Source organism: Anser cygnoides, chromosome 3 (genome assembly GCF_040182565.1).
Source record: "Anser cygnoides isolate HZ-2024a breed goose chromosome 3, Taihu_goose_T2T_genome, whole genome shotgun sequence".
NCBI lineage: Eukaryota > Metazoa > Chordata > Aves > Anseriformes > Anatidae > Anser > Anser cygnoides.
This window is the reverse complement of record NC_089875.1, coordinates 37,531,826-38,685,258: the sequence shown is the minus strand read 5'-3', so window position 1 is coordinate 38,685,258 and position 1,153,433 is coordinate 37,531,826. Positions and strand designations below refer to the sequence as shown.

Sequence of the window (1,153,433 nt, the reverse complement as noted above, 5' to 3'; positions counted from 1 at the left end):
CGTTACTGAAGTCAGCAACAGAAGAGAGAATACACTTCGTAAAGTGCAGGTGTTGCAAAGCTGAGAGGAGCTGCACGGATGCTAGAGAGCAGAATAACAGTTCAAAATGGCTTCAACAAACCAGAGAAATGGTCTGAGAAAAATAGGTGCAATGCAGCGAGGCTCTAGGCAAGACTCTACCTGTAAACAAAAATGAAGTATCGACAGGAAATGCAAAATGGAATGAAACATAAATCAGCAAAGCTATGGCATTGGAAAGATGGAAAACATCATACTGGAATCCAGAATTAGACTTCTTGATGCAAGATATGCGATGTCATCTATCCATTCTACTCGGTATTGCAAGCATCAGCGAACAAACTGACTTTTTATCAGGTCCCAACTTCCTGGTGACAGAGGAAAAACAAGAGTCGCAAACAGGCTCAGAGATCTCCAAGCAAATAAGGAGAAAATAGGGATTTATCAGTCTGAGGAAAAAAAAACACTACTGGGATATAGCAAATACCTGAAATATCACTGTGGAGAAAGGGGGAATAATCTGTCCTCCATGTCCATAACAAACAGCAAGCTTAAGATGACAGCAGGAAGGATCTGAGTGGATAGCAGGGGAAACTTCCTAATGGTGAAACAGAGGAGCAGATCCTCTGGGTGGTTATAAAGTCTCATGTCAGGAGGTTAAACAAGTATCTGCCTGGACTAGCGAAGGCAGAGTCCTCCCTCCCATCCCAGGCCCACACTGACCAGAGGGTCCCTCGTGGCTCTCCCTGGTTCCAGGGGTCTGTCCCAGGAGGCAAACAAAGCTCTTCCTTCTTCCCTGCCCCACCTTGTCTCTCCCGAGGTCCCCCTGTTTCACTGCTGAGATGCAGGTTGTAGCTCACATGACAGAAGGGTGTGTCAAAAAGTTCCAGACTCAAATTACACCTACACCTCTAATTCCAGAAAAGCTAAATAAAGCTATACCTTCTGTCTACAGCAAGTAAGATGCACCGAAGGGTCTAAAAAAATGTCCAAAAAATAAAAAGTTTACTCCATATCCAGCCCTGAACACTTTACTACTTGTGTCAGTCCTTTTGTGTTTTCCCATCCTTTGAATTTATTAAATCTCCCTGCTGTCAGGAGGTGCTCCTACACTCAGGCCTAGGAGTAACGTGAGGACAGTGCAGCTTGGGGACCAGAAGACACGACTGTCTAGTTCACCAAAGTCCAGCAGCACTCAGAGTGGTGGGTCGGGAGTACAGGAGCACAAGTTTCCACGAGGTCTGCTGGCAGACTAGACTTCCCCCTCCCCTGTCCAGCTCCCAGTCTCCTTAGACCCTCATCTGGAGGTATTCAAAAGACTTGTAGATGCAGTGCTCAGGGGCATGGTTTAGAGGTAGACTTGGCAGTGCCAGGTTAACGGTTGGACTCGATAACCTCAGAGATCTTTTCCAACCTGAATAACTGTGTGAGTCTGTGATTCCATCACGATCTTCAGTATGACACCAGTCCTTCATTTTATTGTGCACATGGCAACACTGCCAGCAAACTGGCTCCAGCAGCATTCAAAGACAAATCTGCAAGGCTGACAGTGCCAGGCCTGATCTCTTTGCCCCCAGCAGGGCAGGACTCCCCTGTCAGCGCCTGAAGGAAAGAAGGAAGCATCACAAAGCCAGGCACGGTGGGGGAAAAGGCTTTGTTGCATCAGCTTCACAAGGGGAACGGAATCCGGGCAGGCAGCCCCACCGCTGTGCCTGGAAGCTGTGCAGTGCCCGATCGCCCCTCTGTGATTCATCTCATCCATGAACCCACGGTGCGTGAACTTGGGAAGGAAAGCTCATGTTATAGCCTCGATCCTCACCTAATCTGTAAATAGAAAGATCACGTGGTAAAATAAACTTCACTGGGATGGACTTTCTCGATTCTGAAAAGCGGAATGGATTTCATCCTGAAAAAGGGGACCACGTCCTTCAGTGTGCCATGTTAGGTAAGTTTCAAAAACAGGATCAGGGCATTTTTAAATAGCTGCTCATTATTTAACATGAGCAGGCAGGTTACAGATGGGCCACAATTTTAATTGTATGGCTTTGGCACTTGGATATACTGCTTTTCCCTGCCTGACACAGGCTTCCTTCAGGCCTCTCCATGAATCACTTAACCTGTCTTAGGTTCTCTTGTTCCTATTGTGTTTTACATGCCTGGTCTGCTCCAACCAAAACCACGTTGCTCACAGTACACTGAGTTTTTTAATACATCATGTCTCAAAAGCTTCCAAGACCTGTAACAGAAGCTACGCATGCAAAGTTAGAAAAAAGCTGTAACCTAGGCACTCACTTGGCAAATACTAAAAATCGTCCTGGCTGCGTCCAGGATGGAGGACAACTTTTGAGATGGGAGCCTTTAAAGTATACACCAACAGACAGTGAACCCAAGGTCTGGAAGGAAGGTTGTCACTTCTGTGGGACACAGTCGCTACCGCTGGCATTACATAAGGTAAGGGGGTTGGCAACCTGAATAAATAATTCCTGTTGAAGGAAGCAATGTGCAACTTCCCTGATTTCCCAAAGAAGAGCATACGAGCAATGCTTCCTACTAGAGTCATGCTAAGGGTAAAGCCGGAGAAGAATAATCACCCACGGGGAGGAGCCGGGGAAAGGAGAAGAATCTCTGTTGGTGCTGCTGACTATGATGAGGACAACAGTTGTGCAGAACTGGCTGACAGGGATATGGAAATGTTGGTAAATATAACAGTGATTCTCAACAGCTCATATTGTGTGTGAGTGTTGGAGTTGTCACTTTTGTATGTTGTATAGCTACATTTTCCAAGATTGACTGAAATTATCTAAAGCATGAAAATACATTCTTTTGTAGACTGATTTGGATAAGGGGTTTTTACACAGTGCTCTACAACTAAGTGGAAGATGCACTACTCTTAGTTTTAGAAAAAAATCAAACTATGGACACATTCAAGGAGTTTCTAAGACAGCAGTGCCGTGATACTATTCAAAACAATAGCCTGTGACTAAGATCTCTGCTGAGAACAGCTTTTAACATCAAACTCCTCAAGCTATAATATTAATTCACACTGCAGTGAAGTAGTTGCCATGGAGTGGCCAAAACATAATTCACTGACTCTGATGGGCAACAAAATACAGAAAACATCTACTTTGTTTTCCAAATACTGGTGAGTCACTGTTTTATACATATTAGCCAAATTTCATTCCTCAGGAGGTAGAGCAAATTACTACTTAATTGTGACAAATGAGCACACCATCAGACCCACTGATATAAGGAATCAGTCTGCAAAGAAATTCTGCTTTGAGTCACAGAGCAGCACTGTTGTCCTGAATTATAAAGCACCATTTAAATAAGTTAACTAGTTCCTGCATTTATTTCTATTTTAAGACCTGCTACCTGATATTGTGCAACTCATTCTATGAGCTTCTATATCTCTGCAAAAATGCAGCATTTTGTAGAACTTCACTTTTACACATATATTGGTTCTTTTCTTCCTCTAGTCATTTCTTGGGGGATTCCCAATTGGTATGCTATTCCATAGAGGTTTTGGCTACCAAAATAGAGATTAATACACTCAGACATGTAAGCAGGTCATTTTAGGTCTATCAGTAGCTCCTTAACAAACAAATTTAACATTTTACATCACTGTTTGTAGGAATTTGTCGTGTCGTACTCTGCAAACAAGCTAAGGGAGTTTATAGATCCTGCACCGATCTTTCCACCAGGGTAAGGCTCCTGAACCATACGGCATGTGCACAGGCCAGGCTCTCAAGTTAGTTGTACAAGAAAACTGCTCGAGACCCTACCTTCTCAGACAGGTACTTTTTGTAAAGAAGCACATTCATCTGCACAAGCTCAGGTTTTTTTTGTTGCCTTTTTTTTTTTTTTCAAAAGATGCAAGATTGTACCTTGTTATCAAAGTCATTCCCTTATTTCCTAGTAAGTGCAATACTAGCATAAAAATATTTCTTTGCTTATTCATAACTGCCACATAGACAATCTGCTTTTCCACAGAATGGGCGGGATCCTGCCCTCTAGCCTCCTGCTCATACCACCACTATCTTCTGTTTGCTTGCTTTACCAGCTTAGTGGTTCGCCCAGGATGCCTATGGATTCTACCCTGGGCAACTAGGACGGGTCCACCAGGCAAACACGTCTAAAGGAAATCCAGGGTAAGCTGGCGTGTCAAAGTAAAGCCATAGGAACTTTGGAATAAACCTTTCCTGTTTACGCCTATTATGGGCAACATCACAACAACTCTAATGATTTTTTATGACTTTGGCCTAAAAGAGGAACAAGAGAATCCAGGCAGAGTAAACCAAAATTACATCCAAAGGGGTTTTGGCCATACGAGGAGTGCTGCATGTCCGGAATTTATTACATATCTGAAAATCCAGGATAGAAATTGTTGTGTACTTTTCCCCCCATAAAAATTTGTTGTATTACATATCAACTTCAAAACAAGTATACTTTTTTTTAAGTATCGTAGGCTATTTCAATTCAGAAGTCAAGGCTTTAAAAATTCTAAACTAATCCAGTTAGTTGCTTGCCTGCAAGATGCACAACCCTTATCATGCTAATTACAAGTCAGATGGAGATAATAGAACAATACTGAATTATTAAGGTCTTACTGTACATCTCAGGCTGTTAATATCTATTAGATTACAGCTGCATTATACTGAGTGCTCATTTCAGCAGGAGATTAGAAAGTACATTTATAATGCTGGCTACCCTTTGGGTAGATCATGGTATTTACATACCATATGTCAGCATGGTATTACAGAATGATTTATGCTTTTTGCCTAGACCTTTCAGTAAACTGCAGCCAGCTCCAGTAAGCTACAAAGCTGAAACTCCATTTCAACCTTTGACAATGCAGCTCTCAGGAAGTACGTTCATTTTCAAAAAATAGTGAGAAAGCCCACCAGTGACTGGTACAATCAAACTTCATACAAAGCAGCATTTGACTTGCAAGAGGGGCATAAGACAAACAAGGGAGGTTTGCTCTGCTGTAAATGTTAACCAACTTAAATTTCATTGAGAAAAAAAGTGAATAGTGTTATCTCACTTTTTTTTCCCAAAAGAGAGCTGCCACCTATCCCCCAAAGCCATATTCTCTCTCCACTACCAACACTCAAGTACCCTGGTTCCCTCTCTAATATACAGAAGGCAAACAATGGATGAGAACAAGCAAGCTACTGATAGTTGTGCATTTCGTTATTTAAAAATGATTAGTTAAACGTGCTGTACATAGTGCCAGTAACATTTTAGCTCTATGTATGCAAGTACCTGAATGTGTGAACAAATTGATTCATCACTGAAAAAACTGAGTAGTGTAAGAAAACACATTGATTTAATACATTTGATATAACAGTTCTAAAGTGGCAGTGAAGAGCATTAGGATTTAACTGAAAATTATCCATTTAAAGCTGTATTGAAAGTCTTTGAATGTGAAAGATATTTACAGGTGATATGTCAAAAGTAAGCTCATTATGTACAATCACAGTTGCAACACTCCGACCAACAAAGAATGGTATAAAATTCTAAGTACCTGAAAATTATGTGTTATCCTTGTTTGTATGTATCTGTGTGCAGCAGAGTACCTTAAGTACATAAAACCGTTATACACCAAGAGATAAGCTTGATTATTATACCACCGGGTATATTAAGATTCACTCTTTCAGAGACTAGGAGCAGTATGGGTGGGAGAAAACTCAATGGAATGAGTTATCCCTCACCTTCAATCCCAACCATTTCGCCTTTTACTTTTTCTAAACCAGCTAAGCCTCTGATTATGTTTCATTAGGGAAGCTGGTTGTGACAGCAACAGGAAACTACGATCTTCTATTAGAAAGTAGATTTCCAGGATGATGATAGACAAAAGCAGCTGTCATGCATTACATCACCGTATCTGTCTGCCACTTTATCTGAAGGGTTTGTCCATTAGCTGCACACCAAAACCCAATTACACGTGGAATACAAATGGAAAAGCTAAGCAGAAGCGTCCCCCACTTCCTCTCCCATTAGGTTAACAAAGCAGACTCACTAAACCACAGGGACATAAGGGTTACTGAATGCTGCAGTACAGCACAAACCTAGGAGTATCAACCAAGTAAGTATTTAAGTGGAAGCAAGAACAGCATGAGATCAGAATACTTTTTCTGTCAGACACCTTGACAGGTCAACCAGGGATTCACGCCTCTCCTGAAAGCATCCCTTTAGCAGGAGGGGCATTTGGTAGAGAATCGGTTTCAGGTGCTATCCTGCACTACTATCCTATCCCCTTACACACTAACGACAGAAGAGACTTCATAGAGGAAAGGAGTATACAGGAATGGCCTGAAAAATACAGACTTGCTTTTTTCAATGGCAAGCATAAGGACAGAGGTTGTGTCTTTTATGACAGCTCACTACTAACGTAGCTTGTGACAGACAACTGAAAGCTTATTATTGACTGGGGCAATTCCTTTGAGGCCAAAGGGCTCTTGACATCACAAATGGGAGGTGCTGGGGGGAAGCAAAGCAGTGTATTTTGGCTTGAAAAGAAACTATAAAAGCCTTCAAAGCGACTTAAACATTGCCACCAGTAAACACACCTACTGTTGGTACAGCACTGGGCTGTTCTTTTCTTTCATAGAATGGCTTTCTCCTCGCTTCTGTTGTTGAACACAACACGGTTTCAAGAGCAAACCACACAGTGTTTGAAAATCTTCCTAACTTTTAGCTCATTTCTACAACATTCAGGCTGGTGATCAGACATGTATCTCAGCTTGACCAAGATTTATTTCCCCACATGTACAAATGAAAGAAGGGGTAGAAAAGCAGCACTGAAAAAAGGGGAAAAATAGCAAAAAAATAGGCAGGGTATAACCTTTCTATAATCTTTTTTTTTTTGACACGAGGAAAGCAGCTGTGCAACAATCCAAGAATTAACTCATAAGCAAACTTACACAAAACTGGCATGCAGAGACAACCTAATAAGCTTTACAGATACCAAGTTTAACCACCCAAAATTGAAAAATTCTTTGTTTCAGGTCATGAGAATAAACGCACACCAACAACAGATCCTGGACCACATACTGTCTGGACAAGTACTAGTCAGAGCATGTTTTCAACCTTCCAGGCCTGCATTTGAGCGGAAGAATCAAAGAAAAATCTCAGCTGAACTTAGAAGAGGAGCATAAATCACTCTTGCATCCAAGACAATTGTTTTGTTTCTTTAACTGCACAAATATTTCATATCATTTTAGGACATTGCTATATTGCTTAGAAACCCTCTTGAGCCTGGGAATATGAATTCCTCAACTAAAAAACAAGGGTAGTTTGTACAATGGAATTACAACAGCGTGAAAATTGAAACAGACTTTAACTGTAAAGTCTCTGCTTACCAGAAGTGAGAGACTGGTACACAGTAAGCCCTCTTTTATTTACTTGCTGCAGAAGCAAAGCATTCCCTCATTTCACCCACTCCTTGAGCCAATGACGCCCCCATTCCTTGGGGTGGTAGTTTCACTGACAGCTCCTCCTACAGCTATACAGAAGACAAGAACACTTTGTAATTATTACCTATAGTTCACACTTCAGGATTTATTCCCTCCATCTCCTAGAAAATACTGTGGTTTTTAACTTTCTAAATAAACTTTGTACATTATGTGTAACAGTTCTTCTCTCATCACCCTTCTCTCATCACATATTTCAAATTCTTGGATTTGCCTTAGCTAGGGATTCATGTGATGGTTTTCTCCTGAACAGTGAGGCTGAGAGCAAAACTAGGTCCCCTAGGTCCCTATCCTCTCCCCTTCCAGAAAAAAAAAGTTTGTTGTTTTTTGTTTGTTTTGTTTTTTAAACTACTGAGGGGAATGATCCTTGCATGCAGTGCTAATACAAGGGTCTCTCAACATATCTGAGAATTTTCCAGCATTCTGTGTTATCCTCCTCTTTCCCCATCAGGCCAGTAAAATACACACACTGTTAACTGCTCTGTCACGTGCAAACAATTTAACAGGAAAATGCTCCCTACATGTCAGTAATTTTGCCCAACTCTCCTATTCCTCAGCTTGTGATGGACAATCCTATTTGATGCCAACTGGGAATATAAGCATTGCGCTGAACACTGCAGAAGCAGCAATAATCCAACAAGTCTACCCAACTGCAGACAACATGGTAATCTAAGACATAACATGGAAGGTCCGATAGCTTTTATTTTCATTAAAAGTTTCTTACATTCACCTGCACAGCTGAAATCTACTGAGCTGCCCTGCCTCACCCTGACACAAACTTGGTTTTAGGAAAAGTAAATTTTATTTGGAGTGAAAAGGAAGCACACGAATACCACAATAAAATGTATAGAAACAAAGTCATTGTCAAAAAATCAGGAGTAGGAATATGTAATTATGGGTTATTGCCAAAAAAATCAGATTCTTTGTATTAAATCGTAATGGTTATAAATGAAAATCATTCTGGATTGTTTTACAACACTAATGAACCAAAATATGTCAATGTCATAAGGTGAATACTTATTTTTCCTACATCTAAGGCAAATACACGGAATATTCTTCATGTTATTTCTAAAGCATCTTCAATTTATAATTACAAAATTGTTTGTGCTTTGTTAGCTCTCCAGAGAAAGATCTTCTATTAGTTATGTAAAAAGGAATTTAAAAGGGCATCAAAATGTTAGACTTCTCACCAAATAAAAGCTCAGTTTGCTGAAACTACAACAGCCTAACTATAAGTATACAGTTTCCTAAAACATGCACTTTGGAAGTAAAGAAGTGCAGTGATTTTAAAATTAAAAAATAAAAAAAGTAACGTTATAAAACATTTAACTCAAAATCAAAACTGTTCTTTAATAATCGCAAATGAACTTTTTACAATATCAATTTTCTAACTTTCTGGGCACACTTTCCAGTAAACATTTGAGTGTCCTCTGTGAGTTACAAAGAGTAAGTTTCCTGTGCTATACAGCTAAAAAAGCTGGACATTCTTAACAACTTGGCATCACACCTTTTTTTAAAAAAACAGATCACGCAATAATTTAGACAGCATTTATAGCATTACAAAATCAGAATCCCTCTCTTTAATCACTCACAAGAGCAGCCATAAAGAATACAACAGCTTTAGGAATACAAATAATGAGGATGTAAAACTATCTGTGCAAAACTGCATTATTTTTACTGTCTAGAATTTCAGGGAAGTAACACCGCCAAAAGCAGAGAGAGGATAACAAAAGACAAACAGTCATGAAAGTAATGATACCTTAGATTTTCAAACAGGAATTACATTATGAAGTAAATATTAGGTATAGAAAAAAAATCTGATGGCACCTTGAACAACAAATGACAACAAATGTCCTTGAATTTGCAGCTGAATAAGAACAGACACGGTTTCATGTTAAAGTCTCTTTCAGGAGTAGCAATTGATTTAGGGGTATCAACTCTAGCATTTCTTTCCATGCAAAAAAAAAATCTATCTTTCCAACATCTTTGCTTTGCGGGCTACCAATGCATTTAAGAATGAGCAGTCTTTTGAGGAGTGTGCTTTCTTCCATGCATCTGAAATCTTTAAAACAGCTGGATCATTGATTCCCTGGATTTCCCTACTCCAATCCATTTAACTGCAGAAGAGAAAAACAAACTCTTATTATAAGTAATACAAAGCAAGATCAGACTTTATCTTAAGGTAAGATACAAACTTAAGACCTTAAATACTTAAGAAAATAAGTACTATAGTCTATGAAGAAAAATATTATACTATTAGTAGGGTAAGAAACGATAATTTTGTCTACTCTTCTTAAAGTAGGAATTCACAGGTAACTTAGAACCGTCTCGGGCTCACATTATAAAAAAAAAGTGTCTTCCAGATCATAGGAAAAAAGACACAGAAACTGACAAAGAAGTGAAGGTCTGCCTCACCTCCGTCTCCCGGCTTTGGATGGAATCACAAGACCAGGTTTATTAGGAAACTTAAGAGCAATGAGCAATTGTTATCTTAGGACCTTTTTCTATATTTAACATCACATTAGCATACCAGTGGTCTCACTGACTTTATAATGGCAGCAGAACTAAACCCCTACTATACCCAATCCAAAAAACAGTTTCTTAAGCAATCTCTAAAAGTCTCAGTTGAAAAAGAGCTACAGTGTAAGCCAAAGAAAGGATGCATATTAAAACAACAGCCAAACAGATAAATAAAAAGAAGTAAAACAGTAATTAAAAGTATCACCAGGTGCATCAGAATAACTGTAGATACAAACCGATTTTCGATATTTTGCATGTTCATTAAGACAGAGTGCATGAGAGAGAAGTTTTATGGAGCTGAAAAAAATCTTTACTTACCAGGAACACCCAATTCCATTTCTATAAAGCGAACATAGTTCTGTGCATTTACAGGCAGCTCATCGAATGTCCTTGCATTTGATATGTCTGTATCCCATCCTGGGAGTGTCTCATACCGAACCTCTACTTTATTTAAGACTTCCTGGTTGGCTGAAAATCAAACAGAAACAAGATACATCCACAAAGTTTATATATTTTCTACCACTAAACACAGCTATAAGCTTTTTGTTTTTTTCTTATACAAACAGATTTTCTCAGAAGACAATACCAGCACCAAAGGTGCTAACTTGTACCTTTTTCTTAATATAAGTGGAGAAAATAAACCCAAGCAACTATCAGGACTTAGACTTTAGGAATTCTTGTACAGTTTGTGGTTTAAGCAAAATATATCTGTGTGACTGTGAGTACTTTTCAGGAAGTTTAATTCTTTAAAATATTGATTCTTTTTGCTATACAAATACCACGATCCAACCCTCCCTTTGTGAAGGAATTTGGATGATGTAAAATGAAAATTATGTACCAGCTGGTAAGTACTAGACAGGTAAAATATATTTTACAATTGCATTGGAGTGTTCTTTTTATTAAACGGAGTCATAGCACGTCAAGAGTACATAGCATGTACTGTTTATACATAATAAAATTGTCATGCCCACAGAGCCTTTGCCCCAAAACTCTGCAACAGACTTTTGTTTGTCTGCAGCCAGCTAAGCTCTTAAGGGCCTCAGCTATAGAATACTGCAAGGAAGGCAGTTTGCCAACACGGTATACAACATTACCAGCCCTCTTCCTACGGCAGAGCCTGAAGCATTTACCTTGATCAGACATAGAATGAGTATCATCCTATATTAAAGACAGTTTTTAGTGTCTACCATGACAGTCAACAGCACAGGGGTCAGATTTTGTCTATCAGGTCAGCTCTGTGACCTGAAGGTGGAGTCACACGTGATGTACGAACAGTAGCTGTTCCAGTTACTTCTCAGAATAGAAGCAATGACTATTCTATTTTGCCCTTTATTTAATAACCTGCTATAATGATGTCCATCAATTCTGAATCCTGTGATGATCTCAAGCACTGGAAGAATACATTGCTCTGGAATCGAATCATTCCATTAATTTTCTGAACATTAATCTTGGAATGACATTGGGCAGCAAAACAAAAACCTTAAACCCAAAGACAGTAAAAATATTTCAACAAAAAATGGAGGCTACTGGGCATTCTCGCCTTCCTGAAGACAACGGTGTTTTACCAAAGGCATTGTAATTAATGTTACATAGGCTCCATGTCTCAGATACCCAATCAAGTCACTGCTGCAAAGACAGAAGACATCCAGTTCATCTGGGAAGGTGTCTGAGGTACAAAAGGCACAATAAAGGTGCAAATAGAGATCATAGCTAATCCTCCCGAGTGTGTGTTTAGCCAACAAGCTCAGGCTCAGCACATTGAACTATTTGTCCTGGTGCAGGTAAGAGCTCAACAGTAGGGATGTCATAAACACAGCCTTTATGAGCTAGACATTTTGAGTACGGGTGAAAGAGGGCTATGTTCTACTGACTTTGGAGCCAACAACAGTGAAGAAGTGCACAATTTTTGGACCAAGGTGTTTACAGGTTAAGGCAAATGGTTCTGAATCAATACTTGCTGTAATAAGGTCAGCCCTGACAAGCAGGCAGGAATATTAAGAATGTTGGGTTGCAGAAGCCAAGAACAAGCACTTTCTTTTATGTCACCAGTAGTAACAACTGAGCTGCTGTCTGCTGCTCAGGTAAATTATAAAATACCTATATTCAGAGTGCAAAACCACAAACTAATTTCCAGACATTGCAGATGATCCAGAATAAGATGTCAGTCTTCCTCTAAGGAACACACAGTGACCAAACACCTAACCTTGAAAGTCTACAGACATCTTGGTTTTACTCTGAAGCCCCTCTAATGATGATAACTGGGAGAAAGCTGAAAGCACTTAGAACTGAATAGTCTAATCTTGCCTACAGACTTCCATTACTCTTTGTTCAATTCCTTGCTTCCCCGAAAAAAAGGTAGAAAAAGATGTGAAATTTCCTGATGTTTCACACGATTCTCTCATCTTGCTCCAGCAGGTGTGTTAACAGAAGATATGTGGTAAAGATAAGCCATAAAGTGAGCTCCCTGTAGGAACAGATACAGTAACCATCTAGATTTCTCTGAGCTCTTCCCTGAGGGGATTCATCTTTCAGGCTCTCTGAAACATCGCTTATTAAGAGCTGAATTGGATAATGGAGAGAGCAGATATAATGACATCTGGTAGTCTGGTACTAGAATTTAGAGAAAGAGGGGTGTGATATTACTTCCAACTCAAAAAGAATAGCTGGAATTTGGGATCTCGGCATCAAAGTAAGTGATCTCAGCTTACAAGACTCCCAGAAACCGAACAAACAGTTACACGGGTCAGACCAAAGATCCGTCTACTACAGTGTCCTGGCTCTGTAATCAACACTAAATGCCCAGGAAAAGAGCACAAGGAAAAAAAAAAAGGCAGGCATGAAGTAAAGTTTCTCAGAAATACTCTTGCAACCTTCTAAGAACCTGTGGTTTCAGTCTCCTGAGCAAGAGGTTGTATCTTTCCATCTTTCTTCCATAAGCACATGAGAATGAAGTGGCCAGCTCCACAGCAAAAGACTAAAGCCTCAGTGTTACCACCTGAGGTGAGCTGTAAATTTACAAAGCATGTTTAGCTCTTTCTTACCAGATTATGAAGTGTCCACAGAAAACTAAGCTGAAAAACTGAGCAAGATTCCTATGATTCTCAGATGCAGCAAGAAAAAGAAACAATATATGAAATATGGCATGATTTTCCTGAGATGCTGCGTACTCTGCGTGCTTCTAATTTACGGACAGTCATTTCAGAAGAAGGGTAAGTCAATAACATCTCCAAGAAAGTGGGAGGTAGGGAAGGAACAGGGAGAGAAACAGCCTGCTAGTGAAAAGGTTCCCAGTCTAGAATTTTTTTAATTTAAATTCAAATAGTTAAAGTGGCAAGTTAAGAAATAAACCCCTCTCTAAGAGCCTGTAAAACAAAGGGTAAAGGAAGTTTCCTTTTGCTTTTTTATGACAGGGGCAGGGATAACAAGTAGCCTGCAGTATATGTGCTGAAAACACAGCCAAATGTTGAGAAGCACAGCAAAGAGATGTGGAACACACTGAGGCACTGTGAGAGGTAGCATCTTCCAGTTTAATAGATCAGCTCAAACTCCTTCCTGCCACTTATGGAAGACAATGTATCAACAGCAAAGACAACAGCTTCTACTACATTTCTACCAGGATTCTTAACAGTTAATAAATAAAAATATTATTAGGCAGCTGAGCCATGTTGTGCTGCAATGACCAAAGGTCAGCTTCCTTTTACCTGGGCACATTAAGGGAGCAAAGTCTGTCCTCAGGAGCCTTAACAAGATTCTGGTCCCATTTGGGATGCAATGAGTGGGGAAAAAAAATAAATCACTCAGTTAAGTTTTAGCACTGGGAAACACGGACACCTATTTACATCATCTTTAATGATGGACTACCAGAGGATGTCTCCCTGGCTTGAGCACAAGACAGTGCAAACAACCCTCAGGTTAGATGACAGGGCTACAAAGTACTTGCTGAGTAGTCCTCAGTTCAAACGTGCATTGTTCATTATGTTCAAAGGGTATCTAAAGTACACAGATGTCCTTAGTATTTTGAAAAGGATATCAAACAAGCAATACTTGAGTTTTAAAAGTAGAAAAGCACTCCTTGGTTTAGTGCAAATGAGCACTAAACTTCCTGAATAACAGTGCATGCCACGTTACTCAACATGCATTCACACTGTAGCTGACGCTTTAGCTTGAAGATACTGGAGGGTTAATCAATCCGAGAATTCCCCCAAGCACGTGGAAAAAGAGAGTTACAAATTTCTCCCAACAGACCTGCTAATTTCAATGACTACTGACAGATCACACTTATACCTTTGTACATAATTACATCTGAATACTCAATAAACCCTGATGTGAGCTGTATTTGATTACTACATTTGATATCACCCACAAAAAATTCTCTGCTGATGCTATCATATAAAACATCATAACTTGTGACCAGCCTCAAACCCTGAGGTAGTAAGTGGAATGAAAACATGTCTATGTGCACATCAGAAAATCAAAAAGCCCAATCCTTAGTACTCGATGGTTTTTTTTTTTTTTTCTCCCCGGAGTATCTCTACAACAAACTGAAAAAGACGTGTTACCCGTGAAAACAGTACTTTGAATACTTCAACTGCCAGATACATTTTGACCACTGTCCTCCTTAGAGAGGAGCTATAGTTTCCATCACGCTAAGCTGATGTAGGTTGGTCCTGCATTAGAAGATACTGTCTTGCTTTCTCCTATGTCAACTGCTCATTTCCTCCCTGCACCTTGTCCCCCCTCTTTTCCATGGTGCAGGTGTGTCTGGCATTTGGCTGCTCTGTGATCCGTTAAAGGGAACTGAATTGTTAGAAAAATAACACAAACACAGAGAAGTCTGGCTTTTCAAGCGCATTAGTTTCCTCATCTGGTTCACTGCACACCTAAATGAAGACGTGTCCCGCAAGAAAATGTGATGAACACAGTACTGAGAATAAGACACTGGCTATAGAGTACAAAACGAGAGCTTCGGATTTAGCTTGAAGGTAATGCATGCTGTATTAAAATAAAGGGATAAAGCAGATAACATTTACATTTAAGGAGTCAAGCTTTAGATAGCATTTTGCACCTTTCTAGTAAACAAATGACACTGGGGTACAGGTACAGGTGTGGCACAGAGTGCATCTCAAAAGACATTAATGGCTTGGTGCTGAAGTGACAAATTCCTGTCATACATTTTACAAGAAAAATTCAAATGGATTTAGGTATCAGATTACACTTCACCAAAATTTAAAATTGTTAAACAAGTAGTCTTACCAGGAAAATGAGGTATGATTTCACCATCTAGTTTGTATGCAACACCAACTTTGATTTCTGGAAATACATCCAAGATATCCAATTTGGTAAGAGCCAATCTGTAAAGAAACATTACTCCGTTTAAACATGTTTTTAACAACTCAACTTTGATCATATTTTAAAGATACAGGAAAAAAGTGATTCCTGCACTTTGCATATACTACAATTAATCATCTTTCCTTAGAGAAATAGCCTCTATGACACTGTTCCATGTATTTTGTGACAAAAAAAAAAAACAGCCTGTTTGTTGTGTACTTAGATCTAATACTAAAAAAGGGCAAAATTCAAACGACAAGTATTCTTCAATTAAAATAATTGGTCTATAGTTTTAAGTGGTAGAATTTTAACTGGACAGAGTGCTGCCAAGATACTTTATGCCCATTCATTTGACGTGGTTACATAGCATGATGCCTGTTGCTGTCTGTTCTTGTCCTCTGCCAAATGTTTCTGTCCTTATAGTGAAGACAACGAAATAAGGAAGTACTGTCTCTGTAAATATCCAGTTTCATAACCAAAGCATACTATTTTAAATGCAAAGCACAAGGGACAAGAAAAGCAGGACAATTTAAGTAAAGCATGTGTTTATACAAGTTGATCTACCAGAATTTTATACCAATTTTGTTTCACATACCCATTTTTCATTTTAATGAAAATCCCGAGTTGTATACATGTTTTCTACACTTACACACACTGCTAAAGATACCAATAGGTTCCATCTGTCTTTCTTTGAAAATTAACTAAGAACCCCACAAACTATAATATATTTTAAGGCCCTTGTGGTGCATTTGATTTGGTTTGGTAGGATGGCAAAGAGAATAGCACAGCTTGAAGAATCAAATTCTATGAGATGTAAGCACTTCTACAATATAATAGAAAAAAATTGATATGAAAACATATGATACAAAAACATTTACTACTGAGAAAAATAAGGGATAGTTAATTTATGAAAATATCAAAACAATAAATCAGTACTAACAGTCTGAATGTTGCTTACTACTACATATGTAATTTAATCTGTAGCGTATCATGATTCTATGTCAAGTTGCCAGCAAAGCTGAGAAAATAACTTACGCAGTAAATCCATTAATCATGTAGGCATATCGGAGTAGCACAAGGTCCAGCCAGCCACATCTTCTCTTTCTACCAGTGGTAACACCATACTCTTTACCTCGCATTTGCAGCAATTCTCCAATTTCCTAGCAAAGAATAGTACTATCATGTGAGCCTTTTTTCATTTGCATTAAGTACACATCTGCATCATGTATTTTAACACCATTTTACAATACTGTTAATTACTTTAAAACTTCTTCCCCCTATTTTTCACAACATTGTCTATAGAGATGAAAACAGAAAAACAAAATTCTATTTCCAGTTCAAGAGAATGCTACCTGAGCAAGTCTCTCAAAATTTGTTCCTGCTTTAGCCTTCTATTCCACAGGGAGATCTGAGAAGCTGATAATCAGATTTGGCAGTCCTGTAAACTCAGTTTAAAATGACAGAATCGTTGTATGGTTTGGGTTGGAAGCTCATCCAATTCCAACCCCCTGCTATGGGCCAGGACTTCTCCCACCAGACCAGGCTGCCCAAAGCCCCATCCAGCCTGGCCTTGAACACCTCCAGGGATGGGGCACCCACAGCTTCTCTGGGCAGCCTGTGCCAGGGCCTCACCACCCTCACAGTGAAGAAACTTCGGAGACTGGACTCCTTCTTTGATAATATTCTCAAAAAACACAGCTCATTGCCTGAACACTTTCTGCTATGTCCAGAAACTGAACAAAGCTATGATACGTTTTTTTTGCAATTAAGGCTACTCTTATACCACAAATAACATGGAAATTACTTTACTTGCTGGTGGAGACGTGTAGGAATCTTAGCCACGATGACAATGAGCAGGAATAAACAAATAATATGATCGGAAGAATGAGATATCACAACACATTGTCTTCTACTCGCATTTAACCAGCCGTACTTAATTTAACGTAAGACAAACACACCAAGTTATTTCACCCAGTTACAGGTCACACCTAGGGCAGATAATGCTCACATTATTTTGTTCTGTAGGAAAGGCACCAATTCCAACTCTAGTTGTATATGCTTTCACAACTCCGTACACTTCCCCGACGTTCTGTGGTGGCATGCCCAGACCTGTGCAAACACCACCAACTGTGCAGTTTGATGAAGTCACGAAAGGATACGTGCCTATGAAGAAAAAATGGGGGGAAGGGGATGTGTTAAAATCACTTTTTAAAAACAGCTTTAAAAACTACTAAAAAAAAAATCTAACCTGGTAAGGATCACTACTAAATTGCACTTACCTAGATATTATAACACTAAAAACCAAAACCAACTACACAATAATTGTATTTTGAGGTAACGGATTTAATAAGCTCCTAGATCTTACGTACAATGTCTGATCCTTCTTTACTAAATCAATAGAAATCTTACCACTTCACCTGCAAAACTTGACGACGTAACAATTCCAAATGACCATACCAGTCAAGAATTTGAATGAGACACCAGGAAACCATACCTCATATTATACAAAATACATTCACTGACAGAACAATATAAAAATTTGGAGTGAGACCCTTAAGAAAATTATATTGGGAAATTAGAAAATATGGATTTAGCATTTTCTATTTTTGGAGGAAAAATAATGAGTTCTACAAACTGGTCGATATAATATAACAATAAGAAATCACAAAGAAATGTCAATGTAGACGTTTAGAAAATAATTTCGGAAAATGTAGAATTTTGCTTACCAAATTAATTGAAAAAATTGATTGCCACAACTGAAGTTCAAAAAAAATTAACAAAAGACACAAACAAAAAAAAAAAACCACACACACACCACAAATCCTACAATATAACCTAGTTCACCAATTATGAGAGTTTGTCTCTGGTTAAATATTCAGCCCTCACTTAAAGAGCAGCCTGGACATCAAAGATAGCTGAACTTCCTATAAAATCTTTAACAGTTTTGCACCTTTTTTTTTTTGTTAAACAATGGAAGATGAAACAGTATATTAATCTTTAGTTGATTTGAATCGAACAAATGTTTCAGCCACACAGTAACTACAAGTGAGAGTTTTCCACCTTGTGCTTCATATTTTTCTTTTTTGGTGTAGGAGTCAAGAGATGGGTAAGAAAGTGACAGCCAAGACAAAAATACAGCAGGACAGAAAATGGAAGCAATTAAAGACTGTTCAGTGAGATTTTGCAGACTTGGCAAAGTTATCTATGGCTTTTTTGCTTAACTCAAATCTCTAGAGAAAGACACAGGTTTACCTGTGTAACATGTTACATATGTAAGTGCCGTTTGCAAGCACTAAGTCCTTATCATCTTTGTGACAGCACAGCTGAGTTTCTCTTCAGTAGCAGGTAGTATAGCTAGGGGATGTCACAAATGCAGTCAATGAGATAGCTCTTACTTATTTTCAGCTCCCCGCAAGGTGAACTGACAGTGGTTTACCCTCATTCACTATTTAAAAAGACAGAAAACCAGATGCACAGTCAGGGAGATGTGTACAAGCCTCATTACACACTCTAGAGAAGCAGCACGGAATGCAAGACTTAACCATCTTCAGTGCCCACAGACACACACACTAACAAAATTTACTTCTGCATCAGAACAGAAGTTATATGTATCTGCAACAAGGCACAGAAAATAGCCTCTTTCAGAACACTGAATCAAATTTGGTATTGTCAAATCTTTTGAACAGGACTTGCCTGTTGTCAACCTAAGTGTCCAACCAGCTTACAGTATCTACCTAAAAGAGAACAGATTTTTCTATCAATCCGTTCCTCACAGCATGGGCAGGAAAAAAATCTAAGCAACACAGAGATCTGTCAATATTACAGACATACCTGATGATTTTCAGACATGATCTGCATTTCCTGTGCTTATATGAAAACCAAAATTCTTCTTAAAAAAAAAAAAAACCCTAGAGTTTATTGCAAATACCTGTTTTGCAACAAACACTTTCCTGTAAAAGCCTATTTGAAGGCTTCTTTCTTCTGACTTTCTAAAAACGGAACTTTCTTCCAGTATTCAGATTATCATGGGAAAACTTTGTGCTTACATTTGTAAGGGCTATTCTTAGATAAATCTTCCTCTTAAAGTATAAAAAAGATTTTTCAAACTTGTTTTGTTTGAAAGTGCCCAGTATCAGAACTCCAATCAGTTGAACACAGAGCCCATGCCAATTTTATACTCCTTTGACATTACTGCTTACAGGCTTTTATCTCAGGCATAAGCATCTTTGTAAGAAGAAAAATGATGCAGTTGCATGCTAGTGAGACTGAACAAAAATGTGACAAAATGCAGGAGCCTATAATATAGGTTGTTTATGCCTACATAAAGGTAGAATAATGTCTGTCCTTACAATATGGTAACAAATACAGTAATCTCACAATACAAAAGGTGTTTCTATCAAGAAGCTTCTCGTTCTATTAGCAAAATTACAGTGCTAATTACCACTTATAATTTCAAATTGTTTGGGATAACCTTTTCAGTCTTACCCCAGCAACAATCCAGATTCCTGGTTTGTTCTTTGTGTTGTAAATCAGTGAAGCATTGTTAAACAGAGTTGAAAAATGCAGTATGACTCTTCAAAAGTCAGTAAGTATTTTGTGCATATACTTAGCCTCTCTCCTATGGAGTATTAAAAAGCTTTCCACCCTCCTTCTCAAGTGTTTTCCCAAGATGTATACAACTGTGAGCTACTCCACGTGAAATTTGTATACACTGAAGTAATAGTTCCACTCTATTTAAGAAATTTAATCACCTAATCCTTACTGTCATTCAAAAGCTTGATCTTGGGAGAATCTTAAGCTTTTTGAAAGTATGTAGTTAAAAACATTGCTTTTTCCTCTAATTATTTGCTAATTAAAGATGGTACTGTTCTTCCAGAATAGAAAACAATTCTTCCGTAAGAACAGCTATGCACAGAAGAGCTTATATTGAATTCTTTCACAATATAAATATATACCAACCTGTGTCTCATTAAGTTTAAACCTACCAAAATCTATGTCCAGCAGTGCTGCATTTGCACCTTCTACTAAGATCTTCTTTGGTGGTCCATGTAAAGCTTCATACATGAAATAGACACCATCTCTTACCATTGGTTTTATTTTTTCCATGTAGGCCTAAATAATAAAAGAGTAGCTTATAGCACAATTTCATTATAGTAAAGCTAGCCAGAGCGCAAGTGCTCATATTCACACTATTAATCCTTTTGAAAAGTAAAAGCAAATGTAAAGAAATGCTAAATAAATATGCCATAATACGTGAACAAGGGAAGGAAGAACATCATACTCAGATTTACATAGTACATATGCAACAGAAACTAATTTTTAGGTCTACATATTGATAGAAATACTGCAATTCAGCATGTGTAACAGGTATCATTTAAGGTGAACCAAGCAGAAGTTCTAAGAACTCCCACATACTCCATTCTAGAATTGGCAAACTGAGTAAAGCAGCAACTAAAGATATGAGAAGTATGATTTCTTTGGCCTGATTTTCTGAAAGAATTAAAAATATATAACTGTGCACACCCTCCTCTGTTCCACATATACTCCACTTTTTTTTTTTAACCCATTTGTCAAATTTGATCAAGGTTTTCAAAGGGGTAAAAAAAGAAGTCTCAGACAACTAAACTTCTATAAAACAAAAAAGAAAAAATAAAGGCTGAATAAGAGTAAGATATATAAGAATACAGCTGCACTGTGAAATTGTACTGCTAGGCATAAGGGAATCAACACTAGAGAGAATCCTCACAAGTGTAACCCAGTTGCTGGGGGGTGAGAGATCAAATTAAATTTCATATTTAACCACAAGAACAGTTTGCTGGCAATCAGGCTTCATTACTTCTGCTGCTATCAACTTACAGTCCAACTACATGCAAAAAAATGTTTTTTCCTTAAGGCTTTATTGCTCAGAATAGTAATTTACTTCAGTTCTTAAGGTTCTAACACGAGGAAATCATATTCTGCATTACAACGAAGACATGCCTTCCCCAACTACAATCTTGATGTTTTTGTTGTGTTTTTTTCTAGCTAGTATAAGTCAGAAATAATTCTCCTTATGTAAGTTCTTAAAGTCTACAGTAGTTCTCTTAAAACCAAGTTTTTAAATGCTGCATAAAGAGGCTAAGGTGTTTTAAGGATGCTAGCAGACTTTTTAAATTGATACATATCCATTTCCCATGTTATATATTAAGTTCCCACTCCTCACAGAAGTATGAGAGTCAACCACCTTGAGATTTACATATCAGTAACCCTACACAGTGATTACATCATTTAACAAACAGAAGCAGGCTTACCTTGAGCTTTTTCAATTCCCCTTCAATATCTATCTCTAAGGTAGGATATATCGCTTTGTACTGATTGGCTAACACTTTAAACCTGGAAGACAAAAATTCATTAAGGTTTGTTTTATTTGTTTTCTTTCTCTCTCCTCCACCAACCTTACAATCTACTGATAATGTATTTACAATTATTTGCAATTAAATAATTTTAAGCAGACTGAGAAATCAAAAAAATTTAACAGCAACCAGCTGTAACTGTTTCCCCAGGGACACACACAGATATTGAAAACTATGCTCAAAACTTGCATTAAAGGACAAAAATTACCTCTCAGAAAACTCATCAAAATCAGAAACAAGATCACACATCCTGAGTCCACTTCGTGCAGCTTTTGAAGAATATACTGGACCAATTCCTTTTTTGGTAGTTCCCAAGCTTTAAAAAGATAATAGCAGGAGTTATTCTTGATATACAACTAAGGTGTTTTTCTCTTTAAAGCTAATATATTCTTACCATAAAGTGAAATGCTGTTATTGCAAACCTTCTTTTAAACATTCAAATACAAGATACTTAGTACATAACTTAGTTTCAGAACATCACTGTTTATAGACATGAATATATTCATCTTCTACATACTTCTGTTTTTAGACCAGTAACTTTTTATACTTCACTGAATCTTATTTGAACACAAATCCCAACTTTTCTACTTAAGGAACTAAATGCTAAAACAATATCCTTCAATACTATGAACTGAAGAAACTAACCATATACCTTCCTAAAAACATATTTCATGGAGACGAAAAAAATACAACCAGCATGGATTTCAGATTTGTGAGAAATATTTCATTTAATAGTAAAAGCCTCCAATGGAGCCAGAAAAACAAATACTGGCAAGTATCTAAGTAACACTGATGCCCAAACACTGTACATACAAAATGGTTGAAGAACAGATTTTCCCTGTAGCTGATTCTGAAAACCTAGATTATTGCTCTCACTCTTACCTAACAATACTTCCTGAAGAACCTATAGCTTAAAACCTGAAGCAATCCTTTTTAGCTTAAGTCAGCGACATCATAAGACACAGTTTGCTTGCATTGACTTTAAAGTCGGACAAGTAAAGGTAGATCTGAACTTGCTCAGAAGAATGACGCCATATATAATAAAGCTGGCTTGCTTAATGTGAGCAACAGTTTCATATCAATCAAATAATAATCTGAAAGACTGCAAAGTAACTCCTTTGCCACGTACCATTAAAAAGACTAGAGCCAATACTTTTTTTTTTTTTTTTATAATATACTTTAGTTTTTACTGTTGAATATTAAATGGATCTTTTCAGCTGATACTGGTAGAGCAAAAATGTCAAATTTAAGTTTGGTACCTTCAAATTGTCTCGAAGGTATCATACCATAACCCAATTCAAGAGGGACTCCATTTCAAGTAGAAGATACAGGTTAATCCCAAGGTCATATCTAAACTTCATATTAGAATGTATCAATTGATATGCAAGTGAACTGAAATACAGTTCATGATCAGTACTTGTTTTATCCAGACCATTACAAGTTTGGAGTAGATTCAAAACAATAATCTTGGAAAAGGTTAAACAAACGTTCCAATTAGACTGATCTCAGGGTGTGGTATGTTTGTCTCCAGTCTGAAACGAAAGCATGGTAACCAACCTCCTGTAATACAATATCATGTAACCAAACCAGGAGGCTGTGGCTTAAATAATTGACTCTAGCCTCTACCCCTATTCATACTCTTCCCAGGTAATTTTTTTAAGAGGCGTTAGCTTCCATTTATTAGGACATGCCAATTCATAAAAGAATTAAGTTGTAAAAAGATTGTATTTATAGTTGTTAGAACAATTGCATAAGCATAACATACTTCTGTATTAGATTACCTTTTTCTATAACCTTTCTGCAAGGGAGGCTATAGAACCCTCACTTACGATTGGTTTTGCGCTACATTTGAACAGATGAAAGTATTCAATTAAAAATTAACTTACTATTTATGATGATCAGCTTTTAAGTGTTAGATTCAAAACAAGTTTAATACAAAATGCGATACAGAGTCAAATCTACAGTTAGACATATTGGCAAGCTATTTCAAGTGTTTTTTTTTTCCCCTCACGCTACCAGGAGTCTTTCGATAATCAGTTTCTGACATCTCATGCTTTGCCAATCCTCAATAGTACTTCCCCCACTACAGTGACTTAGATAGCCTTAGAATTTAGGAGGAAGTAAATAGATTAATGCTTTTAATCCACAGGCAGTTTTAACAAGTTTGAGAACTGTATGATCATTGCAGAACGTCAGGATCATAATAATCCCTACAGAAAGAATATATACAGCACTTTTAAGAGGGTCTTAAATTTCTCAGCTTTGAATGTAACTTTCTGGTGGAGCAGGGTTCTTTAGATCAGATGAAGGCAGGAATGTTTTAATTGGGCTTTCCCTTACAATCTTTAACATTGACTAATGAAACAGTAGTTTCATCTCAAAAGTAGCTCAGTGACTGATAGCATTTTTCAATCCCACAGAGCTATTTTAGCTTGCACTCTCCAAGCATTCCTCAAAGTAGCTAATAAAAAAAGTAGTAGCTCATTAGAAATACACACACATATTCTACCTGTTTACTTTTTAATTCCTAAGAGAACAGGTACCAAGACAGCTGGTACAGCACAGTCAAGTGTGAAAATGACCAAACGCAAGAATAATTGACAAGTTAACATGCAATAGCAACCTGCATGAAGATATGCCCAGAAGAGACACTCTTAAAGGCTATTGTCATGGATGAAGACCTTTTAGACTTCTCAGTAAGGAAGACTGAATTACTTTTCATCCATGATACAAACATTATTTCAGTAAACAATTAAAACATGAAGACAAAGGAACCATTTTTGTAAGGCAAATTAAGAACCAGGAACTTTTCCATACGGCAACATATCAAGATAAAACCCTTTCATTATACAATGTTTTGCTAGCCACTGGAGTACAAAAGTGTAACTGATCCCAGAACACTCCACATTAGACTTACAGGGATAATCAATACATTTTAAATTCAATGACAATCAATAACGGAAATCCAATGCAGCAACTCATGCTTGTACTAAGCCATCCATTAAAACTACTTACTTCTTCCCTGCTTGTTCTTGCCTTTGTTGTTCTTGGATGCCATCAGCAGCTTGGTGGAAATCAAATACTAAAAAAAAAATAAAATAATATTTTACATAAGCTGACATTTTGCATGAAACAAATGGCCGTATCAGTAATGATTTCTTCAAACCAATTTTAGTCCTGTTTATCAACCTGGAAAAAAAACATGCACACACAAAAGAGAGGGAAATAAAATGACAAGAGCTTTTTCTCTTCTTTTCCATGATAGCCCCCCACCCCTCCCAAGTTCAGCAGTTGTGTACACACCTTCCATAGAAAAGCTAAGACATTACAGTCTTCTAGTGGCCCAAAAGAACGTATGGACAAGAAACAAAGAAAACATGTAGTTGAAAGAAATCCTGGAAAACAGGTTACGGTAAGAAGTCATAGTGTTGAAATTTAAGGTGGAGACTTTAAGTAAACATTCTCATTCATTCTGAAGATTTCTTAGACCATTTTAATTTTAGCAAGACAGCATCAATGGAAATGAATTTGGAAATAAAAGAAAATCCCAAAAACGTTACCCATGTAAACAATGCAATTGTTACCTGAAGACAACAGAAGTCATTTTTACAAGCCCTGATTTTTTTCTTAAGCATTACATACTATTAATGACAAACAAGGATTACGAAAAATATTCCTTCCATCGATTCTTGTCTACCATAAAGGCAAAAAATAAACATGACAGATTCATGGCAAATATGAACAGAGAAGCAACACTTTGCAGTTCAACAGATATTGGCTCATTTTTCTTCAGCACTATGTCCTCAAAGTGAAGTAATTAAGCTACTCTTTACAAGGATAAGATTGCAAACTTGTAAGAAACTTACTGATTTAATAAGTGTGCTGGTTTCTCTAGTATGAGTGATTTTCCTCATCTTCCTTACCAAGTTATTTTTGTACTTACTTCCACACATTCCTATAATTCAAGGACTAGATCATCCCCAGCAGCTTGAACCTATTGTTAGTTGATCATTTGTTACAGACTAATAGCTCGCAGACTGCCAACACCCATTTCAGAGAAGGCATTTGTAATGGCAACAAATCTCCAGACCGCCCTCAAAACTTTCTGAACAGAAGCATTCTGAAAGTCCACTTATGCTGACAGATTGAACAATTACAGGTGGCAGTCGGTAACTGGTCCTTTTTTTTTTAATCAGGACCTGTTTATCCATGAAAATTTCACAGTATTGCCATTGCAACATAATAATTGCAGAACAGCCTCTCTAAACAACTTCCAAAGAATTCACCTACAGTGATTCTACTCTCAAAAGAATTTTAGTAACTTAGGAACAGTTACTCAACTATTCCAAATGCAAAGTAATTACATCAAAGTAAAAGCATATTTATTCTGAAATAACACGTTTACTGACTAATCTACTCCTGATTTCCAGACTGGTTAACACACAAACAACAACAAAAAATAAAGGAAATACATTTTTTCCACCCATGTCATAAGCTTTTATCTGATAAAGACCTGAAAAGTTTGCATCTTCAGAAGATGACTACCACTGCAGCAATAATTCCATTTCCTAATACATGCAGTTACGTAACTATTATGCCACATATCTAATTTAAAGGAGGAAATTAAGTAATAAAGATGGCCTAGGAGAGATATAGCCTTTAGCACTGAAGTTCTGTTTTTGTGGTTTGGACTCTCAACATTTTACTCCAGGCTCTTGAACTGAAGCGTTTCCTGGAACATAAGCTAGAACCAAACCTTGATTGATGAACTCCCTCTGAGAGAAGGAAAGCCATTCTCTTGATTCCTACAGAGCTCTTCCCATACAGTGTCTTTTATGAAGTACATGGCATTTTAGTTGGTAGGGAGCTCATTAATTTGGAAGTCACACCCACTCACATGGTTTCCCACCAGAAAAATTGCTCTATTTCAGGAAAGAAAAGCATAACTGCTTTTACACCAAAAAGGGAAATGAATCCTTCACTGAATTAACTTCTGAACTGCTTTTTGACTGCTTTTCACATCTAACTTTCAGCTTGGAAAGCGAACCTGCTTTCCTGAGTAGAGTATGCTTACAGAGTGGGATTAAGGACTCACTGAAAAATAAACCTAGGAGGGTCCTGAGTGATGGACAAGTTTTTCTAGGATCTTCAATAAGCCAAAGTAGATACAATGCCTAGCATACAGAGGCTTAGCCCAAAGAAATTTACATACCAATGAATGGTCAGGAAGGCTAAAACAGTCACTCTTACTGCCATGGAAAGTTCAGAGAACACAAAGTTAAAAAATAATAATAATAATAATAAAGATCTGGGAACTTACCGATATGAGCCCTGTCAGAAATTATTAGTCTTTTTTCCCAGCCTTCTAGCCCTTAAAAGACAAAGGAAAATAATTCAAATTATGTTTTATATAGTTTTTTTTTTCTTCTGATGTGTAAAGGAAAAATACTTTTCATGTTTAGTCTTTAGTTGATCTATTTAAAGGATAAGCAACCACATTCTGGAGAAAAAGAGTGGATTGGAATTATGAAAACTTAACATCAGCCTATAAAGCTGAGAAAGTCAGGCTTATTATGATAAAGAACTCCTGGTGATTCTACTAGTTCTTCAATTTCAGCAACCAATTAGTAGCTTTTTACTTATGAATAATTTAGTTGATTTACCTTACTTCCAGTGGACTGCTATCAAGCATGGCCATTGACATGACAACAAGAAGCCGAAAAGCAAGTTCAGAATCAAGAAAGGATTTATATTGCATATATTTGCATTAACATGTGCTGTCAAAACATATGCTAAGATTGCAAGAAGTAATGTGTCTACAAACTACTAACACACTTTAAAAAGTTGTTTTACTTATTAAGCAACAAAATATGTCTGCAGATAATTCATATTTAGAACATGTTCTGTTCTGAAACTGTACAGAGATTCTTTTTGCCCATCTATACTTCCCATCAAGGCTCTGGGTTTTTTGATAAGACTCTGTCAGGAACTAGCAGGTAAATGGAGTTCTGGAAAAAATTATCAAATGTAACCTCTGCAGAGGCATCCTCTATCTAAATCTTTTAATGAAGTGCCCACAAACTACTTTAAGAGTAGTAAAACTTCAAGTTTTCTCACCTTTTCCTTTCTTTAAATTTTTTTCAGCTTCTTCAAAGAGCCCTGGCAAATGAATTACAACACCATTTCCTGAAGAAAATCATTAGACAAAGTTTAATGGATTACACTGAACATGGAAAAATAGTATTTCAACAAATTCAACGACACTTCATGTTTTGCATGCAATGTATTTAAGTTTTTAACCTTTCAGTAAATTCCTAAGAATGAAAGTTGTAACGTATCTTTAAAAGACTGACTTAAAATATGCATCTTTAACTACATGCATTGAACCTTTTTAAGAAGCTTTATAAACTTTCTGTTTAGATCATGACAAACAGTAACAGCATTGTGGGACAGTTCAGAATGCCACTTCCTCTTCCTCATTTCTAAAATTAACTTCCTTCTTTGCACTTCGTTTTAATCACCCAATTGTTTTTAAAAGCTTAGCACATTTCTAGCATCGTTATAAACGTTAGCGTTCCCTCAGGCACTTTTCATCTGTAAATAGACATTGTGTATTCCATACACAGAGTTCGGTTTGTTAACAGACTAGCAGAATTAATACGGAAAAGGCTCCATCAAAAGCCAGCTCACTGTCCTAAAGACAGCAGAGATTTACCACAATGTCACATTGCTCAGAAGGACTGTTAGCTCATACAATTAACCAGTATCAGCGAGTGCTTTAAGAAGAAGCACTTCTACAAACGATATTGAACCATCTTAAGGTCATGCCAAACTTAGTAGATTTGAAGCAGCCAGTATAACAATACCTACTAAAGAATGAAGGGACCTACCATTTGAAATTATATACAAATCACCTGATTTCACAGATGAAAGCATTCTAAACACCAAAATACAAACTATTTAAGACTTTTTTGTTATACATTTCAGCATATAATCGTAATTGATCGTAATAATCTATTATAACACTCTAACCTTTCTGCCCTTTTCCCACTTTCTCTTTTAATTATAAACCTTTTCTGTGGAATCCTAAATCAGATTTTTTCCTTCTACTAAATACACTTGAACCACCAGAAGAGTTTTTAAATACAAGTCTGACTTCAAAGAAGCTAGAACAGCAAACTTCAGAATAGACGGGCCAAGAGGTGGGAGACAGATACAAAAAGATTTGTAAAAAGCTCTCCCCTGCCCACTGCACTTTTACAGGATTTAGTCTTTTCTACCTGACCCTGAGTCCAGCACACAGGACATGGCAAATGGACATCCCTTTTTCCACTGCTTTCCAGCAATAACTTTTAAAAGAAACATAATACAGTAAGACACCAAAATAGAGTATTGGTAGTATCATCTGCCACAGCCCCCCAAACCAGGAGTCGTTAACAACCCAACCTCCCCTCTGTCAGCGGGGATCTATTTCCATGCCTGTTGGCCCAGTTTCCATAGAAAGTACTAGGAAGGGCCAGTTAATCCAAAACCACCCCACTGCCAAGTCACAGCGTAACAGCTGAAAGGAGGCACAATCAATGACAAATTCCCATCAAGAATGGTGTTAATGCTAACTGAAAGCACACAGTCACTACAAACTGGTCCTAATAATTCAGCGGGTATCGTTTATGAATCAACAAACTACTGACAGATGCTCTTCAGTTGCTGTGCTCTTTAGCAAAATGTCAATGAGCACTTACCCAAAAATTATCACAAAAACAGGCTGGAAATGTTGATAGGTCATATAGCCTTTAAGTAACCTAGAAACTAACCTGATTTGTGAAAGAGCACACAAACATACATAGTTATAATGCTGTGTAGGACTGTTATATATTCACCTGCATCTTTAGAAGGAAACTTTAAGGGCTATACAATATTAAGTACTTTGGTTATACAAGTAATTTGAGGAAAAGTAGGACTAGATTTCAAGAGCAGAAGGAGGGAAAGTATGTTGGTATGGAGCAACAGATAGTACAATCTAAACCTCCTTTTGGAAGGCAAATAGATCATAGATCCTGATATCACTTAGTACTGCCACAACCCCAAACCTAATGTAGTCTCTTGAAAAGACCTTTTGCAAGATCTATATAGTGCATAAATCTTCTTGGATTCAGCATTCCTTTTACATTCCAGTGGAAAAGGGAGGAAAGATTTATGTTGCTGTAAGTACTGGTAGTCATTTAGGAGGGCTGAAGACTGAAACAGAGGAGGAATTGTGAGAATAAAAGAAATACGTGGTAGAAAAAAAATCAGATGGAAGGGGAAGGGACAATGAAGATACACTGGGCAGATAGCCATTTGCATTGATAGGGCAGATAAGAACAAAAATGACCTAAGACAATAAAACACCCATAATCTAAACTTCATGATTGAGTTAAGTCAATATTAATAAGGTAGTAGAATTACAAGCAAAGCTCAAGCCTCTGGGAATGAGGAAAAAGTGTCCTAATCCTGTATGCCCTCGGGTATACTTTGTTATTTTAATATGTCCAAAGTTTGTTACTACATTATTGTCCATTTTTGTTTCAGAGATGTCCCACTTACCAATGAATGCCGTGACTTTTGGATTGATGATCCCACTTGGCAGAAGATGGAAGTCATACTCCACAGAATCCACAACAACTGTATGCCCTGCATTATTGCCTCCCTGAAGAAAAAAAAAAAAAAAAGGAAGTATTAATAGATCTTGATACGGAAGACAAATGAAGACACAGTACAGATAGGGAATAAACTCATTCCACCTCCAACTCCGCAGCTTTCATTTTTGCTGCTGACAAAAGATCTACATGAGATCTTCCTCACCCAGGAAATCTGCTGAACTTGGTTTGTCAAACTTGACCATTTCCACATGAATATTAAATGTCATATAGATTTTTGGATGGTATCGTGGTTCAAAGGTACGAATGCTTTGGAGTACGATGCTTCTAGAAGTTATTGGACAGACCCATAAACATTCTAGAATGTGGAAACATTTCTAAAAGCATTCAACAGTTTTACTTGCTTCCTATTACATTTAGGAAAAATAAGTATTAGAAGTCAAATTGCAACCCTAGCAAAATAAAACCAAAAACAGTTAAACTGGGTATGTGAAGCCATGGAGTTATTAGGGAGGATGCGTGCTGCGGGTTGGCAACGTGCATGCTTCTTGTTCCGAATTTGTGGTTCTGTCTTTTGCTGATTGTTTCTCATAGAAAAACATTCAAAGTTGACTGGTTTGCTCTATACCTCCTCAGCTAGCACAAGGTATTTGTATCTGAAGTCTGCTGTTAAGGCATGAATCTAGAGGTAACTAAGATGATCGTGGTTTTCCCGATTTACAGGAGACCACTTATACCAAGCAGCCCTCAGTGCTCCTACCTTTTTTCATTACCATGAAGCATGAGAGTATTAACAGATTTATTAAACTGCGAAATAACATCCAAAATACAAAAGGAGCCTGTGTCCAAGTCTCAAAGAGGGTCAGGATAGGCTTATGAAACTAAAAAAAGATTACAAAATAGTTACCAAATATCCCCTGTTCTCATTCGCTGTACTTTTGAAAATAAGCTTACACTCTCTTGTGACCAAATTGTTTGTGCAAGACACGGTTACACACAAAACAGTCCTGTTTGCTGTAACCACAGGAATATTTAGAGACATCTTACACACAAAGTGCTTTGTTCAAGGGAAGACAATGGAAAGACATAATATTCCAAGCCTTTTTCAGTACAAGACAAACTGAAGAAAGGCATTATATGAAAAGAAGAAAGAAATATGAAATATTAAACCATGGAATTAAACCTGAAATATTTCACAGTAGTTTATAAAAGAAGATCTTCTCTAAGCAACGGACCAAAAAGCTATTCACTACTTCTGCAACATTTAAAAACATGAAAACAATAGATAAAGCTGTACATCTGACATTACAAATAACAAATATTCTTAGCTCTCAAACCTCCCTGCAAGTATATAAACATATATTCTACAAGTAAATGTTATCTCAGTGAGGTCAGCAACGAAACTTCTCATAATTTCAGCATTATTTGAGGACTTATACCAGTCCCATCTCCTTTGGAAAGAGAAGGAAGCCTTACAAACTTTCACCCAAAGTTGAAATGAATTTGTGACATGTTACAGAGTTTTCCCATTTAGTAAGCAGTACCTTGAAGTGGTAAAGATTTCTGGACACGGATGGCTTTCCCTGCACTTGATCCGACTTCAGCAGAGAAAGACAAATTTTGCATTCACAACATATGAAACATATCAATTGCATAAACAAAGCAAGCCATCCAAGGTTATTCTTTTAAGAAAATAATGAAAGTTCAGGAATAACCTCCTTCTTCCTCCCATCCTCTCGGCTCAACAATAACTGTTAAGAAAGCTTTATCAGTCCACCACCTCTACCACTGCACCTTTGATTGACATAGCAAATAGATCATTTGTAACTGTTTTCTAAATGCAATGCTGATTCTCCTGGGGTACTGCAAGTTATCCCAACAGTAGGTGACATTTAATGTTTTGCTTCTCAAGTTACTTTTAAATAATAGTTTTCTAGCAACATGAAAAAGAAAAAAATGACCATTGTAGGTCATGATTACTGATAAATTCTTAGTCTCTTCTAAGTTTGCCACGCTACTGCCATTCAGACGTGCTAACAGAAAGTCCGGCGGCCAGCCTGCTCGAGTAGGGTGTTCAGCAGGGAGACGCAGAGCGAGTAAATCATCAGAACATAGCTGCTGGGTTTTGGTGGTGTCCAGACTTTTCCCTAGCACTGCTGAATGACGTCAAGGTACACAGAGGTGTGTTGTTTCTGTGCTCTTTTAAAAATACCCTGACATAGTGGCTGACAGAATTAAAATGGCATTTTACCCTTTAAACCCTGAACTACATGTACAGCACAGCTCATACTTCATCTAGAAGCAAGCTGGTTACCCAAGTTATATGAACTTCACCATCTTTGCTATTAGTAGCTATGCTTTAAGGGATTTTGCTAGAAACTAAAGCAAAAAACCTCAGCACTGCATGTGATGAATCACCACTTGACTACACTCTTAGGCCATACTCAAGGTTTCCTAATGCTTGTTTTCAGCTTATACTCAAATTTCAATCTCAGAATACGGTTGTTTGCATTATGATAATGCTTGCAATATTAAGAGATTTGATCCCGGAAGAGCTATTGTTATCAGTTGCCTGGTAGAACAATTGATAGGTAGGACTGTCTGGTCAGTCCACATCCTGCTTTGGGCATCATTCCATCAAATTCTTTCATTGCTTTAAATATTTTTCATTTCAAACTGTGTATTAGGAGAACACTACAAAAGCAGCATTCAATTAATTGAGTCTTCAAAATGTTGATTTACAGGTAAGCCCTAACCTAATGCAGAAGTGCAAGCATACAGTTACACAATTAGGAATTGTAGTATATTAAGAGAATGATTCACACTACACTAGAAGAGAAGTACTAGTAAAGTGTACCCATGCTGTCTGCTCAGATATTGCACAACACAGCTGTGATAAACATTTCTAATTACAAAAACTTGAACTCAGAGTTCTAGTGGCAGGGGCAGTTGTTGAGTTTTGGGTTGGGTGTGTTTAGGATTTTCCTTGATGGAAGTTCCCCTACCCCTCACCCCCAACCCAGGAACTGCTAACACCAACATCATCACAACTATTGCCTCTGGGATTAATTCAAGGTAGAAACTGATGAAGTCACTTCTGACATCGGTCCTTTCCATCCCTATTTCTCTCCTCCTCCCTCACTATGCTAATCCAAAAGGGATCAGTTAGATCATTCAAGCTAACACTCCTCTGACTAAAATATTTGAACATTAATGAAGTACTCCTAACTGGGTTTAACTAATAGTGAAAAATTACACGGTTTATGCCCAAATAAATTTCAATACATCGTATAAAGCTTTTGCCAGAGGGAAATAAAGACATAGAAGTAATTTCTTGAGGTTGGCAGTACTTTCTGACTAACTGGATAGAGTAATCTGTCTACCTTATCTTGGTAACCTGAGTTCCCAAACTGGGAGAATTTTCTCCCAGCCCCAGGAAAATTGAAACACCTACTTTGGGACAACACAGACAGAGAGAGGGACCAGAAGGTGTTCCTGCTCTGTGTGGACCACACCACGTGCACGTGGCAGCAGCTCCTTTCCCCTTCCTCCCCGCACAACGGCACGGTTCCTTCAGCTGAGCCAGCCAGAAGCACCACGGCCAACGTGCTCACCCACCGGGGCACGGCAACCCCGGCTTTAGCTACCGATGGACGGACTGCAGGAAAGGGCTGAGGAGAGGAAAAGATGACTTCTTATACACGGGAGGCACAGTCAGGCACCAGTGGCACCCTGAGCAATGAACTTTTCTTAACGGGGATGCTTCCTTCCCATTCTGCAGAAAGGTGGCACTGGGAGCCCCTCTGGAAGCTGGGAGGCAGGCGGTGGAGAAGGTCAGGCAGCCAAAGCAGAGCTGGCTTTGCCAGAGTAAGGAAAGAATATCATGTGGAGTTAAAAAAAGAAAGGAGACAGAAAATAGAGAATCGAGAAGAAATAGCATGAGACATTGAGGAACTTCTAACAGACACTGAAATATCTCTCTAGGTTACTACTAGGCTAGTCAGGTAAAAATTTAAACCATCTTCTCCCTGACCTCCTAATAAAGCTTACTGAGAAGACAGATTTTTATTTATTTATTTGTGTATCTCTATCAATGCATAGCACTGCATATTTTTGGCATACTCCGAGGTTTCCAAAATTTGATTTTCAGAAGTCAGCAATCTTCTTAGCATTGTGAGGAAGGCTAACAAAAAGTTAAAAGCATTCAGTTCATTTGTCCTCTCTCCTTTCCTTATGCTATTTTTTCCCCTCACATCTTTTTACTCTGTATTTAGAACATCTCTCTTTCCTCCCATTACAGATTCATTGGTGCTGAAAGGATCAGCCCTTTCAGCAAGCAGCCCAAAGCTTCACCAAATTACAAAAAATGTTAAATTGCATCTCAAACAGGATTTACTCAACGTGTCAACTGCTATGAGCATGGACTTTGCATTACAGTTTTGCCCTTTCTTAATTTTTGACTTTTCCTTGTAGTCCATACCTAGTACCACCGCGCTTCCCAAAGCCGGCTTCACGACTGGTTTGCAGTTTTCCAGTTGCTGCCAGCACTTCTGTGAGCAATTCCAACAGGAATTGCCACCAGGTGACACCGAACATTTGTGCTGAGAATGGGGGAAAACACGAGCTTGCTCAGAGAGAAAGGTGAACTGAACGCCTCTTTTTTTCCCCAACGTTTGACCAGCTCACACAGCTGTGAAGATGGGGATCAGAGAAATAGCTCTTTAATCATAGCTTCAATGCAAAACCAAAATCAAAACAAAAACACCCTCAGCTATGAAAGCTCCTTATTAGTATTCCTTAAAAAGTAGGGTTTTTAAACTTGTGTGCATATCCAGCTCAAAAGTGTGCCAATTGGATCAGAAAGGAGAAGTTTCTATTTATTTGGAGATGCAGAGCAGAAGTCATGAACAAGCATCAACCTACTCGTTTCAGTGTACGGATTTAGTTTGGGGACTTTTTAGTTTGGTGCTATTGGATGAACAATTTAAAATCCTATTGAGACCCAGTAGCCTTTTTTTTTTTCCTTTTGTGATAATACGACTGTTATATTATGCTACTATTTTAGAGTATTTTATGTCATTAAGTAGAAATGGAATAGTGAACACCAGATTACGCTTAAGACCACTATCCAATCTATAATATTTAAGCAAAACCTGTTGTTGTAAGATAACTAAGTACGTAAGCTTTTTAAAAAGGCATTATTCCAATGTCACTAGCGCAGTATGCTTAAATCCCCTTCTTGAAAAAGCATATGATCCCTGGCCACCAGCTGGTAATCCTGAAATATCCAAGCTATTCAGCATGGAGAACAGCTAAGTATACAGGAATCTGATGGAAAGGTGCACACTAATAGACAAATTATCACACCAGTACAGTTAGAATGACAGCAGTCATGGTAACAAAACCCCTTTATTTATCTACTTTCCAGAAGCCTCGTTCCAAAAAACATGGCCTATGAAACAATTCTTCTGAAGCATTCCTTGCAGAGCAGTAAGCTGCTCAGAGAGATTTAAAAGCAAAAAAAAAAGGGGGGGGGGGAGGGGGGAAGGGAGTGCCTCCAACCTGCTGAAGAAGATTAAGTAGCCTAAAAATCCTTCTCAGTGTAAGCACCACACCCAAGAACCTGCATCCACGTATTCCACATCGATAAGTTGGTCGGTGCTATGCACCAAGCCAGACGCTGTTATGAATATACCTATCCTGGCCAACCTGAACGGGATCGGTTACACGTGCACAGAGGGGGCATACGATAGCAAAGGCAGCTACATGTATTGTACATCTGGGAGCCGTTTGATAAACATGCTTAGGAAACACCCCGTCTGCAATAGTGTTGTATGCCTGGAGATACTAATTTTGAAGGGAAAAGTCATTATCTGCTAGCTGACATTTTACTGGAAACAAACCTGAATTTTCAATAAATCAAACAAGTGACTGCCGCTAGCCAAAAACCACTCTCAAAGCACTGGAAGGCAGTACTTACCGCAAGCAGCACACACACATCAGTACCAGTACCGTATCATGATCAAGACAGTAACACTAGAAAATATACTGAGGATAAATCAACAGTATCAAAGAGGACTTCATTTCAAACACATCAACTGAACTGTATTTCTAACAGGACATCTATGGCAATTTTAAGGTAAATTATTTCAGCATTTCCCCTGCCTATGTAAAATGACTTGTTTTCTCATACATTCTAGCTATAGTTTTTATATGTCTTAACTGGTAGTTAAAATATTTGGGGTAAAGAACTAAACAGAGTTTGGGATAATGTCATAGACGTACCTGACTACAGTTTCATGAATATTTCCTTAGCTCTGAAGACTAAAACCAACTTTTAGGACACTTCAAAAGGCGTATTCTAGAACCAAACCGGTAAACTTAAAGAACGTACCAACAATCTCTAAGCAAAACAGTCTGCTCGCTTTGAGCCTTCCTCTTGGGCAAGAGCTCCTCAGCTCGTTACATGCCATCCATACATAACAGCTTCCGAACATACAAAGCATGGAGAAGGAGCTCTCATAATAATATGCAACAGCCATGTTTTCCCCTGGAATTGCATTGCTGTACTGGCCAGAAGATCCCAAGGAATTGAGCTGATATTCCTTGTATGTTGAGCTGATTCACCGGACAAATAAGGACCAATTATTTGGGGGAGAGTTATTAGAAGATAATTTAACAAAGTTAGTTTAACAAAATAGCAGTGACTTATATCTGCCTTCAGAAAGTCTAACTGACAACTGCTTCACCACTCTCTACATCATGACCTTTAGTGTCAGCATTAAAGAGATGTTCTTCTTAGATAAAACAATTGGAGGAATGGACTAAAGTTGTGCCAGGGGAGGTTTAGGTTGGATATTAGGAAGAACTTCTTTACCGAAAGGGTTGTTAGGCATTGGAATGGGCTGCCCAGGGAAGTGGTTGAGTCACCATCCCTGGAGGTCTTTAAGAGACGTTTAGATGTAGAGCTTAGTGATATGGTTTAGTGGAGGACTTGTTAGTGTAGGTCAGAGCTTCGACTCGGTGATCTTGGGGGTCTCTTCCAACCAGATTCCGTGATTCTGTAATTATTTTCTTGCTGAAATAGTGCAAGAAAGTTCATCTGCTAAGACTTCAGGTTTACTGTGCTTTATCAACCACTACCAAAATTCAGCTAAAGAAATACCGAAGTTGAAATAAATGGCCGTTTATTGGGGTGTTCATTTCTTTTCCTGTCTTTTGTTGTTGTTTGTTTGCTAAATATGCAGGTACAAACACAGTGTTTCCTAAGACGTCATTATTTAGCTTTCCATAAACATACTTCAACAATAATAATATTCACCAAGGACATAAGATTAAACTGAAACAATAGTATAACGTCTGCTAACTTAAGAGCTCCTCTGAAGCCAAGTGAAGCCAGCCATTGAGGATGCACGGAATCTCATTTTCTGAAAAGACTCTGAAGATGATATAAAGCCATATTCAAAGGCTTACAGGAAAATCATGAAGTAGAACTTCTCTCTTCTTCCATGAGCTTGCTCAGGAAGTCCCTTGCTCCTGGGTTTACAGCCAATCTCACTGACTTACCTGAAAACCACCCACAGGACTTTACTGCTTCTCCTTCCAGTTTGAGAGAAGGATTTGCAGCAACTCTATTTTCCTGGTATATTGGACTCTTCTAGGAAAAATGTACACACTTACTCTGTCACTCACTGAATACCCTCACTCCGAAGATGAAGAGGTTCATTCTAGCTTTACATACTTTTTTCTTTGAAGTGCAGCCTAATAGGAAACGTTAATGTACCAACCCAGATAACCGGCAAAACCAAAAAGGAAAGTGGTGTTGCTTGTTCACAAACTGAAAGCAAAATATGATTTCTCTTAGGAAAAAAAAAAGACGATGCCTTTTAAAGCCTTGTGTTGAGCACCAAGAATAAAAGGAAATTTGTGCTATGTGCACTAGCCAAGGAAGTCTAAGCTTAAGTATAAGGCATGTTTCAGTATACACAAGGAGAATATGCACTGCAGGAACACAGAAAAAAATATACCACGTTTTTAAAACCGAGATGGAGGAACAATGGCATATCCTTCCCCATTTTAGATCTACATAAATTCAAAATACACATTTAATTTCCAGCACATATCTTCGTAAGTCAAAGCAGCCCAGATATTGGTACAGTAACCAGAGTACTTCAATCTGCTTCAAACAAATGAGGACAGAAGAGCGGTTCTCGATGCCTCATGAACACCAGCACCCTCAGAATTGCCTGGCCCACGTTACTGAAACTTTACCTAACAGTCAAAGTACATAGAGGAAAAAAAGATTTATTAAAAAAGCAGGCTGAAATTACTATTAAAATCATACTGTGAATGGCTCTCTGTACCGATATTAAACTCGGAATTATTTAAAGCAGCTCTGAAATACCACGATATGCACTTCAGAGACCCCAGAAGCCTATGATGACAATCACTGGCTTTTCTTATGACATGGTAATGCCAAAACCAGGATGCCCCCGGGTAGAGCAAAGAAGTCTTTCAAGTTATCTCCTCTAGAACAGAAATTAGTTGTCTAGTTTAAAGCGATGTTATCTTATGCCTCCATTAAGGAAGAAGTCATACGCTCCCTCGAGCTCTCCCTGTTGGAGGGGTGTGTACACGGGCAAGCGTATATATATATATTTTTTTTTACAGTTGACTTTCATTGCTACCACATTCCAGCATTAATTTTCAGCTTGGGGCAACCACTGTTGTTTTTGAGCTACTAATGCAAGTGACTGCCAAGTCGGGCAAGAAGCGAGTCAATGTTGCTCTGGCATCATATGGTTGTAAACACTTTCATTTAACTCTTAGATGGAAAGCCAAAAATAGATGGAAAGAAATGATACTACCACTACTTACAATCTATATATTTTTTTCCTTCCTGCCACAATCAGCTTCTTGGAACGCTGAGAACACACCTCTGGCAAGCTGATCAGAGCCTGTCTCACCCTTAACTCCACTACATACCCTAACACAACATAACTGGCAATCACTACGCTGTTTGCTTCTCATTTCAAGCCATATTGCCAAAAATCTAGCTTCAGCTTCAGGTTGCCAACCACACCTCCTTTAAGGAAAAAAAAAAAAAAAAAAAAAAACAGAAGAACAGCACCAAGGTGCAGATAACAAATTAATCGCCTCACATCTCTGATGTTTGTGATTAATTTCTCGCCCCTTTACACCCTCCCAAAAAAATGAATGTGTAGTTATCAACTGTACTATATAACCTACTCCTGGATTTCAATAAAAACAACATTCAGCATCTGGCAATTATCTTTGTTGGTATTTATGCCAATCAACTCATGTTTGTAAGATGTGAACCTAGTTCAAGGAGCCATCACGTTACATGCTTACCTTTTAAGCTTCCTGAAAGTTTGGCCAGACTTCAGAAATTTCTGAATGTGTAGTACAAGAACTAGTGCATCTGAACAAGATCAAGGGTTTGGTTTGAGGCAAATGTGACAGCCTACACACAGTCTTATTTGTTAGAAGAAAACAGGCAACTGTTTAAAAGAAAACATTAATTTTACTTAAGTCCAGCCCAAGTTTCTTTTACTCATCTCAGAAAACTCTGTATGTTTCTCCGTGTTGACAGACCTAGCTCTGAGGAACTGCTACAGGAACATGGTATTTGGAAAGACTCTTTAGAACTAGCTTCAGCTTGGTTTCACCTCATTTGCAAAATCTTTATATTGTTGCAATGCCTCACATGTACTAAGTAGGGAACAGATTCCATTATGCAAATCTTCATTCGGGTCCAGAATAAAGACCAATCCAACCCGAAGAGATAAAAGAGACCTACTGAGGCAGGCTGATAAGGAACAAGAAAAATGCTGAAAGCACCAAAAAACCACTGTTTGCTACATCTCACAGTAAAAGAGTTAAGAAGGGTTATGAGAAACAAAAAGTGGCTTTGGGAATATTTACAGGGAACATCTTCTAGATGTGGGAGGTAGTACGGGAAAAATAAAAAATGTGTTTGAAATTTCACTAAGCTGCTACAGAGGACTCCATCTGAACCGTCCAAATGAAAACAGCAAGATGTAACAACGGCAAGGCGGAAAGAACAGTGAGCAACCAGCCGACCGAGGTGCAACTTGTTCCTTCGTACTGTTAAGATCTCCTGTTGATGGCACAAACTTTATGAATGGGGAAGTGGGGTTTCAGCTGCCCTCCTGCATGAAACTGACAGGGTTTCACTGCTTGCCACAACCGGAGGTCACCTGCCAGGGATGCTCCACGCGGGTCGGTGCAGCGTGTGCCTCGCTCATGTGGCAGGCTCATCCCGCCGACCTCCCTCTCTCCCCTCACCAGCACGCATCACTGGCACGCTGCCGACCGCTGCAAGGCCCACAGGCGCGCCCAGCGCTTCAGCGAAACAGGAGCTCCAGCCGGACGCCACGTATCGAACGCCTGACCAGCTGAAAAAGCACCAACTGCTATAGATAGCTATCGATCCTGCTATTCCCGGCCCTGCGTGGCCTGACTAAAACACCTCTTCAGATGGGAGTATTTAAAAAAAATAAAAAAGTGGGCTCGGTGGGTGGAAAACACAAAGATTCCTTTTTTTCTCTTTTGAAGTAAGTGGATATATACAGACAAGTGACACAGAGGCATAAGGTCTGAGGACTTAAGCAGTTGTCAACTGATCGGTGGCAACTGCTTAACCCCAAGAACCTGCCCGCGGAAAACTTCTCTCCTGTTGCATTGTAATTGCCATGCATCAACTGATGAGCAGTGGCATTACTACACAAACTTCTCTGAGGGAGGATTAAGAATCCACACACTGCAATAACTGCACATTAGTGGTCCAGGGGCAAGAACTGTGTGACCCCACAGCACGCGGAGCAACACTGGGGAGCCAACAGGCAGCCAACACTGAAATCAGCTCTGTTTTGGAGTAGTAGTAAGGCGTATAATAGGACTGAAAAAACACAAAGACAAGATTCTTTAGCGCAGCAAGCATGGCTTAATAATAATTTAAGAATTCAAAATCCCATTCACCTGTGTGAATTATGTGCTCTGAATAAATCAGGTACCTCCAATACTAAGAAAAGACAACCACCAACAAATCTGCTGATGAAATGGCTGAACGAGGGCTGAATCATGCAGTGAAGACAGCATGGGTTTTTTTGCTGCACTGTACACACTGGTACATGGGGCAGGAGTATTAATATAAGAGATACAGTATATTTTTGTACTGACTTTGTTTTGATAAAATGGTTACCTAAAATCATTTGCTTGCATTAATTTGCCATTCCCATATCCATTAACAAATGAAATTTTAGTAATTACATTCCCTTATTCGGTTCCATTTTGAAATGTAGGAAGTCCTTGAATCAGAACGAGAAATGTTTTCCTTTAACTTTCCATTACCCATGGAATTGATAAAAATACAATGTATGCTTTTAGAAATGGCCAGGTTTGAGAGCAGCAAGGCTAACTGCTTACTAAGAGGGAACTATGTCAATAAAAAAAACACAAAAGCATTGTTTTTCTGGCAACTTCTCCTGATTCTCAAACCCATTCTTGCTCTGTTCTACTGTCTGGACTACAATTTATGTGATACCAGCTAAACAGACTTTGCTCTGCAAACCACTGAAGCCCAAATGTAGCTTAACTGTAGAAGTCTTACAGATGTGTTTGCTTTATCAAAAGCATCATTTTACCAGATACCTCTCAGAAGTAAATTAAGACCAATTCAAACATAACAGTGGAAGAACCAGCACATACTATGCCTGTTGTGTAGACACGTCTGTATTAAATGCTTCTGAACCCTCTGTCCCAGCAGTGCCCTCACGAAACAATCTTAGTTGCCAGGGCAGCTCCATGCACGCAGCCACTGGACACATCTTAATTTGAGCTTGGTCTGCAAGGTCGGTTGTTGCTGAAACCACAATACTGATTTTGATAAATGCAAGTCTGGCCTGTCTCCTGACAAGGAAATCCCGTATTCTTTCTCTGAGCACAAGAGTACTTTCAACAACCTCAAAACTTGAGATAAAATAAGTTTGGGGGTGCTATCTGGAAGAAGTACAGCCATAATACAGCTTATGACCAGATACACTGGTCTGCTTACTTGTACCTCTTCCAGATGCCACAGTCAGCCAGCCAAACAAATGACTGAAGAAGTCATTAGGACACCTGATAGCCAGGAGACAAGAGGGTACAGGCACTGATTTCAGAATGCAACTTCTTGCAATGCCTTTCTTTACAGGTGTTGTAAAAGTAAACAGTAAACAACTGTCAGTTCTGGGACGGGACTGTTTTCATGGGCTGCGTCTGCACAGAACCAGGCACAACTAGAAAACCACACCAGAGTTCCCAGAATTTCAATGCAAATATCACGCAATTTTCTAAGACATCTTAAGTTCTGCTACAACTTACTAAGTCCTCCAAGAAAATAGCTGTATTAACACACTTTCCATAGGAAAGTATTCGGTCTCATCCACAGGTATTCTAGCAACTCTGCGGCACGATAAACAGAAAGAACCATCCTAGAACGAACAGCGTATAACAGTGAAATAAGAGTCAGAAGTATGGACTGCAGAAATCCAACAGTAGCAAGGGGCGGACCGAGTTGTAATCTTTCTTTATGGACTTGTACTGATATGAAAAGCACAAGAGTCATTTTCCCACTCTTGCTTACCAGCAGTAACGAAACCATCAAGGGTATTCTTGCACAACACAGAGCAAGATAACTTAATAGCTCAGTGCCACCGGAAGAGAACATTCCTATTTTCCCTCCCATTCTAAGATACGGTTCTTTGTGCTTACCTTGTCCAGGGTTCCTCTTTTTATTACGTTCCTCTGAGCCAAGTAAATTCAGTTTTGTTTACTAAAACAGGAGAAAGTGAATCCAACCCAAAAAAATAGTTCCCTGCCATTTTGGTGAGTTAAATCAACTTAGCAAAAGCAGTCAAGTGCAAGGGTGAGCACATGGGAGGAGGCCAAGAGAACAGGAGGCCCATCAACAGGAAACGGAAGAAAGGAGGGAAAAAAAAAAAAAAAAAAAACTCTTTCCTTGCAACAGCACCAAGCAGTTAGAAATGGCAGGACTGGCCACGAAATTCAAGCCTGAGATAACATCGCAGCTTTGCCCTTTTCTCGGTTCGACTGAGCTGGGAGGAAAGAAGTAACAGATGACTTACATCCCCAGCACACGCACAGCCGCTCAGCCTGCCTCCCCCCAGCCGCACGCCTCCCGGCACTCACCTAGGCGCCTCCATGTTTCGAGGACAAACTGAGCCACCAGGGCCGCCAACCCTCACCGCACTGCCGGGCGGCCGTGCCGCAGCACCGCAGCTCGTTTTATTTCTTTGCCCACGAGGTAGGCGCGGAAGAGCCATTCATTCGCAGAACCAGCTGCCCGAGGGCACGTCCCTTTACTGCGAAATTACCGTCTCTGAAGTTCAAGTTTGGGATTTATCGGCTCCGGAACTGACTCGGCTCCGACAACCCCAGTGCTGCGCGCGGTTCTCGTTAGGTAACGGGAGGTGTAGGCCGTCGGGGGCAGGGCACCCCGCTCCCGAAGGCGTTTGTGTAAGCGAGGTTTCCCTCGCGCGCCCACCGGCGGCGCACGGATAACCAAACTCCGGCCAAGTCCCCGCGTGGTGCAGGCGCGTGGGGCCGCCGCGTCGCCAACTTCGGGAGGGAGAACGGCACACGGCTGCGGTGCGCGCTGCGGGACGGCCGCACGGCCAACGCGGAGACAACCACCTCCCCTCGGACCGATGCTGGCTTGGGGCAGGCGCTCGGGGCACCCTGCTCGCCGGCTACACGCGCTTTTGGGGGGGGCGGGCTGGTTTTTGCCCCCCTGCTGGAGGAAGCCCCCCGGGGGCAGGTTTGGGAGGGGGCTCCCCCACGGCCATGCCGGCCGCGGGGCGATGCTGCGGGCGGCGCCGCCGTCCCCGTCCCGTCCCCGTCCCGTCCCCGGCGGCTCCCAGACAAAGGGCGGGCGGGCGGGCGGCGGCGGCGCCCCGGGCACGCTGCTCCTGCCGGCCGCGGCGCCTCGGGGAGACAAAGGCAGCGCCGCGGGGCCCGAGGGGACCGCCGGGCCGCGTCCCCCCCGCCCCGGCCCCGGCGTCGCCTCCTCACCTGGCACCTGCAGACGATGTCGGCGTCCTGCGCCAGCAGGTCCACCACCTTGCCTTTGCCCTCGTCGCCCCACTGGGCGCCCAGCACCACCGTCACCTTGTTGCCGGGGGGCCGGGCGGCGCCCCCGCCGTTGGGCACGGCGGCCGCCGGGGCGCCCTGCTCCGCCATGGCCCGCGCTGCCCGCTCCGGCTGCGGCTGCTGCGGGGCTCCGGGCACATGCGGCAGCGGCAGCGCGCGGCGGCCCCGCTTCCCCCGCCTCCTCCCGGCCGCGCCGCGGTGCCGCTGCCGCATCCAGGCGCCGCCGCCGCCTACCGGCCCCCGCCCCGCCGCTCCCCGCCCTCCCCCGCCGGAGGAGGCCCGCCCCGCTCCCCCGGGGAACAGCGAGGCCGCCGCCGCTGCGGGCGGCTTTTTTCCGTCCGTCCGTCCCCCCCCCCCCCCTTCCGTAGCCTGCCCGCCGCTTCTCCCGCGCCTCGCAGCGCGGACTACGTTACCCAGCGCGCCGCGCGGCGTGCCCCTCGCAGAGCGCCGCGCGGGGCTGCGCGCGGGGCGTGCTGGGGGTTGTAGGCCGCGCGGGCAGCACCTGTAGCGGTGCGGGGGGGTGGCGGCTGCCCCATGCGGCCCCGGGCCGTGGACGTTAGGGGCCGGGGGTGGGCTGAGGGGCCTGGCGCTGTCCCCGCTGCCGCTATGGCCGGAGGGCAGAAGCCCCTCCGAGAGGGGCCGAGGGGCGCCGTGCGGGGCCGTGGGGCGGGGAGGAGGCCGCCGTGCGTCGGGCCTGGCCGCGGCTCGTAGCAAGGCGCTCGGGCTCGGGCCTGGTGGCGGCGGATTCCCCTCATGGCCCCCCGGGCACGGCGCAGACCTGGCCCGGCACCTCCGCTCCTGGTGCATCTGTGGGCAAAGCGCACCCACGGTTCTCAGCGTACATGTCAGATATGCAAATAAATGTTTTGAGTATACCACAGCGTCGTGTGTATGGTTAGTTTTGCACACTTAATGGTAAATTAGCCAGGGGCTATACGTGAGAAGCCATTTTCTCCAGAGCCACCAGAACATGGCCCCCAGCTTCCTCATGAGAAGAAGAAAACAAGAATGGAAAAAACCCATAGCAGAGAAATGCCTTCATCATGCATACTTGAGGGTTTAGAAGTGGAACTGGTGCCTCAGAGGCTGTTTCATTCTTTCCTGTTTCACAGAATCAACACCCCTAGGGGGAAGATTTTTTTTGTAAAGTAGCTATTAAAAAGGCAGAAGTTTGAATGATGTAATTATTGCTAAGACAAGCTATTCAAAAACCTGAGTCACTGAGCAGTCACAGTCTGGGAAGTTACGGAGTTCGAATCGGGTTTTTAGTTGCTTCTTTGCACCTTCAGGCTTGCTCTAATCAAGAATTGGAAGTGCTGTAAAAGTCACCAGAGTAAAGTTTAACTATGTCTTGTAAAGCTAGAGAGATATAAAACAGAAGATTAAGTATAAAGTTGACCGTACAAAGTTGACTGAGAACATGAAAAAAAAAAAAAACCCTAAATCCTGAATGTCATTGCAAAGAGGTGCTATGACAAAGCAGTCAGCAGTTCTGTACAAAGATGTTGAGCAATTGCGAATGATACGAATGATATGTGAGGCGATTGTTTATATACACTTCACAGAGTAAATGGTCCCCTAAGCACTTGGTATAGTCCATAGTATTGATATTTTTGGATGCTTGTGCTAAAAAACATAGACATGATAAATCACTGGACAGGGATCGTGGGAAGTCACTAAAAAGCGCAAGGAGCTGCCGAAGTCTCTCCAGTTTTGCTGACACAATGGCAAACTTTGCTCTAGTGCAGTCACTTTGAAACAAGAAACTGAGGCTGTACATCATCTGATGACTCCCCAAAAAGTGGTGTTGATTTATTTTTTACAATACGATTTTCCAGTGTAGCTGAATGATACTAAAGCCTCACCATTGCCAACACAAACATTCCCTTGAATCTCAAAATAATTTTGAGCCTGTCAGGGTAGTGTTCTAGTAACATGGTGTTAATGTAGAATACTTAAGGTCAGAAGAGACCTCCAAGATCATCTGGTCCAACCGTCCCGCTACCACCACTGTCACTCACTAAACCGTGTCCCTAAGCACCAGGTCCAACCTTTGCTTAAACACTCCTAGGGATTGTGACTCCGCCACGTTCCTGGGCAACCCATTCCAATGCCTGACTACTTTTCCTGAAAAGAAATTCCTCCTAATTTCCAACCTAGACCTCGCTTGTAATGCTACTTTTCAAAGAGGTATCAGACATACAATGTCGTTGCACTGCTATTTTTATTTTGGCATAGAAGAGTTCTGAAATGTGTGTTTTTGTATGTTCTCTTGGTAGGTATAGAACCAAAGAAGAAAACTATGAACTATTTACTTCCAGAAAACCTGTAAGTGTTTAATGAAGATCGGGCAAATCAATACTGATTGGCACAGCAACATTCAGAATTTTTAGTTACAGATCCATCATGTTTAGTTAGTATATATCTATCATTCACCCACCTCCTTTTCTTCGCAAACTAAATGGACACTTTTCATTCTAATACTGTAAAAGATGCTAAATTTTCTTTATTCACTAACTGTACTTATAGTATAGTTCTAGGAAATAGTAACTCTTGACTAAAGTACAAAAACAACTGGTGCCTAATGTCCCTTATCAAAAATAGGCATCTGTTGTAGCATAAGTAAGAGGTTAGAATAACACAGTGCAGAAATTCTTTGTTGCATTTATTTTGGTTTATTCACTATGAGCAAGAGAACCAGTAAGTGCATGCAATGTTACAGTAATGTTTTTTTCTTCTATTCACTTTGTTTTTTTACCTAGTTCAGCAAGCTGAATCTGCTCTGAGAGGTCAGGTGAGCATTTAGAGTTGACGATAAGTTGCAAGAGTTTGTATTCGAGGAATAAAGGAATGCAATTGCTCGTTCTGGCATTAGCAAGTTTGGGATTAACTTTGTAAAACTGAACCCACGGTAGAAGTGTACATTGATAAAGCTTAGGTTTCATTGTCTTCTGAATTGTTGAATGCTTTTGATTGGAGGCATTTATCACAAATTTGACCACAGTTTGGATACATTCATATATTTTCATATTACTGTCATTTCCTGTCTACCAATAAATTTCAAGAGACAGGAACTTCTAATAAATTAACACAGACCAGATGCAGCATGAGATAATTTCTGCATTTCATTCAGATGAGTTGAAGAGATACGTGGAATGTTTACATCCGTATGATTTAATTATTCTGATAGAGTACCCCACATTGATGAAGTTACCCGCATACTCTGATATGTTTGTTTTTTGTTTGTTTGTTTAAGAAAAGTATTACAGATAAGTTGGTTGGAGCTGAATTTAAGTTAGAATTTCAGTAGTTCATAAAATCAAAGATGAGCATGAATAAAGAGAAAATGCTGTAAAAGAGCCAAGAATGTCAGCTGGACTATTAGCTAATGCTCAGCATGGCTGATGGGTCATAAAGTGTTATTTCTTTGTCCTTACTAATACTTCTTAATTGTGTTGAAGGACAACTGAAGGATGTTATTGCTTTTCTGATACTGTTTTTCCTACTGAAAGCAGTTTCCGAGTTTCTTTCAGGAAAAGTATAGACTGAAGAGAGAAATAGCCCATGGCAATGCAATTGTCAGGGTATATGGTACAAGTTCTTTGTTAAATCTGGTTCTGTTCATGACAGCGATGTAATACTCAGATATTTAACACCCAGGCCTTACCTATGCTAGAACAGTGGTTGTGGAAAAGAAGTCTGTGGTCCATGGTTAGCTAATCTGTAGGTGTCCTACAGAACTATGTTAAAATTAATCACAGTAAGTCATTACCATTTTTAATAAAAGGAAAGTTTATTTAACCTCCTAATTATTTGCACCAACTTTGTAGCATTTTCCTGTTTTAAATTTGATGTTACAAGATAAGAGTGGCTCACAAAAAAAATGGGTGTTGATAGTGCCATGGTGCAAAAAAGTCTTAAGAATTACTGTGCCAGACAAGGTTGGCATCATTAGCACTTCAGACTCTCCAAAATGCCGTCACCCTACCTTTTAAGAACAAGAACTGATTATACAGCAAGGACATATCTAATTTAATTTGAACAATGTGCTTAATGTAATTGATCCCTGCTTGTTTATTATTGTTTTTAAATTAGTTATTCCAAATAAATCTTTATTTTTGTTAAATTAATTAATCTTTTTATCATGATAAAAATTGGATTAAGAACGTTATAAAGTAATACTTGTACATGTTCTCATAATCAACACGTTTGTAAACACAGCAAGTGTTTTCAGCTCTTTGGTTAAATATATCTAGAATATGAAGGAACTTATTTAATGAGTGGGAATTTCCTGATGCATGCACTACAGAAGATAAAAGGTAAGAATTTCACAATTGAAAAATGTCACCACAATAAGCAAGATTTTGAATTCAGAGAGAGAATAATTAAGATAATACAGTATACTTTTGAAATTTCATTGGTACTAAGAGAGGTGGGTTTTTTACATGCAAGTGCAAACAAGGTAGCAGCTGACAGGGATGGATATGTACAGGAAAATAAAATGCTGATTTTTGTTCTTTGAAAAGATTTAAAGCTAGATCCTTTGCTTGGAAATAAGATTTGTGAATTATGATTTGCAAAGACATTTTATGTAATAATACTAAAGAAAATGAGTGAAGAATTTTTAAGTGAGTTCTTCAAACCTGCATGTTCCATTTTTCCCTGAAAGGATGGCAAATGAATTGCTGTCATTACAGAGCAGAAATAAAACCGAATTTTTGTATGGATGATGTTTTGGGACAAGATGGATGAGAATAAACTGGTTAATGGGATGAAATGTGACCTTAAAGACAGGCAATCAGGATGTGCAGGCTGCTGGAATGTCCCATACCATACTGCATACTTAGAGAGCTCAAGGATAGGGAAGTGTGCCCCGGCAGTTGGCTCTCATTAGGGAGCTTGTTTATTCAGCTGTTGAGAGAGAGCAGTCTTGTAGTTCTTAATTTCCTCGAAGTGTCACTCTGATACTGTACAGTAACTAGGTTGTCTCACATACAAGTAAGGAAAGACACAGCCAAAAGCTTTATAAATATTTCATATGCTTTTAGGCTCAAGTTTCTCTCACATTCTTTTTTTTTTTTTAAATTTTGTACAATGAACTTCCATGTCCTACAAATACAATTTTTCGATCTTAGAGATCTAGATTGTCTGTCACCCAAATACTGAACTGCTAGACTCTCTGTTTAATAGAAATATGGGGTTCGTTTCTTGCATAGACTTTTGAAGAGGACCCTTAAATCCTAAATTTTCATGATTTAATCTAGTTAGATTCTCAGACACATATATCTGTTTTTAAGTACCGTGTTATGTGTAGTGTTTATTCTTATTTTAAAAATAACTTTAGTTCACCAAGAACACTGAACTGTCAGTTTTCTGGGACTTATAGAATAAAACCAAAAGTAAAGACTGAGGTAAGCTGTGAAAATAAATTGTGAAAAAAATTACTTGTGGTCTGATAATTATGTATCTAGTGATGGTTTGGATGCAGATGTCTCTCGTTGCTTCCATAGTCTCTTGTGAAATGGAGCTCCAGAACTGAACATGCTATTTACAAAATAACCTCTCTTCCAAGTAAGAACAGAGTTTAACTAGTATTGTGATGGTTCATTAGCTTGCAAGCTTAGTCAATGAATTCCGAGATTTTTGATAGCCCCTTTTATTTTATTAAAATATTAAATATTTTACACTCATGCCTCTAACATCCAGTTCCTCTGCTTGCTCTAGAGGCCTACCTGCATGTTGTATCTTCTCTGGTGAGGCAGCTGTTTATCATATAATAGCAAAAAACCTCAGCTTTCCCACAATAGTTCTTGTAATGACCATTGAGTGTTTTTATACCAAATTCTGTCGTATGATTACTTTTTTTTTTTTTTAAAGGGGACAATTTTAACAGATTTTAATCTTAAATTAAATGAGAGATAAGAAACGATCGTACAGGCATTATTCAATTTCTTACTGAGATCATCAGAATTCTTGATTCTTAAATGGATTTGTAATAACAGTATTTCCTGCCTGTTGAACTGGAATGGCACAGATTATGTGGATATTGTCACAGATTTCCTTCATGTTTACCACAAAAAAAACCTTGGAATTTGACTAATTAGGATTTTTTCAGTATTTTGTAAAGAATATAATTGGTGTTTTGGGTGACCATCCATACCTGGAGATCTTCAAGGAACATGCAGATGTAGAACTTGGTAGCATGGTTTAGTGGTGGACTTGTTAGTACTGGGTTAAAGCTTGGACTAGATTATCTGAGAGGTCTTTTCCAACCTGAATGATTCTATGAAATCACTCTTAATTTTATTTTTCTCCCACCAGATGTATCGCTGCAAATTATTTCATGAATGTCGAAACTAATTGTTGCCTACTCATTCATGTTGTCTCTCTTCTGTAGTGCAAAACCTTAGTCCCCTTTCACGTTTCACCTCACCCATTCTGTCTCAATAACCCTAAGCCTTACCTGTGTGTTTGAGCTCTCTTCACCCTTTAATATTTCCCTTCCCTCGTAGTATTTCTTGAGCCATTACAGAATAGCTTTCAGCTGCTCACGTTTTCAAGTACTGGTTGAACAAGAGGTAGCAAATGCTGTGATGAGTTCTAACCTACGTATGTGACAAAGGTGATTAGGACTTAAGAGTTTCCTAGCATACATGTATGTTTGTTAATAGTCTCACTGAATTCAGTTGGGTTATTTATAAATCAAAACTTCTTCTGTAAGTAATAGAGCACTGTATAGATCCATATATTGCTATAAGTGAAACATAAACCCATAGCACTAGGAGGACAGTATATCAAGAAAAACATGCTGCTGTCTTTGAGACTGAGGATAAAGGGCAGTATTTGCCTGCTTCTTATCATTCTGATTGTTTCACATGGTGTGTGACGACAGCTTCACAAATAAACAGGTAGTTTTTTTCTATGTGAATATTTTTGTAAATATACTAGTATTTACTAACAGGGACAGTATTTTTAATGAACTGCCTGAAGAAATGAAAAATGTGTCTGTTTAGAAGTTGTGAATTTTGGATAATGTTGGATAGCGTAGAAATATATTTCTGTGTTCACACATGTGCAATTAATTGAAAAGTATTTTTTCTATATTGAATTACAATTCATGGAAGGGGAAAAGAGAAGCTTTTGTGCTTAGTGCAGGTCTAAAAATGAAGGATACTGATGTGGGGATTCAGATGTGGCTCTGCTCAAAAATGCAGCCAGACATTGCCCGGGGTCAATCAGCGTTTCAAGACAGAATTGCAGAAGGCAGCTAATGAGCAATAGACTACAAAGAGAAGGGGGTTTTATTCACCTAAAGATACAGACTTGGGAGGATGTGTGTCCAACAGGTCTGAAGGTTATAGAACATGAAAGCAGGGGGATTTTGGTTGCAGGGACAGTGTTTAAACATAGTAGAAATAAACAGCAATAGCTTTCTTTTCAGTTTTTGAACCCCTCTGGTAACTCCTGAGTAATGCAAAGCATCATTTGCTTGCTGTCAAAGCCAAAAAGGAGCACTTGATTGCTATTTTTTCCTTTTGCTAGAAGGAATGCACTGAGTAAAATTATCAAATGTAAACAAAATGTGTTTGACAAGAAGTCAAAGACAGCAACAATAGCAATCTCTCTTACCCTGAAAGAACTGTTCATCATACTTTTTTCTACTTATACACATTTAAGTCGCTAGTGAGAGCTATTTGTGTCTCCACCTGAACTCACTTGGATTTTTTTTCTGTAAATTTGAAGATAATTGGTAGATTTTGGTAGATTTATAACATTTTACTCAAGTAATTAATAATGTATTATAATAATTAATAAATTATTCATGTTTCCATATTATGAGCTCTGATCCTTGTCTACAGCTTTTTTTTTTTTTTTTTTTTTTTTTTTGCTTAAACTGATGAAAGAATTCTTAACCTCTTTTGAAGGCAATGAATGTTTTAGCATTGCCTTCATAGGAAATAACATTTCATCCAGGATGTTTAGTGGGGTTTGATTTCATGCAGTCCTAATTCTATTGTATTTCTGACATCAAAGATACAGCAGTTTCCTTGCCTCTCCTCAAGTCGCAGCCCTTGGACCTTACCCATTCCAGCCACAGCAAGAGTTCAGAAGACTCAGAGGCCCTGTTTCTAATGCCAGTAGCACTTTGCTCCCTGTCATGTCATTACAAAGATAGACATGTTTCCCGTATTGGAAAGGGGAGTGTTCTGATAGAGTGCACAACACAGGGCCTCCACAATGCACTCTGATACAGCAGGTATCCTTCCTTGCGATCTTTTTAATCTGATAATTTTAAATAGGATAAACTTCAGCAGAAGACAAGCTTTCTCTAAACAGTACGTATCTTTGGTAAGAGAGAAGGTACATTATAAAAAAGTCTATGAAAGATGCTTAGAGTATGTTTTTAAATGAGAACCATCAGCAAATAAGATGCCTCTCTTTAAATAGTGAAGTATTTATGCAGTGGAACAACCAATGTCAGTATGTTAAATGCAGTATAACATTTTAGACACTATGTACACACCTCATACAAGCAGATTGATTGTAAACCTTCTAAAATAATTTTATCCAATAGAAAACTTTTAAATGATAATTTAAAGTATTGTATACTTTATTGTTTTTGCAGAATCTGCTCTTCCTAATGGTAAATTTAAGTTTGCACAAGGTAAATTTAATTTAAGCACAAGGTAAATTTAAGTTTGAATGAGTTCTTTGACCTTATATCTTAATCTAGGTCTCTAATTTTTTTCATTTTTATCAAATGCAATTTTTACACAAATTCAAGCTGATTAGTGGCAGATTTTGGCTAATTTATTATTCATTTCTTTGAATTTGAGTGCTTGCTTGAGATTTTTTTAGTTTGTGTCAAACAATGAATATGATTAAGCATTCCATTGGTACAGTAAACTAATATCTAGTTTCTAAAATTACTTATTTAACAACATCTGCCAAATTTAATAGAAAGAGATTACAAGATAAATTATTTCCTACCTCTCCCACTTTTTGTTTGACTGTGAAATAGACTGTGACCATATGAGGAAATACAGAAACTTTTTTTTAAAAAAAGTATCCTTGCTAACAAACTGAATTCAGGTAGCTGCAGTGTAAGTGATGCTAGAAATGATTGAACTTCACAGCTGTGGAAGCAAGCCTATATTCTGTCCAAGTTCTTTTGCTCATCCAGCTCTGAGAAAGCAGCTGTGTGATTACTCAGCTTGCCCTATTCTAAGGACAGATTGCAAGACTTGGCATTTTGATTTGAGTAGATGAATAACAAACTGCAGGATTTGAACTGCGGGATGTAAACTTGCAGCATGCCAGCTGTTTTGTGACAACCAGTCATAAAACTTCCAGTGCTTGTGCAGCAACAAGATCATCCTGTGACTCCTCAAAATACAAAGTATGGCTGACTGTGGCCATGTCAGGGCTGCTTCTTTCTACTTCAGGATAACTTTGTGCTTCAGTAATGATTTTGCCCTTTTTCCATTTTTAAAGGGCAACTTGTTATGTTAAACAGGTTTATCCGCCCTTTGTTTCATTCACCATAGTACTTAAAGATAAGTAAGTGCCTTTCAGTCCTGAAAATCTTGCTGCGTGTCATTTTTTACTTGGTATGTATAGAAGCCCAGGGAGTAGAAAGCAAGACTGGACTCAAAAATCACCTAAAATTTTTACTATAACGAATGGTCTTTGAGTCTTAATTTGTAGGTATCAGTTCAAAGTTCAATGTCCCCCCATCCAGGCATGCCGTTCCTGGAACTTGAGAACCAGCGTGAGCTATTGTGTCAAACACCTCATCTTCATTTAGCAAAAAATCCGTGGCCAGATACTGGTACTCATCCTTCTCTAGGCTTCTATGTCAGGGTTTGCACATTTTTACTTTATCTGCTGATATTACAGGCACAAACAGAAGAAAGGTAGCTCAAGTAGAATGTCATTCAGGCTCAACTAAATTGCTTGTAGTTATCTCTGCTAGTTTGTTGTCCTGGTTTCAGCTGGGATAGAGTTAATTTTCTTCCTAGTAGCTGGTATGGTGCTGTGTTTTGTATTTAGGATGAAAATAGTGTTGATAACACCCATGGTATAGTTTTACTGAGCAGGGTTACACTGCGCCAAGGAATTTTCAGCTTCTCGTGCTGCCCTGCCAGCATGGAGGCTTGGGGTGCACAAGAAGCTGTGAGGGGACAGAACCAGGACAGCTGACCCCAACTGGCCAAAGGGATGTCCCACACCATGTGGCGTCATGCGGAACAATTAATATGGGGGAGTTGGCCAGGGAGTGGGGCTGCTGCTGCTCGGGGACTGGCTGAGTACCAATTGGTTGGTGATAAGCAATTGCACTGTACATCACTTGTTTTTATTATCATTGTTATTTATTTATTTTCTTATTTGTTTGACTTTTTTCTTCTTTTTTAAATTAAAATTTCTGTATCTCAACCCATGAGTTCTCACACTTTTACATTTTTTGATTCTCTCCCCCATCCACTGCACGGGGAGAGTGAGCAAACGGCTGAGTGGCGCTTAGTTGCCTGCCAGGTTACACTACAACACTTCTTCAGGATTGAGTCCAGGTATTTGTGCAAAGCATCTTAGACATTTTCTTTCACCTGTTTGCTGAAGGGTTCAGCATGTTCTGTCAGGCTTCCAGCAAGAATCAATACTTAACTATACCCTTGTTGAGCTATAGTAGGGCAATGGTGATTGTAATTCTAACAGTAATATGTTTCTAAACATATGTGATAAAATAATACCCAAAGTATTAATCCTCCTCTTAGTCATGCTTTGAGCAGTGGTTTGCATGTTCTGTATAGAAAATAGGATAGCAAGAAAGTGGTTGGAAGGTGAAGGAAAAATGAAAGGGATCCCAGTGTCTCCTTGTGCTACAGCATCCACCATCAGGTGACATTTATAGCAGTTCCTTACAAACATTATATAGGATTCCAAAGAATTATTGAGGAGCTTTCTTTTCACAAGCAACTGTCAATTTTCTTGGAAATAAATAAAGAGATTATGGTAAGACTTTGAGTATGGACATCCACAAAAAGGCAATTCATATATTCAGACCAATTACCTTTGAAGAGCTTCCTGAGGCAGTGCTATCCCCTCCAATTCCTATCTTTTCTGTGCTGGAGCCCTTGATGAAACTCTTCTGCACTGTTTTTTTTTTTCCCCTATTTTGGACTAACAATTCTAATATGAGGACTCTCGTTCTGTCAGTTGCTCTACTTTTCTTACTGCATTTTAGGAAAATTTCTTCTTTTCCTTTCCATGAGTATGTAGTACTCACCATACTTTCCAATTTGCTGTGAAAACACAACAGCTTAGCAGTGAGAAAAATTCAGAGCTTTTATTTGATCGTGAGTCCATAAGAAAATAGATAAAACCAGTGAATAATAGTAATGTGAATGTACCAGGAGTTATATTTAGCAAATGTATTTGTCACCAGTTTTATAGACCTCCAGTGATCTTAATCCAAATACATCACAAGTAAATTTGTTCACAAAGTAATGAGAATGACTCTGGGTTTACATTTTACAAGGGATTCTCAACTGCAGCCGTTTCCTGATGCAGGAGACAGATCTGCCATCTGTCTCTTTATTTAGTCTTGTTTTATATACTCTCTGAACACCAGATATAACACGCTCACTATTATTTTGTTATTGTACCCTCTTTTTGAAGAGTTTACTCTCAGCGTATAAGTAATGCTATGTATGATACTGCAAGAAACGAGTAGGACTTTTAACGGGGTGTTGAATACTTGTTACATAGGTTTGGTTGCTCTCCCTCTGACATCTTTATCAATTGTATGTGTCTATTTCATCGCTAGATGGCAACATAGCAACACGCCATACAAAAAGTTCCTTTAATCAGACATGTTTTTTTCCATCATAATTGTCACAGCAGAGCTAAAATAATTCCCTGCCCCACCCCGTGAAGTGGTAATATATGCATTCTGGCAATTTCAGTAATTGTTTCTTAATTATGTGCGTTCTGGTATTACTTCTTTTTTTATCTTACTAACTGCTGGTTTGTTAAGACAACAGAAGTACAGAATAATCAAGTACAAGAAAATAAAATTGTTTTATGAATTAAATCCAAATAAAGAAGAGAGTCTATTGATTCACCTGAATCACACACACACGGTTATTTTGCACAAACATCTTTTATTGAATCTGGTGGCACTTGCATTCATATCAACAAGAACAAAATTTGCATTATTTTTGCCTTTTGAAATATTTCATTTATTGTGGTAAGTCTGGAAGTTAATACATCTGTTGACAGAACAACACTAAAGTAAGTTTGGGGTGTAACAACGTGTGTCCAGTAATCCAGCATCCCCCTTGAGACCACTGAGCCTGCAGACTAAATCAAATTCTAGCCAGACTGGACAGGGTGATTATCACTGTCTGAAATTTCAAACTCAGAGAGAAAAAGAAACAAAACCTGTCCTAACTGAGCTGCTGGCATTTTTTCCTTTGGGGGCCTTGGACAGACTCCTAGTTTCAATAAGTATTTACTAAACACTCAGTGAGAGGCTCTTAAGTCTCTATTGAAAGTCAGCAGCAGCTTCCTAGGAAACTCAAACAGTTCATAGAAATAGGAAAAGGTCCTGTCCTGTATCGCATTTTCTCCAGAAACCAAAGCTACAAAGCTTATACTCTGCTTTATACTGAATTGAATTTTTCGGTTTTTAAGTTTCTGTCAGCCCTGCTGTATTCTGCTGTAGTGAAATAGACCTGCTTAGGCCTTGGTTTCTTAGCAAGTAACCTCCTTCAGCAACGTTGGCCTTTTGCACCCCATCAGATCTGTTATTATCCTACATATTTCATGACCTAGCTATATTATTGTGGTGGCTACCTAAAGTTAGGGAAGTAATTTTGAAAAGCTGTACAGCTACTGTTCATTGAAAAATAACAAAGCATCATTTCTCTGTCTTAATTAACTTGCATTATTCTGTTACCTCCAAGTTTCAAATTCTCTCCAGACTGGATATATTATAGCTACTACAGCTATATTCATACCATATATTCTAATAAAGGGGCAGCGGGCTATCTCCCTATCATTAGTAGGACCATACAGATTGTTGGTCTCTGCGAGGAAGCCATTAATTACTGGATTAATAGAGTTCATCAATAATCCCATGGAATGCACTGATGATTGGCAAGTGAAGCATGTAAACATAAGGATATAGAATTAGACAATATGATTTGTTGTCTTTATCTGATTCTGTAGTTAGTTGCCTACCAAGCATACTAACACTTTGTGCTTTCAGTGCTCAGAATGGCTGTGTCAGGGCTGCATACATACACACACCGAGAGGATGAGAAAGTAATTCTTCCCAAAGACTCAGAAATTCCCAACATTCAAGGCTATTTCTGTTGTCATGCAGGATTTCATGCATAATTCTGCAAGATTTACAATAAGACTATTCCTACAAGTAGGTTTTCTCTTTTAAGCCACGTTTTCTCTTATTGCTTATTCACACAACTTTTCTGAATTCATCAGTGGCCCCAATCATCGTCTGCAACATGGTTTCGTGTTAGCTCTTGTTAACCTCTTTTCTTCTACACATTCCAAGTAGCTCAGTGGAAGTTATAAGAAAGGTGGGGGAGAAGGTGTTCTCAGTAATGGTGGAAGCTGTATTATTCCACAGAGCTGTAACGTTACAACCATTCATTTTTAAGTCCAGATACTCTCTTCTCAGTGAGATCTTTCAGACATGTACAGTTCCCAGACACCATTGAGATACAGAATATACATGTTTTTTAAGTTTAGAAAGTAAAGTCCAGCTACAGGCAAATTTTTATATTTTTCTCCCAGCTCTGATTTCATTGTCTACTTTCTGGAACTTGGAAGAGATTTAAAAAATAATTTTGTACCACTGTTGGTGCAGTTCTTCTGAGAGTGTGACATTAATCATGTACCTCAATTTCTTTCAGTCAGTTCAGTTCAACAGTAAGTTTTCACACTGCTATCCCCCTTTCTCATGTGAGATGATATATGGTAAGACTGCTAGAGTCACTACATTGAAATTTATAGTCATTAAAAGCAAAAAAGAGTTTGCCTTCCTTCTTCAAAATGTGCTTCTATCTATACCAAGATCTACCTTCTGTCCCAATGACATCAGGATTCTTAATAAAAAAGAATTCCAGTTGACAAAGGAAATTATCCTGCAAGATTCATTGTTTGTTTCTTTTTTTCTTTCTTTCCTTTTTTTTTTTTTTAAATGGGATTGATATTGAAAGAGCAAAAGATATGTCTGTCAGCCACTATCAAAAGACACTGCTCTAACTTGGGGATGTTTTATGAATGAAGTACATGGTACTGTGAAGTGATAAATGAAAATGATAAATACTAATTCTCTTATCCTCACTGTTGTTTTGGATTTGCATACAAGTTTATTCAAATCTTTTCTCTGTTTCTATAAGTGTTATTGACACTCAGGTTACTCAAGAGATAGTTCTGACCTTCTTCCAGACAATTAACCACCTTGTTCATAGAAATGCAAATATCTCTTTTACAAGCAAAATGCTGTTGTCTTTTGTACATGAATGAATTAATGACAAACTGGTAGCCTACTGAAAGCTAAAAGTCTTCTCTCATTTGATAGGCCTTTTTGTAAGTATTGTACAGTCTTTCCAGACTTTAAACTTTACATTTCATATACAAACTATAAGCTGTTCTTCCTACAAAATATACAGGAGATTAATGAGTGTGGCATGTGACGGAGCCAAACCATTCTTTGAAGGAGATGCCTTTAGCTACTGTTACAATAAGCACCTCAATGTGTAACCTTAATACAGTGCTCTGGCAAAGGATCTAGCAGGCTTTTTTGTATGTATAAGACACAGGATATGAAGAACTGAAACAATCGATTTGCATTGGTTCATAGCGTTGATAAAGCTGAGACTAATATAGTTGTGTCCAGTTCTGATACTCTCTGTTCAAAAGCAATGTACAAAATTGGAGAAGGATTTAGGATCACAAAAATGATCTGCTGAGTGAAGAAAAAGTTTTACAATGTGAGGTCTAAGAAATCGGTTTGTTTCCTGTATTTTGATAAAAGAAACATTTTCATAATGCTTGCAACTTTGCACAAGAAAATTGATCTAATTTAACGTCAGGCTTAGGTATTCTATCAGCTATGCTGTAGGAATTAGAAAGGTATGGTTTTCCCCAATACTCAATGGCTAAATTACTGTGAGGTGAAGGCCTTTCTTAGACTTCATCTTTGAACCAGCAGTACTGCAATTCGCTGGCTTTGGAATTCTTATACCAGGATTCAGCCAGATACTCCTTTACCAGGAATCATCAGACACTGCTTCATTCTGTTGAGGAAGCCCACCATTAATTTAGGATAACAGATGATTTTAAAACCTTCTTTAACAATTAGCATGAAATGTATACTTTGGGAAGCTGTTCTGTACACTTCTGGATTCTGCTACCAAGACTCACAGGGAACTCACTGTCAATGAATGAAGCAATCTCAAAGCTATCAGTAAGTCTATCATTGGCAAGCCCCTGCATCTTCCATCCCCATTTCCAAAGAGAACAAGTCTCAGCAGAGAATACCGTATTTATCTTTAGCTACAATGGTAATCACCTATGCCATTGATAGTAACAGTGATGCAGAGAAAATCCAACATTTTCAGGCTGCTTCATGCAACCCAAACTCGGGGAGCAAGCTGCAATCTCTCACTTGGGGAGAAAGTTTAAGGTACTGGATGCCCAGAGTTAGCACACACATTCCCATGTCCTTTTAAATCAGATTAGTAAATGTATCAAGCCAACTTTATAAACAGAAATTTTTGAGATAATTCTGCTTATGTTTTCCTCAAGCACCTCTATGCAGTCGAATCTGGTTGCTTTCAGGTGACTTCCCTAGTCACTACTGTGATGTAAATGCACAGTTAAGCCCTTTGTTTAAAGATGTCTGATTATTTCAGACTTCCTCCTCCCTGCTCCCTCCCCACAGCATGCTGCTCAGTTTCTCTTTCAGTACCCACTCTCACCTGCAATGGCGACAGGATTTTTAAAATGCCTGTGTGTATCTGCCATTCCACCAGTTTTTTCCTCCGCCCAAATCAGTCAAAATGGATTGCTTCTTGGTAAGTTATAGATTTCATGCAGTTGATTTCAGGAGAGGATTCAAGGACAAAGGTCTTGCCATTAATATATTGAAGTATAGAGCCTTAAAAAACCGTATGTGCATCCAATGATATCATCACTACGCTCTGCATCAAAGCACAAAGTAGCCTGATTATTCCTTTGTCAGAACCAGTTGAGCTTTCAAAGTTTTCAATCAAGCTGCCAATTCAACTCTTAGTATTCTCCTTCAAGGAGTGCTAAAAATACTAGTGAACAAGCCTTGCCATTTCAGACTCTCAGATCACAGATGGGAAGTACAATCAGGTGTCTTCAGGACTGTTTTCAGGGACTGATGATTTTCTGAAATTGATTTCTTTATGGAAAGCTACAGTAGGAGCGCCCAGCTAGGTACTGCATTTAAGGGCTGCCTGAGTCAACAGTCTCTGACCAACAGATTTCAGATTGAGTGCCACAGTACGTTGTCTTATGCCTATCATCTTACCTCAATACACGCCCAAGTTTACAAAGAGTGAAACTGGATAAGATCTCTGTAATTCTGCTTATTTCCATCTGCCTAATTCCAGGCTGCACTGAACGTGCTAAAGGGTTCAATAGTAAGCCCACATCTCTCCTAACAGTGATCAGTCTCCCCTCCAAACTTGACCTTTCTGCATTTCAAAGTATGAGTTGTCTGCAAATTTAAAAAAAAAAAAAAAAGTGTGATTTTCCAATAACCCTCTGAACTGTTTATATTTGTGATGAGAAGTACAGTACTATCAGTACAGTACTATCAGCTCAAACTTCATTCTTGTACAGGGATTTCTCACGTATCAAAAAGCTTAGGAAAGTAAAAGCATATCCAGTAGATCTCTTTTACCTTTAGAATTAAATTAAAGCTAGTCTAAAGTTCATCCCAACAAGCCAGCTTTTTTGTATTTTCTTTAAAACTGCATAGCCTTAAAAAAATCTTATCACAAAGAATAATTGAAGAAAAAGTAAGTTTTCTACCAACCTGGAAAAAAAAAAAAAAAGGTAGTTTGTTAAATAGTCTAGGAGTGGAAGCTTCGGGAACTATGTTCTGACGGTTTATGTAACAACAAACTGGAGCCATGTTTGCTTGTTACTCGTAATTGAAGCACAGTTTCTGGAGACCAATATTTAGACATATGCAGGATGATGTATATAGGTGTATATTTAACAGCTTTCCAGAGTTCCTAATATGAGGTTTGAAAACAATCCATTAACATCGATTTTAGCTTTGCTAATATGGATGGAGCTATTGTACTTTTTATTGCTGATATGGAGAGTGAAACGGATGTGAGATTTAATTCTTAATAAAATAATTTGGTAACACACTGAAATTATTGGAAAGGGTTTTTTTGTGAATAGAGTTCAGAATGCTTAAATAATAGATGAAAAATTGTACAAAAATGCTAATTCTTATAGCATATAAAAATGAAAAATAATTTACATGTTTGTGCAGTGCATACATATTAAATGAAGCTAATTTATGAATACCATCTTTTCTTTTTTGTTTAGGGCCTCAGGTGTAGTCTGTGTAGAAAGATGTAATTTCTCTACTTATTCTCTACCAGGACAGTGGCCTGATGGAATCAATGCAGAAAACTATTGAAATATTTTTTTCTTTACTCAGATTACTGTCTGAAATAGCTGCAAAAGCATTATTTGTACTTGATCCCAACAGGCTGCTATAGATGAAAATTTTACCCAATGCGCTGTTAAAAGAAAAAGTTAAAGAAACAAAGTAAAGAAACTGGGGGCTGCAATTTTTCTGTTATCTAAATTTTTAGTTATGTGTTCTGGGTAATGCTGGTATCAGTTGTTGGCTACAAATCTTTAGAACCTATGGTCATCTTTGAGTAAACTTTTTAAAACATAAGGAAGCTTAAACTGTATAGTAGAAAGACTTGCTGCTTTTAAGTCATAAAGATTGGCAGGTTGAATTCTTTCTATGTAAACAATTGACACTATATTGTATCAAGAAAAAACAAGAGGTTTAACAAAATGATTGTTGATTTTTTTTTCCTTTCATTAGGAAATTTCTGTGGCATCCAACAGTTGAGGACCAGGTGAGAGTTACAGATTTCATTCTAGTTGGGCTGCTTATAAAAAAGAGAAGTGTGGTGCAATATTCAACGTACAAGTACAACTTCCCCATTTTCAGATAGCCCGTTATGACTGGAATGAATATGGTTGCCTAATGGAACTTCATAATCAAGAGCATATCCAACCTGTTATTTCTTTGTAAGTAAACTGCTGATAAGTTGTGAGGCACGAGGAAGACTTCTTCCACCAATGTTGCGTATGGGTGTGAAGCTGCAGAAACTATCCAGGTCCAATGGCAAGAGTAATATTATCAAATCTTTATGTTCCTTTTTGTACATAGTACAAGACGCTTTAGTCCCAGTGGGTACTGTTGCACCACATCGGTATTGTAATTCCAAGATGCCCTAGGATGTCTTAGAGTAAGGCATCTTGTCAGCATGCTGCCTACCTGTCTGATCCTCTGCAGCAGCAGCAGCTCTACATGCTCCCTGCTCCATGCACAGTTACGAATACAAAGGCTGTTTGTGTGCTTATCCTTTTCTACTGAGATACCACATTCCTTGTTCTACAGATACAATGGCGATTTTTGTTAGAAATGCTGAAGCAAATTTTATATTATGGGAGATAAAAGGCAGAACTGACTAAGGGTATACTTCATCCATCAAAAAAGTAAGTCAACCACCGAGGATGTAATTTAAATGCTTCAGGCATAATGGTCTACATGCAAAATATGACTGTTGTTACATATATTGAGACCTCTTTAGGTTGAATGGATGTATTAACAGCTTAGTATTTTAGCATTTAATGTAGTGGATTGAACATCATACATTATTCAAAAATAAGCATGTGGGAAGTATCAAAATGATACACTAAACAGAAGAAAAACCTGCCCATGAGAATGTGGTTTGGGAAATGAAACTTAAAAATCTCTTTGAAATTTTAGACTTCCTTCTCTCTAAAGAGGAAAAAAAAAATAATACCCACTAATCCACATGGTCTTGTCAAAATAAATTCTGCCCAATCTCTTTACAACTAAAATGAGTACATTACTTCCTTTTTCAGGAGAATGGCAAAGGATATTTAAGCCAACTCCTCATCTACATATAGTGGTAAGGGAACTTTGATGGCCCCCTCTGACAGCCCAGTTTATGAAAGAAATGGTTGGAGCAATGCTGGAGGTTTGGACATGATGGTTGATACTTACTCATTTGCAACCCTGACAAAGACAATTATCTCCTAAAGAGAAGTAAATCAAACATACTGAAACATGATGCCGCCTTCTTGTGTACCATATTTGCAAATGATACACATTTCAATTTTACATTTTTAATCTGTTCAATTTCTATTTTTAACAGGAAGGTTGTCTGTATAAAGCACCATCTTGGCCCATGATGCTTAATGAAAGTAAAAACTTTACATTGGATGAAGTATGGGGACTGCAGGTACGAAAACATATGTTTAGAAATAGCTTGTAATGCTGTGAATAAAATGTATTGTCATCTTGCTTCGTGTTCTTGCATTGCTAATATCCTTGGAGGAGGGGCTATGGACAAGCACTGACAAGGTGGAATAAAGCTCATATGACAATACAGCCTTGATTTAATCGTACTCAGAAAGGATAGTTTTATACCAAAAATATGTTATTAGCATTGTTATCATATTGTGACAAAAGCAAAGGTATCACTTAGTGCTCAGCAAAGCATTCTTTGTGGGCAGCAGTAGAATAATTGAAACCCTTTTGTAATATAAATAGTAGAACACAAGGAAGAGTGCTGGACAGGAAGCCAGAAGAGGATTATAGAGAACTAAAAAAAAATCCTCAGATGCAAGCACACAACAAGAAGCTGTTAGGAGAGTGGGTTCAAGCCAATGGAAGTGGAATAAGCAGCAAAAACTCTGTACAACTTTCCTAAAAATTAAAGGCAAAGAATGAGTTATTTCTTGCACACAGGGCTGGAGTATCTGGCTTGAAATTTCTGCAAAATCCTGCGTTCTGTATGTTGTTCAGAGAAACATATTTGTTTGACATCTTCTCCGCAGCAAAGCCAGAGATGGATTTTGTTTTCTGATGCCAGTTCGGAAAGGACTCCATTTGAATATCCTATTTATCAGTAGTTTCCTTGGCAGTTAGGTCAACTTCATAGTGTTTATTTCCCATCTAAAAAAATTTCTTTCACAGGACCCCAAACTTGGGCTTCTGCTCAAAGGGGCAATAATGTAATTACAAATCAGTAAGCTTTTTTAGTAGTCCATCTGTGGTCTTGACAGTAGAAGCGCAGCTATAGCTACATTTAGGGTAAATCTTTTGAAATCTATTTCATCGTTACAGCTAAATCTATCTGTTTACAATACTTCTACTATCAGAGTATACTAAAACTGTTTTGATTAGAAAAGGACACTCAATTCTAGCTATTATAATGTAGCTATATGTAATACTAGCTAGAAAATATCACAGCTAAACGTTCTGCCTGTTTGGTGTTTAAACCCAGGTACCGAAAAGACAGGACGCAGCTTCCCCAAGGTGCTTTGCTCATGCTGACATGTGCAGCAAGTTCCCAAGCTAGGAGACCCACAGTCATAACCAAACACACTATCCACTGTTTTTCGCCACTTTGTCAAGTCCTGCCTAAATGACTGACAGGAGATGGTTGCCTTTGACTGAGACCAACAACCAAATCATTTTTGGAATTGCCAGAGGCTCTGGCTTTTGGAAGGAGGGGAAAAAACATCTGAACCCTTTCATTCAAGTGACAGTAATTCCTATACAGAGTCCTCCCCCTAACATACCAAGTCACCATCAAAGGAGAGCACAGAGTAGAAAGCCTACCTAAATACCAAAAACTTCCATCAGCAGCAGCACGCGCAACTTGAAAATCCTCAGTGGCTGATCTATTGGCTAGCACAGACACGTACTTCTGACCATCCAGATAGTTGTTATGATACAGACAAAGGGTCCTTTACATTTGACAGTACAGCCAGAAGTTCAACATTACGACAGCCGATGTATGTAGAGCCTGAACAGTGGAAACTTTCTCTTCTAACTTCTCTAGCCTCACAACCTTCTGATACCTCTTAAAAAATAAAAGAACCTTCCTTCAGTATTGGCCATTTTTTATCTCCCAATAGGCACAGAATGACTATATGTTATTAATAAAAAAGTGACTTCACAGGACAGTCATTTGAAGCTCTTTTTGGAAGCATCTTAATCTTCATTTGACATCTTTCATCAGACTTTGATTTCAAAGCCATCGTTTCCAGTTAATCCTGGCCTTTGGGATTCCACTCATCTGATCTGGCAAAACCCACTGTACTTTAGAGTTACATTACAAAACGTAGAAAACAAGTACTGTATTGCACTGCTAGCAAGTGTCAGTTATGGATCCCATTAAGAAAGGCACTTGGACTATTTTAGGTATTGATTAAACCAACATTTATTGGCGATATGAAAAGGTAAAAGGGGTATCATAGATACCTTACATCCCTTCAGATGCTGGGAACCCCAAGTCGTACAGCATTAGCTGGACCTTTAGTCAGGGCACAGCCTGCTACACAGATACCACCCGTGGTGAGATTTGCCAGCACTGGAGTCTTTAGAGCTATTATAGGATTTTCTTGGAAGTAACCAACTCTATTTATCATTTCTATTCTCAAGTGAAAAGATATGTGAACATGCTGCTTCACGTCAAGATAAGACGAGACGTGCCAGGCCAGGTGCCAAGAAAGAGCCACGTATAGCCTTCTCCTCTGCAATTAGTAGGTTCATCCAACATTCAAGCGATATGTACAGCACAGCACACGCATGTGCCTGTTCAAGTCAGCTGTTACGTGGGTCATTAACTCCTTGATGTACAACAGCCTTCTGGTTAAGGCCACTACAAGCACCTGTTCCTGCAGGACACGAGCCTGTCTTCACACAGCCTCATTAGCCGCCTCCTTAGTGGCAGAGGAAGGAACAGCTGGGACAGAGCCTTAATGATAATGAGGACCTTAAGCACATCGATTGCCTATAAAATACGCTCCCCCCACCCAGTTTTATATCAAGCTGTTCTTTTAATGGAATCTTAATTAAATTTCTACATCTGTTGAAAAGAAAATCCTTTGACTATGGGACTACAAGCTTCTTCTAAACTTGTCCTCTAAGATAACCTCTTCAATAGTCATTACCTTGCCCTATTAATTTAGGTGAGAGAGTCAGTTCCTCATGGCTAACCTTTCTTTTGTATAAAGATAATGTGACTTTTAGAACATACATAAAACTCTTATCCAAGACGGTTTTTGACATTTAACTCAGTGAAATCTTTGTATGCATCTTTTTTCCTATAAAATTCATTCTTCTTCTCTAGAAGCACCCCCTCATATCTTATATGTTAGTGTACCTGGTCTATATTAACAGGATAATTTTCTAACAAATAGAGTTTATGTATGCATATGGATGGTATTAATGTAGACATGTATATACAGACAACAATATATCTTGAGAAGAAACTTTGAGTAAGTAATTTTTTATTATTTTTTTTTGCTGCTTGATTGATTAGATTCCCATTGGAAGCCATGTCAGGAAGTCATAAGCGTTTGAAAGAATGCAAAGAGAATGTATGAACCACAAAATCTGTTTGTTGTTGTTGTTTTAATTTCTTGTTCGTGGTGGTTTTTTTGTTTGTTTTTTTTAACCTTCAAGTAGCCAAGCTGGATAGGAAATAATAGAATATGTTACATAAAATCCACAGAGCTAATACTTTGTCCTGTCTGCCCAAGATGTTCTTGTCTGGACTTCAGCCATAATTATGAAGCATCTTCATAACTCTTTCAGATTAAGGAAAATATTTTCTGAAGCATCAGAAGTAAATTCTGAGGCACTTTAAAGTTCCCTATCTATTTTATATTCTGCCTTTTCTGTCCAGTAGTAGCCTTGAGATCTGTATAACAGAGACTGAGTATGATAAACTGAATGCAGACTGACTTCCAACTATAAGATCAGCAAGTTCTCTAAGAGGTCATCTTAAGGAGAGATACATGTTTTTTAAGGACTGATATTTGTATTTGGTAAATTACTGGTAGTTTCTTAATAGGGCTGTGAAGGGACTGAATTACATAATTTACGTTCATTGGACATTTAATTTGTGCTCAATTGAACATTTACATAGCAGGATCTATTTATCATTTTTAGCCACTACCTGCATATTAAAGAAAACAAAAACAACAACAAAAACTGTCTGATTGTTTTTCAGAACTACCTCAGAAGCAACTCTTTTTGTTTCTGTTCAGAATTACAGATCTTGTGTTGAGTTTCATGAGAACAGAACAAATGAAGGATGTATGAGCAGAATCAAATTTTAAATAGCACTTCTAAGAATTACATTGTTTGGGCTTCTAGTCCTAATGCCATTTATCTGTTCAGAGTGAGGATATTAGACCCAAACTACAGGTTATTGTCTTCTTTAATGTGAAAAAGTGTAATGATATGGGGCAAAAAAAAGATAAAATGCTGACCATTTGTATTTTTAAAATATTTCTTCCCCGGGATTTCCTTTTGCTTTGGTGTTAACAATATTTTCACTGTTCCCTAGCTCTAACTTAGAAATGATTCTGATATCATTCTCAGAATCCTTGACTTCTCCATTTTTCAGATTAGTTCACAGCATAAATACTTACTACATAGTCTCAAAACAATGAGGCAGCTACAAAAAAAGAACCACACTGCTTGTAAACACAGGTAATCTGAAAATCTTTGAAAATGTCCTATCATGTTATGTTTTACAAGAACTTATGAGAGTATAGTTTCTATTGAAGAATTTTTGCCTTCCTTTTACATTAAATTAACAATTTTGTATGTTAACATTTTCATCCGCTCCGAATTCTAAAAAAAAAATAAGTTGATCTGTGTAATATTTAGTGTACTACCCCACATTCCATATATTTTGGGGAATATACAATAAACCTGAAAATTCTGACAGCTCAATAAAACAAACAATGTTCACGTTTCCTTATTAAGTAATTCTACTGGCTACCCTTACAGTTGAAACCAACGAGATTCCTGTGCCAGGACCCTTCTTCACAACCTGAAAAAAGAGAGTTTTGGCTTCTCTTCTCCTCCTCTTTCAAGTGTACATGCTTGAAGCCCCAGCAGAGAGGTCAGTTTGAAAACAGTGAGGACTGGTTAATGCACTGCAGTTTCTACAAAATTCCTTGCTTATACTAAACCTACAGTAAAGGGAAGACTCTTTTCAAGTCTTCTCTAGCCTCTCTCAAAGCTGTAAGTGTTCCTTTTTATCCTGATTTTTGCAGAGACATATTAACTATGTTTAAAGCCCTGCTGATACTGCTGGGCTAACTCTTGTAGAATGTGCTTTTTCCAAAGCACGGCACGTGTAAAAATCTGTATTTACATACCCAAATGCTCACAAATGTTGACTCTACTGCCGAAAAATTAATCATAACTGCAAATGTACTAAAATTTTACAAGATAGTTCAAGTGTTACTTATAACTACAGAAGGGTTTAAATAATTTTAATACTAATTCTAATCTGTTTAACAAGAGCTTAAATTTTTCATTAAAATATGCAAGGACGGGTGATGTTGGGAACTGGACAGTTTCATAAGATTCTCTGCCTTTGCTCTCAATTATGAAAATAACCTAACAGCTTTTCTTATTTCAGTTTTTGAGATTTAAAAGCATTCTTTGCAGTCCGTACATTAATAATGGAAATGCATCAGCTAGTAAATGTTTCTAAATATGACTATTATTTAATATATTAAATTTGTTTTCTGTGTTCTGTACAAAAGATACCTGGTATTGGTAAGGTTTTTAAACAAAATGAACTTCTAAATACCCCAGTACTTTTTACTTAAAACAGGCTTTATTCTTGAACCTTAATCAAATGAATCTTGTTTATTAAAGGATGATTCTGTAAGCACTTTTTATATCTCTATAGTATTATTTCATGTATTTAGTTTCATATATAAAGGGCATGCTAGTCAATGTAACTTTAACTTGCATGTTAAAGGTCAGTGGTAGCTAGTAGTTTTTCAACAGACATCTTCCAAGCTGAGCTAAGTTAAGCTACAGGTGTGAGCCTCATGCTTGAGTTAGCTTCGCCTCTTTATGGCTTTCACTAGCTTACCTGAAATATTAGCATTATTTTTCAATGTAAAGTCTGATAGAAATACTTGTGCAAAATTTCCACTCTGTAGAAGGTTTGCAGCCAATTCAGTTCCAAAAATGAGTAGCACAGTCCACAGAGGGAATATTATATGTCCTTGAAGGCATTTTTTTTTGATACTGCATGTTTTACTGATATTTAACAAATGTTAACTCTATCTTAATAGCATGCATTTTGATTATATATCCTCTCAAGCTTATTTACTCCTTCAGTATATAAATGCAAGGGTTATAATATTTGTTATAACAGTTAAGTCTTACTTGCATCTACTTTTTAATTCCAGCTGAAGACATTTTTGCACTTCTAGCCAGAATTTTCTTATCATCAAGTTAAGATACCTTGCAAAGCTTATGCTGTTAATGGCAATTTTTCTGTTTTTCCTAAAATAAGTTTAATTAAACTCCATAGTAAATAAATGGTGAAATTCTTACAATCACATTTGATGTTCACAGTTTATGAAATTTTTCATAAAGATTATAAGAGTTGTAGAAATCTGGCTTGAATACATGCACATTTTTAAACATTGTTACTGATTCATTTTGCATGACTCATATCCCATCTATTTCTGTACATTTTGTACCAAGACTGAAATCAGAAAAAAAAAACAGTAATCAACTTAGAAATCTCACCTGCAGTGAAAATCTGTTCCTACTGAAGTCAGTCTTCCCTTAAAACAGGTTGGTCCCCTGGGCGAGAGCACAGATGAGAGCCCTCCAGTTCCTCCCACAGCATTTGCCCATCTGTGTTCCACCTTACCTGTGAGGATGTCCAATGCGTGGGACGCACAGGAGGTTTGTAGCAACACCTGTGTGGGGCACTCTGCATTCCTCTGTGAATCTAAGCTGCCTTGGTGTTCTCAGTTCTCCATTACGGCTGAAAACTGGTGCTCCTCTACTGTTTCTGTATCTTTGAAAACAAAACAGACAATGGCATTTTCCATAAAGACAAGAACACAGACTGCTCTTTTAAATGCATTTCTCCCATACAAGCAATTTAAAATGTTATGGTATAAACTAAATGTCATAAAACTTCATAGATGGACAGACAATGATTTAGTTTTTTGCTCTTCTCTGAGATTTTCCAGGTTCCAATTCAGGGCTCAAGAAGCTTGGCTTTCAGTTTTACAAAGCAGAAACCCTGGATTTCACACATTAACACTTCTTTTGAGGTAACAGTGCCCACGGCTGACCACTACCCCCTACCCTAAGATGCCTAAAGTACATACACAAGGGTCCTAGAAGTAATATCTTGTAGGAGACTTATCCTGAGCAGCCTGTGCTGCATTCTGACATGGAAAGAAGAGCTTGGCCTGACTCCTCTCCACCACCTTCTCGTAAGACTTTCCAAACTGTAGCTACTTAGGATCAAAAGTCATCTTCAAGGAACAAAGAAGACCCCATGAGCTCAAGAACTTTGGTCACCACAGTTACTCAGCCAAGATGTCACTTATTCTGTGCATGCCAAGGTAGCAGCATCAGTTTCAGCTCCTCTGTGCCATCAGCACGCAGGGCCTGGAATAGTCAGCTGCTTTTTCGGGACCTTACTTACCAGGTACTTACTGTTCTATTATTGCAATCTTCTGATTTCTCATCAGTAAATTCTAAACTGCTAGCCATTTCTGTAGCACCTCCACTTTGGTACCAAATGTGATAGAAATTTATATGGTAGAAAGAGTTTTTTTTTGTGTACTTTAGTGCCACGTACTGTAGTGTCACAGGTCAAAGTGTCTTTTACCATCATCACTGGTGCACATCCCTGAATTAGTTAGTAGTCCTGTAGTTGCCACTGTTGCAGAGTCCGTAATATTGTCCTTGTTTGTATCCATACTAAGCCTCAGGAAATCATGGTTTTCTACCCCTTCATCACTGGAGAGGTAAGGTACTTGTTGCAGATCTGGAGTGAGATCTTGAAAATCATATGCTGTCCTCTGATAATATCTGAACATCCAAATTGCCAAACTGATCATAGTATCTTGAAGTAGCCCCATACCATACTTGCTCACTCTCCAAACTACACCTATAAATACAACCTGGTATGAAATATACCGTCTAAGGCATAACTTTCTGCAGCATTCACATATGGTTAACATTGTGTCTGACACCTAGCTAATCTCCAGTCTTTTTGCTCATAAGGCTTTTCCTGTCTTTTGCAGATAATGGCATGAAAATATCACTGTATCACTGAGAAAGACAGAGATATAGCATTGTGGTACTACTCTGTGTAATAAGTCTAATATTTAAATACCAAAGTTCAGCTTCCAAGTCAAATAAATGACACATTAGAACTTTTTCAGCCTTCTTCATATAAATGTGGATTTTATCTCTCTCTTATCACTACAGGCTAGAAGTTATGTTTTCCTCTTTCTTCACATTGCATCTTGTAGACAAGGAACAAGCAGGAGAGTGAAGAAAATCATTCGCTAGAAGTCACTGCAGACTTTTGTACTTCTCTTTTCCAGTTAACGCATACTGTTAGTTGGAAATGAAGTCCCTGCCTTTTCAGAGGTTTTTGACCCGTGCTGTTTTTAAGATACAATCATATTTTCCACAGTATTCCCCGATATGGAAGCAGCTTCCTTCTACAAAACCCTTTGGTTTCGTAACAGCCGGCTTGTTTCCTAGCTGCCGGCCAAAGGAGCAGATGAAGAACATGACCCAAAGGAGTTACAGGCATCCTGTCCACAGGCTTACAGTTTCACTGGCCAACTAAGGGATTACTGCCAGCAGCCCTCAGCAGCTCAGATGGACCCGAGGTTTATACACCAGTCTCTTAGGCATTTGAATTACTTGACCATCAGCAGCCAAACCTTTGACTGGTTTTTGCAACAATACCATTTCCTCTAACCAAAGATCACTCTCTGAACAGGGAATGGCCTCAAGTTACCCCAGGGGAGGTTTAGGTTAGAAATTAGGAGACATTTCTTCTCAAAAAGGGTTGTCAGGTATTGGGACAGGTTGCCCAGGGAGGTGGTGGAGTCACTGTCCCTGGGGGTGTTCAAGGAAAGGTTGAACCTCATGCTTAGAGACATGGTTTAGTGGGTGACAGTGGTAGTAGGGAAATGGTTGGACCAGATGATGGTCTTGGGGGTCTTTTCCAACCTTACTGATTCTATGGTTCCATGATGCTTTCGTGACTGTCTGCTTCAGTTGTTCTGTAGTACTGGAGGGAATGGAGCTGTTCTGCATGCTTAAGGGCTCTTCCCACCATTCCGCCCCCCCCCCCCCCCCCCCCCCCCCCCCCCCGGGGCACTGCAGCTGACCAGCAACGAGGACTTTTAGCTGGGAAAAAAGGGTGCAAACACCTAAACATCTGCTGCCAGAAAGGGTACCAGGAGCCAGAATGCTAGTGGGGTGAGGTATGTCCTCCCTGCTGCAGCGCCTCCTTCTCAAGGGGACATCCTATTGTGAAGGGCACCTTTTATGTAGTAGTTTATATGGTTGTAAACGGAATCTGCGCCTCAGCTTAGGCGCTGTAGGACAGAAAACATCTTTCCTCTTACTGGCAATTCCACCCCTCGCCCCCAGCGCCACAAGATGGCGGCTCGCGAGGCGCTGCGCACACCTGCGGGGAGGCGGTGCCCGTGCGCGGGACACGCCGGGAGCTGTAGTCCCCAAGCCCCGGCGGAAGGCGGGGGCGGGCCGCAGCGGCTCCATTTTGCGCCCACCGGAGGGGGCTGCCCGGCGGCCGCCGCCGCTCGCTCCTCGCAGCTCCGCCGCCGCCTTCTCCCCTCCTTCCCTCCCTCCCCTGCGCCCCGCTCCCTTATCTCCGCCGGGGCGGGGCCCGCTCCCCGTTCCCGTTCCCCCCCCGCCGCCCGCCCGCTCGCTCCCGGCCCCGCCGGCGGCCGCGGGCGAGGCGCCGTCCCCGTCCCTCCGCGGCGGCGGCTCCATGGTGCCCGCCGCCCCCCGCCGCCCCGCAGCAACAGGCAGGACGAGGAGGAAGCGGCCCCCGGGGGTGCCCGCGCCGCGATAGCCGCCCGGCGGGGCGATGGCGAACCAGCTGGTCGTCCTCAACGTCTACGACATGGTGAGCGCCGCCGGGGGGCTCCCCTCCGGTAGGGGTGACCCCCCCCGGGGCTCCCGGGAGGGAGGGAAGGGGCCCGGTGGATGCCCGTGGTCTGGCCCCCGGGCTCCACACGGAAAGTTTGGTGTGTGCCGCGGGAAGCGCTGCCCTTCGCGGCCCTAAAAGCAGCGGGGGTGTCCCGCCGGGCCCCTCTGCCAGCAGCGCGGTGCCTAGGGGTGGCCGCTGGCTCTGCAGGGATAAAAGTTGCTTGGCGCGCCGTCGGTGGGTCTTGTTTTTAATAGACGGTAATTCCCGAACAGCTTTGGTATGGGCGAAACTTGGCAGAAATGAAGGCATTGCTTCAGCCGGGTTTGCGGTCCTATGAGCTCACCTTCCAGCTCTCCTTCCCTGTAATCTTTCCGTGACACCGACGGCAACTGTTGTGTTGTCGTGGGTTCGGCTGGAAGCTGCTCAAACGCCATGGTAACAAATGAGGTGTAAGTACCTGCACAGCACAGGCCACGCGGATAAGTAATGTTAGGAAAATATTATCCGCTAATGCCTTTCAATCGCTGGAAAGTAGAACAAGTGCCACGAGTTCTCGTCTGCCCATGTTTTGAGTCAACTGGTACAGGGACAGTAAAATTTAACAACTAGCTTCAAGTAACAACATTGTCTGCGTTACTTAGTTTATTTTGGATAGGCTTTCCTTCTGCTACTGCCACCATTTTAAAGTAAACTTTTGGTGTTTTGGAAGGGCAAAGGTGTATAGTGTAGAGTCTGATTGCTGGCAGAGAGAAAATGAATCTTTGTGCTTGGGAATACTCAGGCTCAAGTGCTGGAGTGTTTCCTAGCAGTTAACAGGGAGCTGTCTCACTTGAAACTAAAATTATATGCTAGATGATATCAGCTAGTCTGATTCCCGTCATTGGTTTCTATGGTAAGTATTGGAGCGGAAGAAAATAACGTCCCTGCCAAAGGAATCCCTGTTTCACCTCCCGTGCCTGACTTCTGTCCCCAGCACACATAACCTGTTGGTCCTGCTTTGGTTTTCCTTCCTCTCCGAGAATGGGGGGGGGGGGGGAGACTGGAGACGGGAGCAGTCCAGTCACTGTGACTCCTCAGAGAGACAAAAAGCGGGGTTTTGCTCACCTGGTTGTGCACATATGTGAGGCCTTATGACAAAGTCAGCGTGCTTTATTAATGGGAGACTTAAGGAGAATGGGTGCTTATGACATGGATATGCATGACGTCTTTGGGCTACAATTTACAAACGTGCACAGGAGGAGCTCTTCTAGCGTTAAAAGAGCTGTTTTTATGTATATTAACTGTGAATACTTGAAAGTAAAGCCCTGCTTCTTCCCCTGTACAAGACTCGTACACAAGATGTTATCTTCAAAGTCAGAGGCTTGACACACCTCTGACTTGTGAACGGGGAAGATCCAGTGTCCTCGCAGAGGCGTGCGTGGCAGTGCCAGGGGTTGCCTGGGCCCTGCTTACAGGCAGCCATGAAAACTAACAGAAGAGATGGCCTCACGTGTAAGCACCTGCCTAGAAGGTGATGTGATGGTGTTTGAGAAAATCTGTTCTTGCTGTGAGAGCATTTTTGGGGGGGGGGGGGTGGCTTCAGTGCTGCTTCAATGCTTTGTCACTTGTTTTTGGGACATCTTTGCAGGAATCTGCATCTTCTAGGGCTAAGTCTGGAGGTGGGTTTTACTCACTTCCCCTAGCAGGTCTGACAGGAGCAGGGGGAGCAACAGGAAGGTCACGCTCATAAAAACCAGCCTCGGTTCATGCAGAGGGCTCTGACAGCTGTCCTGTTGTGACTGGGAGGGCTCTGCCGGCAGCAAGGAGTAGAGGAGTCTGCAAAGCCACCACCTCTGGTCAGCGCTCGCTGGCCAAAAGAAGCAAGCAACAAGCGGGCTTACTAGTGGATGTTTGGTCACACAGGGGTGGGTTTTTGTGCGTTGGTCTGCAGCTATGGTACTTGTCGAAGCTGTACATCACCACAAATTATACATACTGAGCTGAGACGCCTGAGCAAAATATTTCTTTATCCTACTTCAGCTATGCTTGTTGTTTTATAATGACAGCTAGAGAAACAGATTTCCTTCTGACTGGAAAGAAAAACTGAGTTTCTGACTGTGTCTGAAAGCCACTGTCTGTGCACAGCCTCGAACTCTTTCACAAACTATGTCTCAGTCCGTTTTAAACTGGTTTGAAGCAGGAGCTTAAACTAAAGCCTGACTTTCATGTTGCATAGCGTTTGTTACCACATGAAGAAAGCCTACTGAAATCAACGGTAATGCATCATTTGGAGCGCTAAGTGTGAGGGGGAGAAGGGACAAATCTTTTATTACAGCTGTTCTGAAGTTCTGTTTGTTCATCAAAGGCTACCAGTTGTGTGTTGAGGCACTCACAGGTTTGCTGCTCTCACTTCTGGCGTTTCACATCATTTGAGGTGTGTTTTGGGGGAGGTTGGGCTTTGGTGAGTGTGTTTTTTTTGTTTTGTTTTGGTTTGTTTTTTTTGGAGCGAGAGAACAATATTAGTCACCTGTTGACAGAATCAACACTGCTGTAGCTTCAGCAGTTGTAGGAACAGCTTCGTGTTAACCTGGGTGCTAGCTGTAGCTCAGTTCCTGAAAAAGCCACTTACATATGCAGGAGACTAATGGGTGACCTCACTGCTGCTGGAGATCTGTACAGGACTGAGTTGGTTCACTTCAGAGCATGTACACTCTGCTTTCCTTAGCATTTGAGAAGAAGAAAACCTGTGATAAAACCAGAGGCTGAGGAGGGGTGTGTGTGCTGTGCTCGAGAGCTTACTTTCTTGTAGTGGTAACTTCCTGGAGGGAAAGAAACTTAAGGGCATGTTTATGTGCTTTTGTTCATGCCTTTGAAAACTTTTTATCATAAAAAGGGTCATAAGAAAACAGCTATTATGTTTTGAGAACTGGAGTATTTAATATAGTAAAACTGCCTTTTTTTTTTTTAGGATTCTAGCTTTTTTGTGGCCAAAGTAGCATCCTCTTTTTCACTTGTAAAGCTATAACAATCTAAAGTATTAACATAAATGAAAGCTCTGAAGAGTGTAACAAAGATACTTTTGAAGCACTGGGATTAATGTGTTTTTCATTTCAGTGACATGGCTTTATTGCGCACATAGAAAAAATAGTTCTCTAATGTGTGTATCAACAAAAATATTAAACACGAATCGCCGTTTCACAGGACTGACTGACTGCAAAATACTGAGGATGTGGGACTGTGGTCTTACACGTTCTACTGTGGTGAAATTCAGATCAAAACTAGATGAAGGGAATCTGTTTTGTGTAATGAAAGCAAGGATGTAGCTTTTGGGATCAGTTTGGGATTCCAGAGTTTGTCATACTGCTGAACCAGCGAGCTGTATATATGTCATTTATGGGCAGTCTTTATTTTGTAAGTTGTATGTTATCTTGCCAGCTGCAGCCAAATTCAGCATACTGGAAGCTGCATTTTTCCCGTGTTCCTTTCTTTAGTGAGATAAGGCATTTTGCTCAATGAGAGGATGTGACCCACCTTCCAATAACTGATCCAGATTAAGTAATAATTAGATCTAATTACTGTTCCTAGGGGAAAGTAATTCTGCCTTATTGAAATTCTTCAGTTAACCTACTCGGTTCTTGCTGGAAGTGTTAAGTGCAGTGCTGTAGGCACTTCTTTCAAGCTGCTAACACTTGTTAAATTTGCTACCACTGCTCAGTTTTTGGAGCCTAGTGAGCCCCGCGTACCGAAGTGCTGCCGCTGATAAGGGCTGCTTGCTGGGATGGCGCTGACCTTGCTGCACGCCTTGCTGCGGCAGCTCCCCGTCCGCTCTGCCTCCGTAGGGATCGCTGAGGCAGCTCGGTGAGCCGCTTTCCTGTTGTCTGCCTGTCCTGTGTTGGATTTCACAGGGCTGTAAGAGGGGAGGGGAGTGAATAATTGTTTTTTCCTGCCTGGTAGCAAACTAGTGTTATTGCTGGAGCGCTTACGGGATGTCTCGTGTCACTTGTGTTCTGCTGCCAGAGAGCTGCGGTAGCCTTGTGTGTCAGTGACGGGTCTGGTGTGTGTGAGGTGCAGGCGTCACTGGGAGGCCAGGGGTCAGACACAGAATTTCCTGGCAAAGCGGGTGGCCTGTGGAGGGCTACGGTACGAAGGACCCTCTCTGGCTCCGTTTGAGGTTATGGTGATTTGGACGTACTCTCTCTAGGCAAGTGTCCTTTTCCCCTGTGCTAACAAATTACACGTTGAATATTCCAAAAGTTCTGTTTGTAAGGATAAGCCTAAAACTGTTTTGGAATGGTGAGCTGGGAAAGTGAGGAAAACTGGCTTCAGAACTGAAGCAGATTTATGTTTGAGAATCTCTTGAATTTTCCTGTGGATTTTAATTTCACTTCAATGAACAGAACCTATTTTTTATGCTCACAAACTCATTAAGTTAGTTGGGCAGTCTTACCTTTCTCCTTGCGTCCCTTGTTCTTATGTTCTCCCTGTTCTGTTTTTCTATACAGAGCAAATCTAACCCAGTGTATTTCTGGAGGTAGCTTGATCTGAAAAGTCTGGTTAGATGCATATGGATGAGCACTCTGCTTTTTCTTCTGGGGAGAGGAAGGAAAGAATTGGGAAGCCTTTAAACAGATTAAGGTGATGGTTTCGTGTAGTCATCCATACCACGCTCACTAGCACAGTGATCTGTTAACAAAGCCGACTGTGAAGCTCACTCTTAAGCAAACTGTATCCACAGATCTCAATGCCTGTTAGCTTTCGATAAACATAAGGAGCAAGACCTGCCTGCTGCTAAATCGTGTTGACAAGATTTCCCACAACTGGCATGGCTGGAGACAAGATCATAAAATCCTTAGTCATTGAAGTCTGGAGCCTGCAGCACTGTTGTGAAGTTTAGGCTGGAAAAAGTGGGGTGCTGTTGTTTGGCTACTGCGGGTAACTGAATTTGGGAGACCACTTACTCTAGGTTTGACAATATGGATAAGGATGATTGTAAAAGCCAAATGCATCCAATTCTGATGCCTGAAAACTTGTAACATTTGGCCTGACTTGCTCTTTTTGCCATTTAACTTCCTTTTATTTTCATGAACAGCTTTTCAGTCCAAAACTTAGTGAGAAGTGATTCCTCACTGGAGGAAAAATGGCTTTTTCTCCAACTGCATGTTAAATGCCAGGATGACTAAAATGTCTGTGAATTAACGTACCAACCCGTTAGTACACATCAACAGTGTGACATCTGTAACCTTTTACATTTGTATCATCAGTTGTGATGTTTTAATAGTGACTTCACATCAGAAAGCACTTACTGTGTCAACAGTTTGTGCAAATAAGATGGATTTTTCTCCTTCCTGTTTACGAAACAAATAATAACTTGCTGAGGATGCTGCCTCAGTCTGTATCCTGACTGCCAGCTGACTCTCTGAAGTCTGATTTGCAGAGCCTTGCGCAGTGTGCTTCAGGTCTGGGTGACCTGGGAGGAAAGTTTCCACTACTGGAGTAATTGACAAAATAATGTTTTTCATGTATTTTTGAGAGGGTTTTTTTGCTAGTCAATTTCGGCTTTAAGAACACTGCTTAGACTTTTTTCTTTGAAGTCTTTGTTTGAGGTTCCTCTTGAAATTGTTTCAATTGGTTGAAATTTTTTTGCTCCTTGGAGACTGATATTTTGAAGGTGGTGATAGAGCCAAGGAAAGTCAGTAACCTTGAGGTTTTTATTTTTTCAAACTCTGTATGCCTTTATGGTGTTGAGGATAATTGTTAACTCCTGATAGGCACTCACTGCTGCTGCTTTTTAAATAGAAAATAGTGCCAAGGAATTTTTTTCTTTCCTTTTCCTTTTTTGGAGGGAGTGTGGTGTATGTGTTAGAATTAAAAGAACCCAGGAAGTGATAATTTTGAAATACAGCTGTAATCTGTTTTTTATCATAGAAGTGATATGCTAGGAACACATACTGGATGTATGCAAAGGTCTTGCACCTGATGTATGGAGACAGATACATCAGGAGTCTGAGAGTTTAGGCTATTGTACGGTGATTACCAGTTGAGTATTCAAAGACGTAATACAAGGTAATTTCATCTTAAATATCTCTGAGCGTCTTATCATCTGGTCATAAGCAAAAACGGTCATTGCTCAAAGTGACAATTGGTGTGTGTATATTAGTCCTACATTTTGATGTTCTTTCAAAAAAAAAAAAGTGCTCCTGCCAAATTATTGTAGTTGATTCCAGTATGTATTCAACTAGTGGAAAACTTTTTTAAGTTTTAAATTGTTGACAAATAAAGTTGATTTGGATTTCTCCCAAATGTGGTCTCCTTGGTTGACAGGCAGCGACAGCACTAAAACATCGAGTAAAACCTAATGGAATTAATTGACTGTGTATAGCTGGGGAATTTTAATAGCATGTTCTGTTCCTGTTTAAAAAAAAAAATGGGTCATGCAGTTTTGTTTTGTGGTTGGCTTTTATGCTTTCGATGTGCTGTGAGAAGACAAATCTGTATTGGAAACTAACTAGAGCCTTTTTGTTCTTCTTTCTTTTCAGTATTGGATGAATGAGTATACTTCTTCCCTTGGAATTGGAGTATTCCATTCAGGTATAGAGGTGTATGGCCGAGGTATGTACAAGAAAACCATCATTTACTCTTCTGTTTGTCTTAAGTAACAGTATTATTCAAACAAAAATGGGTTTTGGGTAGTGAGGGAAGTCTGGCTCCTGAAACCTGTTGTTTTCAAGTTCTCATCTCTTTTGCCTCTGGGGAAAAAAAAAACACTTATCAATAATCCGGTAGTCATCTTGTATTCTTATGTAAAGCTATGTAACTATGAAAAAATGTACATTTTTTTCCAATAGAAAGAGCAATATTTGTCTTGGGTTTAGAAATGCCTATTGTTAAAACAAATGTATGCTTCACATAAGCATGATGGATCATGGTTTTTAGTATTCTGCCAGCACTTGTGCAAGGAGTTAATTTTTAACTATAGAGACTGATCTGTTGCGGTCCATTCCTTATTAGTAGATTTGTTTGTTTTAAGGAGAGTTTATTTAAAAGGTATCTCATGCATACTGTTTATTTACAAAAGACACACCGCTGATAAATAGAGCAATATGTTCTGATTTTGCCCAGTGGGTTGTACTCTGGGAGGCAGCTTCCTGATTTACGTAGGTCACTTTCAATTCCAGTCCTGACCAGAAGGGGTGCAAGCTCAGGTCTGAGGTGTTCATGCCTAGCAGTAAAACCACTCTCTGATGTGATGGTGTTGCTAAAAGTAGTCTGATTAAATATATATTTACATATACTTGAGTTCTTTTTTATTTTTTTTGGAATGTGTTTGGAGTTGAGGAGAAGCAACAGAGGTGGTGAGCTGAGCCAAAGACCCCATTGTGCAAAGTACCTTAAGCTGTAGGTGTTGCAGCTACTATAATAGTAGCATTGTAACTGGGTTTGCAAGCGTTGTCAGAGGAATGGAGAGCTGATGAAATACAAGGCTTACCGTTAAAAACTTTTTTGAATTTCTTCTAATCCAAACCAGAAAGGCCTGACTCCTAGTAGTGCTGTGCGTGAAACCCAGTCCTTGAGCTGTGCCAAATCCACGTCTCCCTTCCTGTACAGCTTGTAACAGCTTTCTCATATTAGGTTGTGCCCCTGCTAGAACAATGACTTGCATTTTTCACAGTACCTCAAACTTTATTTATTTACCTGTTGTAAAAAAAGGTTATCCACAAAGCTGAATGCTAGACTTGGATGATGTATTTCAAGTTTTTAGGAAAGGAAGTGTGAAGTCATGCTTAAAGCTTTTTATTATACCCTGGGTGTGGTGTGGTGTGTTATCTTACAGACGCAGAAGGAAGTTAAAGCACACTGATACCTTCATGAACTGTAAGGGCTTATGCCAGCAGATGTTATGTGCAGACTTCAGATCTGTGCACTGGTTTACTTTCTTCTTAGAGAAGAACACAGGATAGTCTAACTCTTGCATATCAAGGAACTCAGAAACGTTTTAGGCCAATACTAGTTGGCAATGCGTACTGCTGTAGCATACCATCAGACCTTTGAGGATGCTGTACTTTGAATCCCTAATCTGTGAATATTTAAGTAGACTTTGGAGGTAAGCGCATGTAAAAAACATTGTTTTCATTGTATAAGTGAAGATTTAAAAGTTAAATTGAAAATCCTACCAGTTATATACGCTTATTAATTAAGCCTGTATGCTGATATAGGAAGCTTTTTGTCAATTTTCAATTAAGTTGACTTCCAAGTTAATAAAACTATTATTTGCCAGCTCTTTGCGTTTGTTGCCTTGGTTTCTAGGTTTAGATCCTTGTGAAGTTCTCATCGACTAGAAGATCCTTGCAATTGATATACCAGTTGACGAGGTCTGTTGTTCTTTACTGTCATCTTATGTTGTTGTTATTTTTTTAATCTGAGCTTTCTTTTTCAGAATTTGCCTATGGTGGTCATCCATACCCTTTTTCTGGAATATTTGAAATTTCACCAGGAAATGCTTCCGAGCTAGGAGAAACGTTTAAATTTAAGTAAGAAAAATATATATTTTCTTGTTTTTGAGAAGGTATGTTAAAAAGACAGCTTGTTGAATGTATTTTTAAGGATAGGTGTGTTAAATGGTACCCAAGGATTTCTGACTTTGTGAGATAATAGTGTGTTTTCTTTTCTTTGAAAAATGGGAAAAGGTGATGACAGCAAAAAAAAAAAAACATTATTTTGAGCATACCGTTAAATTACTTAACTGTGCATAAATTATGTGGACTTGTAGCTAGCTTTTTATTATTCATACCATATATACAATGGGGTAACTTTTTCAAGGTAGTGAAATTTTTATACAAAAGTAAAGGTGTTGCTTTTCAAGGTATCCATGTCTTTTTTTTCTGGTTTCTCAGTGTGGTTGTCTTGACTTTCCTTGCATTACAAACTCTTACCGATTCCCAGCTGTCTCAGATAAACAATATCCTTTGGAGAAGAGGGGAAAATGGCAGCCTGCACTTCTGTGAGTTAAGCTGCAGAGAACTTAAGTGAAATACAGGTGGGCAGTCAGCAAGAAAATAACCTCATGTAAGATGGAAGTGGTGCTGTAAAATGTAATAGCGAAAAAAAAGTATGTTATTCTAGGAGGGCAGAAAGATTTCCCCACCTGCAGTAGGGTAATTTTTGAGCATTTTGAGAACAGTTACCTACTTATTTTATGGAAGCCTGATCATCTTCTAATCTCTCTGTTTCTCTTTCTAGAGAGGCTGTGGTTCTAGGCAGTACTGACTTTATGGAAGATGACATAGAAAAAATAGTAGAAGAGCTTGGAAAAGAATTCAAAGGAAATGCTTATCACCTAATGCACAAAAACTGCAATCACTTTTCTTCAGCTTTATCTGAGGTAAACAAACACAAGGGTCTATAGAAAGGTGCATCCCAGGTGGCTACAGAGCGTCATCTCCTTCCTGTCCTTTGGATTGTTTGGCATAATTTCCAGTGTCTTATCTTTATTACCTTGGGTAAATGTCACCGTTTCTTCAGATTTTTGGGCTTATGTCCAGAATGCAAGATTATGCTGCCAAAAATGCTAAATGTTGTTACATGTAGTTTGAGTTCCAGAAGGGGGGGAGGCATTCCTAATTGAGAGACCTAGTAAAGCAGGTATTAACAGGATTGCAGGACCTTTTCAGACTCTTCACAGATCACTACAGGAGACAGACCCACATGCTGTTTTTACCAGTGTTCCCTCACAGAGCCCTCACACTGAAAATAATTTCTAAAGTTACGACGTACTACTAAAGAATAACAAAAGCATTGAAGTTTCATAGATGAATCTGCTGTTTGAGAGGCTTTTGTCAAGTTATCCCTCTGCCAGCACCTGTGTCCTGGTCATGTAGATACCTGTGTGGGCGTGCAAAAGCATCTGGTTGTGGAACTGACTGGGCTTTGCTTTTCCCTCTCAGCTTTATTTTAACCTTACCAGTTTGCCAATAGGATTGAGTGCCTGCTCACTCACATGCTTGTACCAACACAACAGGAAGGGTGAGGAACAAATAAGCCAGGACAAAGAGGGGAATGGCACTTGCGTTTTCATTAGTAGTTGCTAACCTGTGCTTGTCAGAATTTATTCTAATGGTCATTGAGGCCTTCCGAAAAAGGGATGGCTTTGTTTTCCATGGCTAACTTCCATAAAACTTAACTAGTCTGGAGAAAGAGGAGGGAAAAAAAAAGGAACAGTTAATGGCACACTTACTGTATAGCCTTTGCTTTATGTAGTCTGTTTGATCTTCCACTGGTGCTGGAAAATTTTGAGGTGGGTGATTCGTGTGCAGCACTGGTACAAATAAGTAGGGTGGCCCACTGATGAAGCTGCAGTTGACGTGACATCTGCCCAATATGGCCAGGCATTTTCCATACTCTTGAACTGCATGATCATGTCGTTTCTGTTTTATCTCATGTCCTATTTAGTGTTCAAGCTGCCTAAAAACCAGGGATATAATTACAAATAAAATGCTATTCAGTTTTAGCAGAGTAACATTCGTGTTAGCTGTGATTTTCTCCAGATTTGCATTGGAATAAGTAATGCTTGAAGTGAACATGGAGGCAGTTAAATAAAATAGGTCACTCCCTGAATAGTGACAATGAAAACATTTAATGACTGCTGTGTAGTAAAAACAAACATTTAATGCAAATTTATATATTTTTGAGGGGTTGAAACTAGCTTTGTATTATATTGCTTCTCTTGTTCTAGTGATCTTAGCAGCCTGTGTGGTGTGAGATAGTGATCTCTTTTCCAAAGTCATCAGAGGCCATCATAGTAAATGTCCTCGGTTGTGTGTGTTACTCCACGTAGCTGTAATATTAGCACTGTCTTTTTGACTGCTTGATTTCAGGGTGCACGTCTGTAATAGTGAGCTTTCTCCTTCAGTTGCTGTTTCTGAAGAATTGTCTGTGAATACAAAATAAACCTTAACTCATTTCCGTGCCTCTTAAAGAAACTATTCAAAAAGATCAAGGTGGTTGGGCTTTTCAGGACTCAAAATAAAAATACACCCCCCATGTTCTACCCCTCAGAAAAAAAGCAGGACCACATGTCAAACTTAGAGTGGAAAACGAGTCTCTGCAAATTGGGTTGGTGCTTTTACTGATGGAGCAAGTTGTCTTAGTGCAGCTGAGTGCTTCCTGAGTGGTGTTTATGATGCATAAATCTAAGACTGCTGCAGCCTTTGCTTTCTCTTTACAGTAATGTAGCTTTGTCACTGCTGAACCAAGAAGACAAGTTAATCTTTTCCTTCCCCTCTCGCCCTAGATTCTGTGTGGAAAAGAGATTCCACGATGGGTGAATCGTCTCGCCTACTTCAGCTCTTGTATACCGTTTCTCCAGAGCTGCCTGCCGAAGGAATGGCTAACTCCTGCAGCCCTCCAGTCTAGTGTTAGCCAGGAGCTACACGAGGAGCTGGAGGAAGCCGAGGATGCAGCAGCATCAGCTTCCTTGGCAAGCTCAGCATCTGGGTCTAGAACTGGACGTCACACCAAATTATAAGTCCTCCTCCAAAGTTACAATGGTTTGAAATACTTCAATTTAATCTCTCCAGCAACTGACTTCCTGACAGAACATGAGAGCTGACTCTAGAACACTGTTTTTATATGCAAAAACGGCTCTCATCAGCCCCTGTTTCAGCTCAGGATTATTTATGTAGTGAAAAGAATTGCTGGGAGGAAAGGGAAGGATTTTATGTGAAGCCACCCTTTTCATTTTCACCTGTTTGATAGACCTGAGTTAACCTAACATCTTGTATAAAGCAGAACTTAAATTATTTGTTTACAGTATGGTGTACTACTGTTTACAAGTCCTGTAAGGACTCCTGCCACCATGGAAGAAGAGAGAATACGTGTTTTATTAACTGTTGGTATAATTCAAAGGCAGTAGTATTATGCCCTGGATGAACTCTCCCCTTTGTTTTCAAGATTTAAGGCAGGTGAAGTTTAAATTTCTGAGAAATGTACAAACTGCTGAATACTATATATGCGAACAGGGTACTGTACACTTAAAGTGGCTGATGTAAACAGGTAGATTCCAGGATGTAGGGAGACTGATTTTGTCTAAGATCTCTTACTGAAGAAGTATGACCTCTACATTAATGAAACTGTGGATTTTTGCACATATGAAGGGAAATTTCTATCTCATTACACTGCACATTGATCCCTAATGTTTTTTTTTTAACTTAGCCATGTAGTTTGCATCCTAACTTCCGTCTGTATTTACAGTCTACTTCAGCCAGGATTTAGACGTGTAAATATCACCTGTTGAAAGCATCAACAACTTTTTTTTTTGCTGTTTGCTTTACTTGATTTAAAACTTGTATATAAAAGTTAGTACTTGTATTCTTTTTTTTTTCCTTCATGTAGTTTGAACAGTGTAATACAAGCCATTTATGGTTGGGGAATGGCCTTGCTTTCTGCTGCTGACTTTTGCTTCATTTGAGTTTGTAAACATTAGTGTCTTTTTTTTTTTACTTATATATTACTGCCCAGTCGTGCAGATTCGCACAAATTATAGAGAAATCCTAATTTATTTTCCCGCAGTTTCTGTCTGTGGCATTAACTTTCTTGTCAGATGTAATGAAGAAAAACCTGAAAATTGCTTATGCACCTGCGTGTTTACACAGCAGAACCCACTAATCTGCACACATAATTATATCCGAAGGTAAGAGATGCTATTTTCTAAAACACAGAAGTATGTTTGCTGGTAGATTATAATTAGAGCTGAATTATAATTAGTGATCAGAATATATAATGGAATGCCTTATTCTTGTTCACTTACCAAGAGAATTAATGGTTCTTCCAGTTATTAGTGTAAATTAGTGAGGTTCTATTGTGCACATAAGGATACAGTAGCACAAACATGAGGGAGGTGAGCTTGTGTATTTTGTAAGACTTGCTGCCTTAAACTAACAAAAACATCTGTAAACTGATCAGCTCTCAAAGAAGTGTGCATTACTAGAAGTATAAATGACTTTTACGAGCTTTGGTTTTGATTTGTTGCTGGGTTTAATTTTTCCATTAAGTGAAATACTGACTCTACAGTTTCTGTTCCTTAAAAGGGGGAAAAAAATCCTCTTATGAGGCAAGAATGCTTAATGTTATGTACTCTCCTAGCTGTGTGTAGTCAGTGCCGTTGAACCCTTCAGGAAGGTGCAGTAGGTTATATGCTAGTAAGAATTCATATGATGGCCAACTCCAATTCATGTTAGAAATGAGCGAGAAGTCTTTCTGCTAGCCTTTGGGCTGCATCATTTTTAAGACGGTTGAAGCTTTCACTGATCTGTGGTACATTGTAGTGACAGAAAGAAATGCTAACGTTCAGTTCGGGGGGGGACAAAAATCAAGTGCTACTTTTTTCTTGAAAGAGTGGGATAATGGTAGAAGTCTTGCTAACTGTGCTTTGGTACGTGTTCTTATAATCTCTTCTACCAAGTGGGAAATGCTTAAGACTGACAAGTCTATCACGATATCTGTTTGGTCTCCAGAAGTTGGATATACTGACTCTCCCTGATTGTTTTTTCTTTAAACTTGAATCTCTGAATTTGAGTTCTTTTTTTCCCTGTTGTGAAAATGAACATGGTGGTCTCCAGTCAACTCTCAAGCATTAGAGAAGGAAAGATCACACTACTTACAGCGAAGGTGACAGACCACAGATAAGTTTTGTCTCTCCTGTGCAGCTGTGGTAGGAATGTGACTAAGTCTCTTGGTCAAGGCAGGTCCTTTATTTCAGCTCAGGGTTGAGGCCACTGATCTAGCAATGTACTGTAGCTCTTCCTAGGCTTTAGGAAAAATAAATAGAATGAATTTTCATTGCTACCTAACTTTTATGTACCAAAACCAGCTTTTTAGGCTTCTAATATATCCAGAGCTCTAGGTCACAAATCTCTACACCTTCATTAACCCACACAGTTACAGCATGTACAATGCAAGAAAGCGACAGATCACAGCACAGTTTTTATTTAGAAGTAAAACTAAGAATATTTTTTATAAAGCAGACTGGAAAGTTTGTAACAAACGTTCATTTTATTGGTAGCTGTACAGGTGAAAATACTGTCTTATGCTCCATTTTTTTTGTTTAAATACCATCCATTTGTAAATCCTGTGAGGAAACTGACACGTGAACCCTGAAGGCTGTTGGGTATTGCATCGAAGCAAGTGGTACTGTAACTTCAACCATGTGCTGTGAACTCAGCCTCTGCTGGATGCCTACAAGAAGTCACCCTGCCAGTGGTTACTCCGATTTGTTAGCAATAGAACAAGTTACCTTTCACCAGCATTACTGCCAAGCAGGGATTACTTTAGTCTACTAACAACCACACTGTGCTAGGACTAGGACACTCCAAAATGCTGTGAGAAAGCTGGACACCTGTGGAGTCTTTTCCATCAAAACGGGTAGAAAAATAATTCACTACTTCAGGGTTCTGCTCTGTTTACTTTCTCGTTGTTGTTTAGTTTTCTGTAAGATAGTACTTTTGATACGTAGTGTATTCTTTAACTCGGTTGTTTTATTTAAATGCCATTTTCTGTTCAGCAAGCCAAAAAAATCCAATGTACTGTCAGTGTGCACCAGTAACTTCAGAGTGGCTTGGTAAAAATATACTTGCATTACTTCTAAAATTTGCAATGCAATTCTGATCACTATTGATACATGATAATTTTCACTGTTGGAAGTTGGTTACAAGCTGAATATTCACTGATGCATTTTTGGTAAACTTGTATTCAAGTTTACAATACTACATAGTATTTGTATAAAATTCAAAGAATTTTGACTTTTGTTACCTGTACATGGCAACAAGTTGTCTAGCATCTTAAATCCATCAGTTTATTAAAAATACTTTTATAAAAAAGAGAGTTGGCTGTGTTTCTTACTCTCCTGGTACCTGTAGCTCGTTTTATCAGTGCTGTGCAAGCTGACTTGTAGTTTTGATGTTTTGAGAGGTATGAAACCACTGGGTAGTTGTACTATAGCTACTTAAGCTATAGGCTATATTCTGACTTGGGTGGCTCGGTTTGTTTAAGGCACTGTTAAAAGCCATTAGTTTTTAATAGACTAAATTCAATTTTTTTCATGTTTGGTGTGTCAACCACAGCTGTTGGTGTATGCAAGCACTTAGAGTATGCTTGGGACATGTTGCCGGTATTATGTGCCACCTTCTATAAACGTGCTCCAGAGCCCAGATCTGTATCTGTTTTTGCACCAGCCAGAGCAAACACGGAGTGCTGCCTTAAATGGCTCAGCTGTTGGTAATTTCGTGAATTACTGACAGCTAGTGCGGAGCCTGTGTTTTGCCACTTCCTGCGAGCACGGCACAGCAAAGGTCCCCAGATTGTGGTAAAGTGCTAAGAGCAACACGTACCCAAGCCACTGCAGCCTGCGCTACACCCGCTCCTGCAGCAGCAGTGCCCCTGGTCGTGTGTCCCAGCACTGGCACGGGCTGCAGAAACTCCTCTGGCTGTTTAATTAAAAAGCTGCCAAGCTGTTTCAGAGCAGGTCTGCAGCGGGGTCTAAGCCTGGCTCCCTGCACCCTTCTGGGGGGCTGTGGCCATGCCTCTGCTCAAGGCTGTGGGCACCAGGGCTCCTGGCTGCTCCTCACAAGCCTCAGGGCTGCAAGGGGGCAGCCACGCAGTGAGCCAGCCAGCGAAGCCAGATCTGGGCTAATGAGACATACAGCCTCTACTTTATAAGAGGCTGCAGGAGGCAAGCGGGTGCTCAGATTTTAACAGGATGGGAACATCTCTGAGCCTGGTGTCTCCACATATGCTGCTGCTGCTAAGGATGGGCTAGGATGTGAGTTGCTAGAGAAGCTGCTGAGACGCAGCAGTTCCTTTGTCCACCTGCTACTGGACCCAAATCATGGTCAAAGTTGCAGGAGAGTTTGAGGAACTTCAACTTACTGAAACAAAACTTGACAAATCCAACTGAGTACTTCAGCTGACGCTGATGTGAATATACGGATCTGTTTTGTATGTGGATTTTCTGCTCTGAAATTTTGAAACTGAGTGCAAAGCGGTTGGTGTTTGTATAGCATGGCCTGTGCTGCTGTTCTAGACAAACACCTGCAACATCCAGTGGCCAAGAGTGCTTATCCACTCTGGGAAGGCGTTCAGTACGCAAAACGTGCTGCATTTTTTGTTAATGGGTGAGCAGCTGAGTTTAACTGAACTGTTCCTGGAGAAATAAGAAATGTCTCAAATGAGATTTCATTTTCTAAAACTTGCTTTGTGTATGCAAGGTTTACATTGCAAATTTGTTATTGGAACAGCTTCTCACTAGGTAAAGCTTTTTATGTCTAGAGGTCCCTTAATTATATTGCTCCACTAGTATAAATGTTTTCCTTCAGGGTACTTAATGCATTAGAAATGGTTATTGAATAGTTTCTGAATTTGCCTAATGTCCTGTGGTTTGATCTAAATCAGATCATAAAAATGAATGAACCTTTCAATGTAACAAGTTGCCAAGGAAGCCTGTAGCACTACTTTGAGGAAGCAACTGACCCCTTCACAGTTCCATTTTCTAGTGGACTATGGTAGGAATCCCTTCTTTCTCAAATGGTTTGGCCCACAAAAATTAGCATATCACAAAGTAAAACAGGGTCCACATGGCAAAATGCAAGATTCCTGCACTGGTGCAATCTTAATTTGCTTTGGGGAAGGCAGAGGGCTACAGCTATCCCAAGTCTCCCTGGGGAGGGAGGTTATTCTCACCAGCACTGGCCTTGCTGCTCAGCCACCAGAGGGTGGCTTTGAGCAGCAGCAGCAGCCAGGTGGAGCTGGGCTAATGCCCTTCCTGCCATCGGTGGGTGGCCAGTGGCTCTCCTGCTCTTTTCAAAGCAGTGTGTTAATCCTGTGATCCTCATAACAGAGCCTGCTGTGCTTGACGATTACTCGCCATGCTTTTTCTTGCCCCACATGGTTGAAAGAGAAGAAATCACTATCATCATCTTCTGGAAGAAACTGAAGAAGCTGAAAGACAGGGACTTCACATTATGCCCCATTGGGACTGGTTAAAGTAAACTCACCAGTTTCAAGTCTGAGATTCCTTGTCAGGTAGCTTTTTTTACCTCCTTACCCCTTTCACCTTTATTACAAACCCAAACAAGATGCCCAAGTATTGCAGGACTAGGGATGCACCTTTCATGGGGTTCAGGTCTGGTCCCAGCACGGCCTATATAGGTCTTTCTTTATGGCAGGATAAATGGCGTGTGTCAGCTGTGTCCCTGCTGGGCTGGGCACAGGCAAGTTTGGTTGGGCCCTAGCTAAACGTGGTCAACCCCCAGAGTGTAGGAGAGAGTGGGAGGAGAAGGAGACTGCTCCCACTACGTGCTCCAGTGCGATGGTGAACGTGGGTTAGGCTGCTTCCCTCGTGTTTCCCAGGTCGGAATGGTCATTGCTGTTTGCTCAAGCAAAGCCAGGGCTTTCCTCACAGAACAAGACTGAAGCCCTATTAAAACCACCTAATGACAACACAAATCATGTTGTACAGAAAATAACTTGTGTTCCCTGCTTGGGATTTTGAGGCTTGTGGGTTTTGTTCTGGTTTTCCCTTTCCTAATTTGCCTGTGGGAAACTCTGCCTCCGTACCAGCACAAGCACACAATAGCTTGTTGTCTTTTTGCCTGGAAGGAGTTGGTGAGTGTTTGAATAGCTGGAATTGAGTTTATTTTTCTTCTATACTTCAGCTCATTCATCACTACGGCATCCTAAAAGTGAGGATTTTCAAGAGCATTGGAATCTCCCTCCATTTTTTTTCCTAAAAGATGTTCTGCATCTTAAATTTCAGACCCCAGCCCCTTGTTAGAATCGCTAGCTAATACTGCAGTAAAATGCCAGCTTCAACCAAATGGATTCATGTGCCATTAAGCAAATATGAGCTGAGTAGAAAGGACTAGAAAGATCCTGTGATAATGTAGCCAGCTCAAATGCAAATGTAAAAGTCAATTATTTTTTATGTCGAAGAGACTTGGAAAGTTCAGTAAAAACAGTGAACAAGAACTGATGAAGAAATAGGCTCCGCAGCTCCTGTACCCACTTACTATTATACAGGCATGCTTTGGACTTTTATATTAAGTGGAAATAAAAGTCCACACGATGCTTAGCAAAATTCAACTTAAAGCACTGCCTAAATCTGCCTGCTCTTTGTAATGACTTCAAAGTTGTCTTGTTTTGTTGTCCTAGGTTTCTGCCAGTACTGAACCAGATACTTGCCTACCAGAATACTGTGCCAGCAGCAACTTTTTCAGTTTCTCTCCTCTGAATAGCATTGGCAGATAGGAAGAACCATAAGACAGGAGACTGATTTTTGTTTTTGTGTGTGTGATTCTTTCAGCTTTTGTTCCTAGATTTAAAAAAATCAGCAAGATCCAGCAAGGCACCCGAACTCCTGCAGGTCTCCCAAGGCAGCTTGCCCTGGCAGAGCAATGCCTTGGGGGATTCCTGAGCCTTGGAGGATGCTCTCACCTCTTTAAGCTCCTTCGCCCTTTGGGAGCCTTACAGCTTCCATGCACATTAAGAGGTTTAAAGGCAGGGTGCTGCTTCCCCACTCACAGCCTAGCCTTCTGGCTGGTGCCCCAGCTACACACCATCCTGCAGGAAGGGGTGCCGCACGCTCCCTGTGCTGGTGGGTGCAGGGGTGGGCATGGGAGCATGGAGCCCCTCCCTCAGGGAGAAAGGGAGCCTCCAGCTTCTCGCTGGATTGTGCTGATCTTCAAGGGCTTTTTGCTTTGACATGCAATGAATAATGAGCACAGAAACAATCGACTGCTTTTGGCAATAAGCACTGTTACTTGCTTCAAGCTCATTTAATCCACTTGGGAAGAGACCGCAGCAGAAACAAGGAAAGGTGCTACTCTATGCTTTTCTCCTTATTTTTGGGGGAGGCTTACTGAAAAATGTGAAGTACCAGCAACAGCAGAAATGGGTTCTTGTTTCATCTCCACCAGTGGCAGCTTCCACAGTGTGTGCCTAGTGGCCAGGAAAACCTTGGAACCTTGTCTCTGTCCCTCCTTGCAGACCTCCCAGGTCACCTTCTGCCACCAGAAACCGCTGTTGACTTTAAGTTGTGTCTGCAAGCATGAAAACAACATGTTGAAGTAGGTTAATTTTTAGTGGATCAACTCCATAAATTTTAATCTTCCATTTTTCTGGGAGACAAACACCTGAACAATGACTGAAGGTACTTACCAAGAGCAGTCAGTTTGGTGCAGCAGTGAGAGAGAATGCTGGGAGCATTCATAGATCACTCACAGCACACACCAGCCCGGTATTGCTCTGAGATACGCTCATTTAACAGCTTAACTCACAGGAATATGCCGTGTGCAGCAGGATGAAAGAGTGAAGGAAACACCTCAGGTCAAAGGCTCCAAAAACAGGGGACGTTTGCATTCAAAGCGGCATTCAGACTGAACAGTCAGGGCAAAATTCTGCGCTGCTTTTCAAATATCTGGATTCAAATCTGCAGGCTGTGCTCTAGGTATGAAAAGAATTGCTTTTTTTAAAGGTAAAACAAATACCTCTGGGATGGGAGCAGCAGGATGGAGATGGAGGAGCATGGTCCATTTGCACCCCCCATTCCTAACTCCCTTCCTCCCCCAGCATTTCTCAGGGAAACTGGAGCCACCCTCTGAGTCCATCTAAGAACAGCCTCTGCCTTGTTGTGAAAGTGCAGGCCACAAACCATGCCACCTCTGCTGGGGTGGGAGGAGGGTGAAGGCATCTTGAGACCTTCCTCCCCCTTCTGCTGCTCTCCTGCCTGGCTGTGGGACAAGCTGCCTAGGGGGTGCGATGGGGAGGGATGAGGAGGGTGGGAGGCAGGGAGAGGCACTGCCTGCAGGCTGCTGCCCCCTGAACATTTTGAAGCCTTTGAACACATCACAGGCACAAACAATGTGGGTATGTGAAAATGGAGCAAGGACAGGCAGGGTAGAAGGACAGATGTGGCCATTGTGGCGGTGTGCTGTCGCAAGATTGGCCCCTTCCTCCTGCGCTCGTACCGGCAGGAGCTGCAGCCGTGGGCCTGCCTGCCTGCCAGCAAACGCACGTGTGCAGCCACGACCAGATCTTTTCCACCTCCTACGATATTCTGAGAAAACTCCTGTGGTTGTGCTGTAGGCTGGGTTAGCTTGAGTCGCCTGCTCTAAAAATGCTGAAGTAGCTGTGACAAACCTACCAGGGACGGTAAAAGGATGAGCTGGTGGCTTTCAGTTGCCTCAACCCGTCAGTTTGGGGGCTGGCTTTTGCAGGCAGCAGTGCCCTGGCCTGGCCCATCCATGACAACGCCTCACACTGCTCCCAGGCAGCCCCGTGGCCCGGGCTGGCCTGTCTGCCATGAGGGGCCAGCAACGGGCAGCAGCCCGGCCATCTTCTCCCCTGCTGTGGTGAGGTGCTTCTTGACCTCCCCCAGAAGCTCTGCAGGTCCACAAGACAACCTGCAGAAATGGGCGCTGCATCGCAAGGCCCAGGCAGGGGAGAGGAGGAGGAGGAGGAGGGAGCAGGGCCCCAGCACTTCCAGGCCCCGCTAGCCTCTTGCAGGCATGGGTCAGAGCGGTACAAATGGCACCAAACCGAGCCAGGCTTTGATGGAGTAATGGTCAGGAGAAAGTGCAACATTTAAAAAGCTTAACTCTCCCTACAGATCATTAATTACTCGATCAAATTTTAAGCGGAAAGACTCCACAAAAATACAGAGAAGCATTTCACCTCATAAGAGAAACACCAGGGCACTAATAAGTGTTCATTACTGAGAAGGGTCTATGTTCCTTCATGCAGAGAACGCTACATGATCATAAATGAACATTTTTCTGCATTTCTTCTGTGAAATCTACTCAGGATGACTCTACCGAATTACCCCTGACCCCGTTTCTGGAGAGACTCCCACAGCGAGGCTCTACAAAACTTAAGGAGATAAAATGAGAAATCCTCAGAGCACAATCCCTGCTCTGTTGTGGAATGTTTCATCTCTTTGTGCGGTGCTAAAGCGCTGCCTTGCAGGCCTCAGGAACATAAACACTAATTACTATAGCTCTGCAACTGAAGCCATAAAGAAATTTACAGTATGACTAATAAGCAATTAGATGCTAAATTAAGAAGCAGAATTTGGTGGTCAATAGTCCATCAAAGGAGGAATAAAACCCCAAAGAAAACAGCTATGGTATTTTATGGGAGAAACGTGTCTTAGAAAATGCCTCGATATGGCATTTATACACAGACAGTGCAAACAGCCTTGTGGTGCTGGCAATGACTTTACTTTACATGTATGCTTAGTCTGCCAACAACGTGATTGAAAAGAACTTTGGTGGTCATTCCATAGATGAAGACAGCAAAAGAAGAATAGATATACAACATATAAGACTGATTAAATGTACAGAGCTGTGGCTCGGGTTCTTCTGATTCAAGCTGCTGGACAGTGCAGGCATGATTCAGTTGCCTAAATACAGTTGCATTGGGTCCCTCTTGATTTAGCCACCCAAACATAAGGTGCTTTTCCAGGTGATTTATTACTGTCTTGGTAACAATGAAACTCAGGTATACGTGAAAAGAACTTGTTTGGCATGGACAGGGTTTGCAGGATTGAGTAAGCTCTCTGTCATGTAGCATTTCCCAGACTCCCTTCTGAATTTTCCCAGCTCACATCTGAAGCAGACAGAGCAGGAGATAGATTTGTTTCCAAAATTTTCTTTATTCTGTCTCACGTGGTAGTCTAGAGAGTTGTGTTGCCAGACTTAATTACTTTCCTGTTCTAATAAAACACAACTTAGACAGCCACGTGAAGAGACATGAGGAAGAGCGGGGTGAGGCCAGCTCAGTGCTGGCTGGCCCATGCTCCCCACGCAGGCAGCAGCACCGGCTGGCCAGGTTGCAAGGCCTTGCTTCCATTTTGCTTTGCTGCCACAGCTTCTGGCTGCCACAGAGTTAGTTGAACCCTTGGATTAGGGTATACATACAAACGCTCATGTCTGACACAGATTGTTCAGCCAAACACATCGAGTTTCAAGCCAAATTTCAGTCTAGAACTTGCTTGACCTGCAGTCATCATGGGAGTGGGGACAGTGGGTTTCAGAAGTGGTTCCCAGTGTTCTTTTTCGACACCAGCACACAGAGTACAGGAAAATCACCCAGCAGCCTTGTAAAGTGCATCTTATGCAATTTGTTAACTGAAAATTGTCTGAGACATTGATAAATCCAATTTGATCTAAATTACACAGTGATAGCTGAACTCCATCCTGTATCACAATAGTGGGCTTTTGATAGGGTCAGTGAACATTTTCTTTGTAGATCTATCTTTTCAACGTTAACGTGTTTTTTTAGTTCACTGATGCTGCTGCGCAGCTGTTATCCTATAGCAGTAAGACTTGAGTATCCTCAGCAACGTGAGAGGAAACTGGGGCTGGCAGGCCCAGAATTGGTGCAGGCAAACCAAGCAAATGAAATATGCAACTAAATATGAAATCCATGTGTCCTATGAGTGATAAAACAAGGGAGTTTTGTTTTGTTTTGTTTTGAATCTGACTCATGCATTCATTTCCTCTGTGTAGGGCACCACACAGGTGAGAACAACTTCATTTTCAGTAACTAGAAGACTTTTCCCCCAGATGGAACTTCCTTTGTCAATATCTGCTGGCACGTAGCCTGGGGATTTTCAAATACTATTCTAAAATAGTTTCTGAAGTAGGAGGGGGCTTTAAAAGGGAATTAAGCTGAATATTTCTGAACAGATCAGCTAAGCCTGTAATAAGTGTGTCACCTCCTAACCGTGGAATATCAATGGTGAGATCTGCAGGAGGGCCTCAGCACTGCTGAGAGGGAACCAGAACATTATGGTGGCACCAAGAAGTCTTCGTAGCATTCAAACGCTTTTGCTGGCCAACTTCTGTAACTACATGTCTGATCTTTGCCTAGAGATACACACTTTCCTAGTGTGCTTACTCTCTGGGGGTCCTGGCAAGGGTCAGAGAACACGGTCCAAGGACAAATACAGACAAAGCCTTTGCTTGTGGAGTGGGAAGAGAAAGTTTCATAGCTGAGAAAGTTCCTTCGTACCCTCCAGGGCAGGAGACACCAACTCCACCCCTTAGCTCCCTGCCTTTCTCAAATTTCCCATTCGTGGCTGTTGCTTGAAGAGCCATTGTCAAGCTTCTCTCCAACCACCGCATTTCCCATCAACTCCTTTTAAAGGAGCACTGGAGCAAACAAGGCTCCAGCTCCTTCCCCTGTTCTGTCACCTCTTCATAAAGCAGCACAACAGCAGTCTTCCACCACTGCTTTCTCCTGGGCAAAACATCTGAGCCTTCTGGGCTGCTTCCTTCTCTCTAGCAGGGCAGTGTGCCCAAGGCTGGTGAGGGCAGGTTACCCAGAGCTTAGAGGCTTTGGGGAAGATTGGCACTGCGGTTGTTGTCCAGGGTCCACCCTTTGGCAGGAAGACAACTAAACGCATGTTCAGCCTCCACACTGCATAAGGTAAGGCCAGAGGTAAACACAACATAGGCTTTTTTTTTTTTTTTTTCACTCTGTACAGGGTCATGGTGCTGTGAACAAGGCAAGGTGTGGCATCTTCTGTGACATGAAGGGGCACTGTAACATCACAAATGATCCATTCTCTGCTTGGAGACTCTAAGGTACATGTGAAAGTCGTTAATTCTTCTAGTGAAGCCTACCGCGTTTCATAATTTATGTGAGGTGAACCACAGAAACATCAGCTACTTTTATCTACCGATCCAGTCCCCCCATTGCCCTGAGTTACTTTCTAATGCAGCCACAGCTCCACTAGCACAAAAATCACTCAACAACAAGCAAAACTCTGCCAAATACTCTGCTGGGAAGATGGCGGGGAGGCCAACAAAGCAACCTGCAGCAATTCTGCTCACACTGCTCAGGCTTCTGCTCCGTGCTGGCAGCCCCAACCAGCCTGACTCGAAATAGAAGACATACAAGGTGAGGTACCTTTCTCTCCAAATCACAGCTTACCTAGCAGTCTGACTTACTCTGCTCGGACACGTTAGCTGGATCAGGCAGCATCAACAGGATCATAAACATTGGTACTAAAAATTAAATATATTGGTACTTTAATCTTTCTTTCACATCAGTATTTTATGGAGGCATTCATTTATGATGATATCCTGTAAGTGTACTTAATGCAAGGAGGATGCTAGAGGCAGAAAGGACTTGTGTGAGTTTTTCTCTACTCCATACTTCCAAGACAGCTCTGGGCAAATGACTACTGCTTCTCTGTTTCTCTGTTCCCCAGCTGTCCACAATAGGGATCAGAGAACTTCATATCTTGTGGGAGCAACTAGGAGGAGTCCAAGAAGAAGGAAACTGCTGTTTCCTTTCTGGATATTACCAACAGGCTGTTGGGTTTTTATGTTTCTATGTGAGGAGCTCTTTAGATTGAGCTAGATCTTTAATTGAATCAGCCACATGTGGTTCCTAATGAACAGAGATGGAGATGGATGAGGATGAAGATGAGGATGGGGATAAGGATGAGGATGAGGAATCTGCTCGACTTCCCAAGCACCCCGCTGAAGATGATAAGAAAGACAACAGGAAGCATTTCCTTGTGGAAAGAGCAGCAGAGAGGCTGCAGAATATCCCTCACTGGAGGCCCTAAGGTGGACAGTAGACAAACTGCTGTCAGCAATGTGGCCTGAATATTTGGGTTTGCCCTGGGACAGGAAGCTGGACAAAATGATATCTCAGAATCCCTTCCAGACCTATTTTTCCCGAGTACATAGTGCCATTTAATGCTAACTTCGTTGTTACTGGGAGAGAGGCCACATAACAATTTCTTCTGGACAAGAAATCAGGATTTATTGAATGATGCGGTTCTGTACTGATTACATGATATGATAGCACTTGTCAAAATTCCCAGTGACTGTACTCTAACCTCTTTTTGCCCCCAAAATCACTAACAACCTCAATCAATGTGAAACTATCAGAAGGCTACAGGGATATGGAGAGCTTAGTGTTTTGGTGAAATATCAGGGCACGTATGTTAAAATGAATTCTAGAAACTTTCCATAAACTGAGGTGTATTAATTATGAACTATTTAGGCTTAACCAGCATATATATATATATTTGAAGATTCTGGACAGTTTGTAGCTGATATGCCTTTAAAAATGAGCTAAAATCAGTCTGTACGTCATTCTTTATAAACAAAAATTGCATATGAATATGGAATTAATTGAAAAAAAGCAATGCACGTGGATATCACCAGTGTCAAAATTTAGTGCTTTTCTCACCTAAAATCTGCAGGAGTTCATCAGTTACCTGTCTTAGCTTTGGATCTGGTGAGTTATATTCTCAAAGTCAAACTCACTTAAAAGCACACTGACAGGTGACATTATTAGGCACATCCCTGCTAACTAAGGAGTTGTTGGTTATTGAAGTTTAAATTAAATCAAAATCCTTAAATGTTACTCCTCTGAATGCCTGGCAGCCCCGATTTTTCTAGGGGAGATCTAATAAATAAACGGTGAGGCTGTGGGAACTGTTTCAGGATTTGACTTATAAATAACAGCACAGTGCCTGAAATTCTTTTTAGGGACTGTTCTTTCACCAGATCTTGTCAGAACAGATAACTATGCCAGTTATAGATAAAATTTTAAAGAGACATCTAATATGTTCCAAATAAATCTGAGACTTGCATGTATTAGGTTGGAAAAAAAACAGCAACAACAACAACAACAAAAAACTTTGAACAGCATTACTTTTTAAATATTCATGAACAAGTATCTGAAAAGATGGTGGGTTTAAGATAAACAGCTGTATCACAACAATCATTGTGATCAACTAATTTAAAGTGTCCTCACAGGAGGTAAACAAATGTAAAATGGAAACCATAAAATATCCGAATGTACACGTCACTCCCATGAGCAGGGACGAGGTGGGAATCAGATGGAACTGACACTATTATTCAGAATTACACTGTCATAAACCTAAGCTAGCACTCTGAAGGACCATTCATCAAAATAAGCACTCCTTTCCCTTCCTCGTGTTAGAAATGGCCCCTCTTTTGTCTTAGAAGCACAGAATTTGATGAAATAAGCAGTGCAGCTTTCTGCCAACACACACTTCTCCAAAACTGGAAGAATAACTTACCACGACTGATGTTAGGTCATTTTAGCTTTAGCAGACCAGAAAAACTCATCTCTTAGACATCAGTTATATCCAACTCTCTAAGAATTTTAAACAGCTTATAAGTGAAGTAATTAAGTGTATGTTTAGTTTCTACTCTTGTTCCTGCAGAGGTACTGAGAAGGCACCAGTTTGACATGCTAGGAAAATAAAACTGTCAGCATGGGAAATTATGGGAAAAAAAAGGCCTACCAGCATAAATGAAGAAAACCCTCTGCACAGATCAGCAGCCACAGCATAGATGTCCGTGCCCAAGAGCTCTGCAGCTGAATTTACTGAGCAGCCGGCTATCTTGCTGGTGAGGATAATGGCATGGGTGAGGAAAATAACCCTCCGCTAAGGGCAGGAGACTGCGAGGGCTTCCCCAGCAGCACGGCGGTGCAGAGCGCGCACACAAATCCCACCAGTCCCCTGGGAACAATTGCCCCAGCACCCAGAGAGCTCCAGCTGCTCTACCAAACCTCAGAGCAAAAACAGCTTCTGCCCCAGGCTGTGTTGCATCAGGTGGTCTGTAAATTCATAGAGATTAGTGATTTTAGCCCAGCACCTGATGCTGGGAAACTAGGAGTCTCCAAAATTGAAATCTGACAGAAGGTAACAGCCCTTGGTAGCCAGTCACCAGCAGATTGACTCAGACTTGAGGCCAGGTCACAGTGTGGAATCAGAAAGAGAGCAAAAAATACTGGATTCAAAAACACTAGTAACAAGTTTTTAATCTCCGATCCTTCTCAGGAAGCAGCAAAATTCTCATCATATATAGAAATATTTATTTGCTAGATTAACGCTCTAAGTGTGCAAGACATTAAGTCATTCCTATCACTTAAGGAAAAAAAAAAACACCTTGAATTCTTGCCAGGGAATCTGAGCACCATAGTGGGACACCTGAGGTGTCTGCAAATCTGCAACAACTGTTTGGAAACAATATATTCTGCTATACTTTGATCTCTCAAATCTCAGCCTTAAGGACTAGCTGTTTCTTATGAGATCCTTCTGAAGCCATAAGCTTTCTCTTCTCTACCCATTGCCCAAGGGGCACTATTTGGTATAGGAGATCCTGCCCTAGCATACTAAAACTAGCCTTTCAGCATGATGAAAAAAAAGTATGCTGACATTTCTGAATCTCTTAGTGTATTTTGGATGGCAGCTGTCTTAAAAGTACACATTATTACTTAAAAGTACACTTTACAGTTATTTCCAGTGGAACAAAGCACTTTGCAGCTGGCATGACTACCAGAGGACAGTCAAGTCACCAGGCAAGGTGGGGATAAGTCAGTGAATTGTACTCTAAAATGTTTGGTGCTTTATTACAAAATTAGAAACAAAACCCAGAAACCCTTACAACCCTTACCCGACACACCCCACACCCTACTCCCTCCCCCCCCCCCCAAAAAAAAAAAACACACAAAAAACAACAAACAGCATCAACAAAACAATGAAATCTACCTGATGCATCTTTTTTTCTTTCTTTTTTTTTTTTTCATTCCTGTAGTTTTTAGATGGCATCATTTCTGGACATCTTTCCCAGTTAGTCGTCTGAGTTGAGTGTCCCCTTTGACATGCTCTGTTCCTCAGAAGCAGCCTATCTCCCTGTATAGTGCTAATTATACACCTACTTTAACAGCACATTGCATACAAAACACAGCGTCAAAGAAGCTCCTGAACACCACTTCTCTCCTCTCCTACCCTTTTGTTGAATGATATCATTATATTCTAGCACTGTCTGTGTTAAAAACGAAACAGTTGCAAAGACCTTAGTATATTAATGCAATTAGAAGATTTTTTTCCCTTCTCTGGGCTTTAATCTCAGCAAAAATTAAAGAGTCACAGTGATTTATGCAAAAAGTCACTTTAGCTAGTGTTGGATATACAGGGAAAAGTGTAAGAACAGGAGAAGCACGTAGTAATACTTACTCACAATACCCTAGCAGCAACCAGTGAGGGAATTCTTAACCCTGAGAGGGTGCCTGAGTATTTAACAGCCTTTGATAGATTTTCTTTTCCTCTGAATTTTGCAGTGCTGTTTAAATAGCTTATTTCTACATAAATTTCTTACTGGCGTAACTCTATTCAGTTTGTTATGAATTTTCAGAAACCACATCCCAAAAGAAACAATTACCATACAAATATCTTATTAGTTCTAGTCTTCGGTTTTCTCTGAGGAATTAATAAAGATTAAACCTGACACATTCATATGACAGACATGGAACACGAGGCTTAGAGTTCATAATAATACCCCTCCATGCTATTTCTGATGGAAACCTCGGGACAGCTACTCTGTTTTGAAAAAATTAAGATGTGAAATGTTTCTGGGAATCTTTGGCAGGGATAAAAGCAGCAATACTCTGATTTGGAGGACCTGAATATATAATGTTCACAGGTTCACAACCATGACAAAATACAGTTTTGAATGAAAAGGACTATGATTTCACTGGTAGAGAAATATGAAGTGTAACATATTTATATATATACATATATAAAATACAAAAAAAAGTGATATGACCAAAATACGGCAGATTTCTGAAATAATTCATTTTCTGCAAATTGATCAATTGTTGGGATAGGTGATCTAAAGCCTATTAGAGTACCTCTTTAATAATCTGTTAATATAATTTCAATTTAATTGCAATTAGAAAACAGATTGCTGAGAGAAGCTGGGGGATCCCTGTCTGTGGAAGTGTTTTAAAAAACTTTGACAAGCTTGTCAGGAATGAGACAGCATAAGTAAAGTAAGGAATGGACTAGCAAACCTCTCATATTCCCCTCCACACTCCTATTTCTATAATCCCATGATTACTAGGTGATTATTACAGAGATTTGTTTCACAAGTAACATACATCTCCTAAAGTCTTCAATTTCAGAAAATATATTCTAGGTCTTAAAAGGCTGCAACTTAAAAAGAAACGGACCAAAACCAGACAATTAAATACTACCATCATCTGCGTGAAGTGGATTACAATGTCATACAAGAAAGCTGAGTGTCTTTCTGTATTCACCAATAATAAATTTAAGACATGCTTCATAAGCAAAATAGAAAACATTTTCATTATATGAAAGATGTTGTTTAATTAGGAAAATTTTGGTTCTGTTTTTAGTCAGATGCATCCTTCAGTCCAGTTGCTACCAAGAAGTCAGGAAATTCTAAAGGTAGCTCTACCTCTGACAGTTTAACTGAAATTATAACTGATGGGGTTTTATATGTCTTTTTTTAATAGAACCCCCTTGTTCTTTTTGAATCATATACTTGAGTAAGATTAAAAGATTAAAAGATCTGTCAGAAGAAATAAAGCCATAGGAGCCTGCCTTCATTTCCTTGGCTTTTAGAGGAGTATGTTGAATTAACACCTCATGTTGTAGCTAGAAAGATAATTTGTACAGAAAGATCATTTGTACAGGTAGCTAGGAGCATTGGAACACTACTCTGTGCTGGTGTGGCCTCACCTCGAGTACTGTGTGCTGTTTTTTACACCACGGTATAAGAAAGACATAAAAATAGTAGAGTGTATCCAAAGGAGGGCTACAAAGATGGTGACAGGTCTAGAGAGTAAGACCTCTCTATGGAGTGGTTGAGGAGCGGCTGAGGCCCCTTGGTTTGTTCAGCCCAGAGGAGGCTGAGGGGAGGCCTCATGGCGGCCTGCAGCTCCCTCACGAGGGGAGCGGAGGGGCAGGCGCTGAGCTCTGCTCTCTGGGGACAGCGACAGGACCCGAGGGAACGGCATGGGGCTGGGACAGGGGAGGGTCAGGCTGGGTGTTAGGGAGGGTTCTGCACCCAGAGGCGGGTCAGGTGCTGGGACAGGCTCCCCAGGGACGTGGTCATGGCACTGAGCTGCTGGAGTTCAAGAAGAGCTTGGACAAGGCTCTCAGACATAGGGTCTGATTTTTGGGTGGTCCTGTGTGGAGCCAGTACTTGGACTCGATGACCTTTGTGGGTCCTTTCCCACTGAGGATAGTCTGTGATTATCTGATTCTATGTTAGTCAACCTACGGAAACAATCAGCAAAGCCAGCCCAGAATAAAACTGGCTTGCACTTGAGACTTAATTTGCATTAGGATTAATGCTGGAATAAAAAAGGCAATTTGTTTTAATTGCATGAGCGTGGTTCCTGACTGCCTTGGCAGCAGTAGCCTGCACACACTCTTTGTGCCTTCTCCCACAGGGAGCAGTTACTCTGACATAACCTGCTGGACGGTATCTCCACAACCATCATAGTAAATATTTACCACCACAAAACCATCAAAATACATAACTCCTACACAACTACATACAATAATATGATGTCCTCCTCCTGAAGGACAAACACTCTTACGAAAACCAAGGACATGAATGGAATAACCATCCTCTTTCCTGACTTCTGGCAATGATAAGTAACCCTTGATTTCATGACTGAAACATGGCACCTGGTCACCGCAGGCAACTGATTGACTTCTTTTTAAGCAGCTTCAAGCTGACCATGAAGACAGATAAGAAGTCCTATAAGATTTGTTTCAAGGCATGCTTCCACCAGTAGCCCAGAAATCTGCCGGCCTGCTACCTACCAAGCAATGCCTGTTAACAGAGCAACTTCTCGAGGCACTTATCTGCTCTCAGAAGAGCAAACGTGTCTCCCCTTATGTTCAACGGTGACAAGATTGCATGTAGGTTCAGACCCCTCGAGAAAGTGCTCAGCATGATGAAGGAAATTAGCACTGAAGTCAGCAAGCCAACAACAATCCAGTTCTTCCATTCTTCTTCAAAATATTAACTTTTGCAGGCCAGGCCACATCACCACCAGTAAAAGCAGTATCTACTTCTTACCATTTTGGCCCTATTAATCTCAGACATATTAGCACACTCCTGAGATTTCTCACTATACACCTCAACATTTGTGGTTGTGCAATAACATGCAATTACATGGTGTTTTTTTTAAACCAACTAAAATAAAAACATACATTACAAATTCCAAGAAGAGATTATGCCAATAGTTTTGTTTCCACATTTTATTATGGTAAATGTCCTATGTTTTAACACATAATACACATTAGCTTTAAAAAGATTAGATACTCACAATTCCAGATATGTTTATGGATCTTTTTAAAATAGTAAATGTATCAGATCAGTTTGTTCCATGAATTCTGAACATTGCCTCTAGAGACTGCAAAGATGATAAAGCAATCAGATTTGGGACTGATGGGAAGGATTGAGACTTGTTTCTAATCTATTAAAGATTTCAAATAACCTATGCAAATGTAGAGCAGCACTTTTCAACTAGTAATATATCAGTTCTGTGTAAAAGTACGTTGTTTTCAGAATCCTGAAAACACATAAGTAATATAAAACTTAAACTTAAAATCCAGTGACTGCAAAAGAGCATTCTATTCAGCATAGAATTAAAAATAAAGCATCCAAAATAATATTTTAAAAGGTCTGAAAATATCTAATTCTTCGTAGGAAAGCAAGCTACGCTGTTTTTTTAAACCAATACTACACGTCTCTCGTCCTTGTTTTTCTTTGTTGCTGCGATGTAAAAGGTCCTAAATTGAACCTAGCTGGAAAATTACTACTTAGGAGGTAGAAACTTATTTTCTTCCAACAAAATGTGTTTTTACAGTATGTCAGAACTATAAAATGCTGTCCTGAGTCAGTTAGCACCATGTACCTCTTCAGATTTAACTCCTGGTAAAATTTAATGGCTAATGAATGATTTCCAGTGTGTGGACCTTATTTAGCACAGGACGCCCTAGTAAACGCACTAGTTATTTTGTCTAATTTGGTTGGAAGGATCCCAAACAGGACCACTACTTCAAAAGAATATTCTTTGAAGAATAATTCATGCACCTACTCCCCCCTGCCACCTGCACAGGTTTCTCCCAGCTGCGGGTCATTTTCCCGTGTCCTTTCAGGTGTTTATAAACGTGGTTCAGTGGTGACATTGCTGGAAGGGGGCTGGTTGGACCAGGTGATCTTGGAGGGCTTTTCCAACCCTAACGATTCTAGGATTGTTAGATGGCAGTGCCCTGGCTCCGTCAGGACTCACGTTACGGCACGTTGGGGGGGCACACGGGGCGGGTGAGGAGGAGGCAGAGACACGAGCGACGAGGACGGCCGGGTGCCATGCTGCGGGGACACCCCGCGGGGCGGCGACACCCGCAGCGCCGCCATCGCTCCCTGCCTCCCCTCGCCTCCCCCCCCCCCTCCCTCCCTCCCCGCTGCGCGCCCTCGCGCCTCCCCCTCCCGCGACGTGCGGGCGCGCGCACGCACCCAGGCGCACGCGCGCGCGCCCTCGCTCCGTGACCCATTTCGGCGAACAAAGGATCTCGCTGCAAGCTCGGCCCGGCACCTAAAATGGCGCCGGCGCCTCCCCCTCCCTCCCCCCCCCCCCGCCAGCTCCGCGCGGGCACCACAGAGACGGGGCGGGCCGCGCCGGCCAGAGCGGCGCCTCGCAGCGGCCTCTCTAGGCGCGTCCCGTCCCCGTCTCGGTGGTGCGCGGGCGCTGTCGCGTCATGGCGGGCGAGGGCGGCTCTGAGGCGGGGAAGGTAATGGCGGCGCGGCGTCCGGCTGCGTGCGGACCGGCGGGCTGCTTTCGCTCCGTATCTTTTTTATTTTTTATTTTTATTTCCACGCGCTCCTCCACAGGGCTTTCTCGTTCGGGGTGAAACGCTGTCGTGACCCTCGAGCCTTCTAAAGATCCATAACGGTGGTTGGAGTCGTAACAAACGATTTCACGTGTAGCAACAGGTGAAACCCTATTTTAAAAGGGCGCATCATAGATGTAGCATGGGTGTCTTAGCCAACAACGGCGGCGTATCGTATGACTTCTTCCAAAAGAGAGTACTTGAAATTGTTAGGAGATTAGAGCAGGCCTTTTTGTCCCACTTGTACAAAGGGATTGTGTGGAAACAGCTGACAACATAGATAAAATTATTGATGGGGGTTTCCTTACTTGTGTGCAAATCCAGCTGTTGCCAGAGGCTTGCCATCCCTCTTACCACAGTCGGGCATCGTTCACGGTGACTTCCCTCAAAGTTGCCAACCCTTTGTGGATGGTTTATGGTAGTATCCCATCTTTAAAATCCACTTTTTCCAACTACCAAAAAAGTTTAAAATCATTGTTAATGATTTTAGCTGGTACTGTTGCACGTGCAGTGTTTAATGATATTTAGTGGTTTAAAGTCAAGGGAATGGTTGAAGACAATTATTGCACCATCACTAACAGATGAATTAGGAGGAAGAAGAGCAGATTCATTACAGTTCAGGCACCTTCACTCTGACCATGTTGTTTTGAGGCCTCTGTACATGGAGTTTTCCATTCCTGCTTGTGACACCAATGTGCACTTGCAAGGGTGTTCGTCAGGTGGGAGATACGAGGTGTAATCAAGTTAGAAGATTCAGATCGTACTTAAGCCAGTGCAGGCATCTCAGAAATTAAAAACATACTTGTCAGTCCACAGTTGCGTGTATGCACGGCAATATGTAATTGCCATTTGAAAATTAAGTAGAAATTTGACAGTAAAAAGCTAGTGTGGGTTACAAATGTGAGGCAGAGTATGAAATAATTAGAGTAATTTTTACCAGTAGGTTCATTTTGAAATCCATTTGTAGTATATAGATGAATTTACATGAATAGCCCCTGTGTTTAGGCATACACGGGATTAGGTTAAAAATGATGTTTTTATTTTGTGTTTAATATAAGGTTCTTTGGTACCAGCATCTTCTCCAGTAATTTCTTTCACTTTTTTTTTTTTTAAAACACATGTATGTGCCTTTTCAGATATTAAAATTACAAGGCATAACCTTACCTGGTTGATTGTAACCTCACCTGTTATACAACCTGATGTATGTTGGTTTTGAACAAAGGAACTGGGCTCCTAAGGGTTTTCTCCCTTCCTTTTTTGGGGGAATGTAAAGGAATAAATGAAATAATCTTCAATAGGAAGGACAGAAGAACTATAAGCCACCAGGTTTATACAAAATGATGTTGCCTAAATCAGTTGCTAACTAATTTAAAGCAGTTCTTGATACAGCTGTGCATATTCGCTATGTATGGTTATCTTTTGCTCAAATATAAATTGATTTTGCTCAAATACAAATATATTCCTGGGAGCAGGAAATCATCCAGTTTTTATTGTTGACTACTAAGATAAGTCAGTTTTACAGGGAAATTGGCTACTTCTACAAAAGTAGTTTTTAATTCATATTTTAATGTGTTTTTTTTTCCTTGCAGTCCTTTAAACTCCTAGGATTTCTTGATGTTAAAAATGTCCCGTGTGCACGAGAATCAGTGCTCTATGGCTCAGTGGGATCTTTAGTTTTGGGTCTTGGACACTTCTTAGCAACCAGTAAGTACTTACTCCTTTTGTTTCTTTGTATGTGTTATTTGTAAGGAGAAATTCATTCTTTATTTCTATTAAGCATTATTAAAAATGGGAAGCCACCCTACTTTTTTCCTCTAATTTTTTGGAGCATTTCTGTTTCAGGTAGAGTGAAAAGATCCTGTGACGTTGCAGTTGGTGGCTTTATTTGCACAATGTTAGGATACTGGTATGTAAAATGCTTTTTGAATTTTGACAGACCTATGTTGGCTACTTTTGTGTGACTTTTCATACTGTTTTTGAAACTCCATAAATGACTTGCGTAGGTAACTGCCCTCTTCCTTCTCCCCCAAATCATCTTTAAGGGAAAAAAGTTCTATGCCTTCAACGTTTTATTTTCATGTATTTAAAAAACAAAACAGAATTTGCTCATTTGTTGAATTCTCAGAGATCAGACCATCCAGTTATCTCCTCCTTTCTTTTTTTCCTTCACATGTGCCATTCTTCTGCCCTAATTATAAAGGCAGGTTATTAAACGTTCACGAGGTTGAGATCCAAATTATGAAAGTGAGCGTTTTCCATTGGAATTGTATATCCTGTTTCTCAGTAGGAGCTGCAGGAGCTGCCTAATGTTTGCCTTAAAGAAATAGCAGGTACCTTAGTATTTTCATTATGCGTTATTTCATTGCGAATTTTACTAACATTATCGTATGTGCTTTCAAAATTTCAACTGGCTGAATAACTCTGATTTGATACTGTCACACATGTAAAGCAGGGAATCATGTTTTCTTTTTGTCTCCTCTAGGTTTTACTGCAGGTACAATTTAGCCAAACACAGGATCCGGCAACGAATGCTTAAAGAAGGAATGAGAAACAAAATTTTATTTGAAGGCAGTTCTTTTGATCCAGAAAAAAAACAAGCGGACAGTGAAAGAAGCAATTCATAGTCTGCTCTAGAAGAATCTGTGGGCTAATACGGTTTTGGGAGAAGGTGGTCCAAAAATGGTGGTGTTCCCTGTAAACGTGTGAGGTAACTGATAAATCATGCTGATTTTCCTAGAAAATTCAAGTAAGAAATTCACAGTGTTAAATCAGTATACAAGCCTTTCTTTGTTTCATGTATGTATGTATGTATATGACTACGTACACGGTCAGGAATGACCTCCATGGTTTTGGCTTGTTAAACATTTGGGAACTGATGTGGTCTGCTGCAGGGTCTTGGAGGATTAATGACAGCATTTTGGGACTGCTTTCACTTTATTTTAAACAGAATGGTTCATTTTAGCAAAGTTGTAATTACATCTCATTTAAATACAGGAAAATATTTTCATCAGCTCTTCTCTGAGTAAATGCATCTTTCAGTGCTGCTGGTAAGTGGGCTGTTTGTAAAAGAGGAGTATTTAAACAGTAAGTTAATGCCTTGCCTGTGCAAGGTGGCTATCAGTAAGTAGCTTTTGTAAGATTTCAGCTGCAGAGCAGTGGGCAACTTCAAATAATCTATATATACTGTGAACTTCCATCTTTGTCTGTGCAAAACAAAGAATAAAACCACACTTCAGGAGGAATCTCAGGTATTTGTGTAATATCTTTCGACTTGATTAAAAATCTTCTCTTTGAGACATTTCCTTAACAATTGCTGGAATAATAGTTATATTACTTATAAGTAGTAACGGTAAGCAGTTCATTGAAAAAGGCATGTTCTCTTAATATATTTTACTGTAAATCTTAAGATAAAAAATATAACTATATACTTTAAAGGAAACATTGTTTTATTGGGAAATAGTGTTAGATCTAATCGCATGTAGGCAAAAAGATGAACGATGGCATAGTATTCCTTTGCTTGTATGCTTCTGTCTGCACCAGTGAGAATGTTTTTGGTTTTGTTTTGTTTTTTACAAAATGATTTATAGTACATCATGTTACAAGCACCTTTTTGGTCTAAAGTCATTCACTGAGCAAAAATAGTATCCTCTACTTAGTCTGAGGGAGTTTGTGATCTGTCAGTGACTCAGGTTGGTGGCGGGCGTGTGGGGAGCGGAGTCCAGATGTAAACACCAGCATTGCTCTACTTAATTAATTTTGAAGTATGCTTGAGAGCACTAAACAAGCATGCTGTTTACACTAAGATAATTGAACTTTTACCCTCTCTGGTTTAGCTTCTTACAAGAAGAAAACAAACCTGTATTCTCTAGCATTTCTTTTTGTTCCCTATTCCTCCTGTTTCTTCGGGAGGAAATAAAAGAATGAAGAGAAGTTTTATGGAGAACTTTTAGTTCAATAATTTATATTAAAAAGTCTCCAGAGAGCATGAGTTAGTGCAGTGAAACACTCTCTGTCCTCACTGGAAAATTCAAGCTCAGAATTTAACACATAGCTAGCTCTAATTCACAAGATAAAACGTTTTCCCTAGTTTTATGCTAGGAGGTGAAGAGGAGAGAGAAGCTCCCTGTCTTTGGATTGTGTAGGAGGCGTTGCCTCATGGAGCCCTTTGAGTGGCAGTGGGAAACTGAGCGAGCCATGAGCAAGTACTTAGCAAGCTCCTATTTTAATACATGGTCGAGTTCTTTCCTATCTGACATAAGAAAAGGAGCTGCAACCTAAGCCGGGGGTCTTTTGGCTCTGAGGCCATAGTTCAGTTGGGGAGTTCAGAAAACAAAAGCATCCGGGTGAAAATCAGGTAAGTTGTTGAGAAAACGTGGCTTTGTGCTGACAGGAAAGAAGGCAGCATGCCTGTAAGGGCATCCTTCAGAATGCTTAAGTAGGGTGACCACAACGAGGGGAAAATGGCAGGGTTAATTTCTCTACAGCGTTAATTGGCTGTTGTTTTAGGCTACTGTATTTAAGGACATTAGGTCAATAGCAGCTTAACAACAGCATTAGTAATTCTGGCCAATAACGATCAAATTCTAGGTGTATCCGATTGCTTAAATCATCAGTCTAACGCTGCCTCCCTGTACAAGACATAAAATGAGTGTGCCAAATGCTAACAGAAAAATGGGGAAAGAGGTAATATGCAGGCAGTCTGGCCGACGTGTATGAGTCTCATTATTTAAAAATCGAGGTAAAATTGAGCCAACCAAAAGTCAGAACCTTTGCAGAATGGGGAGTGTTGGGGAGAGGAATCTGTGAGCAGGACTCAGCTGGCAGGAAAGGGGAGGGTCAGCAACAGCAGAGGAAAGAATGCAGATAGTTAAACATGGCACAAAAAAAAGGCTGACAGCTCTTCAGAGTGCCAGCTACAGCTGCTTCTGCACCCGCTACGGAAGGTGGATTGAAAGTGACTGATGGGTGACAAACCCCTGTTGAAAGGATGAGCAACTTTGTGAGGGACAGGACAAAACCCCAAAATCTCTATTAGCTGTGGTAAATTAAGATAAATACACACGAGAATAAAGATTATAGTAACTCAGCAGAAGTAATGTTCAAAAACAAAGTCCTAACTATTTCTTAAATTAGTGAGCTGTATTCTTATTAATACTTTCTGGGTTTTGTTTTTTTTTAGCTAAGTCATTCATAGAAATATGTAGCATGCACCTCTGTTTTATTATTGGACTTTATATCTCTGTTGCTGCTAGTGACAGATGTGATAGCTCTTATTTTATCAAGGTTCAAAATACTCCTCAGATTAATAGATAGCTAACACAGAAGAGAAATAAAAGTATTGAATATGTTTTTCTGCACTCTGAATGAGTCCAAAAAAGGAGAGAATGAAGTGTAACACCTTTAAACTTAGAGACCACTGGAAAAAAATCCTCTTTATTGCACTGACAGTTACCTTATTTGGTCACTAAACTATGATTGACCAGAACACATCTTTTTTAATCTCTGAAGTTAATAAAATTCTCCCTACTTTAAAGCAACCTAAAATACCACCAAAGTAAACAAATGGGTCTGTGGCACCTTGCTCCCTTCCACACCTTAGCCTTCCCACTCCCAGCAGTACTGATACTCTTGGAAGAAGGAGTTTGCCAGCTCTCCTCCAGCAGCATTTCACTCTGCGCGCCTCACAGTGACTGGAGCACACCGCACAAGGGGGGGGACATCCTCCGAGCCTTTCAGGCACAAAGTCTCTGTCCAGGCACCAGGCAGAAATGTGGCAAAATAAGGTTAATTGCCAACTCTGTTATTGGAGGTGTGTGTGAGATCAGATTGCCTCTGCTCTCCAGAATCATTTGCTATAGCAAATGTAATGTTTCAGCCATCAACAATTGTACAATTGTGACACGCTCAGAACCTAAATTTTTAAGTTGACAACAGAGGCAATTAAAACTGTTGCCCCAAACTTGTCAGTTACATCTTTACCCAAGCAGAGATTTTTAGGAGATGTTGGCTTTGCTTTCTTGCTTCATTTTGCAGGCTTCCAAGCTATTTTGTATATTGCCACCCAACCCAAGTCCTGGAGTGTTGGAAAGGGAAGTTCACCTGTCATTCAGAAATGAGTCTGGCTTTTGGTGGGGTGATTTCTTTTTAGGGGGGAAGTACATTGGTTATTTTTGGTGTAAGCAACACAGCCGACAATGGAGCACTGTGTGAACTTGGTTGTAATGAGTTCCCAAGTGAAAGAATTATCTCAGCTTAATACATTAATTTCCATGCTTTTCCCATTCCTGTATTCAGGTTCTTAGGTCAAGAGCTTGGTGATTACTAGTGAAACTTTGAAGCAAATACAGTAAAATTACCATGAAAAATTGGTTAGAACAAGGTTCTTAGAGCATGTTCAGAAGATGAGGATGACAAGCTTTTGATCAATTCCTTTGAATTTGAAAAATCAAGAATAAATATGTCAGAAGTAGAGCTGCGTTTTAGTCAATGTGACTAGAGGCCTTGGAACGTACATCATTCTTTAACTGAAAACATTACGCTCAGCAAGTACAGTTGGTGAACCTTCAAAGGGGGCAGGGGAACAGGTGGATGAAGAGAAGAGAAGGTAGAGCCTTGGATGATGTGAGTAAAATGTAAAGTCATGGGTAGCAAAACCCTGGCTAAAACTATTCTTGAGCCCCAAACCTTTTCATGCATTTTCTGTATTTTTTCTGTATGTGTATCATAGTTTGCCCAAGAGTAGTCCAGCAGAGGGTCTGCCTGCTGCTGTGCGAGCAGGTCACAGTAGCCCTATGACTTGTTTAAAGATTGAGGGCACTCCTGTTCTGGGTGCTGAGGATGGTAGTTTAACCCTTCCAGCTTCTGTCATCTGTCATGAGCAAGACGGGCACAGCCCTCAACTTTTCTGGACGTGCCAGGAGCCTGCTGGGAGTACATCGAATTTACCCTGGGAGCAGACGGTTACCATTATGGAGCTCTTTTTCTTCAGACTGGCCAAGCACCAATAATGCACAGACTGTATATTGTGGTGATGTCGTTAACAAAACCAAAGAATCCCCTTCTGTCTTCATGCTCTGAATAGAATGAAATACATTCTTTGATTATTTTTTAAGCTTGTTATCAAATGCTGTTTCAAGGAGCAGCTGTGTGCCCTCAGCCAACATGGATTCTCTTCCCCAGATCCTGATCTCTCCACTGATGGCAAACAGCTTGTGATCAGCTCCAGTGATCGTGGTGTGTATTTATCTACAAGAAGTCCTGGCCTACAAGGCCATGTAGACATGCATGACAGGCTTTTGAAGTTCACTTGGAAGCTATGTGACTGTGGCTAATAATCACTTTTTTTTTTGATCTGGATCAAGAGTTCTTACCACGTTTACCTCTGCCAGGCAATCAAATCCCGTGAGAGATCTTTCTCTACCACCTCATCACTGTAACACTTTGCACAGATGCTTTGGAAAGGGGGTGAGATCCATTTGACCTCTTTGCCTATTTCTGTTGCTTCTAAGCAAATTCAGTCAGGAGCCCACAACCCCAGCCACGGGCATATTTTGGATATGTTACTTAAAAAATTTTTTTAAAAAGGTAACATCCCCTCCCAGTCAAGAAACATTCAGGCTCTGGATGAAATAGTAGCAATATCAGTGAAGGTATAAAGTCGATAAATGATTTATTATTGGGTGGAAACAATAACACAAACAGCTGTTGCAGTTCTTCAGATCCAACATACAGCAAAATTTTCCAACAGCCAGTTCTCAGTAAAGAGATTCTCTGTTCAGGCACCCTAAAGAAATCTGGAACTACCAGTGATTTTTACATGCTTTGCTTACAGCATATTCATCCAACATCTGAAGCCCTTGCGGGTCATCCTGAGGCAGTGCTGGGAGACCATGACAAGAACTTGATTTACTTGGTTTGTTAGATCTGATATTATCTAAACACAATGTTCTTTAGTAGTCCTCTACTCAAACTCCCAGGTAAAAAGAGCTCAGCTCTTTCTTCCTGAACATCAGAATGTCCCTTCAAACCACTACCACGGAGAGCTTCGTACACCTGCTAACAAGCAAGATGGGCTTTTCAACCCAGAAACCCATTCACCGTTTCTAGTCATCACTTTTTATGTCACTGTTCATTCTTCTGGGAACACCATGTTTTGGCTTGTATGGCTCTACCACCCACGTGTGTTCTTGAGATCTCCACCTAAAGCAGTCGATGACCCAGGTGGTCTTTTTCTCCATGCTCCACCTGGTACGAGGAAAGAGGAGTCCACACGTTCAGGATGTGGCAGACACAAGGCATTTAATACCCCGATCAAGACTAGGCGTTTCGGTCTGTCTGTTTCTCTGTTGCTGTGTCGGGCCATGGGGAAGACCACAACATCTTGATCTTGTCACAGAGCATCTGAGCGGGTCATACAGTGCTTTCTCTCCTACCACACAGCCAGAAGGCCTCTGCCGCACAGTGACAAGCATGGCTCAAGCTGAGTGAAGGATGCACACAAAGGATGCATCCCCACTCTGTTTCAGGAGCTCTCAGTCCCTGAGAACTGCAAGGCTGCGACAGATGTGCTGCAAGCCGCACGTTTTTATTAAATTGCATACTCCTGCAGTTGCAAAGCAGACAAAACTGGGAAGAGTCCTGTTACTGATCTATCAAAACACCTTCCGTCTGCTGGTTGTCTCCAGGAGGATCCCTATTAGCTGCAGCTCCTCAGATACAGCCACCATTCAAGGAGGAAACCATTTGCTCCCTTCCCCCACCAACCCTCCGGTTGCTTTCAGTAGCGTAATTTTCACTGTTTAGTTTTGGAACTAGAGGGTGATGCTTGTATTTAGTACTTGCTGGGTAGTCTCCTTTCCAAGGCAGTAAGTACATATAAAAGCAAGTTCACTCCTGAAAACATCCATCGCCTTCAGTTTCTGTAATAGAGTCTGCAGAAAGAAGCCGTTGGAATCCATCATTTCCCTTTCATGGCCGTTACTCGAAAAAAAAAAAAAAAGAAAAACGATGGCAAGCTGCCAAGCCATGGAGGCACATAAATATCCCGGGGCTGAGCCAGCGCCGCTGCTGCAGTAATAGTAGCAGCCCCTGTCTGAAGAATGCCTGGGAGCTGCCAGAGAGGCTCTCCTCTGGCAGCGCCTCCCGTTCCCAGCATATGGCCTCCGCGTTCCTCTCGCCGCCCAGGAGATCGCGGGCTTTCCTCAGAAAAACCCGGCTGCCCCCTGCCCTGTGGACTCGAGCACTGGATTACGATGCTCCTTTTCGCCTCGTTCCTTCAGGGAGAAGGGATTCTGCGGCAGCCACGTATCGCGGCGAGCCCGTCGTCGGCTCGAGCACCGGAAGCCTGCGTAGTGCTCAGCGGCCCCTGCTCCTCGGAGATCCTCCCCTTCTCTTTGTGGAAGGGAGCAGGCAAATTCCTGTGAAGAATATGGCTGAAAGAGTGCCTTAGGTCTGGAACCCAAATGCTTTTTGTAACATTTAACTATTGCGTTCTCTGATGTGTAAGTACTGAAGTAGTTTTTGTTACTCTAGCGCGGTCTCCTCCTCTGAGATCTCCCAGAGCCAGAGGGAAAATACACAAGACATTTAACTTGCACAAGTCATTTATGTCTAATATTTATTTTTGAGGTGCTTGACTTCCTGTTTAACAATTCAGTAACACCCATGATGATGATGATGTAGCTGCCTGTGCAACAGAGCGCACAGCAGAGGCTGGGAGCCAGGCGGCTGACTAACGCCCTGCAGAAACAGTGCTTACAGTGGCCGCCAAGTTGAACGTGGGCCAGCAGAGAGTTGTCGCTGCAAACACGGCGTGTCACAGGCTGGGCTGCATCGGGGAGCACGTGGCCAAGAAATCAGCGGGAGCGCTCGCCCCCAGTACACGACACTGCGTGCAATAGTGCTGTCCAGCTTTGGCCTCTTGGCCAACGGAGATGCTGAAAAGCTGTGGAGGGTCCTGTGAGGTGGTGGTAGAGCCAGAGTGCATGTCCTCTGGAAAAAAGGTGGAAGGAGTTGGACTTGGTCCGAGGAGGAGCAGGCTGTGGGGTGATATATAATAAATAACTGCCTAAAACGATCTGCAAGGCAATTGCAAAGATGGATCCAAACCCCTCTTGGTAGTGGCAGATGATGTAGAGGGAGCAATGACCACAGGCTTGGGAGCGTCAGAGCAGGCGGCTGGACAAAACCTTTTTTGCCAAGAGGGCAGTGCAGCACCGGGATGGGCTGCCCAGGGACATGAGCTTTCTGTCCTTGCAGGTTTTCAAGGCCCCGCTAGACACAGCCCTGCTGGCCCAGCTGAGTACTAGCGTCCGTCCTGCTTCAGCTGGGAGGCTGGGCTACATCTCCAGAGAGCCCCCGTGAGCCACGTCGCTGCGATTTGGTGACTTAATGAGAGATGGAGAACCCACAAAATGGTGCAGAGGACCACCCACCCAAATAATCTCCCATTTAGGTTTCAGAGATTTAAATCCTCAGCACTCCCCGGCTGTGTTGGAGGCCCCAGAGCACCGCAGGTGCTGATGGCAGGGACCACGCAGCAGAGAAGCCGTGTGTGTGCAGTGCAGGTGTGATCGGGCTCTGGGTGCGTAGCTCTGCTGCTCACACCCCACAGGTGATGCTGTGCGTGGATCCCCCCCCCCCCCCCCCCCCCCAGCCAACTCAGCTATTTCAGAATCTGGCTTCTTTCTCAGCATGTGAACAAACTGCAAGTATTTATTCTTTCAGAAAAAAGTATTAAAAGCCCCTCCAAGAAGACTTACTCATTTCCTCTACCCCCTCCTCTACTACCTTCTTACCACAAAGGCAAAAGTCCTTTTATAACACAAGGGCTTATCTTATCAGCTTGCTCAACAGCCCCACAGAGCTGAAAGTTCAGCAGAGCCCAAACATAGCTCCAGCCTGTGTCACAAAAAAAAAAAAAAAAAAAAAAAAAAAGAGAATCAAGTCCTTTGTGTGTCTCTCACCTTGTAAACAATTACTGGTACTTGAAGCATCCAGGTACAACAGGGGAATTCTTTCAGGGAGTGCTCAGTACTGACGAACCTTTTTATTTTAAAACTGCTTCAGGCACCCGCACCATTTCAGAGCCAGTGCTCCCCTCAAGCACACATCTCCCCCCTCTAATGCAAGTCAGTTTGTTGGGAGAACCTCCAGAGCAGAGTGCTAGAAGAGTTAATGTAGGCGAATGTGGCAGAAGCTAAGGCCTCGTTCAGACCAGAAAACGCATACTGGTGTTTTTCTGCCACCTCAGTTATCACAGGTGTCCCAGTAAGCAGCAATAATAATCTGCCGCTGATGAGGCAGCAGATCCAGCATCATTATTTTGTGTAAATTGCATCTTCCTTTGACTATCGCCTCATGAAACTTCTCTAAGTGTGAAAAAGTTTGGCTGAGCTCTCTTACCCCTAGTTTCAGTTTCAGTAACTTTTAGGACCACAATGATTCTGCAAAGGTTGTTTACTAAAACGTGAAACAGAACAAAAACAAAAGCTTGCTCTAAGATGACGCTGGTACGGAAGGACCAATGGCCGTGAGCCAAGCATTAGAAATTGTACTACAAGTTTTCTACATTTGCCTTTGCTTTTTCCCTTTTGAAGTTTACAATATAAGTGTTTAGCATCTTTTCTTTTAAGCTACCACTGAGTTTATGTAGCTATTTACTCCTTGCTGAATCTTCCTGCCGCTCCCAGCACTGGCAGAAAGACGAACTGAGGCGAGTCCCATCCAGACTAACTGCTGGCCAAGTCCTGACTTCAGCTGACTGATTCCCTGCAACTGCCAGCTCCAAAAACGCCGCTGCACTGGAGGAGGCGCCTCAGTGTGCACGCACTCTTCTGCTAGTAAAATACAGAGAGGCCTCCTTCTCCCTCCACCTAAACGCAGTCACTTTGTCTAGGAGTAGGTGAGCTCTGCATGACAAGGGGCGCTGCTCTAACTTCACCACAACGGGTCTGTTAACACTTGAGTTGTAAAGCTGCTCTTCTAAATTTCTGCTTCCCTTGCAGTGGTGTTTTGTGACAACCTACAGCTGTCCCCATCCTCTGCATTGTTTCAGGCTAAAGCTCTACAAGCTGTAGTACAGGCCACGGCGTATGCACTTCTTCACTCGTGAGTCTCAAATTTGGCCGCTGAACATCTGCAGAGGTATTAAAGCACCTCACATCTGTAACTGAGCTCCTTATCTTGGGGCTTAGTCTGAAGTTGCACTTTTAGAAAGCACTGGCCTGATTTTCCAAAAGGTCATGGATAGGGAAACTTCCATATCTTAGGAGATGACTTCACTGGCTATTTACATTAAACACATAGATAGTGTTATAGTAAGAGGTTTGGAAAAACTAGTGCCTTACACCACAGCTTTTTTTTTTTTTTTTAATCCAAGTGGCATGGGCTGCACTAGGCATTGCCAGAATGCTGGTTTCATCACTCCCACTGTCAGAAAGATTGGGCGCTATTGAGGGAGAAAAGCAATTTCCGTAAGTTTTAGCTGATCGGGAAACGTTCTGCAATAGGCACCCAAAGGAACTTGTCCCGTGTGGAGGTGCCACCTGCATCGATGATGACGTGCACACATGCTCGCCAACAACACTGCTGGGGACTTCCCATGCAGCCCAGCAGTGCAGCACCGGGAAAGGCTAGCTCATTACAGCAGAGCCTGGCTTTGAGGACAGGGATCGCGTAAGGCACCCCACGGCAAAAGCCAAACCCCGACATCCCACAGGGAAGAGTCTGTTTTCAGGCACCTGCGTGCTTCGGGGTGGGCCTGACATGCACAGAGCCCCAGGGACACGGCCCCTTGCCAACACCAGCCCGTCAGGGAAGGACCCGCATTCACCCTGTGCGTACCCCAGTGACTGCTACCAGCAAGGGCTGAAAGGCCGCGAGCACTTCGGTTTGCTTTTTAAATGGGAACTACCTGCCCAGCTGCCCAGCGCAGCCCTGCCGTCAGCTCAGCCAGGCACGCAGGGCCCCATCCCCTAACGCAGGGCAGCTGCAGCACGAAGTGCAGGCAACTCCACCAGGCTGCTACAGCTGCTAACGTGAGCACAGGCAGCATGCCACAGCACTGCTGCCACAACCCCAGGGGCAAGGCCCTCCACATTTGAACAGCTTTCGGAGCCCCCACCCGCACCCTATGCTACGTGCCGCTAGCATGTGCAGCACCGCTACCAGCAGCACAGCTGCCGCGGTCCAGGCGCCCTGCCTCGTGTAAACAAGTCCTTATAAGCTGGGAGTTGCTCAACGTGACAGATGGCCCCGGCCTCCCATCTTGACAACATACTGCTGGGCTTTCCGTGCATTTGTGTAGCCACTAGATTTCCCTTTTTTAACCCACAATTATTTTAATATTAGTGATTGCCTAGGTAACAAGCCCTTCTCACTTTAAAATAGATGCCTTTCATGAGAATAATCGGAGCTAACTTGAAGGCTTTTTCCTTCACGGATAAACTCGGGCTGAGGAAAGCCTTACCGAGGGTCTCTGTCTACTGTGATAAAGCATTTAGACTTTCTGAAACTATTTCTAGAGTATTTAGGCTTCCTGAATTAAATGTACCTCCATGATGCTTAATATTGGAATGTCGTGATTTCTGCTTCTCAGAGCCCAGACAGCACATAGTGCTGAACGAACAACTTAAAGCATCTTTTCCTCAGGCAGGAGTATTACTACATACTCCTTTGGCCTTTGTACAACGCTTAAAGCCCTTCCTCTCAGTTGTGGCATTATTCTGTAACACCGTATGTTGAATAGAAAACAAAACATCCCAGACTTTTGAATTAAAATACAAACTTTACAACCACATAGTAAGCGTAGGCTCTTATATTTAAGACTATATAATTCTATAGAGTACCAAAATAAGCAAAGGATCAGCACTCCATACAAAGTGTTAGGTTCTTGGGAGGAAGGTAGAGGGGACATGGAATTTAATTACACTAATGTTGTTGTTTTTGTCTAAAGAAAATTCCATTTCAGCAAAAACAGAGTTGGGTTTATATTTCCCATATTTCTAGTTCATTAAATAATGCTTCTTTAAAGACAATTTACATTTTTCTTGTTCAAAGTAAAGGGATGATTTAAAGCAATATTAACAAGGAGGTGGTGCTGTTAATGTTTAATGTCAATATGCAATGTCATCTGCTATAAAGGCTAGAAGAGCAACACAACTTTATCTGTACTTCCAGACTATATCGACTAACATTGGAGGAAAGTTTCAAGCACACTACGCTGCCTCTAGGTCTACGCTGCTGCTGGTAAGCCTCTGCTAGTCTGTACACTGCCACTAGGAACTCGGCACACTGCTCCCACCTCCCCGCTGCTGGCAGTAATGCCTTCACATGTATACTGTCAGTCCAATTCACAACTGTTACGTCTCTCCCCTGGTGCTAGGATGCAAGTAAATCATTAGCTAACATTACCACTACAGCATTACAAAAGCGCAAGTCTGAGCAAAATAGCAGTTAAAACAAATTGAAGCGCTCTGTTCCAACTCCGGGTTTCGTTCTGCGACAACCCTCCTTCTGTCCCATTCCCCGGGGCGGTTTCTTCCCCCACTCCTTCCCTGGCTTCTATTTTACAATAAATAGATTTAAGTGGATTTACATGATGCAACTCAAAAGACTTTTGCCCTACACACATAACCATGTTAAATTGTGAGATTATACATGTGATACATCTCTAACAGAGCAACCACCAGTTTAGAGTTGTAAAGAAACACAAGTTATTTCAGCATGTACACAGTAATGAGTTTAGAACTGTCCAACATCAGCACTTCCATACATTCTCTTCCTCTTTATAGCCTTAAAGGGATTTTAGACCTTGATGGCGACAATCCCAAAACAAGAGTAAAATGAATTTATTTTATTGCAAACAAACGTCTAGAGTTAAATTTCTCCACCCACTTTCTTTAAAGAGAAAAAGGAATCAGCAGGCTACGGAGATACACCCATTTGAGAATTGACATGATTAAAAATTAGATATAAAATGGGTGACTCACAGTTTCATTAGCTTACAAAATGGTGGAGTAACTACTACAAGCACACTAGGTATACAGTATTTTGTGGGGAAAGTTATACAGACACACAGCTAACTTCATATAGATCCCATTAGACAACTGGATTTACAACAAGTTTTGTTTAATAAGAAATGGGCAAAGCCAGCTTCTTTTCAGAATCAAAATGCAGAACAAATGGAAAAGAAATTATGGTGGTGTACCTTCACAAGTTTGAGCCTCCACAAGTAATGCAACCAAAGTTTTACAACTTTAAAGAGCTTCTACATACACTCCACCTTCCCTATTTAGCTCCAGGTTTCCTCTTTGCCCCCAACATCTTATTGAGCTCCAAATGTTACAAAAGAAGTCCTAGTTATTGCCAGAAACTTTTACCTCCCCCTCCTCCCCTCCCCACCCTGAAGCTTTATAGAGAAGATGGAGTGTAATACGGAGCTTTACAGTATCTCATGGCATTCGTGAGGGCTACTCAGGAGCCTCCACACGAATCTGGTTGCTAACATTTCGATCGTATTGTGACATGACTCACGACTGTTTCTTAGAAATCGGGGAATGGGGAAAAAGGAGAAAATTCTTTAATAAAAAGACACCAGGTACAAAGCAACGTTTTACTTTTGTTGTGGTAAAAAAAAAGTCACATTTTACAGATAAAATGTAGAACCCTGAAATACTGACACATTCTCTTATCGTGCACAATGCTGAGGTTCTCTTACGAATCACTTTAAAACTGCAATTAAAAATGTACAAAAAAAGAAAAGAAAAAAAATCAACCCACAAAGCTTCTAAAAAAGGAACCCGCAGGCACTTCCTCTTGTGGAATGTTTAAAAAGTTAGCCTACTAAAGAAAACAGTCGACTTCTTGTGAAGGTTTTGGAGAAATATGTATCAGTTCATTTATTTGGGTATTCAATAGTATCCTTGGTGATAATGCTGACTCCATGGCTTCTGACCCCAGAATTGCTGCAATAAATGGACAGATAGTTAATTTTAACATCTTACAGAAGAAACACCTTTAACAAACATGCACTTCTCCTGATTCAAGTCCTCTCAAACAGCAGCAAATTCCTAAAGAACTGAAGACAGTTAAGTTCACAGTAGCAACATGAAGCCAAATATTTCATACCATTAGGACCAATAAGCCACGGCTGATATTTGATACGTCAAGACAGATTAAGCTTTGCAGAGAAAACTATTTATAGCAATATTACCTGGCATTAGAAGATTATGCTATCCAGTTCTGATTACACATCTACTTCTAATTATTTCAGCCAGCATTTTCAAACACTCAAGTTAACAATCAGTGAAAAGGAACAAGTTTAGTTGTTATTACTTACACCCTGCTGCCACTGGTTGTAGCCCTGAGATTGGTTTTTGTAGCCACGATTATTTCCCCTTCCTCTGAAGTTCTGAAAGAGGACAACAGTTTTGAACTACTGTATCTGTGCATATTTTTCAGAAATACACCACTACCAAGTCTTTCTATTGACACCAGAAGATCACGTACCATACGTCATCTTCCAAACACAAGCAATCAGGTCTAGGCTGAAGAATTAGAACAAAAACAATGCCAAAAGCCCCCTCCAAGCAACTGCTTTTTAAAACATGGGGCAAAACCACCAAAACTAATAAGTCAGCTCAAACTATTGTTCCCAGTGGTCTGGAAAGCTGGCTAATCCAGTTTTGACTCACCCTATTTCCAGCTGCTAAACTGCACCAGGACAACTAAAAATACTAGAGCTTGCCTATTTTTAGTTAGGAAAGGCTGTAGTTGTTACAAGGATGTTATCTGATCAGACAAAAGGATACGGGTCATGCAACTGAAAATAGTTCGTCCACAAAACTTTAGATAAAACACAGTATTTCCCCTGTTTGTCAGCATCAGACAAACCTAATCTATGTTTACTAGCTTGGGCTCCATCTGCTGGCTCTTCAGTAATCAAAATTATGTTTTCAAGTACTTCCACTAATATTCCATCAGTTAAGACTGAAGCAGGCACGTCCGTAATAGGTGTTTGACATCAGACACCAAAGCAGACTCTCTCCAAGGCTATTTCCAGAAAGCTCTAAATGCTCCTTGCTTTACTTTCAACTTGAAGATACACCTTTGACCCTAGGGCCAAACAACGGTTATTGCTATTGGGGGTCAGGTGGGGACTTGCAGGGGAGGGAAGAGGCAACAATAAAATATACATTGTGCATGAAACTTGGTAAAGTTACAGAAATACCTTTTTTTTTTTTTTTACCTATTCTTTCTCACATAGGCATTTGCATGCCTTGCGTAGCAGAACAAGCAGTGCCCAGTTCCAGCTCAGCTGAAGGTGCAGAACTAAACCAGACCTGAGCGTTTGCATCCTACATCAATTGCAAGAGGCAACTCTTACCTGTCGAGCACCCAGAACCAGGAACTGCTAAATGGAACCCAAGCCTAAAAACGTTCAGCTTAACAGAACTGAGGTAGTCTTACCAGGAAACTGCTGCATCAGTGTTCGAGTTTAAGACAAATGTTTAGAGCTCTAGGCATGTGCACAAAACTAGAAGCTAGACCTCTTACTGTGGAATTAGTGTACCACAACAACTAAGTCTGCCGCAATTCACAGCTACCAAGCCTTTCACACAGCGCTGTCCACAACACTGCCCAGCGACTGTTAAGCCCTCCCCAAAGCATTACCTGGTTGTAGTTTCCCCTGTTGGGCATTCCACCTCTGTTATAGTTCCCTCTGTTTGAGTAGCCACCTCTGCTTGGAAAGACAGGGCCACGAGGATACGGGTAGCCAATTGCGCCGCTGCTGCCACCGCCGCCGCCACCGCCTCCGCCACCTCGCTGAGGCATGTTGCCTCCCCTCCGGTTGTATCCACCACGATTGCCAGGGACTGCAGGGAGAAAGGCACTCAAATCAAGTCACTGTTAGGTCTTCAGTACTTCTTATAGGAAGATTGTTCAAAATAAGAGCACAATGATGTTACAGAAATACGTAGCCAAGTTCAGAACAAAGATTTCAGTGCAAAGATTTCAGGTCACTTGGTCATAGTAAAGAAATATAAGCATATGAAACCCCTCTAATAGCGCCTCATGCACGAGCAAACAACAAACCCACAACAGGGACTTGGACATTGTGTCTCAAACCACATGAATAGCATTAAAAGTGAGGATCATCATCAAACTCCTGGATGAAGTTGTAAAATTAACTTTGCACTAAATGTCAGGGTATTAAAAACTTCCTGGAGTTGAAATCAAGCTTACCGCCACACAGTAAGTGCAAATGAAGTACTACACAATAGTTTTTTTTGCACAGCAGGTACAGTCTCCAGAATTTACAGGCTTATTTCTAGGCTCACCTCCTCCTCTGAAGTTGCCACGCATGTTGAATCCTCCACGTCCCCTCTGACCTCTATTAAACTGATTTTTATTGCTCTTCTTGTTTTTCTTTGAGCCAGTGTTCTGTTTCTTTTCTGGCGGAAGAGATTTCTTACTTTCTTCTTTATATTGTTCCAAGAGCTTCTGAGCTTCTTCTTTTTGCAACTCTACATAGATTATTTCATCAAAACATTCTGCTACCTCTGGCAGTGTGAAGTTCCCTATAATTGCAAAAACACTGAGTATTCAGCATCTCCATTCAGCTACAATTCAATCTGTATTTAACCACCTTTCTCCCATTCTGCCTCCCACCCCCTGCATTCCCTCAGCATAGGGACAAGATTAAGTAATTTGACCATTTTAGATATGTAAGAGTGACAAAAGAAATAAACGGGTCTCCATGGAGTTGCCAGTACTGTTCCAAACCTTGAAAGCATTCTGCCTATATCTTTTTTTTTCTTTTATAAGCCTCCACTCAGAACACCAGTTTCTGCCAAATGTCACTTAAATAGGGCACTTTATGCCAAGACAGCTTTGTGCATCTGCATGAAGCATATCAGCATAAATGAGTAGTGTTAAGGACTGCAGCAGAGGGAACACAATATAGTGTTGTCCTACAAGTTACAGTAGTCTTCCAGTTTTGTTTAAGTACAACTGTTTAAGATAACGTGAATTTTTAGATTTCAGGTTTACTTAATCCTTTAAGCAGATACTCAGCATCCTAAAACACAGTATAGGATTATGTTCCATGCCTTTCATTTTGAGAACTGCATGCTCTGGAAGATCTTTTCCCTCCACCTCTGCCTTCTTTTGTGTTCTTTGCTTGTAGTCTTCATCTTTTGGGCAAACAACAACTGCTTTGCGCTGGAAGCCTGCAAACAGGCACATTTTTCTCCTCTGCGCAGCTGCAGACACATTTGTCTGAAAAAAATGCAGTAACTTACTACACGTAGCTGTCATTGTAAGAGTTAAGGAAGTCAACTTATGGTGTATAGACTTCACTTCTACAAGAGCTTGCAATGAAGTTTACATATAACTGGACATAAAGATGCTGCATAATGCAAAGTTACGAGCTCATATCCAAGTGTTACAACACTATGCCTCCCACATCCCATAAATCCAGAGAAGTTCAGACAAGCATTTGTAGCAGTATCTCAACTTTGTGCCCCCGGAACCACTATTACGTCAGTTAAGTGCAACAACTGCTATTACAACATAACTTTAATCCCATTTAATTACTACGCTAGAGTCTATAACAAAATTCCAGAACAATTTTTTACTGAAGCTTCTACCTGATCCAAAATGAAATTCCGCTTCTTACGAGCTGCAATCTCAATGAACTTTCCAAGACACTGTGGAGCTCTCTGCAACAGTGTGTTAAGTTTTCCGGTGTCTGCCATCTGACGCTTAAAACCTGCAACCTATAGAGATTTCCCAGAGTTAGTCCTTAGAAGTAGTCCTTACATGCATGGTTCAAATTTTGTTTTACTCAGTGCTCTTCTCATCTGGCCTCAAAGGTTATTAAGGCCACAGCTACAAACTCGTAACTGAAATTCCCAAAGCCTTTACAAGCTGTACAGCTTTATAAACGAAGAATCTAGGTGAATCAATGCAGCTGAATCTAAGGTATGCTCATCACCTTCAAAAAGCTGCATATTCTGAGGACCATGACAAATAAATGGAAATACTTGAACTTCTTATACAGTACAACAACAATAAAAAAACTTCAGAATCCTGCTGAGAAGTAGCTCAGCAAGACAGGAGACATAGTGGTCACTAGCAGTCACAAACATCTGCTTCTTTAATTTCTTAGATCCAAGAGAATCCCGTGGCAGCCAAAGACCTTGGATTCACAACAACCCTTTAACATACCAAAATGCAAAAGGCTGTATTATCACTTACCATCATTTTGTCCATAATAGTATTTGTCCCAAGAATGTTGTATTTCCCAGGATTTGCTGCTGCATGTTTAGTAACCCATGTAGTCTTGCCAGCTCCAGGCAAGCCAATCATCATCACCACCTATTACGACAGGTTCTATATTTGAGATACTAGTTCACAGATCTTTAATACGCAACTAAGACTAGCAAGTATAATGGAAATTGAGTACGGGGAAAAGAATCATGGGATACACCAAGTATTGAAGTCTCCAAGCCAAAAGGGAAAATTTCTATTATAGTATATTTAAACTCCACCACTTCTGTTCATCTCTGCCTCAACAACTTTGAGATCAAATAAGAAACTTACCTCACAATCTTTCTTTTGCTCAGGCCCCTTTGGTCCTCGGACCCTGTCCTCCAGGGGGACCTTCTGGATGAAGGTGTACTCTTCAGGTACAGGAAAGTAAGGTTCCTCCTTCTGACCAAAGTTGAACTCAACCGCACAGTTATGGCAGAGAACATGTGGGAACAGTGGGCGCCCATCAAGAGCTTCCTTACTGATTTTGAATGCGACGCCGAGCTCTTGTCCGTTCTTGGAGTATGAGAGTTCCACTTCATCACCATCAAAGTTCTGTTTTGCAGACAAAGCATTAGTTTGCACAAAGACACCTATCTTGTGTTGTAAAAGCCACATTAGCCATTTCACTATACTAGTTGCATTCACTTGACTTGTATAACCACTCATATCATGAAGTAAATCCTTAAAGGCTTTCTCTCTTAAATTGATCAAATTGATCACAGTCTCTTATATTAACCATTTCCTCTTAAAATGATCTTAACATCTGAGTATTTAAAGCCTTAGAAAGACATTGCCTGTGAATATGAAAAAAGTTGAGAGCAGCAACTGTTGGCTATACATGCTATTTCCACCTCCTCCCTGTATGTTAAGCAGCTTGTCTTGCTCCAAGTTTTTGGTGATTTCATTTACTGCTTCCCACAAAGCAGCCTGAAAATGCAAGGATGTTTTTCCTCAAGAGAAAATTTAAGAGAAAACTTACAGCAAAACATCCAATCACATCATTTTCATCAAACTTCTCACCAAAGTCTTCAGTCTCACAATTGCATGTCTTTATTCCTTTTAGAGAATATCCGTAAGAAAATTCTTCTTCACCTGAAGAAGAAATGTAAACTAATTTTAACATGCATTTTTATCTAGAAATGCAGTCATTTTACAGCTACTTAAATGAACTGTTTTCCAGGATGTTTTTAATTGATGCTAAAACAAGCTATGACCCCCCAGAAGAGCTACGGCTCGTTCTTGCATTTAAGTACTCAACACTCTCAATTTAAGATTGAACAGCAGCATTTCCCCCACCCTTGTCTTCAGAGCATTATGCTACTGGTTCCTCATTCATGTTGACATGAAGTTGAAACACTAAAGACAAGAGTTAAGTATTTTTAAACTCTGAAGACCTGTTTATGCACCAGTATACCTGTAATGCAGCTGGTCACAAAGGCTTTCTGAATTAAGTCTCCAGTAGCACTTACCCCTCCCCATTTTAAAGGGAGTTTAGCAGACATTCAGCCTATGGGACAGCTGAGGATGAAGCTGCAAGGAACAAGCTAACAGCAAATGTCAAACACAAGAACTCAGGTGGAACTTAAGTACTTTAGTAACTAGAAAGCTGCTGCTGCTATGAGAATATCCCTACTCATATGCACTTCCCACAGACATATCTCAGCAGCAGGTATTAGTTAAAATACCATAATTATCTGTTCCCATTTATCTAATTAAGTTGTTGTTCGTTGTTCTAGCTACTTTTAGAAGTGAGAATTCTTCCCTCACTCCAAAAGAATAATGTAATCATGTAGCTTTATACATTTTTTTAAAAAAGCAAAAAATCATCTTCGTATTTATGACATTACGTGAGAGGAGATGCTTAACCTTGTCAGGTCTCCAGTAACGTTCTCCACAACCCACACCTGACCCCTGAAAGAATTAACTCAAATCATATCCTCCTATATAAGCTTGAATACTTAACCTTGCTTGGTCCTGGTAATAAACTTTCTCCCACAACACTCAGAACGATTCAAACTGAGACCACTTTTCAGAATACATGGATTAAAGTCACTAAGCTTTTCCTATCCCGTTAAGAAAAAAAGACTACAACCACATACACAATACAGAGAAGTAACCAAATGCTTAAGTCTTACCCAGCAACATTCCACTTGTGTTCAGTGACCAGCCAACTCGCACTTCATGTATGTCAATGTCTTTTGTATACAGGTGTTTAACAGGAATCTTTTCTGTAACCTATTTTAATTCATTAAAAAAGTTATGCAGTACTTTTTAAAAACACCAACAAAATGGAAACAATGCTAACATCCAAAAGTTTTATACTTTGGTTAAATCTTGGCCTAGTCTGAATAAACATCTACAAAAATGTAAGATATGCCTAAGTCTGTGAAAACACAAACCAATTGCTCAACACTCCCATCTCTCGCCTGATGGAGATGCAAGATAACAGACACCTTCAGAGATCTTACTCATAGCAGTCCCTCTTAGCGGCCAAAAACCTCAATCCTTGACACTGTATTAAAATTGCAGTCTACAAAAATTTCTGTATGTAATGTAAAAGAAAAAAAGGCCAGAACTTCGGGATTAACAGTAAATTACTTTGCCAATACAGTGTGGTATTAGATGAAAACAGTTTTCTAGACAGATATGGAAAAATATTGCACTCATCCCTTTCCACAGTAAACAGAGCTGTTGGGCAAGTTGCCAGCTTCCAAACAACGTAACTAAAATCAAAACTCCCACCCAAAGGCACCACAATCTACTGGCAACCAGCTATTTTTATTTTTTTTAAATAAATTTCACCAAATTGAGTGGAAAAACTGCCTACTATCCCACCAGTTTCCACAAGTATTTGAGCCAGGTAACCAAGGCGAAACCTTAACCAAGCTGATTTAGAAGTGAACAGGGCAATACACAGTGACATCAGTTACACTTCAGTGTCCTTCCAAAGTTATAAGCACCAACAGGCACAGAAATCACTCAATGCGATAGCGCAGAGAATGGGATCGCTACCCAGTCCTCATGGTAGCAGTTAGATTTGCCAGTACTGGAGGAAGAGAACAGAGTAAGCGTGTGTACACACAGCATACGCAAGCGAGGCTTTAACATCACTAAAACCCCAAATCAAGGTTTGTGCATCCCGCTTTTCTTCCCTTACCATGTTGGAGCAATCTGTCTATTGTAAGGCCAGAAGCTTTTCCATTCTTTTTTCCGTTCTTACCCTTGAAGGGAACTCTTGCTCTCAAAACTGAAATGCCCAGCTAAATACTCACATTCATTGTGTACACAACCCAGAATCATTCGGGTTGGAAGGAACCTCTGGAGGTCATCTAACCAACTTCCTGGTGTAAGTGGTGGTTTGTAGGTTTTTTTTTTTTTGTTAAATCCAAGTTTTCTGTAATCTTCAGAAAACATAAGCAAACTTCTGACTTGTGTCTTAAGTCTTTAAGTTCTGATGCATAAGGTGCAAAGTAAAATTCTTGGTTCAAAACTAAAACCAGAAGTTACACGTTCAGGTCAAGCAACTTTTTTTTTTTAAGGAAGTCCTTCAAAAGAGGAAGCAGTTTGCAAATTAAGTCATCTTCTATTGAGAACCATTTCACAGGCTCATGACAGAATGATTTCAGAAAGCTCTTAAGCTCCCTTCACCTGAATTAATTGCCATTAAGTAAAAAGAGGACTGAAAGAATGGCAAGCATGGGCAGTATTATTATATTTAATTACTTAAAACAGTCTCCCACAAAACATCAGTCCAACTCACCTTCATCTCAAAGCAGACTTTGCCTTTAGAAACTCCATAGGAGGCTCTCCCACCAGCCCAAAGGAAAGCAAAGCTTTCCATGGTCAGTGAGGAAGCACTAAACCGGTCTCTTGAGATTTTAAAATGCAGGTCACAGTTATCTGTTAACAAAAATCATTGTTTACTTTATTAATAAAAATAAAGCAGAACTCTCCAGTTTTATGCATTAAAGGGGATTTCAGCTTTCACAAGTAGAAACCTCCACTCATTTTAAGACAAATCGCTGGCATCTGGCAACTATTCACCATCTTTCAGGAAAGGAAATGAATACACGCCTAAAGCTGCAGTCTGAAGTTCAGCCAAAACCCCGGGGAAACCTAACTAACAACAAATTTGATTTTCAAGGTACCACCATGCTCTATCACCAAATTCCCACTGTTTTGTCTTTGCTCCTCAAGTTATTTGATAGGCACCGTTTTGTGAAGTCTTATCCCTCATGCCCAAACCTAAAGGCAGCTATGTAGGTAAGTACAAACGCAAGAATTTTAAGTATTGAAAGTAGTACCATCTTCAGCGAATACAGTCCTTTAGCAAGTCCAATTAGATTAAGTCAATTAAAATCAAGTCAGTTAAGTGCCAATAGGTTAAGCATGCAGAATATGGTAACAGAACGTTTCACTCAAGAAATGTCATCTGCAGCGTGAATTCACTCATCATTCTAAGAGAATCCTAGGAACCTTACACAGAACCTTTGTTGTATGGCTATCTTCAAAGCTGCAGCACTGTCAAGTTTCTGGTGTCCTAGTAGCTTTCAAAATGACAGTGCAAAACGGTCACATGAGGTGCGGGACATGGCACTTGAATTCCCCAGAGCAAGGAATCCACAGAACTAACTCCAAACCTATTTGATATTTATAAGAAAGGTGTAAAATCAGGAAGCGGAGACTACCTTCTGCCCTAGCACAAGATCTGCATGGTGCCTGAGCACATGCACTAAAATGCAGTCTTCCCGGTATTACTGGTAATTCTCATGCACGAGATCTTGTTTTGTTTGCATAAAGCCATCTCTGGTTACAGCTACAGTGTTTGTGACTCAAGTGTTCTCATTAATACTTTTCTGTATTTTGTAATACTAATTTGTTGCATGAAAACCAAACAATAGTAATATACAGTAAGAACCTATCTGTGTAGGTTACTTTTAGAGAACAAATGAGAACAGAATTTCAAGCAATAGCCTTCTTACGTGACAGGTGAAAAAAAGCACTTAAGAGCACTAAACTTCTTATATCTGGATTGTTACGGTCCAGTAGAAGAGAGCCAAACTGCTACACAATTCAGTCTTGAAGACGTGGTTGATCCTGCGCTCCAGACAGCCTGTCAACACTTTTAAAATACAGTTCGTCCAGTAACAAAGTTTCCTACTAGGAATAATAATCTAATAATCAAAAGGAGCTACTAGTTAGTTATTAGGAAAACTAGGAACTCCCACAGAGATGGCTACTCACCAAGTTAGCAGCTAGAAGATAATCAGCTTGAAATTGCTGGCACATTCAGCAATATAGATGGCTGTAAACTAATGCATCCTTGCATTTCTAAGCACTTCTCAGGAAGAAAAAAACTGAGACTACTAGGAAACATGCCATGCCAAATAAAATCAAAGCTTAGAGGTTCCCTTTCATGGCATTTTAAGAAGCCAATGAGTTAGCACATTACCTAAGTTTAATTCTATAGGTCCTTATACTTACCCTCAAGAATACAAACGTTTATCCCGGTCACAGACTGTTAATGTTGCTACTATTGTGATATATTGCCTTAAAACCCTCTTATTGGTATGTTTTAGTCAATCTGGGTTCTCTGGACCAATTCTCTCTGGCACCTCGTTTAAACACATCACCTCCACACCAGCCCCAACTCCCGGATTGCATAAATGGGTCTTTTTTGTTCCAGAAGGCCTAAGTCATTTTGTTAAATTTATCAGAAGGAAGAAAAGTGTTTATCTATCGCTGATAAGTAAGTAGGGCCTCAGCAAACTGTGTGGGAAGCTTCCTCTACAGATTTTACTACCCTATGTATCACTGGTTCCTTCACTTCTTGAAGTGAATATTTCATGTGCCAGAGAATGTTCCTCACGCTGTTTCTAGTGCCATCTATGCTCACTGTACACTCAGCCAACTTAGTTCATAGACTAACTTGGTGTTTCAGTCAAGATTTCTTCAGGAAACTGTATGATGCCACAGATTTCGTGGAAAAACCTCAACTTACTACTGTTACTATAAAGACCCATGTATCCTTTTGTTGTTTTGGATGCTGAAAGTGGACGGAAAACACTTCTATGTTACTTGGTGATGTTGGCAAAACAAGTCAACAAACATATTTGCCCTGCATTTCAGGAAGTGCAGTTTTAAGACTAAAAGCCTAACACTTTTATCTTTCCAGACTGAAGGGAAGCATGGTTACTCACAAGTATCAAGACAAACTACTGTGTCATCGAAATGCTCATCTTCTTCTTCAACAGGTGGCTGAGGGGACTTGGCCCTGAACAAAGAGAAGGAAGATTAAAGGGAGGGGTATTTTCATAGCGTGAAAGGCAGTGCTGTCAGAAGTACGCGTACGTTACTCCTTGCTCACAAGATGGTGCCCAGCAGCGAAGCCGTATTTACCTGCTGTACTTATTTTCCTCGATGTACTCGAAATACCCGCGGCCATGGTCCTCCCGCGGCCTCTTCACGCCCCTCTTCTTCTCTCCCGGTTTCTGCTCCGCCTTGGCATCTCCTGTAGGGGAAGGGCCGCCGTTACCCACACAAAGGGCCGCTCTCACCGGGGACAAAGCCCCGGGCGGGGATTCCGGCGGCCGGGCGCCGCGTGAAGGCGCACGGCAGTGGGAGCAGCCCGCGGTGCCCCCCCCCCCCCCGCGGCGGCGCGGCGCCAGGCGCGCGCACAGAGAGCCGCTCCCTCCCCCCTCCCCCCCCCGCGGCGCCATCGTGCCCGCGCGCGCCTCCTCCCGGCGGGCGGGGGCAGGGCGCGAGCCCCGCGCGGGGCCGGGATTCCTCCCCCCTCCCTCCCCCCCCGCCCCCATTGTACCCGGCCTCCCCGACGCCATCCCGTGCGGCGCCCCGGCCGGAAGTGACGTCAGGCCGCCGAGCGCCGCTCGGCACAATACAGCGCGCCCCAGCGGCCCCGCCGCCGCCCCTCCCCCCACCACGCTCCGCCCCCTCCCCAACGGCCCCTCGAGGACCCCCCCCCCCCCCCCGCGGGGGGGCACCACGCGCCCTCCTCGCGCGCCCCGGAAGCCGCCCCCCCCCCGTCCCCGTGAGGGAGGGGGGTTAACGGCCGCCACCCCCCTCCCGCCGCTCACTCACCCCCGGCGCCCTGAGCCCCCGGGCGGCCGCCGCCGCCGCCGCCTTCCGCTTTCTTCTGCTGCTGCTGCTGCTGCTTGGCGGGGCCCGCCGAGGCCGCCGCTGGGGGGCCCGAGGCGCCGCCAGCGCTCTTGGCCGCGGGTTCCTTGGCGGCGCCGCGCGGCTGGAGGAGCGGCGGGGGCTGCTGCTGCTGCTGGGGCTGCGGCTGCTGGGGCTGCGGCGGCTGCTCGCCGTGCCCGTTGGCGTCGCCGGCCGCGGCCTCCTCCTCGTCGGCCAGCTCGTCCTCGCCCTCCTGGAAGCCCTGGTCGTCGCCGTTCTCGTCCTCCTCCTCCTCCTCTTCCTCCTCCTCGCCGCCCGCCTCCTCCTCCATCGGGCCGCCCCCGGCCCCCGCCCGCTCGCCGTTCTCCTCGCCCAGCTCCATGGCGTCGCCATCGGCCGCCTCCAGCCCTTCCTCGTCGTCGTCCTCCGCCGTGGAGGCCGCGGCCTGGTCGGGGCCTCCCGCCTGGCGGAGCTGCGCGGCGCCCCCGCCGCTCTCGGCCGCCTCCCCCTCCATGCTGCCGTTGCCAGGCTCGGCCGCGCTGCTGGCGGGGCCTCCCCCGCCGGCCTCCTCCTGGTCCAGCGCGGCCTGGAGCCGCTCCATGAGGTCGGCCTTGAGGCCCTTGTCGGAGAGGCGCCGCTTTTTCAGCTCCTCCTTCAGCTCCGACACCTTCAGCTTCTTCACGTTCACGGGCGAGCAGCTCATGGCGGCGGCGGCGGCTCGATCCCTGGGCGGCGCGCGGGCGGCTCTGGGCTCGGGCTGGCGGGCTCGGGCTGGCGGCGGCGGCAGCTGCTGTGAGCCGAGGCCCCGGCGGCGGGCGGCGGTGGGTGGGTGGCGCGGCTGGGCTGCTTCGTGCGGCTGCGGCAGCTGCAGAGCGGACCCGCCTGGCGCCAAATCCTTTCACCGAGCTCGCGAGGGAGACGCGCCTCGCGGGGCCGAGCACGCAGCACTGCCCGCCCCGCCCCCGCGCACGTCGGCCCTCCTCCCCCCCCCGTTCCCCCCCCCCGCTACCGTAACGGCCGCCCGCGCGCGCCCCTACCGTAAATACCCGCCCGAGCGCACCGCGCCATGTTGTGCCGCGCGTCCCCCCGCCGAAACAGCCCCCTGCCGCTGCCGGCGGCCCCCGGGCAGCCCCCCCCCCCGCCCCCGGTTAAACCCGGGGCTCTCGGCCGCCCCCACGCGCGGGGCAGCTCCTCGCCTCGTAGCTCGCACCCCGCTCAGGCCTGGCCTGAACAGAGGGCACCGCGAAAGGGGGCTGAAAGTGAGGGCTGCTCCTCGAAGCAGCCGCCCGGGTCCAACCTCGTTCCGGCGGTTACGTAAGGACAGAAGTAGAGCTGTACAGCCATCTCCTCGCGGGCTGCAGCAGCACGAGGCACGCAGAGATCAGATCGTAACGACACCAAGCTGCTCTGCGAGCCACAGGGCTAACAAAGGTACTTCCAGCGCGTTAACTCACCACCACACACGGAGCGCTAGGCAGCTCAGCACAGAGCTGATCAGATAACCAACTGCAGCCAAACACCTCGGTTTTTCCCATCTTTCCCTCTACTTTGGGCCTTTCCTCAGCCCGATCAAAGTTGTTCAGTGGCTGAATTTCTCCAATTCACCCAAAAGTTACTTGAAAAGAAACGCTACAGAGGACTAGAGGTGAACAGAAAGGCACCACTGAAACAATTCTGCTTCCGTAGGGAACCTGAACAAAAAGCTAATTTTCACTCACATAAATAAAAAAAAGCAAGCCAAGTAACTAAAAGATAAGTATGAAGTCCTACTGAAGGTATGGAGTTGCCTTGTATTGGTACAGGTCACGTGCCCTTCTGAACCAGAAGAAATTATATTTACCTGCAGCCAGAGGAAGGGAGGAGAGACGAGGAAGTCTCTGTTTAAAGGTAAGTGCTCTTTTAAACACACGCACACACACTGCTCTGTCTTCAGTCAGGCTGGATCCCTTTGGAGGAAACCTGACTCACTTTGCAAGGTTGGCTCAACCCATCACTACGCAGAGTCTTGCTGGAACAGAGACAGGAAGAGTTCCCTCATGCAGTATGTCCAGATTATAAATTTTCCCTTAGTGTGAATGCAATCTGGTGATTTTATCTCAATCTACTAGGTCAGAGTCATCTAAGTAGAGAAAGAAAAGGATAAGAGTGCACGAGTACCAGAAGGTTAATCTAGCTGCACAGATATAAATCATTACCTTTCTTCACAAAAGAGCTATCTAAACCAGTCTGCTGAGGTACTATTGATGCTGCTGTTCTGCCAAGGTGGGAACAAAACTAGGGTTTATCTCGTTAATATTGCAAGATGACTTATAACCAAAGCTTACAGAAAACTGCATTAATTTAGATGCCATCTGCCTGTCCAACCTCTGTGTTTGTTTTATAAATGTGAAAATTTTACACAGAACATGCAACACTAAGTCTTTATGACATTTTATCTGAATCTCTGAGCCCTACATTGAAACCTTGATCTGGCACAGATCACATGTTGAGCCATGTTTCTAGAAGAGCTTCGTTGAACTAAGCCGATAATCCCCCTCACCATAGCAAACTTTCTAGATTGGTAGATTCTTTTAAGCCAGTTTTGGATCCCTGAATCATGCCTTAAATTAGCACATCTGCACACATTCACAGCACCTCTGTTGGAAAAAATGGCCTCAATCAGACTCATCTTAGAGCTGGAATCCTCAAATGTAATCCCATTCCTAAACAATGTCACGTCTGCCTACTTCAGGAACACACTCATACTGCTTTATACTCCCGTTACCATGGAGAAACAAAACAGCTAACAGCTTTGAGGCACATTGAGAGCTTACTTACTTACCCTAAAGCATTCAAGCCTGTATATGAAGGTTCAAGTACATAAACTAAGAATAATATTTTTTCCCCCAGAAATGTAACACTACCAGCCTGAAAAGTAGTGATTTTATTGTTGTTTTTGAAGATGTTAAAGCTATCTCTTTATTAAACCACAAAGAAGGCCAAACTTTTTTTTTTAAAGGAGATTAATTCATGCCATAATAGTAAAGGTACTATCTAACCGCACACTATCAAACAGATATTAAGTGTAGCAGGACCATGCTTTCTGACTACAGTATGTTGCTATCCATTGTTAGAAAAGTGAGAAATAACAGTTGATTTTTCAGATGCCAGGTGATTTAATTGTTCTAAGAACAACACTTCTTATAAAGCTAAGTACATAAAATATATACAAAACTGAAATGGATGAGTAGTATTATAACTGCTTCTTTGTGTAAAATGCAAGTTAAGGCTTTTTGCTCTTTAAATACATTTCTTACACATTTGTCTCTGGGAAAACCTCTGTAAGGTATTTCACTTGCCCTCTTTGAGTCCCACGTTTCAGGAGTTTGCCTCTTCCCTATTCATACTTTAAAGGAAGAAAAAAGTTAAGAGGATACAATCTCCTCATTGTTGTACACTCATTTCAGAGGGTAAATCCTTTAACCCAGCATTTCCTACATTATGCAGATACCAGCCATATCAAAAAAACGGTGTTTGGTAATGTAGACTTCTGAAACAAGAAAGTTCTAGAAGAAAACACTTCAGCTGTAACATGCAAAGATACTACCTGTATGATAATGATGGCCACATGAAAAATATAACATCAATGCTGACAAACACAAATATTCTTCCATTAAAATTGCCCTTTCTTCAGCCTTCAGTATTGCAGGAGGACCTAGACATTTTTCTTTGCCCAGTTTTGCTCTCTTACGGCCTTGTCTGACCTTCTCATGCCTTACCCTACTTCTGACCATTACAACACACTCCTGGTCTTTTCTGTATGTCCTCAACCTATCTACCCTCAATTAACACCGCCTTCAGAGTTCAACATTCAACACACCATTACTTTTAAAGAGAATATAATTCCTGAAATACTCTGCTGCCTTTTATGATAGCAGGGAGCATGTGGAGCAAGTCTTTTTCTTTCTCTCTTTTCATCTCTCCTCATGAAATCCTCATTAATCATTATTAAAGCTAGTCAGAACTTTTCAGACATTTTTTAAGTACTAATTTGTCACAAGCAAGGTTGCATGACAAAAAATCAGTTCTGATGATTTGTCAGCCAAAAAAACCCTTACGTATCTATATAAATAGAGCCAATCTATTGGACTACCAGGAGGCTGGGAGCCTGCTTTGGACTAGTATCACTAGACGCTTGCCCTGTTCTCCTCTTCCTGTGACATGCACTACTGCTCACCATCAGAATCAAGCTGCAGAACTAGACTGATCTTGCCTCGTACTATCTATAATCTCTTCATGATATTTTAATACCCAGTGAGGTCCAATTCATCTCAGAAACAAGGCGGCCATTTGCCATAATAAGGACTATTAACTGCATGAGAACTAGATCCTTATCTCAGCCCTAAGGATGTTTAGTGCCTGATTACAAGTAGAGCTCTGCAAGTAGAGTTCAAGGGACAAAATCCAGGTTTCTGGCATTGGCTTGGTTAGCCAGTTACTCCTTGGTAGCGTCTTTTTCCTATTACAGTTCTGCGCAGTGCTCCCCTTCCTGCCATTGGGCCTCCAGGTGGTTGTGTGTTGTATTCAATATACAACTCCATTTTAAGATACTAATATTATTTTGTTTCTCGCATGCTACATTTAGATGACGGTGTGTTGATGTAGTACTTCAGCAATCCCACCAAGCAGCACAAAGGGTATCAAAGTTACATTGGGACCACCAGTTGACCCTCAGTCCCTCAGCAGTCCTTCCACATATGCTAGCTCTCCATAGTCATCCCCTAAAGCAGCAGTTAGCAAGAAGCAAAAAGGTTGAAAATGGAAGAGAAGTAGTGATGTGAAACAAGGAATAAGGGTACGTTTGTCACAAGTAACGAGGAAGCACTCCCTCCCCTTCAGTGTCAGCAGGAACACTTCATACTAACTAAAGCAGCTGCATTTTCATCACGCAAATTAACCCCAGCCCATGTCTGTCACCCTTCAAAGTTCAAGAACCCAGTGACCCTGTAGAGACAAAAATCCCCCTTTGCCCATTTTCAAGAAGTAGTTTCTCTTGGTTAAAAAAAAGAGAAAACAACGAAACACCAGGAGTCTGATGAATAGTTTCTCAATTCAGAGCATTCAGATACTCACACAGCTTCTAAGCCTGGCCTTGGAGAAAAGGCTGTATCCTCCAACATCAAGAACAGGAATCATTTTGGCTTTATTCTGAGTCATTCGGAAGCTTACTGATCACAGACATATCAGGTGTTACATATGATCTAATTCATCAAATACTCAGGTCAGAAAAATCAGATACCTGCCATATATAGACATTTACTAGAGCAGGGCTATGAACTTGAGAAAGTTATATTAACTAAACCCCTCTGAATAGAGGTCAGACTGTAAAAGAAGAAGTAGCATTGTGAATCAACTTGCAAATATTTTCCTGAGAGTGTGAAACAACTCTTTCAAGAGAGTAACAAAAATTTTCTCCAAGGGACTATTAAGACGATCCAAAGCAGGCTTTAGAGTGTCAGCTCTAGTGTACCTTCCTGCTCGTATACCTGAAGAAATACATGGTCGATACATTTACGTAGAACTACAGGATCTCACAGGCACAAACTAAGTGGGGCAATTCAACTGGCAGCCAACAGACCAGCTCTTGCCTAATGCAACTTCGTTGATCAACCTTTTAAAATGTATGTTTTAAACAGGAAAAAAGCCACATTTAATGTCCCAATGACTATCTTCTTGATTTTTCCTTCCCTTCCTCCATCCCTCCCTTACATTTTGCCTGCTCTACAGTACACACACTACATTCTACACTTCTATCATAATTTCACTCTTTGAATACACATTTCTTTTTCCCATCTTCTGATGCTTTGGACAAAAAGGGGAACCAGTGGCACCAGAGCACCATGAGGTATTAGGCCATCTACCCTATTTCCCCCATAAACCCAGGTCAGAAAATTCTTTTCACAGATTGGGTAAGGTCTTGCTAAACCCTAAACATGAAAACCCTGAAGATTAAAAAATATTATACGCTAACAAAAGTTACTACCATGGTTGAACCCCATACGTTAAATCTGCAACAGGCAATTTTGAGTAAGCAAACTGTTTTTGAATATTCACTAATCCCTGCTAGCATGCTTTCAAGATGGCCATTTTTGTAGTGTGGGCTTGCCACAGGGCTGAAGCACTGCACATTAATTGATTTACATATCCCAACAACAGAAAGTTCAATTTTATTCTTCCTGAAGCTGTTGGTTTCTTCCCTTTAAGTGCCACAGCCTCAGAAGGCATACAGGCAGACAGAGGCAGTCCCTCAAACTTCTCCCCAGAACTGATTCCTATATAGGAAACATGCCCAGTATGTTTGGGGTGGGGAAAACAAAAACAAAAAGAATAGCTAGATGCCAGGGAGTTTTCCCTGTCCAGGCACTTCTCTGACAGTCGCACAAGGCTGGTGCTACAAAACAGTAAGGTCTGCTGAGGTAAAAAGCATCAGAAAAACACATGGAAAGTGCAAAATTGCTTCCTCCCCCCACAGCCTTGGTCGTGCACTTCCTCACTCTTACCTTTGGAAGCAGCATCCTAAAGCCTAGCTACACCTCCATTAAGGCCCAGAATAAGCCAGCACAAAAGAATAGGAAAAAATATTCAGCATAACTGGTGAAAAAAAGAAAACAGAGACTTCTTTTTTCTGCCCTCTCTCCTTCAGCCATACATGCATTGGCTCAGGAAGCTACATAAATACCTAACTATGTATTAGCAAGCAAAGCACAACCATTAGTGGCATGTAATTTAAGAGTTTATATACTATATCATCTCTAAGTCAAAAAGTATAAAGAAATGAGATTTTTTTTTCTTTTTTGGTTTTGTTTTTTAAGGAAATTACTTTCTATCCAATTAAGTTTACCTCATTGAAGAATGCTACTTGGAAAGAAAGTCATTTTGTATCAGGACAACTTTTCATAGACTGTTCCTTTACCTACTCTGCTGGAGCAAACCTGCTCTGCCTTTATTTTTAGGATGAGGAAAACCAGCATTATTTCATATGACAGACTAGCAGCAACAGAAACTCTTCCGTCAAAACAACAAAAGTGCCTGCTACCAGATGGCTACAGGTAATCTCCTAGGAAAGCATCCGAAGCCTCAGCAAGCCCCCTACTACCTCTGTCAGACCAAAGAGCACTCGTACTTCGCCACAGCCGCCAGAACAAAAGCACTGTCACTTAACCTTGCTGCTCCACATCCATAGTCTAGGGCCACTGCTAGGAGCGCACTGCCAGAAGGCAGGCAGCCCTTCCAGCAGGTGTTATAACCCACGGCCAGGTTCCCATCAGCTCATGCTGCTTTAAAGAAACAGCAGCCTACGGGCCGGGGAGAAGGGCACGAGAAAGAGTTTTCCTGCAGCTTTGTCCTGTGAAGTTGCTAATCCCATAGTTAATGAACTCCTAAACTCTCCAGTTAAATTTTTCTGATACCAATCATAAAGCAAAGTAGTTTTTAAAATAACATCAGGCCGATGTGTTTCACGCAACACCCTGATTATCGGTATTTACAATCCTAGGCTCTTTATCTTAGGGCTTTTCCTATGTCCCGGGGCCCCCGTGACTCTGATGAGTTCATTACGGGGTCAGGGCCTAAATGAGATTCTGGATTTTATGAGCTCTTTTCATGCAAAAGAAAAAAGAACCGCCTGGCAATTCCTCTATGAGATAAGGCATCTGCACTTGTTTCTCCTGTTCCTTCCCTCTCCACTTACTAGCAAAGTAAGAGATCACCAACAGCAAACATTAAAACAAATAAAACCAAATAAATAAGAAGCGAGGTGAGCACAGCATGCTGGTCATAACAAGGAACTGCCTTAGCAATCCTATTGTCATATATAGGACAGTATTTCTGTAATAAAATAAGAGCTCGTTGCTAAGTGACAATACCGTGCTTGTCTATCATAACATTTACAAACTCAAAAACTTAAAACCAAAAGTGTCGTTAAAAAGGCAAGAAAAAGACACATACACTCCAAGCATAGCTCTTGCAACTTCGAAACAGAGAAGAAACTGAGTGTCCACAAAGAATCTAGAAGATTATTTTTTCATTGCCAATGTATTTCACCTAGAAAAGGCTCAAATACTTTAGCTGTGGACAGCACTCTGAAATTCTAATGCACTGATGCATAAAAGGCAATTAAAAGTAACAAAACAAAACACTAAAGACTTGAAGCTATTACAGGAGAAAATAATGTTATAACTGATCAGCTTGAAATGATACAAATGCCCAGTGTTCAGATGGCAAATCTTTAAATGAATGCTTAAAGCCAACTTTTTTCCTTCATCCTCTGTTTCTTCTCTGTCATGTTAGGGAGAATCTGGACTCATCACAAAAGCCAACAGTTTTTTTTAACTTCATAGTAACTAGATCTAGCAATCCCAGTTCAAGTTCTTAGGCTGGACACTACAAGTTTGTGCTTAATGCAATGCTTTAGCAACCAGCAATAAATCAGAAACCAGATTTAGGGGATTTGGTTTATTGTTTATTTGAACAACTTTTATTACCAGGAGATGTTTCTGGTAATATTTCCTTTTGTTCTTTCACATTTCCTTTTTTTTTTTTTTAATATGTATTTCTTCCCTACTAGTTTATAACTTACTCTATATTCCCTCCCCCATTTGTATTTCAAATACTTTCGTATACTTCAAATACTTTAGGTTTATCACGCTTCTATAGAATTCCACTTTGCTGGGACGTTGAAATGCCTGGCTTGCACCTGGCGCATGCTGGCCGTGGATCGCAGTGTGTGGCAGCCCTCCTGAAACGAGTTGAAGATCTCGGCCCGCTTCCAAGTGAACAAGGGCTGCTTTGGAGAGCCCTACCCCAGATAAATCCCAAACTGACAGCCAGAGAGTGAAGTGAATGGACATGGGTCTTCATTCCCTTTTCACCTTTTTTTGCTGTAAACAGGTAACATCCACAGAAGCCCACTTGGATACACAGAGGTGAAACTTGTGTAACACTGAAAATACTACTCCTTCTGCCATGCCTTCCTCCTCCCCTGCACATCCACCTACACAAAGAGTCCTCCGGGTTGGAACTGGAAGCCGATGTGACGGGCACCACAATGGAAACTTGTCCTGGTGCAGCTGGGGACAGAGCACTTGCCTGTGCGAGACAGCTAGCTGAAACCCTTCAGGAGCAAAGGGCTGGTGTAAGCTCGTCACCCACAGCAGGAGGCACGTTGGGCCTAGTCTGCCAGGCGCCTGGGAGGCCAAAGCCACCTCTGAGTCAAGGTTGGAGAAAGTCTGAGGCACCAAAGGGGAGGACTGGCTGGGTAGGTGGGGAGGGAGGAGTGCTGCGGCTTTACAGGGAGGCTCTGGCTTGCAGGCTGAGGGTGGGGAGGAAGGGCATGAAGCCCAGGTGGTGAGGCAGCCCACCCTGCACGGGCTGAAGCAGGAGGGCTGGTGGAGCAGTGAGGAGAGGAGCCTGGCTGAAACTGCTGTTGGCAGCCTCGTGCTGGGGTACTACAGGGTGCTTCTTCGGTAACGTCGAGAGCACATCTGAATGAAAGAAAGTCCAAAAAAACACTGAATAAATACCAGTGGTAAACAACGTGCTCTTCCTGAGTGTATTCTGGATTTTAATCAGTTTTGTTGAAATCTAAAATTCACTTTGCTTCTTTGGTCAAGTTTATTACACTAATTTATTACCACTACTTCTGGAATCTGTTAAGAGATTTTGTTATTCTAGAAAATAACAAAAATCAGAGAAGTCCTTAAAATTAAGAAAAATAATTTTGTGAAACACAGTATTTCAATTAGCAATTAGGTTGCTTGTTGCAGGGCTCCAAGATGTCTTAAAATACTAACAGCCTATATTTTAAAATAAAAACATTTAAAACCGGATAACAGTATATTAGCTTCCCCCATTCTACCTTTCAGATATATTTGGAACCACATTTGAAATATAAAGAAAAAGTATTTTCTTTTGGTGATTTTAACAGTCTGATGTTTTATCTGAATTGGAAATTGCATTTGAGTTCTGTCTTCTTGTCTTTTTTTTTTTTTCTCTAGTCTTTACTGTGGCTGCATTTGCTGAAACTGGGGGTGGAGAGAGGGAGAAGTGTGATTTACACTGGTGGAGCTAGCTTACTGCTGAACTCACTGGTGTTACTTGTGTGAGGTAAAGCTAAGCATACATATATATGCCTCATGGCTGGGATTGAGTATATGCCTCAAGACTGGGATTTTTTGATTAGCCATTTAGGTCTGCTGACATTTTGGATCACTTTTCTTTTTTCTTTTTTTTTCCTTTTTTTTTCTTTTTTTTTTTTTCACGAAAACTTAAAGCTCCTTTTATATCATGCTAACAAATACAACTTTTCTATCTGATTATCTGTATTCAGTTTTTCTTTCATCCTTTTGTTTTCTGATGTTTCTGTTTTCAAGAATTTGACTATTTTCTCACTTCTGTTCTTTGTTTTGTTCTATTTTGAAATCCTCTCATTTAGGTTTCATTCTAATTCTTCTTCTAACAGTTACCTCACAGATCTTTTCTCTTCCCAGTACATATTATCTGTCTTTCTCAATAGATAACACATATGCTCTCTCTCCAGCTTCCAGATATTAGCACTTTTATTCTTGATTTCCAAGTGACAATAGAAGTGATTAATTCCATGCAATTATTTGTGATCACTGAGCTGACAAAAAGCAGTCTTACAAGCCAGGTTCATCTGTGAAACCTTATGCTTAAAATAAAATCAACTCTTACAGGCTTTAATCCACCAGATTATTGAAGGATGTTGTTAGGAGGATGGACAAAAGAATTCTTAAAAATCTTAAAAGAAGGCATCTTCCCAAAATCAAGAACCATTGGGTTGCTGCTGATGGCAGTGGCTTTTTCATAACCAGCCATGTCTTACGCAGATCCAAATGCCAGGCCTGGAGCTTTGAGTGATCTGTGAATTTATGGAGCTGCCTTTTTTTTTCTTTTCCCCTTTGTAATTCCTGAAAAAAAGAGATGGGTATTCAGTTATTCCAAAGCCTGGAATCATAGATTCTCCTCTGTGTTTCTCGTTTCTCAAATCTATAGGGAAGCCAATAGCTCTAGGCTGATAACTTTATGCATTCATATTTTATGGCAATGAATATAAGTCGGAAAGTGTTAAAAACAGAGCTCTAAAAAAACGTCTCCTTCCTTCTACGGCTGAAGCAAAGTAATCCCACAAAGACAGAAAACCTCTCATAGTCCTGCCTGGGACTGTGATATTTACTTGAGGAGGTCTCTTCGGTCACCTCTGGAAACTGGACTTTTGAAAATGTGCTGAAAATTTTGCCTGCTAGAATTGTTTAGGAGAACAAGAGTCTCAGGCTTCTAAAATTTTAGATCAGAAGAATCATGTGGATCTCCATGGCTACCGGATCCGTTTGTGAGCATCCTGTCAGATTTCTGGTAGCCATTTTGGAAAGTTTCACAGATAACCTGCCTAGCCATGCAGGCTTCCTAGTGAGACCAAGGCTGGGTATATTTGACCGCCAGTCAAAAGGGAGGACATCCTACTGCACCGCCTTGCTGTTTGACCTTGTTAAACTTGCCGGTGTCAGGTTAGAGATGAACAAGATGGCTCATTAGTGTCTTGTGACCTGGCCGTCATGGCCTTGTCTATGTCTTTGTGCAATCTGAACTAGTGCGCAAATACTGCACTGTGGGAAAATGGAGAAGTGGTGGTGCCACCACAGGGCGGGCGCCAGGGGTGTGTCTGCTTTCAGGATCATCTTTGGATCTTTACAGAGGCACAGAGGACACAAAATGAGATCCTTTTCAAAAGGCTTGGCACTTGGGTATGCCATCTGCCCTAGATCCCACATTCCTCCCACACACCTCCCTTCTTGCTAAGTGCTCCACTTTTACTTATTTCTGTGGCTACAAATTAACCTCAGCCTCACCTCTTTCATACTGAATTTTAGTTCTCTCTTCAATCATGTACCTTCAACACACATCCCGTAGGTTCCACACTATATCTATAAAGAGACGTACTACTTGCAAAGAGGGTAGAGAGAGAGGCATGAATGCTATCTTAAAGATACTATAAAATATACAACACTAACGCTACTTATTCAGCCTACGTGCAATTGAAATATATGATATCACTTTTCAGGTAAGAAAATACAATCTTTTGGAGGTTTGGTCTTAATCCTGTAAATAATTACAGGTGGAAAATCACTTACATGTGTTAGTGTTAGAAAAATGGGTGTCAAAAGACTTATCCTGGGTCACAGCTGAGGTCTGGTAACAGAGAAACTACACTTAATAATTTAACTGACAGATTCTGTCTATTGTAGCTACAGTAGTTCAAGACCTTGTCCCAGCAGCTGCAGTGCTTGAGAAGTGACAAAACAGGGCGTGTGATCATTCCCTGGGTCACAGCTTAGTTTATCAATTTAAAGGATCAAATATGCTGTGCTGTGCTGAACAGCCAGGGCGAGTTGAAAGGAGGCAGAAGGAGATGCACCCGAGGCATCCACACGCGTTGCTATCTGGTTCTGCTGTTACAGAGGGGGAGATGGCAGCTGGCAGAGGAAGGTAAGGTCACCAAGTGTTACCTCAAATCACTGCAGTGAGTTTGGTCTTTGGGCTTCCAGTCCCTGTGGTTTAAAGAACTACCTTCCCTCTGAGACTCTGCACTTGGCTGAGCTAATCTAAACTGACAGTAACTGTACCTCTCAAGGTGGTCATGAAGTATACAGCAACGCCAATGAATGCTGCTGTATCATGAAGTATGTACAAAACGGAGAAAATACATGTTCTGATTAAATCATATACTGCAGTAAGCAATTCAAAGCAAGTGACTGTCTCACACCGTAAGTGATACCACTGTTAGGTGTATTTACAGTTATCCTATTCCTGATGGTAAGTCATGGTGCTAATGACATAAAACTGGAAGAGATAATCAATCTACCATTTACTGATCCTCAGTTTAGGATGGGTTATTAAACTTGTATTTCCACTTTATAAAGTTCAGTTAGCAGCTGAACTTGCAGTTAAGACATATATATATATTAGTAGTCAATTTTCACTGTCATGCATAATCTTAGTCATAACTTCCTTAAGTGAGAGGGTAGTTGATCACAGCTATCCTAATATTGCAAATATTTACATTTGCAATGTAATCATACTCACCAATGATTGCTGTGTCTATTCAGCAACAGCGGCTTAAGCAGTTGTCACTCCCTGCATTACTCTGTGCAAGTATTTATATGGCTATTCAGCAACTGAGAACTCATCTCGTGGAGAAATAACCCATTACTATTTTGTTGTCTATTTGTTTTTCCCGGGTTATTTTTCAGGTTGTTTGTCATTTCCCTGGTGTGGTTCATTGCACTACCCCATAAATGCTTAAGTGATTCAGCACTGAATGTCCAATCCTAAGACAATTTAAATGGCTTAATCAGGATCTTTAAGTCCCTCTTCCTGTTAAATCTTCTTTATCTGCATCTATCTGCCATATCTAGTAGAATCAGTTTATTATGTTGCAGTTTTCTCTGCTCCTTAGGCCTTTGTGGGTGATAACTGCTTGTCCTTCTGTCCCACAAGGCTAATGTCCTGTACCTTGCAGGTGCCAACTAGACTTTTCCCTTCAATCATCTGAATGCTTTAACATAAATAAAGCTAAATTTGTTTGAAAGCAATTGCTACCATATTCTGTTAAAGGGATGCAAAATCTATTTCAGATCTGAAAAGCGGTTCATATGTCTAAAACCAGACTTTTTTTTCCTAGCTTTGTCATCTAGTCTAATAAACAATGATGCTTCACCTTTCAAGCCCTAGTTTTGCTTCCTCGTGGGCCTCCATGTGAACGGAACATGACTGAAGCCAGTTCAGGATGGCATGCACATGAGTGAGAAGAAAGCAAGCCAGCAATGGACCAAGAACCCCTTCCACCTTCTTGATGGAGGATTGTGTCCAAATTCCCAGGCTGGTGCTTGGTGGAAGGTATGAGTTCCCTCAGCCCTAGTCAGTTGTTCTTATGCTGCCCCTTTTGCTTCACTGGCCTAGCTATCACAACAGCAAAAAAGGATATTTTTCACCTGATTCAGTTTCCTACTCAGATCCTGTCATGGCCATGCCCTGGAACATGGCAGAGAAGGCAATCCAAAAGTAGGTGATGCCACTGTTTGTCCTCGCACAGTGCCACTGAAAGACCCTGGCCAATCCTACGTATTTGTTACTCCTCTTAGTTTGAGTTACTGTCTCTAAGTGGCTCAGTAGACAAATGCTTTCTGTTTCTAGACTTATGATATATCTAAATAGCTACAATGACAAAATTTAAAAGTGGAAGAGCCGTTTTCCTGTTCCCTAGAATGAAGAATACAGCAAAATGTCAACTCTTCCTGGTAAAATTGGCTGAACTTCAGCTTTTGACAGTGTAATAGTCTATTGTGTTATGAATATTTTACATTCACAGCCAGCATGCAAAGTCTCTGAGCACAGATTAGATTTCCATTAATACAGTTATCTATCTTTTGGCCACTGTGCATCAAACTCCTCTATTCCTTATGAGGGAATCAAATAGGAGTTCAATTTCTTTCTTATTTTAAAGGTAGAGATAATATTCATTGGAAGTGTCTTAGTTCTTTTTTTTTTCCCCTCTTACAGCATTAAAGTATATTTTTATTTCAAACTGACTTTCATATTACAATTGTTAGTCTATGTAGTAAAGTTTACAAAACATAGTCTGTGCAGTATCTCTAGTTAGATTGGATTTAATATTATTTAAATATGGAAATGAATTTAATTTCTGCAAAGTTAAAGCTAAATTTTAAGCAAAAGAAACTGTTGGGAACCTGGAAAGCTTGGAAAAAAAAAAGCTATCCATGCAATCAGCCCTTTAAATAATAATAATAATAAAAGACAAACACTGAGATGAATGAGCATTGAGATGAAGCTTATGTTATAAAATTAGCTTTAATCCTCTGCTACTTGTGTCAGTGGAGATGAATAAATTGTGAATCAAATTAAGAACAATCCCACAGACATCAACATTATTCCCACTGAAATTCTAAGTTAGCATGAACAGGTAGTAGGGCAGACTGGTGAAGTGAAATCCTAAACACATTTAAGTTACTGGGACTTGTTATGATTTTCTCCATTACTCTCTTACTGTAGATTTAAAATGATAACGCTACATAAATTCTCAAAACATTATCTTCACAAGCAGATGGTCTGGACTTTTTTTTAATAAATGAAAACTTGCATTCTGAAAAAAAAAAGAAAAACAGAAAAATTTTAAGTGCTTAAGTGGATGGGTTTTCTTATACCCAGATTAATTTTGGGTTTGATTATTAATAACCTAGTGAGTACAGCAATATCTCCCTGTCTAAATCATCTTAACTGAAGATCTAAAAGAAAGTAGTTCTACTACTCATATACTAGGAGGGTTTTACTGGGTATTAAAAATCATGCCTCATCTCAATTGATTAAGTGCCATATATGATCATTTAGATGTATAACCTTAATTCTTCCTCTCAAAGCTGTGTCGTGGCCGATGGCTTTGCAAATGTACTTTAAGCCTATTGACTCAAGCTATGGCCTTTACATCCTTAACTTGAATGTTATCATATAGCAAAAAAAATGAAATGAGCTTTGTTTTTTTTTTTAAAGGCTAGATTCATGATATTCATAATACAAACATAATTCCAGTGTTCAATATTCTCATTCAATCGCGATTGTTCAAATGTCAGTCTGAGACCTCTGATTTTGTCTATTTCTCTCATATATCTCTGCTTTTACACAGCTTCTAAAGGACTGTTATTAAAAGGCCTCCCTTAAATATTAAATTACAATTAATGAGTGCTTCTCTCCTTTAAGAACACAAAGCCAGGCCTTGTAGGTCAGATCAAAGGTCCGTCTCTTTGAGTATCTTCTCTCCTACTGTGGCCTAAAGCAGGTGCTTGAATATTCTCTCTCAGCCTCCTACAGATGGTTTTTGGTTCAAGGACTTCCTGAGCTAGCATTAAAGAGTATTTCCATATATTCATATATTCAGTACCAGTCATGGGTTTTTCTTCCTAAGTAGGTTAATTCAGCGATTTAATAGTATTTTATCTGGGGATGTTTTGGTATGGTATTGAAAGGTGTGAAGGACTTTTTCTAAAGAAACAAAGAAAGGAAAAACAGAGTTTGTGTTCTTCGGGGGCTGCCAACGCCATCTCTTTTGTCTCCTGTGGTTCCACTGATGTAGACTTGCTGCTCTGAAAGTCCTGCCTCCCTCACCTGTGAATGTCACACCACTGCCTGGCACCTTGTAGGGGAATGCAGGTGCCTTGGTTATGAAAACCAAGGTCTCCACTGGAGGAAGCAGTCTTTCTTTATCAGTACCGGGCCCTTGAACTTGGCTTGGTGTTCAATGGCGAGCCACCGCTGAGCATGGAGCATGGGGAGAAGTACTCATGGCAACCTGTGTTGCTAGGCAGATGGATTATTGTGTTTTGTTCCTGCCACAGTGTTCTCAGGGATCCTGGCTTCATTTCTAGATATAATTAATGGTAATAAAGTCTGAAGGTTAAAATATGTGGATCACTAGGGCCGTTTCTGTGCCTGGGTGGGATGGGGAACAGCAACCTGGCACTTGCATGTAAAAGTGAGAGATTTTTTCTGCTGCAGCTCTTCATAGTCCCAAAGGCTAAGCACTGTCATTAGTTCTTTGACATTGAGGAATATTGCTGAGGGGAAGAAGTGCTACTCTTTTCCTTTTTAACGTATATTTGGCCACTTTTCCCCAAATGCAACTTTCTTGTAACTGGACAGAAGCATCTAAAGATCCATGGGATCACAGCTGTATATAAGCAACAAGCGGTATTTACCAGGGCAGTTCCAATGCCATGCCATCCAGGGACTGAGAAGCATTTCAGACGCTGCCATTACAAGCAGACTTAGAGCCTATTTTTCCCTTCTGAGTTTTCCTTACAGACTCAGCAAATAACTGAGCTTACTACCTCTAAACCAGCATCTCACCCTGGCTGCCTTCATCCCTATTTCTTCCTCACTTCCGATTGCATGGTACAACTTCCTGCCTGGGCCAGCTCAGATGCTTGGCAGACCCTTTGCCAAATTTCTTAACATGGCAGAAGCCTATTCACTTTTTGATGGATTGTTTTTCTACTACTTCGGTGACTCGTATCTTCTCTCAATGAATAGCGCAGCTAGTACAAGGTAGAAGGAGGATGTGCAGCTGGCAGTAGTGAAGGAAGGACAAGAACTGAAGAAACAGCTGGATCCTCCTTTTTCAGCATCAACGAACTCCTGGTGTCCCATGGAAATATACCATCTGATATAATATTTAAGGGATCAGATTTTGGGCTTCAGGGTTGAAGTACTTGTTTGTTACCTGTGTGAAGAATTAAAGGAACTCTCTTGTCAATTTTTGTGCTTCTTGCTATTCTATAGGTCAGAGCGGGAAGATTTTTCTTTTTCAAAAAGAAAACAGTAAGATGCCAGAAATGGTTAATAAGAAAACGGCAGCAGTCTGGAATAAGTCAATGGTAGGACTATTAATGGGACACTATTTGTCTGGCTCTACCACTCTCTTAGACTTCTTGTCATCTGGTCCAAGGATCAAGGTCTGCAGTAACAAGGCAAACAAGCCAAAAGAGAAGCCGTGTCCCCTCCCACGCATCAAGGAACAAGGTAGCTGCTCTTAATGTAATTTACCCAAAATTTGAAGGAAAGACACAGCTTAGGCAAGGTACGATGGAGGCTTTTTCTTATTTTTATCTGCTTGCTGTGTATCATTTGGGTGAACAGATATGTTTAGATAATTCTCTGTTTTGAAGAAGCTGTTTCTGAGTCACTCAAATCAGCAGTTGATCCCAGAGAAAGAGTGGAACAACTATGCCATATGCACTTGGTGAAAAATGGTTCTGCAACACAGAAACACCTTCTGATTGGTAGGGCTGCGCCCTTTCAGCTGCAGAGGAGTTAAAGGTAGACTCCCGTCACAGAATCGTAGCTATTAATTTACTTTCTCTCTGATGGACAAATGAATACACTTACTTGTGTTTTCAGTTTTACGGTCCCAAAGAAACCACAGAGGGAGTTCCATAGCGAAAGTCTTCAGCAACTGGTTGGAGAAAAGATGTGTCCAAATACTGCAGTCCCCAAACCATGGGGGAACAGTCCTTTGTGAGACGTTACTATTCCTCCTTGAACTACTTTATCTTCTATATCACTTCTCCCATTTTAGAGCTGTTTTTTGTGCTGAGCAAAATTTCTGAACATATGCATGGAAAGTACACAAAACGTGTGATAAGACCCTGATAGCTGAGAGAAATGTATGCGATGAAATTAGGCGCAGAGGCAAGGGTACCTTACCACTATTAGACGTCAGTGGATTCAGGCTTTGTATCAACAATGCTGGTTCCTTCCGTATTTTTCCCTGAGATATTTTTTTGACATTTTTAAAATAAAAAATTACAAGTTTAAAAGGGTATGTTCTCTTCAGAGGAGCTCTTTAAAGATCTTGCATGCAGCAGCTGATATTTCAAGCTGTTGAATTAGTAGTTCTGGGTTTCCTTTTGTACTTGCCTGTGCCAAAATGCGATTAGTTGTTTCAGCCCACTCATACCCTTGGTTTGAGATGTCTGTGCATTAAGTTAGAAGGGAAACAGTCATGTGGTTCAGGTCCAATATTTGATCTGCATTATAATTGTTAACATTTTTTTCCTACATAGATTTTTCAAGATATGTTGCCAGGAAATTTTAAAGTGGTGAGTTCTCATTTTGAAGTGCTTTCTCATTCCATATTTTGTTCTGCTTCTGGAGACAGACAAGACACCAAAACCTTGTATGTCAGGAATTGGGGGAAGAAAGGGAAACAGGTGCTGACATTTGGCTGCGAGCTATTCAAAACAAAAGGAAACTCTGGTCTAGAGCAGGCAATGCAGACAAAGCACTTTGACTTACAGTAATTGTTCTGAGTGGAACATCAACAGCAGAGGCAGGAGAGTGTGAAATACTGTTTGCTGAAATTAGTAATAGCTGTAAGGGACAAAAGATTTTGGAGCTAGGCTAGGGGTGTCAAACTTATCAAGTATAAAATTCCAGGATTTGACCAGTACTTTTATATGTTTGGAATAAAGCTCTCCCAAAGGAGCTATCATAGCAGCGAGTAAGGGCCTGAGTCAGCTGCTACAATAGGACATAGCGTGGTGAACACAACATCATATCTGTTGCCTACTTCACAATTTCCCCTTTCTTTCCGGCTTTTACACACTGTTTTTGTTCCAATCAGTCTTGGAGGAAACTGAGATAAGTATACATTAAATATGTAAGGCTGGTAAGGAAAGCCAAGTCTAAACCCTGGTGAAATTGCTGGGAAGATGTTAAAACGTAAGTGTCCTGAGTGGAATGACTGTCTTACCACTTCACATTTGTGACAACTCACATCAAGCCAAAAACTACTGTAAAAACACAAGATTGCTCTTTGCTCAATCAGATAAATGACAGAGCAAGGGGGAATGTTTTTAAACTAAAAGAGGGGAGATTTAGATTAGAGGTTAGGAGGAAATTCTTCACTCAGAGGGTGGTGAGGCACTGGAACACATTGCCCAGAGAGATTGTGGAAGCCCCATCCCTGGAGGTGTTCAAGGCCAGGTTAGATGAGGCCTTGAGCAACCTGATCTAGTGGGTAGCATCCCTGCCTATGGCAGGGGGGTTGGAACTAGATGATCTTTGAGGTCCCTTCCAACCCGAGCCATTCTATGATTCTATGAAGATTCTCAATAAATTTGCACAGTAAGCAATATCTGTATGTATTCTAAAGCTGAACGTTGTTCATATTTGGCGTATGGGTTTGGCATGAAAACCTGAATGACTGGAAGAGTATTTTTTAAAGCATTTATTTGGGGAATCTGGTAAACACTTTGAATTAAGTCGACATTTGTAGAAGAGCTCTAAATGTCCTATGATGAGTCAGGTGATCTGGAAAATGACATAAGAAATCTAATGCTTGGGCACAATATTGAAGAACATGAAATTTCACATTTAGAGTTGGAGAGGGAAGTAATAAAAAACAATGTATTTTGCACTTGTCTTTGGTTTCAAACATATGGCTGATCCACTACAATAGATCTATAATCAGGAAAGATGAAGGTTTTATGTGTAGAGGGGTTGAGGGAATAAGAAATGTGACTTCATCAGACTGAAAGATAAGGGCCTTTCCTTCTTCTGTTGCATTCCAAATTCTGCATTTGGCTTCTGTGTCATTCTCACCAAAACTTCTGTTATCTGCTTGAGAGGAAACAAATCCGTGTTACTCATGTAGTCAAACATATACCTTGAAATATTTAGTTACTTTAATAAACTGTTAAAGTCTATAGATAACCATTTGGAAGGATCAGCTTTGTTAGAGAGTATAATCATCCGTTTTCCCAACTGAGTAATTGCAAGTTCTCTTGGGTGTCTATTATATCCTCTCTATTATATCCTCTTTACTCTGAGCTACGTTCAATAAAAACACAGAAATAAGTAAGTGGCTGAAAGGCACCGAGGATAGCTATTTCCTGCGCATAGCAAATCTTATAAAAAAGTGATTTTTTAGAGAAAAGAAGCCCTATTTTTTTTTTTAATTTTAATTATTCTAGTCCTACACTAATACTGAACGCCTCAAAGCTGTCTGTTCAAGAGGTGGATATGAGTGTGTGAAGAGGCATTATCCAAATAGGCTTTGCAAAATTTTAACATCTGACAAGCAAGCACCTGCTGTAGTGAGGACATTTTAGTTCTAGGAATCCCCCCCCCCCCCCCCCCCCATTTCCATGAGTATATGGTTGCATCTTGTTGGAATGTTAATATTTGTATGTTTTTTACTTTCATAGTTGTTTCAGAGTTGGAAGAACCATGCATTGCAAATACGTCTGCTAAAATACACAGCTATATTTAAACTGCAAAGTTTTATTTAATATCACTGAGAATATTTTAGCTGTTTCAGAGCGATGGTATTTAGAATAAAATGTTCTTTCACTTTCTAAAGCCCAGATACACAGAAATCTCTGCAGTTGCTGGGAAAACTAACAAGAAAGGAACGTTGTGAAATGGCAGACTGCTGGGGCTGGCCCACGGCCTCCCTGCCAGGACAGCAGCGTGAGCACCTGCCGCCACACGTGCCTGATGTAGCTTTTGGTGGTGGTTTATGTTTTCTGCCACCTTGGCATGGCAGGGGTGATGCCCTAAACACTGCTTGGGATGGTGGGGACCACGGGTGTGGGGTTCCTGGCGGTCACAGGATGGTTGCAGCCTGCACGCCTGGGCTCCGTGTTTGGGGTGCAATTGATGTTTTTGGGCGTCAGTGCCCAGGGCTGTGGCTCACTGCTCTTGAGAACACGCGGTGCAGTATCTAAGGTGTGAGACTCGGAGACTCAGTGCACCGCACCAGCCATGTTTCATTTCACTTTGATTTGAGCAGCCTCCGTGAGGGCCGCAACTGCTTGCCAGGGCGGAGGGAAGCGAGGTGGCTGTGCTTGGCAGCCGAGGCCCGGGGCGGCGGCCGCGGCCCTCAGCCGCCGCTCCCCGGGGACCGCCCGGCCCCGTCCCGTCCCGTCCCGTCCCGTCCCGTGCCGTGCCGCCCGGGGCAGCCGGGGCGAGAGGGCCCGGTGCGGCCCGGGTCGCCATGGCGACGGCGCGGGGCCGCTGCCATGGCGGAGAAGGAGGGGAACGGCGAGGGTAAGGGCGGGCCGGCGGCCGCTCGGGGCCGGGGAGCCGAGGGTCGAGCCCCGGTGAGGCGGGCATCGTGCCCGCTTGGATGTGCCAGGCTCCCTCTGCCAAGAGAAAACGTAATCTGTGCCGCCGGTGGCACCGGGGCTTATTTTTAGAGGCAGGCGCGTTGTGCTTCAGGAAGCGCTGCCAGAAATGGGGTTTTGTAGGCTAAAGGTAATTCCGCCTGCAGGGGCGTTCGAGTATGGTTTCGAGAAGAGCATGCTTTCTGTAAAACTCGGTGTTGTGACTTCGTTAATCCATCCCTGCCATACACTCGTGCATGTCGTAGTACTTCAGAGATTCCGAGTGCTGCATTCAAAATAATGTAAATAAGGGATTATTTCACATTAATTAGTAAAAGCAGTGTTCTCTGTAGAAAAGTCGTGTGTAAATAGTCATTGTGGATAATGCTGAAGGGTTAAGTTGATTTTGGTAGAAGTATTTCCAAGATATGCTTTGCAGTATAGATACATTGGATAAATGAAGAATTAAGACCAATGTCCCTTCAGTGAGGTCGGTTCTAACCATGTTCTAACCATATTATTTCTTTTATATTGTTTTTCATTTGTGTTTAGTCTTGAAAAAGCACATTTTTAGCATCATTCCAGTTTTACAAAAGAAGCTGAGGCACAGTGCTGGCAGAGGTAGGTGAAGATTATAGGATAAGAGTCTAGAAGTCTGCTGAACCATCTGAGAAGAGGGAGTCTGGCGTTCTGGCAGGGTAACAGGATTGGGAACTTCTGCCTTCATATATATTTTGGGCAGCTGTATGGATGGTATTGAGCTCTTGCACCATTTTGTTAATCCATAGACAGAAACTCCTGGAGAAGGAAGACGGTTTTTTGATTGCTTGATTAATGGCCTTTAATGAATTTTTTATAGTTCCAAAATACTTTTAAAGAAATTGAAGTACTATATTTGTAAAGACAGACTCTTTTGTTGACTTTTTTTTTTTTTAATTTACTTAAAGTGTTCTAACATCCTGTAAAACACTATTCCCCATAAAGCATAAGATGTAATCATCTAGAGGAATATTATGCTGTCATCCTAAATAACTGTGACCCCAAAACTCTGTTACCAGCCTTTCCAGACTTCTCAATAGATTGTGGGAAAGTGACAGACTAGGCTTTGGCTTCGTGTCTGCAGAATGAGGACAATGACCTGTACCACGTGGATAATACAAGGATGAGGCATGTAGCTTACCTTCAGTTACTCATTAGAATCTTACTCTGTTAGTAGGCAGACCAGTTGCTTATTGCCTTATGAAGGTGCCTCATTATTATAAATATGATTGAGGCAAACTAGCAGTCAGTGTCTCATTAAACTGCAGAAGCAATCCCATAAAAGTAAGATGCTCATATCCCTTTCAGAATTGCTATTAGACTTCTTGCAGAAAGCAGTTAGAGGGTTAATTAGGATCCCAGATTCTGGATTCACGCACTGATCATGCTTGCTTCTGACAAGCATTCCACGTATACACAAACCGCAGGTTTTACTTTATGATGTCTCAAACCGAACAATAACATTAGTTGTATTTTCAACTAATTAGTCTTTAGGGTATTCCTCTTGATTCATCGTAGAACTGCAGTTTCACCAACTTTCATGGTAAAGGTTTCCCTTAGGTCCTATTATTTTCAAGTTCTGTCTTCTTCAAAGTTAAAATGTCTGCTTAAATGTTTTACAGATGTACAAGATGTGCACAAGAAAAAAAAAAGTGAAAGGTCAAATGCTGCAACCTCTTGTGCATAACATTGCTCACGCGAGTGTTACTCGCTAACTTACGTAGTTCTCATGAATAAAATCTTGCTTGTGCATGTGTTAATATCATGCCCATACTGTCTGGAGCTGTATGTTTTATGCATGAATTTATGTCCCTACATTTGTGCTTTCAGCATTGTTAATGTTTTTTTTTATACCCATCTGATTGCATTAGACTGTTTGCTTCATCTTTCTCTTTTGCATATTTGTTTGTATCTTTTTTCGTATCATTCTATTCCTTTCCTTTTTTTTTTCTATTTCATTCAGTCTGTCTGTTCTTCCATTTGCTCTCAGATACTTTCTTTATAATTTGACAGAACATGTCAGATTTTCTAAGTTTTAATATCTCTGATCTCAATACTGATGTTACTGGAACCTGAAAGTAAAATGTCAGACCGGTAGTGCCTGAAGTAAAACTAGACAGAAGACAAGACATATTTTTCTCCAGCTGGGATTTAAGAAATTACATGGAAGTACATAAAAGAAAGAACGCTCAGTGTTCCTATATCATTACGGTAATGTTGTATAAGTGATCAGTATTAAGAGTTTTTCTAAGACCATATTATTTGTGCCAGCACGTACTTAAAATGCAATTTATACGTCACGAATTTTAATCCAAAAGGAAGTAGATTAAATAGTCTGAGCTTCTGTTTCCCACACTTACACCCATATGAAACTGAATAACTGTTTCTGGATAACAGAGATCTTCCAAAAAATACCTGATGGTGATATGAAGACTTAAGGAGATGGAGAATAACCAGTTTGTGGTGATGATTTTTTTTTTCTGGTAAATAATTACTAGTTGTTCTGGGTAATTTAAATTACAGCTGCAGTATGTAATCAGTCCTCACAGATCCTTTTCCCCACTAGTGAAACACTCACATTGAGGTTGTCAGTAGAGATAGGAAAGAATTTTTACCTCTCTTTTAGTGCCTGGAGTAAATATAGTAACAATGTGTTGAGTCATACATATATCTGCTCTTTAACTGCCCTGGTTTGCCACCTGGCACACTGGTGAAATCAGAGATTTACTGCAGTTTACATTTGGTAGGAACAAGCTGCATATCCCATTCAACTATTAACTTCTGGCTAAGAGGCAGAGTTGCCACTGCTTTGGTTGCCCCGCTCGATCTTCCTACATCTGGGGGATTTAAACTTTCCTTTTACCTGTATCACCGTGGTCTGCTTGGAGTCTGTCTTTGCTGCAGAGATTAAAAATGCTCTCTTGCTGTTCGTTCCATTTTAATCGTTGTGAGTCCAACTTTAAGGAGCCCAGTGGCTGCCATGGGCACTGTAGGCAGTCGTAACCATTAATTCTGCTCAGAGCACACTTAATTAACACAAGAGTTTCAAACGTGACACAGCAAAGTGCTTAAGCTGTGTACGGCTTTGGGGAATCCCACTGAATGCGATAACATGATGCACATGGTGTTAAGCACATGAGTACATCTAAGTGTCTTGCTGTACTGAGGATTTTAAAATGTTTTCTTGGGTTTTCACAAGTAAGCATCAGTATATGAAAGTACGAAAGTTATAGATTAAATACTTGCAACAAACCTTCAAGCTAAAGTAGTTCGTCAGATAAATTCTTTCTAATTATAAAAGTGACTGTTTCGTTTGTGCCAAAAAATACAAAATTAGTCTAAGTTGTTAAAACAAGTAGCTTTCTTAGGGCTCAAGCAAGGAATATTTCAGCTGTAGAAGAATATCTATGGGAAGAATGCATGAGACCACTTAGGAAATCACTTTGGAATTTACAGATGGACACTATGAATATTTTTATTTCTTCTTGTTGATATTCCTGTGAGAAGCTATTTGAGGAGAAAAGTTTATAGCTTTCATTAGATAGCAATGCAGTTTAACATGTACCTTGACATCAATTTGAGTTATATTTTAGTATTTTGTACTTGAGACTGAAACAAAAAATAACCACAGGCTGTAGATTCCTGATCCTCTTGGCTCTATTGCAGTAAAAGTGACCTCAAATGCATGTAGAATAGGTAGTTGCAGATTGACAGGTTTCTTGTTTCCATAGCACATAAAATAGCAGAAGTTTTTCAGTTTGGTTCTACTTCTAGCTGACTTACTGAATACAAAATTAGCTGGTTTGCAGAAAGGCTTTAAACTTTTTTGTCTTTTAGACAATGCCAACCAGCAGATACGCAGTGCTGACAGGGAGCTAGAAAACTCCCACAAATTCTCTCTCCAACAATAGTTAACGTGTTATTAAGAATTTCCATGTCTACATACTAATTATTCTGAGATCTGAGTGTTTTTTTTTTTTTTTTTCCCAGTTCAGGAGCACCTTTACTGTATGTGAGCAGATACTGTTTCATTGCTGTTGGCAAGGCAGGGGGAAGGCGATGGAAGTAAATGTGGAAGTGAGGTCCCAGCCCAGCCTGTGCTGAGCCTGCAGGCACCTGCTGTGGGGTAAAGGGCGGGGGTCCCCAAACCCAAACCTGGCTCTGGTGGGTTTGGAGGCTGGACTGTATGCTACATGACAGGTCCCATGGGATATTTTTATACGTGGTCTTTAATATCAATCTTTAAAATAAAATACAGACTCCAGCTCTCAGGGTATGTGAAATACTTACTGCTCAACGTGATGTATGTGTGGGTAGTACATGATAGCCCTGTGAATGGAAGGGATTTCCTTGAGTCCAGCCTGCTGTTGCAAACAACTTTCACAAGTCACTTTCACAGACTTACCAAGCTGCATCTTAAAAATGGTAAGGATTTTTGTGTTGTTGGTTTAAGTTGACAGAAGTTTCTGGACCGTTATTGCTGATGATCAGGTTAAAATTAGACATGAATTCTGAAATGTATCCATGGACAGCTTGTATTCTTTGGTTTTTATTTTTTGTACTTGCCAACCTTCTTCATTTCTTTATAGAAATGTCTTATCCCCCATTGATGATAAATGTAAATGCCTTAAATCTGTCAGCTGAAAAGCTGTTCATATTCAAACTATTACTCTTAGGCAAACAGAAAATTGGAGGTTGATGTTCATTCATGATATGTAAAGAAAGTGGTTTAGCACTGCAAGTGATGCTTTCAAGGCAGCTCCTTAAAAGCAAGCAGCTGCACCAAGCCCCTGTAAATCCCGTGCCAGGTCGTTTCACTTTCACACTCTTCCTTTGGCTGGTCCAAGTCCTCACCCCAGAGCAGAGCAAACAGAATTGCAACCAGTAGAGAAGTGGTGTTTATTAACCCATTTGAGACCCTGTGAAGAAACTTCAAGGAGTTGAGGTACGTAGCAGCATGGTAGCAGCATGTATTAAAAGTCATCCTGAAAAACATTAGTTCTCACCTTTCATTTTAGACAATTGCATGTCTTTCAAATGAGGAAAGTTCACACGCTGCTGTATTCTAGCAGCGCTACTGTGCCGCTGTAGTTAGTTAAACTTTCTGCTAGTTTATGTTGGAAAAAAATTACTTCCAGGAGCTCTAATATCCACGTGATTCTGATCTCCGCTTCATGACCACTTCAGCAGTCAGTGTGCAGAGGCAGTTCAGCGGGCACATTAAATTTAGGAGGTGCTTGGTGCAGATGTGCTCAGCCAGGTGTGCGTGCGTGCTGTTGGCGCCCTGCTGGGGCATCCCCAGTCCCGTCAGAGTTAGCCAGGCCTTGGGGCGCACAGCAGCCACCGCTGCACTGCTGCAATTTGTTGTGAATTCGGTCTTGGAGTTGTCCCTTGTGGCTGTGCCACCTGATTCTTTGGCCAGCCCTGCGGAGAGCCCAGGAAAAACAGAGGTAAACGCCCTCAGGGACCGTGCAGTACAGCAGCACGGGCTGCCTTCTGCCTCTGTTGCAGCCTGTGCTAGCTCTTACCTTTCAGAGGCAGCTGGAGGTACAGCGAGACTCTGAGCATTGCCAGGAGAGCTATATATCCTTGCAGGGCACTTTGCCGCTGGTGATGAAAGAGAATATAAGTATGGGCTAGACATCACTCTTTCATTAGCTCCCAGGTGTGGCTGAGATGAAAGATACAGAACAAATTGCAGCAGTGGAGATTACTGTTTTTGCCAGCTCGGAGCTGCAACAGGAGTGCTGACTGGAACAACTGCCAGAGTTGGGAATTTAGGGGTGTGCAAGACATCCCTAATGGAGATTTATGCTGAGCTTATCTCTGCCTGATGAAAAGGAAGTCTACGTGCAGCTGGTATTGACTTTAAAATAAGTGTGGCAATTATTTTTGCAGGCTAACAAACGTCAAGTGCTGGCATTTCTTTTACTTCACTCTAGGAAGGATAACATCATGACTTTCTGCAAGAAAAGTAGAAGATATTAATTGTATATTACCTGTGAATCACAGGTGTACAGGAGGCAGTGCAGATCTATGCACAGATAGGACTTTCTTGCTCTCTTTTGATGGCTGGAAGCATATTTCCACATCCTCTGCTCAGCAGACAAGTAAGATTTTTATATGAAAAGGAAATTTCCCCCCGTTGTTCTGCAGGTTAGTATGAAAAAGTGTGCTGTTTCACTGCCCTCCGTGCCGCTTGTATGCAGTGACAGGTACTTGGCAGCTTGTCCGAAGACAGCAGCTAGCAGAAGGAGAGCTTTGCTCCTGGAGCTGGACCCGTGCAAATGGTTATGGTGAGCAGCATTACTCAGGGCTCGCATGTTCGGCTCGTGCCGCCCGTGGCTCCCTGAAGGCAAACCCAGCTACCACTTGAGTGGCTGCGGAATAGATGCTTTGCCTGGCTGGCTGAAATCCATGTCGTAATTGAGAACTGTTAGGTCCCATTTGGTCACGTGTTTCTTGCAAATCCTTGTGGTGTGCTGCTTCCACAGTAATAATCTGCAGCTGGTGTGAGCACCCAGTGGGTGGCTTGGGAGCAGAAGAGGCCTGTGGGCCTAACGCGGCGTGGCTGGGGCCAGCTGCTGGGGAGGGCAGGGGGGGCCTGTCCTGGGAACCGCAGCTGAACATCTCATGCTGCATCCTGGCTGGTACCCTAAAAATGCTACAGATACTCCTGACGTAAAATGTTTGACAGCGTATCAACCGAAAATGCATGTTGTTAAGATTCAGGACTCTGTAGCCTTTTTTTGTGATGTGTCTCTTTTTGTAATGTAAGTGTCTCATCTCAGAGCACTGAGGCCAGTCCCATTCGGCCCTTCCCTCCTTGAAATGCAAAAAGACTAAGCAGATAGGAGGTGAAAAAATGTTTTAACACATGACAAAATATGAGAGAAAGAAAGAGAAGGAAAGAAAGAAAGAGAGAAAGAGAAAAGAAAAAGAATGAAAAAAAAGAAAAAGGAAAAGAAAAAGAAAAGGAAAAGAAAAAAAAAAAAGAAAAAGAAAAAGGAAGAAAAAAGGAAAAGAAAAAGAAAAGGAAAAAGTAAAGGAAAAGGAAAAAGAAAAAGGAAAAGGGAAAAAGGAAAAGAAAGGAAAGGAAAAGGAAAAAGGAAAAAGCCAAGAAGGCTTTTTGTAAGGACTTTGCAGCAACAAATGCACCACGTATGGGCAAACAGACTTGCATGAAAGCTGGAGAAGCCATTAGGGTCACACTAGGTGCTGTTGCGTTTTGAAAGTTGCTCATGAGAACTGCCAGGCATTTCTGCTTTAAGTAACGAAGATTTCAGGTTCTTTGAAACTGAGATTATCCCTACTTTTTGTCTAGAGGTTTGGACACACACGGGACACACCCTGCATGCGTTCCTTCTTGTTCCCAGTACGGCGCATTCCCCAGAGGACAGGCAGTGAGCTCTGTGTCACTGTTGGCAGCCTTGCCCTCCTTAATGCGGGGCTGACAGTGGGCTAGGACAGAATGGGTAAGGTGCTTACGAAGGTCAGGTCAGGGCACTGGCTGTCTCTGTTGACCATTGCAGAGCTCAGAGAGACTTTGTACTCGGGGTGAGACAAGCCTGTGAGCTGTAGCTGCAGGGAAGGGAGCAAGGCAGAGCACAGGGAAGGTGCTTGTCGCGGGGCGCTGGCAGCAGTGCCCCCAGCAGCCAGGGGCACGGTGGCAGCTCGGGGCTGTGGCCAGGTGGAGCTGCACACAGTCCTCAGCAGCGGCGCCGCAGGAGGCTGGACCTGGAGGGCAGCTGGAGGGCACGTATTTGTGCACGTCCCTGCTACTTAAAGGTAGTAATCCTCCTGCACCGTGTCATCCTGGCTGGTCAAAGCAGAGAGCAGAAAACCCGCCTCTGCTGCTGCGCACGTGGGGGTCCAGCTCGCATTGTCACTTCCTGATGGAAGGCTTGTGCCTACTCATACCCGCGAGGCAGGGGACGACTGCCTCCACTGGACCATTGTTCTTGCAGATACAGAAGGAATGCTGCAGTGTGCTTACAGATTGCTCACCAGAGAACATCAGAATCTTTTTAAGTTTTAACCTGAATTAGTCAAACACGTGGTTTTCGTTTCAAAACTTTTTTTTTTCCACGGCCTGGACTGGCTGGTCTTCTCTGGGTTCTGCCATGGGACACTGGCTGGGATTGCCCCAGGTCAGGAATCCCTTCTGCCTCCAGAGTCTGTCTCACCTTAATTGCTTGGACTGGGAACATGATCCGCACTGCATCTCGCTTGCAGCCCTGTCGTACCAAGCAGCCAGCCTCGGCTTCTCTGCTTCTCCTCTTTGGCAGATGCAGACCAAAGCGTGAGTTTATTTTGTAGAGAGAAAATAGGAAGGACTCCTTCCATACCATCCCACCTAAAGAAAAGCACAACAACAAACAAACAAACAGACAAAAACAACAAAAAACTGATCACTTACTAAACCTCAGCTACTGCCTCATGTTTGAGAAAATTGAACTCCAGCTGAGTATAACTAGGTAATATTCCTTGATCGCTTCCCAGGGTTGTAGGCTTCTCTTAATACTTAGGAAGATCAGTGCTTCATTCTCTGTAGATATAGCATAGATACACAGATTGTGTACAGTAAAAGCATCAGGGCATATTTTGTTGAGCCTTCCCTGAGTTGCACAAAGTACGCTTTGGACATGGATTGATACATGCCTGTGTTCGTCACTCAGAATTACTGCCTGCAAGGGAGTGGGATTTTCTCTAGCAAATCACATGACTGTAACATCATTCTCCTGTACGTCACAGAGTTGTATAGACTTAGCTTGCCATCACCAATAAGCTGCTCAGGAGCTCTTCGAACAGCGGAGAGGAGAGATTATCTTGCCTGTAGGGCAAGGGAGAAACTAATCACCGCCTTCTTTTTACTGGAAAATAAGTCTCATCAGCAGCATCTCAGCTGCTAAGGATGCAGGCACACATGGCATCTGAAGAGGTGAGGGTATGGTGACACAAGTAAGACATTATAATACATATGTGCAACATTATATATATGTATATATATTATATATATATATGTCTGTATGTAAGTGCAATATGATGTTAGCAGGATCCCTGCTGGGACCCAATCCCACTCAGCCACTCTTAACAATCAGCCCCTCCTTCCCTTGATATTCAAGGTCTGCTCGGTTGTAAATACTTTCAGTAAGTTTAGAGTATGTTTGGTTTGCATTTTATATGTATAAATATTTTTTATATGTATAAATATATTTATATGCATTTACTGCTTTGATTAACAAATTACAGCCCTCTTTTCTGGTGGCCTCCAGAAAGAATTGTGTAGACCCAGGGAAATTAATGTCTCTATTTCAGAAGCCTGGGCTTAGGGAGGCTGACAGGGGTCGTAGTATAGGAAGTGATGCAGAAAATAGCATTGCTCCCCTCCAACATATGGACAATTTTATGTTACAACAAGCACCTGTCAAAGAATTTGCAGAGGTAGCAAGGGTATCCCTCAATATTTGCCCTTCTCTGTTACCATAGGTTGCTCCATTATTTGCAGCAAGCCCAGACAGTGGTTGTAGTTCCACCGGGGCTTTGTGCTGGCATACTTTGTCATCTGCATCCCTGGGCTTTAAGTGCAGGCTCTGGGCAGAGCAAGCAGGTAGGATCCTGGTGGGGAAGTGCAAGTCAGGTGTAATACAGCAGCGGTTGTATCACTGTGAATCAGGGCACATAGGTATGAGTTACTGAGTGCTGAGGACACAGACTAATCTGTGTGGACTGCTGTGGGGGCTGTTTGTTTGCCCAGTGCAGACCAGGCAAAATAATGGCACCTTGCAGGAGCATCCTGAAGTGACGGCAGTAAAAGGGCTTTGATGACCCTGGCACAGGGATGTGTACTGTGAGGGAAAGACTTATTTTTTCCATTGCTGAAGAACCATACCTGACCCAGAGGGGGGGATGACAAAAGATGGTGTCTACTTATGGCTTCTTTTCCAGCTTGAAATGACATCGGCCATGGCCTGTTCTGTTCTGTTACAGCGTCAGATTAAGGATTTTGTGAGCAGCAAGGAGCTGGACTTCATATCATAGCAGCAATTGTTTCTATACTTACTTTGTTTCTCAACAGGTTTAGTAGTAGAAGTAGTTTATTAATTGTCCCATTAGTTTTCTTAGTTTTGGTTCCCACATGTACTAAAACTTCTGAATCTATGGTAGGTTAGAATGCCATAGAATTTAAAATACCATCTACTGAGCAATCAAAACATAGGGGAATATTCAAGACAACTTGTTTCATCAGCTGAAGTTACTGGCAACTTGTAGCCCCATTAGATGCTGCCAATGGACTGTCACGAACTGGGTATGTTCTGCATTTTACAACTTGGAGGTTGAAACACACAGTTGTTACACCATTCTTTTTAAAGTCTTTAATGGATTTCTCAACTTCTAACTGAAATAACCCAAATATTTCCATTGTGGTTGATCCAAACTTTAATTTTTATTACTGTCATCATTCTATAAAATAATCACATTTCCATAGCTAAAGCTGGAGTCAAGACAATGCTTAATTTTTCACTTCACTTTATTATATATTTTGCCCATATTACAGTCTTGTGTAAAGAAGACAAAAAGGAAAAAGAAAATATTTAATATTTTTGAGTCGGAATTTGATGTAGCTTTTCCAGTTCACTTTGCCACCGCCTGTATCATCAAACTGACAGCCTGCATTTTATTATCAGACATCAAGTTAATAGCTTGAATTTTCTAAAATCTTACTTGCTGGTGGTGGTTTTGTTCTCATCATGGGATGAGAACATGTTCTCATGAGATGTTCTCGTGCCATGGGGCTGTGCAAAGATCGTTCTGATTGCCCCACTCTGAGTTCTCCATATTGTGTGTCTATTTTTGAATATATAGTCCCTTTTTAGAACATTTTTACTCATTTTCCATAAGGCAGCCACTGTGATGAAAACAAAATAGTAACTTTTCAATTCTGACATATAATGCCATTAAGGAAAGAAGTATAACAATAGGGTGAGGTTATGCTCTTAGCCCTAGGTTGATTGCATACACGATGGTGGGTGTATGGTAGGGTTTTGGTTTTGTTGATTCATGCTGCTGAGGGGGTTTGCTTGTTTATGTAGATACCACATGGTGTATGCTGTGACAAACGTAAACAACAGGGAGCGATCATATGGCTAGTCCTCAAGAATTCTGGAAGACAAGAAAAAACTCTTACTGTTCCTGAGATTTAATTTTTACTTCCTTGAAAATGCTTGGAAGTGACCTCTCCAGAAACCAGTTAAGCTTTTCTCTTCTTCCACAGGAGACAGACTCAAACTGAGTTTGCTAAGTACCATCTGTGATAACAGGGGATACTTCTCATCTAGGAGGGAAAGCATTATCCCTTTCCTGAGTCTGCAGACCATAGCTTGGATCCCCAGATGGGACTAGGTACCACTGTCAGTGAAGATTTCAGCTCGATCCTTTCTTGGGACCTGCTGTATACCAAATTTTATGAAACTGCGTCTTTAACTCTTCATTCAGTTTGAGCAGCAGAACTCAGGAGACGTTTCCCATTGGTGCCATAAATACTTGGGGTTGTTTCACCTCCCAGTCCTTACATCATGGTTTTCCCTAGAGACGACAGATTTCACAAGACTCCTTAACATCCCAGCCTGCTTGAGGATGATGAGCAATGTGAAAGTCCTGCTTAATGCTGGAGAGTTTACGTGGCAGCTGTGCAAAGTTCCTGCTGACATGGGGCCCTTGGCCCGGCTCCCTCGCAGTGGGAGCCTGCTGCCTGGGAGCTGTACATTCGAGGCATGGAGTTACAGCTGGAGCTGTGCTTAACGGGAAATGCTTCAGCTGCTCAGTTGCAGTGTATATAGTTGCTAGGAAAACGTATTACCAGATCTTTCCCTGTCCTGCCTCACAGATGGCTAGCAAGGTATTTGTTGTAATTATTAGCTGGTAGAAGCATTTCCTAGATTCCCCCTAATTTACTGTCTGGATGGATTAACCCAAATCTTACATATCTTTAAACTCATGGGATTTTAGTTTTGGCTGCAAAGAAACATTCTTTAGGTAAGGTTCTAAGAAAAAAACTTCCTACTGTCTATTGAACGCAGTCCTGAGTTTTGCTTTGCACTCTTTTAAGTCTAGGGAGTGATCTGATCTGTTTTCTTCGGACTGCAATTTAGGACCAGCCTTATCCCTTCTTTGGAGGAATTGAGGTGCTTTATACACCTCTTGTTTTAATTCAAAATCTTTTCAGAATTAAGATTCTTTTCAATGACCATATATTATGTCATTATATATCACATGACACAAAGACATATTGCATATTCTGCAAGCTTAGAGCTTAATCACATTGTTCCTTCCTCTTTTGGTATTTACTGTATTTGTATTATGCATGCTGTTGGAGCTCAGAGCAGAGAAGAAAATACTTCTCCTGCCCACCTGTTTCTAGAGCATAGCACACAATTACGGTTTCAGCATATTAGGTTAGCTGTACAATAGGCTTTCTCTGGAATTAAGGTCACTAGCCAAAATCTAATGCACACCTTTTCTTCAGCAGAGAAGAAAGCTCTTGCCAATAAGTCAGATTCAAATGACCTCTAGATTATTTTCTGGCTGTATACCTTTTCCTTGAAATAGAATTAATTAAATGCTGTAAGTTTTCCTTCTTTGGTGTGGGGAGAGGTTTCTGATTTATTTTGAAGTGAGTCAGGTTCCCGAATACACTTCATGAGGGCAACATAAACATTTGCGGCAGAATAATTTAGGGAGTGATATACTTTGCTTTGGAGTTAGGAGAAAGAAGCAGTAGCATAGGAACACTTTATGCTGCTGATACAGGCTCCAAGAATTCATTTTATGAATCTACACTGGCTTTCCCTTTGTGCTCTGGAAACAAAATGTCTTAATAAAACTGATGAGTTTATTTGAGAGAGTTTGAGATTTCACCTGTGCTGGTGATGCTGAGTGTTATGACTGCTTTTTAAGATCTTGACCCAGGTGGTAGTTCAGTTAACACTTGCTTAAAAGCCCGATTAGATCTCGTAAGAGCTAACTGATAACCTCTCCTGAATTGCAGTTGTGAAGCCTATTATTATTATTTTTTTTTCCCTCCATATTTAGGAAAATGTTCTTTACATTAGGACTACAGTCAGATTTATTTATTTATTTATGTATTTTAAAATTCTCGTGCCCTTATTTCATTAGCGGTGTTGTGAAGGATTTTGGAAGAGCTCAGATGAAACAGTGGCTGCAAACATCAAAAACCAATCATTTTTGCTTTTTTGTTAATTTCTTTCCTCCTTCTGCCCTGTACACCTAGGGAATAAATTGGGAATTGCCCTTAAAGGGAATGTGGTACATGTTTCAAATCTGCAGAAACTGCACCATTCTCCCTCTATACTGGGGAACTTTTACTGCATTTTGACGCATTTCTAGGATTTGAACTCTGTATTAAAGCTGTTGAACATCAGAGGAGTAAGAGCTGTTTTAGCTTGTCGTGTTCTGCTTGTTGGCCAAACCCTTTCTTGGATCATGCAGATTTCAAGCAGAGACTTCATGCTTACTTTTCTGTACCTTTTCCACCTCCAGCTGGCTGAGATACTCCCCAAAGCCCAACCTTACCTTCTCACCTCTCCTTTTTCATTGGCATCACGCGGCAAGACAGACAGAGCTGCTTGTGATTTTGGGGCTGATGGCCAGAGCTAGGATTTGCAAAGGGTGGACATAGGGGTCTTATGGACGTGTGTTGGAGCGGTGTTAGCAGTGTGGTTGTAAATACCACAGCTCGGATCTGTGAGCAGAAGGAGAAGTCTCCCTGAAGCTGAGTGGCAGTGGCGGGGGGCTTGAACACTCACATTTTCTTGTGTGTCTGCCTGCGCAGTCATGTCCCCTCTCATGTCCGTTGCCCTCTTAAAAATGTTCCTCTTTCTTCTTGGCCATCTTCGCATCACATTCTGAGTGTTTGAACCTACATGATCAAGACGGCTGCTGTTTTTTGGATTGAAATAATGGCTAGTGGGAGAGAGAAGAAATGGTGCTGGAGTAGTAAGAGGGCTTAAGTGTATCCACTGGTACAATTCTGTATTAAAATATTTGTAGATCAGTGTTTATAAAGATAGATGTTTCAGGTTTGTTGAGCAGTAACATCAAGGAATAAAGTCAAGCCCATGGGTGCTTCTATGAATCAGCCCCTAATCTTAGTCTTTATGTAGTTTAGTACCACATTGTATAAAAAGGTTCATCAAGCTGCATTGAAACTAAATCTTTTCCCATGAGCAGCAAATACTGCTCCCTAGCATCTTCAGAAGTTGTTGAAGGTTGGCCTACGTATTCTTTTGATGCCACTTTTTTCTTCAGGTGATTTCTTCTCTGTGGAAGGAAGGGTTGGCTTTTTGAACCATCAGAGCAACTGGCCTGAAGGAAGAAAAGGAAGCAAGCTCGTACAGTTAAATGAATAGTAGAATCTAGCAAATTTTCAAGTATTGAGTATTTCAAGTATTTTCAAGTTTCTAATATCAACTAGAAATCACTTTTTAAAATGCTTATTACTCAAGAGTCTGGCAGAGCCACTTCTATTTAATTGCTTCTGTTCCCTACAAAGACTGAAGCTGTGGTCTTTGAAGAAGAAATGTCACAACTGGGACAGGTGTGCAGTTCATGGGCTGGCTTCAAATGGGCCTCAAGTGGTAGGGAACAGTCTGGACAACCTGGAGAGGAAATAATTAGTCTGAAAGAACCAGATGAATTAATCTGGGAGTCCCAGTTCCCTGCCATTCTTACTTAACTGGCAGTGTCTAGAGCTTTATCTAGTTCATGCTAAACAAACTGGGAAAAATAGCAAAGGATAGTACAGGAAAGAAGACTGGTAGTGAATACACTTTTTGGTTAATGTATCTGAGGAATGGATTTTAAAACATTCAGTCTTATTGCTTGTGTGATAGGAAAATAATGAGAATGAGAAAATGAGAAAAAAGCATTTTACCAGCATAAAAATGGAAATAGTATGGCATTCCTAAATGGAGCATTTGAGGCAATAAGTAGTTGTATATACTGGAATCTTCTTTGGCACAGTATGTTTCAATGTGTGTTATTTAAGCCATTAGAAGTAATCAGATAATGTTTATCTTTGAAATGATATATTGTTTTCTAGTTAGAATTACTGAGTGAAATCTTTTATTTGACCAGAGCTTAGGTATTTCTTTCTTAGAAACTGCTGAAAAATTGCAGTTCAACATGAAATCTTCATTGATTTATCCATGGAGCACAGTCCCCTCATGCAGAAAAATTTCAGTACTATAGAGCATGATATCTGCTGAGGTAACTGCATGTTTCATCTGTTGATGGCCTTCTTGAAGGTATTGTTTTAGACCTTTATGCATCATTATCCTAGAACAGCAATCTGTCTTTTTTTCTCTCCCAATGCGAGGTTTAGAGTGAATCACAGAAGTCTTTTGGTAACTAGCTTTGCCATCCTGAACTCTGTTGAACTTTGTTGGCCTCCATTCCTGGAGGAACAAGAGAGATTTAGGCAATAGTTTATTAGGTGTTCACTCAACTTTACAGAGTATTTGAGAGGATTACACTATATTTTATTTTCTTCCATGGATATTGCTCTTGATATTGCTCACAACTTCCTCTCAGTTCTTGGAAGAAATATAGATGATCTGGTATCTAGATTAAATCATCATTTTCATGTCATTTCAGGACATCTCTTTGCCAGGCCTCTTGAAATGGGTAAAATTAAAGTATAGTATTTTAATGGATGGCAAAAGCTTGAGAAGGCTGGATGGCTACATTGTTCCAGCACTGGAAATGTTTCCCTGCCCCCCCAGGGTTAATTTTTATTTCTACAGAAGGCTCAGTCATCAAGCCAAGAATGTACAGCTATAAATATTCCTTCAGCATTTCTCTGTTGCAAGACATACTGTACAACTGAAGTGCCTGATCTCATGAAGACTAAACTCTAACAGTGTACACTGGAGACTGGATCCAGGACTCTTTGAAGGCGGTGAAAAAAATCCCATCAAATTTAGTAGTTTGAGAGTAAGTATGTAGGGCCTTTTCCACAAGGAATCAGGTCCTCCTAGATTTACCCCTGTTTTTTGGAAAGGAGTTATATGTGGTTTGTACTGCTTAGGCACATAAAAGGCAGGGACTGTTGTCAAGCTGTGAAAAAAATACAGCTTGTCCTGTACCTGGGGACTGAGCAGGGCTCCTCTTCCTTGACGTGCTCCAGTCACCAGTTGATTGCACATGTACCTGCCCATGCTTCCCTCAGGGGACTAAACTCAGAGAGGAACACTGGATATATCCCTACCTCTCTTCTCTTTGAATATCTTCTGGGGGAGTTCGGTACCAAACCTGGGCAGAAAGCAGCAGGCACCTGTGCCCTTATAATGGAACACACCTCTGTTCCGTATGACAATGAGCTTCCTTAGTTTTGCTTTGAGCCACTGCTACATTGAAGTTCTTGAAGCCAGTGGATTGTTGACCATGGCCAGCTACCAGATACGTACACAGCCGCTCTCTTCCCCTTCTCAGCAGGACAGGAGGAGAAAATGAGTTGGAAAAGGTCATGGACCAAGATAGAGATGGGGAGATCACAAAGCCAATGTTGCTTTTAGTTATGTCCAGTTCTGATATACCCTTTGCCCGAAAACAGGTATTTCTGTTATGAGGGCAAGAGAGCAAATGGAATAAATGGTTGCATGCTGCAGACCCTGGGATTCCCAAACTGTTGGGATTGTAGAAAGCTAGGTATGAATTTGTTATGTTTATAGAAACAATGTCCAGCGATTTAGTGTTGGTTAGAGCTGCTCAAAAACACTTTTAACACCAGATGAGCCTAAAGAAGAAAGTAAGTCTGTTCTAACACAGAAGAGTTATGGTTTATTATTATGCTGAAAATAGAGAAGTGTGAAAATGAGAAAACAAACTCAGAGTATACCAATACCAGTGTGATATTCAGACTATCACTCAGGTGTTCCCTGGGGTGTTTCTGTGGAGGCCATTACGCTAGCTCACAAAACACTGCCTTCTGGTCTTGGTCTGCAGGCTGGAGATTGGGGCTGTATTCTGCCACAGGAACCAAAAGGTTGACTCTGTATCACTTTGCTTCCTATATTCTATCTTTTGTTCTGGAGTCAAACTACAACATTAATAAATGGGCTAACCAGTTTGCTCTTTATTTGCTTCTCCTTGCCAGGGAGCTTGAGAAGCACCCCGAGGGCATATTTCTTTTTGTTAGAGGTGGAAGCCTCCCTCTCTTTACATTTTTCTCTTCAAAATTTATTTCCTGATACTCTCCTTACACTAGGAATGCCATTTCTGGCTTTAGATGAGGTATAACTGTGATAACTTGTGGTTCTTCTTTCCCCATTCTTTGAGATCAAGATATGACAAGCAAATGCAGCAAATTACTCCTTCCTCTTCCCTGAGAACTTCTTCCTTTCCAAACTGTTGCAATAAATTATTAACTATGAGACATATTCACTGTGCACATGTCTGTGCTATCTTTGTTCCTGGTTCTCAGCTCTTCATGTTATGGCTAACGTAGTGGACATGTGAGCACTTACATTTCCTGGATGCAGAATCCTGAACAAAGTGACTTACCCCACCTCAAGGCAAGCCTGGGCCCTTATTCTCTCTCCTTGCTCATTCCACTGGCACCAAGGTGTCCAGGAAGGGCCCAGGCACACATTACAGAAAGAGCTGTTGCACACTTTTAGCAGGGTCCACACCTGGCCAGCCAGGTGATCATGCAGCTGAGACGCACCGTCAGCACCAGATTTGATGTAGCTGCAGAGCCATAGCAAGGCTGTGTTGCTAATATAAATGTCAGACTCTGCATTTACAGTGTTTTTTTTTTTTTTCAGAATAACTTCTGCTTTTTCAAAGTACTTTTCCTGTCTGCTCCTTCATCTGTTTTGGTGCTTCTATTGTCACTGTACTCAAATTGGAAATAAATCAATTGGTAACAGCTCAGTGAATCTTTCTTTTGCTTTTCCTATGTTTCTTTTTGCAGATGGCGCAGTAGCTGAAATTGAGAAGAAGATTATAGAAGCTTTTGAGGTGTTTGACCACGAATGCAATAAAACTGTGGATGTCAGGTTTGTAAATATCTTCACACAGAAATATTACAGGCTCTACTATGGAGATAAATAACTCTCCAAACTTGTGTCTGCTTTACCAGAAAATGTAATTGAAACAGTCCTCTGATTGAAACAGGCTCTGATTTTACAAGTATGTCTTTGCTTGTTGAATAAACATCTTGCATTGTTCTGTAGTTGAAGACTGACACTGGCTTGAGAAAGGGAGTGACTTGGCTGGGACTGGTGGAGCCAAGAGGCAAGAGGAAAGTGAGCCTAGACAAAAAGTCTAAGGCTATAATTATTAGTAGGAAAACTCTCTTCCAATAGCTCATTTGGTACTGTGTCCTGGTCCCAAATAGATTCCTTCACTTTCAGATTAGTCCCAGCACATCAAGGAGTGTCCCTGCCCATCTGTGTCACAGTTAGTTGCTGTCAGAAGGTGACCCCAACTGCAGTTCACCCCACACATCCCTATTCCTCTGGGGTGCTGTGAGGGCGGATATTGTTCGGATGAGGAGGTGTTTTTACAGAATCACAGAATCACACAGAATCGTCTAGGTTGGAAGAGACCTCCAAGATCACCCAGTCCAACCTCTGACCTAACACTAACAAGTCCTCCACTAAACCGTATCACTAAGGGCTACATCTAAACATCTCTTAAAGACCTCCAGGGATGGTGACTCCACCACCTCCCTGGGCAGCCCATTCCAATGCCTAACAACCCTTTCAGTAAAGAAGTTCTTCCTAACATCCAACCTAAACCTCCCCTGGTGCAACTTTAGCCCATTCCCCCTCGTCCTGTCACCGGGCACGTGGGAGAATAGACCAACCCCCACCTCGCTACAGCCTCCTCTTTTAGGAAGTCTCTTTTAGGAAGTCTCTTCCTCTTTTAGGAAGAGACTTGCATATAAGTTGATTATATAACTGTATAACAGTATTTAATAATGAACATAAGGACAATCATACTTGATTGTACCAAAAGTCCATTTGGCTGAGTACCCTCACTGTAACTAGTAGTTACATGGGGAAGGAATAGAAGGAATTGAGCAAATACACAGTATTTCTTGTTTGTTTTACATCTGCCACATGGATTTGAGAGACTCCTGACTTTTTAGTTAGTGTTATAGTGAATAATTGTTCTCTATTGATCTTATGTACACCACTGATGATTTCATAGCTCTCATTCTCTGTCACCGTAGTTGAAGGCCAAAGAGTCCATATGCATTTAATCTTTAATGAGAAGCTGTTCCATAGCTCTCGTCATTTGTTTTTGTGCTTCTTGTTCAGTTGTCTTCTTTTTGAAATGGGATGACCAGAACTGGGGGAATGGGCTGACCAGGTGGGAGTCAGGAGGGAGAACTGCATGTGCAATACCTTTAGCATGCAATGTTATGGAAATATAAACAAAATATATATCTGAGCAAGTAACAAAAAGTTCAGTGAAAGATAGAAACATGGACTGTTAGACTCCTCAGGGCATAACTGGGTAAAAGATAAAGAGCTAAAGGAATTCCATTTTTAAAATTCCCAAATAATTTTATTTTTGATATTTTAAAAGTTTGAATATTTGACAATGCTACTTCAACTTCATTTTAACATAAACATCCATAGCATATAGTAATATGACTTTTGTTATAAAAATATAAAATACATATTTATATCTTAGTGAGCAGGTGCTGAAGTTGTTATTGACTGCTTTCATTAAAGCTTACTAAAGGAATTTTTCATATTTCCAATTACTATTTTCGCAAGAATCTCACCAGATCTTTTAATTATAATTAAATTAATGAGTATAAACATTACAAGGGGGAGAACTGGTGAAATTATGTCATCATTAGACGTTCCTCACATATTGTATAATAAAACCAAGTAGGAAAACATCCGTAAATGTTCCAGACTTCTTTTATATATAAACAGAGTAGAGAAAGGTGCAAACTGTTTATGTCATGGTTTTAGCAATGCATGCTTACTATTGCTTCTAAATTTAAGAAATTATGGCTACTTTCTGGAAGTAAAATGATTATTCAGTTACTGTAGATAGGGAGAATTTCAGGACGTGTCTCTACACTTGGTGCAATTCCTTTCCATACTTCACTGAGCTTTTTGTGAAGATTGTTCTGTTAAATCTCGTGGCTCATCCCCATCTCCAGGGAGATGTCCAATGCCCACGGACACAGCCTTGTGTCCTTCTGGCTGCTTGCTCCTGGCTGGAGCAGCGGGACCCCAGTTCACCCTGGGGAGCCCCCAGCCTTCACTGCACCACAACATACCTGTTGTTTATTTGTTTTTCATTTGCATCTGGAGTCTTGTAAAGTCTGCTACACTCTTCACTCTATTCTATAATGGATATAGAGCTTGAGAAAAATGTTACATCAGTGAAATGGTATGAATAGACTTTTCTGTTTATTTTTTTTTCATTCAGCTAGTATTGTATTCATGCATTCATGTATTCATGTATAACGTATTCAAAATCTATTTAACATAGTAAATGCACTACTTCACACTTTTTTTTTATCAAAGAAGAGTTATGACAATGAAAAACAATTTATAGCTATGTTATTCCTACGTTCATATTGCAGGGCTGTATCACAATAGTGTGATTATTAATGGCTGACTATCTTGTATCAGAAGGTGGCAGCACAGCACAATTCTTAGCCACGATTGTAGAAGTATGAATATTACTTCCTGAAATATCGGATACCTGTGAAGAATGTGGAAAACTACCCTGGTTGACAAGCCAACACCAGTATCTGATAATTCGTAATGCAAATACAAATTAGTAAGAAATTAAGCCTGAGGAAGGCAGTCTTGTTTCATTCTGCTTGTAACATACCCCGAGTCAAAGGTATCCATGATTGTGCAAATCTTGTAACTGAAAATATTATATCTGGGTGGAAACCATGACACAAAATTTTATTGTGTCTGCATTACAAAGCCTGTATGAACATAAACTCATTTTAACCATCATTTTTGTCTGCTGAAACCTACACAATAGAAACTGAAGCTGCTGAACTGAGTCAGAGGAAGTGGCTGAGAGAAAAACATAATTATCTATCTGGGGTCCTTTACAGTACACGTTACTACCAAATGTGGCATGTAACTTTCTTGACCAGAAACACTTCAAACCATATCCTCACACTGACACATGCACAGACGGTGCGAAACAGCACCCAGCAATGCAAACTCTTTTAGGGGCTGGCTTACCTTACTTACATTGCAGTTCTGATGATGTGAAGGCTGAGGCAGGAGTGGGATGGCAACTTTCCTGTCTCTGGCAGTCTGGGATATTGGAAGTAGTGTGGGACAGCTGGGGGGCATGATTGGCGCTGGATGTTTTTCTGGGGCAGGTAAGAATATTTACAAGAGTTTTATAGCTGGTAAAAATGAAGGAGTACAGGAGTGAGAGCATCAAGTACAGTGTATCTGTACTAGAAATAGGATGCATGGACAAGAGTTATAAAAATTGGACTAAATGTCTGAGGTCATTGAAGCCAAACTACCATTAATGTTCACAGAGGGCAGGGTTTCACTTGGAGTCATTTGAGCAGAGGTCTTACTTCCACAACAACTCTATGTGTGGGATTGGGTATTGCTTTGTGCAGCCAGCCTTTTCTTCTCTTTTGTCTATGGTAGTGCTTCTCACGTTTTCAATCAGAGTGGGAGCTCCTCAGGACCTATCTCAGAAGACTAAAGACTGACCTGCCTACTTTTACACATTCATGGTGCGCTATGTTTGAGGTCTTACTGTTGTACTTTGATTTTACAGAGATCTTCTTCTCGTGCCTACCATTTTTGTTCGTCAGTCTAATTTTCCAAATGTACTGGTGAAGGTGAGGAAACCACAGAGTTTTGAAACACAGCAGTCACCATTGCTGTGGATAGTTATTGAAATGTACTTGAATTTCTATGTTGTGGAACTGGACTGAAAATCTCTAGCAATATTGATACTTCTGCTATTTTGTTTTCAGTTGTACCATAAGTCTCAGTAGTACTTTTTTAATATCTTTTCAGTACTTTTGCTTCTAGTCTGCAGTGTTGTTCAGCTTTAACTTTTTTTGTGTGTGTTTAGAACCACAGAACAGTTACATGAGGTTCAGCAGTAAATGCAAGCTATGAATATATTTAGCAGCATAAACAGTGTGATGATAAGCCGGTGAGTTGGGCTGTTTGACTCTTGGAGTGCAGCAGGGGCACAGCAGGTCTGCCTCTCTCCTGACCTTTTGTAATTGTTCTCTACTGCAGTTAGAATTTGTATCTTTATAGTATTTAATGTAAACATATATTTTTGTCACCTTTCATCTCAATAGATGTCAAAGTGTTTTGTTAACTACGTAAAGGTAGACTTTACTGAATTTCAGCCTAACAATTAGAGGACATCAGCTGAAAAGTAACATGCACACTGTAACAGTACACTGTAACACAAAGGTAACGAAGGATTTTTTTGGGAAAGCCCCAAGTACAATTATACTCTTCCAAAAAGCTTCAGGATATTTAATGTCTGTAAAAGTAGGCATTGCTTAGTGAGACATCATCTTAAAAGTCCACATACATATGCTCGTGCATGTGTGTGCTTGTACATGCACGCTCCTGTGTGCACAGCCACTCTTGTATTGCAAATTTACTGACACAGATGTTCTCTTTTTCCTACAGAGAGATTGGTTCAATTGTCAGATCACTGGGTTGCTTCCCAACTGAGGCAGAACTTCATGAACTGCTTGCAAAGGTAAAAGTTTTAAATCTTTTCTGTACTCTTCTATCTTAAACTTGCACAAGTTTGGCACTTCTGCCTTGCTGTGTGGGAAAGCTAAGCTCTTGTCTCACTCGTGAAAAGTGTCCTGGAAGTGAATCAGGCAGTCTCTCAGGTTGCCGTGTAGCAAACACTTAGGCTGATGAGGAACAACACTGATGGATTAAAATGAGGAGCCTTTGACTGTCTTTTACCCCAGAAGGTCACTGTGACACTGTGACAAGGTGAAGGGCTGTTTGTAGAAAATGGAGAAATAATATAATTTTTGGCTCATTAGAAAGATTGCCCTAAACCACAGTCAGATTAGGATATCCAAATCCTAACTATCTCACTGCTCTGGACATGCCATAGACAGACACTGGATGACTAAGTAACAAAAACTGATTCTTGTACAGATGTTAAAAACATACATTACATTCCAAAAATATGTAGAGGGAAGGTTTGCTGTTTTTCTTCACTAGTTCCTGTTATCACTACATCTTATAGCCAAATTGCTCAATTTTCTGACCTTCCTGAGGCCTCCCCCAGTCTTGAGATCTCTCAGTTATAGCTAGGTAATCTTTTCTTGCATGATTACTTAAGCTTGTAAATCAGAATTCAGACATGCAGACTCTCAGGTACTCCCATTCTCCCAGTGATGTGCAGGGGTAAGGAACTTCAACCATATTTCTCCACCGTTTTTTCCTACACAGTAATTTTTATCTCCTCAACCCATGCTTGTATTAGAAAGGCTGGTGTGATGGTGCCTTGACAGTGTTTGGTTAATAAATGGGACATAGAAGTGGGAAAAAGACTTCGCATTGTTTTTACAAAGTGGGATGCCTTAGAGAGGTGAGAGAAGGATCTTTTCATTTTCTCATCAGAATGCTGGGAATTGCTCTCTCTGTCTCTTTTCCCATCTCCAACCAAAAATTTGGGTGATTACATGCCTGTCTCTCCTCAGGAGGCTTGTCCAGTCTCTTGTGGATCAGAACTTAGTGTGAGAAATCTTGTGCTAAGTCTTGTGAAAATGACACAACTGCTTCAGAGGATGATGTACAAGGAATGATCAGAGGAAAAAGATTTTTAACGTGATGCTGCAATCTGTCTTGGTTCTGTACTCTCAGTACCAGATTGTCCCAGCTTCCACTGACAAAGAGGACAAAGTGGAAAGATAAACTATTGTGCTTAATATAGATATTTTTAGTGGCCCACAGAGTTTTTTGTTTGCAGTAAATGAACAGTGTAACTGACTCAAGATACAGAATTAAGAAGAGGAAGGGGATGTTTTGACCTTCCAGTCAGGGAAACACAGAGATTTTAAGGCCTGCCTCCCTGTCCCAACCTATTTTTCCCATTTTTTAGCATTACTGAAAATTTGAGATAAGTAATATAACGAAGTGTGGTGCAATGCAGCTATGAGGTGGAAAATTCTTGAGATTGGGTTGCCCAGAGAAGCTGTGGATGCCCCATCCCTGGAGGTGTTCAAGGCCAGGCTGGATGGGGCTTTGGGCAACCTGGTCTGGTGGGAGGTGTACCTGCCCATGGCAGGGGGTTGGAATTGGATGATCTTTAAGGTCCCTTCCAAGCCAAAGCAGTCTATGATTCTATGAGATGCAATGGTGTAAATCTATGCAATTCTTGATTATAAGAGTAGGAAATTAAAGTACAAATAATACAAGAAGAAAGAATGCATTCAAGAGTAATGGTTAACCTTACTGAGAATGCTGAACTGGAAGTTAAATCTCAAAGAAGGTTTCATGGTGTTTGTAAATGAAACCTTGGCATCGGTTCAGTACCAGAAGAGCCCATCTTGCAGAATCCTCAATGTATTATGCTAATCGCTAATATCAAATTATCTTAATTTATGTAAGTTACTATTACCACTGACTATGGTAATACCATTTTATCTTAATCTAGATAAAGTAAAAATTGTCTCTGTAGGCCAGTTTGTAATCATGCTATTTCTCCATTATTTCTGCCCTTTGTAAACTGTGGTTCATTTCTGTTTCTCATTAGCTGTGTCTCTCAGTCATCTATCTTTCTATTAGCCTCATTTTAGCTAACTACCATATGTTGCCTCCAAATTATTCATATCTGCCAAATCACTATTTATATAAATATTTAATCTCTAAAATTATCATATACTGTTTCCTATATTGCCTTATGCTAAATACTGTGCTAAGTATCGTATATCTAGGCCTACTAAAAGAGTTGAGATTAAATGACAGGTCTAGAGATGGTGAAAGCTGATCCAAGGGTTACTACAATGCCTGGAGTTTGAAATCCCAAAATCAGTTCACTGCTCCACCACAGACCTCCTGGATAACTCTGGAAGATGGTTTTGTTTCTTTGTGACTCACCTTCCCAAGTGTTATCTGGACAATAACAGTATGAGAGCTGAGATGTGAAACAGAATGAATGCTACAATACAGCTGTTATGGGAGCTGTGGATGTTCGTAAAGGTGGTGAGGTTAATATATATTTGGTTTACTAACATATCTATCTAATGTTAGAAATAAGATTAATTTTAACAGTTCAAGACATTTCTGGGCCTGTAGACACCCTGAAATGGTAGCGGTTCTTTCCAGGTCAGAGGGAGCTGAGGTTGCTCGTCACCTCCCAGGATTAGGTCTGCTGTCAGGAAGGAAATGTTTCTTCACAGACTGCTTTCTGAAGGCAAAATACAAACGGCATACTAAAAAAAAAAAAAGAAAAAGAGAGAGAGAGAAATAGACAAATCTGAATATTATTTGTCAGTGGGGGCTGACACTTTCACAGGTATTTGTTATGTTGAGTTCTGGAGAGGTCATTGCCAGTGGGTTCTTCTGGTATGAAAATTAGGGTAATATTCAACTGTTTGGAAGAGCAGATCAAATGTTTTTTGGCTGTTATACATGGTTTATATAACTTAACATCTTAGTAGACATCTTGGGTCCTTTTCTCTTGTTCTGCTTAATATAAGACATGTTTACCTATTTCTGATATATAGCTATCATACTTCTTTTTCTGTCAGTGGACTTGTGAACTAATACTAGTTGAAGCACAGATGTTCCCTAAACCATTCTGTGTGCTGATAGCTCTCAAAATTTGTGATGCATGGGATCATTCAGTGTATTGACCAACTGTTATGTCATTGGAAAGAAATTTTACCAGGTATTTTGTTACATCTTTTCAACAGATTGAGCAGTAAAACAAATTACTCTAATAGTAAAAGGTACCATTTCATTTAGCACAAATCAGGCAACAGCTTCATTCCCTACCTAGAGATCTCTTCCACTAGGCTTACCAAAGTGCTTTTTCAAGTGAATTTCTGCTCTAAAGCAGCAAGAGTTGGTGGCTTCCTGCTTCTGGCAACCCAGATCCTTCAAGAGCACTGGAAGAGAGCAAGCAGCAGCAGTTGCTGCTCTCCGTTGAAGCAACTGGATGCATCAGGCATCGCTCTCTGCTCTGACCCAGCTCCCAGGAGGAAGATTCTTGCTTCGTCTTTCCCTGGCTCTGTTAGGAGGTTTCAAATCGGTGCCTGTTTGAGTCTCCTTTCAATCTGAGCTGTGTTTGTGAAGGGCCTAGCAGGGTGTCACTGCTGCCATGTGAGACTACAAGGCAGGCATCCAGTTTCAACACAGGAACAGGCTAGCTTCAATGAGATGACTCCTTTGGGGAGTAAAACTTTAATTTTTCAGGAAAGAGATACATACACCTCAGTTATGGGGAGCAGTTTTTACCATGTTCATCTCCTATGGAGTATAGGAATGCCATGAGAATGCTGCTAGAAGTCCACAGCGTTTTGGGACTAATCTGTTAATTTATTTGGGAGGCAGAGGGAAGCTTTTCTTCATGTAGTATTTTATGGGCTGCCTTATGACTGTTTCAGACTGCCCTGAGTCAGTCTGTCTGCCTCTCTGGTCCTTCCCTTGGCGACTCTCTCTGGCTATGAAACATGTGGAGGCAACAAATTCCATCCTTGAGGTGTACTAAACTGGGGCTATGTCCAAATTAGCACATTAAATGTGCCCAGAAACGTCCTTGGGTACTGAAGCCAGCTGGCACAGAGCAGCCCTTGTCTGTGCTGGCGGGTGTTTCACGCGGAGCGGCTGCACCACACGGCCCGCTGGGGAGAAGGGCCCGCGGTCCCAGCGCCCAAACTGGGCCCGGGAACTAACTACCGGGGAGAGGGTTTGGTGGCACAGGCTGAAAGCATGCCGGGGGACGTGCTGACAGTTTGCTGTGATGAACGATCACATTGCACGGCTTGGGGGTGTTCCAGGTCACTAGACTTCACTTGTATGCATGCAGTCCGAATGTGTAAACCTCTACGGAGTTCCTGTGGGAGATCCGATCAGTTAGTAGGCATCCAGTTCTTTTGCATGAATGGTTTCTAAGCACAAGAGGGCAATATTGAGTTGCTGAAAGTTTATGTAAGAGCAGGCCGATTTTGCCGGGGATATTATTTCTTCCTCTAATTTCTTTCTATTTGATCACAAGCATTTCACCCAGATGTTATGGTGGTATTAAAAACCTGATATAAATACTCAAAGTCCAAATCTGTAATTTTAATGCAGGACTCACCCCAATTTTCTGGTTTTCCTATTAGTTTGCTAATGAGTCATACGGCCTACCATGCTTAAATTTTATTTTTAGGTGGAAGAAGAAGAAGAACCAACTGGATACATTCATCTGGAAAAATTTCTTCCAGTGATGACAAAAGTACTTCTCGACAGAAGGTAATGGAAAGTAGGTTTTCTGTGGCTGTAGTTTATTCCAGACTGACAGGGTTGATTCTGAGTGAATATATCTACAGTAATTTTATGTAGCTGGAAGGAGTACAGATTTTTTTTTTTTTAATTTAAACGCAGTCTACATTAGCACGATAGTGAGATTTTAGTTCAAAATGACTTAGTTTACATAAAATTATGTTGTACCTTTGGTACAAATAATACCAGCTTATAATCATGAATTATGATATTGTGTATTTTTTGCATTTTGTATGTGAATCAGAATTAACTCGCTATTTGACGTGTTTTGTGCAACTCTGAAAATATTTTATATGCAAATTAAGGTCATAACCATTACTTTCTCTGAATGTATGGGTTAGGGTCGCTGAGAAGCACAGTCTGTTACAGTGGATTTTTAATAAGTTGTATAAATCAGCTACATGTTCATTTCTCAAAGTGACTGTCAGGTACAGTTGAATGTACACAACCAGCACTGATGACTAAAGACTGATGATCTAAAATATTGGTTGATCTAAAAGTCTGGAACAAGAATGCTGTTCATTGTTGAAGGGTACATAGAAATCTTTGCATATACACAGGAGCTTGTGTTGTTTTGATATGTTTGCACTAAAAGTAATATTACCTATAGAAAATTTATCTTTCTTTTTTAAAGATAGTAACCAAGGGTTTGAGGAGACTCAGTCTGGTCCGATACCGAGAAGCTGTTTTGCACACAGAGCTCCTTTGGTGTCCTACGCATGAAATAACTATGGGGTCTCCCAAAACCATCTGGCAGCATCCAGTGGCAGTGGGCACCCATGGGGCTATGTTTGAGAGTCTTTGGGCCCATGCCGGGACAGGCAACCAGGGACGTTGGGTCCCAGTGTGCTAGTGCAGGCACGTTGCCTTCCCAGGCTTCTGCACCTTTTCGTCCTCTGGCCTTCGCGGCACGTTTCTGGCTCCATGCTGGTGTTCGCCCCTTCACAAAGTGATGCCTTGCTGCTCCGGGCTCTCTCCTCCTCCTCCACCCCCCGCCTTTCACACAAACACACACGCACAAAAACACACTTTTCCCAGGCTAGTGCAGACTTGTCAAGACCCACGTTTATCTTTTGGGGCTATGTCTATAGTTCACTTATCCAAGGGCACATGAGATCTGGATCAAAAAGAACAAGGTCTCTGCTTAGCACATTTGATTTTTAGATAATAAGAGTGAGGCGGGTCTGGGCGAAACAACCAAGCATTTCGAACCTCCCTGGCTTTAACATCTCTTTAGTATTTTCGGGATATGGTGAGAGACTGCCTGGATGTGGAAGGTCTCCACTGCTGTACAGGGTTTCCTTTCCAGCTGTGAAATCAGGCGCACATATGCATGCACACACGCATGCAGTGCTGCTTTCTCTTTGAAATTGTTAGTGACAGGCCAGTTTTTTTATAGCTACCAGCCTCCTTTGCTCATCATCAGCTCATTAGACTGTCAAAGTCCCACTAGGTGATCTGTTGCCTAGCTACCAGCCTACCTGGACAAAACTTTGTTTTCTTGGTTTGGCAATTCTCAGTTCAGTGCATTTGCTACGTGGAGTGATTCAGCTATTATTGATTCCTACTAACCCACTCAGCCAGCCCAGACATGCATAAGCCATTCATTTGGCTGCTTAGCACAAGGAGAATGAAAGAGGAATAATACGGAAGACACAAGGGGTGAAGGTATGCACAGTTCCAAAAAGTCAAGCTGGAATTAAATATGTGACAGACAAACTGTAGAAAGTAGGTTTTGCCTTTCTTTTAGTACTCATATTTTATTCTTTCAGAATAGTACAGCAGCCTTACAAACAGTGACTCTTAACTTTTCTGACTCGATGGTTTCAGCTACCGGCCTATTCCAGAAGATGTTCTCCTACATGCATTTGAGGTGTGTAACTAAATATTCAAGTGCCTAATTGCTGCAAAGAAGTTGCTGATTCTTGATTCACTGTGCTTAAAACCACAACAGTTTTATTCTTTTTCTTTAAAGGCTTTAGATGAGAATAAATGTGGATATCTTACTGAAGACGAGCTGGTAAAATATATGACTGAAGAAGGTAACGTGACTTTTGTAATATCAGTATTTAAGTAAATAAACATTACATGTGTATATGGCACCTTGAGGTCCTGATTCTGCATGCCAAAACTTGCAGGAGTAGATACAGTCTTCAAACAGTCCTGCTGCCTCGATGAGTGGCTGCAGACTAGAACATTTCACTAGTGAATAATGCAGGGAAAGGACATTTATCTGCCTTTTGCAGATATTATAAGATAGAACTTTTTATTGAGTCATAATCCAGCCTTGTGTGAATATTTTATGATTCTGTGCATGTCTTTGGGCTTTGTAAGGATGTTACTCCTTTTCTGTCCCCCTGTAAAACTTTAGTTTAGATTTCAAAATGTTTCAGGGAGTTTCAGTGCTCATTCATTCCTACATTATCTTGATCTTAATTCTAGTGCCCTACGCAAACAAAGAGATTCAAAGACCAGATTTAAGTTGTATATCATGTAATCCTCAATATCCCTTGAAGAGCCTGCTTTTCTTGCATGACTGAGTCATGCTTGCCTGCCTCAAGTACAAAATGACAAACATGCTTTGTGCAAGACTTTCCAAGACATATTCTCAGATGGGGGCCTTGTTCTCAAAGAGGGACGCAGTAGGCCATCAACAGCTTCGAAGCTCCTAAAAGAGAAGAAAACAAGGGCCTTTCATGGTGTAAATACGAGGGAAAGGAGAGCCAAATGAGAAATAATAGTACTAAAGTAGACATTAGAAGAATTAATTCTGACAGAAAGCGTTGTTTTGAAATCCTTGTGGCAGAGACAAACAGGCTGTTTTGGAGCCTGTGAACTAAATGGAGATCAGAAGATCCAGGCGCTCTGCCTCCTTTCCCTTAAACCAGCTGGTTTGGCATGCAGGGCTTTTACATGTGCAAAAGTAAAGGAATTGGATCCTCTTCTCCTCTGCATGAGGACAGAAAGGAGAGCCTTGCAAGGGAAAAGTAAAGTAAGTTGTCAGCCCTGAAAGAATATTTATCAAGCCAAAGGGTTAATATCTCTTCTCTTTCAGGTGAACCCTTTACTGAGGAAGAAATGGAGGAGATGCTCTCCAGTGCTCTAGATCCAGAAACAAATACTGTTCTCTACAGAGATTACATTTCAATGATGATAGTAGATGAACCTGAAGATCTTCCCCAATAAAGTTTGAGATGCCATTTGGTAACAGCAGTGTAACTTGGCAGTTGGTTGAAATTTGAAGTATAGCAAATCTCAGCTTGTGACCTTGTGCTTGTAATTAAAATAAAATCTGTGCAGCTATATTTCCTTGGTTCTGTATACATACTGAAATATATTCACACCTGGAAAAAGAGCTCTTGACAGAAATATTGTGTAAGGTCTGGAAAAGAAATCATGGAATTTGGTTTGAAAAATAACAGGAAAAATAATGTTAATGGAGTCAAGAAATGTCTTTACAATTGCTTCTGAAAAAAAATAATGGAAAAGTGAGACCTGGGAAAGTGGGTAATAAGTATGTAAATGAGTACCTTAAGATGACTGAAATTGTGAAATCATGCTACTAAGGTAAAACTTTTATATTTAAATGTAGGCCCTGTTTGTGTTTAACTAATGAGGCACTGGGTAGATTACTGCTTTTGAAATAATACTACAGATCAAATAAACTTTCTGTAGTTTCTACGTTTTGCCAAATATTTGCGTTTTGTTCACCACAGGCAATCAAACCAGTTAGTTCCATTTTATGTTACTCACCCATTGGCACGTGGTATTTTGCTTCCATTTTAAACATGCAGGTAACACCCAGACCACTGTTGGAGTCAAATTTACAAACAAAATAATCCTTAGAACAGTTCCTCTTTCATAACCAGTTTGAAAGTCAGGAGCTTAAATTGTTCAAAATTTAGGAACATAGGACTGGAGTTTGATTTTCGTAACGTATGAAGCAGTGTCTTTTGAAAGAGGTTAGTGTAGAATACTTGTCTCCAGTACCCTTGCTAAAAGACTGCTGCAGACCTACCTCAGTGCTCTTAATAATTTTCTTGACTGTTACTGTACTGTTGTCCTTTAACTTCGAGTTCTTTCCCCTTGAGTTCTTTCCTTGTACATCATCTTCTAATAACTGACAAGTGGTTGCCCTCAACTAAGAAGAAGATCCAGCTTGCAGGAGAAGATTCTGTGGTCTGGCCCCCAGGGGCACCACCTCGCACTTTGTGCTCCACACTTTCCACCCCATTTCTCTTCTTCCACTCAAGTTTGGTTTCCTCCTGTACGGTCCTATCACTCCCCTGTATTAACTGCATATCCCAGCTCTGTGTCATCATCAGACTTCATCAGCTGATGAAATCTGGGGAAGACTGATGCACAGAGACATTAAATGCCTTACCCCTGTCATACCCTTCTAGTGGCAGAGCTGAGAACAGGGCACAGGAGTCCTCGTGTGACAACTTTTGCTCTACCCATTTGTTTCACTTGAGCTGGAAACTCAGAGGAGCTGTTCTCAGACACAAGAGAGCTGCTGTGCTTCACAAAGAAGAGGTTAGTGCAATCTAAATGTTGTGATGGAAACAGTTTGAAAGAGACCATTTTTTAAATTCTCTTTTTATCTCTATCCCAAGTTGTCTTTCACTGACATTTTCTTAAACAGCAGGGAAGCAAAGAGTTAATGCAGGCAAACATTTACCTGCTTCTTAAATGGGTTTCCATGTGGGAACCACTGTGGCACTTGTCCTAAGACTCAGCAATGCACTGCTGTTAACACATTTACTGTGTATTTCATTTCTTTGTCAGTAAGAATGAAAACCAAAGGTAATCATTAGGGCTATAATGTGTGAAGATGCAGATTTTTGAAGATTAAAGCAAGAGCAACAAAGACCCATTAAGAAAATATATTTTTTATTAGTCTTCTTTAGTTTCTCTTTGGAAGCTGTAATTATTTTCCCTAGGTGAATCCTTCCGTTTGATATACAGTGTGTTGTACTGGATCTCAAACGCAGCTGGTGTGCATACAAGTTTCATTCATATTCTGCAGTCTGGGAGCCACTGTCAGCCTCATCTTGGATGTCAGCAGGAAGATGCTCATTTCAGGAAATCATTTCGTAGCTCACAGTGCTCCAGAGAGCACAATTTGTGTCTGGTGGTGCTACCCCAGGGGCCACCTCAGCTACTGCTGCATCAAATCAGGATGCCCATGTACAACACAGTTACATTTCATAGTACAGATAGGATCTTAACATACGTCCTTTGATGATACATGTAATTTTTATCCTGCAGTCCTCACATGAAAGGGAAGAGGGTATTTGTGCAAGTGAAAAGTAGTATTGTGTCTGAATTTATCACGCAGCAACTCCTCCAGCCCCAGCTTTTTATACATCTCTTGAGGAAAGATAACGTGCAAATACAACAGATAAAGGCACGTTGCAGTCTCGACTTTGGGCATAAGCAACCACATTCAGCTGCCTATAGGGTTTCCAAGCTGCAAGCGAAGGAAGGGTCAAAAAACCAATCTCAGATTCTGTAAGATCCTAAAATCAGAGTGCTCCCTGCTGGCTAGGATCACATGGAAGTGATCTGACCAGCCTGTGAAGGAGCTGCCCCGTGGGCTCCCCAGGAAGCAGCCAGGCAGTGCTGCACTTGACTCTTGCGTTGCACTTGTCCCCCATGACTTGCCAGCCCCCGTCGTGCCCAGCTGGCTCCCCGTGGTGGTGTGGGGCTGCCTGGGGGGCTCCGAAGCTCCCCGGGATGGGCTCCCCGAGCACCCTGCATCCCTGTGCTCCCAGGGATGAGCAGGGTCCTGTACCCTGGGGGGTGCTGGAGGGGAGGAGGCTTTGCGAACCATTTTGCTATCACTAAATAAACTTCTTTGTCTTTATATTTGAAAGGAAAAAAGCATTATTTCATTCTTGTCCTTGAGATGGACACATTGAACTTTGACTACGCTGCCGAACGGTCTTGAGCCGTCTCTTGCTACATGCCTCTCCCTGCTGGCTGTTTTGCCTCTTCCCTCAAGATCAGGAACCAAGATACAGGAGCGGATTGCACCGGGAAGCCTCTAGGGAGAAACCGGCCTAGCACCTGGACTGGATCCACACAAGGAGGCAGAGCCAAGGCTTTGAAGAAGCTGGAGAAGTCAGAGGCTTTTTGACCTAGTTGAAGGAGGGAGAGGGAAGGGAACTCATTATGCAGACATAAAAAAAAAAGAAAAAAAAAAGAAATCAAAGAAGCAAATGTTGGAAGCCATATACAAATACAACTGAATCAGCAGGCTGTTTACATCATGGCATTGTAGGCTGGACAAGACTTTACTTGTTTAAAACATGAAGTAGGTTCAGCTGTGTCAGGCCGCATCTGGTATATAGGGAGGCCTTCTCCTTGGTCTTGCTGATACTGTGGAGAAGCTCCTCCAGCTGCTGAGCCTGCATTTGGGAGCCCAGCTGCTCGTATTGCAGGTAATACGTTGCTGCTTGTGTTTCCCTTATCACATTCAGAGCTGCTTCTCCAAAACACTTTTGTGTCTGCTAGTGGCAGTCCCATATATATTCACATTTCTTTATTGGCTTCAACAGGCTTCAACATTTTCCCACTGCAATGCATACCAGGATGGTATTTGCAGTTCCTGTAGACTCTCCACTGGCTGTGGTCAGAAACAGAAGTTGCAGGACTTTCTCCACCAAAACGCTGAAGGGCCAGCATCAGACCTGGGACTTGAGGAAAGGAACTGGGCTCTTCACCTGTGCTTCCTTTATGCATCTTTTCACAGAGGTAAGAGCCTGCAAAATGTTCCCCACTTTACTGCTGTGTTAAGAAACTTCCTTGAACTCTACTAGTGCAGGTCTTCTTGTTGCCTTGCAGTTCCCTGCAAATTTTTGCTCATGACAGGCATGCCTAAACTGTGCCAGGTGTGTTTGGCACTGCAGAGGAAGGGCAAGGACTGTCAGTGGCAGGCACCTCTGCAGGCACCACATTCAAAAAAGATTGAAGGTCTCCCAAAAGGGCCAGGAAGGACTGATTAGGGGCTGGGAGATGCAGCAAGAGGCTGTCATGGAAGGCGAGGCATGTTTCCTGGCTCCAGTAGGGGAAGGGGAAATGAGATTAAGGATGCTTCTGGAGAAGAAGAGCAGGAGACAAAGGTCTGAAGAGACAAACATTATAGTATCTGCTGCTAAATTAGAAGAGACTGTAGAAAGGACAACATATAACGGGTTATTTTGGAGATATCCACTGCCTCTTGAGTTAAAAGCTCTGCTAGCCTGAACAGCCAGCTCCTGGAGCCAGTGGCTCTGCCTCCCATCCAAAGCTTCTCACAATTTTGTCACAAAATGTCTTTTCTGTCCACTGCCCACGAGGTTGACGTTATCCATCATCCCAGTGGGAAGCACTGCATTCCTGCTTTCTCCCTCAGCCTGATCATTGCAGCAGCTGCCTCTGAAAGGCAGAAAGTCTGGCAAAGATGGGTGTTATAAATGTGGACAATTTGTGGAGAAGTCCTATCTCCCAGCAGTTTCACTGATTCACTTCAGGGCATGGCTGCCATCCGGAGAGACCTAGACAGGCTGGAGGAATGGGCTGACAGGGGCCTTACAGAAATCAGAAAGGACAAATGCTGGTCCTGATAGCTGGAGAAGGAAAAGCTTTGCAGGTGCCAAACAGCAGCCCCCAGTCCCTACAGGGAAGGTGTGAAGAGGGCAGAGCCAGGACCTTTAGTGGTGTATGGTGGGAGGACAGGGGACAGATGGGGTACAAGGAGAAGCTTCTTCACCCTGAGGACAGCCAGGCAGTGGAGCAGTCTGCACTGGGAATTCACGGAGTCTTAGTCCATGGATGGTTTCAAGACCTAAATGAATAAAACCCTGAGCACCCTGGTCTGATTGCAGAGCCAACCCCGCTTTGAAAAGGGGTTAGACTGGAGACCTCCTGGGGTCCCTTCCAACCTGGGTTATGGCATGATCCTATAATCTGTGGAGCCACCTGTCAGATTCTTCTAACTAAATATGAGCATAAGGAGAAGGTAAGAAAACATGGTCTCTGCTGACTGGAGACATGGGTTGCTCTGGGGGACATTCACCTAGTGTTGCACAACCTTCCAACATTCTCTGGATTTAGCTGACACAGTATTTGCATCTTTTGCTGGGATGATCTTCTAGCAATAACTGGTAAGTCTTCAAAACCATTGTTTCTCAAAGGACACGCAGCCTTGTGCTGACAGTCTTCCCAAAGCAGACAAATCTTGCCTCCAGTGAAGGCTTCTCCTGCCACTTTATATTTATCCTGGGGAGACCCACTTCCAGGTAACATGCCCATTGGAAGTTCTTCTTTGTAAGCTCATTTTCATTTACATCTTTTTAAACACCTGAAGACATAGTAAAGAAGGGATCAATAGCTCAAGGACTACAAGATGCCATGAGATTTAGGTACAGTCTCATGAATGGAGTACACATCTTGGAGAACTCAATGATTTCTCTTTCCTAGCCCATCACTAAGGAAAACTATGGCTTTGCCCTCACAAGAAGGACTGCAGGAAGATACCTACAACTTTTCCCTCACAAAAATGCCCAGCTAATGCCTCTTATAATTTCTGTTCCTACACCACAAAATGTTGATGCCACCACCAGGACAGTTTCCATTAATCACAGTGTTCTAAGATCAGGGAGCCTCCCCATCTGTTGCCTGCTCCACCATCCTATGAAGTAGGAATTTATTTTGCCTACATTTTCAACCGAAACCCACTACTGGCTCATTCAATCTACCTGTATCACACCTTTGTGAAGGAGAGCAAAGGAGCCTGAAGACTGTTCAGGACCTTTCTCAGAACAGAAAAGAACTTGTGATATTTTTCCTTCTTTCTCTTGTTTCGGTCTATCTTTTCTCTTGGTTCTCCTTTACCTTGTTTCATTAATCCGTTTGCATGATAACCTGTGAGGGTTGAAAATGCAAGACTTTAGCTCTGCCCCGCACTGTTGATGCCCTACTGCTTGCTCTGACCGCAGTTACTAAGACAGTATCAGCTGCCCACATCAGGTGTCAACATCAGGTGTCATTTAGCACTGGATCTAGACTTGCTGCCACTGAAATCAGCGCTGGCAAAACTTGTTGCCAGTAAGGGGAAGGACCTAGGGCTTTGGTTTAAGGGGCAGGGTGGCTGGTGATGCTGGGGTCCTGCCAAGGCTGGGACTGGAATGGAAAGCTACGATTTTTTAAGTCCTGTAATATACTGTTATCACTGTGTAAGAAGGAGGAAGCATAGTCCTGACAGTAAGGCAGCAGGTTGGCAGCCAGGTTTCATTCTAAGACTTTTGAGTGGCATTGGGTAAGTCATTTAATCTCTCTCTAGCTGAACTTTCCATCTGTAAAGTCAGAGTAATTGCAAAGAATAGGAGACGGGGAACCTATCTCATCTACCTGGACTGTTGATGTTTTGTATCGCTAACTCTGATGGCTGCAGAGCGTCTGGTACTGTGATGTTCTGATGAAAATCAGTGTCTACAAACCTCCCTCTCATATCACAAAGTTCTCAGCCTTCAGGTCTTTTGTTTCAGACTGTGCACTCAGGTCACAGCTTTTAAACAGGTCAGTCTACAGCAAGTATGTTTGTTTTCATTGAACACCACTGTTTCATAGTGCCTCACACCATGATAGGCTTGACTGTAAAAGAAACTATTGAAACATTTGGCCTTGCTGTTGGAGGGGTTTTTAGGGTACATCAGTACAAGACATGGGGACCAGACTGATTTAAAGGCTAAATAAAGTTGTAGGCTGAAACAAAGCAGATTCTCCTGCTTAACCCATTTTGAATCCCTGGGGCTACTATTTGGCTTAATATAGTTCTGAAAGCCAAGAAAATGTTATTCATTATGCTCAAAAGATTGATCACAGCATTTATATCCCGAGGCCTGAATCATGAAGTCCTTATTCAGACAGAACTCCCATTGACTTCAAAGGGCGTTCTGTCTGCAGAAGAGCTTCAGAAATAGTGATGTACTGGCTCACAAGGCACTGTAAAAACCTTTTAGTCTCTATAAAAGAAGCCTCATCTGTGGAAGATCTAACAGAGATGTACAACCAGCATGCAAGTTTTGTCACTGAAATGACCAGAAACATAAAACCATGGGAGCAGGTAGTTAATTCTTCTCTATATTAATGCAAGCAAGATTCAACAAGAGCCAGCAGACAGAACTTTTCTGTATTGTTCAGACTACAAAAAGTCAAATCTAGGGATGCTACTGCATGAAGGCTTAAATTATGCCTTCCTGCCATTACCCTGGAAACACTGCAGCCATAAAAACACATACAATGTTGCTTCTGTGATTTCACATATTAAAAATTCCTTTTATCCTGGACTCTAATTATTCCTTTCAGAAGTTCTTTTAGAACAGGCCTTCCTGTTCTAAATACCTGCCCAAATGTGAGCATAAAAGGGAACAGAGTGAAATAAGACGTTTTCATGTAGAGGAAAGCCTTCGAATATGTCCTGCCAATATATCCAGCAGTCTCCTTCCTGACAAGATAGCAACATCCTTGGATGGTCCTAGGCTTTATGTTAGGGCATGTAGCCATGGCTTCTCCTAGAGACCAACCCTGTGATTGAAATAACCTGAGTGGAGTTCTCAGGCTTTCAGAGGTGTGATTTTGGAGCCAGTGTGCAGAATTTGAAGCTATCTGAGGTCTTCCACATTGGCAAGTTGTCCAAATTCTATGCATTACAAAGTTTAAGTTTTACAGTGATGGAATACTAAGGATGTGGTAGAGTCCATCTGGAAATGAGTAGCAAAGGCTGAAATTTAGCTTCATTTTAATTTAAAAGACAGTGAAGAAAAACTCAATAGTTTAAGTTTTTTCTTTGTTGAAATTTCTGTTTGCATAGAGAAGCTGCACTCAGTATTGCAGAGGCAAAACTGAAAAAAAAAACAACAGACAAAACCACCAGTAGCCAGTTTTCACATGATGTTAAGGTGTTGCATTGAGAAACAATGCCATTCTTCAGAGCTCCCCCCAAACACAGAGGTAAGTCTCAATTCAGATGAAATTTGGTGGAAAACTGAGAACCTGTCTCAGGGCTTCATCAAAGTTGCAGAGAGAGTTTGTTAAGCTAAATGCAATGTTTTACTATCAACTGTTGAGATCAACAGGGCTGAACTACCTAACAAAGTTGTATGACGAGGAGTGGGAAGCAGAGCACTGCAACTACAGGGCCGTTGCTCCGTTGCTCCACTGGAGGCAGTTTGTAGATTTTTCAGGACATGCGTTACAGGACATGTCTAGCTGCTCAAGTGTCCATTCAGTTTACAGAGGTTGGTTTGAGTCTAACGTGTAGTTGTTTGAATGTAGTTTGCTCTCCTTGAGAGCTTCCTCTGGTGCTTCATCATCTGGAGGCACAGTGCAGTGCTGCCGTTCTTCACCTTTCCGATTGCAGGAGCCCTATGAAGTTCAAACTGGGAATAGTTTCATCGTGGTGTATGCTCTAACAACAAATATTATCTAATCTAAGAACATGTAAGATGCAAGGGAGGGTGGGGCGACAATAAAACCAGTTACATACTCTTTTTGTAGTTATATCATTTTATTTAATTACAGTAATTTACAATTTCCATAAACAAGTTATGAGTTTCCTCTGGTGCTCCTTTGCCAAGACAGGTTTCTTTTTGATGTCACACCAAGTACATACACTGGAAGCATGTGTAAATATGCACTGGAAACAGAGGTACAAGGAACTGTTGAAAGCATGCAACCATTGGTTTTACACCAAGGTGAAGAAAGAGGTTCTTCCTTTCCTACTGGCAGTGTGCTCTTGGGCTTTCATGAAGGTGTTCTCACTGAAATCTTGTGACCCAATGGGGTCAAACTCAGTGACCATGACAAAAGGGGGCATGTGAAAATGTGTCCTTTGGATCTTCTCATATAAAGGACTGAAACTTTTTTTTTTTTTATCATCTTCCCAAACAAGAAGGGATACAATGCCTTCTGGCAAAGTAGTATAACGTGAGTTGCATTTGCTGGTGATATCTCTGACTTCCTCTTCAGAAATGCACCGTCTCTCCTGCATAACACAGGGGATTAGTCGTAGTAGGGGATCTTTCCAAGGAACTTACTCTTTAAAACAGGTAAATGAATACTGGGGACAGTAGCAGACATCACAGAGGTATAAAAGAACAATAGGGATATTTCTTTATATGGACTTTTCTAATTGCCAGAGGCACGTTCTGGCAGAGATGACTTAGCAATACACACTGATGGGATGAGCTCCAGCATGTAGAGGAGAATAATGACAATGCTTCTTTTAGCGAAGATGGCAGAATTTTAACAAGGGATTCCCACAAACCCCATAAACTCTCTCTGTAGCATGTTTCAGGTGTTGGCGGATGTGCCTCTTACATATACTGAGAATGGCCTACACCTACAGATGTTAGTCCCTGTTTGCAGAAGAAGGTGGCCACTTTGTAAGCCATGCTACCAAGCCCCTGAGAACCAGAAACCATCGTTTCTGTAGGAGGCAACACCAGCTGGGAGCATACAGCTGTGAAATGAAGAGAAAGGACGTTCTTCCATTTCCACATGTTCACATTCTCAACACAGAAGCTGAGTGTCATTGCTCACTTCCCACCTGTTCTCACTGAGGAAGCAAAGGCTTTACAGTAATCCAGTCACAATGGGGAAATGGTGAATGATAAACACTAGACATTTGGGACAGAGACAGAAGTTAGAAAAAAACAGTCTACAAGTAGAGGTGTTGAACCTATATGCCTTTTATGTGCAAAGATCACACCCAAAACAGCTAATGTCAATCATACTCAGCTTACAAAAAGATGAGTTCAGGAAAAAACATTTAAATTCAGAGAACAAATTCTTCAGACACAAATCAAGATGGGAAGTAAGGTCCAATTAAGTGGCAATGACTTGCTGAATAAGGTCCCTACAAAATAGGAAGAACCGACACCTGCATTCAGAGTCTGAGACACCCAGAGAAACAGTGTCTGCCTGGGCAAAGGTGACAGCTTCAAGAGATCAGTAGCCATGGAAATGTCAGTAAACAGAATGAATTTTAAGGAAACTTTGACAAGAGGGTAAGCAGTAACTGGAGAACCCTTCAGAGGCAAGAATACATGTACTGCCCTCTCCACAGACATTTATTGTACAAACAGTTCTTATTTTTTTAGATACACAGTATGTTCTCAGTGACATCAATAAGAAACTATCTGGGGCAAAGACTTTGTAGTATCTCCTTCATAGAGTAGCCACATTTTTGAATTTTTGAAGGCCCTGGTTTTAGAAGCTTAAAGTCAAACTCACTCTCAGTTCACATTTAATTAAGAAATAATCTGCTTTCCTCACTTCTGGCAATAGCTTCAAAATAAAAGAACGATCTGAAAGTAAGTAGCACTGGAAGACTACAGCATGCCTTTCTAACCACAGCTCGTGTGTTGCACTGTCCTTTGTTGGAAGCCAATTTCTGATTCCTGCTGTTCAAATATGATTCACATTTCTGCAGTCAGTGAGGTCTGTGAGGTACACCATCAGAAATGACAGGTAAACAGTGATGGGGGAAAAGGCAGGAGCGTTCTCAGACACACACACAGAGCTTGCCTGGCCTTTCATACAGCTGGCAGAACACCAGATCTGTGAATCAGCTAATGAATGTATCTCAAGAAGCAAGAGACGAAACAATGCATTCATCACTGCTAAAATTTAACTTTGTAACTTACCTTTCGGCAACAAAAATTCATAACAAGGATAATAAAAAGGGCAACAGAGGAACATTCTTCTCCTTTCTTTATTGGAATAACTTGCTGTTTGTCCAGCACTCATGTGCACTGAGCTGAGACCAGCAAGTTCACTTTCCTTTTGTTATGCTGTGAACAGAGTATAGACCATAAGGTAAAAACTTGTGCACTAAATGTCTGCTCTGCTGGTGAAATCTTTAAGCCTTACAACAGTTGGTTCAAAGGAACAGATCGGATTCTGTTTGCATGGCATTTTTTAGATAGCGTGTGGATTAAATGACTCTGTTCAGAGATGGCTGTCTCCAATCCCTGCTGATCAAGGAGTGTCCCTCTGCACAGCGGCATTTACAGACCCTGCTGTGACACCTGAGGAGGAAGCCATGCTCTGCCCACCTTGCAGCCCCGCTACAGCTGCCCTGGCAGACTCCTGGTGAGTAGAGCCGTCCCCAGCTTTCATATTGCCACTGCTGCTTCACTGACCATGCCAACAGTGACTATCGAGAACAAATTAAAGACAGGCCAGGCTGCAGAAAGTCACATTCCTCTCACTCAGGATTGTAAAAATGATAAACTCCACATTCATTGCTACTTTCATAGTACCAATAATGTCATTAATCTACTGCAGTATTCCACTGACCACTTAGCGTCCATCTCACAGAGACAGAACCGTGTTTTTCATCATCCTTGACCCTCTCTGGGGGCACGTGCCTGATCGGAGGCATGGGGGTACCACTGGGGATGCCAGGAAGGGGTCTCTGAATTCCCCTCTCCCAGGTCGTTAGGAGAGGGCTCACAATTAACATGATTGTATTCAGCAAGCTCTGTATCTCCTGTGTTCCTATCATAGACTCACTTTTCTTACAAATCTGAAGTCAGATGGTTATGTCCCCATATAATGGCCTTATCGGCAGGGTCTCTTTTAAAACTCTGTGTACCTGAGCTGGATGTACAGAGTATAATTTGTATAAGTAAGTATTTTCTGGCCCATGAACGCTTGTACTGTTGAATGCAGGAATAGGCTGTTGCTGGAGGGACAGGTATGTTACGGGATACAGAAGAGCACCTACACCACTTTGGTTGTTGTATCTCTAACCAACATCAATGTGCAAAGGTGCAAATTAAGGGATCCGCACGGTGTTTAGCTCGGAGCCTAACCTAATGGGTTGTTGTAAATAAAGTCTGTGCATTGCTAGAGCAGTTTGCTGGAGACAAAAGAGCTGTACCAGAGGCAAAACAGGGCAATATGGTTAACCTACCCCATTTCATGGTATTGTGTAGACCTTTCTCATTGCTCTAAAAACTTAGTACTTATGTTCCTTTGCATTGTCTTTGCCTGTCCTGACTTCTGGGATGTGCCAGACCTATGCAGTAAGGGAACACACAGTGCCAACCTGCTCTCTCGTCGTCTCCTACCTGTCCTCACGCTGGTGCATCCAAAGGACAGCGTTATTTCCGACACTGAAAGAGCAAGGAGCAAGCTGTGCCTTCTTCAGCAGGTACTTGTTTGGGTCAAAGGTTCATATGCAAGAGCATACTTTTCACTGCCATCTTCCTCCTCCTGGAGAGAATGCCTCACGCTGCAGGAGTTCGAGTGGCGTCAACAGCATACTTTGGATGCCTGCTAATTACAAAAATCTGTAGATCTGCCACGCACTGCTACATTCGCAGATTAGAAACGGTTCCCATTTTTGCAGAACAGTCCCTCAATTATTCATTAATTGGGGCTCCATGTGCCACTTTCCTGCATGGTCTGTGCTTGCCAATCTAGTCCAGGGGTCAAAGGAAGTTACTTCCTTGTAAGCAGAGTTGCTTGGTGCAGATCTTTCGTATTTATTCCCCTTACTGGCGTCTTCAAGACCCTAAAAAGAAGTTGGGCTTGAGAAGGAAGAGAGGCTGTCCGTGCCCTTTCTTGCTACAGATGCGATGTCAAAGTGCACCAACAAATAAGTGGTATTACGATGCCACATCCCATCTCTAGCCACTTGGCAGTTGTCCCAAATAAGAAAATGAAGACCCTGTTTAAAAGCAAGGGACTTCTTATCTGCTTGATGAAGGCAAGCAGAAGAATTTCAGGATTAGACTTGTGCTCTATTGAAAAAATGCATCTTTGTGGATCTGATGTATGCAAGGTATCCTAATTTGTGAAGACAAGAGCTGTATGGTCCTTGGGTTTTAAGGATTGCTGTTGTCAGTATGCCATGTACCTAAAGCTCAGAGAGCTATCTTGAATATATAGGATGTTGGGTTCACTTAGCAAACTGACTTCATTTATGCAATCCATTAAAATACACCTCCTTGGCCCATCACACTAAGGAGTGTGAATCGACCATTATTCAAGACTGGTTTACAGAATTATTACTGGTAATGATTACAATTAAGAGATGCATAAAGTAAGTACTGTAAGTATCTGTAATGATACAATTTCTTGTTTCACTTCTTAAAGTTTTCATATCTCCTTAGTAAATCTGAATACAACTGCAGTGCCTAATTAACCCCAGTTTCGTTTCATTAGTATGCTGTAAACAAAAAAAGAAACAGGTGTCTAGGCAGGTAGGTAACCTTCATAGTAAACAGTTCATCCTAGGAAGAGACGTAAGTGTTTTTGCTTCAGCACAGAAAGTGGTAAACACAGAGACACACAAAGAAACACCCTCTCCCCCCCTCCCCCCCCGCCAGATTCCTGGATGCCATCAGGACCTTTCCCTGGAGAAGCCTACAAGCTCGTAGCCTTCATTTTATTGCTATTATTTGTACATTGTTATTTGCATGGCAGTTAGTAATTACGAGGTTGCCATATGGCCCTAGCTGCCCATTCTTTTCCGGATTGATTCAAGCTACATGTAGCAATTTTTTCTTCCTGGTTTGTCAGAAACTCATTCAACAAAGCCTCTTCAACTCACGTGGACCCCGGCTCATTAGCTAGCATCTGAGCAGCTTCCTAAAACACTTCCTTAAAAGGCTGCAACTTTCCTTTTAAAGTCTAAGAAAATTTGATCCAGTCAAGCATGTGAAAAAATGCGAACTACTGGTCAGATATTGCATGCACAGAAAAAAAGTAAGTCATCTATCTGTATCTGTCAACCAAAGACGTTTGCTTTCCAGGTGATGCTGGGAAGCACCTTCCTGCGAGGTCAGCCTTTGCAAGCAGGAACGGGAGGGCTGGTGGATAGGCTGCCTCTCCACCACACAGGCTTTCTGAATGCAACCTTGCAGCTGTGTGACAGGTAGGAGGACAGTTTCAGCTGTAGAAATTTTGGCAATACTCCTTTCAGTCCCTCTGGAGCTTTCTTCATCCTTTTTAGCAAAGGAAATGTTTTCTCCATGATAACTACATCAGCTCAGAGCCCAAATAAGATGGAGATTCCTTGAATGAAACAGCCTTGTGTACATTCCTCTCCAGGCTGTGATCCTTACATCAACTCTCATCACCATCCTGAGGCAGAAGGCAGCCTTTCCTAGAAAAAAAGTCAGAATCACTACACTCTTCCTTTTCTGATTTAAGACCTAATATGCTACAGAGACACTCCATTTCTCTTGACATCCTCCACTCACTGGTACTGGTGTGTTTATTTATTTGTATGTAAACAACCTTGAAAGAACACCCCTCCCAGGCTTGCAGTATCTCCTCCACCTAGCAAAGATACAATCATCACACACACTAAAGCGTAAATAACACAGCAGCAAACCCCAGCCTCCCACCGGCAACAAGAACACAGATCAGTGCGAAATCACCTGAGCCTTGGGGACCCAAAAGGCTCCTGTCCTCCGGCTGCCTCCCCAGCCCTGCTCTGTTCCTGCTGGTGAATAACGAAGCTGCGGCTGTCCCCAGCAGTGCGGGATGCCCTTCCATACACGTTCACAAACAGAGTTCTTACAGCTCCAGGGCACAGATTCCAGCTCTTTTGGACCAAAAGCCTGTTTCAGTCAGCAGTCGCATTATGAAGATAACTGCGTAAATTTACTGGCACTCAAGGCTTCTAAGTAAACATTAAAATTATTAAAAGTGCCCTCCCCTGGCAATGTTCATCCCAGAATCTTGCTCTGTGTTTTCAGAAGGGAACAGCCTCAGCCATCACTGCAGCACTTCACGCTGAGTACCTGACTGCTATCCAAAACTTCTTGGTCACCCAGTGGCACCTGGACTTTAGATACAACATCAGATGCTTTCCAGACTCTCACTCTGCCTGAGTGACTTCTAGGAAATTTGGATGAAATTATTTACTGTAAATTGATGTCATTGCCTTACTGCAGCTCATACTGTGTGATGAAGACAGTAATGAGGCTAGTGCTGGTTAAAACGCCCAATATGACTAATTGCATGGGTGAACATTTCTTTAATACAGACAAGGTGAAAAAAACAAATTAAAATGTAAAAGATTTTAAGTACTTTGAAGAGCTCTATGCATAAAGAGGCATCCTGCTGGGTCTGCCGTGAGGGAAACCTCTGAGAAAGGGGCAGTGAGGAGCAGTGGGGGCAGACTGAGAGTGTCTGCCTCCTCTTCCACCAGCACAGACTTTTGCCAAGTATCCATCTTTCTACACTGCAGTTATGACTGTTACATTAAATCAGCCTTGTCAAACCGATGCAGATTTATGTCTGAACATTTCCACCAGCTTAAAGATGGCTCACTCCAGTTGAACCTGCTCATACAGGGGTACAAGCTACATGGGCACAGGCTAACCACTACAAGGCAGCTTTAAATCCAGATAACCACCCAAGAAGGTCGTGCTGATGACCATTTATGTTAAATTGGTAAAGCATTCACAAGTAGACATGCCCTCTCTAAAGAATAAAAGAACCTGCTTTCTGTTAAACTTGGTAGCCTAGGGAAATGTATTCCAGCCTGCCTTGCTTTCAAGCAGGGAGGAAAAAATGTCTATCAGTTGCTGCCAGCCAGCCTCAGAAGCTGTGTTTGTGTCGCTAGCTGCCAAGGTGTGGGATTGGTTTCCTTCTGTCATGGTGTTTGACAGAATAATTATGGTTCAGAAAAGAGCCGCATCATGAAGGCAGAGGGTGAGGGCATGCTGCTGAGCACAGCTGCCCCTTGCTCGTGTTGCTTCCAGGGACAGAGACTCCTGAGGTTCCCTCAAGCTGCGAGTATGCCAGCCCTGAAACCACACAGCAGTTCTTTACCCAAGCCTGCCTGTGTACGCAGCCAGGCTGTGGGAGCATGGAGTCATCTACCCCACGCTGACTGTGCTCAGTGACGCTCATTTGTTTAAACCCGAACGAAGCTCCTTGCACAGCTCACCTGGAGCACCAGCCTCACGGTGTCCCTCAAGCCTGAACATCCCTTGGGGGGCAGACACGAATGTGGCAGCCCTTTGGGTCCAGCCACGAATCCTCCTGGACTCCCCTGATGTAGCCAGAGCATTCTGCAGTCAGAACAGGAGGTCGTGAACAAGCCACAGGAAAACTCGTTGTGGTGAATGGGAAAGGGCAACAAGGGCAGCCTGCACCTTTCTTGGCCACTCACCTGCATCCACAGGAGGTGCCAGGTCTAGCCATGGCTCTGCCTCTCCAGCTGCCAGCGAGATGAAGAGGTGGGTACGGGGACCGAGCTGTGACTTTCAAGGCAAAGAGAAATGAGAGGCAGGTAGCAAAGAGGTACGAAAGGAATGGCAGGCAGATGAGCCCGTCATCAGCCCTCTGTGGCTGCTTTACAAAGAATATGGATGCAGTGACATAGTGGAGAAAAATGAAACATTAAATCTTTTGGAAATCTGCATGCTATAAAGTTTACCTTTAACCCCAAGCTTGGTGATAAACAGAATGTATGAAATGTTTGGAAAAGTGTTGAAAAAGACTATCAGACTAAACGGATGCTCACAGATCTGGAGTGCCTACCGCCACAAAAATCTCAGGAACATAGTGGGGTGAGACCTGTGCCTTAGCTTATGACGAATGTAATTCTCTGTTGTTTGAGCACTAAGTTCACCACAGATGAGCTGAGGGGCAGAAAGAAATGCCCGCTGCTTTTTATACAGTGCTTCATTTAAGGCATTTACACATTCAGTACTTCGACAGGCTAGCGCCTGTGATGCCAGCTCGGTTGTTGGTCTGTACTGCTATAAATTGCTCCCGCAGCAAGGAAGGATGCAGCATAAAAATGTGATGATACAAACACTTCACTGTTTGTCGCTCAGGGCTGCCTGTTCACTTTGCTGTGTTATCTCTGCCTGCCCCCCCTCCCACACCATCTGCACCGCGTGCCTGTGTCCCTGGCTCCTGGGGCAAAGCACGCACAGTAGCTTTGCGCTTGCTTCCCTCCTACAGCCACTTTGCCAGCTTTCTAACTGTGGCACGTGCTGGCCTATGTTCCTCCTGTTAATACCGTTATTTCTTAGTATGATTTAATACCATCTTCTCCCCACTTCTATCTAAAGATTTCTGAGCATAATTCTTTGGAAGACACATTTTTCCTTGCCCCCTGAGACAGTGAGGAGGGTGTCTGACGATTGTTTAAAAGGATTCTTTTGCCCTCTGCGATCTCCAGCCGGCGTCCTGGCATTCGGGACGGCATCGCCGGCATTGTGCTGGGGCCAAGTCCGAGCAATTCAGGCTGCCGCAGGCCCCCTCAGCACGGCTCCTCTGGCCGAAGCAGCCAGCAGCCGCCTTCACTGGGGGCTTCGGTCCCAACCCACAGATGCTGGACGCTGCTATCGCGTTATCCGGGAGGCGGCTCCACCTAGCCCAGCACGGCAAGCAGTTGATGGCTTTTCCACATGCCTGCAGAGACAACAAGGGTTTCCAAGTGAGAAAAAGCTCACGTCTTTCTCCTTTTGAGGCTGAGACTCTGGCTTTTGTTACTCCAGCATTTCCCTCTGTTGCTGTTCTGCGTGAAATTTACATTGGTAGGGCTCAGCACTTCGGGAGCCACAGGTACCCGCCATTTCATTTTTCAGACTTGGTCTTAGTTTGGAGTTGCAATGAATGCTTATTGTGTCTGAGTAACAGAAAATGGGATTCTGTCAAATTCCAGTATTTGAATTTATGAACTTAACAGAAATTGGCCGCAGACTTGTCATTGCAATGCATCCCACTGCACAGAACGACTGTAAACTTCTCCATGCAACCCTGCTCTGTGAGTATACGTACGTGCATGTCACCGCATCCTTTCTTACTCATGAAACACACATCAATATTGTATTAATAAGTAGGCATCGATTTTCTACTGAGAACATAAAGATTTATGAAAGTAGGCAGTGCTGTGTGGCAGAAACTACGAAAGCAGTTTCTAGAAAATCTATGAAGTACTTTATATTTGAGATACGGAAAAAAATTTCCATTCCAAGTAAATCCAAATAGACAGTCCTTTGTGAATAATAGATTGCTTTCATATCAGGCAAGGGCAAGATTTAAGGGCATCTGGTTTGCGACAGAATGCAAATCTTGGTCCACATTTGAACACAAATGGCTTCCTTCTACATTATGGAGAGATTCAGGGAAGCTCCCAGTGGAGCAAGGAAAGTACAGGCTAAACACCTGCGCAATGGCCCTGAGGCAAAAGGGCTAAGCTAAGGAAACAGGGTGACATACTCCTGTCAGGCTGACAATAAAACTCTCTGGTGGTCTTCAGAGTAGGAAAAAGGGTGTTTAAAATGTACCGATGCAGATGTGTTGGTAACAGCAAGAAGCAGAATCTGTAATTAGGACCATTTAGAGAGTTCCCTGTCTGTATTCCATCTCCCAGAGCTAGGGATTGTAACAGGGCATGAGATGTACACGTCCAGTGCTTGTCTTTTTTTATGCTTACACACAAGGTCAGTCTTAGGACTTAGAAATTCTGCTACAGAAAATACCTCAGAAACCAGCTCATGCAGAGGAAATGCCCAGTCTTATTTCTCCATGATATCATACTCAACAGTTGTGAAGAACAAGTAGAAAAATACACCCCTGAAGCCTGGCATATCCCAGACAGTACAAAAGAAGCATTACGTGCAACATAATCAGAAGTACAACTGCAGTCCCTGTATCTGATTTCTTCCTGTACTGCATGCATCCTTAAATCCTGCAGAATACGCAGGCTGTGGCTGTGTGTGTTTCTGCTGATGTGTGTACTACACAAAAGGATAAAGGACTTGGTGTGCTCGTAACAGAGCTTTCTGCTGAAGTGTTCCTATACTTCAGCAAGGGGATGGGAACAAGAACTGGAAAGGTTTTAGAGAAGAAATATGTCAAACTAGAAAAGTCCTGGTAGTTTTATTTGTTGCCCTCAGTAATTAGCTGTTTCTATCTTTATAATTAATTTTTTTGTCACTATTACCACAAATACCTTCAATTTCCTCTGTCCCCCAATGGCCTCTGAGTCATTAATATTCTGCTTTAAGCAAGTATCGGAGCTGTCATGAATTTCAAATCTCCCCAAGGAAGCTTTTTAAAATTGTAAGTAAGACCTGATACTGAGACTTATTAGCACCAAACTTGGAAACAAAGCTTCTGTGCAGGCAGTGACGACTCTTCAACTTACAGTTGCTGTCACCTTTTTTATCCTGAGATTTATTATAAATGTGAATACCTCAAAGGATTTCTTTGATGCAGCCAACATTTCCAGCTCTCATAAACTGCTGTTTATTGATAGAACTGGGATGGTGCCAGCATCTCAGATTTGAGTGATGAAGCTGAACTTCTAGGTCAGATTTAATTGCACCCATACTGAGATCTGTTCAGAAGAAATCCACTGAAAGCGTCAGTGATAGTACACCAGAGCAAATGCACTGCTGTATGATAAAGAAACTGGAAATGTGTATACTAGCTAAAAGACAGGTTATAAACTCCATAGAGCTGCAATATCTAGATCGAGATCAGATGCCAGACTCAATGCTTTGAGACTGGCTCTTGTTTGAACCTCTCAAATGATGCCTGCATCCAACGCTTTTGCTCCTGTCCACTTACCTATTAATGTCTGGACAACTCCATTTTTTTCAGCCCTGTGTCTGGAATTAACACCCCCAGCTGAAGAGTAAATCTAAAATTATCTGCAGATCAGAAAGTCCTTCTTCATTAACCTACCACAGTGTCCTCTGCAGCCACAACTATTTCTAGGTATTTTAAACTAGTAAATCAGTCTGCACTTGGGATCACACAGGTGCTAAATCACCTTACTGAAGCTCACTCCAGAAAGGGTAAATCTCCCCCCCTGCCTGAACTTAGAAAAGCTGTAAGGAAGGAAGGTCCCAATGTGAGATGATTACTAGAACCTGTAGCAGAAGTTTGAGCACCATCGTGGCCCCATCTAACAGCTGTTCTGAACTGCTGGTGTAAGTGATTTGCAGCACAAAAAATAGGTAAACTTGAAATAGAGAGGCAGCTATGGAGGGAGCTGTGTGTCAGTGGTGTGCTGTTGACACTGCTAACTAAACATCTTTCCTTGGTGACACATGGAGCAGGAGTTATGAGAGGAAACCTCATGAACTTCCACACAAGGGAGCCCAAAGAGAGGGAGAAAGCGTTGTACTTCGATGCTTCTCAGAGCAGAAGGTGTTAACCCAGAGACAGGGTTCTCAGTAGGGCTTCTTGCTCGAGTTATACCACAGCGTCTTGTTCTTTGGCCAGCACAAAATAACAAGAAACGCAGAGTTTAGCAGAGAAATCTCTCCAGCTGGAGATTTTGGTGCATCTCAGCTTCCAAAAACTCACAGTTCAGCAAAGCCTATTTTGAATGACCCAAACCACCGATAAACACTGTCACCTGTCAGGAGGGAGAGACACCTGAGCGCCAACACAGCTGTCTCCTAAGCCTGGCCGTCAGAGCCACGCAAGACTGCAAGAACAGCTCTCTCAGAGCCACCTTAATGGCTCCCCCAAACCTGAGAGGTGAGAAGATGGCAGTTAGCTGCCGAACCTCCTCAGGCTGGGCAGGCTTGCGTGTCTCAGCACACCCCGAGCCCCTTCCCTGACTAGTGGAGCTCTCCCTCCGCACCAGCCAGGACCCTCCTGCTCCCACTCCAGCCGCCAGCTGAGGACTGAGGGAGCCGGACCCCGCGCCGCCAACGGCCGCCAACGGCCGCCAACGGCCGCCAACGGCCGCCAACGGCCGCCAACGGCCGCCAACGGCCGCCAACGGCCGCCAACGGCCGCCAACGGCCGCCAACGGCCGCCAACGGCCGCCAACGGCCGCCAACGGCCGCCAACGGCCGCCAACGGCCGCCAACGGCCGCCAACGGCCGCCAACGGCCGCCAACGGCCGCCCGTCCGTCCTTGCGGCCGCCCGCAGAGGGCGCCCGCCGCCCGCGAACGCCGCCGGCCCCGCCCGGCCCCGCTGCCGCCCCTCAGCGCTGCGGGGCCGCCCCGCGGCCGTGTCCCCGCATCTCCCCGCGGTCTCCGTCAGCCGCCGCCGGCCGGTGCCGGGCTCTGTCCCTCCCGAGGCCGTCTCGGCAGGGGCTGCCCCTTCGGTGCGGCGGCCGGCAGGGCAGCTGTGCGCCCGCGCCGCGTTCCTTCCCCCGGTGCCGCCTTGTCGCCCCGATGGCGGCCGCCCGCGGGACAAAACACGCGTGGCAGCTGTGCGTGGCGGCAGGAGCCGGGGGCGTCGCCTTTGTGCGCCGCCTTGGGCGGCTGTTCGGCGGCACGGGACGCAGCCCGAGGTGGCCGGGCTGCATCGCTTGTGGCAGCTCACAGGGCAGCTTTCTTAGCAGGAATGGCCGCTCCGCCGGCTGAGCGAAGTTGTGACAGCGGAGCAGCTCGCACACCTCTCCTGCCGGCACGACACTGAGAGGGACCGGGGCACCGCTGGGGGCTCCCCACGGCCCTCACAGCCGTGAGGGCGCTGCGGGGCTGCACTGCTAGGGGGTAGCAATAGGAGGCTGCAAAGGGGGTGCGGGTCCCCCGCGCGTTCTGCCCTCTCTATCGCATCCCCCCTGCTTTGGCGGTAGCAGGGGGTCTGGCATTCGGCTCTTTATGGCATCCGTTTCTGAGAAAATCACCAACTTGCGGCGAGGAGGAAGATCTATCACAAACGATTGTGCTGTGTGCAGGGCTCGAAGTGAAAAGGGAGCTGTATGTAACCAGACGCACATAACCCACAGCCTGCAAACAGAAATCATAATCGTAGGGGAAGATTAACAGGGAAACAAGCCTGTAGAATTTTATTGTTAAGAGATCAATTTATTACGCCCTCGGCTGCGAGTTAAATTAATACACGCAGAATTACAGCACGGCAAAGGGATGCCTGCGCCCGTCGCGGGGAGAGCTCGCTTTTTCTTTCGCAGTTATTTAGGGAGGACTGGGAGCACTTGTGAAGTCATGTCCATGAAAGCCCCGAAGAGAAGCGAGTAACCAATAACTGCGGTGCAAGCAACAAGGTCCCCCCCACCGCCGCCCGCCCTTCGCAAGAAAAAGGGGGAAAAAATCGCCGGTGCCAATCAGGGCGCACCGCAAAATCGCAGGGACCCTCCCCGGCAGCGCCTCGGAGCCCCCGGCCCCTTCCCGTGCGAGGCTGCGGGCACGGCAGGAGGAGGAGGCGGCGGCTCCTCCCAGGGACCGGCTCCCGGTATTTTTTGGAGGATTTGCTCGCAACTCGGCTACGGACCTGAGGGGGGAACAAGTTGCCGCCGTAGCGGGGGCGGGAGGCTCCGCAGCCGCCTCGGTGCGCTGCGACTGCGGCGGGGAGCCGAGCCGAGCCGTGGCACCGGGGGAGCGATGAGGAAGAACCGGGCGGCGGAAAGCCCCGCTGCCGAGCCCCTCGCCGAGGACTGACGGCGTTTCGGGGCTGAGCCATCCCGAAGCGGCGGAGGCGCTTCCCCGGGACCGCGGGCGCCCTCGGATGCGGGCTGGGGGGCCGCTAGGAGCCCCCAGCCCCGGCGCGCTGCCGAGCCACCATGACCTCGGTGGCTGGAACCAAGGAGCGGGGCGCGGGCACGGCGCGGAGCAGAAAATACGGGGTAAGTTGGGGCCGTGACCGGCCGGCACGGCTCGGGGCGTGGGGGGGAGCGGGCTGCCGGCCCCGCCTGACCCGCTGCTCCTTCTCCGCTGCAGGTGACCGAGCCCTGCTCGCCCACCAAGCCCGGCGCCCCCTTCTCCCCCGAGAGCTGGTACCGGAGGGCTTACGAGGAGTCCCGGGCCGGCAGCCGCCCGGCCCCGGAGGGAGCCGGCTCGGCGCTGGGCTCCTCCGGCACGCCGTCCCCCGGCTCCGGCACCTCGTCGCCGGGCTCCTTCAGCGGCTCGCCGGGACCCGCCTCGCCCGGCATCGGCACCAGCTCCCCCGGCTCGCTGGGCGGCTCGCCGGGCTTCGGCACCGGCTCGCCGGGCTCCGGCAGCGGCGGCGGCTCCTCGCCGGGCTCCGACCGCGGCGTCTGGTGCGAGCACTGCAACGCCCGCCTGGCGGAGCTCAAGAGGCAGGCGCTCAAGCTCCTCATCCCCGGGCCCGTCAGCAGCAAGGTGAGGCTCGCGGGGTGTGCTCGGGCTGCCCGCTGCTCGGGCTCGTTGCTCTTGCCCGTCCCTTCCTCCCGGTTCGCGTGGGGTACGGCAGCCCCGTCCCCGGGGTGCGTGGCAGCCCATTGAGATTGCCCCCTGCCGCCCCCTTCCCCTGCATCACTGGTGGTTTTGCACTGTGGTTTACCAGGTGGGTGCTCTCGTGCCCGCTGAGGGGTGGGCAAGGGTGGGGATGCCACACGGGAGCCGTGGCACCCTTCCTGTCCTGCTGCCGTTGATCCCTAAGGATTTACAAAACGGCCTAGCACTTAGCAGCCAGCCTAGTGGCAGGGTGCGTATGGTCTGGTGACTGCACGGCCAGGTGCGGCAGAGACCCTCCTGTACTTCGGATGAGGCATTGACATGCTGTATGAGCCCGAAGGTCAAATAGGGAAGCTGTGGCAGACCACAACGCTGAACCCAGCTTTCCAGGGTGTTGTTAATGTAAGGACGACTTGGTGATGGTGTTCTCTACAGAGAAATGGTAGATGGCGTTCTTTTCTTTTTAAGAAGACCTAGAAATACTCTAAGCTTCTGCACCCAGAGCATTGGATTGAATAATCCAGTGCCTAAAAAGTATGGAAGCGTTTCTGAAATCCATCCTCAGGTTGTAAGAGCTGATTGATCATGGGTAGGAGCTGAAAGTCTTTGGAGAGACCAGACTGCCAACAGAGGCAGACATACTCTGGAATTCCCTGATTAAATTTTATTTTGCATTTTTTTCCTGTTTGATTTACGTATAAAGATTAAGACCAACAGCCCTCGAAGAGTCCCCAGTAGCCAGCCCTTGGCTGACCCCGTGCTACCAAAACAGTGAGCATTGGGCTCCTCCATAGCAACCCTGTGAGCGTTGTATTGTGAACGGGTCTACAGCTCCCAGAACATAATACAATGCAATTTTGTTTGCCCTGTTGGGTTCAGGTGCTATCAAATGGTAATATTTACTCTTCCACTTCAAAGAGTTTTCATTAGTGGTTGCGATAAAGAGGTATCATGGAAAACAGCCGAGTGCTGAGAAAGGGTCCTCAGTATTACTGTTGTTATACGCCCCATTATTTATTTATGTGCTGTTTGAGAGGGAGTTGGTGCTGTCTTGAACAAAAGACTAAAGGGCTGGTCATTACCTTGTCTCAAGAGCTGGCTTAATTGAATTCATGAAAAGGAAAAAGGGAGAACCATAAAAATTGATATCACTAAATGGATGGTAATGGTTGGTTCCATGGAAGGGACTCTGTACCAAAATGTTTACAAACTTGAGGCTGTGTGGTTTGGCAGTGTTTACCAAATTCTCCAGAAGTGAGTATACTACGTGGGAAACTGGATACAGATATGGGAGCTATTGGAGCAACTGAAATTGACCATGGGGGTAAAATATAAGCAGCAAGGCTTCGTATCCCTTGCAAAGTGTTAGCAATAAACCACTTTTGCAGTGACGTAAAGATGTGTGCAGGATTTTCTTGTTATAACAGTGGTAGCTGTTGCCTGTCCTAGCCTTCCAGAGATGTTCCCCTCCTGTTACTGTTGTTAATTGTTCTGTTGTTCAGAGTTCAGCTGATGGTGTTGACCAGGCCAGTCTCTATTCACATCAGTACTAATCCTTACTACTTCATTTTCCGCCACCTTATCCTATGCTCTTTTCTAACACCTCTCTTCCAAGCCTTCCAGTTCTGTAGGTCTGCCCCTTACAAAACTTTCTATTCAGTGTGTAGGTGTGGAGTTAGGGAGGAAGAAGGAAGCATGAGTAAGGTGGTTTCTGAGGGCTGTGGTGACCCTCTCCCCTATTCTCTGTGCTTAAAAGTACTTGCAGGCTCAAGCCTCTTGAGGTTCTCCAGCCTTTCCCATGCAGCTCTCTTGCAAATGGTTGTTACCTGGCTGTGGCTGTTGCAGAAACATCCATTTCTCTCATTCTTTCCATCTTTACAACTGTTAGGAACTTCTTGGGCTTCCTGCAGAGGCAGCCCAGCACAGTGAGTCTTTGGTCTAGGTGGTGTAGAATAAAGGTATCACGACTACTGCCAATGACTTCTTAGGACTGGGTATGCGAACTTGTTACTGGCATCCACTAGGCAGCCTTATCGGTGTCTGGCTGGGGGACAGCAGGGTGTTGGTGTGGGCTCTGCCAGCTCAGCCAGGGTCTGCTTGGTGCAGTGAAGCACCAGGACCCCTGTACTGGGAGATACACGGTGCTTTTAACAGTGCAAATGGCCCTGTGTCTGGGGAAAGCTTGCTTCTGTTTGGATTGAGGCTGGAGCCTACTGTGCGGTGCTAGTGTGGCTAGCATTTATCAGGGTCCTGTGAGGTACCCTTTTGATTGCTGCTGTGGGAGTAGGTGTTGGGGTGGATCTGGTCCAGCCGTTGGGTTGGGTGGAAGAAGGAACTGATCACGTTCTTGAGCCTGGGTGTTCCCTCCAAACTTGCAAAGCATCTGACAACTCAAGACTATGGTGTCCAGTAGTATTACCAATTAGTTGTGTCCACCTTTATTAGAATGGAGCATTTAAAATGTCAACCTTCTTTCAGTCAGCTAGGTCTTGGTTACTTGCCTGACCACTCTTATTGGTGCTGTTGAAGATGGCCTAGAGATGTCATTAGCATAATAAATCAGTGGCACCTGTTTCACATCTGTGTTGTAGTTAGGGATGCATAAAACCCTGGGTACTGTGTATTGCAGAACAAGCAGAATGTGAGGGTATCTGTGTTTTGACACGTATCTTATAGCAGATATTAGAATTTGCAGTAACCTATCTGAATGTGAACATACATTTGCTTTCCACAGCGTATAATCATGTAAAGGTTTGTCTGTATGTGCAAAGTGTAACAGTACACTTAATTGCTGCATAAACAGACCAAGCTTTATGCATGCAGCTATGCACTGAAGCTTCTCATTTTGATACAGAAAAAACAACACGTAACCTGTCCCAAACTGCGCTGACTAGCTCGTTGTTAGTGCTGAGGTGTAGAGCTTTCAGTTCCTAATGGAAGCATTTTCTCCTAATATGTCAACAGGATGAAAACTTAATACTCTTTTTTTTTGGGGGGGGGGGGGGGGCGGAGGATGATGAATATACAACTGTAGTTGTGCTGCTCCTTTATTTTAACTACTTAAAATGTCATGCTTCCTGACAAACAGAAAAAGAAAAATGCTAACATTTGTTTTTTTCCCCTTCTTGTGATACGGATGTGCCTAAATGTTGTACAGCAATTATCTGCATACGGGGGGTTTTGTGTTAGGAGAATGAAATTTTATTGTAACTCCTGTATGAAGCATGCCCATGGGAAGTGACTGGCACAGGAGGCTGTTACAGTTGCACGTTGTAGTCTGTAACTGAGAGGATTGTAGAGCATTTGGTGGCCATTGTTTTTTGTTGTTGGAATCAAACACTTGCATGGTAATAAGAGCTGTCTCAAATTGCTAATATTGTTTTTTAACAACTTTAAGCTTGTTCTTGGGCTGTATTTTGAGACAGGCATCCCTCAAAGTTCTAGCATAGGAGCTTGTGGCATCGCTCTCCATGCTTATCAGAATTCATGAGAGATCTGCTTGCCGTCACTTCAAACCTGTGATAGCCTCTGGCTGCTTTGGAACACTAAACTTGTGGGTGTCCAACAAAGAAATGATCAGTAGGTTTAATTGAAGAGTTGCTATATTTATTTACATCAAATTATATAGTGTGTAAACAATCAGTTGAATGCTAGTAATGAGTAGTCTCAAGCCAGTGCTTATAATTTGTTAATATGGAGTTGAGGAAAAAATAATGAATGCAGCCTTTAAACCTAGAGGTAATTCTGGTGTGCAGGCACTAATATCTGCTTTGGTGTGCTGTGATTAATAAGGATGCTGACGTATTCCCTGGCTAAAAGGTCTGTGCTTGCAAGTGTAAGAGATGGACAAATTCTGGTTTAGCACAGTGTGGCTGTGAATGGAGCAGAAGTTGCATTCAGGGTAGTTCTGTTTTTCCCTGGCAAATTTACTGGAACTCTTTTGCTTGCGTGTTGTTGAATTAGCCTTTTCTGTTCAAGGGGTGTTAAGTAGTCTAAGACTTGACTAATAATTATTAATAATGAAGAAAGCCCTGAAGCTGGTCTAATGAAAAATAGGTTCCCGTTAGCTTGGAGCTGCTCTAGAAACACTCCCAGTAGACAGGACAGTAATGAACCCTTCCTCAAAGCTTAGCGAGCGGCAGAATAATGGAATTTCATTTCCGTCCGGACCTTTAATTTGTGAACAAGCACGGCCAGTCTGTATGGTTACTTAATTCACTGTGCAAAAATCTCAGGCACCTAATCATTTCATCCTAACTCATTGTAATGCAGATAGGATTATTGCATTAGAAATGTGATTTTAAATGGCCTGGGGCAGTAATTTGTCAGCATTTGGAAGGATTAACTCTATTAAAGTTTAGGCAACAACAACCATTCTTTTGTGTTGCATCACAGGTTACAATACCAAACATTTAGCATAACTCATCTGTGAATCTTTTTACAACTGTATGTTTCCTGGCAAGTTGGGAAACAGCAAGCGACTTTGTTTGCCCTAGAATTACAGCTGCTTAGAGGCAAAAGGATATGCTTTTACATCTGACAAATGAATGTCAACCCTTTTCTAGAGGCAGCTGCAAGTCACCTGTCTTATTGTCAATGTGTGAAATGATGTAGGTATTTCTCTCAAGCTTGCAAATGTCTTGTGAGGTAAAGGTGAAGATACTGTATATTGGGGGCTGTCAAAACTGCTAGCTCTGCAGCTTTCTCCATGGGATTGTAAGAGTCATTCTTACCGAGTGCCCTGGAAACTAGGAACAGGCCTATGATTATGTTTAGTGAATTGAGACTATGGCGTTTTTCCTATCAGAAAATACTTTCTGGAGACCATAGTCTGTGTTGTTGAGGGGAAAAAAATATTTAAATTTCTGTCTGAGGTAAACCTCTAAGGAGGAGCAAAATTTTGGTCAGACTGCTCTTTCTACAGAGACTTGGCTGAGCATCTAAAAATACTGTATTCAGAAATACAGTACCTAGTCTGTAGCTGGCCTTTTGGTGCCAGGCTATTGTAAAGACAGGTTCTTCAAGGTGCTTTATACCTGCCAAGAACTCTAGAATGATTTCTAAAATCATCTTGTATTTTCAGGTTGTTTTGTTATCTGCCTGGAAATATGGGTTGTGATGTGGGTAGTAATCTTGTATAGTAAGCCCAGGATTTTTGGTGTACAGTTTTGGAAGGGGAGGAGGAGGAAAGGTAGTCTATTCTGAATTCCCTGGAGAGCATTAGGAAAAGTGTCATGTGTCACCAGTACAAGCCATTGGCATGTACTGGGACTCATGCTGGTGTCAGCAGGTTATTAGAAAGCTGCAACGCTGTGTCTGCAGGGTTGAAAGACGCTTGCAGTTTTGCTACATCAGTGGTGTGTAGCCTCTTGATGTCGCATCATTGGGGTGCTTCCAAGCACGGAACTTGCAGCATGCCACTGCAGTGAACTTTACTGCTGTTATCTATGCAGTGATGTAGCAGGAACTGTAGCACTTTGTGGCATGCGGTCTGCATGTCAAAGGTGTGGATGTTCTAACTTAAAATGTTAGCTTAGATCTTAGTGAAGTGTCGTGCTGTAGCTTCGGAGGCATGTATGTTAGAGTGTGAGGAATACAAGCATGTGGGCTTTTCACAGGATCGTCTAGGTTGGAAGAGACCTCCAAGATCACCCAGTCCAACCTCTGCCCTAACACTAACAAGTCCTCCACTAAACCATATCACTAAGGGCTACATCTAAATGTCTTTTAAAGACCTCCAGGGATGGTCACTCAGCCACCTCCCTGGGCAGCCCATTCCAATGCCTAACAACCCTTTCAGTAAAGACGTTCTTCCTAACATCCAACCTAAACCTCCCCTGGTGCAACTTCAGCCCATTCCCCCTCGTCCTGTCACCAGGCACGTGGGAGAACAGACCAACCCCCACCTCGCTACAGCCTCCTTTAAGGTACCTGTAGAGAGCGATAAGGTCGCCCCTGAGCCTCCTCTTCTCCAGGCTGAACAAGCCCAGCTCCCTCAGCCGCTCCTCGTAAGACTTGTTCTCCAGACCCCTCACCAGCTTGGTCGCCCTTCTCTGGACTCACTTGAGCACCTCCATGTCCTTCTTGTAGCGAGGGGCCCAAAACTGAACACAGTACTCGAGGTGCGGCCTCACCAGAGCCGAGTACAGGGGCACAATCACTTCCCTAGCCCTGCTGGCCACACTGCTTCTTATGCAAGCCAGGATGCTGTTGGCCTTCTTGGCCACCTGGGCACACTGCTGGCTCATATTCAGCCGACTATCAACCAATACTCCCAGGTCCCTCTCGGCCAGGCAGCTTTCCAGCCACTCATCTCCCAGCCTGTAGCTCTGCTTGGGGTTGTTACGCCCCAGATGCAGGACCCGGCACTTGGCCTTGTTGTTTTCCCCCAGTATGGGATGAATAATGCCCACTCCATGTTGCTTGTTGCTGAAGCTGCAATTCAAGAGCTATCCCTGACTGCAGGAAAGCAGCTTGCATGTTTACTTTGAATTAAGCAAGCTTCAGTATGTAACAACCACCTCGTGAACCAAATGGTATCCCAAGAGTGAGAACTTCTAGAAGTGTCTTTCAAAATCTTTCCTATTACTGGTCCAAACTTTGGTTGCACTGTGACACTGATTGAAGCAACAATCATTAATTAAGGTACTAATTAAGCTCTTCTGGAAAGCAGTGGCGGGGTAATAACTGCAAACTGCCTTCTGTAGTCACACTGAAATGCTGCTTTTCTTTGGAAGCTTTATCTCGCAGGTTTGAAAGAAATGGCAGTGTTTCACTGAGCAGTTTTTTGACAAGGGGGTGCTTTTTGGAGCAAGGTTAAGTTTAAGGGGATCATACCATGGCTACATCCTTATTCGTAGGTTTATAGGACTCAAATCCTCAGTGAATCATGGTGCCCAGTTTTATTTTCAGTTGCCTGCTGTTCAACCTTCCTACATCAAACCAGGAATTACAAAAAGTGAACATAACGAGACTGCCAGGAACTGTTTAGATCTTGTTTCAAAACTTGAAACACATAATCAGATATAAGACACTACAATTGTACCAGTAAGGTAACATTCATGTGTATTTGCTTATGCTTATTTCCTCCCCTTCACCTTTTTAGCCTAATATAACTTTGAAGTATAGCTTAAAAATGCCCTCAAAGCATTCTTGAGGTTTCTCCAAGCAAAAGCATGGACCCTCACAAGATATTTAATAAGGCAGTGTAATGTTGACTGGACTGTTCTGATGAGCTTGGGGTGGAAGGCTTTTGGAAGATCCTGCAAGAAGTGTTGAATATTGAAAACTCTTACTTTCTTAATGAGTTATGCCTGATTACATACAATAAGAGCAGAGAAGTGGGAAGGAGAAGAGGGAAGTGATGGTCCACATCTGAACTGTGTCATTCTGTTGACTTGTATGGAATCGTGGCTGGATTGTGACTTCACCAAAATCAGCAGGGTTACATTTAGGCCACAGCTCTACCTACTGCATGCCTTGATCAGGAAATACTTGCATGCATTTACAGCAGCAGTCAGATGCCCTGCTCAGGCTGAGCAGGTCTAAGAGATCCTGGACCCTTCCGAGGTTCCTAAACTGTCTGTTCTTTCTCTTTTCCCTATGAAGGTCATAAGTTAGCATCCCTGCCGGTCTCCTCTGTGAATACATGGTGGTTGCTCCCTGCCTTAGTTCTTATCAAAATGATAGATAGTTCAAACACTTTCAGTAGTGCTGCTTTCTAAACTCAGATCCTTTTGATTGAAAGGTCAGGGAGTGACTAGATGTGCTTTTATTACAGCAGATGTGAGGAGGCCATGATCTCTGAGAAGGGTAGTGATGAGAGCTGCACAATGCATCCAACCATAACCTCAGTTGTAACCAGTACAGAATACAGGGAGTATTTTTAGTTACTTACAAAAGAGAAATTTAAAGGAAAATAAGAGATTACCTAGATAACATAATCATTTTTTAAAAAAATGGTGTTTGATTGCACCTTGGATTTGCTTTCATGCTGTCAGAATTAAATTTATTGGTTTTGCTGTGCAGTAAGGATGTTAAAAGCTCCTTACCATTTTAGCATTGGTATGGTTCTTAAATTTTATTTTCATGTTCAACTGTTTGTTTAGTCATCGCTAAGACCTTCTATTCTGTTCAATCTGTACTATTAAAACCTAGTCTGTGGTTGATCTTGCATTTCTTATTATAAAATATTGTAAGTTTTCTGGGAGGGAAGAAGAAAACTTCAATCTGAGAACCCTTCAGGCTGTTTCCTCTTCTCAGCATTCCCCTGAAACAGTAGTCAGTAGTACTCTTTGTACAAGGGAAAAAAATAAATGCTAAGGAAGTTCTGTTTGAGAGACCCGAGGGAGCTAAAAGGGCCTTAAATTGGTCTTGGCTTACAAGTCATGACAAAAACAGAGGAAAACCCTCTCCTCTGAAGGAACTGGATACCTTTGGATTCTAATAAGTAAAGCCTGTGTTGGTAGGAGACTTTTGTATTGCATATTTAAACTTGTAGTACCTTCCTCTAACAAAGCAGGGCTGAGTCTGCTCACTTTGCGCAACAGGTTGGAGAAATTTACTTAAAGACCCAACAGTGTGTGTTCTGTTAGTAGGTGGTGAATGATCTTATTCGATGAATTTGGTGATTCAGAAAAAGCATCAAAAGCTTTCTTAATTATTTTATTCTAATAAAACGAAACCCACTAAGCCAATATGAGTTTGGCTATGGGAAACAAGTTAAATGGGTGGTGATGTGTCAGAGGAATTGCATATGCAGGAGATATGATGTCTGTCTCCAACTCTGCATGACAGATGTGAAGCATCCATCCAGGTCCAGTGTCTGTAGGAAAATCTCAAATCAGGAATAGGATCTGTTCAAGCATTTGGTTTCCAAGTGAACTTCAAGTGGAAATTGCTTTATTTTTTTTACAAATGTTTCAACCTGCAGATATTCTGTGATCTACTAAGAGCAAACTTCTACTCTTAGTTTATATCTTGCTATGTCCCTGAAATCATAAATATTTTGACACGATCATTTATTTGCACTTGGGTATTCACAGAGAATTCTCTATTCCATGGGCTTGCACGAGAACAAAATTCTACTCACATGAATGTTTTGGGGAAAACCAAATGAAAGGGGGCTTTGACAGCTGTCACAGTAAATGTGTGGGTTACTTTTTTTGAAGGAAAAGTGAAAATTCAGTGGTTTCAGGGTGTTCAACTTTGTTTGGAGCTGTCTGAGCAGACCTACCTCAACAGTGCAATTAATTTTCCCAAAGTTATGTGTTCATTCCCTCTTCTTCTCCCACCCTCATAATTAACTGAAGATAAATGAGGGTTCAGGAATACAGCCCCTCAATTTCTGTGGGGCCCTGTGTGGTTCTCTTGGGAATTGCTTGTTCCTTTGATCACCACAGGTCTACTGCAAGATGTGACGGAGGTTCCTGCAGTGCTGAAGAGGATGATTGTTCTGCAGACTTTTGCTAAAAGTGGGGCAGAACTTGGCCTCTGCGTGTTTCTGCCCTGGCTCCTGTAAGAGTCACTTGGGCAAAATCCTGCCCTACCAAAGCTGGGCTTGGTTACGCTGGACCTACTTGGAGTATGGGATTTTGCCTTCTAGCTGGTAGCTTGAGTTATTGTATGCTATTATTTCAATTGGACGGTTTTATTTTTCTGTGCCTTGTAGCTAAATGAACCTCTGACCTGCCAAGTGCCAAATGGTGGAAGAATTACCCACTGACTCCATCCACCTGATGGACTCCAGCAGAAAGCCTGGTGGGCAATAAGGCTGTCAGGGCTTTAAGCAGGCACTGAACAGCAAGAAGAGAAGTCATTACTCTTCATTTCTCTATTAGTTTCACTGCTCATTTAATAGTGCTGGGCAAAGAAAAACATTAATATCCTATTCAGCAGCCAAATGCACCGAATTGGGAGTTGTGACTCGTGTGTTTTCCTCTTTTCTAATGGGTATCATTAAAATTTAACAAGTCATCTAAATCATGTTAGTATTCCCAGGGTTAATATCGCTGAAATTGCTGGCAGCATTCCCGCAGGAAGAGTTAACAGTTGCTGAGGCTGGTGGCTGGCATTTGTTGCTGGGAGGGAGGTGTGGAGACTGGAGGAGCCCTGGCGCTGGGAAGGCACAATGAAGTCTTTGGTGACAAGGGGCATTTGCAATACACATACATATTCTTTCCTTTTCACCTCTCCCTTTTCACTCCCTTCCCCCCCCCTTCTCTCCCCAGCAGTCCTAAAGCTGTCATTTCACTTCATACACATTAGATTTCTAATGGAAATTCTTGACAATAAGCCTGCCTGCTTGTGAACCTAGCAGGAAGGCACACAAGTGTGCTGGTGTGCTAGTCAGTGCGAGTGTCAGATTTAAGAGATTGTTAGACCGTAGATGGCTTTTACCGGAGGTCGAGGAGGCTAACAAAGTGGGAGATGCAATTAAAATGGTATTCCTTGGAAAGGAATAGCTAGCTGTCTGGGCAGGCTGAACCTGGGGAAATGATGGGTAGTTGGAAGGCCATTAGTGATGGCTTTGTAAGCAGTTTTGCAGCATGGGTGGTAAACCTAAATCCAGAGCTGCTCTTTTAGCATGCCTAATCAGACCTCTTGTTTTCTCCCATGTGTCAAATACACTTCTGAATAATGGATTTGACAAATTCTGTGGATTTTCTTGGGTTAGATTTTCAGGTGGGAGAAAAGTTGCAAGTGGGGGAAAAAAAAGAGGGGAAGCTGGCATAAGGGAGGTTTTGGGTGCATTCTCCCACCACCATGAAGACAAGCCTCTGGATTTTGCAGAGCTGATTTTTTTTTTTCTGTGAAGTCATTGATCCAAAGAGGCTGGCTGATGTAGAATATGATAAGTGATTGGACAGGCAGCTCATTAAAATGCCTGCTCATTTTAAATGAACAGTTGAGATCTGATTCCTACAAATTCTTGATAAAAATTCTGATATTTATGTTTGTATTAAGAAAAGTATTTTTGGAATTGCTTTCCCCTCTTCAGTCACTCTCAGTTGTCAGAGGGATCTGGTCACATCTCTCCTGTGCTCTTCTTGGCTGGAGAATGGTTGGGTGTTTGGTTTCAATGTCAATGCTTTTTTAAAATTCCAAGGGGTAAGGGTAGGCACTTAGAGCAAATTGACCAAACATCTTGGTGTCTTCAGGGAATTCTGATGTCTTGCTCTTCTGGGTGTTTTATATGATTTCTATTTAAGGCGTGGTAGCTGCAGAATGGAAGCTTGTAACTCTTCTTCCTTTTGATGATGAAGATGAATGGCATGTACATGTATCCCAGGACAGAAATAGCAGGCAGTGGCGTATATAGTTAAGGAAACTGCCTCACGTGGTTATTCTGGATGCTTTAAGGCCTGAAACAGCCAGTTACCCAACAGGAGAAGCAGAGAGGAAGAGACATCCACAAAACCAAAGCAGATTAACAGAACAGCATGTGCATTGGTTGTGGTGGACATGAGCAAACCCCGCAGCTGTGCTCAGCTGAGCCATGGCCTATCCCTTCAAGCCTGCAGTCAGCTCCTCTGGTGAGGGGTGTGAGATGCGAGAGCAGGAAAGGCACACGGAGAGGAGAGGTGCCAGACTTGGAGAGGAAGAAGGCAGGCTGTGGAGACAGAAATGAAGTGGGAAACAGAGTGTGCCTTAGATGGGCCAGGCAGCAATGGAACGGGGCTTGAACAGAGCTTCTGCGGGAAAGCTCCATGCTGGGGAAGTGGGGAGGAACGGCTGGTAAACACAAGTCCTGTAAGAAGGACAGCTTTCTGCTGGGGTGCTCTGCTGGTGTCCTGAAAGCTTTACGGAAAGAATTCATATGAGGATTGTGTGTATTTTTTTCCTTATTACTCTTCTTCTCATTTTCTGAGCTCTAGTCTATAGTTTAGAAACCAGCAAGCAGCCAGAAGAGCAGAAGGCAGTTTGGGGGAGCTGCCTTTGGTTTAATGCACTTTATTATTTTAATTCTGAGTTAGGTCTTCCAAAGGCTGAGGCACTAGTGCATTCTGTGATCTAAAGTTATAACTGGAATAACTGGGTTTTCTTTCTTAAATCTAATTCATTTGTTTCTCTGTTTTCCAGTCAGAAAGACCTATACATTCCATACCGTTGATTTGAGGCTTGCTATAAAACAGGGACTCAACCCATTGCATTAACAGCTTTGCCCAACATAGCAATTAAATGGCATATATTTCACTGTATCGGTAGTAGGGTAGGAGCTGACATTCTGGAGTGTAGTTATGAATTCAACCTGTTTTTCACTTTCCATACGCCAGTCTCTGAAGGCAAGAAGGCGTGACTTCCAGATTAATTTAAATCCTTATGGTATTGAACTTACTAATTTTGTAGTATTATTGTATTGGACACTCTAAGGTCATGCTATTAAGCAGTAGCTGTTCCAAATACTTCACAAGCAATATAGAAAAGACACAAGGTGTGAAAGGAAAGCTCAGGAAAGGGAGGGGGTTATTCAGGAAGGGAGGGCTGAGTGCACTGGCACTGATGGCTTCTAAATGCAGCACTTTATGGATTGGAGTGCTTTAAATTGCCAACCTTCTGTGTCACTCCTAGTTACTTAGTTCTTTCTAGCTTGGTCTGCCTCTGTCTTGCCTGTTTAATATTCCACTTAAGTATAATGAGAGATGAGACATGCAGGATGCCGGTGTCCTCCAGGAGTCAGCTCTACTGACGTGAATACTTGTGTTAGCTGTTTATAGGCAATGAACTAAAATGAACTAAACATGGGTATAAAGAGGAGGGGGAGAAGGAAAAGGAAAATTGTTGTGACTTCTCTTAATTTGCTATTCCTTTTATCAGCAAAGGAAATAAATTCTTTCCCTTTCCCACTCCAAATGCACGCACTCTGGTTAATAGGAATCATTTCAATAAGTACACACTGGTAATGCCCAGATAAGGGTTATTTCTGTGCCTGAAATATCAGGGCCCAGAGTGTGCTATGTGGGAAGCTTGTGTGGAATCACGCTGCCGAGGAAGCAGTGTGTAGTAATGCGCATGGGTGACACTGATAAATGGCTCCTCTAAGCAAGCATCTGCAGCAAATTGTCAGACTGAGACTTCCCAGCATACCCCAAACCTCTGTATGAATGAAATCTCTGTTGTGCCGTTATTTACCCACCTCCACATGAAATGACAGGATAGGATTCATTACTTCAGTGTAGCTTTTATACGATTCTGCTCTCCTCGTGTGTGTATATATTCTTTCTGCACCATTTTGGCAGTGATGGCTGCAGAACTCGTAGTGTCCTCTCACTGACTAGCCATACAGTTCTTTGAAATGGGGCAAAGCTACTTTCAGCATAACGTACAGGTCTTTGGTTTCTGGAAGCCTTAAATGAAGTGTTGTATGTATTCTTTGGCCAGACACTTATAACTGAGGCAAGTAATAAGTATGGTTTGGTATTGTTTTATTTTGTGGTGGTCATTCTGGTTGTGGTGACTGGGAAAAAAGAGGTTAAAGCTCTTGGATTCTTTTTTTTGAGGAATCATGATTATTCTCTTCAAAGGGCAGTGAGACAGTCTGCAAATCTTTTTTTTTTTTGCACTGAAGTAAAGCTTCTCCTGTGCTACCACTGGACATCGCTGATGCATGAAAAGGATTGGACTTGCTCTTGGCTTTTCTTCAATAAATATTCTTTTGGACTTGAAGCCTTGGTGATTTTTCTAGAATAACTTGTCATTGAAACTGAAACTCAGTTAATTTAAGCTTTGGAAAGGCTTCCTGGGATCGGGGTAAGATTTCTGACACACTTTGAAAACAAGCTGAGACTATCTAAGATTTGGAAGTTAGCATAAACGTGCCGTTAACACAAAGGTGTCAGTACATAAAGATAGATTCCCTGCTCCTCTTAATTCCAGCTGATACATCAAACCTCAGGGCTCTGAAAAACAAAACTCTGTGGACTTAGCTGCAAGGATGTAATATGGGAACCCTCTGACAGAGCAGCAGAAAGGTAACACTGTCAGGACAGAAGAGAACATCCTGCACACGTACCTTAGCTACCAGATTTCACTAACAGGCACCTCAGCTGAAGTTTGCCTTCACTGGAGAAATAAATAAATTCAGCAGGAAGCCTGGGTGCAGCTGGGGTGAGGGTGCTTGTCTTGCCCTGTTGTGGTGTTGGTGGCTGCCCACAGCTGTCTGCTCCACCCTGCTGCTGCAGCTGTCTTAAACTGGTGCTTGGCTATTACAGCCCTCAGCTTCTTGCTATCTTAGCCTTTGCCCTTAGGCTCCTCTTGTCTGCCTTGCTGTTTTTTTTTTTTTTGTGTGTAAAAAGCTTTAATAGCTGCTTGTTTATGATGTGGAATGGGAGTTTCTCTTCAGAAGCTTCCATAGCAAAAAGACCTTTTCCATGGCTCAGCAGAAGATGACATGCTGCTAGGGGTAGACTCAAGTGGTTTGTAACACTCATGCTTGTGAAAGTTGCAGGACTTCACACAGTTGCAAATACTCAAGTTGACATACCTATTACTGTTGTACTTGTGTAGATCTCATCTCCTTAAAGTGTAGGGCGGGGCTGCTCCTTCCATTTTTACAGCTGAGGAGACACAGAAGCATCTTCTCCTAGTCCTGATGAACTGATTGTATAAAACTGAGGCCAGGTTTCCTACATGCATGTGCTCTTGATGAATGGGCTTTCCTCTCTTGCTAATACTGCCACCTCATTCTGCAGCAGCTCTTGTGTACTGGCTCAGCATTGATTCTTTTGACTCTGTACAGAGAGGAGTTGTGGTTTGCATTTCAAAGCTGTCAGCCTTAAGGGGGGTGGAATATGGCAGTTGAATATATGGCAACTAATTACCCAGTTATGACAAAGTCTTTAAAAAGACCTTGACTTCTGATTCTGTGATTGGTACCAGAAGCTAGCTGTTAGCACAACAAAAAAGAAGAATGCTGCTAATGGTGTTGTATGTTCTCTTGTGGTATGGTTTCTTTTTTTTTGGGACAGTGTTTATTTAATTTTCTTCCTTTTTCCTCCTACCTTGGACAGTTCATATCTATGAATAATTTAATTGTCCTTGGCTGTCTGCTGTTGTGAATGGCATGCTGTTAAGTATTCTGTATTCATGTGGTATTTGTTAATGTTTATTTTGTATTCTGTCTGCCTCTCTGCCTTTTCAGAGATCAAATGGATGATGCAAGGCTTGACAACATATAAATGCTATTAAACTCTATCTGAAAGAACAGAATGGGGGCCTTTGTCATTTCATTAGCTAGGCCGTTAATTGGAACAGATTGTTCAGTGTTTTCCTCTAGTAGAGAAGTAAATGTTTATGAATGCATTTCCCTACTTTTTGGAAAGTTTGTCTTGAATGCATAGAATTCATATGTAACTTGTACTGCCTTATATCTCAGAGGACTCCTCCTCTGTTACCTGTCCCTAGCCATTCTTTGTTAGTGTTATTTATAGGGTTTAAATTGCAGAAATACAAATTTTCCATGTCTTCTGACTGAGGATTGTATTGTTTTAACACCTTTTGTCCTGAGTCTGGGTAAGCCAAGAAAAACATCTCAACTTTTTCTGATCCAAACACAAGCATCACTACTGGTATTCCAAACATTTGTTTAGGTCCTGTCTGTAATCTTTGTGAGCCTTAGGCTGAGATCCTGAGAAGAGTAAGCAGAAAGCACACCCAAAGCTACTCCACAGTTTTACCAGGTGAATGAGAAACCAGGCTAATGCTTTACTGCATTTCTATAGTGTGTGTGATCTTGGGGATGATTCCTTCTGAGAAAGTATCATTCTTCAGATGCGTCATGCTATGAGCAAAAAATATTTGTCATTGTGGGTAAATCACTTAATGTCCTGCTTTCCTGCTGGCTGTTATATTAATAGTAACTTCTTAAATATAACATCAGTGTTTTTCATCATCCACAATTCTCTAATTTTGAGTGCATGTTGCTGCTGTAACAGCCTCTATTTTTTGAGCAACTCTAACAAAATCTACAAAGTGTCTCAGGTACTGTTTATTTTCTTGTTTCTTCTGGTGCCTACCAGAGTCCACTGCACACCACTAGACCTCATAAAACTTGCATAGCCCTGCAGTCAGCAGAGGGTCTTCTGTTGGTGAGTGCACATGCAGTGTCTAATTCCTGCCAGATCTGAGTGAGTAACTAGGTTTCTGTACTTCACCTCAGCCTTGCAGTAATTCTTACAGCAATGGTTCCCTTGCAGAATGAGTGTCTAACCCAAAACAAATGGCTGGGGAGGAGTAGCTGTTGCAAACAGGATTTGCAGGACTCATTCAGGAGAAGGAGGCATTAGCCCATACCCCTCCTTTGTCAGATCTCACTGGCAACTTTCTTTCTAAGAGGAGTGCTCCAGCTGCTGTCTCACAGGGACTTGGAGCATGGTGCCATGCAAGTCAGTGGCTCCAGCTGAGATCAGCACTTAGCAGGGTCATAGTCTCTGCTGAAAGCAAGATGTCACAGAACAGCATCTTGTTCCTGTAAGTGCAAGGGATGAGGGAAGGGGGGCTTGCAGCTGCCTTTGCCCAGAGTGGAAGTCAGAGCTGCTGCTTCACATTTGTGTACCCGCCCCAGCATTGCCTTGTTAACAGTCTGTTAGGAAGCAGACCTAAAGCAGAGGAGTAACTTCTATGAAGCTGACCCCACTGTTGCTGGGCGGCCGGCTCACAGGTACGTGCGCTTGTTTTGCTTGGCTGATGCCTTGAGAATTCAGTCTTGCAGCTCTTGTTCCTGGATGTAAGCCAGGAGAAGGAAAGCGAGTCCTGAGACTGGGCATCAGCTATGCAGCATGCTCTGCAATGTGTCTCGAGGCAGGCATGTTTGGAGACGCTTCCCACCACGAGCAGCACTGGATGTGCTGCCTCTTTGTCTGTGGAATGGCTTATTATGCCACCTTTAATCTGAACCATCTGTGATAACCTGTGTGCTCTGTTATAATACTGTTTTTGTGTCAGGCTTCCAGCAGCGTGCTGTGAGTGAGCTGGAGACCAGCGTGGGAATTAAGGTAGAAAATCCACTGGCAACATATTGCAGTACACATACCATTAATTGAGAAATCGTTGTGTTAATTGTAAACTCTACATGCCACACTAGACTCAATTTTAGTTTTTAATTCTGGAAACTGTAGTGACGCAGTAAAATTGTAGGGTGTATAAAGGCAAAATGTATTTGTTGGTGTTCTGGTGTTGGGTGAAGCAGTAATGGAGTTTGTGCTTCCTTCCTTCATTGTGTGTTGAAGGATCCTGTCAGGCAGTCTGAGGCTTGTTTATCACCCAAAACATGGAGCTGCTAATTGGCTACAGCCCTGTGCTTTCTTTACATGCTGCTGTTTCCCTTCCTGTTACCACAAAACACCTCCATATACCCCTATACTTTAAAACAAAAAACATTTATGCTGTTTTAACTTCTCTATTCCATCTTCTGCTCTTGCTTTTGGTAATTTTATTTCCCCTAACTAATGGCTCACCTGGATAGGATTGCCGCTGGCTCTGTGATTATAGCAATTAACTCTAACCTCAAGAAAACAGCTTGCTGTGTTGCCTGGCAGCCAGGGCCTACAGGAGCTGGTGAAACAATGCATTGGACTTCAAGACCGAAATGAAGAAAAAGTATTGCTTAGCATGCAAAGCAAATTATTATGGAGGATCTCCTCAATTTTGAGGTTGGTTATAATATTTCAAAATCTCTTGCTGTGAATTCTTTACAAGGCAACTCTGAAAAAAACACTTTTGTAGTAAACTGCAAAGGCTAGGTGACAATGCAAACAAACCATCTGAATTGGGTTACATGGCCCAATTAAACCTTTATTGAGCTAACAGCAGCCTCCTGAATTGGCTGCATGAGAGAAAAGTAGGTCTGCCTACAAACATGGTGCTGGCAGAGCTGCAACTTGTTTTTGTACTTTTATTGCCCTTTTTAATAATTCTTTTACCGAACGTCAGCACAGGGGAAATTCCAGCCGAACTCCCTGAACCAGTTTTGTGGAGTGGGAAAGGTGTCGTGCACCAGGGCAGCTCCTCTGGGCTGAAGCGCTGCCAGCAGTGGTGGCAGAACATTGTGGTTGGAAGGGGCCCCTGGAAGATACCTAGTCTAGCCACTTCTTCAAAGCAGGGTGGGCTTTGGTGTTAGATCAGCTTGCTTGGGGTGCTGGTGCAGTCAAATTATGAGCATCTCCAAGGTTAGAGATCATGCAACCTCTCTGGGCCCCTGTTGCTGTGCTTCTGCAGGCCTGTCCACCCAAGCGCACATTTCTACCAGCACTTACCTGTCTGACCTTGTGGTGAGCTGCTTAGGGAGCTAACCCTGCGACCCCTCTGCCACCCCCAGGTCCCTGGTACTAGCAAAAAGGGGATCAATGCATGCAGCGTTACTCAGTAAATCTGACCTTGTCTCACCTTCTGTTCTCTTTCAGTCTGGAGGTAATTGCATTTCCTATAGCCAAATATCTACACCCGGCTGAGTGATTAAGACATGCACTGCTCATCTGACATCAGAATATTTGTAAACACTATGACAACACATAGCTACAGGCAAAGGAATTTTTCCCAGCAGTTTGACTGCATCAAAAATGTCTGCTTTATTTTTCCCCCTCTAATTATGAGTACATTTCAAATACCACAGTCTTAGTTATTTACACTTCTGTCAGCATTTTCCACATTTTTTGGTAGGTGATAGAAAAATGGACAGAGATGCCAATCAGATTAACAGAATGTCTACTCTTAGAGCTGTTGTGAAAGCCTGTGAATGTAGTACGGCAATGCAAGAAGACAGGCAAGTATTATATTGATAGTACTAAATCTAAATATAGTATTTCATTCTACCTATGTGTGGCCATGAGTGACGACTTGCAGTGACAAATAGCGGATTAAATATCATCTAATCGAAGAAGACTTATAAGAAGGGGAAAACTGCTTGAAAAAACAAATGCATCTTACACATCTATGTTCCCCCCTATGTAGACTATGAAAAGATGTGATTTAACCCTGCTGATACTGAGATGTTTGTGCCGGGCTGTCCTGTTGTCTCCTTAAAACCTGTACTGCACCAGCTGTTGTTTCTGCAGCTGTACAACATGGAGACCTTCCACTTTGAGCTGCTTTTACTGAGTGACAAAAGTCTGCTGCAGCGTTCTCTGCCTTCGTAAGGGACTGTGACGCCAAGTGCATGGGGTTCTTCTTGATTCTGTACTGCTGTTCACCCCAGGCAGTGAGCTGCTAAGCTCCTATAAGACAAGTGCCTTATACATTCAGTATTCTCCTTCACTCCCCCTTTGCTGTGCCTGTGAGCAAAGAGGAATATCCACTTGATGGATCAAACACTGCATCTGCATTGCAACAAAGTGAATTCATACTTGACTGTGTTCTTGCAATTATAATACAATATTCAGTGTCAGATATTAATCTGCAGTCACAGAAAGGTCTGTGGTGTTCAGCAGATCTGCAAGTTCCAGATTAATTGGAGAGAATCAGTGAAGCATCAATGTATGTTCAAAATATGGATGGACCTGTCTTGTGAAAGATGAGGATTCTTCTTAAACCAGAATGAGATTTAACTCATCTGCAACTTAATTATGGAGGAGTTACTGAAAAAAACAATTTATTAGCCACAAAGTAAAACATCCTGCTAATACCACTTTCTCCTTGGGTTGAGTTTACTGTGGGATACCACTGCACTTCTCAAAATTATATCCTGGGCACTTTACTGTGCTGGAAAAGTCAGTTTTATTATAGCTCCCCAGTAGCCACAAACCAGGGTGTTTCTGTAGGCCAAGATTTCTCTACAGAAGTTCATAGCATTTACTGATGCAGGGGGTAGATAGGAAGAGAAGCAGCATTTCTGTCTTTCTGTGGCTTGTGCTGTTGTTTATTTTCTTTTCACTAGTCTCTGGTGGTGGAAAAGAGAACTAATTACAAGTCCCTGGCTGTGACTACTGTTTGTACTTTAGGGTTTAATAAAAAAAATTTAGGGCTGCTTCTACCTGCAGAGGTAATTCAACAAGTTCAGGGAATCCTATGAGCAAACGTTGCTCTGTCTCTTGTGTCACCCAGAAAACTTTGCAAGCTCACTTAATTGCAACCGTCCTGGGCTAAAATGTTAACTATGGCTTGGCAAGGTAGAAATGAGCCTTGACGATGGCTTTCCCCTGCTGAGAGGAGGTGGGTGTGCCCGCAGTGATACAGTAGTGATGTGGCAGAGGAGCATAGGTGCTATATGCCAGTTCTGTACCTGGTCGAATCCTCTGGAGGCTGGTGACCTAGGTTTGCTGGCAGAAATGACTGATGCTCTTCTGGTTGCATAGGTGGCTGCTGTGCTGTACTGTGGGAGATTGCAAAGCATAAGTGATGAGCAGAAGAAAGGCATAGGGAGCGGGAAGTGTTTAAAAGCCAACCAGCAAACAAAAAAACACAAACTTTTTTCACTGCCATCAGTTCGATGTTCTCTGAGGTGTATACTTGTACCAATGAAGTCATACTTACTAGGAACTTTCTCATGTTCACAGTTTAATTAGTCAAATGCATTAACAATTTTTTGTATCTGGACTTAGAACTGCTGTATTTATTACTAGAACTGTTTTGGAAATCCATTTAAACAATTCACAAGTATCAATGAATTATCTTCAGGGCAGATGAAAGGCTGAAATAAATATACGACTAGAGATCAAAGGTATGGAGGAGTGAAAGGACTTTTCACAGTCACAAGAATCCTGATAGTTTGATTCCCAGGACCTTTTATGACAAGAAGCAATGTGACATAGTGAATGGTTGCTAACCGAATATATGGAAGTCGAAATTCTTTCTTGCAGTAGCACAAGCAAACCATATGGCCTTGAACTAACTGTGCTACCTACGTGTTTTTAGCTTTGTTTCTTTACCCTGGTTACTTTCCTTCCCTACAAAGACTGTACATTCTCATTTGGGAAAAAGCTTTCTGCCTTCATACAGGACATGGCATGTTTTTTCTTTTTTTGTTAAATTAAAAAATTTTTAGTTGTTGCCTCTTAAGTACTACCAAAATATGAAGCATAAACAATAAATGTGGAAATAGATTTACCATGTGTTACACTCTTTCAAACCGTAATTTCTTTAATCTATTCTTGCATTTCTTCTTTTTTAGCTCTGTGGATGTCCATAGAGCTCTAGACTACCACGAAGCTCTATATTCTGCATACCTGCATACACAATGACTTTCTCCAATCTAGTTCCTGCTATTTACAAATCAAATGCTCAGACAGCAGTCTGACAGTGCTCTTTTCTGTCTCTTACCTTCCCCATGCTGTTGCATTACAGAAGGACCAGGTAAACTCTATATTGACTGTTGTGCTGGTCCTGCTCTGTGTTTTTCTTCGCATATACTGCCCACCAACACGATGGCAAGCTTAAATGAACCTCAAATCTAACTTTCTGTTGGACCAGAACTGACTCTAGCCTAGTATATTTTTTAAAGGAGGGAGCGTGTATGTTAATGTCACACACACATCTTGTCTCTCAAGGCTCAATAGTTTTAGGCCGGCTGCTTGCCTGTGTAATGCTTGCTGACACTCAGAACTTTGCCTTCTAATTGTAGCAGGGGAAAATACAACCCCTGTCAGAGTCACTGGTGGGTCAGTGGAGAACAAAGGCAGTAATCAATCCAAGGCCTAATTAAAGGCAGTGGTGCCAGGAAATGATAGGGAATTCAACAGCCTGACACTCAAACTTCCCTAATTGGACTAGTGTTCTTTATAAGTGCCCTGTGCCCTGCTCCATATTGCCCCAGCTATGATAGCAGTATCTCAGTCTGTGTTTAGTGTTTTGCTTTGCTCTGGAGTTTGAGGCAGAGATGGTTAGAGGGATCCGTTTGCAGTGACTGCTGTAGCTTCGTGCTCTTTCATCTCTTTGTTTAATCTCGGTTCCTGAATGATACTCATAAGCAAGTTTATATTTCTTAATAAAAGAGTGTACCAAGAGAAGAACACTGAGATGTCAACAGCTCTCTTTTCATGTTTTAAAACTTTTTTCTACTCCCCCCTCTCTACTGAAGGGTTTGTTCTGCAGGCCAGGTTGTCCAGGAGGGCCAGCTGCCTTCTGGGCAGTTTCATAAACTAATAATTCTGTGCAAGGCAGAGCAAATAAAGGAAATTTTATTTTTGTATAGAGAGGATGACTTTGGTTCATTAACAATTTCATTTTAATAATTTCAATAACAAACATTAATTAACCTAAATTTGTGTTGTGGTCCCTACTCCATGAGATTAAAAGGAAATTCCTTTGAATAACTTCAGAAAAGGGGCTTAAACAGCATGTCTTTGTGACCAAGTAACAAGACTGTTTTCTACACCCGACTCTGTAACCGTATGACAAACAGTATTCTTGTATGCCACAAGAATATGGGAGAACTTACAAACCAGTTGAGAGTTCTCTGTTAGTACAAAAACATTATCTTGAGCTGTGCAATACATTTCAGTTAAATATTATTAACTAAAGTTAAGTAAGCAATGCTATTGCTGGCTTCTGTCACTTCTGCATAAAAGGGTCCTGCAGAGCATCTCAAGTGTAGAGAAGTCCTCAGCATCTTTGAAGCGAAATGTGTTTTGAGCATCAGACTAATTTTCGTACTTCTGTGGAAATCTTCCCATGCCACTTGATACTTTACTGGCTGCTGGAGGCTTCTGTACAATAGTGAGAAACAGAGTTAATTCCTTCTGAATTTTATGTCAAGAAGAAGCTGCTTGGGAATAAAGTGTAATGAGTGTCTAGAAAAAGAATGGCAAGATCTTTTTTGGGGATATGAAAATCATTTGTTGGGGCCGGGGAGAAGAGAAAATTGTGGGTAGGAAATGGCAGCATGACAAAGAAAAAATAAAGCTAACAGCACCATGGAGGATTCGATTATGAACTCTTGCAATTAAATCACTTCTTTCATTCCTTCCTCAGCTATATGGTAAGATCTCATAAGCTAGAGAACTATAAGTAGTTTGATGGACTTCACTGGGATGTTGCCATACGACATATCTCAGCATGTCTTTGGAGGGCTGAGATGTTAGTGTGGGCCTGATGGGACGGGACCCTCCCCTGATGCCAGTGGAGCGTGTGCCCTGTCCTCACTGCTTTAGCGATGGAGGAGATGTGAATGGGAGGCAGAGATGTTTCCCCTCTAAGCATAAATGATTTGATATTTTTATTTCCAGAGAAATAAAAATAATAAGTGCAATAAGTGCATGTATTCAATTACTCATTGGTGTAGTAAGCTACCCATATAACTCATTTTCCCATGTATTTTTTAATTGGGAGTTGGATGTCATCGAGTATAAGGGATTTTCCGCTATGAAGTGGAAAGGCTCTTATGAAGCAGTATTTAAAATACAGAAGTTCAACATGCACGGTGCTGTTTTTGTGTTAATAGCACTTGTTTCATGCCATTTTTTACATGAGTAAAACAGAAACCGAGTCAGGTCGCTAGTCTTTTTGTGTTGTCTACCTGACTGCAGAATGAGCTCTGTAAATAGGAGTGCAGTGAAGGACCACTGAATGCTATTTTTTTCTCCACCTGGAAACAATTGGTTTTGATGACAATTCTACACTTAAAATTATGGGAATCTTAAAGCAACAGGCCATTGCTTACCTACACATACCATTTTCAGCCGAGCTGTTCTCTAGTACCTAATTACAATAATGGGAGTTAATCCAGGTTTGAACTTCAAACCATTTGAAGAATAACTAATAAACACAACTAATGACTGGGTTTTCTGTGTATGCTAGAAACAGTATTTCTTTGTATGTTACTTAAAACACTTGAAAATGTCTCTGTTGCTTTTCATAAGAGGTGTGGAAAACTCTCTACAGACTTGCCTGTCTCCTAAACCATCCAGCCTCTTGCAAATTATGTACCTTGCAGAGAAACATTATTAATTCCAGCGGACTGGTCTGTGGCACAGTCTGAATCTGTTTATAATCTTTCAGCACTCTGATATTGCCTGCACCCCTAACAAGAAGTATCAGAGGCATGCGGAGGGGGAGGGATGGGGCCATGCTTCATTGTAAGTACTTTGAAAAAAGAACAGCAACTGCTTTCTCTTAAACCTCTACTGTTTAACTCAATCTAGCGATATAGGAGTTCATTGTGAGAAATGATAATCAAACAAGTCTACCTGATGAGCCGCTTATGGGATGTGGAAGCAGGTTTTTTTGGATCTAGGGGGGTTTTCTGATGCTCTGAGTTCAGATCCTTTTCACTAAAGAAGAGTCAAGAATTTTTGGGAAAAAATGTAATGAAATCATAATGTATTGCAGGCTGTCAAGGGCTGGTGCATCATTATTTATCCTTTTAGACTGAGTTATTAGTATCTTTTAGTGTACTATAATAGGTCACCATATACTGGGAGTTAATAGCGTGTTTGTGCTGCCAGCAAGATATTTAGGTACATACCTAGCTGAATACCAAGTTTCTTTGAGCAGAAAGACCCGCTATGTTCAGGACTCCTCCTAGCTAGCAGGGTAAGTTTTCCCAGCTTTGTTCTGTTTTTTTTTTTTTTTCTTTTTCTTTTTTTTTTTGGTGTAGCCAACCTTGTGCTTCAAATCTATCTGCTGCACAAATGTACCGTATAGAATGCAGCATGAGACATAAGCCTGCTTAAATTCTTCTAGCCTTGATGTAAAGAATAATGCTGACTAGAGAAAAACACAGTAATTGTTTTTTTTGGATAGACTGTAAGGGGCTTTGCCAGCTGCAAATAGAGAATTTTCCCTGCCTTTTGAGTGAATAGCAGACTGTCAGTCACCACTGAGTTTCTCTGATGCAGTGGTTCAAAGGCATCTATATTACAATTACTACTTGTTATTACTTACAATCTTTAAGTATGGAGTAATGTTCTATTCTATTCTAGGAATAGAAGGTATTTTGAGCAAGTTTGCTGATGACACCAAACTTGGAGGAGTTGTGGACTCGAATGAGGGTGGAAAGGCCTTGCAGAGGGATCTGGATAGGTTGGAGAGCTGGGCGATCACCAACCGCATGAAGTTCAATAAGAGCAAGTGCCGGGTCCTGCACCTGGGACGGGGAAACCCTGGCTGCACGTACAGACTGGGCGATGAGACGCTGGAGAGCAGCCCAGAGGAGAGGGATCTGGGGGTCGTGGTAGACAGCAAGTTGAATATGAGCCAGCAGTGTGCCCTGGCGGCCAGGAGGGCCAACCGTGTCCTGGGGTGCATCAAGCACGGCATTGCTAGTCGGTCGAGGGAAGGGATTGTCCCGCTCTACTCTGCGCTGGTGCGGCCTCACCTCGAGTACTGTGTGCAGTTCTGGGCACCACAGTATAAAAAGGACATGAAACTGTTGGAGAGTGTACAGAGGAGGGCTACGAAGATGGTGAAAGGCCTGGAGGGGAAGACGTACGAGGAACGGCTGAGGTCACTGGGCCTGTTCAGCCTGGAGAAGAGGAGGCTGAGGGGAGACCTCATCACAGTCTACAACTTCCTCGTAAGGGGGTGTCGGGAGGCAGGAAACCTTTTCTCCATTAACACCAGTGACAGGACCCGCGGGAACGGGGTTAAGCTGAGGCAGGGGAAATTTAGGCTCGACATCAGGAGGGGGTTCTTCACAGAGAGGGTGGTTGCACACTGGAACAGGCTCCCCAGGGAAGTGGTCACTGCACCAAGCCTGTCTGAATTTAAGAAGAGATTGGACTGTGCACTTAGTCACATGGTCTAAACTTTTGGGTAGACCTGTGCGGTATCAAGAGTTGGACTTGATGATCCTTAAGGGTCCCTTCCAACTCAGGATATTCTATGATTCTATGTTTTCTCATCAACAGGCTACATGGGTGTCGTACATGCTGTTTGTTTGGTAGCTGCTGTTGTTTTGCGGCATTAGGAAGACCCGCTGTTGCAGAGACCACATTGCTTTCCACTGTTACAAGCAGTCACTAATTGCGTTTTGACTATTTCCATGGAAGGTTTGGGTTGTAACTGCATTTTCCTTGGTCTAGTGGCAGTTTACCCGTTTTCTGGTCCTGAATGAAAGTGATCAAGTGAGAAGTCTTGACTTGCAGAACATGTGAGGTAAAGCACAGCACAAGACTGCTTTAGCTTGCCAGGACCTGACTTACGCTGGAGTGAACGACACTCGCACAGGGCTGTCATCTTGGGCCTACCTTCTTCTGAAATTGTCTTTTTGATCTGGGATAACTGACAAAACTGGTGTCTTCTTTCTGATGTGTATTCTCACATTTCCAACACGTGCATTCTAATCCGTAGCCGTTTCCGAGCTTTCAAGCTCATCAGATTCACTTAATGTTTCTCCTTTGATTTGTTTGCCATTAAGAAATCAGTATTTGACACCTACGCAGCATTCAAAGCTGAAGTTCGCTGGTGTGAGCTACGAACACTTGCTGTCTGTCAGACACAGTAGGGCATTAATTAAAGGGAAATGATGGACTCCTTAACAATGTTGTTACATTTTTTCGAGGCCGAGCACAATGTTCTCTGGTATGTTGTGTGAGATTGTCACATTCATAATAGGGCAGGTTAGGAGTGCAAAAACCACAGCTCATTTAAACTGTTTACCAAAGTTTGTTGTAGGCGATGTCATGTTCTTTCCTGCTTCATTAGCACTGGTTGAGTTGTCTTTTGCTTTGTTATGCCTTTGCACGCCTCTCAGACTCCATCATGTTGGCCGTTGCACCTCATTATTTGCACCTCACAGTAAAAGCTAGATATCTGTGGAAAGCAGGTCCTATTATGGCATGCACTGTGTACCCAAAAGTGATGACTCTTTGCTCTTAATCAACAGCAGCAACTTTTAAATTAAGAAGGAAGTCTGAGGGTGTACCTCAGCGGTTTTTTTTCTCCTGTTCGTGACATGGGAATTCTGAATAATCACATTACATTCGCAGCCATCCACCATAGATAACTTTCTATTCTGATTAGTTAGGATTATGTTTCTAATGCTTTTAAATGCTACATAGTCCCAGAGAAGGGGGGTTAACAAACTCAGGGTATAGGGTCTCCCTAAATTTCCAGAGGAGGCAGCAAGACTTGTAGAACAATTTTAAGACTGAGGCCATGAGATGAAGAAATGCAAGTTTCACGTACCTACCATGTAATACTCTGCAAATACCAATGCCTGAGTTTTGCTAAAGGACTGTAAGCAAAGGGCTCATTATACAAGGGCCACGGGAGATTTTAGTACTTATGTTTTCTACAGAAATCTTCAGGTGAAAGGTGTTGAAAAAATTCAATGTGCTGTGGTTAAGCTGTATTATCACTCTAACTTATCACCACAATTGTAATAGTTTAAAATGGATTCGATGACTAAGTCACCATGAATAATTTGATATGTTAATAAAAAACAAATCTAAGTTGTGAACTATAAACACAGCTGCTTATTCTGCTTTTATTGCAGAAGCAAATGAGAGAAAAAAAAAGCCGTTACGTTGATAAAAACTTTTGCCAAAGTCCCTGAACTTTTGACGGCTAAGGTATTGGAGGGATAGAAAACATTTCCTCAAACATCTCCGCTCTTTTTTTTTTTTTTTTTCCTCCTTTGGGCAGCTGTTTTTATGACTGTAGGGAAACTTTACCCTTCAAGGGTTATTCACCACCTGGATCATTATAACACTATAACCTTTAGGAGGCTTCTACCCAGAGGCAAAAGGAGATAACTTTGGTAAATGGTCTATAATTCTAGCTCTTAGGTCTTTCACCTTGCCCTGTGCTCATTGCTTTCTGTTGTGTGTATGGATGGGGAGAAGCTATTATACTGAGAAATCAAAAGCAGTGAAATGCAGGTTGTTATCCTGCTTTCAGATTACCTCAGGGCGGCAACGCAATGAAACCCTTGTGTTCATATTGTGACCGCCTTTTTCTGGGGATTGTTCTTCAGTAAATAGTCTTTGTATATGGCCACGGCTCTGATCTGCAGGCGCTTAAACTGGCAGGCTGGTTCTGTGCCAGCATGTCTGCAAAGGTCAGTAGTGGTGCCTGAGTGTAAGTGGTTCTCCTGCTGTGAGCGAGTGTCTATCAGCCAGACACGTCGGCAAGCACTTACCTGGAACATCCCTCTCCCATGCTTGAGGTACCTAAGACCTGGAGCGTGCACACTTAGCGCAGCGTGCTCCTCCTGTAGCAGTTCCACAGCTCTTTCTGGCTCCAGGCTCGCTGGAAGGTGTGGGCTCCCTCATGAAGCACTGCGGTTTATATCCACGTATGTATGCCAAATGGATACCCTGTGCTCACAGGCAGCATAGCATCATGGTATCTGTTTTGTGAGTTGGTGTGTCAAGAAGGTAAGTGGCATATGTCAGTTTTGTGATGCTAATGCACGAGTCCCCTCTCCTGCTCCTCACCTTCACATGAGCCAGTGCAAGAAATTTCAGCCAAATTTTGTAGCATGTGCTTACGGGAGCATGACTCTCTTCAGTGTTTAAAAAAGCCATGGTACGGTGACCGCAGGAGGAAATCTTTAATTTGTGAATCAGGAGAGTTCATCTAGAGGCAGACACATGTTGGCCCTTCATTCTCCATGGTCACTGGGGCTAGAGAAAAATGAATGCGGGTTTTAATACTCAGACCTGTTGGCCTCTTCTTTCAAAATGAGGAATTAAGCCTTTTCTGACCACAGTCAGCACTGTGCTGAGCTCAACACCTAGTCTGCAGTTCAAACAATGCCTGGCAAAAGTCTTACGGCTTCAAAGAAAGCTTTGTTTGGATGATAATAGAGGAATTTAGTCTGATGGATACGGCTATAAAATAATTTGGAGGAGAGATCGCATGAATTGGGGATGAGTTGCCTTTACCTGTAGTGTTTAAAAGAGTGTTTCAGATGCAACGCATCATCTGTGTTGAAAACAGCATTAAGTGCTTTATTGCTGCTATAGTGTGGGAAGCAGTAGAAAGGAATTACACAGACTAGCAGAAGAGAGCTTTGACTTGACTTGCTGTGAATTACTAATCAGGTGTTGAGTACAGGACTAAATATTAACACCTTTGAGTACACTAAACACTTGTGAACTCTGCCTTTAATCTCTATAAAGGTACTTGGCATGGAGAAGGAAAAAGCAATTTGTTATCGGGGTTGGCATGCATTTGGAAAGGGTTTGTTGATTTGAGAGGCAGTTCCACATCAGGCCATCAAGCTCGACAGTGAGCTAAATTTCTAGTTCAAGTGCTGGTGTGTCAGTAATACTGAACAAATGCCGGATGCTTTCTGGATGTCTGATGAAAGGAGCAGGTAATCAGATTGTACGTGTACCTCACTTCCAACCTTTCCTGAACTAGCAGAGCTGCCATCCAGTGGGATGGGGGAGAGAATTGAAGGGCAAAAGTGAGGAAAAAGCCCTTGTGGGTTGAGATAAAGACAGTTTATTAAGTGAAGGGAAAAAACAGAGAGAGAAAAAGGCAAAGAAAACCCACAACAAATGTAAGCAGTGCAAAAGCAGTCACTTGCCACCAGCAGACTGATGCCCAGCCAGTCCTTGAGCAGCTGTAACGCAGGGCAGCTTCCCCTGCAGTTTTAGTGCTGAGCATGACGTTGTACTGTAGGGGACATCCCCATCCCTCTGCTTGGCACATGTCAGCCATCCCCTCCCAGCCTCTTGTCCACCTCAAGCCTGCTCACTGGGGCAGCAGTGTGAGAAACAGAGGGCCTTGGTGCTGTCCGTCAATAGCTAGTTATAATAGGCACGTTGTCAACGCTTTTTTGGTCAGCCATTTAAAATGCAGCTCTCTGTGGGCTCCTGTGAAGAAAATTTTCTTAGTCCCAGCCATGCCTAGTACACCCTCCCTGTTAACTGGGTGAATGTTGGATTTCAGAGTGCAGTAACCTGATGGTTTAGCTGAGGTCTATTTTGGGAATAAAGAAAAAACTCAACAGTCAAGATTGGCAGGCTGTTCAAAGCAGTATGCTTCTAAGAACCTCCTTTTCTTTTTGTATAACTGTTTTTTTTCTTTAAATTAGCAAAACAGAGAGGAAATCACATACCAAATGCCCAAACAGATGTAGGAGACTGAGAGGAAAGAATGCAAGGCTCTGTATATTTTTTTTGTTTGTTTAACAGTTTGCTCTGGTGTGTTTTATTTGGGGTTGATTGTGGCTACAGACTGTAGATATCTGTTTCTTACAGAATGTAAAGGCAATAAGCACGAATCTCATCTCTCTTTCTCCTCTCCCCTTTCAAATATTAAATGACTTACCCCTTCTTCCTCATTTTATCAGGTAGCTCCCATCACATTTCTAATTCTCACTGCTGAATGTTAATTGAAAGACTTGGTAGAGACAGGTGTCTTGATCTGTCTGTTCAGGTACTACTACTTGTGGGATAAAAATGCATATGAACACTTAATTTAGAGGCACAATTTTATTTTTATCACCAAAAATATATCAGCAAGTAGAAGTGAAAAAACAAGGCCAAAGTTCACATTCAGTTAATCTACTTATCCCAAGCTGCTTAAAGTGTCTATTTTGAATGAAGTTGCGGACCCACTCTCATTTGAGCCCTAAGTTTGAAAAATGTCTGAATAACAAAGCTGTAATTGCCATTCCCCCTGGTAACGGAGAACTAGCTGCAATTGCAGGGAAAATACGGAGTGTGCCTGTGGGCTTTCTCAACATGCAAAATAACCCTAAACTATATCCTGCCTTTAAAAACATCAAATACTATTACTGGAGAGCCTATATTCTTTAGAATAAGCAAGAGGGCGTAGGAAAGGAAGAAAAGGGTCAAATTGCCTACAGCAAGTCTTGTGCTTGAGGTAGTGATGGACTGGCAGGTTGTCAAAACACAGACAGACGCTTCTGTAATGTATGAACAACATGGCATCAGAATGAATGAGCAGTGTTCTGCTTTTCCAGCCTCCTTCCACCCCCGCTGCGTTATTAGCTGCATTGCATAATTTCTGTGTGTGAAACATTTTATAGAGTCAGTATGGTGCTTGTCAAACTACCTGTCATTATCCCCCTTGTAAGGCAGTTATTCTGTCTGCTCCTGCTTTGGTCCGCTCTCTTCCCTATGGGAAGTACAGCACAGCTGACTTGGATTTCAGTCTCAACTGCTGTCTAAAATCATCCCTTCGGAAATGCATCTATTGACTTTCGATGGGAGCATCGTTTGTAGTGAGTGCTGGGGGTAGGTCTATCAATAAGCCAAGACTTGGGTGCTCTTGGACCGACAAGAGAACGCTGCTCATGTTTTTGTCTTTACTTGAATGATTCTGTTAACTTTGAGTTAATTGACTGAGGGCAGGAGAGATGAATCCAAGGACAAATACTCATCATGGATGAATTTTTGTGAGATAAAATCTGGCCATGTAAACGAGCAAATGACAGTTGACCAAAAGCTCACATTCTTTCATATGTGAGGTTGTATCTGTGTGGAAGTCTGGGAGGTTTACTGCTGATGAAAAAGCTGGACACGGAAGTTGAGATTTCAGACAACGTTTACTGACTGTTCTAGGACCTCACTTACAAACTTGAGGGTTTTAACATTCAATTACAAGTATGTTCTGTGTATCTATTTGTCTATAAATTATACTTATCTTAAAAGCAAAATATTTTGACTTTCTCCTGGAAGTAAAATGCAGCTGTTTAATTTGGTGACCTGAAGTTTCAGTTCTGAGCTGTGTCAGAATAAAAATACAGCAAATAGACAGAAAAAGGTAGGCAAAACCGGGTTCCAAGTTCATCAAATCTGCCAAGCCTCATCGCCTACATAGTTTTACTCTGCCAGGTTTCAGGTGGCCTCCTGAAACGTAGCAGGCACTCAGAAGTGGCTCTGCCAATGCTGCGGGCAAGCCTGTGTACATGCACCCTTGTATGTGCAGGAGGTGAAGGAATAGCTGGCTGCTCTCCTTTGAGTTTGTGCTCATTTCTGCTGCCCAGATGGGCATAACTCTCTACAGAAAGGGTTGGAAGTGTTTCAGCTGAGGAGATTCTAACATTGCAGGGTATTAAAATCAGAGACATAATTGGGCTGCCACTAATCCTATGCCTGTAAGGCAAACACATGACAGCAATGGACAAAGAGGAGGTAGGATGTGAGGGTGTGTTATATAGTCGAGGGGACGAAAAGGCTGTGGGAGTCTTCAGGGAGGCTTAAGGGAGTGGTGGGGCTACGCTCCGGGTTGCCTGAAAGTGTGGAGTGAAGCACAGATCCAGGATACCTGTGGGAAAAGCATCGGGTTTGGATGCAGGGTACGAGGAGAGACGGGACATCCAGCAGCTGTAGGGAATTTTCAGCAGCAGGCTTGGTCTGCTGGCTTCTGCCCAGACTGCTGTGTCCCAGACTAAACTGTGGCTCTGTGGGCTGCAGGTGGGAACAGACAAGCACTGCTCATGGCATAGTCTCCATAGTAATCAGGAAAACCATGTTTAATCTTGTTGGATAACTTCTCTGCTCTCTGTGGGGTTGTAGTAAAGGTGAAATAAACTTGGTTGCAAGAGAGCTGACTGCTCATGAACTGAAGCCCTGTCCATGCCGTTACGGGGACTGAGCAGCTGGGGCGAGTTATTCCCTCGTGCTGCTCCAGAGCTAGTGTTTTGCTTGCCTATTGCAGAGCAGTTTGCCAAGGTAATTCACAAATATGTGTGCAGTGCTCAGTATTATGAACCAAAACAGAAGATTTAAGTTTAGGTGCAGATGCCCTTTGAGATTAAGGCCCAATTACGGTAAACTTCTGAAGTGAAAATGAGTCCTGCAAGATGCTCTTCTAGGCCTGCTAAGATCAGGTTATGGAAATGCCCCATCACTCTGTTCATGTGAAATGCTGTCCTTGGTCTTCCAGTGAAGGTTTACTGGCTTTCTCTAGCAGTAAGTCATCTCCACTAACATTTCCTTCTGCTAATGTGATGTGTTTCTATGTCAGTGTGGTACAGTACCAGTTCTCTCTTACAGACAGGATGATTTGCTTGGCAATCTATGATACAATTATATGTTGAAGCATGCAGTGAGGGACTGTCTTTGGCCAGTGATAAAATGACAATGATTGCACATAATTGCTGAAAACAATTTTGAATTTTATTAATGAGATACTCCAAACAACATCTTGTAGACTATTGTCTCAGTTAACAGCCAATTTGTAAGAGTTAAGTGTTGTGTAATTTGCGTTTATTTCCCCTATTTATATTGAAATGACACTTGCTGTCCATAATTACCCACCCTCCAGATACAAGTTGTTGCTTTTTAGTTGCTGTTTTCTTTAAAAGAAGTGGAAATAAACACACAATTTAGAGTTGTATTGATTAGTCTAATCGAGGGTATAAGTAGGGTTTTTGCTGGGTGTCTGTTTCCCTACATTTTGGGAACAGTAGCTACCGAATTGGTACAGGCAGTGCTACTCGGTGATGATGAAATCATCTCAGCTGAGTGTGCTCCTGCCAGCTGGCCCTGCTTTGGGAAGGAGGTTGGGTCAGGGGTCTCCTGGGGTCCCTTCCAGCCCGGGGGATCCCGTGACCCTGTTTTGTGATCAGTGCCTGCTCCCCCTGCCTGTGTTCCAGGTTCCAGTGATGCTGAATCCAATCTGAGGAAGAGGGACTGTTCTGCCGGGTTATACATAATGCTTCCTTTTTTCCTTTAGGAAGTTTATTTTAGGTTGAAGTTCTAGTAGTCATGTGGGATTATAAAGGTAGGAAAAGCAATTCTCGTCCAGCAGATCAATAGAGAAAGCTTTTATGTGCATCAGCTCTTCCAGCCAATGTTCCAGAATATTATAGGTGTGAGGAAATATAGTCTGTTTCAGAAAAATGGAAGGAAAATACACATTTTCACTCACTTTTGGCTTTGATCATCAGCACTCTGTTTTATGATAGCAAAAACACTGAGGCAAACCTACTTTTTCATTCTTCTCACCCCCTAGTAGTTAGAGATGCTGTAGAAATGCATATGGTTGAGAGATTTCTGGTTTGTTGTCCTCCTCCCTATTCGATTGTTTATCTACTTTGAGAGGTATTACTGCCAGTTTCCTGTAGGTGGTGTTAAGTGTTGTATAATATGATTTATCTGACTGCAGGGAAGGATGGAGAGAAATTTCAATTGGCCAATTTTTCTGCTCTGAAGTCCTGATGTTGACAGATACCTATCCGGTGCTAAAGGAACTCCATCCACAGTCTTGATGTTACTGTCTACAAGAAAGAGGCTGCCACACATTTCATACACAGGTCTGTCTCACTTGCTGAGCCTTCTTCAGACTTCTGTGCCTCTTGGTAACTGAAATTCTGTATACTTCTTGAAATAATGTGCCTAAATGATACCATAAGAACTAGTTGGTGGAATAATTCAACTATTTGCTTAATCAAATAAGTGATGGTATTCAAATAATTTTTCATCAGAAACGCTGTGATCCTGTGATTCCCCAGACTCTGCAGGAGGAGCTGATATCTTACTTACTGTGGAATTCATAAGCTGGGTAGTATAGGCTGAGGAAAAAGAAACAGAGCGTCTTTCTCACTTTCTTCACTGAGGTGTAAATAGGATGTGTCACTGCAGTTCTGGTAAACAGATATGCAGTCTGTTGAATTTCTTGCTCATCTGATGAATTACAGGAGTGTTTCCACAGATGCTACCCAGCACAGTTTAATCTGGAGGGTACATCTCTTCCCCTTTTTTCCCACTCTCCATTTACTGGTGCTAGCTTTGCCTTAGTGCTGACTTGCTCAAGAGGAGCAGAAATATGGGATTCAGAAATGCATTGCTTGAAATGAAAGCATTCCACATAGCTGTTAAATCTTTGAAGCTGATGATAAAATATTTGCTGTGACTTTTTTTTTGTTCATTTTATTTTTTCCTGTAAATTTATGAATGAATTTCTGAGGGCTGAGAGGAACCTCATGAAGTTCAACAGGGAGAAGTGCAAAGTCTTGCACAGGGGAGGAACAACCCCAGGCACCAGTACTTGCTGGGGGCTAGCCAGCTGGAAAGCAGCTTTGCAGAAAAGGTTCTGGGGGGTTCTGGTGGACACCAAGTTGACCGTGAGACAACAAGGTGCCCTTGCAGAAATCCCTGAAGGGAGGCTGTTAAGAAGACCAAGCCAGGCTCTTTTCTGTGGTGCCAAGTAATAGGGTAAGAGGCAATGGGCACAAACTGGAACACAGGAGCATCCCAGAACACTTTTTCACTGTGCAGGTGATGGAGCACAGGCACAGGTTGCTCAGAGATGCTGCAGAGCCTCCCTCCTTGGAGATCTTCAAAAGCCTCCCAGACATGGTCCTGGGCAGCCACCTCCAGAGGTCCCTTCCCACTTCAGCCCTTCCATGGTTCTGTGAATTCTTGCTTGTGATTTCTCCCAACAGTGAGTTTAACAGCTCTTGGCCATTCCCCTCTGCTTTGAACAGGATTTCAAGAACAAGTAAATCTTGAATGATTAAAATTGTAGCTCTTGTAGTGGGCTGAATTGGTGGGAAGAAAACTGAAGCACAAGAAGCTTGAAAATCTGACAATTGGGATCATTTGATCAAACTTTGAACTTACTGATTTAATCATAGTTTTATTTGGCTTTTCTAGAAGGCTGCAGTAATCATAGAAATGAAGGATTTCTTTCAACTTTGCAAATAACACTGGAAACACGTTAGTTTGTTGGGTCAACTTTGAAGAAATGGTGCTATTAAACAGGTGTATAATCAAACAGACCTGCAAATAGTAATCACTGGCCGAGAAATTACGGTCTCTTTCAGGCACAGGGAATATCTAATTAATCCCTGAAGCTATGGGTGGGCTAGAACACACCTGCTGTGATGTCTGGAAGATGAGACCTTAGGTGGCAAGGGGCAGGAGAGCAGAGGGATTAACTCCCTATTTAAAAACAAAGCAAACCCCAAATACAAACCATAGTATTTCTTTTTCTCCAAGCTTATTGTAGAACTGTCATTTTCATTTTCTGTGTAGGTCTGCCTCTGACACTTTGGAGTACTTTCAAAATTTGTGACGGGAGGATCACACCCGGATGACTCATTCACAGAAGGAATATCTGTCCATCAGGCCCCTTAAATATTTTTGTTAACAGCCATAGAAGGCTATACATAGTAAGTGCACAGTTAGTGGTACTTGCAGGAGGAAATGGTAGTCTTGTGCAGAGGTATCTCTGTGCTCTGATCTTCCTGTGAAGAGTGGGTTGGAGCCTTTCAGTCTGTATCCATGCGTGCATGCTTTTTTTATTTTAATTTTTTAGAATCTTTATTATGTGTAATCTCAGGAGATCTGCAGATACCAAAAAGGCTTGTGTCAAATAAATCAACTAGCATGTAAAACATGAGTATATACCTTTTCATAGAAAATTTTAATTTTTCCTCTTTCAAGAATAACATTTTTAGTCATCTAGTGTAACGTCTCCTTGTCAAAGTTGAGGAATATTTCATTATTAAAGATAAACACCTTCTTACTTGCAAAATGGTTTCAGCTGTGCTGTGGTTGGATGTGAATGTGAGACAAACCAGAAATAAAGTGGAACTTAATCCCTTTTGGACAGTTATGCACTGTTAATTCTGCAGTACACACCTTACTATTTTTGTGTGTGCATGTCGGATGTTTAAAACAGTTCCTTGGGTGCTTGGATTTGTAAGTTAAGCTGAAGCAGGAGAGTGAGTATGGGATTCAGGGGAATATACTGTACTTAGTCTTTGTACCGTCTCATATGCACTTCCAAAAAGCAAGGTTTTCTCCCAGATAATCCTGTTGTTTTGTATTTTGTTAGGGAGAATGATTGATAGCTTGTTTACAAATACTAGTGTGCTGATTATTACTATTTTAATTTTGCAATAATTATATGCTCTGTAAATTTTAAGAGGGTTGGCACTGCGTAGGAGGTACGACATCTGAAACCAAATGAACAGCACTGGATAGAAGCCCTGTTGAAGTTGGTTGTTCCAAAGATGGACTGGTCCCAAGAACCTAAGAAGTTGTAGGATAAGTGATAAGACTTCTACTGTGCCTTCTGGTTTGCAGCTTCTGATTAATGTATCTGAACAGTATAAAGTAATGGAGTTTAACTTCAGAAGCTTTAATCACTTTTTTTTGCTATATATTTTACATTTTCCTTAGTCTATAGATTAAAGTATTGAGTTTAGTATGTGTGTGTTTGTTCCCCCTCCTGCCCAAAACTTCAGGTTCTGTGAAAGCTTGGGATTAGTATCATGAGTGCTAATTATTAGTATTACTAATAATTACTAATTATTAATATTATTTTATTCCACTAAATCTGTGATGGAATAGGCAGGTTGCAAATTAGTTCTCCCTTTAGAACAAGTGTTACATGTTTGTCTTAGAGCCATGATGTTGCATACAGAGAGCATTTATCTCCCTTCTTCCTCTGCTTGATTTGCTGCCCCAAGGGAAAGCAGGACCTTGAAAAACAAGATTTGATTACATGAGTGGAGGAGAAACTGACCTTCAGATGCTGTACCTTCTGTAATTGGGGGGAGGGAGCTTAATGGTTTAAGCATATACTTGGTTGGAGAGAGATGTGCAAATCTTGCTTAGGGAGGCAAAACTCTTGCGCTCAATTACTGTCTTACCTGAGAGGAGCTTAATATTTTTGTCCCTGCTGTTTCATTTCAGGAATGGTAACTGATGTGGCAGGCAGTAATAGGAAAGAAACCTTTACAAAACCTTTCCAGAAGCTGACATTTCATGCTGAGCTCTTTTGTCTGGTAGCAGCTGGCTTGGCAGCTTGCAATCTTGAGGTCCAGGTGTTGGAGCAACCTTCTTTCCAAAACCTGTCCTATTATTCTACCTCCTCTCCTGTAGCTGTATGATCAGCGATGTGTTTCGTGAGGTACAAGAACGCTTACGGTTGCTGCCCGTGCCTGAGAAATGAGACGTTTCCGGGTCCCTAACTATTATCTAGACATAGCCGACACTTCAAATGAAGCTTTGACGTCAACATCAAGTGGTCATTGGTGTCTGTGAGCTAATCCTCTGTGCCTAAGGTCAGCACTGTTTATGTGAAAATAAGCACAGGAAAGATGTTTTTTTTAAAGCATTCTTTTATGTGCCTTCAGAGTTGTTTTGATGCCAATTTCAAGCACTTTATGACACTTCATGTCTGGATGTCTCTGGGGTCTTGTGAAGCCGTGAGGGTTTCAAGTGTGATGGAACGACTTCTGTCCGAGTGTTTCTGTTCAGGCAGATAGCAGCGCTCTTAATATATGTGCTTGGGCCTAGGCAGTTAATCTATTTGTCAATACAAGGATCAGCTATTATTAACTTTCTGAAACTTACATACGCAGGCTTTTGTAATAAACTGTGACTCAGTACTTAAGTCAGGTTCTTGTTACCGTTGCCTGACAGGAGGACTTCCAGGCTTGAGACACAGCCTGCAGAGCCTACTGAACATTGTGCTTCTCAGAGAGCACCTTGGAAGAAAAACAGCACCAAACCACCAGGACGAGAAAGTGCTAGAGAGTCTTAGTCTCCTTCCTTTCTGAATGCTGCAAGGCTGCTGCTTAAACACTTGTACTCCTTCCTGAATTTGAGGGTTTTCTTTTTCCATTTACTGGATTAATTGCTGTTACTTGGAGAAACAATGAAATGTCTTTATTTGGAGATGGAGAAGTGGTCTTGTATGTTAGTCCTGTCCCGTAAGGCTCCTGTAATGCTTCTCCTGGACTGATAAATGCCACAAAAGCTGCCAGTATGCTTGGTCTTTCATCAAGACACCGCTGAAAATGGTCTGGTACTGGACTCTGGAGCACCTTGTACTTGCAGTGCCATGCTTCACGTTTTCTCAGCTTGACAGTGAATTACTGAGAACTATTGATCAAGAATGTTTTTTCAGCCAGCTGTGTGCTTCTTTAGTTGTAATTTGATCTAAACCATATTTCCTTAGTTTACTAGAGAAAGATCATGTGGTTTAGCTCCATTACATTCAAGCAGTTAAGTTGCACATCTACTACTTTTCTGCCATCTTTTAAGTTATATATTGACTTGACATTTTTTTTTTGTCTCTGACTATTCTTACTCCCTGCGTGATTCTAAGCCAAGTATTTTTATTTACTTTTAGTATTTTTATGGCTATCAAAGCTATACTGACCAAACCTTTTCATTGCTTCCTTCCTACTGCTAGTAATACTGTTTGTCCTTTGGGGGTTCTACCTATCCTGTAAGAATTCACTAAAAATTGCTTTATTCTTTGTGTTCTTAGCAGTTTGCATTAAACCATGCCAGCCTAAATATATTCTGTGTACCTACCTGTATTATTATATCTTTTTTTTTTCTGTTTTACAATCCCTAGTTCTTAATTATGTTTAAAAAATAGAGAAAAAAACAACACATGAAGACTAAGGCAAAAGTAACAGTCTGTGCTGTGACTTCAGGTATTTCTCCACCTTTTCTGTTGGTTAACAGAAAACTTTCCTGTGCTAATGGATTTGTGTATTCTGCTCTCTGACTTATTTCTAAATATTAATCTAAATTCCTTATAGTCACTTCAATTTCTCTTGGTAGTTGCAATTCATAGTGTGTCTCTGTCTTAGCCTTTCGGACTTTCATATCCCTGTGCTCGTACTAGCCTCTTTATACTCGCTGTTATCAATGTATCTTTGTTTTCATTTTTTTACCACTCCTTTTTGACGTTTAAGATGGTGAAAGAGCTCTTGATGAAGCCTTATTGAGCTCCTGTTGTACATCTTGACTTTCATCCCCAGAAGAACACTTTGCTGTTGGGCCTTTTAATGTTACCGTCCTACAGAAAAGAACTGCTTTTCATTTTCCCTTCTGAGTTGCTTCCTATGGGATAACAAACTCCCTGGGCTCCCTCCCCTTTCTTGCTCATTGTTTCACAAGCTCTTCAATCTAAAATGCCTTTTATGCTTAGAGTCTGGCAACTGGAGGCATTTGTGACAAAGGGGGGTTACAAATGTGATCACTAATTTTGATATAATTGACAAACTAGGGTGACTGGAGGCTGAGGGAAACTTGAGTCCGGAAGGGCTTGTGTTACTCACAATCGGATTAAATATCTAGAAGGGGAGAAACTCTCATGCATCAGGGCACAAACGAACCCCTAAATGAATTGGTATAAGAGATGGATGGACCATTACTGTGATCAGATACAGCTATTTCTGTGCTTTGCTGATAACCTGAGGGATGGCAGATTGGTGTATGGTCTGTCAGAAAGAAGGGAGAAAAGAACTGCTTCTTCCAGTGTCTGTCAATATGTTTGTATTTCTGGATAAGGATTAAATAATCATAATAAACATCAGTGTTGCTACTGGCTGTGATAGGAATTATTTCGTCTGGGTATGTGTGAGCTGTGTATGGGATTAGGTGCCAGTATCTCTAATGGTGGTGTCCACAGAGGAATTTCTTTCAAAGTTGGTGGAGTGATTTTAAATCTACCCTTGTAACAATTAATGTGGCTTATAAATGAAATACGTACAACTATTTCTCAAAAAAAAAAAAAAATATATATATATCTATATATGCGGGGACAGAGGTAGATTCCTTAAAGATAACTAAAATGCTGTAATTCTCATGTCGTGGTCAGTCCATGGAACATTTTATTCTGTATTAGCCAGCATGATTAGCTTCATGCTTATTGTCCATTCCATGATATTCATGTTGCAGATAACTTCAGATGCACAGCTACTTTAAGCACACAGAAACTGAGCCTCCTGTATTGATGCTGTGTATGTGTTAGTGAGGAATATGGCAAACGTGGATGGAGACTAGCCATAATTTCACTCTGAAGTTCGTTATTCTGTCAAATTTTTCTGCTGAAAAAGTACTAACAGTCCTTCAGCTGCTTGCTTTTTTTGATACAGCTTAAATCATGTTCCCATAACACCCTTTGTCTCAACACTGTTTTGCTTATATATATATATATATTTTACTTTTAATTTTTAATCTATCACTTGGTATATAAAGCAAATAATAAGCTTTGGAAACTAGGAAATTGCTTTCCATGGGAGTGCTTGTTTGTTTTGGGATTTCTGTCTGATTTCCTAACCAATTAACAAAACGGTCTTCCTCTGTTTTTAAGAGCATTTCTGTGGAGGACGGGGTGTTGAAAGCTTCTTAAACATAGTTGTAACTGTGAGGGAGACAGACCACCCGTTTTCAAAATGTTCCAGAGAACAAAAGACGTTCATACTGACAGATCATACGTTCTGTCATTGTAACACCAAACTATTAAGTAAAACTGTCCCTCAAGGCAGAGCATTTCATTTATTTTCCTTTGAGTGAGTAACTTGTTCATTAAGATGAACTAAGTGCCTAAATCCAGACTGTACTGCGCACAAGGAAAATTGATTTATCACAGCTCTTTGGTATTGGGTGTTTTATATTTAGAGAAATTATATTTAGTTTTATATTTAGGAGAATATTTTGATAGCAGCAGTGGGATGAAGAATCAACTCCTGCTCTAGAGTATGCAAAGCATTGTTTTTAAACCCTTTCACTCGTGATATTGTGGTGGTGACTAACGAGATTCTCACAACAGACACGGGGAGTGAGCAAGAGAGTTGAGGACCACGTGCATACCTGTCTTCATTTGCTCTCTTAAACCAAGTAAGGAAAATACTTGGTATTCTTACACAGGCACTGGATTTTCTTTAGGGGAATGAAGACAAATGGACATGGTCATGCTGAATTTTTAAGCAGGTTCTGCACATGTATTCTAAGTAGGGGTCATCTGGTCAACACGGACTGTTCCATTAGAAGACATGACATCCCTTTCCTTGGAGTGATATCAGTTGTTTCCCTGAGAGGACTGAAGAAAGGAAGGGAAAGAGGATGAACTGCACAAAGTAAAAAAAGGAATTCTGCGCAAGGCAGGGAAACGTTTGAGAAGTTACGTGCTTGTGTGTGAATGCGGAGGTGTGGGAGGCAAAAATGTTCTGTGTCTGCATTTGCATCTACGCCTGGGATCTCGATCTGGCAAAAGAAGGGACTGAAGCTCAGGGAGACAGTGGGCACACAAGAATTAGTGGTAACAGCTATAATCAAAAGGAAGTAAAACCCAGCACCAGATGGTCTAACCTTGCGCGGCGCTACTCAGTCATCTCGTGGGGACACATGGTGCTGATTAAGCTTAAAAACTGCAAATAATGATATAAATTAGCTGGCTAGTGCTAGACTGTTTATGATCCCTAGCTTTGCAAGATTTTGTTACCTCATCTGAAAAACATCAACTCACAATCACGTCTAAAGCTTTTGGGAAAGGGTTTAAGGAAAACCAGCGGTAACATTGCTAATGATTTCTCCTTCCCATTCCCCTTGATCTTCCCCTTTTTCACTTAATTCTCCTCTATTGCGCTCACTTCTATATGCACTGTAGCTTTTAGCACGTTGGAACTGGTCGTGGTTTTTCATTCCATTCTGTCGACTTGGGCTCAGACCCCTCTCGACTCTTCGAGCTGGGTTTGGGCATGGCTTTCTAACTCAGCTGTGCCACTGAGACTTGGGAGTAAAACCTTCTCTGACAGGCTGTGAAGCTGAGAAAGCCACGGTGATGCTCAGCCTCACTTCCTCCATCTGTGAAAAGCTGAAAAAAGGGTGGAATAAAGTGTGTGTTAGCTGTCTTGTTTTACAGGGATTGCAAGCTGCCCAAGCAACATGTGGTCCTTAGCTGAGCGCTTGAACAGTATGTAGCACGTGTGCTGACTTTAGCTGATTTCTCTGAACCATAAAACAAGCGGTGTTATATAGTTCCTATCTAGCAACAAGGATCGTCTAGGGAAGGACCAGATTTAGAAGTCGCCGTTTGAGGACAGCTAATGTAGCCACCCCAAATATTGTTATAAGATCTTTCTAAAACCTGCGCCAAAGTTGACACATAGCTGTGCTGTATGTTGGAGCCTGTTAATTCTGACCCTGTGTGTGCTGGGTGTCTTGTTCTGTAATCACCCCAGACACCTGAGCAAATAGAGATAAAGCATGAATAATCTGGTTGGCCAGGAATATGTCTACAGTAATTGCGTAGAAATCAGGAACACACTCTTTAGATAATATTATGCTGCATCTTAGCTTCCCAACCAAGATGTTTCTCTGTAGCCCACACATCATTTATTTTTCTGTTTCCCTCTTTTGGGGGAGGGGAGAGGCAATATTCTACAGAGCCTTCTGAATGCAGTCTTTTTTTTTTTCCTTCAAAAGTATCATTCCCCCAGTAGATGCAGACACTGCCGTGTGGTCTAAGCACAAAATAGATTGCAGTCAATTCTGCCATCTGCTGATGATCCATTCTGGCAGCTTGCCACCATACTTGTAACGGGGAGCTAAATCCAAATCAGTTGAGGACCTTAAGAGGATTCTCTCCACTGGTAGGCCTTTGCTATAAGTAAAGAGAGGCAAAACTGGGCCTGTCTTTTGATAAAAACAATGATTTTGTGCTACTAGAATTATTCTTGGTTATAAATCAGGACTCACAGGCAAGAACTTTAGTATGACGCTGGTAATAAGGCTGTAACAGGAACACGAAATCTCTAAATACTGCTGATTGCAAAATGTGGAAACTGGTCAGTGTTTTGAATCTGAATATCCTCAATTGCTGGGGAATTTAGGCAATAAGATGGGATTTGATTTGTAAGGGATTTAAACCTTGCCTGTATTGTGCTCAGGACATAACAAGCTTGCTTCTACTGCAGTTTGGATACAGCTAGAAGTCTCAGCAATGTATTCGTGTGCTGAAGAATTGCTGAGGGGAAGCCTTCAGAAACTAAGGACCTTACATTATTTATTATTATTATCAGTGGGAAAAAGTAAAGAACAAAGTAAAACTGTTTCCAGCTGTTGATTTACATCTGTATTCCTAGTGTTTGCTTTGTCCTGGATTCCCAGTACTTTTCTGAATGTATCCAGCACCAAAACCTGCCTTTTGAGCCAATCTCTCCCAGAACATTGAACCAATAAGGGGACAAAAGTGAGAGGAAATTTGCAGTAAGCCTGCAGTAGATGACTTACGGAACATGCTATGAGGATACAAGGGATACAATACTGAAACAATCTCTCAGAATGCAATTTCTTTAACATTTAATTTGTATATTCATTTTTTATATAAAAGAAACTGCTGCAGTGTTAGCAGCAGTCAGGATGGAAATGGTCTCAGATCAGCCAAATATTTTTTTTTTTAGGAGTCAGATTAGTCATGAGAGGAGGGTGGGTAAAAAAGTCATTTGTGGTATACTGTACTTCAGTCTGCATTTTAAGGGGTTTATGTCTTCCTGAGAAGAGTCAGTTGTTTAGAGCTGTTTGTTAGTCCTTGCTGGGCCATGTTTCTGGAAACTTGACTTGTGTGGCAGATTTTCTTCTCCCTGTATACCTTTACTTGCTGTCCTGTGACTTGGCCTCAATTTCTGCCAGGTAGGCCTATAAAGCTACAAAGGACTTCAGCATAAAAGCAGGAGGACGGCTAGAGAAAGGTCTGAGTAGACATCAGATAATGACAAAGTCAGTAGAATGACTAATGACAAAGTCAGTAGAAATTTTAGCCTCCAATCCTGGAAATACTTAACCATGTGCTTTATTTTATGTCCCATGACTAATTCTAAGAAAAGCAGTGGGGCGACTGAGACAGTGCAAGGAAGCATTACATAGCTCCAATCTGTAGTATGGCTTGGTCTGTTAAATGGCACCTACTTGGCAAAAAAGTTCACTACCTTGTGTCACACCATGTTGATGCCTTTGTGTTTTGTCTGAAATTCAAAGAGGACCTGGACATTAAAGAGTGCAAAGAGGGAGAGCATTTCTCCTCAACTGTGGCTTTCCAAATGCACGTTATGCTTATTGCTTTACAGTTCTAGATATTCTTCCTCTCCCCCCTTCTTGACTGGAGCAGCAGAAAGTTATCCATTAGGTAGCAACAGCCCACGTCCCCAGTAAAAGGACCAGGTGTAAGTTGGGGTAAAGGAAGGGAGGGGAGAGTGAGTGGGCATGAATTGAAGAGGTTCTTGGGCTTTGCAGTAATTCAAGCTCTGGCTTGGATTGCCGCCAGCCACTGGGGGTTACAGTACTGTGGGAGGGGAAGGAAAGGGTAGCTAGACTGATTTATTTAGCAGTTAATTCAAGTGGTTTGTAAGCTTTTGAATGCTGAGCAATCAGCCCAGTAGGGGAGCTCTTCCACTGTGTCTTGTGATGCGCGCTTGCTATTAAGTGTTTATAACAGAATAAAAGCATGTTGTGTTAAAACAGTGTGTGCTTAACAAGCAGCATGCCTCTTAGCTAATCTAACAGACATCCTGTGTTTGGTTGGAGAAGTATAAGAAGTCAGCATGGCCTTTTTTTTTTTTAAATGTTTAAATTCTCATTGACCTCCATCCTCTTAGGAAATAACTGAAAAGTTAAACCCACAAATTCTTCAGCTTTTCTTAAAACCTTAGGTGGTTCGCTGACACAGACATTGAGAAAGAGGACATTAAATGTCTTCTTACCATGCCTGAATGCCAGCCAGCATGCATGGATTTTTATTTCAATAAGCTTCTAAATGTAGAATAGATTTTTAAAGTGGCCTGTAAATAACTGGAACCTTGTACCTTTTTATTTTATAATAATTTATTTATTTCTGTTTTCAAGTAAAAACCTTTGTTTGCTGTCTGTACTCTTGGGTTCTATCAAGAATATTGAGCTTATGAGCTCTCTTATCAAAGTCAAGCTTGCAAATTCATGTTCTGGAGTGGAAACAGGATATGTTAATTAAAGATATTAAATATTAGCCAAAGGTGACTTATCCAAAATTTTAACTGTACAGTCAAATGAATGTAAACAAAATAAAATGTCTTCTAAATTAGCCTGGGCCAAAACATCTGTTCTTGACAGATATCTAAGGCTGTCAGGATAGGTGGTGGCAAGATAGATATTTGGCATGCAGGAGAGATGGGAGATGTAGTGTGCGTTTTTAGTGGTGAAGTAGTAGGAAGAGATTTCTAAGCAAGAACTTGAAAGGTACAGTGCTAGGGGTAAATAAGAGGTGGCAACTAGTAATAGTTTTTTTTTGCCAATTTGTTTTGTTCTGCTGTGTCTTGCAGGCTCCTGTGTAGTTGCCAGGATTTGTGCGTGTTGTGAGGGAGGAAAGAGGCTGGTGTTGTCCAACTCAAGAGTGCGGGTTTCTGGGCAGCTGTGGGACCTAGCTGATGGGTCTTGAAATGTGCAGTCCTTTCCCAGCGGGGCACCCTCATTTCAGGGAAGCTCTGCTGGCTGGAGCTCTGTGTCACTGGAGTGGGCCAGCTCCTCACCAGATTCTTTAGGCTGTGGAGAGCCTAGGTCATGTCAGCTTGTGTCTCACACCACCCCCACCCCACGGGCTGCAAGATGCATTTCTAATGTGGAACAACAAAGTCTGTCTTTCACAGGAACAAATGACACTGTCTGCTGTGCCAACCTTCTGTCTTGCCAGGGAATCAGAAAGGTCTCTAGGTAACTTGCAAAGTATATATCCCAGCCACTGAATACTATGAAAACAAAGCAGACCTCAATTCTTCCTTTTTATTTGATAGGAAATAATGGAAAGGATATCCTGTGTGCTTGGGTTTGGTGAACGTTTAGTGTTCCTTGAGAAACTTTTGCTCACCTCTTTCCCTTTATTTTGATTAATACTTCGCTATTGGTATCATTCGCGGTGCAAGCCATGTTGTCTCACTTGTAAAATCAACATTAGATGTTAAACATACTGAGAACTATATAATCCCTGCAGTTTCTCTTACCCTCTCATACAAAGCTTAGACTCCCAGGTGATTATAAGTGGCTTTTATTCTTTAATCACCATTAGTTTATTTATTTATTTGCATCTCTTTCAGCTTAGATTATTTCATGCTGCTGTTTCTATTCTCTTGCCACAGAAGTCTCCATAATATTCCTCCTCCTTCCCTCAGTAACCGCTTACTGTGTCTGAAAATGGTTACCTTAGGGAGGATATTTTACTTGTCCCCTTGATATTGGTTCATGCCTGCAGAGTTTTTCAGCTGCAGTTCTTGCCTGGTACAGGTAAGAACTGCATTTGACCCAAAGTTTTGGAAAGTACTACTCCCTCTTTACTGAATGCTGTGTGGATTCTGTTTTGGTTTAGATCAGGTATACAATGGAAATCATGCAGCAAATGTTATATTCCTACTAAAACTTAACAGCTGCTGATAATAGACAGGTATTGAGCCTTCCCATGGTTCCTATACAAAGTAAAGGTATGTTCAAGGCTGCCACACCAAGGCACCAACCACATAGTAAAATATTTGCTTCCTTACAGCTGTGTTTTTTTTTAAGATGTAACTACTTCTGCCTTCAGAATCTGTATTTCCATCAGAGTGAATTGCATGTTTCATAGGTTAAAAAAATAAAAAGCTGTTTCAATACAGCTTTACAAACAGTAGGCACCAAGACCACTCCTCCTCCTTTTATCTGTGTAATACTGAAATACCTTCTACAAGTCATTGGTTCCAGTCAGGTCTTTGCACTCTTTAGTCTCTGGAGAGGTTATTATTAAAAGTCTTTTCAGTAGACATGGCAGCTGCTGTTAAAGTGCATTTTTCTTACAATAAATAAATGTTTACCTGCAAGAAATAAAGTCCAGCATTTCTGAGCAAGAAGAGTCTTGGGTGTTAAGAGTTGTGAAATATGCAGCTGATTTCTGAAATAATTCCAGATCAAGGCTGAACATACTGAGCACTGTTACACTGTACGTAAACAACAGTATTTGTGTTGGAGCTGGATCAAAGCACTTTTTTTTTTTTTTTCTGTTATAAATGGCTGAAGAATGAACAGGTCAGTGACTAGAGATTAACATTCATTTTAGTCATTTCATGTCTGCATGATTAGCAGCGGGCCTCCTTCCAGGCTTCACCTGTTTCATGCGGCGCTCCCAAACTGCAGGGCCTGCAGGTTCTGCAGCTGAGCATTCAGGGAAGCAGAAGACTCTTCAACAACTACAATTACGGGGATTCATTTGAATGAAAATTAAAATAAGCCAAAGTACTTTTTCAAAACTCCCAGCCCATCTTTTTTCTGAGCTGAAGAACTGACTTATTTTCTGCCTTCTTTTTGTCTCTTGGCTCATTGCTGATCCAAGATGTTTTACTTCTTACTCAATGATTTAGTTTCTTTAACAACTTCTGCTGGGGAACTTTCCTGACATTGTTTCTAGAAATAGAAATAAATAAGGAATTGCTTACTATTCATTCACTACATTGTTTGCATACCGAGGAATTTGAATAGATGACAATAGTAGGCCTTGCATGGTCCGAATTGACTAGCATGTTATGCTGTGTGGAAAGAGCTTTCCTGTAGTCTCCCGCCTGCTACAGAATAAATGGTAATGGCAAACGCTTGGGTGCAGCAAACCAGCGAGGAATGCTTTCCTGTGCAAGTGGAGACCTCTGCATCTGCGGCTGCCAACAGAAGGCATTCATTGCCACGTTTGCTACCTGCCTTGATCTGAGCTATCCATGCAGTGCAGCCTCTGTTGCCGAGGCTCGGGACAAGCCTGTCAGCAGGAGGATGGACGCTGTGAAAGTCTCATAGCACCGACGGCATGCCTCTGGGTAGTGCTACACAGAGTCAGCATCGAAACCAGGATAAGGACCTGGGGTAATGCGTGAGACCTGCAGTGCTCCTTGAGGTAAAGCTTTGTGCGCTGACTTTCGTTTCCCTGTTAAAAAGAAAGGGACATGTGATAGGTTAAACTGCACGAAGCAACTCCATTCTGGAGATTCGATAGTAAATATTGGGTTTACGTGGGTTTTCTACTTTCTAAATTGTTTGGGCATTAACTTACACTTCAGAGAGAGATTGATCTCCCTCCAGTCAAACCCCAGAACTACACCAGCACTGATTTGAAGTCCTGTTTTTGCATTTTTTTTTTCCTGAGCTTTTTCTTAAAATTATAAAAGGAGGGGGAAAATCCCAAACCAACAAACAAAATTAAAACAAACCCCAGGTGGGCCCTTATTCTGAAGCATACTTGGCGTACCTTCTGCCTTTGAGAAATTTACACGTCCTGTAGAAATCTAGGCTACAGATTTCTTCTATCAACAAGATTTTTTGTGGTATTGTAACCTGTTGGTCCTAAATACAGATCCTAGTGATTAGCTGGTCTTTGATTATATAGGAAAAAAAATAGTTCCTCCTGCAGTAGGAACACTGGTATTGATGCTAAACAGAAACATTATTTTAATGCAATGATTTAGTTAAAAAATGAAACCAAACCAGCTTCTGTCCTTTAGCCAGTTCATCCTCTGTTACTAGGCCTGTTGCTGGGAGCATCAGGAACCAGTTAGTATCCCAAAAACTTGCCTGCTCTCATTTGAAAAAGCAAACCACTCTGCAGCAGTTATCATACCTCTAGAGCCCCTTTTTTCTAAAGTAAATAAGATGTTTTGGCCTTGATTAGCAGATATAGGGAAAGTCATAATAGAAGTGATGATGGGATGGGTTTTAATAAATTTTCTTTCACTGGTACCATTCTATACAGGTTTTTAGAAAGGAGAAAAGAGGTGTGCTGTAAGTCAAACATAACTACCAGGTTGTAATCCTCTGGAAAATGCCACCGATGAATCCATTTCCTTATGCAAGTACTCTGCTTCAAACAAATCCTGAAGATGAATTTGGCTTCCTGAAGGGAAATGTGAAGATCTGAGAACCAAATTACAGGGCAGCCATGAAATACTTGGGCTTGTAGGGCTTTAAGTGTACTCACAGCTACTCAAAGATATTTACCAGGTGGTGGCAATGTCTTATGTAGAAAAGAACTGGCAAATTAAAAATGTGACTCATGTCGAGCCATAAAAATAATCACATTTGCTTAGGAGAGTTGCTGTTCATAACCTTTCAAAGAAGAGATGACCAGAAGGAAGAAGAAGAAAAAAATTGTTTATGCAAATACAAATGCCCACTTACTGGAAGCTTTCAGTTAGATCTGTTTGGTATTTAGGTACAATTTTGTGCTTGTCATTACTGACTCTCCTCAACATGCTGCTGGGATGTGAGAAATAGGATAATAAAAAGTTGTTTTGAAGTCAGTTATTTAAGCTATGCTTTGTTCCATTCTATAGGGTTCAGGAGTTTGGAGTATTTCTGAGGTTGGTTTAATGCAAGTAAGATATTTTGGACATAATGTGCTGTTATAATGCCATACCAATTACTGTAAGTAAGCTGGAGTGGAAGAACAGATAGCAAGTAGCATGGAAAACATTAAATATTCAAAGGAAATCTATGAGAAGTTGTGGACACACAATGTGAAAGGATGCATTTCTATTGGGTGTTCCTTTTAAGATCCTGTCACTTTCACCTCCATTTGGAAGAGGCATCCTCCTCTTTTAAAAATAGAGAGGGTTTCCAATGAAACACATCCTCTCTACAAAGGAAGAAACTTACATGTAATGAATTGAGTTTGTGCAAGGAATGGTTTCCTCTAGTTGAAATGCTAAGTCTGCTCAAGCTCACTACGATGGATTCAGAAAGGTATTTAGGCATATACTTCCCAGCAAACTTGTGGATCTTGGCCATCTGTATGCAGGGAGTTTCAAATGGGAACCTGTATTACAGGGCTGAACAGAGTTTGGGTTTGAAACCTACCCTTGTGTCTTGTCTTCTTTTCATTGGAGTTAACCAGCGAGGAGCTGCCAGCACCAGTAGAGGGAGAGGTGTACGTTCTCTCAAGATCATCACAAGAAACTGCATCTTGTAGGGTTTTTTATCACTCAGAAAACTGTTCTGGATCTTTGCTTTAAACTATGAGTGTTACCTATTTAACTATGGTTTACTTTGTTTGAGGAGAGGAAACGGAAACCTCTGAACTAATGTTTTCTGCATAGAAGTAAGATCTGTATTTCTTCTACATTATGATTCAATTGATTTAGTTCCTGATCCACTTAATAGATCATGCGAACACTGCACTGGAGAATACCGTCCTCTGGATGAAATATCAAACATACTAGTTAAGATTCCCATACTTTTGTTGTTGTTGTAGAAAGTCTTTAGTTCTTTTGGTGCCATGTTTTAACATTAATAATCTCAGTTACCAAGTCTTTGGCACATTAATAAGTTACTACACGTCATCTGCTCTGCAGTGATTTTGCACATTTTTACCCATGCATCTTTCTCCTAAGGAGCCCAGGTAGGGGATAAGTTGAACCCAGCAATGTGAGGTATGAGTACTCTTAGGCAGACAGACCACAGGAGACTTGATTTCTGGTCACTTCAGCCATACCCTTTAGCAGCTTCACACCCTTTCTCCAGTAATTTGTGACAACATGCTGTCTTTTGTGTAGGTTAAAAAGTCTGGATACAACAAAATATTAAACTTAAAAACAAAACAAATCAAAACAAAAAAGGTACTTTTAATTCTCTGATCATAACTGCAAATGTTAGTCCTGCTTTGGTGGCTGAAAGTCTTCTAAATGCTTATTGTTAGTTTTTTGTCCCAAACAACTCGATCCACAGGTGACTGTTTATTGCAGGGACCCACAGCATCCCCTGGCTTGTGCTTCCCCAGGCTGCTGGAATTTCTGCTTCCAAGTTCTGAATCTCTGTTTTGTGCGTACCAGCTAATTTCTGTTTTGAGCTTTTGTTTGAATCAGCATTTGGCTCTATGTTCATGTGGGCAGCTTGACTGGATATCCAAGCTGATTTTTGGGAGCACAGTTCCATAGGAAATAGATCGGGTTGAACAGGACACGTCTTAAGCCCACTGCTTGGATCAGCAAGCGTGAGGGAGGCTACTCTGCCATGAGAATTCAGTCAAAGCCTTTATTGTCAGACAATGTGCTCTGTGTGCATGGTGGAAAAAATACATACTAAAACCTCAGCAAAGGATTCTCCTGAATATATAACATAATGGCTTCAGTAGAATTAACCTTGGTTTTTTTTTGGTCTGAGAACATAACACTAATTTGTAGAATTGAGAGAGACTTCAATGACCCCTATCTTAACTCAGCTGTCAAAAAGACAAATTTACCCCTTTCCAAAATCTTTCTTATCATTTATCACTTCTGGTTTAGTCTGAGAGCTCAGCAACTCACTTTCAGTTACCTACAAACACACTGCCTGTGTATGATAAGGAGGCATTTGCTAAATCATTTTGGGAAATGAAAGCCAGAGAGATTATATTATTGTTGGTAGCCTTTTGGTAAGTTTTAATACCGAGTATTTTTTTTCCTTGAAATCACAGGCCACTTACAATATCACAATTTACTAAAAGGTTACAGTAGTTCTTCACCTGAATGCATTCTATATGTAAAGATAAATTAAATTTACTCTTTGGTGACTGCAAGCCCATATTATATTCCTTCAGAGCCTAAGTCTAGTAATAGATCTAGTAATGGAATTACTTTAAGTTTCATAGATGGCTGAGTGTCCGGCATTAGTCACCACAGGCTCTTGATCAGTGGAGTTTGTGTCTGAAGTGGGGGGAAAAAAAATAATTCCATTGTATGTAACTTTTCTCATTGTCTCAGTTTCTGCTTTGTTGGGAATGAGCTGCATTCAGGAACGGCTTTTGTAGGGACTGTGTACTGTTTAGGTTTCTCATGAACCAGAATTGGGTGCAGGTAGCTTTCTTATTTATTTATGTGACACGTTTTTTAGCGTGCTCCATAAATTTACACTTTCACATTAATTTCAGGCAGAGTACTAGAATGTTAGTTTAGATCTCCCTGTTACTACAGGCTTCTTATTCTTTTTACGTCCGAAAAGTGTATATGAAGGTACAGTCTTTGTCCTTACTGTTCTGGTAAGGAGACAAGTTGGGGGCTGCTTTTTTCTTCCCTGTGTTCTTTGACTATTTCTGAGCTAGTAGACAGGGAAGCTGGAAGTAAGAATGTTTAAATATGCACCATGTTTTACCACAATAAAACCAGCATAAGAAAAAAAAATCAAGTGTTGGAAATTTAGCACGTGAAGATGTTTGTTTCTAACTCTAGTGATGAGTGTGGTTTGGCCAAATGACATGCTCATGCATCGCTGTTCTGGTGCATCAGAAAAGAAGCTTGGGAAGACAGTTCAGAGGAAAAGTGAAATTATTCAAGTATGAAAGAAGAAGATGGTATTAGGAAAAATGATTCTAGGAGCAGTTCAAAGAAAAAAAAGAGAAATATTACTGAATTACAGTGCCGTAATTTTTCAGTCTGCTGCCACAGCCTGCTTTTCAGTCTTTGATCTGCATACATTTTAGTGAAGCACTCTTCATACGTAATTTACGCAGACAGCTTTTCAGTCACCCAAGTTGATTTCATTATCGTGGGATAACATTCTCAGTTCGTTCCACTCGCTTCGAAATGCTCCCTTTTAAAGTTCCACATAGCCTTACAGGTAAACAGCAAACTGTGTTTCATGATATCTTTTGCATGCTTCATGCTATACTGATTTCATTGAATCTGCTTGCACAGATAAGTACTTGTCTGTTTAGGCGCTGCTGTAGGTAAGCCCAGAGTAATCAGAATTTCAGATTTCAGACCTTGGAGTTCCTCTGATGTACTTACTTGGTCAGAAATAATGGATAGTAATTTTTTGAAGTTAATAAGCAAATTCAAATATGTTTAAAACATATTTAAACATTCAAATATGTTTAAAAAAAAAAAAGGAAATGGGGACTCTTGCTCCTAGGTTTGAGAACAGGTTGATAGTTATGTATGTATGTACTTAAAAAATAAAAATAAAATTGACTACTCTGTTTTAGAGGACATGATGTGTTCTCAGAGACTATTGGCCCAGTAAAGGTGAAAAGCTCAAATACCTGTGTTAGAAGATAGACCAGAGACAGTATTTGTCAAAATGGACGTGCAGCAGAGCTTGCATGGGTCAAAGCTTCTTCTCTAACTCTTACGGAAGGTCATAGGTTGTTGTTCAACCACTTTTGCAATGTTCTACCTTGTACCTCTCTCATTCAATGAGAGAACAAGTAACGTCAACAGCTGCTGCAGCAATGACTTATTTCCTTCTCCATAGTTCCAAGCTGTGTTTGTTTTTATTTTTCATTGTTTTTATTTTTGCTTTCCTTCATTAGTATTTGAATACATGGACTTGTTCTATTTATAAACTTTTGAATTTGGAAAATATCCTGTGTCATAGTTTAGAGGCCCTAATTTGCAGCTGACAAAAGTTGAAGAGTAAAAGAAATAATGCCTTGAGTTTTGCAATAAGAGAAATATAGTGTTCTCTTATTGATGATGGATTATCTTACGATATTATTACTGGAAGAAGTTTCTAAGTCAACAGAATGCTTCCACAGATTGATGTTGTGATGGCAATTACAAAAGTTGCCATGTTTTCAAAAATCAAAAGGCTGACACTATGCGTATCTACATCCACAGTATGACTCTTTAATCACTTTTCAAATTACTTTTAAAATGTTGTTGCTTATCAATGTCTGGGTGTGTATTTGTGTGAGGAGGAGGCGGCATAGGAATAGTGTTCAGTTCTTCTGGGCGTTTGGGACAGTGACCTCACCATCTTCTGGTGATGTCCAGCTCCTGGTGTCATCACGTTTGCCCCCATTCAAGCTCTAACAAATGCTGTTGTCTCCTGCTTCCCAACTTGTTTGGACTCTCTCAGGAAGGGCAAGCAGCCAGTGCTGGTTTCTCCTCTGGCAAATGGCAGGGCTGAGGAGAATCATCACCAGCAATATTCTGGTGGTGTCCTGCTTGTCCCGGCCTGCTCTGCTTGGGCAGAGAAGAGGAGAGCATGTTCTCCCTGCCTGCAAGAAGAGACAAATGCACTTCCCAAAACATTGACAAGCAATCAAGTTGTTCTGCTGGATCAAAGGGTCTCTATTGACTTAGTGCATTTAGGGGATTAACACTTAACAAACGTGACTGACTGACTGAATACAACAGCTTCAAAAAAAATCACTGAACAACTGCACCAAAGAAGTGTCACACTAGCAAAAAAAAAAAAATACACCTATGTATTTTGCTTTACAGTTACGTCAGAGGCTGTTACTTGTCTGTGGCATGCTCTGGTTTCCTGATTAGAAGACTGTTAGGTGATTGTATAGTGCTTGTTGAGAACTATCTGGTCAGAGTTGCATTTGAAAAAAAAACTCTTAAAAATACTTTTTCTCTTCTACAATGAAATGAATCTCTTCTGTAATGAACCTTTTTTAAATTTAAATGTTGCTTTTTAAAACATCATTTTCTTTCTTTTTGATTGCTCTTCACATCTGTATTTCAAAAACAAGACAATAATTGTAGCCAAGACAGTTTAATACTGCTCAAGTTTAACTTGAGTAGTGTGATGAATTAACAAGATGGGCTAGGGAGTCAGTAAATTACTAGAGGAGTGGGCAAAGACGTGAAGAATACCAAGACAAATCTTGGTTTATTAACTTTAGGTAAGAGAGCGAATTCTATTTCCAAAATAGTAGTTCCTTTCTAGACCTAGAACTAGGGTTAATTTTTCTTTCCTGGAGATAATTCTGTGATTCTGTGATAATACTTAACCGTGTCTTAAAAGAACAGAAGTCCTCAGATCCAGTAAAGAAATGGATTTCTCTTTGTCCATAGTATAAGCTAGCTTCATGTAAGTCCAGGAAGAGGAAATTGAAGATCTCAATAAGCGCCAAGACATGACTGTTTGCAGGATACTATGGATTTCCTTGCCACCGTAGTTTTTAGGGCCAGAATATTTTAAAATGGGATGTAGCCTGACATGTGCTGGAGCTAGCCAGTGAAGTTTTCCAGTAGATACCCTGAAATTTTTTTTTTTTGGTAGAAAACATTGCTGGGATATTTTTTTCCCTAGTAGATGTATTTCTGTTGTATCTTTAACGACCCTAAACTGGAAACTTATTTTGGTTTGAGCACAGGTACTTTGTTCTAGGCAGGTGGGTTGGATTCTGTCACGCCTTCTGGGAGCTAGTGGAAGTCTCCATCGTGCGCTCACTGATTGGGATGTCCTACTGTAGTTTCTTCTTTGCCCAGTTAAAGCGGCTCTGGTGTCCCAATGCAACTGAGCAGCACTAGTCTGTTCAGTGAGTCCAGCTCAGGCTGATGTCACAAATCAACGTAGCCACATTTCCTGCAGGATGTAAATTTGGAATCTGCACTTTCTTCCATCAAATGCTAAGCATTAGTGTACATATGTGTATGTACTGTGTCTGTCTTTGTGTGTTTATAAAATTATCAAATAGGTAAGAACAACAACAACAAAAATATATGTATTTGTAGTCTGAGCAGGGTTACCTACAAATGGAAAAGCTTGGGATTTTTTTTTCCTATTTGTTTGCCATTGATGGGTGTTCTCAAGAGAATGCTGTGTTCTTGTGAAAACCTAGCAGTTGTTTTTTCATATGCATACACATAATTCACTCAAGCTATTCCCTGTTCTCCTCAGCTGACTCTGTTTTCTCCTTCCATTTAGGAAATTCAGTGTTCTCTAAAGCCCAGATAGGGGTTATCAATCATGTTCAATATTAGGTTACTTGCAGAAGAGAGTCATTACCTTTAATGTGTAATAACTGTGCCATGAAGATAATACAATAAAATCCAAGAAATGCAATTTAGAAAGGCTTCCTGCTCAAGCTTTAAAAATAAATAAATAAATAAAAGTTATAATCTCATCCTTAGGGTCACAGAAAATCTTGTTTATTTTATTCCTTCTACTTTGTCTGTGTCTTTTGGGGTTTCTTGCAGGGTAATGCATCTTGTGCCTGGATGGCCTCTCGGTGAAGGTCTGCTTCATTCAGCTATTTCTATAGAAACATCTAAGAATACTTCTGTCGTAGTACAGCTGCTGTGCTAAGGGCTGCTGCAGCACAGAGAGCAACTATTGTGTTGTACTCTGATTGTTGTCCTGCTAAAATCTTAGGATTTGATGAATTACGGGGAATAGGGTTATACTGTACTTTTGACATGGGTGTGAAACGAATCTGATGTTAGGTTATGAATAGTGCCCAAATGGAGATACTGGAAACATGGAAAAATAAGAAAGCTTTTGTGTTCAAACCTGTCCCTAGGGAAGCAAATGGTTGTTTTTTGGAGTGGCTTCAGTGGGAGGGAGGGTCAGGGTGTAGAGCTGCTGTTACTGCTTTTGTACCTTTTCTTTTGGCTCTGTTCTCTAGCACTAACACATTACTGAGCCTGGATGTCCAACGGGGAGCGAGCAAGATAGTGTCAACTTTAGAAGGTGGAAGAGTAATGAGATAAGTAGCAAAGGAGATTTCTCACACACATTTCTACCTTGGGAAGGGCAGTGCAGCCCAATCATTTCTACCAATCTTTTGTGGGACTTTTCCAGCTATGACTGGATTTCTCAGGAATAATTGAAAGCAATGGTTCAAAAAAACATTATTTTTAAGCAGCAGTGGCAGTTCCTAGTTCTGTGGTTTTAGACTTTGACAGTGTTTTTCTACTCCTATGAATGTTGCAGGGAGGGTCTTTGCATGAGGGGAATATTCCTTCTTTCTTCATTACCTTGGAGTAATATTCTGACTCAGTTGCCAGAATTCTTCTATCTTCATTTACTTTATTGAGAAACGTTTACATTTTCAAAATATTGAGTAAACTGTTCATTTTGTTTCGCTATTTCTCCCTCTCTTGGGTATCTCCCCACTATGCTATATGCCATCCTAGTTACTATAATCCAAATATGAGCAACAGCAGTTTCTGCTAATTTGATCAATTCACTTTTCCATGGGGAGGATTCCACTACAGGGATATGGTTTCCATGAACTATTCACTGTAGAATAAAAGACTCTGGTCTCCAGTTAGTAGAGGTATCATTTTTGTGATGTATTTTGATATTAAACTTTTAATGGGAATCCTACTCTCTTCTGTTGGAATCTGTTTCCTCCTGCTGTTGTCTCCAACTGTACATATCTTGGAGAGTAAAGCAACCTTGTTAGGTAAAGATAAACTTTTTTGGAGTTATTCCTTCATTTCCTTCAGGTTTGTACTTAAAAATGAGCAGCCATGCAGGGTAATAAAATTAGTCAACTGAACTCAAGTCCTTTTAGATCTAAAATTATAACTGAGAAGCTAATGGGGATTACAGTACCAGTGCTCTGTATTACTAGCAAGAGGTTATGATGAAGGTTTGGGATGGAAATCTGAACATGTACTACTAGTAGTACTACTGTTGAAACTTGGTTGAGGAGGTTACTCCACAGAAGGACAGCAGAAAGCATGACAGCTAACCAAACTCCCGAGCCATTCCTGCAACAAAGGCTTTGTTCAGGTTGTGTGGAAGCAAGAGGCCTGAGGTAGCTCCCACTCGTGTAAATAAAACTGAATGGATTTGGATTCTCTCTCTCTATGTAAAATTCCTAATTCCCTCAAAGTTCTGAAAAAGTAGGATCCAGTTACAAACAGAAGCAGGTGAATATACAGAAATCTCCCCTGTTCCTTAGCTGTATTTCTCCCCACAGCTGCACCTAAAACTTGACATGAACTTGCTCCTAACTGTTCTCATGATACCGGTGTAGCATTGTCTCTGGACACTGAAATAATACAGTCCTCTCTGCTGAAGTGTAACTTTAATTTCATAATCACATCCACAGCAGTTCTCAGAAATCCTATTTGAAATTCCTAATAATGATTGTTGTTTCTGGAAATGCTTAAAAAACAATCCAGTCAGATACCAGAAGCTATTTCAAGTGACTTTTCTAGCCAATCTTTGTTAACCAGTGCGGGTCAGAATTTTAGTCTCTAAGTACCAAATAGTGACAACACACCGTGATTAGTCTGTGGAGTAAGAATCCTGACAAAGTACTATGGAATAAATTCTAAAGGAAAATTGTAGTTGATTTACCCTAGGAAAAATGCAAAGTGGATTTGTCAAATTGTATCTGTTACGAGTTAGTGTTTTGGCTTGAATTAATAAGAGAAAATTATCCATAAACTATTAACTGGATGACACTTGTTGATGCAATGTCAGATTTGGTCTATTAAATATCTTTTTCCTAATATTAAACCCCACTCCTCGTCAGCACTAGTTAGATGTTTCTTATTTTTCTGACCTTAAAAAATATTCTCTGAAATTCTAAGAACCAAATGTTTCTTCTCATTATAATGTTGCATAAACGAGAGAGTAACTCTGCTGCTTATGTGTATACTCTTGTGGTTGGCTCTCAGGCTTGTGTGACTGGAAGTTGCATCTGACTAAGAGCACTAGTGTTTGGACAGATGTCCCTATGCGATGAGCCCCTGGTTCAGTCCTGACTCAATACTGGGCGGATGGCGGGAAGGACGGGGTTAGGGACACAAGCCAAGATAGCTCTATCTTGCAGCAGATTGAACAGGGCAGTGAATAAGTCTGCATTTCCTTTAAAGATGTTCTGAAATTTGTCCTAAGTGTTTGTTTATATCCACTGATCTTACTTGTAATGACACCACGACATTGTAGCCTTAGTCACAAGTTGTTTCAGTGTTTGTCCTGTGCTTTTCTGGAAGTCAGAGGTGATGATGCCATCCAGTTAATCCTGCAGCTGTTTGGACTAGCACTGATTTAGTTTCTGTTTCCATACCCTATCTTCAAGATTTTTTATCTTTCGTGTTAAGTTGTCAACCAGCTAAGATAGCTCATCGTTCTCAGAATGAGTCTCTTTGGAGACCCCAGTGTTTTGATGGGTGGCTGGCATTCAGGGCCCTGAGAGCCAGCTTGGATGGCAGAGGGAACGGGAAGCAAAAAGCCTTCAGTGAAGCTGTAAGTTGGTGGGAGGTTTAATGCAGGAGCCAAGAATGCAGCTTTCTACATCCTGATTTCTGGCTGATAGCATCTTTCTGTGGAAGTATTTTTTTTAAGCCACAAGTTCTTCTGAGCATAATCACAGTTAGAAAATGATTGTTAGCACTACAATTTAGGAGTTGTATCTCGTATTTCATCACTCCTTTTCTGAACGAGTGAAGTTCTGAAGTGAGGTGTGTTGTCAAACCTTTGAATTGTCCATTTGTCCCATTTTAGCTCTGACTTTAATGCGGGCTAGGAAAGGAGATGGACATAACTATTTTAGATCTTAAATCATTAGTAAAAACAATGAAGGTAGCAGTGCTTTATTAAAGAATGCCAGTATGGAGTTTTTGCCATTTTATGTGTTACTGGAGAATTTGCCCATTTTGGCTTGAAAACTGCTTTGCAGTGTTTTTAGTTTTTAAAGTCAAAATAGCATGTTACAAAAAATATTAAGGCAAATCCTGTAAATAATTTACCTTAAAGAGACATAAGTCTTTCGTTTTCTTCAGCCTGCCTGCTGACTAGCATTTTAAAACCGCATAAAACTTTACGTGGATAGCGTGCCATTTCTGAAGTTTATTTTCTGTGGGATTTGACTCACTGTGTATAAATCCGCAGAACAAAACCAAGACTCAAGTAAAACTAGATAGACCTTGTATTCATGCATGTGCGCTTGAGGTTTTGTGGTTTCCACTGAAATGGAAACTGGACGTAGAAGTGTATGTTCTGCTGTAACTTGGCAGCAGGGTGTCAGGCAGGAGAGTCTATGAAACTGGGAAACAAAATTTTTCTCTGGAGGGAGAGTAGATCTAAGGTTCCTGCTCTTTTGTTTTTTTAATAGCATTCTGTGCTTTTGTTTGTATTAAGAAAATTCTGTGGTCTGTTTACCGTGGCCAGAACTTCAAGCAAAGAGAGATGGAGAATTGGTAAAAATGTCCATCTGTCAGGTGTTTGCAAACTGTTTGGGTTTGTGATAAAACTAAAATGATACTAAAAATATAAGTGTTGAATCACTTAATCAAAGAGGATGGCTTTTACTTTGGACTTTTAATGAAACTGAAATGGCTTGAGCAAAACTGGTTTTGTTCCATAGTTTATTCTTCTCTCTGCATCATACTGTTTCTTTTAGATTTGGGTTTTATTGTGATAGTTTGGCACATTGCTATTTAGGATCTGCACTAGGGCTAGTGGGAATGGAGGCAGCAGTAGTGTCAGGAGATGTGGGTACAATGTTATCTAGGGTAGCCAAAGAAATGTTGAGGTGGTTGCCTGATTTTTATGTCGTTAAATATCTGTGGCTAGATTTCTGTCAAATATATGCACAAATAAGTTCTACTCAGCTGTGTTGAGTATTTTATGTAGGTCTATGTAATGCATTAGTGCATTGTCTTAAGATCAGAGGGATCTTAAACATACGGAGCGCACTTAATATGACAGGGTGGTGTTAATAAATTCTTCTTTTATCCTTTTGCTTTTGTTAGGTTGAAGTTTGACAGCGGTTCCTAAGCTGTGGGCTCACAGCATGCTTGTTAGTGGTTTGAGGGGAGCAGTACGATTCTGTGGCACTGACTGTCTCCAGCTGCCATTCGCATTAAGAGAAAGCCACAAACAGGATGCGCTGTGGTTCCCATCATCACTGGGCTGTTACAAAATTATGGTTTAGAGAGAGAGGCTTTGTGCAGTAGGAACTGGTAGGGCTTGTGTCTTCAAGATTCTTCCAGTAAGCCATGGACTGTCCAGTGAAAGCCTTTTGGAAGCCTTGAATTGCTGCATTTTATGTTTCTTATGATACAGAGGTTAAAAAAAAAATATTCCTGTGGGTTTCAGCACAAGATTTATTTGAGCTGTTAACTGCTGTGATGAAGGTGATCCCTGAAGTCCTCAGCACAAGCTTGGTAACAGATGACTTTGTCAGGACGGTATATTGGATCTGTTACAAGCAAATGATGTATGACTTGAACAGATAGCATTTGTCTGGGATTTTTGTCCTGTTGTAGTGGAAACTCTGCTATACAGTCCTTCACCTGATTATCTAGTAAGGACAGATGCACTATAACTATGTGCAACATAGCTACTAGCATGTAACACACATTCAAGGCTTAAATTTGTCTAATTTAAATCTACGTTTTCATTTAAATCTGTTGGCAGAGGAGTTCTTGACTAGGAAACAAAAAATGAGACTTGTGCATTTGATACTGACTTCAGTAAAGTCCTGCTGTTCTGTTGGGCTGAGTGATCCCTTTCTCCTGGAGAATAGGAGGTGGAATGGGGCTGCAACAAGGAGACTCCAAAATATCAAAAGGGACTTTGTCCCTTGGAAAGATGTTGAAAGGATCGGGAGTGCGAGTGGCATTCTCCTATATCCTCGTGGTTGTAGTCTGGGACCCAAGAAGGAGACAAACGGATCAGGTGAATGATTGCTGCCACACTCAGGGTTTTGGGTTCTGTATTAGGTTTATGGGGCAAGGTTTTGGTATCAGGGGGCTGCAGGGGTGGCCTCTGTGAGGAGAGTTCAGAAGCTGCCCCATGTTAGGTAAGGGCCAGTTTCAGGTGGCTCCAAAAGGGACCCGCTGCTGCACAGAGCTGAGACAATGAGTGGTGTTCTTTGTTCCTCTGTGAGAGTGTGTTTAAGAAAGGGAAAAAAAATGCAGTGCCACAGCAGCTGGGAGAGTGAGGAGTGAGAACCAGCCCTGCAGCCCCCAAGGGCAGTGCAGCAGGAGGGCAGGAGGTGCTCCAGGCAGGCAGCAGCAGTTCCCCAGCGGCCTGTGGAGAGGCCCCTGGTGGAGCAGGCTGTCCCCCCGCAGCCCATGGGTCCCACATGGAGCAGATCTCCATGCTGCAGCCCGTGGAGGAGCCCCCGGTGGAGCAGGTGGATGTGGCCTGGAGGAGGGGGTCAGGACGGCATCCCGTGGGAGGGACCCTGTGGAGCAGGGGCAGAGAGTGACCATGAAGGAGCGACAGAGACGAAGTGCTATAGACTGACCTCAGCCCCCATTCCACGTTCCCCTGCACCACTTGGGGGGAGGACGTAGAAGAGGGTAGATGGTGGGAATGTATTTTTTTTTTTTTTTTGTTTCTCACTGCTCTTGCTTGTTAGTAATAGGTAATAAATTTTACTAATCTCCCTATGCTGAGTCTGTTTTGCCTGTCATGATAATTGTTGAGTGATCTCCCTGTCCTTATCTGAACCCCTGAGCCCTTTTCATCACATTTTCTCCTCCTTTCCTTTTGAAGAGGGGGAGTGAGAGGGCAGCTGTGGTGGAGCTCAGCTGCCCAGCTGGGTAAAACCACCACAGGTTCTATGATCTTGGATACACCTTTGAGAGTGGATGTCTTGATGCTGGATGGGGCTCATCTGACCAGGTGGGGAAAGAGAGTTCTGGGCAGCAAGCTGGCTGGGCATATTAGCAGGACTTTAAACTAGATTCAGCAGGGCAAGGGGATGTACTTCTGAGTGATGGAGAAGAACTGGGGAACACTGACACTTCAGGAAGCAACAGGGAAAAGCCTGTGAATCCTCCCAAAGGAATTAGGGAGGACTCCTCTAAAATGTGATGCGGCTGACAGCCCAACTGAAGTGCCTCTACACCAATACACACAGCAATTACACCATGGTGCAATTAGAAAACTATGACCTAATTGCTATCACAGAAGTGTGGTGGGATGAATCCTGTAACTGGAACACGGCAGTAGAGGTCAACAAGATTTTTGGAAGACATAGACAGGGAAGGGATGTAGTCACGGCACCAAGCCTGTTGGAGTTTAAGAAGCATTTGGACTGTGCTCTTAGTCATATGGTATGAATTTTTGGGTAGACCTGTGTGGTGCCAGGAGTTGGACTCGATGATCCTTGTGGGTCCCTTCCTACTCAGGATATTCTATGATTCTATAAGGAGGGGTGGGGGTGTTACCCTCTGTGTTAAGAAATGGATTTATTAGAAAGAGCTGCCTCTGAGAAACAGCCATGAACAGCCTGAAAGCTTGCGGGTAAAAATCAAGGACAGACCAATAAAGGACACCTTGTGGTTGAGGTCTTCTACAGGCTGCCTGACCAAGGAGAGCCTGTTGCTGTCAAGTTCCTGCTTCAGCTACAAGAAACATTGCACTTGTAGGCTCTCATCCTGATGGGGGACCTCAGCCACCCGGATGTCTGCTGGGAAAGCAACACAGCAGGCTGTGAGCAATCCAGGAGACTCCTGGAGTGCATCGAGAATAACTTCCTGGTCCAACCAAGGAGAAGCATTACTGGACCTGGTGCTCACCTGCGCTGATGAACTCAGAAAGGAGGTTAAGATTGGAGGCAGTATGGGCTGGTCTGGGCTGCAGTGACCATGCCCTCATTGAGTTTCTGATCTCGAGGAATATGGTTCTGGCAAAGAACAAAGTCAGGACCATGAACTTCTAATCAGTGAGCTTCCAGCTATTTAAAGAGCTAGTGGATGAGATCCCCTGGGACACTGTCCTTAGGGACAGAGGATCTGAGAGCTGGCAACGCTTTAAGGATACCTAAAAGTATCCTTAGACCTAAAGTATCCTTAAAGTGCAAGAGCTCGCTATCCCCATGCGTAAGAAATCAAGAAGGAAGGGTAGGAAACTGGCACGGCTGAACAAAGACCTGCTGGTCAAACTGATTTTTTTTTTCTTATTTGATTAAGCAAAACTTGGAGCAAACAGATGGAAAATATCATGGGATCTGGAATGAATATAGCTTTTGGTAGGAACCAAAATGCGATTTGATCTTGTAGCCTTTCTTTTCTATTATTTTAATTCTCCGTATTGCATTCAGGGAAATAAATTAGTCTTCCTGTGGGTTATTCATCACCTGTAATTTTCCATTAGCATTTTTCAAAGTCTCTCAGAGTCACTGTTTTTGTTTCACGTATCAAAGGAAGTGAGATCAAATCCTGTTATGGTGTACTTTTCCATCAGGTTAGCTGAGTTTTCTCATTTTAGAGTAAACTTGGGGGGAGGATGGGCAAAAAAAGATATCAAGTAATATCTAATAAGCAATCGTTTTTGTCTCAAACCTTAAAAATAAAATTGCATCTTAAGATAAAATAAGAAGAGACACCTCATAGAAAATGTATTTATCTTAGATATTGAAGATTTGATCCAACAAATACTCATGTGTGTGTAAACGTGCTCAGATTGAACATTGCTGATAGTGAGTGGGTTCACGCAAAGTACCTCACCCATGCAAGAGTGTGTAGGTCCTCACTGGCCCTTAAATAGCCCATTTGAGAAGAAGACCTATTGTTTTTGTAGCCACGAGGCAGCAACTTGGTTCATGCACACCCTGCCTGCCCCTGGGGACTGCTGATTTCCTCCGTCCGGCTCCGTACAGGCAGAATTGCCAAGTGATTTTTGAGCAAACTTGCTGTGGGAAGTGTCCACGCAACTTCTACGAGGAAAATTTTTTTCTTGGAGTCTGAGGTGCAACATCTGGGGAAAAAGAGAAGAGATCCTATAGAGTCAGACATGTTGTCAGGGTATTCAGCTAAGCATGTTCATAACAAAGTTCAACTCACCTTGCCTTAACAAGGCAGAGTGCCCATCACCACACTTTGGAGAAAGATTTTCATTTTGGAGCAATTTTGTATGAGGAGATGAGAAAACTCTTTGAGCGAGTGTGCAACAAATTGTATTGCTTGGTGGGTTCAGACAGGTTTTCTGCATATGTGAGTATGATGGTAGGAAACAGCATCTGGGCTACCTATGCCTTGTACAAATGCCCAGACTATTAGGGTGGGAGTGCAGAAAGCAAAGTACTCTCTCTCATATTCATGTTGCTTAAAAAATAACCTAACATTCTCTTCAAATTCTGGTGAGATATTCTCACCATCACCAGGTAAAATATCATCAGATATTTCATCTGGTTAGCAGTGGCACAAAGACATTTCTTCAGGTGAGGAGGCCAGACATTGGTGACAGAAACTGTGTGGTGTTGGAAACTGCACTCAATGAGAAACCTGTCACAGTAACTGTGGTCACAAGCTCTGCTTTTGTGCATTTCTCCTCCAAGTGCATGCCTTGTGTGGAAAGGTGTTGGATGTTTTTTGGATTTTTTTTTTTTGATGGATGCCTTGTGCCTTGTAGATACTGATTATAGAAATTCACGCTCAGGAGGAAGCTGTGGAACAACGGCTTTCAAAAAGGGTCTGTATTACCTCTGAAGAAAAGTACGTTGAGAATTTCACGGTTGGCTGAACTCTTTGGTCATTGACATCAATGTGAATTTTATTACTGGCTCGGATTGGCTCTGTCCTTTCGTAAATCTCATTCTTAAGAGAAGCACAGAAGCCTAGATTTCTCCTCAGCTCTGGTCACTTTTGTACTGTTCTTGTGACTCAGAGCTATGAGTCAAGTTTAACTGGCTGGTAAAATCGAGTTTGCAACTGCATTGTTGAGTTGGTGATGTGCTAGCAAGGATGTCAGACTTGTTCCTTTTCTTCTACAGCCTGTTCAGAGATCCATTGTTATTTGAGAAATATTCAGTGAAGAGTTGGAGGGCATACATCAAAGTAGTGATGTATCCATTTCCCTCAAAACTCCTTTTTTTCCTTTGATGTCTCTTAGTGTCTTGCACAACACCTATCGTAGAGGAAGCCATTTCTTTGTGAATTAAATTTTGCTTCTCATTAGCGAGATATTCTTTAATTTTTCATCTGATGAACGTATCCAAAGAAGATCCAGACTCATACCCAGTTGAGTCCTGATGCACATCATAAGCTGGTTGTTACAGTTAATCTGCATTGGGACAGCAGTGATTCCCAAATATTTAACGTTTTGAGAAAGGTCAAAGGGCCAGACCAGAACATATAAGACAGAAATGTAGGCACGATTTTAAAGGCCCTATGGCTGAATGGTGAGATGTATGCAGCGTGGTGGTGATAATGAAATTGCAGCTTAGAGAACTTACTGACTTTTTCCCTGTGATTTTGCCACTTTGTGTTGTCCCACAGCTAGGGTAAGACCCCCTGCCTCCTGAAGCCAAGGCGCATCCACAGATAGATGGGATGTGTTCTGCATGTGGAGGAAAATAGATTCTGTGGGCTCTCACAGTACTGCTTGTAAAGTACATGCTTTAACTCGAAGTTGATGGTAATTCACCGCTGATTCTTAAAGTGGAAGTCTTCTGCCATTTAAGTTTACAAGAAGAAACCTCTGAGACTGGCTGTCAGTTAAATCTCCCACCCAAAATCCAAGCATATTACAGCTAATCTTTCTGTTTCTGTATCCATTCGTTCTCTCACTTCAGAGACAGTAGCTGCCAGATGCTAATAAAATTGGAAGGGATGGTGATGCTGCAATGGCATCCCATTGGTACAACTAGTGCATTCCAGGGGTAGCAATAAATGCTATCTATGAGATGCAGAGAGCCATTTTGCACTAGCACAGATGGTTTAGTGTCCCTAAAGGAAAGGGGGAGGATAAACCCCGGCTGAGGTGGGAATCATGGCCATTGCAGCCTTCCTGTTGGGATATAGGATAGAGCATCATCAGAGAGACCCGTCCCAAATAATGCACCTAGACTTCAGGTGGGATTTACAGGTATGGGTGTATGGTGTTCAATGAATATAGCAGCCTACTTAACTGCAGGAAACGGTGTCATTTGGCTATGCTATTTGCTCAGTTTTCAGGGGGAAAAACAAGAACAAAAACCAACCAAGCAACCAACCACCTCCACCAAAAACCCTCCTCTTTTTGGCCATGTGCCAGGCATGACAATCAGCCTTGAACACAGTTTGGCAACAAGGGCTGAGGGTTTTATTTTCTTAACTTCAAGGTTTCTTTACTATAATGTCTTTTGTACTCTCTACAATAATTGCTACGCTAACTTTGTTTAAAAAAAAAAGAGAAAGAAAAGGAGACAAAACAAAAAAGGAAAATTGACAAAGTGGTTGATTTTAACAGGATTACAAGGAGCAAGAACACTTCCTTTTGTGCCTGTAAGCACTCTAAGTAGCCTGCTTCTCTGACGACTCAGAGAGGACAAATTTAAGAACATCTACCAGGCTCCATACACCCTTCCCAGATGTAATCCCTGAGACATCTCTTGTGACCTCCTACGAGGTGGTTCCCTGCTGAAAGGGAGCCTGATTGCTCTGCAGAAATTGCTCCTCAGAAATTATGTTATGCTTCCAAAGTCAGGTGCTAAGTCTTCAGAATTGTGGGAGGTGACAACTTGAAACAAACACATTTTTAGTGACAAACAATAGAGATTAGGCTAGTGGGGTTTCATTTTTATGTCCCCTCCCTCCCTTTCCTTGGATTTTTGCTGTCATTATTACCATATCCAACTGGGATTTGTGAATAATTTGGCTAGCTGTCAGCCCACTGTGGTAGGTACTGCTGAAGCTGGGAGGAATGATTTGAGAAAAGTTGCAGTAAGAGAAGAGGCTGGCATGTATTGAGTGTTTTTCCAGTGGGACTGTTTCTTCTCTGCTTCTTCCTTGTGTCCCCTTCCTTATTTCTCTCTTATTTTTGGCACCTAGAGACCTATGTCTCTAAAGCCACATACAAACATGGATGGCCTCTCTACTCCAGTAGCAATTCATGAAATCCCTCCTCACGGTGCTGTATGATTTCATTGATAAACCTCCTTGATTAATTTTCCATTTCAGAATTTCAGTGGAGCTGCAGCTGGGCATAGATGGTGGCCAACATGGAAATACTTTTTCTGCATCCCCATATATACTAGAGCAGGTCTATCTTCATTTACTTCACTACTTTTAACCATATTTTATTTAGACTGCAGCCTAACCCTACAAGTCCTGTCACATCAGGAGTGGTATGCCTCCTGACCTTTCTCTGTGTTGTTTTTTGTTTTCAGGTAGCTGAACTCTGCTTGGGAAGGACCCATGGGTTCTCCTCTGTAACAGAGGGGAGCTTTGCAACTAAGCATGTGGGATGAGAGACCTTGGGTTGCTGAGCTGACAGTAGATCTGTCCCTTAGGAAAGCGGTGCAGGTTGTTTATTTCTGACTTGTAGCATCTCATCCTCAGCCTTCTCAGCACCATTCAGGTTGCCCTGGTACCCCTTTGGAAAAAACATGGGGGATAAAAATTTTAACTTCCTGCTTTTTCTGATCATGCCATCTATCTGTAAAGACTTGAAAATGAGTAGAGTCTTGATTCTTAATATTGCTGTGGGTTTTCTACTCTTTAATAGTGCCCTCTCTCTTCTAGTGTGGCAAAGGTGATAGGCTTAAATTGTAACGTGTTCGTGTGCAATTCTCATCCCTCTGTAGTTAAACATACTATTGCATGCAGTTTTTCAGTTTAATTCCAATTCATTAGGTCTGCAGTGGTTATTCAGTAGCTCATTTTTGCAGTACCTTGAGTTCCCAGGTTATTTCCTATCCAATCCAAATTAGCTAGACCTGCTCTAAGCTCAGGTAGGCAGAACAGGTACGCATGTTTTTGTAATGGAGGGCTGAGGGTGTCCTCAGAATTCTTTTGGGATATGGGAAGGCTGGCTTGCTTCACACCTCTATGAGGGCAGGTCTCAGTGAATGTTAACTGAAGATGTACAAGTGTACCCAGGGTGGCAGGACCTCCCTGTGCCAACTCATACTTGCCACAAAACGTGGTTCTTGACTGTTTTGCCTCACATGTAATCACCAATCTCTGTATCAGATTTGGTGCACATTTGCACCAAAGGGTTATAGTGTTTCTAAATAAGAGCAGGAACATGGAAAATCTGCCTTGTCAGTCAACAGAAAGGTGCAGAGACAGATGAGAAAGCCTAATATTGTCCAGGAAGTGTTTTGTGTATTCAGAAGCTGATAAAGAAGATAGAAATGGTTAGCTACTGAGCAGAAACTGGGAAATGCAAGTGTGGGTCAGAAATGGCGTGCCAGGCCAGGAGTATGGATGAGTTTCTTAGAGCTAGTTATTTACCTCTCTTCTCTCGTTCCCTTGATGTTAAATCGAGGTTTGGTCTTAGCCTGATCTCTCCCGTCACATGGATTCCAACTTTGGCACACTGCCTTTGAGGGTCGTCTAATCCTCTCATGACCTAAACTTTCCTCTGATCTGCACCAGTGCAGTAGCTGTCTGAAATATGTGGGTGTCCATCTTTTACAAACCTTTTGAGATTAGGATCCAAGCCTCTAGTCTGAAGGACATCAGCGCTTGCTGGTATCCCTGCAGCACAGGCACGGGAGTGCTGGCATCCGCGTGTGTGGTTCACAGGCCGTGTGGCGGCCTGCCACACTTACAGGTTTGGCAATCGCATTGAGAGGAGGGAGCAACACAGAGCAGGGGTAGGCTGCCTGTGACAAATGTATTAGGCCAAGCTAAGACTGTGGCAGTACAGTGAAGTAAAGGAATGGCTGTATCTGAAATAGCGTACCTGCATTCGTTTTGAGCTAGCTAGTCTTGAAAATGATAACCAAGAAGAAGGAATAGTGCATACTTCAGTGATAACTGCCCAAAGGTGTATGTGGAGATCCTGGTATGTGCTTGGCCTTCTACCCTGATTAAACACTGCAGGTCCATTAATCATGCTAATTCGAGGCACGTAACTGAATTCTGTGCCTACATTAGTAGGTCATGCTGGCTTTCTGCAGTCAGTGGGGACAAGCACATCTGTCAGATAATTGAGATTAAGGCACCTCCCGAAAATGATTCAGATGACCTCACATCTCTGTGGACCATTTGGGGAGCCTGGAATGATTGCTCTGTACTTCAGTGCACATCTACAGATTTAACAGGGTAAGTTTAGACTGAAGTTTTTGCTGCCACATCTTTGTCACAGGGAAGGCCTGTTTTGTTAGCATGAGGGCGTCATAAATATCTCACCTTTGTTGCTATGAGCTGCTGCAATTAGCAGTTGGGGTATGTGTGTTATGAAACAGAGCTGCCTACGTTTTTATCAGGTGTTGTGTGAATGGCTTTGTTTTCTACAACTGGGACAAGGAATTAGGGGTTGCTGTTGAATTTGTGAGCTCAAGTTTGGTGAGGTGCAGCCAGTTGATCAAGAAATTTCAGGTCAAAACGCTGGTTCTTCTCATGTCTTTCTGTGAATAGGTGTTTAATTCCCAGCATTTTTAAGGGCCTCTTCCGTGAATGGTGCTGGAGCAGTTTCATTGTGCCAAAAAACTATGATAGACTGTTAATCCACGGCTCCTGGGGACAGGTGGGAAAGAGAGGCCCGTTCAGGAAAATAAATTGTTTTTGAAGATATGCCAGAGGAAAATTAATTAACACCTAGCGAAGGCCACTTCAGTGTTTCTTGGAACTGGGTTTATCCTAGAAGTTTTAGGTACACTGGTCTGTAAATTACTTTAAATTTTCAATTTTACTGATTCTTTTTATACTCTAGTGCTGTTTGCTTTATTGCCTTTTTTTTTTTTTCTGTGCCCCTGTGTAACATCTGTATAACTTGGTATTGTGCTTCCACATCCCAGGGAACCACAAACATGTCATACATCAGATTTGCTCTGAGAATATTGTTCATTTCAAAATTCAGAAATCTGTATTTAATCTTAAATGTATCCACTGTTTTCACAGTAATCATTTCCTGTTAGTAAATTAAATGACTTTAAAGTTAATGAACAGCAAACAAAGAGAGGACAAAGAACAGAAAAACTCAATTTTCTTGTTCAGTATTAACAGCATAATGTTGAAGGCATCCTCTTAGCTTAGCTAGGAGGACCGTTGATGACCTTTTATAGGAATTAGAATATATGGGTTTGGTTGCTGGCTCTGTCCAGGCTCTCAGTTTAATGTGGCTGTGATCTCAATATGCTCCTTGGATATAAATAAAGCTGTCACAGCAGTGGTGGGTTCATCCTCCCATGACAGAGACTGTGTTCCTTCTCCCACACATGTAATATCTACTTGGACCAGAGAGGCAAGGATGCCTGACCGTGCTTTATCTTCTACTCTTTTGCTTTTGAAAAGCCCAAGTCTGGTATCCAACCTGTGGGTTTATGGAAAGAGGCAATGACAAACATGGTGTTTTCCTGCCCCAGGGGTGCTACACCACTTTAGTTATTTTGTTTGTTGTTCTGAACACTTTAATGGGTATCATTCTTGGAACAACATTCTGCTTCATTCAAACCATTTCATAGATTTGGAGTATTCTTATAGTCAGTGAGGGAAGACAGTTTTCCAGAGGTGATTTAAGCAGGAGGTAAACTTTACAAACTCAGACACTTTCACTTTCTTCAAAGTAACCTATCTTCCTCCTTTGACTATGTGGGCCTAGTCAGGCTCAAGTGATATTAGAGCACTCTATCTTTGCATATCCATTGTTTTTATGACTTTTGGATGTTGTCCAGACACCATTCAGGTATAAATTGAATTGAAAATTTTTGAGTTGTATTGCCGTTTTGAATCATAGAATATCCTGAGTTGGGAGGGACCCCAAAGATGATCAAGTCCAAATCCTGGCTCCACACAGGACTATCTAAAAATTAAGCCATATGTCTGAGAGCATTGCCACATGCTTCTTGATCTCCAGCAGGCTCAGTACTGTGACCACTTCCCTGGAGAGCCTGTTCCAGTGCCTTACCATCTTCTCATAGGTGTCTGATGTTTACTTGTGCAAACTCTTGGTTATTGTGCTGTGTCAATGAGGAGGTGCTAATACTATTACTTGTGACTTTTTGAGGATATGTGTAGTTGATAGCCTTCTAGGAGAGGTAAATCTGTGCCAACAGAACTATACATCACCAAATCATTCCATATGACCTGTGATAGTGCCCTAAAGCCCACTGAGCATGAGGACTGCTGTGCTATGAAGACATGGTTTTCACAGACTTGGTGTTGATTCCTTAAATGCAGAGTCTGCTTCAACCAGTAGAAACCAGTCCCAGGTATTTATCTTTTAGTAGCGCTGATAAAATCATATCTCCAAAGTAGATAGACTTGTCATTTAGGGATCCCTCAACATGAAGGAGCTTATCACAGATTCCGGATCAGGAAAGCTGATATGTTTTATGCTGAACGTTTTATGTAATGGATGAGCCTTTTCTCAGTGGATAAAAGTTTCACCTTGCTGGCTGTTTTAATTTTCTTTTCCATTTATTTCAACTTCCTGCATCAGTTCCATTCACACTCACTTATTGTTTTTCCCCTTACCATGTTGTTTCTGGTCTTATATTAACAGCCTGCTTCACAAGACACTATAAATCTTACTCTGGATGGACAGAAATGGGTATCTCATCAGTTCATCGAGGGAATCTTGGCAGGGGAAAAAAGATGTACTCATTCCACACACAAGTGCTAGCTGACTTCCCAAGCTGGGCAAGATTTGGCTTTCAAGTGAGTTGTAATTGCTTCAGAGTAATTGGGCTGGAAGCTTCTAGTTTTGTGTTTAGTATGGTCTCCCTCTGTTTCCTGATGATGGCTTTGGCCACTTGTCAAATACAGAAAAGATCCAAAGGTCTGTATAGTAATATGAGGGAAGAGAACTTGCAGTGGGCCCTTGCTAGTCTGTGGGTTTGTAAGGCTCTTGATGTTATGTGAAACCAAAGCAGAGGACTAAAACTTTTTTTTTTTTTTTTAACGAAGAGTGCTAATTCAGTAAAGGAAATAGCAGAATTCGAGGGTTGTCTGCTAGCTAGTCTGTACTGCATGGGAAATAGCTTGGGAGGCATGAATATCTATCCTTCAACTTCTATATAAATCTTAAATTAAGTTAGGCTTGATTTACTTCAGATTAAAAAGGGAAATGGATATGCGTAGAGAAGTGCACAATGCACAAAGCCCTTCCGGCTGGAGTATTTTTGCTGTTGTGGAAGCATTTGTAACACCACTGAAGCACAGCTCCTTGGCAATGCAGCTGTCTTCCCCTCTTTGCAATGACTTCTGATGAAATACCCAGTCAAACCTGGGGTGCTCAGAGCTTAGGTTTAGCATAACCAAAAAGTTAGTTAAACTCTGGAAGAAAAAATGAAGATGCAATCTCACTCTTCAGAGTGAAACTACAAAAAACACTTATTTTAGAATGAGACAGAGACCTTGTTGCACCTATGTTGAGGACGAGTATCAGTAAAATCCTTTGCAAGTCTCTTCATCTTGCTCAACATACAAAGTCATTTGACTTGGTTTTCTTTAATGGCTATGTTGTGATTTGTGGGGTTCACTTCTGTTGGTGTAACTACCCGGTCTATCAAAGTAAGTATTTACGCTCTATTTCATGTGCTTCTACATCTGGAGGAGAAGATGAAAACAGTTTAATTTACAACTGAAAGATGCTTGCATTTGGCTGAGGTGAGTGTAGTAGAACATAGGCAGAACAAAATACCCCCTTTAATAACATCAGCTCACTGGTACTTCTAGTTCATTTAGATCAACACCCTCTGTCTATTAATGATACTGTTTCTGCTCCATACCTTTGCTCATAGCTGAACTAGCAGGAGGTTGGTTTGAAGCTCTGTTGGTAAAAATCAAAATCTCAAGCAGCCAGCATTTTGGAAGTGGAGATTTTCGAACGATGTCCTAGCTGTGAGGTTGATATTGATGAGCTGTTTTGGAGAAGCGGACATTGAGGAGACAACTAACTGGATAGTATAAATCTGCTCAGATATCTGATCAAAGGTTGCTTATGTAAGGAGACCATAGTAAGAGAGAGGGCCTCAGGAATTTGCTTTTTTGTTTCTTTCTGGAAAGGGAAAATAAAACACTTGAACCTATTTTTCTTAATTTGAATTTATCTTATTTGAAATTACATGACTTTCCTCTTCATCTGCAAAGGGGAGAAAGGGAGTTAATTCTCACCATGTAGTGATCTTCTAGCATTTCCTTAGTGGTGACTTGTGCATATGTTCACCGATAATAGTTTGAAGTGCTATATATCACGCAATGCTGTGTTTTACAGTTTTTTTCTTTTTTTTTAATTGACAAAAAGCTGGAAAAAAGTAAAGTTGTTGCATATTTGTGAAGTACTTGTAGAAGATTGGAGGAGAAAAGAAATATTGGGGGACTTTGTGAGGGGAAAAACAGAAAGAGAAACATAGTCCTTTTGGAATTTGGTCTAAATGGAATTAATGTGAGCAGGACCAGCCTTGAGCATTTAAAAGGATATAGAGCACTTTAAAGACCTAAAGACATGCTTTTGTTGTCAGACTGCAATGCAAGTTGTTTATAGTTAGAGGCAAAAAAAATGGGTTCTTTCTGGCTCTTGCAAGATTTAGTTACTTTTGGTTAGTATTTTATATTAGAAAAGCCTGATGTGTTTCAAATTAGGGTAATTTGAGGTTTTGGATAGGAGCTCTCTAATAAACATAATCAAGAAAAGATGTTCCATGGGGTAAGTCACATAATATCTGGGTTTGTTAATGTTCTTTTCTCTTCCATGTCTCCACCACCCAACCAATGTGAGAATAGTCTACAGTTATTTTTAGCTTTATATGGTTTTTATTTATTTATTTATTTGCCACTTACATATTGCAGCATTATCTTGACTTCTAAAAAGATTTAATAGTTGGAAACCCTAGAAGGCTCAGAGAGGCCAGGAAATTGTCCAGGGAGAAAATGGGGTACTGAAGGGAGAGGAGGGGTGCCCAGCACCCCTTCTGTTTGTGCACAGGCGCTGCCTCTGTGAGAACAGAATTGAGAGAATGGTGTAGCAAATATCATTTGAGAAGAGTTAAATTGTAATGGTGTAAAGGCTTAATGAGATTCTTGGTAGTCCGAGTCAGGGAGATCCACACCCGTGAATGGGGTGCCATGGGTCTGCAGCATGGGCACTCAGGCACATGTTTGTTGGCCAACCCTTTCCACAGCTCAGTGATAGGTAGGACATCCATTTCCCTTCTGTGAGATTTTCTGCACGCATGACTGCTGTGACACCACTTACTACCTTGGCAGTTTCTTACACTGTTTTCTTCTGTTTTCACAGATTTATTTAACATGAAATGAGTATGTCCTATACATGAAATTGCCCTATACAAAGGGATATAATTTCTGTAGCACCGCACATTATGAACCATTACAGGTAAAACATGTCCCCACCAGTGGAAGTCCTTCTCAACCTTGTATGGCTACATGAGGAGCCGCCAGAGTGCAGACTCTGGTTTACCCTAAAAAATCCTTTCTGGTTTAGACACTGCACTTAGTGGCCTCGGCAACTTGTTTCTTGGATTCATCTCATGAGTGATGCGCTGAAAGCTGCAAATGAAATATGATATAGGAATTACTTTCTGGGACCTGAAAGACATTTTCATGTATTGGAAGGAAGAATGACTTTAAGTAGCGTTGGTTGTTGTGATGAGTCTTCACATTGACTTCCCAGGTGCCAGCATAGTGAGTATGTGTGAAGACAGGGAATCTCATGTCCGAAATGGACTGAGCACCCTGCTCAGTTTGCTGCATCTGTTCTGCTGGGTACTGTAGCCCACACAGGGAGCCGGATTGCTCCAAAAGAAATGAGAAAATGTGTTAGGAGGTTCCATCTGAACATCAGAAAACACTTTTTTTTTTTTTTTTCCTGCAAGGGAGACAGCACTGCCACAGGTTGCCCAGAGAGGTTGTGGAGTGTCTCTCCATGGAAATACTAAAAAGCCATGTGGACATGGTCCTGTGCAACTCTAGGTGACCCTGCTTGAGCAGGACCAGGTGACTTCCAGAGGTCCCTTCCAACCCCAGCCATTCTGTGATTTTGTTGCTCTGCTTTCCTCACCCAAATTCTACGAAGCACTCCTTGGCTCAGTCAGAATGGGCAAGTAATGCATTTTCTGCATTCTCTATTTGGGTCTGATGTCAGGAAAGAGAGAGTTATTCTTTATTCTCTGAATTGTAAATTCTCCTCTTGAGGTTAGACACAGTTCTAAATGTGATAATTTCTACTGTCTTCAGACCTTTGAGATTTATTTTCATGTTGTCCTCTGAAAGCTGATTTTGCATGTTACTATGTAGCAGAGAAGATCTCTGTCAATTTTTTAAAAAATGCTAATATGAACATGAGGAAACTAGCCATAAGAGTTCAGGACAGAGACATTTCAGAGCTTAATTTGTGTGTTAAAGTGCTTGGGCCACCTCATGCATCTGACATAGCTGACACTTGCTGCCAAGAATAGATGTGAAAACAATTAAATGCAAAGCCTGGCTGGGAATACAGGGGCAGGAGGTGGGGTGTAGAATCAGAGGTTCACATTTATTCTGAAAGATGGTGTAAAATGTTTTGGCAGTGCAGGCATAACTGTCCCTAGAAATAAAATGACCTTAATATGCAGTAGTGTATTCAATGTTTAATTTAAAAGAAGAAGCAGAAGAAAAAGCCGTAAAAAACTCTGAATGTATATACACACAATCAAACTTCGTTACAGTTATATTTGCACTGGATACCAAGTGATATCTCTGTAATCCTTCTCTTTCCGTGTCCCCTAAGTTTCACATAATAATTCACAAAATGCTATAGAAGTGGATGCCAAAAAAGGTCTCTGGTGGAGTTTTGTGATCATGCCAGAAAGTATTCTATGGATGGTGATGTGGGAGAGTGAGTTAAATTACAATACTAAATGTATGGCTTAGTTGAGAGAACCAAAAGCATTTAAAACTGGGGGGAAAAGGGGAGTGGAGGAGTAGTTGGACTTCCCAGCATCTCCAGCTTGCCAGTCCCAATGGTAATCAGTGCAGACCCTGTAAACATTAATAAAACAGAAAGATCCCAGTGTTCTAGCATCAATTCTGGAAAAGCCTTGAAGACCTTACATGTTGCTAATGTAGTAGTGATAAAATGTGTGAAATAATTTCTGATAGAGGCTGTGAGCTGGAGGAACACTTCTGATTATTAATATCAAACTGCACATAAAAATAACGTGGAAAAATAATTAAAATGATTGTAATTAAGTAAAATATAGTGAGATATTTGAGTGTACATTGAAACTTGTTTCCACCCATAAACTTGGAAGAATGGGTTATCAAAAAAATATAACAAGTAGGGCAGCTGTATGCTTTTAAAACGGTGTTGTGTAGGGATTGGGTTCTTACAGCTCCCAGTGTGTTTTTTTTTTTTTTTCTTCTTTCTTATGGGACATATCTAGTGTTCTTGCTAGCTTTAGCAGTGCGGTGTCATAGGGCTTTTGTGCCTGTGTTACTCTACACATAAAAAAGAGGAAATACAGAATAATGAATGGATTATTGTCAGTCTAGAAGTCTAGTCTTGAATGTCTCAAATTAGGTCAGTTGAACGGGGCCTGTCCATGGCTTCACTGATGACCAATCACCATGGTTGATGACCATGATGATTTTTTGTCATGGGGTGGTAGGTGCTGTTGGCCTAAAGGGCATTCTCTCCTGGAGAGAATGTTGCAGCCACCTTAGCAGATGGAGAGGGTCTAATGAGTTGAACACAGCTCTGGGGCTTTATTAACAGCAAGATATAACCTTGTGTTTGGCTGTTTTCCTTTGAAAAAGGAACCACCATTAAGTGGTTCCTTTTTCCAGGTGTCACTGCTGAAGTGTCCACGTTGCTCCTCTTGGTTTAAAGGCTTCGGGCACCAAACTGCAGTTTGCAGGTACTGCTGTAGGAGCTGGCTGCAGAGGACAAGCATGATGCTCAAGACTGCCATACTTTGTGAATCTTGCCTAAAGCCGTAGCAGTACGTTTCATTTCTTCTGATCTGCTCAGACTCCTTCTGCCCTCCAACTCTTGCTCTGCCTCCATCTCAGTTTGGCTCTTCTGCTAGAGTACTGCAAATAGTGAGGTTTGGTGCTCATTCCAGAGCACTGTGTTCTTTAGTCCATGCCCCATCTGCTTCAGAAAAGAACAGAGCAATTTCTTTGAAGGAACTGTCCAGGTGTGTGTGAATGAGGAGTAAAGATGCATGAGCAACAGAGACGAATTTCAAATTTAAATGAATAGCATCCAGACTCTGCAAATGAAACTTTAAGGAAAGTAAGGTAATGCAGTGATAGGAGAGCTTTCTATCTCATAACTGAAGCTGGATTTATTTTCTCTTTCTGGATATCCAGCTTTCAGCTATTCAGACAAAAGAAATTTAAGACAGTAGAATAACAACTCCTTGTTTCCCCCTTCCTGCACTGTTGTTCTTTGAAGAGGCTTTTCTGAATGATGTTGACACTATTTTTTTCTTCTTTTTTTTTTTTTAAATATAAATCCAGATGTCAGGTTGTCTTTCAATAAATAACAAAAAGTAGATTTTTTGCATGTTGGATAAATTCCGGACATACGTAGGTTTCATAACTTGTTTACCTGTCAGCGGTTGCTGGAATTCTGACAAGGTGCTTCAGGAGGCCACTGGTTTTCTCTGCTTATTCTAAATCTTTTTTGTATAGGCAGATACGTCCAATTTTTCTTAAACTGGGCTTGATTTCTGAACTTATAGAGCTGAATCAGTAGAGAAGAACCTGCAGCCCGAGTTTACAGAGGGTTGCTGTCTTGAAATGATAAATTAATTGCAGGAGTTGCCTTTGGTAGGGGGATTTAATCAATGCATTTCAAGAGCAGTGCCATAGTGGCAGTGGCTGCCTCTAGAGCTAGCAGTTTCATCCTTTCAGATGCCATTCCCGTTTCCCTATCGATTATGCTGTGACTGGGTACGCAAGGAGCCCTGTATTATCTGAAGTCATAAGTGTCTTTAATCTTTACAAAGGTTGGAAGTCCATTCTCCTCCCTGCTGCTTAGAGAGCTTTTCAGCTGACACCGTAACCTGATGAACATTGTATTTTGATTTGAGGCTGGGTAATGTTACCAGGCTCTACTGGAAGCTTTTTCTTCCCCTTTCCCCCTTCTCTTTTTTCTTTTCTTTTTTTTTTTTTTTTTTTTAGTTTTCTTTTTCTTTCGCATGGCTCACTTGGGGACTATTTGGGAAAAGATTTGTAATCTTAGCCTTCATCAGACCACACAAGTCAAGAGGCTGATCCCCTCTTGGGCTTGTCAGCAGTCAGCTTATTGAGCACTGAACGTGAGCGGTGCCGGGAGTGGGGGAGGTATGTTTTAGCCCACACTTGTAGATCGGTGTCACGGGGGGCCACAACACCGTGCTGTTTAGCAGCGAGGGCTCATTATGTGCCTGTCCCCTGTGGTCCCTCAGCAAGGGCTTGAGGCTTCTGTTGTCAGCGGATGCGTGAGGGGAGAGGAGGGGCGGGGAAGGGAGTGCTTGGCCTCCCTCGGCTCTGAATGCTTTCATTGAGACCCTGATGAGAACGCCTTCCAACTGAGCCCTGTCACATCCTCCACCCTCGGAGTTGCTTGGGATTTTGTGAGGGTGTGGAGAACGGGATACAGGCTGTGGTGTCTGTGACAGTGCGGGCACCTTTGAACAAACCTAATAGTTCTGAAATGATACTGTGCCTGCTTTTTGGGTTTGGGTTGTTCCTATTTTAATCAGTGACTACAGAAGAGTTTATTAGCTATGCCCCAAAGTTTCCTTAATTTCACATATCTGACCATGAAGTTATGTATTGCAGCAGGGCATTAACCAGCCTGGAGAAGTGCAGTAGTTAGTGTTAGGCCACGTTGCTGGTCCTGGCTCTAAGTCTCCAGAAGCAGCAGTGTTCCCAGAGGACGCATCAAGGCCCACAGAATCACATTGCACTCTGTGCTGTGTAGTTACAGCATGGATGCGTTTCAGAATGGTTACAGGAATGCTTGGAGATCTCTTGAGGAAGGTATTTATAAACAGTGTCCCATCCCTCCAACTCCCAGGGCTGAAAATTGCTGGTAACTTAAAGGCAACATCCTTCATCTGTGCAGGGTGGCCAGACAAGTTCCAGTGGCTAACACAGGTTTCCTAACTCATATGATGGTTTCTTATCCTTGGCAACTCTGTCCAAATAGTTTCTTTTTCAGTTGGCTTCAGATCCACGAAGGTTTCTGCTGTACCCAGATCACCAGCTGCCCGGCAGCCAAGTGACCCAGCAGCCTCTGGAGCCGTGCCCGTACCTTGTGTGGGACAGCCGTGTCGGCCTGGGCCAGTGCTGGTGTGGTGGGTGCCTTGGGAGGGAGCAGCCAAAGACAGGTCCTTAGGTGTCTCCAAAAGCCACAGTGAGTGGAGTTGGATCTCTGTTCTTCTCACATAAAGCTACACTCAGTAGCCCCACAGCTTCCATCCTGACCACAGCTTCTCATCTGCCTCGTGCATCTTTCTGCACTCACCAGCCCCTCAACCCCAGTCTCTGTCACCTACCCTTGGCGCAAAGTGCCAAATCCTGTAAAACCCTTCCCCCAGCTCCACTGCAGCAGATGCAGTCAGAGTATGCTGAACTGGACCTGAAGCATATGCTAAAGCATACAAATTAGCTTATAGTTTGAGTAGAAAATCACACAGAGTTTAATGAAATTTAGCAGGTATGTTTGTAGCATACTTCAGAGAGAAAGACTGCTTGTTGAGGGCTTGTCATAACACACATTCTACCACTTGAGCCACGTTGGCATGGTTAAAACAGTGCAACTGCCCCAAGGCTGGAGAACAGAACAGAGCTTTGCCTGGTGCAAAGGTGTCCCGTTCTCATGCTGTATATGAAATGGTCATGTCTGTAATTCTTTTCCCGCTGAGAGAGCTGGCAGATTCTTGTTACTTCCATTGTTTTTTTCATGGTCTTGTTTTTTTTCTTCCACCTCCTCTGTGCATGCCCCAAATATTTATACCGTGCTAACCAAACATAAGTTGATCTAGCAAATGGGTGGAAACCTGCAAACAACTTTGTTCCTGAAATTATTCCCAGCTGAAAAGCTGAGGTGTGCTTTAGCTTCCTGCCCTTTATACTAAGTGGAATAAACGTCCTTTCATGACTGCCCTAATGCCCTTAGATTACTCTGACTGCATGGAGTTGGGGGCACTCAGCACCCTTTAAGATAAAGATTTTACCTTTGTGGTGCATTTTTCTTGGTTTTAGGTTGTTTTTGTCTATCTGTAATTTTGCTTATATAGGCATAAAAATGGTATAAATGTATCTAAAATACTTTACATGAGAAATTTGTAGAGTATAGGAGTCTCTTGGATCTCACTGGAGTGAGTCATCAATAGTGATAAAATCCTAAAGAGAGAAGTATATTTACATACCCAAATTTCACTTCTAAAGAAAAATGTCTTTGATATGTTACATCTCATTTTAGGGGTTCCAGGGATCACAGGCAATAATTACAAGTTATCACATGCACACAAAAGAAATTAAGCAAAAACATAATTAGACAATTTTGATAATTAGATCATTAACATGCTCTTAATATAATTGTGTTAATGGAGACGGCTATAAATACAAAGCTATATCTGGTTAATGTCTGGTATTACATCAAAGCTGAGAAGCTTTCACATGCAAGTGTAACCCACACTGGGATAATTTAAAACTGTTAAAATGAAATTTCAGTGCTTGCACTGGGATTTTTCTTTGCTCGGTTCACAGTATTGATGCTAATAACAATAATGAATAGTGTCACGCACATCCAGTGTGATCAGTGTGGTATCGATTAGCCTGAACCTGGGATTAGCAAAGCACAGGGTGAAGCGGAGTGGCAGGGCTCAGGGGCAGGAGAAGGGGCAGAGGGGACCTGCTTGGTCTGGGGGCTCTGCACACCCATTAGCCCCAGGGAGCCAGAGGCAGGACTGCAAAAGGCTGTGCAAGCTGGAGGGGAAGTGTAGGTACTGTTTTGCGTGGAGGAAGGAAGCAGGACGGTGGTGTTTTGCCCTTTCTGTGGAAAAAAGGGGGATTTCCAAGATGCTGAGTCACAGAAATGTAGTTACATCTTGGACACAATGGGAGTTTGTGAAGAATCCAAAGGCAGGACCAAGCAGGACAGCCCTTTTACGGGTGAAGGGCTTGGGGGTGAGAAAGAGGCTGTAAATGCTAACAGGCCCAATACTACTGAGGGAAGGGATTTAGCAGGTGAAATTGAGGCTGTGAGAGTCTGCATGGCTAGACAGAAGGGGACATTAGCTGCCTACACAGCAAGTGGCTGTCAGCACCTCATGTGTGGCTACTATTTAAACCAGCAGCCCACCTCAGGCCTGCTGTACATCAAGGAGGACGTTTGAAACAGGTGCTGTCAAACCTCAGAGCTGATAACAGGATGCTCTTGTGCAACTTCTTTCCACCTGAAATGCAGCGTAAGTCTTTCGGGAAAGCAGAGTGGGTACAACACATTAACAGAGATGTGATTCTCCTCCTAGGTCAGCAATTCCAAATCTTTGCTGACCCCATCAGCTAGGCCTTCAAATTATTTGTATCAGAAATCAGTTTGGAAAAAATATATGTTCTTTCATAGATCATTCCACTGCTTTTCCCCCTTATTTCTCACTGTCAGCTTCAAGTAGGTATCTCACTTTCTCCCTCTGTAACCTCAGGGGTTGCACAGTGATCCTGGGACTGTTCTCCATGGTCTTAACCAGCCCTCCAGATTTCACAGTGCCCACTTCATCCTGGGTCCATTCATGTGAAGGAAATAACTCCTAAACAAGGCATGTAACAGCTCTCCAGGTGCTGAGGTGTATGCTCATTAGTTCAGTTGGAATAAAAAGCTGGTAAAAATCTCCAGTCAGTGCTAGTTTGAGATATGACTGCTGCTGAGTGATAAGAGCAGGTCTGCGTGCAGCTTGTAATGCTCCACATATGCAAAGATTTGAGAATCAGTGCAGAAGGGAGACTTGCTCCTATTTCCAAATTACGTGTTTTTAACAATGTTATCCATCTAATGCAAACTGAAAACAGCAAAGAAGCAAATATATTTCAAATTTTTGTGTCTCTGACTGTGAAGTTGCACGGGAGAGACTTCATTATTACTGCAAAGTGGATATTGTCTTTGTGATATACTTTCCCAGAGGTCAGGAAGAAAATTCTGTTTCCTAGCTGGCACACAGATGAGCTCCATCTGTTTTGAATAAAGTGGGCAGGATTTTACTTTTACTTACAGTTTTGCTAAGATTAAGATTAGTTGGGTTGTCTGGTGTTTTCATATTCAAGGACATTGAAGAAAGTCAATTTAATTAAAGTGTGAATTTCAAATGGCTTTGTTAAATTGCAGTAAAGCTCTGCATATAGGGACTCTTCAGGTTTTAACAGACCGTAATAAGTGTTGCACTAAAGCTTGTGATGCGCTGAGTTTAGTCAATTCATACCCTTGACCTTCCCAGCTCCTCACCAGTCAAGCTGGGAAGGAGGGAAGAAATCCAATAGCGACAGAAAAGAAATTAGAGAAAAGATTCTGAATGAGTGTTGCTTGAGAAGAGCATATCCAAGATGAAGGAGAGTTAGCTCAGGTCAGAATCTCTGCATTAAATACAGATAAATGCAGGTAAAATTTTATTCATGCAGCTTTTTGGAATAAAGAAAACCAAGTAGAGAAAGGAAGATCAGACATGCAAAGGCAAATCTCTTTACCCACTATAAAATAACCTCTGTTAGTCTACAGGTATTTTTTTTTCTCCAGAACAGTGATCTTAGTTAATATGCCTGCAATATGAAGATACTTACGTTTCTTCGTATGGAGAGAAAAGCACAGGAGTGAGCATGCAGGAATGGTTTTCAAAAACAGAACACAAAAGTAAGCTGAATAGGACACAATCTTTTTGAGTTTCTGATGCAGGTCAGTTGTAGATGGCGTTGAAGCTGAAAAGATTTGATAAAGTTACATTCTGAATAGCTCTTCTGAGAATGAGAGGGCCATGAAATAAACAATAATTCTGCTAATGACTGTTTGCTTAAAATAAAAGGAATATGATTCTTATGTTTGAATAGCATTTACAAGAGATTTCAGCTTGCTGCAAATCCATTTGTAAATCATGAGTACAGTAAGTATGTAGGTGTCACAAATAGTGTCCTGACCTTCACACTTGTGATGTTTAGTTACCATTCTTCGGGTATGACACCTATTTGAGAAATCGCTGGTTACAACGTCAATACTTGCTCAGTGCTGGCATTCATCAAAGGACTGCAATGTTCTTCTCACAGGAAAAGCAAGCTAAGCTTTGAAAATCTGGAGTTGTTTTATAAGAATAATTGCTACTGTAGCCTGGTTACCTAAAGGTTCATGTGATCTGTTGATTCAGTGCTTACCAAAGCTTGGAATAATGGGAAAAATTGAAAAGATCAAAGAAAAACAAATGTTATTCCAGTATTTTAACAGGTCTGGCCCATGTAGTTATAGGTCAGTCATGCTTTGTGCTTATCCCAGGTGGGTTTGAAAGGGTGGGTGCAGGATGCCAACAAGAGCAGTGTCTTTGTGAATGGCATTCTGAAGGTTTTTGTGGATTAAAAAAAAAAAGTATTACATTTGCCACTCTGGTGAGGAGTGAGGCTAAACATCTGGATGATAAAGATAGCAGTTTGTAGGCTCTAGAAAGCATCTCATTCTAGCAATAGCTAGGTCAAATTTGAGGCTGGCGACCAGTTTAATGAAAAGGCAACTATGGCAAGTGAGTTCTGTGGGGTGACTGGAAACTTGAGCAACAATACATCTGTGCTACATCTCGGTTTGGTACATGACACAAGACTGCTTACAGCAGTGATGCAGAAAAGTACTGGGGGGCCAAGGTGAATAATCAATTGAACACAAGCTCATAGTGTGCTCTGGCGGCTAGGAAAGCAGATGCAATCTGTCAACATTTGGGCAGGAGCGCACCAGGCTGGAAGTAGAGAATAGACCCACTGCTTTTTCCAGTACAAGTGAAGAGGCCGGTGCTGCTTTGTGTTTGTTTTTTGTGCTACAGAAAGGCAGCTGACAATTTCTGCCCTTTTGGCAAGGGCTGAGTTTGTCTACCTTGTAGCTATAGAAGAAACATCCCTGCAGGACACCCTCTGCATGCTCTGGTCACAGATTCAAGTCTGGGCTGCAGAGCCCCAGACAGCTGAACAGCAGAGCTCATTGGGCAAGGCTTGGATTTGCACCATTGAGTGTATATTTAGATTTTCCTGCTGCTATTCCATCTCTTCTTCCCAACCCAATTAAAAATCTGGCTGCTGTCTAGCTATCAAATGCGAACACAAACACCTGTGTGCCAGATGTGTGCAGCTGTAAGTCTGTCAGGCTGATCCATCATCAGAGCCATAAGCTGATCCATTGGGCAATTAGAAAACACTTTTTGTTTTGCCCCTTCTTCTGTTCCTCCTCCCCCTTTTTAATCCTCCTGTTTTTCCAGTGTTTTCTCTCTCCTGCTTCCTGCTGCGGCAAGTTTGTGAGAGGGAGTCTCGCTCAGACTTTATCTGTCTCTTTCAGATAAGAAGACAAAGAGCCTAAACCAAAGGAGTGCGTTTCTCTGGCTGCAGAGTGGCTGGTTTGTACTGACAAACGTTAAATTATTAAAGTCCAAATGTCAGTAGTATCTGCCAGCTCATGAAAAACTCCTTGACACTGTTGTGAGGACTATACCAGAGAGGATCATGATATGATTCCCCCCCCCCCTGCTCTATGAAAAAATTGCTCCTACGTCCCACAAATGTGTTCTGGAGATGCTCATTGTAGGACAAGGAGTATTCTTGTGGCCTTTGTGAAAGTGAAGGCTTACATCATCATCAGAAAGCAATTCCTGAAGCTTGAGGGACAAAAATGTTATTAGCTAAAGAGGTGGGTTATGATAACACTGTGGAGGTTTTTACTGCAGTTGATGAGAGAGTCTCTCTGCAAGAGCTTGTCGGAAACAGGGTCATGTAAAAAGCCTCTTCCGTTACTCCCTTTCTCTTCCCTTACAACCTTTGTCTCACCTTTTGTCCTCCATACAGTCCTCCAGTTCAGGATTCCCCCCTTCTCTGCCCCCTCTCCGCTCTCTCTGCCGTCTCCCAGCGTGCAGTAACAACGCTTGCAGGGGGATGCTCCTGCCAGGGAGAGGAGAGGGTTCCAGAAGGACAAGAGGGAAATCTGTTCTCCTTTTCTAGCAAGGGAGCTGAGATATGCGGAGCAAAAGAAAAAGGGAGGCCATCGCACTGCCCTGTTGGTCTTGTTCACGTACAACTTCTGCTTTTACTTAACAAATGCTGCTTGTGCTAGCAGAGATCCTGTCACCTTAGATAATTCAGATGATTCAGTCTTAGCAAAAGCAACTGGTTTTTATCTGAAGGCTCCCAGCTCAGTTTGGTGGTACAGTCCTACTGATTTATAGTCATGGTCCCTCTCCTGTCATACTTATTTGAGGAAAAACTCCCACTGACTTAGGCTTATTTGAACATGCTTTTGCTTTAACAGAAGTGGTGCTATTGTAACAGTGAGAAGCTGTTTTTCAACTGTTGGGGCTCTGGAATGCTGAAAACAGCAGATCTCTGAAATGTAGCCTAGAAGATGATAGGATATGTTTAAGTTAGGATGCAGAGTCACTTGGAAAATAGCCCAAGTGCCTCTGGAAAGTAAATTTACAAGTATAATCTTTTTATTAGGTTAGAAAGTGAGCCCTCAAGAGAGAAAAGAGAACAGAAAAAGATGACTATTTATTTATTTATTTATTTTTAAATAGAGACCAACCGTGGACTAGCATGATTGTGTTTAGAGCAGAGATGTTTGCACAGCCATGGAAAAACATGTGTTTTTTATCAGGGTTAAGGCTCCCCTCCTACTTACATTTCTTAATTAGTTCTTTTACTCCCTGCCTGTGGAGAATGGGAATCTGGAGAACACACTTTCCAGGGCAGAGCTTTGATTGTTGCTTTCCCCCCTACTTCTCCCCTCTCCTTGTGTGATGGATTACATACCGGTGGTCATTGCTGCCTGGACCCTCTCAGAAACAAGAGAAATCCATGAGTTTTTTGTGAGCATCTCCAAGCAGAAACTGACCTCTGTGATCTAGCTAGTGTTGACTGCTTTGTTCTTCCCTGAAGAGCAATGAATAATACTGGTGTTGAAAACCAAAATTTGATAAGCAGGTTTTGAGATCCATTGTAAAGTGGAGTTTTCTCTGAGGTAATGACATAGGATTGGCTACAGTTGGCTGAACCAAATTTAAGATTTGCACAGTTGCATGCCCTACATTACTGTTGACCTTCTTGGTTTGCGAAACAAGTAGCGTGCATACGAAATATTTGCTTATGAACCTCTGATCAGCTAGGTTCCACGTAACATGTAAAAGTGCAAATTGGTCATCCTATTTTTGGCCTGCTACTCTCTGCACCAATTGAGCTCTGCCTGCTTGTGCCCCGTCTCCTTTTGAGCTTTGTGCGAGTGTGTGTGAAACACTGTCCTTCATGCTAAAAGTGTTTGTTTGCTTTCTCTGTAGAGGGAGATGGGCGCCATGCTGGATAGCAGGAAGGAAAGAATTGCTCTTCCTGATCTGCTTTCCAGTGATGGAGTTGCAATGTCATGAAAATTGTAGAGCAAGGTACAGCTTTACGAAGGCAGACAAAGAGAGGATGCTTCTGCATTACCTTACATGATCACACAGTTGTGCTCTCCCCCCTCCTCCCTGAGGTCAGGGCTGCATTTACCCTGTTACAGCTGTGAACTTCAATGTTTTTTAACTAGTGCCTGCTTACTGGGTAAAGCAAGAATTCCTCAGCATCCCTGTCTATGACGGCTCTCTAAAAAGCAAAACTTCCTTAACTCTACTGTATTTCCAATGTAGCTTTATAATTCAGGACCAAAGATGAGGGATAAATTAATAGATGGCCAGAGTGGAGAAGGTCAACAGCCAAACATAGCTGGCTTTGGTATTTACTTGAGGTTGAAAACTCAATGCGAAAATGCTCCTTGCAAACAAGTTCAGTTCAGTGCTCTGTTTAGTTCGGTGCTTGCCTTGTGCATTTTTGCTGTGGTCCATGTTGTGACTGATCTCCTGAAGCTTTCAAACCTCTTACACGTCTTCATTTGTTTATTCTAGGAATAGGAGTTTATAGTAATGCTGTTTATACTAAAGATGGGTGAACCATTAGAGCAATAAGAGAAACCATCGTGAACCTTTGCCCTGAACTCAAACCAAACTCTTATGTGACTTTTAAAGTTCTGTTTCAATTTCAGTGTCACTGTACTTTGTTCTGTCAGGACTGGAAATGAGTGCCAAAATATAAATGGTATTTCCAGTGTCAACCTCAGATTTCACAAGCAAATCTGCTCTCATGACAGTGTGTATGGAGATTCTGAGACCTCACAAGTTTTAGTAGTGAGTATAACCTTTCCAACTCCTGCTGCTCAGTGCAGCTAGCACAAACCACATATTCATGGGGTTTGCCCATCGCTATTTCATACAGGCCTATGGGACAAGATACTGTTTATTGAACTAATAGGCATTCTGTAGGGAAATGTGTGCAGATGATTGCTTGCACATGAAATAATGAAACATAATGTCATCTAGCTGCATTTCCTTGTTCTTCAAACAAGGGTGCTGTGACTGTCCAGCCCTGACCTTCCCCTAGATGTGTTGCAAGTCTGCCCACTAATTCTTCTGTGAAATTACACTGGAGCTGGCCAGTGCAGAATAACAAAGTAATGGGCTCTAGCATTTTTTTATTGTTGTTGAGAACAGACTGTGACTAATGTTTCTGGAACCTGTGTTTCTCCAAATTCATTTGCTATCCTTTAGGATTTTGTTTCATATTCCGGACCTGGATCCAGTTTTGAGCTATCTATCTAGGGGAGTCTGATAGATAATGAGGGCCAGTTGTAGCAGTAATCAATTCAGGTGGTGTCTGTTTTCTTCCTTTCTACTCCCGAGGAGGAACAGTATTCCTTCCTCTTTCTCTGTTTATTGTTGTATCAGAGAATGATCTGATGTTTGTTTTAACACTGAGATGAAGCTGGATTCACTGCTGTCCAGCACTCCTTAAAGCTGGTGTGCTACTTGAATATTTATATCATGCTGACATTTGCTTACTTGAAGAGAAGACTTTATTTCCTTGGAATATTTATCATAGTATCCAGGAATTTCCATGTTAAACTGCTGCTGGATCTGAATGCTGTGTATAAGTACCTGGGTTCAAGGCCAGTTGCTTAAGGGAAGTTAACTTTCAAAGAACAACCACCAGCTCTGTGGCATTAGCTAGCTGCAGGAAGAGCTGGCAAGGATTTTTCCTGGACTGACACTGAGCAGCCTGGAAAGAAGACTCAGACCTCACTTCAGCTGTATGGATGGCTTTGTGCATTAAGGGAAAAGTAGAGTCCTCTCCCTGCGTACCTGGCATCATGGATGGGGTGCCTATATCTGATGTGATCTGTTGACCTAGTTGTGGTCTTGGATGGAAAATAGGATTTGACATCTTTTGCTTCCTGTTTTTTCCCCCTGATTTCCATCAGCCACTTTCCTGAAGGTTAAGGGGGGAGGGTTGATGCAGAATCCAGTTCCTGCCTCCCTGACACACTTTGATGCCCTGACCCCCTTTGTGCATGGAATAGAAATGACCAGTTTGAGGCTTGATCAGATCTCAGCCTCCTGTTGTTTCCCATCAGCTTATATGGCTCTCTTGGGCTTCTGGGGCTAGAACTGCTCTTTTGCTGCTGTGCATAAAGAGGCGCCATGATTTATGAATCAATTAATCACTGCATGCTGAGGAGCTGTTCACGGTAGTTAAACAGTGAAAATAAAATGCTTGAGTATATAATAAAGATGGATCATAATGAATGTGACCCTTTACCGATGAATTTTCTCCCTCCTTATATGATACCCCTACTCATTTTTTCCCAGTGCAGCTAAACTATCAAGACATGAAATCTGTCTATCTTTGATGGCATGGGGTTCATCAAATTACTCGATAAGGGTGGTCTCTATTTTTGGATTTTTTTTAATTTCTACTTTTCCAGTTTGATTTCACTTTCCTGCTTAAGCTGATAAAGCCTCAAAGAAGAAGAAAAAAAATAGATTCTGATGCTACTGCATGTAAATCTTTTTAATAATTAGAACAAAATCCACCAATAAGTCCCCAAAACTTAAGGAGGGGAAGCCTGGCCTGTAAAAGCACTAAAATATTGTGTGAAATTTCCATAACCAGTGACTCAAGTATAAAGCTCTGTTTCCTCACCTACCTTATCTTGGTTACGTACATATATGTATGTGCATTCATATGTATGTGTATATATGTACATATTCTCCACCACTTCCAGCATTGCTGGTCTAGAACTCCTGTTTTTTGCATGTAAAGAGAGAACCTCAGATGAGTACACTAGAAATGTTAGTTTCCATCACGTAGCTGTCATGGTTTGTTCTGCATAACATCATTGCTCTGCATTTGTGAGACCACACAATACTACATAACTAGTCAGGTTTGGTGATAAGCCCTGCTATGACTGCTGTTTGGCATCACAACTTGCTGAAGCACTTACTGTGCAGATTGGGCCAGCGTTGTAGTCAGATTGGGGTGGCTCCACAGAGAGCACCACTGACATTGAAAACTCTACCTATGAGGTAAAGATATGAGGTAAGTGGTTTTAAATCACACATGGTTTTGTCTCAAAAATACATTTTCCAAGGAGAAAATTATTCGCTACACATGATGAGTAGATAGTGAACCTTGCTATAAGCCCATTGATTTTAGGGGAGTTGCTCTTGATCTCACCTGTGTAACTAAAAGTAGATTTCATTCAAGTCAGAAATTAGGTGCAGTGGTGTGTGTGAAGTAGGTTAATTCGTTCTCCCTGCCATGCATTGCAGCTTGCATTGGAATTATAATATTTGTCATTTATCAGTAAAAGTAAAATAATTTTTTTTTCCTACATGATCCAGTTTCTCATTTTTGTTTAACTGCTGCTGGCGTATGTTGACTGTATCTAATGGCTTTTGTTTGCATTCTAAGCTTATCTCATAAATTGGCTTTTGAAATGCACAATCAGCAGTAATAATGTTTCACTGTGGTGACAGTGGTTAAATATTTCTCTCCTGTCCCCCCCTCCCTTCTCTGTTTGCTCTTTAGGACCCGTGTTTCTCCTCAGCGATTCATGACAAGCTCCAAGTTCCCAATACCATTCGGAAGGCATGGAACGAGAAGGACAACAGATGCGATGTTTGTGCCACACACCTGAACCAGCTGAAGCAAGAGGCCATTCAGATGGTGCTGACCTTAGAGCAGGCTGCCAACTCAGAACATTATGATGCCTCGCCAGGATCTCCCCCACCCCTCTCCAACATCCCCACGTTAGTGGGCTCCCGGCACATGGGCAGCTTGCAGCCCAGGGACTGGGCATACATGCCTGCTCCTTATGCTACGTCTAATTATACTGGCTTTGTTGCCAACAAACACAGTGGAAAACCCAACAGTCTAGGAATTGTCAATGGGGTGGAGAAGAAAAATGGCTCTCCTGGACACCAAGCCAAGGTCAGCTTTCAAATGGCCACCAGCCCCAGCAATGGTAACGTTCTTAATTCTGTGGCTATTCAGGCTCATCAGTACCTTGACGGCACCTGGTCTTTGTCGAGAACGAATGGTGTTACTCTATACCCCTACCAAGTAAGTAGTTTAAAATAACAAAGTGCGTTCCTTTCTTTTATCTTCATTTTTTTTTTCCTCATCCAAGCTTGCAGGGGCATGCTGACACTGCTTGTTCCTGTTGGGGAGCAGTAGAGCCAATCACATAGTAAGGACCAGAAAAAGGAGTGCTATAAATTCTCTTTTCCTTGGTAGGGGGGAAGACACAGATCACAACTAGTATTAATTAAAACACCTCTTATTAATGCAGCTGTTATTAATAATAGAGCCATGCTGTTGTTATTAATAGCTGATAATTAGCCACACTGTCCATTTATTCCTTCACACAGTTCACACAAACTCATTCACTCTCATAATACTTGGCTGGAGCAACAACTGGGAGGCCAAACACATTTGTCTATTCACAAGTGGAAAACAGCACTGATGTACCAGTAAATTCTGGCTGGGTATTTGTGAAGTTCCTAGAGGGTCCTTTGGTTCATCAGGGCATATATGATCCTATAGTCTTTGTAGAGCAGCCACCAGCTGTGTTGATGTGCCTGAAGTTACACAGGTTCCTATTGATGCTAGTGTGTGCTGGTGGCCTTCTGCAGATTAAACTGATTCTTGGTGTTCTGATTTTTATTAATTCTCATGGATTCAGAAGGATCAGTAATCTCCAGAGTTTAGCAGTTTGGGGAATATTTCCATATACTTCTCAGTAGGTTCTTTCCTCCTTTTTGGATGGCTGACTTTTGGTAACTATACACACTCATAGGTAGCTGTAGAACCCACTCACATTAACTTGTGCAGAAGGAGGAGGTAGGCTTTCCAAAGCACTTGCTTTTGCAGGTAGTGAGATTTTTAGAGTGCCCAAGCTCTTGCATATTGCAACACAAGCCTATTCTTTTTGAATTCTGCCAGCTATCCCTATTGGCTTCCGTAGGCACGTGAATAACTATTTTTGGAAGTTGGTCTTTCTACTAAGTTATGAACAGATTGCAACATAGGTCCCTACATTAGTATTTAACATTTGTTGGTATGAGTGACTGGTATTATAGCCAGAAAAAAACCACAACCCACAGTGCTATTCATAAGCATTAAGATATAGCCATGCACCAAAGAAGGGTTGGTAAAACTGGAAATGAATTACAGTTATTTTATCTGGAAAATATGTGACTGTTGTGTTGTGGATCTATGCTCTAGTGAACCTGAGTCACATTTGGGCAGATCACTATGCGATGATAGTTTGATCTAAGACAAAAGCATTTGATCTAAGAAAAGAACTAAACAACACATATTAAGAAAACTGAATTATTATTTGTATTAGGAAAATTGGTTCAGTCTCATTGCTTTCACAATTGTTTAGCTCATCTTCTGTGAAAATGTCTTTTGTTTACCTTTTAATAATGTTCATGGTTCCTAGGCGGTTCATTTTGTCTTAAAAAATATTCACTAAGGAGAATCTATTACTCAAAACTTTCCAGTCTGATTCTGTTCAGCTCCAGTTACTATAAGGACTGCTGTTCCCAGCCATTTTCCTCTACTTTTGCTAACGTGGAAATAGAAAAGATAGTGGCTGGAATCTGCTAACAGATTCAACACCTCCCTTCCTGCAAAACAAACAAAAAACACACAAAAAAATCTACCATCCCACAGATGCTAGTCTGTAATGGACTGTTTGTTGATAGTAAGTTTTATAGTCTCTTTACAACCTTCAAACGTTGAAATTCTCGCTTTACTTAGAGGGTCACAGTTAATTGTCCAGTCAGGGAATAACGATGGTAGCTTTTGTCTTTAAGCACTTTGAAAGGATTTTAGTGTTTGGTTATGTAGTTAGTATCTGTATCAGACTGGAAATTAATCAAGTAATAAGAATAACTTTGATTAGTGATCTCTGCAACTTGAGATAATAAGGAGATGCAAGCTTTGCTTCTTCTTTAATGTACAGAAAACAATGTTGCTATGTATTTTTCAGAACATTCTAGATCTCTCTACCCCGTATACATATAATTGTCATTATGTACTTACTGTTAGAGTTACAAAACCCTGCTGGGGAAGAACATTAGGAAGATGAATCTGTTATCCCATCTTAATTAGAACTCTGATTTTCATGATTTTGGGGAAAAAAAAAAAAGACAAAGGCACTAGTTACTTACTTGCAAATGTCTATTAATTAATTTTTCTTGCCTTCCCTCAAGAATAGATTAAGAATAGAAGCCTCACTGTGTATTAGCTTAGAGGAATAGAAAAGAAGTAAAAGAATTCCTTGGGATGGAAACCTTGTACTTCACACAGAGTTATAGTACCCTTCTACATTATAACTTTGTCATACTGATGTCCAGGGAGAAGTCAGTCTCATCGCTCTAGACTTAATGGCGCCTGTTTGTAGACCCCTCCCATTGTAAATTAGCTTTTGTTAGACAGTCCAGATAACTTGACAGCAATGGTAGAGTACCTTGAAATGTGACTGTATTTTCTTACTGAAGTATCACAAAAAAAAAAAAAAGAAACACATTATTCTGGAAGAGACACACTGTGGCTCAGAATTGACTTATGGTAACTTTAGGTACTAAAAAATATTCCTACTATTGTAATTTCTAGGATATTGATCCCTTCTTAGGATCTTCTTCTCCAGACTGCCTTAAATAGCACCTTGTTGTGGGGAATGAATTACAGCTTTTCTTTGAGTTCCGCTGAAATAAATAAAAAGTTTTGTGATATTGTAGGGCTCACCTGCTGCAATAGTGTAGGGCAAGTCTTAAATAACACCCTACTATTCAACCAGTTCTGCAGAAAAAGCAGTTGCTATCAGGAGTAAGTAAAACAAATGCAAATTTATATACTACTGAATTTAGTAATTTAGTATATGTCTACAGCCAGAAAAACCAGAAGTAGTAATGATGTCTTTAACTGGAGTTGTATGTTAGATATAAAAGAACCTCTCTAATGATACAGACAGTTCAAATAAATTTCATGGAGGCATTATGGGAACTCACCGATGGAATCTCCAAGGAGTAAGTCAGAGAATTATCTGCTAAGTAGTGCTTAGACAAAATTGTCCCTACCTGGAGATTAGGAGATGGAGTACGTGACCCTGGCTGTCCCCACCATCCCTGTTTTATGTGATTCCACGTTTAGCCGCTCTTTGACTAGACAGAAACAAAGATCTGGTTCCAAAACCCTGTGATCTTCCCTAGGCTTGGCTCACAAATGAACAGCTGATGCTGTTTTCTGTAAGGAGCTGAATCAAATTTTGCTGGTAAGCAGCCCTCTTGTGAGGCAGGGAATCAGGGGCAGGGAAAGGGAACTGATTAATCTCAAAACGTATGGCCCATTAAGACCCTCCTATGAACACTGGAATGCTGAAATGGTTGCTTGAAGAGGGTAATTGTGATCCCTTTCTGACGATTACATATCGGAAAATACCAGCTGAAATTCAGTAGAACTGAATAGAGTCTGAAAATTGTGCTCTTTCAGTCACCAGCAGGTAGCATTTTTATGCATGCCCTCGGGATCAGACTGTGTTTTAACTCTTGTAGAGGCTTCTGTTGATCTCTCTATCACTCAAAGGAATTTCAGTCCTTTCTTGCTCAGAGAAAACTCCTTGGAGTTGGTGAGGTTTTTACTTGGGAAGGCCTGTAATTGTATGTGCAGCTGCTAATGTGAATTATAGGATATCACAGTGTCAGCACACTTATGTTACTTACCAGTTGTCACAAAATGCTTTTAAAGAGCAAGAAATGGTTGAGCTATTGTAGGAGCTGCAAAGTCTAAATACCTTGATGAGATGACTGCTTCTACTAATTTTATACAAAATGTGATACCAAATTAAATGCATAATGTTTTTGCTACTTATTATCCAAAGCTTCTAAAATATCTGAAACAAAACCACCACATTAATGAGAATGAGATAGATTTGAGTCTGTAGTAGTTCAGACTGATGTAGGGTTAGCTTTCAAAGGGAAATGACTGGAAAATAGGTGACTGGATTACAGTTAAACACTTTGGAGTAAAATTCACCACTATTTAGGAATAGTTGTTCCTCTTTAGAATCAGTACCCTCTTTTAACCTAAATGAACAGTGTAGTTCTCCTGTTTTAGTACGCCTCTAAGCCAAAAGCATGGTGTGAACTGCTGAACATAAAATCGTGGGCTTTTCCTTGGTCCATGGACCACCTCTGGTTACCTTCCTGAATCTGCATAAGAATCTTTTAGTGTATCTAAATTTTAAGTAGGTTGTTTGAAAACAAAACAAGATTAGCACAGCATGGTTTGCAGATCCGAGTGACAGAAAGGTAAGAGAAAAAGCAGAGAACTGGGAAAGGCCAGTTCCTCCAGGAATAATGTGGGCTGTGAAAGGGAAGGGTGGGGAGGAGAAAACATGGCTGTTGATGTGGATAGGGTGAGTACCTCCTGCTTCAGACTTTGAGGTTGTGAAGTTTGAATTAGGTATAGAAAAGATAGTACATGTAAGGATTTGAGTGATCATGATATTCAAGGAAAAAGTGTTCCTTTCTCTGCTGCACTTAAAAAGACCCTTTTGACCAAAAGTTTGGAAAATGAGATCTTAAACTGCAGAGAGCCTCTTGGCCCCAGGCATAATGATCTCAAGCCTATTCAGAGAGTTATCAAAGGCTTTATGTACAATTGATGAAAGCCTACAGTATGTGCTTTCTGTTTCCTCTTTATGTATAATATGTGTGTAGAAGAACACTGTTCTCTGAGAAAGAACCAGCTTGTTCTGGAGTTTTGCAGTGATGAATGATTTGTTTGGAGTTTACTTAGGTCACATCTGTCTCATAACACATCAGTTCTTTCAGGAACAGCCTTTTAAAAAGAAACTGGTAATGATTAGAGTTGGGCACAAGATGGAGAGTTCAGATACAGAGCCAAAGCCTGTGTGTGGGGTATGCTCATACAGGATTTGGATTCCAAGCTTTTTTTCTAAGTGTCTACTGTCTAATTTATTTCTCTTCCACTTGCTTCTGCTGTCACTTCTTAAAGTGTTCAGCAGGATAAAGCTAAAATGTTAATGATTGCTACAGCAGTGCCAGGATAATTTAAATAGCTTCTGAAGCATAGGTACAGAAATCATGTTATTTGCTCCATCTGTAGATTAGCAGGTGTTTTCTATAAAATTATTCCACGCTTCCTAGAGCCAGACCTATTTTGTCAAAGCATCTTAGCAATAAACAAAAAGGAAATTTGTGTACTGGTCCTTCTAGTACTGTGTTCTTATGTGACCACACTCAATTCCATACAAGATCTGTAATGCAGGAGGTATTTTGCCCACGTGCAGTTAGGTTTTGGCCCAGAATATTTTGGATGGCTTGCATTCAGTCACGAAATGCATGAGATCTTCATTTGAGTGTGGTGGATTCCAGAACAACATAGAAAACTTTGTTCTTGTTACTACAAGCTCATAAATGATGATGTTGAAGAAATGCATGCAAACTCTTGCGCTGATTTTTTTTTCATTCTTTGACCAAAGTAACTCATGGTGAGACTGTAGACTGAAAGTGCAGGAATTTTATTTCCAGGGTTTGTTTGACTGGACCAAGGAACAGATTGTCAAACAAATTCATTGGCACTGAAATTAATAACCCCACTTAATTATCTCTGTTGCCCTTGTTCCTCATGCATTAGTTGTTATCTCTGAAGTAGCTTTCCTTTAAAAGCCTTTTTAAACCACATCGCTAGTAATTAGATATGACCCTACTGAAGTCACTGTATGTCATGAGCTGACATTTTGCCGTGATTGTTTGATCATTCAGTTTGTATATTACAGGAGTTGGCTATTTGAATTTTATTCTTCCTGTCTACCTCCTCAACTAACAGCCCAGCTGTATATGGATTTTCTAATACCATCAAGAGGGAAAACTGAAGTCTGTGCTAACTAAAGGAGGAGGTTCTTTTTTTTTTTTTGCATTACCTTGGTGTGATTTGATCTCTTACAGCATTTTTATGCATGGCTTAATGACCTTAGAATCATTACTTTCCCCCTTCATGATACCAGGGCGACCAAGGGAAGAAGGAGGTAAAGGGTATCCCATGGATTGAAAAGAGCTAAGTAGGCTTATCCTATGAGTATGAAAACCCCATGACTCAGCTGTGATGTGAGGAAGAAATCTGTGGACTATTACAGGAGTGAGTTAATCCTGTAAATTAGCGAAAGCCAGAAGATCACAATTAGTGAGGATTTGTAGACTTGCTTTCCTCCCCTGCTCTGTTGCTTAAGAATTTTGTCCAAGTGTGAGACTAGTTTCTTTTCTGAAATAATATCTGTGCTAATTGCTTGCATCATTGAACAAAAGAACAAATTGAGAGATGGCTGAACAGTGAGGAAAAATGATGCAGAGATGGGATGGAGAAAGGGAGATGACAAACTGATGCATTAAAATAAAGTTGTCCCTTTGTCTCCCACACTGTAAATAAGGTGGCACAGAATCAGAGTAAAATGGTCATCTTGTCCTTACGCTTTATTTCATAGTTCATGAACAAAGGAATTCAAAAGTTAAGGCAGCCAGTTTGGAAGTGAGAAAAGGAAATATGCTTTTTATGCAATGTACAGTTTTGTGAAACCTATTACCATGGAAATAGCGTTGAGGCCAAAAGCTTAGGAATATTCATAAGAAGGTTGTATGTTTATGCGAGCAGTTAAAAACAAACAAAAGAAACCACCACCAAAACCTTTCTGCTGTTAGGATAATAAAGTTAAGGATAAATTTCCATATAGGATAAGGCAATTGGTATCATATTCTATGGAGAAAGCTTCCTTTAAATACATCTAATACATAGCTAAGGACTAGAATTCCTGAAACCACCAGGGAAGTTTTCCAGCACAGGAGTAACTGGGCTGACTGGGAGTTGGGTTCTGATGTACTTAGTCACCTCTTAGACTCTTTGTTCCTCTGTTCTGAAAGTGGCCCTTGAGTGGCAGCTGGAGAGAGAACCTAGATTAGAGATTGAACCTGGTGAAAGATAAACACCAGATGACAACAGATGACTGGTGCTCTGTTTTGGATGGAGGCCTGTAATAAACAGATTAGTGAAGAGTGCTTTTCCAACAGTTCCAACAACATTGCCAGAGTTCAATGTAGTTGTTGTATGTTTCAGAATTCTTTGTCTATTTTTATATTTATTTTTATTTCTTACTCAAGTGTGTGAAGATTCAGGGCTTCTAAAAACAAAAGCAAAACAAACAAAAAAACACCATTGGGTTGAATCATTCCTATAAGCAATGTACTGGTCTTTAAAGCTGCATAAAGATTCAGTCCCATGGCTGACATTCCTCCTATATCTTGCTATTGTTCTACATCCTTTGCAAGAAGAGAGAAAATAGAGATATTTGTATAAGGGTAACTCATTCTAATTGAGATGTGGAAGGAGGGAGTGATGGCAAAATAATCAGAAAGCAAATTTCTAGTAGTTTTCCTTTAAATTTCTAAAGGGTACTACTCAAAGAAGATGCAAATCAATGTATTGTTCCCTTGACAGAGACATTTGTTTTACATCATAAGTGAGACATTAAGATTATACTTAGTAATATAGTAAATACATTGTCGTTCCTTTTATTTTGCTTAGGAAAAGCATTGGGCTTTAAAATATGAAGAATTGCATTACTGTGCAAAAAAAAATAATAAACTGATAAAGCTTTTTTTTTTCTGATGCTATGCTGTGCTTTTGGAAAGTAAGGAACAAATAGCTAGAGGCTGATGTAACTCTGAAATGTGATTCCATATAGCTATCATGTAAAACTATTGTTTTCTTTTCTCTAAAGTGTTTCTGAAATGGCATCAGAAATAGAACAGCAAACTCTCTGCTGGCACAGCTCTCTCTTTAATTCAGTGAATGTGAGTTAAAGTGGTTGGTTTTTCCCCTGTCATGGAATAGTTGAGTTCAAAATTTTTGGTGTAATGACAAAAAAGGTCAGCAGAGTTGCCACCCTGGACTTTAAGAGAGCAAACTTGAAGCTACTTAGGGAGCTAGTTAGCAGTGTCTGCCGAGAATTTGTTTGAGAAGGTTTAGGGGTCCATGACAGCTGGTCACTTTTTAAGAACCACATTTTAAAAACACAGGACGAGGCAATCCCATTGTGCCACTGTCCTGGTTTCAGCTAGGATAGTTAATTTTCTTCTTACTAGCTGGTATGGTGCTGCATTGCAGATTTAGGATGAGAATAATGTTGATAACACACTGATGTTCTAGTTGTTGCTGAGCAGTGCTTACACTGTCATAGTAATTTGATATTTTTTTATGGTAAGGTCACCTGCTTGGTGGATGAAGGGATGGTGGTAGATGTAATATTTCTGTATTTTATTAAGGCCTTTAACACTGTTCCTCACAGAATCTTTCTGGGAAAGTTGTCCAACCGTGAGATGAACAGGTGCATGCTATACCGGGTAATGAACCAGCTTGATGGCAGAGCTCAAAGGGTCATAATAAATGGAGCTGCATCTGGCTGATGGTCAGTCACTAGTGGGGTTCCCCAGGGCTCGATACTGGAGCCAGCCCTGTTCAACGTTGTTATCAGTGATCTGGATGCAGGAGGGAAGTGCATCCTCAGCAGGTTTGCTGCTGACACTAAACTGGAAGGTATTTTTAACTGCCTGGAGAGATGAGAGGCCTTGCAGAGAGATCTAGATATGTTGGAGCATTGGGCAGTTGTCTATGGCATGAAATTCAACAAGGGTAAGTGCAGGGATCTGCACCTGGGATGGAGGAGTGCCAGACACAGGTACAGACAGGGAGGCGAGTAGCAGTAGAGCAGCCCTGCAGAAAGGGATCTGGTGGTGCTGGTCACAGCAGGCTCAACGTGAGCCAGCAGCGTGCCCTGGTAGCCAAGAAAGCAAACTGCATTTTGGGACGCATTATACACAGCATAACCAAAATGAGATGAAAAGAGGTGATTCTCCTGCTATATTTAGCGTTGGTGCGGCCTCACCTGGAATATTGTGCACAGTTCTGGGCTCCACAATATAAAAAGGATGTTAAGGTACTTGAAAGTGTCCAGAGGAGGGCAAAAAGCTGTCAAAAGGGCTGCGAGGCCTGTCCTGTGAGGGGAGGCTGAGGACACTGGGTTGTCCAGTCTGGACAGAAGGAGGCCGAGGGGTGGCCTCACTGCTCCCTGCAGCTCCCTGAGGGGAGGCGCAGAGGAAGGTGCCGGGCTCTGCTCCCTGGTCACCGACGGCAGGATGTGTGGGATCGGCACAGAGCAGAGCCAGGGGAGGTTCAGACTGGGCTTTAGGAAACATTTCTTTACCATGAGGGTTGTCAAACACTGCAACAGGCTTCATAGAGAGGTGGCTGATACCCCATGCCTGTCAGTGTTCAGGAGGCATCTGGACAACGCCCTCAATAACGTGCTTTAACTTATGGTTAGCCCTGAAGTGGTCAGGCAGTCGGGCTAGGTGATCTTGAAGGTCCCTTCCAACTGAACTATTTTATTCCAGACCACTGCAAATGTGAGAGATGTGTGTTGTATAAAATACATTTGGGACCAAACTCTTCTCTCTCACTCCAGGATAATTGGCTTGCAGTTGACATGGCTGCGTCGGAGTAGTAGAGCTAAGAAATCTGTTGGAGTTGCTCCTCTTGACAAATGAAAACATAAGGCTGATTATCCAGCAACTTTTGAACTTTGATTGTGCCTAGCTCTCTTCTGTGGACAGTAAGGAAGATTACATCTGCATGGTGTGAAGAAAAAGCCACTCCCAGCTAATGAAACCATCTTTTTTTAAACCCACAATCTTCTTTGAAGAGAAATGAAATTGCTCTTCAGCTTTCACACTCACCTAACCTCTCTGTAGCTGAACTTAGAGTTGCTCCAAAGGTTGAAGGGAAAGGGAGGGTAATGAGCCCTCAGCAGGAGCATCTGTAGCTCTGCCTTGCATGGGAGCACAGCAGTTGTCATCACTTGTATTGTTAAGGTATCAGAGGACTTTGGTTTAATAATTAAAAAAAAAAGTCTGACTGGTAGATGCAAATGTACAATGACTATACTGCAACCAGTGCAAGGCACTAGTTGTGTCGGTAGTGAGGCTTTTCTGTTGTGACAGCTCTTTGAATCAAGTATGTGCATCTGTCGTAGCTGTGCTTTACTTCAAATAGTTTGATTCTTTTAAAATCTATGATGGTGGCATGTACTTGTGTTTATTAAATAGCTGTCGAAATGTACACGCAGGCTTTTGGCTAATGGGAAAGACAAAAAGAATTAAAGGTTAGAACTATCCTTGATGATGTCACTTCTGCTACTCTAGTTTCGTTGTGGCTGCATTGATCTACAGCGAGTATGGTTCAGAGTCTCACTGTATAATTGTAATGCATTCCTGCCTGTGATGTGAATTCTGCAATTCCCTTATCCCTTTTACTGCAATATTACTTTTCAAGAAACTCAAGGCTATTAAAAAAGAAAGTGTTTAGCCTGAGTTTTGAAAAATATTTCATTTTTAAAGCATGTAGAGTAATATTTTCTTCCCTGTAAGAAAGATGTAGCTAATAAATATAAGCTAGTTTGAGACTCTGATTTTTGTCACTAATTTATTTCCTCAGGAGTTAGAGAAAGGAAAGATTCCCAGTAAATGTTTTATTTTCATAAGATACTGGCCTCAGATACTCTTGGTCAGATCAGAATATACAAGTTGTCCGTAGCCATGCCAAAAGTTTGGAGAAGGGCTATTGAAGATGATGATCTCATTGCATCAGAGGGCAATATAACGCTATTAAAAGTACGAGAGATACTGTTAGTTACTATGACTTTTGCAGGGAGATGTATTCAGCTCTTCCATCTTAGCAGGAGTTTACAAAGATGTAACCAGCGTCAAGAAGGAAAGTTGTGAGGCTTTATTTTTCCTTAAATCCTGGTGAGTTTAGGGCCACTGGAGGTAGGCAGTGTTGCTGGTTTTAAACCCAAACCATGAACACAATCGCGTCTGTTTTATTCTTGTATATTTGCTCAATTGCAGTGCAATATAGAAGTTGGATAATTAATTAAAGTATTATTAAAGAAATTATACAGAGCACATCAGAAGAAAATGTATAGTAGTGAGATATAAATTCTTAATTGATTAGTTTCTTTCATCCTTGAAGGCTTTGTGCAAAGTTCACTGCCGATGTGCGGGAGGTAAAACAAAAAAAATGTATGCGACATGATTCTCAATTGTACCATGAAGGTATATCATGGCAGTGATTGCAGACAGGACTGACAGAGCAAGCGTGCTCAAAAAACTTTGTCTACGTTTGGATCAGCTTCTATGAAATTCACCATGAAGAGCCTTGCAATGTTAGGCAGATTGAACTGACACTTACTTTGCAAGCTTGTGGAAGATTTCTGATTTTTGTTGTTGTTGTTGTTTTGATGAAAACCAGATATACTATCATTTGTCCTGATCAGCAAATAATATAACCAGCTACTGTTCATGTGACTTATGAGAACAGCACAGCTAAGGGTTCTTGACCATCAGGCCTTCTTGACAAATCATGAGAGTATCAGAGTGTCCTAAAGCTTTTATTTATTTATTTATTTTTTTAAATGAATGCTTTGGAGGAAAATAAAAATCAGTTCTTGTATTACCAGCTTTGTGATTCTCTGCCCTAGTCAGTTATCACGAGGGTCTTCACCTGTGTAATCCTGAATTCCTGGAAGTGCCGTTTAGCCAGAATTTAGCAGTTGAAGCTGATTATCTCCTCAGTGTTGTCCTCTACTTCAGCCTCTTTGCAAAGATCCCTTTAAACACTGCCAGAGATCATCTCATCAAGATTTATTCCTACTTACACAAAAGGAGGTGAAATGCAGACACCTGGCCTGATGATAGCAAGAGCAAGACCAGGATTCCTGGAAAGGAACTTGAGAGAGGGGTTATGCAGGTTATGAGATTTTACAGGCTTAGTGATGTGGGTTTCTTTGCTTCCTCTTCCATTCACTGCTCAATGATTTTAATAAGATATCATGAGCATTTTCCTCCTCTTCCTGCCTCCTCAATCCTTTGTCTCTGAAACGGGAACAGTTGGCAGTGCAAGGAGGCTCTAGACATTTTGTGATATCTATGATATTCATCTTTGATGAAGATGTATAGCACCTTATTATAGCACCTTATTCCTCATACGTGCTCCAGTATAGGCAGTTTAAAGCATGGCAGTGGAGACTTTTTATGGCTTGGTTTCCATTTGTGTGAGAGAGGAGGAGGGTACCTATTAGTTGCTTAACAGAAATACTGTAAAATAACTGATTGCTCTTAGGTTCCCATTTTATCTGCTAGACATTTTTATATCATCTTTGAGGGGAAAAAAGTTTTTGTGTAATGCCTGTATGCTATTGCTGCTAGTATTGTGCCTGATTTGATTACATTTAAGTAGAAATGCCTCTTTGTAGTTTCTTGGAGAATCCACAGGTGGTACCACAGAAAGCCAATGGACCTATCAGTAGCCACAGCTCCACTAGAGCAAGAGCATGGTTTTTGCTTATGTAGATAGAGAATTTGGATCCTAGACATTTTAAATATTGCACTGACATAGAATGGGGGAAAAATTAAATTCTACTGGCAGAATACCTAATATAAATCTGACTGAAAGATCTGGAGCAGTAACTGTATAACATTTTGCAGACTTTAAAGTCCATTCCTGTAAAAGGACTCAAAATACTTTGTACATCAAAACTAAACCTTGGCAATAGATTTGAATGAAACAGTTTATTGTCCCATGCTTTATATGTTAAAAATCCCATTTACAGGAAAGTGGAAGGGTGTGCCTGAGATGAGTGCCATGCAGTTTATGAAATGTTGAGAAAATAACCTTTTCTTCTGTTATTCATGCTCTGGACAATAAGGGTCACCTTGTGATTTTATTTGTGGAAGTTAAATTTGTGGCTTCCTGGAAGAATCAGTATCAGAGTGGATTATAAGATGGAGAAATTATAAAGGTTCACAATAACTTGGAAAATCTTTAGAAGCGGAGGAGACTGGCCAAAAGTCAGTTTCATGAAACTGATGTTGATTTCTTTAAAACTTCAAATACAACTTGAGCTGGAATTTTTATCAACTGCACAGATTTCATGCACTTTAGCATTTACAACAGGTTGCTACTGTGCTTTCTGGGAAAAAAAAAAAAAGATTGGAACCAAGAGCTTTGTTTTAGAGGGATTCACTTGGAAGTGTGCTCTTGGGAAGATCAAGGCTATGGAAGTTTTAAATTGACCTCTGAAGTTTTTAGGTTTTAGCACTATTGAAAATGATTCTTTCAACAAGCTTGTGAGTCCAGGATATATCTCCCCTGTTGTTTATTTAATTCCTTATAAAAACAGTTGTTTACTCCTCTAATTCCTAGTAAAAGTAGCTCCAGCAAGCTACAACCCTGTCAGCCTCATACAATGTTCTTTTTGCTCCTAGGGAATGTTCCATAATGCTGTTCTGCTGAAAAGTCAAGCTTTGAAACTGTAGACATTTTTTTCATACACTTTCATAACCATCTATTTCTTCAATAGGACTGGACACTGTGTGCATTGAAACCCATTGTCAGTAGGGGATGCTATGCAGGAATGGGTATTTCAACCTCCGGGTTGGTCAAAGGGCTATGCTGCCCCCATTTTGTAGAGCTTCTGTAGCTGTGACTGTTACGAGCAGAGCAACTCAGTGGTGGGAAGTATTGGAGAATTAGTCTAGAACCTCCTGAATTTTTGGTTTTAGTGCATACATATATTGATTCCACTTCTGATGTTTTGGGCATCCATGTTTTGGTTTCTTAATTTTTGTACACATGTGTTTTTGCTTGTACACACACAAATATATCTTTTTATTCCTCTTCATTTCCTCTTAGAAAGACTCCTTTCCTGCTTTTCCAAAGGAAACTGCTGAGAAACTTCAGGATAGGTTCTGATCTAAAATCAATGTGAAATCAAGTTTACTTCTCTGGTGACAGACCAGCAATCATAACTCTTGCTTTTAGTAATCATATGCCATTCTGCTGACATTAAAAAAAAAAAAAAAGAATCAGCATTGATTTTTTTAAAAGGAAATGTTTGGAAAGGAAATGAATGGGGAGTGTTTCAGCCCCTCCTAAGAATACTTAAGTAGCAGTTCTAGAGAAATATTTCAGGAGTGGTTTTTTTTATTATTATTATTATTATCCTGCATATAGAATGGTCCTCTACTGTTTGGAGCTAGTTCATACCTATGTTGTATTCCCTTTGTCCTAGTGTAAATGACTTAGCAAATGTCTACAGTATACACTGCAAAGAGACAGGAGACTTTTTTTCTCATTTATATAGATTACATCACTGCACTCCCACTGACCTCTAGTCAGCAATCTTTCTTTTGGCATGTCACTGTGGAGCAGAAAATCAGTTCATGATGCTCTATTAAAATTTAATTAAAATAAAGACTTCCTTTCAGAAACTGGTTTAAAAGTAACTTCTGAAACTTCTATGTTACAAATTGAGTAAACAAGTTGAAGGGGAAAAATCCAAAACATTTCACGAGCAAATAAAAATTCTCTGTGGGGTGCTGAAAGCCAAAATGAAAATTGAAGATAAACATGAGACATTTATTACAGTTCAGAATGGTTTGCTATATTTCAGATGATGAGCCTGTTTGTTGTTATATTTGGACTTCATTAGATGCATTTAATTAAATCTATTGTAAATCTGTTTTATTCCCAGTGGGCCAGTTAATGTAATCTTGGTGTTTGCTTATAAAAAATATCAACTAACAGTTCCTGCACTAATTTTAATCGCTATTTATTTTTAGATCATAGTGGAGTGTGTTTTGTCAGTTTAGGTTATTGTGTAAACTCCTTGGGGCTGTGACTTTTTGTCTGTGTGCTATGTAGAAGAAAGTAGATATTAATTGCTACTGTGTTAAAAAAAAAAAAAAAAAGTAGAGAAATAGCCTTCTGAAGCTTATTTAGGTTGACTTTTTTGAGAAAGAATTATAGCTATAAGTCTTGACTGTATACTTCCAGACAATTATTTTAAGCTGATATTCTCTTTTAATCTTCTGTACTTTTATTATTAAGTTTTACAAATGTGTGTTGTTATATTTTTTTTTGTTCTTGTCCTCTCCTGTCTCTTAGGCTGCCAACAGAAAAAGTGATGAGGGTATGTAAAAGAGCAGGAATAAGCATTAGCAGGTGTTAATGGTAAAGATTAGGAAATAATAAGCCTACAATGAGGCAGAAATTAAGAAGAATCACAAGGGTCTTAGATATTTCACAAAGTACATGTCTATCTGAGATTAAGGTACTATAGAGACAGGTAATAATTTATAGCAGGAGCTAGAAGAACATAACTGTCTATGTGCTGTGAGCCACTTCAGCTGTGAAAATATACACAAAGAATGCATATGAATAAAAGAGTAAATAATCAGCAGTATTTACTGTGAGCACTGCCTTCCAAAGTTAAACGCATTAGGGAAGATGCATAAGACTTTGTATATGACTGTCATTTGTCTTTTACTGCCCTTCTTCTATATAGGAATTGGTCAATACTGCATTGATCATTAAGGCTGTATGGAGTCTACTTCTGGGTTGATCTGGGTTCTGTTTTAAGGGAAAATAATTCTTTATGAATTCAGTGGTTATTATTTGCCCATCCAAAGTTCTCATTATTGGTTATACTGTCTGAATTTGAAAGAATATTGTCTTTCGAAAATGTTCACCATTTATTAGTGCTTCAGGTTGTGAATGTTCAACTGTGTTCCTTCCTGCCTTTTCAGAAAGTGCTGTAGAGCACAGCGAGACTCGAGCCTGTGCCCCTTTTCCCTCTATTATTCACTTTTCAGAACTGTTCAAGTTGGAAAATGTCTGTAGTTTATATCTTCGAAACTGATCACTGATTTTTTAAATGCCATCTTAGGGAAGTAAAGGAGTTGTGTTGCCTAAATAGAAGAAGCATCTTAAATCAGTGTTGAGGAGAAAATTTAGTTCTTCATCTGATGTTATTTAGCTGGTCAGGAGAGATGGGGAATGGTATCAATTAATCAGTCTGCAAGTGAGTGTGCGCTAAATTCCAGCTGGGAATGGATAGTCAGCATGCTTGAAGTACTCAGTGTGCAAGGGACCTAAAGGGAAAAGTGGGAGTGTGATTTTCTTACCGTAAAGCTGTCATAGTGAAGATGGATTATGATGGTTCCTGCAGACCAAAATGCAGATTACATGTACTGGGGAAAAAATCATTGCATGCATTTGAATTAAATGTTTGGCCAGCTTCAGCTAATGTGATGTTCAGCTAGCTCCTGGAAAACCACGCTCAGCTTGGATCCCTTCAAGAAAAAGACCTGGAAATTGGAAATGGCCAACTGAAACAAATGGGCTTGAAAACATGATAGAAGTTGCACGCAATGACTGGATGCAAAATCACAATTAGCTTGGAAAATAGAAGCAAACTAGGAGTATACGCAGAAAGCCGAGAATCTTTGGTGTTGTGTAGGAAATACTCATTTAATTCAGTGGAGCGTCATAGCAAGTGCATAGCCTGAAGCTTGCAGGTTGAGCTCTTTGCTGAGCGTCTGACAGGGGGCCAGAACAGAGCCGCCCAGTCCCTAGCGGTTTGCAGCACACCCCGACAGGGCTTAATTTGGTGTTCAGTTGAGGATGTGCTCCTTCTTTTCTTGCTTTCATTAGCTGAGATGGCAGTAAATCTAGAGCAAACAGAGGAGAATATAGCATAACTCAGCACCTAGTCAAGTCTATAGAATTCACTGCAGGAAGAGGCCTCCAAGTCAAACACAGTTGAACGATTTTTATGACTGCTAATACCAGCTGTAGCTATGCAAACCAAGGTAATAAGGCAATCAAACCTGTGCCCTAAGGCATTCACCTTCGGGGCCGGGAAGGAGCTCTTTCTGTCCGGCTAGTGGTTTTGTTTGAAGGCTCTTCTGGCACCTTTTGAATTCTTTTCATGTATTGCTGTTAAAACTGATGGTTGCTGCTGTCATAAAATAATTTTAAAACCCCAGCAGGACATTTTTATTATTAACATGAAAGTAAGACAGGTGTGCAGGTATTGTGACAGAGATTAGAAAGACCAACCTTGTTAAATTTATAGACAGGTCACTGCCGCTGATGCATGGCTTTTTTTTTTTCTCTTTTAGCAACTGCATACTGACTCCTTCGGAAATGAGACAATTTCACGGCAGGTCCCATTAGCACTGATAACTGTGAAATTAGCTGTTGCTACAGCTCTGCATTGGTATCATGAAAGAAGCAACACCTGCAAGGGACTATTAATATTAGGGACAGAAAAGGGTGAGGCAGCTACACAAAGCCAAAGGGCAGCGCAATTCAGCATGACTTACACTGTGAGATGGTAGATTAGTGCATGGTTTGTGTAATTCACCAAAAAGGGGGAGTTTTCAGCATGGAAGTTGAAGCTAAATGCTGTTTCCCTGTGGGGAAAGAGGAACACTATTGTTATGCTTTTTGACTTGAGAGGTTGGCTGGGATCATGGTCTCACAAGGTATTTGCACTGAAAGGATATGCTGTTCGCTTCTGAAGATTGTATCAGCATCTCTGCTTTGGGGACGGAAATACGAACGTTTCCTAGGCAAGTGCAAGGCTTAGCTCTGAGCCTTTTCCAGCTGGAATTCAGCCCCCTAAAAGTGCCTCTCTTGCAGCACCACACTGTTGGTGCTTCTCTTGTTTCCACTTCTGCACATCTTCCATGGATCTTTGAACAAAGTAATATAGCCAGTTCTCTGTGTTTACATTTCACCCCACAGACCCCTTCTGAACATAGAGTGTAACTCCTGAGCAGCTCTGCATTCAGCTTTGCATAATGGTTCCTATTTTAGCGAAGGCTACATCAGAATGTAACAATTTGTTTTGGATGAAAACTGGATGTCACAGCTTCAACTTCAATAAAGTTTCATCCAGATGCCACTGTAATATTATTCTAATCTCCTCTTAGGACTCTGACGTGTGATCAGCTTGATAAGTTCTCAGCAAGTTTACTAATACCTGGTAAATGTGAATGCATGGTCTTAGCTTACAGCAAATTCAAGATGATTTGAATTTGTTTCTTTCACTTAGATCTGTAAGAGTGACTAAGTAAATCACATTACCTTGCACTTGCAACAGGCTAAGAGTGTACATGTGGACAGCTGTTATGATGTAGTATAAAAAATTTTCTTTGCCTGAGCCATCATAACCTTTTAATACAATGTCAGGAATTTGGAGAGCAAACTGGCTCCTTAGACAGCATTACAAATGATGCATTGAATGGGTCACCTGACGTGCAACTTCAGTGACATTAATTTCATTGTGAGCACTTAAGTGGTTATAGCAGCATTTTAAGAACTAAATTTTGTGCAGAAGACTGGATATTTTATATTCTAAATGCTTCATGTGGAATTGAGCCCAAACAAAGCAAGCAGAAAAAATGCTTTCTTCAGAAAGGAGGCAAATTTCTCTTTTTAAGAGGAGAGATCTTACTTCAGTACAGGTAATACACTGGAAGATATGCTGCAGTATCTGGTAAGCTAAACTGAAATGCTGAGAAGGGACAAGCGAGATTTCAACACAGTATTTCTTTTTATAGAGCTTTTTTTTTTTTTTTTCTGCCTGAAGGTTTCAATGGAGCTTTCAGAATAACTGAGAGCACTTGGAGCCTTAGACCTGTCCTGAAAGACATGAATTTAACAAAGCATTCAAATATTCATTTTAAGTTTTATTTCACTAATGGATGAATCACAATATACAAGATTCTCCTTAGAGTCCTTTCAGATGATGTGTGGTTAATATTTCATAGCAGAAGGAAAAGAGAAAACTTCATGAGTAATATTAATAATCGTTGGTGTCAGAGGTTAACTTTTATTTAATCAGTTTTTAAAAATGTACTTCTATGTAAAGATGATTTAATGAAGCATATGGAAAAAGATATGCCGGAATAAATCTTCAAACTTAGAATATTTGATGAGTCAAGGAGGATTTCCTGTTCTCTCTTAACTTAAACTTCCTAGACTTCTGTATTGCTTGGTCCAACTGCTTGCTGGCCTTTAAATGATTTGACTCTTGACTGTAAACAACCCTTAAAACAGTCAGAAACTTGCTTCATACACCATCTTGGGCTAAGTTTCTACAAACCTAGGGATGTGGGTGTCCACCTGGAAAGATTTGAGTCTTCGTGATGCACTTCCCAAAATGATTTTGTTCTGTTTCTAGAGAAGTCCAAGCTGAACTTGCTATGTTTTCATTTAGGGATAATACCACTGCTGCTGGGATAAGGCAAAATGCCTTTTAGTGCTGTAGCTTTCCATGACTGAGGCAGTTTGACTTGCATCAAATAACCTCTGCTATGACTTGAGAATACATGGAAATTTTACTCCTAAATCATTAACTGCTTTGAAAACTACTATCCAAAATTCATCTGATCTGAAAAAATTAGGAAAAAAAAAAGGAAAAAATAATGTAGCTGAGAAGATAATTTATTTTGTGTTTGTGCACACGCTCATGCCTGAGATCATAGAATATCCCGAGTTGGAAGTGCCCCACAAGGATCATCGAGTCCAGCTCCTGGATCCCTAAAGAACCCCCCCCCCCCCCCCCCCCCCCCAAAAAAAAAAAAAATCAGATCATGTGTCTGAGAGCATTTGTCCAGTCAAGTCCTCTAGTTGCTTCCTTTGTAAGGTACTTTATGGATAGTTGTATTAGCCAACACACAGATGATCTCTACCACTGTGGTATCTGCCAGTACTGCTATAGTTATACCTTTGGCTGAAGTTTATGGATGTCAGCTTTTTTGTCATTTCTTTGTAATGGGGAAGCTGGTGGAATGGTAAAAACCTCTGAACAGATTCAAGACATTTGCTGGATTTCTGAGGGTCAAACCCACGCAACCTTCCAAGAGCAGCTGGATAAGAGGCATGTCAGACATGTAGTGGTCTTATCCCCCCAGAAGGTGAGATCTTGTGGTGACTGTGTGTGTTGGCCAAATTTGTGTTATGACGCATTTTTATGCAGTATTCAATATGGGAATCTCTACGCCTGTCATTTTTTTTTCGTACTGAAAATTAATTACTTTTCTCCCCGCATTTTAATGGTAGAACTTGATCATATGTCTTTTAAATAAAGACTAATGATCTAGTTCACACACCTATGTGTGGAAAAAGTAATGGTGTTTTTTATTGCTTACTCTCTTGCTAGCTATAGAAAGAAGTTGCTTTCTGGGTCAATAATGCCATTTAAGTTAAGCCCTCATGCTGACACACTCTGGTAGCTTCTAGAGCTGCTCTTGTCAACTGACAGTGAAAGGTCAATGGCTTACAGATTGCTGTTTGTGATAGGGAAGCAGCCACAGCAAGATTTGAACTTCTTATAATGCCTTGACATTGCTGGCAGGATAGTAGCTGATCAGAGAAATGAAAGTTTGTGTTCATAACAAATGTATTGCTCCTGCACACAGTGAACTTGAAAGACTTCTGCCTCAGCTTCAAGAGTGCCCTTACTTCGTTTGGATGCTGCTCCGTGTGCACAGACGGACAGAAGTCAGGTGTGACTGCCTTTCATGGTCCACACATGCTCTTCTGCCCTACTTATTTTAGCACAATTAGCCTGACCACTGAAGTCTTAAGAGGTAGCTGATGCAGCAAGGGTTTACACTGTGATCACTGAATCTGGATGCATGCACTCAACTTTAAATGAGCCACACAAAAGAAAGTCCTTTTCTCTTGTAAGAGATTTCCTTTTGTAATAGGGTAAAAATATGATAGGAAATATAGAAGTGATAGTAGAAAAAAAAATCCAATTAATTTCCAGCTGCACAGCTTTATGATGCAGCAGGAGGATACATAGGTAATTAAGAGAACCAACAACTTTAATGAAGTAGACTTAAAATAAAATAAATTCCGAAAGGTGGGGGCAGCCTCAGCTTTCCCACAGATTGCCATGTTATTATTGTCTCCTTGATGAGAAAGAAAGCAGGTTTATTGTGTAGCTGCACAGTATTATTTTTATTGGTTTATTTTATTTTATTTCATTGCTGAAATGCCTGGGGACCCAAAATTGAGGCTAGAACCTCTTTGCTAGCTGCTGCTCCTATATTTCATTTGCAGAGTAAGCGTGGGGATATGCCAGCTGGGAAACCTGCACTGCTGTTCTGTCCGCAGAGACTTGGCTGGTGGAGCTTCAGGAATGAGAGGGGTGTGTGGGTCTAGCTGAGAGTGCTTTGCTGCTTTCCTCATAAGGGACAGCTCGCAGCGCTGCTGGGGTCTGTCCACGAGGAGTCTGCTTCTCTAGGGCATGGAGTCTGTACCCTGGGCCAGCTCTCCTGCCTGTGGCTTCCTTGGGGAGGGCAGGAGAGGCTGGTATGATCCTGAATGGAAAGGTGAGTTATGAAAGCTGTTGTGTTCCTGTAATGAGGTAGGCACTTCACTGTTCAGAAAATATATTGATAATGAAGTAGTAGCCAATAAATAAAACTGGCAGGTCAGGTGACTCGGGCTAAAGGAGCACTGCAACCTGGAATCTCCAACTTGTGTACAAGGATATGTTTGCTTTAGGTATACATTTGCTGTCCTGAACGCTTCAGATCACGTAATTTCCCATCCTTTAATATTATTTTCCTTTTTGTTTGTCTTTTTGCTCCATAAATACATCAGTACCAAAGTAGAGAGGTAGAAGTAAGCTTGGCCAATACTCTTTCAGGGCCAGTATTCTTTCAGCCCCAGTACACCGATTCCTTCTGATGTAAATCGAGTACTAACTGTTCCTCACATGGATTACTTAGTTTAGGAGGGTACTGGCAAGCTGAGAAAAGTGAATTTATTGCTAAGCAGGATCCAGCAACCTATATCCCTCATGCCTTGGTGGTGGAGGTTGCTTGGGAATGTGCATCAGCTTATATTTACCAAGCTATGGTAGGTATGGGAATTTGCTGATTGAGAAAATGAACCATTGTCACAGGCTAAATAGAGCAGATTTCCTGTTTTATAATAAAGCTTTCGTTGTTGCTAGAAAAAAAAATGCAGTTCTTACTAGGTATTGTTTTGAAGAATGTGTGCTCAAGAAGTAACTCATGGGTTTTCAGGCAGTACTGTTGCTCTGTATGTTTTTGAATTATTTTGATTTGCTTCACTTTGCTTTTCAGTTCAAAAGCTAGGGCAAGAATGTGCACTGAGTGAAGGCGTGAAAGTAATGCTGTCATTATTTACTGTGGAAAAATAGAGCATAAAAAAATCAAAAATACTGTTTCATAAGACAGAATTCTTATGAAGAGGAACGGGGGAAAATGTCTCACAGCAGAGATAAATCCAACATTAGCTGGATGTCTGATCAGCTGTTGGATCAACTTCTAAGTAGCTGATCTTAAGACATTCAGTGATTTACTGTAAAGTATTTCATTTAATGGCATGGGCTCTTGGGTGTGAGACAGAATTAACTGTATCATGGCACTTTTGATGGGAGGATGTGCATGTGTCTGCACAAATTGGGATTTTGTCTTTGCTGAGGAGTGCTGGATCTGTGTTAAATAGCTATCTTGTTTATAGAGGGACATGGGATGTGGCTGCAACAGTCAAAGGTCATATCTCTTTTGGACAGCAGGAAGCTAGAGGCTGCAATTAAGCGCTAGGTGCTGTCATGGTAACTAAGTAATGTTTAAGTGAAAATAGTTTATGCTAAATACAGTCTGACTCTTCCTTGTTAGAAGTAAAGCATAATTAGCATTCTTGCCATCCGAGCAACTCCCCTTTTGACAAACCTTACTCTTTCTAAAGATGCGTTGTTTTATGTTTCAATACAAAGTCAGTACCACTACAGTAGCCTCTTCTGTTAAGTCAATATTTCAGATTTTGTGTGGAAATTTGAATAAAGCAGGAGGAAAACATGCCTGAGGACCCTCCCTTCAAGTTTCAGTTTTTGCAATGAATGGTTGCCTTTGGTAGCAGAATTTGGAGTGTTTACATCACAGACTCTTAAGAAAGCCTGAATGCAGCAGTTGTGCATGTCCTTTTTCAGTCCTTTCCTCATGGAACACATCCTTTTGATAGGAAAGGACTATCAAGAATTGCTCACTCGGTCTCTGCGTCAGCAGTTACAGTGATCTCAAGCTATAGCAGCTTAGTATTCTGCTGTGAGAGAAAAAGGTCATAATCAAATGGCAAGATGCTATGAGTGCCCTTAGCTACGGGGAGCTGGTTACCATTCAAAAATGATTTCTTCTACAGGTGGGTTTTGTGCTGAATATTTCCTGAAATATCACCGTTGCTGTAATGAGTGATTTGTGGCAGACGCAGTGTGTCCTTCATTCTCCGTGGTATGTTTAAGATGACTGCCTCTGCAAATCCCTACCACTTTCAAGTTGCTCTGATTCAATGGTGTTATTGTTCCTTTTTGCCCTGTGAAGGATGTGTTAAAATTAATTTGTGAGTTGTGTAGGAAGCAAAAGAATCCTCTGTCCCTCTACCTTCCACCCCCAAAGCCCCACTTCAGTTTCAGTAAACACTCTACCCAGTTTACCTCAATGTATTTGAATCTGTTTAACAGTGATAGTTGAAACTGACTCTGAAGTATTTCCCTTTTCTATTTTCACATGATAATTTATCCCACCAAATAAATTACAAAAATTAAGTATATTAAACGTCAATTTACCCACATTTCTCTTTCTCTTTGTGGTGCTGAGCACAGTGGATCCTAGCTGTTACCTTGTACTTTGAATAATACCGTAGATCATTTCTTTCTATGCTTTTTTTTTTTTTTTTACTAATGCACAGAACATAATGCAGAACTTGCATGTTTGGCAAACGGGATGAAGAAGTCAGTGTTTCCAGAGGGGCTCAAATAAAGGAGCCAAATTGTAGGAAGAGGACCTACTGCTTATTGATACATTCTCTTGTTGAGAGATGCTCTTCTGCATTTACTTGATTTTGCTTGAATAAGCAAATGATTTACTGTGAGATGCCTCTCTCATTGCCTGTTTCATCACTCCCATAGACCAGAAACTGAGCTCTTTGAGCCAAACAGGAAGAATAACTTTATCTTGTTATCACTGAGAGTAAACTCTGATGAGCCAAAAGGAGTTGGACAGAAGGTAAAAGATGAACATTTTAGAAGAGCCAGAACACCTGATTGTGCGCAACGGAGAACTTGAAATTAAGCTGCTAAACTTGTAGTCTAAGCAGATATATAAGAATTTATGATGTTTTTGGTGTGTGAAAGCGTTGGGAGAGGTATCCTTTAGAGCTTCCATCATGAACTCATCTTTTAGAGGGAACCTTTCACAAGAACGTGTTTCTTGGTAAATGTAGACGTTTGCTGTCTAAAATAAGTCAGGAAGTTATTTCTTCAGTATTTATTGGGTGGAAAATTCAGGGCTGCTCTGAATCAAGAGTGGATTGCCAAAGAAGTCATTTATGAGTCTGCACGTATATGAAAGAGAGCTTTCTACTATCAGTTTCTTCTTGCTAGTGAGCTTTTCTCTTCAGGTTAGGATCTTTGGATGCTGAAGATCGCCTTATAGTGACTTTGGACACAGATTTTTATCTTGAATTTGGCTCCAGATATGGATACATTTCATAAATTTCTGTGCATCTAGTTCATTCATCAGTCATTGAAGTTTACTAGATTTCAGGGATGTTCCTGGGTGCATCATGTCATCCAGAGCAAAGAATGTTTCACATCATTCATAAATGTTAAATTCCATTTCTACAGTACTTCCGGTTGGAGTCCTCAACTAGGAGCTTTAGAAACATGAATGAGCTTGGCTGTAAAATGCCCTTACGTAAATATAATTAACCTCATATTGCAGATGGCACGTTGTATTCACAGAGCGACACTTTAATTGGAACAGGAAGAGAATCTAGGCTGGTTGACACCTGTGGTTTAGCTGCAGAGCAATCTTTTTCCTATGAAGTAGAGAATTTAAATCATGACTTATCTCCAGCTCTTGCTGTATACTGTCAGAAAGCAGTGAAAGAAGAGGTTAATGGGTGCCTCGCTTTTATGAGACAGGAGAAAAATGGGGCTTGGGGAGGGACATCTGTCTTGTTCCATATGCACTTAAAAGGTTTTTATTGAGGCATGAAAGGTTGTGTTGTTCCGTGCTTTGTCTTTTCGTTGCTTATCCATGCACTGATGTGCTGCCAACAATTCAATAAAGGAATTTCTCAAAATATATCCTATTAACCTATCTTAAACCTCATGTATATGGTATGTGGGTACTAACAGAAGAGAAGGGAAAGAGAGTCAAGAATCTGTGCTTCTTTTCCCCATTAATTCCAGAAACTGTATCTAGTGAGAGAGCAGTGACACTGAAGAGGCAAATTTATGTGAATTGTACTTGCCAGGCAAACGTAATTTACATTATTCTGTTGTGTCTCCCTTCTTCCTGCAAAAGCCCAAGTTCAAGCCATGATTTTCAACTGTGTCTTTTGAACTAGGATGGGGAAAAAGAAATTTTCTAAGATTTTCTAAATTTCTAATTTATTTTATTTTATTCATGTTTGTATATATGTGAACTTCAGTGAGGAATGTAAGAGTAGAAGGGATTATCTGGTGCTGTGACTGGAGGACAAGGCAAATGGGATGTTATGATACCACCAAAGCCCACCCTTCAGTTTGGTATAACAGTTTAAATTATTTGTATGCTCTCTGGCCTATGAAGCAAAAGAAGGAAATACAGTAGAACTAGTTATTGTTTCGGAACACTTGTATATGAATTTTCTGGGCTTATTTCTGTCCACTACTGTATGTATATGCATTGAACTCTGAGAATAAATGAGGATTTATTAGTCAAATATTGTAGGCATATATGCCGGTGCCAGGTGAGGTGCTTAGCCTGTGGATTGACCCAGGTGTTGAAATTTCTGCAGCATAAGCTGTACTGGACATGAAAAAAAAGGCTCCCAGCCTGGCCTAGGATTTGGAATAGCACTTTGCCCTTCATCACCTCTGGCTGGGTGTCCAAAGGGACAATTCCATAATTAATTGTCATGTTCTAGTTTGTTCTCCAGTTCTTGCCTTGATGTAAGGAAAAGATAGCAACACAGTGACTTGAGATGCTTCTTCAAGCAAAACCTGACGTTCTGTTTGAGGCTGGGTGTTGCTGTATCACAAGGTACTTCTGTGTGTTTTGACCTCTATAGCATGAAGTGGTGTTGAAAACTTCCTGGATGAGGAACAGTAGAACCTTTGAAATTCGGGGTAATATTTCAGCTTTCATTGCTTCTGGAGACATTTCATGGTTGAAAACCCCCCATTTTGCCAGGCCAAGGAAGCAAGTGCTAAAACTGGAAACCATTCCTAGTTTAGGAGATTCTGGGCTGTGATTTAAGACAGTTCTTACTTTGTCTTAATTTGTCTATACCTTGTGCTAAGCAAAATAACGTGTCTTCCCATTTCGGTATCCTTGCAATACGCTGTCAGCTAAGAAGCCTCCCTGCTGAGGCAAACAGCAAATTAACAGAGCAGAAGGACAGACAGTATATACATTTGGGAGTTTAATTTTGAGAGAGCTCATGCTGAGAAATGGATTTTTGCCCAGGAAGCGTGCCAGCACGAGTAAAGAAACCAAGCAGTGATGCTGGGCCCTCAGGAGCAAAAGGGTATGTAACAAGCCCAATGTGCCCCATTATGAGTGTCCATCCAGGGCAGCTCTGGGAGGGCTCTCTGACATGGCTGTTTACACTGGAATGCAGCTTTTCACAGATAATGCATCATTATCAATGTCAATAGTAGCTTCCTGCTTTCTGCAACAAAGCAAGCTTATGTTACTGAGCAGGAAGAAGAGCTGTAAGAAACTGCTGCTGCCTTTTCAGCAGGCTCTGGTGGTCAGTGCCATGCAGATGTTTCACAGCTTGAAGTTTGAGCGACTTTACCATCCTTGTAGTATTTGGATTGTATTAGTATGGCATGATAACAATAGCAGTACTACTGAAAAACCATGGAAGCAACCTCATTCTGCTTTAGTTCGTAAGTGTATGCTTTTCCTAAAATGAGAATAACTCATCTGTTTTCTCTCTTTGTCCTATGGGTAGTATGGTGCTCCACAAATACAGAATTTGTAAATATGTTTATTTCCAGATTCTTACTCAGTTCCTCTAAATTTTTAATATAAATTCTTGTACTTAGGTCATACTTTCTTAAGATCTTCATCCCCATTTGTTAAAAGGCATTAATGTTCCTTTTGCTGGCTAATATCTATTTCTGTTTGTGTGCATAATTTAGGAGGAGTGGTGTATATTTGTATCTTTTTAAAAGAATCTCATGTCTCCTTGGTAAGAGAGTATTTGATTTTGAGCTAAATATTCAAAAGTTCATGAACCAAGCATCTCATCAGCTTTTGAGGAAGCCTGAGAGTAATACCTTTCAGGAAATGTGCACAATCTGTGTGAAACTCTTTATTTCTTGTTTGCTCTGTCCTGTTCTTGCTAATAGCATTTGTCAATATGTGTGGCTTACATAAAATTCTCCATAATTGCAGAAACCATTTAATTACTCCTTTTATGTCCATAGCATGATGCTGCAGTGTATGTGGAAACTCATATTTGGAACAGCAAATCTTATTTGGCAGTAGACGGGGAAGTTATGATTGCAATTGAGACTGCAGTTGAGATATGTCAACTCATTGGCTCAACTGTTATCAGGTTCCTGCGCAACTGAGCTTCACTTCCCACTTCCCTGTCAGCACTGACAACTGAATAATGATCACAGAATCACAGAATGGTATGGGTTGGAAGGGACCTTTAAAGATCATGTAGTTCCAACACTGCTGTCATGGTCCATCCCTGATTTCACCGATATGAAGTGGATGGACTAAGACAGAATTAAGTTTGTGTATGTGTTCTGCTCTGAAGGAAGAACTTTTAAAATCTGTCTGCTTAGCAGTGGCCATTGTGGCAGATGATGAAATTGGTTTCAAGGTAGTTTGAGATGATAAGGCAGAATCTTGTGCCAGTTCATTCATGGCAAATGTAAAGATCTGAGTTAACAAAAATTATGGAAAACTTCAGGAAATTATTGTTTAGTGAATTCAAGTGTATTGGATGCCCCAAGTGGACATGTGTAGGTTAGCACATTGAAGAGAAAAAGTTTGGTTGCCTGCATGCTGAAAACACAGGGAGGTACTGGCAGCTAGCCTAAATTCCTGAGTTTTAACACTAAGTAGTATGAGATGATTTAAGTCCAGGATTTCAGCCTTCTGAGACCCACTGCTCATTCATTATAACGAATCACTAAATCAGAAGGCTCAGTGTGCAAGTAACATCATTGGGGTACTCTCAGCGACTTTACTGGTTCCTCATCTAACACAGTGGCTTAATTTAGTGCTCCTGTAAGTATTACAGTTAATTGCCCTCAGAATAAGTACAATAGGGATAAACTCTTAGACTGTCTTCTTAGATGTAGCAGAACAGGTAACACTTTTCTATACAAGAAGCAGAGGTGGATTGGAGGTTGGTCAATGCCTATGGAATAATCTTCTGCAGAATGAAAGAATGTTAACCATATTGCATGCTGTTTCGCCGTATAAATGAAATCACAGTTCTTCAACTTCACATTTAATGACCAAAATGTCTAACAGCTGAAATAAAGCAAACCTAACTAGAAAGAGAGTTAACTACAGGATGATCTCGAGTACTTTTCTTGATGTACCTCACAAAGATATCCCCTTTCTATTGTGGTGGTATCACCACCTTACAGTGATGCTAAGGAAAGGAATGAGAACTGAAAAAGAACACATGAGTTTAGCAAACTTTTTGCAGGACGAAGGAAGCTATGCTTTGGAAGATTGCTAGCATTATCTGTTTTTCCCAGAGAAGGACTGAGATGGGGCTTCCTAACAAAGAAAATGCTAAATGGGCCATCAGAAGAATGAAATCATCGAGTGTTTAAAACCTTTTAAGAAAGCTAATGAAAGTGAGTGGTAATGATCCCAATTTTCCAGAGAGATGATAAACAGTCTAGGATCCCAAGGGACTGACTCCTTCCTATGCTTTTGTGTTGGCCTTTCTGAAGAAAGGTCAACAAAACTATTTAATACACTAGTGCTGTGTTATTTTACAAAGGTAAACTTTTTTTTTTTCTTTTCTGAAGTAAAATGTAAGTATCTTACATGTTTCTAAGCTGTCTCTTTTGTACCATAAGGGGAAATCCAGTAAGGATTTTGGTTTACCCTTTCTTTTCCATATGGATGGAAAGCCATTGACATTATTGACATTTCTAATGATGGGATGAATTTATCCCATTAGTTTTAATGCAAACAAGGTTAGGTCTGAGCCAAAGTACTGTAGATTAGCATGACAGAAGCAATAAGCTTGTTCACAGACCTGCACAGATGTAGTGAATGAAATGCCTCTCTTACTTCATCTGCAACCCAGAGGCACTTCTGGATTAGGAGGGGTCAGCAAGTGAGTTTTAAGCTGATGACTCTCACTGCTTTTTTTTTTTTGTCTTCAGATATCTCAGCTTATGACAGAGACTAGTCGAGAGGGCCTGACTGAAGCAGCACTGAACCGCTACAATGCAGATAAACCCTCCTTGTACAGCTTCCCCGCCTCCCAGAGCACATATGTTGCTACTGACGTATCCACAGGCACTTCCGTGGCAGCATCATTTTTTGCCAGGTAAGAAAGACTTCTCAGATTTTACCTCTGGAAACAATTTCTTTCACAGGAATTTCGTTCATTTTGTAGTGAAGACATGGGGCTGACTGAGTAATGCACACATGACAAGAGACATGCTATATATAAAGCTCATCACAAGCCTGCTGAATTACCTTGAAAATGTTGTTTGATGCACCTGTGTACATTTGTCTCTAAGATGGCGATGATGCTTCTACCCTCCTCTGTAAAATAACAATTTCTTGATTTGGGATAAAATATGATTGTATTTGCAGAATAATACCTGATCCAGTGTGATTTTTATAAAGGATACCCTGAGTGAGAAGGACCCATCCAAGTAAATTTTTTTTTGAGATAGGCAATCAATTGTATTACTAACTGGAGTTGGATAGTTGTCTTTGCAGGCAACCTTCAGGTTTGGTGAATTTTACTTACATCTAGCCAAATTATTAAGATTTATATCTCCAGACTGAATATTTTAGGTTTCTGATTTCAGTTTCTGTCCCTGTCATGCTGTTGAGTTGACCTGATGGTCTAAACTCTGCCTCAGAACACCCTTTCTGTTGATCACTGAGCCAGTGTTTCCAACAAAGTTTTCAAAAATCTGATGAAAGTTTCATTTAAAATCTTATGGTTATCTCTATTAATTTTTTAGTAAAAATGGTTTGTTACATGGGCATACCAGCTGATAAGTGAAATATTCACTATTGACAATGGAAACATTTTTCTGTGCAGAAATAAGCTCTCTACAGAACAGGCTTTTAGCCTGCTTGAATCCTGGTGTAACTAAAGAAGTTGAAATAATCTTTGTCTTTTAATGTTCTTCAGTAATTAGAAGATTGACTTGGAAAGAGTTGTGGAAGCAATGAAACAGCAAGAGAATAAGCTATTTTCACATTGCTTCCAATCCAATCTAGTGAGATATCTGAAACATTGAGTGAATTTTTGAGTAAATGCCTCAGGCATACTCAGATTAGCTTCTTACCCTTTGGTGAGCCAACTATTAGTAATTCCACATGATTCTATTTCATTATAAAGGAAAATGGAAAACTTATAAAGTTGCTGAACTTTGAAGGCTGTAAATCTGGAATGAAGATTTTCCTATTTTTCCTCACATGAGGACTGCATATGTTCAACCAGTGTCACACAATAAATGAATCATGTAAGAGGATTAAAAGCGGTATTTTAGAGGAGCCAGTGAACACTGTTTGGGACATCTCTGCCGTTTTTCTTTACAGATGTGATGCTGCAATAGCAAATGTGAATGAGGACAGCGGTCTTGATTTGCTGCCCTTTTCTGTTAAACTGCAGGCAGTTTAAATTAAAATTGCTGAACATAGTCGTATGGTAATATCTAACTGGAGTGCAGATTGGGATTAGCACATATTTAACATGAATTGATTTATGAAGATTGCTTAACTCATTTGCTCTTCATTGTTGCACCTGTATGCTGATAGAATTCATTTTCTCTTAATATACACTGCTGAAGTGTAGGAAACTAATTAAGTTTACTCAAAATCCCAAGATTAGGTCCCAGCATTTTAAGTAGTACTCTTAGTTTCTAGCTGATGTTGTGAATACTTGGATGTCCTTGGCCCAGCAGAGAGACCCCATGTTTAGGCTGTTTATTTTTAAGCTGTACTTAGCAAGATGAAAGTGACTAGTTTAGTTCGGAGTATTATACTAGATTAATGTCAGTTGGGTAAGTCAGTTTAGTTTTAGACTTCAAATTGTATCATCTGCTGATAGTTCAAGCAGAAAATCAAATTCAATCATTTGATGCTTGACATTTTAACAAGAAAGTCCACAATTTGCTTTGAAAATGTGGACCTTCTGTTAATTTTTGTTTTGCATCTGATGTGTCTTTTTGCATTTTTGTGAAGTTGGGATATGAAGTAAGAACCTGCATGTTGTATGTGTTTAAAAAGTAGAAGTAAGTCTTTAAGCTTCTAAGTTGTTTTTTCCTTTTAGTATAAACGTATGCCTGTTTTTTTTGAACATATATGTGATGTCGTGATTAGATAGATGATCAGTAAAAAATTATTATGCAGGGAAATTTGCTAATATGAAGCTGAGGTTGGAAGCAGAGGAATGGAAAATATTCTTTTGAAATTAGAATCATGTAGCACAGTATTTCACTATGTTCCCTAACAAGCAAAGTGATCTTCAGATGAGCCTCAGATGTAAAAGTAATCCATCATCATAAAAAAAAAATAAAAAAAAAACTAAGATGCAATAGTGTGAAGGAAATGTCAAGGCATCCATGGGAACTTTTGGTTGTAATTACTTGAGAAGCATCAGGAGTGGAACAGACTAAGAACTAGGAGCTTAGATTTTTTTATTTATTTTTTTTGTTCTCAGGCACTGCTGGTCCAATAGTGGTACTCACTGACTGGCCTATAGCTGGCTGTGAGCCATGGAGAAGTTTCTGAAGGCCACAGCAACTCTCAATCTTTTGAAAAGCCAGCAGATTTATCAGTTATCTCAATACTTAACTGTCATGTTTCATGATATATAGATGACAGATTTCCCAACCAGTTAAAAGGCTTGCAACTTCTGTGAATTGTCATTTGTCAGGATATCGCTGCAAGAAAACTTATATGTAGAATTCCCATGGGATCGTATGTGACTATTTTAAAGGAACAAATAATGAAAATTGTCCAAAGAGCTGTGCTGGCAAGCTTATGAATATTAGATGATGCATGTATGAATAATGAATTTCTGACCGTGATTCTGACATAGAAGCTGAATTGAAATGATAGCATTTCTAGTGATGGGCACCAAATTTGCTGTCCTGTTAGGGTTTATCATTCATTTTAGCTCCCAATACCCTCTAGTCCGTGCTAATTCAACATCATCTTGCTTCTTATAAGTAGTCTATTTGTGATAAAAATAATTCATTTAGTGAATGCGAAATAATGTTAAGATTCTTTACATAAAATTTGGATGTTGTCATGAGAAGCACTGGATCTTTGGGCCTCGTGTCCTCCAGGCATAATGTAGGAGTGTGTCACCACCAGCTGAGGGAGAAGAAAAAGCCTGTGCTAATGCTGCCACAGAACTGAGGGAACGACCTTCTTTTGCTGGTTTTCATAGTGTCTCTGTGAAGCTCTAGCAGGACAAGGGATGTTGTACTAAACCTTGCTTACTATCTCATTTCTCACATGGGGAAAACTTCTGCAATGCTGATTTCAGCTTTGACCTGGCTACTCCATGAATAAATCTGGCTTTATGAATTGAATTTTTCTATTTTGATCTAAGCTGTGGACTCTCAATAGTCTCTTGAAGCATGATATCACAGTGCAGGAACTAGAAGTCAAAACTGAACCAAAGCCTCTCAGTTAACCTTAGAACACTCACAGGTTCTTGTCATGTTGGTACTGTTCCTTGTTTGCCCTGTCACAATGAGCTTGCTTTCTGGGAGAAGAAAAACCTCTACTACTTCATGACAAAGGAGAACTGTAAAAGCCTCTCTCTCTTTGGACCTCAAAAAGAGGGAGATAATGGTAGGTTTGAAAGTTGTTTTCTGTTGCTGGTCACAAAGTGTAACAGCGTATCCTGAACAAAAGCCCACCACCCTCTGAAATCTGATATAGTTGTATTTGATTTAATTAAGCCTAATGGGAATATAGATAATCTTGAGCGTAACCTGAAAAAATCTGTTCTAGGGATCATCTTCCATGTCTTTGTAGATCTTAAAACACTAGGCAGGGCCACACAATGCTCCTCCTGTAGATGCAGCAAGTCATCTATGTGTTTTTCAAAGCAAATGCAGAAGTATCCAGATTTTTGAAATATTTCCTATTTTGAGCAGAAATGAGTATAGAAATACTTAGCTTCGTGTAACTGACATGTAGCTACTCAGCATGGGATAAGCTCTAGTAACAGTTACCTCCTTTCTTGGAAAACTGCTGGTGACCCTTTTGACACTCATTCCCCCTCCCTGTGTGGTTCGGCAGTTGTGGGAGGAGGTAAGGCAGTGCTGTACTGGAAAGGGATATTGTGAACGTCCTATTCAGAATGCTCCGATTTCCCTTCCACTCATGCAAATGCTTTCTATTTTTATTTTTTAAATTATTACCATTTTTTAAAATACTGGTACAGTTTCTGTGGGACCCTCTTGATAAAGCTGTTGTGCTAACTTTGACCTAGGAATCAAGAGGACCCCAGAACCTTGAATCTCATGCCTCACTGATTTTTGCATGCATGTGAAAAGCAATCAGCTTATCATATAGCTTTTGGTGTTTGCTGTTTTTTTTTTTTTCTTATAGGTGCAATATTATGTGATTTTTGTTGAAATTCACAACAAATTTCACTGCAACTCTGCAAAACCTTTCCTCCTGTAGGGAAGAAAAATCTTTGATGCTCAAAGGCTTAGAATCCAGGAACATCAGGGTTTTCTTCTTTCCTTAAAGTTTGGGGATTGGTTTAAACTAATCATACCATTTTAAGGTCCTGGCTTGAATGTTTTGGAGGTCTGTGGGAAGCTCCCAAAAATGAACTTTTCCTGCTGTTTCAACAGTGGGTTTGTATGAACATGTGCAGTGAAAGGGTGTAAGAAACAGAGGCAGAGGCTAGTAGAGAAGGATATCACCTGGAGTGGATGGGTATTCCTGTATCACAGAGCCCAGCTTTGGCTGGGGCAGCTCCCTGGGAGAAAAATATCTGATTTGTGCCAGTGGTCTGTCTGCAACTGGTGTGGCTGAAGCATTAGCCTAGCAGATGAGGAGCCAGGCCAGGAGTCGCTTCCTGCTACTGCTGTAGCTTGTGCAGGTGCACAGCAGGTGGTGTAGGCCCAGGCAGCACCTCGGTGCTGCTGAGGCTTGGGAGACCTTGTGGAAAGAGGCTGTGACTGCTGTCAGAGCACGAAAGCTGCTTGTCCCATTCCCTGCACCTTTTCTCAAGAAAGTTCTGTTGAAGTTTTGAATATTTTTTAATGGTCTGGGTGCAGATGACTCGTGACAGTGTTTCCTCATGCTGAAGAGTGGTGGACAGAACTGCATTTTCTAGCCACGTGGTAGTTCCCTGGTTTAGGCACTGCTTAATAGATCTATGATGTCAAGTAGTGCTTACCTCAGCATCTCTAAGAGAAAACTATATTTCTGAGACTAAGGTGAAAACATATTTTGTTTTCTTGCTGTTCAGACTGTGCAGAACCTAAAAGAATTTTCTTTCATTAGCTGAACAAACCAAGTATAATAGTTAAATTGTGGACAGTTTCTCAGACATTTTGAAGAACTATATATTAACAAACCTGATCAGAATTTCAGCCCTTTTCCCTCATCCTCATAATATACTGCATAAGAAATACATAAAAAGAAGAAAGTTAATAGTAAAGATCCATAAGCTGTCTTTCACTAGGAATGCTGGGAACAAGTTTTAAAACATCAGTAAGTCATTTCCACAAATATTTCTATTTTCAAAGCCTGTCTTGGGGCTGACGAGTAGGGGAAATTTCAATCACAATGATCTCGGTCATTCTGAAAGATCATGAAATAAGTAATTACATTTGGCACCTAAGTTTGAGTGCACAACTTCAGGGTCTGTTTTTTCTTACTTGCTCAGTATTCATCAGAAATGCAGGAGATACATGTTCATAATCACTGCTTTTCTGTGCTCTCCATTGCTGTAAGAGCCCTAACAGACACTAGAGAATGACTCTTCCCGTTATTGGTGTTATTTCATGTGTATAAAGTAAGTGCCAATCAAAAGAGAATATTGATTGTCACAATGCCAAACGGGGCTAGTGGTTGGGACATGAAGAATATTCTCCCTCTTTTTCTCTGATTCAATGTAAACAAAAATAAAAATGTCCCAGCAGAAAAGACTACATGCTACATGTAGGAACAGCTGCTGCCTGGTAGTTGAGTCAATGATCTGATATGCAGGAAAAGAGAGTTAAGTATGACATCTGGATGAGGGAAAGCAAAAATACATGAACGATCTCGAATTTTGCATGGTAGTTCTATCTTGGGTCCCAAACAATTTCCAGTGACTGTTTTGACTGTCAAAGCTGACACGCTCCCCATGGCACTTTTGTTTTGATCAGATCATATCTTTTAATTACAAAAAAGTTTAGTAACAAAATTCCAGACCAGGTCATTTTCTAACAGGAATTGCATAGAGTACATGTCTGAAACCGTGGTGCCTGAATCTTTGGATATTGCACACCACTGTTACTTAAAAACTTAAGAAACTACATGCATATTTAGCCCTGTGTTGGAAATCTGGTTGTGATATGTTTAATTTGGCATTGGGCTGTAAACAAAAATAATTTGAACCTTCATGCCAATTAGGTACACTATATGTTAGTGGCAGGTTAATAGGTGTTATTCAGAGCTTGAAATAGAGACAATAAACCTTGATTTATAAGCAGGATTTTGGGATCAATCAGTGGAACTATGAAAAGAGATCAGCTAAAAATTATGCTTTGATTATCAGAATCCTATACTTGCAGGGATGTGCTGTCTGCTTAGCCTCAAAGCAAATAACTGATAAAAAAGATACAAATCCACCCTGTGTTCCTAGTATCAAATTAATACAGGATATACAGGGAGTTTACCATAACAAGTATACTTTTCTGGACTAACCTTGTTTTAAAAATAGTTATTTAGAACAGATTCATAACCTAAAATAAAAGATAACTATCCAACAACAATTTATTGATAGTTGAATAGAGAAGTTAAAATTCCAGTCCATGAAAGGTATGTTACTTTGTTGTTATGCCTTGCACTGAAATATGCTACACCTGCTTCTGTGCACTGCACAAGTGTTTTCTCATCTGCACTTGCCCCACATCTGGAATGTTTCGTATTGATGGTAACAGCAATAAAGTCATCAATGAATAATGTTGTTATTGACTCAATAATGTTGTTATTGAAGTGGTCATCAAGATTTGGAGTTTTTTGTGTAATTAGCTTTTCACAGCCTTGAGAAATCTTGATAATGTTCTAAGTAAAGCTCCCCATTCCTGCCTTTTTCTTTGGATAGTTTTGTGATGTTTCTTCACTGTGATTCAATCCCCAATTTCATGAGTATCTGATCCTGCAAAGCAAAGGGAACATAGCATGAAAGTTATTTTGCTTAAGAGATTGTTTTAAAACAGATGTCTCCTAAGTGTACTTCAATATATTAGTTGTTTCTGATATATCTTACCTGAAATCTAGAATCTTAACTCTTTCTTTTCTGATCTCCGTCAGAATCTGTGGTATTTAGTAAGTTTGTGGACGTGTCTTGAGAATTCATTTGTCCTATTAATTTTTATATGATCAGTTATGTTCAATTTTAAAATCTAAAAAATTTACTTAGGGATACAATACGTTTATATATGCTTTTCCCTCTTTTCTACTTATTTTCTCAAGTACAACACCATGATTGTATGGTAATCAGGACCTCCACTCACTAGAAAGAAAACCCCGCCCATCTATTAGTGTCAATAACTGATGGTATTACAATGAAAGGGACCAGCGATGCAAACAGATACTTAATCTACTTCATGTATTGTACATGCCTTGTAGGAGGTCTAAATGTTTTATAGTCTCTGTCAAGGCAGAAGGAGGCAACGAAGACACCTCCTGTCTTTAGGAGTTAGCAAAGGCCTTTGCCCTGTGTTTCTGAGGTGTTACCTTAACTTTCTCTGTTAGCACCTCACTGATTACTGCTATTGTAGATAAGCTTCAGATCTGCAAATCACAGTGCTGGCCCCATTCTTGATGCATCTCATGCTTTGCATTATAGAGGGGTATTGGATGCTGATGTTAGGTCACCGAGGCACCAATTGGTTTTGTGGTTTGCTAAGGAAGGAGAAAATTTTTCATGGATGTGTATTCCTGATTCTTATAGGTGATTTTGAGCATTTAGTACAAAAGTGTCTACATGTATGAAGGCTGAATTCGTGTTGCTCTCCATATACTATGCTAAATCAGTGGTAACTCCCTTACTTTAGTGGTAACTTCAGCCACATCTTGTGATTTCCTGCTGATTTCAATAGTCTGCAAAGGGAGAGGCTAACTAAGGATAGTTTTGGCCTTTAATTTCTAATGGCTTTTGAGTACCAGAATATTTGCTACACACCTGTTCCCTGTTGATTTCAGGAAAACTTAAAAGGAAATGAGGCTATTTCCTTTCCTCGCAACTCCTTAGCACTGCCTTTTCCTGCACCTGACATCTACATTAAGAAAAACTTCTAGCAGCATATACAGTAATCCTGCAGCACCTGTTACCAAAGACTCCTGGTGTTTAATCTTGGCTTTTACTCTTAGGGCAGTGGAAATAAAAATGGACAGCATTAATCTTCTGACTCCTAGTATAGCTGTGACTGCCAACTATAGTAGATGCAAACTCATGTTGATTTACTGTTTTGCATATTTCTTGCTTCTCTTGAACCTTGACATAAGAGATCTGATTTATAGTGTTTCTATCTTGCCTTGCAGAAAGATGAATTGGTGTAGTTGCACTGTCTATAGCACTGTCTATAGCAGAAAATTATATGCAGTACCAGTTGCTTTCTCCCTCTGTTTTTAACACCACCAAACTAACCTACTCTCAAAGAGATCATAAATCCACAGTAACAAGACTTTTTCCTAAACACGTGGGAGTTCAGAGTGGCAAACTTTTTATTCTAATTACTGCTTTCCTGTTGCAAGAAGTACTGTAACAGTGCTGCCCCAGTAGCCTTGAAATTCCAGCTGTGATCTACCTCATCTGCAGAGTCTTCCACTCAGCTGCTCAAAGAGCCAGAGTTTTCTTAACCTTAAGAGAGCAATCTGTTCAATGGCTTAATGGCTTTTCCGTATGATTACCAAGGAATACATACCATTTTATTTTTCTTTGTTCATAGAGTAAAATCTCCAACAACAAAACTGGTTGAAATGTTGAAGCATTTGCTTATTCCAAAGAATTTAACATTAGGTAGACAACTGCCAGTTGGACTTGCACATATTCATCCCTGTGATGTAGTTATAATATATGAGAAGACCATAGTACACCTGTTTTTACATGACTAGGTGGATGGTAGGAAATAGAAATTTAGAAGCTCACCTCTTGATTGAACATGATGCCTATCTCACAGATGCTGTCTGTTGGCAAATTTCAGCAAAAAAATACTGGTTTGGTCTCTTCTGAGTAACTCAAGTTCAGCATTACATGCATGCATTGTATGCAGGACAGTGACTCCAAAGCTTTATACCACACTTCTGTTTATTGACAATGTAAGATGTCTTTCAGGAGACAGACCTGCTAAAGGAGAAAACAAGAATAAACATGTACATTTAGGAAGCAAGTAACTACAGGACCAGTGTGGTTAACAGAGACTGTTTTCTCTATGAATCAGTTTCCTAAGACTTCATGACTTTGGGGTGTAGCTTTAGAGGCTTTTTATGACTAGAGAATTTCTAGGGGGCTTTTTCCTCTTGCTTAATAAAGAATTGCCAGCCGTTCTTCAGTCAAAATGTTGACATGGTCTGCCTCTCCTATTCATTGGTCTATTTTCAGGAAATCAGGAGAGATTCAATTACTTTAAGATCTCCTTTTCTGGTTAAAGTTGGTCAATGGATTCAAATGTCCTTATAGTGTAGACAAAGAGATTGACTTAGATTGCGTATTAGTCATTCTGATTTGAGTAACCAGACAAAAAACTAGTCCTGATAACTACTAAAGGCGAAGCAACCTTTGGTTTTATTACCCCAACAATAATGAGAGAAGGGGACCAAATTATTTACTCCATTGTCAGAATTACAGCAATAATCTCTTTGAATCTAAGCAAGAATGATGAAAAAGTGAAAATTGTGGAAATCTAGGCAAAGACAGAAAAGACAGTATTAGCAGAAATTATTTCCATTTCTTCTCAGAATAGCTCTTTGTATGCAAATATAGGGAGAAATCAGACAGCCTTTCGTTAGAAAGGAGAAAGTACATAGAAATTGGACAGCATCATGTCTTTTGTTCAAGCCATCTTTAAGTAAACTGAGTTACTTATCCATCCAGGGTGGAGCATATCAACACAGCATGAAAGTTTAAAGTTGCCTATTTCTGCTTTTGTTTTTTATTACTGAAGTAGAAACAAAGGAACATGAATCTAAGCTTTCTCATTACAATAGCTAATCCTTTTCTAGTTTTCCTCTTCTGCCATGATTGTGCCTTTCCACAGCAGCATCAACCTTTTATTAACACAGCACTACTTTAATTCAACCATGTGAATCATCATGAAATGATGTTGAGAACTGATAGGAGTGAGGAATAAATCTGTCTTCCATGTTTTTCTTGAGGTTATCACAAGCTAATAAAGTACAGTTAATAAAACACTGTGGATTTCACTGAGATGTTTGGGTTAACATTGTGAATTCTTGATTAATACATAAGAGCAATGCAAACCAAATGTGGAATGCATTAGACAGACTAAACTAGATGAAATTACGTATTATGTTAAATGATTCTGCTCCTGTTGGGATTCTGTAGAGGTGCAGAATGCCATATGACATTAACTGGAAAAATATTATTACACCTTTCAGGTGATGCTGAAATGGTGGTGTTGGGAAGATAGTTAACAGATTGCTTAGTCATCTGGGCCAACAATATGTGTTATATCACTGTCAAATGTAATATTATAAATCTAGGAATAAAGAATGTAGACCACGCTTACAGACTAGGGGCCTATGTACTGGGAAGCACTTACTAGAAAGGATCTATGTGTCATGCTTTATTAGTTGCATATGGGTGTACAGCGGGCTGCTGTGGCCGAGAAGGCTAATGCATCTCTTGAATAGCTGCAAGAATAAGAACGTACAAAAAGAGGTTGGGTTGTTACTTTAACTCTGCATTTGGAGTAGATATAATCACAGCTAGAATATTCTGTCTACTTCTGATGTCCACAGTTGAAGAAAGATGCTGAAAAAATGAAGAGGCCTCAGAAGGGACACAAAGATGATCAAAAATTTGAAAAACATGCCTTCCAACAGCTTGACTTCTTTAGTTTATCAAACAGATTTAGAGAGATGTGTTGACAGTGTGCAGGAAACCTCTGCAGGGAACAGAAACATGATACCAGAGGACTTCAGTCTAGCAGACAAAAGCATGTCAAGATGTAATGGCAGGAAGTTGAATCTAGACAAACTCAGAGTTGTAATGAAATGTGCATACTTAAGAAAGGGCAATGACATGTTGAAATGAACAAGAGTAGCAGCAAGTTTTCTTTTAGTATGTGTTTTTTCAATTAAAATGGGTATTTCAACAACAAAAAAAGGCAGCAGTTAACCACAGTTTAGGGGCTTTAAGAGATTTAATGTAGGCAAAATCCATCGTTTTTGCTGCACAGGAAGTTAAATATTTTAGAGAGTCATAATAGTCTCACTTAACAATCTGGGAAGACATTCATTTGTGTACAAGTTACAGCATCAAGGAGTACTATTTCTGTTCCTCTCTCAGACAAACGCTGTAACAAAGCATAAGATAAAATTGCAATGAAGAAAGGAGTAAACTATTCATTTTCTTGATTTATCTAGGAGTGATTGACAGGTAAGTTATTTAATCTTTTTTGTAGATGAACAGAGGGCTTCTTATGTTTTTAGCTGCCAGTATGTGGAATTTTAATTTTTGCCATTTATGCAACAAGATGTGGAAATCTTTGTGGATTTTTTTTCATGGCTTCCCTGGGCACACATCTGGTTGAGTAGTGCATTGTTTTGCTCTTCTTTTGAGATTACATCCATTTGTTGTCTGTTTCAGAAAGTACATCAGTATACAGCATAATACAGCATAAGAAACCAAACCAATCCCCTCCCCAAACACTAAAAAGGCTTTTTTTTTTTTTTTTTTTTTAAGTTATCAATACTAATTTTCTTTGCCTTTTGGATTGAGGTTGCCAGTCAGCAAAGGTGATGGATGTTTGTTGCTGGTAAAAGTACATTAGTCAAAATCATGAGTGGGAAAAAAGCATCTTAGTATTCTGGTATGAAAATTAAGAGGAGCAGTTACGAGTCAAAGCTGAAATAAAAAACCATTCTGTATCTGAAGGCAAAGTCTTTGGGGCAAATGTGTGTGCTTTAAAATTACTGGGATAAAACCAATGTAAAAAAAAAATACAGCTGTTCCACTTGATGGCTCATAAAATCTGAATAAAGTCCTTCAAGGGCTTTTTTTTTTTTTTTTATAGTGAGAGACTTTTTTGTATGTGTAGTTATGGTAGCATCTGGTTCCCATCTCTGGGAATTCAGAGAATCCACAGGCACCAACATGCTGTCTGCTGCAGAGAAGCTCTACAACACAGATAAATGCTTCAGACAAGTACTCGATACGTAATGTAATTGTCTGCAAGCTGGAAAGATGTTGGTGTTTGCTGGGAGGAGGCAAAATCTGAATCAGTAAAGTTTGATTAACATAAGCAATAGGATCAGCCCCTGCATAAAATTTCCTTTGTTCACCTGTGAAGAGTGGACTGATAAGCTAGCAACACCTGAGTCAATAGGATTAATCAGTCAGAGAAGGTAAGCAAGGCATACCAAGAGGAGTCAGTGGGTTTTCACAGAGGCTGTATCCTTCACAGACAGTTCAAACAATGGGATCGATAAACTAATTGTCAACAAATTTGAGCAGGAAATATATAAGGGGCATTTTATGAATAATGACATTGGATTTAGCTATTGTTGAATGATGAAGGAAAACACAATTTGTCTGTTATTTATGGTTCATCACATTTTTCATTCTAATGCCTTATCCTTTCTGTAAACAGGCTTTGTGTATTAGTAGTCATATCATTACCTTATATGAAATTATATTACATTGTGGTAAGAGTTTGTTGTACATTATCAACATATGTATCACAGAAAGCAAAATCTTCAGCATGCCTTGAACATGGGCACAGACAGCACAGATTTTCTGGCCCATATTGTGCTCAGCGTGTTGTTGCTTAACAAGTAATATGCTAGAGCTAATGGAGAGGCTATGTAAATATTGTACTGCTCTTATGGACGGAGATAGGCTCAACCTCAATAAGAGCTAAATATGAAATGCATTTAAGTACAACTTTGTACATGAATGAAACTTGTACATGAATGAAACTCCCCTGAAATTGAAAAGAGTCAAAAAATGACACCTCATGCTACCCAAAGGAATGCCTTATAATTGTAAACAAGGATGGAATAGATCCTTGCTCCAGCAATGTCAGCTAAGGATGCTCCACTGTGTAGACAGCAGTGTGGGACCCATGGGACTGTTGGCCAGGAGGGCGAGCCCTTCCCAACGCCCGGAGAACAGGGCCGGGCAGGCTGTGGCTGCTATTCACTTCCTCCAGCAGCCACATCTAAAAGAAAAGAGAGGTGCCAGATGCTATCTGTGACTTTGCAACTCAATCCCAGAAAGAAAGCTCAGGCTGTGACTCCGAGTTCCACACAGGTGCCTAGTTCTAGAGGAGTGCTGTGGTCTATGAAAGAGGCAGTATTTCAGAAATTTATTTTCAGCTTTTCCTATGGTTCAGCTTATATGTTTGTGTTGTTCCAGGCTGGGATGGTGGTGAGCAAAATGCCTGAATCTTCCTATTCACTGTGTACAGAAATTAGGTGAGATGAGGTTGTGACTTTACCATTATCTGAACTGCTGAGAAATCCTTGTGCCTAAGGCCTTTTCTGGATCTAGGATGAAGTTTAAATCTGAATCTGAAGGGTATGTGTAGACTACATACAGACTAACAGTTTTGGTTTTCATTTGCGTTACAATGAAAAGTACATTGTGAATACAAGAACCATACATTTCTAGAGCAAAATTTTCAAAATTGCTGAAGAGACTGGGTTTCCAAGAGCACTGAGGTGAGAATGATTTGGGAACCTAGGTCCCAATTTCAAAAACTGAGTGCTTAGGAACTTAAGTAATGGTGACTATCACCTAGATTCCTGAAATTCTAGGTAACTTCTGAAAACTGTACCTGTGTGATTACAACTTTTTCAATACTTCCAGGAGACAGATTTTATAGCTGTGTTCTGATTCAGATTTCTCTTTGGTTCTGTCATAAAGTACTATTCTTGTATTTTGAAAATTGTTTATTTTTAATTCCTGACAAATAACTACACTTAAACTGCAAACACATTATACAATATGTTAGCTCCAAGGGACAATATCTTAAATAGAAACAGATCCTTTTCTTTTTCTTCATGCCAACTCTTTGTTTAGTAGTATGGCAATTGCACACACACATCCCAGATGTTCATGGAAACAAAATTCCTTTTTAATTTACAGCAGAATATGGTTTTATCCCTTGCTGGCATTGTATTTGTCAAACGCACAAATGTTTAAAGCCTTATACTCAAATATACTACAGTAGTATTCTGCATGCCTCTTTCAAACTTACGTTTATAAAATCACAGAATAATTCAGGTTAGAAGAAACCTCTACAGTTTATCTAGTCCTACTCCCTACTTAAAGTAGGCCCAGTTACATCAGGTTGCTTGGGTTCTTGTCTCATGGAGCTTGGAATATCTCTGGATGGAGTTTGGACAAATTCCCTGAGTCCCTGTTCCATTGGTTGGCCATGAAAAAAGTTTTTATATAGAATTGGAATTTCCCATGTTGCAACTTTCTTTTGCCTCTTCTTTCCCTGTGCATCTCCAAGAATGCATCTGGCATGGTCTTTAAACCCTCCCATCAGTTGTAGACAGCTCTAAGATCTCCTCGTCACCTATTCAAGGCTGAGTAAACCCAGATGTCTCAGCATATCCTGGTACTATACATGCTCCAGCCCACCATTATCCTGGATGTTTATCTTAGTGGACAAAGAGAGAATTGTCTCATTGGAGAGAAGGTCATGGAGATGCATGTTCAGTGAGATACTGTTCTAGAAATGTAAACTTCTTATCTAGGAAACCTATCTATGGTACAACTCAATCAGCTTTTGCTGGTACTTAAAGTTCAGGTTTTGATTGTGATCTCTAAGATTCAGGTTTTAATCTCTGAAGCTCAATATATTTTCCATTGCTTTTACCTAAGCAATATGTAAATACATAGGAGAGACTGAATTGACAATGTATTTTGTAAGAAGATGCAGGATTTTATATTTTAGGTGTAGTCATTTCTACAGGTAGTTTTCTCTGCTGTTTTCATAATGAATGTGGATAATAAAGTGGAGCACCCAACAGTGGTTCATTTGTATTTGCTTTGCAAAGTCTTTGGCTGACAGTCAAACAGCACTGACAGCCTCAGCATCTGCTTCATACAGTCAAGAACCATTAAATATTGATGTTTCATGGAAAAAGTCATCTTCACAGACAGTGCTGATTTGGACACCAGATGATGGCATAGACCACAACAGGATTCCTCCCCAGATTACTTTTTCACACAGACTGGTGCTGTTGATTTGGGTCATGAGGGATAAAGGCTCAGACAGTGCCAAGGTCTTTTCAGGGCTGTACATGGTCTGGGGCTGGGGCTCCTCATGGGGGCTCAGGGCAGGGCCTGTCTCAGTGCCCCAGCCAGGGGCAGGCAGCAGGGGGCACTGGGGCAGCCCCGGCATCGGGCACCACCCTGGAGCTGGGCCGATGGGTGGCCCTGGAGGGGCCTGCAGCAGGGCATGTCCGCAGGGAGCTGGCGACTGGTCCTGCTGCGGCCTTGCTGGCACAGGGGCCAATGGCCACAGGGGCTAAAATGGGGTCCTGGGCCATGGGCAAGTTTGGAGAAAGGCCTAGGGGGCCAGGGCAGGACCTGTAAGGTCTGGGGGTGCCCTCAAGGCCCTGGCAGACCTGGAACTGGCCTTGGGGTTAGGAGGAGAAGGGCAAAGCCTGGACTGGCAGTGGGTGTGAGGCTGGAAAGGGGATGCAAACAGCAATGCAGGCTGTGAAAATGTTTTCTCTGCCAGCTTGTTCATCTGGGCCTTGGCTCTGGGGCTGAGGAGCCAAGTTTGACCAAAGCCTAGAGTTAGGATTAGATGGAAAAACCCTGAGCAGTTATCTGGCATGAGGCTGAAAACAGGCTGGAAAATGACAGAGTAGGCTGCAAAAAATTGTCTCCCCCTGAATTTCTACCTCAATGATCTGCAGAGTAATTTGGCTGAGGAGTCGATTAATACAGGAGAAGGGAGGAACTGATGTGTTGTCTGCAAAATTACTAGTGTAAACCTCTGTCAGATTCTCAGTGTGGATCTCAATTCTGTGTACAAAGTATATGAAAAACAAGCCAATAACTAGACCTGTATGAACTGTAATTTTTGTTGGACTGCTTAGTTTGTTTTGCAGTCTTTATTTTTACACTGGAATCAGAATAATTTCAAACTTATTTTGACTCCCACTGTGGAGGGTCGGAAGAGATGTATACAGTAGTGGCATTCATCTCTGTGAACCTTATTGCACTGGGAACTAACTAGCACAGCCCTCATGTTCTTACTGCTTCAGCTATTAGTGAAAGGGGTAATGGAGAAGAGTCAGGGAATTCAGTCCAAGTACAATTCCTTTTTCACACAAGCCACAGAAAACCAGCAGCAAGTGCTAATTATGGGTTTTAAGTTGAACATTTCCTCTTTATGCGTCTGTTTGCAAACAGCAAATTCCCTCCACACCCACATGTTTCAGACACCAAGAAGATACTGGAGCATGCAAATACATATTTTACTATAAACCGATTTCAGATTTTTCTCTTTAGTGTGGGTATCAAAACAGAATATTGTTTAGCTTGGTCAGTCAGTCTTTCTTGACTAGCTGGATGTTCACAGCTTTATCCAACACCCTCTGACCTGAGAGGCAAAGGAAAATAAATGTCAAGTGGTAAAGTGCTTGCAGAGTGTCCCTGTTCAGCCTTGATCGTCTTCTTCCCTACTTTGGGGAAGCTACTGTCTTCTGGCACTTGATTTTCTATCTTTGAGTTCACAAGTCTTAAGACAGTGCCCCATCTTGAGCTGGAATTTAATTCTGGATAATAAGGGGGATAATAGTGTTTACAGATTCTCTCTAAAGGGAAAAAATCTTCTCTTCCTCCAGTTTGTTGCTTCAAAGTTGATGCTGGAGCACCTAGTCAGTTGTACTTGTGCCCCAGAGACCTGGCAGGCACCGTTTTGTTGCTATGTCCTGGCTTCTTCAATACACTGACTTCATGGTGTGCATACTGATGTTACCAACAGCATTTTGTTACAGGACAGTATATATCTAATGGTTTATCTTTTCTGATTTGAATGATAATGCTATTACATACATCTTCCTCCTCTGTAAGGATTTTCCACCTTTTAGGTTTCCTATGGCAAGTTGGGATTTTTCAATCTTTTGTGGTTCCCCAGTACTCTCTCCTTAATTGTTTTACTGTTTGTTTCAGCTCTCTTATTACCTTTTCTTGGATTCTTCTCCCATTGGCATTTGCTTCCGTATGACTCTTACTTCATGAATTTTGGGACACTGAGAAGCAATTTTGGGTGTGTAATAAAGTTAAGAAATTTCTATCCCTCATCCTCCCCATATATCCTGGTTTGGCTCTGGGCCTTCCCTTTGATTGTGCTGATGAAACCTTGGGCCTGCCTAGCATTGTGTACCGTTGAATGACTATCCTTAAGAATAGCCCTCCAGCAACATGAAGTTCTTTTAACCTGAATCATCCAGTGGTCTGGTTTTAGAGAACTGGTGGCTGCTTGAGCAGAGCTTAAAAGGGCAGCAGACTCTGATGAGAAGCGTGTAGGAGGGAAGAAGGACTATTATCTTTAACTGCACACTGAGTTATCCTGTTGTACCTTCTAAGGCCTGAAGATGGAGAAGTACCGTGTGCTAAAACATATTATTTTTTTCATAAAAGCAATACAAATATTTGAATGGGCATTTGTATGTCTCAAAACACAAATGCTGTTTAAGTACTGAAGTGTAGTAACAATTACTCAGTTGTTTAAATTGTTGACACAAGCTGCAGCAGTAAGGATGTTAGTTGCCAATCTCTGAGTTAAGATCTAGGTTTCTCTAGGTAAGGAAGTAACCAAGACTTGAATCCCAAAATGCCCAATAATTTCTGTCTGTACAGAAAGGCACCTTGGCTCTGTTCAAAAGAACGTGCAAACCATTGTATGCAATAAAAGTTTGAAAACTGGTGCTTTGAGTCATATGTAAATTCTTGTTCAAATTTATGGTTTCTAAATGTGTGCAAATTATGACTTGTATTTTCTATGTGATCTATGAGAGAAAAGAATGAGCCATTACCTTCAATAAACCTTCATAGAACTTATTTAATTTGTCACTACAAATTGTATATTGAGCAGGAAAGTCTTGCTCAACTAACTTAATTTCCCTTCACAACAAGGTTACTTATCTAGGTGATGAAGGGAAGCTAGTAGACATGATTTTTTGGATTTGAGCAAAGCTTTCAGTACTGTCTCTCACAGTGTCCTTTTGGACAAAATGTCCAGCGTACCACTAGACAAGTACGTAATATGATGAGTGACCAATTCGCTGGTGGGTTGGATTCTAAGGGTTGTAGTGACTGGGCTTACATCAGGCTGGCAGCCAGCTACTAGGGGGTTACCACAGGGCTCCATTGTAGGGCCAGTTCTCTTTAATTTTTTCATAAATGACCTGGAGGCGGGACTTGAGTGCACACTAATTAAGTTTGCAGGTGGTACTAACTTGGGAGGGGCTGTTGACTCCCTTGAAGGGGGGGGGGAGAGGCCTTGCTGAGCGTTCTTGACAGACTAGAGGGCTAGACATCTGAAGTTTAAGGAGCCAGTGCTGGATTCTACACCTGGGGAGGGGCAACGCTGGCGATACATACTGACTGGGGGATGAGAGGCTGGAGAGCAGCCCCACAGAAAGGGATCTGTGGGTATTGGTAAATGGCAAGTTTGATATGAGTTAGCAGTGTGCCCTGGCAGTCAGGAGGGCTAACTGTGCCCTGGGGTGCATTAGGCACAGCATTGCTAGACAGTCTAAGGAAAGGGATTGTCATGCTCTGCTCGGTGCTGGTACAGCCTCACCTCGAGTGCTGGGTGCAGTTTTGGGCATCACAATATAAGGACATAAGAGTATTAGAGAGCATCCAAAGTAGGGCCATGAGGATGGTGAAGGGTCTGGAGGGGAAGATATTTGAGGAATGAGTGAGGTCCCTTGGTTTGCTCAGCCCAGAGCAGAGCAGGCCGAGGGGAGGCCTCATGGCGGCCTGCAGCTCCCTCACGAGGGGAGCAGGGGAGCGGAGGGGCAGGCGCTGAGCTCTGCTCTCTGGGGACAGCGACAGGACCCGAGGGAACGGCATGGAGCTGGGACAGGGGAGAGTCAGGCTGGGTGTTAGGGAAAGGTTCTGCACCCAGAGGGGGGTCGGGCACTGGGACAGGCTCCCCAGGGACGTGGTCATGGCACCGAGCTGCTGGAGTTCAAGAAGTGTTTGGACAAGGCTCTCAGACATAGGGTCTGATTTTTGGGTATTCCTTTGGGGACCCAGGAGTCAGACTCGATGATCCTTATGGGTCTCTTCCAACTCAGGATATTCTATGATTTTGTGTATGTCAAATGTTGAAATTTGTAATTCATCTGTCAAGACAGTGTTACCTTGATTGTTGGGCGGGGAACAGTATTTTAAGTGATTCCTTTGATATGCCTATGTAGCCATGGGAGGTTTGAAGAGTGGCACAAACTAGGTCCTCTGTGGAATCAATTTTCATGTCATTTTGCACCAGAAAATCTCAATTTTGTTTTTTGCAAAAATCAGTAGGGTTCTACCCAGCAATAGCAAACCCTAATGAAAAGGTGGAAGTGACCATTTATATGACAACAGAGTCTTTAGGTCATGTTGTGTACATATTCAGCACCCTGGTGCATTTTGCTGCAGGGATATGGCCAGGGGAACAGCAATTCAGGATGTGCTGCCAAGTCCTTGGGGACATCTGCACATCAGGTATTCTGCAGGCTGGCAGGGATTCACCCCCCCCTTGTCCTGGTGGCACGCACTCACCTGTTCCTTGTGTGTGAGGCTTCCCACTCCTCTTTTGTATCTTCTCCTAGCTCAGGCCACCCAGCAGCTATTCCTGCAAGAACCCATGCGCTCTGCTTAGAGTTGCTTTGTCAGGATGGAAACATGAGTTTAAGGGTAGATGATGTCTGGTTTTTAACACCTACCATTGCAGCTTCCACAAAGCAATTCTTTGCTGTTTTTTAAAACTTTTTTGAAAGCACGCTTGCTCATACAGATCCAGTTATGCACCTTGTGAAACAGACCAGCACATTAAAATTAATAAAGATTAATTAATAAAGAATTAAGGCAATATAATTAATGCCAATCAACAGGAACTTATGGAAAATAGCTCTTGTCAAAATGACTTGTAATTTCATCAAAAAGAAATATCAAGTAGAGCTGATTAAATATAATTGCATTGATGTGAAATTTGGTAGTTGAGGACTCTTAAGTCTTCTGGGTGTGTAAAAAGAGGCAATGGCTAGGAAGTGAAGAAAGAAGAGCTCAGATCGGAAATAAGGTTTTTGCTATAAGGACAGTTAACCATTGCGGGCTGAGGAACAGCAAAAGCTTTTTAAGTACAATTAAAAAATATACAGTGCAGATCTGTGGCCTGTTATATAGGAGGGGAAGCATGGTGATGATGTTGTTCTTTTGCTAGGTGTATAAACCAGCAAACCTCAAAATGGAAAAGCTCTCAATGTAGCCTGGGGGCGAGTGAGGAGGATGGCGGGTGTTTCTTGTGAAAGAAGCAGCAAGGAAGTTGTAAATGTGAGTCATGGATGGGTCCAGGAGGAAGAGCCAAGTTGAGAAGCTGTGAACTCTAGGGAACAATGTGAAACTTGGGGAGCAGTGTATGTGCTTTTTAATGAATAAGTATTTATGTTAAAATTTATTAAATAATTGGCAAAAATGTTTTCCTAAATGTTTGTTAATTGCACAAATTTCCAATTAAAAGGTCTCACTCTTCCACCTACTGTCATGATGCACAGAGCTTGATATTTGACCTTTTTTTTCCTTTTCAAATAATGCTATTTATACAAAATTTTCTGTTGAAATTAGGGGCATACTGGTTGCACTCAAAAATAGAAAAATCTAAATATTTGATTGCTGCCACTTATTATTTGTATTAAATAGTATATCAATGGACTATTTAAATCCGTGAAAAGACATTGTTCTAAGTAAGACATGGGTATTCAAGCTCCATCACTTCGAGAAAAGCTACAGGAAGTGTTTTACCTTAGGTTAAACTTGAATGAAATTGAGCTTGGGAGAGCTATGGAGATTCCTTCAGGGCACAATTCCTTCTTTTCTGTGCTCTTATAATACGTTAGATTTAGAAGCTTGTAATTTACTTCGGACTTACAACATCATGTTTTAATATCCCTTAGGCATTTCAGTTGCACTGACAAACACAAAAGGGATAAGAAGTCAAGGAAAGAAACCCTTTCTTCCACCTTCCTATCTAGTTCTTGTGTACCTGGTCTGGCACAAAGGCATCAGTTCTGATGAAAATTTATGTGTATATATAAATAGATTTTAAAAAATGCTTTGTCAACAAAAGTGTCTTGTTCTGAATCCTGATTTTGCATCAGTGTGATGTTACTTAGGTGACCCAAGAAGAAGAAGCCTTGCATAATTGGTGTGTACTGACTAGGAACCCTAAAAATTGTGGACTTAGTGTGTCAAGAAAAATCTGAGACACAAACAATAACGTCTAAAAATGCAAACTGATAGACTTGCTGTGTTGTTTTGCTCAGTGTGATTGCCTTTACTGAAAAGTTCAGAGGGATGGTTCTCAGCTGTGTGTGCTCTTTGCTTTTGGCAAGTTTGGCACCTCAGTGCCACACCACTCAGGGTGAGGGGATGGGTGGGATGTTTTTGTTTGTATTTTTTTCCCCACTGTGATAGCAAATGTGTCTTCTACTCATCTGTAATGTGAACAGCCTCACTCAAACATTCAGAGAGAAAACTGTATTTGTCTGTGGGTCTGTCAAACAGTTTAAGTCAGGTTTGTATTTAGAAACAGTGTAAAGCCTTTCCTTATTTCTGGTATTAATAAATTACCAGACGAAGCACCTGGGAAGTATCAAGCCTATCTTTAGCAAAGTTCTCATGCTCCTGTCATGTTCCCAAATGTTGTCCCCCACATGCCCTCCCTCTGGTGCAGCTTGCGTTATTACCCCGTTGTCAGAGTGCCTTCCCTGAGGACCTGGGCAGAAATATGACAGGATGCTACTGAGCTTCTGTCAGAGCAGAAGAGCTATCCTCATTTCTTATGGAGTGTAGCAAGTGGAGTAGAGGCTGATGGAGATGCCAAATACAGATTATTAGTAATAATAATTAGCAGGTAAAATCTTACCCCATTTTGAAACCGATGTGAATTTTGCCATCAGCTTCACAGGTCAACCTGTAACCTAACAAGGAGCCAAACCTGCTTGCTTTCTATTTCTTATTCCATAAACAGCAATACTGATTGCAATGAAAGGGTGCCCTGGCTAAACAAGGTGACTTGACACAGGCGTCTAACAGCAGAAATGTGATGTGAAATGCAGTTTATCATTATGGCTTATTTACCACATTGTGGGCTCTGCTACTGGAGTCAATGAGGAGTCAGTGGAATGATTGAATCCTTCCTTGGCATTATCGTAGTTCCCATGCCAAATTATGTGTCTGTCTTGCTGCTGAACTTTATGCTGGTCTGGTGACAGGACGAGGGGGAATGGGCTAAAGTTGCACCAGGGGAGGTTTAGGCTGGATATTAGGAAGAACTTCTTTACCGAAAGGGTTGTTAGGCATTGGAATGGGCTGCCCAGGGAAGTGGTTGAGTCACCATCCCTGGAGGTCTTTAAGAGACGTTTAGATGTAGCCCTTAGTGATACGGTTTAGTGGAGGACTTGTTAGTGTTAGGTCAGAGGTTGGACTGGGTGATCTTGGAGGTCTCTTCCAACCTAGATGATTCTGTGATTCTGTGATTTCCTTGCTGGTAGTTCATGATTCAGAAGACCTCCTGTAACAACAAGTTTCCTGAACTTAGAAGGACGCGAAATACGGTAGTTGGTCAAAACAGTTCTGAGATGTTTTTGCTTATTTTGCCAGCTCCCCACTTACCTATACAGCTTCTGTCCCTTCTTCAACCGAAAGAATTAAAATATTAGTAATCTGATCAAAATTTGGAGCTAGTTCAATATTTATATTCTTTAATCATCTTAAACCTTCGTTCTTGGGGTTTCCCAAGTAAAATCAAGAAAATTAATACTTGTGGTAAAAGACCTTTTTCTTCCAAGTACAGCTATGGACAAAATTGCACCTCTGGAATAAATACACAGTTTGTCCAATGACATTCTGTGCTTGTCTCCAAAAGAAAGGAGCAGAAACATTGCATCTGCACTTCAAAAGCTGCAATAAAATTTTATATTAGACTGTAACCTCAACCTGAAGAAATAAATACACTGTGTAGCCCTTCTAAACCTATTTCTTTTAATCTCTTGGCAGCATATGCATATAGAGATATTCCTGACAGCTGATTCAGCTTCTCTTAAAAAAAAAAAATGAAAATGCTGAAGGCTCTTTTTTTTTTTTTTTTTAAAGCACACTGCATTTAGTTTTCATAAATAACTGTTTAGTATAGGAATGTGTTTATTCTATGGAAGAAAAAGATATTCCTGGTTTTAGTATTTTTGTTTTTATTTGAAGGCTTTCACTCCACAAGTATGGCTCTAGACATCTGATGTCAGGGTAACTAAATGCCTAGGACAAAATTTTACCCAACTCCCTGAGTGGTATGACTGGTGACATTTTCTTTATCATTGGCCTTGCTGCTAGTTTCAACTACATCACATTCATTTCTCTCTGAGTAGTATACTGGTGCAAGTACAGATGTTACTAGATCTAAATTATCACCCTGGAGATTTGATCATCAGGGTGAAGAAGCTGATTCACTTATCTTTGATGGTTTGCAACTGGCAGAACATCCTACAGTGATAAAGACAACTGAGTGTGTTCAGGCATTGCTTCTGTTCTTCAGCCTAGATGAACATCGTCTCAGAAGCAACTTTTACATGAAACTTTTAGTTATAAGGTATGCTCAGGCATATGTGTTGATATGCATGTGTATGCAGTGGGTGTGGGTGTGAACAAATGCGTTTCGCCTCTGTCAAAAGTGAGTAAATATTGTTTTATTTATTAGATTAAATTCAGAGTTTTAATTGAACAAGTATCACAGAATATTTTGGCAGTACATGGACAGGTTATAGAGATTGATCCAGTTCCCACTGAAGCCAGCAAAAGTCTTTAATATGATGGAAGCTGGATCAAGTTCTTTGTAAGGTATCAATTGTTTGGTTGTATTTGTCACTTTTAAAGTAACAAGAACAGATATTTCATTGCTTTGGATTTAAAAAATAGAAATTTGCTTCAATACTAGTGGAAACTACTTTGATTTGTTTTCCATAAATATGTTTACAAAGAGATTTTGTCTGCAAAACTGTTCACAGAAACAAGTGTCTGTTCATCTATGTGTTTACTACTGAAGTGGATATTTTGGAAACCTTCCTTACATGTTTGGGAGTCAGACAGGAAGCAAAACGTACATTGTGCAATTTAATTCAGCAATCAATTCTTTTTTTGTTGGAAAAGAGCAATGATCAGTTTTTAATTGTCTAGGAACTGTTCTATGTGTAAAAACATGCTTTTGAGTAGCCTCAAACAAGGAAGTTATTTATAATTATATAGTTATTTCAAAGGTTTGTAAATAGATCATAGGACGTTTTATATATATACATATATATATATATATATATATGCAGCATTCAGATCTCACTACCAGAACAAGCTGGATTTGTAGATCAGTTACGAAGAAATCCCCATCAACAGCCCAGATACAAAGAAATTCTCCTTCCATTGCTGGGTTTCTAGGAAATGTATTTACTCATAATTACACTGGCTTTCCAGTGTAATGGATGTGAAGGAGTAGGTAACCCGTTCAAGGAATGAACCTAAGGAACAAAACTGCAAGCCAATCAGAAATACTACAGCTGTTGATATCTGGTATGTCTCTGTACTGCTAGTAGTTTTCATCTACTGGATTTGTCTACTGTAGCCGGGATTGAAAGAGTGGAGCTTTTCTCATGCCAGGGAGGTTGGGATTACGGTCCATGTGAACGGTTTTTGCAATGTGAAGGCACATACAAAGTCTACAGTGCTGTATAAGAAAGTCAGTCTGTCTTTCTGACTTCTGGCAATGACAGTCTATTCTACAAACAAACAGTCTTCTTTTGTCTGTTCTACAAACAGACAAACACAGTCTACAAAGCCAGCCCTTCATGTACAACTTTGGCAATGTCTTCCCACTTGTCATCTGTCTGCTTTGTACGGCACTGCCAAATGGATCTGACTGCGCAGTCAGCAAACCTGGGCCAAGAGGGCTGTCTCCACCAGGAAGGGAATTATCTGGTAGCACTGGGGCTGTCGTGTCCTGTTGTGTCTCTGTCCCTGGGATAGTTAAGTGAAGGGATCTTGGCTTGGCTTTCTTGTGCAGCTCCATTTCTCAACCTTTTGAGACTTTTATAACTTGGCGTAGAAGTGCTGATTCTTCTACTTGTGTCAGAAAAAGGGCAGGGTATGCTAGAGATTGTGCAGTTTTTATAAGCGTACCATAAATCTTCCGAAGCACCTAGTGTGAAGATCTTGTGGCCTTTTTAATCTCAGAGGTAACCTCTTAGCTTGGGGTTTCATCTTTGGTTTTCTGTTCTAACCTACATGGATAAGTCTTTCTTTATTTGCAGAGGTAAAGAAGGCTTTAACTTTACGGAAACTTTGTAAAAAAACCTCTCTCTGTTTGAGGCTATAGCTGATAATTAACTGGATGCCAGACAAGGTAGTTTAGGTAGTAACATAAGAAAAATTCATACTCATTAACTCCATATTCCCATCAAAATCAAATTTATTTTCTCTCTTTCTTTTATTTTCGTCATTTGGATTATAAATTGTACACAAAGTCATGGGCCACCGGACAGTCATCTGAGTGCAGCTTGCTCTGAATAAATGATGCTGAACAGCATGAGGCAAGCCTTGTTCCTTTACAGAGATAATTTTAATTAAATTTCAATTGACCTAAAAAAAAAAAAAAAGGAAGAAACTAATTAAAATTATTAAGAGGTATTTCAGTTGACGTAATCTGTCAGTAAGAAAGAGAGAAAATCAATCTGCCATGGAGTTTTCTGGCACCATTTGTACACAAAGCCTTTGCGTTATGATCTTTATTGACAACCGGAGGGGAAGGAGTTACCTAAGCAGTAGTATCGAATCAATACTTTACTCACAAAGCAGTTCTGAATAGCAGTAACGGAGAGCCTTTCTCCTTTAAATAAATGTTAACTCAGTGTTTTCTTAATGCGTGATTTTCATCACATATATTTAATGCTGTTGACACAATTCCCTTTACTGTTCTTATGCATCTCCGAAACGTCCCTGAACCAGTGGCCATGGTAACCCTCTCTGCCTGTACATTAGGTTACCTCCAAGATTGCCTTACTTGGGCTGGTTGTTAATGAGCATCATTTGCCAGTTCCCTTGTACAAGGTCGTTCTTAATTTCCTTCTGGTTTTAGCATAAGCTCAGCATTGACGAATCTCAGCCCTTGTTTTTTTTTTTTTTTTTTTTGGCCAGGGGAAAAAAATGTTTAAATATAAATATTTCTTTGTTTATCATTTTGCTGATGTGGCATCTTACCCATTTGCTATTTATTTATTCATTTTTTTATTGTTGAAATATGAAATTTTACCAATTCATGGCTCTGCACAACGTATCTGGGGCTTCCCTGTACATATTCTGGTTATGCAGACAAGATCTGAAAAATGCTATGGATTTATTGCTGTCTGTCTGCCTGTGAGCTAGTGTATGGTAAATGGCGTGCTATTTGCATACAATTACATAGTTGTGCCCTTGTTGTTAATACATTAATTGTGCATCATTGCTCTACTAACTGACAGACCCCTACCTGACTTCTAAAATGCCTTCTGCAGGCTCATCCAGACTTCATTGTCTGTATCAGCGTGGCCTTCAGCGGAGCTTCCCTTGCAGCTGGGAGGTGACCAACTGAGCAGCATGGAGCCATGGCCAGAACTGGGTAGCTGGACATGGTGTGCTTGTTACAAAAGTAGTATCTTGGAATTAAGAGTAAAACTATTAGCAGTTTTCTGCTACATTAGGAACTCGGTTCCAGTTTTGTGGGCCAGGTTCTTGCAGTTTAGTAAGCTGAAGTGGAAATTAAGGCAAAGTGTGAGAATTTGGGCCAAGCACTTCGTTACTTGAAGCATCATTTTTCCTCCCAGAATCAACAGATTTGCAACTGACCATATAGGAGATCACTGTTGAAAGGGGCTTTTTGGCTTCTGTATCGGTTTACAAATTTAAAATAATTTCTTGTAATTAAGGACGCTGCAGTTTTTGATGCTCTTAAAAGATTGTATCTTACACTAAATGGCAAATTTTGCACAGAGGTTGAAACATAGAGAATACAATTGTTTGTCATATGTGATTGTCACTTCTTTTTGACTGCCTTATAAATTAAGGTAGGCTGTGCTTTACATTAACAAACTTTATTCTTGCTGCACCATGTCTTTCTCTTTTTCAGAGTTTGCTTTTTGTGCGTATTCCAAATTAGAGCCACTAGCTTTAATCACAGTAATATGATTTTACTACTTTTAAGTCCTATCAGCATTACAGAACCCATAAAGCCATGTGAGGAGAGGGTTTCCTTGGCCTACACATTCCTATTTTCCTTCAGAAGGCCTCCTCTGCATGAAGGCAGGTGGCAAGAGGCAGCTCACCTCCACCAGAGCTCCCCTTGGCGATGAACATTTGAGGCAGAAAGGGCACAGTTTTCTTTCATTTTGGTCTAGCAGTAGGAGAAGAAAAATCTTGTGAATCTGAAGCTAGAGTTAATTTGCTCAGCATAATTGAAAGACGGTGGAAAGGGAACCTCATGCTGCCTCTTTTAGCAAATTTTCAGAGTGGAATCAGCTGGAGGGTTCAGGGCTTACCAGTTTGAATAATATGCAAAGACCATTAAAAATAGTGCTAGAAACATTCTGGGTAGTTTGTCCTTTTGCTGTACAGGATGTTTGTTTGGAGGTTACTTACTGGGTTTCCTTCTCAGACATTTCATTCCCAAGTCAAAAATTACTTATGTAAGCATTTCTTGAAGGGAATAAGAAATCACTTTTGGAAATTAAATTCCTAAACAGTGTTGCAGATGGTTGGGTAAGACTTTCTGGATTCTCTAGTTCTGGCAGGGTCATGAAACCAATTAATAATTCTATTGCAAATGGCATGCCAGATGGAGAAAATAGCACTGAAAAGCTAGTTACAGGTTAAATATTTTTTATCCCTAAACATCATGACAAACCTGTAGTAACATGAAGTAATCAGGCTGGGATGTTTCTTGTCTTTCTTTGTGAGAAATAGAAATGTGGTTTCTGGAGCAAAGCAGAGGAAAAGGCAGATGAAGGGTAATGTTTAGACCTGTTTTTATTGCACCTCAAAAGAAAGCTGCAATTATACATTAAAAAGTCACTTTTTTCACTTTAATTAATAGCTGAAACTGATTCATGCTTCTTTGCATGTCCTGTGGTGCATATGCCATGTGCAGCCATCATGGTTTTCAGTCTGTGACCTTTCTTTAAAACCAAAAAAACTAACTATAGGTCAGTGCAGCCTGACTGGCTTGTGAAGTCACTTTGCAGAAAAGTGGCCAATTCTCTTTACAAAGAAAGGGACAGATTTCAGTGTATAGATAATGTCTACTCAAAAAGAAAGACTGGGGAAAACTTGTCATATTTGTACTGATGAAGTAGGTGGAATGGAATCTCTGAAGTACTGGTCTGAGTTTTTAGAGAATAGCCATAAAATGGAAAAAAATTCCAACAGGCCGCTACTTCGTGCTGTTTCCATCCATAGATGGTGATGGAATACATCCACGATGTGCCAGTGTTGGCACTGCATTGTGTATCACTCTGTTTCAACCACCATTGAAATAATTGAAATAAGCATTTGATTCAGCGTCAAGCATTGGTTTGGGAAGAATCTTCTCTATGTCCAGAATGTATCCAAAGGGTAGGTTTAGATGTCTACAGAAACCCACAAATCTGTGAAGGGCCAAGCCATAAATAATAAAAACTGTTGCAGGATAATGAGTCTTTTAAAGACAAAGGAATCACAGAATAGAGTACAGAATACAGAGTACTGTATTATTTTCTCTTTATGATTAGCATTGAGCCATGTTAGCAGAAAACAACAGTGATTTCTGAACTGGGATCTTCCAACGTAAGTAGTGTTTCTTTCAAGGGGAAGCACCAAATGAAAAAGAGTGCCAGGCAGTAATTTCACAAATCGGCGAATTTGTTTTGAGGCCATCCAGAAACAGATGAAAACCACCAGATAAATGGTACAAATCACTGAACTGATGCCAAGCTACTCTACCAGTTCACATTTGTTCAAGGTATGTAAAGGGCTAATTTGCCCTTGCAGGTTTTTTCAGCTAGATCAAGTAAAATCTGTCATACTACCCATTCACAGAAAAGCCAGCAGGAACACCCTTTCTACTGAATTAGCTAGGTCAAGAGAAATGCGATTGTATGTCTTTCTCCCAGTCAGAGAAAATTGTACTGCTAGGTAAATTGGGACAAGGCAGATGTGGTATTAACAGTTGTATAACCATGATGGTAATCTTTGAGGATTAGCGTAAGAAAATATGGAGGCTCAATTATGGCAGAAGTCATAAACAAAATTAACTTGATGAGTGGACTCGAACTTCTCTGTTGTTCACCAGTTTCCAGCAGGGACTGCATGCTGTCCTGGTGGTACCTACCCGCACAAGAAGCTGGGTATATAACAAAGTCCAGGCTAATAAATCTGCTGGTTTTATTAGTTTGGGCTCTATGCTGGCACCACAGGAGGCAGCAGGAGGGATGCAGGGGTAAAAGGATACTGATGAATCAGCAACATGTCTTTTGTGGGATGAGGAAGTATCTGTAAAGCCTTTCTGAAAAAAAGGTCAGAAAACCAATACCGTCATGGATATTTGCTGACATTATGAACTTTCAAACACCCTTATGCTTTTTCTTTGGTGTGGGTCATGGTCTGCTGCTATCACAGTAGGGGTGTTTAACAAGTTCTAGTAAAAGAGAACTGTGTGTATGGAAGCTGCTGTGTAGACTTGATAGGATGTTAGGATGGAGTAGCAGAACAGTCAATACACTGAGACGTATTGTTAGGCAAAAACTAAGGGAAGATACATATATATTTTCTCTTTGATGAAGAGTGAGTCTTTGTACTGGGGAGCTCTGCTGTTAAATAACTTGCAGTGTACTTCCAGGATAACGTCTGCTTTTGACCATGATGGTTTCAGAACAATCTCCCCAATGCACTGTAACAGACAGTGACTGCAAAGGCAATGTTAAGGAATTGGTAATCCTTTCTGAATTGCAGCCCTACTGTGTCAGTGGTTAGCACACCACTCTTGGTTTACATTTTTTCCTTTGTAATACACGCTTCAGCGGATTTTGAAAAACGCAGCAAAACCTTTGAAGAAGGATAACAATTCTTTTTTCACAGCACCACAAGCCTGCATTGTGGATGCAGGAGGCAATGAAGTATTCAAGCAGGAAAGACATTTAGTGGGTAAATGTGCAAGAGATCTGTTCAAATGCATTTCTAAAAGTTGTCTAGAAGAAAGAGGATGGTAATACCGTAGTACTGAGACTTGTATTGCGATCTGACCCCATTCTACACAGTCCTTTACTTCTGGTTGTTCACAGTGGATTTTTGAGTCAGGAGCTTCATAATAAGTCAAATTAGTTGTGAATAAGACAATGAGAAAGTGTCTGTGCTGCCAGGTGGATTTCCTGGTACTCAGCCTTGCATGTTCAGCACGGATGGCTTGTGTGGGCTCAGTGAGAATCTGGCAGAGGTTGCTGAAGGTGAGGCTAGCAGTTTCAAACACCAGAACCAAAAGTGTTGGATAAATTTTTTTCTATTATAAAGCTATAGCAATTTTATTCACAGTTTATTTAAAACATAACTTAAAGAAGACTGCAGTTTGATTTCCAAAGTTAGACTGAAATGAGAATGCTTGATCATTTTGTCAATTTACATGAGCCTGTCAATTATTAATATACATGGAAGAGAGATGTAGACATAGAGAAATATACTTGTACACTAACTGAATTATTCCCTTCTGAGTTCTTTTTGGTAGGAAATTATACAAGATGTAATGAAGTCTTAGAGTGGAAATCAAAGAAATGTCACCCTGTATGATTGGGTGTAATGGCACCAAGGGAGCCTGAAAGTATTGTCTCAATTTATCATTTCCAAGACAAGCGCCTTGCATTTAAAATGAAGCAGGAAAGCCTTCAGAAATGTTCATTCAAAAAGCTTCACTTCTGCATTTGTTATTATCCTAGAATCTTTGAATTCTTGGCATTTAAAATATCCTTTCGGTGTCATTGATTTACTGCTGGTCAATCATATTTTTCCAGCTGAAAAAGGAAACTAAAAAATCCCTTCCCCATTCCCTTCCACTATCCACAAAATAAAGACCATTAAGAAGAACTTGATTTTTTCCCAAGAGTTCTGTTTGATTGAGACCCATAGAATAAAGGCCAGCATGAATGTCTCTGGTTTTTGCCAGCTCAGTATTTTCTTATGCTAATATGCCTCATATCTCATTGTGTCCCTCTTTTCGCTGATAGTTTTCCATCCTGTGGTCTGTTATAATAAGAATATTTACATTATTCATTCCTTTGCTTTGTGCTTCACTATTTCCTATCAGCTACTAAAGTGTAAAAACTGAGCTTGCATGATTGTCTTTTCCCACCTGCTTCCCTCCTGCCTTGCACCGCAGTTTATAACAGCATATTAAAATACAAAGCTAAATTGAGGTTCTTTTTTTTTTTTTTTTGGAAACTTTTCACTGCTCTTTCCTTCATGCTCCTTTTAGATTGCTCCTGGGGAGAGCTGGGGTGTTTGTTTCATTAATTAAAAGGTCCTGTAGTATTTGGTAGAGGGCTATCTCCTACTGATAGACTTAAAGCAGCTTATAGGATTTAAAAGGGTAATCCTGCTCTGCTATAGAACTCAGTTACAAAAATATTTCTTTGAACTCTCCTATGACCTGTATGTAGTTTATGGTAATTTCTATAGAGTTTATTTAATTTATTTCAGACTTTTATTGGTTTGATCCTTATTATATTTGATGGGAATTTCCCAAGAGAAAGGGATAAAAAAAAAATTCCAATGAATTATGACTTGAAAAAAATACCCTCTAGTTATATGCATTTGTTGTAGAAGAAATGTAGAACTGTGTCCTTAATTGGTAACATAATAAATTAATGTATCTGCCTGCATTCTCAATTTTCATTTTGGAAAAATGTGGTATTGCAACTGTTTTTCAAATTATAAAAAGCTTTCTATAAGATTGAGTAAGAACATTTCTTAAAAAAAAAAAAAAGCATAATGTAACCCTGAGGTGCTGCACTATTTTCCTTCACTTCCTGAACTTCAGATTTACATTATGATATTAAATACGCCACAGTACAAACAATAGGTACTTTGTAAGAGAAAACACAGTATCAGAGTAAATGAGGCAGGATAACAATACAGACCCTAGCACTAGGTCTTTAGTATCAGTTGCTATTTTCTGTACATTTCAATATAAATGTAAATAGAGAGAGTACATTTTCTACAGGTGGTGAGTTTTGTTGTCTGTTGCACATGCCTCTGAAATTCTAAAATCACAGCATGCAGTTCCCATCCGGTTTTAAGCTATTACTGACTTTTTAAATTTAGTGTGAGCTTTTGATTGCAGATGGGAGCACAAGGGAAAACTTTATCATGCAGCCCCTCAGTCCCTTGATACAAATGCAGTCTTTGTCTCCTCCTGTACCGGTACTTTGTATTGCACCTTTGTTGTACATCCAAGTAATATATGACCAACCTGCACCTCTGGGGCTGGAAGTGCAGTGTTTTCTTTTAAAATATTTCACTGTTATTCATTCCTTCCAACCAGTGATATCTGTGATGCAATAATTAGTGCTTTGCATTCATCTAAGATATGATAATCATATTTTAGAAACCATTCACATAAACCTGTAATTTTTCTGATGTTGCCTTTTTTTTTTTTTTAAGTGTACTAATCTAGGGTTGCTCTGACTTTATTTGCAATTTGGACATTTTCTAAAGCCAGCCATTTGACTGCACGTGGGGGTTGAATTAGAGATGAATATCCACATATGATTTGAGGTATAAGTATGGCATTCCCATATCAGGTTGAGAATTTCCAAGTCACCCCTGAGCACTGATGTCCAATGACCCAATACCCCTTAGAGTTGTCAGGGTATTCAGCAGTTTTTAATACCTTCTAGAAACATATATAGTAGCAGAAAACACACAAATTTTACATTTCTTCCCTTTGTTTTCCTGTTTATGTCAAGGCTCTAAGCTCTGTGCTTCTCAACACACTTTTTATATGACACGTAGATGGTGTTTGCACATAATTTACAGTCCTGTCAAATAATACTGTTGTGCCTCAAGGCCAATTAATCTGTGAGGGAAATGAAGAAGTTTACAGAACATTTAACAAGATGAAACGTTACCAAATCTACAGTTACAGGATAATGCTTAGATTTCTAAGCATGTAAGATGCTAATTCCATAAACATGTGGAAGACAGTTTTGTTTAGATCCTATGTGGAACAACCAAGCAGAGGAAGATCAGCAGCTCAGTTTACAGCCCTTCTCTAATGGAAAACAAGGCCTTTGCACAACGAGAAATGCAGTGATTGCAACTCTACTGGTGCTTTGTTATGGGTCAAATAGGTGACAGAAATGAAAATGCATCTGTATTCTGCGGGTTGAGGTTTTAGGCATTCTCCCTTGACAGGATTTTGTTTCTGGCACCTAAAGCTTACAGTCAGTACTGCAGTAGAGCTGAGGACGTGTGCCATATTGCACTACTTGTGTTTTCAACCTGATTATTCTTGTGTGATTGGAGAAGCTAGAAATTGAATTGGAAACCTCAAGGGCCTCTAAAGTGAAAAGTCAGCCAGGGATGCTAAGGTTATCACTATCAGCTCGGTATGCTTAATTAGAAGTTGAGTAGCAGATTATCGTTTACTTTACCAGTGTCAAAACCTTCATTAGAAATGAAACTGTGATGAAGAGGAGCATGTGGTGAACAGAGCCTGTGAACCATAACTCAGGCCTGTTTGTCTGGGGCAATGATTGGAAAGAATGAGAGGAGAGAGATGCTGGGGCTGGCATTACCCTGGGTGAACAAAATAATGAGTTTAAGCTGGTACTTCTGTGGAGCTGTTGAAACCTTTTATGTTTTTTTATGATGTGGGGGCTGGGGAGAAGGAATGGTTTGCAAGCCATTATGCCTTTCAGTTGTTGACATTGCCTTTTTACTTAAAGAATTTAAAGACAAACAAAAAGAGTCCAATATAGAGCCCATATCCAGATACAAGCAGTGAGGTTAACGTGAATAATGTTCTGTGTCTGTGGACCGAGGGTGGGTTTGGGTCACTTCCCTCACTACAGGGATGCTACATCACTGCAGAACCCTTGCTTAAAAACTCAGCTCCTCTTAGCCCCCCATACCTTGTTTAGGTAGTGAGCTCCATCTTACCTGCTCAGATACATTCAAATCAACCTAGGAAAAAATATCCCAGAGGTTTAATTGCCTACCTCACTGTTGCGAGGATGTCGGCCTGCAGCGTGCTGGGGCTTAACGTGACAGAGCCTTCCCAAGCCTCGGTGAGCAAAGTCGTTCCTGCGTGCGTGCAGAGGCTTGCAGACAGGCTGGCTCTGGTAGCTCTGATAACCACAGCATTTGCATTTTCACCTTCAACTGCTGATTTACTCCAGTGCTTTTACATCAGATAACCTACTTAAACAGAGCTTACAGACAGGTGAGGAGCAGTCACTAAGAAAGCTGTAATGGCTTAGGTGGGCAGAGGGAGATTTGTGGGTAAAGAGGTTTAAGGAAAGCAGAGTTTGGTTTAAATCATTAACCAGTGGGTGTGAAAGAGGTATACTGCAAGAACAGTTTTTGCTGTGCTTTTTAGTGTCTCTTTTATCTATGGTAGATCTCTGGTGTGTGTAAGCAACATCAGGAGATTCCCATTTTTCCCTTAGCACAGACTGTTATGTAGTGAAGCAATTCTGAACAAAAGGAAATGCCTCTTCAAATAGTGAGTGGCAGGAGTTACATATCTGATTTGGATTTCAGTTCTGCTCCTAATGCTAATGCTGCTACCAGCTTCAATAGGATCATTTTAATAGAGACCAAAATAGACGAGTTAAGTTGTTTCTTCTTCTGAATGGAGCAGTACAGGTGAAGGAAAGTCTTGTAGCCGTGTTCTGTTTGCTTGTTCCCCTCACTTGTACAAGTGTGAGGAAGCCTGAGAAAAGCAGACAGTTACATACCAAGCAGAAAAAATCCTTTACCTGAAAGCATTATCACATCTTGCCTGAGATGTTTCTATCCCCAAATCAGCCTGTAGGTTGCACCCACCATTTCACAGTGCTGACCCGTGTCTTGTTCATGTGACGGATGTGCACCAGGCCAAGTGTCAGGGAGAGTCAGCAGAGCCCTTGGCAAGAGAGCGGCCAGGAGCTGGCTGATGCTGCTGGAACAATTTGTCTTCCTACAGCCCACTCCCTGCCCCTGGCCGAAGGCCCTGCAGGAAAACAGGGGTGGCAGGGAATCATCTGTAGGTGGGTGAATTGTCTTGACAGCCTGTGGTCTGTAGGCAGAGTGTACACGGATGCCTGGGGATCATTCCTTGCTTAGGCTTTTTGAGCTTTCTGGACTGGTGGTGTGATGACGATGATGATGATAGTGATGATGATTCCAGTGAGCAGAGAATATTTTTTGCTAAACTCCTAACAGTGTCAACGGTAAGTTCAACAGTAGTAATGTAGCATCTGGTCTGCTACCTGTTAACATATTGAATGCCTTGGGCATCTTGGCAATGCTTTTAGGTATTATTGCCAGCAGCTTGTCAAAACTGGCTTCATTTTCTTTTAGAACCCTCCAGAAAAATCTCCAAGGGTGTCTGGTGGCTTTTGTCGTCTTCAAAGCCTACCAGAGCAGAGGGAGGCTCATGTCCATCTATGGGATAATCCTGAATGAGGGAAGTTAGGATGCTACACTCTCTAGCATCTGTGAGCTATGAAGGAGCATAAAGATGCTCTAGCATAGGAAGGCTGAGGGAGCTGGGCCTGCTCAGCCTGGAGAAGAGGAGGCTCAGGGGGATCTGATCAACGTGTTTAAGTATCTTGAGGAAGGGCGTCAAGGGGTTGGGGCCAGGCTCTTCTCAGTGGTGCCCAGCAACAAGGCGAGAGGCAATGGGCACAAACTGCAACACAGGCAGTTCCATCTGAACGTGAGGAAAAACTTCTTTACTGTGAGGGTGACTGAGCACTGGAACAGGCTGCCCAGAGAGGTTGTGGAGTCTCCTTCCCTGGAGAGATTCAAAAGGTGTCTGGGCACAATCCTGGGTAATGTGCTCTAGGTGGCCTGCTCGAGCACAGAGGTTGGACCAGGTCCCTTCTAACCTCAGATGTTCTGTGGTTCTGTGTCCAGTGGATGCCAAGGACGACGTCAGCTTTGCTGGCATGCCCATCTCTTTATTTATTTATTTATTTATTTTTTATTTTGTTGTTGTTGTTTTTACTGAATGCTGCATAACATGCACACACCTGGGACTACTAGCAATTTTCCTTAGTTGTTAAAGCTAGTTTTTTAATGAAACCTTGAATTAAATTCTTCCCTTTTCATTATCATTTTTTTCAATTTTTCCATTTAATGAAAAAAGATCCTACATGTAGAGAGAAAAAATATTCCCCATGCAAATGTGTTCAGTATGGGTTTTCTTTATTTTATTTTATTTTATTTTATATATTGTTAATACAACTATAATTTTTTAATTACATAAACTTAGACAAATATTTGAACGCTTTTAAATGCATGTATAGTGCATTTTATGCTTCATGCACAGTAAAATGGGGTTCTACAGTCATCTTCTGTATTGTAGTAGGTATTACTTGTGCTTGTTGGTAGTGTCACATTACTGATTTGGTTTACATACTTGTTAGTTAGCCACTTGGTCACGTATGTGCCCCATCAGAGTTTTGAATAGCTGCACAAGGAAATATGAGGTTTAGAGCTGTCAGTTTTAGAGGCAGGAAGAGACTTCTGTCATGAATGAGTTTTTTTATCTAATGTGTTTAAATGATATCTGATTCCTGAACAGAAGGTATGGGCTCAGTGCAGTACCTGCTGAATGAGTTTCTGTGGCCTGTGTTATGCAGGAGTTCAGACAGGATTGTAGGATGATGCTTCTGATTTTAACATCAAAAAATATCTTCTATAGTATAGTTTCTTCAGAAACTTACTCAGCTCTTCCCTTCTCTTGTGCCAGATTTCACAAATTAGGCTTGTATTATTGCATCCCACTGTTTTCATACAGGCTTTAAAAAGGCAGATTCAAGCAGAGGCTATGCTTTGAAAAAGTGTTTGTATGTTTTTATACATTTGGTGGTTGCCATGGTTAGTTATTGTCAGTATAACTCAGTTTATAATATAATGAGCTATTTTTGAGGAAATTCATTTGCTTCAGAGCATGAGTAGGTGCATATGAGCTTGGGTACATGCATGCATGCCAGCACCCAACTGTGCTCCTGTCCTAAGCATCCAGTTTCAATAAGTTCAGTGAGTGGGACTGTTACTTTATGCATACATATTTTTAAAGGAATAACATTGCTTGCTGCTTTTGGAAACTGTCCCTATTTTACAGCAAGAGATATCATGTGGCTCCTGAATTCTTTTACCAGCATTTAATATAATTCCATGTTATAGTTTATTTTCCATTATGCAGGACAAGTGGAGAGCTGAAACAACCTGAAAAAAACACATAATGCAGTATTCAGGGGGGACAGCTAAGTGACCACTACAGCCAACATGTCCATAATTTGGCTACCATTGCGCTGCAGCTACTAATCCAATGCTGCCTTCTGCAGATCAGACAGGAGTCCAGGATTATTGTCTCAGCCAGAGCATCCATCTGCGCTGCTCTTCATTGCATCATGAAGATGATTTCCAAGAACCTACAGATTGAGGAAATGTTGACTGAGTGGCTCCTGTGGAGTCAGGTCAGCTTGGGTCTGGCTTGTCTGCTTAGCTCCAGGTGGGTGCTGCCCATGCAAAACCCAGCCTGTCCCTGTGCAGAGCTGTTTGAAGGTACAGCAACACACATAATGTGTCCTTCTGTGACTGGTCCAGCAGGAGCTAATTTTTTGGACTCTGCTTCAGGGGCACTCACGGCTACTGTCGTGTATTTAGTGGAGCACTGGGGCTTGTAGCTCTGGTGGGCCCTGGAGTAGAAAGTCACTTTGGGAGTCTCAGCATCTGCACAACTGTTGATTTCAGATGGTTCAATTGTCCTGGGCACATAAAAGATCATACTTTTGACTCATTGTAGCATGCTTTTATTTCCAGAGCAGTTCTGAATAGGGTTTACCTGGAAAACAATGTGTGTAGGTATTTCTTATGAAAATTTGAAACATTTTATTGTTGTCTAAATTTTATATCATATTTTACATTGAGTTTTTACAAAAAAAGTAAGTGTTCTTTTCTCCCCCTTAAAAAAGCTATAAAAAGAAAAATCTGTGTCATAAAATGGAAGCTGGAAACTAACTGCAACTTGAGTTGCCTAATCAGAATTGTGATTTCTTCTTTATGCTTTTCTGTGAGCTAAGTTCTCTACAAGACGAGGTGTTACTGGTGGTGCAAAGTGCCTTCTGTGAAGGAAAGATTATCCAGTAAAAGACTCCAACTATTTCTATTTTCTTAAAACAAAACTTTCTGTTATATCTCGTCCACAACAATTGTTTTTGACTAGCTGTGCTTATAAAGGACACAGAAAAAATTTTAGATCCTCTTTGGGAGAATTTCTGCTAGCAGTCCCTGGCTACAAGGAAAGCTGAAAGCATCATATCAACGTGCAATTCCCATGCAATTGCAGGGAAGGGGTAAAGAGGCCTATCTTTAGGACAGGGCCTCTTGAGCACTTCAGAGGCTTGTGGATATGATGCCCTTGACAGTCCTTGACTCTTTAGATATTCCCAGCACACACAGGCTGTTCTGGAGAGCCTCTACTCTGTGATAACTGCTAAGGATCCTGCCTGCAATGTTCAGAGCAACAAGGTCGATAATGAGGACGTTTCAGATCATTTATCCATATGCATGTTATGGATCATTCCACTGTATTGGTTAATGGTGGTCTAGCGATGTAATTGGAATTCTGGAAACATAAATTAGTGTCATCCTCAAAAAGAACCAGACCAAAGTGACATGTTTTATTGGTTATTCCATTTAGATGTAATGTAATTTCAGATACTTGTAGGATTATAACATTGAGGCCTTATATGATAGATTCTGTAATTGGCTAGATTGGCTGCTTGATAAAAATTAACAGTGAAGCAGGCCTTTCTTATTGTATTTTGGTCTGAGACAGAAAGATCCTTTCAGTCTTATGTCCGAAGATTCCCCAAAATACTACTTCACTAATCATTTAAACAAAAATCAGAGTATTTTAAAATTTAAATAATTAAGAGTAACACAAACAGTTTAAATATATTTTTTCCCCACTCTTTCTGTTTTTATCGTGGCATGTACTCCATGAGCTCTATGTGTCTACTGGAATAGATGCCCATGTATTTAGCGTGAGAAACAGAAGCTGTCAATCCTGCTTCAGAGAGATTCCTGCTCAAGTTAACAGATAACTTTTCGTATTTTTCTTCAATTATAAAGTAGATGATGATGTGCATTCCTCTGGTTAGTTCCCTCAGTTTCCTTTCTACAGAACATTTGATGGTGCTGTCCATCAAGCATGATATAAGAGGAATAATGGGAAATGAAAGAAGAGGGAACCTGGAAGCACTGCATGTGAAGGTGATTGGGAAAGCCGAGGCTGGGGAGGCGAGTTCATTATTGTCTTTGTGTGGTTTCTATCAAGTGGAGTTCTGCTTCACGTGGCCATGCTAGTGACAGCTCATGGGATTCTGCTCATTCTCATCCTAAATAGGTTTTTACAGTTACAAATCCAGGAGGAAAAGTAAAGCTACTAACTGAATGTAAAGGCTTTCTGACTTGGCTCACAACTTACGTGAGGGCTGCCGAGTGCCTACTTACGAGTCGTAAGTAAGAATGAGCTTTCTGTTTACAAACAGTGCATTTGACTTGGCTGAGGCTGCCCATAAAAAAAAAAAAAAGCTGAAAATGCAGTCTCATGACTTATTTGAAATTTGAAATCCATGGAGGTAACAGATTTTACCACAGTAAAATCCTTAGGCACATTATCAAGGGAAAAGTCGCAGAGTTGTTTTGAATCTGAAGAGCAGCAACTGTGTTCTGCTTCCAAGATTTACTGTCCTAAAGCCCTGGACAGTGCGGGTAGTATTTCCAGAGTCAAAACAGCTGGCCTGAAAGAATAAGAGAACATCTCAGGAGAGAGAGTAAGAAGAAAAATAAAGGAAAAAAAAGACAATGAAGAAATAAGACATCAGGGTTTTGCTTAGTTGCACTTGAAGTGTTAGGTCTGATTATAGGTGTTCAAACTCCCCTTCACTGAGCCTCCCCTGGCAGTCAGAGCCTCCTGCTCAGCCCAGCATCCTACAGCGAGGGCAGGGGACAGGTGAGTGACTTTCCAGGGCAGCTGCCCCTTCCCCTTTCCTCCCTGTCATTTCTGCCCCTTCTGATGGCAGCAGCTGTCCTGCTTCTGGGGCAAAAGAGGCAGCCTTCAGCACTGAGGCAGCTGTTCCCTATCAGCCAGGCTGAGTTCTCTCTCTGGGCGACCAGCTGGGGACATGCAAAATGGATAGGAATGGACAAAAGCAGTATTTCCACATGCTTAGCAACATGTCCATCTTTCTATTTTTAGGCATACCTTATCAAATCCTTAAAACCTGCTGTCAACCCCCTTTTCCCACAGCGTGCTGTTCCCTTATGGGCCTGCTGACTGTAACATGGCTGGACACGGGCCCAAGCAGGGGCAGGCAATTGCCTGTGCTGCTCAGGAGTTAGCGTGACTGCTGGGCACCCTCTGAGAGAAGGCCGAGGCATCGTCCACAGCCTAGCATGGATCACAGTTGTTCCAAGGGGCTGTGTTTGGGTACGGACACCCTGTTTTAGGGGCTAGCAGCGTTTAGCTAAATGCTCTACCAGCTGGTCTTGAGACCAAAATATGGTTCCTTGCCCATTTTGGGTACTGGTATAAGCACAGCTGTGGGTTTCAGCTAGTGCCAGGTGACAGTGTAAAAAACTTATCCTGGTGCACCTTCCTCATGCTGCGGGAGGTGACTTTTGCTCTGGAATTGATCAGGTGGTCCTGGCCTCGTTTTGGCTCTTCCTGTAGTCTCTGGTGAAATTCCCTTTATCTTTGCTGTGAAAGCAAAGCTGTACCCCAACCAAAAGCTTAAAACAAAATAGCACCCTTGTCTGTCACGCTTGTTACTAGAAGGTTTTTTTAAAAAAATTCCAAAGGAATCCCAGGGTGTTCTCCAATAGTCAGGTGTGGGGTAAGCATCCGAGCGGGTGGATGCTGTTGTTCAGTAAAATGTCCAAAACCATCTTTTGGCTGAAAGAATGCTTCACTTAAAAGATAAAGTCTAGATTTCCAAAGGCCAATGGAGTAAGGGCAATGAAGTGCCAGAACAGATGTCCTAGGAAAGCTGTGAAGATGGCATCATAGGGTGTCTTCAGAAGTAGGGTGGGCAAGCATCTGTCAGAAATGGCATAGGTACGGTCAACTGTGGTCAGAAAATTTGGATCTGTCAGTACAGATTCAAAATTTTTGAGACAGATTTTCACAATACAGAGTCAATAAATCGATTCTATCCACAGAAGCTGAAACTGTTATTTGTGTACGGAAGTGACTGGAATACAAGAATATAACTGAGGGAAACCTCTGCTTGAAAATAGCATTACTGCAGTTTTTCTTTGGCTTTGAGTGGTTTTACTCTGTGGCTGTTGACAAAGAATGATTTAGATAGTGCAGATAATTGCAAATGGAATTTTCTGCAAACTTTTGGCAAATCTGCTCATTCACCAGGAGTGGCTTTTGCTGCTGAAAGGTTTTTCCGTGTGCAAAGGGAGTTTTTGATGAAAGATTTCTGTGTGAAGGAGTTTATGCAGAGGCGCTGCTCTACTTTTGCGTTTTGGGAAAGCTCTGCACAGAAAGTGTCTTCTGACATTGCATTGACTGTGAATGCAATATACATTACAATTTCAGCAGATAAATCATTCTGGATCAGGCAGGTAACGCCAGCTCCATAGACTGCAGGGTGCTCACTGTGAATTGCATTTGGACACACTTCCAGTGCTCCTTCATGATTTCTTTTTCAGTCAGTTGCTTCTATTTGTCTCTACTGTGATTTCTAATTCACATCGCTACACATCTTACCCTTATTCTCTTCACACGGTGGTGTTCTCTCCTAGCCTTTATTTCTTTTCCATATCCCCAGTGTAAGTAGTAGGCTCATGTCACTGGCATGCCAGATGATATGATTCTCCCCACCCCCTATATTTCCTCTGAATACTGCTTGATTCCAGTGCTAGTACCCACAGTCCTAACCTCAACAGAACCGGATCAGGCTGCTGAAACGCATGTACTATATGAAGGAAACCCCAGTTGCTTATTCTGATGTTTTGAAATTATAGAGGGCTCACTTGAAATTTCAGTGATTCAGGAATGGAAATACTAAGAGCATAAAAATTAGTGGTTATGTATGTTCCTGTTCTTGGTGGTGCACTAATGAATAAATATTTGGTTGTCTAATCATGAAAACTAAATATTTTACCTCCTGAGATGTGGTCATACTCTTGATTAAGGAGCCAGTGTGGAAGAAAAATTCATTTTGAGTCAGAAGAAGAAAACAGATTTCTTGGAAGACAAGTTTTTGGAAAACAATTATAAAAAGCAGTAGACATACAGAGGTGCTTCTGAAGTTGAGGACATGCAGAAGACCTGCATGTGCAGAAGAACAGAAGTGAAAGCAAGTCCCTCTTATGCAAGTCTCCTGAGCAGGCCTTGTCAGTTGTAAGCTGTAATATTAAACTAATTTATATGTAATGGGGGATTTTTATACTAACCAGCTGATAAAATTCTCAATGTATGGAGAAGCCGAACTCCTACAAGCATCAGCTTAGCATCGGAACCTAATACAGGTGCTCTCAATTGTCTTTTAGAGGAGCTTCTTTCACTCCATAGACTGTATAGAAACTAGAGGTACTATTTGGGCAGGTAAATCAGGTTCACATGGCTCAGAATTATGTATAAATTTAATTCTTTTCTATGTGCTTTGTCTCACCGGAGATGACATAAATATGAATTTAAACACAGATCTGTGAAGAGAGAAGGAAGTTACTGATTCAGCATTTGGCACTCTAATTATTTGTTACTGTTGTCAGAACAGCGCTTGTGAAAGAAGCCTAACTGTGACTTCTGCTCTAGGACTCCCTTCTGGGTTACAGCATGTCTGTGCTGCCTGAGGGATGCCCCAGGGCCCTCCTCTAGTTGCACACAGAACTCTTGCCCAAACAGCGCTTTCACCCTTTTAAACTCTGACACTGTAATGAACTGTATGGGTCTGGTGAATTCATGAGTAATAGACTGACCAACATACAAGTAGTTGCTAAGCCCAGTATAGTCTTACAGTGTAGCTGCTGTTTCAAATCTAAGGCATTCCCAAATGAAAATGTTATTAATTTTAATGAAAACTCTTAAAGTTCTCCACAGATTATAGTTAGAATAGTTGCCTCCGAACAGTGCCTTCACTGATTGTTGCTACACGACTTACTGCAAGTCTGCTTTCTTTTCCCACATTCTTGTCAGTATGTAAATTAATTTAGATTAGTATAATCATTTGCCTCAGATTCTGCCAATTAAAAAAAGAAGAAAGATGAAATAGTAGTATTGCTTTGCAAGTGACAATTATATATCTTGCACTGCCTTAGGTTGCGTTTCTGTTTGTTTTCCTAATTTCCTTTGAATACAGTTTCACATTTCTCTGTCTTTTTACCTCTTTTATCTTCCAGGAGGATTGTCAGCAGAAAATTCTAATCTAATTATTCATGGATCATGTTCTTGCCATGGAATGCCTTTCTTGCCATAAATCCCCTTGATAGGTTGGTTCCCTGTGGTATTTCTGGCTGACATCCTCCTAGCCTGGAGTTTTCGTATCTATATTCCGGTCATGTTATTGAGGAGAAGGTGTATAACAACCCCTTTCAGTAAAAGATGAAGATCTGTACATGTTCACTTTAATTTGGCCTGACTAGTGAACATGAAATGTTGTGTGTTCACTCATGCAACACAAAATGCCATAGGCCTGCTAGGACCTGTGGTTTAGAACAGTGTGTCTGAGGTGATGGTCACACTGTCACAGCATGGTCATGTCTTACCTAGGTATTTATGTGGCTGTGACTGTCAAATCAGGGCTATGCTCTTAAGAAACAAGAACTGCATCTGCTAATGAAGCAATGGTCACACGACTGCGGTAGGCAGAGCTGAAGCAGTATAAATTGCCATGAGTTCATGCAGAAGAGGACATAGGCTGGCATGTCACCAGGTGGTGATGAGTCGGTGCATTAAGCAGAAGTTTTTGCAGAACAGAAATAACTTCTGGACCAAGTTAACGCTCATTTAGTTCAGTGTCTTCTTTCTAACCAGCAGCTTGCAGCTTCTGAAGAAATGCAGGAAATTCTGTGGGGGCCAGGCATAAGCACATCTGACTGCTGGTACAGCACTGCTTGCCACATTTTATCTAGGACTCCTGGATAAGGAGCGAGCACAGCATCAGCTGGGACAGTCAGGTGGTGCACCATGTCCCCCCGGCTCAAACCGGTGGTTGCATACTGTGAATGTCCCCTAACAGGCCAGGGCAAGGAAAGAAATATCCTGCAGAAATGAAAGAAACATTGTGCATCCTCAACTAAGTTGAGATGGCATTTACTCAGCAGTCTGGATTTCATACCAAGGTCTGCCATTTCAGTTGCTCAACTTTAAAGAACATGTAAAGTTGTTAACAGGACTTAAAAGGCTTTTCTTCTTTTTGTTTCTTATGGTTTAGCCTTCATTAGTCAATATTCTAGTCCATACTAAATTTTCAGTCAACAAATTACAAAAAATCTCCATAGGAATGTTTGAAAAAAAGTTTTTTTTTTGTTTGCCTTTTTTTTTTTTTTAGCTACACCAGGGCCCAAGTCCCTTTGTCAGAAGGACTTCTGCAGCTACATCTGATTGCAATACAGCAATGTTATTAAGGAATGCTGGAATACATCATTGTTATGTATTACAGTCTGACACTTCATACTTGTAGACATTTCCAGTCAAATTGGAGAAAAATATGTAGTAGACATGGAAGGAAGAATCTAAAAAAACACCTTTGGAGTTTTTTTTTTTTCCAGAAACAGAGACTAGCATGTGGACAGCCTATGAAAAATAAAGGGTGGCATATATCTCAAGCAAAGTCAGAGGTTACTGATACAACTCCTATACTCTTAGTCAAAGCTACTGTGTAGGAGTGGAGAGTTGTCTTTCTGATAAATGTTTTTCATTAATCAGTAGGGCTGCACAGCAGATGAGTGTTTAGGTCACCATTTCTTGTCTTGCCAGGCTTAGATAGAAGGCTAGAAGTAAACTCACCCTCTCTGCTCCCTCTTTGGCCCTCCAAGGCATGCAAAGCATCCCAGTGGGTGCAGAAAGGGTTAAAGATAGGTTCTTCACACACTCTCTTGATATATGCTGCAGCCTGCCGAGGAGGGTTGATTCTGTGGGAGATCAGATGTACCCTGTAAATATGTGCTGTACCTGCTTCTCAGTCTTTGCCTCTCTACCCATCTCCCAAGTGATTCAGAGTCATCTCCTCAGCATTTCAAAGCTTTTAATTGTATGAGCCGAAGCCACTGATACCAGCAATAAATCCCTGTTGTTTCATTGAGGCAGTGCCTCAGTGATTATACAATAGTCAGAATCAGTATTTTTATTAAATGCTAGCTCAATATTAAGAGTATTAGTTGCAGCAGAGCACTGCTGTTGTTTTTTAGAAGTCAGTTTATTTTTACAGCCAACATTTACTGAAAGCACCCATGGTGACAGAACAGTTGCATTTCTAAAAATAAAATAGGACAGTAGTGAGAAGTGATTACACCTACCTTGTTAGAACAGCACTGAAAATACACTACTGGAAATAAAATTGATTCCTAAATCACAATACATGGCTAACAGTATTTTAGTCAGATTTTAGGTATTTAGATACTTAATATTCAGTAGCTTTAGATACTACTGAAGCTACAAAACCAGGTAGAAGCTGTTCCAAATTGGGCCATTTTATTACTGCAAAAATGAACATTGTACTAAACCTTGAAAGAGAGAGCAATGAGTTTAAAAAAAAAAAAAAAAGGGAAGTGAGCACAGTTTCAGATGGTGGAGAAAGCCAACTCTTAATCCTTTTTGTGGGCTTTGCTCCAGTCGGGCTTGCCATGTGAGTAAGGGAAGCAGGATTTGGCACTGGGAAGCAATAATGCTGAGGAAGACATAGGCACAGAGAGATGCAGTATGCAACAGCTAAACTATGTTCTGTACTTCCCGAAACACTGGGATGTAGAAAGGGGGGTTCCTCTCTCCAGTCTTGTGATGCAGGAACATGGGGAATACTGGCTGCATTGTTTTGAGAGAGACTGAAATCTTGGGGAGTTCAGAGGAGGGGATTAAGAATAATTAATGAGTCATAATAAAAAGGACTAAATATGTATAGTTTGGCTAAATGGTGACTAATGGGGCCTGAGGGATAGACCAGCCCACAAATACTTGAGGGATGGGACTCCCTCAAAGAGGGAGGGAAGAAAAATTATTTAGCATAAAGGATGAGTTTTAGCTATAAGTAAGTGGAGGAAATTAAACAAAGAAAATCTTAATCTGAGTATTGGGAACAATTTCCTGAATGAGAGTTCTGCTATTGCCCCTTGGAATAATCAGCCCAAAGAAGCACGGGAGCCTGACTTCTCCCTGTATTAAACACTTGGCTGAAAATACACCACAAATACTCACTTGGAACAATCTTAGCCCTAGCGAGAGGGAAGAGAGGAGGTGGCATCACCATTGGTCTACCGCCCCTAGGTTCTCTGAAAGAATAAAACATTCCTGGACCTGTTTTTCTGCCAGGATTTTCATCTTCCTTCTAGATATCAGTTCAAATGTATTGATACAGTTGCCCTGGGCAGGAGCTTTTGCGACCCCACAGGCAATGCAGCAAAGGGCCTGGTGTCCTGCAGGGCAGTGAGCAGGCTGGGCCTGGCCCAAGCCATGCCCCTGTAGCAAGGGAGGGCACCAGCAGCCTCGGCCGTGCTGCCAGGAGCGGGGCCGTGTGTCAGCGCTGCGCCTAACCCCTGGGTCCGCTTTGAGCCTCCCACTACAAGAGTCGTGGAGAAGCTGGAGGGAGCTCAGCGGGGACCACCAAGAGCCTGGTTTGAGCAGGAGGATGGACCAGAGACAGCCCACCCAACCTGAACCAGCCTGTGGTCCTATGCAGTATTGGTTTGGTTTTGCTTGGAGCCAGCGATGCACATCAGACGATCTTCAGAAGTTTTTCTAAGAAAATTTTATTCCAGTTCATCCTACAGAAAACTATAAGATGATGTACAACCTTAGGAAGAAGGTGAAGGATGTTATCGGTGTTTTAAAAAACAGCACTAGCACTTTGCACACCTAGTAATAGGTTCAGAAGTAATATCTCTTTTTTTCCTGTTCACATTTTTACTTTGAACAGAACCTGTGATGTTGGGTTACACTGATACACTTTTTCTCCTGGGAAAGAAGGAAAATAGATAGAGAGAAATTGGAAACAGCATAAAATCCTTGAGATGGCTCTACTTGTCCAAGCCACAGTTGTGTCTGAGGAGCATGTGGCATCCCCACTGTCCTGGTGCTCCCTTAATGGCATACTCCGGATGCTGCTTTCGCTCACATCCCCTGTGTCGCTTGTGATGCCACTGTCAATGCCTGTCTTCTGTGTGGGTCGTGATGTGCTGGCTGTGCAGGCTGCATACGATGCGATACCTCTGGCAGCTTATGCAGATGTCGTCACTCTGGGCTCTTGCACACGTGTAGGGAGATGGTGCGGCTCTGCTCAGAGCGTCTCTTTGCTGGTAGGAGATCATGCTTCGCTTGCTCTGACATTCTGCCACTTGTGCAACTGTTTATACCCTGGCCAACTGAGGATAAATTGCTTTAACATCTGAATTTCATGCAGGTAGAAACAATTAATGAGTTTGCAAGGTAGTGTAAAATCGGGCCTCGGGTCCTCAGCCCTGCATGGTGTATTATCAACCCTGAGCAGACGGCACCAGTATTTGAATGAGGAGGAGACATGCAACAGTGATTCTGAAGTCTCAGTAGAGCTTTTGCAAACACACATAAACCGCACTTTGAAAACTGAAATTGAAAGGTATGTTATGGCAACAGCTGGGTGAAAATTAAGAGGCTGGGGGGAACACAAAGGGCCATGGTGGCACAGGAGAATAGGGACACAGGAACTCACCCCACTTCTGGCTATACCTTGATTTCATGCCACAGCTTACTACCTGCCTCCCCCTTCCTTCCCCATATGGTGTGGGTCGGTGGTGTGCACTGGATCAGTGCTAGGCTAGAAAGGCAGCTGGCTCTTCTGGGCTGTGCCTGCTCTCCTGGCTGAGCAGGCTGTGAGCAACAGGACTGCAGAGGCAGCTGTGGTTCAGCCTTCCTGTTATATGTGAGCCTCGGCTTCTGCACCAAATTGGACCTGCCCTTCTCATCAGCCTTTCCAACAGCCTAGGTTTGAATGTGTACAAGATAAACATGCGTGATGGCCACATATATTTATGCATACTTTTCTATGTAAATTATGCTTAGCTAGTTTCATGACAGAGTTAGAAACTACATTTTGTGCACATCTGTATATGAAAAGAGCATATATTTTAAAGGCATAATTCCTTCTGCTCTCTGCAAGGGAATTCTTGAGTGATGGGTTAAATGGAGTCCCAGCAAGTGTTTCTGCCTCAGATCTCTGCCTCCCCAGTCGCACACATGGTGCGTGCCTTGGTCTTTCACACCCATGCTTACATGTTGGGTAGCAGGGAAGAGAGAAGCACATGCAGTTTCTTTCAGAAGGCTGCAGGGAGAAGTTTGCAATGTGCTATTCAAAACCTGCTACATTAAAGAGAGACGTATTGCTAGAGCAGGTACAGGGTGAGATGGGACATTACCATGAAATTCGGTGGAGCCACATTCTCGGATCAAGTCTGTTTGGCAGTGGTAGCATGTGCCATGAGAGTTGCGACTCTTTCATTCCTTCTGGCCTTGTGCCATCCCAGTGGATTTGGGGATCTTTATGGTTGTCTTTCTTCACCTCCGTGTCGTTGTGCTTCCATGAGGGAAGCTGCAGCTCTAACCAGGACCATCTGAACAAAACGTTTTATTATTGAACATGAAGAAAAGTTTCTTGCATTTGATTATTTAGCCATAATGTGGTAATGATAATGATGGATTGGAAGGCAATGTAAGTAATGTGATTATAGTTATTTGGATGGTGAATCAGAGGAGTTTTATTACGTTCTTTGCTTCTTTTATAACTTTCAATATGCCCATTTTAAAGTGTAATCAAAACAGTATGCTTTCTTGGTTTATACATTAGTCACTATGAAAAGTTCCTAGCATTGAGGTATGCAGATGTTTTTTCATGAAGGAAAGGCTTAATGGTACATGTGAAAGACGTGCCTAAATGGGTCTGTCTTCCTCTTTTTGGATCAGCACAGCAAGAACTGAATGGATAAAACCCAGTAAAACATTACATTAGCCTTTAATAATATTCAGTGTTATTTTAATTTGCTTTATTTATTTATTTATTTATTTTATTAGCTGACCGAACTTTCATCCTTTCATCTTTTTTCTTCCATTTTAACAATCATTTGTGGATTAGAAGGTTTTTGGTTTCGCATCTGAAGAGGCAATTTTATACTAATTCAGGATAAAGAGTGGGACAAATTTCAAGCTCTCCATGAACCAGCTGCTGTGAAATCAAACATGGAGTGACCCTGCCTTAGATTTCCTGAAAATTTGCCCCAGATGGACTATGCACGATTATGTTAGCATCTAATCTTTTTTTTTTATTATTCCTGAGGTTGGCAAAGTTTCTCTTTGGCAGTGCATTTCTAGATACTGTAGTATTTCTGAGCTATACACCTGAGCAGCCTTGGGAGAAGCTGGCAGTGGTTTGTTGGGGTAAAGCTCCACACAATTGGGTAATATCAGCAGAATTCCTCCTCTAATTCTGGTCAGGTTAGTAACTAAAGCTGTATGAACAATTGGTTTTTGGTTTGGCAGCAGAAATAAAAACAACAAAATACTGTTTTGAGTTAAACACAACGTTCTTTTCAATCTGATACAGATGATTTTATTTTTCTTTTCATGTATGCTAAAGCTTAAAAACTTACGCGTATGTGGTTTTAAGACATTGACATGTTTCACTGGTCTTTTCAAAACTTCAGTACATCTCTTCCTTCTTCATGGTTTTGTGACCAAAGCGATTTGCCAAATTGTTTTGCCTGGCCAAACTGACCAAAAGGTTCAGACCTTCCAGCTTCTTTGGCAAATGCCAGAAAATGCCTTCTGCTCATGAGTTTCGGGTTTCAAGCTGCTGACTGAGCAGGAAAAATAAATCATTACAGTAAGTGCCGTAAGAGAAGCCCTAACCTAGAAGCCTAAGAAACTGAGGACCACATCCTACCTTACCCTGTGTTGCTTGTCTGTGCTAGTTGAGAGAAATAGTAGAGGGAATGTTAGCTCTCTCCACCGGCAACCCTGGGCAGCCCTGTAGCACTGGCAGGCTAAGCTGATGCTTCACTTGTTAGCTTTTGGGCAGGAAAGTCCTCCTTTGGCAAGGATCAGCCACACGTCCCTTGCCACTTGAAGGCCTTCCTTCCTGCCCTGAGGGATTCAGATCAGCGTGAGGGGTAGTGCTCGTGAGCACCACACGCTGACTGCTGTCCTTGCCTCCGGGCTTATCATCTGAAGGAAACACCTCTTGGTCCCCTCAGCTTTGGAATGATTTAGACGTTATGGAGGCTTAATCTCCTTGGCACTTTCTTTCTCTAATTCAGCCTTCAAGGATTTATGTAACCAATATTATTACATACTAATTAAAACTAATCTTCAAGTGGTCGCACATACTTATTTATACTTCCTTAGCTTGCGGCAATGTGACAGACGGTGTTCAAGCATCCAGAATAACCGTGCGTGCTTCCTGTTATATAAGATGACTCCTTAAAATAGAGACTGAGAGACTGTTTTATTGGTGCTTTTTCCCCCCAGGCAGCTTCAGAATAGCACAGCATTGTCCTCGTATAAGCCAGTGTGACTGCCCTTCTGCTTCTGCTGAAATCTTTTTTAAGCTTGGTGAAAAACATGAAAGTAGACATTGTTTTTTTAATTTGACTTTTCTTATGACATCAGATAGAGAGAGGGGAATGGCATAGTCATCATAAACGCCCTATGTTTATACTCCTGTAATTCCTGAATGTGTTTTCCTTGAAGTTCTCCTGATATTGGGTTTGTCTGCAGCACAGGCAACCAGTCTCTGTGTGCTTGTGAGCCATTTTACTCCCAGCCAGGTGCTCATGGGCTGTTGTAATTCAGTCATGCTTGATAAAGCAAGCGTGGCTATCTTGGTAAATAACGATAGTGTAATGATGTCTTGCCCTCCTGGTGCTCACTGGCTGGCTGCCAACCCAGACAACTTTTCTGAGAGCCTCGTAACAGCGCTGGTTGGCGTACTGACCAGCTCCCTTCGCGGCCTGGTTGTCTTCTCTTCCAGCCTTGGGGCTTTCTGTAGTCTGCTCCTTCAAGATACTGAGTATTTTCTGCTTCTGCTTCCTTCAGCAGCAATACAGGGCACACATCAATTTGTGGGATCTGGTCCACAGACAGGAATCCCCTTAATAACTCAAAAAATGCCTATTCTTGAAACTTGTCCAGCCCCTTAAGGTCCCATTAGTCTCAGCAAGTGCTGAGCACACACCACAGCGCACTTCACAGGAGGTACTTAGGTCCTCGTAAAACTGAACTTGCATGGCAAATTCATCATACATTTAGAAACAAGTGAATCTAAGATTGGCCTCAGTGAGCTTCAGAGCACAGTCCTCTCTCCCAAGATTCATTGAAACTGCCCCTAACTTCATCGATTTGCATTTAATGTGATCAGTGCGTCTCCATGCAGTGTTAGAGACGTGAAATATAACTGTGCAAAAAGGCCCCATGGATATGCTGTTTCTCCTGGTTTAAAGTTGCTGTCTAATTGTGTATCACATAGTCCATGTTTTTTCTTTCTGTATCTTCATTTTCAGAGGTAGCTACCTAGAACAGAAAATAAATCCAAAGGGGAATATCAATGTGCTCTAGCCTGGGGAACAGAATGGCAAATGAAAGTCTGACTGAGTGCAGTGAGTGGGCAGGAGTTGATAACAGAGCGAGGACTGTAACATCACTCCTGAATGGCTAGCAGTATGTGTTAGTGGTGAGCTGTGTGCATTTCATCCCCCTGCTGTGTTTCTAATACTTTTTGATTAAATGAATTGATGGAACAGTAACCAGACAAAGCAAAAAATGGATAACAAACTCTATGTAAAATAGCTACAAGAGCATCTAATAAAATGTCAGAAAAATGAAGCCAGTGACACTGATGACTGAAAAAAAGAGATCTGTGGGCTGGTAGCCTTGTCTGGCACAGTATTGTGCTGTCCCAGCTCTGGTGTGAAGCAGTGTAGTGAGTTTTGCCCAAGTAGCAGGGCCCATCCCCTGTCCTGTGCTCTGCAGCACTTCTGTTCTTTGGTTTCTGCCTGCGGGACCGGTGTGGATGGTGATACGTTCAGGGGAAAGTTAGCTGGTGGTATTGCATCTCTGTGTGTGTGTATTCAGGCATAGAAAATAAAGACATTTTAGTTGTGGAGTATATTTCTTTTTGCCAATCTTACATAATTGCAATGTTATCATTAGGTGGTACTTTACATTATATTCCCTTATTCCCCTTTCTGTATGAGAATAAACTGTGCCAGAACAAATACCTTCACGCTAAGAATGTTATTTGCTATCACTGTACTGCTGAAATTGCAATGGTATAACTTAAATTTATTTTTTAAAGTCTGTGGCTTGGTGAGAGGGTGCAGAGTATTTTTTTTGGTCTTGAGAAAGGAAGGTGCTATGATATGCTGGTATCTGCATACAGCCTTTTAGAAAGGGCTGGTTGCAATCTCAGTTTGCTGGGTATGAGGACACGGAAGAATCAGGGTGGGAGGCTGAAGGGGGAGCCAGCCTGAAGCTCCTCTGAGTTCTGAAGTTTTGTTTTGAGCCCAGGAGGCCTAAACTGATAAAGCTAGGCAGCTTAGGTAAGTCCCAAATGGATCGATACCTCACAGTTGTAATGAAGTTTTCATTTTGATCTGAACCTTCAACAGGAGAATGTTTTACTCTGGAGGAGATGGAGAGTTTAATACAAGGAGGCGGCCCCAGACGTGCCAGATCACCGTCGGGTTCCTTCATTTTAACTACGCTACCCATTCAATAAGGTTGCAGTCCTCTCTTGTTTAAATCAGATAAAAGCATTTCAATTGAAAGCAGTCTCATGACATTGGAAACTGAATTCTGAGTTTTATCTCCTGGCTAGCCATTGTGTAAAGGGGTTTACAGTTATTTAAAATGACCAACAGACCGGGTGTATCAGCGGTGATCAGATTTTCAGAATGGAAAACAGGGGCAAACACAGGGTGAAGGAAAATTTTGACTGCTTGTGCCTTGCTGTAGATAACTGTAGTAAAGCAAAAGAAAGCAATCCTTCCTCTGTTATCCTCTGGTCTGGAAAGCAAATTATATTCACCTTTTTCTGGAGGCAGGATAACCAACAACACAGACTGTAAGGCATCGACATACACAATCAATTTGTTCAAAAAGATGGGATAATTTACTTTGCAGATGTTTAATTTGCCCATATGAAATGGGAAATGCCATATATCAGGATATCAGACAATTCTAATACCGCTTATGAGTTTTGGGGTCCTTGCCCAACATCAAACTGATCGTAGGTACTCTAGGCACTATATACTCTAGGCCTTCTTCCATAAAGCCCCTATTCTGAAAAAATGTCCTAAAAAGATGAACCAGAATTCTTGAGAGGAATCATAATGAAAGCAGAGAAAGCCGTATCCATAAGATGACACAACCAGCTTAGGAGATGGGCTATTCTGTAAGGTGATTGCATCCATTTGTCTCTTGTAAATAGGAAGAAAGAGAATGCTTCAGTTTTAAATGTCAACATTAGCACAAATTGTGCAAAATTGAATTTTTTTTTTTTTGGTAGTCTCTGTATAAAACCATTTAAGATATTTGAATCATAACCTCTTTGGTGGTGGGTTTCTCAAGAAAAGTTGCAACATCATCTACCCTGTGGTGGGATTCCTGGTTAGGAAATGAGCTTTTGTTCTGGCTGCACTGTATGAAACATTCACACCTAGCTCTCATTAGAGCAAATGGCAATGTTCCAGCCTGCAAATGACAAAATTAAATCTCAACAGCAAGGTCTGTATCAATAAAAGAAATCATAGCTTAGTTTTCTATTCATCTGAAGAGGGAAAAGAGTATTCTGGCTAATATTGCTGCTTGCATTTGTCATACCTGCCATGGTCCTATAGGACTCAGATACTGCAGTACCTGTAACGATCCAGAAGAACAGAGAAGACCCTTGACAATTTGTCTCATTCATGCCCCTCCAATCAGTTTCAGCTGTATTTTATAAATGCTTAACATGAGCTAGTGACACGGTATTCAGATGGAACAGAGGGGTGCATATGGGTATTAACTAATCAGCTGAGGTTAATTTCCAAGTTAAATCAAATGACAAATGTATTTCTCTATCTTCTTTCTATATGACAGGATGCATTGAGAGGAACTCTTTTGGCCTAAAATTTTGGACCATTGTAAATAACTTTTTTGTTCATTTTTAGAGGTATTTTTCCTAAAAATATTTTTGTTAAGAAGTAAAAATACATGTCAAATACTTGTTTGGCTTAGCAGTTTGCCCAACTGTGTGAAAAGTGCCCTCAGAACTGAAAATAAAATGGGCTTTCACTGAATTTGTATAGGTAATAAGCAAAAAGCTGTAGATTAAAGTCTTTGTATCTCTTACAAATTCTGCTTGTTGGTGCCTGTGCCACACCTCTCTACAACTCATTTCCTCTTGGGCATGGTTTACTTCTTTGTGTGATGCATTTAATTCCATGTTGTTTTTCACTTCACTTGACTGGAAATAGAAAAATAAGTACAAAAGGGTTTTTGTAAGTAGTAACAATAAATATCAACAGTAATAGTGTTTTCCAGTTTCATAATTTTTCTCAGTAATTCATTCTGCAGCATGATTTAAGTAGGTTAATATTAAGGTCACCTCCCAAAGGAGGTGGGGTCTGAGCTAGCAGAATGCTGAACATTCTTGCAAAAGGCTGGGCATGTATGACTTGCAGGATGAGGACATTCAGTGCCTTGCATAATTGCTTCCTAAATCTTCAATGGTTAGAGGGAGAAGGTCTTATAACAAAGCACTGAAGGAGGTTTGGGTGAAATTTTTGTCTAACTTTTTACCCAGCAAAAAATGTAGATTTCAGTCAAATTAAATTGCTCCATCAGCTTCTGCTGATTTAATTTCCTCCCAGAAATTAATCTAGAATCAAAACATCAAGACTTTTTAAAATGTGTTTTGGTTGCACACTTGCAGAAAGTAGTAGTAGTTATTTTTTTCCCATTTGGAATTGTAGCTTGAAGTTTGCTTCAATTATATTTAAATCAAATTCTAAAACTGAAACCTTTCATTTTGGATTGAATAAATTGCTGAGATTGATGCTGATTTTGTAGAAAATTTTCAGAGAAAAGATATTTTCAAAGACAAAAAAGAAGTGTCATATTTTTATTATTCTGCTCTCGGAATTGCAGTAATATATATTTGGATCATGGAGGTTGGAAGGGACCTCAGGATGTTTCTTGTCGAGCCCCCTGCTCAAAGCAGGCTCAGCTCTGAGGTCAGACAGGTTGCCCAAGACTTTTGGGTCCTGAAACCCCCCACAGGACAGAGACTTGTCAATCTTGCTTGTCTGTCCACAGGGTGTAAAAGCTTTTCCTTGTAACCCATCTGAACCTCTCATGTTTCAGCATATGCCCATTACCTGCTGTCCTCCTGTCGTGCACTGCTTTGAAGAGCCTGGATCTGTCATTTTTGTGCTCTTCTTGTAGGTAGAGGGGGGATGCTCTTAGGCACCCACCAAGTAACCATTTGCATGATTCTGCTGAAGAGACCTAAATTAAATTACTATTTGCCACAGCCCATGAATTTCTTCGTGTTTTGGCATATCTCTGTAAAGGTGGGATCATAATATTCCTGTTTTTGTCTGTTCTTTTTATAAGCTGTTGGAGCTGGACTGACTTTAGCAAGTGTGTAGGCCATTAAGAAGATGACCTCAGTCTGGGACCTTGACATTTTATGGATAGTGATGGTGACAGGCTCCAGTAGTTGAAGAGCTAATTTATTTCAGGAAGGTGTAGTTGGCTTATTTAATAAACCGGAGCTGCTTTTAAACATAATGTTAGGAATAAATCATGCATTTTAAAAGCCATGCTGTGCTTTAAGCTCTTATTGCCTTGAATCCTTGTGCCTTATTATTCCTGTGCTGTGTATGTCTTTCCAGTATGTTTCTCTGTGCTCAATAGAAGAAAAGTGAATTTGGAAGGACTGAGAGAAAGCTGAGGACAAATGCAGGCCTTGGCTACATTTTAGAGGTGGAAAAAAATATCACTATAATTGAAATATGGGTATGTGTTTAAATGTTCTTCTGTAGTGGTGCCTGTTTTAGGCCACCACTGGGGAAAGCAAAACAAAACAACACAAAACTGTCTCAGAGAATTATCCCTGTCTCACAGTAGTGACCTAGGTATCAGGCAAGGCTTTCAGGTACTCCCACAGGAGGTATTTTTGACTATGAGAGGAGATTGCCTGTCAGGGCTGGGTTTAAGTGCATTGAATTTCAGTGCATCTGTGTTGTCAGTGTTTTCCCATTTGTATGCTGATGTTAGTTTAAATGTATTGGCCTCTGAAATAGTGATGAGGCAAAGAAAACTATAAAGCTTACCCACCTTTTGGCCTTTTTATGCATCTCTTTAATTGTTCTGCCAACCAGAAAGTTAAACAATGACACAATGGGCTATGAATCTGTGTGCTGGCTGCTTTTCCTCCTGGTGTTATGAGAGGCTTTGGCTGGATGGGCCAGAGATAAAGCAAAATAGTTTTCCGCACAGTGTGTGGTCAGGCTTTAGCACTGAAGGTAATAAAATAACCTCAATCTTATAAGCCTCATAAAACTTACAATTAAAAGAATTGTTTTATGCGATTTTAAGGACTGTTATTAAACGGCCTCTCATTGCAAAGCTTCTGTTAGTCACGTTTTTGAGTTGTCGTCACTGTGACTACTTGATCGTGAGGAGAGTCAGCTACGGGCAGCCTGACCGTCAGTCCTGTCCCATGGCTGGAGGTTGGGTAGGTGAATTCAGGCACTGGGAAAATCTGCTTGCCAACCATCCTCGGTGGTACTTCCAGGAGAAGGCAATGTAACTGTACATCTGCGCCCCTAATATTTTCCAGCTAACACTTGAAGACTGACAGATCTGTGTGTGTTTCTTGTTTTACACAATAACAGTGCAAATATAAAACAGCGCACGTCTCCTTTCCTATTACTTGGTGGCAACGCTGGCGTCTTACAATCTAAATCGTAAGTGTATGCAGGCAGTACCTCTTAACACCCAAAGCCTGAGCTGGACAGAGCTCGTTTTGGGCCTTTCCTTGAAAGGTACTAGTGCCCTCGCCCTCAGCAATGCGCGATTGAAATTAAGGCTGCTCTGGTCTGTGGCTGTCAGGCTCATGCCTGTGCAGTTTTCCTTTGTGACTTGAAGATGCATTGCCAAGTAACCATAGCAGTAATTGGTAAGTGCTTACATTTGAATTCGTTTGAGTTATAGTACATGTAGCTGGTTTTCTTCCTGTATTAAACTGGTGCTAAACATCTGATTTTATTTTATCTAAGTGTAATGGTTCAGCTTGCTTCATGCATTAAGCATGCAGTGACACGTATCCAACTCATCCTCAGAGCTTTCCAAGAACAGGATAATGCTGTGAGTACCGTCATCTCTGTGACCACCGTTTCTTATAAAAGCATTTTTTTAGAGACAAAAATAAGTTAGATTAATTATAAAAGCAACCTCTACCCAGTCTTAAAAAAAAAAAAACAAAAAAAAAACAAAAAAAAAAAACAAAAAAAAACTTAAGTGACTTGTGATTTGTCTTCTGTATTTCAGTGCTGAAGATTTTCTTAGAGTGGGGTCCTTCTGCTGGTCACCAAAATCCCTCCTTGCCGTAAAAACGCAGGTTGCTTTTGTGTCTGAAGTTAATAACACAGCAGAAAAGGTCATTTTTATAGTTTGTGTGGTGACCTGGATCAGTAATGCCTGAAATTTAGAAATAATACTAAGAACAGAAGAGAAAGAAGAGGAGAAAAAGAAATGAAAAGGAAGGGAAGAAAGCAGAAATGGTTTTGTCTAGCTAAATGCATCAAGCTATTGAGTCAACATGTAGTTTTCTTGATGGGTACTATTTAAGGACAAGTCATCTCCACAATCATCTCCTGTAGAAATTTCAGATTTCATTTCATTTATTACTTTTTTTTTTTTTTTTTGGCCAATATTACACCTGTGTATGAGAGAGAGTTAATGATTTTGATGCTAAAATCAGAAGGAAGTCTTGTCACTGAATCTGGGCTTACCAGGTTAGGTGAAAAGCTCTTTGCTGCGGTACGGTATTACCTGGTGAAGGGAATCTTGTGGATCAAACAGCAATGGCATGAGAAGTGGTTTGTTTCATACCTCGCCATAGCCTTGTCTAAAACTGAGTTTCATCCAGATAACAGCAGTATAGAATACAATTCCTCCGTCCATCAATATGCATTTGTGTATGTCTTTGAGCTTCCCATTAAGCTATTGATCTTCAAGCATATTGATCTTCTTCATCTTGGAGCAACTTAAGAGCAGCTCTGATTTACACGAATTTGAACTTGATATAAGAGGCAGTCTGAGCAGTTAATTTCACTGAGATTACCTGTGTACAACAAGCCTCGGGTTTTATAAGGCATGTCCTGAATAAAGATCGAAGCCCTATTTTGACTGTGTGCTAGAATTAAATAATAATTTAAAAATAATGAATTTCTGGACATTTATAATACAGTTCCAGGGGAGAGCAGTCACTAAGGCATTGTGGCCAAAACATCTGAATTAACCACCCAAGAAGTAAAAGATTGCAGCCTGGGATAGCTTTATTGTTGCTATGAAATTGAAGGCATGCATACAAATAAAGAGAACAATAAGGGGCAAGCGTTTACTGGGCATTAGAGAGATGTTTATTATACCTTCTACAGCATAAGCAGAAAGCGCAAATTATCTCCAGATTTTAAAGACATTGTAAAATAATTAAACACAAATACTAAGGATCTTCCTGGAAGTACAAATGCAGAAAATGTTCCTCTGAGGATTCTTATTTCATTCTTTACATCTCTTACTCAGCTGCAATGCCACAGCCCTGCATTTGGCCACCCAGAGAATTAAAGTGGAGTGAAGTTGCCCTGATTCTCATTCCTAGCTCAGAAGTCCTGTTGGAGGGCAGGGAGTATGGGCTGGGAATGTGAGTGCAAGATTTATAGCCCTGTCTTTTTACTTTCAGTCTGGATTAGAAAAATTGTTCCTTGTAGAGATATAAGAAAAAGCCTTTGGAGATCATTCTTGCTCTGCTCATGGAGCAAGCTTCTCAGGTGGTATCTTCCATTTGCAGCAGATAATGAAGAAGCATCCTGGCCCCTTGCACCAGAACACTGTTCAGTCGTTGGTAGAACATCCTGTAAAGCTTCTCTCTTCTCTTTGCTTTAGAAGATGCAAAGAAACGCCTGGTACAAAGGAAGCTATGTGTCCCGGCCAGATTATGGCCCTCCAATTAGATGAGATTTTGCATGAAACCACATTTAGTACCACGCGTCTCAGATTTTAGGGTTGAGGAAGTGCTTGCCATATTAATTCATGCATATTAGCCATGTCAAGTGAGTGTGATTTAGAGTACCCTTTAGTGTGAGCCAGTTCAGGAGGTTAAAGCAGTAGCAACCAAGCCAAAATAAATTGAGGAAAGGAGCAGGGGAGGGGAAGGAATTACACAGACAGAACACTGGCATGTATGGGGCCTTCCTTTTTGATGGTAGTACCTAGGTCTTTAGCTGTATTGTCATCTCAGTGAGCCTTTATGACCTCTACAGATGACTGAGAGAAAGAGAATCCCTTTTAGGTAGGTTGGGTCCCTATCATTAGGAAATGTGTACATCTGATTTAGCGTCCAGTGTCCGTCTTGTGTCCATCTGGCTTAAAATACATATATATAGAAGAGGATATCATCAATAGGCCTTACGTGTTGGGGGTGAGGCTGAAGAATGTTAATTTTCACTTATAGGTGCGCAATCTGAGACCACAGGAATTGCCATATATGAGTGTTTCACACTGGGTAACCAACACTGTTAGTCACAAAGGTAGATGTGTGTTACCACTAGTGATATATCTGCACAAATATGCTTAGGGACTTTTTTCAGAAGACTGATTTCTGAACTAAACTTCTGTCTGTTTTCCAACCCAGCACTAAAATACAGCAGGCAAGGCAGTTTTGGACAGGTAAAGGTAGCGTTTTGATTACTAGAGAGGACCATTAATTTCCTTTGGGCTTATAAAACATCCCCATCTTTAGGTAAGACATCCTCTGCGCCTATGAAGTTCATACCTTGCTCCCCCAAATTTTATTTTTTTTTTAACAAAATGAAATATATGCTTCCAAATAAAGGAGAGAAATAGATTTTTAGTTTTAATGAAAATTGCAAATTAGAATTAGCTAGTACCTGACTATTTAGCCTCCCCAGCTTGACAGGCATTTATTGTGTGGAAAATACAACATGAAAGTGAGCTTATTTTCAATTTTTATTTTGTCACAGAAACTGATATACCAGCTCACTGGACCCTATGATCTGGAATTCTGTTTACAAAGGTGATAAGTACTAGATACAATATAGTATAATATAAAACTCCAGTAATGAATAATTATACAGAGATATGCCCCGAAGGAAATTTCACATCAGTGCTGAAGGGGTGTGTCAGGTACTGAAGCGTGAGAGTCAGTGCTGCTCATCAATGATGGTCTTTGCTGACACAAATATGAATTATATTTTAATTATCCACATAGGCGTTTACTCTCCTTCTGAATTTCATGAACCTGTTGGCCATGCTGACCTCTTGGCTTGAATGATAAATAGTTGAAAAAAAAAGATCTTTCATGAACCTAAATAGTTCCCCTTGAATTTTATTAGTAGCGCCTGTTTTCTTACTTAAAAGAGAGGAAGCAAATATGCCATGAGCTGCAACAGTCAATCCCCCCTGAAGTTCATAATCTTATACGTACTTGTGTCAAATGAGGTTCTGCACGACTCGGTTCAAGCTGAAGGCATGTGAGCATTTTGTATTGCAGGGAGGCTTTATTTTCAAACAAAGTGAAAAAAAAAGTGTTTGTTTTTCTTTTCTCTCCTGACTATTGCATAGCAAAAAGTGGATGTATGGATGTCGTCCTCAGTTTCTGAAGCTGCTTTTTGTAAGCAAAATTAATTTAGATCTCATGAATGTTCGAACTGTTCCTTCCACAGTTTCCTTGTAAATGTTGTACTGCAACTATTACCCAGTTGCCTCTCTAAACAAGCTATTTAAAGTTTTCCATAATGGCTTTTATTTTGATTGAAGTGTTTTATCAACTTCATTGTTCATTCATGTATTGCTTACAAGTAATATCAATAGCTTAGCAGAGATGTTTGGGTTACCCATAGCAGCATCTTTCTTCTGTATTAAAAATGGATTATTTAATCTATTTCTGTTCATTTATCTCTCTAGACAAGTTTCCAAAGAATACACTTTGCCACCAACTTCTCCAAGTTACCTCTCAGTTGGCTTACTTCCATTTCTTCAATAAATCCCACAGAAGGCCTTCAACTTTCAGAAAATTCGTATCAATCAGGAATTGGCTTCCACCGTACGGGAGTTTCCTGTGCAGTGAATGTGTCTGACGATCCCAACCTGCCCAGCGAGTTTTAAGGGAAAAAAATGTCCCCATTTCTGCATAGGCAGGAGGTACAAAGCCTTCTGACTGCCCAAAGATATCCTCTATTAAACTTGTATTTTACTAGACAAAAAGCAAAGAATGTCATTTCAAGAAGTAAACTCAGCCTCTTCTATGGACCAGCTGGATTTTTGAGGTACTTCCCCATTCCTGCCAACAATTCATCAGTTTTATTTGGAATAAACTTTAATCAGCTTTCTAACACCCCTCCTGCAATCTCAATTCTTGATCTTGTGATTATTTTCTCTGCCACAAATCTCTTAAGCTTTCAAAAAGTCTCCAGCTGCTTGTTTACATAGGGACTTCCAGGAAAAATAGTCCAAATTAACTGAAGGTGTGAATCCAAAGTGTGTTAGCTAAACAGCTTTAAATCGATCTTCCTTTTGAAGGTAATTCAGTTAAATCACATTCAAGACACCTCTGTGGTGAATGAGCGTGGCCACACAGTGGGCAAATACAGGTTAAGTTACCCACTTAAGAAGTTTAATTTGGATCCAGTTTCTTGTGTGCTTCTGTGGGCACTATCCCTGCCACAGCTGTACCCCACGGAGTGGTGACGTGGTCTGCGTCATGCTGGAGCCCACTGCGCACCCTGCACCGTCTGTAGCTGATATTACTTGGCTGAAACGGGATGTAACATAACCTGGAGCATCATCAACTTATTGTCAATACATAAAACCAGGCTCCCATCATTATCATTACCGCTACTGCAGTGGTACGCGTAGTCTAAAGTGGAAATCAGCCCTATTATACTAGCTATTAAGTGAAAACAAATTAGCTGGCTCCTGTACAAAGAGCAGAGTCAAAGAGCTGCGGGCTGGGCTGGGCTGGGCAGGCAGTGAGCTGCAGCAGTATTGGGTCTCCCAAGGTCCGTCCTGGTGCTTCGCCAGAGAGGTCTTGGTGGTCCAGAGAGTCTGTGTGGGAGGGCTAGGCCTCTGACTTGCCTGGAAAAATAAAATGTGATAATTTCTAGCCTATGCTAGATCACATGGCCAAACTCAGCTGCAGTTTGCATGATCGACTGTGTTCAGAGCAATGCTAGCCACCCAAGCTGAGTGATTTTACTCATGCAAATGTGCTCACGAGAAAGTCACGCTGTACAGGCTTGTGCCATTTTGCAGTCTACATCTGGTTGAAATATCCTTCCTTTCCCAGTTAAATGCTCTGGGAATTACCTGAGACTTATTGCCTTTTTGATCCCTTTCAAAATTCAGTAAAGTCTGATAGGGCTCGTAAATGATTTTCTAGCCCTCCATCCATTGATTTTCTCTCCTTGGGGAAAAACAGAAAACCCCATGAAGTTGTGAGATGTAGTTCATTGCTTTTTCATACATCTTACCAGTTGCAGGCCAAAAATATAAAGTAAAATGCAGGTTCTTCCATTTGAATGTAATCTCAAAGGTTATAACTGTCAAACTAGAATACAGTTCCAAGGCTTTGAAAAGGCCAGTTGCCTCCAACAGTGCTTTTTCTTTAAGAAAAATGCCAGCCACCAGCTTAATTTGTTCAAGAAGTGGTTTGTATTACGCTATCAGCTTCGTAAAAAGAGCAGCATAATGTCGTTAGTGACAAGAGAGAATGGCTCAGTCAACTTAGAAAATGCTTTTTAGGCAATACGTATTCCCCCAAGGTGAGTCAGTGAGACCAGATGTATGACCAGAGAGGGGGAGCCATTGCCTTTATTTAAGCCTGGACTACTGAGCTTGACCGTGTAAAGACCATAGTAAATTTTTCATTCCGTGCGTTCAACATTTGTATTTTCAGCTGTTGCACGTACTAAAAGATTTGGCTTAGAATAATGTTCTATGAAGCTAAGACACATGGGAAATCTCGATTCAGCATGGACAACTTTATAAAAGCATTAGTAATGGACAACGTGGAAGCTAAAATCAACAAACCCTATCCAGTCATTGACATGGTGCTAGGAAGAGGAAAAAAATGGTGCTTTTTGCTTTGGTTATGACCAACTAATTCTGATTACGTTTTCTGAGAAAAAGCAGACAATCTTAAAAGAGAGGGCCAGGTTCCGCACTGCAGTCTCAAAGCCAGAAGGAAGGGGCAGATCAAGGGCAAAGAGGTAGCGCAGAGACTTCCGAGTTGTAATTGTGTCAGGTCAATTAAAATCTCCTAGTGCTTCTCTTTTGTTAAAAACTAATTTATCGAGAACTGCTTTGCATTTGCCATAGGCTAAAAGAATACACTGGGGTGGCACACAGTGCACACGTGATCAGCTGACATATGGCAGCTTCATGCCCAGCAGTAATTTGTTCGTGTGTTTGAGACATCTGATACAAACACAAGGTACTTGCATACCGAAATTAGTGTGTGTGTATATATATATATATATATATAAAAATGCACTCAGTCTTTTTTCCCTAACTCTTTGGGATAAAATAATTTAATCACTTTTGGAAGTTTAGATTTGGGTAACATATACTAATACCAGTGTAGTAGAGCTAAAGTTTCTTAAAACCTAGAAGGGTTGACTGGTCTTGACTGTCACACTTCAGCAAGGTAAGGAGAGCTACTGTCAACATAGACTGCTTTTATACCTACCTCAAGCCACAGTTCTTTGCCAAAGCAAAGAGCAGGAATGTAGCTTCATGAATTGTTGAGCTTCATCCTTTGGGATCGTGCTTCAGTTGACCCGCGCTGTTTGAAGTGTCCATTTTACAAAAGGGAAACTCTAGGACAACATGATGAATATCGGCTTTATCACTGGGCAGAGCAGAATGCACGTGTGTTGGAACAAAACAGCTGCAACAAAGGCTGAGTGTTGAATTGCCTCTCAAAACATTTTGCAAAGCAAAATATTGAAATGTTTCTGTTCCAGAAAAGCTTAGCTTTTTAATGAAAGTCTACACAAACTTCAGCATTCTTAGCTAAGAATACTGCAGCTTAAAAACTGTCTTCGTTGTTTTCCCTGCTTAGTGGTTAATGCAGCTATAGATGGTATGATTATCTCATTGCAAGCAGCAATATTTTCATTGGTCATCACTTCTTAAGCTTTTAGACTGTCTTATGTTTTAAGAATTGATAGAAATTTAAAACAGCTAGTGCAAGGCTTCTTACACCTCAGCAAATTCACCTGAGCGTTTAATACTAATTGGCGTAACAGTGGCTGCTTACATCCAAACATTGCACAAGTATTCATTTTCTAATCAGAGGCTTATGAGTGACAAGTAATTCTGTGTTAACCATTTGGTGACTGAACTTATTTTTATAACAGAAATTGGCATATAGCTCATTGATTTAGTTGGAGGTTCTGGAGCTTTTTTTGCAGGCTGAATTGTTTCAACAGATGAGACAATGACAGAGACCTGATTCTGACCCTACTTAATGAGTAAAGTACCAGAATTGTAGAGCTGTTGCAATTGGTGAGGTCAAAATTGAGATCCTATATAAATGTTAACTGATAATTACCTTTATTTATTCTTGACTGCTTGTGTTGATGAGTTTGGGTTTTTTTTAGCTTACTCTTGTCATTTTTCCCACAGAGCTGCTCAGAAATTGAACCTGTCTTCTAAAAAGAAGAAGCACAGACCTTCTGCATCGTCTGCTCCTGAATCTCCGCTCTTCTCTACCAGCTTCAGCAGTATCCTTCAGACTTCCCCACCCCCTGCACCACCATGTTTGTTAAGGGCAGTCAGCAAAGTGAAAGACACCCCTGGTGTGGGCAAGGTAGGCCTTACAAGTATCACTAAAACACTTATTTTCTGTGGGAGGAGATTTTTTCCCTGTGCTAAGCATCAAGAGAATTGGAAAAGCACGTTGTTTCTTGTTTGGCTTTATTGCAGTTGGTCCCTGCACATGCACAAAGGCCTGACAACATAGACTACTTAGTGCATGCGAATTTGTAATAAGGTTGAAGTTGACTTGAGCACAGGCAGCCCTTACCATGCAGCAATAATACATTTCGAGCTCTCAGTTGGGCAAAATGCACCTGCACTGGGGCCATGGTGCTACCCAGGGGTGACAGTGTCCATTCTGCTAGGGTTTCTGGAGAAGGTTGGTCTCTGCGGCTGTGTTTAAACTGTGTAGCAGGTGCTTGCTGTGGCATATTCTGGGTTCCTGATCCCTTTGTTGTCCAGGCTGGTATTTTGGCTGGATGCACCGTAATTTGCTTCTCACTCATCTATCCTGGCTTTCTTCCAGTGCAGTCAGGACAAGGCTGGACATACCTGATCCGCATACCTGAACGAAGCATATGCTGATAATGATGAATTACTCCCTTTTCCTTCTGTCATGTTACTTCCTTCCATTCTCCACCATCACACCCCCTTAAAATGCTGTGTAGGTACATACTTATGATAGAAAATGGTGGAAGCAATGGAGAAGGTGGCTATATGGTTTGTTGTTGCTGTGTTATTTGTCTGAGTAGCCCTTTTTCCCTGTTAGAAATGGAGAGCCTGGCACATTACATCTGGGAATACACACACGCGGTTGCTGAAGACAGCAGTTTGCTTTAATCAAGGTAGTTTCTTATGCAAGCATCTGTGTGTGCGGCTTTTCCATATTCATTGGGTACGAAGCAGAGACAATGAGTTTGTTGCAAATCTTTTTGTTTAGAAGAGAAACTGTAATATATAATCTAGGAGTACTGAACATATGATGTGCTTTGGTATTTCTGTTGCTGGTTTTGGACATTCACTTTGGGAAATTGCACAGTTCCATATTTTTTTTCATAGAACAGCGGTATTACTTTTGTGGCTGGTTTATGCCCATTTGAAAAGGGCCTGTAGGATTCCCTCCACATAAGGCTCCCTTCCTTTCCTCTGGCTTGGTAAATGGGAAGAAATGTACAAATCTGTCATAATTTGATAAAAGGTAGTAGTGATGCCTACTCTGTCTTCAGTGGGAGGGGGAAGAAGCTTGAATGTGTTATAGTTCGTATAAGAACCTGCTATGGAAAATACTTACAATAGAAGCTCTCTTCTCAGGATTCCTGCATTTCTGTGCTTGAGACAGGTTATATCTGAGTACAAACAAAATTTCTGCTGAGAAATCATGAAGGACGTGGTTATAAAAACAGGGGACTAATCTCCCTTGTTGAACTATGTGGACACTTACCCTGACTGTTGGTTTCTGTCCTTCCCAAGCAAAGGGTCTACATGCTTGCACAGATGGAGCTCCGTGAAAACACGGTAAGCTTGACCCGCACCTTTCTTTCTCATCTGATCTTGGATTTCTAATGAACAGGTCTTGGGGACCAGTCTTGCAGTACACCCAAACAGAGATACAGTTTGCTTCTCCATCAACACCATGTACCAGAACAGGCTCCAGGCTGTATAAGTAAAACTGAAATTTTGCAGTCCAGCAAATGAAGAAGCTATTGGAGTATGTGAGAAATATCTAAGAGGCTCAAAAAAAAAAAAAGTTTTAATACATGCTTCTCCAAGGTAGCAAACCAAAGTGGATTAATTCATATAGTCAAAATAGAGAAAGTTCATTTTTTCCACGACATTCTCATTAGCAAAATTATGTCTAGCCTGCAGTTTCTGGAATTCAGTTCCATTTTTCACCTCTTTGATTTCTTCTAGGAATCACCCTATAGTTATGACCTAAAACTCATATGGTTTCATCAGAGTTTCCCATCAGTTTACCTCTATAGCATAATTTACATTTCAGTAGGTGAGAGATGGGTGTGAGGCATAGTAAGTGGGCAACCGCAGTGTAACAATGTAATTTATCTGTCAGACTGGGAAAACTTCAGATGAAGTACTGGAATTTTTAGCTTGTTTGCTTTTTATTTATTTATTTTTTATATATATGTTCAGTTTGGTGGGCATATGTTCCGGTACGAACATGCAAAAAACTATGTTAATTTTCCCAGCATTTCCTTTCACATAATGTTTCTGTAAGTTTATAAATCCATAAATTGTGGACCCATGGGGAGGAATTGGGTTCAGGGAAGCCAAACTTTATTTTTAGTCACTTAGTTTTTTTCTGTTTTATATTTAAATACCGTGTTATGAACAATCCCAGTGTGATAAAACTCTGGTTCGCTTTGGGCTTGAATGGGCTGGGAATTTTCTGGCAGGGCAGTTTGTTACTGGAAATCCTGGCTCACCAAAATGGAAGGCAGGCCCTTGCCAAGGTGTTTGGTTTCCAAGATGCCTGGGTATGGCATCGTACAGACAACCTGGGGCTAGCTTCCCAGCAGGCGGGCTCTTGGCTGTAGGGCTGGGAGCCCCAGCACAGAAGCTCTGTGTTACTGGCTTGGCATCAGCTCGAGAGCTTTCTGTTTCCCGGGGTAGATAAGTATCCAAGAAGCTGCAGGATCGGAAGTCAGGAACTTCAAAGCATAGACTTTGAGGTTAAATTTCATTTCGCAGTTTTCTAAAATGGACTGGGCACCAAACAGCAGACATTTTTTCACATCTGTTAGTAGAATTTTCAAAGATTCTACTTCTCATTACAAAATTGATGGGAATGATTCATTTCAAATTCCAAAATTTCTTAGGAATGGATCAACTGTCTTGTGCAGGCATATAATTTTTTGAATTAAACCGGGAGGATTTTGCTATCAACGAGATATTTAAAAGTTAATTAGCCAGCTCAGTTAGTATGGATATGGGTACAGCTGAATAGTCTAAACAAAGAGAAGTGAATTAGAGAGTTTATATCCAGGTTGTGTGCTTCACACCTTTTCCCACAAAAGCACTTGCAAAGCAAGCTGTACTAGCTTGGAAGTTGGAAGAAGTATTATTTGAATGCTAACATTCAGCTTTACTGGAGGAGGAGGATGAAATAACGGAAAGCAGTATTTTACTTCAATGTTAGACACACCGTTGACCACACAGAGAAACAGCAGTGTCAAGGTGAAGTAGTAAGGGATCAGATCCTTTGTTGGACTCATTTCCAATTATCTCTCCCTGAAGTAAAGTAAAAGGGTTGCGATTATATTGCAAATAAATTGGCAGTGGTGCTTGTATGGGTTGTGACATACACATGTGCTTTGGGTTTGCCTTTGCTAGCAGAGGGAGCTGATCCCCAGGGAAGTAGTCGGTTATTCCCACAGTTGTTTCTTGATAGCAGTTTTCTTTTGGGCTGAACAACACTCCAGTTCTGCAAACTGACATAGCTTGAGCATCACTTTTTGTTCTCTCTGTGCTGTCTTTGAGTCATTGTGTTCTGGGCTATTGTCCAGAGGAGAGTGGCAGATTGCTTTCGCTGGACTTAAACACAGACAAAGAGTGCCGCTATCCTGGATGACTGTACGTGCGGTTTCCCCAAGTCCCATCATTTTCCGGAACATACTCCTTAAGTCTGTTTGTTCTTTCTGACAATGGGCCAAGAAATAGAAAAAAAAAAAAAAAAAAAAAAAGGCTTTCCATGCAGAAATAACAAATTATTCCATGACTAAGATAAGATTTCCATGGATTTGCTCCCCAATCTGCTTCCCTCCTTCTCTCCACCCTCTGTGTTACGTCAAACAGGAAGGAAACTAAACGTGAAATGTTCTTTCTGTGAAAGATGATGTTTTGCTGAATCTCACATTTCCCATGAAAAACAGTTTAAATGAAAAATTTGCTGCCAGCCTTAATATATAGGTTGTTTTCAGGTGGCACAGGGTTTAGGATGAATGGATGTGATCTCTGGGCTTTCTTTCATTTATTATTTTTCTGTGTGTAGTCTTACAGAACTCTGCCAGTGAGAAGTATTTGTTATGTTTGAACAGAGATTAATTTACCTTTACTTACATATTATTTTTGTGTGTGTGTGTGAGTTGTTGTATGTTGGTACTGGTCAATATGAAAATAAAATAGCAATGTTTGTTAATAGAAATCATCCCGATGCAAAGGAGAAGCACGTCATCATTGAACTTTCTTTGGCAAGTCTTTTCAACCTACTAACGAAATGCACTTTAATTGTGTTTACTTTTTTTGTGTTTGTGTTTTACTTACACGATATTGTGTTTACTTTTTATTTTTCTGTAGCACCAGGATTTTCTTGCTTGAAAAGCCTAGTCCTATTTTGCTGGATAATATATAAATTCAGACAAAAACAAAAACACGTCATTTCTGTTCCAGAGCACTTACAATCTCAATGAAGGGAGAAAGATGAGACAGATGGGAAGCAGGAAGAAAGAATGAGGTCTTATCGCTCATCTTCACAGTAGTGTCCTCAGCCCATCCAGCAGTCCAATATTAGATAGCCCTTGTCAAGTTTTGGTAGGTGTTGCAGAAGATGAGATTATTAAAATCTTTGAAATGGGAGTAATAGGTTACACTGCAGATGCTTCTGAGGAACCCTTCCCAAGTGTGTAGGGCAGGGTAGGAGGCAGCACAGATGATTTTTTTTTTTACAGTCAGTAAGCAAGTGAGAGATGCAGGAGATGGTCTTTTGGCAGGGACTGAGCATGGAGCCTGGCTGGGAAGGGCCATGAGTGACAGCTGGCCTGCGGCTGTGGCCAAATGCCAGGAATGCTTGCAGAATGCTGGCAGGTGAGCTGATGGTGTGATAGACACTCCTGAGTCACGTTCCTTTCTTCTAAGTATCTGTGTCATGTACTGCAGAAGGTTCAATTAAAAATAGTGCCTGGCTTGTAAGAATTTAATCTTCCATTAAAGCACAATACTTGATTGAAATAAGCCTAAAGCTTACTATTCACTTTACATTAGTCTGCAGCTTACCTTTCCCTCACACTGATTTGCCTAAAACTCTATCTAGAAGCATCAGACAGATTTTGTCTGACCTCAGATTGCTTCTGCCAAAACAGCAGAAGATTTTCAGAGGCACTCAGCTGTGTCATTCCTCTCACTTGCTGCAAATGTCTCAGCGAGCTGGTACCAACTTCCCCGAATCCCACTGCGGGTTCCCACCATGAAGGCTAGCTGGTGATTATCTCGGTGAAGGTGAACACATTTGTGTGGGGAGAACTGTGATACTCCTTGCTCCTTTGAAGGCAGGAGGTCCACAAAGACAGGATACCACTGATGATTAATGGGCAGAGTCTTAGATCCTTGGCATAAAAAAGGCAGTGGTGTGTTGTTAAAATCAAAAGATGGTCTAATGTCATATCATCCCACTTTGAGTATTGATCACGTAACATACTACTACTGTTCTTTTGATCCAAGTGGCTAGTAAAGAAGCATTGCTTCGCAGAGTTTTTCCATATTGGGAAAGTGATATAAAGGGAACAGATCAAGTATTGTTAATGCAATTCAATTCCTTTACTAAGAAATACAAAATCTTGCATTATAATGAAGAGAAGCAACCAGAGGTAATTTTCCTTCTTACACCACCAGGACCTTTCAGAAAGCACTTCGTTATCCCATTCCTTCCCCAGTTTAAGGGCATTTCTTGGTTCTACTGTACCAATATTTGTTCAAGTTTTTTCTTGTCTGTGTTGTTCTTTCTGTCCGTGCTTCTCTATTGGAGCTGTTTCTTGTTTTTGTGTACCCCTGCCAAAAGTAACAGTGAACAAGCCCTACTGCCCAAGCAGTTCAGGTTTCTCAGTAGGTTCAGAACTATCTTTTGGGGTAACAGAACATGCCAATGCTTTCACCTTGCAAACTGCTAGTTTTTCAGCTATCCACTGCCTTAAAATAGTTTATTGGACTTTTCACTAATTAGGCAAAACTTACCACACTGGCCTTGACATGTTTTAATCCAGGCTATAACAGTGCAATACATGTGTTAATGGTGAGTTTGGCTATTTGCTGTAGCCCGTATGAATCATGGTTTGAATAGTCTTTGCCAAAAGATATTTTCAATAGCTGTGTCAACTCTTTGGATCAGTACAGCGGAAAGTAGAGAGACATTCTTAGATTTATGTGATTTGCAAAGTTGATTTAAAGGAAACGAAATTGATGCACATCTTGACTAAGCCCAGAAGATAAAGAAAACCTCCCTTTTTACTCAGCGAGTTTTCATTTTGACTGATTTGTGGATGTGAGGATTTTTTTGACAACATTATTGTGTACATTAAGTGGGTGTTTATGAAAACCTGTGTGAAGGTCAGCAAAAAAACCAGCACAGCTTGCAAGATATGTTCTGTAGTTCACTTCACTGCCATCCATCTTGAAGCTTTTTCAGAGAGAAGCAGAAGTGCTCTTCCCTTTGCGAAGGAGAGGTTCTCTCTCCTTTATCATTCAGGTGTATAGGGAGAAAAAGTAACTGTTAGGCGATAAACCCTTTATCACAGAAAGCAATTTCTGAGGTGGAAGCTGTTTTTGCCCAAAGTTACCATGGTTACTGAAATGGGGGAAAAAAGGATGATCCCTTGAGGCATTTAAAGGAGACATATGTGTTCATCATTGTTGTCAACATGATTGTTGTATAAATTAAATAGTTAGTTCCACTTGGAATTAAATCCAGACGGTCTTTTGCCATCCAGAGTTGCTCAGAACTGGGGTTTTCCTTTCCAACTATATCAGCTGGAGCAGACAAAAGCCTTCATGCACCTCAGCGAGATTTCTGCTAGGTGCACTTTTCTCAGAGGAGTTTTAATACCTCAAGCTGCTTTAAGAAAAAGGTAAAATTAATAGAATTTGGAAGAATCGCTATAAATAATAATCTCTTACTACCCTCAGTCATATTTTCTATGCACAGATATTTTGTTTTTTCTCTAAAGCCAATTGTTGTGCAAGTGCCATCCCAGGAGCCTGTCATTGCATTTAGGTTGGCTGTGAGGTTTAAAGAAAGATGTGTTTTAAAGAAATTTCTACCCAGTCATGTTTCCACAATTTAGAGGATGGGCATAATTCCTGTTCCTTCTATTTGCAAAGTGTAGAAGCTGCAGCTTCATGGAAAGCTAAGAGTGCGTATCATCCAAGCTTGCTACAGGAAAACCTGTCCCATTGCCTAAACTACACAGAAATTCTGTGTGGAAAAACAAGGCTGCATTTCTGCCGTATAATCTAGCCAGTCCCTTTGGGAGGGGAGGATTAGATCTCAGCCCTACTCATTAATGAGCCAGATTAAGGGCATTCTGTCCGTTTTGGCCCACCTACAAACCACTGAAAGCTTGGGAAGTGGTCTGACAAGTTGTCACTCCTGGCATCAGGAAAATTCCTTCTTTTTTGCCCCAAAGAATTAAAAAAAAAAAAAAAGAAAAAAAAAAAGGTGTTCCTCTTTTTATTGACATCTTCCTATGTGTATTCAGAAATTGTACCTATGGGTGAACTGGTGAACACAAGAGGTGGATGGAGGATGTTTCCCGATGGAATTGAACCAGACAGACAAGATATGAAAAAGGCTGCACTTCATTTTGATAGTATTTCCTATTTCTTTTTTAGAAGAATCAATCCTTTCTGTGATTCTTTCATAGTGCAATTCACCCAGGGAGAGAGCTGTAAGCCCTAATTTTATATTGTTTACCGTGGTCTGTTTTGTTGAATTTTTGTGTAAACATTGAGGATCAAAAGAAAAATAGCTTAAATCACTTCAGCCTGGTGCCATTAAGTTTTGTACATTCCTGAGTGACTTTATTTATACAATGCCCTCTGCATTGTCATGGATATATGATTTTATGTGCATCAGTCTTTGACTTTTAGGTTACTTGCCTGTGTTCTTGAATTGAAGCCTCTTATTGGTGTGAATGATCATAATTTATAGACATGTAGTTGACTAGGAGCCTTGATACACAATCACATGGCTCAATTAATTTGGCTGTTCCAATGTTGCCAACCTTCATTAGCTGCAGAAATCTTTAACATTGGTGACATATTAAATATGTTTTAAACATACTCTTATGCTATTGAAATAGTATCACAGTAGAGTGGCCACATTTTAAAATCCCTTAAACATTAATGCTTATGCAATTTGAGTGAAAATTACTGAGATTTTTCTAGAATATAAAAACCCATTGTTTTTAAGACTTTGATTTCTTCAAACTTTGTCTGAGCTATTGTATTTTCTTTTACTCCGCTTTTCAGTTTAAATTATACTGCTTGTTAATATTTTGGGGCATTATAATAGGTCTAGTTAATCCTTTCCAGTTCATTTCAAAGACTTCCAGTAGTACCTCTTGAAATGTCCCCTTCTTCCCTGCCCTATCCCCCCTAAATCTCTCACCCCATTAAATTTATATTTAAATCCACGAAGAAGAGGTTAATATAAATCAGGAAAGTCAAGATGAAAGAAACTGAAAATTACAAGGGTGTTTCTCAGACAATGCTGAGCAAGGAACTTAAATGCTGAATAGTTTCCTTAAACGTGGATCATGGTAAGTTTTCTGAGATCTTATGTAAATTGAAGGCACTGTACTTTAAACTCTCAATTGTAGACCCTATTACATTTTTTTCCTTAAAACTTCCTAAAGCTCTTCTCCCCCCAACTTTTTCTTTTGTGTTTGACTCCTCTCAGCATGTGTCCAAGAGCAGTGCTCAGTGGCACAGGCAGGATGGGGACACTGCTGGAGGCTCCTCTGTAGCACTGCTGTAACATCATGGACTAATGATTCAGCTGCAAGGCTATTCTGATTTCTATTATAATAAAAATCTGAGCTTTGCCTCATTTCTGTTGTACAACATTGACTTAAATAGATAACCAGCTGAGCTGAGGAAGAGTCTAGTGTGACCTGTAGCTTAGTAGTGAGAATACCACTGAATGTAGCTTTTTTCATTCACCAACTCTTCCCTTTTCTGCCTCTTTATTTAGGGATCAAACACAATTTGGGGGGAAGATCTCTCTGGATACATTTACCCTTTTTTGTGCTTTTCTTTCAAAAAACCTGCGTCTCCACGCTCCAAGTCATTATCTCTTTGTCTTTTTCCTCAGTGTTTAGAGCCACAATTATTGTGCTTTCTTAGGCTGGCATTTATGTTGCAAAATTAAGTGAATGCTACACTTCTGATCTAGGCTGGTCATATAAATTCCTCCCATGGATGAATGGAAAAAAATGTTGCCTCTGTTAGGATGGGCTGACTTGCCTACCAGATCTAGTTTTCTTTCTTCATTGATTACAGAGGTGACGTAGACATCTGTCTTGGAATAAGATATCTGTGTTTTGGCTCGCTCAGGTAAGGTGAAACGAATCTCTCCCTGAGTAGGAACACAGCCTCTTGCGTTCTGCTCTGAACCTTTAACTTTAGTATGAAACCAGCTACCAGGAGAAATAATAAGATGCTTGCACAAAGTTCTAGATGCTTGCAACTTTCCTCCAGATGGAAGTCTGCATCCCCTGCTTTCCAGTCTAAGAAACATTGAAGATTCACTGTACTGCACCCAAGTCTACCCAAGGCAGCACAGTGACTTCAGAGGCTCCACTATTTATGCATGAAGCCATCGGACTTTCAAAGAAATGACCAAGAAAGCTTTTTCATGTTTGCCCTTATGCAAACCAAGGGAAGGCTGAATTGTTCTTTATTGATTTAAGGGCTGGAGATGTTCAGCTTTCCTTCTGCCAGGATGGACCTGTAAAGCTGATGACAATGCACACAACCATTAGATGAGAGCCTCTGGCCCTCAGATCCCCAAGGTGTCATTGCTCTGTAACCAGAACAGCAAGCTGCTTTCAGTGAGGGCTCCTTCCTAGAAAGGTAGGTAGTGTGGCTTGGCATTGAAACATTGCATTAGTGGATCTGAATTCTTGATAACCAAATGCCATTTCATTTTCCCCGTCTAAATAGGTGTTTTAATCTATAGTGCTGCTGAAGTGATTAGCAGTTAAAAGACCTTTAATTGGATAGTGAGATATTAAATGCCAGGAATGAAATGCAATACATCAGCGTTCCCACTTTTCATTATGAAAGAATCTTTCTTTTCTATACACTAAAGGTAAAAACGAAATTTGAAAACGTTGACCTGATCAATTTTGCAAATGAATGAGGTTAGTTAATACAATTTTTAAGGTCTATCACCATCAAAACTACTTCTCTAGCACTCAGAAGTGAGAAATGGAGTGGGTGCATCTGTGAGGGGTGGGTGGTTAGGTATATGTGCAATACACACTATACATAGGGTGTATATTTGTATCTACAAACATACATAGGTGCATGTGTATATATATATTTACCTCCCCCTTCACCCAGCACAGTGGGAATAGATTGCAAAGAGCAATGTATGGCGTTGCTGAACAAGTTATCTGAAAAACTGAGAGGATAACTTGCCAAGACTTTATAGACCAGATGATTTTTGTAAGAGGAAGAGTTCAAAATTTTCTTAAGATATTCCCAGTAACTTGATTTTAACCAAGAATATTATCCTTCTTCTTGCTTAAGTCTGTCCGCCTATACATCACATGATTTTTTTTCTCCTTTGGGGTGACTGAAAATGCTCATAAAAACGGCAGCATTTTACATTAAATTCTCTAGCTATCTAGCTATCTGTGAAGCTCTATTACATTTCTGTGGATCCCAGTTGGTCTCATCCATATTAATTGCTGCGTGATTTTTCCACAGATCTGCTCAATTTATAATATTTGTACTGAAGGGGAGACACTTAGTTAGAAAAAGATGTGGTGTAAAAATGTGGTGTGTATTAAAATGCCAGGATAGCTGTACAGTAACCTTTACAGCAGCACGTATTCCATTACAGAAACATAAACGTGGGAAAACTTAAAAACTGTTGATCCTTTCTTCCCTGCCCCCCTTTTTTCTCTTTTTTTTTTCCCCACAGAAATTGTAACACATGTATTTCCGACTGTACACTGAGCATAATTATTGTCTTAGAGTTGTCTTTGATGTAATGTCTTGCCCCCTTCTTTCCACCATTTTGTATTGCTAGAGTTATTAGCCAAACAAAGATCTTGATTTCCTATAGACTTTTTTCCTTGACTGGCTTGGCACCTGGGCCCAGATTCTGGAAGCAGTGTGGCCAGAAAAGCTGCTATACCCCCCCACCAAGAAAATACCTTAAACATCGCATTTTTGTCTTTAACTTTCTGTCAGCTCTGAGGAGCAGTGCTAAGGTATGTGCTGGCAAGAGATCTGACAGAGGCACCGGGGCTGTGTGTTGCCTGGCCACACAGAAGGAGAAGGCATGCACCCTGATTGATAACAGTGTGTGCAGATGTGATAAACATGGGGAGGCCCTGGCTGCTTTTTGGGAAACCAAATAGCAACACGGACAAGGATGTGGGACTCCTCCTGGGCCTCGTGCCCTGTGACCAGCAAGAATCGTGAATCTCCTCGGATAGGAGGGAGCTATTCATCGTAAAGGCTATCAAGCAATGAGAGGCATTGCTGAAACGGACCACCACCATGCTATTTCCTATCTTATCAGGGTGTATTAATAATGCAGCAGTAATAATAGAAGTACAAATTAAAAATAACTGGATGGGCAGATAAGCAGAGTTCTCGAGATTAAGGGGATCGGGAATTGCTTCAAACAGTTAATTGCAGAGCAGCACAGAGAGGGAATTTGCCTTTGCTGTTTTGCCTTTATTATTTTCTTACTCTACATCTTATCTCTGTGAGCATTATTTCTAGGGCTTTTACGTAGAGACTAATAGGTACAATATTTCCTCACAATTTTAGACTGTTCTGTTTTTATCTCCAAAGGAATGAAGAATCTTTCACTGATCCATCTAATTCAGCAGAGACTAATAATGCTGAATAAGAAGAGTATTGTGATTATTACCCTTCCTCTATATAAACCTCTTACTATTTTCTCCTCCCACAATATAAAGCCAGACAAGACATTACTAGTGTGAAATATTCAAGCTTCAGGATGAATTGATGCAGGGTGTTCCATGGAGGTCTGTAAGCTCCTTTTGGATCACAGCGGCATGAAATCCCTGGCGTCCCTGAGTCTCCTGCGGCATAATAGCTGGGCTGGGCAATGAGAAATGTGAGCATCCAGTTGTCCAGCACCAGATGACAGTGCTCTCCCTCCATCCTTTCCTGTGCAGCCCATGGCTGTCTGTCAGTGACTGGCAGGGCTTTGCCTGATTTGGGGATTCTGCATGATACCTTTCAATACTATTAAAATAACAACTCACAGCTACTCTTTGGTCACCTGCTGGGTACCAAAATGTGCTTTTACTTGAGGCATGAGAGAGTACTGTCACTTTGATTTCAAGTCCTGTTTGCTAAGCAATTTTCAGAACACTGAAATTCTGCTCTAAATGAAATAGGTAACACAGCTGGTGCAATGTGCAGCCATTTTGCAGTTCTGTCCAAGCAACACTGACCCACTGAGAGATAAGGCTATCAAGGGAAGCCCATTTGATTAAGCGCCTGATACGGTGATGGAGTAGAAGCTTAGCAAAGAACTGCAGCATGACCTTTACTCCACCATTTTTCTGGAAAGCAACTGCATTTGTGAAACGACCAATATAGGAGCTCAGTGTCGAAGACTGTAAATCGTATGTTGTCCTGCTTTTAACATAGTTCTAGTAGTCCAAAAAATAAAGCAAATGAAACCGTTCTCCATTTAATATTGGTATTAGTGAAGATTTCAATCTACTGTGTAGACTAGTTTATCACAGGTGGTTGCTGTGGGAATATCCTCCTTTTTTCATCAGACTAAAACAGTGGAGAAAGCTGCTGCTGCTGCTTAAATATTGGTTTCTTCAGTAGCAGAAGATACAATGTGTGGGGAGGTAAAGTGCACAGTAAGTGCTTGTGGTCCTTCTGCCTGTGTTTGTTCCTGTCTGAGCACTGTATCTTAATTATTGATGTTTCTTCTCATTCCAAAAGCCTTGTTTTTCCCTGATGTGATTTACATATGCATCGGTAAATGCTTTATTTTTTTTTTTTCTTGCATCTAGAGGGTGGAAAAGGGGGAGACAAGCAGCCAGTTACCAAAAACTGGAGTTAAAGTGTACAAACTGAAACTGCTCTTCTCATATATCTGGATCTCCCCTAAATTCTCAGACAGTAATCCCCAAACAAAGATTAATCAAACAATCCTTGTTTTAAGGCATTGTCGGCATCCGCTGTCTCTCAAGGCTAGACTGCAGAGATTTGGTCAGATCTGCAAAGAGTACCAGAGAGGCAGGCTATTAATATTTTCTTACAGATTTCCCAGTTACTGTCTAGACAGATAATATACAAGGTGGATGCCTGCCCTGCATTTATATATATTTTTTTGCTTTTTCAAGGAAAGTTTGTTAGAGCTGAAAATACCTCCTGGGCTGTGTGTGTTTTCATAGTAAGTCTTTGCATCTCAGTGCTTGTTTTTGTGTGTGTATGTGATTTGCTGGTTTTGTGTGTGCATGTTGTACAATGATATATATCAATTTGTCTCTCCTAGAGGGTAGTCCTAGAGCATCTGGATAGAGAAGATACATCCTGTCTAAAATACCAGACTGCAGACAAAGCCCACCTTTCTTTTCTCTGCAAGTTTCACTTATCTTTATCTCTCTGAAGCACCCGTCCACTTGTTTTTAACATGCTCCCGTAAGACCCAATTATTTTTCCTTTATTTTTAGGTTCTTTTAGTACCGTGAAATAGAAGAGTATTTGCCAAATTCTCTGTCCCCCTTGGAAATCTTTTAAAAATACACTACTAAGTAAACATGTTCATTGCTTAGTTCAGGATCAAATGACCTGACAAGAGAGATAAAGCTGTGGTAACATGCCCTCTCCCTCCCTTCTTCCCAACACCTTAATCCTACAGCACTGCCGCCCACCCATACCCTTCCTTCGTCTCCTTGGAGGATTGTTAGCTTTCTTCCCTAGCTGTCAGGGACAAAATGCACACAACCTTACACTGAAGCGCATTTCCTTGTTTTGAAGTAAGTGGTTCAAGTCCAAATTTGTAATGATTGTTCAAAGTCCAGCTGATCAGAAAATCAGACTGTGAATAAAGGCTGGTAATTGATTTTGATACTTTCTAGAGACTAACTTTCATACCTCATAGCGAGCAATGGTTTAGTAAGAGTGGTAATAGGGCAAGTAACTAAGGTCTGAATCGGAAGCTGTATCAAGTATTTGTCATCTAAGTGTTACCATCTGAAGCCACCTTCTTTAAGACTAGATGGCAAACAAGCCTCTTAATGGAACGCAGAAGCGTGTAAGGCTCTGTAAGAGTGATGCTTTCTGAACCAAAGTGAACCAAATTCAGCTATGACTCTCACGTGTAGAAGGCAAATGTTGAATTAAAATGGCTGTTTCCTGAACACAGTGTGCTCCTGCTGCTGGGATTTTAAGAATGGAAAGATAAATTAGCTTGCTTTGCTTGGCCGCGCAAGCCTAGGGGGCTGTTTGCATATCTGCTGCCCACCACACATCACAGCAACATGTGCAGTAACTGAACTTCAAGGCTTATTTAGGACAACCATCACCCCACAGTGAGCAAGGGACCCTCAAGCAACTGCCCTTTCCTATGTGGGGTTGTGCAGGAATTCTGCTCTTTGGATTTTCAGAGATGTTTTGCCGGAGATAATTGTTCAGAGAGAGAGACCATGAAAGTCTGCTTCATTTTAATAATTTTTATTATATCCCAAAATGGAGACTGAGTGGAAAGATACTTTCTTAAAAGAAGGTGTTAGAGGAGAGGTTTAGGGCCTGATATTTTCAAAATCCAGACAGCTCGAGATTCAGAGCAGTGGAGGGAAGGCTGTTGGTGGTCTCACAGTGAATTGACAAATAGATCAGAAAAACCAGTATGTGAATTAGCAATCTTGACTGAGAGCCCAAGATTAAACAGGCAGACACTAAACAATTCTTTTGCCCCTTGAAATGGCCCTAGCCAAATAGAGCTGAGGTATGTTAATAGGTAAACTGATCTGGATACAGTTTATGCAGTACGTGGTATGTTTAGAGAAATATTTTGGCCTCAAAAATTGTCAACATGGCATCTTCCGTAGTATTTAATTCACTTCATTAAAAAAATAGCAAAAATAAATATTGCTTTATGCATGGTGGGCAGGTTGTCCCCAGCAATCATGCCTTCAGTTCAAATCCTAGCCTGTGCTTGCAGAAGTCAAACAAAAACACCTCTGTCATGCAGTGGTGCCTTTTAATTTACACAGCCCAAACAGCTGCCAGAGACCGCATCAAGTTCAAGAGTACCAGGGAGGAGGAGGAAGGATGAGGAGGATTATAGTCTGGCAGGAAGAGCTCTGTGTTAAGTGAGACGTTAATTTGCATTTGCTGATACTTAGTCGAGCTTGGAAGTAAAGGCTGTTGCAGCCCCGTAGTATACAAATATTTTTGCTTTTGCTTGTGCTTTTTTTCCCCCATTAAGAAGCCAGTTTGTCTGTGTTTTACTGATCTTACAGATAACACAGATACGGAAAGAAGTGAACCTTCCTTTCAATTCAGACTGAAAAAAAACCCAACCAATATTACTCCTAGCTCCATCTAGACATGCCTTTGTCATCATGGTTCAGATCTGATCCCTTTGAAGAATTTCTTCTGAGTTGTTGTTAGAAATGTCACAAAAGAATGAAAGAAGGAAAGTAAGAATGAACTGAAAACTCGTAGACCTTTCTTGGCTTAGTACTTTGCCTTAGCAGAAAGTACACAAAGTGGTAGATAAATCATTATCACAGACTAAGCAATAATTTTTACATTGTTGAGTAAATGGCTTTATTTTACCAGGTATACTCATCAGGCCCTTGTACTGGTGGATCTGTAAGGATGTTGCTTGCAATTCATGGATTTTCTTTCTTTTGATTTACCAAGGGGCAAAAGCAGTTGAGCTAATACTAAAAGACTCTACTGATAATAGAAAGTAGTATAATTTAGTCTAAATCAGATAGAGAGTACAGATCACAGATTAAAGCAGTGTATCATGATTATGAAGGGCTCCTTGGAAATAATGCTTCCTTTTCTTTTGACTGTCTGGTTTTTCTCTTTAAAAATAATTGTAATTAATACAGCTGATGAGATGCAGAGGGAAGATGGTGTAAGCAAAAGAGACTGATAGCAGCAGTATCAAAAGTGTAAATGGAGATGCATAAGGACTAGTGTCCTGTACTCACCTGCTTTCTTTTGTTATTGTTTTCAGCTGCTCCAGGTCACAAATACCCATTTTTTTTGTTTGTTTGGTCATAGAGAGGTTACAAGGATGTTTCTGATGTATTTGCATTGATTCTGTCTTAAGCTCCTGAATATTGTTCTCAGAGGACATTCATTGCTATGTGCTTTTGACAGACAAAGAAAAATAATTTCCAAGTGAGAAATTAGGTGCTTCCGAGCACTAGCCTTTTAGAATAGCGTCTGCAGACAGAAAGGCTAATCGTCCAAATGATAGACATGCATGGTTGACTTTCCTCTTTATGCTGCCTTGATTGAGACACGATGAGCATGCTGCTGGCCTTTACAATGGATAATTTTGTTAGAACAATATCCTCCGGGAAAGGCTTTTATACGGCAAGGATGACAAGTGTGGCAAATTGCTTACAAACCCCAGACCTAGAGGCTTCTCTTTCTGAAAGCTGCCAGCCCACAGTACAGCAGCGCTGCAAAGCTGGAATTCAGTAACTGTTTCTGCTGCTGTAAAAATTATCTCTTTTTTTTTTTTTTTTTCTAAGCTGTTTGCTTATTTTCTCAGAAGGCTTGTTTGCACAGGGCCAACAGGTTTGGGAGGCCCAGAGTATATGAAAACTGAACAGAATCAATTGTTCCCAATGAGGACTGTTTGTTGTTAAACTAATAACGACAGAAGTGATCAACTCCCAATTAAGTGAAGTAGGGCACTGTCTTCTCTCTTCCATTCCATTTCTGATACAGAAGTTTTGTCTGTGGTAACTGCAGCCTCTTCTCGTCTAGTAGTTTTGCTTTTTATCTTTCCTATTTTTGATTTAAGCAGAGTGCAGCTGCCAAAAACATTGTATTCCATGGCATTTCTTATATACTTTGTAGTAGCTCCAACACAAATATGTAGTTTGTGATGTGCTTCTCTTCCAATCTGTGTGTCTTCCGATATATTTTATGGAGGTGAGGGCTCTGATTCTAATTGCTTACAGTCTCATAAGCAGAATGGTCTCCGCAGTGAAATGAAGAGGCAGGGCAGCACATCATTACCACAGTGGGTGACAGATCCCAAAGGATTTATAATCTAATTTCAGTTCATTAATGACTGTGATATTTAACTCTTCCACCCTGCCCTTTTGCTGTCTGTCTAGTTTTCAGGATCACAATATCACTCTTACTCTACAGAATATATCCCCTGACTACATCTTGCTGTCTTTGCCTTGTCTTTGCTTCCAGGAGTATGGGCCGTCTACCTTGTCTTCGTCAGTGCCACTTTTTCACCCTCTCACATTCACCTCAGGGCTGTCTTCTGTTTCCCCTTTTTGGAACCTGTCTTTTCCTCTTACACCAACCAGTGTCTTCCCTCCCATCCAGCTTCCCCTGTGCGTCCTGCTGACACTACTCTGTTATAAAAAGGGAGGAAGATGTCTGTGAGCTGTAGTGGAAGACAGTGATCAAGTAGATCAGGGCAGAGGTCTGCAAGAGCAGGTTCACTGATCAATGCTTACTTACATCTGGTAAAGATCTGGTGCCTAAATTTTATGCAGTCACAGCTAACTCACCACCTCTTACTTGTTTATAGATAGATAGGACAAGCAGACAAGTACCTGGTTCCACTCTGGTTATGTGAAAAGAGGAATACAGTATAACTGTAATCGGTCTAGATGCCATTTATGCAGTAACAAATATCTCTATTATCTGATACTTGAGATGTTGCGTGCTAGAAACAGCACTTTATTGGACTTACCAGAGGCAGAAGCGTCCTGCATGCTCAGCTAATGCTGGTGCTCCATCTGTGTGGCCAGAGGGGTGCTACCAAATCCTCCTCAGCCTCCGTTCCTGATCTATCCACTGCCTTCTAATGTGAGGATCTGCTCCCATTTCTGCCATAACGCTTTTTATTTCAGCTGATGCCATGATCTTTATTGTACCTTTAGGATATATTTATATGTTATGAATTATATTTTACTCCCACACTGTTTTCTCTTTTCATAAACAAGCCTTACAAAAATCTCTGCATTGGGCAGTTACATATAAATTTTAACCTTTGTTTTGTTCACGGAGAGGATAAGGTAAATGATGGATTGCATTAATAAAATATACCAGTGTATCGCTGTATGTAAACTGGTCCCTCTTGGTATAATATACCTCTCTTCAGCCCTGTATCAACAAAGCGTTCAACAAGCCATTCATTTAGAAAAGGGGAAAAATATCACCTAGCCTGAAAGTTCAAGCCCAGAGTTAGCACAATGTAAGGGTTAGTGAAGCATACAGACGCTTCTTTGTCTAAACAGTGTGCCAAGGAGAAAAAGGCCAGAAACGACCCACCTGGAATGTGGAAGCTTTGGGACCATAAATGAAGAACCTCGTTTGCACTTTAACAAAGAGTGTGTTTAGAGGTACGCTCGTTATTTATTAGTATGTCCTCCCAGAAAGCAGCACAAAAGCTGAACAGGCTGTTCTGGCTTATATGTGCAGTGGGACATGACAGAGTTCTCATGCTTTTCCAGTTGAACATAACCGTGGATGTTGTGTCAGGATGTATGATAGTAATTCTAGAGAATAATCCAGGCAAATCCTGGCCTTGCCCAGTCCACCCCTCCATCAAGAGAACTGTTGTCATGAGGAATTAAAATGCTCCTGAAATGACTTACCATGGCTGTGACATCGTGTTTCTATTTGCAACTCTCTGGAGGTTATCAGCCTTGTTAATTCATGTGTCATGGATATTGTTGAAGTTAATATCACATCACAAATCAAAGTATATTTATAATATTGGTTTAGAAGTAAGATAGGTAGAATTTTTTGCATATTGAAAAAGAAAACTCTCATCATTCAGCCAAAAAAGTAACGCTGGATTTTCTGTCATTAAACTGTCAGGATGTTATAGCTGCTGTAAATAATACTGACGGCTAAAATCTTTTGGCCTCCCCAGTGTACAAATCAACCAGACATGGATTAACTAGTTTCCTCTGATGCGGTTTGCACTAATCCAATATGCTCCGATAACAGGAGAAGGCCTTTAATTAGAACATTTTGGTTTCTCTTCTGCATATGCTGTGGTTTCTCAGAAATCACTTCTTAGCTTGATGGAGTTCAAAGTCAAGTAAACTTTTAAAATCTGTTACCTGAATGATGCCTTGGGACATCCGTGTAGGGCTTTCGATGGGACATTAGAGCTGGATGCATGTCCCTAGGAACAAGAATTGGATTGTGAGTAATTTGGACATTGCTAGTAACAAGATGGTCAGGTTGCCCCTTAGACTTGAAAGCCTGCAGATAGGCGGTACTGTGCCACATTCTTAGTCCCCCGTGTGCTTCACCACATAAGGGAATGATGGGAGGGATAGCGGGCTCTAGGTGGGTCCTGACCGTCCTCTTGTGTTTGCATCTTTTGTTCTCAGTTGCAAGAGCCGAACAGCTGCAGGGCTGCTCTGGTACTCCTTCAATGGCCTTTCTAGAAGCCTTTGCTTTTAAATGAGAGGTTTTGTAGTGGCACCTATTCTTTCAGCATTTCCTTTGCTCCTGACATGCCTTTAATGAGTGGTCCCATCTGGGGCTGAGCAGTGGGAGTGCAGATTTCCCACATACGCTGCTCTGCCTCGGGAGCCCCCTACATTGTGGGTATTACGTGAAGGTTGGAGTCAGCAGCTCAATGACTTTGTCATGCTGCTGCAGAGAAATACAGAAATGGAGCTGCTTTCTGCGCCTGACAGGCAGACAGACTGGCAGCAGCCATCTGAATTGAATGGTTTCATTTTCAAGTTTTAACAAAAAAGAAGAAGGAAGTTATTAAAGGTGGCAGGAGTAGAAGGCAGGCTGTCTGCCCGTCTCTGCACTTTCATCCTTCTCCAGATGACATTGTGATCTTCAACCAGTAACCACTTCCCTTTCTGGTAATGTCACCTTTGCTCTCTTCTGCCCCTTTCGGTCATCAAATTTAAAGCAAAACGTTTAGGGGTTGGCAAGAGAGAGAAGGAGAGACTGAACAGGAGAAGCAGTCATGTTACTTTAATAGAATACAGGCAGCCTGGTGCCTGAATAGCTTTGCTGAAATTTTCTTGTAACAAAGCAGAAAACTCCCCATCAGCACAGATGCCTGAAATGCCTCTGCTTTCTAGTTAAGTTTGGGGAGCTCGTTTAGTGTCTACTAGCTAATATGGTCTCAAGAACCTTAAAAAATTGACTCAAATACTTGGTGCTTTGATTTGTTAGGATTTTTAGTGTGTGTGATTAACTGAACCCTTTGAGGCTGGTGTTCTCCCAGAAAACCAGGCTTGCTCCTATTTAGCAATTCAAGAGACTTTCCCCACCTTGGAGGAATCTACGGCTAGTCAGGTAGCACCTTAACATGGTAGCACTGCTGGAGACGTGCCAAACAATTTTAACGAGGCTTAAGATCTCCACAAGCTTGTCAAGTCTCATGAGGTGTGTGTGAGACCAGTCGCAGCTGAACCTCATCTCAAGCTCCCCCGTGGCCAGGTCTGTATCTCCTGGTTTTGAAGCCTAGTGAGACCTCCTTCCTGCTTTCTGACCTGCTGGTTGATTTGCTCACTAGCCGTGCCTGGTGTGCTGGGCCGAGGAGGAGAGATGTGGCTGGAGCAGTACACGTTTCATGGACTGGCTCTGGGCCCTTGCACCACGCGAAGGGATGTGCAGCTGTCCTGCATGCAGAGTGCTGGTACGCGGCTTGGCACGTGGAATTTCATGCACTGGAACAGAAGAAAGCTGGATCTAACCAGGCATCTGCTTTTGACTCCCTCGACAGACATTTTACGCCCTCAAGAAGTACGTTATACCCATGTAGGTTTTCCCTTGACTCCCTCAACAGTTATTTACTTTTGGTCCTTCAGTGCATAAGCCAGTCTTCCGTATCAGTTGTGGATTGGTTCTGTCACAGAACATTAATGGTTTGAGCAGCTGAGAATCAGAGGAAGGAGGAATAGTGAGGAGAGAAAAGGAAGCTAAATCTCTGTGTTAATGAACATAGATATTTTAAAGTACTTTATTTGGGGGGGGCAATGTTTGATGCACAGTAATTTTACTGTGTAAATTATCATCTTGGATGAACTCAAACTAGAAAAAAAACCTCTTCATTTCTTTTTTTTTCCCCTTTTTAATACATTTGGAACGTTTTGAGAAGATTGCACATAAAGGTTTTGGAGATTCACAGCTTGGGGGAGAGAACATTGATTTTATCATTTTGTGTAGACACACACATCCACAGACAGACGCCAAGTCACTGTAATAGTTTATAACAAACCGTTCTGATCCAGAGAAGTCTGTGTAATTAGATTAGCCTTTGGCCTGGCAAACACTTCATAAAGTTTGTTAATACAATGTGAGAGAGCTAGTAAAATAAAAAGAGGAATTTATCATGGGCTGAAATTGAAAAAAAAATCTATTCTTTTTTAATTTCATGGCAATGAATCCACTCGATAAATATATTTTCCAGCTGGTCACAATAAGGGTGTTAAACTAGGAATACTTAACTAACAGTCAGTCTCCATGTTTTTTAAAGCAGTATTTTAAAAATCTCTACAGGTTTCAGATGGGACAGATTTCCATTCCATCATGCACTGAAAAATTGATCTTTAGTGGCAGTTATTGTTGTTGTTTTTATCTTTGCCATCAGTTTGTTCAGCGCTGATTCAATGATCCTGTCCTCTAAATCGGACTGAGAAAACAGATGACACACAGGACACAAAAAGTCCAAAATAGAGAAGAGAGCCTGAGCTGTGGCATAGCACATGGATGAGAGAGAAGCTTTTGCAGAGCACAGCAAGGGTCTATCCCTGCACCCATACCTCTAAAGGCAACAGGAATTTTATCACCAGCTTCAGTGGCAGCCTAATTAGGTCCCTGAAGGCATTTGGAAAATCCCTCTCGACATCTGATGACTGTTCCCTGTGGTGTCAGTGGAAGAGGATGCATCATCTGTCAGTACAAAAGATGGCCCTACGTGGAACTTTTTTTTAGAACAAATTAGTATTGCAGCCCTGCTTTTGTCACCGTGTGGCTGAAGCAAAGTGTAGCCTTGTCGATGAAATATAGCATGAGTTTGTTGTGAAAGCAGACAAATGGCACAGTAAGTTAATGCAATAGTCTATCTCTAGACATCTGGGTTCACACCCATGCTCAGACCTTGTGTAAAAATGAGTTTGTAGTCCCAGTGGACTCTTTAGCACACCTCATTCACAGTATTTCTGCATGTTTTGGCAGGTTTCCATCTCTGGCCAGAAGAGGCTTAGGGCTAGAATAGCTGTGGAGCTTTTCCAGGTGAGAAATGAAGAGTGCTGATAGAGAATTGCAAGAAAATTGTTCAGACTGTCTGTGGTGAATGGATGGAGATACCACCAATTAGGTGCAGCGTTTTTGGTGGTTGTGTGGACGCTTGCACTGTGTCATTTGGTCCTGGCAGTTACAGTTCTGCACCTTTGTGCCTTCCTTGTGAACCTGAATGATATTTTAAGGAAGGCTCTGCAGGTTCTGGGACTGCTTAGCACTTACTTGCTCAGTAATTTAAGAGCTAATTTTGAAATCTGAGGCTATGTTGCACAATGCCTTACTTTTACAAATCTCATTCCTCAGAATTCATCAGGAGAGAGTAGTATTTGGCCTGATTAAGTGTTGAATTTGTCAATTGCTGAATGCTCAGGGCAAAGAGCTGATCTTTTCTCCTCATGATAGTAGAGTATCTTGCAAAGTAATTAAGAGCATGCACCTAATGAATCATAGCAATAAGGCCTGAAGAATTGAGTTATATATGAATGTATAATGGAATGGAGGGAGCGAAGGAGGAGAAACCCTGCTTTTGTAGGCATTGAGTACTATGAGGTAGAGATCCAAGGACATCAAATAGTTCCACACAAACTAATCTTCATGCCTGAGTGTATTTAGCAAAGATGAAATCAGTGGTCCATACAGTCCAGTCTCCTGCTGCCTCTATCGAAGGCCATTGCTTGGTGATTTAATGGACATCTTAAACTAAGTTTCAAACTACAGCAGCATGGGTAAGGGAAAAGAGGAGGAAGGATTCTTTCCTTACACCTGTGGACAATTAGGTGACACAGTCTGGCAGGTGGTTTGATTGTTCATAGCATCCCTATGGAACCGTAACTGCAGAACAAATCCTGTTCAGGTCACACCATTGTCCAGATACCAAAAAAAAAAAAAAGCATAAATCCAGTTATACAGCATATACCTTAATAGCCTTATGCAGTAGTGTGCTGCACATTGAAGGGAAATGCTTGGTATTATCATTCCTAGAGTTTCCCTGCTTGAGAATTCAAAGTGAATTTTTTATTTAACCATTTATCATGGAGTGTTAGAACTAGAAAAGCCAGCTTCATCGCCTTGTAACTTACAAACCTTTCTACTATAGTCCCCAGTATTATAACTGCAAAGTTCCCAATGTACAGAGGGCAGCTGAGCTTCATCATAGGGATTATGTCCTGTTTGGGGGATTATCACACCAGCTGTATTGATGCATAAGTTGTTCCAAGTGCTTGGCCAGGCATAGACTCTCTTCCTTCCTTTCTCCAACGGTATCAGCAAGGTTAAAGTAATTGGCTGTGTTCAAGCCTTGGGGCACTGGTGGTCTCTAGCTAGCCCTTCTTTTTCTGTTCTGAGGAAAAAGATGGTGGATGAGGTGGAGGAGACTTGCAGGCTAGGTCAAGCCTTCAGTCCCCAGCTCCAGGCATTCTTTCTCTTTCCAAAGAGTTTGACTTCTTGCAGGAGTTGCAAGAGGAACCCACTTTTGAGGGATACTCTGGTCATGATGTTCCTTTCATATTTTTGTTTGTTACGTCTAGTGGAACCTTTTCCTTCCAGTCTGAAAAGATCCTGTTAGTCTTCAAGAGTTAAATTGATGAGGTCCTATGATTACCTAACCTGCCTGAAAGGTATTATGTGGATAAAGTCAGTGGGACCAGGGTTTCATCTTTTACAGTTTGACTTGTCTGTGCACAAATATCATCAAATATTTTTTAAACATTTTAAATCTCTACCATTACATTTTTCTTTACAGCAGTTCTGCATCCTACATATTTATTCTTGTGCAGGAACTATTTGCAAAGGCTGTACTATTCAGATTTCTATATGCTTTCCTAGGTTTATACATGAAAAGCATGATTGTTTTCCTTTTCAGACTCTGGAAAATGCAGGTTCTGGGTAGTGTGCCATGTACTCCTGCTCCTATTCAAAGTTTTCTGCACAAAAATATATTGTCTTTTAGGTTGGATTTTGGGGATTTTTTCTTAACTCATGTTGTTTTATACAAAGATTATAAATGGGTTTTATTAATGGGGAAATGTGTTGGATATATGTAGACTTCGAGTATGCATCTCTAGAGAGAGTAACAAAGTGTAGATTAGCTCTATGAAATACATGTTAACACTACTTCAAAAAGATATAATTATGTGCTTAGAACTCTTTTTAGAGACATCAATTTGCTCAGTCTTATTTTCCTCGTTTATTTGAAGTCTGATGTGAAATTTTAATAATTATTTTTTAATGCTGGGATTTGCTTTACTTTTTGAGTACTTAAGTGCTTAATACACGTCCAGTTAGTAGGTCTGGTTCTACTACAGCATGAACTTAAATATCTTACGTCATTCTTTGTACTAGTAGCTACATTTCTGGATAGCTCCTCATTGTCATGTCATGCTACTCCCCAGTAGTCACCAAATCAGATTATCTAAAAATGGACTGAATTGATTGAAACTTGAACCAATGACTGAGCTAGAAATAGCTGGTTTTTGTTTGTTTGTTTGTTTGTTTCCAATTCGTTTTAATTTATTTTCTGGAACAAAACAAATTTGAGATTATGGTAGTCCATAAGTATGGAGAATTTTCATTTCAAAATGACTTTCTGTTTATGAAAATATACTTTACATTACACATTATAATGTATTTTGACAGTCAGTAAGAGGAAAGTATTTTGTTTTATCAACACAAACATTTAGAATTCATCTAAAATAATTTCAGCATTTCTCAGAAAAAATCAGTCATGGTGACTTTTATTTCTATGCAAAAAAAACTGTATTTTGGTCAAAGTCTTTGTCCTGACAAAACAGGAGTTCTGAGTCTTCAGTTTTTTTAAAGACGTAATTGAAAGTTGTCAAGTTAAAATGTTTGTGATTTCTTGTAACCAAAAGAGCTTCAACTGCTTATGTTGCAACAAGATAAAGGAAAAAAAAAAAAAAGTAGGTATAATTGAGAGTCCTTCTCTTACCAAGAGGAAAATAAGGCATTTTACAAAATTTGCTGGCTGATCTGAGTTTGGAATTATAGCTTCAGGGAAATAAATGCCACCCTGAAGAGGTTTGGCAAGATAGGCTTTGAGTGTACTGTCCCTACTGTCTAGAGGAGAGGAGATGATATTTTAATGCCTTCTGTAAATATTTGCAACAGTGAGTGTCAGTTGGCAGAATTGAGTGGCTTGAGTTTCATCTGAAGGGGCTGCAGGGGCTGAGCACCATGTAATCCAGAATGCATTCTTCCCCTGCAGTGTCCGAGTTTTCCTGCCTGATGAGCTGAGGTTTGTTCCAGTCTACAGAGGTATTAAAAGGTGATTAAAATATGTCCAGATAAGAAGTTTGGACTCAAGTGTTTTTTTGAGGCTCCAGGTAATAGCAGTTTAAATGTAGTCTGTTAGGTATTAGAAACATCTCCTGTGTTAGGGCTGTAGAAAATAATGGCATACTGAAGCAGCAGATAAACCACCTTTTTTTCTAATGAAATCACTGGAAAGCCAAGCTGGCTGATGCGTAAAGTAGATTTCATGTATCGTGTTCAGGCATTGGTGTGCTTCGTTAATGGCAGAAACTATTCTGCCAGGTGAGCTAGCAGGAGGGATTCTGAGTTACCTGGAAGTCATTATAGATAAATGACATCTTCTTCCTCATGCCTTTGTCCCTCTGGTCACTTGCAATATTTCAGAATCCATTTTAGAGGATGTTGCGGTTTGTGGATGTTCATGCAGTAAGAGACACAGTAAATTAGACTCACTGTGCATGTCAGTGAGCTATACAGAAAAGATTTGAACCATAGACCAGAATAGTTTGGAAAGAGTTATTACAATCTGTCAAGTCAATAATTCACATTTTAGAAAAGCCCTCAGTATAAATTTACAGTTCGGATTCGTTTTACAACCTATCAGGTCATTAATCAGGGCTTTGTGAGATCCCCTAATGTAGTTTTATATAATCTGTATTTTTATGTTTTGACATGATGGACTGTAACAGCTTAATTAAAATAATGTTAAGAGGTTTACTGAATCCCACACTACCGAGGAGATCCAGAGTTAGTCACTGCATTGAAAATGTACCTTGCTCTGTCTTGTTATTACACAATGAATGGGATATGTCCTCAAGCATCTTGACAGAGAACACGTTTCTTGCAACATGTAGGCAAATTGGTAGGAATTAATGACAGAGTGAATTTCCTTTACATTGATGAGTTTATATGCAATATTCTTACCCTAAATTGTTTTGAATATTAGCTAATGAGCATTCACATGCAGTCAGGTAAGATATGTAGCATTTAACAGAAATACAGTAAGAGTAGTGGAATAGACAAGGTGGTGTATGAACCATGACAGATTACCATTTATTAGGATCTACCTTAGTAAATAATCTGAATCAAAAGCCAGATGTAAATATACCATAAGTGGAGATGCATTCCTTCCAAAGACAAGATCTATAACTTAATTTTGCCTTGTGTAGCAAAGATACTTTGTAAGAATGAAAAATACTTAGCTATTAGAGAAATAAGCACAGAGATGCATGGTTTGCCTCCCAGATGAGTGTTGCTGTGATGACAGTCCTTAAAAAATGTAGGGCTAATGTACAGCTGTAGTGCTGGACGACAAGGGATGAAGACAAGTGCCTCAGAAGGCCAATTAAAAATCCACAGTACTTGCCTTAATGTCTGTGACTGTACCTGAGACTTTCCAGCTGGACCAATCTTTGGTCCATTCTGTCTAAACGTGGTACACTGTCAATTCCTGGAACTATTTGGAAGGATTTTGTGTAGTGAAAGAAATGAGAAAAATCCAAGTTGATCCAAGTTTTGGCTTTGGCTCCACCAGTGAAAAATCTGAATATTGTTGTGGTTGGCATGACTCTCCTTTGGATCCTGTCCCAACCCTGGCCACACTCCCTTTCTGTGCTTCTCACATTTCATACTGATGTAGATGATCAGTCTGTACTCATGCAGTTTCACTTACATCAGACATACCCTGTTCAGGTTTTGTGGTATAAAACCATCCCTCACCAGACAGGCAGGCAGTAGAGCTGTCTCCTTGCCTACCACATGGTGCTGACTGAGGATCACATTTAGATTTGGAGTGTGAATATTTCATCAAGCTTCCTTCTATGCTGCGCATAAAAAATCCACTGTGCGTTATTTGTTGTGGTATCTTCTCCCTTTTATCTTTCTGCTATATTTTACCTTGCTTATTTGTTCTGCCTATGCTCTAAAATATTGTGGGAAGATTCTTCTAAAAAGAAAAAAAAAACAAAAAAAAACCAACCTATTTTTTTTGTCTTCATTAATCTTTCTATTTTGTGCTGAGTGACAAAATGTTACAAGGCATCAAAGATCATTTCTTCCCTGATACTAAGCTACAGTAGTGACAAGCATGGAGGATAAATTATCTTAAAGTGGGAGATCCTTTTATTGCTCAAGAGAAGGCTAGTTGCTTCAATCATTTGTGAAACTTGTGTGCTGACTGCTACTTTCATAGCCACTGTATGGCACGCAGTGCCACCCGTGACAAATAGCAGTGTTACCATAGACATTTTTGTAGTAGGTGGAAAAGGACTTTTTAAAGAGATGGATTTAAGAACAAATTCCTCGGTGTAATAGCTAGGATACCTCCGCTAGTGACAACAGTGATGTAGTGTCTCTGCAGGAATTGCTGCCCGCCAGAGGCACTGTGGCCTTTGCTGAGTGATCTCAGTTTTGAGAATGCTGGGTCTCGTTGATGACCCATGGTGACATCACCGTGACCAGCGTGGATTTCATGAGTGCAGAGGAGATGAAGCAGACAGCTCTGTCTCCCACGTCCAAGAGAAAGAGGAGGGAGACATGGAATTGTTGCCTGCTCAGCCTCACTGAGGTCTTCCACTTGTTCTTATCCACCACCAGGTTGTTCTTTCCGTCTGCATCAGAAAAGAAAGCAATCACATTGTCAGTGTAGTTCAGGCTAGCTAAAGGCAAAGGCTTCCTAGGCTGCTGATCTTCGGATAGGAAGCTTATGTGGCTGACATAATTCCCATCCTCGCAGTAGGTGCAATGGAGGGAGCCTTGCTTGGATACAGAGTCCAGAATGAGATTACACTCTTAGCTACTCAGATAAATAACATATCTAGAAAACTGATTGCTCTGGCTTTAGGATTTGATGAGGCAGGATCACTTTAGCAGCTACAGTAAAATTTGTTAAGCCCTGCAGGACTGCAGCAAACTTACTAGACTCCTGTTTTCATCATCTTGCTCATATCTGTCATAGGTGATTATGTACCTTAACTGTTGCTACTCTGTTTACTGCTGGATGCAAATTATCAGCAAAGGAGGTGGAGTTGCCATATGCTTCTCTGTTAGATCATTTACTAAGAAAAATGAAAGCTTTCCATAACAATCAAAACTACTTACTCCTTCCATATGTGCTTCACTTAGATATCAGGAAGAGGTAAAGTTCCTACCATTCTCTTTGTTGTAATGTTTGTCTGATTGCTTCATTAATCTGAGGTTTTGAAACCCAAATATAAATGCATTTTTTCATCCTGTATAACTAGCAGCTTAGGGACAAAGTACTATTTTGACAAAGTTTTGCTTTAAAACAGCTCTTGTAATGACCATTGCATTTATACTCAGTAAGTCCTTATTTTGTGTCTTGGTTATGGAAAAAGCTAATTACACTCAACACAAAAAACATATTTGCAGGTCTCAGCAAAGTTCTTTTTTATAGCTCTTGTGGACAGCAGCTGCAGGCTATCAGTCTGGACCCTTGATAAATGGTTTTGACATTTTGTACAGACACCCCTCATGAAAAAGGATTTTTATTTATTCTCAAATGTTGAATTCTGCATTATTGATCAGGTGCCATTCATTAAAGGCTGCTACTTGCTAGAAAGAATTACACAGTCCCTAAGCTACACACAACATAATGAATTATTCTGCTGGTGAACATCAGCGTTAAAGCAATGCTAAGGTTGCATGGTTAAGCGTGCAAAAGTCAGGAAATGGCAGTTAAAGTTGAAAACAATGGGAGTTTTGCCTGAGTTAAGATTGCAGAATTACGTCTTAGGGCATGTGCAAAGACTACTAGCAAGTGGTAGATATTAATTCCAGGGCAAGTGTTTATAGTTACCCAGTCCATTCACAAACACTGCCGTTATTTATTAAGGCATTTAACAAGGCTGCAAGCAGTGGATGAAATCATTAGTGGTAAGCGGCACCAAGCAGATGGGTATTTTGCGGGCTGTTTCTTGGTTGAACAATGCTACAGAGTTGAATTGATCAAGGTTGAGGGTCAGTAGTAATGCTATGCCATAAACCACAACCATGGTGTAAAAAGTTAGTTGCTCACTGTGATGTGAGGCAAGTTTCATTTGTCAAAGTACTGTTTCTATTTAGCTTTCCCCTGGGGATTCCTGTTTAGTTTTCTTTCTGTCTGTCTATTTGTCTGCCTTTCTGGTTTGGTATCATTTAGCTAGTTACACTTGGTACAAAAAGCACATTTACTGCACTCAACAAAGTTGGGTTTTCTGGTTCTTTGCAGTTGCTTCTGCCAGATGGCTATAGCCGGTTGCTACACTGTCTGTGTCTGTGCCATGAGGAAAGATGTACAGTCCTGACGTCGTGGTTCTGTGGTCAGACAGACCAGGATCAGTGCTAGGTGCACCATACCATCCTGCTTGCCTGCAATGCTTGTGTTTCTTCCCATGGGAACACAGGATGCAGCGGAGATGAGCTGCACCCTTCCTGTAGTCAGATGTGTGCCCAAGAACCAATGCCACAGAGTACAACACAGAGATCATTTGCAGTGGCAACATAGACTTAGATAATATGTTTTTGGATTTTTCTGAGTAAGTAAGAGCATCTCTGTACCACCAGAAGCAGAGTTTGCTGATCCTCCAGCATTAGGAACAAATTTTCTCAGACATGAGAAATGTTGTTGGCTTTCCTTGCCTTCAGGGGTAAGAGTCAGGTTGTAGTGCCTTCTAGTGGCTACTGCAAATTTCGGCTCCATGATCTCTACTGGTCAGAAAGCAATTGGATGTTAGAACTAGTTAAGAAAGGCATAAAGAACAAAGTAAAAATACTCTGTATGCTGCTTTATTATTAAGAAATCTATTGAACATTTGCACCATGAACGTTGTGCACCATGTCAAAAAGGGCAGAGTGGTGCTGGAAGAGATACAGAGAAGAGCAGCAGGGTTAGTAAGAGATATGGAGGACTTAATGAGAATCAAATAAGGCTTTGCTTACATCGTGGATGGTTGGGGGGAAGCATGAGGAGTGCTGTGCAACTCATAGGGACCCAGAGAGCTTAAGACAGCTGTCTCTTCTGATTTAAAGAACTAGGCAGCATCAAATAAAGTAAGCAGGTAGCGGACTCTCTTCAAAAATATAATAAAAGGAAGATGTTATCTATGAGAAATGTATATAAGGCATGGGAATACTTGGCAGAAGATGCTGTAGGTGCTAAAAGCTTACAGAGGCTGGTAAGATTTGGTTCAGACTACAAGCTGGATCATCAGGGCCTGTGGCTCTCCCTTGACACTAGGAGGTCCCTCTAGTTTGTGTCTTGGTAGGACGCAGGGTGAAGGAAATGGACCACGCTGGCACAGTGAGCCAGGCAGGTATTGTCAAGCCACAGCCATGAGGGGACCAGTGGGATGTCAGCGCAGCCCACCACCGTGTGAGGCTCACAAGGTTGGTCCCTTTTGGAGATGGGATATTACATATTTATGTGAACCTTTAGATTCAGCTTGTAAAGCCTTTTGTTTTCTTGTCCCAAGCACAGTAAGTAATCCTGTTCATTTCAGAGGCATGCGGAATCAAGCCCACCATAAAAATTCATTCCGCATATTTCTTTTAAGTCTCAACAAATGTATTTTTAATTATAGATAATATATAGCATTACAAATGGATCTCATTAATTCTAAGTGGCTGGCTGCTAAGGCTCTGTAGCTATTGTGCTTTCCTGTACCACTGCCAAAGCAGAAGCATGCAGGTAGTGTTAGATGTGATATAACATGAAAGAAAAGGTAGATTTAATGTCATATTTATGCCCCTGGAAATATTACAGTTACACCATAGGAAGAGGAAGAACTAGAGTTCAGGTAGTCTATTTAAGTAAAACAAGCATTTCCTGGGATCTTGGATGATTCATTTATTCTTATGCTTTATTTCTTCAGTTGGAAAATCAGCATAACTGTAAATAGGTCGCAATCCTGTCAGGAGCTTTTGCAAAGCCCTGCAGGATCTTTGGATGGAAGGTTTACTAACCATATAAATAATTTCATTGCTTAGATACAGAACCTTGGTTTTATCATTTGCTCCTTTTTTGAGTTTCCTTTTGTTCGTGGTTGTTCCTAAGAAGGGTCAAATTCAGATCTCATATGCTTCCAAGTAAATAAGGAATTATTGTTGATAACACTGACATTATACTATATTAAATTTCTTGCTAAAGCATCTAACTCTAATCCTTGAAGTCTCTGCTGGATGTTTCATGCCACATACAGCACTGGAGGGTGGTTATGCTCCCCTTATAGAGACTCTATTTCTTCTCTGAATATTCAAATGCATATTAGATATCTCATTTAATGTGATGATTGTATCTCCTTCCATTTATGTGGACTGTCTTTAGCAATGCCAGCCCCTTACTTTCTTTGGGCTTCTTTTTTTCCACGTGAATTCCCAAATGTTTTTCCTAGTAAGTACCATGAACCGTCCCTTTTATTTACTGGCTGTCATTACCAAACTGCCACTCCAAAGCTCTACGCATCTTTTTCAACACTTATATACATTAAATTGTAATTTTTCACCTCTTCCAGCTTGGTTTAAATAATGTAAATCCTTCTTATTTGATTGCATTGCTACTCATTATTTATGGTGCTATGCCATACAATGTTATGTGCAGACTGGGGAATCTTTTTTTGTATGCAGTCATGAAGATCACCTTTATAAATAATGAAAAAGCTTACAATTGTGATTATACATCTTCTGTGCAATACCTGTATATACTTTGTCTCTCTAGCACTGGAAAGACATCTCAAAGGCACACGTAAGAGAAACTTTGTCTTTTATCTGCATTCTTTCCACCGAGATTCTTGTTTCCTGAGACAAAAAACAGAGAGCCTTGTTCATCTGGGAGTTCCTGCTCTCCTGAGAATGTATAATGCGAAGCCCTCGATGCTACCCTCTCTCTAATTAGGCCTGAGATGACCTGCCGGCTTACACTTACCAAGCCACATCGTGTGCACCATTCCCATAGCTTCACAGAAAGGAAACTGAAACTCTACAGCAAACATAATTACCAATGAGCATGTCTGAGACACTGCTACTGTTGTTATTGCTACCGCTTTCTGTCCACACCAGTCCTTTCAGCAACCACGTCAGTACAGCTCTGGTGTGCTGGAAGGGCAGGTTTCTAAGAGGGAACTTTGAGTGGGTGAAGCAAAAATCCCGTTAGTCTTTCTGCGCTGCAGTGGGATATGAGCATAGCCTATGAGAAGGAGCCAGCTAATCTGGTGCTGCCTGCTCCTTCCTGCCATGGAGGCTGATCATAACCCCGTGTAGGCTGCCTTGTCATTGATCACAAGAGGGAGGAAAGGAGTTGCTTTAGGGAGACTTGCCTTTACTGGTGTCAGAGATGTGCTTGCTGGGCTTTGTCGATTTCTCTGCATGGTCTGCAGATGCCAAGCTGTGTTGGAATGTGAACAGAGCAACATTTGGCACATCACTTGCTTGGAAAGCCAGTACTGTACCACCTGAGTTTCTTGTATTAAAACAAGGGATAGTTTGGCCAAGCTGTGCAGTGTTCTGTGGCTAGGATTATAATGTCAATTAAACAGGACCAGGAAACATTTCCTGGGCACCGGAACTCAATCATCTGTACTCCTGCATTGATAACAAGGTCCCTGGCATGATACTGGGCTGGTAGACCACTCTCCCAGACAATTCCAGGCATGGTTGAAAAATCATCACAGGCAAGGAACCACTTTAGTAGACCATTGGTATGGCCACACCGTATCAGAGGATGAAAGTTACAGGAAAAGATGCTGGCCGTTTTGTGCCAGAGGACAGGTTTTGCCATGTTTCATTTGCTAGACAAATGCTCCCTATCTGAAGACCCTTGTGAAATGGTTGTATTAAGATGAGAAAAGGAAGGGGGAAAGGGGTGGGAAGCTGTACTCTAAAAGGTCACTGAAGTGAAGCAAAATATTGGTTTGATTTTGAAAGGTAAAGAGATCTGATGCCAAGGAAATGAGGAGCACTTGAAATTCATGGCAGCCATCTGTACTTGCTTCTCAGCTCAGAAAAATAAACTCTTACCAGAGTGAGAGGGTCAGTGCAAATTTTTGTCAGTAGTAGTATGCTAGAGGCTTAAGGAAGGCATCCGCATACTTTACCAGTGGGCACATGCTTATGTATCTGCAGATCTACTGCAGGGAGGATGATTTGCCAGCTGATCCTGTCTTGTTCATGCTGGGACTGCTGAAGGCTTTTCTATGTTTTTCAGTTCTTATGAAAGTATCTGTAACAGTGCCACTTATAGATATTCTCCAAAAAAAAGGTGAAATTTCATCCCCACACATGAGCTCAGTTAGGCTGTTGTTGGCTCCATCATAGCTGCAGATACGGTTCTGTGGATGCATGTGGAGAGTGTCAGAAGCTGGGAAAAATCCTCCTCCTGCTTGAGGCAACACACAGATTGCCCCAGCTGTGCAGGTCTGAAATGCAGACTTCCCTCAAAGAGATCAGAATCAAACAAAAGGAAAACAAGGAACACAGAATGTCTTTGGCATGAGGGGAAATTTAGGGAAAGGTTGTTTCCATGACAGGGTGATCCTTATGTCTTTTTTTTTTTTTTTCTTTTAAGAAGAGAACAAATTTGCAATGCTCTGTGTTATCTATCAAATGCTGAAGTAGCAGTGTGAGAGCTGAGTGACTGGGCTGATGGGACGTACATGCTGGTTTCAGATGGTGTAGGTGCTCAGCACTGTCTTTCAGCCTTACCAAATTACAGGAACAAGACTCAAAGCTACTGCTGACACAAACAAGACAGAGGTCACCGAGCCATGCCCTGTGACCTGAGTGTATTTCACACCAGATTTTACTGAGTTTATTAATAAAGTTACATCAGGCAATCAACAAAAAGATACAACCCTGATAAGGGTAAGTTCTTAAGATAAGAATAACAACATTGGTGTTTGGTTACAACGCATGTAAACTACTCCCCTTTATTGCTGGAAGTGCCAATTAGTTCTGCTGCTGTGCAGGATGGGCTTGATGAGCCAGTAAAGGAAATGTTTCCTTACTAGTTTTAGCAATGGCACGAGAAAGAAACAGAGGGACGGTTGTTAAAAAAAGAAAAAAAAATAAGACCTGCGAGCCCAATGATTTTTTTTTCAATTGTTTTCATTGCTTTTCCAGAGCAGTATTTTGTTGCTTGCAGTAATAGCGACAGCCCTTTCCACACTGAATGTGAGTGATCTGGCCTGATTGTTTTCTAATTTCTGCTGAAGTGAGGCACTGACACCTACAAGAGTTACCTTTGTGAGAACAGAAAGGGAGGAAGGAGAATGAGGCCCATGTACACATGGTTTCCTGACCAATATACATCAGCATAATTTACTGTAGTTTTTTTGCCAAATGTGACCAGCAGACTTCCATTAAAACACTGTCCACTCGTACAAATCTTTATTTGTCTCATTCTTGCTCCGTCTGTTTATCTTAACTTTCCAAATTTCATTTTAGCACAATCATTTAATTGTCTCATGATCTGTAGGAAAGACCCTTGAAAATACTTAAGAGACTGTTTCTCTATTCTCTGGGCACTGTAGAAAGGCTTCTAGCTTTACATCCATCATGCAAAAGCATGTATGTGCTTAAGCACTTGGGATGCCATAGATTTTCCTGTGCTGTAGTGTTTTGTGGCTGACTACAACAAAAATGCATGCCTGCCACCATTATTTACAACTGTAACAGTGAGAAATTACAAAACCCACTCTTCATTAACCTCCAATAAGGCTGTTCCTGCAGCCAGTGATTGCCATTACATTGATGGAGTGCTAATACAGCTCAATAGCCCCGGTTGGCCTGTCTCGCCCATGACTGCATCACAGCTCCTGCCTCCCACCACTACTCAGCACACGTCCAGCAGAAGCTGCTCGAATGATTGATGAGAAAGGCAGCTCATAAAAGCAAGCACAGTGCCCAAAGCAACAGCTGTCTAGCCCTATCCCTGCAGTAATTAGATAAATGAACCCCAAATGAAATCTTACAGGCAAGAGTAGAAGGAAGTGATAATATCCCCATTGCCTCATTCCAGCCTCTGCTTGTAGTTACTCTTCTTTGGTACGGATTTGACAGAGCTTACCTCTCCCCTCTTCCGCACTCACTTCACTGCTGGTCCTCCAGACAGACCCCTGCAGGCACAGGAGACATGGGAGTGTCAGTGGCTGGGGCTGCACTAGGTTTTCTCTTTTTTTTTCCAATGGCACCAGTTGTTTGAATCTGCAGAGCTTGCTGAACCTTTGTCCTTCTCTGCAGAGAAAGAACATAACAAAAGGTCCATGACAGGTCACAAATTGAGTTTAACAGGAAAAAATCGTGCAATTAGCAAATGCCATCTTCAAGAAATAGTTGATGTATTTGTAGGGATGCACTAGATAAAAAAGGAGAAAACAAAGGAATATGGTTCAGGCAGCTGAAATTGCAATGGAAGCAATTAAAAGGTCTGTGTTTATTTTTATGGTACGAAAGCATTGTGATATTACAGCAATGTTCCCTTGATGCTACTGAGTAGTACCCATGAATGAACAGTGACTATTTAATGCCCATAATTACCACATAGAGAGAAAATTATGAAAAAAAATGCATATATATATAGTTATATATAAATTCAGAAAACATCTATACATCTATGCATTTTTTTAAAAATAGTTTAATATAATTACGCACAGAAATTAAATATAAGTATGTATGCAAGAAATATAAAGAAACCCTGTTGAGGAAATCTAAGCAGTACAGATCCAATTTTGCTTTTATTTATGCCATTGCATATCAGGTATAATACTGCGGAAGTAAATGACTGTAAAACTCATTCAAGAACAGAACAGTTATTCCCAGGTAGGAACTGATGTCCAGAGAAGTAAATGGGAGTCCTGTTGGATTTAATAGTTGTCAAATCAAATCCTGTGATCTCACAGGAGAAAATACATTAACAAATGTTTCCGGCATGAGCAGAATTAAGAAGTGAATTTATGTCCTAGAAGAGGCACAGTAATGATGCAGAACAAGTGACCTTTTCTTTTATTCTTTCTCTCCGCTCTTAAGCTAGGGTAATTCTTGCTGAGTTCAGCCAGATTTGCAGGAGTGTAAACTTAGATCAAAATTAGACCCGGGTTGTTTGTTTTACCAGCAGCCCATGTCTCAAGAGAGGGCTTTCATCTCTCCCTGTAGAAACAGTCAGAGGTGCGTCTAAGGCTGGGCGCTGCCAAGACCCGATCACTGGGATTCAAATAAGAATTTCTGGCAGACAGAGTGGTCCCATTAATCACAAGTGGTATCTCTTAAACCCTTCAATTACAAGAGATTAGTGGAGAATTGTAGCATTGGACTAAAGCAGTAATGACACATAGGAAGTGAAGCAGAAAACCTGCTTTCTTCTTAAGAAGAAGTTCAATTTACAGTTTATTTAAATATAAATTGCAAGCGTAAAGTAATAGAGTTCTTAAACTTCACTGTTCAGTTAGTTTCAAATTAACCATACTGTACTTCTGCCTTCCCCAGAGCGTCACTGTGATCTTCAACCTGTCTGTTCCTTAAATTGAACCGAAGTCTTTTAAGTCCATTAAGTTCCTGTGCTATCCCCATAGCTGGCTGAATTACATTCTCCTCTTCTCGCACTGCCTCCCCCGTGGCGAGGATTGCAGGGGTCAGCACGGACTCCAAACCTCCCCCTGCTATCCCCCAGTCGTAAATCGCCTGAAAGACTGTGAAATGGCCGTCTTCTTCTATCGTTTCTACTGCTGTAGCTTAGTTGATTTACTGTCATCCTAACTGCTATTGGGAAATATTTTGCATGAATCCTTGGGTTTAAGTTACATGCATAATAATGTTTAATAATAGAGTGCCTACCTAACGGCAACTGCCAGTCCTTTGAGGCCCAGGTGCGCAGACCTCTTCATACCAGCTGCAAACAAACTGTCTTCAGAATGAGAAGTAGCTCAGTTATCAGGATACCCACATATAGTCAATGCAGTATTCCTTTGCCCTAACACACAGGAAAAATTAGATCTGAAAATAAAACTCCCCAATACACAGGAAATACAGAGGTTCATGGCAATAGCGTATTTTTCTTGTGAATTGTCTGTATTTGCTAGAGCTGAGGAGCCGAATGGTCAGAAAGTTTATGTCATTAGACATCTCCTGGGACTTCTGAGATGAGTTCCTTTTTATAGTGGTTCATTTGGTTTATCTGATGCTACTAAATTTTTAGGATTTCAGTTAAATTGATCTTTTACTCCAGGGAAAGACAAACCTGATGCTTGAGCTTCTATCACTATAGCTGTTGGAAGTTAGGAGGATTTGCAGTATTACTTCAGTAAGAAGTGACAGGTATTATTCTGGTTTTGTGTGAAGAGGTTTAAGTCAGGGCCCAAAGCTTGTGATGTTATACTGGTACAAAACTGGTAGCTGAACTTGAAATGAAGCATCTATACAGTTTGAGGGCAGAAAGAATGTATTCATACCTATATATGAAGGGTTGTTAGATTTCACCTACTTTTCTTTCTAAAAAACAAAACGAAACAACAAAAAACTTACCCTTGGGGTATTCAGTTAGCTCTCCTTTACACATAATGATCAAGGATCTGAAGGACATGGATTCACAGCAGCCAAAGATGCACGTAAACTTATAGGGAAGTAGATTTGTAAACTAGAGCGAGTATTTTATTTGATTTAGTTGAAGAATAGCAGTTAATTGGGTTTCTAGAAGATCAGTCTAATACTCTTATAAAGTGACATCTGTTCAAAATAGGATACAATAGAAAAACCTAGCTCATCTAAAATTGAAAATAGGAAAAGAGGTGAAGACTGATATTGCTGACTTCATGGCGGCCTGCAGCTCCCTCACGAGGGGAGCGGAGGGGCAGGCGCTGAGCTCTGCTCTCTGGGGACAGCGACAGGACCCGAGGGAACGGCATGGGGCTGGGACAGGGGAGGGTCAGGCTGGGTGTTAGGGAAAGGTTCTGCACCCAGAGGGGGGTCGGGCACTGGGACAGGCTTCCCCAAGGGAAGTGGTCATGGCACCACTATGCAGGAGTTCAAGAAGCATTTGGACAATTCTCTCAGACACCTGGTTTGAGTTTTGGGTGGTCCTGTGTGGAGCCAGGACTTGGACTCGATGATCCTTGTGAGTCCCTTCCAACTCAGGATATTCTATGATTATATGTTTTGTTTTCTTTCTCCTCCAGGACTCAGTGTTGCCCTCCCTCCCCTCTGTGGTTACTTGACGAGTGCCTCTATTCTGAGCTGCCAGGACACCTAGGGCTGAAATAAACCAGGCCCAGTTCATTACAACTGACTGGGGGTGTTGATGGTCTTTGTCCTCAGTAGAAATTAGCTCTGCTAATTAGATTAATGCCTTGGGCAAAATGTTGGAAGTGGCTTTTTTCAGTTAGGTGTTAGGTTTCATAACTGCTGAGCTGAGTGGTTGAAAAGAGAACCCCTGCACACCCAAGCTGTATTCTTCCTCTTTCCCCTCAACTAGTCATGTAAAACTGAAATCAGACTCCTGACCATTTCACCATCTAATGACAAGTTGTTTTCCTGGTTTAAAATTGGATTCACATTACCAATTTGACTCACAAGCATATAGAGACGACATCACAAAAATACTGAACAATCTAGATTGATTTCTGGTCTCATTCTATTGTCTTCAGAGGAGCTGTGTAAAAAAATGAATTTTCCCACATTTGACCTCTCAGACCAGATGATTTATTTACATGTGGGATGAGTTTGGGCAAGCATGAAATGAGGTCTACATACGAAGAGCACCAATCTCATTGAGGCTGACAGGAGCCACAGCCTGGTTGACTTTTGGAGCTACACCTCCCAGTGTGTTTCTGCCATCCCCAGCAGTGGCTGAGTGCCCACCCTGTGCTGAGGTGCCTCTTCATGGTGACTTGCATGCCAACCATGCGTGGGTTTTAATACAACTGAGGTATAGTTAGAACGAAACAATTAGATAAAAGTTCTGGTTGGCATGAAAGTCAGTCTGCCCTAGGACAAAGTAAATGAATGTGTGGCTAGAAGGCAAAAGCTGGCAAAGAGGTGAGGTTTGCCCTGTAAAGTTCAGGAACTGATTTGTCTGCAGATAGTGAATTTATGGGGAGAACCAAAACAAGACCGATTATCATCTGTCTTACTTGCATCTAAATTGCTTACCAAGTGGGCTAATGATGCAGTATAATCTCATTAAATCCATGAAGATGTATTTTTGTCTAGAAATAACGTCTTATGTAGCCATTTAATGAGTTGTGAACTAACATGTTTTAACAAATCTTTTATCACTTATTACATTTCACTCCCTTGATGATGATTTCAAAATCTGACCATTAAAACAGGGCTCTTTTCACAACTGTTTGATGATGACACTTAGATGCGAGCAGTTCATCTTTTTGCATTTGGGTAGAATCAGAAAGGTGTAAATTACAGATCTGGCTTTTATGTGCTTGTCTTATTGATCACACTACTGTGTAGAAACTGCAGTAGTTCTGATAGTTTAGCAGCCTAGATTACATTTCAGCTTTCTTAATTGGGCCACTAGGGTACAGTTACTTTTCAATTTATACCGAGAGTAAGACAATGTGATGTAATACTTCATCGTTGTACTTGAGTAACATGGGCACTAAAACACCATGAGGTACCTTGTAATTCTAAATACACGAGGTGCTTGTTGAAGTAGACAGAGACAAGTTCTGGCTTTATGCAATGTGCATTTTAGACCAAGTTCTATCTATAATCATTCCTGTGTCTTCACTGACTTCCATGGAGCTACAGCAAAGTGAGTCGAGTGGCTTGGGTCGAGTGTTTTTGGAAAGTTCATTCAACATACAAGAGTCTAGTGCATCCAACAGTCTCATCAAATGTGGTCATCTTTTTGTGTTTGCTGACAGGTCAAAGTCATGGTGCGCATTTCTTCCACGCTTGCCAGAGACACATCTGAGTCCAGCTCTTTCTTAAAAGTCGATCCCCGTAAGAAGCAAATCACACTCTATGACCCAGCGACCTGTGGAGGTCAGAATGCTTTTCAGAAAAGGGGCAACCAGGTTCCACCCAAGATGTTTGCTTTCGATGCAGTTTTTCCCCAAGATGCATCACAGGTAGGCAAAGTCTGATCAGAACAGTTATCTAACAATAGAATGCACCAGAGCCAGACTGATTTCAGCTGCAGCAGCAGTACTTTCAGTAGAGTTAGACCAGAGTCGAATTTGATCCATCAGTGTCATCGACAGTGAAATCAATTTATTAAATCATATCTAAATGATTGTGTGCTTTCTTTATTCTTTACTGTAAACAATTGGTCCTAAAATTATACATGCAATAAATGTGCTAAATGGTACCTAGAATGCAAATCCTCAATATCAACAAATTATTGTATATTTTAAACGGATTATTTGGTGTATACAGCAATCTGATCAGAATGGCAGTTCTCTAATACTATTCTCTATTCATTAAGAAGTCAAGGATTATTTGTACACTGTTTTATTGTACAATTTACAGTAGAAGGTTGGAGATTTTAATCCACATATCTCCAATCATAAGTATATAATCAGATTTCTCATTTTTATTAGACTTTGGTTTGATGAACTGTTATACAAATGCCATGAGGAAGACAGTAAAAGAGTAAAGTAGACCAGAGAGTCTGAACCTGAACTCTAAGAATGCCCTGGGTAAATTTGTGTGTTGTACCTCTTAACATACTACTACTGTCTTCAGGATGGAGTCTACTGCTGCTAAAAGCTAGGACGACTCATAATAAAATAGAGAAAAATTAAGAAATGTCACCTAGGTAATACCAAACATGCTGTTTTTCCCTCTTACATTTCTTACCCACCTGCTAGTGGAAATTAATTCAGTCCATAATTGGGGAAATAATAGAACCTGTTAAAATTTCTCAGTATTTCCTTTTCAACAACAAAAAAATATTTTTAAGACTCCTTAATAGACAGATCTATCAAACCAACCACATCCCCTTTACAGTATGTGTATTTTGTTTAACCCCACGACAGATGTTGATACTCAGCAAATGAAACTTCCTTGAGAGAGCAAAAGTCTTGTTTCGTGTGCTTACACAAATAATGCCATTACCATCAATAGTATCGGTCACACAAATGAAACAAGCAAGATTAGACTTTTTGATAATTTGGCATGTGATCTGGAGCACTGATGACATTATGACTATTTATACTGAAAGTACTCTGTTGATTTTCCTATTATTGTTGATTATTTTCTTTAATTTCTTTCTCTCTCTCTCTCTTCTCTCTCTCTCTTTTTTTTTTCTTTAATATTGGTTACAGGCTGAAGTATGTGCTGGGACTGTGGCTGAAGTGATCCAGTCAGTGGTCAATGGTGCAGATGGCTGTGTGTTCTGCTTTGGCCATGCAAAACTTGGTTGGTATTGCTAAATTTCCTATTTGAACAGCAAAATGAATATTTGTAACCAAAGGTTGTTAATGCTCGAGATTAGGGAAAACAAACCGTCATTTATCTGTGCATAGTAATTGTATTTGAAAGTAGTACACTGTGTGCGTGGCCTTATACTACACCTTCACCTTTCATTAACACGTCTCTCATCTCTGCATACTGTGTAAATGATGGACAACATGCTCTTTGAAGCAGAGGTTGTCTTTGAGTTCTTGCTTTATTCAGTCCCCTGAGCACTACAGCAATTGTTAGTATTCTCCTCAATTGTTAATGAATGATCCAATAGGGATCTATAGTTTTACAAATGTGCCTAGTATTGGAGACTCTTTGCCAAAACACTTCTGTCAAGCTGGGTAAAGGCTGAGTGTATCCACTCAAGTACTCGACGTTTGTGGTGACACTGTTCAAGTGCAGTGACTGGGCACTCAGATCATATGCTTTCTCTCCTATTTCCAGATTAGACAATTCTTTAATTATTGTTCCCTGTTCTGTCTCCGAGAAATCCTATTCTAATGGTTAACTGAATATTACCAACGACTCAAAACTCACTCTTTGCATCAACAGCATTTCAGGTGTTCACGGAAAGACAATAAAAAGGAGAATCATTATCATTAACAAACTTTTCTTTTGAAATAACTGTATTTTATGAGCAATCATATTTTTTGTTCATGTTTATTGAGAAGTATTTTGAAAATAATGTCTCTTTAATGAAGAGGAGTTTGTTGTGAATGGGTGCAATGATCTCTATTTCTTCCTGTCTCAAAGAAACAGATATACACACACAACTTAAAAGGATAATTCCATTTTTCAAGTGATAACAAAGATCAAACTGTATCAGGCTATGATTATCCCAATTTAAATGCAACAAAAGCTGGAGAATACAACAAAAGCTGCAGTACCACCCACCAGCTCTGGTACAATAAATGGAGCAGGGGCACTTGTCCAACTAACCACAGGACCCCTCTGGACCATACAGGAGTAACAGTAGGATAAACACTTGGATATTTAATCCTGTGTGACCTGCCAAACACTAGATGACAAGTGAGATGGAAAAGAAAGCCATCAGATGCTGGTGACTCACAAGTCCTACATGTCCTTCAGAGAGATGGCTTAGTTGCAGCTTTACTGGAGCATGAGTTGAGTCTCTGCAGTTGCATCACCATTCCACCAACCGTGGACACAGACACTGCCACAGACACATGCTTAAAAATATTTTGCCCACTGCTCTTCTTCCACATAGATTCAACATATGGAATAAAACAAGGCAAAGAAACCACAAGTACTTGCCAAAAATTATGTATACCTTTATACTTTGGCTTGAAAATTTAGAAAACTTGTCTCTATATACTGACACCTAAAGCAGCACAAGATAGAACTTGGTGTTTGTTCTTGTTCAACAAACTTTTACAGCAGAGACAAGCCAAAATTATAAGTGCAGAATAAAATAATAGTAAAACAGGGGAAGCTTTAGGTCCATATGAAATATTTATTGTTGTGGACCCACTTCTGCACCAAATGACCACATGTACCTGTTTTTTTTTTTTCTCTTCTCTGTATAAAGTTACATCTCTGTGATCCTGGGACCAAGGTTATGTCAATGCCAGTCCCAGTGTATGACACATATTGTAGTGCTTTGAAGTAAAATGGTATACAAAGTATATCACACAGTATCTAAAGCAGGGAATTTTATAGACCATGGCATTCCTGCTCTGCTCAATTCTCCTCACTATTCACCCATGGTACTGTCTGCAGTGTTGTGTGGTAGGGACCTGCAGACCCTGCCTGGGGCACGGGGAATGTCGGAGGTATACACGAGGTTACAATTCTTGAAAGTGTCTCAAGATTTCATCTGTTGGTTTTAAATGCTCTCCATTTTCCATGTATTATTTGTCTGCCTGTCTGCCTATCTCCATTTTCTGGCTGTCTGTTTGGTTGTGAAGAAGTTGTTTTCATGAAGCCGATGCAGGATAATATCACTTAGCAGAAGGCTGTGAAGGTCCTGGAAATGACACTGTTATCTTTTCTCCACCTCCCCATTCCTGACAGGGAAGTCATACACCATGATTGGCAAGGATGATTCCATGCAAAACCTTGGCATAATCCCTTGTGCCATCTCCTGGCTCTTCAAGCTGATTAATGAACGCAAAGAGAAGACAGGAGCCCGCTTCTCAGTCCGAATTTCTGCAGTGGAAGTGTGGGGGAAAGAAGAAAATCTTAGAGACTTGTTGTCTGAAGTGGCTACAGGAAGCCTGCAGGATGGCCAGTCCCCAGGTGTCTACCTATGTGAGGACCCCATTTGTGGCATGCAGGTGAATCCAGTCTTCATTTTACACTAAAACAAGCAATGTGATTTTTTTTTGAGCTATTGAGATGGTTCAAATTCAAGAACTACCCAGAGCACAAAGTTTATAGACTTGAAAGTGTTTACTTTAAAGCATGCAAGAACTTTATGACCTGCAGCTGCAGGGCCATCTGCTCTCCTGGCCTAAATATTTGTACCTCTGGTATAACTGATGTTGAGCAGGGGCTTGTGTTTGCAATAAAATGTGAAAGCATTCAGTGCAAACAAAAATTCACCTCATTCTAAAAAAAAAATAAAAAAGAAAGTGTGATCTCTCTTTTGTAAAACAACAAGATAAAATATTTACAGTACTGCACAAATAGCTGGAGGCCATTAATATGGCTGTTTATCTCTTTATAAACATTATTTATAGCACTTGCATTAGCAATGTTGTAGGAAGCATTAATCGCTACTTATTAATTGCTGCCAAGACATAAATTCCTGAGCTGGGTAAGCCAAGAATAACTCCAGATCTTCTCAGGTTTAGAGGTTTAGCAGGAATGAGTAACTGGTTCATGTATTTCCTGGGTAACCACTAGAAAGTCTCAGCAGCCCTTTTTATTTATTTGTTTATCTATCTAGCTATCTATTTTTTTATTTATTATTTTTTTCCTTTTGGTTGGGGGGAGGAAGGGCTTATCTTTTCAGTTTGTTGTCTGTGAAGAAGTGAATCTGATTTTTGTATGAACAGATGAAGGGGGAGGAGGGGGCAAACTAGCTTCAATACATTCTTTCAACCTTAAAGGCAACGGCTGCATCCAACCAGGAACTGCAGAGCAATTCTCTCCAGGGATGGGAAAATGGAGGGAGGAGGGAACAGACCCTGTCTGCCTGCTCCCTGTTTCCAGCTGCAAGCATCTAGGAATTATGATTCATATCTCCAAAAGTTGTGAATCATGAGATTTTAAACAGCAAGTAGTAAACTTTGTGTTTTATCTCTTTGTGGTTTAAGCCTTTTGGAGATACTGAGAGCGTATTTTCAATCCTTTCGGTTTTACCCAAGGACTGCAAAGTTTCTTCTTGGTTTTAAATGATGATTAGAGTTCTTATTCTCACTTGACTCATAGTTTTAGTGCTTCAAGAAATACTTACATTATCACAAGAGATCTCACCCCCTGGTATCTAGTAATGGGTGCAGTTCAGTGAGTATAGATGGGAGACTTAAGTCTTCACAGTTCCCATTGGGGTGATAGATGGGTTGGTTTAGATCTGAATTAGAATATGTATGCATGTTACATATGTTGCATAACTGTATGACAGATAACCCCTCCTTAGAGCTTAATTCTTCTCTAAGGTATTTAAGCACAATAGCAATAAAAATAAATATTCCACAATAGTAGACTATTTTTACATACATGCAGATGTAATAGCCATATCCAATGTGAATTGTTTTAGATCAGCGGAGAAAAGGTAGCTCCATGAGAGGGCTGTGCATCTCTGCAGTGTAAAATACTGAATTAGAGTAGGAGCAAAACCTCTTTTTACGTGTGTTTGCAAGACATAACAGTGTTCTGGAGTCATGTCCTACACCTGAATTCTCAAAATCCTCAGTTGAAGGCAGGAGATTATATTATAGCCATACAGATATGCAAAACCAGCAGTGTGTATAGCAAATGAATAATCACCATATGTCATACTGTCTGTCATTGGGCCTTTCCAAGTGTGCACATTCTCTTGTTGCTTACATTAGTGAGATCCGTCCACAGACTGGTCTGCCTTCTGCTCGCTGTGTTAACTCCTTCTTGCCTCCCTTTCTCTTTCTAGAGAGAGCTTAGCGTGCGGCTGTGTTACCCCATCCCGTGCCGAGCATTGGCATTATTCCTCCTTGGGCTGATTAATGATCACAAAGGGAAGGCAGGAGCACTGCCCTCCTTAGGGAGAACTTAACTTTTTGCTACATTACCCAGCAGGGAAGCAAATCCCGAGAATGGGAATTCCTCACAGTATTTAAGCCAGACAAAACAAGCCTATCCTATGGGCTGTGGGCCAGTTCTGCATACTGCCAAAACTAATGCCATCGGATTGTACAGTCACGTGTCCTTTCCACAGGCAGGCTAGTCTTAGGTGATATGAAACACACATGCATTCCTAACATTATGGTGGGTTAATAATATCTGCCCTCCTATGCTGTCTATCACTCTGGAGAGATAAGAGCAGGCTGGTGGTGGCAATTGAGGTCCAGCAAATACGAATGTATGCACACTACCTGTCTTGCTCCGGTTACTGGATTGCTCTATCTTGTGAGCAGGTGCCAAGGCTTGTGGTGTGAAGGGGTATGAAAGTGTCTTCCCCTCGGTGCCTCTCTCCACACACTTTGGGTCTGACCACAAGCTTCAGTCCTGTTATCACACAGATTTGGCTGTGGACTGCTCCCTTCTAACACTTTCTGAAGAATAACATGTGGGCCTGCCCCTGCCAGTCTTCACCAACTGTTGGGCTTGATGTGTTATCCACAATAGCTTATTTATCTTCTAACCGTCAGGAGGACACAGTGATTGCCAAAGCAGGAAAAAAACAGGCAGCAAAAATAACAAACTTTAATGAACGGCTTAAAATTCTGGAAAAGTAGAGGAACAAATGTGTGCATCTGTCCAGCACGCAGGACAGATGTTAGGCTTATTTGTAACAACTGCCACCAGAGGTACCCCAAGCAGCGACCCTCAGAAATGGGGCCTGGGTTCAGTAGTGGGCTACCTGGAGGACATGGCAGTGTCCCTGCCAGTGCCAGGAGGTCTCATTCAACAGGGCGCTTCCTTCTCCCCAGTCCCATCAGAAGCCAGCGCATCCACAGTGTTCATTGACTGCAGTTGTTGTCTGATAGTGTTGACTCCTGTGGAAGTTTGTGGGTAACTTCTTCCCTGTGTCAACCCCCAGCTCCAGAACCAGAGCGAGCTCCGCGCCCCCACGGCAGAGAAGGCGGCCTTCTTCCTCGACGCCGCCATCGCCTCGCGGCGCAGCAGCCAGCGGGACTGCGACGAGGAGGATCACCGCAACTCCCACATGCTCTTCACTCTGCACATCTACCAGTACCGCATGGAGAAGAGCGGCAAGGGCGGAAGTAAGCTGCTCCCCCACTCCCTTCCCTTGCCGCTGGTGGCTTTGAATAAGCCTTTAAGCAGTGTTCTCTAGTGGTGAAAATTAGCAGTGGTCTCTGGTGGGGTGGGTCCATTTAGGCTGCTTACCGGTCTGGTGAAGATCCAGCAAAGGCCATTAAAGGCCACGAGGGATTATTGCCATCAATTGTCAATTTAGCTGCTGCCTTTGTGGAGGTATTAACAGTTAGTGCTCAACACTGTGTGTCTGTCTGTGTTTAGATGCAAAAGTGCTCTTCAGGCTGACTTTTAGTGTTATCTTTACTGATGGCTCCAGGGTTGAGATCATGGATGAAAATATTGTGGCGATGGGGATTCCCTGCCACCCTAATGTTGACTGTTCCAATCCAGCACCTCCATAGGGCAGAGTAGTGTAGGGAGCTGATTTTGCCAGTACATAACCTACAGCTTTCCTTGGAGGAGCACAAGGTTTTAGTTGCTGGCCCACCTGCATGTGTGCTTGTGGTTCTTTGTGTGAAGACTCCAGGCTGTAGGTTTGCTCTCTCTCTTTGCCATAGGTACTTTCACTGACTTGTGTCTTTATTCCATTTCCTATTTGTAAATGAGAAAAAGGTGCTTCCAGTATCTGCTGTGTCTATTCACATATTCTATAATTTTCAAAGGTTTCTTTTGACTCTCACCATTTATATTTTTTATTATATTTATCTTTTCTTTCAAGTCTCCCAAACTGTTTATAGCTAGAGATATACTTTTTTTTTTTTTTAGCAAATTCCAGTGATAAATGATTTGTATAATATAAGGAGCACCCCCACCCAAAAGACAAACTTTCTTATTTTTTTTTTTTTAATAATTTTTTACAGGGAAAAATTGTTTGTTTGAAAGACACCTGAGACCTCTGTTTTTTTTTTTTTTTTTTTTTTTTTTTTAAATTGGTGGATTAAGCAGTTCTGCAGATATAATACATATTTCAGTTCCTGGCACTGCATAGGTCATTTGTCATAAGGAGTAGATTGCAAGTAATGATGTGTAGTGGGTGAACACCACTGCAGCATTAATGTCTGATGTTTGAATGCAGAAAATTTACATTTACTGTACTTATAATGTGAGAGAGAAAACCAGAAAGTTGTTCTAAATGGAAATGCAGTTTGCATGTGTTTAAGTAATAACCCCAGCGGAATTGGCAGGCAGAAAACTCAATTAACTAAAGGTTTATTAATTAACCACCCTGCGGTGGAAAGGAAGACTGTGAATGCTCAAATGGACTGGTGCATAGGAATAAAGATGGCTGACTTTGAGGGAATTATTATTACAGTTATTTAATACTCCCTGTTTTTTACTACAGGCAAGTACATGTACACACAATCCTTTTCTACTATTTTCAAATGCAATTAATAAAAGAGAAAAAAAATATTTTCCTGTGGCTATAATGATTCACTTTAAAAAACGAAGATGACACGATCCTGTAAGATTATAATATGGCATGCTTTCCCAACTGCCTGTAGTTATATTTTCATCTCTTGGCCATACCACCTCCTGTCTTCAAGTTCCCATATCTGAGTGGCCTCTTGAGCTGGGCAGGGTCAGATCTGGCTGATAATTGAATGAGGGGGGAATTCCAGCTGCTCAGAAAAGGCACCTAGTGATTATCAGTGTCTCCTTCTGTGATGAAGGACTTCTCAGAAAACAACGTGCAGACAGTAGAGATACATAGATTCCAGTAACAGGATTAAAAAAGGCTCGGAAAAAAAAAAGAAAAAGAAAAAAAAAAAGAAACCTGCCTTCTAAAGGATGAAATTAAAGGGATGGCTAATGCATGATTTTGGTAAAAAATGACAGAGTAATGCATCAGTACTGTACTTACCTCCTGGTTAGATTCATTACCAGGAATGTCATGAAGCGGGCTTAGTACCACTGAAAGAAATGGAATTGTGGCAGAACTGGCACCGTCATTTTTCAGCTGTCAGCTCTGCAAAGTCTCTGTGGCCATTGACAAAAACAAGTGCTAAGATGTTCCAATTCTCTTCTTCTCTCTATAGCTGCCAGGTACATTAGTGGAGAACTTGCCTAACAAATAATTTCATTTTCAGGTCAAGCAAGTGGATCTGCCGTCCTGAAACACGTCCTATTTTGACTTGTAAATTAAATAAGAATGAAAGATCCAGTCCTTTCTCTTGTTCTGGATTTCCTCAATCTGTATAATAGGACTATATGTGCAAACAATATGACTGAAGTTTGAAAGGCAGCAATTGTCTTCATTTTGTTTTGTTTCCCCAGTGTCCGGTAATCCTAGCAACAGAAATATTTATTATATATAATCCAGTACAGTCACCTGCAGTCATTTTTGGTAGCAACTAAACATATTTCCTTGTTTTTCTAAGCAAAATCATCGGGGAGTACTCACAAAGGATAACTTCAGCCTTCTGAGGGTAGCAATCTTATAGGATTTAGGGGATCCTAAGTCTAAGAGTTTAAGGACAATGAGAGGGCAAGGTTCAGAGGCAGTGAAGGTGCAGCTGCCTGCATGGTTCTCCTGGGGAGCCTGACTTTTTGCACTGAGCTCAGGCATTTGTAGCGTGCGTGGATACTTCCCTGTGAACACCTCAGAGAACACGGTGTTGAAGCATCCATGGACGTTTAATGGGTTGTAGTGTAATCTGGGGAACGTTACAGTATTTTGAATGTCTGGCTACTACTATTAATTTTAATCAGACATTTATTCTTCACTTCTTTTTCATCATATTCAACATGACTTAGCTGATATTGCACTATAATTTGATATGTGGAAGTCTTCTTGCCAAATACCTAATGTAGCTGAAGAACTAACAAGACCTAAAAAAAAAAAAAGCAGCAGTTACTGTATTTTGATAATTGTTTCGAGAGATACTGGCTACATTATTGGAATATTATTGTCAAATTCCATAGCATAAACCACTTTCACAGAAATATTCATCTTTCTTCTTTTTTCTTTTTTTTCTTTTTTCTTTTTTTCTTTCTCTTTTTCCTTCTATTTTCTCTCTTTAATTTGCTCTTTTCCCTTTCTTACTTGTCTTCTCTGTTATTTCGTTCTCTTTTTTCTCCTCTTCATTTTTCTCCTTTTTTCTAATTTATTTCCACTTCTTCTTTGTTCCTTTTTCTTTTTTTCTTCTTTTATCATAAAAATCTATTTCTAGTTGTTTATTTTAATTAGCTATAACCTACAACTGAATCAGAATTTTAGCATTGTATATAATGCATTGTCATGGTTTCTACAGAAAGGCTTTGTACTTTTAGAGTTTTGTGTCATGCAAGATAACAGGTAGTAGCAATAAGCAGTGAGCCTTGTGCTTTGCAGTGCTTGCAAAATGAAATCTCCCTCCTTATTTTTTGAATGTAGGTTAACATCTTTTAAGTTACATATGCCTTTAGTATGCTGATGTTTCATATGCCTTTAGTAGCTGTATGATTTATATATTTAGATATGTATTTCATACTAAACTTTCTCTAAGTAAATCTGCAAAATGATATGATCATGTATCACCTTTTAGTCAACACGCAGCGTTTTACAAGTTTCTTCTTCACATATCTATGTGCACTTATTTCCTTCTGTGGATTTTCTTCTACCTCCTGTGGCGCCTACATGCCATGGTACCACAGCTACTCAATGCAGGATCATTGAAAAATGTGTTTGTGGTTGTTAAGGCATTTCCAAAGCAATGAAATGGATCTGGAAACTTCTTTTCTAAGATCTCCATCATATAGTTGCTCCCATCGCCATCTTTTCTTGTGAGCAGGTCTCCCCCAATTGTAATATATATAAATATTTTTGATTAGATGAGTGAGTTAGGGTGCTATGTAGAAATGGATGTGAATTTAGTTGCACAGAGGTAAACTCAGAAGTGAAAGTATTTCTACTTCTGTTTATGTTCATATCCTCAAAGAGTGCTAACTTTTGAGTTATGATGCTATAACAAAACTGTCTTTTCCTTCAGTTGCTTCTAAACTAACTCTTGAGAATAGGGAGGACTGGTCAAAGATCAGATGTAAAACAACAACAACAACAAAATACAAAAAAGGAAAAAGAAAGCAGCTAGGAAATTGTCTTCAGAAAATAGAAAATTAGAAGCACTTCTGTTAATTCTATGAAGTCCCCACCCCTGGGTTCATAAAGGAAACATAGATTTTTCATAAGAGCAAATATCTGTTAATCTTGGTATTTCAAAGGTAACATCCTTCACTTTCAGTGTAGTTGTGTTGATACAGAGTAAACATGACAGAAAACAGGCACCCACTGCCAGTTTTACAGAAACCATTTTCAGAACAGAACAGCTTTCTAACAATCCACTACCCACAGCATGGAAAACCTTTTCTTAGCCCAAATGATAATGTAAAAATATGTAAACTTAAAGCAAAGCTGAATATCCCATTGATGCTTTGGTTCCTATGGACCTTCAGTATCCAAGATGGGAAAGATAAGAGAAAAACTGAAGCTGTCACAAAACCACTGCTCACCAAACAGCAATTGTCAACGTGTAGTTTTCCAGGCAGAGAAACAGAAATCTCAGAGAGAGAAACAGAGCCAACTAAGGTATAGGCTAAAGGAGCTATATTAAAAAATAATAATAAAAAAAGCACATTCTGCCTGCCTGCCACAGAGTTAAACTTGCAGGAGCGGATGAGTAGTGAAAACCTCAGCAATTTGTAAGCAAGCCAGTAGCGGACAGAAACGTATAGCAATACAGGCTGAAAGTGAACTAGCAGGATCCCTACAGTTTGCTGCTGATACCACGAATTAAGAGAGGTTTCTGGATTGTTTCCTCTTCACAAGTCGTAGCTAGTCTTTAGCTTTCTTGGGAAACTGCTTTTGGAGGCACATGCTAACCATTTGCTTTCTTTGTTTATGGCAGTGTCTGGAGGTCGTAGCCGCTTGCACCTTATTGACCTGGGGAGCTGTGTGAAAGTGCTCAGCAAAAACCGCGAAGGAAGCTCTGGCCTCTGTCTCTCGTTGTCAGCACTGGGCAATGTCATCCTTGCCCTTGTCAATGGAAGCAAACACATCCCGTACAAGTAAGTGATATTGTTACACCTAGTATACATCTATGTTACACCTAATGAGAGGATGCTTGCAGGCAGTTTACTTGTCTCACAGCAGACTTGTGGTAAGCTGGGAGAGAGACTCCTGGGGTCGGTGCAGTCCTCTTGAGGTAGTCTGCAAAACCTCCCTGAAGTTCAGTGAACCCTAATCTAGCGGTATATCTGGTAGCTACACTGTATTTCATGTTCAGGTTACAAAGGAAGAAGCCTGAAGATAGAGGACCTAGTTGCCTTAAAGATCTTAAGGATGAAAGTTCAACACATGAGGATTTTGTTTTCTAGGATTATTCAAAGATTTTTTAATCCTTTAAAGCTTCAGAGATCCAGTTTTGTATTTGGTCCATGGAGGCAAAAGTTGCTCTCATAAAGGAGATAAATCATTATTGAGAAAAATGTTTTACTGTTCATTATGCACATTTTTGTTTCTCAAACGTATCTGTCACAATGTACATGAATCTTTGCCATGGGATTATTTCTGTGATGCAAGGTTACTCTGCATTTTATTTTTGTGTGGTTTGAATCTCTGTCAGCCTTTCACTTGCAAAAAAAGAAGTAGACCCTGTTTGTCACACTAGACAAGTGGCCTTTGCTACTGCAGGTGCCTTCTGGGAAATTAGAGGAAATGCTCACCTAGTAGGTATGTTTTGTACTCATTTCTCTTCATTGTTGTCTCAGCCCATTCATCATGTATACAGGTCTGAAAGCAAGTTTGGACTCATTACCCAACCCAGACAGTCATACAACTTTTATTTTAGAGAGTTTTCTGATTTTGTGGAAGGTATTGCTTTTCTCTAGCCTAAATCCTAGGAGTAGCAACCAGCCTCATAGGAATAGTTTACGTAGCATCTTGTAATCAAACTGCTACTGAATGTAACCATCTGTGGAAGATGTGTATATCAGATCTGGAGTTGGGAACAGTAGGGTGACATGAAAAATGAACTAAGAAAGTCATTCACAGAGTATGTTTGAGTCCATAAATTCTACCTGTTTTACCATTTTGAAGACTATAAATACCATGTTTCTCAAGTTAATTTAAGAATATAAGATATTGATAAGTTTTACTTCTTTGTTTTTGTCTTCATTTTAGAAAATAAAGATGAAATGGGTTTTTGGTTTTAATTTTATTTTTCTTTAAACATTTATTTACCAAAATTGCTTGGCATTCAGGGCTTGAAGCGTGCTCTTCAGAAATATTCCTGTTCCTGGAATTCAGTCAGACTGGAATTCAGTTAAGGGCCAACCAAATTTGTACATATAAATATTCATGAAATGTTCTGTGGCTCGATCACCTGGTTGTAGTGTGGAAATGGCTTAAACACTGCTTCACTAAATGCAGCTCAGTCTATGCTTATCAAAAAAAATCTGTCCTTCTTCCTTTCAGTTTTTATGGAAGGGAAGAGAAGGCAGACTGTAGAAATAGAAAAATGATGTTAATGGTGCTCCCTAGGCTAGAACTGAACACACAAAGCATAGTTACCACATACAACAGCTGTTTTTCCTGGCAGTGCCTGACTGTGAGAAAAGCATTACCAAACATGTCTCCCACTTGCTGCACTAGCAATCCCTTTCTGTAGCAGTTCCCAGCTATTGCACTTCTGAGCTTCCACAGCCAGTGGTGCCAGCACACTTGCTCGTCAATGTCTCCGTACTGCTGTAAGAATATAAAAGCTCTCTTCAGGCCAGCATCTCCTCTTGTATCTGCTCCTATAAGAACAGAAGCACAGTATACAGCAGTATTTTGTTGTCTGGAAATCAGAGGCAATGTCACTGTCTCCAAAGAGGATTTTTAAAATGAAATTTGCTAAACATGCTGGTATATTTTGGAGCAACTTCTGTCCACTTCTTGCTGAGAAGAGTGCAGAATGTGTTTTTTCCCAAGGGTGATCTATTCATGAGTGGTGCCTGTGGAAGCATACTGTTGCTCAACGATCTGGCAGTGCAGGTGTGTGCAGCCCCTACGTGGAGGAGAGAGGAAGGAGGTATGTGTGTGCGCTGCATTGTAGAAGAGGCTGTGCATCCCATAGACTGATGTGATATGTGTTCAGTAGCACCTCTTATTTGCAGCAACGGCTAGCCTATCTAGCTGAGATCATATCCCTTTGTTTAGGGTTATTCTCTTTCATTGTTAAGGATAAAATTAAAACTTTGTTGACTGCCATTTGTGAGTGGTACTGAAGGAAAACAAGGGAAATTTTTCCTTTATGCGATAGCACTGTGCATTGTGTGTGTGGTCTCAACAAATTTCCACATAGCAACAGACAAAATGGAGCATCTTTTCTGTGCCCGAGCTATTAAACAGCCATTAGGTAGTTTGTGGCAGCCTGTCAGTAGGCACTGTATGGCTTCCTGGGAGCCCTGAAATAGTGTCTGAGAACAACACATAAAGGTTTTCTCTTACTGCAGAAATGTTTTCTGAACTTCGAGAAGCTGCAGTCTCTTAAACTCCACCTAGTGCTGTATTCAGCCTTGTCTCTACAGGTAGCAGTTGTAGGGAAAAGCTTGCTCAGATTCATTGTTGGTATAGGCAGATATTACTCCATTGTCTTCAGCAGGCTGTGTGTTTGTGCCAAGATGAATTTGCCTCTTTGTCTGCAGTCTCCATGAAACACGCTGGTGTTCAGCACATTTTACATTTTTTTCTTAACCCATAAGGCTAGAAAGCCTTGGAAGCCAGTAACTTGGAATTTTTCTCCATTGGGAAAAGAGTTTGGGAACAGTAACACAGATTGACATTATCTTCAGCATGAACTTGTCTATTAGAGCTGTAAGAAAGTAATATAGAAATTCTCAGACATCAAAAATACAGGTTAGGATCTTGTCCTGCAATCAAGTTAAATTCCACTTGGGTCTGAAGAATGGGCAAGAATCTCTATAATGGGCAACCACATGCAGCTAATAAGTGACTATGCCATGATTTAAGGGAGCTTGTATCTTTCATTAAAGTGCTTATAATCTCTCTCTAATATATCAGTGGGTTATCTCTTTGTCATTATTAATGTCCAGACCAATTTTGAACATTTTAAGCACATCACTCTGTCATGGTACGATATGAACCAGTGAGTTCTTCTAGCTCAATATGTGTCATATAAAAATAGAATTATTTATTTGAATTAAATATGTTGCCATTTCATGTCACCATTTTCTATTGCTCTTGAGTTAGGAGCAAATCCCTCAGAAGACTGGGCAAGAATGATTTCCTCCACAGGAATGTCAAACATCTTCATGAAAATTGGAAAGGGGCACTTGCTAGCCAAGAAGAGCAAGGAACTCAACTCCAGCCTTGACCAAGTTTGACAGCTCTGCTATAGGAGGAGGATTTTGCTAAGCTGCAGCAATTATTAGAGCTGTTTTATTTTCTTAAAAGCGTTTCAGCTTTACATTAGTGCTGCATTTTCTGCATCTGATTTCTATGAGGAATGTGTTTTAAACCCTCAGATGAATACCCATTTGCACAAACTCCAGATACTGGTTTATATAGCTCACTATTCAAAAATTACTCCAGTTGCTAGGCAACAGTAGTGGCGATAATTCATGGTAATGCTGTTTAGGAAATAATCATTTTTATACATTTTAATGGCTGTGAGAATGTAAGAAAACTGTTTAGAAAAGTGCAAGGCTGTATGAATTTCTTTTTCAGAAATTGTTGCTTGTTTTATCTAATAGGCTTTTCTCTTAATGTGCTATCCCAATGTGTTTGTGTTTCTGGAGGCATCCTGGATTTTGAACTAGATGCTCATGCTTATCCAGAGGTGGAGTCTTGTTCATAAGACAGATGGGTGTGAGTTGAAAGCATGAATGTTGTTCTCTGAACTTCTGCTTCTCTCTCAGATGTTTGCAGATTGTCCCATATATTACATGCTGGTATTGTGTGTTCTTTTTTTTTTTCTTTTTCTTTTTTTTTTGGTAGAAAATAAAAGATACTAAGTGTTTGGTATAAGGTTATACGAGAGCCAAAGCCACCATGTTTTAAGATCTAATATGGTGCTTAAACCTTAGGCTAAAACTTTCTTTCTTTCTGCATGACCTTTGGAAAATCATCTATTTATGTATATATTCACATTTATAAAACTGAGCTAGAAAAAAATCAAGCAGGACTTTGTAAAGGGCATTCAGACTTGGCAGAAAGCATGACTTACATTGTAAGTGTTGCTAGGACTCTGTTACCTTTATTTCAGAGCTAAAGGCTCACACAGATTGTTCTAATGGGATGGAAAATCTGGCTTTATGCTTTTCCCAAGGGTAGACTATTACTGCTTTTAAGTGAAAAGGAGAAAAGGGAAAGTGATGTATTATGGTATTGCGGTATAAAAGATGAGCTGAAAGAGTATGCTTTATGTCAGGTATTTCCTTAAATTGCTGGTTGATTATTGGGGTTAAAACAAAAATGAGGTTTGGATGAATCCAGTAATTCAGATTCTCTTCTTGGTTAAATGGGTGTATCTGTCTGCAGTTTTTTCATCTGTGTGAGGAATTGCATGAGAAAAGAATGAGGATATCTTTTGTTTATGCATCTTGCCTTTGCATTTATAGCACAAGTTAGAATATTTTTCTCAGATGAAACGTTGGTGAAAACTTTTCAGGAAGAGATAAGGAAAGCTAAAAACCACTTCACAATAAATTTAAACAAAACTGAACACAGCACCTGGAATTAACTGATCAATAGCACAGATGCTGTACTTTTCAAACACTACCTGTATCTCTGCCATTGCTTCATCTGTTATACTTAAAAAAAAAAAAAAAAAAAAAAGATGGACTGGGGGCTCTTACACAGATGCCAGCTTGGGAGAAAGTGCATGTGTAAGAATAGACCAAGAGTTTAACTGATGTGAAGACAACATGATGGAAAGAGAGGCCATGATGGCAAATAAACTACAGTAGTGGTAATTTTCCTACACTCTCTTTCATCCCTGCATAAATCAGGAATACCTCCATTGTCATCAGTGGAATTGCAGCACTATAAAAATGGTACTGGCACAGAATCAGACACGGTATGCTTTTTTACAGCAATGAAAGACTCTGACAGGGCTTCCCGTATGCCTGCTACTAAGCATATAGTAGCATGATCGGTCTGACTCTGGGATTATCCTCATTGGTAGTTGCTCCTACTAACGCTCAGAAGATGGAACATCACAAGGGATGGTTCTGCTAGTGCTGTCCTGGGAGGGTTTCTCTGCAGAGCAATTTGAACAGCTGCTGAGGAGAGAATTGGCAGTAACACCCAATCAATGAAAGAGTATTCTATGTAAGGAAAATGGTACGCTGCTTGGTGGAGTTCTTGTTTCCAGGAAGACTCCTGTACAATAACTAGTATGAGTACTGGAGATTTTATCCTTAGCTACATGTTTGTACTAAGTCTTAGTTTAGTGGTATTCATACAATTGAGTCTGCTTGGTAAGTGTAAGAAGTTAATGCCAAAATTGAACTATATGCTCAATGGGGAATCTGTTTATTGGTGACTTCACTCAAGTCTAAACCTAAAATCACATTATTATTATTTTTTGAGTGATTCCAGTTACTTATGCTTTCCACTGCTGCATTCCTATTTCTGTTGCTTGCTTTTGCTTCTCCTCAATGAGAACATGGTGCAAAAGCCACAGAAAGCCTCAGAAAATAAAATCTTGTGCAGCCTTTGGAATCTGCAATCTTTCTGTGTTAATTTAATACTTAATATATTAGAAGTGGGTGAAGAACTGTTTTGCTGGTTTGCTTCTATAAATGTGAGAGCAGATAAATGGGGAATAGAAAGGGAAAATGAGGACATGAGTGACAGCTGAAACAGAGCCCCAGGACTGGGAAATGGTCCAAAATGAATGGGAGAGCTCCAAGAGAGACTGGGAGATAAGGCATAGAGGAGGCAACAATCCACAGAGAACTGGGAAGCAAAGGAGAAAATGAAATGAGCCCATTCAAATAAAGGAATAAGCCTAAGAAATACCCCCAAGTGATCCCGTTGTAGGAGAGCTGTCAATTGAGATTTATTTGAATGTGAAATATTTCCTAATTAGCTATCAAAACTGTGAGCTGCTCAGGAACAAAGGAAGTTTTCCATGACGTTGGCAGCCAGGTCGCACGGGCCAGAGCCTTGGCTAGCAGGCACTTAAGCCCCTGGAGCTTTGCCATATTATACCAGCTGAGGACCTGGCCTTAGGTGCACACTCTTTGACACTCGCCAGAGTGCTCTGGCAACTTGGAAGAGCGATGCAGTTGCTAGCAAGAGGTGAGCACAGAAACACTGTCAGCACGGATATAATGAGGATTTGGAGCATCTGGCAATTACTTTCACCTTTGGGGGTTTTCTGTAGCTGACACTTTTACTAGGTTGAATATCTGTCAATTTTCTTCTTTATTCCAGGGAACTATAGATGGAATCAGGGATGCACAGTCTGTGAATTAGGAAAACTTTTTACATTTTATTAGAGTAATTTAATCTGCAACTTAGGAGCAGGAGGGTAACAGATTTTGCATGCTCCAGCAATCACTGTTGTAGTGTTCATCAGCAATGCAGTTTATTGTAGGATGGTTTGTACAGCTGATAGTGCAGATTTGAGCTTTTTTATTTATTTATTTATTTATTTATTACAGTAGTGTGTTTCATCACGAAGTTAGTTAGAGGTAGTAGACAAAATCCTCAAGGAAAGGTTCAGTGGAGCACAAAGCCACAGCATGCCATTCCCCAGCTTTGGGTTTTCAGTTCAGTTGTGCCAGACTGGCAGCACATTAATTATTGGAGCAAGGGTGTCTGCATGTGTGTGGGGAGGATGCAGGTGAGTGTGTTGCTTTCACTGAGCCCGATCCCATTACCCCAGTTTTACAGCAGACCTCAGCTGACGTGGCTCCACTCTGCACAGATGTTCACGTGGGAAGAATCAGTCCTCGTGAGCTAGCTCTTCTAATGCTCTTTCAGCCACTCAATGAATTACTTCTTTACAGATACTGTAATAAGCAAATAATGATGGACTGCAAAATGAAATGAGAAGGGAAGTGCTTTTGGTTTATAGGAAGATTTAATAGCAATTACTAATTGCATTTAAATAGCCATTCCTATCATCAGCAGATAGCTGTATCAGGGAAGGACACCACATTGGTCCAGGGCCAGCACAGCCACGACTGGTAATGAACAAGCAATCCGGTAGCATGCAGTTATTGTTGAATTATAACTTGACTGGGACCCAAACAGGCAGTTGTGGTGATTTCATGTACAAATGAATCTATACTTAATTCATTAAAATGCCATTTTGAACCTTAATATTGCTTCAGTAAGGGTATCCAGCAGTTTATTCCCACCTGTTCCATGACTAGTTCAGGCTCAATTGAACACTAATACATTTTCTCCCATGGAAACGTGGTGGTAATTCATTTCATGTATAATTGAACAATTTTTAAATAGTCATATTCTTGGAATAATGAGATCTTTTGCAATGCAGCAAATTATCAAAAAGCATGTGGTAATTTTTATTAGCCTTAGTTCACATTTTTGGTTATATCCAGTTCCTTGAACAGTTACGTGCAAATATTATCTGTGAAGCTAACTTTCATTTCCCTGATGATCCTTCTTTCCCTACACAAAACTGGTGTGACTTGGGGCAAGAAAGCACACACATGCCACTGCAGACTACCAAAGAAAATTGCTTTTCTTTGCATAGTACCAGATCCTACAATACCTCGTTCAGATTTGAGCACCTCGTTGCTAAGATGTTACAGGCTGCAGAGAATTTAAAAGAGAAGCAAGAGGAATTGTGAAAGGTCTGAGGTGAGAGGGTTGCTTACCTGGAAGAACACCATAACAGAAATGAAGCTTCATAGCTTGCAAGGAAGCTCCTTTCTGACAGGGGAGATGACAACTGCTCTGTAGTATTTCAAGGATGCAAGTACACACAGGAGGAGAGAATTGCTCTGGTGAGACGACGTGGCAGAATGATTATCCTTCAGTAATGAGACAGAGGGATGTAAGCTTGAAAGCACGCTAATAGTGCTTCCTGTTAGTCAATGGAATAACTTCCCAAGAATCAAACTTTTCATTGCTAGAATGAGCCTGTTTGCACATGGCAGCCAGTTGTATAAATAAATAAATATTAAAGAATGTTTTAGTTTGTCTCCTAGAATCTCCTGCTTTTAGGAGTCTGAAAACTAGCAGTCAGCTGGATTGTTATGCTTGCAAGACATCCAGAAACTTTCAGTGATTTCTTTCTCAAGACTCATCCCTAGTGACATGAGACATCCAGACCATTTAACTCAGTTAACTGCTTTTCTTCCTTTGTCATTTAGTTACACTTTTTGTTAAGGTCTCTTTGTCTTTGAAATGCATAATCAAGTTCTCACAATGCTTGATCCAAAACTCAGTGTAAGTCAATGGAAGTCTTTTTATTGGGCTTTGACTTAAACCCAGAGATTAGAAAACATGCTTATATCTAATTAGATGAGATAATCCTCAAATCCTTGCTAAGGGGTATTGTATACAGTAGTTCATGTTCAGAAATCAATGATTAACAGCTTACTTTTTGAGAGAAGCAGTATGGGGTTAAGTGTTACCTAGTGATGGGATTGTCTGGGATTGCAAGGGATGAGCTTGATGGTGTGAATTGGTGAATGTGAAAAGTGGAAATGTACGATCATCTGATGACTTCCTGCAAATGGGTCTGTGACCATGAATTTTGAGCTCAAGCAGGTTTTATGGGAACTTGCCTCATAAATAGGAATGTGTGACACCTGAAGTGGCACAGACAGGACTATATGATTTTCCTTTTCAAAGTCAGAAATGTATATAAATCACATTTGTGAACTCACAAAATCTTGTTTTACATTCTCTGGGCAAATCGTTGAACAATGTTTCTTCAGACTTTCTTTTCTCTGACTATATTTCACCAATATGAAACTTAACTGAACCCCCTCAATGGAGTGACAGGCCCATTTTGAAGAGCTTTGAAGAGAATTATGTGCTGGTAAATGCTGAATATTTCAGCCAGTTTTCAAATTGCTTCAGGAGCATTTGAATGGCATTGCAGCTGATGTTTTTTTCCCTACAAACTTTTACTGAAGTTGTTATTTTCATAACACGTTGGAGAGGAGAGCGACGAAGACAATCCTCTCGCTGCCCTTCAGATACCAACTAGCTTCTGCTGGATGATCAAAGTTTTCTGGATGGTGCTTGCCTCCAGGCCTGTACACAGTGAACAGATGTGAAGTGAATTTTTTTAAAATATGCATTGACTTTTCAGAGTTGAGAAGGCTGGTGAGAACTAACTTCTGAAATATTAAAATGAGCTCCCTCTCCTGCTGCAGAACCAAACTTGTTAGATTATTTTAATTTTTAAAATTTTTGTTTATTTATAAATGCCATCAGGTGACATGTTTTCCAGCAATATGTGACAACACTTAATAAAAGTAATTTCAGACAGCAGGAACTGTTTTAGATGTATTTTGTCCTATCTATCACATCAGCAAAATTGTTCTATCTGCCATATTTTAAATTATGGGTTATTTTTTAGGGGGCTTGAGTTACTAAATTGTTTCTCTTTCTATTCCTAAGTTTTTGCTCTTGGGCAGAAAAAAAGCTTTACTCATTTTGAAAATCAATGATAAAATGTACATCAGTACTGTCAGAAATATCAGCCCTTCTGCCTTCCTTTGATTTCTGGTTCTGCAGAGCAGAGAGCTGGGTTAGCAGAACTGTGGCAGCGGCTATTTTGGGTACTGTTACAAAGGTGGGACCTGTGGAGATGCAGTCTTCAATCTCTGTAGAACAAAAGGAGAAATTGGGAGCTGAAGTAGATGTGAAGGGATTCTGGGGCTCAGAATTGAAAGAATAATGTGTTCACAGAATCACAGAATGGCTGAGGTAAGGAACAGGGAACTCTGAATGTCATCTGGTCCAACCCCCTGCTCCAGCAGGGACACCTAGAGCAGATTGCCCAGAGCCATGTCCACGTGGCTTTTGAAGATCTCCAAGGAGGGAGGAGGTTCTCTGGGCAACCTGAGCCAGGGCTCTGTCGCTCTCTGCAGGAGTGGGTGCTCTCACTGAGGTCTCTGCCCTGCTCTTGGAGCTTGCGGCCCTGCTGGGTGTCCTGCCTGCCTTCTGCAGCAGCTCGAGGGGACAGGGGTCTCCTGTAGCTCCTGTGTCGACTGTGCCAGTCCCTCAGGGCAGCTCAGGCTGCAGTAGGCACCTGTGCTGCTCATCTTGGAGACAGCTGGAGAGCAAATGAGGGGAGCCACTTACAACAAGAATTACTAAAAGCACCTCATCACCTCTCTGCCAGTAGGACCTGAAGGTCCCTGAAGCAGTCTTATAAAGACTGGACACAATTTTCATTTCTGCCTCCAGATATAAGCAGGGTAAGAGAATCTTTTGTGCTCCTAGACCGCATTTCTGCTCTGTTGCAAACAAGGTTTTTCACAGGCTCCCTGTGATGTGCTTTGAAGTTACACACCTGTGCAAGAGGACAAGAATTAGATGCTGTATCCAGATCTGCTACCCAGTTTGCATATACTGCATGGTGAAAAAATGCTTCCAAAGGTATAGTGTTACAGAAATAACTGCACTTCTGCAGAAAGACAGACTGTGCCAGGAGCTCTGGGTACTCAGTCAGACCACGCTCACATGTATCTCCTGACTCCTGCTCACCTTTCATGTATGGGCACTTCTGGAGTGGTGGAAGATAGTTGTCCATGTACAAAAGGGAACTGAGGGTAACTGTGCTGTAGTTGCTGTGTGTGTGTGTATACACACACACACACACACACACACACAGAGAACTTTGTATATATATATGTATGTATATACAGAATATAAAATAAGCCTGTTAAACTGGTTACAGATTTTCTTTTCTCTTGTTAGGTGACTTCAGCCATTTTAGATGTGTTGTGTAATGGTATTTTAATTGGTGGCTTTTGCTGGTCTTCAGCTACATTTGGTTGCAGTGCTTTATGGGTTCGTTCACCAGAAATAATTTGTGTGTGTGTCAGACAAACTTCAGGTAGGTCACACAACCAGTGGAGTCCTCAGTGTCCATTCGTAGGTGTCGTAACAGTTCCCCTAATGTTCCTCTCAGCACAGCAAGCCCCATGGCAATGAGGGTGTTTGGGGAAAAGGCTACTGCTGCTGTGAATCTGAATGCGATGCTTTGGGTCTCTCTCCTGTACACGCTCCCCAGGGCTGTCACCTGTGTTTCCAGCAGGGTCAAGACTTGTCCAGCCAGGGCCACGATGTTTTTGCAGTGCTGTGGAAGAACTTCCCTGGTTTCTCCTGGTATCAAATACTTCTGTTAAGTGTACTGCGAAAATTGAAATGGATTTTTTTGTCCTCTCAAGAAAATTCATAGTTTAGCTTAAACTTTTCTACCATTTTTTTTTTCCATAGAGCAATAAGACAATGAAAATACATTTTTAATTCCATTGGCCAGGTCCCATCCATCAGTGGTGCTTCTCTATAGGGTGATGCCTGATTCTTTTAAGGAATCTCAGCTACACACTAATAACTGTTTAGATGCCTAATCAGAGAGCAAACTGTCCTGTTGCTAAACAAGTCCCCCTAGCCAAAGACCAGAGAGCAACGGGTAATTGAAGAGAGCAGCAACAAAAGAGCACACCTTTCAATACGAAATGTTTAGCTGAATGAAGAGCATTGCAGGCTGTGTGTGAAATTATAGTAAGGTAACATTCAATATAACAGTGTGGATATGTGAGTTTCATTTTGACTAGCGATATCACATTTAAGCACTAAATGGTTATTTTACCTATCTATATTGAAAGTTGCTCTAAGTTCAGAGCACAAATAAGTTTCTTAATAATTTTATGGTCCATACAGATATAAACCCAGTAACTGTTATGCTTTATGATAAGTATTCCCAGTGTGTTGCTTTACATTAATTCATCTCACAGGAATATAAAAATCCAAAATTTTCCTATTAATATCTAATTCTGTAATCCATATTAAATCTAATGAATTCTGTATTCTTCTCTGTATATTAATTGTGCTAGTAACTGGAGCTTCATATCAGTTCCCTTCTAAGACTGTACAATTTGGAAATACAGTTCTATTGTGCCAGAAGCAAACTAATACTATTTACCAGTGATTATTATCTTAATAAAAAGGGACTGAGTTAACTGACCTTACAGTTGATATCCTACCTGTATCACTTTTCACAGTGTTTTGCAATACCTGAATGCAAGAGTAGGTTCTCCTTGGTTAACCTCATAATATGCAATAGGAATATGTATGGTGCTTTTTCCTTCCAGCTCCTTTTCCATAATAAATGAACATCTCTCTACCCTGTGGTCTGAATATGTTCATATTGAGATGTTTCTTGCAGTTAAATCTGCAAACCTTTGTGTATTTAACTAGAGAACAGTATTTTGGGAGATCTAGAAAGATGGGCAGAGAGCAACAAGTCTTCACGCCCTTGCTTTTCAGGTTCCAAGAAAGGGAGTACTGAGGAATGATTTCTCCTTTTGTCCATAGTATGGAGAAAAAATCTCTACCACTGTTTAGGAAAAGGGTCCAGCTTCCTGCACATAAGAGACTACCTGCTTATCATCTCAAGGTCAGGACTAGATGAGTGTTGAGAACTTGCTCAGCATGCCGTTCTTTGGCATTATCCAGTTTTTGAATTGCATAAGTAGAGAGCAGCGATGGAGGTGTTTGAGTGGTTGAATTAGCAACATATTTTGTTTTTTAAGTCATTAGTATGAATTTTGATCATCTCTATCTTTAACTCATTCAGAGTAGAGTCCAGGAAGCACAGGACATGATTATTGGTATTGTTGGGTGAACCTCATAATCTTCAGAAAAGAAACTCCAGCACAGTTAGATTACAGGGAATGAGATAGCATCTAAATGTGATCTTATGCTGCTTCTCAAATCTTTGTCATTGCTCTCAATCTGTTTGTATTAGTTATTAAATATAAAACTTTTATATCCCGTAATACTCTTAATTTATACAAGCTTTATAGAATGTGGATTGTTTACATTTTCCTACCCTTTCCTACCTACATCTTATCGTCCTTAAACCTTTGTACTCATTAAAAAGTGAATATTATAAAATATCCTTTTTTCTTTATCTCCAATGTATTTCAGAAGTAATTCTTGTTTATCATATACTTCTATGTAATTTTAGCATAAAATTCTAGCAAGTAATTATGAAACACTCATTGTCACTGCTGCAGCATCTGTAGTCCATGATTGTCCAGAGTCTGTACTGTGGATGCAGCTCCTCAAACACTTTCATAATCTCAAGAAGAATAGAAGTAAAGGAAGCAGACACAGCTTCCAAGCCACATTTCTGGTTCTGGGCCATTCCCATGTGAAACCTTCTGGAGGCTTAACTGGCAGCAGGTACCCCAGGGTGCCTCTTGGGCCACTTTGCGAGAGACAGCGCACAGTGCTGTGACCCTGTCTCTAACATGTCCCATCTATTGTCTGCAGTCGCATCCTTGGCAATCCACTATGCTGGACTTGTAGGAGACCCACAGGAAATAGTGTCTTGACTGCTGTCTCAGTGACTGTGCTCTTAAACATTCTCTGTTATCATATATATGATATATATGATGCTCTGTCTTATGATGGAGAAGGTCTAGAGATGTGTGAAGCTCTCACCCTTTTATGTTTTCTTTAATATTTGCAAGATCTGGATTGGAATGTGGTGTACTGCTGTGCTAATTGATTAAATGGCATCTATCATAACATAAAGAGATCAAATAGAAATTTTTTCTCTCCTGTGTTACAGTTTAAAGCTCTCGATTCTGCTCAGATCATTAGCGTATAATTTTCAGATGAGCTAGCCAGAAGGTCCCTAAATAAAAATTAGTAGAAAAGATTAGCTAGGAAAGCTAGACTGGTAATGAGCTGTTGCACTATGGTAATGTGCTAGGTTTATAGTTCATATCTAGCCCTAATCAGTGATAAGTGCAAGTTGTCAGCATTTGATAGCTAATTGGTGTTTCTTGGAATTACATTGCAACAAAAACATTGAAATTAATATAAAGCTTTTCTTTATGTATGACAACTTAAGAGTTAATTATAAATGCCTGGGTCAAATACACCTCTTAGCTAAACTATATGCAAATGTGTTGCGCTGAGGGAGTATTTGTGGGTTGACAAATTTCTTTGGTCCCTTTTGCGTCATAATTTACCATTTTTGGAAACTGATACAGTAGCAGCTTTGAAAACAGGGACCTAAAAGCCATTTGCTATGTATTTAATGTGTCATACATCATATGAAACAACAACAACAAAAACAAAAAACTAAACCTGGCCTACTGGAAAATGTTAACAATACCATAGTGACTTGAACTCTCATAACAGCCAATTTGTTATTGATTGTATTTACTCCACGTTCATCTTAGAACTGCTATCTTCCCAGAGAATTAATTGGACATAAAATTGTAATATGGATCTGAAAAATTATAAAGCAGGAATAATCTACGCCACAGGACATGAAGAACTTAAAAGCCTGGCTAACTTGACATCTGTGAGCTGAGATTTTTGTCATTGCAGAGCTATAATTAGGTGGCTCTAATCACTCTCATAATGCTAATACGGGGAACGTCCTTTCTGTCCTCAGAAGCTGGTGGTGGGAAAGACTTCTCGGCACTACGCTGTGTTTCAGAACTGTGGAGTCTGACAAGCTCCAAGAGCAGGACTAGCTCTGGCATACATACTGCAAGAGATTTTTAGCCACTTTTCTAAGACGAAGGATACATCATCACATGTCTCTTTCCAGTCATCCCAGTAGATCTTTTAGTTGGCCATTCAATTGACCATTTCCACTCAGATTTAACATGGGGACAGGCCTTCAGACATTTGAAGCCTCCTCAAGGCTCCTGGGCCTGGGCGAGGGAGGGGGCAGAAGCAGGTGCCCGCTCAGGCTGAGCCAGGAAGGCATGAGGCTGCAGCCCTGCACTGCTCTGTGCTGCTCTACATGTGTGCTGGCTCACACAGGGCAGCAGGGAGAGGAGGAGATGAAACTGATGAGACGAGCTGAGTGGGATGCAGCAAGGTGAGGTGATAGGAAGCATGGAGAAGAGGGGACAGCAGAAGGGTAGGAAATGGAGGAACAGGTTGCAAACCCACAGGAAACCAGTCTTCATTAATTCCTGTATCCACAGAACAATTCGTTTCATTTATTCAGATCCTTACCATTCAAAGTGCAATTAGATGAATATATTTTCATGCTGAGTAAAATCCATACAGTCAGCAGACAAACCCTTCTCTAAATGATTTGCTCATCAGTGTGTATGGGGGATGGAGAGAAGAGAGGAGCTGAAATGAGTTCACTGCTAGATTGTCTGAATTAAATGATCAATTTTTGCTATTGTGATAGCTGCAGAGGTTAACATTGAAATGTTAAGAAAGTCCTGCTACGACACATATTCAGTATTAGCATTCACATGTTGGAGGGACAAATCCTGAAGGTGTGAGTGAGTTTAAACTCACTTTAGAGTAAGTACAGACACCAGATACAATCTTCTTGAAGGGGGAGCCTTGATATTTCTTGGCTGTTCCAAGAAGTGGAATTGTGGAATAGCCACTTGTGCATTTAAATTCAGCACTCCTCCATGACAGCCCCGGATACGACCCTCGCCATCTCTTTTGTGCGTAATGATACCTAATGTCTGATTTTCTAGGTGAAAGAACAGTGGTAAATGTCATCTGTCTAGACTTGAGTAAATAACTGAATTGGAGCCCCATGAGGAATTATTTGTTAAGCTGAAGAAGACAGGAAGCTGTAAGATGCATCTGATAGTGAAGACTGATGAGGCAGCAGTTGCTTGCATTGAAGTGGGAGCTATCAGAGTAGAGGAAAGGCCACCAGGGAAGTTCCTCAAGGATCAGTTTTGGGAGAGATTTTATTTCATGTTATTATCAGCAGCCTTGACACACAAAGCAGGAGCATGCTAATCACAGTGGCTGGTTGCACAAAGCAAAGAGCCATCGTCTGTACAAAGGAAGAACATCAGCTGGGAGCAGCTGCAGGACCTTGAGGGCTAGAGTAATAGAAATGGCATTAATGGCCTGTGCAAGGGCTTGCTGACAGACTGCTAACAATTTCTACTGAAATTTGGGAGCTCATCAGCTAGACAGAGGAGTGGGGGTGTCTGTGCTGATTTAGGCATGTCGGTTAATGACCACGGGTGTCCACAGGCAATGCAACACTGAGAAGGTAATGAAGTCTGCAGACACATGAGGAATGGCAATAGAAAAATATTAATGCCCCTATGCATAAATATTAGGACTAGCAATTCCTCTCCTGGTTAAAGTTCTGGTCACCTACATGGATGAAGAATGAATTCAGTCTGAAACAAGTACAAGAAAGGCTGGTGAGGGGACCAGGATTGTCAGGGTGTGTAGTGATAGGACGAAGAGTAATGGCTTTAAACTAAAAGAGGGTGGGTTTAGATTAGATATAAGGAAGAAACCCTTCACTCGGAGGGTGGTGAGGCCCTGGCACAGGCTGCCCAGAGAAGCTGTGGATGCCCCATCCCTGGAGGTGCTCAAGGCCACGCTGGATGGGGCTTTGGGCAACCTGGTCTGGTGGGAGGTGTCCCTGCCCATGGCAGGGGCTGGATCCAGGTGATCTTTAAGGTCCCTTCCAACCCAAACCATTCTGCGATTGTTGTGAGAGAAGACTAAATTAATTTGCTTTCATACCCAAGTAGGGTGAGGCAACAGAGAGAGAGGGTGAGCAGCAATGTGTTGCCTGTTAATGCAGCAGGAGTATTCCCATTACTGGGGAGTGAGAGCAATGGAAACCAAAGGGTCGTGCTCGAACGTGAATAAACAGGAGATTTGATGGCTTCTAGCATGCTACTCTGCAATGGCAGTGGTTGTGGGCAGTGCTAGGAAGCCCGAATGTTTTCAATGATGGGTCTTGTAAATGCTTATGGAAGATGATATGATTCTCTCTACTGGGCAGGAGCAGGAGGTGAAAATTCAGTTTCTTCCCACCCCAAGCATCACCCCCTTTTTGATGACAGTCTCACAGGAACACAGAACAATCAATGTGTTCCTTTTCCCTCCTTCTCTGTGGTCATTGGCCATATGCTGTCCTTAACACAATGACAATCTTTCCTCTGGGCCTCTCTTGTGCCTGCAGACCCAGCACCCAGGGACTGACGGGATTCTGAGGAACGCATTTCCCCATCCTCAGGAGAGTGCAGTGGGCATGCGGAGGGGATGCAGGAGGGAGGCTGCAGAGCCTTGCTGTAAACCACAGTAATACAAAGTTAAGAACATAATAGTGGCCATACTGCTTCAGGCCAAATGTCCCTCTAGTATCCTGTCTAACTAAATTCAACAGCAGAGAGAGTAGAGAGTATAAAGCTAGGACAAGAACTTTGCCAAAATATTCCTGCAGCCTCAACTATTTTCAGCTGCAAGAATTACTGAGCTTCAGCAGCAGCTCTGTAAACAGAACAGGGCCCTTCCAGGCACATTGTAAATGAGTCCAGTTTGAGGCTTTCTGAAGATGGTTGAAGGTTGAAAGGGGCTTTTTGTGAAAGACTGGCTCAGCTTGTGTTCGAAATTTTATTTTAATGCTTCTGGGATTTTGAACAGCTGACTCTTTAATAGATATCTTTTTATCATTTAAAGCTAAATACATACAAACATCAGTAGTTGTATTTTGCTTTCTGGCACTCACAAGTCTGTTCTGACTGCCAATCTTGTGGAGAGGCAGCTATTAGCATGGAAATACTCAAATTTACAGTTGATTTTCTGGGTGTAATAGATGCCTATTGAATTCTAAAACATGCTCTGGTTACCTCAGGTAAAACCGCAAGCTATGTAAGGTTACAAAACAGCAAGTTTCAAAGAGTTCCTTTTCTTTGCTGTCACAGGCTATTAAGAGATCACTGAAGTGCTGAAGATATGAGAGTCTATTGAGGAGCTTGTCTAATTAATGGCATTATAGTGGGCAAAATAAATCCCACTAAAATAAAGAATCCATTTAAAGGGGGAGCAAAACTTCAGATAATATGAAAAATGCATGTGCATCATTAATATTTTAAATTGCTGCATAGATGAAGATAAATGTATTTGATACGGCCAATCTCCAAATGGTTTACATGACAAATACATATACATTTAAAATCATTATATATAGATTTGGCCACTTTTACTTACAATAAGAAATACTTGCATGGAGACTGGGGTCCCTCAGGTTTTATCTTGCATCCTCTATGAATAAAGTATGATGAAGTGTGAGGGGGGTAAAAGAACCAAACATTTAGTTTTCTTGTGCCTGTGTTTATAGATGAGAAAATTCCCACTGCCCTGCAGCAGCTGCTAGATTTGGCCCTGTGCTGCCAAAAACTTTTAAACACATCATAAAACTGCCTGTGGTTCCATGGTTTAACTTCATTGCCATGTATTTGACTTCAAGAAGGGATTATTCAATTCATCATCTCATGCATCCAATCACAGAATCTGTAAAAGCCCAACTCAAATCCTGCTGAAGCCTTTCTGTTGACTTCAGTGACAGCTGGGTTCAGACCACACTGCCATGGTTTTCAGCTCATAAAAGTCTTAGTTTTGAGGCATTTTTTCAGATATCACCAAGCCAGTCACAGATAAAGATTTTTTTCATCTGTGATCTTTAATTACAGTGCAAGATAGCATCATCACTGTTGTCGTTCAGTCTGTTTCATCACATCTCTCAATCAGCCCATTGTGAGGGTAGCTCAGCCCATCTGTACACAAAAGTTGTTGCTGTCTGATGGCCATTAATTTTTATGTGAAATGAGTTTTTGGTCTCTCTCCAGTTCCTAACAAGCTCAACTCATCCCTATTGGTTGTTGGCAGTGCAAATATAGAGGCAAAGGACTTGCGAGCCAGAGAACTCTGCCATTCATCTGGTTCTTCAAACATCATTGCAGGTGTTAAAAAAAAACTTATTTTGACTTGAAAAAAGGCAAAATGGAATCTGTGAAGTGAAACCAGCTTTCTAGTCCATTTTGCTTTTTGGAAGAATATAGATGTAAAGGAGAAGCAGTGTAGTTAGACAACTAAGTCCAGACTTAGTTACTTAACCAGATTTTTGGAAGATGATGGACTCGCATGATATCTGCTGACTTCAGTGGGATTTTCCAAGTGTCTAGGATCTGCATGTAATACCTGTACATGTCAGTACAGAATTCCAAAATATCAGTCCTGAATTCCTAGATGGTTTGCACCTGAGCAACTCAGGCATGTGGATCCCCAACTGACAAATGGGGAATGACACATAAAAATCCCCCAGTTTTGGAAATTGCTTCACCTGCTTTATTCCAATCCTAAATTAGCACATCAATCAGCTGTAGCAGAGTCCATCTTCCCTGCCAATGAAGACGTATTGCTTCTTTTAGCAGCTTTTAACAGTTTTATGCTTCTCTGTGAAGGAGAGTTTGGAGTTGTATGTGAAGAGGAACTTTAAAGAGCTAATAAATTGACTACCAAGGATGGCACTAATTCTTGAGGTATTTGACTGTATATTTTGCTCTGATGTTGTTAATTTAATATTTTTACTGTTCTACTTTGTGTTTTGACAGTTGATAGCCAAGATCCACTTTCATATGAGTGGATATTTTTTGGTCTGTTAATCTAAATGAGCAGTTCTGAGAGGATCAGCATCAAGAAAATCATGTTTCTAACAATTTGTCTCTTAATTTTGGCATCCAAAAAGGTATAAATACTGGCTGAAAGTTGCCATGTGGTTGGCAATTTCTCTTACCTGTGTACCTTCCCCTTGTGTGTTCAAGGGTAGAGTTTAAGGACTCTCAGCCACTTTGCTGTGGGAGCACAAATAAGATTTCATCCATCCACCCAGCCATCAGTTCTCACAATACTTGTGGAGACTTTGAGGCTTTTAAATTGTTTTCTCAAAGTTTCTTTAAGTTAGCCAACAGGCAGAAAGTTTATTGCTGGAAGCGATAAGGCAAACTTGTGCACAGATGCATGGGCAGAATAAACTTCTAAACCTAACTTTCATCTGGAATAGGTCTAGTGAGTAGCATGATGAGCCGTATAATTTTCATAATATTAATGGCAGATGAAGTCTGTTGTTTTTTTTCTCCATTTTTTTCCTTCTTTTTTTTTTTTTTTTTTTTCTGTGCAGGAGCGTGTGTTCTTCTTCCTCTATGATAATGCTGTGGGTTGAAGGCTGCAGGGGGCTGGCATATAAAATCTTACTTATCAAAATGCAAAGGACTTTGCTGAGTGACCTTCCAGTTTCCTGGAGATGTCATGTGTTTACGCTACCAGCACTTCCAAGTGGAGCGGTTTCTAAAACTGAACAGCAGTCAATTTATTTTCAGGTACCACTCCATTTGGGATTGCAATTAGGATAACTAGAGCTGCTCTCCAGCACAGGAAACTGGGAAGGTCACGCAGCCAAATTGTTGGCGTCTTGATGAAGGAGTGTAAACTGCTGCTGTCTCTACTGCAGATCAAATGAGTCTAACCAGAATGAAGTAATTATGAAATCCTCCCAAAAGATCATGAATATTCATGGATCAATTACAAACATTTGAAGTTAATTTTCTGTGTGAGGAAATAACCCTGGTATTCCACTCTTGGTAGATATGAATCATAACACTCCTTGAAAGCAAAGGGCAAAGTGCTGTTGCTTGCTTCCCGGGCTAGCGGGTGCCGCTGTGCACAGCAGCGAGCGCCATTTCTGTCCCCCTTCCAAATGACCACGCTGTATTCACCAGGCAGGCAGCCGAAATGGTCACCCAGCTGTCTGGGGAGCGCACAACACAAGGGTCATGCCGGCCTGGTGGGCAGGGGCTTGCTGCTTGCGCTGAGGTGAAAGCTGAGGTGGCCACTGCCCTTGCTGTAGGCTGTGCTCAGGCCGTCACCCACCCGAATCAGCCACCAGAGGGGCTGCTGTGAAGGTGGCTTCCAGAACGTGTCGTCAACAGATTGCCAGGGAACGTGTCCTTGTGTTTCGGTTTTGCTATATGATTTCCCCCATCACTGCCCTGTAGCAATGGTGTTGGCTCTCCACCTGGTTTGTTCCAGGACACAGGCAGCCCAGCAGAGGCAGGCAGTCTCCTCAGCTACTCCAGGGGCTGTTCAGAAGTGGGTACAAATGTTGTCCTCTCATTCAAAGCAACCAAATCTCTTCAGTGATAAGCGGAGCCCCTGTGATGCTTCCAGACAGGGAGCCAAGCAAGAAAGGATGGGGGGGCCGAGGAGGGGAGGCTTTTTCCTTCCCTTTGGGAGTGTACATTGTTAGAGGTTACGACAGAGCCTGGCTGCATGCAAAGTCTTTACATTATTTAAAATCTGTGTCATTATTGGTTTTAACTGTGGGATTTTTTTTTCTCCTGTAAATCACAGTCTATTTACTGCTCAGGTTCTCCTGTGGCATTGCTGGTTTGGGGGAATCTGGCTTTAACTCCAACATACAGTTGCAGAGCCTAATTAGCTCCCTGGATTAATTGAGCTTCTGTTTTTCAGCCGAGAATTTATTTGGAGCTGGCACTGTAATGACAGCTAGGCCAACCAGGATCCTTTTCTTTTGATTTGCGTTGTGCTTTGTCTGTGTGTTTTTAATGGTTCCTTGTGAGTGGAGATTGGCTCTGTGCTAGGAGCTGGAGGATGGAGCCCGTGCTGGTTCAGCTCTGCTGGCGGCACAAGGGAGCATGAGGTGATGGAGGGGACATCTTTCTCTGGGCTTCCCCAAGGCTGGTATAGAGGTGTGCAGCTCAGACCCTGGCTGGCAGTGTCAGAAACCATGAAAACTGCTTTATTGTGAGGTAGATCTACTGTGGATAAGCGTGAATTGCTCCAGTCTGGGGAATTTCTATGTCATTTCTGGATATCAGGCTTCTTTTTGGCTATTTTGTTGACTATTAAAGTTTCACCATCTTTGGGAGCTATTTCTATGCAAAGTTACATCTCTTAAACCATCCTTTTTTATGGTCAGAGGGACAGTCAGTTTCAAGGAGTCGGTGTAGCTGGAGCTATTTGGGTTGTCCTATTGTTAATTTCTGTCTTTGGTGAAAAGAAAGAAAAAAATGCCATTTTGTGCATCTGTCACGTGCTTATGTGTTGTCACATGCACAAGGATCGTTCCGCAGTATGAAATTTGCACAGTTAGGCTGCTACAAGACGAGAATTGTGGGAGGAAAACCTACATTTCATACATATTTTTTAATATTAGAATTCAAGTATAAGCCCCTGCCATCCGATACTTGACTACAGCAACTCCTTTTTCCTGCCCTTGACTTCTGCAGTGTCACATCCTTTCATACCTGATTTTGATGTTCCCAGCACATGAATCTGACCACAGTATCTCCCCACTATGCTCCTTTCAGCTGGCTCCCCACTCCCCTGTGCAGTGAGGACAGCTTTCTGTTTTGTGCTGGTGTACTTCATATAAGATAACTAACTGTAGTGTTGGAGATTTTCACTTCGCTTAGTTTTCCCTTTAAGGCTAGTTAGCCTCCATCTGGAACAAGTTTGAAATTTCCCCAGTGCCTCATTTTATCAGGTGAAGGATTCCCCAGGTTAAAGGTCCAACATGTTACCCATATTTCTTCAACTACCTTGCTTTGTTCTGCTTACACAGCCAGGCTTACACGGCTGAATCACCGAGTGGCTTTACCAGCCACTTGGCCTCACTTTGCTTGTGCCTACACACATTGCTCCTATTTCCTTGCTCCTTCTGTAAAAATTATTAACAGAAGGGAAAGACATAGCTAAGCAAGCTACACTGGTTCTTCATGAACTCAGTTGCTACCTACTTGTAACATCCAATGTTGGCTTTGTGCCTTTTAAGTTATGAACTGTCCTCTGTAGAAATTATTTCCATGCAATAGGAGCCAAAACCAAATGGAGTATTTATATGATTCTCTCATTATGCAAGCATTTATTACTACGAATAAAGCTGTGCATTAGCACAAGGGAGCAGAGTTAAGACTTTGTGATCAAAAATAGCTGCCATAGTTCCAGAGATTTTTCCTTTGACATACTCCTGTAAATAATTAGATTACAAGACACCTGAGGGCATACATCGTCTTATCCTGTAACAATAACACCTTGAGGGACTTGACAACATTTTTCTTTTGGCCAAGTGCCTAGGAATACACCAAGGTGTATGATTAATAGAGAGCACAAACACACACCCATACACGTTCTAAAGCTTATTTATAATACTGTATTTTAATCCTTGTAGAGTGTTATTATTTCTATTCCTGATGGTGCTGCTTTTGTCACTGAATAGCCAAAATCCTTATAGTAGTGGGACGAGTGGAAGGGGAAGACAAGGAAAGTATTTTCATTAAGGTGTGTGGGGGGGGAGCAAAGAGTCTAATAGGATTTATTTAATAATTCCACAGAAAAATCATGATTCCAGGACTTTAGCTGGATCTTCCTCTCCAGTATTCCCTCCATTTGTGGAAAAGCTCTGTCCTTGCCTTTCCTATACAAAGAATGAGATGCTGGGCAATGAAAATTCCCGCAAATTTACTGAGCATAATATTTATTCTTACTGCTTCATTTTCCATTCATGAATTCTATTTTGCAGCCCTAAACAAAAGCAATTATCATTTGCCTCTTTTCTGCAAAACACATTTTGAACACATTACTAGCACGAATTCTCATAAAGCTGAAGGATCTGACAGATGCGGGAAAATACAGGAAGGCTCTGTCCATGCTATGCCCCCTCACCTATGTAGCGTGGTGCAATGAGCCATGCCAAGTTATGTGGGGGTTATGGGGTGCCTTTGATGGGTATCAGTGAGCAGCTGAGGGAACTCAAGTGGGGAGAGGGGTTTTGGTGGTTGTAGAGTGACAGTGGAGGACATTAATAGGAGCAAGAGGTAAGGAAAGAGGAGATCAGTACTGGGAGAGGTGCTAGAAATGATGGTGGAGACTGGCAAAGTCTGGTTTAGGTGGTTAGAGCACAGCAGCATGAAATGGAGTAGTGTTGGGCCACTTCAGGAGGGAGCAGGGGGGTGAGGATTATGGTGTAGGAATGAGAATGAAGAAGAAGGGTGGATGAGGAAATCCCAGGGTAAACACTGATAGAAGGGAACAGAAGTGTCTGATGAGAGAAGAGCATGGCAAAGAGGGTGTGAGCACATGAGAGCAAAACTCTCCTGTTGTGCAGGAAAGGATTGCAGTGCTCCTGAATCTCACTGTTCCTCACCAGCAGCAAATACTAACAAAACCGCAAGGTAAATCGTGAGTCACCTCCTCCTTCCCTATTACTTGTCCATACAAAAAGTGGCAGCTGGATGCTGCTGCCAACTGGTCAGCTTGTTCAGCAGTTGAGGCTTTTTAATACATGGGAAGGTTTCAGGCCTGCTGATACCTCATTGAAGTGTAAATATAAATCCAGCTGAAATGACATAAAATATATAAGAAGAATATGCACATTGTGAAGTCAATTACTACAGGGGCAGAAAATGCCAGTAATAAGGTTATATTGGCAAACTTACTATGGCCCCATAGGCTATATATATTGTTTTCTCTGCAGGGCTTTATTTTCTCCATAAAATTATCATCTTTTTCAAGGCAAATGAAGGACTGTCTTTGGAGATGAATCGGGACTGTACTGTGATGTGGTCATTGTCAATAAATTCCTGCCTTGGCCCGTGACAGAAGTTGGAAGGTGTATAGAAATTGGAGCTGTGCAAGGACAGGGAGGTATTCTGAAGGGAGCTGGTACCACCTTCAGAACTGGTTCTGCCGAAGCATTACTACTGTTTGTAGGTAGGCTGTTCCTGCATGCTCCTGGTTTGTTGGTACCCAGGCTGAGAAACAGCTGCACCATTTTCTTTGCATCAGAAGTCAAAGGAAGCTGTACTTTGAATATGAAAGACAGTATGATGCTCAGTACTCTGAAAGATCAGTGCTTCACACCAAACACCTATGCTTAGTGAAGTCTTCAATGCTGCAGGTATTAACAGGGGATTATATACCTCACCTCAGAGGCATTCATCAGATATGCTTCATTGATGAGCTCCACAGGAAAGAGAAAAAAAGCCTTTGAAGAAATAAGTCATTCTGGATGCACAGCTGAGTTTGTGTAGTCCTAACAGTAGATAAGGCACAAGTCCGCACATTAAAAGGCAGGGATTAAACGAAAGACTGGATAACTTCTTGTTCAGTGAGCAGTGTTTATCCTGTGCAGTGATTCAGGTAGGGGTCTAGTGGAAAAATAGTATCCAGTTATGAAATTATGGACTTGTACTTAATGCACATAGTCAAGTGTGATTTAGGCCATGTCCGAGCAAACTTGTCATTATCTTGAGTACTTCATTCTTGTAATGTATGATTCGATTTTGTTTGAATCTGGGTATAATTAATCATGAGGAAGGAAGATAGATGTGTTTAAGAGGAACAGAAATACGTATGCTTTTTCCTTCTTGCTGAGCCAGTGAAAGAACTAATTCACACTGATTCCAGTTTGTATGGTGGTCTCAGAAGACAAGAAATAGAAAACAGTTCACAATGCTGCTGTGAGAAATCTGTAACATTCTGCAAACCAGCCTTTGCTTAATTTAATGAGCAACACGCACCCAGGAGCAGCAGCCCTTCTGTGAGCTTTCTTCAAAATTTCTTATGTCTTTGTTTTGCACAGGCAGAAGAGCAACGAAGTTCTTCCTTCTCAAAACTCTTTCAGTCCAGACCTTCTTTTTGTAAAACTGGAGGCTTCACAGGAAATTTTGCTTTTGCAAATAACAGCTTGTGAATCACCTAATGAAGCAATTCAAAGCCTTTCCTTTTTCAAGCAGAAATACCATGTCAGCACTCAGAAGAGCAAACCATCTACTTCTCATCTCACACTGTATGATAGGTGAATTTCAGTGAGATGCACAAAGTATTTTGTCAATAATTTTACTTGCTGAGGATAGGGTGAGTTGAAAATTAATAGTTGCTAAGCCACATGTTTGTGTTATTATGTTCCCTTTGTTTTTCATTCTTTCTTTTAGAAGTTGGTAGGTGCTATTGTAGGAGATCAGTGAATCATGAACAGGTGAAATGATTCACGACAATGTCCAGATTGACAAAATATGAGGTTAGCAAATTTCTTCCTCTTTATTTTATTTTTCAATATACAATAGTGACAGGAGACTATTTTTTTCTGTGTCCAAAGCTGATAGTCAAGATACAGGCAGTACTGAATGTGGAAACTCTGAAATTAGAAATCAGTATTGGTTGGGCTTTTTTGCTGCTAATTTTCCTGCTTCAATCCTAAAAAAATCTGCCCTTTAGTTTCTTTCTGGTATATGTCATAGAATTTGAATTATAGAATAAGAATTTCCTCTGTCATTCTTCTTGCAAGTGTGCATTTCAATACAAGGCAGATGGCACAGATTATTTTATATTCATAATGCATATAGCTCTAGGAGAGCCATGCCGCAGCGTGCTGATGCTGGCTGCATGGGTTATGTATTCCCAGGAGACCGACATGTTCAGAATGCATTCTTTTGCCCTTTCCCCTGTCGTCTCATGTTTTGCTATGATAGAAGCACTAGCAAATGAAAGGCTTGTTATTGATTTCTGTGCAGATGTTAATAATTTCTGTTTAACTCTGCATTGGAGTGGCAATAACTGATGTACAAAATTTGACATCTTAATTATTCCTTGATGGAAAGGAGGGCCACTAACCTGGGGTGCAGCAGCCTATTAACTCTGGATCTGTGGATTCAAAGCAGCCTTAGGTCACAAGTGAAATGAGTGAGGCCACCTCAGTGTAGTCTTTATGGATGTTTGTTTGTTTCTCAAAGCTGCCAGACTGTTTTCAATGAGTCTGGAGCAGAAGGAAGCAGAAATTCTGAAACAGAAAATATTTTCTATCCAGTATTGCTAGCTTAGCTGAAATCACGAGTACTAGAAAACTCAGGAGAAGCACAATTTAGGAGCTCCCCAACCTTATTGCTAGATGCATTGAAATATGCATCCAAAATGCTATTGTTTTCCCAATTAAAATAGAGGTTCAAGAATTTTGATGATTGTCTGTCAGTCCTATCCAGTAGAAATAGGTTTATTTCCCACAAATTGCAGCTTTATGCAGAATTCCTATCAGCTGGGAATGTTATGTGGATGACTAAGGGCACGCATGCACCATAGGTATTAGCAGATATTGAACAGTGAGCCCCAAAAATCTGATCCATAACCACTGACAGTATTGCTATTATTACAACAGTGAAAGCAATTCATTGAACAGTAGGTAAATATTAGGCTGTTGTCTTTACTTTGAGCCATATGTAACGATTATCCACAACCTTTATTGTAGGAGATGCTCACTTCAAAATGATACTATTTTCCAACTAGTCAGCTAGTCGACCTGTGCATCTTGTAGCTAAAGCTCCCTTAAAAATATTTTGTATGTTTTTGACTACAGGATTGGATGAACACCACGGAAACGTTATATATGCATCATTACACTGTTAAAATTGTCATGCTTGACAATTCCCATTCTTAGTCCAGTCATAGCTCCTCAATAAGGCATCAGCATTTCAAGAGCTATCCTGTTCTGAACAATAGAGTAAATGGCAAGAACAGAAAATTTGATTCCCGTCTCAGCGGAAGAAAAGATCTAATATGAAAGAACAATTGTGAGAAGTCTTAAGGCTTGATTGTTTTGTATTTCACCAGTATCGTCCAAAATTAATTGTAGTTATTTAACTACTAGTATTATTGAATCATGCAGTGCCCCGGCAGGCAAGAAAAACTTTGGGTCCTCAAATCTAATAGTCTACATTCTTGTCCTCCAGAGCTAGGCCAGAGTTTGCTTGTACACTGCACAATGGAAGAGGGCAGCGGTCTGCTGCAGTGGCTCCTTAACAGTCTCCAGTGCTGGTCTGTAGCTCTGTATTCACAAAAATGACAGTGCTGAAGGAGTGAGACCAGAAGAAGACATAGAGGAGGAACTGGGAAGACAAAAGAAGTTTAACTCGTAGTCCAGGGTCTTTCAGTGTGCTCAGCTGCAGACACAAGATAGTGCAAACCTGAGGAACAGAACTAATTAGGATTCCATTAAAAGGAGGGGAAAAAATCTTGCTGAGACCCAAGTCACATCACGATGGTCAAAGTGAAACCTCAATCGCTAATGCAGCCTTAATTCATTTTATTTTGCAGAGACAGCAAGCTCACCATGTTGCTTCGAGAGTCCCTGGGGAATATGAACTGCCGCACCACAATGATAGCTCACATTTCAGCCGCTGCGGGGAACTACGCTGAGACGCTGTCCACTATCCAGATTGCATCAAGAGTCCTCAGGATGAAGAAAAAGAAAACTAAGGTAAGGCAATGTATAACTTCCTTCTTGTAATGCTGGAGGGGGGAGCAAGAAGGACTTTAAAGGCTCCTTAATTGGGTAGAGCAGCATATACAACATCAGCAATCAATTCCAAAGTGCATAGGTTGTATGTACTGTCCTAGGCGAGTGGCTCAGAGCACATAGTAGAGTCTGGGGGAGGTAAATGCTTCAGCTTCAGATAGAGGAATGACTTCAGACGTACCTGTTATAACAGGTTTGTAAGCTGTCCTTACTTAGTGATACAGCTGAGAGCATAAATTTTCAATTATATTCTTAGTACTAATGAAATAATAAGGAATGAAACTACTGTAAAGAAAATTGGGATTAATGAAGAATTAGATTCTCTGTGCTTCTCACAGAGAGCAGGAACAAAATAAATGCAAAGCAATGTTTCCATTGCCGGTACCAATGCTCCTTTTATTCTGACTGCTTCTAAATATTGGTGGTTGATTTTCCAAGAAGTAAAGAGATGGTGAGCCGTATCCAATTCTGTGTTTATGGAGGCCTGGTTCCTTCTGTATAGCTTGCATTGGGAATTGGGTACAACCAGTGAATGTCTGATTTAAATTGACTGCCTATGGATTGACAAAAACTTTGAAGAGAGACAAGAGAAGGAAATCAGTCCACACACCATCACAGCAGTGTGCCTTCAGAGACTCTGTGCACACATTATACAATTCCACACACTGTTAGTATGACCAAAAGGGATTGTCTTTATTTTCTGTGCCTTATTTGTGTGATGAGTTTTCTTGTTCCTCTTCAGACACACAAAATCAGGAAAGCCTTTGGCAAATATCTGATTTCTTTGGTTGGACTAAATTAGAAAAGGGATCTTGATTAATTTATTCAGTCCTTTTTATTTTTGAAATCTCATGACTCTTAGAATGGGACATTTGGAGCTGGGGCATTGGGTTCTCTGTTGAACACTGCCGTGTGTTTGCTGTAAGACTGAATATAAAAGGCTTCAGAGCTCTGTGCATTAGAGATTTCCCTGTTTAGATGCGACTGTGACATTTTAGTGCGTGTGCTTTGTGCAAGGAGCTGTTTGCAATACTTAAATGTCATGGTCACTGTCTCTCTGATGTTGCAGTACACATCGAGTTCTTCTGGAGGAGAGAGCTCTTGTGAGGAGGGCAGGATGCGGCGGCCAACCCAGCTGAGACCTTTCCATTCCAGAAACACCGTTGACCCAGACTTCCCTATTTTGCATTTGTCAAGTGATCCTGATTATTCGTCCAGCAGCGAGCAGTCCTGTGACACAGTGATTTATGTCGGCCCCAATGGCACTGCCCTTTCTGATAAGGAACTGACAGATAACGAGGGTCCCCCTGACTTTGTTCCCATAGTTCCTGCACTGCAAAAGACCAAAAATGAGGGAAGGCTGGAGGAAGGTAGTGAATCAGGGCCCAGCACATCTGAAAGAGATTGCCTGAAGTGCAACACCTTTGCAGAGCTCCAGGAGAGGCTGGATTGCATAGATGGCAGTGAAGAGACCGACAAATTTCCCTTTGAAGAGATGCCTGCTCAATTTAGCTCAGACCAGATGTCTAAGTGCTCTGTTTCAAGCCAACTGGCAGAGCTTAGCCACTTACCAGAATCAGATAAGGAAGATACAAAGCCAGAATGTCAGCATCCTGATAGAGAAGCCAAGGAAAATATAAATGCAACACCCAGCAAAACTAAAAGAAATCACTCCCCCATTCCTTCTGGAGCTCTTACTAATGTTTCAACTCCTTCTTCTCCCAGGAGTGTAACAGGCAGCTCTAGTAAAGAGCTTAGCTCTTGCCAGTTAGCACACAGCACCAGCTTGCAGAGCAGCAGAGAAGGTCTCAACACCTGTGGGTTTGTGGAAGGCAAACCTAGGCCAATGGGTTCGCCTCGGCTTGGCATTGCAAGCCTCTCCAAAACATCTGAGTACAAACCACCAACTTCTCCTTCCCAGAGGTGCAAGGTCTATACACAGAAAGGAGTCCTGCCCAGCACCACTCCCCCACCAGCTCCTCTGAGTAAGGATACTGGGATGACATCTAGTGAATCTTCATTACAGCCAGAAATCCGGACCCCACCTGTAGGAATGAGCCCTCAGATCATGAAGAAGTCGGTGTCTTCCAGCAGTGGGGATTTCGAAGACACCATTCTTGATGAAGATCAGCAACAAAGCATTTCTCCTGAATCCAAGAAGGAGATACTGAGCACCACCATGGTGACTGTGCAGCAGCCATTGGAACTGAATGGAGAGGACGAGCTGGTGTTCACCCTTGTAGAAGAGCTAACCATTAGTGGGGTCCTGGACAACGGGCGCCCAACCAGCATCATCAGTTTTAACAGCGACTGCTCTGTGCAGGCTTTGGCCTCTGGGTCTAGGCCAGTCAGTATCATCAGCAGCATATCCGAAGATCTCGAATGTTACTCCAGTGCAGCTCCTGTGTCTGAAGTCAGCATCACACAGTTCCTGCCACTTCCAAAGTTGGGCCTGGATGACAAATCCCAGGATGATGGCAGCAGGCGCTCATCTATCAGCTCATGGTTGAGTGAAATGAGCACAGGGAGTGATGGTGAACAGTCATGCCACAGTTTCATTGCCCAGGCATGCTATGGGCATGGAGAAGCAATGGCAGAACCCCCTGTTTCTGAGTTTGCAAGCACCATACAAAGTGCCAGCATGATCTGTGTAGGTGACAAACAGAAGCCAGTGACTGACAACATGCTCATACTGTCAGAAATGGGGGAGGAAGCTTTCGGCAAAGTGCCACCCATCAAAGGCTGTAAAATATCAGCTCTAGGGAAAACTACTGTCACAATTAAAAACACTGCAAGCCTCAGTAGCTGTGAGGGCTACATCCCAATGAAGACAAACATTACTGTTTATCCATGTATTGCCGTTAATCCCTTCAAAGCACAAGACACTGATGACGCTGTATCAGCAGTAACTGCAGACCCAAAAGCTGCCCATTCCCATGAGGAGAAAGAATCCAGTGCTAAGAAGGATATCAAATTTGAAGATCCTTGGCTGAAGAGAGAAGAAGATGTTAAAAAGGACAGCTCTGGGAGCAGCGATGGGCCAAGGCCTGACACGGCCACAGTTCCAGCCAAGCCTGAGCACAGCACAAAGCAGTCCTCAGCAGACAGGTTTAGCAGCAGCAGTGGTGGGGACGCCTCTATCTCCCCAGGATCTGACAGTCTGAAGAGGATCGTGGATGGGTGTGAGATGGCAGCATCAGGCTCTGCAATCCAAAGCCCTGTTCATTCCATTGATGGCTTGAAGAGCCGCAGCCTCCCTCGAGGGCTCCCAAAATCAGGCAAGCTGGAGGAACCTGACAGTCACCTCCTTCCTACTGCCACTGACAGCAGCGGAGCCAGCTCTCCTGCCCACCCCCAGCTTTCTAAGGCTAGCCTAGACAAAAAAATGGCCTCTCCCAAACACTGTGTCCTCACTCGCCCCAAAGGGACCCCTCCTCTGCCGCCAGTGAGAAAGTCAAGCTTGGATCAGAAGAACAGAGCCAGCCCCCAGCACAGCGCTGCCAGCAGCACCACCAGCAGTCCCTCCAGCCAGCCCGGGCCCTTCCTGGCCAGCTTCCCTGAGGAGCTGAATGCCAAACCCAAGGGCCCTGGCATTGACAGCAGCAGCAACAACAGCAGCAGCAAGCTGTTCAGTGCCAAGCTGGAGCAGCTCGCCAGCAGGACTAACTCCCTTGGAAGGTCCACAGGAAGCCACTATGAGTGTCTCTCACTGGAAAGAGCAGAAAGCCTGTCCTCTGTGAGCTCCAAAATGAACCCTGGCAAAGACACCACCATGCCGAGGGCTGGAAGGAGTGTCAGCCGCAGTGTCATGTCCTCACCAACCAACTCGGGGCTCTCGCAGTCTGCAGGGGCCTCCCCAAAAGCTGGACAGTCGAAGATCTCTGCTGTCAGCAAGCTCCTGTTGGCGAGTCCCAAGGCCCGAAGCCTGTCTGCCTCTGCCACCAAAACACTCAGCTTTTCGACCAAGTCTCTGCCTCAGTCCGTCGGGCAGAGCTCCAGTTTGCCTCCAAGTGGGAAGAATATGTCCTGGTCAACACAGTCCCTCAGCAGAAACCGAGGCTCCAGCCTCGCTTCCAAATTGCCGCTTCGGGCTGTCAACGGGCGGATTTCAGAGCTGCTCCAAGGCAGCGCTGGCTCCAGAGGTTTGCAGCTGCGGGGAAACTCAGAGGCAGAGGAGCGCGGGGGCCTTCATGGAGAGGAGAAGCCGGCCGTTCACATGCTGCCATCCCCTTACAGCAAGATCACCCCTCCCCGGAAACCTCACCGCTGTAGCAGTGGTCACGGGAGCGATAACAGCAGTGTCCTGAGCGGGGAGCTGCCCCCTGCCATGGGGAAGACCGCCCTGTTCTACCACAGCGGGGGCAGCAGCGGCTACGAGAGCATGATGAGGGACAGCGAGGCGACGGGGAGCGCCTCTTCTGCTCAAGACTCCATGAGCGAGAACAGCAGCTCTGCCAGCGGCAGGTGCCGAAGTCTCAAAAATCCAAAGAAACGCTCAAATGCAGGTAAGTTTGCGGTGATGTGAAAGAGGGACACAGAGAAAAGCAGAAAGCTAGTTCACGGTGGGGAGGCCAACCCTGAAGACGAGCTAGTTCAGTGCCAGCTGTATCTAGTAGCAGAGAAGCCGTGCCAGGTTAAGTGTCCTGGGCTCTCAGCTTCTTCATTTTGCAATGTGCACAACTCTGTATGTTTGCATTGCCTATGCAGCGGAGTCTCCCCCTCACCCTTTTCACTTAGGTTTATTTCATATTAACAGAACACGTATCCCTAAAGCTGTTCCATGTTGCCAGTGGCCATCGCATTCAAGTATTTATTTGTACAAATATTCTTCTGATTTGATTCCAAAAAGATGCCTTTGCGAGGCAGTCAAATGTAATTGTTCTTAAGCACTTTGGGCACAGACTAATCTCTCGGTATGCGTGTGTTTCAGCAGCACAAGACCAGAGTCTTGCTCAAGAGCAGTATCTGTTGTGAGCTCACTTTAGCTCTTCGTGTCCTCTGGATGCCCAAAGGGTTCAAGATGCCCTGCAGCTGAAACTGAGTTCCTTCTTCCCACCCATATTAGAAGGCGGAACAAAGCTGTGCCCATGCCCCTTGCAAGATCATATCCTGCCTCTGAGTCTTTTGTTTTCTAACTTTTTAGTTGTGAGCCCTTCACTTCCAAGTATTTTTTAATTAATAAATAATAAATTTTATTAATAACATTATAAATATGGGAATTACTTCACTGAAGTACTTGCAGATCTGACAGCTTTTTAGTCATCACAGAGCGGATCAGAAAGACTTCGCCTTTGTTCAGCCGTAATCCCCAGTAGCTTTCATGCTGCATCAGCGCTTTTTAATCAGATAGCAAGAGCCTCCTGGGCCATGCCAGAAGTCTGTGCCATGCAGCTGGTACATCTTCTCACCAGAACATTAGAGTTTCAGAGGTTTGCAGGGAGGGGATGAGGAACATCCATCAGCTGGACACCTCACCTTTTTCCTGGGTGCTGCTTTCCCAGTCTGAAGTGTGAGTCATGCCTAGTTTCTTTTTCTAAATATGCATGTTGACATTGGAACGGGTATGTACAAGTATTTGAAATATCAGTGGCTACCTACCCTGCAGTAGTTCTGGCTGTGCAAAACGTGTTATTCTCATATAGTTCCTAATTCACCAGCCTTTCCACTTGCTGGGTTACTTGCCTCTGGGATTCATTTAGAGTGAATGAACTGAGTGATGCATTACCCTCTCTTTCCTTGTGCTTTTGACTGCAGTAGCAGGAAGAACATGTGCAGCACAGATGTGAACACAATAGATACCACTATTAAAACCATATCCATAAGTGCATGGCTGATTTTACCTGTTCAGAAAATACATCTGAAAGTGATAGCTGTTCATTGTGCAAGCAAGGGCCAAGTGATGAAATAATCTTTCTGATGCTAACTTTGCATCCTATGAGAAAGACTCTCTTCTATCCTTTCAGCATATGTGGCAATGAATTGATTTTCCTCTTTCTGAGGAGCTGGTCCTCTAATGGCTCCTTTCAAATATGTAATTTTTAATGGTGATGTGCAAGAAAAAGAAGGATGATTTTGTATGTTGTGGAAAAGGAATCCAAAGCTGACTACACAGATTGCATTGAGGGCATACAGGAAAGCTGGGGAGGGACTCTTTCAGGGAGTATAGTGATAGGACAAGGCGTAATGGCTTTAAACTAAAAGAGGGTGGGTTTAGATTAGGCATAAGGAAGAAATTGTTCACTCAGAGGGTGGTGAGGCCCTGGAACGGGTTGCCCAGAGAAGCTGTGGATGCCCCATCCATGGAAATGCTCAAGGCCAGGCTGGATGGGGCTTTGGGCAACTTGGTCTGGTGGGAGGTGTCCCTGCCCATGGCAGGGGGATGGAACTAGGTAATCTTTAAGGTGCCTGCCAACCCAAACCATTCTGTGAGTCTGTGATTTCTGAGATTGTAATGCTAACTAGATTGTATGTTATAGAGAAGTTGCCCATATGATATGGAGTTTTTCCACAGGACATTTGCCTTTTTTTTTTTTTTTTAATTCTGTAGCAAAAGCTTAGCCTCTTGATTTCTAATTGCCTTGGCAATGATACAATGACAGGCACGCAGTCACCATCCTTGAGAGATGTCCATCTGCAGTAGACAAGTGGCTCTGTAAAGGTCACCATTTCTTTGTTTAGCTTAGAAATAAAGCTTAGACAATCCTCCTCTCTTGTGACAGCCTGTAATACCTTCCAGTTACTTCTGACACAGCTGGACAATGTCAACAACATTTGACCCAGGAATAGATGCAGAACTTTAACAATTTCTGTGAAAACAGGTAGCTGTGCAGGTGAGGGAGCGGAGAGAAAACTGCAGTGCAGATTCAGCCTTAGTAGACACCAGAGTCCATCCCTATCTCTCGAATCTATCCAACTTTTATCCTACCTGTCAGAGCTGTAATGGTGGTTTGTCATGCAGTACAGATATGCAAAGACAGTGAGTGATGGGACGAGCAGGAAGCTTTCCTTACCAGGGAACATGGAGAGGCAGCTTTGCTACTCTTTCTTTACTGCTGAGTGAAATATGACCTTCTTCTCCAAATACAGCTCTCTCTCTGGATGACAAATTCATGTCTTTAGTCTAATTTCTTTTTAGTTTTGTTCCTGTCTCCCTAGTCAGCAATGGTGTGGGTGCCTACCATTGCTAGATTGGAAGGTCTGGAGTGAAGGGTGTTCGGGGCACGGCCAACATCCCTGCAAGACACCTGCCGGGTAGGCTCAGCATGGCGTGGCATGTTGACATCCCTCAAAGTACTTTGCAAAGCTTCTCTCTTAACTCAGTCTGTCACCTGACATGGAGAGATCATGCGAATTAGTGTTATTTTTGATACTTTACTTTTGAGAATAATTCCCTGTATCTGCAAGTAATTCCTGTATTGTTTAGAATAAGTTGTATTTGTGTTTGTATGCAACTGCAACCAATATTTTAAAGCAATTAAAAAAAAAAATCTTTCCTGCCTTCCATATCTTTAGCAGCAAACCACCATCCAGAAATTAATAAGGTTTCACTTTCTTATAACCCAGCTCCTGTTTGCATTTGGTCCTGCAGCAGGGAAGTAATAATTCTGTTTTGATGTGTTTGATAATAGTATAATTTTTCACATGTCAGCAGATTTATGATGGCATAAAACCAGGATTATGACTTCAATGCAGGAGAACATGAAGGAGGACCTGAGATATAAGGGAGAATATAGTTGTTCACAAACATATTTTTATTGCATAATAAACAAAAAAATATGCAGAGGTCTGCAGTCTTTCATCCTCTGTAATATTTCCTGTCTATAGGTCTGTTCTCACCTGAATGATCTCTCTTAAGGAACACTTTTTAATGAAAAAGATAGCATACAAAGGTTCTGAGCTCTTAGAAGACGGATATTATTTTAATACATAGTGTCAAGAGCATTGGACCTTTCCTGATTTGCAGTCACAGATCCACTGTGCTGTAATGGATATGGCACTGTAGATATGCTCATTTCGGGTCAGGCAACCTTGTCCACTTTATTTATGATTATTATTAGCAGAAATGCTAGCTGTCAGACACGATCAACATGAATCAGCCCAAGGCCCCTTTAAGAGGAGCTATAAAGAGTCTTTAGGAGAATCACCAGCAACGCTGTCAGATCTCACAATTACTTTTGAAGTTCTGACACATTGGAAAGACATCATTTTTTCCTTGAGATTAAGATCTCGTCTTTCAGTGCTCTTAAGTGCATTATTTGTATGTGTAGGTGCTTCTGCACTGGTTGTCATACATGAAGCATCAGACCTACATTGACAGCTTTGGAAAGATAAAGCTAGTTGATATCCTTCAGTTTTAGCCTTAGGTTAAATTTTAGGCTCTACACAGGTACGTGTACAGTTCACAGACAGCCCAATACTGTGTGAACAAAATAAATAAATAAATTGCATGTTACATTCCGATACCTATTGAAAAATCGCATGTTTACATCATGAACCATGTAAGCCTCCCCCCTGTAGTAACCTATCAGTTTAATAAACACTTCCATCTTTCCAGCAATTAACATTGGTCCTATAACTCCACATCAGCATACATTACCCCAAAGTGACTGCTTATCACAGAAACAGCTATTTGGCCCTGATAGACAGCTGTACATTTCAAAGCTTTGTGTAGCTGCCCCTTAATCCACCTTGTGGTGCAAGTATTACTCCAGACCCCATTTTACAGGTGCAGAGAGCTTTACTGACTTACCCAATGCTTACAGCTAAGTGAGAGCCAGATCCAGGATTAAATTGCAGGCACCGTTGACTTCTGACCTTGACCCCCAACTGACTTGGCCACACATCCTCCCCTGCCCTTAACTGAGCAGTGAAGAGGAGGGTTTTATCTGCTATTTTCTTTTTGTAGCACCCCCTCCCTCCCTCTCCACCCACCCACAAGCATCTGTGCAGCTGTGTTTGCTCTGATTTTCTTCTCTCACTCCGTTAGCCTTTTCCTTGCAGGAAACAATTGGCATCTCAACCATTTTCCTGGCTCTCACTCCATCCTCCTCTCTCTCAGGGAGGCAATACTGTTTCAAGCAGGGCACTGAAGTGTTAGGGCATAGTCATCTCCAGCACCAATTATATATTATTTTTTAATACCTCAGAAGTTTCAAGTGAACTGGCCCAGTGCTGGTCCACAGAAAGGCAATGACAAGGGTGCTTTTATAGTACAGACTCGTTTGTGTTATCAGGAAATGCATTCAGGCTTACCTCCATTTTAACCAAGCCATATTTGTGTCCTGGGAACACAACAGGGACGAGAGGGAGGCAGGCAGGGTGGCAGATCAGGACTTGCACCATCTGCGTTGTGTTCTCAGGGGTGCTGCTGGTTCCCTCTGTCACCTTGGGCAGCTCGTGCACTGTCCGTGTTCCCTGCTTACCAGCTCACAAAACTAGATCATGGCCTTGTGGAAGAAGTAGCAGAGCGGGGTCCTTAGATCAGAAGTGTTATGTGGCTGCTTGTTGCTCTTCTGCCTTGTTAGTATCTTTTCCCCAGTTCAGTTAGGGTGTATGTGGCCTTTACTCTAAAACAACTCTCAATGCAAAACAGGACTGGGTGATTTCAGTCGTCCAGCTTTACTGCTTGTTTCCAGGTGCATGATCCCCTCAGCTCCGAGCTAGCAGCAAAGCAAGAGCCCAGGATCTAATAAGGTTTACGCAGCAAAGGCAGGCCCTATTTGCATTCCCACGTGATGTGCATGAATGCCTTGTGCCTGCCTTTTACCTCTCTCCTACAGATGATACAGGACTGCCAGGTCTGTGAGGAGACCTCCCCTGGGACAGCAAAATGAGAAGGGCTCTAAGACAATTTGTTAAAGGACGGGGCTTCCCATGGAAATTGCAGAGATGTTCCTGAGGCTGTTTGCTTTCCTGTTCCTGTTGGGAATGGGCTTAGGTGCCTGAGGGAGCCCCCAGCCCACATGACGTACAGTTAGGCCTAAGGGCTGTCGTGCATCATTGCCTGCAGTGATCTGCCAAGCTGGGAGGCTCCTCTGCCACAGGGAGTGTCTTCTCTGACTTCTGCTTCCCTCTGGATGAGGTTTTTCAGAGCTCTGAGCCTGAACCTGGAGCTTTACTGGTGCTGGCAGGGTGAAATGCATGGTGCTGCACACTGTGGCCCCGCTGGGCTGGGGAGAGCAGCTGGCCTGTGGCAACCAGCACAATGCACTGGTGGAGAGCAGGGACACAGGAGGAATTGCAGAATGGTTTGGGTTGGAAGGGACCTTACAGACCACCTGGTTCCACCCCCCTGCCATGGGCAGGGACACCTCCCACCAGACCAGGCTGCCCAAAGCCCCATCCAGCCTGGCCTTGAACATTTCCAGAGACAGGGACTCCACAGCTTCTCCGGGCAACCTGTTCCAGGGCCTCACCACCCTCTGAGTGAAGAATTTATTCTTTATATCTAATCTAAACCTACCCTCTTCTACTTTAAAGCCATTACTCCTTGTCCTATCGCTACAGTCCCTGGCTGCTTTCCTGTAGGCCTCTTTCAAGTACTGGAAGGCCACTGTAAGATCTTTCAGACTTCCTGAACGTGGGCTATCATAGAGCATTGGAAAACAAAAAATTAAGGGATGCTATTGGTAGTCAGGCCAAGTCTGAACAAGACTGAGGAAAAGACAAGGTTTCCAAATGCTGGCTTCCTGATTTAAACCTATGCCTAGGGCTGCAGTTGTCTTTCCCAGCATTTGCAGGACCCTGCTCCTACCAATCCAGGATAGGATTTGCCTGTGTGTGTATATGTGTGTGTGTGCACACTTGAGTCATCTTTGCACAGGGAACCTGTCTGCCTATAGATAATTAAAGTTTCTTGCTGCAGCATTTTATTGCTTTTGCAGTAAAGTTTCATGACTCCTTACGGCTCTTTCTCAGTACTAAGTTTCACCACCAAAGTAGAGCAAATTGCTACATGATTTTAAACACTTGCATAAAAAGATAGACTATAAAGACATGAGAATAATTATCTGCAGTTAGAGTACCTGTTTTGCTCTTACCTCTGTACTCCAAATTTCACAGCTGGGATGGTTTTAAAAATGGAGATTTCAGGTTTCCTGGAAAGCCCTGAAAACTCCATATTCACACACGTTGCCCCTCTGAAAGCACTTAGCCCAGCCTACAAAAGCAGCAGAAAAAGCCAGAGGCTGAATCTGTAGGCTGTAAATTATGAAAGTCCATCTCCAACCAATATTACAAAGCAACACGTTTTGAAACGTGGCCAAAATGATAATGCTGAAACAAAACACCAACAAAAAGAGTCAGAGCTTTTCTCGTTGAATCCAAGTGAAAAGGAATTTAGTTCATGTTTAGACTGCCTAAGGCACTGTGGGGAGCTGAAAATTGCCCTTTGTATCACAAAGCTGTAGGGCATCTCCAGCATTTCTACTTTAACTTGCTTACAACTGATGGTAGCTAATTGATATCCTGCATTATTCCTTTAGCATGACAAAGGATGTTTAGCATTATACACCAAGACGCTGTCTGCGTGCAGGTGACCCCTTTGTGAGTGTGACTGCTGGCTGGACAGCCCTGGGGGGGGGGGGAGCAGAAGGAGGGGCAGTGTGGGCTTCAGCTCCAATTTTTTTTTGTTCATTAAAACAACAGCATTGATTTTCCCAGGTCAAAGCCAGGCCATTTCATGCAGCAAATCTGTGTTGAAAGGGATCAGAGTAATCATTTTTTACACGCTTGACTACTGCATGCCAGCACTGAGCTTTCAGCCACATGAACATAGGAATGATTTAATAGAGGAAGTGGCAGCAGGCTATTGTGCACAGTGAAGGCTCCATGTAACATGCATGACTGAGTCGTGCAACATTAGGCTGGGTATAAATAAAACCTGCTCCTTGCACTGCCACAGAATTAGCTCACAGGAATGCCTCTACCACTGTCCCGTCGGGAGCTAACGCTCTGGCTGCAGAGCCCCTTCCTCCTCCATCTCTGCCTTTGCTGGCCAAGCCACAAGTGCAGCTATTTAGTGCGGTACTGCAGTAACAGTAACCGGCTCCTTAAATAATGCCCCAATGCCGACAAATCCATGTTAAACCACAATCTGGACCAAAGGGAGATGAAGATCTAGAAGAGACTCCAGTTGGTTTTTGCTAGGGATCGTGGGTGCCGAAAACGCAGTCCCTGTGATGTGCTGGAGGATCTTCCCTGGAGCGTCTCCCAGATTCCTTGTCAGCCTGCCACGCTGCAGGAAGGCTGCTTCCTCATCTGGTTTCAGCAGTGCTCATTCACCAGCTCTAAACTGCCCTGGAAGGCTCCTTATAAAGTGAGACAGTATCTCGGGAAGCATGGTTAAGAAATGAATGGGAGGGGTAGAAAAAAATTAGGTGTAGGCTGTACCTCAGCATATTCCTCATACCAGTATAGAAGCAACATGTCTTGTATAGGTATGGATGGAAAATTATAAACAAGGGTGGCTTTATTCCTGTGTACTGCAAGCAGTTATTTCTAGCCTTAGGTGTCCTTGTACTTCTTACTGATTCACAATGCATAAAAGCCACCACAGAATATGGTCTGCATTATTTTACAGTGAGGTGGGCATGGAAGATTTTTCTTCTGAATGACAAATCTCATCAGTGTTTCCTATTCCAGTTTTTAGGTGTGGCATAGTCCTTCCTATGCCATCTGAGTTGCCAGGATGAGTGAATGTTGTATAGATTTTCTGGCAATAAATGCCTGGATTTTTTGATGTTTGGAGCACCGACCTCAAGTTGGGCACCCTAAATACTTCTGATGAATTCTCCCCACCATCAGAGGGGCTCTCCTCTGGAAGGCATTGGCAACGTCTTGAGGAATCGGGAGGGGAGCACTGCACATACTGCATGAAAATCCAAGGAGGAGTGAATGACTGTGCTCTGCACTGAGGAAAAGGCACTGTACAATAAACTAGGAGGAAGGAGGTCAAAGAAATGGCGAAGAATTGCTTCAGTCACGGATAATTGCCCAGCAGGGCAGATCCTGTAGGAAATGGGGAAGAGAGGAGAAGTCAGCATTGCATCTTCAACTCAAACAAAGCAGGAGCCCCCTTGTCAGACAGTGAAGAGCAGCAGGGGGAACAAGACAAGTAATCTTTGCCAGTAAGCAGATAGTTTGATGCTACGTTGGAGGTTGATGCTATCACTACTGGACAGTATTTCTTGGAAATGAAGCCACAGAAAGAATGCGGTGAGCTTAGGGGTACTGCTCTACTTAGCCAGGATTAGTTTTTTGTAATCGCTTTCAGTTTGAATGGACTGTATAGTGAGAAAAAAACAAAATGCTGAACAACAGGTTCTGCACACAAAGGCAGTTTTACCTCCCACAGCATTTTGTGCAGTAGGGAATAGCTTTGGCTCTACATCCTGCCTTTAAGCACACACTATAAACTTCTGGAATTATGATATATCAAATTACAGTTTCAACTTCTGCTTGAAACATCTTGAAATTTCTAGGACAGCAGTTGTTTAACATCCCATTCAGCTGCATCCTCCTTTGAAGAGATACGCATCGTGCTTCTTTTCATGGAGATTTTGCATTTGTACTTTGTGCTTTTACCTTTTCCACAGAAAAGATGCTGAGGCTGGAATGTGTGCTTGGAAAGCAATAGAAAGGGAACGCTGCAAACTATACAGTATTTAAGCAAAAACAGACCTCTAGGGTTTCTGCCCCAGTCAACACATGCTTTTATGAGCACATATCCATATGGAGTTGGGTAGTTTTGCAGAGGTCAGCGAGTCTTATCCTTGAAGTTACCCTTACCTACCTAGCTAGCTTGGTCTGTTTCTAATACCTTAAAGATGAAGACTCCTCTGGACTTATATCTGCTGCAGTAGCTTCAGTGCCACCCTTCAGTCAGATCTGCTTTCACACTGCACACTTTCACTGCTATGTTGCTCCTTTTAGCTTAATTTTAACCTGGTTCATCATTGGCAGGGCTGAACCTGCCGAACCTTAACCAATAGCTCCCCGTAGAGCAACTGATCTGTTGCTAAAACAGATCTTGTAATCTGTGGGTTTTCAGGGCTATTTCACAGTGTGGTTATTCGTGCTCAAGCTAGGCTCAGGAGGGTTTGTTCTGAGTTCTGGGCTTGTTCCTAAGTTCTAACTTCAAGCTGAGTGAAAAACATACCCTGCCTTCCTGCAGGTAAAGGGGGAGAGTGGTGTGCTGCAGTTCCTACAGAGCATTTTATTTATTACCCAGCCAAAATGTAGGACTTCCTAACTCCCATCACATGCTAGCAATAAATATGTGACTTCAGATAGGTATTTTCTGTGTAAATGGAAAACTGCGTGCATCTGAGCAGTTTAATTGTTGTCTCTGTGTGTTGATATGGATGAGCGAGCTGTCAGCTGCTTTGTGACACACTCTGCTTAGGCTGTATCTCCTGCCTGATCCCAGTTAATGTGAAACCAGAAAAACCAGAGACAAAATGGAGAGGTCAGTGCCAGGAGTCTCCTGTCAAAGACACCCTCGTTTTCTGTACGTGGCCTAATAAGCAGCCTATTAATCAGTGCATATTGAGAATAAAGCAGTTTCAGTTTTACCTCCCTACAAATGTGCAGATTTCCTTTCTCCCAAAGCACTCTAAACCTCAGATAAATCATCCTGAGGCAGTGTTCAAGGCTCAGACAAACAGACTTCCCTCCTTCTGCCTCGTCTCAGCCTCACACGCAGACATACAGCCACAGCAGGGCAGTGAGACCTGTGTGGTGTCCCCTGTGTCCCTCATGGGACGTGGTGGCTTCCCCAGGTCCCCAGCAGGCGATGCTGTGCCCACCTCAGGTGGCTCTGCCCCTTTGCATTGCCTGGCTGCACTGAGAGCCGTTAGCCTTGCTGTGTTGTGATAACCCATGGGCTATCCAGACATGAGCTCTCACTAGGAAAACATGATGAGTGTATGTTAGCGTGTCTCTTGCCACTCCTCTGCCTCTTCACCAAAGAATACGAGCTATTAGCCAGAGCCTCATGTTGGAGCCCTCCTTCTAGACCCCAGGCTTCTGTTTCTCATTGAGCCAAATAGATACGAAAGGGAATTAAAAGCAAAATCATTTACCAGCATCCCTGTAATTCACACCACAGTGACATCTGTTTTACTTTTGCTCCAAGTGAAAGCCTGATGGTGTTCTTGTGGCAAGGTGAATCAGATTCATCCCCCCCTCTGGGGGAATTGCTGGCAGATGAAATTTGGAAGACTACTCCTGTGAGAGACCATGGCCAAACCCCTAAAAACTGTTTTTAGAAGTAGTTAATGCCTAAAACCTTTTGGTCTCAAGTGACGCTTGGGGTGCACTCAGAGCCCTTCACATCCAGCCAAGCAGAGGGCTCATTTTCCAGGAGGGGACGAGCCCTTTGCAGGATCTCCCTCTGCATGTAACAAACGGTAAGGGTCTGCCACCCTGTCTCACCTACCCTCATGTACGCAGCTGCTGTCCCCGTTTGGTTGCCTCTCTCTAGCACCACGGGTGAGAGTCACCCGTAGTACTGCAGCTTGCTGGCGTCTTCTCAAACCGTGTCTGTCATGGTTGCTATTGTTAGCTATGCTGGCATTGACTTTCAGTGGCTGTTGCAAAAGGTCTAGAAAAAAACTGTGCTTGCTGGTATTTAAAGGCTTCATTTATTCTGGCATGGGCTCATTTGCTGGGCTGCAGCTTGACTAGAAGTACGAGTACGATGGGTGTCATGGGATGGGCAGGGCAGGTCTGAGGCCATTGGGTGCAAAGGGGCCTTGTAGAGCTCCCTGTCTGGCTTGGCTCTGCTCTCCTTTTCTTGCATAGAGTTACCTCTGACGCATTGGAATAAAAGCTCCATACACCAAGTTTTTGCAGGTGGACAGCAAGATAGACCAACCCTTCTCCTCCATGTTAAATCTAGCATTTACAGGTTAATTGCAGGTTACTGTGTTCTGGTTTCTAGCAAAGACTGCTGCACTCTGAAATCAATGGGACAAGATGTGGTAGTTTGCAAAGTCAGCAAAGAAAGCAGAAAAATAGACTCCCATGAATGAAACTGGCCAATACTATGTTACTTATAAATCCAAAAACCAAGTCATCAATGGATTTTTATTTTATTTTTTTTAGCTTTCATTGAAGCACACAGTTGGCAGACATGTTGAAGCTATTTGCAAGCAAATTTCAATGAATGTAGTGCTAGAGATTCCTGTAAATGATTTTATCTTGTTTTTAAAATAAAATCTGCGTGATCATTCTGCATCCCTTCCCTGCTGGCATCAGTTTTGTTCCTGCAGCCAAGAGAGTCAGTTAATAGTTTCATTCAAACTTTCTGGCTCTGGCTTTTGTTTTTGGTTTCTCCCATCCCTCCTATTCCTGCTGTCTCCTAGGGGAGAACAGGCAGGAGTTGTCGGCCTCAAAACTCTTATTTTTTCTGTAACCCAGCCATCGCTCTGATTGTACTAAACTGAGCAGGGAAATGTAACCAGTTGTTTTTCCTTTTTTTTGCGTGTCTGCTCTTTCTCCCAACAAACCATATGCTCAAATTCCCTACTGCTGCCATCAGGCCAGTGACGTACTTTTTCTCCCTTGCTTTACCTGAGGCCCTGACTTGGCAACTCACATGGCAGATGCTTTCCATACGGCATAGGCTTTATCAGCCATGGTAAATTTTCAGCTATTGCAGCGCTCTGATCCACTGTGCTGGTATTACAAAGCAGAGCGGGTGTGCGTGAGCGCTGCTCCTGCTGCAGGCACAGTGATGAACCCTGCCGCCAGTCCGTTGTTCTTGCTGCTGTCTCGCCCTTCACCAGTGCTGGAGTAAGAGTATAAGTGACAAACATTTTACAAAAATGCTGTACTGAACAGAGACAAGACTAATGCAGCTCTGTGGCATCCACTGAGCTTGGATGTACTTAGTGCAGACATTTTGTCCTCACTAGTGCTTTACTCCTGTAGCCGCTCTACAGGGCTGTTACAAAGGACTAGGTGGTGGCATACCGTCACTCAGCCCCAGCACAGTTGGGAACTAGGGCATCAAAGTGCTTTTTTGTGCTATGATTAAACAAAAAAACAAGACCACACCTCCCCTTGAGATGGTCCAAGGAGAGGCTGGCTAATTCATTCTTGTTCTTAGCCTGTAGGAGCCAGTGCCAGTGGAGCGAGAGGAAAGCAAAGCTAGCCCAGTTGCAGCCCACTGCTCTGGTCCTTCACTGGCATACCTGCACGCACCGAGACCCGAGCAAAGGGAAGCAGGCACAAGCTGTGGAAGCTTTAGGGTGCGTATGGCCTCTGCGGATCAAATCTAACTGTGCTAACGCAGCATGGCAATTTCTGCATTTGCAGGCTCGCAGAGACGGAGGCTTATTCCAGCTCTATCACTCGACACCACTTCCCCTGCAAGGAAGCCTGCCAACAGCCCTGGCGTCCGCTGGGTGGATGGGCCCCTGCGAAGTGGACAGAGAGGGCTGGGGGAGCCCTTTGAGATCAAAGTCTATGAAATAGATGATGTGGAGAGACTCCAGCGGCGACGAGGAGGGGACAGCAAGGTGAGTGCAATCCCTGTAATCTGTCTGCCTCCTCTTGGAGGGAGGAATTCAGATCATGCAGTCAGCAGTGTGTAATATCATATATGGTTAATTCAATTGGCAGCAAAAACGTATCTCATTTAAGAGCAGTTGTAACTCAAGTTACACCTTCTTCAGTAGCAGCTAACAGACATTGGTCCCTTGTATTTTTGCCCCTTGGTAATAGTCTTGGTGGCTTCTGTGTTCCAGCATCTCGTCACATCTGTCTTTCCACACAGCAGTGGTGCCTCAAGTACTTTGATGATATTGTTTCCAGAATAGCTTATTTCTTCCCACTAACAAAGTTTCTGTTCCCAACCTCAGCCATTAGACCTTAAAAGTAGGTCAGAGAATTGTAAAGGTCAGCTCTTGAGAGGTATGATTGGGAAGAGTATCTGAAGTTGGTGGTTTTACAATAACCACGTATGTAGCCTCTTTTATTATTTTAAGGCATTTTTCCCTCCTAGGCTCCCATCATTTGGTTAGGCTGTTCATGATGTTGTTGTCTGATACGGTTTTACATGAGGAAAAACATCACTTTCTGGGGTGGTGTTTCTACCCTCACACAGGTTTGGAGGAGGCTAGTTCTGGTACTGGGACCGCTCCCACCCCAGTAAGGATAGCACGATCCCTCACCGTGAGTTCACTTACTGTACATCTTGATGGGTGCCACCACGCAGAGGTCCAGTGAGGTCAGACAGGCTGCCTCCGGCCAGCACTGCAGCCTGTGCTGTTACTGTGCCCCTTATCTTTACAGAAAATACATCTTCATTATTTATGACTGAATTGCTAGAACTTTTCACAGCAACATATTTGTTTTGTTTAAGAATGTTTTAAATTTGATATTGCTACCGGTTTCCTTATTTAATGATGTGATTACTGCATTTCTCATGCACCAAGCACAGAGATATACTTAGGATTTTAATACACCAAGAATTGCTTCCTTCTCCCAAGAGCTTAGTTTTTTCTTAGCTAAACTTGTGGTGACAAAATCCAGAAATGTTTTGCTACAATTAATCTGATTTCAAGATGCCGTCTGTTATTAATTATTATGGTTTATTATTAACTATCATTGCAAAGTCTTCAAAGCTCACTGATGGAAAACATCAAAATCTAACAAAAGCAATAAAAATAAAACAGATGATAGATGATCTCGTGTAGTAATTCATATGCTTCCAGAGTAAATGGCTCATTGTTAGTATTATTGATTGGAAGATCATTTGGCTGAATGGATCTGGGTGTTTCTTCATCTCTTCACCTATTCCTTCCCTGCTCATTTTTCCTGGTTGGCAGGAAGTAATATGTTTCAATGCCAAGCTGAAAATCCTGGAGCATCGCCAGCAGAGAATCGCTGAGGTCAAGGCCAAATACGAATGGTTAATGAGAGAACTGGAGGTGACCAAACAGTACCTGATGCTGGATCCTAATAAATGGCTCAGTGAATGTAAGGACATTGTTTTATTGCCTGAACTTGTAGGTGTCCTTTGGTTTATTTCACTGTGGGGAGGAAGGGGAGCAGAAAGGTTTGCTGAGAATGAGATGTGAGCTACTGTGTTTGTAAACTAGAATGAACTGACATATGACCTAAAGGCAAGATTTAGATTGACTGTATTTCTAGAACTAGTCCCTATAATTCTTATTAAATGTCAGCAGTAGAACTGAACAATCCTTTTTGCCTGAGAGCTGAATGTTAAAATGGTACAGCATTGTAGTGGTGAATGTTGTCATTGGTAGATAAACGTTCACACTTTTCAGTCCACATCTACTGAAAATGAGATTATTTTTTTGGCCTCATATCACTCAGACATATGAGCAATTTTATAAATCTGCTCTTCTACCACAGAATAGCACCGTGAAGCAAACTTGTCCCTTGGCACTAGTGGGCTTACATGAAGGATGAATTTGGCCCATTCTTCATTACAATATATGTGTAAAATTTAGTGAGCTTAAAGGGCATTTACATTCAAATGCAGAAGGACTTCCACACCTCGACGGAAAAAGATAGAGTACTGCAATAAATGTACAGCAATTTTTAGTATTAGCAAGCAGACGAATTCATGTCAGATTTCTCTGAAAAAAAAAAATGTTTCAAGTTTGTTAGGTTATTTGCATGTGCTGAAAGGGTGCTGCGTTCTCTTAAAGCATGCTGACTCTTCCCTTGACAACTGCCATAAGTTAATACTAGATTGGCACTTTTGCAAAACAACCATGATATATGTTTTGGGAACAGTATTACGGAAGAGAGGTAAAAGAAATGGATTTAAAGGGAGCAGAGAATTTGTTATACATCACCATCCACTTATTGTGTGATGCCTTTGCTTCTGATTCCAGTGTGATAAATGCAGCAAGCCTCAAGGACAGCACAGACAGGGCTTCGATGAAATGGGAAGTGCTGGCTAACACTGCAGAGTTCCCACTCAGCTTCCATGGGGGCACCTGCCAGCTGTCTCTGGCAGCATACAGGAGCCTGCGGTGGAGTGATTGATGTGTACACCTTCCCTTACCACTCTCGAGCAGGCTAGTGGGAGTCACACAGAACAGGGAGAGGTGTGAGGAGCAAGGAGGTTGGAGGATGGTTTCTGACTCCAAGTTCTGATTTCAGCAAAGGACTTGTTCTCCCAGGGCAGCGCACTTACTTTACTCTCAGATTCAGAATCTCAGATTCAGGTCAGCAGAATGCGTGAGAGAGTCAGTACGTTTTATATACATGTTCCAAATAGAGATGACTTTGATTAAGCATTAGGTATTAAGTGTTTGCTAAGTATGGTGCTGAAGCAAGCCCTGAATGGAAACAATCAAAATCAGTATGAACAGATTTAACTTGGCCAAATTTACATGTAATTAATGAATTTCCCTATCATGTTCACCGTGTGAGTTCCTTGTGGGAGCAAAGGTTAACCTGAAGCCTACAGGTGTTTTGTGCCAGCTTGTTTCCTCACAGTCAGCCATGTGGTTGCTGGAGGAATAGTCCTGCTGGCTTTTCTGAGGGAAAGATGGAGTGTGGCAAAACTCACCTGCAGAAGATGGCAGAGCATATCGCTCAAGAAATCATCCAATGCAATCATAACAGTATTTTTCACTATCAGCAAGCTGACAAACCATTTTAATAGTTGTTAAATAGAAAAGGCAAGTTTTAATGGTAATGGGAAGCTAAAGATAATGCTGTATACAGTACCAATGGGTTTGAAAGCTTGAATTAGATTTGTCTCTCCCAGTAACGAGTACTCGGTTTTGTCTGCTTTTTCTATCTGTGTATTTTCTTTCCTACAGTTGATTTGGAGCAGGTATTTGAGCTGGATTCTCTGGAATACCTGGAGGCCCTGGAATGTGTGACTGAACGTTTGGAAAATCGTGTCAACTTCTGCAAGGCCCATCTCATGATGATCACCTGTTTTGACATCACCTCTAGACGCAGATAAAGAGCGAACCTCAACAGAATTTCAATGGGCATCTCTGCCATCCTCCTTTTCCCTTCCGAATAGCATCCCAAAGACAACAGAATGAGGATGAAGGTTGGAGTCAAGTCTCAACTGTGTGTATGAGAGATTTGCTTTACTATACGGAAGAGTAGTTTAAAAAAAAACAGGACAAGCATGAAAAATGGAGTAAGGATGTTGATTCTGTTAGCCTAAAAGAGCACTTTGAGGAACCTTTAAGGACATGTCTGTAAATAAGAACTGCTGGCAGAAGAGACTTCTTTCCCTGCGTTAGCTGAGGGAGGAGGGAAGGTGGTTGTAGGACTTCCACTGAGAGGTTCATTAAAAGAAAACCTATCCAGAAAGACTGTTTAAGTGCCTTGCAAAACTTTATTATCCAAACATTTATGTTCATACTTTCTTGTGTACAGATGGTGCTAGTCAAGAAAAGAAAAAGGAAAAAAAACAAACACACTTTCGAAATGTATTTACAGCTTGTTTTTCTCTTGGTGTTTTCTCCTATTTCAGACTTGCTGTTTCTAAGTAACTTGTGTTTGTAGAGATATTTCCTAATCAGTACGACATATGAATAAATGTTAACTGTCTTTTATTGTTACCAGAGTAAGGCCACTCAAAGAGAAATTCAGCTTTCCCAGATGACACGCAAATATTTCTAGCAGTAAACAAGGTTTGCTTATGTGTTCTTTTATACTACGTTCCACCTTAGAGAATACAGTAATTTTCCCAACCTATAGATTCTGCAACATGTGAGAGAAGAGGTGACGTTACATTTTCCATTTGTTTCAACCCCCATAACTCGTTTTCTTTTTCATGTATTTTAGCTTTGTACTAGCTAGAGCTATGGATGAGGAGGCCTAGCTCTCGTAGCTCCTAACCCTCTTTTCTGGGACTAATAACTCACTGGAAAATTACTGTTCAGGGTGATTGTTCCTGTGCTTATCAGTCCAAAATATCAGTCCAATTTATTCTGTCCTCTTTTCTTGAGACTATTGCTGATAACATTTAGCTTTGCCTCTTTTTGATATACACAACCGCAAAACACGTTTTGGCAGCTTTGGGTCCCTGGCCCGGTCTGTCCATAGTCACAGACATACCTGAGAAGTGCAGGGTCTGTTCAGCTCAGCTGGTTCAGAAATAAAGAGGAGTCATTAGTGAGCGAATATAAGACTTCAGGCATGTTATAGAAGTGCTATCTCCATCCCATTCCAACCCCCTTTCCACGGGCAAGGACATCTCCCACTAGACCATGTTGGTTGTTGCATTTTCCCAATCAACACCTCCCTTATTGGAGCCATGACAAAACTATATTGACATCAAAAGGATGAGGGTCTGGGCCTCAGTGCATATCCAAATGTTCTACTTGTTTGCATCTTTATCTATAAATGGTATGTGGGAAGGAACATCCTTTGTGTTACTTGAAGAACTGTGTGAAATTTGCATTTTAATTATGAATGAGCATAAAGAATTATTTTGTTGTATGGGTTTCTTCTTCTTAATATTAAAATAAGCCCATTCACAAAAATTCCTCTAGCATACACTTGCATGACCTTCCTGTTGCTTATGAGAAAATAAGAGCAGCATTTAACATATACTCAGTATGCATCAGTTCGTGAATATATTGTTCTTAAATGCAGCTCCTCCTTTGCCTGCATCAGCACATTAATGCCATTTTACAATATGCACTAACTCCCAGAGGAAAAACTCTGCAAAAATACTGATAGATTTATTTAAGGGTTACCTGAAGAAAAACACATGTATGTTTGCCCTTTTTATCAGGATAGACCAAAATTTATTCGTGAAGCCAAATGGATTACACCAAGGATGCATTTGACACACTGAAAATTATGTAGTGAATGAACAAAATCGCAGTCCTTACAAATATTTTATCTATGAGGACTTAATTATAATGACCATTAACACTCATAGAATGGCTCAGGTTGGAAGGGACCTTAAAGATCATCTAGGTCCAACCCCCCTGCCACATAACTCCTATCACATATGAGTATTCATATACTAAAATCAATAGTAATCTTTTTTTTTTTTTACTTTCTGTCAATGCATTTCAAAATTTGCCACTGTATTTCTGGGAGTCGTGGTGGCTTAATGCATAAAAGGGAATGTAAATTTGCAAAGATTTGACATCTGTGGAACATTTTCTCTGTTAAAATAGCTTTTTACTTTAAAGTTTATATTATTATACTTCAAATATCTTCAAAACAGATAATTAAAAGCATCGTGACCTTATTAAAATTGCTTTTAGTCTATAGTAGCCAGCATTTTACAGAAGACTCAGACACTTCTGCAAGTCATCCAGGAAATCCCATTATTTTAGCAATGTAATAACCAGTGTAATGCTGCTTTTATCCTGTATTTTTTAAGAGGCATCGTTACCCAAAAGACATACCAGCGATGTGAATGGAATCCTTAATTGTTTGCATATTCAGAAATCAATCTCATTTCCCTGGAACAGCTTCAGTAGGAAACAGCAATGGTAACGCAATTAGGCCTGAAGGTTAAACCTTTGTTTACATGTGCAACAGAGGATCACGGTTCTTTATTGTCAGGTTCTGCAGTGAGTGCAGAGCACCAGCCATTAGTTTCCATTAGAGGCAAGAGTTTCAGGCAAGGGCAGATGGGGTGGTTTGGGCCTAATTCTGAAAACTTTTCATCTTGACATGCTTGAATATTATTTCTACGAGGGACAGAACTTGCTCTATGACCCCAAATTCAGGTGCATCCTTGGACTTGGGAGTTTGGCTGTGATCTGAATTCAGCCATCCGGCTGGTCCCTGTGAGCGCCGGCAGCGGGCAGAAAGCCTGGGTCATGCACCAGCCGGCTCGGGCGCTCTGGGTCCCTTCGTTTCATAGAGCGTGTGGGAGAGCCCTAATTCCTGGAGCATTTGTCACAGCTGCATGTGGCTTCGCTCCCACCATTCATGCCTTGTACCTGCTTCAGAATGATTTCTTGTCAATTCATTCACATCTGAGTAATCAGAAGTACTATTTTGCAGAAGGCAGGCAAGCAAACCGATACCCAAGCTGTCCTTTCTTAGCTCTATCCTGACTGTTCTCATCTCGTGTGTTGGTGTAACTGTGTTTAACTCTGTGTGGTGAGGCACAACACCATCAAGAGTTACGAGTTATAGCAGAGAAAACCCAGTAGTGAAGAAAAGGAAGAGTCACCTGCCACTATGGTGAGCTGTGCAGTTGAAGAACGGGCTCCTCATCTATTTGATACCCTGATGCATCCCTGATTTTGCCTAAAAGCCACGCACAGGGTTATCACTGACCATCCACAGGCTTCAATCCATAGTCTTAGAAGACTCCCAGTGTCACACCACGCAACTTCTGAAACTTGCAGCTACATAAAATACTTACTAATAAAGAGCAACGTCATGCTTCTCTGACACAAAGCAAGCTAAAAGTGAAAACTGCAGATAATGCATAGTGTTTTTTTTTTTCTTTCTCTGAACATGGGAATTATAGAGGCAGAAAGCCTGGAGTAATGCTGGGATTAATACACATCAGAATAAACGTAGTCCTTTAAAAATATTTTCTTTTTCATTTATCTCAATAGTATGGTTTGTCTTAAAATAGCCACTACTATCTGCACCATGGCATTCAAATTTTATGACAGCTGAAGGAAGTGTATTTTTTGACAAACATTGCCTTTTACAAATGTTTGTGATTTTGTTTGGGTTTTTTTTTGAGCCAACAATCATCAAAACTGAAGGGTAGTATATACATACAGACAAATGCATACGTACGTAGCCTGAGGGAGATACCCCCCACATACATTATTTTGGAGAGGTTGCATAGCTGTTCTCAAATGGCAAAAGCCCCACTCCCTCCCTCTTCCGTGCAGTGCCTATAAAACCTTTCTCCTGTCACTCACCAAGATGAAGCAGACTTATGCCACACTACAGGAAAAAGGCTTGAAAGACTTCTGAAGGGTTCCTTTAAAGGGCCTTTATTCCCCCTGTTCTGCATCCTGTAGGCCGAGTTGCTGCAGTTCCCATGTCGAGGCTGTTACTGAAATGTTCAAGCCTGTAGAAATAATCCAAATGAACTACTCTGTATTCCAGGGTGTCATGAATTGAAGGCAAGATATCTCATGATCATTGCTGCTAAATACAACAATTTGAGCTTATGCATGGTGTGTACACCCTAGTCACGTCAATTGAAAGCCTGGACTATTAACTCCATGTGAGATAAAGCTTCCTGTCAAGTCCTCATAGATTTATAAATTGTAACCTGAAGTTTTTGTGTTGCAGATGACCAGCCAAAGCAATTATTCCCATAAATTAGAGGTTTATTGAACCTCCGATGGCTGTTCATTTGGGTGGGATGGTCACACAGCATTAGGGATGCAGAGATCAGAGCAGTTGTATCAGTGCATGCTGATGGGAGTAGATGATGGCCACACAGAGAGGTGCTATTTCTCAAATCCACAGAGGGGTGACGTCTTGCTTAATCCCGCCGTCATCATGGTCCTTGTTTTGTTACCCCATAGGCTTCTGTGTTGCTGACACCCAGCAGTTTTTGGAGACATGAGGCTGGATGTTGCTAGCTATTGCAAGACTTGAAATAGGTTTCCAAATAGCTATGGCAAACAAAACTGTGAATGATTTGTCAATCCAAAGTTAATTATCTCTATCTCTTGCATTTATTGTGTGCTCATCACAGGTTATCTGAGCTTCCATACCTGCTCTTGGAAATAATAAACCATTTTATTATTGGCTTTATCTTTTCTTCTTTCTCCTTCTCAAGCAAACTTTAAAAAAAAAAAGGGGGAAAAAAAAAAATCAGTTTCCCTTGAAAATGTAGCACCCTTATCTTGACCCCTTTGAAGTCAATACGGATTTTGCCACCAGCTTCACTGGCAGCAGACTGAGGCTCACTTATGCAACATTTTGAACACAAAGGGTGTGATTATTTGTCAAAGAATGGAGGTGCTGGCAGTGAAAAAGTAACATTCATCTGTAATATTTCAAACTATCTTCAAAACTCTCTCAGACACGAAACAATCTACAACCCAAACCTTCTTACTTTGAGTGGTCCTACTTAAATATTGAGCAAACTTTATAATAATGGTTAAAAATGGTGCTTGAGGCAGTTTCAGCTATATTACATATTCTCTATATACTATAGATATGGATTGTATTCACCCTCTCTATTGTATATGTATGTGTGTGAATATTTACATCTAGCACACATACATATATGTTTTATGTATGCATAGATACTAACTTTTCTGTTTGACTTCTTTCTCTCCCATAGCTGAAACTGCTGGTTACTAACATCCACATCATATTCTATGTATGAAGGATATAATTTATTTGTAAACTCAGGATGTTCTTGTTTTATAGAGTTGCTTGTATTTTATAATTTATTTACACATCATGGGTGGAAATGCTTATCTAAGTGCTATGCATTGAAGTGTATGTTTGCTAAATCCATTTCACTCTGTCCGTGGCTATGTTCTTTCTCGTTATAACAATGGTATATGATAGGGCTAAGGAGGAGACAAAATGATGGATACATATCTTATGCTGGTCCCACCAATGGGTGATTCCAGGAGAGGATGTATCAGTAGTAGATATATATATATATTTTATCAACTAAATTTTATGGGAAAAAAAAAAAAAAAAAAGAAGTAGAAAGAACAGCATGAGGACACGTTCAAAATGTGGCAAGTCACAGCCATTTCCAAGTTGGGCAACAAATGCATTGAGCCTTTCGCCATTAAAATTGTAAAGTTTATTGTTTGCTGGCTTAAAAAATATCCCTTTTGTGGTATCTGAGGTGTGAAACATTGTCAAAAATATGATGTCTGGAAAAAAAAAATCAAACTATAGTGGCATTAAATGTTTACTTTTATCTTACCGATAAATCTGCCTCCACCTCCTGACTATTTCACTTTGGATGAGAAAGTTTGTGAAATGGCAGAGAAGAAGGTGCTTGTGACCAAACACAAGATGAGGTGTGCTGTTCATGAGTGTGAGCAAGATCAAACCTGAAACTAAAATACCCAAAGGGGTTCTACCAAGCAAGTATTGCTGAGAAGCAAATGCACCAGAAAACAATAAGGAATTGCAGGGTTTGATAGCAATGGCAGAAACACTGCAACCAAGCACAGTGCCATCAACCTCTCCCCTGCTCTGTCCAGAAACAGAAAGCAAGCACAGTGACCAGGCCCAAACTGTTTGTGTTTGTACATAAGCTGGTTATGGATACATGCCTCTTCATATTAGCAGTGGTTGCTCAGTTGGCATCTGTAAGCAAGGGAACAAAACTAAGACCAAACAAATGATAAAAATGTGTTTATCATCTCTCACTACTGCATCAGATTTCCCTTGCCCACTGTGCAGGTATTTTATGCAACATGAAAGTAATAAAAAGAGTTTATGGCCTTTCCTCTAGACACGTTATATGTAGCTCAGGTTCAGCTGCCCCCGAGCTTCGGCTAAGGTGTCTGCAATTTCTGCTTGGCTTTTGCTCATGTTTATGGTGTTCCCTATGGATGATCAAGAGTGCCTTGCTTGCAGGGCAAGACATGAATTATCTCTCTGGGCAAATCTCAAATGCCCATTAACCACTGGGTTAGTCCCAGTAAGGACACTGTGCTCTTTCCATTGGAAGAAAACAAAAAAATCCTATTTCTTGTGAAGACAAATAAGGAAGCTATTTAAGATCTCCTGTAAGACGTGGTATGCTGGTAGCTGATTCCGTCACATGGCCTGCTTTAGGAGGGACATTAGCATGCTACAAGCCTAAATATTTGGTTGACACTTTGGTGTGCATTTAAATAGTCCTTCCTTTTATGTTCCTGTATCAGCCCCGTGTCAGAGCCAGCAGTCACAGTGGCAGGGGATACCGGCACCTATGACCATTGCTTCCGAACAAAAAAGTCTTGAGGTGGCTGCAGAAGTGATGTCTGGCACGCAGTGAGATGGTGCGTGGCAGAGAGAGGCCTGAGGTTCTCCTCTCCCAGCAGCAGACCCTCTGACTCCAGTACAACTTCAGCTGTTGCCCCTGGGCCAATGAATTTACATGCTGGTGCCTCTCCACAGTAGCTGCAAATGAAGATAAACGGCTATTTCTTTCATCTGTGGGCTGTTCAGAACAGCTCTGATTTGCTCTAAAGAGCTAAAAGGCTTATTGCCTATTTTTGAGGTAATTTATCTTCATTGCTGTTATCATGCAGCCACATCAGTATTAAAAAGCCTGAAGTGCCTTAAAGTGACAAAACCAGAGGAAAATGGGTTAGAGCAAGACCTACTCTTTGTCTGAGGCAGAGCTGGTGGTGAGGGGACCTATACAAGCTGAAAACAAAATCAGATCACTGTTGGTCAGTTCTGAAGCCTTAGAGAGCTCAATGCTACATACCCCTGGTTTGGGGCAGGACTGACAAGAAAGGTTTAGGGCCCAGAGAGAGAGCAGGGGAACACACCTGGCAAAAGGCTGGTGACCTTGTGTGGCATGGCAGAAACGGCTGGTACCTCTTGTAAGCTAATGTCTTGCCCCAGCCATGCCCAAGTCTTACATTGTCTTTGAAGCCAGTAACTTGCCAGGCTGAAGATACAAAGCAGGAGAGGATTTATCGTGTAAACCTGACGGGGATCCTGAGCAAGCTGCCCAGCTCCTGGAAAGCCTGGGGAGAAGAGCCAGTTGCTGAAGCTGCTGCTTCTCCTACACCTGCCACAACACACTGGGGCTCTGGGATCTCGCCTCACTTTGGTCGGCAGCGCTGGCTGCCATTGAGCCACTGAGAAGAGAGAGGAGGGAGGGAAAAAAAATCCAACTTGCTCTCTCTCAGAGAAGCACAAAATTAATATTTAGTTCCTCTAGTAAAAGGCCATCTGTGAGTGGATTTTTATGTTTCATGGTGTCTGTTAGTGTTCATCACAGTTGCCAATCTGGCAGTTTTGGAGGCTGACATCTGCTATTTAACCACCGAGCAACACTATAGTGGGTACGACCACGCAAATGCTCTATGGTGCCCAAAGGCCTGTCTCAAAACCTTTAACAGCAAATAGGTAGCTTGGAGGTCCAGTCCGTTCTCCCTTCAAGAACAGCCCCAGCAAGTGCTGACCTGGGAACAGCGCTAAGCAGCCGAAATGTCCATCCCCAGTGGTCACTTGTCAAGGGAAAAGATTTGCTTTCCATTTCATGTACATTTACATGTGGCTCTTCTATGGAACCTTATTGCATGGCTTTGGCACCCATGTTTTGCATCAGATTGTGGATGGCATGCCAGCCAACCGGCAGCCAAAAGTATGCAGCTGTGTGTGTTTGGCACGCATCCATATTCCCATTTCTAGCTCCTGGCTAGCCATGGACAGCCAGACGTGTGGGTGTGGTATGCGGGACTCCCAGGCGTGCTGCGGAGAGAAAGTCTCACACCTCTACCCATGGAGGACCTCTCACTCACTTTAACGTGCTCAGGATCTGTCCCTGTCTCATCCCTGCTCAGCTTCATTCTCTGAATGACTTGAAACCACAGAAATGGGAAAAAAAAATATCTGCCATTTTTCTAAAAGAGCACAGAAGCCATGCTGCTCACTGGTCTGTGCTACAGAGGCTCCTCCACACTGCTGCCTTCAGCATCCCTGTGCTGCCCTGCACAGTACTTTGCAAACTGCCCCCTTGGTGCTTGCTTAAAACAAGAGCATGGGACTGCTCTGAAGGAGTATCAGTGCTTTTACCCACCTTGCCCTTCAGCACCTTGTGGCCCAACTCACGCCTGTCTCTGCGCTCTTAGCTGGGTGCCCCAGGACTTGAGTGTGGAGAGTCTGAGCAGCTGCAGGAAGATTCACAGCCCTGTTTTCACTAAACAGCTCCCAAACCGTAATTGAAGGAAACCCCACAATACCCAGCAAGCTGCACCCCAGGAGCCAAAGAAAACACTGTGAACATCATTTTCTCCTAATTTCCAAGAACAATGGAAAGCATCGCAATTAGGCGAATAAGGCGAACAATAAGAGTTCAGCTACTCACCCTGCCATCGGTCACTCACGCTGCCCTGGGGGCTTGGGCTCATGCCTGACATGAGTTTCCAGAGGCTCAGAGAACATTTCTGAAGGTTATATGTAAAGCCATTAAGTGCTGTGAAAGCCACAGAAAAGCTTCTGGAAAGCATCTAAGCCTGAGCATTGCATGCTTTGCAGCCATCGGACTCTATTCTTTCTGCTGACCAGGCCAAAACAATGGAAGCACCAAGCCTAGTCCTATTGACTTGACAATTAGCATTGCAGTGGCATAAAGTGTTCTGCGGAGTGGGTTACTCACAGGAACTAACACTATGTGTGTACTAAACAAAAGCCTAGCCTAGCAAGAGGGCTTCTCACCTGAAGACCTGCTGTCCCACCACCCAGAGGCCGGAGCTGATGGAGAGGCAGGACCCAGGGGAGGCCGGGGTGGCAGGGCCAGTCCCCATCCTTGGGACAGGTGACACTCGCAGCTTGCCCGTTCTCCCACGGCAGGGAGGTGCCAGGTGAGCAATGTCAAAACGAGCTGTGAAGATTAGTTGTTTTTTCTTCCTTCCTCAAACAGGATCTTTGAGTAAAATTGACCCTCACGCTAAGCCATTTCGATCTCTTCACAAGCTGGCACCATAAAGTGTGGAGGCTGTTACACTGCCTTATCTTGCTGGGCTTGTAAACCTTTGAGCTTTGAATTGCCTCTGTGACCCTAGAAATTCTTCCCTGGACAAGGCAGAGGAGACCTTTTTCTTTTTTTTTTTTTTTTTTTTTTTTTTTTTTTTTTTTCCTTTTCTTTTTTTCCAGTGCACATACATATAGTAACTTATAATTGAACTCAAAATAAGTGCTTCAGATGGGCAAACCATAAACCAACTTCTCTAAGAAGTCATATACCTGACCACATCCTGCAGGCTTTACTCAAATGTGAGGCTGCACAGGCTGGTGAGGAGCTGGTCCAGTAGCTGATGTTTGCTTCTTGCATGAGCTTTTGCTACAAGAAAATTCAGGTAAATTTGGGGCTGTATGAAGCCTGGGCAGGGGGGGCAGAGGCTGAGAGCCATGCTCTGTCCTGCTGGCTGAGCGCATCAGCCAGCCTTGGGCCTGTGATGGAGGCACCTCTCTTGCAGGATGAGGGCAAGGCTGCAGCTCCCTTCAGGCCCCAGACAGCCACGTGCCCTGAGCTGCTGCCCTGGCTGGTGCACTCCACATGTGATGGTGGCACTGAGATGAGCGGGTTTCTGATGCCCAGCAGGTCACGGAGACTGATTTCTGGGGAAGAATAGGTGTCACTTCCCATTTCCTTCCCCCACCAACAAATCTGTGCCCGGGATCATCTGCAGGCTCGAGGCAATTTGGGGTTTCCACCATTTCAGTTTGGCAGGCTGCTTAAGGTTTCCCAGAGGAGTTGCAGATGGCACAGGGAAGCCGCGTCTAATGGCAGGTGGCTCTGCAGAGCGACGGGCACAGAGGAGCAGCCGTGGTGCAAAGCCAACGCAGTAGCTGAGGGCTTGTCCTGCCAAACTTGTTCTCCAACATTTGCCAAGAGTGGAGCAGCAAGCAAAACATTTCCATGCCACCTCAAAAATGGTTACTTATTGCCTCTGAATTTATTTTTTAAGTTTATTTATTTTTTTTAGTCTCTGCTCCCCGCACACACACAGACAGAGGCTGAACACATGACATCTTTGTACAAGGCTAAAACCTCAGTGGCTATAAGGTTGATGGCCCTGATCAGTGTGTGCTCCATGGTCAGAATGCAACCAGCAAGGCACCATTTTCTCCCAGGCACAGAGCTGGGACGTGGGAAGCTCTGGGCTGCTCCCAAAGAGTTGGCTGCAGCACAGTGCGGAAGGCCTTGGGACACCTTTTCTCTGGACTGTGAGAAATGCGATATGCTCTACAGCTGGCTTTGGCACCTTGCTCTATTCCCTACTCGTAAGGAGAGGTGTTAGCTGATGGCACTGCGTCAAGCAGGAGGACTAAATCCCTTCCTTTGCCCTTCTTGGCTCCTCACCAGGCTGTGCTCTGAACCGAGACAGCTGCCTGGCTAAAGGACGCCCTGATGGGTCTCAGTCAGAGCAAGGGAGACCGGGTGAAAGCCAGTCTGGGTTTGGGCCAGTTTTGAATGAGTCTGCATGTCAGCAGAGGTCTAGCCCTATGTTGTTTCTGCAGCTCTGCAAACACCAGCCAGGAGCTTGCTGGCAAGCTGGCCTTTTTCTGACACACAGGACAAGTTCCTTACTCCCACCACACCATTAGCCATCATTTCTTCTGACCTAGTAGCAGATTTCAAGGGGCTGTTCCATAGCAGAGAAGATGTTGGTCTCCTGATAAGCTTCTCCACCACCTTGGAGGGACACATCTTGCCAAGGTTTTAGATTTGAATAGTGAAACAAGCAGTTTTGTGGCCTGGGTGTATCACAGTTGCATTACATGAACTGCAAGAAGAGCCTCATGACGCTGATGAAGTGAACTTGGATAATGTCCGTTTAAGGGATTTTTATCCATCTTCCCATCTGCCAGCCATAAAGCAAGGAGGCATCCTTGTCTGGTGGCTGGCAGGTGGCCCTATCCCAGGCCTACAATCAGCATTCCTCTGGCCTTTCTGGTTTCAAGGGGCTTTCTATTGGCCTATTGCACCTCTGCCAATGCTTTCATGTTGTATTGCAGGTTGACATCAGTAAAATAAACAAAAAATAAATAAATAATAAGCCCAGGAGTCACCACAGACCTATTTGCAGAAAATACAAAATCAGATTTCTGTCTGTTTTTTCACAAGTTATGTAACAGTCACCGCAGAAACACTTGGTAAGGGAAAATAATTCTTTGTATACCCACATTATATTGACCTTTAAAATACCATTACAACCGGTGCCTTCAGCCATAGACGTTCAGAAATTAACATTCCCAGATTATAATGATTACCTTCAGCCAGCATTCCTGCTAGCATGATGGGGACCTGGGGACCATCACTCCCCAGTAACTGTACTTTGATCACAGTCCTACGTAGGGGATAAGCTGGGTACAAGAAACTGTGAATGGAGAGTGAATTAGAGTGACTAGAAAACCACAGGCATTGCCAGTACATGGCTGAGGAATTTTTCCCCACAGCTGAAAGTGACTTGGAAAAGGAGACTCACTAATAGCAAGGGCTCAGCGAGCCACGTGGGAGAAAATGGATTGCCAAGGAGAAACAGAAAGGAACCCGCAGTGGTCCATGACTTCTGCCTTTCACACAGCCATTGCACAGAGCCCGCTAGGCCCGTTCCCAGAGCGCCGGCTGCCTCCCGGCACTCAGGCTGCTGCTGTAGGCCTGGAGGCCGGTGGTTCCCCGTGGCAGTGCCCAAAGACCACAGCGTCCTTCCCATCCCTCACCGCAGACTCCTGCCATGTGGCAGGGGCAGCAGTGAGTGACACACTATTTTGCACTCACGACCTGGGTGTCCCCACCTGGGCACGGGGCAGCATGAAGGATTGGGCCAGACCTCGGCCTATTCCACCACGGGATGCTCAGCACCGCACCTGGCCCCTACTACAGAGGGAAGGCAACACTAAAATGGCTTCGTTACAAACAGCGTCGTTAAATGTAAAGAGTCAAGCACAGAGAGGAGCAGAGCAAAGTCCCTGGGGGAGGGGAAGAGTGGAGTTCTGGTAATTTTCTCATCAGACACCTTTCTCTGTTACCGTCTCCTGACTCCTGCTCTGAAAGTCAAGTGGAATTGTCAAGAGGAATCACCTGTGATTTAAAGAGCAGTTTTCCTCCGAAGAGCTGTGTAAAATTGCCACCTTCCTATTTGGAGCCTCTGGGGACAGGGAATCAGAGCTGCTGAATTGAAGGGGCGGAGGCAGAAAACGTTGCTCTTTTCTACATTCTCACCAGCCCTTGGCTGAAACGCAGCTGGGGATCAGGCTCCTTAGCTCCAGTGAAGGAGACCACCAAGTGCCACCTGCCCAAGCCCAGGAGATGAAGGGAAACTTTAAGCAAAGAGGCTACGTGGTAATCCCCTTCCTCCTGTCCTGGGGGCAGGCAGAAGAGGAGATTGTGCTCTTTTCTCGTGTAGGTTTCTTTGGAGTTAAAACGGACTCAGGCAGGTTGCTTCGGCCCCACCTTCTTGCTGTGAGCCCCATCAGAATTGGGTTAACAAGGAGCTGGAGCATCTGAGACTACTGAAAAGCTTGTGTGTATGTGCGTTCCTGCGCGCGCGTGTCTGTAGCTATATAGAGATATATTTAAAAGAAGGTTAATTGGTCTCCTGGGAACTATAAAGAACTTGTTAGGTTCCTCTGTGTGAGCAGTGACTGTATGAAGCCTAATTACTGAGCCTGAGTTATTCTTTTTTTGGGGGGAAGGAATCTCTAAGGTCCTTATTAAAACCTACAAAAAGTCTAAAGAATGATGGAATTAGAATTGATTTGTCCGTGTTGATCACAAGTGCACAGCAAATAAAAACGTTGAACTCACCCCATGAAATACTAATGGGGGTCATATAGGCATGGTTTACACATCACTATTATGGGGATAAACAGAAATCCCCTTGTGCTGAATGACAAGACTAAGGAATAGAAGGCCACAGATTTTCAGGTAACCTGCATTCATTATTCTTAGGGCAAGAAAAATACACTCAGCTGTTTTTGTAGGGACCATTTTACGAAGCGTTCATCTCAAATGTATTTTCAGCCTGATTAACTTTGTAAAATCAGAAATGAAAAGGCCAATGGGAAAGAGAAAATAGCCATTACAAAAGCAGAAATAAAAAAGAAGAGGACCTTTAACTTGGTAACCAGCTGTTGGCTGCCCTTCCCAAAACGCAAGCCTGGCCAAATATTTTTTCCCTATAATCAGTAGTTTCTTTAGCTGTCATGTATTTCAGAGAAGGGACCTCTCTGCAGCACACCATTGCGTGGTGCTGCTGCTCATATTGACACCATTTTCCGTGGGCGAAGCCACCAACCCCCAGGCTGTGGACGCTAGCCTTTGCTCCGGGGCTTTTTGCAGTTGTGGCATCATGCAGCCATGAACACATTGGTGTGTTTATCCTGGTGCATTTATCCATGGGCTTCATTTTCCTCAGCTGTGATATAATTCTTTGCCTTCTTTGGAAAGCTTCTGGGGGTATTTTGGGAACTACATCTTTTTCTGCAAATAGCTCTCCTGCTGTCCTGCAAATAATGCACTAAGGGAAGGCATGTAGATTTTTAAAGCCCTTTTAGGTAGGGAAGTAGCGAGGCAGACATTTGGAGAGTGACATAGCCAGTTCCTTTTTATTTTATTTTTTTTTATCAAAAAAAAAAAAAAGGAGTGAGCAGAAATTTCCCAAGGATCAACAACAACAAAGCCCAGCTATGCAACTGCACACATCAGTCTCAGCATGACCCTAGGTGATTTGCTCAAGGCCACACAGTTTCCACTGCAGCGAAGAAGCCAAACTAGAACTCCACATCCATAGCAGTAAGACCGTCCTTCTCCTTGTTTTATGGGAAATTTAATGCAGAATCAGGAAAAAAAAATCTTTATTGGCACAACTTCTGTGAAAAACAACTCTGTTCACTACGAGTCTTGCAGTGGCCAGGGACTATTTGTAATACACTCTGCAGGGAAATAACCTCTGCATTTCATAAATATGCTATGTTAAAAAACAAAACAAAACAAAACAAAATGTAAGAAAATCTAGCTTAAAAATATACAGCAGAGAACAGGGTTACAGCTACAAGCACAGAAAAGCTGAGTAGTGGGAGACTTTTGCTGGCACAAACCTGCACACAATAGACTGCAGACACAGGGTGATCGACTTGAGAAGGTCACAGCTCACTGCATTTTTCTCACTAGCGTCTTTCCTTTCTACCACCTCTGCTATGAATTGCAAGCTCTGTTTGCTAAGGACCCAGAGATTTTTCAACTCTAACATAATTAGCAAACCTTGAGGGTTATGGATACAAAGAGTTGCACCATGCTTAAAAAAAAAAAAAAAAAAAAAGTTAAGGTTCTGTTTGTATTTTATTATATTTGTTAAAGGTTTTGTTTTATTGCTTTCAATTATTCTCAGCAAAACTGTACAATTTCCTATTTTTTTTCTCTGTTGGTACTGCTTTTCTTCCAAACACATACTCCAATGTAATGCAATTCCTCTAAGTGCAATCTAACATTGACTCATAGACTAATTTAAGGGAAAGTGACCAAAAAAACAAAAAAAAAGTAACTCAAAATGTATTTCTGAGCCTTGAGGTGAACCCAAATTGTCATTACTTTCCAAAGGTACTGGAAAAATCTCTGACCCAGTCTGCTGAAAACAAGTTGCAAGCCTGCCAGTATTATTGATAATGTTGCGATCTGCCTCTTTCTGAGTTTAGACTTTAGCATCTTTATCTTGGCAAGCTGATAGCATCCAAAAACAGAAACAAAACAAAAACAAAACAAACAACAACAAAAAACCAAACCCCACAAACCAACCAACCAAAAAATTTGACAGATATCATTCTAAAGGGCCAAAACATCTGTGCATATATACTTCCAAGTACTTTGAGTTCAAGCCAAAAATGTAATGTAAAATGTAAAAATGTAAAAAACCTTGAAATGAAATGAGTGTTTAGCCAATGTGCCTTCCTCCCTGGTGCTCTTGCTTCCTACTGCACTTTCAAAATCTTTCTGCAGTCACAGGCCAGCCTGCTCTGCAGAAAATAGGCTGGAGTGGGAACACAGAGAAAATCTGCCAGCAACAATCGTCCCTGCAGCAACGACAGCCCTGGTGGTGGTGTTGGGAGATGCAAGTCTCCAAGGGAAACCACGCTATAAATGACTGACACCAACCAGACAACTTGACTGTTCCTTTGACCAAGCTGAAAGAAATGCAAGTTTTGTGTCAACAGAAATAAATGTAAAGCATGAATTATGTCCCTGTACTAGGGAATCTCTGTAGAAGAGCCCAGAGAAGCAGGCCAGGCAAGGCAGGCAACGTGGCGGTGCTCTCAGGACCCTGATCTTAGCATAGGTGGCTCCTTTAGCTTGCTGTAATGTCACCTTTCTCATCCAAAGACAGGTACCTCTGACTCTCCCCTAGCATCTGTCTTTCCCTGTTGTTGTGCTTGCACAGTTGTGGTGTCCTTGAACCAGAAGGCAGTGCTGCCGTTCATACATACAGCTGTATGTATGCATGAGAGCTGGTGGGCATCTCCAGCACGTGCTGCATAAACTGATGCACGATCTTGTCTCACACTCTGAAGTCCTTTCCATTTGCAAATCTTCCTATATGATATGTAATCATAAGATAAAACAAGTATCATCTTTATGCAAAACCACATAATGACAAATACAGATGTGTCCCTTTAAAACCAGAAAATAGCTCTTGAAGACTGAGTATCTCTCACATTTTCTGATTGTCCATCAATGATGCTATTGCTTTGTCAAAAATCCCAATAAATGCAAAGGTCTGACCTTTTCCCCAGATAATTTCCTTTTCATAACAGCAAGAAGACCCAACCAAGCAGTGAATTTCTGCGGGGATTATTGCACTTCTTGGGTGGCTGATACGGCGTGGCCTCTGGCCTCAAGCCATGCCTCGTACTCCAGAAAGGCGCTGCATTTCATAGGTTATTGCTTGCATATTACTGCCGGGCAAGTGAACGCTCCATACGGTGGAACAAATTCAAACGCCTTGAAAGGAGATATCTTCCTCAGCATTGGCACTCATGTGCTGGGGCTGTAAATTACGCCCGGAGTGTTCATTTTCTTTTTAAATGTGCTCCCATCTCATAATAATTAATGGTGTCAAGTTACCGGTGTGAAAAAAGCCTGACTTTACAACAACTATGGATTAATGAAATAACAGTCATGGCTGGAGTAGCAGCAATAAATTGTTAGAGAGGAGCGACACACCTGAAGCGATACTTTCAGAGGCCTTAAATTATTTAGGTTTCGACGTTCCTCATAAATATTTGGCTGTTGTTAACATTGGTTTCTGTGTTAAAAGTGGAAGTCAGCAGCTCTGGCAATAACAACCCTCTTGCTAAGGAGTGTGGGGAAATGGAGCACACGCTTTCCAAGCAAGGCTTCTCTTCCCCAAGGACAATCTCCTAGCTCAACACATCTCTTAGAGCCTTAGAGCCCCACCACACAGCCATGTCCTAACACCCCTACCTGCTTGCTGAGAGGGAGAGGAGGGGGGTATGGAAAAGAGTGAGGAAGGAACATGGCTGGCCTGGCAATCATGAAACTGAATTTGCTTAGAAAAACTGTTAACCACTGTGTTGCACTGCTCACATGCCAGAGCCGCAGGCTCCAGCCTGTTGCCGGCCCTGAGTGGGGAGGAGGTGACTGTACCTGGCTGCAGTGACCCGGCTGAGCATTTCCCTGGCTGGGAAGAAACTCCTAGCTAGTGTTGAGCTACAGGATTAAGTAGCCCAGAGCTCTATGCTCTGGAGTCCAAAATACTCTTTGGGGAACTGGAAGCAGTAAGCCCAAACAATGAAGGCTCAGAAACGTCTAGAAACCACAGCACCATCTTCCTGAGTACATGCTCAGCGCACTTTGCTGTGCGAAAGCAAAGCTGATGCCTCACTTCTGTTTTGGTTCCTTACTGAGGGGTAGGTGCTGGAGGCCCAGAGGTACCTCTGGGTGCTAGCAGAAGGTTTGACTTCAGCCCTAAAGTGATTTAAGGGGGCTTCCACAGCCTAGTTGCCCTATAAACCAGGTTATTCTAATTGTTTCATGAATGCTTTCTTAAATTGAGACACCTAGTGGCAAGTATAATTTCACCTCTAAAAATCCAAGAGGTAGCTTAAACATGGTCCTGTTGACAGCATTCCTGTATCTCTTCTGGCTTTATAGTAACTAGGTAGTTTCTCCAATTTTACTTTCATAAAAAGGAAGCAAACAAAAAAGCTGGAATTCTTTTTATCTGGACAGCTTATCAGCAGGCCTGTCACTGAACTTCTAACCCATACTACTTTTTGCACTGCCCCTGACACCCAACTTCTGATTTTGAGGAAGCTCCACAAAAAATTGCACCTGCAGACAAAGGTTTGAGCTCATAGGTCCAATCTCTTTTTAACACTGTTATGGAGTGAGAACTTGTTGAAGCAGTCAAAATGGTGAGACAGCAGGGTAAACAATTTCTGCATAGATACATATTTGATTAAATTTTTTGTTCAGTCCATTTTAATATCCAATATTATAACATATGAAATGCAAGAAAAAGAGGAACAGAACCCAAAAGTTAAAATGCAAGGGAAGAAAATCTCATTTAGAACACTGGAAGTCTTTTGTTTAATGTCAAATAGTATTGGATCAGGCTTTTGGAAAACACACCAAATGGTAATCCAAAGGGAAAAATATGCTCTCTCTACACAGAATGTTTCTGAGACTGGATCTTCAATTGCTGGCATAAACTGGCACAAAAAATTGTCTGCTGATGCCAATGGAATTATATTGTAAAAAATTAAGACTGTATGCATTTCCCAGCATTTATTATCAATTAAATTAGGTGTTGTAAATTGATAATCAAGTATTATCATCTAAATTAGGTGTTTGGTAGGAAAAAAAAAATCCAAAGGGTGTTCTGATAAACAGACATAAAACAGGCGGTAAGGTGAGACTTTGTGATCATTCCAGAGATAACGGGACAGATGCAGAAATCAATACATAAAGCACATGGGAGAAGCTGGGTCAAGTATCATCGAGTCAGAATTCAATTCTCGATTCTTCCTACATTCAGTGGTATTTGGATTGGAGATTCTGGTTATTAAATAGAAATGAATAGAATTGTTCCTCGCTATATGTTTAAGTTTGTATTTTTATCACCAGCATGTATTAAGATCAAATACTGAGACTTACCCACTACCATTTTGCCTTGCAGAAATTAGAAACTTTCTGAAAATATTATATTCACATATTCTTCCAACCATTAACTCAATTCAGAAGATCATACAGCAAAACTAACAAATTTTTGTAATAAAAGTAGGGCCTGATGAAAAAACACCAAAACCATTGAGAAGCTTCCTAATGTAATAAAAAAAAAATATTTCCTTTCTCCTTGAATATTTTGTTTTCCAGACTGGAGAATTTCTTCAGTGTATTCTCATGATGGCCTCACACTGCTCCTTTAAGTCCATCAAGGTTTGCATCAGGCTGTGATCTGTCCCATGGGTCACCTTCATAATTTTATAGGCCTGGAGAAGAGAGCAGAAAGGGACACATTAGTCATTGTGCAGGACATCTGAAAGGGTTGGTAGCTGCAGTGGGGCATGGATTTCAGTGCCAACTCTCAAGCTGGGGGCTTTAATGCATGGCATAGTAGAAATCAGAGTGAAGTATCCCAAAGCATGTAACAATTTGTCTCTGACAAAGGAGGAGGTACTGACACATTATTCTTAGATGTTAAAACATTAAAGTCCCCTAATGTGTTGCACAGAGGGATGTTTGGCATAATAGAGGGAGATGCTTTTGCACTGAGGCATGAAGGCAATTTTAAGATTGATCAACTATGACACCCAAGGTTTCGATACATTATTTAAAAGATGACTGTGATATTTATGCTGTTAATAGCCTCAAAGTCCTTGAAACATAAATGGATTAATGCTTAACAAATAGAACTAAGTGCTCTGACTATATAAGGAGAAACTATACATAGCGTCAAACAAATATGTAAATTAATAGCTTCACTCAAAAAAGGCATGTGTTAGGAATGGTTCTTTGCTGCAGTTCCCATAGATTATTTTCTCTCTGTGTTGGTCATCTTACATTGTCAGGCCAATTTATGCTTGCTTATATTGCCTGTTGTATTGCTGATTCCCTGCCACAGATATGTCTGGCATACTCCTCGTCCAGCTCATGTTTCAATCACCATTTCTCATACGACATTTTGGCTTCTTCGTTCTATTAAATTCTTCATGGAAGAAGGGAAGTACCAGATGGAAACAGACTCAGCACTTCTAAGGAAAGAACAGGAGAGCTCCAAGTGCACCAACAGAAGAAAAGACATCAGAGATTTTTCTTCAACCCAAACTGAGGAATCATCAAAAACTAAATGCAGCCTGTGCTTGAATAAGTTCCTGGTCCAGTTGGCTGATAAAATTCAGCTAAATCAGCTTTAGATTGCAGAAAAATGATCTTTTTGGAAATGTGTCAAGGAAGGGACCTCATTTAAATTAGAAGATAAAAATAAATATAAAGATTCTTTGGTAGAACGAATGAAATTCTACTTCCAACTTCTAGAAACAGGCAAGCATATGGAAATGCTGGCATAATTTATTTTTGCTTCCAATTAGCTAACTTTTTAGAATAAGAGGAAGGAAGCAAAAGACTGAAAGAACAAGTTGAAATAGCAGTCAAAACAAATCAGAGTAAGCAAGGAATTCTACAAAGAGTCAGGCATGTTCTGAGCTACGACAGTGCCCTCCTACTACTAAATGGTAAAATACTCAGTTACACAGAACAATGGAAATTCTTTCATTTCACTAGAAATGCCTAACAAATGTGAAATAAAATCAGAAATCCTCATTTTTGCATATTTCTATTTTAGGAGAAATACAAATCTGTTTATGCTTTTGCAAAATGTTTGCAAGTAAGTCATAATTATATTCCCTGAAAATACTCACTAAGCTGTTCTTAGTCTTCTGTTTTCCTAATTTAACATGAGGGGAAAATGTTGTGAAGAACAGATCATGAAAGTATTTCAACATAGTTGAGCATGAAGTGTTAAGCTGTACAAGAGCTTTTTAATATAAATAGTTGAAGAGGTAGCGTACAAGGCAAGAATAAGAGCCAGTCCTTACTTGGCAGAGACAGTGGAGTGGAGAAAGATGAACACGGGCACGGTGTAGGAATCCCTGGATGGTGCAGAGCGGAATAGCTGCAGGTGGGATCCCAGGCATGTTGCTGTGCAGCACAGAGCAGCTGTGCTCAGGCTAAGCATGGTCAGGATGACTCCAGGGCAAAAGGGTGAGGGGGATTGGCCATAGATACAGACACATTTGGCATGTAGTGTTGACATGATCTGGCCAAGAAAGCTGATGGATTTATTGGGAAAGACCTGTGTTAACAAGCTGTACATTTGGGTTGGATCATAGTCCAGGGCAGCTGACCCTGATCTTCAGCCCACCTACAGGACACAGGTCAGGCAAGGAGTGATGGCCATCGACACCCTGATGTTACAGATGTCCATGAGGATATATCTCTCATAAAAGGCAAAATTCCTTAATATCATACCTAACCTTGAGGTACCATTACCGTGGCTGACTTCTCTCTCACCTGCAACATTTCTTTTCCATTTCATTTCTGTCTTCAGTACGGCAGATAAATGCACCCAGTCTTTATCCTTTTGTCTCCTTCAGGGAGAAAATCATTCTCAAGCAATGTTCTGTCTTACACACCGCACTACAAGTCAGAACCATGCTGTATTGAAGGTAGAATAGCAATGACTTCCCTAATTCTCAGGTTACACTGACATGAAGTTATGTATCTATTTTTGTAAAGATCAGATAAAAACTGGGGATAATTTCACCTCCAAAGCAAGGATTTTTTAACCGATGATGTATAAAAATATGGAGGAATATGCCAACTCTCCCCCCCCCGTTCTTTTAAATCTTACAGCTAACCAGCAGAGCCAAGGCGGATCAGAGTCTTGTGATATGTGTGGTCCTCCTCTCAGACAAAAGAAGAAATCTAATTATGAAAAACTACAGTAATCGCAAGACAGCAGCTCAGGCCACAGTGTCACCAACCGCACGCTGTATCCCCGAAGAATATGAAACCCATTAGATCAGAGGTACGGCAGTTACTCCACGAATGCAAATGAAACGCAGCACAGCCCTTGGCGTCCCTCTTGCCTCGGTCCCCACCAGCCATCACTCAAGCAAGCCCATGGGCACAGGCTGCCACCACCACCACTGGGACTTGCTTCAAGGGGGCAAGGGTCAGAAACCAGGTCCAAGTCTTCCCCTCCACACCTGCCTGTCCAGGTTATGGGCAACCAAAGAGGGGAGTCTGCAGTGCTGTGAAGGTAACGATGACCCCTGCCAAATATTTGTGCTACTGAGTGTGCACAGGGACAAACCACGGACGCTTGCCAGGGGATTCCCATGAGCTCCAGAGATGCGGACCTGGGCTCCTGCGCGAGTGCCGCTTCCAGGTTGAGAAGCTTTACCCATCCCCAGACTGCCTGTTGCAACTGTCGTTACTGCCACTTTTTACAGTCATCCCAGCCTCTTTAAATTAGGTTTGTCAGACCGGGCTCCAGCTCCGGTGTTTTGCTGACAAAGGTTTTCCTGATCTATAATTCCATTTGTTCTCCCAGCATTACATTTTTTCATATATGTATATAAATTTAAAAATAATAGGTTGGCTGTACGATAAACCAAAGGTTACCTTTAGGTTTTACTCCAGAAGTAGATTATTGCCTCTCTGTAATACTTCTATTTCCAAGACCTGGCAAATTAGATTCTGCAGGGGATAATACACTTTTAAAAGGTGATTTCATTTTAATGGGTAACACAAAGCCCCTCACATTATTTAAGCCTTCTTTCGGGGTGCAGGTGAGAGAGCTAAAACCAAAGGGTGATAAGAGTAGGGTGGCTGTAGTTGTGATTCACTTTCAGGTGACACAGGGCGCAGCAATAAGGGCTGGGCTGCACGGCCGTGTGAGAAGATCTACGGGTCCGAACGCACTGCACGGCTGCCGCAGAGCCACTGTCAATCCACAGCAGCTCCGAGGCTGTGCTTGATTAAACAGGATTTATATGAGTGAGGTGAATTTCACTCAGATCTTGATTCCTCTGCACCTTCCCCATCCTTCTCCTTAATGCCACGCTGAAATTAGTCTGACGAGAGCTCCAACAGGGTGCTATTCAGTGTCAGAGTGTATTAAGAAGAGTAATGAAGCAGAGAAGGCAATCGAGTTTCTGCTCTGAGCATGTGGCATGCTCTATTGACACATCTAATCACAAAGGGCCAAACTGTGTTCTGATATAACTCCAGGACATTATCTGAGTTATATTAGGAATCACATCCTTTACTCGCAACAAACTGGGAATTACATGGCTCTAATTTGCTCCTGTGTAGACAGCAATGAAGGAGTCCCATGCATCCCATGCATACAAGTTGCATGGGGAAGTAGGATGACAAGAAGCTTTTCTGTCTGCTTAACTGTGCTCGCAGAGAGTGGGAGGTGAGTCTCTCCCTGTCCTACAAATATGGGTGAAAAGGTGGAGACTGAATGGGGAGTAGACAAAGCTGCAATGGGATTAGTTTGTAAATGGCTCTGCATCCCAGCTGCAAAGCAATTACTGTGTCCTTTTGGACCACTAATGTCTTGGAGACCATGGTTAGAGATGGACAGAGGTATGGCATAGAACAGTAAACAGCATGTTCTCCTTTTTAAGGGACAGAGGAGATAAATCTGAAAAAAATGGTTTCTGTGTTAGGTATTGGTCTGCATTCAGAGAATAATACAGTAACAATCTGGCCTGCAATGGGCTACTGCACTAAACACAACTATCACACTATCACAACTTCTACCCTCACCAATGAGCAGCATTCAGATGGCTCTAGGGGAATTAACTCCAGTTTCATTTAATGCAGCATCATATTAGAAATGCAATTAGAAGCATGCCTGTTGATGTATTGCAGCAATATCAAGGAAAACAGAAACTCCTCTGACTGGGGGCTCACTCCATTTGCTAAAAAGGAAGGCCCAAATGTTTGGAAATCGTAAATATTACAGGGGAAATGGCAGAGCAGATTACCTGGCACATGACAGATATATGGCTTACCTCTGAATAATGAATGAGAAATAGAATTGATTACGCTCCCATCAACTTCTTAATGATCAGAATTGGCCCCAATTTAAGTTAAATATATCAAGTGAAGATTTAAGTTACTAAGATTTGGTAAGAAAGGCGCCGTATCAAATACTGATTTATTATTTAAAGAGGTGAAAATGATCAGTTATTCACCTTGCATATGTAATCAGATGTTAAAACCTAACAGATAGGGTGGTTCAGAAAAGCAAGTATGAAACAGCAAATTATCTGTTGCATTGTGACTGCTGTTTAAAGGGGATCTAGACAGGAGTAAAAAACACTTCTTCCCCATCCCCAGCACAGACTCCCGTCTCCTTCTATGCCAAGCAGCTGCCCCTCTTTGCAACACAACTAGCTCTTCATACAATACGGACATTAAACAAAGGGGACAAAACAGCCAACCTCTGCACTGGAGAGGACTGTGCAGGAACACATTCAACACCCCTGATTAATTAGTTCTAAGATAATATATGGTGTAAATGGAGAAGCAGAGAATCCTATCAATGCCTACCAGAAATTGCAGGCCCACGTAATTACAGCTATTTTGTTCTCAACTCTATGAATGGGGAATAAGCCATCAATTTCTGGCATCTAATTTCAGACATTCAAGTAGAAGAGAGGAAAGGAACAAGTGCTGAGAACTTTCCCAAGCTTGTGCTAGAAGCTCTTCAGTCCCTCTGTCCTGCAATTTCCCCATTTGGAAAATGCAGATGACAGCATTTCTCCAGTGGGATGTCTTGAGGATAAATGCACTGCTAACATGTGAAATACCCTGGCCTGAAGACAACACAAGCTGTGCAAGGCCCGAAGTGACAGTACTGTGACAAGTTCCTTGCAGAGGGCAAACTGCAGCTGGCTTTCTGCAGCACTGAGCAAAGGCGGTGAGGAGACTGCATCAGGCACTGGAGGTGGGCAGGGAGACAAGTGGGGGAACCTCACAGAGTTTGTGGTGTCTTCAGGCCAGCTTCAACAAAGGACAATGGACAATACACATGAATGAGCCTGAGACCTCTGAGGGGCACTTGAGGCAGCATATCTTCCAGGGGGAGAAAAATACCCCAACAGTGCCTTAGGATTTGAGATGTGAAGCAAGTGAGAGCCTATGTCCTGAAGACATATTGCTCATGGAAGGGGATTCTTCAGTATATTTAAGTTTGTAGTCCCAAGCCAGATAGTAAAAGCAATATAACAGCAGGACAAATAAGAGCCCGGGGTAGGAGGAAATGAATATAAAAATCATTAAACCTGAACAATAAGTTCAGGTACAACAGGGACAGCTTAAAACTGAAAAGTAACCAGCAAAGCACCAGCTGCAAAAACAGATTGAATGGAAAGATGGTGAGCGACACAGAAACAGGGGGGATCAAGAAGCATGCCTGTTGATTGCATAGCTCACAATAAAATACAAGCATGAAAAGGCAAAGTTCTTCCATCCAAAATCAAAGATACCTAAGGAGATACTATAAGGAGGGTAGAAACTGCAGTTCTCCACCTGTTTTTGTACTTTTAGTGCTCCCAGAATCCCTGTGCTATGGTAATAAGGAGAGTAGAAGGCACTGATATAGTTTTATCTCTTCAGATCTAACAGCAATTTTTCATTCAGGCACTTCTGAGCTATCAAATTGTAATTAGCATTGACTGATACTGAAGGAAGGCAGTGCCTGAAACTCTGCACAATAGTGACCCATCATCACATTCAGCTGCAGCCTGGGGAAACAGCACCGACGACAGAAAAAAGTGGTGAGGAATATGCAAAGGCATAAGGTACAGTCAGAGGAGAAGGGGAGGAAATACATGGCTGGTTTGGGGCTAGCGAGGGCTGTGGGAGGACGTAGCATTTCACAATACTGACCTGTTTCAAGGTCTCCAGTGCTTGAGGAAACATGTCTTGACTGTACTGCAGTTTGCCCACTCGCATCAGCTGGACAGCCCTCAGCGGATGGAAGCCAGGATAATACAGTCTGCAGAGAAAAAAGGAGGAAAATGTGTCACTGTGTCAGCTCTCACCTTCACAGTCACTGCCTCTGTGGAGAGCTATTAGGGTGGGACTGCAGAGTCATTGTGAATGTTAATAAGGTACTCAGAGAAAATTAGCTACACTACTGAGAAGCATGAAATACTGAGGGGAATTAGCAAATTATTACTCTCCATCTCAAAGGAATGCCTTTAACATTATCCTGTTAGAAAGTGACGGGAGTGGGATTATTTCATTTGCTACTGTTGGATAACACAATAGAATTTACTGTATTTAGTGTTGCAAACAGAGGTCGTTCACAATCCCAGGTCCCTGAAGAGCTATAATTTTAAAAGGAAGCTTCAGTAGGAAACTACCTCTTGGATCCTCCAGGATGAAGGAGAGGGGCAGCACAGAAAGCAGGTACATACATCAAGGCCACCATTTCTGAAGGTTTGCTAGCTGTTCCCTGTTCCAGAAAAGAACTGGTAATGCATGCTCAGGGAAACATCTCAGACTGGGCTTGTGCATCTAGACAAGGTATCTGCTAGTGTGAGGAGAAACTCCTCACTCCATTTCACAGAAGCAGTAGTTTTCCATCAATATTACTGGAGTTACTTCAGAAACACATATATAAAGATATGACTATGCTCTCTTCCCCTCCCCCCCCCCCCCCCAGGGAAGTAGAAGGAGGGTGATGTCATCATTAATTTCCTTCAAGATGCTCATGAAATGTCATAAATCTCAAATGAAGATGTGTAAACGTCATGGAAAATGTTTTCACAGCCAACCTCCCCTTTTTCTGCTGATCCCCCAGTTTCAATGAAGACATACAGAAACACATGGGAAGCATGCCTGGTTTGCTTGCCTCTCAGGACCTTTATCCATCAAGGTCTCTCACGAAGCAACAGAAACCAACTCCTTAATGTGAAGAATCCATCCTGAATTGCCACGAGCACCACCTGTTCATACTACAAAAACTACTAGACGTGGCGTTCTCAAACTTGTTGTGGGTTGCAATCCAAAAAGGCTGAGAGCCAGGAGACTAGAGAGAAGAAAAATGATAGTCCTTGTCTCAGTCCAAACTGACCACTTAGGAACTCTAAAGATCCAGTTAAACAAACACTGGAAAAATATCAGTAGATTTATTTTTTTTCTTTCTGATTATTATATCAATTAACATGGTGCTATCTGCTAGTAGTTAAGCAAGGAGGAAATACAACTAAGAGATTTTGCTGTGAATTAGTGAATAGTCATATAAATTGCAGAGATAACATGGCACAAATGGGAGTAGTGATGACAGGCACAACTTTGTAAAATTTGCAAAACAGCAATGCCCATATGGTTGCAAACTTCTGCCTTCACCTGTGACTGCTGCAATGGATGGAGTAAGAAGGTCATTTCCTCTCTTTCTGGGCTACTGGAATGCCAGGATGCCTGGGTCAAATATCACAGCCACAGGAGCAGGAGCCAAGGAGGCAGATTTTTGCATGAGAGAACTTTTTTGTAGTACTTACTAGATTGTCTGTGCTGTGCTCTGACAGTTCTGATTCTCCTCTCTATTCCTTCATGGCCTTCACATCTTCATTGCAAACCTCCACTTTTCATCCTTTCAACCATCTTTTTAATGTTTCTCCTTTCCCTCTCCCTCCTGAATAACCAGCCCTGTCTGAAATACCAATGCCAACTGAATGCTGCCTTGCCTGCAGCCGCCACAGGGGTGGCAGCTCACAAGGACAAATTCAGGCTGTGCTTCGGTCTGGCGATGTGGGGCTGGCTAAACTTCACACAGGTCCATCAGAATGCAGAATCTGCCCCTGCATGCAAACGGGTCTCTTTCTATAGCGCATACGTTCACTTGCAGTCAATAAAGACTTAGCGTTGTTTGGTATATGCAATGCCAGAGCAAACAGGAGGCAATTTAACAATGTCAGGGACTCAACCCAGACTACCATCCATAAACCAAAGTAAGTGAAAATTTAAGATGAGGACACAGAAGGAGTAAGTGTGAAACAAAGAGCCCTGAGTTCATAAATATTTACAAAGCTGTTTTACTGTGCTGATTTATGTTCTGATCTTATGCATGTATATAGTTACATTTGCAAGCCTTAAAATTGACATTTGAAACAACTATTTATTATCATATTCTGGAATAAATCTATTAAACACCTTTTTGTGAAAGCACATCCATTGAGTGAGTTTATAAGAGAAATCCAGGCAGCTTGCAGCTCTTCTGAGAGATGCGTAAGTGGGCAGAATGCTGCTGGCTTCTTCCAGGCATCCCTAGGATTCAGTATTATGAAAAGCTGGCATGGCAAAAAGAGCTAAGAAGGAGCGTCAGGTATTTGTGAGCCTATCTGCTATCCCCATGCATTGCTCTGAACAAAACAAATGGATAATTTTAAGACTAAGGAAGACATTTACCAGCCAGGGAACTAGCACCTAAAGACTGTCAACAAGAGAATAACACAACTATAGCGAAATACATGCTGTAAAACACGGAGCAGCTCAGGAAGAATAGGATTTCAATCTGAAAAGGATTTTATGAGATTTACCAAGGCCTGAGGGACTGGAAAGGGAACAGTATCACACTAAAAGCTGAAATAAAGAAAGACGGTTCTGTGGAGTGATGTTTCCTGCTCCTTGGCACTGGTCAATGCCCATCAGTCCACTTGCAAAGAGAGATTAAACAGAATACAATAACTAACAAGTAAAATGCACTGTAAACAAGAAAACTAGAGCAGGCTGAAAAAGATCTTTACATTTTGTATCACAGCCTCCACAGCACAGCTTTGTTCCAGTCTATGACTAACATCATCCATGCCAGCCTGTTCCTCTGCCTGTCAACTGGTCCCACCCACGTGGCGTGATGTGCAGACAACACAGGAGTGCCTCCTGTTGCCTCCTGCAGGTTAAAGGGTGTTAATCAGGACCGGTCCCTGGACAGTCCCCTATGGTACCCACCGTTACTAGCATCCAAAGAGGGAAAAACATGTCAGCCATAGCCCTCTGACCCCCACATCTAACCAGATTTGTACCTGTCGAGCTGTCTACTCATCTGAACTGTGACATCCTAACTTGGATGGTAACTCCCTGATCCTCTCCACCTTTCAAAGATGACAGCAAGCAAGCTGGCCAGCTCTCAACACCATTGCTAGAGGTCCAGTGGGTTTGTACGGGTCACACTCTCAGGTAATCCTCCTGACTCAACCCTCTTTCTGTGCCTGGAACACTGCACAGGTGAAGAGTGAGGCAAAGAAAGCACCGTCTAGTTCATTATTCAAAACCTCAAATGAAAGCTATTTCCCAGTCTCCAGGTAGCTTGCTTCAGTGTTTCACTGTTCCAGGAACCAGCAGTTCCTGCATTTCGTTCACAAAATACAAGGATACCAATTTTCAGTAGGCAAAGGTATGGCCAATACTTGGTAAAGCAATAGTTGTTTCTAGTATACCATGAAACTGATAGCTCCTATTTGCAGTTCAGCCTCAAGGTTTGCCTTGATGACCCCCCCCCCCCCCCATGCAGTTACTGTTCATATACTTTACAAAGAAAAAAAATCCTTCTATAAATCTGTATCAGCTCTGAATCTCTTCAAGCAATCCTTTGTGTTCTTGTATATAGAACAATGTAAAAAAGAAAAACACCTTTGACTAATTTTAGCTAAATCCTTCTATTTCTTAATACTGCAGTTCCTCTAATTACACTCAAATTATCTCTCATTATAGGGTAAACAGTCAGAACTTTTGTGTTCTGTTGTGAGCTAACAGCTACTATCAAAAAGGATATGCAAAATCACTTTCTTTTCTGATGCCTCATGTTTTAAAATAGAGGATATGCAAAATCACTTTCTTTTCTGGTGCCTCATGTTTTAAAATAAATAGATGCCTACCATTTCCTGTAAATCTGTCTGCAGGGTTAACATTTACACCTTAGTCTTCAGCCTGATGTAATTAGAAGCAGGCAGGATTTATAAAACCCGAAATAAGGTCTTAGAATGGAAATGTTACCAGGCTCTTTAATATGGTGACACGTAAAAAGTGATGCTATACATGACTGTAAATTGGTTTGCAGTACCTTTTCATGCAAGTAAATATGACAGCATAAAAGACATAAAGCAGTTTTAGGAGCCACAGCAACAGAGAAGGAATTAAGAGCAGGCTTCTGGGCTTCAGGAAAGGGGCAAGCAGAATGCAAAGAGGACAGCATCAGCCCCCTGACAGAAATGTACTAGCTACAGCAGGTGGAAATGTTCACCACAAATACAGCACAGCCTTGTTTTCTTTTTCTGAGGTATTCTTGATTTCTGAACTACTCAGTATTTGAGTACATTCATTAAAGCTGTTCACTAAACTGCAGCCTAGGGATTATTTTTATGCTGTCCAGCTATTTTTATTTTTTCATTATTTAGTGATTTAAGACTGGTCATCCATAATTCGCATGATATTTGATCCACTCCTTGACTGGGATGATCAAAGGGTTCCACATCTGGGACTTGTGAGAAACATTTTTTAGGACAAATTTAAGGACAAATGATTATTTATGCTAAAAAATATGAAACATTTGGTATCTATCAACTGCTCCAAGAATGAACCAGTTATTTCATGAATAGTCAAAGAAAGCATATTCCTCAGGAGTATAAAACAGGTAAACTAACAGTGCTCATTTACAACTATCTGTGCTCATTTAGGAGCTCACAGATCTTAATTCCAAAGGGACCATGATGCAGCTGTTCAGTCTGATCTCCTGCACAGAATTTCACCTGGCAATTCCTACACCAAAACCTGCAATTTGAAGCTGGAATAGTGCTTAGCAAGCAATGTTTTATTTATAGAAAATATCCTTAAAGAGCTTTGTAAATAAATTTTAAAAAAACACTAGCCATACACAAGAGCTTTGTCTGGGATGGAACAAGATTATAGGGTTATTTTTGGTGGAGGTGGGGAAATGTTATTGATACTGGAATAAATGACTTTGTTTTGCATGCTAAGCATTAGAAGTCTAGTTGAACTGCATAATTTCTAAGGGCAGTATATCTATTTTAACCTACATATAATCTTTACGGTTCCCTGTGAAAGCCTTCCAAAAGATCACTGGCCTGGCTCTCAATCACGTTTTTTTGTTTTTTTTTTTTCTTGCAATAAAAATGATTTTAAACAGTTATTCTTTCTGTCCTTTCTCTTTCTCTCTCTCTCTTTTTTTTTTTTTTTCTCTTTCAACTCCTTATTTATGGATGACCAGGTACATTTAAATCAGTTCAGGACCTTACAACTCCTCTTACACCTTCTGCAGCAGCCATGTCATTTTCAGAGCAGCAGACTTGATCCTTTACCTGTGGCAGAGCTGATGTGGCAGAGCTGTCCAGCTGCCCTGAAATGTTCATTGTCCATTTTATCTCCCCATCACAGTGCCTCACTGACATGATCAAAGCATCACTGAACAGTTTAATGCTGGCATCATCCTTTTCCATTTTTTTTTTTAACCCAGATTTGACCTTTTTCACTTGTGGGTGCAGCTTCTCAGCACTAGTATTGAGGATTTCCTGGAGGTAACTACTAGTGCACATCCCTGAAGTATTACAGAACAGCGTTGCCAGTGATGAGAAAACATTATTAGTAAAATTTTTATACTGGAAATATGTTTCTGATTTAACCAAGTAACAACAGAAAGTCAGCCTTATTTTCTGAGCCAGCTGCATCTGATATAGTAGAGATGTGTAGACCTAGCACCTCTGATCATACCTCACTTGGAAGTCTCTATACTCTTGACTATAATACATCCTGGCTGTACATTCGTGTATTCTAACTTATATGTGCTCTTTATCTGTATTATTGCTGTATTGTCAAAATTCTTGTTATCCTTAGTATTGAAAGTTTCACCAAAGACCACAACATATTTAAGCACCTCATTATACTAAGCACTAAAAAGCACAGCATGACAGTCCTTGGTCTGCACAGATGAGAAACTGAGGCACAGGCGAATGAAGTGATATGTCCAATTTTACAAGAGAAAAGTCCCTGGAAAAGCGAAGAATTTAATCAGGACCTCAAGAACTGTGTAACTTCAGGCAAAAGGACCTTTTTTAGATTCATGCAGAGCCTGGTTCTTATATCCATGCTGTCTTGTCTGGCTAGCTGGCTCTGTCAATCCAAATAAAAGTAAATGTAGTTTTGTAGGCTTAAGAAGCATTTTGTATTTTTGAAATGGAATGTAGAGACAGCAGCATTAGAATTTTTTGTGCCAGAGTGACGATTTCTTCTTCTTTTATCTATTTATTTTTATTCTGTCCTCACTCAAGAAATGTCCCATTTCAGTGAAATAACTGCCTCTGGAAACAGTTTAGGATTTAGATCTGTGAAATCATGGTTCAAAACCTTTTTCATCACATCTGTGTCTCATACTGTTCTATTACTATTTGTTTCAGTAATTTAACTGATGTGATCAAATAAGCAATCACACTTCTTAATCGACTGAATTCACAAGAAATATTAGCTGTTCATCTCAGAAACATTTTCTCTCTGGCTACTGATCATTCTGCCATATTCCTTACAGGGATAATTTATGTCACATTAAGATGGATATCATTCCAGATGTTGGCTCTGCCAAGATTTGAATGATAATTTTAATAAAATGACAAAGTGGTATAAACCACGATTTTCATCTTTGCTCCAGATCTAACTAACCCATTTAAAAGGCTGGTGCTCTCTGTTTGAATGGTCCACTTCAAATGTTGTCTGCTTCTGGTATTAAGAGATGTTACAGTAACAAGCAGTGCTCAGTCTGGAATGGAAGAAGGAAAAAACTTTGTATAGATTGTCCCTGTGTCCTGGCCAATTTTCTCAGCATCTCGTAGTTCTTGTTAGCTTTATCATGTGGTTAACATCTTAACAGCTAGAGATGGTAGAGTGGAATATCACTGCAGATAGGAATATACTGTCACGGCCCTTGCATAACACGTAGAACAAGAGGTTAGGGTCAACAGTTTAGTTCAAAGGATTTATAAAAAGAATTAAAAAGTGAAATTGAGCATGTTTAAAGAATGCCAGGAAGTGTAGGAAAGACAGTAAAGGAAGAATGGGAAAGCTACTTAAAGAGAACATGCATGGGAAGAGAAATAAAATATGCAAGGGAAATGTGTACTAGAGAAATATTAATTTGTGACAAAGACCTTGATGTTCACCTTCTTCTCCAAGCAATGAATCTACAGGTCACTGATGTTAAGAAAAATGACCCACCCTTGGTATCATATATGGCTAGAACACAGCTACAAGACTTGTTGCAGATACAAGCAATGCAAGTTTAGAGTTTTGCTTTCTGTGAGGAGATCATGGATCTGCATGTTTGTATGCTGATCCTTTTCAGCCATGGAACAAGAGAGTGACAGGGAAAGAATGAAAAGCACTGCTGGATCCCCTGTGCTCAAAAACTGCTCTCATTGACTCCCTGCCCCTCCACTATGATATGAATTCCCTCAGCACCAGAGCCCCGCACATCTAATTGCTACTTGTGTTAGTGAACTTCAGAGAGGTCATGAGGGCGTGTGCAAGTACAAACTCCACAAGGAAGGATGCAGCTGGTACTATTGCCATCGTCAGTGCAAAATGTCTTTTCTCCACTCGTCAGAATCTCAGATCACCTCAGAAGTGTGCTGTAATACAGAAGACTGATAACTTGTGAGTTACATCACTGGTTTAAGCAATAGTGTCCTTTTTTCTTTTTCTATCATATCTCCAGATAATTCTGCAGGGAAACTATCAGGTACAGTGCAACAACTCTGTCTCTTTAGAGAAAGGATTACAAATGCCAATTTCAGACAGCATGGCTGCAATTTGGAGAGACATAGTCATTTTTCTCATGACAGCTGTGGGTCAGGAAAGAATCACAGCAGCATGCCCTTTGGCTGGATTTCTGTCACTTTCCACTTCTGAAGACCAGAGACTTCTTTCTTTTCTTTTTTTTTTTTTTAAACATAGATCACTGTTCTAGTAAGCTTGCTTTTTTTTTTTTTTTTTTTTTTTTTTTTAATATATGTGTATAGTAAGGGGTCTGAAGTAAACTATTTTTTAGGAAAGAGATCTTGGAGTTATAATAAATATTCCTATGAAAACATTAGCAGTATGAACATACTGATAAAAAAAAAAAAAGAAGAAACAAAACCAAAACGAATATTAGAATATTTTTAGGAAAAGAAAACAGAAAAGTGCTGAAAAAATACACTATGCCCCCACATCTTGAGCATTCTGCAATTCTGATCCTGTCATTTCAAAAAAGTTTAGTAGAAAGGTATAAACAGGGCTGATGAGGACAGTCAGATGCAGTGTAATGAAGGAGTAAATAGACTAGGACAAGTCTGCAACAGAAATGATTGTGCAAGGGCTCAATGGATCTACAAAATCAAAGGGAGTATAGAAAAGGCAAGCAAGGAATGATCAGTGCCTTTCATATGACAAAGATGATATCGGACAAAACCAACAGGTGACAAGTTCAGAACCAATAAATAGATGTTCTGCCTCTCACAGACACTAGCTAAACTGTTAACCCAGTACCTCAAAGTGCAGTTGATTTTTGATTGAAAAGCAAACAGATTACTGAGTTCAGGTTCCTATTTTCTTTTTCCATGACTAAATCATTTGGCATGTTACAGTCATCTGTGACCATCAAATCTTCTTCTGTTAGCTATTTCCAACCGATAAGTTTCTAGCTTAGGAAAGGTGGAAGATTATGAAAGGACTCATAGGAACCTTTGACTCTTTTGGATATCTCCCCAAATCTGCCTATTTCTTAGGCAGCTCTTTATGCACTTTAATTTATTTTATTATTATTATTTTTGGTGTAAATTGCCATTTAGAATGACAGTAACTTTGTTATACTCCATTAGATAATTTAGTGAATTTAACTCTATGTTATTGTCCTTCATTTAGATTATGTTGTATTATCACAAAATACAGTCTTGCATGATCCAGCTTTGTTAAACCTATGTTACTTTTTACAGCATTTTCCATTCATTTCATTTTTTCTGCCTTCAGAATTTGCCTTAAATCTTTGAGTTGATGGCCCTCTACTTCCCCCTTCCAAAGAACAGCAACGGCATCGTTATTCTTCAATTGCTTAGTGTCAGCTCTGACTTGAGAATGTTCTTTGGGAACCACTTTTACTTTGGAAGCGCGGTGTACCATGTCCATACCTATTAGTAAAGCTAAGTGAATACAGAATTTACCCTGCATCCATTTAGCAAGATGGCCCTTTTTGCTTTCTGACATCTTGTGCCATTGCTGTTCCCTCAGTAAGCATCATCTTGTTTGTAGTAACTACTGCAGTGGTGTGTTTACCAATATAGTTTCATGCTAATAGCAATACATGGGTTACGAAAAAAGGAAGGCCAGGTATCTCTTCTTGCCCTCCACCATCTTCAAATCAGCAAGATGCTGGTTCACTGCCATCCCAACTGCAGACATTTGATCCAGCTGTTTGTGTACATGCTTCTGATTTGGCTGGTTAGCTGTTGAACCTAGTGATACTAATTTCATCATCCTGCCAAATTCTGTATGGCTTATCCCCTCATTTCTGACCACTCAGATACCTCTCAGACTCACCTCTCTTACACGTTTGTGTGCTTTCACCCACCATGTTGTCACCTTTCAAAATTTCTCAGACCAGTGCTTTACCAGCTGCCATTTCATTTTTTCTTGCTTCCCAGATTATAATATTCAATAATAATAGCAACAATAATAGCTGAAGTGGCATTTACAAAATTTAGTGAGATTCTTATGCATAACTTGTTACCAGCATGCCTGAACAGGAACTCTACTGCCCGGCACCAGATATCTCATTTAGATATCTGGCTTTACTCCTTATGCCTCAGCTTTTCCATCTTTAAGGTGAGAATAGTGATCTCTCAGTGGAGGCTAAATTCAATCACATTTGCGAAGAGCTTTGAGAGTTCAATAGGAAGATTCTGTAGCAGTTCAACGCATTAGCACTAGTTCTAAAGAGAATTATAAATCCTTGGTAAGCTACGTGGTTAAAATGTGGCAGCTAAACAGGACCATCTGACTGTACTGGAGAACACTACCTTCCATCCAGTCACTCAGCTGGCTAGAAAATTTCTTGCATGACCTAAAAGGCATGTAAATTGCTCCAGAGTTTCCTAGAAATAAAACAATCTGGAAGAAAGGGGAGGAGGGAAATAGCATTCTTTACAGAAAAAGACTTGCTATGAATTTTATGAGTAGCAATCATGAACAATAATCTCTCCAAGGCTCTAAAGGGTTGCCTGAAATGCTAGCTGAATATAAAGGACAGATTTTTTCATGTAACACCACTACGCCTCTTCGTGGGTGTGCAATGCTTCAAAAGACCAAGACATGCTTGAACTCTCCATTTGTAACTGAAACCAGTGTGTTTATTGAGCAAGCATTTTTCAAGCAAAGCCATGTTTGCTGTACTCCTTGATTAATGAGTACATTTGTACCTTGGCAGAACAGGCAGGGGGCAAAAAAAATTATGAGAAGATTGCTTGAGGAGGAAATAGATCTATGAAAAAAATATTTCTGTTCACACAAAGTAAAGCAATTTTAAAGATTTCATGCTTTACATGGTGTCTCATATCAGTACCTAGTTTAGTGTGCAAACTACCATCTCCAGTGGCTGAATCCAACGTACATGTTACAGGTAGCAGAACATCTCAAGACACTTTCTCCTGATGTAAACTGATGTAGTACCACTGATTTTAATGTTGATGCATTAACTGATGTGGTTACATCAGCTTTTGCTAGCACATGGAACACCATTTGTCTAAGAACTGTGAGACAATGTTGATGTCAGCATCACAAAATCAAATCCAGATTTCCAAAATACTGTTCAAAATTCATAGTACTTGGGAATAAAGGACCTTTGTTTCACTTTTTGTTCAAATGTTTCTTTCTTTCTACAACGTTCTCTGGGACAACCAATTTTTATGCCCAGATTTTGTTACAAGATTATTTGCAATCTTGATCCACCAGTTTGTAATCATATATTGTTGTTCTAAGAGATGCTGAGGCTTTGCAAAATTATACTGACCCTAGCTACGTCACTACTCCAGCCGCTCAGAGCTTGTTTACAGATGTGTGAGATGGAAGGATAAAAGATACTTTCCAATAGGTATTTTGCATAGAATGTCCTCAGTATGAGGTTTTTGATTGCATTTCTAGACTGGAGCATTACAGGTTTGTATCTTAATATGACAAATATATTTCTGTAGGCAAGATAAGGCATGAACAGTTCATTTAAGATAAAGTACAATGCATTCAAGGACCTATTTAATAAATATCTTGAGTATAAACAGAAATAAAGACTTTGCAGAGTCAAAATATTGTGTATGATATGCAGGAAGCCAGTTCCCAAGGAATTAGCTGTTTTTGATTTCACTTAGTGGCTACTACATAAATATACATGACGGGCCTGCTGGGAGCCATGTGGCTGCCAACAAGACCAGTGGCTGCCTCTCTGTGCCAGACCACAAGAACAGTGACCGAACATGACACTGAAGAATATGGCCATGAGCCCATCAGAATTACAAATAAAATTAAACAAACAAACAGAAAACCTATTAATCTGTTCAGTAAATTCTGAAGAGTTATTGACTAGGGCCTACAATGGTGCTTGCACAGCCACCGGAGGAGGTACAGACATTTTGTGTCCAACTTCCTTTCTCTGCTGGCAGTGGGTAGACATCCTGTCTGTGCAGCACGTTTCTGACAGGGGTCATCTGAAACAACCTGATAAATGTTTACCTTGCACCCCATTCACTGAGGCAGCAGGTGCAAAGAAAGAGCTTCAACTGCAATACAGGCAGAGGAATAAGAGGCTTGTAACAGTCTGAAACCACAAAACATCGAGCAACCACATTTCTCTTTTAGCCAGTTGTGTGGAGGCAATTAACACATTGATTTATGGCTGAGTGGAGGAGGGGAAACGAGCAAAAGAAACACATATGGACTCTATCAAATCCTATTTTTTTCTATCAAATGTTAGTTGTGTCCCACTGAGCTAAAGAAAGACTCTGTACTACTTGGCCCACAGTTCCCAGTAGACAATTTCTGCACACTGAGACAAGGTTCATAGCTCTAGCTCAGCATTAACAGTCAGCACACTGGGAAGAGCTCCAGTAAGCTGTTGTGCAAGTGCAGCAAAGCTGCCAGGGTGACCAATCTGCAGGTCCTGGAGTAGTACATCACCCTGTGCCCCAGGTCATACCCCTTCGTCAGCTAAAACCCTTCAACAATATTTACTATCGGTGTGCCATTACACATACCAGCTAGGTCTGAGACAGAACCCTCGGTCTATCTCACAAGTCATTATTTCTAACAGTAAGAAGAAATTCCCTTTTCTCCCTTTCCCCAGACACTGTTTCCTATTTTCTTCTCAGTTTTCTTCCTCTAGGTTCTGTGTCTTTCCTTGTTTCTCTATCCTTTTCTTTATATTTTCTTCTTTCACTATTCTGTTTTTATTTTATTTTATATATATTTTTTCCCCACCAAATTGCTTTCTTTCCCGCTCTAACCTCCTCTTTCATCTTTTTATTCATCATTTTACATTTCTTCCACTCCTGGGCCCTGTCTACCTACACATAACAAAAGTGGTGTGTCCTGTGGAGGCCGATTGCTCACTTGGCTGGGCTACATGCAAGATACACATCTTTGAAGCAACCGCTAGACTGCTAACAGCTGTTGCAAAGTAAATTCCCTGTACGCACTGAAAATTACAACATGTTAAGACATGCAATGGTGTGCTGTGCATAAAGCCTCAGGAAACTACCCATTGATCTACGACATGTCCATTAATCTCTGCAGCCTAAAGGGCATCTTTCTAAATTGGTACAGGAGGCAGCCATGAAAAAAATCTGTCAATACTCATGTGAGGCACAGGAAAACCACATACTTAGTCTTTGCTATTAAATATGAATCCATGGCATGAGGCAGGCATCAAAATCTAAAATGGCATTTACTTGCCTCAGGCAAAAAACAAAATGTCACAGCCTCATCTGATTTTGCTTGTAGCACAATAGGACCTCACCATTTCATTGTCAATTTGTGATTTCTCTGAAATATGTCTTAGACATCTCTCGACTTTCATGACATCCATTCTCAGGGCTTTTGTATCAGTCTGTATTTTGTGCTGGACCAGATGTATCTCAACAAAATGCAGAAAAATACATCTATAGCAAAAGAAGACGTTCTCCTGTCAGTGGACAGTTTCTTTCCCAGAAACATGGAACTCTTCCCTGGAGTCACCTTGCAGCTACATACCAAGGTGATACACGCTTTTTTAATACAGAGATTTCATTCTTTACTTGGAGCTTATCTTGTTTCTTTCTCTGCTCATGTTGTTACACCAAGCAATGTTCTTGGTCCACACGCTCCCTGTTTCAACACGACTCTGTCAAAGGAACAGCAACTTTGACTGACATGAAAGACCAGTTCTTAGAAAGGGCTCTGCTAATTACCTGCTGGCTTCCTGCAGGGTTTCTTTCCACAACAAAAAAAACAACTACTGCATACCTCATTACGGTCCTTGATATTTAGATCAGTTCTTTACATTACCCCTTGTCAGAACACCACCTGATGAGAGTTGTACCTTTGTATGAGAAGGTATATGGCTCAATTCTAGCCCTTACGCGACTGGTGCTACTGTCAGCTGCTGTCCTTAGCCTCAAATCATCACATCTGCTCTCATCCAGCTGTATTGTGGATATGCTGATGGCTGAGTTCCTGGTTTGCCCTTCTGGGCAGCTTTGCCATGTGTACTTTTTACTTTCCCCAGGCATGTTCTAGATGCCATCCTACATCTAAATGACCACTACTTTGGTGTTTAGGCCACTTTTTTGCGACCTGACATCTAGCCTCTTCAAAGCACCTCGATTACTGTGGTAATTTTAGGTACGAATTAAATTTTAGGTTAAAATATAATAAGTAGATAAAAAGGAAACCCGAAGTTGTGCATTGCTAGATTGCTGGATGCTACCATTCTCTTTACCACTGCACATCCAGAATAGAGGAATGAATGAAGTCCACTTTCAAACACACAGGTATTTAATTACAATACAGCAGAAAGCCTGGATAATTTACCCATGTAAACGATAATTTTTATACGTTACTATAAAGTACAAATAATGCTAACCATGCAAATAAGTTTTGCAAAATATGCATCTTTTTTCAATGCTAGTTTGAGGCATGATACAGTAGATTCTTAAAAACTGCAGAATATTAATTTTTCCATGACATTTGTTTATGAATAGAGATGAGCCAAGAAGGAAATTTTGCTGTGCACGGACGTACACTGACAGCATGAACACTACTGTATAGTAAAAGTATTTCCACTGTGACATAAGTAGATTTAAAATGAATGCATACAGATATGCAGATTGCCTTAACATTTAAAAATATGAGAAAAGACAGATTACATATAAAAATATCACATTTTTTTGATTCCTACATCATACAACATAGGTCAAGTCATCTCACACAATATATCATACAATATTATGCAACACACAAGACATAACATTTTAAGCCAGTTTCATATGGACAAATATTTATATCAGAAAACAACCACTAAAAATGCTTATCCTCTTAACAGAGAAGCTATAAATGGAAAGATTACTGGCTTAAAGAGTACAAAGATGCCTTGCTTTGTCTCCATTCCAGTGCACTTACACTCATCTCTTCCATTCTTTTTCTCTCTTCCCTTTTGTCAGCCTTGTGTAATTATTTCAGGAACAGCCAAACTTCTTCCAAACCCTCCACCACCAAATCTCCTTTAGCTTTTACCATGGCTTGCTCGCCTCCAAGGCTCCCTCACTAAACATCTTTCCTATGTCTTTACCTGCAAAGTGCTCCTGATAAGATCAGTAACCTCCACAGTTAGCAGGCTTGCTAACTGCATCACAAGCCTCATGTGTAGACTTGGGTATCAAAACATCACATACTCGCATTGTCAGTGCTTTTGTTGCATGACTCTACAAACAACACCTTTATTTTTAAAAGCAGAAAACTACCATCTACATGAAAAATAGATTACATAAATCATAGTGAACAAACTGACAGCAATTCAGGCCTTGAATACCTATAGAGCAGCTTTCCCAGTATGTCTTTGTCACCCAGTAACCATTCTACAATGTTGGTATTGATTACCTCACTGTATGTGTTTTACTGTATCACTTTTAATTTTAACACTTTATTTAAAACTACATGAACTCCAACAAAACTGTCTACAGATAGGCCAATAAGTTAAAATAGGTTAAAAGACAATTAACAAATACCTTAAAAAAGTATTTGATCAAAACTCATTTCTACACTTGCCAGTGTACAATGAACTATCTGAACGTACCCTGGGTTGCCTTGATTTGAAATTATGACTCCAATCTGAAACACTTTTTGGATTACAATTCAAAATTTTCATCACTTATAATATGTAGGCAAGCACAATTACCATTAGGAGAAATTTGTAAATAACTGCAATTCTTGGATAAATGCATGATTCTTCTGCATAAATACCAGAGTAAAAGAGTTTGTCTATATCTGGACTTTCAAGGTTAATTTGAATTCAGTAACGGTGTGAATTTAAGGTAGATTACTTCTACCATCGTGTAGATGCTCTCATTGAAAACTAATGCGGAGCTATTTCACGTTTAGCTTGATTCTTTTCCAAAGTAAATTAGGCCATGCTGCATTAAATCAAGAGAAACACAGGTATTTGAAAAGATTAATTAAAGTACTTTAAAACCAATTTGGGTTATCTACTCTTGAGGCAAAAGCATCGGTCAGATAAAAACAGTACTCTTAAAAAAACAAAAGCACGTGTCTTCAAAACATTGGTCCAAAATGTATGTAAATATGAAATCCCATGATAAAGATCATGTAACATCCTCTCTTTAGAGTAATATTTGATGTTTTGTGTCTGATTTTCTTTAGGTGGACAGGAGGTAGCTAGAGGTTAATGTGGGGGAAAAAAATAAAGATTTGTCCTTTAAGGTACTAGACAAAATGGGGCAAGGCACAAACTAGATACAAGAATATATTTTGCATTATTAGGTTAATAAGCTGGTCGTACTACCTTTTGATTCAAAGTTGATGGTACAATAAATATAAATTATGAAGTATTAATTAGAAGTGGCAGATTGTGCTTAATGTACTAGCAAATACTAAACTACCAGCAAACACATAATCAGTTGCTATAGTAATTCTCCACCAATGTCTTAAGAATCATTACAAGCTATGATGAATTTAGTCCTTTACAAAATGTGTGCTTTCCCATCACCACATTTAGTGGATTTTCTGCACAATCCCCAAGCGCATACTGCATGGATCACACTGTGTATAATCAAATCCAAATATCTGATTTGAATTTTTATTGAATGCTGACCTTTCTAATATACATTTCATGTGTGTTCCTATCTAATATATACATTGTGATCTCAAATATTCCTCTGTGCTTATGTTTAAACAGAAGGAAGTGCAAAAGCAGCTCACTAGGAAAAATGGAATCAGATAAAAAAGGGTAAAATATTTTTAAACAAAAGTACAATAGCTAATTATTGCAAGCCAAAAAACTGGGAGAAATTCTCCCATGTGTAAGGGGCCAGTACAGGTCCTGTGCATCAATTAGGCCCACTTATAAAGCATTTTAGGGGCTTAGACAGGACTTATATGGTGCATAAGCCTGGGGCTGTCTGTCTGCATGTGAATTTCATCCTCTGTGAATATAACTGTCAAGATAGCTGAAATCTGAACATTAAGGAGGTTGTTAGCAAGTCAAAATCTAAATTCTCAGACATTGTCACCTCAATTGTATTTGTCATCTTCCCTTTCTTATAGCAAAACAAAGCGGTTATATGCACAAAGCAAGTGCAAGTAACTATGGCTGCAGTACTAAACTTTCTCATTTATGCTGCCCTAAACAGTAAGATGGATGGTACTCTCTGAAGAAAAGGATTGTATCTCTCTCTTTTCCTCTTTAAGGAACAAGTTTTAGTGGTACTCAATAAATTTCATTTCTATGTCGGGAAGTGCATGGCAGGGCAACCACTGTACTGAGCTCCCGATATACACAAGCCTTCGATTAATGTTTTGTTCTTGTGAATGTAAGACTTTAAATGCATGATTAAATTGCAGTATCTAAGGAGCTTGAGTTTGATCCCCGATTAGCAAATATTTAGGATTCATGGATTCTTAGCAATTACAAGTTTCTCTATTGCTTTACATTTCTGAATTAGCTGTCATTTTTAAGGAAGGAAGAATCCTGGAATCTGGAACCTCTACTTAGCCCCACAACTGAACAGAAAAAAAACTTTTTATTTGAAATATGAAGCATTTTGACAAGTATTCAATTACTTGGATCCATACTAAATTATGAAAAAAAATCCAGTGGAAAAATTTTCCTTGTAACTCCTGTTGGAAAAAACAGTTACTTCAGGTGTGGAATTCACACTGATAACACTACAGAACTGAGGCTTTGTGTTCCACTGGACTTTCCTCTGTTGGATCCTATTTGATCTACTCATGGTACCAGAATTGAGACACCTTTTTTTTTTTTTTAAACTTCATTTCCGTGCATTTTTCTCTGTTTCTTCTTTTGTTTCCTCTTGTATCAAATTGCCAAAATATCAAAGTTGCTTCATATTTGTATCCTCTAGTCACCCTTACCTCTGGATTTTTTTGAGAAACTTTTTCTTCTGTCCATCTATTTTTCAGACTGAGCTCTGCAGTCATTTCATGCCATTATAGCACGCGTTACACTGCACATCTAAGCTTTTAAGCATTAATTCCATCTCTGTTCAGGAAAGGATTTAAAAGAAGTGCCTAAACGGCTGCTTAGTTGACTTCTGCAGGCCTTGCCCACGTGTCTAAATCCTTTCTAGAGTTATCTGCAGTTGGTTCAAAATAGCAAATACTCAGTTCTGCTCCTATACTTGAACAAGACTTTAGAAACTTTCACATAGCAGTAAGAGTAGGATTTATCTGGTACTATAGGATTTATCTGATAGTATATTCATGTTATCAGCTTATAGGCATCTAACTTTTGATGCCCAAATGGGAAGCTTAATTTTCACGTGTTCATAGTATAGTCAGTGCAGAGTCCAGGTCTCCTTGAGGAGGAAATTCAGAATACCTAGCTCGCTCTGCTGACTATTCCCCAGGATTAATAATTCAAGATGACCTTATGGGTTCAGGTATCCATCATGCTGACTCACTCCCTAACTGTGGGGGCAATTTGCACCACACTTTGACTCTCCAAATTGAAATGGAGAGACAAAGTGATTAATTTTGCTTGTAATTTACTAATCTTTAACACAGATGGGAAGCTTCAGGACAATGCATTTCTATAGGAACACCACAATTCCAAAAGAGAAGCCAACTAACTGCAAACTTCCTCCTATAAGTATGTTGAATATTCAAACTTCATCAATGATTACATTTAATAAATGCTGTAGCAGTAAACGCCTATTGACAAAGAACACAATTCTCAAAGGGCCACAGCTTCTAATTTCTTTGGAAAAGAGACACAATCTACACCATGAAAAATTTAATTGCACTTTAATTACCAGTTAGCTGAATAGCATGAGATATGTATGCCTTCATTTTTTTAATAGCTTCTGCCACTTCCAGCAAATTGTGGAAAGAAATAATGGCTGCCATGAGTATTCTTTCTGTCTGTTTCTACCAAAATTAAAAAAAAAAAAAAACAACTAAAAAAATCAAACAAGGATTCGAATTCTTCTGGATCAGTCATAATCCAGGAGGAACACTAGCAGTAATGAATATGGAAACACAAATGCAGCTGCAGTGTTCACATCAGTGGAAAACTAAAGCAAAAATTTACCCCTTTGGTCGAGTTCTGCTACATTAAACTGCTAAAAAAACTCTTGCCCAGCTGACTCAAGGTTGCTTCTTTGTTTTACAAGGTTAGAGCTTTAGCATTTGAAAAATATTTTGTATATTGCAATATTTACCACATTTCCATCTACAGAGAAGTTGCAATCATTCAGGAGTAGCACAGAATATTGCATTTATAGAGAAACCCTTATGAACAAAAACATACCTTTTGAAGGATTTTATTAAAAGGTGTATAGACAATGAGAAATGTTAATCTGGATACACTGCAGTCTCGTCTGGCTTTTATAAAATATCCCACATACTGTAGCATCTGAGCAGCATGCAAAATGGCAATATGTTGACAAAGTCTCTGTAGTGTTTAAATATTCTCATAACTGAGAAAAAAAAACACATTTAAAAGGGTTTCTCTTTAAATTTATGAAAAAACTGAGGAAAAACAACATGTCTTCATTTTTGGCCCCAATATCTTTTGTTCATGCTGACCTCAAGCACAGGAGAGCTTTCTAAGTATAAGATTAAAGCTGAATTATTTAATTCAATACATACTATGGCACACCACTGGGGAATTAGCAAGAACAGAAAGCATGTGATATGAAGAAATCATTAGTCATGGAAAAGAGGATGGAAGGAAAACATATGTGTGAAGCTTCGTGTTGCTTAATGTAATAGATTTGTTTGACCACAGGATACATGCATTAGTTACAAATGAACATTAGTTACAAATGTAAATAGCACTCTGGGGATGAGGAAATTTTATCTTTGAAAGATCTGTACCAGGCACAGTGATGTAGATAATTTTATAAAATATTATTATAATGTTTTCTGATTTATAAAAGAGACGTTAACTAGTGAAATAGTCACACAGTGCCCAATATAAAATATTTGGGGATGAAGAACCAGTGTTGCTCACTGTGATAAATCTTCACCACTGCTTTGCTGAAAAGATATACCACACAGGAAAACATTCGGCTCCTAAAGATAGAGAACTGTCAGAGCCAAAATATCAAAAAGCTCCCACTTTGTTATCACATCAGCAATCATTATTATACTGAAAGTTTAAATGAGACAGGTATTTTCATTTGAAGATTCCAGAGGAAAGATCTTGAAAGGAATGCCGTATTTTCTCCATACTGCTTTTGCCATACTATCCTATATAGCATTTTAAATGTCCTGTTGTGATGAAGAGTGGTAATGAAAACCAGGCAAAAGGCACATGTTTAACTATGGATAAAGCACCTATTAAAGCACAGTTATTGAGCTTGATTATTCAGTAGATAAAGGATATTCACTGGAAGCAAGTAATTTTGAGATGCATCTTGCATGTATAGGTATTTTTTAAATCCCTCAAGTTTCTGTTGCAATTATTATTAATGAAGACAGAGTGTAAAATACAAGAAACCTGCTATGGTATCTTTTTTTTTTATTTTATTTTCTTCTTTTATTTTCTTTCTTTCTTTTTTTTTTTTTCTGAAAGGCATGAAATGTTGGCTTCTTAAAAGCAGAATATTATTCTTTAAAATGAGAACCTCAAAAGCCTCAATGTTTCAGTGGCATTTTTAAGTCTGACTAGAGGTTACAGGGAGGTTAATATTAGTCATCTTGTTCTTACTGTTGTGCTCCTTTATTCCCACGGGTTTTCTGTACACAGCATGAAGTTGCATAGGCAATACAATGCTGAAGGAAGAGATTAGAGCATGGATGGCTGAAGAACTTACATGAGAAATCCAAAACATTAGCTGCTGTACCACAAGTATTTCTTAGAGGATTTGCATTGGAGAATAATATTCTTTCTAAGCACTTACTCTATTTCCCCTGTCCAAGATGACTAATCATGAAAGCACTGGCATTAAAACAGTTAGCAGAGCTGAAACAAAGCAAAATGTGTCAAAAGTAGATGAATTTAACCTTGCAGTATTCAAGGAATGGAAACTATACCCTGGGGCATGTTAGAGAAGTACATGGATAGTAATTATCTAAAAGGAGATAACCAACATGGATTTAGAAAGGCAAGAGCCTCCCTAACTAATCTACTTGACCTTTATCATGAGGCTAAAGACAAGGCTGATAATGGGCTCTGCAAATAGAAGAGTGTGTTTGTATTTTCAGGAGGTCATGTGGGCATACACAACAAATAGATGAAAGAGGTAAAAAGAAAAGAGCTTTATAAAAAAACTCTGAAAACTCATAAGAAAGCACGTACCACAGGGGAACACAGTTAACCCTCCATCATCCACCGAAGCACACACACAATTGCTGCAAACCAACAGCAACACTACGGTAGCATTTGTTGCATCATCCATATCCTAAGTTTCCATAGTAATACAAAGGATAGCCAGAAAGTATAGTTCCATGGGGGCTGATGGCTATTTAAATAAAGGCGAAAAATGCATATAATCTACAGGGATTCAGCATACGCCAAGACTTGATTTAATGGACTAAGCAACTATAGCACAAGAAATCCTTTTGTATGCTAAATTTCTCCCCCTCCCCCCATCAAGACAGCAGATAAACCTGGGGATGTAGATGCTGGAGAAAAGTAACATAGGTAAGCTACTCTCCAACAATGTCTTTCTTGAAACTGTTCTTTTAGTATGTGGCAGTCTGCAGACAGTTAGGGTGTGAAATGTGTAGGCCGTAGTGAAGTAATACCTTGTGACAACCACTTCCAAAGCCCACAGAAATTAATGAGTCTTGAACCATGTGCTCACAAAGCTTCAGTTCCCTCTAACCAAGTGCTCATCTGTCCACTTGGAATAAAGCAACCAAGCTCCATCAGGATGATTATTTTCCTCATTCCTGCATTGCCGGAGCAGGGTAAGGAAGGTGGTTCCCCTCTCTCACCTTGGAAGACAGGAAAGATCTGCTGATACCTTGGTTGTAGGAATGACAGTTTCTGAAAGGAAGAATTTGTTTGTCAGGGACAACCACTTCCTTGGAGAAAAGATGTCCTCATCCTTTCTCCACAGAAGCTACTAGAAGGAGGACTGTAGTAAAAGGAGAGGCCACCAGTGATGACATTTGTATATTAGGTTGCCAAGGTGATGGGGGGAAAAAAGGAAAAGAAATTACAAAAATACTACCTGCCCCTCCCCTCAACTCTTCTTTACTATGGTGTAGAGAGAGGAGTCAAAGAAATGAAGATAAACAGGCTGGAGTCAGACGAGAAGAGAGTAGCGTAAAACAAATTTGGGAGAGGGAATGAGCCCAATCCAAAACACCTCTCTGAGGTGAGCTGCCGAGACAAAGAGAAAAAGATAAACCTGAAAGGTGGGATAGGAAATTCATACTGCCTCTAACAGCAGACTTTCATGGATCTTTAAACACCTGAATGAAAATGCAAAATGCTCCTTCCTGGAACATTCCCTGTATCTCATCTCCCACTGCTCTTTTTAGTGAACAGACAATAGCCATTGTCAGCCCTCCTGCACAGGGTCATGAATATCCTTGCACATGACCAGTTCCCTCTTCTTAGGCCGATAGGCTAACAAAATATACCTGAGTCTGCGATCCTGCACGGTAGTCAGTGCAACTGGTGAACAAAACCACTCTCTCAGTCTAGCATCAGGTTTTGTGATTTTGAAAGAAGGTTTCTATACCACCCTGACCTCACCCACAAGTTAACTAAGATATTTTGAACAGCTGGATTTTGACTCTAATCATTGCTGCTAGTAGTGACACTGGATCCAGCACAAACAGACAGCAATTACTATGTTCTTGTCTATGTTGCAGAATGAATCGACTAGATGGAGTAACTTATATAGCTCAGGGAAGTCAGTAACCGCTCAGGAAGTGTGGGAACACAGAAGAGACATAAGTTAGCTCTGTAATCTAGACCATACAGTAAGCTAGACCATATGGGTAAATCTTCTACAGATAGTGTTCATTTGTAGTCACACACAAAAAATTAAAACTTCTTGCAAACATTTGCAGTATTTGACCATCTAAACAGCCATCTGGAAACATATGCATTGCTTCTTTTTTCTCCTAATTTCAGAAGTGTGCTAGAAACAGCACAAAATACTGAGTTCTTTGCTATCAAGATGAATGCATTTCCTTGCATTTTAAACTGAATATATCAGGCCCCTGATTTTGTTTCACAGTCCTTAACAACTTGAATTCTACCAAAATAAATATTCATAGCATGCATATTCCACTCATATGTGTGAATTTTGTAAGTTAAAACTTGGTTCCCATAATTAAAGCCATTAACAAGGATTCCGAGATGGGTTTGTACTTGTGCAGAAACTTGCTGAAGCATTATCTCTATTTGTTAATGTCAGTGCTTGGCTGGAAGTATCTTAATGCTCAGCTAGTGTGGAAGGAAGCATTTTACCCGAGAGCTAAAGACCTGAGCTTTAGGTTTTAAAGATTCACAATACAGTCACGTAGTGAAATATTCTGAACTGCATTTGTTGAAAGAACTACACTAGAAATAAATCTGAGAAAACTGGAAGCCTGCTCATGGCTGATCTGAGGGCAAAGAAGAAGTGAATTTGGGAAAGAAATTCGTTGTTAGTTTTTGCTTGCTCAGCTCTAGTCATAATTTGCTTTGTTGAGGCCCAATTCTGGCATCAGGGATGGAGGACCTTAACCTCTGGCTGAGTTCAGTCGTGTTGTGTGGGATTGGCACACACACAACTTCTGAAAAATTGTTACCGGGAACTACAAAATGCAGGATGGTGATATATCCTAATGCAGCAATTCCCAGGGTGGGGTCCCTTTAGGATGGCTTTGGGTTATGCAAGGGTCTTTCCCATGAATCAAATACCACAATTTTAAATGTTGGGAAAGCATCCAAAGGTGAATATTGTCTGCAGCAGGGGCACCACCTGGGCTGGGGAAGTAGACATAGTATTTTGTGGTAAACATAGAGGCAGGAAGCTTGTCATTTGTAGCTTACTTTCTAAGAGAAAAATGCTTGCATTTGGAAATGAAAGTTCGTGCTTGTAGCTGGGAAGGGTTGGGAGTGGGTGTCCTGAGGAAAGTGGTGAAATAGGAGGATGGCATTTGGTGTTATGTGAGACGGAGAAATGAGTGTCCAAGCAGGTGGCAGAGTGAGTAACTTCTGGAGATTCGGAAGCTGCAAAACTGTCTTTGAAAAGAAGAAGTTGATCCTCCACTGCCACCGGTAAAGCTCTCTAATCAGTACCAGGGCACCTAACAAACTGAGACACTCAATAGTTATTGCTTGCTTACACTAATAAGACAAGCATCCCTCCTGAGTTTAAGGTTTCCATTTTTCCTTGCTATATTTCCTCTCAAACTGCTCTTCATACCTTTAAGAAGCTTCCTGTAAGCATCCATAAAACTACTTCATTAGCTTTCAGCAAATCCCTCATTAAAACTCCTACTTCTCATAGTTCCAGGATAAAACCAAGATTATGTGGGAGCTAGTAACATATCACTTATACCCACCAGCAGCCAGGCTGTCCAAGGAAAGGTCTGGTCATACTCTATCTTATTGTTAGCCTGTCCTTCCCTGACCTGCTGGCTGACCTCCTGTGACAGCTTAGGAAAAGAATCCCTTTTCAGCCTGATAACACGATTTATGAAGCCATCATCTGTCTGTCAGTTCTTCTCTAGTAGGTTTTGAATCCACTGGCCAATTTCAACTAGATTTGGTGTGGAGTAGAAATCTCAAAGATGTTTTAGTACTTTGAAAAAAAAAAAAAAAGAAAAAAAAAGAAAGAAAAAAAAGAGAAGGATACCAATACTGCTTTCCCCAAGGTAAAGAACATGGTGTGAGCTTGGCTTGAGTTAGGTATGAAGGAATGCATGCAGGAAAAATGCTGTAAATTCTCCAACCATGTACAAAAAACATTATGCTGACTCTCCAGTGTGAATTCTCTGATGTGTAATAAGCAGTGCGTGAACACTGCAGCACAGCTATCATTCAGTCAATCAGCACAAAAAGTCAGTCAGAGACAAAAATCTAATGGAAAAATAGCTCCCTTAGTTCTGGAGGCCAGTGAACAAGTCACTTGTTCAGCGCCAGCATGCCTCTAAGCACACTAGCATAACATTTGTTGCTACAGCTCTTTAGAGCTACGAATGTACAAATTATGAACTCATAACAAGTCACCAGAGTTATGCTAGAGTGAAGCCAATATGCATTAAAGTAGAATACGGCTCATTGTCTACAAGAATTTGCTCAGAGATTGAATCTGCTGAGCACATCTCCTGAATTTTTAGAGCACGTTGGTGATATTTTTCTGGTAGAGCTGACAGGCCACTACCCTGATCTTCTCATAGCCAGAACTTGTCCTGGTGTTGCTCACAGCTAGTATGAAGGACTGTTGTACAGTCCTTCAACAAGGACATTAACAAGCAGCGGGAGGCTACTAGGAATATACTGAGCTGGCCTGAGCACTACACTCTGAAATCCTTTGATCCGAAGAGTCCACAGACTGCAAGTTTCCAATATGCTCATTGCACATGTCTGCAGCCAACTTTTCCGTATGCTTGTACATTTATGGATAACGCTTCAGGGAAATCTGTGGCTTACAAAAGGCAAACATTTAAATGTAAAGAAGAAAAACAGATCTCCTGAGAGACTGTTGTTAGCAAGCTGTCTTCAAGACGAGAATAAACCAGACAACATTCTATAAAGTATGTCTATTTAATAATGTTTGTTTTTTTCTTAAATAACATATTATTCTTATTAAACACTTACAGGTCTAGATGCATCTTATACAGATAACAGATGAGGTCACGTGTATGATTTGTATTGGTGGAAAGTTCACTGTTGATGGTAGCTTGGCCAATGAGCATGTATAAGGTGTTGTCAGGACTGAAACAGGGCAACGTGCAGTGATACAGAAGGCAGATCATGTACAAAATTAGTGACATTTTCACACTAGAGAAGGACCAACAGTAGCAGCTATTAAAAGCAAGGCAGTACATAAATCAAGACTTGCTTCTTCAGACCATGATGAGCCATCCGCAACACTTTCATTACGAAATTCATTGCCAGCGTCAGCCAGAGGCTAGGTTTATTTTCACTATTTAGACTTACAGTCTACACTCATTCCACTTCTCTATCGCTTCACGTTAGACGCTATCGTTACCTCTGGTCTCTCTCATCCACCAACATCTTTGGCTTCTCTTTTAAAATACTTTGAAATCAAGAGTCACTGTAATGAAGTCAGTGAAAGTCAAAAGCTGTGAAACGGTATAGATGAGGGCAACAGTCATGCAAGTATCAATCTTCACCAAACTTGATATACAATCATCAGATGGTTTTGGCCCCACATAATGTCTCCGTAAAAAAGTTTCTGAGAAATGTTACTCAAGTACCTACTTACCACTTTATTAAGGACTGCCATTTGGATAAATTCCATAACCTATGATAACTCCTAATACTGTACAATGTGCTCTTGAAGAACACACAGAATGAAGAGTTTCAAAATTTTTAATTCCATCTTTCCTTTTTATTTCCCTGAACTCTCCCTTAGTATTTTCTTCACTGTTGCTAACTTACAGGAAGATAAATATAAAAAAGATTTGATAATGCATTTTTCTTTGCATTATCTGAAACACTTTTGCTTAGCAGAAAAGGGTGTGTTACACAGTGAAGAACATTCTACTGATGCCTCATGAAATCTTATCTTTGCTTTCTAAATCCCTGCTTTACCTGGCTTACATGATAAAATAATTTGTAATCTCCATAAGACTGTGAAAAGCAGATAGCTTCAACTGTTGAGAATAAAGTAAAATTGCAAAACATGGGCACAATAAAATTAAAAAGCAGACGATGCTTCACTGAACTCAGGCAGAATTAGAAACATCTGTCAACATATCACAACAAAAACTCTTAGAGTGAACGAGCCATATCTACATCTCTCTTGCTTCCAGAGCTGTTTACTAATTTAAAAATGATGTAGATGAAAGAGAATAAGGTCTTGAATTTATGCAAGTGTCCTTAGCCAAAAAAATGAAGAAGAGAAATGCCACAGAATCCACACACACAAGATTCATGCATCGGATGATGGGGGTATGAGCGTGTGATTGTCTGTGCTTTCAGGCACATGAGAGACGAGGACCCGTCAGTGCATTGCTGCTGGATAATGTATCATCAGGCAATAAATTACTCCAGCTGACTTTTCCCAGGGATCCTCACTGTTGGATGCGACAGACACAGAGTTGGAGACAAGCAACAGCCACTGCACCAGGGGTAGGGAGTACGAGGGGGAGGTCAGACGAGCGAGTTTCCTATCCAGTGTATGAGACTTGACAGCTCTGAAGATACTGGGGACACTTCCATGTGACTCATCCACAAGTTGGCTACAGATCTAAGACCAACCCAACAGATGAAACTCTAGCCTTAACGAAGCCAAGAGAATTTAGCCAATGACTACATCAGTGCCAGGGATTCTACCTGATGGCTTTGATTTTTATCCAAACACTTTAACCAAAGATTGTGTTTACTCTGACATATAAAGGAATGCAGACTTGACAAACTCTGTCCTTCAAGTGCAGTAAGGGCTGCTATGTAGGCAATGACTTTTTTTTTTTCTCACTTATGTTCAAGTTATGTGAAAAAAAAAATGTCTGAAGCTGCAGACAGGATTCAGGATCTTCTTTGCTTTTAAAATTTTCCCGTGATTTTTAGTGTAGACATATTTCTGCGCTAGACATTAAAAATGAAACAAAATAAATGAACCAAATCAACAACAGTTCTGTAGCACAAAAAGCAGGAAGGAAAGCAAACGTTTCCACTGATACTGTGCAAATTCTGTTAATCTAAAGCATTCACTGAGATGCCATATCATGGAGTACCATGCCTGTAAAATGCAGATATTGAACTCTGATGACATCATTTCTTAGAGAAACATGGGCTTCAGAATAAATAAATATGTCAGCTACTACTTATGGCTCTCTTTCACCTTCATTATACCTTCTCCCTTTGCCCAAGTGGGTGAGGAAGTGCTTAGCTTCTTCCCATACCTGTGTCATGGAGGTGAGCAGCAGAATGAGCAGCAGAATTCAAGTAGTTGTGGGAGCACCACAATTTACCAAACTCTTTGTGGCTTGCTACCATAGTAAGATATTTATGAAGCTTCTTCCCATGACAGGGATATTAAAAACAGCTCCTTGCTAGGTGAACTTTTTGGTGTCTGGTGATAGATTTGAACCTGGCCTCAAACTTTTCTCTCTCTTTATAGGTACTGTTTATCTGGCCCCTTACCTTCTTTAAACTTGTAGGAACTTCATATGCTTGCAATCTGTCTTTATGCAAGTTGCTAATTAGCGCTAACAAACAAAGGCATGGACAACACAAAGACAGAAGCATCGCTGAGGCCAAAATATCTTTAACTTCTTTGTGGTCACTGCAAGACCAAGCACTTACTTGGACAATAAATGGCATTCATTCAGCATGTCCCTTACCCTTGTTATTCTCTCCTATGTTCAGGGCAGAAATAATATGCATGCTACACTATTGCTGGGAAAACTGAAGGGGCTTGGGCAGGGTTGTTGGTTAGTCTTTGTTTTATGTTGGTGGTGGTGGTGTTTTTTTTTCATCTATACAGGTTTTGCCATACTACTTTGCATTATCAAGATTCGTTTAGGTTTGTAGAGGTAAAAACTTTACTGAGACTTTCAAAAGCATGCATGTGCAAACTAGGTCAATCAAAATTATATACTGTACTCTGAAGGATATATAAAAAGTAGTTCTAAATTTAACTGAAGATTACAGCATATAAAAATCACACAAATAGAATTAGATTTCCAGAGAAACATTTTTTGTATTATTTCTTACTCCACTCACCCCAGGCAAATTTCTTGAAATGCGCTGAAACAAGATCTATGCTGGGGTACAAAAATACTGCATTACACAGAATACAAGACATTAGATATCCACATCCATTTTTTTTTTTTTTTTTTTTTTTTAATTCTGGAGACGCATTGACTTTATTGATTTAAAAACAAACAAACAAAAAAAACAACTGACCAAAGAAACCCCACCAAAACTGAAAATCTAGCCTTTCTTATGTTTCAGTTATTAAGCTGATTTAGTTCAGTAGAAAATAGTGAGATAACTGTCAATGTAGGCTGTCTGCAAATTCCATCCCAAGGTTCAACTTGGTGCAGATTTTGGAACACCAGAACTAAACCACTGTAACAGCCACAATGACATGCAACTCAAAATCCATAAAGTGGTGACTCTGGCGGTGCTTTGCACAAATATAATGGTCTTCCCAGATCTTGATATAGTGCTTATTATTTCTTCTGATTAGCAAGGGATGTTGCTCAGAAAGTCTTCTTTAAGGGCATGAATGTAACATCTCCCTTATATATATACTTGCAGCTGTATCCATTGTCTGCAGGATTTTACAGTGTGCTTCAACAGATCGGTAGGATGCTTAACCTTTTTCTATTAAATGTTACAGACTTGTATTGTCATTTCTGTAGAACCCTACCTCATTTTTATAGATGTTATTGGATGCTAGAATTTTAAGAGATGCCTACAATAGAGTTAATTTTCCATTGAGCTGGAATGAGACTCCAGCATCTAATTTCTTTATGTTGAAGAATCCCCAATCTTTTTTCTCAGTTCCTCAGGATATTTCAAAAAAGGTACTGTACTGTTTACCCATCTCACTATTCTAGGAAGTAAGCACACCTTTTAAGTAAAAGTCTTTCCCTGATGAAGTTCTGTGTACCATATTAATGTTGGGTGCCCCACCTGCAGCTACTGGCACGTTACTGAAAATGCAAGCATATGTGGCCTGTGTTTATTTAGGTTAAATCAAGGAAGCATCCAACAAATCTGATAGAAGCTGTACACTTTCATGAATCAGTCTATTTTACAGGTTCCATCTGCTCTTAAACGGTTCCCAGAGAACAACACTGTGTCACTGTACTGCATATTTCCATTGCACTATCCCAAACACACTTAAGCTGCTGACAGATTGATGCTTAGTTCACTTGTGGCATACATTCTTGGGTTCTTACACATGTTCTTATAAGGAAATGGAACTCACTAAGCACTTAATCACAAGTTGGGGTAGTGTTATTGTATTGAATACAACGCACTAACTTTGTTTCAGGAACAGTCTAAGGTATCTCTCTGTAAGCCATTGCTGTCACTAGCACTGCCAAAGACCCTGGTAATCAAATCACTTTTGTAAACCTCAGTTAAACAAAACCAAGCAGAAATTTGCCAAAGGGTAGCCCTGGCAGGTAGAGATGAGCCATTTGAGGCACATTCAGAAGTGGCCGAAGGCTTGTGTTATTTACTGGAATGCATGATGTATAGCTTAAGAATGTCTACATTTGTTTGAAATAAGCCACTACAAAGAGACCTTGATAAAATGACTGCAAGAATGGGCAGATATAAAAACCAGCAGCAACAAAAGTGAATCAAAATACAGCTACCCCTACTAAAGTCACCAGCAATCCTGTTAATTGTGAATTTACTTAGCTAGGTAGCAGCAATAGCAAGAAAAACTGACACATGGAAGCAGTATATGCAAACATGAAAATATGTCCCGAGTATTTGCACTTGTGCCTCAGAGAAAGGTAGAGTTTCATGGAGAATCTTTTACATCCTTAACTGATATAAAACAAGTTCAATCAGTTCAGAACAGTCAAGAACCTGACCTGGTCTTATGTTTAAAAATAGGGCAAAAAAAGAAGTGACAGAATATCAATGGTGAATATCAGAGAAATTGTGAGTAAATTTTCTTCCACATTCAAATAGTTTTTAATGGTTGAAACCTGGAAAATATTTGTCTAGTTCTGACCTTAGGTGGTAGAGCAGAAAACTTAGTGCTTGACTCCCTAACCAGACAGAACTCCCTCCAACCCCCATGATATACACCACACCATTATCACCAACAGTGAAAGCCTTATGCCACCAAACTTTACGTTGTTGAGGCCTTCATTGAAGTCAGAGTCCACAAACCACCACTGATTTCTATTGAGCTTTTCCCTGTTTGTTTATCAGCAAATCTGATGTCACATTTTCCTCATTAGCAGGGTCTGAGTACAATCTGCTGTGGGTCTTTGTTAGTATCACTGGATGGATTAAATGCTCTATCCCTAGTGTTTTAAGAATGTTCATGCATTGTGACAGTCCTTGTCACTGCAAACAGGAGGGGAAGAGCCATTCTCCACTTCGAAATCTGGACTTGGTTGTTAATTGATAGGCACAGTTTAACCCATCAGAGGCATATAGCCATTGTACTTCCTTGATCTCTTCAAGGCATCAGAAGACGCAAGCACTTCCCCAGGACAATGTTGCTCTCAAAGCACTCCAGTGGGTCGAAAGCATAGAGTACTTAATAAAATTATCATTTTTTTTACTGAAAGCCAGCATACTTTTATTTGTTTCACAGCTGTGTGTTGATGCTTTGTTGGAGGAAAATGATCTTTTGTTACTCCCCTGTCTCTCTTTCTTTCCACTGGCACAAGCAAACTTGCACAATTTGATAGCATCTCTTGATAAATATCCAGTATTGGTAGAGCTCACCTGCACTGCAAACATGCCAGCAAGACAATACACAGATGAACTGAATCCAGATGGGCAGAAACAGATAAAGCTTGAGTATGCGTTCAGGATGTTATCTCACTGCAAGCATGTAAACCTGCTTTACATCTCAAAATTCTGAGATGTTGAATTGGTAGAGTTAATGTTACTCAACTTGGTTACACATTTTGAAATCCCTTGAAAAATAGAGGGCTTTAACTCTGGTGCAGTACTGAGACAAATTTCTAAGATAACTTATCTCTAGCTATTGTCATGAGAGCAAGCAACTAACTAGCAGAACATTCCCCTGGTCATACCTTATTTTGTGTGAATTTTGTAAGATTTGAGGAGCTACATTGTGTTTCATTGGACACGATGTCTGTGTTTCAGAACATCTCAGACAATACAACATACAGCAATTTTCAATTCTTCCCAATATTCAGAAGATATTCAGTCATATTTACATAAACATTTTTAAAAAATGTATTTTGTGCCACTGTCTAAAGCAAAGTTCTCCAAACAACGCTATGAAAAATCTTGCAAATTCCTTCTGTGACAAGAAAATTAATCTCTTAAATGCTTTCCCTTTTTATGACTGTATATACTGAGCCTTTTGTTTTGTAGTAATGTAGGATCTAATTCAATTTTTCAAAGTCTGCCAAACACACTACTGCATGAAAAGATTCTATTTTCTCTTTCTCTGTTCTAGTTCATCAACAATGAATCAACTAGAAAGACCAGGTTTAGTATGCTTCTACTTGTTGGCTGTCACTTTTGCCAGTTTTCAGAAGACTTCTGAAATGCTGGCCAGCCTTAAAAGCACATTAAATCCTTGGTGTGCATCGTTCAACATACCTGAATTAATATGGAAATGTATTCATGATGTTGCTGTAATGAACATACTTTGATTCCAGAACTTTATCTTCACTTCTGGCAGCCCATCAACCATATCTTCCAAGAGCATACTGCACTGCTAGAGAAAGCTGATTTTCCTCCTAGGAAAGTATTTGCAACTCTGTCAGTATCCATTTTCTTTGCCCTCTCTCTTTTTTACCTTCTGTGATGATGGGAGATTTTAAATGGAATGGTTTTCCTCTCTAATTTTGATATTTCTGTGCTCCTTCTAATTGTCCTTTTGTTGCTTATACTCTTTCCTCTCTCCCTTTAGTGGTCATGTGTGCATTGCATTCCTCAGTTTTCCAAGATGACCTTACTGTGTTTGTAAAACATTTTTTTATTTTTCACTAGTAGACTTGCATAATTTTCTCCAGGTGATTTTTTTCTCTCTGATATATTTATCATACTCTCACTTTTGTCATCTTTGATGATCCTTCGGGCAGCCTACTTTCTATTTCTCAGAGCAGTTTTCCTTAGCAGTGCTAAATCTTTTGTCATCCTTCCAACATTTATAATCAGTTACTGTCTTTGTTCAGCTCTCTACCCACAGACGTTTGCTTTCTGTTTCTTCCATCATACTTTCATCTTCAAAGTCACATTACTAAAGGTGGCTCAGGCGTCCATGTGTTTCTTGATGATGAAATGATACACTGAAAGAGAGAAAAGATCTTCCAGTGTACTCAGAGGAAGAGTAGGGCATCTGTGGGCGGGGAGGAGGTGGAAAAGGAGGGGCGGAGACGAGAAGCACTGAATCATCTGTTTAACCATGGAAATGGACTATCTAGGGCTCAGCAGATATTTTAGGGTTAGATATCAGCAGTGTCTGGGGTTCTGGCCAAAAGGAGAAAGATGTTCTATAAGAAATGAAAGAAAAGAAAGGAAGAAGCAGCTTTGATGGCAACCAAAGGAATACATACACAAGAGTTCTGCAGGTGAGCATAAGGTCACATCACATCCCTGTCATCCCTTTCACTCTAAATTGTATAATCCAAGATTTAGATGTGCAGAGAAGTAAGGAGATTAGACATTGACTACATTTCTGAAGGTCAGGATCTGTTGTATTTATGAGAAAATGCAACTAGCTTTCACATAGCAGCCAATATTCTCAGCGTTTTTTTGAGCAGTCCTCTATAGCACAATCCTACTGCCAATTATATTAGGCAGAGCGTTACTCTAATTCAGCTGTGTCACTCCTTATATCACAACTAGATACCTTTGAACTACTTATGATACCTTGAGATGCTCCCGGTGTGGGATGACTGGATTTTATGTTTTTATGAGGACAAGGAAAACTGACTAACAGCCTTTGACTAGATCAAGAGAAATAGAGCTCACAGAGATTTGGCATGGTGGAAATATGTATGAACTATTAACCAAGGTAATTTAGCAAACACAGCACCTGAAGATAAAGATATTTCTAGTTTTCAGAGACATCCAATCAATATATTCCTAATCAGATCTTTTACATTTTAGCTCTTTCCCTTGATAAGTGGTAAATCCAAGAGTCTGTGAACTTCTGGTCTACTGTCACATCAGCATTTGTGTGGCCTTTAGGATTTGCTCATTGCAATAATTTACCTTTTCCTCTCACGTGGATGTTCAATTTTCTTCTCTTCCTTTCCTATCAGTATCAGACTGGGAAACTTCAGCTTCACCCAGCTCACCTATTTTGCTGCAGAACCTCTCCGACCCTCACTCTCTGTTTTCCCTGTTGGATGGACCATCCCACCAGGAATCTGATCACTGTTTAACCTGGTTCTCGTTTGACAATACTTCCTTCAATTTTTCAACACTGCACACCCCTCTTCAAAGCACCATCTTTCCATCAGTCTTCCCCTGCCAATCTCATTGTTTCACCCTTTAAATAGACCTCTATGTTCTTCAATATCTGTGCTCCTCTTATCTACTGCTCCTGTCCCCTTCCTTCCCTCATAATTGTGTTTTTCCTTTTCAGTGATATTTCCACTTTTTCAAATAAAAAGTATTGCTTTTCAGTTTTCTCAACCTTTACTGTAAGGTTGATTAGGATGTTTTCTTACTTAAATACTACAATTTTCCTTTTTCGCCAACTTTCACATCTCTGCTACCAGGATTTTTTAATTGATTTCCTCCTTAGGAGTATTGCCAAGACTCCAGTCTCTGCTTCCTCAACTCAAATTGACAACTTACTCAAAAAAGAAATAGATATTTTATGACTAAAATCAGCCTCTTCCTAATTCTCTCCCTAGAGAATGCATTGTTCCTTACACCTTCTCTACTGCTACTTTTTGCATGCCCCCTCTTTTTTTTTTTGATTCTTTCAGAGATAGTACTGTAAGTTTATCTTTCTTTTCTAATGATTCCCCTCCCCTTTGTCTTCGTTTTTCACCACTTCTGTCTCTAAAATAGCTTTTTCAAAACAATGCTCAGCTACCATCAAAGCAATCTAAAACTCCAGATATGCTTCACATGTATCTATTTTTACCTGTTAATTATTCCCTTGATATCACTTCCCAATCTCACTTCAGCTCAGGTTCTAACCAAACCTATTTTTTAGAATCTGGATACCATCAGCTTCCCCCTTTTCCTCTCACCAATGTTCATACAAAATATGTGAATTCCCAAATATCTTCCTCCAGATTTTTCCAGCTGAAAAACTAAGCTGCATTTTTTCAGAGCACACAGGTCTTTGTAACACTTGCTCATGCATTTGTAGGTGAGTATACTAGAGATAGTAGTACAACTAATGTCTAATATTCACTTTTATTCTTGCCACTTTTGTCCTTTAATTGGTGTGTAACAGCCAGCAGACTAATGAAAAGAACTCTAGCAAGGACTGCATAAAATAAATTGCAAGTACAAAAAGAAGAGATCCTTTGATTACAAAACAAAGATACCAAGCATTCCCACTTACGGGCTACAAAAACACACTGAATCTTTCAGTTCTCATAGGCAGATCAGCTAGGATTGAATTAGCTTATTCTAGATAAAGCATGAAGCTCTAAATGATCTAACATTTTAATCTGAAATAGATCCAGCAATGCCAAAAGAAAATCTTTACAGATGAAGTTATCATTGACAGAGAACACAGTTCTTTCAAGAGTTGTCTTAAAATATCTTGGAAATGCCAGGTGAGAGAGAGAGAAATCAACACTTGAATCAGAGAAAAATGCAACTCTAGGAAACTGTAATTCAGTTCACTAAGATCACAACCAGCAAAATTCAGGTTCAAATAGCTCTTAGTGTAAGTGAAAGGTGAAACTAGAAACTAAAACTGAAACTAGAAGCTTAAACTCAAGCTTGAAAGAACCAGTATACGTATACAAAGCTACCGGCTGAGCACTGTGAGGAAAACCTTGCAGCAATAAAGCCATTTAAGAAATAGTCTTAGGCTACCTGATTAGAAATGTTACGTACACTGGACGAGGCACTTCAAATTAACAGCGATGTTGATGAACTTCTCATATGTGATAGAGTATATTGGACAACCTAAAGATATCTAAATTATGTCTGAAAAAATAGCTGGCATGACTGGAGACAATCGTAAGAAATTTTACCTCATGCACACACATGAAAATGGAGAAAGGTAGACGGTGGAGCACTAATTGGAGCTTGCCATTATAGAAGTTAATGAGGTTTACATGTCTGAGTTTCACTTTGGGGGAAAACAAATGGTTGTAATGTTGTAATGGAAGGATACAAGAAAAACAACTAGAAAAGAACCAAAGCATCAAAGGTAGTGGTGCTATGCAGACATAGGTAGCCAGCAAGCAGCAAACCAGAAAATCCATTTCCTATGTGGGAAATGGGTTGATCGGGACATAGATAACTTAGGCACCAGACTTCAGACATAAAACATTTCTTTCATTTTTGTGTAAGGCTGTTGGGATTAGAGGGCTGTGGTGGGGAGGAAGTAGAGAGGAATGGAGGGTAGGAGTGGACTGCTGAGGTACTTCAAGAGATCCCTAGAGATGTCAGGCCATGGACAAGCATGCTCCCTGTTTATCTGTAAAACAGGTACAATGAAGACAGAAATTATGCAAATATTGCTACAAAAAGCTGTCTTTTGGGGGAATTACCTTAGATTACCAAGAGACAATACACTCTTCAATGTATACTAGGTTTTACTAACCAGATAGCCAACAAAACGCACCAACTAGAATTTAGAGTTGTCATGGGTTTTATATTTTTGTCCTTTCAGATCTGCACAAGAGTTACCCAAACTTCTCCAGAAGACAAGCTACCTTTCAGTTTCTCACTAAAATAACAAGGATGCAACATGAAATTTTACTGTGAGACCTGTGTTACCTCCTTTTTTAGGAAATAAAATAGCAACAAATACAGTGATCATACAAATGATGTAAATGTTCAAACACATCCTACATTTTTGGAAACCTGTGTAAGATGACAATATGCAGAGTACTGTGCACTGGGAGGCCTGAATTACACTAGGAGACACTGATGTTTACATAAGTGAAAGGTGAAACTAGAAACTAAAACTGAAAGTAGAAGCATAAACTGAAGTTTGAAAGTACCAACATACATATATAGAGCTACTGACTGGGCACTGTTAGGAAAACTTTACAGCAACGAAGCTGTTTAAGAAAGTCTTAACAAACAGTCACAGAGGTGAAGAATGTGTTTCTTCGACTACAAAGATAACTCACAACATTAATGGTCTCTCATTAGGATATCTAACGGCTTCTTGAGCTGTGGTGGCTTGTAAAGACAGTTTGGCTTCCGATGATTTATGCTAATAGTGCCAGCTAATTTCATATAACTTACTGAGCACAAACTCACTAAACAGTGACCTGCTATCAATAACCTGGAAAGAAAGCAAAGTGGAGAGGCACTCCGCTCCCAGTGCTGTCCATCATTTCTCGAGCTTTAGCAGTTTATCGCTATCAAGCTCTCCCTTCCCTCTGTTGATTTCCTTACCTTGAAGGTACACCAAGGCTGTGTGGTGCTCTTCATTCGTTTTCTAGCAATAGCCCTTTGAGGTTCTGATCAGCTGTGATGCTCCCAGCCTTGCACCTTTGCACAGACACAACCTATTCTTTTCGCAAATGTACTTCATTCTTGCTTCTGCAAACCCTTGATGTTTACTTGGCCTTTTTACTATCTCTAGATGATAAAATGATGGAAACATTGATGAACCACCTATCAATTCCCAAATCTTAATTCATGGTTATGTATTTAGACAATGGAAAAAAAGGATACCCCAGCACTTCAGATTCTCACCTAAATTCTATTTTTAATGTCTTACAGTTCTTTGGCAAGATCTTTCTCTTTTTTTTTCCACACATGTTGCTCTAAATGTTAGGGACAAATGCCACTTTGTAAAACCCCATAAAATAAAGCAGGGCTAAATTTTATTATTTCTGCTCTTTGTTTCATTCTTCCTCTAAACTGCTTTCTCCACCTTCACATTTTTGTCTCCCTCTCTCTCAGGTGATCCCAGAAGGAAGAGGTATGTTTACTACTGATTTTTTTATGATTAAAACACTGAACTTTGGTCAGTGACTTACTCCTATCTATAGGTTCAGAAATTTGCCAGCCATGCACAAGTCCCGAAGGGCCTCCCACAAACAGGGTGCCAATTGGTGCTGAATCTAGATCTTAACCCTTAAGCATTAGCATCCCCCAGTGGTCCTATCTATCACTGCAGCTCAGGTCTTTTTTACTTTTGGGGGGTGGGGTGGGGGTATGTATGTTAGTTTTCTAGGTACTCCAACTTTCAGAAGAAATGTAAATTCAAGTAAGGTGTCTCAGAACTAGCCAGTACTTGGGAGTCTTTTCACCTCAGTAAAGAACCATATATCACAGCTAAAGATGAAAAAAATATATATCCTCAGTCATTGCATATATAATGTGTCTATTATAAAACACTAACCTGTAAGAGCAGAGATGTTTTTGCAAAACATATTTCAAAAAGGGGGGAAAATTAGACAAAAAGAAAATCAGGCTCTTTATTGGAGAGCATTTGAAAAAGAAAAAATAGGTTGAGAGCCCCTTCCGAGAATATTAGGTTCTACAGCTATTTTTGCCATTTTAAATTTTATTTTTTTACAAAATCATGAGTCATGGAAAAGATATTGTAGCAACCATTAATTTTTAATCTACCTTTTGATTGAAGTTCACAGACTTAGAGACTACCATCCATCATGTCTACTGATAGAATTCTAAATCAAAAATTCCTGGCTGACATTTCATTCACACAGTAAAAACTCAGCTATGTTCTCAGAATATACCCTGAGCCTTGTTGTGACCTACCTTATTTGTATGAGTAGTTTGGGGGAGTGAGAAACATTCTGAAAAAGAACATCCCAGCCACTGTTGTTAAACCCAACTCTTTGCAAAATAATCTGAAGTTGTGTTAATGGGGACTGTCTTCCCTGTTCCCTGAAACACGTCAATCACTGAAGACAGGTCAGGTAAGTCAATACTGCAGAATGTTGCTGGAAGGGATGGAGAACAGGAGGAGAGAGAAGAGCAGACAAACGATGCACATCTAACAGAAAAGTGTGATGCTCACACCTACCCAGCTCCCTCCCATCCAGAAGCAGAACAGCCACATCAGCACAAGCCCTGTGTCGGTGCTAACTCAGCAGAGGGAGGTTGGAGGGGGAAAGATGTGCAAGGCTGCCTGGGGGAAAAGACAACAGTGCTTCTGCACAACTCTCTCTATGGGGTGAAAGGAAGGAATTTCCTCTCCTTAATGCTAGAGCCCTCCAGTAACTCCTCATGCTGCAGCACAGGAGATGAAGGGCTGCTAATTAAAACATCCCGTCTGAGAATTAGTGGGACTTGCACACTACCTTTAAGTTCAGCCAGAGCTTATGAGCAGTGCAGAAAAGAAGGAGAGGTGTCTGTCCTCTCTGCACCAGAATCTCCCCAGACCTGATGCCACAGATGCCCAGAGAGGCAGCACACCTTCACCCCATCAGCTCTGCTTCACGAACCCAGAAGACCCATGGTGTCACTTTGCTACTACATTTCTCTCTAGTTCTCATGTCTCTGAGGACATTGAGCAGAGTTTTATAACAGATGCATACTGCCACTGTTTGCAGTATGAGCACCGGATACTCGAGATAAAGGGAAAAGAAAAACAATAAAACCCCCAAACCAAATCCCCAGAACATAAATGACTTCTTTGCAATTTAGGGGGTCCTTCCCTAGAGGTAACCTAAGAGAAGTCTGCTAAGGTCAGTGTCTCTTAATCTGAGTCTTCATAAGCAGCAGTCAGCCTAGAGTGTGAATGTGCTGAGACATGACAAAACCATGTAACACCTCTTGCTGATATTCTGTTATTTTGTGGTTAGAGGATTTTTGAAAGGAAGTTTATTTTAGCAAGCTGCTGAGTGTTGACTCTGATGTGGGGCAGCTTTCACTTAGGCAAATGCCTCAGCTTTTGTTAAGGCTCTTGGACAGACAGACAATTACTGTGACATTTACAAGAAAAGCTGTGTAGATACACTTGGCTTAGAATATTCAGTGAAAGTACATGTCATAGGTTTTAACAAATAATGGACAATTATGGTTCAGCACAAAAAGACGAGGCAACTTTTCGTTTTGATAGCCATGTATATGCCTAAACAATGTTCCTCATAAAATGTCATTGTCACTACCTAAAATACAGAGGTAGGTATTCAGTATGACAAACCAGTTTTATGCAGTTTAACCATCTGTCTCCACCAGTTAATGAAGTGGATGATTCGGAAAAAAAATCAGCAACCATCACAATGAAAGCATGCATTACGATACAAGGCGTCACACAGCACTGAAAATCAACCCTGCTGCTAAAGAAATGGAAAATGAACAATAAACACATTACCTGAAATTAAAATTGTTTTTGACCAATTCTCCTGAGCTTTAAAGTTTTAACAATGATTTCCTATTTATATGGACTTCTAGAAATCTCAGGTGATACCCTGTGGAGAGCACCATGAATATTTTTTCCAGAGTTGAGGAAAGGAAAATAGATAGCTATAATGGAACTGCAGGAGCAGCCAAGCAGTAGATTGATTCAACAGGAGAAATTCAATGCATCCCAAAAGATTTCCTAGGATTTGCTATCCTGCTGCTTAGGGCGCAATTTGTTGTAATGAGAAACTGAGGATTTTGTTTCAGGTTTGTCAAAGCTTGTGGTGATGACTTTAGGGTATAAAGAGAAAACTAAAAGTGAAAATCTCTCTTAAATAATGCTTTTAGATGAAGGGAGAATAAGGACAAGTTCTTCAAGGTGCAAAAATGGTCAAGTGTCTCATGCAAATAGCATTCCCTAAGAGATACTAATTCGATGCACAAAGTCAAACCCTTTCCTTCATCTCCAAACTTCTGCATTAACAGCTTGAAAACTACAGTACACTTCAGTAGGCAAAACAGAGAAACCTTTATTAAATTATCCGGTAAAACTGCGCTTGGTTTCACTGCACTCTGCTCTCTTAAATGTCTGTAGAAAAATCCTCAGTGTTCGTTTTGAAGAACTGAGTTAACAAGCTATAAAATAAAAAACAAGTGTTTTTCTTATATATATTTTTTTTTTAAATAAGGGAACACTTAAACAGGCAGGCTACTCTGCTCATCTGGAGCGTGCCACATGGTAGAAGGCTGGCAGGAAGCATGTACTGCTGCAGTACTACATTAGCCCTGTTTAAAAGGTTAAGTGGGACACGCATGATGTGAATTTCACCCTGAAGAAATGTGAGAATTTGTAGGCACTCATGGCCTTGTGTATGAGAAGTAATAGTGGCTATGAGCACACAGCTTCTTGCAGCACTGGTGGAGCAGAGCACATGCAGATTTCTTACTAATTACATTATGGTGAAGGCTCTGAAACACTGTGCTGTTTCTCAACTACTGCCCAGAGTTTCATTCAGAAACAGGCTGCCAGATGAAATTTCCTCAGGCAAAATAATGCATGCTGATGGAAGCCTGGTTTGATTAGGGAAAATATGTAAAATGTGAAATGTTGATATTCACAGCAGCACACATTGTTGTACGTGGTGTAGCAAAACCTAAGAGAAGAAATGGATACACTGACAAATAGCTTCCTAAGAACGAACATTCATGCATGAATGACATTATATCCATGACATTATATATGAAGATTCAGCACAGGTTTACATTTAGTTACAAATTAAATATCCAGAATCCAAAGACTTGCATCACAGAGCTTTTAAAACAGGGCAAACAGACCAAAGCAGAAAACACCTGCCCTATCTCCAGTAAATGACCAAAGTTACATTACAGATCCAAGCTCCAATCAATTTCAAGGGATCTTCTACAGCATCCTTACGTACCAAAGAAAGGCCATCAGACTCAGAAAAACCCTATTTGCATGCAATTAGACGCCCCCTGATACACATGCCCATCTTTGAAAACAGTTGAACCCACTGCATCTCTTACCTGTATGGTCCTAGAGTCCTGCTGCCATAACACAAAGCTTGTTCCCAGGCTTCAAGGTTGATGCAGGCATCCATGGCGCAGTCGAGCATTTTCAGCTGGTAGATATTTGTGTCTGGAAGAGGACCCGTGTCGCTGCTCAAGAGACTCTGACATCTTGCCAGAACCTGCTCCCACTCTGTTATTGGCCTTAGTTAAAGAAATATCTTTAACCAAACAAAAATACAAATCCTAAATGTTGTTGGGAAGGAGTGGGAGCTACAGGGCATTAAGATTAAAAAAGCTACCATCACTCCAGACCGCTTCAATTCTTGAAAACATACTTGAACTCATAAGTGGAAAGCTTAGGTAACTATGCTTTGTTTATACTTAGCAGAATAACTGCTAAAGGCAGTATTTCAAGAGTAAAAGGTAAAAGAAAAAAGACAAAATGAAAGGATATTTTAATATCTAACAAACTAAAAATGTTACATTTTTTTAGCTTCTGAAAAATTATTATTTACTTAAGATACTCCTCAAAATCTTACACCCAACAGCAAGAACCCATGGAAATGTGTCTTCACAAAATGTTTCAGCAGCTAAAAAAAGAAATTTATTTTTCTATGTACTAAAATAATGACACATACTTTCAAGCTGCCCAAGATTTTTTTTTAATTATCATAAATTAGAACCTTTCTTGCAATTAATTAATTTTCTTTCTCCTTGAAACGGTTGTAAAGAGCACTGTGTTTTTTGTTGTTGTTGTCTGTTTTTTTTTTTTCCCCATGTATTGATGCAAGCTTCACAAATAGCAAAGAAAAGCATCACAGTTATGATGTCTGACTGTAGTTCAGGTTTAAGGATCTTGGCAGTAAAGATGATTTTTACATCCAATGCTATAAGTTTTTTTGTGTTTGGCAGAGAATAAGCTGGGGCTTGCATTCACTTCAGTTGGATGTTCCTGATCACAAACCACTTATTTTCATTACATGTTAAACTGGTTTAGCGTCTCTACAGACCAGCTTCTCCTCTTGCTGACCACAGCTAAGATGAACACTAATATTTCCAGATTTAAATAGGTAATCAGTTTAAACAGTTTAACAGTTTAACCAAGCAGTTTAAACACTAAAAATGTTACCATACACACCAGTAAGAACAAATCAAGCAAGCAACAGAAGAATTATAGTAAGAGACGTAATAACACTGCTTCTCTCATGGTCCTTTCTATACAATCAACTCAAGGACGTTCAGCAATTATCTTCATGACATTACTGAAAATGTTATTCACCCCAATGCAGCAATGGATTTAAGTGTGCAATGATAACCCTGTAATGAAGTAATTAGTCCTTCCTGAACACAGGAATATTTACATACTTAAATTTAAGAATGTGACCACTCTGCGGCTGGGCCAGAATTTATAGCATGGTTGTTACAAGGCTAAACTAATTATTTGTGAACTGCTCTCATGCCCTTGGATTGAAAGAACCATACAAGGGAAGGAATGTGTTATTATAAAATTGCACCTTAACCTCTATATCTCTGGCAAACATCCATGTATTCTTTACAACTGATTAAGGACAGACAAACAGAAGAATGATGGATAGCATTTCCATCTGATACAATTTTTGTAGTAAGTATGAAGCACTCACTACAGCACTAAAGATTACCATTTTAGCTGATGCATAGTAGTACTCTGCTTTTATTTATATTATGTTACTTTGTTCATTCACTAGCATCTAATAGCAAAACCTGTTGGGACCAAACTTCCATGTACACAAACTGCAAACTAGAGAACTCACTATCAGCTGCAACAGGACAAAAGTGAAGCTGGCTGTCCTACATCTAGTCCCAAGACTAGAGGTGCAGCCTTCAAGCAGCTCTGCTGCTGTTGTGTAGCGCACAATAATCCCCTCACACTTGGCTTTAGCATCTCAATTTTTATGCTTAAACTAGAATTTGGTTCTGCGACAGTCTGCACACACATAATGTTTCAAGTTCTCTTAACTGCAGATTTAGCATTACAGCACTGTATCAGTTACAGTCAGTAGATCAGATTTTGGGAGTCACTAACTTTCTAAACTGTGGACGCTACTCATTTAATTTGCTAGAAAAACACATTTTCAGAAACTAATGAGTATGTGTCTCAGTAAGCAAGGAAGGTTTCTGTTCATTCTTGGCAAATGGGCAAATGTCAAGCCCCCTCCTCAGGTACTACATTCACCAATTCATGACAATTAGCACTGGTACAGCACTGTGCTGCAATTGAAGGAAAAGATGTCACATTTCAAATTGCCTAAATCTGAGAACAGAAGCTGAATAGACAGCAGTGACATTTTCTTCAATCAGTCCCAATACCTTCTACTACAGTGCATTTGATTCATTTTTAAATATCAGTGAAATTAGCAAACTTAATTAAAGATCCTAGCAAAATTCAGTAGGTGCAATTTCTCCTGCATTTAAATATAGGGACATTAAATTGCACGAGTATTTTGGCTCCATACATTTGGTACCAACATGATTGCAGCTGTATATTGCATATTTACAATTTAATATTCAGGTTAAAACATGGGCCCTGAACTACAGCTGAATGCCTGAAGATTCAGTATTGCCCATTTCAAGCTAGTGACTACAAAGGACTTTAAACCAGACTACAAACTATATGAGTGTTAAAGTTAGATAAGTATTTCCCTTAACAACAGTGCTTTTGCTAACAAACTGAATCTGTCTGGGTTAGAAAGTAAGGTTTTTTTTAATTATTATTACTTTTGTTACAGAAAAAAACGTGATTACAGGTTTCCAGTCTGGAATATCATTATGCAAACTTGTTTTTTTATGCTGCTGAAAAGAAATACTGGAAGATTTCATTTTCTCTAGCTCCAGATACAGCCTAGGTTTTGGAAAACAGTAAGGCATCTTGCTACAATATGATGAAATTCATGGTCAGTGAAATATCACTGAACAGATGAAGACAAGAGATGGATCAATGTGGCCATGCTCTTATAGTAAAAATCTCCACTTCTCTTATACTTGTCTTTTTTTTCAGTTGTTGATGTTTAGTAGTGTTTTAATTGGATTGAATGTCTACATGATGGCCATTAGGCTCCATTCCTGTTTATTAGTGCAAGATTATCCCATTCGATTTGCTTAATTATCAATTATTGTTATATATTATTATAACTTACAGTGATTCCATAATGCTTGCAGTTACCCTGACTGTAATTATGCCCTAGTTATTGCCAATGCTGTGCAAGGAGTGAGAACCTAGATTGTTCATAAAGGAACTAACGGGACAAAGAATTTAACAGCATTTCAGCTTGAAGTGCTGAAATTTCGAAGTGGATTTATACGAAGTGGTATACTGCGATGGCAGAAGTCTAAAACTGAGCCAAAATATTGCTTCTTCATCCCAGGTACCTGCTATGCCTTACCACGAAGCAGTTCAGTCCAAGTAATCAGAGGCTCTAATATCACAATTAGGAATATTACATGTTTTAAATGTACTCACATCGAATAGAATCATAGAATCATTTAGGTTTGAAAAGACCTCCTCTAAGATATCAAATCCAAACAATGAATTACAATTATTTTTAAAACAACACAAGAATGGAAACTTTTAGGAAAAAAATCGCAAAAGATGAACTGCTTTACTAAAGGGCTGTCTGGATTCTGCTCACAACTGAACGACAGTCTGTTGCCTGTCACTGAAAGGATACCTTCTTTTGATTTCGGATATCTCACTTCATTTACAGCATCTTTGACTTCTTTCCAGGCACACTCTTCACCTGCCAATTTCTCAGCATCCTGGTTAAAGGGAACAAAAGCATTTGATTAGAAAGACAGTAAAACTGAGAGTATGCAGTAGTGATGAAAAACTATCTTAAAAGATCTCACTGACAGAAGCGAGTTGTGGGGATTTTATCACTATTTTTTGGGAATGCACAAAAATTAATTTCACTTGATGTTCATACTCACCCTGTATTTGAAAATAAATGAGAAGATATCAAGGAAAATGAATACAGACATGGAAATATTAAATACTCCAACCAGATACTAGATTTTATAACAAGAACTACGATCATTTGGAAAAGATAACCAGTTGCATGTGAATTTTACTATCAAAAATGCATGAATAAGATCAAATTCTCTCAAAGAACTGCTACCTAATATTTCACAGACCCTTAATTGCAATGTAGAAAGGGTTTCACATATAATTTTGTGCTGATTATAGAGACTTCACAAGCAGAGGGAACCTACCTTCACTCATTACAGTTGTAAGCATGAGCTTACGGGAAATGTCTGCTACTCAGAAAAAGCTGAACTTTGGTTTTATTTTATAATTCATTGTTATTTCTTCCCTATTACAACAGTTATATTGTCCTATCACTTTGTCATAATAAACAAGGCAAAAATGATTAATGGTTACAGCAGTAAGGGAAATAGTTTCTCTTTCCAGCTCTCTAGCAGGGACTAACTGCACCTTAGGCAAACCACTTGGAACAAATTTATTAAAGCATCTACAGACACAGCTAAGCATCTTGAGGGACTTCCAAAAGCATCTAGATATTCAATTTCCATTGCTGCAAGCACTTAAATACCTTTAAAAATCTGGCCTTTAAGACACTGCAGTTCATTATCTCTCTCCTTACAAAAGGCTCTGCTACTCTCAAAAGACTGTTGTAAGTGCAAATTCTTTCAGAAATACTTTAAATACAGTTCTCAAAGATCTCTTCAACAGGGATGGAGGCCTGGAGATTAACAGAGAAAGTGTGTTTGAATCTAACCAACCACTCTATAGCCAACAGATGCTCACTGTGTATATCACAGCACTACCTCTATTAAAAAGCTTGTAAGCTCTATCTGTCTGGAACAGCATAATTTTCTTACTCTACTGCTCCTTATTTACCATAAATTCAAATCAGGAAATATTTACAGTGAGAATCAGCACTCACTTTCACATTTAATTTGCAGTTTTGTCTTTCCATCTGCTCCATGAAACAGCAGACCTCTGTGCATTCCTGGGATGATTAAATCAAGATTGGTATCAGCTGCCCCACTTATCTGTAGGATACAGATTACAAGGAGGGCAGCCTGAACCCACTACAGTTGGTGCATGCACTTCCCACACAATTAGTTCTCCAATCAAAAAGTTCACCTGGAAATAATTTTGTGCATAGCTGAATTTACCACCAAAAGACATAAGGTGAATGTCAGGAGAAACAAGCTTATGTTGTAGACATTTTATCAGCACAATTAATGGACATACCCAGCCCTATTACAGCTTTGCAAGAGACTGACACCAAATCTGTCAGCTTCAGCATAACCTCTCCCAGTTTTTGTGGGAGTACATCAATTTCTGAATTCAGCCTGCTAACCTGCAACAATCCAATTCTAAAACACCTTTGTAGATCAAGTGCTGCTCGCTGATAGATCTGAAACATAAATCTGGCCTGTTAGATATTAATAATGACTTCTGTGAAATTTTAGGTTTAAGGAGCTTTGTGAAAAAGAAAAATTCTTTTAAGCCCAAGTACAATTCTCAGTCTTTTTGTAGCACACAGTAAGCCTTACAACTAAAAACTCAGAAATAGGGAAATTGGGACTGATTTGTAATTGAAAGAAAAAAACCTACTCGACAAGTTACAAGCCAATGACTGATGTGAAGCACCATTAGGACTCACTTTGCTCACAGTGGGACTGATGGATGAAATCAGGTTACAGTGTCCATTAACATAACTCTTTTGAGTTGCTTTTCCTTGTCTTCTAGAATTTCATTAACAATACCAAGCAGTCCAAGTTTGGGGTTTCCTCTAACCTTTGCACTAGTGCGTACGGTTAAATCATCACTGGCTTCACGTCTAGGTAAAGGATAGGGAGTGTCAGATGGACAAATAACCTCAAAACCCCCTCAGGAGTCATGGTCTTTATCCCTTTTGTAAGAGACTTAAGGATGGAAGGAGCTGGGCATCATGCCCAGCTCTGGGAATGATTTCAGTCCCGGGTTTCAATGATGTTTTCTGTTTTCAAAATGAGGTATTTTGGGGATTGACTTACATAACAACAAGCAAAGGCCTGGTCAGCTCACCCTTTTACACTGTTCTCCATCAGGTTTTCATATGCCAGAGAGGTTCTGTCCTCTCCTAAACATTCTTGTTCAAGGTGCAGTGGCTGCTCCTAAACAGGTAGCTGAGCAGGGGCTGCAAAACCACCAGGAAGGCTTGTCACTGAGCACACTTCTGCCTCCCAGCCTAATAAGCTTTATCCAAGTAACTTGTTTCTCTCCTTTGGACAATGCTTTGAAAGTCATGGCCACGTGGTATGACTAAGCCAGCTAAAAATACAAAGCTGCCTTGGAGTTGGAATTATGGAAATAATTGAAGTGATTAATAGTTATGCCAAACTGTTTAATTTAATCTAAAAGCGTGGCAGTAACAGCTATGTGAGATTTAGCTTTCCACAGACCAACACCCATTGAAAGCACCTCTTTTCAGAACACGTTCCCAGTCAAACCCCCAGGTGTGCAGAGCTGCCAACAATAAAGGAAAACAAGTTTTTGTCATCTGTAGAAAAGGAGACCCTAGCTGAAGAAAAGAAAGAGGCTTTTGAATAAGAGGAAAGAGTTAGCAATGCTGTGCCTAATTAATTTCCTTATTTCTAACATCAACACTAAACTGAAGAATCTGTTCTACAAAACAAGAAAATATTTGTCTTAGACTAAAAAAAATAATTAGACTTATTAATAACCTAGTCACAGAAATGCATGACAAACTTATGATGGCATGCTTTACAATTCTTTTCACACACTGAGGTGTGCTGGAGAAAACTGAGAGTAGAAGTGTTGAAGGCTCATGGGAAGAGCAGAAAAGACAGCTGCAATACACGCTTTTCCACAGTAAGAGCATAACCCCGTGACACTCTTAATAACATAGGTACAATCCATTGGAGGCAGAAGTATCACAGGATGTGCTAGCTGAATCCACAATCTAAGGCACAGAGAAAGACAAAATTGATGCTGTGACTTATTCTGAGCAAATTATTGCAGACAGAAGATGATTCCAGCACCTGTTTTCTACTTCCTCCAAGCATTTGCTGGGGAAATTTGTCTATTAAAAGGTGAGTTAAAACGTAATAGTAACATTTCAATTCCCTCTCTTCATTCTTCCAGTACTGCAGCAGGTGCTTCTACAGCTTTCCTGATGAAACACGGCTGGGGATTTGTCATCTTAATACTGACGTTTTCTGAAAATCTGCATTAATTACCTATACGTTGGATTAAGTATCCCAGACTGCATAGAGCAGTGCTTCTAAAACCGTTAGGCAAACCAATTTCCAGTTATATTTGGTTCTTCTAGTAAAATAAGCTATAACCTAAACTCTTCCCATCTGACACCTACCAATAGGAGGGTGCTGGGTGCCTTTCACATCTTTTTGAATGTAGTTTGGGTACATTAAACACAAAGGCTCACCTACAAAATTGGACCAGACAAAATTCCACCCTTAAAATCTACTTGACTCTTCAGAATGGGCAGATGAAAAAATATTCTGTAAAAGAAAATTCTACTACCCTAAAGAACCATTTTTCCTTTCTTAAATGTGACAATGGTTTAACTGCATAAAGGATTCAAGAAAAATATTAATATTTAAATATTTGCTTGAATATCATAATTTCTACAGCTTCTAGATGAAAATAACATTGGTTGTTATTTTTCTTTCAGCGTGTATCCAGCTTTCTTATCCAATTATCCTCTTGACTTTTAAATTTGTAGATACTCATTATGATATGTATTTCAGGAGCCTGAAAAAACACACGAGCAGCTCTGTCCAGCACGTTCTGAAAATGCTCATGAAAATAGTCTGTGATACACAAGACATCACTACATGTCAATACTTGCTTTAAATACTACGCGGTTTTCCACAGTTTAGGTTCCATTAGTGACACTTATAAAAATGAAACAATAACAACAAAAGAGTGAAATAAGAAAACTAGAGTATATCTGATGAAGAATATAATCTATTTGCATGGTGATCAAACTTTAAAAGTTCTACAGTTCTGGCATTAAGTGATAGGAAGATTTATGATAAAAGCAGCATCTCCTGAAGCAGTTAGATATATCAGTCACCACAGAAATAAGCTTTTGAAAATGATTCACCTCTTCCATTCCCTCCTATTCCTTTGCTTCCACATTGTTTGTAAGAACTAGGTCTTTCCCTATCCGTTTTGGTATTCTGGTGTCCTGAACACATCCCATCCTTAACTGACCTCTCCTTAGAAGGAAGCAAAATCTTCAAAGTACAGATAAATGATTCTCATTCCTTCCTGTTTACTCCACTCTTCTTTCCCTGACTATTTCTCCATTTCTCATACTTCTTAAAAGTTTACCCTACCTATTCATTTCAAGCACTACTGCTTTTGCACCAAACATTAGCAGTCACTGATATTTGCTATCCCAATATTTAAAATGCTGACTGTTAAAACATTCCCATGTGGACACCCTCAGGGAGAAGACATGTCTTCTCACCAAAGCAAGCATAGCCAATGAATCAGCATCATTGTCTCTTCTGCACAAATGTGCTCCTGCAGCCCCACCATTGCTCTTCAGAGATGTTCTTCATCTCTGAGTCTCTTTACAATGAAAGGGTTGATTAAGAGCTAGTCTTCCTTTCATACTTAGGCTACAGCATAGAAATAGGAAATGGATTTTCTCTCCTCTCTACAAGGTTCTTCTTTCTCCTTGTCACAGATAGAGGTAGAGAAACAAACCAGAAATTTGCCATGGAGAGAAACCATGAAACTCTCCCTGCCTCCGTCTGTAAGGGAGAAGTGGTGAAATGAAACTCCACACAATAAGTAACTCCTACATCTCTCTTTCTCCTTCCCATCCTTTCTCTAGAAGAAGTAGGTCCAAGGACAGCTGGTGTTCAGTTGTCTAGTCCCATACAGGTAGAAATGAGCAAAGCTATGTAAGGTCTAAAGTCTTCCATGGCCAGGATCTTCTCTTCTAAACACACAAATGAAATACACGTGTGCAATGTAAACACCAGTGAATGTCAGTTTCACAATAGTAAAAGCCTATAACTACAGTTCAAACAAAAATTATGGATTTAATATGAAATATTATTGGGTATATTTTTGCAAGACAAAAATCACACTAAATGATGATAATGGTTCCTTCTGGCCACAAAATCTATGACTATATAATGATAATCCTGTGAGGCAGCACCATGTAATTCTGTTCCTGCTCTCTTTTTGTGGAAGCTTTAAAAATATTTTTAAAAAGGAAGTGTTTTGGAATTTAATATTTTAACAGCTTAAAAGCTATGGATACCTGAAATATGTGAACATTTCACAATAAAGTGTTGCCCACAACTTTATGATTTGCTTAATTTCTAAAAATTTCAGTGGCAAGTACAGATGTGCACCTGGAAGAACAATTTTGACCAACCCAATGGGTTCAAATTAAAAGAGTTTTTCTTAGGTTTTGATTGAAGAAGGTGTCAGAAGAGTTCAGACATTTAAAAAATGGCATGACATTTCAAAATAGATCTCTAATACATTATGCTCTGAAAGCATAAATAAAAATTTTCTGTTTCTAATTCTATTTAATTTTGCAGCAACCACTGAAAGCGTGCTTCTAGTAACTCAGTAACTCACTATTTTATACATGGTGGCCAGAGGAAAGCATTAATTGAGAAGATATTGCAGATCCTGTTGCAGATCTCACAAAGGCTGTGGTTTATTGAATCCTAAAGCTTTGGTTTTTTTTCCCTCACTTTCAGTCTTGAAAATGACCATGTTATGAACTATGTGTATGTGAAATGGGCAGTACACAGAGCCCTGGACTAATGAACTGTTGTGACCCAGATTCACCTGTGACTTCTAAAGATTCGAATGTTCCCCTGCCCTGCCCCATAAAAATAATAACACCAGCTTCATAAGTGCCAGTTCAGCTACCCTGTCCAGCCTGCACAAGGTTATCCTCCTCAAAAGCTGAGCATACAGCTCAGCTCTGCCATACAGCTGTGAAGAGGGTGACAATTGCGATTCCAAGGCTAACCTGTCTGCAGAAGAAAAGCAGTGTTACGTTCTGTGTAAGGCTACTAGGAAGGGGTGAACCCTGCCTCTGAACAAACTCAGCTTGTACTTCTTATTTTTGAATTCTGAACGTAAACAAGACACATCACATGCATGCCATATTGCAGTTGTGCAGTACATTGTGAGACAGACTGCATTACCTCATGTAATTGATATCGGCTGTTCATATAGCACTTATCTTCATGGATTACTGACTCTGGTGTCTGGAATGGCAAAAGAACTGCACAGGCTAGTAATGTTCTAAATTGTACTGGAATATTTAAGTCATTCACACCATTTACATTTAAGCACACTACTTAGGCAATCAAATCAAGATGAGAGTTCCTCTAAACCCTGTGTACAATCAGTGGAAAAAAACAAGTACCTTCAGATAGTTGTATGAATATAATTTCCTTAACATTATCTAACTTAACTACAACATTATAGTGTTTCCTTGGAAACTTAAAATAAGACATCAAGAACAACTGTGGAAAATTTATTGCAATAGAATGCTTTTAATAAAGAGAAAATTAAGATAAACAAATCCAGTTTAATCTAACAAAATTAAATGGGACTCAGACAAATTTATCCCATAAACACCTTGAAGTTAATAAAGTTTTAAAGTATAAGGTTAGAGAGGAGAAAAGAGTTCTCTGCCTCTTCCAGTTGCAAGTCCAATATGTCAGACTCACAGTTCTGCACACATAAAAAAATTGCATTACTTTCAGACTCAGACTCCACTCTTATCCACTGCAACCCACTTCTGTTCATTTCTGTGATTTATTTTTGGACACACACATTTTTAAACAGCATTTTTGAAGACTACTGCATCTGTATTTTTTATGTTACAGAGGCAGTAAAATCACATCCCTCCTCCTATTGACTCCCCTGCTTGTAGACTCAATGATCACATTAGCCTTCTTTGCCAGAGAAAAACACATTTTTCATTTCTGTTCAGATACCCGTACCGAGATTCATCAGACCAAAGGCACACATTTGGACTAGCCTTCAATTTAGAGGCACTCTCATGGTGAAAGCAGTATTATTCTAAAACAAACTTCAAAAACACATTAGATTAATAGCAGTTAAAGAGTGTCCTTTTTTTCTCCATTTTATCCATAAAAGAAGGCTAGAGTAACTAGCTCAGATGCTGATGTTTACACTGCAGCTGTCTGACGTTTGGTGAAATAAATCACAGTTGCAGATCTCCATTTCAGATGTGGAACGTGTTCTACCTTTACAGTGGTGGTGTATTTTATTTCAACAGGTCTAATTTACTAAGCAATTCCAGTTACTCTGTATGATTTACCTGTCCTCATAAATGTTTATTATTCTCTCAGTCTTTGTCATCCACAAATTTTATTGGCAATGATTTTGCAATTACTTCCAATTCATTCATGAAAATGCTGGGTACTGTAGAAACAGGGTCATTATGGACACACTCTGAAGCTATTTGGTAAGCATTATATATAACTGATGATTATGGTGATTTAATGTGTAAGTGTGGCATCAGAACAACCTTTAGAGTGTATATGTAAAAATTCCTGTAATAAGAAAAGACACCAAAAAAACTAAAAGCTTTACATTAGTCTTGAATATCAGTCTCTTTTTTTTTTTTTTCAAGACCAATGACGCTCACAGGTCAAGAGTTATTATTAAAGCTTTTCTGTTTTGCATGCACTCTATGTGACAAAAATCTAAGTGAAAAACACTACAGACAGTATTTCTTCTCTCAAAAAGCACCATACAAGGATATTGGGTTACTTAGCAAGAAAGCAAGATATCTAAAGAGAATATAAACGATACATAGGGCTAATGCACTAAACTTCACAATAGCTCCTAGCCCAGACTTGGAGACTCTTTACATGAAAAGCACATATATTTAACACATTCTGTAGTCATTTCAGTTGTTTTAATTATTCTGCTGTCCGACCAAAATATTTCCTATATTTATTTTTCAGCTGTGACCCCTATATACTTCTTCTTTTGCTGAAAAAGGACTCATGATCACACAAGGGCTACCCCAGTTCTTTTCATAGTCCTTTCTCAGTACTGTTTCACAAAACCCCTGTGGGACACACAGTTTAGCTTTGAGAGGTCCCCACCACTGAGGCCCCTGCAGGATGTTTGGCACTTTGCAGGTCCAAGACCCCTATGTCTACAATGGAAATCGTAGTTCATTCCATAAGCAACAGGACCAAATTTTATGTTTGTGAGAACACTGCCATTAAACCTCCTGATTTCAGGAGCTTAGAGCTGACTAAAAAATCCCCATCCGAGCTGCATAAGTTACAAGCTGAAATAAAAATAGATTGGACCATGGGAAGAGCAATAAATGGAAGTTCACTACTTATCAACTCATAAAGGCCAGAGGATGGGAGGAAGGGAGGAAAAGGAAAGGAAAGTATTTACAGTTTACCATCAGAGAAATAGGGCCCTATGCCAGACCACCCAAAAATTCTTGGCACGTTTGCAATTCCATTGTAATTTCCAGCTTTAGTCCAAAAAAACCCTCTGGGTAATTTGGTTACCTGAGGAAGGATACTGTTCAGCCTAATCCCTAGTAACCGTGTACTTGGTATTTCAGACTGTCTAAGACATCACACATTTGTTAAGGCAATTCCTAGCTCTATTAACAATTGAACTGACAACTATAGGGCAAATCTGCTTTGTTTCTTAAGACCGCACTTTGTGGACATGCAGGGTGCCACTGAGAACGTTTAGTGGCTCAAAAGAGACATGTAGGTCCGAAATTCTCAGAATATTTAGGTATTCACACACATAATCTGATCCACAATCATGAGTGCACTTAAGTTTCAATGCATGCATAAACCCCAGTGAAGTTAGTATTTTTGCAGACGACTTTACTAAGTAGAGGTGCTGTTACTCCTGTGTCAAAGTTCTGCTTATGCTTCAGTGACTGAAGAATTTGTGCCCATTGAATTATTGATTCCATCTGAAGATATATATACTGACACAAAGTTAGATATTTATTTTGAACACTCATTTGAAAACAATTTAAAATTTTAATGCATGATATATCACTTGATAAAATGGTAGTTTTAGTAATTAGGTTTTTTTTAATGTAAACTGCAATGTAAAATGACAATATTTATTGGAGCATACTGTTTTTGGAATGAATGGATATGAAACACAGGGAGTTTAGGATTTAGAAAAAACACATGCAAGATGATTAAGATAATACACAGTTGTTAATCTACTCTATACCTTAAAATATTTGACAAATCTCGAAAGTAAAAGTAGGAGTTCCTGGAGGGCTGATAAAAATTGACTGCCTATCTCACTAGCTTGTTGCTTCAATGTTCAATGTCACTGCACAAATCCACACTGACCACTCAATTATTATTATTATTATTAGAATTATTATTATTAGAATTATTATTGACTATCCAATTTAAGGCAGAAGTTCTTCCAGTCTTTAAAGGAAGCAGTTAGAACTGCTCTGTGAAGAAAATGGGTGCTTGACACAAGCTGCTGCCAGTACCTTTCTACTTGTCTATTATCCTGATTCAATAAGGCTGATATTTTAGTCATCGTCATGAAAAATAGGAAAATGGCCATATCCCAGAGTGTGAAGAGTACGTTCTATAAAATGACATAGTCCCATGGAAACTACTATAATGCCTATAAATTATTCTCAGAGACTTTATCTACTCTTTGAATAGCTATTGTAATAATGGCAGTCAACAGGAGCCAGCAGCACAAGTTTTTACGTGTCTCAGCAATCAGTGGTGATTAGCCACAGTAATTCAAAGCAAAGAGACGTAGCCTAGTTTACAAACCTGTACAGAGAGTTACACATCTTGACTTACATGTAAGCAACTGTTTATGGGACCTGCCAGAACAATATTATTTGGTGATTCATCATCTATATTGGACTTCCAATTTTCCAAAACAGTTCACAGTACTAGCAATTTCTTTATTTTTCTGTCTCCTGGTAAGTACAGTCCACTAAGGACTTTACTCAGTGCTTAGAAAACAGGGATACTGTTCTCCTAAAATATTTTTCTCAGTCACATGGATGTTTCACCCCTCTGAAAAGCATGGTATCTCAACCCCTCTTTTTTAAAAACTTCTTTTTCACTTGAGGGTTTGGGAGAAGAAGCTCACTTCATATTCTAAACATGCAATCCAACCTTCATTAATGAAATGAAATGTACTAAGTAATCCAACTTCACAGTATCTTTATTCCCTATAACAAATGCCTATAGATTCAAACTACTGTGTTACTAGGCAGTAGCTGGAATCACATCAAAATCTCTCTAAGCTCAGAATGGCTCTTTTTGTGCTTGGGAATATTGCAACTTTAACATACAGACACATTTTGAAAGTAAAATTTAGTTGTCTAGATATTGCCAAAGAAAGAGTAGAAACTTTAGTTTATGACCAACACTTGTCAGCACTAAGACAGTCACCTATCTTTTCTAAAGCAATATGATGCAGCAGCATTTTTTTTTTCTTAAAGATTGTGGTCAGGTAAATCTTGTGCAAAGCTGTGATTCACTGTTCTACCACACTCCCCAGTTCAAGTCACTGCTGTGTAATCAACAGCCTGAGTAATACAATTTACTGAGCAATCTTGTGGAAAATAATAGGAGATCCTGCAATAGGTCAACAATTCACACATTCCTCTGTTGTAATTCACATGGCTAGAGTAAATTCAGCCTTTTCAAGCTTGCTGCCTTTTACACAATGAGAAGTTCCTATTCATGTCTAAAAATGAAGTTCACAAATGCAAAATTTATAGCTACAGTTTTAGTTACTGCATTGTTATGATATTAATTAAATTACTGGCAAGAAATTCATATGGCACGCTGCTTACGATAGCAATTTTTCACTCCAAAGCAGGCAGTCTGTGGCTTTACAATCTCAAAAGTTACAGACTTCCTTGCTATTCACATGAGCTCATTCTTTCTTTAATAGACCTTGGAGGATATTAGTTAATGACTGGAATTGATTTAGGCACTGAAGGGCCTGATTTTGCCTTTGTCTGTCTATAGTGCTTTCTACGAACTCAGCCAAAGCCCCAAAACTTGAAAAACTGCACTGTCAAAAAGAAATTAGAACGAAGTCATGATACCTGATGACTTTGCCACAGGGGCCTAAATCAATAGATCAATTGATCAACCATTGAAAAATAACATTTAGCTTGCAAAGAGTTTCTAAAAGTTTAGAGGCAGCTAACAGGAAAGCCATCTTTATTTAAATAAGACAACTTGAGGGAAAGATACAATTCATAGAATCATAGAATGGCTCGGGGTGGAAGGGACCTTAAAGATCATTTAACTCCAACCCCTTGCCATAGGCAGGGATGCCACCCACTAGAGCAGGTTGGCCAAGGCCCCACCCAGCCTGGCCTTGAACACCTCCAGGGATGGGGCACACTTCAACAACGTGACATAGGAAATAAGAGCTATATGAATCATTGTAGTATGTTTCATAGCAAGACGTTCTAAAGAAGAGTTCATCTTTTTCATCTTACTTGTATAATGGGTATTTCTTGAAGCTGACCCTACAAAGAGGTTTTGATAATGCCCAGAACATCGTTGAAGACTCTTGAGAGTTAGATTAAGGACTTTTAGCTCAGTTGTTGTTGTTATATTTGAGAGAATGTTGCATTCATGGCTCTTTGGTTGGCTTGGCCCTTCCAGAATCACTGAAATGTTTTTACTGTAATTCCAACAGTCCTCTCCCCTGACAGGAACTGCATTTGTATAGTCTCCACTCAGAGACATCTGGAAATACTGAGCTCTCATTTACAGTATATATTGTGGACTTCTGACTAGTGTGACTAATTAATATATTGATTATATTTTAATATAAATAATTCCATATTTTTACATACCTCTTCTAAAAAAAATTCAGTCAAAACAACTGCACTGCTCTGTTGTCATATAAATACCTTTTGCAAGGTTTACAAATCTATGTTCTCCTTAAATGGAACTATATATGTTATTATTGATTTCAAGCTGCAGATATATGTTACAACCTTTCACCACGCATTTTCTTTGACTGATAGGTGTCAGAGGACTTCATGATAAAAAAATAAAATTATTTTTTTTCTTTTCCTTAGTGTTTAGTCTTTGAAGAAATTAAATAATCCAAAAAGATAGGACAGTATTCACTTAAATACATACAAATTATTCTGAGTTATATAATAATCTAGTACTTTCTATATTCATAAGTTGATTTATATGCCAACCTTTAATATTCTGGGTTATTAGAACAAATATCAACTTCATTCAGATATTAACTAAAATGGATATTTGGGCTCAACATGTTCTCCTTTCCCTAAATTTAATCGGTTAGTGGCTTCCTGCTTACTTACTGTTTGTTGGACACATTGTGATGATAGTCTTTTAAATTAGGTTCTCACTTGCTCTACTCTATTCCTAATACCACCCTCATTGTGGTACTTCCACCTATATCTAGTGCATATTCCAAATAAAGAATGCCCCCCTTTAGCTGGAAGATGACACACACCTCAAGCAATCCCAGCCTCTTCTAACCCAACAATATATTTGCAAATCAGTGTTTGCAGCTGGATGTCACGAGGTATTATACACAACTTATTATAGTAACCTCACTGAAAGAGAATTCAAGGTTTGTCTTACAATGAATCAAATCATAATTCTTTGTGGAAATACCTTTTTAGGAATCCCAAACAGGTAACAAAGCCCTCAGGCTGCTTCCTTTAGGGCACAGTGACAATTTTTCGTAACATTTCTGGGCTGTAATGCACTGTCCTCTGACAGTGTATTAACAATGTGCTTAAATTCCTTAAACAAAATTAATTTCTCCTGTCAACTATCAAATGCAGAAACTTTAGATGGAGTAATTAGGTGCTTTAAAAGAAGTATAAAGCAACCACCACATTCAGTATCTGTTTAGAAAAAAACAAGTGCAAAACAGTCTTCCAGAATCACTCTGGGAAAAAGGGTTTGGAATTTGTCTGACCTAATCTTATTTTTTAAAAAAAGCTGCTATTTCTCTCAGCATATTCTATCTTCTTTATGCTTATTTTGGAGTGCAAATAAAGAGAAAGACTTTTCTTATTTCTGTTCATCATTCAGCAGAGATGGAAGAGTGAATGCTATATGAATGACACCATCTGAAAAGAAAAATCCTAACACTAGTAATTAGTTCTAACGACAGTTCCAAGGAAGATGGACATCTGGAAAGGGGAACATTAGTAGCTGGGCACCTAAATGTAGCCACAACAGCCTGAAAGAGCAGTGGGAGCAGACTCTCTTCCCTTGGCAAAAAGAATATTTCTGCTTAAAACATCTGCCAAAGGATTTATATTTCCTCTCAGACGGCTGGGTCTAAAAGGAGTGAGGTTCTTCTCCCCTCAGATGAGCAGAAAGCTGGACTCCTTGGAGAGCACCACACTCCAACTCCTATGTTGGCTCCAAAACAACATTTTTGGACCAGATTGATACTGGTTTCCCTACCGAGTATCCCCTGAACAAGAAAGGAGTCTGCATACAGCTCTGAACTCCAGTCTACTTATGTGAACAGCGGTATCTTTTCCATGACCTTTGACAACCCAAGTGAGCTCCGGCTGACTTCTACCAAGTCATGACCAAAGCACATTGAGGCAGTCCTGAAGTAACTGGGAGAGGTAAGTTGTCATCGAAGAATGATCACAGTCCATTTGTCACTGTCTAACATTGTTTGGGAGGACTGCCCTTTGATGGCAAAAAAATGTTGAAAGATGGAAGAAGCCTCAGAAGTAGTGTAAGAAATGCTAAGGGTCTGAAGAGATGATGACTTTGTTAATGAACAAAAGAGCTCAGAAATTAGAAAAGGTTGCTTTGTTGTTTTTTTTTTTTTTTGTGGCAATTTTGGCACTAGGAAAACAAACAAACAAAAAAACCCTCTGTCCTTGGCTGTTTGGAAATACATCCCAAGAGGGAAAGATCCCTGAAAGGAAACAGAAGACTGTTGGACTGATTGTGGGATTTCAGGAACTGATCCAGGGTTTAAGTCACTATCAAAAGTCTTGCCAAAAGGAAGGAACGGTTCATCAGCCAACCACCTATGGAAAAAATTTATGCTGTATCCCAATGAGCAGCTAATTAGTGCCACTGGCTTTTGAAGGCACTGGTGATACTAATGTTGGGCCAAAAGGGTGGGTGGGTGAAATATGGCTGTGCTGTGACTTGACTTTCATTTGTAGTTTGCTTCAAAGGTTGTTCTAGGGGTAAACTAGTAAAAAGATGAGGAAAGAACACAGTATTTATAAAATAAGTTATCACAAACTCTTACCGTTTGATAGTAGGTCTATTAAACCAGCTTTTTGTTGGAACGAAGTCCTGATTTTTTTTTTAAAACGTACCTTTAAATAGAAAGTACCTTAGAATCATCCTAGAGATACAGATGCTCCTACTTCACTCTGCTTTGATCAAGGGTTTTTATGTTCAGCTACCTGTATGAACAGACTTGGTTTTGACTATCTTGCTTACTCCTTCGTTCCCAGCCTTCATCTTTTGAATCAATTTGGAGATCTCATCTTTCATTATAGCTGGAAAAGTGGGAACGTAAATACCCGAAAGTAAATATTGTGGAAGCTAGGACACAAACTTCTAGAACTTGGCAATTCAGCCAATTAAAAAGGCACTTCTTAACAGATTACTTTATATTTCCTGTGTCCTAAATATACATTCCCTGAGGGAGGGGGTGTATTTCTGTACTAATAATAGTACAGTAATCTCATGTGAAGCCTTTACATGCTAATTCACAACAGTCAATAATAGTATTTTTCATGTAACTATGCCCCTGTGATTTAAGCACATGTTCTTCAATGCGATTGAAGACAAAAAACAAAGATAAAAGGTGAAAATGTGTAAATCCTATCCTTGGCCACATTGACATTTCTCTCAGAAACCTCAGTGAGACAAATCAACCAAAGACGTATGCTCAAAAAACAAATTTGATCAAGTGAGTTAAACAAGCATTTGCATTTAATGACAATCCTAAACTACAGTTGCATTATTTCTTCAGACAACAACAAAAAAAGTAAAAACATTTAGTAGCTTTAGGAGACTGTTTACTGGTTTTGTTAAAAAAAAAAAAAAGAGCTGGTGAGTGCATGGAAGTGCAAAAGCTAAAGAACCATAGGTGACATTTTCATGTAGATGGCTTGGCTGCTATTCAGGTGACCTAATTTTGAGAGTCCTTGAGTTGGAAACTGGACTTGCGATGTTCTCTAAAAAACTCAGGATGCAATATGAGCGAGTACTAAGCAAAGCAATAAACTGATTAACGGAATAAAGTACTTACTGGCATTATGTTATTATTAGCTTTGGCAACTATCAAATAATGGACAAATATAAAAATGATTCAAAACCCATTGCTTTTGACCTTGTAATAAATAAAAGCTTTCCAAAAACCAAGCTAGACTAAAATATTAAATCCTGGCTCCAAAGAAGAAAGACAACTCATAGCAAAGCACAAATCTCCCTCAAATCCTTGGCTGAAAATGTAGAATATGAACAATACTCTGGCTCGTGATTGTGGAAAAAAATTTTCTCCTTTTAAAATGTTTGTCATCGGTGTAATCCCATCTTTAATTATAATTAAAGTAAGGGGCTTTTATGTGCTGGGACGGTAATTCACTGCCAAGAGTTCAGCTTTTAGGAAGGAACGCATTTCCAAATTACGGTGTAGATTGATCTGTAAATGTCTGGAGCAAATAATAATAATTTATAAAGCTGTCAGAGATACAATGAACTGAAGACATTACAGTAGCAAAAACTTGAAGTACTGACATTCAGCAAACATTCTTAAAAAGAGGTCTTTTTTCCCCTCTTTTAGTTACTGAATTGTTTCTTATCAATCAATTAAAAATGTTGGTTAGATTTGCAGTTAATACCATTTAATTGGGCAGAACGAGCTGCCAAAAGGATCGTCCTAATCTTACCTTAACCTGTTTACACTGGTGTGTTAGCACATGCTTCTCTTCTCCTGTTAAATCAGCACACAGGCTGTTGAACCAGTTGCCGAAAGAGACCGGCCAGCATTATGGTATTACCTCCTAGAGTTGAAAAGCAGCTGACATTGGAGCCCAATTATTTGAGATACAAAGCTAGAGCTAGCTGCCACTATTTGCCTATTTTCTCACCCTTGATGACAGCTAGATGCCTAGATTTGTCCATGGCTGTGCTGGCAGTGGGACAAGCACATAGAAAAAAACTAATGCAAGCAGAGATTCATCATGAAGTCCTCTCAACAGCAAAGAGGAACATTAGCTCACACAATAGTTAACGGCAGGGCACCTGCGCAGCCAAGGACCTCTCCACTTGTTCTAGCGCTATGTCTGCTCACCCTGAGGGTGTCAGCATGCATCAGCTGCAGCTGAACGGGATCACTGTGGATGGGGTGGTGCATAAGTATACCTGAGGAGTGCGAACTTTGACATATAATAGACTCAGATCTAGACACTTGTGCAAGTGAACTGTAATTTGGCAGCAATTAGAGAAGATTGCTCTGGTTAAAAGCTGCCACATCTAACCATAAAGACAAAATGACTGTGAATGTGAAAGTCACTGGTGGTGTCAGAGTGAATTTTGCTGTTTTATACAGCTATGGCACAAAATATTACACGTATTTATACTACATGTAAATGACCAATGAAAAAAATTTCTCCACAGACATGCTGCACCTTAAATCATAGCTCATCAAAAACCTAGAAAAAAAAAAGTCCTGGCAGAATCACATAACCTAGAATGGCAAAAGAGCACTTTGACACTACTCTTGTTTGTATATAGTGCTTAGTGATATGGTTTAATGGTGGACTTGGCAGTGCTAGGTTAAAAGTTGGATCAGATGATCTTAGAGGCCTTTTCCAACCTAAATGATTCTATACACAGTTAAACTGCATGACTGTAGTACTATGTAACCACTATCCTACTTGAATCAATTTTAGCACAAATAACAGTGAAGAAATGGTAAAACTGGCTGTAAGATAAATATGTCCACAGCAGCAATCAGACACAAATGCTCAAAGTGATCCGTGTGAACAGATTTTGCCCACAATGTGGGTGGTAGGGTGCTGAAACCTATGTAGGTGCAACTACACTCTGTGCTATCCGTGTCAGCTAGCACAGGTAGACAATCGTGCAATTCTTGATTTTGTGTTTATACATACTTTATGGAGCAACATAATTTATCTCACCTAACTTCATCTGTCTAAAGTGTGGGTATTTGTTTGAAGGCTTTCCTTTAGCCTTCTGTATCCAATCTAGTTCTCACAGATGTCTACTGCAAGAGTGTATGAATGAGCTGCCCGTCTCTTTGAATATGGAGGCAGGCTAAAAACTGGCTTAGATTAGACCTCTAAATGAAATGGGAGAAACTAATAGCATTCTGTAGGCTAAACTTGTTATTTGTTCACATAGCTTTCTCTGAGGTTAAATACGACTTTTTTTTTTTTTATAGTGCTAATATAACCATATGAGAATGAGAACTGCACAAAACACACAAACCTCAAATCATTCCACTTCAAGGAATTATTAAAGCAAATCCAGCACTCAAAGCTAAAGGATCTTGGAAAATGCAGCATCTTTCTCTATCATTATTTGTACATCAGAATACTCCGCAGAATTAAGAATTCCAGTCCTCGTGTGGCATATGGGGAAACTGAGCAAAACAGAGCATCACAGAATATTCATTAAAAAAATGATCCCCAATTTAGACAGATGGGTCTGGTTTTTAGTCAAAAATATGGCCAGCTCCAATTAAAATGGTAACTTCTCACTAATTACGAAAAATAAGGGCAAGGTCTCAGAAAACAGTAAGGTTGCTTTTGAATGAAAGGGATTACCCAAGGTCACTTATGAAGTCAGTGACCGATCTGAGAACAGAAACCTGATACTATCATCTTCCTTCTTCAGCTGAGCACAGAAGATGACTAAAAGAACAAGTTTTAAGAAAATATAACAGAAGAGACATGAATTTCATTAATAACAAACTTGCAGAGTACTTTTATAAATAAGCAAGAACAAATACATATAAGGTTTATATGCCCTTCAATGTATGTTCAATGTACGTTAATGTATACTTCCCACAGACTTTTCAGGATCACTTTTAAATAACTACAATAGATGTAGAATAAAAGGTACAATGGAAAGGATTTGATTTGTAGTTTTGCTTTAAATGGATGTGTGCATCTCAAGAGTGGTTTGTCTGCTTTCACTGGTCTCTAGTAGATGCTCAGCAGCTGGCAGGCGTACTCAGCGAGACTAGAACTTGGGAGCAGCAAAAAGCTAATCTCTATATGTGTTAGAAAGGGAATTCTAGCATTTTTATGAGATAATTATAGCTGGAAAATAAATGGGGAAAAAATGAAGAAAAAAAAAACACAGCACCCAGTAACTTACTTGAAGGCATATAGCATTTCTTAGCCAAACTGGAACTTGCATTTTTACTTACAACAAAGATTTAGGAACTAGATTGCTGTTGACGAAGCCCAACATATTTACAAAGCAACATTGTAATACAGAAGATTACTGTTAGCTATTATTATTTATTGACTCACAGTGTTGAATATTTCACTCTTGATGACCCAAAGCTGCACCCATTGCCTATTCTGTTGACAGACTTCACCTTTTAAAAAGTTCCAAAAATATCTTGCAAAGTTGTGTCAATATCAGTGGTATTTCAGAAATGATATTATTGAATAATGTTGCCAACTGATTACTTTAAGGCATTTAAATCCAGCCATTCTGTAATTTCAAAAAGAAAAAAAAAACCACAACCAACCAACCAAACAAATAAAACTCTCTGCCATTGTAGCTTCTGTGTTAGATGTCTCCCATCTTACAGAGTCTGAGATCAATGGAACAAAAGTATCTGTTTCCAAGTCAGTCATGTAAACAGTTAAGCGATTAAATCTCTGCTGCAGAACAATGAAATGCAGTACTATGAGGATTACTGGAGATTATATCTAATCATCCTAAACTGAAATTAAGGATAAAAGGGGTCTTCTTCACAGACATCAACGATGTTGACATGAGATTCCTTGCCTTTCGAAGATGTGTTTACATGGTAACAATGAGAAAAATTTACAGAATTTCAGAATTTAATCAGAAGGAGCTTTCCAAACACTTTGCAGTATCATCCCCACAGGGAATTTTGCTAAATGATAAAAAAAAAAAAAAAAAAAAATCTGTTGAATTCAAACCACAGTTAAAAATTTAAAAGAAAAAAAAAAACTTTACTTAATTTAAATCTATTGATGAAACTATTACTATAAGTACAAATTAATTTCACTACAATATTTGTAGGTGCGGTACGTTGGTACACAGTGATGTGTATGCCAACCTATGGATCTTGTTTCTTAAAACAACGTGCTGAATGGTCTTTCCACCACTTGCCTCCCCTTCCACAGACTGTTAAGCAATCCTTAAAGGCTCTTTAGCATGCTTAAGTTTCTTAATCATCACTGCATCTGTGTTGGGATGCCATTCCCCAAATCTAATCTGAGATTTCATGGCACTTGAGTGAGCATCTTTAAAGGAAAGACAAACAGAGGTCTTTGCTTTCCTTCACTGCCTCCAAACAGCAGTGCAGCAATCTTTACCAGGCACAAAATGCCAACAACTTTTGCACATGCACAGGAAGTCATTTAGTATTATGTCATAAGCCTGAAACTTTTCTGTTGTCTCTTTCTTGAACTGCTTACTGACGAATCAAAGGATACATTATGTATTTAATTGGTGTACCCTGGCTTGAACAAAATTATGCACTCACACAACTGTACTCCCTTTAAGTTTTTAAATGTTGGTGGTTAATTTTTTTTTTTAATCTTTTTGCTGTACAGCAGTTACTTTATGAATCACACTATGCTCCTTGGAATCACATTTTCACTAATTTCTTGCATATCATCTCTGATCTACTGAAAGCACATTTAGCTATGGCATATTGACTCATCCAAAATAGGCGTTTCTGAAAATAGGAACAAGTGTACATATAACCAGAGAGACAAAGTAGATGAACTGCTGTGAAGCTGGCATCATTTAGCATATTCTGTTTGATCTCACCTCAGGCTTGGAGCCCAGAATTAGTCTGGCTGGGCTATATAAATATGAAGCAATGAACCCAGAAAATAATTAATCCAGGCTAGGCTGAACTCTAATTAAAGGTCACGACAAACAAAATTTTACCTACTGCAGCTACTGACATGCTGCTCCAAGAACTTGCAAACAAGAGCACAAAAGCTACAAATAGTTATCTAGGGAGATTCACTACCCTGAATGTAGCCTAGCTCTAACAACTCCTGAACACGTCTGGTAGTTCTTGAGAATTTATAGATGTAGGTGTTCGTCAAAATTAATTTAACATTATTAGGAGGATAAGCGCAGCCTTCCTCTAGCATCAGAGAAGTAGTTTCAGTTCCAATATTATTATTTTGAATAGTAAAAAAACAAATATTTTCCTTTCATCTTAAAGTTATGATGACTCTCATTTTCTGAGGTCCTTGAATCCCAAAATAATCTGAACCACACTTTAGAACCGAAAGTGGTTCCTAGCTTTATGAAGAACGCATATTTTAGCAAAAACTTCTTCTTATCATGTGGTCAACATCTCCTGCTTTACTTTCCTTCATGGTTGTCTTTCATAGAAACATAAACAGGACTGAGGGCAGAGGTCATTTTTTTTTCTGTATTCTGGCCATTCAATTAGTACCAAAAGATAAGTATTACATAAAGGAAGGGAAGGTGCTGACAGACAAATTCTGGAAAATTCTGTTTCATTGACAAGGAATTTCTTTATCCAACCTACCTTTTCTTGATCCTGGCAGAGATGACAGTCACATTCAAAGCAATACTGGCGCATCAGTTGCTTTTGGCGTTCACTGGTGGGCATCAGTGATTCAATATAGCTGATGGTGAGCTGTGTGTAGCACATACAAAAGCAGAGTTGGTATGTTTTACAAAAATTCCATATTTGGTTAAAGTATAGCTAAGGTAATATTTTTGGATACAACATTCTTCCTGCAGAAAATGAAATTTTATCTTAACAGATTATTTCCTAGGGAAACAAACAAACAAACAAACCAGACAACTTCTACAAAAGCAAAAAAGGCCAAATATAAATTCCATAGAGGAACACTTTTTCACTATTCCAGATTAATATAGTTTAAAATTTTTAATTCAGGAAAAAGAAAAAAAAAATCAACCAACAACTCTTGCAGCTTTTTATCTAAACTTGGAGGAAGAAATACATAATAGAGGAAAAAAAGAAAGGAAGTTCAGCATCTGAATTCCCTGTGCATGGAACCTCATTTTCTGTCTAGCTCTAAAGATAATGTGTGTATTTAACATTGGTGAAATACAACATCCAACTATCTCCATAAATTTTGTCTCAGGGAAACCCGTACTTTCTTGCAAATGTTTTTTGCTCTATTTGAGCCTGAAGAAAGCTTCTTTTATGTCATTCCCACCTTTAGTTTGTCTGTGATGTTTTCTTCATGACCAAAGTAGCACAAAAGTATTGCAGTCATAGTTGTTGAAACTATTGACAAGAAAATTTATTAAAATGATCAATAAAATAAAATGCTTACATTTGTGCCATTTTAAAATGTATAGTGAATTACAGAGAACTCTTTAGTTTGTTCATTTTGACGCCTGCCAGAAGGAATTTTACAATGCTAACCATTTGCAGGGTTCTTCAAATGTTTAAAGTGCTGTTAAGGCACAAACTAATGATAAGGGAAAGAATATAACAAAATAACAGCCCGGCTCAGACCAGCATTCAGATATACACACTACAGAGTGATTACACTATACACCCAACACACTTTGAAACACTCCATAGAGGTCAGAGCTAAAAAATCAGGTCACATTATTTCATTCTGAGCCTAGACACTTAAACTAATTGGGAGAATTTTCACATGGTTCTCTCTTAAATCATGAGAGTCCACTCAAAAAAAATCACAGGAAAACCTGACCAATTTGTACTAATGACTATGAAATCCATTGTCAGAGTCTGCATTTTGAAAACTAATGAGTATTCTAATTAAACGAGCAATTAACTAGCAACTAAAATAATGCTTGCATTTTTTTTCCCCATTTATTATTACAGTTTACTTTGATTACTTATTGAGGGAGAGCTGTATTAAAGGATTACTGAGATAGCAAAGTCAAGCACTTTTTCCAAAGATGGTAAAGTCAATAAGCAGAAAGCCTGTGGAAAAAAAGAAAATATGGCCTCATAATTGAAGAATAATAGTATAATTCATTAAAGAGAAATTCAAGTTCCACAGATAATCAAAAGTTAGAAAGTGTGAGAACTTTGTTCGGCTTTGCTTTCTAAATAATGTTCTGTCACAGCTTGTTTGTGCTCTAGTTGAGAGGGAAGTTGTTTCACTGCTGTTGGCTGACAGCAGAATGGGCCTGTACTAATCCTTTACACGGGAACAGTAGGCTTCCCTCTGAGCTTTCTGTGGGGAATGGATGGAAATTATTTTGCCTATTTCTTTTCCATTCTTTTCTGCCAAACTCTCCTACCCCATTCTCTCCAATCTGTCCCTCTTTTTGTTCTCTCTTCTTTGCCACTGTATAATTTTCTAGTCTTATTCTCCACACCTGGTTATCTAATCCTGCTTTCCAGCCCTCACTTCTAGCTCCTTACATAGCCATTCTTAGACAATGGACTGATTTTAGTCATTGTGTTAGTCCCAGATATGCCCTTCTTCCTCCCTTGTATGCCCCATTTTACATCTTTTCCCCATATTTGATCACTAACACTACCACAGTCCTTGTTTCCCTACTCTGGTTTCTCAATCATCATCAGTGATCCCCACCAAGTATTTGTCCTCATTTCTTCCCCTAGCAGGTCCTACTCTGCATCCTCTCTGATATGGTAAAAAAGATCTGTCTCTCTTCCTTCTCACAAAGCAGTTTCCTGTCAAGCTGCAGCCCTAATCTCATCCTTCAGCCATTCCAAGCCCAACTGTCCTCTCCTCTCTTCTGATCTTCACACCTTCTTGCAATTCACAAGTGTTTTCTGTCCAAGTTGTTCCCCACACTGGCCCATTCCCTGTCTCTTACCCTCTTTGAAAAAAAAAAAAGATCATTGGTTTGACCAATGTCCTACTGGGATTTAGGTTCAGGCGGCATCCAGCAATAAGAGGCATGCAATCAAGTTTAGGAACCATGTAAGACATCTTGAATATTCTGGAAAAAAGTCTTGTGTTTGAGATTAGTTTTTTTTTTTTTATTATTTTTTTTCCAAAACACATGAGAGAATGGTTTAAACCTTTTCATTACTGTCAAAGCCATCATAAGGCAGGGTTCAGTTCTAATATTGCATAAAAAAAAAAAAAAAACAAAACACAGCCATGCTGTATCTTCAGCTTCATTCTTTTTTTTTCTGCACATGTGCATGGAGTAAGTTTGAAATCAGTAATTTCTTTTCTCAAAGGCTACTGAACGGCAGTGGATGTGAACGTCACTTAACTACCTGCTCTGAACATATGACTAGGCAGAAGGAGGAAGACAAGAAGCTTCATCACATTGACATCTCCTTTTAACATTTGAATGATTTAGGGTCACTCTTGCCATTAGAGGCCCAAGTCCAAATTCCCATTCCTGCCAGGAGAAATCCATAAGTGAAAAGGATGTTTGTAGCTGGCAGACTGAGTGGGAAAATGCAGTTAGGATATTTAGATATATGACCAACCTAATGGTGACTCAGTCTACACTAACCATTTAATGGTTTAAACATAAAAATTCTGTTCAAGTCTCTTTCCTACACTTGTTTTAATTTTTGGATCCCTTCATTAGATGCAAGGCTCATTTAACTTATCCATATTTATGAAATATACCTATTTATCAAAGGTTGTCTTAATGGTATTTGCATGTGGGTTGTATGATATTAATTAAAACATTATTTCAGCTGACCAAAGCTTGCCTCCTCATTGCAATGCTTATAAAGAATGCAGTAAATATTCTTCCTCAAACTGAAGAATATATATTAAATAGTTCTCAGCCTTCATAAATGTTATTTAACAGCCATGAGACTTACTGACTCAAGACTTTCTCCTTGGAAATGCATCACTGTCTAAACCCTACTTCTTTCTTCGACACAGAAATTCTTTAATGATGGGTATGGTGGTTCCTCATCTGCCAAATGACATGGACAAATTTTTCCAGTGCTGCCATGCTGCAGAGGACTTAATTTATGATTTTTTACTTTTATTTTTTTGTTATAAGCTATAACCTACAAAATTTCTAGATGGAGGATTCTGTAGGAATTTCAAGTCAATTATTTTAATGCAAATGGCAGGAGAAAAAAAGTGAGTCATCTTGCTTTTGCAGTCATCGGTCTTGGGGTCTTAGGGAGGGTTGTGTACAAACATCTGTTCCTGAGACAGAGTTATGTAAGTGGTGAACAGGCTGTGGTTTTTCTATTTTGGCATATGAGATCAACATGCCTTCTAACTCAAGGAAAAAATTATTTAAAAGAAATGTAATGTGACAAATATAAAGATATAAAACTTTACCTCACAGAATTATAAAAACAGAAATATTATACATCTTGGTTGAAAACCTATTAAGAAGATATTTATTGCTAGTCATAGGAAATTATGAATTTTATTTAGTATTCATTAAAAAGATTACTTGCACCGTAAGAGGACCATCTGTTATGCGTCTTTCTGCGGAAAGATACAAATCTGCTCTAACTGAATTCTGAAATTGATGTGAAACCATGCACCCATTTTGGCGCAGAACTGAACCTTAGCTAATACATCCTGTTTCTTAAGCAGGACTAATTGATTTGAGCTATGCACTAAACTAACCATAGCTATGCAACTTATGACTGGAGAACAGGCAAAATGAACTTATGTTGATCTGCAAAACACTAGGTAGACACAGTAATGAAGAAAAAAATCAATTGAAATTATAGCCTAAATCTTGATGCTATTTAAAACTGTTACTTTAGGCAGTGAAATGATAAAGACCTCTACAGAGCAGGCTGCTTGTCTTTTTGAGGAAGTAAAACAGCTGACAGGCTGCCTTATTACTGAAGGAGCCCTGGTGATCTTAAGGTGAACAGTTTTTGCTGCCTTATAATTTCTCCCCATATCCTTTCTCTGCAATCTGTAAATTTCATTTTTGCCAAGTGTAAGAAAGGGAAAACTTTATATACTGTTGAAGCAATATTACGTAAAGAAACAAAAGCTCTGATAGCATCACAACTATTGTTATCCTGAGGAGGAAAAAGGTGTTATAATTAGTTTTGAGTTGCTGGAAGCAAGTTTCAGAAAGTCCTGTAGCTTTTTAAGTAGGGACATGAGAATAAAAACTCTACAAAAATCCTTATTTCTTTCTTCCTGCTATTATATACAATTATGCTCAGAAACTTGGTACAGGGTAGAGTCTATATAGCGTTAGGAGACTCTAGGCCAACCTCCCCCATCCACGCATGGGAGATAAATCATTGCACTGAAGCCTTGTCTTCCTTTCACTTCTTTTGTCCCTAACCTGCTTTATTCCACTCATGCCAGATGCAGAACAGAAAATACTTAAATTTAGTAGTGATCATTGCGAGCTGGTCAAGCACTAGAATTTGGGGGTATTAATATAGATCCATACAGCCTTATGTGACTTATAAGAGAACGAAAGTCAGGACAGGAAGAAAAAACAAACGGCTACCAAGGTTAAAGGAAGTTTCCTACCAGAGCCAAATTTTCACTTTAAAAATTCTACATTTATTGAGGATTATAAATGCCATTTTAACAGATGAATGAGTTACATAATGATAGAAATGAAAGCTGTTATTTTGAACACTGAATAAAGCATTCACAGTCAAAAGCCAAGGGGAAAACTGTGTTTTTGTTTAAAATGGTAACTTTCTGCCCTCAAAAAGCATGCAATTCCACAGAACCACATTAATATAAAATCCAAACAATTTACCTGAAGATAAATCTGAACTTTTGGTTTACAAAACAAAATGTATGGAACAGACAATTCTTTTTCTTGCCAACTTTCAGTATTTTATTATGATTCCTGCAATACATTTTGTTTTCCTAAAGGTTCAGCTCTGGAAACCAAGTGATTACACATGAATCACTTCTTTCAGATCCTATGAAAAAGTAACATTCATGACTCACAGTTTCTTAGCGCTTCAGGACTGCAACACTGTCTTTACCACAAAAAAGGACTAAATGGGTAGAATTTTTGCATGTGATTTTAGGAGTGATTAGTTTTCCAAATATACAACACCATGAAATTTAGCACTTTCACTCTATAAGGATTCAGGCAAACATTTTCTTCTGCCTGAGAAGTCCTAATTTCCTATTGCCTGACATACATTTTGGCCTTGAACAAATTTCAAAGCCCAAACCAAAATTTAATTAAAAACCACTAAATGCCACATGGCTTCCTGTGAAAAACATGCAAATCAACAATGTCTACCTAGACACAAAACCAAAATGGAACTGGAACAACTTCCATCATGAAATACAAAAATTTTGAGCTTTTCATAGTCTTGCATACATTTTTTTCAGTAATGATCAATATAATTACTGTTCATAGCACAAACACTCTAAAGTATGATTGAGGCATAAGTGTGATTCCAGAATAAATCTGCTTTTCTACTGCTGATAATTATTTAAGATTCCTTGTTGCCTCGTGGCTTGACACAACTCCAATCATATCATCTGAGAACACTTGATTTATTCAGAAAACTCAATCAGATTCTTCCCTATCATGTATTTTCTCTCCTATTGGCTCAGATCATGACCTCAGTAATAAAAGGAAAATTCAGGCCAGAACAGGTAACATGGTTCCATTTGCACAGGTGTTTAAATTCAATACACAGCTAGTAAGAAAAGTGAGCCCCACCCTGCCACAGGCAAGCAGTAAGGCAGTGTAAAAAGGAGTTTTCCACAGCTAGCATGCAGAGCACAGATAGAATGAAAAACAATAGCGGTTGCATATGAAGAAACTTAATTGGGTGTTGAAAATAATTTTAAACACCTAACTTGTAAATATACCCTCATAATTTTCTTCCCCTTCATCTTCCCCTAATAGATCTAAACTAATGCATACTTTGCATCTTTCTCACTTATGCTCCTCTTTCTTCCTTAGACACATCCTTATTTAAAGAAACACAGATGCAACTTTTATTTCCAGCTAAATCAAGATAGCACTCGTTTTAATACAGGACATATATATCTTAGATGTTCTTTAAGGCAAGTTTTCCTTTAAGCACCAAAACTAGGAGCAATTATTGCAACAAGTAAACCAGAACCTGGGCTCTAAAGAAAATTCTGACTTTCTGAGGAAAAGTTTTTTAGAAAATATGTTCACATAAGGTGCAGTCATTTTAAAGCTCACATTCATGCAGCTGTCCAAGTCACTGTAAACTAAGTGGTTCTAGCTGCCCTGTTTTACCATTTATATTTATAGCCTTACAAATGACTTGTAACTTGCACGATATCTATTCCGCCACTGATTTTAACCTGAAGACTTCTGTGGGTCATAGACCCACACAGAAGTGTGAAATTTGGGTCACTGCTTCACAGGTGTAGCACTACTGAGTGACATTCATACATACAAGGAAATTCTACTTTGCTTCTCACTCCAGAACCACTCTGAGGCTACCTGAGTGCCTCTTCCACTGTGCAAAAGCTGCTTGTTACAAAGAACTGATTTACAAAATTTATTTGGAAAAATATACACATGTACATAAAAATAAGATTTTAGAACTCTAGTAATTAACCTGAATACATCCTGGGAAAACATTACAATCCACTGTATATTTAGATAAATAACACATCTTAGTGAACTGGAAAGCAAAGATATATAGATAAAAAGCAAGAAAAGTACACATAATTTGGCTTGAATAAGAATGCCAGACAGAATAATGGCTACAGTTACTAGGTCTACAAAATTGCATCCTAGAAGATTTCTCTTGGTAAAGTAAACAAGCAAAAGCATTTCTGTTGGTTCTCCACACTATTTTGCCTACAAGTATATTTTACCATTTACATATCTTAGAAAAAGGATGCATTAAAAAAAAAAGAAAACAACTTATAGGGAGAAAAGGAGGTACCGCTCCTAAATTAGAGTACATAAACCCTTGATCTTCCCAGAGATTGAAGCACAAACGTGAACTGCATTTACATAAGATCATGATTTTGAAATAACCAAGAGCTAGACCTGCATAGGTCGTTGGTGCATGTAAAGTTACGTATATACCTGTTTTTGCAGGCCATACTAAGCAAATTCTGCATTGCGTTGCTCTGAAAGACAGTTCCTTTGAAACGGTTACCTAGCCACAAATGATTGTTTTCAAAAGAAATACAAATGCTGTCTTAAAAACAAAGCTGACAATAACTTAGATCAAAATCAGAAATCTCTCGAGAGGGATATTTTGAAGTCTTTCCTAGTAAAATGAACAAGAAAACAAACCTCACATTGCTACTTTCACTGTCAATGAAAGGTTTACAACAATACCATGGTTACAGCCTGACAAATGCTTATTGTTGCCCTGACTTAGTGAACACTGCATTCCACCCAGAAATATTCTAAGTGTTTCCATCAGGGTAAAGACATCCAAATACAAACAAAATGAAGTGCCTAAAGGAGGAAAGGAGGAACAAGAATTTATCAAGACTGCTGGTGATTTATGAGTAGTAATGATTATGGGGCCCAGGCAGTGTGAAGAGATGATTCTATTTATCATTTTCTCCCTGATAGCTATGTGCTAGAAATTGGCATCAATATATCATCAAAATATTAAGCTGGTGGCCCTGCAGTCTGGAATTTATTTAGGGAGATGTCATTGTTGCAGGTGTCTGTGATGGAAGGGAGGACAAGTTAATTACCTCTTCACCAATCTGGATCTCTCGGACAGAGCGAAGTAAAAGCTGGTATCCTTCAAAAACGATCACACAGTTTGGATCACAGCTGTGATTCAGTAAAGACATGCTGTAAAGGGTGGTAGAGTTGGAGAAAGAGAGAGAAATAAGTTTAGTTCACTGCCATTAGAGTGGACATCATTTAAAAATAGCTATCAAAATCCCTGGTAAATCAGCTGCTCTTGGTTAGGGGAGAAAAATTAATGTTTAGCAATGAATATAAATCTTCTAATAGGAACCACACTTGGACCTGTTTACATGTTCCTGCCCTCCTTGTACTCTGCAGGGGAGGAAGGAGATGGACTCCCAGTGACTCTCTTAGAGGCCTTTCTCAGGGAAGAGGACAAAGTAGGCAAGCTGACAACGAGGCAGCCTAGAACAATTCAGAATAAAAGATTTGTCCAGTAGAACTGTGTCTTATTTCTACTGCTTCTGCTCAGTTTCAGGGCACTAATAACATACACTTTACCAGTTAACTTGGCCCTTAGTGGGACCTTCCCTCTTTTAAAAGGGCACATAAGAACATCCTACTCCATGTACTTCTGATTTCCACATTTCACTAGCTGAGAAACAATTGACTCTGCCAGACCAAGAACAGTTTCATAGCTGACTCAGGTCTGATGTTTCTTCCCCTATGGGAATGACCCACTGAAAGACCATTTCTGGCATCATCAGGCTGGAAGCAAAATTTTTGGCTTATCCATCTTCTGGCTGCCTTTATTTACTTTCCCCATCTGCCTGATTCAGCAACTCAGGATCCCCAATGCTACTGGCAAAACGGAGGATGTTACCAAGGGTCACAGCCCTGCACCAAACCATATTTACTCAGTTCTTGACTCTTAAAGGGTTACAAAAAGGACCTTAACTCTTTTGATAGCCCTTCAAGCCTCATGAAATATCAGTCATGAGTCTCCACACGAACTCAATAGCATACTCTGGGAGACAGTCTCCGTTTCACTTAAGTGAGATCACTGGGCCGATTCCTGCTGGAAGATGATGCTAAGAGGTACCACAGGATTTTATCTATTTTAAAAAATATATTGGGATGCTGAAGCTATCAAGCCATGCAACAACATACAACCTTTTAATGAGACTAAACGAAGCATTTGTAATCAAATTTCATCTTGTGGAAACTCTAATGGTTATAATGACAATTTCACCTGGAAGTGTAGACTGTCTCACCTTATTACATGCTGCAGCCCAGATGGAAGGACATTTGCCTAGAATTTGGGAACCAGCAGTTTAAGTTCACAATTTTCCCATCTCAGAATGTTTTGAAGCAGCAAGATTAAAGCTGCTGTGAACTGAACTCGGAAAGGGTCTCTTGTATCCCCTGACAGGGCATTATCACAGAACACAGATAGCCACTTTCTTCCTAGTCAGGGGCTTTTTTTCAACCAAAAGAAAACCTTCCACTAATAATAATTCTCTAAAATACTGTTCCTTTTTTTTTTTTTTTTTTCAAAGTACGTGAAAAGATTTGTTTCCATTCCACTATGAAATCAGATGAACGTTCTGTATTTTTCATAACACTAATTCCCATATCCTCCTAGCAGCCTTTCCCTTATCTTTACCACAAAGCAGGCCTCATTTGTCCTTAGTCAAATCTTGCACACATGACACTAGTAGGAAAAGCAACAACAGTGACAGGCCCCTTTAGATACTGACAACATGGTTCAACCCTGTATTCACAAAAAAATAAATTGAAAATTATATTTTATCTGCTCAATTGTACGTGCTCCACATTAATAGTTGCAGGCATCTATGAAGGCAAAACCTTCCTGCATACATCCTTCTTAACTAATACAAATAAGAAATAATTCAAATACTAACATCCATCTCTCAAGGGGCTTATCTTTTCACTTTACTGGTTTCTTAGTTATGGTAATTTGCTAATATACACATTCGATCTTTTTCTTTTAATTGCCAATTCAGAAGACTCTTGGCTGCAGAATATCTGCCTTCCAAAGCAACACAGAACACACTTCCTTTTACTTGTTAGGAATGTTTAGTCACACGTTTTTAATATTAGCATTTTTTCTTACTTAGAAAGGACTACCACCTCAATAAAAATAAAATCTAAAGACATATCCTATTTAAACTGTTTTAAATCTGTAATTGGGACTATTAAGGATTTTTTCAACTTGATGATTTTTTTCATTCTCCTATAATTTATTCCCATTTCCCAGTTTCTTGTTTGGACATGTTACCTGCTACTTTGATGGCCCTTACAGCTACCTAGGAAAAAAGGAGAAAACCTAACATAGAATTTGCCTGTGAATGAAACAGTGTTCACAGTACCTGGGATACAGGCCAACACCAACATCCTGCATCTCTCCGTTACTGATGGTGAAACAGTTACAGGTCACCTGTGAAAACAAGGGAAAAAATCCAGGATTACCAGAGTAACTTGGAAACTCCATACTCAAGTGAAAAAAACTTTCAAAATAAAATGAAGGGGCAACTGGTAATTGGATGGGAAGCACTCAAGTCCAACACTGGCGCTCTTTCATTTTAGAGCAATCACATCTGGGACACACTCTCCTGTAAAACTGCAGTCAATTAAAAGCAGAAATATTAGTATCCTGCAAAAATGTGGGGTTAAACACATGCAGAGGCCCTACTTTCCTGTTCAGAGGGGAAAAAAAAAACCTATACAGTGGCTGAGAAGCTCAGCCTAGAAACAACACAGCAGATAACAGTAATGGCTAATGAAAAGCACGGCTGTTTCCATGCTGGTACTCCATTGATGCCAGGCTGTCACAGACCTTTTAAGGAGTACTACTAGAGCCCAAAGAACATATATAGCAGAGTTTTGAATTAAAGAGCAGCCTTGACTGTGGCAATGCGATATAGGCATAAATACATACAAAGTTTGTGCAATAGTCCATCTTTCACACTATGGATATGTTGGTTTGCATGTATAAGATCACATAAAAGTCATTTTCAAATTATCATTCAAGAGAAATATAATCTTTCACTTTGCCTCAAATATTCAGCTTATAGTGCATTCTTCCCTTGTACACTCATACAAAACTAAATTGGTTTTAGAAGACAGTGGAGAAAAATGAAAGTTCATTGCAAGAAGATACAGCCAAACCCCAAAATATCAGACTGAAGTGTCTTGGTGTTCATCTCCAAGATAGATCAGAAGTTTGTAAATGCTTAGCAACTATCACTTTCATGGGCTTAAACAAGAAGCAGAATGCAGCTCCTAATGAACTTTTAATATGTCTCAATTAATTTTTGTTGGTTTTGTTGTGGAGAGGATGGGGAAGGGACATGACCGTTTTCTTTGCTTTTTTAATATATATCTTTTATTATTTCTCGGTCAGTTATCAATGACATACTAATAAAATACTTGATGTAAAAAAAGACTACTTGTACATGCAAGTATTATGCAAAGTCCTATGCCTGTTCTGCATAACATTAGATTACTAATGACATTTATTTTCTTTAGAACAGAAATGAGATAGAGTATGATTTGGCAGATCTGAAAATGAGACCTGAAAGTTGTAGTTTTATCCATAGAATAATTGCCCAGAACAGTAAATGCACACCTCTATTTTAAAGTGGTACACTGAACAATTTAATTGTACACCTTATCTTATAGAATTGACAAATTATTATTTATGAGAACATTAACCATAAGGTGAGAAAGAAACCCTCTTTCAAAATTTCTCATAAATTCTGACAGCAATATTAATTTAAATAAATGTACATCCAGTAAGGCTTGTGTTTATTTATTTATTTTTAAACAGTAAGACAATACTATGATTGGTCTATTATTTATGTAACCCATTCAAATGTTCCCCATCAATTACCAAACGCATACATCTTAATTATTTCTTTCGTACTGGCATTGTACACAAAATATCAGACAACTTCTGAGCAAAGATTAGTCCATTTAAAGTGGCAATTATAGTAGTTTTAAAAATATTGACTTGATTTTGGTATTTATTGAAAAAATAATGCCTTCCAGGTAAAAGAGAAAGAAAGCCAGCTTATGTGGACCTCAGTGCTCTCTAATGGATTATGAAGTAGCAGAGGTCAGACATCTCTTAGAAGTAAATGAATCCCTCTGCCTTGCAGATCTCCTATTATTACCATAAAACTGTTTATATTAACAACATTGAATATTGGAGTTATAGAATTAAGAGCTATAAAGACTATTTCATCATTTCCTAATATAAGTATGCATTCTATTGTGTGAAAAGTTTCATACACAGAAGTCACAAGAGTTTTACTTTTTGGTTTTTGTAAGCACGCACTAGGTTTTTATAGGGTATATGTAAAGAAAAATGTGAGATGAATGGATGCTCTGAGATTCAGACAACAAGAGTGTCTTTCAGAAGTAGCTCTCTGTGAGGCACTTTTTAACTTCTCCAGTTTAGATATTTTCAGAGTATGCAGTTGCATCTCAATATCCCAGTGAAGTAGTGCAATACCATCTAATTTCTAATTATTTGCGGTTTCACATAGGAGACTGGGAATCAGAAGCATTCAGGACCACATCTGAAAAGTTATTTAGGCTTTAGACTAAACATAGGCAGAAGACTATGAATTTTGGGCTACATAACTTTAGTCCCAGTCCAACCAGAGGCATAAGAAGTTTCAAGCGCTCTGGGGTTTGTTTAGCTTCCTTGCAGACAATCCTTCCCCACTGTTAAGCTCAGGTATGGAAACAAGAATTAGCCATTAGTGCTCATACAGAGTGTATTACAGATACCGCCCTTTGTTGTGGTTGTTCTCTGTCCTCAGCAAATGCAGACAGAGGAAGCAAGGTGGTGGTGGTGGGAAGTAGTATCTCATCGTTTATGGTGTATGAAATTCTGACATAATGACTATCCTGCGCTGATAGTTTGCAGCTGGTAACAGGAATCAAAGATGAAAACTCCACAGTCTGGCACCTGGGGGTGGGGATGTTGGTTTTCTTTCAGATTTCTTATGAAGTTTCTAAAAATCTGAATATCCCCTACATCATTTCTGTTCACAAAACTTTTGAGAAGTTTCCAGTCTCTCAAAGTTAAAGGTGAGTCCTGCCAAGGTCAGTATTGGGATTTCAATCCAACAGCCACCATAGGAGTTAATGTTGTAGACCACACCTCACAAGAAAAAAAGGAAGAAGGAAATTCTTTTACACAAAACCTGAAGAAAAATCCTTTTTCCTAGCTTCCTAGGATTCGCTGACTTTTATGTGTAGCTCAGATACTAGCTAAAACTGAAGCATCCAGTACTGCTGAGAAGACCACAGGTACACTGCCTGTTTCAAGACAAAGTGAGGAAATTGGTTATGGATCAAAGCCCGCTGTGACTGGAAGTTAACTAACCCCATTTCTATGGAAGACAAAACAAAGCAAACAATGCCTTTCTTCTGTCATGGTGTTGCTTTCAGGTTTCATCATCACTTTGCCTTTTTTCTGCTTTAACTGAACCATTTTATTCCCGATACAATGACGTTTGAGGTTCTGATTCTCTGTGAACCCAGATTTTAAAATAAGGAAGAATAAACAATGCGGGGCAATATGCTGCTTCAGAATAGAGTTTCTTCCTTACAGAGGCATGGTCTTTGTCATCTTAACTCCTGTAGAATCATCCATCTTGGTTATTTAATTTATGCTGCAGTTCAACTTGTCCCTTCTGATTCCTCTAAAAACTCTTCTCCGTCCAATGCCATAGCACTATAAATGCATATCTACATATGGAGACTGAACAGAGTACTCACAGAGTTTGCTAGACCTACAAATAAGGAAAAATGTCCACATACTTCAGAACTCCAAAGTTGCAAAGTCAAATTCCTTGCCATTTCTACAATTTCTGAAATAACACATTTCCCAGCATGAGAACTGAGGGAAAATTCTCACAGGAGATTCACAGGCTTTTCAAGTCTCCACAATGAAAAACTTTTTAAAGAATATCCCAAAGCTCTCAAGGCTTATCATCTCAGATTGATTGGCAATACAATTCACCAACAATTTAAAGCGTCAATCCTCAGTGTTTGAGTTTGCACTGTGACAATAAATCCTGCAAGTTTATTTAAAAAGAATCACTATTTCAAGCAACAAACAATATTACAACATACCCTGATTGATTTAAATAAAAAGATTTGCTCTTTGAGAGACTGCATGTGTTTTAGAGAGGTATCCTGTACCCCATAAGTTAACCCAAGAAGACGACATAATCCTTCCCAGCCTGGTAAACACACGGAGGGTAAAACAGCTTTACTGACTGACCACTGTTCTCACACATATTTCATCAGCAAACAAAACCTGCTGCAATCTGTTATATTTCCTCTCCAAATAGCATATGAGAGCTCTGCAATTTACCTCGTAAGGAGGTCTCTGCTCCCAGGACATCTGGAGGTACTGTCTAAGCAATCTCTGCCTGTGCCAGACCCGCAGTCCAGTGGAGAGCCATGAAGATTAATTCTGGTGTTCGCATTTGACAGGGTATGAAGGATTCAGTTTGGCAACATACTGCCTTGCATTTGCATTCACTTCTGCCTATCCTAATCCAAAGCCCTCCTACTGATTGTGGGTGCCTGTGGCCCCAGTTCAGACCTCATTCATATCACTTTACACTACAGATTTGCATTTGGGTTAAATAAAGCAGACTTCGATCCGATAGCAGGACATTCCAGATTTGGGATTTCAGACACTAAGGCAATGGAAAATTTGTATAGGGGAGGCAAGGGAAGAAAACAAATTATTAGTGGTTAAAGATTGCTGCACAAATCAAGTTACAAATACCAGGACTAATAATCAATCATTTTGCCTCCACGTGTCCCTGTATGTTACTGCAGCACTGTGAGGTAGTTCTTGTAATGTGAACAAGAAACCCTCAAAGAAGGATTAACAACAGACACATTGCACCAATAAGGCCAATATCATTTTCAGCTTTGATCTAGAATGACACCAGCCATCTCTGTAAATGGTGCGTCACAGCTGGCGTATTCTAACCTACCAGCAGGAAGAAAGCCAGAACTTTTCCTCCTAATTTACGAACGCAATGTAATGTAAATTAAAGATGAAAAAAAAAAAACAAGTTAATGGATTATTAAGTTTCCCATTCCCCCGGAAAGGTGGCTGGATATTCCTGATCACTAGCAAATATTTAACAAAAGATGTTGGAACCAGTTCTCATGTTGTAAACAAGCTTCTCAAGAGACTCAGACGTTAGCCAGGTGGAAGGGGTGGGCAGTAAATGCCATGCAAGGGACAGACTAATTCAAATGACCAAGACGTGCCCCAGAGACCTCCTAGCACCACCTCCCCCATTGTAGGTCTGTACTGATATCTCCTTCCCATTTGAGGATGAACAGATACAAGGCACAGATGGTTGATAGATCTCAAATCTGCTAATGACTTCATTTGGCACATGGAGTGCTAGGGCAACAGTGCTAAACACTGCAACAGTGCTCAAGTGCAAACGCATGGTATGCCAGGGCAGGGACAGACCTGTCAAGATCCTGTTTTGAGCATCCTTCATCCAGCTGCTTGCGGCCAGAGCCCATGGCCCCAAAAAGACCCAGGTAGGCAGAGCTCCTCCTGCTCTGAAGCCTCAGCTGTGTCCAATGCAGAGGGTAAGAGGAGAGGGGATAAGGTGGGAAGGTGTCTGCTACCAGAGTGCTGTGCTGAAAGAAGCCCCGCCACAAGGCACGTATTTCTGGCGTGTGTATATACTTACATGGTTTACTAAATCAGGAGCTTTGAATCCAATTCTCTGCTGTACTGTACTCAGGACCTAGCAATCTGCTTCCATAGGAGCCACACAATCAACAGTACAGGAAGGAAGCATTAAGAGAATTGAAATAAACCAAGAAAAAGATTCTTCTGTGTTTTGTTCTAGACTGAAATCAAAACATGTTAGAATGGTTTGGGGAAAGGTTTATCTTATTTAGATTTTCAGACTATGGAAATGGGACAAGTACTTAACAGTTTGTGATACATGCTCAGAAGCCAAATTCTGCTGCAATACCATGGCATTCATAGGAGTTACATTTCTTTCACACCAGGACTGAATTTGCAATTATTTCATTTTTCTTTAAGAACAATACATCCTTTTTATCTCGTGCCAAATCATTAAGGTTTTGGCTGAATTAGAGACTATTGCTTCAGAGCTGCTTACAGCAAAGATGTGTATTTCCAAATGTTCTCTTACTTTTTTCATCATTGGAGATCTTTCTTCCTATCTACTGTCAGAGTTTCAGGCCACTTTTTGCAATCCTAGCACATAAAAGTTTCTTATGAGCGTGCAGAACTCCAGTATCCCTGGCAGATGGGTGTTACCACCTACCAGCCAGTAGACCAGATAAATTTGGCCTGACATTAACAGATGATTTAATGCAAGTGTGCTTCAGGCATCCCTTTTTAGTACTCAGCTAAGTGGTGCAATTTTGATTGGAATGGAATGAAAATAGGTCATGGCAAATTACCTCCTATCTTCTTATCCCCACACATACTTCTCCAATCCTTCAAATGAAAATATTTAGCTATGTAGCTAAATATATTTGATCACCAAGAATTTCAAAGCCATCATTACTAGGACAAATGTTATGTTTGCTACGGGCACTTTTTTTTTTTTTTTTTTTTAAGTGTGTGTAAGATGTAGTTACTAACTCAAGACATGAATAGCTAAAGCCTGAAACATGCAAAAACATTGCACTTTTTATGTAAAATGAAGTATCCTGAAGTTCCGTAGAACTCCCATTAAAAAATTTGTGTTCCCTGTCCTATCTTTTTACAAACTATTCTGCCAACAGTCAGAAAACCTCATGTTGCCTTTGGAGAAATTCTAGCTTTTACCCAGCTCTGCAAATACTATTATTACTGCTTTTTGGAACAGAACTTAAACACATCTATTTCTGGAGCAGAACTGGACAGAAGGATCTGCAAAGCCACTAATGGACCATATTACACTATGCATGCAGCAGCTGGCATTATTAATTGGAGTAGAGTAGAGGCATGACATCCTTCTCTTCTTCCTTATTTTCCTACTGGTAACTCCGCTCCTGTGAAACAGGGCGGAGTTATTAACTTGATTCCTGCAGCCACTGCATGCCCACCTGTTCAAAGTAAAACCACTTGCTTCTCGGATGAGATTAAACTTGATGAGCATCTGGGAGTGGTTAAGTGACTTGGTATTTGTCTTGCCTTTCTGCTTATCTGCTTTGCAATGGGTTATTCAAAACCTAAATGTGGGACTAACTATGAAAAATAAGGGTGAGATTCAGCTATGGTTCCTGGTGTGAAAATGGCATAGGCAAAACAAGACATTACTGAACTAATCTTGAGCTAAAAATGTGGTGAAATAAATGAGTATGTCATCTCCAGTACCCAGATGATTTCCTCATACCAGACTCATAACTGCTAGACAGCCTAAGTTAGGCAAGATGAAACCTAGCCCAAATGTTTCGGGCTTTGCTGACCTTATTCTTACGATTGCCATATAATTGTTGCTCCTTCTGAAGGTGCTTGTTAAGCAAGACCTTCACGTGTATTTCTCTCTTAAGGTTCATTGACCAAAAGTCTTTGGATTTGGTCACTTGGCTTGGTGGATTTTTGCATCTACTCCCTCCTTCCTTTTTCAGTTTTCACTTATTGCCGAGCAATATATTTTCTACTGGGGAGAAAAAAAAAAAGTGGGAGGGAAGATAAAGCCTGGGGAAAATGCTTTTCATACAATTTCTTTAAAATTGTCTCTAAAAGGAAATTCCTGAAAACACAAAAACTTGAGGAGGAAAATTCAAAACGAGGAGAAAAACAAATTTAGAACTCTTTTCCAAACTGTGATGGCATAAACCAAATATTTTAATTCCTTAAAAATGTTTAAAAAAACCAAAACCAACCATACTTTTAAAGTTTGATTTTGATTTTTTTTTCTGTAAAGAACGCTAAATAAATTAATTTAGAAACAAGAAAGCATTTTTTGAGCAAAACTCCACAAGTTTTCTTTTTTTTTCATAAGCAGCATGTGGTTTTTTAACCATTTCTAGTCTCACTTTGCTACTTGAGTTACATCCTGAAACAGAGATGACTGGGGAATTTTAGAACTGAACATGATTTTTTTGTTGTTTTTATTAGGGTGAAAAATGCATGGAAACAACTCGCGACATCGTAAACATGTACACGTCCATGATCCCTGCAAGCAGGGCTAACTACAATATGCTCTGGTTTATATTAACCAGACAAAATCTCAGGCTTTTGTAAAGTTTGGACATCTAGGTCCAAAAGAATATTCATGTAACTGCCAGTTCCTTCCGTTCTTCTTACATGCTTTCCCACCAGACGAACTACTACTTCTTTTAACACACAGTTTCATAAAAAAGTATTATTGTTATTTTGTAAAATCATTTGGTTTTGACCAAAACAAAACAAAAAAGAATTTAAGTTATTATCATTTACTTTTTAACTTTTTCCTATCATTCAAACTGGGCGACATCACTACTTTTAAAAATCAGGGGGCTAGACATACCCTTTTGTCTGTCAGTGGTCTAAGCCCTTTCTTCCCACTAAAGATTTTTAGAAATCAGTAAATAAGACAATAGCAAACATGGAGAACGTTCTTCCTTCCTGACAGCTAGCAAAACAAACATCTGCTGAGATCAGGTAGTTTCAATTACACACAAAACAGTAATTTGAAAATTACATGAGCTGTTCACAAAATGCCAGCGTAGAATTTCCTAAAGAAAATACCTTCGTTCATTTCTAAGTTTGTTAGCAATTTATTAGCACATGCCTACAAAATGCTCTTAAACTCACCTTTACTTCTTTCTTCCATAGAAAACATATGAACAGGATCATCAGACACAATGACTGATGCTACTGTCCCCTAGGAGGTGTTCTGCATCAGACAGGCTAGAGCTGGCTGTGGCCAGCAAAAAAGAGTGGAGTGCCAGATGATATCGATCAAATAGATTAAAACCAGGTGGCAATTAGAAGTTTAACAGGACAAAGTAAACCTGAAACAAAAAGCCCACTATGTAGGTAATCTTGAAATACTGGACAAGCCAGCTGATGGCCTTAACCAGATGTTTTTTGGTAAAAAAGGGTGACTGCCTATTGGAGGTGGCTTTAAGAAATCCAGGCATTGAGGAGGTGGTTAAATCAGACCCCAGTTCTAGACATCAACCTCACTGAAAGGGAGGACTGATTGCACTCAGTATGAGTGTGTGCTGGCACAGAAGCACGAATATGACTGTATCAGAAAATAGCAGGATACAGAAAGGCAGAAAATGTAAGTCAAACTCCATTTCCTTTTTGGGACAAAATATAGTGTTATGTTTAAGGTAAAGATGTGATGCATAGAACAAATTAAAGCCAAAACAGTAATTTTAAGGCCTGCATAACTCAAGTGCTCTCTACTCAAAGAGTTCATGGATTTTCATAGGACATGTGCACCCATAGTATCTCTAGAAAATCACCTCCATAACAGTTTCCAGCCATATTTTTTTTCCTACCGCTCTATTTTGCTGGGCTATTTCAAACATTGCTCTAATCAGGAAACAGTTTAAATAATTTAATTTTTGGAATTCCATAACATTGGATATGTTTAGTCTCAACACAGTGCATACGCTTCTAGTTACTGTGAGGATAGCTTTCACGCTGATGCCACTAGTTTTCTCATTCCCATAATGTTAGTCTGACATTCTTGGACAATTCTACGTGATAATAAAACACAGACAGTCAATGACATCTAACATTACTGAAGACAATTTGCTAACATTGTGGGCTATATTTGACCATATTGGGAAGTGACAGAGTGAGTCAGGAAAAAAATAAATAATCCTGCTCTACTTCTTTGAACCTTCAGGGTGCATTTGCAGGATCTGCACCCCGGATCTAAACCAGAGCAACCCAGAGCTGCAGGTCCCATTTGTTGGCTAAGGTGGGGGATTTTGCTTGAAGGGACTCTGGATGCTACAATCTGCTCCATTCAGAAAAGCCTGGATACTTGGTACACAGCGAGGGCTATGGAGGAACCTCCCTTTCACATTTCATTTGGAGCCACTTGTGCCTTTTGAATGAAAGTACTGGTAGAAGATAACTACTTTTTTTTTTTAATTATTATTATTATTTTCCCCCACCAGGAAGAACCGTGGCTGTATTTTGGGTGAACAAGGCTTGCAGCACCTCACAGAGTCAGTACCCCAGAAACTAGCAGGGGGAATGTCACTGTCCAATCCATCAGGACTCCTTAGAAGCACCACTGCTTCAGTAGAACTGATAATAACTTCTAATATACCATTCTACCTATATCTGAACAGAACAGATCTTCCCTTGAAATAGTGTTTTACTGTACCAAATTAGTAGTAACCATTAAACAGATTTTCTTTATCATTACTATATGCTATTACTTGTTAGGCAGAAAGACAACACTTGAAAGTAGCATTAAGCCATACTTTCATTAGAGTAGCAGTCAGATTAAAGAAAATATGACTTAGTCCAAAATAAGCTCATAAAACAAGTTTAGAGAATGCCTAGCTAATGTGACATCAAGCAACGAGCTGACAAAAGAATTGCAAAATAGTTACATATAGAGTAACTTTCAATAGCACAGCTAGAATCATAGCTTGCAGACGTAAAAAGCCATGTTTCCTACTTAGCAAACTCTCTTATAGTATACAGACTGTAAATTGAAGAGAAAATGATCTGTATTTCCTCTTCCAGACAGAGAGATGCCACTTGGAATGTATAACCAGTTCCACAATTCTCAAGAGTGCAGGCTGAGCTAGAAATTTACTGGAAGACTTTTAGCTAGCATAAATTATATCAGAAATTCTAAGGATTTTAGGTATATTGGGATATCAGCAGTTTTCAGGACCTAACTGGTCAAAGCTGTAATCAACCCACTCTGAATTCAGTGTTGGCCCAGCTTTAAGCAGCCTGTAATGAAATGACCTCTCAAGATCCCTTTCTACCTCTGATTCAATCTCCACTGATTCATCAAGTTCGTATTTCTGGCTCTTTGTATGCAAATATAAACCTCAAATCTATCTAATTTAAAGGAACAAATGGTCCCCATTAGATGTTAAAAGCCTGTTTTAGAGGAAGAAGTGGAAACTTTATTAGCCCTTATGTAATTGCCATTTTCTGTGAGATTTTGTTTATGAAGTTTATAACTAAGCAATCAACTGGTAGGAAACATTTCTACTCGTGAGGGGCAGAGGACCGACCAGAAAATGGAAGGTGTCAGGAAGCTTTCCATTCAGATGGCCCGTGGCTTCTGTATGTCCAAGATCCTTATCCACACTCACAGCAGATGTCAGCCAACAAAACCTTTTCTGATTTCACATCGCTCCTGGTATCCTTCCTTAAGAAGGCTATGTACCACAGCGTACTGGAAGTTGAAAACCATCCCAGCAGGACTTTCTTGCTGTTTCTGATATATGATAAACAGAAATGGAAAGGAAATGAGTGGAAATCAGCTAGAGGACAGGAAGTTTGGAATACTAAGCAAGCATACTGAAGAGTACAAAAGAGAGAGAGATATCTGAAAGTAATTTGTGAATATAAAGTATATTTCTGTAATTCAACAAAATAACATGGGATTCTAATTCACCTGCTACCCTATGTGATATGCATGAGTACCTGAAGCAAAAAAAATATAAATTAGGCATTGTAAATAATAATAACTATGTTGAAGAAAGACTTTCCACCTTCACAATTACATTATTTGATCTTTCACTCTTAAAGAAAAAAAAAAAGTATTTAATTTCGAAATGTCTCTACCAGATGCCTTTGAAATATATTATTAAAGGAAGGTTAGACAAACATTATGTTGAGCTCACAGTTCAAATGCTTGTGGGTAGCTAACTAAAGTTCACAGACCTGTATGTAATTGCTGTCTACAGGAAATACTTATGTCAAAGAAAGAATTTTCTCCTCACTCCTTCACCTTTGCCCTTCCACAAACTCACTAGCAAAGAAACCTTATAAGACCATTTCTGTGATGAACAGAACTGTGTCAGTATGAGATGAACTAAATCTAACAGCCAGGAATAGAACCTTGCAACTTCTCAGAAACATGATTTTAACAATTATTAATTGGTAAAGGACATAACTGTAAACAAATAGGCTTGAAACAAAATTTACTGTTCATTTGTTCTTGTTCAGACTGAAACATAAAATTTGCACTTACATTAATATAAATTAGCACTAACTTCAGTGGCATCAAATGAGTTACACAAAACAATAATTAGATAGCAAGAAAGTTCACGAGTCAAACTAGAATGAGAACTTCTGTGAGCATTGAAATAGGGTGATCCAACTCCCTGTGGTTAAAATTCTGTACATTTCAGACATAACAAATTCTTGCCATTAAACATCTGCAAACTTTGGGTTGCTTAATTCTTAATGTAAGCTCTTTACCACTAATGCCTCACATTCATATCTAATAAGGAAAAATAAGTTTTTTTTTGTTTTGCTTTGTTTTTTAAATAGACAGTAGATGTGATGATATTAAATAAACTGACTAGCCAAAGTTGGAGGGTATTTAAAAAATAGCATGCAATTTTGTTTCACCCTTATCATGAGATACTGTGAAAGGAATTGAAACTTTGCATTTTTCAAAAATGTCTGCGTTTTCCCAGCATGTAAATGATATACTGCCATTTACAAACTGACTGCTACAGCCATGTAATCTTTCATGTGAAAGTGAGAATTTTGCCTGCCAACAAGTATCAACATTTCTTTACAGGAAAAGTTGTATCATCCTCCCTCTTATATGCAGACCAGCAAAATAAATACCAGTAGTAAACCCTAGTAAGCAGATGAATACCAGTATGTTTTCATTTAATTCTCTTTAGAATACCAATATGTTTTCATTTAATTCTCTTTATCTTGTGATTTTTAAGCCAATTCAATTGTTTTCATAATCCAGATTCAAGATTTCAGAAACTTTGAGAACAGACTCAATATTTACATTTCAAAGTCCCAACATTCACTACAGTCTGAGCAAATTACAATGGTGTTGTGTTACATATTTCAAGAGAGAAATATGGATGTTTTGTCTCTACAAAACTAATTACAGATTTACAAAATACCCCTCTGATACACAGCACTCTCCTAGCGCTTCATGCTCTTTTTTACTGATATGCAGATTCACTCTCAGCAAATCTTTATCTACAGTTTACATACCCATTCCTCTGAGCTTCTCTTATTCTGTGCAAACCAGATCTTTACATACACCTCAAACAAGCAAACCTGCTAGATGAACTGTGATTTCAGCAAGCAAGGAGGAGTAGCTGGCATTTCTACCGCAGCTGACAAAACCTGGGTGACAGGAAAGAACATACTAATTGTTGGCCAATACTGTACCAGTGGAGCCGAGTGAGCTCCCCACCTCCACATCCAAAGAGAAATCTAAGTTTATACATCAAAACTCTCTTAAAAACAAGACAAAACTAAAGAAAGGGCAAAACTGAATCAGAAATATGAGCCACAAGGCATGAGGTTATTTAAATCTACTGTTACATTTCTCCTCACAGTTGGCATTTTGATGCTGGCTTCTCCTTATGTTCATACTGTTTTCTTTAAACCAGCATAATGCCAAAAAGCTACATGCCACAATACCTTCTTAGTTGATGAATTAAATCCTTTAAAATTCATTATTATGGCTATGATTATTTAAGGACTTATTATTTCAGAGGACATTTTCCTTTCATGTAGGACTTATCTCTCATATTATTTGACTTCCCATGAAAATTTTACCTTTAAATTATTATATTTTCATAATAGAATGAAGTAAAACTGCAAATTAATTCCTAAAACCCAGACTTTTCACCTTAACAGTCTATTCATGATACAAATTCACAATACAACATGCATTTAAAATAAAAATTACCAGATGACACTACGCAAGGTTTCACTGACTGGTAGTTCTTGTGATGAGTGCCATATGAGAACAAATAAAGTAAATCCATACATTTTTCCCCACCAAAATGTGGAAATAATCATTCTTTTTCATGTCATGACAGAAAATAGTAATTTGTTCCATTAATTCCTGTTTAAGATACAGTTTTGGTTTTTTTTTTTAATTATTTTATTAGTATTTTACATGCTGTGGTACTCTTGGCTGTTCACCTCAAGTATAAATCAACTGTGTGAAATTATAAAATTGTCACCTTTGGCTCACCCCAGAACAAGAATTTCAAATAAATATCAAGCCTTCAAACACTTCCACTTCGACCACTTTCTTTCTTTTTCTTTTTTTTTTTTTTAATATTGAGCTCATCCTAATAGAAACACAAAACATTTAGAAAGTCTGAATCATGATCATGAATCATGATCTGTAAGTCTTTCCATATTGAGTTCAAGTCTCTTCCCACTGAGAGTCAATTGCATCACTTCCTCTGTGATGCTGAAACAGATACTGGTGAGGGTCCTCCTATCCATGAATGAAGCACCAACTTCTCTCAAACTTCATTATTACATTTTTAACATTTTCTACTCACTGTGAAGGTAGCACCATATCGAAAAGTCTGTTATTATCACTTGTTGGATCATTTAAATCAACTGTTCAGTTTGTATAAGATATTAAAAAATATATGAAATGTATCCCTTAGGGGCAAATTCATACTTTGAATGTGTTTCTCCAAATCACATCGCCAAGCCTCCAGTTACACATCCGTGATTTTAAACAAATTAGAAACCAGAAAAGGGAAGGTCACAAAAACTATAAAATGACTGATCTAAGAGAAATACAGTAGAAAAAAAACTACAAGAGCTAATGCATTCAAAAAAAAAATAAGTTCAAATAGATAACTTGTTTCTTAATAAGCGTTTATTAACAGTTTGGATGTAGAAGGAGCATGGAGGAAAGGACCCCGTAAAATGGCAGCCAAGGCCAGTGGCACTGAATTTCCACCATCTATGGCTCAAAGGTCTTCCAGTACACAGGCCTACAGAGAATAAAGGAAAAGGTAGAGTTTTGTTTTAAAAATTGCTACACAGCTTAATTTGCTCAGCAGTTCTGAGCAGCAAGCCAGCTCTGGCACGTTACGGGCCCATGCTCTCAAAGGTGCCAGCGCGGCAACAAAACCAGGAGCAGCGCTGCCTCCGCATGTGCCTGCAGGGCTGAAGCCTGAAGCTTCACCCACCTGCAGCTCTCAAGGTCCCCGACTCCAAGCCATGCTCACCAATCCACAAAAGTGGCCTCTCACTAAGGATGCTTTATAACCGCCAGACAACTGAGGGTACATAAACCATAGGCCTTGCCTTGTGAAGGAGACTGCATAAATACAGAGGTCTGTCCACTGAGAACTACTCACCCAGTCAGCTCCTACACATGGAGATTGCGCTTCAAATTCCCATATCATAGGAACAAATGAATGCTGGTACCTTGAGTGAATAATGATTCTCATCTGCTGTTCTGCAACTAAAAAGTTCATTTAATATCATCATCTAACTTTGTACAAACTAGTCAGATATTTGAAATTGGGCAACTACTTCTTCCCTCTTCGCTCTTGTTCAACAAACAGGCCTTGTTTCTGGAAGCGCTTCTAGAGTTTTGTTTTCACCTGAGCTTTCTCACCAACCTCAGAAAGGCGGTTCATGGATTACTGCTGTTGTGTCTTGCCCACTTTAGCAAAGGAACCACCCTGCAACCCATGCCCCAGGAGTGGTGCATCTGTTTTCCTTAAGTATTGAGGTTCTGGTTATGACAAATTGTGTCTAAAGACCCTGCAATGAGATTACTCTAAGAAAAGTAATATTAATCAATCTTATTTTTTATTGAACAGCCACTCGATTTTCATGACGGATCTGTCCATGGGGAGGATCCCCAAACCAAAAGAGTCAGACTCAGCCCCAGGACCTGTGCAGGAGATGGGAACGTGACAGTAAAAACTGTGCAGGGCAGCTTTTGTACACATTGCTTGTTGAAAAACGTATCACTGAGTAATATTCAGCAATATTTAATGAACTGAATGCAGAAGTCTTTTAACAGAGGAAGTATGTTAAAGTGAGAACTCAAGCGTAGCAAACTCAGTTTCGATATCTAAAGGATGATCTGTTTATACCATAATACTCCCATGAGACTGGGCAGCAACAGCAAAGGGCAGGGAAGCTGAAGGGTTTTAGGAGAGCTGCATTAGTACTGGCATGTAGAGAGATGGAAGCACAGATGATTTTGTCAAAAAAAAAAAAAAGATTGGATTTCTATGTAAAGCCAATATTTTCAAAAAAGCCCTATTTATACAAAACCAACAAATCTGCTCCAAGGAGACACACAAAGAGATGACTGCAAAATAAAGCTCACTTCTATTTACCCAGACTTCTCTCTGCAAAAATCTTTTCTGGATTTGTGTGCATGACTACAAATATACTATCATGTCACTCTGGGTATTTGTCTAAAAAAAGAGATGTTATTTAATGATACATGCTCTTTGGCTGAAATTTAGCCACAAAGCCACACATTTTGCAAACCAAGTATCCATAGTAACTAACTGCACAATAACTGACCATGGGTATTTATCAGTTTCAAAATTATTCACAAATGAAACTGTTACATATTTAAATTAAGCCTGTACATTTAATGAGCTTAAGTCCATGAAAAAAAAAAAGTTTATCCTAATTAGAGCTCAGTAAATAATTTTCAACAAATCATTTACCCTCCAAAAGCAGATTCTGCCTTTACTTTTGGAATGCCTAAAGGTAAATCATGGATGTGTCAAAATTCACTCAGAATCAGCTCAAACCTTTCCTTTTGTTACTATTTTTGAACTCAAGGAACCAATCATGAACTAAGCAGTAAAAATTCACACTCAAATACTGAAATTGTGACAGTTGCTGAGTCTGTAGATACATTTGGTGGCTTAAAAACTGAAAATACTGTGGCTTATTATTGTGGTTGCATTGCAGCAGGGATGCTGAATGTAAATTACCATCAAAAGGCAAGCTTGAAGAAGCCTCTGGAGAGCTGCCCTGCCCTAAAATAGCACCAATTAATGGAACAATGAATGTTGGAAAATATTAATACTTCGGGTTTTTTTAGCCCACACAGAAATTTTTACCCAGAGAATCCTGCAAATCATGTTTTCAAGTATTTTGGAGGGGTATTTTTCTTTTCTTCTCTCATCATCTTCTCATTATTGGAATAAAAACTCCTTAAACGTTTTCTGAGTAGAACTGGAATCAAAAATTAATGCTTCAAATCCAGGAAGTAAAATAATGGAATATTACATTATGTAAGGCAGAAAAATGAAAAAGTAATGTTTTTAAAGAACCTTTCCTCCTTCCAGCTTCTCACAAAGCTTCTCTTTCTTGCTTCTCATTTTGGCATTTAAGTTGTGTAACTACAAGTTGAAACCAGAGTTCAGCAGGCCTGAAATAATATTTGCTTGAATATATGTAGCTTTATATTTTTATTTGCTCAAGAACATCAAACAATGTATAAGTGTTAATTAGTTATAACAGGCCTGTGAAGAATGGAAGTGCAGAACTGAATCATGGAGGAATTGAATGCAACACCAAGGCCACACAGCACACCAGCAGCAGTTGGGCATACAAAGGAATTTTGTTCAGCATCTCTGACTATATCCAAAAGGTTACAGTTAAAAAGAAAAACAAAAACAATTTTCTCTAGAAAATAATAGAAGCATAAAATCCGCAATTGAAATTGGATTTCTGTCTTTACATTTCTCTGTGGCAGACGTCGATGGTTCTGTGCTGCAGTACAGCTGCAGGCAGAGTGTTGGTAATGCTATGCCAGTTAAGGGGCTGTGTATTATTTCACGTCCTCTGTCTTGACAGCGTAAAGCTGTGAAATTGGCTGGTAGCTCCAATGTACTTCTCTAGTGCATTTTCAATCTGCATTTGCCTTTCTCCATTTATGCAGATCACTGCCTAGCTGTTAACTGCCATTACAGAGCACGCTCATCATACAGTAAAAATTAAACTAACATAAAAAGAGTAGGGGATGGAATCTCCTCAGCAGCCAAAATTTATAAAACACCAGAGCTCTTTTTAAAGCTTAACTATAAAGCTGGAGGGGAAAATCCCGAAGAATCAGGGATGAGACCAAACTACCACAGAGATTCCCTGCAGCCCACCTTGTGCACTCAGTGCAATGGGGCTTTGCCTCTTGGCACCTGCAGCACTGAAGTCGAAGGGGTGCCCCCTGTGGTGAACAACCCACCTGGGCCACACTGGGTAAGGGGAATGTGGCAGCAGGGACTGCCCTGCCTATGCCCTCAAACGCAGGCAACTCTGTCAGGGCAGAAAGGTACCTCGGAAGGCACCCAGCACTGAACTTGTCAGGGCCACAATTTAATATGGAAACTGACACAGCTAGTACACTTTTCTGCATGCCCTGTTAGAGGTCATGTTCTCAGAACACTTGTACTGTCAGATAAAAAGCTCCACGTCCACTCCTGCCTCCCACAGAGCTGAGAAAAAAGCACCTGTTCTGAGGAGCAGAGGCTTCATGGTACCGCCCTCACCTTGACAGACACCAGGAGGCCCTGAGGCAGCCACAGGTCTCCCAGGAGCAGACTCTTAAGTGTGACAGGTGCTGCCTGTCAGTGCCCTGAGGACACCAGGAGGTCCCCCCCCCCAGGCCTCCCCAGCTTGCCCAGGACCCCCATGTCAGCCCCACCAGGGCTCAGTTCCTGCCCTAGTAAGGCTGTAGCAGGGCCAGCCTCCAGCTCCCCACAGCCCTGCCCCTCAGCCATGGCTGGGCCTAGCCCTGCAGGCCCATGTCCCAGTCTCAGCCTGTCCCTGTGCCCAGGGAGGTGCCCAGTGCTTGGGGCTGGGGCTGCCCTGGTGCCCTCAGCTTCCTGCTCCTGGCTGGGGTGGTAGGACCCTGATGAGGTGAAATCCCAGACAGAGGGAGTCACCAGTCCACACAGTGCCAGTTTACATTGCTTACTTTCTTTGGTGAATCAGGTCATAGCAAAACTCTGCTATGAAAACATTACAGTACTTAAGACATCATTGTGACACATAATTATGCCAGACTGACAGCAAACACTTTCAGGTCCTCCTCCCTACCCTCATGCTAGAGGAGTACACTCAATCAATTAAACTCCAGAAAGAAGGTCTACTGGAAAACTGCTGCATAAACAGGTGTCACTAGAAAAACACAGAGCTTCTGTAGAATGCTAAGACTTTATGGTTTTGGTTTTCGTTGTTGTTTTGGTTTGGTTTACATTGAAAAAAGAAAATGAGACAAGGCTGTCTTTCCCCTTTCCATAGTTTCATGAAGAAATAACCCTCAATCAGGTTATAGTTTTGCTATGACAGAAGAGGAAGACCACATCATCAAACATGTATTTCCCAGAATTGTACTCTTCTCTATATATTGAAAGCATGTGCAGTTTCTGGCTCCTATACAACATATCTATAATGAAATTTAGAAGAAAGAAAGTATTTCTAAGACTGGACAGTGAGAGAAATAATATATTTGTAGGGCATCTATAAATACATGTAGGAAAACAATGCATGTGGGAAAATAATATACATAGAAAAGCATTCACTACTATCCATTTTCTGTGGACAAATAATATGAGCTGTTTTTCTTGGAATCATTGAAAGCGCACTATGAAACTATGTTATTTGCCACTCTAGGGGAAGCAGATTGGGATGAATGATATAACTGACTTCCATGGGTTGTTTTCACAGTAGGCCGCAACTAGAGATTAATTCAAATCAATATGTAATTTAAAAAAAAAAAAAAAAAAAGAGAGAGAGAGAGAGAGAGAAAATACATGGTCTATTTTGGTTTCAGATCATATACCCATTTGCTAAATTTTACTTCATATCTCAAAAATTAACAATATCAACAAATCTTTGGTGCTCTGAAACCTTCATAGATGCTTTAAAAGTTATGCATGCTGGTGTTAAAGCATACTGTAGGGCTTTCTATGAATTATGCCAAAAGTACAAGGCTTTTTTTTTCAGGAAAATAAGACAATTCTAATATAGTTATGTCAAACTGTGCTTCACAGAAATCATAGTCTCACCAGAAATATGAGTTTTCTCTTCTAGGTATGGTCCATAAGCCTCAATGACAGCACCAAGGAAAGGACAAGCAAAAATTCCTGCATGATTCATGTTGCTTTCAGGAAATCTCCCTCAGCCCCCACACAAAACATAGTTGAAAACAGCTCTGTAGATGCCATAAATTTAAATGAGTGCAATAGCATTCACATTAGCATCACAGAAATTACATTACCAAAAATGTATGATTTTAATGAAAGTAGTGTTTTCAGTTGGATGGCAGAAGTACCTGATCATATGTTTTACCCAGACAATACCTGTTTTGGAGATGATACCAGAAAGCAGCTGCAGTTTACACAAGCCAGAGAAGAATAACCTCTGTAGGAAGGAGAGAATGAGTTTGACAGTAAACACTTTAAGGATAATCTGTAGGCTAAATTCAACTGATATTTTGTCAGAAAACACCCTGTTGCAAAATCCAAGTATTTTGCAGAAGTGCCAGATTCATGCAACTGCTGCAGTAATACTGGAGAGCACATTTAACTATAGCAATAGCCTACATGAGCTTTGGGGAGTTTTCTGATTTTTTTTTTTTCCTAGGAATTTCCTCTTTGTAAGAAAATTTTTATAGTGAAGCTTCATTCTAAATTGACACAAGTCAGGCACTTAGAGTTTCACCAGTTTCAACACAACAAAGCACATCCAACATCACAAAACTGTTCTCATAAAAGGGCAACAAAGATGGTAAAAGGTCTGGAGAGCAAGACACATGAGGAGTGGCTGAGGTCCCTTGTTTTGTTCAGCCCAGAGGAGGCTGAGGGGAGGCCTCATGGCGGCCTGCAGTTCCCTTACGAGGGGAGCGGAAGGGCAGGCGCTGAGCTCTGCTCTCTGGGGACAGTGACAGGACCCGAGGGAATGGCATGGAGCAGGACAGAGGAGGGTCAGGCTGGGGGTTAGGGAAAGATTCTTCACTGAGAGAGTGGTTAGGCAGGCTTCCCTGGGCAGCGGTCATGGCACCGAGCCTGTTGGAGTTCAAGAAGTGTTTGGACAATGCTCTCAAGACACAGGGTCTGATTTTTGGGTGGTCCTGTGTAGAGCCTGTGTTGGACTTGATGATCCTCGTGTGTCCCTTCCAACTCAGGAGGTTCTATGGTTCTATGAACTACAATAAATTTTTCTAACAGTGTTGCTAAGTAGCTTGCATATCATATTATTAGACTAATTCGATTTCTCATTTGCACTACTAACCAGGAGACCACTGTGCTAATGTAGCCATACGTGTAAAGGTTAGGCCCATCCACCTTCTGAGGTGCTGGCAGTACTGAACCATATACTCAACTGATGTATATTGGTACATTTGAAGATTTCAGATGGTACTGTTACAATTTAGAACAGCAAAGGATCCATCAAACAGTGATGAAAACGTGGTATAATTGGGGAGGAATTTGGTTGCTTTCTTTGTAATGTTAAACATCCAACCTAGGCCCAACTCACTTGTTGAATTCTTGTTATATGAGATTCACTCTCATTTTGACAGGAATCTTTGCTAAGGTTGGGATGAATTAAACATTATCACAAGAAAGAAAATGGCAATAAGAACATTAATTGGTAATGACAGCAGATTCATGATAGCATCCTCCTTTAATGTAGTGTAGTAGATTTTCCAACATGTGAACTCTCTGCTCTGAGAACACTAAAAAATAAAACCAACTAACTCTTTTACGTACTTCAGGAAAAAATCATCAAAATGATCAAATAAAAATGTAGAAGATTTATCACAGAGGCCCTTGACCTCCAAAACAGCTTTTCAAACCAGTTAACTTTCTGTCTTGAAATTTAAAAAAAAATTTCTTATGCTTATCTCAGACTGTGTGGGTGGACGAATGAAATCAAGTGTCTGTGAATCTCTCAGAAAGATATGATGTCTCTGTTCTCAGGCTTTAACAGTAATTCTTTTTTCTTTTTCTTTTTTTTTTTTTTTAACCAACATGCTTGATAAATGATACCGTTTTCACTATCATTTTAAATATTCAAAAGAATGTGAATAATTATTTTCTAAAAATAAGCCAGATACAATCTCTGTCTAGGTTTTTTAAGTGTCTAGCTGAAGCCCTACTTTGGCAGCACTCGTAATATCTGAGCACTTCCCGAATATCATTCTACACTTTGTATCCTGGAAGCCCATCTCGTTCCAAAAGCTGCTCCAACCAAGTACATTTTTGTTTATGGTCCTATTCAGCAAATCTGTTTCTTGTGAAGGGAGCTCTATGGCTACACAGTGCAATTCACTGATCTCCGAGAAAACACAGTGCCTGTGTTGATCAGCATGTCTCACACTGGATGAATGAATCTTAAATGAGCATGCTGGCTTGTGACTTGCTCTTCCTTCTAAAACATGCCAAAATTATATTTATATAGATCCTTTTAATAAAGAAATATCAATACTTTCAAGACTTTCTGAGAAAACTTCCCAGTTCTTTGATTGCTTGCACATTTTATCACATTCTTTACATAAAGATGTCAACATCTAACACTTCACTGACTTCAGTAAACACAGAAAATGCACAGGTAGTAGGGTACAGAGGCCACACTGTCCACAAGTGCACAGTGCTCAATGCCTGTGCCAGAGCCACTGGCCTGGCTGGTATATTGCCATGCACCTGCACTGGAAAACGAATATAAAACCATGAGCCGCCTCCAGTGCCGTGCACACTTCCCTCAACAAAATTCATTTTCTGAAACTTCTAAGAGTCAAGTGTGCAACCTTCTACTTATACTGTTAGATGAATTTGAGTTTCAGGTAGTTGTAAGCAACTTCAGACTTCATCCTGAAAAAAACAGAATTACCTAGATATTTAAAAGAGTAAATTATAAGGTATGGGCAGATGATCATGAACTGCACAGTAATTTAAATTAGCCAAAGTTTATTTGTCATGACATAGAAGCATGAAGCAATCAGTTACTGCATCTCAGCTCAAGGGTGGTAACTTCTTAAGACATGCTAACTTAATCATTTACAATCATCTACTCATTATTCTAATTTACATGACATTGCCTCAGCAAATAGATTACGCAGGTTGCAAATGACCTGTGGGGATATTATTGTATTAGTTAAAATTTTAACAATGCAAATTAGGACAGGCCTTCGGCTATACATTCAGTCACAAATCATTATTCTAGTGGAATAGAATGCAGAATATCTGACATGCAAATAGGGCTTCCAGGAACTGTGGCTCATCAGTAAAAATATGCCAGCTACTGCCTTCCTGATTTTCTTTTTCAGTGTCACATAAGAAAATAGAACAAAAAGACAGTGGATATAGAAGGAGAGTGAAAAAGACAGTGAGCGAAAAGGCATGGTGTTGTTTGGTTGCAATCCTTACTAATTTTTCCAGTTAAGGAAGAGTGAAAATCTGAGCACCAATTTTCAAACCTTTTACTTGCCACCTACTTCCTCTGTTGCTTTCAGCAAATCACTTACCCTCTCTGTGACCCAGAGCTCTGAATTTAATAAAAATAATGTCATCCAAGGCTATAGCTTTGTACCCCAGTTTTCTTTGCTTTCTTGCATGTCCTGTGAGGATTACAACACCATTTCATAACAATGTGTTGCAACAACAACAACAACTCAGGCTGTTCATTCATTAAAAAAAAAAATAAAAAATTAAATCTCAACTTTAATGAGAAGAATGCCTTCCCCCCCCCCCCCAAAAAAAAAAAAAGTCAAATACCATCTTTCAGAAAAGAACAAGAAATGAGCTGTATTTCTCTGAGTGTTAATCTTATGTTCTACACCTTGCCCTTTCACACCCTGTTTTCTGCAGTAAATAAGCCCCAAGTCCAGCTACGGACAAAATTCTTGGAATGCCAAAGGTGTTCATCTGAAATAAACCCAAAGAAAGTAAGTATCAGTGCTTCAAATGTATCTGAACTGCGAAGCAGAATTCACTGACTTTGATTAGACTGTCTCACACATTTGATATACAGATGCCAATTTCTCAAACACTGCTTTGTAAAAATGTATTTCTGTGTGAAAAGATATCCAGAGGTCTTTTTTTTTTTTTTTAAACTATTTTGGATAATTCTATCTTGTATTGTTTATTGGTAAGAGCAATGACCTTCTGTGATGCTGCTTAACCAACTGTTATTTCCAATTAGTCTAGCGAAGAAAACAGCAGGGTTTCCTAAGCGTAGCTTTACAAGGTAGCAGATTCTTGAGTGACAGGTGAAATTACTATAGTTTTGCCTATTGTAAATGAAGTATTCATCATTGAAAGATTGTTTTAACTCAATTATACTTCCATCCAAGAGGAAAGAACAGTATAAACATCAGACATGAAGTTCTTAAAGAAACTCTCAGTGCTTTATGGAAAGAACGGTAATAGTGGAAGTTCTTTCAAAAGAGACCATGCTGCAATTTCACATGCTTGAAACCTGTTGAGGAGTTTCCTTGCCCTTAATAAGATCACAGAAATGTAATCATGAACCAACACCATTATCAAGCAAACAGTTTGACATTTTTTAATGTGTCTGGTGATGCGTGGGTAAGAAGTGCCTAATTTACATCCCTACAGGCAATTTCTTACTAATGTGTGCCAAGCATCCCCAACAAAAAACAGTTCACTTATTGAGAAGTAAATTCTGTCTCTAAGGCTCATCTTGTCCTTTCAAATCAGAAGTGTGATGTCACCAGAAGTCGAGAAGAGTATAATAACATCTGCTGTTGCAGGCAGATGCCCAGTACTGCATGACTAAGCTTTCTGTCTTTAATGTCTGAGCTACAATATTCAAAACCATCATGTGCTGGAGTTGGAAGGACAAACATTACACTTGGTCTCTGCACAGACCAAAAGGAGTCACGACAAAACAAAACAAAACGAAAACCATTAGTTTGCTCATCAGCGCAGAACTAGGTACAACCTATCTTGTCTTGCATCCTGCGATTAAGAAAAACAACATTACTTCTTCATTTTCAGCATTAGAGTAGTGAAGAAACACATTCCCTATGTCCAGTAGGTTAACTCAAGCTATAAACCACAAGTGACCAACACAAAGCTCATGGCAGTCAATGGAAAAATTCCCAACTTCAAAGTCTTTTGATACATTATTTTCATATACACTTCTGAGAGCTGATGATTTGTGGAAAATGAAAGAGAATACATTTTCATAGTATTATTTATGCAGTTCTTTGGCAGAGTAACATCTGTGCTCTGAAAAGGAAATCTGCCTCACATTCCTAAGGACTTTTCCTCTAATTTTCATTTTTAAAACATTGTATTTTAATAGCAATAATCTTTGAAAAAAAATCGAAACACAGAGATCATAATCCATTAAATATTGGCTATGTTGTGAAACAGCATTTCCACTGCTGCTGGTAAAAGGAATATTTCCTTAAAAAACAACCACATATACACTGAAAGTAACTGAAAATAATAATAATCTGGGTTAAAATCATCCTCAGAAGCACTCAACAGCAGTATCAAAATTATCTACTGAGCTAAGCAAAATTATATTCAATTGCCTACATATTCAGCATTACCATCCTTATTCTATTTCATTTTATTCTGGTCCAGGAAGGTCCAGTCAAAGGCACTCATGACTCTAAAAAAGCAACACTAGAAAGATCATCAGTGTTCCTAAGACAACTGTCTATGTTCTGACAGGAGAGATAAAAGGTCCAACTCTACCATCACTTTCTACTTGCCACAGCATCAGCTGCTGAGACCAGCACAACTGCACTTCACACATTTTCTCTCCTTAAGCACTGCATCCAGTGTGGTGCCAAGTAGTGCTACATGTTCATCAACACAGGAAAAAGCTAGATTTAGAACTGCCCATGACGGGTGAAGTTCAAATCTACTCTTTTTTATTACAATGCTAATTGCAAGTTTTAGACTCTTTCTAATTAACTGCACATCGCAAGATAGTTACCGAGACAAGAAAACTCAGTCAAATAAAGGAAAGTTTTCTAAATTGCAAACTGGAGATGAAATCACGCTGATCTTCTGAATGGTGCTACAACATCTTGGTCTCACCAGCTGTTCTCAAGTTGTCTTCCATCTGCTTTTTAACTGATAGGCTACTGTGCTAGGACTCTTCAGCCTCTTCTCTGCACTAGGAATAACCCTCCCAACTTCCAGACTGACCTTGGCCAGTAACCTCTACTAGCATCAGCTGTGGCACAAAGGGCCCTTGCTCTTTTTGCTGTACCTCAGAGCACACATTTATGTCCATTTCTTCCTGTGAAGAACAGGTCCTCAAATACTAAATTGCACGTTATGGTTGTGTGGGTACACTGAGTGAAATAATGTGAGGGACAGGCATCTAGTTTTGCTATCACCTTGACAGCATTTAAAATGGAAGGATGAACATATTTATTGAAGATATCTATTGAACAGTTATGAAATATGTCTATCTGCTAAAAGCATCAGTTTGGGGAAAAAACAACCAAACAAAACCAAAACAACCCACCACCACTACCAACAAAACAACACTTGTGTCTGTGTTTTATTCAACTGCACGGGAAGAAAACAGGATGACTCGCCTATGCAAATGTATATCCTGAAACATTAGGCAAAACTGGTGCATTTTCCATTTAACTGCACAGTATTTTTCCTGGTGTTTTGGTTCACTGAAAACCACTAAATGGCTATATACTTATAAAAGAAATCAGTCTGCAGGAGCCAGAGAGCACAGAACAGCATAGTCCACTAACCTGTCCAGTAAGGGCCACGTGGTGGGCTGACCCCAGCCAGCAGTAAGCACCCCTCCTGCATTCATTCCCCACCTTCCACCCCAACCCAGCAGGATGTGGAGGAAGGAGAACACGAAAAGCAAAAGGAAACTTGTGGGTTGAAGTAGGAACAGTTGAACGAAAGGGGAAAAAAAAACAGGTTATGCAAACGCCTTCCACTCATCAGCTGCCACAAGTAAGCCAATGCCCACCCAGGCTCCAAGCAACTGCTGCACTGGCAGACACACCACACCCACACTGCCAGCTTTTTTTTGTCCCTGTTGTTGAGTATGGTGTTATATGGCTTGGAATAACCCTTTGGTTGATTCAGGTCAGCTGTCCCAGCTGTGTCCCCTGCCAACTTCTTGCCAGAACTTGTCTTTCCAGGCTGAACAGCTCCAACTCTTTCAGCCTCTCTTCCTAAGAGAGGTGTTCCAGCCCCTTGATCATCCTCGTGGAAAAAGGGGTCTGCTTCTTTTTCTTTCTTATAATTTTTAGTATGTTTGCTATGGTTAAGTTTAAGGTCTTAAATTAAATTGTTGTTAGGAAACAGAAGGTGAACCTGTCTGACTTCACTCAGCAGACAAATAAGTCATTCAGCTGAGCTGTGAGAACTTCAGATTTCAAATCCTTCATTCTGTCCATAAAAGGCCAAAAACTCATTCAATAAAATTTTTCATTTAACATTTCACACATTGGAAAGCACCAAAATTAAGAAGAGTCCAGCCAGTGATCCATGTCAACCTACAGTATGCACAGCATGCTTGAAACCCAACATCTTCAGATATTTGTATCTCCCATTTAGTTGGCACTGTGTGAAGATCTGGGCTGCTCAAAGGATGTCTAGCACGGCAAGACTAACATCAGGAATAGAAAACTGTATCATTGGGAGTTTACAGTTGGAATTGCAAGTGCAGGTTGAAGTCATGAAGAATTATTGTGCTAAAAATTCTAGCCACATGAAGAACAGAAAGTTTAAAGTAATTAGTTGAGATCTATTTTATCAAAAATCTTTTGTTATTGGACAGCTCTCAACCTTAAGGGAAAAGATGCAGAAAGATCTAATGGTTGGAAGTTCAAGTTAGCTGAGACAGTTTTCAAAAAGTTATGAGAGACATGGAAAAGTTCTCCTGCCTTTGCACTCCTAGATCCAGACATTATGTCTTTCCAAAAGATACTGTTTTATTTCAGCCTTAAATCATTGGTCTTGATGAAGGAATTGGAAGCAAAATGTTGCAGCCCATGTTTCACAACAGAAAGAATGGAATATCAGACTGAGAATCCCGATTTTCAGAATGTGTGAAACAAAACCTTGACCTCTTTTCCAGCTTTTGGCAATTGCTTCAAAATTAAATCTGAAAAAATCAGTTTAAACTTTCTAGTATGTAGCTCTGTGCCCCTGTATATTTCAGTTCCTGCTACTTTACTGCAGTCTCTGAACATCAGATATTGCTTTATGATAAAACACAGCCTGGAGAACCTGCCTGGGTTAAACTCTGCTATACATTCATCAAAGCTCTTTTCTTTATTTCCTTTACCTTTGTCACATACAATGTCTCAACTAATCAATACTAAAAGTGCATATATGACATAAGAATATATTTCCCCTACACTCAGAAATTTAAATATAACAGCAAAAGTCTGGAGGAAAAAAGTAATATCTTTCTTAACAGTGATTGATATTAGAGGAAAAAAACAGGTAAGTTTCTGATCATTTTTCCAACTATATCAGATGGACAAACAAAAGACATTACCTCAGCCTACATGGCTACAGCACAGTTCCTAAATCCGGCATTTCTCACAGCACCGTATGTTAAGCACAGCTCAAAGCTGCAGTGACTGTTCATATTTTCCTGCTGATATTTAAATATATATATACACAATCCATAATTGAGTTGCAGAAGTAACACAAGCCAAATTCTGCCTTTAAGATGCATAGCCAGCTTTTAATGACTTTGCTATGATCTGTACAGTACTATTTTACAGTGGAACTGCACCTCATATTTTGAATGTATTCCTGGATGTTTTATGTAAGTAATATATTTATCTTAACAATTATAACCACAGATCAACTTTATTTTCAAAACTATTCCACTACTCTGAGATATAATCTAGTTTCCTGATTTGCTAGTTCATATATAAAGTCTTCAGAGACTTTATTAGAACCGCTCCATAATCTTTATATATCATTTAAACAAGTATAGAGCCATCTAACATTTGCACATAGTCTTTCATCCAAAGGTATTTTAAAATTCATTATACGGGGTATTTCACACGTCTATTGCTTGGTGCTGAAATGTGTTAAATGAAAACTTCTAGGAGCAGCACACCAATGAACGTTGAATAGATTCCTTTATTACAAAGAACTGCCACTCTCCCAGCCTGGCCTGCCCAAGTGGACACACTGCCCTCAAATGGAAAATATTACTCTGTTCCTATTCCTTCCTTCCATCTCTTGGTTACGCTATTATTTGCAGACTTTTAAAGGGTTTACATCATAACTCTTCTTCCCTTCCTCTGGACTAGTAATATGACTTGAATTCTGCCTTTTAAAAACATTTTCTGCTTCTCTCCTCACATTCTACTACTTATTAATCAAACTGCTCTAGAAGATGACTAGTCTCATTTTCACAATCATTAATTTGTACATCTTTTCCCATGATATATTTGAGCATTACTGTCTTATTTGGAAATACCCGCTTAGATATGACAGCACCTCCAAAAATGGCAAAAAGGAAGGCCATTTAGGAAATCACTTTCAGCTTTAAGTTACTATTTGCATTATTAATATATAATATGGAGTTTATACTCAAAGCTCCCAGTGAACTAGAATTGATGAGTCTAGTAACACGGGTATTTACAATGAGCCCTTCTTATGAAGTATATGATTTATAAAGTTGAGTAGCAATTGTGGAGATGCTGTAAACAGGAAAAAGCCAGCCAAGCTAGAAGGAATGTGCTAATTAGAGAATACAAGTGAAATGTTAGTTAAAAGAAGCCAGATAAGGGGAAGGGAAAATCCTGGCCTCAAAGAGGAAGGAAGGAGGGATTGTAGCCCTTGCTAGATTTGCATATTATATCCCAGGGCCCAGCCACAGCTAGCAGGGGAGGGAAACACTGATCCTTCACATCTCTATTTAGTGCAAGTCCCCAGGCAGCCTTCCTATTGAAAAAGATCTAGGAAGGAAGTTGAAAAGAAGGACAGCGAAAGCAACAAAAGAGAAAGAAAGGGAGCAGAGCTCTGAGCAGAAGCTGCTCCAAGGGCAGGGAGGTATCTCTGCAGCTCACTCTGCAGCTTCAATCCAAGGACAGCCAAAGTCATTCCAGCCAAAACTAAGAGACACAGTCACTACGGAGAAGGGTAAGCCCAGGGGCCAAGCAGTAGCATTCTGTATTCCCAAAGGCTTAAGTATTTAAGCAGGGCATTTAAGTTTGTAAATAATAACTATCATCAGAACAAATCAGTGTGTAGCAGGAAAAAAAAAGATATATTTTTTTTAAGCAATACAAGCCCTTCTTCAGGTGAATTGCTGAGATGTGACACTTTGGGGCAGTCTGTGAGGAAGGATGTCCTCTCAGCTCTAGCACCTGAATGAGATGCCCTCTAAAAGACATCGAATTCACAGGTATACCTCAGCATGTTTTCTGTTTTTCTGCAATGTGTAACACTTCTTCTGATTCTGAAATTCAATATCTAAGCAAATCTGACAGTATTTTCCTTGACTTTGCATAGTAACACAAGCAACTTCCACTTACCTTACAGAGAAGAACAATGTTCCTGAGAGAACAACCATCCTGCTTACCCCAGTTGTGAGCATACTCCCAACACCTATCTTGTGGTTCTGAGAATGTGAAGTGTGCATTTCCCTCGACCTGTAAATGACACCACAGGGAATGGCAGGGACACATCTAGAAGATACGTTCCCACACAGGGAGGAAGCCCTTGGCAAGTAGTCATGTCCCTTCCACCAGAAACAGGTTCTGGGAAGATGGCCTCTACCTGTAGCAATATCCAGAAGTGTTTGGTAGTATAGTCCGGAGTCCCCCAGAGTCCGTGGTGAACCTGCTGACCCAGGGGACTCTCTTCAGGACCTTCAGGCAGATCTTATGTGTGAAGCAAATCCATGATTCTAAGCAAATCCCTGAAGCTAAACAGACTGACATTGCTCACTGCTTAGATCCAAAATAACTGTTAATTTCCCAAGTTTTAAGTTGCAAGTGTTCCTCGGTATTCAGACCACTTGCTTTTCTCAAACCCAGCCTGCCAAAAGTAGAAATGAAGCCTAAAGAGGAAGTACTTAAAATAATTAATAATAAGTTGGGCTGGGTTTAATTTAACATGGTCTTGAAGATTATCTGTGGTCTTGGAATATTTCTCTGTGGCTTGTTAGAAATTTAGGAACCATGAGAAAAGACACATTGATAATGCATCTTAAAACTGTGCAGAATCTAAAGTAGTATTTTTTTGTTTATTAAAAAAAAATCATAGCTTGTTTTTATTTTGTCCAGACTCTGAAGCCTAAGCATAATAACAGGAAGGAAAATTTTAAATAAACAATGCTTTTAGCTTCTTAGAGCTCTGTAAAGATCTAGATTAGTGAAGGTCTTGAAAGCCAGTTCTTTAGCAAAGGGATTAAGTAAATTAAGTAGCCATTCTGTTATCCCCTGATGAGATCTGTATTGTTAAATGGTCTCCAAACAACATAAAAGAGAAAATTTTCAACTGTTGACAATCAGCAGAGTGAACCTGTGCAGCAGTTTTTCAGAGTTTTACTTTAATTAGAGCTAAGAACTTGCCCCATAAACTAACATCAAGCTCTTAGTCAATCTTTTTCACATTTTTGACATTAATTATTTCTGTTATGCCACTGGAAAAAACAGAGATACGGGCTCTAATCAGTGCTCCCAAGTGTTTGTTAATGAACTCAGAGGGGACCAAACAGCTATAATTATGTCTTATATAACTGGGACCCTTCCTTGTAACATGGTTCTTTGCCTGCATATCACATCTTTGTACCAGCTTAATGTTGCTTTTATCACTTTATCGCTTCTGTTATTTCTTCACGTGGGAAATGTTTTGATAAAACAGAATATACCTTCTGAGAATCGTCCTTATCTTTGATGGCAGCTATTTCTGCATTTACAGCAATACGGCAATCCTCATAATCCTGAATTTTTAGAATTTGCTAATTGTTTTATTATAGTATCTTCGTAACAGTTAACAACCTCTAAGCATATAGCTAGCTTGGCAACTGTAGTATTACTACCATCTACCAGTCAGTTGTGAAGTTTGTGCTGAAAATGGAAAACTTGACCAGAATCCCAATTTCAGTAACTGAATGCATCGTTGTGGCAACACTAGGGACACTCTTCAGTGACTTTAAGCATTTCATCTATCTCTGAGACTGAAACAGGGTGTTTCTGGACTGAGATTTTGAGTTAAATGTTCCCCAAGAGTGCTCCAAGCAAGCAGGGAGGTAGACTCACTGTAACAGTTGCCTAACATAACCCCAGTCAGGTTCTTTCATGGTGTATTGACAAAGCAATTGGAGTGCAAGTTGTGCAAGCACATCTAAGCAAGTCAGATTCATTTCAACAATTAATATTTGATTAAATTTCAATAGCAGTCAAAGCAGCTCAACTGTGACACTGGCCAATTAGGCATGGGCAGATAAGGCTTCACAGCCTATAGCAGGACATATGCTATGACAATTACATGGCTCTGGTCCATCTGGGTGCGTTTACAAGTGCAATGCACACTTCTCAGCTATGCAGAGATACGTTATAAAGACAGCTTTATGTTATATGTGCACAGAGTGGGGCAAGGATGCTTAGTCAACAAACTCAGGTGACAGGAAGGGGCACATAGGATTCTCACAAAGCAGGAAGACTCCCAGAGAGAATGTAAATGGGATGCGGTAAAACACTTACGTTACTCTTTCCTGAAAAGAAATACCTGTCTAACATATATTGTAGCTGTCAGTTGGATCTAAACACCTGTACAGACCTGTCTGCCACATAAAAACATCCTTTTGCTTGGGTACTAGTTCCCAAACGACAGATTCTGTTTGCTCTTTGTCTGCCTGGGTGTGAGGGAATTACGTTGCTCTGACTTTCCACCACCACAACTTTCTGTCAGGAATTCTGCAAACAACAACCATCATACTAAATGCAGTCCTGCATGTATCTTATGTGGTATTTTTACAAATACAAATATTATTTCTAAGCTTACTGAGGAATGAAGCAGAAAAGAGAGGTCAAACCAAGCTAACCTGAAGTAGAAATAACTGACCTCTTGTAGAGGAAATGAATTTCAGAGAAGGCCAAGGAAGCGATCCAGAATATTCCAGGAAAGTGCTAAACAGCTTAGTTTCTTCCTGTTAAAGTATATGCCAAGTTGTAATCATTAATCTGCTCCTCAGCGTAATCTAGAAACATTATAGGATACCATGCAGTTCTTAAGCTTTCAATTTAAGTTACAAGAGAAAGCACATGAGCACATACATAAAGATCTGTTTTGCTATCTTGAGATGAAACTGTGGCTCCATTTAATTCAGTGGGCTATTTGTCATTGACGTATGTACTCAATAATGTCAGCAGGCACTTCTTTCCCATAAAAGGCTAAGCTTTCAGAACAAAGGTGAAGGGACTGGCTTTGAACCTAAATTCAGAATTTCTCATTACTTTCATCGCTGTATGCCTCTCCATCAAAAAAAAAATCAATATTAGTTAATACAATGTTTATATTTCTGTCATCCTGCTTTAAATCTAAAGTAAAAGGGATGGTTTTAACATTGCAAATGCTCCTTCCCTCGATAGAACTGTAGATCAAGATTTGACACAAGAAAAGCATAACTCTATAGGGAAACTGAAAAATATTTAAAGTATTTTTTTCATCATCTTTGAACACATGGAGCTCATAGCATAGATTTATCGCTATTAATTCATGATGTATGCACTCACACGTTTTTTCTTTTTGTGTCCTGTTCTTTATTATGGCATCTGTACCAACCACCTCCTTTTTCTAGTGAACTCTATCTCACATCAGCTCTCAAGTTAATCAACATGTGCATTGGTCCAAAAGGTAGGGCAATGATGAGGACTACAGGAAACAGTTTGTTCTGTATAAATGACTTTCATTCAGTTAATGATATCTTTCTCTACTGGATAACATCCTTTGCTGAGTCAAATCATTGTATATGCTGCCAAGAGATGTTTCTTGGGAGCACTCTGAGGATGGAGCTGTTGGAAAGGAGGCAGGAGTGACCTTGTTTTGCCTGTACACAATATTCAGTGAAAAAACTCTCAAAACTCCCCAACCTGTTCTTGGGAAGTATGAAGAAGATTGAATCAAGACTATAGGGCACACTTAAAAAGAAGTGCAAGTGACAACAGTTTTTCTTTTTCTTCTTTTGGTTTTAATGCTTTCTCTAAGCCTTTACACAAGCCAGAGGTTTGTGAGCAATACTCTGTGCACTAGGGTATGCTCTTCACTGTTTGAAAGCGACAGAACTCTCAGCAGAAGGGACTTCCAACAAGTCTGAGGTGTTTGTGTCTCTAGCATGACTTTAGTGTCCTGTTTTCATTGCTTTAATAAATCCTGCGGCAGTTTGAGGAGCTAAAAGAAAATTATAGTTCTCAAAGAATCCAAAGCATCTTCATATTAGATCAAAGTGCACAGGAGTGCAACTTACCCTTAAACTGATTAGGCCCCAAACTAACACACCAAAAACTGAATTAAATTACAGAATGGGTCATATATAAAATAGAAATACCAAGTTTGAGCTTCCAGTGGCAGCTGAACACGTGTGGCCTTACTTTTTTTTATTATTATTATTATTTCAATCCTCTTTTTATTGTTTAAATTTGTTTTGCTTTTTAAATTAATCTTATTTTTAAATTTGTTCATGTATCCCCTGGAGCCACTGGGATTATATTCTTGATAATTACCACTAATATACATAATAAGTAATACATGCATGCTCATAAGCTTCTGTCTGATGTGCACTTTCACCCAGCTTGTCTGCTAGTATAAAGCAAGCAGATAGCTCTACTGATTCAGTACAACAAGGCTGATTTATACCAGCTGGGGATTTAACCTATCTTGTTTCTATGAATTCAAACAGTATCTCATTGAGCTGCACAGATCTCTTACACAGGTATGTAACAGAAAATGTAGAAAATTTTAAGATGGCTGAACATTTCCTCAGAGTACCAACACTTCCTTCCTGCTTATTTTACTTGTAAGACAGAAATAACTCTCGGATGACTTGACCTCTCAACTGAAATCTTTTTCTCAGGTCAAATTGCACAAGAAAATTTATAGTTATGATCCTCTGAAAAATGGAAATGATGAATAATTCCTAGCCCAAAGGATAAATTATGAAACAAACACTCCTTGCTTTATATCAGAAAATTACTTTACCTATTTGATTTTATATTGCTGGATACACATCATTGTCTATTGAAGAGGTAGAATCTGATTTCATATGTTACATCAACTAACTGTACCATCATTTGTTAGGATACAAATCATCAGTCTTTACAGTGTTTCTCTCAATCGTATGTCTGGTCTCCAGGTCCTCTGTATGGCCACTAAGATAAGTATGTAGGAACAGATAGAATTTAACAAACTTATATGAAATCAATTACTTACTAAGTGAGATGAGACATTGCATGGACATACAAGTGTACAGTTTCTTGATGAGAACATCAATATTTTGGCATGTGGCCAATGACTCTGCAAACACCATCCCTGAAATGGGTTTTCTTCTCGTGAAAGAACAACAGAGGGTTTCCAGAAATGAAGCAAAGTGCACAGTGCTGTCCTGACTGGACAGCAGGAAGAAAAGATAAAAATTATCTTGTTTTGTCTGTTAAAAAAGGAAACATATATCATAAAAAGGTATTTTACGAGATGGTGCAAATCATGTCAGCGTCAAACACCGATTCCTGCAGAGGCCTCAGCTATGACAGGTGGATATTTTTGCCCCTTGAAATGTGATTTATAGGAAATGCTGTCTTTGTCAGGCTGTTATAACATGTCATGGTGCTGCTGAATGCAAGTCAGAAGTTCTGTATAATTCGTTAGCATTCTTTCTTGATTGGAAACTACCCAGCCACCTGTTCTTGCTGTTTTTCAAAAAAAAAAAAAAGTTAGTTGTTGTTAGTTGAAAAAGTACTGGACTGACAAACATTTGGCAGGGATGAATATCACCGCATCAAAAGATAAGTACAGAGCTAGAGGAATAAAATTGCAGATGGCATTGTGGTCACACTTCTTGTGTGGATGGCTGGGACTTGTGCAAACCTCATTTCTGTATTAGATCAGCACTGACTCGTTATCTGTCTTGGGCAAATCACTGTTCCCTCGACACTCTGACTTGTGCAGCAGTCCTACACAAGCTGAATTGTTAGTCTACAGTTAAAATTGCCACACCAGTTACTACAACTCTCACACAAATTACATAAGTACGGGAGCTAGCAGAGAAAAATCCTTAGTATTAAAAGGAAATCACTACTTACAGTAACCTGCAATTTGCATATTTCACAATTCACACAACTGAATGCAGCATTAGCATGCAAGGATTCACCTTCTACGTTTCTCAGTCTTAATTCCAGCCAAAAACATACACACAGTCTGACTTCACTAATAATGCATCCTACTTGCACAAAATTTCCATTTCTATCACCAAGCAACAAAGAACCAAAATTCTTCTTTGATACTTAGCCCCATTAGAAAAGATGTCTACACCAGGTTGATCTAGGTATTAGCACGTATTTGTTTCCTCTCTCAGCTTATGCTCTAGACAGGGTGGATGTGACCACCTTTTCATTTCTTTAAAATTTAAGACTATAAGTCTAAACACTGAAATGCTGAAACTATACAAAATTTTAAAATGCTGATGTTTATTTAAGATTGGGAATTTTTTCATATGCAGCAAACTGCCAAAGCTTATCTTTGTGATCACTAACATTTCACATACTTATCCAGGTCAAAAGACAGCTTGTGATAGTCAGATTAGGCCATTTGCTACTTTACGCTCTTTAAATATACACATAAAAAGCGTATGTATCCACAAAGTGTAGCTAACATAGCTGTAATAAAGTTTTCCTTCAAATAATGTAGAACTTTAAAGTGATACAGAATGAGTATTTATTTCCAGTAAGCTCAGCTACTAGTTCACAAAGACCCCTGTTTTTACTGAGCTACCTATATACTTAAAATGTAAACACATGAAGCTTTTAAAAGGTGGATTTTTTTGACAGAAAGCCAGTTAGTAACAGTGAGCAAAGCAAAGTATTGCAGAGCCATTTCTAATGTACATTATGCCACATGTGTGGCAGGCCAGTTTTCCATGCAGATTTTGTACAAGGAGCCGAAAAAAGGTGAGATAAAACCACTCTCTGAGGCCCTTCCATTTTGAAAACCAGTAGCTAAGGTTTCAAAATCTGTACACATTCCTTTAAGTGCTAAAATGATTATACACAAAGTTCACAGAATAGCTTCTTTTTCACTGAAAAACGGGCACAGGAAGAAAGAAATTTCTAGTGGAGTCTTAACTAAAGCTTAAACTACGAATCACATCTGCAATATCTATAATGAGTTTACCTCACATTCCCCATCACTTGGGCAACACTCTCACACTGTGCTTACTCATACGCAGGCAATATATGAACACACACCTTCAAAAGATTACTTGCAATTGTATTAGTTACAATTTCAAAGTTCACAGTTGTTGTTTTTCTATCCCTTTGTAGAGGATTGGTAAAAAGGAGACTGAAAAGAAACCTACGTGAGGGAAGCAAAAAGGAAATAACAGTGACTGGGGCCTCCCATTATTAGAGAGGAGACCAGATAAGCCAGAGGAGAGGCTAGGACTGCAGTTTTCTAGACTGCAAAAAAGCTCAGCATCATCACTATGTACATAACTCTGTCAGTCTTCGAGGAATGATTTAATGGCCTTCATTGCATTTCCCCTCTAACAAGCAGTAAGAAAGCAGGGCACCTCGGGCAGATCCTAGTTCTTTTTTAATTTACTTTTTCTAAAATCTTTTCAGATTTCAGAGCTGAGGGAACTCTGCCAATACCACACCAAAAACTTGAGGCTCCACAGTATGAAGCCTGGTGCAGTGGGAATTATCTGAAGGTAAGTATTTACAAATAACAAAGATTGTTGAATGAAAGTTTCAGTGTTCACTCTTTCATCAGCAATTATGCAGATCACCTTCTGCTCTACCACAAATATTGATTTATATTCATCATGGAAACCTCATGGCTTGCAGGCATGAGAGAAAATCAATGCAGCAATGTTCTTGTTGGTTTTCTGTTAGCCAGCACATTTGCGTGAAGGTAGAGGGTGCACAATGAAGCCCTTTGCTGAATCTGTAGGTAAACATGAAAAATGTGAGAGCAAAAATGCTGGTAGTGAATGGAAAGTAAATCTTTTAAGAGTCCTAATACTAATATTCTTTGAATGCTGATTTTATCCTTCCATCTCAGAAGACTATATTTAGCATTCAGTATAAGAGAGCAGCTCCAGGAACCAAATTTCTGCTAGGAATTTGGCAGGTTTCAGGATTATTATTCAACATGTTGCAGATAAACAGATCTCCTCTCATGCTCTTCCTACATAAAAATTGCAATAGAGAAGTTTACTTATTCAGCAGTGGATGTCATTCATACATACTTCTCTGTAAAATAATAGATGTCATAATGTGTGATTTCAGGACTAATGTAACAATGTGCTCTTCAAAATAAAACCCTCCACAACCACATACATACCCGTGTCAGAAAAGTCAAGATGCTGGGTGAACTGGTCACTGGTACACATGTGTCAATGGAACTGATACACTAGTATCCCATCGTGCAAAAAATCCGAGCACATACGTGAGCTAGTTAAATCATTTTTCTAACATAGTCAGATTAACTGAATGTATATATTATTGGTGCTGATTCCTTGGACTGCTGACTGCTGTGTCTCCTGAAACGCACAATACCAGTGGAGTCAATGGAGATATTCCTATTTATGTTTGCAATGAATTTTTATACACTTTTCCTACTAAATTGTGGTTTTCTGCTCTGAAAGCTTAACGTACTTCTGGCTGAAATAAATACTATTATTCTGTGTAATTCTGGAAGAAGAGTGTGTAATACAGATTATAAAAAGCCACTGAATTCACTCTATTAGAGTATCCCCAAATTCCCCTTGCTTGTAAGAAATTTGGGGGGAAGTCAGATTTCTTTCCATATTGCACCAGGAAGGCAAAACTAGAGATGGCAACTAAGCTGCACTTTTTCACACTACACAATCAGTCGTTTGCATTTGTAATAAATGAAAGCAGTTTTTACTAGCACAAAATAATGTTACAAAAGTCATAGCATACAGTAGAAGCATTTGAAGACGTATTATTATGCCTGAAGTTTTTCAAAATTAACTTCCAATATTTATGAATGCATGTGGATTTCAGCCATAACAGTTTATTACAGGGCTACATTTCATTGTCAAGGTTATCAGTTTGTCTTTAAACACAGAAATTCCAAAGGGGAACCAAAACTAAAATCACATAAAGAGCATCTGTTTGAATCTTCCTCTCCGGTAGAAGCTACCCCACAAGTGATCTATTTTTAGTAATGTTTACCTCTCTTGATAAAATTTTAAGTTTTGCAAGGGAAAATATAAAATTTGCTATTTCTCTTTTAGAAACACAGGAAAGAACTGTTATACTTCATTCGCCTTGTGTTAATGAAACTGGAGTAACTCTCCAGAGCATATGTAAACTAAAGAAACAAATGAGTCAGCAACTACCCCAGGTCTTGTCCATGAAGCAAGGAAAATTAGCACTCAGTATGCACTCACAGCCAGCCTATACCTAACCTGTGACAGCCTGGGTGATAACTGCCTGAAGTTAACTGATGCTCCTCTCTGTGGTGATGCAATGCTTTTTTGTAGCCAAAATCCTGTAGCCAAATCCTCAATCCTCCTTTGCTTTTAAGCAAAGCTTGGAAGTGAGATGAAAAGACATTATGTGAATTATTATTATTTTTCTAATGATGCAGTGAGCGTAAACAGGCTCAGTCTAACAGGGCATACAGCTGACGGCTTCCAAGTACAATAAACACACACAGGAACAGATATGAAAAAAGCTAGATGTTATCCACCACTTCAGCTTCATACTGCAGCAATAATTTCTTCTTCACAAACTAAATTCTATGCCTATGTAATTCATTCTAGTTTTACTGAAATTAATAATGCGGCAGACATTTACAGCAGTAGATAATTTGGCCCAGAAAGAACCGCTAATTAGTAAGACCAAGGCCACAGTCTCAGCCAGCTTCAATCTTGGCATTAAATAAAAAAATCTCTTCATTTTTCTCATTTGTTCCTGTCATAAACATATTTAGGAGAGTTCTACCTGTCGCATAAGAATTTCTTACCTCAAATTACTACATTGTGCATCAGAGTAATTTAAACACTTATTTCCTTTCAACAGTTCAGATAATTATACCTAAGAACTTAGAACGAGCTTACATAAAGTAGCTTTACTCTATTTGTTATGTGACAGATACTGTATTACTCATGAGTAACCAGAGCCTGTCACATTGGAAAATTTCATGAATAATATGTCATATATTATGCATGCATGTATAGTTCAGCATAGTCAAATATAACCAAACAATTAATAAACCAAATGAAGAATGCATAATTGAAATGCTAAATCTGAGAGCTCAAAACTGAATTGACTAGCAGAGAATTATTCATCTGCCATAAAAATATCCATTGTAAAGTAATCTGAGCGCAGTCAACCAACCTACAGCCTTTTAAAATAATGAAGTATTGCTATTAGAAATTGATTGTATTTTTTAATAGCAATAAATCCTCATGAAATTAGTTATTGCTTACCAAGCTATAGCATTAACCTTTTGAAGCAAACAAAGCAAATTGCTAGCTAATGCTAATGACCAATTTCAAAAGGGATTACCCCTTAATTAAATTATATCATATACAATAGTAGTCATCAGATAGGATCACTTCGATTCCAACTGTATCTTAAGGTGAACACTCTGTAATGGAATGAGCCATGTTAATCCAAAGCCAGCAGTTAGTGTGATTAGGAGGAGCATGAGTATTACTTAGATGTGTTATTTTTGAAAGACCAGAAGAAAAAAAAAATGTTTTACATTAAAAAGATGGTACTCTCTAAAAAAAAAATAAAGTAACCCATGAACAACTTCACACAGGCAACTATCTAGTGTCGAACTTCTGCACTGTGTTTGCTTGACATCAGGACAAGAGGGAACATGGGACATTTCAAGGACAGAGAACATTTGTCATTTACATAAATCTACCTGATTTTCCAAAGAAGGGCGACTAGCTTCTTTTATCACAAAAACAACAACAAAGTGGTTCCAATGAAATTAAATGAAAAGCAACTGACACAATTCCAGTCTCGTTAATTCTATCCTTTATCTTCTTCAGTTCTTTTGTTTATGATTTTGAAGAACTATCCAAAGAATAAAAAAGAATAAGAATGGAAAATACTGAATGATTATGCCCACCTGGTAACCACCTGAGGACTTGAGATGCTTCTCTAATAGGCTCTCCTCATCTTTGCAAATAAGACAAATAGACAAAAGGACTGTTAAAGGACTTTTTCTTATCAAACTGCCAATATGTGTATCTACCATTATATATCATTTCTGCCTCAATGGCCTCAACAATACAATCCACATTTCAGGACATTTGTATCTCCAGCTGTTCCTGTATTGGACTTCTCTCAGCCTTTAATGAATGCCATTTACTTAAACAAGATCACAGTTTGGATTTGAAATGCCCTTTTTTTACACAGGTGAGATACAGAGCATAGTTGGGATGGGTAGACTGTGCTGGGTTAAAGTACTGGAAAGCTTGAAACTGAATCAGTCCCTCTCTTATCCACTGTTCTCTGGGGAGGTCGCAGTCTGAGAGGTATGGAAAAATCAGGCAGAACTCAGTCTACAGTGGGATTGTCTTCTAGGATTTCAGGCAGTGGAGCTCTGGAAAAAATGGGTCTCTTTTACAAGAAACAGGGCCTTTCTAGCACCTCCAAGAACCAGGCAGCTCCTGCCACAAACAGAAGCACGAGGGAAAAGTGAGAAAGCTACAGGCAGCTGCTACACAAACTCCAGTAACCGAAGCCATTCCCTCAAATTCAAACAAATTAAGCGGCCTCCAGCATCTTCTGCAAACTCCATTCGATCAGGCCAGGAAGACAAGTGAAAGAGGCTTAGGCTTATGGCAGCACAGTCCGCAGAAATGAGGTAAAATCAGCCCTCCCAGGCAGAAAGGCGGCAGTGATGCCCCACAACACGCTGCTCCCCAACGTAGCCACCTACGCAGGACACACAGCTTGGTGAGAACGCCAGCACAGTGGTTCCTGGCTGGTCTCTGCTCCCTTAGCTAGGGTTTAAGAGCTGGTTTCAGAGTAGGACAGGAGCTGACTCCCTTTTGCAGATAACCAGGTACTCCCTAGAGCCCAAGATCTAATATAGAGGTACAAGTGCACTTACTCAAAACCTGATTTCAGGCTCATTTGAGGCTGAAATGCAGTACAGATGACAAAGCATTTGGCACATACAAAGTAAAATTGTTAAAACAAACTTTAAAAAACAAAATACAAAAACTTATGTAGTTCCCTGGTTAACCAGAACTGCTAAGGGGCTTGCAGTATTACAGTTGCAATTTGAAAATAATCTTTTCTTCAAGCTTCTTACTTATTTTTGTGCATAGTTAAGTAGAATCGCAGGCCAGAGGGATAACTGTTCCCAAACATGAAGAAGTTTGGATCCAGATCTGAACTCTGTGGTTGGCCTTGCCTCCCTAATGGCTGGAGCCCAAACCCTCCATTACCAAGCACCCCAAGCTGTGATACAGATGAGAACACGTGTGGGAAACTTTGCTCTTACACACATATAGCTCTGCGGTTGTCATCACCTCTCTCTTCACAGTTTTGGCTGCAAGTCTGAATGAAGTCCAGTGGTGCTGCAGTCCTTTCCTCCCCCTCTTTATATTTGTCTTTTTCTCCCTACTTTGAAATCCTTTTGCATACAATGCCAACTAAGAGCCCTCAAAGTTGGAATGCTTGCTGTCACTTAGACTATGCAAGGGAGGCAGAGTTTTTATTGAAAACATTCCTCCCTTCTTTTTCATTTTTGCCGCTCCCACGCTGTTGTTGGCAGCTTCGGATCTATATCAGAAGGAAAGCATATAAAATGTATGCAGCTAAGCAGTGATCCTGTAAGGCACTACATGTGCACAAATATCTGCAGCTGTGCACTGCTTCTGATCTGCAGGAGACTACATATGGGTACTGAAATCAGAAAACGTGAAACCCTTGTTATTAGACGCATGTGTCTTTAAAGCAATGAGTCTTAACTCCTGTTAAGAGACTCCAATAATAATAAAACAAAACAAAACAACAACAACACATAACAAGACACCAAGGATATTTTCCCCAGCAGAGGGGAAATTATGATTTCATTCTCTCTGCTCGGATCATATAGGCACAGAAGTGCAACAAGGGAAAAAGCTAATAAGGTCTACAGTGAGGTGTCTTAAAAATTCCAAAGCAAAATTAGCATACAAATAATAATTAAACACAGCCTCTTTAGCAAAAGTTCTTGTATGCCCTCAAACTCTTGCTAGACAGCAAGAGCTGGCAGCTGTATGCCCAAAATACATTCAGATTTCTAAATGATGTACATTTTTAATAGTAAAGACGAGGAGCTGGGAACAAATTAACATGCAGGTTTTTATCTCCAAACACATTCACACTCAGTTTAGATGTCTGACTCAAAGCAATCCTTAGGTTAAATATAAACTAAGAAGCACAATAAAGGAAGAGCTAATTAAGGCATTGTCATGTACAAGCAAGATTAGCTGATGTAATAGTCCACTTTGGCTTTACACTCTGAAATCTTATGCTGTAAATGAAGTAAAAATAAGAAGTAGATACATGGAAAAGCCAATAGAAAATGATGCTTCCTTGCAGTTATTTTTCTTATATATGAACTGAGGCAGAACTCTATACTGACCTTTGAAATAGATGCCTAACAAGTACAGCATTTTTGCCATGAATTTAGGAAATGTAATGTAAGACGGGGCTTAGGAAAGCTTACAGTAATAATTCATAGGAAAGGCTGCATTTCAGTAGAGAAACTTTACAGCCATCATAAATTCTAAAGGGTGCATAGTTCAGCTGGCTTACGGAGAGTTACCATCAGTACAAATCCCCACAGAATGAAGCAGTGATACACCTCAAAACAGATAGACATTAGTAAGATCATATCTTGCAGTCCTTTCTGATGCAGAAATCCCTACTGACATCTGGAGAAATTTTACCGGTACAAGTGTTCTAGGACTTAAGAGACAAGCTGTCCCTATTCTGAACAAATGTCTTTCTGGACTCTGTTTGCCAGGTTACCAACATAACTGAGTCTTTATACACGTTTGTAGTTTTGTCCTTTGACCAGTATTTTTCTGGGATATTCAATCCAATCCAACCTACTGACAGATGTACTCGGGGTTTACTCAATACAGGTCCGGACATGTTTTTGTCTCTTTCAGCTGTGTAGGAACCCAAAGCACTGTCCTCACCAAGAAGGTAACTGGAGATGTCTGAATATTTTCCTGCCTTCTGTACACTGAAAGAAATCACCGATTTCTTTGAACCAGTCTTTCACCTATATCAGGTGTTCGATAATTTCAAAACCTTACTTACTCTACTAAGTTTAATGAAAACAGCTAATCACAAGGACAGTTTATTTTGGTCAGCAGATACACTGCTTTACTTTAATAATTAGTGTTGGTATTACAGCACATGAAGGGAACAGGCACCAAGACACTACCCTCAATTTTAATATTATAGCTATTTGTTTACAATTACCTGTGAGTAGCTTTTTCCCTTTAGCAGCCAAATGGCTCCATCGGTTGGTGAAATCCATGAGAATCTTTTACATCATGTCCATGACCTCATTTAAGTAAGCAGATAAAAGTTACAATATTTTCAATGGATACACTCAAGTCAATAGTATCTCTTAAACAGCAATCACCTACAGGGAATATTCAGTGATACATATGGAGTAGGGTATCTGTGTGCTCCTAGTAAATATACATATCCAACAGGATCCAACAGGACACATATCCTGGCATCAGTTTATATATCTATAATTCTACTACATCTTACAGAAGGAACAAATCCTGTCTATAAGATTTAGCAGGGAAATAAAAATATACATGCTTTGTAATGCTTTTTGAAATGCCTAATGCTACATATATAGTGGGCAACTGCCTAAGCAGTTAGCCTAAGCAACATTTAGTTCAAAAGACTGGAGATTTTTCTGTTGTTTTGTTTCTTCCTTTTTTTTCTTTTTTTTTCTTTTTTTTTTTTTTTTTAATTTTCCAGCATGGCAAGATGTAAAATTACAGATTTGAGATTTCTGACATAACTTATGCCAAGCCCAACACATCATACCTTCGATTAAATTTTTCCAGTCAACAGATGGTCACTTTTTGGGTGCAAACTCAAGCTTCTGCACTGGGGTGTACAAGGTGGTCTTTACCGACTTTCCTGCAGTATGAGTCTACCACTGAGATTTCCATTTTCTTCTCTATGTTATAAAACACTGAGTCTTGGTGAGTTTGTATCAACAATACAGCAATTCTCCCATAAGTCTGATGAGAATTTCAGCTATGACATGTCAAAAGGTTCTCTACACAAGGAAGTTTCCAACCAATTCACAGGTAGCATAATAGAAGTGTTTTTTTTGTTTGTTTGTTTTTAACACCAATGTCAGAAATATTTTGTCACCTGAAGTGAGGTGGTGGCAGGCTTCAAAATCACGCTGATCACCTCCTCCCTCCAGAGCAGTGACATTTAAATTCCTGTGTCCCTCCGGTGTGCAACTGATAGGCCTGGGCAATTCATCTCTGCTTTCCTGTGTTCCCAATCTGCTGTTACCAGCTGTTCTCACCGAAAACCAATTCTTGTTTGCAGCTAGTCATGTAAAATATGACTTCCAAAAAACATAAAACAAAACAAAACAAAAACTTCATCAGTAACAGTGGAGATGATGAATATGAAAATGTTAAATGTCAGGCTTTGGTATTTCGCATTTGATGAACAAGCAAGGATTCCCAAATTCAAAAAGCTGTAATTAGCATGCTGGCTACCTCAAATACACCAGCCATCCCTGCTAAGAGGTTGGTTTTACTATCTGTCAAGAGGTAGTAATAGATTACATTCTTCATCCTTACATAAACATATAAAGCCATAATGTAAAGACACGACATGTATACTTGGGAAAAATCTGCAAAGCTCAAAGTTCTCTTGGTAGGAAGAGACCCATTCACATCAAACGAATATTTATTTATTTTAAAATTCAGAAATCAGATGATGAGTCACCAAGTGTTAGCAAAACTATCTGCAGGCAATAAGAGGGTGGTGAATAGAACAGAGACTTGGGGGATGTCTTGAAAATGCCAAAATGAACAATGGGGAACAACTTCTACTTGGCATATATGCCTGTATTTTCTACTAAAAAGAGAGATGATAATGCTCTACTTCCTCAGCTGGTCCGTCAAGGAATAAAAATATGGAATAACATTCACAAACCTCTTGCATTGTTCCTCCACCTTTTCATGAAGCATGAATACTCTGCTTTTACCTCCATGTTTAACAGTCAGTGATGCTACAGTAATATTTACTACATTTTTACCTTAGAGCAACAAAAATAATTTCACTGAGGAATCATGAAGTCAACTTTAATTGGCAAACTGGGGATCTGGTTTCAGTTTCAACCAGTTTCTTGGGACCTGTTTATTCAGTCATTAAATTTACAAAGACAAAACAAAACAACTAAAAATCCAACCTCTTAATCTTACAAGACCTTCCTAGTTCCTCGAATCTGCAGTAATACTTTTTTTTTTTTTTTAACCAGTAGAGTCAATTGACTGAAAAAGTTGCACATTTATTTTGATGTCATGATGACTTTGGGCAGCAGAGATCAGATTGCGCTCACGTAGATCTTCTATTATGAATTCGCCAGTCTTTTAAAAAGAACAAGGGGTAAGGGAAATAAAATTTATGATGGAGCAAAGCAGTTTGTATATTTTACAACTCTTATTTAAGCCTTATTTCTGCTAATTTACTGATGCAGCATTGTATCCAAAATCTGTTATCATACACTCCTTTTCCCTGCTTTTGCTGAAACAATTGAAAAAAAAAAAAGTGTCTGCTTTGGCTGAGAAAGGCACCACACATCAAAGGAAAACATATGGTCACTGAAAATGGAGTTTTGTAATAGAACACGTTAGTATACAAAGTACATTAAAGTAAGAGGAAGCAAAAAAAAAAAAAACTAATTTCATTTCATACTGTGGCATCTCTGTATACAACAGAAGCCAGAACAAGTCTGCAGGCTTTGCTGCTTCCCATTAGCAGCCCTCAACATGCTGACTTACAGGCAGTATGTGCGCTCAAACACAGGGAGCGCCACATCGACAGGAGACAGGAAAACAAGGGCGTTATCTGCTTTTCCCCCATCCCTAGCTCACATCTCATCGCAACAACCCTACTGATGATTGATGACAGTCTGCCCTACTTCATGCCTTCATCTCAAACACAACCTCAAAAACCACTGTGAGGAAAACCCATGGCCAGCCTGGCCATTAGCTGAACTTGGAGAACAAGATTTGACGATTTCAGGGCTGCCGAGCCAGGCTGTAGGAAATGGAGTTGGCAGGCTCAGCAAATTTGCTATCTGCATGAACATGTGAGCCTTCCCTCAATCCACCCTGCCTTTAGCTTTGTGAGGAAAATGTTTGATTCTATCAGTAAACTTTATGTTATGCCTATGAAGCATTGTGGGGCTCACAGTAACTTCCTGGCACTGAGGGACTATTCCCTTTAACAAATATCTGGAAATTAGACCACAATATCCTGTGCTCCCTGAGCCTACAGAAAAACTTCTGCAGTATTACAAAACCCAGAGAGGTCTGGCTAGCTGGCACGGCCACAGCCACAACCCCTGATGGGTTCACGACTGCAGCTCCGAGCATGAAGTCTGCACAAGGGACAAAAACCTCAAGGCAGCATCCTTCTTCCACGCCACTCGGCAGCCCTCTGGCAGTGCTCAGGCTCACAGCCCCTGGCTTGCAGCAGACCCTTTGGCTCTCATGCATCTGAGGTGTTGGGACAGGCATGCTCCAGCTGCCTGGCAGCACCCTAATGGACCGATGCCTCACCCACTGACTCTTCCCAGCATCAGGGCAATTAAAAACTCAGTTGATTTGGTGTGCATCTGATAGACTCCTTTCATACAAAAAAAACCTGTCTGCAAACATATGTATTTTAAGTGTTCCTTTTTCCCTTCATCCCTCCTTAATTTGTGCTTATGCTTCGTCAAGCACAGAAAGATCTGCTGTTCATTTTAAAGCCTAAAACCATGCCACGTTTTCATAACTAAAACCAAAACACCGCTATATTCAAGCGAGATCTAGTGCACCAAACACAATTACCCTATCAATTGACTACACATCAATAGGACAACACATGATTAGACAGCAGTGGGGAATCCTAATGATCCCCTGTGAGAATTGGGGTACTGCAAGTCTCTCATTTTCTGCTCCACGATGTGTAGATGGAAAGTATGCTGCAAAGAATACAAAATGAACGACGGCATTTCTGTACACATCCTAGCTTCACTTTCATGAGAGTATGGAAATGTAATGAAAGAGCAAGACCACGACTATCAGACGGAAGACAAAAAACACAATTTCCAATGCCTTACTTAAAAGCACAATGACTCGGCCAGTTCTTTAGCCTCGGTATTTTCAAAGCAGCTGTTAGACACACACACTCATCCCCCAAGAACGTGGGGATTCACCACCATCCACAGGCAGACGGCAGAAAACCTGTGCCACAGTTCAACACACAGCTGACCTGACCCCACCGGGAGGCTCACCCTGCAGCAACCTGGCTCCCCTCACAGGGCACTACAGCCAACTTTGTTCAGCCCACCCAGGACCAGACATCGTGCCACAGCACAGATGCTGAACCATTTTCATTTGTGTTTACCTCATTCCCCATCGCCTGCCTGGTGGTGATTTCAAGCCATGCATAGATTTTTATTTTTTTAACTGCTGGAGAAGAAAATTATTTAAAAACAAGCTATAAACCATGCTTACACACACTATTCATTTCAGCCCAGGACATATTAACGTCCCAAGAGAGATCTGAATGTTACCAGAGGCTGTCAAATTAACAGAAACACATTCACAAAGAGAGTTTGTTCAGGGAACGTCAGTGCAGCAATAATGGTGCTAAGTGATGGCAAAGCATCATTTCGCTTAAAGCAAAATACTGGTTTTGCCTGTTCACGAAAATAAATGTAATTTCTGCCACCTGATTTTTGTCCTTTCTTAGTTTGTTTAGCATATTTTAAAGAGGTTCTGTGGCTTTCTCTCTTGTTTTCCTTTCTGTCACTTTCTAAGAATCAGTCCTTTACAGTCTGTGATGCTTAGAAACTCTCCAGCAGATCACATTGCAGTGTTAGGAGTATTTCAACTTTGTAAGCAAGATCTCTCTAAAATGTAGCTCAGTTTTCTCTTGTTAACTTCATCTTCTCCCCACAGCTTGGCTATCTTACTGCTCAGTTGTTATGCAATTAGTAAGCTTCCTTCTTTCCTTAGCTTTTGATATCAATACAATTCAGCAGAAATTTATGTTTTGCAGGCTTTTTGAAGGAATTAAATGGTTGATTTATCCCCAAACTTACTTAATGCCTTGACCGATGATGATCCATGCCTGAGGAGTTGCAGTAGGTGTGTCAAGCATCTTTAACGCTGCTCTGAGCTAACGTCAGGGACAGGGAGGAAACAGACTGGGACATTTCTATATTCCTAGCATAACTGAACATCTACTGTTGCTGCAAGCAGCTGAGACCCATAGGCTTGGCTCAATGGCATCAATTTTTCCACTGTCTCGTGAAAAAAACTCGGGTGATCAGAGAAATCTGACAGAATATCTATCTTTCCAGCATTTGCACCCACCAATGTAGTACTTGAGCAGTCAATGAAAATATGCAGTGTATCAAAACCAATGCGCTTTGGAAAACATCACTTAGGACACTTATGTTGCAAGCTTTACAGATGCAAAGTGAATATTTCACTTTGAGGAAGCAATGAAGCCTTTGGATCACAGACATTAAAGTTACTCATATATGGAGATATTTATTAGATGAAATAAAAAGGCTGCATGCCATATTTTGGATGAACTTCTCAACCCTAAAGTGCCCATGACTATGTGACATTGTTTGCTCTCTGTCCCAAGTCATTCCCCTGCAAATTCAATTAGCAAAAATAATTGCTTTACTGCAAAATGACTAAAAATGCCAGGACCAATTTAGAGACAACAGCAATCATTAAACAAAACCCATTTGCAAGAGAGCTAAAGGCATTTCCAATACTCCGATGAGATTTAAAAATAGAAGACTCTTCAGAGTGCTTAAACTGCAGACAAAACCTTGTTTAATTTCAAAGGTGGCAGGGTTACTAATGCATCAGGTACTTCAAAGATGGCAAAACAAATTGCTTTTTTAAAACACTGGCAGCCCGATCCAACATGATGGGAAACACATAAGGTTTACCAAATACGAAATTTGATGTGCGCAGGTTGTTCGGAAGTTGCCTTAATTTGCATGACTGAACACAGCAGAAAGGCAAAACTGATCATCACAATTAGGCTCAGCTTTGGAAATTAATGTGCAGTCATGAACCTCAAATAGTCAACCCACAAAGCCACCTCTACCTGTTTTATTCCATAATGTTGGAAACAATGTGTTGTTTATATAGCTGGAAGGCTTTGCTTTATTAGAAAACACAACAGGAAGGTAATTTATTTAATATCATTATTTAGCGTGTGCATGACCATAGATAAATAGCAATCCACTCAAGAATTTAAGGCCTCCCCTGAAATACTTTTGCAATCCTCTCAAAACCAATGAACTCAAGACTAGGTTCTCTTTTCAATAATTATTTTTGTAGATCTGTTAGCAAACTCTGATTACATTTACACTAAATGCAATTAAAGAAACAATACCATTCACACAGGAAGGGCATACCTGATTACTAGGATTCTCATTGTCAGGCTGAGCTGGCAAAAGCTACTCCTTCATATTGAGTTCTGCTGGCAACATACAGCAATTCCATGAAGTCCCTAAGTAAGAACTCCAAGACCATATTTATGTTTGAATAATAATAATAACCATAATCATCACCATCCACACTAAGTTTCCTTTGCATTTAGGAGTTAATATTAACACAGTGCTGCAATGTTAATGCTGATGAAGTCCCTAGACAATGAAGGTGTTTTATGCTAAGTCCTTTGGAAAGATATCTTGACAAGAAAATAGTCACCTGGAGAGATTCAAGCCCACCCATGTTTATGTTACTGTAGTTTTCTCTAATAGGAAAATGAGAAATCGAACAAGATGCTTTCCAAACAGAAGCATAAGGAAAAATATCATGAAAACATTCAAATTTGCCAACAAAAACTTGAAGCCTGGGTTAAAAATAAAATGAAAAAAAAAATGCTTTGAGGAGAGAAAAAAATGGAGACTAACTGTGCTGTTCTTTGCTAATAGTGACTGTGTAAATAAATTCAAGCAAGTTTTCAAGCAAATTCAAAAGTTTTGTGACTAGTTTCCAGCCAAGTCTGAATTTTTATCAGGGCATACAGACCTACATCTGATGCAGAGAACTAAAAGAGAAGCTCAAGCTCCACAACTGCTTTGAAATTGGAATGAATTGCTGACAAGTCATTAAGCAACAGTGCAAACCTTTTAAAATAATTATTCTAATGTTTCATATTCAATGTATGATGGCTATTGATCCAGTTATTAAATGTGTTTTGAAGAAAGTTGAAGTATTTCCAACAAATTAAAAATTAAAAAAAAACAAAACAAAAACAAAAACACAGCTTAACAATATTTAGGAACGAATGAACAAATGAAACTCTTACAGCTTCTTTCTACCATGTATATATATACACACACTTGGGATAACACTTTCTAGGTGTGTGTATATATATATATATATATATAAAATGTATAACACTTAGATCAGTGTCTCCAGCTTTTGTCCATCAAAAGAATTGTCAAAGTAGTAGCATCATTTTTCTCCTATTAATAAAACAATAGGATGCTATCAACTTTTAGGAGAGGGAAGGCATCATGTTCTCCCTTTCTTCTCCTTTTCCAAACTCACTGAACTGTAAATATTTCAAAGAGTTGAAGCTTGCTCATTCACTCTTTTCCCAGCTTTGCATAGTTGCTTTGAAGCAGCTGTCCTCAAAGGATCAGATACTGAGATTTCTAATCCTGTTTCAACTTCTCAGCAAGACCCCTGAGTTCTGTTAAAGATTAGGCAACATTTTTTCTGTGCTGAGGCCTTCTAGGCATCTGAAAAAGGAACTTGCCTCCAAATATTACTAACTGAAGGTGACATTGCTGCTGGCCACGCAACTCCTTAAAGTAGATAATTTCCATTGACATGAAAATTACAAAAAATACATGATTTAAACCAGCCCTTATTATCCCATCTGAATCAAAAAACATATGTACATAACAAACTTCTATAATAGAGTAAATAAGAAACAACTGGGATTTTAGGAAGTGTGTTATATATGAAAAATGTTCCAGTAAAGAGTCAACATAAATTGTGAGGGAAAGCCAAATATCCTACACGTGCCTTCCCTAGAACACTTACATTTAGCAAAGGTTGCAGACGCCCTACTGTCAGGTAGGAATTGTGGGGAGCGAATTCTGCTGCAGTAATTCTGCAGGCTGATATTTGGCACGTATGCATACTATGGCAGACAATTTAAATTAGGTGTGTACAGGTGGGTGGGTGGGTGTGCACATGCAGGCAGAGCTATGGGAGTCAGAACACAACATTAGGAAACAGCGCATCTCACAGGTTTGGTGTTTCAAATACCAGCTGGGCTGCCCCAGCTTGTTTAGTGAAATTATTCTTTACCCGTTTCTGTGGGATATTTGATGACACACAAGATGGAGATTTTATTTTCTTAATTTAACTAGAATGAATAGCAGGTAGCTGTTCTGATTCTTCATATCATCCATATATGGCCAATTTCTTTTGTAAACACACATGCCTGACTCCTATGGTAGTTGAGGAATTTTACATCAGAACTGACAACTCAGGCTGTCGCGTCTGTACCCACACAAAGGCTCCTGCCCGGGAGGGACCAGGATGGGACTCCAAAAATAAAGGCAGGTGGCAAAGTAAAAAGACATGCTGCTGACCTTTAACTGTTCTTTTGAGATGCGGTGCCATATGCAGTTCCCACACAGGGTACGGCTCTGGGGGAGAGCTCATCCCAGCACCACACGCAGAGGGCACGCGGCATGCTGTCCTCCCCTCGTGCAGTAAGGCAAGGGGCAGAGGTGGACCCTTCCTCTCAGGCAGAGAATTCAGAGATCAGATCTAACTCATCCACAAGGGAAGGTGAACAGGAGAAAAGGCTGGAAACGTGCTCACAGCACATTTCAAAGCAGAAGAGATACAAGCAAGTATCCCACCCTTCTCCTTTGAGTGCTGGTCTATGAATGGCTCCAACCAGGACCCCGGGACTACAGCCAAGGAGGCTGTGGGGATTTTGCAAAGCTATGATGTGAACAACAACCCCCCCCCCCCCCTTTTTTCTTTTTTTTTTCTTTTGAGAAAATTAAGGGCCTGCTTGATATTCCTGTTGTAGGCACATGTAGCAGTCCTTTGACGGGTTCTGTTTTATCAATATAGAAACACACATTTAAGATCTTTGATCTATGTGGCTACTTCTGCAGAGGAAGCATACTGTTTGGAGCAAAAGATCTGAGAAAACAACATGGCACCTTGCCAGAAGTAGGAAGCCATGGTAGCTAGTAAAGTGGCATTGTAAGCTCCTTAGCATGTGCAATTTCAGAGTGAAAAAGAAAAAGGCTTCTAATACACAGGTAAGCTTTCTCAAGTGAGCTCTTTTTTTCTTGGTAACTAGATCAATCAAGAGGAGACCTCTGAACACAAATGACTGAAGACAGAGCAGCGGGACACCAGACACGTTTTTTCTTCTATTTTCTCATTCCAGCGTTAAAATACTCTTTTTGTGAATGTTGGATGCCAAAGTCTTCCATGAATCCTTTTTTTGAAGGGAAGATAGAAACAACAGGAGAAATTAGAAGAGATGGACACTTTGGGTCCCTGCTCTCTAGAAACAAGTCTAAGTTACCTGAGCAGGCTTAGGGCATTCTGACCACGAGCACAAAAACAGAGAGAAATGGACTCTTTCACAGGCAATGGGTCCACAAGCACTAGCAGCACCCTTCAGGCTAAGTGATGGCACAAGTCATGCTGAATGTATGTTGTCCATCTGCCTAGTCCTCCAGAAGAGAACTACCCCTGCTGCCAACAAGAAATCAGTTCTGGTACTGACAGATTTCTCTTGATGACCCATTTTGTCTGTTTTTGGAACCTAGTTGACATGAGCACAAGTTCCTGCATCTGAAGGAACCTACGCCAGAGAGCAGCCCTGGAACCAAGAGTGGTTTTAATTAGGTTTGTTTTTCTTCAGAACTGATTCTAGGAGTACTGGTGAGGGAAAATGCGGCATACTCCTTTTTAGGCAAACCTATCAAGCAGCTAGGGATACCCCTTTTCATCTCTCTTTAGCCCTGCATTTAAATGCCATGCAGAACATTTAATTGTGATCTTTTCTTCTTCCAGACAGGAAAGATAACTGGGCAGACACATTAGAGACCCAAAATTCTCTGCCACAGTCCTTCAGGCCGGGTGAGATCATAACCACACATTTCCTGGGCCAAAGCCAGAAGGTACGGCACGAGATTAAAGAATGAGATGGGCAAAACAATGTCCAAAGTTATAAAGTAAGAGAATAAAATACTAGAAGTCCTCAGGGTATTAAAAGAGAAGTAAATGAAAAAAATAGAGAGTTGTGATACATTTAAACAGTGGAAAGAGACAAAAACTGTAACACAGACAATAAATGGGAGGGAAATGAAGGAGGAATGAACTGCAATGCTCTTACTATCACGTGAACCACATAAATTGGAGAGTCCAGATTTTCTGCTATAGGTAATGCAGAGGTTTCAGAAAACAATAATAAATAAAGATCTGAACAGCATTTGAATACATAAGCCTGAAGTGTGAATGCAGGCACATACGTGAACCAGCTGGATCAGTGATTCAATCCCTGGAAAGAAAACCAGGACTTCAGACCACTTGGTAATGAAAATATTGTCTTGTTTCTTACTTCTCATTGCCTGTTTTCAAGCTGAAGATCATGGAACTGCCAAAAAACATAACATCAGAAGTTTCATGGATGACGAGATGGTTTTATAGTATTTACAGTCTGGCTATGAGACTCAAGGAGATCAAAGCTAGAGTTGTAGATCAAAAACAGAAGAAAACCTCGAAATGGGACATGTTTCATCACAAAGTCACACACTCACAGAGAATTAGCATGAGGAACTAACAATCCAGGCTAAGATTAGTGAATCCAATTCTAGACATACATCTCAGAGAGCTGTCCAACCCCTCTTTAGAATCACTAGAGATACATAGCCTTTTCTAGATCCTGAGTCATCTTGTTTTAATGTTGCTGTCTGGTTTAGATTTGATGAATTGCATCCAAGCTTACTTTTGAACTTCTGACTGCAAAGAGAGTCCAAACAACCTGCTTTGAAATATCTCTATCTTTTAAAGAACTGAAATGACACAGGATAGATTCTATCCCTAAGGCAAGGCAGATTATAGTGAACAAGAGAAGTTTACACTAAATGTTAAGCAGTGCCATCAACACACTTGACCAGTGGTGCCTCAGAAAAGCTCATAGATCATCCTAGTCGTTGGTAGACTTTCATGATGTTTCTATTAACCTAGAGCACCTCACTTCTGGAAACGAACTCTGTAACAGTTATGCAACAGCACCTCTGTCTTTACCACTACGAAAAATAAGGACTGTGACAGTCATGTAAAACTTGCTACTTTTCTTTTAGTCTTGGTTGCTCTAACAGGGTTGGGGCATTTTGGCACAACTTAGCCTTACACAGGTAGATACACCACACCTTATGACAAACCCATCATACACTTCCAATGATTTGATGTGGCCAAATTTACAATATGCATTGTTAGTAAACATTTTTTCCCTATTTTTGGTTACTTGTTCTCTTTTAGCAAAGCTGAGTATAATTTTATAAAGTCATCTTTTTAAAAACTGCAGTTGTAAACTTCTCATCACAGATAATGTAGACAGACAGAAATAGCTGATTGAAACATCTGAGCGTTAGATGTGTCCTCCCATGAAAGAAACATTTGACTACATATATAAACAATATAATAAATCTAAGGGCCTAAATAATGTTTTTAAACTGAAGGTTTTTGAACCTCCTACTGGAGTGCCAACAGACAATTTGCAATGCCAGCAATAAGGAAACTCAACATCGAAGTGCAAGAATAAACCATATTCAAATTTTACATCAGGTTCCTCCTTTGTCCTTCCTGCAAAAGTCACGTTTTGTGCAGGGGGCTACATATGCTGTACTAAGCATGCACAAAATCTCTCTCCAATCCTGTAACTTAGAGGTCTCTAGGAAGACAAACTGGGCAAACTTTCCACTGACGTGAGAGTAGTTTTTCTATGACTTTGTAGCAAATATATGCAAGTCTAATTCTGCAATCTCAGACCATGTACCATAATTAAGACCAGCTTTCAGAAAGGAGAAATTGGATGAAGATATGGAATGAAATATTGGTCAAAGAACACTGCATACTTCATTTTGTATACAACAAAGGTTTACTGTCCTTGGAAGAGGACATCACCTCTGAAACAGATGATTTTCAAGACTCTGCCTAGCTCTGTGGAAAGAACTAACAGCTCCTCATAAGGAGGAGGTCAGTTCTGAAATTGCCGATTTCCTATCTATCCAGCATGCTCCCTTTTTCCCAGTTGAAGCTGAGAGAAGGGAAAATTGATCTGGAGCAAATACAATTGATCCATTTTAAAGAGCAATAACTTAAATGCCAAAATACTACAATAGTATAAGAAAACAACCTGAGATCCTAGGTGAAAGAACGAACATTATTTTGAATAGCACAACATACAGGAAACAAAAGATTTCTTCCAAATTCCAGGTTGCCAGAGCAAAAGCATAGGATTCAAAATTCAGAGAGATTAGACAAGTATTTAAAATAAATATGAATAACATCTCAAGTGAGATTGGGTAAATACAGCGTCAGGTACCTGAGGACAGTCTGGTACTTGATCCATTTTAATACCCTCTTTTCCAGTACTAAAGGTCAGGCTTTAGAAGCCTTTATCTAACTTTAGTAGTGTATACTATTGCACTGTTGTACAGGGCAATTCTTGGGTCAAAAATAATAATGCATTTATACAGGAGTTAGGAGGAGAGACAAGGAACAAAGGAGGGATCAGCAGGGGAATTCCACACCCGTACCTTGTTGTGAAAACAATACTTTAAGAGAAGGCCCTATACAACTTTGCTTGCCACATAACATAGCAGTTAGCTTTATTTGTTTAAATGGAAAGTTTCACTAATATTGTATCTGATCTAGGATTTAAAGAGGCTAAAGATTTTCTAGTAACATGCTTTTAATCTGCTGAATGTTTTGATAAGCAAAAAAAGGAGCTACTTCAAAGAATTTATTCACTGTCCACTCAATTTTTAAGAAAAGGAAGATCTGAAAGCATATCTGGCTGCCTGTTTCTGTGCTGGAACACTCAAGTATTTGTCATCTGACATCACTGAGCCAAATAATGTCCTGTCTACTTTTCATTCCTTCCGAGGATTAAGTTCAGAGATTAACCATAACATCTTTCAACCACAGGCTCACATATTCATGAATAACAAAAATAGTAAAAAGTCAGTACTTAACATGTAATTTTACGCTCCATTTTCAAGAGTAGAGTGCTAACAATTGTAACAGTACAGAGACGGGTAATTTTATAGGCTGATTCCGAAATACTGCATGCAGAGTTTCTATTTTCTTAGCAGGTCTATTATTTAGCTTGGGGAAAATAAGGTCAGACAGGGTTGTAGATCATTATTTTGAAGGATAATTAAGAATGCAAGCTATTGCAATATTTTCTATAGTAAGCCATAAACTACAAAGCGATGTTAAGACAAATATTTCAAATATTTATAATATCAAGAAGCAACATGAGATCATTTAAAATAAGGTAGGAAACAGAGATTAGTTAGGTATATTTGTATTATAGATGTGTGCTAAATCCTACTTATGCTCAAGGTTTGCTTAGGATCAAAACCCGGTGAAGACCTGGATCCAAACCTGGGTGCTTAATGAGCACCCGATAACAGTCTTTGGTTAGACAATGGAACACAGCAGAAGAGAAAATGGGTGTTGCTACAGTCCTGCCTTTTCAGAGCAGAGGCAAAGCACAAGTGAAGCCAGACCCATTCATTAATAGTCTACCAACCTCTACAACCCAATTCCTTGCAGCTGTGTCCCAGGAAACCTTTGCAATATACAAGTCATCTTCTATCCCAGATAGGCTCACACTGGCCTCAACAAGATGTTCTGGGATATAAAGTGTATACTTACCCTGTTTTTGCAAAGTAGGCATAGACCATTAAGGTCATGATTCATTTTTTTTAACCTCTTCTTGCACATATGTTTCATTGAACTGATAGGAACAGCTTGTGAGATGCATAATGGCCACCCTGTAATCTGGCTTTTAGCAGTGACAACAGAGGCCACAGGGCTGGGTTTTCAGTGCTCTCTGATAATAATTAGAACTATCTAAAGGTCTAAGAACACAGATTTATGGGGTCATTTGAGTTGGTATTGAGGAAATGTAACCAGAATTTGTCCCAATGGCTGTAATGATGCTTTTTGATATGCATCTGTCTCAGTCAGATCCTAATACATTATTGAGGCAATCCACATACAAACAAATTATTATAGGCTAAACTGAAATATTAGCACCTCAGCTGAACTGCTGTGCCTGTCTTAAGTATTGAATTACACACAGTGAATCCATCAAATTACTATAAAGCTCTTCTACACTAGACCCTAAGTTCTTCACGCTAATTTGAACCATCATCAAAATTCTTACATTAAACACTGAACTCCCAGAACAAAGAGCAGGAATGAGAGTGGATGCAGCATGGAAATGGACTGAACATTGAATCACAGAGTTATAAAATCTGAATTAAATTTCCCAGCATTACTTCAGTTCTTAGACTACCTTCGTTTCTTCACCTTCCTGCACCTCTTTTTCTTTCCATTATTTGCCTTGTCTGTTTCCATCGGATCTTCCAGGCAGTGAGTATCTCACACAATGTGTTTGGGGAGTGCTAGGGCAGCATGGCACTACTTCACTCAAAGCCTCTAGGTGCTACTGCAGAATTAATTAGAATGTAAGAGTAAAAGCTCAAGACATTTTCTGAGTGTCACCATTTCCCTCCTGAAGTGTACGGTAAGTTGACTACCACCATCCAATATATCACTCTTGAAATGATTAAATACGTTGAAAAGATAAAAGACTGTGAAATCCTCAATCAATTTTTTTTTTTTTTAATTTTGTGGTATTTACAGGGAAAGCAATTTCAATATCTATAAATAGTTGCCTGTGCAATCATATAAGGTAACAGAAATGAATGTTGTAGGTTGAACTGATGATAAAAAAAGTTTTAAAGATGTGTCTTTTGTTTGTTTCATCTGTTTTCCAAAATTCCTTCATCAGCATCACTGAATTTTTGAGAGAAGGAGGAGAGAATTCCATTTACTTAAGTAAATCTACTCATATAGTTATTCTTTCTTCTGAATCACTTGTCGTGGCATAATATTTTAAATATGAAAATAGTCTTTTCTTAAACAAGAAATATTCTGATCAAAGTGAAAGCTGAGATCTATGTCTCTCATCTTATTTCCTGTCTTTCTGGTTTTAATCTAACTATATTAAGTCATCACTTAAAAAAGGGTGTTCATTCATGTGACTATTGTGGAACTGGGAGAATATAGATATTTAGTAGCAGAAAATAGGCATGTCAGGGGCTAAAATCCTGCTGATCTGATTCCTTATCAGTCAAGGGATCAGTTTCACATCATCTTCATGGCTATCCTATTATATAAAAATTTGACTATATTTTATATAATACTTCTAGACAACTAATTTTATTATTATTATTATTATTATTTTCTGCTAAACGTTTAAATAATGCTCTTGCCATAATCCCAGCAAAAATTCAGTGTATGGTTCAGGTCTTGGCTGAAACAACACTAGAGTGCTATGTGCCTGATCAAGTCCTAAGGCCACTGAATTGCAAACATCCTCTGATACACACATAGAAAGAACAGGAGAGACACTTCTCTCTTTTAATTACAAAAATAAAATACAATTTCTGATATTTTTGCATTATATGTTCTCCAAAACACTTTTAAATGGCAAGTAACAACTGCTTAATATGAGCACTCCTAATGAGAACCAATTTTGTGACTCCCAAAGTGGAACACTTCGTATTCATTTCGTAAACCAACCTGAAGTGTTTTATCTCAAGTCGGTTTTAGCGTTTCCTCTTACCCTGCCTATTTGAGGAAAAGGCAGAAATACAATTAACCCCCAGGCAGACACAAATTTACCTGCTGTAGGAGAGAATCTTGTATGACAGCACTCTTGGGGAAGAATGCCACTGCTCTTTCAACCGTCTTTCTTTCACAGACTTTAATGTTTGCTAGCTTGCACGTTATATTAAAGTTACAAGGTGTGACACAATCTTCCCGTTAACTTGTACCTAAGAATATTGCACAAATATCAAACTGCTCTTTGCTGTTGTGATGCACCCGCTCTGTGAGCATGACAGTTTGTTCACATGACATTCTCAGTTTTCCAAATGAGCTGGGCTTCCCAGCAAGACTGCACATTTCCTATATCAGCGCATCTCCGAGGAAACCCCCAGGCATGGGGTTCCCATAACACTCTCAGAAAGGTATGTCACATTGCATTATAAAAGAAGTTGTTCTCTACGAGAGAGAATGTCAAAACACCATCTCATGCAAAACAGTACAGCTTCTTCTTCCCCTTTTTTTTTTAAAAACTGATATGAAACAGTATTTTGTGTCACTCATATTCTCATTCTCCTACAACATTTCACGTAATGGATAAATCTTCACATAAGAAAATATAGATATCGATATTTCTCCTGCATGGAACACCCCTCTCCTCTCCCCCAAAATGATAAAAGGAAGCACACCTTTCTTTAGTAAAATAATATATAAACATATACATCTCCAAAAGTACTCAATGATGTAATTAATGTATAATATATTATATATGTTTATATTACATTTTCCAATTTTATTTTATACTTGTAGTCAGTCATAATATTGCATGAGTTTAACTTTCGTATTTAATATTCCCTTGGCATCCAGCTCTCTAGCCCTGGTTATTTTTTATAAACTCTCTTGTAATCCACAAAACTGTGCAAGGTCGATATTTTCAAGACACTGGGCAGCTGCCACTTGAAGACTTTCCAGCTGGAAGGGGTTAGAGAGCACAAACATCTCCTTCAGTTATCAGAGCACTTTAGCTACCTTTCCATTTTCACTCAATAAATGAAAGCTATATGGACATCTAGTTTAATGAGAAAAAAAAATAATGAAAACAAATAGAAGATCTCGGTGGGATTCAAGAAAGACTGTCTTCCTTTCTTTCCATCTTCCTATTTTTTTAATACTTATTTCTCTTTTTCCATGCCTTCGTTAAACTATCCTGTCTATGGTAAGAGGGATTGAAGTCCACTATGAAATATGCAATCCTAATGTAAGATGATCTACAAAGAACTTGATAATGCTGCTTAATTTGCCCATTTTTGGGATAAATTGTCCAAGATACAGAGATACCACTTGGATATCAGCTTTGTTAATGACTGGAACTTAGTTCATAGATTAGCCCATCAGAAAGAAGCTAATCAAGGCTAATTTAATCACATGTGGCTAATGTATCTAAAAACAGTCTCAACAGTCAATGGAGAGAAAAACATTTATGACTGAAGCCTAATTTAACTGTTTTGAGTCCCTCTCTTCAAGAGAAATGCCCTTCCTTCCACTGTTTATAGATGGAGCTGACCGAGAACATCCTTACTGAGCTAAAAATCAGCATTCACACAGCTCGTTTCAGGAGCTCTGTATTCAGACCCAAGGCAGAACTTAAAAGACATTTTGAGGATTTTAACTAGATTAAACAATAGCTGTAAGCATACCAATAAAAAATTGGGAACTAAAGTAGCAGGAATAACTCCCAAATAACAAAGAAAAATAAAAATTAAGGTTTGAAATATATTCAAGTTTATCTGTTCATCTCTGCTTTCCTTCATTCAGGCTGAACTGTCAGAGGACAAAACTGCTGCCATAACTCAGAATTCAGATATCTTAAGAAATCTTTAAATAGTTTCCTAACCTATGAGCTGTATATGTTTAGTCAGTTCTATCTGAAATTAAAAGCTATGCATAGAAATGTCATACTCCAGACATCAAAATCTCATTGCAGTGGAGTGTCCCAGGAGATCAAAATATAACAAAAAGAACAGATATAAACACAGGCTTTAAAAATTAAACTAAAATCTGATTATCTGGGAAAAAATTTTCATATGCACATTTTTCTGCTGTGCAGGTGACCAGCAAGAAAACTTTGTGGAACATAAACAAAGGTCAGTGCTGTTGGACATTTACGTGCACATAGTAAAAATGAAGGCGTGTGTGTCTATTGACCTATTAGATGATATGACAAGAGTTTCAATGAATATTTCTTTACAACTGTAAGGTGGATTCCTGCATTTTATAAATCTTTGAAGTGACCAAAGGGCTGAGAAAGGCAGTTGATTCTGTGATGCTGATCGTAGCATTGTCATGCATATGTGGGAAGAAGCAGGCCCCCAGTAACAAGCAGTGGCAGGCATGTCTTCTTGACTTGAAGGCATATATTGAGAATAAATTAAAATATATATAGGGAATCACAAGACACAGACACAAACATTTATATAATAAAATATTACTGATTAATCTTAGTTCCTGCCTTGGTCTGTGCTCCTCTGAGCGCACCAGTCTTGCAGAGCATTCAGCATCACAGCAGTCCCATGTGGATGAGAAGTTCTCCACTTTTCATGCAGGTTGAATATGAGGTAAGAGTGGAAAAGAATAAAGGGCGGGGGGTCTGATACAATCTGGGAGAGCATGCTGAGAAGCCTGACTGGCTGACCGATCTGAGATGAGGACCTAGAAGCCAGAGCATATCTCTTGATGCAGTCCCTTGAGAGAGGAAAAAAAAAAAAGACACGGAGCAAGGCTCAAACCCTCACTTGCCTTGTGAAGACAGAACATGAAGTACAGGAGATACAGGACCATTTTCATCCCATTTAGATCTCTGAAACAGGATGAAAGCACTGCCTGCACCTGGCTGACCCTCCACAAGCAGGAAATGGTCTCATCACTTCACAGGAATAGGAGAATAGGGGACAGACTCTTCCACAAGCAAAAACATATACCATCTAAATTCCTTATTACAGTGTATCATATAACTACGTTCAAAAACACCAAAATAGGCAAACATAGTGTTCATAAACTATTTGCAAAACATATCACCAGCCAAAGCAATGGTATTAAAGTTAGCTTTAATGTAATCTGAAATGGGATCAGAAGAAGGATCACATTTACCATTTTGCATCTATTTTCAGCCTTAATATTTTCAAAATGAAAATGTTTAACTTTCCTAAATTTAAAAGTGGCTTGAATGGAAAGCTACATTCTGGCCACCAGTGCTCATCAATCAAATATTTCAGGATTTTCCTGGACATACAGAGCTCTCACTGTAATAACTCAGACAGATCTGAAGATTAAATGTTACCCCGAATTAAACAGAAGATTTAATATTAACAAAAGGGTTATTTCCAATTTTTTCTTTTAACTCATTCCCCATTTTAAGCTCCATTTTCTCTGAACATTTACAGTGAATGTAGGATATTCACTTTCAATTAAAATGGCTGGATAAATCAACTGTATCACACATTTCTGTATCAGGCCAAATATTGAAGACTTATTTTTGAAGGTCATTATAAAAGGCAAATTGTCACCTGTTGAGTCTTGTAGCGCAGTCATCTATTCCTATACAAACTGAAGTTACATTTATAATTTTACCATTTGGTGTATCCTTAATCTGTAAATTTTTTCAGAAAGAAAGAAAGAAACAAACAAACAAAACCATAAATGACCATTCAATTAGTTTGCATTTAGGAATCCTGAAATAAAAATCTACACTTCTAAACTACAAACACACACTTCAATAATCACAGATAAAACAATATACTATTTATGAATTACGTTTAACTTGTTTTTCAGAGAAACCAAGACAAAATGAAATAACAATCCCACCACAAATGTAAGAAACTGATCTTCCAAAACTATCCAGACTCAAGTGAAAACTTGACCTTTAATGCTCATTACTGATTTCAAGAATTATAAGTACACTAAACCTTTGGTAGGATTTCTCTTTGTGTTGCATAATCTGCTGTGCTATGTAAGAACTCAGTAAAACGAACAATTTTCAGCTCAGTATTATGCACCTGAACTAGAAGCCTCCTTCTCTGTATGTCATTTAAACACATTCAAAAGGATGTAACCCAGAGCTTAGATTCGGGTCTGGCAGCATTTCATGACTGCTTTGTATGAAATTTGCTGCTAATAATCATGCAAAAATGCAGAGCACTAAGGAACATCAAAAGATGGTCCTAGGACAAAAATAGTTATACTAAAATCTTGCTGAACTTTTTGATGGGAGTGGGCTCCTCATCACTTTCAATATTTTTCCTTGGTTTTGTACTTCTGAGAAGAATAGGCCCATATGTGTTCATTTTCATTAATCTGTGTAGAAAAACTGCTTCTTTGTGAAGAACTGATTCCGCAGAGATCCTTTACACCTCTCAACCCCTCCAAAATAAACACAACAATTCAATTAAGCTTGGGAAACACCATGGTCTTCGATAGAGGCTCCATGCTTATTCATTGCCAACACAAGAACAGAAATTTGTGCAAACCTAAGACAGAATTTGTTTTCTGTTTAAGAACTGATGCTTTGTTGGTGCTTTTAAACATGGGTGGTTTCCATAATGCAGTCTGTGTATTAAATTACCAGTTTTGCTTTCAAGCAAAGTCTACTGCCACAAGACTGTTCTTCCTCCCATATGTTCAAAACTTCAAAGATTTTTCAAAGCTCTGGTTTGGTCCGATGCTATTCTATTGAGAACAGGCACGAACAGAATTTGTGCAACACAAAGGTAATGAAATAATAGAATCTGTCACTTTGATCTGTTTTCTTCAGTGTGCCATACAAACCAGACACAAAAATGCAAATCTAAAGATAAACAGTCCATACACTGTTGAAGCACTGTGCATTTTCAGCATTTCCTTTGCTGAGACCAGGCTTGAGTGGGCTACAGAGAAACAAAAAATAAATAAATATGAAAAGCACAGATAGAACTGCTTGCAAGATACTTAACACCGTGAGATAAACATTCATAAAAATCAAGGCTCCTGTGAGTATATATAAATTAAACATAGAATTTGGAAATACAATAAATGTTTGCAATCTTATAGCTGATCAGACCAAATACATATCAAGAAGGGTACAATCTACTGACACTACAGAATTTATTGACGCTGCAACATTATCTGCAGATGCACGATTTCAACAGATGTGCTCCAGCATCTATGCCACATAAGTTATTCTACACAATGTACAGAAAGATCAGGATACCACTTAACGAACTTATTCAGATGAAAATACAGATCAAGACACAGGTCGATGCTGACTCTCGATGAAGTGGTTTGCAGTGACAATCTACCCAGATGAACTAACACTGAAGAGACCCTTCTTCCCTTCCACATCAGTAGCTGCAAGGAAGCGATACAGCCCGAAAGAACAAGTACACTACCCCATCCAAAGACAGAGCATTTGGGACACTAAAAGGGTCTGCAAAAAAAAATGGACTCCCTCAAGCTAACTGGTTAATGAGAAGGAACTTGGTTCATCCCTAGTATCTGGACCCTTCAAGTCAGCTTCAGCAGATTAATTATTATTTTCTTTTCTTCTTCACATCTGACGTGATGTAAATAAGATAAAATAAATTTACCTGTGATTCCACGATACATGTGAAGTGATTCAGACTGAATCACTGTGACCTCTAAATTAGTAACACACCAGAAGTTCAAAAGCAGACTCTTTCAAAGATCCAAAAATCTGACTGTGACCTATCGCTTTTTTGTATAAACAATGGTATTCACTAAGAAATTAGCACTATTTTTTCAAGCAACACATAGAAATATAATTTTTTTCCTTATATCAAGAACAAGGCAAAACTAAAACTGCCTAAATTGCTTCTCAGTCATAGGTTAAAATTGATGATCCCTAAACCTGATGGCAAGAACAATCTCTTAAGCATGTAACGTCAACTAAATTAGATAATGACTAAACAATATGTCAATAGCTAAATAGCAATTTTCTTTATGCAGCATGTCCTCACTGATGCTAGATAATCTGCTTACAAATAAGTACTTATGAATAAGTACTCACTAGGATGTGAGCTTGGATCACAGAGGATGCATCATCCACCTGGCTCTAGGAACCCAGAACAACGAAGAAATAGGATTCACCTTGCATAAAGGAAAATCACAGTTGCCACAGAAACAGCACAGCTATTTTCAGCCCTGACTTGAAGAAAATCTATGAGGCAACTGCTCCAAATTGTTCCTAGGACAAGACAGATATGAGGACTAAACATATGGATGGCAAAAGCCATATTTTTGCCTTTTCTACTCAGCCACACTGACACAGCACAGATTATGAGGAGAGTTGAAAAAGGTTTGGATGAGCACTGAAAAAGGAATTAGATCAGCTAGGAAACTGAAAAATAAGCAGATTACACAGGAGGTCCGTGGAAAGCAATATCAATTTTGTTCAACATCTAGGGAGAGAATTTTTATGTGTCTTTCAGTCTCACACTTTCAAAGTGACAGAAGACTGAGTCTTGTGTTATGAGAGTTCAGCAAACCCTGGTTTGCTGAAAATTGCTGCTGATAGCTCCAGCATCAGAAGATCTATAGGAAACCTTGGTTTGGAAAGCTTTTTCTCCTCTCTACAGCTCTTGGGCACTGTTAATTCACATTTGCAAATTTGAGGGCATTCTTTATCCACAGCAATGTCTAGCAAACTGAGACTCACGTTATAGCTGCTCTCCAATCACCGTCAGGCAAGCAGTGACTTATGCACCAGCAAGGATTGCGTCTTTTCCCAGTGACAAGCTTCAGTGATCTTAATCAGACTACTCAGATTGGAAGTGCATATTTCAAACAGTTTGTTTGGTCTATTTATTATATGGTAAGGTGGTAATTGGTACATAGTCTCAGGGTGGAAGAGATTCTTTGCTTTTTCCTCTGACAAACTCATAATAATTCACATAAATGAAAGCAGAAGCCAAATGAAGTTCAGTCGCTGCAACAATGCACTTAAATGGAGTTCCTTTACCATTCTTTACCTGATGGCTTTAAATCAAAGCTGGTTATCTTTTCAAAGGTGTGTTTTTAACTCTAACACATATCCATGGGCTTGACATAGCAAATACTGTTGTGGTTTGTTTTCCAATATTATAAAAGACATCTCTGAAGTTCTTGGCTGTACCTCTGGCCATAGAACATTTTAATCTAGGGTGCTCTTCATTTTACCTTCACTATGTCAAAAGTAAACCTAAAATGAATCAGTCTGGATGTCAGCTTGAGTTACTAGCCTAAACATATAGCGAAGACTAAAAAGATATAAATTCTTTTAATTGTATTAGATTTTTGCTAGGATATTCTAACGTCTATTTTCACAATGTGAATGTATATCTTTTTAAGAGAAGAATGACTCAGTTTTTATCATCCATTGGGATTATTAATAAGCAGGTGATTCAAATCAAATAAGTAACTGGTGAGATAATCATTAGAGTCTCTTGCCTATTTATTACAAATTGTGGAAAACCTGGCATGTTTGGAAAGGAAGCGTGGAAAGTAACCATCAAAATGCTTTTAAAGTTATTCCAGCTAAGTCACAGAGGGTGCACCCTTTGGGATAGCTCTGTTCACAAGACATAACTACAGAGCAAAGAGAACTTTATCTTCAAAAACGTCTCAAAATAAACTAAGTAAAACAGATGAAAATGATTGATAAATTAGATAAAATATCATTACAAATTTGGGAACATGAAATCAAGTTACCTGGCCACAGGCTATATCAATTTCTGATTTCTTCCTGCAACTGTTTCCAGCATAATTCTGTGATGGACTAAGATTAAGGCCTAGGTTTTTTTGTTTGTGTTTTGTTTTGTTTTTAAGTGATAGGGCATGAATAAAATATCTTTGAAAATTCTTAGAATACTTAAAAATACTTTCTAGTTCAATTTTCATTTGCAAAGTCTCTTTGTTTGATTTTATGCTGAGGGCAAGATCATGGAAATTATAAAAGAATTGCATAAGAGCATTTGTGGGAGGAAAGGAGTGTTGAGAGCCCTCTCTGTCCCAGCTTTCCTCTTCCAGTCAGCACCTGAAAGCAACTGTTGCTTTCATGTTCTCTTAATTTGACTTTTCTTCTCTAAAGTGTTTATTGCTAGCAGGTCTCCCAAACTCTTGTTTATTTCCTGCAACAGTTCATCTGGAAACAACTTTCTGAAATTATCCTACTTAAAACAAACAAATAAAAAGCCTGCCATCTGCTCGGGACTAGCAACCATGGATGCAAAATGCTATAAGCAAATAATGACAGAGAAAGTTTATGAGTAATCCAGCAGGCAAGGCATCCAACAAAAACACAAGTATAGCCATGCTCTTAGTGGCTGTAGGTAAAAACATAGGGAAAGAGCATATGAGGAGGATAAACTACACTTCCTACAAGTAACTCTCCTATTCTCCAAACATTTACGGCTTTGTTTTAGCCAAGCGCGCTTTAATGTATTTATTAATTCTCAAGAGAATGGCTCTCAAGAATTTGTGCCATCTTACCTTGACTCCATGGAAACTTTAAATAACCACAGTGCCCTTTGGCAAGGATTTCCACTGCTTAACAACATATCATGCAGACAACTAGCTTTTTATTTATTTTTAATCACCTACAAATTTCATCTTGTATCCTTTACCTTTATCATTCAATAGCTATAGCATTTTTAACAGGAGAAATACCATTGAAGTGTAACCTCCTCCTCTTTCTTCAGCTAATTTTGGCTGAATTAGGCAAGTAACTAACAGCAAAGACAAATTCAGTGAATGGGTGTTATGAATAGCTTGCCCTGCTCTAATACAACAGCTGCATCATACGCATGTAAATCTTATCCCATTCGCACATCAATGAAGAAAGTAAAATCTGCTCCCACTGACGTACCCTTCTTTGGCTTTTCCCAAGTTTGTTTGCTGTGCTGTTATTTATTTAACTTTGGTATTTGCAATGTACACGGAAATACAATTCTGGTTACGTATATCTTTTATTGAGTTAGAGAAAATCAGAAGCAGATGCTAGCAATACCAAGCGTACCTGCAAAAAGCAAGCAGTCTCTGTTCAAAGGTCTGGTCCAAAGCTATCTGAAATCAAGAGAGGAGATTTCACCAGTCTGAACTGGTTCTGCACACTTTGGGAGAACCTGTTCAAAGCAGCAGGCCATGGCTGAATGGCCTGGCCACCCCCTTGCACATGCACAGGCAGCACACACCTGGGTACAAGCGGGCACAGGCCTGTGTGCTCGTGCTAATGGGGGGCAGAGGGAGAGAGGGGTCACGTCCATCCCTGTGCTTCTCCTCCGTCTGATGCTGGGTGAGGCAGGTTTCCTCCCTGGGGAGGGACCATGATGGTGGGTTGAACAGCGAACTACAGACAGCACTCTTCACCCTTCACAGAAATCAGCATCGCCTCAAGTTTGGAGCTGGATGACAATTTTGTAGATCCATACAGTGAGAGGAATGCACAAGAGCTGGCTCTCCACCTCTGGATGCTACTGGCAAACTTCCACAGTTACACAGACCAAAATAAACAGGCTTCAGTAACTATCCTGGTAGCACTTCAGCAGGAGCCCCCATAAGATTTGTAATGATCCCACTAACACAAACCACTTTGACAGCCTTCCTCCATTTCCCAGTTGTTCCCAGTTCCTCACTTTCCAACAGCAAAGAAATGAGGCAGACCTTTACAGGATAGAGATATTCACAAAGTCCTGCATTTGTGACTATCAGGGAGCATAAGCACAGATAAAATATGAGCTGAGCTAAATCAAAACCTACAATTAAGTGTGCAGATATGTCTGCACTCTGTAGTCAAGTTATATTTATACAGCAATTTTAACCAGCTTGTCATTTCATCAACATTCAGACCATCATATATTTGTGTAGCTATGTTATGCTGTCTCCTCAATTATTTCAATTGGATATCATTAATAAGTCATATTATACAGATCTCATTGTTTTGAAGTCATTTTTCTGGGTAGTAACTAAATAAAAATTCTTTTTCTAAGCCAGTATTTTTTGCTTGTAACCAACTTAAAACATTTTAATGTTTTAGAACATCTCTAGAATAATTCCAGAAATGGTTTTGGAAACATTTCTCTCAGTTGCTCAGTTCCTCTCTAGCATCTTGTGGTTGCTAGAATTTATAATTGATTTGAATTAGCTGTTACAATTAAAATTGCATGTGTCATAATCCAGTCTCATTCTCCTAAAATGTCGAAATTATTGAGAGAAAAGCTTTTTTTTTTTTCCCTCACTTCATCTAGGAGGTTTTTTTTTTTTTCTGTTCAGTAATAGTATAGATATACTGTCCATTCAAAGATGGGAAAATTGATGGAAAGTAATTAACAGCACAAATTAAACTTCGCTATCACCCTGAAATGAAATTACTATCACAAGATACTAATTAGTTGGCAAAGTATCAGCAAAGAGTGTGTGGCAAGGGCATTCAGAAAAAATAAAAGTACCAAGTTTTATTTATTACAATCATCCAATTTTATGTGCTGCGTGCCTCTGGCTCCCTTATTCAAGATCTCTGTTCAGAGATGGAGTATCTGTTTTTTTCCTCCTCAGCAGAAGATAAAGAAGGGCCAAGAATACACACAACGTCAATCACATTTCTAAGTCCACTTCAGCCAGCTATGAGAGTAATTCACAATATAATGTAGTGAGGATGCAAACCATACAGTCTGGGCTTTGGTTTTTTTTTCTCCCACAGATCTGACCTACATGTTTGGAAGGCTACCAGGAGTAGTGGTTCTCATTATTTCTATGCATGATCTATGTCACAGCGCCCAAAGTGGATGTCCTTTTCTTCCCAGTAAGAAGCATCAAAAGCAGGACAATAACTCAATGGTCTTTGGGACATTCCTAATCTTCACCAGGACCACAAGGTTCAACCCTATACAAGCAGCCACGTCCATGAGAAGGGGTAAGAATTGACTTGCTATGCTTTTTGTTTGTATTTGCCATAGCCACTTTCCAGTACCTGTGGTGGGTTCAGGGCAAGTCTGTATATGCCTAGTTCCTTCAGTAATTTGCTTAAAACAGATAATAACATAAATGCTAAATGAGCAGAGAAAAAAGTGGATTTACTTCTACCACTTCTTTCCTACCATAATTTCCCATATTCCCAGAACTCTGAAGATGCAAACAGGGCCACTGCAGCTGCCAGGACACAACTGAGAGGTGATGGTATCTGCTGGACTTCCAGAGCAAAACAGCAAGAGCAAACACATGCAAGACCCCCTCAAATCTCCTACTGACAGGAGAGGAAAAGCCACATTTCCTACAGAGCCCTTCCTTGTTTATGTCTAGAAGTTTGGTTGAGACTAAAAACTACTAACTTTTTGTCACTTTTAAAATGTACAGCATCTCTCTTCTCCCATCCATGTATTTTTTTTTCAATAAATTACACATGTTGGTAATAGAAAACATAAGTCACACAATGTGGATTCCCAAATCCTTAAAGTTAATTAGTACTTCACTGAAGGGCCATTTAAGAAAGATGGGCATTTATTCCTATGCCTAATCAGAGCAATGCTGTTTACAGTAAGGGTTTAATGTGGATGCCCCTAGACTGCTTTTGCAATATAGAAGAAAAATTGGCAGCAAATGGCATATTTTGGCTTGCATCCATACTGTTCCAGGTTGGTTATATTTACACTACTCTGTAGAAAGCAGGCCCCCATGGATATGTGGAAAATACGTCAATATATCTGTGCTCAGCAGCCAGGGCTTCCTCTAAGAGGGAAGGAGTTGACTGTGTGCCAAGAGGAGGCCAGAAGATAACTGACACCAGACAATCAGACAGCCAGGGCCACGGTGCAAAACAGAGTGAGCCAAAACGTCCATGTAAACATTTCCTTGAGATGTGTGTCACACATTCACACACGTAAACAGCTTGAAAGATTTAAAAGTGTGGGTATTTACCGTTACAGCACATGGTACCCATGGTCATGGTGTGGGAGGTAAAGAGAAATTAAGTTTTTTCTTTCTGCTTTCATTTTGCTTATTCTCTTCACCAACCATGTTTTGTGCACACAGAGTTTACCTGTCCTTTCTCCACATGTGCTCCTGCAGTTCTGTGGGTCTTTCATGCAGAGTTAGAAAAGAAAAGCAACTGAAATCACTGACACAAGAATTTACAGTAGTAGTACAAATGGCATCTTTAGTAGATGAAACTATTATTTAATGTTGGGTTTTAAATCAGCAGCATTTTACTGTGTGTATTTTTATTTTTTTTCCTTGACAAGCTTTATTTGCTGTGATTTAAATAATTTACTACTTCACAATAGCTAATGTATTTTATATCAATTCACATGCAATGTTCTTCAGTTTTCTTTCAGCATTTGGACCTTCATTTTCCTCTCTGAATCCCAGCACTCCATTTAAGTTTGACCAGTGAGTTAGCCTAGCAGTCGGCACTACTGTACTCACTGAGTAAACCAGCAAAAACCTGTTCTCACTGGACCAGTATTCAAACTGATGTTTATTTTGGCACTGGTAGTTATGGTACGTCTCTGCTAACATAAACTACTAACTGCAATCAATAAATGGACAACAAAGTTATTTCACAGAAGCCATCCATCTGTTACTTGCTGTTGAGGTATTGATTTGTATTCTGCACGTGTTGTCACATTATCACACAATATACATAACATAACCGTGCAATTACTGAAACTAACAGCTAAATCTTCATTTGTCTTGTAGGTTGGGCAAATAAAAATAACAGACTCGTGACATTCATACCCAAGCAATATTATCACTTCTATTTCCACATTTTGAGTCCAAGGAAAACATACCCATATAAAGCATACACAGAGTATCTTGAGAATAACAAGAGGTTTCAAAAATTATTGTATTGCAATAACTCCTCTTTCAGAAAGCTGATTAGACAATCTTAATGGGAGGTTCACAATTTCAACAACAAAAAATCCTGTTCCCAGTTTAATGAGATCCTCAGAATGAAGAGCACTCAATTACAGTTTTATGAAGACTTCCTCAAGTCCCTTTAATTGCTCTTTCCCAGTCTAATTAACCTCTTGAATGCCAATCTAGCTTTCTTTCTGGCATGCCCATTACACTGTCTTTTAAGTCTGATCCAGTCAGTAATAGCTCACATCCTCCAATTCATGCATGATCCCTCTGAGGAACAGATTGTAGATGGTGTGGCTGCAGGCACCTTCACCAGCCCCACAACTGATGAGCTAAAACATGTACACACAGCTTTGTCAAAAACTATATGCTTTACTCTCTGGGCTTGACAGACGTAGTATAATTTTATCCAAATTGGAACCAGGTCCAATTCATCGTTTCAATTAGTACATTTCACAGATCATCTAGTGATAGGAAGATCTTCCAAACATTGTGCACTTTTCTCTCTTCAGCAATGAACCGAAAAAGTTTACTGAACTCAGACTGACTGAACACAACTAAGTTCTGCAACCTCCTGTCAACACTGCACAATGAAGAAGATTCTTATTCCAAACTGCTTTTCAGGGACAAGCTTTTGCCCAATATTTCTGAGGAAGTAGTGCCAGTGATTCCATAGCTGGTAGACAAGATGTATTTTGAAAATGAGCCAAGGATTTTATTCTCAGTAGGATACAACTGGTAATGTTGACATAGATGCCAGCAAATATTCACAGGATAACGTTAAGAATAAAGCTTTTGTTAATCTTTGCGTTCTGCTTTCCAACAGAAACTACTGTAAAATTAAACTACTACTCCAGGACACCAAGTTTCTCTGGAATGCAACAGAAGACTATTGCAGGCAGAAATTAAAAGTATGTGTTGTAGATCTGCTCCCTTAGTTCACAACTGATGTAGGGCCAAGACTGCACAAAGGTAAGAAAATAATTCAGCAGGGGAAACTCATGTCATAGCATATGGAGACTAAAACATTAGCACTATAAAGAGACGGTAAATTGCCATAAGCAATCCTGAATTAAGCTACTTAAAATCAAGGAGAAGAATAAAGACAGAAAATTTAGAGATTTCTGCCCAGGCAGAGGAGAGAACTGTTCACAGAGATATAAACAATCTTGCAGCGTGTTTGGTTCTCCACATGCCTTCTCTGGTTCTTGTCAAGTGCCCCTGTAGCAGGAAGATCTCTGTACTCGTAAATACACCCCTGACTATGACTTATCTTGTTTTCATTCTGACTTCCTTGAACTGAGAGTTATATTTCTCTAGACAAAAGTTTGCAGGCAACTATATCTCCCTCACACTATCTACCATCCATAGACAGCTATTTTTTATAAGAGCATACTAGCAGATTATAAAAACAAAGAAAGTGAAAAGAATGGCTGCAAAATGCAGTAACTTCCTGAAACCCCAAGAAAAACTCAATATTCTTTAGACAGAGGTTACAAAACAGAGTGAAATCTTAGCTATAAGACAACCAAGTATAGTATTAGAGATCCCTAGGATGAACAGCTTTCTCAAATGTTGCTTTTGGCCCAACAGAATTTTACTTCATTTAGAGTGTTATTGACATTATTAATCAATAAACCAGTTTCCTGAAACAACATCAGCCTGGCTGCTTATCTTGTTACTTCCTTGTTTTCCCCTAAGAAGGACATTTCTTAGAGGTGAAGCCTCACTGAGCACCTTCCCCGTTGAGCAGGTGTGCTTTGAAAGTCAGCCTCCGTCATGTATTGTTCTTGCAGTTCTTAAGCCTAAATGAAGATGCCAGTACTGTCCATGTCCAATGTCCACCTCCATCATCCTCTTACAAATACACCATTTTCAGGCAATACCTCTGACAGTCAGTAATGTTTCCAAGCAAGTCAAAGCGGCACTGGACAAAATTGACAAGCAACACACTCAGGACACAAATTGTAGGCTGGAATGAATGGTGGCTTTTTGACTTCCCCCAGGTACCTGAGTTGTTTCAGGGTCAGAGCCAGACAAAAGCAACCCTACGAGCAGTGCAGAGGCTACAGAAAACTGTAGTATCTGTACAACAAAAGGATAAAGGCAGCTGTACAAAGTCAGGACATGTTTGAACATATCTGCATCCAAATGTTTGTAAGAAAAATATGTCTAAAAGACTTGTTGTTCCTAAGACTGAGACAACCTGTATACCAGACAACATGGGAGCCCTGAACCAATCAGTCAAATTATAAATGCTATCCGAAAACAGGTATGTTGTGTAGGCATATAAAAAGTTTTCATTTCATTATATTTTCAATGTAATTTATAAAATATTCTAGTGTTTCTGCTATAAATTGATCTCATTGAAGTCCCGACCAAATCCCTATTTATGAGTCATTCCCATGACTCCTGGTATTTCAAAGAGTTCATAACTTGTTCTTTAAACATCTTTAATTTTGAAGTTTTATTCTTTTTATAGAATCACCATATATTGTATGTATCAAATAACTGACTTCTGTGGCATTCTGGGTGATGACTCAAGGCTTTCTCCCCTTTGAAATGGGAGGGCTTAGGTCAATCATAGGTTTACTGTAACAGGTTATTACTCTAATGTTTTTAATATTCTGAGATTCTTAATAATAAATGCATGTAACAGCAGAGCTTTTGCATATTTCTTCTACTATCATTAATGAATCCTATATGGAAACATAATCTATTCCTCTGACACAGAAATAAACACGCTGACCACAATAGACTGAAAAATCATATGCAATTAGTGCTGTGACTAAGGAGTCAATACATCACGACTACTTTTTAGAAAACTTACTGTCACTTGAATGAAATGCGAAACATGGTCATTCTAAACACCCAAAAGAAATACTGCTTTTGGAGCATGTTTTTGAAGTGCAGAAGCTATCTCTATATTCACACGTGCATTCATGAATCAATAAAATATGTTCTTCAGAGAAAGCTGCTTCTTCATATTTTCACGCAAATTTTGAATACAAAAATTTGTATCTTGTCCAGAGTTTGATAACGTGTATTTTTAAATCCAGTTCAGGTACAGCTCCAAGTAAACACAGCACTTGATCTTAATTATGCAATTTAGCACTGCAAGATTGTTTTGCTGTTTGTGGTGACAGATAGCAGAGAGTAACAGATAAGCTATCATAGTGTACCAAAACTCTGGTTTGGATTTAAGATCGTCATCTGAAAACTTCTAAGCTATTTTGGACAGATCCATGTATAGATTTGAAGAATGAAGTAAGGAAAACCACTATTAAACTGGGAAAATTGCATATAAAACTGAAAATGGTCATGCCAAAGTAACAAGATAATGAACTTCTGATATCTCTTCTGTACTGCAGAAGACGAGTGGAAACACAAAGACATCACCAACTTCTATAAAGTTGAGCGTATGTTTCTAAAAATGTAGCCAAAACCCAGGCTATGGCAAAGATCAAAAATTACACATGTATTTACTTCTGGAGGTTTATTACTATTATACAAAAGGAAACACCAAAAGCAGTCTTGTTGTAACAAGATTTCTTTATATACCTGTTTAAACTTTATCACTCACATACCCTGAAATCTAAATAAATTATACAGGTGAGCGCAAATGAATGTTCATCCATATACCATGTATGATGACCATGAAATTGGGTACAGGACAGGGGAAAAATTAAGGAAGATTTAGTAGAATCTTTAAAAATGTCCTTTGTATAAAACCTTTGAGTATAAGCACAGCTGCCTGTCACCAGCTTTCCCAATGTAAAAGACTCACTGGAAGGCATGCAAACCTCACCCGAAAGTCTGGAAGCCCTTTCCCACTGTCCTAAGATCAGAAGGAAGTCTCACTGAAAGCTGTTTTTTTTGTTTGTTTGTTTGTTTTTTGTATTACATTTCCAATCCTAAAAATGTCAAGAGAGTTTTGGAAGGAAGCATTACTTAATAAACAAAGACTTGCTTCTTTTCAAATATGTAGGGAAATGAGACTGCAAAGCACATTCAGCACCCAACAAGAACAATGAGTTCAAAGTCAAACAGAAATAGCGTATGGAACAATTTACATTTAGAAAGTCTTCAAGTTCTTCCAGATCATCGGCATTGCAGAGGAAGATCATAATTCGATACAGATACTATCAATTCAGAAATTAATCCACGTTCTGTTCAGATATTATCTGAGTTACCATGGTTTAAACTCCTAACAACCCAGTGAAGCCCTGATGAAAGGCCTGATGGTGGGACAGAAGTTTCCTGGCCCCACAAGTGCTTCCCAGGGCAGATGTGTAGCTGTGTCCTCTGCAGAAAAGATCCTAATGAACACCACCTTCAGTAACCTCCTGTTGTCCCTAGGTCTCCTTCAAAATCACAGGACTTAAACGATGGACACAGCAGAGACTCAAGCAACACTGATGCAGCATTTCTCCCCTTGAAACTTTGTTCTGTTCCCAGAAAAGGCAGTTTACATTTTGCCCCAATGCAGGCTGAGCTTGTAAGCTAAAGCTTTCATCTCCAGACAGATCAGCATTGTCTAAATGCATCTGCCACAACTTCTGACGTGACTGGGATGCATCAAACCTATACCACTCACATCCTTAAAAGATGGTGTTAACAAACTGAGATACTTGATTCTAAAATGACCTGGCTGAAATAGAAATACCTCTGTATTTTTTTTATATTTTCCCAAAGCAAATCAAAATATTTCAGCAGAAGTGGATAGGTTCCCATGTGAAAATTCAATTTTAACAGAATTTTCCTTTTCATTGTAGATACACTGACAGAAGATTCCCAACAAAATATAAACTCCACAATGACTGGAAGCAAATTAGCTCTCCGGATAATCCACTTTGCTAATCTTATTTTAAAAAACAATACTTGAAATTGGATCTCAAGTCTAAAAATTAATAATGCATGTTAGAAAACAACAAAAATACTGCTCCTTACTAATGCAAACATACTGTAAAATGACAAACACACATGACTAAAAGTAATAGAAATATCTACTTGAGCAATTGATTGCAATAAAAAATACTTCTCCTAACTCACCTACAAGAAGCAGAGAAGTGGAGCAGCAACCCCAACTCTGATCTTCCCAACAGATATCTTGAGGGCTCTCCCAGCAGTTGAGGGTTTCCCCAGTCCCCCCAAGAAAAGAAAATAAAGCAAAAAAAAACAGTGATATGGCTAGTGTCTATTCAAGAGTTAGTCATCTTCATGCCTGCAACAGGGGCACTGATGTTTTGGACAAAGGTGGTATTTTAGTAGTCTGGCTTGTCCTCTGTCATATCCTCTTTTTCACTATTCTTTATTGCCTAAAGTAAACTCCATTTAACGTTGTCATAGAAATAACAGTAATTTTAAGCAAAATGTTTGTTATGTATTTTTGATAGCACTAGCTTCCAGAGGCTTTTCTCTGGGACGCAACTTTTCTATGTGGTACCAGTAAGTAAAAACAAAAGCAAATGGCAAGCACACCTGAGGCACTTCATGCGAGGTGCTAGCAGGCATTCTGCTACCAGTCCAGTTTATTACAGTATTTCCTAAGACTAGATGCATCTTTTCTGCAACACTTGCTTGTAATTTTGTTCCCCTGCCAACTTGTTTAAACACATCCAGAGCTAATCAAACTTTTGTGTTTGTTTTTGGCTGCTTCCTTATCAAAACTTTACAAAACTTTAATTTCAGCCTCATGAGCCCTGCAGCTGTAAATTAATTGAATAAAATTTACAAACATTATGCACCGATAAAGCACTTTCAAGGCTTTTCCCTTTGCAGTTGACTTAGCTGCTTGGCATGACAGTTTTGCTTGACATGAGTTCAGAGCCTCTGGAAACCTTCCTAATCCCACTCTCCAGGCCTTGTGCCTATTCACAGAACCATGTTAACCCAAATCCAGAAAATTAATAAATCTCAAATGGTTTTAAGCAGTCAGAAACATCCCTTGGTACACATTCCACCTTCTTTACATTACAGGCATCTTTTTGCACAGAGTAACTCCTACTTGAAAGACCCACGTAGAAACCAATGAAGTCCCCAAAGTTATTAACATTTAATAAAAAAACTCATTTAAGATTATTGTGGGTTGAAGCATAATTGCATTTACTTCAGTCATTCTGAAGTCATCTGTTTTTGTTTCAGTGCAATGTCTAAGTGTCAGTGTTCACACTAAATCTTTTCAACAAAATTGTTGGATGACTTCTTTTATACTAAAGAGAAAAACAAACAAACAAAACACAAATTAAAAAAAAAAAAGGCACCTCTGTCCATGTACTAATCTATGAAATCCCCAATCCTCACCATTACTACTAATATTTTTGATTAGACCAGGAAGCACTAATTCTCTGAGTCTCTTCACACAGCTATTAGTGGTAATCTAAAGATGACTTCTTATGCTCTGTGCTGAAGTAGAAGCAGAAAGCATATATACTTAAAATCATAGAATCATCTAGGTTGGAAAAGACCTTCAATATCAAGTCCAACCATCAACCTGACCTACCAAGTCCCATCACTAAATTATGTCCACTTCCAATGGCTTCATGAAATTTTTGACTGCATGGTAAAGTTTTTTTGTTTGTTTGTTTGTTTTTTATATATATACACCTTTTATCTGTGTAGCATTTTGAAAACAACTGTCAAGCAGTAATCTTCAGAGGCTACATACAGTAAAGACTACAATAGTCTTTAGGGACTACTTTTAAAATGAAATCCATGAAACTTCTCAGAGTCATTCTTATTAGAGCTTTCATGGGAAGCACATGAAAGTAAATTACCAGGGTGTAAAGAAACGATTTGTTACATATAGGCATGAAGAAAGGATGCCACTTCATGACAATAACTTTCTCTCACCCTATTATTTCCTTCATTTTCATTTGTGCTGAAAATTAACCACAAATGACATGACACTAAAATTATGCCAAAAAACAGAAATATAGAAATGAAAAAAAGTTTTCCAGAAGCACCAGGTGCATAATGAGGGGAGGACCAGCTGTTCCCAGTGGTGATATACCAGAAAAAAGTTTAATAAAACCTTCACGCATGCAGCAAAAGAACATAATTCAAAACAAAGTCCGTAACATAAATAAAATTCTGGAATGTATTTAGGCATATAGCAGATGGACAGAATACGAAACACTGTTAATGTTTTGGCAGACTAATCATTATAACAGAATCAGATCATCATTTGCATCAGACCACTAAATGTACAGATGTGATGATGTCATGAAACCCCAAGAAGAATATGTAAGTATATTTCAAAAATCAGATCAGAGCCATTGAATGACACAAAGGAGCATAAAAGAACTATGCATTTTTAGCTTACCTATTCATAATTCATTCAAGTGCTATATTTGCCACATATTTCACAGGCAATATTTAAGCAATCAAAACAAAAATAAATGGGGGATGTAGAGGATTTTCAAGGGTACAGTCCTTTCAGTGCCCTATTCCCACAGAAGGAAAACAGAATTTGGACATATTACTACCATTTTTGCTTTGAAAAGCTCCCAGAAATCAACTGTGCCCTTGAGACTAAATTTTTGAAATGCCTTAGACCATTTTCAGGAAGGAAAAAAAAGTCTATATAAACTTAGAGCAACTGGTACAATAATATTCTTGGTGAGACTGAGTACATGGGACACACAACATCACTGAGCAATGGACACCAGAGCTGAAGCATCCATGGGGAATAGTGTACCAACATTACTCAGCCGACCCTTGGTAAACTAAAGCAAGTCACAGCAAAGAAGGAGAAAAGAAGACTAAAAAGATAATTGAATGTGGGCAAGATTCATAATCCAGTGTTATAAGTCAATGTGATGTACCAACACCAACTTCTTAGCTGTTCCTTCTAGCTAGTACAAACTACCCTGCTGATTCCTGAGAGAAAACAAACAAACAAACATTAATAATGTTTATTTATATATATATAATATGCGGTTCTATTTATATATATAATATGTAGTTCTAATTTCCATCTATCAAGACAGTAAAATAGCTAAATCTAATTTAGCCAACACTTATTGCACTAAGGGAGTTGAAATACAAGTTTCATAGAATCATAGAAGTTTCTTCCTTTTGATAGTCATAATGAAGAATTTTTAGGAAATGCCAGAAATTTTTGCCTTTAATATTCTCTATTTAATATTATTGTCATTTCTGGAAGAAAAATTTTGAGTGGTCCAATGCACTTTATACAAAGACTGTCTACATTGTGACATGGCACTGATGGAGGCCATGGTAGCCTAGATAATAATTCCTGAAACCTTGATGGGAATTGTATCTGAAACAAAATTAGCAATCACAATGCTTAAAAAGAAGGAGAAAAGAGAGGGAAGAGAGAGGGGAGAGAGAGAATGAGAGAGAGAGAGAGAACGAGAGACAACGGAAAAGAGAAGGGAAAAAAAAGAAAAAGAAAAACAAAAAGTCCTACGCGCAAGCAGCAAAATATGCTTTTAAAAGATAATGGTTTTGAGTTTATTTTTAGCTTTGAACAAACTGGTTAACAAGCATGCTCTGCTGCATACCATCTTAGCATCATTCAAAGAGCAACCCTTTTCACACTCTCATCATGCAGGCACCCAACCTTAATTCCTCATGCTGATAATGTGATAGTAGGAAGGTAGGCAAGTTTCTAAAACATCTGAACTGAAGAGCAAGAGCTATGTTGTCACTTCCACGTGGACACTGGGGAAAATACCAAGGCAGGCAATACATTTTATGTACCATCTTCTTGCATATCACTTGATTTAAACTCAAAAAACTGCCAAACCAGCTCTTTACGCCTAACATCACAGTCTCCATATCATGTTATATTAGTGGGTTGGCAGGTTCTGCTGTTCATCTATCAATTCTGTATTGGAAATAAAGGCTGAATTTCTTTCTACTACTAGTTCTACTACTGATGCTGCTGAGCTCTAAGGATGCTGGAGGAAAGGAGCTCCTGACCAGATAAATTCACACGTTTATCAATTATATGGTCACTTCAATCCACGTGAGAGCAAAAAAGAGTGTAAGCCTAAACATTCGTAAAGTCTGTTGGAGATGCAGAAGACCTCTCCTAAGTACAGTTAACAGACAATACTGTTTACTTTTTTTTTCTTTTAAACAGACCTTTTAAAAATCTATCGGCGACACTACACGACAATCTAACATGGAACTCAGTGCAACACTACAGCTCACAACATACAGGATAGACAGATATGTGTAGTAAGGAGTGGCTCTATCCCTTCAGTCAGAATAAACAAACTTCTAATGAAATGTGATTAAAAAAATTAAATATTGAACTTATAAAGTACATGGATTTAAATATCGAACTTATAAAGTACATAAAAAACTCTCAGACCTTAATAACTGTGGGAGTTGTCTGTTTTTTTTTTTTGATTGATTTTTTTAATATTTTTTTCACTGTACAGGTCTTACCTAAGTTGTTTTATTATTACAGCGTGTTTTTTCCAACATATGGTTGCCCCTTTGCGTAAAGAACTGATTTGGGGAAATTGGTTATAGATTAAAAGATTTTCTGGAAAAGAAGATACCCATTCTTATTTTCTCCAAGTTTATTTTTATTCACAACATGTGTACAAACTGAAATAATTTAAAGAGGATACAGCAAACAGTTGCCAAGCCACGCAGGGATGATTCCAATAGCAGAAATCCCAGATGAAATCACTTTGTCCAGGCAGGTGGTCAGAAACCACACTTTTAGCCTGTGATCTGTCTTTCCAACCTCAGCAAGTGCCTTCCTGCACCACTGGTGCCACCCTCATGTGACCCTGCACCAAAGCCTTGTCCCAGCAGGTGTGAACATTAACTTGAAACACAGCAGTTCTCTTCCTTTCTCCATGTTCCAATTTAATTCCCTTGTTCCATGAACAGAATGCCTAATACAGTGCTAAAATGGCATAATTTGAAATATTTCAGAAGATAATGATGCAGATATTATATCTGACCTTGCTCTCCAAGATGTGACTGAACTGAGTTAGAAATGAAATCATCCTGTGTTGCTCTGAGAGATGACTAAGAGGAGAGGTAGGGACCCACAAATGGGTGGCACACGTGGATCTGGGGATGCTGCAAGAAACCGAGCACCAAGGACTGCGGAATTCATGGGTGAGAGTCCGAAGGCTTTCCGATGATCAGAAAGAGAGCCACTGCACTGCATAAGCGTGCACGAAATGATAGCTAGATTTGCTCTAAATTATTCAGAGAGCAATGCACTGAAAGTGTTAAATTTAAATGAATGCCTACGGAGGCATTTCCCACATTAAATACCAACATAAAGCATTTAAGTCACAGGAGTATTGAAGAAGAGGTAAGATTACACTAAAATTGAAGACCAGGTTTAAAAAAAATGATGAAAATATAACAGGATGGCTTATTTTTCTATTTGTCTGAAGAACAAATAAAAGAGAAACCAGGTGAATGCACTTAGAGCAGCACTGTAAGCCCTGAATGCTTCCAGTCCTGCAACTCTATCTGTGCTCTGACCTTAAAGGGTGAGCACCAATTCCCCAGCCTCACCTCTGCACCTTTAGAAATTACGTTTCAGGTATCTAATATATGCTTTACTCACCATCTTTTGGCCACCCAAGCATCACAAAGAGAATTATCCTTCAAACAGCAAAAAATAACATTCACTCCACATTTTAAAATGACTGAGTGAAATAAAAACACTGTTTCAGATAACTAAAGCAGAAATGAGATCTGTCTTTGGCATGACCAGGGAACAAGAGGACAGCATGTCTTATATGAGCCCCAAAGAGTCTTCAACCATTTCATAACACACCATTTGTGAAGAGAGCAACAGCATCTAATATTCAGTTAAAAATCAAGTAAGAAAGGCAACGTACCATTATATAACTGTAAATACTGCCAGAGGGATTGCAAATGTAAAGATCGAAGTCTTTTGCAATTCTGCTGACAGATTATCAACTATTTAATTATTGAGGTCTGTACAAATTATGGAAAGACATGCAAATGTAATTAGGAAGGCTAGCCTTTTAATGAACTAACAAGAAATGCTACAGGTATTCAGACATTTACTCATTGCTGCAAGCAACACTAGAAGCCTTCTCATTAAAAAGTTGGTTTGTGAAGACTTTTTTCAGGCGATGAAAAATGCATGTAAAAAACTAATACAAAATATTATTTCTGCTCATTTGAAACCCTCCTTTTAACCCAGAAAATCAGGGAGCAGTGCTCTGCTTCATTAGACTCTAAGACATGAATGTGGCAAAAAATCATGGCTCCATACAGGAACAAAGAGAGAGAGCAGAGTACTACCTGCTAACTTAAAGGGCCAGGCAGAACATCATACTAAGGTCCATTGACAAAGAAAAAAAGAGAAGCCCATAGTCCAGTACAGACCACAGTCCAGCTCCCAGAATTTAGGCTGTAGCAAAGCAAATGGCAGGGATACTTTCCATATATCCCACTCATGAACTGAAATATTCAGTGTTAAGCCTATCTTGACCACATAAAATTAAATTAATTAGACTGTAGATTTAGTCTACGGAGGAGTAGAGGAGTCCCAGAGAAGTCCAATTCTCTGGGACTTTATGCACCCAAGGGTGCATTCTCTTGTTCACTTCAGAGTCTTAAGAAGGTTGCCCCAGCTCCTCTCCTGGATTTCTGTGTAAATAAAAAGTCTAGGAGAAAACCTTACTGAGACTAAGGGGTTTGATGGCCACTGTGTGATAGAAACAAACCTGCTTCTATCAGACAGCAACAAGAGTTAACAAGAAGAAAGAACACGTACCAGAAGCAATTGAGCTACTTCCTTCCTCCTTCTCTCAACCAGGGCAAAAGTCCTGAGAAACCATTTCTTTCCTTCAGCACCTGTGACATAAAATTGCTCACAGACTATTCACTCAGGTTGCAACAGGGGAAGGAGTGTGTTGCAGGCCATACTATACACTAGTTACATCCAACTCTTTCAACAATCATTCTGGAACCTCTTTTCCTTCTTTTTATTTACATGACCATTTTGGAGTCATCAACTTTACTGTGATGTTACTGAAGGAAACCTGACTTTCTTCATCATAATTTGCCTCAGCACAATAATGTGTTCAAACAATCAAAGCTGAATGACGTTTCCCAGATATAATCAACATAAATGTGCAATCTCCATCCTTGAGGACATCTTACCTGTGAAAGTCCCTGGCCAGCCTGATCTCCCTGACCCTGACTTGAGAAGGGGTAGGACCACACAATCTCTGGTCCAGAGGTCCACTCCTCTGATCTAGAGGTTCCTTTCAATTACAAAGTTGTCTGTGATTCTATGATTGATACGAATATATTTATATACTCAATGCTTTTCACAACAGTATCAGCACAGCACGCTTTGGCATGTATAATATTTCCATACACAAAATGAAACACACTGCAGCTTGCGTTGTTATAACAGAGGAACTAAACAGTAAAATGTTCAATGGAATCTTTTTTGTTACCTGTTTTAACATGGTCCAGGCCTTATATCAATGACATTTTCATAAAGGTTTTTGGGCTTATAAACTTCAGAATGTCTTTTCCATAACATTTTAACTTCAACATGGATAAAGAATACCAGGGTTTAATTTTGCAAGAATATATTCTATTCTCTAATTAGATCTCTTTGAGAGTTATAAACAATATTGACAACTCTTGTTCTTCAGTATCATCAGTGGCTGCTAATACCAGCATCTTTTCACACCAAGATCAATTCTAATTCTGTTGCATCAAATTAAAAAACAAACTGATGCATAGAAATTAAAAACAACCACAATAACAACTGTTACCTGAATTTGAAGTAATTATAAGGCAGAAATAAGCAATTATTAAGTCCCATAATACTGAGAACTTTCCATAGCTAACAGTGACCCAGGGATATAAGCATAAACGCTCATAATAAAAGCAAATCAATAATCAGCCTTCCGGTTTCCTAGCAAACCTTGGCTTTTATTTTGATGTTGCAAATTTTATGATGCTAAGGTGATTTTGCATTTATGCATTTTATGATGCATTTTTACAATGCAGTATGTGTAATTTAGCTTGGAATCCATAAAACCCTCACATAAACTCTCAGCTCCTCACATACCCCATTTTATATTAATATTTTTAGCAGCTACCTAATATTCACTTTACGAGTCCTAGACCTGACAAACCAATTAGGGAAGGTAACCCTTTGCTACTGCTCTGACATAAAGTATGTCTCAGTACACAGATGCAGCTATTGCTGGATGAGTACAGCTTTGCTACCTCAAGAGCTTCAACACCAACACTCAGAGCCTGTGAAATGAGCATCTGAACAGAAAAAAAAAAGGGGGCCTGAAATCTCTACTCTTCTCTTGGCCCTCTCTGATCCAGTACAAACCATGGTCTTGAATAGATTAGGACTGGAAAATGAAAATCACCTTCACACTCAGGAACAGCAAACAGCCTGAGCTCATACACAGTCTTATAAAAAGTATGGAATAACTGTGTGACCCTCACCTCACTGAAGCTGATGAGGACTCTTCTGTAGGTGCAGATTAACCATGTAAAGAAAGCACTGCAGGTTTGTTTCAGCTACTGCAATTTCCAATCATTCATCTTAAAATATATAAGGCCAAATCCTAAAACTCACAGATTTTTACCTCTAAGAGAGGTGCTCAGAACCACAGAACCAGTATTTCTAGTGGGTTTGCAACCTGAATAACTCTACAACACAACCGCTGACAATGACTATTTGATGAGCAGGATTTAGATGGAGGTGGACAAAACTATTCAAAATCTGTATACATAGACATCGGCTGATAATTTAACTCTCCTTCCTTCATCCTAAAATTTTCTTTTTGCAAATGATTACCAAAAAACCAGCTGTAAAACACTGGTGCTATGTCAAGCAGGAAGAGCCATCAAGAAGCAGAAACTGTGAAATTCCCCTGCTCCTCCTCTCACCAACATGTGCGTTGTTGTCCCCAGATATAATATAAATAACCAAAACAAGGCCTGACAGGGGTAATTAGCTCAGCAATTTAAGCACCTCTACACTTAAGTCACTGTGAACTCTTTCTGAGGAATGTAATGCGTACTAATTGTTTGTAGTCACTCAATTAGGATAATCTCAATAGTACCAAATAGAATAGAATTAAACAGAAAATGTTTTGGGGATCTGATCATTTAATCGTCATTTGTAGCTCAAAGTATTGATTTGTTACTTGTACAGTTTGCTAGGTCATGGATGAACAAGAGGCCACTGTGAACGCCGATACTGTTAAGATCTAATATACTGCAAAACAAAAGATTTGAATTTAGACATCTTACCACCTTCTACAGGAACATAATTTTAAAAGCTAGAAAATTAAATGAAGAAAAGATATTTGTTTAATAATTTATGGAGGTCTCAGTAAAATCAATAATTTGAACTAAAAAATATTCATCAGATGAAATCAGAAAATAGAAAAATCCTAAAGAATCCTTTTTTTTAATAAAACAACAAAACCTACATTGTATCTATCAGAATTTGAAATTTCTAAGTTGATAAATCAAGTAATTTAATTTGCTAGTATGCCATAAATCAACTAATGAAAATGTGTAAATATTACATAATTTTCAGTACAAATCCTGCATTATCACGAAATTATACTAGTATGTTAACCTACCCCCAAATAAATATGTAAATCCTAGTATTACTTAATGGCAAATTCTATTGAATTAAACAACATTAAGATTTCAAATTAGTATTTTCCTGGATCTAGAAATGATGGACATAATATAACTTCTGAGAATCTGGATGACTCCAAAACAAACTTCAAAATAGTAAGATGCAGTTTTCAGTATTGAATACAAATGAGAATATCTTTGAACAATTCTACAGAAAGAAAAGCGTATCTTCATCATTTATTTTTATAATTAAAAACTATAGAATGCAGTGAATTGAAAATGAGAGCAGAAAATGAAGGCAATTATTATATATTCACTGCATGTGGAGAGCAGCCCTTTTAATAAAGCTTTCATAGTCCAGCTGAGCTGATTTCCTCCACTAAATTATGTTGTTGTTTAGAAATAGTTCTGGCAAGAGCCAAATAGATGCAAGAAAATACAGTAACACAAGCAATTTATATATATATGTATATACATATAATTTGGTAATTAATACAGCTCCACAGAAATCAAAGTAAATAATAGTTGAAAAATCCTATTACAGCTGTGAAGAAGTTTGAAACCACAATATACTGAACTACCCACACTGGTGCACAGATGCAATTATGATACCTAAGTACTTAAGTATTATTCATAGCAGCAGCCACCAGCTCACCTCTCTGGCAAAGTAAGACAAATGTAGCCTGGGAAAAGAGATTCCCAGTGTAATCACCCACTGAGAATCCAAAGGGCAACTATATCTTGGAAGCTGTGTAAATTACACCAAACAGATGGGTAAAACTAAAGCAAAATACAAGCTGCCCTTCTACCAGTAACCCTTCACACAGCAGTGAGGACATGGGAAACTTGCCTACGTGCCTCTGAGAAAAATACCATTTTTCTAGCCTCTTGTTCTACTATAATACTTTTCTTTTGCAGACTCATGAAGTCTTCCCTTGAACTATTTCCTTTAATGAGCAGTAACTGATGTCCAACAAATACGTTAGATGTCTCTAATCAGCTGATAGAATCATTATGTCTATTCTACTAATGGTGCCCTGGATCAATCCATTATAGCACCTCAGAAAGATAAGGAAAGAAAAGGGAAGTTGTTGCCAGGGAACACAGGATTAGTTCACTGCTCCTTGAACATACACTTACACAGAAGTACTGGCTGTATTAGTCTCACAGAAGGAAAAAGGGGAGGGTCAAACTGAATATATCTTTTGGAAGAGTAATCAGAACAATTCCACCATAAAGATGACCTCACGATATACAGGGAAGAGGTTGAATTCCCTTCCCTGTAATAATTATGGTAATATACATGCAATTCTTGCTACCACTGTACATTATCTAAAAAATAAATTATTCTCAGTTCCAAAGCGTTCCAAAGTATTATCAAGAGATACAAAAGTACTACTTCAAAATCAAACAGAAGGATCTTTTCCAGTCGTATAAAAAAAATCAACTTCAGCAATCATTATCATAAAGATTGTTTTTTATTGTTCTTTTGCAGGCAGTGAAATACGTGGCTAAAGCGCTGTCTGCACAACAGTTGCTAATGCTCAAGAGAGACTTTCTGCCATTCTGGTTTGAAGCTCTGCATCACTATCCCCAGGGAAGCATAGATAAAAGCAAGACACCAGTGAATCATTAGGCAAATATACCTACCTACAAAACCCCTAACTATCAAGTGCAGGCACATCGTATGGACATTGAGCTTTGAAATTAATAAAACATGTCTTACGGGATGCTACAGTACAGCAAACCAAATGACTACCACTGACGTTAAAAATGGACTGCCTTTTGTACTTAGTAATACTTTTTCCAGCTTTGTCTATGAACAGTGATGTGTTACACAAAGTCATAAGATTTTAATATACCTTGAAGTGCCTTTTAATAGTCTTTATAATCAGCCCTGTGCCAGCAGGAAAGATGCAAATTGTGAAGGGCACCCAGGGTCAGGCACATGCATTCATTACTGTTGTGCCATTTCTTGTCTTCTCCGGTTTCTCAAGGTTTGAAAAACTTAGGAGTGGGATTCAGAAATGAAGAGAGTGAACCTGCATAATAGTATGAAGCTTGATAGCTGTCCCTTGGCATATCTTTACCTTGCCAGGGCCACAAGGAGTTTGGAAGGGTGTGAAGCAAGAGAGGCTGTGGAAAAAGTATCACGAAGCAGCACAGAGGTGCACCTGTACCTACGCAGGTAGGCTAAGGCAGGCTCTGGATCCAAAATTAGCCTGTACATCTGGGGACAGAGGAGTAGGTCAAACTCCTTCCATGCTTCAGATATACCTATGCTGCTATTATGTCCCCAGTGATTCACTGAAACAAGCTCTACTACACATTTAGTTATTTAAACCTTTCCTGACATGTCAGACCCGCTCTGAAGAAAGCCTTTTCTCTCTCACCGAGGGTTGGTCTGAGCCTTGATGCCTTTTGTTATGTTCAGAACAACGTGGTGATGTAGCAGGTGATATCCAGTAAGCTTTAAAAGTTTCTGCTGAGCACACCCTCTCTGGGGCTGTGTTGATGACTTCACAGCACGTGCTGCTGCTGGGCCACCCCGACGTTTCCAGCGGGACACACAGCTTGTGCTCCCTGCCTGCATGCAGGCTTGGCCCAAACAGAGCTAGCAGCAGCTATGGTGTCACTGTGGAGCACAGTGACAGCAGCGCTGGCCGTGACACGAACCCCTGTGGCTGTGACAAGGATCACTGCAGCGGCCTGCTGCAGGGCTGCTGGCAGAAACCAGAGAGCAGCTCAGCAACACTTGTTCTGCAATCCCTGAGAAAGACATGTTTATCTAGGAGGAGTTTTTCTAGCAAACCTAGAAATCTCAGAAGATCAGGTACGTCCCCTTGAAGTTTTGTGGCTAACACCCCCAAGTTGGGTTACAGCCCCATCATGCTTGGAGTGCCTAGGTAAATGCACAGGAGTACATCAACAAAAATGTTAATATGGCCAAGTTTAAACTGATGGAAGAAGAGCAGTGGGATTTATTTCTGAACTTCAGGAAGACTTCTTTCCATCAGCCCAAGACTACTCTAGGGCTTATTGCCATTGATCAAGCTCTCCAGCAGTCAAATTTTCCAATGGCTCTTCTAGCATTTCAGCTAGAATTGATTTCAATGTCCAAAACCAGCAGTCAATGAAGTGAAAACTGTATGATGTACACAGAAGGAGACTGGTAAGACAGACGTCACCCTGAGAGAAGGAATCACTCCAAGGGAAATGGATGACTTGGTCTTGATCAGCACTGTGCAGGATGGAGTCATCTGCTGCCAATCACACCGCTGACCCGTGGAAACCAAAACAGCCCCCAGACACAAAAGTTCACTGCAAAGGTTCTTCTACTTCCTCTGTATAAATGTCAGGTAACTCTGAACATGTTTCTACGACACTGTAAATATCAGCTCCTGCTGAGCACTACGTCTGCAGCCTTCCTCCATAACTGTAGGAACTGGAAAGGAGTGATCTACAGCCTCCAAGCTAACGGTTTTACCTAAAGAGGCAGAGAATATGCAATGCATATAGTATGCTATTTAAATTTACGTTCATCTCTACAAACACTTGAGAACATTGTCTGACTGTCCCCAGGTAAAATATTTTTGAGAGAATAAAGGAAAGCTTTTTCATTTCTGGGGGGAATGCCCAGAACTGCAAGCTGTGGAAAGACTTGCCTTTTCTTTTTTCCTCTCAACATAACAACAAACATTTTTCTAGTGTTGTCCCCAAGAATACTCAGCCATAATTGAGAAAAAAAATTAAACTCATTTATGCTATATGTTGTTGTGAAAGGGTACTTTAAAGGCAAGTTTTGTTCTGCTACCTTTAAAAAATATTGTCAATATTGTTCGGGGTTCGGTGATATGGAAAAATTAGAGGACAGGACATGCATGAAAGGACATGTATTTGTAACTCTAAGGTTAAGGTCTTGAGGTTTTAAGCTATTTTTTTTAAAGGCTAATGTTTTGTCCCACTTAGACTGGTATGAAACTAAGCTAGTCACTGCTCTTTTGTGGAGATTCTGTAACAGAGGTAACAAATCTGCTTTTTTACTTCAAAATGTAGCTTCTCTTACAAACACCTGCTTTCAGAGGCTTATCATACATGGCTAGTGTTTGAAAATACTGCTATATTTGACACAAAGGATGAATATGCAGAAGAAACTGATTTGGTTTTGTGTTTTTTGTTTTGTAGGGAAATCAGCACGCTTTTAGTTAAATACAGTTGGCTTGTGTTTAATTACAAATGCATAAAACAATATAAAAGTTACCAAACTCAAATATTATATTAACTACTTGTAACTATAAATGGTTTCAATTTAAGAATATCAATCTAAATAGCAAATCCACAAAGCAAGTCCTTTCAGCTTACTAAAATAAAAATGCAATGATGCGACACTACCAGCAGTGTCACAACGCAGTGAGTAGGAAAACAGCAAATCATGGACTGCCAACAAGCAGCCAGCAGCCAACATGCTATCTTCATGGTCAGGAACACCCTCAGCTGCCTGTGCAGGCAAAGGGAAGCCACCTGTGATTTCTATCTTAGCACTCAAGGCAGCAGGTGTGACTGCAAAGGCTTTCAGGGGAAGGAACACCAAGCTCCAGCCTACTGCCCATGCAAGGTTACCAGAGCAAATCTTCCGCTGTTATTATGTCTTTTTCTTGCTTGCTTCCTTGCATTGTGTTGGAAGATTTGCTGTCAACAATCTGTTATCATCAGAGCTCATTTGCCATTATTTTCTCAATAATTTTGTACAGCTATAAGAAGCTGTAGGCAAAGAAATCACTGTGAGAAACAGCCTAAACTGAATGCTGCTTCCTGATCAAATAACAGCCCATTCTACCTCCTTCTCTACAGCAAGGTGGGAGGTTACATTTGCTGAAATAAAGAAAATACAATTTCAGCTAACAGTACTGTTCGTTTTTGTTTATTTTGGGAGCTAGGAAAGGCACAGTATGTTCTTTAGGTGGTTTGGGTTTTTACAACATTACTGTACACAATAAAAACAGACTCTCTCAAGGGTTATTAATGCTATCTGGTTCAACTTTCAATCTTCCACTATAATAAAATTCTCACTTTAGGGCATTTTTTTTTTTTGTTTGTTTTTTTAACACATGTACACACAAATGTATAAAGTACTGGACAGCAACTACACAGAGTATTTAAATCATGTGCATATACATTATAATCCAGTTCCTAATATGCATCAGCAGGATCAGTCATGAATTTGCAGTTCTGGGAGATAAACTGAGGTGCAGTTTTCTTCATTTTCTTTAACATTACTGTATAGACTTATACACAGTCTCCACTATTAAGCCTTGATGTATTGGCAGCTAACAAGAACTTAGTATGATATATTTATTGGAGGCTCTTTTATAAATGCATTCCATGCTTAGCCTTGTGTTCATGGCAATTTCCACATTGAGTGCTCAAGGACGTCTAGATGAATTTCAGGGTGAAGTGAACCAGATAAGTTAGTTTTGATGATGAGGTTAAGGAACAACCTCTAACTGAAGCAAAGGTAGAATCCCATCACGAAAACCCCACCCCTATACAGAAGCTCGCCTTCAGCCCACTTTTCCACACAAGACCAGAAGCCTCCTTAGCCATCCAGGTGGACCTGGCAATCACCAAGAGTGACCAAGAGGCCACCACTGGGCTCAGTTCCATGAGTTCCTCCATAGAGCCCTGAAAGGCCTATCTATTTGTGTAGACCTTCCTCCTCCCTCCAGCTCCATGAACACTTGCATGATGTACAACCACCATTTTTCAGTCACTAAATGTCAGTTTTTAACTTATAAAAAACCAACACTTTTATTTCAGAATAATGGGCTATAATAATAAAGCATCCATCATCTATCTTGTAAACTGGGAGCTGGAACCACTTGGTCATTTAGTTAATAGGTTCAAATAATGAGAGTTAACCAACAAAAAACACACCATAACAAATACGTTAGATTAAAGCTGCTTTTCATGTTTTGCCAGGCTTTTCTTCCCTGGCTTAAATTAAAATTTGCAAATATAAAGAGTTTAATAAATGTATGTCTGGCTTGGGGCTAGCATGTAAGATAAACAATATCGCTTACACACACAAAAAAAGATGCATTCTTTCGCCTTCTTTGCCTCAGTTCAAACTCTTATGTCTTATAAGATTTCATATTGTATTACCAAGTAAGAATATATGCTGCAAATTGGAACTATGCCAATTTAACCAAGTTTTAGTATGTGGGGACCCTGTACATTATATATACACTTGTTATAAAAATAATTAAGGTATATAGAATGTACTTTTTAAAAAATATGCTGCATGCATAACTAGAAATAATATTTATTTTGTTGAACTTTTTCCTTAGGCCTGGATCTTCCAAATTTGCACCACATATAGACTCAGTAGGTGGATCAGCCAACAAATTAGATGTTTGCAACCTTCACGTTAAACAGCGGAAACATCCGTAATTTCAAAACTTCGCAGAATGAGACACTGAGTTTCTAAGGTCACCTTAGGAGCCTTCTAAGGTCCTTTCTAAGGTCATCTTCCAAAGAACCCTCTTCTAAACAGTATTAAACAACATATACTCAGGTATGATGTTGCATGAATGCGTACATTCATTTGTGCAATGCTCTTTCATTTCGAATGTGCCAGTACAATTCCAGTTAACACAGATAAAGTAAAATAGCTTAAGTTTTTCATGCTTCCAGAAAACTGATAAGTTGTATGCAATGAAAGAGCAACTGAGCAAATGCAGGGCAAGGCAACAAGGCAAGGGTGCATAAAACATATTTTAACTATATAACATTTTTAAGGTAGGACAGAAATTCAACCTGTATCCCTTACTCATACTAAAATTGTCCAATACTGCCCAAAGTAATACAAAGTTTCACATAAATGTGAAACTAGATGTCTGATAAAAGATTTTAGAAGGTGAAATGTGATGCTGGCATTTCTCCCCCTAAAAGAGACATAGCATCTAACCTGAAAATACTTTCCTAACACACCTAACACTGCTTTATGTATACATAAGCAAAACCCTTTTGTTCGAAACAAGAAATTATATCTAAATCTAGAGACAGCAGCTTGTTTATACTGGCCAGTGAAATAAAGACAAAAAAAAAGCTTTTGTTGGAAAAAAAAAAATAAAACATACATTCACCTAAATATATCTACATCATTTCTGCATAAGAAATGAAACACTGAGTTGTGTTGTACTATCGAGTCCTTCCTTCTCTTCAGGTAAGCAGGAGTATAATCTTACAGATAATGGAGATTTTTTCCTCCTAAAACCACTGTTGAGAATCTTAGGAGGCTACCAACACAAAAATTTACCAACTTTATCAGTAGGCTTTTATAGACTGACCTCTGTTCAGATAGGAAGGTAACAGACTCAGCAGACTTTCAGACAGCACAGAGCTAGGGGAAATAGCTGACATGGTGAATGCCAGAGCCTCAATCCAGATAGATGTCAATACATCTGAGGACTGGCCCAACAGAAATGACAGGACTCTCAATAAGGAAAAATGCAGAATCCTGCACCTGGAGTGGAATAACCCCATAGGGTGATAGAAACTGAGAAGTAACTTACCGAGCAGCAGCCTTTAAGAGAATCTAATGTTACAGTAGGCACCAGGCTGCAACAGTGAGCCCTCACTACGAACAAAACAAATTGCTCACTGAATGGCATTAGAATGACCATGGCCAGGGAAGCTAGGGGTGAGGCAGACCCTGGAGACCCTCAGATCAAAAGGGATACAGAGAAAGGTCCAGCAATGGGCCACCACGTGCATGCCCTATGTGGAGAGGCTGAGGGACCTGAGCACAGTAGGTTTGGCGAACAGGAGACCACAGGGCAATTTAATAACTGCCTACAACTAGTTGAAGGGCAATTATTAGAACAACAGCATCAAACTCCCCCTAGTAGTGCCAGACAGCACAGCTAGGACATCAACCACACCTTGCTGCTTCTGAGGTTCAAGATGGACAGTTGGAAAAATATTTTGCCTGGTGGGGTAGTGCAGTGCTGATACAGATCATCAAACAGGCTGAGAGTTTCTGTCCTTAGACAGGCTCATCCACAGAAAATAATGGCTGATCTAGATTACCACTTTGCTCAACAGAATTCAAACCTATTCTCAGCACTGACTTAAGTTTTTTTCTTTAAAGGAAGTTTCTTCCTTTAGAAAGTCTCCCTAACCACGTAACAATGTGTATCATTCAGCAGAGGCCCAAACAGCAGCCTTCACCTCTAAAATGGAGTAAAATGTAGTTACTTTTTTTTTTTTTTAATGGATTTTGTGAAGATGAAAGGCAGAAGCTGGGGAAAAAGCAGCAGAAAGCCCATCACAAAGTAACCTTAACATGTAACTGAGATCCTCACTGACGTGGAGCTGGGGAACAAGGGCTCACCCCGGTGCTGCAGAGCCACTGGCAGCTAGCACCTCGCAGCTGCTGCCTGCAGCGTTTCTCTGGAGGCAACAGTCACCAGTGCCTAGGTATACTGCTCCTGATTCATAACCTGGTACAGTTTGCAAATAAGCATGCAGTACTATTTAAAGATGCAACCTTCAATGACCTCGGACACAGCACATCACACGGTCCACAGGCGTTCTGCTGGGGGGCCACCCAGTGTGGCTGGCACACTTGGGATCAGGTTCTATGCTCAGGAAAAGGGAAGAGATCCTTGTAAGCGTTGTCCAAGAGAAGACGTCTATATCTGTTCAGTGGATCAGTGAACACCCTAACTTTGAAGTGGGAAATAAACAGAGAAATCAACCAGTCCTCATTTAGAAATTTTTGTAGTACAGGAAACAAGGAAAACCAACAACAGCCTCAGCAATAAAAGAAAATCCAACACAGAGGAAAGCTGAAAGGCTAAGGATGTCCTGGATTCCTTCCAACAGGCAGGCATGCTTCCTGCTGCTGTAACTGGGTAAAGGTGCTTGCTTGCAAATTCAGAAAGTGTGTTGCCATCAATAAACTGAAGCTGGACTAACAAGCTTTGATGCAAATGCTCTGTTTGGTCCCTTAATTAGTGAGAGGAAAAAGTAAAAACCAGCAAAGCAAATCTCTGTGCAGCAGATCACAGGTATGTGTCTTGTGCAATACGCAAATATTTATCCTGTACCCACTTTCAAATACTTCTTGGCCATTTTAAACTCTCAGCACTTGATCTAACTCAAACAAACATTGGTAGGCACAAAACTGGTCCCTGCACTGAGATGAAAATAAACATCTGACTTCACATGCAAATCACATCATAAAATCTTTTTTTTTTTTTTAATTTAAGCATAATGGATAATTTAAATCCAATACTGTCTAGCCGAAATTGTTAATGGAAAACTATTCAAAAATGCTTTAAAATTGATTATCTAAATACCTGAAATATCGCTCAGTTGGCTTTTTTTTTTTTCCTGAAGACAGCAAGGATGGAAATGTTCATTTGATAGCAGAGAGTTTCAAGGAGTTTCACTTTTAAATATTTTTAAACAAATTACAACAGAATTTCCAAAACTCATTTTGAAAGTTTAAAAGTTCAGGCCAATTCCACTCTCTGTGGTAACAATTAGAGTTTCTGAAAAGAGAATTAAAAAACACAAATGGCTGATTCATTGGATTTAAAAGTTTTGGGAACATTAAAGGCAGACAAAAAAGTGAATGAAAGCAAAATAAAGGGGGGGGGGGGGGAGGAAGGAGGGGGATAGGGTTTTTATTTTGTTCTTTAGCCCCTTGAAAGACTTTTCTTTGAAATGATCAATTTTCACAGCAATGTTCCCATTTGATGGCTTTTCTTTTTTAAATGCTTCATTTACAGTATTAATAAAAATGGCCATTTATAAGTAATTGAGCGTGTCAAAAGACAAGGCTTCAGGGGCATCAGATGCTCAAGCATGAATCACACTACTTTAAAACATCCAGAAAGTTGCCTGGTATTTTCTAGGGCTCCAATGCTTCCGCTGAGATGCACCACTGAGAAAGTACCAGATACTTGGTACTTGTTCCAACAGTGACCCCTTCGGGAAGAAAAAGGGGCAAAATCTTGCTAGTAAAGGAAAACAGAGTCAATTTCAGCGGTGTCCAGCTTGTGCCAGGGCACTGCAGCACTCGGGGGATGCAGCATCCCCAGGAGCACGGCGGGCCCAGCAATCGGCCACCACAGAACAGACATTTTCCATGCAGAGCCACCAATTTCTCATGGTGTCCACAGGCACAAGAGCACTCTGCTGCTGCTTTACCACAAACCAGAGGTATTGAGAACAGAAGAAAGTCAGGTGGCAGAGTTGAATATGCATTTCATTGTGTGACCACAATTACTGCACGTGGCCTGGTGCCTGAACACAGCATTTTCTGTGGGCCTGGGACGAGTCCCTCGTCCATGTTACCATTCAATCAGCAGAATCATTGTTTAGCAGTGTTTCTGCTCTATATTAACCTCAAACTGGAAGTTGCTAGAATCACATTTAAATCTTTCGTACGTAACGTTTCCGAAGTCTTCTCTATTTCTCTTCATTTTTAGAACCTGATTTATTCATTGTAAGTCAGATCCTCATGGTTTTAGGGAATTAAGGTGCCACACTAGTAAGGAGGCAGAAAACACAATAAGGCATTCGTTTCCCAAAATATCCATATTTTTGCTCAAACTAGACATGGATGATTTGTTCAAAGTAGAGAAGGAGCTTCCTCTGATACACAGATTAGACAGAGGCTTGATTCATTTCCTAGTTGCGGCAGACATGCTCGTAACTCATCCTGTTGGGATGAAGTCATTTCTACCAAATAGACAGAGAATTGAGGCTGGAATATTATAAATTCCATCCAAACTTGTCCGCTCTGAAATGGTGAATGAAAACGAGTACATGAAAAAAGTCTTTCCTAAAGATCAAATCCCAAACAACATCTTGTAAAGGATGCGATGCATTTTCTTATTTGCACTACTATAAAATTGCTGTATGCATTATTGCAGCAGTTTCTCCCACTATTTTATGTTCACTGCAAGATTCAAAATCCATGTGGAATGTTACGGGGAAATGTTGGGGCTAGTGTAAACAAGCAAGCCCAAACATTAACATAAATGCTTTACTAATACATAAACACAATTACAGTTTGGAAGACAAGGAACTGAATTTAGAGTGCTATCTGGTCAGAATAACCCGATTAAAGACAATGAAGATGTAAAGTGAGATTACATCTAATTAGTTCCACAAAAAAATAAGCAACCACTCCAATTCTAAGACTGAATCATCATTAAAATTAGAAAATCTCTGCTATTCAAACTTAACTCAGTGTTTAAATTAGGTGCAGTTTGCTTAGAATTTAACAGTCATCTTTGGGAACGGACCATAGATCATTAGGTATAGGAAAGTATCTCATACAGTGTGTGACACCAGATTCAGCATTTCTTCTCCTGTCACACATATCCTATATATTAAATAATGAAGTTAAAGTATAGTTTCTCATGGGGTTCATTTCATATAGGCACTATATTTTGGAAAGAATGAGAAAATATATTAGCACCTCTGAGACAGTCCTTACATAAAAAGTAACTTTACGAAAGTATTTAAAAAAGAAAAAGAAAATAAAAGCAAATAGCCCTTCTAGAAGAAGTTTAAAAATCCTTCACCTTCAAAAATCAAATTGTGTGTTCACTTTTGGAAAGAAACATGAGTGGAATGGAGGAAGTTAAAATAGGGAAGAGCTTTTTAAGACTCTCACACTGGAGTTATCTGAAGTATACAATATCTCAGACATCTTAAAATCTGAAGGACTATGGCAAACTACAGCATCTTGAGGAGATAGTTTTACATAGGAAGCAAACAACAATATACACACATTTTACTGGGGGTACTTCAAAGAAATCCTGGGGCACTTGAAAGAAATCAGATGAAGTGATCAGGGTCAGCTAGCATGAGCATCAGAGCTGAGTCTAGAACTAGCACTTCCCAAGCTCCATTTCAGAGCTAGGTTCTCAAGCCTAGTTATGCACATTTACACACAGATGGAAATTCAGTTTCCATCTTTTTATTAAGAACTCATAAGTAGACTTACTGCTGACATATGCTGAATTAACATTTTTGAAAACCCAAGTCCTTTTTTAACCACAGAATGAGTTTGGGCAAGGAATAGCTCAAAATTCCCCTGAAATTAATTATTGAATTCATTTTCTTTACAGAGTCTACTGTGAACTGTAGGTAATGCTTTAGAATTCAAAGGTAACAATTCTTGTAAATGTTAGTATATGAGACTCACAGGCCCTGATCCCATTAAAACCGTATCAAATATAAACACTGGAAATAACATTAGAGAAGTTTATAGGATATATATTTTTTTTAATATAATGGTAGAAATAATTTATTGGGAAACTAAAACTTCTTGTTGATTAAGATTATAACAAATACCTCCATACTTTTGGGGAAAGACCAGTCAATGCTATTTTCTTTAGGTGAGACTAGCAATGTCAGTGGGGATAGGAAAAAAATAAATGAATTAAAGACTTTTTTTTTCCCCGAAAGCAAAATTGCTACACTCAAACCTTTCTGCTTTCTGAGAACTTCCGTATTTTTTTTTCCTCATTGTTTTACTAAGAATCTCGTTCGCTATCAAACATGATTTCTTACAAAGAATAATAATTTTGGTCAACATGCACATCTAAGAAAATATATCAAAGACATTTCTGTAAGAAGCATCATGAGCAGAGTATGTTTAAGTTTCTCAAACAAAAAGAAAACAAGTCTGATTGAATTCAATGAAACTTTTTTTTTGAGTAAAAAAAAAAACAATTTTGAAAAAAATCACAAAATCTCTTTTATTTTCAGCCAGCCTTAAGGCTGTCATTTATAGGAATACCTCTTAGTGACAGTAAATTTAACAGAAGCTACATTGAGACCAGAAATTAACAGCATCACACAAACCTTCACACAAATCAGTTATCACCAGCTTTAGGTCACTACTGATGTAGCTACAGTTGTGTTTGCAATGTACAAGACAGGGACCCCACTTGTGAAGCTTTAACAGTCCCCAGCTCTGCAAGCTGGGTGTTGTGTTTTTAAAACATCCTGTTTAAAAACAAAAAAAATATCTTCACCTCTTGTTGACCAGATATTTATACTTTTCATGGATTCACAATTTAGAGTCATTCAGACCCCCGTTCTTATACATAAATAGACCAGAAGGTTAGATATATGTATACATACATATATAAACATAGATATGATTTATATACACATACAGACATATCCCTGTGTACATGGGAATCATCAACACACATACACAATGGATGTGCAATGCAAACGTGAAACTGCAAATGCACATATTGTTTCTTAATAATCCTTCTATCAATTAACTAGAAATTAATACTAAGTACTTAAAATATTTGATGCACGCACTGACAGTCTCCAGGCTTAACCCCGAATCTGAACGGAAGATAATAGTCATAACAACTCCCACTAGCAGTAACCTCCTTCTGTCATTTTTAGCATCCAAAGGGTAAGAAAAAAAAATAATCTGAGCCTGGTTTCCTTTCTATATTCTATAGATAGTCATCTCTGGCATCAGCAGACTGAGTCTGGGCTTCACATTGATTTTCTTTTCTTCCTGATGTATACAGTGAAATTGAAGTCCAATGCATTTCTGCTAAATAAGGTTCTTCCTTAGCTAATAGCAAACTATGACAATGGTCTGCAAAGAAATGGGGAAATGGAAGCAGTCTTTTTTAAAAAAAATCACCAACAGCAGCTGTGAATTTATAACTGTCAATAAAACTGCTGAGGTTTTTATATGCACATTAAGAACATGCTTCAGTGTAAAATGGGATTCTTAATTCTTTTCACAGAGCATTAAATCATATTTAAGATTAAAAAATAAATCCTTGATCAGCTACTGACAAGTCCCCTCCCCATCTAGGACATTCTGTTCTCTGTGTGTTTACATTGTGGACTTCAATGACAAACTAATTGCTAAAGGTTCTTCTTGAAGAAAAATATAAAACACTAGAGCATGACTATACAACATATGTTGTTCTTTATTTATGGCAAGAATGACTCCAGAAGTTTTATGTGTTTTCTTGTAACACCAGTGAGATGTGTTTCAAAAGGAAAGTAATTCAGAGGTAGAAGATGGTGCAGGACAAGGCTTGAAGCTCCTTCAGATACCTGGGAAAACATTTACTGATTACTTCATGAGAGACCATAGTATAGCCTGTGAGGACAAAATAATGAACTTGTGAAGAAGTATCCAACCCCTTTTTTACCCCCAGCCACCCACCCTTGGGAAACCAGCAATACCAATACCTGGGACTCTTGAAAACTACACATAGCCAAAGTGTTTCTCAGTTTCCTGGTGGGCACCACGGCCACCTCTTACCCTTACTTATATTTCATCCTACCCCTTGGAAGTAAGATGGAACTGGGAGTAATAATTATGAGCAACCATCAGAACCTCTCCAGTACTATCGGTAGGTAGGATTCTCTATCCTATGGTTGTTGCTAAAAAAAAAAAAATTGTTACTGCCAAAAATCTTCTGTAATTAGGGCTATATATTCCGTGCATTTATTTTATATTATTAGCTAAATATTTTTACATAATAGTGGGTCATCCTTTCAGTGGGAATTAGACTGTGACTTACAGTGTCTTAATCAGATGTCTGTGAAAGGCAAAATCACGATAATTTTGTGGCACAGCCAACACTCAGCTAGTCAAATTCAGCAGCCTAATTTGGTGTCCTGGTGTAAGGACTTGACTGAGTTCAGCATCTAGTTCAACAACAGGAACAAATAAGCATTGCCAAGCAGCTCCGGCAGTCGCCCTTCCACCACTACCAGATGACAGCACCCACCGAGGGCAACTGGGGCCCCACAGGAGCCTGGCCCTGCATGGCCTGGCCGTGCCATGTTGCCATCCTGCTGCCCTAGGCCCAGTCCTCCATCCCCAGGACCTTAAACACCACTTGTGCCCCAAGCTGGGGGTTTTCCAAACAGGTTGCAACCCTCAGGCCTGCAGCAGCCCCGTCCTCCCCCACCACAATGCGCAGGCACAGCAGCGTGAGAAGGGGCAATGCACCTTCAGCTTCTGGGCCTTCATCAGAGAAAATGGCAGCTTGAGTAACCAGTTGTTACTCAGCTAGTTTCTGATGAAGTGCTACCACCACACACTGCTACACAAAGAGCATGTGTGATGGCGAGTGATTAATTACACCCTGGAAGAACCTAATAAGAGAGACTCATATTTAAAATACTTTATGGCAACTATTATTTTTTTCCTTCTAATTATCAGAGTAGAGATGGAGTAACGCAGCCTTCACCTCAAATTTCCTTATTTTTGTTTTTCCTTTCCTCTATCCTATTGCTTTGTCAATGTAAAGCCTCCTTGTCTCCTCCCTAATGTTGATTTGTAATCTAGGGGCTTTGCTGTATCTGGCATTTTTCACAGGGCTGATGTTAAGTGTTGGTTCTTCACAACAACCACACTTCCGTTTTTAATTCATAAAAGATAAAGTGTCTCCAGGCTGAAAAAGAAAGGAAAAAACTTTAATTTTGTCAAAAATATATACTTCAAACTTTTTTTTCTTCCAGAAACAGCTGTCTCAGGAAATTTGGATCATTTTATTTCCATCACATTTCCAAGCAAATGGGTTTTAATATTGGACTATCTCAGGGATTCATTTTCAGAGGCTCAAAATGCTAAGCAGAAATACCTCACTTTTGAGAAGTGCTGAGCAGCTACGACTGAGTGCTGAAAACCAGTAGCAGCTGTACAGCCACAACAACACTGAAAACTCATACCTATGTTGACTAACTTCAGGAAACTACATCTCGATACCATCCCAGACAGAAACACAACTTTTTGCCCTGCCAACCTTTTTGACAAGCATGGACAGCATCGGGTTCTAAACGTGACTTTACCCAGAAATAAATGGAATGAGTATTTGACAAAAAGCCTTGCTTTTCTGTGCTGGATCATGAGCAAGTCCAAAACCAGTTCTCAACCTCCTGAAAAATACTCAACTGTAAGCACTAGCCAGCAGCAGAACTTCAGCAGTGGTTCCTAACTGCTGAAGGAATATCATTCATATTGATGGAAAGTTTCATACTGATCAAATATAGCAGAAGCCTGTTTAATCTTTCATTAATTTTAATGTACCACAACAGATTTCAAGGAACATTGCATCTTGTTGTTATCATATAACAGTGTTGTGTAAAGAAATGAAAAAAAGGAATCTACTTCTAAATTCTGACTACTCCTTTATGGTCTAACTTAATGCTACTTTCCAAAGCCAAACTATTCTCAATCTTTATTTTACACAGATGAAAACTGACCAAAGTAAGACTGGAAAAAAAGAAACTCTGAGGAATCTAATCTATGTGTCACTAAATGTACTTATACCTTTCCCAAATGAGAGAAAACAAACATATTCTATTAGCACATATAATTAATATTCGTATTATTAAATGTAATTGTTTTCAGGAAAATGCAATCATTTCAGTAGTTCTTAAAATTATTTTCAAGTTTGCAGCAAGTCTATGCATCTCTGCTTTAGCTGCTGAAGTGCAGTGGCAACAACTGGCTTAGCAGACAGCTGTGTGTGCATTGCAGAGTTACAGACACTGTGCTAGCTTATTAATTCACATGTGAGGAAGAAGACAAACTGTTCAAGAACAATTACTTTGTCTTTTACCACTCCTGTTGGTGGTAGCTGCATCCAAAGCACTTAAAATGCCATCTATTTGCTGCCATCTAAAACCATATGTCAGGATAAAACTAGATAAGCACAGACACCTATCATAAGTGTATTTGCCTTTGCAAGCCTGATGGGAGGGTGCAAGCCTCATTTTTTGCTGGAAATGAGCACGGTGAGTTCTGCTGTTTCGTCTCTTGAAATATGATTCACACGTGAAATATGGTATCCTCAGGAATGAGGACTGTAATGATGCTTTATTGTCTGAGAAAGCCACATGCCCCCAGAGAATGTATGTCATAAGCCGCAAGCAAGGCTGGTGGAGCAGACTTTATTTAGGCTCTAATAAAAGAGGTGGAAAAGAGGAGCTCAAAAAACACCGGGACAAAAGATGCTTTTGTTAGATGTTGAGATGAAACTGAATCAAAATGTGTTCACAGTTATAATTTCTTCTAGAACTGGGAAAACTGCCAGTAGGAATAGCATGATTTTACTTTCCAGTGGCACTGCAATTCTTATTCCTATCAAAGAAAGCTTTTTAAAAAAAAAAAAAGCCAAGTTATTTCATTAGGAGATGCAGCTAATTTGCAGGCATGGTAATTTTCCCCCTACAAAATTGTATAATGAGCTTTAAACTGACTAAATAAAGGGTCTCTTCTCCTAAGTGATTGTGCTTAATTTACACAGGAATTAATGGTGACTGGACCTCCTTTCAGAATAGCTTTAAAAGAGCTGCATTACAAAAACAACTTTGACAGCTTTGAAACAATACTAATAGTCAATGAAGTCAAAAATACTCAAAACAGTGCTTATATATAGGTGTCTTCACAGATACTTTTTACAAGAGACAAACATAAGCATTAAAGCAGGTATCAGAATCCAGCAAACTTATAATGCTGATTTTATATTGTTACTTGGGAATTATGCTGGTAGACAGTACAGAAAAGCCTAAATAAACAGATGGACAGACATTTCAGGAAGGTATACTTTTATCTTTAAGAATTGCTCTCAGTGTATTCAGTGCTATTTGCTGTTGCAGTTTTTTGTTTTTGTTTTGTTTATCATTGATTAATGTGTCTAAAGAATGGAAAGAATGGTTTGTAGAGAAGCCTTGAAATATGTAGCCCAATTTTCACGTAGTTAAGCAGTACGTACAAAACTTCAGCATTTCCAAAACTCAGGTATTTGAGGATACTTATATAGAAGCTAGATGTCAGAAACCTTGTTTATGGTCTCACAACAGTATGAGGCATGCCTCACAAATAGAGTTTGTCCCTGGCAAGTTACTTAGAGAAATTAAAATTCCTATTCCAGTTACCAAAAGATGTTGACCCTGAGATTGTGGAAGCAGAAATACATTCGGAAGTTTTAGTTCAGAATACCTCCCTTTTTTCCTTTGTATTGTAGGAACACCTAGTTATCTTTTTAATATATCATAAAAATGAGATTTGTAAAATTTCAAGTTTGAAAGCGGCCATTAAATCATGTAGCCCATCCTCCTTTATCATAATGTTTCATAAGAGGTCTACAGATAATATAGAATCAGTGACATCTGTGAAAACAATTAACAAAATCTAAGCCAAAATATTATGTTAACAATACAAAACTATACCTTGCTATCATAGCAGCTTGATTAACTTACAAGAAATGAAAGGAAAATTATTTTTAAAGTTAAGAACGATTTCAAAAGAGAAATAAAAATGAATCAGTGAAAATATAATGCTTGGGAACCTAGTACATCATGGTCGTGAAACCAGTATTTCCTCCGATCAAAATATGAATGAAGCAGCGTTTTTAAACACATCATCACCATCTACTGGACACCAAGGAAAATGCAGATCAGAAACTAACCAAGCAAACGGACACCTGGGGCTGTCTGGTCCATCAGGAAATCCTGTAAAGGCTTCTTGCCTACATCCTTACTTCATCCTCCACACACCCACCTGAACACAATCTGACCTTCCTCTCAAGTTTAAAACATAACCAGTCCAAAGGTGTGAAAGTGGATCTGGCAGCTAATGTATATCCCACCACCAAGCCACAAATGCAATTTTAGTCTTACGCCTAACATGTACAGCGAACTAAAGCCTGCCACTTCTCTGCCAAGCTACGTGCACATTATTTAGTTTCCAGCAACTTTGACAGAAGGAAACCCTTGGACTGTGTTCATGATGCAAACTTATATGGGCTTCCTGAAAATGTTTTATCCCCTCTCCCCCCGTCTGGAAGCCATTTGCTCACTTTGGAGCTGAATTTAAAGCCTGGAGAAGATGGAGGACAGCTAACAAGAATAAAGGATTTGACAGTGGCAGTGGTTTTCTCTGATACAGAAGTCTCCACTTCATCTTACAGAAATCCATCAGTATGTGGGTGGAAACATCTGCTTCTGAAATAACTTCACATCCATATGATGTATGTGTGTGATTAGATCCAATGGATTCAGAAGGAGTATATGCCACTTGAATACAAATGCAGTAAAGCACCTGTGAATATGCTTTTAAAATCAGAACCAGTATTTTCTGAGTTGACACAAACCATTTAAAATAAATTACATAATAAGCACTATCAAAGAACACAAAATGAACTTATTAATACCTACAAAATGATGAGTGACAACGTGGTGACAATATTTCCACTCAAAGTCTGGACATCATCATAACTCATGCAACCAGTTCACAGCAGAGAGTTAGATCACACACAAATTTTGCATGACTGCACAATGCAGTAGCATCACAATGGCACTGGCCACCTATGAAGGAGTAAGTAAGGAGAAGGAGGAGGAATAGTAAGTAAGTAAGGAGGAGGAGTAATCCACTGTTAGCTTTCCTCCTCCCTGTCCCAGATCAGGTTTGTGAAGCCTATGTAGGCCAAGGAGGCCATGAGAACAGCCACAGCTCCCAGAAGCTGGGTGAGCACCCCCTTACAGAGCCCATCCTACTCTATGGGGCTGCAAACTGGTGCTTGTTGTTTTTCCGGATACTGCACACACTGAGCACTGGCCTGGGACGTTATGGGCATATGGGAACTATTGCTCAACCTGTTTGGCTTTGCAGAGTGACCTCAGCCCAGGCATTTCACCCCTCCACCCTCTCATTTCCCCACACAGAAATGGAGTAATGACAGTAACCTCCCTTGGGTAACAGTTTGAGATTGTTATTTATAAGAGGAAATTATTATTGCTGTAATTAAATTCCTATCAACTTCATTCCATATGTGAAGAGCAATGGCTCAGGAGCAATTTTTTAACCTGTCTGTAGCATTACTAATTGAAAAAAAAAATGTTGTTATGGTCTATGAATGCATTTTGTTTATTTTTGGTTTTACAGTGCACTCATCTCCTCTGCTTTTTTATTTATTTTTTTCCCCAGGCAGATTTTCTCTTTTCAGTCACTGACAGCCTTCCTTCCTAACACTACCACACCGGGTTACACTTGTCATATGAGAAAGTTCATAGCATTTTCCCCCAGAATTCAGCAACACTCGACTTCTTTCAGCAATGTCATGAGCTCAGTCATTATGTTGTTACTCAACACTCTCAGCTGGCATACAGAAAGGTGTATAAGCTTTTCACAGTGCCTAGAACAGTATATTACCAAAACCCATGGCAGCCTTATTTCATTTTCCGAAGTATTCAAAAGAGCAAGACACAGCAACAATGACACAACACAACCAGCCGCTCTGATTTTTCTGGAGATTAATGACCATCTGTGAGGAAACGGGGGCAAAGGTTTATTTATCAGCCATTAACTCCAAAGACTCATTTCTTGCTTTGGAATTATTCTTCAGGGCATGTGGAAAAGGTGCAGCACATCAGTACACAGCTCTCTGGAGTGCTCAACACACAGCTCTGACCCTGAAACTGAAGGAAGAGGTTCATGCATCTCTTCTGTTAACACAAGGATCCTGACTAATCTTTGCAGATTCAATCAACAACTGGGTTTTTCAAATAAAATATGTATGAATACATTTAAAAACTGAGCAGAAAATCCATTTCATAATTCTCAGCTTTGCCAATTTCTTACTAAACAGGCATCTTTCTCATCTGCAGAATGATGCACATTTCTGCTATATTTTATCAGTACCAAGCACAATGAAAAGAGCGAAGATTTTATGCAGGAACTGTATTGGTATTAATCATAAAAGTAACACAGTGCCTTGGTCTAACAAAAAGATGTTTCAACTCCATAAATTAGTAAGGGCCCATAAGGCATATATGGTCACACTGGCTAGGTATATGTTTTCAGGCATTACAGACAAATAGTAACAGTTCAGTAGAGGGAAAAAAAAATAGTGCTGTCATCCCTACTGTAAATACTTCAGATTTTTCTATGTCTTTGTTTAAACTTCAGACTAGCTCTGCTTGGGTGTCTTGGCCTGAAGCCCTCTTGCACCTGGAGTGCATTCAGGACTCCCAGAGCACATTTTCCAGTTTAGTTTCATCGAAAACACAAGATCATGCACTCCAGGACTACTGCTCAACTAAAACCAACCAAAGGGGAAATTCACTTCAGAGGTGCACTGCTGGTCTGAATTAAAACATGAATATAGATACACTTGTTGAGACACTGATTTTTTGTGGCCCATTACATTTTGAGAAATTAATATATATCAGTAATAACCACACAAAAGCTCATTGCAGTGATAAGAGTTTGTATTTGTTGTTGTCAGAAGAGACACTGACTAAAACCCACAGGACTTATGGCATATATATGCTGAGTTGTTTCCTTCCACATAAAGCTAAATCATTGTCAGACTTTGTTTCAGCATACCTTACCATATCAGCAGGTACATCTACACTGCAGTTTTCTTACCCTCTCTTTCCGAGATCCTTGCTACTTTTATTGTCAAAAAGCACACCAAACTGTACATGTCAGTTACTCACAGGCCTGGAGTAAAGAGCATGGGGTACCAGGCTTGGACAGAGTACCACGGACACCAGCATCCCTACCTACAATCAGTCTGCAACGTTTGGCTGAAGGGTGAGGTCCTGCTCTCATGAACATTACTGAGCAATACTGATGCAGAGAGGACCTGAGCAGTGCCAGGGTCCAGGCACCCTGGTGTTTTAAGTGGTGTGTGGGCACCACACCAGTTGGTTCTAGTTTGCAACCTGACACTTACAGCTTCAAAGTCAAGTTAGGAAAATGGTTGTTCTTTTGGAAGCATTACAAAGCACACACAAAAAATATACGCTTAAATAATAATAATAGTAAATTTGGCCCAATGAACCATTTTGATCAGCACTACAACTTAGCAGCACCTGACTGCTCAGTGACAGTACCTTTGCACTACCAGCTCAGCCTGTAGACAAGTACCCAGCATCAAAGTCACCAAGTTCGCATTAATTTGCAACCTTTTGGAAAGAGCCTGCAGACAGTAAAAAGGATGAAAGTCATGAAACAGCCTCCCCTACACCCAGATGTTGTCCCTGAGATCTGCTTCCTGACGCATATGACAAAACAGCACAGAGAAATTGTCACTGGCACTCTCCTTTAAATGGTGTTTGCTCCTTTAATCTGGCAATTGGGAACTTTAAAAAATATCAGATTGAGACCCTTCCACATTCAGGAAACCAGTCATGCTTATCCCTGTTTTACACAAGTTTTAACATTTAGACTAATCAAAACCATGTTAGTTTTCAAGAATGCTAAATGAAATATCAGGAAACAATTAAAACAATAGTAGTAACCTGATACATTTCTACAGCTACCAAGCTATAAAACCTCTGATCAATTCCTTCATCTTCCACAAGATCAATCCTCCCAGAAGTTATTCTCTGATATGAAAGTAGGATTTAAAATTTTTGGATGGAAGAAATTGGTGCCTTGTCCTCTGGCTATACGAAATACCCCTTTTGCTCTCATCTTTCCTCAAACTTTTCAAAAAGCCTAGTGAAAGTAACAGCTTGAGAGCGCTTCATCCCTTGTGATTGTACAGGCTATAGCAAGCTCACAGTTCATTTTGATAAAGGTTTGTACAACTGTGAAGTTCCAAAAGATTGACAAAGCACACAAAGATGCCATGTGTACACTGAGGTTTATATACAGGCTTGATCCTCCCCAGCTACATCAAGAATGGCACAGCAGCCACTTCGGTTGTTAAACCTTTCACACTCCCAAAATAGCACGTGAATTTTTCATGTTATATATTCCATCGTCTGCAGCTAGCAGAAAATTTTGAGAGGAACCCCAAGACTGTTAAAGTCATTTTTTCAGTCTGATGGTATTAGTAAAGGGCTACTAGGAAAAGCTTAGTTGTAGAGAAGATGGCCTACAGAAAACTGTGTTTAAACACTGAAGGTCAGGAGATAAAATGTCAATAGACTTTACGTTATCACAAATGAGTTCAAATGTCCTTCACAGTTTACATGAGTTTTCTGTCAACTCCAATGCGATGTTATGTATTCTTCCAGAAAGACAGATGTACCGTGGCTATGAAATACAACTTATTTAAGACACAAGAGCTAGCAATAGTCTTGGGGCCAAATACACTAAAGGAGAAGTTCATGTTTTAATACCAGTTAACACATTAGTTCCCAAACATAAATATATCAGGGTAACTCACTGAGAACAGATAGTCATAGATAAATACCTCAGACAGCCACTGCTTTTATTCTTTCCTTCACTGAAGAAACCATAGCAATGAAAGAGTTATAAAACACTGAATGTGACAGTTGCTTGTTAAAATGGAGTCACACAGAGATGAACTGGTATTTGATTGTTATTTTAATAAATTCATAATCTAGCTGCTTTACTCAGATAAGACATGAAATGGGATGTGCTGGATTCAGTGTAATTATTTCTATTAAAACAACCTGCTTATGGTTTTTGCTGCTATATCAGAGTCAATCCCTGCCATAAGAAGCCAATAGGAGATCTAATCTTGACTGCCTGTAAAAGGGAGGTACTCTACAACTACTGAGACAAAGGAAACAGCACCATTATTTCCACTGACGTTCAGCATTTTACATAACTTTTTTTATTAAGAGTAATGGTGACAATACTTTTGGGAAAACTTAAAGCCAAATTAAATTTTTAGCCAATTTAATTTAAAGCCAATTAAATTTTTAGATTAAAGCCAAATTAAATACGACCAGAATTCGTATTGTTTCATAACAAAGAATACAACAGCAAAACAGATACTAAAGGAAGATAGCAAAGTTCAATAGTGCATGAACTTTTTATGGTGAAAGGACTGGTGATTGTGGCTGCTTCTTGCTATCAGTGGAAATAAGAACAGACCGGTCTTCCTTTCCCACACACTCACAGTCAGAAAGCCTGAGGAAGGTGCATAGCAGCGCCCATACCAGACCACAGTACACAGATTAATAAAGGGTGATCTTTCTATCTTCAATTAATAGGCATATCCAGAATAGGAAGTAAAAAACACTTTCTGAGAGGACAATTCTTCATGAGTTTCTTTGAAGAATTAATTTATTTTCAACAGTTCCAGCACAGAAGCTCCCAGATAAAAGGAAAAATAATTCTAGAAATAGGTTCATAAACTGAAAAAGTTCATTCACTAGTCACTTTCATGCACGTAAGGCATTGGCTTGGCTAAGATCATTTCCAGCAACACAAAAAAACATAGTTGCCTACAAGAAATTTTTAAAACATTATTTTTATCTCATTCCAAACAATGAGTCTTTTGGAAAATTTGCAGAAAATGTATTCAACACTTTAACAAGTAAGAGATATTGGGAGCTACAGCATATTTTTCATGCATAATCTTCATACATCCAGGTCCTCACTTTAAATGTAAAACTCATTGTATAGGTGCAATAGATATATTTTTAATAAGGATGATTTGTTTACTCTAATTATTTTTTCTGCTTATTACACCAAAAAAGTCTCACTTGTTACTATTTCCAGCATATTCACAGAACAGAATTTGAATTGAACCACTACAAATGTCCATATTTCTACAACTTTTCTGGAAACATTGCCTCAGAAACAATATGCAGAACTACATGCTACAAATTTCTGAGACCACAACACCCTAAGATCTATTTTTGCATCTGACCTGCTTATATAATATACTGTGTTTCCACTGGAAGGTGGAAAAATATGCTAGGAAATATGTTCAATTTTGGGAAAACATATTGAAAGTTATGTAAAAAGTACAATACAAATACCAAAATAAAATATGTCCAAGTCAATTAGCACCAGGGTTATTTTCTTTTTTACTGCTGTTCAGAGGTAACCTTTTCATTCAAAAAGACTGCTAGTGCTTTCAGCTATGATAACCACAGTGTAATCAGCAGTTTCATCTTTAATTTCTTAATTCAAGGCTTAACATGAGGCATCACATCTAGGAAATCAGCTCTTGAAACCCTTCTGCTGGACCTCAAGCTGAGACCACCAGGATAAGCCCCCAAGAGGCCCCCCCCACTCCAGACTGGGCAGAGCAAAGAAGAAAACAAATGACAAGTAATCCATTCAGTCTTATTATTTGACAATACCAGTCCTGTAGCATGCCATCAGAAATTTAAATTATGGAAACACAGCAATCTACCCAACTTTTCACAGAAAGGTAAAATAGAGATGTAGAATAATAATGGTGTCTCAAGGGACAGAAGGAATTCAGATTTGACCTCTGGAGAAAATACGCAACTCCGCATCCAGGCTTGAGTCTGGAGAAATTTAGCAGACATCTTATATCCCTGTTGCTCTGTATTTAAATAAATCTACCTCACTTTTGCATGTACATGCACAAGTACAAACAAGAAAAATCTTTAGGAAGAAAATGATAGTTGACATAGAGCAATAATGCTCTGGCAACACATTTTACAAAAGATGACAGGGAGCAAGCAGCACAACTAAGGGAAACCTCTGGAGAAGATGCCATGGGAAAATAAGAAAATATATTCAAAGAAAATGAGCTAATTAAGCCACTGGTATAACAAATACATTTGAATGAAAGTAGACTAGATCATAAACTTACGGGTGTTGTCAAGGTATGGTAAGGATGAAAGAAAGCCTCTGTGACTATGGAGGGCTGAGTTGTGTGATCAGTTGAAGAGAACAATATGAATTCAAAATAAAAAATGCTCCAGGAAAAAAAAATGGGACATACAAAGAGAAGAAAGGAGAAGATATTGGCAAAAAAAGGTAAGAATTGTATGTAGTCTAAAAATAGCAAAAACTTCTACAAAATTAAAACTATGAGGAGGAAAAACACAGTGACTTTTTCTAAGGGGGTCAAATGCTCAAGCAATGCCAAGCGCTGAGAGTCTGTCAGTCTTACCACAAGAAAAAATTTACCATATACATAGTTTAAATTCCAAACATTGCAGCACAAAGCTGTTACACCTCTCACACTATAACAACAATATAATAACTGACTCTGAAGAGGCTGGAAAGTAAAAAAACACTAAAAATGGACGAATTAAATTTTAAAATATGCTTGGACAGCAACTAAATACCATACTAAGGCTTAAAACTAATGGGAAAAACAAATGCTGTGTTAGAAAAACAGGTTTATTTTATAATGCGTGCACTCCCATAGAGGACACTGAGCACTGTCAGAGCCCTGCTAGTGACCTGGGACATGTCGTAATTTCAGGCTTAGCACCTGAAACAAATCTTATTGCATGACTAACTTTTATGCTTTAAAGAACAAAACACAAGTTTAATTTCAGTTTTTGCTAAATATAAAATACACTTACCATAAACTGTTGATAAATAGGTGCTAATTGCTACTTACCTGCAAAACAAATAAAACAAACGAGTTACTTAAACGTGTAATATACTAGCTAGGAAAGTGGAATCATTTAGGTGGCTTGTTTAATCATTCCTATGATTAAAAAAAAAGGAATGAATCAAGGATTTATTAAGAAGGGAACTCAAATTACAAGTTTCAGGTGATGTTTCCACTGTGATGGACTGCGCGAAGTTCAGTCTCAGCAAAATTGCCTTATGACTTGAATTTCACTGTCCCCAAGGAGGTGATGAGACCCCTGAGCCAAAGCTCTTTGCCCAAGGACCTGTTTGCTTTGCTTCTCGGCATTGCTTCTCTTCCATGTAAGATAATCCTCTGTAATACAGGATACACGCTCCTTAAGATGTACACCCTCTAGCAACTTTATTTTCTGGGCTAAATGCATTTTCACAAAACTAAAGAAATTGCTGAGTTCAGTGTTATTTGAAATAAAAATATCAAACAAGGAGATAAATAAAGGGATAATCCATGCTTCATTGGATCAATCTTACAATTAAACTGTTCTCAATAATGACAACGGTAGACACCACAGCTTATTACAGCAGTCACTCTGTTATTGTGGTACTTGCTCACAGATACAACAGACTGAGGTTAATGGAGTTAATAGGTTGTTCATCTAAACCCAAAGTTCATAGAAAATTGTCTGAATACTCTAGAATCTGGCATCCTTGGCACTGCTATATCAAATGTCGTGCTATTTATTCCTTAAATCAAAAAAAAAAAAGTAGTATGACGATACCACAAAGTTTTGAATATACCTACAGGCCACACATGTACTAAATTCACATTTCTGCAACGTATACACAGTGTCCAAAGACTAAATTCACAAACCCACTCTGCGTTCACATTGAGGTCCTGGCAGCTTCCACAACAGACAAGACTGACTAGTGGACAAAAAAAGCATTTAGAAATATCAACTGTCACAGTTCACCATGGCAAAAAATAAGTTCACCAAAAAAAATTAATAATAATCAAAACCAAAACATATTTTGGTAAGAAATAAAAATTGGAAAACAAAAACAAACAACAAACCACTGGGGTGAAGACAGAAGCGGCAGTGCAGCCTTAAAAATTGCAAGACATTCACCCAGGTAGCTTTGCCATTGATTATTCCTGGATTCTAGTTGATTAACTTAGGCAGATTCTTATTAAACGCATTTCATCTCTGCTCAAAATTCAAAACAGCTCTTACGTGCAGTCTAAATAGGTCTGGAAGAGGCTCATAGATATGTTCTACTTTTAAGTCAAATTTGTTAGTCAACCATGACAAGAAGTTCTATAAGGCAATCTTCAGATTTCTGACTATAAGCCTAACAGTTATATTTTCATATCCAGAACTCCCCAGTGATGTATATAATGCAATATACTATTCACAATATTATGACACACTTTAATTATCTCCATGGCTGCCAGAAACAATTTTGACCACTGTGATAGACTGGGTACAATCCAAAAGAAACAAAACGAGTATAGATATAAATATATATATATATTCTATATTTATATAGCGCACTATATGGAGATTGCACTGACAAGAACTTGAAAGAAGCCAAGGAGAGCTGGAGCTGGGGAAAGGATGATGCCAATTTAATCTTGAAGATTGACAGCTCTGCTTGGGACAAGGAAAGCTGAGCGGATGCTGTGCAGCAAGGGAAAATCACTGTGGAGGAAGAGAAGCTGCAGGAGTAACATATTAAAAATAAATATGGAACTTGAGGGCAAGTTTAATGTAAAGCAAGCCAAGTGCTTTGCTAAAAATGTGGCTTTTGTACTTGTTTTTCAAACTATTACCACAATCATTTTGCTTCCCTTGAGCTAAGTCTCTCAGCAGACATTAAAACAGTTGTAAATGGTAATTAGTATTCAGAAACGTACTTCAACACGGGAAACAGAAACGTGCCCTGAGGGGTTCAGCCTCGCTGCTCTGGGACAAGCTCAGCCCCAACACCATCCCTGGGCAAACGGCATCCCAATGCCCCATGCCCCCATGGCTCCAGGGGCTGCAGACATCACTGGTGCCCGCTCCAGCACGAATGCACCCCTGGGAAACATAGGAAGGCCAGGAAAGGTGCTGGCAAGTGACGGTAAAGGCCCCGAGTGTCACAGTCACATAGGACTGCAGCCTATGTCGCAGGGTGAGAAGAGGGTCTTCTGGGAAACAGGAAAATTTTGAATTTTTCATTGAATTCACAAACCAATCAGAGGACAGGAAAATGTCCTACAAAAAGCCGGGAGTCTTCCTTATCTGCCTCAACCTCCCCAATTTGAGCAAGTTCAGGAAACTATTGTTATTTTCCAGGAGATCTGACTAGTGTTTCCACAGGGCCTTTGCTTACATGCTGTTTGTAAGTAACCATGCTCCAAGGCACACTGCTTTAAGGAAGCACCAAACTCTTCAAATATTACATTTCTTCTCCAAAAGAAAGCTAAATGGCAGTTCTGAATCTATTCCTACTCAGCACACAAACAACCAGGTAGATGTGACATGGCTTTGCAGCCTTCACAGACCTGCCATTTTATAGCACCTCACATCTTCTTCCCTCATGCACACTGGACAAGCTCTGCTCAAAGCTGGCCACAGAAACATGTCCAGGATCTGACCCTAAGAACTGGTTTGTACAAAAATTCCATTTCTGTAACAGCTGCTGCCAACATACGATGACAATAAAAAGGCACCAACAGTGCAACCTCATGCCATGCCCTTAAGGATCACTTTCAACAGCTGGCTTGAATCCTGCCATGCACATTTCCCTCCAGGAAGCAGAAATATAATAATTTCAATGATTTATAGAGAGAAGTTGAAAAGCATTCACCAACCTCAGGAAATCAGCAAAAGTTCTATTTTTAGTGGGCTTGGAGAATGAGGGAAAAACAACAGAGACACTGTAGGTGTTGTGTTGGCTTGCTTTCGGAAGCCATTTATTCACGGAATGGCTAGCTCATCATATAAACCTCCAGGATAGCTGAAAGAGGCTACGCAATGTAGCAAGGATGTGCTTTTGGTCAACAGGCTTTAATTCACTTGTCAGCTGCAAGGAATGAGAATGCTTCCTTAAGTTTTTAACAGGTATGGCAAAGCCACACTGCTACAGACTGCTAGGTCCCCAGTTTCCAGGCTTTTATACGTGCACATTAATCACATTAACAATGTCAATGTCTGCTGAGATATTAAGTAAAAAAGATTTTGCTATTTGCACAATAACCAGGAAAGCTTTTACTATATAGGGTAAGGAGCATCTCTATGGCTCTCCCTCAAGATTCCCAGTCTTCTACTGTAAATCTGCAACATGTAGACTTGACCAAAAATCTTATTAATCCTAACACTCTCCTTTGAGCCCAGAGCTCAGTGTTCTCTCATTACCTGAGCATTTATCATAACAATTCACTTTTTTTTCCCTAAATATCCTTACTTTTTTTTTTTTTTAAACTGATAGAGCAAAATCCTATCATTCTTCGTCAAACAGGTGAAAAATAATACAGTTAGTTTTGCTAGACCAACGACTGCAGATTTTGGCCTCAAATTCAGAAGCTGACTAGGGAAATTCCTCCTGCCAACAGATCTTTAAGTAACACTTTGCATTACATGTCTAGCTTAATCTGGGTAAATTCTCATGTGTATTTCAACATTTTTTTCTGATGATAAAAACTCAGTTGATTAGCTTTAGAAAATCTGCATCTCTTCCCTATAAACAAGCTCCCCTCCTTCGTGTCAAAAGTCATCAGTGTGAAGATGAAAGCAGATACATGAAAGCTGAAGCACAGTTGAGCCTCTTGCTCCCACCTTTTCCCAGTACAGCAATGCAACAGCTTCAGATTTCATTTTTGAAAACACTCCTTCCTCCAAGCATCAAACATTTGTTCATGTTACTAGCCGAAAAAACACTTAGGAGCAGTTACAATAGTAGCTGTGATCATATGCAAAATTACATTACAATAAATTGATGAAAGTTTTGTTCCAGAAGTTGTCAAATCTGTATGGATTTATCCAGTCTGTGCTTTAGATAAAGTCATGCATCCCAACAAATAATTCCAGAACCAAAATTGTTGATGGAGTTGAAAGTCTGTGCTTCAGCCAAAAGATGAGAGTTGAAATGCAGCAGCTATGCCATTATTTTTAGTTTTGCACATTAACAAAATCTCACCGTGATGTAAAATACAATAATGCTGAGCTTTGCTAAGCAAAATCTGATCTCAACCAAAACAACAAGTACTCATTTAACCCAAGCTGCAGTTCCATTAATTCAATGTAAATACACCTAAGGATCAATCTAGTTAAAAGATACTTTTTTTTTTTAATCTAAAAACTTAGAGACTGCAGTCACTTCCAGTGACTGACCTTGATGCAAACATCAGTTGATTATCTGTCAGACATCCCCCTTTAGAGCAGACAGATTTTGTTTCTCTTTTAGCAGAGTATGCCTTTCCAAACCATGTTTGTGCCATCTCTCATCAGCACTGTTATTTTCTACTGTCTGCTTTTGACTTTTAAATGCTGAAAATGAATCAATTCTATTGATAACTACCATAATACTCTCTTGTTCAAAAGAAAAAAATAATCTCATAAATACCGTTTAATATTTGTGTTTTTTCTTAATTTGGACTCCCATGTCACTCATTGCTTCTCACCTATTTTTTCTTATTGGTGTTTTTATATTACATCTAAGCCCACTCTTTGTTACTCTTGATACATTTATCACTAACTTATTTCACATGAAAATACCCTTCTGTTTCACCCACGTCCTCACAGTGCTCTAACCCATTTGTCATCACAAAGTACATATGTTTTAAAATTAAACTACAGAAATGCTATAACCGAGAACTTCAAATAGTGACTTCAGAAACACAAATACCAGAACCAACTCTCAGCTAGAATTCAATTTAATTTAGTTTGTGTTAGAGCCAGGGTACCTAAAACAAAATTCTTAACAGAATTAAGAAACGCTAACTCAACTTTTAGTTTAATGATTTGGTTTAAACTGTTTGTAAGGGCATACAATACTGCCAAATTAAACATACAATTAAAAAAAAATTCAACATTCTATCAAAATGGTAACTTTTGTTTAGTCATGGAAAAATACTATGACTGCCCAAGGATAAGAAAGACCTGGGTTTGAAAACACATGGTCCCAGGGTAAGAGAGCCCATGTCATACAATCTCTTTCACAAATGTTTCCTGCCAAGGACAACCATATTTTTATCTTGCATTTCCTCAGCAGAAATCCATTAGCAAAGCTCATGCCCAGTCAAGCTGGCATATTGGCAAAGCCCCTGGCCTAAAGTGCATCCACTGCACCTGTGGTTTCCATACACACAGTCAATCAGGCATTTCCATGATGCGTTGAATCTTCCCACATGCACATGAGCCAAGGCCAAAGCACAGCATGCAGGCACTGGGAAGCACTATGGATTTGCCAAGCAAACTGCACACATGCAGTTCATCCTGACCATGCACTCAGGAAATGCTCATGCATGCAACTGACATGCAACTGCATGTCAGACAACCAAAATGCAAGCTTGCTCACCACCACCTGTCCCAAAATGCCAGGCAAATTTCTCCTGAACAGAATGTCTGACCTGAAAAGCCAAACAGCACACTCAGAAAAAAGCTACCACGGTAGAGCACCGAGTCAGAGTCAATTAGGTTTTGTTCCTCTTTCACATATTTTTAGAACTGCTCTTACTGAACCTTGCTCAAAAGCCCCACTACTGGCATGTTCAAAATCTTTTTCTAACTAACAGTTTTCATCTACCCCTTCCCACTTATACTTAATGGTGTTAATACACTTCCAGAGAACGGTCAGGTGCCTTGCAAAATCTTCATTTGACCTATCTGAACAAATCAAGCACTCTTACTCCTCCTCCCTATTTCCCCATAATCAATCACTTTCATACCCCTTCTTTTTTGACCTGAGTTTTCATTTCTTTTGCTGATAACTTAGCCACTGCTAGTTAATAATTAAGAACACACAAACAAATCAGTATTTCATTAAACATATTTGCTACCAATAATCATGTGCTAGCTTGTTTAGAATGAACGGATAGACATCATCCACTTTTTCTACATCCACCTCTGATGTTACTGTGCTTGTTTCCAGTCTGGGATGTACACTGTCTTTATGCTCATGTTCAGCATCACAGTCTTTACTAAAACCTATAGATCAATATTGGTCATTATTTTGATTTTTGGACTAATCTAATCCTAACCCACTTATTGACAGAGTAGTTCTGTGTCTTCTTTAGTTGTTCATTCACTGTTGTTATTGCTATACATGAGGTACTCTTCAAATTTCTTTTGTAAGATTTAAACAACTTTGGTAATTTCATTTTATTCTTGTATTGCCTGTCTTTGACAAGAAAACTGTATTTTCCATTTGCTGTCAGCTTTTTGTCAAAATCTTAACATCTGTTTTAGAGGTGGTCATTCATCCACGTAGATCTGGAGTCTTTCACCTTTTCTTTCCAAGCAAGACTTCTAGGTTTCTACAGGTTTTGTAGCCCTGACCTATAGAAGTCTAGTACTACTCTGTATTCAGGTCCTGAGCTCGTCATTGTAGCTATTGGCATGAATGAGATTCCTTAAACTTTATATTTTCAATATTAGAAAATAAAGCAAATTACAGACCTCCTGTTTTTTCACCTGATCATTTATTTTAGATAATATTACAGGTAGGCTGTTCCCAAACATCATTCCAGCATGCCTAAGTCTGGTCTAAAAAAGCACTGTCCCCTGCTGGCACAGGGGCTATTAAGTAAAGAAATCTCTTATATACAGGTATAATTGGGCTCAACCATCATTCCCCTATATATATTTGATAACTAATACAGCATGGCTGTTGTGCACGTCATTATGCGGCTGTGAATCAGAGTCACATTCAAAGAATATAAAATTACATATTCATTTTGCAGTATTTACGATGCAATGTATGAAACACAGGTGCTTGCTGAGCAATGATGAATGATGAGACTAACAACAAGACATCTTCACTCAGTAATGTAAATAATTCAGCTCCCGTTTGCTCTTCAGAAGCGCTGAGGATCTACACCTTTGAGCTGCAAATGCTTAACTCTATCAGCTGTCAGGTGCATGTCTCCCCTCAACAAACTGCAGGATAAAGGCTTAAATTATTTCTGCTCAATTCATCACATTTTAGCCAACGTAAAAGCCTGCAGTCTATTAACAGCATGATAAAATTGACAATCCCCTACCCTACTTCGCAGTAGTTTGCAAAGTAGCTGCTGGTTTCTTCTGCTCTCAACTCTCTCCAAGCACACTTTCAACAGCTGGGAGAGTTTGCCCTCAAACTGTGCTTTCTGCTGTCACCCTAACCTGACTCAAACCCTTCAGTATTTTCACCTGCCTTTATTCTTATCTGCTAATCTCACATTCAGTTGCTCCTGGTTCTTGCAAATCCTGAAAACACACATTTTTTTTAATATCTGAAATACAGCTATTTGAAGTCATGCTGCCAAAATAGAAGTACATATTTCTAACTTGAGGCAAAAGGATAACTTTAGCATTTTAAAAGTAAGCCAAGCACAAGGCAGGCAGCACTTTCCTGCTGACAATCATGTAAGAAAATGTAGCAGACATGCACTTTTGAAACACAGGTGGTCTTCTGTTCCTGCCAGTGCAATGCCAGTGGTAGTTCCAGATGTGGGAGAAACACCACCCTTGCCCCCTGGAGACTAAAAAAAAAAGGGGGGGGGGGGGGGGGGGTGCTGCAATGATACAGCACCAGAGGAAGTCTGCAGCAAGCTGGCACCATCAAGAAAGTTGGAAGCGAGCCAGAGACAAATTACGACCTGGGCTTTTTGGAGCTGTATGAAATCAAAGCTGCTCTCCCCCTTTGGTCTGAATGCCACAGGAAAAGGATGAATGGGAGAGAGTAAATGCCAGGTATAGCCTTCATTACACATGCAAAAGGGTACAAATTACAATCCCTTGAGCATAAAGAGGCAAAGCAAGGTTCACTATACCACATAATATTAAGCCACATTATGAAAATGACTGTTTATGTTGGTTCTTTAATGTTTGTATAAGGCTGGGAACATGCAAAGTGCTAAGTATGAGCACAGGCATGGTCTCTCCACTTTGATATGTTCACACCAAAATAAAATACACTTCAATCATAACAACTATTAATTAATACTTAATACTGGTATTAATGACGTTGGCACAAAAGTATAAAAGCAAACAAGTAAATTTCCTGAAGCCTAAATGACTGGAGGCCTTGTCAGTACGAGGAGGACTGGAAGCTCATGCAGCAAGAGCTGGATGATCTGGAGGGGTAATAGAAATGGGATGAAATTTAATAGCAGTGTGCAAGGTCATAAGCTTCGAAACATAACAAGACTTTGTTATAAACTACAAAGCTGTCAGCTGGAGGAGCTATGTAGGAGACAGTACATTTGTAGAATATGGGCTGTCTGTAAATCATCGGTGTGATACAGCCATGAAAAGAGTAAACTCATCAGGTGATATATCCTCAGGAGAGCAAAGGAAGATTAATTTCCATGGTAAAGGCACTTTTGAAAGCTCCTCCTCTGAAATGTTATGCACAGTGCCAGCCATGTTCCAGAAAGAGTCCTTCAAATTAGAATAGGGCCAGAAATATACTTCAAAAATTATCAAGATAACATTCTAATTAAACCGGACTAAACCTCCTCACCTTCAGTGTAGCAAGACCAGGACAGGAAGGATCATATTGCTGTCTGATTATTTACTAAGCGAATTCAACAGTCCAAAGGAAGAACTTAAGCTAAAAGACACACAAATACAAATGTAGAAACAAAATACTAAAAAAAAAAAAAAAAAAGTCTCAGTTGTGAAAATGTCTCAACGTTGTGAAAATGTCTTCCCATAAGATTCTCGTCATCTTAGATAGGGTTTGAAAAGTTCGTATAGGAAGATAATGGTCAGGGGAGTTAACCCGATGAAACGGAACTGCATTTACAGTAGAAAAACCAGACTAAATATATGCTACACATTATCACCAGATTATTATCCAGCTTTTTTCTCTGCAGCAAGCATCCACCAAAACCTTTTAGCATTTCCGAATAGCAGTAGCAAGTTTTTTTCCCCTCTGTTTCTTGCAAAAGTGCCAATAGCTTCTTGAGTTACATACTAGCACCGTAATGGCACATTGCTCCAACACCTGAAGGTACGGCTGACAGCTCGTCTCCTGCTGTGTCCCACACAAGCTTTCTGCAACACGGGAAGTGGGATGTGCCTGTTCTGCCTTGCTCCAGCTGCCTCCTCTCAGCTCACTGTTATTATTTTTTGTAATTTATAAAACAGTATGGTGTATTCCTTCAAGTCTGTGCTGTCACAGTTCTCTAGCCTACAAATAATGCAACGTGCCACCTGGAAGAAATACATCATTTGCACCGCTCCTTCCACCTAGATATCATTGCAGACACAGCCCTTTCCATCAAACAAGACCAAAAGTTTTAAAGCAATCCTGACCATAGCCTTGTGCCGCATTAATTGCTGAGGGATTATGCCTCACATTCAGAGAGAACAAGCAAATGCAATGCAAATCAGGCAGTCAAAAAAAAAAATCAACCCTGTGAAAGACACAAAACCAGCAACAAGAAAAGGAGGCTTAACAAGTGATATAGATGAGTCAGCAGAGAATATTTTAGGGAAAGAGTTAAAAGTGAACATGAAATAGCGTAGAAGAAAAGCATGTTCCTGATCTCAAGTTTTAAAAGCACCAAAAACTCACGACTCTTCAGAGGTCTCCTCATGCCTTACTTGCAGGAAGCTAAAAACAACTCATTAATGGTGCTAAGGAAGTTGAAATTTATTCCATCATTTTCCTTGACAGGACCCCTGCATTTCAGAAACAGCTGTCTGAAAAGGATAGCCTAATGGCTGGGAGCTCCAGCAGGACCCAGAATGGACAGATAGAAGAAAGGGCAGAAAACTGGTTAAATTCAAAGGGCAGAAGATCAAGGCCTTGCCTGAGAGGAACATGGCTTCAGTCCACAGGCTATCAAATAGTGAAGGAGTTTTAGGAGAGAGCTATTTGTTATTGAAGTTTTTAATTTAATTTGATTAGATTTGGTAAGCATTTAAACAGAAAAAAACAAGCGTTCTTTTTTCTTCAGACAATACTAAAGCTAAAATGTTTCTATGGTCCTAAACCAGAATATCTTAGAATACTAATTTTGACAGACTTCGCCTCAAGCTGGAATTGCATAAAATTTCAGAATGTGTGGATTTCCTGGGGAATGGAAATTCTAGTTTCCATTCAGCTCTCTCAGGCATCACCAACACCTCAATTTGGTCTCTACTGTCAAAACAGTGTGTTGAGACAGTCAGTATTCAGCTACCAAGACTCAAATCATACATGGATGAAAATCAAGAGCATTTTGGATTGTCCCCACACCTACGTTTTATGTATTTTCTTTAAGTGGGCTCACAGCTTTCCCGTCTTTCATTGAGAAAATTTATGCATTTATTGTATAGCTAAAGGCAGCCACTGACCTCTTCTGTTGCATCTTACCAGGACGCCTTTCTTTTGCAACCTAGAAGCAAAGGGTCACTTCTTAAAATCTAGGTGCCTTGATGCTAAGCCTTGGATGTAAATGAACAAAAACACATCTGCAGAACACAACTCTTAAGTGGAATCAATTTCTCCTGATGCTGCATCTACTACCTAAACTTCCCTTCACTTCTCTAGCAGCATCAGACTCGAGCCTAGTGCTAAAAGCTGCATCTAGTTCATAATTAAAGCAATCAAATCTTTGATTTCTCTTGTTCCTGCCAATAAAGCACCAAAGGTCTGTCTTTTTCACCTGTTGTAGGAAAACCACTTAAACATTCCAAAGGCCTTAACATTTTCGATATAAAAGAGCTCCAAAAAAAAAAAAGTACAAGAAAAACAATTTCCCCAATACTTTAAGGTTTCCACATTAAAATGAGTCTTTGACAATGACTCTGCATTAGAAAAATGAAATTGTTGCCAACATGAAAAGTACACTTAGATCACAATTAGAATTAATGAGCTTGCTTTTCACCTTCATCTCCCCCTTCCTCAATGCTTTCCTCCCCCTCCCAAATAAATGAGCTGTGTTCCTAATAAAGTGCTTGAAAGGAAGGCTGGGAAATTTAATAATAAAAAGCTCTCTGAAATTAAGTTTCTGGCAGTGCTTTAAAAAAAGAAAATGTTATTACTTGGTCCTTTGCTTTTCCCCAAAGCAAATTTCAGTCCTTTGAGGACAGCACAAATATAAAGCAGATAATTTACAAGCCTTTTATTCGGCAATTTGCCTGGTCCAAATAAGCAACTATAATAGGAATTGCCAACTGAATGTTTTAAAGATTCTGGTATAGGAAGAGAAACTGCATGTTGCAGAAGAAGAAAGTCTGTCTAAACTATCAGATACTAGACTTTCAACAGAGAAAAAAATGTTGAACATGTTAATTTTTATAGGAAATAAAAGGGAGCATTAAGAACTGAAAATCCAACCATAATTGTTGGAGTTATCGTATAGTAAGTTCCCTAATCTCAGCTCTTTCACATTTGCTGTATTGAAGATGACGAATTTTTTGATTGAGAAAAGTCTCAAGTTGCACAGGCATCAGAACCAGAAAACTGGCTCTGACATCCATTTTGCAATATATATGTTGCCTATCTGACAACAACAAAACATTCAGATGAGATCAAAGGTACAAATTCTGACCTATTTTTCACATGCTGAGAAAATTGTATTGGAAACTCTGTTTTTAAAGTGGCTGGGATTTTTGAAAGTCTTTGAATTATTCCTAAAGATCTTCTTCTGAATTTAGTAGAAGAAATGATGGATGAATATTTTTTCTTCAAACACCGCTTCACATAAAACTCAAGACTGAGATTATACAAGTGAAACTACAGAATACAGATTTTTAAAAGAAGTTATGTATGTCAGAACTTTAATGATTACATCAAATAAATAATCTGTTAATTAAGGTTGAAGTGATGCCTGAATTTAAAATCTAATGTAAAACAATACTTGTTTTATTCTTTTACTTTAGCTGTAAATCTTCTAATCATATTCTGTACACAAAGCTGAGCAATGAAACATGTATAAGTAGCGTTACTGAAAAATTCCATATAATCAATTACCATCTTGATTTCTCTCTCACATACAGAGTTGTGAAAAACACGCATAAAAGATTTTATCTGTGAAACTGTCTCTAGTAGTAACATTAAATGAAGGAATCTGTGAAGGCTTATAGAAACCTCCTTTTCACCCCCAGGAAATGTCAGAGATCTACAGGATAACTCCTAAATAGAAGATTTTTGCATGTAGATGTAGGTGCTCCCACTGATAAAAGGCAGGGTTGTGCCTTTAAGGGGTTAAAATATTCCACATAATAAAAACAGTTTTTACCCTGGGTAGATGTACCTCAAGCTGTTTTCTTCTCATGAATGGGAATTGTATGTTTATACCAGGAGTAAAAAAGAGCTCTATGGAAACTAACAAAGTGTGTAATCCTTGGATGAATTAGAAAAGCCAGAATCCATAAGCAAGTCTGTGTAAGAAGGATTCCCAAGTGGAGAATCTCATCTTGAATGATACTACTTTTCAGAGATCAAAGAGGAGTAGAGAGATTATCCTTCTACATCTTATTCCCACCTCGTGTAAAATGAAGCGGCCTTTTTAAAAAAAAAAAAAAAAACAACGCCCAAACACGTAGCTTATGGATCCACTACCATGCCGAGCAGATCCATAGGAAGAGAAAATTGCCTTGACATGCAAAACAGCACAATTAGCACTCTGGCTCTGCTGGGAGGAGAGCTGCTCTGCTCCTGAGGAGGAATCATTCGCAGCTTTTAGCACTAGGAGGAAACACACAGGTTTTCTGCCACCTTCCTGAACAGTCATTAACTGGAAACTTCAGCTTTACTCAGCTGGTTTTTCTCTCCTTAAAATGGCAGAAAATGTTTGCTCTAGCTACAGAGTGAATCGTGAAGTCAATAACAAAACACAAACTCAGTCATCACACAGTGGGCTCCTTATTCCTATTCCTGGAGCCTGCTTTAGCCGTGCACCACAGGACTGATGGGGAAGCTTTCGCTGAGGGAGAGGAGCAGGGTCTTCACTTCATTAACAGGCTGAATCTCACTCCGACAAGACACGCTGCTCTACTGTACGTCACCTGCTTTGGCATCAGAGAAGTAGTGTGGAAGAAGTGGTACTTTCTCTTATTGCATTACTTGAAAAGTTAGTGAGAGGAGGCATGCACGGCAAGCCACTGATGGCATGGCAACAACAGCCGAGATACAGATTGACAGCAACGCCTCCCAGCCTGGAGGTTGGGACGCAACCACAAAGCAGACTGTGCATCCAAGTGCCCGGAGCACATCTGCGTCCAGGGTCTTTTGGTGTAAATACATGCCAGTGCCACCACATAGAGCACCTCTGCACCATTCCAGCACTGCTGTCTTACAGAGTTACGTATGGAATACAATCATACTGTGCTTTAGGTTGGAAGGGACCTCAAAGATCATCTAATTCCAACCCAAGTATAAATTGCAGACCTTAGACTAACCCAGAAAATTAACTCCTCTAGTGAGTGAGTGAGGATGGGATTGCAGGGGACTCCCAGTTCTGACCTCACTGCACCACCACCACTCCTCTGACCTCTGCAGAGGAACAGAAATTACACAGGCAGGGCAACAAAGGGCTGGGGAGTTGTTTTGTTTTGCCCAAGGGAAAGAAGATGACAGAGGCGATGGAAGCTCCTTGCTAATATTTTTATTGTCTGTTCATTTCTCTCTCTCTTCTGGCTTGGGGCATTTCATTGCTTATGATGCCTGAGGTCTCCCACATGTCCCCACGGCGCACACAAGAAGTTGCGTCAGGGACCACCTTCCCCCATGGACACTCGCAGCTCAGCAGGGCTCTCCTTCCCTGCAATTCATCATCCTTGTCCCCATCGTGAGGTGGGAGCAGTCCTGCCTGAGCCCTGTGTCTACAGTGAAATAAATCCAGCACTGCTCCCGCTGCACGCCTGGGAGCTGTCATCCCTGCGAGCTTTCCTACCACACCTACCGGAGCCTTCCTGGTTCCTCACACACCAGCACCTCAGAGGATTATGCTGCTGCTAGTTCAAGCAATGATCCTGAGTTTTTGGGTAAGCAGAACTGCAATACTTCAGGGTTGAAGGGAATTTTAAGCAGCCGGGCACTCCATGTCACTCCTTAGAGACATGGTGGTGAAGTTTCATGTTGTAAATTCTGGTACTGATGTGTAAGGGGAAAAAAAAACACCTCTCACAGGCAATTAGGTGATGAGACTGTCTCCCACTCTGGGCAGACTGCTTTGAAATATTTATGACTGCTTTTAAGCACAGTTTAGTGATAGAGAAACTTGTTTTTCAGTTTTTAAAACAATCTACTTAACTTTTAGATGCAAATGAATTCCCCATCCATTCCAGTGCTCAGAAAACATTTGTGTCTTGATACACAATTGCACAGTGGTAAGAGCAGTTTCCCATTTATTATTGTTTATTTATATTTAATACATATTTAATACATGCTGATCTTAACTTCTCCCTCCCTTCCAATGACTAAGTTTTCTTTATAATTACATCAATATCATCTCTATTATGGAGCAGTTGGACGTAAATTATTTTGTTCCCAATAGATGGATTGCATAAATAACTTTCATTTTGCTAAGATCACAAAAAAGATTTTGAATCTGTCTGTTAAAGAGTGAAGCAAGAGCCCTAGCATGTATCCCTCTTAAATCCTACGAGCTGTCAAAATTCTGATTCTTTAGCTCAGTCAGCTAAAAACACACATTTTTCTATTCATGCTTTTCCTTACATGTAACCCAAGATGGCATTCTGTCAGACAGAGACAGCTGGCAGCAAGGTTGCCTGTCTCAGCTTTGCAGATATTTGTAGCTGCCAGCTATCTGGAACAGCCCCTAGTCTTGTCTCACAGCAAGTCAGGTTGTGCACCCGGCTGGCACCAAGCCACAGTCATCATGGCAAACCGTAAAATGCTCTGAAGAAGCAACAGATTTTCACAGAAATACATAAAGATACCCTGGACTGTGAAGAGGGAAAAAAAAAAAAAGTACAGGGTTCTCAGAATGAAAACCTCTTCAAGAAGTTCTCTCTCTCGCCGTGGATTTCAGAAATCATCTGTTTATCTGGTTTGGGTTGAGCTCTCCTCTCAGTGCAAACGTTACCAGCCTGCAGCTGAGACAGCTGGCTAATCTACTCCTGTCTTCCTCATTAAATTAAGAGAATTTATACAGGGTCCTTGAACTATTACCTGATTTGAGAAAGATAACTTTTAAATAGCAGCTTCTTTAGGACACTCAGAAATGTACAGGACTCTGAGTGAAAATGATTTCAAAGTAATGTATTTTGGAGGGAACACTTACAACTAATATGATGGTTTGCTGAAGTCCTAATTAGCTTTTTACCTTGTTAACACACAATAAGGACATGCAGAAATTACTATTGGCATAATGATTAATCAGTCTACTTGGCAAGAGTTAGGGTGAAGAAAATACAAGCTGATGAAAACACCCTCGCCAGCATGCCCAGCAGTGAGCTCCAGGGGAGCCCAAAGCAGGGACTTAGTAGCAGCAGGCAGCACCTTGTTTTACCATGACCAAACCAAACCACAAAGACTTCACAGGGTCTGCAGAGAAATTCATACTGGCCAGGAGCATTTGATGCACCACCACGTGGGCACAGGAACAGGGAAAGAAACGCTGTACTACTGTCAGCATTGAGCATCATGGTTTTAACAAGCACTTTATGCATTACTGGCAAAGCCACAAGCAATTTGAGCAGGCGTTCACCAAAACGATACTATCAAAATAGAGGCAGGAATTACATAGCCATCAAAGAGCATGGAGTTATTCAGAAAACAAAGGAAACTCAGGGCAGAGAGTCACAGGAACTGCAGAGCTGATGGATAAGGAAGAGAGAACTCAGTGTGAAAACGAAATTCAAATTCTTGTCCTAATATTTGGCCAAATTTGGAGCAGCAGCTGCTGACACTTGCAACACAGGGGAACATTATTTTTAAAAAACAAACTTCCAGAAGTATGCAACTGTTCTTAAGAATTTCCACTGTTTTGCAATGTATAATTCAGAATTACAAATCAGATTTGCTGTTAGTACCATGGATAGTTGTTTTCATGGGCTGTCAAACTCTGCATCTCTACACTTACTGTTTTTATACACGTCACCTGTCTCAAAAGAAACCAGCTTGAAAACTTCAGACAGTAAAACAAAACATAAAACAGCACGTTATGAAAATGCCTAACAAAATGTTGGTGATAAACCCCTTTTGCTTATTGCTTAAGAGATGGCATCAGCTATCACATGGTCTCAATCTGGCGAAGAATCACTTCTGTACTAGAAAGCTCATCAGCAATATCATTCTTTGAACATCAGCACTGTTTGGTAGTTACTTAGCCTAAAATCCCCAAATTCTGACTTAGCCTAGCAATGACAGTAAGCAGGAAAAATATGACAAAGACATTAACACTCATTTGAAAAAAAATACTTTGAACTGGAGGCAGAATCTCGAGTTGTATCATGATTTTGGTACCTAATAAGTGCTCTAATATTAGAATGCTAGCTAACATGGCTTGTTTGCTTTTGGCAGTTGGGCTCCACTTGTCTTTACTCTTTAGCTTTTTTGAGCTTTACTTTTGAGCTCCACTAGCTCTTTTACTACAGGTAATAGTAGTAAGTTTCAGCGTTCCTCCATCATCTTTTCAGCCAATGTATTTTCAGTATAACGCTCAGAATCCTCCCTACGTTGATGCCCATATTTGGAGAGTATGAGGTAGGGACAATTTCCTCTGACCAAGCAGACACATTCCATAAATCTCCCTTTGCCCTCCAGTCTCAAACACTGTTGCACACCCACCCGGCCTTTCCCTCTCTCACTCAAGAAAAAGTCCAGACTTCACTAGATCTAATGCTGCTAACTGAACATTTAAGACATTTGTAGCAATAGAGCCAGACTATTCAACATACCCTACAAAACTTTTCTTGAATCGTTTCTTCCACTCCCTCAACTGAGCAATAGACAGGAGTGCAAGACAGGTTGAAGATTTATTTTTTTCAGGAACTACTACCGATGTTTAAATTGACCGTGATGTTCTCTCTACTGCATGTAATGTTTTAGCTGCTGTAATTGTTTCCTGATCATACTTTTTTCACAACATACTGCCACAGTGGTACTTCACAAGAGGCTCTGCAGTTGCAGCTCCATTTTGCACATGCATCACGTGCCAGCAATCGTGGGCAGTGCATACAGGACTAGATGAACAGATCCATGTCTTTACACTCACCTGCTGTGCAGATTTCTTTCCCTGCAGGATGAATTTTATGAAGTAACACTGAGGCCAGACCAAAACAAAACTGCATTGCAACGCTCCTCCATAGCAAATGAAAAAGGCTAAATGTATCTTTAACTTCCAAGACGCAAATGAAGCGTTGCATTTAGTTTGGAGCTTTCACATTATTTTCACTACATTGTGTGTCTCCTTAAACCTTAAAGGATCCTAAAACAACTCTGACTACTAATCCTTTAAGATTTTTGGAAACATCGCAGCAGTCCTACCTTGCCTAAACTGAAATGAGCATTTACTGAAAGGGTTGTTAGGCATTGGAATAGGCTGCCCAGGGAAGCGGTTCAGTCACCATCCCTGGAGGTCTTTAGAAGATGTTTAGATGTAGAGCTTAGGGATATGGTTTAGTGGAGGACTTGTTAGTGTTACGTCATAGGTTGGACTGGGTGATCTTGGAGGTCTCTTCCAACCTAGATGATTCTGTGATTCTGTGATTGTTTTTCAAGTTTTCTAACTGATCTCTGTTGAGAAAGATATGATCTTAGTTACCAAAAGATACAAAATGACACAAAATGAGAGATTACTTAGTCCCACACTGTTTGACATTTACAAAATTAGCCAGATGTAAAAGAAAAAAATAATGACCCTGAAGGTAATTAAGCTCATAGAGTTATTAAACTGGGGCTCAGTGAAGAATGGTAATACCCTCATTACTTCCTAACACCACAAAATAGTCAAAGTTCAGAATGCAGTCCCAAAATCCTCTGCAGCCTGTTTCTATTTAAACCGCTCAATGTTTACGAGCTGCCTAACTGCCCAACCTTCAACACACTGCTTGCTTCAAAACTCAACAGGGGACTGGGGCATGAAGCAGCTTAACCTCCACCTGGCCTGGATGGAAGCTGTACCAGAAGCAATCTTGCCACTGGATTATTTTTTTTTTTTTAAACAAATTCCCAGAAAGGCATCAGGAAACATCCTGGATTCATTACGAAGAGCAGACAACATACAGCAGGGCTGCCCTCAGTGCAGTAGTTCTCAGCTGTTCTATGTCTGCGTCTGCATTTTTGAGGCCAGACCAGGATCTAGTCTGCCCAGTTCCCAAAAGGTCATGAAGAAACAGCAGCTGCAGTATAACCCCACTTAGGCAATCAAAAAATTCAGATTTTTTCCATTTTCCTTGAAAAGGAAACAAGTAAAGAAACCCACCAAAAATCACAAGGATTTTTCTGTGAGTAATAAAGCTGAGATTCTAGTTATTTGGCTATTGATTCATAACGGTTCACTCAGACAACATTTTCAAGGTTTCTTCTGAATCGTAAAGGCCAAATATTTATTTGCACAAAGCAAGAGAAAGAGAAAGAAAGTTGAACCTGCCTGTCACTGACAGGAGACAATCCTTGGCTCTGTATTTTATTACCACCGTGCAGGGATGAGCCACACACATTTCTGGCTCAGAAACGTCCCACATGGCTTGCACAAGACAGGGGTCTGAGAAACTGGACACTAAATATCTAAGAACTCTCAATAAACTGAGAATTGGCAGCAATGACACTTTATTGCAGCTGACAGCATAACCCTAGAGACAGAGAGCAAATTGCTGAAAACACCAGAGTGGTAAGCAGGGCACGCTGAAGGTATTTTATATGGTCACTCTATGTGGAAGGGCAAAAATAAATCAGTAAGTAGAAAAATCTCCCCTGGATGAGAACTTATCTCCTGGCCCTGAACCAGCCCACATGCTAGTCTAGTTTTTATTGCATAACTACAAAACATACATACCAAATAGGTTGACAAAAATTTGCTTCTCATTTTGGTAGGAAGCTCAAAATAGTATCAGATCATGTTTTCTTCTCAATATTCATTAATGCTCAGCCTGTCTTAAAAACAGAATATGCAAACATAATAATGATCCTGTGTAAGGTTTCTGTTGCAAGGGTTTTGTAGCAGGGGGCTGCAGGGATGACCTTTGTGAGCAGAGCCCAGCAGCTACACCATGTTAGGTAAGACATCTCCAGCCGGCTCCAGAAGGGACCTGCTGCTGGCTAGAGATGAGCCAGGGAGCGATGCTGTTTGTGTCTCTGGGAGAGAAGGTTTAAGAAAGTGAAAAACCTGCTGTGCAACAACAGCTGGGACAGTGAGGAGTGAGAACCAGCCCTGCAGCCCCCAAGTCAGTGCAGCAGGAGGGCAGGAGGTGCTCCAGGCACGCAGCAGCAGTTCCCCTGCGGCCTGTGCAGGGAGAGGCCCCTGGTGGAGCAGGCTGTCCCCCTGCAGCCCATGGGTCCCACACAGAGCAGATCTCCACGCTGCAGCCCGTGGAGGAGCCCCCGGTGGAGCAGGTGGATGTGGCCTGGAGGAGGCTGCAGCCCATGGAGAGCCCCCGCAGGAGCAGGCCCCGGGCCGGAGCTGCAGCCCGTGGAGAGGAGCCCACGCAGGAGCAGGGGGTCTGGGGGGAGCTGCCGCCCGTGGGGGACCCGTGCTGGAGCAGTTTGCTCCTGGGGGATGGACCCCGTGGTACGGAGCCATGTGGGAGCAGTGCTTGAAGAGCTGCTGCCTGTGGGCAGCCCCCGCAGGCTCAGTTCGGGCAGGACGGCATCCCGTGGGAGGGACCCCACGGGGAGCAGGGGCAGGGAGTGACCGTGAGGGAGAGGTGGAGATGAAGCATCAGGGACTGACCGCAGCCCCCATTCCCCTGTGCCACTCGGGGGGGGAAGTAGGAGAGGATGGATGGGGGGCAAGTTGATTCTAGTTCCTCACAGATCTGGGCTGCTAGTGATAGGTAATAAACTCTATTATTTCCCTATGCTGTGTCAGTTTTGCCCATGACAATGATTGAGTAATCTCCCTGTCCTTATCTCAACCCTTGACCCCTTTTCCATCACATTTTCTCCCCTTTTCCTTTTAGGAGGGGGAGTAAGAGAGCAGTTATGGTGGTGTTCAGCTGCCCAGCTGGGTAAAACCACCACAGATCCCCCAAAAAGTGGTGGTTCCCTCTCCCTCATCAAAATACAAGATTTCTGCTACTGCAACAAAAACGTCACAAATGTTGTTCACCATGGTAGGAGGATGTTTCCCAGGAGACATAACTTTATCACTGGGTTATGTTCACTCCACGTGAGCTAAACAGTACCCTAACCCCCATTTAAATGTAGTGCCGGGGTAAAAACCATTTGTGAAAATTTTAAAATAAAATTTAATCATGCAGGAAGTCTTCTCCCTCCACATACACAGTCAGATCTACTGACTGAGAGCAAACCAAAAGTTTTTACTTCCATCAGCAAAACCGAACCAGCTCTCTTAACCCATGGCTGCAGGTTTTCTTCTGATTTATGAAAACAACTTAAGTAGGTGGTCAATGAGGCCACTTTCTCCAGTCACACCAGAAGCCATTCTGCTTACTGCGCCTTGGCTACATGGAAGGGACGCAGCACAGTGAGGTCAACACACAGCAGCCACCACGTTCCCTCTCCTATCAGACACACCTGGAGAAGCAACACATGCATGGTGCAGGAGTGATGAACTTTATGCTGGGCAGGTCTTCACCAGCAGTGAGCAAGCCCTTGTGTACACACTCAGTTTTGTTCTGGATCAGTCACATACCAACTCTTTGGGAAACAAAAAGATATCAAGACTTCATATGAATATTTTGGCTGGTTCTCAAAGCAGCAAACACTTCAAAATTGAATTTCTATTTGCAACTCATTATACAATGTAAAGCACTTCTACATTTAAAAAATTTGTTACAGAAACCTTTTGCTTTGAGGCTTTTCAAGTTGTACCTTAATAGAGAATATAAAAAGAAGCAGAAAGCTAGCTGCTGGTTTAAATAATTACTTAAAATTACAAGGCTGTTTCAGGTATGTCTGCTGCAAAATAAATGATTCCTTAGTAGTACATATACTCTAAATTAAAAAAAAAATCATTAATCATGTATAGATTTGCAGTATGTTCCACGGTATGTGTTAAAAAAATAAACATCCTATTAAAGCCTTGGTTTAAAAAAAGAAAAAAAATGTAGTAAAGAAAATGATAATGAAACATAATATACTGCAATTGTTCATCTTATGATCACATTGACTGTTAGGAATATACTCATTTAAGAGGAGGGCACTTTTTCAGCTGCCGAGCACACACTTGCACAAAAGGGAGAGCTGAATGCTCCCACGAATTTAATGACTTGTCTTTACAGATAGCAACAATCTCACCTCAGTCATTTCCATGCTGCACAGTAATTACAGAGGAGTCCAAATCTGAACCCTAAAACCGTACTTTCTAAGTTCAGATGTTGGAACAAATTCCTATTTAAAGCTTGGCTCATTTTCATGAGAATTACAACTACAGCTACCATTTCCTGAGTACGGGACTGGAAAGCTGTTTCCATATCTGACCCAGGTGCTTTGCCAGACACCCTCATCAGTCTGCCATTCAAAGCTTCTACACAAGTCCACTGAAACCCCAGGATGAGTTTGGTCCAACCTGCAACATTCAGAGCAGCGAGAAACAACATTGCTAAGCAGCTCCTGCTGTCTGCTGGTCTTGGTTTGTTCCCACAACTATAGATACATCCACTATCTAAATACAGAGAGATGGTGTAGCGAAAAGTCCTACCTTCCCCAGTGCTTCTTAACATAGGAAGAACAAGAACTGAATGATACAAACTAACTGAAAAACATATGGCCAACCAAGAAGCAATATGGGGCTGTTTGCTGCCTTTTTTTTTTCCCAAAACAAATTAGTTATTTGATTTTAAAATGAGAAAAACAATTTTTCAGTACTTCACAAACGATACAAGAGCTAAAAGAAATTTAGAGAGCTAGTACGTTTGCTGTATCACAGCTGGACCCAACTCTTTGAATTCAGCTTTCCTTTAAAAAAAGTCTTTAATAAAATAGAGAAGAATTTGGGTTTTTTGTTTATTTTTTTACTAGTTGACTGAAGAGATTTAAAAAGATGTCTGAAAAAGCTATTACAAACAGAAGTGATTTCAACTGATTTTACATTGTTGTGTTTTATTCTTGTAAATAAAACACTGATTTTCATCTAGTGTTTTTCCTCTCTGGCTGTTTGTTGTTGCTGTTGCTTTGTTTTTAATGTACATCTTAGTTTGAAGATCAACAAAACAAACATGAAGCTAACACACTTGCATACAATGGCTTATACTTTAAGCCCGCAGTAAATACTGTTTCTATACTTGTAATTAGCGAAGTGCAAATATGTGCTGGATACCATCACAGACAAGTAAAAACATTGTTTTGCAGTGACTGAAATCCACCCTCATGCAGAAAAATTCTCTTGCATTTTGTAGAAATTATGTCTTGTGGGAATCTTTTCAAGGATCTCTCAAGAAGGCAAATTTCTCTTACCTTGATTTTGAACACAGCCTCTCCAAGTGGTTAGACAGATTAAAGGGGTGCATAAAAACTCCTTTCCAACTAGGTCCAAATTTGAAGACAAGCTGTACTAGAGCTGGGCATCAGGGATATTATGCAAGGAACATTTTTTAGTAGCACAACAGCTCATAAGGATGCCTACAGAGAATCTATATAATGCAGGTTCTTGGAGACTTGAGACATGGCCACCATTCTTCAGCTTCCACTGAAATGCCAAATCAGAATGATAGAAAATAGCCTAATGCCCCCCCCGTTTTTTTTTTTTTCCTTCTCAAGATGAGGACTTTACCCTCCCCCCCAGGAGTATAAGATCTCATTTCAGAAGTCCTGTGCCTATGAGATTTTCTAAATGAATTAGCACGGATTAGAGTACGATTTAGCATGCAAATTTCCAGAGGTGTCTGAAAAGCCCTGTTGTCACATGATGCATAATTTATCAATACCCAAAACAAAATTAAGTTCAGTAAAGATTCTTTCTTCAGATGCAGAAATATTTTATCTTTTCTTTCTATTGCGTTGCTGCTTCTTAGGGTAGTTCATAACTTGTTTCTCACCAAGCTGTCTGTAATTTGATAGCCTGAGTATATCCAGAGGTTCCCCTCACCCTCCTCCTCCCCCTTTCATCTTCCTGCCCTTGTATTTCCTGAGCATTCATCTTTCAAACGGAGACTATCACAGCAACTCGCCCTTAACCTCTTTTGGGCTGAAAATCACCAAGTGTTTGATGATTTCTCCAAAATCAGTCCCACTGCTCTGTCTCACATTCCTGACCTGTCTGCAATGCACACACAGCCCCAAACCACATGCCGCAGAGGCCACGTGGCTGCAAAGCTATCTCATGTGCCTGTGTGGAGCAAGGGGAGCAGGTAGGGTAGTTCTTTGCCTTTTCCAGGTACTTCGAAGATGACTGACAATATTTTCAAAGCTGATATGAGAAAGTGAGCAAACAAGTCATATATAGCTAGCTTACAGAAATGATACCTCATCTTTTATTAACCACTTGAAATCTTCCCCAGTGGTAGCAGAAGAGAAGACTTCTTGTCTTCCAGGAAGAACACAACATACCTGTCTCCAAAAAATATTATCACATATTCCTAGCTAACTATATAGGGCAAGATAGGACAGTCCAGATTAGTCCATAGAGCATATTACAGTGCCATGCAAGCAACATCTCCTGACATGCATTAGTGAAGGCATGCTTGTGCAATGGCTGCAAAGCCAGGGCTGCTGGCACTACAGAAGGAAAGCCAAGGGCAAGATTTCATCTGGGACCGTGCTGCTTTGTCACACAAGCTGGGGCTAGCATGGCATTCAAAAGCAAATGTTCTGTTTTTGTATTATAAAAATAAATTTTAAAAATGCAAATTGGGATTACAGTACATATTGTATATATAAGGATAAAATATAAAAAGCAGCTCAGCAAAAAATTTGTCAAATTAGGTTGCAGAGATGTTTTTTTCTATAGATTACCCTCATCAAGACATATGACAGCTTTAAGATCTTTTTGTAGCACAAGTTCAACTTAATAAATTCTCCTAAAAAGCTTGTTGCTGCTTTCTATTTATCATTGGGTTAGCATTTGGCTGTGACAGAACTGAAACAGACTGCTTTGGTTTCTAAAAAAAAATCATATTGTTACAGTACCCAATTTTCAAGTGTAACAGCATAGCATAATACACATGAATTTCCATGTTCCTTAAAATCATTGGTAAGCAAGATATTAGGCCCTCTGTGAAAAAGGACACCAAACAATTTGAGAAATTTTCCCTTCTTACAGTTAAAACATCAGCTCAGAAGAGCTGCTGCAGTAGGAGGAATACATACAGCCCTTGTCAACCACTATCAGATTGCTAAAAGTGATCCTGTAATTTTATGACACTAAAACTGTACGTTCACAGACAGCCATGGCAGACACACTTGTATTTTTAATGGCTATTATTTTGGGCACAGGAGCAATTGCAGTGTCTTAATCTAAGATTTTTTTTTTTTCCTCTGAAACCAAGGGGTTAGGACACCCGACAACCTACAGAGAATGACAGAGACATGAGACAAGCTTTGAGAGTGCAACTATCCTCATGCCCATGGGGGATGCAGTACACACTGAACGGAGCACACCCAGCTGTGTATCCAAAACCATTGTCACTGACACTATGGCATAGATACTCGGAAAATGAGAAGCGAAGTAGAATTGCAGAGACCTGAGAGAGTGCATTATCTAATTAATTATTTCTTTAAAACTTAACTTGAGTCCTTGCAGCAGATCCCTCAATCAAATGATAGGTACGGGCTTTGAAATGGATAACACAGTTCTGAACTGACCATGGCAAAAACTCAACGCATCTACAGATATGATATATATTTTCCCAAGAATTACTATCTCTGCTTTCTTAATGAAGGAAAATTGAAGCTGCTTCCAACCATTTTCAATATTGAAATTTCAAGCCAGAATTTCTGGCAATCATTAATCATTTTCAGTGTATTTAAAATTTCGTATTGACATCTCTATCCCCCTTGTTACAAGAAACAGGGTACAAAACATGCCAGGATCCAATAGGCCCTTCAACAATTAAAGAACTGTGCTCTCTAGTCAGTCATAAGCATTTTTCTTAGGCTTTTTATTAACATAGCTTTTTTTTTTCATAGTATGAATCACATTAACACAAAGCATTTGGTCTGATCTAATGAGATTAACAAACAGCAAATTCCAATCTTCAGTAAGAATTACTAAAGAAAAACCCTTTGTTGAATCAGACATCCCCTTCAGCGCTAGGAATTCAAGCTTTCCTGCTTATGCAGATGTTCTTGGTCTGCATTCCCGTGCGAGGATGGCATCCACAGCAGCAGCCAGCAGCTGCTCGCTTTTCTGGAGAACATTGCTTTGAATGCAGCTACTAGTGAATTACACACCCTAAATCTGACATAAATAGAGTCTCGAGATATAAGGAGTCATAAATGAGATTTGATGGGCTTTAACTGCAGTCGAATACTACAGGAAGAACGAACTCAACAAAAGCATGTACATTGCATGGATGCTATTTGCTTCCTTGTGATAAAGTGGCAACTTAGGCTGCGAAAATTACTGTCATCCATCTCACCCCATGCATTTGCACGCTTGGGAAGTGTAAGCGAATATGCAGCTACGTGTTTTGCAACCAAAACATTTCTCTTAAGTTAAAAAATAAAAAGAAGAGACTTTGATGCGTTTCACTAGAAATGATGAGGCAGCATGTGGAGGCCTGTGTGTTTCCAGCCTATCCAAATGAGGGATTTCAACCTGCCCTACACCAGCTCAACTCCTCTGCCTCACAGCCCAGAAGCAGATCCCCTGCACAAAGCACTGACATCTCCAGTCAGAAGGACAGGATTTACCTTCCTTTAGCTGAAAATCTTCTTATCTCTACTATATGCTATTAGAGTACCTCATCATTGCTTATTTTTACGGGCACTGACAGCACTTCTTCTCAGTCCTCCCACCTGATCTCTCTCATCTTGTAATGTCTTTGTATGAAGCTAGATGTGTGAGGAGCACACGGACATATGTTCCATGAAACAGATTTCTAAACTAAATATATATAGTTTAAATAAACTTCAGTCAATTCCCCTTCTCTGGGAGCAGTGAATACCATGAGAAAATTATGGGTTGTGATAAACAGCACTTGTAACTTTTAAAGAATATTTTGTTTAAATTGTCTTTTTATTTCCAATAATATTTCTGCCTTTGCATCATGTCCGTCTCATTCCTTTATTCTATATTACCAGTTCTTGGTACACTTCTATCAATTTTCTATTTAGATGATAACTGCAAATATAACGGTTCCTTCACTTGCTTGTTTTTGTTGCATCTTTAATGTTATCACCAATTTTTCATTTTCTACATCTGGGTCCTTTCCTTTTCTGTTTTGTTACACAGAGATCATAATCCCACATTATTTGTTATCCCATAGTGAGATGAAGAATTTATTGCTGCTGACATAATACGGAAAAACAAATTGATACTAATAAAGTTATGCTAGAATCCATCAGCTGAAAATTTGGTCTGATTTTTGTATAGGACATTACCCCAGCAAAGCTTTTATGATCCTCATGTCTATGCATGATTATAATATAGAAGTGCAACCTGCTCATGTAAATTTAGAACCAGGAACTGGTTCCAAACGTTATCCTAACAGCCAAATACAACACTGATATTCCTTTGTAAAATGGAATCGGGTAACTGAAACACACATGACTTCAGAGTTCAGGGGACTGGCGGCAATGTTTGCATTCATCACCTGGGATAGAAATGTAAAAATGGGTTTTGTCTAGAGCAAATGACATAACATTTACAAAATTAAAGAAGGCTTGTAGCAAAACGCCATTTTTTCATTCTAATGGCTAGTCTATGCTCACTTCGCTTGCACAGTGAAAAGTACACTGCATGACATCAACTATTTATTTAATCCCCAATATTTTTTTTCTTAAATTAGAAGAACAACTTCTGTAGAAGTTTCCACCAAAGAAAGCTTCAACATATTTACCTATTCTTAAATACACTTATTGCAAATCAATTGCTCACTTGTTCAAAATCAGGTGTGAGGACAAGCACCAGGTGGAAAGCAGCTCACAGCGATGCCCTAAACCCAAACCCCGGGGCTGGTACACCTGTGCCACCCCTCTAAGCTTGAACAAGTTCCCCAGCAGCACTGTTGCCCCAGGTGCGTGAGGGGGTGCGGGCATCTCAGCCCTGCTGCCAGCCCCTGGCCTGCCCAAAGGGCCAGGTCGCTTGGGCCAATGCATGCACAAGGATGGGTGTTTCAGCAAAAGGAGAGGAACAGCTCTTGCATCACCAGGGAAATTGCACAGGGAAATCCATGTGAACGGAGGATAAATTCCTTTCACCTCTAAAACACTCTTTTGATAGAAATCCTATGTAAGGAGGGAATAGTGAAGTAAACATTTCAGATGCTGACAGACAGAAGGAAAAAGTAGAAACTTAGAGCCCAAAGCATCAGTACAAATAATACCTGAAACAGGGCACATAAATTTTAAAAGGTTCAGGGCCTGGGCCTAGCACTACAAATTGGAAAATCAAATAAAAACAGCAAAGCATAATTTATTTACTGCTTTTCTTCCCTCTGTGGATGCAGAGACACATGAAGCAAAAGAAACCTATACTAAAAATAAGGCTGAGCGATCCGTGACAGGCAGTAAAAGATAGAACCAATCTTCATCATCCTGCCAGCCTATACTTTGATACACACAGCAAAAACTTGGCAGACAGAGCAAACAAAGTTTCTCAGAGCTGCTGAGGGACCAGCAAACCAGCAGGAGGTTGCCAGAGCAGGCTGTCCCTGCCAGCAGGCGCCCGATTAAAATCTTCATATCCCATCTACCAACATCGTACCAGCAGACCAGAACTGATCTCCACCAGTTAAGAGAAAAATACATTTATGTTCTGAATGAACTGAGAGATTCTGTTTATCAAAGAGATATTAAAAGCTTTTAAACAGAAAGCTGAGATGAGAAGGGAGGAAAGAGATGTTCCACTCTCATGCACCCACTGTATTTGTTTATGAAATATATACCATATAGTAAACCTATTGGAACATATTCCAGTGCGCTGCTCTTCTAAGCGGATACTACATTTAACACATTTAGGGAACTATTTAGTTTAAATAACTACCAGCTGTATTTTTCTTCAAGGACACCAGAGGTGTCTCCAGACACCAGAGGGGAAGACAAACTTGGAACTCCATACCCACACCCACCACCATCCTAGGCCTCAAGACCCAGCTCCCCGAGGCCTGCGGCCTGGGAAGGCCTGACGCTTGAGTATTTGTTCATGCTGAAAGCAGAACAACAGCACATAAAATAATAAATAGCAGAAAATAGGGTATTTAAATAGGCACGCAAAACATGCTATATATGTTAACAAACATAATATAAGAAATATTATGCCATTTAGGCAGAACCTAGAGGATAGTAAGGCTATACTGTGTGGTCTGCTCTGAGACCTAGAATCATACAGTTACCAACAAACTGAAATAATAAATTTTTGGCAAAATAATACATGCTCAGCAATACATTAAAAACAAAGATATGGCAATCAATATCAGAAACTGTGTCTCAACAGTAACAGCTGTTCTTCAACGAAGAAAAGGAAGAAGATTAATTTAAAGGCTAAACTCCAAGCTATGACCATGACGTCCTTCATTAGGTTGGCATCATTTCAGATTAACTCTACTGACCGCAGTACATTACTCAATAGGGATATTCCCGTTTTAGCACATAATAAATGATTTCTGAATTAGCTTTATTATTATAAATTAGCTGATTTTAACTACGTAACTTATTGCTGGCCTGTGCAAATCAATGGGAAAAGCAGACTAGCACAATGAGCAAGCAATATTTTCTTCTTTGGTCCACAAACTGCTACTAAATACTTTTTGGCTGCGCTCCCAAATGATGGGGAAATAAGAAAAGTGGAACTGACTTCAGCGCTGTGGGCTTGGAAAGACCTCCTCCTGCAAACTGAGGAACAAGCTCAGGGCTCGTTGCGTTCAACCTGAACCTCCCTCAGAGGAGCCCTTGTATAACCAGCATGTCCTAAGCAGGGCTTTTCCACGTCCATGTGCATGAGTCAAAAGGGGGCTCTCGTGGCCAGACCATGGAAGCAAAGCAGGCTGGGGCACAGGGGTGCTGCAGTCAGTGGGCTCCATACTCCACATTGCAGCCCCTGCAGAAAGGCACCCCCACAGCACTGCATGGGCTTGGTACTACACAAACACTTTCCAGGACATCTTCGTCCCATTGTGTCTGGCCAGCAATTGCTCTGGCATCGTTTTATCAATGCAGCCATTATATATCAACCCTTCTTTCACTGTTTTTAACTAGGATTTCCTGGAAATATTTTTCTCTTTTTCCACCTATACTGTTTTTCTACTGTTATTAATATTAGGAAGCAAGCACAGAACAGCATTTGATAGACAGTCTGTCAGGAAGATCCACAAACCTTTCAATAACACACAAAAACCCAGGTTTATAATGGGCGTGCTAAGACAATTATAACTACAGCAGCTCAGACTGTGATGTTGCAATGTAAAGGTAACTGTGCCATTACGGTAATTTAAAAGATACCAAGAGAGGAGAGAAGGGGGGGAGCAGGAGAAAGAGCTTTCAAGATTGATTAGATGTTGGCACTGTAATGCCCTTTCTTTAAAAAAAATAAAAAATATATAACATGCAGTACTGTTCCCTGCTGACTCCAAAGCACTGCAACTGAGAGCACAGCTCACAATTACAGCAGGCTCTGAAACCTGTCAGTCAAGCAGCTGAGCTGGTAATATCAAACAAAAAACAGATTTACACCTGGGAAAAGAAGCTATAATGTAAGAAATACATTTTCTTTGCTCTCATTTATAATGGTAGTGGGGTAACTAACTACAGGGGGTGCTTAGCATATTTACAAGACACTACAGGAGGCATTTAGCATATTTACAAGCAACAAAAGCATAGTTTTACATGTAGAAGTTTAAATATTCTAAAATCTACTCTGTCTTTAGCTTCTGTGACTTAAGTTATCTGTATCTAAACCTCAGGATGAAACTTTTAAATCAAATAATTTCTATAATGAAAACTCCACGCTCGACTAGCTCGTCACGCTCACAGAGCTTTTGCTATGAATACTCTAATAGCAATAGGGCATTTTGGTTTGGTTTGTGTTTTCTACTATTATTTTATTTTATGCTTTATTTTAAAAAGAGAAAGTTAAAAAGGGCTGTTAATGTTTCAGAATAAAGTGGAGATCTATTTTTACAGGATATTTGTAATAGTGAAATGTGCTGAAATAAACATGCTTGCATTATCTTCACACAGTTGTGTCCAATTGAGCACTCCTATACACTGGTGTACTGGGTTTTCTCTCTTTTACAGACTATGAGCAACAGATCAGTAGAGCTTCCGTTCTGCTCTTTGGTCTTGGGAAAAGATACCTGGAGGTGGATAGAAGGAACAGGGTATGCACTAGGAATGGTCTGGTGCAATCCAGTTGGGTAAAACAAACAGACTAGGTCTGGCCCTGTTGGGAACCTGACAGATTTATATCCTTTCTCCAGGAGTGAGGGGGCCCAGAGGAGGAGAGGGCATGCAGCATGGGGCCAGTGGAAACAACAGCACTGCAGTGACATTTGCTGAGCAGTGCCATTCAATGGCAAGACCACCCAAAGCTGCCTCATTGGCCACATTCATTTCATATTTCACTGCAAAACCTGGATTAACCAAATACAGAGCATGTCAATGCTGATCTTGTATCAAAAAAATCTGATGATCTAAGGATCACATGCTTGAGCTAATGAAGAGGCAATTTGTACAACGCATGAGTCCACTGATACAGGGAAGACATCTTTTAGATAAGCTAAAGACCAAGTCTGATGGTTTCATAGGAACAGCACCTACAATGGCCACAGCAACTTTAAAAAAAAAAAGGCTGTAGCCTGCATTAAACCTTGATCTATGATGTGTGACTACAGCCTGTGGATACACAGACTCATTTCTTCTGACCACACCTTAATACATTTAGTTGCAGTGAGAACACTTGCATAAGCATAAAAGAGAAGATGAGAGAGGACAGACACATCCCAACCTGGATCTAGAAACACAGCTGAGACCCTTCAATGCAGAAGCGTCACCTGAAGTGCTCCCTTGACAGGTATTCACATCCTGAGAGTATTTCAGCCCCCCACGCCCCCAACAGCTAAGCGGCCTATGATTCAGTAGGAAAGCCTGAAGCCAGACTTACCAACTGCTTAAGTTTGACATTAATTAATGCCAACTAAAACCTCATATTCTAACAGCTTTTTGTAGACGTTACTGGCTTTTACTATTTTTTAATGCATTTTCATTTTTATAAAGTTCTGATTCCTGACCTATACATAAAGTTTTCCTCCATTTTTCAACTGTCTAATAAAAATCATTTAAATATTCATGCAACTCATGGAAATTTCCCAATTATGTATGACTGGAGATAGATTGCAATTTACAATACTCATAAAATATGTTTATTCAGGGACTTAGGTAAATATAATTGGGAAAGAATACACAATTTTTCTACATTTTGGCTTCTTCCATAAAGTCAAGGGTTTAACATCATAGATGCAGTAAGACACCACAGAAGATAAAACCAGAAGAAGCTTTGTTATTTTTAGCTTAATTATTGCTCACCTCTGAAGGAATGGTTAATTTAGGATCATGACCCTATACAGCAATTCTCAGAGGAATCGATGAAAAAGAAAGGAGAATTTCAGAGATTAGAAACACTGGAGCTAAATACAGACTCATTTCTAATCTTTTTTCAAAACATGTTCAAACAAGACAAAGCTTGCAACAGAACTGTGGGGCAGTGCGCACTGGCTCACCTACCATGTGAGCTGCAAAGAGCCAACATACATATCACCATAATTTAACTGTTTAATGCAGCTCTAAGCACATAGATTAGATAAGCGTACCCAAGTAGGTAAACTCAACTATCAGGATTATATACTACTGTAATATGCAACATTTTTTTGACTGTTCACACTCCTTGTCTTTATTGTGCATATATTTCATCTTCAATGACAACACATATTTACAAGATGAGAAAGTGATACAGACTCTTTAAGGCCCCTTACACAGAACAATACTTTGATAGCATATGGTTTGACATATAATTATTTTAGCGTATGATTTGTTTGTACGCTGTAAACTAAAAATATTTAGCAAGCTGTCTTCTGAATTGTGAATAATGGCCTGTGAGAATCTGTCACTATTGCTATTTTATTCAGGAAACTGCAGTTATACACAGTCCTGTCTCAGCTGTGTTGTTTCATTTTTATGGCTTTACCATTTTGGTATTACTACATCTGGGGCAGTTTAAAGTCTAACGAAAAGGGATTCATTCTGTTCTGTTTCACTTTGTTTTGTTTTTAAATAAACCAGTTGGACTCTCAATGTCCATTCTTAGTCCCATTTTGATAGTGTAAAGTTAGATACCTACTCTGTCAATCCTCACACAGGTAGGTAATTTTTACTTACAAAATATTGTTGCCTTCATTTGAAAAGGCTGCACAAGATCTATTTGGACAAATGCCAAGCTGAGCCTCGAGGGAGGATCACCTTACCTCAAAAATGTTGAAGTTTTGAGAAAACTGCATCTATAACACCAAACTCAGCCATAAGATGCACAGTGCCTCTCAGCTGACCCCTTTTGTAAAATGGAGAACCTGGCAGCGGCACTACATTGATTTTTCAGAGCCAGAAGTACATTGGAAACCAATCCAAGCTGAATCTGCCTCCTTACCATCCCCCAGGAAGCCATTTCTCAATGTATGCTGCAGTACTAAAGACACTGCGTTGGGCTTGCAAAATAATATCAAGAATTATATTTGTAACACGTAAAAACTTTAGTTATACTAGTATTCTAATAAATTTTAAAATGACCTCTGAAAGTCATTAGGTTTTCTTTATGACTGTTGAAAGCTAATGGCAGACTACTAGGACATACAAAATACATTTTTTAACTTGGTGCAAAAATGACTACTGATACCTTTTGGCAAAGAATGTTACCTTTTAATTTTAATGCATTCAGATTATATTCAAATTTCTGCAGGAGAAAGGATTGAATTTTACTAACAGTTTTCTTGTCCTGGGGGAATATGTCCAAAATCGTCTTCATTATACATCAGAAAGACAATATAAAGAAGAAAGATAATAGAAAACAATACACTGAATACTGAATAGAGGCATAACACATATGCATTATTTACAAGGCAGAAGCTTTAAGTACTACAAAAGTTGAAGTCAGCTCCCATATTACAGAAGGGGTTATTTGAGATATTACCTGATTCCAATATTAATATTTTAGGACATTTTGAATTCAAAAATCTATTCAGCAAGAAACACTCTAGATTTGGTACATTTACAAACAGTAATCAAAAACGATTTTTCAATCTTATATTTAATATAGCTAGAATAGGGGGAAAAAATCCACTTAAATTAACAGGGCTGAATGGAAGAGTAAAGGCCAGCAGAATTGAAACCTTTTGTTTCTAAAACCTTATTACTGAAATATTTAACAAAAAAGTTATTACACCTACACAGTCTGGAACACAAAATGGAAAGTATCTTTTGAACAAGGTCATCATTGGTTGAAAACATCTGAACTCATGACATTGGCAGGAGTGCTTGCTCAGAAAGCAACGTGAGATTTTCAGTGGGCAGGAGAGAATTGTGATTTCTATGCAAAAATTCACCATGCCGTTGCACAAGAGCACTGCTTAGGTCCCTCAAAACATTTGATCATCTCTTGTCACTTACAGTGAGTCACAAAGCAGAAGGGACCTTTGGCAGCTCAGAGGATGAGGCAAAACCTTTCTTTTGTTAAGCTGCTAAAAATGATGGTACCCATGGGAAGAGGAGTGCTGGTTTTCTTTTGTAAACGAAGACAACGCAAAGGGCTTTCTCAACTCTTCCTAACAGCACACCCAATGAAAACAGTGAAACAGAGTGGGAAAATTGAAGAGATTTCAAAGGTGACTGCTTTCCTCAGCGGGGCAGGTTAATGCCTCTCCTCCCAGTTTTGTGAGGGGCAGCTCGGATGTCCTCACTGCTCTGCTGACAAATGCTCCCTTTCAAGTGTTCAGCCCACTGTCCACACAAGCAGTTGCACTTCCTCCTCCAGATTGCACCAAATGAAGTTTTTTCAAGCGAGATCAACACAAATCAATAATACTTGACCTTCCTAACACTGAAACATTTACTCTCCTTTCTATTGCATTAATTACTGTCCATTGATACGCCTTTTTCAAGCAAAGAATACTTTTCTAAAGGTAGTTGAATAGACAAGTTTGTATTTAGAAACATTACTATTCTTAAGTGTATGGTATAAAAGACGAAACAAGCAGTCTGTTCCAGAAAGTGTCAGGCAACAACCTTCAATATGCTAAAATTTAGTTTAATTTTGTAGATACAATCAAATATCAGTTACTACTTTTGAAAGAAAATAACTAAATATCCATTCACTTTTCCTAGTCCTCTAAAAGACCACTTGAGGAGGCATATGCCTCAAGAGAGAAGCTACAGATGGCTTCATGTTTCAGACCTTACTCCCTTACCATCTACCACTACAACATTGTTGTGTGTTTTGCCTCTCTGCTCAATCTCCCAAAATAGTGAAGATCAGCTTACAGAAATCAAAGGCAGAAGAGTACTACCAGTGATATTATATGCTGTTTACCCATTAGCCCCCCCATATATCATGAAGTTTACACACACACACAACACACTGCTGATCATCTTCCCTAAAACCTCTTACAGCAGTGCTGGAAAGAGCAGAGGGCACGGGAGCAGCACCAAGGAAGTGGCCTCCCTCTCTTCATCCCCCAGGTGGTAAGACATCTGGGATTTTAGCATTTTCCACGTGCCATGAAAGCAACCATGATGAAGCCCTTCAGATCAATGAATTCACAGGCAGGAACCCTGTTTCCATGCTTCTGCAGGGCTAACAGCTTGAGTTCTGCAGAGGTTCACATACCACAGCACTTTCTATATCATAACAACTTCAGAAGATTTTCTGTTTTAGAGCACAGGCTTTTCATTCTGGAATGAATAAAAATATCTTATGCCGCCATCTGAACACAGAAGCAGCTATAAAATGTTAGTTTTGGCTGCCATGTTATTGTATTTACAAATATCATTTTCCATCTTCTTGCCAGTTCACTTAAGGCACCATTTCATAACATGTTTCTAGCAGTACCAGAGTGGCTCCTATAGAGTGATTTTTTATTCATTTTTTACTGTTCAAAATGGGGACAATTCTCCTTGTTATAAATAAATTTTGAAAACACAAAAAAATGGAAAACCTATATTCCATATTTTTAAATATTCAGAATTCAGAGTATTATGTATTTTTTCTACAAAGACCTGATGAAAATCAGCAGCTGTGCTTAAAAAGATGCCTATATTTCATGTAAACATAGAGTTCAGAAAACATACGACATTCTTTGCTAAAGACATATGTGGTAACACATACAGGTGAAAACACTTTCATATTTGTGTAAGAAATTCATAAACAGAGAAATGAAGTCTATTTATAATGTGTTAAGGTACATATTGTGTAATAATGGCTAGCTACATAGGTGAAAAATATTTTGGTCTCTTCTCAGTCCACAGGATTAAAAAGATTTTCCTAATAAGTAAAATTATAAAACTCTTTTGAGGAAGTTTCTGCCATATTAACATGGAAATCTTTCGTTCCCCAAAGAGGAAGTATTTAAATAGTAAACAAATGTATAACTTCTAGTCATATTTAATGCAATAAGTGAAAAAGCCCAAGATGCGAGGAGATCTGTCCTAGTGTGCTCATTAGCCATTCGATCGAATGCAGTAAGCCATTTCGGCCTTCCCTCCCTTTTTAATCCACATTGCACATCATAAGTATTGCTCCATATCAAATTAGATAGGAGTTTCGGGTTGCTGGGGTTTTGTTTGTTTGTATGTGTACGTGTTTGTCTTAATCAAAATCTTCTGTAAACTTACTTTCTGTTCTTTTCTTAAATATCTGCTTAGTTTTGGAGAACAAGCAACAGGATAAGATACACGAACATTTACTAAACTAGAAAAAATAAAAGCAAATCAGAGCCTGTAAAGAAATCCCCATAAAGTATCTACTACTTTGATCTAGCTGCAAATTCCACATATTTGGTTCACAGCTTAAAACATTTGACAAACATGCAATGCCCATGTGACTGCTGAATATACACGCTTTAACTGCTCAGTAGTACATAACGTAACTAACGTAACAGATGCATTGAACAAGATTAGGCAAAATAAACACTGATTTGGGCATGTTCCAAGCACACATCATGCATGCACACGTATCTATGTGGTGTTGGTTTTAGGTAGACGTCATGACCTCTATGATACATTTCTACTGTCTGAAAGCATCCAGTGACATTTAGGATGCCTGAGCTTACATGACCTGGAGTCTACTGCTCCCCAGGCTACAGCTACAGCACTGGATCTTACCTTACAGCCCTAGGACCTAAATCATATCTACCAATCCCATGTAGGATGTTTCAAATAATAATTGTTTACTTTTGGCAACTTTTCAGAGCCCCTTACATAACATTTTCACGTATGTCCCTGTCATGTGTTTTTTCCCCTTACTTCACCTTTTAGATTTTAGTCTAACATCCCTTCCCGAGGCAGGATAACTGAGTATTTTAGTTAACATTTCATTTGTCTGGGAGTGGCACGGGAGCAGGGAGAAGAGCAACATTTTCTGTTGTTTACAACACAGCCATACTCTTCATCGCTTTTCCCTTTTCTGTTCCTTTTTTTCCTTAGTTTATCTTCAGTGTTTCTTCTTGTATTTGGTGATATTTTTCAGGGGTTGACTTCATTTTTCTTCTACTTCTTTTGTAGAAAGAGAAAAGAAACAAAAGCCCAGAAGAAGGCTTCAAAAGCCTGCTTTTCATACCGCCATCAAATCATCTGTAGCTGCCTTGATCTCTTTCTGTTTGCGCACAGCTTTCTACTTGCTTCTGTTTTCTATCATTTCTCTTCCTTTGCCATCAGCCCTCCTTCTTTCTCTTCCTCATCTCCAGCCACTACTTCGTTTCACTCAATTCCATATTCCGTTCAACATATTATCAACAACTGAGATAAACAAACAGCCTTGCCCTCTTATAAACACGGCACTGTTAACAAGTGCTCTAATGGACAATTTAGAGGCGCTGCACAAACAATGATTACTGACCTCCCTTCTCCCATGGAGCCTGCCTATGGAAATGAGCTGCACAGAAAAACCTTTCGCGCGGTATCAAGACCATTTATGATATGTATGTACAGTGCATTATATTTAATCAACAACCGTAGATTTTAAGTTCGCTGCAGAATGTCTGGCTTTAAGTGTTCATTACTCACACAGAATACCATACACTGCATGGCAGAACATGAAAATCTAGATTAATTACCATGTTAAAAATCCTGCTTAGTATGAAGTACGGCTGGTTGTTCTGCAGGAACAAGAAGGTATTGCTCCGGCTTTCAACATACATGTTTTTGTTATCAGAGCATCTCCATCAGTGAACTACCTTCTTTGACGTGAAAATCCTGTATTCTTTAACCAATGCAGAACAATGTCAGAAATAATTAAATTTGCTTCCTCAGCATCATGACACTTCACCAGAAACCCCAAGATCACCATTTGATGTCAGCAAATGATGCCCGAGTACACTGCCTCCAGTTTTAAGATAGAAAAAAAAAAAGATTTTATGCAAACGCTTCTCAGTCAGACTTACCTCAGCAGGCTGTGCTGCACATCAAAGTTGAAAAAACGTACAACACACACACACCCATTACCATTTCAGCTCATCAAACTCTGTGGCTTGCTGGGGTGGATACGCAGACACTGACCTCTACAATGTCGTGACTTTCAGGTTACTCATTGATTTCTGGGAATCAAAAATGTGATGCAAATAAGGAATTGCTAGTCAATTAGTTCTTATCACAAGCTCGCAGTCTGTGGTAATGGGATGACATGCTGTTCTGCATAACAATTGCAAACAAGCCTTTTATAGCCAGGTAACTGTCCTCAAAGGCAAGACGTGTCCTCTTTCCCAAGAACAGATGTAGTCAGCAACATGATTAATGCCTTTGCACATGGTACAAGACTGATTTTAACAGCTGTCAGCAATTTCAGATGGTATGGGCAGTCCCTTCCCACTTACCATATACACGTGATACCAATGCAATCATGGTTTCGGTCTGCACACAGAGGAAAGCTTTTCTTTTTTTTTTCCTTATTATTATTTAATTCCATCACTGCCAAATGTAATGGAACTATCTGGAGCTTCTTTAAAATGCCTATGGTTTACCATATGTTCATTTAATTTTAAGAGCCACAGCTATATCACGCAAGTTGTAATACTTTGCCTACCAATATATGTCTTTAAAATGAATATTCATGTGGCACTTCCAGTGGCTTTGCTTAATATCACATCTAGCAGAGTCATTAAAAGGCTTGTCATCATAACCCACCAGTGCCTCTGGCACGTGTAAATTATGAACTTTAACTCTCCGTCTGCAAGTGCTAATCTCAGTGCAAAATAGAAATATAAATTACTGGCATCAATTATCAAAGGTTAGAATTTTTATGAGTAAATTGGGATTTCCATAGTACCTCCAGCACACACTTTTATTAGAAGTCACTAATAAGTTATTCTTGACCACACCAAACAAACAGAACCCCCCTTTGAAACATAATCAGTTCTGTTGCTAGATTTCATGACATTGCTATTGTCAGCAAGCAGATATTCCAGTAATATTAACATTTATCATATTAAATCAGGTGAGAATCTGCAGAAATGAAATAAAGGCTCAGTTGTTTTCTCTTCCACAGAAATCCTGCAGCAGAAAGGCTGAGTAAATACCAGTTTCTGTGGGAAAAGTAAAAATCAATGCCTAACTAAAGGTCTCTTGATCCAGAGTGGTCCCCGATGACGAGTCCTTCCACGATCAGCATGCAGGATAGTGTCTTAACATCGCGTGGGCCTCAATGCTGGCTGAAAAGCTGCTGCCACTCCACACCCACTGCTTTTGGAGTGCTGGGGCATCCAAGAAGGGCACTGGGAGGAGGGTGACACAGAGGGAGGGATGGCATTGTGCCTGCCCAGCTCCAGTGCCCATAGGTGGTGGGGAGGATGGAAGTAGCACAAACAACAGTGGAGCGTCCACCACTGCCCAGACCCTTCCTCTCACAACTGCACTTTGTTAGCCCAGTCCTGCTGAAAAGCACAGGGCCATCCTGGTCAAACTGAAGACCTACAGACCCAGTCCCCAACAGGAGTCCTAGGCTTGCACTGAGGCAAGGGTAAGATCCTGCACTTGCAGGGGGTGTTTCCTCCAAGTGCTCTCCCAACTTCATGTCAGCCCAGGCACTTTCTGGGCTGGATACCATCTGTTTGCGTAAGAAGCAGCCATGGATTTTTCTTCCAGGTACTCCACTTGTTCAGATTCCTGATGAACCCACGTAAGCTGACAGCACTGTGGGGTCCCTTAGGAAGCCGTCCCCGTCCTTGCTGCATGAAAAACCACCTCTTCTTATTTGTGTTCAGCCTGGCTCCTATTACTTTGACTTAACTTTCTTATTTGAAGATTTAAAACTCCATGGCTACCTCAGGGAAACACTGGATATTTAAAATTTCTTCTCTGACAGTGCCAGCAAATGTTTAATTACACTGTGGCATGCTGAAGGACTCTGCTGAATATGCAATCCATCACCTTAACATTTCACACCTATACACAGGTCATATACAGAATCGTAAAATAGCTTAGGTTGGAAGAGATCTATACAGATTGACTGGTCAAACCCCCTGTTCAAAGCATGACCCTCTACAAAGCTGGATGCAACTCAGAAGTTAGACATGTTGCTCAGGCTCATAAGTTTTAAAGTTTTAAAACTCATATAAGTTTTAAATATTTCCAAGAATGAGAATCCCATAATGCAATTGTATACAATTCAAATAGAAGTATTTTAAATATATAAACATATATATATACATATATACACTCCAACTGATTGAACCACATTTAACAACTACATTTTTTTAATAAACTGGTATTAATAAACTGGAGAAGCGGTACAAAAATAAATATATATATAAATTCAATTGATCTTAGTTTGCTACTCACACTGCCCACCCTGCCCTCTGCATTTCTGTAATCATGTTTTCATGTCCAGACTTCAGAGGAATACACACAGCTCTTGAGAAACTGTATGTTCTCTCCTCAGTGGGAAGTTCAGAGATAAAACCTAGTTCTTCCTCCTACTAAATGCTTACTCCCAGGATTCTCTGTTGCCATCCCATCACTCAATGTATACAGAAAGCTTTTGGGAAAGGTTGTGAAAAGATCAGGGATGCTTTCAACAGTGCTGGTGACCTCTGATGCTTCTCTGCTACATTTGTATGAATTGGGAAAGTAGAGCAAATAATCCAGTCTCAAAAGCCAATTGGCTCTGCCTCAACTCAAAGTTGAGGTAATGTCACGGCTGTGACTGCTGAATCCTCCATTCCTGGGTGCGGGTCTTCTGAAAAACATGGCTCAAGGGGGCAGAACCAAGATCCAATGTGTGAACTTCGGCATTTGCTGACACTTCAGTGGACATCTGAATGACAGCTTTCTCTTAAACATAGCATTTTGCCTAACATCTCCTGGTTTTAGAGGAAAAGTGATTTTGTTGAATATACTTCTAGGAAGACAATCTCCGCATTTGTCTAAACAATACAAAGAATATGTACTAACTGCCACCGCCTTAAAAATATGGGATTTGCACTTTTTTTCCCCACACACACCAGCTTCCCTTCACTCTATGTGTAATAGTGTACGTTAGGAGGTCATTTCTCCTGAACAGCCTTAGGCTGTCTCTGAGTACGCACACTTTAAATGAGCAACCCAAGAGACAAGCAGCTGCCTGCCTCCTCCCACCCTTGCCAGAATTTCCCAAAGCTCTGCAGACACCGTCAAGAAGCAAATTCTAGAGCTTTGTTTCATTTTAGGCAGCAAGGTAATTCATTCGGAGTAGTCAGGCTTTTTAAAAATGTGAGTTTTCACTGATGCTCAGCTCTTTGAACAACGAATTTTTGTACAACGAATGCTGGTGCAAATGCCTTTGTTTTTTATTTCAGTTATTTTATCACTACATGCAACAAGTATAGAGATGTTACAAGAACCCTGTGCAAAATATTTAACTACACCATGCAAGGTACAGTGATAGCAGCTGTTCTGGCACACTGACCTTGGTGGAGTGTAAGTAACATCGAAGAAAGATGCATGTCATTTTACCCTCTTTTTGCCATCCTGAGTCCTCCTTTAGTCTCACTGCAGCCAAATAAAAGCTAAAACTAGGAAAGGAGCATAATATGCTGTAAATGAAAAAAGCATTCCACACCTATCACCTTGCCCACATAATTTTATCTTGCTCACATATGAGTTTGGCACCTAAAGGTGGTGCTGCCTCCACAGCTGTTTCCAGGCCTTTGGCCAAATCTCTGTATAGTGCATCAATTCTGACCAGAATTTGGCTACGGACTATTATATAAGCTGAAGCTACCAATAAATTACCACAAGTGATCACCCTCAGTTGAACTATGACTGATGGACTGGTAGGATAATAGGAATACCCACCTCACCTGCCTTATGGGCTGCCCACAAAGTCAAGCAAAGAGCTGCAGCCCCTGAAAGCAAGGGACTGCAGGATCCTGCTTTGCCACCAGTGAGCATCCCTCCCTGGACACAGAGGAGGGGCTGGGTGCAGGCGGAGCCCTTGGGCCAGGTTTTCCAGCTAGAAGCACAAAGCAGTTCATGATATAGAAATAAGGGGGTGTTACAGATATTCTCCCCTCCTACACCAATTTAAGACTCAATTTTATTGAGAGTTTCCCAAAGACAGATATTTTTCCTAAAACCTTAACTCCTAGAAAGTAAAACAAATCAAGTCAGAACAACAAAGAGATTGTAAGCATTTACAGCTGAGAACAGTATGAAATTACAAAACAAGCCAAAGCTAAAATTTTGTTAACCCAAATCTGGGGGGGAAAGCAGTTCAGTCTATTTCTTAATCTAGCCTCATGATTTTTCATACTTCATGTTGACTTTAGGATGCACAACTCACTATTGCTTCACTTTTTTAATGTGTTTATGGTTTGTAAACTCTGGCAAAAACAACAATCTCTAAAAATATAAGAGTTTCAAGACAGATTTCTTCGTAACGAACACAGTGCAGCACAAAGCTGGATTTAGCAAAGTGTTCTCAGTAAATGGAGGAGAAAAATATTTGCAAGGCCACATCACACAGCCATTGCTGGATGATGCTTCCCCAGACTTCAAGAAATCTCAGATTCCTGTTTAAAAAAAAAAAGTGCCCGCAAAAGGTGCTTCTGACATCCCTCTTAGCTAAAGCACTCCCTGAGCCAATAAGCCTTCATTAAGCTATCTGAATTACTTTTTAAATTAAGAGACCAGCACGTGTTCCTGCATACTAGAACAATGAGAGGCTTTTGGCAATGATCCTGCTCAAGTAATTACAATATTTTGCATTTTTACACCGCCTGTCGTCTCACTGGGTGCCAGAGTGCTTAACTGAACCTGGTGCTGCCTGCACACCCGCCACGATGCCCAGCTCACGGGACATGCTAGGTCCCACTGACTTTGCAGGTATTTGCCTCACACATGAGCAGAAATACCACCACTGACAGTAGAGGGGATTAACGTCATTAACACAGAAAGCACAAGGGTAAGAAATTCAGGCCAATGAATCTGACCTAACCACATGAAACCTGGTTGAAGAGAGGAAATTGTTTCCACTGGGCAAACATGCAGATCCTTAAGCACAATACCACGGGCTGACGCGTGCCTCCCAAAAACCCTTTGAAAGCAGGAAAGGGTGAGAACAAACACAGTGCCACGCTCATGTATGCACTGCAGGGGCAGTTCCTATATAGCATTTTCAAAAGTGTCCAAAAGTTACTCACACTGGTGTATAACTAAAAACGTTTAAAAATCAAAAGTGTTTTTTCGCAGTGTTTTTTTCCCCATTACAACACATTTCCCATTACAGAACCAGAAGTCCTGCCACAGCTGAAGGTAACATCGCACAGCTTATGAAGGCTACATTCAACTATAAAGATGTTACTCCAAACCAAAGCCAGTTCTCCTGGCCGTCACACAGCACTCCGCTGAGGAAACCCAGCTGCATCACCACACCATGCTCCTGCGACCACCAGGGGTCTTCATTTCTGACCGAGAAAAGCAGGGAGGAGAGAGAGATGGCCACAGACTGGGTCTTGGCAGAAAAACACTGCCTCCTGCCCCCTGCATCCCAGAGGGCACACAGATCACAGCTGAGACCAGCAAGGGGCTGTTTGCCCTCCAGCTTTTTGCTGTTAAACAGAAGGGATTGTTATTTCATTTCACCATGGCTGTGACGGGAGCCCTGATGGCAACAATCTGCACCTGGCCACTCCACTAAGGCCATTATGGTGTTTTTTGTCCATTTCAAATGGAAGGGAAGGAAAAATGTCTGCAGTGCTTCTGCCACAGCTCCTTCCAGCGGCTCGGCAAGCACAGGTGTCCATAAACACAGGCCACAATGGGAAAGGCACCAGAGGAGCACGGAAGCATGTCCAGCCTCAGCATGCGGGATGTGGTGGCAGCCCCAGGCTCCCCAGCACGAGCAGCGGCTCCTTGTCCGATGCTTGCAGGAGCCTCATCCGAGCTGCGCAGGTTTGCACCCTCGACAGACTTCAAAGATGTGCTTGATGTACACCCGTACGAGATCAAAATAACCCCTGCTCACTGTACACAAACATCTCTTTAAAGCCTGGCCCAAAATCAAAGTCCGCGAGCCTTCGGGGAGAGGCAATAAATCCAGACCCTTCACAGTCTTTTTCTTCAAATAATCACCAGTTGGTTTTGCATTTCTCATTTAGAAGCCTTCCTTCCAAGCAACTATGAGATTAAAAGAAGCATGGCAAAAAGTGTGACGAGACACAGCAAATTAAATTTCGGCATGTGAAGAGCATGAAACAATTACAGAAAGAGGACTTGTGCTCTGCCGAGAGACGCCTAGCATTTGCTGCTCAATGAGCTTGCTGGCAAGGAATACGATTTACATAGTGCTAAATTAGTGGTGTAAATGTATGTTAATCGTACCCAGCTGCTGGTATCTTGCTTTTTCTCATGTTTAGTACAATGAGAAGTTGTTTTAAAGTATCATAGATAAACTTCAGCTGTACAATTTAAAGGCAAATCCAAACTTCCTCGAAGTCACTTGAGGAACTCTTGTTCCTGACACTTGTTCTTAGCTTCAGACCTTCATTAGGGGATTTTCAGACAGAGCAAAACCCTTTGCAGCCCTTTTCTTCCCAGCTTTCCCCACACTAACCCACTCCAGCTTACCTCTGTAAAGACCTGCTGGCTTACTGTTCCCAGCACAGTGGCTTCATCTGGCAGCCCTGCCACCAGCTTTTGTCAAGCTCCAGATCAAACACAAGCAGCCCTAGCAGTACTCTTGAAAATTGTTTTAAAGCCTAAATTGCCCTCATCAGCCTCCATGCAGTTAAGCACAGCAGAGCGCCTAGCCTGACTGCAACTGTTAGATCTTACCGTAATAATAATAAAAGAAAGAAAAGAAAAGTTTTTTAAATGAATTTCCCCAAAAGGCAGGATTATGAATAACCACAATTCAGGTTATAGTAAGTCTATATTATGGGAACAAAGAAATACATTAGCTGTTGACCAAAACAGATGCTTTTTGTTTAGTTACTTCCCACATATTTAGAAAATAGTTATTTTAAGAACAGGTAAAACAGCCATTTCGTATTAATTTCTGGTGTTTTACTGAGGGTAAATAAGTTATCCATAAATCTCTGCATTAGCAAAACCAGATCATTTACAGAAGCATATACCACTCCAGACTCAGCATGAAGAAAACAAATCAAATATAAATGAAAGCAGAAGCTGAGATTCAGTCCTTAAGCCATAGGAATATTACTTAAGTAACAGGCTCTGCAAACCTAGGATGCAATTTTAGAGTCTAGTGATGGTAACAAAAATTCTAATAACTACAAAGGAATGCTATATAGTTTTCTATATCAAATTAAATGAGGATTTAATGCTAAATATTTGAAAATGAGAAAAGGGAGATCATATATTTTGTGCATATATGAATTCAAATATGTAAGAAAGTTTATACGGTAAAGAAGCTTTTTTGGTATGGGTATTACATGTATATGCATTGTTTGTAGAAACGCATGCAAAAAAAGATTAGGAAAATCAATACTCAATTCTTTTTCTAGATTTTTATCCACTGTAGTACACAAAAGCAATTTAGGTACTGGATGCAGTGAATCCTTACTTCAGCATTTCTCAGACAAGTATATTCGTCATTGCCTCTGACAAACAATAGATAACAGGTGGCAAATCAAGAACGTTTTATATTTAGTACATCTTCAAAACGTAAGCAAAACATAAAGTTAAAATTTCTTGAAAAAAATGTTTTTGTCTCTAACGCTAAAAGGAGAAAGTATCGGGAACAGAATCAGCCATTATGACCCATTACCAAAACCACCCCCATTTCAGGAGTCCACCCAGCTTTCTAAAAATTGTAGCACAAAAATTAGGAAGAAAAGAGAGCAACACAACTAGCTATCTCTACCCACTACTTTGAATAACCACTGCACATTGCAGGTCTCTCTGCATGAAGGGCATCATTGCTTCTCTGCCGGCGATATTGCCTAGTTCATAGGCTAAAGCAATAGAAACAAGAAAGATGCTAAATTTTACGTTAGTCTACAGAAGAGAAATTAAAATGAATTCTAGCCACAAAGTTCATGAAAAGATTCTGGTCGTCTCACAGAGCAAGACAGTTTGGGTGATGAAATCTGGCTATGGTTGATTCAAAAAATATATATATATATATTCAAAATGGACTTCTGAGAGCTAACACACAAACTTACAGCACAAGCACTGAGGCTATCTACATCTCCTATGTCAATTCACCCTTATTACTAGTTACATGCAGAAACTAATCCACAACATGACACGTTGTAGCTTCCAAAATCACAAAGGCAGCCTTAGTTTCCAGCTCTCCAGACTTACACGTTTCTGTGTGGAGTCTGGAAGAAGTCAAGGGGATGCCTGGGCACAGCAGCCTGCTGGAACAACAAAAAAACAGCAAGCTGAGGTGCGAAGTGTTCAGCTCTCCCCCTCCGGCTGTGGCCAGCAAATACCCACCTGGCAGGTGATCCAAGTCAGGATACAACTGTTTCTAATTACTTGTTCCTACAGTTTTCACTTTTCTGCCCTGCTAACAAGCACCTGGCTTAGTGGGGGAACGGCAGCCTCTCACACAGATGTTTCTGTGAGAAAGCCAATCTGACCAAACTATAGGCTGGATGAAGGGATATTTTTTCCCCTCAGAAAAATTAAAATGGTTTCGCTTCAAACTGTGTTTCCCTTCTATCTTTTAAATGGTGTCAACCACACCAACTGTGCACATTATATTCATGACTGATGGTTGAAGTCATCTGTACTGTTCAACATACTCGAAACACTAAGAAGGAATTCACCTTACAAATCATTGAATGTCTTTCCAGCATATCCTGACCATAATCTACACATGTAACACCTGTTAATGTAAAGTACATGTACAAAGGAAGGAAGACTATAGACCTGGAGACTAAGTATTGCACTGCTCCGTTAAACTGAAAAGAAAGGTATTGTCATCCTTACCATGCAACTGAAGTACAAGTATTTCTTTTATATCACACCAACATAACATTAAAGCATGCTTCAGAGCTGCTAGTTTTCATGAGGCCACCATGAGGGCCTGTTCTTTTCACAGGGTTTTAATAGTTGGGATGACAGACAATGAGTTCTGAAAGCTCCTCACAGACATAATGCAGTTATTCCCTTCAGCTTTATAATTGAAATATATTCAATTCCAATTTGAAGAAATGATAGTTCATAAATGTGGTTTTTTTTTGTTTGTTTGTTTTTAATTTTCATTACAGAGAACATTACCTAATTCTCATTCCTGATTAGTACAACACTTAAAACCACACCTGCCAAACTGCTTAACTGAGAACAAAGAAAAGATAGATGTTATGCAACACAAGGGAAACTAGAAGAACTATTCTACAGGACAAAAAAACAAGGTCAGGATTACTATTAGAAGAAATCAAATTCAATGCCCACTTAATAAGTATTTTTTTCCATATTTGATGTTTATAAAAACATCTGCACAGTTAGTTTTTATGAGTGTATAATTGTGACTTGATGGACAAGTTAATAATCAGAGAGCATTGGCCCTTATATGGCTCCTTAGAAAACTACGTTTTTTGTTTGGAAAACTGCAGCTATACTGTAAACTCATTTCTTCATAGAACACACACTTTTCTTCACAGTATACAGATGGTATTATTGCGTAAACTTATTTAAGAGGTCAAACCCATTCCTCTTGAGCTGCATAAGCTTTAAAAATACCCATCACCAGAGAAAATTTCCACTTTGAAACACTTGAATTCGCAGGCAAAGCCATTTTGTGTTTACAGCTTGCATTATTACCGCTAACTTTTCAAAAACCTACGAATGAGCAAAAATGTGGTGCTCTTTTCACCACCCCCAGTGACAGTGACCTTCTGAAACAAGTGCTTTTGCATGCATTTGGCCTTCTGCAGCTGAGGTCTCCTGGAAGGAACCACCTCATTTTAACACACTGAACATGAATCTTCAAGTGACTAACCCAGACAGACTGCTCTCTTGGTCTTTCTTGGGAATGAAATGTATTTAAATTTTAACTGTAAAAGTAAACAACTTAAGCATGCACAATCTGGGAGCTCAGTATAAATGACAAAAACATATGTTACACAAGCATAAGTCATATTTCTCTATGCACTCTGGTTATTTTCTTTCTAAGCACTAATACAGTCCTCTGAACAACAACGATGTCCCCTGTAAGACCAAAGCCACACAATGATCCTAACTAGCTGCTTGGGCTGAAGTACTCTGAGGACTGAGGCCTTGCAGACGCTACCAGCCCCCAGAGCATGGGACCAGGAAGACCTGGGCTCTGCTTTCAACCATGTAGCTTTTCACAAAGAAGTTTCCACACCTGCAGAATGGAAAAAACATCATTTCTGTATACAAGTGACTTTGTGACCAACAAGTGGAAACATACACGTAGCCGACATTTTCTCCGAGGTGCCATACTTTGCGGAACCTAATTTATACTACTCGTTCCTGGAGGATGCGAGACCCAAATTGCTTCAAACATCCACGTTGCTCAGCAAGTGCACATCCCAAGATGTGTTGCTTGGCAACTGGGAGCAAGGAGGGGGTTTCCATTCGACTATAAATTCATAGAAACCTCCCCACGATCTTCTAACATCTTCTGCTTTAATGGCTCTATAAATGTTTTTATTTACTTACTGACTTTGTACCTACCGTGTCATGTTTCGTGATCTGCTTCAGTCAGGAAAAAAAAAACGAGCAGCCAGGAAAGGTCAGATTACGAAGCACAAAAAGGTTCAGAGACTTGTTTGATGTAGAAATATTCTTTGACAGCTCGTTGAGTTTATTTACTACACCCTTTTCTTCTGCCTTTTCAGAATCTATTTTAGCTGCCCCATGGGAGCCTGAAGCCATTAGCCTGAATTATCATTCTGAATGCAAACTGCACAAGGTAACACCAAATTGTGAAGGTTTTGATTCCTGTCGTTATTGTGGTGCTTCTCCTCTAGAGAGGTTACAGGTCTGTTACTCCTTTGTATATTCACAGCAATGATTTTCACTATGCCTAACATTACGGTGTTCATTTATCATGTGTGTAATAGCTGAGTACCAGAATACGTACCGTAGAGCGTGTGTCAACACACAGAAAAAAAATGAGTATCTGAGATATTAAACAGGCTATGCAAATGAGGGAACAAATCAATCAAATGTGGAGCAAAGAAAGCTGGCAGGGCCTTTTTTTTTTCCCTAGGTTTTAGCAAATTCCACTGCAAACCACACTGAAATGAGAGCAGAGTTTTGATTTTAAAGGCTTTTACTGAAGATGCTGAGCCAAAAAGTCAAGAACTTGCTGGTGACTAATAGGGAATATTAAAGCAGGCTTCCGCCCTCATTGCAAAACCAACTGTCTTTGCCAACAACAACAACAAAAAATCAAATGGGTTGATAAAACCCTGGTGCCCCTATATGCTTCCCTTCTTCCCCCATGTCCTGACACACTTTTACCAGGTCTGCATCTCCACCTGAAAACCTCCTGTCCCACTGCCAGCCCCCCAAAACAGCATTTTCTCCACCTGCTGCAGCTGCACTCACCTCTCCATCTTCCATGTCACACACATTTCTCCTGTGTATTCAGACTGTAAGCAATTTCTTAAGCTCCTGCATCCATCCTCGCCCTCCCCTATATCAATTCTTAAAGGGAAAAATGATTTTGTTATCTGCCAGACCCAGACGTTTCACCTGACACCAGCGAGTGGAGAAAGTGGTTAAACAAATGGTGACAGAGCAAAACCAAGCACAGGGAAGCACCAGATAGAAGGATGTACCTGTCCTTACACAAAAGCACACACATCTGTTATTTCCTGCCACTGCCTGGACCATTATGCCTCGTGTTGACCCTAATGGCACAAAGGCGAGAAGCAGCGGGGCTTTGCTCTGCGGGGCTTTGCTCTGCAGAGCCCTCTGCACGTTAGTGACCTGTGCTCTGTGAGCTCCAAGATCAAATGTAGTTCCAACAAGAGCAAACCCTGGATTTTTTCTGCTGTGGCTGTCTGCTTAAGGGGTGAACAAAAGTAATACAGCATTTTATCCCAGGTCAGAAATTTGCACCAAACCAGCAATACAGTAGGATGGGAGATGGACTTTTGATCCCTCCAGAAGCTACTGGAGACTTGACTTCAGTTTAGTACGGTCTGTGTTTATACTAGTTTCCATCCTCTTAAGACATACACTACTTGTGCAGTTCCCATGGCAGAAGTACTGGGGCACATACTATGAAAATAATAGTGAATAGACATGGCTATAATTAAAAACTACAGTATGTGGAAGTCTAAGATGAGATTGATTAGTAAATACACAGCTCTTTTTAAAACGTACTTTGGAGTCATGTCTAAATTATTGGACAGAGCTGGCTGCTTCACCTTTTGGTTATCTTTCAGCCAATGGATCATTCTCTTGCTTCTAATTTCTTTGAGAGCCTTAAATGAGAAACTTCCCCTGTACACACACTTGCAGAGACCATTTGGGAATTCCACCACCTGCTGAAGCACCGCTTCTCTTTACAAACGTTGTGTTGGCTCTTCTTCCATATGGCCTATAAAGTCCTATATATTATGGGCCACATGTCCATAAAGAATTCCATTCTCTACTAAAGTTCCTATCTACTTTCTCCAAAATTCTCATCTGTGATTTACCTTTTTTTTTTTTTTCTCCATTTTTAACTAGCATGGCATTAGACTCTTGAAGTTGCCAGGGATCAAAGTAGCTTTACACAAGTTGCAGAATAAGTGATTCAGCTATTACTTCATGTTCCTAGTGATGAGGTCCTGTTAATTTTGCTTATCTGATCTACAACTTCTTCTACCAGCTCTTCAAACGGAAGAAGATCTTTCAGAATGCCCTGCACCTAATGCTTTCTAGCATGTTTTTCAAAATGCTAAGGAAAATTTTGCATAGAACAGCCACGCAGCATCTAAAAGTACATTATATATATATGTGCTGCCCATGCAAAGACACATACATAAACATATACGAGAGTCAAAAACGCTCAGAACTGATGGAGAGTCCTATACTGAGACAAAACTAATAACAAATCAATTTTGGCAAAGACACAGGGTAGCACTAATACCTCAAAGACACTTTTTTCTTTGATCAAGAAAAGAGACTTACAGAGAGAATAGCAGAAACACTTCGGCAGCACATGAAGTGGTTGAAACAGAAATCTCAAAGTTATTCCTCCTGAACAAATGCTTAGCAAATATCTACTTGTCTCTGTAGGCAGCCCCACCATGTTCTTGTCTCCTCACTTGAGGCAGGACTGAGACTTGGAGTAAGTCCCCCAGGGGTGCTAAGGCTTCACTCTCAGACGGGGGAAGGACAGATAGACAGATAGGAACAGATGGGGAAGGTCAGACAGATGTTGGATTTTACCCCTCCGAACTAGTCAGCCATCATGGCTAGGATGGCTGGGGAGGGGTTGTAATGTGAGGCTGCTGTAGGCCAAGAGCAAACTACTACACAAGTGGACAGCAAGAGAAAATGGGACAAGGTCATACCTCAGGGGGTGCCTCCGTGGCAACGCTGCTCCTGCAGGCTTTTGCAAGCTCTAGTGACATTTAGGAGCTATAGTGACTTCCAGCTCTGCTCACAAACAAAACATAGCCCTTCGTTTTGCAATAAACCTATGTTCAGAGACCTGCATTCATTTAATGAGTATTAATCTGTTCACAAAGCTGACAGCTGAATTTCCTCTTCAATCTACATTATATTGCGTGTCACTTATGTTAGTTTCTGGGGACAACAGCAAAAAAGAGCAACCCTTATTGAAAAACAAAAAACAATTAATGATGAGGTTGACATGGAAGAAAGTTGTTTCTCATCAGTAATTGCTTCCCCCTGGGTTTGCCAAAGTTTACAAATGAAAGCTTTTTCTTCATATATGACTTGACCTATCACGGATTATAGCTGCTGCTACCACTTCCAGTCCTCCCTGTACACAGAAAAAGAGACTTGCTATATCAATTTTGTACTGTAATTAAATAATTTCAGATAGCATATTATTTATTCTGCCTCACCTACAGCTCTCCTGGCATTTATACATCTCCAAATATTAGCAGGCAATTAAAAATCTGTTATTAACAACATTAATATCCTAAGAGCTTGTTTGATACAAGAAAGACACAGCAGCGAACTGCTTGAGTGCAAAGATTAATTTTTTTATGTAATTATTTTTCCCATTATCTAGCACCTTGCATTCTTTGTCCATAATCAAGGCTCTTAATGACTCCAGGAAGAAATAAACAACAATAATAATCAATGATGAGCTAGATTTATCACTAATCTAGTTCTGACTATCATAAGGATACCGAAGAGTAAAGCAAAATTATTAAAAAGAGGTGAATAGAATTAATTTAGTCATTTTACAATTTCAATTTTTCTCAAAAAAAAAATAGAATTTCAAATAAATCACAGTTTTCCACCAAAGCAACTTGATGAGTAACTAGGACCTGTTGCACTACAGGGAAATAAAGCTATGTACATATATGTCTGTTTTTCCCCCTCAACAGAAGAAATAAATTAACAGCATCAGGAAAATGGGATTTTACAATGAGTTGGTATTTATCACACTAAACCACTCAGACTTCTTGCTCAGCTGGAACCATGCACATTCCCAGATGGTGTATTGGATTATAATTTCACAAAACGAGTTTACTCTCACAACAGTTTCTCTTGTAATTTCCTCTGAAAAGTCATCTAAATACTTCCATAGTCTCTGTTCCTGCTCCCTGTGGTGTCTCCTATATCTTTTCTATATGGCATTATTTTATTTTGCTATCAGGGAATAATTATATCTAGAAAAAATTCTATTGAGCTACTTCTATGGGATTGGTATCTTTTATTGCTTCATTATAATATAGCTATTAAGCTATTTATATGTGGTTTCTTTTTTTCTTTTTCCTTTTTTTTTTTTTCTCCTTATCCAGTAATTTTCACACAGTTCATTTTCTCTATACCTGATATCTTTAAGAACCAAACTGTGACCTGGCATGTTTTCCCATGGCCCTTTCTGAAGGGTAATTAAAAGTAAAAAAAAGTTTTTACGTGGACACCTGGGTGATCCAAGATTTAATCTATTAGCAGAAATTAGATCTCAGGCTATTCAACGTGTATAAATATACCAGCTGTGAAGGAAACACAACACCTCCCCTGCAGGAGAGCCGCACAAAGCCTAGAAGGGCAGCAGGTTTTAGGATCGCAGCACCACACTGACCTGTGCGAAGTTGGCATGAACCAGGGTATGGAAGAAGCTTGTCACTGGTGGCCCCCGAGACCACCACCCAGGGATGCAGACTAGCAGAAATGGCTGGAAGCTGAGGTGCCCCCCCTTCTCAGCACCTTAGGAGGAAGGTCACCTCCTTCCTGAGCTCTGGGCTGGGCACACGGTCATGCCAGGGCAGCGCCCTAATGCCCAACTGCACGTGCCTGAGCACGAGGCTTGCAGCGATACCACGATGTTTCTGGAGCAACAGGTTGGAGCTGGTTCAGGATCTACCTCCAATCACACAAGAAACCCGGCATCCAACTAGATTTGAGAAATAGGAGAGGGCACTCCATTAACCTGTCTTAGAAATTTGTCAGAGGGATCACCCACAGAAGTCTCCGTCTGAAGCTTCTAAGGCTGAGGGAATGTGCTGATGGATACTTTTTCAGAGATAAAACAGAACATTTGTTTCCTTGCTGTATATGGACTCACGTTAAAAATACCAGAGAAAACTAAATTATCGGGTTACGCTGCTCAGAGCACAATGCAACATTAGCAGAGGGCATTATGTAGCTTTAGAGCTTGTCAATGGTATTATACAATCCAGCATCTGAGGATTTATATTATATCCTCCTTTTGTTTGAAAATGAAAGCTTCTCTCTGATTTATTGATTTTGTTTGTGCAAGTGGAAGGCAGCTTGTGGGTAGTCTCCAGCAGAGGATGTTACAGCTCTAATTAGGTCATCATCGCCTGGAAAAGTGGAATGTGGCTTGTTCATTAAAACCTGATACTCTTTGCACATTCAAGAAGTTTAAAAACGGCATGGTTCACTGTGCACATTCCTATGAGGTATCTCAAGTAACAGCTGATACAGCTAGCACATAACACAGCTGTTATAGCATTGCAGTGACACCATTGCTACTGTAGACATCTAAAATCATTGAAAGGCAACTCATTTTTGTAATGTGCATGGGTGAAATGAAGATAGCTTAGAGAACCACAATTTCTGAGAGGCATGAAGCTTGAAGGGAATATGGTCATATACTCATAATAATTCTGCTAGGTGAAGGCAAGCAAATTTGATATCATACTAAGCTTCTCTTGAGGTTGTAATCACTGTGAGGATGCCTACTGCTTCTAACCACCGAGGGAATCATCTAGGTTGTTAAATCAAACATCATTATCAGTTAGTTTATGAACTACTTAAAGTTTGCTTGGCTTTTAATGTCAAATTTGTGCAGTCCTTCAGATGGTTTAGTATACACTACATACTAGGGAATAAAGAAAAAGTATCAGGAAAAACTACCAAAAATAACACAGCTGTGTTGTCCTCTCTAGTCCCATGGATTCAGTAGACTGTGAAAAATGAACAAAAAAATCACCTATGCACATTATTTTTCAAACAACTTTTCAAGAATCTACAATCTTAACAAAAATGACAGTAATTACTGCTCCACTGTAATCTCTATTGTCCACAACTTATCTTCCTGGACAAGGAAATGAGAAAATAATGTAGCAATGTTTAAATTAATAGACTATATACCTATTCACTATGTGCTCTTCTTGCAAAATCCTGCATGCAGTCGAGCTGTTTAAGCTGTTGTTGGAATTGACACAGTGATCAAAGCATCTGGAATGCAATGATGGCTGTTTTCTCTTTCTTACTGTCTTATCAGAGCTCCAGTGACTCATCTGTAACAACTCTTCATTCACTTCTCCATCGTTTACTCTTTCTGACATTTCATTTTGATTACTTCATGCAACAGGTTAACCTTCAAAAAAAGTCTAATGAATAAATAAATTAAACAATGGGTAAAGTTGTTTGAGATTCAGAAATCTGATGTTTAGTAAAAATTGGTAAATTTACTAACCAGTAAACAGATAAAGTTACTTTCAGTTAATAACTGAATGAAGTTCTTTGGGATTTTTTTATTCCCACACATATAAAAATGCACTTCATGTGTCCTAGATAGGAGATTTTACCAGTAGCAGTAGTTCGGTCCATAAAGGCTGCCTACTAGAACCAGTGTGTATGTATATATATGTACATAAATATATTTATATGCCTATACACACACCTATATGCATGCACACACACACAGAAATATATGTGTATTTACATACATACATAGACACACACACCTTCAGAGAGCTAAATATACTCGACAATTAAATCAAAGCACAAGAGGAGACCAAATATATACAGATTTGTAATCTGAAGATCAGACGCTGACCTGGCAAGTAACTCCTTTTTCTTTGGCTGTTTGTGAACATATGCTCTCCTTGGATGCAAGTTATATGTGAGACTATATCACATGCACAAAGTAATGTGTCATTCAGAAGTTATAGTCGTTTCATATCTAAGCACTTCTGGAACAGGGCTGAATCCAAAACATTAATGCATTAAAAACATTAATTTTCCTGTAGGAAAATTCACTGGAGAGACAGTTTAGCACACTAGGAGATATCTCCCAGGATACTTTCCAAAATTATTCTGTTATTTGCTAAATAGGCAAAGCAATAGCTTATGCTCCCAGTGAATTTCCCATTAAGACCAAGAGGTGAGAAGGAGAAACATGCATGTTGTGGCGATGTAGGCATCACAGAAGCAGACACAGCTTTGCCCTTCCATCTCAAGCCCCATCTTGATTTCAGGGATGCATAGCAGGGCTGACTGGGACAATGTATTCTTCAATAAGAAAACAAAACACAATGGAAATAGTGACGAGTACTGACACAGGTAGAATTTCTGGTGACACTGAAGATCCTTCAAGCACCTTGAAGCACTCCATAACCTGGAGCTGGGGCATACAGCTGGGCAACTGTGGTGGGGCCAGAAGGGCAGGCAGCCAGGGACGTAGAGCTGGTCACACACTACCCTGCTGCTCTGTCTTCACCATGCCAATTTCTCTAAGGACTACCTTACCTCGACCCCTGAAGATATATCTGGTTACAATAGGAAGAAAATCATTAATGTTAAAGAATTTTGGTTTATGTAAGACAGAAGTGCCCGTCTCATCCACCCATTTCCAGTGCAGGAGGATGCTGCACACAGCACTGGTTGTGCCACCAGAGACGAGATGTTTTTTTATTTCACCCAGAATGGAGTGGAGCAAGCGTGTAACATCCACAAATGTAGCTGCAGAAGACATCTGTATCAGGATATTGACATTCCTCTCAGCAACAAGGTAAGAGTCCACAAAAAAAGCATTTTCTGGTCCTATTTCCCGTAATCGCAGCTCAGAAATGATAGCTGTTTATCAGAAAGCTGACTCTTGCACGACTTCGGCTGCCTGTGGATAACAAGCTCAGTATCACCAAGCATACTTTTCTTCTCACTGTCTCTCTCATACACTTAGATTTTATTTTTCTTTTTGCACTGTGTTTTGCATTCTTACTGATAGAGTTCCTTCTACTAGGAAATGTTTGATTACATCTGTCTTGCTGTTCAGAGTTTTCTTAAATTCCATATGGATCCTTTTGGCTCGTGATTCTTGAATTTACCATTTCTATAAATCATAAATTCAGAGATCCATAAACATCCTTACTTGATAGACAGTGGATTATGTTACCTCTCACTTCCCTCTGTTATATTACATATTGTCAAATCAGATTTCACATTATGTCACAGCTACTATTTCCAAATGGTTAATGGAAAATTACACAGATGGGCAATTATTTTAAGGCCTGAATACCTGCCAACAATTGTAGTGGCATTAAGCCGATCCTCAAATCCCACAAAACCAAAACATAAGACAACAGCGAATGAAAATTACATTAATTTTTATGGATGGCAGAATTAAAATGCCATCCAAGCACCACTTAGAGAAGTGGGAAGCGTCTCTCTTTCCGCGTCCACTAGGTTGACAGCAGAATGACCGATGACACTCCTCTCTTAACTATCTCTTATCCCATACACTGAAATTTAGAGTTCAAAATTGGAGCATTTCACTTAAGCTACCAGAAATCTGCTCATGTACCATGTCCTCCTGCTGTTACCAGCACACATCGACTCTTTATCCCTCCACTGTTACTGCTGCTGTAAGGGTGGAACAAGCTCTCACCTTCACAAGAGCCCTAGACAAAACTGAGGACAAAACCACCAAGCTTACATCCATGTCCATCACAGACAAAGATAACAGTACATGCACAAGAGCTGACATAAGCATATGAAGCCATCCAGCAGCCAACCAAGCCTGGCACTGATAAAATCACTTGCTACCTTCTCCTCTCTACACTAAAAGCCCCACAAAGTTTTTAATCAATTTTCCAAAGATTCTTAAACAAACCCCCATAGGCCCTGAAAAACATACATCATGAATTACTTATTGGTCTGAATGGGATAAAACAAACCTGTGATAATAAGGCAGCAACCTAATAAGATAATAAGATAATAAGACAGCAACCTAACCCAGGCTTTCAACAGTAAGCATTGCCATAAAGTGGTCCATGTTTCAAGGACCTCGAGTCTGATTTCCTAAGGAATTGGTTACAAAGAGACATGAACGTTTAACTTCAAAACCATAAGTAATTAAAAAAAAGTACATCAGCTGTCTTTGTCTTAAAAGAATATTTAGAAACTGTTGCAAGCACTTCTTCAATGACATTGAATTTCTTAAGCATCATATAGACTCCTCTTTCTTTATTCCTTCTTCAAAAGGACCAATGCCAAATAGTGAAAAATGGCTTGTGTGATGTTCTACAGCACTCTAAGGAAAGGTGAGGTACAGAGACATAGATTTCTGGGGAACTGTTCATGTTACCAGAACTTCAACGCATACGCCAGTAGTCAATACCACTAAGCATCGTCTCCATAAAATACATGCTGAGTAGAATAAAAGGGAAAGACAGTTCAGGCAAACCATAAGTAATTCTGAGCAGAACAAATCCTGCCATCATGTGAATCATATCAAACTAATAATTTTCCTGATTTAAATTAATTTTCTCTTTACTATTCCCCAATTCTCTACTAAAAATCAAAGAAATCATCAGTGAAGTGTGTTGGTGTTTTCTATTCTCAGAATGGTATTAAGGCTTGAGTTTTAACCATTAATTATACAACAAATTTAACTCAATCTTGTGTTAAAATGAATAACTGCATTTTAGAGAACTAATTCATCTTAATTTAGAGAATGTCTTCCCTACAGTCTCTCTCCATGCTTTGTTTCCCTAAAAAAGTAAAATTCAGTCACGGACTTTTCAGTAATATGTAAGTGTTCAAAACGGTCTACTCAAAGAAGAATAAAATCTATGAAAGACTGTTTTAATTTCCATTCATTTAAACAATTCCTCTGTCATTTGGATAAAAATAAACGAATGAACAAGCAAAAAAACAACAACTGCAACATCAAAAATATGATTGTAAGTGTTTATATAACATTTGATTTCACTGTGAGGCAGACCATGTCTATGAGATAATTTTGAGGAAATCCCAAAACTGATTTCAAGCACTTGAGTGTGTATTCACACATGGACACACAATCAGCCCTGGAGATCCATAAAGATCCTTCATGGCACGAGAGCCCTAACAACCAGTTATAGGCTGTGAGGAAAGAAGAAAAGCACAAATGCACACATTGGAACAGGTCAATTACCCATTTGTGATTAACAAGCTCAACCACAACAATATGCTCTGGTGCTAAGTTTTAAAACTTTAGTAAATTAATTAAAATGGTGGCTGCTGCAGAACAGCTGACTTCAAAAAACAGCAAAAAATACACACGGTTTTGATTTAGGAGCATGCCATAATTAAAAATACTTCTGGTAGCTGCTATGGAGATTTATTTATTATTATTATTTTTTTTTTATTTCTGATACGAATGGAGTTAATTAACTTTCAACTTTCCAAAAACATTGAGAATTAGGGGGAGTCTCCTAGATGACTGTGGTGTGTTGGCCCCATGCTACACTTACGTATTAAGATTATCTATTTGCCTTCACATGGAGCACCAAAAGCATGTTGCACACATCACAGAGCAAATACAGGCATGCAAGACAGGCTGTTCCTCCTGCTCACGGCTGCTTCACCCAAACGTAGTCCACAGACTTCAGTGGAGGTACTAAGGGTGGTCTGGTGTACATGAGCCTGCAAAGGGAGGGGACACCACATGTCATGCAGAACTGTGAGCCCTGTGAATGAACTTACAAAACGGACACAAAAATAAACTGTGATAGTAGCAGAGAAAGAGGTGTCATGAGAAAAAGCAATGTGCTATGGTGGAAATCACGCATATGATGAAGAACCACAAAAATTTCATCAGGAAAAAGTGGGAACTTTCCTTGTAGCAGCAGCCTGCTCCCATCCGCATCAAAGTGGAAGAGCTCACTGAGCAGGCTGATAACAGGACAATGCCAGCTGTACGGCTAGGTGACTGCTAATTGCTACCTGAACCGAGAAAGATTCTCCACGATTTCAGTACTTGAGAGAGAACTGGGTCAGCAACCCCCGTATAATCAGTTTCCTAACACAAGAAAGGATTTCAGACATAGAAGGCCTGAAGAGGAGGGATTGAGGAGGACTCACCATGGTTTTTTGTTCATTTGTTTGTCCTCTTTTCTCTCTGTTGACCTCCCACTTACTTTCCTACACTGTAAAGGAGAAATGATCATTAATAGCATAATGCATATAATTAGTCATTAGCATTGCTTTTCTTATGTTAACCTATCACATCTTCTTGACTTCCACAATTCTGTCAGAGAGACTTACTGTATAAATTTATATGTAAATATATATATAATGTTGTGAGAGCTTTCCTGCAAAAGAAAAACTACAACTACAGCTGACTGAAACAATTCCATTAAAACCATTTTCTACTATGGTACAGGTTTGAGGGCGCTGTGCTTTTGCACTATTTCGACTAGTTTAAAATTACACTCAACCTGCTTTTCCTTGAATCAAAATATTTTATTTGAAAGCAAAGTCTGTTTTAATACGTATTTTACTCTACTCACTCATGAGTGTTCCCAATATTTAGTCACTGATACTGAATGAATCACTGACAGGAGACTCCCACTGATGGCCCAGAATGACAAGATACCACAGTCACTTGGTTATTTCAACTGAATATTTACACTGTACGATAGCAAACACATCATGAACTGCTACTACTTTCATGTCACTAAAAAATGTAAAAAAATAAATATCAAAATTAATTTGGTTTTGAAGCAGAAAATAAGTTTTTTCAAGTTGAATCTTATGTGTTATTTCCATCTTGCAGGAAGTTTTGGAAATAATTCCATTTTCCAAAGATGAAATGAATGTGGCGTGCCTTCTCCCTCTGCCCTCATTGTGCTGTTTCAGCTTCTCTCCTTCATCAGAGCCGGACCCTCTGTGCCTCCTCCACCAGTGCCTACCCCGCCTCACATACATCTGTCCACTCCACAGAAAAAAAACAAAGCACCAGCCCCACAGCACCCCGCTCTCTTTTTCTTGAAAGTCTTCTTAAAGAACGCTGGAGAGGTAAAAAGGTAGAATAAAGTTGAGGATAATTGCCTGTAAATTATGACAATGCCTGTTTGTTTCTAGGCTTCTCTGCCCTAGTAGACATTTTAGTGTTTTTTTAAACCATCAGAAATGTTCCAAGATTTCAAATCATAATCCCTAATATATTCTCCAGGAGTTGTTACATTTAGTAGCAAAGAGAGAAGAAAATAAACCTTCATAGGAAAAGCAAACAAGAAGAAAATATTTCATTCAAACAATTCTGAGTATTACATGAACAACCAGACAAATTTCTGAAAGAATCACCGGACAATATAACCAGAACAGCAGAGGGAAAAAAGGCTGACAGACCAACGTTATGCTGTCCTCTATTTCATCTCTATTCACAGCAAGTAGCCTTTAGCCTACTGTGCTGAGATTTGAATGCAAAAGTTATTTCTGCCAACCCCAATGTCTGTGAAATCAAAGACAAAATTGCAGAAACAGGACCTAATTTTGTACTGGTTGTCAATGGTCTTAGATACATCCAGTATATATTTTTAAGCTCTCTGGTCTGAGAGAGTTACTATTGTAGCAGTTCTCCACATGGGGTGTTTATGAGAGTTTTTGTTAAGCTTTGGCAAGTGTTTCTTTCCAGTAATAACATATGCGGCTCATCTATCACATAAAGCTTTTGAATTAATGGCACAAAAGCTTTTTGTAAAGGAGACAAAATCCCATTTCAACTTCCATCTTTCCTGGCAAAAGTCGCCTTTCAAAATTTAAGTCCTTCACTCAGTGATCAAGAACTATACTGCCATTAGCCAAGTTTCACATAAGTGTAGACAGATCAGAGAAACAGGTATCTCATTTTTTACCTTTATCATCTGAGATCCGCACCAATGGATATTCTTTCTCTAGGCCAAAAAAAAAAAAGTCCTGAGTTTTTCTTTCCTTTTTTGTCTCATAAGAACAGAAAGTCGGTACAAACCATACTCTTGCAATGAATGAAATAGTGAATGCAGAAAGACACTACAAAGCTGAAGTGCATTTGTGAAAGAAACAGCATTTCTTTTCCTAACAGCATTACACTTCTTTCTAGGTGCTGTCTAAAATGAGGCTTTTAGGCTCTCTGCATTTTTAATAAGAAAAATATTCTGTGAAAATGCAATCCCATAAACAGAAATTCTAATTTACATGGCAGAAGGCTTTAAATGTCTGTGTTTAAAGCCATATTACTGTAAAGGCCAGTCAGTTCACTCCTCCTACTCTGGTTATCTCTAGAGGGTGAAATGTATTCTCATTATCAATTCTCAGACCAAGAGAAACTTTCTGACCTACGCACAGGGTTTAGTAAGGTTTGCTTTCTCTGTAGCACCTACAGATGGGGAAAACCCTCAAGAAATTTGTTGCTGATGATCTCTTCTGATGAAGCAACAGATTGTACCTCCCCTGCTTTTTATCACCCACAATATAAATTTCACCCATAACCACAGGAAATGGATATCTGTTTTTTTTAATGTTTGGGTTTTCTCTCCAAACACAGGGCCAGAATATGAGGGTTGAATCCAGTATGATTTACCTAGGAAGACAACACCATGTAGCCTCTAACTAAAAGGTTAGGAAGGTACCAAAAGAACCAAGAAAACTCTTTTCTGTTTTATTTTTCTTCCCTTTTTGAGGGGGGTAGGAATTGGCTCTTTGTACAGAGAGACTCCGCTATCTCTAAAATATAATCTGAACCATGAAGATGAACAGAAACAATAATATAAAATGCTAAAATTTCGTGTATGGTTCTGATCTAATAGCAGCCTAGTACACTATTGATGTTAATGGTGCTCCTCCAATTATACTAGTGTTATGGAAATTCAGGGCGCAGATTTTGCCTGTGAAGGATGACAAACTTGCCTTTTCATGGGGTAGAATCTGGAAAGGTTTCCTCTTAATGGATGAGATTGATCTGTTTCCTATAAATATTGTTTCTACTATATCTATGTGATCTAAGGTAATGGCTGCAATGGGACAGACAATGAAAAAATAATGGATGAGCTTATTTTAAATGCAGAAGGCTTTTTCTTACCAGTTAGAGTCCGAGGATGCCATAAAATATAATAACCCCTTAAAAACTCCAGTCCATAGAAGTAGTCAATAGACATCACAAGAAATGCTTGTTAATCAATAAAGTCAGTACAATTTAGCTATCAGATGTTTCTTCAACAACTGCTTTTTTTTTAATACCTAACTGATCATTATAACCATATCAGGCAAACGGTGTAAATAAGAGTCACTTGGTGTATTACAAGGCAGCAGTATGAAGGAATGAGACAGTGCCATACCACTATGTACCACTGATGTTGAACTCTGTTCCAACCGTGTTTTGCAGAAGAAAGATCTACTGTAATGCTGGTGCATGCAATTATTTTAGAAGTCACAGAAGAATTCATTTATTTTAGAAGAACTGTACCTGCTCACTCACAATGAGCCTTCCCTAAAGGCAGAAACTCCTGGGCCTCCCTTTTTCCCTTTCCTAATTGGAAAACGAGTGGTAGGAGAGAAAGAAAATAACATTGAAAATCACGTTTTGTAAAGACAAAACATGAAATGTATTCACTCTTGAGATCACTATGTTGTACAAAGAATAAAGGCCAATTAATTACAGGCAATCATCTGGAGTACCTAGAAAACTAACACTATATTGTACGTGCATTTTATTGCACATGTTTAAATGTTATATGAAGTCTTCAGGTTTTATTCAATGTATACTGCAGATAACAACTGCTTCATCTGGACTAGACCTCTCTAAGGAGAGTCCTGATTACCAAAGTATAATTTTTATATGAGGGAGGAAGACGTGAAGAATTCACACTCCTTTTTAAAAGAAACTGAACACTTCGGCATGCTAACATGCTTTCAGAGAATGCAGAAGAGTGTCAGCACCTGGAGAAGGGGGACATCTGAGCAGCCACAGCTCTGATTTCTCTAGCAAAGTGGAAGAAAAAAAATAAGACAGGAAGTGTTATTTACTTGATATTAGCTTCAGATTCAACTGAAATGGAAACAAACTCAGGTTGACCATTTTTCTAAGCATATTCAAATACTTTCACTGAAGAAACCTTAGCTGTGCGTGCAGACTTCAGCAACAATAAAGTTTTCTCTTTTTGTTAGGTATAAAAATCAGGCTACAAGAGCTAGCTTTTCCTTTGACAAATGCAGTTGCTCCTTCTTCATATCCTCTCCCATATGGTGATAGAGGGGATTATAGCCCCATCACCGTGACTAGGCCACCCTTCTCTTTGGGATCACCTTGGTGTCCCTTCTTCACTCTGACAAAGGCTCCTTGACTGGACCATCAAGGTGCTTGCTCTCTGGCCCCTTCTCACCTTTCTCTTATTCCCTGATGCTTTGCTCCCCAGTTAGGCAATGACGGTGAGGTCCTTTGCCCATTAGTTAAATTTTCAACCATGCTTTTTCACACTTTCCTCAAGGAGCAGAAGTTATTTTTCTAGGGCCTTGCTACCACTGTTTTACACTGTAGTGGTTTTACCTTGCTAGGCAGGTGAACTCCACCGCAACCTCTCTCTCACTCCTGCTCCTCAGAAGAGGAGGAGGAGAAGAAAAGAAAAAAATAACTCACGGGTTGAGATAAGGATAATTTAATTAGAGGAAAAATAATTATTAAGGGAAAATTAAATAGTTTAACTAAATAAATTAACAATTTAACTAAATAAATTAATAATTTAACTAAAGGGAAAAGGGGAGGGCAGACACACTGACCAATACCATGTGTCACAGCAGACCCTGAGGGAGAGGGTGGGCTAGAAGAGCCTTCAGTCCTTCCCTTTCTCCCAGACCCATTTCAATTATTATTTTTCTTTTATTCATCACTTCTCATTTTCTGTGTGGATTGTAAGCTTCCAACACAACAAATCTATTCTTGAAGTCTGCTCCCTTTGGAGCACCAGGTCAAATTCAAGGTCTTGGGGCCAATTCCAGTCAGGGACTTTGGCTTGTTGCTTCTAATTTAAGATAGTTGGCCCTGTCACAAAAACAGTGGCTATCAGTACCTGCATAATTTCCTTGCCAAAACAGAGAATACCTGTGATTTCTCAGACCCCTAATAAGTTAAGAATGGGATTCCTGAATGCTCATTTAAAATAAATGTATAAATAAATAAAACTTTTTTTTTTTTTTTTTCCATCTGGGTACCTGAGAATATCATGGGCATGGTCCTAGGCACAAAAGTTATCACCTTCCCTCCAGAACAAAGGCTATGGTCAAATCCCCTAATACAGCTGAACTTTCAGCAGTAACAGAGAAGCCTGTCTGCACAATACAGCTACAGAGGGAGACAATTTCTTGACAAATTTATGAGAAACATCAACCTCCCTGCCTTTAGTGGGCAAGAAACATTTATCCAATTTACCTTCTCTCCTAAAGCCACAATACCAATAAACACTTGAAGCCCCTTCAAACAAAATAAACCCTTCAAAGTACACCTGCCTCTCTGGGAAAGTTGAAAAGGCAAATTGTGATGGTGTTAGAAGCCCAAAGTTTAGTTACCTGAGTGTTGTGGTTTAACCCGGCTGGCAGCTAAACACCACACAGCCGTTCGCTCACCCTCCCCCCTCCCTCTCTGGGATGGGGGAGAGAAACGGGAAAGTGAAGCCTGTGAGTTGAGATAAAGACAGTTTATTAAGACAGGAAAATAATAATAACAATAATAATAATAATAGTGATAATGGTAATAGTATTAACAATAATAATGTGTAAGAAAACAAGTGATGCACAATGCAATTGCTCACCACCCGCTGACCGATGCCCAGCCTATTCCCGAGCAGCCGGCCCCCCACCCCGGCCAGCCACCCCTATATATTGTTTAGCATGACGTCAGATGGTATGGAATACCCCTTTGGCCAGTTTGGGTCAGCTGTCCTGGGTCTGTCCCCTCCCAGCTCCTGCTGCACCCCCAGCCTGCTCACTGGCAGGACAGAGCAAGAAGCCGAAAAGTCCTTGGCCCGGTGTAAACACTGCTCTGCAACAATTAAAACATCAGCATGTTATCAGCGCTCTTCTCATCCTAATCCAAAACATAGCACCCTACCAGCTACTATGAGCTACTTAACTCTGTCCTAACTGGAACCAGGACAGCTATCCACCCCTTATTCCATTCCATTTATGTCATGCTCAGGTTACACTCTGTCCAATACATTCTAATTAATCACCATTTTCATCTATGATATATAGCAATCATGGTAGTGATGACATACATTATTATATAATAATTAACATACTACAATTCAACTCATGGGCTATTCTCACCCAGTATCAAATCCCCTTGAGGTACACACCGGACCTCCCCATTCTTTTGCATTACCCACCAAGTGCATCCAGGTCCCTGAGCAAAAGCAATTCCACGAATGGGTTTGCCTTTTCCTGAGGCAGGAGTAGCCCAGACTGTTTTACCCAGCATGTTTCTTACGTGCACTACAGGAACTTTATCCCCTTCTACAGTGCGTAACAGGTTTGATTGGGCAGGTCCAGCTCGGTTGGCAGATCCCCTGGTATTGACTAACCAGGTGGCCTTTGCCAAATGTGTATCCCAATTTTTGAATGTCCCAGCACCCATTGCTTTCAGTGTAGTCTTCAACAGTCCATTGTATCGTTCAACTTTTCCAGAGGCTGGTGCATGATAGGGGATGTGATACACCCACTCAATACCATGTTCTTTGGCCCAAGTGTCTATAAGGTTGTTTCGGAAATGAGTCCCGTTGTCTGACTCAATTCTCTCTGGGGTGCCATGTCGCCATAAGACTTGCTTTTCAAGGCCCAGGATAGTGTTCCGGGCGGTGGCATGGGGCACAGGATATGTTTCCAGCCATCCGGTGGTTGCTTCCACCATTGTAAGTACGTGGCGCTTGCCGTTGCGGGTTTGAGGGAGTGTGATGTAATCAATCTGCCAGGCCTCTCCATATTTATATTTCAGCCATCGTCCTCCATACCAAAGAGGTTTTGACCGTTTGGCTTGCTTGATTGCAGCACATGTTTCACAGTCATGAATAACCTGTGCTATAGTGTCCATGGTCAGGTCCACCCCTCGATCACGAGCCCATCTGTAGGTTGCATCTCTACCTTGATGGCCTGAGGTGTCATGGGCCCATCGGGCTATAAATAATTCACCTTTATGTTGCCAGTCCAGGTCCACCTGAGCCACTTCAATCTTAGCAGCCTGATCCACCTGCTGGTTGTTTTGGTGTTCTTCAGTAGCCCGATTCTTGGGCACATGAGCATCTACATGGCGTACCTTTACAACCAGGTTCTCTACCCGGGCAGCAATATCTTGCCACAATGCCGCAGCCCAGATGGGCTTGCCCCTGCGCTGCCAGTTGTTCTGCTTCCATTGCTGTAACCACCCCCACAGGGCATTTGCTACCATCCATGAATCAGTATAGAGATAGAGAACTGGCCACTTTTCTCGTTCAGCAATATCTAAAGCCAGCTGAATGGCTTTTACTTCTGCAAACTGACTCGATTCACCTTCTCCCTCAGCAGCTTCTGCAACTCGTCGTGTAGGACTCCATACAGCAGCTTTCCATCTCCGATGCTTTCCCACAATACGACAGGACCCGTCAGTGAACAAGGCATATTTCTTCTCATTTTCTGGTAGCTTGTTGTACAGGGGGGCTTCTTCAGCACGAACCACCTCCTCCTCTGGTGATATCCCAAAGTATTTGCCTTCTGGCCAGTCCATAATCACCTCCAAGATTCCTGGGCGACTGGGGTTTCCTATTCGAGCCCGCTGAGTAATCAGTGCAACCCACTTGCTCCATGTAGCATCAGTTGCATGATGCGTAGAGGGGACCCTTCCTTTGAACATCCAGCCTAGTACCGGCAGTCGGGGTGCCAGGAGGAGCTGCGCTTCAGTACCGACCACTTCCGAAGCAGATCGAACTCCTTCATATGCTGCCAATATCTCCTTTTCAGTTGGAGTATAGCGGGCTTCAGATCCTCTGTATCCCCGACTCCAAAACCCCAGGGGTCGACCTCGAGTTTCCCCAGGTTCTTTCTGCCAGAGGCTCCAGGTGGGACCATTCTCTCCGGCTGCGGTGTAGAGCACATTCTTTACATCTGGTCCTGTTCGGACTGGCCCGAGGGCTACTGCATGAACTATTTCCTGCTTAATTTGTTCAAAGGCTTGTCGTTGCTCAGGGCCCCATTCAAAAGCATTCTTCTTACGGGTTACTTGGTAGAGCGGGTTTACAATCAGACTGTAATTTGGAATATGCATTCTCCAAAACCCCACGACACCTAGGAAAGTTTGTGTTTCTTTTTTGCTAGTTGGTGGAGACATAGCTGTTATTTTGTTGATCACATCCATTGGGATTTGACGGCGTCCATCTTGCCATTTTATTCCTAAAAACTGGATCTCTCGTGCAGGTCCTTTAACTTTATTCTGTTTTATGGCAAAACCAGCCTTCAGAAGGATTTGGACTATTTTCTTCCCTTTCTCGAAAACTTCTTCTGCAGTGTCACCCCACACAATGATGTCATCGATGTACTGCAGGTGTTCAGGAGCTTCCCCCTGCTCCAGCGCAGACTGGATCAGTCCATGGCAAATGGTAGGGCTGTGTTTCCACCCCTGGGGCAGCCGATTCCAAGTATATTGGACTCCCCTCCAAGTGAAAGCAAACTGTGGCCTGCACTGTGCTGCTAGAGGGATGGAGAAAAATGCATTAGCGATATCAATTGTGGCATACCACTTGGCTGCCTTTGATTCCAGTTCATACTGGAGTTCTAGCATGTCCGGCACTGCAGCACTCAGTGGTGGCGTGACTTCGTTCAGGCCACGATAGTCCACTGTTAGTCTCCACTCACCATTAGACTTTCGCACTGGCCATATGGGACTATTAAAAGGTGAATGAGTCTTGCTGATCACTCCTTGGCTCTCCAGTTGACGAATTAGCTTATGGATGGGACTCAGGGAGTCTCGGTTGGTGCGATATTGCCGCCGGTGCACAGTTGTGGTAGCGATCGGCACTTGCTGTTCTTCAACCCTCAGCAACCCCACAACAGAAGGGTCCTCTGAGAGACCAGGCAAGGTAGACAACTGTTTAATGTCCTCTGTCTCCAAAGCAGCTATGCCAAAAGCCCAGCGGAACCCTTTTGGGTCCTTGAAATATCCTCTTCTAAGATAGTCTATGCCAAGGATGCATGGAGCATCTGGGCCAGTCACAATACGGTGCTTTTGCCACTCATTACCGGTTAGACTCACTTCAGCCTCCAATACAGTTAACTGCTGGGATCCCCCCGTCACACCATAAATACAGATGGGCTCTGGCCCTTTATAGCTTGATGGCATTAGAGTACATTGTGCACCGGTGTCTACCAAAGCCTTATACTTCTGTGCGTCTGACGTGCCAGGCCATCGAATCCACACAGTCCAATAAACTCGATTGTCCCTTTCCTCCCCCTGGCTGGAGGCAGGGCCCCTCTAGTCCTGGTCAGAATCTTCATTTCTGTGTTTAAAGGACTGCCTGCTGGAAGTTGGAGCAGCAAACCTTTCAGAGAACTCCTTTTTCCCAATTGTTTTCCTTTGCAATTCACGTACCCGTGCCTCTAGGGTCGCAGTAGATTTTCCATCCCATTTTCTCATGTCCTCTCCATGGTCACGTAGGTAAAACCACAGGGTGGCGCGGTGTGTGTGCCCACCATATGGTCTTCCTTGCATAGATGAACGTTTACCCCTAATAGCTGAGACACTGGTTTGTACAGGTGGGGAGGAAAATAAACTCTCTTTAAGTTGGTGGATCTCTTCAGAAAGTTTCTCCAAGGTATTCTCTTTTAGCTGGTGGACACTGGTTCGTTCAGGTGAAGGGGAAGATAATCTTTCTTCAAGTTGGTGGATCTTTTCAGAAAGTTTCTCCAAAGCATTCTCTTTTAGCTGGTGGACACTGGTTCGTTCAGGTGAAGGGGAAGATAATCTTTCTTCAAGTTGGTGGATCTTTTCAGAAAGTTTCTCCAAAGCATTCTCTTTTAGCTGGTGGACACTGGTTCGTTCAGGTGAAGGGGAAGATAATCTTTCTTCAAGTTGGTGGATCTTTTCAGAAAGTTTCTCTAAAGCATTCTCTTTTAGCTGGTGGACACTGGTTCGTTCAGGTGGAGGGGAAGATAAATTCTCTTTAAGTTGGTGGACCTCTTCAGAGAGTTTCTCCACAGCTGAGACACAGGCCTTTAGGGAAGAGGAGAGATTTCCTTCGTACTGCCGGAGTATTTTAGTCACTTCATTCACTGTGGGATTCTCCTCCGTTTTCCAGGCTAGCATTGCCAATGAGCTGGCATATGATGATGGGGCACTCTGTACAAACTTCCGCCACATGGGTAGTGTACACCGGACTGCATCTGGATCTGCGGATGTTTGTGCGTCGTCTAGGTCCTTATAAATTACTTCCCGTACGGCCAATTCCCTCAGGTACTGAATTCCCTTCTCCATGGTGGTCCATTTGCTTGGTAAACATACAAGTTCTTCCTTGAAGAGATACCTTTCCTTCACAGCTGACAGGAGACGCCTCCAGAGGCTGCGAGATTGTGCTCCATCTCCAATTGCTTTGTCAATGCATGCGTCCCTAGCAAGGGATCCCAGCCGCCTGGCTTCCTTGCCCTCCAATTCCACATAATTGGCTCCCGTGTCCCAGCACCGGAGCAGCCAGGTGACAAGCTGCTCGCCTATACAGCGACCAAAATCTTTTCGCACATCTCGTAGCTCACGCTGGTATAGAGTCCGGGTAATTACTGTTGATTTTTCGACATCCTCATCCTCATCTTCAGTCTTCTGCACCTTTGATGGCCGGTGTAGAGTCCGGGTAGTTACTGTTGATTTTCCGACATCCTCATCCTCATCTTCAGTCTCCTGCACCTTTGATGGCTGGTATGGAGTCCGGGTAGTTACTGTTGATTTTTCGCCATCCTCATCCTCATCTTCAGTCTCCTGCACCTTTGATGGCCCAGCCTCGTCTTCACTACGCCCAGACTTAGCAGAAGACTGTCTGCGTTTTAAACGACCTGAGCCTCTATACCATTTTTTCACCTTGTCTACAGGGGCAACTTGCACTGCTACAGCTCGTTTCTCTGACCCAGCCACAGGGTCTGCCACAGGGGTTGGAATACCCTCTGCGGGGTCAACTTGCACTGCTACAGCTCGTTTCTCTGACCCAGACGCAGGGTCTGCCACAGGGGTTGGAATACCCTCTGCGGGGTCAACTTGCACTGCTACAGCTCGTTTCTCTGACCCAGACACAGGAGTGGGAGCAGCTGCACGAGCTGGGGCAGCTGCAGGAGCTGGGGCAGCTGCAGGGGCTGGAGCTGGAGCGGCTGCAGGAGCCGGAACGGCTGCAGGAGCTGGAGCTGGAGCGGCTGCAGGAGCTGGAGCGGCTGCAGGAGCTGGAACTGGAACGGCTGCAGGAGCTGGAGCTGGAGTAGCTGCAGGAGCTGGAACTGGAGCGGCTGCAGGAGCTGGAGCGGCTGCAGGAGCTGGAGCGGCTGCAGGAGCTGGAGCTGGAGCGGCTGCAGGAGCTGCAGCTGGAGCGGCTGCAGGAGCTAGGTTGCTAATAGCATCAATTGCAGCTCGATAGGCACAAGCCAGACCCCAGCACGCTACAGTGATTTGTGTCACTTTGGAACTGCCAGAGTCATGACACCTTTTTTTCAAGCATTCTGCCAGCTTTTTGGGATTTTGCAGTTGTTCAGGGGTGAATGTCCAAAACACTGGAGGTGACCACTGCTCTAGAAACCTGCCCATATCCTCCCACACTCCCTGCCACTCGCAACTATCCCGCCTCAAGACAGATCTCCGGATGAGATTCCTAAGTAGTTGTTTAACCCTCCACAAAATCTGAAGCGCATTCAGGAGACATAACAACAAGAGCAGGCTGGTCTGAGTATCCCAAGGATATTCAACATCTCGGAGAACCACCGTAACTAGCTCGGGGGATAAGAGGGTGGTGGTGAAGGAGAAAGGGAGAGTGAACAGGTAGGGAAACATGTCTTCCCCTGTCCCCTTCACAGATTGGCTCCCTAACGAAAACAGGCAATAGGTGTAATTGCTAATAGTTTCCGAGATATGGGTTCCAAAGTATAGAGTCGATGTCAGTGCTGAGTACAAATACCAGGTTAAAGTCATGACCAGATATTTCATCATTTCATAAGCCATTGCTACACCGCACAGTACCATAACAATCTTAAACCAGGGCCCGGAAAGGATAAACAGTGCAACAGGGAGCACATACAGAAAGTAACGCACCATAAAACTCAATTTGGAATACAGGTACAGCAGACTGGAGATTAAGGCAATCAACATCGTGACTAGCAACTATTAAGCAGGTCCAATACTTATACCAATTTTAGTTTAACACACTCTGGTCAGATTTGTCGATATCTCAACCCTTCGGGCCCCACGTTGGGCGCCAAAAAGACTGTTGTGGTTTAACCCGGCTGGCAGCTAAACACCACACAGCCGTTCGCTCACCCTCCCCCCTCCCTCTCTGGGATGGGGGAGAGAAACGGGAAAGTGAAGCCTGTGAGTTGAGATAAAGACAGTTTATTAAGACAGGAAAATAATAATAACAATAATAATAATAATAGTGATAATGGTAATAGTATTAACAATAATAATGTGTAAGAAAACAAGTGATGCACAATGCAATTGCTCACCACCCGCTGACCGATGCCCAGCCTATCCCCGAGCAGCCGGCCCCCCACCCCGGCCAGCCACCCCTATATATTGTTTAGCATGACGTCAGATGGTATGGAATACCCCTTTGGCCAGTTTGGGTCAGCTGTCCTGGGTCTGTCCCCTCCCAGCTCCTGCTGCACCCCCAGCCTGCTCACTGGCAGGACAGAGCAAGAAGCCGAAAAGTCCTTGGCCCGGTGTAAACACTGCTCTGCAACAATTAAAACATCAGCATGTTATCAGCGCTCTTCTCATCCTAATCCAAAACATAGCACCCTACCAGCTACTATGAGCTACTTAACTCTGTCCTAACTGGAACCAGGACACTGAGTGCCATGTGAGATGCCCTGTGCATCTAAAACAACCTCATGATCTGACGCAGACACAGGACCTGACAGGAACAAGCAATTGGAGGCCAGCTGAGATACTCAAGACCATCTCAAGTGGCAGTAGATGCTTGAGCTCACACTGCAGCACCAGGTCCCTAACATGTAATTCAAAGATTTCAGGGGCTGAAACAAGAGGAAATTAAGAAACTCTGAAGTTAAACAAGGGATCTGTAATAAGGCTGCTATCCTTCTCTACCTACATAGGTATCAGGAGAGCATCTCTCTGAAAGGGACCTTAACAGGGATCGACCTCTGCACTTGGTGTCTGGGTGCTCCAGTCACAAGAACTCAGGTTTGACTTCTTTTTTCTTGAACAGCATAGCAATGCTGCAGATATTGACTGTATTGTACACTTTTAACAGAACTCCTGAACCATACGAATACAAACAATAACACAACCAAAAATGATTTTATTTCATAACCACATGCTCCTGTCTCCCTCAAATTAGATGCCAAGAGATGGGAACATGCATTGTTACCTAGTCTCTCAGTCCCTGCAATTGCACATATACAGGATGCAGTAGGTGGGGAAATAATGTGGTTCATTAGATGTACTCTAAATTACTCATGAGTAACAAAGCAAAAGCCAGCAAAGATGCAAGTAAATTCTTCCAAAACTTCAAGAAATGTGCAAAAATACCATTTATAATATTCTAGTGATAATATCTTCTGCATTTTAATACTCAGTTAAGGAGGAGATGACTCTTTTATCTTACAGTTGACAACTGAAGGTGCTTCATGAATGATAAATTTTAGAAAAACAAAAATTTTATTTGAAACACAACGTACCCCAAATCCCAGAAACACTCACTGACTTCCCTGCTGGCAATCATGTATACATTTTTTAAAGAGAGTCACAGAGAGCTGTAAAATGACTTCCTATAGTTCCATATTATAGGAGGGAAAACAAAATCGTTCAAGTGTTTATCCTTCTGGTTTTGCTTTTTTGGGATGTTTTGTTTGGGTTTGTTTTTGGGAGGGGTTGTTTGGTTTGGTTTGTTTTTTGCACCCTAGTGTTGACTGGCTTTCAGTCAATTTTATATAACTTTACTATGGCAACAGTTGCATGGTTTCGTGTCACACAGTCTTGGATGAAAAAATAAAACCAGCACCTCCTCCTCCTATCCCAGCACTTTGATCTTGGAGGTGGACTTAAAAGCTCCTGCTACCCAGATTTCCATGCCAGTAAGCCTATGCATACAAGATTTCTAGCTGCTTGAGAAGAATTTTCATGTAAACAATTAATCTAGCAAAAACATTTTGCTATGAAAGCTCCTTTGTGCTACTTGGTACATTCAGGAGTTAGGGGGTTAATGCATGAAATGGATCACTGGGCTGAAAACAAAAATCACTGTTAAAAAAAAAAATGTGATACCAGGAGAATTAGGCACAACATAATATTGTAACCACCGAGAATTCTCAACAGTAAAATAAAGCCTTGTACTCCCAGCATTTTCATTAGTTTTCCAGTAGTGCTGGACGCAGTGTGAATTACAATGAGCTAGAAAGCAGTGGTTGCTCTTTTTAAAGAACATGCACTGTATAGCGGGAAGTCATTTCTTCAAATCACACTGTGCTGGTTATTGGTTTGTATATGCTGGTACACATTTTAGCACTTAGAAATTCTATTTCTCTCCATTACTGAATCCTGCATATGGCCTGCAAAACAGTAAGTGTTTAGCAGCTCTCAAAATGAACCCCATAGTAAGGTAAATATTTGTTTAGTAGTATGCACAGTGATATAAATCTGTAGAAGGATCATTCTGCAGCAAATCTTTCCCTGGGTGGATATTTTTAAGTCTGGACATGTACTGTGTTTTCATTATAACAACTGCAGAAGCTAATATTAAGGAGATGACTAAAAGCCAAGAGGACAAAAATTTAGGTTTATATAAGCTTCTAATGTAGAATGTTGTTCTGCTGATAGTAGCTATTAATCAGAAGAACAAAAAATAAAAATAAAAACTGAGTGGAGCAACTAGAGTATGTATCATAATAACACAGTTCATTTTGGAAGAGAGATGAACAAGCTTTTATGTACAGAACTACTAATTTACCTGAAACCACTACTTGTACAGCTCCTTAAGAATTAAACACACCATACACATTTGAAGGAAGACTTGAGCTGATCCAGATTTCAGCCTGACCTTCCCAAAGATTAATTTGGGGCATCTATAGGTACAGGTCAAAATAAAACAAAGGAGATGCACTCCCTGTCCATTTGCTGTGCGCTGATTTTTATTTTCAGCTGTCACTATCTAGAAGACCAAGCTCAGACAAACCTGCACTACCAGTGGAAAACCTGAGCCTCTCACTCCTAAGAAACTCAGCCAGCCTGAACAAAATTGTGTAGAGCTTGTAATACACCACTGGGAGGACCCTAGTATGAATTCAGCAGTGTGTTTCACATGCAGTAAATTTTGTAGCAAGCATCCTTTCTTAGAACCTGATTTGATTTGATTTAAGGCCAGGTTTTTAATATCTTGACGGATGGAGACTTCACAGACTCTAAAGGCAATCTGTTCCAGTGTTTGATCACCCCTACAGTGAAAAAAGATTTTCCTTGTCTTCAGATGGAATTGCATGTTTTGGTTTTGTTTGTTTTTATTATTATCTGTGACCATCATCTCTCGTCCTGCCAATGGGCACTACTGAGAAAAAGCTCTCGATTACTTGTTCATTCCTTCCCATCAGGTATTTATATGCACTCATAAGATCCTCCTGAATCTTCTCCAGGCTGATGAGTGCCAGCTCTGTCAGCATCTCTGCCACTGGCTGATGCTCCCATCCCTTCATCGTCTTTGTGTCCCTGCTCTGGAACTGCTCCAGTAAGTTCGCATCCTTCTTGTGCTGGGGAGCCCAGAACTGGACACAAAACCACAGAGATGACCACCAGTGCTTCATACAGAGGAACGATCCCCACCCCGCAACCTGCCAGCAATGCTCTTCCTAACGAAACCCAGGATGCTGTTGGCCTGCTTTGCCACGAGAGCATACAGCTGGCTCACGGTCAGTTTGCTGTTCGCTAGCACCTCAAGGTCCATTTCTGCAAGGCTGCTTTCCACTTGTGTATGCTGGTGCCTGGGGTTGTTCCCGCCCAGGTGCAGGTCTGTGCATTTGCCTTTGTTGATCCACATGCAGCTACTGGTGGCCCAGGTCTCTCTGACTGGCAGCACAACCAATCCACCCCGTTTTGAATCATCTGCCATGTTGCTGAGGGTTGACTTATGCATCTTCACAAATACTAGCCACAATTTTAAAAGCCAGCCCACTTTTTTGTTTGTTTTTTTTTTTTCTTGTTTGTTTTGCTAGTGTAGTTACACTTGGCACTGATTTTGAACAGAACATGTTTCCTGCTGTTGTAGGTGTGACTGAATCTTCAGTTAACAATGACAGGGGAATTTCCTTTATGATAACTTTGGAATAGAATAATGTATTCTAGTACTCAGTACTTAGTTCTTATAAATAAATCTGATTTTAAAAATTTCAGACTGCTTTAGGAAACAACCTCCTATTTCCATTTTACAAAAAAATGGGTAAGAAATTTCACTTCGACGAATTGTGAGACTCGTGGCTGGTATCAGAAATATGATACAAGCACAATATCAGTCATGGGCCTGATATCCCACACTCATTAAATATTAGAAAAAATAATTAAAAGAAAATCAAAGGTTGAAAGCCCAAATCCCATTGATTTCCACATGAACAGGTTCCTCTATCGTGCTTCGTCTAAATGAAATTTATTTTATGTGCCAATACACAAAACACTGACGTCCATGTTAATTTAAAAAAAAAGTTATACTTGTGATTATTATAGAAGTCATTCATACGTGGCAGTATCTCCTATTCTTTAGCACCATTGAGCTTAATCTCATCCTCAAGACAGTAGAACCATTGCACCCAGTAGCCCCAAGGACAGCAAAGGTTACTCTCTCAACCTTTTCCTTCAGTGGTGTGCAATAGTGTGCAATAAACCAGGGAGCAGAGATCTTTGCATCAGCTGTGCCAGCCTGGCTCTAGGACGTGGATGAAGCATGGCTAGAGCAGAGCACGAAGTGACTGTCCCACTCCGGGGTCCTGTGCTAGCCCCCCTGCAGGAAACCACACTGCCCACCCACCGCGTCACTGGTGTGCACACAGCATCTTAACCTGCTGTGGGGAATACAAACGACTGACATTTAATTAACATTTCACCTCACTGTTCATGCACTCTCTAATCAGATGTTCTCTAGGGTAAGTAGAGGAACTCTAGGGTAAGTAGAGGAACTGCATTTTTCAGATTGCTATTTTCAAGTTTTAACTTTGCTTCCAACACTGTCTCACTACTCACCTTCTTCTGATGTTGCACCACCTTGTTCTCAGCATGGAGAGAGGCACTTGCCTCTCTTGCACCAGGTCTTGGTTTTGAGCATTTTGTTTGTTAGTTGTTTTTTAATAAAAGGAAGTAAAACCACACGATGTTTTTCCAGCAAAGCTTAAAGGGAAAGACTTGTCTTTAACCAGAAATGCTAATAACAGGAGACTCTAAAGTACGCAATTAGTAAGCATTAAAGCTTTTTTTCCCTAACAAATGATCTGATATTGTTCTCTTGGGGATTTTTTTTTTTTTACCCCAAATGCAAACAGTAAGCTGCTTACAAACTCATTAAAATGAAATATTTACTGAAGAAAAAGAAATGCAACTCAACATGTAAAAATGAGTTTTTAATACTGTTTTCTGTTTCAATGTATGTACATTTAAGTATCAAAACTTTGTTGAACTTTAGTGGCAATGAAGGGATCAGAAGAATATTAGAACATGCTGACATGGGCTGTTTTTGCAGGGATCGCCCAAGTCACGCAGCCCCACTGAGCAAGAGACAATCGGGGATGGACAAGGCAGGCAAGGGACACCAAGCAGTCTATCATGTCTAGATCTGCTATGGTTTACTCCCATTTCAGAACAGCAAAGGACAAGACCAACAGTTAAACCACCGCAGAAGAGCTCTGTTTCATGATGGAGACCCTTGTGAACGAAGCCACCACTCATACACCACATGGCTGGGCTGAACAGGGAGGAGATAACCCACCCACATGGTCTGTCCTGCCTCCGAGGACAGAAAGCCCAATGCACTCTCTGGCTTACAGACCATACAAAGCATGGTTTTGAGGGCCTCATTCACATTGATTCATTGGCATCTCCAGTGCAATAGGCAGCTGGTGCCACGGCCTCTTCTCTGAGGGGCACTTCCCCACCAAGCTATCGTAACTGAGGAAGTTCACACAGGTACGTAACTGTTGGTGTCATTCAGAGCTTGCCAGTAGTTTTAGAAGGTCACACAGAAGGGAGCAGCAACACGGACAAATTACAAAGCTTTGTTTTCCTATTAAACCTGGCTAACATCAGGCAAACAGCTATTGTAAAGGAAGGACACGGGGTACTCATAGTTGGCATACCAATAACAGACTCTCCTTGCAATTACAGAAATCCAACACATGGAAAAAAGCAATCCACTGTATTTTACTTCAGTTTCTCTCCACAGCTCAGAGAAAAAAAGACCCTGAGCTACAACTCTGCATAGAAGTAAAGCAGCGCATCCACCCTTCATCATGACACCATTAAGCTCTAGCACACCAGTGAGGATTACTTTTGCCTCAAAACACGCGATGATTGTAGGGCAGAAATGTTACAGTGCCACAACCACTACGTTTTAAATGCACATTAAAATATTCATAAAAGGATCTTTTTGGCTACCTGGGAGCAAGGCATGGTGGAAGGCAGAGCTATGCTGAGTGTTTCAGGACAGGACACTGAACACGCAACATTCCAACGCAGAACCAGAGCAGGGATATGTAAGGTACCAGTCAGTCATGCAGTACATCCCGAACGGCAACACTGCAATGCCTCCTGACTCAAATGCAGTCCAGAGCGTTATTGGTGACCACTAATAGTCAGGAGCTAGGACCTCAGTCTTTGTTCCACCTGAAAACCTAGCCAGTTCACCGCTTTTGAATCAAATCTGAGTCCAGTCTTAAGTACCAAAACACCTAGGGACTGACTTTTACTCATGTTACCATTGCCAGTTACAGGAAACAATAATAAGCAATAGATTAATGTGCTGCATTTAGTGAACCATTCAAAAGGGTTGGTTCTGTCAATTACAAAAGACGCAAAACTCATTAACTACACAGAAAACTTCTAATTTCCAATAAAAAAATGTTGCCTAGGACTTCACGAGCTTTTCAACAAATGTTAGGAATAAAAAAGTGCATATTAAGGTAATCTGTTAAGAGTGCTTATTCTGTTTTTCCAGGTGTTTACTGTGATTGGAGTACTATGCATTTGCATAACTTTTGGATTTTCTAGACATTAAGAGAGAAGCAAATATAAAGAGAAGCCTGTGATTTATCAAGTGGTTTTTCAGGAAGGAAGAGTAATTTTCCTTTACAAGACATCTGTACAGTTCACCATATAAATAGTTCTCTGTTCAAGACAACAGAATCATATTTTACTTGTGGGTTTAGCATATACAGCACATTCCCACCCCAATTCTGCTCCACCACCTCATTAAAAACTATCATTGAACACAACAGCTACACTAGCAGGCAGAGTAATGACAGGGCATTTAAACCTAAAAAAGTTTTTTTCTTTCCTCCTTTAATTTTTATTTAATTTCAGCATGGAGGGGGCAACATATTAGTATAGAGTTTATGAATGTTGCTACCACAAGGCTTCTAGTCAAGACGAATTGCGATCGCCTTCCTCTGGCACCTCACTAAATCTCCTGAGTCTTTATTTATTTATACAGAATCCATCACTGCAAAGTCTGAGAGCACAAACATATTAAATATACTCCCTGCATGCATCCAGGCTGCTGTCATTGACACTGCCCAGGAAAGCAACCATGGAGTCTATTTTCCCATTCATCCCTTCAAACCTGAGTACAGCTGGGAACAGCACAATGAGTGTTTCTTCCTGAGTCTAAACTGTGCTATGTACCGGGTATCAAATATAGGCCAAATGACAGATGTTTGAGCTGCGCAGAACATAACTAAACTTCAAATATACTAAATATATTTGATAAATATATATATTGATAAAACAGTGGCATCAAAGACTCTACTCCATCATAGTATTCTGTTACAGGGAATTTCAGTGATCCTTCCATGTATGATAAATTGTCTTCTACAGCCGTTTATTTTTCACTGATAAACACTCAAAACCCCAGTCCTTTCAAAAACCAGACAAGAAATTGCCTAATAATTAGGTATTGCAATTTATGGTTTAATAGCCTATGGGATTTAGGGCCGCTGCCTTCTCTGAGACTATGTCACACCTGTGCCCTTTTAGTATTACATAGCAGCTTAGCGTCCTCATTAGAGTCCAGAGATTAATATTAATGAGACAGATTCTCACTCGAGGCACGCTAACTTACATGACTTTAATTTCAATTTTTGAGTGAAACTTAGAATAAGAAATTACCTTTTCCTTATTACTTTTATTTTTAAGAGCTTGCAGTTTCTTTTGCATATCAAATGATATCACGAATAATGCAACCTTGATTAAAGCCAGGAAAACAGTAATCGGCTCCATACAACAGCAGAATCGATATGAGAAGGAGATTACAGAGTCTGTAATCCTTTTCTCTATGAGGAGAGATGAGTTCTTGTTTTTGATTCAGGTAGGCAAGCCTTGAATAAGTAAATCATTTGTAAATACAGTGGTTGAGGAAGCACGCTACTTAGGATTATCAGAATTGCTAATTCTGGCAGCCTTGTAAAAGGATTGTGATTACACAGTAAAGAGTATTTTTCCTGTTATCTGTGGAAAGGAGATAGAATCTACCTCTGCAGCATGGCTTTGCTGGCTGTCTCACAAGGAGGAAATTATGATGCAATGCAAGATTTAAAATTTTAGTCACCTTTCTGGGATTCTCCAGGAACTCAATATAATACAGCAAAATTTGCTCTGCTGGGAAGAAAAATCCAGTGCAGAATACCAGTAGTTTAATGATACAGATGCTGCTACGTGCATTAATACTTTAATTGCTGAATCCAAATGCGCAGATCAGCCACACAGGAACATCTAAATACCTCCTTTGTGATAAATTAAGGCTCTTTTTATCCCCCTTGTTGTTTGAGGGTTGGAAGTTTTTGCAGCCAGGGTACAAGAAAGCACACATACAATCACATGGCCTATCAGATCTCCCTCAAGTAACTCTTGAATTTTCAGGCTAATTTCAGCTCAGTTTGACAACAACTGAGCATTTCAGCAAGTTCCATGAAAATTACTGGCTGGGTAAGACAAGAGAAACACAAGAAATTGTCCTTCAGATGGAAGGTCAGCAGAACGACCACACCAGCTCTCGGGACACAGCGCATGCTGCCTCTCACCTTTGCATTTAGGTGACCTGGGAGAAACCTAAAATGCAACAGAAGAAACTGTGGATTTCAGGATGTAATTTATTTATTATTTTTAGACAAAAAAAAAAAAGTTTAAGCTTTTTCACAGCTGAAAGTTGAGCTTCCAGACAAGAGAACAAAATTCATGGAGAAGTTTAATTTGGTTTAATTTTAATGTTTCCGAACTACAGAAGCTCACCGTCCTGTTCAGGGTTGTTCCAAGCTGGATTCTTCTCAAAGAGAACACAGCACGTGGCACTGACAGCCTAAAAGAGCTGGGGTTTCTCATCTCCTTTGCACACACTACAACTTGTTCTGTGAATGGCAGAAAAAAAACTCAGAAAGTTATCTAAGTTGACCCCAAAAACATTTCTCTTCCTATCCTGACCACGGAATTGGCTCCTCAACATAATTAAGGAGCTACCTGGTCTAGTGGGAGGTGCCCTGCCCATGGCAAGGGGATGGAATTAGGTAACCTTTAAGGTCCCTTCCAACCCAAACCATTCTGTGGTCCTGTGTTTCTTTTAGATCTGGAGAAGATGTCAGCTAACTACAATTTCCATTTTCATTTATTTTTTGTAATCACCCAAGCTTTTTTTTTTTTTTAAATGAATATGCTTGTATACTATGTGAAAAGCAGAATATATCAAATATATTTAAAAGCCTAAAAGTAATTTTGCAAATAGCCTCATTATCGGCCAAAGGTGAGAGGAGACAGCAACTGACACAATGCCTGCTCTGAATTCAGGTTACTGCTCTACCACTGTAGCTATACCAGATTGTTTTGCACTATGCCCCAGTGGAACCGCAATGAAAAATTAGCTGTACCACATTACAAATTACCTTGTTCTTAGCTAGAGCAGGTAATGGCATTTCAAGGTGCACTCACAGCATAGGAGGGGAGAAAAAGAAATAGGTGCTTAGCCTGTAAGCCTCACAAGCTTGCTCTCTATATATTCTGTGCTGGTATTTGTAAGCAATTCAGATTTGCTTCCTTATTTTACAAAATAACAAGGCCACATAAGATCTAACAAGCAGTTTGATTTCAAAATTCTGTGTCCTACATGTTCAATGCGCTTATCAAGGCTCCCACAAAGCGTGCCAGCTACTGCAGCTCTCCCTGGGGGCTGCACAGGGGAGTTACAGGGGACAGCAGACCACACTGACTTCAGTAAGGGGTTGTCAAGACCCTTTGCTCTCCAAACGTTTCCCATACCTGCACAGGAGCCTGCACCTTCCCCAGACAGCTCTGGGCTGGAGGACGCATGCAGAGTGCCAGGAGCCCGGCACTTCCTTTTGCCATCTGCCTCAGTACGATGCAGCAGCATCCTAATGGCAACCTAGAGCTGCCACCAAAGGCTAAATAAGTTTAACTCCTTTAACCACCTTCGTAACCAACTACTGCTGTAGATCACCTTTATTATGACTGCTCCTAACGGCGTTCTTCTGTCTGCTTCGCTTCAGACCATTCGAGGTTGAAATCCCCTTCAAGAGAAGCCGCCAGATGAACTCGTGGGCTTTTATCCCACTTCCATTGTGCTGAACATTCACATTCCAGTCAGACTCCTCTGTTACCTCAAGCCCTTTTTCTTTTTCCATAAAAAAGATTCATACCTATGCTAGTAAGTACTTATCCCTGGCTATGTAGAGAAGTGCAAAATTAACATTAATTGCTCATAGCATTGTCTATGCTTTTGTTTATTAAAATGACTTCAGGCAGTTTAACTTCAGCCCTTGCCTATCTCACAACATACAGCAGCATGGAAGTATTTTGCATCTGAGATGTTATGCACTCTGAAGTATATTTTTTCTTCCAGCCATTTCTATTTCATTTTTATTCTGTTACAGAAAAAAAAAGCATTCGGCCATTGGAATATATCACAGATACTTAATCCTCACTCTGATTTAAACTTTGATTGTGAGGAATTTCAGAAAACTGGAGAGATGAAATAAAAAACAAAGAAGCTGGTAGCCAAGCATAAATTAAGGGTTTATTCTTCCCATTATCAGCAGATAAGGTGACCCTGATACTCCAGTAAGAAAAAATAAGAAGTGCATCCTCCTCTCACGGTTGTTACACCCAAATTCCTGTTAAATCTCTCATTAAAAATAAGAGATACATGATATAGGCACACTGGCCACATACTGTGAGGTGCGATTGCTAAACTTGTCAAAACGCAGCACAGCCAGCTTCTGCTGAGGACTTTGCTGAAGGCATCCAGCACCAACACAGGTCAGCACCGCGGGGTGCAGGAGAACACAGCTGAGAAAGCAGGGTGCAGTGCAGTGCTGTGCGAGCAGGGAGAAGGGTAAGGAACAGCCAAGACAACAAGGACAGTCGGCATTAAAGAGTGAGCTTTGACAAGACACAAATGATGCAAAACTGGAGAGAAACAGAACTGTATAAGGCAGAAAAAAATAAAAACCCAAAGACAGAATTAGGGGGACTGAAAAATTAGCAGAAGCCTGAAAACAGAGAATACAAAGGGAAAGACTGCACGGCCTTTCGCATTTTAATATTGTATTTATACATGAAAAGCAAGACGGGGGAGCACAAAGTATAAGTAACATTAAGATACAGAAAAAAAAGAGCAACCATAAAGAAGGAAAAACACTGCAGCAGGGAGGAAAATGCATGTTCAAATGATCACAGGTGGTCAGGTTTACAAAATTTCCTCATTAAAAAGAAAATAGCCAAACATCAAAACCTCCTTGCACTGTATATTGGCATGGGTTTGGCGTTAACATGGTTTAAAACTCACAAAATCTGCTGCAGCATCACGCAGAAAGCTTTGTGCACTCAAGCTTGACTCTCCAAGATGCACATGTTAACAGAAACAGGCTTAGGTGAGTCTCACAAACTGTACAAGACTGGTGATGAGCAGAAAGTCATCACTACTATATAAAAAGAAAATAATGTATCTCACCCTAACCCCTTCATACAGGGGCAAGAGGTTAAAAAAGCACTATAGTAGTGCAGCACTATGCATGATTTCTGCTTGAGACAAATACTTTTAGAGTATCTTCCAGCCATTAACTAGACCATAGAGCAGCACGCTTTAAACTATCCAGCTTGCTGTTACCATGTGCTTTTCAGTAATCGACTATGCTACATGTAAAAGGAAAACTAATAAATCAAATCTTACCGGCAATTACAAATATAAGGAGTTGTAATTAACTGGACTTTTAACAGTTCTAACTGCTGGAAACTCAGACTTACACTTACATTTACTTTATTTAAAAATATACACACTATTTGAGATACACGGGCCTAACTCTGCCTGGAAGTGAAGCTATCCAGAGGAAAACAGTGTAAAATAATCTACAGCATCATTAAAAAAAATCATTGTAATGTAACCTACATTCAACAAACACTAAAACTGACTTTAAAACAGGTTTTTTTAGTTCAATAAAGTCACTTGAAATCCAGCTGATGGTATTCAGAGGCTTTATATCTACCCAGTTTTTCTAAAGTTGGAATTAAATTTCTGTTAGTGACTCCAAAGTTCCTAATTCCATAATTTCCAATTATAATATACACTTACAGATCTGCTCTAGTACCATTTTTTTGTGCTTAATATATTAGTATTTGCCCTCAGCTTCAGATACATTTTAAAGTAAATTTTCTGTGGGACTTTAAATAAGCAATCCACAGAAATAAGACATCATTCATTTAAATTTATGAATGAAAAAATGCTAGGAACTTCTTACAGGGAAGAAAGAATTCAGGTTCCTTTTTCCATCTGTCCATATGTGTAAGCCTAAGTCATACTAAAAATTAAATGTACGCATATTATTTAGCACTGATGCTTATCTGAAAACATCAATTAACATTAATCTTGCTCAGCTGCTCTGCAGAGGATCAATCCTAAAACTTCATTTCAATTTAACTTTGCAGCAGAGTAGCATTCAGGCACACAACAGAAGTAAACAAGATAGCATCTCTTTGCTGTAAGTATAGTAAGGTCTAGAAATACAACTCACAACATCTTTTGGCATCACCGAAAACGTTAAGCTTTCTTCACTTCTGACATTTGTTTGCCTACACATAATTAAGAGTGATGTTAATAGAGCTTTATTAAAAAATACAGGAGCTCACAAAGGCACAGCAGCTGGTGCAGCATTACACTAACTAAATTTAGACAGCCATCCCGCTATAAAATAGAAAATAAAAGACTTGCTGGAACACTCGCAATGGCAGCCTCACTTAGGATTATGGATTACAGAAAAAGGTTTCAAGGCCTGACTGAGTAAAACCCTGAGCACTGCAGTCTGACCTTAGGGAGGAGCCAGCAGGGTGCTGGGCATAAATTATCCTATGATGCTCTTTTATCTTTTCTAGTTTACCTATAATATGATGTCTGTGTTCCACTGATGACAGTCCCCCCCCCCCCCCCCAAAAAAAAAAAGACCAAAGAAAAAAAAAAAAGGGAAAAAGAAAAGAAAAATCCCTGCCAACAAAACAGCACCACAGAAATCTTCAAAGCTTTAGAAGACTTTTCAGGTTTTCTGTATGCCATCATTAGCTGTTAATGAATAAATGAGATTTTCTATTTTACAAACAGAATTTTTCTTTGAGCCAACTCCTCAACTACAAAGCCAAAAGACTTCTATATGAAAATTTCTATTTGTCTCTGAACAAGTCCCTGAACCTGCGTAATTGCACAGCAACTCATATATATATAAAATGTATATATATATATATATATATATATATCAATAGAAGTTAATCATGTACACAAAAGGGTTGGAGTGTATGGGTATAGATGCATTTTCATCTCCTTTCCAGCTAAGAGGATCTTCACCAACCAACCTAAGAAGACGCTCATCTATCGTGGTGCTCATATCCATTTCACTACACAGTGAAAGACAGAGCTTTTCAGATGTTATAATAATATTGTGCTCAGACTTTGACATTTTTAGTAGGATCCATAGCATACTGAGGAAGAAATCAAATCTCAGTAATCAGAAAGGAGTCAAGCAGGAGTAGATGACAAAAACCCCAAACCCTAAGTGTCATCCAGACATTTTAGCATCACCACTGTGCCACCAGCTTTGACCAAACAGCCAGTGATGGAGATATTATTACAACACAGCACAGAATGGACAAGACTAAAAACATATCAGCACAAGGGAGTAGTGAGTATACTCTGCCAGAAGGCATGTGTACTGGGTCTGGCTGGGATGTTAACTTTCCCTGCAGCAGCCCATACAGTGCTGTGCTCTGCACTTGTAGCTAGAACAGCAGTGGTATCACACCTTCTTTCCCTTTAGTTAAATTGTTTAATTAATAATAATCTTTCCTTAATAATTATTTTTTTCCCTTTAATTAAATTATCCTTATCTCAACCTGTGAGTTGTTCTTTCCTTTACTTCTTCCCCTCCTCTTCTAAGGAGGGGGAGTGAGAGAGCGGTTGTGGTGTTCAGCTGCCTAGCACGGTAAAACCACCACAGCATGAAAAGCCCTTTTGATTATGCCCCTCTCAATGTTCTGGTGCTTGTTCTAAAGAAACCATGAGTCTCGTGATAATGGCTCACCTCCTCCATGCCAATTTAGTCTAAAACTAAATTTCCAAGTGTGTTATGTGGGGCCTTGACACTGTGCTACAAGTGCATGCAAAACCAGGCATTGGAGGGTGAGAAAAATGAAATACTGTTTCAAACGTAGCTGCTTGTGTTCTACGCAGTGACATGATACCATCGATCAGCTGATCCACAGATTTTTTCTTTCATTGCAAAGAGAGAACCCCACATAGCTGTGACTCTGTGAGGCAGAAGCCTCTGATTCTCAAAGAGCAAAATCCCTAATGAGGTCTAAGACAGCTTCCCCTGTCTCTCTAGCACCTTCTATAGCTAAACATGAACCTTATGTCTCCTCCACCTATTTTCTACTCTGAATATGCACTCAAAAACACAGGAATTAGCATGCATAAGCAGAATTGTGAATACACTGAGCACAGCAAGCCAGCAGGCAGCTTACCGCCAGAGCAAGCAGCTGTATTCAAAACTTGGGGGAAGCCTTTGCTTTTCTCTAAAGCACACCTCCCACCTCCTGACAGCAGCAGCCACCTCAGAAGTGGCGGAGTGCCCATCCACAGCTGTCCAGGCGAGACCGCCCCACAGCACTGTAGCAGCAAGGGTTCCCAAAGCCATTCTTGGGGAGACCTCCTTCCCCCACAAGCCACACAGTACAGTGACATTAAAAACAAATAAATGACTTGAGAGGGCGAGATGGCCTACCACACCACACTCCAAGTGCTCCTCTCACAGCTAAAAGCAAATCCTTCTCTTCATTTCAAAGACAAATAATAACCTGACCTGAAGCTAAACCCTAAACCCATATCCCTTCAACTCATTTTCTATTCCATATAAGCAATGGAAACCAGAAAGAATACCACACACAAGAAAACAAGCATAATTTAAAACCCAATGTACTCTTTGAAACCATTTTATGGAAATTTATTAAGAAGCAATACAGCCACGGCAGATATACAATAGAAACACTCACTCCTGTGGTCAGGACGAACCGCGTCATTTCTGGAGGCCTCTTGCTCAACAACAACTTGTGGATTTTTTTAGCCACCTAATGCAGTTCCTTGTTTATAATGTTGTCTTGGAAGTCCAATCAATTACCACCATAAGGCGAAACGATGCATCCAAGGAAGCTTTTACCTTCTAGCTGTCAATCAAAGCTGGTACATCTCCTAAAAACCGCTCTGTGTTTTATAGCGGGCTGCATGTTGCACATTTGACTGGCGTGCAGTCTCAAGTTCAGGCCCCGTGCAGTACAAGAACTACCTTCACAGCATCTGGCTTTGCACAAATACACTGCAGCTATGGGAAATCTATCACCACCCGGGGAATCTAAGAGTAAGGAATATTGATCCTTAACCAATGCAGTGGTCAACTCCTGAATGAGCAACATCAGTCAGGAAGGTTTTATTGACGTTGAGGCAGTAACCACACTCAGAACCACCTCAGGATTTGACCTAGGGATCTTATAGCAGCATGATATTCTGTCATTTGCCAGATGCTAGAGCTCAGCAGAATATTTTACAGCAGTCTTAGAGACACATAACTTTTTATAACCCTGACACTGAATATTCAGGCTCGTGTTAAAAAGAACTAGGTAATACGTGATAAACTGTATCATTTATTAGTAACTATCATTTATTAGTCACTGTAGCTTTTCATAGTACACCTTGGCTGTGTGTAAAATGTACTGTTTATCAGTATGCTCCATCATAAACTAATTCCTTTCCAACTAAGCCCTCCTTCTGACCGCAGCCCATATAAGCTCTCATTTGACAACACAGAGATTTGGATGGCAATAGCATTTTATGGACTCTTTTCCCTTCTCTCCTGTTCCCAGTCATAATCTTCAGTCATACGGCACAGATGTTAACCGTTATGAACCAGAAAAGAGAAAGATTCAGGTGAAAAAAAATAGGAGGGGAGGAATTTTGAACAGGAACATATCTTAGAATATTTTTTAACTCAGTTGTTATAAGCAGTGCAACCCCAATACAGCAGGTACAGACAGACAGGAGCAAAGGAGCAGAAAGCTTCGTGCCAGCAAAGCCATCATACCACAGTGGTGAAAATGCCACGTTAAATCTTAAGTGTTACTGGGAATGGAACAGAATAAAACATAAAAAAGTCAATACAAAAAGCACATGCGGCTGTGGTCACCCCAATTCAAAGGCACTGTAACAGAATTGGAAATGTCATAGAGAAGAGCAATGCCAGAAGTGGAAGATATGGAGTGACTTCTATATGGAGAGAAGATCAACAGATTCACCTCAGAAAAAGACAGCTTAGTGTGCATGATGCAAAATGACTCATGGGGTGGGGGTGATGAACAAGGAACAAGTATTTATTTTTTCACATTAGAGAATTATTAGGCAGAATAGAATATCATGCAGAATGCTCACACCAAATTAAATTTCACATAAAGTATAATTACATTACATCCTGCTTTGCTGTAGGATGTTGTAGGATGTTGTACAAAAGAAGGATAAAAACAAAATTAAAAAAGGCAATTAAGTGAAAAAAAGTCATTTGAGGCCAATTAAGCAAAATAATCCAGATTCAACACTGATTGGAAAGACCCAAACTACAACATATTGCATCCTGGAAAGGTACACTGAAGGGAAGATAATTTTGTATTTGTCTTGAGGTATTTACTTCCAATCAAACACTATCAGACTAAAGAGTGGTCAAGGTAGATTTTGGCTTGCCCAAGTTGAGCCATTCTTACATTCCGATTGCCACATCCTCACCATAGCAAATCCCACCCTGCTGACACTCTTCGTCAGGGCATGGAAAGAGAAAGCTCATCAGCTTTATTTTCTTAACCTTTACCACCTCACCTCACCAGCAGTTCACAAAGGGGCACAGGGAAATCCCTGTTTAAGTCACAAAGGTGAACCCTATGGAAGAAGAGTAATTCCCAGCACTGTCCTCTCAGATGTTTCATACACTGATAAGCTACTGCTCTCGGTTTCCTTTGCAGTATACCTCCTATCACTGCCAGCTTTAACTACTGCTTTCATTGATGCTTGTAGACAGGCCCAGCAATTCATGAACACAAACAGTAATCTCCTTCATGAATAAGTTCAGAAAATTGTGCTTATCTCTGTACATATGCCAGCAAACATGCATGTAGGCAACTTGAGATGTCAGAGGACTGATTTTTCCCATGAAAGCAGCACTCCTGTCATCAGCGTGGTATAAATAATTTCAAATAGTCAAATAACTGGATACCAACTCCTCTTTGATAAAAGGTAAACAGCCTCAAAATTGTAGGACAGTTGAGAATTATACACACCCTACCATCAGTGACATACATAGACTGCATTCCCACTGCAAAACTGGTACTCAATCATGAATTTAAAAAAAAATGGAAAAGAAAGGTTACAAAATACAAACAAGGAGAAACTCTGCTTACCTTTGCCTGTGTTACCTGGACCTCAATACAACGTATAAGAAAAACAAGTACTTTGGAAAAACTCTTCACTGATATCTTATGGTATACTCTGTCTAGCATGTCTGACCAAACCCTTTTCCTTTTAACAAGATTTCCCTCTAGTGCTACTCTGGACAATGCTGTCATTCTCATGATCATTCATATCTGCAATCCAGGCATGACCTCCTGTCACACATATTACATACCCAAATAATTACCTAAATCCTTCCCTACTGCCCTAGGAAAAATTAAGCTTCAAATAAAGAACACAAATAAAAAAAGTCATGTTGTAGTTTCATTGTATCCATGCAAATTTTTACATGATAATTGATACAAAAAAGGTGTGGTGGCATCAATGGAATCCATGCATTTGAATCCTCTTCCAGAAGAGGGCTGTCATTCCATACCACCGTGTGATTCACTGTAATGATTAGGATGGCAGAGAAAATAAACGACTATCAAAAGAGCATCATGGAAAGCAGTAGGGTGAATACAAAAGAACTGAAAGTTTCCTTAACACCATCAGTAGAAACTCCAGCAGGAACTGTACCTGTGATTACAATTGGAGTTTGAGAGTTTCTATCCTTGAAGATTGTTAGTAAAAAAGAGTCTTAAGTGATTTACCAATGAAACTTAGATCAGCTGTAAGAAGAAATGGCTATTTGATAACTACCTTGAAATAGCCAACATACAGCAACAATATCACACTAAAAATAAAGGAAAATCATATGCAATATAATTTCAAAATGCAAGATCGATTTTAAAGAGGTAGTATTAAATCAATTTTTAATACTGAATATTTTTGCAGTCTTTGAAGCAAATCAATCATGTTTTCATCTGTGTATCATAGTATTAACATCCTAATTTATAACTGATTCTAAAATGCATGGACTAAAAAGATAGCTCTAATAGAATAGATTTTTTTATACCATATTCTGCCACTGATTACAGGCACGTGATCTTGATATAGATAACAAAATTACTTACAGAAATAGAGTTTCTATTTTCTCCCATCAAAGCTACATGATCTTCAAAGAAAAACATTTACTAAACTGAGGAAGTTTGTCAATCCAAACATTTTAACAAATGTTTATCAAATGATCTAGAAAGTGATGAAAATTAGAAAAATAGAAAGTATGAATACTGCTAGTGAGAAAAGATAGTAAAAATGTAAAATAAAATGAGTTAGCAAGGTATGAGTTGACTTTAGGAAACATAAGTTAGTGATCCCTTTTCCTCCTCACAGTTTGCATACTAGTTTCCTTCTCTGCAAACCGTAGCAGAGATTAATTCTATAAAATAATCTAATTAATGATACAAACAGCAGCAATCTTCTCCACAACTGTAACTTGAAAGAAAATTTACTTGATGTGGATACCTGTCTCCAATATAGACAGTTAATGGAGCAAAGCACATGTACTGAACAGAGTTGTGCTTTGAATCACAGAGAAAACACCCGTGCATTTGTGCTTATCTGGCTTTGTCCTTGGATGCAGACCAATCTATGGACTGCAAACAATATTTTCTGGGTGCAGCAAATACTAGAATAAGGAGGTGAAATGTAAATAGAGACATGAACTGCCTACTGATGACACTAAGAAAAGCATCATGCTTTAAGACAGTCAGAGATCTTGGTTTGGTCATGTCTTCCCCCCACCCCCATCAACAACAAGAAATATCAACAGAAAAGCAGGATCTTAATTGTTGTTTCATATATCTTCTGTCCCAGCAGTTTATTCTTCATCTAAATTCAAAAATGTAATTTGGGATATCACCATTAATTGCTTCAGAGACTGTGATATGTCAAAAAGTAGGTGGTTTTGAATTGATGCATGAAATTAAGCATGGTAAACAGAACAATTCCTCAAGTCCAAATTCATTAACTGACATTGTTTAAAGCAATTCTCTCTCTCCCATTTTCTTTCTTTAACTGAGCTTTGAAAAATATTCTGTAATACAGCAATTACTCATGGGGAATTGTAATCTTTAGGCAAAAGTTTTCAATTTTAGTTACCTACTTTGCATTTTGAAAATAGGAAGGAGGAAGCTGGTAGCATTATTCTCTTTCATATTTTTAGCCCTCATACACATTTCACCATATAAACGAAACAATAAATTTGGTGCACAATGAATTCTGTCAGTTTTTAAGTTTTGTTTTTGACATAAGTAATACTAAACCTACATGACAGATAACACTGGCTGTAGAAAGAGGCATGGTGGTACCTTTTCATGTCAGATGACAGATTTTAGCTTTGCATCATCAGCATACTTAGCAATGATTTAGAACAGCAAAGAAAGAAAGAAGGGGGAAACAACGTAAAAATGGCAGTAATAGTTGGAGAAGATAAAGTTATTGCAGTGTACAGGTCCAGACAATACAGTGAGGCACTTAAGAGCACACTAAATGAACTGGCAAAGCAATAGTAAAAAAAACTCTGTATTGAGGAACACAAGATAAGGGAGAAAAATGACCATCTGAACTATCAGTTCAAGGAAGTTGCACCACAGACAGCAATAGCAGAGAAAAAACTGTTCAGCAGCAGCTGTGGTTAAAAACCAACAATAATGTATAAAGAATACTATGGCAAAACGTGGAGAAAAATTTGAAGGATATTACTGAATTAGTGGAAGAAAAAGAGAAGAAAACCACTTTAAGCCATATGTATGAAAAAAAAAACATGATTGTTACCTTCAGAGAGAAAAATCTAAAAGCACATAATGCTCTGAATGGTCTAGAAAATCAGTCATCAGCTTCTTCTATTGAAACAATGGAATTCTCAATTTCAGAGACCACTCAAAACAGGGAAATTCAAAATGGATAAAACAAAGAGTTTCCCTAAATTATGTGATTTAAACTCACTTCCACCAAAATCTAAGTGACAAGAAGAACTCAACATTTCAAAGCAGGAACAGATACCCATGCATTTGCCAATGATACCCATACAATTTCAAGTTAATTCATAGGAGAGATATTAATCCCCCTTAAATCAAATGCTTGTGAAAATAAGTCCAAATATTTGTCTATTAAAAACTCATACATTCCTCTAGCAGTGTAGAAAGATTTGATTACTCCTGGAATTTGGTGACTGTTGTATATGCCCACCAAAATTTATATTAATTGGCTCTTGCTTTCAAACAGATATCCATTCTCATTCTCATTGCAGGATCTCCAGAAGTAGAAAGGAAAGGAAAAGATGCCAAGAAGACAACTTCTTACCTTCAACGGAAGTAACAGAAAGTGTTTCTTCAAACTGCCTTCATAACTTTCAGAACAGTTAAGTATTTTAACCTGCTTCATGCTTTTAAAGTACAAAAACTTTTTTAAAGTTTCTTAGAGATGGTATTACAAAAATAAGCACTTGTAGATAAAGTTGAAAGAGCATCAGCCAGTACAGTCTTCACACCCTCACTATTTTAGCAGTTTAGGAGCAGGAGCTTACTACAAATATTTTGCTCTCTTGCAATTTGGGGTTAGAGTGTTTATGGACAGCTACTGCAAAGCAGCCAACAGCATGCACTTTGTTCATGTGTCTAAATCCTTACGCTCTTGTGGTTTGGAGTGGTTCAATGAGGTTTGTTGTTGGTTACTTTTCTATTCCTTCCCTTGTTTATATATTTAATTTTTTTTTAATGAAACTCAACTTGATCATTCAACTTCAAAAATATTATTAGAAAATGAAGATATTTCCATTACTTGACATACCTCTCCACTGAATTCAACTGCAATAAAAATTAAATCTGGGCTACTGTAAATTGTCAGCATCCAAATGTACCAGTCTGACTGAAATTAGTTTTAAAATGATTTGTTAAGCTGAAGAAAAACAATTTGGTCTGAATTAAAGTAGTATAACGTAGTTCATATTGATTTAGCTAATGGCACCTGTAAACAAATCTAAATGTGTTTCAGTAAGATTTTTCACTAGTTTAACTAAACCAATTTTTAACTAAATTGAACAATTCATGTGCTGCTCCTTTTCTTTCAAAATGACTAGATGGGCAGAAGTTAGCACTTTCAGATTTTACAGTGGCAGAATCACAATGACTATCTTAATGTAATATTTTTTTCTTGCTCTGAAAGAATTCAAAAAGTAAAAACAAAACAAATGTTTACACTTAGAAAACCTGTGAGAATAGGCATAATGCAGAAAGGGATAAGAATGAACTAAAAAGACTTCAGTTTACTGGATTAACAATGCTTTAGTGTATTTTCTTATTAACCAGCATACAGATCAATCTTTCTAGCAACCCCTTTGATTTATCTCTGGTCTGCATATGCTGATGCACAGAGAATGCTAGATTATGTTTATACACATTATTACTAGTTTTTATCTCCTCTCTCTTTACTTTTTTTTAATATATAGTTGGGTAAATTATTAAGTTATACAATCAATGCAACGAAGCTCCCCTAAGACAGATTTGACTTTGCTTTGTTTAGTTTGATACGAAATATGGAAAAAATTTCAACAACACAAGGTCATTCAAATTACTACCAGTAATAAGGTGGTGTCCCATTGATTTTCTTCTGAAGACCTCCTCTAATGCAATTTAGACTACTCTTCCATCACAAAGAAATTTCATCTTTTTCCACACAGCCTGTAGCTTTCTCACCATCACACAGCACATCTTTTATATACACAGGAAAACTGAGAACACTTTCTTCTTGCCTTAGAAATAAAACTGTTACAAAGCTAATTGTTTAATAACATTAAGGGCAAAATGAGAAATTAAAGACAAGCAGAACACATCACATGCACAGCTTCATATTACGAAATCTTTCTTCCTACCAAAAAAAATTCTAACCTTCAGAGGGCAAAAAGCAATTCAAGGTGCAGATTATCATAAAGTCTTTTTCTTTTAATAAGGAATTGACTCCAAAGGTTGTAGAGTCTGTCAACATCTCTTTTGTAACTGCTGCACAAAGTAGTTTTATATTCTATCATTCCTGCATCATTTAAAGCTACACTTCTGAAGGATGTGGGCTGGCACATAGGCTGAGTGGTAACTTCTTCATTAAAGCAAAAAAAGCTTAATTCAAAATCATTAGTTTGGCCATCTTCTTAATGCAGAGAAGAAACAAGTCTAACTAATTGCTGTTCATACATTTAACTAATATTGCTTAGAGATCATCAGAAGTAATAACATACAATCATATTGTACTACAGATGATACAGATAGTTGCGATTCTCACTGAACAGCAAGACATGACTTTGGCAGGACATTATACCTTGTTCTGAAGGCAGTGAGAGTTCTTAACATCATCGTTCCTCTCAAAAGAAAAAAAAAGCCACAGCAACATTTGGGAGATTTTCTAACGCATCACTCATACAAATTTCCAATAAGCTGCCTTACCTTTAATGGATTTTCAGAATAAATTAGTAGCATTCTAGAAAAGACTGAAAACACACCTTTCTAAAACACTTTCTTGGTCCACAGTTTCATAAACTCATAAGGAATTCTTACCAGAAGAAGCATTTATTTCTCAGAAGAATTTATTTTTCATAAAGAAATAAATTTCATAAGGAGTTCTTACTTGAAGAAGCAATCCCATCACATGCCTTTGGCCATTCTTCTTTTACCCTGCCATAAGCACTTGCACATGCGTTGAGTGAACTGGATTAAAGAACTGCGTATTGCATTAAGTTAAAGCTAACCTGGCAAAAGAAAGGTTTTAACGTGTTTAGCATGAATCAGAGAACCAGCTTTCAATGGTGTAAATGTTTGCTCTGACCTGATGGGCTGGATACGGGAAGAGAAAACATTTCTTTTATGCTATAGAAAGTGTTCAAACAACTATAGTCCTAGAGAAGAAAAGGGTCTCACTCTCAGAAGTGTTGGTCAACAACATTCCTACTCCCTATTTATTCCTACTCCTCTCATCTTTCACTCTCATCTTTCTCCTGGCACTTCAAAAAGTTCAGCATCCTTTCCTCAATTAATTTCTTATGCCATAAATTTTATTACATTTTTCTTCTCTCTTTGGATAAGCACTATCCTGAATTTTGTTGATATTCCCTACTCTGAAATCATCCCCAAAATTCTGTTAATTAGTTTAGTTACCTTTTCCTCTACACAGCCTCCAAATAAACACATCTGGTTAGACTACCCTTTACTTGTATGAAATTTGAAACTGAATTGAAGTGACAAGATTTGTACAGAGAAATAACATCTCGTTAGATTGACAAGGAACAGTTGGAGAAAAATAACAAGCATTGGGCACTTAAGCTGTTCTGCACTGCAGGGTCAAAACATATAGGAACTTAAAACAATAGGTCCAAGAATATCCTAAACACACTGTCAAAAATGTGTATTAAAGGCTTTAGCCATTACATTAGTACAATAGCCGTTAGACTATCTTTCCGATTAACCATTTTTGCCCCCCATTGTTATGACCTTAATGAAAGTACAAGCTCCTCTGGCTCAGATCATAGATGGAAGCCCAGGACCTCACTTAATCCCTGGCTCCTCCGGAAGCCATACTGGCTTTCTGGCTCCCTATTAAGATGGATTCCCTGGCTATTAGCCCAAAAATAACTGATGAAGATTGAGAAGTTAAGTTTTGAAGACTGAGAAGTTAAGTTTTAATAGGGATAAAGGTCGCACTTGGTTACCACTGCTTTGTAGGTCCTCTGATTTCCACAATCCTCAATCATTGGAAGACTGAGAAATTGGTCACTTGAAACGAGCCATCTTTCAGTTGCAATGGTCTAAGGGAGTGTAGGGGTTGCTGGGGACAGGGTTTTGATGTGCCAAGTATTATCTTCTGTTTTCTAGTGCAACAATTCTTTCACTTAGCAGTATATATTTTGGAACACTACCACTATCCTAAAGGCTCTTTCATATAGAAATTCTTCCTTTTCAAGGTTTGCAATGAAACACCAAACTCCCGAGAATCTTTTGACCTTCAGAGTCCTTTACAAATTGTTTCTCAGACCACCTACCTTATTAGTGCTGATTTCAAAACAAATAGAACAAGAAGTTCCCACGTACCACCTCCCATCCTGTGGGGCACTTTATGCACTGGGGGCTTATATACATTTTAAAGAAACATTTCCGCTTACAAACGTAGTGGTTTCCTGCTCTTTGTTACTATATGTTATTAGTCTCAAAGTATGCAATTATCAAGTGATTGCTACAGAAGACCTGCTGATTATAGTAAATTACTTCCATATCATTGAGAGTTTTGCCAATTTTGCAATGTATTTTCCTCTAGAACCATTTCCTGCATCTTGAAGGCACCACATTACACATCTGACACATCCTGCAAAGCAAAAACCTCTGCAACAGAGCACCAACTGGGACGCCTTGGATTTCTACCCCTTGGGTGAGATACTAAAGGTACCTGCAGGGTTTGGAAAGATATTTGAGATTCTTAGCAGTTTTGATGCTCCAGGATATTCCTTACACCTTCCCACTCCCCTCCCATAGAAAATAACACTTCCTTCACTGACACCCTAACACCAAATGGTGGGAGACCCTGGCCCATTTGGGGTCTATGAGCAGAAGAACAACAGGCAATGTCCAGAAGTCTTGGTGCTAAAATTACTTAAATCAAAGCCAGGCTTGTTCAAGACACTTGCAATACTCTCTGCTAAGTATGGAATTGACAAGAAAATAATCCTTACAGCATAAATCCTGCTCGTTCAAAAGGAGACCAGCAGTCAAGTAAAGAAAGGTTTTGTGCTTCACAAAAGATAAAGTGTTGAGCCACAAATGTTTGAGAACAAATAACCCTGTTGCTAAGACTTAAGCAACGATGAAGACTCAGCATGTAAAGGCAGGTCTAAAAAAGCTCTTAATGATCTTAATTCAGTGCAAGTGCATAATGGAAGTAGTGGCTTAACCCACAAGTTTTACCTTTTTTCCAGTTCTCTTCCCCATCCCACTGTTGGGGAGTGAGCAAAGGACTAAACCACAGCACTCCTTTGGGCACCCAATGCGGAGCATGAAGGGTTGAGACCAGAGCATGTTAAAACAGATTTGTTATAAGCATTATTTTAGTTTAATAGTTGCTGGTCATAATGTTGATTTTTTTCCTGTCAGTTGTTTTACTTGTTTTCAGAGTCATGCTGTGTAACAGCTTACTTGCTGCGTGTGCTCCCTGTTGTGCTGTTGACCATCTCTGGTTTAAGATTATTGTTTTGCTGCACTGTTTGTCACAGGGGTCACACCCAAGGCAGGAATAACCCAGACTGTCTTCCCCAGCTTCGTTCTTTTATATGCACTACAGGGACTTTATCCCCTTCTACAGCATGTAAGAGTTTTTATTGGGCAGAACCAGCCCAATAAAAGACCCCCTAGTGCTGGCTAACCAGATAGCTTTTGCTAAATGTGTATCCCAATACTTGAATATGTCAGCACCCATTACTCTCAGTGTAGTCTTTAACAGTCCATTGTATCATCTGATTTTCCGGGAGGTAGAACAGGAAAATGAAGGGAAAATAAAAAAAAAAATAATAGAATATACAAAACAAGTGACACTCAATATGATTGCTCACCACCTGCTGATTGATGCCCAGCCGGCCCCCGAGCAGCAGCAGCCTCACTCCCTGGCCAACTCCCCCATATTAATTGTCCCACATGATGCCACATGGTGTGGGACATCCCTTTGGCCAGTTGGGGTCAACTGTCCTGGTTCTGTCCGCTCCCAGCTTCATGTACACCCACAGCCTCTCACTGGAAGGGCAGCACAAGAAGCTGAAAAGTCTTGTGAGCACTGCTCAGTAACAACTATTCCATGGATGTTATCAATGTTATTTTCATCCTAAATCCAAAACACAGCACCATACTAGCTACTAGGAAGAAAATTAACACTATCCCAGCAGAAACTAGGACATCTTGAAAGATAAAGACGAGACAACAAGTCTGAATCCAAAATTGTTTTTGAACGTTCTCAATATTGTGTTTCCCATATTCATTTTTTCTGATTACGTCTCCTACACCTTATTTAAAACAGCCTATCGTAATTCTGGCTTAAATTACATTATTACATTGCACCAATTGCGTTACTAAAACTAATAGTGGACCTGGTCTAACTATAGCAACTAGGAACCAGAACAGAATGCAAAGGCAGAGAAAAGAAATAAATACTTCCATAAATATAATCATTTTAAAATAGTTTAGTAACTCTACTGACCTTAGATGACGCAATTCTTAATATCCACTCAAGATTTTTAAAATTCATGGAAGAGCTGTCTATATATTCATTAAAGAGCAATCAAATGCTAGCCAAGAATTTCTGCAGATGTCACTGCTAAACTAACAAGAAAGTTAAAACATTCTAAAAGATAAATGCTACCATTTACTTTTCCGTGGAATGAAATAATGTAAAAATGGATGGGATGCATTTACGCAGTTATTCCACAAATGAAGCATGCATCAAAGAGACAACGAACACAAACAGGAGGGAAAGCTAGATACCTACTAGGTATCTACAGAAAAAGAAACGGCATGTAAAACAAAGCTAACAGGGAATATCTTCATATTATGACACATTTATTGTTTTTCCTATTTCTTCCTTCTTCTGACTTCTGATTTTGATTGTTAGGCACGTTCATCTGCATGAATGGCTACAGCCACTCACGATCACAGGAAAAATAGCAGAAATTCAAAAGCTCACCAGTAGTCCTAAAAAAGTCAGTGCAGATTTCTTTATGTGAATTTCTTTACATGAGGAAGTAAGGTGGGAGGGAAATGAAACTTCAGTTGCTGGGTAGCCACTACGCACTTCCAGTACTTCTGCCTTTGAAGAACTTGACCTAAAGATTTTCACATACCTGCATCAGACTTTATTTCTTTCAGTTTAAATGCAGCCATCACAGAAATCAGTCTTTTCCCTACCTATTGTTCCTATCCTTTTTGTAACGAATATGGATTCTATTTGCAAAGCATCATATACCCCATTCACATAATCTGACAACAAAATACTGAAAATACTGTGGGAAATACAATGAAACTCCAGAAAAGCTTACTTGTTCATTTATTTTTAAGAAATGGACTCCAAATCTAGTCGGAATACCAGAGGTGGTTTTAGCGGCTAGCAAGTTTATTTGTAGTCTGATCATATAAACTTCTCGTTTGTTCTAACTCCTCAAGTGCATGGAATCTGGCAGTTTCAGCTTCCATTGGTACTAAACTGACCCCTGGTGGCATGACTTGTAGTTGTTGAAAACATCTGGATTTCTTCAAAGGTTTATAAGGATGGAAACAATTTTTTTAATAGCACCCAAAAGCATGCTAATACACCTCCTAGTACAAATCTTTGCAACCCAGGGAACTCACAAAATTAGTTTCTGACATGACCCAGAACGGAGTAATCAGAGAATAGGGAGGAAAAATGAAGGCAGACACCTAAGATTACATGGCTATGCAGCTTGTCCCTGCTTAAGAGCTAACACTTTCTCCTCAATCTTAAAAAGGGATAATTTCTTCATACCAGTGTCATATAAACAAATATGAATTAAAAAATATTAATGTATACAGTCCCACATTTCTGAAGTCACAGTATTTGAGGGTTAAGATACTTATTTGGTTTTAGTATAACGTTAACAATAAGTGTTAACACTGATAGGTTTTCTCGGAGATTTTTTCCTCTGTTAAATTAGATTTTTCTATAGAATGCCCACATAAGGATGTTGTAGAGTAATAAAATTCCCCCACACAGATCCTATCACAAACTTTTATCAGAAACATGTACTTGAAGGGAAAGCTGATTTTGTTGGCCTGGCCCAGGCTTCAATGTCTCATGCAAATAAAATGACTCATCATGAGAAAAGTCATGCGAAAGTTGAGAAAGTGCTGATGTATTTTCCTACAGGTCTTGAAAGTGCTTCTTGAGATACGTTTGATTGCACTTCTCCCCCACTTCTTCTCTGTTGACATTCCTTTATCACTATTCCTGGTACCTTAAATGACAGTCTGGGGGAAGCACAGAAGGGAGAATTCAAGCTATCACAAGGTCTTCTTGTGCACACATGTAAGTATGTATAGATAGGTCTGTGCATCTTTTGCCTGTGCATCTTTTAAAAAATCAAAATAAATGTCACCTTTCCATAATGAGTATGGTTTCCATAATGAAAAAAACATTCGTACATATTTTGACACCAAAAACTGTGTATTAGACAAAACAACTGAATCCACAAACAGCAGAACTCCTAAGTGAATGCCAAGGAGGCTAGATGTCATAACATCTCTCTCTACTTAAATTGTCTTACATCTAATACTATATCGTGATGACTGTTTCCTTAACAAAAACACTAAGGGGTCTCTTTCCTACTCACTTATAGATGTATTCTCATAAAACTTGCAGGAATAGCTTTGAAAACTGTCCCTCTAACAGACGTGGTGGTACTTAGCAGTTCAAAAAATTGTTGGGGAAAGTAGAAAGATCATCTGACAGACAATGTAGAGCACAACTAAGTCACGTATTTCTTTAGGAAATCCAGCCAAAGAAAAATGGATGTGAATTGAAACAGAAACAGAGAAAGAAGGAAAATGGAAGTAATTACACAAGAGAAGAGCTAGAAGGTAATGTTTCTTCTTAGGACAAAATAATTAATGGGTGGCATGATGGCATGAAGCAATTGTGTGTGAAATACAACAGTGAAGTAACAGTGTCAGGAAAATAGGGGCAAAAAGCACCCCAGTTTTCAGAGTACATGTTTCTTCTGTATATTGGCTGTCCAGAAATTTATTTACCATTTTTACTCATACCATATTTTTAGTCCTGTCTAACAATCACAATTGTAACGTACAAAGCTATATAAGCTTGAAAAGAAAATACTGAGAATACAAAGATGTAGGGTGAAGTTTAATTTAACAGGCAAAACAAACTAACACTCTCCAACGACACTTTTGGGAAAACTAGAAAGAGCAACTGTGTTGCCGAAGAAGCCTTTTATTCTGTTCTCATTTATCCCACCAGGCTAAGGGCAGATTATCATAGACATATGTGCACACATCTCACCAGTAACCTATAACCAAGCTATTGCATATGCGATCAAGTGTCACGTGCACATGTGTGTGAAGTATAATTATAAAAAGCTTTGAGAATATATCTGAAACATTTGGATAGCTGAGATTGATGAAGTGTCACTTGTGGATATATGCATGTTTTAGATAATGCAAAACAGAAACAATGATAACCAACAGTTGCTCAGGAATTCAGATTCAGACACAGATTCAGACTCACAGACATCACACTCACAGATTCAGACTACAAAACATGACCACAACCGTATAAATGAGTCTTTAAAAGATTCTTTAGCCAGGCCCTGTATTTGTTATCTTCTGTTTATTGCATGTGTTTTTGGACATTCTGAAACATTACCTGTTTTATTTGCTATTTAAGATCATTAAGGTTGACAATACATAATTAATATGCACACACACTCAGGGAAATGTTACAAAATTATTAGGGTTGCCTCAAAAGAAATCTTACCCTAGATGAGGATTTTCTAAAGATACTTCATTCGTATTTGCAATTTTATACCACAAAGCTTTGAAATGCTTTGTTTTATTAAAAGTGAATGTAGTCTTCACAACAAACTCTACTTTTTTGCCAAAAAAATATTATGATGATGAACACAGAACCAACCATGTGAAATTCAGTGGCTTACAACATTCAGATAAGCAGAACAGATAAATAACAGCCACTTTGGGCATTAAAAGTCTGCAAATTTTGAACTCAAAATACAGTTTTGCCATGCAAGACAAATGTTTTAGCAGACAGAAATAGAAGAGTGAAGGCCTTTGGTAGCTAACAACTTCACTTCTGCAAACTACTTCTGATGCTCTTTTTCCTGGGGAAAGTGACGAGAGGCTGATGGAATTAACTGAATTTTAGTTGGTGGCTGGTAAACCAGCTTCAGCTAACCATATAAATTTCTACATAACACATGCTAGTTTATTTCAGTGTTAGACTTCTTAGTGACTTCTCTAAGTAAAAGTTAGCTCTGGAAAGCCAGCCATATCTTCCACCTACATTTAAGTGTATTTATATTTATTCTCTTTGAGAGATACAACTGATATCAAGGCTTAGTGTAGGTGTATAAGCAGGAAAAAAAAAAAAACTATTCTTTTTAGAGGAGAAACTTCTAAAGTAGTGAGAAAAATATTACTTCAGATATGGAATTGTGGAGCTTCCTATGCCCATGGGACACAACTGACACCCGTTATGTACATTAATTCCCTCCCTTCTTACACAACTGGAATTAAAATAAACCTTCAAAAGTAACTTTAATTAGTTTACAGAACATTTACAGAAAATATGTTTTCTGACTAAACTATTCCCATCCACCATTTGTGCATGCTACCCAAGTACACGCACTTAAACAGTTACTTAATTATTTCTTGGCATCTTCAATTGATAACACATTTTTGCTGGTTCTTCAAGACTGGAAGTCACTCCTGTACATCAAAAATGCTTTAATATAAAACAGTTTATTAAATTGTCTTATCATATTTCTTTGGGAAAGGATGATCTCAAGCAATCCTTTATTTTAAAGTGGTAGCATTCAGTATTACAGCCACAGTTCAATAATTAACAGATAACCCTAGTGAATAAAACCGAGTTAATCAGCTAGCAAGTGACAAATTATATATGCTTCTTCATTCAAGAGACATTTTCTACTCCCCACTTTGGAATTAGTATGACACTCCAATACGTATGTATATTCAGTACAACATACAACATAGTGTGTTTATTCAGCTCATCCTACTACAGGACAATGTAGTGTTAATGGACATATGTATATCCAGTATCATATACAATTAGAACTACCGTATACTATTGTATAACTACAGCAAATCAAAGCATCCTGCAGGATCCCGGTTTTCCTTAGAAACTGCTGAAGTAATTCAGCAAACAAAATTTGACATTTGTTTTCAAAGTGTGCAGAAGTACTAAAAAGATCAGAGAGGTTCAGACTGATGTTCTGCTTTGATGCAGTGGCACAACCTGACCCCTTTAGTAGGCCGGACTGTCTAAAGGAATTCTTCCAGAGATTATACAAAGAAGCAATTGCCTTTTGTGCATATATACTATGGGGTTTTTGGAGTACCTCAAACCGAACTAATGGAGGACAGTGACAAAACCTATGAACCTCCTTAAATTGTACAATACAAGCTTGCTGCTGTCACTTACCAGCTGTAATTTTTTTCTAGCCATATGTCAACCTCATTGTTACAAGGCAAACATTTTATATTTCCAAACATTCAAGTGGAACAATACATAGTATGCTATGAGGAAATGAATTAGGAACACTCTGAAGTTAACTACTTTAGTTCAAAGAAAAAGTCAAAGCAGGGGAAAGCATAGTGCAAGATTAACTATTTAAATATATATATTAATTTCATCTTAAGATCTTGAGCAAGCAAATAATAAATAAAAAAAGTAACCCAACAACTAAGAGAGGTTAAGAATTACAGCTCATTCTATTCTTTTCTCAATATACTCAAATTTCTGCCTCAATTTCTTCTTTTGAATAAAGTAAACGCTGAAGAGCTTAATAATAATAGTAATAAGTTACACAGGAACATTCTGAAAATACAACTAACATTTCAAATCATTCCACAGTAGAAACAAAAGCTTAATTTATTTTGTCCCTGCTTTGTCATTTTGGATCTTCTATTAATCACACACTCATTAAAAAAAAAGCATAAGCTCATCTAATAGAGCACTGACCTTGTGAATTGCAGAAGTCGATTAATTCTGCTTATGACATGAAACACTATTTCAGCTAGTTAGCTGAGGAAGCAAGTCCTCTTGACTATTCACACAGTTGCATTAGGGCATAGGCTTAAGTGTTTTGCTGGAATATGTAAACCTTAGTCCACAAAAGGATAAATGGTGCTATGAGAGCAAATGCAAGATTACTTTGCCCATGCTCTGACTCAGAAACCAGGATTAGCACAGCACTGAGCTTCAGCTAACCAACTCCACTCAGGGAACATCTTGGGTTCATTACCATGCTAATAGTGCTGGTCATAGAGCCTCCTATATGGGTTAGCTGAGAGCTTTATAAAAACACATTTGAAACTGCCTGCAGAACACTGTACCAAAATGCTCAAAGGCATCTCTTCAGAAAGACTATGTTTGCTCAGGGTATCAAGCAAACTTGACTCAATTCTAGTTATTTAAAATAAAAATATAAAAAAAAAAAATAAAGCAGACATCAAAACCGACAAAACCTGGGTCAAACCTTTTGGAAACATTTAAAAATGAGACATTGACTTGGAAACATTTAAACACTGTCAGACACTTTCCAGAAAAGAACAAGCAATAGTAGTTCTGCAGTTTCAATACTTTCGAGTACCCTTGAATACTAAGCAAATGGAGCATGCTTCACTGTATGTTTGGAACTGCACTATTTGCAAACAGTATACTTTAAACAATTTCTTAATAAGCTATGTCCCTTTTGTCCCTACTTTTTGCTACATATAAAATATGGTTATCACACAGGATTTGCAACTGAAATTTGATGTTCTGTTTTGTAAATTGTATTTGTGTTCAGACCAGGGGTATATAATAACAGAACTTGTACTGAAAGCCTAATTTGTGATGTGCATTTATCCAGAAGTACGAGACCACATGTTTGAAGGCCATTGGGCATGTGAGGCCCACTGCATCTGGTTCTCTTTATGATTGAGGTCTTGCTGGTTATTTATATGTGGACTTCAGCTCAGTTTCAGATAAAGTAATATCCTAAATATGGATGAATAAATAATGATTCTTTAAAAAAAACATGCAGAAATCATCCTTACATATGGTAAGAAAGGTAGATGAATGATGAGAAACTTGGAATGCTACTATATTAAAAATGTGAGCTTTTTGCTGACAGAGTTGATAAGATAGCTTAGTCAACACAAATGCCCATATGTCTAGACCACTGGTTAGAACTACAATTTGCACATACAGCATGAGTAATCTATCTTATTCCGAACTGAGCAGAGAAACCTTTTTGACCAGAAATAATTCATCTTATCCACATAAATACGTCATACTCTTTAAAAGTCAACACAGCTACTCAACTGAATATGGCAGCAGGATTTGTTTTGTTATGGATGCCTATAGATTCTGTTGAAAATCTTTTTCAGCCTTCTCAGAGTTGTTTCCAGAGTTGGTCTGTCAAGGTGACTGCCACATCTACTTTCAATATGAAAGATCAAGTCTTCAACAGACCAAACCCAATAACTCTTATATTTCTGATAAGTTTAAGAGTTTAACTAATTTCTTTAAGAGACTCTCACCTGTTGTGCCTCGGGTCACTTAAAACATTTAAAAAGATCTAAGAGATTTATTGTGAGTACTGATACTGGCAACTACTTTGACATATCAGTTACCTGGTATATGCTTTTACCTGTTCTTAAACTCAGGGTGTTTAAGCGTGCTTCTTTTTGCTATCTCTCTCTTAGCTGATCTGTGAGTTCACAATTGCTTCCTGTGGTTTGTTTAGCTTACACAAGCGCAGCAGTCTGTTATTCACCAGACTATCAGCAGAAAGAATGCAAAAGAAACATCAGTGTATGCAAATTTGCATACAACCTTTCAAAATACTCACTCAGCTGGCACATTTAAATGCCTAATGGAGATTTTCAATTGCATATAATGGACAAAAAACCTACTTTGCTGCAGCTCAAACAGCATGTCAACAAGAAACCTAAGTATGTAAACAATTTTGAGAAATCTGTAGGTTCGTTTTTCTTTTGCTACTACTTGGTAACAGACAAAGTTCTCAGCAACTACAGATAGGAAGCCACTGAAACTATAAACTGCTCTCAGAGGCTCATAATTCTTCCACATCACATGTCTGTTTTGGCTGTGGGATCTAAAAATAATTCACCATAAACCAAGTTTAGAAGTCTTGGGAAAATGTCAGCATGAAATATTTCAGTACCAACTTGTTAGAGTTCAACTACCTTCCAGTTCTGCTCCAGATGATGTACTAGCCTCTCAACACCCGAGTATGGTTGAAGAGTTACTTGCCATGTTTGGAGAGCCCGCAGCTCCCTGGCTTTCCACAAGAACTTCCTTAATTTACTTACCTTATAGGTTTTGAGAATATCTCAGTATGGTTACTAAACTAGTACAAGATCCATTGTTACTACATTTGTTTCAGTGAATTCCTACAGACCATGACCAGTGTCAACATTCAAGTGACACGGAAAACACACAAGAGATCATACATTTCAGTTCACATTTCTACTACGCTGTGCTGAAGTTCTATTTGTTGCTTAATGATGACTAAATCTAACCACAAAGTCTAGGTATTTAGGCTCTGTACTGGTAAAAAAATGACTACAGGAAATCTCAATCTCTTGCTAAAATACCTAAACCTGTATACACAAAAGATATTTAAAATTCTCCCCTTTTGCAATGACTTTTCCAAGAATAGAAATGTATACAAGACATCCTTAGCATAACTAATGTTTCCAACATTGGTTAAAGAAATTGCAAAGAAACTGTAGAATAGAGAACAATGAACTTCGTAAAGCAACTGAGGCAAGCTAATCTCTACTGTGTTTCCAAAACTACGCTGTTTTTACATTCTGTAAATACACTCTTCCATTTGACAACTATAATAAGAATGTTGTTAAGCTCTTTTTATTTAGGTGAAAAGTTCTTAATGCCACTGGCTTTTTCTATTAACAAGAAAATAATAATACATTCTCTATCGTAACGTTTAGCATTCTCATGTTTTATTTTTGTCAAAAGAAATTAGACAAAATACAGCCAAAGAGCTCAATAAAAAAAAGCTGACAGGCAGAAACCGAAGACATTGTCATTCAGAGAACACTGATGGGATTTAAATATACAGCAGCAGACCCTGGGGTCATGCTACCCACTCTACCTGCAAAATTAAAAGATTTTGACCTTGACAGCAAGGTGGGATGAAGCCATAAGCCCCAGATGGTTGCATTCCCTGGGCAGCAAAGATAAATTGTGAAACAATGGAGACAGCCAAAGAGGGGGAGAAGGAGGAGGAGAGGACAAGGAGGCATCCAAACCCATAAAGGCAGAACAAATGACACAGCTCAGAGGAAGTACATCGATTTGAAAATGAGTCTTCTCACAAATTTTACAACTAAAGTTCATTTTTGCTAAGATGTGCTTTTTGTCTTTAAGCTTTTCTCAGCTTTCAAACAGATTTTTAGATTTGTAACATCTCTAAATGCATTAAGGCATTTGAGTTTGTATAACTCAAACCACGTTTACAGAATACGCACTATATAGCGTATAAATCAAGTGAGTGCTTTGGAAAAGGACGGCCTAAGAGAGAAATCTACTAAGCAATCCCTGCGCTTCCATGTAAAACCAGAAAGAAGCATCTCCTCTATTTTTACCACCTCTATCCTTAGAGCCACATCATATTTCTCAGCTGTTGCCATGTTCCCAGTCTCACCACCTCATCTAGTATCTTTTCTCATGGTAAAAAAAAGACTTTCTTACTATTCATTACAGCAAAGTATGTAAATGCTGTCCTCAAAAAGTCAGAGACAACAAAACAAATGAACACCATCCTAGTTTATCTATTCAAGATTTAAGTACTTTTAAGTATTGCATCTGAGAAATTCAAAAAGTAAATTAATTACATTTCAGGATGCCTATATATTTAAATAAGCCATCAGCATCTCAAAGTGCTGGTCCAGTAACTTTATAGTAGATACTTAAATAGATGTCATTCCAGCAAGATGGAGGTGATGAGCAGCAATTTCATAACGGATGACCCATTGCTATCAGACCAATTACAAGAAATGCTGAACCAGTAGCATGACAGTAGCTAAGGTGTTGAACCATGCTAAACCACAAACCCCTCCTCTTGTCACAGCTGGAGAAATGCAACTGAGGCTCATTAACAGTTGACAGAATGAAAATTCATCAAGCAAAAGAATTCTCACTTCAGCACAAGCAATTGTTTCAGTTAAAACGAAGTTAACTATAGTATATTGTTCAGCCGGTTCACAGAAAATGCAGTGCAGTACCAAAATGCAAACATTATTTTGTTACATTCTTAATGTATCATTTAATTTCAAAATGTATGCTTAATGAGGTAGCTTTTAGCACAATGCTATATAAACAGCGGAACATGCTGCCATTTACAAACACCGTAGCATATAACACTACTATGCAAAATCCTTGAGGCAGAACTTCTCTGAACAAGTCAGTGTGGAGAAAAAAAAGCTGTTTTTATTATTAGCTTTTCACTGTGAAAGGCAATGGTTTACACTGCCCATTTTTTGTTTGCCAGCAAATTGACATTTAATATTTTGCTAATTCTTTCTTCATCAGATAAATTTCTTGGCAAAAAAGTGATACTTTCTCATCTTTAAATGTCAAAATTTCCTTTCTTTTTTGGCTTGCAAATAGTGCAGGTTCATAAAATCTAACTGTAGAGGGTTACAGAATCTCGGTAGGATTAATTATGCTTTTAATTAAATTAAAATAGTCCTCCTTATGTGACCTCCGTATCAGTCCCATACGCACGCTATCTCTTCTCAGGCTTGTCTCATAGGACAACAGACTCCCCATTAAGGAACCAGACCATTTTCCCTTTTGTTGCATCTGCCAAGAGGCTATTTGGAATTTAATTGCTGCCATTATTTATGAATTATAACTACAGGAACAGTTGTTTGTGTGACAAATATTCCATGAACTTGAATTTTTATTGCAGTGGTAATTGTAGGAAAAGAACAGAAATACAGTAGGTTTTTGTTTTGTTCTCTGTTCTTAAAGACACATACTAACTATCTGCTTCATAATTAATTTACATATTCAAAGCCAACTATTGTATCTGAATACTAAATACTGTACATATCCGATTTAAAATATACACAAACATCTACACATGTATTTTGTGCATGTATAGACACCTGCACACACAAACTCTTAGAGAGGCCATATATTCCGAGAACTTATCAACAGCCTAAACAGACTTATACTGGCAGGGGGAAGGAAGAAGAGAAAAAAAGAAGGTAGTTATCCAGTGGATACAAAAAGAAGAGAAACTGCAGTGGCATGCTGCACTGCATACACAGCAGGTGAAATGTATATTTATGTATAATATTTATATTGCTCATTAATCTTCTTCTCCAGGCTGAATAAAATAAACAGATCTCCAAAACTGAATTGGACAAGGTGTGATTAAAACATAAAGCACACAGTGGAAGATAAAAGCTGTAAACAACATAATGGGGTCCTTATGTGAAACTAAGTTTGCAATACAACTCTAGATAACATCCCTTTCTTTTGTTCCTTCTGAGCAGTCACAGCAGCAGCAGTTTCTTACAAGTCTGCCACAAAGCATGAGGGACTTGAAATCAAACAACTGCATGCTGATGAAACCGAAGATAGATTCCTGACAAGCAGCAATCTTTCAGACCCTAGCAGTGTTTCTTAAAACAACACAAATGGGAATAGGTCAGCTTCTTCCCCAACACCCGCTTTTCTCAGTGCAGCTTAATTCATGTTCAGTTTAGGCTTGACACACTTAGTTTCATCACAGGAGACTGAAGGGTAAAGTGGTATCCATCTCTTGCTAAAAAACCCAGAACACATTGCATTAGCCTTCTGTGTAGGTCAGCGAGGCCCTGACTCACAAGAAATTATCTCCTGGGACGAGTACTGGGCTCCAAGAACTAGCAGAGCTCCTCTGGTCCAGCTATCACTTCCCTGGGAGGGCACCCCAAACCACAAGAAACCTTCTACGGGTTCAGCACCACCATCAGCATCAACAGCACTTCCTTCCACTCAGGCCGAGCAATAGCTGGACTGTTCAGCTTCCTCCACTGCTAGCAGTGAAGAGACATGCAACATGAGCCTCAAATTTCATCATCAGTATCGGGCATTTGCTGGTTAAAAATAAGGCTGGTACAGGACAACGGGATGAATCACTGAATCACAGAACAGCTGAGGTTGGAAGGGGCCTCTGTGGTCATCTGGTCCAACCCCCTGCTCAAGCAGGGCCACCTAGAGCACACTGCCCAGGATCGTGTCCAGGGGGCTTTTGAAGATCTCCAAGGAGAGAGGCTACACATCTTGTCCAGGCAACTGATGAAATTCCTCATCAGTTTTTAACATATACAGGCAAGAGCCATTTGCGACAGGAGCATCACAGTAGCAGTAAGACGATGCAAGTTACTAGTAATGAAGCCTCATCATAGAATGACTGGTCCAAATCTCTCTCAATGTACTTTTCAGCAGAAAAGTTAGTTGAGGAAAGAAAAGGACTTCATAGTCTAAACATCTTCATAAAGGAAGAAAAAGCAGAAAACCCTGACACAAAACCCAACCCTCTCCAGACAGGCTCCACTGTTCAGGTAACTGCAGAGCCTAAAGAGCAGCACTTCTGGTGAATGAGGGGCTGTGTCTCGGGCACTGACAAGCCAGCATCCACTTGGAGAATGACCAACAGGCAGTGGGAATGGAACAAACACTTATCACAGGACGGTGATTTCCTACTGACAAAGGAATGAAGTACAGATAACTAATGAGGTGGGGAGCATTCATTCTTAAAAGCAAAAGATAAGCTTCATTTTCTGTACATAAGATTTCATTTTAACATTAATTTTAAGCTGGAACACAATCTCATTCTGGAAAGTTTTTTGTTTTTTGGCAATGTATTCAATATTCTTCACTTCAAAATTCTTAGTCAGAACTTTTAACAACCTTCCTCATCCAAGCTGTCAAAGCCCAATAGCTTCCTCTGCAATGACTATTTCTGTCCTACCCAGTGACTCATGTTTTAATCTAACGTGCTGAGCAGTTGTCTAATGGAGAGGCGTTTGCTCCTTATGCCATTAATTACCTCTGCATTTTGACTGAAACAGAGCCAAAGCCCGTTGAAGTTTTTTCTACTATGCCTATCATTCCAGCATGCAGATGCCACCTGCGTTATTGAAAATCAACCTGACTGAGCACCAAAAGGCCAAATGCCTCCTTCCTCCTCCTAATTGATTTGTTCCACTCTGCAGGAGCTAGCATTTAATCAGCTGCCATTCAGTAGGATGACACTAACTAGTCTGCAATTCTATTACTGGAAAAGCTTATTACTAAGAAATGAGACTGTAACATGTCCTAGAACCACTAGGACCTCAGTTAACTTCAGGTAAATGCCCAACGACTCCCTTAGGTACAACCCTCCTGGCACTGGGAGGTGCTCATGCTAGGTCCTGCCTGGATTTACCCCAGGTATCATCACATGAGACAGGATTTAAAGAAATGTGATTTCATACTGCTACACGTTTTTAAATTAGGATTACTTCCTGAAATCAGATCTTGTCACGGATCACCATTCAGTGCAATCTGTGGCACAGACTCCTAATAGTTCCATTTGCAAAGTTAAGGGAGAGTCAGAAAATTCTCATATAAAAATATATTTTCCTATTCAAAGGTCATTGCAATACTGAAGTGCCATCTGTTCATGCTGTAATGAAAATTCTTTTTATTGTTACACATTTTTAAATTAATGTCATTATGGGGAAAATAAACGCATGAAAAACAGTTGACAATATCATTTGCAAATGCTGAGATAAATTTTCAAAAATCATTTCAAAGAGCTGTTTTGCAGGACATCATAAACTAATTTTAAATTGAGATGCAAGCTGTTTTTATTTCAGTTGCTCAGAACTCAGAAACTTGACTATTTATTAACTTGAGGGACAAAGTTCAGCTCCTCATTGTGCTTGATGAGTTAATCTCAGATTGCAGTAGTGCACTGTGGCAGGGACAGAGGGACAGGCACTGATTACTCCATCTGAACTTTGAATTAATAAATACATATAAGAGGGACAGAAGGAAGGATGCTACATTTTAGCCCGGGGTGGGGGGGCGGGGAAGAAAGAAAGAAAAAAGTAGAAAACCTCTGACTTCTGAATGTCTGGGAGCAATTGCTGAGACCCATAGGACACCAGGTACAGTTCGGCAACCAGAGATAGATGCTTTCAATATGCAAAAAACATAACTCCAATCATTCATCCAAGTGATTTCACACCCCTAATGATTTTTGAAAACATAGCTAGACTTCTGACAAAAGCTTGTTTTCTGGAAACACTGGCATAATTTGGAGATCAGCACAAAACTTAGGGAATGAAGACTTAAACATCATTCGTGTATTACCAGAAGCCAATTCTCTTCCTCCATGAGGCTTTCAGAGGCTCCTGCTGGACTATCATCTCCACATGAATGTCATTTGATTACAACCCATTTTGCTACAACAATAAAAATATTTTCTCAGAAGCCATTATAACCTTTTCAGAGTGAAGTGGCCATATACTATTACACTAGAAGAATGTCTTAAAGCAAAAAAAAAAAGTCAAACTGCTGTCAAAAAGATGATACAGCCCAAATCAGAGATTTTTTTTTCTGTACTATCAGTGAGAGAAAATGAGAGAGCGCTTTTTTCATTTCACATTATCTCAGGCTATAATAAAGTTTCACATTATAACTACAAGAAAGTCAAATAAGTCACATTTTAAACATAATGAAGGCATAAAGAGAGCATGAAGACATAAAGAGAGCAGCACCAGAAATAGTAAGGATATTAAGGATTTTCTTATCCATTTCTTTTAAAAGGTCTCCCACCAAGTGAATTATTCCAATAACCTGCAATATAAACCTCAAAAGTTTCTCATAATTTGCCAGTAAATACTTTTCTTAACCTCTTTATTTATAAGTTTTCCTTTAAATCTATTTGATAAGGAAGTGTCAATTCTAAAACACTACAGAAAAGTGGGAAACAAATTGCTGAAGTGTAATGCATACACTTATTCTCATGTATTTGTACAGCTACAGTTTGCTGTTAACCCAACTTTTATTTCTAGGGCAAGTATTACTATTTTTAAAACCACCTCTGTCTGCTAAGACAGAAGAGTCCTGTTCACTCTTTTAACATGCTCATGAAATTCCACCCAGAAGCAGCATTCAACCATAGCAAAGCCATATTACCGAAGTTCTCATTACATTCAAGCTGGTGCAGAGTCATGGTTGATATATGAGCCCGTCACTCTCAGCATTGATTTGCAGAGCTCTCTGAATGTCTCTGAGCAGTACGGCACCCTTAGAGCATTTTTCCCTTCTCTTTGCCATACATCATAACTCAAATTGTCAAGTCTTATTTAAATTTCTTTGTTACATTAAAAATATTCACCATGTAGATCATTATGTTTAGTTATGCATCTTTTTCCTTTATGAAAAATCAAATCACAGCAACTAAAAGAATAGAAAAACAGCTGATGCAGAAGCATAAATCTCTCATGACTGTCATAACAAAAACCGTTAAAGGAAATATTGCAGATATATTTTACTGAACTGTGTTGGTTAAGGAAAGGCTTTCTTGTGTCCCATTGTAGACATTGCTCATGTAAGCAGTATGAGGATCAAGATCAACAAATCTTCCGCTAAACTTCATGCGCTCTAGCCCTATTCTCTACGTAGTCTCTTATACAGAGTAACTGCATCATCTGCAGGAAAAAAAGACAAAATGTATTGTCTTCCTATTTATTTTAAGGTCTACCATCTCACAAAAACACTGCATGAATGTATATATTCATAAGCACAACATAGTATACAAAATCATTTCATCAAAAGTACAGCATGCAAATTCACATGAATAATCACTTGGTAGAGTTCCTCACTGACAGAAGCTGCTTCAATTTTATTCCATCTAAAAGAAGTTTCGCAGCTAGATCAGTTTAGCAGCAAGGATGACAGCACTACCACACTTCGGATCATTTTCATTTCTGGCTTAGGTACCTGGTCCAGTCATAAAACACTAAATAACGCCTTCTCGCTCACCAGTGTAGCCCTACAAAAACTACAGTTCAAAAACGCAGAGCAGTATGACTTCAGATGTAAAGATACTGCACAGCTATTTTAGGGTTAGCTATGCATCCTCAACAGCCAGGACAGATGCTTTATTTGTATAACACAAACCCAGAACAACCTAATATCTGTGAGGGTCCTTAAGAGTCAAGGTTACCAGCAAAATAAAGATTAAGTAGTTCTCCATGACAGAATTCATCAGTCTTTTTCCTTCATGATTTTAGAGTCACCTGTGAAAAGAAAAAAACTTAAAGTCTTGAAATGACACCACAATAGTGATTTGAGTACTGGCTCATTTAGAAATATACTCTGATAATTAATCCCATGTGAGCTAAGTTGTTTTATTCCTATAACAAGATAATTGAAAACTGTCAATTCCGCTCTGATATAATTAAATAACATTAGATCGGTATCCAAAAATAATATTCATTTGGTAGCTGACTGGCACATTTTTTTTATAATATCTGCCTTCACCTGAAACCTCTTGAGATTCTCTCATTACAGAGAATGCATTGGAAATCTAATTGAAAAATGTGCTTTTCAACAGTTTCACTTTGTTGTTTGAGATTTAGAAATAAGATTGTGAATGCAAACTATTGTTTGCTGCCTCTACTACATCAAAATCATTGATAATGTTTGCTAGAAACACATAAATCAATATGGCACATACATATTGCATTAGACTAAAAACAAAGTGCACATTTTATACATAACAGGAAATAAAATCAATTCAGGTAAGACCTTTTTTTTTAATATAGAAAGAATGTTGGGGGTGGGAAGGAGGGGGAACCCACACAGAGGCAACACTTCCAATTGTCTGCCAAGGGCTGATTTCAACAGTCTGTTTTCCTCCTATATATGCTATATATCTCAAATTTTCTTACATTTTTGTATGACAGACTGTATTGCATGCTTCGGAACATCCAGCTTTGGGAATAACACATTTTCTGAAGCATGATCAAAAAAAGCAGTAAGAATAGCTAGAGTGGCTAGAGAAGCAGCCCTTGCAGAAAGGGCTGGTGGACAGCAGGCTCAACATAAGCCAGCACTATGCCCTGGCAGCCGAGGGCAAACTGCATTTTGGGACGCATTAGACACAACATAGCCAAAATGAGGTGAAAAGAGGTGATTCTCCTGCTATATTTAGCATTGGTGCAGCCTAACCCAGAATACTGTGCACAGCTAGGCTACTCTTAAATTCTTTTCCTTCTTCAATCATCACACTTAAAAATACCATCTGATGAACTCAGAAGGTTGCAGAATCAACTTCTGTTGTTGAGAACTCTAGAATTAGGTAGTGTAAAATTCAAGCTATTATTTTAATTGTTTGCTTTCCACAAACTGTATACGGCTTCTGAGATATGTAACATTTTTCCAATGTAACTTCTCATAAATGCATTTTTATTTAATCATACAAAATCATTTAGATGTTATTTCAACTGGTAGCACACAGTAGTGCTGAAAGTGTTTCTATTTATGACAATTCATCAGAAAAAACGTTTGATACAATGTGATCTGTGACAAAATACTGCCTTCCTTCATAAACACATATACAGAAGACTGAAGGAATGAAGTTGAAAGTATTTACTCATGCAGTATTTAGTGAGAACTCCAAATATTAGTTGGGGGGGGACAGGGATTCTTCTTTTTTGTTTTCATTGGGTGTTTGTTTTTCAAGGCCCCATTCATTACATTTTCAGATTTACTAGGAAAAAGTCTGTCTATATCATAGTAGAAGTTCCTGAAGGTGAATAACCTTTTCTGGAAAAGTTAGGAAACATAATTTAATCATTGTGTCCTCACTAATTATTTAATTTTGCCCTTTGTTTCCCTGGTTTGGGGATCTCCATGTATATATGTATGCATGCATACAGTATTTGTGCCTCCTTTACAGACAGTACCTTTACAGATGTTAAAGGGTGGGGATAAGGTTACAAAGTTATTACCTCATATACTTTAGAATAAAAACTATTACATAGGACTTCACTCCAAGTGTAAATTGAAGCAGAAAATGTTAAATATTACCATTGCTCTGTGGCAAGATCAACTAGGCAGAAATGTCGTGGTTAAATGAGTTAAATTCATAACCATTAGGATTTTATTTCCAACAGCTACAATATTATAATTTGGATTACTTTTTTTAAATGAAATGTCTCCCTATTTCAAAGAAATTCACAAGTTCATTTTATGTGACTATAAATAAACTGTTTACTCTCTCATCTGAAACAAATTGGAGCATTGAAACTCGTAACGCAAAGTAGAAAGCAGCTGGGAATGCATTTAATAAAACGTATGACATGCCTTGGACTACACCCCATGTCTATCAGTGTTCTACTCTGCATTATATACTTGGCCTAAAGGAACAGTACCACTTAGGGGGAAGGCTAATTCAGTATTTTCCATTTTCAGGCTTCACCTCTACAATCTATAATCAAGCAGGGCATGAAAAAACATCAGTAAGCATGTGAGCAGCACAGCAGAACCCCCTCATAACTCAAAACTTGGCCAAATCCTGCAGCAAACTGGCATTATAAACTTTTTTGTACTCCCTCTTGTTTTAGATGTTCTGTGACTTCTGACCACATTTTAAGCATCCATTTTTCACACCCTAACTCCTAAAATGTAATTTATTAGAACATTTTTCACCAGAAAGGAGGAAAACAGAAGTGAGAAGGGAGGTGGTTCTGCTTGAGAAAGACAGAACTACATAAGTCACAATAAAATCCACCAAAGGCTCTCATAATACCCTCTAAACAGTTATGTCTTCCAGGGATCTGATGAATTTAAGACAGCACATCAGTACCGGTGCATTTGCAATCACTTATTCAGAAGGACAAACTGAATTGATCTGCATCCACGTAATGCAGCAACACTTTAAAAGGAGGATTAAGTAGTGGCAACCAACAAGAATAAATTATTGATACATAAACAGCTCCCAGTACAGGGTGAACACGTTTGCTTTTGGAAATTACCATGAGGTAGCTACAGAAAACTGCTCCCCTCATCAGCATGGTGCAAAGTTCTTATGCTTACTCCTCAGCTCAATAAGACGATGCAACTGCTTGGTTTGTTTGAAAGGAATTATGGCCAGCAACAGTTTTACCAAACAATCCTTTGTTCAGTTTGACTTTCTAGCAGAAGAACAGAGGGTTGCAATCACTTCTTCAGGCTTGGAGCACATGACTGTGATCTACCTCCTTCACCAGAGCTCCTGTCCTCATGAAGGAATACAGCCAGAAGTTGGACCAGATACAGCTGGCTAAAGCTATCAAGGCAAAACTGAAATAATACCTTAAAATTGTGTAAATTGATCAGGAGAGCCAGGTGAAAAGCAATGCTCAAAAGATTGGTCCTGTTATTAAGCTGTTGTAAGGACAAACTAAGATGTCTACCTGAAATACATACAAGATTTATCTCTTACAACAATTTGTAAGTGAATAATAAAGAGAAAGCCCAGAAGAAACCTAAGTTTGAACCAAGTGATATGTGCCCATACGACTGTTCTGGGGAAGAACCACACTCCATTTCTGTTTGTACACGATTCCAGCTAAGGGTTTCATTAAGTCTTCACACACTTGTATTCAAAAGGAGAGCCAGAAGTTGTAAGCATTTTTTTCCTCTTCTATTCCTACAAAGAAATCTGTAAACAAAGGCAGTTATGTTCACTGCTACGTTTGCCGAAGACTCACATCAGGAACCAATTTCTGCAACATAATCCAGCCAGACCACATGAGGCCAGCTGAAAGCTGAAGCTGGTGCAGAATACAGCTGCTGTTTAATTTTGCTGGCAACACAATAAAACTCCTCTGCAGACTAGCCTCTAGCTGTATATATTGATTTTCAGATGGCATTTACTTCTTACAGCTCTTCACAGGTTACTGTTTGGTTACTTGCAAATACCCAAGTAATACTCCAGCTAACATCACTCCTTTTTAAAGCAAAGGCATCAATGATCAGGTGTTTTCCATGAGATATCCTTGACACCAGAACTCACTTCGCAGAAGGCAGAGCCTGCCAACTTTGCAGGCACCCAATCCCCATTTTCATCTTTACATGGGATGTCGCAGGGGACACAAGGATTATTATGAAAATTGGTAAGCATCCTTGCACACGACTGTCAAGGTTTTCCTAGGGATATGACATGAAGATGTAGTGTCTCTAAAAAATCAGAATGCTTGCCTTTTAGATTTTAAAAAGGAAGAATCTCAAACATACATCCTTTACTGAGGCTCCCTTCTTGCCTCTAGAAATATTTCCATTTCTATCAGGTCAAAGAGCTACTTTTTTTTTTTTTTTTAATTTGCCTGCTTAGAATGACAGTACAAACATGAATTTATGATAACACAGAATTTTCCCAGACAATTTGACCATCAGGAAGAACATCAAAAGGTTGCTTATCTCCAAATACAACCTCAGCATAAATTTAGTCAGTCAACCACAGGAAATGAGGTTACAGTATTTTTTGAACTTTATTCTCTCATAGTCTCAAGTCTACCAAGAAACTGTGCAACTTATTCATATTTACTTCCTTCTATGTAGGCAAAATTTTCATGTTTAGAACAAGCCTTTATATAATTATTAAATATCCTTTTATTAGCAGTTTTTTAACCTCCTATTATAATAGGTTTACATTTGCACAAGTCCATGATTTGCTAGCACAATAACTGGAAAATAAGTTACTGACATATTTTGGAAAGTCTTCGCTGTTTTCATTTACTCAAAGTCAACATTTGACTTCTTTCCAAATAAAACATTTTAGACAAAGTCTTTATCTAGTTATGCAAGTAAACATCAGCTAGTCTTATCTGAAGACTTATAACAAAATCACTGGATATTACAATTTTAATGTCATTTTAAAAACAATACCTAGATCAAGACCATTCACAGTATTTCTCTGACAATTGTATCTTTAATGCTAAAAATCCAAGAAATCTATGAAAACTATGAAAATCCTTCAAAATTTACATAAATTAAAATTCTCTCAAGCTAATTACACAAAATATGTTGTCACTCCACAATTCCTGCTGATTTACCTGGCAGTAGAAAACAATATATATATATACATATATATATATATAAAGAAGGTGAAAGAAGACCTACTGCATTTCTCCTCTCACCTCTCTCAGTTATATCAGGATTGCCCCCAAACAACTCATGCTGTGGAGAGACAAAGGAGAGCAGAGCATACATTCTCCTATCCAAATCCGAAAGCTGTGTTCGAGAAGTAATAGCAGAAAAGCCAGCAATTGAAGTTGAGTTCTTTTGGCCTTAAATTACAAGGATGAAGAATTTGTATTCACACACACACAGTACTGAATGATTCACTGTGCAACCTTAAAGAACTGACTCCTCAATCCACTGAGAAGCTACCAAAGCAAAACAAGGACTTGGGACATAAAGTAAGATTGCTTCAAACACTCTGAAAAAGAAATCATGGAGGTACTGGACTGCTGTACTTCATCCTCCATAGCCTATCTTGTGCAATACTCGGTATTATTCATGTCACCTTCTGATGGCACAGCTTTGCCAAGAAGTTTTGATGCTTCTTGTGCCACACCAGCTCACAGCAGAAGGAAAAAAAGCACATACGCAGCAGCAGAGTGAAATGCACACTTAGCGTGGACTCAGCAACTCTGAGAAGAAAATCAACTCTCAAACATTTTTCCACGTTGAACTACACAGTTCATTAGACACTAAAGAAATATATAAAAAGGCACTATAGTACTCATCAGGAAAAGCTATAACCAGAAAATAGTTCATCCGTCTGTAAAGAAACTTGATAAGGCAGTACAACCTCCAGATATCAGACCAGGGCAATCTCTTGGGATAGGACTACCATCACTGCAGGAATACTCTCAGGAAGGAATAGGAAGTTACCTCCCAGCCCATCTTGAGCATTATTCTCTCTGTTCCTGTGGTGTGTTATGTTTTAGAGACAATAAGGTTCAATATACAATCACTTGTATACAAATCTCCCCACCTGCATAATTTCATTCCTGAATTGCAGGAGAGGGAAGCTTCTGTCATACTCTACGCAACCATAAGATGTGCCCCATAAGGCTGCACTACCCTCCCCACAGAAATGTTGGTTTGCAGCTCTCCACCATAAGACAGCATCACCTCCATGCTCTCCTCCCAAGAGCAGACACTGATGTGAAAAAAGCTGAACACATGCACACATACAACGTGCTACTACAATGCCTTTGCACTTCATGAACACCCAGTGTTGGTCTTCTCCCCACTCGCCAAAATGAAACCTTTAAATCCTACAGAAAACCTTAGGAAGGAATGTGTCCCTGCTACGAGACTCGTGACATTTAGATCCTCCTAAAACAGCTCTCAAACTCTTCATCTGCAGCTTCATAAGAAATTAACAAGAACGTTTTCATCTTGCCTAGGACACTTCTGATGGAGAGCAAATAAAAAATCTGCCCAAGTCTGCTAGCATTGTTTGTGACAAATCCATCAAATTACAGCCTGTTTTGCTGGTGCTGTTTACTGAAACTCAGGAAGCTCAGTTATTTGTCTGCCTTAGAGGAAAAAAGGAAGGTAATCCAAAATATTTTCAGGGGAATTTGGAATGCATTCTGAATATTGGGATACCTCGGATTAGCTAAGGGAATAACAATTTAGTTAACTATTCAGTCCTCTATGGTTTTCAATTTACCTTGAAATAGCTGCCATTCTGTCATCATGTCAGTTTCTTAGAAGAAACTTTTAAGGCTGTATCTAACCTGTGTCCCATGGCAATCCACCATGAATGCTAAATTCTCTTTAATAATAATAATAGTGGTGGTAATAATAATAGTTAGTTCTATCATGCATTTCAAAGGATAAATAAAAGAAACTGACTTAAAATATAGAGTACACATTTAAACACAAAAGTAAAACTATTTCCTTTATCCTCCTTTGTGTACTTGGCTCTGGAAGCACAGTGAGCAAAAACTGAATTTCTGCTGAATGGAGGTTTGGAAGGACCAGGACTTTCAAATATTTTCCAAATACTTAATTCAAAATTGAAAAGAAATGTCAAAAAAAAAAAAAAAAAGCGTTTCTATTCTTTCCCAAGAAGCTTAAGTTAAAACTTGGGCTTCAGGGTGAGTATCATACAGCTTCTGACCTCTGTGTCCTTGTTACAAAGAAAAGCAACCAAAACATGATCAAACTCCAATAAAAGGCAGTAGCATGAAAGGTCCTCCAAGCATTATGAAAACGCTCAACTGTAATAAGATACAGTCCTGCAGTAACCTGTTAGCTGGAGGGAGGAAACATTCTTTTTCACACTAGCTTTTAAAACAGAAGACGATGTTTTCAATGTTTTACATGTACTGGTTTAAATTCCTTCCATTAAAAGTCTTTTGCTCCCTTAAATATTTTATTTGCAAATAACTAAGGAAACAAACATTTAAATAAAAATATGTCGGTTTGTCTCTTTCACCACAGAAGTAGAATAAAACAGATTTTAGTCTTTACTCTGTAAAAATCCCCTGTGATGTCACTTTAATGCCATAAGCAACTCCTGTTACAGTACAAGTAGGCGTTGGGAAAATTAAGGATGGGATTTATTGAGTGACAATACAATGCAATAAATATTGGCTGTATTGAAACAAAAAGTTTGGTTCTACCAACTTGTTCAAGCAACATAGGTCATTCCAAATAGCTGACCATTCCCTAGTCTTTAGTCAGTTTCCAAATTACTAACGGAAGTACTGAATAGCACAGTATCAAGAATCTATCCCTATGAGAGAGGCATCCCAAAAGCATGTCTATACAGTAAATACGTACTCAATTAAATGGAAGCTGAGATGCATTTAAACTTCTACAAGGTTTTGAGACAGTAAATTAATTTTCTTTTAATTGACATGATGAAAAAAGTTTAAAACTCGCTTAGCAATGTCAGTATCATCTTTCTCCACCAAAGGTGTAAATTCATTAAAAGAATGTATCATTAGTTTATCAAGAAGTTATTTTCCATAAGAATCTATTTTCCAAATCAATCAAGACTGATTTGATGAGATTTCATTTTTATCCATACATTTGGATTGACACAGTATTTTCTATTTGACAGTGAAATTATTTTGTCACTACAATATCTGGACAAATTGGAAAATAACTGATGCTTGCTAAAGTTACCCTTTTCAAATACTGATTGAACATCAACTTTTGTCCAGTTTTCTAAAAATTCACCACTCAGACTTGGCAACCAGTATTAATATTCTTGACACTTTCACCCTGTTAAATTCAACAGGTTGTTCTAATGTTATAGACAAAAAAGATAACATGGCATCAAAAAATAGAGAAACTGTGGTTTCTTGTTTAAGATCGCATTCATTTAAAAAGTCATGTTCTTTTTCTGTAATATTACCTTGTTTATAAATACAACAGTAACTACTAGTATTTTAGACAACAGTTCTGTATTCTTAGCCAGAGACAAGCTTACCATAGCAAGCCTGTACAAGATTCCTGGAAATCAAAAGTAAAAAAAATTAGTTGTTCATTTTTCCACATACAAATAAAATGCGGGTCATTCCTGCCCACTGACCATAAAATCCTCGTGTTATTAATCAGCTGCCCCCTTGCTAGCAAGTATTGTATTTTGTTTCTGGGAAAAAAATACAGCAGAAGATCCAAATGCAAATTATTAGTTATCCACTGAAATCAGTGGAGCTATCAGAATTTATATCTATTAAAGATTTTTCACAAGGTATGCAGATAACATATTGGAGTACAAAAATTACCACTGCATATTATAACAATAAAGGTTCACAGCAATCACTGTAAGTTCATCCCTTTTCTAAATATCCATCCTGTATTGTAACATGACCCATCTGAACGGGTTTTTTAAGCATTTGAAATGCACAAAATTTAAACTCAGTTTGTCAAGGAGTTTTAATTCTTATTCCCATAAACATAAGTTCCAATGCAATTATTATTTTTTAATTCTCACCTTAAGTTAATTATACCCCTAAGATCAGTGCCAGAAGCTAATGATTTGAGTGCTCATCAACTTTTTCCAGCACACATTTAAAATGAAAATATTTGTGAAAAACCCTGACATTGAGAACTATTGGCTATTTTACTTATCAGCATTTTTGTAACTGAGATTCAACAGGTCTCAATCAATTCAGATTTTGAATCGAACTAAATGAAATATTATAAGATATTACACTTTGCACCCCTTTCTTTGCATCTCTTGGTGTAGAGAGTAGAGAAAGCAAGTAGCACCCACTAGATGTACCAATATAGTCAGAAGATGGTGTTAAGATTGTCTTGTAAGCAAAGAAGAGACTGGATCCAGAATAAATGGAACAAACTAACCATTTAAAGTCAGATCTCATTGTTTTGTTCACTAATAAAGGGAAAAATCATAGAATCATAGAATCATAGAATATCCTGAGTTGGAAGGGACCCTTAAGGATCATCAAGTCCAGCTCTTGATACCGCACAGGTCTACCCAAAAGTTCAGACCATGTGACTAAGTGCACAGTCCAATCTCTTCTTAAATTCAGACAGGCTCGGTGCAGTGACCACTTCCCTGGGGAGCCTGTTCCAGTGTGCAACCACCCTCTCTGTGAAGAACCCCCTCCTGATGTCAAGCCTAAATTTCCCCTGCCTCAGCTTAACCCCGTTCCCGCGGGTCCTGTCACTGGTGTTAATGGAGAAAAGGTCTCCTGCCTCTCGACACCCCCTTACGAGGAAGTTGTAGACTGATCATTCTGAAAAATCATTCTTTGCTTTTTGTTAATTTCAGAAGTAGGCAGAATCATCAGGTTTCTATTTTGATTATGTCAAAGATCACCAAGTCAGCATTTTAGGATGGCTATTCCAGGTCGAACCAAAGGTCCATGTGCAGCACAGAATCATGTTTCTGACTGGCCCAAGCCAGATTCATTGCAAAAAGGCACAATTACAGCATGGAAATAGAGAAATCTCTCCACCGATACATCATCCCAGCACCCACCAACCTGTGCCTCAGGAATTTCCTAAGCCAAAAGGCCATATGCATTTAAAAACAGCGTATCAGCAGTCACATCAGTTTAAGACACCACAAACCAAATGTTATTGTCTTCCCTCATTCCTTTTCAATCTCTCAACCTCTTATGTGCAACTGACTGTACAACAGCAACACAGCGTGAGAAAGACAGGATAAAATGGCTCCTCACCGCTCCACCCAACTTAGAGAAAACCAATGAATCAGAGAGCTCAGATCAGACCAACCAGATGGTACTTTTGAAGAGCAAAAATACCACAAAGTCCAAGGTGACAGCTGTCAGTGCAGACCTGCCAGCCCATAACATTTCTGTAGCTACCCAGCATCTTGGATCCTGTGCATATAGACTAAAATGAATAAATAAATGAAAAAATCACCAAACAAAAACCTTTACTCATCTTATTATCCTCACTGTCTTTCCCTTTTTCTGTCTTTTTTGTCCATATCATGGAAAGTGAGGATTGGGGTTTGGACAAACAAATGAGCTGACATCCTTCAGCACAGCTCAACTATAGCAAGTCTCTGCAATTCCTTCCCACCTCAAAGGTGGAACACAGCTGCTTAAACAGTCTTAAAGGGATGCTCACAGCTGCCAGAGAGCATGGCCAGCACCAGACCCATGCCTGGTGACTCACCCAGGTGCCTGCATCATCACCCTGAACTCATGGCTGGAACCTCTTCACCCAACAGGAGCTGCTCAGCAGCCTGAGACACCTTCTAAACAACCTATGTCTCTACCAGTGGAGACTCAAACACCATCGAGCTTATTAGCCTGTCTCCAAAAGTGGCCAACAGCAGGTAGAATACATGAATACAAGACAAGTGCTACTTGGGGTGGAACTTTTCTGATATGCCCTCCAAAGCTTTCCTAACTTGCTTTGCTAGGACATCACAAGCCAGAGGTGGTGTCTTTACATTACAAATCAATTTTTCTCCTATTGGTTTAAACCAATGTAAATCATAGACATCATAATTCTACTGTTATAGGAACACACAAACATGAGCTTCACAGTTAATTATTTCTACTTACAAAGATCTTAAATTGCACGGTACAGAATAAATCTAATTAAGAATACTCTATAGTGTCTCCAAATCTCATAAACCTCTTGCTTTTTGGTATAGTTACCAAGCCGGGGAAGATCTCCACATGTAAAACACCAATAATAAAACACCAATACTGTGTAAAGTGGAAAATTGTACTCCATTTTTAAATGGATTTTGTTAAAGCCATTGCGATACGATGCAAACCCTATATACTGCCAAATGCTGATTCCTAGATAAAATGCACCTGTGACTGGAACTCACTCCTTTTCTTATTGATCTGATCTCTGTCTTCCAGAGAACTGTAGAATAGGCGGCCACCTACCCCTTAGTTCTTCCTTTCGTGTTCTCTCACCATAAGAACAGTTAGTGTATTCCCAATTAAATCAGAGAAAAAAGGTTGGACTCAAATATACGAGTTTATTTTCTCAAGTTCAAAGTTCAAGAAACACCAATCATATAAGTAAGTTTTAAAAAAAGAATGTCTCCCTTAACAAAGCAGTTTCTGGAGGCATCATTTAACCATTGGTCATGTTATTCAAAACAATCCAAGTTTGCCTGCAAGAAGTTGACATATTCCCTTTTTAATAAAGACAAACGAGCTTGGAAACTCATCTATTGAAATGGGTTCTATTTAATATATAGACACCATCACCAACAACATCCCTTTGAAGAACACCAAGAAGTCTGCCAGCTTTTAGGTTGTGCACAGTAATCTACTGCATCCAGGTTTCCAAGTGCAATCCAAACACCATAATTAACCAATAGTCACAAATAGTCACGAATAGCTTTCTTGACAAAGTTGAGAAAAACCAATTATGATTATTTTGTATGGAAATTACTCTTCATTGTTTTCTAATGCTATAGCAAGCAAATTTCAAAGAAATTCTGAATGCCAAGAGAACAAAAACAATAAAAAAGAGTCAATCCTAGATAGCGCCACATTATCGACATTTCATGTTTTCTACCTCATCTCCCACTGAAAGTTAATGATGCATTTTAAATGAAATGAAAGAAGAGATTCATTAAGTGTTATGGATCTGTGACAACATACTTTTAAAGTGTAGAAATAACCGCTGTAGCCCTAAAATTCACCAGGGGTTTTGCTGAAAAAATCTACATAATGTCCTGCCTGAACTTAAGCTGCTTACACTGTCTTCAAAGAACCAGTTAGTCCATACCAAACCAGAGCAAAGATGAATGGATTTTTTTTAATATCTTGTTTTTATCTCCGTGTAGCAGTTTCTTGACACACAAAGGGAGGCATTTATCTAAAGAGTAGAAAGTAGTTACAAGCCATGCTAACATGAATCATTTAGGGACTTGAGGTCCCTTCCAACCCCTACAATACTGTGGTTCTCTAATTTACATTCATCCTTAAAAATGAAAAGCGTTTGAAAGAAGGAAGCCTCATTCTACTCCCTGCACCACTGCAGCCCCAGACCCTGGTACGCTGTTGTGCACAACCCAGCCACCGCCACCAGCCCTGTGGGCAAGCGGCAGCACAGCTCCACTACACAGAGCCCACGTCTAATGCTGCCTCTGGACAAGGCTTGCACCTCACCCTGCTCACACACACAGCCTGCAGCACAGCACAGGACTGGACAACTCCTCTGCGCTTCCCATCCCTGATATGAACATTTCTGTCAACACTGATGGATTTTCTGGTAATCCAGAAATTAAAAAGCAAGAAGAGAAACATTACTGTAGCAAATTTTTTTCTTTGCATTTATTTTCAACAGTACACATCATCTATTCTTTAATCTTGCACAAATAACCTTGGCATTATCTCTTCTGCTCTTTCCAATTCTTCCTAGCCCATAGGAGATGCTCGTGACTGCAGAGCTGTTCCACTTGCAACAATGCTTTCCTGCAGCCAGCAATTCCCACAGGAAGCATTCCTTTAAGTGTGGTATTACCAGGCTGAGTTGAGGCAGACTCAAGAGTAAGTCCAAAAAAAGAGCCTTCTTCATGAAGTTTCAAGTACTGCAATATCCCTCTTTCTGTTCTGTGAAGATGGTGTCTTTCAGCTGAAAAACCCATTCATTTAAAGTCCTTTAGAGTTCTTCTGTTAGAAATCAAACACTCTAAAAGAATATCTGTATCATCATCCTAGCCTTCACTCTACACGTGTATAAGACAGAACCATTGGAAAATTATAAAAATCGCTTTAAAATCGTTAATTATTTCACTGCCACTGACCTATTAAGATTTCAACTCTCCATTTTCTTTGAAATAAGAAAAAAACTATTTCATTCCAACAACCTTTTCAGCTTAGGGACTGTCAGATCCATATATTCAAGTGAATTCCAGAAATCCCCCAAAGCATTCATCTCTTAAAAGAATTTTTCATAGAAGTATTTTGTCATGATACAAATGATACTGAGCTTAGACAGGTAGGCTGTTGGCAATAACTGCTGAAGCTTAAAACATGAGATACCAGGCAAGTTTTCTCACATTAGAAGACATAAGAGGTAATTAGCTTCTATTTTGAAAACTCCTAGAAATACATCTGAAATCATTTTTCATAGGTAAAATCCATTTGTGCACAGAACTGCACAACCAAATTCTGTTTACAGTGTGTCTCTTAGACACCACAATAGTTCTACATGGTTGCTCAATTTGTCTTTTTTTTTTAAACATACATTTCTATCTTTTATGCTGTTGCATGAAAGCCTTCAAACTTATTTCCCAAGTATTCAGTCAGAACCACAAACAATTCAAAAATGAAATGCATAAGAGTTAATCTGAGCATGTTTCAACCTCAGAAAGAAGCTGTCATTTAGCACATTTTCTTGTGCTGCTTTTTCTTTCTCAAAAGAAGCTATCAGCAATAGCTTTCTTGGCAACAGGACACATACACATAACAGTCCTGATTCAAACAGTTAATCGAGGACAGATGTCTCAAGAGAATATCAGAGCTGCCTTCTGAATTTCCAAGCATGTCTTACTTTACAAATAAAAATAGCCTCATAGCTAGGAAAAATTCAGTGGCATTCTGCAAGTAAAGACAATTTGTTTTCCAGTGCATCTTTCTGTATTTTAATTACAGGTTCCTCCCAGTTTGAAAGAACTCAAGCATTTGCCACAGCCATATGGAAGCACCAAAGAGCAAGAGTGTTTTTGCATGAGATGTTTTTAAAAGTAGTTTTCATCCCAATTTCCAAAATATGCTAGCACTTCTCTAAGATGCTTAGTGCCTTAACTCATAACTAATATGTCAATATTTTTAAAGTGATTTTAAATTGCTCTGGCATAAGATCAAGCTTGACAACAGTTATAAAATCTAAGAAATTCAAAGTTCATTTTCACTTACACTCTTCTGTATAACCCACACGTACGAAAGTCGTGTGATCTGTAAGATTCCAGTTCCATTTAAGCTAGAAAATGCATTCTGATTAATTTTAAGGCTAAAAGTGAAAACCCCAATCAATCCTGATTTAATTTACCTTTCTTCTGCATAACAACACATTTCAGAAACACATGACAGTGATTATTGAAAGCTTTTTATAGCATAAGATTACAGTGTAAGATTAATTAGCAACACTATAATAATAGCAGTGCTAATTAATTCATCCTAACCTATAGCAAAATAGCATGAATAATCCTGCTAGCATTAACAACTTCCATGGTGTATACCTCACAATGAACCTTCTCACATGGTGTTGAATGTAACTGAAATGTAATGTCTCCCAGAACACAGATTAACTAATGTGCAGATGCAGTGGAAAATCTTACTGAGGCAGAACGACACGTGCGAGGAAGCAGGTAGCTTCTGACAAAAATCAGGGTTGGAAAAGTTCATGTTTAGTTCCCCATTTGTCCTTGAGCAGCACTGAGCGCACAGGGATCTCATCCCTGATCCCACAAAATCAACAGCAGGACTCCCAGTGATTGAATCTCAAGTTACTGGAGCCTAAACATACAAAGTTCAACGTAAGGCCACACAGTGAGAATGGATACTAAAGTCTGATAGCACGCATGTGCCTGGACACAGGGTCCTGGGACAGGGGAGCACACAGCAGGGAAAGGTACCTGGAGCCCAACTGTGGCTGGAAGTCATGCCTTCCAGCAGGACACCCCTTCAGCTGCACAGCAGCATGTCCTCCAGATCCCACGTGGGAGACAGTGGGCTCCCCACCCATGTCTACACTGAGCACAAACAGTATGAGAAAATGAACCTGTAAATTCAGGAAATGAACGAGTCCCAGCGGTGAAGTACAGAGCAGATGGCAGAACAGGATGCCTTGGCGCATGAGACTTGAGGGCCCACCTCAGGGAGGACAGATTCTGAACTCTTGTCCAAGTTTGGAGACTTCCTGAAGATGGTCCCAGAGCATTACCGTTAGTAGGAATCCCTCTTGCTTGCCTTTTGTCAAGAAAAGGCTGAGGAGGAAAAAGCCCATACAGGTATAACCCTGTCTGCTGAGGTCAGTCTTCCTAGAGTAAAAATTTTGAAAGCATGAGCAAAAAAACAGAAATTGCAGAGATCAACCCTATCCCTGAAAATTCAGAGAAAATAAGTCGACTGGAATTGCAAGCTTGCCCATGATCTGGGTCAGAATGGTAGATAAACATCACTAAGAAAAGTTATCTTTGAGCCTTAAAAAATATTTTAGGCACTGTATATATAAAGATATTGTTTTTCTTTCCATGCAGATCCATTGTAAAATTAGCGTTACTGGGAGAGGAGCAAGACTGACTGTTTAACAAAGCTAGATACAGCTTTTAAAAAGACCAAATGAACTTTGTCGGGTCCCATGGTCAGATCTTTTACTGTATCTTTTTTCCCAAGAACTCAGTTTTACTTGGAACAATAAATGAAAGCCATTTTACCTCATTATTCTAAATTCCACTGTTTATCATTCCATGAATTTAATTAATGTCATTTGCTTGCATGAGCTAGAACAGCCACCCGCTCTCTTTTGAACTTCCTCCAGACACATTGTGCAATTTTGATTCTAGAGTGGTGACAGCATTCGTATACTCAGGGCTTCTCACCTGCTGTCTGAGGAGTAGTTTTGTTAAATCGCACTGCAGTGACAGGTTATGGTGGACAGAGAAAACGTTATTGGTCTGAAAGAGTTGTTCCTCTTTCTGCTGTGAAGGAGCATGACAATTAACAGCTCCCCACTGAAATGGCAGGAGATGTACGACACTCAAAAGGTTTGACACCAGGAGAAAATTTGTCCAACTGCAGCTACACACCGTGTTACATGTTACTACATGAAAACAAGTCATTAAACGAGACCCAAGGAGATTCCTAGTCACTAATACTAATTACAGAACTGCCTTCAGACAATCCCGCATTCCCAACTTAATCCTAGCTGAACTAAATAACAATTCTGACAGTCCTACGAAGGCTTCATTTGTTAATACATGGTTAATATATGTTTGTTCGATCCGATAAGCTGGATCTTATTTCTGCCTTCCCCACCACCTCTACCCTCCATCCCAGTAAAGCAAAAACATAGCCCAGGGAAATCCTCCAACTTAACACTGACAATAAAACTCTCAAATTTGTAACAGCATAACAGAGTGATTAAAAACCATACTATAGCATATATTCATAGCTTCCCACTTCCTCTTATATACACAGACTAACACAGACTAGTAAAATACCTAATACAACACAATGATAAACTAGATAACTGAGTAGGAAACCCATCTGCCCACCCTCCCCTCATCAGTTCTTTTCTCACACTTTGGCAAATCCTGTTAAATTTCTTCAAATATCTGCATTCTCATCCCAGAGAATCAAGAGATGCTCTGACAGCAAAAGTGCTCAAACGTTCTCTTAATGTAACTGGAAACTATCATGTTCTTCTCTAATCACTGGACTCGTTTTTCTTTCAGTACCTCTCTTGTGAGACTCCACATTTCCCTCATCCTGCTCATCTAGAAATGGAGTTCAAGAAAATTGAATTTGCAAATGTAATGTCTTGTGAATCAACAATATTTAGACAGTACCAAAAATAGTTACTACACGTCATACAAGTGTGTACCCACTAAACAGGGCAGTTGTTTTGCTTTTATCATGGGCAGGTTTGCCAGCATGATTTACATTCATTTTGTTGTTTGTGGTGCAATTCCTTGATTAACAGATAAAGACTTTCAAAAACATATATATACTTAAAACATGCTTGGAAAGCAGATGTGCATGTGCTTACACTTCTCCCAAACAGCAGGTTGTTTTGACACCAAAAAAATCCCTCACTGATAGCACACAATCCGCAGCTCCAGATCCTGCCAGTGCTTTTGCTTCACTCTCACAGCAGAGCCATACCAATGGATCTTTGCAGAGAAGCATCAGCTGTGTCCCACTTTTTCTAGCATACATGAGCCACCAGACACATCTGCATTTATTTGGCAGAGTTTCATTTGGCAGGGTTCCTCCACACTTACACAATTTGTGCGGTTATGGAGAAGTTATCTCCCTGATCTTGTAGCCGCGTGCAGGTTTTATCTCCCTGACACAGTAACACAGACCATGACTCATTATCTACAGATACCACCTGCAGCAGCAGGGGCCACTGTGAGACATCATCAAATCTATCTCAATTCAGCTGTTTCCAAGAGGCAGGTACTACAAATAAGAACTGTTAATGTTGTACAAGATCCTGCTGTTACAGAATACGTTTTGTTGCCTGGCTCTTATATTCTCTGATTTTGTGCCATAATGAGGTATAACAAGGACAGTTAAATAAAAGATAGGAAATTTGCCCACTAACATCTTCATTAACACAAGAGGTCTTTTAAAGAGCTGTGTAAAGGTAAAACGGAAAAAAACCTTTTCAAAATTACAGTTAACACAATTAAATTGCTTCTTGTTTTTATACCTTGTGGTTCATACATGCTGAAGATGATGGTACAAATCTTGCTGTAATTCTCAATAGCTGCCATTAATTCATCTCAAGTATTGTATTTTTATAAGAGATGGTTAAATACATTTTTTTTTATGTTTAGCTAGGAGATACAAGGACATTAAGACAGTAAGCTAAATGCCTCTCTTGATCCTTCCTGCCATCAGTCATGAATTGCTCCTGTGGGGTCAGTCTATTTGTGTTATCCCAGTAGTGGTACAAATTTTGGTCCTGGGTGTCATTGCTGGCAGACTGAAAGAGTGGGGGGCAAACTGGTCAAGTGCTACAATGGACTTTACCACTGGAGCTTATTTTCAGAACTGTGGCTTTTCAATCAAATGAACTGGAGACTATATTGAAAATGACTAGCTGATTGTCCAATATGTTTAATTTTTATTCAATAGTTTAATTTTTAAAAATATTGTTATGGAATAAGAAACAATCTTAAAACCGAGACAGCAAATGCTGTCAGATTTATATCTGTCATTGGTCCAAATCCACCACAAAAATTCCAGTATTATCATTGCATTCTCAACATGAGCTACTTCTTCAGCTAATACTTAACTTTTTCCTTAAACTATATACATGCATCTCTTCTTAATACACAAGAAAATACATTCAACATATGCAGCATTAAATATAAAATGAAGCGAAGGGAAATGAAATCTCTCAAGATGCTCGTTTCAGATTCATGCCATTTAAAAATATCACCAGAATGATATTGTCTCAAGTTAAAAAAGAAAAAAACAGAAGATTAAAAGCAAAATAAGGTGATTCTCCTCTGTCACACAAGTTTCTCACTACCAGCCAGTTAATTTTCCAGCCATGGATTTTTACCTACTACTTTGCAAAATATAAAAGCAAATATGACTATTCAAAAGATTAGACAGCACAAACATACACAGTGCAAGTTGTTGTTTCAAATACAGACCTTGTAATTTGAGTATAAGTTTATTCAGTAAGGCTAAAATGACTAAAATGAATGAGAATTTCAGCTTTACTTAGTCTACATAATTTCTGTATAGCAGAGGAAGTTAATGTCAGAGAAAGCAAACAATTTTTGCACTTCCCATCACTCTTCACTGCCTTCTCAGGCTAGAGGCCCAAGCAGGTAAAGTATTTTTCACCCATGGCAAAAGATGAATGGTGGCAAACCAGGAGGCTGACACTGCTATTTCTACCTATACCAGCAGCAACACGAAACTGTATCCTGCTTATTTACACAATGAGGATGTAAATCAGACATCTGATGTCAGTGACCTTATGATGTGTAGAAATACCCACCGGTGAGCGGGTGTCCAATCCGGTTTCCTCTGAAAGCTGAGGGAAACCTTGGCCTGGATGGTAATGCAAGAGGAAAGATGCTTACACTTGTGAGTATAGGCAAAAGACAAGGTTCACTGACAGACTGAAAAATGTTCTTGTGGCATGGGAGATGGAAGGGAGCTTTAATCCTAGTTTTTCTATTAGAAAACAATGAAGCAGAACTGAAGACACAAAGTTTTGAGTATGACATGCAGAAGCGATTGTAAAAAGTAAACTTCAAAAGTCTTTCTGCATCAGGCATTTGATGCTATATAATGTAATAAGAAATTTAGTTGCCCAGCATTTCACAGAAGAAAAAAAATTCAAAAGGATTAAACCTCAAAAGTTTCCAAAACTGTTGTAGACAGAGCTCTGAAGTCTCATCTTTTTAACATGCAGCAGCTAAGAGGAGCAGTGTGGGATAGCTACTCTAAACTGGGGAATCAGTTTTTCACCTGACAGAACTGTTTGGGAACAAAAGAAAAAAAAAGTTCATTTTCACCAACAAAGTAAAACTTTGTTTAAGGTCAATACTAACAAAACATTGCAAGCTTCGTGTTTCATTTTGTATAAATGAACATCTAAGTACCTGAGAACAGCACTGGAACTTCCAGGGTGTGTATGCAGGGAGATGCATGGAGGAAAGCTATGATAAATCAGCCTGTTGATTGCAGAGTTCTTGCAATTTGCTCCCAAGAATCTAGTGCAAACTTCTATTAAAGAATATCTATATCCACTGCTGTGCGAAGAAACTGTCTAAATTAGTCTCTGTCAGATTCAGGTTGCAATGGTACAAGCTAAGTGACAAACCAGCTCACAGTGTTGTAAGTGCTACAACCACTTCTTGACTGCAGCCCACCCATACTAAAATACAGGATAGGGAATCAACTACACTGTGCTTCTGACCCAGTATGACTATAGCTTCTTTCTCCATCTTATTTCCACATCAAATTCCTCCTCCATTAACATGAAGATGCTGCAGTGTTTTCAAAAATTGTAAATTAACATTGCCACAGCATGAGAAATGTCTGAACTAATCCATGCTGTGTACCTAACTTCTAAAACTCAGAAGTGGTTATAATAAAATCACACCCAAAAAAGTTCATCATGTTTTTAATAAAAAAAGCAACATATATACACATAGATATATCAAGTGTGTGTGCATATATAGTGCGTGTATAGATGTTTTATTTTTTTCCCCACACATTGGAGGATGGGGGGAGAGCAGACTTATTAGGACTCAGTGTCACGTAGGTAGCTATCATTTAATTGACACCTACATTGGGCAGAATGTGTCTTACCTTCTGTCAATGCTTGGACTGCAACAGCTCTTTAGTTCTCTAGCATACTGTTGACAAAGTTACCCTTAATTTCACGGAGACTCTGAAGCACTGAAGCAGCTGAGAGAACAGCAAGTCACCAGCAAACCACAAATTCTTGGTTCCCCATCCTATATTCAAAGAGCATGGTATTTTTAGTAGACTATCAATCTACTCCAACGCCATTCTGGAAGGAAATCAATTTTTAGCCTTTTCATCTATTAAACAAGTCTGAGTTGATTAATAATCCGGCCACACAGAACTCCAGCTTTGCTCTCAGCCAAAACAAACAAGCAAAAAAGCTTTAAGCAACCCTACTGCGGGTTATCCTAAAGACAAGGATAGAACAGTTTGCTGCCAACAGCTTTACAAGCAGTTATCAGGCTTACCCTCCTCAATTAAAAGCTTTTAAAATTGCTGATAGAGGATGTAAATGTTTTTCATTTACTCAAATCTTTACTAAATGTCTCCATGACCTTGTTCATGCTGGCTTTTTCCAAACATGGAAGGTGCCTCACCCCACATTTTTTTACATGTACTCCGATTGCCACAACCACTAAAGCTTTTTTTTTTTTTTATCATTACTGTTTCCAGTTCACTTCCACAAGGGTGCCAGAAAAGAGACTGATGTATATCACATGTCAGGGACCATTAACTTTTTAAGCACTGTGTTTTGTGGATATGCCCTGAGCAGAATTAGATAAAGCAATGGTAATTAAGTCCCTGGCCACCTGGATCCTTTCCAGTTCTGAAGAGCACTATCACAGCTCTAGACCTAAACCAGAGCAAGGAAAAAAAAAAAAAGCAACAAAAGGCAACCAAAGAAAAAAGGTACAAAATAGCGAATTTTACTCTGCCATTTTATTCTCCAGACTCTTTTATTACTTGTCTTGAGCGTAAGACAAAAAAGTCAACTGAACAAGATGTAAACATACCTTTTATCCCCCCAGTCTCCACCCAAGGCAGTAACTTTTCTAGAAGCTTATGCTTTTTATTCAGAGATGAAAAAAATCATGAAAAAAATCCTTAATTTTTCTTCTTCCCTACCCCCACACCTAAATAACAAAGCTTTCTCTTCTTCCATACCCCAATAAATCAATACAAATTCTACCTAGCCATTCCATGTTTTGTAACTCTTCTTCCCTGTTTCCTACACCCAGTGTTTGTTATATATAGATGCTGTTTGTAAAATAGAAGGTGTACTCAACAGTTAGATGAGGGAACCCAAATTACACCACAAGCTCAGTTTGAAGTATTACAATCTTACAGTCTTACCTACACAGCCCCAAGCTTTGTTAGTGAAAGCTAATATTTTAATTGTAACCATGTTGCTCTAATTTCAAACCAGATACTATGGTTAAAGCCTTGTTTAATGTTCTGGTACAATATCCTATTGTTCTCAAAGGTTATTATTGTGACTAAAAATTAAGATAATTGCTATGGAAAATTATCTCCCCCAATCATAACTCAATAGGGAAATAACAGGAAATAATTAATCTTGAAAAAGCATGTTAAACAAAAGTCACTTCCTGTAAAGATGTGATTTTTATTTAGTGAAGCAGAAAGAGAGGAGTGTTCTCAGGGTGTTTATCATCCCCATTCTGGAGTACTGCTGCAACATTTCTTCCCATTTTATTCACATTTTTACTGTTTTTCTTTAATTTTTATTTACACCACTACTTCTGAAGCTGATGTGTTGTGGCTTCCACTTCCTCTGCAATCTTGAGTTAAATTTTGAGTTAAAGAAAGAATACCTACTGTAACCAACCTTTATGAGGATCTTAGCAGCAGCACGGAAATACTTCTGCAACATTAAAAAGATACGGCCTAAGATGTAAGATCTCATCCACAGCTGCTCCTCTTCCAGTTGTCATTATGTTTACTCACTGCTACACTGAAAACAGGCAGCACAACCTGTTACACAGTGCAACAGAAAAAACTGGATTTAGTTCTGATTGCTCTAGAGGCCTCTTCTGAAAAGCCAGCTACATACCTTTAGTCTTCTTCCTTAGAAATACTATTAGTGTGCTACTCAATAAAACTTTAAAGATTCATTGCTTGATCATCTTCAAGATCTTCTTGAGCTTTACCAAAAGTGTCATGTAAGCATAAAGCATTATGTCCTTCTAATAAACATGCTGAATTCATAGGCAGAGACAAATGAAGAACCAGAAGGTCAACTTCAGATTTTCTACTTACTCCTACCTTTTCAACTGTAGCTGAATTGATGGGAGAACAAGGAACACCAAGCAGATAACCCTGTGATCTCACAGACCAAGTCAAGGAATTATTAAATAGTCCCAAAACCTTTCCTACATTTCCTCGCTACTAAACAACCTCTCTCTTTTTCCTACCTATACTCATGAGATATCATCCTTCCCCAATTTAACTAAGATGCACAGTGAAAGCTGTGTCAGAAATGAGTCTACGTCATGGACTTTATAGTACTGTCATCATTTCAAATTCCTAGTCTGGGAGTTGAACAGCTCTGTCATCAGCTGACACCGGCTCATCCAGGCTTCTGCAATGATGCTCAAATTACCGAAGGGAGCAGTTCTGGCAAGAAGAATCTGTGGCAGAAGAATTCCTCTCACATCTCAGTTGCTCGACCACCACAAGAAGTGAGTTTAAAATACTGAAGTCCAAGTGTGTAAACAATAAAATCCAATATTCAAGTAAATCTGCACTGTTAACTATGCTGCATGAACTGGTGCTTAGCTTTCTCCTAATATATTTAGCTTGTCCCACTTCCTTTTTTTGTACTGCAAAAACAGAAGTTTACCTTAGCTTATTCCCCTCTTACTAGGTAAGACAGCTCCTTAGAAACAACAGTCAGTGTTAGCGAAGTGATAATTCATGTCCTCTGAAAACAAATATTGGGTCTGCCAGAATGAATTTTGTTATGCCCTGGTGGAATACACTGGAAAAATATTACAGGAAAAATTGTCCTGAAATTACTTGGGCAGTAACTGAGCACAACATTTCTGATGACCAAAAGGTTGCTCTTAGCAGCTGTAAGTGGGAAGCTATCAATGACTTAAAACTACACACACAGAACAGGGAGAGGACACACCATGCCCATATTCCCACCAAACAAAGCTTTACCAACAAAAACACTAAATCAGTAGCACATCAGATAAAAAGTCACAAATCTCATGTAAGAGACCTAAAGATGACAATAGTCAGAGAAGATTCTGATACAGTTTGATGGGCTGGAACATACCTCTCCAACTCCAAAACACTAAAATAAGAAAGGGTCAAGAAGATCGAAATAAATGTAATCACAGGTTGAGTGTCTAAGTTTAGCCACTCTTGTCTCAGGTATAATGATTTCTGGAAATTACATGACGTGGCAAATTATAAGAAAAAACTAACAAAATGAAATGAAAAGGTTTTTGTAAAATAGTTTCCTGGGCCACGCTTAAAAATAAGCGTCAGTACTGGCCTGCTCCCCAATTTATCATATACCCAAAATTCTACATAAGACAGTAGCAACATACAACAGATGTGAATTACCCAAAGAGAAAAAGATGGAGAAATGTGCACTTGCTTTTATCATCTCCAGAAAAAGAACTCCATGACCTCCTAATCACAGCGAAGCTGAACAAGCACATCTAGTGTTAATTAGGTTAGCAAACTTGGCATCAGAAAAGCGACCTACTCCTCCTATGTTCCTTTAACAACTCTTCAGTAACTCGTAACTTCACTCTTAACTTTATCCCAATATTTCTTCGACTTTCTTCATACACATTACATACCAAAACTTCCTTAATGAGAAGATTTTCTCATGGTAATAATGCCTTTTATGTTGAAAAAAAAACAAAAACTTTCAAAAATAGAGTGGAATAAAAAACAATTTCTGAAAACTTAGATGTACAAGAAATACAAGTTAAAACTTTGATAGGATGAATGAACAACAGATTTTGAAGACAGCAAGGCACTTTTGAGGGATGTATCTCTGCACTTTACAGTAGTGCCTTTACTTCTGATTAAGTTAAATAAAATCAGTCACGCAAACAGCCTAAACTTACAAGTCTTTTGGTTAAAATTAACCATGGGTACACAGAGACTAGCATACACCAAACTGGTATCTCTTTTTCACTTTAATTTCAGTTTAGTAAATCTCAGAAAAATGAGATAGAAAAATCAACTCTGACATGTAAAAGACACATGTATGTTTCCAATGTAAACACTGATTTTCTTTTCCATCCTATCCTAGAATTCTAGATCTGCCCTTACTTAGACCTGTTGTTTCTCAGTCACTGATATGCGACAATTCTAAACTGACCCGAAAAAGAAAGAATAGCTCAACACCTGAGAAGAAGGTGGCGGGCAGCACTTCACATGCATAAAGAGGCATATTCAACTGACAGATATGCAGGCATGTGAACTCCCCAATGAGCTTAATGAAAGGAGCATATTTACTTTCAAGGTTGAATCTGCTTGTAAGAAAAAAGCAGCAAGATTGTAAGTGCTAGAAAGGTTAAAATTTTCAGAAAGATTGAAATTCTTCTTCTAATCAATCCCTACCACCTCACATGCAGTTAAGGTCCTGTTCAGAAAGCTACCTACACATTAGAAGTTTTACGACAACAGAAAGATTAGGGAGATTGCTCTATGGGGTTGCCCAAGAACCTTTGGTCCAGCCATTCTTCTCTCAAAACTTTGTTATAAACTGGTTCATCAAAACACCCATTAGAACCCTCTTTCTTCCAACAAAACTGTTCTAAGATTACTAACCTGCTCTAGAAGTCTGCCCTATTAAATGTTTGTTAAATACGGTTGGATTTTACCTTACTATTATTTCAGGATAGAGCTTGCATGTATTTCACTGTTTTCATAGATGTGAGGATCTGAAATGACAAGATCTTTAAAATGGCTACCATTTTATTACCAGAATCTCTTATTTTTCTTATTACTTTACATAATTTTTCAGACATTTTCAAAACATCCATAAAGCATCAATTGCATTCATAAAGCATCAATTGTGACATAGTACAAGTAGATCTACAGCTTCCTCTTGACAAGAAGCAGAGGGGCAGGTGCTGAGCTCTACTGTCTGGGGACAGCGACAGGACCCGAGGGAACGGCATGGAGCTGGGACAGGGGAGGGTCAGGCTGGGTGTTAGGGAAAGGTTCTGCACCCAGAGGGGGGTCGGGCACTGGGACAGGCTGCCCAGGGCAGTGGTCATGGCACCGAACCGCCAGAGTTCAAGAAGCGTTTGGACAACGCTCTCAAACACAGAGTCTGATTTTTGGGTAGTCTTTTGGGAACCCAGGACTTGGATTCAATGATTGTTGTGGGTCCCCTCCAACTCAGGATATTCTGATTGATGTTATTCTATGCAAGACACCAAGTCTACATTTGGTCCCAAAAATAAGAATTGTTTCAGGCTTGATTTCACTCAGTAGAGCTACTCTCAGTTTTACAGTCAACATGCTACATATGAATTTCTTAAGTAGTTTATGTGGCTCTGTCTGCTATTATGAAAAGAACCATAAATGGATACCAAACAATTATTCCTCAGCCATTAAATGTCTCTCAGGTTTCTAGGCCACCTCCTCACACATGTATGTAAAGGCTGAAGAATAAAAAAAGCAAGGACTGATTTTATCTCAAGGTTATGGAAACACCATTAGACCACAAAACTATGGTGTCAAAAATTTATCTTGACATTTGAAAAAGTCTCGGTGGAGTTAAAAGCCTTATCACATAATTAACCGTAGATAATTCTGTTTAATACTGAGGATCAGAATTTAAAAACAGCCACAACCTTGATAAACGGCATGTTAAATAAACTGGAGCTTCCAAAGAGTGATCAGATAGCAAGAATGAAAAAAATCCAACTCCAACTCAAAGGGCAGTTGACACATGAACAAATTGTCTAGTAAGAACAGGGCAAAACTGTAAAAAGGAAAGGTACACGGCCCTTCTGAAACACCTCCCCATCCAGTACAGTTGATATTTTCCACAGGTCTTATGTAAATTAAGAATACATTGGGCTGAAATTCTATCCCCCACTTAAGAAATGGCAGAGCTTTCTTTGATTTTCAATGGGAAGTTTGCATAGTTTGCACTCAAGGGGACTCAGTCTACTGAATGTCACAAGAAAGTGAATAAAACTATAATTAATTTTCCACAAAGACAAGAGCAGTGATGAGCAGAGAAGGAAGACTGTTTAAAAGAGCTTCTGTGAAACTCCTTTGACCTCATTCAGGTTGGAGAACTTCCAATAACTATCTGGAATTTAGTCATCTCACTGCAGGACGGTTTTTCTCTTTTGTCTGCCTGTTGCTTATCTTCCTGCTTGAGGACCCAGCATCAAACAATAAAAATGACCTTTGACTTTTTTTTGTTGCTTTCTTTTTTTTTTTTTTTTGTCATGCAATGAGAGAACTGATCCAAAATAGTTCAATGCTAGAACAGGCACCTACTGAACTTGAAAAGAATGTTGGAAGAGGTTGGGAAAACAAGATTACATCTTCAAGCCATGTATCTGTGACCACACAGAAGTCATCACAGCTGGTCTTTTTTTTTTTTTCTTTTTTTTTCTTTTTTTTTTTTTTTTAGAGACCACAGAAGACTTCATAAGACTTTTATCAGACATTTACAGTTCCAAAGCCTTAAGTTTTACCTGCTGGGAATAAGCATCCCTATTTAGCTTGGGGGAGGAAGAACGGGACAAAACACCCCCCAGTATTTTTTCCATTGTCATTCAGCTCATCTTCCCAGAAAGATTTTATACAAGGGGCCGAAAATGCTTGCTGCTGCTGCTACCTCTGTGGGGATGGGGTCATATTAAATCACGTTTTAATATAACGTTACACTTCATAATGTACTCATCTGACAACCAAATTGGGAAAGCTATAAACTACCACATGGAAAATTAGAGAGTGACATTAGAGCTTCCAAAAACCATTGTGCCTGACCAGGAATCCAAACAAGATGCTGATTTTTACTTGCACGTAAAGCATAGGGTTACATTTAGTCAACAACTCTTTCCTTCCAATGAACTCACCTGCGTAGCCAGATTCTTCCTTCCCTTGTCTCAATTTTATTATTATTACCAATATGAAGTAACAGCCATGATAGATCTATGCCGTTGCTCTCCCTTTTCCTGGGGCAGACTACCACACAGGCTCAGTTACATGTGCAAAGGAAGAATGAGACCTACTTTAATCATTCCAGCACCTCCAAATTTCTAGAATTTAGAAAGAAATCAGCAATAACTTGACAACTTGGTGCATTCAATAGGGCTGGAACAAAGTCCCAGGCAAAATGTGGAATACCCCAAGTTTACAATGTCTTTATCATAGCAAAGATATAGTGGGACAAATGTTGCCATTTACTACTTTAAATGATCATTCTATGTCTCCAGTTAACAAGATTTGGAGCTGGGAAGTTTTAACTTTCACTCTGTACTTGATGCCCTCTTGCTTCAATTTAGTAAAATACATGGGAGGGAAGAGGTGTCCACACATGCAGATGCTTCTGCATGTATGTACTTCAACATTTTTAAAAGCTTGCACATGTTTTTCACCAGTGTGCCAATATATTGAGCAGCCATCATACCACTCCTGTAAAGCCACCATGCTATCCAACTTGAAACGTCTCTCCTAAGGTTGCGAATATGTGCAAAGCGGTAAACTAATTAATAGTTTATTAAAAGGATGAGTTCAAACCTTTCTCCCCCATTGTGCAACCCTGCCCCCTCTCTATATTTGTCAGAGACTGGTTTGCTGAGCCTGCCTGGTCACAGAGGACAAATTTGTGACTTCTTTTGCTGGGAAGAGTTCTTGTAGATGGGTTGGTGGGCAGAGTAAGTACGGGGAGGTCCAGCAAAGTCTAGAACCAGAACATCAACCAACAACCCACAGGTGGGATGAGGCAAAGAACAGAGCTCATACTTTCTCCTCACAATGCCCTGGGTGGCTCATTTCAATCTAACACAATTTCGCTTAAAAAAAAAATCTCTAACACTTTCTATACTGAAAAGCTTAATGATGAGCTGAAATTACTTATTTTTTATCACAGGTCATAATTATGTGATTACCATCATCATGACAGTCCACCAAAGCATCACTTATTGCATTTCATCTCATATGTTCAACAATGATATAAAAGAAATCAATGAAAGAACCATGGCCAGTATCCAACCTAAGATTGTTAAATAGAGGGCAACAACATTTGGAAACAAATTCTTGCAAGCTGTGACTCAGTTCAAAACAGTTAAGTAACGATCATCTGATAGTCAGCCTTACCTTCAGCTGTACAGATTCTCTAAACCAGTTAACACAGAGCATTTCATCTGGCAAAGTGCAGGCTGAACCAGAGTGCCAGAGCAAGACAGTAAAACAGTTTGAGTGGAGACTAAGCAGTGCATATGTTTGTTTGGTCCCCACCCCCTCCCCCCCCAAGAGTGAGTATAGTTCAGTCTGAGGTTTTTTTGAAGGGAAAATTGAAAATTCACATCACAGCAGTCCAGTCAACAATAGAAATTCCAGATAAAAAACATTACTTCTAATCCTTTTGTCCCCAGCAAAAAAGATTCCACTAGTGTGCAAACAGACCAATAAAATCATATTGCATTTTAATTTTTTAAGAGGTTCTTCCTCTTCTTTGAATCAGAAGAAAATCATCTAAGTTTGATTTTTTTCATAACAAAACATTAAGACTACTGAAACGTGCCTGAGTTAGGAGAAATCGTGCTAGAATTTAGCAACTAGAAACCAGAAAGCTTGACCAAGTTAAAACTATGAGCATTCTCCTTATAACATACTTCTACTAGAACTGTAGAAATCAAGCTTTCTGAAATGAAAGCAATAAAAGATGTACAAGAAAACATACTAATATTTATTTAGTAATAAAACATTTTGTGTATCATGTAAATTAATTTCAAGTACTTTACCACGTAGCATTTTAGAACAGATGATCCACATGACCCCTGAGAACAGTTTGTGGGACATGCTACTGCCACGAACACCCATTAGCACATATTACTGAATGGCAAAACAGATTGCAAGTATATCTAGAAATATAAGACACTTTACAAAAAAAATCCAGGATGATGAATGATGCTATATGCTCTTTATCACCATTTGAAAAATTACTTAAGTTAGTTGATTCAATTGTTTTTAAAATTGTTTGCGGTGTTTGTGTTTTTTTTAATGCAACATTACTTATTTATTTTCCAAGAACTTTAACATGACAATTTAAAATGGAAAAGGAGAACCCCCATCTGGCTTCTGCTTTTATTTTGAAGTGTTATATAAAACCTACACTTTTTGTTAAACGGTGACTGAACAGAAAAAATTGTTTGATTTTGCTTTGTTATATATAACATTCTGGATGCATCCACTGAACTGCTGCTCAAAAATAAATCAAGAACACAATGAAAGGATAATTTATGAGTTGTCAAGCAATCACATTTTAACACTTACTTTTGTGAAGATCTGAAAAAAGTCAATTGCAGCTGGCAAGTGAGACGCATCCTCGATCTCTGCTTTCAGATACAGTTGCAAGGTGTGCGCAAGGTGCCTGAGGCCATCTTTCATTTCTTCACTTAGTTGTTCAGTATCTTAAGGGGACAGGAAAAAAAGTACACCAAGGCATAAACAGAACCTTTCGCCAACATCTTGAAAATGTACAATGGCAGCTATATAGTCTAGACATTTCCAGTCTCAGAATTAATCTTGGCAGAGGGCAATTTTGACAGAGGGCAAACATTTGTCTTTTTTTCCTGACAACTACCTATCAACACAAAGAAGAGTTTATCATGTTGCTATTACCAAATTGCATAAATTCAATGGTAAGTTAAAGATCAAAAGCCAAAAGATAAAGCAGATATGTAAGCAAATGCAAGACATTAGGTACAAATAATAGGCATCTAGGGGTTTATAATGTTAAAAATGAGTTTGAAAGGTTATGCAGCAGCTCCTTCCTCCTTACAGAACTGCACATTTTTATACTGTATTCTTCCCGGAGGTGTCAAACACTTCATGTCAGCAGATAAAAAGGGAGAGTGTTCTTGAGACAAACATAGTTTCATACACAGCAGCAGCTGCTAAACAGAATTGATATGAAGGAATATTAAGCAAATACCACTCCTATATTAAAGCACCATTATTTATGCTTCACACATAGGAATCCTGAAGCAAAAATACAGTGCCTTATTTTCTAATGAAGTTATCATCCATGCATCAGATCAGTGATAACATGAAAAGTGAAACTCAGCTGTCCTAGTAAGTTCAGTGCCTCACCAACATGGTTCACATTTCCTTTTTTCTGCCAGTGAGCACAAAAGACCTAACTGGAGAATGGACAATGAACAGATTCAAGCATCAATCATAACAAAAGTCTAAGTGGATAATTATGCCCTGAGAATCAACTTCATCTCTGTATAACAGTGATTTATATATATATATATATATATTAAACATCTATCTTTATTGGGAACAGAAATAACCTTTCATTAAGAAAGGTTCTTCCCTGTGCTTTAGATGCTTCCCTGTACTTTAGACGCAAGCCTTCTGGCATCCTGGAAGAACAATTCAAGATCCTCTTTAGAGCTTACTCCTAGTTACTCATTTTAAAAAAGGATGCAATTAAAGCAGACGTCCCTGGGTTTGGTTAAACATCTGGCTAGTGTTTGTGACTCTTTGGCTTCTGTGTCCCACCCCACCCAGCATTCCTGCACTTGAAGGTACAGGCGGGCTCTCCCAGAGCGCTCAGATTCAGCTCCTCAGAAAGTTCACATCACTCATCACACAAAAAGCAGACAGATGCTCCTTGTTAGTTAAGTGGCACAAAGGCTATGTAACTAAAGGATTTGCTTTTTTTATAGCTATACAACTATATAATGCACATTGTGAAATGTATTATGACAAAGACAGGCATGATTTGCTTCACTATCAGCAAAAAAAGCACCTCTAGAGTGGAGAACAGAAGTCTTCTAAGTAGACTTTGCAGTTTAGGACAGATGTGAACAAGAAATACTGAATCCAACTAGAACTTCAGGGAGAATTTTGAGAGACAGGAGCAGAACACAATTATTCAAATCGGACTCTACCCAGGACATCAGAGCTAATGATCCCCACAAAAAGTGCCACAGGACCTTTAATGGCAAATGATCAAGACCTGGTTTTCACAACACATCATGAAACCAAGGCAAAAAAACAAAGGAAAACAAAATTTGTTAATGTTTTCATTTTGTTTTACTAAGAAACATTTTTTTGCTGTCAGAACCCTGGTATGGGAAAGAAAATGCTATCAAAGGCTTGGGGAATGGTTTCTAAATGAGGCATGGGGATTTAATTATGCAGCCCTGATACCGATACAAGTGAAATAGCAAAAAATCTGCCCATACTACTACACACAAACACTTTCCTGCATACTGAAACTAGTTAAGCACAAGCAAAGTTGATTTCTGAATCATCTTAACACACAGCAAGCCAGTGAAATTATGTAAGTAACAAAGCATTGTATAATAAAACCGAACCAGCAAAAGTTGCAATACAGACACGCCTCCTACTTCATCTCCTACTTAATCAGCACTTCAGAAAACAATGAATTTGAAGGAACTATGGAGTGGGGAATAGAGCTTTATAACGGGCTATGTGCTGCCAAATGTTCCTCATTTGTTTGCTTTTAATAGATGTATTACACATTTCACCAGATATTGAATCCCTAAGTGTGTAAAACATCACATAAACTGAATAAAAGCATACAGGTCACCCACACTGAAAATCAACCAACCATATAAAGTAACACTTAAAAAGGAATATTGTAAAGTAGACATAGATAGTGTAGTGACAATTTTTGTATATTTTGGACTTCAAAAATAACAAAAAAAGAGTATCAATTAGAATTCTACCCATAATATTTATGATAGGGTTGAAACAATCTTGTATTATACAGATGCTTCCTGAGAAGTTGCTTGCTTGAGATCACAACCTGTATTTCCAGTTCATATGATTTCCTTCTACGAAATATTTTTTCCTTCATACTTAGACCTCTAATGAAAAAAACTTCTATGAATTTCATATGCATTTTACCAATAACAAAGGAAAGTAAATCCCGAATTGTTATCAACACTACCTGTAAATTGTGCAGTAAATAGGAAGCTTGCTGAAGATACAGTGGCAGCAAATAGCACCACAGTGACTACAGGCTGTCACCACCATGCTACGATATTCTTTTGGGCTTTGCTTTTCATTCTAAAAGCAAAACTATAGAGACATTCTTTTCACTATAGCAAGGTAGCTGTGAAATCAGCAAAAGTGGTTAGCCAAAAACTTTCCATAAGATTATGCAAGTGTCATAATCCATTTGTACTGTATTCTGTGAAGTATCAGCTTTAGTTGGTCGAGGAGTCACAAACACTTTGGAGTTAAGTAGATCACAAACAAATTGTTATTAAAGCTCTTAGAGTAAATGCAGATGAAACAGTAGATGTGGATCTCTCATTTGCTTCCTTGTAAAATAACATTAGGGAACAGCTCATTCAGTAACTGAGAGCGCCCATCTGAACTGTATCACAGGCTGTAGCAGCATTTCCTTTAGAATGAGGATTGAAGAGAAGCTCCTGGACATTTTTACAGATTTTTGTACCATCTCTCCATTGCAGCTCATGCCTTCTCTCCAGACATGTATCACACCATTCCCCTTGCCTCCAGCCAAGTCAAAGGAAGTTGAGAGCACCTCCTCAGGTGTACTACTGAAACCTCAGTTTGTATGCAATTATCAGTTACACAAAAATCTTTGCCTGCACTACAGAAATTGCTGTATAATGATTAGTATTTAATTTTCAACGGGAACCTCTTCTCTCCACCCCAGTTCTTCCTCTACCACTGCCCAACCAGACATGGGCAAAATAGAGCACCAAAAGGAAGGTTTTTTTTGTTGGATATCGGCTGTGTCATGAGGTGTAGAAGTCAGTAGTCATCTTTTAACTTCACTGGAACACCTGGAAATGCTGCTCTTAAATCAGATGCTTATCTAATTCCCCAAAAATGTATTACAGAATTTTAGAATATCCATGGCAGAAAATGCTGATTTTTTTTTTTTAAATTGAAACACAATCTCTTTATCCTGGGCAATTTGTTGCCTTAAGGTCTTTTGTCCTTGCAGTTTGGGAAAAGGCAACAGAATGTCACAATCTAAAGAAATAAAACTTACTGGTAGTTATTGCATTTTTCCAGTTTATGGCATTTATTTATTTCTATTTAACTATATCAATATTTCAAGCTGTTTTAAACCCAAACCTCTGAATTACACTAAAAATTGAGATAATCAAAATATTCATGCTACCGTCTACAAAATCCCTTTAAGCAAGAAGATACTAAGGATGTATTTCTTTCCCTGTAAGTCTTCAAACTTCTAGGTACTGCAATGTCTGGAAAAAGTGTTCTCTAGTTCAACAACAGCTCTGCTAAGGGATTGTAATGAACCTCCTTTCCTGTCCTAGCAGCTGAAACTTGTTAAACCACAGCTATCTGCATAATTTTATCTGCATAAGATATCTGTAGAATTTCATCTTTTTCTTCCCTCCACTGAAATCATGAGCAAGACAGACATATCCCCTGTAAGTTTTAAATATCTTTCCTTTTTCTGGAACTTATTTTGAAGCTTTATACACTAACACATAAATATTGAAAAACTAAAACTTTATTATAAAACAGGTATGTTGAAAATGTATGTAAAAAAAACAGATATTTGGTAAATCTTAAAAACTCAACCAGCAAAAGGTATGCTGTAAAATAAGGAAAAATATTAAAGCCAAATAATGTGGAAGAAATCTTGCTTGAACAAGACATGCATGTTTTTTCCATTGATCTTTGAACAACCTATTCATCCCCACAGAGGTTTAAGCAGGTGCAGTTTTGTCTTCGATTCTGTTTTTCATGCCATGTTCTATTATGCTACAGTAGCAGACTTTCAGAAGGCAAGGTGCAATAAGATAGGCTGGCCATTCTGTAAAACAGAATTTGGAACCATTTCCTGCAATATGGTCGGCAATTACTTACTTGACTGAAGATCTGAAAAAGAGTAGAGTCTCTCAGAAACGCATACTGATTGTCTAAGCTGTAGAGAAAAACAGATAATTAACACTTACACAGCATGTTTTATCTTGAAAACATTCTACAAAATTGATTATTCAATGTGATATGCCTGTAAGATAATTAGATAAGGGTAACAGCATCAACATAAATCTGGTCAATCCATACCTTCTGTAAACTATCATAAAAATACTTAAGTTTTTTTTTTGGTGTTACAACACTTTCTACTAATATATTTTCTTGGCTTTGGCAGCTTACCCCTAATAATTTACTTTGGCCTTTCACACTATAATTGAAAGCAATTTATGAGGTTAGCAGTCTCAGATTTCATGAGACTGTAATTAATGCATAGCATAGCTAGGTACATATTTGCTCTTTAAAAAATATGCACACACTCTTCCCAACAATGTACAAATGAAGATATTAAAATCACATTTTATCATCCCAGACCACAACGAGGGTACACATTTTTATTCAAGGGCAGCACCATGGCAGGGTCAGAAAAAAAAAAAAAAAAAAAAAAGCGTTAAATCCTTTTTGATTTACCATCCCAGCCATAAGCCTATTGACCTAACTGAAAATTTAGTCCACGTAAATTAATTAAACTGTTGGAATGTCAAACATCCAGGGCTTCCAAGGAAGTACAGAGAAAAAGAAATCTAATTAAGATTAAGAGAACTCAACATTAAAAGGATGGGATTGTGCCCCTAAAAAAAGGGCTAGCTAACTGTGTGCTTGTCCTTACTACCCATTCAGGAAGAAAAAGAAAAGAGGTTCCCACTGAAGTTAATGGAAGCACCAATAGCTTCAAAAGTAGCAACCAAAAAACTGTCCTTCTCTGCTTTCTTTCCAGGCAGAAATAAGTTTAGGATGCTACCACACTCACAGGAAAAAAACTTTACAAACAAACGTCTTAAAGTCAATTATGTCCATGTTAGTATCTCTTGATCCTTTCAGCATTTCTGCAAGGATATCAGTAATCTTGTAATGCAATATGCAGTCCAATTTTGTTCAGCAATCCTAGTCACTTCGGCTTTCTAACTCTTAGTTACATTAAAAATGCGACATGAAAAAAAAGTATTTATCTGAAACTGTTACACTGAATACACCTCCTTCTATGACCAAGTGACGCGCTTGGTGGATGAGGGAAAGGCTGTGGATGTGGTTTACCTTGACCTCAGTAAGGCTTTTGACACAGTTCCCCACAACATTCTCCTCAAGAAACTGGCTGCTCGGGGCTTGGACTGGCGTACGCTTCGCTGGGTTAGAAACTGGCTGGATAGCCAGGCCCAGAGAGTTGTGGTGAATGGAGCCAAATCTGGTTGGAGGCCGGTCACTAGTGGTGTCCCCCAGGGCTCGGTACTGGGGCCGGTCCTCTTTAATATCTTTATCGATGATCTGGATGAGGGCGTCCAGTGCACCCTCAGTAAGTTTGCAGATGACACCAAGCTAAGTGCGTGTGTCGATCTGCTCGAGGGCGGGAAGGCTCTGCAGGAGGATCTGGATAGGCTGGAGCGATGGGCTGAGGTCAACTGTATGAAGTTCAACAAGGCCAAGTGCCGGGTCCTGCACCTGGGGCGCAACAACCCCAAGCAGAGCTACAGGCTGGGAGATGAGTGGTTGGAAAGCTGCCTGGCCGAGAGGGACCTGGGAGTATTGGTTGATAGTCGGCTGAATATGAGCCAGCAGTGCCCAGGTGGCCAAGAAGGCCAACAGCATCCTGGCCTGTATAAGAAGCAGTGTGGCCAGCAGGTCTAGGGAAGTGATTGTGCCCCTGTACTCGGCTCTGGTGAGGCCGCACCTCGAGTACTGTGTTCAGTTTTGGGCCCCTCGCTACAGGAAGGACATGGACGTGCTCGAGCGAGTCCAGAGAAGGGCGACCAAGCTGGTGAGGGGTCTGGAGAACAAGTCTTACGAGGAGCGGCTGAGGGAGCTGGGCTTGTTCAGCCTGGAGAAGAGGAGGCTCAGGGGCGACCTTATCGCTCTCTACAGGTACCTTAAAGGAGGCTGTAAAGAGGTGGGGGCTGGTCTGTTCTCCTACATGCCTGGTGACAGGATGAGGGGGAATGGGCGAAAGTTGCGACAGGGGAGTTTTAGGTTGGATGTTAGGAAGTACTTCTTTACCGAAAGGGTTATTAAGCATTGGAATGGGCTGCCCAGGGAGGTGGTGGAGTCACCATCCCTGGAGGTCTTTAAAAGACGTTTAGATGTAGAGCTTAGCGATATGGTTTAGTGGAGTACTTGGTGTTAGGTCGGAGGTTGGACTCGATGATCTTGAGGTCTCTTCCAACCTAGAAATCTGTGATACTGTGATCTGTGATACTGTGATACCTAAAAGAATGTCACTTACTAGTTTAAAAACAATTCTGCCAGCAAGTCTGACGGAGTCTGGAGGAAAATTAGGCTTGATATTCTTAAGACACTTGCATTCTTGCTTGTGGTCCAGCCAAGCTTCTTTCTTTTTTTTTTTTTTTTAAGGAAGAGAAAGAAAAAAACCATGTTATTTCCCAAAACTTATATCCTGTTTTATGTACTTCTATATATACACACACGAACTTATACAGGCACAGCAATAAGCATGGTCAGCCTGGCCTGTGGCCGGACCAGGGACACAGAACCAGAACAGCATCAGGGCCATCGGGCTGGGGCAGGAATCCCGCCCCCCCCCCCCCCCCCCCCCCCCCCAAGCTCCCACAGGCAAGAAGGAGGCAGCCCTTCCTCAGGTACTGACACCCACTGAATTTGCAGCCGCTACCACAGGCAACATCTCAGGCTGACTGCCAAAAAAACAGCAGCACACATGCTGTACCAAAACAGCCTAAGACTGCAGCTATCACTCAAGTGTTGTGGAAAAGCACAGGCTGGATTATCTATTCAAAACACCCTCATCAAGCCATTCCTTCATCTAACATAAGATTGTATGCTACAGATACTGGAGCTACAGTAGTGCAGGTTACACAAGAGGATCACCGTTTTGCTGCCCCAGAATTTTGCTTTACCTTTCACAAAAACAGAAGTAAAAACAAAAACATTCTCAAGTTCCCCATTCAGTTCTTGGTCTAAGCAATCCTTACTTTGTCTGTTGCATGCTACTCTTCAACAACATGGTTCTTACCATGCTTCTTCAAACACTGTCTTCTTTAACACACAAAAAGGAGGGTACTGAGAGAACTGGCAGAACTAAGAAAACTGAGGGCACTGAGAGAACTGGCAGAAGAGCTGGCCAAGCCACTTTCCATCATTTATCAGCAGTCCTGGCTATTGGGGGAGGTCCCAGCCGACTGGCAGCTAGCAAACATGACGCCCATATACCAGAAGGTTGACCCGGGAAACTATAGGCCTGTTAGTTTGACCTCAGTGCCAGGGAAGCTCATGGAGCAGATTATCTTGAGGGTCATCACGCGGCACTTGCAGGGCAAGCAGGCGATCAGGCCCAGTCAGCATGGGTTTATGAAAGGCAGGTCCTGCTTGACAAACCTGATCTCCTCCTACGACAACACGACGTGTTTGGTGGATGAGGGAAAGGCTGTGGATGTGGTCTGCCTTGATTTCAGTAAGGCTTTTGACACCGTTTCCCACAGCATTGCCCTCAAGAAACTGGCTGCTCGTGGTTTGGACTGGCATATGCTTCGTTGGGTTAGAAACTGGCTTGATAGCCAGGCCCAAAGAGTCGTGGTGAATGGAGTCAAATCCAGTTGGAGGCCGGGCACTAGTAGAGTCCCCCAGGGCTCAGTACTGGGGCTAGTCCTCTTTAATATCTTTATCGATGATCTGGTTATGGGGATTGAGTGCACCCTCAGTAAGTTTGCAGATGACACCAAGTTAGGTGCATGTGTCGATCTGCTCGAGGGAAGGAAGCCTCTGCAGGAGGATCTGGATAGGCTGGACCGCTGGACTGAGGTCAACTGCATGAAGTTCAACAAGGCCAAGTGCCCGGTCCTGCACCTGGGGCGTAACAACCCCAAGCAGCTCTACAGGCTGGGAAATGAGTGGTTAGAAAGCTGCCTGGCAGAGAAGGACTTGGGAGTGTTGGTTGATAGTCGGCTGAATATGAGCCAGCAGTGTGCTCAGGTGGCCAAGAAGGCCAACAGCATCCTGGCCTGTATAAGAAGCAGCATGGCCAGCAGGGCTAGGGAGGTGATTGTGCCCCTGTACTCGGCTCTGGTGAGGCCGCACCTCGAGTACTGTGTTCAGTTTTGGGCCCCTCGCTACAAGAAGGACATGGAGGTGCTCGAGAGAGTCCAGAGAAGGGCGACCAAGCTGGTGAGGGGTCTGGAGAACAAGTCTTACGAGGAGCGGCTGAGGGAGCTGGGCTTGTTTAGCCTGGAGAAGAGGAGGCTCAGGGGCGACCTTATCGCTCTCTACAGCTACCTTAAAGGAGGTTAAAGGAGGCTGTAGGAAGGTGGGGATTGGTCTATTCTCCCATGTGCCTGCTATATTTTGAAATGTGTCTTTCCTTTTTTTCCCCCCCATGTCTGTGCAGAAGACCTACAAGGAGGTTCCAGCAAAAAGAAACTCATGGTGGAAGACAGAGTCAATGTCTTATCACCTTTTTATTTTCTGCCTTGTCTTTCCAAGCTCAAAATTCTGTTTATACTTTAAAAAATCTCCAAGACCATCTCATTTACTGTGTTAATATTTAATACATATATTTGCAGTATAGGTTCAAAGACACTGAGCTGTTTTTTTTAATACTTTTTAAAAGCAAACTGGAAAAATAGGACAGCAAACAATTGTTAAGGTGAAGATAACCGAATAACCAAAAGCTTTTGAAGGTGACATTTTCTCACAGACATGCATTAAGAAAAAAAACTCAAACACCAGCTTCTGTAAGGTAACTGCCACTTGGAAAATGATAAAATATCTACTACAAAACAATATACATTTAGCAATAAAGAAAGAGGGAACAACAGTGAAATGTACAAGTCAACATCACACCTGTAGACACTGACATTCTAGTTATAAAGATTACAAAGCCTATCATGCAATATATTTTTTTAAGCTGTATTTAAGCAGGGTAATTGTTCCAGGTAACCAGACTTCAGCACCAGTAGCATTGTTCTGTTTCATTGTGGGTTTTCCCTCCACCTTTGGCTTACACATAATAAACAAACTGCAATTTTTATTTCCTTCAGATACATAAGAGATTTCTGATTTCATTTCCTTTACCCATAACTCTAAAAGAGGAAAAAAAATGACACCAAGAAGGCATTAATCCAAATACAGTTAGTGCTGCACACTGTCTGACAAATAAAAGCTAAGTATCTACTGGTGAATAGAATTACTCTTGTCTAGAAGAAACAAGGTCATGCTTGTAAATGTCCAGACGTCATTCTCTGTAATATAATTATATTGGCATTTTTATACCACTTAAACTAAAATTGTTCTTTGGAACAAGCCTGTCAATTTTTTTTCCTTACATAAATGCTGCACAGAATTTCAAGTATGCTAAAGGTGACATCAAAATGATTAATAGCTTACCCAACCAATAAAGCCCTAATGAGACAAAATATGCAGTACCACACAGCATAATATGCCACATTTCTCAGAGATGCATTTCCCTACAAGAACAACGGTTAGACCAGATGCTTCCTTCTAAGCAGTGCTTGGCTGAAACTGATGCCAAGAAGGAATCAGACTCTTCTGCAGGAAGCCTGCTGGAACAGGGACTGCCGCTTGCTTCTTCCCTGCTAAGGGGTGGGGGGGGGAAGCTCCAAATGCATCAGGTGTAAAGAGATTCAGCGCTATTCCTTCTCACTACCAATACAACAAGGACACAAATCACAGAAATATATGGACTACGAAAACCTGTAATCCTGGAGAGACTTACTTTTAAAACCAGTCTCTAACGATACTTACTGCTGGGTTTATGTTAGTCCTACAGCTCTCCATGGGAGGTTTTCTGAACTCTACATGTCCTGGATTTCAGGCAGGGATTTTATATCCCAAAACCAGCATGAGTGCAAATACCACCCTGCAGAGGTACGGCCACCTGGTCAGGCCCTGCTCCCTCCCTGCCAGGGAAGGGCTTCCAGTTTTTCCAACATTATTCCCGCCCACCCCAAAATGAACGCTCCTAGAAGGAAGCAAAGCAAACACTGCAGAGCAGTACCTGGCCCTCCTCCCACAGACTTCATTGCATTTAGAAACTTAAAAAAAAAATCCCTCCTAGATCAGTGGCTCTCATTCAAGCCCAGCATATCCCATCTGCAATTCCTCAGCCTTTACTCAACTGAAAAGGGTCAGAAGCCCATACAGCTCAGAAAATACTGCAGCGTAGAGCTGTTTACTGGTGGCAGATAGAGAGCCTGCCTCGACAAACCACCAACATGCAAATGCCAGCACACCACCATGTTTCACTAAATCCAGCCCCAGCATCACCTCCTGCTGACTCAAGGCACTGGCACAGACCACCTCCATCTGCCCACAAGATCTTGCATATCTTTTAGCTGACCTGTTTTGCCTTGACAGAGATGAGTGTTCTTGCACTGAAATATGCTATCCCCACCTCCACATAGTCCCTAACCCTACAAAAGAAAGACCCTAAGCCAATATTTACAAAATTAAGGTTTCCCTCACCTCCTCTACAGCACCAAAAAAAGTTGAATGTTGCCTGCAGATTAATGCACTCATGGAATGCAATTAAAGACTACAGCTCATCCAAAAAAAAATAAACCTTAATATTTTCCCATTGGTAGGTAATGGTTAATTAAAAGTGTCAGAATTTGTAATTTCCAAAGGATTGTTGTTTTTTTTTTTTAAACAAAGTGTCTTATTATTGAAATGACTTCATAAAAATATTTCATGATGGCATATTCTGAATTCTTTCTGAAGTGACTCCCCCACTTGTCGAGGATTATCATCTACATAACTGGTCCCCAGTCTATGGGACACATCAAATTAATAAACACTGCCAGAGGAGATCACAACGGTGACTATAAGGTGGAGCAGATGTGGTAACTATGTTTGTAGGCACAGAAAACATATAACACTGCTAGAAAACAGCACTAGGAAATTAGGAAAAATAGGTATCAGCAGGTAGGAAAGGTGCTGCAGCGGAAAAGTGTCAAGAAGGGTCAAAAGTCAATGAGGTCCAACTGAAAAAAAAACATTTAAAATTAAAAGACCTACATACAAGTGATTCTGAAATGAGAATTCAGTGTAACAGGTCACCCTAAAGGATCTCATGTTCACTTCCAGTCCCACATTTCTGATTTCTTTTTTATTTAAGTTAAAGTAAAACCAAGTAAGTTCAAATTGGCCTGAAAAGAGATAACAGGGATTACTTAAATTTGGCACCATACACTCAAAATACTCATATTCAACATAATCAAGACTTCTGCGAACTTGAACTCCAATTCCCATGTAGTTTTGTTCAGGAATCCTTGTTGTACCCACACACCTCCTTGAAGGATAGCACTTCGCAAGGTAACTGAAGCATCTTTCGAAAGTGTGTTTCTTCCTCTACATGCTAGGGCAAAGACACTTTTTCTTAACCACCTGATATTTTAAGCAAGTGAAGATTTCTACAAGAATTTCTACAATAAATCTTTAAAATTAGCTTTCAAAATCTTTTAAATGAGCTTTAAAATGGCTCATTTTGACACATCCTAACATTGAAATCCCCTGCTGAATGTAGTCACTTCCTTCAAAGTCTACCTTTACCATAAACCTAGTTCAGCTGCTCAGATTAATGATTTTTCTTTTTTGAAAGTCAGTTTACTTTCTGATTTGACTTACTGTGTTAACCAGAAAACTCCAGAATCAAATCATTCTTCAACTAAGTGTAAATTGTAAATCCAACTGTACAATATGCATTTTTAAGTTGGTCCGTATTTAGGAAAATAAAATTGTCCTGTTTTGCCAATGTTCTTTTTAAGTCTGCAAACTGCAATTTAATTTAATACCCTGCTGTTTATTTTGCTCAGCAAATAGTTCAATTACAAATGCACTTATTAAGGAATTGCACTAAATCTGCAGAGGCTAAGTAGAGTACAAAAGCTTTGGCTTGGCCGAGGAAAGGTTTGCTAAGGGCTGCTATAAAAACAGAGCTGCATAGCAGTTTAGATAGCTTTTCAAAAGAAATATGAAGTAGTGGACAGTACTCAAGAGAAAATGGATCTGACTGGTCTGAGTTTTTGGTTGGTCTGAGTCTTAGTCATATCAGCTGCCCTGAGCTGTCAATCCCAATAAATTCCCTGTTTTGTCTAGAAAAAACATTTTTTTCAGTTATTCTCAATTGCCACCTAATATCAGAAAGCACTATATACTGTTAATTCAATATTCATTTATTGATATTAATAGCACAAGATACTACGTAACAGTAAATACACAACATGTTAAGTGCAGACGACTTACAGGAGCTCTAGCCTGTGTCACTGAAATCAATACCTACAGTTGTGGAGGTAGAGCAGCTTGAGCTGGCTTCAAGCACAAGATGCCTAGAGCTGGAAGCCAAAAGCAAAGATGCCCCAGATGACTTTAGACGATCCCTTTAGACGATCCAATGCAAATCTTTGAAGTGTGTTCACAATAATTTTCCCAAAGGAAGCCCCATTTCCTAGTTTCACTGCTATTACAACTTAGGCTAGAAGAGGCTATTGCGTTACACCTTGCAGGTTTGCTCATGCAGGTCAGTGCCAGCACAGGGAGTGCTGCATGCTGTCTCATTTCACATTAGACTTGCCAACAGAAGATTTCCCAAAGACTCTCCTGACACATATTTGTTTTGAACTTACCTTACAAATAACTCTGGTCTTTTATATTCTTCAGTCATATTTTTCTGTAATAAATCTACTTGTGGCATTATTATTGATGCTACAGTAAGCACCTAATGTACATTGCGCGCATTTGCTGTACAATGAATCAAGATGACATATCTTCCTCCTTTCTACCTCCATATGTTTTAATCCCAAAAAGGAGGGGTTTCTGGCCTGTTGGGAACGTTGCATATCATACTAAGGCAGAATTGTTTCTGAAGCACATAAGATGTGAAAGGATCATTTGAAGGTCAATGACAGAAGTTAAATCCCTATACCTTTGATAAGCTATCACTCCTATTTCATTTCAACCAGTTGTCTTCACTTTTCTCTATTTAGAGAAAAACAACCAAATTACCATGCAATGCTAAGAGGAATGATGTAAAAACTCAAGGGTTCTATAAGGCAAACCATATGGTTTCAATCTCAGGTGCCAGGTTCTATACCATATCCCACCTTATGCAGTCACCTACCCCTGTGTGACCATTTGATACCATGTCCTGCCAACTTCCGTGCACAAGCTCCAGTGACAAAACAAGACAAATAGAAAAGCTAAAATTTTAGGGTTGAACACCATTAAGAACGGTTTCATAGGATAAAATCATAGGATAATTACAATTGGAAAGGATCTCTGGAGATTCCTAGTGACAAAACAGGATCAGCTCCAGGGTCAGACCCCGCTCAGAGCATTGTCCAGCAGGGTCTTGAAACCCTCCAAACGCACAGATGGCACAACTACCCTAGCCAGCCTGTTCTGTTTCTTGGCTGTCCTCAAGGTGAAAAAGCTTTCCCTTATATCACACCTGAAGCGCTCTTCCTTCAACTTATTTCCATTGTCCCTTGTCATCCCACCACCCATTGCTGTGAAAAGCCTGGCTCTGTCTTTGTAATACCCTCCTCAGAGCTACAGTTTTGCCCAAGGCTCTCTTCTCTGCAGATTCTCACAGCTTTCTTCCTCTTAAAAAAGAGAGAACATACTTTATCATGGAGAAGATTATTCTCGAAATACAAATTGTTTTACTGAAAAATTGGCTTAGAAACTTCAGTCTGCAACCAGAAGTCTTCCTCCCCCTCCAACCAAGCATAGCCAAACACCACACATTTCATCTTGGTTCTTTCTTTATCTCTGATTACAATCTTATATTCGTCAATCTTGTATTTGTAACTATGAGAATATTTAAAATAAAACAAGGCAACGTGTTTACTCTCCATCTGTAACTACAAACAAAAAAATTTGGAGGTGTGACAGTGTGGAAAATGTATGGAGACCCTGTAAATTAAGTATTCAAATGCTTGTTTTTCTTCACTACTTTATAGCTGTAATTTTTCATCTTACCTGACAAGATTTACCACAGTATTTAGCAACCTTGCACTGAGAGCATCTGTGCAGATGTTCATTCCTGTTTGAAAAAAAGAAAAAAGAAAATCAGTTATAAATACAGAGTTTTATGTTTATCTTTCTTACATAACTGACAGTTTTCAAATATTCCAAGGCAATAAAATTATCTGGAATAAAAGGGGAAAAAAAAGAAAAGAAGAGTAGTCTAAAACGCATTGTAGCATGAGAAGAAATGGCACACTTAAATACAAAGCTATTTTCACAATCCTTTACACATAGGACTCAGTATACCTGGGGCCACTTTGGATCTACAGCAGGGATATCAAACATGCTTTTTTTGTGCCATACAGCTACAATCCCAATGAGTTTGATTTCATAGATATATAACTAGACATTATAACTGGAGCTGAGCATAACAGGTAGAAAATATATTTGTTAATGGTCTTGGGTCTTGCAGCAAGTGCCGTTATCTGTCTTAAACAAGATCTTACTGTGAAACTGCAGTTGTGACATCAAATTATTACTTCATTGATTCTGAGGTTGACTTGTCAGCAAAAATTTCTGTCTTCAGAAAATATTTTTGGTTCAAGTAAAAAAAAAGATTTCAGACCAGTATAAACAAGACAGATTTTGATGCTCCCGCCCCCTCAGCTTCCTGTAGAAAATTGAATGTACAGATCATTAGAATCAAGTAACTATCTTTAATACCTACTGTATGAAAATCACTATTTTGTTGCACAAAATTCTTCACATATTCCTGTTAACTACCAGCTTAAATGTAATTTAGAAATACTTCATATTTAAGCATGTTTGCTATCGCCTCCCTTACCTTCCTACCTGCAAAGTGAGTCCTGGAGACTGATAAAAAAACAAGCAACTCTTAGATTCCTGTAAACCGAATCTAAAACCTTGTGCATGCATAATAGGTTTTGATTTTAAAGTAAAATCCCTGAGGGCAATTCAGAGATAGAAACCAGTCTGAAATCTTTATTTTGCCAGCCAGGGACAGCTGCTTCATTTTCAAGGTTGAGCAATGACAGACCTTTAGCCAGCCTATGACAGAGGACTGTATTTACCATTCCAGATTAGAAGTGCACATCAGAGTTATTTGGGGAAAAATACGCTGCAGTAGAAAAATTACTGTAGACAACAGAAAACGAATAGAAATGCTGTTTGGAACTGCTCGTTGATTTGGATATCAGAAGCAGTCCAGGTATAAATAAATGCTCACAAACAACACACACAACTTAATTCCCACCAAGACAAGTTTTGACACACATTTTTAGTACTGAGCAGCATATTTCATCAGGGACAAAAAGAATCATTTTTAAGATACCACTCGCACCTTCTTTCTAGATGTTTTTCAATTAACAGCATAGACCAACACTTTTCTGAAGCTAGACCTTTCAAATTGCTGAAAGACAATGCTACGAGAATTTTAGTTTGCTTTGTTACCTTTCTGCCAACGAACTTTCCAAATCAGATTCATCATTGGCAATGTTATCACTAAAAAATCTGCCTACCAACCAAGATTAAAAGAGAAGATTAAAAGAGCTTTGGTTTGATATTCAGCTGTCCATCTGCATGGCCATAACCTTCAAGACTGCCACTCTGCAGGTTGCCTCTGCTTTTCTCTATAGTTCTACTTCACGTAGCTTTACAGAATCACAGAAGGGCATGAAGGATCTTCCAAACTCTTTCTTGACACCTTCTTCATACTCAATATTTTACACCTATGCTAGCATACTCCATTGGACTTCAATTGTTGCTGTTTGCTGCAGAATGACTGAGCAAAACGTTTAAGGCAGACTTTTTTATTCTAAATACTATCCATGTAAACACAAGTTAGGATTTAGCTAACGCAGCATTTCCAATGTCAGTCACATACACATTAAAGTACCCATCTGGCAGAGCATCAACCAGTAGAACACAGATTCCCGGAGCAGAGTAATTCTAACTTCCTGCAGCCAGAACTTAAGTGAATGAATGTCCATAAGTACTGGAGAACTCTCCCCTACTGATTTCACATCTTTCCATCAGAAGACTAAGTCTGACAACATTAATGAACTGCAAACAGGCTTTGCCTTGGTATACTTTCTCTAAGAGATGCCAGGATTTACTGGGATCATTGATGTGAAGTCGCAAACACTTACTTGCTCTTTGTTTTGTCAAACAATTAGTGGACCCGTTGCCACAAAGCACCGAACTCCTTCAGCACCTGCTGGAGTTTCAGTACTTTACAGGATTAGATCCTTTGTATCCTTTTTCCCCATAGAGTTCACAATGCTGCAGTAACAAACAAATACACACAAAAATCTAGGGACCAACACTCAAAACTTGGAGTTTTGCCAGACTGACACTACCAGTCAGATTATTTGAATAAGGTGGCTCCCTGCTGGCACTACATAACAAATGAACAAGCCGTTCATCTTTCGGGGTTTCTCTGAATGACAAGCAGACATAGGATGACACAGACTTAAATGCTGCAACTACTGATAAAATTGTTGCTTTTTCCCACCCCCAGTCCTGTCCTCCCTTGTAGACTAAAATAAAGATCTTAGAGCATCCATATATCTTGCAACATAACATTTTAAATGAAAAAGAACATGATCTAACACACTTAACCTGAATAAAAGAATTCAAGAATAAAATTGATGTATACATGATTTATATGTTCTGGAACACTTTAAAAACTGGGGTAATTTGCCTAGTTTATTCCTGTAGTTCTCAGTATTTTAGAACCATGGAATCATTAAGGTTGGAAAAGACCTTCAAGATCATCTAGTCCAACCATCACCCTGCTACCAGTGTCACCCAATAAACCATGTCCCTAAACACCAGGCCCAACCTTTTCTTAAACACCCCCAGAGACAGTGACGCCACCACCTCCTTGGGCAACCCTTTCCAATGCCTGACTGCTCTTTCTGAGAAGTAATGTCTCCTAATTTCCAACCTAAAACTGTTACAGACTTCATTGAAACAAAGTCACTGTCAAATACAGCTGTGCATTTCCCATCACTTGTAAATATCACCCAGAGATAACATCAGGTTACCTCCAGGGTATGGATGGCATCTCAGCTGATATGATCCACCTGAGTCAGGCTGCAGAGGCCCTACCAGTGCCACACCTTGCCCTTCTGAAAACATCAAATGAACAGCTAATCAAAGCACTCCAATAACGACCTGGCCCCAGTGAATGGTATTATTTTTGTTTGCTGGGGAAGAGCCTAATATAATTAAAAAACACTGAAACCCAACCAAACATGATTAGGCTACTTAATTTATAATGAAAATGCATCCACACTTCTCTGGTGATTGCAGGCACTTGACTTTCAGCCCCCACTCACCAGACAAGTGTTAGATGTAACACAACATTTGATTACCAGGCTACTCTCACCACTCCTTGGTGTACAATTTATTCACACTTCTGATGCTTCTACAGCTTGCAGGACAAAAGGGTAATCTTATGCAAATTTCCTGCTGCATTTTTGTTGTTGATACTGTTTTTCAGTTAATAATCCTGCTCTACAATACACGTTGCAAAAGAGATGCTCTTTCAGATGCATGTCATGTAGAGCTAATTTCCTGAACAAATTATCGGACCTCTGATTCAGTCGAACGCATCAAGTGCATGATGCCTACTTGGATTTTCTAAGTGCGTGCATTTCAGACCCATCACAAAGTGAAAGCAATCGATACCCACAATAAACAAACACATCATTCATCATTCTACTAGTACATTTTTGTCTTCCAGTAATAAAAATAAAGATGCTAATAACAAACAGCATTTTTAACTTGGTAGATCTGGGAGCAGCGGGGTTACATGCAGTGCAGTTACCACTTTCCTTCCTCCCCTCTCTCCCAGCAGACAGGTAATGCCATGGTACAGCACAGCTGATCATCTGCATGGGCACCAGCAATGATGGGGGCATCACCAGCACACCAAAACCAATAGCATGGCTCTGGTGACAATGACAAAGGGTGCCAGGGGAAGGCCTGGGCAGGGGATAACACTCCCATGGCCTGCACACCCCAAATCCAAGCCCTTGGCAAGCAATAAGGGCAGTGACCCAAGCCCAGGGCACCACCTTCATGCAGCTTCCCCTTCCCTCCATGGCCTCAGGCCTGTTCTGCCATCATAGACACTCTGGTGGATGAGAAGCCACCAGTTCACCTGCCCTGTGGTCCCTACTTATGAGGCTGCTGAGGTCTCATCCCACCTCTGGAGCCTACACACATACTATGAGCAAGAATTCTTTGAAATCCATGCCCTACAAGTCATACAAAAATGCCATAAAATGCCCCACTTGCACACTTCATTAGGAAAGCATGTGAATTAATTTTAACATAGGAGCAGCACTAGGGAGAAGTAGCTTTTCAAGGGGTAGAGAGAATGCCCAATGTTTAAATTAAAATATAGTAACCACAACTAACTGTCAGACATCTATTCAAGTGAAATCTAAGAGAGACCTTTCATATATGAAAAAAACACTTATTTCCAAGTACAATGATCATCTACTTTACACCTGAACACACTAAAGAAGTGGTATTACATTGCTCAGGAAAGAAAAGGGAGAAAACACGAATAACCAAAGCACTTGGCTTATGGCAAAAGTTCAGACACCTGTGCTCTCGTGCAAACCACCTAGTAACACACACAAAAATACAGCTTATTTGGCATACCAAGTAATCTTCCCACTGCTTAAGTCTTGGCTTCTGAAGCCTCACGTGCCACCTCAACTGGTAACATTCTCTGCTATTTTCTGTAATTCTTGTTACAGCCAACCTTGTATTTAACACCCTGAAATGATTTGGGATACTTTCTACACACAAAAAACAGAATCCAGACAGATGAGGGGAGAGAACACCCTTCAGCTTAAAATGAGCCTCGGTTCTGTTCAGATTTTACAACTGTCATCTTTATATATATGCTACCTTTATTTGGCTTAAACATATACCCTAAGTAGGTGATAAACATGCTGGGTCATATTACTTCAACAAACTGGGTGTTCTGGATGGTATTCCTTGTCTACTTCTGTGCATCTGCTATTATGTCCCTTAATTCTTTTCTTGCAACTTGATTCTTCTGAAGAACGCCTGGTCCAAAAATTCTAAAAAATATTTTAGAAATAAAACTGTTTTAGTCTACAATCATTTCTTTGTTCCAGAATCATGTTTTCATATATGATTTATGTTGGATATTTAGCTTTTTTCTTCTTTTGGGATTTGATGTAGCCATAGCTGAAGCAACAATAAGAGATATCCCATTGGGTAGATTTTCATTTGCTGTCATGTAGAAGCTAGTCTTTGTGCTCATGTCGCAGTAGTAGCATTGCTAACTTTTGATAAGAAAAAGTTATTTTTACATCTTTTAAAAAAAGGGTGAAGTATCAACACTCACAGAATGGTCTAAGATTCTTCACTGAAATTGAAAGAAGTTATCTAGAGTCACAAGTGGAAGACTCTCCTTTTGTTACAGAGGAGAAAAAAGTACTTTCCTGAAAACACAGCTATTGGAAGTACAGTGCTTATTCTGATATAACCAAGAAAAGAAAATTATACAACTTGATGTTGAGCTGGTACCTGATAACATGTTTCAGATACAACCCTTTCCAACAAATATCTTACAGTTAACACCTTCAGTAGGCAAGAAATTTAGTCTGTATTTGGAATCCTACTTCTTCACTGAATTTTTACATCTAATCCTAACCAATTCAAGGACGTACAGAAAAAATGTACAGGAAAATAGGTCTACTAAAAGCAAAGAGAAAGCTCCAGAAGTTGCAATTTCAGTAGTACAAGGCCACATTCTGATCCTTCTACCTGAAGATATCATTCAGGAGAAGCAATCAGTATCTCCCAAAACAGCCCCTTTTTATTCTAGAAGACAAACTAGCTTTAAAATCAAAGAACTTTTACCTTTTATATAAATACATATATATACACATACACACGCGCATCCAGTTTATCAAAGGGAAAGATGAATAAAACAAATGCTATCACAACAAAAATCAATAGTTGTGTGCAAACACAGTGATTATCCCCAACTGAGAGCAGTGATACAGAAACACAAGAAAGTTTAGCTTTGAGAGCACAAGGCAAACTGTTTCAAATTGCTTTCGAAGCCTACTTGCCCTACAAAGCTACTTTGACACTGTTTCCCTCAAACGAAGGCAATCTTCAGTGTTTGCCTGCAGATGGCATGGCAACATGCCTTCAGCAATTTAAGGCTTAAACTGATTAACTTCAGTCACACAGTACCTTCATTACACCTTGGAATTTTAATTAAATCAAAATGCTGAAAACTGACAAAAACTAAGATTATATTTCACAGTAACAAAAGGTCGTATGTACAACTGGAAAACATGCAAAAGAAAAGCCACAAGCAATACTTTTAAAGGCTCATTTCTTGACCGTGTGGTTACAATCCAATGCAGTCACAAGTATTACAAAACATCCCATCTTTCATTTTTTCCCTGATAAAAATGACAAATACAGTGTCCATAGGTCAACATTCAAGAAAAACAATGTGGTTACTCTGAAATATATTATAGTAAATATTTTCTTCCAGCTAGTATTTGCCTCTTGGATCATATGGATCTATGATTCAGTGAAATTTAAACCTCTCTGACTCTCTCACGGAAGAATCTCTCTCTCCTTGCCCATATTTACATTTCTAGGACACATTTTTAGAGGCTTTTTACATCTTCCCCTTATTTGATTTTCCATTTCCAAATCTGAACTGATACGTCTAGAAGTCCCCTCATTCCTGATGGAAGACATCTGGAAAGTGTTGAACAAAAACCTAAAATATTCCAAGCAAAGAAATTGTACCAATATGGCACTTGAGGAGAGAGACTCTCTGTAAGGAAGTGTGGTGATAGGACAAAGAGTAATGGTTTTAAACTTAAAAAGAGTAGAATTCGATATTAGGAAGTAATCCTTCCCTCAGAGGGTGGTGAGGCACAGGCTGCCCAGAGAAGCTGTGGATGCCCCATCCCTGGAGGTGCTCAAGGCCAGGCTGGATGGGGCTTTGGGCAGCCTGGTCTGGTGGGAGGTGTCCCTGCCCATGGCAGGGGGGTGCAACCAGGTAGTCTTTAAGGGTCCCTTCCTACTCAAACTTCTCTGTCATTCTGTAAGCTTTCCTCAGGCAGCAATTCTGCACAGACAAAAGCACTTCTAATGCCAAGTCTAAACTCAGCCTGGCAGAACCGCAGACTACTCCTGACAGGACCTGCTGTTTGCTCTCCTAAGCAATTCCATACCACTGAGAGGCACTAGCGAAACCTGAGGAAAGATAACTTTTAGTAGACCTACAAACAGTAAACAAACTTACAAGTATCTGCCTATCCACTTTTGTAGTTGAGCTGAATGAAGGGTCTCTTAAACTGTCATAAATACACACCTTCCAACTTTTTTTGAACATGTACTTTTCTTCAAATCTTCTGTATTTCATCAGACACTTTCCTGTCATTGTTATCTCCAGCCTAACACATTTGTTTTCTTGCCACTAATCATATTTTTTCCCTAATTTCCTCATGTTTCAATGACTTTCCCGTTTCAGATTTTCTTTCCCATTTTCTAGATAAAAGGGGACTTGATTTTTTGCTTCGAGAAGTCTCACTTGATTCCCCATCAGCCCCAAAATGTTTTTTATCTGCCAATAATTTCTGGCCAAGAACAAAACAAAATGTAGCTTGGAAATACCTGTAAAGAGTGGACTTTCACATATATAGCACAGTACCAAATACTCTTACTTAATCACTACTATAACGATTTTCCATTTTACACTTCTTATAGTAATTTTCACTTCGTATCAGAGGGACCACATTCAAACAACTTGATCTGAGAGCACTGTACAAAGTTTCTTCCTATCAACTGCTTAAATAAAATCCCTGATGTCACACCTCAATCCTTTCTCCAACAGATTCTGGATGGAAAGATGCATCTTCCCTCTGACTCCCCATAGAGCATCTGAGCTGGAAGCACCCACAGGGATCAACCTGTCCAACTCCTAGTTCTACACAGGACCACCCAAAATAATCAAACCATACTCCAGCAGAGACACAAGTTGCTTCCAAGACCTCTGAAAAACAGTCCACTGTAACAATAGCACAGAAATACCAACACTGTACTATGTACTGGCATGTGTTTACTTCTCGTTCATTTCAGCCCCCACTCCATCCAGTGGGAATGCCCCTACAGAAGCAGGACTAGGTCCCGAACCCGTGTCTTGAGCAATACTGCAAATCTAACAGTCAGAACCACGGTGCACTGGTCAAGATGCTGCAACGACTGATCTGAGAAAGCTCTGCAGGACTGCTTTTCTCACACTCCAAATATAAACAGCCAAAGAAAGCCATATAACAACCCTACATCACTTACTCACACAGTACTCTGTACTCTGGTGACATCCTATGGCTAAAAGTGTAATAGATGTTTCTTCAGTTTCAAAGATTAGTCACCCCAGTTTCCCTTTCCCATTTAAAGGGGATTTTAAAAGAGTCAAAAGAAATGCCTACACAGCTATAATAATGCCTATACATTTTCAGGGAAGAAGTACCTATAATTTAATAGTCAAGAGCACTAGGGTTAAGTCACCCCAGTGTCCCCACCAGCCATTCTACATACCAGTTAGCCAGGTAGGGAAAAGCTTTACATCCTTCGTGGTTTCCAAATTTGTTGATTTCCAACAGAAGGGTCTTTAAAACACATTGGCCGAAGTCATAAGTACGTTTTAGGACTCGAAGTCATCACCAGCTTCAGGACAGCTTTCCTTGTTAAGAAATAACAGCTTGACTAGGAAGACAGTTAACGCTGGGATTAATTCTGAAAATTTCAGCAGCACTTATACGTTTGAAGGTGTGCACATGCTTAGGTATATCTGCAAATGGCAACCCTTTCTCACAGACTAGATCTGGTATTAGTACTGTTATGTTTCTGACTGTAGTCGACAAGCACATAATAGATAGTTATTCCAACTATGGAAGATTCAGAATAATATAGTGTTTCCCAGAAACTACTCTTCATTTAGGAGACTAAGCACAGCTCTCACTTGCAAAAAAAAGTATTTGGAATAAATTATCTTCTAAATGTGAAAAAAGTAGATAAAACTTGGGTACGGTAACCATCAGAATTCAAATAACTCATGAGCTAATTTTGTTCAATTTTTAATAAAAGATTCCAAGTATTTTTGAGTGATGCCTTCTCCATTTCTAGGCCTGTTTTTCACAAAATAAAATAATGATGTCGCATTAACATGAAAAAGAACCAAGTGCTTTTTAAAAATTTGAAGCTATTATTTCCATTTATGGAATCAATTTTTAATGAACTCATGGGAATTTCAACATACAACATGCTTCCATACACTTAGACACGGCTTCTTTTTTTCTTAAAACAAAGTTGAATAGCTAATACTGAAAAAAAGGGAGGAGCTATAAAGCCATAGTATTTGTCACGAGAGATTGTTATTGTCCTGGTTCCAGTTAGGACAGAGTTAATGTTCCCTCATAGTAGCTGGTAGGGTGCTATGTTTTGGATTAGGATGAGAAGAGCGCTGATAACATGCTGATGTTTTAATTGTTGCAGAGCAGTGTTTACACCAGGCCAAGGACTTTTCGGCTTCTCGCTCTGTCCTGCCAGCGAGCAGGCTGGGGGTGCTACTTTCCTGCCAAATTGGACCGGCCACAACAAACAAACGGACGCATTTCCATTTCAAAAACTGCAACCAGTATGAAAGAAGCTTCAAAGCAGCATAGACACTGTGAGGTTTGAACTAATGTGAAGAGTTATAAAATGATGTGATTTCACTTGACTATCCAGCTAAAATTATTATTTTAGCATTTTCTGGAACATAAGTATATGTTTACATCACTATAAGTCTTCAGTTAAATCTCATTTTCTCCATGGCCAAGAAATGTGAGCCTTTAATCATCATACTGTAGCTTCAGCGATGGGTCATGAGCAAAATCAGACTATTTGTTTCAGTTCAACAACCATGGAATGAGACTTTGCAGAGTATGGTACAAGAAAATGAGAAATGTTATTCCCTATTAGCAAAGGAAGAGAGCAAAGGTTTCGAAGGTTTATTGTGATGGGCAAAAGCTGGAAGAGCACTAGAGTTTTTGTTAACATGGATCAGAAATACTGCTTTTCAGCACAAGTTAAATAATACTGTTAAAATTAACAGCAGCGCTATGCTTTGCAGAGTAAGTGAAATGCCAGCAGCACCTATTTGAAAAACATGAACCTCCTGTAGTTTCTAGCGTCATCCATGCCCCAAACCAATGAGCCAAGAAAGTGCATGGGGAAGAATAATCAGTCACAAACATACTGGTCTGTAAAAACTTCACTTTCATTAAGACTGCAAAATAAAAGTTTCTCAAGTGTGTACATGCACATATATATAATTTCATCCATATACACAACCTCCCCTGGTTTTCTTTCTTCTTAGCCTCAATTTTTGACCTCTTATTGGCTGCTCATCACCGTCTCCTCCCATGCCTCATGAGCACACTGCACTCAGTTCATCACCATTTGGGCTTGCCTGCCGTCACCCCAGAAGCAACACACTGCAAGATGCCCAAGCTCAGAGCTGCACCCCCATGACAGCTCAGGCACCCACCCCTTCTGCAGCTCTGCAGGTGCAGGTGTAATCCCTACACTTCACTCATTTTGCTGCTTGAAATGTTCATCTACTGTATGTTTCATTTTGCAGGAATTCTTCACAGAGAGAAACCTTAACAAAACCTGAAAAGCTTGCATTTATACTGCATTTTGTGTGCAGCAGACCTGGCAGGTGTTTCCCAACTAAGCCTTTTTAAACTGGGAAACGACATATTAGGATGCTGACATAAAATCTGCTGATTCAGGACCGTGTGTTTGCACTTTATGTGAAGTGACTGTTTCATCCAATTTGATAAAAAAACTCCAAGCATGATAACAGGTTGTTGCATTGCTGAAGATGAGACCTTTCATGGAAGATAGAAAACCAAGGCTAATAACTGAACTCTTAATTTATAAATTTGGTGGAGGCTTTTTTGTTTTTAATTTTTTTTTATAGCAGCACAATATGCCAAGGACTGATGGATCAATCCCCCTCCAACACACACACAGTTTTTAAATGATTTTTCTGTATTCCTCATTCTAACCCATGAGTTAAGTAGACATCAGCAGTGTCTCGCCCCAGAGACAGCAGAAATTCAGTCATCTACTTGACTTGGAAACTGCAAGGTTTGTGTCTGCAAAGCCTTCAAAAACCCAAGGTAGAAATCCAGATTACTACATTAGTTTGGTATTAATCGTTCTTGTTAAACTCATGAACTTGAGCTAAAATATGAACTGAGCTTGCAAGACTAATTTGTGTTGGCAATGTTCAAGACAGAATTACAAATGGATGCTCAAGGTTTGTCTGAGAAACTATGGGATCTGGGGATAAAAGGCTTCTGAACAATTAATGACATTGCCAGTAAAATAAATAGACAGTCATCTGCTAAAACTGGGTATATATAAACACATAACCCTAAACCAAAGTATATATCCTATGAAAATACTAAACAGATTAATATACGATAGGTAGTGCCAAGACAATTGTTTTTATGACAGTAAAAGAACATGCTACAACTATTTTCAAGCAAAGATTATGTACTTAATAGAACCATCACAGAACAAAAAAACTGTGCGTGGGAAGAAAACTAAAACTGAGACCTGGACTCGGTAGAATACTTCAGAATAGATATCCAAAAAAAATCAGAGCCTTAGCTAAGGATAAAAACTTAATGGATTACCAATTCATTAACATATTTACATGCTATATATATATACATATATAAACGCCTTCTATATTTTTTTTTTTTTAAACAGGGACACTGACTTTGAAAAGGAAATGACATTGAAAAATCAAGAGGAATTGTAAATATTTTAGAATCCTCACAAGAAAAACAAATCCTAAACACAGTACATCATTACAATTAATTTGTGGAGTACTAAAATAACATAGTAAGCATACCCCCAAACTAATTGCAAACAGACAAACTGGCAAAATAAAGCATCCTACCATTATATAATATTTAACTGGAATTCTTTTAAAGAAATAAACCAAAAAGCAGCTGAAGTTCATTTCTGTACCAGAGAAGCATGTTTTTAAGATGGAATTACTCATTCTTGGATATCTTCAACTCCTAGAATTTGCTCATCCTATGCAATTAAGAATACGACAACTCTTAGTTGAATGACTTGAAGAGATCAAGTAAGCTCCCAAATACTTGATTTACAGTTAAAACTGTTCAAGTATATTTTCTAAGACAACAAAAGCTCTATTTATGAAAGCGTACTTAGGATGCATATATCAAAACCATTCACGCATCAATGTTTTCTAGTAGAAAATATTTAATAGGTGAGTTGACAGCTGCAGGTAAAAATACTGGCTAAAGGATACTGGATTTACATTTACTATGCAAATAACAGGAGGAAAACCATAGATTTCTGTGAACAAAAACTAGAGTTTACACCAATAATGAATTCTGAGTGCAGTAGACAGAACTTACACTGTATAATACCATCCTTTTGTTCAGTGATGGACTTCCCTTGTACCACTGAAGTCTTTGACAAGATTTTCACTGGCTACAACAGCGCAGGATGAAGGCACTAATAGAGTAACAAATGACACAGTCAGGTGAGTTTCTTGGAGCAAGAATTGCTGTACTGTGACCAGTGAAAAAGTAAATGAGCTTTGACACTAAAATCATCTGTGTTTCAGGTCAGACCATAGCTGATCAGCTGTGCACTGACACACTGTAAAAAGCACTGAATACTCAACCTAGCTGAGGTAATGTTTTATAAGGAGATATTATATATATATATATATATATGTATGTATATGTATATATATATAAAGCAACTATCACCATATTGATAAACACTCTTTGGAAGAACTCTGATGGTAGGGGTAAGAACAGGAGTTGGCCTGTTAGTACCTCAACACTTCTAATTCCAGTCAATTCTCAAAAAAAAGCCAACTCACCGTGGCCACCCTCCTCACCAAAATTTCCCATGATTGATACCCATCTAGCTTTTTGGAAGAATTATTTGTGATCTTCAAATCACCTTGAAGCTTATAAGTGTCTTAAGACTGTACAGCCAAGCCCATCTAAGAAGGGTAAAGTGCACAGTGACCACTGTCAAATTAATTGTTCCATCAAAAAGCACTAAGTAAAAGGCTTTAGCTCTGCTATGCTCTATTGCATGCAGATACATCTTCAATAACTGCCCCGTGGGAGTTTATGGATTCTCCATGACCCCTGCAGAAACACATTGACTTCTTCCCTGCAAATTCTATTAGAATCGGTCCCTGCAACACTGCCCACAATAATCAGGAACAAAGAGCTTGATTTATGGATAGGCATTCTGTTTTAGGCTAACTCAATGCAATGTAAAATAGATAACGGTATGTGATGGCTACTTAGAAAAAACAAAGTCAGCTGCATCCTATTCTATCACAAATTAGAAAAGAAGTTTTAAATCTCTAATTTAAAAAAAAGGACAAGGAAAGGTGAAAGTAAAGAGTTTTCCCTACATATTGGCCTTTTGCAAAGTACCAGGATCCACACACAGAAGAAACTATAAACAACAGAAGGCAAATACAGTCATCCTAATATTTTTTTTTATTTATTTATTTATTTCAAGTTCACTTAGAACAAAAAGCATCTGTTTGACAGGATTTTAATGTCCGTAATAGGAACAAAACCAATCAAATGTGTCATGGGCTAACCCTTCTTCAGAGAACTGGAAGCCCCAGTCAAGGACACAATGATACTTCTTGCATTTCCTCGCTGTTAATGGACAACATTCAGCTAAAAATATTTAACACTATTCAGTTCAGATCAAAATTTTAAGACATTTAGACTGACAAGCAACCAAAAATCTTTACAAGAATAACGTAAGACATCTCATGAGAGAGAACACCGGTACAGCAAAAACATTAAACTTCAAGTATTTCTTTTCCATTATTATCATTTTGCTTCTGCATTTCTATAGTTTGGCTCCAAGCATCCAAGTAGTTCTAAATATAGGAACCACTTCCATAATTTTTAAGTATAGAAACTACTTCCATAATTATTGAAGTTGGATCAAGATCTGCTGGAAATAGTTGTCAAATGATGAGCAGAACAAGTTCACAGAAAACAAGCAGATTAAATTATTAAGCCATATGTCACACTTGCAGTACGTGGGACAACACAAGCAAAAAATACATCAGCTATCCAATTTTTTGTGGCAATAAAATAGCGGCTGAAAATAACCCATAAGAACACTAAAAGTTCAGGAGGTTATGACAAAGGTTTTAGATCTCAGGATGGGTCTGTTCATAGGAATGCTTATGGAAAACAGGACAAAATAATACTAACTGCAAGAGGCAGGCAGACTATCAAAACCATTCAACATTTTCTAGTTTCAATGCGCTTTGCCAACTATTTGAGGCCATACAAATTTAATCAGGTTTCCAAGACAAAGATATTTTGAACACATGAACTAGATACCAACATACAAACTCTGGAGGAGTTCAAAAGCCAACGCAGAACCTGAAGGGAAAACTTTGAGAAGTCTCACCGACAGGAACGATGCGCCTGCAATGCAAGTATTCAACTTGCAAATTTTACCTGAGCTGACAATGACACACAGTGACTCCACTATCTCGATGACAGAACCTATGTGCAGCTTTGTTTTAAACCAACACAACCTCTCTCCCCAAGTACCTGCATTAGCTACACTGTAGTTGTATCCAGAGAACAATCCATCTCCCCAAGACTACAGAAAAATCCATGCACCTCACTGAGCATGTAAATATCTCAATTGCCACCATCCCTACTGCTGAGTCAGGATGGGTCTTGCAACCAGGCTTGCGTCACTGCAGCTCTATGAATCCAAAACTCATTCCTCTAAAGCAGGTACATCTAGAACTTGGAATGAACGCATCAAAAATCACATTCAGATAGATACAGCAGTGGGCAGGAAGCCACATATTCGCAGACCATTTTTCTTTACAAAGAAATCTTACAGGTTTGTTACCAAAAGTTGTAGTACCAGGATGAATATAAGTGTACCCATCTGAAGAATTTGACACTTAGCCTTAGCTTGGCAGTGCACGGGTACCTACTTGCAAAAAAACCATCTTGGGGGAATCTGACCAGCTCACTGCCATCTTTTGGCTACCCATAAAGAAGGCATAATTTTTGAAAAACTTTTCTTGGAGCATGCAATTAAAAAAAATGAGCTCACTACTATGCTTCTTTAGACTCTTTAACTTCCTTAATGTTGAACAACTGAAGTGAGTGCAGCAGGAAAAAAACAAAAGCAGCTAAAAATTGTTACTTTGGGGAAAAAAAGAAAAAACGAATAGTGGTTTTAGTAGACTAAAAGGTTAGGCTTTCTGAAAAATTATTATGTTAGGCTAACTCCAAAGGCAAAACAAAGTTATGTCAGATTTTCTCCAAACATATTGGTTGAAAATAAAAGTCACGTTTGTTAAGCATTTTCTTGTTTATCAACGAGACCTTTTATTAGAACAACTTTTTCCTACTCTTTGCATTTTTATTTCAGCCATCCGAAGTTTTCGTTGACTATACTCCCAGGTTAAAAACATACCTAAGTCAACCTCTCCTCACAAGTAAAACATTTGTGTTGGATAACAATGCAAAAAGTCTTTTGGAAATAAAGGCATGACTGCTGCCATCTGCGTGTCAGTACAGAAATCAGCAGTCATATTTCATGGGGCGACATTTTCTCCTCCCAATAACCTAATTTAGTTTCAGATGAGTTTATTGTACACCCGGACCCAAAAGGTTGTCTTTAAATAGCCCCTCCCAACCGTTCCCCTTCCCTTCGTCTTCAGACCATGCTGATCCCCATGGATGCTCACGCCACTGGGCTGCTGCCTGTGCTCACCAGAACAACTGCTCCCTGCAGCAAGGTGACATCAACCAACTTCTCAGCCACCGGGAAGCAACAGCTTTGTTAAAGGACAAGCCAGCACACATCTGCTTTCCCTAAGGGATAATTTGGCCTCAGGCCCCCTAAAAGCCAAGCCCCTGAGGCAAGCAGCACCTTGCCCCTGGACAGGCTCCACTTCTGACCCCACAAGTGTTGCTGCCAGGTGACCAGGGGCAAAGCACCAGCAGTGCCACAGGGCATGAGAACCAAAAGGGAACGCAGCTCCTGGTGGCACTTGGGGCTGTAACCCAGAAAAAGCTCTGCACAGAGCACCCAGGACACCCTACCTTAGCACTGCCTGAACAGCTTCACTCGGTATGTGAGTAAAACACAGCACAGCAAGAGCAGCTGCTCTGATCTCCCCTTGTCCTGGGGTATAATGAAGATGCATGCAATCTTCCTGCAGGAGAAGGAGGGATGGATATTTGCTTTCAAGCATTTGCCACGGCTGAATGAGGCTGGACAATAGTTACACTGCACAATTGGGAAGCATTGCTCCTCGTGGACAGTGTTAGAAACCACAATTGCATATAATATTTATGCTTACTGTAGACATAAATCAAAATTCAACTTTCTGTTGATGAGCCTTTGTGAACATACACATATGTAAAATAGATGAAAAGCCTAATGGGAAGCATGGAAAAAATAGTTTAAGTGTCGTAAATCTTGTTCCAATAACTACAACATTTTTAGAGGAAGGTTCCCCAGAAAATACTGATATAGAAGCCATTACCATACCGCATACCAAGCCTCACAGTAAATTTCACCAAGTTACAAACTGTTTCAGGGCCTATTTCCACCATATTGCATTGTAGTACACAGTGCCAGCAGCCACCTTACCACCATAATAAAGCTTGTTCCACCAAACGCACACCATATTTATTTGTTAAATAGATCATCAGTAACTGTAAAATAAAAATCAAGACTGCTTTTTCCATTTAAGCTAACTATTTGAAAACAACTTCTAAAATAAAGAAATTAGACTATTAAAACTGTTTCCTATTTCAGCTATAAAGTAAGCTTAGGAGAACATACTGTTCTTCCAGTTAAAATTATTCCCACTTTTTATGGCATAAGCAGCAGATATACACAGAAATGTAACAAAAGTGAACAAAATGCGTTTTGGGAAATTACTAACTCTAGAAGACATACAACAACTTTCTGCTCTGTCTTCATTACAAGTCCTAAGAACAGATATTTGCAGGAGTGAGTCCACAGAGGCTTTGTTCTTCCTGACTGGGAACTCGCATCCCCAGCAGCAGTAAGCGTTTTGTTTATGTGTCAAGGACAAACTTGACTTTGTAGGAACAAGCCTGGGTGAAACTGGTGGTCATTTACTTCCACCAGTTAGAATGAATATTAAGGACCCATCACAAGATGAAGTCACAATACCCGTGCAGTTAAAAGCTACTGAAACTTTGGGACAAGACTAGAAACGTTTGTAAGCTGAGGAAAGTTTTCTAGCCCCATCTGCTTCCATGGCGGGCAGGATGGCAGGTGAGGAGGTTTCTGCTGCAGAGACCTGATGGAAAGCACAGACTAGGATGATGTGATTAGGCCTGCAATAGCTGATTTCACACTGTCTTACAGCAGAAATTCTACACAATGAGCTTACTTACACGTGCATTGCAGTTTGCAGCTACGTTATTACCTGCGATAAACAGATAACCATTCATTAGCTTCTGCGTAACAAACAACTGGCAAGCTATTTCGTGCCTGGAAGAATTTATAGCAACAGGGAGAAAGGTAACGCAGACTGGGTGACTTTGTATCTGGAAAATAAAATGGATATTTCAAATGCTGTTACCTTCCTCTTTACGATACATTGACACTGAGATGTCCCAAAAAAGGGCACTTTTAAAAAGGATTCTTATGTGCTACCCAGCAGGAAAGCAAACAATCTTTCAATTAATAAAAACAGCTATTAGTAAAATCCTCTCCAGTACAAATGAATTTTAATAGTTAAAACCAAGAAGAACATATGAGAACGAGCTCCAAATACACGCTTCACAAGCGGTCCTAACAACAAGGGTCATAAACTCGTATGTGTACAGACAGTTACAGCTCATAAGACTCCAAAGGGGGACATTAGAAGAAAAGAAAATTAGAAATTAATAAGTCCACAGTACAGTCTCTCTGAACAGACCAAGCCTGTTTCCCAAGTCAGAACTCCCATGGCAATTTCGAAGGACAACAGAATGGGCTCCATAATTATTTCTGAAGCAGTTGGGAGTTGCGTACATCATTTCATCTGTTCCAAAGCTGGTCTATAAAGGAACAAAAGCTGGGGGAAAAAAGCTTACAACAGCTCCCCCCTCCCTCCCCCTCCCCCCCCCCAACAGAAAGCCAAATACCACTGTATTTTGTGCATACTTCACGGTGACATTGCTGTGAGCTACCTGTTCAAAGGCAGAGTATGTCCTTTGACATCTCAGTTCCTCCTGAGATTCAGACACAAGGGGCTAAAATCTCAGGTTTGAAAGAGCATTGAGCACCACAGGTAACACTCGCATCCATTGCCGCTGACCATTATACCCACATGCTCTTCCACCAACAAGCAGCACACCCCTGCTGCCGCTGTGCCCCCAGCCCCAGGCTGTATCTCCAGCTACACACCTAGCTTTCCTGTTCCCAGCCCACAGCTCTCCCCATCAAATAGAGGCATGGTTTCCCACTTCCCACCCAACGCCCAGTTCCCTCCGCACCAGGTTCCATACAAGCTTCCCAGCAAGAGGACCTGTTCATTTAGGATGCCTCTAGCCTCTCCTCACAGTGCTTTGCAACTTCTCTAAATTCCAGTCCTGGGCAGAAAGTACAAATCTTTCTAGAGCTGCATTTTCCACTTTCCTTTTGTTGTTTTAGATGCTCTCATTAGCCACATAGAGGGGCCAAAGCCGTGCCAATCTGGTAACTCTCCAGGGAAAATATGGTCTGTACACACTACCTTTCAAAGTCTTTCTGCTGAGATTTCTACACATGCAGGCACAAATCAGAAAGCATGTTTCCCAACCCTTCATACCGTATGTTGTTACTTCAGCTTTGAGCCACCAACACTTCTTGATTTGTTAAGTGATTTGTATCGCAGTATCATCCATGGCAGACCACTATTTTTAAGGCCTGACAGGTTCTTCCCTCACAATCAATTTTTTCCTGAAATATTTAATATCCTTTCCACTTTGGGCAGCTCTCTAGGTTGCACCTACTGAGCCCTGGTAAACAATTTTTCACACCGACGTTCCCTTTGGTCTGTTGTAATTTAGATCCCATTGGCCCCTTCCCTGCTCTTCTATGGTATCAGTTAAGCTTCTTTTCATTCCATACAGGCACTTTTTTCTTGGCCTAAGGACAAGCAAGTTTCATAGCTTTTGAAGCTGGAAGGAACCCTCATGATTTAGCACAATAATATTCTGATCTGGCAAATTGCACACGCCATAAAGTTTCACACAGGAACGCTCTCAGCTCCAGTATAACAGGGACACATTTTGGCAATTTTAAAGAGCTCCATTAATTCTAAATGTACGTATAAACCTGTTGGTGTTGGACTTTCTCCTCTCAGTACTAGGAGATTTACAGCAGATTCACCATCTGCTGCCTACAATCACTGTTTAAGATGCTCAGGTGGGCTACAGATCAAATACTGCCCTTAAGGTGATATACAAGTGTACAACTCAACTTTTTTTCTTATTTTGCCTACTATCAGCAACTTCTAAGTATATGGGTGAACAATAAATTTCAAATCTCTCAGATTAGTAAGCAATGAAAAGACCTTACCCAAATTCATAGGAGATGCCTGTGTCAAAACATGGACTCTAACCCTCCACTTGTGTATCTGAATACAAGGTCATCCTTCACCTGCTCTATTCCTCAAGCATCCATTAAAACGTCCCTATCAGCTAAGAAAGTCATCTGTACACATGAGCAAGGTGAATTAAGACAGAGCTCTACCACTTACTGCTTTGACTGTCCACCTACCCCAAGCTCTGTTTGAAAGCTGTCTGTAAAGGCTTCGTCTGGTGGCAGAAAGGAAGAAAACTGACAACTGGTCCTTACAAGTGGGAATCTTACAATGGTCTCTCCAGATAAAAGCACAAAACTAAGTACAGGGATGTTTTAACATCACAAAGGGAATTTCCATAAAGGCAGTAAAGAACAGCAGGATAAGCCTTGCCTGAAACACATCAATAACCACACCATAAAAATAAAGCTATTTAGACCTTCATAATCCCAGTAACTTCCTAATCAGTGAAAAGTTGGTTGAATACTTATTTCAGCACAAGCACACCATCTTCTACACATTCATTTATTTTTAAAATTCATTTGTTAATCCAGAATACTATAATTAAATCAGTAGAAGTGAATCCAGCCTGGGTAACATTTTACATATTTGCAACAGGATTCTCCAGTACATCCAGTAGAAAGGTAAGGTCAGTAAAAAAAAACCCCACCCCAAGTTTCCACAGGGTCTTTGAAGGGGCCCAATTGTTTTACACATAATACTGAGCATGTTCACACTCCTTTTAGCATTTCATTTAAAATCTAGATTAGTTTTTGCTTATTAGACCATGCAATGAGGTACTAACCACATCAAATAATTAGTGTAATGCAATGAACATGACTGCCAAAGCAGCAAAGGCTATTAAGGGGCAGCAAAACCCACATATGAGCAATATGCAGACTGCACGGCTGACAAAATGCTAGCTATCTAGTAGCCGTGACTAGATGAACTTTCTCTGTAATTGGGATGCTAAATAAGACCCTTATAACTGTCCTGCTATTATTACGCCTGACGTGATGCTTTTTAGTGCTAATCTGCACAACTCATCTATTGTCCCAGCCATGGAGAGTAACATTCTTGGAATAAGAGATCCTGTTCTGTACTTATCTGAGGGGAAAAAACAAACACTACAGTCTTTAGAAAAAGCCCAAAATTCTGTAACAGATTTTACTTACAATGAAATATGCTTCATTGCTCTCTTTTACAACTGAAACCATGCATTTCTTATGTAGATTACCACACAGCCTCTTTTCCCTCCGGGGCAAAAACTTCAGATAAATCTATCATCACATGCAGAGTTTCATAGACTATTCCAAAAAAATGTTTCTATACCCATTCCGTCTGTTGTACATCAATAGTAACTAATAAGACAGCTTTAATATGACAAGTGGATACAATTTGTAAATAACTGAGTAGTCAGACTCATTTGCTAAAACAGACACTTAGGAACCTAAATAGCTGAGGAGAAAGTGGTTGTCTGTGCCAATTCAATTTTTAGTTTTTCATCTGGTTTTGCTTCTTCAGAAATCTGGACTGAGACACGTTCAACAGCTGGAGGACTTGGAGCCAATGCACTGCAGAACCCGAAGAGAGCTATACAGAGTACAGATTCACAGCAATACTCAACCGATGCATAGAATGGCTGGATCCAGAGGTTGATCAAAAGAGTCTCAGCTTCTTTCAAAGGAAATTAAATGCATGGCATTAGCCTGGCATAAACCTCTCTCATCCCATATGATATTCAGTAAAGTTTCCTTGCGCAGTGACACGCAAAGCAGTGCTTCAATTTACTCCTCCTACAAGGACAATATAGGGGGGCCCAAAGAATATATTGATGGCAGTGGAAGGAAGGGCAAGATGCAAAGAAATGGGAAAGGTGAAGCTTATGTCCTTTATGTCTCTCAAAATTTGTCTGAATATTGGTAGCTTGCATACTTGTGGCATTTACTTCTAGAAGTGTGCCTCCAGGGGTAAAGTGTCCCTCCACTGTGACATTTGGAACCAATGGGACTTACAAATACATTCCTGTTAGAAAACATAAATAAAGAGTACTATTGTTATAAAACAATTTAGGATTCAAAAAAAACAGGATAGCACTACAATTTGAACTTGTACGCTAAAGTGAGACGCTTGCAATCTTTTCTTGACAAAAAAACACACACACGAGTTTCTGGCCACTGAACAAAGATCTTACACAGGAAACATACACAGTTGATTTCACACTCAACATTTCAACATTCCCCAGGACACAAGCATCTTTCCCCCCTCCAGGGCAATGCTTCATCAATGCACACAGACCCCACAGGAGCACCCAGACACCCAGGCCTCCCCCAGCAAAGCCAGGGGTTGAGTTTCCTCCCTATCAGCAGCGGAAATGGGAACTGCAACACACGAGTGTCAAGGAGACAGTTTGCTTCAAAAAAATACTCAGCCTTGAATTTTGCTTAAGCTTGAGCAACCAAGCTAGTCACAGGATGGGCCCTGAGCTGAAGGCAGTTAGTAGGTAAGATGACAAACGGGAAAGGTAAATATTTTATGAACAGGGGATCATAGCTCGACTTAACACAGGAGCTAGGCACTGGCATTCAACAGTTGTGCCGCTTGGCACAGACCCTACAGTCACCAGGACACCCTTGAGCATGAGTCCAAGGCCTACGTTGATCTCCAAGCAGAATCACCTGCTCAGCCACAGAGGTGCACTGGAAGAACGGCGATCACAGCGGGTAGCACAGCCCCTGAAATCAGTAAGATCAGTGACAGAAATAATGTCACAGAAGGCACTCCTACATAGCCAAGATGTTAACCAAAAATAATCTCCTCTTTGTAGTAAGAAACAACTCCACGTGTCTGTGGTGTTTCTTCTACCAAGTTGAAGCTAGTGTTAAGAAATGCTTCTGGGGAAGGAAAACGTGGCAGAACCAGAACAGGATGGGTGAAGAAATAAACCTTACCCCGGGACAGGGTTAGCCAGGACTGTCCCAGGCTACAAAGCAGAAAGCATCCTCCCCCTACAAAAAGCCTGGCGGTCCCACAATCCTCAAAGTCCCCTTTCTCTTGCAGGCCCACCCCTGTAGGAACTTGGAAGTTCCCCTCACCGCCCTTTTTATGGTTTCACTTCCATTTCTAGAGCACCAGGCTAAAGGCTAGCTGCCACTAGAAGGAAAGCCCTGACTGCCTGACCTTCCCCTTTGATGCAGGGGCCACTTCAGCCCCTCTCCCCCTCAGCAACACCTCAACCGAAGGACACTGACAGATGTATTTATGCATTTATGTTTGGTAAGCTATGGTTCTGCCTTTCTAGCTCCCTCACCTATACGATTTTGACCATCTCAGAACAACTGGTGTAACTAGTTATGAACAAGACTGTCGATGCTCCAGGGGAGAAAAGTTATCCCATTCACCGCATGGCCACAAGCACGTGGTGGCTTTGGAGTACAGCCACGACGGATGCAGCCACCAACAGCTAAATTCCAATGCCTACGGGCAAGATGTCATTGATAGTTCCCAAAGAACTTAAATTCTCTCATGCAGTGTAGAACTTGAAGCAACTTTTCCAAAATTAAGAAAATCTCAGGAGATATCTGAAACTAGTTTTGTCACTACATATGTTAAGCCAGAAGTTATCCATATTTTAATCATTTATGTTTTCAGGGCTCATTTTAATTCTGTACTTGCACAATTACAGTTTACCCTAAGAAAATGAATACTAAAGACAATTCAATTCACAAACCTATTCTGGTGGCTTTATCATCTGCTACAAGCCGAGAACATTCCTGTGGAGCGTATTATTTAAAACAATAACATTATGGACTGCACTGTGCAGAGAGGCAGTGTAATACCAGGTGTGCACTGCAGATCCATAGTAAAGCCTAAATTCATCTGAATTTACAAGACTGCAACTTAAATTGTCAGTCACAGCGTGACAATACAACAATTTTGATATAATGCCTTTCAAATTACAGATTGCTACAAGCACGAAAATTATACAGGCAGAACCACAACATCGTAAGATCTTTAGGGACTTTCAAGGCACGTCTGAACTTGAACGTTTGTTTTCCATAAATGACAGACACTGCAATAAACACTTGACCTAGGAGAATTTGTTTTGGTAATGTCTCTGCCTTTTCAATTTCTCCTTGGACATTATGAAGAGGGGCAACAGCAGGCTGGCAGCAGAAGGCATTAACAGCAGCCTCGAGCCTGCAAGGCAGGGGATGAAGGGAAGGACACGGGCAGGGACCCACCTTGCCTAAAGCATGCCCAGAGCATCCGAAGCTGTACAGAGGAGTGCAGCAAGAACCAAAATACTGCCAAAAGGAAAGGAGAGGGTTTACAGCAAACAGGACCTGAATTACCTTCCCAAAGCGCACCTCAAAGAGGGGAAAAAAAAAAAAAAAACAAGCAACCTGTCAGACAAGGAAAACACAGACCACAGGATATGCCTAGCAGGAACATGGCAAACTCCCTGGCCACCCCAAAGGGTGCTGCAAGGGAGGCAAAGTCACAGGGTAGGTCAAGAGAATTACCATGAACGCTGCCACAAACACCGGGTTTTCCATCTTCCCCACCTTGGAGGAGACTGCAAATATTCCATCAGATGCTAGCTTTATTCACGTAGAAAAGGCAGTTTAGAGCCTTTTCTGGAGGAGGTGCTGCACGGAAGGGCACTTGATGGTCTGCTCTCTTCACTCTTCCTTACAGATTTTCTTGGCTGCACATGACAGCAGCATGAAAGCCACCCCTCCTATGGCTCCAGTTGGTATTAAGACAAAAAAAAAAAACACAGGTCTCACTGACAGTAAGGTCACTTTACTATTGCGGTAAAATGACAAGGGGAAGGGAGAGCATCTTCTAAGGAAAACATTACTTCTAGGGGTATTGGTCATTCAGCTACAGATAGAAATGCTCGTGCTGGTGGCGGTGGTGTGATTTCTCAAGCCTTGGGAAACTTCCTCACACATCTGCAGTGAACATGAGAGCAGACAGAGCAGGGAACAATAGCCCTGCAATTCCACTCCTAAGTGACTAGTCAGAAATGCTCAGTCGAGTTTGAGCATATATTTCCCAGGATTATCCTACTCTGGAACCACAAAAATATAACTGCTTCTAATAGCCACCCTATTTCCATTTCCAGTCTGGAAAGACCACTGTGACTACCACTAATCTGATACACACTGTTATAACAACTCCTCTACATCCTACAAAGTCACGTGTTGTGAGAACTACTGGAAATCTCAAACTCTGACTGACGATCAAATGACAAAACACACCAGACTTCTCACATCTCAAAAATTTTATTGCCAACAATCTCACAGCACCAGATCATGTTAACCAACAGTCCTAACTAGACATTTTTCTCCTCTCCAGATACATTTACAAAAGGTGCAGTCATACAAAAATACCTTTTTTCTTTTAAGAAATAAAAAATTCTGAACAGCCTCTGACCCTAACCATGCAAGAAACATCTTGGTTCGTTTCACGGTCTATGTCATACATCACACATTCTCAGATATTTACATTTCTTAAGTGTCACTTTCCCGTAAAGGCATAAACAGGATAGCATTTGGGAGTAGGCTGGTGTGCCCTATTTTGCAGCTTCCTCTGAGACAGACCCCAGCAAGCTTGTTTATTTGTTCCCAGCTGTCAACCAGAACTTAAGCTTTCTTGCACTGAATTGTTGTAAAAGCAAAACATTACATGCCATAACACAACACAATGTTTTATAAAAAGCAATCAAACCAAAAAGGAATAACTGGTTTTCAATCCTCATTTTGACTCCTATTCTATAAGAGGCTGGGTATATTTTTAATGCAAGGTATGAGGGTCAGACCAAGCAGTGCCATCCCTGCCATGTATTTTGAGGGAAAGTCAATCAGCACGGATTAATGGCCAATATGACATTGATTACACAGAGGAATAAAACTCTGCCAAGCACCGAGATATCGCTTCTGTATTCACTTCCCAGACAAGGAACATCTTTAAAATCTATGTTCAGATTTAACAAGCTGAGCAAACTAAGCAACACCACCAAATAAAATGGATAGCATGATTAAACTCAGGGATGATAAATCCATGTGTGCAAGCAAACTTGGCAGTTCAGTTTTCCTATGTTAAAGGTCAGTACAGACTTATTTTGTTAAACCAGGAAGTAATGGGCAATATCCAGATTTTAATGCAACCGCTGTCTGATTAATTACATAAAGCAAATTCTAATAAATGATAGGATTAAACAAAACAGAATATTAAAAATAACTAATAGAAGAAAAAAGGCCAAATTAGTCTTCACCAAACTTTAAAAATTATATAAGAATATATAAGAATGAGATTACTAATCACTCAGATGAATAAGATCCACAAGGAAAGAGCAAGCACAGCTCCCATGAAACGAAAGCTTGCTTTCATAGCTTGCATGGACATCAATGCACAGATGAGTATATAATTGTGCAAAGGCTAAAAAATAGCTATGTTGTCAGGGACTGGAAAAAAGGTCCTTTTATAGACTGATAGCCACATAAAGAAAACAGAGGAAGGAAAAAAAAAAAAAAGGTCTTAACAGTCACTTTCCAAAGCAGAAGAAGGTGATGGAGGTCTCCAGGGATTGCTGGCAACAAGCTTTACTCAACATCTTTATCAACACCCAGCAGAACAGAAAACACAATGAAGTCCCCTAGTTTGCAGATGAAATTAAGCTGTCTTTGCGTAACTCAATCCCCTGCTGTATAAATCTGTACTGAGCTGTTCTGACACTGAACCCACCTTAGAGGCACATGGGAAGAAGCCATACAGGAAGTCTTTAATAGATGAGAAGGAATTTTTTCTGTTGCTTTCCCCATCGAGTTGTTGGAAGAAGACGCCAACCAGATTTTGTCAGACTTGGATAAAGGCACAAACAGCACGCTTTAGCAAGGCATCACCTCTATTTCTACAGATGCTCCTTGGCAAAGAAGGTACGGCCATACAACACTGTCACGTGTGCTCTGAGGGCATGTCTTCCATGGAAGTGCAAACTGACAAATAATTCTTTATCAAAACTTACATTTTTGATCAGATCTTTACTATGTACCCAACTTCAGGACATTATATTTTTTATTTGCTAATGTGATGTTATTTGAATGAACTACACTATCATATTAAAACAGCCATAACAGAACATTTTGGACCAGCCTCCTATAAAAACTAGCATGAACCTAGACATCAGAAAACACAGGACTAACTCTGGAGTGAGAAGAAACTGCAAAAGTGGAAATAATTACTAATATCTGCCACCTGCTCTACACATCAGAAGGACCTAATAAGACTGACCAAAAAAAATTTAACTGCACTATACAAATACTACCAACAGGCCAATAAAGCGAGGAACGAATATTACGATTTCCACTAGCAGGTGTAGGAAGTAAATAAATAAAACCACTTCATTGTTTTAAATTCTCACTGCTACTCACTGTAATTTAGATCAGGCCAAATGGAGCTACAGCAGCAGCCGGGCTGTCCTCTCTGAAGCAGCCTGCCCCCAGCAGGCATCCCCCTGACTCAAAGGACTCAGCCAAGGCCACAGAGCAAGGCAGGCAGACAGCAAGCAGCCCTGGCCCTACACCAAGCCTAGGCCACGCTGCTGCCTCCCAGCACGCACCCCAGAAACACGTTTGCACCTTGCCACCCGTCTTCTGGCCCAGCCAGCACCTCCCACACAGCCAGGAGCTGCGACCAACAGCACTTGCTAACACAAGCTGGGAGGCAAAGTCAGTACAGAATTGCACGTCATAGCCTCAAATATTCACTCATATACAGTAAAAATGATAAACGCCAAGTCAATTTCAAGCAACACTTTTTTTTTTTTTTTTAGAATTTGTGTTCCTGTACTGCCCCCTAAAGATCAGAATGAAAAAACAGGAAAAGTTGTACCCAAGGCAACTTATCTGTAGTCCTAGAAGTGAGCAGTCACTGCTTTTCTCCTACTTGGCTTTCAATAAAGATCATACTGCATATTAAATGAAAAGCAGAGCCATGAAACAGTTCAGTTTCACATCCTACTTCAGCAGGTACAGGCTATTTTTTTTTCCAACTTCCATGTGTGTAAAAAAAAAAATTATGACTACATATATCATTAGTTTAATAACATCTCTTGAATAAGAAACTGCTTATAATTCGATAAATAAGAAAACCTGTTTGCAGTTTTGATCTACTAACTCTTCACAGCCAGCGCACGCTTTGCGATGGAATCTGAATGGTGGTAAATTACTCTAAGTTTTATTTAACCTGAACTTTCTACTAATACCACTGTTAAAAATAAACTTTCAAATGCACAGCCCTTCATGATACAGCAGGTGGCAGAACCACTATTTCTCCCAACAAACCTCGCCCTGGCTACCCGTCCCTGTCCCAACAGGACGGATTTTCACTGCAGGCTGCTGCCAGCCTCCCCCGAAGCCAGCTGCCTCTCATTGCCTCGAGCCGAGGAGGTGCAGGCAGCCCCCCTCCCGAAGCACTCCGAAATCACGAGTCAGGCTTCACAGAAACATCACCTAGAAATCTTAGGTTGTTGTTTAATACCCTGGGGTTGGATGCACGTGTGACCTAGCATATAGCACCAAACTTGTCCCTAGGGACACGGGGATCGCAGCACCACTTCTTTCAGCTGGAGCTGGGAGGCTCTGCGAGGACAGGAAGCAAAGCCCCCGGAAATATGAAAAACCACGCATCAGGTACTTATGAAACAGGGCAGAAACTGGCAACATCAAACTCCTTCTCAACGCCCCGGCGACCACAGACAGGTTTTCGCTGCCTATCAGCGCACGTTTCGGTACTGACGCGCAGCCACATCGCTGGCTTTCTCCCACCAACGGGAGCTGGGTTCGCCGGGTGCCCCTGGCAAGGACCCGGGGGCACACGGACGGCGCGGATCCCCCCACGCCTCACACTGCGGTGCGGGCAGCGCCGGCTCCCACCTCGCAGCACGGCACCACCGCTGCCCCCAGCCCACCCCGACCCGCCCTCCTTCCCTCCACAGCGGCGGAAGGGGCGGCGCTGGGCGGGCCGCGAGGGCGGCCGCCGCTTTCCCCCGCTCCTCCGTACCTGCGCAGGCACCGCTCGCACACGCCGCCCAGCAGCTCCTTGCTGACCACGTAGGCGAAGGGCTCGGCCCGGTACAGCAGCTCGCCGGGCCGCACCCGCCGCCGGGAGCGCAGCCCGCTGCCCTTCCCCGGGCTGCGGAACCGCTCCAGCGCCGCCGCCTCCATGCGGCCGCCACACAAAATGGGCGGCCCCCGCCGCCACGTCACGCCGCCTGCGCCGCCATCTTAGCGCCGGCACAGTGGGTGCGCGTGTGTGCGGTGGGGGCAAGGCCGCCTGCCCGTGACACGGCTCCCGGGCGCGATTAACGGCGTGGTGCCGGTCACGACTCACCTTGTGATGCTACACAAAGCGATCATAAGCGTTTTCGTTAATTGTGGCGGGAGTGGCTAATGGCAAATAGGAGTGTGGTGGTTGGGGCTTTTTTCAGTGACTTCATAACTTACAGCTTTTCTTTGTTTCTGTTTTGTTTTGATGGAACTAAGGCACTCATAAAAATTAAAAATCTAATTGCGTGTATGATTAGCAAGGAGTTGGGAGATCCTGCAGCTCCTCTTCTGGCATTCGCAGTTCCAGCAGTCCCACCTCAGGAGACACCTGAAGCAATAATGAAGCTTGCACTGCCACATCGGCCTTGCTCTGCACTGTTCTTGTTTCACCTCAGCACCTACCCAGCCTCAACACTGACACGGATGTGAAAAAAGCATATACAGAAATGGAAGTGGCATGAGGACAGGGGGAGGCTGCACACCCATGTCATACGTAGCAGAGAAATGGACCTGGGCTATGTGGGGAGGCAGGAGGCAGCCTCTTCCTGCCGGGGTGGTCTCCTCAGGCCTCATCCCAGGGCCATGTCCCCTATGGGGACACAGGAAACCAGTGCCCCTCCAGCCTGGCCACCAGTGCACTTGAACACAGACAGCCTGCCGCATTCTTCAATGTACAACATAGGGAAAATCAAACTCGTTTTGTACTGCCACCCAATGGGTCGTCAGTGTCGTCTGGGTCTATGAAGCTTTCATTGTTTTTAAGAGATTACATAAATTACGCTTGCTAAATGTGAACTCTACAGATAGGCTTAGTCTGCTCTTCTTTATTGTGCCTATAGAGGGAGTCAGGGCTTCTGTTTTGGAAAGGAGCACTAAATTGTCCTGCCAAATAACTCTGAAACAGGCCTAACAGTTCTGCCAAACAGCTTTCCGTTTCCAACATGTACTCACTTTTGTTCTTAGTAACAATTATTTTAGTCCTCAAATATTTTCATTCAAGCTACAACAGGCAGAGGTGACAATATGCATATCCAAAGTACTGCTACTGGGAAAAAACAAGGTAGATTCCCACCGGAAACAAACAAACAAACAAAACAAAACAAACAAACAAAAAATCTTTATTCCCACAGAAAAAAAAGTATCCCTTTAGACATTCACTTAAATGCTGCCGTTTTGTACTTTGTTACCAAAACAACTGACAGCAAACTGGTTGTCAGTCACACGTATTACTACATTTAAGTGTCCCAAGCAAACTTGTTACAAGTGCTTGATTACAATGATACTGCAAGACAGTTGAGAATTATTCTCAAATATCATTAAAATATCAAACTACTATCTCTGCATTTGGCTTGTATGCTTTACTCCTTCACCTCTTTAGTTTTCTGTGTTTGCCTGTGTATGTTGTTTTGTAGAGCTTCTAAGCAGGCATTACCCAAACCCATAACAAACAAAAACAGTAATAATGTTGGGTATTTCAACATCTGTTTCTGTATCTACAAGTCTAGATATCTCCATCCATAGTTTACACATAGGTCTGCCTACACAGGGCCACTCAATGCTCTTTGAGCAATGGCAAACAATTGAACATCCGACTCAGATGTTTTTGGAAACATCAGTCTGAATTTTCTGAAAAGCATAATGATATTGTGGCTTTATATTCCACTAAATGGTCATCTAGCACTTGACTACACTGAGTTGAATTAATTCCTATTATTTATTATGTGTTCTTTTACATGACCAAGTCATCCACTGGTCAGACTTCCCAAGAGCTATTTGAAATGCATGACACATTCTGCACAGACACAGCTGTCAAGGCACGTAGTAGAGGCACTTTTGTGGGAAATACCACTTAATTGTGGCTGATGCTGCTGAATTAGTCACACTTCCTTACTGTTTGTAGATGAGACATTGTAGCAGAAGCCTAGTTTTTCCATCTCAAGACAACACATTTCACAAAATGAATTTACAATAAGAATTGCAGTAATGAAGTGACCCAGACAGCTAAACAAATTCTGATCTTTATTCATTAACATGCAATGCCCATTCCAACCAGCAAGACACAAAACTGGATTTTCTGTGAGCAAAATTTTGCTCAAAATACGTAACATTAAGTTATAAATTGGTACAAAACCTGTACCACAAAAGGTATGGAGAAGGTCTCAGAGTAGTTAAAAGCGTGTAAGCACTGACAGATCATTTATGAACACAGGAATCTTTTGAAGATGTCTCTGTAACGTTGTTGAGCTAGTTAAAATTTGATTTTAAATGTAAAATTAAGAAAAAAAAACTCATTGCAGAAACATTTTAAGCACAAATTCATAATAAATTCCACTCACACGCAGGCAGATTATACCTGTTGATTCTTTACTATGAGCTTCACAAAAAACTTTCTACTTTTTCGAATCTTCCCTACACATTCACTTCCTTCAGAAGGCAGAACAAGACCCTGAAGCTCATGTCAACATAATTTCTTAGCCAAAAGACAAGAGTTGTAATTGTACTTTATATGAAAAAAAAAAAATCCTCTGGCATAATTGCACAGAAAAACATCTCACATTTTTACAGAGAGGAATGAGTCAAACAGTTCTTAAAATGTTTTTCTCCAGAAGAAAATTTCTGACAAGAACCATTTAATTTTATTATCACAGACTTCTAAAAACCCTACATAATTATGCTGTTGCATGCCTTCGTTTCCTACTTTTCTTTAAAAATTGATTTTTCTAATTTAATCAGTTCTGGTACAAACGGCTGAATATTCCTGAGTCCATTTGTAGATCATGTGCTGGAGACCTGCGTAAAATCAAACAAAATCGCTGCCAAGTCCAATCTGGCTGATGGCTCCTCTTGCCTTCAGAGTGTGATTTTGTAGCAGAAAAATAAAAGTCTTTCCATGTGTATACTACACTGCAGCTGAAACCAGGGGAACACCAGTGCTAATGATAGCATCAGATGTTTGCCATTGCTGTAAAAATAAGACCCAAGAAATAGAGACCAAGACAATAACAGTTCTGTAGAAATGCATCAGGAGCAGCCATCCTGGTAACTTAAAAACAATCCTGGTACCATCCTGGTAAGGTAACTTAAAACAAATTCAAAGTTATGAATCATAACAAACTCTGCACAACAATTTTTATGTAAACAGGTAGTGCTGAAGGTCTGTTTGGTAGTTGATCACAGTGATAAAATACATCAAGTGTTAAAGCCTTGCTTACTTTATGAGTAATTGGCTGTTCCATTCGCTGTACCTTAGCTACTCCTAATTTCACTTGGGTTTCCTGTGCTTGCTGTGTCTTGTGATCTTGTGATCCATCAGCTGGGGACACAGAGTGTCTATTTTTAGCAGTGACCTGTAGAACAGCATACACAAGGAAAGACGCAATAGCTATTGAGCAAGGCTACAACGTGAATGAATAAACATCTCCCTCTGACTGGCTGTCCTTGCTGGAAATGTCTCTTGTTATTTCCATTCTCTCCGTTTTTACAGAAGAAAGGTACAGCTTTTGCTAATTAAAGGCTTGCAAAGCTTAAATGGAGTTTTCAATCCACAAACCCATAGATTGTGTTTAGTCTGCCAGAACTAATTCAGAAAGTTCCTCAGGAAGCCTCAGTTTCTTCCTATCACATGCACACTTTTTAAACTACATCACACAATCTACTTCTGGAATTTTATGTTGATATTTCTATCAACATTGTCATTATTACCTGCAAGGCAAAGCTGTAATTATTAAAATGTCCAATGCTGTACAAGCCTGGTAGCCAGTAATAGACACATTCCGCCTTAAGAACCCCTTATCACGTTACCTAGTGTGTTAATCAGTACAGGGTCACAAACCTTGTGATCCTCTTCTGGATCAAAAGTGAGCTACTAACTATAAAACCCATCTCAACTGATCTAATTCCAAAGGGCAAAATTTCTCATTAACTGGGTGTCATAAGGACTAAGCTTCTTTCTGTTTGTGTTTGATAACATTTTCATATAGTTAAGAAGTAAAGCTTTTGGCAATTACTATCGAAGTCATGCAATTTTCTTTTACAGGTAGAGGAATGGCACAAATGATGAGGGTCATCAGAAGACTCATCACATGTGAAGTTACTATCAATATACAAACTGATAGATTGGTACCTTACTATGGCATGCCAAAAACCCTTTTCTTGGCAGCTCCTCCAGGAACCAGTATCTGAGAATGGAGGCAATACTTAAACAGCCCCACTTGGTAGATGTGACTCATATTTTAGAAGTTCCAAGAATTAAATCAGTAAACAAAAGAAAAAACACACAACACAGCCTGGAAACAATTGAAAGGAACATGATATACGAGGAACCTTCTCTTAAGAATACTGCATGTGTTGCAACCTTTAACTCAAAGATCACAGATTCAAAGACAGCAAAACATAGAAAGAATGAAATTTCCCCCAAAAGATTGCAATCAACCAATGTAACTTTTATATTCAATTACTTTATATCTGATATAAAGTGTCATAACGCAAAACTATATAAAATACAATAGAATTGTGCAACAGTTTCAAGTGTTGGGGCAAATTTCAAAATATGTTTTATTACTTACTGCATCTCAAAGCAACGCACTTTCAGAAATGGGTAACTTTGCTATCCCACCATGATAGGAAAGTAGTTCCTGTAAACCCTGCTGTATCAAAGTGTGAAGATCATCTCTTCTGAGGTCTTAAGTGAAAGGTTGACTGAATTTCCTCCTGCGGTTTTGTTTTCTGTTTGTATAGCATTTTGGAGGGTGATCAAAATGTAAATATTAACCTACATTTGTATACTGTTTTTCTATTTGCAGATCCTATCTTTGCATTGACATGAAGCAAAAATAACTGGAGATATTTTGAGTCAATTTTCCATGAATGTATTGAGAAATATGGCAAATGCACTGTTCTGTAGAGTATATCTGTATTTATACCTATAATTTTCTTCTGGATCTGACCATAAACTGCCTGCATTACTGAACAACAGGAATGATTTAAAATAAAAGCCAGAAACACCACGAAATCACTCTTTAGAATTTGGTTTCCATACAATGAACTTTGAAAGCACTGATAATCTCAATTACAGAGAAGAGATGTGTATTTTCTTGTTTCTTCAAATCTGTGTAGCAGGCCAGGCATTTTAGAAAGCAGAGGCTCTGAAAAAAAATCCTACTTTTCAGGCTCTTTCTATTCATCAGCATATTTACCTTTTACTTAGTAGTCATAACACTGACACAATAAAAACTGGATTAGCAAACCATAGTAATTTACAGTTTGCAAATAAACCATGTATCCAAAATGAAGAAGGAAATATCCTTTTAAAAGTCCAGCAAATCAGAATTACTAAGACTGAAACTTTAAGGCACCGACTGATGATTACTGATGACTCCTTAAAAAACACAGCTGATCTGTAATAAGAAGTATATAGGCTTATGATTTTCACGCTACACTGTTTTCCTATCATTCTGAGTTAAATGGTAATACATCTGAAATCTATCGATTCGCTTTCTGAAAATCAGATCTGTGCTCCCATCTGGTAACATACAACTCTCTCAAGCACTGAAATCAAAAGTCTGGAACTTAGTGTATTGCAAAGATGACAAACGTTCTCGTTCCTTAAGCTTCTAGGATTATCAAATTATGCAGTCTGTAACACAGAGGGTGTCAAACGCATGTATCATGGAATACAGACCTAGACAGAGTTCTACATTGGTGTCAGGGAAGCTCTGTTTTTCCAAAGCATCGCTAAGATATTTTAAAGTAGAACACAATGTCCAAAACCCTCACAACTAGCAGTCATTTACAACTACATGCACAAGACTTAGTAATGGCTCTTATTTTTCTTTGCCAATTCATTTTAGTAAACTTTTTTTAGATGCATGATTTGATAACTGGATAATAAACTACATACTTCAAACTTTCGTGAAACAAATTTTAGTGCAAGTTTCAAATTCAAACTGAATTTATCTGCAAATCAAACAGCTATGTCAGACTTCCTCAGAGGTCATTCCTGACAGAATCTCCAACACCATCTTTTTTTCCTTCATTCCCCCCCATACCTTATAAAAACTACTGGAGGTCTAAAAGGGATTGTGAAATTAGGACACTGCTTTTTGGTGAAACGCTGTTCTGCACTAAGAAAAAAACAGCTCAGATAGAGTTAATCCCTATCATAGAGTTAATTTTCCTCCTAGTAGCTGGTAGGGGGCTGTGTTTAGGATTTAAGACGAGAAGAATGTTGGTACCATGCTGATGTTTCAATTGTTGCAGAGCAGTGTTTACACCAGGCCAAGGACTTTTCGGCTTCTCGCTCTGTCCTGCCAGCGAGCAGGCTGGGGGTGCAGCAGGAGCTGGGAGGGGACAGACCCAGGACAGCTGACCCAAACTGGCCAAAGGGGTATTCCATACCATCTGACGTCATGCTAAACAATATATAGGGGTGGCTGGCCAGGGTGGGGGGCCGGCTGCTCGGGGATAGGCTGGGCATCGGTCAGCGGGTGGTGAGCAATTGCATTGTGCATCACTTGTTTTGTACACATTATTAGTAGTAGTACTATTACCATTATTATTTTCCTTTCTTTTCTGTCCTAATAAACTGTCTTTATCTCAAACCACAAGCTTTCACTTTTTTTTTCCTATTTGTTTCCTCATCCCAGTGAGGGGGGGAGGGTGAGCAAATGGCTGTGTGGTACCTAGGTGGCTGGGTTAAACCACAATGCCTTGATATAAAAAAGTAGTTTGAACTTTTAAGATAATACAAGAGCAAAAGTGCAGAAATCTTACAAAGTCAATAGTGAAAATATTGCTTGTAAACTGCGGAATAGTCAGGGAGGCTGGTGAGCAAATCACTGAAAAATACCTTGCTTTGTTATCAAACATGAAAATAATACAAAGTATTATATCAGGAAAGGAGCATGAGAAGTATAGGCTTTGTTAAAAAGCTTAACAAAAACGCATGAGAAGTCTTTATGCACCATTTAAATTTTCAGTGAAACTTTGCATTGTTTTCCTACAAAAGCTGTAAATCTGCAACAGCAGAAACTACCGAATGCATAACATCAGTGAACCAAATCCATTGACCTAGTTCAGTTTCACTCCCTCCTATTCTGTTGTGTTCACCGATATTCTTCACTTTTTCCGTCTCTTCCATCAATACCAAAACCACTTCTGTAATGACAGCTATTTTACTCTTCATTTCACATCTGTGATAGGGGTAAAACATGCTGCTTACACTTAAGACTTAATGGCAAAGTTCCTGTTAGCATTCCGTCTCCTCATTTCAAGTCCCCAGTTACACAATATTCCATACATTTACAGACTCCTCCTGTTACCTTAGAAGTCTCTGCATTAGCTCAGTAAATGCTATTGGACAACATAATAAAAATAAATCCTAGTGAACAATTTTCCTTTTTTTAAGTTAATGTTCAAAATGTTACTAGCAATGCAGTTAAGGAAGATTATGTAGATAGTGGTCATCTTGTATTTTATGCACTGAATAGTTTCCCTGGTATGTTGGTATATAATAACTTGCTACAGTAAGATGAAGTTATTTTATTCAAGAAAGAAAAAAAATCAGGCCAGGCAACTTTGAATTCTTTTTTAAATGTAGATGAGACAGTTGCCATTCACTGAAATCAAAGAGAAGGAATTGCTCCTGTTAATGCAAGTTTGCCAGTCATGGTCAATTTATAATGCAAGTTACCTGAGCTACTAAGATATCTGAACAGAAATAAAGCCTCAAATCTTCAAGATCTGCACCACAAGAGCAATGCTGCTCTGAAACAGAATGCAAATTAAATCTCAGCCTTTCCAGTAATTTCACCATAACAATATGAAAAAGACAGTTTAAACACACAGCTAACAGAGCAGTGGTGGCTACCAGCCTAGCTAACAGAATGAACTGAGGCTGCTTCAAGTCAATTTTTCTTCTGCAGCAGGAACTGCAGGAGGAGTACAGAGATGAATGTTTGTCACGTATATACCTCCAAATGTGCTTAAGAAGCAATGCAGTCAGAGAATTTTATTTCAGTCACTGATGTTTTCCAAATTCGGAAGATAGCATCCTGAAAAAGTGTTTTATTCACTCAGCCTCCCAGAGGAGACAATGTAGGAAACACAGCCAGGAGAACCTGCCAACACTATCAGACAACAACAGAATAGTTTCACGTGAAGCCAACAAGGGGAATGAGAAACAGGTTCGAGTACGGAGGACTATAACTGAAAAGAATTTTAATAGCATATCTCTTTAAAGTAAGGTTTTATATACACGTCATACACATTAAACAATTATACGTTGCAAGGGTTACAGGTAAGATGATTCTTTTTCACAGCTGTTTATAAAACACTCAGTGTTCTGGTGACTTGGGTTTCAGACCTAAACTAAGATAAAGCTCATCTGTATACAGGTGTTTACATATGGTAAACACCAACAGAACACCCAGTGTTTTGTCATTTCAAATTTTCAAAAGAAAAAAATTGATTTTTTCCCCGAACCACAGATATAACAATCCACTTAAACAAACTTTTCAGTTGATGTTTTATTATGCTGTCATTACCTTGCCTTCCATAAACCCACCACTCCTGATTTATTAGGATCTTAAGACTGCAAGGTTTATAGATCAGATGATAAAACAGACTCAGTGGTTGTACAGAGCTGTGTATTTTGGGAATCTGAAGGAACTTTCAAAGCACTGAGCACTAAAATACAAACCACACAAATCATTATTTGGTCTGTTATTTTTTCAAACGTTGTAAATATACAGCAGTGTAATAAGAAGTTCAGTTTAAGTGGCACATCCAAAAGCAGCAGGTCACTATTATGCTCCTGGAGAAGATGCAGATTTTATCCAGTCGGGATACGATTGTGACCAAGTAACTGTAAATCCCACAGTTCCATGCTGTATAGAAGAGCTCTAGTCACTTGCTAAGTTTACTTTCCTGTTTGGACCGGAAGTCATCTAGCTAACAATACTTCGATTTTATTTAAATCATTTCTCACCACAGTAATCTTCCAGAAGCAAAGATGATCTTCTAAAAGACAGCAGCTTTCAATTTATAAGTTTATGTTCCTTATACTTTCCAAGACCTCATCGTGGAACCAGCTTTCAGTAAACACATTAGAGTTTTGCAAAGCCTCAAAAAGACGCTTGTAGTCTTCTGGGTATAAATTACCTGTTTCAACATCTGCTGGAATTTCCAGCGCTTTCAGTAATTGGCCACCATTGTCCACGCTCCATGAACTGAAACAAACAAACCAACAAATCATAATGGAGCATTTCTTCCTGAGAAGAAACAGTATCTGAAGGTCAATTTCATCCTTTCACAGCTTCCGCAAGTTAACAACTTCTCCCTATGATACAAGTTATTTTCAATCCCTACTACAAACAGAAAAACTTCTACTAAGAAGCCATGCAAATTCCAAATAAAGCCCACACACAGATAATACCAAATAAAGCCCACGCGTAGATAATACCAAACCACATAACCCACCTCATTAGAGGGTTAGCTCCCTAGTCACCTCCCCCAGCTGCACAACAATAAACACTCTTGTCCTAGACAATAGATCCCCTGCCCCAGCTGTCAGCAACTAACATTACTGCATAAAAGGGGGTCACTCTTCAGTGCCTGGGAAATTAAAGCCAAGGTCATCTTCAGGAAGATGATTCAGTACAGCATGCAGTAGCGTGGCTTAAACCTCCCAGGTATTTTCTTCTATATATAAACAGATCTATAAACTGTCTCCACAATCACATCATTGCTATGAAAACTAGGCCTTTTACAAATGTGCATACACATTAACTATTTCCCAGACAAGAGAAGGGGATATAAATATACAGAAGATGCACATTAGAAGCCTTCAAGGTTAGCTCTGCTTCCTGGCTGAAAGACTGAGTGTAAACTAGGTACACCACTGAGCTTTAAGAAAGAAATCCATTAAAGCTCTTTGCACGGGTTTTTTTTTTTTGTGTGTTTCCCATCCCCTTACATCCCCCCACCTCCTTCCTGGAAATTTGCATCCATTAACCCCTACCAACAAATGAGAAGTACGTTAATTACTTTCATCAACAACTTGAAGCCAATACTTCAGAGAGTACAAACACTTCACATTTATGGGAACAGAAATCTAGTGATCACATTGCAAAGTGAGTAGCTCCAATGTCATATCAAAGGGAATAAATAATTACAGAGAGCTGCATAATTGGTAAGTCAGTCTAAAGTCTGATTTTTGAATGCAGTAACAGAAAGCCATACGAGGACATCCCCACTCAACCTTCAATAACCTTCAGCTATTTTCATTAGCACTGCTTTGATGTTTCTTATAATCCAAAACTCTTCTGCAGCTTTTTAATTTTTATACTTGCAAAGACGTGGTGACTTTATTGTTACGTCTAAACTGAGTAAAAATTTCTTGCACACACACGAGCTCACCTCCATTAGATGTGCAGTAAACGTCTGTAATTCCCAAGTCTACATACTTGTCTACCTTCCTGCCAAACGTCAAGTTTTTATCATCTATGAATAAAGGCCAGGTACTCAAAATACTGTACTTGGGCTGGAAAAATGAAAATTTCTTTTCTACACATAGATAATTTTAAAAGATGCTGAGTTTCATCTAAAATAAATACTGCTTTGAGACAGTATTTCAGCATTTTCCCTGTATTTCTTTAGAAAGTGTGTAAGAACCCGTAATTCTTCCATACTTACTTTAATCTATCAGTAAGTCTAGATTTGCGTTTAGCAAGACACTGCTTCACCATGAAAATGAAGGTAGCTGAATTCACGGGCTTCAAGCCTCCTGAAAATAGATCTCGCTGGGGAGTCAGTCGTACCAAACATAAATGGTCATTTGGCAGCCACTGCAAGAAAAACAAAACAAGTCATTGAAAATTAGTCATTTTTAAGACAGTACTAGTCTTTTTCTAAGAGAAAGCATTTCAACTGGGCCAGCAGTAACATTTCTTAAAGAGTTTTAGAAGATAAGATAATGACATTGGAAGCAGAAGCTATAAAATTTTGTTCTGTAACTAAGATAGCTTTACTTTTTTTTTCCTTTTTTTTTAAACATGAAAGGAAATAGGAAATCAAGCAGATACACTATGACATAATTTTAATTTTTTAAGATTGTATTTTCTTAGTTGAAATAGACAATACAGGCTTCGAGATCCACACTTTTCAGCGCTTAACTAGCACACAGAATGTACGTTGGACATGTGAACAACCACTTTGATCAAAACCAGCAGCATGATTGTGCTAGTAATCGTGGTAACAGTTTTTGTATTCAAGCAGGTAGATGTGACCCTGACATTAATTTTAAATAAGATTTTACCTGTTCACATGCCCTCATGATATTCATTTACTGTATTTTTCCCATCATATACACACTAGTTTATCTCAGTTTCTAAGATCGCAGCAATCCTTCACCCTCTTCACCTTCTACATGCTGCCCATGAGTTTTAACTAGAACACTTCTTAAAAAAAATGCACTATTCACAGCCAAAAGATGTATGTGTGAACACTGTCATAAAGTTATTTTTAATCTTTAATTAAAGGGGCTTAGCTGCATCTCTGAAAGGAGAAAATGATCTTACCGTGCTCTTTGAAACTGCCAGTCCCTTGTTTCTCAAATTAGTTACAAAGGATGACCAGGGTTCCTATGAGAGGAAGAAAACACATTACAGAAACAAAGTGCTTTGTTAGAATTTGGAAAAACATTTATCATCAATCCTATCAAATTCGAAGCATACTCCATTCTAAGCTTTGTTTTAAAACCATGTAAATACATTAGAAATATATATATATATAAAATTCAAGCAACATACACACAAAGGCAAGACTGAAAATGCTATTTAGCCATGTTCCCGACAAAGTATCTGAGTAGCACTGCTAAAATTATTTATAATCAAATAGCTTGCATATATTACCATGCATAACTGGGACTGCTCGTTGGTTTCAAATTCAAACTTTGAACCAGAGCTAAAAACTGGAAAGAAACACCTAACCCTAAGATCTGCTGTACTGAGTCTGAATAGAAGTCTCACCAGCTCAACAACTTGACTCCAGAAGCAGCTACAAGCAGATGCAAGGCAGACAGTGCATGGCCAGCCCATGCCTACATAATTGTTCCTTGAGCATCATCATATTCTTCAACTCCACCATATTTAGAAATGTCCTCTCTATACCTCATGTTACAAGCCATTTGGAGGACAACAGATAATGAAACTTATGATTTTAGATCAGCATAGCATTTAAACTATGAAAGAAGCTCCTAGAAAAAACAGGGCACAAACAAAAAAAATCTTAAAAGAGTAAAGCAATTGAAAGTTCATGAACAATTTCAAAAAACGTTTTTAAACTAAACCATAGCACATTTGACAAGGTAAGACAATTCTTGACTAGCAGGAGAAGCAGGCTTGCTTTGCAAGTAGAAGCACCAAAACTGAAAAAGTATTTCTACTGAACATCACTCAGGAAGGTGAAAGCACGCATGATGTCAAAACGCAGAGGACATGAAGAGCAGACTGTGACAGATTGGAAGAGCAGCCTGAGTCTCACAGAACACCTAGCAAGACAGAAAAGACTTGTCTATACCCAAAAGTTTTCAGTAGTGCTCCACTAATTTAAATGTCAAATTATCTTCCAATTTGATTACAATAGCAAAAACAGTATAAACCCTTTTCTATAAGCATATTTATAGCATGAGCATGTCAGTTGGTACAGCAAACTTACCATATGCAGTAGCTGAATTTCACATCCTACTTGGCAAAGCACAGAAAGCGCTTGATAAGCCCTCGATTCCCCAGGCTTTGCTGTTAATACCTAACAAAATGGCAAAGCAGAAACATTTTTGTTGAAAAAAAACTAGACTGCTTCTTTATCTAAGAAAAATCCTTATAATCTTAACAAGTGGTAAGAAATTCATAGTTAAGTCTGAAATTCCAAGACTAAGTTACATTACACCCCCAGTTTCTGTGATTTTAGTATGCTTGTTAGAAATTGCAATTAGAAGACTTTATGGCAATCTAAGTATTGATTTGCAGCGATTATTTGGATAACTGAACTGAGTAGGAATTTCCAGCTTATACTTTCAGGCCCCTTTTAAGCCAGAGAAGAGTTTCATACAGAAGAGAAAGAGTGATCATATTTTGTTTTAAAACTATAATGTGGGCAGAATTCATAGCTTGAGTTCTTCCCCACTGATAAGAGAATATTCCCAGTAAGACACACAGAGTAAGCCAACCATCTCCCTGAACATTAAGCAGCTTGCAGTCATCCTCCTGATGTTACAATATTACAGATTAGACAACTCAGTGCAAGAAAACAAAACAAAAAAAGAAAACCCCCACAGTTATGTGCAAACAGGGCAAAGTAGTCACAAAATGAAGACAACTTTTCACAGATTTAGAGAGCTTTGACATAAGATTAAAAAAAAAAAAAGAAAGGAACCAACAGTGCCCCTTAAAAAAAGGTCCCGATTACTTTTACTTTGGTACACAACACTCATTTAAGAGGATTCACAACAAACACAGAAAAGTTAATTAAAAAATACCCTGACTGCACTAAAATGACTAGGCTGCCCTCTCTTTGTTCAAAAGCCTAGCCAGTAAAAACGCAACAAGTGGATATTCCAGTGGTTGGTATCCAGCCTATCATTTTGCCAGAGAACATACTTAGACTTTAATTTTTTCCAGTAGGGTGACAGAACACAGCTTGTGTTGGCGCACCTGGAAGTCTTTCCTTACCTCGAGTAACTCAAGATTAGTGCCTTTACGAATCTCAGTTTCAAAAAAGAAAAGGTAGCCTTGAACTAAAAGTACAGTTCTAAGAGTTTGAGACAGCGCAAATAAGGAGCACGTAATCTAGAAAGCTACTCTGCCCCTCAGCATACAGAACTTTAATAAAAAGGTGTGTAATTTACTCATATTTTGTCTCAATTTTTTTCAGAACTGCATGCAAAGTTTGCTCAAGTGGACAAGTGCATAAAACTGAGCATGCGATTTAGTAACGGAATACTCTTCAAGAGAACTTGTCAATTCCCTCTTCACTGACCCGCAATTAGGAACCGATTTTGTTGCAAAAGCATGTTACAGAATTTAAGCACCTCTGAAGTTATAAGATTTTAAAATTCTGTCCGAAAAAAAAAAAATCACTAGCAAAAAGATTAACTATGCAATATAACTGTTTGGGTGTACTGTGAAGCACTACTTATTCTCTACTACCTTCAAAAGCTCTTGCACATACCTTGTACTCTTTTTCACTTATAAAGATGTTGAGCTCTACTCTTCCATATCTGAATATGGAACTGCCTTCATACAGGATAAAAAGTAGCCTCCAAAGTGTGTTCCTTTCCTTTTTTTGTGGCAAGATTCCAAAAATTTTCACAGGTACATCTGTTTCAATAGTGTGCAAAAGTAACTTTAAAATTTTGCAACATGTACTGGAAAAATCTCATTAATGCTAACGTGTAGTTTACAAACAAGAAAAAAAAGCTCATTTTATTCAAGAATGAATAAAATTCAAGCTTTATTCAAAGCTAAGCCTTGTTTGCATTAGACTAAGCCTTTATTACAATAAGCTAATAGCTGAGATTTCATATTGCCATTTTTTGGAGCTATTACGAACCTACCTAAAAAAAGCTGAAATTTAGGAAATGATCAAGTATTACCCATGAATCCAATATGTATATCAAGATACAGCATACACCTCAAGTCCCAAAGATTTTTCCAAACTGCCCACACAACCTTTAAAAGTATTTGTAACGCGTGTAATCTTATATACATACCTGCTCTCCAAGGAACTGCTGCTATACCCATGGCTTCAAAAAGCTGGTCAGAACACACAGCAGGCGGTTTCACTGGTCCAGTGACCAAAGGATCCAGTCTGAAGAAGTCACCATAAATTACCTTTAATTGTCCATCCAGGCTGTTCTCTAAGGACTGAACCAAATTAAGATTCAGTTGAAGAAAGCAGTAAACTGCCCTACGAAACACTCAACTGAGATAAGAAATTGTTCAAGCGCTACAGAAAATCATCCAGTCAGAAAGAGTCAGATCTCAGAGCTGTATCTTATAACTGACAGAAAAAAATAACTTCCTTTATTATGCAAGACATTTCTGTGCTGCTCGGTTGGAGCTTTAAACCCTTCCCCAAACTAGTAGTATGTTCTGCAGTGTTGCGAAAAAAAATAAAATATATATATTAAACTGAGCAAACTGCTACATTGAGTAATTTACAACTGAAATTCTTCATATATGCAGAGAATGAGAGACTTATGCACAAAACGCGCCTTTCATGCACATTTTAAAAGAGGTTAGAGTCTGAAGCTCCTAATCTCTACTTTACTATAACACCTTCCTTCTAGTGCAACTTCTAAGGCTCTGTCTGACAACCTCTGAAAGCACGCAATGTGAAGGTGAATACAAGAGGTAACACCTGTTGGTCTTAATACTGCCAGCCAGCCACAAGACAATACATTAACTAATACCATGAGACAATAAGAATAACCAAGACTATCTTTACAGGTTTTTGGAAGCTACATACAGACATCCTGCCTAAACATACACAACTACAATGACTCTGCTTAATATTAGCCTCAAAAATGCATATATGAAACTATGAACTTGAATTTGCACGTACTCAAGATGTCAAATTAATTGGTTATAAAATAGTCAGACTGTTGCTGACTGTTCAGTGTAAAACCAAACAATACTTACTATTATTAAGCATTATTTCAGATGTTGCAAGTAACAATGACTGGCTAATTCCTTTTTGATCCCACAGTTATTATGTGTTCCGTAATTAATGTCTCATTTTCCTCTTAATTAAATTTTAGAAACATGCTACCAAACCAAAAGTGTACCTGTAAGTTTGGAAGGAAAACTGAGTGACTTTCTAAAGCTACCACTCTAACACCTGCATTGAGTAGAGTCCGGGTCAAGATTCCAGGCCCTGTAAAGAGGGGAAAAAAAATACATATTTTTTAAAAGCAATTTTCCTTGAGTGATTTTTCCAGTGCAACAGTTGGGGTATAGCACTTTCAGTAAGGGGGTAACTCATGTTACTTATTGAAAAATAACGGTTGGAAAACAGACTTACACAGTCTCCCTTAGATTACTCAGTGAATTACACTAAGCACAGCGTTACAGTTTGATGCAGAGGACCATCAGATATATCTGAAATACTTCCCCGCTTTTTCTTCTGCCAAACGAAATATACTTTGGAACCTTACCCACATTATCACTATGGGTAAAACATCCTCCCTGGAGGCTGTAAGTAACTGCAGAGGGTAACTTTGTAAAAGGGCCTGCAATCTCTAGGCCTGCTGTTATTGGCAGAGATAGACTTTGCCTCCAAAACCCAATACAACAACTTCAATCTCTACTTACTCTATGGCAAAATTTATCCTTAACACCAATGACTCGAGTTGCAAGGGTACGCACTCACATGCTTCCCCCAGAGCTCTGCATTGCTGGTCCCAAAACCCCATTTCAACGTGCCCACAAACGGCGCTGGGATCCCCGCTGCCGCCCCGGGCACAGCGCAGTCACGGCCCGGGAGGGCAGCAGGGTGACTGCCAGCAGCCGGGGCAGCGCCCGGCCCGGATCCCGCAGCCGCCACAGCAGAACCCGGGCGGGGAGAAGCAGGGCCCCGCTCCCCCCCCGCGGCCCCAGCAGAGCCGGGGGCCCCTCACCACCGGCGGCCCCGCCGACCCCACAAGGTCACCGCGACGGGCCGGGCCGGGCCGGGCCGGGCGCCGACTTACCGGGGCCGCACTCCAGCACGACGGTCTGGGGGCCGTGCGCAGGCCGCAGGCAGCGCTGCACGGTGCGGGCCAGCCGCGGGCAGGCGATGAAGCGGCGGAGGGGCCCGCCGGCCCGCCGCGCCTCCTGCACCAGCCGCTCCGCCTCGGCCGCCTCCGGCACCCGCAGGCCCGGGCTCGGCCACTGCCCCGCGACCCGCCGCGCCGTCGCCCAGCCCGGCGGCCGCAGGCAGCCCAGCAGCGGCCGCAGCCCCGCCGCCAGGAGCCGGCCGCAGCCGCCGGGGCCCGGCGGGGCCCGCGCCGGCCGCATGGCGCCCCGCCGCTGCCCAGCGCCGGCCGCGCGGTCTCCCTGGCAACGGGGAGCGTCACTTCCGCCTCGGCACGGCGCCTCTCTAGCGCTCTTCCGCTCTATGGTTGGCGGGGCAGCCGGAGGTCTCTCCTGCCGCCGGTGCCTCTCTATGGTGCCAGCCCCGCAGCGGCGCGGCGCCCAGCGGACGGAGCCCCCCGCCCGGTACCCGCCGCGTACCCGCACCGCGCCGCGCCGCGCCCGCGCCATGCCGGCCCGCAGCTCCCCGCCGCCCTCGGCGGGCGCCTGAGCCGCGGCGGAGCCCAGGTGAGTGCCGGGGCTCCTTCCCGGCGGCAGGAGGCGGCAGGAGGCGGCAGGAGGCGTCCTCCCGCTGCCCTCCCGCCGCCCTCCGCTCCCCGGCCGGCGCCGGGGGCTGCCCCTGCCCCTGCCCCTGCTGCCGCCGTTACCGCCGCGGTGCGCCCCGTTCCCCCGGCGCTGCCCGCCCGCCCGTTCCCCGGCGCCTCCGTAGCGGGGGCTGGCTGGGAGCCGGCCCCGAGGCGGGCTCGGGCTGCGACCCGGCAGAGAGCGGGACGGGAGCCCGAAATGGGGGGAGCCCGAAATGGGGGGAGCCCGAAATGGGGGGAGCCCGCGGGGCTCCCGCAGGAGCTGCGGGCGATCCGGTACCCGCGGGGGGGGGAGGGCTGCAAAGCGGTGGCCGCCTGGTCCTGTGGCAGGTCCTCACCTCCTTACGTCTCCCAAAGGAGAGGCTGCCGCATGGCTGCCCCCCCCAGACATCACGGTGTTTTGTGCGACGTAGCGCTGCTACACAGAACTTGGGCACGAAGCTGTGCCTTTTCTGCTTGTTTGGTGTGTCTGCGTGTAGCCCGAACAGGGGCCGGGCTCCGTTTAGCAGCCCCTTGTTGAATGCAGCAGTTCCTCGCATCTGCAGGTTGTTTTTGAGTGCTCCGTGGTGTGTGTGTCTTTTGCACCGCGCGCTGCTTAGTGGTTTTCTCTGTGCCTTAAGGGAGATGGGCAGGATGATGGGATAGACCTCAATCCATTTTTAAACTGGACTTTGTGTTTTTAATAGCTTTTTTTTTTTCCTCTCGTACTAATTAGTCTGTTAATTCGGTAATTTGTAGGTCTTTCAGAACATCAAAAGGAACTCGGTTTTCTTAGGCAAAATGTTCAGTAATGCCCTAATTCAGCATCCCTTACTGAAGTTTGCGCTATGGCCACGGAAAGCTTAGGTGTAGTTATTATATTATCAGTTTGTATTCCATAAATTGTAAGGATAAGTAAACAATTTTGGAAAATTTTGTTCTATTGAACTGACCGACCCTTTCTACTCGGCTCTGGTGAGGCCGCACCTCGAGTGCTGTGTCCAGTGTCGGGCCCCTCACTACCAGATGGACATTGAGGTGCTGGAGCATGGGCAGAGCAGAATGACCACGCTGGTGAAGGGACTGGCTCGTGAAGGGCAGCAGAGGGAACCAGGGCTGTTCAGGCTGGAGAGGAGGAGGCTGAGGGGGGGCCTTGTGCTCTACAGCTGCCTGAAAGGAGCTTGCAGAGAGGAGGGGGTCGGTCTCTTTTCTCTCAAGTGACAAGGAAGGGGTCTCAAGTTGTGCCAGGGGAGGTTTAGGTTGGATATCAGGAAGAATTTCTTCACCAAAAAGGTGGTCAAGCATCGGAAGAAGCTGCCCAGGGAGGTGGTGGAGTGGCCATCCCTGGAGGTGTTCAAGAGACGAGTGGATGTGGTGCTTAGGGACGTGGTTTGGCGACGGAACTTGGTAGTGTTGGGTGGGGGCTGGTCTTGATGATCTTGGAGGTCTTCCCCAGCCTGAATGATTCTGTGATTCTAAAGCACTCAGGATTTTAGGGTCATCACTGCATGGGCTATTCAGAGTAACTGAGATTATTCTGAAGAACACTTGCTAAGACCCAGAGCTATGCCCTGACACTCTTCATACACTAGAAATGATGAATGTTTTTTATTTGTATTTTCATATTATATTTTTTTACTTTAGCATAGGACTTGCCTACATTGAACTATAGATCGCTATAGGATACATTTATGGTTCTCCAATTTATTTATTTTTCTTTCCCCCTAATGAAGGAGCCTACCCTATATTCATATCCTGGATTTTGCATGCATAAAGGACTACCTCTTTCTGACCTGGTTGTTATCCTTGTTGAAACCTTAGGAAAATGGTAAGTTCTGTGCATTTTTTGTTGAGAAATTACAATGCAGAAAATTGTTTAATCCAGTAATGTATATCCCAGGGACATTTGAACAGTCAACTTCGGGCTATTTATAAGTTAACAGGTGATCACATGGCATATATTTTCTAATCCGGCTATTATCACAAACAAATATTTGAATTTACAGTCTTACCTTGTATAGCCGTGTCTTTGCAATTTAAGTTCCTTGTTGGGTGCTCTAAAATTGTTGTTTCCTCCTAATCACGGTTTTTTGAAACAGAGAAGGAATCAGAAGGATTCCAGCCTATGCTTAAACCAAAAGAGCTCATTGCTTGTATGAGTCAAGAAGATCAGTAAAGGGATGCTTTTCTTCTCAATGGTTCTAAATATCTTTTGCATTTACTTTCATTTTGTTCCATGGAAAACTTATTTTTAAAATTAATTTTGAAGAGTTAGTCTTGTAGTATTATTGTGCTATGTATTATTCACTTAGTAAATATTAACAAGCAGTTCTGAAGGGGAAAATTGTCATAGTATATACATCTTGATCTCAGTTTTTCAAACTGTATGTCTGTGCTTCATTTTCTGTACAAGTTCAATAGAATTTCTGTCTTGCACATGAACAAAAGGTGTGTGAACAGAAATTTTCAAGATCTTAATTTTTCTTGTCCTGGTAGGGATGCTTGTCATTAGATGTTTCTCTTTGGTTCAGAATACAGATTAAGTTTGCTAGCATTGTTTCAGAAACTCTTTATCTTTCTATTTTATTCACCATATCATATTTGCATTTCCAATTGCATCATTGGAAAATTGGATCTTAAAATCTACTGTCAATGTTGATTGTTCCTTATTTAAATTATGCATATATTGAAGCTCACCTGTTACCAAACAATGCCTCTGGTGCAAATTTTAAAGAAAGGCCTGCAATAGCACTGATGTTCAGAAAATAAGGTGGAAGAATCCCTTAAATGTGTTATCTACGACAGTATGAAAAGAAAGTAACTTGCTGTATGGTTGAATTGACAGAAACCATTCTGTGCCTTGCTGAGATGCAGAACGTCACAGAGTTACTGTTTTCACTTGAGTTTTATTCAGCATATTTCATTAATCTTGTTGTAATACTATGGATGGTGACCAAGGAAAATAGTAGAAGAGCGATAAGAGTTTTCTTCAAAAGCTCTGTAAGTGTTTGCACTCAGAAGGTGGCAAAATATGATCAAACGTTTGGAAGTAGTCCCTAGGAAGATTTATTTTTTTTAATCATTGAGCAGACTCATTGTTTTGTACTGTTCCCCTGTTACACTGTCCCTCTATTGCAATCCCATATAAGCACACAATAAAAGTCCCAAGGGCTAAAGTAGCATTTAATCCTGAGCCACAATCTGGTTTGAGTTGCAGAAAAGTTGCAACCCATTGGTTTTATTGGAAATCTTTCTACTAAATGAAAATCGTTCCTTATAATGAAGTCAGTAATTTTGCATTTAAACCCACTATGCTCTATAAACCTTATTTCTATTTTATGTGTAATCTGTTGACGGTGAAAAACGGCTAGGCTCTTGGACTCAGGGGATTTGTTTTTTGGTTTTTTGTATTTTTTTGGTGTTTGGCTAAACTTTTAGTAGTAAGGAAAGCAGGAGTCCAAGCAAGGTTCCTTGGAAGCCTGCGTGCTCCATATGACGGTGTAGCTTCCAGCCTAGTATTAGCAACACTTAAAACCTGATTAATTGGAAATTATTGTCCTTTAAAAATGGCCTAGATCAAATGTGCAGATCACTGGAGAGTGCCAGTTAAGTGAAGCTATTAAATGATTTGTTCTTTGAGATCATTTCTGAGCACTAGGTGTATGGTCATGTAAGTGACCACAAGCTTATTTGAAAAAACTTTGTTAAACCACTCTTTCTTTGTGCTCTTTTCTGTTGTAATAACATTCTATTTAATACTAAACTGTTTTCATACCAGGTGCAGTTTGACTTTCCAGCCTGTCAAACAGCGCAGCAAAGTTCACAGCTGACAACAGAGCCATTCAGCACAAAAATAAACATTTTAAATGAGCTGATGGCTTGAATTCTGGCCCTACAGATGTTAATAGCAGTGTCCACATCTTATTTTGCCTTAAAAATGAACACTAAGCAGCAATATTTTTTAACATTTTCAGAGGAGAAGCAAGGGTTCTGTGGTGTGAAGACTGTTGCATAAGCTGTGTATTGTAAAGCATTTTGGCAGGGGTACAACCTTCTCACTCTGTGCTATATCTGTCTGTGTATACAGAGAAACTCAGTCCCTAGGGCTATCAATCTGGCATCTTTCAGCAGCAGTAAATGTACTGCAAATATTTTTTTGTGCGCATGGAAAAAAAAAGTGCTATTAAAACCTTTGTAGACTGCAGTAAAACGTTCCAATAAGCGTCTCTTCTGTTTACTTCTCTCAGAATTCCTCTTCATTGAATTTTGATACAAACACAGCAGCACATTCTGCACACTCTCAGATTCACTCACCCCTGTTTGTGTGTGTATGTTTTCATAAGTCTATTTTGATTACTCTGGCAATGCAGGCTTGCTCAAGGGTTTCTCATGCTAACAATTTTTTTCATATATTTTGTTTTTAACTTATTTATCTTCTTATTGTTTAACTGTGATGTCTTTGAAAATGCATTGCTAACTTACAAGGGGAGTGTAGAGGATGAATGATGTTATTGTCAAATATTTCTGTATACAAACTTTGGTGGGTTACACATTTGATTTTGTTAGGAATAGAGTTGCTTAGGAACATGAAGTTTTTTCTATGGTTGTTCCAATAAGCTGCTCCCTCTCTCCAGACTGAATGGCTAATGTGTGACCTTATAATCTGAGCTTTAACACTGCTTTTCTCTGTCTGTGGAATAGGTTTAGTGGTTTGTTTGTGTGTTTTTTGTTTGTTTTTGTTTTTAAATATTACACTACAGGGCAAATTGAGATTAATTCAAAATAACTTTGGGATTATAAATAAATGAATAATCCGGATATTTATCTTTGCAATATCAGCATCTGTTAGGAAGATTTTTAGGCTCACTTGAGGAATATGTCATTGAAACAATATTGAAATTCGTAGTGTGCATTTTGGGGGGTTCTTTCCTAATGATTGAAACACAGAATTTTAGAATCATATGCTTTCAGTCTTGAAATGAGGGCATGATGGTCCATCATTTTAGACCAACATTCAGCTGTAAGGGCATCACAGTTCCGGTGTTTGTTTGTTAACTGTGTTTCACAGTCACTTTCATCAAAATAAACGTATTGGAGAGCACCTGTCCTGCAACTTACAAGATTGTAAGTTGTTCAATAATATCTTGCCATCTTTTTTCATTCATGTATTTGTAAAAGAAAGTGACATTCACAGTGCAAAGTTTACACATTTGATCCCAGCAAGATTTTATTACTGCTGGCATATAAAATTACCCTTAATCCATTGTTGTGGCGGTTGCTTAGGTTCATATCTGGATTTCTGTTTACTCAAGAGTGACTATTAAAAATCTTTTAGCGCTGAAACGTGACATCATTAGTACAAGGATGAAATAGCAATCATGCAGTGCCTCTGTAAATTGTAACTCTCTTCCTGTCATGGTACCTTATAAACTATCTGGGTTTGTTTTTTAAATGAAATGAGTTTGTGTCTTCTTACAGTACTGATGCTATGTTTTATTAATATTTGTGTTATTTGGGACTTTCTAATGGAAATATGCTTTTTTTTTAATGGAAACTACTGCATAAAACAGTCTTGATAACTACTATTTCTGAAAAAGTGATTTAAAACAAATTAAAATTCTGGCTGTTGACAGATTGATGTATTACAAACTTGCATTCAAATTCTAATAGAAAAGCTGAAAACTGTGTGCTTCAGAAAATCTCTCCAAGATCTATTAATCAAAAGCATGTGCAAATTATTAGAAATGGCTCATATAGCCAGCATCTATTTACACAATTAGAGCTGAATTGAGTTAATTTAATAACTTCCCCTTGGAAAGGGGAGAACCCAAGCAGCCATCAAGGCTAAATTCACCACTGAGCTAGGTGGTTGCAGCTTCATTAATTTCAATCAAGTTATACCCGCAAGTAATTTTGGGGGGCTGTGATCTATGTAACACATGCTTCAAGTTAATACGTGGTCAAGTTCTCATGTGTGCATTTAAGGGCAAGAAACTTGAACGTTAAATGTGTGTATATCTTTACCATACGTATGCCCTTTACTAAAATATCTACTTCACGATCCTTTTAATGTATTAATCTTTGCTATACCCCTGTGAAATAAATCAATAATTTCTAGTTAAGAAATGCATTAAAGAGAATGTAGGAGTGTGACCAGCTCATGTGAGAGGTTCAGAGCAAAGAAAGGGTTCGATATCACTCGCTTGTATCTGACGCTGAATTATGTGGCAACTGAACCATCCTTCCTTTCTAAAATAGAAAACAGACTGATGCAACAGTTTGTTAGAGCTGCTGGGTGTTCTTATCTTCTAATGACGAGAGTTATTGAAGCTCTAACAATTAGCTCTGATCTTAATTAGCCTTCCAGTTGGGCCTGCAGGTTTGATAACAAAGAAGCCACAAGCGTGTAATACTCGCGGACAAGACTTGTTTCACAGATTTTATAGACAAGTTTCCATTCTGTTTGTGGTTGTTTCTGGCCTTAATGTGATTTAGGACCTAATTAAATATTTTGACCATGCCAATTATCTTTGTGTTGATCAGGGCTATAAAACTTGCTCATTCCTCAGGTGAAAATTACGGGATTTAACTTCAGTGTGAAATTCGACTCACAGAAACACTCACTTGAACACTCACTTGAACACTCTTGCTTTCACAGATGGGCAATTTTTAGGTAATCACCCAGTTCTTCTTGCAGCTCTATTTTGAAGGACTGTACTCTGTCATTTCTGCCTTTTTGTATATGTTTAAAGTTGTTACCTGAGGTAGTGGGGCAGTTTAGATCTTCGTGTGATTTTTTTTATTTTTTTTTTTTGCTACATTTTCTTATGTGGTAGGGTGTAGCAGATTTCTCAGGTCCTGGTAAAGCAAAGATTTAGGTAAGAGTAAGCTGAGCTGGTCAGTTCTCATAAAGTTAGATTGGGCTTTTGTTTTGTTTTAAACAAGAAAAAAGTACCCATCGTAGGAAGATCTTAGGATATGCCTTAGTGTCCTTTTGCTAGGTAACCAAAACTTCTTGTTCGGAACTGTTTGATAGAAAACACTGGTTGGTGGTTGTTAGGCAGGTATGTGTGATGCTCTCTGTGTTTGTGTCTGTTTCTTTTTCAGCTAGTACTGTATTTATAACGAGTTTTACTCATAGATGAGAAAGACGCATAAACTTGTCTAGTGGGAAGTTTGGTTTTTTTTTATGCTTGGTAATCAAATTTGTGCACATATTCTGAAGTGTAACAACAATCTGAGAGTTGTTCAACTAGAAGGAAAATACAAAAATGAAAAAAGGCAAATTTACTTCTGCTCATAAAGCTTCAAAGGAGATTAATTTATCCTAAGGCAGGAGTAGTTACACATAGGTTACTTCTGATCAGTGTTTTACCAAGTGCTGCAGTGATGAGGGTTCTCCATCCTCCTACCACAGTCTGTTCACTGCCTTACTTCCCCTACCCGAGATACGTTCGGGTGCTTTGCTGCAGACAAGCTCAAAAAAAATTAACACATCAAATGATGAGGTCCCATTTTATTCTCATACCGTTCAGTGTACACAAGTGTGAAATTTGTCCTAGCTTAGAACCTGAAGCTTTTCAGAGACCCGGAAGGCTGATCACTGTGCATTTTGAGTGCTGAAAAAGAGCTTGTTTGTATGAAATTTTCATCTAAACTGTCATATGTTCTAATAACAGATATTATTTGTTCCCAGACAAACCCTCTTGTATTTGGCTGGTGTCTGAAACATGTTTTTATAGTAATGGTAAATGTGGAAGAGTAGATTATGCCTGGCAGTGTATGTTTATCATTGTTTACTAAAGCTGTGAATAAGCAGAATGATTGGGAAGCTCCGAAGTTGAAAATAGCATGTGGAACTTCCTCTCAAAACCTCACCATTCCTGCTGTTTACAAATGTAGAGATCGTCATGCTGCTAAATGCCACTGTCACTTGAGAAATACCACTTCAGTGTCGGAAAGTGCCAAATCACCAAGCTGTTCATGCTCAGATGTTTTGTAAATTCAGTGTAATTAGATAAACCACTCCTGCTTCTGTATCTCTTGGAGGTACCAGACTTATCATGTCTGAGGAGAGACCTCCTGATGCATGTATCTGACATGGAAGCAGAAAACATGTAGGAAGATATTTTCTTCCTCTAGTACATTATTTCAAAGCAGGACACAGGGCGAACTGAACAGTCAGAAGGACGTTAATGAGATTCTCTCGTAGTGAGGCTGTCCAGTAATGGGATTGTACATAAGACTCTCTTGTGAAGCGATAACCTACTACAGAGTCCGTGCTCACAGCATGGCAGGTTTTTTCTGCAGGGATGTCAGGCTGGACAACAGAAGTATGTACGGAATTTGTTCCCCTCCTTTAGAACAGCGGGATTCTGACCATTATGTGTTGCAGATAAAACACAGTGCGGAGCAGGATTCTGCTAGCTGGAAGCGGTCTGGCTTTGTGAGACGATTATGGCTGAATGAAATGCCTACCCTTGTTGTCTGCTGTCTCTTTCCATCTGCAGCAAATCGTGTGATGGTCAAGTACATCTTCAGCATCTGATACTTCCCCTGTTATTCTTGGCTGTGATGAAATGAGGACACTCTGAAGCCATCTGGTGATAATATTCCACATTTCTTCAGGGATGTCTTGGGTTGCAGATCAATGGAAAAAGCAAGCAGTAGTAGAGAAATTGCTCTTGCACTTTCTCAAAAGAACTAGTTACTGTGTTGCCTAGAGTTTCTCCATCATTGCATCTTCATTTTGGAAGTAAACGTAATTGTTCGTTAAATAAGATCAATGGTCTTTCTTGTATGCAGAAAGTAAGTTGCAATAATAACAATTTGCTGTGCACATTTTCATTTTGAATGGCCATTATAGTTTTCACATTGCTATGTATTTATTTATAAATATGAAATGAGATACTAATATTTACATGTCCTATAATATATCTTCACTCTGGCTATAAGAAAGATCATCAGATTTGTTTTTTCTTCAAAGAAATATGCATGTTAGGTTTTGTCATTCTTCAAATTATACGGTTTCAGCTCTTTTCCTTTTTTCTTTTTCTATTCTATCTAGCAACAAAAGCCACAACTCTCTAATATATATACAATATATATTGTTTTAAAAAATCCAGTTTCCTCTTAACAGTATCAGCACTTTTTTTTTTCTTCTAGGACTAGTTGTCCTAGATGTTGTTTATATTAAAAATACTAAACATATATATAAGGGACAAAAGTCACACAACATTAAAGAAAAATAAATTCCCTTAATCCTAGGTGCTATCTACTTTTTACCAGTCTTTAAAATTAAAAGTTGCTAAATTTCTTCTTTAAAAGAATGTCGATTCCACATCTCTTGACAGCTGGCTTGGTTGTTCATATGGCAACCTTTCCTAGGCTGAGCAACTGTTACCACATGCAGTGCTGTTCCTTCCCCTCTAAAACTCTTACCTTTCTAGGTTCTCTTATTTGCATACACTTTGTGTGTGTGTGTTGTGCACAAAAGAAAAATACACGTTTGTAATTGATTAGTGTCTGGTAGGGTGTAATGAATCCTCCTGTGCCTTTAACACCTGTTATATTATCTCGGGAATATCTGTGAGATATTTCTGAGATCAGTAAGTGAAGTACTACGCAATATATTCAGTAAGTGTTCACAAAAACCATTAGCTTTCCAGGATGGAGGAGCTGAGTGTCAGTATGAGGGTGGTTTTTTTTCATTAATGCCTTTTTCAAATTTTGGCTGTGCCAGGTCAGGAAAGATCCTGGTTCTCCCTTTTTTTTTTTTTTTTTTTTTTTTCCAGTGTTCAATCCCAACAGCTTTGTTTAAGGTAATGTTTCCTTAGTAAGGGCTGATGGAAGAAAGTCACTGTATGCACATACAGAAATGAGCAACTAAAAAAGTTGCTGAAATTATATGAACTACAAGAAAGAAAACACTGAAGAGCATGGACTTTTTAAAATTGAAATTGATTTACTTCAAGTGGAACTGAGCGCCAAGGTATTTCTGTAACACACGTACTGTCTGTATTCAAACAAACCTAACTAATTTTTTCGATTCAGACTTCCTTTTAGCCACTTGGCAAGTATTTTCCATCCTATTTTTATTTGTACTATAATCACCATGATTTTATATGCCAGTTGCATTAATCTGTGTGTCAATTGAAATTGAAGCGCTTCCATTCATCATCTCTTTTTAATTCAGGTCTGCACAATTCTGCTCAGTGTTGGCTTTTATGTCAACTCTGGACAAATAAAGAAGGGAGGAAGGATGTGCCTGGCAAGAAGCAAACTTTTTTTTCTTCATATGTTTTTGCATACAATTCATTTCAATGGCAAAACAGTAAATAGAATAACTGCATGAGAATGGTCTTTTAAATATAGCTCAAATCACTAGTGAGCTTAATTCCAGTTTTGTTTATAAATAAGTGTTTCTAGTTGCATTTTTTAGGCAGAGCTCAAGTTCGTTCTCACTGGATATAGCTGCGCTTCTGTAACTTCCTGGTGCCTTGGCAGTGTCAAAAGGATTAACAGCGATATTGAAAACATGGAGGGGAGGGGGGCAGCAGGGGGTAAAAATCCTGTTAAAATATCAAGTGCAAGACTATTCTAAATTCTTTGAACTAGCTCTTTTTGGATTTTCATCCTCTGAGTCACAAGGGTTGTAGAAAGGAGTAGATTTAAAGGCTACTTTTATTTGGAGAAATACTGAATTTCAGACTGTAAACAAAAGTTGATCAGCATGAGCTGCAAAGGCTCTCCAGCCTCTCTGCTAGAGAGGGACTATCATTATAGCCACATATATTATGTTGAAAGGAAATGACTTAATATTTTCTATCAACAAGTTAGCTTCCTCTATATAAAATGTCACTTGTCAAAAGCATCTTTTCCTCGTTTTGCACAATCTAGTAGGAAACACCTTGTTCAAATGCATTCAGTTCTCTGTTTTCCATGTGTTAGCTGTTGAAAGGATAAGCTGTTGTCTACTGATAGGAGCAAAAGAGTAGTGGTAGGACATCCTGGTTTTTAATTATTGCTGTTAAAACTAATTCCTCATTGGCTTTGGGCAATTCGCTTTATCCCGTTTTATTTGATGTGCCATTTAATCCTTGAGCTGGGAAGGGCAGCAATAGTTAGTATTTCATCTGCTGGGATGAGTAAGAATTAAACCTTTAACATGGTATTTGGGATTTTTTTCAACAATTTAGAACAGTTACCATCTATATATTGTTACTATTGTATTGGTGTCTGTAAAGAATGTATTCTGGTTCTGATTCTTGCTGTCTGTCCTCTGTTAACTTTTCATTTCATGTTTAACTCTCCTTGAAAGCAAGGAGCTGCTGAGGGAGCTGGGCTTGTTCAGCCTGGAGAAGAGGAGGCTCAGGGGCGACCTTATCGCTCTCTACAGTTACCTTAAAGGAGGCTGTAAAGAGGTGGGGGTTGGTCTGTTCTCCCACGTGCCTGGTGACAGGAAGAGGGGGAATGGGCGAAAGTTGCGCCAGGGGAGGTTTAGGTTGGATGTTAGGAAGTACTTCTTTACCAAAAGGGTTGTTAGGCATTGGAACGGGCTGCCCAGGGAGGTGGTGGAGTCACCATCCCTGGAGGTCTTTAAAAGACGTTTAGATGTAGAGCTTAGCGATATGGTTTAGTGGAGTACTTAGTGTTAGGTCGGAGGTTGGACTCGATGATCTTGAGGTCTCTTCCAACCTAGAAATCTGTGGTACTGTGATACTGTGAATAAGGAGCATACTTCTAATGAACAGATAGATTCTGCAGAATCTATCTCCTCTTGAGATCCCTTATTTGTCTTATGCTCAAGGAAAGCCATTTCTCTTGTTTGGTTGCCAGAGGAAGACACAACTTACGTCTTTCCCACTTTGTACAATTCATTAATCTTCTAGACTGACTTTTTAAGGTGCGTGTATGCTAAAGGACAGGCAGTACTTCTTAGCAGGACTGGTATGGCTGGAAATGGCTAACAAGTCCTTCAGGGTAGCAAGCAGAAACTGCGTTGTCCTGAGTTTGCTTCTGCATTGCCCGTCTGGCTGTGGCTCATCACCTCCATGTGCTTATAGGGAACTCCTAAAACATCCTGCTTGGAGACCCCTGGGCACCTGGCACACCGTCATCGTAACGCTCCCTTTCCAGTTTCCTTTGCAGAGCACGCACAGGTTGAAGTGGTATCTGGGGGCAGGTGTAGCTGCCCGTGTCTCGCCGCTCCTGTAGAACCAGTAGAGCAGTACTTGGTGGAGTGACCCGGGAACAGCCGAGTGGAGAAGTAAACTCCTGCTAATAAGGGGCAGACTACCCAAGTGATGTTTGTGCGCTTCCTGGCACCTGTTAGCTTAGCAAAATTGATGTTGTGTTAAGGACTGTGCTTTAGAAATAAACTTTTCAGGAATACTAGCAGAAATAATTTTAGGACAAGTGTAAAGGGCAGTCATGGAGAGTGACTAAAGCCTGTGAGCCCTCTCTGAAGCAGTGAAAAAAGAGAAGTGGACAATTAGGAAAAGTTAATGCTGGAAACTCTCTGCTGGCTGCGCGCCCAACAGCTAGCCAGCATAGATGGCTAACAGCAGTTGCAGTAGCCAGAGTGCATGTGAGCACGGATGGCTTCTGTGCTGACCTCTCCACCTCTACAGTCCTGTGCCCTTCCCTTTTGTTCCCTGCAAAATGTACAAATGGACAAAGAAGTTGAAGAAAATCTTGGAATTGACACCTTCTTTCCATTTCCTTAGATCAGCTCTGCATACACATTTGGCTTCAGAACAGTATCTGAGTGAGTCCTTGGTGAAAGAACATAAGTCATACCTTTTTCCCCATCAGAATTAGTGAATTTGATTTTTAATATGAACATTTTAATTAAGAATTATTTTGTGCCTTGTACAAAAAGCAGATAAAGGAGTTTTTGCTTCATGATGTGGCCTGTATCTTATTAAAGATCCCACCACTCACAGCCATAGAAGTGTAGGATGGGTAAGGTTGAAAGGGACCTCTGGAGATTTTCTAGTCCATCCCCCACCCCGACTTAAAGCCAGGTCAACTGGAGTGGGTTGCTCAGGACTGTGTCCAGTCGGGTTTTAAGTATCTCCAAGGATGGCAGCTCTACAACCTGTTCTGGGCAACCCCGTTCCAGTTTTCAATTGCGCGTACAGGTGAAGCTTCTTTTTATGTTTAAGAAGTGTTCCTTATACGCAGCTTGTGTCCATTGCCTCTCGTCCTTTCATTAGATACCACTGAGAAGAAACTGACTCGTCTTTACTTCCTCCTATCACATTTACATATGTTGATGAAATCTCCCCTGAGCCTTCAGGCCAAACAGTCACAGCTCCTTCAGCCTCGCCTCCTCTGACGGATGCTCCAGTCCCTTAATCATCTCTTTGGCCCTGTCCTGGAGCTGCTTCAGTACGTCCATGTATTTTTTCCATAGAGCCCTGAACTGTACCCAGCACTCCAGATTTGTCTCTCGCCGGCGCTGAGTAGGGAGGAAGGATCACCTTCCTTGACCTGCTCATCCTAATGTGACCCAAGATGCCATTGGCATTCTTTGCCATGAGTGCACGTTGTTGGTTCATGGTCCGTTGCTGCCCACCAGAAGCCCAGGTGCCATTTCTGTAGGGCAGCTTTTCCAGCGGGGTGGCCCTTGGTGTGTATCAGCACATGGGGCTGTTCCTTCCCAGGTGCAGGACTTTCCATTTTCCTTTGTCAAACTGCATGTAGTTCCTGTCAGTCCATTTCCTCCAGCCTGTTGAGGTCCCTGTGAATGGCAGCACAACCCTCTGGTGTATCATCCACAAACTTACCACGAGTTGACTTGTCACCCAGGTCGTTAATGAAGTTAATGAATAGTACTTAATGAATAGTCATTAATGAATAGTACTGGGCTCACTGTCAACTCCTGAGGATACACCACTCATGACAGGCCTCCAGCTGAACTTTATTTGGCTGATCACAGCCCTCTGGGCTCAGCCATCCAGCCCGTGTTCAGTTCACCTCACTGTCTGTTTATGTAGCCCGTACTTTGAATGATCATCTATAAGGGAGTTATGGGAGACAGTGTCAAAAGCCTTACTAAAGTCATGGTAAACACCAAACACCGTTCTCCCCTCAGCCACTGAACCAGTCATGTCATTGCAGAAGGCTAGTAAGTTGGCTAAGTGCTATTTACCCGTCATAAATCCATACTGAGTACTCTCAATGACCTTCTTGTCCTTCACGTGTTTGAAAATGGTTTCCGGGATTACTTGCTACGTCATCTTCCAAGGATTGAGGTGAGAGCAAGCAGCCTTGTAGCTCCGTGAATCCTCCTCCTAGTCCTTCTCTAAGATGAGTGAAATTTTCTTTCTTCCAGTGCTTTTAGCAACTATAAAGGTTGCATAAGAATGCTTATCGTCTAAGGTATCTTTTCATTTTTCTGCAATTTGAATTATTCTAGCACGTAAAATGAAATGGTATCTTGCATATCTAGTAAGCATGCATTTCAGTTATATCAGTTGTATATACTGGGGAAGAAAACTGAGGAAAGTTTGGTGAAATAGGTTTCCTAAAATGCCTTTTCCTTTGAAGGAAGGGATAGGAAGCTGCCTTAGGAAGCTTGTCAAAGCTCTTTTGTAATGTAAGAGTGCTTGCCATTTTTTGGATTTCCTATTTAAAATATGTGAGATGAATCTAATTAGATGTATGTAATGAAATTATATTTCATTTATATAGTTGCTAAGTTAAACCAGCAGTAGTGCTGTGCTTCCAAAAGCTGAGGAAAGCAACAAACGCAATTACAGTTCTCTGTTAGGTTCCACATAACTTTGCTACTAAGAGTTATCCTTTTTTCCTGTAAGCATGTGCCTAATTTCAGCATTGATTAGAGCTGCATGTTCACTAAAAGGGAAAATTGACCCCCGTTGAGAGTAGGTGGTGGATTAGGTTTTTTTATTAACAAACCATCTGCTTGTGTGTGTACTGAAGACATGTTGAATGTTCTCTTGAAAATAAAGTGACAATTTGAGTCAATAAACAGGTTTTACTTTCATCTAATTCTTGTATCTGCATGTTTGCCATGGTACTGTGACTGACAGAAATGAAAGTTCTGCTTCCATTTCTTCCTGTCTTGTTTTGTGTGGTGTTTTTTTTTTTTTTCAGGCAAACTATGATCTTACACAATAAGAATACTTTTATTTTAGCCATGGATTTAAACAGAGGTGGTGGTTTTTGTTTATCTTTGTGTTTTCCTTGTTGCCTCAGCTATAACACCATGAGCACTGTTGTGAAGATGAGCTATGCTACTGGTCATTTAACTGGAACCAACTGTAACTGGATAAAAATACAAGTTCACAGATAGCTTTTAGTATGTAGTTAGGCTTTGTTTTAAAACTTATGATGGAGCAACGGGTTGGAAACTTATAATGGGGCAACTATTGGAAACAATTTTCCCATACCTTTAAACTATATTGCTTAGCTAATGTGATTCTTTATTTTTTGGAATTAAGCACAAGCTTATTCATCTGTCATAATATGTATTATAAATGCTTCTTCTGGTTTTATATTTTAGGTCTAAAAATATCTGGAGGGGGATTAAGTGGTTCAACAAGTAACGCTCTAATGGATGACAGAGAATTTCCACCAAATGATCTACAAATAGACTCCAAAGACAATCTTCAAGATGACTATAGGGTGGAAAGTTTGGCTTCGTATTTGGTTTCTTCACCTGATGAAAATGAAAATCAACTTGACAATGATGGGAATGAGGTTCTGACCAGTAGTAGAACTGCTATGGGAAGACAGGATAAAGGTGAGCAGGACAGCATCAACAATAATGAGAATATGGACAGTGGAGACTGTACCCCAAGCTGTAAGGAAAGTGAGACTGAAAGGACATCTGTAAAAGTCCATATGGACCCCCAGCTGGAGGAAAAGCCTGTTATAGAAAAGCAGCAAGGTGGAAAAAGAAGTCCAAGAAGCAAAAGAAGCTCCGGAAAAAAATCTAAAGGTACTTCCTAAAAAACATGTTTTTATTCTGTTTACTTAAAATAATAAAACTGTAATTTTAATCTGTGAAGTGTTAAGAAAGTTATATTGTAGGTGCCACAGTAATTATTTTCATGTTCCACTAAAATATGTTTTAGAGTGTTAATAGTACTAAATCAGATTCAATTCTAGAAGTTTTCATTGTCTGTATTTGAATTAGTGAGCTATGTAACACATGGAACACATTGACGAAGGATGAGTAGAGGGAGGTGCACAGTTTCAGTATGGAAATTGGGCTGACTTCCAAATCAGAATGGCCAGAAATTCAGGCAGTATGTTTTGGTTTATTTTAGGTGTTGAAGTGCAAGATCTTGGTGTCTTGATATAGAGTCAAGATTTGACATCTTGGTATGAGTATCAACTATCTTGGTTTTGGCCTGTTGCCATCAGAATTTACTTAGGTTGTTTAAAGCTTGATACATAGTGCTAGGATTTGCATTTCAGGTAATGAGCCACTCAACAAATACGTTTCTCCCAATTTTTCATGTTACTTCTCCTTTATATCTTTTGGATCTGAATTCGATAAGGAAGATGTAAAAGTTTATTACTTGTTCTTATTTGAGATGTTTATTCCCTTTTTGAATGAGTAAGATTTGTCTGCATCATTATGCATATTTGGATTATTCCATAAATCATATATCTTATGTGTCATAGTGCTGCAAATACATTAATTAAAATCAGTGTATTTCATCCCATTGGTATCTTTTTGAAACTTACTTGGAACAACTGAGTCACTCCTACTTTTTTTTTCCCATGTATTTTTTTCTTCTAAGGATTGAGAAGATGGGGAATTCGGCAGTTTATAATAGGTAGTTTTAAAATACATTTTTCTTTCCAAAATTCTTCTGTGGCCTAATTGTGCTAAACGATGATGATCTAAAGGGACTGCAAAATAGGTAAAGCAAGGGAAAGGAAGGAAGCTTGTGTTCCATATCTTGTACATACAGGCAAGATCTAGAAGAGAAAAAATATGTTTTGTAGTAAAGATTAGAGGGTACTGAAATCTGTCGTCATGAGGAGAATGATTTGTCCTTAAATAATGAAGAAAATCAGTGAGTATGTCTTGCAATTGTAGATTTCATGTATAAAAAGATAAGAAAAGTAAAACAAAAGAGGGATTGGAAGAAGTAATTGAGGACTGGTAGTGGAATAATTTTTTTTTTAAAAAAAGTTAATGAAATGTAATATAGATCTGTGGACAGAAGTATCTGAAGTATGGTGAGAGGAAGAAATAAATTTACCCAAAAACTGAAAATTATACTTTGCCCATATTCTGTTTCCGCTAGTTTGTATTCTTGATGATGAATGCAATCAACAGATGCAGAAGTACCACAGAAACAGCTGTGCACAGTAGATGGCAGTTCTAAGGCAGAAAGCTGAAATAAAGAAAACTTCCTGAAAAACCTAGAGATGCAGAATACCGCAACAGAGAAGAATATCCTGCCTGCAAAGTTTTTTAAGGAGTTTTCTTGGGAATAAAAATAGAATCCATGTGAACAAACTCTAACTAGTTTATTAATAAAGAACCTTGTTCATTACAGTAGGAAGATCAAAATACAAAATTATATCATATTTCCCATTGACTACGGGTTAATTTACATTAAGCTTTCTAGTTATCATCTAGTATCAGGTGGTTCTCCTGTTTTCACACGATGCAGTGACTGTCACAATTTCTTGATGTTGCAGATGTCTTTATTTTAGTGAGAACCTTCCTTTTTTCATTTTTAACATCAGCTATTTTAACTAATTCTTGAGTATCCCTCTAGTATCGCTCTACATAAAGAACCAAACTAGCTTTCTGTGCTTTATGCCAATTCAGAGAGAGAATAGTCAGAGAGGAAAATCACTGAATGGGTGACAGCAGAGAGTCACACAATCCAGTTAGAATCTCAGACTGAATACTTGCAGGACATGTATTATGGTGATATTTTTTAATTTTTATTTTTAACTATTGAAAAATCATGGATGAGCTGGCTTTGACTCATAGATATAGAAGAGTGTTATGAATCGTCCTCTCTTTCTATAAAAGCAAACCTGTTACTGTCGCTGTTAATGTTAAATCTGGAAAAGCTGATGTTTGACGTAAATAACACGTCTGTATCTAGTCACTTGCTGGTATCTAAAGGAGTGAACTTGGAGTATGGAAACCTACCTTTTATTTTTTCGGGACTTGCTCAGCAGAAGATTGGTGGTCGCTAGAGAAGTCCCTTTTCCACTCTGAACATATGTTTTTACTTCAGAAGAAAGAGCGAGTACTGCCACTTGCAGAGTGTTTGAAACCCTCTAAATATTTTCTTATGAAGTATAAACAACTACAAGTACTCGACTGTTATGTTTCTGTATATATTTGCAATGTGTAGGAGCTACAGTTACCCTAGCTTCTACAATCAGTGGCAGAGATGCAGGAATTACTGTAGCAGTTGAAGATCCATGTTGTTGAATGTCCTGCCTCTGACAGTGGTCAGTAGAGGATTGCTAAATAAGAGTTCTAAGGACAAGGTGAAGAGAGATGTTTGGCAGTGTCTTCTCCTTGCCACCAGAAATTGCCCATTCGGGATCTCCCTGGGTGAGAATAGATGGAATCCAGTGGCTTCCAGTGAATTTGCCGCCCAACTTTAGTTGTTTCTCCCATTCTTTTTGTACGCTAATAGTTTCGAATAAATATATCCGGTAAGGAGGCCACTGGTGATCAAAGATGTGATGTAACTATAAACGGACAAATTTAAACTTTAGTGATTATTCATCCTTGGATTCCTTGTAGTGAATCGTACTTGCTGTAGTGAGATAGAGATACTGATTCATGGAGCGTCATCTGCTTTAGTATATTTTTATAAATGTGGATCTCAAATTATCCCCGTTCCCTGAAAATAATTTTGTCTTTTTCTGAAAGGTCATCCCTGGCGTAATTGGTAACTTCATATTGTAAAATCACACTGTGTAATTCATGAACATAGTGTAGCATGGTGTCTTGCACTTGATTGCTTTTCCTGGTGTTAAATTCTGCAACGCACACTTTTCCTGTAATTATTCAACTTATTTCATGAAGTAGCGTAAAGATGGGAGAGAAAGTGAAGCGGTTGGGATGGATTTGGTGTTGCAGCAAATTAAATACATGACTATAAACTGGTCACATTTTATGGAGAGCCAAGCAGAGTCATTTTACTTGTTTGCTGTGCTAAACAAGATTTTGAGCTTGCTCAGCTATAGTTTGATCTTTAACGATGTTCCCCCCAATACTTCTGTCTGTTTAAAAAAAAAAAAAAACCTCTTAAAAATGAGGTATTTTCAAAATACTTAAATACTTCGGGGGGGGGGAGGGGTTATGGTTCTTGAATGACTCAGTCTGAACCAGCTTCCTGGTACTGAGTACCAAAAATGTTTTAAAAAAAAAAATTATAAATGTTGTGTACTAGAAACTTCTGTTACTGATGAGAGACAAAACTAATGTTATCAAATAGGACAATTAAAATTGAATTGAAAAACAGAGGACAGTATCTGTAAGTTTATTTTGATAGCTTTAATTGGTAGCAAATGCTACATACTTGCACATCTGACATTTTCAAGCAGGTGGCAAGAGCAGCTTAATTTCATGTACTGGAAGTACTGACAAAAGCAGAAGTGAGACGTGGAAAAATGCGTTTGTTGCTTCCATTCAGAAGGTCTGTCAAAGTTGGAATTTTGTTCAGACATGGGGCTGCTTTGGTGAACTTTTAGAAAACTTACGAGAAAGTTTGCATCACCCCTTGTCTTAGGAGTTGTTGGCACTCCCAGTTGGGCACAGAAGGATGTCAGTTAAAAACTTTGTGAGTCTGGCAGGTCAGGGACTTGAACTTAGGTATTTGCCATATTCCAAATGAGTGCTCTCACCATTGAAGAGGTGATATTTTCTGTTTCATTGTGTTTTTTTGGTTGGTTTGTTTTTCTCCACATTCCTTTTCATAAAGGATTTTAGTTGCACTCTGGTATGGAACAAAGTGTGCTTTTCAGTATTTATGTTTTGCAAAGTGAAAAAAAAAAAAGCATCTTTGTTTCTTTAAATATCAGACATATACATAACTGTCTTTTGTCATATGTTTTTTTCAAATCTGCTTTAGACAGTAAGATTGAGTTCCATGAAAAAGTGGTGGTGTGTGTCCTTTTTAAGAATATGGAGAATAAATAGAGGAAGTGGGATCTTGCCTCATAAAACTTTTATGATAAAATTATATTCCTAAGCGTTACTGCCACGAGAAACGTTCTTGGTTTTGTTGTTACTAAGGCACAAATGCTGTCCTGGGTTTAGAATTATCCTGAATGGCTCTGATGTGTTGCTTCAACTTCAGTGTAGTAAGCTGAGGGCAGAATTGGATTCCCAGTGGGTGACAGCTCAACTATATATAGGAACAATATGCAGTGTATAAACTATGTATTAGAGCAGCGGTACCAAAATAACATTAAACTGAAGTTGGTTTTTTTTTTGTGATAGTTGCTATTGTGCATGTTCCGTGTTTTGATGTGACGGGTGTTTATTAACTCCTTAATCAAGTGCAGTTTGAAGTGGCTTTTTTTTTTCCAGAGAGAGGTGGACCCTCTTTTCTTATTTCATGACCGTGTGCTGAACAGAAACTTGTCTCTTTAAATACAGCCTTCAGTCTATCTCTAAAAACACCTTCTTGTTTGCATCTTGCATGCATTTATGTCTCCTGTTGCTTTTGGCACACAGTAAGTGCAAATAAATACTGGAAAAGCAGAGATGTACATTAATATTGAAAAAGCAATATTAAATTACACCCATATTTTGTCTGGCAATAAGCCCTGCAGAAACAGCCACCCACAGAGATTATTAGTGCTCCTGACCTGGATAGTTTACAACAGAGAGTTTGTAAATAACCAAAAATAGAACGGTAGAGCCTTCAGCAGACAAGCCAATGCCTTTCTTAAGCCCTAAATCTCGAACCTGAATCATCACTGTAGGGTGTCAGTGAACACAAGGGAGTCTGAAACAGCTGAGTGCTCGAGCTGCCGAAGCAGCACAAGAGCGATGGTTACAAAAAGAGATGCTTATTGTTGGGAATAGGTTAGCTTGACACAGTGTCCCCATGTATCCTGCTTTTAACTGATAACATGATTTCCAGAAAATGGGTGTAGTTCGGGAATAACATACTCATCATAACTTGAGTTTATAAAAGTTTATTCTGCGCTTCTCAGCGTCTTGGTGTATGTATCATCTATACAAGTTGCTTTTTATATGTTGTCTAATTAATTGTGAAGATAACTTCAGTAAATTTTTAATTTCACAAACACATTTGGTGACTAAAAATAGCTATGGAGCTGTGAGTGGATTTTTTTTCCTTTTTATTTACTTATTTGTTATATTTGTTATACTTTTTTATTAAAAAAAAAATCTGTCCTATAAATGTATGAAATTCAGTGCATTTTTATGAAAAGAAATTGTTCATGAATTGGAGGAATCAACTATAGTGGATTCTGGCTAAGCACCTACTCTCTTGTGCTGGTTTAATCAACACAAGATTGGTGTATAGTCCATTCAGCTTGTCCCACCTTCTCTACCTCACAAGTCTCTACCCTGTCCCCACTCGTCTTTCTTTTCTACTAGGTGAAGAGTCCAGATGTAATAGTTTTTCCTGATGCACCCTAACTCCTAATTTACTCTGAGATTTTTGATCCTTTCAGTTGTTCTCTGTACTTGCTGTGAATCCTGTATACCAGTCTTGAGATAAGAGATGGGAACTGTGCTGCCAAAATGCTGGCAGTGCAAGTCAGCAAAATTGTATCTTCTGTTTTGTTCTCAGCAGCCTTTCTGGTCGCGTCCAATGTTTTGTTGGTTTTTATTTTGGCACATGCTGCACACAGGCTGATGATTCCACAGAGCTGCCAACAATGACTCCAAGGTCTTTCCTGACTTTTTTTCATCTGGTTATGAAACTGGAATTTTACAGGCAACAGTTTAGATAATTTTCATAGATTTATTACTTTTACCTACACTGCATCTCATCTGCCACCTTTTTGCCTGCTCAAGTTTTTGAGGTCCTTCTGAACTTCATCACCTTGGCTCCAAAGACGTTAGTATCATTTGCACAGTTTGAGATTTCATCGACCATCTTTGACTTGGAGAAGGAAGTAAAGATACTGAGTAAAAACGGTCCATGATAGTCCCTGTCACCCTGGAGTATCCCACCACTGACTTTTTTCCATTTTCAAAAGGAACCATCAAGCCCTGCCTTTGCTTCCAGTCCTTTAAGAACCTCTCCTCCGATGTGCTGGCAACTTTTCATTTTTAGAAAAAAACAGGGATTTGCACCCAGAAATTTTTTTCCTGTAGTATTTTTACACTGTTACACTTTACATGGTCTTTCACCATGCCAGTCCTTCACGGGCGTGCCCACCCTTTTTACTTCTCTAAAAATAGTAGGCAGGCAACAGTGAAGTGGGAGGGAGTATACCATGGAGGTGCTGGTTTTCTGCCTAGCATGAAGTTCTGGTGGTTCAATTCAGTTCACGCTTCCTTGTGTCGTTGGTACCAACAGGGATCACGGCTAATGGCTCGTCTCCTGGACTCCCAAATAAATAGTCTGGCTACTTAGGGGCTTTTTCCTTTCCACCCAGCAGTACGATCCTCCTGCCTGTCTGTCTTCCACAGTAGAATTCCCACTGTCATCATCTACTTCTTTCTGTCCTTTAAGATCCTGTCATCACCATGAGGAGATGCTGTGTTATCCTCTGAAGAAGGTTAAATTCACTTTCTCAGCAGGAACCTTTCCTTCTTTGGGGCTTTTCCCTCTACAAGTTCCTTAGCAGGCATGAAGAGACAGACCAAGAACCTCATTTCACATTCTCCTGGCCTACCCAAGACAGCCACTCCGTGCGTCCTCAGTTGGTCCCAGCAAACTCACAGGCGCTCTCCTGGCATAGGTGCCCACCACCAGAACCCCCGCTCATCGCACAAACTGCTCCCTGCCTATCTGCCGCCTGCTATTTATTTGTTCTTCTTTTGTCCCTTCTGAGCAAAACTGTGTTGCAAAAACTGTAACATCAGTCACAACACTGTTTTTTAGGTCATCCTGGTCTCCTTTAATCGCTCAATCAAACAGTTTAGACTAGGTGTTTTTTCATCCCACATTAAAATTGGATCCCAGTTAGTAGCGTACAAAAATAGCTATTGTGTGTCTGTCTTTTCAGGTAGGTGAGCTGACATTGAGACAGACCTATTGCAACTAGTTTTGACAAGACTGATAATTTATTTACTTGCAGGAATGTTATTTCAGATCCTAGCTTTTTATTCACAGCTATTGTATTGAAATTTCCTAAAAATGCGGCTTGACATTTTGAATTCTAACCTAAATACTTGTTCTTTTCAAAGGAGTTCCTTCAATGGGAACCACAGCAATCAAGGAGGAAAATACTCTTGTTACACATACAGATTCAGTGCATGCTGAAGGTGCTGTTGAAGCAAATGAAAATTCTCACCAAAAAGAACAAAACCAAACGTTGCAGTCCCTTTTCTCTTTGCTCCGTGAAGAGGTTGAGCAGATGGATTCAAAGATACTGCCCCTGTGTCTGCATCAGGTACTATCATTCTGGGTTGTTGCACGCAGCTTTGTGATTTGAGACTTTTTCTCATTAGGAAAAAGGTTCGTTAATTCAACATATGTCAATATTCATATCTGGACAGAATAATTTGAAGTTTCTATATATAACAGAGGGTCACGGCAGATATCTTCTAATATATGTTAAATGATAAGTTACCTTGAAAGTATATTCTGCAGTTAATTGAAACTTAAGGGTAAGTTTTCTGATATCTTACACACTTTAAATCAAACTTGCTTTTCTGTGGAAGAGTTTTTGACAATATTAATTTTTTCCCCAGTCAATGAAGTCCTAGAGTGGGTTGGGAAGATTTAGGAAAATAACTCTTCAAAATACCTAAAATATGTTTTGTAGGACACTGGTGTAAATAGAAGACTGGTGATGTTTAAATTATGTTTTATATCTGTAATTATTTTTACTGTTGCAGACTTCTTTCTAGCATGAACTTCATGCGTGAATGCTGAGATTCATGCTTCCTGAGTATCTACAGCACAGTCACCACATGTGCAACACCAACAGAAATACTGTGTGATTTGAAAAGCAATCTTTTTTTTTTTTTTTTTAATAACTGGCAAAGTATGTTTTTCTTTTGGAAGATCATAGTGCAAAATGAGTATGTGTCTAGAACTTGATTCGCTATTAATACATAGTTTGATTCTGATTCTGTCAGACTGAGAATGGACTGGACAACATTTTGTTTGGCTACAGCCTCTCACGGGCTAGAGAGAGACGTGAGACAGTGTCTGTTTTGACTTAGTTACATGATCCTTATTGCAGAAATTTGGGTGACTGTAATATTTAAAGCTTCTTCCCTATGATGACGCTCCTGCATCCTTGTTCTCTTTGATGTGGATAAGAGATGGTTTGAGAGTGTTCTCTTCCATATCACAAATTTTAGATACTTCACATTTGATATAGGTTTTTTGTTTGTTTGTTTGTTTTTTAAATACTTGTGTTCAAGTGAAGTTATTTTATGTTGTTCCTTAACTTACTTGAAACTTAGCATTAGGGTTAACCATTTGTACTTGTAGCCATGTTTAATTTGGTGTTTGTCCATGAGTCAGTAGAAAGGTCTCCTTTGGAAAACAATACAGTTAAGGCAAGAATTTCAAAACACTTCACAAACATTAAGGAGTGTCACTGACCACAATGGAGATGAAATCTGTTCACAGCTTCGTAGATGAGGAAGCCAAACCCTAAAGGGAACAACCTTTTCAAAGTCATACAGGAACTGCAACAGAACTGAAAACAGAATCTGAGTTTCTAGACTCAAACATGTTAACCACACAGCTTCTCTTTTTTCCTAAGACATATTCAGCATTTTGTATTGGAATGTGTGAAAGACATGTTTTTATTTCTGAGGTTTTTTGTTGTTGTTTTATTCTGTTTAGAAGCAAATCCATCAGTGTTCATCAGCTTTCTTGGAAAGTCTACCCAGTTTTCTGGCAAGCACAAATAAGTTTTTGCTGTTTGAAATCTCAAAAGATTCCTCTCTTGTCAAGAGAGGAGTGGAAAGAAATACGTTTCAGTTACCAGCTTAGTTTCCCTATATAGCTTTAAACCTTTTCCTTTCCAGAATATCAGCTCTATCTTTTCTGTAGTATTCCCCATCAACAACTCAGAGACAAAGCAAAATTTAGATTCTGCTTAAAAATACTCTGATTTTTCCGAATGTCTTTGGATACTGCCTTCTCTCAGCTGGTTGCCTAGACTAATAAAGTGGTGCCTTTGCCATTTTAGTCCAAGAGCTTGTCCTTTATATCAGTTCTGAGAAAGGAGAGGGGAAAAAAAAGGCAACAACAAAAGATACCTTTACCTGATTAACAGAAAAATGGTTTCCTAACTGGGAACTAGACTTTTCTTCATGAAGTTCTTGCCACCTCCATGCTTGTAGTTTTGGATTTGAGCTGGCTGAAAGCAAAAGCATCACTAGGAAGAGGTTAGTAAATCTAGTTCAGTAGTCTGCAGTTAATACGTAGCTTTGCTGTAGCAAATCTTTGCATGCCCATGTCCTTGGTATGGAAAGCTCCTTAGTGTAAATATAAGTAATGCCTTGGTAAGCATATATTTACTGTTCCTTTTTGCAGTGATCTATTAAAGATCAAAGTTGCAAAATTACGCAACCAAGGTAAAGTTTATTTTAAGATGTCACAGACAGAGATCTTGAATGCTTAGCCACAGAGATCTCTTTTTTCAATTCCTAGCCATTGGCTAAGATGATAGCTGTTACAACATTTAATGTCAGTTTACAATTTTTTTAAGCTACAAGTGCTAGAGACTGACTTATATTTTTAAGTATTTTGGATGTTCCTGTGACATGTTATTTCAAAGTAGTCTTTCTTATGTTTGGACCTCAGTAGCTGCTTTGGAATGATTTTTTTTTTTTTTTTTCATAATAAAACCCCTTAGCACTTTAAGGTCTAAATAATGCATTAGGGACCACTTTCTTTTTTCTTGTGTCAGCTCCATGGTATTTCTTTGTTTTGACATGTCTGTATTAACTCAGTGTCCACGTAGGTGAACAAGTCTTGAAGAACTGTTGTGATTTTTTTTAGGGTTTTGTTGTTTTTTATTTTTTTCTTTCCAGTGGTCTTTTTTTTGGCAGAGCTGTCTTGTTATGAATCCAATTTTAATTGTTCCATTACAGAAATGTCAATTTAAGGAGGAAAAGCCTCAGATTTGTTCTGTCATAACAACTACAGTGCATATCAAACGGCTGCCATCTGGGTTAACTACATGACTTGCTCTGTTGTTGAAGAGCTTCAGATATCAAGGTGCTAGGCTTAGTGAACTGACACGGAGCAGAAGGTCCTTAGATCTTTTTAACACAGAACAGAAGCTTCATGAAAGAAAGTGGCAGAAGGTTGCTGCAATGGTGGTGTCTGGATTCTGCTGGCAGAATAGGAGTAACATGGGAAAAAGAAAAAAAAAAAAAACAAATTCAGTCCTTTTATGTTTATCTCATGAATTTCCAATGCTTAAAATTTGAAATATTGTAAACAGGAAGCCTGTTGGTATGTCTCTGATCTTGCAATAGGTAATATTTTCAGTTTCTTTGATCCAAAAATTGTTCTTTTGTCATCAGTCAGTAAGCCTATGCTTTTCTATTTTATTTCATGGCACTGTAATGCTCAGGAGAGCTCAACAATATTACTTCTGTCAAACGTAAGGAAGCAATGGTTAATAATAGAATTCAAACTCTTTGACCCATCTCATATCAGTAAATACAGTGCCTCTCTTCTGGGTTATCTTAAAACTTTCTAATATGATTGTTAAAAAAAAAAGCTGAAATAAGTGCTTGTTGTAACAAGATAAAACCCAACTAACATTTGGGAAAATTCATTTGTGTGAGTAGACTTAGAATTTCTTTGTTGTTTGATACTCTTTTTAAACATCTTTCCTAGAATAAGAATACATGCACTTAGTCTGAACACTTACGTTCTGTTGAAACTAAATACAAACCTACAAAACAGATGTTTAAAAACTATAATAAAAAGTTCTTACTATATCCTTACCACTCTCATAAAAATAGAGAATGCTAATTTTTCCGCCCTTTTCCTTTGCAGATAGCTGAGACCTATTTTCAAGAGGAGGAATGTATCCTTTTACTTGAAAAAATTACGTGGTATTTAAATAATCTGTCATGATAAAACATAAAAGACATACTTTACAATTGACTCACAGGTTGTGGGTCAGGGGTAGAAAGAAGTAAGAGCCCTAATTTACCTATGAGTGAATATACAATATGTTAGCAAGTCCTTCTTAATCAGACATCTGGAATATGAGTTAAGTAATAAATCCACTTTCAAAACCTGTGCTGATAGAATCATTAGCAGTTGTGCACAAAGAAGGAAGTAAGAAAATGTTTTCAAAGGACATCTGTTTTATGGGATAAGTTTTGTTCTAAGTACTAGTAACTGGGAATATGTCCAATCCAGATAGGATTTATATTCTCTTATATCAAGTAGGGCACTAGCGTTGCAAGAACAAAATTATTACAACAGTTGATTAGAATAGGTGCTATTAGTGTCTAGATTAGAATAAAAATACCAAACACTGAGCTAAGGGAGATCAGTAACTTGCATACAATAGCAGCATGTTCTTTGTCAAATGCTATTTAGTCAAAGTCGTATCGAAGTAGTTTCAGAACCTTGTCACAGGAAACCGTGGGTAATTGCTTCTGGAAACAGCTAAGGTTACTTTGATTTCTTCATAGATAATGCAAACAAGTTTGATCAGCAAGTTCTAATAGTTGAACTGCTAATAATTACTCTGACATATTTCAGTAATTCTGGGAGAGAGTAATAATATTAAACCTTAAAGTGAAATGATATTTTTAGAAAACCTGTACTGGGTTTTTTGTTTGCTTTTGAATGAAAATGTTCAGATTATAAAAAGAAGAGGCAAGTGGTAAGCCCTTAAGGTATATATGATTCACTAAGGTGCATCATAAATTCAAAAAAATCTGTGCATACAGATTATTTCTTTATTGTGTAATTTGTTACCTTTGTAAAAACAAACAAAATAAAGCAACTGGGCAATTATAATGATTAAATAACAAAGCAAAAGAAGCTCGGAAAGGTATTCTTGAAATTTAGCCGAAATATATTAGGCTGGAGTACAAAACCAGAGAAACTACTGTAACAATATTTTAAAAGAAATATGTTATGTAAAATATCCATCACTATCTTAGAGAACATCCATCAGAAAAAAATATATATATATTTATAATGCAACTTAGAAAAATAGAAAAATTCTGTAGAAGAATTACGGCTCTCCATGGAAAAATACAGTAAATTTAAAATGCAGTATACACCTGATGTGTGGAATTCAACACCACAATATAATACATATTTATGAAGGATATCCCTTCTGTACTTGCAGCCATCAGTTTCCTGAGGTTAATAAAGAACTTACTTTATCATGTTGCATAGTATTAATTATCCATGATGGCCATTTTAATTCATCCAGTGTAGAACTGCATATTTAACAATAATTTAGGGTTTTCTGCTGTGATCTGTAAGGCTCTCTCTCTGATCTGTAATTCTGTTTCTAATAACAGATATCTTGAAGGCAGGGAATATTTCTTCCATTAATATTGTTATTTATAAGCCATGCTATATACGTGTTGCATAAGGCTAAAAAAAAAAAAACAAGTACTGATGGTGTATTCACAATAATTACTTTAGTGTTTTAATTAGAATGAATAATGGATTTTTTTCTATATTACTATGAACCTCATTCAGACTACTACTATCCTCTGTATATCCTACTGTATATCCTACTCTGTGTATCCTATTGTAGAATTAAATTTGAAATAGCTGACAAAACATAGCTTTAAACAAAACTAACAACTGAGGGCTGATGGAACTAAAATTGTCCTAAACTATTGCGAATTTAAAAAACTATCAGTATACCTTTCTGAATACATTGGTAATGTTGAGGGGAGGGGAAAGAGTTCTTCATGTAGAAGAAAAGTAAAGAGAATCTTCAGAAAAAAGAAAAAAGGTGTCTCAGCTGTCCAACAGTGTTAAATGCAGTTGTTCAAAAGAGGGATGGTATCTTTGTAGAGTCTGAGTCGGGAAAGTTTTTTTTGTTTTTTTTTTTTTAATACTGTCACCAGCTGGTCAATAAGGAGGAGTTGTATTTTCAGTTAGTTATGTTTATTGACATATAATTGTATATCTTGAGAGAGGCATACTAGTATTTGTGTAATTGTTTTGCTTTTCATTTACCACAGATTTTATTTTCTGAAAACAGTTGTCAGCATAGTAACCTTTTGCTCATTTCTTTTCTAGAAAAACTTGCTGGCCACAAGAGATGGGTATAGGTAACTGCTGAAGAGAATAGGGTTTTCATTTTTGGAACTTACTTGGTTCTCATTTGCTGTATTCATGTCTGCTATTGTTTTCTTCCTTGCATAGAAATATAGATGCTAACTATTATTCATTTTGATTCAATAATGTCAAACTTCAGGTACTGACTGTCCTTTCAGATATGGTGTCAAATGCAAATAATTCATAATATGTTTGTGTATGTGTGCTTTCTTCTTTAACCTTCCATTAAGATGAGAAGGCAATGAAGTTCATTCAGCTTGAACGATTGTATCATGAGCAGCTACTTGCTAATCTTTCTTCCATACAGGAACAGTGGGGTAAGTGTAGGCTAAACTATTATAGTAGAAGGAAGAGATCATTTGTTTTATATTTCTAATTAATAGAGCTTGCTTTTTGCCAGCTTAAAAATGTTAAACAGCAAAAGTATCATTTATATCAGAATTTCTCTAACTTGTTATGAGAAAAGTAATCCTTCTTTGGATTCCTTCTTGCATATATCATGAAGAAAGCACGAATAGTTTATCATTCTTTATTCTGTCAATTGAGATTTTGATCAACAGTTGTTTTTATTTTTGTTTTAAGGTTGGTTAATATAATATTACGAAAATAAAGCACGTTGTGACAAAATATGATGCTTTTTACAAAGTCTGAAACAAGATTGTAGAGCATATGCAGAGGAGCTGTTAATATTTCTCTATGAATTAATTTAGCATTCATGTTTTGTGTTAAGCAAATATAACTCCTATAATACTTTGCATAAAAATATTTTGGTTTAATTTAGAAAGAAAATGGAAAACAGCAGTTTCTAGTCCAGTTAGAACGCTGAGGAATGCAGCTAAAGAACTGAGTAGTGAAGAGCTGGAAAAGCTTACTAAAGTTTGTTCTTCGCATCAACAGTAAGTATAAGAAAATATTACTTTTACAGTACTAATATGCTAGTGCAGCTGTTGTCTACTTACTACTATGGGTGTTTTTAAAAAGTCAATCCCAAAATAAAATCTGTATCCCATTGACTTCAGTGAATTTGCTTATAAAGTGGTTGCTGTTCCTGATATGCAATTGACATGTTTCAGTTACCATCAGTTTTCACAGTGTTCTCATATGATTTGAGGAATGTACAGGGACTAGATCTGGACTGTTTTCAGCAAATCATTACTCTGCCAAAAATGGAGTGTTGAGTTAATTTGTATTTTCAGCCAAAGTAAAAACTGGGAAATGTTCATTTAGGAAGAGACAGACTGCAGATCTGATGATGGTGCTTGTGCCTATACCTACTGTTCTAATCACTGTTTTTAAATACAGTTGCCTAACACCTCAAACTCGAGTACTCACAACTACTCAATAGGACTTCATTTGAAAATCTTTGACATTTTAGGACAATCACTAATGCTTTGAGTCATTCTTGTTACCTTCTGTTGATTTCATATGGGTTGCTTAAACATTATGAAGCAGCAGTTCTGTACTTGACTAGTGTGACAGTCTTTGGAAAAGTTAAGAAATCTTTGTTTGTACCTGCTTTGCCTGGTTCAGCAGCCTCACAAACCATTTTATCACAATATAGCAAACTTTTGAACAGTTCCTGGGGTACGCTTCTGGATAGTAACATATAAAGGATTTTACCCATTAGGAAGGCAAAGACCTGTTATTTCATGGGTGAATGTCTTACCCGCTAGGCCTTTTAAGGGACTGGTGAAAAAAGGATACTAGCTACCACTGAAAAATGATCGGCCAAAAGATGCCCTCAATCAGATGGGGAGAGAGAATTTTTCTCAAATACGTCTGCTTTGGCTTAGTCAGTTGGATGTAGCAAAAGCAAAAATATTCCTGTTGTTCACAGAGTGTGATGTAGCTTCCACATTTTTTCTGTGGGTGACAATACAGAAGTTGGAAAGCACCCAGGCTGACCATCAGAGCCCAGGCTGAGGTTGTTTGTTGTACTCTGAATGCATTTGGCGGGGGGAATCCCCAGAAAGCGTAAGCCTGCGTTTCCATGGGAGGTAGAGGCAGCTCTGGCACCGTAGCTGCAAGTTTTCTCCCAGAGCCTGCTGCTGCTGCAAGCTTCCACTCTGTGCGCCTGCAGGGTTCCTCAAGCTACATTTTATATATGTGACCTTGCAAGCCCACATGAAGATTAGGATTCAAGACTATTACAATTTATATGCCACAACTAGCAGCACCTCCCTAGGCACTGAATTCTCACCTTGTTGAGAATAATTTTGCTTTCTCCTTCTAATTCTTACATGCAGCCTCACTTTTAAATATAAAAATTCAATTATGTAAAATCATTCCTGGTTCTGAAGAACCCTGCAACTTGATAAAAAATGAGGATTCTGTTCATTTGCCATGATTGGTTCTCTGTATATAATATTACTTTTCCAGAACTCTCTAGGCAAAAGTCTATTTAATATATTTTTTTCTAAGCTTTATGCTCAATTTATTTTGCAATTAAAATAATACTTTAAGACAGGGTCTTGGAAAATATGAGCATTTTGCTTTTTAAGTTGAAAGCAAGGTACACATCGTGCACGAATGTTTACACAGCTTGCAAAGTCCACGCTATTAGCAATGCTGACTCACCTGCGAATCCCAGTGGAGTCAGTGGAAGCTGTTCTATCTTACAACAGCCAGAAAATATGTCCCAGTGTAAACAGTCTAAGGAGAGGCAAGTAAGGAGGTGGTGGTGGTGTTTTTTTTTCCCCTTCCTCAACCTCTGTTATAGCAATCAGTATTTTTAATACTAGTAGATCCTGTGTCCTTACGTGATTTTGAAAGTTGGCAGTGTTCTCCTTTAGCAAAAAGTTGTACAGGAATTTAGATCGCTTGATATGCTGCAGTAACTTTTAACTGCTTTCTTAAATAGGTGGGGCAATGTTTGGGCTAATTGGTCTTTTGATTATATTTACATATGGTACAGATCTGTGTTTGAAACTGTCTTAACATGCTGATGCCGTTTCAATGTTAGAAAAGTTCTGTGCTAATATTAGAGCAGAGAAAAGGCTAATAGGATTTCAGTGCCATTTTTTATGAAGAATGTTGTTGCTGAGTAGTTTAATTTATTCTTTTTTTCTTCATTGCTGCAGGCCACAGGCACCCAAAAATAAGGTAAGGAGCCATTTATGTGAATTTTGCTTTGCCAAAGATTGCTAATAAATTTACAACTAATATTATTAGACATGGTTTTTCCAGTTCAGTGCAGAACCATTTGAAGCTTGAATGTCTCAAGAAGTCACAGTATTCCAGTGCAAAAATGACAGGAAATGCTATCATATTTTACAGCCAGTAGCTGCAGAAATTACATGGGAAAGCGGTTGCTTGCTCCAGTTAATGGGATCAGAGGATTCAAAGAAAAGAGAAGCTGCTGCTTTTAAATCAGGTATGTGTGTATATGTATGTACGTGTACATGCATTTGTTTGTATTAGTAACTTTTAATTACATGTGCTACACTGAATTGGGGCTACATATTTCTTTAACAGCACAGAAAATTAAGGAGCTTTTTGGGTTTCTTGAAGAGAAAACTATAGTTTTGTTAATTTTTTTTTTGGTACACACTTTTAGGTCATTTTCATCCTTCTGCCTTGGGGAGCAGCTGCTTTATTTGAGAAACACGTTAGAATCATTGGGTTTTTATGAAACATTTGCAAATTAATGAATTGTTAAAATGGAGACAGAGAGGGAAACAGCATCATTAGGCCACTAGGCCGTGCTTTATCTTTCTCTCTTGCAGCAAAAATGTTCTCTTTATGCTGCACTCCGGTTGCCAAAAATCGCCTGAACTTCAGGACCTTTCCTCAAAAACAGCCAGAATTTCTCACAAGATGAGGGTTGGCATAGGTGACCTCCAGAGGTCCCCTTCAACCTAAGCTATCCAACAAGTGCATATTGGCCAGGATGTTCAGAACTTGGAGTTAATGAAAATACAGAATAGCAAAATGATAATTCTCTAGGTGTGTGGATTCTCCGCATCTTCGTCCTCTTTTCACTGTGACCACTATACTGATCCTTTTCTGTCTTAGCAACCTAACTAAAAACAAAACATTGAAAACGTGGAGCAAACATGCTTGACAGCTCAGAAAGCAGATCAAAAGAACTGAATGTCCTTTTGGTTTTGGATGGCTGAAAAAAAAAAAAGTACCTATAATTACATCATTTTTATTCCAAGTGGGAGCAAAAGCTTTCTGGAGAGCAGAAATTCTGACCTTTTGAAACTTCTGAATTAAGTAGCATTTTTTGTAAATGTTAAGATACAACATCTAGACATATTAAAATTAATGTGAAAGTAATTAATGGTGCAAATGGATTTTTTCGTGTTTTTCTTTTAATGTAACTCTTGTCAAAATGTCATCAAAACCTTTGGGTTCCCGTGAAGTGTTTGTAAATTAATAAAACTATGTATTCCATTATAAAGCTGTTCTGCTGAGAATTTTCCAGCAGTGCTGAATATTTTGTCAATACAAAGATAGGGGTATTTCAAGCCTAACTCAAGATTAAATGCTTAAGATTTACAAGAGATGCTTTTCACAAATTAGTACGTTCTTGAGGAAGCTATGACTCCTGACCCTGACAGATCTCTTGATCTGTTAAGACAGCTTGTCTTTTAATAAAAGCAATGGTCACTCAGTTACTACTGCCCCTCACAATGTCGATGTGTCAGCAGCATAGGGCTGAATGTTTTTGTCACAGTTAGGATTTGGGCAGGGAGGGCACTGGTATGAGCTAATACAGAAGATGGACAGAGATGATCCATAACTCTGGATTTATTTACGTTGCTCAGTGCTGGACAAAAGATATCCAAGCTGTGGGTAAATGATACAGTGCTCCATGGATAAGGACTAAAGTAGTATATACACGAGGCGGAATCTTAATTTTCTCTGAACCCCAGTGGAATCCTATACTATTAGAATTATACAGTTTCTAATATTTATACTAACCAACTAACCTGTTCAGCACAGGCCTTCTCACTGTGAACTTACAATGCTTATCTTCTGCTTTTGTCAGGTTTTTTTCCTACAACAGCAAGAACCTTTATTTATTTATTTTTTTCTCCCAACATTCTACATAGAAACGTATCTGCCAATATGAAAGGGAGAACTACTGAACTCAGCTGCTGGTAGTAAAAGTGTGACTTACGGTATGACAGTAAAAGGAAATGCACAAGTAGTTTGAAGACTGTCCTTCATGTGAATTCGTGTTCTATTACACTTTCCTCCCTGGCAGATTTTTTCTTTGATTCCACCGACAGAAAGGTCGGGCCCTTAAAGCTATGTGTGTATATTAAAAGATGAGAATTGATGCATACTATATCCATTAATTTATTTGGTTTCTAACTGAAAACTGTAGTGTTAATTAAAGATAATCATGTTCGTGTGTTTTATGAAATCATCTCTAGTGAAATGATGAATTTAATAAAACACTTTGCATAAATTTGCAGTGTGTACATATAACCCTATTTTCAAGGTGTCGAGAAACTTCTTACATACCCTGTTTTCTTTTAAGCCATAAAGGATTTGTTTTTAAATGGAAACGGGGACAAAGACTAGGGAAGTGTGAATTGTCCACTGGAAGAATGCCATCGTGTTCTCAGCACTCCCTGCTAGACTGCCCTGGGGTAACAGAATGAAGTGACTGCAGGTTTCTGTGATGAACAACGCAGGTGGCAATTTAATAGTAACTGTTTGGGGGGGGGGAAGCTTAAATTTCTATAAGTGCTTTTACTGGTAGAAGATTTTCTGTAGACACTTTGTTACAACTCCGACAGATAAAAATTGCTGCCACCTTGGTGGGTACATCTTCATTTAACTTGGTAGGAAAAAGCATCTTCTGTAATGTAAGTCTTCAAGTGTTTGTCTTAGCTTGCCTTGAGCATGTAGTGGGCATGAGTTGTCTAAATCAGGTGTTTTGAAGTAGGTGTAGAGAAAATACTGAAAGCTGCTGAAAATTTGATGTGCAATGTAATGGTGATTGTTACATCTCAGTTCCTGTACCTCTGCAGACAGATAACAGTGTTGGCGTCATTTATTACTGTCTTAGGAATAGAAGCCTGAGCTGAAGGGCCATCTCTCTTTGTAAAGAATTTGATTTAATTTCCGTTCCCATTTAATCTTTGATACTGCAGTTGGGGTTACCAACAAAGATGCCTGTTGTAATGTGGATGTATCCACTGGGGGAAATTGACAGATGGTAACAAAATCTTGTCAGAGTAATCCAGGCTGTGTTTGAACTCATGACCTATATGTGTAGGGCTCAATATCACGTTACAAATCCCTTGGGCTATCTACTACATCTGTACCTAGTTTTCAAGAAGTCCTGGTCTCATACCCGTTTCTTCATTCATAAGTTATGTTCTCTATATGCTCTCAACCATTAATGTTGTTCTTTTTGTCTGCATTTTGAGATGGTTGGATATTCTTCTTCAATTCCCAAGCCTAACTTTTCTATGCTGTCTTGTACTTCACTATGGGGGTAGTTTAGAATTTAATAAAATTGTGCCATAAACTGAAATAATGTGACTATTTCCTAAAAGACAAAAGAATGTGACCCTGTTTCGTGTAACAAGTGAAGGAAATTGCTCAGATTTAAAGTGTTTTAACAGGTGAGGGAGGGTAAGATTGTCATAGAGATATGATAATATCTTCAGTCCATCTTGTCAGAATGTGTACAGTTAATCAGGGCAGTGTTTAATCTCTTCGTTAATATATTCATGAGATCTTTCTGCTTTTGGCTGTGACCCAAAAAATGCAAACAAGCGTTTTCTGGAGGTAGGAATTTGTTGTTTGGAGTTATTACTATTACTGTAACAGTAGTCCTACTGTAGCATTGTCTTAACTTAGTTTTTATTAAAGTTATGGAAGAAAAAGAGAGTTTCTGTTATAGTTAGCTTGCTTTGGTATTCTAATGTTGAATACTCCTTTTCTCTCTTCATAAGCCTTAAGGGCAAGATCTGGCTTTGAGCTTCTCATAATGGTTAATGTCTCGTAATTTTATTGGCAATTTAGGCTGTCTACTCTTTCATTAGCAGATCATGTCAATGGTAGGTGAATTCACAAACTACATAGTATTCCTCTCAGCTCTCTCTGAAATTTCAGATCAGAAAAATCCATTTCTATTTGTATTGCAAATATGAATACAGAAATAAAACGAATCCAGTTGCATTTTTAATACGTAAACTAACTTTCAATTCCAAAAAGTAAATTGTTATGCAGTATGCTATGTAAAATACCATAATTAGATTTTTAATTTACCGTTAACTAAAGGAGCTAGTTACCCACTTAAAAGAATTTAATTTAAAATGTATTAAATTAGTATAATTTCAGTTCTTTTAAAGCAAATACAGAGATCTTGTGCGATAGATACACCAGCATCAAAATACAGGGTTTTTTTAATTGTTAAGTGCATGTGTCTGTACTTCAGGCCTCCATAATGTGCAGCCATATAAAATATGCTTTAGAAGGAATGTAGCTGTTCAGAAAGACACTTAAATACATATTTTGCTTGAAGCATGGGAGTAAGTCTGTTTCTCTTCAGGAGGGCACACTATCATGTGCTTAGCCTGCAAGAATGTGTGTAAACACTGTGTTAAATCAGGAGTCAGCTTTTCAGACTACTTGAGACTAACAAAGCTTTCATTCTGCCTGGAGCATAAGTACCTCCCGATATGGGAGCACGTTTTAAAGCATTAGCTTCCAATGTTACCAAATGATAATATATTCTCTCTCTCCTCTGCTGGTGCTTTAAATCATTTAAAAACACTGGAACTGTTTTCCTGTTGCGCGTAGGTACTGAAACTTGTCCTGGCATTGGACCAAAGAAAGAAGATAAACAGCTGAGCTCTCGTCCTCCAGGTGAAAACAAAACTGAGAGACAGACCGAGACAGCAAGCCTTTCGGTAGCAGCAGGAAAGGACCACATGGAGGAGCAGCACTGCAGTGCTGAATCAACATTGGAGCCACACACCCAGTCCACAGGGACAGTGGGCAGGCCTTCTTCGGGCTGTTTATCATCAGGGGATGCCGGTAAAGATAACAGTTTGCAGCTGAGAGAAAGGCAGCTCTCTAAGGATGCAGAAAAAATAAAAGAGACAGCTGGGGAGCCTGGAGTGAAAATCTCTCCTGGGCCAATGGTAGATGCTGTGGTTTTAACAGATGCTGATTATATGCCTACTGATTCGGTTTCTACTGATAAAGATGTACAAGCTGATAAAAATCTTCTCAGATCAAAACATGTTGCTAGCTCTTCAGAAATTGCTAGTGGCCAGCTCGGAAATAGTGATTTAAACCAGCAACAGAAACAGCCCGATGATGATGACGAAAAATCTCCCCAGGACAGAACTGCATCGAACGTGTGCTCTGGAAGTCATAAAGTGTCTGAGCATGAGAGTACTGCCCTTTCACGAGTATGCAAGGAAATGCAGAGAGCAGCAGGACAGGAGGAGAAGGTAAAAAATGAAGAACAAGAAGATTTTCTTCTTAGACTTTTAAATGGTAACATAATAGACACTGAAGAATCGTTTGCAAGCTTAGCAAACCAAGAGGATTTTGAAACTGTTCCAGATATTTCACCTGAACGAGCATCCTACAACTCACTGGAAGCTTTATCACTAGATGACAGCTTTTCTTCTCTTGATGAACTTGCAAGAAGGATAGAGATTGCAGAGGTAAATACTGTGAATCCTATAAAAGCTTCCATGTTACCTTAGTTAAAATATTTTAGTCATTGCCAACTTCAAAGTGTGTTAAATACTTGTCTTTTTTTTTTAATCTGAAAAGAAATCTACATTTATTTACTTGTTTTAATTCAGAAAAAAGTTCCCTTTTATCTCTTTGTGTCCTTCTTGCAAAGTGCTGCTCTGTGCCTCTAAAAACTATATTGATTTTTACATATTAGTGTGAACTCACTTTTTTTTTTCTACGTAGGCTGACAATTCCTGTTAAATTATGATTTTATTGAAGAGATCTACATAATGCCAATGATGTATCATATGGTTTGTTTCTATTCACAGAATGAAATTTGATTTTCTTTCCTACTCCTTATATGTGAGAAGAACTTCATACATAGTAAACTCTGTATATGCATGTATGGGCTTCTAATTTTGCCAAGCATAGGAAGTTTTGTCATTGAACCAAAAGTAAGAAAAAACTTCTAAGCCTCAACCGTCCTTTCTTTTGCGCTTCTGATAGGTCACAACAAGGATGAGTGCTACCTAAGCTAAAATGCTCTTCAGAAATACAGAAGTTTTATTGCTTCAGGACTTGTTCACAAAGTGTATGATTACTTGTTTGCTTCATTTGTCTACTGGTTTTGGTGCATTTGCACCTGTGGGACCTTAAAAGCTTTTCCTTTAAATGTAAAAATGTGATTATTGTGAAGTGATGTGATTTCAGATGCTGGAAGGGGTGGACTTGTAAGATGGTATCGTGTTAGTTTGTCTCTATTTTTAATGCATTTAACAATACAGCATCTCTTAGCAAGAAAGTAACAGTACTTCTCTATAGATCAGAAGCTAATGCATGGAGACCAAGAACCCGCGATTGCTCAGGGACTGCAGCCAAGCAGGAAACTAAATACCAGAGATCCATGCTGATGTTGTTACATCTTTGGCAAAATATCCATGCTGGAAACAGAGACCTAAACAGCTTTGTCTCCCTTCCAGCATCAGGCATCCCGATCACCCCTAAAACACCTTTTCTTTCTGTGGGATGTCAGGAAGCATACCACATCCTGTGACTGAGGGCCATGTATACACAAAGCTGGTTTTACTTCAGCTTTTTTGGATCCAGCAGTGGCTGTAAATGAACTCTTCACAACATGTGACGTGTACATGTGGGAACCCACATACATGTTCATTATATGTTATACAACTCTTGCACTAAATCCATTGGTTTATGTTCACTAGTTATAAAAAAGATTATTTTATTGACAGTCTGTGCTAAGACCATGTGGATGTATAACAAAAGAATAATTTAAATACCATCCCTCAGGATGAGATTTCTTTTGAGCCCAATGGAAGTTCAGCATTTTAAGCCACAGAAGAGAACTGTTCTGTTTCATGTAGAAAAATCCTGAATTAACCCTATAGCAGCTATTTTTAAATTGGTACGTTGTGCCATTTGCCTTTTAGAGGATTGGATAGGAAGCAGCATATTGATACTGCTAGAAAAGTTATGCTTGTATTGATTGGCCCAGCAATTGATGACAGTGATGCTTTACAGAGAATCTAGTGTCATTTCTAGTTTGCTGTCCTGCTGCTAGGACTGCCAGTACTCTGATAGCAGAGAGGAGTCTCTGGAGAGGTAAAAAGTACCTTGAGCCTTTGCGTAGCTTTTTTCCCTGCCGTATAAGGCATAATGTTGGCTGGCACTGCTGGGAGTCTTCTCCAGTCTTTCTTAGCAAGAGGCCTGATTTGTGTGTGAGGCAGGGGGGATAAATCGGGGAGAAGCAAAGAAGGGTTCATTTCAACACTGATTAAAAGTCATGATACGCAGCCTCTGAGGTGTTTTACAATACCTGAAACCACTAGGTGCAGCAGGGTGAGTTACAATACAGGCACAGCAGCCTGTGTTGTTTGATTATACATTTATATTTTGTTACTCCAGTTAATCTTATCACCTGTCATTACCTTAGGGGTTGCATTTCAGAAGTGGTGAGCACCTACAGCTTCTCTGAAAGGCACCAGAGGGTTTGGGACCTTTGAGAAATTACCAGCATTTGCTTTAAGTGGCTTTGTTTTATTGTCAAAGTAAGATTCCACTGATGACAAGCAGACTGATCTTTGCATCCACCCATAACATTTCTTTGTTGTCTTCCTTTTCCACCTTTGAATTTCTGTTGTTCAGGCTGTGGCCATCTAATAGATTACAATGTTTTCGTACAACAGTTATGAAAGAAATACCTAAAAAATCCATTGGTAGCCACGTGTGTAACATCAACAAATCCTTACATGAAACGTACCACAGTGACAATTAAAAAATTAACTTGGCTGTGATAAAAACCTTTCCTGGAGCAAGTATTTACAAAATTAAACAAATAAGTTAGAAGAGGGTAGAAGTGACAACTGTTTTGAAATAACCTAGGCACAAAAATCATATGATAGAGCAATGTAGGTGTAATATTAATTTATTGCAAATGGGGAATGGTAAGTGTTGTGTATGTATTTACAGGTAGGAAGGGATTTTTGGCCCCATATTGAGCAGTCACCTCACATAGTTCTCTAATTTAGATATTTTATGCCATTTGCTTTTCAGCTACCATTTACAATAATTAAAGAATGAAAATCTCCTACATTCTGACTCTGGCATTAAATTGCTACAAAAACTGGAAGAGTATTTTACATATCGGACTTACACTGCGTATTTCTTCACTAGGACAAACCATACACAGCAATGCGCAAATGACGGAAAATCACTGTCATTATATAGAAACTACATTCTTACAGCTAGCAAAGAGCTTTGGAGCACAGTCAGCAGCTGGGAGCAACAGATTTCACAAGTGTATAACCTCGTCTTAGATCTCTTTGCTGTCATTTCTGTGTGAATGAAATGACGTACCAGCAGTCAGATTGTAACTTCAGTAATGTAAGGTGCATTTTGCCATATGAAATACAGCTTTTTCTGCAAGATGATTAGGGAAATGAATAAAATCTTGATGCTTCTCTTAATGGCAAATTACCATTTGAAATTTCTTTCAGAAATGAAAAGTAGTGAGATTCCTTACCACAGCATAAAGTAGTAGTTTTTGGATGGCATTTTTTGTATGCTAAGACTTCAAAAAAACTACTGAGTACATACTGACTAGCAGCTGATTTGATTGCAGAAATGAAGTCTCCAGAAATGAAGTATGGAGACAGTGCCTTGCTGAGATTCCCTGTCCTCTTTTACAGCTTGGGTCCTGTAGTTTTGAGTTTGTGAGAGTTACATTTCTGCATGAAATGCTTACGTGGTGTCTGAGGAGCAGGAGGTATTTAGTTCTGTGTAATGGAGCCCCAACACTTGGCGGTAAGCACATTAACAGAAAAATGGCTAGAGCTTAGTTGTGGTATGAACACTGAATCTGATTAGTTAGCTCCTTTTCAAAGTCAAATTATTTATATATCTTATGTATCATTATATTCCTGCACCTAATGTATTTTATTAGCAAGGGGTTTGGTTTGCTTCTTATAGTTTAGGCCAGGGCTGTTTTGCCTTTTGTCAGTTTGTCATACGGCTATGCATGACTGCTTTAAGAGCCTGGTATTGCTAGAAATAAAATGTAGGCTTCTGCCAAGTCACTGAATAAGGAGTAAATCCCACAGAAGAATATACAAACAAAACTCCTCCTTGGGTAGCTCTTAGCATTTAGACCAAAATACTTCATAGAGTGAACTTTACTTCCTAGATCCCAAGTTTGCCGTGCCTCCAGTTTTGGGGGGTTTATTTACTTCTGCATGCTGTGACTGATTGCAAGAGGCAAGTGTAATCTCTTTTCTGTAAGAGTTCAAAGTGCAGGGCCTTACTTGTATAGTTTAGTGTGTCATATTTATAGAAGTATGTGTATCATAGTTGGAGAAGATAAGCATAATGTAGGAAGCTTTTTGAATAGTTTACCAGCAAATGCTGTTTTAAACAAGGAGAAGAGGCAGGGAGTTTAATTAGAGATTTATTTATTTATTTACTAGCTTATTTTATTAATATTGCTTATTATATTAAACCTTATGCAAAAAAAAAGTTTAAAACTTTTCTGTGTGAAGCAGAATCACTTTCTGTTCTACTGGTAAAAAGAGAAGAGCTAAAATATTTGTCAGACTTTGAGTAAATCAGTAGTCACTGCTGCTTTCCTTGCTGACTGCTGGTCGAAGTGCCACTATACACCTGCATTTCATTTGCAGTTTCTGGGTGGTTGTTACCAAAGGCCAGCAGAGCCGAGTAAGTTCAGTTACACAGAAAGTCCAACAGCATCTTTTGTTAATTATTTAGCTTAGAATTAAGAAAAGGTCCCGTGTTTCAGTAGTGTCCTTTATGTAGCTCTTTTATGTAACACAGAGCTGTTGGCTGTGCAGCCTGCTGCAGGCCTATGTTTTCCTCTTGTGGTTCAAGTCAAGCAAAGGCTTGACTTGTGGTTAGCTGTATTAACCACAGTTCCCTAGTTAGACTCCAATTTAAATAATGTTTTCTGCCTTGTTAAATTCCTCCTGCCTCAAACACTGGGATGGAATACTTCTAGTCTTGCATGGCCGTTAAGTCCCTGTCCTACCACTTTCCATGGCTATTTAATTAATGGGAGATGGATCTAATGTAATCCGCTTGTATATTGCTTTGAAAGCTTTCTAAAATAAAGGTGCAGAAAAAATATTGTGTTTACAGTTGTTTAAATTGAATGAGATTTTGTCTGTAGTGAGAGGGACACTATTCTTACATGAACATCTTAAGTTCAGTAATAACATACTAATGACTGAAAATAAAAATAAAATGTTGTGATGTGTGTTAGATAATTTTCAGCTGCAGTTGAGAACATGGTAGGAAAAAAGGTGTAAAAGTTGCTTTATGCAGAATTCCATATGCTTGTATTTGCGTTTGCATTTTAATAATAAACTGTACCCTGAGTAGGCTGCATAGTTCTGTAGGTGCTTTGCAGAGCAAAAGGAAAACCTTGATTCCAAGTCTTGTCACAGGCAGATGAAATATTCCGGGTATGGGTGCATGTCATGCAAAGAAGATATTCTGGTCAGAGAGCCTTAAAAATATGATTTATTGGCATTTTCTCTGCCAGGAGAATAATGTTAGCCATGCTGATTATATTGCAAAATCAAAAGACCTTGCTCACCCCTTTTAAGCAAAAGAAGGTGTTCAGAGTAGAGAAACTCGTGCTGCCTCAGTTAGGTCTTTTGCGTTTAGAAGTAATCCTGCAACAGTCGTGTATGCTGACAGCGAAAGTAAGCGAACCTCATTGTAGCATTGTAGACTTCCCTGCGCACGCCTTTTACATAACTGTAATCATTGAAACACATTTCCAGGTAATCCTGTCAGGCATAGCCCTCAGCTTTTAAGCTTGGAGGAGACGGAGCTTGTGACACAGTCATTCAGATGGCAGGAGCCAACATCTCCCTCCCAGGAAGGTCTGCCACGTGCTGCTGTTAGGACAGGCTAACAGGGCCCTGCCTGCCCCAGGTGATGTTCCTGACACGCAGTCCCAGCCGCTTGAGCAGGCGTAGCCAGCAACAGCTCGCCTGCTGCGTGGGTGGCTCGGGACGATCCATTGATCCTCTTTACAAAAGCGATGCCGTACGTAGAAGCTTAAAATAATCCACTCTTTAAAAGGACATAATGTCATCTCGCCCTCCCAAATAAATGAGTCAAATTAATACACGCCTACACAATCCCCCTCCCTTGTCACAACATGGAAGCATAAGTATTTATTTTCTGGCTGGCCTGATAAATTTTCGTGGCAGCTCTGCAAGGCTAATTTAACATCACCAGTAGACACTTAACCCTGGTGCACTTGTCTGATGTGATGAGAAGTTTGCAGGCTGTTGTTGCCACTTGTTTTGTGCCTCCACATACTGACTTAAACAATTTCTTCCCACCACCTCCACACTTTCACTGCTTTATAAGTAATTCCTTGCCTTGTTTCGTTAAATAAAACCATTCAAGCTCTTAAGTAGATAATCAAAAGGGAAAGTGAATATCAAAAGGGGAGTATGTCAATCTTATCCTCTCAGCTGTGTTTTGGGGAAAATTTTGTTATGGTGTCGACATATATCCACAATGGCCAGCCCTGTGAGTTGCTGAGGGCAAAAACTGAGGGGTATAAAATACTGCCAGAGCGGAGACATGCAAATTTAATTGCCACATTTACCGGTTGAAATGTTGCAAATGCCAAATGACATAGTTGGTGCCGTGCCTATTGGATTGTGCTCTCCATTGTCTGTGTGCAGTGCGCCATCTCTGATTATAGCATGCATTGATGCATTACATAAGCTTGTAGTATGAGCAAGTTTAGGACCGTAAGTTACAATGTCACTTGTTTTCTGGTTTTCTACAGCTCTTACAATTGCAATATAAATGAGCTTTTATGCGTGGTCTTCCAATTTAGTTAGGTCATGGGGTGGTTGACAGGCACTTGTCTGCAACTATGTTGTCTGGAAAGTAGTCTGTTTTTTCACTTAGTTTTTGTGAAAATTATAGGTATTTTGGGTCACGTCTCAGGTGAGCTGCAAAACCAGTTGCAAATGTGATGTTTTCTCATCTGTAGCACAAATTTATACAGATTATCTTTCAGTTTAACAAAGGTTATTGCTGATCTACAAGACAGGTTTTAGAAGGGGCTACTCAAATCTATGAAGAAATGGCTAAGACTTTTTCAGGTAAAGATGATCTCAAGATTAAAAAAAAAAAAAAAACAGCATGGTGACTACAGAATTAAGGAACAGGATTTGCTTGTGTTTGTGTTTCTTAGATAATACTTGTGTCAAACCTTAGTATCATCCATAGATTTTCTTCATTGCTTAAGCTGTTGTATTTGTAACAACTTCAAACAGCTAGAGTTCTTGTTAAAGTAATGAAAGAAAAATGCTAGCTGCTTTAAAGAGAATTTAAAAGCTCACAAGCGGTGAGTCTTACACTTAGTTTCACTGTATGCTACCATTAGCATGTAGATCGTTACACCTGTGAAATACCAGCATGTTCCTGAACCCCATGAGTTTGCTATAGCACAGTCTGTCAGTGGGTTATCATATTTGGCATATGATCCTGGAAGCCAGGTGCAGGGTTTAATCAGGTGACTCTTCCTATCTACAGCTGCTTCACATATATACTGCTGCTCTGGCAATTTTAGCTTTGTTTTTGGTATAATACATCCAAGTAATGTATCCTACAAATACAGTCACATCCACTTCCAGTGTGTATAAATGAAGATGTACAATGTTCCTGCATCCTTCTCACCCAAGCACCACTTCATTGAAGATCTTTTCTTTTGTGTAATTGCATCTATGTTTGGCAGAAATTGAAGGTAAATGGTATAGTCGAATGTAATGTGTAAGGTGCTGGCACCTGTTCTGGGTACCTTTGTTTGTATTAATGTTGTCCCCTACTTTACTCTTTCAACTTCGAGTGTTTTCTCTCCTCTTTTCTGTGACTTCAGAAAACTGGTTGGTGCTTTTGAATGGTAGGATCTAAGTGCATGGTAAATTTGCCATAACAAACAAAAACGTTTTCTGATATGTAATTAGGAAAAATTGTTTTCTTGATGGAGATAATTTTACAAAGGTGGGTGTTCTGTGTTTTTTAACTGATGAAAATTTTGCTGGGGAAAATTGAAACTGTTGTGATCTGTTTAGGTAGTCAAACACCTATGCTAATTAGTCCCCATCCATTTGGCACAGCACCATCTCATGACAGCATTCTCACTTTTCCATTATGCATTCTGCTTCTCATATTTATCCTACTTTCTTTTCTGTAGTCACTAGGAAATTACAAACTGCTGCTTGGTCTAACATCCTAACGTGGCTTTGTAGGAAGAAAAGTCTATACTATTGCAGTGAAGTCAAACGATACAGGAAAGGAAAGGAAAGTGACTTGTTGAACGTATCACTGTGCAAGTTGTTTGGGTGACCAACTTGTAGGGAAGGGTTTTTGAACTTCCGCTTTATCCTGAGAGCTTATTACGGTGTGGAGCTGTCATCTATCCAGAAGCAAGAAGATTTCTTTTTCCCCTGGTGTTTTCTCTTTTTTTGTCCCCGCTCTAGCTTGTTGTCTCCCCTAGGCAACCAATCACAACACTGAAAAATTAATCTCGCAGTAAGTATTTTTATAGTCTTTGCAGGATTATGTCTTTGGAGAGGCAGCAGCAGTGTCACTGACCTCTTACTGTCCTTGATGATAGTGTTTTTGACTAGAACCCTTCTCACCACTGCCCCAACCCATGTGACTTAGTAATATGAGTTTAGAAAGGAGCTGATGCAGTGAATACTTAGTGTGATCCAAACTATGCATGTTAACTTTGATAGCGATTAAAGACACAAATTGTCATCTTACTCAGCTACTACACAGCAGAACGATGCTGAAACTACCCTGCATGTTAAGAAATGGATGCATTCAGTAAGGGGTTTTTGCAAGTGCTGTAATGTTTAAGAAATGTGGTGTGGAAACCATTTATCTCTTTATCTAATTTACTCCCTAAAGCTTTTGTTACATAGATCCCATGCTTGGATTTCTCACATTGTACCAATCACTGTCAAATGATTTTGATAATTTTTCCTGATAGATTGCCCCAGCAGAAGGATTGGTGTCCATACTGAAGAAAAGAGATGACAGGGAAGGAAAAGCGATTGCTCAAGTCCAGCAAAGGCAAACAAAGAGAAGAGTCCGATTCCAAGAAATGGATGACACTTTTGATCAAGGTATTTTAACGCTGTTAATTCACGGCATGCATGTGATGTTGATCTTTTTGTTCACAAGAGCAAAGTGGACATTGATTTTATGTAGTACCTTGGCTTTTTAAAACTTAGTCAAGTGAAAGTTGAAGGTGATTGATCAAAGCTTATTTTATAGCGGGTTTAGTTATCAAGAATACGGAAGAAAGGGTACAACAGATACATTTCTGTTTTAAACTCATTTGGAACAAAGTCACAGTTTTTTTCCTCTAGCTGAATGATTCGTGAGGGACATGTAATGTCCCTTCAGGAATGCTTAGTGCTTAGGGGTGGTAGGTGTAGGTTTTCTCCCTGAACCTAATCCATGTAGGTAAAGAGGAATGCAAAAAGAACAGGTCTTCTGTGTTTTGTCCACAGATAGCTTTCCAGCCTTTTCTATTAGACCATGGGATCGAAGAGCATTAGATTTTAATCCTGCTTTATAATTAAACATCTGAATGAATTTGCTAGCTAAATTTGCTAGAATTTGGCTAAATGCCTTGTCTTTTTGATGGGCTAACTAGCCTCACAAGAAATACAGTATATTATGTTGGTATCCTTTTCTTTAGCATAGTTTATTGTTGTTACTACAGAAGCCTTGAAATATCAGCTTCTGTAGAAATTCTGTCTTTAAACAGAACAGGCAGGTGAATGTCTGTGTTGTGTTTTTGTTTTTTTTTTTTTTCACATAGTCCAAAAACTCACTTTTCTTACTTTGAAGGAATTACAGCATCTCATCATTTTGTCCTTTGAGACTAGATATAACTTCTATTTGCCAAGATCATTTAAACCAACAAAAGAAACCCTAATGAATGTATAGTAATGAAGCAGCAATTTAACATTTTTTCTCCCCTTTGAAGTGGTAATTGTTGGGTAATGGTTATTGCTAGTGGCACAGGTAGACAGACTTGGCTCTTCTCGCTGTGACTACAGATTTCAGGAGAGGAAGTTTGTCTCTGTTTTCACCAGCCAGTACTGACTGTTCCTAGTATACCTCCCACTCTGAAACTAAGAGTAGTTAGGCATGCCCTGGAGGGGAGAGATTGAAAGTTATTCTGGAGTACTGAGGGTGAATATTGGTAATGCAGAATTTCCAAACATCCTAAGCCAGTGTAAGTTGTGTTTGAGGTGAAGGCTGTTTCTTTGGTTGGTAGAAGCCTTTCTTAGGCCTTTTGGTTCTGCTAAAATTAAATGGAGTGCAGATGCTTGATCAGTAATGGGAGGTTTCTTCTCTGGTATATTCAGACTTGCTTGGTAGGATGGTTGAGAACAAGAGTAGAAAAAGATCCGTCTTAGGCCTGATGTTTTCCAGAAATTGAAAACTGGCCACTGGATGTAATGGAAAGGTGTTTGATTTCACACACAAAACATTGTCTGCTTTTTGTGAAGTAAAATGGAACAAATAACTCCAAAGGAAAAAGACCCATGTATCAATATGTCTGTTTTTTTCTCTCTCCCACAAGACCTAGAGAAGAGTCTAAAAACTAAGAATGTGGGGACTCAAGAAAAAGAGGTTTTCTTAAGCCTTTGGTTTCTATTGTTCCTCCAAATTAAGATTTATTAATTCTCCTCTCTGAGAGTTGTAATGGTCAGCCTCTCCTCTTAATGATTATCTGAAGTGAAAGCATATTGAGAACTGGGGGAAGGAGAGGGAAAAATAACACTAACTGCAGAATTAAACTGGTATGAATTACTACTAAAAAGTTATCCAGCAATATTGTCTTGTAGGTATTGCTATATAGAGAAAAAATACAAAAAGGAAAAAAAAATCAGGTAACATTGCTTAGCAGAAATCAACCAAGCAAGCAGTTAGAATCTTAAAATAACATATAAAGTGAGTCCATTAGTTGCTTAGTTGCCTCTTTTGCAGTGAACATCATGTTTTCTGTGTGGAAGGAGATTGCTAGGTAATTCGCACTATAATATATTGTGGGAATTTATGAGCTTGTTATTTTGGCATCCCCAGAATCTTTTAACATGCAAGAGTAAGATTTGTAGAAGGAAAAAGAATCAAAGCTTTATTAGTGGGCTGTGCTAATGCTTTGTGTTGTGATCAACGTTGTCTCATTGCCTTCCCTTTTTTGGGTCTGTCTGTTGCCTTGTCTAATTCTTGCATCTAAACTACTTGGAATAAGGACTAGCATTCTGATTTTAACTAATGCATTACTTATTCAGTGAGCTGCTTGCCCATGAGCAGAGTTTGTAGATGCCATAGTAATACTAGTTCAATTTTTAGCAATGCAGTTAACACTTGAAACAACCTCTGAGGACAATTCTCTGTCAATTCAAATATGTAAATCAAGATGAGCTGCAGCTGTTTTTCATGTATTTACATGTAACATACGTATATATATAAGCAGATACTCATTGCATTAGTTATGTTTGTCAATACCAGAAGTTGTAGCTTAATTCTTGAACCAAACACTCTTTTTTCCCCGTTATGTGACTCGTGTTGTACAGAAGGTCAGAGCAGGTAGCTGAAACAATCTGATTTGACCCATAAACATTGCCAATGTATGCGACTTCTTTTCTTGGGTGTAGCACGGTTGGTGCCCATACTGTGATTAAATTGTATGAAATGAATATTTATCATTCCTGGTTCACCAATTAACTTTTAAATTGTTGAAATATTAATTTTTTGTTTGTTATCTCTAACTCCAGGAATTCTCCTCTATTCACTGAACTCGGTTATTCAGTAAATATTGCACTGTCACTGTTGCCAATTCCTACAGCATTTTACTGAAATGCTATAATTTTAAATTTCAAAAATTATAAATACATACCTCTGTGCCTATAGTATATGTATGCTTATACATACATACACTTACACACACACACACCTTCAGGAATCTCATGAGTTTATATCATTGTAATCCTTTCTTACCTTTCTGCCAGTCTCTACCTCTTTTATTATTCTCAATATACTCATAAATTAGTGATATTTTAGTCCTAAAGTTTGATCAAGTGCCAAATAATTTTAAAGGTATCAAGATATTGAACATTTAGTATTGTTAATGTGGTGATCAGTTCCACAGAAGTATTTTGCAATCAGAGCTCTCTGAGATGACCCAAATGCTCTTTGCAGCCCTAAAAAAGTTGGAGTGAGAAAAGGCTATCTGGTGTAAGTGGTCTCTAATAGCTGAGGCACTCTAGTGCTCTTGAGTCATTTCAGACAGAACTCATGTTTTTCCTTTCTTTAATTTTTTGTGAAATGTTCCATACTCTGAGAGCCTGTAATACTTTACTGTTTTGCCATCATTTTAAGTAAAGCCATATTCTGTTCTGCAATACTGGCATAGTTTCATAATACTTCAGTACAGTCTGCTGGAGAAACTGAGCAGAATTTTAACGCTTCATGATGTTTCCCACATGCTGAAAAGAAAATCAATTTACTGCCCAAAAAGGAGCTTATTGCATCTTTTTCTTTAAATTATTTAGAAACGATTTATCTTTTAAATAAAATTCCAGTATTTTCTGTTTGTTTGGTTGCGTGTTTTTTTTCCCAGGACTTAATGATTCATAAGGAAACTTGATTTTTATTACTATTACTTTAAATCAGATTAAAAAAAAAAAAAAAACTTGAATTTTTCCTGTTTCTCCTCCCAGATGTAGGGTGAAAGGAGTTCAGAAATGTTCTTAGAGCCTCTTCAGTCTGACAGAAAATGCAGACATTGTTCCTGTGAACAACTTACCAAGGATAAGTGAGGTGGTGAGGGTGTAGCAGCACATCTGTAGCCTCTTTATTGGAATAAACAGTCACGCAAAGAGTTACTACAGAATAATGGAGATGTAACTAACCCTTGACGATAGCCTACCCTGAAGTTTTTGTCTCTATCCTTATGGTCAAAATGTGAGAGTAAACACAAGCAGTTCACCATATCACAGTCAGTGGCAGTACAAATGAAGGAAGAATGTTTACATTTGTTCTGTTTTCAAAGCTGTAATTTAATTTCACATATTTCTGTGAAGGAACACTTTGGTTCTGTGACATTTAAGTCTGTTATACTTCCATGTGGACTGACTCCACAAGTGATACTATCAAGGACAGGGACCCAGGTTGCAGGAAAGGCACTGTATAATTATTTATGGTTTCCAAAAAGAATCTTAGGTTTTCTCACACATGTTCCTATTGCTTCGTATGGTTCTTTATACAACTTTTCTGCTCTTCTATTTGCAGATGAAGTAGCTGGTGGCTCCTGTATTTTGCTGATCCTGCTGTGCATAGCAACTGTTTTCCTTAGCATTGGAGGAACTGCACTGTACTGCAGCTTTGGTGACATGGAATCCCCGGTGTGTACAGATTTTGCAACCAACATGGATTTCTATTATACCCAGATATTGCAGCGTGTGGAAGAACTTAAACGCTGGATAGCCTTCTCCTAGTTGAAATGAGCAGAGACGGCACATTGAGAGCTTACCACTGATCATTGGTAGAAAAAAAACTGTGATTTCAAGTTCTTGGTAACACTTGCCACCTGCAGGTGTATGTGATGATGTACTTACACTTTTACTTAGAAATTGAGCAAAATCCTAGTTTAGCATTCAGGTGGCAAAATGTTCACATCTTAAGCTGTAGCAGCGTGGTGTGGGAGAATAAAAAGTCATTCTCTTCACCCTTTTAAGATTACACAAGCAGCTTTTCAATAACTTGAGCAAGTGAAGAAGAAAGAAGAAAATTAACTGTCTTCTTGTACTCTCTCATTGCCACACCTTGTGTAAGCAATCTCTGGAAGCTTAGTTAAAGGGCAGCTTTGATTTACAGCTGTTTGTGCAAAGGTGTTGCCTCCAGCTATCATGCAATAAGTCTGTGTTTTATGAAAACATTATTTTTCTTCTACGTCTTACTATTTTTCTCCATTTTAATTCTCCTGGTGAGCCACGTAATAATTTGGGTGGAGTGAGAAGAGTGCAGCAGCATTCACAGAGCCCTCATTTGGTGAAAACAGGCTGACCCTGTATATTATAGCTTATGGTGAATATCATGAGTGGGATAAATCTGCTGGCAGATTTCACAAAACTTCCTGGAACTTTACTCCCGGTGTTGTGTGGGCTGTTCTAGAAGTAGAAGGATAAAAAAAGAAATCATCGGTCTCACTAAACGCAGAAACAGGAGCAAGATGTTTAGTAAATTATTCATGTTACTGTAGAGTGGCTTTGGCCAGTTTTAAAGGATGTGGTAGTAGGTGTTGGGCTAACTGGGTTTTCTGTCCAGCTATGTCACTGACTTACGGTAATCACTTTGTGCCTCAGTTTCTCCTCCGTAAATGGGGAATAATGATCCTTGCCTTTGTCTGTGAATATTTATTGCAATTAGGGCTCGTGTCTGATTCTCCTGCAGCCCGGCGGAGCACACAGGATCACTGAACTGTGTGGCTGCAGCCTCTCTCACTGAGTGAGCACTTATGTACAGTGCGACTGATCCAACAGAAGAAATTCAGAGGCTAGCTTGAGATCCGCAGTATGTTGGTAGTCCAGGGCACTCATTCCAGCAGAGAAAGCACATTTGCATCTATTTGCCCTCCAGATCTGAGACTCATATTGTAAAATCTGCTCTCTTTTTCTACCAGCTTTAAATCAGTAAAAGAGTCGTTTTAAATGGGTATTTCTACCACCTGGTGCTCAGCCCTTTCTGTGTGGTATGTGAGAGAAACACTGACGTGACGGCAAAGGTCAGAATTAGTGACACAGGCCTTTGGCCCACGCTATGGTCAAAATGTGGCAGCTGTTTTCGCGCAGAGCACGATGCTGATGGTGGTGTGTGAAATGAGTCCTTCACACCTCAGGAAACAGCAGTTTTGAGGGGTCTGCTTCGCTCCGCTCCGCTCCCATCTCCAGCTTATTAATGTTGTATGATGCAGTTCCTTCAGGTTTAGGATGTTATTTTGTAAACTACTACAAAGTGAAATCTTCAAGATATCGCTCAGAGTTATAACATTAAACGATCATGCTTTCTGCCATTTGCAAGCCGATGTCCCTCTAGTGAGCTTGATTGTTCCTAACGCACTGTTATACTTAACAGGTTTTTAAAGTGAAAGTTAAAATCATGTTTTTTCTAGAAAAAACTGCATGTATGATTTCTTTTTCGGTTTTCACTGCTGAGGCTTGATTTATCTATAGCTTAGAAAGCCTCATGTGCAGCTCTATATTAAAGTAGCAAATTTAAAATACCCAAATTAAGGAAAACTTTTGCTTTCACAATGAAACTTATGAATGGTAGTTTGGCATATTTTTTGTTGGTTATTCTCAGAGCATTATAAAGCTGGACTAATCTAAGGGAGAAAGGGAGAGATGCTTTTGTATTTTAAAGTGTTACTGGCTGGTTCAGTGTATTATTTTAATTTCCGGTTTATGTATTTATTTAGTTTTTATTTTAAAGAAAAACTTAATTTTCTTCTTTTTTTGGTAATTTACTCAGAGTAATTAAAAAGCATGCATTTGGTTAAAATATATATTTATAGTGATTGTGTAGTTAAAATATATTTTGCATTTCTGTAACTTTGCATTGAGTGTTTCAGGATATTAAGTTTGTTCCTAAAAGACAACTGTTGATTTCAGCTTAAAAATCTGTTTAAGTTTTTGTGCACTTCATCACCAAAAAGATCAAGAGGTATATATAGAACTATTTATTCAAAAATATATGAGATATGAAGATCGAAGATCTTCTACGTTTGTTTAATTAGAACTATTTTAAAATAATTATTTTATTTAAAACTGTAAATCTATTTAAAGTCAAAGCATTTTTTAATAAGCGGTTCAATTTAAAATCCACGGTCCAAATCCTGGTATGGCAGCTTTGTGTTATATTCCCAGTGCAAAGATTCGCTAACATCAGCAGAACTGCCTACAAGAAGACCATGAAGGGGTAGCACGCCACTTTACAACATGCATCTGAGAAAAAATGAGTTCCCAGATGTTCTGTGTAGCTCAGCTACCTTACACTGGTGCTGTAACGTGGAGCATCTCTCCCGCCTTCCTGGCCTATGCCGAGGTACCGCTCCTGCAAGGTGTCTTGGGATTTGAGGGAGCAGAAGGAGAACATTCGCACAGGCTGCCCAGCTCCTCGTCTGAGCTCTTCACTCCTCAGTTGCAGTTGAGGACTTGAGTCTGGATCTAATTTCTGTTGGCATTCCTTTATAAGAAGCGGATAGTACTAACTCTTGCTTCGCCTGACAATTCTGCTGGTACACACAGTTTGGATGGTCTGTACTACGTTATCAGACTTGCAGCTACCAACGTAAAAGATGTGCTTGCTTTGAACACCAAAGAGTGTGCGGTTTGGCTTCGCGTTGGCATTCCCATGTGTTCTGTTCCCTCTTGATTGCTAGTGACATTGCTTCCACCTGGATGGCCTGAGGGGTGAGGATCTTAGGGAAATCCAAGCTGAAAGTCGATCTGAACAGTTATCCTCATCTGAGGATTTTGTGGTAGAATAGTGCTGAACAGCAGCTAAGACTGAAGTAGGAAGCAAGGAGAGGAAAAAGGCTTTTTCTCCCCGCTGTGCATCTGTAAAGCCCTTTGTGTGTAAGTTTTCATTTACTCTCTTGCCTTCCCTGCCACTGTCTGTACGGTTGTTCTGCTTGGCAGTAGAAGAAACATTGTGCCAGTGTAAAAATGTTTGTAGCCAGTAGGAAGATTCAGGGAATGGTTCGGTACTTGGCAGTAGTTAAAACTAATTTCTTGAAGGATGACTGGGATGTCAGGGTGGTAGTTCACCTTCAAAGATGGAAGTTGTGGGCACTTCATCACCTGCCGCACTCTACCAGAAACCCCACCTTCCAGTTTATTCAGTGTGTCATTATTTTTAGAAAGGTTCTCGTGATAGAGCAAAACAAAGAAAACTCTTTGTGCCCATTCAGCATAAGCTGCCAAAAAGAGCTTTCTGGTGACATAATGAGCATCCTCACCCCAAATAACATGAAGCACACCAAGAAAAGCACTATGCTGCAGCATAGCCACGCTGTACCACAGGCTCGTTTTCAAGCAGTGTCAGTAAGGAAGCGTTTTCACAGCCCAGATGTGCCAGGAGAAGCTTGTAATCTAGACACAGCCCGTGTTTTAAGATTTGTCCAGTATCTTTGCTCTCATGCTTGGAAAATGCATAGCACTGGTCTCACACAGCGGGAAGTAGCCTAACCAAAGGGAAGACTCTTGTTAGAGTTCTCTGGGAGGAAAGGGCAAGCTTGAAATATCAAATGAGCAGAGTAGATTGGAAGTCCAAGTTCTTGTGTGATTGGGCACTATTCCACTCAATAACCAAAGGGGATGCTACCCTCCCAGGAAAATATCTTTGCCTACTTTGTACCATAATGTAAAACCAAGACCATCTGAAAGGACTAATAACCATTTGTAACAAATTTAACTTTAGCTACTTTTAGCAAAAGGAGTAAATAATTGTTTGAAACCATCACCCAAGCTTGTAATTTAAATACTGTAGCAAAAAAAAATAAAAAATATCCCAAAGAAAATATATGAATCTTTTTGGGTACTGTTATTTTTAAATATATGAAAACACTGAGATGATGTTATGTGAAATTCAAGTAGTATCACCAGCAGTATCACCAAGGAGAATTTTATGATCAAACCCAAACCAGAAGGGTAAATGAGGATAAAATGCATAAGGTTTGGTTTGAGTTTTGGTGAAATGTAGGTTTCGTGGGTTTGTTGGTTGGTTTGTCTTTGTTTTAATAGCTAAATGAAAACCCAGCCTCTTCACAGAGCATGGTTTCTCTAGACAGCTGCGTTTAAAGTACTGAATTGTTACCTTACTTCTTTGCTCCAAAAGAAAGTATTGGATGGTAAGTTTCAGAAATGCTAGGGTGGGTGACTTGCTAAGAGATCACAGGGCAGTCCGCTCTTTGAGTTCAATTGAACAAAACCAAATCAACTCCAACTCTGCCCAGCCCAACCCAGCTGCCTCCGATTTGAACAGGAGCGTGCCAACGCTGCGTTTAGCAGCATCCCCCTTCCTTGGCTCTTCCCCCATGAGCCGCCAAATGAGGCCACCCAGGATCTTAGACTGGCTGAAAAACTAGTGAAATCCTATGAGGAAATGAGTTGGTTTTGTTAATCTTGTTCTGTTTTTCTCATCTTTCTGTTTTATATTTTGTAACTGTTCTTCACAGCCAGAAAAGAGGAAAAGTATAATAATGTAAATGGAGAAGGAAAAAAAAAAGATTTGCGTATAATTTCATTGGAACTTGAGATAACATCTCATATAGCTACCTAAGGAAGCTTAAAGTATTTCATGTCTCTAAAGAGACACTTAACTCGAACTCTAAAGATCTAATGATCTTTAGGCATTGCTTCTTTGAAGCTCTTTTTACTATTTGTGGATTTTATTATTTTGGATTAAATGGCATGGTAATTCTTCTCTGGCTTAATAAGAGCCTAGGGTTCATTGTATCCAACATTGTACAAGAATTGTGTTTGTCTCATGAAGGAAGTGATGATGGGGAGTAGAAGCCTGCTTTGTTTTAAAGAGTAGCTCTGTGATGGCTAAGCTGTTACAGAATCGATATGGAATTTCAGCCAAAGGTCTGATTCTGCCCTTAGGCATCTTGAGCTTGCTGTTAATGACAAACAGGCTAAAATTAAAAATAAACATGAAAAAATAGGCAGTACTGAAGCACACCCAAAGTTTCAAAGGCACGGCTAATATCTCTATTAATCTAAAGTTGTTGAGCTGCACTTTCTTGAAAACAAGCTTGAATCCAGCTTCACATGACAGTAGGTCAGTCAGCTCTCCCCTTTTTCTTTCAGCCAAGAAACTGTCTGGCAGTATCATCTTTGACCCAAAATAGGCCCCGATGTAGGACTCATTTGCTAGGCTGTTGGGGAAGTTTTCCAGTAACGCTTTTGTCAAGTTACAGTTAATGGTTGTGTCCTATTTCATCGCACAGCATTGAAACTGAACTTAAGCCCCACAGTTGTGCTTTCATAGACTAATCATCTTTAAAGCCGTTATCAAAAACAACTTTCAGAGTGAGAACTATAGATTTGGTTTTTTTCTTCAGAAAGTGCCATGTGCCTAGTACTGCAATGAGAAAACGTCACTGTTTTTCGCAGTTTTGCCGCAACGCTGCTGGATTTCACAATTGCTGTTGGTAATCCGTGGAAGCAGAGGCAATGCAGCGTTTCCTACAGCGCATCCCTGCAGCTGGTCGGTGCTCGTTCAGCTGTCCTCAGCATGGCTTTCATGAGAAAGTCTTTGTTACATCGCAAGTGGCGGTGAAAGCAGGTCTGTGCTGGAAGTTGAGCAACATGAGCTCTGTGAGGCTACAGGATTAGCAAGGATATTTTGATATGACTTTTCTGTGCTAGCTGAATTCAGTGCACTGTGGAAAGAGCAGAGAAAAGAGAGCAAAAGGTTTGAATCATTAAAGATCCATGAATTTCAGTAAGACAAAATGTCAGCATCTACCATCATAGAAGTTAGCAAAGTTGCTCCAAAATGTCCCACTACAAGTAGTAGGTAAATGTAGATTTGAAAAAGGTACAAAGAAAATAAAAAAATAATAATTAAAAAAAACTATACGCTGAGGATTCCTGATGACATTCCTAATTCAAAGATCTGAGTCTTTTAGGTACAAGTTGGTAAGTAACGGGGGGAACTTCTCAAGACTGTGCAAATGTTATAGGCAAAGGGCTGCAGAAAACTTAATAAAGACCTTTGAAAGAGGATCAAAAAATGTATTGGTAAAAGATCAAAAATATTTTGGATAATGACATCTACCAGTGGTGGTGTTTTTTCCAACCAGATTTTATAGAAACAACAACAAAAAAAAGGCACAGTAGTTTAATGAAGATAGGAAAGGACTAATGGTTAAAATATCACTGGCTTCTTTGCAGGACTCCCTAGGAGGAATTTAAGTGCGTCTGTACAGGGTCACGTAGCAGACAGAAACAACACAGGATCAGAGCTTATAAATCCTGCCTTCTGATCTCTTACCTGGTCCTGGTGCCCACTAGGACAACGTGGATTAGGGAAGATAGATGAGTACCCTGTTATTCACATTATGCTTAACTTCACACAGCTTTGAGGACTTTGTTTCAAGTTATTTTTTTTTATATTCTCGTAAGTTTTGTTATGATTGTAAAGAATAAAATTGATGCAGGAGATGAATTTCCTTTCTGGTATGTAGCATTACGTCCAAATGCTGTTCCAGTGTATTTCTAGTGCTTGATATCATCATACCCGTGGTAGCGGGTTGCTGTTTACATGTATTAAAACAAATTCTATCAACAGACCACCTGGGAACACATAATTTCAACTGCAACAATCACAAAATGAGGCTCAAGCTGTCTGTAGTCCTTTTGTCTTTTGTTATCTGACCCTTGCTACTCATGTGCTGGTAACTGCAGGGAAGTAACAATGCTCAGCAGAGCAGGCCCAGTTGAGAAATCTATTTTAAAAAAATCAAGCCACAATCTCAGTTCTGTTCGGCTTCATACAATACCTATCGCTGTGCCAAGAGGGAAAATCATTACTGAAGAAACAGAGCAATGGGGAAAGAAGCAGTGGTCACCAGATGCTGCCTCCCAGCAGAAATGAAGTTCTTGTGAGGTGGCACGGAAATGTTTTGCCCATAAAGTGGATGTTGTCATCACTGTCTGCAAATGTGAAAGATGGAAATAATTTCAAATGTTCTTGGCATCCCTCAAAATGCCTTTAATAGCCTTCTTTTCTTTTCAATTTTTGTATTATTAAAGCTCTTCCCTAGCTGAAGGCAAAGAGGAAAATTTAGCGATGGTAAACCTTTTTTTTTAAATTCGAAATGTACTGTCTCTTAGATTTTTCTATAAATAGGGCATTGTCTTCCTGAGCTAATTCACTGCTGCCCACGATTTACCTACAATGGCAAAACAGATGGCCATTAGCAGTAAGTGACTCAAGTATTATGAGAGAGCTCCATCCGAAAGAACCATCCGTATCGGCTCATGCAGTAGGATGTTGAAGCAATATTTTCAGAGAACTGGCAGACTTTTGTGCTGCAGAACAAGCCTTGCACAGCCCACCCACACCGCCAGCCCAGCCTGTTACTTGGTTCATCTTTGTGCTGGTGCTTTTCTCAGCTGCGATGTCCCAGCGGAGAGCAGCCAGGGAGGCAAGTCGTCTTTCCTTTGCTCCTTTCCCTTGGAGAAGCCCAGCGGCTGCAGGTCTCCCAGAAGCAAACACAACAGCCACGCGTTGGCCGTAAAGAGCTGCAGGGTTTCAGCCGGAAGCTCCACAACAGCCTGTCTTTGCTGCACTCCCCACAACCCGTGATCAGGTAGGTGGTAGGTCTCAGCAACAAGTAATCTGTGCAGGCCAGAGGAGGTGCTCTGCCACCTAACTCCCTCTGTAGCAGCGTAGCAGCCGTGACTGTGAGTCAAAATGACCTGCCAGCAGGAGAGCAAGCAGTGTCCTTCAGGACTGAGCCCGAGCTTGTGTTTGTCCAGCACAGAGGAGAGTGCACAGTCTGTCCCATGGTCTTTTCTGAAGTATTTGAAAGTAATTGCTGTCCTCAGCACTCCCAAAAATATTTTAAGAACCTAAACTTGCTGATCTCCTTTACGGAGAAATACATAGTGTGAGGGACTGAAGGCTTGAGGATCCTGCAACAAAGGCATGAGGAAGCCACAAAAAAAAACACTTGCAAAAAGATTTCAGTGGAGGCAGTGTTGCCAAGAGTCCCTCAGGATTTCGAGATCATTCAAATGTGAGTAAGAAGGGCAGACTTGAAATAGCTTTTAAAGAAACAAGGCTATGTTCTGTGGCACTTCTTGTCACAGAGCACTTAGCATCACAGTCGCGAGTCCAAATACAGTTCAGTGGGTTACAGCAGGACAGTGACAGGGTGAGTTCAAAATTCTTTTTTTTTTCCTGGCTGTCGTCCTGATCTGTAGGGTTGCATGGCAGACCAGTTTGGTTTTCAGCAACCAGCAGTTGCTTTTCAGTTCTTTCTTTACGTTATTATTTCATTTTCCTCAAACATTCATTCCTGCCTCTAAGTGACATTCCCGTTAACCATTTGGCTGAGTGCTTTTTTGATACAGACAGGAAAAAATTGTGGCTGAAAAAGGCTGGGGCCGTTTTCACAGTATATCCGAAAATGCTGCTGTGAGGAAAGCAACTTAGCATTCACTTCAGGAAGCTACTGGTGTTTGAAAAGCTACATGCTGCCTTATGTGTTACTGTGTGTATTTTCTTGCATGTTGTTTTCCTGACTAGCACCTTGTCCTTCTACGTGAAGTATTTTCCTTTAGGTTCCTTCCAGGTATCAGTGTCGTTCTGTGTGAAGACCCATCTGAACATCTCAACCCAGGGGAAATTAAGAGCGTTCCCCACCTGACACAACTGGACATCACTAACTCCAGCAACTGAGTTGCCACTCTTTTTTTCAGTATTAGTGAAGGTGATGAGATGCTGACTTCACTAAAAGGGAGGTATACGGTATGTGTCTGTGAGTACTTGCTATTTATAAAGCACATTTACATCTTACCCACAGTGTCCTGTTTAAGTCCTCTAACCTGCAAAATTAGGGAGAATGCTACAAATGAACAATTAGAGCACAACTGAGATGGAAGTGGTCAAAGTGGTGAAAGATTTGTGAGCTGGAATACAACAAAGGATTTTAGGAGATCTGGAGAAACAATTTTACAGCAACAACATATACATCAGAAAAATATACTTTCTGATGTGCTGTGACAGTTTCCTGTAGCTCAGAGAAAGAGATGATTAAGTGATAAAACCAAAACTGGAACTTGGGACTTTGCTTTAATTGCCTGCTATCCCACAGATTTCTTACACGGTCTTAAGCACATCAGTTAATCCTCCTGTGTTTCAGTACTCCCCTAAGTAATGGAGAGAAATATTTTCTGATGCTCTCTGTGGAAATGCAGCAGTGAGCGGAATCATGGTAAGCGTGTAAGTAAAATGTTTTAAGCAATATCAGCAACTTGCTTGTCATACTCCTTTCTGAAGTGTTACTTGTGACAATGCAAGGTAAATTTGCAAAGAACCCTGCATCTGAGAGGAAAAAAAAAAAAGGAAGAAACAAAGAAAGAAACCCATTCTTGTTTCTCTCTTTCTTTTTCAAGTTTTCTATGAATACAACTGCTGCTTCAAGGAAAAAAATTATTAAAAAATGCAAAGATACACTTTAGTATCCCTGCCATTTTTTTTGTCCTGTGCTGTCAGATGTAGAAATTGTGTCTGTTTCTATTTTTCTGATTTTTTTTTAGCTTTGTAATGACTATAATGTGAGATTTTACAGCTATTTTAAGCTACCTGAGAGGAAGAGTATAGAACTATAAAATGCTTTTGCCAATTAACATTTTCCTGTGGGAGTGAGGGGTAAAAGCATTTGCTTGATGGATTTCAATAGCTGGTGTCTGCAGTACCCAGACCTGTCAGTCCTTCACACTTGCCTCCATCTGCCATGGGGCAAAGCTTTCAACAGTCTCAATATTACCAGTGATTTTCTGAAAAATAAGCAGCCTGTGGACAATGTGACCAGGTCATTTTTGAAAGTGTTCATACTAGAGCCTTTGAGAGAGAATCTGAAAAAGTCTGTTCCCAATGCTATTAGCATTTATATGGGTTAGGCTTTTTGCTGCTGTGTTAGTGACAGTATTAGTGGGGATTTAGTCATTTAGGTATATTTAGTGATTTAAATTCTCAGGGTCATCATAAGCTATTCGCTGGAAACACTGAAGGGGACATAGAGCAGCTAACATAAAGGAAAAGGCAAGACCAACTAAGGTGTGGCTTCTGGACCAAACACAGAAAAATTTACTATTCCTCTGAAGTCCATGGCAAATTTCTTTGTAATATTTACTTATCTCTGTTTTCACAATTTACATAACTGTTAAATATTCAAAATCTATTCGTATATGCTACAGTTATTCAAAATCTCTTAGCATACACTACAGCACCTTTGGTAATAGTTAGCTGTTGAGGGTTAAGTCACTGTAGGCCAGATTGCTTAACTAGATTTCTACACCTTCTTCCTTTAGTGTTTGTCCATTGCTGTACTTGATGTTTTGGGGTTGGAAGACTTCGAAACCAAGTTTTGAGCAGTTAGGCGTAAATTATGCAAATAAGCAGCTTCGGTATTATTTCAGTCAGCATATTTTCAACTTGGAACAGGTAAGAAATCAGTTACTGAAACAACTTGTTTTACTAAAGTCTCATCTATTATGCAAACTGTTCTGCAAAACCTCATGACATAATTTTTGTAATTGGTTGAATATATTTCCAGAAGTGTTGGGGGTTTTTTATTATTATTTCTTGTTTTAGTGTTGCTTATTATGATATTGCTTGAAGGTTGCAGCTTTGCTGTATATAGTGCCCTACAAGCACTAATGTCAGCTGGGTCTTTCTTCAGAGAACAAGCAGTGAGTTTCTCCTCTCCAGCACAGCCACCTCCATCAGCACCCGTCTGTCATAGATGTGAAACTGCCCTTAGCTGCAGAAAGACTCGGGCATCTTGCCTGCGGTTTCTGTGTATTACCCCATTTCTAAGCGACTTCCTTGTGTTTTATTTTTTCAGGAGGCTGAGGTTATAGCTTTTGTCCATTTCCTTCTAAATATGTACCGGGGTGGTGGCAGAGAAGAGCAGTGCCATCACAGTCTTTTACCAAAACAGAGAAAGAATATGGTCACAGGATGTAGATAAGGCACTTGTGTGCTCGTGTTTCGGACCCAGGCATGTCCTACTCTTTTTGGCTGATGTTGAGACTACTATATACAGAGAAGCCAGCATTTAAATGCTGCCCATCCATATGGACCTTGGCAAGCCAGAAATGATCACGGTAGGTGAATAATCCTGTCAGTCCCAGTTGCATATTAAAATTCACTGTCATCTTTATGAGCTGAGGTACTTATCTGAGCACACCCCACTGAGGTGCTGCTTTTCAGCACTTGCTATGATTTCCAAGACCTGGGTAAGTAAATGGTTTTAAAAAAAACAACCACCTTCATTAGAGGAAGAGGAGAGGATGAGTAGGTCATGTAATTAGATGAAAGTAGGTCGTATGACTGGGATTTTCCTTGTGAGGGAATACTCACAATTGCTGCCAATTTATTCAAAATGTGACGAGAGGAGAGGGAGAGGAGGCAGGGATGTAACTATTGTCTTTTCTTCAGGCTATTTCTTGTTTCTCATTGCCTCTTTACCTCAACTATCTCCTTGGTTCAAAAAGAAAAAGAGAAATCACAGGCTCCTGATGCTTCTGTTACTGTGAGAAGCATTCTTTTTTTCAAAAGAAAATTACTGATAGCCTAGCCTTGCCTTTTGATGTCACCAGGATATTATCACTAAGGAGGTTATTTGCTTCCTTTTGAGTTTTCCTCCTCAGTAAGAGTTTGATTTAGGTATAATGCAAATTTCCATTGTTTGAGAATGAAAAGTTTAGAGTCATCTCCAAACCAACAAATTAATGGTCCATACGTGATACCTGTATTTTTCCAAACTTGCACTAGTTTAATGTGCATTATAGAGCAGCCTTCTCTCAAAATATTATGCAAACTCATTGGCAGAGATCAAGAATTCTATTCTCTGTATCCTTTTTAAGGTAATACCTCAATTAGTTACAAGAAGGTCTTCAAACACTGCAGTAAGACGAGTGCTAATGAATCACTTCGAGTGAATAGTTTCATAAGCAGACCCTGGTGGGGAGGAGGCACTCTGAGACCTGGAGGCAGGCATTGAGTAGGGAAGGTGAAAAGAACACTGAATAGCTTCCCACTGACTGCGTGAACAGGAATCCTTAGAGACAACAGAATATGCTAATGTGATCAAAGAAAATATCATAATACATAGGAACCAAAAGCCCAAATCACAAAGTACAAGCAGGGTTTTTTCTGGGATTTGAGTCACTGACTTTACAACCTTATTAAATAGTGCTTTTCAGAGAAGCTGCAGCAGAGTTGCATTGCTTTAAAATATGCAGTTCGAGCCAAAACATAACACTTGGAGCATTAAGCTATTTTATCCCAAAATAAAATCACAGCAAAGAGGGAAAAAGCCTTTTGACACTGTCACAACATCATTTCTAGCTAGAGCAGAGCCAGATTTTGCTATTCTCACAACTGTTCTTGTACAGGAAGTCTCATGTGGATTTGTTATTGATGATCTTCTAATCTTGGAGGTATGAATTTTATTACTATTATAATTAGTGCTTAAAGCACATGAGGTGTCTGACATACAGCTTGGCAGATAATGAGGCTTCTGTACATGATACCATGGGGCTTCTGTATGTGTTTCAGTCCCTGTATATGTCTACATCTCTGTAAAGCAGAGGACACAGACAGACCTTGCTTGCCCTTCTCCCACCTCTCAGGTACATTGCACTTACCTACAGGGAATAACAATGCAAGAGCAGCCGTGCTCCTCGAGCTCTGCATTTCTGACCCATACTTGAATGGGACATGCTGGGGCACAAGGGTGTTTCATTTCACTACCACCATTGCAGTGCGTTCCTACAGAGGAATTTGTTTTCCAATGGATTTAACACCTACCTATGACCAGTAAAATGTTTGACACACTCTTGACTTAAAAAAAAAAAAAAAAAAAAAAAAGCTAAGATAGAGAAAAAGATCTTATTGCTATGATTTGATACCTACATGAATTAATTTCAAGCAATCTCACATGTTTTCAGTAAAAGACTTACTGAAAGAATTCCATACCCTGCTGCTTTAACTTTCCTGTTGTTTCTCTATCTTACTATCCCGGAGAGTAAACTTTCTCCCTTTGATTATTATAACACTGTAGTTCAGAAACTAGAAAGCAGCATGACATTTCCTAATTCCATTTCATGATACTGACATCCTGATATTACTGGTTTTGTTTGTTTGTTTGTTTTGTTTGTTTTGTTTTGTTTTGCTTGTTTGTTTTGTTTTTTTTGCTTTGAGGTGGGTTAGCAAGAGAGGCTGGAAATCTATTTTAATAGCATCTTTTAATTTTGGTGCAATTCATCTTTTTCATGCTGGCTGGGTAATTTAATTTGTTGTTGACCTAGTTACAGTTGTAAAAGATTAGACTATTCATTATCACAGAAGTTTTATTCTTTGGCCCTTAAATAATTAAACTTTTTGAAAATGTGTTATAGATTATTAATAAATGTTGTATTTTACTTACTGAGTTCCTTGTTTCATATGAAAATATTTTGTCAGCACACAGCCTTGATGATGATTCCTTTTTAATTGTAAGGCATAATCACCGCTAGGAAGGGTGACACTGAAATTCAGCAGTGAACTAGTTTTTGATCAGCATGGCACATGATGTTGTTGTCACAGATACCGCGGCTTCATTGCATGAATCTTTCCCTCCAGCAATACTGAGGGAAAAGCATCCACTGTAATTAGGGATTTGAAACCTATGTTGTGTAATTGGTTCTGCTACACCGAGCAGAATGAATGTCCCTTTTAAAAAGTGGAAGACAGAAAAACAGGTTATCTGAGTTATCTGAGTGATCCTTCCTAGTCCCCTGCCCACCCTGTAGGTGACTGATTGCTTGCTCACACTTTGGCAGTCCTGGGAAGTGCAATCAGTTTTCTCAAAGCTTCTCCCAGAGCAATTTGTCTGACCTCTAGCAGGTTTCTGGGGAGGACCTGGATCCAGCCTACCTTGAATAAGAGGTTGCAGCTGTGAGTGAGATGGCTATGACTTTTTTGGTTCCACCTATAATGGGAATTTGCCCTGGCTCCATCAATAAGTGACTAATCTCCTGGACAGGTGGGTCAGCATAAACCTCTGCTGTAGGTAAGGAAAACTAAATCGTTACTAGTTACAGATTCCAGTGGACTTAAGGTAATTTCAGCTGTCCTTAACTATACCTTAGATTTCGATGCAGGTTCAAGGTGCTGCTGGTTGGCCAGAAGTTTGGAGGAGTCCTGGACAAATTCCCAAAGTGCCTCTGGTAGGTTTCTAGGGTGGCAAAATCAGCAGAGCAGCATTCCGGGAGCTGCTCAGTGATTAAGGATGAGGTCTGTAATAACATGTTCGCTATAAACATTTCTGCTGTTTTCCCTCCGGAGCATGTGTTGCGAAAGAGCCCGTGGAGACCTTTTTGCCGTCCCCAGCCAGCGGGGCCCTGGGCTGTCCTGCCTGGCTTCCCTCAGGAGCTGCGGGGACGTGGGGAGAGGCAGCCGAGCTTACCGGGGAAGCCAGCTCGGCCTGGGAGAAAAAGCAAAAGGGCCCAGGGGAGTGGGAGGGAATAGAACGGAAAAGTGCAGCTACCACTTTTGGATTCGAATGAGAGAGCAGCTCTTTGTGGGCATTATTGGGAGGGGCCATTGAGGGATATCCTTTTGCCATCCAGAATCCTTATCTGCTGCTAAGCAATTACACAATGTTAGCTGAGATTTCAGGTGCTGAAGCAATCAGGTGCTTCTTGGAAACATGATCAGAGCTGAAAGCCTCCTGTGAGCGTTTTTTTTGCAATCCTCCTTGTTTTATCCCAGGTCCAATGGTATTTTTGATGTCTGATGGCACCTAGGAACTGGCGAGAGGCAGAATGAAGAGCTAGGGACAAGCTTGTTTAAGCAAGAGGCCAGCTATAATAGCAGTGCCTTCTCATTGTGTTTGGTCTTGTTGCATGTACACTCTTCTTCAGTCTTATTTTTGGCAGAAATTATTTTCACGTTCATTCATTACCTCTTCTGTGCTGTACTTTCAAGAGAGAGAAAATGGGGCGCAAGTGCGGGCTGCTGCTTTGAGAGGGATGACTACTGAGAACTCCTACAAAAAGAAGCCAACTGTTGTCTCAGAGATGGCATCCGGATCTTTTATTTAGAAACAGACGATGACCTCTGTCCGGTACGTTTTTCCCAGACTGCTGCTTCAAAAATAGAACCTCTTGCTCACTTTGCGCTTTGGATTTTTCCTATCCCCTCCCAGCTTACACCAAAAGAGATGACAACAGCTCCGTGGTCCTGACCCTGGTGCTGGACACCAGCCCTAACCAGGACCGAGCACCTTCTCGCACCCAAGCCCAGCTGAGCAGGGGCCCACAACTGTGCAGTGCTGCCTGCCGGTGCCGTGGGCTGCTCAGGCACTGCCGGGGATGCAGCGCAGGCTGGTGGCTGCTGCTGCGGCACAGCTGCACCCGGGCACAGCCCGCAATTCCCTCTGCATGTGTCCTGATGGGGCACGTACGGATATGGGAAAGGACGCGAGCGTTGATGATAACCCCAAGCCCACGTCGTGCTGATGCGGTAGCTGATAACAGCACGAGTCCGTTCCTCGGGTCTAAGCGATGCTGAGCGATTTCTCTGCTCCAGGTTTTCAGTGCAGAACCACGTGCTCACCAACTCAGCTCATTAATGCTTGAGATTAAATTTCGGGTTATCTGTAATACTCTGAACCAGACATGCAAGTTTAGCATCTGTTTTTGACTGGTAATTGTGACATGTAGAGAGCATCTACGGCCTGTTTTCAGAGGTGACCTCATGTGCCTAAATCCTGATGAGTTATTTTTAAGCTAAAATGTCCTAGTTTCAGCTTCAGCTTCACCTACGGGATCTTATTATCTGTTCCTATACAGATTAGCTATTTATCATTAAAAAATAAAAATAAAAAAATTATGTTGTACATTACCCAAAAAAACGGGGGGGGGGGGGGGGGGGGGGGGGGGGGAAGAGGGTTGGGCAAAAAGGACAATCGGAGCTCTTTGTCTTTGCCAAGGCCATGGAACTGTTATAAGACATAAGTGAGTGATCATTAAAAATAACCTTTCTTCTGCTGGGAGGTATTGCTGTTAGGCATATAATGAAATGTAACAGCACTCTGTCTCCTGGTCCGTTACAGAGCCTTTGGTGGTGCTACTTGCTTTGTTTCTGCTCTTTAACAAGGCCTTGACATGCTGCTGTTAACTTGGTTTTATGCCTCTTTTATGTTTTCATAGCCCCATGCAGAATGGTTTCAGCACGATGTGCTTCTTCTGGTACAGAATCTGAGCACCGTGCTCCAAGTTACTGGCTGAGGAGGTGAAGAGGCTGTGCAGTTGTTCCCCTATCCCAGCTCTTGGTGCATCCTCTCCACCTGAGATCTTTTGTAAAAACAAAGGAACAATCCTTCTGCTGGTGAGCCAATGATGAGTGTGATGTAATGGGCAGGGAAATATTGCTGCTCTGTAATGTTAAATGCAAAGCTCCAGCTCTTCATTCTCCTCCTCATTTGGGCACGTTAAATTCCCCTACAGCTTGCACTCTCCCCTGGCAGCTGGGCTAACAGCCTCTCACCCTGCTCTGAAAAACTGCATGGCTGCTGTCATGCCCCCTCCTAAATTTGCACCTGGATTTGAGAAGTCAGGAGAGAGAGCAGACAGAGCAGTGTGAAGACGGGAGCTGTGAGGGAATTACTGCTCTGCTGTAGCCAGAAGGGGATAGGGCTATAGAAGGTTGTTAGTGGCATTTATCTTGGAGGTAGGGATTTATTTGGTGGCAGAGAAAGAGGACGAATATATGAACAGAAGTTAATTTGTGGTTGTGGCTCAACAGTACACAAAAACACGGTCCCATAAGCATAGCAGAACTGATAACAAGCCAAAGAACAGCAACATCAGGAAACAACAATGCTGATGCCCACAGCTTGCTGTAGCAGTAGTGCCTGCAGGACAGGTTAAGCTGAGATGAGGGCTCCCATATGCTAGACTCTGCACCACGTCAGTGACAGGTGAAGTAAACAGTGAACAACCCCATGGCAAAACAGCAGGAGAGCTGGAGGACACGCTTATACTGACCACTAGATAGTTCAGTCTTATTTTGGTTGAAGTATTCCTTTTTTCCCACCGTTGTGGGGAAAAACACAGGTAGGTGTGGGGGCTATGCAGGAGCTGAGGCAACAGTTCACAGCCTCTGTAGCTGAAGCTCGTTGCATACAAAAAGTTCCTTTCCATCCCTGATTCCAGGAGTAAATAATTAAACTGGCAGGCAGAGAAATGCCATCAGGATTAACATACGTATCTCAAGACACATTTTCAATGAGACAGAGAGACTTTTTTTGTAAAATGTTTTAGTTTTAAAGCCTTTTTTGTTTGTTTTAAAAATGGAATGATTTAAACATTTTTTTTTAAGCTTGCAAAGAGGATGTGATTGGGGAAGGACCCCGGATCCTGACACTTAAATGAGTTGTGCTCTCTCCTTTTTAGGCTTGCAGTGGCCATGTCTCAGAGCTCATGCATCATGTAGAAAATTGGGCAGGCTGATTTTTTTTTAAAAGTTAGTGATTCATCCATTTGTTTATTCTATAAGATACCAAGGGAACCGATTTATATGCCAGCCTTGTTCATGATGGTTGTTTTCAGATTCGTGATGGCAAAAGCCCTCTTCTACTCCCCTTCTAGAAATGCTACTTCAGAAGATATTTCTGTTACCTAAAGTAGATAGTTATACAAGCTTGCTGATTTTGTTTTGCAAGAGCTTTGGAAACAGTCTAGTTTCAACTTGTCTCTAATGCCATTCAATCTGTATTTGTTCTGTTTTACTTTTCTGGCAACTTCTGAAAAGAGGAACTTAGCTTTGTGAGGCAGAATTGATATGAACTGTACCGGACAGGTACAAAGACCCTTTGTCTGTTTATTTGTTTTAAAACTCTTTGGGTTTTAATTGAGCTATTCGATCCATGGGTGTATAGAAGCCGGTAGTGATCCGTGAGTGTGGAAGACCAGCACAAGTCGCTAGAGGGAGCTCAGACATAGCTTCTGAGCACAGGCAGGAGCCGCTCTACCCCAGTCTGCCACGTGCGTGCTGTCGGTAAATCTTTCCTGTTGAGATAGTTTCTGTGTGGGCTACTACAGACTCTGCATCATGAAAAGCAAACTGAGCTTTAAGACATAGCTGATTTGTAAATCAAGTCTGAATTGGGGCAGGGAGGTCTCAAACTTTGAGTGTCAGCATCAGTAAATACTACTGGAATACGTTTTCCCAGACCAAAAAGATGGGTCAGAAGCAGTGTGTTGCCATCCCTGCCTGCCTCCCCCCCACCTCCTCGTGTGTTCCTTTCCCTTCGTTAGATCCTCAGATGGGTATACTGCTGCATGCCCCACTCCCACAAACCGTACACCCACCTCAGACCCCCTACTTTCCTGTGTAATTCACCTCACCAAGATCCCAACCTTTTGCCTCTGCCCACCTACCACCTGCCCCCAACCTCATCCACTCACCCACCTAAAGCACATGAGGTTTCACCAACGCCCTTTGCTTTATTTTAACCTCTCCCCGTATCTTTTCTTGCTCCACCATCCTGAGCTGCAAGCGCAGGTTCAGGCACCACCTGGGCAGGCAGTTTGAGAGGAGCAGTTGAACGCACCGTGTGTAGTAGCAGTGAGGTTCTGTTGACTGGCTGTAATTACTGTTGTGAGAGTGTTTACCTAATGTTCAGGAAGCGATTAATGAGTAAAGACCTTTATAAACATGCTTCTCTGGTGGCCAGGTAGTTATCAGCCATCAGGCAGTCACTGTCCTCCCCTCACGCAGTAGCTGTTCACGTGGAGGTATTTCTTCTCCTTCAGATAAGAGTTGGCACACTGCAGGCTTTCAATCTGCTACTGGAGCCACAAAAGGTATGTGGTGTTTGTTTTTTTCCTGTAAAAAACACTTGTAAAAATGGTTTGTGTGCCACACCTTGAGAGCCTCTTTGCCAGAGAGCACTACAACACTAGTATGAGTTAGACAAATCACCTAAACCACCTTGGGCAGTCTTTGGCAACTGTGCATTACAGAAAGAGGCCAGATAATATCAGACTGGGGCCTCTTGCCTTTTCCCACCCTGCACATGTTCAGCTGCATAGAGAAAATGAATATGGTCAGCTCATCATTTTGTATGAGTCGAGCAAGCTTTAGTAGGTGACAGGTAAGATAGCATTGCTGAAGTAAAGCCTTAAATAAACCGATTCTCAGTCCGGTATGACACCTCGATGCTATCCCAGAAATTCAGGGAAGGGGGAGAGGATTGTCTCTGTGTTGGTAAGTGAGGCTCCGCTGTGACACAAACCAGTGCTGGGCTCTACTCAGGCTTTGCAGTCACCTGGGGGTGCTGGAGGTATGTCAAGAATATGGCAAAACGTGCTGCACTGCAGATATTCCCTGCACTGTAGGCCCACTTGGTTCTTTACTGTTTCTCAAAGTTCAGTCGCTGGCCCTGCATGCTGCTGCGCAGGCCAGCTCCATAAATGAGGGGAATTTGCTGGCTCTGCGTTACATGCTGTTGTTGTTCTTTCCGTCCTCTCAGTAAATGCTACGTGTGATGACTACTAACTCTGAACTCAGTCCTGTGGCAAGACAGTGGTCTGAAAGCTAACCTGCTTTCTACCGAACGAACAAAAGGATATCGGTTATCATGCTTGTGGCAATTCTTAGAAAACCTCCTTGTGTTTCTGAGCTGCAGATTTTGGAAAACGTGCCCCATTCTAACATTACAGGCACCAGAAACTCATTAGGATCTTTTCTATGAGGAAGATGAAAGACATCTTGCCTTCGTCCACGTTACAGGCATCCACAGGACATTGGAGCTCTCCTGTGAGAAGTTTGGTCAGGTGCCGTTTAACAGCAGTTTCACGGAAGACACAGAAGAATGTACTCAGCTTTGAAGTGCTGCTTCCCACCCCTGTTTCAGCACAGAAATATCTCTGCAGGGTATGGTGGCCAAGACCACAGGACATTTGGCATTCTGCTATCACCCCCAAAACTCTGCAGCAATTCTCCTGCACAGAACATCAGAGCAGAGCAAGAGTAGTAGCTGCATGAAACTAAATGCTGTGCTCTCTTCTGCGGGAGCAAGAGGGAGAAAACGTCCACCACTGCAATACTTCTTCTTCCCTTACCAGGAATTCCCTTCTTTTCAGTCTTTGACGGCTGATGAGGAGGTAGCATTAGTGAGAGGGGCTGGCTTCAAGGGAAGCCATGATGGGGCAAAAGCATAAAAACTGCTATAGGGTTAAAAAGAATAGCTGTGTGCTCTGCTTGAAAAATGTGAGAAAGCCTGTGTGCGTTATACTGAGCAGCTGTAGCTTCTGGGATGAAGATGAGAGTTTTGTGGAGGGCTGACTATTGTAACCCTTCGTGTAAAGGAAATGGGTGCAGAAGACAGGTGGCCTCATGCAGGAGCCGTTCGAGCTAATACTGGGAAAAAGCAAAGTCTATGGAGGTCAAATTCTGGAGGAATATGATATAAATTCAAAGAGAGCTACAAGGCTCTTGAGAACAGTAACACCTGTTTGGCTGAGCTGTGATTTGTAAACGTGGTAAAAATGAGGGGCTGTGTTTCTGTCAGTCTGTAAAACTGGACAATCTTGCTGTGAGGAATGAGTTGTGCTGGTCACTCTGTAAGCCATGTCTACTCGGGTGCACAGCTCTTTTGTACTCCAAGTCCTTCACCCCGCCCCTAGAATTTACATCCTCAGATATTTGCAAAGTGTTATCTTGCCTCTAGCTATTTTTAGTTTAATAGTATACATTCGGTGCTTTTGATTTTTCCTAGTCGGTGTCTCCGTCTTACTCCTGGATAATTCATTATTTTCTGAATTATTTTCTTGGAACCGTCTGCTATTTGTCGGTCTTTTCATTGTAGTGAGGTAGCTGAGCCGGATTCAGTGTTTTAAATGAGGCTTTCAAATGATGACAGCTTTCTATTTCCTTCTCTGCGATCTCATGCTTCTACATAGCTAATATCTCCCACATTTGCCATTCATCTGGCAAAGCTTTCATCCCTCTGTCTCTTTCAGCATAACTGCCTTCCAGGTTTTAACCTTCCACTGAATGTCTGAAACGCAGCTCGGTTCTCCACTATGGATTAGTTTGCATTTTCTGAATCTTTTCACTTTCTAATTTCTTAGCTGCCTGTGAATTATTTCTGTGCATCTGGGGGAGAAATTTTAAGTGCTTACCTTATGGCCACTTTTCAAATGTTCAATTGTTGTCATCAAAATGACTGGTGAGATGTCACATAGTGCACAGCCCTGCACGACCCATCAAGAGCACTCTGTCTTTTAACTCTTTATCTCCAATTTACTGCGTGGCCATTTTTATGGCGGAGTATTCTGATGCAAGATTGGTTATTATTTAGCGTCATGAGAAAACAGTGTCCTTCTCCCACACTTCCTTGTTTGGTCTCCATCAAAGAAAGCTGGAGTGTCACTGAAATACTGTGGGTTTATCAATCTTTTCACACCTATAAATGTTTCAAGTTCAGTCTGAGAACTAAGAACTGCAGGATGTACTGAACAAAGGTATTGAACTCCAGTGGTAATCAAAACCTTTGACTTCTGCTCTACCTCTGTGGGTCAAGAGTGCCTTATTGCTTCTTTTAAAAGATTGCTTAGAGTTGTGTTTGAATGGGAATGTATATACAGCTTACAAACAAGAAAAAGAGGAGCGGATTTACAGGTGCCATAAGCTACCATCTGCTCTTTTTTAGTCTCCAGAATTAGAAATAAGCAAAGTAGGCAGAAATGACTTTGTTCAGTTATTATTGTTTGGTTGAATATATATATTATATATATGTATTATATATACTAATTTTACAAAGTGTGAAACATTTTACAGTACTTGGCTTTCCTTCATATTTTTGAATTTCAGTATTTGCATCCATTCTACTTTGTGCTCTTCATTTTATTTTTTCGTTAATTCCATAAAATGTGCTTTTCTGTAAATAAAATATTACCAAACTGTTGCACATAGAAAGCAACTCCTTGTTGAACTGAATTTAGGAAATGCAGATTTTAATTTTAAGCTTTTCTTTTTTTGTCCCAGTCTAAATGGTTTGTCCCAGTCTAAATTCTAAAGTTCTGTATGGTGTGGCTTTTTGGGGCCTATTGCATCTTGATTATAAAGTCATGTTCTGCATAAATTAAGGATAAGATATACTGCAGCACTGAGAACTGCAGGCTTTGTTCCAGGAACATTTGTTCTCACAGTCTTACAGTGCTGAGTAACTGTAGCTGGTACCTAGATGCCTGCCTTTCTTTTTTTATTCCTTTTATACTCACCCACGGAATGTTTTCAAACTCTGCAGTGAATTTTCCATGCATTATTAGCTAGCCTTATTTCCCAGCTCCTCAGCCTAATCTTACGCTCTGTTTTTCTTGTGTCCTGTAGTAACTCTTGCAATGACGCAACTCAGAGATCTTAGTTTATTCTTTGGGGTACAAGACAATTATCATGATGTATTTTTTAAAAAATCATCTTTATACAGCGTTGTGCAATAGTTAGCATATTGCATTCTTTCTGCTACCTTATTATTATTTTAATTAAAAAGTAGTCATGGAACGACATCTTCATTTTTCACTCTAATAAACAAAGAGTACCCTAAAGTTATAACAGTATTAAAAAAAAAATTACCTCAAAGATTGTTGTCCAAGGAGTATATAAATACTGACAGGAAGGACTTCCTCAGGACGCCAGCAGTACCAAACGAAGGGACAGACAAGTGCTGTCATAAATGCCCGTGCAGATTCGTCAGATCCTGCCGGAGGTTCTAGGTGGAAAAAGAGAAGGGACAAGCCCCTTTTTACTTAAAGAATCTGAAAAGATATGGTTTGTGTGTGTTGTGCGTGTATGCTTCATGGTCCCAAAGAAATTGGCAGGGCCTTTTATCAATCAAAGTTATTTTAGACTGAGGCAGTCTGGTTAAAAGAGGCTTTAAATAAAGTACTGAAATCTTTAAATATCTGTGTGCAGATGTCTATTAAAGAAAGAAGCACCTTCAAATCTGAAAACACGAGATTTTAAGAGAAATAGAATGTCTTTTTTGTGAGCTTCTGAATCTGATCCAGGTGGGAACCTCCCTTGGAGAGCTGCAGCTGGCAGCAGATCTGGCATTTCTTGACGTCTTATTGGACAAGGGAAAACTGTAAGTCATCCTACGGCTTTCCCACAGAATAATTTTTGTAGTCCTGCGTTGGCGACACTAACTAGGGAGACAGGTTAACCTTAACCTTTAGTCAAGACTGCTGTAAGCCTTCCGTCTAAAATCAGAATCTTGACATTCCTCCCTTGATGTTTGCTGTTTTGAAACCTACCTGTCTAGTTTTCGGTTCCAGGGGCAGGATTGTAAACTGGATTAGAGACTTTGGGTATTTTATTTTTTACCCATGCGAGCTGGAGCGAAATTGGAGATGACTACAAACAGAGGAATCTTCCACTTGCCAACTGCACATCCATCTCAAGAAAAAATGAGTTCGAGCTGTCATAATGATATTTTATGTAAGAAAAAAAAAAGCCTTGTGTTTTGTTGTCTCTCTCGTTGGTTTTCAGGTGTCCCTCTACAGCTCTAAAAGTCTGATTTCTTGCTTGTGTAAGCTGCAATTTACATTATTTATTTTGCTCCAGTAGACATGTTTTAAAGAAATATAGCTGACATGAAATAAGAGATGAAATCTTGAGAGTTGCAGCTTGTTAAGCAAGGTAAGTCTGCCCGATTTGGTGTAAAATTTCAGTCCCTAAGAGGAGACAGGATTCTCAGCACTGCATACAAGCCTGCGCTTGCCAAGCCGTTGCCTAACAATGCAATGCAGGCCTTATCAAATACATACAGCCTGCGAAGCTTCTGCTGTCCTGATCCCTCACAAATGGTCAAGTCCGAGTAGTAGTTTTTAAATTGCTTTGCTTTCTGGAAGTGACGGGGGATGAGATATGAAAAAGGGATGATGGAGAGGGATGAGGGAGAAGAGACAAGAGAGCAGTAAAGGCAAGCTTCCAGAGCAAAGGGCTGAAGAAAGCACACGGAAGATCCCAGCCAGCCCTGTAAACTATGTCAGAACCCCCCTGCAGCGTGCACGCTCCTTAGGGTTCGACAGTATTATGAGCACAGCTGGAAACTATCCCAGTGCGTAGGAAGGATGAGATGGTAGTAAGAGACCAGCTTGCCTAATGGGATGTTCAGTGACCTCAAACACAAGAAACTGGTTTTGCAGGGTTGCTCTGTAAATCAGATCAACAAAATGATCCGAATTAAAAAAGAACAAAACCTGTCTTTGTCCTTCCCTCCCCCACTCTTTGTTTTTTGTTACTGAGTTGTTTCACTGACACAGCTGATAGTGTAGGCCTACAAATAACAGCATCAGCACAACTCAAGGAGTTGAGCTAGGAGGTGAGGATCTCGTGTGCCTCGGGAGATGGTACTTTTGAAACGTGTTCAGGAAGGACATCAGTCTTCCCATCTGAGATGGGAGAAGATGGGCTTGGCGGCAGTGATCTGAAAGAGCCTGTAAGGTAGTACAGATCATGAGCTGAATGTGCATCAGCAGTGGGACACTTCCACAAAAAAGACAGATGTTTGGGCGTGTAGAGACAGAGATCAATTCTGGCACATCCCATAACCTTTTCAATCGATTTAGCACTGGTAAAGTGAAATTTCAAGAACATTTCAATTTCCAAATTTCAAGAAAAATGTAAACCAGCTAGGGGGGATTCAGACAACAACAGGAAAGATGGATGTGTGAAATGACCTGTGAGGAACAGGTTTGGGAAGGCGGAAGAGATACAAGAAAATTTCCAGCTTTGCAGTGTTGGTGGTGGTGGTTTTTTTTGTTTGTTTGTTTTCCCTATATATTCCGTGGGAATCAAATCTTTTGTCAATGTACTCTAGGGAGGAAGAGTACAGGGCTGAACCTGCATCATGTGGAGATCTAGCCTTGTGTCTCCAGCGGTAAGGAGGACAGTGCTGGAGGATATTGCCTGAGGACAGTTGTGAAAGCTGCTGTCACTAGAGGTTTAAAAACAGGCTCGACAGGCATCTGTCAGTGGTGGTTCAGGTACGGCAGATCTGCCTGTGAGCCTCTGGGATCCAGGCGAGCAGCCTGGCCGTGGGAAGCACCAAATATATGGCTGTGCTTCATTGTGCTGGGCTGTCACGAGTGTTGCCTGTCACCACGTTTTTGCAGGGTCACCGCTGCCGCTACCACAACAGTAACGTCCCATTTTGGGTTGTTCTGCTTTCGTTGCTGAGCAGAACCTAACTACTTGCTGGGGATGAAACTGCGCATTTTATTTTACTGGTGGGGAGTTAAGGTTTGCTTTTCGGCTAGTAGCAGCCCTTTGTTCATCCTCACGACTCGAACTGAAATGTATTGATCATTCATAGCAGTGCCATGTTGGTAAGGAGAGTCTCTGCTGTGAGGCCTCTGAAAAGGGCCTCTCCACAACCGTCTCTGCTTAACCCCCTGCTCCTCAAGTCTCTTCAGCCGTACCCCGGTACGCTTTCACCCGCCCAAGCCCCCGAGGGGGCGACCCCCGCCCCGCTCCGCGCTGCGGCTGCGGTGAGGGCACCGAGCGCCCCCCGCCCCCTCACAGCGCTGCGGTTGGGTAACGGCCGTAACGGCCGCCCAGCGGGCGGGGCGGGGGCGGCGCCAGGCGGTGCCGGCCGCTGCCAGGCGCGGAGGGGCCCCGCAGAGCGGCGGCTGGGGCTCGGGCTCTGCCCTCGACATGGCGGCGGGCGGCGGCGGCGGCGGGGGGGGAGCAGCGGCCGTACGAGCTGGTGGTGTTCGGGGCCAGCGGCTTCACCGGGCAGTTCGTGGTGGAGGAGGTGGCGCGGGCGGCCAGCGGCGGGGAGCTGCGCGGCGCCCTGCGCTGGGCCGTGGCCGGGCGGAGCCGCACCAAGCTGCAGGAGGTGCTGGAGCAGGCGGCCGAGAGGCTGGGTACGCACCGCGGCCGGGGGCCGGGCGGGCGGCGGGGCACCGGCACCGGCCGCTCCGTTGGGAGCGGCTCCCGGGCGGGGGCCGAGGGGCTCGGGAAGGGCCCCGGGGCCGTGATCCCGGCGGTGACGGCCGTCTCCGGTGCGCAGGGAAGGCGGCGCTGGGGCCGGAGGTCGGCGTGCTGCTGTGCGATGTGGGCGACCCGGGCTCGCTGGCCGCCATGGCGAGGCAGACCCGGCTGGTGCTCAACTGCGTGGGCCCGGTGAGTGCTCCCCCGCCGCGTCTCTTCGCCCTTTTTGTAAAGATAAGGTTTGGAAGAGAAGCCCGCGGACCTCTGTTTTGAGGCCTTGGACACTACAGAGCTCGAAGCGACGATGCTTCCAGCTCGTTCAGAGCAGATCAAAGTACGAGAGCTGGCAGTTAGATAATAGCAAGGTCTGTGAAGCTAGTTAGGCAGAGAATATGCAGATCATGCAAAAGGCATAAATTGAGATAAGAGATACTAAATCAGCTTTGGTGACCTTATCTTTTGAGAGAGATACGGTGGTTTGTGCAGCAATCTCCTTTATCAGTGATGAAGTTTGCTTTGCTGCTCCGGCCCTAACCTCCCCCCAGAAGACAAGACTATTACATTTGCCCCACTTAGAAAAATCAATAGCTATTAAGTGCTTCCTTCTCTGGTAGGTGTACGCTAGATGAAGCAGATGGGGTGAGTTATGTGGGGGGGTTATTTTGTTACGTGTGCTGTTTTTTTCCTTCTTCAGTATAGATTTTTTGGAGAGCCTGTCGTGAAAGCTTGTGTTGAAAACGGTGCGAGCTGCATTGACATCAGTGGAGAACCCCAGGTAAGTGACATCTGAAAAATGCTACCTTACGTTAGGGCTCTCTTAAAGTACTTGGTTAGTATGTTTTATGTTTCTGCTAGCATTTTTGAACATGCAGACAAGTTCTGCCTCCTGATGCGCAATTTTAAGATACGTTAACTTTAGGATGTATGAATGTGTATTATTTGTATAGTTTTCTCACTTTTAGCCAAGAGTCCCTCAGGTTCTTTCTGGAAGTCCAACATTTTTAAATTATGTTTAAGCCTCAGTTGTGATTCCAGGTAGGAATTTTGGATAGATCACTTTTTTTTCCCACTGCTGAGACATTTTCATACCATAAAAGACAAATGATATGCATCTGTCTTAAAGATGTATATAAATAATTTATATAATATAAATATAATGTATATAATAATATAAATGTAACTAATTTGAAGTATGTAGGCTGCTATGATTTGAGATTAAAGCACTGATGGTTATTACTGGATATTGTCAAATATGGGATCTGCTTAAAGTATCTGTTCTGATTGTGTTTTAGTTTCTGGAAGGAATGTACCTGAAATACAATGAAAAAGCTGCTGAGAAGGGAGTGTATGTCATTGGAAGCTGTGGCTTTGACTCTATACCGGCTGATATGGGAGTACTGTACACCAGAGACAAGTTGAAAGGTGACTTTCTTAACATGACTTTATGCTGAAAAAGACACACAGGTTATGCTTTTCATCTGGTTTCCTAAAAAAATGCTTGTAGCAAACCTCCTTCAGTTTGTGTTTTTGCCTGCCTTTACCAGGTAACTAATTTCAGCCAAATCTGGTAGACAGATATAAAAGAAAATCTAAATCACGTTCCCATTAGATTCAAGCAAATTGGTGGTTAGGTAGAGATGAGATTCAAGGTGATATTCAAGGTGATACTGCTCACTGAGAGAACAGAAGGTTCGTTTGTTGGAAGTGGACTGCTCAGCCAGTGTGTGGGCATCTGTGGGCAAGCCACAGCATACTTCTTCTTGTGCAGTGAGAATACTGTAAGGAAGAGACAGTGGGGACAGGATGGCTGTAGGGAAGGGATTGCGAATCAGTGGATGATCAGGTTTCATAGGTTTTGTTTCTCTGCCTCCAGTACTGAGCAGCTGTTGTACAGACCTAAGTAGGTAGTGCCTTACAGTGCCTTTTCTGTCAAAAGCAGCTGGACAGTAACTCAGAGAATAAATATATTTGAGAAAAGATGTAAGATGATATAATTCTCTGCAAAGAGTTCTTTATCCTAATCCCAAACAAGGATACTTTGTTCATCAATTCTGACTTTGTAACTGGAACGGCCAGTAAGAGAATCCAAATGTTTTGCCTCTAATATTCTATTAAAATTGCTATTACATGCTTGATATTGGAGCCTGTCATCAACTTTCAGTTTAATAAAACTAAATCTATAAAAGGATCTGATTAGAGGGAGAGAAGGAGAGGCATGAAAATGAGTATCTGGTTGTTCATGAGCTTATAATTTGATGTCTAATACTTGTTTTGAATAAAGATGTCTTTTATCTCTTCCTATTTTGACTTTCTGGTATTATCACCTGTCTATCCAGTTGCTTGTTATGTTTAGATCTGCTCTTACAGGAACAGTTTGTAAGCTCAGAAGGAACTGAGCAAAGTGAAACAAAGCAGAATTTGGAGTTGTTTTGTTTTGCTGTTCGCTACAACTAAGCAACCTTTGTTTTAGGATATGTTGAGTGTTTTTTGCTTTTTTTTTTTCTTTTTTTGTAATAAGAGCTACTGAGCTCTCCTAATTCATCTGTTTCACAGCCAATGTTGTCCTTTATCGCAAAACTTTGGGGAAATCTAAATATGGCTTTTAATATTCTTTTCCTCTTTTGATTTATTATTTACGTGATCTTATTAACTAGATAAAACAACTGTAGCATTTAATGACTCAAGATAAGTTTAATGACTGTTACTGAAATACTGTATGTATGAAATTATTATTTGCTAACAAAAAAAGCTCGAGATCTTAATCTTAGTTTACTTTCCTTTGAGATAAAGGTGTGTCTCTGTCCTGTCCACTAGCAATGTCAGGAGGCTGCCAGAGTGTCCTCTGGCTGTGTGAACTAACCTGAGTGTATATCCCAAGTAATTACCCTTTACGTTTTCTCCTCTTTTCAAGGTACCTTAACTTCTGTCGAAAGTTTCCTGACAGTGAAATCTGGACCTGAGGTTAGTTGGTTTATACCATCATGGGAGCTTGTGATGACATCAGCATAGCCTATTTGAATAACTGTTGTTGCATTAATGCAGACCAAGGAACAAGCTGTGCCAGTTCCTTCATGAGTTTTTATTCTTTAGAAGCTAATATATATTATATATCTATTATATAATACTTTATTCTTTAGAAGCTAATAAAAAAGTATCCCAAGGAAGTGCCCTTTTGTAAGGTTTGTTTGCATGGGCTGACATAAAATTTGTTGTATTAAGCAGTTTCAAGAAATATTTAGGTTTTGCAGTTGATTTGCACAGAGACGTGGTAAGGACTCGTACACAAACCGTAGTGGATATGTAAGTGTGTTGCCAGTAATCCTAATGCTTTGGCTGTTTTTTTGTTGCTATTTGTTGGGGTTGTTTTGATATACTTGATAGTGCATGTAATCAGAATACATTTGTGTAATAATTTTGTAATGCTATGTAATAATTCCAAAGTCATCATTAAAATAATATTTAAAACCTTATTAATTGCATTAATTATTGTTTCATGGTATTTTACCAGGGTGCTTGTATACATGATGGGACTTGGAAGTCTGCTGTTTATGGCCTCGCAGATCAAGACAACCTGAAGAAGCTTCGAAAAAAGATAGGATATGCCCCTGTTCCAGTAGTTGGTGCAAAACTTAAAAGAAGGTATAAAAAGCTTAAAATGTGAAACAAGCTGTTTTCTAACAGTTCCAGGATTTATTATATAGAATGTTAGCATATTATTAAATGCTAAAAATATGCATTTAAGACTTTAGGAAAATCTACACATACACACACTTGTCTGGTAGAATTGAAGATATGTTCGTATTTCACTGAAAAATAACATGTTAGCATTTACCATGTCTCACAGTTAGCGTGTTCTAAAAGACTTAGTGGCATGGCAAACTTTTATTTCAGAAGCGATGAATATAGAATGGAAAAAACAAATATGAGAATATTATTTTGATTATCATATTTATCCTAGTATAGTTCATGGAATCTCAAGTTGAGCCAAGGATAAATTTGAATCATTGAATTCATTTGAATCATTGATTCATTGAATCATTGAATCATTGAATCATTGAATGTTTTACTTTCAGTGAAAAGAGATAATGTCATAAAAATGCTTGAGAGAAAGCCAGTGTTGATAGCACTGCTATGATCAATTTCTTTGTTTGCATGAAGTTTTGAATGTTTTTTGTGAATGTTTTTTTCCATTTGCAGAGGACTTGCGTTCTACAGTCAGGAATTCAAACAGTACGCTATTCCATTCATGGGATCTGATGTTTCTGTCGTGAAACGGTCTCAGCGCTATTTGCACACACAGTTGCAGGAAACACCAGTAAGTTACTGCTACTAGTGTAGTATGTCTTTTATTTTAATTTTCAGCAAATCCCTCCTATATGTAATAATAGTTCTTTGTGTAGATCGGTGTACCAGGGTTTCTGCAGTTAAATAAATAATAATGAGCTTTTGCTTGTGTAGAGAAAAAGGCTTGTTCTCTTGATTATCTTTTGGAAGCTGCTTGACCTGATGTGGTCCAGGTTCTTCTGCATGCCCGGGCCTGTTTCATACTGTGTGATATCCTGCCTGATGAGCTTGCTTTCTGCTGCTAGAAAAATAATTCTAAGAGTCTTTTGTAGGGTTTTTATGCTGTCTGATTTCTGGGTATGTATTTGTAAGGAATGGAAGCTTTGGGTTACAGAAGTGTTTGAAGAGTGGGCTTCATGCTTTTAGGAAACTGCAAAGGTATTTAGTTCTGTACCTGTGCAGAGGCTTTTTTGTTATATCAATGAAGATTTTAAAGGCATCATAAGTGTAGTCTATGTAACAATAGACAGGTTGGTATCATGTACTAAATTTTGTCATAGATAAATTATATGCTGCTCATTTGTATTTGGAAACTTCTTTTATGCTTGAGTCTCTGGTGTGCAGAGTGAAGGCAACATGGAGTGTGTTGGTGGTGAGAAGGATGTATAGTTCTTGTTTTCCATGGTTCCCTGAGAGGAGACCAGCACTGACAGTTCATGTAACAGCTGTGCATAATCACTGGCATCAGTTAGGGTTGAAGGTGTCAGTGCTCTAAAAATATACTTGGAAATATTAATGAGAAAGTTTTGTTGTTGCTATTCCAGAATTGTAATGCAAGGCCTTGGTTTCTCTTAAATTAAAACACAGAGAGAAGGAAAGGAATATCTTGGGAAAGAAGCCTGAAATCAGATACAGAAGACAACTCTAAGTTTTCCACTGTTGTTTACCATACTCTCTCCATCTCCATTCTGTAGTTACATTGCTTTCTCATAATGAATTATAAAGTCAAGTGTTATTCAAGGAGTTGTTTAGAACTCAGCTGTTTAAAAGTCTTCTGCAAATGGCTCTATGTTGTATTAAAAACTTGCATCCTGCATTTTTAAAAATGAATCTATGAAAAAATTTTGATGTAAATTCTATCACTGAAAATGTTTTTGCCTTAGGTACAGTATGGTGCTTATGTGAATATAGGTGGTCTTGGCTCTGTTGTGAAGCTGATGATTGCTGGCATTTTATTTCTTCTTCTTGTGAAATTTAGCTTTGGAAGAAAACTTCTCACAAAAGTAAGTGTACAAAGCACAAAAGAATTAAGTGCTTGGAGGCTTTTTTTCTTTAGGTTAACGTGAGGTTTTTTGTTGTTTTCCTTTTCCCTCTCATTATATAGTATCCAGAATTTTTCTCTGCTGGACGTTTCACAAAGAAAGGACCAACCCAGAAACAGGTAACTGACTGCTTTCCATCCTAGTTATTGAAGAAGTTCGTTATGGTAATGGTAGAATAGTAAGCTGTGGTCTACCACTTAGTCTCCAAGAAATAAATCCTTTTTAAATGCACACTGTGTATGCCTATGAATATTTAAGTCATCATGCCTTCTGTTATTAGGTATGTGGAACTGATACAAGAAAAAGTGGATCAAATTTCTAGGTCTGATGTATTCACATGAATGGCTCACAACATACAAACTGTCAAAGGTGATGACAGATTGAGTAGCAAAAACTCAAGCCTGAAAGCAATGAGAGAATAAATGGACTTTAGGGCTGTAACTGTTCCAGTAAAGTGAAAGCGATTATCTAACTGTGATCATACCTTTTAAGCAATGACTCAAAATATAACTGCTTTCGTGTTTAGATGTATCACGGCATTTGGCATAATACTTACATTTACTACTCCTGTTTGCCTGATAGAAGTGAGTTACTGTTTTGGTGACCACGCTTCATGTCTTGTTCCCTACAGATGGATGAAACCTCCTTCACAATGACCTTTTTTGGCGAGGGTTACAGTGAGGGGCAGAATCCACAGAACGGCAAACCAAATGTAAAGATTTGCACTCAAGTGAAAGGACCGGGTATGTATGTTAGCAGCTAACTGCATCACATTTCCTACCCTGATACACGGTTATGGTTCCACTACCATCTACTAAGTCAGCAGGCTTTAGAGAGTACTGTCTTTATACTAGTATGCATTGTAACCTGCTTTTTGAACAGTTGTGGAGACAACAAGAATGTACATTCAGAAGGGAGTTAATGAACCATTGCTACTTTAAATAACAGTTTATGTAGCCAGATGTAAGCAGGGTCACATCAAAAAGTCTTTTAAGCACAGACGTGCAAAGCTCTTGCTGTAGTGAAGAGCTTGCTGTCACTTTGCAGTGATAACTCACGGTTGTGGTTGTGTGGTTATAGGCTTATATTTGAGGCAGATCTCTGTTCACATTAGTTCTTAAGGACTTCTTTAGCTATTTAGGATGATAGCCAGGTTAAAAAAAAAAAGCAAGCTAATCTTAAATGGAGATAGCATGCCATAAAAAAAGATTAAAATTTGAAATGTGAATTTTGTGTTTAAACACATTGTATGTTTGGTTTTCATCAGAACCAGGCTATGTTGCAACTCCAATTGCAATGGTTCAAGCAGCCTTAGCTCTTCTGGAAGATGCAACTTGTCTGCCTAAACAGTGAGTACTTTCCTATGTAGAACACATTGATTTCCATTACAGCTACTGTGTGCATGTTTCTCTTTGAAAATACAGATTCTCTGTAACCCTGTGGATTGCTTTCTTACCTCACTCAAATGGCAGTGCTATTAAACATGATCCTTGCTGTGCAAGGGAGATAGTTCACCATGATAAAGTCACTTACTCTTCATCTGCCTTTCAACTTGAAAGGATGTAATTACAGTTTTTAGTTATGTTTTTGCAGCATCCACTGCACCAGTGTCTATATTTTCAGCTATGGAAAAATTTCTATTGAGTTTGCTAGATGCAGAAATGAGCCTCTAAAGGTAACCAGCTTGCTCACATGCTCTGTCTGGCACAAAGTGGCTTTTCCTTTCCTAGACAGGGAAACATATTTTTGACTTCAGATAAAGGTAGCATTTGGTCACTGTACCACTAATGTTTTTCTCTTTTGATTTTTGTTAACAGAGGTGGAGTATATTCTCCAGGAGCTGCCTTCTCTAAAACAAAACTGATTGATCGCCTCAACAGCCGTGGTGTTGAATTCTCTGTTATTAGCCAGCCTGAAGTCTGACATCAAGGCATAACTGTATGAACTAACATCTTACCTGTGTCTAATTCCAATAAAGTTCATTTGGCTGTAGAAGCGTAATCATAAAATAGTTGCATTGTGCTGTTGTTTACAGCAGAAAAAATAAGCTAAAAAGTATAATAACGTATGCTATAATGGAAAAAAAACCTTAAAAGATACTGAGTTTTAATTCATGAACGTAATAAATCAGTGATTTATTGGGTACTAGTTCTAGAACGTTGTTAATCTCTTTCACCTTAAGTTGCGGAACAGCAGCCTAAGTTTTAAGTTACTACATAAATCAGTCTGCAATTAACCACAACCTTCTCACCGCAACTATTTGAAGCAGGCAGGCCCTGGATACCAAGTGCCTTAGCAGATGAAACTACTAGTTATTCCTCATGCCTGTTTGGGATAGGCACGGTTACCTTTTGGTGTTCTTACTTTTAAAGGCTTAGTACCCATAGTCAAGTCAAAGCAGTTGTTTTTTTCTTAAGGTTTAAGGAGTAGTTTTGTCTTTTTGGTGGGTTATTATGAAGATCAGCTGGCTGTACTTGTCTTAAGTAGACAAGTACTGTTGACTTTCAGTCCTACCAGCTTGCCTGTAGCAAGGCATACTAAAAAAGAGAAAACCCATGTTGTAATATAGAGCTAGCTGAAGACCAGTTGCCATTTCATCCTTTCAACTGAGAACAAGTCATTCTAGCATAATAAGTGCAGTATGCAAAGCAGTGTCAAAAACAATGCATTTACAAAGTGACTAAGTAGCAGCCTTGTCAGTATAGTAACTGTAGGAAGTTACACTACTTCTAAACTGTTGAAACAAATTCCATATTTGTTTGTAAATATTAAGTTACCTTTCAGGAGTCTTTGTGGTTGGATGATAATACATCTAGCAAACTATTTTTTTCTAGTACATCTGCATTTAGTAATATAACAGCTTTTTTTCCCACTTACAGCTTGCTGAGATCAGAGCATTGCTACAGATGAACTTAATATTTCTGAAAAACTTCATTTCTTGTCTTAGCGTGAAACAGATTTGTAACGAGTGATTTTTAGAGGCTGATACCATAAACAAAAAAAAGCTGAGGGAGTGGGTATAACATTTGCTTTAAACTATGGTGTATATAAAATGCTCGTGATAAAACTTAAAGACAAACTGAAAACTCACTTTGCACTTCGATGTCTTCCTTGGAGGGAATCCTCAAGATTTGCTATGTGCTGTGTATTCCCGCTTCTTCTTAACTATAAGAGCAACATCACTTTTCAGCTTGTAAATGGTTGACTCAAGTTGTTTCCCAAAATCACTTATCATCTGTGATTGTCTCTCTGTAAAAAGACGCAGTACCTGCAAATTATCTTCCTGCTAAAACATAATAAAATAAATGAGTTGGGCTGAACAACCATGTCATTTTTTTTACTTAAACAGCAAAGAATACCTGAAGGTCTCAGGGGTTTAACTAAGGCAGTAACTGAATAAAAGGGAGGCAACTGCTAGAATAAACCACAGCCTCAAAAACTAAAATTAGGATTATAATTGCATGTTCTTTTGCCAAGGAGAATAGCATGCATCACAACAGGAAGGATGTGCTTAGGAAGGTAGCTCTGCTCTTTCTCCAGGCCAGATGAATTGCACCACTCGCTCTTTTGCAGCAACAGCTGAGGGAGTAAGACTGGGCACAAGCCAGAGCTTACTTCAGAGCTAACTTTAACTAAGTGGCAATTAATTTTTCATGTATGCACAAAAGAGATCTTGTGCCTTTACAGTATCTTTTGTCCTTGAGATAACCACCCATCATCCTGCTACTAGATAACCAGAAATTAAGCACTGGGTTTTAGAAATGTATAGCCTGTAAGCATCTAATACCTTGTTGATACACAGTTTAGTTCTTCAATTGCAGAAAACCAATACCAAGATCAGGAGAAATGCACATTTGCTTTATAATTAATGTCTCTTATTCTGAGAAGAAAAACTTGATCTGCATCCCCACAATGGTTATACTAAAAATGCAGTGTGGTTCTCTAGGCTAAGGATTAGGCCAGCATAAGAAGAAACAGTGAACAGCTAACAACTTCCCTCTGCACAGAAAACATAATACACAGTTCTTTAATACAGTTGGGACTGAAGTAGTTGTTGGACTAAAATTTAGATCATGCTACTCTTAACCCAGATGCTAGAACTGCTACACTTACTTACAACATCAAATACAGGATGCTGTTAGAGTTTGTTTTTTCCCTGCTCCCAACCACACAAAGAGCAGCCTTTTCTTCAGCTGAGATAGTGGAACGGAATTACATTAGGTTATTGATGCCTTCCTCCCTGATTTCTCCCTGGCCTAGGTAGTAACAGTTCACGACAGTCTTAAGGCCTAGAAGGGCTTTATAAATGCTTCCTAAAGAAAAAAATGCTTCCTAAAGAAACAAAAAAAAGCCTGCTTTTATGTATGCAGATTTACAGTACTCAATACAGGCTGTTTCAAATGACTGCTGGAGGTTGGGGAAGGCACTCCAGCTCTGAGCTGCGTTTTAGGCCAAATACATAAGAAGCCAAAACAAACTGATGTTTACATGTTTCTAACTTGTTCCCTGCAGAAAAACCGTAAACAGTGTAAACAGGAAAATGATAAACCAGTTGAGGAGACTTAGTTACTCTGTATAACCAAAGGTTATGTAGAGACAAAAAAAATCAAAGCAGTTCAGTGTTGCTGGCAAGAAACTGGGCTATTGAGCAGTAACAGGAAGAGCTAAAGCCCTCATGAAAAGGTCGCACCATGAAAGCCTACATATGCCATAAAGTCTCCTTGCCAGCTTCAGTAAAAAATGGCTTCATTGCCAAGCAATCTAGAAGACTTCCTGAATACCAAGCCAACCAAGTCTAAAAGCCCATTTGCATCACACCCCTGACAAATCTGACCTGTGTTCTGGAGGGTAGTTTTGTGCTGAAGAGTTACTGCTTACTTAAAGTTGTCAGAGCCTGAAGTAAATGCTTATGTAAATTAAAAAAGACAAAAAGAACCATCCTGAAGAAACCGTATACAGAAGATGATGACAAGCTAACTCCCATGAAGCACTACGTAGACATACAGCTAAATACCTAACAGGCCTGGTTAACGTATGGCTTCTCTGATAAGCAGGCACTTCTGCAGCAACATGCCCACTTCAGTGTGAGGCTGTTCAACTCTCTAGTGTTCAAACCTGCATGTCGGACTGCACACAGTCTGCAGGTCTTGGCAGTACCTCTGGTCCTGTGCAAAATGCCTGGAAAACTCCACGATAAGAAACCAACTGTAGCCCAGCCGTACCCATCCTGTGATTCTGTGAACTTCCAGTTCTGAAACCTCCAGTTTCAGATTCCTAAAGCTAGGACAAAATTCCTTAGAAAAGTGGCCTCTGATGCTTAAACTTGCAAAAACTTTGTAAAAAATTGTAAAAACTTCACCTACCGGTGGCCTGGAGTGCTTCAGCTGAAGGAATTGCTGTCTGACTACATTCATGTTTTGATAGAAGATCTTAAGGGCCTTGGCAAATTCTGCATCACAGCTGGTCCGATGGCTGCACATCTCTTCAGTTTCTCCCAAAGGCTGTTTCATCATCTTAATTGCCTTGGTAGGTGACTCAGATTTCTTCTCTAAAATGCAAGAGACATTTTTTTTATTAATAAACTAAAATAATCTTAAAAATATATATCGATCTTGAATTTATTGTCATTGGAAATGGCAGGCTAATTCCCTTTGTCTGAGGAGAAAAATTCAGGGGGATATAAATTAACTTTCTGTAGAGCCTGTGTCCTAGGGCAGTACTGGTAAGGGAGAACTGTAGCAGAAGCATGAGTTACTGAGACAGTTTGTGATGAGCACTGACTTTCGTGGTGTCCTGTGTCCCATTTCTTTAGTTTGTCTTGAAGAAGGACATTTTCTTCTCTTAAAGCTCTGTTGACCTCTCTCAGCAGCTCTGTCTCTTGTTCCATCTGCAGCAGCTTCCGGTACAGTTCAGTCACCTCGTTACCTGTATCCTGGATTTTTTAGAAAACTGCAGTTCAGATAATTATCACCAAATCCTTACTGATTCCTGTCTATGAAAAGCACTTCTAAACAGATAAATGGATATTCCCAATGGGGTAATGGAACTGTTACATTCTTCATGATATTGAATTTTGAAAACAAACTTTTCTATAGCTTCAGATGGATATTTTTTCCTTCTTTACAGTTTTATTAGCCCTTTAAACAAACATTCATTTATTATTTCCCCAGCTGCCAAGCCAATGTTCACTGGCCTGTTGTCATGGTATTTCATTAGCAAAAGTGGTAAGAGAATTTCTGCAAGTATCAGGGGCAGTGCTTTAGCTTTACTATCTCTTTCTGTATGTGTGTATATGCATGCATACATATAGCAGTATTTATACACATAGAGAAATATATACATATATATATATATCTAAAACAATTGTATCGAAACATATGTGTGAGCACACATGCACCTGTAGAAATCGCTTAATTGTTTTCATTTCTTTCACAGTCTTTTACTCTCTAATGTAATTAAATAAGCTGGCAAGGTCAAGAAACATTTACAATGGAAGCACCTCACTGCGGTGCTCCAGCAAATGCGTACAGAGCTGCTCAGCACTTGCATCCTGCAGCTGCGTTACACCCCCGCCAGGGTCTGTCATCCATTACAGTGCTTCAGAGCAGTACACAGGGAGTGCTTCAGGCTCAGACACAGCACTGTGCTTAATTAGACGTTTCCCTGCAGCCTTTGCTCATTTCATATTCCCATGAAAATCAAGTGGGTTTGTCGGAACGTAGTATCAGTAATGCACGTAAGCTTACCAGACCAGCACTGCTTGCAGTCAAAGCTTTGGGATTATCAACCACAACAGTGCCCTCACTTGTGAGCAAAAGACCATCCAGGGAGTAGTCCATCTCCACACAACCTTCTGCAGCAAAGGAAAGACAAAGCATGGTCAGGACTCGGCCATCACTTGCTCTTTGCTACTGGTGCCCTTATTGTACGCTGTGTGCAATACTTAAGGTATACATAGTGTACAGCCTCTTTTCAAACTCTGAATTCAAGGCAGAAATAGCCTTTTCCTTAGCACTTCATCCAAGCTGTGAGCCAACATGATCATTTTAAAATTATACCAGGAAACCACTAACTGTTTTTCACATTCTGAATGTTTTTGTATCCATAATGATGGACAATACAGTTTGATTCTGTCTACCGACCATCACTGAAGGAGAACATAAAATATGTAATATAAGACTTTCAAAAGCAAAAATTTCAGGAAGAAATACCTTGAAGTCCCCACAAATCAACAATTAAAGCATTTTTCTGTAAATAATTCAAAAATTCATAGGACGCATTTAGAGCTGAGAAATGGACTGTTTCTTCTATCTTCGGATTCATGTTTTTCCAGATAGGTTTTGTGTATAAAGAGCGTGGAAGATCATAAACTGTATACCTAAAGACAAAAAATGCAAGCATAAAAAAAAAAATTATAAACCAATTCAGTCTCTGAAAATGTCACTATTTACAGACACAAAAGTTGAGCAGAAACAAATACTGCAGCATTTCAAGGTCAGCTGTTCTTTCCTGCTCAATAAAGTGCCTTATGCAGTCATTCAGCACCCGCAGGACATGTGAAAATATTACTGTACTTTATTAATTTTTAGTACTTATTCTGTTGACAGCAGCAGTGTGGCATGCTGTCAAAAACGCACAAAAAGCTTTAAAGTATTCATAACTCCATTTTTTATTCTGAGACTTCTAGCTTTCTGCCTATTCAGTAATCCATGGGGCATTTTTCCAGCTCCACCCATATCTTTGAGGATAACAAATGAAGTCATGTAAATCCTTGCTCAACACAGACCTTTTAAAAATGCGAGGGATATTTTTAGGCCAACACTGCATATCTCTCTGCAGTTTCAGAGATTCAAGGTTAAATTCTTGCTGCAGCTTAAAGACCCAAGCAAAAGAGATAATGGTTTCTGCAGGCTCATGACTTCCACGGGAGCAAGGCTAAACCTGCTCTCAGTTTCACCAGAAGCACAAAACAGGCTTGTTCTGAGGAAGCAGGGAGTTGGTGCAACACAATACCCTATCTGAATGCCTCTTCCCACAGCATCCCGCAACCACTTGACTCCAAGGCATTCTGCAACGTGAATCTGGAAATCAACCCTTCGCCCCAGCAGCTCCAGTGGATCAATGACCATATCGTCCTCCCCAAAGAGTCTGCAAAGAGAAAGAACATTACTGCAAATCTGACCCTGGTCCTCAATCAACATCAACACGGGGTGATAACTGAAATGAGGAGGACACTGGGATCAGAGAGGAGATCTGCTATTTATGTGACATGAACATTTTGATAACTAATAATTAGTGGCAAATGAAATGTCAGTTTTATGTGACAGCTAGTGTGCTGGTTTTGTTTTTTTCTTCCTCTGCACATCCCCAAGTTAGGACAGAGGCTATGTGCACTTCATTATCATATGTTGCTATACAGAAAACAGCTATGCTGGAAAGAGCAAAAAAAAAAAAAAAAAGAGTCAGAAAGACAATATGGACACAGAACCATTCAAAACAGAGGACTAACCTGAATCTATTTTGCAGTATAATTATTATCTCCATCAGATGAAGAAGCTTCTATGTTCACAGCAACATTACTCAGCTAAAAGAAACTTAACTGTGATATTTCCAGCCTGCAAAGATCTCCAGGTATAGAGAAAGGGCCTGAGGAACAAGAGCGGGAACTTCTGGCCTATCTAGCCCCTTGCAGATACTGCAGGAGGAAGACTGCTCAGCTCTGGCCGTCCCTCCCCTGTGAGTTGCCAGCTCCAGCTGGGGACAGCGACAGAGCTGTCAGTCAGCAGGGCTGAGAGTGTGAAAGACACAGTTCCTGGGGCCCTCCCTCCAGAGGACTTGAGCACAGGCAGAAGTGGGGACTGACTGCCCCTTGGTGTTGTCTAATGGGTCTGGAGCTGATCCCCGCTCCCAGTTACAGCAGTAAGATCTCTGAATGTCTCCCTCTTTCACATTTTGCTCAACACTGCCAGCCTTCATTCCCAGTCACACATTTCAACAGGTGAAGCTCCCCAGTTCCTTTAACAAGGAATGACCGACAGCTCTCCAGTACGGAGGCAGCGGATATTTACCTCCCATCGCTGGAGCACGGAGACAGGTTGATCAGCACGACAGCTTCCTCCAGCCCTTCGGAGTTCAGCAGCTCAGCCTGCTCCTCCAGCTTCATGCGGTACGCCAGTGCCTGCAGCCAAACGTGAGCGGATCCCACATGGACAACCTCCACTGGGTCCCAGAATGGATCGCTGTCCTGGTTCACGTCCGTGTTCTCCCCTTCCAGAAAACGCTGGTAAAGTTCCTCCATTAGGAACTTCCTATTAATGAACTTGGCCTTTGACCATACCCACACCTACGGAGGAGGCACAGGAGAAGTGATGAACTTGGGCAGTCATGGACAAGGAGAACAGTAAAGCACCTCTCCACCTTGAGATCAAATAAACTTGGAGTCACCTCTGACATCTGTGTGTTCAAGCTGCTCCTGAAAAAACTAGCCTGTGCTGCACAACCTGCTGAAGACATATACTTTAATTTTAATTTCCTTTTCGATAAAGACTGTTAGCTTATTTCTTCAGGGGCTATGGAGGATCGCTGATCATCATCCTCTTTACAACAGTCCTGTATGTGCAGGCCGATGTGGTCACCTCTTCTCTAGAACAAATGAAATTCAGTTCTTTCAGCCTTTCATATTGACTGAAGTAATTTGCAGCTCTTAGAATTTCATATTTAAAATATACGATAAACTGTTCTGACTAAGCTATCTCAAAGTTTATACAAACACAATAGAAAGAGATTTGTGTTACAGGCTGGTGTTTGGAGCATTCACCTGTAATAAAGAAGCGTGAGGCTTAAGACTCTGCTCCAAGGAAAGATCATTTATCAGGCAGAATGGGGATTCGAGGGATTTATTAGAACACAACTACCTTTCACCTTCATTCCTTCATTTCATCCCAGCCCAATATTGCTTGTTAATTTGCTTCTTCTGCATTAAGATAGTCTTCCTTTGATCTTATTTTCCGTTGTTTCCAGCTTTAATATAATTTGTTATTACAACCAGCAGCCGAGAAAATACCACTAAATCTAAAGAAATCACTCTGTTTGGTTCCTGAGGTTCCTTCTCCTGGTTCCATCACTGTTTTTAAAGAGCACATAAGGGCCTCATTATCTACAGCCTAAGCTTTGCACATGCCAGATTTATACAAGAACAAATGGAAATGCTTTCACAAAAAAATACAATGGCATCGTACGTTGCAGCTGCAGTGGTTTCAAAGACTAATGGACATCAATGATGGCAAAATGAGGACAGACCAAAATGAGGATAAATTACATCATAAAGTGCTCCTGTAAACCAACAGTTTACAAATTAGAGTGTGTCTAAACGGGACTATTAAATATATGAAGTGAAAATGTAAAATTGTTTTTCTTTGTCCAACAGTAGCACTCTCAAATATTTCAAATAAAATGGTAACAAGCAGTTGTAAAAAAATCTCTTGTTTCAGAAAGGAGAGCTAAAGATCTCTCCTCCATTATTTAAAAGGTGAAGCTTTGTTGCTAAGCAGCCAGAGATCAGCTGCAAGGGAGCAGCAGCACCGAAGGAGGTGTCAGTGACAGAGCCACCAGACGCTGCTGAAGCTGACCTGGTGCTGCAGGGCCTGCGGGGACGTCGCAGTGAGGTCTCAGCAGCGAGGGCCCTCAGCGGGAGGTTCTCTGGCAGCCTCCCCCTGCACTTACTGACATCAAACACGCCTGCTTTATTTCACCAGGAGCATCCCTGCTGTGATGTTCAGTGACAGAAAATGTCTGAAGGTAGCTAACTGCACCCAAATGCTAAGGCAGACACAGTCCTCGGGAGGGCAGAAATAATATACCTCGAGGACCTCCTGCAGGTGCCAGAAGCTACCCAGGAGCATGGCTATCCTGTGAAAAAGCAGTACATGGGTTCCTTTTGAAAAGCGAACAGATCCATGGGCTAAGGAGGAGTGCATTTCATGTATGGAGGTACACAAAAAGGGCATCAAAGAGTGGAAGAGTAAAAGAAGAGCGTGGGTCTGTTAGGACACAGCAGAGACAGCCATTGCAAGGATTCAACATGTTTGGCTTGAGAATGAGCACACAGCCTGCATCTTTCTTACCTTCTCTTAATGCCTGCTCTTAACGCATGAGGCCTTCTTACCTGATTTGTCGTTGCATGTGTCACTTTTACTGTTATTTCCTTTTGTAGGTCATGGCCTCTGGAGTCCGATAAGGCTAGGTTTTTCACCTTCAGTTCAAATTTGAGCTCCTATTAATTAATAAAGTTTCTTCAGCACATTCAAATCCAAGACACCTTTTGCTACATAATTTGGCAATATTTTCATCTAAGAGGAAAAATTCCATATATGCGTGTATATATATATATATGAACCTGCTTATAGAATAAATTCTCATAACAATATTTCTGCTGTGTCTAGGACTTGACAATCCCAATATTTCAAATTTTGGAAATCCACCTAGAATGAGGCTTCCTTTACGTACCTCACTGTCACCAAACTAGCATCGTATTCTCCCATCAGGGTGCACAGAGAAAGGAGAATCATTGTCCTAACCAGTTTATTTCCATTTTTCCTTCAGAAAACTTCTCCAGAAGTTAGTTAGTTAGTTAGTTAAAATGCTGGGAAATTGTTACAGTCCATCTAGATTTCCCTTTGGATCAATCTCATTATTCCTAAAAAAAGACTGAGGAGGAATTCTCCCTTCTTGGACTTTTCATCCCCTTGAAAACACCATGGCAGCCACTGTTCGTGTATTTATACAGTACAACTACCCTGATACTCCGTTTGCGGCCTGCACTCCCAAATTCATGTTCCCCCCATCTCCTCTTCTCTCTACCTGCCAGGTGGTGAGGGAGACTGGGGAAAGCAAAAGGAGTGGGGCAATAGAAAGAGCAAGAGCAATGGCAAATGCTCTTACAGTTATTTCTATCCACACTCAGAAACGTACCAAACGAGTGTAACCCGCAGAAGCTGGGAGAAGCCTCACTCACCTTCTTCAGCTCCTGGCTCATCTGATTCGCCTCCGCCACCAGCGGCATCAGCTTGATGTAATCATGGAACGCCGCCAGGACGCTGGGGTCTGCTCTGCCCTCCCCGCTGCCCGCAGCGCCTTCCCGAAGCGGTGCGTTGGAGCAAACAGAAGGGGTAAACAGGCTGCCACCCGACCCGTGGGCAGCTTTAGGGGGGTGCTCATCGACTGCCAAAATACGATTTAATGCTTCTGGCCCATGCCACTCTCCTGCTCTGAGCTGGGTGGTTGGCACGCAACCTGCTCTTATCCCATGGTGAGAGGGCAGCACAGGAGGAACAGCAGCAAAAACACATGCTTTGCTCACAGCAGCCTACTTCGCCTTTCTTTCCAAATCAGACTGACAAATTGATCAGATTAGAAAGTGGATGTCAAGCAGGGAGCTTCTGTCCCGCCTGATGTGTGAAGGATTTCCCCCAAACTGTTGCGGGAATGACAACTCTGATGTCAGAGTCCACTTTGGCACTCCTGAGAACAGAGTTTCACTGTTCAGTCATTAATTCCGTGCTGTCTGGGGGTAGGGACTGCTTTTTCTTAGGAAGTTAGGTTTTGCAGACCAATCCAGGATGAAAAATGTGGATATAACATCTGGATTTGAAGCAGACAAAAGTAGGCATACTTGGATAACTGGCTCAGCCCGGTCTGAACACCTACAGATTTTGGTGATGCAACTGAACGTCAGCTGAATAATTTTATTTATTTATTATTATTTTTTTAAAGACAGAGAATGTGTGCTTGGGTACCAGAACAGCTCATTACACACAAGTGCTGAGGTGCATATTCGCTGCATCCCTCCCCACAGGAGTGAGGCAACGCTACCGAGTTTCAGGCCTCTAGGCCTAGTCCTCTGGGTGCCCTCAGCACTCCCGGAGATGCTCATCGCAGGTGATCAGCTGGAGCTCAGCCAAATGCCTGAAGGCAGTGATGTGATTACAGTAACAGCTCTCCCGTTCTGTCAATTACTGAACATTTCTAGAGGGATGGAGTAATTCAAAAGATGAAATGTCAGGGCCATTTAGGAACTCAAAATGGCCTGGCGGATTTGCACACAATTAAAAAACAATGCACAAACCCCCAAGTTCTTTAAGAATAATAAATGTCTGAAAGCAAAAGATCTACATGACATATTCCCAGGACCTTGGGACTGTCTATTTTATATTTACCAACTAAACATTTTGCTCACTGGACTGAACACGTTAAAAGAGCTGTCAGGAAAGTGAACTACAAAAAAAAATAATTTTAAGAAAAGTACTGGAGGGTAGCATTTCCCCAATGTACAAAGAGAAAAATATAAGTAGATGAAAAAATGGGAGGAAAAAAAAGGAGCAAATTTTAGAGGAGCAAAGGGAGTGTTTTGGACGACAGCAAAAGAATATGTAACGTTATATTTTGTACCACTATTACCTAATGTGATCACATACCCAACAAAAAATCCAGCATAGAGAGCTTATGGAGGAATGTTAAAAACAAAGGGAAAGACTATTTCAGTGTACATCCGGTGATCCTGCCTGCAAGAGCCTTCTCAGGGAGAAGCTACTCAGACAATAAAACGGGCTGTGGAAGGCGGCTCTGACTGCGTGTGCTGTGCAGCGTGCAGTCCTGAGCGGCCTTCTCATCTGGAGTGCTCCTGCATTATTAAAAGTAATCTGATCTCATGTAATCCCATCAGTACTGTTCACCTTTTTTTTTTTTTTTTTGGTAATATAAGAAGCAGTTCTAGCACTAAAGAAAAAAAAAAAAGAGAAACTATGGTAAGAATTGGATCTGTGTGTAATAAAATCCAAAATAATTATCCAGACCCTCAGCTGTCAGTCTGCTCATTCTGAGACACAGAACAAATGCACATTTTACTGTTTATCAACATGACAGTATAAGTAAGATCACATATGTAACAGCTAATAGACGTGTCCTTTGTTTCTTGAAATAGCACATGAACTCATAATTTCAAAAAATTAAAAAGCATTTCTCTTTCTATAGTATTAGATAGATATGAAGCAATTTTTCTGACTCATGGCTGCTTCCTCATAAGGAACTGCACAGCCTCCAGCCCCCAGCAAGAACAACATGCGAACTGCAAAATGATAAGGCAGATTTTGAAGGTGTGTGCACATGATCCAGGGTGTGACAAAACACCAGTCCCCACAGAAGAGCATCACCCAGTGCCCAAGCAGTGGTGCTTACCAAGTTTATCCACGCTGAAACCTTCTGCAGCTGCCAACTCAGACTGAAAGAAGTCATAGTCGTATCTGCTCAGGTCCTCCTCTGTTCGTTCTGCAGGTGGCCCGACATACAGGTAAGCACTGTTTGATCCCAAAATAACACGATCCTGAAAGGTTAGACACAGGATGCTGCTGAAGTCATGGGTACAGCACGGCAAGTGTCACCAAAGGGTGAAGTGTTTGCAAACTCTACACAAGCTGGCAAGACTGTAAAGAGAAGTGCTGGAGAGGAGAGGACCTGTGTGCTCCCATGGGCAAGGAGGGGGTTGACAAAAGGTGATCCAAACCCACCACAGCAGCTGCAGCTGAGAGACCTGAAAATCACAGATGCCATCGGCACAGCAGCCAGCGTGAAGAGAAGCTGATCACCAGATCAGTTTTCCCCCATCTATCAGGAAGAGAAACCTGCTCAATACCGGAATATAAAAGCAGAAATACTGGCTCAGAAAAAAGACCCATCCATCCCAGCATCCCATCTGCAGTGCTGTCCCTCAGGGACAGACTTCCAAGGAGAAGTACTCATTCCAGGCAAGCTGCAGAGCTGCTGCTTTTCTGGGAAGTGATCCCTCTACATTGTGTCCCTTAATGGATTTCTTCTTTGTGAAAGAAGAAAAATCTACATCCTCTCTGAAGCAAAGTAATGCAGTTATCATTTCCCCAATGTCTTCTGGCAAGAAGGACTGATTAACTACACCTTTGTTTGGGATGAACATGGACCTTGCTAGGATTCCTTTGGTGTCCTTTAATTCTGGCCCATTATATTCCCAGTATAAACTCGCACACATTATTTTGGGCTAACTGGATAAAACCAGAATCAATTGCTTAACATTTCAGTAAGAAAGGCACACACGTTATCCACATCTATACTAAAAATCATTCTGAGGATGAACAAAGATTTTGAGGCCAGCTGTGGAATCAAAATCTGGGGCAGGAGCTCGCTCCTTTAGATGGATGGATTTTTTTATTATTATTAATTACATGATTTTTATATCAAATTTGCCTTCCCTTAGACCTAAGATTCTGCCTGAGGACACAGCGAGCAGGACTCATTCTGAATCTTCATTTTGCACTCATGTTTTTTTTCTTTCAGGGTTTTGTTTTATGCTCGAAGAAGATACTCACCAAGTGCTGCAGCTTTGTTTTCCCTGTGATGGGCACACCATTCACAACGACCTTGCACATATCTCGTGGTGTTAGGGTAACTTTGCCATCAGCATTCGTAAACGTAGCGTGTTTGTCCAAAATGCTGAAAGATGTTCAATTTTCTTGTGATTCACTTTTTGTTTTTAATTTGAGAACCATCATAGGACGTTAAATCAAATTTCAAAGACAAGTTTAAGCTGCCATTCATTAAGTTTAGGCTGCCATTCAAGAGGCAGTTTCCACAGTTTGACTTCACGTTTTTTGCCACTACAAGAATGGCAGTTTCTAGAAACATAAAAGCTTATCAGTTATACTTTTTAACCTTTCCTTTAGCAGCCACCATAAAAAGTTAAAAATAATCATAACCCATGTTTATGCAGTTTATGCAATTCCTTTAGTTAAAAACTAGTTAAACAACTCCGAACAACATGAAGATCAAAAAAGCAGACATCTTGTTTTCTATAAATTAATGTACTTACCCCAGACCTCTTAGGATTATAGCATTTGAGGTTGATTGACCAACATCACAAGTACCTTAAAAAAATAAATAAAAAGGCATTTTCCAGTATAAATTATATGTGCTTTACACACCAACAGGTATACAGTGCTGAAGTTTTTGCATTACTTTTTACCTTTTCTCCTTTGAATCACTATGAAGAGCTCTGCTCAGCACAAGCCTTTCATACTAGTGCTGCCACTTTAAAATGACAATATGGTCAGTTACTTTCTCTTTAGAAAGTCAAGACTCTGGATCCCGAGAAACAAAAAGGATTTACTCCATGTGGCCTCTGGGATTGCACACATTAATAATTAGAACTGTATCTGGGAGACCCCAGAAAGTCCTGGGATCCATTACCAGCAAGTAGGTGGCAGAGAAAAACATCCAGAGTAAATAACCTGTGTGCAGCAGGGTACCAGATCTACAACTCTATTCCCATTTCTGTTAATTGCAGCACTAAGTCAGTCAGCGGTGGAAAACCAGCAAAGCACAACCTACAGAGGAGGGGTGAGATGCTCAGGCAGTAAGGAGGAATGTGGATAGTGTGAGATCATCAGCTTGCAAAATGAGAGTTCACATTTTCAAATCAACGATTTTCAGGGAAGAAGTGGCTGACAGAAGACCTGGGTATTTCTTATGACTTCTTTTTCTATTGCATGTGGCTTATTATTCCATCGTATCTTAGCATTTTTTGCAATAGAAACAATTCTCACAGTATAATTCTTCAGCCCGCTCTGATCTCAAACAAGAGGAGCACGTTTCAAAGTGGTAAAAGTAGGTAAGTGCTTAAGGAAAAAGAGAAGATCATCGTGACTCACATGGCTGAGCAACCTAGTGCAACAGCAGTTCTGTTATGTCAGTGTTAAATCACAGAAAGCACTATTTATATGTTGTCTTCGGGACTTTAAAATATATTTACCATCCTGAATGAAATGCTTGAGAACCCATGAGAGCTGTGGATCTTCATTGATATTCAGGAGATAAGGGAACGTTTCCATCATCCGCCTCTCCTGAGCAAGAATTGAGAAGTATGTCATTTCAGTGGGATGCCTGAAATAACAGCTAATATTATACATAGAAGGTGGGGGGTTTTTTTGTGCGTGTGTGTATGTACGAGAAAGATCATGACCATACAGCAGTTTGCATAAGAACATCCTAAAAAAAAAAATCTTAATGCCAAATGCTCAACAGGAGATTGCATTCTGAAACACATTCACAGTCTCCAATTCCTGAAACGCATTCTGGTTTATCAGAAATGCATGGGAACTCTGCAGATGATTTGAAAAAAAAAAAAATGTGATGAAAAAAGGTTTGGTTTAATGTTTCAGTTACAATTTCAAATCACGCATCTCAGGATGATGTTAACCTCCACATCACCTTCAGCGAGATTAATACAGGGAACTGCATTCAATTTTGTGCATGAAGCTCATAACTCATGTCTTAGTAAAACTCAGTTCTATTCCATGCAACAAAATACTAAGAAAGAACTATTCGTTTGGAATTATTCCCCAGAGCTGCTTTCTGCAAAATGACCAGCTTATGCTATTATAGGTATTATTTGGTACAGCAAAAAATCATCGACCTTGTCAGCACTGGGGTCCCAAAGACCGAGGCATGGTCTGAGCACTCAGAGACTTTACTCCACGTGGCTAGAAGCAGTCTGTGACAAAGCAGACTGGGAACCAACAGTAGGGAATGGGGTGGGATTGACTGGAGAAAATGGGAAACAATTCCCCAAATGCCTTTACTTATGTGTGCTATCTACACGCGCAGATGAATGCTTTTGAATACGTACGTGCACTGATAGCGTAAAACAAGCATGATAGCTGTAATCTGGGCATCCCCTTGCTGTTATCGGGTGGCAGCTACCAGCAAGGAGTGCAGGAATGGCTCGTGAAGAGCAGCTGGGAGGAGAGCTGCCTACAGCCTTTCTGCAAAGGTATGTGCTGAACGAGTTATTAATCACGGCACCACCAGGCCCTTCTCTCCTGCAGCAGCCCCTCTCTGACTCCCTGGCTCTTACACACCACAGCCTCCTACTGAAAGGCTTCTGTCTGGCTACAGAATTCATGTCAGCGTGGGTTGCTTTCAGAAACATGCCCAAAACAGAAAAGGAAAAAAAAAATATCAAAGAACACATTTGCCCCAGGTTTTAGGGTGTTTACCTTGTGACTGGTTTTATAGGGAAAATCTTTGGTTCTCTTTGCCAAGGGCTTTGAAATGACACAAGTCTGAGCTGCCTTGACAATCCTTGGTGCATTCACTGGCACGTTTTATTTCAGTAATAATTTCTTATAGCCACAAAATAAATCCAAGAAACTATAATATACATTGATGGTGGAAGCAGACAGAATATTCTGCTACCTAAACTCAAGTGAAAATCAGTATGATATTGTGGACCCTTAACAAAGGACTACATTATCACCAGTTTACCCAGACTTAAAAGCCGAGTGTTGTGTCGGGGAACTGCTGTCAGAGATGTGTGCGAGCAACAAATCGTAAAGATGGCAAGAAAGGGAAAACATCAGACTCAAAGAGCAGAGATTAAGGCATCTGGATTCAGCCACGATGCCCACTGCTGGGAGACTGGCCTGGGTGACGGCAGCGTACTGCTTCTCCCACTCCTGCCGGGCTTCCTCCAGGCGAGCCTCCCACGCCGCCTGCGTGCTCCGCATCTGCCCCTCGCTCTCGGCCAGCAGTCGCAGCTCTGCTGAAGAGAGACAGCTTTAACCAGGGTATACACCTGTGAAACAGCAAGCCCCAGAGAGACGAGGACTGGCAGCACGGTGGCAGCACACTGGGAGGTGGCCTGGCCTCTTGCAGAGCAAGCCCTTACTCCCTAAACCTTGTAAGGTAGCATGGGGTTTGCTATCCCCATCCTGAACTGGAAATGAAGCTGTAGTTTTCCTTCTCCTCTTCTAACCAACAGGTGATCACTAAAATACTCTGTGCCCAGAATGTGCACAAGAATTGACTCAGGTGAATCCTCTTCAAAGGAATATGCAAATATACTAGCCAATTGCACGTTTCTACCTCTGCCTTCAGCTCTGATGTTTGTCCACACTCATCTTGTGATAATATTCCTTGAAGTGTAAATATTTTTTCACTCCTGCCCACTGTGTCCTTAGACTTGTTTTGGTCTTTTACCTTGAGCAAACCGTCAACACTTGATAAGGGGTCTGACTTTGAGCAAGCAGATGTGCCCACACCAGTGCTGCAAATGAATAAATGAAATGAAAACTGTTTCTCAAAGAGCCTTTTTTTTACTTTTTTTTTTTTTTTTTTTAAAAAAAAGTTTTTAAAAGCAGCATCTGTTTTGATAATATCTGGGGGGAAAAATAAATTTGAAAAAAATCCCAATTCACAACTATCAACTACTACACACACATCAACAGACAGAAACACAGCAACACTGTTAAGTGCCTAAATAAAGCAGAGGGTGAGCTGGCAATGAGGGAAGAACATCCACCTTGTGGGGCTGCCCACCTGGGACAAGGTACCCAGTAGTCTCAGTTCTTGCATTCCTCATCTCAGGGGCAGATGGAGTCCTAATCCAGACAGGGGCGGGTGGCACCGCCACACACGTGCTCCTGTCAGGGCTGGGCAGGGTTAATGCAGGTCTCCAACACTCCACGTCCTCTCTCCCTCCCACAAGAGCTTGTGATTTTGAAATACTTGGGACTGGCGTACCAGGGTCAATATTTTATACAATGCCTTGATTAACCCTGCCATCCACTTTGTAATAAATTCACCTGTGGACATACATCAAGCTGCATTCCCATCATACTGCTTCAATGTCACAGACTACCAAAAAGGCCTCCTGATAATGTTTTGGAAACTCAAAATCTACTTGTTATTCATTTATGCTGAAATACATACGTGTTTCATCAGCTATTGATCTCCCTGTGCTCCCGAGCCCAGCCAGTCTGGACAATAGCTTGTTATTTTCAGCTTTCAGTTCTCTTATAAGCTTCTCAGCAGGACTTGCATTTACCACTGCTTTGTTCCTGATCTTTTTTGTCCTTTTAAATATGAAAACACATAAAAGCAAAAAAAAGCTATAACACCATCTCAGCAAAGGACAAGATTTTCTGTCAAACATGACTACTTTTTTTTCCCTCTTTTGTTCTTTTCCCTGTTGAGAAATATCCCATGCGGCTCTGAAACTTCAGAAGCTAAAAAAAAAATCCTGCGGAAACTTTGCCCCCGGGCTGAAAGCGTTTGATGTCCTCTCTTGTACTGCTACAGCAATCACAGCCCGGTTTGATTTTGCCCTGCCATCCCCTCCCTGCCTGACAACTCTTGTCCGTCTTACCCTAACCTGCACCCACTGCCACAGCTGCAGTGCCTCCGGCGTGTGGGGCAAGGAGGGACAGGGTGCCCCGAAGAGGGACTCCTATCCCAGTAAACACGGGTACCGCAGGTCTGCTGGCAAATATACAGGTGGACTCCAGCTGTTCCCGCAAGCAGCTGGCTCAGGTGCACGGCGCTCATCGGCACACGACAGCAATTCAGCTACTTGCAGAAATGCACCGGTGCTGAGAACACTAAATCCCTTGCTCTTGACACCTGCCGGCAGCCAGGAGGCTGCAGATGCGATGTCCCTGAGCCACGGTCTGCTTCGGGATAAGGGACGTGTAACTGCCTGACCTTTTCTTGTGGGAGCTGGAGTACGAAGGAATTGATACTGGGATTAACAGTGAAAGGACTTCCCCGGTGAAAGGACTACAAAGTGAGAGATTATCTCTCCTGAGCCTGAGAAAGGCAAGAGGGAGAGCAGGAGCCTTCAGCTCCAGAAAAGAGACCCAGGGAAAAATAGTTACTTTGTCAAACAATTCAGTTTTTAAAAAATATAAGCCATTCACGAATAAGAATAAAGAATAAACTCTTACTATGTTGCTCTTGCCTATTCACAGATTAACTTTTCCTTCATCCTGAGCTGCTGATCACTTAGAATAGGTATTTTTTCTCATTTTGCCCAGCATCTGCCTGCAATTTGCACCTAGACCAGAAAGGAAAAAATTATAGAAGTGTACCTTTCAGCATACCGTAATGTTGACAAAGTTTCTTCATAACAGATGTCTGCTGGACTGACAGCTGCAATCTGCAAACACACAAAAAATATTTACTGATATTAGATTTTGAATAAGATTTTTTTTAAAGTAGTCTTAAACACTTCCCCAGATCAGAAAAAGATTAACATGGGAAAATATACCATTAAGTCTTTAAACATAAAAGAAGAACCCTAGTGTCCTAGAAATCTGGCTGCGAATGTACACTTTTTAACACTACTATAAGAAATGAGAAAGAAAGATGAGCAGATACAGGTAGTATTAGTAATACTAATGCTTACCCTAGCATCAATCAAAAAAAAAATAAATTGATGGTTCTTCAACAAGTAACAGTTGTAAAATATGTCCTGAACTTTGTTCACATCATCATCGATGAATTAAGAAAGTTAGTATTTGAAGAAACTCAGGTAAACTGTTTTAAGACTATAAGCATTTAAAGCCATTTTCACAATTGCACATTTGCTACTCATATTTTCCCATCTTTAATTTAACGGTACTTTAAAAAAAAATCATCAAAGATGCTGGAACACAGAATTCACCTGAGACAAAGAAAAGAGCCTATGGGAGATTCTTCCTACTTAGGAAGGCAATACCTGATCCACAGCACAATGATCTCAGAAATCAGGAAAAAAATCATTATACAGCCTATTTTTATGTAAAGAACGCGGCTTTTATATTGAACAGGTGCCTATGAGTTTTACAGCTACATTTATCTATATATTTTTTATATTTAAAAAAAAAATGTTTTTTGCATGTGTCTGCATTAGGTTTTATACATTTTGTGCCAGCCACATTTGTATTTGATAACCCACTAGTGCTGTCCATTTGAATAATACATATGTTCTGGCAGTAGTAGCAGAAGTGCTTTCACCTTTATGGTAGGTAGAAAGCAATCTCAACACAAAATTACACCCATTTTCACCAATGTTAGAGCCACACAATTCTGTCTCAATGGGTAAACTGAGGAGATATAAATTCAAGAATCAATTTACCATGATTGTCTTGCTGTTCCCCCCCAGAGCAGATTGCAGGAGCTTAGTCAGCACGGAGTCCCTGTATGGGATATGCAGCACTTTCTTCCCTGTAGCTGCCTCAGCCAGAGCACTGTGGGAAAACAAAGGGTTTAGTGAAAAGGGGAGAACAACATAAGTACAAATATGAAAAGCAAGCTTAGGGGATGAAAAAAAAAAAAAAAGATTAGATACTTCAATATATTCCTTATGGGAACACAAAAAGTCCTCCTTCATGCACCACCTAAACAATTTGCTGTCAAGATTTTCAAACTGAAAGGAAAGTTTTGAATGGCTCAGTTCAAGAGCTTCAGAAAGGCCTGGATGTCTGATGCACTGAGCAACAGCCCTGTGAAGCTGCCTCACCCCTGCTGCACAGCCTGCCACTGCTTCGAAAGATGAGCAGGCAGTCCAAGCACTCACAGCATATGGAGCCAGGAAAAATTAATTAATATTTTTTGTTTCCATGTGCTTACATATATCTCAGGAACACAGTGAGACTTCATTCAATTAGTACTTTTACTAAACCACACTGCAAGGAAGGAAGACTTGAATTAAGAGGTTGTTTTTCATAGGTAGAAATTTGTTTTCTACTTCACAGGTATTTAAAAAAAAAAAAAAAAAAGTAATAATTACCTAATGACATTTCCTAGCGTGGTTAGGCTTAGATTTACACGTGTTCCTTCCTTCAATCTATCTTTTTCAGATCCTGATGATTTTTGCCTTTCACTTCCTGCCAAGTCCACCAGATTTATAACTGATTGTTTAGTGATTGCTTCATCTAGAAAAATCTGTGAAAGTATGGTATCAATATAAGGAAAGGTTACCAAATCAATGGTTCAGGTACTGTTAAGATAAAGAAAATGGAACCCTGTGCAGAAACTCAGAGTAAATATTTTGTGATATTTACCAATAGCGGAACATTTTATATATTAAAAATAACTTGACGTGAGAGCTGCAAAGGTGTGCCTGAAACAAAAAGACCTGCTGTCTCCCAGAATTAAGCAGCAGGCAATACCACTCATCCCTTGCATCCACGGAAAAGTGGGGTGGAAAACCCAGGTTATTTCTGGACATCAGCCAGGGGCTTTCAAAGACCGCTTGTAGTATTTGGGAAACGCATTTAAGACGTAGAGAACCTTAAATAGTGAGCCTATCTGCAAACAGGCCATGGTTTAGGATATCTCTGCCTTCAGTGATCTTTGCCCCAAGAGCAGCGGTGTGACAGTGTGAGTGCCAAAACCTGGCGAGGCTGGCCCTGCAGTCTGGGGGTAAGGAAACCGGGTGTGTTCCCACCTGCTCGCTCTGACCCGGAGGTGGTAAGAAACACAGTGGAAACAGTGTCTGCACACTGCACCTGTTTGAATTGGATTGTGACGACCATGTGGGATCGACTGCTGCTGGCATTCATGGTGGTTGTAGCTGTCGTTCTCATCTTATTCCCTTGATCCATTAACCTCTCAATCTGTGCATAATTATCACAAGGCACCAACTTCAAACCATCCACATAAAAACCTTGGTGCTGATCTTCTCTAATCTTGAGCCCACCGGGCTTCCTGGTCTTAGACAGTAAGTCTATCACCTGTGGAGATAGATTTGTAGTTAAAATATGTTACTAAAATAAGAAAAAAAAAACAAAACTATTCTTAATAAGGACAGAATAATAAAAAAGAGACTACAGCTGATCATGTGGTAGCTATTCTGACTTTACTGTGTTTAGAAACTCATTCCCAGAGAGTTCCACTTTCCAGTTAAATTTAATCTACATTGAAAGTTTGTATCTGTAGACTTAAGATGCTGGCAAAATTATGTCATTATTAGTTTTAAAAGGTTTATTGAGCTGCTAAAGCTAATAATGTTTGTTTTCCTGTGCATTCATTTTTCCACTCTCCTTCCTGTCCGCTACATCAAATTTGACTGAAATTGGCCACGTGGCTCAAAACTAATGAAGAGGAAGGGAAATAATTCACTGAGACTTATACCATCTTCAGAAGTCCCTCCCAGTTTAAGAGAAACAGCTTAGCCACTTGCAATTAGTAATGCCTCCTGTGTCTGCCAGGACATGGAGATAACATCAACAGCGAAAGGAAAACAAAGTAAAAATCTTATCTTCTTAATCACTCTTTTCTCCAAAAAGCCACTTAAAGCAGAAGAGCACTATAGAGGATGAAATAGCTCAGCCACCGGCGTGCAGAGCAGCTGGCTGTGCTGCTGGCAGGTGGCTGCAGTGGCCAGCTGAGGAGTCCTCCTGCCCAAACCACTCCTGGGGCTTGGGACACAGGTCCCTCTTGACCTGCCACTGCAAAGGGAGACATGGGCCCTCAGTATGACAGCTCTTGCCAAAGACAGCACTCTTTCAAGAGCTTAGTTTTAGTCTGAGATTTTCCCAGTATAACTCTCCCTGTCCCATTCTGGTAGCTGCATAACAACGCAGTTTATGAACCTGAGCAGACTTCTGCTACCAGACTCTCATTCAGTTCAAGAAGCAAAAAGATGCTGTTGGGGCCAGATATTGCCTGTGCTTGTCAGCCAACATACCCAGGAGAATCGTCCTGGGAGAACAAAAAGGCTTATTTTCAAATTACAGCACGCAGAAAATCAAGAAATGTACATAGAAAACTAAGATTTGCTAATACTGAAACAAAACGAGATCATTACCTGTTCGTTATAGATTTCCAGCATACTGAAAGTAATCTGTAAAAACAAGAAGTAACGAGAAGAAAAAATGCATTTGGAAAAAAATCCTTGCAATAGAGAGTCATCCCATTGTAAAAATAACAGAGATTACACAGATCAAATCTTTACTCCATCACAACCCATTACGTAAGTTCAATTGAAGCAATTATTTATCAGATCCATACTGCTTTATCATGACTCTGTTTCCTCTCCAGCATTTCCTTAACCTATCCTTGTATGCATAGTCTTCGTTGCTGTCTATAGAGGCTACATCTTAAGGTGTGTTTCGAGAAAACATTTTACTTACATATTATTAAGCAACTAGACAGCATTGTAGAAAAGTCAAGAAGAACAAATACTAATTTTTAACAGCACTACTAGCTAGCAGGATGATTCAACCAGTATTTCTTTTCAAGACTATTTTAACAAAGAAAAAGCCTATTTTTCTATTGCTGATTTCTGAGTGAACAGCAGTGACCGTATATAAATCACCTGTGTAAGGGCATGCGTGGCATGAGAGCACCCGCTACATCACGGTGATCAGATCAAGGACCTTTTCCTTTTACAGGCAGCAGCAAGCACCAGGGAAGCAGTAAGCAGAGCAAGCAGAGGCACCAGGCTGCCAAGCCCCAGTAAGCAGTAACAGAGACGACAGCAAAGACCCAAACTCTTCAGAGACTGATTGAGGGGCCATTAAGAAACTGCAAGCATAGCTCTGAGGAGGGCCAGCCTGCATTTTGCAGTTGGTAAGAAGAGGGAAGCAAGGTGCACGTGAGTATTTTGCATCCTTGAGGGAGGCTAGGGGACCTAAGGAACTTTTAAGGAAGAGATCAAGTGGGGGGAAACAAGGGGACGAGTGGATGAGGGAGGAACAGTCAGAGGGAAGGATGAAAGGGGCTGGTTGTGTACAAAAAGCTGCTTGTTAGCCTGTTTGCCTGAGCCCTGCGTCTGATCACTGCAGCCTGTCCTATCTTATTAAACCCTTCCTTAACCACCTAGCTGTGCAAATTCCCTCGCTGCCCCACACACTGAGTGCTGCAAGGTCTAAGTGCCAGCGACTGGAGTCAGACCTCGGCTGACAGTGACCCCTGTACCTGAGGCACCAGCAACTGGAGCGGGCAATGGCTCCAGTATGGGGACCTGGTGGGACCATGGCTCAGTGGGCCTGGGTGCCCTTGGGGCTGGCAACTGAGCAAGCTGAGCATCGGCAACCAAAATTGGGCACAGAGGTGACAGAGGCCCACGTGCCTGTGGCGGCAGCAGGCAGAGCGGTGAGGGCCTACGTGCCTGCAGCTGGACCAGGGAGCATGGGTCCAGGGCCTATGGGGGTGGAGGGGGACGGACAGCAACCAGAGGGGACAGGGTGCTTGTGTGCCCTAACCATATGTGTGTGGGCGTGCACGTGTAATTTGCGAGCCAGCTCCATGGTGGGCTAACCAGGGAGGTGGAGGAAAACTCTCCAGAAAGACTCAGAGTGCAGGAGCCCCAGCTCCAGGCACAACCCGTTAGCTGGACTTGGGGCTGTGCTGATCTCTGGGGGAGCTGCAAATGTGGGTGTGCATGTGAGTCTACGACAGCATCTGTGTGTTGCCACCAGTGAGCATCAGTTGTGACTAGTGTAGGAGAAAGAAGAGGACTCTGCACTTATATTTTCTGTGAGTTGCCGTGGTGTTAGGTAGGGAATGCTAAAGGCACAGCCCTGGCTCTGGCACCCTGTATTTCTGTCATGAGCGGGTGTGATGAACACTCAGCCTTCTTAGAGGCTGAACCTGCAAATGGGAAAGCCACGTCCTTGGGTCTGGGACAGAGACCCCCAGGTCTCAGGGGTGCTGGGCTGGGCTCCAGGAGCTCAGACTCCTGGGAGCTGCCAGGAGCAGCAGCTTTGCTGTCACTAATAGTAGTAACAACTCCAAATAGGATTTGCCATCCTTCTCATCTCACTAGATCAACATGGAAATGCATTTTCACTTTTTTTTTTTTTTCTTATCACAGAGGTACACAATGGATGATGACTTTGCAGGACATTTACAAAAAGCAGCCCTACAGCATGGAGTTGGGGAGACTGGCTAGGGAATAGAAAGTGCTTATTTCTTAAGGGAAGTAACACAGGACTGAGTCACAAGCAGCCCTTGGTCATCAGGCTGGCGTTTTTGTAGACAGAAGGCACCACTGCATGCAAGGGAAGCTTAGTGCCTACAGCAGTGCTGGAATTTGCAAAGTGTTGCTGCATGAAAGTTACTTGGACTACAAGTGGAAAAGGATGCAGATGAAGTGGGAGCACCCAGCAGCTACAGAGGCTGTAATACAAGGGTAAAAACATCTTTGCTATTGTAAAGAGGAGATACAACACTATAAAACTCTTTAACAGATATACAGAAGAAAACACTGATTTTTTTTTTACTAAGGTGTTGGAAAGATTTTCCCACAAGCACCCACAAGGTTAGAAAGCATAACTAAAATCAGCTTACTTTTAGTTACACCTGTGACAGAAATCCTTATTTTTAGGGATCATCTGTAAATCTAGCTGTATTACATCAACTTTTTATTCAACACTTACAAGACTTTATGGTTTGTACAGTAATTTGTTCCATATATTCACAGTTTCAAATTTTGCTAATTTGAATTAAATTAAGTCTTCAGAGTACAATCTGGAAAGATCTTGGGAATAAATGACAGTTTGTGCTAATCCCACCTGGTACTGCTTGTTCTTTTCCTGACTCTGGATTGCTTTGAAGAGCTCTTCACACACACTGGGAACCAGTCCTCTGTTTGCACCGTACCCGATCATGGAATAGCTCTTCCCCGAGCCGGTCTGACCATACGCTAGGAGAGTAGCGTTATAACCTTGCCATGCGCTCTCCAGCACTCCTTGACCGAGATCACGAAATACCTCTCTCTAAAAAGTGATGAAATAAATCATCTTGAAAGATGAACAGGCAAATACATACAGAAGCACTACTGCCACATTGGAGCGCCCTCAGTAGCAGTTTAAATGAAGAATCAGGATTTGCAAACTCACTTAGAAAGACTAAGTTCCAGGACCAAAGAAACATAGACAAAATATAGATGATGCTTCAAACCAGTGAACAAGATGCCACCAGTGAGTTGCATTCCACTGACTTGAGTGTTAATAACAAAAAAAATGAACTGACTAGTCTACAACTGTGTATTAGTTACAACTGCTGTTACTTACCTGGCCGGCGTAACTGTTGGATCCCGCTGAGATGAACGTGCCGTTCTCATCCTTTAGAAAGCCACTGTGAGACCAATATGCCAGATCGAAAGTAAAGGTTTTCATGTGTCCTGGATTCCTAGGATCATATATGCTCGTGCTGTTGGAGTTCATTGAAATCACACACCTACTTCCTGCATCTTTCTCTCTCTGTATTGAAATTATAATTGTAGTATCAAAATACAAGCAGTCATCCACTAAAAAAAAAAAATCATGTTTTAGTCTGGATTTAAAATAAGTTCAACAGCAATGTACAATGTACCAGTAGTTCTGGTGGAGTAAGTCTGCTCTTGAGCCATGCAACATGACAGGCAGCTGAGGAGTGAGACCTGAATGAGCTGACAGATCAGTAACCCTAGCTTGCATTTTTCCTTCTACCTTACCTACCGATCATCCACATAGCGCAGTACATTGGAAAATGCATTTTGTTTTAGGAACAGCTTTAATTCAAAAGTAACTACAATACATTTTTCTCCAAGCATATCAGAGACTCATTATCTTGATTACTTCCATAAAAAAGCATTTGGTTCTGAAACTGCACAGGAGTACAAATAAAATGAGGAACAAATGCTGTCTTATTACTCGAAAATTCATTATTTCACAGTATTTTCAGATTGACCTAGGCAGTATTTGTAATGTACTAGTCTAACAACTCATGAAAAACTATGGGTTTGCTTCTGCCTGCAGCTTTTCTGCCCACCAGACGAGGGAGCCAGGACTGTAAATCAGCAACTTGAGCTATTTATGATTGGTTATATGTGAACTGATGAAATCACAGCAAACAAATGTATTGCACTGACCAACCCTGAGTGGTCTTCCATGAGAGAAATTCCTGATGAGAGATTAAGCTATATAGGTATCTGTGGCTTTATTTGCACACTAGGCATGTAGGAACACTAAATCAAATAAACTAAGTCAAAGTGAATCAGTTAATGTTTAAATGCTAAGTGGCTATCAAAAGCGAAATAGATTTGCTTTATTTCTCCTTTATGTTATAACCTGGAATTAATACTTTCATCACCTTTGGCTTCTAAATACTTAAAGACAACAGTCTTACATTTTTGTCAGTTATCTGAGAACTCAAGGAAACATCTGTACTGAAACATCTTGTCAAATGCCCTTTTGACAATAGCTTGTAGGCTTATTAGTATTCATTTTCCCTTCATGAACACCTCCTACTATGTTTCCTGGAAATAAAATCTGCCCTTATATATATTTTTATTCTATTTTCTGCAAGATGAGAGCCTACTATCCTAAGGCAGTCAGTGTTCCACTAGAACTTTCCTTAAGGTTAAGGCCCCAAAGGTACAGACATGGGATTTGGCTTCAGCTTTTAGCAGTCTGTACCAGAAATCCCAGCAATTCTTTAGAGGGGAGAAAAACAAAGAGAACAACCCTCAAGCAATTCAATTTCCCATGGAAAGACTTCATAATTGCTCTATTTAGTGATAAACTGCACACAGAAGAGTCCCTAAGAAATTTTGATCTTGCTCACAAAAAGGTCTCCTGTGCTGTTTCTCAAATAGAGCTGCTTCTCTATGCCACTACGGCCTTCTGCGTACATCCACGATGGTGCTGCATCACGTCTCTTTCCTTCACAGGCCCCTCATGTCCTTCTCTCGAACCATGGCTGTTACACCTTCCTCTTTAATGCATTATGCATTAAATGTTAATGCATTATGTACTTGCAGAGGCCTGCAGTTGTTCAAGAGGACCCCATCCTGTTCAGCCACTCGCTCCCAAGCCATTTTAACTTCTGATATGTCAGTCTCCTCCCCAATTCATCATCCTTGTTGAAAAGCATTGCCCACGGACTGGATCTTCCTCACCCTTACAGAACTGTTTTTCACCCTTTCCCCCCCGCCCCCCCCCCCCCCCCCCCCATACTGGTAGCAAGCCTGCACCAAATAAACCAAGCACAATCTATTTTCTCCACTTCATTATAAACTCATCCTTCCTTCCATTGCCATCTTTTTTCTTTCTGTTAGACTTGCTTCTGTTCATTTTCTCAAGCTCTAACAAAAACATTCAAAATGCCTGTTTCTGCTTCCCTTTCCTTCTATGTCCTTCACCTTTCTGAAATCCCATTCCTTGTTAATGCATTATGGTTACTCTCCCATTCTTTTTAAACTCCTCGGGGAAACAGGTCAGCATTCAAGAAATGTGCACTGAATGTAAACAACTGAATAAAAATGGAGAAAAACATTTTAACATTTAATAAGATTAAAACTCCTTTAAAATAAAGATTACTGGGATATTACAAAACTTGAAGAAGTTATTAAATCCCATGCCAATTTCCTTGTATTACTATTGCTTTTTTTTTTTAATGCCAGAGCACTGCCAAATGAGGGTAATTCAGCTGAGGTTATAAAATGAGAAGCTAAAAATTACTACAATCAATAAAATTAGCTAGTACGTTTTCTTCTATTTTTATACAAAAATATTTTGTGAGTATAAAGGACAGACTCATATTAAAATCCTACTAAACAATCACTAGCATGACAGCTAATTGTTTGATCAAGAATCCAAACACATTACACTTTTGTGCACAAGAAACACAGAACATATTCAGGTTTGAAGTCGTGTTCCCCACCCCCACCCCCCATTTTTGAAGTTTGATCTTCTGCCCCCTTTTCTTAGCTGCTCAATGCATGTCCATACAACGTGCATTAAAAAATATTGCTAGAACCCTCCTGCTCCCAACTCCCCCTTTCCTCTTTAAGGTTATCTATATTGGAACTCAAGTTAAAAAGTATTCAGAGTAAGTAACTACTAACCTGACTGAAAGGTCTCACTCGAACTGCCACTTTCACGCTGTCAACATTTGGCATTTTTTTAAGCTTTCATTCAGTCATGAATACTCTCAAGAGAAAAAAGATTAAAGTGCATGCAACTACTTTTCTAGAACGTCCTGTTCTGAGATAGAAAAATCATGGCCCCAAAAGACACTTTTTACAAGCTTAGTCTATTATTAATACATTCATTCATTATGTACAAGGTGTTAGTTAACCAATAAATTATTTCTTAAAGTAACTGTAGTAGTTTTTACTAATCAAAAAGTTTAATGTCAGGTTCCACCATTTGGTAGTCTTCAAAGTTGCATCCATATATAAATTAACATACATAAAAATAATCCATTGTCTAAAAGACCGCACATCAAAATAGTACTTCCATGTTTGCTTTTAAAAGAATAGTCTTTCATCTATTCTTACAAATTGAAATTTTATAGGGACATTTACTCCATAGGCCAAGATTATTAATGAGATAATTATTCAAAAATATGGTTTGTAACTACGATTTCTGTACATTTTGGTACCTTCAGACTTTTAAGTTAGCTTTACCATCAAACTTTCAGTGCTGTGATATGCAGACTTCAAATATTGCAAAATGTTTACAGAGAGTAATTATTTCAATTATATTGTATTCGTATCAATCTTATGAAAATACTTTGAAATTTGAGCCAAAATTATGTGGGCAATATCCCTCTAAATTTGATATGCTATTGCAAGCATCATATTAGTTTTTTGCTGACAACAAATTGTAAAAAATAATGAAACATATGAGATGTGATCTAGTTTTATAAACTGAAGAGCAGCTTTCCCCAAGTTTAAGACAAATACAAAAAAAAAAATATTGCACAGCTTAAAATACAATTGTTTACATTCTGACTTCAATACAGTACAACTTAACCGTGAATGTAATTACCAATTTGTATTCATGAGCCCAATTATTTCTGCCAGAAGGTCAAACGTCATCTATAAAATTTAAACTAGTACATTTTAAATGTTTGTCATAGTAGTTCTAAGCAACTTTTAAAAACTTTTGGCCTCATTTTTCAGTATCAACAACTCTTGCAAACCAACATTAAAATTTGAGAGATACAGGCCATTCAACCCACTATTCCCTTAAAAAGCTATCAGACAGTAAGCATATTGTGAAGTATACATTTTTATTTAACATTCCTAAAATAAGCTGTATTTACATATTATATAAATGTATGAAGTCTTAATATAAAATAGAAAACTGCATTGACTGAGGAAATCACACTCCATATGGAGTTACTTACTGAGGACCATTTGTTTATGAAATTTTACAATAATTTATATAAATTATCTCTTCCAAATTAGATGATTATTTTTTATTTTTACTAATCCACACAATTTTGATGACTTTACAAACAGTGGTGTACATTACAAACTTAAAAAACAGTTACAGCATCTTCCGGCGCACAACTGGCTTTGGAAAATTAGACAGTCTTTTTTTGTTCTTTCGTAGATTCTTCTCTGTCGCATCCGTGGTTTCTTTCTGCTTGCTTTTCTTTCCATCCATTGGACTTGTAAAAGGAGAAATTAACTGTATTTCTACTGGTGGAGGTGACCAAGAACCTTCCTTTCTTGCGGTTCTGTGAAAGCAGGAAGTGTCAAATTGATTATCAACAATAGTCAGTAGAGGGGAAAGAAAGTGGAATTACAAAATCAATGCCAACAAATTAATTTATGGGCTTCTTTCTAGACAGAATCAAGGCAGAGAACGTACATAAATAAACTTCTTTTTGCTTTCATTTCTTACCAGAATGCACTCCCAGTCATTATTCAGATGAGATTTTAAGGCCCCTGTAAGCGCTAAGAGGCAAATGTCCTCAAATTAACCATTTTCCAGAAAGAACCAGAAAACAGGTCCAGAAACAAGACCTTCTCTTTACTCATTGTCTGGCCCCCTCCTGCCTTGCATAAGGAACCAAAGACCTTAAGGCTGTGGTTTCTTAAGATGGAATAAGATGATATAAGAGCACATCACTATTGAGTAAACACAGGAGTAACCCTTTCACCATTTTCTATCCCCTTCTTCTGCTAGCAATAGAAAACTAAATCACTACATGGGGAAAAATGTGTCTAGCAGACCAGCGAGCTGGACTGCTCTGCCAGAACTACATAGCCAAGTGGGATATTTCAAGTCAGGTGGCTATTAACTGAACGGATACCACAAGAAATGAATGTAAGTATTCAAAAAGAATTTCATACTTGCTTGTTTTGTTCGCTTTTGATTTTGCAGTTCTACCCCTCTTCAATTTTTGTTTTCCCACAGACTCTACGGATTTGGTATCCTCCTCTTCTTTAGTTGGAAGCTCCTATGTTATGGCAAAAAAATGTTAGTCACCTGCACGCATTCTTCCACTTCTACAAAATACAAATAAACGTTTCTTTCAAGAAGTCATCATGATAAAACTATGATTTCCATAGGCACGTCTGAAAAAAAAAAAAATCAACCTTCCATCTCAAGTTACTGTATCATCCTAAAAGTTCAAATTTGGAAATTAACAAATAACACACCAGCTAAGTTTAAAGGTAAAGAAAGACACTTGGCCTTTTGTTAAAGGCAAGGCAACACTTACTAGTTCTTAACTTACATATATTCAAAACTGATTTTTGTAGCTAAATTTCTTAAAGCAACAAACTTCTTTAGCTAGCTGATTGATTTAAAAGTCTCTTTCTAGATATACTTCCAAGGAAGAAGACAAGGCATTGAGAAGTATGATTTCAAGAAGAGATACAAAGTAGAAGTCAAAAATATGAGACAACTACAGTTTTTACTTACTGGTTCTTTCACAATTCGGGAAATACTAGAGACATTTTTTCTCCTTGACCTCAAAAGAGGGGGTGAAAAGACAAATTGAGAAGACAAGTCCGGGTCTAAATCCTTAAGCTGCACAGGATGGTCTGCTTTTCCAGCTAAAATGATAATGAATTTTTAACATGAACGTACATTATAAAGGACAGTGATGTTAAATTAGAGCTGAAAATAAAGAGTACAATAGCTTCCTAAAATAAAGGGTCCAATCAAATTTATAAACACTCAGTGTGGAGGTACTTCTCCTTCATAACTGCCTCTTAGGATCCATCATTTTATAGTGAATTGTGAAACAATAAACCAGAGCAGTGATTTTACTTGTACCTACACAGGCAAAGATGTTTTGCTCAAGAGGCATCAAGTGTCCTCACACATTTCCAAAAAAAATTTAATCGTGTTGTCTAATACGAAGAACTCTGCATGCAGTAACTTCACCAGCAAAACATATGCCAACAAGAAACAATCACATAACTAAACAGCTGTCTAGTGTGTTGCAAGATGCAGCTCATTTTACTTTAAAAACTGAACAAAATTCGGATGTCTCCTTTATTTCTCCAATGTGGGAGAACGGATAGCAATTGTCTGAAAAGACGTCCCCCTAGACTTCTAAATTGATAGAAATTAAGGTCATGACAAAGAAAAAATCAGGTAAAATTTTATTTCAGTCTACTTGGAACGTGTCAGCCTCGTCATTTGCTTCCCCCACAACTGGCCAGCCAAGCATGTGGAGTTCAGACAAAAAGATGAATTTCCTCTTCCCAAATTTTTACTTATGTACAGTTAAATTATTTACAATACTAAAAGCCATATTTTTGGTCATAAAACAGCCTGTTTTATGTCATTTCCAAGATAGCAATATAACCTGTTTTGCATATGAACATGCTGCACCTACCTTTAACTTTCTTTGCCAGCTTTGTGAGAGGAGGAGAGAAAAGGAAGGATTCATTTTCCTCAACAGACAGTTTCTGATGCATGCCAGTTTTACGGGATCTTGTAATACGATCTGTTAAAGTTCTTGATGTTTCATCATATCCTGATGTGTTTATGTCTGTGAGCAGCAAAGGACTGCCATCGGGTCCTTGGGGGAAGGCTTGTTGTTCCCCTGTGCTCTCCTCCAATATGGATGGCAATTGCCTCTTTCTGCCCCGACCCCCTGTCCTTACTGCAGTCCTGGGTGTGGTTGATTGTTCATTTGGCTGCTCAGGTGTTCTCTCAAAAGCATCTGTTTTTTCTGGTTTAGCATGTGTAACTCTTCTTATTCTTCTCCTAGGAGTATCAACGATTTCCACTTTCTCACCTGAAGGTATGTCTTCCTGAGTAGAGGCAGATTCAATGTCTGCTGAGAGATTCCGTGCCTGCTTCCTAACACTTCTTCTAGGAGTCAGAGGAAGTTTGAGTTCTGTTTGAGGAAGTGATGATTTAGACAGATCGAGGTCAGAATTTTCTGAAAGATCTGATGAACTCGGTTTTCTTCTTCTGCCTCTTTTAGTTGGCACAGGTAAAAGAAGTTGGTCACTAGGCTGCACCTCCTGCTCCATGACAGTATTTTCAGTAGGCTGTGAATTACTGCTTTTTAATTTTCTTATACTTCTACTGGGACTGACTGCCATTTTTATCCTATGATCGGTGCCAGTCTGACCAGTTTCTTGATCTCCTGCTGAACTTTTTCCTCCTCTAGTCCTTCTAGAAGTAGTAGAAATAATGCTACCTTCAGCAAGAGAAGTTTCCTCTTTAGCCTCTTCCAAGAGTTCAGATGCAGCTTCCTTTGCTCTCCTTAATCCTCTTCGTGGAGTAGTGGCTATGGACTGTGTACTGCTGGACAATGTTTGTCCATCAGATTGGCTGCTCTCTACTTTTTCTAAATTAGTCTGTTTGGGCTTCCTACCTCTCCTCGGGGTAACAGGGGTTAGAGGTATTTGCTCATCTTGAGTATTTTCTACTGTTAAAAGACTAGGAGTTTCAGGTGCTCCTTTTGTTCGCCTGGTACTTCTCCTAGGAGACAGTCCAAAGAGAACTGGTTTGTCTGTTTTCAGTAGCTGTTGATCATCTGATGATGGAATAACTAGACTTCTATTCAGTTGTCGCCTTGGGCGTGTTCTTGGAGTGACAACATACTCTACTTGACGTATGTTGGTTTCATCTTCCACTCCTTCTGGCACAGTTGTTAAGGAAGATTTTGACCTTTGCAATCTAGTTACCTTTTTACCTATGCTTTCATGAATAGATTGTTCTACAACTTCGGATGTAAATTCTTTACTTCTGGTGTCTTTGATTACATCCAGTAAGTTCTCAGCAATAGCTACCTTAATGGGTTCAGGCACATATGGGAGTGACTCGGCAATATTTTGAGATTCCTGGTCACTAGTTACAGTAGACACTGAGTTTGTAACATGTTCTTCATTTTCAGTATTTCCAAAGCTGTTTACAGGTTTTTCATCTGTTGTGTAAACAACTGGTTTAGAAGCATCTACCAATTCAGGTTCTCCCATCTCTCCTTCACCTTCTTCTCCTTCCAACACTAAAGTAAAATTACTCTGAGATATAAAAAGCTCTCCATCTCCTTCAGCTGCATCACATTCATCATCCTTATTATCAGGAAAATCACATGTGAACTGCTGCTCTATAGTGTCATAGCTGTATTGAAGATTGCCTGATGGATGTAGTTCACTACATGGAGATGTTTCAGGTGGTTCTTCTGAGGCTTGTGCCTTAACTGCATCATCTTCAAGAACCTAAAGTTAAAAAATATATGTTAATGCATTAATGATTACCAGACTAGCTTCAAACTGAGATAGATGAAACTAAGGACAGTAAAAATGCTGCTTTTCCTTTTAGCTCACCGCTGAATGTAAAGTTAAAAACAGATAATGTACTCTCTACTACAGATGAGGTTCATACATTTGAGGAACAGAGAACAGAATATTCAGCGTATGCAGTGACATGCTCCATTTCTGGTATTTTGGTTTATAACTAAAGATTTGCCACCACCCATGAACAAGGGGAGCAGTTTTACAATACAAGCTGTACACCCAACTGGCAGTAACCATCACACTATAGTACTTTTTGGGCTGACTACAGATCCACAGTGACTGACTGCATCCAACACAGTAAGATACAATTACACCCCCAAAGTTTAAAATTTGTCATGACATTTGTGCCTGTGACAATTCAACCCTTAGTCAAACTGGATAGGTATCACAACAGGCAAACTCAATACTGCACTTTAAGGAATCACTTGGATCCTGTGAAATAACACATGTGATGTAAATTAACTCTCTCTTATTTTTTGTAGTTCCCTGTACTGGATGGTTATTCTTTCCTTCTAGATCCACGTGAGATACTGGATCTTTTATGTTGAGCACAAAACATAAGAGAATATCCTAAAGGAAATTGACAGTGTATTCCGTATGGCACTTAGAAGACATACACATGTATCCAAATAACAAATCAGCCCCAGTAAGGTGAGGAAAACAGGAAAAATCAGGGACAAATATAGAAACCCTAGTTCTAGTTTTCAGTCCACGTCAGCAACCTTTTAAAATTTATATTTAACAACATTTTAAGATGTTAAAAAAATGTGCTTTAACAGAAAACATCTTTGAAGTAGCTGTAAATATCTTGAAAATGAAATTAAAACAAAATTCACAGTAATGAACTATGTTAGCAAGAAAAAAATACTAAAGGATATAAGCACCTAAATCATTCTGAAAATGAGTTAGGTTACCCTAACCTAATAATTTTGTCGTTTGGTAAATGTTATGCCGTATTGAAAAACTGCCCTCCCCAGCTTCCCCAACTTTTCATATTTTCTTTAAAAAAAAAATATTAGAAGTCAACTAAAAACATTTAAGTTGTAGTAAATCAAATGAATGCATGGTTTAGGGGCATTTTTTATTTTTAATTGCTGCAGATCTCAATGACCCAAATCTTGACAGGTTCTCTTCTGTGTTATAAATACAGAAAATACAAGAGAAAAAAAGGTGTCCACCCTTACATAGTGAGGTTAACTTGTGTTAACAAGCTCAAGAAGCTGAGATGTTCTTGTGTACCTTCTAACTGTAAGACAAGACCGTCCTGAAATTTGCTGTGTTTTGTAGAAAATGGGAGAGTAATTCACTTACATGAATTTCTTCAGTTTTAGGAAGATTATTAGAAACATGCATTTCTTCCTGCACAAAGGGAAGATCTTCAGCTTCGTCTAGGTTACGTTCTTCAGGGAAGTCCACATGCTTTCCTTCAGGGTGATTTTCTGAATGGGTACTGACCACATCCTCACTGTCAAGGATACTTATCACAGCTGAAAGAGATTTACATCATTTAAACTTAACCATTGAATAAATGGCACAGGTTTAAGCAACAGGAAGTAACAAAGGGAGCAGGAACAAACAATACAGTTCACCATCCTACCATGTGTATTGGGCTTTCTCCAAAAACTAGCAGGTAGTCTCACAATAAAAAAAAAAAGTTAAAAAAAGTAGGAAGGGAAAGTCTGCTGCCAAGTCCATATAGAAAAAGGACAACAGAAGAAAGGTTGGCTGAAAAGGCACTTTGACAGCTAGCTATTCTTCATGGCCTTAATATTGAGGATGCATCATTGTTTAAAAATAGTAATTTGAGTAGCAGATCCCATAGCACACAAAATAAAAAATGGGGTACAACATTAAAAGAAATATGAAGCTTTCCTTCTAATATTTTAAATTTTACCAATTTTCTGAAGATCAAGAACAGGAACATTCACCACACATTCTCTACATGGACTTCCTTTGAGGAATGTATTGTCTCTATGGGTTAACAAAAATTAGCAGTAATATCCTAATAATATTTCAATTAGAGACACATAGTGGTATGACAAAATGCTCATTTAACTTCAGGAGTTTAGCCACCTTAACGCACAAAATCTCCAACATACTATACATACATTCGTTGTCTGCCTCCGGGGATTCAGAAAGCTGTGGATTTACTACAGGCAGTACATCTCTTTCTTCTGATGAAGAGGACATTTTAGGCTCTTGGTGGTTTGTTTCACTTCATAGACAGAGAAAAAAAAAAAAGAGAAATTCACTGTAAAGCTTCAAAAGAGACCTTTAAGAGGTTTACAAAAACATTCCCTCACTGTAAAATCTTCAAGTTTAAAAACTGAATAAATTGAGTAAAACTAAAAATTCCTTACCCAACTTATCTACACCCAGTTTGTGACTCATTTTAGGCAACGAATGATATACTTAACATTCTTCCCAGCTACATAACACTAGTTCCATAAGAATAAAGTTGTACTAAATAATGACATATAACTTGCCTTCTGCAGAAAGAATGCAACTGCTATATTGGAAGCTTAGAACAACCTGAACAAGTTTGTACCAGTATAAGTTACCACATGACATTAAGGGCTCTTTCATTACTAACATTCCTGTTTCATATCTGTAAAAAAACAGTTGCAGGTGAGAAAACTGCTTCCTTTTCTATAAAGAAGTAGATGCTAATTAAGCTCTCCTTCTTTGTACTCTGAAGTGTACAAAATACTGCCAGAAAGAATTCAAACCTCAAAATAAACCTGCTAAAGCTACAGGAATCTTAGGTGTAATTTTTTAGCTACACAGTTTTCAGACAAAAGCAGGACAACATGTTCACACTATCTATTTAAACCCTCAAAGTGTAAAAAGATCTATGTGGCCCATTGAACGAAGTCTTTACCACAATACTTTGGGGTCTGCAACCATTTGAGAAGAAAGGATGACAGCTAGTCAATTTGAGTTATATTCATGCCAAACTATTTATATTCATAGAAAGAAAGAAATAGGAAAACCATTATGCATAAGAACATAGGGAATAGCCAATACCAACATCATAGTTTTAAAGCACAGGAAGGTCAGCAGTTACATACTGCACAAACCCAAAGATGCATTTTATAAACTTACCCTTCATTTGCAGTCCAAGAAGCAGCAGCCTCAGCAGCTTTAAACACAAATTTACCATCCTTGGGAAAGGTAGGACATTCAGTAGTTGATTCTTCCAAAAATCCTAGAAAAACAAACAGATGGATGACTTTCCTATTTCACTTAATTACTTTTAAAATGTTTGTATGAATTAAAGGGAGCCTTTTATGCATTTTACCCAGGATAGTGATGTAACAAAATCATTATTTTGGTCTACCAGGTCTTCAGATACACAGGCCTGAATTTGTTACAGTAAAACAGGAATAGTCTGCTGCATAATCTCAGTCAAGAAAACAAAAAGGCAAATGGGTATTTTGATTACAAACTGAACTTGATACATTACTGGCCAAATGACATACACACTTGAGAAAACATCTTTTGTTCTTAGAATTAGGAAGTCAATTTTCTTATTTCTCTTTGGATATTCACCTCATTTCAGCAACGCTTGCTCATTTCTTGACTCTACTTCCTCTCTTTTACAAGAATGCATCTAAGGCAATTTCTTGAGTTTTTCTTCTAATAAATGACTGGTGTTGTTTAAACCCAAATGCTTGCTCATGTTTTTACCTTGACAGGCTCAATTTCAGACATCCTCCTTTTCTTATTTCTATTGCCTGCTTCCTCCAGATCCAGCAATCACCTTTGCAGACTGTATGCGAGACTGGGATAATTCTGCCAGCTCTGGCCAAAAGAGAGCTATGCAAACTGCCCTCTAATGCTTCCAGAGGACTGAAATTGTACAGAACTGTTTCTACCACAGTCCAGCAATTATAAAGTCTCTTTACAGGGTTATTCTTTAATGATTAGTATCTTATTAATATTTTTAATGAAAAGCACCTATGGTTTCTTGTCCATATACAAGACAAAATACGAGAGGACATTTTGACCTGTCTTACTAGAAATACTCAGAAGAATCCCTTCTACCTATGTACACAGAGTCCTTTTATTCACAAAGAAAAGGAACTCAGGAACTCTGATAGCAGCAATCTCTCTCCAGGATCATGTCAAATTTAGAACTCAATCGGGCTACATACCATGCACCGATACTTGAGTATACGCACTCACTGCTATGAGCCGTTTCAAGAGCTCAGACACAATAGTCTGACACTCAAACAGCAACCTTTTCAGAGTTGAATGGACTGAGCCCTGATTGTCAAATATTGGCTTTAGCTGTGTTTGCACATCATCTTCCTGTTCCCACAAAACTGAAAAATGCTACCACTCTCAGCTCTTCATCCCTGCTTGCCAGCTCGTGTGTTACACTCCTCACCTACCAGCAGGCCTGCCTTATATAAACGCATCCTAAGCAACTTGGACTGGCTTGAAGGAGTTGAACTACAGAAGACCAACTGAAACAGGTCTGGAAAAGGCTATATAAGCTGTTGTGCCAGTAAAATGAGTAAGCACAACTGTAATGAAAAGCAGACACAAGCATATTCATTTCCAAAAGGAAACTGAGGACTAATGAGGTGGTAAATATCTAGTCAACGAACATTTTACACTAGGCTTTCTGTAAAACAAAAACAAAAAACCCTAAGAAATACCTCTACAACACAGCCAGAAGCCTAAATTTTCAACTTATATCCCTCTAAAAACTCCCACAAATCACTACTGCCTCTCAGCTGCAACTGCACAGAAGAAATGCTAGTCAAATCAATAATGCATTCTTAAAGTCCAGGATATCTGGAAAATGACTCAAAATAAAGTGGTAACTTTAAAAGCCTAGGACAAGCAAGTACCTAGGACACTTGTGAACCCTCATCAGTACCAACTCTTGCACTCATCAGTAATTTAACCTTTTGAAGACATTTGAAAAATTAATTCAAAAACTTAAGTTAGCATACGATGGAACACACCAGTTTCTTTTCTTAGTTCTGATGAATCTGTTTTTTCTATATGGAAAGGTTTATCTTCAACCATTCCATGGTCCTCTCTCTCTGGTTCTTGAAAATCAGCAGTTTCTTCAGTGAAAGAATTAGCTGGTTTAGCAGCTATAAAAATGACATCATCTTCAAAATCGCCAGGTGATTTTGCATCATGATATTCCAACGTAGTTTGGTCTGACCTGGCAGAGACATTACTATTTTCTTTACTGACATCCATTTTCTCCAAACCATCTCCAGGTGTGCTTTCTAAAGACTCTTCCATTTCAGCATGACCATCCTCAGGATTCCTCAGAGTAAACAGAGTTGTTTTATCTCTACATTCAGACCAAGCATCCTCCACCAATCCACGATGATTCTCAGATGAAGCTCCAGACTGTGCTTTATCATCTTCTGTTACCTTAAATAAAAAAAGTACCAGTGTCTGGTTAAGTTTTACAACTGTCACCTTAAGCAAGGTACTGCAAAGTTACTTCTCATTCTAGCACTACCTACCATAGCTTTTAAAGCCAAGTGAACAAATTTACCACGCTTTTGACTGCTTATTCAGTTTCCATGACCTTAGAGAATTAAAACTATGTCTTGTTAGTGCTTGCTTCTAGTGTCATCTCAAGTCCGCTCACAGTTTCAGTACTCTTTTCTCAAAAAGAAGGAACTTTGCATAACTCAAAATCTCAAGATTTCTTTTTACTGCTTGCTGTTTCAACTTGTATGCAGTACTAACATATTTCAGAGTGCAGTATGCCTATAGCATGGAACAAGTAAATTAAACTGGCCACTGTCTGCTATTAGTAAAACTTTATATAGGAAAGAGAACTTGTTACAGCTGAGCATCTCTTCGTAACAGTCAATAAAAGGTATAATAAAAGGTAATAAAGTACTGATTACAATGACAAGTTGTACTAATACATGTACGGAAAGTTCATGCATACTAGCACACGTTCCTGACTTTGATACGTTACTTCTGAAACAGCATGATGAGCTGGATCAGGGAATCAAACCAACAGAATAAGACTGTGGGAGGAGTAGAACAGGGCAACTTCTCCAACGAAGAAGTTCCATTCGTCAGCTACATGAATGCTATCCCTGGTGCAAACCAAGGAAAAAAACCTAAGAACTTTAGGCCTGAACAACAGACAACAATACAGCTCTTTTCATTAGGAGTCAATTTTTTATCTTTGGTAAACACAATTTCTCAAAAAGGCAGATGGGAAGTAAATGCAGCGCATGGCTTCTGCTGCTTTCAAAGATGTTTAATTCACAAAGCATAAAAAATACCTGTCACTTAAGAACAACCAGCTGAATCTATATTCACTACTTTTCTGCCACATCATTACTCAATGAGATACAGCAGGAAGTTGAATTAGCAATTTGGAACAACCGCAGCTCCTAACAACACCTAAATAAGAACCATCAAGGCCACTGGTATTTATTACAAAATATGTTCCTGAAACGTCACATGCCCGCAGAAAGTCTAACACAACCTTTTTTGAACAAATGCAAATATGCCATTATGATTTGCAATTCCAATTCTCATTATAATAAGTTTTGGCAAACCTTTTAATAAATATAAAATAATAAATTTATTTTAATAATTTAAAAATATTTAATAAATAAATATGAAAATCGAATCAGAGTCTATAAAGCCTTTAACTGTCAAAATCATTAACTGTAGCCCAGCTTAGCTTACCCCAACAGTCCATTTTACATTCGAGTTCTCTTCTCTGAAAGATATTCTAAGCTCCTTTGCTCGTAAAGGAGGAGTAACTGATCGCCCTGGAGATGCAGAGGGAGTTGCTAGGGGCGTGGTGCGAAGGCTGGATCTCAAAATAGACTGAGGAGTAAACCCAGGAAAACCAGGAGCAGCAGCAGATGTCACCAAAACTTTAGCTCTCTATGAAAAGATATAAAAATATTTAATTTAAAACTAGTTATATATCTTTAAAAGAGAAGACTTCACTTGCCGAAAACATTAGTTTCAACTACAAACGCGATTTGTAACAGCATAGAGAACAAAATTTAGCCTTTATAATGTCCTCTTTTGCCAAAGGTATGAAAACCATGATGATAAACAATGCTTTCTATGCCTCTTATGGCTGCCTTTTTTTCTTTTTGTTTTAAAAATGTAAACAAAATGTTATTTTTCAAATTAATTTCATGAAATTAAGCAACCGTGTCAGCTGTAAAAATACCAATTTATCTAGAGCATTCAGGTCTTCTTATTCCAGCTCATAAAAAAGATTTTTCAGAAATTAAAAGGTTTATAAGTTAATGATAACGAAAATAGCTTAACAATATGAACAAAACGTAGTAAAACGTTTATAATTCAGAGTGACAACTATTTTGTTCAGGTAGGCAAAGGAAAAAAGAAACGTCCCAAAAAGGTATGTCAAATGTTATTTCCTTACATAATGTACAGTTTGATGGCAGTGAATGAAAATACAGTATATTACTGTAGAAATTATTAGTTATTGCAACAAACTATATCTGAATTTGACACGGACGTCTGCAGATATCCACAGCTGTTATTCACTTAACACTTAATAAACTGAAGTGTATACTTCAGTATACTGTATTCAGTATACTGTATACTTCAGTGTATGCTTCTATATATACAAGTCAGACAGAGCTATTAAGTGCTTAAATAACGAGATGATTATGCTGCAAACTGCATGTTTAAGTACTTTGAGAAGTCCAATTTTAACTTTGTTCCACTGCAATAAAAACAAGCGCATTTCATGAGTTATTGGACAACATGCATACTACAATTAAATCAGAATTAAATGTCCAATTTTAAATTTCCTTTTCAGGACTTACCAATGTACTGCTTCCAAAAGCACCGTATATATAATAACCACATGCAAATTAAAATTTGAAACCCATGTTGCTTGTGTTAAATACTGCGGTTTCATTTTAAAGCTTAGAGGCTTTTGGTTTAGTTCACTGGTTCTTAGTGTTTTCTTAAAATACAAACCTTAACCACAAGAGGAGTCTCTAGTAAACCCAGCTCTGATGCTCTTGCAATTTTTTGTGAGATGGAACCATGTATGCTTGATTTCAATGGGCTGGATGCCATGTATGAAGTAGAAGCTAGGCATGGTGACTGCCAGCTATCACCCTGTGCTGGAGAACATGAAGGAACAGGGCGAACCACCAAATCCAACAATCTGTTAAGATACACAATTTAAAATAAGAAAGTAAGTAAATAAATGGAAACGAAATTACGCTGTGTTCAAAACAGCTGAGATGATACATAACCAAAACATACAATGGACAAAAAATATGGGTATACACTCGCTGCTGGAGTAATGTATCAAGCCCAGGTCCAAGCTACAGGCATTTTCTTTTTTTTTTTAACTGTTTGTTTACATTTTGTATTTTATTTCCTAAAATGTTGCCTCTGAGGCAAGAGTAATCCAATTTTACATTACATAAGTAGCATAATTCTCATGTCAAAAGAATTAATCTGCTGGGACCAATTCAAATTCTCCACTTAGTTGTGCCCTTAAGGTGATTTTCGGTTTTCTGTCTGCTGAACAATGTGAAAACAGAACACTGAAAACACAAGAATACATGAGAAGCATCTTGTTTCTCAAGATAATTTAAATGTAGTATTACTATCTACATTCAGTACCAACTAGTAATTGTATTAGTATTACTTACTTCCTACTGTATTAAGACAAAACCCACATAAAATAATATTCCCTCCCCACCATCTTTGGAATATTCTCTCTGCGGATCTACTTTACCTGGAACATTTTTGTGAAAATTTTGTAATTGGTGTCCCAATAAACGCCTCAGGCAACTCTGCATCAGGGAGAGGTTGATGTGTTACGACTGGTGGTTCTGTAACTCTAGGACTGGAATTAAAAGGAAAATGTAATTGACTTTCATTCACCTGCAGTCCAAACATATGGTCAAATAAACTTGAATTCTGATATCACCTACAAGAAAATCATTATTGTTAGTATTACTATTAGACCCTTTTTGTTGTTTGCAATTCTACCTATTTCTAAGTTAAAAAGCTGAAACAAAACAGAAACCAGACACAAAGTGGTAAGAGTGGTACTTGATCACAAAATAGCTTCTATCAAAATTTGTACACAACACACTGATGGCAAAGTTTTAGTTTCAGTTATCTTAAATTCTATAAACACATATAACACTGTAAAAATACATATTTGCATACATAAGATTATTAACAGGAAAACTCTCTCAAAAATATTATTTATCTTGTATTTAATAATATATACTGTACTTTGCATATGCAAAGAAGCCAAACAAAGGTTTATTCAAGGTCCACTTTCTCAAACACTAAGAAAACAAAACACAAACGAACTAAAATAATATTTTTTAAACCTCTATCCAAACACCTATCTAAAGACTTAACTTTGTTAAAACGCTTCTTACCTATCGTATTGTGCTAAACTGTTTTTCTGCTCATTTCCTACCCATACTTCTCCAATTTTGGACAATACATTACTGATGAAAGTTGCTCTTGTATGCACACTTTCTGCATTAGCTTTTTTTGCTACTGTTGATAATGGCTTTGGTCTTGATACTGTAAAGTAAGAGGGGAAAAAATATTAGCCTTATGTAATCCAAGTGGTGGTTGGTTGTCCATTACACTTTTCCCCCCCAAATTTACCTTCTCTTAAGACTGAAGAAGGCAAACGGTAAGGCTTGGCTCTCTCTAAAGCCAGCTTCCTTTGAACTCTAGGAAGGATCTTGCCATATTGGTCTAATATAGAATTTCTCGTAACTGCTCTCTCTCTCAAGCGAGGATCACGATCATTCTGATAAATTAAAAGAATAAAGGAAAGAGTTTTTAAAAATTACATAAAGTTCATTGCAATCTGTGCTATTCTAATTAGTGAATATATTTCCTCTAAAGATGCATTAAAATGCATCCACCGCATGTAACAACAGCAAGTTCTACCCAACAGCAAACACCAATTCTGCCTAGTATTTTTAGCAAGTGGATGGAAGACTTCCAAAACAATGAGCCTACAACCTTAAGTTAAAGCAGTTCTGGCACTCAGTACAAACTTAGTCTGCTACACATGTTGTCACCTGCAATTCCCACTCACAAATAGCTTACCAAAGAGTAACAATAGACCTTGGTTTTCTGAAAAACCAAGGGCTGAGATGTCCTTATATACAAGGCAACTGCAAATTATGTTGGACAAAATAATTTTAATATTAGAACAGGTAAGGAAAAGCTACCTATACACATCTTCCAGACAGACAAGTTTTCAAATGCAGGACCTAAAACTTCCAATACCATCTAATAAATGTGATTCATTGCAAAACTAAGGTTCTGGACAACATCAAATGCATCACAGATTTGTAAAAGAAGTTCACATAAATCAACATTTCACCTGTCTATTTTAAGAAACAGAAGGTAGATAAAAATTGGAATTTTTTCTCATACTGGAGGTAAAATGGAAATTGTGGAATCACAGAGCTCATACAGTAATTTACTAAGTTAAAAAAAAAAGTAAGATTTTACATCTGGATTTGCATCCAGACTGCTCTCAGAAAAACAAAGTTGCATGGAAAATGCAAGAGATGACATACAACATACTCTTCATTCCACAGAAAGGATCAACACAACTTCTAATAACCTATGTTCTTAGGTTAGTATGTATATAACATACATATCTGAACAACTAAGTGGCAAGACTGGCTGATATTTACTGTAGTAGCAACATGCGTACAAAAAAACAGTTCAAACCAGACAAAGACCATGCCCTATAGTACCTCACAGTAATTTGCTCCTATCCTTGAACACTTTACACTGAATTAACATTCTTGCAATCATACAGAATTCATTCATTAGTTTCTGGAGCTGGAGTTCTTCAAGGGGTTAAAATCCCTTGACATTGCATAAACAGTATTTAAGCTTACATATACACTGTGTACGCACTATTTAAGCTTAAGTGTTTTCTATATTCTAGCCTTATTCAGACCATTTACAGTGAAAGACACTTTTCTTTAGCAAAAATAATTTGCTTTAGACTGTTAGGAATTAGGTAAAAATTTATTTTTGTAATGCAGGACTACAGTGAAATTTTGAATTTACAGCTGTATGTTAGAAAAGGTAGATTTCCTCAGATTCAAGCTTTTAAGTGGAGTCAACTGGTCTGTAACACAATTTATAAGTTCACAAAATAGCTCTGGCTAAGTGAAAGATTTTGTTTAACCTTTAGGTTCAGCTGCAACTTAAAGTGTACAAACTTATTCCTAGTATTTCAAAAGAATGGTATAAGAAACACTTATACCATATTTGAACAATATAAAAACCAAGATTTTAATGGAGTACTATCAAAATAGTAATGCCTAACAGAAACTTGCACCCCTGGACAGAACATTTATGCTTACCATAAGATTAACTTTCATTGACTGATTCAACTGTAGCGCTGGGATATAGTTGGCACGTTGCAGATGGTGAACTAAAAGAAATTCATGATTCTGAACACCACCATTGGTCTGCAAAAACTTCTCCAAACACTCCTATGAGAAATAACACATTTCAAAAAACTATTATGATTCTGCCTCTTAGCTTTTCCAAGATATAATTAAGATTTCTTTCTTGTCCACACTTACTTGTTCAGTGTCTGTGAAAGGGAGCTTCAATAAATCTTGCATTAGTCCCATCTCCTGACAGATTTCATACATGTGTTTTAACAGCTCTTCTACATTTAACTTAGTGCTATGTTGCTGCAACAGACTCCAAGCCTCCACCATGCACCTGTTATTAATTCATAAGATGTAATGAATATTAATCATATATCAAAAGATGTCTGAAAACTATTTGTATATTGAACATTTAAAGGAAACTGAAGTGACAGTGGTTTACGTTACTAGTTCTCCACCTTTCACCACACTTGAATACTAACGAGGTGGGGTATATTTCTTTACCTGTTGGACAACAACACAGTGAGGAAAAGCTGCACTTCACTACTGCTTGAGACTGATGGCTTCATCATCTGCATGTATCTGAGGGCTCGCCTATGCTCTCCTTGGCACATGAGGGATTGAATAATTCTCATATGTTGCCATGACACAGTTTTGATAGTAGCTGGATGAAACAGAACGGCCAATGAATTCTGTAGAAGTTAGAAATTATGTTTATTAAAATAGATAATAATCACTCATGCAATAAAAGCACTCAAAAGCTTCCAAAGTAACGGTGAATGTGTATTAGATAATTTTAAATGACTAGTACTAATGAAATACTTGATACAGGAAATGTAACTAAAAATGTTTAAGCATTTGCACACAAAAAAAATGTTAGCCATACAGAACTAAGTGTTTTAAAAGGACTTTAACTTGCACATTTCTAGGTTGATAAAAAGTATTATTTGTGTACAGAAATTTGGTAACTACATTATTGAAATGTTTTTATCCCAGATTATATTAACATAATGAGAGCCAAAGAACAAACTTCAGCATCAGGAAGAACATGAATAAGGTTCAAAAGTCACCTTTGCAATCTTCTGCCTCAAATCTTACTGTTATGATCAGTTTTACTATTTCAAATACCCAAAACATTGTTTTTGAGAAACTGTTCAACAGCTAAAAATGACTTAAACTAATGGCTTTGAAAATTTAAACAAGCATTATTAATGTTGATTTCTTCTGTAATCAATTTCCCATCAAAGTCATAAAAACCAAATTTCAAAGCATAATTTATTGCTGAAAGCATTGTAACAGTATTACAATAAAGCTTCTGGTCTTTTATTACCTGTTACTAGCTCAGCACCAATTAAAAACAACCTTTTTAGTTTATAGCTTTGTACTGTAATGTATGCCTAATTAAACTGTAACATACTTACTTCATAATCATTGTGATCCAGAAGCCAAAAACCTTGAATAAGCCTAACGAGACCCCAGGGGATAGCAAAAACAGTTGGGAAGGAGTCAATTGAAGTTTCTGTTTTATTTGGAACGGAATGCATGATATCTAGCAGCAAGTAAATTGTCTGATATCAAGTACCTGATTAAGGCAAATATATTTGTAGGATTAAAAACTTATCGCATTACATTTAAAAAAACTGTAATGCAATGAGAACGTGTTAGAAAGCAGAAAAATAGTAATGGATTAGTCTTGCCATTTTAAGCTATTATAATCCAAAGAAAGCCAAATACTAAACCACAAAATTGCATTCTGAGTACATAACCAGGAAGAAATACTCCGATTTCTGTAAGGTATTCAAAAAACGTTAACTTTAGATATTTAAATACCTCAGCTTTAAATTCAGATCACTGTTTAGTCAGAAGAGCTACCAGCTGGACATTCAAAACACTGAAACACCCAAGGCTTACAAATTCCCTGGTGTTGGTTTATTTCCTCATTTCCAGAGTATGCAAAACAAGGTAAATCCTTACGAAACATATTAGTTCTCAGTGAAAAAATCTGAATTTAAAACAGCATGATTTTTTAGTAATGCCCTTTTCTCTTTCTAACATGTTTTTAGGAACATACTCCAAGTCAGCTCTGACATACAACAGATTTTAAAACACTTGAACTCTCTAGGCTCCCCTCTCTGTTTGGTTAGGCAAGAAAGCAACTCTGTATATTCCAGCAGCTTAAATATTAAGTTTCTGCACAGTGACTTTTCCCTTCCCTCTGTTTATTATTCTGTGTGCTTGCACTTAGAACAGAACAAAAGCAATCACTGTTAGCTGTGCTGGTGGGAAAAAAAAAAAAGGTACTGATAAGCTTCTGTTACAATTCCTTTTGCTCTGAAGAAGCGCTTTTTGCGCATCATACTAGGAAGTTGTCATTTACTACAGATATGGCTGCTTTAAAAAATGCATTTAAATTTTAAGAAAAGCTATGTTTTTCTTCTCATTATCTTCAAAATTCTTTAGTACACCTGTTTGCTCATACCAGAAAAGACTTTGCAACAAAGCATAAAAAAATCCACAGTACAGAGAAGTAAGACAATGCTTCTGATTAAAAAATAAATTTTTTCACACTTGCATTGTGTTTGAAGTGTAAATTAAAAAGTGCTATCAGGCACCCAAGTAACATTTAAGAACATTTATGTGCACATACTGAAAGCAAAATAGAAATAAATAAAAAGGATACAATTGCATGTTTGTGGTTTTCTTCAATGTTTTCTAACAAATAGAGATCCAGTAGTGCCTGAAACGAGAAATTTAAAGTTTTTAAAGAAAAAAAAAAACTCCAATCCTTCATAAGTCATTTGCTTTTGTGTGCTTTTTGTTGTTGTTGATTTGTTTTTTAAAGGAGTATAACACTCACATGTAAACTAACAGGTGGGTATTTCCCAGTTCCTCCTTCATCTCTCCGCCACAGTTTCTCAACTTGTTCTCCTAACTGGGAAACCATTCCATCAATCATCAAGCAGTCAGAATCCCATTTTCCTCTGGAACAAAAAGTAACAAGGATTTGGACAGAGTAAAACACTAATTCTGATGTTTCAATTTAAGAAAAAAAGTAAACCACCAACTCTTCTAAAGCAAAGAAAGCAAACAAACATACAAAGCTGTGAATATCACTTGAAATATACATGCAAATATGTGAGTTGGTTGAGAAATGTTCAGTAAGTTCTATTCAATTATTATAGGAGCTGAAAACAAGAATCTTAAAAGAAGTTTTATTAAGCTAAAAGCTGCAATGACCCTCTAGTTCTGAGGCTGTTTCAGGCTGTGTTACTTGCCATACTAAAGGAACTGTAAACAAAGTGCCAAAAGTAATCCTCCTCATACTATCTAAAAGAAGAAATTTAACAATATCAAAATACCACAACTTCATAACATCTATACAAAACCTCAAATTGAGTGTTCCAATATAGCAACTGATACACAACTTAATGAAAATTTCACATTTTGTTTTCAGTATCTCTCTTTTGTTACTGAAAAATGAGGGTTGGAGTTAGATGATGTTTAAGGTCCCTTCCAACCCAAGCCATTCTACGAAATACTGTTATTTTCAGAAAGCTGGACATACAGGTAAATTTTAGTATCATCATAAGCAGCATGTATGTTTCTACAGACATACCATTACAATTATGTATGTCTGAACTTTTTAAAATTACATTATTCCATAGACCACGGTCTTCTACTGACTGTTTCTGCCCTTTAATTTCCCCAATGATCAAAAGCAAAAAAAAAAAAAAAAAAAAAGTGATTTTTATCCAATAGCCAGTACTATGCTAGGTATGTCAACTACAAGTAATTCTGATTATCTTATTAAAGCACACAAATGTACTTGTGAGTAGGAGACTTAGGCCAATACAATTATTACCATCTATTACCAGTCAATAATACAAATGTTTTTTTTTTCATTTATTTTCAAAAACAGGCTTTATTCTATGTCCAAAATAATTGTTTTGTGAGTATTGTGTTTTGCGGTTGACATTTATAAAAAAAATGACAAGAAAATAAACATAACTATTTCCTCATCATTTTCCCTTAAGCTATAAAAAAAACAAGGACTGGCAGTAAGCAGAAGTATACACACACATTTTAGCACAGGAAAGTAACCTCTGTATTCAACAGAACACATGCATCACAGAATTGAGTACTGCTGACAAATGCATTAAGCACAGCAAATACAACTGTTGATATCAAAGCTATTCACTTTCACTTCTGAATTTTCAATGGAAGTGTTCCAGAATTCTCTGGTAAACTTTACCTTGACAAACGCTCAAGTTTCTGTCGATGACCAGCATAGTAGCTCTGAATCAGAGGATAATTGTAGAAAGGTCTAGACAAGTGCATATCATCATCTACAGGCAGTAAAGCAAGAACAAGTTAAAGTAGTATTGTATTAAATTTAAACAGAAGGTCATAAAAGCTAAACATCAAGAAGCATAAGCAAGCCTTCAGCTTTGAAAGAAACTTTGTTTCTGCCTTTACTAGAACAGAAGGCACAGGATAATTCCTTCTTGTCTCCACTGTCACTTGAAGTTTACAGTTGATATAAAATTCAGAACATATACTGTAAGCTAATGACAGTAAAGTCACCTATTAAAAAAATCTCAAAGGGAGCATCTTTTTAAAATATATAGTGCGAGCATTTTAAGACTATTAAGACTGACAATTAAATTTATATTCCATATGAATAAAGAATTATTGCCATGCTTCCCCTCCCCCCCCCCCCCCCCAAGCAATAAAAAGGTTCAAAACTTGCAGGTAATGCTTTTATTGTTTAAAAAAAAAAAAAAGAATTCCAGTATTTGTTGTTTAATAGTAATTTGCTTAAAATACTAGATATTTCATGTTTTTGACCCAAATTACCTCCTTGAAGTCAAAGGCCTATTGCTATTTTTAAAGAACATGCAGGAAAGAAACTGGTTGCATTATTCTACACTACGCATTTGAAAAAACAGTGAAATCTCTATTTCACCAACAGAACTTCAGCATACACTATCACTGAAACAACACTATTTGTTATTGATGAAACATTTACAAGACCGTGGCTAAAAACATGTTTGCAGGAATCACTGGACAGTTTCCTTGTTACAAATGTATTACAGTTGAAGCTTACCTAAACCCTCTGGTAGGAGACTGGATCGACAGAACCAGATGACTACTTGTGCATACAAAGAAATGAGGCTAGTTACCATCTGCTTATTTGTCAAGTCTGTAACACCTTAAAAAAAAAAAATTTTTTTAAACAATTTTTTTTAAACAAACTCCACAATACTAAGTAGAAAGCATCAAAACAATATGGTAGAAATCTCTGTATCACTTTCTTATTTGAGGAAAAAACCACGATCATCACGACAACAAAAAATAACGCTCTGAGAAGCACGAGATTTACTAAAAGGTTAGAATTTAAAAAAATAAATTTAAAATCGAGTCTGAACTACTGAATACACTCATAACACATTTTTTTCCATACAGCAGTGATTTTTAATATGGCAAAATATTTTTTTCAATATGCCACAATTTATAATATAAAAACCTGCAGAAACTTCAGCAACTTTTCTTTTAACAAGTTACTCATCTATGCTTCCTTTATAATTTGTAATACAGTATTTGTATTCAACTGTGAGTTGCTAGCTAAGAACTGAAGAGGATAATTTTAAGCATTACCATATATATAATTGTTGTAGTTTCAATCTAGTTGCTTACATAGCTTCTTGCTGAACGTAATCTCCCTTACTTGCACAAAACTCCAGAACAAAGCGTTTCCCTGAAGAGATGCATATTAAGCGGTATTCACAATTTCTCACTCAGAGCTCTTCTCCTACCTAAACTTGACTGTCTTCTGAGCACCAAAACCAACAAAAACTCATGTTTCCACAACTACAACCCAAGTGTCATTCCGAATGAGAATCTGAACTTAACAATAGAACATATGAAAGATTTAGTAATACTGTTACAAACCTTTTTCAGTAAGCTCTTGTGCTTCTGCTAGGAAACAGTTTAAGACTGTGCTAAGGTTGCTCAAAACCAACTGGCAGTGCTGAAGAGACTGTATTGTTTGTGGGTCAATGAAGTTGCAGGAGCCATCGAACAGTGGAACACCTTTTCAAGAATAAATATTAAATTATTAGCCTATAGAGTAATTCCAAACAAGAATTTCAAAGTACATTTAAAGAATTTGGTACAATATCATAGAGAGTCAGATTACTTAATATGCTCAATTCAAAAGGGTAATTTTATGATTGCAAAGTGACTACAGTAATACTCACAGATTTGGTCAAATTCATCTTTTGTATAAATCACTTTGTTCCACGTCCACTCAAGAACAAACCGTAAACTAGCAGCAGAACTTGGCTGCTCTTTAAAAAACAAAAAGAACAAAAAGGAATGAATGACCGAACAACTTAAAACTCTAAAATATAAAACAAAATCAACGTAAGATGTATTACCTTCAGATGTCCAATGTTTAATGCATCCAGTCAGAAGTTCTAAAGAACTTGTCTGGACAGCAGCTGACAATACAGCTTCTAATTGCTCCTCCTAAATATAACAGGCAAAATAAAATGATTGTCTTATGTACTTGTGATGTCCGAACCATCAATAATAAGTGTTTCTACGTGTAAACTCATATAGACACTAAAAAGTCTTTTAGTGCATACTCAACTAATTCCACATCCCTTTTCTTAATTCTAATCACAGGCTTGTTGGTTTGAGGAACACATTAGCTTTTCCTCTGATATTTCAACTTACTAATTCTAACCTTTATTTGCATGCCTCTGCATTATAGTCTTAATTTACTGAGCTCCAATTAACTATTTTTGGTAACATCCTCTGCTAATATCCATTACGCATTTTGTGCGTGTAAGTTTTCCATCAGGAATGCATTAATATGCAATGTTTGCACTAGAAGCAGTGAAGCTAAGGTCAAGCTGCTTTCTAGACTATGAAGACATGAGACAGTTTCAACATCAGAACATTAAGCCATAATTTTCTAAAATGATAGAAAAGAAGTGAAATGTAAATTTTAATAGATTTAGATTTTATTTTAAGCTGTTCAAAAAATTGCATTATAATGTAGTGGTAATCATTTAGGAGGATAACAGCTATGCACAGAAATAAAATATTAAGGGGTAGTTTATTGCAGCTGGTCCTCTGATACTTCAAGTGAAACAATCCTTCGTATCATTTTACTGAGTTTACTCTTAGTTTGTGTTTGGTTTTTTTTTTTTCTAGAACACATTCAAAACTATGCTTCCCTTCTAGGTAAAATCATTATGATTAAAGCAATCTCTGCACATTAGAATAAACATGGGACATTTCCATCTTTTTTTTTGGAATTGTTTCAGACAAGGTAACACACCAAAGAATACTTACACTGGCAAACAAAACTCTAAAGCAAGCTTCTTGACCATAATCCTGAAATTTGTCTTAACTAACACCCAAAAGAAACCCCTGCTCAAATTACAAGTCTGAGTGATATTTTCACAATTCAACAGTGATTATTAAAAAAAATAATCCCCTAATTACTTCCAACCTGTACTTGACATCAAAACATGAATTTTGAATTTAAGACTATACATCATGCTTGCAAAATAAACAGTCTAAAGGCCAGGTCAACTTGACGAGAAATTCCCTTCAGCTGCCAGACTGTTTAAAATTGTTTTTTGCCCCAACATACCTCCCCGAATCTGGTGAAGAATGCAAGAGACTAGAAGATGAGGGCAGTAGGAGGACTGCCCTGCCCTGCCTGTTTATCACAACAGTTCCCTTTCTCATGAAACACTTCAGATGACAGAAAGGTTGGTGTATTGCAAATGGAACACCTATGAAAGAGGGGGCTGCAAACACTATAGTGGGATAAAGCAGATAAAAAGCAGTGGGTGTCAAGTTATCAGGTCTTACAGTTTCCAAAGCCCTGTCAGACAACATGGATGTACTTCCTCCCACTCCTGATTCCTGATAAGCACTCACCTGACTCAGACTGGATGGCTGGACGTCAACTAGTCTTGGAGACAACAAGCCAGCTATAAGACACCTATTGTAGCTATCACAAATGGCTTCACTTATTGAAGGACCAGATTTCTTTAAAAAATTCAAGGTCTGAAACATCAATCAAAAATTACAGATTAAGACATCATTGTTATTTAACCATTAAGATTCTAAATAATCATTGAAAAAAAATAAGTTTTGACAAACTACCAGCAAGGTTGCATCACTAATATGCTTTAGGTTAGCGATCTGAATAAGTATTACTATGTAGTCTTAAAGATGGAAGCCAAACTAACAGTTACGGTTTATAAAAATCCTGTTCAACACAAATCAGCCCTTACAATATTTTATCTAGGTATTTTCTAGCTTCTTTATGTTGACCTTTCCTTTTCCTTAATTACTGCAGCAAAATACATCCTATATCAATGAAAACTAACACATTTTTAAATCACATTTTGGAAGATCCTTTCCATGGTTGTTTGTGCTGAAGCTGATCAAGGAGTTCTGTGGGATGGTGTTCTTTAGTTCTTAAGTATTTACCTGTGTGCAATGAGATATGTAACTACTTATGTTGGAAATATTTAGCAAGCTAAAAAAAAAATGACTTGTTACAATTTGTGTGGTGGCTCAGAAGTTATTACTTGTCCAAGTTTGGAAGAAAAAAAAGACATTAAATCTTTTTTTTTTTTCTTTTTTTTAAAACTTTCTCTTCTCTCCATCTTCCTGTTTCAAGTTAATCACAGATGAAAACCACCCTGACTGATGTATCAATCAAGAAGCAACAGCTTTCCCTGACTTCTACAAGATTGTTATTCTTGTTCCTAAGAACAACTTTCTTTTCTTTTCTGGACATCGAATCCTTCATCATGCTCACGAGTAGTCAATGGCAGTTTTCAGTCCCCGAAGTAGATCTAAAACATAACCATTTACTTAAAACTGGCAGGATGCAGTTGCAATTCTGTGAGCGGGTGGGCAGGATAAACACAAAATGGCCTGATGCTGAAAACAGTGCAATAGAAAAACAGAAAATGCACGCTTCTTGACATTCGCCATGAAGATACAATAAAAGATCACCTCCTTCTGGAAGCCAGTGCAAGTCATGTGAACAACTCCAGAGTTCAGCAAGCACGTACCATCTGCAGAAACAAAGAATGTTTGTTAAAACCCTATACTCTCACCATTTCATTACGGCCAGTTTACATTTGTAACACAGCAATATATCTGGAAATATGTGAGTACCCCCCCTTTTTTTTTTCTTCCTTTTTTTTTTTTTTCCAGGTCACTTACAAACATTTAAAAAAATATTATTACTGCACGTATAAATTTTATCTCCAGTGTTACTGTTGTTGGAAGACCTTCAGCTTAAAGTAATTTGATTTTATAACCATCACGAATTCACAGGCTATGTTACATAAGCACGGAAACCCCAAAATGTCTCTGGCGTGTTACACAATATTAAGTACCTTGTTGGTACAGCATAATCATAGGTTGGGTTTATGGTTTTTTGTTGATTTTTAAAGTGACAAACATTGAAAAAGAGAACCAGTAAATGACATTTGACCTCAATTCTTAAACTTATCCCTATTAAACACAGTGAAATACCTACCAAAGTTATAGGTACTTGGATTAAAAAACTGCTCAGGCGGTGGATAAGAAGGAGGAACTCCACGACTTAAACTCCGCTCATGTACCAGAATATCCAAAATGAGGTTTGGAGAAGTCATACTTATTACAGTATCCAATGACCATAAGGCAAAATATGGGCAATTATGAAGGAATTCTTCTGGCCTTTAAGGAAGCAAATATATAATTTCAATACTAACATTCAAATTAAGTTATTTGTAAGGACACTGAAAACAACATAATAAAAATCTACCTTAGTGAATCTGGCATTTGAGCATGATACCAGCGATTAATGTCAAATACACCCAAATAAGTAGATGGCTTTCCCTGACCATATGTATTCACTTGCCAGCTGAAGATTGATACACTGGTGTCAGGAGATATTACTGTAAAAGACAAGAAATTGTGTCTCAGTAGTAGAAAATATTATATTTTTGATATTTTTAAAGCATCACTTTCCATTTTAATTCTTTTGTATCACTCATGAAAGACAACACCTACTAAAAATAAAAAAATTGGTAGGATAGCATATATATCTGTGATAGATTAGTCATACTGCCCTTTTTCTTGTTAAGACTGTATCAGTTCTAATCAAAATCAAATATATAATTGTTAGGCAATTAAGTTTTCCGTATATTACTAATTGAGATATTTGGCTTGATAAATTCTTTACCAAAAATATGCTAGGAACATACATATTGCTACTTTTAGAAACTTTGTTTTTTTTTTAAAGACAAGTTTTTAGAATGAACCCTTCTCAGAAATACATGACAAGTGGAGAAAATCCCAAATGTTTATTAGATTTCAACATACTGTTTATAGAGGATGGCATCACAATTGGAAATGCAAGTTGACATTTCAGGACTAAATCAAAGATAATAAACAGAAATAGCCTTGCCAAGATCATGCAAGTGTTTTCTCTGTAACATCGGACGTAAGTCCAGTAAAAAAAAAAAAAAAACAACAGAGGGGGGAGAGGAGAAGTGGACAAGGGAGTAACACAATCAAAACAAAAAGCTTTGAAAATTATCACCGCAACAGTCTCAAAGATATGGACAGCGCATAACTGATTTTGTAAGCCCAGATATGTATCTTTAATTTCTGTAAAATAATGGAAGAAGTGCCAAGAGGGTGTTGTTTTTAGTTTGTTTGTTTTTTTTAACTGCACATGTGGACACAGAAAGCTATTAGTAAAGAACTTATAGGTGTAGGAATCCATTAGCTTTAGAGGAAAAAATGGACAGGCAGATGCAGATATAGGTCTGAACAGAAAGAAAAATATCCAAATAACAGTCCTAAGAAATAAAGAAAATGATCTTATTGTTCTAAGCAGCAAGCAGAAACAATATCTGGAGGGATAAAAGACTGAGTAGTATTACACAAATCACCATGCTATACATTGCCATAGCATGTCAGCAAGCATAAAGCAAAACCTATTTTTTTTCCTAAAGAAGTTCCATTCTATAATCTTGCAGCTGCCAATACCATCTTTGGCCCTAAAACAGACCAAAGACACTAAAAAGCACTTTTAAAGCAGCCAGAAAAAATCATTACTGACTAGCATGTCACAAATAATAATTAATTCCTGCAAGCCTGCATCAACCAATTTTAAGTATTTTAACAAACTTAGGAAAAGCAAATTCACTTTTTCATAAAACTTTAATGTTCCCATCATTAAATGAAAATATTTTTTAAACATGTCTTTACTTCTTCAAAGAATGAAAGTGAGCTGTAGCATTCAATGCCAAATAATTTTTACCTGATTTGTTTGTCTAAAGCGCATCTTACTCTCTCAAAAAGATTGCCTTCTGCAGGCAAATACCTTTTATTTTGTTAGAACAATAAGTATTTTTTTTCTTGAACAATTCTGCTTTTTATTTAAACAAATCCATTGCATTAATTCTCATGGCACACTGAAGCTCCCCTTAAAAAAGTTACTTCTTTCCGATTTAATACAACAAGTAGCTTGGCTACTTTCAGGTATTGATACTTAGATAACAAAGATGAATCATGAATTTGACAGCTGAACAGTACTGTAACAGTTTAAATTGAAAACTGGCTGAAGAAATGCAGAAAGAAAGGGATTATTGAACTTTTTTTTTGTTTTTATTTTGCTAACAGCTATGACATCTACTATTTTTAAGTACAAGTAATCTTTTCCTTCCACTGAATTTAAAATTTATCTTATACATTTGAGTCTTCCTTGAACACTGTCAGCAGGTCAAACTTATTAAAGACCAGCACTGTGCTTTAATAAACAATGTCCAAAGTACTTTTTACCTGCAAGTTTTAAAAATGGCTAAGTGTCAAATACTTTTTTAAAAAAAGAAACGCACAATTTCTGACTTTACGAAATTCACTCAATACCAGATTTCTTCATTGCACTGTCCATTTCCATCTTTAAATGTAACTTAAGCACCCCATTTTTCTTTTTAGATAAGCCGAACAGGCTATTCTATACAGATATTTAACTTTCAGACCGTGGGTACAGAACATTCATTGTTCAGATTCCAAAACCATTCCTTTTGGAATAACCAAACATGGACATCACAACAAACCTTCGTTAACGCTATCCTCTCTGTCAACGTGGTTGCGAAATTTCTCTACAGTCTGACAGCTGAGTAATTTAGTATTGCTGCTCTGTCCTCTCAAGGGAAAGGCTCCACCTGTGAGATCTAAACTGTACCTTTCATCACAATATTCAAAGCCCTGGGGAAAAATAAGAGAAGAGAGAAATAAGGTCATTTTGAAATGAAAATATACGTTATACCTAAAACAACTGTACATATCTCTAAATATAATACAGATGTGATGTTGTGTATTTCCCACTAGATTATTTCCAATAGTAAACAGAAATTACATCTGATCTGCAAGCAAATTTAAAAAAAAGTAAAATCATAGTGGGGAAAATTGGTTATAAAGACTTTCCCCATTTTCAAAGCACAGCATTTCTCTAACATTATTCAGTTCTAAAAATGTTTTGCAGAATTTCTTCCAAACTCAAGGGTTTGTTACAGATCTAAATACATATCTACAAATAGATACCTGAAATAATGCAATACAGATGCAAACAAAGTTCTTTGCTCCATGTCTTGATTACAGAACCCATGAAATTAAAGAAGTTACGGCATCACAGCAGCTAAAGTTCTTTATTTATTATTAATATTAACTATAAGCACACCAGAGATATAGAGATAATAGAGATATTAACTATAAGCACACCACTAGAGTGAACACACATCCCCCTGGAGTAGCTATGAGAAATTTCTTACTGATCAACAATCTTGTATCAAGCCATGTAAGTTCCTACTAGCCCCTCCTCTAATCTTGTCAGACTAATGGATGAAATATCCCTTGGTTCCTTCACCAAGCACAGCCAACAGCAGAAGAGGAAAACAGAGATGAAATGAGGTACACATGAACACATCTAGGATCACAAATTGCTTCAGAATGGGCAAACTACTTAGACATATTCAGAGGTTCAACACAGTCCTGCTGCAGTTTCTGATAGCATCATTTTCTAAAGTAAGCATTAACTGAAATACTGTCTTTCCAAATGCAGCATTGGTTCAAACTGTCTGCCGTGAAACACATCAATGTGTGCATTGTGGACAAGCAACAGCTCCACAACTTCAAATCAAACAAAAAAAAAACCACCACCACAAATAAATAAGGAATGCCAAAACACAGAAACAACCCTAAAACCCAAACAAACAAACCAATCCCAAAATCAATTCTACCAGATTCTACCCAAGTTTCCTAAGCTTTTAGAACTCTGAAATGAGCTGGAACAAAACAATACAGTCTCACACGGCACATCTAATTCATCTAGCCTCAGAAGAGGCCAACTTTCTCTTTGAAGAAATACTACAAATAAATATCAAAACTGTCTTTAAAAAAAAAAAGTCTTTAATTACTAAAAAGAAAAATGCTAAAGTTTACCTTGAAGTACGCACAGTCCATTCTATCAAGTAACTTCAGAAATAATACACACACAGACAGATGAGAAAATATAAAAGGTCTCCCTGAAAAACTAGCACAAAACCTAATTAAATCTCACTTCTTTTATGGAGGGAAACTATCCAAACAATTTTTAATAAAACGTTTCCCTGAAAAAAAAGTCCACCATTCCTGAAGTTTGTTTCATCAAATAAACTACTAAAACTAAATAAACCTGCTAGAGATGAATTTTAACTGCTGGACAATTCTGCTGTTAGATCACAGAATCACAGCATGGCTCAGGTTGGAAGGGCCCTCTGGAGGTCATCTGGTCCAAATCCCTGACCAAGCAGGGCCATCTGGAGGTGACTGGAGGACAGAACTGTGAGTGGTTACCAGAAAGATCTGCTAAATGAATCCAACTGATTTTCAGAAAATCTAAAATATGCTCATAACAGCAATTATCATTGTGCTTAGGCCCAAGTCCTTTTCATACCTTTCTGTGCATGCATCTGGATGTTTTAAAGGAAACTGCTAATCAAAATCATCGGGACTTCTCGAATATAACTTTTCTACATTATTTAAGAATCAAACATCTATGCAGCCAGGTTAAAGGGTACTATTCCCTTTGACTTAAGATTCCAGATCTTGAAGCGTAAGGAAAAGGATTGAAAGGTCAAAGGATCTTTTAGTTTATGAAATGACAATTATTTTAACTCAGCACAGAGAAGTATCACTGAATACGTGGATACCTGTACTACTTGACATTTTGAGTAACTTCCTAAAGGCTAGTTCCTCACAAACTTGGGGGGGGGGTTGGAAGTCAAACAATTCCTGCCCAAGAAAACTTCTGCAGCATTACAGCGCATGCTAATTTTTCCATTGAGGAAAGCAAATCTATGTTAAGGAATATAGGAAACTAATATAGGAAAGAAATCTTTCATGCTCCTATAAACTCAACTCAATGACCAAAGGCCAACAGCATTTTTCTGTTTACTCAAACTTCACCTGGCAAATGGGAACAATTTTTATACCTTCTGTCCCTGAAGACAAACAGGAAACTTGACTCGGACAGCTGTGTAGGCATATCTAAGTATTAAGACCTTCAGAAACTCACTGAGAGCTGTAGCACTGGCTAAAGTGACACTACATTGGTCCCTTGTGTCAACTGCAGAGCACACCCCCTTGTCCTGACCTGTCTCAGTCTTTTTTAATTTGTTGACAGTAGGTGTTATCACATCTTGGTATGAAGCTGTATGTTTACGTGGTTCATATGGAAGCTAGCTGAAGAAGTCAGCTATCTTTTCTCCCCAGCACGCCCAGCTGCTTCATTCTCTCTTCAACCACCTTGTAAGATTGGTCCCAGTTTCGCATTTCCAGAACACTTACTGGGAAGCAGAAACAGCATAGGGGTAGAATATCGCAAATCCAGAGAATGGTACCTGATACCTCTTAGAAGAATATGAATGAATTACTTGTTGCAAGGTCTGCAGAAGGTTAAGTGTCTTAAATTAACTACACCACAGTTCTCTCCGGTCACAAGCACGTTATTTTATCGCTCTGCTTATTTTTATTTTTTTTAAAGAGCATCAACTGGAATTGCTACTGAATCCAGTTTTAAAATCTGCTGAACCATTTTGATCCTCTGAGCTAAAAACTGACACGTCATGTCTTGTTCAGACAAGTAAGGTGACCAAGACAAAAAACTGCTGAAGAGTAAAAGGACCCATGTTCTAACATTAAAGCGTTGAGATAGAACAAAGTAGCCACAAGAGGAACGGACATAGACAATTTTTTTCCAAAGAAGCACACACGACATGGTACCACCTCTGCCACTGCCAAGACTGAAGCTAAAAATAACATTTAAAAGAGCATAAAAAACAAAGAAGTACAAAAAATGGAAACAGAGAAAGATTAAAGAAGTTTTCTCCTATCAACCTGCCACACCGCTTAGAGCACTGCAAGAAATACAGAAGTGAACTGTAGCGAAAGCCCTTTTAAAAACTAAAAACCCAGTAAGGGTGTGCTCTGTTCCTCTAAAGCAAGGTATATTAATATCATAACAACAAAAATCACACAAAAAAATAAGAGATGGTATCTGTATTTAGAACCTACTGAATCACTTGGAGATATTTATATCTTACCAGCGTGATAGGTAATGCTTTTTAAAGAAACACCACCTTTCCCAATCACCTATACTTAACCTACTCAAAATCAACATTTACAAATGAGGAAGGAGCTTTGCTGTACATAAGGAAAAAGGTCAGAATTTATACTCAATTTTTGCCTTTGTTCTAAACAATCAAAGGGCACAACCCCTATAAAAACAGAGTACCATGACACAAGAATCATAACTACTGAGGATACTCAATTTAAAAAAAACTATCAAAATAGGAGGAAAGAATTGCTCCAAGTAAGATGACTTGACTTAAAGGGATTTTGAAAGAGATTCAAGCATACAGAATTACGTTTTGCTAGAGACAGTCATTAAACAGATTAATCTTATTTATATCTGTTAGATTTAACCAGCATCGGTATCCAATACCTCACCTATATTTTAAACACATTATTTTTGGAGCCAGTTTTAACAATTTATATAGACTCTTTTGATCAAATCATATTACTGCTTACTGTATTCACATATTCTGCTGGCTTTAAGAATGGATTTCCTGTTAAATCTAATCAAGATGTATAAAGAAGGATCTTTATAGCTACTATGCTTCAGGATCAACACTGAAGACACTATAGGTGCATTCCCTTTACAGTCCGGCTGATGAAATACAAAAGAAAAACAACAATATAAAACAAAAGATCAGGAAAAGAAAAAAAGATACACAACTGTATTTTTAAAAAGGGTTACAGACAGAAAAGCTTATTCAAGTCTGCAGTTCGGCTAAACAAACAAAGCTACTCAAAGCCCTTCTTCTCTCACTACACGCCATTAATTTAATGTTTTGGTTAAGGATAATTTTATTTGTAAAACCTGTTTCCTCTTTGGAAATTGAGTTTATAGGAGCTCTTAGCAAATGAATCTAGTTTGAACACATGACATCTGAGTTTAAAATCATATGACTTGTTTTCAAAATGCCTGGACAAAGGTCATGACCAAGAGGAATCAGCTAAAGATGGTTGTTTTACTCAGCTCTGAATTTTGATAGTATTACCCTGCCAACTTAATTGATACTCCCTTAGAGAAAATTACTGTTGTCATATTTTCACATACACACACGTCTTACCTCATACATGACTTGTCCTGATGCCAAGCGTTTTCTGTCACCAAATGCTAACTGCAGCAGATGTAAACTCAAAACATCACCTTCACTGAAAAAGGTACAAATTATGAAATTTGATTAGAAAGCTGCTTTATAGTCCTCGTTATCATTTTTATCAGACCTAGACCAAAGTTTTCTTAATAGTGTGCTCTGGCAAAGAAGAAAAACACCACTTCCCTAAACATGACAATAGGTCACATTTAGCTCCTAAAACATAAAGGAGGAAATCTTGACACTAATAGCTCCACAGCAGCAAATGCTAACCATATAATTTGAAAGCTTCAATATGTTGTATATACTAAAAAATGTTGGAAATAGTTCTTCACAGTGAAGAGTTCTCAATCCAAACTGCTTTCAATTTAAACTTTAAAAGATTGCAACTCTGTGAACAGCTGAGTTGACAAAATAGCTTGCTAATGGTGAAAGAGGGATATCTCTCCTTTCCCCTATCACAAAATTTCAGTCCCTCTCCTGCATATACTGCACCCTTCCACATACTGGTTTGCTTCATTAGCCCAGCAGGAAACCATTTACTTTTCTGCTGAACAGGGATGGTATTCTGCCAGATGAGCTGAACTAAACTCATGGAGGTTCCAAAGACTGCTAAAACTGGCAGACAGTCATCAGCAATACTGTGACTCTCCTCCTTTAGGACAGCAGGCTGTTGTATCGGCACATTTAGTGTTCTAGATTTGCAGCCTAAACTGCTTTTAATACCACACTGTGAGTATCAAACAAATCATGAAGCAGTCATCAAGGAACAAAGGAAATAATTATGCATGCAAGCACAAAAATATAGCCACTACTGTTTCACCTTCTTTCTGAAACTCTGAGCAAAGTAGGAACTGCATGAACCCAAGGCTTCCAGAGAACTCTCTAAAAATACAGACACACATTTCTACAACAGCAATTTCAATAAATGCAGGAAACGTCAACAGTCAAAACAAAGATAAAGTATGTAAAGAAAATGACAGATTTACTAGTGCTCAAATACAGTGGCATTACACACCTAGTTAAATCCCAAACTCAAGAAAAAGACAAAGACTACAACATGATAGTCAATGTTTATTCATTCTCATGGACTGACTTCTCAGAAGTTTCAAACTACAAATGAAAGAAGAAATTTATTCTATAATAAATGGATTTCTGAGGTCATCGTTATTTTAACTAGTAGTTATTTGTTAAAAACTGTAAAAATGGCGTTGTAAGCTTAAAACCTTCTGTACTGGAGAAAACACCCTGGATATTTAAACAAAGTAAACACACATATTTTAACTTAATTCAATGAAATATAGAATATATACTCTAATTTACCTTTCTTGCGTAGATTGAACAGCCCACAAGTAGCAACAATTGCGAGGATCATTTTCAGGTTCTTGGAAAGTAACAGCATATACAGGAATCCTTCCTCCTTCAAGTTGAGAGTGGTACCTACAGGTTTAAATAAGAAAAATAAGAAAGGTAAGTCTATCAGCCAAGTTTACAGAAGAGTAGAAGCATCTTCTCAGAAGAGTACCTACATGCTTACTCTCATACTTGCATCTTGAACAAGTGATTCAAGGAAGTGACCACTTTTCAAGGACTAGTCAAGAGGTGAAAAGATTATTGTCTATCAAATGCAATAACCTGTGTTTACTACCTTTGCATAAGATAATTCAAACTAGCTTCTCCTAAACAATTACTTCAATTGCTGGGCAAGAGATGATTCCTACTTTTGTATCTTACTTAAATATAGAACTGAAAGTTCTTCTTAAAAATTTAAAACAGTGCCAAACAGAAGTAGCTTCTTGTTTCTTTACTTGGGCTATGCAGAAAAACATTCTTCTTCCAGACTTCTGAATTTTATTTGTAACTTCACAATCTATTCTTTCCAACTAGTTATTTCACCGTCTATTTACATATCCAATAATTTCTGGTTAGTCACTGCAGATTTGCTTACGTGAATCCCTTTCTAAATCTGGTCAAGTATTTCAAGAGAGATTCTTCTTTGAAATCATCCCTTAACTTTTCTATCACCCATAAATTTATGGGTCCCTTTTTCTAGTCTCCAAGCATTCTAAGCAAACTTTCATTTGCATGCATCCTTTCCTTGGTACAGACCGATCTCCTGTATCAGAGAAGGCTGAAACATAGGAAAAAATAAATTTTCAGGCACAGGTCAGCTACCGATTTTTCATGTCTCAATAGTTTCACCCTAGACACTTTAGAGAATATTGTAACAAAAAAAATATTAACATATTTCAGCCTTGCAATTTATGCCCTACTCACAGTAAATAGTTCTGAAAAATGCACTGTCTTACAAAAATCAGCTCTATCACATCTTAATTGCCAATAACCCAAACACGAATGCTTTCCACAATTCTTCAATCCAGAGGCACAATAAGGAAAATAAACATAGGCCACTGGGGAGAAAGTGGTCAACTTAATCCATGTATGAATTCATAGTTAGTTCCGAAGAGATTTTCTAAGCATTCCAGGATTATTCTAAAGAATTTCAGTCCCTGACAAAATTTTCTTTAATTTAACATATTTCCTTAAGTTAAGAATTGAGTTCTCTGCACCTCCCTGCAAGCATACAAGCCTACTTACTCCCTCTTCAAAGTTTTCATATTCCATAGTGACAGGTAGCCATCTGAAAAACCCACAGCAAGCAGATTGCTTCTGCTTATGTAGCACAGGGTTGATATTGCTGTTCCTGACGGATTTTGTACTTGAAAACAGAGATGTCGCCCCTCTCTGGTCACAGCTTCTCTTCTTTGTGGAACTTCAGCAGGAATTCCAGTGACAACTTCTAGGTCTACACACAAAAAAAAAAATCACTTGATAAAAGAATGTGTTATTCCACTTAGTATGCATGTTAAATACTGACATGACAACACTGATAATCTAATTTTACCATCCCAGGCCAAATATCCATGTATGTAACAGTAATTTGCTATTATCATTTCATATGTATTCAAAGAACTCTCTGACTCGATTGAAATTCTCACTTGTATTTCAAAACCAGGTAGAAGTGTAAACAGAAAGAATTTTTTCTTGAACTCTGTACATCAGGAGCGTGGGTCTCATGATGAAGCTATTTGAAGTGATATCAACTCCTGAAGCTACTGTTGTAATAACAGAACAGCATATGAAAACTGAATAGGTAAATCAGGTATTTCATTCATCCAAATGCATGACTTTTGATAAGTTGGATTTATTTTTTAAAATATGCCTACAATTTGCCCCCATGTTAGTTAATAGAACGAAAATACTATTCCCAATAAAAAGAGCACCTCTGACAACTTCCCATCAGACAGCTGCAGTGGCTCAGATAGTAAAATTCCTATACATCACTGGCAAGAATTGGTGACATAGTGATCTTGGTGGAAGACGGCTAGCATTTTTAACTTTAGAAAGAGCATTAAGCCACTCCCATCTTTAACCAGTTCAGGACGTCATGATACCAAACTGCCATCTGCAATCAGTAGTCTGTATGCTAGTATATTCAAAATTGGGTCTATATTGTTTACTTAAAAGACATAAGCTTTCTTACATTTAAAATGAGTGTTTCAAGTTGAAAAAAATGCAAGCTTACCGGATGCTTCTATTTCATTCTGACTACAAGATAAATCATCCAAACAAAGGTCAACCAGAAGTATATGTCCAACATCTGTAACCACTGCTGCCACTCCAAAGAGCCATCGCAGACTCTGGTGTAGGTGCTGAGTGCTCACACTGGCTCCTCCATGATTAATTATGGGTTCTATAGCAGTTACCTACAGAAAAACTGTAAGTTAATATTTAACCTGTTTGACGAGCTAAATAGAAATCATTCAACAGGGAAGCCAAAATTAATGCATAAGAAACATGCACTATGATGTAAATGCACAATCATAATACTTGAAAGCAAAGCATTGTTTTCAATTATTTCAATAAAAAAAAAAATCAGTCCTGTACAAAAATCTGCTACTGCCTCTCATTTACTGTATTTCCTACAGCTATTTAATTGAATTAATTCCAATTTAAATGGTACACTCTGTTATTACAGCTTACCAACTTCCCTTTCCTACTTAGAAATAACTAAGAAAAATTTTAAAATTAATTACAAGATAAACTTTACTGCATTTAACAGCCTTATGTAAGACAAAATAAAATCTAGTTCTCCCAGTGCTCACAGCCTATCAGCACTGTGATATAGTCTATGCCTTCTTTATGAAGTAGCTAATCCTGGAAATCATTTTCCAGGCACATTAATGACAAGAAAACCATCAGAAGTCAACATGGACTGGCCAAAGAGAATCAACATGATAAAGTTCTGTGATGAAATGACTAGACTGGTTAACAAGGGGAGAGCAGTGGATATTGCCCGCCAGGACTTCAGTAAGGCCTTTGACACTGTTTGCTGTCAGATCCTCACAGACAAACTGTTGATATATGGGCTGGGTGAGCAGACAGAGATGCAGATCAAAAACCAGCTGAAGGGCAGAGCCCAGAGGGTGGTGATCAGTGGCACAACATCAAGTTGGAGGCCAGTACCAAGCGGTGTACCTCAGAGGTCAATAGTGGGCCCAGCCCTGTTAAACATCTTCAGTGATCTGAATGATGGGGCAGAGTGTACCCTCTGCAAGTTTGGACACGCTAAAAACTGGGAGGAGAGGCTGATACACCAGAGGGTTGTGCTGCCATCCAGAGGGACCTCAGCAAGTCAAAGAAATGGGCCGAGAGGAACTTCTTGCACTTCTCATTGTTGACTTGCAAAAAGTCCTGCACCTGGTCAGGAACAACCCCAGGCACCAGAACACGCCGGGGACCAGCCAGCTGGAACGCAGCCTTGCAGAAAAGGCCTTGGGGGTCCTTGATGGACAGCAGGTTGGCCACAAGTCAGCAACAGGCCCTTGTCACAGAGAAGAGCGATGGTGTCCTGGGCTGCGTGAGGAGGAGAGCTGCCAGCGGGCTGAGGGAGGGGACCCTTCCTCTCTAGTCTGCACTGGTGGGGCCACGCCGGGGCTACTGTGTCCGTGTCTGGGCTGCCCAGTACAAGAGGAACACGGACGTGCTGGAGGGAGGCCAGTGAAAGGCCACAAACACGGTGAGGGGACTGGAGCATCCCTCCTTTGGGGGAAAACAGAGAGCTGGGGCTGTTCAGCCTGGAGAAGAAGAGGCTCGGGAGGGATCTCACAATGAACACACATCCCTGAAGGGAGGGTGCAAAGAGGTCAGAGCCAGGCTCTTTTCTGTGGTGCCCAGGGACAGGACAAGAGGCAACTGGAACACAGGAGGCTCTGCCTGAACATCAGGAATTTTTTTTGCTGCTCAGGTGACAGAGTGCTGGCACAGGCTGCCCAGAGAGGTCGTAGTCTCCTTCCTTGGAGATCTTCAAAAGCCATCTGGCTGCTGTAAAGTAGTCTGCACGCTGCTGTATTTTAAACTGAAGACCCTTTAGCACCTGCAGCACCTTCTGGGACAACACTCACTGCTATGCCAGAAACACAAACACCTGAACACTCCTGCAGCAAAGCTGTACGAGGAAAGAACATAGGCTGTCATTTAGTCTTCTTGCAAAATACAACAGAATGAAAACAGGAAGCTTTATGTCAACAACAACTTTACATCGAACCGAAAGAAGTAAGTGTCCATCACAGGGTAGTCTCTTCCTATATATTTTTTCTCTTCCTATATATTTTTCTTTCCAGTGTTGGAAAAAATAACTAAACCCTGAAGACCCCAAAGTCTCCCTCTTTGTTATGACTACACTGCCCAACAATCCACTACAGAATTTGCCTTTCAGCTGTCACAACACTTCTAATCATAGACGTATCTGCAGTTATTTAGATACCTGCATTTTGTTTCATTTTTCCTATGAATCAAATTGAATCTCCAATCTTCTCTGCTACTCAAAGCAGTATGAAAAGCATTTTGAGTATTCAAATTTTTTGCTGCACATCTTGATGACTGTTACGAGGAGAGCACAAGTACAGTACACACCTCACTGCAGCACTACCCATCGGTCAACTGTTACTTCTGATTTTTCTTTTACCATTTTTTTCATTGTACTACTGGCTCCAAATGAATCTTTTCAATTTTTGCAAAAATGTTTCTGGGTTCTAACACTTCAATTTTCTATGTAAAAGCTCCTGAAACAGCACATTTTTCCACTGTTCTCTGCACTGGCTTTTCATATCCTCCTAGACCACTGCCAGCTCATTCTGGGAATGAACAAAGACAACTCTTCTCAGCTCACTGAATCTGAATGCTACTCTTCTGCCTCACACAAACCGGGAAATTTGTGAAAATACTGTTCAATAGTTCTGAAACATACAAGCACTGTAAAATTTAATTAATGTTTTAGTTCAAATTTGCTTTTACTGGAACCTAATTCAAATAGGATTGCAGTAACATTTTTAATTTTCCGCTGCATTTTGCATAATGTCCAGAGGCAATTAGAGATGATCCCACAAAACAAAAAGCCATTTTTTTTCCTAAGTTTGCAAGTTTTTTGAATCCTTTCCTTTCTGAATGACTAATCTACTCTTGCACTAAAAGTCAGTTATACAGTCACTATAACTACACTGTATGGATACATTAATGGTTCAACATCTCGGACCAGAGTTACTATAAGCTAGTTAACCTCTACACCTAGCTACAGAAGATATACCCACAGTAAAAACAGTCCATAAATGAAGGTTCTCATTAAAACCTTAAAAAAGCAACAACTCAAACTGCAGAAAGCGATACTAAGAAAAGATTTGCATTTTACTTTTAAAAATAATCAGTGTGGAAGAATCAGAAACATTTAGGCAGATTAAATCAGGTTATACATTATATACGTGCTGGTATGAATTACAGAATAATGAAATCCAAAACAAATGGACAGTAGTCAAGAGCAAGTTTCATCTACTTGTTTTTGCTTACCTTTGCTCCTACACACAACTTAAGAACTTTATGCTCCAATTAGTAATACCTGTGCCCTATGTTGATGTAATTAATCTAATAGCAAAAAGATAGGAACCAAAACGAAAGCAACAGACCAAACATGCTTGTAATCAAAAACATTTAGGGCAGAACAGCAAAAATTCAGATAAGCTTTGGCTTTATCCCAAAATTCATAACCCTTATCGCAAAACAGCCAACTTCCCCCTGCAAGATTCCTCACATTTTCTCCTGAACAGTTTGCTGCGCCACAGCAAAACTCCCTCATACAACTGATAGCTGTAACTATATTCAAATGACTTCCATACACACCGATTAAATATGTGACAATGATCCTTCTTAACCTACTTTCATTTTCCTATTCCCAGCTCATTCTATTTAGATTTAAGATATAAAACTTCAACTTGAAATGCATGTGACTGTGCCTAAGTCACTCACTGCACAACAGCTATGGAAGTCTGAGATACTTTAAAGACAGTACTTCTGACAGAAATTAACCACTTAGGAAACATGTACTACAGACACTTCAAAGCACTTTTTTCTTTTTCAATCTGACCAGGAAAAAAAAAAAAATCAATACCTTTTTTGAACTTGGAGAATTAGATAAACTGAGAAAACCCGTTTTACTATCAGTGTAACTCTAAAGACAATGGTATTGTTAGGCCCCTCCTTTTACATCAAGACTCTCTTGCCTGGATGCTCTGAAGTTACAGTATGTTAATACAGCACAGAAAAAAATACCTCCTACAAAGAGATGCTCCAAAGCTTTTCCCAAAACAGCACATAGTAAGATAAAAGCTTTGCTTCGCTGATTAACAAGTACATACCCTTCCTGGAAGAACAACTGCTTTAACCACTCTTGATATTCCAAGGTCGTACAGACAGAGAACACTTCCCTCTGCTTCTTCCAATCCCACCAATAGCCCAGCTCTCTTCTGCCAGGAGAACTCCTTTACCACTCGAACAGTGGGAGGCTGTTCATTCACTCCACTGAAACGATATGCAGAGATCCTCTCTCCCGTCACAGAGTTCACTACCTCAAGTTGAGGACCACATGCCAACCATGCCTGGCCATTTCTCCCTGTAAGAGAAAAGAAAGCTGACTCAAGAAAATTGCCAGCAGAGGACTGAAAACAACTTCAAAGTCATCGTCCCCTTCCCTCAATAAAAGTAGCTAGCAGAGGAAGACTAACTTATGTAATTTTGGTCAACTCTTTAAAATCACCCATTGAAATCCTCAAGCAGCACACCTTAAAATTTACAACCTTATTACTTGGCATTCGCACTTGTCATCCCTGCAGCGAATGATTTTGCTTTTTGGGGATAAGGATTACAATATACTGATCCAGTCTTTACGCCATATTTGGCTTGGTTTTGCTAAAAATCATCTGAATACATAAGGATATTCAAGTCTTCAAGCATATTTCAACTGTAACATTCATTCTAGTTTATTAATTTTACTTGACATAACCCTGCTTTGGGTATGGATTTGGAATTTGAGAAGAAATTATCATAAAGTGACCATAAATGCATTAGTAAATTACAAATTTTACCTGTGCTGATTACCAAAGGATTTAGAGTTTTTGTGTCACAGAACTACCTCAAACTCAAAGAAGTATTAACTCAATTACTACGTTTACGGTCAGGTAGGTGGATTCTACCTGGTCTTAACAGAAGCCTAGAAATCCAGATAGGCACCTAGCTCTACTTTCTGATCACACAGAAAGAAAAACTATCTAATCTGCTTAGCCACTTCAGAAACTCTCACTGGATATTCACCTGCATCCCATTCAAGAGTTTGGAAATAATGGCTGCAGTGCCTAACATTCTTAGCCTCTTCTTTCTGTTTTACTCAGTTTGGAAAATATTTTTTTTCTTCTTTTTTTTGTCTCTAACATTGTAAAACTATTTCCACGTGGTATCATGATGGTCATATAGCTTGTGCTGGTGCAAATAGATATAGCCCAAGACAACACTATTACTTGAAAAATTGTTCTTTAGTTAATTAAAAATTGAGGAAAGCTCACTGATTCAGCATGTTTAAGTAAATGACTTTAATAGCACAAGATTATCTCGGCCTTCAATGCAGATTGTTACGATTTTGAAAGTTCATTCTAATATTAGCATTTTAAATAATCAAGACATTCCTTTTATCTTCTCTAAGCCTGATGCATCTCAATAGAACCAATCTAAAGCAGTTGATGGTATGACCCTATGTTTCAGGTAACCTCCAGAAAATAATGACTTTATACAACAATAACATTTTAAAGGATAAGGCTTACCTCCAGAAAACTTCCCACGCAGCACAGAATCTAGGGTTATCTCATCTTCCCCAAGTGCTTGAATAGTCACCTCAGGAAACTGCAGCAGACTGCTTGTTACCTGAGCCGTTAGGTCTTGCATTCTTCACTGTAAAGAAAGAAATAAATGCAAAAATAGACTCGTGTCAGACAAAAATTTCTGGGATTCACAGAATTTTCATCAATATACAGCAAATAATCTCTTTTACATCACGTGTAGCTCTTCTCGTAAGTAAGGGGGGGAAAAAAAGGCATTCAGAAAAAAAAGCATTGAGTTTTTGACCTTACAACAGAGCAAAGTGACAATCATTTGCTTTTCTAATGCCTATGAGACATTTCAATAAAAAAGCAATGCATAGGTATTGACAGATAAATAGCAGCAAAACAATACACTCAGCTCAAGTCTACTCGCATACTGGATAGTAAGATAGGATTTTAGAAAAATAACTTGTTTCTCTTACAGCATAAGTCACAGCTAATTTTGAAGACTAGGCTCTGGGAATAACACACTTATTAAAGGGGAAATGACTATATAAACAAACATAATTTGTATGAATTGTCCTTCTGTGGAGGATTATCCTCCAAGACCTGGGCATTGGAATAGACTCTATCTAAAGTCACAAGCCTCATGCATTTGAGAATGTGCTGCTGTATCTTCTGTCCGTATTCAGAGCCTCCACGTGAAGAATAAAGTAACATCTTGAAAAAAACAGTTTCTGGCAAAGCCAGTATTGCAGGACACTGCTGCACAAGCCGGCCAGCTTGACCACTCTGCCAGCATTCACAACTAGCACAGATAAATTCCAAGTGGGACAACTTATTCACAGTAGGTTAGCTGAATTTGCTCTTTAGTAATTACATAATCACAGAATGGTTTGGGTTGGAAGGGACCTTAAAGACCACCTGGTTCCAACCCCCCTGCCCTGGGCATGAACACCTCCCACCAGACCAGGTTGCCCAAAGCCCCATCCAGCCTGGCCTTGAGCACCTCCAGGGATGGGGCATCCACAGCTTCTCTGGGCAGCCTGTGCCAGGGCCTCACCACCATCAGAGTAAAGAAATTCTTCCTTATAACTAATCTAAACCTACCCTCTTTTAGTTTAAAACCCCTTCTCCTGTCACTGCAACCACTGATAAGAAGTCCCTCCCCATCTTTCCTGTGAGCCCCCTTTACATAATTATCATCATTTAGCAATGCCAGCAGGATGAACTTTTGCACTGCATACAGGTGCTCCAGACAGTAAAATGCTCTGTATGTCAACCAGCAGTCTGGCTTAGTTTACTCATAATGAGTGATTGAACATGTTGCATGAGTAACCCATAATGCCAAATACTAATAGAGACATTCTGGGCTTGTGAATAGCATCTTTTTAATTTCCATCAATGTCCAACTGCTTTCATAGGTTCCTTTGCAACTCTGTGATGCTGAACAAGGAGGAATGACCAGAGAATATAAGCAGGAGAAGAAATTTCAAGAGAGGAACAACAGGACAGCCAGCTGATACATCTGAAAGAACAGAAAAAGAAGGCAACCAAGCAGAAAAATCATATTCAAGACAAATACAGGATAAAGTAATGGGGATATACTGTGTAATGAACAAAGAAAGACTACTCAGCAGAGCACATGCAGAAGGAGATAAACAGAACAGATGGAAACAGGAGATAAAACAGATACCAAAAGTAGACTATGTCATTAACTTTAAAAAAAATAAGAAAACCCACCCAAAATGCTTCTCATGTAATAGGATATAATGTGTTCTTATTACTTGGGTTCTTTTTCTGTCAGCAATTGTTATCCATTTTAGAAGACACGTAAGACAAGGAGATAAAGGAAAGAAAAAGGATCCGAAACATGTAGTCTCTGTCCAGGGTCCCAGCGACTTCTACCAGACATGCTGTTCTACTCGGAATCCGGTAAGATTCTGCATTCTGACTAGGCCAAAAAAGACCCACCACCACCAGAAATAACTTCTTTGGTATTTTGCACATGGCAATTGCTTCACAGTCTGATTTACTGTTTTGTTAAAAGTAAGCTGCTGGCTTGAGGAAAGAGTTGTTTGCTGAAGGTACTCTCGTCATCCAGATCATTAATAAAAGCACTGCATTTTTTTTTAAATACTACTTCAAAAACCCTGAAGTAGCCTACTTTAAAACGTTCACCCAGTTGATGCTCCTCTAAGGGAGAACACTGATTCTGACAGCACGTATGAAGGAAGTGTAGAAAACAGCATGCAATTCAGAAAAGAACACGATCGTAGTGAATAAAACCATAAATCTTTTCTATAAATAAGCACTAACGCTTCTGAAAAACGAGTTTGTGTGACAAGCACTTCATGATTACTAAGATGGTATTTCGCAATAGTCGCACGATAGTTCTGTGGAAAAGACCCAACACACATCCCAGTAGGATAGGTGGCATTCCCAACCGCACGCCCTCAGCCCTCCTGCCTTTGCCACTGCCCCCCTGGAGAGGCCAAGAGCACAGAGGAAAGGCCTGAGCTTTGTGTGGCCACACTGGAAATCATATTTTAAGATAATCCAGTGGGGAGATTTGATTTCAAAGAACAAACAAGCCCCACAGTCACCACCGTGAAACAAAGCCAAATGGACTCCTCTTCTCCGGTGGGAAGCTCCCGGCTTGACACAGCGCCGTCCTGCCCGCAGTCCCCTCACGTGCATCCGTCCAGTGCCACCCCCCAGAAACGCCAAACAGGCAACACTCCAACACCTGCATCATTCTTGTAACCTTACATTTAATCACGCTGCAGCTACTTTAAATGCATATAGAAGCATGAAAAAATGCTACAGCACCAGGCATGCCTATGTTTCCTCTAGCAAGCCAACAAGAATTTATGACTTTTGATTTTTCCTAGACATCTGGCCAGGCAATATGGAACTGGGAAGATAAACTCCATGATAAACTATGAACAATACATATAGTGATCGGGTTATTAGTATGGTTTACTTGCATCATTCTGCTAAGTTAAACCAAGGACTGCTGGGAATCAGAGCAGTGGAAAAACATTTGCTCACAAGAATCCTGTGACTAGGTCAGATAGAGAGAGGCTAAAGGCACGAAGCCTCTCCTGTTCAGAAATACATCCAAAACTGACTGTATTTCAGCCCTCTCTGAAGACAATGACTGCGATCACATTTGTATTCCTCCTGTCTGTTGGAAACCAGATTAGTGTAAAATACCACAGGCTTACTCCATGTTCAGGAGTAAAATCAGCATCCAACCTTTCAGCTGCATCCTACACCAAAGCAGTCTGTGTACACACTGCCAATTCCTCTTTCACCCTAGGTGCTTAAAACTTCACATATCGTGAATTATTCCCAAAGACATGAACGTGTCAAAAAATCCTGAATGATGGCACGATTTTGGATTTGGGCGGGCAGAGGCAGGTGTTAGCAGCCACAGCACAGAACACGCACAAGCCTCCTAACAGACGGCCGGTAGTTAACCAGGCATTTCCAGCATCCTGGCATGCCACCATAAAACGTGTACTTCCCAGCACTTTCACAGGGACCAACACGACAAGCTGAACGGCAAAAACACGTAAGACACAGACGGAGAGGCCCAGGCTTTCGGTGACTGTCCTCCCCGTTTGAGCGTTCCGTTCTCTGCACAAGCAGAACAGCACCACACCAGCAACCGCTTGTCACCATTATTCTTCTAAAACTGCATCTGACAGCTTACTAGGTAGAAGGCACGAAATTAATAGGAGCCTGATTAAGTTCATCTCACTGCGTTAAAAAAGCAATCCCCGAGCAAATGAATGCAGCAAAACGAGTCGATGCAGTAGGCGCACGAGGAGCTGTCCTCAGCAGAGCAGGACACGGCACCGTGTGCCCCAACACGTGACAGCTGCCCGCCGGGACCGCCACAAACACCCACAGCGACAGGGTGAATAGGGCACCTGAACGACCACGTTGCACTACAGACAGGGCGCGGGATTCCTCACCAAGCCCCTAGATTTCAGAATATTTTACAAACCACCGTGAGGAAGCTGAAAGCCGAAAGCCAGCCGCCACGCTTCTCCCTACCGGCAGCACCTCTGGACCGGGCTTATTGAAGAAAGCGAGTATTTATGGTTAAGTCAGCAACTTGCAAGGGTGATGCATGCTTCGCGCAGAAATTCAGAGCGGCAGCAACATACTCGGCAGCACGCCGGGGAAAGCGGCGCTGGGGTGGAGAGAAGGAAGGCGGGCAGGTCCCGGCACCCCGGCAGATCCCCGTACCCCCGGCAGGTCCCCACCCCCAGCGGGGTCCCCGCACCCCCGGCGGGGCAGGACGCGGCCCGACCCCGTCGGACGGCCAACACCCCGGCGAACCGCGCCGCGAGGGATCAGCGGGGACGGAAAAAAAGGGAAAAAAAAGGAAAAAAAAAAGGGAAAAAAGGAGAAGGAAGGAACGCAAGGCGGGGGCAGGGAGCGGCGGGGCGGGCTCGGGGGCTGCGGGGAAGCCGCCCCCCGGCAGCAGCCGCCCCCCCCCCCCCCCCCCCCCCCGGCCCGTGTCCGCCCCCGGTGGCGCTGCCCAGGCCTCACCCCGGGCCACGTGCGGCGGCTCGGAACGGGCCGGGCCGGGACGCGGCGCCGCCGCCCGCGGGCCCTTACGTAAGGGGCGAGGGGCCGGGCCCGCCGCCGGCCTGCAGCCGCCGGGGGAGCGCCCGGTACGCGGCCGGCCGCCGCCCACCCTCCCCGCTCTCCGCTTCCCGCTCCCTCCCCTCTGCTTCCCTCCCCCGCCCCCCCGCCGCCCCGGTACGTGCCGGTGAGGCCGGCGGCATCTCCCGCAGCGGTTACAGCCGCCTCCGCCCGCCCGCCCGCACCGGGCCCGGCCGCGCCGCGCCACGATCGGGGCCTGCGCAGCCGCGCGCGCCCCGCTCCGCCCCTCCCGGCCCCGCCGCCGCCGCCCCCCCCCTCCCGCGCGCGGCACCCACCTCGCTCGCTCACCCGCCGGGCGGGGGGCGGAGGTCTCGCGAGAGTTGCCGCTGCCGCTGCGGCTGCTGCCGCTGGTGCTGCCGCCGCGGGAATTTTCAAATTCGCGGGATTGTGCCTCGGGCGGACTACGTGTCCCAGAGTGCCGCGCGGCACGCCGCTTCCGCTCCGCGCCTCCGTGCCCTTCCGCCGCGGGGCACGCTGGGAAGTGTAGTTTCTGGAGGAGCGGCGCCCGGCCTCGAATGGCGCGGGGAGAGGCACCATCTTGCCTCGGGGCCCGGCGGCCACCCCTATGGCCCGGGGTCGGCAGGAGAGGGCGATGCCAGCGCCCACCCCGGCGGCACCACCCGCCCCGCTGAGCCGCGCAGCACCGCACGCCCCGCTGCGCCCGCTATGGGCCGGCAGCAGCTCGCCCTGAGGGGCCAGACCTGTCCCACCACCCACCCAACGCGCCATGGCGGCAAGATGGAGCCGGGCAGCTGGGGCCAGACCGCCCTGTGCGTGCCCATATGGCCGCCCACGGGCTCCTGTCCTCCTGCCCGAAGCGGGCTGCAGGGGAGCTGGGCCCTCCGCAGCCACCAGCCCACGCTCACGGCAAGCTTAGCCCCAAAACCAGACTCCTTGCTACGAGTTTGTGGCGTTGGTTTTGGCACCTCAGTGGGGGCTTCTGCCGTACAGCTGTACCAGCTTGGTGGCAGTGTGCGAGGTGTCTGTAACGCTGCTCGCTTTATGTTAAAATCCAAGCTAGGGCTATCTGAATGGGATTTCGCCAGGAGCAGCTGTCTGTAATATACACAAAGTGTCAATGAGGAGATGACTTTATATTTTATAAATAAAGAGCTTTCCAGGCATACTTGATTCTTGGTTTCTAGTTTATTACATTAATTATTTCTACTTGACTGCAGAGATCTACACAGCAAGGAAGCAGAAGCATAGCTAGACTTTAATGAAATAATACTGGCGATTAAAAGTATTTTAACATGTATTTTTTCTAGACATTACATTAAAATTTTAGTCTAAAAAAATACCCAAGTGGCAATACAAATTAACATTTCTCTACAGATAGAACATGACTGTCCCACACATTCACCACTGGAGTGAGGGCAGCAGGAGGTACTTACATAAAACTATTCTTTACAACCACAACAATGATAGTTCTTTGCATTGACTTGTCAAACTGATTTATGACCTTTTTCCCATCTACTTCACAATGCAAGCTATATGTCACCATCACCTTGGCAAGATACTTACTCTTTCAGGTTTTGCCTTTTGGAGGTAGAACATCAGCAACATTAGAAGAGAAAAGTATCTGTATTTATAAATTACTGTTCAGTGAATCCTAGTTCATAGCTCCTGATGTTCTGGATGTTGTTTCACTTAGGATGAGAAGGTGATAATAAATTGAGGTATCTCTTGTGCAACACTTCCTGTACAAAGACTGAGCAAGCTCCCACTTTCTTGTACTGAGTAAGAATTAGATGACTGAAGATATTTTCAACCCCTTCCCACCTAGTAATTGCTTCCACACTCCCCCTTTTTTTTCAAAGTTGTCAATATGTTTTGTTATCTTTTCCATGTGTATTCAAATCTCTGTCAACATATAGAAGACGGTTTTTAATCAATCTGTGCATGCCCGTTCAATATATGGTACTACTTTTATTTCAGCTACTAAAAGAGGTCAATTTATCCTATATTCATGCTAAATAAAAGAAATCCATTAGCCCTCCCAGCTTCAACAGAGCCTAATGCAGTCACTAACACTTAAATAACAACCAGCTAATTTCTTTTATTCAAGTGTTTTGCTGTTGTGAGAATTTAAGTGAAGCTTACTGAACTCACAGGAGTGCCTGTAGCATCATTTCATCGCTCAGTTTAAACTACTGGACTAAGTCTTCTGTTTTCAACTATAAAAACAGAAAGATGGAATTTTGATCTTTGGCATTTTAACAGATTTTTCACTTTCAAGCTATTTTTGCTCCAGCCCACATAGTAACCTTCACAAAGAGATTCATTGCACATTGCATTCAAGATCATTTCCATTACATTCTACAAATTGTCCAGAAAATACCAGAGCTATTAAGTGTCACTCTGGCAGTTTAATACCCACCTTTTCTCTCATACTCCTACGTGCACGTCCTAAAATACCCTAAAAACAATTAAGAGTGAAAATCAGGATACGAGTCAGTTCTTGCATTCCAGACCTCTTTAGCACATCCACAATGGATTTTGAAGCAAAGCAGCAGAACTTTGAGATGAATGTTTAAACAGAACAATACACACTCAGAAAGGTTAACTGACAAAAAACAACCAGGTAACTAACACTGAGTAATCCTACCTGAGATTCCAATGTCTTCTTTCAGAAGAATAGCTTCCTGTAAGGACTAATCTGTTTCCCATCACAGCAAGGACTCCCCGTTAGAGTTTCTTTAAGGACAACACCAAATTCAGCAGAAAAAACCCTCCCTGTAAAATGCTTCCACCAAACACTCTCAAAGATGTCTTTGCAACCACCCCAGGCGTGTGATTCAAAGAAGACTTGCAGACACCCACCTCTTTCTTCACCTCCTCTTTTCCAGGAGAGGAAGCACCTGCCAGTTTCCTAAATTGGTCTGTTTACTGCCTCCTCGCCCTCAGTCCGTCTGGGCTTTAAAGAAGTAGGCTATTTAGCTGCACTTTTCCTCTTATTTTTAATATGAAAACATATGCTAAAAAACAAGATGGTCAACATAAAATTAAGGTTACACTTATTCACTGAAAGGATGGAAAGCAAGTAAGAAGGAAAAAGAGCAAGTCTAATGCTATCCTTTGGAGTGTAGGTATTCTATCATGGTCAAAACACTTTTCTTTTAAAACAGATATTTTCAGGTATTAATAACCAAATCTGCAGTGCTACCAAGAAATGGCAGGATCACCAAAGGAGTGTCAAATACACTCAGTTTCTCCCAGCTTCCCACACTATTAACAGCATCCATTATCCCTAAATTACAGCCATGCCTCTTAAGGTTAAGACTCAGTTTTTTATATTGTCATGCAAATGACAATCATGACTCAGTGGCTGCTGATGCCATTTTAGATATATTAATTTGTGACACGTAAGAGCATGGATTGTGGACAAGGACCTCCCTGTGCCAGTCACTGAAGTAGCATGAAGTAGCTCCTGACGCAGCACAGGAGCTTGTGTGATGGACAATATGAGGAACCTGCAGGATGGTGTGTGCCAGCACAAAAGCGTGACCCTTGTCAAGTGTTTTTGTGGGCAGTGAGGAAAAGGAGAATTTGTAGATGCAGTGTTTTTGCAGATGCATGCAGATAGCTTGTCCCAAACATGCTGGACATCATGAAGGCTGTACAGCAGTGTATGAGAGCATACCAAGGTGGTTGTATCACAGGCTGATGGGTGATGTCGGGACTTGCTCTTTGTTGTGCATGAGAGGCTATGCGTGAGACGGGCAGAGCTGGGATGGACTATGAAGGGCCTTGGAAGTGAGAAGAAGCAGCTCTTACTTCATTAGGGAGAAACGCAAAGAAAGGTCTGGCAGCACCCAGAAGACCAGCCAGACAAGTGTTCTTTGTAGAAGCGTGACGATGTGCAGGACAAAACTGCATTTGTTCAGGGAAGGAAAAGCACTTTTGCACTAAGCACAGTTCGAAGTGGTAACAGCTTGGATGAGATTCTTAGCTCTATGGATGGAGACAGAAAGGCTTCCTGTCAGAAGTCTTTGCAGAGAACAACCTTGCAAGGCCAAGATATGGGCCTGAATAAGGTCACAGGGAGAGGTCTGGACCAAAGATGCCCCCAGCTATAGGCATGTAAAACTGTTGGCCTGCATGGCTGAGGAGCAACGTGATGAAGTGGTCTGTTGTAGCCGAGCTTGGGTTTCGGCTGATGGCAGGGCTCACCTGGACCAGCACCAGAGAGGCTGTGTTAAAGAAGGCCTGGGAGTCTTCTTGCCCATCAGCATCAGAGCTTCTGCCTTTTTAGGTAGGGGAGGGAAACAGGATTTTCCTGTGTGCCATGCATCTGACCTGCTTTACGTGCCTCCGACAGGGTAAGGTGGTGATCACTTAGCTGTGAAAGGAGTCTGCATGGTTTTTGCAGACACCAGCACTCTGCCCTTTTGTTTTTGGTGAGATTAATCTCACCTTGAGAGACTGGCCTGAACAGAGCTCTGGATCTTTAAGTTGTTCAGCAGTCAAATTTATGTTTGTGGTTGAGATTACCTGGAGATAAAGTGTAGAAGAAGAGGACAAGTCCAGAGCTGTATACAACCCACTGTGGCCTAGCTGATGGGATATGCTGATGGAGAGGAGACCGAAGGGGAAGGGAGGGCAGAGCCACGACAGACAGACAGACAGAATTATGTATCGGGGAGGGAAGCATGGTCGCCATGTGGGGAGCACCTGGCAAGAGAAGGGAGGCTCAGGGCAGAGCTGGAGCTGGTGGAGAGGTCACTCAAGGTCCAGCACCAGCAACATTAACTGAGTGTGGGGCAGAGGCCGGGTGAGAGGGAACGAGCTTCATGAGGACTCCGGGATCCTCTGGCAAACAGGCTTTCTGTCAGCCTGCAGCGTGAGGAGAAGAGAGATGCATGGTGGTGGAAAGAAGATGTGTGAAGATTTGTGTTCGGGGTTGGGGGGGAGGCGTTTGTAAGCAATAAAGAGGATTAACACATACATTCATTGAAATGCTGAGGAGCCGGAGAGGGGTGAGAGATTAAAGAGAGAAAATGAGAGGGAGGCAATTCAGGAGGTGAGAGAGGGTGGAACCAGGAGCAAGCAGGGGAGGTAAGGACAAAAACAGCCAAGAGAGCTCAGCATCTGTGGCAGGAGCAAAGAACTGCAGGGGAAAAATGGGAGTGGATGTGAGATGGTGGCGGGGGGCGGGGGTCCAAAATCAAAACACTGGAAGAAAGCAGCAGGATCCTGCGCAAATGAAGAAGGAAGATGTAGGGAAGAGGGGGAGAAGCAGCAGCTGGAACTGTACGCAGACTGACATTGTTCGGCCAAGCTGGAAAATGCAGGCTGCATGGCCAGCAAGGTGTCATCAGGTTGCGTGCAGTTAAAATTGTTTAAAGCCTATTGGACAAGCTATATTTCAAAGGTGATCTTATTTAGCTAGGTCAATTTAGCCAGGCCAAATATAATTGCCAGGGTTGTGTAGGGAACAAGCAGGCCACTCCAGCATCAGCACAGCAGCTCCTGAACAGGGCCCCAACACATGGAATGGGGCCCCAACACCCAGGATGGGGCCCCAACACATGGAATGGGGCCCCACAGTGCACTGAGGCCAACAGAGCTGGGAAGGAGCAGGCAGGCAAATGGCAAGAGCCAGCCACGGGGCTCGGGCTCCCCAAAAGCAGTGGGGGCCGCATGGCCTTCCCTCCACATCGACCGCGGGTGAGGCGGACGCCCACGCTCTGCTGCCTCATGCCCCTTGTTCTCTGTGTTAAAACCCTCTTTGGACTGTAAGCATACATCAGGGACTTAAAGGTGAAACAAAAAAGAAAATGCTCTGGAGATGTAGCAATTATTTCCAAACCCAGGATTATTTGTAAACACAGGATGCTCAGAGAGGTGGTTATACTTATCCAAACATGTAATTACAAGGATACTAGTTTAAAAACAAGAATTAAATACAGTTTAAATCTGCCCTCCAGTAATTACATAGGAGGATACTATTTGTAAAACATATCCTGTCTTTAAGGCCAAATATTAAAATACCTCAGTGGTACTGTGTTGACAGCACGTAGGATTTTTTTTTTATTTTTTTTTGAGACGTTTCATTGTGAACTGAGAATTTCATTGTTTCAGCTGAGACTGTCTTGATTTAGTCTGCTTTAGGGTTTTTAAAAGACTAATCTGCATTTAACTTCCTGGATTCAGATTGCCTGGTTGTGAGATAATAGCAATTAGTTCTGTACAATTTTTACTCTTATATAATTTATAGAGCTTCTCAACCTTTAATTCTACTGTATGTTTCATTGGGAATAAATATTTTATATTTTTCCTTGAAAATGGTATTAATTCAATTGTAGTGCATTGCTACCATTACACATTAAAAACATTAATTAGTGCTTTTGAATATCAAACCCAAAGTGATTAGAAACTTAATGAACCAAAAATAGTATAACAGCATCTCTTCTGTTCTCCACTGGAGCAGCAGTAATTTAATATAATGAGAGGCACTCCAGAATTTCCGAGGGAAAGGGAAAATTAAACAGGGCTGGAACTGCAGTTGTAAAGCACTGTGTAGCCAGTAAAAAAGAGAGAGTGAGAGAAGTGTCTGCATTTGAGTTCAAGCAGAAAAGCAGACCTTAGGAGACCTTGAAGATTGCTTCCCTCAGCAGCACACCCAGCACGGGTCGCACTTCGGTTTCTTCTGTAAAAAATGTTGCCTCCTGATGGCCAGAGGTATTCCCGGCTGCCTCTGGCTGGAGCACATAATGGAATCAGGATTCCCCTCGGGTTTGCTCTGTGTTGCCCTTGGTAGGGGCAGGCTCCCCGCAGCACGTCACACAGTCTGTGCTGGGGTCTCAGCCTGCCCTTCCCCTCCACCCAGCATGTGCAGGATGCGGCACACCGTGCTTGCCCTGGCAGCAAGGTGGCTTCCAGCCCCCGTGATGCTCCCAGGGCAGGGCATGGCCCGAAAGGGCTTTGATTTTATTTTTTTCCATTGGGGGTATTTGTTAGAAGCCCAGTGATACAACTGCTTGAAGCACAGATATCTTCCTCTTGCTGCTTTAAATATGGGTTTTCTGCCCTCAAGTCCAGCCAGGAGAGCAAGGTGCTGTCTGGGCCTGATCCTGTCTTTCTCTGTGTGCGTGGTCATGGGGAAAGGACTGCAGTGAGCCAGTCGTATGCGAGCAGTGGTGCTGAGCAGACCCATCTTCACTCTGCAGCTTGGTGTGCCTCACATGCCATGGCTGAGCAGCAGCGAGGGACCAGTGCTATGAGCTCTGGCTCCAGCCTCTGAGCAATGCCGGTAGCTTGACTAGTTTTCTTTTCATAACATCTGGACACCATGTCACTTATTTAAAACTTACGAAAAGGAGTCACTTGGAAGTAAGAATGAGGGATTTCAGATATTTTACATTGCCCACACAAACAGTTTTTTCACCTCAAGTACATGTATTTCTGCACAGGGCAATAAATAACCTTCATGTTAAGCCAAAATGCATACAGCTCTGTCAATAGTAAGGCCAAGAAGGAATGCAAATCTCCCTGTGAGGGAGATGATTACCGCTAGAAGCAACCTGGTCATTATGACAGGATTTATCTCATCCACCTTTAGCCGTGTGAAGGATGAGGAACTAGGTTAAGCGTGCCCAAAAGCCTGTTTTTCTCCAGCTGTGCTGACTGATCCATAAGGCAGACTCCCCTTCCTTACAGCCCTGGGCCTTATGCCACACCAGCTCCAAGAAATGCCAGAAGTCACCTGGGCTCCCAGTAGCCGAAGGCTGGAGCACATACTTTGGGAGGCTTTGTGGATCCCACAGCACCCGTGTGGGTCAGCAGGAATGGCTCTCTGGGGTGCCTGGGTCTCTCCTCCGGCGTTAGAGGGAACCTAGGCAAAGTGCAGGGAAGGGGCTTCGCTTGTAGACAGCCACCAGAGGCTGGGAGGCAGGTGGTTGCTTAAACTGTGTCTAAAATGACTAACAGATCAAAACAAGCTACGCGTAAGATGTGCCAACGTGGCTGCACCTTACCCCAGATAATTCCCAGCACGTGTTTCTTTCTTTGCGGCTTGCAGTCGGTTGACTGCACAAGAAGTTCCCGAGTTCTCCACCAGCCTTTCACTTGCCCACCCCTTTTGCTCAATGATGTCCCTTTTTATGTGGCGCGAAGGTCACACAATGGAAGGACCCACCTCTCTGCAAAGTGTTCACATTCCGGCAGCAGCACTTGGTCTGCATTGCACAGCTTGACAGCTTGAAAAAAGTAGGGTTTGTACTTTGCGATGTAAACAATAGATGCTCTTATGCACAGGAAAGGAATAGAAGATCCTGCATAGCACGTGTGCAGTCTGGCTGAATTAATCGTACTGTTCAAGTGTAAGGGGTTTTATGCCCATGGTTTTGCTGGGAAATCCCAATGGTCATTAGTTCCTAAATCAAGTTCTTCCCGACAAGAGAATTTGTTCAGGTTTGAGATTGCATTTCTGGTCTCTCTTGCAGCTCTGTCAAACCCTCATCATCATTCGCATTGAAACAAAGCAAGAGTGGGCTTGTGCGGAAAAAGAAAAAAAATCCTGAAAATCTAACTCTGAAATAGTTTCCCTGTGATTTCTTGTGCAGAGGGATTTTTTAATTCCGTTTATGCAGCACAATATCAACACGCAGTGCACTGAAACTGAGAAGGGGGCTTCTGTGCTGAGGTGCTGCAAACTAGCCTGCAGATGTTTTCTGAGATCTAAAATAAAAACACTGCAATAATTAAGAGGGGGTTTTGTTCTCTCGTTGGCACTAAAGTCACTCTGCTGTCTACAGTTCATTATCACAGTGCAAATACGGTATGTGTAAGGTTGTTTATACAGTGTTCAAATTTGGAATGCCCTGATTTACCACAACTTGAGCTGGGAAGAAATCAATTTGAGATGGTTGATATTAGGCATTTTCTTTGGTGGTTGCCATCTACATGTGCAGCTTTAGGCCAAAATACCAGAAGGTGTAAATTAGAAAACTTGCAAGCAATCAAATCCAAACTTTTGTAGCAAAAATATGAATGCTGGAAAATACAAGCTGAAAAAGGAAAATAAATCATACTGGCTGCTTTTCATAGGGAACACGGACATATGTTGAAATGACTGTCAAGTAGAGATTTTTTTAAAAAGCGTGCAATATCCAGCAGTTCCTCCCTCAGCAGACAAAGCAAATAATAGAAGTTCCTCATAGCAGCACGCAGGGGAGCACAGGATATCCGTGTTTCCTCAAACCATCTGCAACAGACTGCTTCCTGAAAATGTCTGAGAGTACAAGTGATTTCCCTGTACAGGTGAGCTTTAATGTCAATGTGCTCAGCTGTGTGAGCAGCACTGCTGAATGTGAGTGATGAATACATTTGCCAGCACAGCAACTACAGTGTCTAATTTATTGCTGTGTGGGCTGTCTGGGCAGCTCAGCCCTGCAGCCTTTTATTCTGCCAGATGCTGATCGCCTCCCAAGAGGTACTCAGACACCTCATTTGTCAATGGGTGCTTGGCGCCGTGCAGAAAGTGATCAGCACCTTGTTGGATATGACACACGTGCTGAAAAATGAAGGTTATCCATCCTCTTGCAAACACAGACGGTGAACACAAAGCCAGTGCCCTTGAGAGAGCCACTGTGACCTCTGGTGTGAGCAGTTTGGAGGAGGAGACATCACTCAGTGTGCTGAATCTGCCCATTAGCTGCTGGAACAAAGATTTACTGTGAATAAATAGTCCTTTCAGCTGCTCTCGCTCCACCATTTCAAAGATAGAAAGTGTGTTTCTGGAAGTGGCGTCATGGAAATTATCTGGGTGCCACCAGGTCGGGAGTCTCCCCAGGTAGCCCTCAGACATGGGGCAATGCCCAGCCGGGCTCCAAGGGAGGCTGTGGAGGCCAGCCCTCATGTTTTGCCCTCCTGCTCACATGTGTGGGGTGCTTTGTGCTGTGACCATGCCCCTGGCATGGCCGGGGCAGCTCCCCGCGCTGGCAGGGACGGCAGTGCTGCGCTGGGTGTTGCTTCTTTGTCTAGGGGTCCCGGGGGCTGCCTGAGGAGGGGACTTGTGTGCAGCACCTGGTCTGTGAAGAAAAAACCTGCCCCCAGGTTTCTGTGCAGTCTCCCTGTCCCTTCAGCATGCCCCTGCCTCTGCGGGACAGACTGCTAAGCTCCTCTTCCTTTTGCATGTACCCACATAAAAAAATTCAGGGTCAACAAGTTTGGCCTAGATGTGCTGGCTGAGAACAGAGTCCTGTTTTGTGAGGCTTCACACAATGATAGGATTATACTTAGCCTGTCTCACAGAGTGCTTGCAACTTGACAAACTGGAAGGCAAACAGCTGTAATAAGAAACACTGTGCTAAAATTCACCCAGCAGATCAAGCGCTGAGCCAGAAGCGTTGGCCAGGTACCCCCGTCCCTGCCATCACTGGTTCGAGTAGACTTGTGCAAAAGTAGGTGGCAAGTGGGTCTGTGTGTGTTTGTTCATTGCAGTGGCTGCTGCCTCTTAAGAAATGTGCTCAAAAAAATAGTCTGCTAGATTAAATATATGTTGGAGGAATTGCTAGCCTGCAGCTGACTAGCACTCTATCCAAGGAACAGCTCCAACAGCAGCTGCTCTTTCTGGATGATCAACATCACCTTCCTTTAATTTTGCAAAGCTAACGATGTACAAGGATCTATCTAAGGGCCAGATGGCACCATTGACTTCTAGTCCAAATTTGCCATTGATTGCAGTGGAGAATTATACCTAAAAATAAGCACTGTGACTTGGTCTTGGCTTTGAAAAATAAAGTTGCATAGATTTTCAAACTCTAAGAGACAAATTCAGTATTCTAATCCCCCTTCCTGCATGAGAACAAAACTCTGGATTTTACCTAGTCATATCCACATCAAGATCATGACTTTTGGTGGAAAGACAAATGACACTGCTACAGTATGCATGCTAGTAGAGCTCCTCTAACTTCAGCTGGAATTAAATCATAGGAGTGGGAGTCCTCCTCACAAGCCCCCCACCTTTCTGAGTGAATGTGATCTGTCCCAAAGTAGCACAAAGTGTTTTATTTCTTTGTGTATGTGATAGATCCTAGCTGCTTTGCAGCTTCCCCTTTATGAAATGAAATCAGATCCCCGTGAAGGAGGATTAGGTCTAGAATTTGCTTTTGACTGTCTTGTCTGTTTTGTCTGCCAGAAAAAAATACTACTGTAATCAAGAAACATAACCCTGGAGATTGATAAACCTGATCCCTCTGAATGTACTTAGGAGTATCTACTTAGGATTTCTGTTGTGGTTAACCTTCTGCATTATTAATAAGGGAATTCAAAGCTCTTTATCATAGTTAATCTCTTTTAAGACTATTTTGCAATGAGCTGATCCAAATTGTTTCACCACAGCCTGCAGCATTTTAGGGCAGCGCCAAGATACAATGCAAAGTACCAGCGAGACAAACCCAGGGACAAAGGTGAGATCCTCAGAAGGAAAAGGAGAGAAACAAGGAACCAAACAGCGGGGTTTACATACATTGTTAAAATCTCATGGTCAGCTGAGGGAAGTTGGAGATAGTGCTGAAGAAGGCAACTGAGAAGCTTGGCTGCAAAAAATGAAGAAAAATTGGAGCCGGGGGGTTCCCTGTACTGAGAAGGTAAATTTTTCCTGTGATAGATAGTGACAGGGACGGGGAGTTTGCTCAGCAAAGATTTGGCTGCCCTGTGGGGCTAGCACTGTAGGTGCTGCTGGGTGCTGTCCTATCCAGGCTGCCTTGACAGAGCTTCCAGTGAGAAGACTGCGCTTGTGGCCATGACATTGAACAATTATAAGAAAAAGCTGTGCTAACTACCAAAATCATGTGTTTTCATCTACTTCTTCAGCTCAGTTGAGGAGATGCTGTAATTCTGAAACAGCCTGAGGTTGCAAGTGTCTGCCACCACCAGCCACGCGCAGGACAACCCTACTGTGCTGTTTAGCTGCCACAGGGTGGACATTTTCTCGAATCTGAATGTAGAACAAATAAGTAAAGTTTCTATCAGGAAAGTGACTTGCAGCCAAAGGGGAAAAGAAGTGCAGTTGTTGATACAGTAACGGAAACAATCTTGTAGGAAATCTGAAGCAGCATCCTGCAGGGTTCATTTCGTTTGTTTTTGCCCTTCCTTCTAAATTTGTGAGATGTCTTCGAGTGGCTAGATTGCTCTTTTTCTTGTTTGGGTATTCCAAGCTTGTGAACTAAGTCGATTCATTGCAGTTTTCACCATTTTTTATTTTCTTCTTTGGTCTTTAATAAAAAATCTGTATGGAATGAGCATTAATAAGGCAAAAATTACACTTGCCAGAGGCAACAGCTGTTATACTTGTGCTTGAAAAGGAGGAAAGAAAATCTTTTTGTAATGACTGCCAAAAACTTCTTCATGCTTTTTGGAAAGAGTGAAACAACAGCTGGTAGAGACACGTGTTCCTCTCTCTCTCTCTCTCTCTCTCTCCCCCTCATCTTGCCTTATTAGCAACTGTTGGTGCAAGTCAAAATAACAGTCATTTACTGAAAATAAGTAAATTTATCTGGAAATAGTTAATTCCCTACATGTGTGCACACATTCTCAAATTGAAAGACACAATTTATTCATGGTAACTTCAAGGAAGAAAATGTTGTTTGGTTTTTTTTTGTTTTTTTTTTTTTTTTTTGCCTAAAACATGTACAGCATTTAATGTTTGTGGTTATAGCAATAAAACAATCATGATATTTTCAACAGATCATTTGAGTGAGAGGTTAGAAGCTTGTAATGCTCAATATGAGAAACTCATGACAACACTTTATGTTAAGCAATTGCAGAATTGCAGTTGGTAGGAAATGAGACTGTCAACATCTCCTCAGGCTGAGGGACAAAAACATCACCAAACACACTTTGCTGTGATTGAGAAATCTTCCTAGTGAAGGAAAATAGAAGAAAATACCAAAGGGATTCAAACCCGGCATCAAGAGCTGGTAGCATGTAGCCCTTTATCCAGCTTGGCTGTCCCATTCAGAAAACATGCTCTTGATGAGATGTTCCTCAGGCTGGCTGCCTTAGTCTGCTCCTCAGAGAGGAACAGGCCCCAAACAACTTTCCTTTTCCCTTTTCCACTCAGGATAAAGTATCATGTTTTCTGTTACCACCCTCAGCTCAAGGAAGAGGGGGAAAACATCTGTGTCCTATCTCAGGTGCCTATACTGGGTGCAGGAAGGAGTCTTTGAGCTTTTCTGGATATGTTTCTGAGGACTTTCTGCATTTCCTCTGGTAGCAGCTGGGTGGCATGTTTTCATACAGAAGGACTGTCTCCAGAAGGACGAGGAGGACATTTCGCTTGCCTCAGGAGGGGAAGGGTGCACCTGCTTCTCACAACAGCTTCCCTACAACAGCTCTGGCTGGAGGATGGTATCGAGACCTACTTCTTGTGAGGATAAATTGCTAAAGCTGAGCAGTTCTCCAGGCTGTGTGAAACCTCCACAACTCCTCAGTCCCACCTTGAGCAGGTGTCATGGGTGGCCACTGCTGCGTCCTTGCTCATTATATATCTCCCCTGGCGTGTAGCTGGGGGCTGTGCATCGCTAGCTGTGCCTACCAGTTCACACCCCTTCTCCTGGCCTCTAACTCACCATCCCGCTCACCCCTGCACCACCAGATCTCCACAGCTGGGGCTGAAATTTGATTTTTTCAGGAAAAACGGGGGCGCATTAATCAATCACAGCCCTATGATGAGTCCCCAGTGCAATATAGACATGAAACAAGATATAAATAGTTGTAGGATATGTCAGGCTGGGCATCTTCAGCAGGCTCTGGTGCCATCACATAAAGGCAGAGGTCAAGCCCTCTTCTGCAATCCTGTGAAGAAGCCTGAACACTTACACTAAGGGATGATTAAGTCCAATTGAAAAAGGTGAACATGTAGGGCTTGTTTGGCAGGGAAAGTGCTGAAAGATGCCAAGAAGAAGTCACTAAATCTTTTTTTGCAGTTGCAAGTGAGGAGGGCTTCCTGGGAAACTCTCCAGCTCCAGCGCTGCCTGAGTGGGCCGCGCGGGGCCTGTGAGCCAGCTCCACCTCTGAGTTGTCGCCAGGCCTCCAGCACGGCCGTGAGTCATCCCTCCTTGGCTGTTTTTCCTCTCAGAGTTTCAGCATGGCAGAAAACCCCAAACAAAAGTGTGTTGGGTAGGGAAGTGTGCTGCCCTTGTCAGAAACATCCGTGTAAAAACTGCCGTCCTGCGTGAGTCAGCCCTGGCAGACCCGCTGCTGCTTTTAACATCCGTCTCCCTATATAACACACTAATTACCCAGGGCATCTGGCATAATCAAAACCGTTCTTTTGTTTTACTCAAATTCCCATTTACTTAGTTCCCAATCCCTGCTTTGCCCAGGGGAGTGGGAATGGCTAGAGAAGGCTCATCATGTTCTCTGAGCAACAGCAGTGACACAGTGTCAGTAGACCTCAGATAAGATGGGCTCAGAGCAAGAAAATCCAAGAAAACATGGTGCTACAGTACCGGCTGCACTGTGAAGCCAGGGTTTGGCCAGAAGGTGTGGGTTGGATTCACTTGATATCAGTTACAAATTAATGACTGATTAGATAACCAGAATATGCTTAGATTGCAAGAACAATCTTTCAGGGAGATGACCCTTTTGCCCCACAACAAGGGGTACAAGGAAGTTGTCCCGTGCTTGTGTTCGCCTCCTCCATGACCTGCTGGTGGAGAGATATGTGGAGAGACTAAGACACAGGGAGAGAAGAAATTCTGAAAATACCTGTGAAATGGCATCTCAGTCAGAAGCAATGGAAAAGAGAAATACTACTTTATGAAAAGAAAGCTTGCCTGAGTTGCTGTGGCTAACGCATGGCTGGATGCTGGATAGGAACAGTGTTGAAAACCACTGGATACAGGCCACTAATATATTTGAAGAGAGAAAATGCGGCTGAAACCAAAGCCTTGCTGAAATCAGGGAGGATTTTGCCATTTGATGTATTGTGAAGCACCAGTTGCCAAGCCTGACTTCAGTCCAATGCCATTACCACAGCTCCAGGGCATCTATTTCAGTTGTGGGATAGTCACCACATTTTGCTGTTTATGGCTTTGTCTGTGATATGCTAATAACCACTGGGGCTCTGGCTTGTAGCTTGCTGGCTGTGAAGCCAAAGTTGTATCACACGTAAGAGGGCTGTCTGCCTGACATAGCTCAGTTAACACCCTCAGAAACATTTCTTACTGTGTGAGGCTGCCAGGACGCGTGACGATAAAGTTTCACCCCGCTGCACAGAAGGCAGGATTAGTACGTTCAGTGCTGAAATGCGCGCTTCCTACCTCCTACCAAAGGGCTAGCTCTGAATTCCCAGCCGAGGAAGCAGAGGGTTTAGATTAGGAGGCTCCATTGATGCAAATGTGTTTTCAAGCAGCTTTTTTATCATGGGTGGTGGTTGCTGGTATTTTAAAATTGTCTGTTCCATAGGGCTGACAGAGCCAGCTTCCCACATCTCTAGAAATCTACTGTGAATGCTTTCTTGGTTTCCTCTACATAAACACTTTCCAAGTCTGTGACTGCTGAAAGGACAGGCTTTCTGTTCCTGCAGAGGTCTGAAACACGTTTTTTCTGGTCAAATAGCAGTGATGCTGTTTTGGCCCAGGCAGGTTCCCAAATCATCTGCAAGCTGCTCTCTCACTGGGGGGACTGGCCTTGTTTCTGGAATTTCCATCAGAGGAAACAAATGTTCTTGGGGCTGCTCGCAGGTATCCAGCCACGCTAGGTGAGAGGAAGAAGAGGGGGCTTTTCTCTGGTGTAGCATCCAGAGCTGTGGCTGGGATGTGACTAGGGAGGTTGAGGATGAAGACTCCACAGGGGACACCAGAGAGGTGAATTCCCCTTCACAGGTGAGAAACCAAGCACTCCCTGGGCAGGGGGAGTCTCGCTCCTGAGGGCTGGTGGGCTTGGCATGAGGATGCAGGGGGCTCGTGGAGCTGCTCCTTCTCTCAACACCTGAGGTAGGGCAAGGCCCCTCCTCCCAAATTTGGCTCAGTCCTGATTGAGGTTGCTGTGAACCCGCTAAAATTAACCCCTCTGCAAGATGTCCAGCTTTTACCATGCACCATGTAATGTGTCCCCATATCATGATGGGCCTTTCCTCGTGGCTGCAACACTGCAGAACGAAAAGAAAAATTCAGCCCAAACAGACATGGTGTGTTTGGTATGGCAAGGAAATGTGGCTGTGACAGTATTATAAACATAGTTGGGAAAGGAGAATTACCTGCAAGGCAGAGAGTTCGGCTGTCTTGGTGGTGGAAGCTGGTGAAATGAGCTCTGTGGGAAAGGTCGCAAGTTCACTATGGTCTCCATCACACATACCTCCTTTATCCACATCTAAGGCAGGTGCAGTCTCATACTCTGGAATGCTACGTGCCATGTTGTGCCTACTGCTGGTCCTCCCCCAGCCCCAGGCAACCAGAGGCAACAGGTAAGTGCTTGAAAACAGTAAGATATTGAAACCTTAGTAAACCATCACAGCATTGTTTTTTCTATGCTGCATATGAATTGTGGAAGGTACAACGCAATACCTGTCTCTCCATTCGCTTCGTGTGTGTGTGACCTCACGTGGAAAATTTGGGAAAATTAGGCAAGTAAACTGGAAAGCAGCCTGGCAGGTGCCTGTGGTACTGGAGGGGATGTGAGAAGTGTTCAGATGGGATAACCCTGGTTCTGGGAATGACACTGCAGGTCACACTGCCAAAACGCAGCTGTCTCCCATTTGGCCATAAATGAGGAACATGTCATTAATGAATGGAGGCAGGCTCACTGCGGGTACTTCTAGCATCCCTGCCTCCTTAGTGGGATTGCAGGCTTCCCGCTAGGGCGCTGTGACTCACAGTCTGAAGGAGCTGAAGTCTGCACTGCCTCTGCGGGAGGCCGCTGGCACCCAGCGGAAAGGCCTGGTGGTGGAATTGTTCCAAACACTGCATCAGTTAAGCTCTGAGTCTGTTCTCTTCTGAATATGCAAAGGAACTCATCTAATGTGGCTTTGAAATCTGTGTCCTTTTCTTTTACTTTTCAAATGTACAGCTCTGAAAGACAGGGTTGTATCTATACTTCAGGCCTTCACAGCACCCCGGCATTGAACAGGCACTTGTAACTTGTGGTAGCATAAACCAGAACCAGGCCTGAGTGTCTTCCTTTACTCTTTCAGGTGTTACCGTTAGGCATTTCTTGCTGCCTGACTTTGGTACCACAGAGCCCAAACCTGCCACCTCTGTAGAAAATAACCACATGAGCAGCTCAGTGGCCATCAATGCCTTTATTCACAGAGTATGGTACAGCTCATGAGGAACGTATCTGGCAGGCTCTGGCCCTGAATTAATATCAGATGTTTGTGTTTCCTAGATCACATTACTCCTGCAGGGACAGCAGCGTTTGGGTTTGAGAGGAGAAGTCCCTAGAAAGCCAGCTCTGAGACATGAGGCCTATTCAGGAGGACCCCAGAGGTGGCAGAGGAGAGGATACGAGGCTTCCAGGACTACGCTCAGATTTAAATGAGACCCTATGGTGATTTGCATTAAAAAACATTTTTTTAATTAGACAACTGATTCAAATGCAAGCAGGCAATCTCTCTGCTGTCAGCAGATGATCCTGAGGTTCAATGGGTGATGTGTTAGCCTTTTTCCTTATTAGAATATCTCAAGATAGATCTCATCTGGACATCTTATATATCTTCAGAATATTTTGCAATACTGTACTAACTCTGTGTCCCAAGAATATGCAGCAGGCTGTATCTTATTTGTGCTACATTGGTATCTAATGGCCTCAACTGAGTTTGGGCCTATTTTGCCAAGTACTATAAAACACATAAAATAGGAATTAATCCTGGCCCTCAAGACCATTTCCAGGGACAAGCAATAAAACAAACCAAAAAGTGGTGAATAACTTGCTGAAGTTCCTCAGTGGATCAGTGACACCGTCGAGTACAAACAGATATCTTGAGTCCAAGCCATTAGAGCACTCTACCTATCTGTGCGGGTCCCTTGGTATTTGTGATTCCAGGACACACCACGGCTTGATATTTCTGCAGAAACATGCAGAACTTCTGGCCAAGCCTAAGAGGCTTCGTGTTCCAGGAGAGTAATGGGAGCAGAAGTGCAGCTCCCAGATGAGTACTTTTCTTAAAGACAATCGTTCAAGGGCCAAAACTGGGGGCTTTGCCTTTTGAATAAATGTGTTATGTAAAATACGCACTTTAAAACAATAGCAACAAAAGCTCTGTGTTGCCTGGAGCCAGTTTTCTATTGTCTTTGGTGACCTCTCGTCTGAAGCGTGGACAGAAGCCAGGCAAAGGCTGGAGTGTGTGTGGCACAGGGAGATGGGAATAAGACATGGCAAGTGCCATTGTTCTCCTCTTTGCCTCCCCGTGAACAACGTTTCGCTCTGTTTTCAGTTGTCAGAAGACATTAGATATCTAAATTACGGTATCAATAAGTGGTCTGTCTGATCACTTGGGTGCATAAAATGTGTTTCACAGAGGAAACTGTCAGATATGTGGGGAAGCCACTTGTGTATTACCAGAGCGGTATCGTGCAAGTTTACAGAAAGTCAGATTCTGAAGACAGCATTTGAACAATACTAAAATAATTAAATTAACAAGAGTCCTAGGGACAAAGGATTAGTTTTCCCAGCAGTCTGCCAGCACGGACAAAGGCTGGGCGATCGGCTCCACATACAACAGGTCTGCTCTGCAACACTCGAGAGCTGTCCTCGGGAAGGCCCTCTCCAGGGGAGCTGCACTGAAACGGAGTTGTTCCTCAAAGAGAAATGAAAACTTACATATGAATGATGGGAGGAAACCAAACAGAAAAATATTATTGCAAAAGGGGGAGGAAAGGAATGAGCTATTATTGTAAATGCTTACCAGCGGAGGACACTTGTGTTAGCTTTTGGCAGAACAAAAGGGCATTGCAAAGAAAGTCAGAAAAGTGCTGGTTTTCAAAACACTTTACAGTCAACTCTGTAATCATAATATGTGCACATAACTTCCAGAGGCTTGAGCAGGGGAATATGAAAATGTCCACGGTGTTTTTCTCCTGGAGACGAGCCGAATATATTATTCCTTATAAAAAATATGGGATGAAAGAAATGTATGGGGAGCACTGTGCCCCCCACCAGCCCCACTGGGGAGCTCCATGTGGGGGCAGCCCGTCCCTCCTCTCTATCACTACTAACATCAACCATTGCTTGTGAGTGGTTTAAAGCACACACGCATCACTCCCACTCTCCAAAAATGCCACGGGGTGCCCGGCTCATGGGGCCCCCAGCCTGCAGATGGCCACTGGTGGGCCAGCTCCCATTGTGGACCATTGCCAGCCCTCCCGCCCCAGTGGGTGTCTGGGCCTGGGGCCAGCAGTGCCAGTAGTAACGATCCAACTGGTGGAAATACTTAAATCCTGTTGAGAAAATGGCCCTTTTATCGGCCTTCCTTAGGTATGGATGGGACAAGCTCATGTAGGTAGAGTAGCAGAGTGAAGTTAAACCTAGGCTGACTAGGTCCACTCTGGACCAGAGTGACAGGAACCCAGCAGGGTGTGGGTGAAGACATTTTAGAGTGATGGAGCACAGCAAGAGCAAATAAATTCAGGGAATAATCGTGTTCTAAGAGGAGGGGTAGGTAAGAGGGATGAAGGAGTCCGCATGAAACACTGTTCTGGTTCAAAAAGTGAGGCAAAGCTTGATCGCTACTCAATCTCCAAACTCTCACTACTCAATCTCCAAACTCAAAAATAGATGGAGGAGACAGCAGTTAGGGAACTGGCACCCACAGCCCTTTTACTCTCTCACCACTTTGAGGTTTAGGGGAAAGAAAAAGTGCAAGGAGGAGCCAACCAGACACCAAAGCTGGCACAAGAGCCTCAGGGCTACAGTCTCCTTCCCCATGCGTTTCCACACAGCAGGTTTAAACAAGGAAACAAAAGGAAAATACGTTTGTGGTGCTGATGTGAAATTCATAGCCACAACAGTTCTGCTTGTGTGTTATTTCATCCTGCCCTCACCTTTGCCTGCACAGCTCTTTGGCAGAGGGTCTGTCTATGCTCTGTGCTGTACAGGGATCAGTGCAGTGGGGCCCAGCCTCTGCTGGCCACTGATCCACAGTAATCACAGAACCACAGAACTGTTTGGGTTGGAAGGGACCCTAAAGCCCACCTGGTTCCACCCCCCTGCCATGGGCAGGGACACCTCCCACCAGACCAGGCTGCCCAAAGCCCCATCCAGCCCGGCCTTGAGCACCTCCAGGGATGGGGCAATGAGGACAATATTAGCAAAGCAGGGAGGGTTTGCCCAGAAGAAGGAACCCAACGTGAGCAGACTGTATAAGCAATGTCAGAGACTTGTTTCTGTAAACAATAAATCACAGACTAGCACAGCTCTGTGTTTTACATAAATTTTATTGTGTTTTGGAGAAAATCATACAGTCAATCAGGTTACTCCAGCAGTATGTAATACGTTTAGTATGTGTGGTCTGGTCTTTTTCTTTCCAGCTACCCAGCATAATTCTTAGCAGGATTTTATGCTTTAAAGAGTAACTAAACTATCAGCATCCTCTGGGACATCTGTTCCTATTGACATTTTTTGGAAAATTCCTAACTATATTCTGAAATTATGAAAAGACATACTGTGTCTTTGTGGAAATTCAATAATATCTCTGTATCATTTCCTAATAGGAGTATCTGAAAATGTTCCTCTTAGACAAAATGTACTGCCAGTGTCAGAGAACATTTTCTTCAACCCAGAGCTTTTTATTTGTTGTATTTTTTTTGTCACACATCACCATCTCAAGTTATTTTTATGAATAAAAATTGAGTGGTTTTGAGTGGACGAAGTTTTTATTCTGAAAAGGCCTCTGGATTTGCCAAAGGGGAAACAAAAGTCCTAACGTAGCTGCAACAGCTTTAACAAAGTACATTTAAAAAAAAACAAACTCCTGGTGGCTAAAGATTAATCATCTGGTGGTGAGGAGGGCATTGCTTAAGGAAGTAACACAGACATGCTTGTGAGTGCCAGCTTAAGGTGCTTGCATCTCCACATATTTCACGGTGCCTCTGTGCCACGGCACCCTGCTCCAGCCTTGTGCTGGCACAGGTGTCCTCTTGTTGCGTTGCGGCTCCGGGAGCTAACCTCGCTTTTAGATGCAAAAGTAATGGGCTGAGTTATTTTCTTGACAAAGGAGACCCCTGCTCCAGTGTAAAGTGTGGGAACACCGAGGGCAGTGCTGGCAGCACGAGGGCGCATGCGCTATGGCATGGGGGCAGGAAGAAGCAGCTCTGGAAGGGCTGCAGATTGGGGTGGCTGCTGAGGACTTTCACCTGAAGTCATGGGCTTACTTTCTACTTTTCTTCATCAGCTTTTGGCCAGTGCTTTCTCTCTGATTTCAGTGGAGTCATGCCCGTTTTCCACAAGTAGAACTCCACAGAAAAGCAAGTGCGTTGCTTGGGAAGTCCCTATGCCCACAGCTACCTGCAGTTTCTCCCATAATTAAAACAAGAACTTCAGTTCCAAATGACCTGCTTGCCTCTTACAACCCCAGGTTACCATTTGTACAATTATTGATAATCAGACCTAACTTTAATACTAGGAAAAAAAAAAAAAGCCCTATAAAAACAGAACACAGTGTCCATATTTCAATCATTAAAAAACAAAAGGAATCAAGGCTTTCCTTGATTTTGGATAGTCCGTAAATGTCTTGAGATAGTACCTGAAAGAAAACAAGCAAGAGAGTGAAACTGCATACATGCAAGAAAAGTGGACAGTTTCAATACAGCTCAGCTGAGGAACCTTATAACATCTCCAAACTGCTTTGCAATCTCTCTGTGTTACTCTGCAAAAGAATATTCCCAAAATATTTATATTTGGTTATTTAATTAAGTGAAAGCTGATAATAATGCTAAGGTTGTAGCAGACGTAAAGTAGAAACCTTAGGAATTCAGAGCACAGGAGCATGTCTACTCCAAAATATTGCAGAGAGTGCAAGGAACCTTCAGGAAAGGTTCACGTTACCAGGCCTGGTGACAAGGTGCCCTAATGCAGGGGAAGCAGTGATGCAACTCATGCTACATTAAATGACTGTCAGGCCCATTTGACTCCACAGGTTTTCTAGCACACTGCTGTACTTTCACCTAGCCGTGAACAGGCCAATACGCTTCTTCTACATCGCATTAAATTTGGATTTTATCTTGAATTCTGGCCCTGCTCCTTTGCCCCTCCCTGGCATTTTGCAAAGTGCATTCCAAGAGCAAGCTGCAGCACACTGTAGGAAGCAGTATGGGTTTTGATACCTGTGATGGTGATAAGCACGTGGCCCAATGCAGCAAAGAGTAAAAAAGGCAAAGGCGAAGGCTGGTAGGGACCAGGTTGCGATGGCAAAACCAAACCACTCCACAATTTCTCCAAAGTAGTTGGCTCCAGAAACATAGGTGAACAGCCCCCCTGCATTAAAAGACAAAATATGTGGTTTTTACCCTCCTGGGAAGTTCCTTCCCATGAAGTCAGCAACCAATACTCTACCGTCCTTATTCAGAACCCATAACAGAAACCTAAAATGACTTCCCTGAAGCCAGTGGAGCCATGTCAAAGTACAAGGAAGGTCTTATCAGAGGCAATTCTAAACCAGAGGTTTCCGGCATTTCACAATCATTTATTTCCATTTGGAGAAGGGCTTAAGAAAGCCCATTATTAGAATTATCTAAATTATAATTATTAACATTTATTGAATTCTTTTCTGGCCCTAAAAATATTTTGCAACTCCACTACCTTTAGGGAATGCAAAATCTGGATCTCAGTCTTGCTAATCAAAATATTTACAAGGGGCAGGTCAGTATCAAGAGGCAAGAAATGGAGCAGGGGGGAGAGATACCAGCATCCACAGCAAGCCAGCAGGAGTCAACTCCAAAAGCAGGACCTCCTGGATCGCTGTCCATGTTTCTCTACAGAGCCAGGCATTTCCTGGTTCATAGCTCTGACTTTTTTTCCCTGAAGTTTACATTTTTAATCTTCCTTTTGCAATGTAAGAAGTCCACTGCTTCTTCTTCCTGGACCAGAAGATTTCCTTCTTTGCAGCTGCCTTTTACACGGCTAAAAACTCTTATTATGTCCCACTTCAATCTTCTTTAAATTATCCAGCCTATTTCCTACAACCTCTCCTCACAGGCCGTGTTTACAGACACTCTTGTTGCTTCCTGCCGACTGTCTGCAGCCAGCTCATGCTCGTCGCTGCTGCTCAGGGAGCATCTGCAGCAAGTGCCTGAGCGATACTGGCGTTTATGCTTTTATTTAGTTTTGCCACAAATTCAACCTGAAAACATCATCTGTCCTGCTGCACTACTTTCCCTAATGACAAAAACATACCTTGAGGAATCTTGTAAGTAACTTCCCCAGGTTTCCTCAGCTGGCGCAGCAGGAGGTCACTGTGAATGTTGATTCCCATCCCCAGCAGAAATAAGAGAAGGCCTAAGAAAGAGAAATGAGAAATGGGTTAGAAAGGCAGCTTCTGGTCTGTCCCATTATCCCTACCCAAGGAATTCAAGCACATTTGTGAGGTTTATCTTTGGAGCACACAGACGTGAGCCCTAACATGATGTGGGTGGATTCTTTTTCAAGTCAAAAATGTGCTGCTACTGAAAAAGCTACTGAACTGGGGAAGTATGAATGATGGATGACAAAATAACCGTGTATCTCCGTGTCAGCTGTGGGATCCCCTACACCGGATAACTTCAGTGTGGAGAGCAATTATGCACAGAAAAATGACCATCCTGAGCAGACTGTTCTGTCAGTCCGACCAGAGCACTTTCAGGTGCTGTGAGAAAAAGTTGAACTTTCCTGGTGGCCACAGTCACTGAGCAGCATAGTCAGTGAACATCGAGGGGAAGGGCAAATGGTGTGTGCATCGGAGATGTGTGCACGTTCCAAAACCAGAGGGCAGGTCAAGGCTCCATTTTCAAGAAGGACATGAAGAAGATAGCTTTCAAGAAGCTATAAGAAGAAAGGCTAAAAAGTCAAGAAGCATCCCTGCACATGGGTTTGTGGGCACTGCGATTGCTCCTCAGGCTTTTTGCCGTCGTGCTGTGGTGTGTCTGTATGTCCCATCCTCAGGCGGAGAGCAGAGCTTGGTGCTACCACGTGCTACCAGCTGGAGCAGCAGATGTGAGGATAGTCTGCTGCCAATTTTCAGCTGCTGTATGGTTGACCTTATCGAGTCCCACAAGTACAGACATTAATGATCTGGAAGATCAGTCATTCAGCTCAGTCTCGCCCTGGCTGAGCAGCACCTACATATTGACAGTCCCCGGGGACATCAAGTGGCCAAGTACTGGGATGGGCTGGGGGGGCTGGGAAAAGGAGGAGGCCAGGGATAGAAAGGATCAGAGAGAAGCAGGTGCTGGAGAGAAACTGTGATAACTGACAGGATACTGGCAGCAACTGAACAGAAAGTTAAGGAAGTAGGCAAAGGACCTGAGGAACAGGCTTATTTTGGGTTGCTGAGGGACAGGTGGCTGAGGTAGCCAGAAAGGTTAGCGTGAGGCAAAAAAGGGTCCTCTGCCTGCCAGTCTAAAAGACCCCTCTTGTACTTTCTCCTGACTTGTCAGCTGCTGCTTGCTCTTTTTCTTTCTGAGGCATCTCTTTTAGCAGTGAAAAGTGAAAAAGAAGAGCAGATAGCCTACTAGCAGGCTCTATACCACATCCACGCTGATGGCAGCCTGCCACAGCCGTGCACGTTACTGCAGAGCTGTAGGCAAGTTTCATTATTCTCATTTTACAGCTGGGGAAAGAGGATCCCAGGGAACACAAATTTATCCAGCATGCCACCGGAGCAGGGAAGGGAACCTACATCCCAGGGCAGCTCAGTCCCCTGGCAGCGAGGCCGTTTGGACAGAGCTGTGGGCATGTACACGGAGCAGTCGCTCACTCGCTGAAGGCTGCTGACAGCTTCTGGACGGCATGATTCATTGATCAGACTCCATTTAGCTGAAAAACTAGAGGCATCTGATTGAGGAACTCTGCAGGTGACATGCCCTACATTTCATGCCACATTAGACACTGAGAAAACCATGTCTGACAGGAATGAAATGGAGGTGGTGGGTGCTAAGAAGCATAGCAAAAAGACTAAGTACTGGTAAAACCTCAACACTTCCAGGAGCAGCAGAAAGTTGGGAAGAATCTGCACAGGAAGAATACATTGGTTTTTATTTGAGATTTTAAGTACTGCTAATAATGTTTTCGCTTTTTTTTCCCCTCATTAAATATATTTTTAATTTATTATGCAAATTAGGCAGTGTGGCATTTACTTTGATAGATATGGAAGCTGTTGCAAAACAACATCCATGATTTTTAACATGTGATGCTGTGACACAAGACTGAACTTTCATCCACTGCCTGAAACAGTGTACGGAAAGTACCTTGGTTACTTTGTACTTATCATATCCAAAACATTTCCTCTGATCTCCATGTTGATTTTCATTTCAAAGTGTGCATTTAAAAATCATCTTCGGTGCAGCACCAAATGTGTAATGCCACCTAGCTGCTCTTGCTCAGTCATTCTCTGAGGGTTTTGACAGGGCGAAATTCAGCTGGTCTTAAGTTACCGAACAGAAAGGAACCTTATTAACATACAAACAGACTGTGCATGATCTCTAATCTTCCCATGTGCCCTACAGGAGAAAAAAGAGCCCTTTGTCTCTAAAGCCTCATTTATGCTGGGGCTTTGCCCTCTGTCAGTCAGAATGGTTGCATCAAGTGCAAACCACCCTGGCAGGGAGAGAAAGCCACAGCTTGCCTTTGCACACTCTCGCCACTGCCTGGTGGACATTTCTGGCCAAGCAGGGGCACATCCCTGCTCAGCTGAGGTCTGAGGCAGCATATCCGCAGCCCGCAGCAGCAGGAGGCTCTTGGGTGGCATCAGTAAAACAAGGCTGGAGATTTGAGGCTGTGCTCTAAGACCCTCCATCTTCATCCTGCCTTCAGAGGTGGCTGCCTAGCAAAAAAATGTCACTGCACATTCAGTTGTTTTATCTGGGCCAGCAGGCAGGTTTTATGCTGATTTCCATCACAACTGATTTGACTCACATGTTCTGTGAAGATTAGGACGTAATTCAAAATGCTGACAAATTGCTTGGAGATTACATCTTGGGAATCCTGCAGCTGTAATTACCTGATGTAAATCTGATGTCAGTGCACCAATCGTTTGGATATTCAGCGCAGTAAATCAGGTAGTACCCCTGGAGGAAGCCATTATAGATACAGAATAACGTGCCAAAGAAAAGCAATTGCAGTGGGAAAGGTCTGCCTCTAGTGAAGAAGGGGTAAATAAATGTCCTAAGGTAGATAAGAAAACAAAGTCAGCACATTACATGATAACATTGTATTTGCAATTTCTTTGCTGTAGGAAGAAAAACTTTAACAAAACACAAAATATAAAAAAGCCAGTAAAGATTAAATGTTGGGAAACAACTGTAACAAAATAAGACCAACAACAAATGGGAACAAGAAATACTGCCGATACCCACATTTTTCTGGTCCCTCGGGACTGAGCACAGGGTGGGAAGCTAGAAATCTCATCCAGAGTCACTGTGGCTTCAAGAATATCTCTCTGCCTTCATTCTCCCTTGTTGGTAACACGAGGAAATCAAACCACAAACAGCACTTTCATACTGACACCTTGCCTGCCCTTTGCTGCCGTACTGCAGAGGGCTGAGCAAAGGAAGCAGTGGAAGCACACGGGCACACTGATGTTCAAAGTCTCCCAGATGAGCCACAAGCACTCTGGAGGAGCTTCCTTGTGGAGAAGACATTCCTGATCCCACCACCAGGAATGACCCCTGAGGGATTTAGCTCATGGGGGGGGTGTGGAGTTGAAGGCAACGTCAAGACCCCTCTGGTTCTCCCATCCCCTGTGGTATGTAACCTGAGGTGTAATCGCCTTTCCCAGCTTCTCCTGCTCCACTCTCGGATCTCCGCTCATCTCCGACACACCGCAGCTCTGTCCTGCTCTGCTCGGACACTTCGACCTAGAGGCAGAGTGATGTTGTTGGCTGCATGGGAGAGCCACTTTGCCCTGGTCTCTGCCTCTCCTCCATGCTTTCATACTCTTCTCTAAAATAAGAAGAGCTAAAAACTTCAGTTTAATACGCTAAAAGCCAAGATTTTCACGCAGTTCCAGCAACCAAAGCTTCCTTAGACAAAAGCTGTGCTAATGCTAGCATAAACATTTGTAGGAGCAAATAGTTTGTGATTGTGTGGTTTTGGTTGTCACACATTCTCCACCTGAGGAGGGCATACCCCTCTTGACCTGTACGCAATCCATATCATTTTAGGGAGAGTGAAGTGGAGACGTTATATTCAGGACTGTTAAGTATTTTCTTACCTGTCCAATTAAGTTCTGTACATGATAAAATCTACACTCTTCACGTCTTTCTTTTGGCCTCTCAGGCTTTGGATGGTGCTTATTATCGCAGTATATAAGCTCTAGTGGTAAGCAATCCACAGCCTGGGTTGCCAATATCAGCTTCAGCAAGCTGAGGCATAAAATGTCATAACACTATAAATCTAGCTTGAATCTTATTAAGCATGTCTAAAAGTGAGTAAGCCGAGTACAAGCAACAACATGTTAATGTATTCACTGCTTTCCAGAGCAAGATAAGCCAAATTGCTGGCAATTAAGACAGCTATGATGCCGAAGTACTAAATATTTCTAAATACAGTGAAAGCTAAGAGGTACAGAAAATATTTTTCAGGCAGTGGTATCACGAGTCACACTTACTAAAGCATGGAAAGGAATGCTCTTTGGAGTACTGTTACCAGCTATTGCTTTTGTCCTTCAGGAATGAGGTGCTGGAGTAGGCGAGGCCAGCTTTAGCAATCAGACCTGCCTGTTGAAATAATACTGGCAAACTGGACCCGAGCAGCTATGAGAAGTGGGACACTCCTAAGTGGAGACTTGGAGAAAGCAAATTGTACAGAAACATGGGTTTAGGAGGGGAATTTACACAGCAGATTGGAGTGAGACCCTTTGTCAAAAACAGGTATGCTCGAGACTCTCCTAATTTCTCTAGCTGGTACGGACAGAAGTTCCCACCCTAGCTCCTGTTCCTCGTCTCAGCTCCTGGTGAAGCTGATGCTTGCCACGGCACTGCCTGAACGTGCTGTGGCAGTACGAAGGCTACAGGTGCTCACAAGATGGTTCTTCCAGCAGTAACGGGAGGGCAAAACTCAGACATGGAGCTACCTACCATGGGTGCCGTGGATGCAGGACAGAAGGAAGCTCCGTGCACGGTGTAAGCACAACCTCAGGGGAGCCAGGAGGTGCCAGTTTTTGTTGTTGTTGTTGAGGGGATAAATCCTGGCATCAGTGAAATCCTGACTCATAGTGATTTCTGAAAATTCAACACAGGATTTCATCCAATAATCTGTGTTGTGGAGCAACTTCTCTGAGGAAATCTGCTTCAGTTAATCCAGAGGCCAGACTCAGTTCCCTGTGTCTGAACAGTGCCAGAAGCCTTTGTTTTAACACAGGGCTTGTCAGCTTGTGCCACACAGCTACCTGAGGGTGCACAAACTATTCCTGATGGGTTTTGAAAAGGCAACTGAGATAAAATGAGGACAGTTAATAGGATTAAATAGTACATGGAAGAGTCTGCATCTCTGCTGAAATTATTTTGCAGTGTGCAAATCAAAAGAGGATCAGAAGCCACCATTTTAGAACAACAGATCAAAAAATGGCCTTTTGTATTTAGACCAATGACAAATTTGACCTTTATCTTTCAGTGCAATATTGATGACTAATCCTTTAGTCCTTTATTATCTTTACTGGCCGAAGGCACTGCATCTGACTAAACCATTGCCAACAGCTTCCTTTTAAATGAATGAATAATAAATTATTCATCTCCTTTTCCATCGTTTATTTTCCAGAAGAACAGGTTTCAAACAGAAAATGACTTGACATTGCATCAAATTTCATCTCACAGGTATTAGTCCAGCTCCCTTGAAAACTATGGAGGTTCCAACTAAAACTGGGCGAAACCAGAGGTTTCTTCTTCTTTCCTTGGAAGGTGGAAATCTTTTCACCAATGTTACCATAATCCAGTAAGAGTGGGTTCTCAGACCTCCTCCAACAGTGTGTTAACTGGAGGCATTTATGCTGCTGCTGTCTTTTCTTCTCCAGGGCCCAGGTGCAGTAGTTCAGGCAGCAGCAGCTCGTGCTTTTCAGTCTAGAAACCAGGGGTGTTTCCAGTGCGCATGAGCTATTTTATACCTGGGGCAACTGCGTTAAGCCCCAAGATACACTGTTCAGCCGGGAGAAGAGAAGACAGAGAGGTGATCTGACCAATGTTTATACATTCGTAAAGTGCAGGAGGCAAATGGATGGGGCCAGGCTCTTTTCAGGGGTGTGCACTGATAGGACAAGAGGCAATGGCCAAAAGCAGGAACACAAGAAGTTCCACACAAACATGTGTAAGAACTTCTTTACACTGAGGGTGACGGGGCACTGGAACAGGCTGCCCAGAGAGGTTGTGGAGTCTCTTTCTCTGGAGAGATTCAATACCTGTCTGGACGCTTTCCTGCTCAACCTACTGTAGGGAACCTGCTTTTAGCAGGGGGGGTGGACACAATGATCTCCAGAGGTTCCCTCCAACCTCTGTGATTCTGTGACCTCAATGCTATTTTATTTGCACGGACAACTAGCAACATAGGAGTTTTTGCTATAGATGGTCACTTGACCATGTTGGTGGGGAGCTGCTGATGCCCTTGGCATATCTGACCACTTGGGTGAAGGCTGAAGACATCCACGAAGATGGATGTCTTCTACCTGGGCTATCTGTGATGCCCTGCAGAAAGCCTCTAATTATTCTGGAGACTTCTGGATGTCAAAGGACACGTTGCAAAAACATCTGCTGCTGAAGGGTCTGTGCTAAAAATAGGCACATACTTTCTCTTTTTGAGACCAATCCCATAAATTATTTGTGGATTGCTCTCTGAGTCAATTTTTAACTTTTACTATTTTTGAGTTGTATTATACTGATTCTCACTGAATACTTGCAGAAGACTGCTGAGTCTATTCTGCATGTACAGTCAACACCAGGACACAATCTGGTAGCTCATTTTCATGTGCCAATTCTATTTTTTTCAGTTATTCCAAATAGGATTTAAACAAATGTAACAGTTAAAATGTCAGTTTCAAGCAGTAGGCAATCTTGCTATCAGTTCAAAAGGACAAATACTTTCAAAAGTGAAACAGAAGGATTTTAACCCTCCCTCATTGTGCTGTCTACAGATACCCTGGCATCACAAACAACAGTAGAGCTTCCTTCCTCACCTCTCTATTTCTCTCCTCATACATCTCACTCTAAGCTGCTTTGCACTTCCTCCTCATTCCCATGGACTTTGCAATAGCCCCAAAAGGTCAATAAGACAGGAATATTTAAGCAATGAAAGCATGCAGGTTATTAGGAGCCAGTTGTACGGCACAGGGTGGACCACGTCCCTTTTGTCAAGGAGGTGTGTGCAGTGAGACATGCTCTGGCGCAGCCTCGAGAATCAGTTCTGGCTATGACCCAGGCGACATGTACACCAACAATGCTGGCACGCAGGAATGCCTGCTGGGCTGCTGAGCCTCTGGCAATACCTGCTGTAGGTCCAGGACAGACGTCAGATCTCCTGACTGCAGTACTGCAGTTGCACATCATCTCCTGATGTTCGGAAGGCTGTAAAGTCAGGAGCTGAGGTCTAGCTGCAGCTGCCTGCGGAGGCTGTGTGTGGCCCTGGGTGACCGCCAGCTGCAGGGCACCTCTTCTTCCTTGACCCTTCCTGCATTGTTGCAAGTGTTTGGGACCATCAGAGAGCTGTAATCACTTGCTGGTCCAAGGCCCAGTTCTGTAGACTCATCTTAAATCACACAAAATCATAGAATTGAAGGGGTTGGAAGGGACCTCGAAAGATCATCAGGTCCAACCCCCCTGCCAAAGCAGGCTCCTTAGAGCAGGCTGCCCAGGTAGGCGTCCAGATGGGCCTTGAATATCTCCAGAGAAGGAGACTCCACAACCTGCCTGGGCAGCCTGTTCCAGTGCTCCGTCACCTTCACTGTGAAGAAGTTCTTTCGTATGTTGTTGCGGAACTTCCTGTGCTCCAACTTGTGGCCATTGCCCCTTGTCCTGTCCCCACAAACCACTGAAGAGAGGCTGGCCAAATCCCTCTGTCTCCCACACCTCAGGTATTTATACACATTGATGAGATCCCCTCTCAGTCTTCTTTTCTCCAGGCTGGACAAATCATTGTCCAGTGATTGTGCTGGGAGCAAGAGCTCCCTTTTTACTTCAGTCATGCAGATTAACAGATAGCTATGACTAACACAAAGCTGGAATTAGCTCTCCTTTCAAAACCACATGCAAAACATCCTACTTCCACGTTCCTCCAAAGATCTTTGGACAAAGTTTTGGTCGCTATAACTTAAGGAACAAGAAAGATATACGCAATACTGACAAGCTTACAGTCCAGCTGCAAAAAAACAATAGTAGACCTGTCACCTTGGGTTTGTTGCTGAGTATTCTGTCTAAAAAAAAATTGCTCAATCTACAGTTGTTGGGTTATTTGTGGCCCACTTAGAAAACTCATCCAACCTGAAGCCTGTTCGTAGGGACACTCTTTCTTTGCAGTCTCTTAGGAGCATGTTCAGGACTGTATGAAGGCATCTGGCAGGAGCACTCATCTTTCCTGGGGAAAAGGCACAGGCACACATCTGTTCGAGGGATAGGAGAAGGACTGAGGAAACCCTGAGACAGAGATGGCACCATGCTTAGGTTTCAGGAGTTCTTGAGAAAAAGGGCAATGGAACATGGAAAGTCTGGGCAACACTGACTGAGTGAAAGAGAGCAGAAATGGAGAAGGATTCGGAGTGGCAAAATAAGAAGAGGCCTGGAAGAGATTCCTATACTGGACCATTGGATCTGCTGAATTTGGACTGAAGATTAAAATGAGAAGATATATTGGAGATAAAAAATGTCAGAAATAATAGAAAATAATCTATTTGGTGGAGCTGAATATCTGTGTGCAGAAGTTTTCATGATACTGAAAGCAATCAAGTTCAAATCAATAAATATATACATACTAACATTGTACACACAAAAAAAATGAAGTAAAGAGCTCAGTAGGACTGGAAGAAGAAGGGGGATAACCACAGGTTACAGACACAGGCAGGTCCTTTAATAAAGAGGAGAAAAAGTCTAAGGCTTTGGAATGCATATTCATTTTTCTATGTCAGTGGATAAATCATATTCCAATTCAGAGAGACAGAGGGTAGCATCTTCCCTGGGTGACCGACCACACCATCATTTAATGCACTTTCTTCTGAAAGACTTTTACCAAGACAGGGCACTGAGTGGGACAGACCTCTGCTCTAAGCCAGTGTGGTAACTTGAGGGTTTCACAGTGTTTCACGTCTCATCTGAGAAAATCACACAAAAACTGAGTGAGTTAAAAATGATAGAGTTAACTCCCTAGAATAGAAAAGCAATTGCTTAACACTGGCATTTATGAGCAAAGCTCCAGAGCGATACTCACTATCCCAAGAAGGCTGACACCATGGGTGGCAGCACTTGCAGAAGCCAGCTCCATAAAAGGTTGACAGTCAAAGGGAATCAGCAACTGTGCTTGACTTCTTGCCTACAGTTTAATACAGACTTCAGGTTGAATTCTTGGTGCTGAATCAGAAAAGCTCAGCTGCTTACAACTGCATTTGAATAAATTGGGATTTTAGGAAAAGATCTACAATAATTTGCAGAAGCATGTATATCCGATGTGAATGGCTAAGAATAAAATGCTGCTTCTACACTACTATCAATCATTGCTAAAAAAATGATGCATTGAGATTTTTTCCTCAGATAAATCTGAGGAATGTGAGCTATGTAATGTTCAATTTCAACACTGTAAACACCTAAAGTCAGTCAGTCATGACAATCTAGTACTAGTTGGGAGCACCTGATTAATTGTTACAAATTTTAGGCATGCTATATGGTTAGAAAAGTAAGAAGGACATATACAGTGTAGGGATGAAACGGAGTCCTCTTCACATCATTGCATGCAGGAATGATTAGATGTGCAACACTTAACAAACTACACGTGGCTGGAAAAAAAAAAAAAAAAAAAAGAAAGAAAGAAAAAGAAGAAGGAAAAGAACAGGACCTAATAATGGGTATTTGTTTTTAATCAGTAAGGAAGGACTGTGTAGGCTTGACTCCAAGGAACACATTTCTGCTTTTCTAAATTCATTACAACAGCAGCCAGGTTTCAAAAGCATTTTGCAAGTCTGTGTATGAATTACTTCCTTGCTCCTCTTGTTATTCTGCCATTATTTCTGAAGCTGTCACTGGAAAAATCTGGTATCTCCCAGTGATTACCAGCACCCAGTCAGAACCAACAAAGGAGAATTCTTCCTTTTCACTGTTTAGAAAAGGCATTGAATCGTGAAAAGCATTGAATCATTGTGATCTTTTCTACTGGCTTTATCAGGTAACAAGTGCCACACTTCAATTATTATGCATTTTCTAAAGGGAAACCAAGAACAAAATTCTTGGGCTTGGTGCATTAGCAAGCTGTGCCAGCAAGTCACAGTCCATCAGCAAGCTACAATCAGTATGCATTTATATTGATATATTTGTTTCTCACAGGTTTCCATTTTGGAGTAGAAATTCCGAATTGGTTTTAAATACCCTTAATTACAAAATATTATTTTATTTATATTTGCTCTTAGCTAAGCAAATTTTTATGATGTCTTCCTTTTTGCAGAAAGGATCTAAAAGAAAGCTGGACTAAAAATTGGGAAAAATGGATTGAATGTCCAAAAGTAACTGGAGCAAGATCATAGAACCAGCTGTCTCTATCTATCTCTTCTGCCAAACTGGACAAATTCACTGGAAAGACTGGGATTTGTTTTCAAAATATTTTGCTCTTTAATAGCCAAAGAAGGTAAAGTGAAGCTAATAAAGCAAAGGAATGATTTCCTGTGTACAGATCCCTGCTGGAATCAAGACCATCCCTCACAGACCCACAGTTTGCCCACAAAGACCGCACAGCAAAGTACTGGAGTCCACAATGTACAGCATGATGGACCTTTTGCCTAAAAAGCCAAACTCTAGTATTTGCAACAGCCTCCTCCTCCAGGAGTGCTATATACCTACAATAGCAGGAGGCAGGATTTATTTCTATAATTAATGTAGGTAATCTTATTTTCTTAAAATAGGTTTATTTAGTGAAGGAATTAACATAAATTGCATGTATTATGGGAAAGGGAGGGTAGCAGCAGCAGTTTTTCCATGTCTTGATCTTAGCAAGACTTTTTATACTATCTTACATGTCAATCTTAGAAGTTTCTTGGAGTTTCCTGATATAGATGTTATTTTAAGTGGCAGTGAAATTGATTGTTAAATTGTATCAAGGGATCATTAACACTCGTTCACTATCAAAGTAAAAGGGTATTTTGAGAGAGGTTCTGTAAAAGACTTTTCTGGTGTTATTCAGTTGTTTTCATGAATGATATGCCTCTGGGAAAAAGTGAATATTCTTAATATGTTCACGGCTAGCACAACTCTGGGAGATGCTGAGCACACCAAGAGTGAGGAATAGAGCTAACAACAATCTTGAAATATTGGTTTCATATTTTTAAAACAGTAAGTCTGATTCAGTAAAGACAATGATAAAATAAAACACTTGGGTAAGTCTAACCAAATGTAAAAGACAAGCTGGAAAACTGTCTGGATAGTAGAGGGAGTGCTGGTAGGTCGCAAACAGCATGAGCTGAGAATGTCGGGCTGTGTTAAAGAAGGCGAATGTTAAAATACAATGTGGAAACAGGAGCGCTGATGGAGACGCTCAGAGCGATCTTTCCCCTTTGCATGGTGTTAGTAGGAACTTAGAGTATACTGTGCCCAGCTGAACTCTGCACTTTCCAACATGCAGGGACAAAGCAGAAGCAGTCCAGAGAAAAACAGCTGTGGTTTAGGAAATGTGAGGTATGTGGAAAGACTGAAGCACTCGGGGTTGTTTCACCTGACAGAAAGCCTGTGGACGACATTGTAACAACTTACAACTCCATAAAAAGTTGCTGCAAAAAAGAAAGAAGTATTAGCTGAAGGGTTGGAAGAACGTCCGTCACTGGTGGTTTTTAAGGACAAGTCAGAGAAATGCCCATCAGGAATGACGTTTAGACCGATCGTCTTTCCTTATTCTCTGTAATTTACCCTGCAATTACAATTCCGGGCTGTTGCAGGCTTGGTCATTCAGGACACTGGAGCTCGTGGAGGCCTCTCCTGTGCTAATTTTGTCCTTACAGGCCAAAGCCCTGAGAAGAAAATTCCAGGACTATATGTGGCCAGGAAGAACTGTCCAAGAGTGGGAACTTGGAGCTATCTTGGTGAGAGGAAGCTGGGGAGGAGTGGTGAGATCTGGAATTAACTGAACAACAACAACAACAACAAAAAACTAGCAAGAGCAAAACCTCTTACTCAGGCTGCGGACTGAACCCAATGCCAGGCCAGCTGTCCCAGTTGAAACCCTAACTAAACTTGGTCCAGATTTAAAACTGAATGAGTGGTAGAGGACAGGACTAGGGTCAATATGAAAAGATGGACTGCGGTGAAGACAAACGTGCAGATACCAACCACAGTGCTTCATGCTTGCCTCTACTAATTGCTGGTATCTGAAGGACAGCGGTACATAACGATTAAGAGAGAGTTTGTTGTTTTATCTAAGCAATGGTGTGTCAAAGGCTCAGCCAGCTAAAGCATATATTTCAGCAAGGTATCTCACTCTTTTCTCCTCCAGAAATAACCACTTGATATTTATGAAGACAGATCACTTTGTTCCTATTGCTAAACTATGGGTGCCTGCCAAAGGCATGAAACATGTGCCAGAGTAACTTAACCAGACACTGTGCTATGCACTTCAAAAAACTTGCTGCTCCACTGGAGCGGAGAGCTGAAAGAGTTCACAGAGGCTCAGAGTGTGAGCAGAACAAAAGAACACATCTACATGAAAAATGGTACACAATCCAAGGATGCACAAATCTGTGCTCTTACAACTGCACTTATCAGAGAAAGTGTAATTATTTCCCCCAAGTGGCCCACACGGGGCTGAGAAATGACCAAAGAAAACCAGTTGGTAAGCTAACCCTCTGCAAAGTTACATCTTGGTCAGACTGTATCCTACCAACATACACCAGCCTTTATATCTGTTCAGAAAGCCCTTGGAGAGTTGCAAGACACATGCTAGTAGTATTTAAAGTATTCTTAACTGGCTTTTTCCTGTCCAGTAAGGACCTTTTTGTCCTCTTTTAAGCCTAAACTTCTGCTCTTTCTCCATTTTGCTCTTCCAGCATTCCTGACTTTGTCTTTTCTCGTCCTTCCTTCTTCAGATTCTTGCCTCCTTTACGGTTCCTCTTTTTTTTTTTTTTTTTTTCCTCTAGTCAAGATTTGTCTCTCTTGCTACCCAACAACTGCACTCTGCCTCTCTTTCTTGTAGTTCTTTCACCTTTGTCCCTCTCCCTTTGCAATTATGGCTGAATACCTTTAGCAACAGGATTGCTTCTCTTGGGCTCCCCAACAGGTCTTTGTTCCCTCTACAACAGATTTTCCAGATCCTGTAGCTGGAAATGACTCAGCCATGACACAGTATTAGTACAGTTTACATTGACCTGTCCATGAAATGACAGGTCATTCCTAAATTATTTAATTCTGAATTCCAATCGGCTTTGCACTGCCTCCATAGGGTCAGTTTTTGATACACTATAAACTCTTGCATAATTTGGACATATAACAGCATTGATCTACACAGTTGCTATGGTAGAGAGCAGCAGAGACTGGCTGTTAGTTCCAGTAGCAATGTTGGGCACTTGTGGAGGTGAGGACCAGGTCCTCCTGGGTTTCTTCTCCCCCTGTCTTAAGTGCCCATGCAATTGGCTTGTGTGAAGGAGGAACGGGCCAGGAACCTGGTGGAGGAGGCTTTCCAGTGCCAGTCTCTAGCTGGGGAGCACGTCCACACTTGGGGACCTGTGAGCATGTGTTCAGAGGCAGCGTGCTCACTGCTCCCGCACAAGGCAAGCAGGCTCCCAGCTGCCTTGCTGGTCAGCCCGAGCAGCTGTGTCTGTGACAGGGGCTCACAGAGCAGGAGGGACATTTGGGGACTACGGGAGACTGAGAAACAGACCTAAGGTCACGAGTGCATGTGGTGACAGCCAGCAGCTACCAGCAGCTACCTGGGAGTCTCACCCCAAGTCTGGAGACTTGACACATCTGTGTTGTTTATTCAGCTACATTAAGCAGTTTGAGATTGTGAGCTATGTGTTGCTGGGGAAAAAAAAAAAAAAAAAGACCTGTGAGAAAACCGAGGTCATAAATTAAAGCAGTTTAAGGCCCTACCTCTGTTGAGAGTGCTTCTGCCTTTCACCATGCAGCAGGCTAATGGTAGAAGGATTTCTGACTGTTTCACCACAGCCCACAGGGTTCAGAAGTACAGCACTGGGTCATCTTCTTCCTTGTTTCTTAATATGCGATGACATGCTCTAAGAAACTGAAAGACTCAGCAATATACTTCTGCAGCAGTTTGGGCTTGTCTCATGTTCGGAAAGTCTTCTTCATAATCGTAATGACCAGAAACACTACATACATTTTTTTCCAAGTTTGGAGCCTAATTCTTTCATAAGAAAATTTCAGGCCTTTTAACAGACTTGTTCCCTGCACACATTCAAAAACACATAACACATTTAACTGAACAATTACAAGATTTCAAATTATTTTTCATCTCTGACAGCTTTGCACAGTCAGCTTAGTTAAAACAAATGTCTTGCATTAGTCTGATTAAAAACATGGTGCATCATTAAATTCCATGTGTCAGACCAAGCTCTGTCCTCAGCTGAGTCTATATTTCCAACTAATTCAAAAGCAATAAGGATGAGCTTAATTTTTGAAGGAAGACAAAAATTCAAAGGCCAAAATATATCATTATGATGACAAAGCAGAAAAACTGCTTGTTGCAACACTTAAACTCTTGAAGCCCATGCTGCATTTGAAGGGCTGTTGATTAGTATAATCATTTTAACCAGTAGACTATAGAAACTAAAAATGGAAACCACAAACAAAAAATAAGGAACTCCAACTTGCATGTCTAAAAATTAGAGGAAGTCAGGTCCATGCTAAAATGTCTTGGAGACTCACATTTGCATAGACATGTGTCCTAGGTCTTGAGGAGCACTGAGTATGTTCAATTTGATTAGTTTTCAAGACCTCCCACACCTCCGCTCCTGTAATTGGTAGCATCCTGCCATTATAAGTCAGAATCTGAGACATAGCCTTCTATCAGCAGTTTAATCTGACCAATGTCTACAGCCGACACCTAAGAAGTTGTTCTACTTCTAAAACAGTAAAAAACGTTAAAGTTGGAAATTATCATCTCTAAATCCTTAGGTTCACATTTTGAAGAACATTGGTTGAATGTCTTTCATTTGGAAAGGTAGTAATCCAAATTACTTCTGAACCTGTATGACCTCATGGCATCCATGGCAGTACAGACACAAAGAGGAACAGAATCTGAAATGTCCAGATGAGGTCCTGAGTTTGTGTTCACACTAAAATGGTCAGAAGTCTTAATACAATCTTTTTTTTTTTTTTTTTTGGTAATGAAAAGAGCTATCATGGGCTGGCACTGAGTCACAGCCAGCTTTGCTCCCTTCCAAACTACATACTACATCAAAAGATTTCCTAACTCATAAAATTGCTAAGTGAAACATTCAATTCATAGAAAATGTCACTATTAGTGTCTTTTGTTCCCCAGATTTATCCCAATACTGTCCTCTTGCAATTTCTCCCTTCCATTTCTTCTCAGTCCTTGCTGTTTCTAACATTTCTCCTACTAGCCCTTTCCTGTTCTGCTCTTTCACCTGACCTTTTTATCTCTTGCCATCTATCCCTAACCATAAGGCTCACAGTATTTTTCATTTATCTGCATTCAAGACAAGTTGTATTTTCTTATTCCTCGCTGACAGGAGTCCAGACAGGGGACCCTTTCCCCCCTGTTGAGTACCCTACCAGCCTGAAATGCATGAGAAGTGCTGCTCTGCCCTTGCAGTGCTGGTCTGGACAATACTTGGCTGGATTGCAGGCTCACACACTTTGGTCCTGCTTATAGCCTCAGATGAACCAGAACTGCTCAGCACAAGTAGACTCTAAAGATGTTAGTTGACAAACTTTATGTCCCTGAACAAATACAAATGCATTTCCCAGAAACAACTCCGCCAAGTTTAAATTGCTTTTGCTGGGAACAGCCAGAGATACGTCTCCACACTTTAGTAACCTTAACCCAGGCCAAGTTTGAAAACATGAATGCTTTGATGATTCTTTTTTTTTTTTTTTTAAGGTTATAAGGAGAAGAAAACACACACAAAGAACTCAATAGCATAATGTAAACACAACTTTTGTTTCTCCCCTTCATTGTTCTCAGGAGCAGCAAAAGTTTTATAGATGCACATGCATTTTCCTGCCCCAGGTGTGTGACAGGAGTCACTGAAAGGTCTGCTTAGGACAACACTCTCCAGAGGTATTCTGCATCACTTAGTAGGGCACTTAAAATCACAGAATCATTCAGGCTGGGGAAGACCTCCAAGATCATCAAGACCAGCCCCCACCCAACACTACCAAGTTCCGTCGCCAAACCACGTCCCTAAGCACCACATCCACTCGTCTCTTGAACACCTCCAGGGATGGCCACTCCACCATCTCCCTGGGCAGCTTCTTCTGATGCTTGACCACCTTTTTGGTGAAGAAATTCTTCCTGATATCCAACCTAAACCTCCCCTGGCACAACTTGAGACCCTTTCCTTGTGTCTCATCACTTGTCACTTGAGATAAAAGGGACCAACCCCCTCCTCGCTGCAAGCTCCTTTCAGGCGGCTGTAGAGCACAACAAGGCCCCCCCTCAGCCTCCTCCTCTCCAGCCTGAACAGCCCTGGTTCCCTCTGCTGCCCTTCACGAGCCTGGTTTGCCAGTCCCTTCACCAGCGTGGTCATTCTGCTCTGCCCATGCTCCAGCACCTCAATGTCCATCTGGTAGTGAGGGGCCCGACACTGGACACAGCACTCGAGGTGCGGCCTCACCAGTGCTGAGTACAGAGGGACAGTCACTGCCCTAGTCCTGCTGGCCACACTGCTTTAATGTGCATCTCTACCAGGAGAACACACCTATGTGATTAGACTGCTTTGAATAGCCCAGCCAGCTTACTCAGATGGTGGCATGAAGGCCTAGTTTAAAGGGATTTGGCTTTTTAGCAAGACAATCCAAGCCATCTTCACCAGTATGTCAAAGTGACACAAGTCCTCGCTCGGCCCTGGGATCTGTTCCAGTGTAGTCCTGCCAGGGAAGTGATCTGCTCCTTAACGTCACAGATAGGCAAAACCACTCACTTCCTCTGGTAGACAACACATCTCCTTGCAGACAACCTTTATACAGGGACATTTTCCAAAGACTTTTCCAGGTGGCAGCCTCCTAGCATGAGAAGTGTTGGATTAGGTTGGTGAAATTTAGCACAGTTGTAAGCAAAATGGTATTATATATGACAAATGTCGACTGTGAGTGACTACTGATCAATTCACCTGCCACATTTAAATCAACATCTAGAAGAAGAGAACGGCACTTCAAGGTGTGTAACGTAAGAATGGTTTAATAGTTTAGTTTAGTTGGATTAATAGTTTAGTTGGATTAATAGTTTGAAAATAGTTCTTTAGTATAATTCTACTTGACCAAGATGACTTAAATTTTGAAGGAGATAGCATGAATATCACCACAGGCAGTCCAACAGATGCACTGTCTGGAATGTGTACATATTTATAATTGGAATAGTACAAGATTGTTTCACAGGTTTTTATTCTTACCTGAGATCCCCAGAACTAGGAAATGACCTAAGCGTATAAAGTTTTCAATACACAAAGCGGCTTGTGAAAATTTCTGCCGCATGTATGGAATGAACCTTAGCTCTTCTCGCATGCTTTTTATTTTATACTTAAAAGAGCAGCCCTAATAAAGGAATACTGTAGACTTCCCATGATCAAAATAAGTAATTTCCTTGTTTGGTAGAAGGAATATTATTTTAAAGTAAAAACATTTACTAGGACTCCTGCATATAATGTGGTCTTTTTTCTCTTAGTTTGCTCCTTTACAATTCTGCTTTTCAAATATCATCAGCAGGAATCTGGTAATGCAGACACAAATCTTTACATTCTCAGCAGTCTAACTGAAGCTCAGCGGAGTTCAGTGCTCAGCATGTATCTTTCCACAAGGCTTTAAACTCCCAGGGTACAAAGCATTGTAACTTCCTCACTGAGGTGAGGAAGCCCACCTGAGTGAGATCAGAGGGACCTACTTGTGCCTTGGTGACTGCCTCATGGCTGGGACTTCAGGTCTCTGCAATTTGAACAGCTCTCTCCAGAGTGGCTGGGACTGAGCACCCACCGAGCCTTTATTTATCAGTGACAGGCAAATGGGAGTGACTGACTGAGGTGCTTCAGAGGAAGCACAAACACTGCTTTAGCTATGGCCCTGCTCCAGGTAGCAGAGATGGAACAAGGAGAAAAAACTTCTGTGATCTGCTCTGCATGTACCATACCTTCCTTTCCTTCCAGAGGACAGAATAGACACTTGGTATATGAAGCCAGTTGACTGACTGCAAGACAACAGGTATAGTCTGGAGTCTGGAGTGCTAAATTGTAATGATGGGCAGCACACACACAAACATACACAAAAAAAAAAAAAAAAAAAAACCTTCTTGAACAACCAAATTTGGGAATTACTGCCTTAGGTGGCACAGCAGGAGGAGTGGGCATGATGGGGAATGGAGAACAAGAGAACGGCACACAGTAATGCCTATCTGGGAAGAAAACCTCAGTTATAAACTAAAAAAAAAGGAAGGTTTTGTAAAGCTGCCTGGTAATACAAAATATCACAGATTAATTGGCATCATGTAGAAATATACTGATAACAGGCACTCTGTCTTGAAAAGATGTGAAGAAAGATAAGAGTGTAAGTCACCTAAGGGATCTGGGGGTTTTGGTTGACAGCAAGCTGAACGTGAGTCAGCAGTGTGCCTTGGGGGCCAGGAGGTCCAACCGTACCCTGGGGTGCATCAGGCATGGCATTGCAAGCTGGTTGAGGGAAGGGATTGTCCTTCTCTGCTCTGTGCTGGTACAGCCTCACCTCAAGTACTGTGTGCGGTTTGGGGCACCACAGTATTAAAAAGACATAAAACTATTAAAGACTGTCCAAAGGAGGGCTACAAAGATGGTGAAGGGTCTACAGGGCAATAGGTATGGGGAGCAGCTGAGGTCCCTTGGTTTGTTCATCCCAGAGCAGAGCAGGCTGAGGGGAGGCCTCATGGCGGCCTGCAGCTCCCTCACGAGGGGAGCGGAGGGGCAGGCGCTGAGCTCTGCTCTCTGGGGACAGCGACAGGACCCGAGGGAACGGCATGGAGCTGGGACAGGGGAGGGTCAGGCTGGGGGTTAGGGAAAGGTTCTGCACCCAGAGGGGGGTCGGGCATTGGCTTCCCCAGGCAGTGGTCACGGCACAGAGCTGCCAGAGTTCAAGATGTGTTTGGACAATGCTCTCAGACAGAGGGTCTGATTTTTGGGTGGTCCTTTGGGGACCCAGGAGTTGGACTCGATGATCCTTGTGGGTCCTTTCCAACTCAAGATATTCTATGATTCTACAATATCTCTGAAGAAATTCTTCCAGTCCAAGGGACAAAAGGAAAAATTATGTGGGTACACTTTAGGCTGGGCAACAACTGCAGGTGTCTGTAATGTTAGGCCATTTTCCAATGGAAAAGGAACATACAGATGAGACTATTTGTACTAACAGTGAGGAAGGCAATCAGCTAGTATTCAATTATAACGGAATAATTATGAGGGTATTTAATAACACTAGAGGAGACTGCAAGGAAGCAAACTCAATACCAGCACTGGATACGTGAACATTTTACACTTCCGTGGCAAAGCATGCTGAGATGTTTTGGTTGACTATTTACACACTAATTTGAGGAACCTGGGTAGAAACAGCAATGAATATAATATTTTCACTGATGAGATGAAACTGGATACGGTTGGCATTACTGACACTCACTGGGATGAATTGCAAAAGGTTAAAATCATTGACTGAGCAGCAAACAATGCATGAAGGAGGCAGAGTGAATGGCCAGCCTCCTCTAGGGATATCACTACCAGATCTAGAGTTAAGTCCAAACAGAAGAGGGAATATAAATGTGTTACTGGGTGGCTGGTAAAAGCCAAAAGGTATGTGGTTAGGGTCTAATGCAAAGAATCGAGGTGAAGCAAAACAGCGAATTGTATTTGTTACTTGTCAAATACCTGCATGTTGTGTGCTGGGAGATGAATGGTAGAGGTTTCAAAAGGCCACTATTGAAATATCTTTAGTTCTTGACAATTAATGATGATGACTTTCTAAGAACAAAAGATAAAATAGGTATTTCTTTGGGGAAAAATAATTTCTGTATTGAAGCTGGTGGCTATTATATGGTCTGATTATATCTACTATTAGCCAGGAGACTCCTACTTAGAAACATACAGTTTAAACTTAATCTAATCTCTGCTTATCTACTTGGTGTTAAAAAAAAAAAAAAAAAAACATAATAAAACCCCATTATGAACCAGTACAAAATACCACTAAAAATTATGAGCCAATTTTCTCACTGTTCATGAGTAGGCACACCTACAAGACAAAACGAAAAGTGTGTCCAGGTGAATGCTGCACATGCCTGACCAACCGGGCAGTACAGGCAGGCTTAAGAAGACTGGATGAGCCCGTTCTGCAGAGCATGGGGAGAGGGAGCAGCTTTTTCTTTCTAACCCCAATTTGGTTTTGGAGGGAGGAGTACTGGCCAAGAGATGCATAAAAGACTTGCGCAGGGTTCAAATGCTCCTGGTTTCCCATTCTTTAGCCATGAAAGTTGGCTTTCCCTGATTTTTTTAGAATTATCTCTACTTGTAGAAAACTAAGTACAGGCACACCAAATGGGTCACCTGTAACCAAAGGGGGCTGAGGATTCAGTTGTCTCTGAAAGACCAGCCTGCCTAATGCCTGTCAGACCACTAGAGCACACTTCAAAATGAAAACAGTAAATTTATTATTTTATTTTTTTTATACTAACAGAGTAAAAAGTTATGTTTGTAGCTCAGTAAGACAAGACTTTCTCCCTGACTGTTGAAGTTAGCATCTCCTCTGCTCCCCCACCACTCTGTCTTTCTCTTTTCTTGCCTGGTCTGAGTTCTAAGAGAAATGCAGCCTTAAGGTTTATATGGAATTTGATTGTGATAGCTCCCTCTCATCCTATTATATTCTGTTTCCCTTTGGTTCTTGAATGGGATGCAAAATGGAAATGCAGTGAACAGGCTCCCCCCACCCCCCCCTCCACCTGAGGACTTCAGCTGGCATCCTCACTGCATTCCTGAACCAATGCAGCCCCTCTCACAGGAAAGGCTGTATTACAAACTACATCTCAAACCACAATCCTTTATAAGTAATTTATGACAAGAACTATTCCTGTACATAAATCTCATGCCACTCATCATTTTCTGCTCACAGACAGCTTTTCCTAGAGACTGCAGATACAGATGGCAGACTTGGCATTCAGTGCTTCTCTCACTTTTCCTTCTCTTCTCTGCCTTCCCAGCCCATCAGTTTAGGAGGCCCTGCTATCACAGACCCTTCCATATGAAAGTGAAGAAGCTGTGAGCTTACCTAAAACAGATGTGATAAGTCCAAAATTTTATGGGATGTTTTCTTTAGCACCGTACGGCCTCTGGATTTGATTAAATTCACACCGTGCTGCGGTAATACAGCGCACGCGGAGAGACGAAGAGTTGGCCAGCTACAGATAGCAGACAAAGGTGGGGGGGGAACATTTGGGATTCCCCCGTTTGCTCCCCCCACCCCCAAAACAGCAGGCACAGAGTGCCTTTTAGCTCTCCCCGGCGGCCACAGGGAACGCACCACCTTGTGCCTGCCACGAAGAGAGAGGCTGCTGCCTAGCGGTGGCCGAGAAGGCTGGAGAGCGCCCTGCTTCCCCGCGGCGGCTGCCGGGCGAGGAGGGAAGGCGGGGGAGGCCTCCTGGCACCCTCCTCCGGCAGCGGGGCTCGCCGTGGGACCGCGGACAGGCTCCTCGGACCCCGCCTCGTCCCCTGCCCGCGGCGGGCTGGCTGCGGGAGCACCTCCGCCAGGCGGGCAGGGCGCTGCGGCGAAGCGCGCCCCAAGGAGCCGGTGGCATTAACCCCGGGACTTTCTAGGAAAGGGTTATGGGGTCCCTGCCACGCTCCACCCTGTTCCTCAACGGCCTGGCAGCAGACGCGAAAGCACGGCCGAAAAAGCTGGCAGATGGCACAGATTCTAGGCGAGTGGTGAGCATCAGTGCGGGTCGGCCGGCTGCACCGAGCCCATTCAGAAAATTACTTGCAAAGCGAAGAGCGCACACACTAACCGTCCCCAACGGGGACCGCAACCTTAGCAAGCACCAGCTCCAGGGTGCTCAAAGGAGCCTGGAAACACAGGGCTTCCCGGTGCCACTCCAAAGCAGAAGGCGTCCTCTGATCTGTAAGCATGGCAATGGGAAGGTGCTGGTGTCGCTAGATACGGTACTACAACTTGGATATTACGTGCTACAGCCAACACTGAGGTCTTCGTTTTAAAATGGATGTAGGAAAAGAGGAGAGGAAAAAAAAGTTTCCAGGGAGGGAAAAACTGCCTTGCGTTGATGGCCTTCAGCCGTGGTTCAGTGCCATGATAAATCTGGTTTAGGTATGATACCTCAGATCAAATCAAAAATGTTGCAGCTATGTGACACCACATGCAAAAACAGGACAAAATCATTATGCCCATTTAAACCTGTTCCTAAATTTATGAAAAGGTAACTTTATCCTGACAAACTTCATGCTGGATGAGGTACCATGTGTCTGCACCGCTCTGTGTCAGATCAGGTAATGTCCATTCCCCTGTAGCTGGCAGAAAGCCACCATAAAAACATAAATCTTTCATAAGCACCGTATCATGTGCATTAGCCAATTCATCAGAAATACGATCATGTGCTCTTGTACTATCTGGATCACACCAGTGCAGACAGAGGATCTGACAGCTCTGTAACAAGCAGGTTGAAAGATGATCTGATTACTGTATAAGTGATACCATGGTCAGAAAATACTAAAGGATACTACAGAGTGCTTTAAATTAGCACAGAGCAAGAAGCAACAAGCAACACTGGGAAGAAATCAAGAGTAGTCCTATTCAAGCACAACATTTTAAACACGTTAAGTGATAGTGGAAGAATTCACAAGACTAAACTACCAAAGAAAACAGCAGATTCTCCATAGAAAATGATGGATTCTCCATCTTCCGGGGTCTTCGGATCAAAACTTGAAGATATTCTGAACCAGGTGCTTCAGTCAAAAACAACCTACTGGGGCAGCACGGTTGGTCATAGCATAGAGGAAGGCAGAACAGCTATTATAGTGGTCTTTAAAAATCTGTTTCTCTGATAATCCACATTGTCCTTCTAGGCATACCTCTGTTTAAAACTTCTCTTCCACATGCATGTTTGGTGTAAGAGATCTGACAAAATTAGGAAAAATAAAAGCTTTCCTGTGGAGACAAAGTTGTCACTAAAATATGCAACAATATATGAAGAAACTTCTCTTTACAAAGAGGATATTTTCATACAAACATAAAGTAATGCTTAAATACAGATATCAGATGATCACTAGCAAAAGTAGGAAGAGATTAGTTAGTAAGATAATTTTATAACTAAAACCAGAACATCTTTATTCACTTCAAAATTTTAAAGTCAGAAAAACTGCAGTAGGCTACATCCACTAAGTAAATGTAATTTTATTAATGATCAATTTTATATTTAACTTATTATATTTGCAGTCGAGTTTAAGCATTAAATCATTTAAAACTGTTGTTAGTTCAATTCTAGTGAAGATAATTTTAAAAAATTTAGATAAACTCTGGATATTATATCAAAGTGCTGAACCTCTTCTCAAATACCATAAACCAGTGAAACATCTGTAACCAGAAAAACTCTTCGTTTTCTCTTTTTGTTGCTCTTCTATGTAACAACAGAGCACTAGCATGTAATGCAATATTTTGAATATTAATTGGTTTAAAAGAATCTCTGAGTGGCTTGCATGAGAAGAGGCTGCACGCTGTAAGAATGATACTGGAGTAACATGCAATGCTAGAAACAAAATAGGTAGTTATGCAGACTTGGCTAAATGAGAGCTTTTATTTTTACAAGGGAAAAAGTACAATCTGGCCACAGATGAGAAGAATCTCCAAACTGTTTGAGGAAAAAGAAGTATGAAAACACAGGGCTTCTGCCTAAGTCTAGCAGAAATGTTGGGAAAGAAGGCACTGGCTCAGATACATGCACACCGGTAGGGTAATGTCTCGTTCAGTTGTCTAGTGGTGCTCATTGATTTCCTTTTCCGAAGCGATCAGAAATCCATGAGAAGAGCAGAATGCATTAAATTAAATTTAGTATGACTACACACAATTAATACATCTAGCTTTCTGGGAGCCTAACGTGTCACCGGTAGCGTCCTCCGGCTGATTTAGTATAGCTAAGACCACCTTAGTGATAATGAATACATCTGCAAAATAAGTGTTTTAGCCCTTAAAACCACTTTCCGTTTTATTTTCAACATCCTAGGGTCTGCATCCTGAAACTGTCTGTTGAGAGACTGCTGCTGGATTTTCAACATATTGATTGTGGCTGAGTTGCAAATAATCAATTTCGCTCAATTGTCACATGCATGTTTTATATATCTGGGAAGGAAAACAAAAGAAACAGAAATAGAATTTGGGATAAAAGAAGCAGAAAGCTGTTGCTTCAGAAGTTGCTTCTTTACCAGAGAATGACATAATGTTTTCGCCTGCCCCCTCCATTTGCGAAAAGTCAGCTCTTTCATGAGCAGAAAATCAGCATTCAAACTCCCCATGAGAGCCCGCAGGAAATGGAAGGGCAGCAGCAGGCAAAACACGCTCGGCTCGGCATCCAAGGAGACGAACTCCTGCGACGCCCTCCGGCACCACGTCCCACCGACTGCAGAGCCGGGTGGCGGCTGCAGGGCCGCGCCACTTCAGCCGCCTCGAGAAGCGCTCGCCCGCAGAGGACGCGAGCTCTGCCCTCGCTGTGAGCTCCTGCCGAGAAAACACCGAATGCATCGCGGCGAGCGCGGCGGGGCTGCGACGGGCGGGCCCCCGCAGCTCTGCCCCGGCGCGGCGCGGCAGCGAGCCCTTCCTTCCACCTGCTCCTGCCCCCGGCCGCCCCGCTCCCCGGGGGTACCTGTAGAAGTAGTGCCAGCAGAAGAGGCAGCAGAGGAGGCGGCAGCCGAGCGGCTCGAGGCGGGGCGGGCTGCGCAGCGCCAGCAGCAGCGCGGGCACCAGGAAGGAGGGCAGCTCCTGCACGAACCAGGCGCAGCGAGCCGGCAGCCGGCCCCGCGGCCGGCACAGCCGCTCCTCGTGCTTCCCGTAGCGGGACGGCACCCGCAGGTACAGCGAGAGCTGCAGCAGCGCCAGGGCGCCCAGCAGCGAGCTGAGCGCCGGCACCAGCCCGGGCAGGCAGTGCATGCTCGGGGAGGGGGGCGCGGGGCACCGCTGCGAACGGCCGCCGGCCGCCGCCAGCCCCGGCCTTATTAGAGCGGCGGCGGCCGTCACCCCGCCCCGCCGCGCTGCCTCCCATCGCCCGGGCTCGTCAGAGGGCGCAGCCCCTCGCTCGCCGGCGCCCCAGCCCGCCCCGAGGGGAGCTGCGCCCCGCGGGGGGCTCCGCCGCCCCCTCGGCCCGGCCCCGCTCAGCCCGGCCCCGCTCAGCCCGGCCCCGCTCAGCCCGCCCCGCTCAACGGGCACGGCCCCCGGGCGACGGCCGCCAGGGCGGCGGTTGGGCGGCGGTTGGCGCGGGGCCGCCCGCGGCCGCGCTGAGGCGACGAGAAGGGGCGGGCGCCCCGTGAGGGGCTGCGGGTGGAAGCGGGGCGGTGAGGGAGGGTGTCCCGGCACGGCCCTGGGAACGCGGGCTCACGCCCGGCGGGACCAGAGCGCGCCGGGGCTCCTGAGGTGGCCCAGGCTCGCGCGGCGGTGGTCCCAGCGTGCCCCAGGGTTTGCTCTGGGGCGTGCTCTGAAACCCGCCGGTCCCAACAGCAGTTTTGCCAGCAGCCTAACTTAAACCACAGCTCGGGAATTACGCTTTTTTGTTTGTTTCACTGTTTTAGTCAGGATTTTCAAGGCATTGAGCTACCGCAGGAGGGTGAGCAGAACATTAAACTGTGTTACAGGCCATTGCGGCGTATCAGCTCAAGGCTGTGAATTCTATTACAGAATCACAGAATCACAGAATCATCTAGGTTGGAAGAGACCTCTGATCACCGAGTCCAAGCTCTGACCTAACACTAACAAGTCCTCCACTAAACCATATCACTAAGCTCAACATCTAAACGTCTCTTAAAGACCTCCAGGGATGGTGACTGAACCACTTCCCTGGGCAGCCCATTCCAATGCCTAACAACCCTTTCAGTAAAGAAGTTCTTCCTAATATCCAACCTAAAGCTCCCCTGGCTCAACTTTAGCCCATTCCCTCTCGTCCTGTCACCAGGCACGTGGGAGAATAGACCAACCCCCACCTATCCTAGTCATTTTGAAGCTTCACCAAGAAAGTGGTCAGATCCAGCTTAGCAAGAGATTGGATGCCGCACAAAATGCTGGAGAAGACACCCTCACGGAGCAGGAGTGGCAGTAGTTCACTTCTGATTTGGTGTCTGAGTGGTGAACATGCAAACCTGAGATGGGGAAGGCTGGGGTTCAAGTCCCTCCTCTGTTTAAGGGGGTTCTCTTTCTGCAGAGGCTGAGCAAACCACCAGCCTACGGACTGTCCTGTGGTCCTGGAGGTGCTTGTTCAGTTCTGTGGGCTGTCCCGTGGGGTAGTTGCTCTGAGGAACAGAGCTCTTCTGGCCATGAGCTGTTTCTCCCTTACCCTGTAGAGTGCTGTAGTCGCTAGGGTCACCTTTGTAAGTAAAACAGGGCAAGGCTATTCCAGCCTAGGAGACACATGGCATCTTACGGCTGTCAGCCACATGCCTGAACACTTTTCCCCCACAGAAGTCTCTTGTCTGCCTCTGAGCTACCTGCTGGAGCCAGCCTCTGGCACTTGCCATCTCCCAGCTGTGCATAAAAAGGAGAGCTGGTCTGGACCAGAGCTGTGCCAGGTATGCTCACCATGAAACAGTGTAGATGATGGCTAGTGGCATAGGCACCTGTGTTCAAGAAGCAGTTCCTGGCTGTGAATCACCAGTGGAGGAAAGTATCTGGGGGAAAGATTTTAGAAATTTAAGGCCATGTCTGAATTAGGAAAAATTGCAGTCCAAAAGAAATGGATCTGTAGTAAAAGAGCTAGTGATGAGGACTCAGCATCCACAATATGCAAGTTTCAGGGGGAATTACTTCAAGCTACCTCTAGTCTGATCCCTGTGCCTTGGAGACACAATAGCAACAGAAACACAGAAGGCACACTCATGGCATGTATCTTCTGAACGAAGCTTAGCTTCATCCAAAAGAAAAACAATGTTGGACTCAGAGGCTATTTCATGAAGCAAATCAAAGCTCAGAAGCTGGGGATGTTTGTGGGATTCACTTTGAAAGTACGGTTTGGATTCAAACTAAAACTAATGGGGAGATGGTGTAAGAACTAGAGGAATCTGTGATCTGAAACACAGTGCTGGTAGCTTCCCCGTTAGCCTCGTTGGCTGGGTTCAAGTTGAATGAGCCTAGTTCTCCTCATTTACGGTGGAGGACAAATGGGGTGGGAATCTAATGTTTAGAAAGTGATCTAGTCAGGTAGAAACCCTTTCCAGTTCATGGAGAAAAAGGATGAATCATACCCTAGAAAAGCCTGTTTCTGTTGGCTGTAAAGAATATCTCGACAAATGTGTCAGAACTAAATCCCACTTTTGCTATGTCAGAGCTCTGAAGTCATTTTTATGGACAGACGCTCCCCTAAATCAAGTACCAGAGCATTTATGTTCATTGTTTGATATAAACACTGCATGATCATCCACTTCATTCAATGGCTAGATGGATCTTCCTCCTCCTTGCCTAAGTATCCCATCATGGATTGTGATGAGAAGGTGAAAGCAGTGCAGCGAAAGAAGTGTTCTTCATATACATCAGTGAGTTTTGAGAAGTCAAGGTGCATGTGGTATGTGTAGTATAGCATCACTAAAACTTAATGTAAATAAAACTTTATGCTTCCTATGGGTGCATATGCAGATGTTGGTTTCACCAGCCCAAAGGAGCACCAGGCAGTAATGAATCTTGCCCTGAAATTATCTTGAGCCAGTACAATCAAGTTATAAAACTTAGTTCATTGAATTCAGATGTTTTCTCCTCCAGTAAATTACAGATATTCAGAATGCTTTTTATATCTCAGTAGTAAATACTTCACAGGGAGTATTTGTTGAAAAAAATACTTGAACAGGCGGAAGATGTATACTCTAAGCCCTGTTTGCGCATCTGATAAAACTTCAGAACTCTTGGCCTGCTTTATCTTCAAAGGGAGAAATCCAGCTCTTCTGAAGAACTGAACTGTAGGATGTATGAAATGAGGTGTATCAGAGGTAGAAACTTATAAATAGGGATCATCTGAGGAAAAAAATATGTCATTTATAAACCTAAAGGCTTGTTGATTTAGGATTTGTACTACTACAGATCTCCTCCCTGAGTTCAGGAGGCTGCCAAGAGTCATTATGGCCTGCTGCAGAACCCTGGAAGAGCTGGAGGGTGGCGTTCCCAAAGCACAGCCTGCCTTCCAGCGCAGCTGTGCCTCCTGACCACGTCACGTATGTCCCTGCTCTGATAACGCGGGGTAAGAACAGCACCGTTCTGCTTGATTGCCTCTCTGCCCTCTGGAGAAGCTTCTCACCTGCGGGAGCTCCTGCAGGCCAGGATCAGAGCACAGCAGAAGTAAAAGACAGGCTGTTGCTTGCAGCAAGAGGACGTGGAGCTTGGGTGTGGCGCACCACTAGGTGTGCGGTCCTTGCAGTGGCACATATCTAATCTCTAGCAAGGATTAAGTTTGGAATGAGAATATGCGGACACACAGTAATATAAAGAGTTGCCTGAGGAAGCTCCTTAGATCTCCTTAAAACTTAGATGTTTTCTGTGTACTGTGCAATTTTTAAAAAGCCTCTTTCCAGTGCTGCCATGAATTCAGCTGGGCTGGAGTTGAGAAATATTGGGACCCATCAGCTGCTCTTGCCACTTTGCTTTACATCATATGTAACCTGTGCTGAGTAAGAAACTTTTCATTTCCTCACGGTCCTTTCTGTTGCACTATCCTCATATAATTTCGAATGCTGCAAGAACACAGAGTTGATAATCTGGTCCAGACATCTCCCTCTCGGTCGCAAGTACTCTTTCACTATGTGTCAGGAATTGCCATCTTTTGACACAAGAGGCTGGATTACTGCCACTTTGCATCGCATGTTTATTCCAGCGGGTGAAATTGCAAGCATAAAAAAAGAGAGAATGAAAAATATACTCATTTTCCTTCCGTCACAGATGGTGGAGTGAAAGAGCAGGAACCAAACTACATGTGGTTAATAAAAACTACATTTCTAAAGGCCTGTTCTGTGACTTGTGCAAGCAAGCATAGAAAAGCAATTAGAACTGCAGAAGCATGCATTAACTTGGCTTGTGAAGTTTAATAAATAAGCCACTGCTATTGTTTGTACTCCTAACACTGATGGAAGTGTGAGAATCTCAGAAAACTATAAAATTGTCACCAAATCCTGGTAAGAGTAAATCAGTATCCAGTTTTATGCTTTCATACATGGAAGAGTCAGTGCTTGCAACGTGCAAAGAAAGCTCCATCGGCAAACCTTCACTCTATAAAATCTGTGGTCTGCTACTTATTAATGCTCTTCATTATGTATGCTTACTTGGCATCAAACAAATGCAGAGAAATACTCACTTAAGCAAATACCATTTGAGTGAGGAGGCGGTAAAGGTAGGGTTTGAGGAAGAGAGGTCAGATTGCCCCAGCAGATGTGAACAAGGAGGAAGGAATCTCTCGGAGGATTAACTTCATTCTAGTGCACACAGGGTTTTGCAGCAAATTATTTTTAATACTGTGTTTGCGTCATTACTGAGATAAATATAAAAAACTGTGACAAACAAAAGGCCGCAAACAAGAGGGAGAAACATAATATTTTGAGACTGGTTTTCCTTTCATTTTAGTTTTTCATGAACAGCATCGATATAAATCTGCCAGAAGATCAGAGCCTGACCACCAGTTTTCTCTTTTAACAGCTCTTCTTTTATCAGGTGACTTTCTTACCGTGTTGACTGGTTTTCAGATTCTGTTCCCTGAGAACACAGGTCTTCCAGCGGAGAGGGAAGATGCCTTTACACCCACACTGCCCCACCTATTCCAGTCTGTTAGCATTAAAACATTCTAGCCACTGAAAGTTACAAGAAGGTGAGGAAACACACTCAACTTAACTGTCTCGCTCATGGACGTTGAGACAAAATCACAGAATGAAAAGCAGGGGGAGCTTGAGGAGCACAAGAGAATCTTCCTCATCTGGTATCTGGTATGAGCGCTGAGTCCCCACGGCACTGAACTGCAGTTTCTCTGCTCACCAGAAGTTGGGTCGTCATCATTGCAGACAGTCTGTCCTGGGAAATTAGCTACAAACTCCAGCAAGTTTCTCCTGATCACCAGAAACCAAGCATTTTCAAAGACTTCTCATTTGGCACGTCCCAGATGTGAAGGCCACCTCCTGTCAAATGTCATGTGAGTGCTCCAGAGCTTGGGGGTGCTAGAACAGCTCAAAGAAAATGTCACTTTTTTTTTTTTTTAACGTGGTTAGCTATTTTCTTTCAAAAACAGTTGAATTGTTGGCTGACATTTTCCAAAAAGTTTGAGCACACACCAAACTTGGAAAACAGCAGACTGTATGGTTAGAGCCGGCAAAGTTATAAACAACTAAAGATGGGGCATAACAATGGGAAATGCCAGGCATTGTTAACAATTTTGGGTATTTTTTTCCCCTAGTGGCCATGTAACATGTCCTGGTCATGCCTCAAGTGAGGCAGAGCAGCCCCTGCACTGCTGCGTTTTCGTGCCTGCAGCTCAGCAGCAGGAGTTGCCACCGGCTGGTGGTTGTTGCCATCCCAGCACGGCTCCTGGGTGGCTTGTGCCAGCAGCACACCCCGCAGAAATTTGGGTCAGGCTGGCGTGTTCTGTTAAAATTGGGAACTTGCCTGCAGTGTGCCACAGCTCCCAGCTGACACAACTGAATTTCTTCTCCATGGAAATGGGGAGTGCAGGGAGGGGACGGGACCTGCACAGAGCAGGGTGGCGTCCTGGGTGCTCTGGGTAGAGTACATTACCTAGCCAAGAGAGCAGCCAGGTCCTGCAGTGACATGTTTATGCCTCGGTTGCCTGTGCAGGGTCTGTTTCCAGCTATGTTGATTAGAGGGGTTTTGATTTCTGAGCTCTTACAATGGTCAACAAGTTCAGAAACAGGAAGTTTGTTGAATATTTTAGGTTTGTGGCTTGCCGAACATCTAGCAATTGTTTTGTATAACTGGGAGGCATGGAAAGTTTTCTTTTCTCACCAAGAACCCATCTTCCTAGCTGTCTGTGCTGTTTCATTCTGACTGTTGGCTCTGCACTGAGACTGCAGTCCCTCTTCGTCTTCTCTGAGCCACTCCAATATCCAAACTAGCTCCTGGTGGCTCTCCATATCTAAGGAGAATCTACAGGTAGAATTTGATCTACAGCAGTGCTACAATGCTAGAAGTCCACAGGTAGCCTGGGACAAACCAGGGTAGCCCAAGGCCTTACTCACAGGAAGACTGTGGGCTGCTTGGAGTAATTCAGTGTGATGAACAAGACAGTTGTCTTGGATATTGCAATATGGACATCTGTGTTACACAGTATCTTAAATACTCAGAATTGTGACAGCACAATGCTAGTAGTGTTCTGACAATCCATGCTTTATGGTAAGCCAGCTCTAAATTGTACCTGTGTGGTAAAGAAGGATGATGGTGTCCCGGGCTGCGTGAGGAGGAGAGCTGCCAGCGGGCTGAGGGAGGGGACCCTTCCTCTCTAGTCTGCACTGGTGGGGCCACGCCGGGGCTACTGTGTCCGCGTCTGGGCTGCCCAGTACAAGAGGGACACGGACGTGCTGGAGGGAGGCCAGTGAAAGGCCACAAACACGGTGAGGGGACTGGAGCATCCCTCCTTTGGGGGAAAACAGAGAGCCGGGTCTGTTCAGCCTGGAGAAGAGGAGGCTCGGGAGGGATCTCACAATGAACACACATCCCTGAAGGGAGGGTGCAAAGAGGTTGGTGGTGCCCAGGGACAGGACAAGAGACAACGGGCACAAACTGGAACATGGGAGGCTCTGCCTGAACATCAGGAATTTTTTTCACTGTGCAGGTGACGGAGCGCTGGCACAGGTTGCCCAGAGAGGCTGTGGAGTCTGCCTCCTCGGAGATCTTCAGCAGCCGCCTGGACGTGGTCCTGGGCAGCCACCTCCAGGGAATTGGACAAGATGAGCTCCAGAGGGCCCTTCCAACCTCAGCCATGCTGTGATTCTCTGAAATTCTGTGGCAGTTTCTTTTAAACTGAGGTAGGGAAGCTACCAAGTGAACCATTAGTTATTTGAACATTACTAACACATCTGTTTCAGTAACTGGATGGAATTCTTCATGCTTTTTGTGCATTTTCATTTTACCAGATTTTGTGATTATAATCACAGTATATATAATCACATTTTTATATAAAATTGCTGGTCTTTCAAGTTATTTTGTTTTCCATTTCCAGTTGTTTAGTCTGCCACAATTACAAGACTTGAATGAAGCTAAAGACCTCGTCTAATCTCTTGATTCTAATATTTAGGGCATTATGACAAACCACAATTAAAGTAGAAGTTGCAATTAAATTAAGATGATAATGCTTTATCACTGATGTAACTTGTTTAGTCTGGACAAGTGCTTAAGCCTCACCTAAATCAGGGCCGAAACAAACATTAGTGAAGCAGCTGAGAATACGGGCATGTGGATTGCAATCCCAAACCTAATCTGATCTTTAGCAGCCTATGGAGGGGAACAGGACAGCTCGTATCTTTCAGTGGTGATACTCCAGGCAGTCTGCAGACTCCCGAACCTATTCCTGCACTGGTCTGCCCTCAGCAAATATTCAAATGTTAGTTGTAAACTGTATTGCAAAATTAACCATGCTCTGGACTGTCTTCCAGCACAGAGATCAACTGGCATGAAATCGCCTGTATTGGTACAATTAAACTTTCCTAACCTCCAAAACAGGGTGGAGGCATGCCGGTTGTCTATGAGGAAGAGACCCTTGCCAACACTAACTGCCAAACGTGCTTTATAATCCCAGTTGAGAGTTATTGGTTTAGTCCATGCCAAGGATCGCTCCAGCAATTTAACAGTTGCCCTCCAATGCACCTAGGAGCAATTTACGGCATTATCCAACTTTGATGTGGCCAAATGTTGCCAGAATGTATTTATTTTTAAAGACAGACTATGTTCCACTGCACCATTCTGAAGCCCTTAACTAAGACGGATTTGATACTCATGAAATCAACATGTTATGGTTAGTTATATTTTTAAAGAGACAATCTAGTGAATGCAAATAATGAAGGACAAATGTCTCCTTGAACCATATATCAGAGCACAAAGAATAACTATGCATCTGTCATTCCAACCCCTAGTTCTGCAGAGCTGCTGAGCCCCCATCTGTTAAGCTGACTCTTGGCCCCTGGATGTCCTCCCTGCTACCTGGCAGGAAAGCCCCTTGCTGATTTTTGGCTTCCTATTGTCCTTTGCAAGCTTGGCTTTCACAAACTCTGTAAGAACAGCACCTCACTTACTTCTCTAAAGTAAGTGTAAGAAACTGTTTCAAATAAATTTGCTTTGACTTGATGAGACCTAGCAGGAGGCCCTGTAAGATGAGGACCTTCATTTTCTGACCACATGAAAGAGAAAAGAGTTCTGGTTTCACACTCTCAACTTTTTTCTCCCTCCTCTGAGTTACTTTGGGCACTTTTAAATCCATATGGTATTTACAAGTGATGGTGCCAGTTACAAGGGGGATTCTGTTTCCAGATCTGCCAATCATGTTTTTATAAAGAATGTTTTTAAAAGTGCTGAAATGAGCTATAATATGATCCTTGGTCTGAAAAAAAAATAAAATCCTATAGCAATATTTTAAAGTTGCTTGTTTTTTTAAGATTGAGAAGTGGCTTTATACATATGAAAGTACCTGGTGCTAAATGACTCTTCAGCTTATAAGAAAAAAGTGTAACAAAAAACAGTATCTGGAATTCAAACCCAGACAACTTCAAAAAAAAAAAAAAAGTCATATTTTTAAAACTGGAGGCAACTGTCATAAAATACACTTTCAAAGAGATGCAGTTGATTCTCCACTGCTTAATGCTTTCCAGTTAAGAATGGCTGCATTTCCAGAAGGCATACTTCAGGTCAGTGTAATTATCAAGCTCAATACATGAGTACTTGGATAAAATAAAGTGGCCTCAGTTAGGAGCTCAGATAAAATGAATTAGGTTCTTTCTGGCCTTGAAATGCATGGGTCTATGAAAAACATGAGGAAGCCATTGCTGGATCCATTAAATCCACTTCTGTTCTAGTTATAAGCACTAGCTTATGCAGCTGTACTGCTCATACCAGAAGGACTGTTCACTTCTTTGATTATTGAAGAAGTTGGGACTAAACCTATAAATTAAGTGCTCTCCAGAACAGCGTGAGCCCCTAACAATACCCAGCCACCTCCACCTGTCATATGGAGCAGAAGACAGAGAAAGTCAGTGCAGGCACGAAGCCACCAATGCAACCACCATCACTTAGCAGCCCAGCCTCTCAAGTTCAGCTTTTCACATACTCCGTTGAATGGTTCAACTAGATTTGATCTCTGCAGCAACAGTAAATTTAGTATGGTATTAGATTATTTGAGAAAGGTTATGTGATCAAGTAATCAGGTGGACTGTTGCATGCAAACGGTATCTTATAGGTATGAACCTACATGTAAATAACAGTGTGTTTAATTTAAATAGGGCAGTGATGGCAGAAAAGATTGTGCGATGTACAAGTTGGGAAAGCACAATCTTGTTTTACTTGGTCCTCTGGAAGCTGTTTTCCTTGATTATACCTCTAATTCCTTATCCGTGTATTTTGTCATCCTCATAGTTTGTTTTAATTTTGGCTCATTTACAATATTGGCACTGATCTAGTAACAGGACACCACATCTTTCTGTGCTGTGACTTCTAAACACTTGGCTGGAGAATCACTCTTTGCCATTTCTACTGACTTTCTGGCAATCTAATAAGCAGTAGGCAGACCCTTATGAAAGCATCATGCAGAATGAGAACGAGTTGTGCCTGGCAGTTACGGTAAGAATGTGGGTAACACTCTGTCTGGGTAATAAAAGGTACCCAGACCAATGTGTTACCTTTATACTAAAATCTGAAAAAGGCAATGTAGATTGTTGTCATTACAGTTAAAAATCTACAGCCCACCATCTAAGTGCCTGCAAGAACTGGAGGGGAGACACAAGGAGGGTTGGTCATGGACTGCACAGACAGCAGTGTCTGCTACATCCACAAGGGCAAGATGTGAGGAAGAAAAAGCGTGTGACATGAGGACAGAGCGCCAGTGTAACAAACGTGATTAAAAATGTTTGTGGATTAGATCAAAAATGACCTGGCATGAAGAACTCTCTGCAGGGATGCCAGGTGACATACATGTAGCCAAAAGGACAGTTTGCTGAACTGTAAGCTAACACCAAACACTATGGCCTTTTTCCACATACATGTCTGTAGTTTTCATACTTCACTTACCCTACCATCTCTTTTACATACTCTTAATCTCTGTTTGCTACGTGCCTCTCCCCTCCCCCCATGAATTCATTGTAAATTCATTGAAGTTACTCGTAAAGACTTCTGGGACATAGGAAAGACTTAGGACTCGGAAGTCCTGTGGACTTCTGCAAGGTTCATATGGCCTTTTCTTATATTTCAAGCAAATGTTATACTAGTCACTGGCTACCCTTTTGTATTGGATTTAATCAGTACCATTTGAGAGGAGACCCTGGGGGCATGCGTTTTCTCACATTGTTTCTTCACGCTTTGCTCTTGTCCTAAGCATATACTCAAGCAGACAATAGAAATTTAGCAAGAGAAGGAATGGTTCAATATTTTACCCAGCACTTGGGAGATCTGCATTGACTTCACAGGTCTGCCTGAAACTCCACAGGTAGTTTTGAGCAAGTTACTCAGTCACTTTTTTCTTCCGTCCCTGGTTTTGGAAATGGCAACCATAGCACTCCATCGAGTCACAATTCCCTGGTCTGCAAGGAAGCTAGTGTGTTCAGGATTGTGAGCGTCTCAAACGCTACAGTACTATGAGCTACTTGCTTAAAATAGAAGACATGGGACTAAAATGAAGGAAGCGTGCATCACCAACCCTGCAAGACCTTGTCATTGGCAGCAGTGCTTCATGGCTCTGCCCATACATATGCCTTGGTGCACAAAGCAAGGAAACGAAGTTGGCTGTACTGGTGATGGAGCATTTCTGACTGCACAGTTTGTGAGGCTGACACATTCCTGGCATGATCTTAGACGGTATGAGCCACACTCATTTTATGACTTCACTATTGAAACATATTTTTTTATTTTCCCCATGGCAGTATTCTTTTAGGAATAGTTTGCCATTGTTCTTACTTATGTTTTAAGCATCTTTGTTTTTTCTTCTATTTCAGCATTTCCCTTTTGTGTGCTTGCAAGCTGGTATACAAGCAGTGGTAATGGAGGGGCCGTAACACAATTTACCTCCATTTTGCCAGGCTGCTCTGGCTGTTGTGCAGGAAGTAGAAATCTTTATGTTTTGCACTTCAAGTACTTGATTGCTTTCTGGTTGCTGCCTTTCCAGAGTTGCTGAGTGTGCCTACCCAAAGGATTGACTGTAGCTAAGGGATATGTCAAATTTATGCTGTTTTTGTTATTGTTTTTGTTTGTTTGTTTGTTTGTTTGTTAATGTGCTCCTGGCATGTCTCATAAGGGTGCCCAGAAGAAACATCCCTCCTGCTGTCTTTCTGGGAAGCACAAACTGCCCCAGCCCTTGCTGGGACCCTTTCCACCTCACACTGACATCAGCTCTGCTGCATCCTATACCCCCTGCACTTACACTGCAGAGCCTGGGTAAGCTTCACTGCCTGATTCCTTTCACTAAACCCCAAGGGTCTGGAGCAAAGTGGGGCGAGTGGAAAGGAACAGGAAGGAGACAGCTTGTGAACCCAACACTGGGCCTCTGGAGTAGTAGAGTAGTAGTGGAGTAGTAGATTTGCTTACATTGTCCCCTGTAAGATTTCCTCCTGTGTACAATGGCGTTGCCAACAGCTATCCCCAGAGTCTTAGCCTACTTGAACACCTGAGCAGAGCAGAGCCCTTCTTCCCAAGCCTTCTGCTAGGTCACAGTGGTGGGACCTATGGCTTTCCTCCATCATCTCCCTGTCAGCTGCACGCTCACAGGCCTGGCCCAAAACCATCACAGCTCAACAGCACACTGAGACTTGGCATGGGCCACTGGAAAAGAAGGAGACTTGACCTCTACTTAGGGTATTATGGCAACTTTTTCTGTAATTTTTACCTCCCCCATGTTTAGAGACCGAGACTTGCAGTTTAGGAGTACTTTGGATCTGGGCTGTCTTTCAGAAATGTGGCATTTGCCATTCTCTCCAAGATCCACATAGGTTAGCTCAAGTTAGAAGTACTGTTATCATTATCTAGAGTTAAAGTCAAAGCTGATGGCTTTTATTAAGAGAATTCAAATAAGATCAACAGGATTCTGGCAGAATTAGAGGACAACTATAGCTGACATGCTGACCTACATAAAGAATGAGAACAAACTGAGAACCTTTTCACTTGGTGTCAGTGAAAAGAGAGAAGCAACTTTGCCTGCACCAAGCCATGTGCCAAGTCCAGTAACTTAGACGTTCTACATATTGGCAAGCATACAGGACTCATGCCCTTCAAAAAGTTAGCAAATGCCTCCTTACGGCTTCATGGAAACTCTAAAAATGTCTAATTGTAATAAGAACTGTGATGTGTATTCCAGTGGACTAAGATTAAATTTCTGGAACTAGAACCTACACTTAAACAAGTGCATATGCAGGAAAGATTTGGAAAAAAAATTAGTTTCTGACAAAAACATTCTGAATTTGTACATTAAATATCAAAGTAGCATGTGCTTTTACAAATACACAGGCATTTCAACATATACGAAATTATAAATATGTTTCTACATGATTTTAATATAACTTCTACCGGTCCCACTGAATGTATCCAACTGTTTACTGTTACTGAGTGAGCGGCTGACTGACCTGCGGGCTTGCTGCACTGACTCAGCATGAGCCGTGTCTTTTCCTTGCTGTAAGACAGAGCTGGATACAGAAACTTCTACTTTTCTTGGACAGTCATAGACACAGAGTGGCTGTTCAGTCCCCAGCCAGATGTCTGACTACATACGTCAGCTGTAGTTTGGTTACTACACATAGCTACCAGATAGCTAGCTTCTGGTTGCACTGGGAAGTAAGTGAGAACTGATCTGCACACAGGATAAATAGGAACTGGAACCAATTCATTACTCTGGAATTAAAGCACTGTAACTGGAAGCCTTTGGGAGGGGAAGGGGGGAATATCTGATTTAAACATCCCGTGCTAACGTGAATGCAGAAAAAGACGAGCGTGTGCATCTGGAGCCAACAGTGGTGCGGTGACAGCAGCTGGCACAGCTAGGATCTCCAGAGCCACACGAGGTGAAGGTGCCTTTGTTGCCGAGCTAATGAAGCAGCGTTGCAAGTAGCAGGTTGTTTTCCGTGTTGACCTGCTGCCTGCTGGGGAGGGATGGAGACAGCCATGCTGCTCTCACAAACAAAGATGTTTGGGAAAGCCCATGAGAATGGTGAAAAACATCGTACTGAGTTTCCAGCTGTGGGATGGGGGCTGTTCTCCCAGTCGATGGAGACCGAGTGTATTCAGCCTGCTGGGAGGGCCTAGGCCATGCTCATTACAGACAGGTATCTGGAGAATTAGCTGGCAAATTTCAAGAAGATTCTAAAGAGTATACAAGTCATCTAACACTTGAAATTTGGACACGTTTCAGTGTATTTCAGTGGGGATTGACACCAGGATAAATCACTGCCAAGTGCAAACTCGTAGATCTAAAATATGGAGGCTTTTTCTCACTTTAACAAGATGTGAGAATTTTCTGTCAGGGGAAATACATTACTTTTCCTTGCATCTTGTTTTCAGAAAGACTGGTATCTTTCTCTGAATTAATTTTTGAATTATTTTGCTATGATTGACTGTATTTTAACTAAAATATTTTGATTTTCCTAAAACCAGGGGCGAATTTATTGTGTTTCCCATACACGTGATGTCCTCAAAACTGCCAGACATTTCACCTTTCTTTTAATCAGTCTTAGGCTGATAACAGGTATGGAAAATAGAGAAAGGAAGAAAACAAGGAAGTGTCAGCAACATTAAGCAGAGGCATTATTGCTGGCACTGCTTATAGCAGCTTCTGGAATAACAGAAACAAGATGGGCCTTTTCCTTGTGCTTATTTTGTTTTATTTATGCAAATTATTTTTTTCTTCAACTATGTAATAACAAGAACATTTGAATAGGGAAGAAGAAACCTTATAGGCAACTTAAAAGAAACACACTAGCAACTGTGGATTGGTTTTCTTTCTTTCTTTTTCTCCTTTTTTGTTCTTTCTTTCTTTCTTTCTTTCTTTCTTTCTTTCTTTCTTTTTCTTTTCCTTCCTTCCTTCCTTCCTTCCTTCCTTCCTTCCTTCCTTCCTTCCTTCCTTCCTTCCTTCCTTCCTTCCTTTCCTTGTAGAAAGACTTTAGTGATATTGTCCATTCCCCCTTCCCCCTTTTTTTTCTCAGTTTAGCTCATATTTTGTCTCAAAGTAAGTGGAAAGAACTCTGGCATTTTGTTAGGAATTGAAAGTAAAATACGTGTGAATGATGACATGCAGATGTACATGTAAACTTGAACACCTGCTGCTGCAATTAGCCCTGCCTCAGCCATCCCACGAGGCCGTAGCTTGTACTTGGACTGGCCTGCCTCATCACACTGCTCTGCCTCAACCGGGGCTGAATGCCCGGCTTTTCTCGGCATGTTGTTGGCATATAACAAAGAGCTCGTGGATGAACTTAACGGAGGATCAGGCTCTATCGTAACAACTTGTTGAGGGTCTTTCCACAGAGAAGAGCATCCCTGTTGGCTTCTTCCCAACCAGACTGTAAAAATGTATCAGAAGCAGAGAAAAAACATAGGTAGGAAAAAAAAACCACACTCCTGAAATGCTCCAGGTGTTGTGACAAAGCCAGTGAACTGCAATAGATTCGCACAATAGTGTAAGGATAATGTCATCTAATCATCATCATCATCAGATCTCCAGTAAAGCTCATCTGACAAAGGAGCATTAAATTAGGGCACATAACACAATGGTACAAGAAGCTTTGCCAGGAGATTTAGCTGGAAAAAAGCCTTTCCATTTTCAGGCACTCCCCACAATGAAAAGAGCAAAAAGAAATTAAATTCCAAAACTGAAAAAAAAAACAAGGGAAAATAACATTTTATCTATGCTGGCAGTTGGCTAACATTGTTATGCCATGTAACTGTGTGGTTTCTCTGTTCTGGTAACCCCTGCCTGGGCACGGCCTCTGTAGAAATGCTTCTTGGTCTCATGAATCGCTCCCAGGAGATGCCAAACATGACTAAAAGACTGGAAGACAAGATACATGCACCAGGACAAGAACCAGAAGGACTGCAGGATGACTGAAAATCTGTCAAGGGAATATCTATGCAATGACTGTAAGGGAAAGGGACATGAAGGAAAGATGCAGGACGTGATCGCAGCAACCTTTTGCCTGTTCCTCCCTTGCTGCTGTTCCCTTGCAGCCCTGCACAGAGCTGAGGGGTGAAGCAGTTGTCTTGCTGGTCCCAGCTCCAAGACGAGGAGACTGGCATTGGCCTCCGTGACATATACCTACCACTCTCCATCGCACACATAAGCTATGCAATAGTTTGCTTGGCTCAGAGTTGACATTGTCTTGCTATTTATGAAATCAATAAAAGCTTTTTGTTTATTGGGCATATGTTCTTGGTTAAAAGGTTTATTGAAGCACACTCATCCCTCAGAAAACATGTGGATGTCTTCTGGGACGGACAGTCGAATTTTTAATGTCATAGGAGGTCGTATTCAATTACAAATACCATAGCGTATTAACAACACATGTACAGCAGCTTCAAAATTGATAATGTGCCATAACAATCTACTAAAGTTCACAAAAAGGGTTGGAGGCTTTTTGTGAATCGATGCATGACAAAGTACCGGGGCACATGAAATGCCCCTGCACCCTGCTTTTGAAGATCAAAGTACGTATGTCTCCATACACTTGCCCGACTGACGCAGGCGCTGAGCAGACACCTCTCCTTCTCTCCTTCTGTACTCTGCTGGGAAGAGTTCTCTGTGATTCTGCCACCCACCGAGTAGGCATTTGCCTTTAGAAACTTCTAAAACACAATATGCATTGGTAACACAAAGCAGAAATGTCTCAAATGCTTCAAGCGACATCCTGACGTTTCCATTTTTCTTTCCCTCTTCCAGAATTCGTGGTCATTCTTCAAACATTGATACTGTCGCTCAGAAGATGTTTTTTCTCAGATTGCCACTTAATGAAAAGTCTACCACCCTGAGAGCAGCTAAAATCAGATTTCTTATAATAACAGCACTATTAAGAGAGCATTTAATGTCGACAATGTGGGGTTGTGGAAAGTGGAGGGATGCAATACTTATGTAACTGAACTAGAGTTTGGAAAAAACTTGGCATCAGAGACTATGCCAATACTTTGTAAATCATTTAGCTTAAAGCAGTTCAGGGAGAGCAATATGGAAACTTTTTTTCAGGTTCAGTTCAGCACTTCAAAAAAAGAAGCAAATGAAGAGAAAAGATTAGCCCACGGAAGTCAATCATGCATTTCAAAAGAATGATTTCATTTAAAAACTGGACAAATACTAGTAGTAAAGGAGCTTAAAAACTACAAAGCATAAGCTAATATATCATTTTAAAAAGAGAGGAAAGAAAACTCCTATTTTGCCTAGTTTTTGTTTTGTTGAAAAAGAAAAAGCCACTAATCAATTACTTGTATAGCTCTATCTGAGTTTGGCTGTTTGACATTTCCTTTTCCCTTTGTTTCTGTTTAAACACCTTTCTTTCAAACACTTCATCTTATCTCCTTCTTATTCTGCTTTTCCTTTTAGATTTATATACATATATATATATATATACAGATTTTTCTACTTGATTTGAATCTAACAGTGAAAGATGTTCAGAAGATATATTGTACAGGTGTGTTTGTTTCTTTCCTTTTTAACCTTCTCAGCTATGTTCTTCAATAACAATTCTTGACCCAGATTTCTGTATAAAAAAGCAGCATAAGCATAGTTACTGAAAATTAATTATACACTACCAAAAACAGGATTTAAAGACTCAGCAGTCTATTCTAGAATATGTTATTGTATTGAATAACTTCAGCTAGTGTGGGTTGTTGATTTTGCGTCATAGTCTTTAAAAGGTCACAAAAATACACTGAACATATTTCTGCTAAAAAAAAAAAAAAAAGATAAACGTATTATCATGGGTCCATTCATTTCAAAATGTGGATCCAATGGCAAATGATCCTTTTAGCTTTCTTGGTGCAAAATTTAATAAGATCATCTCACTGTAGATGTAAGCACTTGCTGTGTTTTGTTTGCTAGCATAATTATGTTTCAAGCTTTGTCTTAACTTACTAAAAACCAAGTTTTACGCACATCCAGCCATGGTATCACTGAATTCCTATTTCTGTCAGTAACACAAACAATTTTTGCTTCATGGGGGAAATAAAAGCAGGTTTAGCAGGAAAGGAAAGCTCTAGCAGGAAAGTTCACCAGATTAGAGTTGGCTGAAAACCAGAATTGTCATTGTGCAAAAAAGTCATTTAAATTTAAAAAGTTATTTCAAATTTATTTATAATTTAATTGAAATTTAAGACCGCAATTTCTTTGCTTAATGTAACAGGGGCTAGCAATAGTGACTTTACTTTGCAAAACTAAACTTGGATTTACTTTGGGTTTGTGAACACATTTTTTCCTTAACATAGCACTAGCAGTATGGACTGAATAGGATTTTCTTTTGTGATTTCCATGCTCCTGTATCATTTCAAAAGCATCAAATAAATTGCCATTTCTTGAGTGACTGGCATCTGTCACTGTTACAAATCAAATGCTGAAGGACTTCCTCCTCCACAGAGAACTTTCATTTTCCTAATTGCAGTGATTTCCATGCTGCGTGTGGTAGGATGCTGAAGTTAGCTTTGACGAAGACTTCCTACCTCTAGCAGGTTTTAAATACAGGATGTTTTCCTGCAGAAACCCATTGGCTGCCTCCCCGACAGACCCTCAGTGGGTGGCTTTGCCAGGAGGCTGTGTGGTGACAGAGCAGCTAGGCCTGGGGCTGGGGACAGCCCTAGGATGGCGCAGTGACCACAACCCACCACGCCAGCCAAGGGACACCAGGAGCCCCTGGATTTGGGGCACCTAGCAGCTGAGCTGTCCCAGACTCCTCTTTGGGTATTTTTACCCTGCTTGGATGAGGATTTTTTGAAGTTGACATTCATGCCCATGTCAGAAGAAAACAGCACTACCTCACCAAAAAAAAAAAAAAGAAAAATGAATTGTATGTTTGCCTGTTTTCACTCATTGCCATTGAAGATGGTCAAAGGAGCATAGGAAAGGAAGGAGCCATAGCCCCACTTGGTGCCAGCAGGGTGCAAGCACCTAACCCTTCGAGGTGCCATGGAAAATCCCAGACCATCATGAAATCAAGCGATGCTCAGCTGTCAGCGCACATTCCAGCAAAGGCTGTATGTCTCTCATTTGCAGGCTCCAGACTGTCTCTAACTGTTTGTGCCTCTCTTTTTAGCACAGGAACAGTGCTGCTTCAGGGAACAACGGCGCGTTCCTGGTGCATTACAAAGTAAGACCCTTGCTGCTCTGAAGGCGCCCGTGGCCGGCGACGTGGGGACAACAGATCCCACTAAAGATAGGTTCATAGTTTGGGTGTCAAAATGCCTCTCAAGGACTGGGCTTCCTGTTCAAGCTTTTGCTATATTCCCTGGTTTGCATTTTGCCACTCATTTTTCTCCATTCCTCTGCAGTGAGCTATTTTTCATGAATATGTAGCCAGCAGGAACCTACCCTGCTTCAACTTTACAAGAATCTTGACAATTGAAATGCTCCCCATCATGTGTTTCAAAGCAAATCTCAACAATTCTCCATCTATCCCCTAGCTGCGAATTGCCCAGACATCTGATCCAAATTATGGCTTCAGTTGTCAGGAACAGGGGTTTGCTCAGTGCAAATCAATTGCTTCCAAACAGTTTGCTTCATCTGTGCAATATTTTTAAATACAAGTTTGAAGACCAGATTGGTAAGAACTCTTGGTTATCACTTATTTTCCACTAAAGACTATGAATTCCTCCACTGTTTTCAAAACAAGTGGAAAATTTATTTCCCTGGAATTTCATTGTTTAATGGGAATGTATCAATTCTGATGCAAAATTTCAAAAAAAAAATATTGGAATTGCTTAACAGGAAAACAGGAGATTGCTGAGCAACTCTCAATTTCTTTTTAGCTGTCTCATTTCCCTTTTATCGTTACATTACAATTTTTTTCATGTCAGAAATGCTCTTAAAAGGTTGTTTCTATGTCTTTGACATACCTAAAGACAAACCTAGTCTAGAACCTAGAAAATTTATTCGAGGTTTTGTTTGTTTGTTTAGATTTTGACTTTTCATCATAAGTCAGAATGAAAACAAGCTTCAAAATGTAAGAATTCACCTTGGAATAGAAATTTCTTCCTCTAACAGTTCTGAATTTGATCACAAAACTGGCTGAATCATCTCATTGATAGGTCTCGCATCACACACTGGATTCCAAAGAACAGGCCACCATTCATCTCCATCTCCAGAGAGATGCACTGCCTTGGTCTCAGGCTCTCTGAACCTGGGCTAGGACACACCGCCGTACTGAAGAGCTTTCAGTGAGGGCCAATGTGGCTCAAGCACATTACTGATTTCAGCTCCCATGTGCCTTCAGGTACTGAAGCTAATGGCACAGGTCATGCAATGCCCTTCTTGCACATCTGCATTTCTCAGGGATCCACCTATGCATGGGAACTTACAGTTCATCACATTTCTTTCAGGATAACAGAGTGAAAAAGGACACAAGGCAGGTGCAACAAAGGGCACCTTTGCCTCTTAAAGGTCCTAAAAACTTATGCACAAATTATCCTGAGCTGCAATGTCTCCGCATGAAGTCCCATCCATGCCTGTAAGTCTGAGATTTTTTAGGCTAGGTAGAGCTTCTCCACTTCTCCTTCGCCCCAGACCTTTTGGGGTGCCTGCTCAGTGCAACATATTTTCCTGACTCTTGTATACCCATTTTTTTACTCAGTCAGCTGGAAATGTCCTGTCTTTGCTTGTGGCCAGGGAGATTCTGCAGAAACTCCCTGTTCCACATCACTGCAGGCTGGGCTTTAAAGTCAGCTGAAGCGGATAGCTCCAGGCTGGGCACCTCATGATGGCCCTTCAGCACGCATCAAATCAATTTTGTCTGAGCAAGGCTTTTTCTGGTATTCCTTTCAGTATCTTTGGTCTGACTAAGTTGAAAACTTGGTTCAGGATAGATGGGTTCTAAAAATGGAGGCACCTACTGCAACATGGATTTCATACTTGGGTGTGACGTGGGGATGCTGCTCACACAGAGGTTCGGCTCAGGGATGGGCCAGGCACAGACTTTGTGACCCGTGCACACTGCTCTCCCTCCACCAGCCCAGCTACCTCCAGCATAACTACTTGTTTTCTCAGGTGTCCTTGCTGGGGGAAGCCAGGCAAATTCTTTGAGAAATTCACCATCTAGCCAGCTAGCTTTTGCATTACTGAGTAACCTTTCTAATCTTTTCCATGACAACTTCCATGGGTATAAGACCGATACAAGTGATTTAAAGGCCCAATTTTTACATAACTTCCTAATCTCAAATCTTCACCCTGCTGACCTTGAGGACAGCCTGGAAATCATCACCTTTCCTCTGTAAGACTTTTTGCCTCCTCTCTCCTTAAGTCCAAACATCTGTTGTCCTTCCCATATCAATTAAAGTTTATTTTTTCTTTTATCTTTTCTGGAAAGCATGGTAGTGCTTAGGGTATTGGTCACATGAGTTCATTTTAGTAGACTAGATGGGGCTGATAAAATTTGATGTCTACTTTGGATCGTTTACTATTACTATTGGAGAAGCAGACAGATTTTATTTTACTCTCAACCTGCTTTTGCTACATGTTGTCTGGCCTTTATGTTTCAAAGCTCTTATATTTTAAAACCCTATCACGATAAAGAATATCAGATAAGCTTCTCTTTTTGGAAGCATATCCAGCTTTAAAATATATATACTTCATGAGGGGAAAGAATAGGTTGGCTGTTTTAGAAATAAGCAAAACAAAATAATTATATTAAACATTATATGCCTGATTTATGACTTTTTTCTCATGGAAAGTGTTTTGCCCTTTTTAAAATTCAGAAATGTGAAGTATGCATCATACCAGCGCTGCACAGATTTATCTGTTTCTATTGGGAGGGCTTTTGTCTTTTTGCAAAAATCACTCATCTTAGACTCGTTCCTTGATGGCGTAGGTTACCTGCATGTTTTGGGGATGTTATTTGTCAAAGGAGGTTGTGGAATCATTCAAAAAGAGAAAAACTTTTCCTTAGGGGAAACCCTGACTTTACAAGATGCTGTGCACGGCTTTCGCTCAGTGCTTTCAGGGTCTCATACCTAAAAAAAATCTCAAAGAAGCAGCATTTACTGCCCAGGGTTAAGGATTTCATGGGTTATGGATCTTCTGGTCTGGCTCTTGGGAGTGTGGAGACAACGGGGTTAACGAACCTTCAAGACAAACACGCGAGGCTTGGCTTCCTCTCCTCTTGTCAGCCATGCACAGATGTCGGAGGCGGTTCTGAAGGGCAGAGGAGTCCAGGAAGGCTGGGCGCTCCTCAAGAAGGAAATCGTGATGGCACAGGAGCGGTCCGTCCCCACGTGCCCAAAGATGAGCCGGCGTGGAAGAAGACCGGCCTGGCTCAACAGAGAGTTGCGGCTGGAGCTTAGCAGAAAAAAGAGGGTTTATAATCTTTGGAAAAAAGGGCGGGCCACTGAGGAGGACTACAAGGATGTAGCAAGGCTGTGCAGGGAGAAAATTAGAAAGGCCAAAGCTCATCTGGAGCTCAATCTGGCTA

The 1,153,433-nt window shown here is 40.4% G+C and overlaps 14 protein-coding genes, 5 long non-coding RNA genes and 1 other non-coding gene across 49 annotated transcripts; 10 read left to right on the top strand and 10 right to left on the bottom strand.

The window, feature by feature from the left end:
* The first annotated feature begins 1,018 nt into the window (after positions 1–1,018).
* Positions 1,019–7,226, top strand: SPMIP3 (sperm microtubule inner protein 3). Of its 4 annotated transcripts, none has more exons than XR_010830247.1 (4): positions 1,019–1,963; positions 3,650–3,812; positions 4,009–4,166; positions 7,029–7,226. It is a non-coding gene; the product is annotated as a sperm microtubule inner protein 3 (transcript). The 4 variants fall into 4 exon arrangements; XR_010830246.1 differs by having other exon boundaries at positions 1,027–1,963; positions 4,079–4,166; XR_010830245.1 differs by having other exon boundaries at positions 1,039–1,963; positions 3,650–3,720; positions 4,079–4,166.
* A 951-nt stretch (positions 7,227–8,177) lies between these two features.
* ADSS2 (adenylosuccinate synthase 2) lies at positions 8,178–44,807 on the bottom strand. The gene is made up of 13 exons (XM_048079955.2): positions 44,488–44,807; positions 30,320–30,422; positions 27,851–27,919; positions 27,054–27,104; positions 24,749–24,815; positions 21,942–22,049; positions 21,632–21,713; positions 20,327–20,453; positions 17,350–17,504; positions 16,377–16,501; positions 15,267–15,364; positions 10,332–10,481; positions 8,178–9,610 (listed from the first exon to the last, which is right to left on the bottom strand). The coding sequence occupies exons 1-13, from the start codon at positions 44,776–44,778 to the stop codon at positions 9,558–9,560; spliced, it is 1,479 nt and encodes a 492-aa protein (XP_047935912.2). The 5' UTR covers positions 44,779–44,807; the 3' UTR covers positions 8,178–9,557.
* On the top strand, positions 11,575–14,157 carry LOC136790385 (uncharacterized). The gene is made up of 3 exons (XR_010830252.1): positions 11,575–12,094; positions 13,119–13,222; positions 13,424–14,157. It is a non-coding gene; the product is annotated as an uncharacterized lncRNA (long non-coding RNA).
* Positions 44,808–61,146: 16,339 nt separating the features above from the next.
* Positions 61,147–71,268, top strand: LOC106049592 (uncharacterized). Of its 4 annotated transcripts, XR_010830249.1 has the most exons (6): positions 61,147–62,744; positions 64,077–64,163; positions 68,738–68,852; positions 70,559–70,672; positions 70,957–71,049; positions 71,136–71,268. It is a non-coding gene; the product is annotated as an uncharacterized lncRNA (long non-coding RNA). The 4 variants fall into 4 exon arrangements; XR_001214502.3 differs by lacking the exons at positions 61,147–62,744; positions 64,077–64,163 and adding an exon at positions 66,747–66,903; XR_010830250.1 differs by lacking the exons at positions 61,147–62,744; positions 64,077–64,163 and adding an exon at positions 66,911–67,212 and having other exon boundaries at positions 70,966–71,049.
* On the bottom strand, positions 67,223–74,384 carry LOC125184868 (uncharacterized). The gene is made up of 4 exons (XR_007169428.2): positions 74,272–74,384; positions 70,638–70,787; positions 70,511–70,567; positions 67,223–67,407 (listed from the first exon to the last, which is right to left on the bottom strand). It is a non-coding gene; the product is annotated as an uncharacterized lncRNA (long non-coding RNA).
* DESI2 (desumoylating isopeptidase 2) lies at positions 73,532–88,781 on the top strand. 2 transcript variants are annotated; one of them, XM_048079947.2, is made up of 5 exons: positions 73,532–73,904; positions 80,444–80,516; positions 82,342–82,435; positions 83,145–83,286; positions 85,195–88,781. In XM_048079947.2, the coding sequence occupies exons 1-5, from the start codon at positions 73,866–73,868 to the stop codon at positions 85,426–85,428; spliced, it is 582 nt and encodes a 193-aa protein (XP_047935904.1). In that variant the 5' UTR covers positions 73,532–73,865; the 3' UTR covers positions 85,429–88,781. The 2 variants fall into 2 exon arrangements, with proteins under 2 accessions (XP_047935904.1, XP_066850023.1); XM_066993922.1 differs by lacking the exon at positions 73,532–73,904 and adding an exon at positions 74,680–74,820.
* Positions 88,782–106,416: 17,635 nt separating this feature from the next.
* On the top strand, positions 106,417–109,910 carry COX20 (cytochrome c oxidase assembly factor COX20). Its single transcript, XM_048079949.2, has 4 exons — positions 106,417–106,569; positions 108,258–108,372; positions 108,511–108,574; positions 109,151–109,910. Exons 1-4 carry the CDS (start codon positions 106,537–106,539, stop codon positions 109,290–109,292), a joined length of 354 nt encoding a protein of 117 aa, XP_047935906.1. The 5' UTR covers positions 106,417–106,536; the 3' UTR covers positions 109,293–109,910.
* Positions 109,911–121,507: 11,597 nt separating this feature from the next.
* On the bottom strand, positions 121,508–135,062 carry HNRNPU (heterogeneous nuclear ribonucleoprotein U). The gene is made up of 14 exons (XM_048079935.2): positions 134,086–135,062; positions 133,387–133,498; positions 133,188–133,261; positions 130,748–130,887; positions 129,123–129,222; positions 127,967–128,079; positions 127,276–127,539; positions 126,931–127,050; positions 126,321–126,449; positions 125,781–125,949; positions 125,010–125,249; positions 124,342–124,544; positions 123,008–123,079; positions 121,508–122,633 (listed from the first exon to the last, which is right to left on the bottom strand). Exons 1-14 carry the CDS (start codon positions 134,822–134,824, stop codon positions 122,580–122,582), a joined length of 2,529 nt encoding a protein of 842 aa, XP_047935892.1. The 5' UTR covers positions 134,825–135,062; the 3' UTR covers positions 121,508–122,579.
* Positions 135,063–154,937: 19,875 nt separating this feature from the next.
* On the top strand, positions 154,938–187,117 carry EFCAB2 (EF-hand calcium binding domain 2). 4 transcript variants are annotated; one of them, XM_048079936.2, is made up of 8 exons: positions 155,686–155,799; positions 156,408–156,476; positions 173,890–173,974; positions 178,607–178,679; positions 183,324–183,406; positions 185,267–185,309; positions 185,391–185,478; positions 186,492–187,117. In XM_048079936.2, the coding sequence occupies exons 1-8, from the start codon at positions 155,772–155,774 to the stop codon at positions 186,620–186,622; spliced, it is 600 nt and encodes a 199-aa protein (XP_047935893.2). In that variant the 5' UTR covers positions 155,686–155,771; the 3' UTR covers positions 186,623–187,117. The 4 variants fall into 4 exon arrangements, with proteins under 4 accessions (XP_047935895.2, XP_047935893.2, XP_013057511.3 ...); XM_013202057.3 differs by lacking the exons at positions 155,686–155,799; positions 156,408–156,476 and adding exons at positions 172,061–172,437; positions 172,528–172,622; XM_048079937.2 differs by lacking the exons at positions 155,686–155,799; positions 156,408–156,476 and adding exons at positions 172,068–172,437; positions 172,528–172,622 and having other exon boundaries at positions 185,412–185,478.
* An 11,632-nt stretch (positions 187,118–198,749) lies between these two features.
* Positions 198,750–206,964, bottom strand: LOC106049676 (uncharacterized). Of its 2 annotated transcripts, XR_010830251.1 has the most exons (4): positions 206,045–206,964; positions 202,626–203,878; positions 202,401–202,524; positions 198,750–200,603 (listed from the first exon to the last, which is right to left on the bottom strand). It is a non-coding gene; the product is annotated as an uncharacterized lncRNA (long non-coding RNA). The 2 variants fall into 2 exon arrangements; XR_001214527.3 differs by lacking the exon at positions 206,045–206,964 and having other exon boundaries at positions 202,626–204,389.
* Positions 206,965–206,973: 9 nt separating this feature from the next.
* Positions 206,974–207,860, top strand: LOC136790249 (proline-rich protein 2-like). The gene is made up of 2 exons (XM_066993162.1): positions 206,974–206,979; positions 207,075–207,860. The coding sequence occupies exons 1-2, from the start codon at positions 206,974–206,976 to the stop codon at positions 207,858–207,860; spliced, it is 792 nt and encodes a 263-aa protein (XP_066849263.1).
* Positions 207,440–504,577, top strand: KIF26B (kinesin family member 26B). Of its 2 annotated transcripts, XM_066995522.1 has the most exons (15): positions 207,440–209,028; positions 209,123–209,524; positions 300,861–301,394; positions 330,733–330,899; positions 396,700–396,883; positions 437,439–437,645; positions 438,843–438,936; positions 441,016–441,278; positions 444,185–444,368; positions 449,247–449,406; positions 477,503–477,665; positions 478,774–482,209; positions 495,027–495,229; positions 496,541–496,691; positions 498,518–504,577. In XM_066995522.1, the coding sequence occupies exons 1-15, from the start codon at positions 208,966–208,968 to the stop codon at positions 498,664–498,666; spliced, it is 6,360 nt and encodes a 2,119-aa protein (XP_066851623.1). In that variant the 5' UTR covers positions 207,440–208,965; the 3' UTR covers positions 498,667–504,577. The 2 variants fall into 2 exon arrangements, with proteins under 2 accessions (XP_066851623.1, XP_047909115.2); XM_048053158.2 differs by lacking the exons at positions 207,440–209,028; positions 209,123–209,524; positions 300,861–301,394; positions 330,733–330,899; positions 396,700–396,883 and adding an exon at positions 416,362–417,807.
* An 8,341-nt stretch (positions 504,578–512,918) lies between these two features.
* Positions 512,919–903,933, bottom strand: SMYD3 (SET and MYND domain containing 3). 13 transcript variants are annotated; one of them, XM_066995525.1, is made up of 12 exons: positions 903,675–903,927; positions 874,841–874,904; positions 867,096–867,203; positions 864,713–864,770; positions 860,129–860,265; positions 601,285–601,352; positions 598,951–599,053; positions 590,895–591,005; positions 569,731–569,818; positions 566,042–566,216; positions 524,311–524,419; positions 512,919–517,829 (listed from the first exon to the last, which is right to left on the bottom strand). In XM_066995525.1, the coding sequence occupies exons 1-12, from the start codon at positions 903,836–903,838 to the stop codon at positions 517,728–517,730; spliced, it is 1,287 nt and encodes a 428-aa protein (XP_066851626.1). In that variant the 5' UTR covers positions 903,839–903,927; the 3' UTR covers positions 512,919–517,727. The 13 variants fall into 13 exon arrangements, with proteins under 13 accessions (XP_066851626.1, XP_066851628.1, XP_066851633.1 ...); XM_066995527.1 differs by lacking the exon at positions 903,675–903,927 and adding an exon at positions 877,897–877,955; XM_066995529.1 differs by lacking the exons at positions 512,919–517,829; positions 524,311–524,419 and adding an exon at positions 546,133–557,304 and having other exon boundaries at positions 903,675–903,932.
* Positions 903,934–912,140: 8,207 nt separating this feature from the next.
* On the bottom strand, positions 912,141–921,255 carry TFB2M (transcription factor B2, mitochondrial). The gene is made up of 8 exons (XM_048052086.2): positions 920,688–921,255; positions 919,785–919,873; positions 918,708–918,861; positions 918,167–918,315; positions 916,655–916,744; positions 915,517–915,579; positions 914,633–914,784; positions 912,141–913,167 (listed from the first exon to the last, which is right to left on the bottom strand). Exons 1-8 carry the CDS (start codon positions 921,238–921,240, stop codon positions 912,981–912,983), a joined length of 1,437 nt encoding a protein of 478 aa, XP_047908043.2. The 5' UTR covers positions 921,241–921,255; the 3' UTR covers positions 912,141–912,980.
* On the top strand, positions 921,158–976,633 carry CNST (consortin, connexin sorting protein). 4 transcript variants are annotated; one of them, XM_066995523.1, is made up of 12 exons: positions 921,158–921,297; positions 923,087–923,181; positions 936,889–937,326; positions 944,725–944,930; positions 948,518–948,548; positions 951,019–951,105; positions 951,570–951,684; positions 953,869–953,890; positions 954,065–954,161; positions 958,562–959,439; positions 968,019–968,154; positions 972,344–976,633. In XM_066995523.1, the coding sequence occupies exons 3-12, from the start codon at positions 936,939–936,941 to the stop codon at positions 972,547–972,549; spliced, it is 2,166 nt and encodes a 721-aa protein (XP_066851624.1). In that variant the 5' UTR covers positions 921,158–921,297; positions 923,087–923,181; positions 936,889–936,938; the 3' UTR covers positions 972,550–976,633. The 4 variants fall into 4 exon arrangements, with proteins under 4 accessions (XP_066851624.1, XP_066851625.1, XP_047908060.1 ...); XM_066995524.1 differs by lacking the exon at positions 923,087–923,181 and having other exon boundaries at positions 921,181–921,297; XM_048052103.2 differs by lacking the exons at positions 921,158–921,297; positions 923,087–923,181 and adding an exon at positions 930,138–930,161.
* A 1,737-nt stretch (positions 976,634–978,370) lies between these two features.
* On the bottom strand, positions 978,371–996,606 carry LOC106049763 (uncharacterized). The gene is made up of 3 exons (XR_001214553.3): positions 996,169–996,606; positions 995,489–995,624; positions 978,371–978,500 (listed from the first exon to the last, which is right to left on the bottom strand). It is a non-coding gene; the product is annotated as an uncharacterized lncRNA (long non-coding RNA).
* A 199-nt stretch (positions 996,607–996,805) lies between these two features.
* Positions 996,806–1,007,780, top strand: SCCPDH (saccharopine dehydrogenase (putative)). The gene is made up of 13 exons (XM_048052105.2): positions 996,806–996,974; positions 998,464–998,784; positions 998,931–999,043; positions 999,546–999,626; positions 1,000,144–1,000,273; positions 1,001,763–1,001,812; positions 1,002,360–1,002,490; positions 1,003,049–1,003,166; positions 1,004,299–1,004,418; positions 1,004,520–1,004,576; positions 1,005,089–1,005,200; positions 1,005,725–1,005,806; positions 1,006,275–1,007,780. Exons 1-13 carry the CDS (start codon positions 996,806–996,808, stop codon positions 1,006,378–1,006,380), a joined length of 1,590 nt encoding a protein of 529 aa, XP_047908062.2. The 3' UTR covers positions 1,006,381–1,007,780.
* A 1,720-nt stretch (positions 1,007,781–1,009,500) lies between these two features.
* On the bottom strand, positions 1,009,501–1,035,190 carry LOC106048140 (kinesin-like protein KIF28). Its single transcript, XM_066993161.1, has 23 exons — positions 1,035,137–1,035,190; positions 1,032,321–1,032,509; positions 1,031,820–1,032,023; positions 1,029,110–1,029,145; positions 1,027,809–1,028,033; positions 1,027,088–1,027,242; positions 1,026,434–1,026,545; positions 1,025,406–1,025,473; positions 1,024,249–1,024,391; positions 1,022,801–1,023,076; positions 1,022,010–1,022,079; positions 1,021,289–1,021,524; positions 1,020,350–1,020,404; positions 1,019,850–1,019,973; positions 1,018,690–1,018,834; positions 1,016,471–1,016,589; positions 1,015,622–1,015,729; positions 1,013,526–1,013,800; positions 1,012,471–1,012,605; positions 1,011,669–1,011,835; positions 1,011,204–1,011,310; positions 1,010,239–1,010,389; positions 1,009,501–1,010,005 (listed from the first exon to the last, which is right to left on the bottom strand). Exons 1-23 carry the CDS (start codon positions 1,035,188–1,035,190, stop codon positions 1,009,560–1,009,562), a joined length of 3,600 nt encoding a protein of 1,199 aa, XP_066849262.1. The 3' UTR covers positions 1,009,501–1,009,559.
* A 208-nt stretch (positions 1,035,191–1,035,398) lies between these two features.
* On the bottom strand, positions 1,035,399–1,083,312 carry AHCTF1 (AT-hook containing transcription factor 1). 3 transcript variants are annotated; one of them, XM_048052102.2, is made up of 36 exons: positions 1,083,190–1,083,312; positions 1,078,232–1,078,358; positions 1,076,777–1,077,030; positions 1,072,615–1,072,795; positions 1,071,627–1,071,834; positions 1,070,352–1,070,468; positions 1,069,002–1,069,086; positions 1,064,385–1,064,535; positions 1,062,080–1,062,212; positions 1,061,810–1,061,991; positions 1,061,278–1,061,339; positions 1,060,186–1,060,314; positions 1,058,664–1,058,754; positions 1,058,484–1,058,573; positions 1,058,176–1,058,316; positions 1,057,331–1,057,435; positions 1,056,476–1,056,569; positions 1,055,081–1,055,204; positions 1,054,904–1,054,960; positions 1,053,645–1,053,791; positions 1,052,728–1,052,915; positions 1,052,413–1,052,557; positions 1,052,188–1,052,319; positions 1,050,452–1,050,599; positions 1,050,214–1,050,364; positions 1,049,553–1,049,663; positions 1,048,778–1,048,970; positions 1,047,494–1,047,697; positions 1,045,777–1,046,203; positions 1,043,903–1,044,005; positions 1,042,906–1,043,012; positions 1,042,109–1,042,284; positions 1,038,880–1,040,719; positions 1,037,955–1,038,088; positions 1,037,381–1,037,487; positions 1,035,399–1,036,761 (listed from the first exon to the last, which is right to left on the bottom strand). In XM_048052102.2, the coding sequence occupies exons 2-36, from the start codon at positions 1,078,350–1,078,352 to the stop codon at positions 1,036,569–1,036,571; spliced, it is 6,831 nt and encodes a 2,276-aa protein (XP_047908059.2). In that variant the 5' UTR covers positions 1,078,353–1,078,358; positions 1,083,190–1,083,312; the 3' UTR covers positions 1,035,399–1,036,568. The 3 variants fall into 3 exon arrangements, with proteins under 3 accessions (XP_047908059.2, XP_066851622.1, XP_013057577.3); XM_066995521.1 differs by lacking the exon at positions 1,083,190–1,083,312 and adding an exon at positions 1,083,019–1,083,139; XM_013202123.3 differs by lacking the exon at positions 1,083,190–1,083,312 and adding an exon at positions 1,079,972–1,082,497.
* Positions 1,083,313–1,103,277: 19,965 nt separating this feature from the next.
* SRD5A2 (steroid 5 alpha-reductase 2) lies at positions 1,103,278–1,131,696 on the bottom strand. Its single transcript, XM_048052106.2, has 5 exons — positions 1,131,281–1,131,696; positions 1,109,055–1,109,218; positions 1,106,255–1,106,356; positions 1,105,186–1,105,336; positions 1,103,278–1,104,605 (listed from the first exon to the last, which is right to left on the bottom strand). The coding sequence occupies exons 1-5, from the start codon at positions 1,131,562–1,131,564 to the stop codon at positions 1,104,539–1,104,541; spliced, it is 768 nt and encodes a 255-aa protein (XP_047908063.1). The 5' UTR covers positions 1,131,565–1,131,696; the 3' UTR covers positions 1,103,278–1,104,538.
* Between the last annotated feature and the right edge of the window lie 21,737 nt (positions 1,131,697–1,153,433).

What these genes read in the sequence shown, in the direction of transcription:
- AHCTF1 (XM_048052102.2), bottom strand. Translation starts at nt 1,078,352, where the DNA reads ATGCAAGACCTAACGGCTCAGGTAACAAGCAGTCTGCTGCAGTTTCCT. An exon ending in AGATGAATTTGACCAAATCT is followed by an intron (nt 1,058,317 to 1,058,483) that starts GTGAGTATTACT and finishes ATTCTTGAAAAG; the next exon opens with GTGTTCCACTGTTCGATGGC. An exon ending in TCTCCTACCAGAGGGTTTAG is followed by an intron (nt 1,056,570 to 1,057,330) that starts GTAAGCTTCAAC and finishes TACTGCCTGTAG; the next exon opens with ATGATGATATGCACTTGTCT.
- SCCPDH (XM_048052105.2), top strand. Translation starts at nt 996,806, where the DNA reads ATGAGGGAGAAGAGACAAGAGAGCAGTAAAGGCAAGCTTCCAGAGCAA. An exon ending in CAGTGAAATCTGGACCTGAG is followed by an intron (nt 1,001,813 to 1,002,359) that starts GTTAGTTGGTTT and finishes GTATTTTACCAG; the next exon opens with GGTGCTTGTATACATGATGG. An exon ending in AAGGACCAACCCAGAAACAG is followed by an intron (nt 1,004,577 to 1,005,088) that starts GTAACTGACTGC and finishes TGTTCCCTACAG; the next exon opens with ATGGATGAAACCTCCTTCAC.
- LOC106048140 (XM_066993161.1), bottom strand. Translation starts at nt 1,035,190, where the DNA reads ATGCCAAATGTTGACAGCGTGAAAGTGGCAGTTCGAGTGAGACCTTTC. An exon ending in ACTGCTTCTAGCCACGTGGA is followed by an intron (nt 1,021,525 to 1,022,009) that starts GTAAAGTCTCTG and finishes TTTTTTTTTTAG; the next exon opens with GATGTTCTTATGCAAACTGC. An exon ending in AAACAAAGCTGCAGCACTTG is followed by an intron (nt 1,018,835 to 1,019,849) that starts GTGAGTATCTTC and finishes CTAACCTTTCAG; the next exon opens with GATCGTGTTATTTTGGGATC.
- DESI2 (XM_048079947.2), top strand. Translation starts at nt 73,866, where the DNA reads ATGGCGAACCAGCTGGTCGTCCTCAACGTCTACGACATG. An exon ending in TATAGAGGTGTATGGCCGAG is followed by an intron (nt 80,517 to 82,341) that starts GTATGTACAAGA and finishes TTTCTTTTTCAG; the next exon opens with AATTTGCCTATGGTGGTCAT. An exon ending in TTTCTTCAGCTTTATCTGAG is followed by an intron (nt 83,287 to 85,194) that starts GTAAACAAACAC and finishes CTCTCGCCCTAG; the next exon opens with ATTCTGTGTGGAAAAGAGAT.
- EFCAB2 (XM_013202057.3), top strand. An exon ending in TTCATGAACTGCTTGCAAAG is followed by an intron (nt 178,680 to 183,323) that starts GTAAAAGTTTTA and finishes TTTTATTTTTAG; the next exon opens with GTGGAAGAAGAAGAAGAACC. An exon ending in AAAGTACTTCTCGACAGAAG is followed by an intron (nt 183,407 to 185,266) that starts GTAATGGAAAGT and finishes CGATGGTTTCAG; the next exon opens with CTACCGGCCTATTCCAGAAG.
- TFB2M (XM_048052086.2), bottom strand. Translation starts at nt 921,240, where the DNA reads ATGGCGCGGGCGCGGCGCGGCGCGGTGCGGGTACGCGGCGGGTACCGG. An exon ending in AGCAGTTCCTTGGAGAGCAG is followed by an intron (nt 918,316 to 918,707) that starts GTATGTATATAA and finishes CTATTGAAACAG; the next exon opens with ATGTACCTGTGAAAATTTTT. An exon ending in TGGCAGTTTCAAAGAGCACG is followed by an intron (nt 914,785 to 915,516) that starts GTAAGATCATTT and finishes TTTTTCTTGCAG; the next exon opens with TGGCTGCCAAATGACCATTT.
- SMYD3 (XM_066995525.1), bottom strand. Translation starts at nt 903,838, where the DNA reads ATGGAGGCGGCGGCGCTGGAGCGGTTCCGCAGCCCGGGGAAGGGCAGC. An exon ending in ACTGTGGTAAATCTTGTCAG is followed by an intron (nt 867,204 to 874,840) that starts GTAAGATGAAAA and finishes AAAAAAAAAAAG; the next exon opens with AAAGAAGCTTGGCTGGACCA. An exon ending in ATATCCGAAATCAAAAGAAG is followed by an intron (nt 566,217 to 569,730) that starts GTATCCTTTCAG and finishes GGCCAATAACAG; the next exon opens with AGTGGGAGCAGGTTCTGGCA.
- COX20 (XM_048079949.2), top strand. Translation starts at nt 106,537, where the DNA reads ATGGCGGGCGAGGGCGGCTCTGAGGCGGGGAAG. An exon ending in GCGGCTCTGAGGCGGGGAAG is followed by an intron (nt 106,570 to 108,257) that starts GTAATGGCGGCG and finishes TTTTCCTTGCAG; the next exon opens with TCCTTTAAACTCCTAGGATT. An exon ending in TGGACACTTCTTAGCAACCA is followed by an intron (nt 108,373 to 108,510) that starts GTAAGTACTTAC and finishes TTTCTGTTTCAG; the next exon opens with GTAGAGTGAAAAGATCCTGT.
- CNST (XM_066995523.1), top strand. Translation starts at nt 936,939, where the DNA reads ATGGATGACAGAGAATTTCCACCAAATGATCTACAAATAGACTCCAAA. An exon ending in CTCCGGAAAAAAATCTAAAG is followed by an intron (nt 937,327 to 944,724) that starts GTACTTCCTAAA and finishes TTCTTTTCAAAG; the next exon opens with GAGTTCCTTCAATGGGAACC. An exon ending in AGCTGCTGCTTTTAAATCAG is followed by an intron (nt 954,162 to 958,561) that starts GTATGTGTGTAT and finishes TGTTGCGCGTAG; the next exon opens with GTACTGAAACTTGTCCTGGC.
- SRD5A2 (XM_048052106.2), bottom strand. Translation starts at nt 1,131,564, where the DNA reads ATGCACTGCCTGCCCGGGCTGGTGCCGGCGCTCAGCTCGCTGCTGGGC. An exon ending in TGCTGGCACTACTTCTACAG is followed by an intron (nt 1,109,219 to 1,131,280) that starts GTACCCCCGGGG and finishes TATCTACCTTAG; the next exon opens with GACATTTATTTACCCCTTCT. An exon ending in TACTTACAAGATTCCTCAAG is followed by an intron (nt 1,105,337 to 1,106,254) that starts GTATGTTTTTGT and finishes CTTTTAATGCAG; the next exon opens with GGGGGCTGTTCACCTATGTT.
- HNRNPU (XM_048079935.2), bottom strand. Translation starts at nt 134,824, where the DNA reads ATGAGCTGCTCGCCCGTGAACGTGAAGAAGCTGAAGGTGTCGGAGCTG. An exon ending in ATGTGATTGGATGTTTTGCT is followed by an intron (nt 127,540 to 127,966) that starts GTAAGTTTTCTC and finishes TCTGCAAAACAG; the next exon opens with AACTTTGATGGTGATGAAGT. An exon ending in AGCAAAAGAAAGATTGTGAG is followed by an intron (nt 127,051 to 127,275) that starts GTAAGTTTCTTA and finishes CTGTCGTAATAG; the next exon opens with GTGGTGATGATGATTGGCTT.
- KIF26B (XM_066995522.1), top strand. Translation starts at nt 208,966, where the DNA reads ATGACCTCGGTGGCTGGAACCAAGGAGCGGGGCGCGGGCACGGCGCGG. An exon ending in CCGGGCCCGTCAGCAGCAAG is followed by an intron (nt 209,525 to 300,860) that starts GTGAGGCTCGCG and finishes TTTGCTCTTTAG; the next exon opens with GACCCGTGTTTCTCCTCAGC. An exon ending in ACACCCCTGGTGTGGGCAAG is followed by an intron (nt 396,884 to 437,438) that starts GTAGGCCTTACA and finishes GTTTGCTGACAG; the next exon opens with GTCAAAGTCATGGTGCGCAT.
- ADSS2 (XM_048079955.2), bottom strand. Translation starts at nt 44,778, where the DNA reads ATGCGGCAGCGGCACCGCGGCGCGGCCGGGAGGAGGCGGGGGAAGCGG. An exon ending in AAATTTAAAGAAAGGAAAAG is followed by an intron (nt 27,105 to 27,850) that starts GTGAGAAAACTT and finishes TTGTCTTTTAAG; the next exon opens with GGCTAGAAGGCTGGGAAAAA. An exon ending in ATGATTAATGGATTTACTGC is followed by an intron (nt 15,365 to 16,376) that starts GTAAGTTATTTT and finishes GTTTCTTTACAG; the next exon opens with ATTGGCTCTTACCAAATTGG.